The 1,061,124-nt window shown below is 48.7% G+C and overlaps 5 protein-coding genes and 1 long non-coding RNA gene across 16 annotated transcripts; 3 read left to right on the forward strand and 3 right to left on the reverse strand.

The window, feature by feature from the left end:
• Positions 1-821: 821 nt before the first annotated feature.
• On the forward strand, positions 822-84,708 carry SH3BP4 (SH3 domain binding protein 4). 4 transcript variants are annotated; one of them, XM_046019244.1, is made up of 8 exons: positions 822-992; positions 37,949-38,024; positions 51,765-51,854; positions 54,649-56,510; positions 66,262-66,508; positions 70,435-72,791; positions 80,042-80,230; positions 81,168-84,708. In XM_046019244.1, the coding sequence occupies exons 5-8, from the start codon at positions 66,391-66,393 to the stop codon at positions 81,390-81,392; spliced, it is 2,889 nt and encodes a 962-aa protein (XP_045875200.1). In that variant the 5' UTR covers positions 822-992; positions 37,949-38,024; positions 51,765-51,854; positions 54,649-56,510; positions 66,262-66,390; the 3' UTR covers positions 81,393-84,708. The 4 variants fall into 4 exon arrangements, with proteins under 4 accessions (XP_045875200.1, XP_045875199.1, XP_045875198.1 ...); XM_046019243.1 differs by lacking the exon at positions 54,649-56,510; XM_046019242.1 differs by lacking the exons at positions 51,765-51,854; positions 54,649-56,510.
• A 73,542-nt stretch (positions 84,709-158,250) lies between these two features.
• Positions 158,251-158,604, forward strand: LOC123951068 (60S ribosomal protein L23-like). The gene has a single exon (XM_046019710.1). The coding sequence runs from the start codon at positions 158,251-158,253 to the stop codon at positions 158,602-158,604; it is 354 nt and encodes a 117-aa protein (XP_045875666.1).
• Positions 158,605-404,826: 246,222 nt separating this feature from the next.
• On the forward strand, positions 404,827-922,085 carry AGAP1 (ArfGAP with GTPase domain, ankyrin repeat and PH domain 1). Of its 8 annotated transcripts, none has more exons than XM_046018363.1 (20): positions 404,827-405,494; positions 577,177-577,235; positions 584,321-584,408; positions 585,103-585,114; positions 605,580-605,665; positions 608,481-608,622; positions 613,518-613,652; positions 655,170-655,297; positions 656,455-656,610; positions 663,062-663,154; positions 725,383-725,487; positions 745,095-745,263; positions 762,466-762,624; positions 792,716-792,877; positions 826,013-826,090; positions 843,325-843,479; positions 846,611-846,701; positions 855,380-855,602; positions 912,394-912,649; positions 914,131-922,085. In XM_046018363.1, the coding sequence occupies exons 1-20, from the start codon at positions 405,332-405,334 to the stop codon at positions 914,332-914,334; spliced, it is 2,664 nt and encodes an 887-aa protein (XP_045874319.1). In that variant the 5' UTR covers positions 404,827-405,331; the 3' UTR covers positions 914,335-922,085. The 8 variants fall into 8 exon arrangements, with proteins under 8 accessions (XP_045874319.1, XP_045874320.1, XP_045874321.1 ...); XM_046018359.1 differs by lacking the exon at positions 404,827-405,494 and adding an exon at positions 547,301-548,792; XM_046018364.1 differs by lacking the exon at positions 585,103-585,114 and having other exon boundaries at positions 404,828-405,494.
• On the reverse strand, positions 843,834-846,582 carry LOC123950519. Its single transcript, XR_006820244.1, has 3 exons — positions 846,378-846,582; positions 844,971-845,038; positions 843,834-844,839 (listed from the first exon to the last, which is right to left on the reverse strand). It is a non-coding gene; the product is annotated as an uncharacterized LOC123950519 (long non-coding RNA).
• Positions 922,086-947,074: 24,989 nt separating the features above from the next.
• Positions 947,075-949,993, reverse strand: GBX2 (gastrulation brain homeobox 2). Its single transcript, XM_046019539.1, has 2 exons — positions 949,104-949,993; positions 947,075-948,074 (listed from the first exon to the last, which is right to left on the reverse strand). The coding sequence occupies exons 1-2, from the start codon at positions 949,624-949,626 to the stop codon at positions 947,551-947,553; spliced, it is 1,047 nt and encodes a 348-aa protein (XP_045875495.1). The 5' UTR covers positions 949,627-949,993; the 3' UTR covers positions 947,075-947,550.
• An 18,140-nt stretch (positions 949,994-968,133) lies between these two features.
• Positions 968,134-1,027,953, reverse strand: ASB18 (ankyrin repeat and SOCS box containing 18). The gene is made up of 7 exons (XM_046018073.1): positions 1,027,749-1,027,953; positions 1,024,380-1,024,382; positions 1,008,417-1,008,536; positions 1,004,566-1,004,833; positions 984,246-984,750; positions 969,073-969,186; positions 968,134-968,319 (listed from the first exon to the last, which is right to left on the reverse strand). The coding sequence occupies exons 1-7, from the start codon at positions 1,027,951-1,027,953 to the stop codon at positions 968,134-968,136; spliced, it is 1,401 nt and encodes a 466-aa protein (XP_045874029.1).
• Between the last annotated feature and the right edge of the window lie 33,171 nt (positions 1,027,954-1,061,124).

A 1,061,124-nucleotide genomic window follows, 5' to 3' on the forward strand; every position in this document is an offset into this window, starting at 1 on the left:
TGCCGTATCTAGTATCTGCTTGGTTCCAGGGCCCACGACCCTGGGAGGGCGCCCCCCAGCCGTGGACCCCATTCCCCCGCTGGCGCCCGGAGGAGGAAGACTAGGAGGCACCGAGGCGGGGTCCCAGCTGGGGCTCCGGGAGACGCGGCGCCACCCCCTGCCAGCGCGCTCGCTCCCGAGCCGGCCTCCCAGCCGCCCGGACTCAGCCTCGCCCCCGGGCGCTCTCCCAGCCCCTGCAAACCACACCCCGCCCCGGCCTCCTGGTGGCCCCGGCCCGACTCCGCCCCCTTCGCGCTCGCCCCCGCCCCCGGCCTCCAGGCAACAAGGGCTCGGCCCGCCCCCTAATTATCCACATTTTCCCCCTCCCGGCCTTTCGGTGGCCTCAGCTAAGCCCAGTCCCTCCTTAGCACTGCCCCTAATTATTCCCACCCCGCCCCAGCCTAGCCGCCTCCGTGGCTAAACTCCGCCCCCTTCGGCCTCGGCCTGCCCCCCCCTCCAACCCCCCAGATCCCCCCAACTCGTCCACACCCCGCCCCTGCCTCTGGGCCGCCCAGATAGGCCACGCCCCCTCCGCGTTTGCCCCGCCCCCGCCCAATCCCCCTCGGGAGGCCTGCGCTTGTGTCCCCCTCCTCGTCTCCCTTTCTCCCGGTCCCCTGTCTCGCCAGGGGCCTCGGCTCAGGCTCCGCCCTGCTCCCAGGCTCCACCCCCCGCGGAGACCACCCCTGCCCTCTCGCCCTGGGCCCCCCCTCGCCTGCCCCGCCTCCCGCGCCGCGCCCCCGCCCCCGCAGCCCCGCCCCGGCGCGGGGACCACCCTCCGCCCGCGGAGGCGCGGGCCGAGCGCTCGGGGCACTCTCGGCGGTCCCTGCCGTTCGCCGCCGCCGCACGGAGATTCGCGCGGAGATTCCCGCGGAGCCGCGCGCGACCCCGGCCGGGCGGAGCTCCCAGACCGTGAGGAGAACCGCAGGAGCCGGCGGGGACGCAATGCGAGCCAGGTAGGCAGGCGGCGGTCGGGCGGTCCCCTGCGGGCCGCTCCCGCCCAGTGCCCGGCCTCGCTCCCACACGCCTGCCGGGGCTCTGCGGGCTCGCACCCCTCGTGGACGCCGATCGTTTCCCCGCCGCCTGAGTTCGGGGTCCGGGTGCCCCGGCATGGCTGGCGCCGGGCGGCTTCGGGAAGCCTCTCTCCCCTTGCTGCCGCCCCGGCGCCTGGGTTACCCGGGCGCAGACGGGCGGGCCGGGGTTCCCGGCGCCGAGCCGCTGTCGGAGCCCCCGCGTGCGCCCGCGGAGCCCCCTCCCCCGGCCCTGGCGTCTCCTGGGCAGGCTCTGCGGGGTGGCCCGGCGCGGCGACTGCAAGCGTCCCCGGGGCGCCCCCTCGCGCGGTTCTGGGGAGGAGAGGGGGGCACGCGGTCCTGGGTTAAACTTGTTGGTGACAATGCATATTTCAACTTAGGAGATGCCTGGTTCTAGGATGGAAATACAAATCCCGGGTTGTGGCTGGGCCGTCCGGGGAGCGAGCAGTCGCGAGCTGACAGCGCGGGCTGCCGGCGGGTGGGGACGGCTGGAGGAGAGGCACGTTGTTCTCTAAGTGCTGTTTCCCGGGAAGCCCGCTCCGCGCTGCGGATTGGTGGTGCCCGAGAGTGCGGGCGGCTCCTGGCCCGCGGCCGCTCCTGCAGCCGGGGGACCAGGCCGGCGCTGGCCCTTCCCCGGGGTGCTGGGCGGCGCGAGAGCCGCGGGCCCTCTACGTGCTGACCGGCTTGCGGATCCTCCCCAGCAGTGAGATTTCGAGAGGGGACGCCGGGCTGGATTTTATTCGTGCTCATTCTTGGCGAGTTAGTGCGGCAGATTTGTACGGTATCCTTTATCAGTAATAAGTTCGTATAACTTTTGTTTGGATCACAGAAGCAGTATATGCTTTGGGTAGAAAACGTGGTAACAAAAATAAATATAAACAGTAAGACAGAAGACATCCGTGATCCCACTGTTCCTACCCGCCTTTAATATTTACATTCTTGGGGTCACAGGCTTGCCGATATAATGAGTAAGTTGCAGTTGGGGCTTCTCTTGCCTAAATCAAAATAATCCCTTTACACAGCTCTCCTCTCTGCAGCCTTCCAAGGGTAGTGGTCTCTGAACACCTAAGTTTATCTTTAGTGGCCTGGGTCCCTCCTGAGCTGGCTCCCCTTCTGTGGGCTGGAGGTGGAGAGAGAAGGGAGCATCAGCCTAGAACGTTGGGTGAGACTGCATTGGCCTGGTTGTTCTCCGCCTTCCCCTGTGGTTTGGGTTCCTTGCCTTGTAAAAATGAAGGTAATGATTCTCAATCTGCTTCTCAGGCCACCATAAAAATTAATGGGTGGTTTGTGAAGCGTTTTGACATCCTTGGATGGACAGCGACTGTACTTTAAGGGGCTGGGGAGCATTTTGCTGTTCCACGTTGCTGTCGTCATCCAGTGAAACAGTCTGCCTTCCACCTGGCCGTCCTGACCAGGAAACACTCCAGGAATGTCCGGTGAAGCCTGGAGAACGTTCCTGGTTCTGGGCTCTATGCATTCTGTCCAACGAGGGTGGGGGGGGGTGCTTTGAAGGAGACCACACTCCCCAGTCGGCCTCCTCCCTCCTTGCTTTCTGCATATGGGTGGACTTGGAGAGGGCAAGGGACAGGTCCCCCATTGCCCAGGCCCGATGCTTGTCCATCTGTGGAATGCCAAGGCCATGCTGATCCGGGAGGGAACAGTTAGTTCTGGGAGGACTCGGAAAGTGAACAAACCTGGCTTCCTAGGGATTTGTCTTATGGCTCACTTGTTTACTAAATGAACAATGAGCAGCTCAGATCTGTGGTGCCTGAGAAGCTTCTGTGAGCTTTAATTTTTTCCTGTTGTTCCAGGACTCAGGCACCACACTCTGTGGCCCTTTGGAACAATGGATAGGGACTCACACCATTTGTTAATTTCAGGTATGCAGAGCCCCAGTGGGGAGAGGCGCACACAGGTTGCCTTTTGTTTCCCCGGCGGTGAAACCGAGCCATTCTGGAAGAGCCTCCTGTAGCTGGTCTGTGGGGCTTCAGTCTGTCATTTGATAGTTTTCATTTTTTTATTGTTTGATCCCACCGGCACTTTGATCTGCCCGAGGTCTGGTGGCGGATCCCAGTCCAGACACAGGGGGATTTCCAGAAGGACCCAGAAAGGGGGCTGGACAAGTTGCTAAGTGTCCTTAACTGGGCTGTCTGCCAGTTAGTATTATGCTCTTAATTTTCTCGGTGGAGGGAGGAAGAGGGAGTCTTCCTGGATTTTCTCCTTTGCTGTTGTTTGCTAACTTGATTTCTGGTTACCCAGCAGCCTGGAAGTGCTTTCCTGTGGCTACTGGAACAGACTTTTTCTTATTCTAATGGTTTCTCCTCTGTTGATAAGGTATGCTAATGCGAACGGGGTTTACGCCCTTGGGTCTTGGGAGGCCCCTCCCGCATTTAAATCTTGGGATCCCAGCCAGTTACTTGCATCCCAGCCAGTTACTTGCGGGAGGAGGCCACTTGGCTTCCCTCCGTTTCTTGGTGGAGCCCTTGGCCCCAGTAAGGTTAAGAGCCACGGAGTTCGACCCTTGCTGTCCTCCCTGACTCCAGGCGGACCTCTTTGGCTCCCTGTTTTGGGTATCAGCCTTGTTTTGACTGATTAGCAGCTGCTGTTTTAGCAAGTGGGCCCTGGGCCAGCCACGTGGGTTTTCCTTAGCTTTGTTATTTTCAAATCCTGCACCTGTACTGGACGGTGGTGTGATTTCTCTCCTGAGAATTCGAGCCAGGCCCCTGGGATATTTCCAAAGGCCCTGGAGCTGGGCACTAGGACTTCTTTGTCCTGAGGTCACTGCCTGACAAGCCGGAACCGGGAAGGGTCACCGAACAGCCATGGAGACTTCACTCAGAGTGCTCTGGCCGGCTTTGCTCCTGGCCAGGAGGGGAGTCTGGGGCCATCCCGTGTGGGGGCCTGAGCTGGGCTGCCCACCTTCTCAGGGATCGGCACAATAAAAGCTTCGCATTCCGTCATCACCCTCTGGAGGAGTGACAGAAGAATAATTCACCGAGTCCCCAAAGGCCCAGGGAACAGTCCTGCTACTTACTGAGGATCTCTCAGGAAGCCTGAGCCTGCTTTTCAGTGGGCCCCCAGGGCCATCCGCGAGTTACATAACAGCACCTGATGCCATCTGGCCCAGTGTCTTAAGGGAAAGGATGTCAATACTCAGCCTTCTGAAAGCCAGGGCTCTCAGAAGGTATTTTAGAAATCAAGGGGTGAGCGGTGTGTTTCAAGGGGGGAAGGGTGGATCCCACAGAGTGCATCAGCACACCCCCCCCAAGGTGGACTAGCGCCTGCTCAGATGGGCCCGTCAGCAAGCCAATAGGATCTCAGGAAGGAGTTCGCCTAATTTAAGTTGAGATTTGGGATATTTTAGGGCTAGAAAGAGGTATCACTTGCTGAGGGCTTACAAAGCACCGGGCCTGGCAAGCGCATGTTAAGACCCTCACCAAAATCATGAAGGGTTCCCTCATACAGAGAAGCTGTGAGGATTTACGTAGTCCCCCAGCACAAGGGTCCCGGAGTGCTGGACCCGGGAATCAAACCTGCATCTGCCCGAGCCCAGAGCTCTTATTCACATCTCCCAAGGTGCTGACATCAAAACGCTCGTGCACGAAGACACGTGTGTGAAGCCTCCTTACACAGTTACAGAACTTGCACTCTGAAGGTGACGAAATCCTTAAAACCTGCAAAATGTTCGCAGCCTGAGCGGAAGGCAGCCAGTTGCACCTTTATTCCCGGGGATCTGCACCCTCTCCCTGTCTTCTGCAGGGTCCAGGTTGGTTCCTTTGGAAGACTGAGGTGTTGCCGTTGGGGGTAACGCGGACAGGAGCCCCCGGTAAGTCTGTCCTTGTGCCCTGAAGCGAGGGTATTCCGGGCAGACCGAGGTCGTGAGAGTAAGATAAAGATTACGGGAGGTCTCTCTAGTAGGTGTAAGATAAGGATTCCACCTTCCAGTTCGCAGTGAAACACAGGACACACTCAGGAGATTATTCTTATCTGCTCATTAAAAGCTCAGTCTCTGGAGAAACTCTGCTGGTTCCTGTTAGCCCAACACTTCTGAACAAATTGAAAAGAATACTTCCTGTGGAAGGATTTTTGTGGTTCCAGACTCCTGTGATTCATCTTCTTCTCTCTCCCTCCTTCCCCTTCCCCCAGGCTGTGGGACTCAGGGAAACCCTGCCCCATTTTTAGGAACCAGGAAGCTTGCTCTAGTCTCTCGGGGCCTGAAAGGAATACAGGTGTCCTTCCCTGGCTTCCCAGTGTCGGAGGCCCTTGTGCATGTGGTCTAATGATAAACTAGCTCGGAGGAAGGGAACAAAGAGCCGTGACTGTTGCACCTGCTGGTTTCAGTGGTGTGGTCTAAACAGCCCTGCTGTGGCCCCTGGGCAGCTACCTGGTTGAACCACCGTGTGAGCCAGTGAGAGCTGGCTGCAGCTTGCCCTTCACTGCCCTGAGCCCACCAGCTGGCCCTCCTTAACAAAGGGGGCCACATGGTTGCCTGGCTTCTGCAGGGACGGTGTCAGCCCAGCAGCTGGACAGGGAGAAGATTCGGATGCGTGCTTTGGCCAGCTTCAAAGCATATTGTATGTTGAAATCACCTGGGAGGTGGGTTTTGTTTTTGTTTTCGTTTTTTTTTTTTAATAAAGATTTTATTTATTTATTTGACAGACAGAGATTTCAAGTAGGCAGAGAGGCAGGCAGAGAGAGAGAGAGGAGGAAGCAGGCTCCCTGCTGAGCAGAGAACCCGATGCGATGCGGGGCTCAATCCCAGGACCCCGGGATCATGACCTGAGCCAAAGGCAGAGGCTTTAACCCACTGAGCCACACAGGCGCCCCCGTTTTTGTTTTTTTTTAAATCCACTTTTGCCCGCCTGATCCCCAGGGTCAGGGCCCAGATCTTGGAGGGCGGGGCCCAGACCTGGACAGTTCCCAAAACCTCCCCATCAGAATCCCCATTCTCCTATGTATCCAGGTTGCTCTACGCTGAGGGAGGGTGTCTGTTGAAAGGAAACCGGAGGTGTGGTTTGGGACACAGGGCAGACTCTGTGTGGGAGGTCGGGAGGGAGTTGCTGCTTTCCCTTGTGGAGCCAGGGAAGGTTTTCAGGGCCAGGTGAGGCAGGCAGAGGCCCAGATCTTTCCAGTTGCCGATTGGCGATGTTACTCCATTGAGCCTTTCCCTGCATGGGTCGTGATCCACATACTTGTTCCTCCTCGGTCACTCTAGCTGGTCTAGAACAGAAAGGGTCTTCATGGAAAAAGGGGGTCAGGATGAACCCAGGAGCTCTGTCCGTGGAGAGACCGCTCCCTGGTTGGTTTGATGAGCTGATCTCTGATGTTAAAGCAAAGAACCAGAGTCTAGAGGAGCTTCCTAGGACCACCCAAGTGAAGACAGGAGAAGCTCCCTGGCTAAGGGTTTTGTCAGTCTGCGCTTGGTTGCATACATAACTCGGATTATTTTTTCTCTGTCACAATTAGCAGTAAAATTGTTGTAAAATGTGAGAGCTCCTTGGGAGGCAGCAAGCCGCATGGGAGTGGGGGAGTGTCCTTAAACATCTGAGCCCGTCTTGTTAGCAGGGCTGACACTAGCAAGAGGGAAGCCAGGCCCCTGGGGTGCAGAATTGAAGGCAGGGTCCCTGGGGTTGTTCACCTGCAGAGTCTGCCTCGCTGACCGAGAACCCTTTGAGACGGCCAGCTCGGGCCTCATTTCCTTGGGTTTGAGCCCACGAGTGTGGAAGAGCTCCCTGGAGACTTGATCATGAGCCGGGGGCTCTGGGAGCACGCTTCTGGCTCACCTCATGAAGAGGGAGCAGAGAAGCAGCTGGAAGGAGAGCAGACAGGGGGTGTGTCCCTGCAGCCAGGCTGGAGATGGTGGAGGTGTAGAGGAAGGGGGGTGGGAGCCCAGCGCAAACAGGACAGTTGCGGGGTTGATCAGAGAAGCAACGAAGAGACAGGGGGCCACTGGGTTTGGCTTGTTAGAACTGTGCAGTTATGGTAGTTGGAAGATACTAGGAAAAATAGAGAACATGGGGAAAATGTTCACATAAAAGAATTTAGGATGGTCATTTGATGGTGTTGAGACAGGAGGGACCCAGGGTTGGGTCGCACAGAGGGCCTGGGATGCCGGGGGCCAGCCCACAGCAGTGCAGGGCAGTGAGTGGCCTCATGCCCTGCGAGGGAAGGAGAGGGACGTGGGTGGTTGTCTTCAGGAAGAACAGGTTAAAAGACTTCCCCAGATGCCTTTTCAGGCTGTTAAGGCCAGGGGAGTTCTTGGCCCCTAAGACCTAGTTCAGGCTCCTTCAAGAAACCTTTCCTTGACTCCCGAGGTCGGGAGCTGACTGCTGCTTCCCACAGGAACACTGTCCTGCTAGGCTGGGCGCCACTGGTCACCAGTGACATTTTACTGACGGCCACATCCGCAGTGCCAGACAGCACGTCCCACGTATGTGGGAATTGACAGGTGGAGATGGGCTGAGCAAGGCGAACACTGCAGGGGGCGACTTACCGTCTAACCATTCGGAAGCTCCATTAATACTCTCTTCTTAGACGTCTTAGCAGTTCCTAGTGCACAATATGTGACAGACGTAATTTCTGGCTTTTCAGAATTCTGGCCTGTGAATAGTGATCAGCTTACTCATAAGTTCTGTCAGGTGGCACCCCCTCGCTCTGACATTTAACGTTTCATTCAGAGAGCCTCACCCGCCTCTGTTTACCCACTTTACTCCACTGCCCGCTTTGAAAGGATTTGAATTTTTAATAGGTTTTAGATACAAAGAAGTAAGTGGAATATCCTTAAAAAAAAAAAGTGCAGATGCGTTCCAGTATTTTTTTTATTACCCTGAGAATTGTCGCTTTGAGAAGGGGAGTCAAATATTTGCATGTGTCCTTTGTGTGAATGGGAAATAAAAGCACTGGGTTGGAATTTCACTGGAAATAATTACTGGAGCTGATATAATCCATATAAATAATTCACGAGAAGTGCTGGGCCCAGGACCGAAGACCAGAATCGCTCAGTCGCCGGTGGTGAGGATGGTGGGTGTAGGTAAATAAACCCAGTCATCCATCGGCTCTGGTCTGGTCCCCCGATCCTCCCCGGGACCCCTATCCCATTACTCCTCTTAGAAGTTGGGATTTTTTTTTTCCCTTTGTGATCTCAGAAATCAGTGTTCAAGACATTCATAAGAGGAGAGCCCTGTCCCTCAGGGTCCTGGCTCTGTGCTGGTCGGCAGCTGTTGGATGGATGTCTTCCATTTGTAGTGCCGGACCAGGAAACCCAGATTTCCCATTTCTCTCACCTTTCAGGCCCTTGTCAGAGGGTGCGGACTCTGGGTGGCGCACATCAGAAATGAGTTCTTGGGGGTTTACGTAGTGCACGTACTTGGCTTGTATTTTGTTAGAATCACCTGGGATTTCGGGGCTGTTCACGTGGGGAAGAGCGTGTGTTGGTCTCAGAGAGAGATGCCCAGGGAACCTTCTGTGCTCCGTAACCCCGGCTGCGGCTGATGGGGCCCAGCCAGTCCCGGGGAAGCGGGGAGGGGCCCCGGTATTCCTTTCCTCTGGGCAGGAGCTTCATGGGTTCCTTCACTTTGTCTGTTGTTTATAAACATTTTAAGAGCTTGAGAAATTCAGTTTCAGGTAATTTGACATTTTAGATGCTAATCTCTCAGAATCATAGTTACTATTTGAGGACACGCGCGCACACACACTTGAAATACTCCTATCTGCCTCTCCACATAGGGATTTTTCTGTGGTTTTACCCATTTATCGGGCTTTTCCTCGGTGTCAGGCCCTGTGCTGGAGTCCCCTGTAGATGGCTCTTTCTTTTCAATTAATCCGTGAGGAAATAGTCTGATTCACACAACCAGAAGTCATATGTGCTTCAAGAAAAATCCTTACTAAGAATTAAGTGGCTAGGGACATCTGAGTGGCTCAGTGGGTTAAGCATCTGCCTTCTGCTCAGGTCATGATCTCAGGGTCATGGGATCCAGCCCCACCATGGGGCTCCCTGCTCAGCTGGTAGTTGTGCAGGGGGTGTGTGTGGGGGGGTAAGCTTCTCCTTCTCTGCCTGCTGCTCTGCCTACTTGTTCTCTCTCTCTCTTAGTCTCACACACCTGTCTGTGTTCCAGTCTTGCACTTCTGTTTCCTTCGAGTTTTGATACGGGATGACTTTTTGGACTTGAGACCCGGCTTTCTCCTCGGTAACATGGTGGCTGTAGATACTTAACTTCCGGGGGCTGGGAAATATCAACGTGGAGATGTGGCTTTCACTGCCTCATCCCCTCGTGTTGGGCTTTGGGCCCCATACCTATCCTGGGGTGTTCTTTTGTGAGTCCTTTGTGCACCGTGGATTTTTTCTTAAATACTGAGTAAGTAGAGATTTTCTGCGATGTTTCACCATCTGCATTAAACAGGGGTTTAATGATATTTTTAGGTGTTCGGTCTGACCTTTGAAATATCTATGGGCTCAGTCTACGGCCATACCACCCTGAACGTGCCCGATCTCATCTGAAATATGTACGGGCAGAGACGAGTTGTGTGATGTATCGGTCAATATCTTAGTAAGGATTTGCTCTCCCAGTCCTTGCCCCATTGCTCAGGTTTCTGGGAGCAGGAGGAAATGCAAGGGGATAGAGTCAGCAGGTTGTGCCCAGGCTTAGTGTGCGGAGACCAGCTCCTGGTCAATGGAGGCCCCTGAGCCTGGGTGTTCCAAGGCCTGACCATGAGCAGGGGATGAGAAGCATGGTGTTTGATACAAGTACTTTCTGGGTAAGCAGATTGTTTAGGGAATATTTTCTTGTGGTTTTCCTCCTTTTCTTTAAAAAAAAAAGAAAAGAAAAACCTTTCCACTTGAGTTTTTTCCCTAATTACCCAGGTAATTATGCGTTCATCTTAAAAATCTTAGAAAATGCGAAAGGAGAAAAAAGTTCACATTGCTGGAACTTTGCCACCTGTGAGAACGAGTCTGGTCTGAACTGGACGTTTTTTGTCTGAGTTTCCAGTGTTGTCGCATGGAAGTCTAGAAGCTTCCAAACACCGCAGGATCAAAGAGTGGGGACGTGTTCTGTGCATAGCAAATCTTTTCATACAGATCTTTCAAATGAATGCTACACTTTTTAAAAACTGCTTTTTATCTAAAATTATGGTTGACCTATTTTCACGTCAATAAACACAGATTCGGATCCTCAAATGACTGTCGGATGGTTCCAGAAGGCACCCTGTTTAACAAATCCTTATTCATAGACAGCCCAGTCACTTGGAAGTTATAAAGAGCACATCTCGATACATATGTCCTTCAATACGTGGAAGTTTTTCCCTGGAATCATTTTTTTAACACTATGTGCTCAATTCTACAAAGAATTTCTGATTATATTAATAGTTGGATGAATGTGTAGTCACTACTCAGAAAAGTCTCCAAAGGCAGTGATCTTGGGTAAAGTTTCCACGACTGTTGTGTTCTACTGGGTGAACTTTAAGACCAGCCTTAGAAATGCCGGTACCCCATTTGTGGGGATTGATTCCCGACTGTCCAAATGCTCGGGCTGTGCATTGTGAGCTTTCGGGGTGGGGTTAGGAAAGCACAGCTCAATTTGAGGATGTACACTTCCACGCCAGTTTCTTTTCTTTTTTTAAAGGTTTTATTTATTTGACACATAGAGGGAGAAATAGAACAGGCAGGGGGAGGGATAGAGGGAGAGGGAGAAGCATCCTCCCCACTGAGCAGGGAGCCCAACACATGACTCGATCCTGGGACCCTGAAATTATGATCTGCCCCAAAGGCAGATGCTTAGCCAACTGAGCCACCCAGGTATCCCTACCTACTTGCCAGTTTCAGAAACATCAACCTATGGGGGAAGGTGTGTGTCTTAGAACATGGTATGTTCTTAGAAGGTATATGTCTCAGAATATGGGAGGTGTTTCCGTCCGGAGGTCCTCAGGGCCCCCTCCCTCCTCGAAGTGAAGGGCTGATGATTTCTCTGCAGTCAGCTTCAGGAAGGACAGTCACTGTCCATGCCCCCAGGGTCACGGCCTTCCGGGTGTCAGGTGCTGCGTGGGGAGGCGTCTGGGGTCCACTCTGTCGAGGAGGTCTGCTGCAGTTGGATCTGATGCAGGGCAGCGCCTCAGACTTGGTTTACAGCTTCCAGGTTCATTAGGAGGAGAAGGTGCTTTTATGCCTTCCCCGGACAGGGAGGCCATCATTTGATTTCTAACTGCGGTCTGGTGTCACAGGGCTTCTCCATTCTGGCAAGAGAGGAAAACTAAATTATGGGTGGAATGTATTTTGGCCCGCCTCCTGAGTGTGGCTTTGCAGAGGGCCCTGGCTGCCTCCTCCGGTCTTGGCACCACCGTGTCCATGAGTCACCGCTCACCTATGGTGACATGAGGCAGCACTTTGGGGGCTGCTGGGAAGGCCAGAGGACTGCTCATTCACACTGGTGGTTTGTTCTGGGGGGGGGGCGGGGAGCCCCTAGTTTGGGTCTGAGAACTGAGCCTTTTGTATGTCTGGACACTGTCCCTGGCCCTCTTGCCCTTCTGATGATCTGTTGGTGGATCACACTGAGCCCACTCTGTTCCAGGAGGGAGATGGAGAAACCACCGGGGAAGGCTTCTGTCCAGGCAAGTGGCTGCCAGTACCCAAGAGGAGAGGTCAGGGTTCTGAGGTGTACTGGGGGGTCAGGGCATGCTTCCTGCAGGAGCCCCACTGAGTGAGGGAAGAAAGAATTGGGCAGGCACCTGCAGAGGGTTTGGGGGTTAGTGGGTGGCTGAATTAGTGCCAGAAACCCAGCGAGGTGACAGCTTTCTGGAAGCACCTGTCGGGGGATGCGAGGGGCAGGTGGCTGGATGGAACAGTCCTTCTGGGCTTGGTTCAGTTTTGACCTTAAGGCACTGGAAAAACGTGATTAAACGTGTAGGCCTGGCTTGAAAGGGACCAAGGAGGTGCCCCAAGACCCCGCCCCTCATCCTGGACATCTCCCCACACCCTTTGTCTGGGGGCCTCCCGGGACTCCACCCTGTGATTAAGAGAGTCCCAGCATTTTCATAGTCCAGAAAGTGAAAGGTATTGAGAAAGAAGGGGAGATTTTCCAGTGAAAGCAACACTGGAGGGACCCTGAGAGGCAGATCAGAGCACCTCTCTGGGGTCAGCTGTCTCTGACCTGTGCCCCCAGGCCATGGTATGCAGAGCGGCAGTCAAGGCGATGCCTGGCTCTCCTTGTCAGGTTCTGAAACCCACCAGGCTGGGCCATCCTTCCCTTCCCAATTGCCCCCTTCTCAGGCCGCAGGGTCCTGAGCCGCTGGGTGGTGGCGGCTTTGCTGGCCATCCAGCGGATTTCTGTGTTTAACCCACATTGACCTGGCTAATCCCGGTTCTACTTGGGGGGGTGACTTCCATGCCATCTTCTGCCCCGGGAGAACCACCAGCTGTCCTCAGGGTGCTTGGAGTAAAACCATGACTTTTTCAAGGTGAAAAGAACATATCTAAGAGCTGGAGCATGGGGTCATGTCATAAACACTGCTTTTTTGTCATTAGTGGAATTGTCGAGAAATTGGCTGCTTGCTAAATTGGGAGCCTGATGATTTTTCTGGGAAGAAGCCGGGTTATTTTGATGAGCAGGAACGTGGAGAGAATGGCAGTGATCCCCGAGGGGAGTGCGGTGTTGGAGGCCCGGAGTAACAGGTGAATGAGGCATGCAGGACAAAATGCCAATTTATGGTTTCGCGGAGGACTGTAAATTAGGCACTACGGGAAGAACTTGAGCGAGTGTGACTTTGAATATGTGAGGTTGTTTGTAGCTGTTCTCTGCCTTCAGATTTTACTGCTGGGAATTGCAGATAGGCAGCTCTCTGGAGCCCGCAGACAGGCCTGGAAGGGAGTGCACAGAAATCATAGTGGTTTGGATGTGAAAATTGGCGGGCGAGGAATGAGGTGGTCGCCCCCTGTCCACCCCCATCTCCCTCCATTGACACCGAAGCCAAGGGGCTCATGAATGGGTCCACGGACCCAGCGAGAATCTGGAATCGCAGGGAGTAAAGTTTAGTTTTATGCGGCACTGAAGCCTGCGTGTTGAGTGACGGGGCTGTTTCCTGAAACACGTGACCGTGGACACAGGGGCCTGCATGTGCCGCTGTGGGTGTGGATGCATGGACCATGGCGTGGAAGGACTAAGATCACCGAGAATGACTCCGCCCAGGACGTGTCCCGCTGAGCGCGGCTGCAATCAGCACCGCTGTGGGGTTGACTCTGTTTGACAGGCACCTCATTTTCCATCGTGCTTCTCACACTGGGGGACGTCTGCGTCCTTGACCCCCGTGTCTTGCTCTGACCTGTAAGGATCCTCAGAAAATGACGTCCTTTTCATAGACAGCAAGTAGTCCTGGTGTCAAATTAGTGCGAACATCTCCTGCCTGGCCGAGAAAGTGTAATCACCCTAACTTTAATTAAGCGAACATTATACTTGATAATAGAAATATTAAAAAACTGTGAAGCTGTGGAATGCGCCTTCACTAACAAATTGTGTTTCTGTAGTCCCTCTCTTCTCCGGGTTGTTCCTGGGCATTTTTGCGTAACGCAGAGAAGTGATGCTTGTAATAGTACTCATAGCTAATAGTGGGAGTTAAGTCATCACTGACATTTGCTGTGTGCCATCCCATGGCTTTGTCCTTACAACTGGTGTGAGGAGGGACTCTTACCATCCTTGTGGAACAGGGGGAAACTGAGGCACCAGGAGGGTAGCGGACTTGCCTGAGCTGTGTGTGCAGAAGCCATGTTTGGGTCCAGACTATCAACCGCTACCCTGCTGTGTCCCACACTGGGCGCCTGGTCTCCCCCAAGGCAGGGAAATCCCGGGGCAAGTAAGGTGCTAACCAGAACCAGACCAGGGAGTGTGGTGGCGGGGCTGCTGTGAGCAAGCAGGCAGGGTGAGGTCTCAGGTGAAATGGGAATGGGCAGTTGATGGCCACGTGGGTGGCCTGGATGATTCCAGTCCCCCAGCGGGAGTCAAGCTTCAGGATGGGGATTGTGGTGGAGGGCACCCCAGTGCCAAGAGGGTGGGGAGCTCATGAGCCTTCCCGTGTCATGAACGGCCATGGGACCACGCCCCCCTTATTTCCATCCAAGCTGTCATTTGTCAAAAGCATACCACGCCCTTGTTTAAGATCATCTGGAATCACAGATCCTCATGACCCTGAGTGGTAGATGTTCAGAGATAAGTCTTCATACCTAAGAAGTTTGCCTTTAGATAGCTCCCATTTTGTGGTACCTTTCTGGTTAGCCCCTATGTATTGAACTAAGAATTAGTACAGTGTGAGAAAGCCTTCCGCCCAAAGGGGTGAAGGTGCCTCTGCTTTTCCTGCCACCCCTGGAGGAGCCCCACAGGCCCTTCCCTCCACCAGGTGAAGGGGACCTGGTGGAGGGTCCCCCCGGTCCTTCATAACCGGGCCATGGCAGATGGAATGAATGGCAGGCTCTAGTCACCCAGAAGGTCTGGAACTCAGGTTAGCTTTGTGGTAAAGGTGATGATGGATGGGAAGTTCCAGAATGTTTGAACCCAGAGGGAATAAATGGAATGGGAGCATCCATAGAACCCTGATGGGGACCCATGGTTACTATTGTGTTTTCATGGTCTGCTCCCTCTCCCTCACCTCCACCACCGGCCAGGAATCGTCACGTGATGTCTGCCTAGAGCCAGCAGGACCCTGCTTTTTCTGAGGAGTCTTTAGTTCCTATTTTAATATCCTCTTCAACCCAGGAGTCAGTTTTTTCAAGTTTCAAGTACTTAATGTTTTCCCTTTTCTGTTTTTCCCTCTTCCGTCCCCTTTATGGAAGCCCTGGGGCTCCGTACAGGCTGCAGGAATGCCGCCCGTGTTTTCCAGATTCCTTGGATACTCTCACGGCAGTTGTATTTTCTCCAGGACAGAAACTTGGCTGTGGGTCGATTAAATTCAGCTCATTGATGATGTTGCGCTTTGCGGTAGGTGCCATATGTGCCGGCTGTGGGACTATCGGATTTCGGGAGCTGGGCTCACGTTGCCCCACATGACTGCGGGGACCGTCCTTCTCTCCGGATTACCACTGACCATGTCTTCAACATGATAATCAGATCTTTTTGTCACTTCACAGTTTGGTCAGCGTAAAAATCCTCTTTAGCGTGTGCTCAGCGTTTCAGGTCCCGGTTTCTGACACTCAGCTGCTGATCTTTCTGGGTCGTCTGGTTTCGGGTGGATTCCATGCCGCGCGTAAACGATTCTTTTCACTGGCTGAAAGCCCCGTTTCTGGACCGTTGGTCTTCGGTGTGATGTGGTGCTGCTGCTGGTTCTGTCGACACCCGATCTGAAGTGTTTGCTTCTCGGCCCTCTTAGGGAGCCCTTTCTCCTTGGTTTGGGGTCAGTAACGGAGGCCACGCCTGCTGGAGTCACCTGGGGCGTGTCAGGAGTGTGTGCAGGGCTGGTTCTCATGGACTCCGCCGCTCCTGGGGCCACTGGAGACTCTTGGCCAGGCCAGGCTTCCACCCTTCAGCTCTCCTCTTCCCACGGCCCGGTTTTCACTGAGACGTTTGACGTGTGTGTTTTTGCGTCTGTTGTTACCCAGATTTTGTTGCGTGGGGATATCCCATGAGTGGGTTTTGCAGTCTTGTGTGCATATGGTTTTCATTGTGTATGTTTAATGCTTTCATCTGGGGATGATTGTGGGGTACGGTGAGGGTCTGGGCCCCAGCCCCCTCCCCAGGACTCAAAGCTCCCTATTCTCTGTATTGGGGACACTGCATGATACGGGTCCTGGTGGGTTTCTGTGTCATATCCTGTGACATGCCTTGTGTATGCTGACTTCAGCTGTGAGTGGTGTGACTCTGTAACCCTGGCCTCCCCCCACCCCCGCCTTTCATTCACTGATTCCTTCATGCGCAGTGGACACGGTTCTGCGGGGGAGCCTCTGCTCTTTCCCAAGAACTGAAAATACGATGTGGCCTATAGACTTCTGAGGCCTTCCTGGGTTTGTAAGTCCAGACTTTTCGGCGTGGCGTGGCCTGCCTGAGGGACTGGCTGTCTGGCCTTTGAGTAGTTTTAGTTCCACCCTCCTCTTCCCTGCATCCCCAGGCCGGTCCCTAAGGGTCCGTCGTGGTCCCCGAAGTGATGTGCGTTTGGACCTCCGATCCCTTGCTTTTGCTGCCTCCTGCTTGGTGGGCCTCTCCTCACAAGGCCTTAAGGCTAAATATCCCCCCCTTCCCTGCTGCATCTGTCTGTCTCCCACACACACACAGTGAGCCTCGGCGTCCCGGCGTCTCAGTTCTGGCTGCTCCAGCCAGAACTCCGTGGCATCAGTGCTGAGACCCCGCACAGGCAGCATCCTTACTTTTCTTGTGACCGTAAGGGAGGTCTTGGCATATCTCTGAATGTCAGCAGGTTTAGACTATGACCTGTCAGGGTTAAAACTATCGCAAAGGTCCCTCCTCTAGAGAGTCACTTGGTCTGCGGCTGGGACCTCTGCCTCTCTAAATTTAAAAGCATCTTAAAGTGACTGCCCAGCTGAGACGGAAAAGCACCAGGTTAGGGTGACACCCCCCTCCCACCTCCCCCATTGGAATATGCATCTCAGTTATTCCGGACATGATATTTCTAAGCTTTTGGTATACCTAAATCCATATTATAAGAATAACAAGTGCTTTTGTAACAACTCCAAGTGTTACAGACACCTAGAGGGTGAAACATGAATCTCTTTTCTCCCAGGGTCTAGACCACGCTCGCGACATTGACTGACCTTGACTTCTAGGACCGATTCCATTGGGCTGCGGTGGATTCTGCTGACCTATACCGCTCAGGTTTCTGTGTCTGTGTGTTCCCAAGTGGCGTGTAGGTAGAGTTGTGTTTTTTGTTTATCAGCTTTGGGGGAGCAAGGTCACTTTTTGCCACATCAAACGATTGGAGCGGAGTGGTTTTTTGTGACTGCTTCAGAACTGTCTTGCCGGTACCAGGCAGGAATCAAAAAAAGACTGTGTCTGTTTTACGGCAGGGTGTTTCCAGATAGACATTTACTCAGAAGCATCCTGAGACAAAGTAGGCTGCTGTATACATGAGCTCCTTCTCTCTCTCTCACTCTCTCCCTTTAAAGATTTTATTTATTTATTTGACAGAGAGCATGAGATGGGGGAGGGGCAGCAGGAGGAAGACAAGCAGACTCCCCACTGAGCTGGGAGCCTAATACGGGGCTTCGATCCCTGGACCCCGAGATTGTGACCAGAGCCCAGGGCAGACGCTTCAGTGATGGAGCCACCCAGGCACCCTGTGACCTCCGCCTTTTTAAAAAAATCTTACCTATTTTTGGGGCACCTGGGTGGCTCAGTTGTTGAGCATCTGCCTTCCGCTCAGGTCATGATCCCAGGACTCTGGGCTCGAGCCCCACCCACATCGGGCTCCCTGCTCTGCGGGAAGCCTGCTTCTCCCTCCTGCTCCCCTGCTTGTATTATTCCCTCTGTCACTCTGTCTCTCTCTCTGTCAAATAAATAAAACCTTTAAAAAATAAAAAATTAAAAAAACCTTACTTATTTTTAATTGTAAAAAAAAAAACCACATAATACGAAATTTGCCATCTTTTTTTTTAATTTTTTTTTTTTTAAAGATTTTTATTTATTCATTTGACAGAGAGATCACAAGTAGGCAGAGAGGCAGGCAGAGAGAGAGGAAGGGAAGCAGGCCCCCTGCGGAGCAGAGAGCCCGATGCGGGGCTCGATCCCAGGACCCTGAGACCATGACCTGAGCCGAAGGCAGCGGCTTAATCCACTGAGCCGTGCCGTTCCATAGTGTGAAGTGTCTGCACATTATTGTGCAACATCCCACAACTTTTTTGTCTTGCAAAACCGAAACTTACCCATCAAACCACCTCTCCTCATTCCTCCCTCCCCTCCAGCCCCTGGTAATCACCTTTCTGCTTTCCGACTCTGTGATGAAAGTGACTGTTTTAGCTCCCTTCTGTGGGTGGAATCGCGCAGTCTTTGTCCTCTTGGGACTGGCTTCTTTCACCCAGCATAATGTCCTCAAGGTGCGTCTGTGCAAGAGCAAGTGACAGGATCCCCTTCCTTTCAAGGCAGGATAATATCCCATTGTGAGGACAGACCCTGTGCTCTTGATGCATTGCCTACACACAGACGCAGGTCGCGCTCCTTGGCTCTTTCGAATGGCGCTGCTGTGAACGGGAGTGTGCAGATATCTTTTGAGACCCTGCTTCGATGATGATTTTGGATGTACGTACCGAGAGGTGGGCTCGCTGGGTCACGTTGGCAGTTCCGTTGTTAATTTATCGAGGCACTGTCACGCCATTTGCACAAAGCTTGCGCCTTTTTACATTCCCAGCTACAGGGCACGAGGGTTCCAGCTCCGCGGGGTCCCCAACAACTACTGGGTTCTGTTGGTTTGGTAACAGCCCCCCGAAGGCAGGTGCGGTGGTACCTCCTTGTGGTTTTGATTTGCATCGATGAGTATTGACGGTGAGTGTCTTTTCGCGCTTGTTGGCTTGTCTGCTCCTTCGAAATGGCATCTATTTACTTAGATTTCCATAAAGGGTTTTCAGCAACTCTTTTTCTTTACTCTATAGGTACCAACACGGCTTGGGGTAAAAACAAAGATGCTAGTGAATCGTCTTAGGTATCTGAGCTTCTCTCCCATTGCACAGTTGCTGGGGGAGCTTATTTCTGAAAAGCCAGGTCAGAAGGGGAGTTTTTTTCTTGAAAAGAGGGAACATGCCTTCCCCCGGCGTTACGCCCAGAAAGCCACCTCCCTCCCCTTGCAGATTGTTTAAAGAACCCCTATAACGGAAGTCCACTGGGAGGAAGAACAAGTGAAACACCCACATCACCCTGGGGACCTGGAATCTGAGACTCGAAGTTGCCCAGGGCCTGTGAAGGCCGTCTGGTCATTGTCAGGTCTGTTTGTGTACGAGCGGTCCGTGCTTACCATAGACTCGGAAAATGCAGCCTGCAGAAGAAATTAAAAGTCACCTGACAAGGGCAGGGGCATCTGGGTGGTTCAGTCATTAAGCAGCTGTCTTTGGCTCAGGTCATGATCCCAGGGTTCCCTGCTCAGCAGGGAACCTGCTTCTCCCTCTCCCACTCCTCCTGCTTGTGTTCTCTCTCTCGCTGTCTCTCTCTGTCAAATAAATAAATTAAAAAAAAAAAAAGTCACCTGACTGCCTATAGCTCCATCACTGCTAGGTAAATATCACTTGGACATTATTTCAGAAATGGGGTCATTCACACTCAGTCCTGCAAACCTGCTTTTTCACTCAGCAGTGGTGGGGATGGGCAGGCTGGCCAACTGACATCCCCTGCACGCGCTGGGCGACATCACCGTCGAGGCGTGAGGTGGCGTGCTGTCTTCCCGGGGGCATCGTTGGCGGAACCTCTTCACGCCCCCGTGTTGCCCAAAAGCAGGAGCTCACCCACCCCTGCCCCCTCCAGGCAGTCTTGCAGGCAAGACTTTGGCAAGCGTCCCCAGCGACATCGACACCCTCGCTCTGCAGGAACAGTGCAGTGCTCCCTCTGTTCTGAATTCAAGCCAGCCAGGCAATACCGACCACCTCTCATGAGGCAGCACCAGCCTAGAAGCCATTCCCACTTTGGGGGAAGAAATACACATTTCGGGCCCTCTGGAACAGACGGTGAATGCTTGCTCTCACTTCCCTCCGCCCTGTTCCCCTTTCCGAAGCCTGGATTTGGGGGGCCCTACAGGTAGTACCGCCCACATGGAATGGGAGCCCTCTGGCGAAGTGCTTTTCTGGGTCCAGCTTGACAGGTGTGACTGGGAAACTTTGCCTGAACCTCCGAGAAGGAATGTTTTCCTTTATCGTGGGTCAGCGCCTCACCAGCCATGGGGAAACTGGTTCAGAGATCCGTGAGCGCGGGGAACCTGAACCCACGTGCTCTCCCGGTGAGACACTGCGTTGGGCAGAGTGGATGGGGTGCCTCACCCTGTTGACACTGGGCTCTGGGCTAACAGCGATCCGCAGTCCTGACTTTGAGGGACTTGCCCTTTCGGTGCTCAGGGAGCCCTGGGGCTCCCGCCCTTGCTGGCATGGACGAGCTTTCCTAGCTCAGGAATAAACAAGGGATTCATTTCTGGGCGCAGCTTCTTGGGCTCCTTGCTGCTTCCTCCCTCCCTCCCCGTGGCGCCCCCTGTGTTCACTGGGTGGTGTTGGGGTGCCATTTGGCCGAAGAGTGGGAGGAGGGAGGGAATTCAGTGGATCCAAGCCAGTCGGTTGTGCCCACCCTGGAGCGGGATGTGGTTCATACCACAGCAGGTCTGCCCGGCTGGGACGCGTGGCAGTTCGTAATGGGGATAATCATAAAACTTACCCTGATTACAGGCATGTGTGACGTGCGTCTGGCACACATCTTGGCCTTGCCTCTGGGAGCAGGCCGAGCGTGGCCCAGCCGGCAGCTGCCTTGCGCTTTGCAGGGTTTGGGGCCTGGACAGGTGAAGGCTGGGCGTGCGGGGCAGAAATTGAGCTGTCACAGCCACGAGGAGCCTCAGGAGACCAGACCAAATGTCACGTGGTGTACTTGGATGGGCTCCTGGAACCGAAGAAGGACAGTGGCGGGGGTGGGGGGGGAACCAAGGGAATCTGGATAAAGAATGGACTTCAGTCAATGATAATGTGTCTGTGTCCGTTCATCCTCTGGACAAGTGTGTCATCCCAGTGTGAGAGGTTAGTAATAGGGAAACTGCGTGTCGGGAGGTGTATGGCACCTCCCTGCGCTATCTTCACATCTTTTCTATAGATTTGCAGCTATTCTAAAATAAAGTTTACCTTTAAGAATAGACTGAAGAGTGTCAGGGAAGCAAGTGGGTAGTGAGGGTTCCTCGGCATGGCTCTTGGCCGGGCTGGCCCTCTGCGGGCACATCTGTGTTCTGAGGCCCCACCACAGCTGGTTTTGGGGTTCGGGTGGCCTGCCAATCCTGGCCAGCGCTACCAGGCGCCCCCTGCCAGGAGACGCCCCGGCCAGAAACAGCCCTTCTCTACAAAGCCAAGTGCAGTGGGCCCAGTCCACTCCAGGTCAGGCCGTGGCTGGACTCTTTTCCTTCCGCACGTTCTTTGTTCTCTCCTGGGCCAGACATTTAGAGGTGAGCCGCTCTCTTGGCCAATGAGGGAGGCTTCCAAACACAGACACAGATCATCTTTTTGCTAGGTGAAGTTGGGAAAGGGGGCAGGGCCGCCGAGACAATGGGCCCATTTATAAGCTGCTCTGACATTCAGAGTCCAGAGCGTCCGGCTTCAGAGCGGGGTGGCAGGTGTTGGGGTGGGAGCCCCACACTAATCCTGTTAGCAAGGGGAGGCTGATGCGTAGACGACAGGATGAGATTGTCTCCTCTGGAGACGGCCGATTAAAGTATGTACAGAATGCACTCGGCTGCTTGGAGGCCTCTGTTCCCTTGATGTTTCCAGTGTATGCACTGAGTCGCGACACAGGGATCGAACAGTGTCACACACCCAGCCCCGGGAAAGCCACCGAGGGCACCCATGCACACGCTTTCGGGCTCAGAATCTCAGGCAAGAAGCCTTTCTTACAAGACCCGACTTGAGAGCATGTAGACCAACGCTGGTCTCGGGCTGCATCTGCCATCTCCCAGCCCGGAGCTTCTCAGAAATCAGCCTGGAATCTTCTTAAAATGCAGATTTTGGCACCAGAGGTCTGCAGGATGGGAGAGGGGCTTCCGTGGTCCCGCAGGGTTTCGGTCTGGCCTGGTGGTAGTGGTTCCCCCTGGGAGGAGAGGGCTCCTGCTTCACAACTTGTCAGAAATTTCGTTAGAAGAATGAATTGGGAGTTAAGCCTGAGCCTGAGTAAAGGGAGGAGATTGTGCTAGAAAGTGCTAGAAAGAGACGAGGAGGTGGCAGGTGGGAGGAGCAGGAAAGCAGGGACCTGCCAAAGTGGACCGTGTGTGCACGCGTGCCTGCACACATGGGATTCTGTCCTGTGAGCACTGAGGTGGCTTTGACTATGGACCTGACGTTCTAAGCACTTCACACCTTTGAGTCACTCCCCACAGCAGTCCTGCCAGGTGGACACTGCTTTTGCCCCTTTTCAGAGAGGAAGGTTTTCCTGCCTGCTCAGGGCCCTGCAGACAGGTGGGGGTGGGAACCCAGTCCTGAAGCCTGGGCAGTCCCAAGTCTGCTCCTCAGCCCGGCGGGGTGGGGGGGGGCGCAGGTGGCATTCCCGGCCAGTGGGTTCACACTCACGTGCATTGAACTAGAGCTTATGGGCCCTGTGCTAGGGGAGCGCCAGCCACCTGTGGGCCTCTGGGGTCCACCCTTCTCCTGTGCCCCTAGGACTCACGTGAGGTGACCCAGACCCAGGGGGGCCCCTTTTATAGGGTCCTGACCACACGGGGGACCCCCTTGTGGCTGGTCAGGCTCTCCAGAAGGTCCTTCCCCTGGCCTCCCTTTGCCTCTCAAACCCGGGTCCGTGTGTCTCCGTCCCCAGCTGAAACTCATGGCACATTTCGGTTTGCCCGGTACGGTCGTGAAGGAAGCTGGCGCAGATTCCTATGTGCCTATACCATACGTTAGAGAGAACACATTTTCTGGTCCCTTCCTAGGAGGAACAGGCTCTGCGGTTTGTGGAGGATTTTCCCAGGGAAGGCCTGGGTTTTAGGGGGCTGGACTTCCAGAGTCCTTATTCCTTTGTGTGCCTTCCTGCCTTTCAGAATGTTGCCTGGCGGTGGGACAGGGAGAGCGGGGTGGCTGCCGCTGCCACGGGCCTCACGGTTGGGGGGAGTTGCTCACTTGCCAGCAGTTTGGCCCCCCCTCCGAGGATCCCTTCATAGTGTGTGTTTCCTCACACCATCTGGAGAGGGCTTCGTTCACTCAGCCACTATTTGGGAGCCTGCTACGACGAGGGTGTGCAACGTCGGGCACAATGCAGGGTACCAGGCCCCACCACCCCCTCAGCCCCTGGGCTCAGGGACCAGATGCTCTCTGCTTGTGCCCTGCTCCTGAAACCTCAGAGGCCTTGCTGGCGTGCCCTCAGGCCGTTTGTGCCCGCTGACCAGAGCGGGAGCTCTGGCTGGGCTGGTTCCCTGCCGCAGACGTCACGTCGCTCTTCTGCAATCCTGCGTAGAAAGTTCCTTTGTTCGGCAATATTGGCATGCTTGAATCAATGCCGTGGCCAAACAGGATGTGGGCTGGGTGACTCCCATGGGGCTCGCAGCCGGGGGTGGTTCTTGTTTTCAATCGTCTTAAGAGGTAACACCCACCACTGCCAACACTGCTACCACCAGGCAGGCACAGGGCACTTCGGGGCCCAGGAGGAGAGCCCTGGGCCTGATGGGGGGCCTGAACTCTGCAGGCCCTCTGACCCCACCTTTAACTGCAGGGAGGGAGTCGGGGAAGAGGAAGGGCCAATTCTGAGTCATCATCCAGCCCCTGAGGAGAAGGCTTCCAGGTAAAGCTTGGAAGCCTTGGAACTTGGTTTGCTAGGAGCGGGGACAAGGATTTCCAAGTGGGCCCTGCTTCTCCGCGGAAGCTGGTCTGTTTTGTTTGTGGGACAGAGTGAACGGGAGGCAGCTGCAGTGTGCAGGGCGCCTTTCCTCGCTCTTCCCCGAGGTGCCAGCAGGCCAGCCATGGGGTCCTCTGAATCTTGCGTTGATACAGAGAACACTTTGCGGATGAACAGAAAAATCACGAAAGCAACGAACGCCTGGAGAGATTTGTATAGCCGCTGCCCAGGCGGAGAGGTGGAACTTCAGCTTTGAATTCCTGCCTCCCCCGCCCCCAGTGCCCGTGTCCTCTTACCGTACCCCCGGTGTATTTTACCCAGTCTAGCATAAGCATTTAAGTAGCCCCTAACTTGAACTTGGTGACTTTCCCCTGCTCTTTACAGTTTCTTCACATAGCCAGTAAATTTGGGTCCTTAAGCATTGTCCATCGTTTTTCATGCTTGCGGTATGCATGTACACGGAAGCCCGGGCTTTCTGGTTTGTGGGTGGCCCACCCTGATACAGCCCCACGGGTCCTCACCTGATGTTCACACCCTTGCGTAGTCCTTCCCCCTGCCTGGCATCCCACTTCTGATAGGGATCGCCCACTGATGGACGTCCCTTCATGGTTGGGTTACATGGGATTATAGCTTCCTTCTGGACTATGGTCTCCGTCTCTTGCTTGCTTTGATCAAGCACGATGCCATACCCAGAGTCCCACTTGGCAAAGACCTGAGGCCTGTGGTCCCATAGCCAGCAAGGGCCTGAAAGCTGCCAGTAAGGACTCGAGGCTTCAGATGGCTCAGGTCTTGACTGTAGCCTGAAATAGAAGACCCAACCAAGCCCATCTGGATCCCTGACCCACAGAAACCGTGAAATAGGCATGTCACGTGTGGTTACATGTTCCGCAGCACGGGGTGCCCAGTGCGTGATCTGAGAGTTCCTTTCTGGCCGCACACCGTGTTTCTGAGGTTCACCTGTGTGGACAGGGTGTCGGTGCAGTTCGTTGACTTTTCCTACAGTGTAGTTTCCCAGTACGCTCGCACCTCCGTTTACTTCCTCCCTCCGCCCTCGAGGTCTGGAGCTTGTTCACAGCCCTTGCTGTTGGCAGCTGCCTCGGGGGAGCCTGTCTCGGGTGGCTCTGCACCCCACCCCCTCTCCCTGTGGTTGGACTTTTCGTTTTGGGAGGAGGGAGGTCTGATGGAAGGGAGAGGCTATCTGATTTGTTCTAATTTATGCTTTCTTCTGGACGAATCGCTCTAAACTACTGTTTATCCGGTCTCCCCGGGGCTTCCAAGGTGAAGGTTCTTTCCTGGTTTTTAACTCCTTCTCCTTATTGAATTGGAGGATTTCTTTGAATTTTCTGGAAAACGAGCCTCTCTTGCTCGGAGTGCTGCAGGTTTCCCCGTTGGCCGCTTGGCCACACAGACTTTCACAGTCCCCTTAAGTCACATGCTGAATCCTGTCGCTGGGGGCCCATTTGCAGAATTACTTTCGAGGGTTCCAGTTCTGGCCGGTTGAGGTCCAGTCTTCGGGTGGCCCTGGCTGTCCCTGTGAAATTAGGCTCCTGTTTACCGTAAGTATCGGACGCTACCTCCCTGTGGCGAGTCTGGCCGCTGGGTCTCCTGTGGGCCGCCCCCTGGCCTGGGAGTACTTTCTGCTGGAGGAGCTGGCGTCCACCTCTCACGGAGAAATCCATGAGTCAGCGCTGGGCCTGGGGCTCGGGGACGCGCCCGCCAGCTGCCCTCAGTCTGCATTTGGCTCTGTGCTCTGGAGGTGATTGCTGACGGAATGCGGGTCTGGGGAGACTTTGCCCGCATGTTTAGAGCAAGTGCATTCCTAGAGAAAGTTAAAATTAGAAAAAGCGGCTCCATTTCCTGCCATTCAGTGGCAGTTGGCTTGTGTTTGTTTGCACAAGGATTTTTCTGGTAACCGTCTGTAGTCGGTTTCTGGTGGAATGTGAGGTGAAGTCATGATTTTCGGGATGGAGGTGATCGGTTTCCATGGCGATCTTTGTTGTTGGAGAGTGACTGCTTTGTTGTGAGTTCTTGCAGATTATGCGGGAATGGAAAAATATTATTGAAACAACCCTTTCCTCTAGCCAGCAAGAATGTTTCATCATTTTTTTTTAAATTCTTTAGTGGGAAGTTACCATCTTTGTTAGTGAAGTCCAGGAGGAGTGGACCGCAGCGGGCTTGGCGGCTGATCACCCCTCCTCCTCCCTGGGAGGCTGCCCCCCACCCCTCCCCAGAGGTGAGGCGCCTCCCTTGTGCATCCCCACACCCCCATAGGAGTGCTAGGTTTAGCAAATAGAAACGCACGACATCCAGGTGTATTTGACTGTCTGGGACAATTATTTGTCCTGCATTTGAAGTTCAAATTTAACTGGGTGTCCTGTATTTTCTCTGGGGACCCAATGGCCACCTCAGCCCCGGCTGTTCTTTGCAGTCCTCGTGCTGGGTCTTGCGTGGTGCCCAGGCCTCTCCCAGGGGAAGAGGGTTCGCCTGCTCTGGGCAGGCTGGCTTGTGGCACTTGGGGACACACCTGTGGCTTCCCCAGTTTTGTGCCGTGCAGTGTGTGGACAGCTCCCGGGCCAGCATGGGGCTGACTTCTTTCGACACCGCACCGAGGGAAGGAGCTCACCCACGCTGGCTGGCCTGAAAGTGCCTTCCTCTAAAGGCAGCATGTTGCCAGGAGCTGAAGTCACAGGCTTCAGGGGGAGAGGTGGGTAGGAGCTGCGCCTTGGGCAGGGAGGGGGCTGAGGAGGCATTCCCTGCAGCAGGAGGCAGGATGTGTGTGCAGCAGTTTTGGGCCCATGCGGCTGACCTGCTCGGTGAAGGGAGTTGACAGTGGGTACTAGGAGGCTGGAGGTGGACAAGGGCCAAATGGGGGAGAGCCTTGAAATGGCTCAGGGAAGCCAGGCCCTACACCCCAGGGCGGGTGAGCCGGGGAAGAGCAGGTGAAGCAGGAGGGTGGGTTTGATGGAAGAATAGGGCAGCTGGGACCCCCTGGGAGCTGATGAGTTGCTCCAGAATCAGACTGCAGGTGACAGGAACGTTCAGGCAACAGGTGCTAATAATGGAGCGTCTTACCAAGTGCTGAGTGCAGTCTTGAGGCTGGGACACAGTGGTGAGCGAGACAGGCGGGTTCCTGCCCCCACAGACGGAGCAGGTTAGTTTGTTCTGGACACAGATGCTGACCCCTCGGGGGGCTTCCGTAGGGCCGTCCGAGTGAGCACCTGCTGTGTCCCGGCGTCCCAGCTACACGGGATGAAATCGCAGCCTTCATGGAGCGTTTTCTTATAGTAGAAGAGAAAGGAAATAAAACCATCAGCAGAATGTCAGGATTGAGAAGTGAAGTTGGCTGTGGGACTAGGGGCTGAAAGTGTGCTGGTTTGGATGTGATATGGGAGGCTGAATAATACCTCCCACCCCTGAGATAGTCCCATCTTAGTCCTAGACTGTGAATGTTACTTTATATGGAAAAGGGACTTTGCAGGTATGAGTCATTTCAGGAGAGAAGACCCTGGATTATCCTAAATATGATATGATGACAGGTGTCACTTTAAGAGTGAGGCAAAGGGATCTGACCTCAGGGAGGGCCTGTGAGGAGGGAGACAGGGATCAGGGTGGTGGGCTTCGAGGATGAAGGAGGGCCCACAAGCCGGGAGCACATGGCCACTAGAAGCTACAAAAGGTGGGGAAGGGGATTCTCTTCTTAGAGCCTCCAGAAAGAACCAGACCTGCCAGGGCCTTGACTTTAAAGTTGGTTTCAGATTTCTGGCCTCCTGACTGCAAAAGCGTGAGCTGGTGTTTCGGGCCACCAGGTTTGTGCGAGGGGTTGAGGATAGACGTTGAGCAGAGCCCCGAAGGGCATAGCTCCTGGCGCCTTCAGAAGGCTGTGGTGGCCTTCCTTGCTGACGAGTTGCCTGTGACCGCGGGGCTTGAACCGGGTCCAGGCCCAGCCTAGGGTCAGGAACTCCTTGGGCGTCCTGAGCTAGGGTTGCCTTGGCCTTTAGCCTGGACGTGAGCCATGGCAGACGTGTTTATTTTTAATGTAAAATGTCAGTTGGAGTATGAATACCCTTTGCTTTTCTCCAGTTTAGGAGAGTGTGAATGTATCTCATTATTATTATGATTTTGGAGAGAGAGCTCCTGTGAGCAAGCAGGGAGCTAGAGAGGGAGGGAGACTCTCAAGCAGGCTCCATTCTTGGCCCAGAGCCCGCCACGGGACTCTATCCCACAACCCTGGTATCATGACTGGAGACGAAATCAAGAGTCAGATGCCGCTCAGGTACCAGTGTATCTAACCAATGGAACGAAATATTGCCTTGGCTTTCTAAATTGAGAATTTCTGACACTTAGCATAGCCCACTGGCTTGGACCAGAGCCGGCGGCATGTGCTCATTCCTATCACCCAGCTGTGTCTGTGCCTTGGCCAAAAGGCCCAGTGCTCACCGGCCAGTTTCACATTTGTGAATCCATCTGTTCTGGTTTGCCCTCTGAATGCAGAGCCTGATGTAAGGACTTGGGTTCTGGTGTGGGCAGGGAGCTGGTCCCTGGAAGCAGGAGCGGGGAGCCAGGAGATGAGGGCCAGGAAAGCAGGTGCAGGGTGAGTTTCTGAGCTCAGGATCACCGTCAATGCTGGGGCTCCCTTGTGCCAGGGACTGTCCTGAGGAGACATGTGAAAATGCTGTCGATTTGTGCCTCTGGAGGGTAGGAGGCTGGGGCGCTGACCCCAGGGCCAGCCTGGGGAGTGTGCGGCGACTGTTCTGGGGAACGAGAAAGGCCGCAATTTCAGCCCCATCCAGGAAGGGCTGAGACAACCAGCAAGGTCTGGCGTAATGACTGCCCACCATCGGTGTGGCAGACGGTGTTCTGAGGATGGTCGGAGAAGGTTCAGACCTGCGTGACCATGAAGGCGCACGAAGACAATGGGCTGCCCACCCGTGGGGGACTCGGCGTCCCCCATGCACCTGGCGTCCTCCCTGGGCACCTGCTGGCCGGCGCCTTCCTGGCCTAGAGCCCCCGCATCCCATTCTGTGCTCGGGCGAGCATTTTGTCCCTCATTGTCTTCCGTTTCCAGGCTTGAGTTTCCATGCCTGCTTTTTACTCTTCCTTCCAGTTCCAGAAGGCAGGACCTGAGTTTCTGACTTCCCTTGCTGTCCCCTCTGTGCTTTATGAGCCGTAGAGGCCCAGTGGGGGTTTGTGAGATGACAACAGAGTGGCCTGTTGACACTCTAACCTCCTGTCCCCCGACCCTAATGGGCAGTGGCCACGGAAGCTTGGGCTGTGTATTTAGTCATTCACCTTCCGTGCTTCGGTTTTGGTTGCTTATGATGAAGGCAAGCCTAAGTAAACATCCAGAGCCGTCATTCATCATTCGGAGAGACGGGTCGGGGCAGATGGCTTTGTTGGGAGGTAAGAGATGGCAGACAGAACCCACCTTTCAGGGCCCATAGTAACCACCTGGCCTGCTGCGTTCTGCCCAGGACCCGATTCCACGCGTCCACGTTGTAGATAGGAACTGAGGGGACCCAGGAGGAGGGGGGACCCCCAGCTCTGCGGCTGTCCATGGAAATGTTTCCCGAGGTGCACACCACTCCAGTGGCCTTTTGAGTTTGCAAGATTTTCATAACTTTTTTTTTTTCAAGATTGCAATTTTTAAAACGTCTTGGTTGAAAAGTAGGATATTCCCTGAGGTTAGGGACTGCTTTGCATTGCTGGATAACATTGTGCTTATCTCACCAAGAGATTTAGGAACTGCAGATTCATTTTGGATAAATATTTAAAAATACAGAATGGCCCCCTTATTACTTTATTCAGGTCTCGGGCTTCAGAAAGTGTGTGTCCCAGCGACTCTGTTTCTGACCCAGTTTCTGTATATGCTTTGCAGGTATGGCTTGTTCTCTGAGGCGGGGGGAGGGGAGTGGTCTGTGATACGGAGCCAGATGAATGAATAATAAATCATTTAATGCTCTTAGAAAGTAAGCATTCTGCCCTTTGCTCTGCCTCTCTGGCTGGGTTTTCTAAACAGCGAATATTACCACACAGTCCAGCAGCGAGGCTGCCGGTGCGGGGGGCCTTCCCCCCACCGAATAGCCCTTTAACAAAGCTCAGTTGGGGGGGGTGCTTCCCAAGGCCTTAGTTGGGGATGAGTCAGGCGTGAAAGGGAACTGGAATCAGTTGGAAAAGCTGACCCCAGAGGCTCCAGCTGTGGGTCTCCCTCTCTTGACTCTTGAACTGTTGCCCAGGTGACAGGTTGCCAGGGTGAAAATTTGACCCCAGGAAGGAGCATCTGAGAGGTCACATGGCTGGGGGGGGAGCCAACAGAGTGGGGGAAAGGAGGGCACTCCGAGGGAGGAGGTGGCCGTGGGGCTCTGGGTGAAGGCAGCCAGCACTCCTGCCCAGGCGGGGTGACTCCCCACCCTGCCCGCCACTGAGAAGAGCATCCACCACAGCGTTCAGACAGAGCCAGGACTCCAGTCCCCGTCCTAACAGGGTCTGAGTCTTCTACCCACCAAGTCGTCTGAAATATTTTCAGCCTTCTCAGCATTTGTCGGCGGGGTGTGCGGGAGAGCTCTTTGCACCGTCTCCCAAGACTCACACCTGAATTCCCTTCGCCTGGTGCAGGCAGGATGTTTAATTTCCTCCTCCTTCAAAAGCCTTGGGAGGTTTTATAATTTATGTCTCGGAAGAAGGAACGAAGGAAGGAAGGGTGACATTGGGGCCCAGTCTGACATCTTATGTCTCACTCGGAGACATCGGTCTCAGGGCAGCCTGCTTTGTCTTCCTCTGTTCACTTCACTTCGCGTTTGACCATTACTCTGTGTATCAGTCACGGGTGCTGGCCTGGCTCCCTACCTGGTGACCCCGGCTGTCCACTTCCTGATCTCAGATCGTGGTCGAAAGTGTCTGGTCTCTGTTGTCTCGTCTCGGAAATGGTCTCAGCGATACCTGCTTGCCCACCTCCCAGCATCACTGTGGGAAACAGCCAAGAGGCCAGGTGGGAAGGTACGGAATCAATCATCATACGTTGTACCAGTGGTTCTCAAAGCGTGGCCCAGGGACCAGGAGCATTGCCATCGCCTGGGAGCAAGGGAGAAGAGCAGGCTCTCAGGCTGGCCTCGGGGCGGTGGGGTGGGCGGTGGTGGAGCCCAGCCAGCTGTGACTCTGAGGCCTCCATGAGTCCCACGGGGATAACCACCACCTGCCGCCAGTGTTAGCAGTTAGGTTCTCAACCTTGTGTTTCTTCTCCAGACATTTTGTGGGGCTTCTGTGTAGTTGGCATTAAGTATTTGGTCTTTCATGTTCCAAAGCAGACAAAGAAAAGTCTGATTGGATAGACTCTTACATGGTATGGAGAGCCTGGTTTTACATTGAGGACACGAAGGCCCAGACTTAAGTTAGGCCTTTTAACCAAGGCCCCCGAGCTCGTGAAGGGCAGAGCTGAAATGCAAACCCACAGAATTCCTCCGTTCCCCTGGCTGCGTCCTGCCGCACCGCCCACTCGCAGACACGGGTCCCTGCCTGGAGCCATCACCCATTTATCCATGGGCAAAGTTAGCATCAAAAAGAATCAAAAGCCAGGATGCCGCCCTTGGACAGCCCTCCTTCATTGTCCAGACACTGGACTTACACTTCCTATCTCGCTGGGGAAGCCCAGGCTCGAGATCCGGGTCAGATTGCGAACGTCCTTAAGTGACCGCCCAGCTAGTTGGAAAAGTTACTCAAATCCTGGAAGAAGAATAATGTTCCTTTTTTTTTTTTTAAGATTTTATTTATTTATTTCGTTTGGGGTGGGAGGAGCAGAGGGAGAGGGACAAGCAGACTCCCCACTGAGCCTGACCCGGGGCTCCATCCCACAACCCTGAGATCGTGACCTGAACCGAAGTCAAGAGTCAGAGACCCAACCCACTGAGCCCCCCAGGCGCCCGAAAACTTTGCTTTTTTTAAATGCCAAAAGCCATGTCGGAGAATCTTCCGTCGGGTGGAGGTCTCTTCTGAGTGTGAGTCTGACAGTGCAGCCTCCTGATTTCCTCCTTGAAGTCGACAAACAACACAAAGACGCTGGCAGAGACGTCTGTGTCCAGCTGGTTAATTTTTCCTCGAAGGTTCAACGTTGTCTCCTTTGGCAGCCCATTCTTTTTTTTTTTTTTTAATTTTTAATTTTTTTATTTTTTTATAGACATATAATGTATTATTAGCCCCAGGGGTACAGCTCTGTGAATCGCCAGGTTTACACACTTCACAGCACTCACCATAGCATATACCCTCCCCAATGTCCATAACCTCACTCCCCCTCTCCCCTCCCCCCAGCAACCCTCAGTTTGTTTTGTGAGATTAAGAGTCACTGATGGTTTGTCTCCCTCCCGATCCCATCTTGTTTCATTTATTCTTTTCCTACCCGCTTAACCCCCCCATGTTGCATCCTCACTTCCTCATATCAGGGAGATCATATGATAGTTGTCTTTCTCCGATTGACTTATTTCACTAAGCATGATACCCTCTAGTTCCATCCACGTCATCGCAAATGGTAAGATTTCATTTCTTTTGATGGCTGCATAGTATTCCATTGTGTATATATACCACATCTTCTTTATCCATTCATCTGTTGGTGGACATCTAGGTTCTTTCCATAGTTTGGTTATTGTGGACATTGCTGCTATAAACATTTCGGGTGCACGTGCCCCTTTGGATCACTACGTTTGTATCTTTAGGGTAAATAACCAGTAGTGCAATTGCTGGGTCATAGGGTAGTTCTATTTTCAACTTTTTGAGGAACCTCCATGCTGTTTTCCAGAGTGGTTGCACCAGCTTGCATTCCCACCAACAGTGGAGGAGGGTTCCCCTTTCTCCGCATCCTCGCCAGCATCTGTCATTTCCTGACTTGTTAATTTTAGTGGCAGCCCATTCTTAAGCAATTCACCTCAGTCGAGTCTGCGAAATGGTCTGCTGGATTGCTGTGGAAGCCACTCCTGTCTCACGCATGGCCGTTTGTTTCTGTGATAATTAAATGCATACAGTTTTCCAGAACAGGGCCCACCAGCTGCGGCCAGATGGGGTAGAGACCTAGAGGAGGAGGAGAACCCCTGTCTGGCTGCAGGTGTGGGAGTCCGTGTGTCTGAGACAGCAAGGGGACAGGTAGCACCGAGTCCTTCTATCACATGCACAGACACATGAGCCTCCACGCAGGGAGGAAGGCCAGCCAGCTGCACACAGTCCTGATGACCACCGGCTTGCTCCTGTGTCGGGGGCCCCATAGGAGCCCATAGTCCGGGAGTGTGAATGGAGAGACACATAAATCAGTGTGGTGTCTGGTTGTTTGTCTCAATACCCCCCTTTCCCTTTGTGCTTTAATACTCAGTACGGGTTTCCTGTAGGAGTGGGGAAAGGAACCTATGTTCTGTAAATCATATATTCTGTAAAATTCCAAATGCTCTGTAACTAGGGGAAACGTCAGGGGACCAGCTCTGCGTTCTGGGCAAGAAAATGTCACCACCTAAGTCAGGTGAGATTACAGACACTTCCCCTTGGCGGTACTCATCCCCCACTTGCCTGAACAGGCTTCCCGTTCACGGTGTTGTATGTGTGGATTTTGATCACGTGGGACATAAAGGCCATTACCAGTCGACCAAAGTGTTACTTACATATTTATATATTTTAGTTTGATTAATTGGCGCTCTTAAAAGGGACTGATTTCCTCTGATAACAGTGAAGAAGTCAGGCCAGGAGATCCACTTTGTTCTTTTTTTTTTTTTTTTTTAAATTATATTTTATTGTATTTTTTCAGGGTTCCAAGATTCATTGTTTATGCACCACACCTGGTGCTCCATGCAATACGTGCCCTCCTTAATACCCACCATCGGGCTCACTTATCCCCCAACCACCTCCCCTCCAAAACCCTGAGTTCGTTCGTCCACAGTCTCTCATGCTTCGTTTCCCCCTTGGATGGCCTATATGTGCAGTGGAATATTATGCAGCCATCAGAAAGGACGAATGCCCAATTTTTGTCACCCACTTTGTTCTGAGGCTCATGGTGCTCAGCTGCTCTTGGGGGCGGGGGTGTGCCTCCCTGGCCAAGGTCGGGGGTAACAGCTCTAGAAGCCGTGTGAGCTGACGGAATTTGTCTTTGGGGCCATTATCTGTCTGGGTTTCGAGCCACGATGCCCGTTTTCTTCTTTACCTCCTCCCTGCCTCTTCTCAGCGTGGCTGGCATTTAAGCAGGCACCTGTGAGTACGTGCCCACTTCCTTTTGCCCTGAGCCAACCACAGCCTGGCCCTTTTTGCCTCGTTGTGTAAGTAAGGCTCATACAGAAATGGTCAGCAGACTCTCCCGGTAGAAGGTGGGACGGAATGTTTCCAGCTCTGTATACGCGATAGGCATGGCTCTCTTCACCACAACCTGACTTACGGACACTGTAATATGAATTTCATGTAATGTTCATGTCCCAGAATACTCTTATTTTCATCTTCCACCCCCACTATTTTTAAAAATACAAAAGCATTCTTTGTTCCTGGGCGGTACAAAGACAGATGACGCCCTAGATTTGGCCCTGGAGCTGAAGTTTGCCTCTGGTAAAGGACAAGAATTTGTCTTGTTCTGCTTTCTGCTCTCAGTCTACTACTTTGGTGCTTTGTAGCATAAGGCACAGGGATGAGGGAGAGTCTGTTCTGCCATGGAGAGACTCCAGATATTGGCTGACATGGGGTATGAGCGATCCTCTGGCTGATGGAGCCATACATGTCCATCGTGGCAGCTTGGAAACCTTAAAAAGACCCTGTCATCCCCACAGCAGCCCCTGAGATGGTCGGGATTGTGAGAATTCCTTTTCCCACTTTGCAGATACAGCACAATGGTTTCCTAGGGCTGCTTTAGCCAAGGACGCGCTGGGCCGCGGGAGCACCAGGAATGTGTTGTCTCATGGTGTGGAGGCTGAAAGTCTAAGATCGAGCATCGGCAAGGCTGTTTCTTTCTGAGGCTATGAGGGAGCATCTCCTCTGTGAGTCTCTCCTGCTTTTGGTGATTTGCTGGCTTTTTGTGATGTTCACTCCAATCTCTGTCTTCATTCTCACGTGGCATACCTCTGTTTGTGTGTGTGTGTGTGTGTGTGTGCACCTCCAAATTTCCCCCTTTGTAAAGACACCCATCCCATAGGAGCAGGACCCATCCCAAGGACCTCATTTTAATTCTATTACCTCAGTAAAGACCCTATTTCCAAATAAGGTCACATTCTGAGGTCCTGGGGGTTAGGGCAGGACTCCAACATAGGAATTTGGGGGAGCATAGTTCCATGTATTAACAGGGGATGTGGAAAGCCTGTTTGAGTATCTTGTTGGTGACTGTCCTGCAGTGAGAACACAAGACAAAGCTGTCACCTCTGTCTTTGTATGAATATAATCAAAATGTCATGAGCCTCTTACTATTTATGCCCCCAGATTTCCAGACCTCCTCAGGTAGGGTAAACTCTCCATATCTGTGTCTTCAGCTGAGACTGGAAGCTGGTAATACAGTTACTGGCAGACAGACAGGGGACATTGGGCTGTGGGTGAAGACACGGTGTGTTCAGAGACTCCCAAAGACAACAGAATTTTGTGTTCTCTGCATTGCTTCTTGACAGTTTGGTGGTTCTTGTCCACTTTGTCCAGTGGTAGCACTGATGTTTCATGACACAAAATCAGGGAGATGGGCATCTTCTAGACTTGGGACTTGATGATCCCACATGATGGGATCCAACTTGATGATCCCACATGAAGTCCTGCGGTTTCTTCTGGGGGCCTTGGGGACTGGGGAGCCCACACAGGTGTATGGCCACTCCCTGAGGACAGCAGTGCTTGGTCCAGAGATCATGCCCGCTTGCCTCTCAGGAGCGCTGGTCTTTGTGCAGAAAAACGTAGGGCGTTCGGAGGTCGACCACAGAGCTAGGAGGTTGGAGAGGGACCAGCAGGTCCTTTCCACGTAATCCATTCCCCCCTGGACCTTACTGGTGGGACCATTCACAGCCAGATCCCCTTCCCTCCTTGCCCTCCCAGCACCAAGTTGCCAATTCCATGTGTGTGTGTGCGTGTGTGTGCACGCACGCACTTGTGTGCTTGTGCCCCCACACTCCCGTACCTGCCCAAAGTCCAGCATGACCATCTGTGAGTCAGCTTGTTGGGCAACATTGGGTCCTCCCATGTTAGGTATGAGGTAAGAGTTGACCCAGTCACCCCTAGTCTGGGGAACCTGCCAGAGACTCACGGGATGAAATTAAATCCTCTACCTAACTGATCCTTTGGAAGGAGCAAATGGCAAGCCCCAAAGAGCTTGCAAGGCCCTTCCCTCAAAATGCTAAGTGACTCAGCCCTTAGAGCAACAGGGAATACGAGTGTTGTGGTTAGCTCTTCGTAAAGGAAAAACCTGGCAACTTTTTGTGGTTCCGATGACGTAGCAGTCTGCAGTTTCTCAGCAAATGTGTATTTTGTGGCTGCGAGAGAGGCTTTGGGCAGCCTGGGGTGCAGGAGGCCGAGGCAGGGAGCACGGGACGGGTGGGGGTGGGGTGCTTCTCCAGGGAACTCGGGGCTTGCCAGCTTCCCGACCACCTGGCCCGGCACGGGGGGCCCCGCACACAGACCAGAGCAGGGGAGCGAGGCCCCGCAGAGCTGGCACCCGGACAGAACGCAGCAAGAGATTCCCATGACCCCAGCCAAGATTTGGGGGAGGGGTGGGGAATAGGAAAGGAGGCACCCCAGTTTTATATAGGCTGGTGTTGTGACGGGAGGGATGACTTTTAACAATCAGAGAAAAAGAAGTGCTCTACATCACGTTCTACTCACTGTGGAACAGATCAGCAGGAGAAGAGACGGGACGCAGAAGCCCCCGCATCCCCCTGCTGAGAAGCCACATCCGCTAATACTGCCTCCTGTCCCTTTTCAGCACGTTTCCCCCTTTTTAACACGAGGAGAGCTTTCGAGTGCCGCGAGTGTCCCAACGAACATTTGAGAGTCCCACGAGTCTTCCTCGGTCCTGATGGTAGCGAGGCAGTCACGTCCACGGTCAGCGGGCCGGCTGGACGGCAGTAGCTTGTTCCCCGTGTCTTGAACATCCCATCCCCAGCCCGCATTTTTCTGTCTCCTTTGGGATCTAAATCTTTTGTCGTGTCTGAATAAACGTTCTCACGTCGTCGCCTTTCGCGTAGCGTTGGTTGACTTTGATGGAGCTCTTCCCTTTGCCTTTGCGATTTTGGATTTCGCTTGTGCCAAGTTCTGTCTGCCTAGAGATTAACTGTGTCCATGACGCATTTTTCTCTTGCTTCGGGTTGATTTCTTTTCCTATGTGCACACCTTGCTGTACATCTGGAGTCCGTTTTACTGTTGAAGCCCCAAAGTTGGGGGGTCAGGGGGTGCAGCGTCCTGAAAACTAGCCAGCCGCCCCAGCGCTCTTGCCGTCGCACGGGAGATACTAGTTTGGAAGAGGGTCTATACCCACCGTCTGTTCTCAGGGGGAGGGGGCCGGAACGTCGCAGTCCCGGTGGCCCTGATTTGGGGAGGGCATCCGGGATGCAGTTTCAGCCTCGCATTTCACCACGTGATTGGGCCAGGAGGCCATGGCTCAGGGGGCGTCCTGCATGGTGACTGTCAGTCCTGCCCCTCCGACATGCCATCCTAGTGTAAGGGATCCTTTGCAGATGTGGGCTGTGTAGCATCCCATTGGTTGAGTGGGACTGGAAGCCGCTCCTGAGTGACTGTGTGTCGTGTGTGAGGAGGAAGCCCCGCTGCTGGAGGGGAGACTGGGATGCGTCTCTGGGGTTCAGCCATGAGATGATTCTGTCGAATGGCCAGGCTCTGCAGCAGAAGTGACCGCAGGTGAGGGGAGACACAGCCATGGGGGAAGATAGCAAAAGAGCCGATAAAAATAGTAAATAAAATAACAAATAAAAAAAATAGCAAGTAACGGATAAAAAAATGGCAAATAAAAATAGCCTTGTCGCAGGCTGTGATACAGGTCTTTGTGTGAGAGGTTTTCTGGGGGCATCTGCTTGGGGTCTGCGTCCCTGGAAGTCCAGGGCTGGCCTCTGAGACCCCACAGGAGGCCCTGCCTCCTGTTCTCAGCAGCAGGGAGCCAGGAGCAGGTAGCTTCTCACCCCTGCACACTGTCTGGGAAGGGAGAGGAAGGGAGAGGAGGGGAGGAGAAGGGAAAGGAAGGCAGGAAAGGAGAGGGTGGGAGGGGTCTCCAGGGGCCATTTCCAGGCCTGGCCCTTCCTTCTGCCAGCCTTGCTCCTGCAGCAGGGATGGAAGGCACATTTGGGGCCACATCGCAGCACCCACCACTGTCCCACCTTACCGTGTGAACGCGGCTGAGGGCATAGTTCACCCTAGACATGGAAGAGGGAAAGTGCCATCGTGAGGTGTCGCTGACTGAGGCTCTGAATCCCACATTCCCCTTCTGTCTTGCAGCATCTGCCTTCTGTGGACGGGAGGCCAGGTCCTGGGACTTACACTCTGACGTCAGGAAGCGGGTGGCCGGTCAGAGGTAAGCTGTGCAGCCTGGGTGTTGGAGGAGCAGCTGTCCCCCTCTGCTGCGTGGAGGCCACTGTGTGGTGGCCAGGGTGCAGGGACCTCTGTGGGGAGATGGGCCCCATATGCCCCCAGGGCAGCTCTGGAGGGAGGAGTCACTTCCAGAAGCTTCTTGGCCTTTTACAGCTCTGCAGACGTCTCCCTCACGGCTCTGTCTTCACATCCTTGTCAGCTCTCAGTTTCCCCAACCTGGGAAGTACAGATGGCACCGGGGACTGCCCTTTCTGGTGCCACCCAAGGAACATCTGGCTCTACCAGAAGCCAGACGGGCAGCTTGTTCTCTGCCCTGACAGCCATGGGGCAGAGCCGGGGTTGGCCGTCCCTTTCCTGTTTGCACAGAGGAGTTCGTCTTACAACAGAAGAGGTTATGAGCTCCCAAACAGTGACCACCAGTCACGACGTGCAGGTTGAGAGAGTTCCGTGTGGCCATGGTTATGGTTCGCCTACGCTGGGACTCGGGGCGGGCGTCGGGCCTGGGAACACAGTGGCAGACAGGGCATGCTGCTGCAGCCAGGAAAGAGTGAATGGTGTCCTCATAGAACGTCCTCGAGTATTTTCTTGGCTGTTCTTTTCTTCTTCTTCTTCTTAACTGTTACCATTAAAGCGCAGTTGACATGCAAAATTATGTTAGTTTCAGGTGTACAGCGTGCTGATGGGACAAGTCTGTCCAGGGCTCACTGATCCAGGATCACTGTGGTCCCCATCTCATTTCGCCCAGTGGTGGGATGTTAGCGGCTCTGGATTCTTTCTCCCTTGGCCATCGATAGAACAGTCACCACAGTGGGGTCCTCTACACACCCTTCTGGGGATGAAGAGCCCCACCTGTGCCCTTACCAGGTGAAAGGATCAGGTAGAATTAAATGGATCCTCTGCATACACTGAGTGGAAGAGGCAGTTCACGGGGAGCCGCTCAGAGGCTGCCTTCTTCCCCATCACGTTGGAATAACAAAAACCCTCCCAAGTGAAACGGGGAGCCACCTGGATCGTTCCAGGGTTTTCCTTAAGTCTTCCGCATCCTTCGTTCGACTTGGGATGGATGACTGGGTTTTGTTTCAAAGCTCTTCTCTCCCCACCTTTTCTATCAGGTCTCATTGTTTTCCAGTATCTGCTTTCGGACAGAAAGAATGTTGGGGATGCCTGCACGTTACACGCCTGGGGCCTTTTCAGTAGCGATGCGAGGAATTCGGGAGCTCTGTGGTCCCAGGGTCAGTCCTCTCCACACTGAGGTCTCAGGACTTAAAATACTTCTGCCCTTGCCTTATAAGTACAGCCCCTTGCCCTGGAGGCTGTGGTCTGTTTGGGTTGCGGGGAAACCCAGTGAAAGGCATCCAGATTCCTCGCATTCTTTTGGCCTGGCACCAGCCGGAATGCCAGGATTTCTGAAATCAGCCAGCAGATACGCGGCTCAGCTCTTTTCTCTAGATAAACTTGACTGACATCAGTGGGTTGTACAACATACTCGCTGTCTGATCCCCCACGCGGTCTCCCCTCTGGGTTTCGATTTAGGGTGCAGCTTGGCAAGTGTGGGGCCCCCCCGCCCCACCCCGAATAAGGCTGGTGGAGGTTCCTGGGGCCTCTGCTGCTCCGGCAGTAACCTGAGCTGTGTTTATGTGGCTTGCTTTCTCTGGCACTGAACCGGGGTTCTTGGGGGCAGCAAGATGTCTGGGAAGACAAAGCAGGTTGGTAGGATGGGGCCCTCTACCAGGAGGTGACCCAGAGTGGTGCCTCTTGTCTCCATCTTGGCATAAAGGGCTCCTGCGAGCCTGGGAGGCTCACTTTTGCCTGTTCTGCAGGGGTGGCAGACGTGCCATCGGGCTGAGATTTTAGGAGAGTGGACGTGTGTCCTGTGTCCTACGGCATTTAGAGAACTCATCGACTGGCTGTGGTCAAAAAAAGGCATTGTGATACAGGCAGCCAATTTTTGTGGCTCCCCCCCAACCCAGGAACATAAATCCGGTTTTCTCTGTGCTTCTGTAATATTTGAGATCTAATTTATCTCAGGTTCACCGTGAGGTGGAGCTTCCCGGGGTTTCAGTGTGTATGTCCAGAGTTCTGCTGCCTGATTGTGTGATTTTCCGTGTCCTTCCAGCAAGTCTCAACCTGTTAGCGATCCCCCTGTTACTTCCATCAGAAATCGTTCATTAAAACACCTGCTCCGAGGCTGCGGCTCAAGATGGCGGACCAAGTGAGGGAGCAGAAATGAGCCCTGCCTTTTTCTTCACTTTAAGACCCGTGTGAATGACTGTGACTGGCAGATACCAGAACTTGGCCTCAGCTCCTCAGGGAGCGTGCCAGCCAAGGACAGAGCCCAGTTCCTCCTCCAGGGGAGGCTGCAGCTCGTTCCCACAGTTCTGCCAGTGCCTAGGAAGGCTTCAGCCGGCCACCCTCCCTTGTTTTGTTTGCTCAAGCCCTGGAGAAGGCCCCTGTCCTGCCCATTTCACAGATAAGACATGAGGCTCATTCCCTAAGCCACCCCTTCCTGGCCCACCCCCCCTTATCTGGTCCTGGGAAGACGCACGCCTCACGCAGGCAGGGGTCCCCAGTCCCCTGCTGGCCCAATAAAAGCAAATGACAAGCCATGAATGTGAGCCGTCTCCCTAATTTTTAGAGGTAAAACCAACTTTTTCTCCTAGAACTGTCCATTTACCTGAAAGTCAAGGATATGATTCAAGAATGAGTCGATCTTAAAGGAAGTTACTCTTTAGCTGCCTGGACCCTTCTTCTCTCTTTGGGCAGGGCCCACTCTGGCCAGGCACCCTCGGCCTGTACTATGTGGAGAAGCACCAATGGGGTCTGCTTTTCAGTCCAGGGAACTCCAGACGTTTCTGATGGGCTGGAGTTTTGGAGGTTTTGTTTTGTTTTGAGGTGAAATTCACGTAACATCCAGGGAATCATTTTAAAGTGTGCCGTTTCCTGGAATGGAGTGCCTCCCATTCACACCGCTCACGGTAGTGCTTAGCCACACCCCAGAAGAATCCCCAGTACCCAAGAAGTAATTATTCCCGTCACCCCTGCCCCCATCCCCTGGCAGCTACTAAGTCGTGACTTTTGAGGATGGAACTAGGCTCCAGTCCGTGTGGTGGGAGATCCTGCTGTCAAGACAGCGCGGCTCAGTCCTGCATGGACGCCCAGGCCTGCTGGGATTGTCCCTGGCCAGATGCCCCGGGGCACTGCGATCCTGCACCTGCTGAGGCCTACAAGACACCCCCAGGGGCAAGGTCTGACCTCACATTGTCCCAGAGGGCAGCCCCCCAGCCAGGCGTTGAACCTGAGATATGGCTCTGCCTCTTTCAAAACCTCTGCCTGCCGATGTCTCCCCTCTGTGCTGCCTCGCTCAGTAAAGAGTGCAGTTGAATCCAAGTGAGGTCCTGAGCCGGCTCCGTGGAACCCCGGGGAATGTGGACAGATGAGAAAGCTGAGCCTCCCTCCAGGCGCTGAGTGACACTCAGAACGGCATCTGCGTTCTTAAAAGCCTTGTGTGTTAGCCTCGTCGCGGCCCACCCTCTTCAGCCTCCTTCGCGGGCGGGAAGTCTTGAGAACAGATGAGAAATGTTTAACATACCTGGTTTGGAGATAAAGGTGTGAGCGAAGACTCCACCATTGTTTATTTCGAGAGCCTCGGCTGAAACTCTTGCTCAGATTACAAAGAACTCCCCAGTCTAATCAGAAAACCCCTCATTTCCCTATCTCCCTGGCTTGAGTTTTCTCCTGTATTAGTTCATTACTTAAAGCCCACGGGGCTTTGGGAAGGGCACAGTGAATGCATTTTATTCTGGGGTCAGGAAAGTGTCTCTGTGAGCAAGTTCCTCTTTTCTAAGTGTAGAAGGGTTTCAGTTAGGATTTCAGTGAGGAGTCCGTGAGCATTTTGTGCAAATTAATTTCTTTGGAGCTCGGTTTCCCTGTCTGTAAAAATGGGACCAGTGTCTAGAAAGTTCTTAAAGATGAAAAGGAATTAAATATGCTCTCAGACTTGCTCAAGCGGAACAGGAGGGCGACTGGAAGGGTCCAGACCAAGCACTGCGGGCCACAGAGGACCCGGGAAGCAGGATTTGAGTCCTGAAGCTGCCTTTCAGGGATTGCATGTCCCGTGTGCGCGTCCCCTACTCCTTCCTGCTCCCGCACCTGTGCGCCTGCCCCCTCACCTGGCCCGTGCTGCTCACCCAGCGTGCACCGGGCCCAGGGATGGCCGGCTGCCAGCACTCAGAAGTGGCTTCAGCCAGCTCAGCCTTTTGAGCCAGTCCTCAGTGGTTGGGTTGGCCGGCAGGCTGCGGATTGGCTGCCCTGTAGGGGCGTCCATTGGTGATTCCTCAGGGGGAGGTGCAGGGCCGTGGGGGCGTTCCTGGGCCTGGCAGTGACCACTGCTGGTCCTCCTGGGCCAGCAAGGAGGCGACCCGTGCTCTTCCTCACCTGGGCTTGTATGCAATTTCCTTTCCCTCCTTCCCTTCTTACTTCCTGCCCTCTCCTCTCCGCCTCCTTCCTTTGGGATTTGGCACCCCCTGTCACTTGGGGCAAGCCATTTAGACTCTCCGGACCTTCCTTTCCTTGTGTCTTTATTGAGGCCCCCCCAGAGCATCTCGGGGCAGCCCTCCCCTGACATTGTGGTTCCTGTTGTTTATCCAGAACCTTGCCTTTCTCACCTCTCGCCATCGTGGTGGTCCCAGAGGTCAGAAGAGAAATTAATATGACCCACTGGCCAGAGTGAATGACCTCCTTCCAAGAGGTGAGCAGCAGGCCTGCAGGAGGGCCGCGCGGAGGGCTCATCTGGGTCTTCCTGGCACACTCTCGTCATGTTTTGTAGGCTCCCATCACCATCAGGCAAGTGCAGGTCCAGAGTTCCACTTGTGATGCTCCTGGAACTTCCTTTCCACTCTGCCGACAGCGGGGAAAGCTTTGCATTTGGCAGAAGAGGAAGCAGAGATAAAAAAAAAAAAAAAAAAAAGCCAGTGTCTGTCCTAGCTCAGTGTCTTCCCAAGGTCACAGTGTCTTCCCTTTACAACCTGGCCCTCCACAGTCCCAGCAGGCAGGGTCCGCCTTCTCCACCCTCCACCTCTGGTGAGGGTCTGTGGTGCTCAGCACCTGTGCTGTGTGCCCTCACCCTGGTTTGCATGTGAATGGGGATCCCCGTCCCCACTGGCATCCACCCCTGGGCCGCCCTGGACTCTGCTTAGTAAACACAACTTGATCTTTTTCCTTTCTTCCTTGTCACCGTAAATCCTGTTCATCCTCACTGTTCCTGTGGGAGCTGGAATGTGTGGCCCCCTCTCTGCCTTCAGCTGTTGGCGAAATTAATGATCACCGATGGGTGCTTAGTCGGCCTGCGGTGTCCTCGGGTCGCGCCCACCCTCTGTTTTGGGCCTTGTTCTGTTGAACATCATTTTTATGACAAGCAGGTTGGGGCGCCTGGTGGCTCAGTGGGTTAATAAGCCTCTGCCTTCAGCCCAGGTCATGATCTTAGGGTCCTGGGATCGAGCCCTGCATTGGGCCTGCTTCCCCCCTCTCTCTCTGCCTTCCTCTCTGCCTACTTGTGATCTCTCTCTCTCAAATAAATAAAATCTTTAAAAAAAAAAAAAAAAAAAAAGAAGCAGCAGCAGCAGCAAGCAGGTGTTTACCCTGGGTCGGTGGCCTCCTAACGTCGTCCTTCTAGAGGGCCTGCCACAGAACTTCAGGGGCACAGGTGGTTTTCTGCAGAGAAAACCTGTCGCCCTTACCGCACTTCTGAGAGTATCTGCACCCTCGAAAAAGGCAGCAGCTCCTGACTTGGCAGAAGACCCCATCTGTCTGGTTCCAAAACATTTGACCCAATAAGAGACCTGTGAGCCGTCACTCGACATCGTCCCTGCCTCCGGCTGCCGGCAACCACTAACCTGCTCTCAGTTTCTCTGGATATGTCTGTTCTGGAACCATACAGTAATATGACTTTTTGTGACCGTCTTCTGCATTTTCCATGATGTTTTCGGGGGCTGTCCATGGTGTGGCATGGGTCAGAGTTTCCTCCTTTTTATGGAGAGGAAGACTCCATTGTGTGTATGGCTAGACACGTTTTATTGGTCTGTTTCTCCGTTCATGGGCACTGGACCGTTGTTGCCTTTTGGTGATTGCCTCTAGCGCTAAGACTCACTCTGTTTTGATGTTCTTACTAAAATGCTAAAAGCTTTCTTCTCTGGTCTCCCGGCTCTTGGAGAGACCCTTGGCTTTGGATTCCAGCCCCGCACCCAGCTCCCCTGTCAGTCCCAAGTATTTACTAAACCTCCAAGACCCAGGACTTGACCTAATCGCCTCTTGATGACAGTCCCCTCAAATGATGCTGATCTGAACACACCGTCCCCTTCCTGGCAGGACTCTAGAGTGACAGCTCAGTCTGTCCTCACCCGTGAAACACGAGGGCAGGGCCCAGGAACCTGCGTTTCACAGACCCTGCTTGACGGTGGGTCCCTGCTGTAGCCGGCCACTTTGGTTCCCTGTTTAACCTATCTCCACTTTTTGGAGGACCCCTCAGAAGCCACAGGTGTTTGCCGAGCCCTCCTGACAACCAGATTCTGCAGGTTGAACACACATCTTACTGGCCAAACGTGGTGAGGGCAGGAAGGGAGTAGGGGGAGCCAGAGCCTGTTGGCTTTCGGAATGATGCGCCGCTACAGGGTCCCCACATGCCCGAGCACTTAGCTTCCATTATGCGGCTACACCGGGCCTCCCAAGGTTGTATCGCCATGTCCCTGGCGGTGGGGGTATGACTCCTGAGGGGCAGGGAGCAGGCAGAGCCCCTGCAGCTGTCCAGCTCTCCCCTGACGCCAGGCACTAAGCCTGTCCTGGCCTGGCCAGATGGAGGAGACAAGAGAATGCTGCGGTTCTCTCTGTATGGGGAGCGTGCTGGACACCACCTCTTCCCACCCAGGGTGCAGGTGCAGGAGGAAACAGGACGGTAGGTGGGCTGTGTGGCCTTGGACTTCCCCTCTTTGTCTCTTCCTGCTTCATGCCCAACGGTTTTGTCCTCCTCTTCTTTTTTCCTCTCCTTTCCTTTCCTTTTCTTTTTTCCTTTGGAGATGGCTGTGTCCAAGGAAACCTCAGAAGGGCTACTTACTGCTTTGGGCCGTTTCCTATCTAACATTCTCAGGTTTTGGTAAAGAATAGGTCATTCAGAAATCTGCAGAGTAGCATTTTTATGGGAAATAATGTGTATTCCCTTTTAATGTTAAGGGGTTTTAAGTGTGATACTAAAACATTCCAGAAAGAAACGTGTGGGGTGAAGGTAGCCAGTCCTGTAGGATGCTCAGGACCAGTGGTCTCTGCCCTCTGGGCTCACCTCACTCTGCTTGGCCCCTGGGGGCCGCCAGCCTGGGTTTCTGCTCCCTGAGGCTTCCAGGATCACCCCTCCATCCTGTGACTGTGCCCAGGGGTCCAGAGAAGGGCAGAGACAAAGAGGTAGTGGGGGAGGGCTCTGGGCAGGTGCAGTGACAGCAGCAAATGGCGTGTGTGCCATCGTGGCTGAAGGTGAAGGTTTGGGGGTACCATACAACGTCTGTGTGTCCTGGGATGAGCTGGTTCTCCAAATCAGTTCCATCATCTCTACTCATCGAACCCGCTTTGGAGATTTAAATTCGTTCTTAGGCTTTTTTCACCGGGCCTGCCTAGTGATACAGGCTTCCTGGTGAGAATTGACATGATCTCTGCTTTTCTGGGGCCAGAGTGAACCCACACCCAAGAAATCAAGTCGGGGGCCAGACTGCAGGTAGTTGGGGTTGAGGAGTTACAGGTGAGACGTGGGGAGTGGCTGAAGGCAGGCCAGCAGCAGGGGAAGGAGAGAGAACTGGCTGGGGAGCCGATCAAGTCTAGAGCAGTGACCAACAAAGTGTAGCCCTGGAATGGGGAGACCAAACCCTGCGTGCACCCTGTTTCATAAAGAAGGTTTTATTGGAACCCACATGTGCCCTCCTGTTCAGTGTCTGCGCTGTGTTGGCCGGGGGGGGCGGGGGGGGGGGCGCTGACGGGTGGCTGTAGACAGAGGTCCACAAAGCCCAGAAGGTCTGTCCCTTTACAGCAATGCTGGCTTGGGGACATGCGACAGTGTCTGGACACATTACCGGGGGTCATAGCTGGGGTTGGGGCTGCTGCTGGCATCTAGCGAGTAGAGGCTGGGAGGCTGCCAGCCATTGCACGAGGCGTAGAACATCCCCACAGCAAAACCTGCCCAGGGCCCCAGGTGGCAGGAACCCGAGGTTGAGAATCAGTGCTTTCCAGAGACAGTCTTCTGTTCCACCTAGAGAACCCCCTGGTTGCAGGGCAGGGGAATCTAGCATGGGTGACTTCTGGGCGGTGCCCTTTGCCAGGATGGGGATGCAGGGGTGCAGGGCAGGCCCACCTGGGTACAGGGAGAGGAGGCCAGCGTGTTGCCTCCCTGAGTGGCCGTGGGAGGCAGCTGTATGGGAGACATGAGTTTGGGCACCCCATTGCTTGGGGTGGTCTAGCTCTGGCTGGCCTCCTTAAGCAGACTGCCCCAAGCGACAAGAGCAAAAGGACAGAGACGGACAGTGGGGACACTGGGCACTCTGGGCAGGTGGAGGAGGAGATATCTGTGAAGGCAGGTGGGACTTCATGGGGGCCTCAGGAGACCCCTGACACCCTCAAAGACCAGCCCAGAGAGAAAGGAGAAGGTAGTCCCATATGTGGGAGGCCACCAAGTGGTCAGCAGTTAAAAATGATGAGACACACACACACACACACACATGGGAAAGCACCCTTCGCACCTGGGTTCCATGTGGCTTCACTGCCAACCCCAGTGAGAACAGTATCTGAGCTTGTAGGTAGAAGGGACTTCCAGGCTGGGGCGGGGGGTACACGGAGGGCCACCACGGAGACTCCAGGGCCAGTGGGGGCTGCATGAGGGTTTCCAGTGAAAGGAGGGAGGCCCGTTTGCAGCCCTGTCTGCCTGCGCCAGCCAGCATGGAGCCCTGTCTGGGGCCCGCAGTCCTGCAGGAAGGAGACGGCGCTGCACAGGGCTCTGGGATAGTGGATGGCACAGCCTCCCCGCCGAAGACAGTGGGGGGCCGGGGAGAAGAGGCTGCCAAGCATCAGCCCGGCGTCTGGGCACGAACCATGACAAACAAAGCCGACCTAGCACAGAGACCTTCCCGGCGGTGCCCTTTCTACTCTGGAGTGGTTTCTTTCTTCTCCCGATCCTCTTTCTTAGCCTCTGTATGCAACAGTCATCCTCTGGTATCTTTTATGTTTAGTTGGAGGCAGAAGAAAAGCTTCTCCCAGCTCCCCTTGGCTGCAGGTCACCTGCTCCCTGGCCAAGTGCCTCTTCTGTGTCCCCATCAGAACAGCTGGGAAAACAAGCCGTGAATGACTAGAGGGGTGTGGATCTGGTTTCCAGAGCCTCTGGTGAATTCTCTCCCCTAAGAAACTGTCAGGTCAGTTGAAGTCCATTTTATCTGTGCCTGGTACAGACTTGTAGCACAGGCTGCATGGAGACACAGAGAATAATTTGCGAGAGGTTCGCTAATGTATGCTTTGCTTAAAAAGAAAAAGGAAAGAAATTTTTAAAAAAGAAATAAAGAAAAAATGGGAGCAACCATCTGACCATCCTGTTCGCTGAACCACAACAGCAGGACATTGGGGATCCTGCTCTGGTCTCCAGGCGCTAAGCTACTGTCTGAGACAGCTCATGTTCTTGGAATTGTCTAGAAGTGAGCTGACCCCTCCAGTCCTGGTGCTAGGCTCATGCTGGGCTCCGCACAGTCTCGCTCTGTGGGTCCCTCCCCGGAGCTGGAGACCTTGGCCCAGTTGCTTGGTTTCTCTGGACCTCGGTTTCTCGACTGCACGATGGAGGCAGTAATCGTCAGTCTCAGGAAACGAGTACACGGAGAGCACCGAGAGCGAGCCTGACGCACACATAGTGTCCAGCAGATGTGTGTGCCGGTTTCCCAGGGCCGTGGGACCATGACCACAAACTGCATGGCTTAAAACAACAGAAATTCATTCTCCCAGCCTGGAGGCCACAGAGCCACATTTCCTTGGGAAGAACCCATCCTTGCCCCTTCTCGTGTCTGGCAGTTTCCCCGAGGTCTTGCTGATCCTTGGCCGGCAGCTGTGTCTCTGATCTGTCTCTGTCTTCACGTGGCCACCTGGCCTCTGTGTGTGTCTGGGTCTCTATATCCAGATTTCCTTTCTCTCATGGGGACACCTGTGGTTGGATCTAGGGCCCGCCCTAATCCAGAATAAATTTATTTTAACTTGATCACATCTGCAAAGACCCTGTTTCCCGTTGTCAAATTCAAGGATTCCAGGAGTCAGGATTTAATGTGTCTCTTGAGGGGCAGACTGTTTAGCTGGCCATGTGGGCGTGGTTATACGTATTACCTGTAGTAAGGCTTCTATTGTGGCTCACGTCCTTGTCCTCAGCATTTCTGGGAGCCAGCTCTGAGCAGAAAAGGTCTTTGTGCTGTGTTCTTGGAGCAGCTACCCTGAAATGGGGCAGGTGCCCTGTGCCTACTTGGCTGACTTAAGGAAGATAATCCCCCCTGCCCTCCCCCCCATAACTTTATTGTTTTCAGAGCAGCATTCTGCATTAGACAGATGTCAGGAAGGCTGTGAACGTAAGAAGTCTTGCTTTGGAGAAGCAGCCACATTCCTGAACGGTGAGGCTAGGGCCGCCCACATGCCCTTCACTGGTTCAGGTATTTGCTGAGTGATGGTTACTGTGTACAGAGCACTGCAGTGGCCATGGAAGGGCACCGTCCTTGCTGACCCAGAAGGATAGCCTGGCTGGAGAGGCACACAATTAAATATAGACATAGTCAAGTGTTTAGGTCCTATTGTAGGGGAGCCCCGGGGCACCAAGGCTGGAGACTGCAGATGTGGCATTGACTCTGACGCTTACTGGTTTAAGGAGCCTGGACATCCCCTGGCGGCTTCCCTGGGTCCCTAGCATGGGCTCACATGGGACCCCCAGGGATAACTGGCTGTAGGAGGCACAACGACAGTGGGAATGTTCCTTGGCCTCTGCAGACGGGTCTCGCGGTGATCCACAGCCCAGGGACCGAGGACCAGGCTGGATGACCCAGTTTGCCAGACAGGTGGTCGTCGGAATAGGCTGTGTTTGCTGGTTGGGAGTGGGCTCCGTAAAGTTCCTTTCATGGGAGCCGAGGCAGAAGCCAGACTCAACCTCTCAAGTGTCACCTTTTAGTGTGTTCTCAAACGTGTGTCGTACGTAAAGGAAGCTCCAAGATGGGTTCATGCCTCACGTCTGAGTGGGGCATGTGAATTTCCTTCGCTAGGAAAGTGGGCTCCTGCTCTCACTCGCAGCGAACCTGAGCGCATGAAGCCTGGCCTGATCCCAAGCTACACGCAGATTTCCTCTGTCACCTTCCCAGCCTGCTGGACCCGAGTGCCCATGCACTGGTGTAGGAACGGGAGCCAGCCCAAGGGCCCATCTCTAACCATGTTCCTCGATGTACAAGGCCCACAAGTGTCCCTCAAATGGCATGTCCATCGGTAACCTTGAAATGTGAACTTGTTGGAAATAGGGTCCTTGTAGAGGTGACCTGTTCGGTTCGCAGGCGGTCGTGCGGGAGTTGGGTACCCATCCCAGCAGTGGTGTCCTTAGACGTCAGCCATGTGCAGATGGGGAAGAAGGCTGCGTGGTTGCCCAAGCGGAGATAGAAGCACCCATAAGCCGAGGAGAAGCAGGGCTGGCCCGTGACCCCTCACGCCAGGAGGGAGGCCTGGAACAGAGTCTTCTCCAGAGCGTGTGAAAGCACATGGCCCCCTGACACCTTGCTTACCAAAGACTGCCCGCCTCTAGAACTGGGACCTTTAAAGACCTCTTTAATGTGGTGATTTGTTCTAGCCTCACCTGCCGTGTCCCAGCCTCACTGAGCCCAGGGCACTGCCAGGAGGCACGGGACAGCGTGGGCTGTGGGGCCCCGGGCAGTGGGCCGGGTGGGGTTGGGGGTGTGCGCACGGTGCAAGCCGTGCTGGGCAGGTGAGCCTCTGCCTGGGTTATAGACCTGCCTCGTGTTGACCTCGCTGTTGCCTGGGGTTTCCCCAGAGACCTGAAGAGTGTGTCCTGCTTCTAACGATGAATCATGGTGTGCTGCGGCGTCGTCCTGATACAGTTCTCCCAGCTGTCGACTGTGTTCAGACAGTCTGGTTCAGTTCACACTCACACCCGGGGACGCTTGCCTCGTTCTCTCCCGCCCACAGATGACAAGGTGTCTGCGCAGGCTGCCCTGCTGGGGTCCACTGGGTCACTTAGCTCTTAGGACACACGTTGATCTTTTCAGGGTCCAAGTGATAAGATGGAGCTGCCCACTGATTAGCAGAGCTCCCCTCGCCTGGGCATTCGGGTCTGCAGCCTGTGGGGGAGCCGTCATTTTAGGAGTCCTGTGTGTGTCTTTGCTCACAGCTGCGAAAGAACTTCACCTCCAAGAGTTTAGTGTTGTGGGTGTGCAAGGCTGGTGTGCAACACCCAGAAAGTGCTGCTGCTTCTGGGGTCCTTCGTGACGAGGACTGGGGAGGGGGGTCAGTGACGGCGGAGCTGTTTACAGACCATCGGTTGACGGGTATGGCCAGCAGAGGCAGGGAGACAACTTTCCAGGCAAGGGACACAGCACACCTGCTGAGTGTCAGGGTAGACCGAGGCAGGCAGTGGCAGCCATGAGGACACTCACAGTTGAGAGGCTGGGTGGGGGATGGTGGGGATGAAGGTGGGATCTCGGGGGCTGAACTAGGGCAGATTTTTTCCCAGTAATTAGGCATGTAGCTGGGGGTTCAGAGGGTGTTGAAGAAGGATCGGGTTCTTACAGGTAGAGCTTGCTTGGGCCTGGAGGAGGGCAGGCGGGGTGCCCGCCGTTGGCAGTTGAGGTTATGGGAATGGGGTCTGGGATCCATGTGGGGGGACTGCTGGCAATTCTTGGGTGGGTGGGTGCCTGGGTGCAGGCCGTGTGGTAGTATCCATCCTGTCTGCGCGTCAGGGTCACGTGAGAGTGTGGACACGTCTCTGGACTGGGACATGCTGCTGCGGGAGCCCTTTGGGGCACAGGCATGTGGGTGCACGTGACGCCCCCGGCTTCTGGTGGGGAGATGCCAGGGGTGCTGGTGAGTGTCTTACCGTGCGCGGGACAGAGCACAATTCTGTCCGAGAGTTAACGTGCCGGGACTGGGGACCCCGAGCTCAGGGGGCCTGGCACTGGGCACGTAGGAGCGGGTTTTATCCACTCACCTGGAAGCGGTGGGTCCCTTTTATAGAGAGTGTCCCCCTTTTATAGAGAGGAGCTGGAGGCACCGGGAAGCTGTGTGACTTGCCCAGACTGAGCGGCTTCAGGCTCAGGGACACCGGGGATTAAAGGGGAGGTCATCCAAGGTGAGAATGTGGTGACTTCGGTTTTGAATAAACGCTGACGTCTCCACGTGGAAGTGCAGAGAATTTGTGGTTTGTAGGAGACCAGGAATTGGAGTCCCTGGTTCAGAGCTGTCTGGGGACACCGGTGCTGTGCCCACTCGTCTTCATTCTCCGGGGAAGACCGTGAGGAACGATAGTCTTTGAGTACCTACTGTGTGCTCATCTCGCAGGGTAGGTTTGCTCCTGCAGGTGACAGAGGCTCAAAGAGGTTAGGTAACTTGGCCAAGAGCACACAGCTAGACCTGGCGTATACACTCAGATCGACCCTAGGGCCCTGTGTTTCTTCCTTTGTGCTAGGCCATCTCTGCAGTTCAGTCCCCACTGTGGTCCGAGGCCAAGGAGGAGGAGGAAGACGGGATGATCACTTCATAGTTTCCCCAGCACCAGGTGAGGAGACCACGGCCCATGGCAGAAGACCAAGCTGGGACTCAGCAGGGCTTGCGCATGGAGGCTGGGGGGCAGCGTGCACACTGTGGTCTTGCTCTGAGAGATGCAGGAAGGGACCTGCTTATCTCCCAGGCTGCAGTGAGGGAGGCCTCCAGGGAAAAGGCAAAGGCAGATTAGCTCACCAGAACAGCCTTTCCCTGGTCTTTTTCCAGAATTACTTTCTTTGGATGCATCAGTAATGGTGAGATCAAGATTGGGCCAGAAGACATGCAAACCTTCAGTGCCCGCCAGGCATGGTGGGCCTCCAGGCCTCTCTGCTCTCCCTGCCTGCACGTGCGTGCAGCTGTCAGCCCTCCTTCCCGGGCACCAGGCCTGGGAGCATCTTCGCCGCCGTCCGGGGTCAGCTGGGCTCTCCTGCCTCGTCCAGCTCCGTGTCTCTGGGGGGAGTGCTGGTGGCTTCCACTGCTTATCTCTCGCCTTCAGCTGCTGTTCTGCTGGGCTTCTAGCAGCTGCTGAAAATTTCTGTCTGGGGTTTTGCCTTCATGTTTGGTTTCAGCACTGTGACTCCCTGGGGAGTCGACTTGTTCTCCTGAATGTTGTCTCAGTTGGCGCGTGGACTGCTCCGGACTGGCCAGGCCCCCAGAAGGCACTTGACACTGGCCGCCAGCTCTGTGGGTGGTGCCCAGAGCGGGGTGGGGGGGCCAGTCTCCCCTGACCTTGCCCGTGGCCCAGGGGTCACCATTCCCCTCCACCCTGCTATTTCTTCCCTTGCCTCCTGTTTTCCAGTGGTCCAAGCGTGGTTAACCGCAATGCCCAGACACCTCCAGTGTCTCCATGTGAGCAGCTTGTTCCAAAGCCCCAGTTAACTTGGTCACCACTAAGAAACGCCTTTGCAAGGGCCCTGGGGTAACTTGGCAGGAATTTTGCAATAATATTTAGGATGTAGAAGTTTAGTTACCCGTTATCTGCCGACATCAGACTTCTGATTCAGGAGTGTGCAGTCATCAGCGATCATCAGCGATGGCCTGGTAGTTTGGGATCCTGGAATGTTCTGGAAGTGTGGAGGCAAGGTCCCTTTTTTCAGTAGGGTCCGAAACTCTCTCGTTTGGGGCCTTATGTTTGTTTCTTGACGTTCAGTTGTATTAGGTGTGACAGAGATAGACACAAGGAGAGGCTGGAGATGTTTATCTTCCTGGGGCCACCAAAGTAAAGTACCACAAATTGGGTCACTGAAAAAAACAGAAATTCACTCTCATGGTTCTAGAGGCCAAAAGTCCAGGATCTTGGTGTCCTTAGGGCTGGTTCCCTCTGAGGCTGTGGTTCAAGGCCTCTCTCCTTGGTGTGTAGATGGCTGCCTTCTCCCTGTGTCCTCACATGGTCTCCCCTCTGTGCCCAAATTTCCCCTTTTTGTAAGGACTTTAGTCGCAGTGGACCAGCGGGGGGGGGGGGGGCACTCTAACCACCTCTTCTGAACTTGATCATCCACAAAGATCCTATTTGCAAATAAGGTCACATTTGTAAGCACAGAGGGGAGCCATGCCTCACAAGGTGGTTTCGTGGTTCCAGCTCCTTACAGAGAGTATTAGAAAAATGGGAACACAGAAGGCTCCACAGCATCACTCCTCCCTGGCCTGGTGGCATTTAGGTTTTCACGAGAAGACATTTGTTCCTATGCATGACTTGGTGTGTTATCCTAGAACCCAGATCCATGATTGGGCCTGAAGTCGCTCTAACCGTGGAAATACAGTGCAGCGAGTACCATCAAACCTTCATTCCATAGAACCTGCGGTTATAGCAATGGAGATAAAGTTCCCAAAGCGATCAGTGGCTTACAGAGAAATTACACTGGCTCATTTGATAAAGCACGTGTGAACCCAGCTGGGTACAGTCTTTGCAGCGGCAAAATCGCAGCATTCTGGACCACGATGGTGCAGTTAGGAAGCAGCAAGGCCATGTTAAAAAAAAAAAAAAAAAAGGATGTGTTTCACGCAAATTAGAGCACTTGCTGATGGAAAGTACAAGGCTTGTGTGGGCACTGGGTCATGACAACAGCATCACTTCTTACCTCTGTGGACCGTTGACTGTGCCCCAGGCCCTTTGCACTGTGCGTGGGCATTGTCTGTTGTGTGAACCCTCAATACTGTTGTCCCTTCCTCTTGTGGAAGGGAACAGTCGGGCATACAGAGGTCAGGGGGAGTGTAGCTGCAGTGGTGAGTGGTTGGATGGGCCTTTCTGAAGCAGTGAGCAAGACCTGAGTGGAAAAAGCAGTCAGCAAAGTGAAGTTTGCAGGGACAGAGCTTGTCTGCCGGAGGGAACTGTGAGTGCAAGGGTCCTGGGGGCAGAAGGGAGGTACACTTGGGAAATGAATGTACCAAGAAGGAAACAAGGTCATGGAGGACTGGGCGGGGCCAGATCATCCAGTCCCAGTAAGGAGACTAGATCTCATGGAGTCCCAGTAGGTCGGATAGATTTATTCTAAGTGCAGGGAGATGCCCTTGGAGAGACTTAATTTGTGAAGAGGCCCCCAGCTGTTCTAAGGAAAGTGGCTTAGCTGTGTGTGTTTGGGGCTGAGGGCTGGGGGGTGAAGGGAATAGGATTTGGGAGACCAGGTGAGAAGCTGCTGTAGTGAGTCAGGGCAGAGAGAAAGTGCTCAGATAGAACCAGATAATAGAGAGAAGGGGTAAGATCAAGTCATATTAGCGGCAGAATTGCCTGGATTTGAGGGCAGAGTTGAGTCTTTATGACGGAGAATGTGTGGTCCCCAAAGTTTAATTTATTCTCTGTTCCTTTACAGAAAGAGTTTGCCTCTCTTTGATTTACGCTGCCCTGGGACTCATTTTTAAATAAATGAGCCCGACCATGTGTCTGGAAGGAAAGAATAAAATACATAAAGGTGTCACTTCTTACCAGTGCCATGCCAACAGAATCCCAGCGGGGTTCCCTTTGTGGAGGAATGACGAGGTGGGAAGACATCTTATTAAATAATTTTAAAGTTCATTTAGAGGGAAAAAATAGGTAAAAATAGCTGATGGGAGACTTCGAAATATCCAAGTGCGAGTCCTTCCAGGTAACTGCGCGTGAAAGGCTGATGTTCTAAAAATATGCAGACTGGTGGCACAGAATAGACCAGCTTCAGACCCCAGCGTCTGCACACATTCGGAATGCACAGAGGTGATGACATCACATCGGTCGAGAGGGGATGAATTGTTTGGGACGCGACAGGGGTGATCGCTTAGCCGTTTGGTAATGAATTTCATAAAGTTCCTCACCGGGCAGCAAAATAAATTTTGTCCCTTAGTGTCAGTAGACAGACCACTTTTTTTAAGTGAAGGAGAACAGATGGGAATGTTTATCAGATTTTTCATGGAGGCAGACCTCTCTGCGTTTCAAGGCAAAAATCACGAAGGGAAGATGGATATGGCTGCCGAACTGAGACTTGGTCACCAGTTAGGAAGTGGATCTGAGTGTGTGCGAGCGACAGCGGGGAAGACAGTGGCAGCAGAGAGGATGAAGCGTTAGACTCTCATTGAGCAAGGGATACAAAATAGGAGTCCTAAAGCAGGAAGTGAGAAGTAGTACTTTCAAGATTTTTCTGACTGTCACGGTCCCAGGAATATGAATTTGAACTTCGGTATTCCGTTCCCCGCTTGTCTTGTTTAGCAAGGCTTTCCTTGAACTGCTCGGGGGGCAGGGAGAGAGGCACCCACCGCTGCCCAGAGTCTGAATTGCTGGGAACTTCCCAGGAGAGCATTTGGCAGTGCTTCACCCTCTGCTGGAAAGTTGTGCTAAGAGCGTAATCCGAAATGCTGAGGAAGAGGAGTTATAAAGATGGTCTTACCACCGAATCGTCCACAGCAGCAAGAATCTGGCTCCCGCTGGGAGAAGCGGGGGTCAGGCTGTCCTCTGGCTGCCGGCCCACTCAGCGCTGGCCCATTCATGAAACCGTCTGTGTTGACATTCCCTTCTCACGCCCCCTTCCCATCAGGCAGCCCATGTTTGTTGGTTAGTGGCAGGAATGTCCTGGACTAGTCTGTCCAGCATCCGCGTCCATTGAGGGCTGTTTTCCAGCTGGGCTCTTTGGTGGGCTCGGCTCTGTTCTGCTGCCTGTGGAGTCGTGCAAACACCGCACTCATCCCCACGGGACCCTTTTGGCACCCGCGCCTGCTGCCATGTCTTCAGGATAGGAAAGTTCTGCCTTGAACTCGAGCCTCAGACACGGCGTCTGTGTGTCATCAGCGAGCATGGTCAGTCAGACCGGCCCTGCACGACTGGAAGCCGCGTCCCATCTCTCCTTGTCTGAAGCTGGCATTTTAATCCAAGTCTCAGAAACAAGCCTCAGGGGGACAGCCCTCTTACTAAAACCAAATAAGCCTCAGTTTACTCATCTGTAAAATGAGCAGCACTGACGAGGTGTCCGCATCCCAGAGGGGTATCTGAGAGGAACTTTTTTTTGCTTTTTTAAGATTTATCTATTTGAGAGAGAGCACGAGCAGAGGAGGGGAGAGGGAGAGGGAAAAGCAGACTCCCCACTGAGCAGAGAGCCCGATGCAAGTCTCAGTCCCAGGACCCCGAGATCATGACCTGAGCCGAAGGCAGACGCTTACAGACTGAGCCACCCAGGCGCCCCTAACATGAACTTTCACAAAGCTTTTTAAGGTAACGTATACTAGAAAAGATATCAGTATCTCTATGGGAGATCTTTTTAAAGGATAGACTGGCTTCCGTTTTAAAGCAATAGAAAGCTGCCGCCTTTAAAATCACTTCCTTAAATAAACTTCAGTTATAAAAATTGTGTTGCTCTAAAGAGAAGTACCCATTTGGTTTTTATTTCTTTTTAAGAAGACAGCGAATCCGTGACTAACATTTACAAACCACAGCCCCTTCGAGTGCTGGTGTTTTGATGAGTGTGTTGTACGGGAGTCCTGCCCCCCGACCAGCAGCCCCAGCCCAGTGGGTGGGCTTCTCTTCTTGTGATGAGAACAGTTCAGAGATAATTATACTCGTTCCTCCTGGTCACCAGCTGGGGACTGGGGTTGGTAAGTATTTCTCATCTGGACTGGTCACAAGACCCCCCCCCCCCGCCCCCCCGCAGCCTGCCTGCTGCCAGCTGTGTCACACGGTGGGCTGGCCTTCCCATGTGACTCTGGGGGGCAGACCGCAAACCACCAGACCTCCTGAACCCCATCCTGGATGAGCAGTCAGCAGGCCACACGTGGGTTACTCTTTGAACTGTCAGTAGCAGCAGGGGCATGGGATGGACGAAGGCCCGCCAGCGGAGTGTCCCTGGTGTGATGGGCAGACCAAGAAGTCTGTGGGCTTCGGGTGTCTTGCTTGCCAGGAAGACGTGGCGGAACCCCCTCGTTCTCCTCATGCTGTCAGTGTCCTATATGTGCCCAACAGCTGTGTGATCAGGAGGGCAGGAACTGGGTCCTCCATCTGCTGCACGGTTGGCAGGCCCCAGTGCATGCTGGTGCTCAGGAATGGGTTGGCTGAGACATTGGTCCGTTCAGCAGGCGGCATCAGACGCAGCCTGAGCCAAGCACTGAGCCAAGCTCGGAACAGAGATGGGATTCTACGGGCAAAGGCGCTGTTGGATGGGGGTCCCTCTCAGATGGGCAGGTTTTAATGGGGAGAGACAGTAGGAGCCCTGTAGGGTCTTCAGGAATAGAGGTGTGGAGCGGGGGAGCTGGCAGAGCCCAGGAGCTGGCTGGGGGGGTCTTGGAGCTAGATGAAGGCACAGCAGCTGGGTTTGGCAAGAGTGCTGGAAAGACAAAGGGAGATGTGATGCAGCTATGGTTGGCAGGTGGGTGAGTGTGTGCAGGGCTGGCAGGACCAGCCGGGGGTTTGGCTTGTCTTACACAGACTGGAGAGAGGAGCCCGAGACTGGTTTTTACCCAAGGAAAGAGTGGGATAGATCTGAACCGCAGAAGGAGCTGTCCCCCAGCTGGGTGGCAGGTCACTGATGGGAGGAGGCCTGCCCCCTGCCCAGTGACTCTCCAGACCGAGTGTCCCCTTTGTCACTGGCCGGTGAAACACCACGCCGTGTTGCTGGCTTCCCCGGCCCTCCCTGCTGGGATGATAGAAACAGCAAGTTAGAAGTGCAGATGTGCTCTGGTACCCCCCCCCCCCCCCACACACACACACATACACTGCCCATGGCACCCTGGGTGATGGCTCCTGAGCTTTGGAAGATCCGATAAGAGCTTGAGTGTGGCATGTCCCCAACCCATTGTCTGGCTCCAAGATCCTTCGCTCTCCAAGCTTCAGGCTCTCAGTGTCGTCTCAGGCCCAGCTTCCCTGGCCACGCCTGCCGAGCACCCAGCCCTGTCCCTCTGGGTCTTCACGGAGACCACAGGGCCGCTGCCTGGGAGATGCCCATGTTTCTTGGGCGGACTCAGGACTGGGGTGTGTGATCCTCACAGCTGGCCTGCGGGGGGCTCTGAATGGCAGCAGGCCACTGCCCTCAGCTACACTTGGCTGTTGAACTTGAAGTGAAGCCCACACCGGGTGCTGGTAAGTGATGTTAATTCCCTGGGGTCCTCTCCAGCGGATCCTAATCTTTGCACCCCCAGCAGGCGGCAGCCCTCTTCTGAGGGTTACTGTCTCACGCTGCAGGTGCCACAGGCTGGGTTCTAGAAATGAGACTCCCGACGTCGGAAGCCTCCACCACTGTGGTGCAGGAGGTTGGGTTTCGCTGGGCTGGGCTCTCTCGTAACTGGACCCCCGGTTGTCCCTACCCACTAGAGAGACCTGGAAAGGGGACACTGGTCACGTGCTGGCTTTCCACTTGGGTTCTTGCCCAGACCAGTCGGGTCAGGGGCTAAGATGCAGAAAACCAGGGAGCTGGTTTGCAGACTGAGCAATCGGCTTCCAGGGCCGTTGGCCTTGGAGGGAAAGAGGTGGTGGGGATGTTTGTGGACAGACGGACAGAGGCTGTACCTGGCCTCACCGGGTCACTGTCAGCCCCGCTTTATGGTGTCCTCAGAGTGACTGTGAGAGAATTCAGGCCCCACGGGCTCATGGGCATGCCTGTGGGCTTCTCTGCAGCCGGCCCCAGGGGATCAGAGCCCCAGTGTGTTGGGGCCCCAGGCAGCCACTGGTAGGGAGACGGGGTCAGCTGGGGACGGTGTCTGAATTATTGTGACTCTCCAGAGCTCACTGTCGTTTGGGGAGTGAGCAGGGAGAGCAGACGAGATGCAGTTTCTGTCGAAGGTCTGGTGACTGAAATCACCCAGAGCGGGTTGAAACTCGTGCTTTCTTATTAACCTGGAGGAAATCTGATGCAATCAACATGCTACTCTTACTCCAGAAATGAAAATCAAATGTGGGGATGAGTCATCGCTGGGGAGGCGCGAACTGAATTCACCAGGGAGGACCAGAGCAGGCAGCATGTCCTGTTGCTCCTGCACCTTTGGGTCAGGGGACCCTGGTTGTGGGGGGGGGGGTGGTCACTGCACCCTGGGGCCCTGAGTAAGGGACCCCGCAGATGCTCAGATGCTCAGGCTCGTGGGTTACTCCTGGTGGCCTTGTGTTTGCCAGCGTTCTCGGGCGGTTCGCTGGCGGATCAGCCCCCACACGACCGTTCTGTGATTCTGGAAGCCGAGGCAAGGGCGGGTCGGCACGGGCAGCTGAAGGCTTGTTTGTAGGTTCCCGAGTCTGAAAATAATTCTGTGCGAGTACGACACTGTTGTCTTCGCAGGCCAGCCTCCTCGTTCCTGGGGAGGAGCCAGGACTAGGCTCTTTTCTCCCCTCATGAATCAGCCTTTATACTCAAGCAAAGAAAAACTCATTAGTTGTGAGTCAGACACAAGTAAGCTCTATGCCCCTCCTGTCTTCCCAGACCTGACTTCTATCAAGGGGGTGGAGAGTGGCTTCCCGGGTGCAGGCGTGGCATGGGGAGGATGGGGGCATGGGGGGGGGTGGAGTGGTTCCCCCCACCCTTCAGAGAGCTCCGGAGGTCCTGGGCCAGGCTGGGCACGGGTGCATGCAGCTGCAGGGTGTCCTGGAGAAATGACCCACCCTGGGGGAGGTTGGCAGGACTTGGAGGCCAGGCCATCCGGGCACGTCCGAGGTGTCACCCAGTGAGCCCATCGGTGATTAGGAGTGCGTAGCTTAGATTTCCAGAACAGATAGAATTCCTAAATTTCACCCTGCATTGTATAATTGAGTCACAAGGCCATCAGGGAACACTAGACATTCACTGGGGATTTTGACTCTTTAAAAGATGAGAGAAATTATCCCAGGGATACTTGTCAAAATATCTCTGAAGGGTTTGTCTTAAATTTTTAATATTTTATTTATTTGTTTAGAGAGAGAGAAAGAGCAGGGGGAGAGGAAGAGAGAGAGAGAGAACCCCGGGCAGACTCCACGCTGAGCATAGATCCCAGTGCGGGGCTCAGTCCCATGACTCTGAGATCGCGACCCAAGCCGAAATTAACTGTCTGTGCTACCCAGGCACCCTCTTTGTCTTCATTAAAATAGAATTCGTCATTGGTGGTCAGTGCAGGTCTCACGGCAGAAGGGGGGACAGAAGCAGAGCAAGTCCTGTGGCCTCCCGGAGCTTGCTTACATTCTCTTGGAGAAATCCTTCTGGTCACAGGAAAGCACAGGATCGGTGGTGTTGATAAGGAAAATAGGAAAGAGGGTGGAGTTAGGGGTGTTGCTGCTGTAGCAGATGCCTGTCCCTGTTCTCTAGGTGACATTTGAGCAGGGCCTGAATGAAGTGAGGGATCAGGTCTGGTGAATACCTAGGCATAGGCCTCCCAGGTGAGGACATAGCAGGTGCAAAGGCCCTGAGGAAGCACTTCAGGAGAAGTCAGGACCCATAATAGGAGGCCTTGAGTCCACCATAAGCACACTCAGGGCTCAGAAGCTTTTGGAGAGGTGTGAGCAGAGTCCCAACTTGTAAAAACATTCTGACTGCTCACTGAGGGGCAGGCTCAGTGGACTTGGTGGAAAGAGGCCGATTACTGTAATTGTGGAGGTGCTGAGGTCAGGTGGAGGTCATGTTCTCATTGGGCTGCTGGGGAGGGAGACCAGGCTTTTTTGGCTGGGTGAACATGCCATTCAGCCATGATTGAGATGGTGAAGACTGGAGGGGGTTTGGGGCAGCCCCTGAGCTGGGTTTGGACCTGGGAGGTTCAGGACGGATGCCCCTCCCAATCCTAAGGGGACCCTCAGTGAGCTGGGTCTGGATCCAGGGGTCACATGTCTGCTGAGCAAGAACCTGGCTGTGTCTCCGTGGCCTGTGAGGGGGCTCAGCTCCTTGGGCATTTGACTCTGTGGCTCCTTCGAGCTTTCCCAGTCAGAGGGGAATGCGTGCACATGTTCCTGACCCGTGTCTGGGAAAGCGGGTGATAAGTGTTCCCTGATACTGCTTTCCTAGGGCTTTTTGGTTTGATTGTAGGCATTTTAAAACATGTATGCAAATAGAAAAATAACAAAAATAAAGTAGTAAGTAATTTAAAAATAATAAAATGGGAAATAGTGGGAACTACATTGGGTAGATAGTAAAATGTAGAGTAAATACAGTCATCGCTAGCAGTCGTATTCTGTGCCATAAGTCCCGCATCTTCACAAACTCCTCATTAAACAGATCTGAGCCTTGTGTCATTTCCCCCGACATGACTTTTCTGGTACAGCAGGACTGACTCAGGAGGCCTGCGCCGTGAGCCCCAGCGACTTGAACTTGGAGCTCGGGGATACAGACTGCAGGTCGGCGCCGGCGCATGAGTCAGCGGAGAAGCCTGCGGGCCTATGGGCAGGAGGGTGGAGCGGAGAGGGTGGAGGGAGGGGACCAGTTTCCTGGAGGCACAGGTGAGGGGCGTGTGTTCCGGGAGCAGGCGCTAAGCAGCACGGGCACCCTGGAGAGGCAGCGGGCCACACGTGGCCACAGACTCACCTGGGTGTGGAGGTCAGTGACAAGCCTGGAAGGGCAGGTGGGAACCGAGTGGTGGAGGGCTCCGAATGCTGGGGCGGGGACATCTGACTTTGCTGGTTTAAAAGCAGGGAGCTGTCCTGCGCAGTTTTGAGCAAGGCAGTGACGTGACCTGGAAGGACAGCTTTGGGAGCCAAGGGCCCCTGATGGAAGGGGCAGCGGGCGAAATGGGTCCCACGGCCGCTGGCAGCGAAGGCCTGCTGCGCTCTGGGTTTGGAAAGACATGGCTGTTAGCAAGTGGGTAGAGCCTGGAGCGGTTTGCTGGCCGCCACCTCCTGGGCGGGTTCCCCCCGACATCTCTGCACGCCGGGCTCTGGCGCAGGTGGAGGTGAGGAGCTGCTCCGCGAGCTCTCACCCTGATGGTGTCGGGTCAGAGAAGGTTTCAGGAGGAGAGTCTGCCAGACTTGCCCAGGGGGACGGGGGGGGGGGGGGGCTCCCGCTTTGCTGTGAAGTAACATCCCCGAGGGCAGGGGTGAACGTCGGGCCTCGTCCGAGGATGGAGTCCCATAGCCCTGAAGGAAAAATGGCCATTCTGGGCCTCACACAGGGCTCTGAGCCCCACGGGACCGATGCCCCCGTCCCACAGGAGGGGCCACATGAATGAGCACACTGAGGCTCGGTGGGGGAGGGAGGCACGTGGTGCTGCTGGCTGTCCGGCGATCACTTCGGTGTCGTCGCTTCGCTCTGGCCAATGAAGTTGTCAGACCGTACAGCTAGTGGCTCACCGGCTCCTTGAATGGCGCCTCTGGGAGGGTCTCTGTGTTTCCAAAAAGACTGCACATCTCTTTATGGCCCAGCTAACCCCTTTCCTGGTTCTGCACTGGCTCAGGGCAAAAACTACGTCCCCATCCCCAGTGAACAGAAGCAGCAGTCAGTCTCCAGAAATTCCGGTGGGGTCCAGTGACGCTTTCTGCTCTGCCCACCCCTGAGGCCCTGATTCACCTGCAAGCTACCTTCCCGGTGGTGATCAGGAATGCAGGAATCCCATCGCTCTTAGCATGTTTATCTCTACTTTTTTGGTTGTTTTTTTTTTTTTAAGATTTTATTTATTTATTCGACAGAGAGAGATCACAAGTAGGTAGAGAGGCAGGCAGAGAGAGAGAGGGGGAAGCAGGCTCCCTGCCAAGCAGAGAGGCTGATGCGGGTCTCGATCCCAGGACTCCGAGATCATGACCTGAGCCGAAGGTAAAGGTCTAACCCACTGAGCCACCCAGGCACCCCTGTTTATCTCTAGTTTTATCTGCCAACCTGTGGATTCTTCAGGTGCTCGCTGGGAAGCTTGGTCCTGTTCTGTAGGAGCCTCCCGTGAGCTACTGGCTCCCACTGTCCCCACCCTGGATTAAATCAGACCCCACCGACTCCCCTACAGGACTCCGAGGGAGGTGGGGCTCATCCAGGGGTCCCCAGTCCGTCACCATGGGCACCTGCATCCCACCCACCTCCCTGGGACTCCCCCAACCAGCCTCGGGATCCTCGGGGCCGCACCAGCGCGGGAGCAAAGGCACCACTTTGCAGTAATGTCTTACGATGGTGCCCATTTCGGCTTTTCTTTTAAACCCTCCATGGAATAATTTCTTGTGACTGTGAGTGGAAAATCAGCTAATATGCATTGAAAAAGAGGTGGAGGGCAGGTTGCAGCCTCCTTGTTCTGGGTCTGTCTGGAAGCTCGGTCAGAATGGACTCTCCTGGGAGACGCCTGGGCCCCCTTTCCTCAAGCAGACCTGTGCTGGGTCCCTTGTGTCCTGAACAGGAACTCCGTAATGAGGAGTGCATGGGTGAGGCGGGGCAGGGGGTGGGGGGGAGGAGGATGTGCGGTGGGTGCAGCAGGGAGAGCATCCTCTGGCTCAAATATGGTCCAGGGCACTTGCCCTCTTGCTCACCCAGTCCTCGGAGCACCTCTGCACCAGGTGGGAGCCCTTCATGGGAATTCACAGCTAACTGGCTTTCCCCCCGACCCCACCCGCAGTTTCTTTGGCTGTGTCTGTCTGTCTGCTGTTTCCACCTGTCCTTCCCGAGCCCCTGAGCCCCGCTCCCCACATATGAGTCCCATTTCCAGCAAGTGAGACTCGTCTTTCATGTTGGAAGGATTTTCACATTCTCTTGTCTCAGTGATGTATGTTCACAGCACGGTTCCTCTCTGGAGCTGTGCTGCCCCGAGGTGGGCTTTGTGTTAGGGTCCGTGATCAAAGGAACGAGACTGACACAAAGCGAAAATTAAGCAAAGTTTTATTTCGCGCCATGCATCAGAAACTAAACTGCATCAGAAACCAAACTGCATCAGAAACCAAACTGCATCAGAAACCAAACTGCGCTGCTGATACTCTGGGCAGTGCAGGAAGGCGGTGCGGCTCGCTATGGCGCCGCTGCTGCTGCTGCTTGCGATGGTGCACCGGGCGGCGCCGCTGGTGTTACAGCTCAAGGCGGCGCCGCTGCCGCTGCTGCTCTGGGGAACGAGGCGGTGCCGCTCGCTGTGGCGCCGCTGTCGCTGCTCGCGGTGCAGGAGGCGGTGCCGCTCGCTATGGCGCCGCTGCTGCTGCTGCTCGCGGTGGTGCACGGGCGGTGCCGCTACCGCTTCTGCTCTGGTGCACGGGCGATGCCGCTCGCTGTGGCGCCGCTGCCGCTGCTCGCGGTGCAGGAGGCGGTGCCGCTTGCTGTGGCGCCGCTGCTGCTGGTGCTCGCGGTGCAGGAGGCGGTGCCGCTCGCTGTGGTGCCACTACCGCTTCTGCTCTGGTGCACGGGCGATGCCGCTCGCTGTGGCGCCGCTGCCACTGCTCGCGGTGCAGGAGGCGGTGCCGCTCGCTGTGGTGCACGGCTCTTGCTAAAAAAAAACCCTCTCTCCTCCAGCCTCACAGACCATCTTTTATAGTGGTGGCTGAGCCCCGCCCACACACAGGTGGCCAATCGGATTTCAACCTACCACAGTTAATATATGCACACCCCTCTGACTGAATACGGCTATCTGGCCTGGCCCGCCCCTATATCCGGGGTTTTTAAGTAACTTCTTTTGCTAACCAGGCCCTTACACTTTGCTTGCCTTCCGGAGTCCCCCGTCTCTGGCCTGAGGGCTGGTCTCTGCGTCCAACTCGGTGCCACCTTCCCTCCAAGAGCATTCTGTGGGGAGAAGGAAAGAACTCATCCCCAGAGCCACGGCCCTGCGTGTCATTCTGAGCCAGGCCCGGGACGGCCGAGGCCCTGGAGGCGAGGGCACGGACTGTCTTTGAACCCTGTTCCTTGTTCCATGTGCCTTACACGGATCATATTTATTCTTCGCACAAATCAGTCAGGACGGTGCTGTCGTCGCCCCCCATGACAAGTACAGAAACTGAGCCTTGGTGGAGTTAAACATTGAATGCAGGTTGTCCCCACGAAGGGGGGTGTCGGGCGGCAGGGCTGGGTGTGCCCCCTGCACGGTGGGCGCTCAGCCTGCTCAGGCCTGCTGCGTACGGAGCGTGGGGGAAGTGCGGCCATGGACGATCCCCCGCCACTGGGGCCCTCCAGGTCCCTCCAACGAGTGAAGGCGACGCACCTGGGCCAGAGGCCACCTTCCCAGCTATCTCTGGATAGCGCAGGCAAGGAGCAGCCAGTTTACATGAACCCTGTTACCATTGCGTGGAGTTCGCCTGCCCTCAAGTTGCTCTTTTCCCGTTTCCCTTGGAGGGCGTGGAGAATTTGCTGCTTTGAAATGGGCTCCTGCCCGTGGGCTGGTGAGGGTGTGCCCATGGCCAGTCATGTCCCAATCTCCAGAATCCTCCTTTGTGCCCCTTCCAGAAAGAAACAGGCCTTAGAGTCATGAATCGTGTGCTCCATGCACAGACACTTCTAGGGCGGCTGGCCGAGTCTATGTACCATGGCTTCACCTGTGTACGGTACCCGGGGTGACTTTGAGGCAGAGATGACTGTGTGTGTTTTATTTGGGGGTGTTGTTTGTTAGGGATCCAGAGAGGATTTCAGGGGAGTATGAGCAGGGAGCAGTCCCCCCCGACCCCGCGATGGTGGGGCCACAAGAGGCACCGTGCTGGGAGCTCCTCTCCCGGGTGTGGGAGTCACAGCAGGAACCATGCCAAGAGTGGGACCAGCCGCTGTCAGGACAGATGGATTTATTTCTTCTTTCCCAAACCTGAAACTGGCTCTGTGGACTGTGCAGATCCTGTCTGTCCTCCTCTTTCACTGTGATGAGCAGGCTGGCCAGGGGCTAGAATAAATGTCCCAAACCCCGTTGTGTCCCAGGGTGCAGACAGCAGGCCAGGAAATGTGGGCTGGCTCTGTGCGCCAACAGGACTGATGAGATGGATGTAAGGTGCCCAGAGAATCCAGGGAGGGGGCCCTACTCTGCTCTCCTGGGCCAGGACGAGTGTCTTTGTAGGAACAGCCTCTGGAAGAAAGAGGATTCCCATTTCCTATAAAATTACTACTCAACCCATGTTTCACTTGCTCAAGGAACGGTCTTATGTTTTCCTCCCCCGCCTTCAGGAAGAAGCTCATTGCCAAGTTGACCCCATCCCGCAGCATGGTTGCCTGAGAAGAGCTTCGGCAGGCGCTGGGGGTACCTGGAGGAAGAGCGATGAAACCTTAGCCGTCTCCCCAGGAAGACAGTTCGAGATGGCAGCTCAGCGGATCCGAGCTGCCAACTCCAGCGGTCTCCCTCGGTGCAAGTCCGAGGGGACCCTGATTGACCTGAGTGAAGGGTTTTCAGAAGCGAGCTTTAATGATGTCAAAGGTGAGCGCACAGGGCACCCTGGGTGGCTCAGTGGGTTAAAGCCTCTGCCTTCGGCTCAGGTCATGATCCCAGGGTCCTGGGATCAAGCCCCGCATGGGGCTCTCTGCTCAAGCGGGGAGCCTGCCTCCTCCTCCTCTCTCTCTGCCTGCCTCTCTGGGTACTTATGATCTCTGTCTGTCAAATAAATAAACAAAAATCTTTAAAAAAGGAAAAAAAAGTGAGCTCGTGGGGACAAAACTGTGTCTGGGGGAAGCAGATCAGGATTTGCAGGTGCTCAGAAACCCAAGGACTTCTCTGCCTTAAAGGCTGCCAAGTTCCCAGTTAAACTTTAGCTCTCCAAACTTCACCGACCATAAATTCAGCCCTAGAACAATAACCACTTGTCTTGGTTTTTTTTTTGGTGTGTTGGGAGGTTTTGAATGTTGCCCTTGGTAATGCAACTTCTTCATACAGAGTGTGTTTGTGTTTTCTCTTTTTGAGAGTTTTGGTGACATTAAGGTAGGGAGTTGGGTGCTCGGGATACTCAGGGGAAGGACAGAGTGTGGCCAGCCAAGGAAACATTCAGAACCGCTAGAGAGGAAAAGGTGGTCTGGGACTGGGGTCAGCACGCTCCCCCTAGGAGGGTCACCCACGGCATATTGTAATCCATGCAGGCACCAAGGGTGCCATCGCAGCTATTCCTCTGCGGTTGCAGCTCGAGAGCAGTCAGAGAAGACAGTAAGCAGTGGACATGGCTGTGTTGCAATAAAACTTTATTGACAAAAACAGCAAAGGGGCCATTGTTTGCTGATCCTTGCTGTAGAGGTGGCCCCAGGGGTGAATCACCCTGAGCCTCCAGTTTTCTCTAACAGCCACGTACAGCTGGGTCGGAGAGGTGGGTGATGGGTACTCGTGGGTCGTTTTCTTCCCGGAAGTCCCCTCTGACCTCAGTAGGTGCTTCCATCCAGCAGCTTCCCTACGGCATTCGCCGCAGTGTGTTGGTTACCCACTGGGCCATCCAGAGTACAAGCTGAGCAGTGGGAGCTGCTCTTGGCCTTCATAGCTTTAGCCCCTCGTGCTTAATGAATAGTCCTGGAACCAAAGTGCTGTCTCCCCGCTAACACTGTGGCCCTCTTCCCTGTTGTCCTAAAAACCATATGCTCCCCATTTGTCTCTTCCTAATCGCTTCTCCCTTCACTGTATCCTCAACTTCTTCCTCTTCCAGTCTGTGCTTTATGCTTGGAGCCCTGGGCATTGCGTTTAATGTTCTTCACACGAACGGACTGGCAAAGGAGGTCAGGAGATTTTTATTAATAAGAGCGGCACTGTTATCAGGAATTGCCATAAATAATGGGACCTTTCGTTTTCACAGGCTGGTAAAGGGCATTGTCTTCTTACGTGATGGCCCAGCTAATCGTGCTTAAAGCTGGAAACGGGGAGCATCGTTTGTGGGATTTGGGCTGAGGTCTCGAAATGAGAGAGCTGAATTTTTTAAATAATGACGATGACCTAAGAGGTGTTAGGGACCTAACAGAACACCACGGTTATGGGGAAAAGACAAACAAGACAGCCCGGGATGCCAGGCTGGTTAGCCGAGGGCATGATGCCCACAGAGCCGCTGGACCCACTTCCCAGGGCAGCTCTGCCTGATGGACAACAGGCTTCAAGGTGGGGATTTGTTCCAGCCAAACTGCCCGCTGTGAAGCCTTCCAGCCCCCGTTAGCATTCCACCTGCACCAGCACTGAGGTAACGGGGTAAAAACTGTAGGACTCAGTGCTTTGTGACACACAGGGATTTTTTTTTTTTGTATTAAAGTCAAGGATAGCTGAATCTGGGCAGTGCTCCTCAGAATTCATTAAGATGGGATTTGATAAGGAGTCTTCTGCATTTGATTGGGTGGATGTCCACCTGGTGTCCCCGGGTGCCCTGTGACAGGTGACTGATGGACGGATCTGTCTGGAAGGAGCTCACACTAGAGTCCTCCTCCACGGAGCGGCCCAGCAGGGTCAGGAGCACCATTTCCCACTGGGTGAGCCTGATCCTTGAGTGAAATGTGTTACTGCTTCTTCGCTAAGGAGAGTGCTTGGAATTTTAAGTGAGCCCATTTTTATTCTTCAGTCTGGTGAAACTAAAGTGATAATTTGCACTGATACATTTTCTTAGGCTTATATACACAGCCTGCTTAATAGTTTTGAGTTTTAATTTTAAAAATATCACTCTAAGGGAATTGTTGCAGGGAACATAATAGGGATATAACTTCTGAGGGATTCTAACAAGATTTTAATAGCTGGCAAGCTCTCTGATTTTCATTTGGTTTTAATTTTTATGTGACACTTTCATTAGATGTGTCAAAGAAACAAAAAGTGGTTTATATTACTGGAGACAGTACCTGGAAAACAAACCGAGAAAGATCCTTTTGTCCCCTGACCCCAGTCTGACCCATCCCCTGTCCAGCCACCTCACCCTCAAAGGCATTCTCTTTTTTTCTTAGCTGTTTTATTCATTCCCCTGCCTTCACTGTAAGCGATTTCTGTTTGGGGCACACCCAGGGAGAACACCTTGGCCCCGTAATATGGATAAAGGCTCTCTGTCACGTGCCTGCGAGATGAACATTCACCCCAAGAATATTTGTTGAACACCTGCTGTGTGACAGGCTGTCTTCCAGGATTACCACTGTGAGCAAAACAGACCCTAAGGGAGCTTCTACCCTAATGGGGCAACATAGCCCTCCCCACAGAAAAAATGTATATGTATGATGTATCGGTTAATGAGAAGTGCCATGGAGAAAATAAAATTAGGAGGCGGTAGATAGGTCCACATGAACATAACCATAACCCTTTGTGGGTCCTTACTTGGGCTAAGCATCTTTATGCTAAGGACGCGATCAGAAAACCTTATCTTCAGCAGAGTCCGCTGAGGGAAGAAGCTCAGCTCCTGAGGCCACACGGTTTCTCAGGGCCTGGATTACAGCCAAGGCCCAGTGAGCGCAGGGCCAGATTCCCCACCAGCACCCCACAGGGAGCGGGGGAGGTGATGGTCTTCACCGCCCAGGTGATATCCCTCTAACCTGGTTCATGGAAATAGGAACTTCCTGCTTTTATTTTCCAAGACTTGGCTAAGGAAATTTAATTCAGTTTTCATTATTTGTTTTCAGAGGAAAAGGATACCGGCAGAAGGTGTTCTGGAGGGCCCGTTTGATAGACCAGAGCGTGTGTTGACTGAATCGTGTGTTAGAGACGATACGGGGGTAGTTCCACTAAACACACGGGCCTGTCTTCCAGTTGTTAGTTACAGGACCCCAGAATATTAACAACCTCTGTGACACAAGGCACACTTGGGGTGGGGACGTAGTCCTCTCTGAAGGAACTTTCCGCAGCCTCTGGACATAGTCTGTCGTGTACGAGAGGGAGAGAAAACTCTTCAGTATTTGATTATCCCTTACGATTCAAAGACACACACCCCTGGTTGAGATGACTGACTTTGGCCACTCTGACCACTGTTGACCTCCGTAACCTGCGTAGTTGAATGGTGCGAACCAGAAATTAGCTAGAGTCACTGTTCTAAGTGTCGGGGTTTTTCAGACTTCAGCATTGGCTCAGAAATAACGACACTGCCATGGGACGTAAAACCGTTGTTTTTCCAGGTACGGGGGAAAAGTGGTTTCCAAGTTGTCATTCTGAGTGATCATTTAAAGGAGGCTGAAGGAGGCTGGCCTCAAAAGGCTTAGTTTGGTGGAGATGGGTTCAGCTTGTCAAGGAACATTCCCCCACCCCGCTCACATGTTCTGTGTTGAAGGCAGAGGGTGTCACCTGCTCACAAACACTGAGAGCTGCTTTGGAAGCTCTTCATTGCCCATCCCCGGCCACAGGCAGTGGGTCACTCTGCTCAGTACCCTGCACGGCCATGGGCCTCACCCTCACCACCTGTCTCTTTGTGTTTTACGCAGTGCCTTCTCCCAGTGCCTTGCTAGTAGACAATCCCACACCTTTTGGAAACGCAAAGGAAGTCATCGCAATCAAGGACTACTGCCCCACCAACTTCACCACCCTGAAGTTCTCCAAGGGGGACCACCTCTATGTCCTGGACACGTCTGGCGGGGAGTGGTGGTATGCTCACAACACCACGGAGATGGGCTACATCCCCTCCTCCTACGTGCAACCCCTAAACTACCGGAACTCCACTCTGAGCGACAGCGGGGTGATCGACAATCTTCCAGACAGCCCAGACGAGGTGGCCAAGGAGCTAGACCTGCTCGGGGGGTGGACGGATGACAAGGGGTCCAGCAAAACCTACAGTAATAACCCTTTCTGGAATGGGGTCCAGACAAACCCGTTTCTGAATGGGAATGTGCCGGCGACGCCCAGTGTGGACGGGCTGACCCCCAGAAGCACCGTGGATCTGCTGCTTTTTGATCCAGGCGCGTCCTCATTCACGGAGTCCAGCTCTGCCACCACCAACAGCACTGGGAACATCTTCGACGAGCTGCCGGCCGCGAACCGCGTCCAGGCAGAAGCGCCCGGCAAGCGGGACAACCCGTTCTTCAGGAGCAAGCGCTCCTACAGCCTGTCGGAGCTGTCGGTCCTGCAGGCCAAGTCGGACGCTCCCGATTCAGTGGGGTTCTTTACGGGCCTGAAGTCCCCGGCCCCGGAGCAGTTCCAGAGCCGGGAGGACTTCCGAGCTGCCTGGCTGAGCCACCGGAAGCTGGCCCGCTCCTGCCACGATCTAGACTTGCTGGGCCAGAGCCCCGGCTGGGGCCAGACCCAGGCTCTGGAGACAAGCATCGCGTGCAAGCTGGACAGCTCCGGGGGCGCCGTGCAGCTGCCCGACACCAACATCAGCATCCACGTGCCCGAAGGCCACGTGGCTCCTGGCGAGACGCAACAGATCGCCATGAAAGCGCTGCTGGACCCCCCGCTGGAGCTCAACAGTGACCGGTGCAGCAGCGTCAGCCCAGTGTTGGAGGTGAAGCTGAGCACCCTGGAGGTGAGAACCCACATCATCCTGGAGATGAAAGTGTCGGCCGAGGTGAAAAATGACATTTTCAGCAAAAGCACGGTGGGCCTCCAGTGCCTGCGGAGCGACTTGAAGGAAGGGCCCTATGTCCCCATCCCCCTCGCCTACAGCTATGGAGACACGGTCCAGGTCCAGCTGGACAACCTGGAGCCCTGCATGTACCTGGCCATCGTTGCCCACGGCCCGAACATTCTCTACCCTTCCACGGTGTGGGACTTCATCAATAAAAAGATCACCGTGGGGCTGTATGGCCCCAAACACATTCACCCATCCTTCAAGACCGTGGTGACCCTTTTCGGGCATGACTGTGCCCCAAAGACACTGATGGTCAGTGAGGTCACTCGCCAGGCCCCCTGCCCTGCCCCCGTGGCCCTGCAGCTCTGGGGTAAACACCAGTTCGTCCTGTCCAGGCCCCAGGACCTGCACGTCTGCATGTTTTCCAACATGACCAATTACGAGGTCAAGGGCAGTGAGCAGGCCAGAGTGGTCAGGGGATTCCAGATGAAGCTGGGCAAGGTGAGCCGTCTCATCTTCCCCGTCACCTGCCAGAACGCCGGCGAGCTGTCCGACTTCACCCTGCGGGTCCAGGTGAAAGGCGACCAGGAGGCCATCCTGACCCAGTTTTGCGTCCAGACCCCCCAACCGCCCCCTAAAAGTGCCATCAAGCCGTCCGGGCAGAGGCGGTTCCTCAAGAAGAACGAGGTCGGGAAAATCATCTTGTCCCCGTTCGCCGCCACCACCAAATACCCTACGTTTCAGGACCGCCCGGTGTCCAGCCTCAAGTTCGGCAAACTGCTGAAGACCGTGGTGCGGCAGAGCAAGAACCACTACCTGCTGGAGTACAAGAAGGGCGACGCCATCGCCCTGCTCAGCGAGGAGAAGATCCGGCTGAAGGGGCAGCTGTGGACCAAGGAGTGGTACATCGGCTATCACCAGGGCAAGGTCGGCCTGGTGCACGCCAAGAATGTGCTGGTGGTGGGCAGGGCCAGACCGAGCCTCCTCTCGGGGCCGGAGCTGAGCACGTCGGTGCTGCTGGAGCAGATCCTGCGGCCGTGTAAGTTCCTCACCTACATCTACGCCTCCGTCAGGACCCTGCTCATGGAGAACATAAGCAGCTGGCGCTCCTTCGCCGACGCCCTGGGCTATGGGAACCTGCCGCTCAGCTTCTTCTGCCGCGCGGAGCTGGACAGTGAGCCCGAGCGTGTGGCATCGGTTCTGGAGAAGCTGAAGGAGGACTGTAACAACACGGAGAACAAAGACCGCAAATCCTTCCAGAAGGAGCTCATGATGGTGAGTGCTCAGTCAGCGGGGAGCCTGCGGCCCAGTCCGCTCTCAGTGCCTCTCCCTGCACACTGGGCCGTGGCTTTGGTGAATCACCGGGCCAGCGTCCAGGTGCGTCTTCGCTCTCTGGAATGCACAGGGCTTAAGCGTGCATGTGCACCTGGAGGGCGTTTGTTGGGGGCTTTGGGGAGCCCCAGACAGCTCAAGAGCCACCACGGAGAGCACCGTTCAGGTGGCTTCCTGCTGGATTCGAGAGCTCCTTGAGGTCTCTAATGGACCCCTCAGGGCCCGGTGGGGGTGGGGGGCACGGGGACACTCTCACTCCAGTTTGTCTCTGTTTTGATGTCTTGGGAGAAGATCGTGTTTCATCAGATTCCCACCAGGATCTAGGACTCTGACGTTTTCAGAACTGCCGCCCCAAAGTTTAGCTTTACTTTGATAGGAGTTTCCCTATCAAGGTTTCCACGTTTCTTTCTCGGCTTCCTTTTTGTGTGTGTGAGTAGGGATTGAGGACGGCCTCTGTTTCTCTGGCATGGCTGGGAATTGCAATCCCGAGACTAGGAGAGGGCAAGGTTGGTGTCATACCTAACAGGACACGCCCAGGCCTCTAGCCAAGGGGGAGAGCATTCGCTCAAGTCCCCCACGGCCTCCCACAGCCTGGGCTCTGCCACCCTCTCCCCACTGTGTGCTTCTCATGGCCTGTCATAGAGCATTGACCTGCAGAAGCTTAACAGTACCCTCTTGCATCTGGTGGACGTTCTCTCCATGGCAGAAGCATCCTCTGTCTCCTTCCCCATCTTCCCAACCTGTTCCTGGGCTTCTTCCTGTAGAAACCCTTGTGATTTGGTCATTGGCGTTCCTTCCTTGCTCCTCCAGGCTCCACACACTCTTTTTGCCTTCTGACTTTTGTAAGACGTGAGTCTCAGCACCTCAGAATGTCTGCCACCTGTACTCTCCCAACCGCCATGCGGCAAGAGCAGCTGTGGGAATGGATGAGCCGGGTATGCGTGTGTCCGAGCATGCCCGTGTTGACGTCGGCATGCCACTGAGGTCTGTCCATGGCACATGCAGCTGTCGGCTGTCCTGGGAGCTGGGAGCCAGAAGGGATACAGTCCACTGCTGGCTGGGGAGAGGCCCGGCTGCATCCCCACCCCCTCCCTGCAAGAGGCCCCTCCCCTTGCTGGCCCCTGAGCTGTGGCAAGCCCAGCAAGGCTGGTGTCCCCTTGGATGGACCAGGCGCAGTGGGCAGGGGTGCACATCCCTCTCCAGGCCCTCGAACTGCGGTTCGCTGTAGATTATAAAATCAGGTGCTTTCATGAACGTAAACAACACTGATGGCTCCTTCATTACAGCCTAAGACATCCTCACCTCCAGTGGCCGGAGGTGGGGAAGGGGACAGTGGGAGCAGCCCTTCCCAGCTGGGGAGGAGTGATGACAAGGGAGGCCCTTTGCTTACCCACGTTCCCTCATCTCCTTTCAGGTCTTTCCAGACTTAAGTGGTGGCGCTTTCTCTTCCGTGTGGGGGCTTTCTCTGACAGCACGTTTTGGGGGCCGTCCCTGGGCTCCTGTCCTGAAGCATAGGGGTCTCTCCTGGGCCTAGTCGGGTCTGCTCAGAGGTTTGCAGTGTTTTCCCTCGTTCATCTCCTGGACTAAAATCTGTTGCCATCCTGAGAGCGGGTAGATTAAAATGTTGGCCGAACGTCTAGAAATCACAGGCTGATTTGTCCCCGTGTGTTTCAGGGGTCGCTGGAAGCCAGGTTCCATTTCTCGCCACGCTTGAGTCTCTGAGCGGTGGCTTCCCGCAGCCTCAAGGGGTCTGCCTACCCTGCGGCCATCACAGCCCCTCACAGGCACAGTTTTCCGCTCAGATGGGACTCCCTGGTCTGGAAACAGTGAACCCACGGGAAGGGGTGAAGGTTTGGGATTGTAGGTTTGCAGGGAGCTGGGGAGGGAGAACAACATTGTTCTGTCCTCCCGCCATCTGACGGGGGTCGGGCCTGTGCCCACGCTGCTCCCTCAGCCTGGAACTCTGCCCCGCGGACTCCGGACAGAGGCTCTTCACATCCCCCGCTGCCAGCCCACAGGTCGTGCCCTCAGACCTTTCCCGCGCCCGCTTCATCGGCCTGGATCGCTGTCTACACTGTGCTTTCCCCAGTCCCAGATGGCCTTGCTGCCTCGAGTTCGTGTTCTTGCTCTTGACCTCATCAGATATAAATGCCACAAGAAAGAGGCACCGGAAAGACTCGGACATTAGAGGAATTAAAGAAAGCATGAAGGCCCTCCCGTTGGGCCCTGAGAACCTGAGCCGTGTCCTGTGGTCAGACCGTTCTTCTGCTCTGGTTCTCCGGGTGCCTTCCCTCCTGCTGTCATTGCATGGCTTTGAGGGGCGTCTTGCATAAGCCCGTGGACTTCCTTATGTGCCCCCTGCCTGCCCTTTCCCACCCAGACTGTGCAACCACCGCCAGGGAATGCCGCCGCCACGCCCGTCCCCTTGCCTTGTGGTGGAAGCCGTGACCATCCGTGCCGGAGGACGGCGGCGGCGGGTTGGGGAGAGGTCAGGAAGGGGTCCTCAAGGATCCCTGAGCGGAAGGTACGGGATGGAAGCTTCTGATACAGAGCAAGGAAGAGCCGCCACAGACAGCCGTGCACGTGTTTCCCAGCTGCTTGCTGTGTGCGCAGGGGCGACGCCGGCTGCTGGGCTTCCCAAGGGCACGGGTCCTTGACGTGAGCGAGGCGTGGAGTGATGAGCATGAGTGCAGGACACGCTTGCCGGGAGCCCCCTGTGTAGACCAGGAAAAGGCAGGCAGGCCCGAGGGTGGGAGCTTGTACTGGTGCAGAAGCCCACTCGCCGAGGCGGCGGGCTGCCAGGTTGAAGGCACAGCGTGAGCAGGGCCAGGGATAGCAGAGATGGGGGCTGACCAGAGACCACACAGTGATCCCGGAGGGATGGTACGTGGGGGGTGAGGCCTCCTGCACCGGATTGCACTAGAGCTTTGCTCTAGAAGGGGTACAGTGTTTAGGAGAAGAGAAGGGGAGCCAAGCTGCATCCAGGCGTGTCCCTGCGCCTTGCCACACCCCACAGCCCCTGAGCCCCTCAGAAGCAGTTGCCCGTCCCGCCGGGAACCCGGTCCAAATGTCATTCCTGCAGAACATCAGGAGGGTGCCTGGGGGCGGAGGATCCCATTTTCTAGATACTAGTGTCTAGATCTGCATGTGTTCGGGGACACGAATGGGCAGCTCCTTTTTATCAGCGGTGAGAGGTGCGGCCAGAAGCGAGGACTGCCGGGCGGGGCCGCCCTTGCAGGTCGGTGCGGAGATTGCCTGGGCCACTCAGCCTCCAGTCCGCTTCTCACACTTCGCAGGCATCAGAGGGGCTCCCCATGCAATCAGGCCTTCCGTTTCTGGCTGCAGTGTGTGCTTTTCCCGCTCCCATGCAGGTCGGCCCCGGGGCCCATGGCCACTCTTTCATGGCGTCATCGGTGAGAAGCAGTGTTTTCTTGGACCTTAAGAGCTTCAGGGGCCTGTGTTTGCACAGCTGTCTTGGCTCATCCCAGGTTTTGTTTGGTCTTGAATGGAAAATGGTTTTGTCGCTGGGGAGTGCACAGCTGGGAGTGACAGGAAGCGGGTGGCAGGTGCTGTTACTGCGTGGATGGACTGTCCCGAGACCCCTCCTCCCATTTGCCAACCTTGGGCTCCCCCCGTTGGGACTTTTGTTTTCTTCACGAAGGGGAGAAAGCAGAGCCTGTTCTTTGCTCTTGGCACGGTGAAGTTCTTGACCGCGTCTTCTGCTGCATCTGGTGCCAAACACGTGCTTGTGTGTGTTTGTACCAAGAACTATGACGGCACTGAAGGAAGGGCTGGGTGGGGAGGGAGGGGCAGTCGGAGAGGGCAGGGAGGGAGCAGTCAGGGGCGTGGGCGGGCCTGCCGAGGGGGCGGCGGTGGGCGCTCAGGGCTGGGGCTGGAGCCGCTGGGCATCTGAGTCCAGGGGCGGACTCTTTGGAGAAGGTTCTCTGAGAAAGAGAAGGTTCCTCTAGGGCACACATCAAGGGAAAGGCAGCTGTTTCCAAGAGCGGAATAAAGCCCAAGCTGATGGAAATGAGGGGTGAACTGGGAGATTCGGGGGGTGGGGTGCGGCTGGAGAGGATGGTGTAGAATAATTCTCCAAGAGTCAGGCGAAAAGCCCCTGATCCCCCCAGACAGAGGGCAGTTAGCTAACCACCGCGCCTGCAGAGGGTTCCTGGGGTTCTTCTGATGTTTGCATGTCTTGGGAACAGAAGCATGGGTGGGATGACCATACAGCAAAACCAAAAGGATACCTCATTGTCTTTTCATAAGAGTAATTCCTAAAACGGGGCCTGGTGGACTGGCTCCTGGCCACCTGCTTTCGTAAGTGAGGTCACACCGGACTGAGCCGTGCCTGCTGCTTCCCACACCGTCTGTGCTGCTTCAAACCACCCCCTTCCCCCCCCCCCCCCCGGCCGATGCAGGGGCTTGTGACAGAGACTGCAGGGCCCGCAGATCCGAAACCTCTGCCCTGTCTAGCGCTGGGTCGAACAGGTTTGGTCACCTGTCTCAAATTCCCGTTCGTTCGTGGGATTGCTGCCAGGGTCCGTCTCGTTTCGAATGGCATTTTCTGGGATTACCTGTGGGCGTTTGTGTGTGTGTGTGAAAATTAAAGAGGAAGCTACAGGGAAAGGAGCCCGAGCCTCCTGCTGGATGCTTTCCATGGCTAGGACCCGGCAGCACCCACAGTATGTATGCCCTTAAAAAAAATGCCTAAATGCCCCGTGGGTGGTGGTGTGGCTGCGCTGGGGCCGTTGAAGCCTGCACTGGCTCATCCAAGTGTGAGCAGAGCTGACATTAGTAAATGAAGGCACCTCCATCCTTGCGTTCATCCTGCTCCTCACAGTGGAGCCCCGGTCCTCGCCCATGGCCCAGGGGACAGCCATTGTCATCACTCCCGCCAGGGGTGACCCCAGTAGGAAGCATGACTCTGGCACGTTGATTCCTAGAAAAGGAGGCCACCTCCAGAGCTGGGAAGCCACGGGGAAAAGCCGAGTGCCAACGTAGAGGGACTGACCGTCTGCCCTGTAGGGAAGGGGACCCGCCTGCCTCAGCGCCTTTGGGGCTCAGCCTCACCACACGGCACCAATTTAAATCCAGAGTCCGACCAGGGTATTGCATGTCCCCCTGCCACACACGGGGACGTGCATGTGTTTAGATCCTCTGAAGCACGGATCTACTAAACATCGATTTTTTTTTTTAAACAACATCACTTGAATGCCTCAAAATTCAGAAAAAAAGGATCCTTTTCTGGAATATATAGAGTTGAGAAGTCCATAGTCCAGACTCATGTTTTCTTTGGTTCCATCCCTGATGTCGAGGAGTGAGTGAGTGCCTGCAGAGTTTGGGCAAAGGCCTGCCTCCACCCCTGTCCCCTCAGGGACCCTGGACAGGCCACCTGCAGGTGTCTGGCCTCTCCTGTCACTCACTCCCTGGGCTTTGTCTGCAAACTGGGGTGAGCCCGGCACCTGCCTCATGGGTGTTCTGAGGAGTGGATGAGCCCCTGCCCAGCTCACCGTAGGAGCTCGGTCCTCTTGGCTTATTCCAGAGCACAACAGAACCAACCCGAACAGGACCACGGGACCCTCACGCCCCCTTCCAGCCCACCGCAGTTCCAGCTAGCCGCCACCAGAGGGACCCATCACCCCTGCTGCAAACTGCAGAGGTTGCCAGGCTGGGGCGTGCAGCTCATGCATTTGACCAGAACGCATTGCCAGAAAAGTCACCATTCTTCCATCTTGCTAAGCTCCCCAGTATCAACATGAAACGTAGATGGGGACACTCCGTCTCTGTCAGGGACCCAGCAGACGGTAGCTGCACTCAATCAGGGCCGCCCGCCATCTTCGCAGAACAGTGGACGAAGTTCTCACAGGAGCTGTGTGTCCGGCTCATTCAGGACGGGGCTGCTGGGCTGGTTGTTCCCAGCATGTGCTCTTGGAGTTTTGGAACGACAACAGCAGGTGCCCAGACAGAGCCCAGAAGGACAGAAAGAACACCGGGTGACTTGTTCTGCTTCTAGCCTCTCCAGGCTGAGGCTCTCCTGTCCGAGGGCCTGGGAAACTGTCTCCAGGGGGCCTCTGAGGTCCTTCTGCACCTCACGGTGGGCAGACCCGGGGCCTGCTGGTTTGTGCTGGCTGATTTGGTTTTGTTTCTTTAAGACCCCTGCCCTGGGTCTCGCAGAAGACATTGGACCGTTGAGCGCTGCATTGGAAGCTTGCATGATCTGGCCCCTTTCCTGGGGGGAAGCTTGGGGCCAGGTGGAGATTTGGGCCGGGCTCCATCCCCTTGCCTCCCTCCTTCCCAGGGTGGCAAGCATTTGTTTCCCTCCGGATTCTCTCGACAGTTGGTGACTCCTGTCCTAAAGACACACTAGAAAGTTCTTTCAGTTTTGGCAAAGGGAGCGATCCTGTTGATTCCAGAAAGTGTTCTGATGGTGGTCCCTCGGATTCAGCCTCGGGCCTCTCCATTCTCCTCACCTTCCTCCTACCCTTCCACCTGGGGTCTTCACTTTGCCCTAAAACCTGACAGCCCAGATGTCTGTGTCCAGCCGATGCCCACAGCACGTTCCCCCAGCCTAGCTCCTGGTCCGTCCCCTGAGCCCCAGGTGTCCGGTCCGTCTCAGTGAAGCATCACTGTGTCCAGCTGCTCCGAGGGAGCAGAAACAGGGCCAGCAGCCCGCATCTGCCCTCACCCCATGGGTCAGCATCCTGGGGCTGCCGAGACAACGCGTCACAGACAGGGTGGCCCAGGACAACAGAGGCGTGTTGGCAGGCCTGCTTCCTCCTAGAGCTCGGAGGGACCGTCTGGTCCAGGCCTCGCTTCTGGCCCCTAGTTCCTACGACCGTCCTCCAGCCTTACACGTCTCTGTCTTTCTCCTTATAAAGACAACCAGTTATTGGACAAGGGCTGCCTTAATCCACCGTAACCTGGTGTTAACAAGTGGCATCTACAAAGACCGTGTTTCCAAACACAGTCTGAGTTTCCAGGTGGATGTGACTTTGCGGGGCGAGTGCTGTCAAACTCAGGCCACCCTGCAAAACTCATTGCTTTCCTTCTATCCTGTGGGTGTCGGCCATGCCGGAGTTCAGAGGGCACTTTCTAGGTCTTAGAACCTTCGGGGGAAAGAGCTCATTGCCCCCGCTTGAAACCGGAGCCTGCCCTCTGACCTGCCCCATGCTCTGCTCCTTCCTCCTCAGGCCTTACTGAAAATGGACTGCCAGGGCCTGGTGGTCAGACTCATCCAGGACTTCGTGCTCCTGACCACGGCGGTCGAGGTGGCGCAGCGCTGGAGGGAGCTGGCCGAGAAGCTCGCCAAGGTGTCCAAGCAGCAGATGGATGCGTACGAGTCTCCGCACCGGGACAGGAACGGGGTCGTGGATAGCGAGGTGAGCCTAGGCGAGGACATGCACTCATAGCTCTGTCTGCTGGACAGCATGTGGATGGGGACGAGTGAGTGGACGTGAGAAGGGTAGGCTCTCCCTGAGCGGGGTGAGTGTCCTCCTTCCCAGGACTTGGCTGCGTGTCCCGATCTTCAGGGACCTTCCGTCTGACGGAGCAGCGTATGAATGGAGCCCTTTGTGGCCACTTCTGCCTGGTCTCTGGCCAGGTCTGTGTTGGCTAAACACCTGGTATGTTGTGAAACTTGCGTTCCTGCTCAGAGGTTCTTTGTAGTCTCACTTGGTGGCGGAGGTTACTTTAAGCTTCTGGAAAGTGGGTTCAGGCCAGGAGACATAGGAAGGAGGAAATCCCAGAACAAGGGAGTCCTTTATTCACACAGTGAATTTCTAAAGAAATGGCCCACCTGGAAAGTGCTGCAGGGATTTAAGGAGAGAGTCTTTCCTGCTTGCTCAGATGCCCTTTGCTACTACGTACATGCTCTTGCACAAAACACCTTCCCTCGGAAATGTGCTGGCTCTGGACAGGGTCTGTTCCTCCTGTTTCTGTGGGTTTGTCTCTCTCTCCAGGGGGGAAGCATAAATAATGAGCTAAGGAACTGCATAATAGGGTAGAATAATAATAGGATGAAATAATAGGATTGAAGGGGCGCCTGGTTGGCTCAGTGGGTTAAAGCCTCTGCCTTCGGCTCGGGTCATGATCCCAGGGTCCTGGGATCGAGCCCCACATCGGGCTCTCTGCTCCGCAGGGAGCCTGCTTCCTCCTCTCTCTCTGCCTGCCTCTCTGCCTAGTTGTGATTTCTCGCTGTCAAATAAATAAAATGTTAAAAAAAAATAATAGGATTGAAGAATAGGGTCAAATCTCTTACTGTCCACTCATCTTCTCTCCCCCCTCCCTTCTTTTATCTTGGACGACTCCACCATCCAGGCCATGTGGAAACCCGCCTATGACTTTTTATTAACCTGGAGCCACCAGATCGGGGACAGTTACCGGGACGTCATCCAGGAGCTTCACATAGGTCTGGACAAGATGAAAAACCCCATCACCAAGCGCTGGAAACACCTCACCGGGACTCTGATCCTGGTGAACTCCCTGGACATTCTGAGAGCAGCTGCCTTCAGTCCCGTGGACCACGATGACTTTGTGATTTGAGTGGGTTCCCTCACACCCACTGCTCCTCTGGGCCCTGCACCGTCAGTCTGTCCTGGATGCCCACGCCGTCATGTGGAGCTGGGGAGGGAGGAAGGGCCAGCTGCTCAGACACATCTGGGATCCCTCTAAGGCTGGGCCCACACCCAAGGACCAAGCACACAGCAATGCTCCACCGCCCTTCTCCATCGCTGGTGGGGGTCGGATGGGGGGGCCTGAAGGGAATTTCTACTGCAGGTCATTGCCAATCACATAGCTTTCTACTTGTTAGGTGTAAATTTAAATTGAAAATTCCTTTTTTTAAAGTTTAGGGGGAGGCAGATGAGAAAGGTGGTATCTCATTTTTTTAATGGACCATAAAGGTTTAAAAAAAAAACCACACACATACACCTTAATAGGAGAGGATGCTGTTGAGGTTTTTATGTTCTAAAAAGACCTTTTTTAAATTATGTCGCAGATGTATATATGTATTTAAAGGTCACTGGGGGCATTTGTGATTCCCAGCCACGCTTTGCATTTCAACACTTAGCACGCGGAGAGATGCTTGTTCAAGTGTTGGACACCTTTTGCTCTCTACTTGTAAAAAAGGGTAAATCAAATAGGAACGTGGTTTTCAGTAGATGAGTCCGGCGCTTGCCCATCCTTTCCGAGAGTGTCCTAGGTCCTGCTGTCCCCCCTCGACTTGATTCTCTTCTGTCCCCTTTGCCTCATGTTAACAGTAAATGATCAGCAGACCTTCTTCGAGCTTGAGTGGGACCCGAGCCAGCAGGTACCCATGAGATTAGAAGGCAGCTGGGAGCTGGTGTTCGTCCTGGCCCCCACCTGAGTGCAGTCACTCAAGAAAATGGTGCCATTTGCTGTGCGGTGGTTCCCGCAGCTGTCGGCCCCACAACCATCAGCCACCGCTGTCCTGTTTCTCCCTGGGGGCGGGGGAGGGGAGCCCTGTGCCAGCGTGTGCCCAGAGGGACCGGCTGCCACTAGCCAGCTCTACTTAATTCATTACAAAGTCAGCCCCTGTTCCTTCCTGGCACACCCCTGTGGCCTAGGAAATAACACAGGGGACACCGTCTTTTTTCTGTCCAAGAGAAAGATTAACAGGCTCCGAGCAGGATGAACGTTTTCCAGAAAGGAAACTGTTTCCCATTGAAAGTCAGGGACTCAGAGCGCTGCACTGATGCCCTTTACCATTGCCGATCAGTGTGGGTGTGCATGGGCACACGGTGCTGGGCTCCGCCATCGCGCTGTGGTGGTGGCAGGTTGGGAGCGGGGGACAGGGCAGGATGGAGGAACTACCTGGCAGATCGAGAGTGTTGACTCCGGGTATGTGCTAGGACACGCAGCCTGCTTATATGGTGTGATGGTGGGCCACTTGGGATTCCTGGACCTCATTCTCTGAATCTGCTGTCTTGAGACGTGTTATGTTAATTACCTAGTGTAATCAGTGGGTGATCCCTATTGGGCTGAAGATCCTGAAGATCAGCCGGCTAGGAACACATAGAAAAAACACTAAGTTTTTTTATGCTGCAAGAACCAGGACACGCGATTCCCCAATCATCCCACGAAGTCACCATAAATTCCGCTTCTCTTCCACCATCATTCTTTCAGAGGTATCTCTTGCCTTCTCCCCAAAGAAGAAGCAAAACCAGTCGCACCTTAAACCGTGGGTATTTTTCCTCAGGGGCTTTAAATAGTTTCCTATGCAACATGTCTTGTAGCACAAAGTAAATTCTACAAAAGTTGCAGTAAATTTTATTTGGATATTTTAACCTATGAAGTGTGTGTGTGTGTGTGTGTGTGTTTCTGTACACAACCCAACTTTAAATAAAACAGTAAAACCTAGTGAAAGCATCTGTGCGTAACCGCTCCCTTCCCAAAGAGCCGTCCCTTGAGGACAGTATGACCTTGGTTCAGCAGATGACTTTTATATTTTTACCGAATATTCTGTAGTCTGGTCCAAGAAGCTTGGTTAAAAATCTCTAGTTCTCCAGACGCCTGGGTGACTCAGTCAGTTAAGCATCCAACTCTTGACTTTAGCTCAGGTCTAGATCTATCTCATAGTCATGAGTTCAGGCCCGGAGTTGGGCTCCCTGCTGGGCATGGACCCTACTTAAAAAGAAAAAAAAATCTTCAGTTCTTTATTAATGTTAATTCTGATATTCAAAGTAATAGTCATTTGCATATAAAATTATGGTGTTGGCAGGTGTTTTTGAAGACCAAATATTCAGGAAAAGGATTTGGTTAAATTTTTTTTTTTTTTTCTCCCAAGAAGAAAACAGTTTTGTCCATAATAAATTCCTGCCTCGGTCCTCACTTGACTGTCATACAGTCATGTCACATGGGGCAGGAGCCAAATCGCTTGTGATCACCAAGCTCCCCACACCCTTTGTCACCTGGTTTGGCAGCCAAGCCCAGACTTGGTCCTGGGACAGCCTTCCCCACGAGTGGTCACCAGATCCCAGCACCCTGTAGTCTCCCGTGCATTTCTACTGCCACAACAGGACCTCAGTCTCTGCCTTCTCTCCTTTTGCTCTCCTTACTATTACTCAACACCCTTCCCGCCACCTGGCCACTCTGCTCCTGCTTCCTGCTGTACGGTCTGCTCCCGGCCCACGCTCAGGCTTGGCTGCGCCTCCCTTGAACGTTCAGCAGCAGAGCTGCTCCCTGGACCATCCCCCACAGTCCTACCTCCTTGCCTTTGAGCTGTTCCCCCATGCTAGAGCACGTCTCCTTTCTTCTCCATCAGCCACACTGAGCTCCTTGAGGTCATGGAGCATCTGAACGCGTTATTGAACCCCCCGAGCCTGGTGCCACGAATGTATTGTGGGAGGGAATTGACTGTGACTGATAGAAATGGTCCCTCGACGCGGATAGCTTGGCTATCAGGGGGCGTAGGAGAGGCTTCGTACTGGGTTTACAACCAGTGTAAGACCTATTTGGCCAGCGATGGGGGCATCAGACCCAGCAGTTTGGGAAGTGTTTAAAGGGGAGAACATGGCAGGGATGGAACTCAAGTGTACACCAAAAGCGATTAATTTCCCTAATAGCTCATTTCTGGCCATGAGGGAAATGCTGTCAGTTTGGTCCATGATTTATGCTGTAATAAAATTCAATTTTATGTAAAATAGATTGAAATGGCATCATCTGAAACAGTAACCTGAATTCAGGGGAAAAGAGAGTGTCACCAAGTGCCCAGGCTTTGCATCACACCTGCGGTCTATGAAAGGTTTGCTCCAATTCATCTTCGTGATAACCTTGGTTTCAAAGAGGAGGGATGCAGCTGGGAGAGGGGGGCGGCAAACAGGCCCAGCTGGTGCAGTGGCTAGTGTGAGCTCCGTCCACCCCCAGCCGTGCCTTCCTGCCGCATCAGCGGAGAGAAACCCAATAGCACACAGGCCATTGCCTGAGAAGCAGGTGCCCAGGAGCGAGCGGGCAGTGCCTCCGACCGCTGGGCTCCAGGGAGCTGGGGGACCAGCCGGCAGGGTTGTCCCTCTTCCCCTCACAGGCCTCTGCTGGAACATGTGTGCGCAGTAGTTAAACAATTTTACAATCTTACAATTTCATGTCCATTTCCCTGAAATACCTCAAGTATTTAAAATATTTGCACTTAGCCCCAATTTTGCCTTTTAAAAAAATTTCAGCTTTATTGAAGTGTACTTGAAATAGAAACAAACATCTTCCACTTTGAAGACCCAGGCATTTCCATCAAAGAGCTCGTCCGAGGTTGGGTTGCACAGTACTAGAAATAGGCGTCACTACAGAACTGTATGGAACCACTTAAAAGGGTGAAGACGATAGACTTCACTATGTGTTTTTTGCCGCAATTTTTTTTTTAAGTGAAGGAAGAGTCCCTGTTGCCCATAAGCCCAGCATTCGGTTATGGAAATCAGGGAGCAGATTGGAGCGGGTACAATGCAGGACTTTAACCCCTCCTGTGGACCCCTTTGGCAGTTGGATAAAACTGTGAAGTCTCTCACAATTAGGTAAACGCATAAAATAAGCAAACCCGAGGCTTACAAATGAAAGCAATTACATTTACACACAGTTAGCAAAAGGTTTTTTTAATTGTCACGGGGACATATATGCTATTTTAGGCACCAAGTAACAACGCAGTAGCAGGTCTCATCCACCATAAACTTACAGAATAACGATGAGCGTTGCAAGTATGTAAGCTTGAGAAATCTGACAAAATCACAGGGATTCCTACTAGAGGTCCCTTGCCTCCGCGCACGCCCGGAGGAGATGCTAATGTGCAGTTAGAGGTTTATGAAAATGAAGATTTTTTTTTTTTCCTTAGTTAAAAAACCAGGGAGCTCATGGTAAGGAAACTGACATGAGATATGCTCTGTCAGTTGCTTCGAACAGTTTGCAGGATGTTTTCTGCCCCAGCTCAGCCAGAATAGTATTTTTAAAGCTTTGCTCCTCTGCTCTGTTACTCTACCTAACAAGGCAGAAGGGAGTCGAAGGAATAAACTGGTCGTGTCTGTGACTTTTTAAATATCTGAAGTCATTTTCCTTAATTTCCCAATTCAGTTGCTTTGCATTTTAGAAGAATATCTGTCTAGTCAGGTCCTACATATGCAGCACAACTCTTTTTGTAATCTTCACTCCGGGGCTCAACAAGGGACAGCCAGAACGGGAGTACGCATGAAGCATAAGCCTCGTGAGATGTGGGCACCTTGGCGGGAGGGCCGGCGGGAGGGCTGCTCACCCGGTGTGTGTCCTGGAAGCCAGTCTTGGGCACACAGAGCATCAAGGGAGAGATGATCCAGCTCCTGGCCCTCCAGGATCTGTATTCCAGGAAGGAAGATGCAGACCTTTGAAATTGAAGGGAGACAGCGGCGTTACTGTCAAAGCAGACCAAGAGAAGATTCGAGAAGCCACAGTGCTTCCCCTCCTTGCCCCCACACACCCACTCCCATTATATTGATTATTAATGAAGGCTTCTGATTCAATCCCTTCCATTTCTCTTGGGGTTTCTCCTTCGATCCTGGCCACCCCCATGTCTCCCCTAGACTCGCACCCCTTTTAAGTCATCCTCCACATGGCCCCCAGGACAGTCCTTCTAAAACAAACCCATGCCCCCCTCTGTTTCACACCCACCTTCAGTGGCCCCCGTGTTTAAAGGAGATGAACGGGGGCTCCCCCACGCCCACGCGTGGGTCGCTGTTGGCCCTGACGAAGCTTCCACCCGCCCACTCAAAATGAGAGAAATAAGCACAGTGGACTAAGGATTTTCATTCAGACAAATTTATGCAAATCAAATCATTGTTCCTGGTCCTGAGATTAAGCCCTCCATTCCTTTTTGGTGTTAAAATGTCCTTTATTTTAGTAACTGATAAGAAGAGTAAATTATAGGAGTAGTGGTTCTTGGCAAAGTAAAATATTGGCCAATGACAAGCATCCAAGCATTTTTTTTTTAAGACCTGAATTTTCGGACAAATAAGGGAGAAACAACATGAGACTGTCTGTTTCCGTGGCCCTCTGCCCTTGTGGCTGTTTCTCCCAGACCACCCTCCTCACTGTGGTAACAATGGCTTTCTCGTGTTCTCTAGGTGCTCGGTGTCTTGAGAACGCTTTCGCTATATTTGGAACCCAGAAAACACAAACTCGCAGCTTCTCTTGCAGCTAAATGCAGGCATGTGACGAGTGCATCTCTGACTCAGACCAGCAACTTGCAGAGGGAGCCAAGGGGGTGGTGGAACGTTCGGGGCAGCAGTGGTCCCGGGTCCTTGACCCTCTCTGACATCGTGGCGCTCTCCTCATCAGGCCAGTTCTGGATGTCAGCAGGGAGCGTGGCTCCTCTCCCAGACCTCTGGTGAATGACCTAATTATCTTTAAATAATCCCCTTTCCAGAAGCGTCAGCCAGGGCCAATTTCTGTTGCTTGCAAACACGCACCTGGGCTTCTGACGACTTTTATTCCTTCGGGGTTTGCTCTGATTATCAGAGTCCCTGGGAAGTCTTCTTGGATGCACCAAGCGAAACCCCACCTGTTTTCCTGCAGCCCTCCGCCCTTACCACAAATATAATCCGAATCTTTCCGTGCGTTTGCACTTTGTGCCCCACAGACCATAAACAGAGCGAGGAAGATGCCACAGTGCCCAACTCACACCCAGTAAATTCTCGGGTGCATGGCTGGCTGAATGAAGAACGCCCCAGGGACCACGGCAGAGCATCCAGCTGGAAGAGGCTACACACTAGGGCCTGAATGACTTTGTGTGTCATTGTAAGGATTTCTTATCAAACAAATATAAGTTTTATGGGCAAGTCTATTCTGGATATTTTTCTGGAAGTTTTTATCTCTACTCGTTTTAGTTCACCAGTCTTTCCACTGTGACATCACGTGTGTTCAGCTCAGCCGAAACTCACACTTGGAATAACAAGTGTTTGCGTTATGGTTCGCACATGGTGCCTTTTTCTACACTCCAAATGCAAAGTCATTTCACACCCAAGGTGTGGATGGTTGCACCTAGCTGAGGATAGCAGACGTGGAGACACTTGGTGAGCATCTGCGGCCCCCGGGGGAGATCAACTCAGGCCCGCCGACACCTGAGCAAGCAGGGGGCAGGCGGCTCGGTTGCCTGGCAACCCCACCACTCCCAGGCCCTCCTTCTTCTCCAGAAGAGAAGGGATATGGAGAAGTGACTCACTTTCATTTTTGACTCAGAGCCTGGTTAGAATCAACGTCTACAGAATGAAGACTTTAGTGGGATCCAGGCTGACGAGTCAGCTTCATGCATGGATACAACGAAATTTACAAATGCAATCCTGTGTGTGGACAGAAATGCTGGACGCAGGTATATTCTTTGTGCAGCTGGGAAACTCATAAGGATAGACTGATTTGTTAAAGTATATATATCTTTGGAAAATCAGATTCTAGTTCTCTAGGTCATCTTGCAAAACACCTTTACGTATACCTAATTATCACATTTTCCGGGTGAGAGATGAGTCGAGAAATTAAAGACAGAAAAAGTAATGGATATAGGTGAGGGACGCAGTCTCTTGACCTAGTTAGAAATAATTTATACAGACTTTGGAGATTTATGTCTTTTTCCCAGACCCTGGGAGAGAGCTCTCATTTTTCAAATATTAGGTTTGTGCGAAATGCATAGACAGGTACAGATGGCCAGGGTCACAACACCATAAGCAGGATATCCAGAGCTACCCAAACAAAAATAAATCCACTTTGCATTCAGAAATTCATACCCAAGTAAAAGCAACTCCATTTTCTCTTTGTGACCTGTAATATAAATTCCAAAATGATGCTTAAAATGTTGCTGGAGATCGCTGGTGCCGTCCGGCAGCATTTCTCCCTGAGTGAAAGAGCTGTGCCCCACACTCACATGGCCCTTCCAACAAGGCCAGCGACTAGCATGGTTACTTTCGAAATGTCTTCAAAATGTAATACTTTACTTCGTGCTAGTCAAACGTTTTGATACTCTTACGTGGGTATTTTGCAGGTCAATCAGATTACAACAGACGTCTGGTTAAAATATCATTAGTAGTTTGGAATCTTAGACGTCTTCTTCCACCCAAACCTCCGGGAGGAAGTGAAGGGAGTACCATCCTAGCTATCTTGAGAAAGAATTCAGCTGTATAAGATCACTTTTTAGAGGCGCCTGGGTGGTTCAGTGGGTTAAGCCTCTGCCTTCGGCTCAGGTCATGATCTCAGGGTCCTGGGATCGAGCCCCGCATCAGGCTCTCTGCTCAGTGGGGAGCCTGCTTCTCTCTCTCCCTCTGCCTGCTTCTCTGCCTGCTTGTGATCTCTGTCTGTCAAATAAATAAATAAAATCTTTAAAAAAAAAAAAAAGATCACTTTTTAGACCGTAATTGCCGTGACCATTCACCTGATTTTTTTTTTTTCCTAAGTGAAGTCCATGGACCACCTGAAGGAGACTCATGGTTTGGGGGTGCACGGGGAAGAAGCATATTAAAAATGCAGATTCCAAGGCCTTCCTGGACTTTTAGAATCAGACGCTTGTGAGGGCCCAGGAATCTGCATTTCCCCGGGCTTTCCATCTGAGCCTGAGGTGGGCTAAACTGTGAGGGCAGGCTCAGTTTTTAATTGTACGCCAAACCCTAGGCAGAAAAGAAAGGAAAGTGATTTCTGTTTCTGGAGAGGAGCGGACGGGCGTGGCTTCTGCGTCGCGATGTCCCCGTACCTCTGGGACCACAGCTCCAGACTCCTGAGCCTCCACACGCTGTCCCTCTTTCTTCCACCTCCTGCTGAACTTTAATTAAAATCCAGGCAACTGTTTCCACGGAGGTTTCCCTGATACGCACCGTGTCACAGGCACCTGTAGAGCTGTCTCTGCCTGAGGGGGTCACAACGGGGCCGCCGGCTGGTGCTTAGGGGAGTGTGGGCTCCCTGTCCTGGGCCTCCCTCCCTGCCCTGGGCCTCCTCGGGCTTCCTGTTTGGCAGACAGGGACTGCTGGGCCCCACTGGAGACCAAGCTCCACAGCCCCGGCCTGAGGTTTGGGCCTCACCCAGTGCTCTGAATTCAGGGGCTAACATTCACAGCCGGGTGTGGGGATTTCCAGCTGCCTCCTACCTCCGTGGGGGGCCCTGTGTGGGCAGAAGCCAGTCCTCTCATTTGGTTAACATCGGTGCTGAGGCAAGGACTCTGGAGAAGCCCCTCCTGCTGGCCAGCGTGGGCTCAATGACTCCCATGTACCCGGGAGGTGTAGGGCATTCTTACATGTGTGTGTCTGTGTGTTGTACCCACACAGACATCCAGAAGGATTCTGAGGCAGGCCTCCCAGCATCGGTTACCTGGCGTGACGTCTGTCCTTTACACCAAGGCCACCGAGACTAATAACAGCCGACACTTAGCCCCTGCTTTGTGCCTGTCGTAGTCTTAAGAACTTTAGAGATGTCCTTTTTAAGATTTTATTTATTTGACAGAGAGACACAGCGAGAGAGGGAACACAAGCAGGGGCAGTGGAAGAAGGAGAAGCAGGCTTCCTGTTGAGTAGGGAGCCCAATGCAGGGCTCGATCCCAGGGCCCTGGGACCATGACCTGAGCCGAAGGCAGACACTTAACTACTGAGCCACCCAGCTGCCCCAGAACTTTAAAGACTTTAACTCATTTGATCCTTGCAACATCCCTGTAAGATAGATACAATTAGCCATGGTTTACAGATGAGAAAGTAAGGCACAGAGAGGTTAAGTAACTTCCCCAATGTCACACAGCTCTGAAGAGTGCAAGGACCAGGCAGCTTGGCTCCAAGGCCCTTGTTGTCCCCCTTTCCTGACACACCCAGGTAATGTTTTCCTGTGAGCCAAAATCCCTATCGAGAGACTGAAACTGTCACGTGCATCGTTGCAAGTGGTAAATAGCAAAAATTGTATTTCTGACTTCAGAATGTTTTACGTGGAGATGATAAAAGGTAGAGAGGGTTTGCAACAGGCCTTTCATTTTTAATTTCCTTTGGTCAAGCAGATGTAATTCGTTCCCGTTCTGTCTGCATGCATCAGGGGCTGCCAAGAAGTCAGCACGGAGGACAGCTAAAGGAAGAGTGACTTTAAAATCTGCTGCGATACGAATGTCCATTGGTAATGGGACAGTTAGATGAATTGTGGTACATTTGTACAGGGGAATACTGTTCAACCAATACTGTTTCAACCATGCCATTCAAATGGAATAGGCAGCTCTGTAATTATTAGTGCAAAAGGGTCTCCAAGATACAGTAAATGAAACAAAATTTTTTCATTTATATTAAAAGTAAAAAACAGGGCCATACACGAAGCACTCTTAGAATGACATTATGACACTATTAGAATTATGGTAAGTGGGGCAGGGAGGTCGCTGGGGCCTGGAGATCTGCATTTGGGGGAAATTTCTGTTGCATATCTTTTCTGTGCCTTTTGATTTCTTACCCTATAATGCTGGTATTTTCATACTTCCATATTTTTTTTTTTTGCTGCAGATAATAACGTATGAAATGAGAGTAATTTAGAATTGGCTCTGGGGAGAGAACGAATCCCTCAATTTGCAAAATTAAAAATCGAACAAGTACCTAATTTGCATACTGTTCATCAGTAAAATGGGTAAAGATAGGCAGAAAATCAAAATTGATTTATATGCCCAGAACTGGATGTTTTCAGCCAAGGTACCTGGATGGGTTTCTGGGGGCGTCCAGGAGACCCTCAAATAGTGTGCTGATTTTTTATTCATTTTGCTCTGTGCATCCCCTTTGGAGGATGTCTGGAGTTTTTAATAGGTTGGTGATCCACAAAACTGTGACAACCACTAGCCTAGAAACCATAAAAAGGTGATGTCCGTGTAAAAGACTATATACTAATTCAGAGTTTTAATGAGTATCCCAGAGGAACCCAGCAGCGTGTCGCTAAGTGGGGGAAGGGTGGAGAGACCAACACACTGATCATGGTCCCGTGCAGCCTGCCAGCCGGCACCCAGGGCACAGCCCGCCCACAGGCTCTCAGCAACCACACACCATGCATGCCCTACATACAACGTGCCACAGAAACTAAGAGAGACTATGGGCAGGGGGGAGGGGTTCATTTTTCTTACTGACAAGTTGACCAGGATGGGTGAGTGCTCAGGGGCTCATGCTCCTGCTAAGGGAGCCAGCCTCCTTCTATCCCTGCACAGCCATCCTTCGTGTGGCTTTGTCCCCTGCTCAAGAGAGCTCTCGAATTTCTAGGTGCCAGGTCCTTTCTCCAGGCAGTCATAAGGGGAGAGGGCAAAGAGCATGGGGTCATCCAGCTAAGCATGCCTCCTTTTACAAGGGAAACGAGAACTTTCCCAACAATAACATAGAAATCCCTCGTGTTTTGCTAGCCAGCACACTGTCACACAGCCAGCTCTGGAGGAGGGAGGCTGGGAGTGGTCTGCTAGTCAGTTGCAATAACCATAAACCAACTAGAAACCCTGTAAGGAAGAGGCACAGACTCCAGTGGAGATCCCAAATGGAGTTTCCACGTGCGTGCAGAGCGTGCATAGACAGCCTGATTTTCCTGCCATGAGCTGGCAGGCATGGATGAATTGGCCAGTTGGCCCTAAAAATAGACCTAAGAGCCTCATTGGGAATGTGCAGCCAGGGGTTCTAACTTACAACCTGCATTTTTCAGTGCCATCGGCATCAAAGATGAATACAATTACATGACTTTAAACTCAACACTGTAATTTCTGTAACAGGGACTCACACAGCAGGGATGCCTTAAAGGATTGAGATATAATTGACACAGCGCCTTACACATGTAAGGCTTATGAGTTAAATGAGTTAGGTTTTTGAGTTTAAAGCCAAATGCATTTTAATAAAACCAGCATACAGTGAAACAGCCAACAGGGGTTCGTTCACTTGGAGTCACAACCAGACCTCCAATTCAGAATAAACTGAGTGCACCTGTTATAAGCCAAACACTCTAGGAGCCTAGCCCGTCCGCAGATTTTGCTCTCATTCCTCACTGTAAAAAAAGCAAGGATGCCTTTCCTCTAGGAAAAGAGCTTGGGGCCACAGCAGGGAATGAGCCTGTGAACAGTGAGGTGGTTTGACTGGAGAAAGTGGGAGCCGGAAGTGATGTGATGTAGTCTTGAACTAAATGGCCGAACAGGTCTTTAAAGGTACAGACCGTGACTACAAACAGAAGCAATAGATGCCTGCTGACACAGGATTGGAGTCCAGTGACATGATACTGACTTATCATCACTGTGATGTAGTCTTGAGTTCTAACCAGAAGTGTCCTCCTTGTGGACTGGCAGCCAGCCTCCTGGGATCACACCTCCCACCCCCATCTCTCTCCCAACCCCCACTGCCTACAGTCCAAGCTGCAGCATCAAACAGCCAGAGAACTTCTTGACTGAGCTGCCTTTTGGAGATGTTTTGTTAAGAAATGTCTGCAATGTGGTATTTCTCCAGAGGCCAAGAACCCACTGAGGAACAGTAATGCCTCAACGGAAACTAAGTATGAATATAAACCTAGAGCCCTCCTCCCCTTTGGAAATCTTCCATTTTCTTTAATATCACTCTGAACCTTTAATTTGAAAACCTCCTATTTTAAAGTGATGCTACTGGAAAGCCATCTTCAGGTTTTCCCTCCTGTCCATTACGACATAATATTTGTCCTGAACATGAAGGGTTTATCTGGATCCAGATTTAATACAGGAGGAAAAATTGTTTGGGTCTATCCTTGCTGAATTACCCACAGTTTAGGCAAGAGTGAAATTTTATTTTCCAAAAGCAAAAATACACTCTCAATTGCATGGTACTTGCCCCGCCTTCTGGAGAAACGATTGGAGAATGAGTTCTGACAGAGCTCCTCTTTCATGGTTACCCATGACGCTATTTTTTAACTCAAACAAAGCATCTTTGATTTATGTTTTCTACACACCCAAAGGAATAATGATAAGGAGACTATTATTTGGGAAAATATCAGTTCTTTCATTTAGTTTCATTTAGTTTTAGTTTCTGAAGATAAATTTAGATCTGTGTTTCTCTAACATAAATATTAGTTGCTTATCACAGTTCTACAATATGTTAAAGAGGTAGATTTCATGTAGCCTGATTCTTTAGGGTATTTTGAAACATTCTCTGACAGCTTGTGAGTCTTTAAAATGTCCCTATGGGAGCTGCGTAAAAACTAAAGAGATAGGTAATAAAAAATGTAGGGAGCTGTAAGTGCTCTTGCTGGGGCTGCCCACAAATGTTTACTGGGGGGCCTGCACAGCCCATCCTCACGCGCTCCACTCGCTCTGAGAAAAGGCAGCCAGAACTCTTCTCTCTGGATAGACCTGGGGAGGCCAAAATGACACCTGGTCAACCCAGAGAACGCTAAACTTCAGCAGAGACCTCCCGAGGACGAGAGGAACAGGACGGGTCACGTGTGAGATCTGCTCTCAGTTCTCTGACCCCTCCTAGACATACACGGGGTCCCTTCTTTGGAGATGGCTTTCTCCCTTGCACCCCCTGGCACTTCCCTAGGAAGCTCCTTGTCTAGCACCTCTCTAAGGTTCACCTCCAATCCCCAGGCTTGGCCAGGTTCCTTCATGAACTACTGGTAGATCCGTGACCCTTCCAAGAGCTTACCCTACTTTGTCATTTAAATGTCTTTAATGTAACGTAACTACTTCCCTCTCCTACAGGACTCTGGGCAGGTGCCTGGTCTAGTTCTGCTGCCTGTTGTGCCCCCGGTGGCCAGCATTGAGCACCACAGTAGACACTTGCGGTCGGAAGAGGAGGGGAAGGGACAAGAGGGTCCCACTGCTGAGTCACTCAAATTCTCACAGGGATGGTCGGACAACTCTACAGAGCCCAAAACTGAAGCTGAGCACAGTACTTAATTTGCTGGTTCTTTTGATTCTATCCACACACAGTGAGAATCTCCTTCATCTGAAGAACTCAGTCCCCTCCTTGCTGCTCATTCACTTTTAAGCTGCATCCTCTATTGTACTTAGAATTGCTTAAAGGAACAAAACTGCCATCATATTTTATAAAACCATTTCATACCAGAGATCTGAATGTATGATAGGCTCCTGAAAACTGCCTGTAAGCATCTAGTTCTAATATCATTACCTGTGGTTTTATAGCTCAACTTTGTCAAAATGAAGGGCTGCCATCCATAGACAGGAACTCAGTAGAAGTTCCTTTTAGTCGTCTGGGAAAACTTATGGGCTTTAGCTGCATTTAAGCACCTTTTGCTTTGAAAAAAAAAAAATCCACTGCTGTTTTTGTTTCCTGAGTTATCCATACATTATCCAGAATTAAATGAAGAAAGACACAATGAGGTCTGACCTCTGCAAAGTCAACCTAAAACCTCACTTCAAGGGAAATAGGATCCTCTGTGTTGCCAGTGGAAACCAGCGAGGAGGCCAGCTCAGAAAGCTGGAGATACAGCTACATCCGTGAACGTGAGTGGCTATTGCCGGCTGGCATTCTGCCTGTCTGCCCTGTGTTGTAGGATAACCCTTCCACCCAGAGTGGTCAGATGTGACCTCGACCAGGCCGACCACTCCACCAGCATATAGAGAAGCCTGTGCCATGCTGGATCTGAGAGCCTGAGAGCGCAGGATGGGCTGTTGTGAAGAGAAAGTGTATAGGGATTCTACTGCCCCTCCTCTCTGTCCTTGTTCTTGAATAGGTTCATTTGTTTTGAATTCAAACTCAATTGAATTCAAACTCATAATGAAAGTGGTTTATACCCATATCTGTCCACTGTTACTGGACATTCAAAGCTTTCTGCATGCCACTGAGACCAGTGCATGTTTATATAGTGCTGGATACAAACACTATTTTATGTGAGTAGTGCATGTGTCCAATGGGGGAGGAGAGAGACTTCCAGGGTTTTGCAGGTTAGCTTGTTCATTACTTACTCTAACAATCGGATTTCCTTTAAAAGTCTTTGAGACCACTGAAGGGGAGGAGAAAGAAAGAAGTCTAGAAGATATAGTGGAACAAATTGTCTATGAAAATTTTCCCAATCTCACAAATGGAAACAGCGTTCATGTACTAGAGGCAGAAAGGTTCCCCCCAAGATTTTATATTCTCGAAAGTCCTCGTGACACCTGATAGTTAGAATGAAGAATTACGATTGTAGGCAGACCCTCTTGAAAGCAGCCAGGACAAAGAAGCTCCTTACATACAGAGGAAAGCCCATTAGAATAACATCAGACCTGTCCACAGAGACCTGGCAAGCCAGGAAGGCCTGGCAAAATATATTCAGGGCACTAAATGAGAAGAACATGCAGCCAAGAATACTTTATCTGCAAGACTGACATTCAAAATGGATGGAGAGATAAAGAGTTTCCAAGACCGGCAAGGCTTAAAAGACTATGCAACCACCAAGCCGACACTGCAGGAAATATTAAGGGGGGTTCTATAAAAGAGAAAAATTCCTAAGAATATCATTGAACAGAAATACAGAGACAATCTACAGAGAGAAAGACTTCAAAGGTAACACGATGTCAATAAAAACGAATCTATCAATAATCACTCTCAATGTGAATGGCCTAAATGCACCCATAAAATGACACAGGGTTGGATAAAATGACAGGACCCATCCATATGTTGTCTACAAGAGACCCATTTTGAACCTAAAGATACACCCAGACTGAAAGTGAAGGAATGGAGAAGCATCTTTCATGCCAATGGGCCTCAAAAGAAGGCCAGGGTAGCGATTCTCATATCAGATAAATTAGATTTTAAACTAAAGACTGTAGTCAGAGATACAGAAGGACACTACATAATTCTTAAAGGGTCTATCCACCAAGATGATCTAACAATTGTAAATATCTATGCCCCCAATATGGGAGCACCCAATTACATAAGAAAACTATTAATCAAGATAAAGAGTCATATTGATATGAATACATTAATAGTAGGAGATCTTAACACGCCTCTCTCAGTAATAGATCATCGAAGCAGAAAATCAATAAAGAAATAAAAGCATTGAATGAAACATTGGACCAGATGGACCTCATAGACATATACAGAACACTCCACCCTAAAACAACAGAATACTCATTCTTCTCAAGTGCACATGGAACCTTCTCCAGAATAGACCACATACTCGGTCACAAAGCAGGACTCAACCGATACCAAAAAACTGACATTATTCCCTGTATATTCTCAGACCACAATGCTTTGAAACTGAGCTCAATCACAAGGAAAAGTTCGGAAGGAACTCAAACACCTGGAAGCTAAAGACCACCTTGCTTAAAAATGCTTGGATCAACCAGGAGATCAAAGAATAACTTAAACAATTCATGGAAACTAATGAGAATGAAGACACTTCAGTCCCAAACCTATGGGATACAGCAAAGGTGGTTCTAAGGGGGAAATACATAGCCATCCAAGCCTCCCTCAAAAAAATTGAAAAATCCAGAATACACCAGCTGTCTCTACACCTTAAAGAACTGGAGAATCAACAACAAATCAAACCAACTCCACACACAAGAAGGGAAATAATCAAGATTAGAGCAGAGATCAATGAGGTAGAAACCAGAGATATAGTAGAACGTGTCAATGAAACTAGAAGCTGGTTTTTTGGAAAGAATCAATAAGATCAATAAACCATTGGTCACACTAATCCAAAAGAAAAGAGAGAAAGCCCAAATTAATAAAATTATGAATGAAAAGGGAGAGATCACAACTAACACCAAGGAAATAGAAACAATCATCAGAAATTATTACCAACAGTTATATGCCAATAAGCTAAGCAACCTAGATGAAATGGATGCATTCCTGGAAAACTATAAACTCTCAAAATTGAACCAGGAAGAAATTGACAACCTGAATAGACCAATATCTAGTAATGAGATTGAAGCAGTGATCAAAAACCTCCCAAAAAACAAGAGCCCAGGACCTGACGGATTCCCTGGGGAATTCTACCAAAGTTTCAAAGAAGAAATAACACCTATTCTCCTGAAGCTGTTTCAAAAAATTGAAGCAGAAGGAAAACTTCCAGACTCTTTTTATGAAGCCAGCATTACCCTGATCCCCAAACCAGGCAAAGACCCTACCAAAAAGGAGAATTTCAGACCAATATCAATGATGAATATGGATGCTAAGATTCTCAACAAGATCCTAGCAAACAGGATCCAGCAGCACATTAAAAAGATTATCCACCATGACCAGGTGGGACTCATCCCTGGGTCACAAGGATGGTTCAACATTTGCAAATCAATCAATGTGATAGAACAAATCAATAAGAGAAGAGAGAAGAACCACATGGTCCTCTCAATGGATGCTGAAAAAGCATTTGACAAAATCCAGCATCCGTTCCTCATTAAAACGCTTCAAAGTATAGGGATAGAGGGAACATTCCTGAACTTCACAAAATCTATGAAAGACCCACAGCAAATATCATCCTTAACGGGAAAAAGCTTGCATCCTTCCCGTTGAGATCAGGAATATGACAAGGATGCCCACTCTCACCACTCTTGTTCAATATAGTATTAGAAGTCCTAACAACGGCAATCAGACAACAAAGAGAAATAAAAGGTATCCAAATTGGCAATGAAGAAGTCAAACTCTGTCTCTTCGCAGATGACATGATTCTTTATATGGAAAACCCCAAAGACTCCACCCCCAAACTACTAGAACTCATACAGCAATTCAGTAACGTGGCTGGATACAAAGTCAATGTACAGAAATCAGTGGCTTTCTTATACACTAACAATGAAAATACAGAAAGGGAGGGTGCCTGGGTGGCTCAGTGGGTTAAGCCGCTGCCTTCGGCTCAGGTCATGATCTCAGGGTCCTGGGATCGAGCCCTGCATCGGGCTCTCTGCTCGGCGGGGAGCCTGCTTCTCTCTCTCTCTCTCTCTGCCTGCCTCTCTGCCTACTTGTGATCTCTCTCTGTCAAATAAATAAATAAAATATTTAAAAAAAAAAAAAGAAAATACAGAAAGGGAAATTAGAGAATCGATTCCATTTACTATAGCACCAAGAACCATAAGATACCTGGGAATAAACCTAACCAAAGAGGTAAAGGATCTGTATTCGAGGAACTACAGAACACTCATGAAAGAAATTGAAGAAGACACAAAAAGATGGAAGACCATTCCATGCTCTTGGATTGGAAGAATAAACATTGTTAAAATGTCTATACTGCCCAGAGCAATCTATACTTTTAATGCCATTCCGATCAAAATTCCACTGGCATTTTTCAAAGAGCTGGAGCAAATAATCCTAAAATTTGTATGGAATCAGAAGAGACTCCGAATTGCTAAGGAAATGTTGAAAAATAAAAACAAAACTGGCGGCATCACATTACCTGATTTCAAGCTTTACTACAAAGCTGTGATCACCAAGACAGCGTGGTACTGGCATAAAAACAGACACATAGACCAGTGGAACAGAGTAGAGAGCCCAGATATGGACCCTCAACTCTATGGTCAAATAATCTTCGACAAAACAGGAAAAAATATACAATGGAAAAAAGACAGTCTCTTCAATAAATGGTGCTGGGAAAACTGGACAGCGATATGTAGAAGAATGAAACTCGACCATTCTCTTACACTGTACACAAAGATAAACTCGAAATGGATAAAAGAGCTCAATGTGAGACAGGAATCCATCAGAATCCTAGAGGAGAACATAGGCAGTAACCTCTTCAATATCAGCCACAGCAACTTCTTTCAAGATATGTCTCCAAAGGCCAAGGAAACAAAAGCAAAAATGAACTTTTGGGACTTCATCAAGATCAAAAGCTTCTGCACAGCAAAGGAAACAGTCAACAAAACAAAGAGGCAACCCACGGAATGGGAGGAGATATTTGCAAATGACAGTACAGACAAAAGGTTGCTATCCAGGATCTATAAAGAACTCCTCAAACTCAACACACACGAAACAGATAATCATATCAAAAAATGAGCAGAAGATATGAACAGACACTTCTCCAATGAAGACATACAAATGGCTATCAGACACATGAAAAAATGTTCATCATCACTAGCCATCAGGGAGATTCAAATTAAAACCACATTGAGATATCACCTGATACCAGTTAGAATGGCCAAAATTAGCAAGACAGGAAACAACGTGTGTTGGAGAGGATGTGGAGAAAGGGGACCCCTCTTACACTGTTGGTGGGAATGCAAGTTGGTGCAGCCACTTTGGAGAACAGTGTGGAGATTCCTCAAGAAATTAAAAATAGAGCTTCCCTTTGACCCTGCAATTGCCCTACTGGATATTTACCCCAAAGATACAGATGTAGTGAAAAGAAGAGCCATCTGTACCCCAATGTTTATAGCAGCAATGGCCACGGTCGCCAAACTGTGGAAAGAACCAAGATGCCCTTCAGTGGACGAATGGATAAGGAAGATGTGGTCCATATACACGATGGAGTATTATGCCTCCATCAGAAAGGATGAATACCCAACTTTTGTAGCAACATGGATGGGACTGGAAGAGATTATGCTGAGTGAAATAAGTCAAGCAGAGAGAGTCAAGTATCATATGGTTTCACTTATTTATGGTGCATAACAAATAACATGGAGGACATGGGGAGATGGAGAGGAGAAGGGAGTTGAGGGAAACTGGAAGCGGAGATGAACTATGAGAGACTATGGACTCTGAAAAACGACCTGAGGGTTTTGAAGGGACGGGGGGTGCGAGGTTGGGGAACCAGGTGGTGGGTAATAGGGAGGGCATGTATTGCATGGAGCACTGGGTGTGGTGCAAAAACAATGAATACTGTTATGCTGAAAAGAAATTTTAAAAAGTGAAAAAAAAAGTCTTTGAGACCCATAGGAACTGGTTCCCTCTTCTGTTCTGGTTTATGGTTGTTTTGTTTTTCTATTTGTCCTTTTTTTTTCCTTCTTCTTGCAAAGATAACAAATGAATTTAGGAATAAGACAATATAATGAGTCATGGTCACTTCTTCCCTTAGGTGTACATACATATGTATGTATGTATGTACATAAAACACTGTATGTTTTATACTATATGTATAAACACTTAAATATATTATAAAAATATATTTTTGTCTAGACCAGATCTCTGCCTTGGTTCATTTAGAAGAAGTTTCTAGACTGGTTAAGTATTTTTTTTAAAGAAATGACATAGTTGGACTGTTGCTTCCCAGAACCTGCCCATCTACCATAAACTAATCAACTATAAAACTGGACAAAATGTAGAAGACAACAGTGTTCAGATATTGGACCAAAGTCAGTGCAGGATTTTCAGAGAAGAAAAGCAAATAAGGTGAATGCCACCATTGACCCAGATTTCTGCTGGAGGCACTCTCCAGAGCACAAGGAGAAGAAATCCAAGTGAACCACAAAGAGTCCACTGAGTTAAGGGTCAGGGACTAGAGTTCAGGGAGTTCAGGATCTACGGAGCAGAGGACTGGAGTGGAATAAGCTACACAGAAAAATTGCTCTTTGGAAGGTCTCCTTTGGTACATGTACATGACTGTACATGAAGACCCACCTCTCCAAGCTGAGAGTTGGACTTTCAGGGAAAGAACAACTACAAAGTCCCACCCAGGCCCCATCCTTAATTTCTGCCCTCAGTCTCTAATTTGTTCCTCTATAGAAAGATCACCAACAAAGTGATAACTAGCAGCTATGTCTCCAGTAGAACTACATAAAAAAAAAAACAACTTTTTTTTTTTTAAGAGCAATTCTGGAGACTTGTAAGCCAAATAATTTCCAGAGCTCACATACTTCCAACCAGTCCAGTGAAGAGGCCTCGTTGAAGATACAGGGAGTTCAGAAAAGAATGCAGAAAGTCATGCATTAGTCACAGACAAAACTAGCCACAGAGTAAAGATGACTCTAAACCTGTTACACACAGAAAAATTAAAAACAAGACTCTAGAAGATCAATTTAATGGAAAAATAGTTTAACTTCTTGCCAAAAAACAAAGAAACAAACAAAAAACACTGCAATGCTATTTAAAAGAAGACAACAAAATCTGGGCACTCAATAATGTAAATGGTCACAATGTACAATACCCAACCAAAACTTCCTAGACACACAAAGGTATGAGAAAACGTGACACATGGTCTGGATAAAATCCGTCATAGAGAAAGACCCAGAAATGCTACAGATGGGGAGATGATGGACTTAACAAAGAAAGGCTTTAAAATAGTTATTATAAATATGCCCCAACATTTTAAGGAAAGGAAGAACATAATGAGGAGAGAAATAGAACATAGAACCATAGGATACTGTTAAGCTGGATAATATAATGCCAGAAATACAAAATTCTCTACACCTTTGCTAATCCAGAGGAATCATTTTTTTTTGGCTTTAATTATGAAAACATTTCAAACACACAAAAATAGAAGAATACAGTGAACTTTGGTACCCACCACCTATTTTGACAATCACCCACACTCTGTTCTTTGTGTTTATCTGTCTTCCTAAAACTTCTTTTTTTCTGGAACAATCAAAATAAATCCTAGATATCATATCATTTCACTCATAAATACTCCAATATTTATGTGTAACAAGTGATCAAAGCTTAAATGTACACACAGTGCCATTATCCCACTGAAACGATTACCAGCAATTTGTCCATGTTACCTAATAACTAATCTCTCGTCAACTTTCCTGATTGTCATAGGAAATTGGAATTGGCCTTTATGGTTCATTTGCTCTATTTATTGCTTTCAGCTGATGTGTCTCTTAATTGTAATCTTAATGGTTTTGTCTCCTCCTCTGGTTTTTCCATGCCAGTTATTTGTTGGAAACAAGCTAATCAATTTCTAGGTCATTTGCCTGACAGAATGTCTCACTTTCTGATTTGGCTGGCTGAATCACTGAGGCATCATTTAAATTTATTCTAAACCTCATATTTTCTGTGAATGGATAGATCTAGAGGCTTGCTTAGGTCCAAGTTCAATTATAATAATTCTTCACAGGTAATGCTGCACACTTCTCATTGCCCAGCTTCAGGAGGCACAGGTTGTCTGGCTGTCCCTCCTTTGGTGACATTAAGATAGATGAGAGGAATCAGTTGTTGCTGGCCTGATCCAAATTCATTATAAAGTTCCCCATCGACTCTGGTTTTAGATCTCCCTTGGAATTATAATTTCAAAATATCTTTGACAATTTGAAAGCTGAGATATTGGACTTGTTTTAATTGGTCAATGTTGATTCATTGTTTTTTTACTCAGAGAACTCCTCCTTGATTCAGTTCTTGCCAGGCCTCCTCACTGGGTCTTCATCTTCTCCTGGCCACTCTTCATTTTGCCCATCTCATCAGGCCCTTTGGACTGCTTGATGCAGAAATCATTCCATGCTCAGCTCCTAGGAATTGTCTTCATGTTCCAGGCCACAGGTAGGTATAAGATACCAAGTCCTGATTTCAGCTGTGCAAGTAGGGGTCAGTAATGTCTTTGAAGCCAATGGCACTTCAAGAGAGCCAGTGCGGTCATCATGAAACATATGGACATTGGCAGGCTGCCAAGCCACCAACTGCACACCCTTTCCCCATCACAGTCAATACTGCAGAGTGGGGAAGTTTAATGAAGCAGCAAGTCTGTTCATTCCTAGCCACTTTTTAATTTTCAGAGCCTTTTCCTTAGATACAGGAATGAGTCTGCACAGGTTGGGTCTTAGACCCAGTTTGTGGGACAAACACTGTCCCGAATCAGAATGGGCCTCCCCTCCCCAGTTGGGTCTTTGGCTTTGGGCCACCTTTTTCTCTTCTACTCTCCTTCATCTTACAATGCATTATTTCCAAATATATACTTGGTGGGCTCACTCTAGAGGCCATATACATGGGCCACAGAGACACGCCAAGATCTAGCACAATCCTAAGATGAGCACAGGTCAGGCTGGCTGGCTTGTGGGAGTCCTGCCTCTGCTGACACAGTAACAGGAAGCAATGAGGTCACTAACCATAGAGAGATGCAGTGTTTTACCAAAAGAATGCTTTTCCAAAAGGTTTTTTTGTTTTGTTTTGCTTTTGTTTTTGTTTTTAGGTTGTTGTTGTTGTTGTTTTTTTTTAAAGATTTTATTTATTTGACAGAGAGATCACAAGGTAGGCAGAGAGGAGGCAGAGAGAGAGGAGGAAACAGGCTCCTGCTGAGCAGAGAGCCCGATGCGGGGCTCGATCCCAGGACCCTGGGATCATGACCTGAGCTGAAGGCAGAGGCTTTAACCCACTGAGCCACCCAGGCGCCCCTTGTTTTTTTTTTTTTTTTTAAGAAAATAATGTAAAAAATATGTTTAGTAGTAATCCAGGCAACTTTGTGAAAAATGTTGAAAGCCCTCCCCCAAGGAATTCCTATGAATCTCCCTAGGAAGCCTCCAAGACTCAAGGAGCACTCCCCTGTGGGACCCTGCAGGACACCTTCCCCATGGGAAACTCCTTCAAGCCTCAGGTCCTGATCAAAGACATGCTTCAAGTTTGGTGTATTTTTGACCAGTTTGTGTCATCCACTGCCTTGGGGGATTCTAATGCAGAGCCACTGTTGGAATGGTGGAGGTGCTGGGATGGACTCATGTTCACTCACTGCCATGATCGTGGTTGCAGTGACATTTCAGCATTTACAGAGCGCCCCAGGGCGGGGGGGGGGGGGCAAGTGGTGAGATCAGCCCACCCTTAAGTCAGAATTTTGTCCTCAGCCCAGCCTTGAGTCACAGACACTTCTCTCAGAAAGGTATAGGATGCCAGGCCCTGATTCCAGCCACCCCACACCAAGGGGGAAATATTCACACCTTGGGAACCCATCTAGGGAAGAGCATGGGACTCTCCTACTAGTCATTCACATAACACTTTATTTTATCTTTGGAATAGTAGAGACATCCCTTTCCATCTTAACAACAAAGAGACCATCAGTTCCCACTGTGTTCCTGGCCCCATAGCTTTATCAATACCACCGGACACCTCCTTCCTCAGTCTGATTTACCCATGGCCAACATCCCGGGCTGCTTCCTTTCTGCAGCTAAAAAGCCAGGGGAACCCAAACGTTATTTTCCTGTACTTGGCAAAGGGTCTCCTCTTCTTCATTAGAATGAATTCATTGCAGTTGAATTTCAGCTCATTTTGTCTCATTCAGGGAAGAGCTGCCGAGTCCACATGACAGTTGGCGAGGATACCTGAGGAGTATGAGCCTTGGACCACTGAGCAATTTTGTGTCTGGACAGTCAGCCCTTCACCATATGTGGCTGGATTGGGGTGCTATGCAGCTCCCCACTTCTTGTCACCTAGGAAAACGTGACCACGGGTGCCAAGTCCTCAGGCTCCCCATGTCAGGCTACCACACCCCATCTCCATCCCACTGCTGCTCTCTGCTGGGACTTCCAGAGTGGCTGAGCTATCTCTTCTCCCAGATTCGGTTTCCTCCCCTTCCTTGCTCTCTGCAGTTTGCCAAGTGCCCCTTTGCCATTGCTTCCATGCAGACATGTACTCTTGGCACCTGTGCCCTGGTGCTGGAAGGACAGCGACTGCTTCAGTCAACAGAATATGGCAGAGGGAGGCTGTGTGACGGCTGAAACCAGAACGAGAGTCCACATGGTTTCTGGAACATTCGCTCCTGAAGTCCTGACTGCTACATAAAAAGTCCTATTATTCTGAGCCCTCGTGTTCTGGGCAGGCCCACATCACAATGAGGCCATGCAGAAGGGCTCTGGTCAACAGTCCCTGCTCAGCCCAGCCTTCGGGTCGCGCCAGCCCAGGCACCAAACAGGTGAATAAACAACACTCCAGAAGGTTCCAGTCACTCAAGCTTTTTGTATTGTGGAACAGAGACAAAACATCCTGCCTGTGCCCTCCCTCTTGGATTCCTCACAGAATCCAAAAACATGAGAAATGGCTGTTGTGTTCCACCTCGACGTTTAGGGAGTTTTGTTCGACGGTGCCCAATAGCGAGAACAGTGCTGGACTTCTCTGCTCCTTGGTCTCCATACATGTGGGGACAGTCCTTCCCTTTATCTTCTCCTCCTGTGTCTTCCCTGTCTTCCAGCTAGCATCCATTATGCCTGCAGAAATCCTGAACTCTTCCAGTCCCTTCTAGAAAAGCCAAAGGAGCATCGTTCAATTGTTTAACAATAAGTAGTCCATCTTTTACAAATCCATAGAAATGTGCCAAAGAACAAGCCCACAGGGGCACGGGTGGTTGATGGGGGAGGGGAGGTCCGTCTGTGGCCATTGGCTTCACTGACCCTCATTTTTGATTATCTGAGATGATACAGAAGAAGAGAAGAAGTGAATCTAAATATGAGGGAAGTTATGCCATCAGGACGCTCCTGGTGGATTTATCGCCGTCCTCTCTGAGTATGGATAGAGTTGCTTAGAGTCAGGGAAATGGCTTCGTCCATGCGATGGAGTTTGCAACCACTTAAAATGATGGCGTGGGGACAGCAGAGTCTATGGTGCGACGTCGCACCGTGCAGTTCCTGAGCAAAGCAGCCATGTATGCGTTGAAAATAGTTCCAAGAACAATTTCAAAAGAAGAGAAACAAACCTGGGACACAGTGCTCACATACCACAGGAAACCTGGACTAGAACAATCACTGCAGCCCTGGGAGCCTCAGCAAAGCCATGGAAACAACGCCAGGCCAGCCGGGGGAAGAGCAGACAGGTGAACTCTATTTGTCCACATCATTGCGGCAAAACTATGCAGAAAGCAAAAGCTAGGTTCGGGTGATCAGCCTCCGGTGGACGGAGGCAGCAGGATGTGAAGGCGGCAAAACCACAGGCTAGGTGTAGGTCATTGCTAGTGACCCAGCTGTTGTTTTGGGCGGCGAATTCTCAGGTGCTTACAAATACCTAAATAGGCAAATAAACGGTGGGGGGGGGGGGATCACTCGTGGGCCAAGGCTGAGTGTGTGTCCGGGAGCAAAGATGGGGCTTTATCCAGTCCTGCATGCATGTGGCCCAACGGGGCAAAGAGGGAGCATGAATACTGCAGGAAGGAAGGCTGGAAAGGAGGTCGAGACAACTTTTTCCAGAGGCTGAGTCTTGGAGTGGGGAATAAAACAAGGATGGTCGCCAGGGGAGTGGACAAGTTCACAAGGTGGTGCTGCGTGTATCAGTTTTTTAGTCTATGGGCTAATGAGAATAATCAAGCCGCTGGAAAAACGATGATGCTGAAGAGAGGGAGGTTCAGGACCAATGTCCTCGAGGAGACAAGAGGGAATGTGACTTGGTGTCAGGTAGGTATCTCTCTTGGGAACAAATTCTTCTCCGGGATGGTTCTGTCGGATCCCCCTCCCCACCGGGCAGGGCATCGGCGCAAGCCGAAGGAGTAACTGAGACTTTTCCCTTGTGCCCACACAGCTCAGCTTACAAGCTGACTGTTCTCCCAGGAGGTGTTTTCTCATTTGCATGGATCTGAAAGCCACAGATCCAAACTACCCCTCTCTACTGGCCTGCCTTTCCTCCAAATCCTGCCTTTGTCTACCTCATCCTCTTGGGAGAAGGAAGACGGGCCACATTCCTGAGGGGAGCACGCTCAGCAGCCCTTAAGCCACTGCCTGGTTTGTGGGCTCCCTGATTGGTGCACAGAGGGGTCCCCAGGCTCCCTGTACCTGCTCAGACCCACCTGCTGCCTCCCCATTCACAAACCCTGCGCTCCTGACAGCTGGGCATTCCACTTTCTCCACCAGGCTGCTCCCGAGGCTCTTTCTTCCTTCTCACTTGTAAGAAACAGTTCACACCATTTTAGGCTTAGTTCAAAAGCTGCCTCCTACATGAAGCATCCCCAGCCTCCCTTGCCCCACCCCAGCCCCATCCTGCCTGGCCTCTCCCCTGCCGCCCATGGCTCTGTGTCCTGGCCAGCAGCCAGACTTCTAAGGCCTTCTTTGTCCCTCCCCAGAAGCAGGGGTCCTGATGCTCCCCCTTCAGAGAGAGGCTGGGGGAGCCGGGAATCAGGCCTACCCCTGAGTCAAAGTCATCAGTCAAAACTAAACCTGACTGACCCATGGTTTTACTTTCCTGAAAATCTTTGTTCTTTAAAAAATGGACTTCTCGGGCACCTGGGTGGCTCAGTGGGTTAAGCGGCTGCCTTCGGCTCAGGTCATGATCTCGGGGTCCTGGGATCGAGTCCCACATCAGGCTCTCTGCTGAGCAGAGAGCCTGCTTCCCTTCCTCTCTCTCTGCCTGCCTCTCTTGTGATTTCTCTCTGTCAAATAAATAAATAAAATCTTTAAAAAAAAATGGACTTCTCTGTTTGTGAAGCAGTTCTGAACTTGAAGCTGGAAACAGATACCTCCAACTCCTTCTGGAACATGGAAACGCCCTCCTCAGCTCCCTCTCCTACCTCCTCCTCCAAGGAGCCTCCTGTCTATGGGGCTAGACTCCCCTACTTCGAGCCTCACCCTGCCCTGGCACAAGGCCCAATCATGCCCATGCCTGGATCCAGATGGGTGTCCCCCCCCATTCCCTATGCTTCCCCCTTGCCCTCCCCTCCCAGTGATAGGCAATAAGTGCCTCCCAGCCCCAGCACCCGCCTGCCCCATAGGCCCAGACCAGGGGCGGAGGCTGTCCCCAGCACTGTGCTCCCTTCTTCTCCCCAGGGACCTGGGCACATGAATGAACCCTGACTAGAAGGGATAGGAAAGGCTCTAATTGATTTTTCCTCTCTCCAGGCCAGCTTCCATTTGCTCCCTGCCTCCCACCCCAGACCCTTCCCCACCCACAAAAATGTGGGCTGGAGCAGCAGGAGAGCATGGGACCTGGTTTTGCATGCTTGGTTTCTATGAAGGATCTGGAGCGGAGCAAGAAACCCAGCAGACTGACCCACCATCGTTCTGCGCCCTACACAGCCCATACATTTCCCCACAGTTTGCATCTCCAGCTGTGCAGGGAGAGTTGAGGAAGTAGAGCAGAGGTGTCTCACAGCGTTCCCAGCCTGGGACGTGCACGGGGGGCCCGTGGGGGGGGGGGGGACCACATCCTGTGGGCAGAGGGGTGGAAATTTCTGAAGGCCCTTGGACTCAGGGCTGATCGCCTTTCAGGAATTTTCAGATCCCGCTCTGCTCCCAGCATAGGAATCTCTCTTCCTTCCACGCCCGAGCCAAATAAGAGATGGGTTTCCGCAGCAACTGAGGAAACATCTCAAGAGAGCGGTTATGTTGTTTTGAAGTGTTTTGAAATCTTATCAATGGTTTCCAGGGAAACCCAGGATGAGGACTCAGAGCCTCTGCTAGGTAAGTTTAAGATGAGGCTCGAGGGAATGTATCTGAACCCACAGTATGCAAGGACTCGGCTGTTTATTAGGGCAGAAAACTGTAGATCTCACTCACATCTGACATTTTAATTTTATTGACAGCTTGGGCTTATGTGAAGTGACTGCTTGGAGAGGTCAGCATCATTCAGTTCATGATGTAAGAAATTACACAAAGTCTAAAAATCATGAAATTTCTGAATCCCATGGTACTGGAGATTTTAATTAACAGCATATATTACACTTTGGGAAAATAAAGTTTGAAAGTTAACAACCCAGCTGCCAAATTTGGGGCAGAAAACTCTGTAAATCAAACGATGGTGCAATGACCAATTAATTGGCTCGGAGCAAAATGACCACAACCTTTGATATTTCCTCCCAGACCACCCAGGCTGTGACTCTGTCTTGCCCATCCTTCCTACCATACTCACCAGTCAAAACTGTGGCAAGTCTGACTCTCTCATGGATACTGGATTTTAATGCACTTTTGGTTTTGGTTTTGTATCCGCTGAGATCGCTGGATGCTTTTGCCTTTCTGCAACAAGGAATGTCTTTCCCTTGGTCCCTGATCATCTCTCAGATCCTCCCACTCCCACATCTCAAATTCACCGTTGCCCTTATTTACGTGTGTATATTTAGGGAGTCTCCTGAGCTCTCCGAAGGTTGCTCAAAGGAACAGGGGTGGAAAAGCAAAGTGCCAACATGCTCGTGGTCTGGGAAACCTCATATCACTACCTCTCTTGAGAATTATCTTCTGTTTAATTAAAATTAAAGTTTGTATTTTAATTTCCTGAGTAATATTTTTCATTGTCATGGTGCTATATACATTTTTTATATAAAGTGACCTTTTATTGTCCCTGGATTTTCTTATTGGAACCAAATTCAGTGACTGTGAGAAGAAACAGATGAATCTAACAATGTATCGAATTAATATCACAACCACACAGACAAATGCAATTCAAATAACTTTTGGAAAGTTTGCTTTGGCTGTACAGACACCATGGGATATATTTTGAAGACAAAAGAGCTGCAAAGAAATCTTAAAATTTATATAACAGGTTTGTTTTCAGTAGCAATATTGATGTAATTACAAAACACTATTTCATGTGTATTCTAGGATTGGGCAAATATGTCAATGTGCAAATGTTGGAAACAAGGAATCTTGCTGTGGGAGGAGATAAGTGAATATGAGTTGTGGGGATGTGAGCAAGAACCCTCCAATGTTGGGTTGGTGGTAAAGTCATCATCCACACAAACTCATAATTTAAAAATATATATATATATTTTGAATCTCTCTCCACCGACAAGATATGGAAACAAGAACACTCAGCTGCAATGAGCACATTCAATGCCCAGAACTTGGTTTCTAAATTCCTTTCTCTACCAAAGGGAAAGTTTACTGACTCTAGGCTTGCAGCAAGGAAAGTACAAAGTCTGTCTTACAGGGTCAGAAGGGAGTTTCCCAAAGGCTGATGTGGGCATGCAAAAACAGCTCTCTTGAAAGGCCTCCCCCTGTACAAATTTGGGCTGATTTGAGGTTTTAAAATAAGTTTGATTGTAAACACAGTGAATTTTTTAGAAAGGTATTTGCAAATTCAAAATAATAATTTAAAAAGTGGTGAGGGGACCGGTCCTCTTTATGAAAGAATGTACTCATAAATAGAGAAGAAACAGTAGATCAGAAAAATCACAGACTTAACTATTCAGAGATCACCCTTGATGTTTAGAATCATTAAGTGGAAGGCTTTTGTGGAACATAGTCACATGGGCTCAAAATGTCGCTCCACAGATTAAAGGATAATGTATATTTAAAAATTGTAACTTCCCGTCCCCCGTAATGGGATGAAGTCATGTTTGTCATGTCTCTCTCTCTCTCTTTTTAAGATTTATTTACTTATCTGAGAGAGAGGGAGAGAAGGAGAGTGGGGGGAGGAGCAGAGGGAGAGAACCTCAAGCAGAGTACAGAGCCTGACACAGGGCTCGATCCCATGACCCTGAAATCATGACCTGAGCCAAGACACAAAGAGCCAGACACTTAATAGACTGACCCAGTCATGTGTGTCTCCTGATGGGAGGTGCTAATCCACACATCACCCATGTGACATTCCTTTCAAAATGTCTATCGTCAAATCTACCTTGAGCAGGCAGTGAGACAAATCCAAGCCAAATTAGGGGACATTGGAAAAAAGCCAAAAAGCCGGTCTGGACTCTTTGAAAATATCAGTCACGGAAGACAGTAAACAGACGGGCCACTTAAGATTAAAGATGAAGAAAAAAACATGACAACTGAACACAATTCAGGGCTCTTGATCACAATCTCTCCTTAAAACAAGCAGGAAGGATATAATTGGGAAGATTTGGATATGGATTGACTATTAAGTAATAGGATTATATTAAAGTTAAATTTCTTGGGTACCGTAGTGGTAGAGATGCTTAGAAAGACAATGAATGTCCTCATTCTCAGTACTTAAGAGTGAAGCATCAGAATGCTTGCAAATTCCAAATAGTCAAGTAGCTCAAGGGGGAGATCACAGATGCAGACAGACACACACATAGATATATAAAACGTGCCATATTACAGTGGACATACAGAGAAAGAACAAATGGGGCAAACTGTTCATTGATGGATCAATGTATAGATTATTCTTTCAACTTTACTAGAAGCATGAACATTTTCAATACAAAATTTTGGAGAAAAGTTAAAAACTAGGTGATCTTTCTTATCTTACCCCGAACTAGGTGTCTTGAAATACCAGGCTTTCATCTCTCAAGGTTCTGCAAGGCAGTAACAGTTGGAATTCAAGGCATCGGGTGGTCCAGGCTCTTTCTGAAAATTCTGGGGGAGAATCCTCATTTCTTCCAGCCTCAGGCAGGTCCAGCTTCCTTGGTTGGTGGCTGTGTCACTACAACCCGTCTCTGCCTCCATCCCCCATCTCCTCTGTGTCTCTCTCCTGGCTGTGATGTTCTACTCTATCAGACAAGATGCTCCCTTTGGCACACTGGGTGGAAGATATAGATCTTTGTGCAGTATTTCTTATAACTGTATTGGAATGTACAATTATCTCAAGCCGTAAAGGTTTTGTTTTGTTTTGTTTTCTTAATTGTCAGAAGCAGAGAGACTGAGGGAGGAGGAATCTGTGGGTCTTGGCGTCTGATTAGCTGTGGGCAGAATGACAGGTTGGAGGTGGCATCATGGTTTCACACAGGGGTGATAGGAGATGGTAGAACCAGAGTGAAACCAAGGATAGGAATGGACGAGCAAAACCCAGGGCCAGGCTAGGGGATGCGTGGTCAGTAGAATGGGCTTTGGGGACTGGAAGCCCTTGTTTCTTTGTGATGCTAGCAACTTCAGCCCACTGGAGCCAGCTGACACAGAAATAGGCCATTGCCTCTAAGGCTGGAGGGCAGACCCATGGGAGCCAAAACAGAAACGCAACTGGGCCCAAGACAGAGCCAGGGCCAGGATAAGGGTGAACACACTCCCTGTCTTTTACCTTTAATTCTGTCTTTTCCCTTAACAGACTGCCTCTTTCTGTGCCTCGGTCTACACACCATGTTGAGAATGGTTGTCCCCAACTCCCAAGTGCATGTGTAGTAATTCCAGCCTGGGGGAGAAGCTATTGGCCTTGCTCCCAAATCCTTGGAGGGAAAAGTTCTGACGGGGTGTCCTGGCCGGAGCCCCACAGAGTGCCATAGTCTGCAGGGCTCCCCGTGATCTGGGCCGACATCTCACAACGTATGGGTCACAAAAGTCCTTAAAGTGCCTTATGTTCAGCCCAAGGATCTTATGAGAGTTGTAGAATTAACCACATTTTCTTTTTCTCTTTTCCAACATTAGTTTTAGAAAAACAACTTGCCAACAGGACCTGAAGCAAACATTTAGATTGGCTTTGGTTAATTAAATGACCCGGAGCACCCAATCCCCAGGTCTTCTGAGAATCAGAGTTTTATTTTTTTATGAAATCCTGGTCTAGATAAATAAGTCATTCTTTTATGGATGTGTAATGATTGCTCCCTTACAATCTCTTACACTTTCTAAAATCATTACTGATTATTCTGGTAAAACTTACTTGGCAATAATTTACGTTAGAATAGACTTTCAACACAAGGCCATTTTTCTTTAATGGAGAAACACGGCTTCCTTGCGGGGACAGACACAGACATAAGCAGCCGGTGGTCATTCTCCGGAAGTCTGCTGGGATACGTTGGGCTGTCCGCTACAGGTCACGAGGCACCATCATGTGGGGCTGGGACAGGTGGTAAGAATCAAAGGAATGCCTATGAAGCCATGGCAGGAAGGTAGACTTTTTCTTTCCTTTTCTTGTCTGAAAGTACAAGCAAACCTTCTGGGAGAAGGATTTCCCCTCCTGTGTTGGCGTTCATGGAGCCAAGTCCCAAGCACCACACATCTGAATAAATAAATAGGTCTGCTTCCTAGATTTGGGATTTGTTGGTTTAATCCCACCGTTCTGCCTCCTGGTGATCCTTCATTAATTACATGCTCTAGAAACAAAAGAACTTTGTATTCTTTAATCATGGAATTTCCAAAACATCAAAGTGGACAAGGAAGTTTTCCAAAGCTCTTTGATTCCACCCATCTTCCTCCCCCTCGGGGTGTCTACCAGTGAAGGGGACTAAAGGTCAACCACAGAGGAGGGGGTACCCCATGAGCAGGGAGGACCGGCTACCGCATTTGCGGATGGTCGCTCCTGCAGATGTGGTTGAAAGGGTTTTTTTGTGGGGTTTTTTTTGTTTTTGTTTTTGTTTTAAATAAGAGCTTTGAGCAGCCCCAGGAGCTATCTCTATCAGGGCTGGCAGCTAGGGGATGTGGATGATACAGAACGAAATGACATTCCGAACATGCCATTTCTGGTGGGGAGTAAACACATTCTGCAAAACCAGGTTCAAGGGAGGGTCTGCCTAGTCTCCGCATGAACTATTGTTAAAGAGCGAGGGACACTGGGGCGCCTGGGTGGCTCAGTGGGTTAAAGCTTCTGCCTTCGGCTCAGGTCACGGTCTCAGGGTCCTGGGATAGAGTCCCACATCGGGCTCTCTGCTCAGTGGGAAGCCTGCTTCCACCTCTCTCTCTGCCCGCCTCTCTGACTACTAGTAATCTCTGTCTATCAAATAAATAAATAAAATCTTTAAAAAAAAAAAAAAGAGCGCAGGACCCTCTAAAACTTGATTGCAAGGTCTTCACAATTCTGTGAGCGGGAGCTTCTCTCAGAAATCAGGTAAGAATTGAACTAAAAAGAATCCCAATGCAATGTAATAGAGAAGAATGGGTAGGACGGTGTGTGGGAAAGAATTTTAAGGCAGTCCCCAAGATTCCAGTCCCCTCCCCATCCCCGATGTGGGTGCTGCGTGGAGTCCCCTCCTAGGGAAAGCTGAGGACTGTGACCAACAGGGGCTAATCGCTCTTAGGTCGAGGTTATGTCACGTGACCAGGTGATGGCATAGTCATTCCTTTGAGTATGTGACCTTATCCAGGACTCTGTCACGCTGAGGGGCTTTCTGTAAAGGGTGGTCCACGAAGGCCTCTCTTATAAGATGAAATTGGGACAAGTCCTGAAGGAAGTGAAGTGCACAGCCATGCATTCGTCTGGGGTGAGGCCGGAGGCCAGGGTGTGCGTGTTGGAGCGGCAAGAGGCTGGGGTCGACGAGAAGCCCCTGCGATTTGTAGGAATCAGGATGGCTCACTGGTGGTGGTGGGGGGCACTGTCCCTGGGGAGAGCGGCATCACCCAAAAGGAAAGCTATGAGTAGCTTACCCTGTTGAGAGATGTGAAGAAGGTTAGCTCTTCCAAGGGGGGTCAGAGAGCTTTGTTAGATCACGACAGGTAGTTTGGGGATGGCAGGCCTAGCCCATTCTTGGTGAGCTGTGGCCATTGCCACTGGCTTGCTGGGCAATCTTGAGGAAGCCATGTTCCCTCCTTGAGCCTCCTTTCTCTCCCTCATACGAGGAAGGAGTTGCATTGAGCCAGTGATTTCCAACCCGGTGACTTGGACCTCTAAGGGCTACAAACCAACAGCGCAGGAAGAAGACCCCCATCCTAAGGAGCTGTGTGGCTCCGAGCATTAGCCTGAGCCCCACGTACAGCAGAGGTCCGGGCAGAGTTTCACCACAGCTTGTGTAATGGAGAGGGGTGATCGGATGAGGCAGCCGTTGATCCTGGCGCACATGGAGTTGTGCTGTGGTCCCTGCCTGGTCTGAGCCTGAGGGAGAGAAGAGCTCAATCGGTACTCCTGCACAGACCCTGAGCGCTGCCTCTGTGGGGAGAGATACTCAGCATTTCTGCTGCCTTTAGAGACTGTCCCGTCTCTGAGTTACAGCTCTTCTGAGATGTGTGTGTGCGTACATCCATGCCTGGATGCACATGTGTGTATATGTGTGTACGTGTTGTGTTATGGATATGGATCTCTGCATGTACGTGTACACATGTGTGTGAGTATGAGTCTGAGTGTGTGTGTGCTGTATGTGATTATATGTATATGTGTGGGTGTTTGTGTGGTGTTATATGTGCACATATGTGTGCAATTGTGGGTCCATGTGAGGTCTATATATATGTGGTCCGTGTGCATGTATTATATGGAATTGTGTGTACATGTGCATGTTGCATGTGCATGTGGTGTGTGTGTTGTGCACATGTGTGGTATGTGTGCATATAGGTGTGTGCATGGTGTGTGTGCACGTGTGTGTACACATGTAGGGTGTGTGTGCACGTGTGTGTACACATGTAGGCTGTGTACACGTGTGAGTGTGTGTTCCTACAGTTGCCCACAGAAGACGAGAAAACCTGAGGAAGAGGAGGGGGTTCGGTAAAGCTCACAGGAGATAGGCATGGAGGGCCATCCCCTGGGAAAGTGTGCAGGGGGAAGGCGCCACATTGAAATGTTACACGTCACCGATGAATTACTGAACTCTACATCTGAAACTAAGGAGGTAATATGTTAGCTAGTTGAATTTAAATAAAACTTAAAAAAGAAAAAGAAGTTTAAAAATACATAAAATGTTACGCGTCCAATGTTAAAATGTCCATACTACACAAAGCCATCTACAGATTTAAGGCAATCGTTATCAAAAGACTGACAATGTTTTCACAGAGCTAGAATAAATAATCCTAAAATGTGTATGGACCCGTAGAAGACCCCGGATCACCAAAACAATCTGGAGAAAGAAAAACAGAGCTGGAGGTAGCAGAATTCAGATTTCTAGTTGTACTACAAAGCTGTAGTAATTAAAACGTATGGGATTGGCACAAAAATAGGCACACAGATCAACAGGATAAAATAGAAAGCTGAGAAATAAACCCACAGTTATGTGGTCAATTAATCTTTGACAAAGGAGGCAAGAATATGCAATGGGTAAAAGACAGTCTCTTCAGTCAGTGGTGTTGGGAAGACTAGACAGCTCTATGCAAAAGTATGAAGCCAGACCACATTCTTACACCATACCCAAATATAAATTCAAAATGGATTAAGGACCTAAATGTGAGACCTGAAACTATAAAAATCACAGAAGGCACAGGCAACAATTTCTCTGACATCAGCTCTAGCAACGTTTTTCTAGAGATGTCTCCTGAAGCAAGGGAAACGAAAGGAAAAATAAACTATTGGGACTACATCAAAACAAAAATTTCTGCACAGCAAAGGAAATAATCATCGGCACAACTAAAAAGCAACCTGCTGAATAGGAGAAGATGTCTGCAAATGACGTATCTGATAAAGGGTTAGTATTGAAAATTTATAAAGAGCTTAAACAACTCAGCATCCAAAAAAAAATCCAATTTTAGAAAGGGGTGAAGACATGAATAGATATTTCTCCAAAAAAGCAATACAGATGGCCAACAGACCCATGAAAAGACGTTCAACATCATTCTTCGTCCGGGAAATACAAACCAAAACCACATGAGATTTCGGCCTCACACCTGTCAGAATGGCAAAAATCAACATCATAAGAAACAACAGGTGTTGGCAAGGAGGCAGAGAAAGGGGAACCCTTGTGCTCTGCTGGTGGGAATGCAAACTTGTGCAGCCACTGTGGGAAAACAGTATGGAGTGTCCTCAAAAAGTTAAAAATAGAACTACCTTATGATCCAGCAATTGCACTGCTAGGCATTTACCCAAAGGATACAAAATATTGATTGGAAGGGACACATACACCCCGGTGTTTAAGGCAGCATTATTGACAATAGCCAAACTACGGACACAGCCCAAGTGTCTCATTGACTGATGAATGGATGAAGAAACTGTGGTATCCATATGTGTGTGAGTGTGTGTGTGTGTGCACATATGTATAATGAATATATATATATATATATACACAATGGAATATTATTCAGCGGTAAAAAAAATGAAATCTTGCCATTTGCAACAGCATGAGTGGAGCTAGAGAGTATAGTGCTAAGTGAAACAAGTCAGTCAGAGAAAGACACATGCCATACAATTTCATTCGTATGTGAAATTTAAAAAACAGAAACAAATAAGCAAAGGAAACCAAAGAGAGAGACAAACCAAGAAACAGACTCTTAACTCTCCAGAACACACTGATGGTGACTAGTAGGGAGGTAGGGGGTGGGGATGGAGTAAACCGGTGATGGAGATACAGGAGGGCATTTGTGATTAGCACCCGTGGATGTAAGAAAGTGTTGAATCACTGTATTGTACACCTGAATATAACCTAACACTGTGTATTTACTATACTGGACCCAAACAATTTAATTTAAAAAAAAAGCCAAGAGGTCACAAACAGTCATCTGACCTCTTAAATCCTGATTTCCGCTCCTACTAGAGTCGGACAAGGAAAAAAGAAGGGAAACTGCTCCTCAGATTTCCTCCTGTTTGGCCCTCCCCACTCTTGTGATGAGAAAGAGAGGGCAGGTCACAAGGAGAAAAGCCAGCGTGACTCAAGGGAGTTCAACTCCTGCCGGACGCATGGGCTGGGCGGGGGAGACTTTCCACTATGTAGGGAGAAGCTGGGGACCACACCTCTGTCCCAGGCTCCGCTGCCTGAATTCATGCTCCCTGAGGCTGCCCAAGGCTCAGTCCTTCTGTGCCCTCCTGTGACTGTGACGTTTCATTGAGCCATTTTCCAGCCATCATTAACTCTGGAACAGACCTTGCACTCGCCTGCTCTCTGATTTTCTCTTTCTTTATTTTGTTTGACTCTGGACCGATAAACAGGAGAAGACCTAATCAGGGCACTTTAAGTTACTTGAAATGGTCCCCTAAATATGGACCAAGTATCATTCAGCTATTTCCTCCGCCCTCAACAATGGACCATCAAGTTTAAGCCAATCTGCTGAAGTTTGGGCAAAGATAAGTGTTTTCTACTTAAAGAACAGGATGTGGATGATACCAGCACAGACAGATGGGAAAGGAGAATTGTGTCCTGGGAAAACTCACTTCAGAGGGAGCAGCCCACGTGTATAGCCACCCAGGGCTGCTGTGGGGAGCACGATGGCTCGCCACCCACCTGCTGTCCAGCCCCTCCGATGATGGGTCACCCAACACCTCGCCTGCCCCCAGGAGCCTGTGGGCAGGAGACAGACCACAGTTCTTGGACTTCTGTGCTTGAGTTATCGCCATCCAAGATGGTCACTCTATTTGCTCCCTATCTTCCCTTCTCACTAATTTTTTTCCCAAAGACATTTTTCTTCAATGAACCCCAGGCTGGTAATCCTACTACTGGAGCCGGTCTTGGGCACAAAAGTGAGCCAGATCTGGTGTGGCGGCTCTCACAAGATGCTGCTGGGAATCTCCCGAGGGTGTCGACAGCCTCTGGGCGGCAGAGTCCAGAAGAGAGTCACACTAGTCAATCCTTTGGATGGTGCCCCCTTCCCCTTCTCACTAAGAAGGCTGCACCTCTGCGCTCCTCCTCGGTTCCCGGCGCACAGCAGGCGCCACCTGCTGGCCCCGGAAGCCCATTTTTTTTCAGTCCGTCTCTGCTTGGGGACGGAGTACTAAGACCCCAGCCCTCTGGTTCTCTAGCAAAGTTGCTGATGGATTGACTCTGAAGGAGGCAAGGGGAGAGGCATTCTTGGACTTCCAGCTGTAGAGGGTCGCAATTATAGCAAACACGTCTCCTAACCCAATAAATACAATGAAGAACACACAGGCTCCCCTTTTGCTCGGATGCTCACACTTGGCTCCGGCATAGAGTGACCCGAAGTTCTAAACATTTCTTCTTGTGAATAGCGCTGCCCAGGTCCCAGGGAATCGCTTCTCTGTAAGTCTTTGGCCTTGAGACCAAAGACGACTTTATCCTGAAGCAGGGAAGGTTTGTAGGTTGTGCAAATGAGCTGTCACAGACGGTGAACGCAGGGAGTGCTATGGGCCCTGAAGAGCGAAAATCCAAGATAAATCCCCTGTCACATTCTCCCCTGTACAAGCAGGGATCCGAGTGTCTCTTGCATCACCAACTATCATTTCCAACAGTCCTGAGCATCCATTTTCTTACTTCCCTGTGTTCCTATCGGTGCTTCTGGAAATATTCCTGGATAAGCAGGTGCTCAGAGGACTTGCATATGGTAGCAGGGGAGCAATTTTCAATATCAGACCATTTGTTTCACTTTTCATTTGCCCACACAGAGTCCTTGATGTAACATATACGAACCAAAACAACTTCTTTATCTTTCTCTATAAAACTTGATATTGCTGGAAGGGGTGGTGGAAATAATATGAGTGACATGATAGATTATATGGTCAGATTAAAACATTTTGCAATGTTTTATGCTACAATGATTATCTATTTTATAAAGCCCTGTGACGATGCCTGAACAAAACATGTACATTCCCAGTACATTCCTGAAGTGAAGTATCGCTTTAAGATTTTTATTGACAATTTCAGTTGCTATGCTTTAGCAGATGGAAGTTTCCTAAAAATCAAACTAATAAAAAAAGATCTGAGAACCCCAGTGACTCAAGAACATTTGTCTACTTTGTCATTACTATCAATAAAATGCAGATTATATGAAAATATTGATTATAATGGCATAATTAGTGTGTCTTGCTGAAATGAAAAGATAGAACTGTATAGACAATATATGACTTATGAATTATTATGTTATTATAATTACTTTTTCCAACAGCATAACCTAGCTACAGGACAGTCAGACACACAATACTCAGAAGTCCCATACTTCACCAGCTTTCAGTCATTCTTTAAAAATTGTATTTGTTTATTTGACAGGGTTGGGAGAGAGAGTGTGAGCACAAGTAGGGGGAGAGGGAGGCAGAGGGAGAAGAAGGCTCCTGGTGGAACAAGGAGCCCGATGGAGGGCTCGATCCCAGGACCCTGGGATCATGACCTGAGCCAAAGGCAGACACTTAACTAACTGAGCCACCCAGTGCCCCAGCTTTCAGTCATTTCAAATCACAGCTTTACATATATGCTCAGGAGGCCGGGGGAGGTTGGCAACACATAGCAATGTGGCTAAGAACTTCAAAAGGAGGTTCAGTCAATGAGGAGTCCTGGAGAAGAGGATCTTTTGGGGTGTGACACAGAGGTGCCATGAGCTTTGATACAGAAGCTTGATTGACTCCAGGGATTCCCAAATCAGCTTCTGGAAAGACTCTTCCTCTTCTCCAAGTAGAAATGTGGAAGTTGTAGTTGACAATGACAACTGTCATGCATCTTACTCCAAGACTACAGGAGATGGGAGCTTTGTCCTCCCAGTGAAGGACTCCTAGGGTCCAGCTTTACAGAGGAACAGCCCTTCACGGGATAGTTCAGAGCCACTTGCCACAAACAGTATGGCAGTTCCTCAAAAAATTAAAAAACAGAATTATCATATGACCCAGCCTTTCCACCTTTAGGCATATACCCAAATGAACTGAACACAGGGTCTTGAAGAGATATTTGTACAACCATGCTTGTAACAGCATTATTCACAATAGCCAAAAGATGGAAACAACTGAAGCATTCATCAAATGCCAAGTGGATAAACTGAGTGTGATATATACATGCAACAGAATATTACCCAGTCTTTAAAAAGAAGGAAATTCTAACACCAGCTACACCACAGAACTTTGGAGATATTATGCTAAGTGAAATAAGCCAGACACAAAAAAACGATACTCTGATGCCATTTCCATGAGGTGCCTGAGTACTCATGAGGTTTCCATGAATAGTCAGACTCATAGATACAGATGTTGCAGGGTGAAGCCAGGGCAGGGGGTGGTGGTGGAGAAGGATGGTGGTGATGGTTGCAGGACGGGGTGAATGTACTTCATGCCTGTAAGCTGTACACTTAAAATGGTGAAGTCAGGGCACCTGGGTGGCTCAGTGGGTTAAGCCACTGCTTTCAGCTCAGGTCATGATATCAGGGTCCTGGGATCGAGTCCCGCATCGGGCTCTCTGCTCAGCAGGGAGCCTGCTTCCCTTCCTCTCTCTCTGCCTGCCTCTCTGCCTACTTGTGATCTCTCTCTGTCAAATAAAAAAAAAAAAAAGTTGGAATTTAAAAAAAAAAATGGTGAAGTCACTACATTTTCTGGAAGGTCACCTAGCTGGAATCACGCAGTGTGTAGCCTTTTCAGACTGGCTTCTTTCACTCAGCAGCATGCATGGACGTTTCCTCTGGTTCTTTTTACGCCTTGATGCTCCATTTCTTTGGAGTGGAGTAATATCTATTCACCTCCTGAAGGACATCTTGGTTGCTTCCAAGTTTCTGCAGCTGTGAATAAGGCTACTATAAACATCAGGGTGTATGTGTTTGTGTGGACGTAAGTTTTCAAGTCCTTTGAGTAAACACTAAGGAGCACTGTTGCCAAATCATACTGGAAAAGTGTGTGTAGTTTTGTAAGAAACTCTCAAACTGTCTTTCAAAGTGGCCGTGTCATTTTGTTTTCCCACCAGCAACGTGGGAGCGTTCTACTTGCTTCACACCCTCATCAGCATTTGATGTTGTCAGTGTTCCAGATCTTAGATATTGTAAGAGGTAACTAGTAGTCGTTTTTATGTATTTCTGTAAAGCTTTCCTTTCTACGTTGTGGTCAATATGCCTGTCCGTGGAGAAGTAAACCTCATCCACTGGAATGTCCAGTGAAATGAAGCTTTCCGATTTCCAGGGAAGAATTCTAGCCTGCAGGAGAGAGACGACGTACAGTGATAACCCAGGACTGGTCAACTGTGCACTTCTTGAACGCCAGGCCCCGCGGAGAGAGCTCAGATGCTAAAACTCTGTTAATTACATGGCAGCCTTTCTCTCACGAGTCCCATTTCCAGCTCCGTAACAGAAAGGCATTTCACGGAGAGGCTACCATCTCAGCCTAGGCCGCCAGCATAGATTTTTAATCTTAATAAAACCGAGACTGGCCTTTTATTCTCTGGAGGTGGCAGAGATTTTATGGTATGCAGAATAAAAATGCAAATGGGTCCTTTATAGCCTTTTGAACTAGAAATCTGGGAAACGTATCAGCAGGCCATAGCTGGGGACTGGGGACAGGCTCATCTTAAAGTGCCCTGACCCTCCTAGTCCTTCACACAATTCTTGACTCATGTCCTACCAAAGGGAAAACTGTGAACAGGCAGGGACTACGTGACTTGCTAAATTAAAAAGTACCAAAAAGTGACTTGCTTGGTGTGATAGTTAGTTCCATGTGTCAACTTGGCTCGGTTATGGTACCCAGATGTTTGCTCAAACACTCATCCAAATGTTGTTCCGAAGGTACTTTTTGGATATGATTACTATTTAAATCAGCAGACTTTGAGTAAAGGAGATTCCAATCCATAATGTGGGTGGGCCTCCTCCAATCAGCTGAAGGCCTTAAGCAAAAACACAGAGAAGTCCTGAAGGGGAAGGATTTCTGCTTCCAGACAGCCTGTGGACCTCAGCTGCAGTGCCTACTCTGTGCTCCTCGCTGGCCCTTCTCCAGGTCCCCCGTGACCTGGGCAAAGCCCATGCCTCCACCCAGCCGGATGGGCCGTGCGTCATCATTGGGATCAGATTCCAGATTTTTTAGGTGTTGTCCAGCACATTCTCACCTGCCTCCACGACCCCCTTTATGCTGCAAAGGCAAAGCTGTCTATGCAGTGCTCTTTTGGTGTTCAAATTATGTGAAGTAAAAACAAGAATATAGAAAGGAGAGATAGAAGTCCCACTCCAAGTGAGAGCGATCCTCCCCAAACAGAAACAAAATAAAATTTAAATTAAAAAAATCACTGAGACTTGCGCTCCGTAATCCAAAACTGGCAAGCAGAATGAATTCTAGCTTGTCTTTGATCTGGTGGCATATGGTAGGGCCACTTTAACTGTCAACAGCAATCCTATCCATCCTTTTAAAAAATTGCGCGGACCACATCGCTGTTCCTTTGCATCTGGACTTCTGTGATTTTCGGGTTGTTGTTATTTCCCGTTGGAATGCCGCCTGAGCCGCCCAGCCGTGACACCGGTGCCTAAAGGTGCAGGAGAAAATCTGTGCACAGATCTGTGACAGTAGTCACAGGGCTACTGGCGATGAGGGAAGCTAAAGCATTAGTGTATGCCTGGCTCCCATTTTAGGAGAGCCCACTGCCAACGATTAGGGATGGTGCTGGGAAAATAAAAGTATTGTTGAGATGGGTGATGCTCTGCATTTAAAATACAGAATCCAGGAAGGACGATGAAAAATGTGAATAGTGTCAGCTGAAGGGCAGATGACATGCTCATCTTGAGCCAGATCCAAGGTCCATCGGTTGTGGAGAAGCTGGTGACGCTCATAGAGGGAAGCTAAGAGAAAGTAGAAAGACCAAGCTGATCCTGAAGGAGCTGACGAAGGCAGGAGGGAGGAAGAGCAGAAAGGCAGCTGGGGTGGGTGTTTGAGAAGTGTTGAGGTTTGTAGAGAGGGAGAGCGAACAGAAAATAAGAGAGGAAGTGACGGAGTGTGTGAGTTTTATGACCTTGCATGCTCTTTCCCAGATACACCGTGGTTGGCGTCCTTGAAGGACACCACAGGTGGCTGGACTGGGCCATGTGGGCACTGAGACATACATGGGTTTCACAAGGAGAGAAAGCCAGCTGAACAAGCGTTCATGACCTGTCCGTTGTTGAGACTTATTTGATCAGATGTGAGCATGAGAAAGTGTTGACTGAGCCTGACTCTCCGGGTGAGACTCAGAAACAATTGTGCACAGTCCTAGCCCACTCATACACCTCCTGGACCCTACTTCTTCCCAGCCACGTCTGGTCACATCCTGCCTCGTTGGCCTGGACTTCAAGGTCATCCATATTCGCACCCACCTCTCCAGTCCTGCTCCCAACAGTGAAACCATGGTCCTGCCCAAGGCTCGCAATCTCCATGCTGGCTTCCTGCTCCCCCAGGCCTGCCCCTCACCGCCCCCCTACTTGTAGCCGCTCCCGTTTCTGACTTGCCTGGTGATTAGCCCAGACTCTGAAGTCTGTCTCCCACATTTGGAAGCTTCATCCCCTCATCCCTTAGATCTCCTGTAACACTAACTAGCTCAGCCCTTAACGTTGGTGCTTTCTGTATGGTGCATTATAGATGGGTGCTAGGTAAATTCTAAATCGTTTAAATTAACTCGTAAAATCCACTATTATTATCATTCAACTCTTGTCAGGTCAGTTAGCCTTGATCACAGTTGTCGTCGACGTTATTGGAAAGGATACATATAAGAGAATAATATAATGGGGAGTTTTCTAGCAATACTCCCCCCCCCCCCAAATCGTAGTATGTCTTTTTCTGAAGAAACAGCGCAAATTCTATCAACTCGCTCTGCAGGAGTTCCCCTAATCCTTATCATGTGGCATAAGAATGAAGCATGAAAGGCCCATCCATTTTATCTTACAATTACTCTCTCCCCACATTCTCTTAGCAAAACCAGCAAACACAAAATTGGGAGTCCCGGCTGTTTCATGACCCTGCTTGGTAAATTATGGTACTTTATCTGCAATGCTATACTTCCCCCTGGTGGAAATAAACCAGCTATAACAACTGTAATCTTCCTTTTCCTGAATACGCGGGTATATTGGAAAAGGACCAGGGAGGAAAATCTACTCTGTTTATCTCCAGACTTTTCACCCCGAAACTGATCATTTCATCTCCTTTAGTCCCAAGTTTGAAATATGTTCTTGTGATTTATTTTCCTCCCTACTTGCAGTGTTGTATATAGTCTTGCAATTTATCTATTTAAATTAATTTATCTTCCTATTAGAGTTGACATGCAATATTATATTAGCTTCGGGTGTACAACACAGTGATTCAACGTTTGTGTACATTACGAAACGCTCACCAGCGTAAGTCTGGTTACCATCTTTCCCCATACGACGTTGTTACAACATGATTGACTGGATTTCCTCCTCTGTGCTTTGCATATCCTTGTATGGTCTTACAATTCTTTCGCAGTGTTATACAGATGAAAAGGTATATTTTTGGAGAGATATTTTTATCTCCCCAAATTTAATGTATTAATTAATGATGTTTTAACCTTTCTTTTTTTTTTTTCTTAAAGATTTTATTTATTTGACAGAGAGAGACACAGCGAGAGAGGGAACACAAGCAGTGGGAGAGGGAGAGAGAGAAGCAAGGAGAGGGAGAAGCATGGAGCCCGACGCAGGGCTCAATCCCAGGAACCTGGGATCATGACCCAAGCTGAAGGCAAACACTCAACAGACTGAACCACCCAGGCACCCCTGATGTTTTTACCTTTCAAAACTAATATATATATATGAAAACATTAACCAAAAATTAGTTGTTTATATTGCTATGAAATATAGAATATTTAAGGCAAGAAATATTATTAGAGAAAAAAGGAATATTTCATACTGACAAAAGGGTCCCTTGTCCAGGAAGACATAAGGAATTTAAAATATATAGACATCTTACTAATGAATACAGCCTCAGTATATATGAAGCAAAAGTAGATTGAAAGGAGAAATACATTAGTCCATGATAATAGAGGTTTCTCTTGCCTCTTTTAATAAATAGGAAAGGCAGACTAAAAATTCACTAAGGATATAGAGGAAGTGAACAATGCCATTAACAAATGACCTAATTTATATATGAAAATTAATAAAGCACGTTGCTTGTTAATATGTATATCACTCCAGCCACACTGCCAAATAATTCATTTTCTCAAGGGCAATGGAGCATTTATCCAAACTGGCTACACACTGAGCCATAAAACATATCTCAACCCATTTCAAGGGATTGGATTAGGTAGGAATATTCTCTGGTTATAGGACATTTCAGACAAAAACCACAAATAAAAGAATAACTAGAAAATCCCAATTTAAGAAATTGAGCACTGTTTTTCTTTTCTCTTATCTTCTTTTCTTTCTTTCTTTCTATCTTTCTTCCTTTCTTTTTAGAGAGTGCGTACCCACATGCAGGTTGATGGGGAGGGAGGTTGGGAAAGGAGCGGAGGGGGAGGGAAAAGAGAGAATCTCAAGGAGGCTCTATGCCCACAGTGGAGCCCTACTTGGGGATCCAACCCTTCATCCTGAGATTATGATCTGAGCTGAAATCAACAGTTAGATGCTTAACCAACTGAGCCACCCAGGTGCCCCAAACATTGTTTTTCTATTTAACATATGGGCCAAGGAAGAAGTAGGAAATGTTTTTAACTAAGATATAAGAAAAAATTGCAGGGGATGGGGATTAAGCGGTGCACTTGTAATGAACCCCAACTGTTGCATGCAAGTGTCGAATTGCTACATTGTATACCTGAAACTACTAATACACTGTACATTAACAAAGTGGAATTAAAATAAAATCTTAAAAATAAATAAAGAAAAAAGAAAAAATTGCATATAAAATGTGTGATTACTTTCTGTGACTGTGAGCCCCAGGAGACCGTTACCCAGCCAGGGATTTCTGATCTCATCGACTTCCTAGTCTTTTGACCCTCCCCCCAAACCCCTCATTAAAACCGTTTGATCCAAACACAAAAATAACTTATGGATTGCAGAATGAAGCCGTGTTTCAAGGGAACTTTATAACCTAAAATAGATATATTGGGAAAGAAGAAAGGTAAAAAAAATCAATAATGTATATTTCTATCTCGATAAGTTAGAAAAATAACTTGGAGGCAGGAAATAATAAACAGAAAACCAGAAAGAAATAATCATAATCAGGCAATAAAAAGGCTCATAGTCAAAAATTGGTTCTTTAAAAAAACTAACAAATTTTTTCAATGTGAAATATTAAAAATGATGCAATTTATAATAGCTTCAAAATATGAAGCACACTGTTAAAAAGAAACCACAGGCTCAAAATGGAGTCACGTGGGCCAGATACCAAAACAGGGCTTAACACCCAACCGTAGTTTCAATCCCCCCCAGAAATGTAGTCATAACTGATCAGTCGGGAATTTTCTGACCAGTGCTAATGAGATAAGTCACATGGGCCCTATCCATCCCTCAAAAGAAGATGAAGTGATCCACCTAATAAGACCCCTTCCCCTTTCCCCTAAGGGAAGGTGACCAGGTCTGAAGCAGTCTTTTCTCTTGTTAATCGTTCTTTTTATTTTCCACCTATAAAATCCTCCTATTTAATGCATCACTTCCTTCCTACTTGCTAGATGGGGTGCTACCTGATTCATAAATCATTGGATAAAGCTGATTAGATCTTTAAATTTATTCAGGTGAACTTTGTTTCTTTAACAACACGGAACTATATCTACCAAAAGATTTGCAAGTTGTCTCCGCATGAAACTATAAACGTGTCCTTGGATTGGAAGACCCAACACGTGAAGAGGTCAGGTCTACTGAAATTCATCCATAGATTGAATGCAATCCCAGGCAAAAGATCAGCAGGTCATTCTGGGGTACATCAACCAGGTCACTCTAAGTTTTATGGAAATGCAAATGGCCAAAAAATCTCTAAGGGTAATAATAAACTTGAGAAATATACTCTCCTGATTATTAATGCTTATCAAAAAATTATAGGAATGAAGATTATAGAGTATAGGTATAAAATGAGACTACAGATCAAACCGGCAAACAAACATAGATCAAACTAACAAAGTAGAGAGCCCAGGAAGGGACCCACACCTATGTGGACACTTGACTTAGGATAAAGTTGTCATGACACAAGAGTGGATGGATGTCACGGCTTTTGTCTTACTGGTGTTGGGTCAGTTGTGTATCTACGTAACTAGAACAATGCAGACTGACCCCTCCCTTACACCATGTACAAAAAATCAAGTAACTTGTAGGTAGATTACAGACCTATATGAAAGAGGCGAATGATGAAGCTTCCAAACCAGCACTATTCAGAGAATTTCTGCGGTGATGGAAATGCTCAGAATCCGAGCTGTCCCATGAGGTGGTTACTGGCTGCAGGGGGCTGGGAAGCGTTTGAAATGTGACTAGTGCGGGGGGTGCCTGGGTGGCTCAGTGGGTTGAAGCCTCTGCCTTCGGCTCAGGTCCTGGATCAAGCCCCGAATTGGGCTCTCTGCTCAGCAGGGAGCCTGCTTCCTCCTCTCTCTGAAATGTGACTAGTGTGGTTGAGGAATTAGAATAGATCCTATTTGAATTCAATTTGTGGTGTTTTGTTGTTGTTCTTTGCTTTTTTTTTTTTTTTTTTAAGAGAAGAAGGTAGAGCGGAAGGGAGGGGATTTCTCCTTGTTTGAATCTGTTGTTTTATATTCACACCCATTCTTCTGTTGGGTTTTTTTGTCTTCTTGTTTATTCAGAGTAAACAAGATCTTAATTTCATGATATTGTTCCCATACCAATCATACATGCTGCAAAGATCAACCAATGTCTCATCTGCCTGTTGACATTGTCTACGTGGTACTTTAGTGAACATAAATCTTTAATTTGTATATATCAAATAATAATTTTCCCCCTGGTATTTGTACTATTTTGAATTTCTTTGCCTAGGCCCAGATTCCATCTTGTCTCTTTGCCTTTTCTAAATAGGTTTAATGAAGTATAATTGATATATAATAAACTGCACATATTTAAAACATATAATTTGATAAATTAACATTATACACACATACCTATTAAATAATCACAATGAAGATAATGAACCTGTCTACCATTCCCCCCAATTTTTTTACAACCCTTGGTAATCCATCCCTTTGTCTCCCACACCTATCCTTAGAAATCACTGATTTGTTTTTTGTCACCAGAGATAATTTTGAATTTTCTAGAATTTTCTATAAATGGCAGCAGAAGTATGTGCTTTTTTTTAGGTCTGGCCTCTTTCATTCAGCATAACTATGCTAAGATTCATTCATACTGTCATAGGTTGGTTCCTTCTTCCTCTTTGAATTACTGAGTGGTGTTCCATCATCCATTCTGCAATTTGTTTATCCAATCCTTTAGCGTTGGACATTTTTGTGTTGTCTCACGTTATTGGATTATTATAAATAATAAGGTATAGTACTTTATAACTTTCAATTCATTTTATTATAAATAATAATGCTCAACTTGGTTTAGGAGTCTTGTAAACTTGTGCATGGATGCATTTCTTTTCTCCTTGGGTAAATACCTAAGAGTGTTGGGCTCAGAGGTGTCAGAGATTTGGAGCTAAACCTGAGTCTCACCATGTCCAGGCAATAGGCTGGGCGATCTTGGGGTCACCCGGTGTGTTCCCCCTTTCCCAGGGACTGCTATTCTCTGTTTCCTGTTGGCCAGTGTTCAAACCATTATTTCACATATTCTGTTCCGTTTTTTTTTTTTTTTTTTGTTCTCTAAGGTGGTGGTGGGGTAAATCTATTCCCTATTATTATTCTGTCATGTCTGGACCCAGGTGTTCTCCATAAGTTGACTTTATAATTTCTCCTTCTACATTTAGGGCTTCAATCCATCTAGGGTATGCCTTAATGTCCATAAAAGTTCTCAAGGGCAGCATCTTTGTCAATAGGACCATAGTGATGTGGGAAACAAAGGGAAAAGAAAAATGAAATGTCCTTACTTCTTATAGCCCACTGACAAGTCCTTGAAACAGGCAGAATGACAACATTCCTCTAGGAACTCAGCTGCCTTGATGTTAAGGCTTTGCCAAGGGCAAAAGGCAACCTTAGCTGGACCCCCTAGGATCCTGTAAGTCTACTTTAACATACAAAAATTCCTTTGGAAACTTCCTTTATCTCTAAACCCCCCAAGATACATGTCAGCAATCATCCCCCAAGCATGTGACCCACCAATATACATCTCAAGGGTCTCATGACTTGGGTTTGATTAAACAATAATAAAAGATTTTTCCTAACAGCAACCAGACAACTCAGGGTCCTAGAAAACTTGCTTCCAAAGTTCCTTGGAGACTTATGCTGTCCCTAACCCACTACTAACTTGAAAGTTTATAATGGGCCACTTCTCATGACGCCAGGGCAGCTCCTTCTGTCGATAGGGTCCTGTCCCCTTGTTTTAATAAAACCACCTTTTTGCTTCAAAGATGTCTTAAGAATTCTTTCTTGGCCATCCACTCCAGACCCCAGTATATTTCCTGCATTAATATCATCTGCAAACAATGCAATTTTATATCAACCCTTCCAATTCAATGCTGCTTGTTTTTTATACTTGGCTTACAGGTCACCACCAGTATTTCTTTAAGACATACTGGACACCCTTACCTTAATCTGTAGTTTTTAAAGCCAATGTGTCTAAAGTGTTTTCCTTAAGTGGGACTTTGACTAAGGTTGTGGAGTCCTATGCATTTCCTGGTTTGCTGAGAAGATTAATCATAAACAGGTGTTGTACATGTTGCAATCACAAGTTTTATCTTATAAAAGGGTTTCTGACTCTACAGAGATAAATAATTCTAAGGGCTGTCTCATTGTTAATAATGTGGGAAACTACATCCTTTGATTTTTCCATTTTTTTTCCCCAGATTTAATTTATTAATTTATTTGAGAGAGAAATAGCAGGTGTGCTTGTGAGGGTGGGGAGAACAGAGGGAGAGGGACAAGCAGACTCCATGCTGAGTGAGGAGCCCTGTGTGGGGCTCCATCGCAGGACCCTGAGATCATGACCTAAGTCAAGGTCAAGAGTCAGACACTTAACTGAATGAGCCACCCAAGTGCCCCTGATTTTTTTGATACTAAACTATCCTTACAGTGCTCAGACAAACCTCACTGAATCAGAATATAACTCTACAAATATCTTAGTTTATGTTGACAAACATATTACTTGAGACTTTTGCATGATTGTCCAGAAGTGAACAGGACTATAAAATACTGTTTTTGGTACTACCTTAGCCAATTTTAGAATAAAAGTTACACAGCATGATAAAATTAATGTAGCAGCTTTCCATTTTCTGGAATAACTTATACAGAATAGAAATTTTCTGTTCCTTGAGAGCTTGGTTAACTGGCCGACCGAACCTATGGCCTATTGGGGGAGTGACTGGTCTTTAAGGACCATTTCAAGTTTTCACGTTTTTGTTCTTCTGTTCAAGTTTTCTATTGCTTCTCACGTTTAATTTCACACTTTCCCGGAAATTTGTCTCTTAACCCTTATTAGAATGTAGTTGTTCACAATATTCTCTTAGTTTAAAATCAGTGGTTTCCCATCTGCCCACTCTCTCCATATAGTTTATTTGCATTTTTTACTCTTTTATCTTAATTATTCTCGCTAGAGGTTTCTCTCGTTTTTATTTTCACAAAATCAACTATTTGTTACTAATTATCTCTATTTCTAGTCTCTGTTTCTGGCTTTGTCTTTGTTTTTTTTTTTTTGTTTTTTTGTTTTTTTTTTTTAAGATTTTTTTTAATTTTTTTTTTTTATTTATTTGACAGACAGAGATCACAGGTAGGCAGAGAGGCAGACAGAGAGAGAGGAGGAAGCAGGCTCCCCGCTGAGCGGAGAGCCCGATGCGGGGCTCGATCCCAGGACCCTGAGATCATGACCTGAGCCGAAGGCAGCGGCCCAATCCACTGAGCCACCCAGGCGCCCCTGGCTTTGTCTTTGTTGTAGACATCTGACATCATCTCTATGACTCCGCGCCCTTTCAATTTGTGTTTGATCAGATGTTTTTTTTTAACTTTCCAGGTATAGCGCTTAACTTGCTTGTTTGCAATGTTTCCTATTTTGTAATAAACACATTTATCCATTTTTTTATAAGAACTGATTTCTCTGTTTTCCAAAACACATTAACCCACATTTCATTTCATTTACAGTTTTCATTATTACTGGGTTCTAAGTATTTCCTTCTTTTAAGGATGCTTACTTTGAAATCTGATCTTTATTTTGAAAAATTAGTTTGCAGTCTCATGGGATTTTTTAGGTTTTGTTAATTATTTCAAAATATATTCTGTTATAGAATTTATGAAGACTTCTTTTTTTAGACAAAAGAAGTCTTTTTATCTAAAACATGCTTTTGTGGATATTTTATGGGCCTGAAAGCAGTGTTTTCTCTAGTGTTGGGAATAGACTTCAAGCTCAATAATTGTGCTATTCAACTCTAATTAAATTTGACCAGTACGTGTTATTTGCTGCCAAATCTGTTCTTGCTTATTGCACTTAATATTGTAATTAAACAATTTATGTATGCTTAATTACAACAAACAGAGGAAATAGGATGACCAAGGTAAACAAAGGAAATAGAACCACCAAAACCGTGTTCCTTGAAAATCGAAGAATCCTTTAGAAAGGAAAATAAAAGCAATTTGCTTAAAAAGGCATATGGAATTCAGTGATGAGGTGTTAGTGAGATCATTGTAAAGGCTGGAGGGGGGAAGGAACATCTAGGAGGATTCTACACTTAGATTTTGCGTGGTTATCCTTAAGGACACCCTTGACTTCACAGAAAACAAAACCGTCCATCCTAAAAAATGCATCCCAGGTACAGTTTATGTAGGAAAGATGAGTTAAAATTCCAGTCAGAGACAAGGCATCATATGAAAACAGTGTCTATTTTTATTTATGATGGGTTTTTAAAATTAAAATAAAATAATTAAATTATACATGTATTTTTTATGACTTCCACCTTTTAATTTTTTTATTAACCCACCAATTAATCATTATTACTGTGTTAGAGAAAAGGCATCTACCGTGTATTATTCATGTGAATATTAGAATATCTGTAAAAAAAGATTGATGGCCAATATTCTAAAATGGTAACAGTAGTTCTAGCTCCGTGAAAGGATTTTATCTTCCTGCAGCTTCTGTCTACTTGACATATTTTTATGGCAAGTTTGTGTTATTCTTGTAACCGGAGGGGAAATTTCTTAAATGAAAAAAACTAAGAAGTATTAATAAAATTAAAAGTAGGGAAAGGAAGAAACAATAAACAAAAACAGTATAACTTACAGTACTTTACAGATCTCAAAACACTTATTTGATCTTTATAAAAGCCTTATGGATCAGCTACTCTAAAAGACCATCTTCTTTCTCTTTTAAACCGATGCAAAAACAGGTTCCAAAAAGCCGAGGGGCTAGCTCATGGTCACTGTTCCCATTATCTGTTTTTCAAAACCTAGTGGCTCAGCGGGGTGGCTATATTTTGGGGCTCTCTCCTGCCACCTGGAGGCCTGATGGGCTGACGATCAAGATGGCGCCCTCCCACGGCTACCACAGGCGGGCCCTGTGCTGGGAGCCTGGCTAGACCCAGCCCTGAGGACTCACATGAGCCCCTCTGGCAGCACGGATGCCAGATTCTTAGAGAGAGACACCACTAGAAGTGAGTCTCTAAGAGTCCCGGGCAGAAGGGGCATGTCTTCCAGAAGATCCTCAAAAATTCCAGAGCATCATTTCCACCACCTTCCATTATCCAACCAGTCACCAAGACCAGCCTGGCTTCCAGAAGAGGGGACTTAACTGCCCCTCTTGATGGAGCATGACGTGGTCACACCACAGAAGAGCATGTAGAATGGGGGACACTGTTGGGGCCATCTTGGAAAACAGAATGTGTTTCCACGGTCGCAAAGCTAAAGATCATTAGCACCAGGATGACATTGGTGTTCTTTCTACTGCAGAACACCCTCTGTCAGTAAGATTCACAGGTGTGAACCATTGTCCCACAGAGTCTGAAGGGACGCAGGTCTGGTAAGCCTTTCACTTATGCATTTATTTTTAATAAAGACTATTTGAGGGCAATTGCATGTTCTCATGTAGCATCAGGACTGGTGTTTTAAAAGTTCTGAAGCCGGGACGCCTGGGTGGCTCAGTTGGTTAAGCGGCTGCCTTCGGCTCAGGTCATGATCCTAGCATCCTGGGATGGAGTCCCATATCTGGCTCCTTGCTCGGCAGGGAGCCTGCTTCTCCCTCTGCCTCTGCCTACTTCTCTGCCTACTTGTGATCTTTCTCTCTCTGTCTCTCTCTCTCTGACAAATAAATAAATAAAATCTTTTTAAAAAAAAAGAAGTTTTGAAGCCAAATCACAGAACACGCCTGTGATTTCTCAAGGGCTCGAGGGGGACTAGGAATTCACACTTGGTGGTTTCTCTTCACGTAGAAGTCAGTGTGTTTGGATTGCTGATTGGTTATCGGTAATAAAGCGATTTCCCTAGGCATGGAAAAAAAACCTTTGTAACTGCTTTGTCTATGAAAGTCATGAATTGCTCCAAGCAGCTTCCTTCTCCTCCAGGAATCCAAAACAAAGCACAGAGTGACTTTGATGGTCTCCCTTATTTCTCCTGGAGCCCCCGTGACTTACGTTCTTCCTTTCTCTCTTCTCTTTCCACACCCAAAATTTCCCTCTGAGGGAGTCTCTGGGGAGCCCAGTTCCCTGGAAGATTCCAGAGCGCAGGGTAACAGGTGGCACCTCAGGGTCAAAGGTCAGCATGAGTCTGGGGAAGTCCAGGCCTGTTGGGGGGGCGCCTAAGTTTTTTTTTCTTTCAAGAGATATGGTCTATTTGGTTTTGTTCCTCCAGGGTTTTAACAAGATTAGAGTGTTTTTAATGAGCAAAACCAGAATCTTTTGGCAGACTTTCTAGTTATCTGTCATATTCATCAGGACTTTAAATTTCGCTCAGTATTTGTTTCCCTCATTACTGCTTAGGGTGATTATGGAACACTTACTTTCCAATTACTTTCATTAATTGTCATCTTCTGCTATGCATTAAATTTGAAGCACGCTTGACAAACTGCTGGGGGCCTTCCTCTTCTCCACACTGCTGCTTCGCCCGAGCTGCTAAAAGACCCCCCACAATTCACCTGATGAGAGCACCTCCTTCCTCCCTTGGCCCCCATCAGCCCTGCCCTTCTGCTCCCAGAGTCCATGGGGTCAGAGACATCCAGGAGGGAGCCCAAGGGGCAGGAGAAGGGTGGGCCTCCTTTCTGGGAGATGCTATGAAGAGGCACAATTTTTGTTTGGGGAGGGGTCACTGTGGGGATGTGAGGACTGCAGCCATAGCAGGGCCCGTGGGGAGCCAGAGGGCTGATGGTGGGGGGGACTGTTGGCTGGCACTGCTGGCACCACAGCAGGCTGGCACCCCAGGGGCAGCTGGGATGCAACAGTGCCTCCAGCCCTGTCCTGGCAACGTGGGGTCCAGTCCAGGTTGTGCTTTTGGCATGCATTTCTGCAGCTTCTCCCTCTTCCGTTGTCCCAGGGCTCTGCAACCACAGATCCATGTCCGCTTGCTGGATTTTCAGCCTGCACTTTCCCTGGGTTGGGTTTACTCTTTTTTTTCCCTCTTCTCCACCTTGTATCTCCTCTGTTTCTGATCTCTTAAAACCTATAACCAGGAAGCCCTCCTGCTGCCAACACTCTCCTGGCTACAGTCTAGATGGATCTAAAATGTTTGCATCTCTTTTGAAAAGCAAGCATGTTTACAGCTTAAATCTAGCCCAGTGCTTGTGTTAGGAGTGAGTCAGACAGTTAGGGAGTCAGGGCCAGGGTCTCCAGCAAGAAAATACGGAGTCAGGACAGCTAAGATCAAACAGCACTGACCCCTTGTGCTGCAGCTTAGACAGGACTGCACTGACATTCTGCTTTGCAGCAGTGACTTCTGCAAAATATCCTAAAATTAGACAATTAACCACAAAGCATTTGTCAATATCACCAAAGGGGCACTTAAGACCTAAGCCCCCAGATGTCAGCAAAAAAAGACCATCAGCATGCTGACTTTAACCTAATAGGTAGACAGATACATGACCAAAGCTCTGATTGGCATGACTCAGCACACCTGACTGCTTAAGACAGTTCTGCAAAAGAGCTTATCAAAATCCCTACACTTAGAAACTCTGGGCCTCCTCCTTTACCCCCCACCTAGGAGTTTTGTACTCTTATTCAATAAACTTCGCTTTGCTGCCCACCAGTCTTTGTCTGGTCTACCTCTGCATTCTTGGAAGCTTGGTGACCAAGAACCCCGGGCACTTAAGGGACAAAAATTCCTTAACACTTGGATGTAGCAGTTTCTCTAGAAGTGGCCTGAAAATGGCTAAATTAATCAGTTCCTTTAAGCAGCTCAGTCCTTCGGAGGTTGATGTTACTGGGATCCCATCTCCTGGGGGTTGGCTTCACAATTTGTGACCTGCACTTTGCTGCCAGCTTCTCCAGCCTAGAATACAAATGAGGCCACACTGACATTTATGCCCAGACCATAATAGCCCCCAATGGCACTTCTGAAATGGAGCCGAGCTTTCCTATTTCCCTGCTCAAATATTACCAAATAATGCCAGAGTTGTACAAAGCCTTGAATCAGTCCAGCATGGGAGCTGTCTCATAGCTGCCTGCTCCCTTCAGCTGTGGAGTATATCTTCCCTCCTGTGTCCAGATAGTGACAGTTCCTCAAGCAAAGAAGGATATAGAATCAGGGGTTTCCCACAAGAAGGACCTTAGGGTGATTTTCTTTAATCCATCCCATTAGGACCAGACCAACACCCACGCCTACCCTCCCCCGCAGCAGGATTGATTGGTTTTTTGAGCCCAAGGTCAAGGGGAGAGGCAGTCAGTGCCCTTTTGTCCTCAGGTAATTCCACCCTTGTAAAGATAATAGCCCCAAATTCAAATAGCAATGGGAGTCAGGAGCCCTGAGGCCACTAGGTAGTAGGACAACCAGAGCAAGTTCCATCAGATGCTCTGTTTCTTGAGTGGATCCATGATGAGCTGGGGTTTTCAGAGTGGTTTCTCCTTATAGCCAACATGCACCCATCCACCGCAGGGCATAAGGGGTCTAACCCCAAGGGTCATGGGCACCCGGGGGGACACTGACCTAGAGCAGTCCCAGGGAGGATCCCTAGAGTCCATTTGACCACTAGAGAAGTTTGCATTTCAACAACATCCTCTTTTTTTTTTGACAAAATTAATTTTCATAATTATGAAATCGATGCAGGTAGGCAGGATCTGTCTGAGGACCCAGAGAGGGGGTCCTAAAAGACTAGCCAAAAGGGTTCTTGGCTTTTCACAGGATGGAAATCAAACATGAGCCAGCAGGAAGTGAAAGCAGAGTTTATTGAAGATGCAGAGGGAGTGAGTGAGGGATGTGGACAGAGCATCTGGGAGACCCAGAAAGGAAAAAAGCATGAGTCTCATCTTTGCCTGGGGTCTGGAGTCTTTATTGGAGATTGTGCTCTGGTGCCCGTGTCCTCTTAAACATCTACAAACTGGTCAGAACAAGGACTTGGTCCTGGAGTCCTCCATCTGTACTCATTCCCTGAAGCTAGGGGTCTTGGTATCAAGGTGTTTAGAGCAGAGGTCTTGGAGACCTTTTATGATGACTGCACCCCTCAGCCTTTAGCTGTTGTGCTGGAAGCCTCCAAAGATATCGTTATCTCTTGGTCGAGAACTGGGAGATCATATGCTATTTGCATTACCAGGTTCACGCAGAGTGGGTGGGAGAGCAGGTGCTAGGAAGAATAGAAGCCAGAAGAGGAGCAAAGGTAAAAAAAAAAAAGCTTTTTTTTTTTTATAGAATCCGTTCAGTTTTCTTGCCTCAAAATGAAACAAACGATAATAATGACCAGAAAAGAAACACAAATGGTGAAAATTTTCTTGTTTCAAATTACATAGATATGATCATACTTAAAAATAAATCATAAAAATAAAATAAGTATTGTGGTACAAAAAGGGGAAAATACACACACTTCTTTTTTTCAATGGTTCTAAAATCTACATCATGGTTTAGGCTTCGATCCTGTGGTTATGGTCTGGTATGGTATTTATTTTTTTACCTTATTATTTTTTCCAGTTTTATTGAGGCTCAATTGACATACAACACAGTCTGAGTTTTGGCTGTTCACTCTCATGATTTGGCATGTGTGTATGTTGCAAAATGATTACACGGTAACTTACCATCCAACACCTCGCCTCGTTACAAAGTTTTTTCTTGTGATGAGAACTTTTAGGAACTTTTAAGATCTATTCTCTTAGCAGTAGATGTCCGCGATAATAATAGTTTATGTCAATAATTATCCAGTAACCAACAAGCAGCTTTTAATAAAACCGAAGTGTCTACAAAAGACAGTTAGGCAACTGTTAAATCACAGTCCTTCTGTACATCTTATTATCTTGATCTACTCTTTAGTTTTAAAATAAGCGAAGAGAATACGTTACATTTTCAAGATATTCAAATTCAACACACAGCTGCTGGTAAGAACTAAAATAAGCAGAAGAGAAGGGGCATAAACCAGAGCCTGGTTCTTCCCCATCACCTCTCCATTTGTTTCGTGTCTTGGAGTGAAGGAGGAGTCACAGTTCCAGAGTTGTGGAGCAAAACCAGGGCTTCTCCATGGTAACTTATGTGTGCAATACAATGTTATTAATGTGCAATTTGAGGCTTTCTGTCTATTACTTGTAAGGGCCTATTTAGCCAGAGCGATGCTATCCTGTTAAACAGTGATTTTGTTGTTTATGCAGTAAACCTTAAACTGTCCCTGCCCTCCTTCCCTCCAGGGGACTTACTTAAAAACAAGTCCCGGAAACCAGTCCCAGGTAACAAAGCCCAAATACAAGGCTGGGTCAAGCCAGGTGGAGGTATCCAATCAGTGGGGGCACATACTCTCTCCCTAGCTACCAAGGAGCATGAGACCCACCCTTTGGGTGCTTTTGGGTGCCAATTCTGACCAAGGTGATAGGCTGGTTCAAATATCTACTATAGGGTAAATTGTAATTCAGTTGATCACTTATGTGTGACCTAGCATGACTGTGTAGCTTTCTCTGTGTGTTACAATCTCATTGAGCACCTGTGCATGGCCAGGCCCAACCACATGGCCTTTGCCCTTAAAAGCTAGTCTGTAAGGCAGAGAGAGGTCGCCTCCTTGCAAGAGATGGCCCCAGCTGGTCAGTTTGATTCTTGATGCTTGGCGTGAAATAAAGCTTTTCTTGACCTTCGCTTTGTATCAGTCTCACTCCTTTAATTATGGACCCAACATTGGGGGCTCGTCCGGGATTAAACAAGGAGAACTGAGCCAGCATCAGAATTTCTGGGAAAAGCCTCTGGTGGTAATATTTCCAGATTTTATTCTGTGAGATCCAGTCTGTCTGTCTGGTTGTGGAGCTCCAGGGTATGGCCCACCTGGGAGAAGCTGGACACAGCATTGCTCTCCAGGGCTGGAGTGGATGTGGGGATGTCCCATCCCTCTTCTGGTAGATCACCAGGGAGTTTGAGTCACCCTAGGCGGTCAGGGGACCAAGAAAATCCCCACCAGCGGATGGTTGCAGGAGACCGAGAAAATCTCCACCAGCCACTGGGTCTGTGGTTGTCTTTGTCTTGTCTTTTTGTTGCCTGTTGTGTTGCTCATTCCTAGGGGACCGAGAAAATCCCACCAGTGAGCATTTCTAGGGAACCGAGAAAATCCCCACCAGCGAGTGTTTCTAGGGGACTGAGAAAATCCCACCAGCGGCCGGTTCTGGGTAAGGGCTGCTGGGTCTGTGGTTGTCTTTGTCTCATCTTTTTGTTGTCTGTTGCATTGTGTTTTTATGTTTGAAGAAATGGGGCAAGCAGAGAGTAAGGGGACCCTGACTTTCATCTCTCTGTTCCTCCTAATAGATGTGGGGCTTCTCCCTTACTCACTTGTTGTGTTAATGGCTGACTATAACTGGAGCCAACTGTAGTTAGTCTAACTCAAGACAGAGACTTTAAGGAATATTCCCAAGCAGCTGCTGAAACTCCCTTTGTTTGGGGGAAGTTCCTTCCCCTCTCTGGCCCAAAGTGGACTGCCTAGCCCCTCTCCCTTGCTGGCAGGAAAGCATGACATTTGCTTCTCTCTTGGAGCTGATGAACTCTAGAACTGGGAACCCTTTCTCTGCCTTCTGATGGCACTTTGTTCTGTTCTTCAGTGTCGGGAAACAAGAAGAGCACCCCCTGGACCTAATGCCTCCCCACTCCAGATCTTCCCACCCATGTCTCAGGTAAACATTTGAAGTGGAGTGGGCCCAGGTGGAACGTAAATCAGTATTTAAACTAAGTTAAGTTTGTTGGATTAATTAGGATGGACATGTTGTAAGGGCCTATTTAATCAGAGAGAGCCATTTTGTTGTTTATGCAGTAAACTTAGATTGACCCTATGCAGTAAACTTAGATTGACCCTGCCCCTCCCAGAGGAACTTACTTGCAAAGCCCAGATACAAGGGCGGGTCAGGCCAGGTAGAGACATCCAATCAGTGGTGCACACATATATCTACTAGGGTGAATTGTAATTCAATTGGCCACCGTGTGTGACCTAACATGACTGTGCAGTTTTCTCTGTGCATTGCAATCTCATTGGCCACCTGTGTATAGCCCGGCTAAACTACCTCTATAAAAGTTAGTCTGTGAGGCTGGGAGTCATCACCTCTTTGCAAGAGATGGCCCTGACTGATCAGTTTGATTCTCGATGTTTGGCGCAAAATAAAGCTTTCCTTGACCTTCGCTTTGTATCAGTCTCACTCCTTTGATTACGGACCTTAACAATGTCTTTTGAGTTAACAGCAGTAATTGTGAAACTTCAAAGTTTCTACTTAAGGTCAAATAAGCTCGTGTTATTTGTTAAAATCTGTTAGCAAAAAGATGGCTGAACTGATGGTTAATTGTTTATCTCAGGGTTTTAAAGGGTAATTGTTAAAGTAGCTTTCAAAGTCTTTAGTAACTTGAAACTTTAAATAAAATGGGATAGAATGCTAGAGAACTGGTTGCTGGAATTAGGTTTGTGCTTTTGAAATCTGTTGGTAATCATGTTTTGTGCTTAACTGATTTATAAATTTGCCTTCTAAGAATTCTGTTGTAACAGTTCACAATTGGTTAGTATTTTGTCTTCACTAGAGATTGAAGTGTTTCTAAAAACAATGTAAATGGTTTTCTCTTTGCCTGCCCAGAGTTGTAAGTGAGATCTCTTTGACTCATAAGGCTATTCTTTGCTATGCTAAGTTACTCAGGGAGTACTGCTAAACCAATGATAAACCTTGGGTTACATTTGGATAAATGCTGTAACTACTCTAGAGGTTCTATACATTTCCTAAAGTTTTAATGTTTTGATAAGGGTCATCACTTGATATTTAATCATATCTATTCTGAGTTTTTGTAATTTGTAATTGTTTTATTCTCTTGTAAGATGAATTCCGTCTTAAAGGAAATTCATATGGGAGACTTTCAGGACAAATACAGGTCTTTGATATGTTAAAATCCTGGAACTGAAATGGGTAAAAATTTCCAGCAGTAAGACCTGCATTCAGACTAAACCAGAATTAGCAACATGGGACTAGATGAACTAAAAGATTGTAATGTTGTGTCTCTTGATGTTTGGGCTTATTTTAAGCATTACTGGTTCTGTAGTGTTTGCTCTTCCAGACTAGGGAAAATTTTTCTTAAGTTATCTGTAACTTACAGAGATGTAAAAGTACTCATTTGTAAACAAATCAAGGCATTCAACTCTTTCTCTCTATCTGAACCCTCTGAAACTCAAAGTCTCAGCAAGTATTCTTTCTTCCATGGCAATCAGTCATTTGCACAAATTCAATAAGAATCTGTTCTCCCTGTAACAGGACACCATTGGAAACACTGGTTATTTTACCAAGGCTTTGACTGGAATGTCATATTTGAAAAAGACTCAGGTATGACCAGACAGCTTAAAGGAACCAAAGTTGACTTTATAAAACCTGGAGCCATAAAGCCCTTTGGAACTGTTGGCCTGATACCTTGCTTATAGAGTTCCCAGCAGCCTCACCAGATGAGTAAAGAATGTCACTTTCTCCCAGGTACAGAAACCTCAGGATACTTTAGATACCTCAGAAAGAGGAATTCGCCCAAACCAACAGGTATTGCAGGCAGGTCTAATGGCAAGTACGTGGCTTGGCTTCTGGCCTGGAGAAGCTACTAAGAGTTCAACCTAGAGATTCCTTATAAGAAGTTCCAGCAAAGCAGATTCTAAAAGATCTATATGATCACTTACTGTTCTTGCTGAGCTTATGTAAATAATTAGGCCAAATCTGTTTAAACTGGACTTGCTTTTCAAATGAATTAGTCCTGATCTGGCTATTTCTGGAAATGAGGGTTATTTTAGAGAGAAAAATTATGTTTTAATAACACACCTTTATGGATGTTAAATTCTAGGTTTGATTGTTTTTAAATGTTTGCTTACCTAAGCTAGACAACTTGAGGTAAACTTCAGAGAAATTGCACGATAGCTCATTTAGACGATCTTGCTTTTGCCAGTCAGTCAGCCCCAGATATGAGGAGGAAACTTCAGAATATTGGAGGATTTGAAAGGAAGAATCTGACTGAGTTAGTGGGAATAGCAGAAATAACCACTGAGGACTATGGGTCATGCTTGTGGGAGACAAGTGCTCTCTTATAGACTCTGCAGGAAAAAGGGTATCAGGTGTCAGCAAAGAAAGCACAGATTTGTCAGAGCCACACCACTTATTTAGGCTTTGATCTCCACAAGGGAATTTCTTGGGATGTCTTGGGATGGTGGGCTACTGCAGGCTGTGGATAATGCGGTTCATGGAGATGTCGTGACCTCTCTATGAACTGGCTAAGGGAGGACTCACTATGATAGAGTGGACAGCTGAGGCAGAAGGAGCATTTTGGGAATTACAAACAGCCTTACCGAGTGCCCCAGCATTGGCCATCCCAGATGTTACCAAGCCCTTCCACTTGTATGTGGATGAAAAGGCAGGGGTGGCCAAAGGAGTTTTGACTCAGATTCTTGGGTCTTGGCAAAGGCCAGTAGCCTATCTTAGCAAGAAACTAGATCCAGTAGAGGCTGAGTTCTCCCCTGCCTCCGCATAATTGCTGCCATGGCCCTCCTGGTCAAGGATGCAAGTATATTTACAGAAATGGGCTAAATTAGACTATAAAGGGGATTGGGCTAAGACTAGAACAAGAAAGTTAATTCTTCCTCGAAGATTAGGAAGAAATTAGTAAGCCAAATACACCAGAGCACTCATTTGGGGACATGCAAGCTTAAGGAGCTTATGGGCAAGCAGTTCCAAGTTTCTAAATTAGGGTGTATGGCTCAGGATGTGGTTGATAGTGTTGGGTCCAAGGTCAAAGGAGCAAGACTGATACAAAGTGAAGGTCAAGAAAAGCTTTATTTCACGCCAAGCATCAAGAATCAAACTGACCAGCTGGGGTCACTCCTTACAAGGAAGCGACCTCTCTCTGCCTTACAGACTAGCTTTTAAGGGCAAAGGCCATGTGGTTGGACCTGGCCATGCACAGGTGGCCAATGAGATTGTAACACACAGAGAAAGCTACACAGTCATGCTAGGTCACACGTAAGTGACCAATGGAATTACAGTTTACCCTATAGTAGATATTTGAACCAGCCTATCACCTTGGTCAGAATTGGCACCCAAAAGGCACCCAAAGGGCGGGGCCTATACTCCTTGGTAACTAGGGAGACAGTATGTGCCCCCACTGATTAGATACCTCCACCTGGCCTGACCCATTCTTGTATTTGGGCTTTGTTACCTGGGACTGGTTTCCGGGACTTGTTTTTAAGTAAGTTCCCTGGGGGTGGGGGGGGGCAGGGTCAGTTTAAGGTTTACTGTATAAACAACAAAGTCATTGTTTAATGGGATGGAATCGCTCTGGCTAAATAGGCCCTTACAGATAGATGTGCTCAATGTCAAGCGTTAAATGTGGGAAGAACTAGAATGGGAAGAGGGAACAGAGAAAGAGGTAAGGAGCCAGGAATTTATTGGGAAATGGATTTTATAGAGATGAAACTGGGAAAATATGGACACAAGTATATGTTAGTTTTTGTGGATACATTTTCAGGCTGGGTAGAGGCTTTTTCTGCCAAACATGAGATGCAGGAGTGGTAGCCAAAAAGCTACTAGAGGTTTGGTTTACCTCTCAAGATCAGGTCAGACAAGAGCCCTGCATTCGTGAGTTCAGTCTCACAGGCATTGGCCAAAGCCATGGGCACTAATTGGAAACTACACTGTGCCTACTGGCCCCAGAGTTCTGGGCAAGTAGAAAGAATGAACCAGACTCTTAAAGAGACCTTGACAAAGCTAATTCTGGAGACTGGCAGTGGATGGGTGGATCTCCTTCCTTTCACCCTCCTCAGAGCGTGGTGTACACCCTACTTAAACAAGGTGATGCCATTTGAAATAATGTTCAGGAGGACCCCCCCACCACCACCACTCTGCCCTCAGCTCCAAGAGGTTGCTCTAGCAGAAATGACAGACCAGTCTGTACTCCAGTCACTGCAGGCATTACAGTCTGTCTTAAAAAGAGCCCATGCAGGGATACGGACTGCCCACACTGAGATGGAGATGGAGGTGGAACCACATCCTTACCAACCCGGGGACTTGGTTTGGATACTCTGCCACCAAGTGGGAAACTTGGAGCCTTGCTGGAAGGGACCGTTTACTGTCATCCTGACCACCCCCACGGCGGTGGAAGTTGAGAGCGTCGGGGCCTGGATTCACGCAGATCATGTCAAACAAGCCAAGGACAAAGACACCCCCCAGAGTTGGAAGCCACTGCTGATGGACCCCGCTGACCCTGGACTAAAGCTAAGACTCAAAAAACAGTGAGTTCATTGAGTTCATTGTTGCGCCTGTTGTTAAAGTATAGGTGGGAGATATAGACAATTGCAAAATAGAGGAAGGCTTGACAGACTATTTCTAGAAAAAGGGGGGCATAGAACTGGCTAAAAGTCAAGGATTTGACGAATCTCCAAAGAAAAGGGGGGAATGTAAGGGCCTATTTAGACAGAGCAGGTCCATCCGGTTAAACAGTGATTTTGTTGTTTATGCAGTAAAACTTAAACTGTCCCTGCCCCCCTTCCCCACAGGGGACTCACTTAAAAACAAGTCCCAGAAACCATTCCCAGGTAACAAAGCCCAAATACAAGGCTGGGTCAGGCCAGGTGGAGGTATCCAATTGGTGGGGGCACACACTGTCTCCCTAGCTACCAAGGAGTATGGGCCCCGCTTTTTGGGTGCCAATTCTGACCAAGGTGATAAGATGTTCAAATATCTACTATAGGGTAAACTGTAATTCCATTGGTCACTTACGTGTGACCTAGCATGACTGTGTAGCTTTCTCTGTGTGTTACAATCTCATTGGCCACCTGTGCGTGGCCAGGCCCAACCACATGGCCTTTGCCCTTAAAAGCTAGTCTGTAAGGCAGAGAGAGGTTGCCTCTTTGCAAGAGATGGCCCCGGCCGGTCAGTTTGATTCTTGACGCTTGGCGTGAAATAAAGCTTTGCTTGACCTTTGCTTTGTATCCGTCTTGCTCCTTTAATTATAGACCCAACATACTGAGACAGTGATAGTAGCAGCTGTCAGCAACTTACAACCAAAAATAGATTCCAGTTTACGTAGGAGTATTGTCAATGCGGATGCTGTTTAGAACTGCCCACACATCGAAACAATAAAATCCAGACTGGCTTTTAGTAGGTTTTATTATTCTTTTCCAAGAACTTCAGACAATGCCATCCCCTCCCCTTATTGTCTGCTCCAGATAGACCCTCCCACTGCCTGTAGCTCTAGTTTAGACAAAGACACAAAGCAAGAAACATGAACCCCACCTCCAGGATCTGGTAAGGAGAAGGAATGTCTGCAAGCGATGCCGGCAGGCCTGATGCGGACCCAGAGAGGGTCCCACAGGACAACCCAAGAGGGTCCTAGGCTTCATCCAGAATGGAAATCAAATGTGAGCCAGCAGGAGTTGAAATCAGAGTTTATTGAGTAGAAAGAGAGATACAGATGGAGCATCTGGGAGACTTGGAGAGGAAAGGAGCATGAGTCTCAGCTTTTACTGAAGATGGTGGTCTGGTGTACATGGAAATTCAGCATCCTGGAAGTGGCTAGAACAAAGATGAAGGCCCGGGTGTCATTCCTGGAGCCCAGGGTCTTGGCTTCGAGATGTCTCGCACCGGTGGTCTGAAATACTCATAGGATGGCTTCCCCCAGTCATTCCCACCTGGTCCTTCCTTAGATGTTACTGTTCTAAAGGAATCATAAACTTGTCCCTTACAAGAGGTACATGCTGTTGGCATTCTGAGGCATGTGCAGAATGGGGTGGGGGAGTGCGGGTCCTCACAAAAACAGAATCAGGGAAAGGAGCAAAAAGCAGATTTTTATGGAGTTCTTCAGTTTACCTCTTTCACAAGGAGTCTTGCTTATTCCAAATACCAGTCTTAAAAACACTTTCCAAACCTCCTAGGCACAGAAACTTCCGAGGCCACAGCTCCATGGTGGTTAATATGTGCCCTTGTTGGGCCCATGGGCAAAGGAGCGAGACTGATACAAAGCGAAGGTCAAGCAAAATTTTATTTCGCGCCAAGCATCAAGAATCAAACTGACCGGCCAGGGTCATCTCTTGCAAAGAGGCGACCTCTCTCTGCCTTACAGATTAGCTTTTAAGGGCAAAGGCCATGTGGTTAGTCCTGGCCACGCACAGGTGGCCAATGAGATTGTAACACACAGAGAAAGCTACACAGTCATGCTAGGTCACACGTAAGTGACCAATTGAATTACAACTTACCCTATAGTAGATATTTGAACTAGCCTATCACCTTGGTCAGAACTGGTGCCCAAAAGGCACCTGAAGGGCAGGGCCGATACTCCTTGGTAGCTAGGGAGACAGTATGTGCCCCCACTGATTGAATACCTCCAGCTGGCCTGACCCAGCCTTGTTTTGGGGTTTTGTTACTTGGGACTGGTTTCTGGGACTTGTTTTTAAGTAAGTCCCCTGGGGGGAAGGAGGACAGGGACAGTTTAAGTTTTACTGCATAAACAACAAAATCACTGTTTAACCAGATGGCATCGCTCTGGCTAAATAGGCCCTTATACCCTGAGCTCCTGAAATCCCAGGAGTGTGGGCATGAGGCCTTCCTTTCACAGGCTTCCCTCAAAGGCTTGAGGTCTGCTTGGAGTGAGCTCTCTGCAGAGAAAGGCCTCCCTGGTCTGCTCCTCCCAAACCCGCAGGCCCGGCATCCTCGGCTTCCTACAGAAAGTGTGTTCACGCCTCCACAGTCTCCAATTCCTGCAAATCTCAAATGAAAAATTAGCTTAATAAGTGGTAATCGTTAGTCACATATTGAATTTCTTTGGGACTAAAGCTAAACATAAACTGGAATAAATTGTTCTAAAATGGGAGACAGGGAAATAAACAGACTAGAGAGAACATTTTATTTTTTTTTTAAATTTTTATTTATTTGACAGAGAGAGAGAGAGATCACAAGGAGGCAGAACAGCAAGCAGAGAGAGAGGAGGAAGCAGGCTCCCCGCTGAGCGGAGAGCCCGATGTGGGGCTCGATCCCAGGACCCTGAGACCATGACCTGAGCCGAAGGCAGAGGCTTAACCCACTGAGCCACCCAGGCTCCCCTAGAGAGAACATTTTAAAAAGTGAATTAAAGTTATTTAAAACATGCCACTAGAGTCCTGCGGTAAACAGGGTACCAGCTCCCCAAAGATGTCTGTGTCCTAATCCGGGGAGCCCGCGAATCTGCAAAGGATGGGCTGGGTTCAGGAGAGGAGCAGTGAGCCCCAGGCTCGACCCGACTCCAAAGACCTCCGTCACGAGTGGGTCCCCTGGAGCCCTGGGTCCCTCCCACGTTGCAGCTCCAAGAGAGAGCAGAAGGCCTCCACAGAAGCCACAATCCCTCCCCTAAGACTGTGACTAGTCTCATACGGAATGTTCTCGTACCTTGCAGCCCAGATCATACACCAGCTATGTAGGCCGGAGAGGAACCTTGGTCTACCTTAAGGCTCAGTTCAGGATCAGCTCAGAGATTTCTAACTTCAGGTTTAATATTTTAATACTAATGGTATATGGGTCCAAAGCAGTTTCCTATTGCTGCTGTAATGTATTATCACAAATTTGGTGGTTTAAAATAACACAAATGCATTATCTTATAGTTCTGGAGGTCAGAAGTCTGCACATGGGTCTCATTGGGCTAAAATCAGGGTGTCAGCAGAGCTGCTCGCCTTCTGGGGGCTCTAGGCAGAATCTTTCCTTGCTGCCCGCTTCCCTGGGCTCCATGCCCCACCCTCCATCTTCAAGCACATCTCTTCCTACATCTGACCTTGACCTCCTGCCTCCCTCTCATAAAATTCCCTGTGACTGCTTCGGGCCCACCCAGATAATCCAGAAGATCTTTTCATCTCAAGATCCTTCACTTCATCATCTCCTCTGAGTCCAAAGGGTCAAGTAAGGCAACCAGAGATAGGGATTAGCATGTGGGCCTATGGTTGAGGGGGACCAGCTTGCCGCTTCTGAAAAATAATCTTAAAAATGAGCTCTGGGGGCACCTGGGTGGCTCAGTGGGTTAAGCCTCTGCCTTCGGCTCAGGCCACGATCCCAGGGTCCTGGGATCGAGCCCCACATTGGGCTCTCTGCTCGGCAGGGAGCCTGCTTCCTCCTCTCTCTCTCTGCCTGCCTCTCTGCCTACTTGTGATCTCTGTCTGTCAGATAAATAAATAAAAATCTTTCCAAAAAAAATGAGCTCTGGTCTGTTCATTTCTCTGTCTCTTAAATTAAAGCAATTTGCTCTGCTTTATGTTTAGCTCAAGTCCCAAAGAAATTCAATATGTAACAAATAGTTACTAGTTTTTAGGCTAATTTAGGATTTGGGACTTGGCTACACTTGGTCATTGAACTAAGAGGTAGTTGGCATATTTGTTCCTTATTTTGATTTAGGCTGTGTATCAGTCTTTAAAAATAATTAAGATAGTTTAGGAACCTAAAATAGAATGGATTAGTCAGGGGTGGGAGGTTGGGGGAACAGGTGGTGGATAATAGGGAGGGCACGTTTTGCATGGAGCACTGGGTGTTGTGCAAAAACAATGAATACTGTTACGCTGAAAAAATAAATAAAATGGAAAAAAAATAGAAAAAAAACAAAACATTGATGTCATGATACAACACAGATAAATCTGTAGACTTATGCTAAGTGATCAAAGCCAGATACAAAAAGGCTCTGTAGACAGTGGCTCTTGTCATGTGACATTGTAGGACAGGCACAGTAGAAGGAGTCCAGGAGTGGGAGGGGACAAGTGATAAGAAGGGGCAAAAAAAACTTTTAGGAGTAATAAAATGCACATGCTTTTTGAATTTTGTGTTTACACTATTTAAATCTGTCCTACATCACACTGCACATTTTTAAAGCAATATTGCAAATTAAATGTAAATACATATACAGATAGGATTGTGATTTTTGAGAAACTATTCTGGTGAAATGCTGTTTGCTTGCTCTGTGATTTCTAGATCCTTGATTCTTGTCTTTACTTATAATGGGAAACCTCAGATAATAAAATCATCTTTTAACACCAAAAAAAAAAAAAAAAAACCAAAAAAAAAAACCCAAAATAGAATGGATTAAATTAAAACCAAAATAAAGCTCAATTAGAGCAGTACATGGGTTTCTCCCTGCAGATAGCCACTAGGGACATAATTTCAAGGTGGTCTGGCTGGTGGTTTGGGTTAAAAGATGAGCCTACTAGGCTTCCTGATCATGTGGTCAAGTACACGCAGATCCCAGACTCTTCCTCTTTGAGCCCCCATCTTGGCGTCACTCCCCACCCCCAACCTGCCTGAACGCTTGTCCTGAAGATTCAAGTAGGGGTCCTCTCCTACAGGAGCTGTCCCCATGCTCCTCCCTTACCGTGGACACATAGGCCCGCCCAGCCCCTGCTCAGGCCATTCTAGCCATTACCTTTCGTCCATCTCCGCCTGGCGTTCACCCACGTGCCCCACTCCCACGCCGATGCACTGACCCCCTAGGGAGGCTGCAGGAATTCGCAGGAGCTCCACCATCCCCGGTCTCCAAACTCAGGCTTGCAGCAATTCACACCCGCTGCGCCCTGCCCTTCCAAACCTTTCCTGCCCTCCCAGATGCCTCTGGCCTTTCTCTCCCAAGTCACTCCCTCGACTCTCACTGAGAAAAGCCCACGATGGAGTTTCCCCCTCCCTGGGCCAGGGAGACTCGGGATCACGAGGCATTGCAAGTATTTCTTTCCCTGACTGATTTTTCTCCAGCTTCTGGCAGGGAAGGAGAGTATATACTGGTGCTGCATTTTATTTATTTTTAAGGTTTTTATTTATTTAAGAGAGAGAGCGAGAGCGAGTGGGGGGGGCAGAAGGGGGAAGGAGACACACACACACACACACACACACACACACACACACACACACCCCGTCCCAGGATCCTGAGATCATGACCTGAGCCAGACTTCACTTCACTGACTGAGCCACCCAGGGGCCACCGCACCTGCTGTATTTTTAAGGTTCTTCACCTCTCTGTTCCTAGTGTCTGGGGCGTGGGGGTACTGAACACAGCTCGGACTTCTGTCGTGCCAATGGGAAGTCCTATTTCTCTCAGATGTCACCTTCCTTGGAAGGACATAAGGAGAAATAACCCGCTTTGCGTTGTGCATGCTTTCATGCAAAACCATTTCTAGACCACCTGCTGTGGGTCAGGCATTGCACCAGGTCCTGGGGACCCTGCAATGATTGGGATGCCTGCCACCAAATGTGCAGGGCAGCCTGGTGATGGTATTGGATCATATTTATAGCAATGTTTTAAACTCAACTCTAACAGAAGGCTTCCAGAAATGAAGGTTTCCATGATCTTTTACGGAACGATGTCTCCTGGATCAATGGTCAGTCCTTGGGGGCCTTGACGTTGCTCACAGTGAATTCGGGAAGACCAACCCTTGAATTCTGTCCTCCTGAGCCTCTGTGTCCTTTCAGGCCCACGGGCACAGTGGCTTCATCACAGGGGCTTCGCCGGTCTATCCAACACCTGAATGGGGGATGCCTGGCCCCCATGGCTCACAGCCTGGAGAGAAAGGACGAGAAGTGAAAGGAGAAACCCGTGGTGGGATGGCTCATACCAGTGCAAGGAGGTCCCGCTCTTTTTCATCCCAGTGGACCTCCCGGATAAACTCTGGGATAAAGGCACAGAGCCCATCTAACAGGCCATTTGCATCCAGTTGGAGGGTGAGCCTCCTTAGCAATCAGAAATTGCCAGGGGCAGGGATCCAAGGAGAGAGCGAGCCCTGGGGTGCTGGAGGGTTCGGTGCCTGCTGACCTGTCAAACACCCGGAAAACTTTAGAGGTCACCATACCTGGAGCTCACTCTTGCCCTAGAGAGGCAGAGCAGACTAATGAACACTAGGATCTAGGGGAACTGGGGGCGAGATCTTAGGTCATGGCTTACAGTTCATTTTTTTTTTCATTTATTCCTTATACGATCAAAGTCTCACATGCCCACAGTTTGAAAAATCCAGCTGTTCTACAAGCCTATTACAAATAATATGGTCCCCTTCCCAGTCTCCCCATGTCCTACTTCCCAGGGACAGCGTTCCTTACCAATGGCAGCCGATTCTTTTGGTGTCCACCTCCACGTTTGAAATCACACTGTGCACTTGGGATCTATTAACCCCAGTGGTCAGCTGGTGGTTCTCCTCAGTGGTTGAGGACTGACCGGGTTGGTTTACAGCACTTATGTGCCATGTCCGCTCCTCCCACCTGCTCAATGAGGTGATGCAGTAACTTTGGTGAGATCAACACCTAGTATCTGCATTAATAGAAGTACATAAATGCAGTTCCCAACTGCAATTGTGAGTTTTGTGTCAACTCGGCCAGAACATGGTACCCAGTTATCCAACCAAACACTAATGTACATGTTGCTATGACGGTAAACATCATCTACAATCACTTGCCTTTAAGTAAAGGAGAAAATTCTCGAAGATGTGGGTGGGCCTTGTCTAATCAGGTGAAAGGCCTTGAGGGCAAGCCTGAGGTTCCCCTGAGGTAGCAGATATTCTCTCTCCAGACTGCAGCACCAGCTCCTGCCCAAAGCTTCTAGCCAATGCTCTTCAGGTTTTGGACTCACCAGCCCTTCAACCACACAAGCCCATTCCTTTAAGTGAATAAATAAATAAGTTTGTGTGTTTATTGGTGCCTAAAGGATAATATTGTTCTCCCAGCTGTTCCTCTGGAGAGCCTTGACTCCTGCCATGCTAAGCCTATAACAAATGATGACATGATGCCAGTGCTTCCTTTTCTACATCATTCTGTTTTTCTTGGGTTACTGATGGTTTGGTTTTGGTTTGCCTGCCTTGGGACCTTGTTAGCACTCATTTACCCCAACCCCCGAAGAGCACAGCTATCCTCTCCTACCACTGCTTTGGTGGTGCCATCCCAAACCTCAACTTACCCCTGAAGCTGTTCTCTGGGCCCCACATGGCTGGCCTCCTGGGATCCTCTCCTTGTCCCTCTCCTGGGGACTCCCTTCCTGGGTTCACACCTTCTTGTGCCTTCTTTCCTCCCTCCGTTCAGCAGAGCACATCTTCATTGTGCCCTGACAGAAAATAATTTTTCTGAATTCTTTAATATCTGAAAATGTCTCTTTCTCTGCTCTGAAGGGTGGGGGAATTCGAAGTTGCAAACCACTTCTCCTCGGGTTCCAGGGTGTTGTTCCTAGCTCCCAGCAGGGCTGGGCGTTGTCCCCTAGCTCCCAGCGTGGCTCTTGGCAAGTCCTAAAGTGCTCTGGTTTTGGATCCCCTGTGAGAAAGCTGTTGTCTGCTCTCTGAAAGCCGCACGGGGTTCTTTTTGTCCACAGTATTCTGGAATGTCCTGACGCTGTGGCTCATACAGGCTACCTAGGTCCACCCAGCCGGGCGCTGGCCGTCCTTTCATGTGGGAAGTCAGGTCCCTCAGTTCCAGAACAGAGAGACCCTCCAGCCTCCCTTCCTGTCTCTCCTTTGGAATTCACATTATTTGGACCATGGTCCCTTCAGGCCAGTACCCTCATGTTCTCTTCTTTTTCCCTCTTGATTTCACCTCTTTTCTTTCTGCTTTGCTTTCTGGGAATTTTTTTTCAACTTCAGTTTCAAAATTTTTATCAGGTGTTAACTTTCTACTCTCTCTCTCTCTCTCTCTCTCTTTTCCCCCCAAGGTCTTCGTTGTTATTCTCTTACATTCATTTTCTAAAATTACTTTTGAAGCATTATATTCATACCTCCTGGGAGTACTGTCTCTCCAGTCCTTCCAGGAATTCTGATAACTTTATGTATGTATTGTAACTTTCTGTCTCCATGCACATTCCAGCAAGCTGACTGGACCCCTGTGTAGGTGGGTGGGGTTTGTGTGGGGTGGTCTGGGTGAGCTGCTCAGTTTGGGGGATACTCTGTGTTCCCTCAGATCCCCAGACTCCAACAGCCTGTTTCCTGGAGGCTGGAAGCCTGAGGTTCTGGAAGCTGCAGAAACAGGACAGGTGTCCCCCGACTCTCCTGGGTGACTTCGGGATGGGATCCCGGACCAGGGAGGTGCAGCTTCCCCCAGCCCAGCACCTGTCTTCTATCCTTGGGAGACTAAACAGTCTTCTGCTGGAGGGAGGAGGGGTCACCCAGCTGATGGGGGCAGGGGAAGGAGGTTTGGGGTCTCAATACTGGGATTGTTCATCCCATCCTCTTGGGTTCAGCTCACACTCAGCCCTCTTTAGGAGGCCTCTTCAGAGCTTTGTGGCTCTGATCCCACCGGTGCTTGGTTTCCTCTGTGGCTGGTTCAGGATCCTCAGGATTTTTGGCTGGGTCGGTTACCAACTGCATCTGCGCTCTTCGGTGTTCAGCTGTCTCTGTTTGCTCTTCTCTTCTGTTCCATTTGCCCTCAGAGATTCATAACTAAAGAGTAGAACAGTCAGCCAAAGTAAAAACCTCCCCTGTTGTCCCCGTGAGGTTTCAGAAGGGAGCCAGGGATAAATGCGTGAGATCAAGTCTTGGACTCTTGTAGGATGTTTCCGTCGCATGCTTTCTGTACTCTTAGCAGCCCGTGTCCTGGAGCTTCCCAGGGAGGCTGGCTTCTGTAAGGACACTCTTCTTGGCCAGAGAGCATCTCAGATTAGGAACTAAGTCTAGGCGTAAGGAATTCACCTTCCAAGGGGATGCCCGCGGTGCTCGGTTCCACAGCTCACATCCAACACCTTCCCTGCACCCTCAGCTCTGAACGTGCGAGACGAGTGCCTCAGCCCCATCCTTCAGAGGGAGCTTGCTCCTAGTAATGAAACTGCCTGTCTGGCTTCAGGATGCTGGGGGCTGTGACCATTCACAGCAGAGCCGGTCACTCCCAGCTCCAGAGAAGCAGGGATGTTCTGGGCACTGGCTCGGTTTCTGTGCTGTGGTCCAGCAGGCTTGGCAGTTCCCCCCAGGGTGCTAGTCTCTGCCTCTGGGTTGGGGTCTCCACGGAGCAGGAGGCAGGCCCATGAAAGCATCCTGCCTAGCATTGGCTTGACTTCCCCATCATGTTCATGGAAGCTCAATTCCAGGGTGCAAGTTGTCCCTTAAAAAATCATGTGTATCCTTTCACATCCTAACTAGAGAGAGCTCAGAGGCTTTAAGTTCCCCACTGGGCTTGAGGCAGCCACCAGCGACTTGCCCTGTGCTGTTTCTTGCAGTCGCCTAAGTAGATCAGTAGAGAAGCAAGGAACCTATCGTACACAAATTCCATAATTTTCGTTTGAAAAGCTGTAGAGAGTTTTTTTAAACCAGCATATGACTTACACACCTATAAAACTCACCTGTCTTAAGTGTACAGCACAGTGAGTTTTGCAACAACTGTGTGTGATCAGTTACATTCAAGATACAGGCTGTTTGCAACCCTGGAATGCACCCCTGTGCCTCTTGGGGGTCTCCCTGGCCTCTCATCTCCCATCCTCCATCCTCAGGCAACCCCTGACTGCTCTCCATCATTGGAGCGTTGCCTTTTCCAGATAAACAGATCATATAATTATACAGTCTGGCTTTCCTTTAGTGTAACGTTATTGTGTATCAGAAATGTGTTCCTTTTTATCTCTGGGTAGTATTTCACTGTATGGACGTATCACAATTTGTTTTTCCTTGCATCAGTTGGCAGACATTGGAGTTGTTTCTAATTTCCGGAGATTATGAATAAATCCACCACGAACATTTGAATGCATTTCTCTGTGTGTTCATATGTTTCCTTTCTCTTGCACAAGCACCTGGGAGCAGACTTGCTGGTTATGTAAGTGTTCTTCATGTTTTATAAGAGAACTAATTATACAAGGTGTCTCGATGATACACATGACTATCCACATTCAAACTAATTAAAATTAAATAAAAGTGAAAAGTCAGTTCCTCGGTTGTGGTAACTACTTGGCGAAGTGCTCAGTAGCCACACGGGACTAGCGAAGACGGAATATTTCCACCAGCCCGGAAAATACTGCTGGACGGCACGGGCACCGAACTTGAAACCTCGAGTTTCAGAATAGAAAGTTTTTCATCAATTTGGACCAAAGGATTTTTAAAGGCCAGGGGTGGTCTTTCTCACCATTGTTTACATAAACAGTAATATCCTTGCCAAATCTATTTACAAGTGGAACACTACCATCCTGTATTCATTTTGCAGAACTAATGTTTGGAGCAGCCCAAGGACCAAAGCATCCGACAGCCTGAAGAAGTTATTGTTCACGCTGGAGCATCTGGCCGTCCGTGGGGGCCAGCCACCCTCGGGGACCCACTGCCCTCCCAGCCTCAGCAAAGTCCTGTAAACAGCTGCGAGACCCGGGGACTCTACCAAATGGAGAGGAGGCTCTGCTCCCGGCTGGGAGAGTGCCAGAGGCTCCCGGACCCGTAATGTCATAACGGATGGGACTCACAATCTGGACTCTTCATTCTTCACTCTTTAAAATGAGGGCATGAAACCCAACTGACAGAAGTGTAGATTACTGGTCAGCCTTGACACTCTAGGTTTCAAGCGCCAGCCTTCTTGAAGAGATTGGGATTTAACAAATAGAATTTTTTTCTGGCCCCACGTCAAATAGGCTCGTTTCACCTTGGCTCTTCCCTATGAGCTTCTGATTCCCTGGCAGCTGAGGCTAATGGTGGGGACGCTAGACTCGGGACAATCAGGGGTATTGATGGTGGGCAAGGCTCCGTCCCTTGTGTGTGGTCTTTCTCAGAGAAGGGAAGGCACATCGTAGAAGAAGGGGGTTTTGTTACCTCTGGGGCAATGTTGCATTTTGTGAAAGAAAGTATTTTAACCACCAATTTGAACAAAGCTGGCAGAACAATAGTCCTTCTTGTGGTCTTCGCCATTAATCTTCCTTTATGTAGGGGGGGAAATCAGATGCCTCGATGACGTCATCGTTTGGCTAGGAACAGAACCAACAGAACCAAAGGGCACCATTGTTTCCCTGACAGGGGGTTCAAGAGGAAGCTGTGCTGGCTTTTTCTTTTCCAGAAAGAAGAGGGCACATCTGCAGCTGACCACCGATAAACATGGCTGGAATCTTAACACTGGGAGAATTTGCCGGAATGTCCGTCTTTGTGGAAGTGATTCAACATTTCCGAAGAGGTTCCCCCATCTGTCATCTGCTTTCTTTTCATCCTCAGATAAAAAAAAGAGCTCAATTTTTTTTTTTTAATGATAAGTCTGGTGGAATGTTTTTCCCCCCTTCCCTCTATTGTTCCTTTCTCTCTTCACCTTTGGCAGACAGAGTCATTTAGGACAATAAAGCAATAAAGTTATCTTATGAAAGGTGGTCAGCATGAGCAAGGGGGAAAATGTGTTGTCAGTAGATACTTGGTGTGAAGAAGCCGAATGACATAACAAGCCTGTTCTTGGCAGGAGCATGAAGGCTTGGCACTGCCCTTCCAGTATGCTCCGAGAACTTAAAATCTCCATGGTCTTGTGAGCAAGGCTCCCTGAGGAGAAGGGAGGGAAAGAGAAGACAGATGGGATAGAAAAAGGGAAGGGTACTAGACCCGACAGAGAGGGAACTCCCGGACCCCTGTCAGAATTTCACTTTGCGCACACCAAGCCCTACCTTGACAGCAAAATGCAGTTCACAAAATGGGCCACTAGTGTGACTATTGATGGCCCGTTTCTACAAGTCCTTGCTCAGACTGCAGGGCACACCAGCAAGGTAACACAACTGACTTTCAATAGACTGATTGCCAAAATGACCCCATTTTCCGCTCCTTTCTGTACTCAAGCCTTTTGCAATGTGGCTTTGCCCTCTTTTCCTTGAGAGATCATTTGTATTTCCTCATCCCTTGAGTCCAGACTGGTCTTTGACTTGCTTTAGCCAATGAATGTGGTGGAACTGTCTGAATCTCGGTTTCAAGATGTTTCGTGCTCTTCTGCCTTCTCTTGGACCCCTTCCTCCGCTGGGAGAGCAAGCCTGGGCTAACCAGTTGGAGAATGAGCTCCACATGGAGCAGAGCTGAGTCTTCTTAGCTGAGACCTTCCTAGACCAAGCTAGCCTCCAGCCAACTTGCCAGTGTGCACTCAAGCTGAGCCTGGCCAGGGAAACCACAGGTTTGCAAGTAACACATGATGGGGCACCTGGATGGTGAGTCAGGTAAGTATCTGACTCTTGATTTTAGCTGAGGTCATGATCTCAGGGTGGTGAGATCGAGCCCCATGGCAGGGTCCAGGCTCAGTGTGGGTTCTGCTAGAGATTCTCTCCCTCTCCATCTCCCCTTCCCACTCATGTGCTCTCTCTCTCTCTCTCTCTCATTTTCTAAAATAAATAAATGAATCTGTAAAATCTGTAAATTGTTAAAAAAAATCTGTATAAAGAAAAAAAGAAGTAACACATGATTGCTTTCTTAAGCCAAGTTTTGGGGTGGTTTGTTACACAGCAATAACATAGCTGGTAACTCTTTGGAAACAGAGTCACAGAGGGCAAAGAGATGACAGATGACATAAAATCATCATAAAGCCCAAACAACAGTAAGCCCTGGCTTGTGCGTGAGCTGTGGTTACTCATGAAGCAGAACTCCGCCATGAGCTCTCCTCCCAGATGGCACGAGGAACACAAGGCATCCCATCCAAACTTCTGGAGTGCCTTCTCTAGGACCCTCAGCTTAGTGAGCTCCCAACCCAAAAGCCCACACTCTGCACTCATGGGCAAGCCACAGTGTGAAGCGAGCCACCTCTGAGTTCATGTTCCATAGCCAGTCATCTGCAAACTAGAGACTTAGGGTTTACTATACGAATGATACCTGTTCTGTCCTGTTCCGGTATTGAAGATGTCAAAGCAAGGATGTGGTGGGTCCTTCGGTGTGAAATTCCAGATTTCTCTGGGTCTTTCGGTAGGAGTTGTGATCAGCTGCGCTGATAACACAGCAACCAAAAATCTGTATTTCATCTCTGTGAAGGGGACCAAGGGAGGACTGAACAGACCTCCTGTCACTGGAGTGGGTGACGTGGTGATGGCTATGGAGCTTGTAAAGAAGGGACCTTCAGCAGTGGGAATTCAGAAAGCCAGACGAGAGAAAAGATGGTGTGTTTCCCTCCTTGAAGATAATGCAGGGGTCACAGGAAACAAAAAGGTGAAATGGTCTGCTGTCCGGGACCAGTTGCAAAGGAGTGTCCAGACTTGAGGCCCAGGATTGCATCCAATGCTGATAGCATTGCAGGATAATTTGGTGCTTTTGTTTAAAAAAAAATTAAAAATTATCTGTGGGGCGCCTGGGTCACTCGGTTGGTTGGGTGTCCCACTCTTGATTTCAGCTCTGGCCATGACCTCAGTGTCCTGAGATCGAGCCCCACACTGGGCTCTGTGCTCAGAGCAGAATCTGCCTGAGATTCTCTCTCTCTGCCTCTGTCCCTTCCCCTGCTTGCACACACACACACACTCTCTCTCTCTCTAAAATAAATAACCAAATCTTTAAAAAATTATTTGCTCCTCCACCAAAGTAATGATGCTTCCTTACTGAAGCAGGTGCAGACGACAGTTCCCTCGCTGTTGGCAGACACCCTTTAAACACAGCAGTGGGCACACAAACCCACAAACGGGCTCCACTGATGTCAGCGGGGGCTTACTGCTTTCTAAAAGGACAAGTTATCACATGCCCTTTGTAGAGCATTCAAACGACAATTACACAATTCTTTTTTTTTTAAATTTTTTTTAATTTTTATTATTTGACAGACAGAGATCACAAGTAGGCAGAGAGGCAGGCAGAGAGAGAGGAGGAAGCAGGCTCCCTGCTGAGCAGAGAGCCCGATGCGGGGCTCGATGCCAGGACCTGGGCATCACGACCTGAGCCGAAGGCAGAGGCTTTGACCCACTGAGCCACCCAGGCGCCCCTACACAATTCTTTTTAAACTGATTTTAAAGATCAGGGGGCATCTAAAGTGGGATAAGAAAGCCCTCCCTCCCCGTAACTCCCGATGACAGGCTTGCGAATCTCTTTCGGCTCCTTTATCCTGACATTACCTCTTTGTAAGGTGGCTTTGTGTTCTGCATTCTGGAACATCGATTTGTTTTTCAGTGATGTCCGTTTCATTATCTGGTCCTCCTACCATGGTTCTTGTTTCAATATTAGCAGGTTTTGTTGTTTATCGTTTTTTATTTCCAGGAACTGTTTGTTGGATTGATTGTTTTCAGAGCAGCCTGTCCTTGTTTAATGACCGTAGTGTTGGTTCCCAAAACTCTCCAGGTATATTACTCAGGCTTCTAAAGGACTTCTCTTTCTTTCTTTTATTTCCCCCCTCTTTTAAAATACATTCCAAAAATAACTGATTGGTTAGAAAGATCAGAGAAGCAACCAGTCTACATTTACACCCTCGCACTCCGTAAATAATCGTTACTTTTTTTTTTCCTTTCTGTTTCTCTCCTTGTATTAACTGTTTCTTGTGCTTGCCACCTTCTGGCACGTGCCTTTCCTCCAACGCCTTAGGATCTTGCCTATGGACTTGTACTTACTAGCGACAATCTAAATTCATCAGTATTGACTGCTGTTGTGAGAATCCTTCACAGATATGAAGGCCACTCTTCTAATTCTCTTTTTAATTCTCATGGTTATTCTCAGAGTGCACCATTCAGCTGCGTGTTTTGGGGGTGGGTTTTTCTTTGCCTGCAAGGAGTATATGGCCAATTGAGGGATTCTCTGTAGTTCTGGTGGATGAGAAAGGGGGCTAGTGGACTGCAGATTCTCTTCGATGGAGAACGAGAGAATTTACCCTGGGAGCAGAGGGTATATATATATGAGGGTGTATATCAGAATTGCTTGGGTCGGGAGGTGGGTGTTAAAATGTCTCCCGGGTCCCACTGGCTGTGTTTCTCATACATAGGGTTTGGGGTGGGGTCTGAGAATTTGTATTTCTAACACATTCCCAGGGCATGCTGCTGCTGCTGGTCCAAGGTTGGCACTTTTAGAAACACCAAGTTAAGGGCTCTCCCTGCGGTGCAAAGACTCCCGGCCCTTGACCCCTCCATGCTGCTGATGTGGTGGCGGGAATCTGCTCGGGACAGGATGGGACCTCACTCACTCCTTTATGGCCTTGATGTTCTCCTGAGCACCACAGACCTGCAGGAAACCTGCCTGCAGCAGAGGCCTGGGGCTCTTCTGGAACCTGGCTGCCAACTCTCAGCCCCAGCCTGCTCCTGAGTTCGGGTGGTCCCTGATAAAGCAGCCTCTTCCCTCTTTCTGCAGTCTCTCAGGCTGCGAGCCGTGTGGGTTCTGACCAGGCCTGTACCGCTTCCATCCTGTCTACTGGGCACCATTCAGAGATTGTCAAGAACTCCTCATCTGATTCTGGTTCCCCACTCAGTCCTCCAGCTCTGCTAGGAGTGTCTCCTCCTTCTCCCGTCTTTCTGCTTAACTTTAAATGTGGCCGTTTCTCAACAAACACACAAGTTGAGAATAAAACAAATAACCCCCTGCTAATAAATAAATAAATTAATTAGTTCATCACTAAATTTTAAATGCTTCTGTTATTTATTTCTAAGATCTTATTTATTTATTTGAGAAAGAGACAGAGAGAGCACAGGAGCAGGGGGGAGGGGTAGAGGGAGAGGGAAAAGCAGGCTTCCCGCTGAGCAGGGAGCCCGATGTGGGACTCAGTCCCAGGACCCCGGGATCATGACCTGAGCTGAAGGCAGATGCTTAACCGACTGAGCCATCCAGGCGCCCCTCCTTCTGTTATTTAAATATTTCTTGTTGTTTAAATGAGGTCTGGGGAGGTAAATAGGGAAAGCGGGTGTTTCGTCTGCCATCCAGAGCTCGTGCTCCCCTGTGATCCTAGTTAAAGTCTCATCCATACTTGTTCCTAAGTTTTCATTCTCAGTATCCCTGGCTGCCTAATCCTCCCAGTTATACTTTGTTTTCTCGAAAGTTTTGTTCATGTTGCACATTCCACTTCATTTCATGAAGCCCCCTACAAAGAAGCCAGATTTGTGCATCAGTGGGGACCAGGTAGCTATAACGGAGCATAATCTCCCTTGTAAACCCCATAAACCTTTAATCTTGAAGACGGGGCGCCTGGGTGGCTCAGTGGATTAAAGCCTCTGCCTTCGGCTCAGGTCATGATCCCAGGGTCCTGGGATCGAGCCCCTCATCAGGCTCTCTGCTCCACAGGGAGCCTGCTTCCTCCTCTCTCTCTGCCTGCCTCTCTGCCTACTTGTGATATTAAAAAAAAAATTTTTTTTTTTGAAGACAGAAGACAGGGTAAGAGATTTTAAGATCTGCCTCATAGAAGGATAGGGTTTTGTTCATTTATGGGTGAAACTTTACCTTGGATTTAGTCCATACTTGTAATCCTTAGATTTTTCACTACTTTATTATTTTTTTTTTTAGTATTTTATTTGTTTATTTGAGAGAGAGAGAGTGAGCATGGGAGGTGGGAGGGTCAGAAGGAGAAGCAGACTCCCCGCTGAGCAAGAAATCTGACGCAGAACTCAATCCCAGGATCCCGGGATCATGACCTGAGCTGACAGATGCTTAACCCACTGAGCCACCCAGGAGCCCAGATTCTCACTACTTTTCATGTGTCTGCATATGCTTCCCTCTGCTCCACGGGGGCAAGCCTCCACCATACTTGGATACATTTCTAGATGCAGTGATTTACATGGGTGGAGATCAGCTGTGTTGACTTAATACTCTTTTCTGTATGCAAGAAATGTGTGTGAAAGTGGAGAATAGGGCTTTAGGATGCGGGAGTCTCCTCGACTCGGCTCTGCTCCTCCCTGGCCAGCACCAGGATCTTCTGAGTGTAGCTCCAACATCATCATGCAGGATGCACACCTGCCCTGGGGAGAGGGACTGCAAAATGTCCCTCCAGCAGCCTCTTTCTGGCCAGTTTGTCTCTTGGAGCTTGTAAGTTGTGCCAGCACCCTATTTTAAAAAAAAAAAAAATAGATTTAAAGTTTCTGTGGGGCAGGGACCAGGTTTTAAAAGAGAAAGAAAGCCCAGCTTGGAGTGGATGGGTCTTCACCTGTGTCATTTATCTGTAGGTCTGCCTGCCCTGAGCTTCAGAGCCTGGGAATCTGTGCCAAGGGTCATGGAGATGGAGCACCAGGTCCCACCTGACTCCTTCCTGGGCCAGGCACACCAGACAAACTAGCAAAGAGTGAATGGGCACCAGCTACCCCTCTTGCTCTTTAATGTTTTTGTAAATAAAGAAGACACATGCATGATACAAAAAAGTACATAATAGACATGAAAGTCTGTCGCTCTAATCTCACATCCCAAAGGCAGCCACGGCTGGCAGTTAGGTATTTTTTCATTCCAGAACCTTCTATCCATATAAACCTGCTTTGTCACTCGCTTGTACTTTCACTTTCTCTAGCCTATCAAAAACACACTGTAGACATTTAGAGCCCCAACCGTACCACGTTGTTCCCACAATTGCAGAGTTGTCCTAATGAGGACCCGTGGGTCCTAGCTGTCATTGTCAGCATCTGTGTGAGTGTATCCACACGGGCAATGGCCAGGTCAAAGAACAACTAAGTATTTAAATCAGGTCGAGGGGGCCAAACGCCCTCCCAGATCCTGCTCTTTTCAATCTTAGCACTTCCGGTGTGCCCCTTCCTGACTCCATTCTGAAATCACCTGGCAGGCCCAGGGGCTCGCCACTCCATGGAGGCCTGCTGGGTGCCCCACTGGGGCTCTGTTCTGGGTTTCTGCCCCCGCGTGTTCTTTAAATGTCAGGATTTGAAGTCGCATGCCTACCGACCTCAAAGCTCCATCCCATTTCATTCTAAAGGATTGCTTCTGCCACTGCTTTCTTCCCAGGCCGGTGCGTCCCCATTAGCAACTAAAAATAGTCCTCAGCTCAGCTGACAGGCTTGCCGCTAGATCCAGGTCTCGGTTGGCGAGTGCTTCCCTAGGACACAGGTAGGCGGGGCACGTTTCACCTCTTTGGCCTGTTCCCGCCATCCTTGGTCCCCACCGCCAGCTGGAGCATCTGCTAGACTGAGCTCGCTGCAGATGGAGGGCTTAGAATTCTGGGGAGAAAGAACCTGTGCTAGCTGCTTCCCAGGCTGCCATCCCATGGGCCCGTCCCTGTGCCCGGTAATGACTTCTCCACTGTAGCCAAGGAACAAGCACAGTGGAAGCCATCTGTCTCAAAGGGCTTCCTGCAGCCAGAGGAAGGAACTTGTGCATGTATGTCCACGTGTGTGTGCATGGGTGTTTTCTCTTCTGCACCCTCCCCCGTCTGGGCTGCAAGACTCATCATCCTGTCCATTTCTTCACTCCCCTTGTATAGCAAGGACTCCGAGCAGTGGTGAGCTGGTCAATGTTAACCAACCAGCTCCCAGGAGAAGAAAGCCCCGATGAGCATTTGTGGGTTTCCGGGATGTAAACAGTCCCGCCATGGCCAATGGCAAGCTATCAACATGACATTACTGACTTCGGAGTTGGAAGAAAGGCACAGAAACCACCACCATTCTGTAGGATTTCTGCCACACACACAATAGACATAAATAGCCTGAAAAAAGCACTGAGGTTAGTAAAACAGACAGGAAGTGATGAGTTTTGAATATTTATTACTTCTTTTTAAATCCAGCTTATTTCTAAGTTTATATGCTTTGATTTTTAATAACAGCTATGCTTAACAACTGGCTCAAAAAATTCCTGAGACTTTAGCAATTTGCTTTTACGCATCAGTGAAAGCCACTGAAGGCTCAGTATGCCTCTGAATGGCTCTCAGGGAGGAGCAAACTCTTGAGTTTGGGCATTTTCTTAAATATTTCTGTGAAACAGTTCCCTGTTTTCCTGCATAGTTCTTGGGGGCTGCGTGGCAAGTCCTTCTTCAGCCATGGTGCCTGACACTCACATCTCAATTCTCCACTCTTCCCAAATGGACTTCTGGTACTTTCTTAGTCTTTTTTGAGGGAAGAGGAGAACTTTCTAGAATTTCTAGAAAGAAAGATTCTGGGTTAATAGTTATTCTGAGTACCTGTCTCAGAGGTCAAGTTGAGCCTTGATTCTAAATACAGATCTGCACGTATTCCTTGCTTCTGACTCTCTATAGAGAATCTGAGCAGAGAGGTATTTGAGCCTCCAGAAAGGAAACTAAGAGCCTTGGTCACCCTGACTCCTGGGGATGTACTTATCTGAGATGAGGATAGAGACCATGCACCCAGAGAACAGCTGGAGAAGATTCCAAATGCATTTTCAAAACTTTCCTTACATAAACTATCCAATTAAACGTCCAATAGGAGAGACAGAAGATCTCTTTCCACTAATTAGGAATCCAAATATGGTTTTTGGGTTAAATCCAATAAACCAACTTGGGTCTTCAAATTGGCACAATGTATTCATTCATCAGCAATAAATACAGAAGTTGAGAGCCGTGTATGAATGCCCCCCTCTTTGGGTTAGCTGGCTGGTGGTGGGATGTGGGAGCTGAGTTCTCCCCAGACCTGCCTCTGTGTTTTGCTCCAGGATGTGCGGCTGGCTTGCTGGTCCTTCTCACTCCGTGCCAACAGCACCCCTCTCCCACCCCATTCCCTCTGATCTGGTTTTGGGATTCTTTTCTCAACACAGCACTCCAAGGACTACCTACGTGCCAGAAGAGGCACAAGGGAGAAACAAATGTGTTACTCCCCAATCACCAAAACAACCACAAATACACACACATATATATACATAGCACATATAAACACAAGCACACAAAGACACACACACATACAAACACATGCACATACACACACAGACACAACCAAGCACACATGTGCACACATACACACAGAGTTCATAATCTTTCAAGAAACTTTTCAGAGACCGAATGTCTTGCCATTAGCCCTCCTACTTTTATTGGATCAGTGTTGGCTGGGATTACCAGCAAGGGTTTCCTGCAGTGAGCTACCAGATTCCATGTGAAGACATTTCTGTGAGTGGTTGAATGGTTTCTGTCTTGGACATCAACCCAAGGATTCTGCACCCAGTCATGATGTATCAGGAGGGGCAGTTTCCACACCAGCGAGCAATGCTCAGACACCATCTGTGTGTCCTACTAGTCAACTCGTTTTCACACTGTCTAGGGGATGGCATCAGGTCCCACAAGTTGAGGGATCAGTCCCACAGATCTGCGCAGCACTCCAGATGCCAATGGTCAGCCCAGGGTGTCCCCTGTGCCTCTCACCGACTGGCTTCAGACTGCAGATTCCAACAACCCCATCCTTGAGTTCCACTGCTTTGCTCTTAGAACTCAGAGAAACTTTTTACTTACTAGATCACCAGCTTATTATAAAAGGGTATAATTCAGAAACAGTCAGATGGAGGAGATGCACAGGACAGTGTATGGGGAAGGGACACAGAGCTTCCATGCTCTTTGAGAGCCCCATTCTTGCCACATCTCCATGGGTTCAACAACTTAGCAGCTTTCCAAACTCTGCTTATTTGGAGTTTTATAGAAGCTTTATTGCATGGATACGACTGATGAAACTGTTGGCCATCGGTGACTTGGTCAGCCTCTCCTCTTGTGAGAGTGGGTGAGACTGAGTTCCATCCCTGTAGTCACACAGGGGTTCTCCTGGCAACCAGCCCCCACCCTCAGGTGCTTTCTAGAAGTCCCCTCAGTGATTCAACAAAGGACACCTTTGGGACTCTCATCACTTAGGAAACCCCAAGGGTTTTAGCAGCTTTGTGCCAGAACTGGGTGGAGACCGACTATGTATTTTTTATTACAAATCACAATATCAGAGCCCCACATGGGGCATGGAGGCCGGCCTGGGGGGCCAAGGCCATGTGCACATCGTGTGACATTTCCTCGTTCCTTATCTTCGGTGGGGTCTCTGATTCGCACCATGCTGAGGTGATGGTGTGATCACAGAGAGGGGAGGCGGATGGAGCTCCATGTGACAGGGGAGCACACACCCACAGGCAGGGACTGAGTCTGAGTGTCAGTGGAAGCCAGGGCAGGGGCACACATGTGAACAGGGGGTGGCTTACCTGTGTCCTGGTCACAGTCATTAAATCGATTCAATGTCATGACGACAGACAACTTCCCCAATAAAGAACCCAAAGATATTTTCCCAATGAATTATTTCAAAGTAGAATCTCCATGGAATGATTCGAATTCCTGGAAAGGTTGTCTCTCATCCCCCCACCAAGCATCGTGGGCTGCCCGTCCTCCTTGTGCTGTGTCGAATTCCACACGTGTTCACGTGATTTATGATTCGGGGCTCCAGGCTTTTTTTTACTTGACTTTTTCGGAGCACCTACTGCTATATGTCAAGGGCATTGCATGTTGACCTGTTCACTGCACACCCTCTCCATGATCAGTGAGCATGATCACTGCGCTGAAAGACTGGACCTCAGAGGCTCAGACAGACCAACAGACATCCCAGGGCCACCTGGACTGTCCCCTCGCTGGTCAGGAGCCAGGGGGCTCTCTCCCAGCACATCCACCCCACCCCGTTCCCTCTCTCCTGGTCTCCCCTGTTCTGGGCCCATACACAGCATTAACCCCGATGCACCTGATGCTCTGGCTTGGAAGCTCAGCTAACAGGGCACCCCGCAGGATGTTGGAGGGGGACATGTTGGGGTATCTATCTCCCTGAAGCCTTCCCTGCCGGTCCCCTCAGTTGGCTGTCATGGCTCCTCTCAGGACAGACATCTTTACCTGTCCCCCTTCTTTCAAGTTCTAGCAGCTGCTCCCTCCCCTGGTCCCATGGGGTGGGGCCTGGAGATGCTGTAATTAGCCCCAGGATACAGGATACAGCTCTGGGCCCAGTTATCCACCACCACCCCCCCCCCTAAACACACAGGGCCCAAACCTTTATAAACAGCTCCTTCCTGCTTTAGCTCCCTACTGCCGAGTAGCTATCACCACAAACCTAGGCACACCAAGCAGTACTCTATTGTCTCACCGTTTGGAACGTCAGAAGTCCAAAGTCAGTGCCTCTGGGCTGCGGCCAAGGCGTCTGCAGGGACACACTGCCTCTGGAGGCTCAGGGAAGAATCTGTGCCTTGCCTCTTCCAGCTTTGGGCATCGGCCAGCCCTCCCTGGCTTAAGGCTGAGCAACTCCACTGTCTGCCTCGAGGATGGCACTGCCCTCTCCAGTCTCTGTCCCATCTCCCTCTACCTCTCCTTACAAGGACACTGGTGACTGCATGGAGGACCCACCAGGACCATCTAGGAGTAGTCCCCCCGTTTTAAGACCCATATTCACCTCTGCAAAGTCTTTGCCGTAGACAGGAATGTTTGCAGGTTCCAGGGATTAGGACCCTATCTCTTTGGGGCTATTATTCAAACTGCCGCTTTGTTACACCTTCCACATACTATCCCACTTTGAGCATGCTGTCTGGCCCTGCCAGGGCCTGACCCAGACAGCGGGGCCCGCCGTAGATGCAGGAGTGCAAAGTGAAGCCCGGTGTGTACGTTACCATGATAACTTGCATGAGGCTTTCAAAACCACTGATATGCTAATGATGCCCATATTGACATCTCTGGTCCATTCCTTCCCCCTGAGTTTCAAGATCATGTCTCCAGTTGACTATGTGACATTTTCATTTGGGATAGTTGCCTTTCCATTTTGTTTCATAAGCTCCTCAAGTTCACGGGGCAAAATCAATCTCTTCTCTTTTCCTGCCTCCCACCTGCTCCTTCCCTAGCCTTCCTGTCCAGCAAACAGCCCCACTCCCCACTGGTTCACCCAAGATGAAAATCAACGTGTCACCAATATATCTCAATAACCTCCCCACACCCACCAAACATCAAATGCACCGTCCCTGCGAATTCTACCCCGAATTCGTTACCGTGTCCCCGTAGGTCCCACCTCCACGACAGATCTGGATTCTTGTGTGGAAAGCCGGTGAGTGTACCTCTTGATGGGACAGCCGCAGTCATCCCGCAAAGGGTGAGTATACCAGGAGGAATGAGGGACAGTGGCTCTTGGTGGACTCCCCCATGCAGTGGACAATAAGGAAACCAGGCTGATCCTGAGAAGTGGGTCCCATGATCTCCCCAGAAACAGAAGGGCCTTCCAAGTCCTGAATTCATTCTGGACTGGCCATCTGTGCCTCTTGGGTCCCCATGAAAGGTGACTGGGCTGTGACTCCTGGACAAGAGGCAGGCCTATGGGGAAGATTCTGTATGCGTTGTGGCCTGGCTCAGGGTCACTGGAGGGGTCTGATCAGCAAAGGGTTGCATCACCATCGTTGGTACATGCCATGTGACAATTTGTCCGTGTGACCTTGACTTGCTGTTCCATGCTGTTCTCCTCCTCCCTAGGGGCAGGGAATGGTAGCTGGAAGGGGAAGTCCAGGTTCCTGCTGAGTGTTAGAAAGAGGCAATCTGAGATCCAAAATGAGTCACAAAATAAAAATATCTGCACAGACCATGCCAGGTTACCGTCCACAAGCTGAGGAGCGGCATGAGCCCTGTGTGGTGAAAGCGATGTCAGAAGCAGTTCCTGGCCACGTGCCGCGCTCCGCCTTAGACCGGGAGGGCAGGCTCCCCGGCGCCCAGGGGCTGGAAGAGTCCCCGTGCAGCAGCCGGAGGCAGTGGTATGGGGGTGTGGGGTGTCGGCAACCACCGGGTGACCCGCACTTTCTTCCTCTAAAATTACCCTCAAGGCCAGGCATAAATCATGGGCTTTTTCCCCCCTGTAGTCACTAGATGTCACTGCAGGAAAAAATCTGACCAGAAAACAGATGCGAGGCAGAGAGGGATATTAATGTTTTGGATCCTACGGAAGTGGTCGCCTTGGCAACGGGGAGCATGTGAAAGAACTTCCTTCTTTGTGGACACCAGCGGCTTCCGAGTGATATCACCGTCAGTGCCCCAAACAGAAGATGCTGTCTGTTGGGAACCCAGGGGAAGGGAGCAGTACAGGAGGGGCTGGTGGGGGGCAGATGGAGGGACACACAGACAGCATCTGGCAGTGTGAGCGCTCAGCAGATTCTTACCGAATTATAAAGACCCCCAACCAGAATGATGGTTTTTGCTTCCCAATGTTCACTCTTCCGATAAAGACGCGCCTCTTTGGCCATTTCGACCACAGCTGCGGAAATACCAAGAGGGAGCTGAGCCCAGACCCCAGGCAGGAAAACCCCAGATACTGAACCACAGGGGAGGGGCGGCCTGGGGAAGGGGAGGGGGGCGGGGGCAGAGGCTCAGTGTGCTCCCAGGCACTTCGCATTTTCACTTTCTGCCATACCTCTTCCAGAGGGAGAGGATTCTACCCCAGGCTGTGGAGCTGGGAGGTGGGAGAGGGAAGAGGTGGGGGCAGTCCTGCCTTAATTCAGGTCCAACTAGCTCACTAACTGACCCTGTGGCCAGGCAGGTGCAGACACAGATCTCCCACGCCTGTGGCCCCCACAGCTGAGAGCATGGTGGTACCGGGGAGCCCGGGCCATCTCCAGAGGTGTAAGTGCCCTTGAACTGCCCTCTGGCTTTTCACAGCTAGCTTCCTTCCGCCTCCATCGGAGCTGGCTCCTGCCACCCCACAGACCTTTGCATATTGGAATTAATCAGTTTGCTAGAGGCCTGACTCTTGGGGGAATATTAGCATTTAAAGGGTAGCTTCTTCTCCAAATGCATATCTAATTGCTAGAATGTATGGGAGTGGGAGCTCAGAGAATTCTAGAGCTCACTCCATCCAGAGCTAAGAAAACCAGTGTCTTCTCCTGGACAAGGCCTTGGGCAGGGTCTTCCATGAAGCACCCGGGGTGCAGTGGGGAGGATGAGACCCGGAAGCAGGGCCACTGGGTGGACCTCCATGTGGAGAGGGACTGGTGTCTCTGGCAGGGCACTCAAGGAGTTGGCCAGAAGAAATTGTATCCCGAGATGGGAACAAATTAAAACAAAACAAAACAAAACAAGAACAAAAAAACCCCCAAACAAAACAAGAGACGTAAGTTCTGAAGACCCAGGTCCACACTGGCCATGCCAGCTCACACCAAGGACAGGCTGGAGGGGTGGGCAGGAGTGCATGAGAGGAGGGAGGGCTGGGAGCCCATGCAGGCTACTTGCATTGGGCCAGGACCTGGACCTGGAGGTGCTGAGGCCAGCCTCTGGGGACAGCCCTTCAGGACAAGCTGTAGTCTTGCTTTTCTGTATTTTCATTCTTCTACAAAAAACATTTGTTATTCATATTATTTTAAAAATGCAAACTCATTATTTGGGCCTGCTGTGCCCAGAACAGCAAGCTGGTTTCTCCACCACGTAAAGTGTTTGTTTTATCCCAGGCTTTCACTGTTACTAAATATCTATTAAATATATTAAGCCAAATTATCCACATTGGCTGTTGCTAAGACAACAGGTTTTAGGCTTCATTTCTGACGCATGCGTGATAAGAGCTCAGGGTGCGCCCCCTGGGCAAGTCTTCAGTCCTGCCCTCACACTGGGAGCCTTGGCCTGGCTTGTCAGATGTCTCAGCTCAGGGAACCTTGCAAATAGTGATGGGAGAGCAGGGCCTGGATTCTCCTGCCTCCCCAACCCTCAGCAGGAAACTTCTCCCTTCAGAGCCGTTGGTTGACCTCCTCACCGCGCCCCAATCCCCAACACATGTGGCACATTGTCACCTGCATTTGCTATAAAGAGGGCTCCCTGGATACTTAGCTCTGTGGGTTGCTAGACCCAGTTCCCACATGTGTGGGGCTGGGGGCTTCTCCTCACCCATGGGCAATTTGGACACCAGCAGGTTGAGGGCTCAGTCTTAAAAGCCTGCCTCCATCCCACACACCTGCCCATCCCAGAGGCCAGGTGCCTGCTCCGACTGTGGCATGTGTTTCTACCCACTGCAGACCAGAAGCTCCAACACCACAGCCTTGGGTTTCGGTCACCAGCTGCAAATCTAGGTTGCCAGCTGGGCTTCTGATTAACGGTATAAATCAGCGGTTCCCACAACCTAGTCCTCTGGTTGCATTGAATTTGCCAGAGTGGTTCACAGAACTTACTAGATCACTGGTTTATTATAAAAGGATGTAACTCGGGGCACCTGACTGGCTCCATCGGCTGGTTTCAGCTCAGGTCATGATCTCATGGGTCCTGAGATCGAGTCCCACCTCTGGGCTCTGCACTCAGCAGGGAGTCTACTTGAAGATTCTCAACCTCTGTCCCTCCCCCCATGTGCTATCCCTCTCTTTCTCTCAAATAAATAAATCTTTAAACAAATAAAAATAAATGAAAGGATCTAACTTAAAAACAGCCGGGGTGGAGGAGACATGCAGGGCTAGACCTGGGAAAGGGCATGGAGCTTCCTGGTTCCCAGCACTCCACGTTCTTCAACCCAGAAGCTCTCAGAATTCTGTCCTTTTGTTTTGTTTTTATGGACACTTCATTACATAGGATTGATTAAATCACTGGCCATTTGTGATTGACTGGACCTCCAGCCCCTCTCCTCTCCCCAGAGTTAGGGCCTGGGGTGGACAATTCCACCCTCCAGTTGCAGGGTTGGTTCTTCTGTCAACCGGCCCGCCCTTGGGTGCTTTCCTTCACTAACACGACAAAAGATACCTTGAAGCTCCTGTCATTTGGGAAATCCCAAGGGTTTCAGGAGCTCTATGCCAAAAATGGGGATGAAGACCAGACACATATGTGTCATAAATCACAATTCCACACGGCCAAATACCGTCCACGCTAAAGGCAACACATGCATACCAGGAAAAGACACCAAGTCTTGGGTTTTGGCAAACATTTAGGCATCTGGCAATGCTTGCCTGGAAACATGCTCGTTGTGGAACATTCCACCTGTACTCAAGGTGGGGCCGTCCTCCCCCCTCCCCAACCACTGCACAGGAAACGCCAGTGTTCACCATCCCTCCAGCAGGCCCCGCGCCTTCAGGGCCCATTCACCTTGCCCAGATGTCTCTGCGGTCCCCTTCGGGTCTTGACTCCAGGGGTTCTCGGAGGGAGGCGGGACATTGGCTATGCTGGATGCCCCGGAGGCCTTGGTAGAGACCTCGGTCTCAGGTACTACCTCAGCCTTACTGGTCAGTGTTTACACCTTCACAACTAAACCTTCACACTGAGAAATACCAGTGTTTGCCAGCGGTTGCAGACTATGGCCTGTGCGTAAATCTGGCGACTGCCGGTTTCTGTATGGTCCACAAGCTAAGAATGGGCTTTACGTTTTTAAATGGTTGGTGCTCTAGACTGAATGCTTGTGTCGCCCCCCAAATTCATATGTGGAAACATACTCCCTGATGTGGTGGTACTTGGTGGCAGGGCCTTTGGGAGGTGATTAGGTTCTGGGGGTGGAGCCTCATGAATAGCATTAGTGCCCCTTATAAGAGAGCCCCCCCCACAATGGAATAGTATGCAGTCATAAAGAAGGCAATCCTGTCCTTAGTGACAATATGGACAGGTCTGGAGGGCATCGTGCTAAGTGAGGTAAGTCAGACAGAGGAAGATAAATACCATACGATCTCATTTATATGTGGAATCTAAAAAGAAAAACCCAAACTCATAGAAACAGACTAGAATGGTGGTCACTAGTGGTGGTGGATGGGGTCGGGAGGAATGGACGAAGGTGTTCAAAAGACACAAAATTCCAGTTATATTATAAGTAAGTCCTGGGGATGTAATGTACAGCATGGTGATGCTAGTTACAATTTTGTATTGTCTATTGGAAAGTTGCTCAGGGAGTGGATCTTGAAAGTTCTCAGCACAAGAAAAAAAAATTATCACTACGTGAATTGATAGACGTTAATTAAACTGTGTAACCACTTTGCAATATATACCTATGTCAATGTGCTACATCGTTTACTTGAAAGTAATACAAATTTATATGTCAATTATATTTTAACGAGACTGAGAGGAAGAAAAAGAGAGAGCCCGGAGAGCCATGTGAGGACACAGTGAGAAGACAGCTGTCTATGAGCCAGGAAGTGGGGTCTCACCAGACACGGAATGTGCACAGGAGCCTGGTGAGACTGCAGGTACCTGGACCCAGTGTGCGGGTGTCTCGGAACAGTGTGGCATACATTACTATTGTTTGCAAGCCACTTCAACCCAATGGTGCTCTGTTAAAGCAGACCCGACAGACTAAGACACCTGGAAAATAAAACAAAAGAAAATATTCCGTGACGTGAGAACTATGCAAAATCAAATTTCAACATCTCTAAATAAAGTTTTATTAGAACATAGCCAAGTCACTCCTTTATGGACTTCTATGGCTCTTCTCATCCCACAACAGCAGAGCTGAGTAGTTGGGATAGGGACCACATGTGGCCCACAAAGCCCAAAATATTTACTATCTTGTCCTTTATAGGAAGGGTTTTCCCAGACCTGATCTGTAGGATCAGATGCCATTGACTCTTCTCCTATTTCCCATGATTTTCCAACACTTGTTCCCGGGAAAGTTCCTCCTTCTTTGACCTCATCACTCCATCCCACAGCTTGTGCGACTCCCATCCCGTTTCCCGTGCCCCGACCCTGCACGTCTCCTTGGACAGGTGCAGAACACAGGGCTCTCCTTTCCTGAAGACTTGGTGGGTTTGAGTCGCAGCCTCAATTTCTCCTTTGCTAAACTCACAGCCTGGCCTCCGGGACTGCACAGGTCAGCATGGCACTGAATGCCCCATTCCAGTCTTATTCAGGATTTTTTTCAGGATGGCTAATCTGAGTGCCATCTTCGTAACCTGAGCATCCATGGAGCTCCTGGCAGAGAGAAAGCACTCAATAAATTGTTTACTGAGCCAATGACTGAATTAATGGGCCGTGTCATTTATTTCTGGGTGCTCTTCACAGCACCCAGCACAGCTATGGGTAGACAGTGTCTAATAGAATGATTAATTGATGAATTGATTTTCCTTCAAGAGGTCCGAAACGCCTCGTCTCATCCGTTCACCCGTTTATCCTCCACAAATATATTAAGCCCTGATGCTGGGCTGGTTTCTAGGATTACAAAGATGAATTAAGATAGAAAACACCTTTATTATTTTGCAAATCGGTAAGAGATGGAGGCATATGCTGTAAGTATTCCGGTGGTTGGCTCCGCTCTGCTTATGCAAAGATCTCTCCACCTGCTGGACATCTCTGGGACCCCCACATACACTTGAAACACTTCTGGCTTCCGGGCTGAGGCATGTGGTGGGTGTGGTCCTGCTGTCACCCTGCTTTCCCTGCAGTTTCTGGCACCAAGTTCCCTGCATGGCTCAGGACCCGTCAGGGCCACTTTGAGGACATGACAGGTGCTTCCTGCTCTGTACTGGCCTCTGAGTTTCACAGGGTACAGAGGTCTCTCCTGATGGTTTCCTGAACTCCTGGGATGCCGGAGGCTCTGCAGGCTGGGGCGGTGTGAGATGCATCCTTTCCAAGGGAGGAGTGAGACCACACTCTGTGGTGCCAGCGTTCCAATGTGTCACTGGGGCTTCCATTGAAGTCCTAACTTCCGTGACCTCAGAACGTGACCTTATTTGGAGACAGGGTCATTGCAAAGGTAATTGGCTAAGCTGAGGTCATACAGGAGTAGGATGGGCTCCTAATCCCATGTGTCCAGTGTCCTCATAAAGAAAGGAAATGTGGCCCCAGAGACACACATGCAGAGGGAAGTCCATATGAAGACAGACACCTGTAAGTCAAGGGGAGAAGCTTCGAACAGCTTCTCCCTCAGCCTGTGGAAGGATCCAATCCCACCAACACTGTGATTCTGGACTTCTAAAGTTGCAGCTTGTGAAACATTCCATTTCTATTGTTTAAGCCAAGGATGCTGTCCTCAGAATCCCCACTCGTCATGACCAGCAAGATTTGGTTACCTGACCCAGCTCATCCTGCAGGGCTCCTTTCCCCAAGGAAGCCCCTTCCCGCAGGCTCTTTGGGCCCCTCCCACCCACAGGTACCTACAGGTACAGGGAAGCCCACCCATCTGTCCTACCAGTGGAGGCTAGTCTGGTCCCTGGCGGAGGGCACCCTGTGAGCCTTTCTCCAGGATGGCCCTCAGCCCTGCCCACCGCGTGCAGACTACCCCCACACTGACCAAGTTGCTGCCATAGGCCAGACACAGGAAGAGGGCGGTGGAAGGAGAGCTTCTTCACTGAGCAACTATCTTACACTGCCCTTGAGACAAAGCCAAGAAGAGACTGTTGGGTAAATGGGAAAGAGCAGCTCCGTTCCCTAGATATTTGTGTCCATCAGAGCAGAGAGGCCCCACTGCTCACAGACCCTCCGTCTTTCATAGGGGGGCTTGCCCGTGGTTCTTGAAGGAAGAGGAAGGACTACCTCGGTGACATTCACCTACTTACCTCTTGTGCTTCTGAAGGAAGTCCTTGATCTGGGGACTGGAGGGATGAGCCCCATCGGCCCTTCTCCCTGGAGGGCAAGGCCAAGTTAGGCTACTTCGTACAGCCCTATGCGACCCCCCATGGCCTGCTCCCGAGCAGGAAACTCCATTTATCGGAGGGAAATGAAAAATAAAAAGTGGTGAGCTGTCCCCTGACTTAGTCATATCCTGTGACCTCTGCCCTAGAAATCGGAGTCTTATGACAAGAAAAAATACTGTCACTTCATCCCCAAAGGCCTCTTAAGGCAAATTCTTAAGGTCTTGGGGCCTTATTCAGCAACCTTATTACTGGAGGCACATCACGGTCCCTGGGGGTGGCTTTAACCATTCTGTCACCCAGACTGCCCCCAGGCCAATTAAAAGAGAATGCGAACCTGTGTCCTCAGGATATTTAAACTTCCATGGAGATTCCACAAACACCCAAGACAGAGCCCTGTCATGAATGATGCATGTCTCTCCTGCACGGGGCGGCTGGAGGCCAAGTGCCCAGCACTCTGCCCACCACAGCAGGTGTGCCCCACTATGACCTCCCTCCTGGCTTCTAAATACTTGGGGTGCCCAGTGCATTTGCCCATCTCCGCCCTGGCTTCTGGCAAGTTCTGGAGATTGACCCAGGCCGCAAGGTCCATGTCAGAGACGTTGGCCCACACACCTCGATAAAGAAAGAGTGGGAAAGAAGGCTCCAGTGAGCGGTGAATGCTGCTGGGCGCCCAGGAGCACAGGAGCCCAGCCATGCTGCTGAAGGATTTCACATCTCATCAGGGCAAGACTCTGTGCCACACCCCCTCCCCATCCTACATGTCCTGTCCCCTGAGAGCTCATACAAGCACCTGTCTGATGATGTGATTGCCTCCTTAAAATCCATCAGGGGCTGGGATGGAGCGGCAGCTCTCACACTTTACAGTACATTGGAACCCCCGGAGGGCTTGTTGATTAAATCAGGTCTTGGGGCTCCGCCTGAGAGCATCTGATGCAGAAGGTCTGGAGCAGGGCCTAAGAATATGCATTTCTATGCTGTTCTACTCCGCATCAGAAGGACCTGGCTGGATTCTTTGCTCCCTTGTTTGCCAGCCATTTGCTGGTGGGTTAATAACACGCACCTCATCCCCATGTCCAGGGACCTGCAAGCCGATCTGTGAAATGCTTTGGGACACAGTATCCAGTCCTGAACTGCCTGAAAGGGTCCCTAGCTGGGCCTCCCTGACTGCTCCCAGGAGGTCCTGACATTCTGGTCCTAGAATGTTTTCAGAACAAAGACACCTTGGACACCTGGTCTAGCTCCCTCCAAGGGGCGGGAGAAGGCAGCCCCTATGGGGCAATTAGCAGACCCCCATAGTGCTCCTGGGAAGCTTGATTTCACTGCGTGGCCACAAACATTTGGCAATGCTGTGGGTCCTTTGGGGCTTCAATGCCCCGCCTGCCCAGGGAGTGCCTGAAGTCACCCTCTGTGGTTCTGCATGGGGTAGCTAGGGCCCCCACTTTCTGACTGCTCTCTCTCTGGAGAGCTCTGGAAGCAGCTCCAAGAGGCATTGAGGGACTTTGCTCTAGTCCACCCTGGGCGGTACCGCCAAGCCCTCAAGATTCGGTCCCAGCTGTAACTGCCGTGCTTGCTTCTGCACATTTCTGCTTCATAACAAAGCAGATTATAGACGAGCTCCTGCACTGTGCTTCTGACCGCTAGCTCCCTGGGGCAGAGCTTCTCTAGCCGAGGTCCTCCCAGAATAGGTGGATAGGACGGTGGTTGGCTCTCCCTGGCAGTGCCATGAGGATCACCTGGACAGTCTGCCAACCTGTGCACATCAGAGACCACGCCCACATCCAGGAGGCCAGGGACCCATCCAGGTGGTCTGTACATCACTCTGGGAATCCAAAGTTGGGATGAATTCTTGCTACTTATTTCCCCCCTTATAATGGGATCACGTATCATTTGTCTTTTCATGACTTAGCTTAATGTCCCCAAGCTTCATCCGTGTGGCAGCATGTGAAAGGATTTCCTTCCTTTTTAAGGCGAAGTAATATCCCAGTGTGCACATAAAACACATTTTGTGTAGCCGTTCATCTGTCCACGGGTGTTTGGGCTGCTTCCACCTCTTCGTACTGCTTTTGTGACAGTTGGTGTGCAAATATCTCTTGGAGGCCCTTCTTTCAATCCTTTGGAATGTGTACCCGGAAGTGGGATTGCCGGGTCAGACAGCAGTTTTTTTGCCAGCCTGTCTTCGGCGGTGACTGCACCACTTGACATGTCCACCAGCAAACAGTGCCCGGGTTCCTGTTCCCACATCCTCCCCAACACTGGCTTCCTGCTGTTTTGACAGGAGCCGTCCTATCCATCCCATTGTGGTTGGATTTGCGTTTCTCTGACAATGAGGGATGTCATGGACCTGTGACCATCTCTGTGTCGTCTTTGGAGAAGAACAGTTTCAAGTGTGGGGAGGCAGCCCAAGCAGAATGAAGTCCCGTCTTCCCTGGGCATCCATCCTACCAGACAAAAACAAACAAACCAAGAGTACAACCACATGTGCGTCCCGTGATGACAGAGGCTACGGTGAGTCCCCAGTTAGGGTTGGTGATGGAGGTGAGGTTGAGGCAGGAGGAGCCAGAGAGGACTCTGGAGTAAGTAAGCATCCCTGAGGAGACCTGGAGGGGAAGCTCTGGGCATGGAGAGCATGGGAGGAGCTGTCCAGCTGGGCATAAGCAGGCGCACAGGCCCCAGGGGGAGTGGCCAATATGTCAGAGGGCCTAGAAGACTAGGGGCTGGAGAGGAAAGCCGGGGGCCAGGACAGCAGCAGAGCACTGGGGGACCTCTGTGGAGCGCCGTTATGTGAGGTCTTGATGTCCAGTGGAAGTCTTTGACTCTTACTCTGAGCAAGATGGGGGACATAACGTGTCTAATGCTCTCTAGGATGTGAAGAGTGTTTAGTATCAGTGCAAGTTATTAAGGTCAGCCTATTTTATTCATTTAAGAGGAAACACCTTGGGTGATTTAATTTTGTGGTCAAATGAAGGAGGGAGTCTGAGAAGAAAACATGTAATAAAACCCCTCTTTCCTTCTGGGAGCCGGGCGTTTGGGGCTCTGGGAGCAGCTCCCTGGGTTTTCTGCAGTAACTGATCTAGAGTTTATCCTGCTTCTCAGTCATTTGGCAGCTGTCTGGAATTCTCAAAACCCTTCAGAAATTCTAGGGGCCTGGTAGTTGTTATGCAAGAAAACCTTCCAGGGAGATGAGAGGGAGCGAGCGCACACGGCCTTCAAGATTCCACGAACCACTTCAGCCTCTGTTGACCTCCACAGCCCAGAGGGGGGAAATCAGGCTCAGCTTGGGTCTTCAGCAGAAGTCTTTGAATGTTTTCATGCCTTCAAAATAGCGTAGACTGGTTGCTGTCCTTCACAGCACAGAGATGACCAGATGTCCGGGCAAACCCACAGGGCAGGTTGGCCCCGGTGTAGATGTGAGGTCTTTCCACTGGAGGAAGCTTAGTTCTTTCTTCAGAGATGGGTCAGTCCACACAGCAGAGGCTCCAGCCAGCCTCCCTGACCACCGGGGTAGCTCTTTCCATGACATCCATTGGCACTGGACACATTGAAAGAAAGAGCCAGATTGGAATCAGAAAGATTCTTCATGCACATCGGGGAAGGGAGGGGGAAGAGAAAGGGGGTGAGCACATGCACAGCAGAGCCTTCTTAGGAGGAGAGATGCGAAGTCTCGTCACCCTGACTACAGCCTGCCCACACCCTGGGACTGGAAAATCCATCCACTTCCAGCCTTTTCCTCCAGAGAGGCAGCTGACCAGAACACCTTGCTCCTTTCTAGTAGCTCTCTATCTCCTGTAGACGCTTTTAAAAATATATATTTTATTTACTTATTTATTTGAAAGAGAGATCAGAGTGAGAGAGACAGAGTATGAGTCAGGGTTGAGGTCAGAGGGAGAGGGAGAAGCCGACTCCCCACTGAGCAGGGAGCCCATTTGTGGGGCTCGATCCCAGCACCCTGGGATCGTGACCTGAGCCGAAGGCAGATGCTCAACCAACTGAGCCACCCAGGCTCCCCTTCTGTAGGACTCTTGATGTGAAAGATTTATCTTCCTCATATGTCCTAAAATATTCCCCCAGTAATCCAAATGGTCAACAAATGCCATATGATCAAATTGATTTTCCTGTTTTCTCTCAAGAAAAGATCAGCTGCATGGCTTTGTGCTGTAGGTCAGGGTCAGTAACTGAGTCCTCCTCTGTGTTCCCCCAGGAGATGTGAGCATGAACAGACAGGGAGGGGCTCTGGGGAGAAAATGTAGTTGCCCAAGATGAGGTGGAACGTGGAGGAGGGAAGGGGCAAGAAAAACAGAACAAAATCCCAAATAAACCAAACCAGCTCGGCTGGGATACGGCGGGACGTAGGAGATGATATGGATGAGCACTGGAGGCCTTTAGCTATAAATAAATTGGAAAGGCTCCTTCAGGCTTCATCATCCAAGACGTCTTGGGAAAGACAGAATACCAGCTTGAAGCACAATTGTGCTGATGGACGCGGCCCGGCACGGAAGGGCGTGTGACCTCACGATAATGTGCCCTCAGCATTCTTCCTGGGGTCCAACCACTGCCTCTCAGGGCTGCTATGGAGATTAAGTGATGGGAAGCTGGAGAAAGCCCCCATGACACTGTAGTGTGCTGTTCAATTTTAGGGATTGTTCTTGTCAGAGGATCAAGATTCTATTTGCATAAGAAGTTTCTACCAAAGTTCTATTAACATACTCTAAGTGCATGACTTATTGTCATTTATCCAGTGACACTGCAAGGCAGGTTTGGGTCCCATTGTTTTTTAAGGGAAAATAACTTACAGCCAGTTTGTCTCCAAGAGAAGTTTCTAAGGTTTTAGAGTTTGGGAGAAATTTCCCATGCATACAAAGTAGCTCTAGGTGAAATTCCTGAACATAAGGATGGTAGAAGGTGGCAGTTGGATTGTGCCCGATTTAACAGCAGTAAACCAAGAGCTGAGTCTTCAAGGCAACCACACTTGGTGCTCCCTGCGGTGGGGGCATGTCCAGTAGATGCCCATTCTCTGAGAAGAAACATGAAAAGATAAGATCACAAGGTGAAAAAGAGAAAGGGTGGGTTTCTCAGATGACCTCAATTCCCGGGTCCCACCTTCCTAACCCATGTTAAGGAGAGGGCACGAGCTAGGTCTTTCCACAGTTGTTCTCAAACCACTGGTCTAGGGGATGGGTGGAAAGCCTCACAGTAGAGGGAGAGATGGGGAGGGTGTGAACGAAGATGCTGTAGGGATGAAAGACACAAGGTGACACCAGGCTCTTCCAAAGAGCTGCAAAGAAGTGTTTCTTCTAACATCGCAGGTTCAGAACTTTTGAGGCTAAACAGCAGGTACAGAGAGGAGAAAGTTGGCCTAGGAGATGTTGTGGAATATAATCACAGGAATGAAGAAACAGAAAATGGAGCTGTTGGGCCTATTAGTAGGCATGCTTTTCCTTGGGGTGGGGGGGTTACTCTCATCGTGACCCTGTGGCTAGGGAACCAAAGGACTGGAGTCACACCCAGGCTGACTTGTTCAAAACTGGCTCCTGGCTGTGTCTTGTGGACCAGATACTGTTATAGGTGCTAGGGACACATCGGGTGGGCCCATTGCTTCCCTCACATGGGTTCCTTCCTAAAGCAGAAGTCAGCATGCTAACCAGAGGTTGCAAAGTGGACGGATGTCACTCCAACCAGGACCATCCAGATCCAAGGGCCTGGGCAGCCCAGACTAGGCCTGATGTCCAGCCACCATGGGGTGATGGGACGGGGAGCCCCTACTGACCTGACCCTCCAGCTCCCACCAGCTCTTCATTTTAAAAGTGAGGGACGTACAAGGAAGATAAACAAGCGGCTGAAAAGCTTGTGGAGAGATGAGCTCAACATCAGTAACAGGGAAATGCAAATCCAAACCACTGTGAGATGCCACCATAGGCCCATCAGGTTAGCTACTGTTGTAAAACAAGCAAACAACAAGAGTTGGAGAGCACATTGGCATCGGAATTGCTGAGCACTGTTGATGGGAATGCAAAATGGTGCAGACGCTGTGGAAAAAAGGTGGAGTTCTCTCTTAAAATTAAAAATAGAATTACACTACGATCTAACAATTCTTCTTGTGGGTAGACACTCAAAATAATTGAAAGCAGGGACTCTAAGGGATATTTGTACACCCATGTTCATAGTATTATTCACAATGGCCAAAAAGAGGAAGTGCCCACTAATGGATGATAAGTCACAAAATGGGGCCCCTACTGGAACATTTTTCAGCTTCCAAAGGAAGGGAACCCTGCTATGTCTAAACATGGATGAGCCTACTTAGAGGAGTCACGTTCAGAGAGATGGAAAGCAGAATGGTGGATGCCAGGGGCCAGGGGAGGAAGGAATGGGGACTCCTGCTTAATGGGGACAGAGTTTCAGTTTTGCCAGATGAAGAGGTGGTGTATCCAGTGTGAACATACTTAATGCCACTGAGAGGTACACTTAAAAATGGTTAAGACGAGGGGCGCCTGGCTGGCTCAGTCCGAAGAGGGTGAGACTCTTGATCTCAGGGTTATGAGTTCGAATTCCTTGTTGGGTGTAGAGATTACTAAAAACAAATAAGTAGACTTATTTTTTTCCCCTCCCATTTTATTTATTTTTTTCAGCATAACAGTATTCATTGTTTTTGCACAACACCCAGTGCTCCATGCAAAACGTGCCCTCCCTATTACCCACCACCTGTTCCCCCAACCTCCCACCCCTGACCCTTCAAAACCCTCAGGTTGTTTTTCAGAGTCCATAGTCTCTTATGGTTCACCTCCCCTCCCCAATGTCCATAGCCCCCTCCCCCTGTCCCAATCCCACCTCCCCCCAGCAACCCCCAGTTTGTTTTGTGAGATTAAGAGTCATTTATGGTTTGTCTCCCTCCCAATCCCATCTTGTTTCATTTATTCTTCTCCTATCCCCCTAACCCCCCATGTTGCTTCTCCATGTCCTCATATCAGGGAGATCATATGATAGTTGTCTTTCTCCGATTGACTTATTTCACTAAGCATGATACGCTCTAGTTCCATCCACGTCGTCGCAAATGGCAAGATTTCATTTCTTTTGATGGCTGCATAGTATTCCATTGTGTATATATACCACATCTTCTTTATCCATTCATCTGTTGATGGACATCTAGGTTCTTTCCATAGTTTGGCTATTGTAGACATTGCTGCTATAAACATTCGGGTACACGTGCCCCTTCAGATCACTACGTCTGTATCTTTAGGGTAAATACCCAGTAGTGCAATTGCTGGGTCATAGGGTAGTTCTATGTTCAACATTTTGAGGAACCTCCATGCTGTTTTCCAGAGTGGTTGCACCAGCTTGCATTCCCACCAACAGTGTAGGAGGGTTCCCCTTTCTCCGCATCCTCGCCAGCATCTGTCATTTCCTGACTTGTTAATTTTAGCCATTCTGACTGGTGTGAGGTGATATCTCATTGTGGTTTTGATTTGTATTTCCCTGAAGCCGAGTGATGTGGAACACTTTTTCATGTGTCTGTTGGCCATCTGGATGTCTTCTTTGCAGAAATGTCTGTTCATGTCCTCTGCCCATTTCTTGATTGGATTGTTTGTTCTTTGGGTGTTGAGTAGTAGACTTCTTTTTTAAGATTTTATTTATTTGACAGAGAGAGGGAGAGAGAGGGTGAGAGAGCGAGAGAGCACAAGCAAGAGAAGGAGCAGAAGGAGAGAGAGAACCAGACTCCCTGCTGAGCAGAGAGCCCCTTGCGGGACTCGATCCCAGGACCCTGGGGTCATGACTTGAGCAGAAAGCAAACACTTCACTGACTGAGCCACCCAGGCGCCCCTAAATAAATAAACTTTTAAAAAGGTGGTTAATAGTTGGGGCACCTGGGTGAGTCAGTGGGTTAAAGCCTCTGCCTCCAGCTCAGGTGATGATCCCAGAGTCCTAGGATTGAGCCCTGAATCAGGCTCTCTGCTCAGCAGAGACCCTACTTCTCCCTCTCTCTTTGCCTGCCTCTCTGCCTACTTGTGATCTCTGTCTGTCAGATAAATAAATAAAATCTTTTAAAAAAAAGATATTTCAAAGGGAAATTTAGTTTAAAAAACAAAAGGTGGTTAAGAAGGTAAAATTTTCTGTTGTGTTTATTTTACTGTAGTTTGTTTTGTTTTTTAAGTAGGCTCCACGCTGGGCAGAGCTTAAACTCATGATCCTGAGATCAAGACCTGAGCTGAGATCAAGAGTCGGACGCCTGACCCACTGAGCCACCCAGGTGTCCCTATTTTACCACAATTCTTAGAAAGTGGGTGAGGAGGCAGATGATGCTGGAGGCTTCAGGAGAAAGCGTCTTTCTCCCAAGCGCCGTGTCCTCTCTCCCCTTCTCCAAAGAGAAACTCCCCTCATTTGTGAGTTTGTGCCCTTCTTGAAGTCTGGGTCCCACATCACGGTACCCACTGTTGAGCTTCACATGAACCTCCTTTTCATGTGAGTAAAACTGTTCCCTGGGACGCCTGGGTGGCTCAGTCAGTTAAGCATCTGCTTTCAGCTCAGGTCATGGTTCCAGGGTCCTGCAATAGGGCCCCACATCAGGCACTCTGCTCATCAGGAAGTCTGCTTCTCCCTCTCCCTCTGTCATTCCCCTGTCTTGTACTCTCTGGATCTCTCTCTGTGTCAAATAAATAAACAAAAATGTTTCTTTTTAAAAAAAAAGTGTTCCCCAAAGAGAAGTAGGAGATGCAGAATGATCTGTGGGGGCCAGGCCAGCTGAGAGCACAGAGCTGAAGGGGTGGTGAGGGGGACATGGTGCCCACTGTGGGAGCCCCCTCCCCAAGACACCTGCAGCACAGAGGGAAGGCCCCTGCATTCCTGTGATGGCCACAGGGCAGGCAGGAGGACGTGGCAAGCAAGAGAGAAGGGGTGGAATGGAGGAAGCCATTGTGGGATTCAAGATGACATCTGGGTGGTTCCACCCAGATGCTGGTGAGTATGTCCTTGCCACTCAGGGCCTCACCCAGATGTGCACTCCATCTGTATGAAGGCACTGGCCGGAAGGAGTGACCCCGGGCTCCAAATAAATGCTCAGAACCATCAGATCAGCACGACCAGAAGCTGACACAGAAGAACAGGTAGGAAGTATCATCTGGCAGACCCTCTGCTCTGCCCCCAATTAGCCATGTGATTTCTATAACATTCTCGAGCCTCTTTGGGTTTTTGTCTCTAATTTGTCAAATTTGAGGCAAGACTAGCTGACCCCTTGGACCCCTCTAGCCATTACAGGAGGGAATTCCTTGATCCTATGAACTCACATTTCAACACATGTCAGATCTGAAGAAATTTGTGGCAGTGAAGACTTTTAAGGGTGACCAGCTACCAAGGAAGACTGTGGGATTTAATTCCCCAGAGGGTCCTTGTGAATGAAGACAGAACTCTCTCTTCTAGCCTCCATAAAGTGCAGTCTTGCTCGAGGGCAGAGGGCTGAGACTGCCGGCCTTTGGATTCCAAGGACAGCTTCACCCTTCTCTAATTCCGTAACTCCATCTTCTGTGGATGTCTCATGGCCGCAGCCAGGAATCCCAGCACGTTATTTCCTTTGCAGTTACTGGGGCCACAGGTCTCAGCCACACACACCCCACACACACCCAAGGGACGCACTGTCCCCGTCCTGCAGGGGCTGCAGGATGCCCCTCAAGAACATTCTAAAGAGATTGAGGTCTCCTCCCCACCGATGCATGGGACCGGTCCATCAGCCCTTGACGGGGAAACTGATCATGTAAGTTGCAGCGATGTTAAAGAGGTGTGTTTTCATAGCATTTCTAGGTTGCTTGGTAGTTCCTATGTCCATCGCTTAACACTTTCTGAAAAATTCGAGTATGAATCAAGTTTTGGTGAGTGGAATTATTTTAAGTGACTTTACTATGTGGGGGGAATCCTGCAAAAAATTTCTTGGTGCAAAGGTCTGAAGTTTTAGGTTTCATGAGGCTGGATGTTAGTGTATTTATCTGCTGTTAAACAATGGGGTGCCTGGGTGGCTCAGTTAAGCATTTTGATTTTGATTCAGGTCATGATCTCAGGGTTGTGGGATTGAGCCCTGCGTCGGGCTCCACACTGGACATGGAGCCTGCTTACGATTCTCTCTCCAACTCCCTCTGCCCCCCAGCTTCTCTCAGTAAACAAATTCACAAACCCAGATACATATTTGAGTATTAAGTTTTTGCACGGTGACTTCTCTCTTTCATAGGAGGCCTTCCCTGCCCTCCTAGTTCTGGCCATAGAAGGTCCCACTGCTTCCTGGTGGCTCATGATAGTGAACATGCTGTATCATTCCAAGCATATTGTTGATTAAGTTGTTCTTTTTTAAAAAGGCACTGATACAGCCCATGTTTTTATGTATGTCTTTTAAGAAGCCTGTGACCTGCCCCAGATGGGATGGGGGTTCTCCTTGCCCTCTCAGAGGTGAGCGAAGGAAAGACTGAGCCTTCAGTCGTTAGTGGTGGGGGTTGGGTAAGTGGCAGAGCTTTCCTGCACAGTGGAGGGCCCCTGGGGCCGGAGTTTGATTAGCTCACAGGCTGACAGTAATTGCGTCTGAGAGTGGCTGTCATGCCTCCCTGGTGTTTCCCAGTGGGAATGGCCAGTCAGCTTTCCAGAGTTGGCCCGGATCCTGCCCGATGGGAGAAAGACACTCTGGGTGAAGTTGTCTTGAATTTTTGGCTCATTCCTGGGACAAGTTTCTTCCCTTGTCCTCTAGGTGTCTTCATGGCCCTTCTCCCCTGGCCTGAGCTTCCAGCCCTGATTTCCAGGAGCATTTACCTGTCTGCACTTGTATGAGCCAGGGTTCTGCAGAAAAACAGAACAAAAAGGATAGAGAAACACTTATTTTAAGGAATTGGCTCATATAACTCAGGCTGACAAGTTCAGAGTCCACAGAGCAGGTGGAGAGGGCTGGATGTTCAGGGTTTTTAATAATACAGTCTTTTTTTTTTTTAAGCATTTTATTTACTTGTCAGAGAGAAAGAGAGCACAAGCAGAAGGAGCGGCAGGCAGACGGAGAAGCAGGCTCTCCGCTGAGCAAGGAACCCAATATAGGACTTGATCCCAGGGCTCTGGGATCATAACCTGAGGCAAAGGCTTAACTGACTGAGGCATCTTGATAATACAGTCTTGAGACAAAATTCTCTCTATGAGAAAAGTGTTTGCTCTTAAGACCTTCAACTGATTGGATCAGGCCCACCCATATTACAGAGGGTAATCTCCTTCTTAAAGTCTACTCATTTTAAAATTTAATCACGTCCACAAAACTCCTTCACAGCAATATCTAGACTAGTATTTGGCCAAACAAGTGGGCACCGTAGCCAAGCCAAAATGACACATAAACTTAAGCGTCAAAAAACCTCCATGACGACATTTGTCCAAACTCCTGCCCCTACCCACCTCATGTTTGACCCCTTCTGGCTTGCTGTAGGTTGTCTCCTGGTCTGGTGGTTACCTGCCAGCCCTGGCAGTGTGTCTGACCCTCACATTTCTGACCCCTCCACTCGGAGAGTCTGATGATAACTGAGTGCTATCCTTGGGATGTAACTGTCTCAATAAAGATGTTGAAAAAATAAACAAGGCTTACTGTCATATCTGCTGCACGTGAATGTTACTGTTACTGGCTTTCAGTCCCTCAAGGGAAAATAAAAAGATGAACTAGAAAGAAAGAGGCCCCTCTCCACCCCACCATGACCCCTCTCTCTCCTGAGCTGCATTTCCAGCCCCCTCCCTGGCTGCGACCCTCTGGCCATCCTGCCCAGTCTCCTGGGCAACAGACCCTCGAGCTGAACCACAGCAGCCCAAGGAGGGAGACTGGGGTATAAACACTATGGCTTTCTTTTCTTCTTCTTCTTCTTTTTTTTTTTTTAAGATTTTTCTTTAATTATTTGACAGAGAGAGAGAGAACAAGCAGGCAGAGAGGCAGGCAGAGAGGGAGGCGGAAGCAGGCTCCCCGCTGAGCAGAGAGCCCGATACGGGACTTGATTCCAGGACCCTGAGATCATGACCTGAGCCAAAGGCAGAGGCTTAAACCACTGAGCCACCCAGGCACCCCAACACCATTGCTTTTCAAAGTTAATCCTGTGGATTGGACACAGCTGTGCTCATTCTTCCTGGTTCTTCCATTTCAAAGCTACTGCATGCACTTTGATCTCCAAGAGTCCAGTCTGTTCGCTTTAATTAATGATGTGCTACCTCATTCTAATTTGTTCTATATTTGTTCGCTTTCAAGATGCCACTTGGGCATCTTCCCTATTTGAAGCAATGATGAAAGCAAGTCAGGTTACATAACAGGGCTTCCAGGCACATGGGACCAGCTGCTGTTTCTGGCTTGTACCTTTTGTCTCTTGGTGAAGCCACCCAGAGGTCAGTGGAATTGTATGTAATGGAAGGGAGGAAGTAGACTCAGAAAACAGCCAATTACTGGGTGCCCAGGCATCAGCATACAGTCTTTTGGGGAAAAATCAATTTCTGAAGATCAGGTGTAGAGCAGCAATGACCTTTGACTACTTCACGTATCTCCCCCTCCTCCAAAAGTTCACAAAACCAGCAGAGTCACTTTTTATTAAGATATTTGTACCTATCCTGAGACACTCATTCTAAGAACAAACATTCATTTCTGAAGAACTTACAGTTCTTGACATCTACCGCTCCAACACAACCCTCCTGAAGACACACACACACACACACACACACACACAGGTGCCTGTGCACACACACCAAAGTATATTCCAGTTTCTTCTTTAGTTCATACAAGATTGTCCCTGATCCACACACCACCCACCAGTCATGAGTCTGCAGGAAATGTAAGAGTCTCCACCAACCGAGTTTCTAGTCTTTCCGACAAGCTACAAGGCAGGTGGCCTGAGGCCCATCTGCAGACAGTGATGCAAACTCAGAGTGGGTGACGGTCTTGCTCGAGGTCACCGGAACACCGGGTGCTGAGGCAGGTGCGCTTGAATCAAAATTCATGCTCTTTTCACGGCGCCTTTTCCAGTGGCCCGATGAGGGATGGGAAACCACGCACGATAAAGTGCCTACTAAGATTTGCAGTAAGATTCGCAAGCATCCCACGTCTAGCCCCTCGCATAGAAATTAATATTCTGTCACTTGGTACTGCTGTCCTAGCTCACGTGTGCAAAGCAAAGACACCGAGGTCACATGGGAAGATTAGTGGTGTTTTGGCATCATGCCCTTCTCATAATGACCATCAATTCCTCTGGGAGAAGCGCCACAAACACAAGCTCAAAAACATTGCTTCCCAGGCTGTTGCAACGATCTTTGGCAAATGGACACGCTCTGTCTGGTTGATAGCTAGGTTATCACACACAGCAGTGTGTGTGCACGAGTGTGTTGCTGCCAACTGTAACAACTGCTCCAACCATTAGCTGCAGCTTGGTATATATGCTGACGTTCTGATCCTCAAGGATCTATACCTGGAGATAAACCAGGTCCTGAAAGCAAGCACCTGGTAATACGTTTTAGCATCCCCACCACCGAGGGTATCTTCTCTCATGAAGACATTGATCATGGGTGTAAGTCACCCTCCCTCACATTGAAATTTTAGCTGGGGGCCCAGTGAATGTGGACCCACATCTCGGAGAGCCACAGAGTGGTAGACACAGCTCTGTGACTGCATATCTGGGCTGAGTTGAGCACCAGGGACCAGACTGCACCTTGAACCTCAGCAGGGATGTGCGGGCTGATTATGGAAAATGCGTCCTGGGCAGCAAACAACTCCAGGGTTGGGGCCGGGATCTGGACTAGGAAAAGATTCTCATCTGAGACCAAAGATAGAGCCACAGCTGGAGCAAGACCAGGAAAGCCAAGTAGGAGGGCTGGGGTGTTTGAGGCTTGGCTCTCCATTTAAGAAAAACTTAATGCTTAATTCTTAATTTTTCTTTCCAAAAGTTCCCCTCTCATGCCTGTCCCCCAGGCACCTGAGGATGATTAGGGACCCTCTCCTCACTCCCTCAAGTTCTGTGTCCATCTTTCATCCAGTTCTACCAATTTTATGCCCCTCCCCCTAGCCCAGTAGCTCTCGAACCTGCCTCTCTCCAGCCCTCCATTAGGCCTCCTGTGGACAATTACAATGTTATTATGAAGTCACACCATTGCCACCTGCCCAGTGTCACACTTAATCCAACATAATCCCCCATGTCCTCCCACCCGAGGGATCCTTGGAAAACACAACTATGCTTGTGTCCCTTCTCTACTTGAATTACTTCTATAGTATCCCACCTTCAGGCTAAAAGCACACACCTTGGACGTGGCCTCTGACTCTTTGTGGTTCGACCTGTCAGCCTCCCCGGCCACGTCCACCCTGCTGCTATACCCTCTCTGCCTCCACCCCTGACTTTCATCCTCATGTCTCACCTTGGCTGTCCCCCCCAGGACCTTTGCACAGACCACCCCTCCTGTATAGACCCCCTTCCCTCCCTCCTTCCTTGACTGAGTCCTGCTCACCCTCAGATTTTTGGACACATGTCACCTCCCCAAGAATGCATCCCCATCGCTTTAAGTCAATGCCCCATTTCGGGAGTATGTATGACTCCATGCTCCAACAACGGAGTAGCGAGACTCTCCCCAGTTTCTTATAGAATAGCGATGAATATCTGTCTCCCTGTGGTCACCTGCTTCATGAAGACAGAGCCACAGCCACACCTGCTGTTTGACCATTGTGTTCCCAGCACTAACCAAACATCTGGGACATGGCGAGTGCACAAACATACTTGTGGCCTGCAGGAGGCTGAGTGTCAGTTATCTTGGTGCTGGAACCATGGTGAGTAATCATGGTGTCAGGACCCCAGCTGACTATCAGGCCACCAGTTCATGATTAGAAGTTGTACTCCTGTTGCCAAATAACCACGTGCTGGTCAGGGATACAACTGTTAAGCCTCTCCAAAAGGCCTACATTTTTAACCAAGATATATATCAATCACAAAACTCCCTTTGCAGCATAAAGCCTTTTCCCCAGCTCCAGGTCCGCAAGCAGGGGGAACACCTACATCAGCCAGGTGGTAGAGTGATCAGATTGTCATCCAAAGCACGGGCATGTGCAAACAGGGGGCAGAGGAGGTTTCCAGGGGGTCCTGAATATTGTTATATTCAGATGCATGTATTTATTTGGGTGTGTGTTGAAAACATATACAACCAGCGTGTCCACCTTGCGACTGCACAGATATGACTGCTTAGGAGAAGGCTAAAGAAGAAAGAGAATAAATAAATAAAATTCATGTTAAAAGTCTATTTCTAGAAAAATATAAGCTAAATCAGAGGTTGGTAAACCAGCAGGCCAGATCTGCTCCCCGGACTGGTTTTGTACGGCCCACAAGCTAAGAATGTTTGTTTTTTAATGTTTTTTAAACGTGTGAAAAAAAGGGTAAGAACAGGCGGCGGGGATCATGTGTGACCCACACACACAGCTGCATGGGGAGGACATGCGTAGGTGCTTGGGAAAGTCAGTTCCGTGACTCTGGACATGTGGTGGGAGCTTCTGAAAGCACTGTCCTCCCATCTGTAAATGGGAATGACAACAGTACCTGCCTTGTAAAGATGGTGTAGAAATGAATGGGTTAATTCATATAAAGCATTCAGGATAATGCCTGGCGCCTGGTAGGCACTCACTCAATGCATGTTGGGGTTGTGGGTTTGGTTTTTTTTTTTAAGTTTGTTTTCTCCATCACAGAAATTTGATAAATATTGCATTGTTTTGAAGGGTCTCCCAGAGACAGTGCCTGTCCCCAGTCTGGTGCGCCGGCTTTGTCCTTCATTTGTTCCATCCTTCATTGATCTTACGTCATGCACCACTCGGGTCCTGCAAGAGGCAGACTCCTGATGGAGTCCAGAATACAGGAAGAGTACTGGAACCTCTTCTGGGGAAGAGAGAGGAGAGAAGGAGTGGGATTGGGCACGAGCGCCAGCAGGCGGCCAAGCAACCCAGATGAGGTCTCGGCCATCAAGCCAGAGGGGTCCCGGAGCCGGGCAGAAGTGTCCAGACTCCAGCATCCTCTGCACCTTCACTGTGTGGGGCAGCCCTGAAGGCCTGCAGTCTCTTCCAGAAGTGAAGGTGGAGTCTGAGGTCGCTGACAACTGGAGGAGAGCCGCTCACCACGCTATTGCGCGAGGCAGGTCTCCGTTGCAGGGAAAGGCAGCAGTCCCCTGGCCCGTGACCTCCCTGCGCAGGGCATTGGCCTCAGCGTGCATCACCCAGAAGTGGACCAGCCAGGTTCTGGTGCACCTCTTGCCAGGAGGCTGCCACTGATGCCCCCCTTCTACCTCTCCGCTGTCTGTGATAAGCTCCCCTTCCCTTCAGGTATCAGCTCAGCAGGGCTGGGGACTGACCTGTTGCCCTGACCTGGACTTTCTCTCCAGCAGGCTGATGCCCTGGTTAGTGTCTTCTTCTCAGGCTCAGATTACCTCACGTGACCCATCATAGTCACCGCAGGGCACCAAGATGCTTGGAGGGGGTCCCTTGCCTTCCACGTGGACCCCCCCTCCCCAGCCCCACCAACTCTGTCAAATCAACTCTTCCTCCTCTTGGTGACCAGATCCAATGATCTCTGCCCAGATGAGTACTCCTCTTTTGCTGCTGAGGCTTGGATGTAGGGACCCCGGAACTCCGGAAGCAGTGTTGGCCAGTACTTGACTTTGCAGAGGCCTGGCTGTTTCCCCAGGAGCAGAGTTGCTCCCCCAGAAGCCAGAAGCCCTGAAGAGCCCTGGCGTGCAGTACAAGTCTCCCGTGGAATCCTCTGGAAGGATGGTGAGCTCGCTCAGGTCCTCTGAGGAGCTGATGCCAAGATGGGAGTAGATGCGCAAGAGCTTCCCGGGGAAGCGCTGTGAGCAGAAAGGGGGAGAGTGGCAGGTGAGGAAAAGCCTGAGCTCTGGCAGAGCAGACGCTTGTGAGGGACGGAGAGAGAAGAGGGGCCGGAAGAGTCCCAGACCTCTGGAACCCAAGTCGCCATTAGAAGTATCCGTTAAGACCGCCTTCCCGCAGCGAGGGGCACGAGACTCCTGTGCAAGGGGGAGGTGGGATGGGGCGGGGTGGGGGCTCCAGCAGGGAGGCCCATTCCCCAGGAAGCCCTGCTCTCACCTTCACAGCTGCCTGGAGCTGGAGCCTGAAGCTCAGGGCGCCCGCAAGCAGGAGGGCACGTGAGCTTGCCGGTGACTCAGGCAGTGCGCCTCCAGGACCGGCACACCGAGCATTCTTACCTGATCGGTTTCGATTTTATTGCCAACATTGTTGAATGGCTGCTTCGTTTCTTTAGGATGAGTAAAACAGGTTGAATATTTTAAGAATCTATTTATAAGTATTTATATCCCTTAAGAGAGTTTTTTCAAAATGGAAGTCCAGGTCCAAAAGGATGATTCTTTCTAAGATTCTTGGTACACGGTGCTAATTCTGAACCATTGATTTTCCACCCAGTAGTATTAGAGTGTGCTAGCTCCTTGAAAAAGGCCAGCTTAGGGAGGTCTAGTTAAAAGGAAAAAAAAAAACCCAAACAAACAAACAAAAAAACAACCCTTTCATCCTGGTATCTCTTTATTTATTCCAACTTGAATGGGATCTTTGAGTGCTGCGGGGGTTGGACATTTTTTGTAATTGTAGTTAAACCAGTAGTGGTTTTAAAAAATTCGTCATGAGCATCTTCTGAGTGGTGGGTGTCAAGACAAGACTGGCCATGCCAGAGACTCACGAGGATACTGGCCTATGAGGGAAGCTGGCTGGGGCGGGGGGATAAGGGAAGCCGGCAGACCATGATGAGTGTTTGACCCCACGTGAAGGAGAGCGGGAAGGAAGGATGGTTCTGGAAGAGATCTTCAGCTAAGTGCAGCCCACGTCCCCCAAGAATGGCCTTCTTACAACGTTGCTGCCCTTGGTGCCTGGCTGGGAGCAGCCTACTGGAAGATGGCCGAGGTGTGAATGTGGTGACGGGTTGGAAGGCCAGCCAGGCCCTTGGTCATCCGGGTCCCTGCAGTTGGAGATGTGAGAGGCACATTTCCATGGTCACCACATAATTCTTCCTGCCTTTTGCCCACTCCTCAGTAGGTATTATGGTATTTAATTGCTTTATATGAGAATTTAACGTAATTACCAGCTGTTTGCTTGCCAATAATGTCTTAGATGTGTTCCTCAATTTAGGATGTTTTTTTCAGTTTTTTAGGCAGGTTTGTTTTTTTCAAGTAGTCAAATGGACCTTTTTTTAAATCCTTTTTTACACTGTAATCTCAAGAAACCGCTTGCTTTGTCTGAATTTTTATATTTAAGTTTTGAATCGTTCTAGAATTTGTTCTAACATAGGGTTTAAAGTTAAGTATTAATAGTTTCAAAATTCCAAATCACCATCTAGTTTTCCCCCAACAGTTGTTTGAACGTTCCCTCTCCTCTTTATTGAGTCAAAATATCACTTTCATGAGATATTATAGGCTTACATACGCTTCTCTGCTATACATGGTTCGTCTGTGTCTGTTACTTTCCCAGGGCCACAGTTAATGCCCAACAGTGGCTCAGCCACTGAGTTTCGTGGCTGCATGCTTCTTATGCGCTGGACACCCTGCTAACCACTGGATCTGAGTGTCTCCTCTAATTCACACCACCAGCCCCAACACAGATACTCTTACCATCCCAGCGTGTAGAAGGGGCATCTGAGGCTTCCAGGGGTTCGCTGATTCTCAAATGCATCTAACCAGCGAGTCATGGCAACAGCAGACTCATGCAGGCAGCTGCAGCCCGTCGTCCCGCCTGGGACCGCCATGAGCTTCCATCAAACCCTCCATGTGTCACTATGCACCAGTGTGTGAGCTCTCCGCTTGGCTCCCTAGATCCATCAGTCTCTCCTAGAACAACAGAAGCTGCTGGTGCCTTTAGGACACAGACAAATATCCCCCTGGACAAGGGACATCCCCGCTTCTTCTTGTTCAATGCCTCCCTGAGTGGGATGAGCTAAGCTACGTGTGATGGGTTTAAACCGAGAAGGCTGACATGTGTGTCTCAGTTTCCAAGCCTGCCATAACAAAGCATCCACACCTGGGTGGTTTAAAACAATAGAAATGTATTCTTGCCCAAATCTGGAGGCCCGAAGTCTGAAACGAGGATGTCGGCAGGGCCATGCGCTCTCCAAAGGCTCTCGGGGAGAATCTGTTCCAGGCCTTTCTCTTAGCTTCTGGTGCTGCCAGCGATCCTTGGCACTGCTTGGCTTGGAGATGTATCCCTCCCACCTCCGTCTCCTTGTCACAGGCTACTCTCTCAAGCTCCTCTCTGTCTTTTTTCTTCTTGTAAGGACACGGGTCACCTTGGATGAAGGGCCCACCCGCCTTCAGGATGACCTTAAGTGATTCCATCTGCAAAGGCTCTTCTCTTCCAGAGCTTCCGTGGGACGCTCAGCCCTTCTGGATGCTCTCGTCTCCCTCTCTGTGCCTGTACAGTGGTCTTCCCCTGTGTCCCTGTGTCCCTGTGCTCAGCACGTGGACTCAGACCCTAACTTGCCTTCTGGAAGTCTTGGTTAAGTCGGTCTGCTCTGCGGACCCATACAAACCTTCTAGATGCAATTATCCCGAGGATGCAGATTCGTGGCCCACCCTGCTTTCCCAGTACAAAAGCTCATTTATTATGCTTATCTGCCTGAATCCTGTGTCTGACCTTCAAGTAGTCTGGGATCTGGGAGTCAGATAAATCGGAGAGGTGTCTGGAAAGGATTGGCGTTTGGGGAACAGAATTCACGTGTGGGGAGAGGGAAGCTCTTGGCTGGCACCGGGCAGCGGCTTGAAGCCTCAGGAAGCCTGGTGTGCCGAGGGGCAGAGCTGGCAAGGAAGCAGCCAGGGAGGGAGGAGAGGCAGGCCCAGAGCTCTGCAGTCACCTTGACCCGACTCACCAGGGCCAGCTGGGTCACAGCAGGGACCGCAGACCAAGGGTGAGTCTTTGCAGCCCCAGCCAAGGAGAGAAGCCAGGCACAGGTTGCTTAGGTTAGAGCAAAGGGATTTTTTTTGTTTGTTTGTTTCCTCCAGGTCTATAGTCAGGACGGGGTTTACACTCAGACAGATTTGTTATGTTCCTCTTCATCGTGTCTGACCTTTATCTAAGGTCAAGGCCAATTAGGCCAGCCGTAGTGTTGTCTCCCCACCCCAGAGACCTCAATTAACTGCTCGGAGCTCTGGAGATCCAGAAATGTGACTGTGGTGATTCTGGGTCTGGGAAACCAGAGATGACTTCACACACTAGGCACAGAGGGTCTTTCAACAGAGGCACCTGCGCAAAGACCCGCGTGGGAGAGCAAAACGGAAGTCAGGTTGAAGGACATTAACATGAATCTGAAGGGCAAAATAAGCCTGACGTGAGCCTCACAGCAGGAACATCTGGAAGGATGTCCCAGACTGGGATCTAGAAAATAGATCCTGACCTCCACTCCCACATTTCTGGCACAGAGCTATGAAAATTCTTGTAATTTCTGAAGTGATAAGAGCATCGGGAGCGTCTTTTGTTCTAAAATCTGGTCTTTGACTTTGGTTCCTGACACTGAGCTCCTCAATCCCTTGTCATTTCCCAGGTGATAGGGGTGACTTTGCTCTAATAAGGTGACTCTGGGTGGGCTCCTGCGTGGGGGCTGGTCACAAGAGAGACCAAGCCATGCTGAGAAGCTTGGGATTTTCAGCCTTACCTCTTATTCTCCAGAGAAGGGAGAGGGGCTGGAAATGGAGTTTTTAATCCAACAGGCCTAGCTGAGGAAGCCTCCAGAAAATCCCAATAGTATGGGATTCAGAGAGCTTCCAAGCTGGCAGATGCATCTGTACCAAGAGGTAACGTTCTCCAGCTTGACAGGGATAGAAGATCCTGAGCTCAGGGACCTCCCTGACCTAGCTCTGTGTGTCTGTTCCTCTTTGCCGCATCCTTTAGTAAATCGGTAAACGTGTTTTCCTGAGTTCCATGAGTTTTTCTAACAAACAGTCTAATCCATGGGGAGAGGAGGTATGGGAAACTCCAACCTGTAGGCCAGATCAGACAGAGGCTGTGGGTAACTTGGGGCCCTACTACTTGCCGTGGAACCTGAAGTAGGAGAGTCTGACAGAACTGGCAGGGTCTGAGATTATCTCCCGTAGCAGAGCATCAGAATGGAGATAAATTCTAGGCACAGAGTTGGCATCACAGAATTACTCTGTAGGGAAAAAAAAAAATCCCATCCCTTTCATGACCAGAAGGGTTGGAAGTGAAATGTTCTGTGTGAAAGCAAATGAAACACACAAAAAGAGAAGACTGGAGCTTTTTCCAATACATGGGCCCTGCTGAGACCTAGGGCAGCAGTTAGAGAAGTTTCTGGAAGCAATGGAACTGAGCAAAGGCAAGTCCAGACACAAGCTGCTCCCACACTGGGCCTCCAGTCCACAGAACTAAATGCTGAGCAGAAATAGGTTTGGGGGGAGCAGAAGCATTGATCCCACTGGGCCATTAGACACATCAGAATCATCGATGGCGCCACCTATTCAGAAATCTGCTGAAGGTGGTTGTCCTGCCAAAATAAATGCTGAAAAGGAGAAATAAATTAACCAGTAGGAGTTAGATTTTACTGACTAGAGTAATTCCACAGCAAGATGCAGTGGTAGCAGCCAGGATGGCCAAGACGTTATCACTCAACAGCCCACCCACAGTGCAGTGTCCAGGACCAGCTTGAGGCTCAAAGGAAAATGGAAATTAAAAGTCTTTCTATACTTTAGGGGTGCCTGGGTGGCTCAGTCAGTTGGACATTTGACTCTTGATTTTGGCTCAGGTAATGATCTCTGGGTCCTAGGATAGAGCCCCGAGTCAGGCTCTGTGCTCAGCATGGAGTCTGCTTTGGATTCTCTCGCTCCCTCTGCTTCTCCCCCGTTCCCGTGTGCTCACATATGCTCTCTCTCTCTCTAAAAAAATAAAATCTTAAAAACAAAGTCTTTCTATGTGCAAAAAGGAACCCAAATCTAAGATCTGGAGATTGGAGTGTCATCAGTCAGTATCCTGCAGTGTTCAAGAATATAGGATATCTTACATGTTAGAAGATGGAAGAAAATGGGGATTGGACTTCTTTTCTTTGTATCAAGCAGCTACTGCTGCAACAATGCCGCTTAACAAACAAGTCCAGAACGTCACATCGTATTTCTCATTCCTGTGTTTGCGTGCAGGTTGTGGCTCTGCTGGACCAGGCTGGGTTGGATTCCAGGTTGGGGAATTAGCTCCGGCTTGCTGATTCCTCCTCACTGTCCTTACAGAAAGTGGCCAGGTAGGCATGGGCCTTTCGTGGCAGATGTACAGGAGCTAACCCAAGCCATGCTGGTACCCTTGAGGCCTCTGTCAGCATCCTGTGTGCTCACCGGCCAGCAAAAGCAAGTCACGAGACAAAGCTCTAAATCAACAGCAGATACAGATTATTGCCCATACATTCCACTGGGAGGCACTGCAAAGTCACATGGGGAAAAATCTGGACATATTACAGAGAGGGGTAGAGGACCCATCTTCCAACTGACAGCTTTCCTGATGGGAGATTGCTCTCAAAGGAGTGTAGAGCTCTAGATTTTGGTTACAGGCAATGCTCCCAGCAAGAGTGAAATCAAGAAGAACTTTCTCTCATGTTGCCTCTGTCTGCCTCTCTTTCTTTTGGATACACAAGTCCCTAGGATGGTTTTGGAAGTGGAGCTGGCTTTGCGCCTGGGAGTATCTTGATGCAGACTTTGTACAGTCTTTTGATCACATTGCAAAGCCTCTGGTGAGCTGTATTGTACAACTGGCTGGACGTCATGTAAGACAATTACTGGAACAGAGAGTATATTTTCAGCCCCAGGTGCAATATGGCAGGAGGCAAATCTGATTAATGTTCTGTGTTGCACATTTCAGAACCATCCTGAGGAAGGGGCTGAACAGCTCACCAGTGGTCCCTGGGTCCCTGGAGGATACATAAAGGAGCAGGGAGTGAAATTAGGGGAAGGGGCCTCGTGAAGATGGAGGGCACTGCTAGCTCTTCTCTCCTGAAGGGTCCAGCCACAAACCCCCAGCTGACCATGAGTCTGACGGTTGAGTCCAGCAGGCTGACAGCACAAAGCACGGGGTGAGCCTGAGCCTTCACATCTACCATTTTCATGGAAGGAAGATTGTATCAGTCAGTGTGAGCTGGATGAAACTGAGTAACAAACCAGTACACAAACTCAAGGGTTTATGTCTGGCTCACTCTCTGCATGATCATCACAGATTGCAGGCTCTTCTGCTCCACCCTACGCTTTCTCAGGGACCCAGGATACTGGACGAGACTCCCCTGAGTGAGGAGCTGCCCATCACATGGTGAGACTTCCACTCTCAAAGGCTTCCAGCTGAAAGCCACACACCGCTCCTGCCTCCTTGGTCTAAGACAGCCACGCCAGCCTTGCACGTGGTGGGGAAGTGCAGTCCTCCCACGCGCCCAGGAGGGAGAGAATCAGAGCATTAGGAATAGCCCTGGGGACCACTTGGGAAGGATTCCCAGTTCTCTCTCCAGAAGGGAGAGTCTGGGAGAGCCTCCACTGGCCTCCATCCTCATCCTCATTCACTCCTACCTCCCAAAGACTTTTCTGACTGGTAGGACTAGCGACAGTCACAGTGGTTGATCAGTGAATGAATTCAGCTCCCCTCTGCTGCCATAAGCACACGGAGGTCAGGTGCAGGTCAGGCCACACAACCCTCCAGGTCCCCGGGCGGGGGCTGAGCCACCGGTGGGTAATTTGGCAGACACCGTGAGTATCCCTGCTCTGCAGACCTCAACTCTCCTCTGTGTGAATCACTCTGGAAGAGACGCTGCCAAAAATCCCAGTGGGGACCACAAGTCCAAACAGAGCTCTTCAACAGAAGTTTATTTCTCCAACAAAAGTCCTTCTGTTGGTTTTAAAGCCTAATTTCTATGGCTTCAGGGTCTTATTTCTCAGCAAGTTCTTAACTCAGAGGTGATTTAGGGCTAATGATTAATTAGCCCCCTCTATGCCTACAAGACCCTCTGCATTGGGTTGCTTTTTTCATTTTTTAGTAAGTTTTTCATTAAAACATAATGAAAGCTTGGGGGCTTTTATGTCACACCCCGCTTAAGGACATGGGGAGGAAAATGCATGGTCAGGAAGAGACCCACAGTGCCCTGCCCACCCCCCCACCCCCAGCTATGGAGGTCAGGTAGAAATTTCTGTTCAGGGAGTAGATGGTTAAACATCTGCATTCAGCTCAGGTCATGATCTCCAGGTCCTGCAGTCAAGCCCCATGATGGGCTCCCAGCTCAGTGGGGAGTCTGCTTCCCCCTCTCCCTCTGACTCTCCCCCAGCTTATACTCTCTCTATCTCTCTGTTTCTCTCTCTCTCAAATAAATTAATAAATCTTAAAAAAAAAAGAATAAGAAATTTCTGTTCATACCAGTGGGGGCACACAGAGTTCACTGCTGTTTGGCTGGGAAGTTTCCCAGAGTAGTGGGTGGGGGGTGAGCAAAATGATCTTGCTGGCAGCCACAGGGCCAGACACCCCGGCTAAGGACTGAGTGGGAGCCCGAGGCAGACTTCAGTGGGATACCCACCAGGGAGGGCTGGGATGGCATCCTGTCAGCAGGGAGAGCCCCTAGCCTTGACCACGTGAGGATAGATCATGCCAACTGGACATTCACAGGCCCCAGACTGGTGTGCTCATTTCTGATGCCTTGGCAGCCAAGGTCAAAACATGAAATCTAATGAGAAAAAAATGTGTTGCTGTTTTTATCCATGTTCTTATTTCTTAATGCATGCACCATTTTTAAAGATATTCTCCATTTTTGTTTTCCCCGTTGCTAGTTCAGTCTCCTGAAGTGCTATTTCTTTTTTTTTTAATTTCTTCCAACAATGATGGTGTTTGGTTTATTATATATCTTATTCACCCTCTGCCCCATGCTGCTTTTGTTTAAAAGATCATGCACCTTTTTATAAAAATCTCTAAGAATAGAAAACCGCCCCTTGATCAATCTTCCCTTTGTTCAAGGAAATTAATTTATTTCAGGGTGAAGACTTCCCTCTTGGTTGTTGTAACAATGATCTGTTATGTTCTAAATGTGCATCCCAGATCCCTGTTTCTTGTTATTCTATGCTTGCCTCATTCTTAAAACTGACACATTTTCTTTTATTCTTGTAGTTTAGGAATATTGAAGGCCTGCTTGTTTTTATAAGGAAAATTATCAAACATGACAAAAGTATTTCTCCAATGACCCCATATACCTGCCACCTAGATTCAAGTATTAGCTAGAAATTGCCACATCATTCATGTTTCCCTCCCTCCCCTCCTTCTTTTGAAATATTTTAACACAAATTCTATATATCAGATCATTTCTCCCTTACCCTCTTCAACCTGCATTTCTTTTTTAAATGTGAGCATTTTGTTACATGATCACAAAACTAACATAATTAATCTCAATTCCTTGATATCAGCCCATATCCCTTTCATATTGGAATGCCCCTAATTGCCTCAAAAATGACTTTCATACAGGTGGTTGGAAAGTGTCTGCTTGTTAAAGCTCTTCTCAGAGGCCCATGTGAATGTCATGGGCTCTAGGTTGTACTGTCTTGGGTCACAGAGAACAAACTAAATGGAGAAAACCCCTTTCCTTCCTGCCCCCCACCCAAATCCCAGCTCATTTAGCTGTTCCGTTCTTCCTCGTGCCAAATGAATTGCAGACACCGGAAGAGAAGCACTAAGTACTTCCGGACAGTCTTTAGGATGAATATTTGATTTAGCAGCTTCATTTATTCTGAGTTCCCATTAAGCCTTGTCCTTCACAGCTGTCAGTCAGCCCCAGCAGAAACCAAAGCAAGCGCCAAGCCCAGCCGCTCAGGCTGGGATGATAAAGATGGATTGTTTTTTCCAATTGTTTGTATATCCACTTAAGAAATTTCTGAGGCTTGGAGACCACTTTTGTTCAGCACAGGTTAAGAACAAAGCACTTAGGCTCAGTGGCCTATCTGCAAGGAGAAGACAGTTCAGAAGAACAGAGGGCAGGCTGGACATCGTAGTCATGAGTTTGAGGACTTCCCCAGTGATCACAAGAGTGGAAAGAACACAGCAGTTCTTTTTGCTTTGGTTTGTTTCTGTGTAGGAGGAAAGAGATGTTGGCACATAAAAATTATTTTTTTCGGGTGACATTTTCTGTTGGTCAAAGTAGTTAAGGTTGGCTTTCTTCTTCCCTTGTTCCAAGTGGTATCTTCTAGCCTCAAGCTTCTGAGGATGTATTCTGTCTTCTGCCATGTGGAGACAAAGCATCAGCCTTCCAACCAGTGGTTACTGATCCTGACCATCTGCACCAAGATGGTGGAGGTCACCCAATGGACCACCAACTGGAATCAGAGCCAAGAGCAGTAATAAGAGTTTCCTCAGGCTAGATTGTCTTCACTTTGTCACCTGGATGAATATGTTGGGGATGACATTTGCTTCAGACAATGACATGGATTTTGGACAGAGATAAATGTTTGGGACAATTCTCTGATGTCTGTAGGGTTCCTGTAGGGTTCTCTGAGTTTTCAGTGATGTCACCTCCAGCTTGTCCTCATTAAGACTTCACCCCCTCCAGGATGCTCTTCCAAAAACGTGGTCAAATCATACTCCTCATGGTATAGGACCACCCAAGTGTTGTTGCTGTGGCTGTGCTTCCAAATCTTTTCCAGGGGGGAGCACTTCACAGCCTTGTATGAGTGCTTGGCCATGTTTGTGTGTAGCAAGCCTCCAAGGCCCAGCAGATACCAGAGCATCTCAGGGTGCTCAACCCAGGACATTCCCCACATACCCTGGTCTCTTGCTAGGGGTCTGATCCTGTTTTTCTGGGCCTGAAATGATGACATCAGACTGGGCAGTGGAAGGGTCTATACCGTTAAGAACATCACTGTTGATGCCAAGCTGCCCAAGTTCAAGACCTACTTCCTCTGCTTACTATCCTCCTTTCTGCCTGATATCCCAGCACAGTTATTCTAGCTCCCTCTCATTCTCCAGGGTACCAGGAGTTGGCAAGATTCAGCTGGATCTCAGACCTGAAGCAGTTACAACCATGCCTGGAGCCCAGAGAAGGTCCCGTCATTTCCTGTCCTCAGGGCTCCTTCTTCAACAGTGTCTTCTTTACCAAGCAAACAGAGGAGAGCTTGAGCATCAGCCCTGGGGGAGTAGGGGCTATTGCCCTTTCCTCTGTGTGCTGTTGTAAAGCACTCTCATTACTCCCTGTATAAATCCTAAGGAAGGGACTTTTGCTGGGTCTGAGCTCAGAAGTAAGTGGTTAGGCAATGGATTGATTGCAGTATGAGAAGGCAGGACTGGGGGTCCCAGTGGCTGGGAATCTTGAGTGGAAGTGGGGAGGCAAGCAGGGCAAAGGACACACATGGCCTCTTCCCCAATTTTGTTGAAAGTGCCACTGGAACAGATGAAAGGAGAATGGATAGCCACCCTGGATCTCTTTTAGGACATCACTGTTACAAAATTGTCTGGAGGAGCTTCTATCTATTGGTGCCCAGGCCCCACACAGAAGGTAGGATCTGGGAGGGACAGCAGAGGACATCTGTCTCAATCCCCCTGGCCACACTCGATAAAGTTTCCTGTGGAATGGTAAGAAGGTCAAGAACCTTGAGGACATTTTGTCCCAGGGAGCTGCCCTCTCCGGCTGCTGACCAGGCCAGGGCTTTGGGGATGTTGGGAAGCATAGCCTTGTCACTGGGCTGATAATTCAAGGGCACAAAGACAATTTGCTTCCTAAAGGGGCTAAATGTGGTTTAGAGAGAAGTAACAAATCAAGAAATGGGATTTAGGGGTTCACCTGGTGTCTCAGTTGGTTGAGCCTCCAAATCTGGTTTCAGCTTAGGCCATGATCTCAGGGTCCTGGGGTGGAGGCCCACATAGGGCTCTCTGCTCAGCAGGGACTCTGCTTGAGTTTCACTCTCCCTCTCCCTCTGCCCTTCCTCCTGCTTGTGCTCCCCCCACCTTTCTCTCAAATAAATGAGTCTTTAAACAATGGGATTTATATTCTGTTAATAAGGTTAGTCATTGTCCACCTGGGTAGCAGATAATGTGAGAGAAAAACACACGGTCAGGGCCTGTTGAGGGGTCCAGATTCCTGACCATCGATTACCAATGAGTATTGACAGAGCTCACGCGGGGTGAAAACACAGCTCAAAGGGAGAGAAGAGTTTGAATGCATTTCACAATGATCTGTAGTTAATAATAGCAATAGCATTTGAGAGAAAGACAGAAATGGAGTGACATAAAGATTAGGAAATTGGGGCAACACAAAAGGGAAAATGCTGCAAAACAAACACATATTTACAAGTCTGACTGATCATCCAAATCAAATGTGTGGCAGAGATCCGATTTCTCTCTCAAAATGTTTGCATGTGTGCATCTCTAGGACAGAAGGATAAAAGCAGTGCACCACAAGAACCTTGAGGTCACCATTATGCTTCATAAGGGGAAGGACACACTTACCCTGGGGGGGGGGGGCGCAGAGGTGGGCTTTGTCTGCAGCCCCTCCAACTCTGAGTACCAGCACCCACCTTCCTACAAATCCTGACCTCTGGGGAGCTTGACTTCCTGATCCCAGCAAGGGCCAGGAAGCCTGCCTTTTGGGGTATCCTGAACATGACCCAACAGGGAGCTGGGGCAGATGGCACTCCTCAATCCTAGTTCATTCTTCTCTCCAGTTTTCTGTGTGGAAGGAAAAGCTGTGGGGCAAGGACAGTATGAGATCAAGACCCACTCAAGATCTGTGATTTTTAGGGGCACTGACTTTTGATTTCAGCTCAGGTCACAAGCTCAGGGTCCTGGGATTGAGCCCTACATCAGGCTCCTCGCTCAGCAAGGAGTCTGCTTCAGGTTCTCTCTCTCACTCCTCCTCTGCCCCTCCCCCCTCATGTGTGCACTCTTCCACTCTCTTTCAAATAAATAAATACATTTTTCTTTTTTTTTTTTTAACATATAATGTATGATTTGTTTCAGGGGTACAGGTCTGTGAATCTACAGTCTTACACAGTTCACAGCACTCACCATAGCACATACCCTCCCCAATGTCCTTCACCCAGCCACCCTATCCTTACCCCCCCAGCCCCAGAAAATCTCAGTTTGTTTCCTGAGATTAAGAGTCTCCTATGGTTTGTCTCTCTCCCTAGTCCCCAGTAAAATAAATAAATAAATATTTTTAAAAAAAATCCATGACTCTTCATGAAAGTCATTGAAGCAGACTCCTTGCTGGGAAAATCATTAAGAATCTCCCAAGACATATTTGGAAAATGATTTGTAAACACACATATTTCAAATATTTCTGTTACTGAATATTTATTTAAAAATACAAATATGCTCTAAGCATGAAAGAAAAACAGCTATACCTTTGATTCTAACTTACGATTAATATTTTTCAATATTTGAGAAATCCTCCTTTTTAAGGTTTGTGTTTCAATATTCTCCATATAATTATTGTCTACTACGATAAAAAAAAAAGTCAAGGGGAAATTGTTTTTCTTTTTTAATGTAGAAGCCAATATGACATATGTCTGTTGTTGTTGTGACCGTTCACTCTATAGAATTAAAAATTGTTTGTGGTCTTGTCCTCCTCATTCACTATAAAGATGCCCCTCCAAGTTCCAAGTCACACAGTGGGAAAGACCCTCCTATTTCAGCCTTGGCAAAAATTTGGTGATCCCAATGAAGTGACTAATTCATAGATTTTGTTACAGAGTCACTGTTTTTATTCAACACCTTCCCAAAAGACACAGTGATGATAACCAAGGAATACAGGACCACTATAATGACCAAATCTTCCTTTCAATACCCACCCCCTTGCTTTGTTCATGTTTATTACAATAGCCAAATTTTCTTGAAGCTGATGTGAGTGAGGGAGCCCTGAAAAGCCTTAGAACCTTCCCAACAGATAGGGGGAGGGTGCACACATGTCAGGGAGAGATTCGATACTGCGAAGTTACATATCATGGATCTTGCTCAATTCAGATGTAACTATAGCAACTATGTATAACTGAAGATTAGTGAAGAGTGATGTCCCATGAAAATCAACTTCGCCTTAGAGCATTTTAATTAAAGCATAAATATTTTGAAGACAGAACAAGTTAGATGTTTTTAAAGTAGAAAAAGGAGTGAGGAGGAAAACATAGACGTGTGTGGGTATGTGTATGGATAACATCTTTAATTCTTCTGTTTTCTTTCTGGGGCCATAAAACTAGGAAAACTATTAACATAAAAGAAAAACATATTTGAAAGAGCACATTTGGTTACATTCACTTTTTAAATGCATTCTCTGGAGACAATCCATTTGTTCTTATTTCTATGCATGAACTCTACTATACCGTGTACTTTGGAGAATGAGACAGAGTTCCCATTACTGCTAAGGGCTGGCTGGCGCACAGAGCCCCCCCACCCCGGGGGTGCAAGTGGTGGGTAGGTGAGACTAGGTCATGGACATAGGCAACCTGCTGGGTCCTGAGTCTACAGCACCATGTACTAGCTGCAAGTTTAGGCAAGCTTCCAAACTCTCTGATCCTGGGTCTCCTCATCTATAAAAGGATAATAATAATAATACCAGCTCCATAGGATTGTTGGCAGAATTAATGAGGGTCATGAGTGAAAATCACGTGGCACAGGATAAACGTGACAAAGTCAGGTCTTACCGTTGTCATTCGAGGTCTCATTAACGAGGAAGAGAGTGATGGAAGGCTCAGGAACAGAAGTTTGAAGACATGAATCCTAAGACTTACACTTCCAGAAACAGCTAGGAAAGTTCTTGCCATATCTGGGGGTCAGCCCCCTCGCCTACAACCTCAGGAGCTTGGAGTTTATGATGTTCAAGATCCATCCAATTCCCAAATCCTAGGCTTGTGACTCAGCCTTCCACCACATACCTTCCGTGCCATTGCCTCATTTACCCTCTGAAGGACCCACCAAAGTGGGTGATCTCGAGTCTGCTTGTCACAGGCGAGGACGTTGGGCTCGCCGGCTGGGAGAGCAGGGCAGGTGGAGCTGGGTGCTAGCCTCATTACATCACGCTGCTTCCTCACCCTCCTTTCAGTTCAGAGGTCTGTAGAGAGAGATTCGATTAAGGGAAACCCATCCATCATCCAGCTAAAGCCATGCCACAGAGTTCGCATTGATCTCTGCCTTTGTACTTGATCGATGTGATCCTCCCTCCGGACATTCCCTACCATGTTGTTCACACACTGGAAATCGAAGTGTCCTTCCCAGCGTTCGGCTGTGTTAATTAGCCTGGAAATGACAGCCCCGACACTGACGTGTGGCTATGATCCCTACATGCTTTCCCTTGAGCTGTGTATGATGATCCCATGAATATAATTACCAGTATTTATATGAGGGAATTCTGATTCATGTCAGATGTTTTTCTAATCAATAGGGTATGTAAAAGAAAACACATGCCCACCCCACCCCACCCCCAGCATAATGGAACATTTAAAGGATGTGATGGTTCCATTTATTACAGTCACATGGGGAAATGTATTGACGGATATATTTATTATTCTATTAAATGGATAATTCTGTTTTTAAAAGAGGAGGGAAATTTATCTCATGAAACTTCTCATTTAAATTCAACACTTCCATCACTGTTGCTGGGGATGTAGAGTTTCTGGGAAAAATAAGGCAAATGATTGTCACAGAATTTATAGCACAGCAACGGGTAGGTGTCCCCATGGCTCATGACAGTCCAGATTTTGCCTGTCACCCCAGGCAACCCTAGGAACAATAGAGGGATCCAAAGACTTGGAGGGAGGTGTCTGTTTGAGGTCTCAGGGAAGACTTCAGTAAGAGATACTTCTCCTGAAGGTTGAGTAGAACTTGTAGGGGAAGAAATGAGGCAATGGCTTCACACCAAATCTTTGAATTTTGGACTTTATGTTGCAGTCATGAGGGTTCTGATAAAGTGAACTGGCAAGACTTCAGGTTGGGTTCTTCCAGAAGCAGATGCTGAGAGCGAGTTAGGAGGACAGGATTAAGAGGTTTGTTGAGGAGTAACATCTGTGAACAGAAAAGAGAGGACACAGAACTGGGTGGAGAAACTCGTTGCAGTACAGAACAGACTGGACCCCTGACACCCACAGGGGCTGCCCACGAAAGGAGGCCCATGGGAACAGACATGACTAGTGGTTGTCCGGGACCTCCCCAAGAAGAGTGGGACTGGACACAGAAGCTGAGGGGTCCTCTGAAGGAGCCAATAGGGGGAGGCCATTAGCACCCCACCGTGTTCTAGAAGGTGAGACTCAGCGATGTACCTCCTTGTCTCCAACAGTAAGGAGTCAGCTCCAGAAGAGTTAACGTTTATTGGGTGCACAATATGCTCTCTTGGAAACACATTACCTCGATTATGTCATCCAACCCCCAGAGCAGGATGGAATGATGGTACTATTATAATTATTCCCATTTTCTGGATGAAGAATGGAGGCCCAGAAAGGTAACATTGACTCAGAGGCAGTAAGGCAACTCCCGTCTCTCGGTGTCTAGAGTCACTGGTCTTCGCAATGACACCAAACCATGACCAGGTTGAGCCGCTGACATGGGAAGCCTGATCAGAGGGCTGTTCTGGAGTGTTCTGTGCCACAGCCCAGAGCAGTGTCAGGGGGTAAAAATGAAGGGAAGGCTTTGGAAACGTCTTCCAAGAGAGAACTTGCACAACACTGTCTATAAGTAGATGCAGTGGGTAAAAAGGATACGTAACTAGAAGAGGTTGAGATGTCAGCCGATTTGGGTTTGATACCTCTTCTCAGATCAATTTTGGCCACTTATAAATATATTGGAAAGACATGGACCACATGCAGATTCCTAAACTTATGAGCTTAAATTATGCACGCGATATTATTTTTCTAATTTGCTGAATAGGTAATACATTCACTTTGAAGAGCTAAAAGTATCAAAGTGTATATGGTAAAGATCTCCATCCTCTGTCTCCATCTGATTAGTCCTCAGCATGCAGGACATCCAACATACCTCCCGTTCCTCAGTTTCTGATGCATTCTTCCAGAACCTTTAATACACATGGGAGCAAAGACAAAGCGTATCCACCATTTTTTACACCAATTAAAGCGTTCTATATACACAGAGTTTTTCCAGGTTAGAACATAAAATCTTGTTTCATTTTTTGTCATGGCAGCACAGTAGTATGGGGAATGGTTATAACACATTTGGTGTATCCAATTAAGAGACATTTACTTATTTTTCACTATTAAGAACATTTCTTCTATGGGGACAAAAATCATATTGTTTGTCTTAAAAGTTTTAGTTTGTTTTATCTCTGTGGGTATATTCTCTTTTTTGAAATTCAAAGGTTATAGGTTTTCATTTCTTTCTTTTTTCCCCTTGGTCACACTTCTTGAAAGCTTCTATTTTGCTTGTCTTTTCAAAGAACCTGATCTTGGCTCTATTTATTATGTCTACCCATTTTATTTCTACCTTATCATGTTCCTTTGTCATAATGAATACCTGATGGGGGGGGGGACTTGTTTTTCTGTAACTTCTTGAGTTGAATACTTAGTTGAAATTCTTTAATCTTTCTTCTCCAGTAGTAAAGGATTATGGAGCTATGACTTTATTTATTTTTTTTAAGATTTTATTTATTTATTTGACAGACAGAGATCACAAGTAGGCAGAGAGGCAGGCAGAGAGAGAGGAGGAAGCAGGCTCCCTGCTCAGCAGGGAGCCCGATGCGGGGTTCGATCCCAGGACCCTGAGATCTTGACCCGAGCCGAAGGCAGAGGCGGAGCTATGACTTTAAATTGACAACCTACAAGTTTAATCTGAATTTTATTGTCATTATTTGTTCTAATTCATTTGTAAATCCATTTTGACATGAATTAATTTGCTCTTTGACTCAAAACTATTTGAAAGAGTTCTTTCAGAATGTCCTAGTACTTAAGTTTCATTTTTCATTTTTTATTTGCAGTCTGTTTCTAGATTTAATGGCTTTTGGTTAAATAATCTGACCTACTTAATTTTGACTTTGGAGTATGTAATCAAGTTTTCCTTTAGCCTATATATAGGCTAACTTTTGTAAATATTCCATGGTTATTTGGGGGGAAAAACCTTTGTGTCTATTTGCAGCGTACAAAATTCAATACGTGTCTATTAAAATAAATATGTTAATTGTAATGTGCGGTCCTTTTCCTTCCTTATTTTAATTCTTGTCTCCATCTGGCCAAATCTGAGTTGGTGCCTTAATGTCTTCCATTATTATTGTGTCTTGATCATTTCTTTTAGCAATTCTAGGGATTTGCACTTTACATATTTCAGTGCGATGCTGTTTGTACATAAAACACGTTCATGACTTTACACATCCCAAAGCATTTTTATAGAGTAGAAAATAAGCACCCAAGAGCTGCATAACTTCTTCATTTATAGAGTGGGCTATGGAACCACTTTCCTGCCTCTTGTGGAATCTCTTTAACCACCAAATTTGGCCAGGCCGCAGAGTGCACAGAAATCCGTTTGCTCAGTAATTTTACTGATATTCTCAGAAACTCAGCCAGTATCTTTTCCCTGAATGTAATCCAGCCATTTCATGGAGCTCATTAGCTCTCCCAAGGTATGAGTTTACGATTTCTTAAATCATGGGGTCACCATAACAAAACAAGCAGGGGCTAATTTGTACCCAGACACAAGTTTCTACTCTTGGCAAAACTTGCTCTATTTCATCTCAAAAAATTTACTGTAAAGATGAAAAACTCTACCACAGTTTGTGGGATTTTCAAAGTGATGTCAAGTTAAGCTATAATTCACATTTTGCCTTGCTAAATAAAGTTTACCTTATTGCAATAGGGAAGAAGTTTAAACACATTTCCCAGTCCTGAGTTCATGTGCGTCCATATTTGGGGCTTGATAACTCATAGAATTTGGAGAAGCAGTATGAGGTATTTTTTTCCCCTCTTGACATCTTTCTGGCAAAATACTATTTTAAATATCTATCTATCTATACCTCTATACGCTTATGCTACCATTCATTAACATTAACTCTTATAAGTGGAACTCTCACATCAAAGGATGAGAAACTAAAGATTTTAATATGCAATCTGATACTGCTCTTTGCAAAGCTGGTCCCAATCCACACAATTTGGTGTGGAGCAATGCCTGTTTGCCCATTGCCCTTGCCACACCAGATGGTATCAGTCTCGGATCTTTTCGACCTGGCAGAGCAAATGTTTCAACCCTGCAATTTGCATTTCTTTAGTCGCTAGTAAGTTTTACAATTTTCTTAAATTTGCTTATTTATTTTTCCAGTTTTATGGAGATATAATTGACATATCATATTTTTTAAGTTTAAGGTGTACAACATAAGGATTTGATATACGTAAGTATTACAAAGCAATCACCACAATAAAATCAGTTAATGTTCATCACTTCACACAGTTACAATTGGTTTTCTCCTTCTAAGGAGAACCTTTAAGATCTACTCTCTTGGGGCACCTGGGTGGCTCAGTGGGTTAAAGCCTCTGCTTTCGGCTCAGGTCATGATCCCAGGGTCCTGGGATCGAGCCCCATGTCGGGCTCTCTGCTCCGTGGAGAGCCTGCTTCCTCCTCTCTCTCTGCCTGCCTCTCTGCCTAGTTGTGATTTCTCTCTGTCGAATAAATAAAATATTAAAAAAAAAAAAAAAAAAAGATCTACTCTCTTAGCAACCTGCAAACACACAACACAGTGTTGTTGACAACACTCAGCAGACTGTACGATATCTACTGCAACTGAAAGGCCATTTGCATTTCTTCTGTTAGTTGCCTGTTCCTATTTACAGCCCATTTTTCTATTGGGTTATTTGTGTTTTTTATTTTTTCTTTTTGAAATCTTTCAGAGCTCTGTGGAGGGGTTTGCCTCTTCTGCCGTCTTGATGAGATTTTCAGAGCATTCTAGATTGGATTCTTTCACATGTCTGACCCAGCTGAGTTATTCTTATCACCATTTCTCATATAAAAATATCCCACAAAGTAGATTGCTATTGTTATTCCCATTCTACAGGCACCGAAAATGGAACTCAGAGGTTCAGTGTTTGGGAACTGACTAAAAACCAGGATAGGGATCTGAAGTTCCAACCACATCTTGTCCTCAGTCTCCTGAAGGCTCATCGTGTAACTTTGTTCAGAGCTGCCACTGACTTTCTGCTACCGTGCTACAGGGCTGCTGACAGTGTGACCAACTTCCATTTCTTTGACCCAGAAACATGCCGTTTCAGCCTGAACAACCTCTAACACCCTTTTCTCCACCCTCAAAATCCTAACCTAGGAACACCTCGGTGTAAAGTCCTGCCTCCTTAAATTCACGGAGTTCTAGTTCTCAAGCATCTCTGTGTTTAGTCGAAGGGGAAAGTATGTTTGGGCTTGGATCTGTCTTGGGTTCAGACACCAGAGAGCGGTGTTGTGGATGGAGCTTGTCCTGAGGCGAGTCTGCCTCCCTTTTGGTATTTGCCACAAACCCTGGAGAGCTCTGATCGTCATCCTTCCTGGCCAATTTCCCCCAGAGGCTGCGGTTGAATGGATGGACTGATCATGTTATTAGCCATCTCTAGCTGATGCCAACCGGGCTGAACTGCTTCGAGGAGGAGCCAAGGGAAAACTGAGACACACGGGGTGTCCTGCTTCTTGGCTGTGGCATAAATCCAGCATTTTTCTGACAGAACTACCACTGCTCGACTGTAAGCGGAAATCTGCGTCCAGGAGGCAAGTGGCCACCCCCGGGTATGAAAGCCCAAAGGCCAATGCAGGTGCAGGCAGACAGACCCCGGGGAGGACCTGCTCTCCAGCTGCAGGAGGCCCTCCCTGCTACCCAGTCCAACGCAGGTGTCAGGGGCTCTCAGACCACCTCGGGTGTTAAGCTTACAATCCAATATAACACCACATCTGTAAATTTAAATGATGCAAATTTGAAATAGCATAATATTTTTAAATCAATGCATTTAAAAAAGTTATTTTTATTAACATATAATGTATTATTTGCCCCAGGGGTCAGGTCTGTGAATCTTTAGTCTTACATAGTTCACAGCGCTCACCATAGGCTATACCTTTCCCAATGTCCATAACCCAACCATCCTATCCCTATCCCCCACCCCCCAGCAACCCTCAGTTTGTTTTGTGAAATTAAGAGTCTCTTATGTTTTTCTCCCTCCCGATGCCATCTTGTTTCATTTTTTCCTTCCCTACCCTCTACAACCGCCTACCCTGCCTCTCAAATTCCTCAGAGAGATCATATGATAATTGTCTTTCTCTGGTTGACTTTAAAACGATGCATTTTAACTACATGTAAAATACATGAAATAATTCAATTCCTTAAAGTCAAAACTTCAGGAATCACATTCTAAGGCAAGCAAGCTCAAGACTTTGGAAACGTGTTACTGCCCTTGTCGCCTGGTGGCGCTATGTCCACAGGTGGGCTGGCACGCCTGAATTCCTGAGGGCGGGGGGGTGGGAGGGGTGAGCAGGTCCTCCTCTGGCACTATGCACACCCTAAAGATCCCCCAGCTTCCCAAAAGCCTTCCTCCCACCCTATCCCTCCAGTCGCTCTCCCTGCTACTGAGGCTTCACACAATTCAACAAACTTCTTGAACAGTTACTTTGTGCCAGGGACTATGCTGGTTGCAGGAGAGGCAACAAAGAAAGAGGACATAATACCTAGAAAAAGTGATGCTCTAAGGTCAAGATCATCCCCTAAGTAGTCGCCAGGGTAATATGATGAGCGTAAGCAGGAAGCCTGCTTGTGTGTGAGTGGAGGTTTACTCAGAGGGGCTGCCAAGGCTTCCTGGGAAGACATAACCTGAGACGTGAAGAATTAGAAAGCATTAGGTGAAAGCTGGTGGGGAGGAGGGCAGCTGAGAGAAGAAGTCAGGGCAGGTGAGGGCAGGTAACGGTGGCAAGAGCAGGCGCACAGAGCAGCAAAGAAGGGAGGTCTCCGCAGCCCCCTCATCCTGCAGTGGGCTCCAGCTTTTGAATTTGTCCACTGGGCTTTGCTGTGTGTTCAGAGTCAAAGGCACTTTGTCCTTGATCAACTAGAGATCCCCGAGGGACAAACCTCAAGCCTGTGGCCCCAGACTTAAAAAAGAACTCATTGGCCAATGTAATTAAGCAGACCCTGTCCTCAGAGACTCAGAAGAACATGGCCTCCTGTGACCAGCAAGCCGTTTAGCAATCCCTGAAAACACAGACCCTGAACCTCACAACTCAGAGGTTTCTTGTCTCTGGGCTGATGGGTCTCAGTGAAGCCCCCCTCTCGATTCAGAGCACACCAGAAAGGACCATTAATCCCATCTCTGAGCAAATGTCCAGTTCTTGGTGCTAGCAAAGCCATCCTTCCAGAAACCCGTGCTGACCTCTGCTGTCCTTTTAGTTTCCTTTTTGCAAAGTCAGTAAATCAGGGATGCTTCAGCTCCCATTTCATAGCAAATGCTTCCTTCCAAGGTCAGAATATTTCTAAAAGAATTCAGCCCTGTCTTGTCTATTACGTGTAGGTTCATTTTAAGAAAACATTCTTAGAAACACAGATTGTCCAGCATTTAGCTACACTGATTCTTGCCTGTGTATACTTTATTTAATTTTTTAAAAAGATTTTATTTATTTATTTGACACAGAGAGAGCTCAAACAGGGGGAGGAGGAACCCTGCTGAGCGGGGATCCTGCCACCAGGCTTGATCCCAGGACTTCGGAATCATGACCTGAGCTGAAGGCAATCACTCAGCCAGCTGAGGCACCACAATGTCCAATACCTGTGTCCGTTCGAACAGCTGTTATACTTGATCCAATGGGGAGCCCCGAGTGTGAGTTTTCACCTGCTTACCCTGAGATCCATGATTTGTGGATTTCCTTGACAGCAAAATCAAGATGGCATTGATTATGTCTTGAGCTCTTTTGAGAATTAAATTCAGGATAGCATAAGAAAAACACATAGCGCAGTACTTGGCGTATAGCATAGTACTTGGCTGAGATGATTATAAATATTATCATATCTTTCAAGAAAGATTGTAAACATTTATTACAGCTTTTTAAATATGATGTAAAGATATTTTTTTAACCAGGATTTAAAGAGTCATTATATTCTGGTCTCTATGGAGCTCAGTTTTCTCTCTATGACAAGTTGAATTTGGTTGTCTCAGTGTTACCACTCAGTGTTCACATTCTTTAAATGAAAACTACTATGAACTACCCCTCACACTGGTATTCGAGGCTCGTGTCCGGTCCTGAGTGGTCACTGTGCACGACCAGCAGACTCCATTGGTTCCTGGCCACATTTAATATGATGGCCAACCACCCCACATCCCACCCTCATGCCCCTGGTACACAGCAGCTGCCCCTGGCAATCAGTTTCCTCCGTAGAGAAACACAACGATGCTTTCAGATCCATAAAAGAAAGCCATCACCTATTTGTTTTAGAGTTTTATGGGTGTAATTCCTTTGAGCCTCTCTGAAATAAACAGGACAGTTTCGGTCTCATGGTCCCACAAAGAAAGGAAGGGAGAAGGGCCACGCACTGGGAAAGGCTGTCCGCTGAGAAGAAGAGGATTTGGTTGGGCTGTTTCGACACCCCTGGGCTCGGTCAAGATGCCATGCACGTGATGCTGTGGCTGACTTTGGGTTAATCAGGATTCTTCCTTCCCTGCACAGCAGCCCTGAGTCCTTCCTTCCCAGCATGGCACACCTTCTCTGCTCTACCGACTCCCCACTCCTGGCGATCCCCTGTGGCTCAGGGCAGACACTGGACCTCAACTAGGCCAGATTTTCACCTGGGGGGTTTGAAGGGAAACTCGGCATGGTGGGTCAGAGACTATTGGGCAAGGTGCCTTGGAAAGCCGTGAGGGGAGCCTTCACTCCATGGGGTGAGCCGGGGAGCAAAGGAGAGCAGTCAGCAAAGAGAAAGGCGGGGCCCTAGAGGGGACAGGGCACAACAGAGGAGATAGGGCACAGCAGAGGAGACAATCCTGCACCGCCTCCCTCTGTCTCGGACCCATATCCTGGAGCCCACTTTCTCTTAATCCATCCAAATGTCACTTCTCCTGCTTATAACCCAAGAATCTCACATTTTCCCCAAATCTACATTCATTTTATGTCTGTTGCTTGCAATATAGGAATCTGAGCGAGGAAAATCTGCTAGTTCCATAGGATTTGAAGGCTCAAACCTCCAGATATTCAATGGAGATTTTTTAGATGGCATTTGAATGATAAGGAATCTCGGAGGTTGTGACAAAGAGATGGGGTTTAGCAAATTCCGTTTCCACAGAGAATATATTACAGCAAAGCGCTTCAAACTCATCATTCCTCATTTCTCTCTAGCACAAAATTATACATGCCTGACGCTTAAGAAATAATCATTATGAAAGAAAAATAGATGTTCAGGGGACACTGCTCCCTGGCAAATACAACAAAATAAACCAAAGCAAACCCTGCTTTTTCACGTGAGTGAAGCAATTCTAATTACCCACAACTAGATGCACAACGTCAAATGTTCTAGAATGATCTGACAGCAATACCCTATGGCACAGACTTGAAGCTGAGCCTGGAGTGGGGAAGGCCATCAGGGAAGGACAAGAGGAAGTGCAGCTTGGGTGTGTTAGGCAGGCAGAGAGGCCCCACCTACCCTGGTGATTTGCCGGACTTTTTGTTTTTTATCTATAGGGAAGGCACAAACAAGAACACAAGAACTTAAATTTTTAATCATTATCTAAGTCATTCTTATGCTATGTCATTTTCTGGGGAATATGCACTTTATTTTAAAACAACAATAAAACCAGGCCATGGAAATATAATCACTCTCTCCTCCTATGGCTATTCCTGCCATCCACTGTCTAGGTCAGGGTCCCAGGGAGGGAGGAGCCGGGCATCTCCTCTAGGAGGGGCCGGCTTGAGGTCAAATCCCAGGCAGCAGGGCCCAGCACAGGCAGACTGTGTGGTGCAGAGAACGCTCGCTGTCCATCGTGGAGATCACCTCTGCTCACAATGCCAGCTTTTCACTCTGTGCTAATGCGGATCTGGGATGCAGGTCCGAGAAAACTGATAAGGGCATTCTGTGTCCTGCGACATTACTAAGCACTCTGAAATGTGAGGCTGCTCCCAGTTCAGCCTGGTATCTGCCCTCCTAATGGCGTTAATGGGAGGCAATGTGGAAGGAAAAGAGAAATGCAAAGGAAGAAAAGGGAAGACTGAAGACTAGAATGGGAGGAAGGGCAGGTGAGAAGACAGAAGGGGCGGGCGGGGGTGGGGGGAGCAGAGAGGAAGCACGCATCTCCCAGGAGGCTCTCAACACTTCCAGGAAGTCCCAGCTCTCCCTGGAGCCTGGAGAGCAAAACCAATTTTTCTCCCTCCTTCCTCCTTCCTTCCTTTCCATCCTTCCTTCCTTCCCTGTGTCTTCCCTTCCCCACTCTCCTCCTCCCTCCATCTTCTCCTCCTCTCCCTTTCCCTTTCTCCTTCTCTCCCTCTTTCCTCCCTCCTTCCCCCTTCCATTTCCCTCCCTCCCTCCCTCCCATGTCCTTCCTTCCTATTTCTCTTTCTTCAGAGCCTGAAGGCAAAGTTGGCAATTCTTCATCCTTAAAGAATTAGACAAGGTTTAGAGTTCTTGGTACGTGCAATGTCTCAGAATTACAAAGAATTTATTATCTATTTTCCAAACAAAGCAATAATTAGATCACTCCAGATAACTAATATCATGTTTTCAGAAGCCCTGAGTAGATGATAAGCTAATATTTGTACAGTTGACCTTAAAAATGTGACAGCTAAGAAGCTCTTGGAGAGATGCCCAGAAAGACACCAATTATTATAGGATTTAGCAATGCCATGTGAAAAGGAACTTTTCACAATTCTTTTTTAAAAATACGTCTCCAGTTTTGTATACCAGTGTGCTAGAGTAACTGTGGGATTATTCTTTGACAGCATAATTACATTTTAATTGTATAGCAATTATGCGTTCGATAGTAATGAAGGGGGGCCCCAGTAGCCAATCGGCTGCCATCACTGTGACATGGAAAGACTCTGCAGCTCATGTTGGAGAAGAGGTGGCCATTTGCATCTTCTCGTTGTGCTCCTGCTTTTACAAAGATGGCGAGGACTCTCCAAGACATTTGGGCACTCACATTGTCCGAAGAAACAGCCACTGTCTGTCAAAAACCCAGCTAGAGGCTGTTTTACAAAATGTTCTGAGACATATTTAGGAAACTATTCCCCGTTGTGCAATCGGCTCCCAGGGGACAATGAAGTCTACAGAGGAAAAGGGGAGCCTTTTGCAGGGAGCTGGGTTGGGTGGGGAGCCTCTTCCAAGATTCTCCAGGGACAGTCCCATTTGGAACTGTTCTCCTCTCTTTCCGCTCTAAATGTGAAGCAATTCAAGCTAGAATGCGCGACGAGCACTAATGAGCAGGGAAGTGGCCCAGAATCCCAAGATCTGTGTATTATTTTCTCCCCATTTTTTTTTCCACTACCCTTCCCCCACAGCCCTCACTCACAGATTTGCTGTCTGGGCTACAAATCTCCTTCACTGTAAACTACTTTCCAAACCCCAGCTTTCTAAAGCACTAAACGTTTTGTCTCCATTATGATTTTTACCCTTTGAAGGGATGCAGATTGTGTCTAAAAGGGTAGTTGTGACCTTTGGACAAACCGGCAGCTACTGGGAAAACTGGAGTCCTTTTTAAACTGGATCTGGGTAGCACATTACTAATTAAATATTCACTGATCTACATTCGTAAAGGGTGGAGAGGCCAGTCATCCCGGACTTGAAGGCGGGACCAAATGAACTCGATCTGTTGCAAAGAACGCACAGTGTCTGCGTGCACAACCCTCTCTCTGTGTCTCTTTCTCTCCATCTGTCTCTCATTTCTAGTTCATTCGAAAGTTGAAGACTTTAAGTCCCCCTAAATATTTCGGCTCACACTGGATGATATATTTATATCATTATACCATGTAAGGATACCCATCAAGTGTTCTTTAATTTTGTCAGGAAATTAAATATTTGCCATTTCTTCTTGGTTCCTAGACTCCCAAACCCAGATCTACCTTTCAGGAAGGCTGCACCTTGAGAATCTTTAGTGGAAAGCCGACCCGGAAATGCCAGCTCCTTCTTCCCCAGCATCCCTTGCATCCTCTCTTTCCCAGCATCCCTTGCATCCTCTCTTTCCCAGCATCCCTTGCATCCTCTCTTTCCCAGCATCCCTTGCAGTAGGGCATGGTCATGTGACCAGCCTCCACCAATCGGGCGTGTATCTCCTCCGTGGACTTGGGAATTGGTGACACAGGAAGCAGGGATGTGGACCCTTGTTGTGGCAATGGCATCAGCTGCATCGAGGTCCTGGGTAGCCACGGCCGCCGCATGTGGGGTGGTCGCCAGCCCACATGGTATGCAGATGGTGGCTGTGGCCCCGGAGCAGCCCACCGTCCCTTGCAGCCTGTTTTCCACCCCAGTCCTGGGGGCTGCTCCTTTGCCTGTCCCTGAACTCTGCTCCGCCTTAGCCAGCCAGAGCTGCCCCAGCTGCCCCGACCCTGCCCCTGCAGAGGATTACTCATGCGCACTGCGCTAGGAGAAACATGGGGTCACTTATGCCGCAGATGCTGAAATTGCTCATGGGCCTTTGTGTCTGTATCTCCAGAACGGTCCTCCCAGGATGGTCGTGGAAAGAAGAGATGAGCCCATGGCTCATGCGCAGCAGGGCTTAGTGGCCGGGGCTCCTGTCCTTAGGATGTTCCCGCCGTTTTCTATGCACAGTAGCCTCTCAACCATCTAATGTTGTTTGGAGAGAAACAGTATTTTTATCCTGTAACGCGACTGCATTTTACAAAGGTAATTTTCAAGATTTTGCAATCTTCATGGACCCCCCCCCCCAAAAGTCTGCTCATGTTCTCCCCATATCTGTGGGACCCGGTGAAGAGTGCCTTCTGCAAAGAGTTAACCAGATCTGTGTAGCCTAACTACAGCCAGATAGATCTTAAATCTTCCCTCCATCTGCTCTTCCTCAGGGAGGGAAACAGCAATTTTTTAATTTTTTGATTTTTTTTTTTTTTTTTTTTTTGCTTGGCTGTTAAATATGCCCATCGTGAGAATGCAGCTCTGAGAGGTTAGGTGCCTTGCAGGTTTTAAGTAGCAGAAGCTGATCCGGGATCTTGGGCTTCCCTGGTTTGGAACTTGGCACAATTTTGCAGTAAACAATTAGGATATTTTCATACACTGTGCGGGGGCGGTGGGGGTGGGGGATTCGGGGGAAGAGTGCTTCCTCATGCACAGAAAATGGGATCATAAAGTGGTGCATTTCTTATGAGAAGTGATTCGGTAATATGCTATGAGAGCCTTGAGAATATTCCTGATCGGCTTCCAGGAATCTGTCAGGGGGACTCAATCAGAGATACAATAAAAGCTTCAAACTCAGGGTTGTTTATTTCAGCTTTATCTATAAAAGCAGAAATTGGAAACATAAATAAGTCAGAGGGTGGGAATGATTGAGAAATGATAATTCATCCCTTTGTGCAGTCATCAAAATCTGTTTTCAATGGCACTGAAATTGCTCATGAGGTAATGTTAAGCAGAGAAAAAAAAGATAAAACTATATTCAGCATATAAATTATATATATTTATGTTTTATGTATTTAATACATATTTATAATTATATACATATATGTCACTAACACCAAAGTGTTAGAATGATTCTGTCTGGCTAGAAGGTTCATTGGTGGTTTATAGTATTTTCCAAAATCTCTACAATGAGATTTTGTGAGAATCTACAAAATTCTGTAGGATGTCTTTTATTTTATGTATTTATTTTTATTTCTTTTCCCCAGCTTTATTGAGATATATTTGACATATAGGGTTAATTATATAAGCATAGAGTGTATAATGTGATTTGATACACATACAAATATTTGAAAATGCTACCGTGTAAGTTCAGTTAACACATATAACACCTCACATAATTGTGTGTGTGTGTGTGTGTGTGTGTGTGAACCTTTAAGAACTACTCTCGTGACAACTTTCAAGTATATATCTGGTATTGTTCACTGCAATCACCGTGCTGCACTTTTGATCCCAGAACTTACTCACCTTCCAACTGGAACTCATACCCTTTGAGCAGCATCTTCTGTTCCCCACCCCTCTCCCAAGCTCTGGAAATCTGCATTCTGCTCTGTTCTAGAACACATTCGTGTACTAAAATAAAAATGTATATAGTCATGAATCTAGATCCCCATATTAAAAAGAAATGTTCTAATAAGATTAGATTAAAAGAAAAGAAACAAATAAACAACAACAACAAAAAAAAAACCTGACAGACCCACAAGAAAATGACCAGAGGTGATGGGAAAGAGACAGCAGGAAAGCAAAGAGAAGGAAGACATCTAATATTGACATAAGACAAAGTGGAGATTTATTAAGAAAATACATTCTGGGGGCACCTGGGTGGCTCAGTGGTTTGAGCCTTTGCCTTCGGATCAGGTCATAATCGCAGGGTCCTCGGGTGGAGCCCTGCATCAGGCTCTCTGCTCAGCAGGGAGCCTGATTACTCCCTCTCTCTGTCTGCCTCTCTGCCTACTTGTGATCTCTCTCTCTCTCTGTCAAATAAATAAAATCTTTAAAAAAGAAAATACATTCTGAAAAACCTTGTCATTTTTTAAAAAGATTTTATTTTAGAGAGATTTTATTAGAGTTTTTTTTTTTAAGATTTTATTTATTTTAGAGAGCACATGCCTTTTGTGGGGGTGTGGTCATGGGCAGAGGGAGAGAGAGAGAATCTCAAGCAGTCCCGGCTGAGCATGGAGCCTGACGTGGGGCTCAATCTCATGACCCTGAGATCATGACCTAAGCCAAAATCAAGAGTTGGATGCTTAAACAACTGAGCCTCCCAGGTGCCCCCCAAAATCTTATCATTTAAAAAAAAAATTTTTTAAGATTTTATTTATTTATTTGACAGACAGAGATCACAAGCAGGCAGAGAGAGAGAGAGAGAGGAGGAAGCAGGCTCCCCGCTGAGCAGAGAGCCCAATGCGGGGCTCAATCCCAGAACCCTGGGATCATGACCTGAGCCGAAGGCAGAGGCTTTAACCCACTGAGCCACCCAGGTGCTCCAAAACCTTATCATTTTTAATGAATGAATTATAGGACGTCCTCAGATTTCTGCACTGATTTGCTGTCAGCCAGAGAAGCCTGAAGACACCAGTCTCTTTCTGATTCATTTTCTTTGTACCTAATGGCGGAAATACCAGCCGCGACCTCATGGAGTAGCTGTGGAATGGGATGAGATGAGCTGTGTGTGTATCACTCATGCAATAATGTGCCTAAGTAGTTGCTCAATACATTTCATTTCATGTTGCTGAACAGCATGGCAACAAAATATACAAAGGAAAATTTATTAGACATTCAAAGGAAGTAGACAGAAATGTAACTATCAAATGAGATTGTAACTCACCGTTGTCCAAACTCAGACAATAGCAACCACCTCGAATTGTTGTCTGGGGGATCATGAGAGATACTGAAGGGTTCTGTAAACCATAACGCAGCATAACAGTGTTAGTTATTTTCAAGATGCAAAATAATATTTATGGGAAGTGATTACATTTTTCCCAAGGTCATAAAGAAATTCTTGATAAATCTTAAAGAAATCTTGCAATCCATGTTTATGACCCCCAATATAATATTTAATATTAGCCATTTATATTTAAACCAGAGAAACTCCATCCCCTCTAACATTTTTAAGTGCTCTCCTGAATTATACTTACATACAACAAATGAAATAAAGAACGCAATAGTAACTGATTTGGAAAATAAACATTATATAAATTATAAATTATAATAATAAATCAAACCATGCCTTAAATGACATACTTCAATATTAGATTTTGAATGCCGGATTAGTTTATGAGCTCTGATGTAATTTGAAAAAAATCACAAAACAGACATTGGAAAGGTGTGGTAATAGGGGCGCCTGGGTGGCTTGGCTTCATTGGTTGAGCAGCTGATTCTTGATCTCAGCTCAGATCATGGTCTCAGGGTCCTGAGGTCCAGCCACCTCCGGCTCTATACTCAGTGGGAAGCCCACTTGGGATTCTCTCTCCCTCTTCCTTCACCCCTCCCCCCACTCACACACCTGCTCTCTCTTTCTAAAATAAAAAATAAATAAATCTTAAAAAGAGATTTGGTAATAAAAAAAAAAAGTTTAACTCATACGAATGAGGGAAGCTGAGATAATACTGCCAGAAAATATCCAGACTCTATAAAGAGCTCATGGAAATGAAAGAAAAAAAAAATGAAAGTTCCAGAAGGTAAGTAGACAAAGGGTTTTAACCCACAGTGCATTCTTCATTATGAACTTGTGCATAGGACACAGAGGCATCTAACAATGTGGCAATGCCGAAATAACCTCTATGCACTGAAGAACTGACACTATCATTAAATTTGTAATTAAACCAACTCTGAGCTACTGGAAAGATAGGATAGGTGGAAAGAACATCAGTTGCAGGCACACGAATGTTTGCAGTGATGGAAAATATGTGTGCACATAGACTAGCACAGGAAGGGTGCCCAGGGGGTGAGAACAACAGAAGTGTCTGTAAATTGTCACACAGTGTCAGGTGATGGCATTGGTCTTGCCCCAGATACAGCGCCCTGGCTTCTGGCAGGGCTAACCAGGGCACAGCGAGCGGGTCCCTGCCCTTCCTCTCCTGGCGGCTCCCCATGTCTCATCCTTGAACATCCTCACCTCCCTTGGGGGGACTTCTCTGGGTCCCCCCCCCAACTTGGCTTTGGGAGTACTGGGTCTCCTTCACAGCCTGTTTCTCCCCATCTGGCGAGGCTGGCTCCCAGACCCCAGAGGGTGAGGTTAGGTAGCCCCAGCTCCTGCCATCGAGCCTAGCCTGGGGTATATCTGTTGAAGAACTCAGATGTCTAGGTACTGCAGAGGAAGTTCCAAACTTTCCCTCTGAGAACACTGTAAATTTTGACCCAGAATTTCCCATTGTAAGGCAGGCATTCCCGACCACCGTACATGGGAGGGATGCTAGATAATCTTTCAAGCAGAAAAGGGAATGTGGGACAATATCTGCTTTTCTAATTAATTTTTAATTTTCATTCCAAGAGCTCCACTGTAATAACAATTTTTTTTAAACCTGCACATTTTTTCTAGATAGTAAATTTCGCCATAAAAAGACTTGGATGAGAACTGGCATGGTCTTTGCCATGGGAAGGGTCTTCATTTGTTCTGTTTACCTCTGCAGGGCGGAGTGGCCATGGGGTGTATTTGCCCACAGTCGTCCAACTAACAAAAGTCCACCCCCTTGAGGACGCACTGAACAAACCCCCAGGAAAAGCATTCCAAGTGTATTAAGTGCAATACTGAGATCGCCCCCGCTTTGGGCCATAGTAACAAGATCAGTGGGGGCTCACATTTGCACGGCACGTGTCATTTTCTAAGCTCTGAAGGTATCAGCTCACTTTCTCTTCCCGCCCTGTGAAGTTTGGGGCTGCATGTGCCTCATTTGATGGGCCCTCATGAAGCCGAGAGCTGGAGAGGCGCGTGCACCAAGAGTATGGAGCCTCCCCGGAGCCTGCTCTCAGCTCACCTGTGACCTCTCTCCTCTCATCTCCAGATGGCACCTTTGGAGGAGCAGGTGCCTTGGGATGCTAGCTGTATACACACAGGAAATGAAGGTGAGGGGATTTAAATACTACTACGATTGCATAGCCAGCCAATGGAAAACCAAGAAAACCTGGGAAACCTCAGCAGTTCTGCTCCTGAACCCACAACCGGCACCTTTAGCTCTACGGCAGCAATTGTCAAAGTGTGGTCCCCAGACCAGCAGCCGCAGCCTGTTTGGGACCTGTCAGAAAGGAAGATTCTTGGGATTCTCTGGATTCTGGATTCTGCAGTTGAGTCTCTGGGGAGGAGGCCAGCTGTTGGTGTTTTTGCCAGCCCTGGGTGATTTTCATGCTCTCATCCTTCTGTGTGTATATATGTAAACATGCACACAAATGCACATGTATGATCACGTCCACACACGTGGCTGTTAGCCGGTGGGATGAGGACTTAAATCCAGGTGTCCTGACTCTTAATTCCATCCTCTACCAGCTGTCCTCAAGCCCTCCTGAACATTGGATCATTTGGAGAGTTTAAAAGCAACCTCGTTAACAGAAACAAAAAAACATCATGTCGACCCCGCCCCGGGACAATTAAGTCGGAGTCTGGGGGCAGTGCCAGGCGCTGCCTTTGTTAAAAAGTACCCAGATGCCAAACAGCTGTTTCCACAGACTATCTCATGATCTCTGGCAATAGGTTTATATTCCAGGGCCAGGCCCTAAAAACATACCGGAAGCAGGGTGTGTGGGGGCGGGGAGCATGTGTGGGGTTACCGTATGGGTCAGTCCCCGCTGTCGGGTGACCACCTGGGCCACATCATTGGGGAGACTCCATGTTCAGACTCCAAGGGCTGGAGCCCTGAGATGAGCAGTAGGGGGTCATCTTGGGCTGGTCAGAGCCCCCAAAGTAAGTTCTCCTGATCCCCTCCAGGGAGGTGTCAGGGGTCAAGTGGGCAGTAAGCGTGGAGTGTGGGCACCCTGTATGCAAACCTCACTGTGGTGCCTCCTGAGGTGGCAGCGTAAATGGAATTGCTCCCCTGCTCTCCCTGGTACAGTCTCACCTGCTCTTTCACGCTATCTCTGCGGGCTTGTATCTTTCTTTAAAGTTCCGTTTTTTAATTGATTCGGTAGTATTTCAGGAAGAAGGGTCACTCAGTGCATGTGTTAAGCCTGTCACTTCTAAACACAAACATGTACGGGATTTCCTAATAGAGTTCTCTTGTATCCCAGATGTGTGTCCAGACACTCTCCCTATCCTCCCTAAAAAAACAGCTACGTCTCATCCTCATATACTTACCCGTTCCTCTCCTCCCACTGGGCCTTTGCACATGCGCCTCCCACCGCTGTTTCCTGCAGCGCCTGGGCCTGTGTTTGCAGCATGTTGTAGTGTGCTTAATGTCTGTCTTCCCAGCTCGCTGTAAGTTCACGAGGCCTGAAAACGTGTCTGATTGTGTGCATTGTTGCATCTATCTCTTCTACTCAATAAGTATTTTCTCAGTGAAAAAATAAGTGCATGGGCACATGGGGGCTTGAAGGCATTCCAGTTTTGGCAACAGCATGAGCCGCGTATGAACCAACTTTACAGACTGGTCAAGCTGGAGCATCTCAAAACTCCTCTACCAAGAGTGTTTGGGGCCACGCTGACCTATAGTCCAAAACCGAAGGCACACTAAGCCAGACTTTTACTATGAATAGCTCTAAGACCAGAAACACATGGGTAATTAACGCCATCCCTTACACACTTACTGATCTTCAGTTTCTGATGTTCAGAGTCCAGTGCAAGGCAGGCTTAGTTCCCCGGCATCCGGTTCTTTCTTGTACTTCTCACCAATGATCTTGGCTGCATAACGTGGTAGGATGACAGTAAAAGGAAACACAATCCATGGGGTGTGGGAGAGTTGGTATTTGTGGAAGCGTTAGGAGCCTTCAGTAAAAGCCATAAAACAAACGAAGCTGCAGATATCGAGGATGGAGAAACACTGCCGCTTGCAGCGATGGGCCTTTGGGTGGCTGAACACTGTCTCTGAGCTGGAGTCCCTCGAACCAGTAGCCTGTCTGGGGAAGGTGAATGGGAACGATGGTGACGGCCTGTCCCGTAATGCAGTTGTTCAGGCTTCTTGGGCTGACAAGATTAAGTGAACACAGTGCAGGACGAGACCTATTCTGCCAGCCTTCTGCCCTATTGCTGCCCCTGCCTAAGACCCACGTGGGCTTTCAAATCAGACCTTGCCCTGGAAAACCTTCCTCTTATTCTACTTAACAATTCAAGGCAAGCTAGACCAGAATCCAGAAACCTGGCCTTTTATACCAGCACAATAATTAGCCAGCATGATGGGAAAAATTCATTTTTCCTGTTTGTGTCTCCTTATACAACAAGGAATGGGGCTAGACTAGCTTTAATTCCTTCTAATTCTGAAATGCTATGCTTCTTTAATGAGTTCTGAACTCCAGGGTTTTCTTCGCACAGAGGACACCGTCATGTCTTGCTTGATGACAAGCAGTGGGAAGGCAGGTTTCCAGGACAGAAGAGAGAAATCTGAGAGCTGTGCCATCCCCTGAATCACAATGACATATTGGTGGAGATTAGAGAGACAGAACCCCACGGATTTGGGGGGAAGAAAGTCAGTGGGATCTAGGGAGTGTGTATCGGCCACCTATTGCCGCATAACGAATTTCCCCGAAGCTTAATGGTTTGAGACAACTCATGTATCCTGATTTCTTTGAGTCAGAAAGCTGAGTGAAGCTGTGCTTGGGTCCTCTGTCTTCTGCCCAGGGCATCTGACAGGCAAGAATCCAGGCATCAGTGAGGCATGAGCAAAGGACAGCAGACTGGGGAAGGGTCAGCTTCCAAGTGCATGTGGTTGTGGGAGGGATTCAGTTCCTTGCTGGTGACCCCAGGGAGGTGGCCTTTACCTCCCATGGGACTCCTCTGACATGACAGCACGTGACATCAGTGTGGGCAGCCTGGAAAGGGGTAGAAGTTCTGCTAGCAGAACAGAAGCTACGGTTTTATGTAACCTAATTATGAAAATGACAGCCCCTCCCCTTTGCCACAGCCTACTGGTCAGAAGCAAGGCTCCTCACCCAGCCCCCGGGGGGGTGACATGTTTGTCCACCCTTTCAGATGTGGAGTCTCCTGGGGAGTGACAGAACTTAGATGGCACCAACAGAGGCATCAACAGGCCACTGGTGCTGTGTTAGTGTCCAGGGTCTCCCTAACAAAACACTGCAGCTGGGTGGTTTCACAGCGGAAGCATCGTGTCGCACAGTTCTGAGCCCCAAAGTCCAAGATCATGGTATTGATAGGGCTGGTTCCTTCTGGGGCTGTGAGGGGGGACCTGATCCAGGACTCTCTCTGAGCCTCTCATGGCCTCAGGAATCCTTGACTTAGATACGTTCAAGTCACCTATCCTTTGTACACATCTGTCTCTGGGTCTGCATTTCCCCTTTTTATAAGGACACAGCCACCAGTAGCACCTACCCTAATGACCTCATTGTAAATTGCCCATCTGCAAAGACCCTATTTCCAACTAAGTTCCCAGTCACAGGTGCTGGAGTTTGGGACTTCAACATCTATTTTGGGAACATGATTCAACTGATGACAAGTCCTAACACAAATATTATTTTTCTGACATAAGCCATACTTGGCTAGGGTTTTGGCTTTGTAAAACTAGGCTATTGTTTTGTTTTGTTTTTCCCAAAGCACTGAATAGTTTTTCTGAAGTTGGAGTGAAATTCACAAAACATGAAATTAACCATTTAGCGTGAATAATTCAGTGACATTTTATGCATTCATGATGTTGTAAAACTACCACCTCTCTCTAGTTCCAAAGCATTTTCATTACCACAGAAAGAAACTCTGTACCCATCAAACAGTACAGTTTCTCCCCATCCCCCCTGCCCCAGTCCTGAAACCACCAGTCTAGGCCTTTGTTCTTTGAGGATTGTGTTAAGTATACTGAACTTACCCCAACCCATCACTATACTCTTCACCCAAGTGTGCCAGATAGCCCTCTAGGAGATGAGTGATACTATTGCATTCATCAGTATTCTCCAGATATCTCCAGATAAACCAAACCAACAGGATGTGTATATATGGGGAGAGAGAGAGTTCTATTTTATTTTTTAAAAATTTTGGTTAAATTTTATTTATTTGTCAGAGAGAGAGACAGCACAAGCAGGGAGAGCAGCAGGCAGAGGGAGAGGCAGGATCCCTGCTGAGCAAGGAGCCTGTTGTGGGACTCGATCCCATAAACTTGGGATCACGACCCGAGCTGAACACAGATGCTTAACTGACTGACCCACCCAGGTGTCCTGAGAGAGTTCTATTTTAAAGAATTTGTTCACATGGTTGTGGTGGCTTGGTGTGTCTCCATTCTGATAGGGTAGTTCCAGCAGGCTAAGTCAGGAAAGAGCTACAGCTCAAGTCCCAAGGCCATCTACTGGCAGAATCAGTCTCTGCTTTATGAAGGCCTTCAACTGATTGGATAAGGCCCACCTGCATTATGGATGGCAATCTGCTTTATTCAAAACCCACCAACTTAAAAGTAAAGTTCATCTAAAAAACACCCTCACAAAAACATCCAGAATAATGTTTGACCAAATATCTGAGCATGACAGCCCAGCCAGGTCGACATGTAAAATTAACCGTCATAACTATATGAATCATCACTGCTTCTTTTTCTTAAAATTTTATTTTTTATTTCTTTGAGAGAGAGAAAGAGAGGATGAGGAAGGGCAGAGGGGTAGGAAACAGAGAGAGACTATCAAGCAAACTCTCTGCTGAGCACAGAGCCCAACAAGGGACTTGATCTCACAACCCTGAGATCAAGACCTGAGCCCAAAGCAAGAGTTGGACACTTAACCAACTGAGCCACCCAGGTGCCCTGAATCATCACTTCCTTTCCTACAGTGAGGAAGATGAGCCATGGAGAAGCTGAGTCACCAGCCCCTGGTGAGATGGGGATGCTGTCTTAGCCCAGGTAGTCTGGTTCCGTGGTCCACACTCTACCGCATGCTTCACCACCTGTCACACACCTGACTTAAATACACCATCTGCTGTGGTTCTGCTGAGACCACGGGTCCCTCCTCACACCAGCAGAGATGTGCTGGTGAAGGATGACAGCCTTCTTGAGGGTCTCTCCGCCCTCCTGCTCCCGACCCACAGCCCCATCTTCCCCTCAGTCCTGCTGTGGAGGGATGCCTTCAGGCTGTGGGGTGGCGGGGCACTTGCAGGAACTCCTCTGGAGGAAGCTCAGCTCCTTTGGGGACATTTCTGGGTTCCATTCATCCTGACAGTTATGTCTTAAGAGGGCGCTGTATTGCCCCCTCCTTCCCCGCCTTTCTGATGTCTCTTCCCTCTCCCCCCATCTCCCACCTTCGCCACTTCAGCCCACTGTTTGTGGATCATATATGCCCCTGCCTATCCGGGCACTTCCTAGCCTCAGAATTTTCCATGGTATTTGGTAAAATAAACCAGTGCTCATCTTCCAGGCTGATGGAAATAGCTGTGGACAAAACAGGGGGTAGGCCACACTTTCAAGTAGGCAGGGGCCATGTAAGGGGCTTAGGACCCCAGCACTGTGGAGGCTGAGGTCATAGCAGTCAGCCTCACTATGTCCTACAGCTGCCCAGGCCTGAGGGGTCTTCTCTGCCAACTTTGGCTCAACACCCATGTGCCCACCCTCTGGAGTCAGCCACATCTGGACAACTCAGTCCTCTCTCCCCAGGCTCCTGGAATCGCCTCTGGTCTGGACAGTCCTCTCTCCACATTTCCTCCAAGGCACATGGTATGACTTCATGTGAGGACGCCTACCCCAATTTCCATGATCGCCAAGGTGTTTGGAAACCAGCCCCAGGATACCCGGCCCCAAACATGGTCTGAGGCCTGCACGTTGTACAGCAGACTTCGCCTTGAATGGGCAAATATGGGGGGAGGAAAACCTTAATATTCATCTCAAAAAGCTGTTCTGCCCTATTACAGAATGCTCTTCTGGAACTTTCTCGGGATCTCCTCAGGGTGGCCTCCAGAGAGAAGGATTTAAACGGGACCCACTGCTGTTGACCTAAACCCCGTTCCTCAGAGCCCCAGTGTCTCCCTTTTGGGGTGACCATGAGGTGCCCATCACAGGCACTCAGTGTGGACAGCCTGCCTCCTCCATGAGACAACGTGTCCCACAGCCAACAAAGCAACAGCGAGAAGATGGAAACGAAGTTAGGAAACTGAGAGCTGGAGGATCCTTGGATTTCACCAAGTCCTGTTTCCTGTTATGGATGAAGTCAAGATCCTGGAAAATGAAATGATCTCTCCAGGCTGGTGGGTCCACAGAGGGCCCTGCTTCCATCCACCGGCCATCCCGGGGGAGCTCCCAGGCAACCCCAGAGCCCTCTGCACGCCCACTGGTGAGGAGCAGCAGCAAGGAGCTCATGTCAATGGAATGAACAGCAACTTTTCCCGGTGCCTGATGGCAGAAGTCACAGAAGGATCTTTCCAGAAGTGGGTATAAGTATTTCACAACACGGAGTGCTTTTCAAAGACACATTTCACAAAATGCCAGTCCTCGAGGAGATAATAGTGGGTTTTCAGAAAAAGAGGAAAGCAGGATGGCTGAACATTTCTGCTCTCTTTGAAAAACCACAAAAACCACAGCAGGAACAAATGTGACAGAAGAAGGCTTCCCGCCAAACGGGGGCTGGTGGGGGGACGAGACTCCTTCTTTCACAGCAGAGACAGAGACCGACCCTCCAGCCGGAAGTGAAGGATGTCTCTCTGGAGAACAGGCTGTTCCCACGGTCACAAAATACACTCATTTTCCAAGAGACAAATGGGGTGACCTGCCAGCCTTCAGTCTGTGTAATAATGCGACTCAGTATTTATGAGACTCTGCAACAAAGGATAATTAAAAATGGGAACACAGTGAAATATAATGAGAACGGCACAGATCTCTGACAACAGACACATGACAAGAAGTGGCCTGGGTACTAAAAACCAGAGAGTTTCTTTTCATGACTCTTTAGATGTAAATTTAGTCTTGTAGGAGATTTAACATATCTCAGAAGCCACGAATTTACTTCTAGCTCCATATGGGGTTGGTTTTGGGTATAATCGCACCGAGATCTTAGCTACAGTGAAGAAAGGAACCCCACATTTTAGTCCCAGTGGCTGAGTAACACCAGTGAGGGTGTTTTGAAATGGTTTATAAAGCAGGTTCAGATAAACGAGAAATAAACACGAAGATTCACTCCAGGAACCACATCTTTTGGAAGCAGCACTGTGACAAAGGGAGACTAAAGGGAGTTTGCATGGGCACTCTTAATCATTTCCCTCTTTGATTTTTTTTTTCCCCTGCTGATCAGTGGTAAGTAGAATTGTTAAAATTCTCTCGGAGATAAAGATAATGACACAGCTCTTTTAAAAATGACCATAGTTAAGAGAATTTTAAGAGCATTATATCGGGGTCGGACCAAAAACTCATCCCAGAGAGCACTCTTCTGAGCACAGGCTGAATGTGGTAACCTTGGAAACGATAAAATAAAAACAGTTTAGACTGGTTCACCAAACTGCTTGTCTTAGTCTCTGTTGAGGGAAGAACTTGGCCAAATTCAGCCATTCAACATAGCTGTGGGTTTAGCTTCAGACGGTAACATAGAAAGATAATAGATTAAAGAAGAGAAAGCATGTGATTATCTCAACTGATCGAGGAGAAGTATTTTGTAATACTCAACAGCTATTGATGAAAAAAATTTTTCTTAGCAAACTGGGGGAAGAGGTGAACTTCCATAATGTGATAAAACTTTATACCAATCACTTGCAGCCATTCTTCTCCTCCTGATGGAGAAATCTTAGACATATTCCTTTTAAGATTAGTTACAAGACAAGAATGACCATTATTACTGGGGTTGTGGAATATACGGTCAGAGGTCCTGGCCAATGGCAAAAGGAAAGAAAATGAATAAAGAAAAGGAAAGAAAAAGGAAAGAAAATGAAGTCCTATAAGGACTGAAGAGGAAGAATGAAAGTGTCATCAGTTATAGACTGAACGGTCATTTACCTGGAAAAGCTGATCGGCACCACAAAGTATTGAAGCTCAAAACAATTATTCATCAAGTTCTGGGTGATATGATCCACCTTCAATGTCAGTGCTCTGCATCAGCAATAACAACAAAAATCGTCATAAAAACACCTTCTTACATATTTAGAAATTCAGATACTAGCTTAATTTAGAAATGAGCTTAACCAGTAACATGCAAAGTTTCTGTCGTGAAATTTCCGAATCATACAAGCATCCTAGATGATCTGGGTAAATGGAAATGCTCCCTACTTTGGGGAGAGATGATTGAATATTATGAAGATGGCAATGATCTCCCAGCTGGTACATAGATTAAATACAACCCAATCAAAACTCCAGTCCTAGGGTACCTGGGTGGCCCAGTTGTTAAGCATCGGCCTTCAGCTCAGGTCATGATACGAGGGTCCTGGGATCAAGCCCCGCATCGAGCTCCCTGCTCAGTGGGAAGCCTGCTTCTCTCTCTCCCGCTCCCCCTGTTTGTGTTCCCTCTCTCTCTGTGTGTCTCTCTCTCTGTCAAATAAATAAATAAATCTTTTAAAAAAACAAATCTCCAGTCCTTTTTTTTTAAGAAACTCAGAAACTTACTAAAAATTATGTGAAAAAATAAAAGTCCACTAACATATAAGTAAACCTTACCAAAAAAAGGGGGGGGGGGATTTCCCTTACCAGGTATTAAGACGTACTTCAAGGTCATAGGAACACGGCATGGACCCTAGAAGAATCGAACGGAGGAGTAAGGCAGGGAGAGCTCAGGAAACAGGGTGTTGTGGGAATTTATGGCACCTTAATGCATATGCCCTAGAAGAATGGGCAAATCAGCGAGCAGATGAAGAAAAATCAGATTGGATGCTTATACCAAACCACATCTGAAAGTGGACTCTACTTAAGCTAAAAACCAACTGTGGCCGGTAAAATTGTAAAGTAACTAGAGGAAAATGTTGTAGAACATTTGGGGGACTAGGGTTAGGGAAGTATATATGAAACTAAACTCCAAGGGCAAAGTTACAGGGCAAAATTAATAAATTTGTGCACACTAAAATTAAAGATTTCTACTCAAAGAAGGATACATTGGACAATGTTAATAGATCACAGAATTGCAATATCTAAAAATGACAAGGGATGAACAAGGAATTGACAAGGAATTCTTACAAATCAACCAGGAAAATGCGGCAAAAACCAACAGAATGGCAAAAGGGTATGAACAAGCAAACTAGAGGAACATTCAAAACTTAACAAGTATGTACGATGATTGCCCACATTCATTAGTTCAAATCAGAAAAATTCAGATTAGGGACACATGGGTGGCTCAGTCAGTTAAGCGTCTGCCTTTGGCTCAGGTCATAATCTCAGGGTCCTAGGATGGAGCCCCATGTAGAACTCCCTGCTCAGCGGGGAGCCTGCTTCTCCCTCTCCCTCTGCCTGCCACTCCCCTTGCTTGTGCTTGCTCTCATTCTCTCTCAAATAAATAAATAAATAAATAAAATCTTTTAAAAATGCAAATTAAAACAGCTTCAAGAAATTACTCTACCACTGTAGATGAGCACAAACTAAAAGCTACAATTATGGAGTCAGATGATTCCCTTAAACATCGCTACAGGGAAAGTAGACCAGCCATTCCAAATGATGGGACATTATGCAGCCCAGTTAGAAAACAGCATACCCTCTGAAGCAGAAATCGTGTGGCTGTGTACATTACCCCAAAGAAATCCATCCCTGGGTGCATCAGGAAGCATGCAGGAAGATTTCATCATGGCATTATTTATGGGGGTAGTGAGCTGGAGGCATTCAAGGGCCCATTGTCAGCAGAGAATAGGAAAAGCATGGTGTATGTGTTCTCTGGCATATCATGTACCAAGGAAAATATTTACTATTAAGGGTGCATCTTAGAAATAGTGAAAAATAAGAAACACAATGTAATGTATATGAACTTCATATATTTACTCTATCACCTCTGACATTTTACATATATGAAAACTTACATTATTAGAGTTACATACACTGCATACCAATTACCTATGTGTGAATAGATTGAAATATACTCGCAGAGTTCATCTTCTGTCATATTCCGATGAGATAGTCTTAGTCCAAGCATCTTGCTTAGTAAGACTAAAGGAAGTTGGACAAAATACAGAAAACATTTCCAGAAGAAGAATGAAACTGAAAGAGGTGACCCTCGCATTCGGGGCACATTTGCTCTTTTCCAAGAGGACAGACTGGGGGACGGACCTCCTCTTCAGTACGAGCTTCCAGCAGTCTCTCCTGCCTTTATCTGGAGGATAAAATTGGTGTTCTGGACCCAACAGCAGGGAGGGCCTTAGAAACACACCAAGCTTCCAATGGGACTCTGAAGTCTGCACCCCAGCAGGAAAACTGAACAGGAAAAGGACCAGCCCCCACCAGGACAGACAGCCAGCAGTGAACCGCCCTCCACTGCCATCAGAGGAGGTGACATGCAGCTACTTCTAGAAGAAACAAACCGAAAAAACCTGTCTGTTAGGAGAGTAAACTCTTTACTTCATTAATAGTGTAAGGATGCCTTTTATCTCTCCCCTAGTGCACAGCCGCCTACCGTCTTTTCTCTCAGATTTTGTTGGTCTGAAAATATTTTTGCCTTTGCTTTGAAGGGGTGTTTATCATATTTGAAGAGACTACACTTACGCATGAACTTTAAACTGTGTCATTTGTGTTACTTAGAACTTTTTTTCGTGTTTTTCATCATTTATCATCTGTGTGCTCATTCCTTCCTTGCAGTATCTAATCTGCCCTTAAGCCGTGTGCTTAGAATTCCAGGTTGCTAGTTATCCCATCTCAGTGCTTTCAAGCTAATCCGTTGTTCCCTGGATGTTATCATTTCTGCTGACTAAGAGTCTTGTTTTCTCTTTGTGTCAATTTATTTTAGAGTTTTGAAAGACACTGAAATTTCTAGAGAGAAAGGAACTACCCAAATCAACAGAAGATACAGAAAATATAACTAGTTCTTTGTTCCAACCACAAAGAAAACTTATTCTCAGATGGTGTCATCAGTGAATTCTCCCAAACATTTAAGGAAGAAATAATACTGCTGTTTTACAGAATCTTCCAGAAAATAGGAAAACTCATTTATGGGTCCAGCCTACCCTTGATATCAAAGCCCGACAAGGACATGATAAAGAATGAATGTCACAGGTTTGTCCAACTCAAGTGTGCAGATAGAAAAACACTTTAAAAATGTTTTCTTTTCATAACAGATCTAGTGGTTTTCAAAGACTGATATGTCATAATTGAGTTAAATTTATTCATGGAGTGCATTTTAAAATACATCACGGTATTTTACTGCATCAACAGAAGAAAGGAGCATCATCAGACAACCATCTTGAAAGAGGCAACAGGAGCATTTGACAAAATTCAACACTCCTCATGTTAGAAGTTGACACCAACCTGACAATGAAGGGAACCTTCTTTACTTGAAAAAGATTACCCACAAGAGAGGAAAAGAAAAGGAAACAACCTATCTCAGCTTCATGGTTCAATGTAAATTGTTGAAAGCTTCTCCTTTGGACCAGGAACAAGATAAGGATGCCAGCTAGCATCTCTTCTTCTTTTTAAATTTATTTTTTGAGAAAGAGAGAAAAGGAGAGAGAGAGAGCGAGCGTGCGTGCATGAGCAGGGGTAGGGACAAAGGGAGAGGGAGAGAGAATTTCAAGCAGACTCCCTGCTGAGCATGGAGCCCGACATGGGACTTGATCCCACGACCCTGCGATCATGACCTGCACCAAAACTAAAAGTCAGAAGCTTAACTGAGTGAGCCATCCAGGCGCCCCACTAGTGTCTCTTCTGTTGACATCATGCTGGCCTGCCAACCAGGGCAGTTAATTAGAGAAACAAAAAGACATAAGGATTGGAAAGGAAGATAAAAGGTTTCCTTGCTTGCTGACAACATGATGTTATTTAGAAAAGCTAGGTTAAATGTCACGGTTCATGAGCAAATACATCAGAGTCACTGAGAAAAGGTCAATCTTTATCAGCCAGTTGTTGTTTTTTTTTAAAGATTGTATTTATTTATTTGACAGACAGAGATCACAAGTAGGCAGAGAGAGAGAGAGGAGGAAGCAGGCTCCCTGCTGAGCAGAGAGCCCGATGCAGGGCTCGATCCCAAGACCCTGGGATCATGACCTGAGCCAAAGGCAGAGCTTTAACCCACTGAGCCACCCAGGTGCCCCTTTATCAGCCAGTTTTATTTCTTCATGTCAACAACAGTTAGAAAACTAAATCTAAAAAATCTTTTCAGTAACATCAAAAATTATCCAATACCTGGGAATGAATCTTATCAAAGATGTGCAAGGCCTTTAAAAGTGAGCTGTTATAAATGACTCTTAATCTCACAAAACAAACTGGGGGTTGCTGGGGGCAGGTGGGATTGGGAGAGGGGGAGGGGGCTATGGACATTGGGGAGGGGAGGCAAACCATAAGAGACTATGGACTCTGAAAAACAACCTGAGGGTTTTGAAGGGTCAGGGGTGGGAGGTTGGGGGAACAGGTGGTGGGTAATAGGGAGGGCACGTTTTGCATGGAGCACTGGGTGTTGTGCAAAAAGAATGAATACTGTTACGCTGAAAAAATAAATAAAATGGGAAAAAAATAAATAAATAAATAAATAAAACGGAAAAAAAATAAAAAAATAAAAGTGAGCTGTTAATTTTTGTTTTTTTAAAAAGATTTTATTTATTCATTTGACACACAGAGATCACAAGTAGGCAGAGAGGCAGGCAGAGAGAGAGAGAATGGAGGAATTTGGCTTCCGGCTGAGCGGAGAGCCCGATGTGGGGCTTGATCTCAGAACACTGGGATCATGACCTGAGCTGAAGGCAAAGGCTTTAACCCACTGAGCCACCCAGGTGCCCCTACGAGTTGTTAGTATTAATGAGAAAAATGGAATAAAACCTGAATCAATGGAGAGATATACCATGTCCATTTATTAAAAAGCTCGGGGCGCCTGGGTGGCTCAGTGGGTTAAAGCCTCTGCCTTCAGCTCAGGTCATGATCTCAGGGTCCTGAGCTTGAACTCGGCATCGGGCTCTCTGCTCAGCAGGGAGCCTGCTTCCTCTTCTCTCTCTCTGCCTGCCTCTCTGCCTACTTGTGATCTCTCTCTGTGTGTGAAATAAATTTAAAAAAAAAATCTAAAAAGAAAAAAAAAAAAGCTCAATGTTAGGGGCGCCTGGGTGACTCAGTGGGTTAAAGCCTCTGCTTTCAGCTCAGGTCATGATCCCAGAATCCTGGAATCGAGTCCCACATTGGGCTCTCTGCTCAGCGGGGAGCCTGCTTCCTCCTCTCTCTCTCTCTCTGCCTGCATCTCTGCCCACTTGGGATCTCTGTCTGTCAAATAAATAAATAAATAAATAAATAAATAAAATCTTTTAAAAATAAATAAATAAAAATAGAAAGTTCAATGTTATAATGATGTTGGTTTACTTCAAACCGTTCTCTAGATTCGATGCCATCCCACGTATAGGTCTAATAAGTGCATGTGTGTGTGTGCACATGTGTGTAAATTGGCAAGTGCATTCTTTAATATATATGTAACTAAGAAGGCCCAAGACTAGACAGGATAATCTTGAAGACTGAGGACAAAGTTGAAAGATAAATACTACTAGCCAGTATGGGGTCAAAGTTACATAGGAAAATGGAACCACATTGAGTCTGAAAGCAAACACATAGAAAGATACTTGATTTATGGCAAAGAGCACTACAGGGCAATTGGGAAATTCGGGTCCTTCATTGAATGTGCTGGGTCAGTTAGCCGTTCAGAGCAGGCAAAGTGAATCTCATTCCTCCACCACAACTTCAGTCTCAAGGATTAAAGATGAGCAATAAAACTTCCAGAGAAATACCTTCATGATCTTGAGACTGCAAAGATGTATCAAACAAGAACCAAGAAGTATTCATCATAAAGGCAAAGGTTGATAAATCATACTACATTTTAATTAGGAGCTTTTATTCAACAAGCGACATTGTTCTGAGGTTTAAAGAGTGAAACAAAGTATTTGCAAGACATGTAAGTGGCAAAGGCCTTATAGCTCGGAAAATAGAAAGTATTCCTACAAATGAATACGAAAAAGACAGACAAACCAAAAGAAAGATAGCAAGAATTTTAACAAGCCCTTAACAAAAGAAATTCTCCAAGTGACCAATAAACATAAATAAGTGTTTATTCTCATTAATCATCAGGGAAATGCAATGAAGTCCTTAGTGAGCTATCACAGGACACTCACCAGAACAGGTAAAATTAAAAAGATTGACAAGGCTGGTGACGGCAGGATGTGAAATGGTAGGAACCCTGATATATTGCTAGAAAGAAATAGAAATTCTACAACCACTTTGAAAATCTCTTTGGCTGTATCTAGCAATCCTAAACGTATCTAGCACTTCCTTCCCTAGATTTAAAACCAACACAATGCATATATATGTGCGTAGACAGACATATTCAAGAATCTCTATGACAATGTTACTCACAATTGTCACAAACTGGTAACAATCTAAATGTCCATTAAACATAGACTAGATGAATAAATTACAGTATAACAATACAATGAAATAGTATACGGTGATAAAAACAAACTGACCTGGGTGCACTGGGATGAATGGTCTCAGAAACATATCTTTGAGGGGCACCTGGATGGCTCAGTCAGTTAGACATCTGCCTTCAGCTCAGTTCATGATCCCAGGGTCCTGGGATTGAGCCCCACATCAGGCTCCCTGCTCAGCAGGGGGTCTGTTTCTCCCCCTCCCTCTCCCCACTCATGTTTGTGCTCTCTCTCTCTCTCTCTCAAATAAATGAATAAAATCTTTTTTAAAAAAAAAAGAAATACCATTGACTAAAAGACCGCAGACACACAAGATGTTTGTGATTTCATCCTATGAAATGCAAAAATAGGCAAACTAAACTTACAGTTTAAGAAATCAGGATAGTAGTTACCTTTGAGAATTTGAGAGGGTCCACAAGAGGAGCTCTGGGGTCAGGAAATATTCTTATTGACCTGGTGCTTATTATGTGTGTGTTCACTTCATAAACATTCACTGACATGAGCTTACTTATACATGGAATCTGAAATTGTCAAACTCATACAGAGAGTAGGGTGGTGGTTTCCAGGGAGTAGAAGGTAGGAGATGGGGAGATGCTGGTCAAGCAGGTGCAAAGTTTTAGTTATGCAAGATGAGTAAGTTTGGGAGATCTAAGGTGCAACATTGTAACAACAAGTAACAATAATGTATCATGTCCCTGAAATTTGCTAAGACAAAATAGCTCTACACACACACACACACACACACAGGTAACTTACATGAGATAATAGATGTGTTAATTGTTCTGGAATGTTCTGGAAGGTTATCCCGGCCAACAAATATGGTGCACCCATATGGGCATGGCACCTGGTTGGGAAGTGGGTGGGTAATGCTCGAAACAAAGCAGGACTGCAACAGCCGTTGGAGAGGTGAACACACTCGTGTCAGGGTGCCAACCCCTAGGGGAGGGCAGCCACCCATGAGCCAGAGGTCCTCCGGGGCTCCAGACAGGTGTGTGGACAGGAGCGCAAGCAGAAAGCCCACGAGAGGGGAAGAGAGGGGCTGGCAGAAGAAGCAGGAGTTGCTGACATGCCTGGAACAGATTCCAAAAAGAAAGCAAAGCACATGTATTTCTCATGTTTAAAGTAAATCTGCATATTTTACAAAAGTTTGACAATACAGAGAAATATAAATAAAGGAAGAAATACCACCCGAGCCACCAGCCAACAGTGCTGGCAAGATGTTCTCTCCAGCCTTATGATCTTCACCATAGGCACATGGGGAATGCTGGAGGCTCTTCCATAATCCTGCTCTTGAATGCTGAAAACAGCAACATCAGCATTTTTCCGAATGCTTGTCAGTGTGGGGCCGTCATAGGAAAAAAACCAAGATTTGCTTTGGAAGAAAGAGGCTGATGAATTGAACTAGACACTAATTCCAGAGATAACCTGCAAGCATCTTCAGGAGAAGCAGGTGTGATTCCCAAAGGACAAACACACAAGCAGTCACGGTGAAGGTCATTGTTGCACGACTGCGAACAGGAAATTGTAAATCTATCCTCCAAATCACTAGCTCATGCTAAGGCCACAGAAGACCTTTTAAATTCCTAATTTTTCCATTCACACATATTCAAATCTCTCAGAACTCCTGGAGAAAACAAAGTCAATGAACTTTTGTTTTAAAAAACAAATTTTGTAGTTTCAAAATAAAAGCAGACAATCTTCTTGGGGTAAAGAAAGGAGAGTTTATAAGATACTGAAATTCAAACTCAGAGTCATAGTCTCAAAGAGCGGAGAATTCAGTGGAATATGTGTGAAAGAAAAGTGCTTTGAACATGTAAATTTTATCTCAATATTAGTCTGCTAGTATCACTCACTTATTTACGTGTCAAAAGAAGTCTCCCAGGGAGGTTTTTATGGAAGGTGATGTACTCTTGGGTCACATGTGGCAGAATCGGTGAAGGTGAATCTGTGATTTAATCACAGCGACAGCTTGGTTAGTAAATTCAGTCTGCTGTGACACACGGAATTTACAACTGGAATTTAATAAATGCAGTTCTCCGCACCAGGCATAGTAGCAAACCCAGTTTCTGTACAACTCCTACCCCCACTTGAGTTTACCAAGCAGCTCTCACTCAAGGATAAGCACTAATGCAAACCTCAGAATGCCACAGGAAAGAAAGTTCCTGGCCCCTTTTATTAAGCAGACTCAGAAATCTATTTTTTTTAAGATTTTACTTATTTGACAGAGAGAGAGACAGCGAGAGAGGGAATACAAGCAGGGGGAGAGGGAGAGGGAGAAGCAGGCTTCCCGCTGAGCAGGGAGGCATATGAGGGGCGTGATCCCAGGACCCTGGGATCATGATGTGAGCCAAAGGCGGATGCTTGAAGATTCAGCACCCAGACGCCCCCCAGAAATGTAGACACCCCCCAGAAATGTGTTTTTAAAGATAGAGAACAACTGCATATTTAGCTTACATTTTATGGGTTTTATTTACATCCTCTCTGCCCTCTTAATTTTCTAGACCAGGCCGTGTTGCAAACCGGAGGCTTCACATTCTTGAAAGTGTTTTTGTAAACATATCATAAGGAACTTGTCACTAAGTCCTACTGAGACTGTAGCCGGCTCACACAACTTTTAGACAAGGCTCAATTATGATATTTGGGGCTAACAAGAGTCTTGGCCCCAGACACACATCTGATGCTCACATTCAGGGCCATTGGAAGTGTTTGGGCCGACAAGCCCAGCGTGTCTAGGAACCTACAACTTCACTTCTCAGACAGTAATTTTGCTTACTCAACTTCTCTCTTTTCCGGTTTTCTTGAATTTTGACTTTATCTTCTCCTCCCCTCTGTATCTAGTTCCACCCATTGCATATGGCAGAACGAGAAGGCAGTGGACTGGCTTACGTGGTGACTCTTGGTGGCCTGGAGAGAGTCCAGTCCATTCTCATTCTTCACAGTACTCACGGTCTACAAAGTTGCCACAGACACACGATCGGTGAGGACCATATCATTGCCCCTGGGGAAATAGATGGTTAGGCTCCTGCCGGCCTCTGGTTATGTTTTCCAACATTTTCATCAACCAGTCAATACATGACCTTGTTTTAGGTGTATTTATTTATTTATTTATTTATTTATTTTATTTTTTTTTAAAGATTTTATTTATTTATTTGACAGACAGATCACAAGTAGACAGAGAGGCAGTCAGAGAGAGAGAGAGAGAGGGAAGCAGGCTCGCTGCTGAGCAGGGAGCCCGATGTGGGACTCGATCCCAGGACCCTGAGATCATGACCTGAGCCGAAGGCAGCGGCTTAACCCACTGAGCCACCCAGGTGCCCCCTATTTATTTATTTTTTTAAAAGATTTTATTTATTTATTTATTTGACAGAGGGACAGTGATCACAAGTAGGCAGAAAGGCAGGCAGAGGGGGAGGGGGAAGCAGGCTCCCTGCTGAGCAGAGAGCCGGATGCGGGACTCTATCCCAGGACCCCGGGATCATGACCTGAGCCGAAGGCAGAAGCTTTACCCACTGAACCATCCAGGGGCCAAAGGTGCATTTATGTTTAAAGACACCTTATTTAATATACACGTGGCTTCTTTAGCGTTGAACAGCACCGTAGCTCCAGCCTGACCCGCCCTGAGCTGTGTTCTTGTGTTCTCCATAAGGTACATGGCAGCCTGCTTGCACCAGAGCAAGCACCAGACAGCAGCTAGCGCTGCACATCGGGGCCACTTTCAACAGCAAAACCACCAACAAAAAGCACAAAACTGTGAAAAACGTGTCTCTTCATGGAGCATGAAGAGGACACTTTTCTCCAGTGTGAGTGGAAGCAGGAAGGCAGAGTGGCACCTGGTGCCAGCTTACCTGTGAGCAGATGGGTAGCAGAGTGACTCAGACTTCTCAAGGCACTTGCCTGTCTGCACATGACCGCAAAAGCACCAGGAGCACTGATATGGGGGTTTCAAATAGAATTTTCCCAGGTAGGCAAATTTGCAAATCGCCATCTTCAAATAATAAGGATCATCTGTGTTTTGTTTCTCTTCTTTGGTCTCAGTTTTCTTTTCTTTTCTTTTTTTTTTTTAAGATTTTATTTATTTATTTGACAGAGCGAGAGAGATCACAAGTAGGCAGAGAGGCAGGTAGAGAGACAGGAGGAAGTAGGCTCCCTGCTGAGCAGAAAGCCCCATGAAGGGCTCGATCCCAGGACCCTGAGATCATGACCTGAGCTGAAGGCAGAGGCTTTAACCCACTGAGCCACCCAGGCGCCCCAGTCTCAGTTTTCTTATTTGCAAACTATATCAGGGAAGGAGAGAGCAGGGGAGCTCTTGGCTGGTTTTCAAACTGTGCTTCCCCTCACCTCCCCCTGGGGATCCTAAGGATCAGTGCCCAGGCCTCCGAGCTGGGGCGGAGGGAATCTGGGGTGCCGTCACTCCTCCCTTTCTTCCTGTGGCAACCGCACCTTTGGTCACAGAGCTGTTTCTTCCTTATTCTGTCACATGCTTCCACTAAACAGTTGTGCTGCCACACTGCCAGCCCAGCATGGGGCATCTGATCCTCTGGGTCCCCTCGAGGCCCTGGCCGCCCTCTCCTGCCTCAGTAATCAGGTCAGGGGGCAGAGTCCTCCAGTGCCCAAGAGGGAGCCTGGGAAGGAGAGCCATTCTTGTTCTGCCTGGCAGTGCTGTTGGCCACCTCGGGCCTGGGAATGGGGCCATCACCAAAGGAAACAGAGCCAAGAGGTGGGAGAGGGAGGAAGAGAGAGGAAACCAGCTCAGCCTGACAGCAGGGTTGAGCCTCTGAAGTCAGCTGACTTTCAGACTCCCCAGTAAGTGCACTTAAAAGAATATGTTTCTTTACTTAAGTAAATTCAAGTTGGATTCCTGCCCCTTGAGAAAAAAAAAGCACCATTGGCTTAGAGGGTCTTTATGATTCTCTCTCTCTCTTCCCTCCCCCTTCCCTACCCCTGGGGCCCCTGGTCTCCTTTGCTGCACCAGGCTGCAGGGGGTGGGGGGCAAGTCACTACTTGACCGGTGCTTTCCAACCACATATCATGTCTCTTTGTCTTATTGTGAAAAGCAGAAGAATGCATGGTGTCATCACAACTGCTGTTCCAATCATACGCAATTGACTTCTCCTTATAAATGATGATCAGTTTTAAAGATGATTGTCCTTTCATTTTTTTTAACAAGGCATGTGGCCTATGTCTAGCCGAGTGAGGGACACAGAAAGGCAACCTCGAGCTTCTGGAGCGCCGTTCTGATGGGCTCCAGAACGCAGCAGGAGTCGCATTACTGGGAGCAAGGTTTCAGGGCTGCACGCATCTGATGGAACAGACAACTGTCCACCCCGGGGGGCTTCTGACTCAGTTCCTGCAGCTTCCTCTCCCGGCTTCTGCTGCAGCATCCTCCCAGCCTGTCGTTCTGGGAACAGAGCCTCCAGATCTGGCTCATAGCTCCTGCTCGTAATCACGCCCCCAGAGCTGTCATGAGGCTGGAGAGCCATCAGGGCGCAAAGCCAGCTCTCCCATGTGGCTCCACCCTGTTGAACCCTGAAACTTTTCTTTGTCCGACCAGCCTATCTGACGTCATCACCTTATTCTGGAGGATCTGCCCTTCTCAGAAGAGGTGAGTGATGGGTCTCGTCGGCATCTTTCCTTTTTTATTCTCTGATCAGCTTCTCGCTAAAGCAGACCAGCCACCCCCGCTTGCTGAGTTTGAACCACTGTGTGGCATTTTCAATATATCCATTCAATTAATTATCCCCAAATCCATAATGAGTGGATATGTTTTTGTACTTTACAGATTAAGACACTGCAACTCAAGAGAGGGGAAGTGACTTGCCCAGGATCATCACACTCACAGATGATGGAGCACGACTGGAACCCAGCTGTGCCCTCCAGTGCCCCCCAATGGAGAGCAGGAAGACCAGCTATCCCTCTGCAGGGAGGGAAGAATCCCTGTTTTCCCCCTGGCTCGGGCGCTTGGATCGTTGTTCCAAGGACGCCAAAGCTGCGTCTGCAAGTTTCCGAACAGGTTGTCTGTGTTCAAGTTTTGTGTAGCAGGTGGGACTGAGGACTCTAGGGAAGTAGCTTAAGCAGAGACAAGATAAGGACCAGAATGTGACCATTGGAGACAGGATAGCAGGCGAGGTATACACCTGGGTTGTCTCCATCAGAGTGTAGACGACTGGTCACTTGGGGCTGCTGAGCACATGGCGTGCGCCGAGCCCAGGGTGGGCTGTGGCATCCTTGTCATGGACACGGCAGGTTTCCAATGCGGGGTGTGACAGAGAATGCCAAACGTCTCCTCGCCATTGACCAAATGCCGAAATGACAATATGTGGGATACGCTGGGTGAAAGAGAATAGAATTTAAGAGTAATATCACCTGTTTCTTTTACAGTTTTCCTGTGGCTACGAATACACCTTAAACTGCATAGGCGGGCTCCATTTGAGGCCCACATTCCATCTCTACTGGACAAACCGGACTAGACAGATAAATGCCCGGAGCCAGTAACTACCGGTAACAGACAGAAAAACTCCGAAGCCAGTAACTGTGCTGCTGGTGGTAGTGTAAATACCACGGACCGCTCCGAGGCTCGGGAGGTTATGTGCGGTAGGAAGAGAAAACTGCAGAAGGAGGCACCTTCAGGATGGAATAGATGCTTTTATGAAACCCTCAAAAATGCAGACAGAGTGTTCAACGTGTAATGTTGGTAAGACTATGAGTAAAACTTTGTAGCCATGGGATGAAATGCATGATTAACTTCGGAAGTTAATTAAAGCCGTGAAATAACGAGATAGATGATGTGGCCTTGCGGCATGCGCTGGCACTCTCCGACGGCCCCCATAGGGGCAACCCCGATTTCCGTCCTGCACGGCGCTCTAGTGGGCAGAGTGGGCTTGCCCTCCTAAGCTGGTGGCTTGGCCCACGGGAGGCACCCGCAGGAGTTCAAAGGGCGAGAGTGGAGAGAGGGCGGGGTGTCAGCTCTCTTGGCCACGCCCCGCTGGGCCGTGGGTGGGCGTGGCTGTGGCTTCCTTGCCAAGACCACAGCTCCTGCCAGATGGTCATTCCACAGCCATGGCCAGTTCTTGGGATCGATCCCTCCCCCAGCCCCAGGGAGCTCACACCTTGCCGCTTTCCTGGAACGCTGCCCACTCCTTATAAACAAGTCTCCAGCAGGCTCTCTTTGCTGGTCCCTTTTGAAAGTACCACTCAGTACCCATCCCAGCCCTGCCACCCCTGCCCCCAGTGGGTGTGGAGCACAGAATGAATGAGTGACAAACTGCTCCTGGGGGTGAAGCCACCCATGGCCCAGACAGCTGGGAGAGGAACCAGGCGAAGGCAATGCATGGACTTCAGGGCACGGGAGAGACCCCTGTGCAGAGTCCAGAAGGGGATGGGGCACAGAAGGGCGTGGAAGGGGACAGGGGAGGAGAGCAAGTTTGAAGCACAGCATCATGGGGCCACCTGTGTGACCACCCAGCCTCATCTTCCTCATTTGTAAGGTGGGCAGTGTCCACCCGACACGTGGTTGAGAGGCTCAGCCGAACGCGGGCCTGGCCGGGGAAAAGAGACTGGTAGTAGCCAGTTCAGGGCTAGTTGGCAGGTAAGAGAGCCCTCGGGCCTCTCCACGCTGGAGCAGGGCAATCTGTTGGGGACCTTCCTCAGCCCTTCTCCATGGGACCCTCGGGTAGAGGATGGGCAAGAGCATACATCCCTGGGACGGGCATCCCCTCTGCCGGCCGGAGAGCTTCGGGCTGACCCGCTCCCACGCCAGCTGCTCCAGCACTCAGAGTCCCTACTTTAGTGTCTGTCCTGCCCACGGTGTCCTGTCATTTCTTGCCCCTCACTGGGCACCTGTAGTTTTCATCTGCTCAACCTGTCCCCTGTGCCCTCTGCATCCTGGGCTCCAAGACCAGCTAAGGTCCATACAGCCCAAAGGCTCATCAGCACGTCCCCACATGGCTTCCCGTGACTGGCTGTCCTCTTCTGCCCGAGGTCGATGCAGCCACGCCAAGCAGTGGCGGTTAATGTCTCAGTGGCCCCTTCTCTCCGAGTTGAGACCTGGGTTGTACCCTCTTCAGCTGGACCAGCACAACATCCTTCCCGCCTCCGTGGGACCCGCCTGCCCAGCCTCCGCCGTGTGCCAAATTCAGAGCTGGCGGCGGTACTACCAGGGATTGGGTGGAGAGTACCAGAGACTTAGTCCTCCTGTCCCTCTTCCCTGCCACGGCCGGGTTAACCGGGACCTTGACCTACTGACCCGCCATCACCCTGTCTCCTCATGAGCTCCAGCCTTTCCTGGTCTTCCCCAAATGGCCTCCCACTTTTCACAGAGCACTTTCCCTCCACCTCCACACAGACCCACCTCCAGCTCCACCGAGTTCGCTTCTGCCCTCCTTCCTCCTTTCCCCCACCTTCCCTCCACCTTCCCTCCTCTTTCCCTCCTCCCTCCCTGTTTTCCTTCCCTCCCTCCTTCCTTCCCTCCTTCCTTTCTCCAACACTGCACAAAATCCATCCTTCAAGAAGGAAATTTCCCACAACCAGGTCTTGTTGTGTTATTGGGGTGACCATCTCCTTCCCTGTCCCTCTACTTTCCTGTGTCCTAGGGCCACTCCTCCTGCCTGTGAACGCCAGTTTCCCCAAATGCAGATTATTTGCACCCTTCTTTGTCTAAATCTTTCACACTGAGACAAACTAACCAAAGGGACCCTCACTTTTTGTGGCCATTTTGGTTCTTTGCCTAAACAAAGAGCAATTTTCTGCAAAGACCAATTCCGCATTCTCACCAGGTCATAACACTGTCATACTACAAACAGATTTCGCAATCATCAGTGTCCCTTTGTATCCCTTGTCACGTGGTCTCCTTGGCAGTCTTGCTTTCTGCTGAAGCCTCAGCACAAACCACAGTGACTCACACAGTAGACGATCTATTTATATTTGTTAAGTGAGTAAGCGGACGCTTTAAGATAAATCAGTGTAACCTGTCAGAGTTATTAGAAAAGAAACCCCAAGACCGAGCCTATGGAATGACAGACCATCAGCTACATCCTCTCTTGGGGGAGGAAGCACGGATCTGGCAGTCTGTGTGGCTGAATCCCACCGGCATCAGTCAGTGTCATCTGCTCTCATCTCTTACGGGACTCATGGGCTGGAAACGGCCTCACTTAATCTCATTTTAAATCAGTGTGCAGTCTTATTAAAAACAGAGATCTAATATTTATAAAATGGGTAGTTCTTCTATATTCTCGTCTTGGTGTGATGCCTCAAAACAGAATCCAGTCTCCCATGCTGACACTCCCATCCGCAAAGCGCCACCCTCCCTGCCCAGGGGCTGCCCGCGTTTCCCACAACTCCACGCTCTTTGGGACTTGAGGTCCCTCCATCAGCAAAGGCAGGCAAGACAGGTGTCTTCATGCTGGTCCCATCCCATTGGCAGAAAAATCAGTGGCAGGAAGGCATGATAGCTGAAGCTCTGTCTCTTCCAGCCCCCTGCTTAGCCCCAAACTATGTACAGTCCTCACAGAACCTTCTCCCACCTCCACCCCAACTCTCGCTTCCTCTCACCACCAAAACCACACAGTTACTTCCCCTCCATCACCTCTATGTGTCCAAATACCATCATAATGAAGACACGTATTTGCGAATCAAGGTAGATTCCTCTTATTCCATGGAATCAGTATATTTTATTTCAAACAACAGAATTTAATATTAAAGGTATTCCCAACTTGGCATGAACACATTCCAGATCTCAGAACCTTAATGTAATGTAACACTTTTTAGAGCACGTTTCTCTCCTAGTGTCACCATGAAATAAGAGGCTGTCATCGAAGCTAGGAGTGGGATGGGATGGGGAAGGGGGCATTTTTTTCATGCCCAGTCTCTCTCCAACCCTGGGACAGCCCTGATCTCTGCAGATCCGTGTGCCTCATGGAGCACTAGCTAGTTATCATTTGTGTCTTTTTTTTTTAAGTTTATTTATTTATAATCTCTACACCCAGTGGGGCTCGATCTCACAACCCCAAGATCAAGAGTTGCAACCATCTGCCAGTCATTATCAGTCAACAGCCATAGAACCCTGAACACCTGTTGATAGCATCTTTTACATCAAATATTGCATGAGCTTGCTCGAGCTTCAACAAGAACACTTAGTTCCTCACAGTTCTGGAGGCTAAAGTCCAAGATCAAGGTACGGGCAGCTCTCCTGAAGCCTCTCCCCTTGGCATGTAGTTGGCCACCTTCTCGCCATGTCCCCACATGGCCTTTCCTCTATGCATGGGCATCCCAGCATCTCTGTGTGTCCAAACGTCATCCTCGTCTTATAAGGACACCAGTCAGATTATGTTAAGGCCCATTCTAGTGGCCTCAATTGTAACTTCATTAGCCCCTGAAAGACCCCATCTCCAAATACAGTCACATTGTGAGGTACTGGGTGTTAGGACATCAACATGGCAATTTTGAAAGGGCAAAGTTCAGCCCATAAAGATATGATATTATCCTCCACCATGGTTTCAAATGCCGGCTTGCCACGTTCAAATTGCATACCCTTGGGCAAATTTCTTAATCCTCCCTGAACCTCAAATACCACATCTTCCAAATGTAGGTGATGATCGCCATCCATTAGGACGTAGGTAAGGATTCAATGAGATAATGTGGGCTAAATGTTCAGCGCAGTGAATGGCACAAATTGGATGCTCAGGTAATGGAAGTCTCCTGCCCTTTGATCCTTTCCTCCCCTTCTCTGTATTTGCAGCTGGGAACCCTGCCTGAAATTTCACAAAGAGGACTTAGTGTTCATGGTAATGGTGACAACAGTTGGCAAGACACATGCTTCTCCTGATCTCTTGGTTGCCAACCATAATAGGACCCCCATGAGCTTCTCTGAGCTTCTGGTCCGGGACCATGAAGGCTCAGAGGGAAGTTACTAATCTTTATTATGGTAAGAAACCTGTGTTTACATTCCGGGTCTGAAAAGGAAATAGAAGCATTATTTTCATGTCTTTTTATAAAATGCTTGATGCTGAAACATCTTGCTTACTTAGAAGTCCCTGAAGGGTTACAGACGTATCTTCTAGTTGATTTTTGCTTTCCCACTTCCATCTACTATTTTTAAGGTGACTTTTCTGTTTTCAATTTTCTCCTTCTCTTGGCTAAATATATTTCCATAACTAACATATTTCACTTAGCAGATTTATATTTATCATCATTACTTATGCCCATCTCCTTTTCTGCCTTTATAAACTGAGAAATGAGATTTTTTTCAACCGGTTAAACATTACTTTAAGACTTCTTTTCAACCATACTTTTTTTTTCATTTTCACCCTGTTTTCTCCATCCTTCTGCTTTTGTTTTCCATTTACTTTAAAGGGACAGAGCACTTTGAGAAAAATCAAAATATCATTTTGCAAATAACAATTTCTCTTCCTCCCTTAACCAGTGAATGGAACTATATGTGAAGTCTGTCCGCTTCTCAGAGTCTCATTATCCATTTGATGTATTCAATCTTACTGCCACCTTGTAATAAATCCATTCTGCCTGGGCTCATAATAGCTTCATTCATTCAATACCTTTCTGCTTAAATGTCCTACCCAGAAGGGCTGCAGGATTCCTCTTCTTACATATGCAAATCCAATTTTGGCCATTGGCAAATGGACACACCTGCTAAATGACCACCTGGTCTTTCCAGGGGCATTCATGAAATACTCACCTTTAAGATGGTATAAAAGGGAATGATGATCCATGCCTCCGGTGGAATTCTGTGCTAGAGGACCGCCAAGGCTCTGTCAAGCCTGGGGTTCTAGTAGTCTGTGAGATGCCTCATGCTCCAAATAAACTGATGTCTTTCTTTGCCATGAGGTCTGCCCATAATCCACTCTGCTCTTATGGTCAATTATTGTCAACTTTCTAAGGAATGTAGCACCTTACTTTTCCTTCAGAAAGAACATGAGCCCATCAGTAAATTGCTTTGGTGCAAAGGAAATGAAAGCAAAGTGGCTATTATCTGGTCCCTTATTTACTCCAGTTTGTAACTTAAAATAAAAGCCTTTATAAATAAAAAAAAATAAATAAAGGGCATGAAAACAGTATTAAAATAATAATGGAAAAACTCAGCTTGGAAATGGAAATCTCTTGGCAGGACTGGGTAAATCAGCAAGGCGAAACCAGAGTCCTGAAAATTAAGCCCCTGGGAGTTTTGTTCTGGACTTGAATAATTCTGTGACTCCCTGAAGTGGCAGTTAGGGGGATATGATACCAAGTTCACAAACAGTATATCTTGTACTACTAGCCACAACAGGAATATGTCTTCATACCATCCAACGTAGGTCTATGCATGCATGCCAATGACTTGTAATCCAGTTTGACAGTCGAAATGTATTAAGTGAATGAATGAATAGCATGGTAGAATAAGAATGATTATATTCCTCTGTAGATGTGAGCCTGTGCCTTCATTTTATAGAATCCTAAGTTCTGTATCTTCTCATTTTTTTAATGATTTTATTTATTTATTTGACAGAGAGATAGCAGAGCACAAGCAGGGGGAGCAGCAGGCAGAGGGAGAAGTAGGCTCTCTGCTGAGCAGGGAGCCTGATACGGGCTCGATTCCAGGACCCTAGGATCATGACCTGAGCCAAAGGCAGACGCTTAAATGACAGAGCCACCCAGGTACCCTATATTTTCTCACTCTTGAAAAAAAGAAGAAACTGAGACCCAAAGTGATAATATGACTTGGGTGATATCCCACTGGAGCAAAACACTATTCCTGTCCCTAGTTTTCTGTTTCAACCACTCCATTCCCTTTGTGTCCCCTTGCAAGATGGAGGAAGCCCTAACCAGAACATGTACACCTGGTTTCCTTACTCAGTGAGTTATCTGGGGCAGAGATTCTTACTCCATCTGTACCAACTCTTTCCTCATTCTCACAATGAGGAAGGAAAGCCTGCTGTGTCCCCTACCTCACAAGAGATGTGGAGGAGGGGCCCTCAGATGAGCCTGTGGGTAGGATCAGGAAAAGCAAACCAACATTGAATAGTGACATTATTTTACTCACATTTTCTTCATTCGTGTCACTGAACACTACCTAAGGTCATATTTCTTCCTTAACATTGGTACAGCTAGGTATTTATTAGGAACACTTCCTCCTAGGTGTCTCCGAATTCTTTGGTTCATGTTAAAAATTTTGGGTGATGGAAAGAATGTGGGTTGAGCAGTGAGTATTAAATTCTGCAGGTGTTGTGCCATAACCTGGTGCACCAGAGGAACTACAAAGCAAAAACCCTGGGTGTCCGCAACCCCAACACGACCTCGGTGGCCAGCCACAGAAACACAAAGAATCTTGGAGGAAGTTAGATTTTGGTTACAGGCAACCACGGGGAACTTGCTATCACAAGTTGCCATACGGAAGTGTTACATCTACAAAGAAGCAAATCTTCTTTGGGCCTGTGAGTCATTGTCCAAAATCATTGTTCTCTTTTGAGTGCATGGGAAATTCAATTATCTGTTTATGCATTTTTCTTAAAATTCTAGAAGAATGGAGCACATAAGAGGCATTTTCTTTCCTTCATCCCCAACCCTTTAGACCCCTTTGTCTTTGCTTATTGACATGGGCTTGTTGTTGAGAAAGCCTGAATTCTTCCATGAGAATTCTATACACTCCCAATGAGCAAAACTGGCATAATCTGAACAATCGAACATAGTACTATTGGGTTATAACCCAATATAAAATAAATATCCATGAGTCCATACCGATGGAAATAAATGGTTCATTAAATAAATGAATGGGATAAATAAATAATAATAAATAAACTCCTCTCCCATGGAGAGGAGTTCCAAATAGTTGTGCAAATATTCTGTCAAGGAGGGGGTGGGAGGGCAGGCACAAACCCCCTACTCCATAATGTTGGACCACTCATGGTAACTCCTCAGAACTGTCCGTGTGTCAGCTAAGAGGCTCTTAAGGAGACATATAAGTAAATACAATATGGTATCCCCACATGGATCCTCGAAGAGAGATGGGTAGGAGGTGTCTTGCTCATAGTGAAAGGCTGAGACTGGTAGCTGTGAGGGAGAGGTGGGTTGAAAAAAAAATCATCATGTTGCAAATATCTTGGTAAGGACTGGATGAGAAAAGAGTCAATAAGGGATAGGCGAAATTTTGATAAAGGGCAAAATATTCTGTGGACGACGGACAAACAGGTTCTAAAGTTTATATAGAAATTCAAAAGACTCAGAATAACCAACACAGTCCTGAAGAAGAAGAACCAAGTTGGAGGACTGATATTAGCCGCCTTCAAAATGTACTATAAAGCTATGGTAATCAAGACAGCGTGGCTTTGGTGGAAGAAAAGACAGATAGGTCATTGGAGCAGAACAGCATACCCAGAGATAGACCCACATACATGTCACCAACTGATCTCTGACAGAGGAGCAAAAGCAGTTCAGTGGAGAAAGGCTCGTCTTTTCAACCCAGGATACTGGAACAACTGGACCTCACAGGCGAAATAATGAATCTAGACACAGACCTTCCACCAGAATGAACCGCAGACCTAAATGTAAGAAGCCAGACTGTGAAATGGGAGGTGATCTGTGAGGTCATGATGTATATTTATTAATTTACAATGATGATAGTTATTAAATGGAATGGTATCATCCATCATGAAACAAACAACAGCATTTTCTCTTTCTAGGCTGATCTGCATAATAAATGCGTTGGAACAGGAAGGAATGAGGAAGGAAAGAAGCTGAAGCTTCTGCTTCAGGATTAAAGGGAGGCGCGGAGGGAGGAAGGGGCAGGGGAAAAGGGAGACTAGGGGTGGGGGGTGGGCCTGGTATCTGGGAAAATCTGGAGGTCTTCCTCTCGCTGCAGGCTTGACAAGCCAAGCCCCAGCCAGTCTGTAGCTCTTTAGCCCAAACCCAAAATAGCCTCGTGCCATGGAAGGGCACGCGTTCCTAGGTCTTACAATAAACCTTAGAGCCCAAAAGTTCCACCCTAGAGAGTGGGTGTGAACCAAGAGCAAGACTTTCCCTAATTTGGAGTTTTCCTGCTCTGAGACTCGCATACTCCAAAGTTCACAACGACCGAGGACTTGGGAAAAAATCATTGCAAAACACGAGCCTACGTGAGTGTGCTTTGGAGACAAGGTCTGTGGCCCCCTCAGATATTCACAGGGGTTCTTGACGCTTCCACATTTGCTTCTATTTCCTTTTCAGACTTGTAGATAAAGGATCCAATCCCCTCCTCACAGACCATTCATAATGACAAGAACCCATGCGAATGGCGTGGTGAGCGAGAGCATTTGATGGAACCACAGGAAGGGCTCCAGATTATTTTCAGGGCTTTTTCTGTACGTAAGAAAGAAATTTGGGACCAATTAAGTTCTTTGGTAGAGGAAATGTAGTCGTTTGTGTGTGTTTCCGCTGTGAAGTGCCTGTTCATTATACAACACTCGTCCTTCGCCTGCCGACCAGTGCTACCCCATGCATATTATAGCCCACTTTTTTCTAGAACCAAGCTTTGGTGTTCTGAGCTCACCTTTTCTCATTTTTAATTCCTGCTAAGAATGAAGCCTTTTGAGATGACAGTTCCGATGTTGAAATCAGAAGTTATTTTTAGGAACTGGGTTACAGAATTTTTTTAATCTGGGATGTTTCATGAAAATTGTAGTGTTTTAATCTCTTTAAAAGATCTTTGGGAAGCCAGCCTTTTCTGGGGAATGTACACATTTCGGAGAAGGGACGAACAATTTTCTAGACAAAGGTATACTTAGGATAAAACCATGGTACAAGGGTTGCCTGGGTGGCTCAGTCAGTTGAGCATCTGACGCTTGATCTCAGCTCAGGTCTTGATCTTAGATTTGTGAGTTCAAGCCCCTCACTGGGCTCCAAAAAAAACAAAACAAAACAAAACAAAACAAAAAAAACACAACCACCACCGAAAACCAAAAATCAAAAAACCAAAAACAGCACAGAGTTGTCCAGTTGCCAGGAGCCTCTAAGAGTCTAACCTGCTTTACTTCTTCAGTTTTGCTGACAAACAGGGACTGTGCTTCTTGTCCACACACTTGGCCTGTAGAGCAGGCTTTCTCCCTTACTTGAACACGTGCCAAGCTTGACTAACAGCATCTTTGCTCCTAAAACACCAGTATGATAACAAGAATTTTTGCTCTGAATACTTACTTATATAGTCAATGATTAACTCTATGTTGTATTTTAAAAGTGCTTGTTGGAATCAGGCATGGCCTCACATTTTTAAGGTGGAAGGCATCTGGTAATCTTCTCCCAATATATAACAGGGAATTCAGGGTTTAGATGCTTTTGGTCAAAGATGGACTAAAGCCCTCTGTTATCCATTACTGTGTAACAAATTATTCTTCATTCAGCAGCCTAAAACCATATGCATTTACTACATCACAGTTTCTGTAGGTCAGGATTCTGGACACTGCTTAGCTGGGTCTTCTGCTGAGCGTCTAACAAGGCTGCCATGGTGTGAGCCAAAGTTTCATCAGAAAGCTCCAGTAGGGAAGGATCTCCTTCTATGTTTGCATGATCAATGGCAGGAATCAATTCCTTACAGGTTGTTGGACTGAGGGTCTCAGTATCTTGAGCACCACCCCCCGCCATCAACACCCTTAACAAGACAGGCCCAGAGGGAGCCATGTCCTCCTCACTCTGTGGTAACCTTGGGCATCTCTCTGTCCCTAGTACAATGACTGTACCAGGCTCATTCATCTCACCTTCAGGTACATGAAGAGAGAAAGGGCGAGTCTGGAATAACTGGCATCCTGGCCAGGAGCTGGGGAGGACTCTGGCCAAAGGACATATCCAAATTCCTTTCCATTGATGCAGGTCTGAAAGTACTAACCTGACCTCAAGATGAAAGATCCCTTTACTAGTCCCAACAGAGACAGTAGAGCCCAGGCATGGCCTTTGGGGTTTCACTATAATGGTGACTTTATACCCCCAAGCTTGTGGAACCTGGACATATTGGTTACAATGGCATTCTTTGGCTTTTGTCTAATAGATCTCCAGGCTTCCCAATGGAGCTCAGTCTCTTGTTTATATTGATCTCTGACTCCATGCTAGAAGGACATGTGGTCAATTTCTTCCACGCCAACTGTTCACCAGCCTCCCAAAGAAGGACTATTTGGGTGCTCACATGGAAGTACTTGGGCTGCAGACTCCAGTTCCAAACTGTCTCAGCTTCAGCCCAGATGGGACTTTCAGAATAAGCATCTGAGATATCTCACCTGGTTCTTTTCATAACTTCGGTTAAAAGTATCATTTTCAGGGACATCTGGGTGGCTCAGTGGGTGAAGCCTCTGCCTTCGGCTCAGGTCATGATCTCAGGGTCCTGGGATCGAACCCTGCATTGGACTCTCTGCTCAGCAGGGAGTCTGCTTCCCCCTGCCCCTGCCTGCCTCTCTGCCTACTTGTGAACGCTCTCTGTCAAATAAATAAATAAAATCTTTTTTTTAAAGTATCATTTTCAGCCCAACCTAGAATGGAAATAAACAAGATTTCCTAATAAATTCCATGTTTAAGCAAATTGAAAAACAAATTCTATTCATCCATTACAAAATTATGGGGGAGAAAACCCTTCTAATGAGGCTTATGAGGCATCAGCCCTTCTGTGTTGATTTTACTTATAAGGAATATTAAGTTACCTTACAAAACCTGAGTGATCATTCTGAATACATTCATGCAGTCACTCAACAAACAGTTACCAACATTGTATTCCAGGTTCTTCTCTAGGTACTGGGGATACAATGGCAGGAAAAGAAATGAGATTTTAAAAAATCCTGGAATCCTGGAATCACAAGAATTGTAGGAGAGAATTAGATAACTCAAGTTATTTTCAGGGATGTTGAAAGGATGGGTTAATACACATTAATTTTCCTTAAAAATCATTCTTAGATCAGCAGTAATACATTTTTAATGATGCAAGAGTCTTCCGAATGTGATAGAGATAGGAAGCGCCTATTATGCTCATATTCATATTTCCTAATAAATATTCTAGGTGAAATTACTCTTTCACCTGCCTTCCATTGTATTTGCAAATAAAACAATGAGGGTTGAAAATATCAAGATAGTGTTAAGGAATTGCTACACTGCCTTTTCAGAAACAACCCAATACCTTGGTCTCCTAGGCACTGTGCCCCTCAGAAGGAGGCCCCACCTGGAGTTGAAGTCTCTGTGGCCAATGTCTTAGAATTCTTAATAGTTTTCTCTTTGAATTTGTGTTTTATGAGTGATGTGCCATGGGACAATGGAATATGCACTGGGGTCCTAGAGCCTCAGCTCAGCTCCGACCCCCTCTACCTCTCCTCCACCAACCACCCATTCTCAGTCACCTTCTTCACCGACAACAGCAACTATAACCGGGAACCTGGGCATGGGTATGGGTGGACAGCAGGTGCACCAAGGCACTGAGTCTAGGGGCAGGGCTGAGAGACCTGGGGAGCGTCCATCTGCATTTCCGACATTAAATAGCAAATAAAAACCACCATGGAAGGTAGAGAGAAAACCCGCAGAAGAAAGGAAAAGCTTTTCTCTCATGCTTTGAACAGAGGTCTTGGATGTTCGTGTGGCGCGGGATGATGTAGCTGGCCCTGGCCATTAGTGCCTCAAACTCTATTCCCAGCCTCACTTGTGGTTTAGAGGTGGCCAGCCCTGCCAATTTGCTGAATGGAGCTCCCTGTGAGCTAGAAACATTTGTCTTAGTCATTGTTAATTTCCCTATATAGAGCAAAAAACAGGTGTTCAGCAAAATCTGATAAAGGTAACTCATTAAAGCCCATTATGTATTTGTACGCTAACTAATTATTGCTAATGTATTACTCAGGTCTCGTATCATTTTTCCTGTTTGATCTGTTGAATCATGAAAACAATATGTGTTCTCCAGTATAGCTTCTGTGAAATTCTCCTTTGATTATCAGACACTTTCTGTATTAGACAACCGTGTTTGGTCCATAAAGGTACATGACATTTGTTTTTGGTTTGTACCTTTTGTTAATGTAAACATTTCTTTCTAGGGGAGAATATTATTCAGGCTTTAAAAAGATGGAAATCTCCAGGGGTGCCTGTGTGGCTCAGTCGTTTAAACCTCTGACTCTCGGTTTTGGCTCAGGTTGTGGTCTCAGGGTTGTGGGATCAAGCCCTGAGACAGGCTGGGTGCTCAGCACAGAGTCTGCTTGAGGTTCTCTCTCTCTCTCTCTCTTGCTCCCTCAGTTCCTCCCCGTACTCTCGTGCTCTCTCTCTAAAATAAACAAATAAAATCTTTTTTTTAAAAAAGACAGAAATCCTTGGTTAACGGGTTCAAAGTGGCAGATACGTAGGATGAATGGGTCTAGAGATGTACAACCTACGACTGATGTTGCTAATACTGTATTGAATACCAAAAATTTGCTAAGAGAGTAGATTTCAGATGATCCCACCACACACGGAAAATAACCAGTAACTCTAGGAGGAAATGATGTGTTGATTAGCTTGACTCTAGTGAGTGTTTCACTATGTGCAGTTTTACCAAATCACATGCACTTCAAATGTATATGATTTCCTTTAAACACATAAAATGAGGAAGTCCTGGCATTTGCAACAACAGGGATGAACCTGGAGGACATCATGCTAAACAAAATAAGCCAAATGCTTTCCAAACTGCCTTCTGGGAGGTCAGGGGAAATTGAGGGATGCTGGTGCTTGAAATAAACCTACGGTACGCATTGGGAAGGTAGAGACAGGTGAGTTCACCCGATCGGCCCCCTCTGTTCAGCATGAACTTTTGGATGCTGATTCTTCCTGGGGTCAGCTGTAAGGAGATGGACACTTACCAGGACAGAAGATGGTAATTAAACAGCCCTTGTGGCCAGCATGGTGTCTTTCTGCGTTCCTCAGAACCCTGCCTGATGGTTGCCGCCCCAGCTGGGACCATCTGATTCCCACGGCACCAGCTGCAGCTGCCGAGCTCCACTGACACTGCTTGACTTCCAGCCCCTCGGGGATGCTGAGACCACAGCTACCTGACATCAAGATAACCCATCTGCTTCAAAACATAATAAGCAGAACAATTATAAACAAAACAGCTGCTTGAACGACTATGGTTTGTTTCCCCCTTCAACAGCTTGTTTTGTCCACTGACAACTCTGGGAAGAGCCTTCCCAGAAAAGAACAGGTTTTTCTGGGCTCAGAATGACGTCCTGGACGAGGGTGATTGACACGTCCGTGGGTCTTGGATGGGCAAGGATATAATTAAGGAGCCAGCTGATGCGGGCTGACAAATCCCCCTCTCACTGTAGAAGGCTGATGCACGGAATAAATCTCATTCCTGGCGTTTCGGCCAGTCTCTGAATTAAACTGTTGCCTTCATTTGCCCTCTTGGTCAGCATCTGCTTTCTGTTGCATTTTTTTGACCTGAGTCCCACAAGCTGCCATTTAGGCCTTGGTAGATTATGGATGATGGGTTTGCTGAGGACTGTTAGTAATCTGGAATTTATGTCATTCATTGATTTGTTGTTGGATAAAATAAAACCCATTTATGGTCCAAACAAGAGAAATAATTCAGGGGCGCCTGGGTGGCTCAGTGGGTTAAAGCCTCTGCCTTTCGCTCAGGTCATGATCCCAGGGTCCTGGGATCGAGCCCCGCATCGGGCTCTCTGCTTGGCAGGGAGCCTGCTTCCTCCTCTCTCTCTGCCTGCCTCTTTCCCTACTTGTGATCTCTATCTGTCAAATACATAAATAAAATCTTTTAAAAAAAAAAAGAGAGAAATAATTCAGGAAGAGTGCGCGTGAAAGGCAGCAAATCCCGCTCTACTTCTTTCCCACCGGCCCTTGCTCCGGACACAGCAGCATTCAGCTTTCCATTCCTCTTGTCCAGTGGTTCTTCCTTGTGTCTAAATACTACGTGTCTACCATTCAGTTCTGATTTATCCACCCGTAAAGTACTGTTGTTGATCTGTCATGACGTGCCTTTGTACACCGACACCCCGACTTTCCTGTGTCTGATAACACTACGTCCCCACTTTTAGTCGCCTTCACAGACGTTGTGCCACCACGATCTTCTAGTGCTCCCAATCTGTCTCGGTGTCTGCCTCCCAAGGACCCAATCCACGCAGTCGGACACAGGGTATCTGAGAAAGCAGGGGAAGATAAGTTGAGAGTAGGTGACTCAACCCCGAGACCTCAGTTCTCACCCCATTAATTTATGAATTCATCAAAATGCCAATACAAATATCAACAAGTAGTTTTGTGAAGTTAAAAAGTTGATGCTGATGTCCGTGTGGAAAATGAAACATGAAAGAATGCAAGGGAGACCGAGGAGGGAAATGTAGGATGGGATCCAGCTTTTCTTGTCAGGAAAACATCCTAGAAGGCCTCCAGAAGTAAGGCAGTGAATTGATAGGCAGGTGGAATAGAACTTAAAAAATCCCGAAATAGACCCAAGTACATATGGAAACCTGTATATAGTAAAGATATTATTTCAAATCATCAGAGTGGAGACAGATGTTTCAATAAATGGCATGAGACCAACTAGGTAACCATTTGGGAAAAGATAAAATTAGATCCACACCTCCCACCATATGCAAAAATTAAGTCCAATGGCACCAGGGGTCTGAATGAGGAAACGTGAAGGTGTGTACATGTTCTGTGCAAACAGGGGTGAATTCTCTTTAACCTGAGGGTAGGAAGGGCTTGTGGCTATGATCCCAAAAGGAAAAACAATAAAAGTAATTGACTCTATAAATATATATTTAAAAAAGCTTTTGTACAGGGAAAAAACCATCATAAGGAAGCCAAAAGACAGTGACATCTGGGGGATGTATTCAAAAAACTTATTAGGGATAAAGGGTAATATCTTCAATATAAAGATTTCTTTAAAATGGAGAGGAAAATAACCAAAAAAACCCAATAGAAAAATGGGCAAAAGATACAAGCAATTCACAAAAAGATATAAAAATGGCCAAGAAACATGAAAATATCTTCCATCTCCCTCCTAATAAGAGAAATGTAAATTAAAACAACAGAGAGGTTCCATTTCTCACTTAACAGATTGGCAAAAATTCAGAAGCATGACAACACGTTCTGTCAGTGAAGCTCTCTCCTGTGTTGCTGGTGAGAACATGAGTTAATACAACCCTTTTCAAGAGGCATTTGATAACATCCGGCAGCACTGCATACGTGTTTGTCCTGTGATCTGACCTGTGAAGACAAGGTGATTCACTGCAGCGACAGTTATAATCAGAGGCTTTCCAGTCATTCTCACCTAAGACAGTGGACGAACAACCATGGGGCATCCTCATGGTGCCTAGAGTACTGTGCAGCTGTCCAAATGATGGTAAAGCTCAAATGATATGGAGGATTTCCAGGAGACATTAAGTGAAAAACAGAAAGGCCAAGTGCAAAAGAGGACTAAGGTATGCTACCGCCTTTGTAGGGAAAAGGGAAGAATAAGAAAATATTTGTGTATATTTTTGTTCACGTGTGCAAAAAGATAAACCAGAAACTGATGGTACCTGTGAGTCTAGTGCTGACTTTTGGAAGCACACTAATGTCTCCTAGACTTAAAATCAGTAAGAACAAGACCAGCGCTAGTGGTGAAGGGCACAGGGAACTTACCTTACAAATGAACTTTATGATGTGGTTTCAAATGAATGGCATAACCACACTGAAGGATCAGGAGGGAGAAAAAACCCAAGTAACATTTCAAAACAATATTTTGACTCTGTGCCTTATGCCAGAGACAGAAAGAACAATAAACAGAAATTGAACTCTAACTATAAGGTTTGGTTTTCTCAGTAGCATAGGTTAGCATTTCTGAAACCATGTATTCTGAGGAAATAAGCAAATGTACTGTGGGTCAGGGGAGCCAGATATCTCATCCAAGAAGAAAATTTAAAATATGGCAAGAAGGGGCATCTGGGTGGCTCAGTTGGGTATGCATCTGACTCGATTTCAGCTCAGGTCATGATCTCAGGGTCATGACATTGAGCTCTGCACTGGCCTCCATGCTCAGCGGGGAGTCTGCCTGAGATTCTGTCTCCCTCTGCCTCTGTCCCTCCCTCCCTGCTCTCTCTCTCTATCTCTTTCTCAAATAAATAAATAAAATATTTTAAAAATATGGAAAGAATAAAGATTAGAGTGATCCCAAAATGATGTATTAGAGATCACAGTATGAACACAAGGCTTTAAAGACAGGAGGGAGGGAGGGAAGGAGTGAGGAGGGAAGGAAATAGATACATGATGGATGGATAGATAAACAGATAGATAGCTATTGACATATTTCTTTTTCTTTGTCTTCTGAGAGGTCATAGAATCAATGATACCAAATGGTAATAAGCACCTATCACTTCAATCTTGGTTTCTAAAAAACATTCCCCAATAAAGAAAACCAGGGTTTCTTGAAGAAATGGTTGGTTTGGGGTCTGAAGACAGAAAAGACCTTGAAGAAGAATGTGAAACATTGTTGCACCTGAAGATAAGGATTGCTCCAAGAATTATGGGCACGTGTCAAAGGACACAGGAGCACCTAGAAGGCACACAGCCGATCAAATCTGGGACAATTCGAGTATCAAAACAAATAATGACAAAATACTGATGGATACAAACAAAGGGAAAAGAGACAAATTTCCTAACAGTACAATGCCAGCTAATACACGCAAAGAAATCATGAAATTGGAAAAAATCTCCATTTGGAGACCATCATAATAAATACTGAGTTGGAATGTGACCAGCAACCTTGATAACCGCATGTGATCATCATGATGTGACCAGAGCACCGCCTAACCTAAGAGAGATGATGACTTCCAGAGAGGTACCAGACCAAGCAGGCTGGTCACTTGCGAGAATGCAGATCGGGATGGAGTTTAGGCTGATCAGGGAACAAGAGATTTATTTGTTCCCTGGGCATTTGGTTTCCCTTCAGCCCCCTCCCTGTTAGCCACATCAAGCAGAACACCAGCACAGGTCTGAGAAAGGCAGGCATACACTTAGTAGGAGATACTAGACTGGCAGAATCCCTTTGCCGCCGTAAGCCTTGGAAGCAAGTTGAGGGGGAGGAAAGTGGTCTTCTTCTGCAAGGCCACTAGTGGGTTGGCGGGGCTTCAGCAGTCTGCAGATTCTTCCCTTCCTTGGAGAGAGCCCTCAGGATCATTAGCACGAGCAGACTTGCTTTTTCAAGAAGCGTGCAATCACAGCTCTCAGCCCGAAGGCTCTGAGCCCTGCGGGGTCTCCTGTGAGTTTCAACATTTTTATTACATTGGATGTTCCTTGTCATCATTCAGACGGAACCTATCAAGACAGTCCTGGGGTGGGCACCATATGGTTACCCTCCCCGTCTCGAAGTGACACTAAGGAGAATAATGACATTCTTCCAGATCTGACTGGATCATTTTAATCACGTACACCATACGCCACCGACTGCTAATCCCAGCTCTGGGCTTCCCGCGTCCTGAAGTCAGCCTAGTAGGGAATTCGATTAATGAGGCACCCTTGAGGAATACCTCGCTCCCTTCATTACAACTGGGAAAATGGAGAAATGGAAATTGTAAGTTCTGCTCCACAACCTTTGTGTCTCACAAGCCGCAGAGCTGTCCCTGCAAGAAGGATGGTGTTTTGTTTGGGTTCGACTGTCAAAACCAAAATTTCTACTTTCTGTCTCTTGGCTAGTTAACATCTGTTTAGCCATAGGGCTACAAAGATCTAATCCCACATTTAGCTTTTGAAACACTTATGTCCCAGCTTCTCCATCCAGAGTTTTCTCTGCATTGTTTTTTTTAGAAGGGAGGGAAACCTGGACACGATGTGTGTGCATGACAACAGTGCTTTCTTTCTGGACAGTAGAAAGTCCTCAAAACTTGAATTATGTGCTCTTTAATTTTTTTAAAGTTTTTCTCCTTTTTTTTTCTAAAGATTTTGTTTACTTGAGAGAGAGAGAGAGAGTACAAGCAGGGGGAGGGGCAGAAAGAGAAGCAGGCTCCCCACTGAGCTCAAAGCCCAATAGGGAGCTTGATCCCAGGACCCCAAGATCATGACCTGAGCCAAAGGCAGACACTTAACCGACTGAGCCACCCAGGTGCCCCTGTGTTCTTTAATTTAACATTAATGTAGTTCAAAGTTGTATGCATACTGATTTCTGAAGTCCTTTATCTCAAGAGTCCTTTAAACTGCCTGTTCTGCAAGTGTTATATTATTTCAAGAAAGGAAAAAAAAAATGCTGTGTTTTTCTTCCTCTCTTTTTAAGACAAATGTATGGACCTCTTGGAAGGATTACATAGCCACACCAGAGAAAATGCAGAAAATATAAAATATTACCTGCAGCCTCAAGGTGAGGAAATGAATGTTTAGTATTTGTTAGAGCTACTTGCCTCCAGCCTGCTGTTGGCCTTTTTATTTTTGTATTTTTCTTGCGTTCACAATTTCCCATTTTTATTTATACACATGTGTTGATTGCTTTTATCACTTTTAAGTTTAGAAAGTTATTTCTTCTCTACAGTCATCCATTTCAATTTCTTACAGTTTTTTTTTAAATATCTGTTTTTTTAAAAACTCTTTTTTTTTTTAAAGATTTCATTTATTTATTTGACAGAGAGAGAGATCACAAGTAGGCAGAGAGGCAGGCAGAGAGAGAGGAGGAAGCAGGCTCCCTGCAGAGCAGAGAGCCCGATGCGGGGCTCGATCCCAGGACCCTGAGATCATGACCTGAGCCGAAGGCAGCGGCTTAATCCACTGAGCCACCCAGGCGCCCCTTTAAAAACTCTTTAATCCATTTAGAAGTTAACTTTCCTAGAAGATGAATTTTTTTTTACTCTGAGGAACCACCAAAAGATGTCTCAGTGAATCATCGGGCTCCACACATGTCCCTCCCCCACCCACTTCCCCCATGTGTCCGGGGTGATGGCTTCTGCCAACATAAACACTCTTCTTGGGGTGCCTAGGGGGCTCCGTCGGTTAAGCGTCTCTTGATTTCACCTCAGGTCCTGATCTCAGGGTCATGAGAGCCCCGCATCGGGCTCCCTGCACAGCACAGAGTCTGCTTGAGATTCTCTCTCTCTCCTTCTGCCTCTCTTCCAAAGAGAGTAAAATTCTCTCTCAAACAAACTAATCTCTTAAAAAAAAAAAAAGACTCCTCTTGCTTGTTGACCTGTGGACACAAGGAATTCAAACTTAGGAGGGACCCCTTGTGGTTCAGTGGGGCTTCTCACTGTGTCCCCAGGCAAGAGTGTGAACCAACTAGGGGCCAGAACAGCTTACCCTGTAGAGCCCAGAATTATAGGGAGAGGGATCACTACGTCTCCAGTGGGTCATTGGAAATCAGGGTAAGAGGGGGGCATTCCTGCTTTGCCCTAGGTTCCAGGACACAGTCATCTTACTGTTGGGCCAGAGTCTGATTCTACTACATCCTGGGGGATGGCACCCACCCTCAGAGTGCCATCTCAGCACTCAGGTCTCATCCTCATGGGCTCAGTCCTCACCTTTCTTCTACCCTTCTGGGCAAATGCTATGTTGTACAAAATGTCAGCCTTGTGGATCAGGCACTTCTGAAGGACACAGGTAGTGGAGATTATGGAGGTGGTGGGAGGTCCCTCTCCTGACTGCTCTGAGGCTCCTCAAAGCTGACAGCCTTCCATGTCACCAGGAAAACAAACCAAAGCAATGTTTCTAGGTGTGGAATATGGTACCTCCAGAGCAAAAAGAAGCTTAATAGATGCATTCTTTCGTTCCTTCTTTCCTTCTTCCCTCCATCCCTTCTTCCTTCTATCCGTTCTTCCCTCCCTTCCTTCCTTTTTTCTCCCTTCTTCCTTCCTCCCTTCTTAATCCCTTCCTCCTTCCTTCCTTCCTTCCTTCCTGCCTTCCTTTCTTTCTTCTCAGAAAAGGATACGAGATGTAGCAATTTGCCTTCTATTTGGAGAGGCATTGTCAACAGGTCCTTGACCACTGAGCTCCTGTCCTGAAGTAACAGGCCCCTCGACCTTCGCAGCATTTACCATGCAGAGCAAATGCGCCTTGCCAAGGTGTCCAGCATACCAGCCACCTCTCGCTCATCGTTGCACACTGTCATTGATGTAGTGGGTTAAGGTGATGTTGTCCAGGATGCTTAGAGGAAGCCAAAGCTCTCTGACCAATAGAGCTCCTGGAAAATCTGTGAATGTGTGTATTTATCCATAAAAGGTGAATATAAGTGGTTTCCAAGCCTCTTCCCTGAGTGAACTAGAATACAGTCACCAAATCGATGATAAATTCTCCTATCCCAGCGTCCACATGGCTGCTGCCATGGGACTACTACTTGTCTGAAACTGCAGTGGGCCAGACTTCCCCTTCAGGTCCACCTGCTCTCTGCAGGACCCAAGCTGGCAAATTAAATGTGATTATAGTTGGGACCAAGACCTTGCATTTTAGGTCTTTGATGATACACTACTCTTCCTTACTTCTCTTCATAAGCTGTAATCTTCGTTTTTTTTTTTAAGATTTTATTTATTTGAAAGAGAGAGAGTGCATAAGCAGGGGGAGGGGCAGAGGGAGAGAGACAAGCAGATTCCTTGCTGAGTGCAGAGCCCAACATGGGACCCAATCCCAGGACCCTGGGATCATGACCTGAGCCGAAGTCAGACACTTAACCAACTAAGCCACCCAGGTGCCCCTGTAATCTTATTTTTAATTTGTTATCTTTGGTGGGGGAGGGGGCAGTTTCAGGGTTTCCACTTAACCACCCCCACTATGATAGCTCTCCTTTCATGAACCAATGAACCAATATGGGGCTTCTTCCACCTTTGAGATATATTGATCCTAACTATATAACGGGAGCTAAGGACATGGCCACCAGATGGATTCACCAAACCACTTGACACATGCTCTGACCAAGATACCACTTACCTGGTCTCTGAATGCCCTCACTCCAGCAGGGAACCCTGGGACACTTTGGGTCTCTGAGTAACAAGGTCAACACAGATTCTTTTAATACTAGTCCTCAAAAAGTCCTGGAATTCTCCTTTCCATGGTGTCTAGGCACTTGAGTAAATAGCTGTAGTCCCTCTGGGGAGAGACTGAGGGTATCGTCACTGTATATAGTTAGGACAATGTTGGGGGGCATTTAGTTCTGGGAACCTGGGAAGCTTTTCAATCAAATGGGTTTCCAGCCTGAAACCTGACTTGGGTCTAGGACCCGGACCCGGGCAACAGTTGTGACTTTATTTGGAATGACTGCCCTCAGCCTCTGGCTCATCCATTCTCCATTGCTTTTGAATTTACATATGAAATACCACTGTTGGAGGTTAATCTGTTTTCCTCCTGGAATACCCTGTTTTATTAAATTATCATCACAACTCAGACCCCTCACTGCCAATCCAATTTTACCAGTTGTTTTGATCATCGTGACCATCTGGCTTCTGGTGGTCCGGTGCTGGCCTATGGTATCTGTTGCTTTAGGGTCTCCAAAGTCCCTAGACCTCACTGTCAATGAGCCAGATTGTGTGATATTCTCTCTGACTATCAGCCCCAGCCCAAGGCAGCTCCAAGGAGAAACCAACAGCCCAAGTGGAACAAAGAGGAAATACCTGGATTGTTGTGGCAGATGGTGGAAGGGACTGAAATGCTCAGGGGAGTGGACGTACTGGGATGGGGGCAAAGTGGGAAAGCCTCCTTCAAACTTCCTGGTGATGCTGTTGTCCCTCTTACCAGCACATTCTGGGTGGCCTTGGTGAAAAGTGTGTCCCCAGGCCTTCCTGTGGAACAAGGAAAACAACACTTGAGAGAGTTTTCTGGTCTCTGCCAACCGAGAAGGGAGCTCTGGGGTGACAACTGCCCATTAGAAGAGTCTTACTGAGCAGGAATTACCAGGTTCTAATATTCTGACCTGCTTTCTCATTAGCAAAGGGCTATCCAAAAAGGAAAGGCCTCTTCTCCGTTTCTGAGGCAGGTCTTAAGGGCACTAATCACTGGAGGCCAGGAGCTAACTATGCTTCTTGTAGCTGAACGGCAAGTTCATTCTTTTTTTTTTTTTAATTTTATTTATTTGACAGACAGAGATCACAAGTAGACAGAGAGGCAGGCAGAGAGGAAGGGAAGCAGTCTCCCTGCTGAGCAGAGAGCCCAATGCGGGGCTCGATCCCAGGACCCTGGGATCATGACCTGAGCCGAAGGCAGAGGCTTTAACCTACTGAGCCACCGAGGAGCCCTGGCAAGTTCATTCTTGGAGAATTGAAGCAACATACGTCCACAGTTGTTACACCTCTAATGTGATGAAAGGTGACTTCAGAATTATCTGTATTCTTTTTATATTTTTCACATATTTTCAAAGAACTTTGGTACATTTACATTCACAAAAAAAATAAATGATTGTGTAAAAATTAATTCATCAGTTGGGCACTTTCCCCACCATACCTTGTGGTCATTGGTGACCTTGGAAAAGGCAGAGTTGCAAGAATGGATGACAGATTAAAGGGAGTAAGGGAGTAGTTGGGTACCAATTCCCTGATCAGTAACATGGCTGTTAAATTATTTCATCATGAAGCCTTCACAATGGCCCATCAGACACCCTGCTTTGACTTCCATGCCATGACAGACATACGATAGGGTTGCATTGGGCATCATGGTATTTGGGCAACAGAACTGGGGAGACCCAGAAGTCATCTCAGTGAGGATTCATCTACCATGACAAGATATGAATCTAAAAGTGTGAGCATGCCAATGGAGCTGCGTTCATGAGGAACTGAAGTCAGATGAAGAACAATTTCTGCAGGAGACTCCAAAAGATGGAAACAATATGAGGTGCTGAAAACAATCTTTCCAAACCTTCTCACTTGCCCTCACCTCTCTGGAGGGCTCATCTGCATGGTATTGGGCTACTGAAGTCTCCTGTTTTCTCATCACAGTGCATCCTGCTTTCTCTGGTAAAGGGGCATCCCCCTTTACTGCCCTGGTTCTATAAACAGGTAAACCAAGGCCAAGATATTCACCTGAGAACACATGTTAAATAAGCTCCTGTGTTTCCTTGATGGCAAAATGGAATCAATACTAGTTTGTCTTGGGCACATGAATGAAAAATGAAAGCTATGTTTCCTTTGTGCCTTTGTGACTGGGAATCTTAATGCCCAATGCAATGCTCCATTGTAGAAAATAATTTATCTAAGATCCTTTCCCTCCTATTAGATAGATTTTTAAATTCATTTCTAGGTATGTTGTTTTGCTTTATGAGTTTTAACTCTTAAGATAACCTTAAATCTGATGGGAGTAGGAAAAGTGTAATTCTCAAGTAAAAAAAAATAATCCTGCCTTGTGAAACCAATATGAAGATTAATGAGTTAATATTTACACAGACCTTTGAGAACATTGGTGGGTAGTATTTTTTTTAATACAAGTCATAACCAGAAGCATTATAATAACCTCTTATGTTCTGGAAGATGGAGAGCTCTTATTTATTCATTAATTCTCAGTTAAGGAAAGCATGGTTTACAGATGTCACATTTCCTTGAAGCAAATTAAGTGTCCTTAAGAACCTAGGATGGATTCTTTACAAAGCACAATAATGGGGAAGAGAGTTCTGGGACCTGGGAGGTTTCACTGCTCATCCAGGCTTTACTATCTCCTACCCACAGGATCATCACCAAACTCTCCATTCCCTAGGCCTCCATCTCTTCATCTGTAAAGAGTGGTGGATGGTGGATCTTTGGGGTCACACGTTTGGGGTCACACGTCCTAGGACAACCAGTTGAAAACTATGGACCTTCTCCCAAGATAAACATAATACACAACAATTACGTACAGCTATGGGGGGATTGTGGAACAAAGGAAACTCATTCCAGAGTCCTCGCTGAAGAACGCTGGATGACCTCTTAGTTCTCTCCAAGCTTACAAGTTTTATATGTCCAAGATGAATGTGTCCTTTGGAGGAAGGGAAACGATGGGCATGTGCAAAGCTGTCATCTTCCCTTGAAGAGCAGCCTGCCCCTGTCACATCACTTCTGGGTCTCATTCAAATAAACTTGTGGGAAAGGAAGGCTATGATGCCTGTAGGAAAAAGACCACTGGGTATGGCCAGATGCTGGACATACTTTACATTTTTTTCTGAGACCACAAATATTTCCATGCTTTGAAACTGTTTTTCCTTTTCCCTGATGTGAGCTTGAATTTGCTCCTATAACTCATGCTCACTCAACATTCTTATCCCTTCGATCTTCATAGCTAAGTCTTTTAGGTGATCATCAACTCTGGTTCTATTAACGAGTCCTTAACTAACCCCATGAATCCAAAAGGCACTCATTGAAGACATTTTAGCCCATGATTTTACATGCATTCTTTATGTTTAGCAATGTGATTCCTGGTATGTAGATCACACAAGGATGTATTGATTCACAAAAGAAATGTGTCTAATTGGACTCTTCTTTTTTTTAAATTTTTTAAATTTATTTGACAGACAGCTCAAAGTAGGCAGAGAAGCAGGCAGAAAGAGAGGAGAAAGAAGGAGAAAGAAGCAGAGTCTGCTTCCTCTCTGCTGAGCAGAGAGCCCAATGTGGGGCTCGATCCCAGGACCCTGGGATCATGACCAGAGCCGAAGGCAAGGCTTAACCCCTGAGCCACCCAGGTACCCCTAATTGGACTCTTCTATCCAAAGCAGAAACACTGGAGTCTGTGGGCTGTGCTCTGGGCTGAAGCTCCTCTTACTGACAAGACACGTGGGATAGGATTTCTAACCTCCTTTCCAAGCAAGACGGCAGACCCATTGCTTTTTGCATCCTCTGTGGGACATTTCATCTTCAACTTTCCTGTCCCACCCTCAATGATTTGGAGGCCTGACCCTCTGCCCTGAGCACTGACTGAGCAGCAGTCCCCTCACTTGGGCTGGGGTTACTCCCTTGGACAGACCTGCCTCTGAATCTGAGATTCGTGAGATTTCAACAGTGAGAACTCTTTGGGTTGCACATAACAGAAACCCAGCTCAAACTAGTATAAGAAAAAAGGCAGGGGGCGGGGTGGGTGATATTTAGAAAATCCTGGAGTGTCTCAAGAGCTCAATAGTAAGAACCCATCAAGACTTCAGAAGCATGGGGCACCTGGGTGGCTCAGTGGGTTAAAGCCTCTGCCTTCGGCTCAGGTCATGATCCCAGGGTCCTGGGATCGAGCCCCGCGTCAGGCTCTCTGCTCTACAGGGAGCCTGCTTCCTCTTCTCTCTCTCTCTGCCTGCCTCTCTGCCTACTTGTGATCTCTGTCAAATAAATAAAATCTTTAAAAAAAAAAAAAGACTTCAGAAGCAAATGAGTCTGGGGTGGGGACAGCAGTCTTGGGGGTCTTTTATCCCCCATCTCCCTACTCGCTTCCTTTGCTTCTTTAGCCCACATGGCCGAAACCACCACAGCAGATCTAAACTTTGGGCCCCTGAAGGAGGCTGACTTCTTTTTTTTTTTTTTAATGAAAATCCAAAACCTCACAAAGCTCTCTTGCCCGTGTTGTCAGGTGCACACCTAAGACCCCGTCCACCACAGCCAGCGATGGGTCACACAGCACTGTCATGGCGGCTCCCATGGGGAGCAAGAAATGGAATGGAAGGCAGATGAACAAATTTCCCCAAAATGGGCAGAGATCAAGCTGGGTGAACAGAACTCCTGTCTCCTTTCACTCTCCTCCTCCTCAGCTGTAACCACAAAACAAAGTTCCTCCAGCCCCTTAACTATAAGTAGTTATATTTATATAATAATCTTAACAGAGGCTATTTCCCTAAAACTTCTCCTACTAGGGCATCTCTGTATAAACTATGAAACAGGCACTACATGGAAAATTGAGGCTTAGATACCTCTTGAAAATAATACCTCCATTGTGAATGACAACTAGAGGGTCCCAAGAAGCAGGCTCTGCCACCAGGGCCCTTTCCCCTTCCCCTGACTCTTTGAGGTCACCTGGAGACACAAGTCTGGCAGAGGTCACAAACGATGGAGTGAAGGAATCCACAAAGTCAGTGAAAGGAACGACTTCAAAGGATACACTCAGAAATTGGCACCAGTAGGGCACACTTGGCGCTGTTCCACACGGACCAGACCACGCAGTTCATAATGTTCCAGTTACCGCCTGAAGGCACATAACCCACGTCCATTCTGCACCTCTGATGACCACCACCATCTCTGGGTTGGCAGCCAAGTGGTACATTCCCAAAGTGGGAAAACATGTTCAATGCTGCTCTGAATTCTGCTCTAGAAATTGAAATTATTTCAAGCTTAACACTATTTACAATTTATCTTTTGGGCCCCCTTGGGAGGGAGCTCTGATGGAGAGGTTTCCACACGTAAGCCCGTCTTCTATCTTGCTGGAAAAGACCTTCTAGGGTGGGAGTTCTCTGTCTGAATCTTTGACCTCCAGGAGATTTCAGGATGGAGATCCTTGGAACCAAGATCCTGCTAGTGTTATGTGTGGAAGGTTATGTGGATTTCTCTAGGAAGTTCTTAGCTTTCATCAGATTCTCAAAGCGACCCATAAGCTGAGAGAGATTTCAAATGGCTATTTTCTGGAAAGAGCTAAAACTGATCCTACCTTGGATTTCACCCCCTCCATTGAAACTTTGTTCTGCAAGCCAGGGACCCACTGAAAACAGGTTGTGGAGGCAGCCCATCCCATGTCACAACCTGAAGAGTCTTGAAGGTCTGATCAGGAGTGCAAGAAACAGCCTTTTCCAGCCCATGTCCTTCCTTCCCTAGTGTTCTCATTAACTCCCTCAGACTCAGCCACTGCGTCTGGACCTGAAGCCTGGATCCCTACCCTCCACACTGCCTGACCTACACTTGAACTCAGGCAGTCCTTAGTTACCCCAAACTCAGTGTGAGTTAGGTAGAGTGGAAACAAGGTCAGCTTGGGAGATAAGCCCACCCTGCAGGAAGCTTGGCTGTATCACATACTCACCAAGAAGCTCGGGCAGCCCTGGATCTCTCTGAGCCTCCTTTCCCTGCATGGTAGTGGAGATGATGAGCCCTTCCTTGCTGGCTTGGGTGAGAACTGAAGGCCAAGGCCAATGATTTGCTCAAGATTGACATCAGTGTATTTCCCTTCAAACTAGACCCTACCTGGTGTCCTGCTCTGTAGAAACCCTGTCTCTGTTCAGTAAATCATTCTGCCAATAACCCTGATGCCTACTGGGTGCCAGACCCCATGCTTGGTGCCGTGGACTTGGTGGTGGACCAACGGCTGTGGCTGCCCTGGGAGAGAAAAGTTCCCGTGACTACAGGGAGAGTGTGGTGAGATTAAGTTGGGGGCCAGGATGGACCTCACGCAAGCTCATCCAACTAGAGTGGAAAAGCCCTCTGGACGGGCAGCGACAGGGGTCCCCTGCGTTTTCAGCTCCCTCTGGCCACTGTGTGCAAGAGGAGCACAGTGGGCAAGCATGGCAGCAGGGGACCAGTCACAAGCCAGGGCAGGGGTCCAGCGACAGCCAGGGAAAGCAGGTCTCATCCAGCGGTGAGGCTGTGTGGAAATTCTGGCCTCTGTCCCTTCTCCTCCCCACACCTCATCACTTTTCCTTTAAAACGTATCTCACCATGACCTTCTCCTTATCCCACACCTGCTGATAGAGAAAGAGAGGATGGGAGAGAGAGAGGGTGGAAAGAGACAGGCGGAGGATAGAGAACACCTCAGAGCAGAATCTGATTTCAGAGAGTTGATCCCTCCATACCAGGCTGTCCTGTGTACACGGCCACCAGCAGCCCACTGCACGCCACTGTCAAGCACCCTTCCTCCAAGATGCCCAGGGCATCTGTTTCTCAAACCTGCAATAACTCAATTTCTTTCATCTCCCATCTCTATACCCCACCCCATCCCCAACACCATCCTCCCTCCCTCTCACTAGTCTGCTGAAAGCAAATACACATATATTTGAAGGCAGGCTCCAGGGCTTTTTAAGAGAAGATTTTAACTGTTTTGAATCGTCTACAGCAGGTTCCATTTGTTAGCGATAGTTGATGAGGCAGACCACACAGGCAAGAGGGGCATGTGTTTTTAAGGGATGCTTTATGCATTTAAAATCAACTTAAAAATAGATCAATTTAAGGGAGACCCCAAGCTAAATTTGCATACGATGCCCTTTGTCTGTGTGTCATTGCTATCAACAGCGCAACTGTCATCTCTGGGGATTTTGTAGGCTAAGTGAAGAGGATTTATTTCTTTCTCTTTATTGTCCCATATTATTTTGTTCCGGTCTGAAACACTGAGATATTATACCATAGATAAACAAATGAATAGGACTACTTGCTCGTTCCTGGCATGGAAACCTGCTAATAAAACCATAATCCCTCAGCTCTGCAGTAGTAAAACAACAGGGGAAAATCTGCTTCATTGGTCGAGAACTTTCATCAGCCCAGAACTAGGAACTACTGTGCTTTTAAAAGAGTTCTGCCTGACACTAGGCTCTTTCCTCCCGCAACAGAAACACAATACTCTGACATGTCCGTTTAACGTGAGGAGAAATGTAGTCTTGTAGCACAAATACCTGAGTTCCCACAAACAAAATGCTCTTTAATTGTAACATTTTTCTGGTTAATCTCCAAAAATCATTTCTCAAATTATCCTAAATTTAGGTATTTTTTTTAAAAATCTCCGAATTCGGTGTCCCCTTCAACCTCCATTTTCCTAGAGTTCTAGCAAAACATCAATTTAGACAGTCAACTTATTTAAATATAATTAGTCAACTCACTCAACTAAAACCCTGTGGTTAAATTTAGGTCAAAGGGGACGTTTTCAAGAATTTGAATTTCCTGGTTTTCTGGGTTCCAAAAGCCCACCCTCATTGGCAGACGGACATTCATCTTCAGCTCTGCTAGCTGTCCCCCCAAAGGCTGGGGGCTGAGCAATGCTCAAAAAACTAACTTGGCTTCTGTTAAACAAAAGGTGACTCATGGAGAAGGCAGGTTTGATTATGACACTTAGGGGAAGCAGTAAAGCGAGGCTCGGTCACCTCCGTGCATCGGACTGTGTCATCCCCAAGGATAAACGCAGAACAGTCCGTACAATGACCCTCCCCGCTGGCCTCATGAGAGTCGTCTCTGTGGCTGCGACTCCTGCATTGTTGTCCTTGTTGGTCAGTGACAGGTGTCTCTCCGGCTTTTGTGGTCTCCCCTTTCTTGGTTTTCAGAGCTGGCAAGAGTCTCTGCGGGGCTGCTGCAAGGCTCTGGTTCCCTGAGCGGAGAGTGTGTGGCAGGCACCGTTTCCCTCTGGCCCTGAGGGGCTGCTCCTCTTCACGCTGTTGGAGCTGCGGATAGGATTTGCAGAGACTGGCTTTGAACTCCAGCGGTTGGGGAGAGGAGTGGTCCTCTGTGGCCCTAATAAACCAGAGCCAGCTGGTGAAAGCTCACAAGAGCCAATTAGTCAAGTGTTTGGAATTTTGCAAGCCAGTTGTTCAAGGAGTGGTGTCTTGAAATCAGTCGGCCGCGGTAGGACCATTGACACCCCAGAAATGGGCACACGGTAAAAATCCAGGCTCTGGCTCTTTCCCCGCTTAGAGCCAGCGCTGAAACATTCATCAGAGTACCATCGCGCCAGGTCATCCCTTGGCTACCAGGAGACCAGACGTACAGTTTTAATGGCTTTCTCAGGCTGCAGGAAAGCCCAAGAAGGTGGTGCTCCCAGGAGATCAGACTTCCCAGAAATAAGCATGATTGAGGCCAGAGGTTACAACAGACTTTTCCCCCATTAGGCTTGAAAGTATGAGTCACTTCTGTTGCCTTTCACTGAGCCAGATTGCATAGTGGATGTCTGGGGCAGCTCGGAAGACAGCATCGTATTTTCTTCCATTTTCAGTATCACTTCTCTGGGAATCTACGGGATGCCCTTGAAAGAAGAGGTGAAGTTAGAGGGGGAGGCTGCTGAGACCAGGAGATTCCATCTCCCGGGAAAGAGGTGAAGGTCTCTGTGAATGCAGCAAGGACTCGCAGGGTTCACTGTTGTCCCAGAGGGTGGTGGGAGCGCATGACAGCTAAGTGTCTTGTGTGGTGACTGCTGCCCCTGTAGCTGGTTCTGCCTGGGCCCCCTCCCCAGCCCTTGAACCTCTGCTGGCCTCCCACCCAGCAGCTGCATCTGAATTCAAGCCCCCCGGGGGCAGCTCTCAACAAAAGACTAACAGTTGGCGTGTAAATACCCCAGCACCCAAGGATGCTGAGTCCTTGTCTCTGGATGGCTGAGTCCAGTCCATGGGTCGCCCAGAGCTCCCCAGCCAGGGTTCCACGTGGTAAGAATAATGCATTCTTTATTGCATCTCCTCCTGTCCCTGGCTTGTTTTTCTATATTCTACCGGTGCTCGCTAGGATTAACTCCCAAGTAAATGCCTGGGGCCGGAATCCTCGCCCCACTTGGAGCCTGCAGCCAGGGAAGGTGTAGGAAGGCAGCTGTCAGCTTCACTGAAAGCGAGCTCACCCAGCCACCGCTCGGGTGTGCACCTGCTCTTGGAACCAGACCAGTACCCAGACTCAGCGCCTGCGGATTCCAGCCAGGATGCTCCTTCTGCTCCTGAACCTGGAGCATGAGAGTGTGACCTCATGTTACTGGGAATTAAACCCAGTGGAGGTTCCATCCCATGTTGGAGCCCTTAGCCAATTATCATAAGGCTGCTGAGAACTAAGTAGAGAATGTCTGGCAGATTTCTTCTTCTTTTTTTTTTTTTTTTTAAGTCTTATTATGGAAGTTCTTAAGCATACATAAAGCACAAAACTGATAGATGTCACTGTGTCACTATATTGTCAGGAGACAGAGGTCACCTTATGGGTAATGGGCTCACCTGGGTTTAGAGTAGCTGGGACACAGGACAGAGATGATAGGCAATCTGTACATCAAAAGGGGTTCCTACCATGCCCCACGTTAACAAAACACAGTGGCTGTATGAAAACTGGCCATGCATGGCTAGCCCGGGCATCATAGTTGTGGGTGAGCAGCCTGCCCTACACAGCCCTGTAGCAGGAGTGGCCCTAACACAAACCTGGAAGCAGAGGACAAGCTCTGAAGAATCTTTCCAGGAGTAAAGTGGAAAGTGAGGGCCATGCATAAGTCAGGGCTCTGAATGTGGGGGCAAGGATAAAATCTGCCAGCCAGCCCCAGGAAAGGACAAGGAATGGATAGCTCTTTAGACTCTAGATGGGGAGAAATGTCTCCCTTTGCCTCCCGCTGATTTGATGTTTGGTTTCATAGTTACAGGCATCTCTAAGCTCTGAAGTTAGTGGAAAAAACTAAAACATTGAGGAAGGACAGTAACACAGTCGAGGCACTGGTGGGTTAAATAGAAAATCCCTAGGATTCCATGAGCAGGTGGGAGGACACTGAAAATGAGCTTGAAATCTAAAAACTAACAGAGCAATCAGCCGTAAGGGAAACCCAGCAGATGGGCATCAAATACCCTGCATCAGATGCGGGAGCTAAAGCAGCAAGACGGATGGCGATTGCAAGAAAAGAGCAAGAGTCAATACGGAAGGACAGCTTTGGGAAAAAAATAAATTGGCTAGTACGGTTTTAAAGTTATAGTTACCGAAAACCGAAACTCCACAAAGGGGTTCTAAAAAGAGATTCAATCCAGCAGAGTTTGACTTCAGAGCCACGTATAACAAGTCAGAGTTAGGAGCCGTCTGACCCTCCCACCAAAATAATCTCACAATATCCAGAGGATTCCTTCCTGTGGGGTCAACGACAATGACAACGACACAGAAGTCAAGGCTTACTCCACGCTTGAGGAACTGTGACTGCACGCTGCCCCTGCGCAGGAGAAGTCCCTCTCTTGGGGAATATGGCTTGCTTCGTTCATGCAGTAGGGCAACCAATTGTGTAGCTGTGGATGTGGCGATTTCTTATCAAGGTTCCTCTACACACTTACTTTCCGGCATTCCTGTCCCACTTCCTTCTCGAATCAGCCACACCTTCATGGGACCAGACAGGTGGTGAGGGTTTAGTTGCCTTTTAATCAACATCACTTGATGGTTTCCTAGAAACTCACCCACCAACAGGTATTCATTCTCCAAGTGTTGATTGAGTACCCACCATATACCATCTATTCTTTCGAGTCCTTGGGATAAATTCGTGGGGGAAATATTCTGGCCTTAAGGAGCTTGCATTTATGAGAGAAAGAAGAAGGAGGAGGAGGGGTCTCGAGGAGAAGGAGATGGGGAGGAGAAGAAGAAGGAGAAAAAGAAGAAAGAGAGGAGAAAGAGAAGGGGAGGAGGAGGAGAGGGAGGACAGGAGGGAGGGGGAAGAAGCAGAAAAGGAAAGGGGGAAGGGAAGGGGGGAAGGGAAAGAAGAAGAGGAGGAGGAGGAGGGAGAGGGAGGAAGGGGAAGAAGAAGATGGAGAAGAAGAATGGGGATGAGGGCTAAGTGGGGAGGAGGCGGAGGAGGAAAAGAAGGAGAAGAGGCATCTGGGTGTCTCAGTCAGTTGAGCATCTGCCTTCAGCTCAGGTCATGATCTCAGGGTCTTAGGATGGAGCCCCTCATGCGGCTCCCTCCTCAGCGGGAAGCCTGCTTCTCCCTCTCCCTCTGTCTGCTGCTCCCCTGCTGTGTGCTCGCTCTCACACTCTCTCTCTCTCTGTCAAATAAATAAAATCTTAAAAAAAAAAAACAAAAAAGATGAAGAAGGGGAAGGAGAAGTAAATGACTTCATAGGTTGAAAGTGGTAAGGATTATGAATAAAAGACACAGATGCACTTCACCCTGCCCTGCTTGTCAGCAAAGACAACCATGATCTACCCTTTCCTATGACAGATTTCCCTGAAGCAAGCATACACACTCTCACTGTTTTTCTTATTGGGTTTCATGTCCACAAACTGATCACCTTTTTTTATTTGTAATACAAACAGTAACCTAAGCATACAGTCATGTCTCTTGTCGCTGTTTTTATTACACATACAGAGAAGATCGGAGGTGAGCAGCTCAGCCCCTGCCAGCCCCCCTCAGGCTGACCAGGTGATCTCACTGCTCACCTTCCCTGGGCTCCCCACCATTCCGGGCAACTGCTGGCAGCAACATAGGCTGAAAATGGATCAGAAGCCCAGATGCAGCTCCACAGCTGAGCAAGCCCCCGGGTCTCTGGAAAGCAAAACCCACAACAGACAAGCCTCTGGGGAAATAGGATTTGGCATCATAGGAAGCCAGGGGACGGCAGAGAGAGCCTCTGGGGAGAGTGGGAAGAGACCACTGACCTCTCCGTGCAATAATGCAGTGCCTGCCCTCTCCCACCACCAGGAAAAGTCTGATCAGGACGGGAGGAGGAGAAGAGAGGGAGGTTGAGGTGAGAGAATGGATCATATCCTGTGAATGAATTTTAGGGTGACAGCAGAAGCCGAGGTCTGATGCTGCTCCTGCTAGAAGGGGGGCACGAGATGGAAAAGGCAAGGAAAGTCTCCCACTCTCCAGAATCACAAGAAATTTGGCAGAGGGGGGCAGAGGGAAAGCCCCTAGAAAGCCTAGGGAAAATACTAACTAGGTATGTCATGAGAGCCAGAGAGGTATGTAAATGCTTGGTGGGGTCCAGGCAACTGGAAGGCTGCCATGCAGAGCCCGAACCCCAGCTGTGCCCAGGGCCTGGAAGAAGGGAGCCCACATGTGGCACGGAGAAGGCAGCTGGGTCTCACTGGGAATCACAGTAGACTTCTGTTTTGTTGATAGTGATGAATAGATTTTTCTATGTACATCGAGGCACCAATTCTGTTGGACTCAAACACCCACAGGCTTGATCAGTTTGAACTTCATCTCAACTTCATTGTGCAGTAAAAAGGTGTGCTCCCAAAATTCCACTTCTAGGAATTTCGTGTAAGTAGTAGGCACCTACCTACCACCTATAAAGATATGCCTTATATCATTTTCACAGTAGCAAAGACGTAAGAGCACAAAATTCACAGATGGGTACAATAGTTTATAGAACATTCATGTTGTGAGTTATTATGCAATCCTTAAAATGCGTGTTAAAGGAAAAATTGTAATAGTTTGAACTTATTAAGCACCGCCTTGAAATTTCCTTAAAGAAGCACCTAGCATATTTTTATCAGCTCGTTGAATTCCCACAACCTTAAGAGGTATATACTAGAATTCTTTTCTTTTCAGATGCGAGAATAAGGCATGGAGATGTCAAGTTCCTTCCCTAAGGACACATCGCTAGTAATTCTGAGAGGTGGTAAGCAAACAAGAGAAATTAACTAGCCATTTTCAAAATGGGTCCTACATCTACAAATTAACCATTCCCCAAGGTATTGGGAAGACCATTATTACTTTTTTTTTTTAACAGATTTTGAGGGGGGAAATACCATGAGTCACAGGGGCAGCTCTGTCCACAGAGGGCTGTCTGAGGACCAGCATTCACACAGTGTACTGTGTGCCTCTCTGAAGTGTTACAGTCCTCAGCACAGGTGTCATGTCACTTAGAGTACTGTCCTCGGCATCAAATTCCAGATGGGCAACTCTAGACAAAAGTGCTTAACTAGTGTGAAGGGAGAGAAAAGGAAGTGTGTCATCCTTAGGGACAAACCTCAATCTCTTTCCCTCAGGGAACCCCGCAGCCCTCTGATGTTTAACTGAGTCACTGTGACTTCCTCCCTTGTCTGTTTATTGAACTTTCCATCTGAGAATGTCAGCACTGGAAAAAGGTCCTAGAGGGCATCTCTTCCAGCCCACACATCCTGCAGAGATTCTAGAATAGCCCTCTTTTTCCATGATGGAATTTTCCATCCCTGGGAAGAGATATGCCTTGGACCCAGCAAATCATATCTATCAAGTACTGACATTCCTAGAGATGAAAACAAAGTCTGCCTCAGTGGGATATCTGTGGCAGATCAAAGATGACCACGATTCCTGACATGTATCCCATTGAGAAGGCGCTCAAGGTGGAGATCCACATGCCCTCCCTTGAATCTAGGCAGCTCTGTGACTGCTTGACCAATAGATTGTGACAGAAATGGTGTTGTGTCATTTTTGGGGGCTCAGATCTTAAGAGACTGGAAGCCTCCACTTCCTGCCTCTTATGGATTCCAGCCACCTCGCTCTAAGAAGCCTGAGCCACAGGGTGAGGCCACATAGGGACATTCTGGTGGAGAGCCCCAGTGAGCCCAATGCTAACAATCAGCATCAAGACCCGCCATGTGAGTGCGCCATCTTGGATTTCCAGTAAAACTGAGCCTTTAAAGGGTTCCAGCTCCAGCCATGCAGGCTGCAAGTGCATGAAAGAGCCTGTTTGAGAACTTTCCAGCTGAGCCCCGTCAACCCACAGAACCACAGTTGATATTAATAATGAGTTGGTGTTTCAACTGCCAAGCGTTGGGGTGGTTTGCTAAGAAGGAACCGGAGAAAGGCGAATTTGCACATCCTCCATCCTAGAATGTCAGTATTCAAAAAAGTCTTGGAAGTCATTGCTTCATTCAACAGATGTTTATTGAATATCTTCTGTGATCTAAGAGCATTCCAGGCACTCAAGATTCAGCAATGAACAGAATAAACAAGGTCCCTGTTCTCATGGGATTGGTAGTCTAGCACGGGACAGAGGGGGAGAGAAAATACCAGGTAATGGCAAATGTCATACAGAAAATTAAAATAGAGAAATCAATGTAATCTTAAATTATATATATACCTTTATATTAATATTGTTACTTTCTAGCTATAAGCACTGGTTTTCTTTCTGTTAGTATTTCTCTGGTGTATCTTTCTACCTCTTTCATTTCAGTCCTTTTGTGTCAGCCCATGTTTTACTTTTGTAAACAATATATATTTGAATTGTACTTCTTTTAAAGATTTTATTTTATTTTTATTTATTTATTTATTTGACAGATGGAGATCACAAGTAGGCAGAGAAGCAGGCAGAGAGAGAGAAGGAAGCAGGCTCCCCGCTGAGCAGAGAGCCCGATGCGGGGCTCAATCCCAGGACTCTGGGATCATGACCTGAGCTGAAGGCAGAGGCTTTAAGCCACTGAGCCACCCAGGTGCCCCGAATTGTACCTCTTTTAATGGTTGCACTCATGCATTCATGTTTTCTGTGGTTATTGTTATTTTTGGACTTATGTCTTCCATATTGTTTCCTGTTTTTTTAAACTATGACTTTTCTTTCATTCTCAATAATTGAATCCCCTCTACGATGCCTCTTCCAAATTTCTCTCTAAGCCCAGTTTCTGCTTAACCATCTCCAACCTGATGTATCTGCTCGATACTATATTGGAGAACACAAAATACCCTTTAAGTTCCACCCGGTGGTGTTCATGTTGTATCCACACAGGAGGAGTCCCATCCATGTCCAATGAGCCAGAACTGCAAATCTCTGATGTGCATGACATGCTCGTCCCTTCCCAAGTCTTCTCTCTATAACATCCTTGTTCCTTCACCCTTGCTCCCAGGACATAGATAGTTTCAAGAAGCATTATTCCATTTTGCTATCACCCCTTTGCAGTGTGGTGCCCACGTGGGAAAGAGTGAGCCTGAGAGTAATCTGATCAGTCCCAATAAAAATGAGACTGTCTCCTCCCTCCCTTAGACAAAGCACTAACCCCCCAGGGGCTTTGCTTACACTGGCTCTGGGGAGCCGACCCACAGTTGGCTCATGGCAAACTCACCACCAACCAAAGTCTACGTGTCCCCTCCCTGCTGTGAAGCCACGTCTCCTCCTTGTATGTTTAACCACAGACTCATCCTAATGCAAGTTCCAGGCTGCACAATTATCCCCAATCAGACTTCATCTTAGAGTCAGGCCACCACTCCAAGCTGTCAAAGGTATTTTTGGATTTCTCCCCATACTATCACCCACGGAAGTGGATGTTTTCTTTGTTCTGATTTTCCTTTCTGTAATTCTCATGGCCCTAGCCCAATAACTCTTTATGTTCCTTGTCTTACTTTCTGGAAATATAGTCATATCTGTTGGCAGTTTAGGAAAGGTGATTGAGGGAGAGGACAGAAACCCCAAAGAACTTGGGCATAAACCCTGTCTCCAAGCTCAATGATAAAACTGTCACATGGCGGGTGTGATTAATCATCTGTAGGAAGGAACTGAGACGTTACTAGTGTGTGACAGCAAAGTTTGAGCACATGCAAGAGATAACCAAGAGAAATCTCAGGAAAGCAGGATTGGATAATGACTGGCACATAACAAGCAGAAATATACTAATTTGTATCATAGCCTGTTTATATAAAGAAAGGGTGGGCCAGTAGTGGAAATACTGAAAAACAAAAAAGCAGGACGCCTGGGTGGCTCATTCGGTTAAGTGTCCAACTCCTGGTCTTGGCTCAAGTCATGACCTCAGTGTTGTGAGATCAAGTCCTGTGTTGGGCTCTGTGCTGGACATGGAGCCTGCTTAAGACTCTCTCTCTCCCCCTAACCCTACCTTCCCTCTCTCCCTCTCTAATATCAATCAACCAATCAATAACAATAAAGCAAAAATAGAGACTCTTAGAAGCAGACATTATTGGCCTCCTAGATTTGACCATTGGACAGGCGAAACTGTATCCCTTCAAAATTCATATGCTGAAGTCCTAACTCCCAGAATCTCAGAATGTGACTATACATGGAACCAGGGTCTTTAACGAGGTAATGAAATTAAAATAAGGTCATTCAGGAGGGTCCCAATCCCATACAAAATACCCTTTAAGGAGTGATCAGGACACAGACACACAGAGGGACAACCATACGAAGACACAGAGAGGAGATGGCCATCTACATGCCAAGAAGAGAGGCCTTAGAGGGAAATGACCCTGCAGACACCTTGATCTCAGACTTCCAGCCTCCAGAACAGTGAGAAAATAAATTTCTGTTGTGTAAGCCACTCGGTCTGTCGTCCTTTCTTACAGCACCTGGAGCAAAACACTATCCCTGCTGGGCCTAAGCTTGCACTAGATCAGACCATAATGACTTGTCCGGCAGACCACCCCTGAGTGACAGTGACTCGGGTCACCTTCCTAAGATCAACCAGGTTCCTTTGTGTTGACTCTGTACTCAACACAAAGGAAGCGGGTTTTTCAAACATTTACTCCACAGGCACATTTCTCCAGAAAGGTGACAGACCAGGAAGGGTCTTGACACCTGTCTGCAGGTGTCCATATGTATCAGCACACATACCTACTAGCATCTGCAGCCCATGACCATAGCTGCAGGTAGAGATGAGCATCCGCCTCGGGGAGACAAGCAGACCTGTGGCCCTGGGAAACCTCAGCCTCAGTGCATGGGCAAGATGGAGTTTCTTTCTTTTTTTTTTTTAAATATTTTATTTATTTATTTGACAGAAATCACAAGTAGGCAGAGAGGCAGGCAGAGAGAGAGGAGAAAGCAGGCTCCCCGCTGAGCAGAGAGCCCAATGCGGGGCCCGATCCCAGGACCCTGGGATCATGACCTGAGCCTAAGGCAGAGGCTTTAACCCACTGAGCCACCCAGGCGCCCCCAAGATGGAGTTTCTGAAGATGCAGAATTGAGAACCAGAACCTGGACATTACTGAAAGGGCCACGATTATGCCACTTTATGGGATTGTCCAGGTAGCCAGATGGTGATGCTCAAGTAATGCTCCTCTAACTTATCCCATGTGTTCTTGGAAATGCAACACCAACAATGCAATCCGGAGGTTTTGTTTGTTTGCTTTCCCAAAACCAGAAAGCGGTAACGATTTAAGGATCCAGGCAGGCCTAAAGGAGGCTAATAGAGAAGGTCTATGGTATGTGGCCTGTGAGGAGTTAGGTCAGCCTTGACTTCTGGGTTACTACCGAGTCCTGCCTAGGACTGAGCAAAATTGGTCCAGCCTGAGAATCTTGTAGCCTCAAGAGTTTTGGGGATGGGGACAGAGGGGGTCTCAGACTTGTGGTAGTCTTTGTTTTATACAATGGGTCACTGACATATTTGAGGCCAGAATGAAGGGTTGGTACTGTCCCACTGGCTTCTCTTGGGCTCTGAGTGCTGGCAAGGAAGGTCAGGTGACTAGGGGACACCTCCAATATAGGCCATGGGTCTCAGGGACTTCAACTCTTCCTTCCCCACGGAAGTCCTCCAGGTAAATTCAGGCTCCTCACTTACATGCTCAGGTCCGACCCAGGCTCCAGGCTGCCAGAACCTGCTCCAGAGTCTGTATCAAACACCCAGGCAGCAGGTAAATAATGGGCCCCTCACAAGACAGTGAGAACAGGGACAAAAACAGAGTGTCCCTCCGTCAGTACTGGCTGCATGAGAGAATGGGCCCATTGGCCCTCACTGTGGCCCTGGAAAAAGGAGCTAGAAGTGGCGCTTTCACACTTACTTCACACACAATCCCCATAGGATTATTTTCTTTTTCTTAAAAGAACGAATTAGCCCTCTAACAGAAGGATTAGGACATTTAGAGGCAAGTATAAGGGACAGCAGCAAGAATCAGAACAAATAGCCTGTCCAAAAAAAAATTCTTAAAACAAGAAAGAAAAAGGCAACTTTTTTTCCTTGATTTTCCTGATGGCTTAATACTATCACTGGAAACACCACATGCATGGTGCCGGCGGGGCTCTGGGTAGGGTGAAGACACTCATCCCTCTAGGGAATGGCCAGTGGCTGCCATTTTTCTTGAAAGTCAAATTATTGTCCATGCATTCTCACCTTAAAGACAAAGACAACATATACATTGCATTCTGGGTGAGTTTGTATCACAAGGTGTTGGTGCCTCAGTCATCTAGGATAGGAATGGGCAGACTTTTTCTTTGTGTGCTATACAATCTCTCTAGTGATAATAATCTCTATCAACAACACTAAGCAAAAGGGCATGGCTGTGTTCCAATAAAACTTTATTTATAAAACCTGGTAACAGTCCCAATTCAGCCTCTGGCATAGTTTTACAACCACCATCTAAAACATTCCTACTGTGGGGCTCTTCACTTCCCACCATGTCAGATGAGAGAGTAGAGGGACTTCTGAGTCTTAAATGGCTTGGCTATCATCTTATCAAGTCTGCAAGCTGGCTCCTGTCCCTCCGCACTCTGCTGGAGCTATGGGCAAGATCTGCACATTCCTCTTTGTGTCCTGGATCATATCCCTGGTCTAGCACTACCAGGTCATTGTGGGGTCTCTGTGAGCCATGCAGATGAGAATGCATGCACTGAAAAGTCCATCCCCCTTCCCCTCCCCACACAGGAGGACCTAGAACAATGAGTGATGTTATTAGTGGTTCTTGTTGCCTAATGAAGAACACTGCTTGGCTTTAATCATACTGCTAATTAAAGCCAATACACTTAGTCAAACAAAAGAAGTTTATTTTGCCACTTTATTCTAACTGTGGGCATGAACTTAAATGAAGAATTCTAGCACAGAAGTAGTGGTATAAAATACTCCCACATAAATTCTTCATATTTACTTTTGTGAGTCTTCCAGTTATGTTTTTGTCATTTGCCTGGGTTAGCCCTCCTCCTCTTCTTCCCCACCCCCTTTACACTTCAAGTGTCATTGCCAAGACTAAGCTTAACACCAAAGTTAATTAACCACAAATTAATTGCCACTCCAAATAGTCAGTTCTGGAAATGACTCGGTGGCTATTAAATTCAGACTTCAGTGAAGCTCATCAAAGTCTGTTTATGAGAGGATCAGAAGATTTGAGACTGCCATAAGCTCACAAGAGTGCTTGGGTAGCATTCCCCTCTTGTACTCCCAGCTGGAAGACACAGTGAGGTAATCTGTGCTATAACAACACAGAAAACATCACACAGAGAAAATCACAAGGAGAAGCAGTTTTCTCTTGAGGAACATGAATCATAGGTTTGAAATTCTAGAGTACCTAAGTCAATGAGGCCTCACTGGATTGTGATTTCTGGGTACTTAATTTCAATCTCAGTTTCCCTGAATATCTATATTTCCAGGACATATTTAGAAAAGAAAAGTAGGACTATTTGTATGATATGGGGAATGGCAGAAAAGATAATTTCAGTTATCTGATAATCAGATCTTATCACAATGAGGCAATAAAATAGGTCAGGCCTATGGATAAAAGAAATTTAAGGTTATCCTAAGGCCTTTAATTATAAGGTTAAATGTGCTACAAATTCAAAAATTTAAATTAAATTCAATCACTGGAGCCTCTCTTCACAGAGACTCAGAGGGCCTGCAAAACTAAAGCTGCTTCTGGAAGCTCCATTAGCCCCAAGCATCAAATTTGGGAAGAAATCAAAATTTTCTTCAGAAATATTTAGAGGGAAATCCCAAAAGAAGACTAAAGTTGAATAGAGAAAAATGAAGTGGTGTTCTCCTGCCATCTGGGATGTAGAAAGCTGGAAAAAGCATCATTCCTACTTTAATTATGAGAGAAAGCAGGATAAATTGCAAAACCGTAACATGCTTTGACCTATCAGAGATCTGAAGTTGCAGGGCAGCCAAGTATCCTAAAATCCAAAGAAATGAAGGTAGGTCCAAGGTAGGGTGCAATCCCCGCTCATCTATGAAGCACAGCAGGAGAGGAGGAGATGCTGAGTCCTACAAACAGCCAAGACAAATGCAGCTATAGTAATAAGGAAGAGCAAAAGGTTGAACATGGGCTGGGATGAGAATGTAGGACCTCAGGAGACACATGGGGATTTGCACCCACCGGTAGGCTGTTTCCCACAGACCTGCAGCAAATGTTTACCAAAAATGATCAAGGATTGGCGGGGAGACAAGAAATAGCTTCCTTAGTGATGCAGACTTGGGGGAATGGAGTAGTCACAGATGCAGGAAAGATATGCAGCCCTATGTGAACCTTACCCAACTGGAAACAAAATTCTTAAGCCTCTGGAAGAGGGACAGCAAATCTATGTCCTACAGAGCATAAGACAAGACCCACTTGGATGGAACTAGAGGGTATTATGCTTAGCAAAATAAGTCAGTCAGAAAGGGACAATTATATGGTCTCACTGATATGAGGAATTTGAGAAACAAGACAGAGGATCATAGGGGAAGGGAGGGAAAATGAAACAAGATGAAACCAGAGAGAGAGACAAACTTAAGAGACTCTTGGTCTCAGGAAACAAACTGAAGGTTGCTGGAGTGGAGGGGGATAAAAGGGATGGGGTGGCTGGGTGATGGACATTGGAGAAGGTATGTGCTATGGTGAGTGCCATGAATTGTTTTAAGACTGATGAATCACAGACCTGTACCCCTGAAATAAATAACACATTATATGTTAATGTAAAAAATTAGAAAAAAAAAAAAAAAGAAGAAGAAGACCCACTGGGGGTTAAGAGAGGGTAAATATAAAAACTCTATATTCCTGGGCTGGGGAAGCAAACAGTGCTGGGCCCATGGTCCTATACAAATATCACTGAAGGCCCTTCCTACCAAGACACAAGGCAGAGAGTGACCACCACAGGGATGATGTCAGAAAAGTCCTCCAACACCTCAGGTCCCTCCATAAGTATAAGGTAATGCTAGAGGAATTCAGTGAAGATGGTGGTGCAGTGGACATAGTCACAACAAGAAAACCCAAACCCAGCTCTGTTCCTGACAAGAGTAACTCACACTGACAGTGTAGAAGAAAAAGTGTGTCCACTTTAGACATAATATCATTTACTTCAATCTCTACTCTTTCACACATGATGTCTAACATTAACACAAAAATTCTGAAAAAAAAATTCTGAAACAAACAAACAAAAGCAAGAAGAAGTACCATGAGACAGGAAATTTAAAATAAATATGATCAGTAAGTCAAAACTCTAGCAGAAAATGTGGATGACATGTATGAACAGATGGAGAATTTCAATAGAAAAATGAAAACTAAAAGCCAAACTAAAATATTAGAAACAGGAGAGAAAAGACCATGATACTAGAAATGAAGAAATTGTCTTCATCAAGCTGATCAGTAGACCTAACTTGGCTGAGGTCTTCCAACACCTTATTAATAATAAGCCTGAGGAAAGAATCAGTAAATTTGAAGACAGGACAATAGAAAATACCCAACTGACACACAGAGGGGAAAAGTTAAGAAAATAAAAGCAACAGAGCATTGAAGAATTGTGGGAGGTTATCAAGTAGCATTATATACATATAATTGCTATCCTAGACGGGTAAAAAAAGAAAAACAAGGCAAAAACAATATTTGAGGAGAAAATAGTTGAGAATTTTCCAAAAATAATGAAAGATTCCAAACTACAGATCCAAGAATATTACAGAACATCAAGCAGTCCCCCTGCATCTCACATAAACCACCAGGTCGTATCTATGGAGTAATGCAGAAAGAAGGATATGACAATGTCCAAACTGTGCAATGTATGGATAAAGACCAGGCTCAAAAACATGTAGCCTGTAGGTCTACAACTGTTACTAGGAAGGCTGGAGTATTAAATAAGCCTTTTGATGAAGCATGTAAAAACATGAGAAAATCAAGTATCAAAATCATTGGGCTTTATACCACTAAGGGCTAGTTCAAAGCTCTGGAAAAATCTCCCAACTGCATATCATTAAACATTCATTCTTCTAATCAGTATTTTCTGTCTTAGGTTGGATAAGTTATATTTTCAATAATTTTCCCACCTAAGTCTGTCAAATTTATTATTTATTTATAAAATTTATAAAATCCATAAAAATATAGTATCATATCTTATTATCCATTAAATGTCAAGATTGGTACTAATTTTCCCTTTCCATTCCTAATCATGATCATTATGTTTTTGCTCCTTCTTTTCATGCTCAATCTTGCCACAAGTCTATCAATTTATGAGTATTTCCAAATATCCGACATTCTACTTGTTTTCTCCACCACAAGTCTGTCTTCTCTTTCACCAATTTCTGTCTTTACTCTTATTATTTCTGTTGCTCTCTTTCTTTTTGGTTTTAAAATGCTGTCTTTCTTTTGGTTTTAAAATGCTTCTACTTCTAATCTTTCTGGAGAGGATGCTTAAAATTTGATTTTTAAACTTCCTTCTTCCTTACATTTAAAGCTATAAATTTCCCTCTAAACCTTCTCTAGTTGCGTTCCATAAATTTTTATGTATTTACATTATTATTCTTTTGAAAATAAATTTATGTTTTTAATTTCCATGATAATTTATTTTTTAGCCCATGGGTTATAATAACATATTGATGAATTTCCAAATATTTAGAAGAATCCTAGTTATTTTTATTATTAATAACTAGTTAATTTCCACTTTTATCAGAGAACATTCTGTCCTACTTCAATCCTTAAATATTTATGGAAACCTACTTTGTGGTTTAAGTATACAGTTTACTTTGGTGAGAGTTGCATCTGTATTTGAAAAGAACGATTATTCTGAAGTTGTCAAAAGTGGCATTCTGTAAATGTCAACCAGGTCAGGTTGGTTAATAGAGTTGTTCAAATCTTTTATATCTATAATGACTTTTTCTACTTTTCTACTTCCATCAGTTACTAAGAGTGGTGTTTTAACAGCTTTAACTATCTTTGAAGATTTATCTATTTTTCCTTACAGTTATGTCAATTTTTGTTTTATGTATTTTGTAGCTGTTATTAAGTGAACACACATTTTTATTAGTATGTCTTTCCAATAAATTGTCCCTTTTATCCTTGTATGATGTTCTTTATTTCTGGTGATACGGGCTTGAAATTGACTTTAATATTCATATAGTCGCTGTAGCTTTCTTATGCTTAGTGATTACAAGATACATCTTTTCCCATCTTTATTTTTCAGGGTAGCTCTGTCCATATCTTAAGTGTGTATTAAAAATGTATATATAATGGATCTTGATTTTGCTCCAATCTGATAATCTCGATCTTTCATTGAGATTGTTTCGTTTATATGTATTTAGTACAAGTATGGATATGACTGTGTTTATCATCTTGTTTTATCATCTTGTTTTCTAGTTGTCCCTTCTATTCTATCCCTTTGTTTTTCTTTTCCTATATTCTTTTGGGTTAATTAAGTATTTTTTCAAAACCTTTCTACCTTATCTCCTCTCTTGGGGAGGTGTTGTCGCTCTTCCTTACTCCCTTCCACTCCACCTACTCACTGCTTTTCAGCTCATCCCTTTAGCTTTCTGCAGACCATGCACTCAGCAATCCCATGAGAGTAAGAAGTGGGCAAAGAGAATTAGCCTGCTGATTCGGGTCTTCTAATTTCCATTCGTGTGACCAATCCACATGGTCATTAAAATGTCTCTGATTTCTTCTTAGCCCAGAACATTTTCTCTGTCTGCTCTTGCCCAGACTTGGCAATTGCCTCAGAAAGGAGAGTCTGCTGATCTCACTTCCCTTAGGAACAACTTGTCTTTATCTTCAATTTTTGGATTTCTTTGCATCACAGCTCTTTGATGGTTTTTTAAAATACACTATTTTTTACTTCATTTATTTTTTTTCTAGTTTTTATGGTGCAAGCGATGTCCTGTTGTGATCTCTGCATTTTAAGCTGAAAAAGAAACTCCCATTTAACAAACGTATGCTGGTAAATTATTCTGTACCAGGCTCGCTGCCCATTGCTCAGGATACAGTTCAGAACTCTAGACCAGAACATCAGAATACCACACGAGTGTTTCCAGAACAGCTGAAAGCAGTAGGAAGAACTGCAGCTTCCAGGACAAGTTTTTATTAATCTAATAAAACTGATTTGTTCTAGAAGTAATTTTTTAACATGATATCAATGCCATTTTTAAATGTTTCTTTTCTAACCATCTATTTTTTTTCTGCAACCTTAATCTTGCCACCTGTATAAAACTCTGGATACCTCCTTTGCCCTTAAAAAGCACAATTAAAGCAGGAGCACCTGGATGACTCAGTTCGTTGAGCATCTGACTCTTGATTTTGGCTCAGGTTATGATCTCAGGGTCATGAGATTGAGTCCTGCATAGGGCTCTGTGTTCAGCAGGGGAGGGGGTGTCTGTTAGACTTTCTCCCTCTCCCTTTTCTGCTCCCCCACTCATGCATGTGCGCTCGCTCGCTCTCTCTCTGTCTCTCTCTCTCTCAAATAAATCTTTAAAACAAAAACACAAAGTAACCCAACAATCTCACTCTCCATAAATACAGGCAGCTACTGAAAAGAGCAAATGTGATATATGTAAAAATATTAACAAGAAGGCCCCATTTCTAGACAACTTCCCCTCTGTAAACCATTTCTTCACTGTTAAATAGGACAGATCAACTGACAGTTAATATTTATATCACTACCACTGAGTAATTTGTGGGAATATACAAATGCCAGGTGGCTGCATGTTATGTAAAACTCATCAAGCCAGTGCCTACAGGATGCCAAGCAAGCAGCCGTAAATTGAAATTTTCAGTCTGTTTGCTTTGTTGGACTTAACTATGCAAATGCTTTGACTGGTTCTTTAGGATCAACTGAATGTTCTGTCATGATCAATTAACCAGGAAACCCTCCCAGGCCAGTGGTACTCAATACCACCTTCGTGCCTCCTACAGAGCAAGGAGGAAAACAAAGCACTCCAGTTGGAATTACAAATCTAGTTTCCATCTAGGCCTGCCATTAATGAGCCATATGTCCCGGGCATGTTACTTCCTCTTGCTCAGACTCCAATTCCTCATCTGTAAAATGAGGAGGTTGGACTAAACATCCCGGTACCTGCCATCTGTCACATCCTACATTCTTGGTAACTGGCCATTACTTGATTTGGAAATATGCATGTTGGTTCTGGGTTAGCTCAAGAACAGGTAAGGAAACAGGAGAGCTTGTCTTTGAATCTGAGTTTTGTTTGTGCTTCAGTGACTCTCCTGGTCTCCCCTTAGAACTTCTTTCTCCCTCATTCCTACCATAACCTCTGCCAGATCATACGCCCCAACATTAAAGCACCGGCAACAAATGAAAGCTTTACTCAACCTCATACTTGAAAAAAGAAAGAAGAGGAGACTGTTGGTGTGTGTGGGGCTTGGAAAGTTGGGTTCACACTTTTTCCTGTGGTGTGTTTCAGGCAAGCAACACATACATTGTGCTTACCTCCCAGGAATTTTATGAGGATTTACTGAGAAAATGTATACGGTATCTGCAGAACTATGTTTGACAATTAATAAGGATTCAAAAAATGTTAGATGTTGTTACTGTTATCCCTACTCAGCAGGAAATAATAAGAATCTTAAGATAGTAAGAATTAAGTTATTTGGTAGTTGGAACCATTATTTAGGAAATGTTCATTCTTTCCCTTCACACTGTGGATGGAATATACTGCCCTGCTTCATTGAGATTGGGTTTGGCCAATGGAATTTTAGGGTACTTGATGCTAGCAAAGGATGTTTAGATGTTCTTTCCTAGACTGGCATGGTCTCTAGAGCTTCTGATCTACCAGGGGGAGAACGCCCCAGAATGAGACGTGTAGAATTGACTTGAGTCTGAGACCCAGCCACGCTGCAGTGAACCCATGAGCATAAGAGTAAATGATTGCTGTTTGCTTTCTTACACAGCATTTTTTTTTTAAGAAGCAGTCTCCCCACTGAGCAAGGAGCCCAATGTGGTACTTGATCCCAGGACCCTGGGATCATGACCTGAGCCAAAGGCCGATGCCTAACTGACTGAGCCACCCAGGTGTCCCTTACACAGCGTTATTATAGAAATAGCTGACTGATAACACATCACAGTGATGTTATTGTGGGTCAAAGCCTGGATATAAGGGAAGACTTTCAGGTGTCAATCATGTTTCCTGTCCCACTTCGTTTCCTTGTGTCTGCTTCCTTTCTAGTGCTCTGTCCTTGTGGGGAGAGAGGGTTTCCTGCCAGAAATCTCTTCACGGAATACTGGTCTGCCAGGTTCTAGGGATGTAATGCAAACAAAACATTATCCTTGCCCTCTTATTCTCTAATGAGAACCATTGATAAGTTAACAAGAAATAACAACTCTGTAGGTTAGAGACTATGACAGAAAAACATCATGCTGCTATGGGACTAAACAGAAGGGACACCTGACCCAGGTAATGGGGCAAAAGAAAGCATAAAATGGGACCTAAAGAATGAATAGGCATAATGAGGCAAAGAGTGGAAGGAACCATCACACACCAGGACCAAAGAAACAGGACACAAGCCAATAAAATCCCATCTTTCAAGATGGCGTTCTTGCCCCAAATCCCTACTTCCCTCCCCTGGTGAGCTGGATTAAACCCAGCAAAACCTCAAGATAGCTTAATGTTTGTCTCACTCTCCCTTGGGGAACTGCTTAGAAATACCCCTGCTGGGGTCTACTTCTGGAAATTCTGAATTAGCACATCTTGGAAATGGCTCAGGCAATCCTCTTGGTAAAATGCTCTTCCAGCCTGCCCCCTCCCTCCTTCCTTTCTTCTGAATCCTACCCTGCTCTCGTCACTCAGGATCCCTGGAGGAGGCTCTCCTTAAGCCTGTCACACCAGTCCAGCTCAAGGGGCAGAAAAAGCCGTGGGCGTGTGGGTGGTGATCCCTCTGCTCTTCCCCTTGAAACTCCCAGCAGCAACCACTGGAAATTCCTTTGGTGCCGGATGCCTGTGGCCACAAGAACGATTTGTAGCTGGGGCTTTGCGGCTCCCACGCCCAACAGAGCAGTGAAGAGTCACAACAGGAGAGACCCTGGTGTGGGCTGGAGGGTGCAGGAGGATTCTAAGTGTGGAAACGATATCAGGCTGCTTCTTAGCCTTGAAAACCAGATTTTCAAAGGAATGCGGTTGAGGAAATTTACTCAAACATATCTCTGGAAAGCAGTGTAACTAGATCACTTATGACCTGACTCCACCCAGCTCCCCTCCCACATGTGTGAGTCCTGCTTCTCCCCACCCCCGCCATTGGGCTACACATTCCCACACAAACACACGTGTACACACTCTCACTCACACACTCACACATGTCCCCACATGAACATGCATGTGTATACACTCTCACTCACATGCTCATGCACCCACACAAACACACATGTGTCCCCACACAACAGTGCTCACACTCACAGGTGTTCCCATACAAACACATGTATACGCACTCTCACTTGTACACTCACACATTCCCACACATGCATGTGTACACACCCTCACTCACATGCTTATACATGTTCCCACACAAACACACATGTGTACACACCCTCGCTCACATGCTCACACATGTTCACACACAAACACACACTCACAGCTGCAGAACCTGAGGACGAAGGGAAGGTGAAGCTGTCACTGAGCTTCAGCAAGTACAGCATTGGCTCATACTTTTGTCATCACAGATCATCTAGGCAGGGTCGTGGGGACGACTGCGAGGGTCCAATCGGTGGCCAGCTCGTCCAGCCTCCTCTGTGATCATCTTCGCTCTACAAGAGAAAATCATTCCCCTCTCTGTTGAAAATCTCATTTCCTGTCAGGCAGTCTGACTCAAGCGAGGAGGGGAGGCGGGGAGAGGTGGTTGATCAAGTGCCACGCCGGGCGAAATGCAGGGTGTGTGTTATGTGTCCGGATCGAGGAGTGTGTGTGCATGTGGCATGGTGTGTATGGCATATGGCATGTATGTGTGTGTGTCTGTGTGTGTGTAGTGTGGTGTGTGTGTTATGGCACAGTGTATGTTGGTGTGTTGTGATGTGTGTGCCGCAGTGTAAGGGTGTGCATGTGTTGTGGTGTGGAGATGAGGGGTGCTGGTTGTATGTGTGTAGGGATGTGCTGTGTTGTGTCTGTATGCTATGATGTGGTATTATTGGTGTGTGGGGGACAGTGTAGGTGTGTGTACAGTGTGGTGTGTGTATGGGGGTGATGGTATGTGTGTGGAGTGTGTGTGTTGTGGTGTGCATGTGTTGGTGTGTTTTGGTATGTGTGGTGCGGTGTGGTGTGTATGATGTGGTGTAGGGGTGTGTGTGTGCTGTGGTGTGGCAGGGTATGGTGTGTGCAGCATGGTCTGGGTGTGTGCAACTGTGTGTGTACATGGGCAGATAGCATCCCAAGAAGCATCTCAATAACAGAGAAGCAAATTTCTCCCTAAAACCCTATTTCCCAGGTTTCCCAATTTTTTTTAAAGATTTGATTTATTTATTTGAGAGAGTGAGAGAGAGCATGAGAGAGGAGAAGGTCAGAGGGAGAAGCAGACTCCCCATGGAGCTGGGAGCCGGATGTAAGACTCGATCTCAGGACTCTAGGGTCATGACAAGAGCCAAAGGCAGATGCTTGATAGACTGAGCCACCCAGGTGCCCGGTTTTCAGATTTTTTTCCGTGTTTTCTTTCTGAATGTCATTTTTCCCAAGTTGGGCCTGACTTGAAGATGAATTTTTTCTCTGGAAATAGAAATTATCTATATCTAATCAATGCACTTCTGAGCAACCTCAGTAAATGCAATTTAAAAGCAGATCAAAGTGCAAAATTTTTCATCACTTTTCTAGGAACACATTAGATTTTGAAATATCAGGGACACCTGGGTGGCTCAGTCATTAAGCATCTGCCTTTGGCTTGGGTCATGATCCCGGGGTCGTAGGAGCGACCTCTGCATCGGGCTCCTTGCTCAGCGGGGAGCCTGCTTTTCTCTCTGCCTCTGCCTGCTATTCCCCCGGCTTATGCTCTCTCTCTCTCTGGCAAATAAATTAAATAAATAAATAAATAAATGTAAATAAAAATAAATATAAATAAATGAAATCTTTTTTAATTAAGAAAAGAAAAAGAGAGAAATATCAGAAAGGCTGCCAGCCCGGTAAGAAGCCCCTCTCCTTTCCTGGAGGGGAGGAATTCGGGACGTGGGCGGGCGAGACACGCCGTGAACACAGACACTCTGCTCCTCCAGCCCTTCCCACCCGCAGGTCACACAGCCCACACAGACTGTCCTTCTCCCAAACAAGCGCTGGTTGTCCTGTCAGTCTCATCTTCCGAGGCTCACGTTCACATTTTCCTTTGCAAGGGGAAGCCCAGAAATGGGGCGGAGAAATGAATGTGTTTGGTATCCTGGGGCCATGAGGCACTCAGCCAGCTGGGCAGACGCAGAGGATAGAAGGCCAGGCCCTGGGACCGTGGGGCCTCCAGCGCTGCCCTCCTGACTGTCACCTCCCACCGGCTCCCCTCTGGGCAGAGCAGCGGGGCCAGGCAGCTGGAGGCAGAGCTGACTGCGGTGTGTTTATCCAGGGCTCTTCGATGAGGCAGAAGCAGAGCTGTCCCTGAGCAAAACACCGGGGGATGTGGCCCAGGATGGCTGACGACGGCCGCCCCGGAACAGCCAGCTGAGCCCCAGCGTGTTCCTCCATCCATTCTCCTTTCCTTGCTCCACCCTCGGGCGCAGGAGGCTGGTAGGCATGGGCCCCCTTGGGGGCAGGGGGCATTGGTGTTTGGATTCCAGGGGGCTGGGCCAAAGGGGAGCCCAGGCAGGAGGTGGAAAGGAGGAACAGAGTGAACTTAGGGTAGTCTCCCTGCTCCCTTGGATGGAGTCAGCACGGGCTGGCGGCCCACCTCGCCAGAAGACCCAAGAGCTGAGCTCATGGAAAGGTTCCCATCCCACTCCCATCCTCTGTCCCTTTGCCCCGGGACTGATAGCAGCTCTCTGACTAACACCTGTCCAGGGATGGTGCCCCTCACCCTGGCACTCTCCCTCCGTCCTTCCCACATCTCTGTAAATGGCCCTTTACCAAACTCCCCTTGCACCACCCAATCTGCCCGGAAACCCCACCCCACCCCACCCCCCGTCCACCATACACCCAGGTCATACAAACCTCCTCTCTCATTTCTCCACATTTCAATTCCCATCCCATCCGAGCTCCAGGGAAAGCAGGCTGAGCCTGCACCCCACTACCCCTCCCAGCAGCCCCTGTGCCACGCCGCCCAGCCTGGCTGCCACCACCCCAACACCAACGTCTCCAGCCAGCTCTGCCCCGAGCTCCATCCCTTTTCTGCACCGTCCTTGCTCCCTCAACCTTCCTCCTCCTTCAGGACATTTCCGTTCTGCCTTCTGGAACGTTCATTCCTTTGAAAGCACACACCCCAACCTCACTACCCCCTCACAGAATGCTCCTGCAGCCTCCAGGCTCCCCATGAAGGATACTGCTTTGGTGGTAACCCTGCCTGGGGTGTTCCTCGTCCCCCGGAACCCCCAGATAGGGCGGGAGAGTGGGTCTCCCGGATGCCTCCCCGAGGCTTCCAGAGCACTGCATCTCCACGCATGGACAAAAGCCACCCCCACCCCGACATGCGCACAGCGACCCAAGTCCAAGTGCCCCCCCTCAAGGCCTGCCCACACCTTCTAGCATTTTCCCTAATCTTAGTCTTGATCACCAAGCTTCAGCCTTCTTCCAACAAACTGTCACTCTTCCCTTCATCTGTTAGGAAACCCAATCAAGCTGTGTTCTCGAAGATGGTGAGTCACTGATCCTTCAAACCTCACCAAGTTCTGTGACTCAGAAACCCCAGGCAGGCGGATCCCAAGCAATGGGCATCCAGCTTCCGAAGGGCCAATGGAGACCCTGCGCGCAGGACAGACAAGAGAAACTCTCCGGTCCACGGGTTCTAGGCGGGAGAGGAGGGCTTGCTCCAGAACAGGAAATGAGACCCGCATTACAGTTTGGGAAACAGACTATCATTCCTATGAGCACTTTACCCATTCCAGACAGTCATTATGAGTTTGATTTCAAGTAAATGCTTTTCTTTTTATTAGGGATGGTGCTGCATTTAAGAACATCTAAAAATAAGATAAAAAGAACAATAGTTTCTAGCTTTGTTACCATGACCACAGCCTGCTTTGATTTATTGTAATATTATTGGTGAATCAATGCCTGGTCTTATGAGAGCAAACTTGCTTTTTTAAGGGCACCTCTGGGAAGGCAGCGATGTACTGTAGATGACCACAGAAGAGACAGAAGTCTCCAGAGCTGGCCTGGGCTCCTGGCTACGTGGAGTCATCAGGAAACTCCACGACAAATGAGAGCAGACACGGAGCTTCCAAGCCCATCCCATGGGGCAGTGGCTACAGCCCGCCAGGGCCCTGGGAGAGTAGAATGGGGGAGGGGCTGGCCTGCTCCCCAGCGAGGCACCTGCATGAGTGCCCAACCTGGCAGGGTTTACCCTCCTCAGTTTCAGATGTTCCCGAGGGACTTCACAGATCCAGGCCAGGTGAAGAGGGAGTCATCCGGGCAGGGACGGTGCACCGTGCAGAGCCAGGGCAGGGAGGTCCCTGGGCCAGTAAGGAAAACTGGCAGGTGGCCTGGTGCCCGCCTCTCGGCTGCACTTTGTCCTCTGCTCCCCATGGAAGCAGCAGGTCTTAGGGGCAATTGCCTTGGACCGTTCTTGTGCTTAGAAGGAAGGGCAATATTCTAACATTAGCATTAACCATTACAGAGCACTTGCCACATGTCAGGTGCTGAGCTAAGGACCTTCCTGCCTCAAATCACAAGAACCCTGGGAAGGAGTGGTTATTTTTAGGCAGCTGATGCTCAGAGAGGTTAAGTAACTCTTAGAAGATCACACAGCTTGTGTCACTGCTGGTACACCAGTCTGTCTAACTTTAAACTCACACTCGTAACCACAGTTCTGAGCCCCTCTTGGGTCTGAAAATGACATCCCCATGGGCATCAAGTGTCCTGTAGTGGTTATGTGAGTGCCACTCACTCGACAAATCTTTCTTTGAGTCCTGGGCTGTGCAACACACCACGCACACGAAAACGATGAGCTAAGAACCAGTCTTGGAGCAAAAAGACACGTGCATAAACACCTGAACAAAGGGAGTGTGTGGTAAGTGTGCAGATCAGGAAATCATGGGTGAACTGAGAAGGTGAGCAGGGGACAGGAACAGAGGAGGCAGAGTGGACACATGCTGAGTGAGGAGGCCAGGCAGCCCAGACAGGGTACACAGAGCAAAAGTGGGAACGTGCAGGGGGATTCACCAAGCTCCCAGCTCGACAGGAAGCAGCATGTAGAGCAGAACACCCCAAAATGACTTCGAAGAAGCAAACACCCCTCAGGTGCCCACCAAACTGGGGAATATGAGTTTCATTTTACTGCCAAGAACGTTTTGAGCAGAGGAAAGAACAAGATCTGAGCTATGATTTGGGGAGGTCAAACAGAAGCCTTGGTGCTTGCATAGGTTGGAGGGAGGCCAGAGCCGAAGCAAGGAGACCACGTAAAGAAGACACAACTACCCAGGAGAGAAGCACTGAAGGTCTAAACCACAGCCTCGCAGCACCGGAGGTGGAGAAAAAGGGAAGAACTCCAGCACCACCGGAACGGACTGGAGAAAATGGGAAGCTAAACAGATCTGCCAGTTCCTAAGGGCAGAGTAAGTCAATGAGACTTAAGCCCAGGGAAAGAGTTACGGCGAGTAGAAGCACACACAATTTTAAAATCGGCCACATTCTCAGTATGATTCAAAAGAACTTTACATCCTTAAGATCAAAGCAGGCTATCTGAAAGAAAGAATAAAAAAAAGAACCATCTCAAATCAAAAAGAGGCCTACGTGGAGAATAGGATGACTGCATATTTTCACTTAGCAGGGATAGGAAACAGTAGATTGCGTGTTGCAGAAAGCAAACAGTAACCTAACAGAACAGATGGGGAAATGCTTCCGGAATTATAAGGGAAAAGAAAAGATGGGAAGTGAGAAAGGAGAAATGTGAGATTAATTCAATTACGTACATTGATGTGACGACCACTTTTTCGCACCTGCTGTGTACCAGACTGGGCTGGTGTTGTGAATCGTCAGGAAGCAGAAGGAAGGAAGATCCCTGCCGTTGAGGGTCTCACATTCTAGGGGACAGATGGACCTTGAACAGAAGCTGCAACCACATTAAGAGACACTGAATACTACAGAACAGGGGAACGCAGGGCAGGTATGGGGACTTGCAGTTTTAGGTATCTATAGGGTGACTATCTGGGCCAAATTGAACAAAGACTGGCAGGGCTGGTCCTAGAGTGGGGTTACCGGGGAAGGAGCATCTCAGGCAGAGGAATGGGTGCAGAGGACCCAAGCTTGACCAAGGAACAGCAGGCACCCAGGGAGGCTGTAAGTGATGGGGAGGACGGGGAAGATGGTGCCCATGAGGCCAGGAGGTAATGGCGAGTCTTGGAGGCCACCGTGAGAGTTTGGGCTTCTATTCTTTTTTTTTTTTTTTTAAGATTTTATTTACTTATTTGACACAGAGAGAGAGATCACAAGTAGACAGAGTAGCAGGCAGAGAGAGGGGGAAGCAGGCTACCCGCTGAGCAGAGAGCCTGATGCGGGGCTCGATTCCAGGACCCTGGGATCATGACCTAAACTGAAGGCAGAGGCTTAACCTGAGCCACGCAGGCGCCCCTGGGCTTCTATTCTAATCAGATGGGAAACCATCCAAGGGAAATTGCTTTTGAGCAGAGTGATCTGTTCATATTTAATTTTAAAAGGATCGCTCTATCTACTATTGCATTGAGAAAAGATTAGGGACCCGGGAGGAAATAGGGACACAGGGATAGGATCAGGGAGACGAGTACCGTGATAGAGGAGAAAGACAGCAACAGCATAAAACAGGGCAGTAGAGGAGGGGTGCTGGGAGGGGATCGGGTTCTGTAGAAATTCTGAAGCCAACCCAGTGCCAATAGGATTCCTCATGCCTTGATGTGGTGGGCAACAAAAGAGAGGAGGGAAGATTTCCCAGTCTTCTGGCAGGGAAGCTGGGAGGCTGAAGCTGCCTTAGGCTGAGAAAGGAGGAAGCTGGAGGAGTGCATCCAGAAGTCAGTTTTAAACATAAGAGGTTGGAAACGTCTGTTGGACATTCTGGTGTCAAGTTTGAAGGCTGAAACTCAGAAGAGAGGTCAACAGTGGAGATGTACCCGTACAGTCTCCATTTAAAGATGAATGTGAGCAGACACACACCTGGCCCAGATCAAGAATGTGCATTTTGCAGCATTATGTGACTGTGTTCTCTGCATCACAGCATAATATATACTTACTATGCACAAACATAGTATACACAAAGAAGTCATTTGCAATCTCCCTTGAATTGGATAATTACTGCATATTTACAAAAAATAATTCTGTGCTAAGTATAATGCTTTAAATGCCATAGCATCACCTCACTGCAGGAGGGACAGCTGCAGCCCACCCACCTGAACGACATCCCTGATTGGCACTCAGAGCTGCGATGCCACAAGGAAGAAGGCCCAGTGGGTACTCAGCAATGTCCGGGGAACAACTCAGTGGATTTCAGTGAGCCAGCCAACCATCGAACCCAGCCATCAGGCCATCGGTGATTATTAACAAAGAGAATGATGGAAACATCTGTAAGTGAGAAGGAAGTTAGTGAGAATGAAACATTTTTATCAAATCATATCAAAGACATAATCCTGCTGGATGATTTCAACCCAATGTCTTTAGTCCTCTCTGCTCACAATGAGGCTGGACGCCACGGTGAGTGGTCAGGAGGGACGCCATTGTTGCTGCATGGGAAAAGCTTCCAGATGAAACTTAACCAACTTTCACTCAAGCTCATTGGATGGACCAATCACTGACCACCCGCCATGTGCCAGAAACTATGGGGTGCTACAGACATGAAATAAAACATGGCTCCCTTTCTCCTCTTTCCATGCCCTACCTCTCCAACCTTGGCTTCACCTTGACCTTTCAGTCCTGGAAGACAAGAGGAGCTTCACCCAAGAAGGGTCTTGTCATACCTGTTCTGACTAGGGAGCAAAGGAGAAAGGAGAATTATACCACCCTTCTTCTACCCTCGGTCCTTCCTCCCCATTTCTCCCATGAAAATCCTGCAAAAAGGGAGCCGTTAAATTGACCTTACGGACCTTGAAATGTACTTTCTCAGAGGAGGGTACCGGAAGGTGTCTTCCAAGAGCAGGTGAGCCATGACAGTCCAAAGCAGTGGGTCATGACTCCTCTCCCCTGACTGAGGACATCTGGCAACATCTGGGACATTTTTGGTTATCTCCATGGGGGGAGGGGAGGTGCTAACAGGTGCATCGGGGATAGAGGCTGGGGATGCTGCTAACCTTCCTGTCATGCGCTGGACCACCCCACCACACGGAATCACGCAGCCTAAAATGTCAAAAGTGCCAAATGATCGGGCGCCTGGGTGGCTCAGTGGGTTAAGCCGCTGCCTTTGGCTCAGGTCATGATCTCAGGGTCCTGGGATCGAGTCCCGCATCGGGCTCTCTCCTCAGCAGCGAGCCTGCTTCCCTCTCTCTCTCTCTCTCTCTGTCTGCCTCTCTGTCTACTTGTGATCTCTCTCTGTCAAATAAATAAATAAAATCTTAAAAAAAAAAAGTGCCAAATGAGAGAAACTTTGATCCAAAGAGAAGAAGCCAGATAACATGGAGAGATCAAAGCCAATGCATCAGTCTCCTGAGGAAACATGCCAACAAATGATGCGTTCACCAATGGGGGAGTCGGCAGCATGACCTACTCATCTTTTATTCTTTTCTACCTTGACGCCATCACATTGGCAAAGCAGAGGTTCAATGTGAGGGGGGAAATGAGAAGCTGGCAAACCTTAGATCTTTTCTTAACCTCGCCACACGACTGCACAGAAATTTTATATAGACCTTCTGCGTTTTCAGCATCCACATCATGTCATCTCACGCTGGAAGCAGAGATGATTCTGCCCCCTGAATGCAATCATTTCCCCAAGACTGGTACCTTGAGGGTATTGGAAGGAAAAAGGCTATGGGAGCTGGCCAGTGAAGTTCTCTGAAGCATTAGTAAAACCGTAGACTCACGTTGTACATAGAGTAATGGCTAAAGAAATTGGATGGACGTTCTAATCGAATGTCAAGCTTGATTTTTTTCAGAGTCTTTTATTACTTCCATAATAAATAGAAACTAAATTCATGTAGATATAAAGTCAGAGTTGACTTTTACGTTATGATCGCCTTGTATGTTGAAAAGGTAGGTCTCCGTAAAGGCTCCTGCCTCCCCCAAGCTATAAAGAATGTAACAAAATATTAAGAGAATCTTCAGCCATAAAAGTTGCTTCTCTTTGCCCATCTTGCCAGCAGTACAGCAGCTAAGCCCCATTGTCTGGACGCTAAGGGTTATCTCCCACATCTGGTAGTTTGAGGATGTTTTTCTTAGGTTTGTAGATTGTGTTTGGTTTTTGTCTTTTGATGCTGTCGACGGTAGAAAATAACGGGAACAGAGGAACAAAAGCAATGATTTCCTTTGGCATCATTGAGACGAGTACTGTGTCTCCAGTAAGCTTGATGTAGGTGACTTATTTTCCGTGGCCTTGGTTTCACCAAAGGTGGGCTCTCTCTCACAAAGACCTGTAATGAGGTCCCACGAGGCGTCCCCTTGAACAACACCCAGGTGCATCGAACACCAACCAAGACAGAGTGGAAGAGTGTTTGCTGGAGAGAAACCTCCCCCTGAGATAATGCACACGGGCACTGAAGCTTCGTGGTTCCTCACAGAGACTCAGGTATGGCTGAGTCACTGGCTGACTGACACCTTACATCAGGGACGTGTGATGTGGGTGGAGGAGAGAGCAGGGCGTAGGGATGGTGAGAAGACTGGCCATGATGTCATTGCTGCTCACGGGGGACGTGGACAATCTTAGAAGACCGGAGAGCTGCTAGTGAGAGTCCTAATTTTTAAATGCAGGAGACCAGTTTACTTTAATTTAATGCTTTTCTGTGGCACTGCCTTCCAGGGCTAAGAGCGTGTGGGGAAGGGAAGCGTCAAAGGGCTCCTCACTCCGTATGCAGGAGGACGGGAATCCCCAAGGGAAGGAGGAGGGGGCAGAGCTATGGTGTGTCCATCCTGCAAAGACTCCATAGAAGAGGCCTCACAGATGTATCCCGCCACCCCTCCCCACCCCCAACAACCCCAGGGGATGGGCACTGCCAGCAAATTGTGCTCATGGGGCTCAGAGAGCTGGCCCCCTGCACAGACTGAGTGGGGACGTGGTGGGGAAGGGAACTGGCCCCGGGCCAAGGCCTTTCCAAAGCCCATTCCATGTTGTGGGCGACTTTCTAGACACAAGTACCTGTCCCAGCTGGAGAGGGGATGAAAGAGTGCCTCCTGGCCCCATCTTCCACTAATGGGATTCACCAGTGGGGCATCGCCTTCCCTGCCTGGCCCTGAGAGGCCTGTGGCATGACACCCCTGTGCCACCACTGGGAGGCAAGGGGTCTTGCCTGGGTTCTTGCATGGCAGCAGAAGGTGGAACCAGGAGCAGCCACCAGCAGCCCACCATGGTGGCAGTGAGGCTCTGAGGCAGGACCTGAACCCCAGACTGGCCCAGTGGTGGAGTGGGCGTTCCTGCGGGGCCCCTTCTACTGTCCTCCAGGCACAGCTCGTCTCAGTAATCAGATAGCTCTCAGGCCTGTCTCTCCCATGTCTGGATTAGGGACAGGGGAAGTAACAACAGGGTACTTTGCACACCCACACACCCACACCCACTGTGAGCACACTTGGATTTGGAAACTTCCAAGGGTGCCCTACCCATGTAGCTGTAGACAGCTGCTTTCAGCTACCAGCTCCTGACTTGGCTTCAGCTTCCTTCAGGCTCCTAACTTGGCTTCGGCTTCCTTCAGGCCCTAACAGCGACCACAAACTAGGTGGCTTGCAACCACAGGAGTCGCTTCTCTTCCAGCTCTGGAGGCTGGAAGTCCAAAGTCAAGATGTCAGCAGGGCCATGCTCCCTTGGACGGCTCTGGAGGGAATCCTCCTTTACCTCTCCGGCTTCTGGTGATTATCAGCAGCCCTGGGCTGCTAGCGGCATCCCTGCAATCTCTGCCTCAGTCATCACGTGGCCTTCCTCCCTGGGAGCATAACTGCCCCCGTGTCTCTGTGTCCAAATGGCTACCTCTTAGAAGGACACCAGGCATTGGATTGCCCCCAATTCAGTACCACCTCATCTTAACTTGATTTTACCTACAAAGACTCTACTTCCAAATAAGGTGACATCCCCAGGTGACCGTACAGGGAGTCAGGCCTTCTACACGTCTTTCTGGGGGACACAAGTGTACCCCCAACATTTTATCATAGAAATCTAGCACCTGGTAGGCTGCCCATCTCATTCTCCTGTAAGAAAACCATCATCCATCGAGTCATTATGGGCACAGATCCCCCCAGAGCCAGTGCCTCCTGCTTGTCACCTTGGCCTTGGTACCTGTCACTAATTTATCTTCACCTGTCTCTGCCGGTTAAGTGTCCAAGACCCCATCCCACTCTGTTCACCCCACTTCTATGGGAGCCTCTCTGGGTGACCCCACCTCCAAACCCCTAGAGATGCCAGTAGACCCTTCCTGGTGTGTTTCCTCTCTATTGAATAAGGGGAACACCCTCTTACCCTCTGAACCCTCAGGTCCCACATGGCAAATCCATCCTAATATGTCAGCCTCCAGGAGCCTTCTGACCCACCCCTCCACATGGGGCCTCTACCGGGCTGGGCGTGCATGGGCACCTAGCGGGTCCAGTCGGGTCTCTCCCCTCCCAGGGGTAATAGGAGAATGAGGACTGGGATGCGGGACCCAAGGAGAGGCGCTGCCATGGCCGCCACCACCTGAGGGACTAGGGGGAGCTGTGACTGTGGGTGTTTCTTACCACTTGACTCCCAACTACAGCCGGTGCTGGGCCCTTGGCCGGAAGACAAGGCAAAGGCAGGAACAAGAGGGGCTCCCACACTGAGCGGGGTAGGAAGGCACGGACTCCTCCCAACCCAGCCCTCTGAAGGGGTACGTTTTTGTGTGAGGAGAGAGAGGCACAGCGAGGTTTGGTAACTTGCCTGGGGTCACCAGGCGCTGGCTCCAAAGGAAGCGGCTCACCAGTTCTAGAGGCTTCTCACCCTGTTCTGCAGGATGGCCTGCATGGCCAGCTGGCCCCATCTAACAGCAGCAGAGGCAGACACCAAAGGGTGACGCAGTGTTAAAGTAAAGAAATGTTTACGATGGAAAAAGTAGGGTGCAAGGTCGTCATGCTTTCTGAAAAGTGGGAGAAGGTTCTCACTGTTTCTTCTGCAACAGAAGCCCTCAGCCCAGCTTGGAAGCGAAGCTGGGGACGACCTTCCCCTGGTGTTCCATATTTGTCAGGAGAGCTGGGTCTCCGGAGGCACCCTCCCCACGCAGACAGAACACGAGCCGTGGGCGGTCAAGCTAAGGGCCCTTAGGCCAGGATCTTAATGCTTCCCAATCTCCTTCTCTCCAGCACAAGGGATTAAACCAGACACCGTATGGAAAGTCCCTCTCGTGTTACACCATCTCATATGCTGTGGTGGTGAAGTTTGTATGGCAACTTGGCTGGGCCACTGGGCACTCAGATACGCAAACATGATCCTGGATGTTTCTGGGGTTTGGGGGTTAGATTTACATTTAATCAGTGGACTTTGAGCAAAGATGACAGCCCTGAATAAACTGGGCAGGTCTCCTACAATCCCCTGCAAGCCAGAATAGAACAGAAAGGTGGGCCTCCCGGGCACAAGAGGGAGTTCTGCACTAGATGGCCTCTGGACTTGAACTGAATGTCAACGTCTGCTCTGAGCCTCTGCCTGACGGCCCACCCCAAGGATTGTGGACTTGTCAGACTCCATCATTACATGAGCGAATTCCTTAAAATTCCTTAAAATAGATATAGAAATTTATAAATACACATCCTACTGGGTTTCTTTCTCCGGAAAACTCTAATATATATATATGATATATATATAATATATATACGTATATATATATATATATATATCATATATATATAGTTTGAGACAACACAAACCAAGACAACACAAACCAAGAATGCCCTGCCACAGCACAGGTGAGCTTAGCTGGGAACGTCTGCCCCACCACCGAGCTTTGTAGATGCAGAACCCAGACTTGGACAACTGGGCTACTGTGGGCCTGCTTGGCCCCATCTACTATCCTTTGACAACGTAATGTTGGTAGCCAGAAGATGGTACAACATTGGGTCTAAATAGGCAGCCATTGGGGTGCCTGGGTGGCCCAGACTGCTGGGCTTTTGACCCTTGAATTTGGCTCAGGTCATGATCCCCCGGTGGTGGGATTGAGCCCCTCACAGGACTCCAGGCTCTAGGCTCCGTGCTCGGTGTGGAGTCTCCTTTCTCCCTTTCTCTCTGCTCCTCCCAGCTCATGTGTGCACACTCTCTGTCTCTTTCAGGTAAATAAATAAATAAAATCTTTTATAAATAAATAAGTAAATAAGTAAGTTGTCCTGGGCTGGCCCGGCCTCTGCACCTCCATCTGAGACTTTGGCGGATGTACACTGAACACGTTCACAGCTACGGAGGTCTGGGTTTCTTGCTTCCAAAGCTTGAAAGACTTGCTCTTGAAATGTCTGCATCTGACAGAGAGAACCATGTGGAGGTAAAAACATGGGTCTCAAATGTTCACTGCTTCCTTCTGCATCCGATCCCATCTGTCCATTTCCTACACTTAACTCATCCTGGACGACGATTTCCGCCCTTAGCCATGCGTGCATTCAGCGGACCGTCCTCCTCACTTCTTTCACCCACCAATGCCAGAAAGAAAAGATAAAAAGCACACAACAAACCAAAGCTGCTCCTTTCAAGCTTGGGGCTGTGATGACGGGCCGGCAGGAAGGATCAGACCCAAGTTGCCTTGATCCCACATAGACGCCAAAGGGATTTGTTCTAAAGCAAGAGGAACACTTTGTATGGCAGAAGCATGACAGTGGTCCCTTCAGGTAGGTCGGCTCCTGAGTATTTGGAGCTGTAGAACGCAGAGACGAAAGCAGCTTCTTTCCTTCCTCTCCTGTTTCCAACGAAGTGCGGCAGACATCTGTCCCCAGACCTGGAATCCTCTCTGCTTCAGATATTTTTGCTCTTTTTGGCTAACTGGATTTAGGAATTGTTGGTTTGAGGCTTTGAGGAGAGAGGGCTATTTGTTTGGTCTGGGTTAGTTTTATTTAGGTACGTAGGAGCATAAGGACAGAAAGTCGATACCAGAGCATATCAAATGGAAAGGTCACGCTCCCATCCCACCTGCTTCGAGTCCATGCAGGTAATCAGTTCATTTTCCTGGCCTGTGGCACGTGGCCTTCTTCTCCTAGAAATGATTTTCTCCCATCTCTCAAGTTTCTCCAAGCCCTAAGCTTTAGGGCACCTGCCCTCATATGTCAACGTGCATCAGAATCACCTAGAACCACACACTTAGGTGGTTTTAAATTCTCTAGAAGCCACACTAAAAAAAAAAAAAAAAGGTAAAAGGAAGCATGTAAGATTGATGTTAATAATAATACAATTTAGTTAACTCCCTATGTCGAAATAAAAATTCAATAGAAAAATTGAATGCGGCATTCGACATGCCTTCCTCACACTTGGTGGCCAAGTCGAGTGGACCTCACCGGCCACATTTCAGATGTTCATTTGCCACAGTAAGACTAGCGGCCGCCACGCAGGACGGTGCAAGCTGGGGAAGCTTATTCAACCGCAGCTTACCGGTTGCCAGACACGGAGTTTCCGGTTTAGGGGCATCTGGTTCTGGGTGGGGCCTGAGAACCCGAGTATCCACAGTATCACTGTTGGGTAGAGCTCCACTGCCCAATGTGGCAACATCCAGCCCCATGGGGCTACAGAGCCGTTGAAAGGTGGTGGGTCTGAGATGTGCTGCAAGCGTCGGATGCATGCAAGATTTTAATGGCTTGATAGAAAAAAAAAAGTAAACATCATTACTTTTATATTGATTACACCTTGAAATGATAATATTTTTGATATGGGTTTGTTATATGTCATATGTCATTGTATATGTGTTACATACACATAAGAGCTTTATATTTTTATACGTGATTTCATATTTTATAACATAGTATAGAGTAGATTATTAAAGTTAATTTCACCCAGTTAGTGTTATTTTTTAATGTGACTCCTGAAAAATTAAAATCACAGCTGTGGCTTGCCTTTGTGGTTCACGTTATGCTGCTATTTGGACAGTGCTGGCCTGGAAGGTCACTAAGAATCATTCCATTGATGGCAACATTTCCCAGAATATGTACCTGAGAACGCGAGTCCCAGGGGTGTTCTCCACCAAAAGATTTCCTTGACTCAGGCAAGTAAGTTTGAGACGCGCCCTCTAGGACCTCCCTCCCTTGAAGATACACATTCACACAGAGGACCCTGCAGAGTCATGTAATGAGAAGGCCTTCCAACGCAGCACTCCCGGATAATTGTAGGTTTCCATCCTGTCCTTGCCTACCCCTCAGAACGAGTGTTCCAGGGGACCGACACTAAGATTGCCTCACCATCCCACCGTGGGGAACACGAGCCCTTAGCAGCAAGAGAAGCCAGAGATGCGGCGTGAACGCCACCTGCGGAATTTATGAGGCTCCGTGGGAAAGCAGCAGAGGGAACATGATGTCCCTGTTCCAGGTCATTGTTGCTCAGGATCAGACCTAACCGCTGCAGAAGGATTGATGGAGGGACGGACGCCCAATCTCATCAGTCACCGACTAAATCATCTTCCTATCTTCATCACAGCCTGTTTTCCACCAGCCAGAAAATTCCTTAGGGAGGGGAGTGAGAATAATAAGACTTAAATACTCTGCTTTCTACCTGTTTGGTTCCCGGACTTATAACTGTGAATATTTCCACTCAATTAGCAAACTCCTATTTGCCCTCGGAGGCCAAGGCTCTGCGATGTCAATGGTTTGTCTCTGTCCAATTGTCCACCAACAGTAGGAAGTTGGCTATATTCCTCTCTCCAGTGTCTTTTCAGTGGGGTCCTGGTTGTGGGAGGGGCTTGAAATGAACAGCAAGGGGACTGCCATTAGCACCAACGGACACTTCTCTGGCCTGGGGACAGTAGCCACCTCAGTCACCTGGAGTGACCTCTATGTCCTAGGAGAATCGCTTGAGTGGCCTCTCCTTAGCCATGGCCTTGGGGAAGCAGCAGCAGGACCCTCTTTGGTGTCTTAAAATGTCCCGAGATCTAGGTTTCCTCCCGACATGCTGATAGAGTCGATCTGCCTGAACAGGCCTGCCGCCTCTCAGGAGCCCCCGTCACATCAATGGTGCTCAGTGCACTGAGACAGAACTTTCTCGGCATCACAGACAGAAACCAGTAAAAGGATTTTCTCCGCCCGCCATCCCCTGTCAGGTACAACTTCACGCTCTATCTTGAAGCTGCCACACCACCCCAACGTCTGCCTGAAGTACCTTCAGTACAGGGAGAAGCCTGAGACCCAGAGTGTCTCAGAGAGTCACAAAGGGTATTACTGGGTGGCTGGGAATGGATGAACCAGGGTCTTACTGGTGACCCAGCCAGGAGCCCTGCAGGGACCTCCAAGAGACCCCCAAGATCTCTTCCAGTACGTGGGTGGGGGAGCTTCTAAAGCTTTCTACCAGACTCTGGAACAAAAGCTACAAGGGTGGTAGAAGTCCGCTTTTAACTTCCTTCTTCTCTCTTCGGGATGCAAAAGATAGGTTTCTATATAACCCGTCCATGGTGATATTCATGTAAGAGGAAGGAAGGACGAAAAGGAGGAAGAGTGAGAAGAAGGGAGGGAGGACAGGACAGAGGCAGGGAGGGAAGCAGGATTTCTGATAAATTTTCCTGCTTGAATCACTTCATTTCTGGAATGACCTTGTTTGACCTTGGTCGGGATTTTTAGCATAAAGCCTGAAAGAGCGTAGCAAGCTTGACATTACTTGCTTAAGAATGATGTTCTTGATGATTTAGTCTCACCTGTCCGTTCAAAAGGTGAAATCATACGCCCCAGGGCTCTGCTGAGGAGCTCCCTTAACAACCCCTGAGGCTCACCGGCAGGCAAGGTTCCCAGGTCTACCTGGCAGGGAAGAGCCGATGCTGGAAGGTGCCCCCACTCCAGCCCCAAGAGCAGAGCATGGAAATATACAATACAGCAAGCCGGATCCACCAAGCAGGGCAGGGAAGCTGGGAGAGCCAACGGCCCCCTTGCAGCCGGGCCAGACACACCAGGGGAGGCAGCCCCCCACCCCCGCTCCAGCTGCACAGGGTGGCAGCAAGCACTGGCATCCAAAGCCAGGGTCTGCTCCAAGAGCAGAGAGTCTCAGCTTCCCTCTCCAGGGAGCTTTTTTTTTTTTTTTTTTTAAATATTTTATTTATTTGACAGAGAGAAATCACAACTAGGCAGAGAGGCAGACAGAGAGAGAGGAGGAAGCAGGCTCCCCGCGGAGCAGAGAGCCCGATGTGGGGCTCGAACCCAGGATCCTGGGATCATGACCTGAGCTGAAGGCAGAGGCTTAACCCACTGAGCCACCCAGGCGCCCCTCCAGGGAGCCCGATGTGGGGCTCGAACCCAGGATCCTGGGATCATGACCTGAGCTGAAGGCAGAGGCTTAACCCACTGAGCCACCCAGGCGCCCCTCCAGGGAGCTTTTGAAGCAGCACTGGCATCTTGGTGAAGGGAGCCCCAAGGCTTGTGGACAACACGGGGAGCAGTGGAGGCCCCTTTTTACTTGCAATAGAAGGGTTTTTCAGCTCTATCTTCAAGACAAGTATGACTGTAATTACTTGCCATTAACGATGAACCTGGGAGGATAATAATAGTAGTAAAGTTCTCCTTGGCTCAGGGAAGGGTTCTCCCACCAGAAAAGGAAAAGAATCCACTGTCTTCCACAATCATCCCCTTCTCTTGCCATCCAGCAGCCAGTGAGCTGTCCAGTGAGAGCAGTGAGCTCTTGACTCACTGGAAGCAGCGGCATATTCCTCTTGAACCACAGCCCTGTGGCCCGAGCTACGGAGAATGACACAGTACAGATGGGTGGTCCGAAGGGCAGGTACACCTTGCCCTTCACAGCCCCAACACCCAGAGAAACCACCCAGAGACGGGTGGGTGGGAAACCACCCAGAGACGTTCTTTAAAACACGTTGCTTTTAAACCAAATAATGAAAATGTGGATGTTTAAAACCAGCACCCAAGCTCGTCCTTTGGTCTCATTAGGAAGTGTTGGCTGGGGCGGACGTGTGAAAGCATGGGGTGGGGGGATGCGGGGAACAAGAATATGCAAAGATTTCACACCCCGGCATTGCACTGCAACTCTGCCCCCTCAAACACACACTGGAAGAAGTCTTCCAGATTCCTCATGTGCTCCAACCATGCCCGAGGCTCTAGCTCCCACAACTATGTGCACCCAGACTGTTGAAGCTCCTTCTTGTCCCCACTCCCTCCCCCAAGAAGGACAACTTTTCAACTATGCAGCCAGAAGCAGGACAGCAACAGGGGCCACTCCGTGGCCTGAGGAGGCATCAGCAGTTGGGAATGGAAGGCCAGGATCTGGCTTTGCAAACCTGGGACCCCTCCATGTCACCCAATCTCGGTGTTTCCTCAACTCGGTGCTTGCTTCATGAAGGAGATGCGTAAGGATGAGCTCATTAGCTGACAAAGCACTGGGTAAGGGTTCTGCAGTGTTGTTATTTTTGAATTGTGATGCAAGGCATCATTACAGTTGGTTGTGTCAGCTTTAATGAGGTGCCTCATTAAGTCCAAGGATGCACATTAACACCTGTCCACGGTCGAGCTTCCGTGGGCACCAGCCATTCTGGGGCACTGGAGGGAACAGCAGCAGACAGGACAGGGTCAGGAGCCAAAATGCTAGAAATCATTCAAACACGTCCAAAGACCTCTCCACCTCCCATCTCCCCCACTCAGACCCATTTTCCTGCTCTTTGCAGCAAAGCTCTCAGGAAGAGTTGTCCATGCATAGGCCTCCTGGTCTGTATCTGCCATGTTCTCTGCACCCATACCACCAACATCTTCTCTCTACCACTCCACCAAATTCACCCTGGTCAAGGTCACTGATGACACCCCATTGCCAATTCCAATGGCCAGCTGGCTCCTAAGTGTGTTTGTCCTGCCCCAGTCTCATCCCTGGAGCATATACCTTCTACATAGACCAAACAGCCTTCTCCTCATCTCTGTGTGGATGTCTCCTAAGCACCTCAAGCTTGCCTGTCCAGACTGAACTCATTCGAGGGCGTCATACCCATGGCTCCCCCAGCTAGTCCATAGCCATGAGGGCCAAACTTTCCACCAGTTGGATCAGGTCAAGGCAATCGTCTCCCTCTTGATTTCTCTTTCCTCTCCCTCCTCTCATCCAATCCACCGGAAAATCTTGTCAGCCCACCTTCAAATGTATCCAGAATGTGAGCAACTCTCACCTCACCGCTGTACAACAGTCAGAAACACCCTGGCCTCCTCCAGACCTGTGATGCCTCCACACCCATGTCCTGTCCATCCAAAAAGTTCCAGGGAACATGGACAACAGAGGACACACAGAAGGACCAAAGGATGTCTAAGTTTCAGCTTGGCGTGCTGGTGATGACACCACAACAAGGCATGGACACACATGAGTGCTTGTCCTTAAGACAGCCACTGAGGCGTCCCAGTAAGGGTGCGGTAAGGGAGAAGACAAGCAGGCCCACCAGGGACCATCTTCTTCTTTGTGCGTCTTCTGGAAAGTGAGGCCGGCCAAGAGGGCTGACGTGTTCATAATGGTATTCGTATGTGTTTACCATTTATGAAGTGATTTAGAATAAGGAAAGTGCCTAAGGAAAACGTGCTTTATCACGTGGTGGAGAAAAATCTAGAACACCACAAGATAAGCATCTGTCAATACTCATGGCAAGAGTTGAAGCAGAAGCTACTGTCGCGACCTGAGGAGCTCTGCAACAGACGCACATATAAGGCTTCACCATCCGTTGTCGGCTTTCGTTTTTGCAAAGAAAAGGAGCAGCAAACTCAATCTGTAAGAATCTGCATGGAAGCGAGAGAAAATGAATTTCACTAATGTATGTAGGTTCTTGCTCATTTCACGAGCAAGGAAGAGAGTGTTACCACGGAGAGCTCCAGTATCACAGTTTAAACACATCCTGAGCTCAAAATGTGGGCTCCCAGCAAAGCAAATTATCACATTTTCAAGAGTCATCACCAGTGGGAAGAAGAGGGAAGCTGATAAATGTGTGAATAGTTTAGAATGAACAGTTTGTCTCTCTGCTCAGACGTTTATAAATAAAAGAGGGGAAATGAGATCTAGTTGTGTCCTTCCCTATGTGGGCGGTGCTCAGGAGACCAATCCCCAAGGTCTCATAGTTGGCCTGGTAAAAATCAGGAAGCATTTCCAAACCTTCCTTTCAAGAGCCCAGTCTTACCAAAGCCCACCCCTTCATCATCCTGCCCTTCGTCCTGTGTTGCCATCTTACAAAAGGTGGTTCCTTTTCCCATTAGGCTTTGGGGGAGCCTCTCCAGAGCCCCTGCTGTCAGAGAGTACACACCTTGGTCCCGGAGTAAAGTCAGGACAACCCCTGCTCCTCCTGGCAGAGCAGGATGAGAAAGAGGAACAGACAGAATTCAGGAGGGGTTTGGAGGATGGGGGGGTTGTGTTCAGCTACCAGGATACAGGCTGATGGCTTGGAAGAGCTGACGTTTGGATAGGGCCGTTAATGGCTGGGAATGCCGAGTTGAAGAGGGGTTCCCTGGGAGCCAGGCCAGCATGTGCAAAGGCCAGGGGTAGAAAAGCACACTTAGGGAAAAGTGGTTATCTGGCTTGCTTGCTGGGTAGTGTAAGGCACAGAGAGAGAGAGAAGGAGGAAGGGTTCTAGAGCAACGCCAGGCCAGGGCAGAGGAGTCCTTGAACCGCATTCTATTAGGATTTGAACTTGATTCAGAGTCTACAGGCCTCATCCTGTTGGCAGCTCCTATCACAGGCTGAGCATCACAGAGCTGCTCTCCGCAGGGAGAAAGATCCAGAGACTCCAGAAAGCCCCGTCTTCTGGCAAGGCTCTCATTGCTACCTTTCTGGGCTCCCCTGGAGCCCAGCTCAGGGGCATGCATCCGTTTCTTGGGTAAAACTCAAACTGAGCAGAAATCCTCTTCTCTCCTCCAAAGATGGTAAGTCATCCTATTTCAAGGCTTGACCACATCATTGGATATTTTTACATCTAGGTGTCAGGCACAAAGGAAAGCCACAGTGGGCCCTCACCTCTCCCCAGGAAGGGCACACCCACGCAAAAGTGTGGGTCCAGCTGGGGGCATCCTGTGCTCCTCCTAATATCCCAGGATGCGAGGCTGCAGCAGGGCCCCTGGGATGGGAACAGCCACTATCAGAAGTGACTTACCTTCTGCAGCAGCAAATTGTTCAATTGTACCGGATGAACCCATGATACTGGATCAAAATTTTCCAGTAAAGTAAAACTAATTATTCCGAGATTATGTTCCAGGTCAGCTTTGCAATTGCTATATTTAAAATTGGCACTTACGTGAAACCCAAAGGCAAACCCAAGGCACGTTAGGCACAGTGGTCACCGTGAGGTGAGAAGTGTGTGGAGTAACGTAAGTGCCACCAGGCAGACCTTCTGTCTACCACCCTGACTGTGGGTCCTGCAGCTTCCAAACAAACCAGTTTCCTCTTGTCTCACTCATGCTCACTCATGAGGCTGGATGGACAGATCCCCCCCTACTCACCTCCCATCAATGTCTCAGCTCTAGCAGAAATCCCAATTGGCTTCCACAGTCCTGCCTCCCTGGAAACCCTTCTTCTAGAGTCATGGGGCAGGCAGCCCCCAGCCGGAATCTACCAGAAGCCCACCTCTACCCCTCCTGCAGATCCCAACAGCCGCCCAATGCACCTTCGAATGCTTGCTTTGACTTCTTCCATCTCCAGCCAGCTCAGCTCAGCACCTGCTCTGCCCAGGGCTTCCCCAAGGCAGCTCTTGACCCTGAATTGGTTTGGCATCATCACCCACACATGCACGAGGAGTTTAGAAATGCAGATTTCTTGGCCCCTACTTTGTATGAGGTGGAGCTTGGGAATCATTTCCTTCGGAACCATCCAGATGATTCTGACCTCAAGTGGAGCCTGTGAGCCCTGGCCACCCTGGGGATCCCAGCTTCCTTGTTCTGTGCTATGAAAATGCAGCATGACCTCCTTCCTTTGTTCTTCAACACATACGTCTTGAGTAATTTCCTAGGACCAATGGCTGTGCTGGGTGCAGAGGGGCTGGGGGAGGGGATTTATGAGAAATTAAGAAGACACAAGCTCTGGAATGAGAAATTTCACTGTCCATTACAAATAACAGAAATACAAATAAATCATTGTTGTCCTCTGTGAACAGGTCTCCCTTAAAATGAGTGTTCAAGTTCCCATCAGAGCAAAGAAGAGGCTAATCCTTCCTGAAAGTCAAAGGTGACCGCCCAGACCTGCATCTCGCAGGACCAGCAGACCAAACAGGTAAGAGAGGGGTCATCCATCACCCCAACCTGTTTTCTTCTATACCATTCTTTTCCAGGATTACAAGCGTGGCCATTTTAAGGCTGTCCCATAATTTACAAAAATCAATCTCCCGTTATTGCAAATGTAGTTTACTTCCAGTTTTTTCCTATTTTAAATATATGGCAGCCTTGAAGAATTAAAAATGTTTCCCTCAGGAAAATTCCACGTCTAATTCCTGTCAGAATACTGTGTTTAAAACAAAAACAAAACAAACAAAACAACAACAAAAAAACCTTGTGTCAATTTTTAAAGGTGAAAATTTGATTACTACTTTATTTTTCTAAAAACGTTTTATTTATTTGATAGAGAGAGAACACAAGCAGAGGGAGCAGCAGGCAGAGGGAGAGGGAGAAGCAGACTCTCCAATGCAGGAGCCCGATGCTGGACTCGATCCCAGGATCCTGGGATCATAACCTGAGCCCAAGGCAGCCCCTTCACCAACTGAGCCACCCAGGTGCCCCTGATTATTATTTTAATTCTATGCCTAAGAATATTATTAAAGAAGTACTTTAAAAAATATTGGGTGTGTGTTGTAACGAGCACTGGGTATTATATAAGACCAGTACCCCTGAAACAAATTATACATTATATGTTAATTAATTGAATTTAAGTTAAAAAATAAACTTAAAAAAACGTAAAACATTTAACGCAAGGTAAAAACAAAATTTATTGGCAGGACTCCTGGGTGGTTCAGTCTGTTGAGCATCCCACTTTTAGTCTCAGCTCAGGTCATGATCTCAGGGTCCTAAGATCGAGCCCCACATCAGGCTCCCTGCGATTCTCTCCCTCTTCCTCTCCCTCTGCCCCTCCCCCTGCTTGCTTTCACTCTCTCTCTCACTCAAATGAATGAATAAATAAATAAATAAATCTTTATAAACATATTTATTGGCAATTTTTAATTCTTCTTTTGAGAATTTTACTTGTCTTTTGTCTACTGTAGTGTTTGCCTTTTTCTTACTGACTTCAAAGAATTTTTTAATCTTGTAAAAATATTGACCCTTTATTACATATAGGAAATATATATATTGGAAATTCTCTTAATTTGTTGGTCACCTTTATTTTTGAATAGGATGTGTTTGGGGATGGGATACTAAAGTCTTCTTCTGCAGAGTAAAACATACCAATATTTGGCTTTTATGATTTCTGCTTTGGGTGGTCGTATCTCATTGCTGAATTACATCTTTAACCTGCTATGTATTTAATGGCTTCTGCTACATTGCCTCATATTTTATGTTCTATCTGTATGTAGTGTAATTAAATACTGATTGAATCTGTTCTTAAAGGGCCGTTTCGAGGGCATCGATTTTTTTTGTGATGATATAGGAAGCAGTTGGTGCTCAGAGGAACCTATCATCCCACAAAATGAAAAACTGGCTCCTGCTTTACAGGCAGGTTCCACTTGAGCGTCCCTTCCAGCAGCTACAACAACTGTCATTAAAGAACATGCGCCTAAGCCATTCAGCCTAGCAGAAGCTTTGTCCTTCTCTTCGAAGGCCGTCTTCATCCACTTTCCTTTCTCCTAAGGATTCCAAACTCAGCTTTCTTTGCTCTACCCTAGTCATTCCCAAAGCGTGGCCCCTGGAGCAACAGCATCAGCCAGGAGCCTGTTGGAAATGAGAGTTCTTGGCCCCCACCCCAGACCTACCAAGTCAGAATTTCTGGGGTTGGGGCCCTCATGGGCTGAAGCTTGGGGACCATTGCTTTGCATCATCTTGTGAAAATGTTCAAATCATGCTCTCCGGGTCAACCATTGCTTGTGAGCTCTAGACCCACACACTAACCCCCCCCCACAAGATATTCCCTTTTTTGACATCTCTCAGGGATCTGGACTCCACACATGGAAATAATATCATCTTTGTGTCTCCCCACAGCCCTACCCTGTCCCCCCACTTCCATCATTACCTCTCTCCGTGAATAGCACTCACCCACTCTGCCCTTCCTTCTAGGTTCTGCTCACACCTCACATTCCCATGAGTCCTGCCCATCCCTGCTCCCAAAACTACCCCCATCACCCACCTCACCCCTCTCCCCACCACCCTTCCCCCGCCAATCTTTCTTCCCATAACACCAGCCACCTTCTACCTATTCACCTGATGGCCGTGTTCAGTGTCTGTTGTCTGTCTAGAATGGAACATCCACGAAGGAGGGGTCTTTGTTTGGTTCACTGTGTACCCCAAGCATCCAGAGTAATGCCTGCCATATCAGAAGCATTCCTTAAATATTTAGATGAATGAATGAATGAATCCATTTAAGTCAGTCCACTTCCGTCACATGCTTATCGTGTTAAGTCAGACTTAGAAAGATGACTACGACATGACTTCATGAGTTTCACAATCTGTTGCTGAGTGGAGAAGTAGACGATAGAACACTGTGCTTAGTAAGAGCGCCTTTGTTTGCAATGTGCGTGCATAGACGCTATGTGTACACGGCGACATCCAGCAGGAAAGTCACCAACACATCCGAGTGAGTGCCTTCTGGGGATCTCATTCACACCTCCACCTCCCGCATGCAGGTTTCAAGCTGCTGGTCACACCCACCTGCCAAACCCAGAACCTCAGCGGCTGCATCTTGTCACCTCCTTTAGCGAACTCGCTCTCGATGCCCTTATTTCCTTCAGGTTCTCTCCTTCCTCCCAGCATGTCCTCCTCCACCTCCCCCAGCCTTCCTTCCAGCTCCCTGGCCTCATCCCCTACCTCTCACCTGCACTGGCCTCTCGAATGCCGGCCTTTCCTGGGGCCTCAACCCACTACTCATGTTTTTCCTGAGAAAGCCCGTTCTCACTGTTCTTGCTGTGTTGTTCTTCCCGATGAACTTTATGATCAAACAGCTCAACTCCTGTAAAAGAAACAAATCAAAAACGGTGGGTATGTTTTCTGGAATTATGTGACCTGTAAAACCTAATAGGTAAAATCATTTTCTGTTCAAGCACATGTGTGTCTCTCCATGTGTTTGAGTTATGCTCCTGTTTTAGTTTTTATAGTTTTCTCCGGGCAGGTTTGAGACATTTCTTAAGTTTATTTAGCTGTTGTATTTTCTTCTTTGCTCTCGTGCTGGATTTTCTCTCCTATTATATCGTTTGTCTTATTTGTATATAAAGGGATTGAGATAGATACCAATATATACATTGAGGAAAACTATAATATATATAAACAATGTATACATTGATACATACAACAATATATACTATATATACATACATATACTTTCATTTCCTAAGTGGCTACTTAACTAAGTTCTCTTTTTTTATGGCTTTTCCATCAGCTATTTCATGTTTTCCAGATATATAAGCACATCCTTTACAAATAGAGAATGTTTCTGTTTTTCCTTCTAGTACAAATGCCTTTTATTGTTTTCCCTTGTCAAAATGCATGGACCAGTCATTGCAGTGTCGTTAATTAACAGTGAAAACAGAGGGCATACTTGTCTTATTGTTCCCTTTAATGGGAAATCTTCACATGTTTTCTGATTTAGGAAGGTGCTAGTCTGGGGGCTGAGATACAATATTTTTATTAAGAAAGTATCCATGAAATCCGATTTTATTAAGTGGATATTGCCTTTTGTCAAACGCTTTGTTTTATGGCACCTTTGGAGATGACTTTTACACTTTTACCCTTATTTCTATTAACTTAATGGATTATATTAATGCGTTTCTTAATACGGACTCAAACCTCACTGTATTTGTTGAATTATTATTGATGGTAACAAATCATCCCAGAACTTAATGGCCTAAAATAATAATGAACATTTATTTTCTCATAGTTTCTCCTTTTTAAAGATTTATTTATTTATTTGAGAGAGAGAGTGGGAGAGCATGCATGTGAGCAGGGGGGATGGTGCAGAGAGGGGCAGAGGAAGAAATTCTCAAGTAGACTCCTTGCTGAACGTGGAACCCAAAGAGGGCTCAATGTCGTCCCCATGAGATCACGACCTGAGCCGAACGAAGAGTAGAATGCTCAACCCACTGACCCCCCCCAGGCATCTCTATTTTCTTTTCGTTTCTGAGGGTCAGAAATTGGGGAACAGGTTGTCTATGTTAACTAGACATTAATCCTCAAAAGCTATTAATATCACACACACACACACGTGCACACACACACACAGAGTTGGGTATTATGCAACTCTTGATGGAAGAATATATCATCACCTGTTAAAGAACTGAACTCCCATTTGATCAAAACTTGACCCAACTACCAATTAATTTATAGTAAATACAGAAGACAAAAGAACATCGTAGGGACATCATAGGGAAATAGTCAGCAAATTGCAGACCACAGGAGATGCTGTGTGACAAACAGTCTAGTTTTCCAAATGTAAATTGTAAAGAAAAGAGAGACAGAAATTGGGAGAGAGAAAGTGGGAAACAGCTATAAGGAAAAACAGATGTGAAAGACTCAGTATTGAACCACAACGTACAGATCTTCTGTGGATCCTGACTCAAAGAAAACATTAAAAAATAATAATAATAAGGAGCCACACCTGGGTGGCAGAGTCAGCTGAATGTCTGATTCTTGGTTTTGGCTCAGGTCATGATCTTGGGGTCTTGAGATCGAGCCCGAGGTCAGGCTTTGTGGTCAGCATGGAAACGGCTTGAGACTCTCTCTCCCTCTTCTTCTGCCCCTCCCACTCATTCTCTCTCTCAAATAAACAAATCTTTAAAAAACAAATAAATATATAACTCTTTAAAAATAAGGAAACAAATTTGATCACAGTAGCTGACTGTGATCATATTAAGGAATCATTGTGAATTTTTTTACTGTGATATTCATATTTTGATTTTTTTTTAATTCTTCATCTTTTAGAGAGACTTACTGAGCTATTAATGGAGGATAGGTTACAATGTCTGGGATTTATTTCAAACTTATATGGGAGTGAGAGGTGGACGGAAGTACAGGAACAACTTTGTTGGCCGTGACTGGTCATTGTTGAATTTGGATAATGGGCACGAGGTTTCATCACCTTCCTCTGTGTGATTTTGTGTGTGTGTGACATTTTGCAATCTCAAAGATTTTTAAACATCCTGATACATCATTTTCTTTTATTCTGAGCTGCTCCTTCTCTTGAAAGCCTTATTTCAGTGATGGCATCCCCTTCCCCCCATGGACCTGAACCAGAAAGCTGGGAGACAGCCAGTTCTCTCTTCTCTGCCTCGCTCTGCAGGGTCCATCAAGTTCTGCGTCCTGATGTTTCATATCGCCCACATTTTTTTTATGGAGGTGAAATTCACATAACCATTTTGATGCATACCATTCAGGGGCACTTAGTGTATTCACAGCCTTGTGCAACCAACCCCTCCCTCTAGTTCTCAACATTTCATCACACCAGAAAAATACTCTGTACCCATTAAGGACTCACTCCCCATTCTGCCCTCCTCCCAGCCCCTGGTAACCTCGAATCCGTGCCCTGTCTCCATGGATTTGCCTGTTCTGGACAGACCATAGCAGAAGAATCATGCAGTTGGAGCCTTTTGTGTCCAGCTCCTTTCACTTAGCATCAGGCTGTCAGGGTTCATCCTAGCCATAGCATGCGTCAGTCCTTCCCCTACATTTTTATTAATCTTTGCATTTCTTTCCATTGCCTGCACCAGTGCTTGACTTCAGGGCTTCCATCTCTCTTTCCCAGGCTATCTGAACACACCACGCCCTCCACTGTCTGAAATGACCTCCCTGCCTCCCCAACCCGTTTTCCCCACCGCTGCCACAGCGATCGTACATTTCACCAACACTGTCCACTCCCCACGTTAGTCACCTGCCCATCCTCCAGGCTTCACTCCTAAGTCCCCTTCACTCAGGTCCCTCCTACCTGCATTGTTCTTTCTTCTCTCTCTTGTTCCTTGATCACATTCGTTCTGACCATTGTGACATGGAACACACTCCTTGTCACGGTCACTGCAGCATTACTTTCTCTAGCCAGACACCAGGAACAACCAAAAAGGCCATCCAGGGAGGGAGGGGTGGCGTCGTGATGTGAAAGCCACTGGAGCGAATGTCACTGGGCTGAAGAACCTTGTACCAGGGGCTCCCTGATGTGAAGCATCACTTAGAGAGCACTCTTGCCCAAATGAGGGACAAGGCCCTAGTGCCAGGACAAACTCAGCCAAAGGGACATTCTACAGAACACCTGGCCTGCACTCCTCGCCACATGTGAGTGTCATGAAACACCAGGAAAGGATGAGAGGCAGTTCCAGATTCAAGGCTTCACAGAGGCAGGACAGCCAGGTGAGATGAGAGACCCTGGACCAGAACCTGAATCAGAAAAAAAAAAAAACTGGGAGGACTTACTGGGACAACTGGTAGAATCTGAAGGTGGACCGAACATGAGACAGCAGTGTTACATGGACGTTAGGGACTATTTTGTTTTGTTTTGTTTTGTTCTGTTTTAAGATTTTATTTATGTATTTGCCAGAGAGAGAGAGAGCACAAACAGGCAGAGCGGCAGGCAGAGGGAGAGGGAGAAGTAGGCTCTCCTCTGAGCAGGCAGCCTGATGAGGGGCTCAATCCCAGGACCCTGGGATCATGACCTGAGCCTAAGGCAGATGCTTAACTGACTGAGCGACCCAGGCACCCCTAAGGACTGGTTTTGTAAACAACGGTTACATTGTGTCCACTGTGTTAAGGCCTAATTTTCTGACCACCCCTCAGTCCGCAGAGCATGGCGCTTGGGAAGTCTGTTAATGCCTAACTTTGATTTTGTGCACTTGACATGATCTAACCCTATAAGCCATCCCACACGGGGCATGCTGTGGTCTCCCCTTATGATGGGAGTCTCTGAGAGTTTCCGGAATGAGGTCACCCAAACTCCAGGGCCCATAGAAGCCCGCCCCCACCCCTCTACCTTGCCGGGCCCAGCCTGCTGCTTTCTTTCTCAGCCTCTCCCCTGGGGAGCTGCCGAGGGGAACCAGCCCCCAGCCCAGCTGTGTCGGGCACACAGAGGGCATTTTTGTGCCCTGTTGAGGCTGGACATGACCAGCATGGCAATCAGGGCTTCGACATGAGACTCCCCCTCTCCCACCTAATTCCCTTGCCTGATCTGGTCCAGGGCCCGCTCACACTGCTTTTCTGATTTCCCAGCCATTGTTCCAGGCCAGGCGGAAGAGAGGCTTCCCCGAGGCTTCCTGGGGTCCGGGAATGTATAATGAAGTCACGAGCCTGCAAAAGAAAAGGCCTCTGTTTCTCGGGGTGGTGGGGCTCGATTCCGGGACGTGCGTTATGCTGCTCCATCTTCAGAAATAAAGTGGTGACTGTTAGGAACACGTCATCTGGCCTGGCAGCCCTGAGAGGGGACACTGCATTTGGTGCTCTGTGAGTTCCCTTAAGCTTTCCGATCAGCGGCGTGGCTGCATGACCCAACGGTGGACCGTCTCTCTTCTGCCACGATGGGGTGAACCACTTGCTTAGAGGAGCCCCGTTTGCACTTTTCCCCAGGCCTTGCGAACCAAGAGGCCAGAGGATCCGCTGGGGCAGAGGACCTCCTGGAGGCTCTCAGGGCCCGCGAAGGCTCTTAATCCAAGCCCAGATGACAAGAGAGGTCACCCTGTCTTGGCTCCCGCAGAGGCCACCACAGGAGCTGTGAGCACAAAGCTGGGGTCATGGTCATAATGAAACCATCAGGACAGGCCCTGGGAGCTCACACCATGCCTGCCAGACAAAGCCAGAGTCAGGGCCAGGCCAGGTCTCGGGGGCACAGAGGGTGCTGCCCATCCCAGTGGAGTGAGAGTGGCTGAGTATCGGCCGACTGAGAATCCGCCGGCCAAACCCCACAGCAGCTGTCAAGGAAAGGGAGGGTCCGAACCTGGGAGTCTGAGGTGATCTCACTCAGTTTCTCAACTCGAGCTGGGGACATCATGACGTGAACCTGTTAGTTCCAAATCCTGGTTTCCCAAACCAATTTGGGGGGGAAGCCTCCAAAGTTCTGCAACCTGCATTGCGGAAAGAACTCCAGAGGGGCCACTTGAGCTCATGCAATTAGAACCCGCACGTTCTAAACCAACAGCTTCACCAGCTTTTTCTGGGACGTAGGGAGAGCAGAACCCTATTAAGTACTTTAAAAGTATGTCCTTGTCTCATTTTACTTACTTAATTTGTTCCCTTTACATTCCTGTTCCAACCACCCCATCAAGGAAGCCTTGCCCATGGGTGACTATGCATCTTTGACTTTAAACGTATCTTTGAAAAGTGCGCATTTCTTGGTGCGTACCCCTATTTTGACTTCGATAAATGAGGTTGTCTTGACCAACTGCCTCTTCTGTTGCTCCTGCCCCTCCGAGTGCTTGAGATACACCTGTGCTGCCTAGTGAGCATCTCCGCCGTTTCCAAGCACTGCTCAGAGCTCCGTGGTGTGTGTGTGTCCCTCCTGTTGTACCTCTACCCCCGAAGGGTTGGGAGCTCCAGATGCTTCCATCCCCCCCACACCCAGCAGACATAGACACACATACATACACACACATGCACACACACATGCATACACGGAAACACATACACTTCATGTATGACTGTGTGTGTGTGTGTATGTGTGTGCGTGTGTGCCCAGAAGCAGGATTCTTGGTCATACTGGGAATAACCCAGGTTCATCAATTGATGAACCCTGAACTGATGACAGACCTGGAATCCGCCAGACAGCCCCCCACCGAGGATACATCCATCTACGCTCCCACCACCAACGCCCCATGTTCCAGAATTAACATCATCCTGCTTCTACTTTCCTAATTTTTGCTGGTCTCATAGATTTAAAGTGAAGACTCACTATAGTTTGAGTTTGCATTTTTTTTCAAGATTTTATTTATTTATTTGATCGAGAGAGAGAGAGACAGGGATAGAGACAGAGAGTATAAGCAGGGAGGAGAGGGAGAAGCAGCCTCCCCACTGAGCAGGGATCTGGATGTGGGACCTCATCCCAGGACTCTGGGATCAAGACCTAAGCTGAAGACAGATGATTAACTGACTCAGCCACCCAGGTGCTCCAACATTACAAACTTCTTATCTCACTTTTACATATTTTTCTCACTTTATGATGCACCTTTCTAATTACATATGTTTAAATGTTTCTGTTGAGGTATAATTGACATATAACATTAATTTCAGGTGTGTAACATAGTGATTCAATATTTGTGTGTATTGCAAAGTGATCACCACAATAAGTCTGGCTAACATCCATCACTATACATAGTTAAAAAAAAAAAAACTCTTTTCTTTGTGAAGGACTTTTAAGATCTACTCTCTGAGCAACCTTCAAAAATACAGTATAGTGTCATTAACTGCAGTCACCATGCTGTATATTACATCTCATGACATATTTATTTTATAACCGGAAGTTTGTACGTTTTGACTTCCTTCACCCCTTCTGCCCACCTCCACCCCTGCCTCTGACAATCGCCAATCTGTTCTCAATGGTGTACTTTTTTTTTTAAAACAACTTAACTGAGATACAAATCACATACTGTACAATTAAATTGTGTCATTCAATGGTCTTCAGTGTATTCAGAATTGTGCAACCATCACCACAATCAATTTTAATAACATTTCCATCATCCCCCAAAGAAGTCATGTATCCATTAACAATTCTCCCCACTACCCCCAGCCCTGAAGTACCCAGCCCTTACGCAACTGCTGATACCCTTTCCATCTCCATAGGTTTGCCCACTCTGGATGTTTCATATAAATGGAATCCTACAACATGTGGTCTTTTGTGTCTGGCTTCTTTCATTTAGCATCATGTTTTCAAGGTTCATTTGTCTTGTAATGTGTGTCAGTACTTTGTTCTTTATTACCAAACAATGTGTATAGCTAGACCACGTTCTGCTTATCCATTCATCAGTTGATGAACATTTGGGGTTGTTTCCACTTAGTGGTTATTATGAATGATGCTGTTGTGAACATTTGTGTTTACAGAATTTTGTGTGGATATATGTGTTTCCTTCTCTTGGGTATTTATGTTAAGAGTGGAATCATACAGTGACTCTACGTGTAACATTTTCAGGAACTGCAAAACTGCTTTTCATGGTAGCCGCACCATTTTACATTCCCACCAGTCATATATGAACATCCCCATTTTTTCACATCTCACCCACATTTGTTGTATCCGTCTCCTCTATTACAGCCATCCTAGGGGGGTAGAGCACTATCTCCACCAAAGGCACTGAGCATCTTGTCGTGTGCTCCTGACCATGCATATATCTTCGTTGGAGAAATGTCTATTCAGATCCACTGTCCATTTTCAACTTGGTTTATCTTTTAATTATTGAGTTATGCAAGTTCAGTGTACTTTTTGGACCAAAAGGATAAAATGTTACTTTGATGTCATCACAACAGGCTTATTTTGTTTGAGTTTTGCCTTACATATGGTCTGTGGTCCATTTGTGGAACGTTTCTTCTCTTCTCACTCTGTGCCTCTATGATGATTTGCTTTGGAGTTCCTGTAGGACTTAGATCATTTTGGTGCCCTCCAGTTTTCTAAGTATCCCATAATATAGCCAAGGAGAAACTGCTATGACTTTATGGCTAATGCTCTCCTACCAAGAACCCTTTTGACCGGGCCAGTTGTTTCTGTTGGCCAAATCTGTCTTCAGATAGCTGGGGTCCTAAGTCATGGTTTGGGGACTTGTGTAAAGCATGACTTCAGTGAACCAGCGCCTTGAGATGGCAGCTCTGGTTTCATGTCACAAAGGTTCATGCCCTCCTCCAATGAACCTGAGACCACACTCTTCCTGGGGCCCCTGAGTGTCCCCACCTGGTGTGGATATCAGAGGAGCAGGGCTGCGTATATACAGTCTGGATAGTGACGTGTCCCTGTGTGGTCTAGCATCATCTGTTTGTTTGTTTGTTTAAGATTTTATTTATTTGACAGAGATCACAAGTAGGCAGAGAGGCAGGCAGAGAGAGAGAGGAAGGGAAGCAGGCTCCCTGCTGAGCAGAGAGCCCGATGTGGGGCTCGATCCCAGGACCCTGAGATCATGACCTGAGCCGAAGGCAGAGGCTTTAACCCACTGAGGCACCCAGGTGCCCCAAGCATCATCTGTCTTTTTACGGATGCAGTATCCAGTGCTAGGACGTACCTGGCTGGACAGCTGAGGATAACACACCATCCCAGCCTCAAGATTAAGAAAATGTTACACTTTACAACTGTGTCACTCTATACAATTTTATTTTATTATGTTTATTAATCACCATACAGCATGTTATTAGTTTTTGATGTCATGTTCCATGATTCATTGTTTGCCTATAACACACAGTGCTCCATGCAATACAATTTTAAAAGAACATGCACTTATTGCACTAAACCCTTAGTGCCTTCTGATGAAGTAGTCAAAGCCCTGAATTGTAATTCTCCCCATTTTAAAGGTGGAGAAACGAGTGCGGAGGTGGTATGTGATTGCCCATGACCCCAGAGCTCATGAGTGATGGGTAGAGCTTAGGAAAGACCCCAGCTTTCTCACCTACACTACATAACTGCATTGGTCTGCCAGGACCACCATGACAAGACACTCCAGGGGTTTAAACAATAGACCTTGACTTCTCACCATTCCAGAGGTTGGAAGTACAAGAGTTAGGTCCAGCAGAGTTTGGTTTCTGATGAGAGCCCTCTGCCTGACCTGTGGATGGCCACTTTGTCCTCCCATAGCCTTTTCTCTGAAGGCGCATGGAGAGGGGAAGAGGGAGGGAGGGAAAGAGTGCACTGGTGTCTCTTGTTATAAGGACACATCCTATCAGAACAGGGCCCCTCCTTTATGATCTCATTTAACCTAAATTACTTCCTAAAAATTGCATCTCCAAATACAGTCACACTGGAGGTCTTACTCTTTAACATGTGAATCTGGAGGAGACAGGATTCTGCCCTTGGCAATACTGTAACAAATTGCTGCAAACTTAGTGGCTGAAAACAACACAATTGTACTATGTTGCAGTTCTGGAGGGTTGAAGTCAAGGTTTCACTGGGTTTCAACAGAGCTGCATTCCTTCTGGAAGTTTCCAAGGAGAAGCCATCTCCTTGTCTCTTGCAGCTCCTAGGGGCTGCCTATACTCCCTGGCTCACAGCCCTTCCTCATGTCACTCCAGCCTCACGCTCTGTCCTCACATCTCCTTCTCCCAACTCTGATCTCCGGCTTCCCTTGTATAAGGACCTCATGATGACCTTGAGCCTGCTCAAGTACTTCAGGATCCTATTACCATCCCTAGATCCTTAACTCAATCCTATCTGCAAAGGGCCTTTTGCCAGGTAAGGTGACATTCACAGGTTCCAGGGATTAAGATGTGACCTCTTTGGGAGCGTATTCAGCCCCCAATGTTCACTTAACTCCCCTAGATTGCATCTTCCTTCCCATAAAATGAGAAAGTAGAACAAAAAGATTCCTAAGACCCTCACAGACTCTCTTCCACTGTGGCTCGTGGTTAGCCTGCTCAGAAGAGCAATTTCTGGTTGGCTTCATGTATACCTGTCACCTGCTGGCCATGCTCCCCTAGCTTGGAGCACAAATGAGGTTACATATCTGTTAGATCATAGCGTTTCTCCTCTTTCTTAGAACACCTCTCTCTCTCTCAAAACTTCGGCTCGTCAGCATTATTTTCCAATTTTAGGAAAACCAAAATGAATTCATTTTGCTCAAATATTAGGCAACATTGCATTTTTCAGAATTTCTCACTTTTTCTGCAGACATTAATCAGATTGGGTATGCATCCACTCATTCATTCCACAGATGTTTACTAACCTCTGTGTACCAAGCACTGTGCCACTTTGCAAGGATGCTCCTAAGTCAACATGTGGAAGTAAGAAAAAAAACAATGGGGATTCAGGACACCTGTTTCCTGTTGCCTGGATACCTCATCTATAAAAAGATAGATGATGGTAATGATGACACTAGATCACTTAAGGACTCATCACTATTCAGGACACCTTCAATTCTGAAGATGGCAGGAAACACAGTTCAAATGAAGAGACTCCAGTGAGTTGGTGGGAATGCAAGTTAGTGCAGCCACTTTGGAGAACAGTGTGGAGATTCCTGAAGAAATTAAAAATAGAGCTTCCCTATGACCCTGCAATTGCACTGCTGGGTATTTACCCCAAAGATACAGATGTAGTGAAAAGAAGGGCCATTTGTACCCCAATGTTTATTGCAGCAATGGCTACGGTCGCCAAACTGTGGAAAGAACCAAGATGCCCTTCAACGGATGAATGGATAAGGAAGATGTGGTCCATATACACAATGGAGTATTATGCCTCCATCAGAAAGGATGAATACCCAACTTTTGTAGCAACATGGACGGGACTGGAAGAAATTATGCTGAGCGAAATAAGTCAAGCAGAGAGAGTCAAGTATCATATGGTCTCACTTATTTGTGGAGCATAACAAATAACATGGAGGACATGGGGAGATGGAGAGGAGAGGGAGTTGAGGGAAACTGGAAGGGGAGATGAACCATGAGAGACTATGAACTCTGAAAAACAACCAGAGGGTTATGAAGGGGCGGCGGGGGGGGGGGGGGTAGGTGGGGGTGGGGTGGGAGGTTGAGGAACCAGGTGGTGGGTAATAGGGAGGGCACGTACTGCATGGAGCACTGGGTGTGATGCCAAAACAATGAACACTGTTATGCTGTAAATAAAAGAATAAAAATAAATAAATTTAAAAAAAAAAAAGAGAGACTCCAGTGAAAAGCTCCCTGCCTTGTCCAGAGGTGTGGGCAGGGTTAGGGGACCACCCAAGGGATGATGGGGAACCCAGAGACCTGTTACAATGGCCAGTGCTACTATCCCCAGGGACAAGGGAACCAGGTGAGACTTGGAACCACAGAGGTGGGAGCTGTCATCACAAAAGGTCAGAGCTACGGTCAGAGATGAGGTGTCAAAGCAGACAGTGGGTGGGTGGCAAGAAGTACCCCAACCCGTCTCTCTTCCTGCTCATTCATCTTATGCCAGTGATCAAAACCAACCAGAAGGGACCCCTGCAGATGCGGCCATGGGGGTTAGTCTCTGGGGGCACAGAGAGGGCAGAGAAAAGCCGAGAACGGATCTCGCTAGGGTGCGTCGAGGGAGAGAACCCAGGAGAAGCAGCTTTCCCGCAAGTCATTCACCGGCTCTGGTTTTTGTTTCCCTCACCTAAAAATGAACCAGAGAACTGGAGTCTACGAGGTGAAGGGTGGTATCCCCATTTATTTCAATTTTAATAATCTATGGTTTGAGCTACAGACATAAAGTAGAAATATAGAGATATGATCTATATTCAACCACAGCCAAGCCATATGTTTGTTTTCTGTAAATATATAAAATACCGTGAAGACGTGGCTTTCCAGGCACCAATATGTATAAATATATCAACAGGGCTTCCCTCAGCACACATAATTCATAGCTGACTTGCACAGAGTTAAGAGGAAAATCAACAAATAAGAGCATACATAGTCTAGCATTTGGTCTGGCCTGATTGGGATGGAGGAGGGGTTCTTCAAACTTCCTTGGGATTTTAATCTTTACATGAACAGCTGTCATAAAAATAAGAAAGCTTGGGGAACACAATGCACTCTCACAAGAGACTTCTCTCCTTCCGAGCCATAAATTCATTGAGGAGACAGACAACTAGCACCGTGCCCATGAGCCCGAGAGGAAGACTCCGCTGAGAGTCCCGGGGCCTCCCCAGGGACACGGAGGGAGCGGAAACCTCTCAGCTTGTGTCCCAGATATGGCAGTGGTAGCTGACAGTCGCTAGCACAGCACTCTTTCAATCTGGCTGATCATCTAATAATACCCTTGAACAGAAAGAGACAGCCATTGGCAACAAATGAAAATACTGCAATGCATTCAGAGAACAGAAGGGAAGCCAGGCTTCCGCTGTGCACGGACACTCAGCCCTGAACCCTCCGGCCCTTAGCTTAGGGCTGCTGCCCTTGCAAGAAGTCACCCCCTTGACTGGCTCTGGTGGGGGGACATCTTCCTCTTCGTGGCAGCAAGGGGGTCCCTGACCCTCTCCTGGTACCGTGGCCAGGTTTCAAGAGGAGAATAGCAACAATTGTCTGAAAGGCGTCTGTTGTTTCAAAAATGAACACATGCAAGGAAATTTCTGGAAGAACACACAGGCAACAGTGTACTACTCCCTGGGGAATAATAGGAATTCCCCCTGGGAAGGAGAATTGAAGTCTTCGGGTAGGAAGAAGAATTCCATCTTTACTACGTATCCTTCAGTTCTGTCTAAACCTTTGACTCATGCATGTGTTATTTTTTAAATTAAAAAACACTCTCCTAGGGGGTCCAACCATTCTACAAGCTCTGGTCCTGTTTTGCGACGAGAAGTTCTTTGCCACAAAATGGTTTGCAGAGTATCCCCGATGTGTTTGCACATATCACTCAACCCTGGGGAAGGTATGAGGAATGGGTTTGCTTAGAATTCATAGAATCAAAGTAAATAAAACCGAAAGGCTCTAAAACATCTAAAGAAGGCCCCCCTCTGCATGCCCCGACCGGCATTTGGCGTGCTCAGCTCACACCGGTGACTGATGCCATCCAGATGGGGTGCGGGGTCCTGCAATCAGCTGATGGGGAGAATGGATGTTTCTCTTTGCAGGAGAGGACATTGCTGTGGACAGCATGGCCATTGCCAGGTCTTCCGATTTACCAGAAACCTCCACTGGTGGATGCCTTTTGGTTTTCATCAACCCCTGTCTGCCTTTTTCCCAGAAAGCAGAAAGAGAGCAGAGAAATCCTCTGTTGAGCCTGCGCTGGCCTGGGATCTGGAAGTGGTCAGGCACTCTTTCCACCACCTTATGACTCAGGGATGCTCCCCATGGGGCAGAACTTAACATCTCCAAAAGCCATGATTTTGGAAAGACACAACCTTGACCATTTAACCTTCAGACCCAGCCTGTGATGACCTGTGCTCTGGGGTTCTCGAACTCTACTGCCAGCTCTCAGAGACCCTCTTGGCGCTTTGTTCCCAACTCAGCATGTCAACCACATCCTCTTTTCCAAGCTGTGGCATTTGTCTTCTCCCCAGTTCCAGATGCTACCATCCCTTGAAGCAAAAGGTCGAGATCCCTTGTGTTCCCCAGCTCCAGCTAATCTGCCAAGGAAGAAGTCACTGGAAGTGAATTAGAAATGTTAAGGAAATAGAATGTGGAAAGAAGTCTGGAAAAAATTAACCAAGAAACTGTTTCAAAACCATCTTTGTGGTGAGCAAAATTACCAACACTCAAAACATTGTAGGCTTTCACTATCAACAAAACTGCTGTCTCGACCAAATGGCCGTGTTGACCCCCCTTTGCTTTCTTCCAAACTGCTCTCATGCAAATACTTTTCAGCTTTATCACTTGCTGCCCTGTCCCTCCGCCAGCTCTTGAACCTGACCTGGTGGCAATACACTTTTACTCAGAACATTGCCTCCCCGCCCCCACACTTTCCCTGCCATGAGGTGCTGTCATGAGGTCAGACATGAACCAGAGACTGGGGAGACTCCATTGTTTTTAGAAACACCTGCACACCACTTGGCAAGGGGTCGAAGACAATCATAAACTTTTGGCCAATGAACACCACCAGCTAGAGGACCGTGTGAGCAAGAAACATGGAATGGTTCCCCATTTGCCCCATCTACACCACCCCCCCCCCCACCGCCTCAAGCTGGGGTAAGGACATATCTGAGGCCCTGTGATCTCCTGGCCCTGCACCCTTCCTCCAGCCCCTTAATAAAAGCTCTGCTTTCACTCCACTAAGCTCTCCTACACCCATCCTACCATTGTCCCATGACTTGCTTGATTTCCCTCATTTTGGATATTTTCCAGCTCTATGATTCCAAAGATGGCCATCAAGATACCGCCACATCTGGGCTAGGTCCTCACATGCAGTGTCCCACGTGGGACATCTTCATCCTACAGAACCTTGCTCAACTTGTGGGGCGAGCCCCAGAATGAGGATTTTCTGAAGTCACATTTGGGGCAGCCCGGGTAGGTCGATGCCATCTGGTACAGCTCCCTTTCCCTCTGGCACATAACTGTTATCTAGGTTTGGAATTGTTCTTTATGAACTGAAAGCCAGGGGGTGGAATTTGGAAAGAAAGGGAGACAGAAGACAACATTACTGGTTGGAGGATTTCAGACACACAGACCACCTGAGACAACCTGAGACTGCCCGGCTGGTGTGTTTCTCTCAGCAGCAACCCCCCTAGTCTTTAATTCTACATCTCAGTAGTATTACTGAAGATTAGTGTGCTTGTGAGCTGGGCACACCTACCAGCCAAAGGGAGTATTTGGGGAAGAGTGATGGTTTTGAGTCATCGGAGGAGGGGCTGGGCTGTTCAGTCCGAGTGTGGGAAAGGTGGGGCACAGCTGAAATCACCGGCACCAAGGTTCATGGGTCATATGTCTGTCATCTCAGTGTGTCTGCTGCCCAGCCTCATGCCCTCTCATCCTGGGCGGCTTTCCCCATGCAGCTGGAGACCACGGGGACCAGCACCTAGCATGCTGGCTATCTTGGGTTCCCTGCTAGCAGAGACAGACTCCTTGGTTCCGTTTCTCCCAGCAGACTGGGTCTGTGAGTCAATGTTTGTTAGCTCTTGACCTTGACTTTGCTAACTCCGAGGACTTAAGTCCACCACACACTGGCAAGGAAATGCTGTCACAGCAGAGAAGTGGACAGATACACTTTATGTAATAATAACAAGCATAGCCATGAGCGGAATAGGGAATATTGGCTGGCTAAGGTGGGGCGGGTTCCGAGGGTGGACAGTAGTGCTTTTCACTGGAATTGTCAGCATCGGCAATTATGCCTGGAGGCTTTTATACACTGTGGTGGGCAAAATTACCACCCCCGAAGATGTCCACATCTTATCCCTTGTGCCTGGGATTGTTACATTACACAGAGAAGGGGAATTCACATTGCTCATCAGCTAACCTTAAAATGGGAAGATTATTCTGAATTATCTGAGTACGTCCAGTATAATCACAAAGATCCCTAAATATGAAAGAGGGAGGCAGGAGAGTCCGGGTCAGGGTGATGCCACCTGAACAGTGAGTGATGGGACATTGCTGGCTTTGGGGACAGGTGAGGACCCGGCACAAGGCAAGGGGGTGGGGCCTCTGGGACCTGGAAGTGGGCAAGAAGATGGATCTCCCCTAGAGCCCTCCAAAGGATCACAGCCTCTGCCAACACCTCGATTTTAGCCAAGGAGACCCATTTTGGATTTCTGACCCGTAGAACTGTCCGATAAAGAGTTTGCGATCATCAGTTACACCAGCACCAGGAAACTAACACATGAAGTAATGGGCTTGTAGGGAAGATTTTGGCTTGGGGAGAAGCCGATAAGAGAGCAGGAAGAGTAATAGGGTCTGTGCGCCTTTCTGCAGCCCATGCCCTTTGAAGAGGCTTGAGCCCCGATGTTTGGAGGATTTAGACTGGGAGTTGATGGCGTTGCTTTCAGGAAACAGCCCCATGAGCCTCTGCACATCGAGGGACCACCTGACAGAGCTGGTGCTGAACTGTGGGGAAAGGCCCTTCTCCTCACCTTCATTTTCTTCCCCCTTCTGCCCTTGGAACATGAAGAACCATCCTCATTGGACACATCCAAGGTGGAAGCCTGGGCATTGGTATGTCTCTTACCATGATGGAAACCATCAGCTAAGCGAGCTAGGAGGTCTCCCTGGAGCAGCACTCAAAGGGTAGGGGCCACAGCAGAATGGAAAAAGAAAGAGGAAGGTGCATAAAATCTTGTAAATTTAAGACCTTCCCATAGAGCCATTCCACATTACCAGTAGCCAAGCCCCAGTTAGGAAGTACTAGAGTTATTCCTTCCTTCTATTTTCACATTAAGTCTGCTCAGCTCATATAAGACACAGACACCAGCCAAAAACAGGAAAACTAGGAGCATCCTAAGAAGATCCTGACACTCCCCCTGACTTATTATTTCTTATTCTTTATGACCCGGATCTCATGCTGAACCCCTATACTCTTGATGTCACTATCCCAAGTTCAATACTGTCTTTCAATATTTATGAATGGAGTATAAGTCCTTGGCCACCCCCATCATCTGATTCTTGGCTTTCTCCAGTGATGCCTCGAATGAGAATCTCTCTGCTTCCCCAGCACAATTCCCTGTCCTCCTGGCTTCGCTAGTGTCCCAGTCAGGCAAGCCTGACCCTCCCACAAAATGAAGTAACAGGTGGGCTTTGATGCAAATATTGGCCATGACCTCAGGGTCTGAAACCCTCAGAAAAATTGAGGAAAAATTTCCCCAAATTCAAAATAGTCTAGTTTTTTCTCCTTCTCCAACAATGACTGAAATTATAAAAGTGTCTCATTTTAACTTAGTGTGTTCATCAGTGCTCTTCACCTGTCATGAACCAACTCCAACCCTGTTATGTAGAGATAGATTAATAAGTATCTGTGTAAAATGTATCTCTGTGATTCTGTTTCCTGCATCCAGTGCTCCAAGGCTAAACCTGGCTTTGTGACATCAGAACTGATCAATGACAAAAAGCTTATGCTGGTGGAGTATGAATGTTTTGGTTCATTTCTGCATCCCTATCCCTCCCATCCTTATCAGAAGCCACCCCACAACAATTTTCCATTTTGGTGGTGAGCTGGGAGATATGTGAGTGCCTGCCTTGCATCAAGCTCTGCCGAATGAGTTCTGGTTTATTCCCCACTCCATTGGCACTAACCCCTCTCACTGGCCTCCCAAAGGGCAAAGTAGACATTCTCTCCTGGTGCAATAACCATGAACTTTGCCCAGGTCATCTCCAATCAGAAAGAAAGAATGTTCTTCTACCCATGAAAGGAGTATGGCATTTTCTTTCAGCCATGGATCACTGCTCAGTAGATTTCAATTAGAAACTTGGCATTCCTTAGCAACTCCCTAGCAACAAAAGCTCACCTGAAATTTCATAAAGCTTTCCAGAAATTGTTTTCTAAAAGGATTCATTCCCTCCCAACATTTTTACCCTCAAGGAAATAATTTCTCTTTATTGCTTTTCCTGATCACAAAAGTAATATAGACTTGCTTTAGAAAATTCAAGCAATATACAGATATAGAAGTAAGAATTCCTGGCTGGTACCACTCCCATCCCTGCCCCCTGTCCCCTGCCAAGAACATGTCCTAACAAACATTATTAAACAAGGTTGGTTGGTTATTGTTTTCAAACAGAGTTCAAGTTGCTTTTATGGACAGTAAGTAACAAAACTCTGTCTAGGTGTCAAAATAGAAAGAGACTTTCCTTTCTTTTTAAGGAAGTTACCACTAGTTCTGCATTGTTTCCCTTTCATTCCTAAACAATAAAAGCTCACTTTATCCTGAATTTCATCTTTCTAGCCACTATATCAAATGAGGATAAACCAGGAAGAGATTGAGGAAAGCACAGACTCCGTTGAAAGACATTGAGTAGAAGTTCAGCCAACCCAATAAACCGGGTTACAGTGTGAGGTATAGACATGGAAATAATTAATGTGAAGGACAAGAGGAGGTGGTTATTGAGTAGCGATCGCACCAATAAGATAAGCCGTAAACTTCTAAGCATGAAAATAACCAAGGTGCTTTTTAAAGGAAAAGTGATCTTGACCTCATGTACATCCTAAACAGTTCAGAGTTGTTCTTTTTCTAACTGTGGGAAGTCTGAGCCAGCAGGATTTCATACAAATTGGCACTGCAGAAATATGTGTAATATATTAGGGTCTGGGCTCTGTCTCTAGAAAAGCTTAGCATCCTAATTCCAATTTTCTGCATCCAAAGTAAGTCAGTATCCTAAAATAAGGTCATTTATCCTCCGTGGCATAGACAAGATTAAAATAATGCTTCTGTAATCATAGATTGCTCAAGAGAAAGAAAAAAACATGCATTCTGACAGTCGTTGATATATTCAAGAAATATTACTAAGTGTAAATTTTTGTGTGAAGCCCGCCACCCAGATGTGTGAGAATAATGTGTGTGTGAATCTTGCAAAACAAAAGAAAGAATAAATCCTTGACCAGACCCGTTGCTAGGCTTTGAAGATGCCATGATTAATAAGAACAGACAAGGAAGCAACTATTAGTCCCATGAAATGCATGCCGCGGTCATGGAGAGCATCTGTGAGGGTGAGGAGTGTATCCTAAAAGGAAGCATACACTAAGAGAATGTGAAAACCTCAAATATGTCAAGGAACATTTTCTTATTAGGAGCAGCTACGAGTCCCTCTTCAAATTACCCACAAAGCAATTTTTCACTTAAGTGAAAAAAAAAAAAAAAAAAAAGACTTGATCTATGTTAGTTTCCCACAGCCGCTATAACAAATGACCACACATTGAGTGACTTAGAGCAGGAGAAATGCATGCTCTCACAGTTCACGAGGGGGGAAGCCCAAAGTCAAGGTGTCAGCAGGGCCACGCCCTCTCCAAAGGCTCTATGGGAGGGTCATTCCTCACCTCTTCCGGTTTCCGGCGGTGCTGGCAGTCCTGGTGGTCCCTGGCTTGTACACTTCAGACACATGGTGTCCGTCTCTGCTGGCTTTCTGTGTCTGAACCTCCGCGCTGTTGAGGACAACCCTGTTGGGTTTACGGCCTGCACTCGCTCATCCGGTAGAACCTCATCTTAGCTCAGTTACATCTGCAAAGACTATTTCCAAAGAAGGTCACACTCACAGGTTCCACTGGACATTAATTTGGGAGAACCATGTTCTACCGCATACCATTTTGTAACCATTAGAAGGGAGCGTTTGTTTCAAATTGCCATCTGAACTTCACAGTCAAGCAAGCTTGCGATCTATTTTTGGTCGGTTCTTTGTGTGATTGGAAACATTTCTCACACACAGAAATACTTCCAGAGTAAGGAGCCACCGCGATCCGTTTAAAGTCAGCTAATTCTCCGAAGGACCCCAGACCCTCAAACACAGGGTCTCGGAAGTGAGGATCCTCTGGGCTTGAGCTGTGTTTCTGTCACAGTCTGACCAACCAGACCCATTTGCCCTGGTCTTTCCAGCTTCCCTACTGAAAGCGCCACATTCCAGTAACCCCACAGCACCACCCAGAGTGGAACAGCTTGTCGCCTCACCAAGCCTACAGAAAAGCAACACAGCTTTGCGAATGTCAGGACTTTACCAGAATGTGAACCACACTATGGAAAAGCTGTCCTCCAGCTCTGCTCCGAAAGTGTGCTTCTGTTCAGTCAGCCTTTTAGAAGGTGGACTGCAATCTTGGTCTGAGACTCCGCAGAGGGTCGACCCTGAATAAGTCATCTTAACGGGCCGAGTGAGTGCCTGTAATGACAGCACCAGACGAGGGGTGCCTGGCGGACTCCCTGGGGAACCAGAGGTCTGAGCCGGCCCTGCAGGTAACATCCAACTGTCTCGGGCCTGAAATGTTCCATCTCTGAGATTCTTTCCTTTGAACAAAATTCAAAACTCTCGTCGGTACAAATGCCCTCAGGGGGAGGGAAGGATGAGTCTGGAAAGCCCCCGTACTGAACAGAAGAGATAGGACATTTGTCTCAAATCCTGGCTCTGGCCCCCATTTTATATTTGGTGCCGGCAAGTCCCTGAATCTCATTGGGTCCCAGTTTCTTCAACTGTAAAATGAGAAAGATAATCTGCTCCTCCCAAAGTCACAGGGTTGGGGTGAGGTGTGTGAAGTACTCTCTCAAAAGGGCGATTTAAATACAATGTATGATTATGAGAGCAGCAGAGGGGAATCTTTGCTGGGCCCCCGCAGTCCGCCAACAGCCCAGCCAGAATGGGTATCAAAACAGAACAGAAATCTTGTTGGCCTATCTCATGACTTTAAAGTTATGCTGAGAGCGCTGACCAATAATTGTAAGGAAAGGGGCTCTTGCCCTAATATTTCTGGCTATAGAACCTGAAGGATGTGAGGGCTCCTCTGGGGACCCACGAGCCTGGAGGACCAAACAGGGAGACATCAGGAACAGAGGGGAAAAAAAAAACAGGAATGGGAAGGTGGAGAGGCACAGCACAGACTTGGGGCGTCGAGGGGATCGGCGGGGTTGGCTGGCCCGAGCCCAAGCTGAGGTCCAGCCCCCACTCTCAGCCCCTCCCTGAGTGCCCATGGTCAGCTGGTCGTCAGATTTCTTTCTCATAACGAACTAAAGCTTCATGCCTCTCCAGATTTAGATCACACCCAGAGGGTCCCCAGTGAAAACTGAGAAGCCTAGCTGCTCTGATTGCCACCAAGGGAACACAGGAGTCAAACCAGATCCCGTCCCTAGTAGCTCCCTGACATGCAAGGGGGGAACGGCAAGGCTCAGGGACACCACTGTGTGGAGCCTTGAAGCCCTTGCAGAAACTGCCCTCGGGACTGCTGAGAAGGGCAGGAGGGAGAAGATGAGGCCAGGGAACTTTAAGGAGCAGGGTTGTGAAGGAGGGTGTCAGGAGAAGGGGCAGCTGAGGAGCGAAGGAGCACTTTATAAGAGTCCCTTCCCGGAATTACTTGCCCTCCAGCCCAAGCAGGCAGGCCCAGTGGTCTCCTCCCAGCCTCCCAACCAGGAGGAGACCCTGCAGGAGACATCGTCTATCTATAAACCCCTCGGAGGAACATGCCGCTGGCCCTTTTGGCCTACGGCCAGCCCAGCGATCTGAAAACAACTCTGTGGGTGTTGAATTCCTTGAACTTTGAGTAGGAGAAATAACTCTTCTGAATTTGCGAATGTTACCCAAGGCCTGGAGTCAAGACTATCATTTCAGAATAAAAGCTCCAACAGCATCTTTCAAAATTCATCTATTTGCTCCTGCATATTCTTATCTTAAAAAAGAATACAAACAAAAAAACAAAGAACCCGATATAAAAATGGGCAAATGTCTTGAGTCGAACTTTCTCCAAAGACATACTAATGGCCAATGAGCATGTGGGAAGATACTGAACATCCCCATTAGGGACATGCAAATCAAAACCACGATGAAAGACCACCTCATGCCCACTAGGAAGGCCACTATCAAAGAAAAGCATAAAAGAACAAATACTGGCAAGGATGTGGAGAAATTGGAATCCCTGTGCACTGTCATTGGGAATGTAAAATGGTGCCGCCACTACAGAAAAGAGTATCATGTCTCCTTCAAGAATTAAACATAGACTTTCCAAAGGAACCAGCAACCCCACTTCTGGGCATTCCCCCTAAAGAACAGAAAGCGGGGTCTCCAAAAGGTATTTGTACACCTGTGTTTGCAACAGCCCTATTCCCAATAAGCAAAACGTAGAAGCAACCCAAGTGTCCATGGACAGTGAGGGAATGATGTAGTATATCCATACGTTGGAATGTTGTTCCATCTTTTTTTTTTCAGTATTTAAATTTATTTATTTTTTCCAGCATAACAGTATTCATTGTTTTTGCACAACACCCAGTGCTCCATGCAATATGTGCCCTCCCCATTACCCACCACCTGTTCCCCTAACCTCCCACCCCTGACCCTTCAAAACCCTCCGGTTGTTTTTCAGAGTCCATAGTCTCTTATGGTTCGCCTCCCCTTCCAATTTTTTTTTTATAAACATATAATGTATTTTTATCCCCAGGGGTACAGGTCTGTGAATCGCCAGGTTTACACACTTCACAGCACTCACGATAGCACTTACCCTCCCCAATGTCCATAGCCCCCTCCCCCTCTCCCAACCCCACCTCCCCCCAGCAACCCCCAGTTTGTTTTGTGAGATTAAGAGTCATTTATGGCATGTCTAATGTTGTTCCATCTTAACCAGGAAGGAAACCCCATCCCACACTATAACACGGATGACCTTTGAAGACATTATGGTAGGTGAAATAAGCCTGTCACACAAAGACAAATTCTGTGTGATGTTGCTCTATGAGGGACATAGAGGAGGGCACTTAGAGGGACAGGAAGTAGAATAGTTGCAGGAGGACAGGGAATGGGGCATTGTTGCTCGGTGAGGGTGGAGTTTCAGTTTGGGGAGATGAAGCGTTCTGGAGATGTTACACAGCAACGTGAATCCACTCAGCGCCGTTGAACCAGACACGTAAAAATGTTCAAGATGGTGCATTTAAGGTTACGTATATTTTACTACATTTAAATTCTTTGAATAATAATGGGTTTTTTTTAAAGCCAAAGTCTTAAAAAAGCACCATGATTTACAGTAAAAGAGAACACAGGTTATCAACAGTTGGTCCTATTTAATAAAGAAGGAGATGCAGAAACATGAAAGGCTAAGTGATGCCTAGTGATAAAGAACAGAGGGGATAAATACGAACCAAAGCAAAAAAAAAAAAAAAAAAAGGGGGGGGGGAACAGACCATGGAGAGTTTCTTCGTTAACATTCAAAAGATCAAGATCCTGTGTGCCAGACAGCAGTTCCTACAAGTGATGGAAGTGGGCGCACATAACAGAGATGTTAAATGACTCTGTGCGTTCGTGGTCCCCCACACTTTCTCTAGTTCCATCCACCAAAGTAAGTAAGATGATTCCCATCTCTCTCCCCACCACAGTGTGGCCGCATCCAAGCAGAGGTCACCTGTTTCCCTCAGCATGGTATCCACTCCATAAATACCTTGTTGACTCACTGATTGATTATTTGATTGACTGAGTGCCTGCCTGGATGAACGAATACAGAAATTGCATTGCCATCCCCTTCTCAGGGGAATAAATTGGTGTTCTGTTTTAGAAATACAATTTAGCAAAATCTCTAAGCACTTCTAGAGTACACAGCATTTGACTCAGAAATTCTCCTCCCAGAAATGTGTCCTGTTGATAAAGCCCACAAGTGGGGAAAGATGCCAACATGAGTGTCTACAGCAGCACTAAGCAGTTGCAACTGGAAAATTCTGAAATCCGTGTGGTTAAGTAATAGGGATGTTCAGTATCTTCCCACATGCATTCACCTGATGGGATATTATGTGGTAACTTTTTAACTATATCTTTATGTAACAGATTGAAAATCTAGTTTCAAATTGAAAAGGTAGATTGTTAAAGAATATAACCAGTAATCCTAATGGCCATCTTTTTTATTCCACGCTTTAACTTAAAGAGAAGTTCTGTAAGGAAAGCTGTCTCAGGAATAGAACTCTGTTTAAGACAGGGAGAGGGACTTCTCCTTTTCAAGTTACATGCTTGTTTGCTCTGATTAATTTTAAGGTATTAATTTTAAAATGTGAAAACAAGTATGAAATAATTCTGTAGCAGCCTGGAACATTAAATGGTAGAGAGATATCCACTGAAAGTCAGGATACTGTACAGCCTCTCGACATGCCAGGCTCGCTCAAAGGGTTCTGTAAGCAAGAAGCCACTTCAGCGTTGTCCAAATGCCAAGCTGGCCAGGCCACAAAAACCGAGCCTTTGGACAGGGGCCGTGAGCCCTCCGAGGTCACATCAATGACTTGTTATAGGAAGGGTTTCAAGGCTTCGTTTTATTTTATTTTTTCCGTGCTGCTTTTATTCAATGGAAAGACTAATTTCAAATCTACATGAAGCTAAGCTGAATCCAAAAGACTTAGTGAAGGAGGTCTTGTGGTCTTGTTTGTAAAAACGCGGCCACTATCCTTTGGCCTTCAAACTCCAGGAAGGGCCTCTCAAACGGCTTCCTGTTAGTGTTTCAGGGACAAAGCAGAGGACTGGCCCCTGGCATCCAGATGTTCTTGGACTACAGGAGTATCGAGTCTCCGCAGCAGGTTCCTCTTTGGTAAGAAGATGACTGCAAGGAATTCTCCGCCTCCTGGCTTTGACTCAGGTCTCACATCATCTGCATCCTCTCCATACATAGTTCCCATTGTGTACTGTCTGCAACATCACCTTTAAGCCAGTTTCTTCCTCAGGCCCCCAGAGAGCCTTCCTTAAATTGCGGGGGCCCCCTGGGACCTCCAGGCAGTGGCCTCCCTTTGGGGGTCAGAGCTGCTTCCCCAGAAGGATGCGCACATGGTGAGGAGCTCTCCGCTCACAGGGACAGGCGCCATGCCACCCGCCGATGGTCCTCCCTGGTGATACATTACATGGTCTCCCAAGTTCTTATTCGACCAGTAGGATCCATGCGAGCCCTGTCTTCAGGCTTGGCCCGTCTTCCTTCTGAAAGTACGTACGGCACTCTCCCACACTGAGAGGACAGGATCAGGGCAGACATCCAGCCCTGGCCTTTTTCTCCCCATCCTGTCTTTCACATCCGGCCAGCAGCAACCTAAGAATTATCAGCAGAGGAGCGCCTGGGTGGCTCAGTGGGTTAAGGCCTCTGCCTTCGGCTCAGGTCATGGTCCCAGGGTCCTGGGATCAAGCCCCGCATCGGGCTCTCTGCTCAGTGGGGAGCCTGCTTCCCTTCCTCTCTCTCTGCCTGCTTCTCTGCCTGCTTGTGATCTCTGTCAAATGAATAAATAAAATCTTAAAAAAAAAAAAGAATTATCAGCAGATCCCCTCTGAAATAATAAACTGGGATTTTGAGAAGGATCTGCTGGTTCTTGGTTTCTCATTTTCAAGCTAGTTAATCTTTGTCATTCTCTGGCAGGAAGTTCACACTCCTGGGCTGTGCACGACTTAGAATCTCCCTCTTGACACTTCCAGGATTCCTGTCCTAGAACCCGGAGGCTATGTGTGTGTGTGTGTGTGTGTGTATACTAAAAGTCACTCCATGATTTTCCTCTGCTCCCTTTTCTGCTCTCACCTCCTTGCCTTTTCTCAAGTCTTCATTTTATAGTAGATGATGTCTTGTTTGGGGGAGGTCTTAGGGGTAAGAAATAGGATAACCCTTGAGGAATTTTGAAATACATGAATTCATCAGGATCGTCTGAGCTACACTTCAGTAACAAACACATCCTCAGTAAAGGTTGATTTCTCCCAATGCTGGTTGGGCAGCCCACTCACTTGAGTGGCTTCCCAGGCGGTCATGGCTGGGGAAGAGACAGAAGTGGAGAATCTAGAGAGACGTTCTGAACCCCAGGCTTGCAGGTGGCTCCTGTAACTTCGGTCCACATCCCACAAGCTGGAACCCAGCCACAACCTAACTTCAAGGGAGATGGGGAAAGGCAGAGAAAAGGAATGTGGGGTAGTCACAGATAGTCATAACCCGGGCACCCTAATGTGTACTGAGATACTGGTACCTGCCAATGTCCCTGGGAAGAAGAAAGGGAAGGTCCCCTTCCCCCTTTATGAGACAACCAGATGAATAGCTTGTTCAGCATCGCAAGGAAGCCTATACCATGTGCCAAGTGCTCTGTGGCCAGGCTCGATGGATGGGACCTTGAGTCTCACAGGTGTCAGTGTTTCTCCCATTTGACAGGTGAGGACACACACTCAGAGGTAGGCCGCTCTTCCAGATCAGAGAGTGCCCAGGACAGAGCTGTCCAGAGAGCCCATGTCTCCAGAACCTGGGTCTGAGTGCTTTCTGCCACTCTGAGCCACCAGCCCCTGCCATCACCCGTCGCCTTGCATCTACCAGCTCCCAGCAGATCTCCAGTTCTCTCTTCCTCTGCCATAACCCACCTCAGAAGCCACAGAAGGAACCAGCTGCCAAGCCTGCAACCAGCTGGGCACCCCTGGCCATCCATTTCTGAGCCAGTCCCAGTAGGGACCCGTGCAACCTCGCCCCACCAGGGGGAGGGGGCCAGCGCTGTTGTCACTCTCCCAGGAGACCTCTCCCCCACCCCTTCAGCACCCTGGTTTCCTGATTCAAACTCAAGTTCCCTGCTGGGTCCTGGGCCCGTGTCTGAGTTCCATCTGGTCTCAGGGCCTAGAGCCTATAGAAATCTGCCAATCTACTTCCCGCCAGCCGCTACCACTTACTCATCTCTGGACAGGCTGAAGGCCAAGCCTTGGACTCTCTGGCCCCACACTCCTCCAAACTCCAGCTCTGGGAGCAATGTCTTACCTCCTCAGATGGCCTCAGAGGAGAGCACGGTTCCTGATTCCTTCCGATCCCTTCGGAGCCCAAGGTTCCAAGAATCCAGTCCCAGACACATCCAGAACCAGTCAACTGTCTCCCCCTTCTCCTTCTTCTGTCTTACTGACTAGGAATCCCTCCCAACCCCTGACTCCAGCATGAATCCACCATGGGAGGGGCAGACCAACTTCAGATATTGTGAGCAGTCCCAAGGTCTCAATTCCCACCAGCTAGACCCTGAACTTCCAGTGTCTCATGGAACCTCTACTTTTCCAAGTGTTGCCCATAAAATAATCCTTAGTGCAATGCAAGGATTTGTAAATTTCTAGGGAAGAAAAGGACACAGATCTTATGGACACAGAGCTGAGGGCAAAAACACCATTATGTGTTTAGGAGGGACTGTGAACCCTGTTAAGGAGGAGCTGGAGCCCTGAGCCCTGACCCCTTCCTTCTGCTGGGACTACCCATCCCCACATTGTCCATCTGCCTGGCCCCTCTGAGAGCATCCAAGTTCATAGCTTATGACCCTGGGAGGCTGATGCAAGGCAGGCTAAAGAGGTAAGTGTGTGGAGGAAGACCCTGAGGATCTATGAGTGTACTTCATTCCTGGTGTTAAAAAGGATGCTTTTAATCCAAAAATTTACCAAGATGATGATGATGATGTGTGTATGTGTGTGTGTACGTGTGTCTTATAAGTGAAGTTCCTTTGTTGCTTAAGCTGCTCATGCAACTAACTATCTGGGCTCTGCAGCCAAAATTCCTCAGTAATACAAGGTGTAATTGAGAAAGATCAGCATTGATCAATTAACAATCAGAATTTCCCATCAATACTCTCAAGAACGTCTATAAAATGCATCTAAATTGTGAACAAATTAATTTGGAAGCAAGGCAACAGGTATTTATCTTCCTTGAAATTATTTACTACTCTGACCTAGCTTTCTTAGCATTGGCAAATTAGTAAATTTAATCTATTTTGTTTATTATACACAAGCCACCACAGACTGATTGCACAAGGGAAGTTGCTATTTTTACGGTAACAGCATTTGACCTTTCAGCATTCTGAATTTCTTGCAGAATGTGCCAGTCTTTCTCGACCCTGGGGTGGCCACGTCTCCAGTTGCCTAAATTTCATGCCTGGTTTTTGTTTTGTTTGTTTTTTCAACCACAATAGGAACACGTATACCTGATCGCTTGTCCAGAATACAGCAGGAAGGAGGAAATTGGCTAAAAAGAAATTCGGTGAATTCCGCTTGTGTCTGTGTGGGCATGCACAGTGCCCCACCATACACATCAACCCCATTCCTGCTGTCTGTCAGGCCCTGTGCCTACAGCTGGGTACTCAGAGAAAACTGGGACAGTGTCTCAGCCCTTCAGGAGCCTCACGGGGTCATCAGGAAGAAGGACAGGTAGCCAGGAACCACGATGCCATGTGACCAGTCCAAAAGGAGCACAGCCTTCAGGCACTCAGAGAACAGAGTGAGGCAAGATGCCAGGTCCATCCAGGAAAACCACAGAGAAGTGTGGGCGTGGAGGGGCAGAGCTGGATGGACTGGATGGTCTGCCAGGCAGGAGTGGGAAGAGTACTCCAGGAGGACAGAAGGACGAGTAGAAACATGGTGTCAAAAAGGCACTTGGAAGCCTCCAGAAACTGCTAGTAGGCTAGTTCCCTGAATGAACCAGACCCCATCCATGCCCTTAAGTACAGGAAGTAGAAATGCCCTTTGATCTTTGTTTTGCCCACTTCTTTCCACTTTTTTTGTTTTTGTTTGGTTTAATAACAGATATATATGTGTATTTCCCATGCCATACAAATCAACTATTCAACTGTACAATTCAATGGCTGTAAGTACATGCATGATGTCATGCAACCATCTCCACCATCTAGTTTTAAAATAGTCCATCACCCGAAATAGACATTCTATGCTCAGCAGTCCCTCCCCCTCCCCCAACCCCTGGAACTGCTAATCTAATTCCTGTCTCTATAGATTTACCTGTATTGGACATTTTGCGTAAATGGAATAATGCAACGTGGCATCTTCTGTGACCAGCTTTTCTCACTGAGCATCCCATTTTCCAGGGTTACCCTGGGACCAGCACGGGTCAGCACTTCATTCTCTTTTACTGCCAAATAATATTCCTGTGTATGGATAGAGTGCATTTCGTGTATCCACTGATGGACATTTAATTTATTTTCACTTTTTGGCTACTATGAGTTCAACTCCTGTGAACATTCACATACAGGTTGTGTGTGGATGTGTGTTTTTATTTCTCTTGAGTACGTACCTAGGAGCGGAATTGCTGGGGCCCATGGTCACTCTATGTTTAACTTTGTTTTGTTTTGTTTTGTTTTGCTTTAAGATTTTATTTATTTATTTGACAGAGAGAGAGACAGCAAGAGAGGGAACACAAGCAGGGGGAGTGGGACAGGGAGAAGCAGGCTTTCCACTGAGTGGGGCTCGATCCCAGAACTCTGGAATCATGACCTGAGATGAAGGCAGATGCTTAACAACTGAGCCACCCAGGTGCCCCAATGTTTAACATTTTGAGGAACCCCCAGACTACTTGCTAAGGTAGATGCACTATTTCACATTCCTACCAACAGTGTATACAGGTTCAAATATCTCTGTATATTTGCTAACACTTATTATTTTCTGTGTTTTTGATCAAAGCCATCCTAGTAGGTGTGACATTGTATGTACCACATTGTGGTTTTGGTTTGTATTTCCCTGATGACCAAAGATATTGATCATCTTTTCATGTGCTCTTTCTTTCTTTTTTAAAGTTCTTTCTTAAAGCTCAGTAAATGCTTGATTTCTTGGCTTAAGAAGTGATGGGAAGGGGCCAGGGGACATCACTTCAGATCAGGTAGGTAAAGGATCGGTAGACCATGAAAGAGCACAGACATCGGTCACAGCTCTTAAGCTGGGTAAGGACCCACTGCACAGTGTGAAGGAGGGGAGCTCTGAGACCCCATTAATCTGTTTAATTCCTGGTATCAAAGAGGATGTTATCATCTGAGATTCATCATGATTAAATATAGTTGGATTTGTACAATGTGTTGGAAGCCTCTTTAATATATGAAAAAAAGCAGAGAAGTCAGACAAACCTAAGTTGTTTTTTTCTTAAGATTTTATTTATTTATTTAACAGAGAGAGATACAGGAGAGGGAAATACAGGCAGCAGGGAGTTGGAGAGGGAGAAGTAGGCTTCTCACTGAGTTTTATTCCCTATGCTGTCATTTAATTGTGTGGTTTTGGGCAATTTACATAATCTCCATAAGGCTCAGCTTCCTTGCCTATAATATGGGAAAACAAATACCTAATTCACAGGCCTACTGTGAAAATTTAAAAATATATTAAAAGGTGGGTCACCTGGGTGGCTCAGTGGGTTAAGCCTCTGCCTTTGGCTCAGGTCATGATCTCAGGGTCCTGGGATCGAGCCCCGCGTCAGGCTCTCTGCTCAGTGGGGAGCCTGCTTCCTCCTCTCTCCCTCTCTGCCTACTTGTGATCTCTGTCTGTCAAATAAATAAATAAAATATTTAAAATATATATATATATTAAAAGAAACCTATAGCTTCATGGTCAATAAATTTTGGTTTCTTCTTCCTCCTAATACTTGACTGGGGACACTTTGCAATCCCACATCGCCATGAATTTCATAGTGTGGATTTTCACAACTATAGGATGCCCCTGGATGTAGGAAAGGATTTTCCAACTGTGTTGGCTTAGTCATTTGGCAAAGGCCGAGACCTAGGGCCTGATGAAGTCAGTAAACAAGGCTTTGCCTCCCCCAGCCTGGTTCTCCACAGCTGAGCAGACTTCGAGAAGGAGCTAATTATATTTCCCCCTCACCTTCAAGACCTCAAACTCTCAGTGTGGTTTGGAGGGAATTGGCAAGGTGGTTTGGATGGTACAGGGAAGACGTGCTGTGTGCTCTGTCAACGGATTCCTGGAAGGCTGAGTTTTCTGGGAAGGTCATGGAGACGTTGTTCCTGGAGCCAAGGGTGGGAAGAGGAGGAAGAATTGGGTGGTTAGAGAGGAGGCCGCTTCTTTCCCTCTGAAGGGAAACTGATAGGCAAGCCAGGCCGAGGCTGGCAAAGTATCTGGGGGTTGGGGAGGAAGTGAGCAAGACTTTGGTTGAGCGGAATTCACATGTGAGAAACTGCCTCTCCGAATTCCTCCTGTGCTACCATATATGGCTCTGGTTGTTTAAATGTGATTGTCAGCGCTCTCCCAGATGGCTGTCTCATGGTTTGGGCGACTGTTCTCATCCATAGTCAACTCATGGACAAATGGAAAGAGCATGTCTTGCCAGTACCGTCAACCCCCCCTCCTAGATCCCCATGGAGCTGGTCATGGAGATGGTGCCTGCCAATTCCCACGACCAGGCCAGGGGAAGCTCCCTGCTGGGATCTGTCCCTTCCATTCCATTCTGCTCCTCTCTGGCAGCACCTGGACACTGGCTGGGTGTTTCTGACTTTTCTGGCTGCCAGCTTTCAAGGCAACAGTCTAAAGATGGCTATCTTTAGAGGAAACATGTATACAAGTCTGTATATTTATATCCTCTCTCTCTCTCTCTCTATATATATATATATATATACACACAAAATATATGTTATGTCCTGAACGTTTGTGTCCCCCTCCCGAAATTCATATACAGAAGCCTTACCCTCCAGTGGGATGGTATTTGGAAAAGGGGTCTGTAGGAGGCCAGCATGTTGGGGGTTCCCATGTTGCAATGTCAGGCATCAGAGTTCTGGATCTCTCCCCACTTCTGCACAGGGAAGAGGTCCCATGAACATACAGCAAGATGGCAGCTACCCAAAATCTAAGAGAAGAGCCTTCAGATTGGAACCCACCTTGCCGGCACCTTGACCTTGGACTTCCATTATGGGGCCCCTGCTAAGACAACACATATACCAATATGTTTACTTCTGGGCAAAGCTCTTCAAGTAGTCCCATAGCAGTTGTGCAAAGCACCTATTTTTCTCTGTATAGTTTATGGGCTTTTAAAGCAACATTTCTTTTTTTTCAGGTGTTTTCTAAGAAGCCCATGGACCTCACAGTAAGGACATTTCCAGAGACCATGGCCCTCGGTGAGATGATTTCACACGATCTGTATGGCTCCTTGCTTCTGGAATCCTTCAGGGCTCCTAAATTACTGAAGAAAACAGATGCCTTATAACCTTTGAAGCTCTTACTCCAGGAAGCCCTGGGCTTGTCCTTACTCCCGTGTGAGACTATGTCAACATTTAATACATTTCGTCTCACCATCTTTCAACTTCAGACTAACATCCAAAACACTATATTGATTTTCTAGTTTGGGACATGCATTTTTCCAAATAGCATTCGCTTCTGGTGAGTGTCTTTAAAAAAAGAAAACCTTTCCCTGAGTCTACTGCCCAGCAGGTCTGAGGAATGAGGAGCTGGAGACCAGCTTAGCTCACCCCTTGTGGAGAAAATTGGAACGTCAGGTGGGAGAGAGGGTGGTGGGACTGGGTGTGCCCTGTGAAGCTGTATTGATTGACATAAATATTTTCCCACAGGCCTTGCATATCGTTTGACTGTGAATGATATCATTTGCCCATATTGAACATACCTTCTCTTTGGCTCCATTCTTGATAACACGCCACTTCCTCAGGCCACGGTCAAGTTTACATGTTACTTTTCCGAGGCATGGCTGCTTTGAGGACTGTATGTGAGGTGGGCCGTGTCGAACCTCAGTAGAACAGTCTTTGGCCTAACTGCTCCCATTTCAGGAGACTTTTCAGAAATGTCCTCACTGACTAAGTTGTGGGAGAACGGGAAAAACTGTATCATTAACTGCTCTGATGGCTTGAGAATTTGAGTATGCCGAGGGGCAGGTCAGACCTCCAATTCGCGCCCATGCACTGTGCCCAGACAATTGCAGCAGCGCCCCCCGACCCGAGCCGCGGCCGAGCCTCCGCCAACTCTATTGAGCCCCAGAACCTGTGCCTTGTTCCTCACTGTTCTGCCTCAGAAGCAGAGGAGGCCAGGACCTCCGGGGTCATGCCTCCAACCCTTTTATGGGTGAGGATATTGGATCGCAGAGATCTGAAAGGACCTGCCGAGATCATTCAGTGAGTCAGAAGCTGAATGCAGGCTGCCTCGTACTCTCTGGACGTCCAGGCCCTTCCCCTACCTCAAGTGGCCTCGTGGTGACTGCCTCGTCCCTTCGCGCCTGCACAGGAGAGTGGCTGCTGTCAGGTGCCCTCCATGCCGGGCCCTCATGCTCCCGTTGTGTTCCCACCACGCTGAGCGCTGGCGCTGCATGAAGCCAGTGCTCTTCGTCACCTAATTAAGTGGGAAGACCCAGCCACCACCCTGACCCCTCATTTTGTCTACGCATCCTGTTCCACCCTCCCCTGCCCCTCCATCCAAGTGCCTTAACACCTCCTCCCTCCCGCAGCCCCACGCAACACCCAACACCCACCTCCCCAGCAAGGGATTGTTGCACAAATTTGAACTGTGTTCCCCATAGGAAGGCAAGTTTCAAAATAGGAGATGCCGCTGTATTAAAAAAAAAGAGAGAGAAGAGAAAAAAAAGAGTATTTTCACGGCATCCGGAAGAGTAGGAGCTCACACAGACTGAGGTTCTTGTGGACGATCGCAGCATCATCTTCGGGGAGATTTCGAAAGAGAACAGAATGGTCCAGCGTGGGACAGAAGGACGTTTCACATTGACTTTCCAGTTCTATCGGACAGTGCCAGCTGCGAGCAGGTTGGGAAACGAAAGGTAAAGGGGCAGCATCTCTGGCCTCAGAGAGCATGTAGTTTTGAACGGGAAGAAAACATGTGTCCAAACACAATGTGCTTGTTAATGGGCGGCGGAAGGTGTTCTCCTGCAAGACCGGGGCACCGCCTGTGTTCTGTCTGCAGGGTGGGCCCCCTGTCTGTGGAGAACAGGACAAGGCCACGAGGCCCTGATCACGCAGAATCTACATGCCCAGGGTCGCCCACAGGCCGCACCACCCCCCAACACTCTGTGGTGGCTGTGGTCTGGGTATAACTTGGGACTCTCCTTTGGGGTCAGATTCAGGGACTCTGGGATGTCCTGAAGGCTTGTTTGCATGGGAGGTTCTGAAGTCCATGAAGGGGGCCCAGAAGGAGTCTGGAACTCAGCTTTGATCACTGGAATTAGGTTCAGACAATCTAAGTCTGAACAACCAGCAGGAGGAGACGGGTGCCTCACAGAGGCCTGGGGAGGATGCTCAGAGGAGGAAGGGAGCTCTGAGCAGAGAAGACCGAGAGGTTCTTCCTGTCCTGCTTCTGGGGGGCAGGAGGCCAGAAGGGGGCCCAGAGGCCCGCCAGCTCACCAGGCCCACGGCACTCTTGCCAGCGGTGCAGTCTGTCCCCACCCGAGGCGTCCAGGCCACATTGAGGCAGGCCGCGAATGCCCTCCTGTTCACAGATTCCATCCCAACTCACACATCAAACAGGATTAATTATTACTTAGGACAATGCACTCTGATATTTCCTCTAACCTGTTTCATTGTATTAAAATTCAGAGCATCCCAGGGTCCTGGGAAGGAGCCTGCTCAGTGGGGAGTCTGCTTTTCCCTCTCCTTCTGCCCCTCCCCAGCCCACTCCTGCTTGCTCTCCCCCCCCCCCACTCGAATAAAAAAATAAAATCTTTATAAATAAATAAAAAAATAAAATGCAGATAACAACCCTCCAAATTGATTTCATGACCCCCTGGAGAGTATGAAAAACAGAGGTGAAGGCCTCCATCAGGGGCCTCCTGTGTCAGGAGAGCGAATGATCAGAGGCCAGTTGAAAGTGAGGAGAGGGTCTGCGGGGCTGCTCGAGCTCACCACGGGGAGGCTCTCAGTGGCTGGGAAGGAGCACGAGTCTAACACCCAAGGGGGACAGGGACTCCCGCAGCATTTCCACCTATGCAGAAAGTAAGAGAAAAGTCAGTATTATCCCATACAAGAGAAGACTATACTCTGACACGACTTTCCAGGATAAAATAATAGCCTATAAATGAGAACAACCGAATCGTTCTAGAATGCTCACCCGGTGAATTACAAAGTATTTAAACATCGCAATTTCATAAATACTTGCGGAATATTACCATGTCTGCCTTAGCAATGAGGGGGTAGGGGTCAGCCACACTTCTCACAAGGCAGGCGTGTTTAAAATTGTTGGAAAACGCAAAAGAAGAACTGAGGAAATAGTATCCACGCACAGAGAGCCTCCCCACCCGGCCCATAGCTTTCCAAACGTATTAGGAGAGTGTTAGGATAATTGTAATGTATAATTAAAAAGTGACAATGGCTGTTACAGCAATGAGAGAATAAACTTCTGAGAGGCAGAAGAGCCTGACCTGAGCCAGGAGCTGGACTGCCCCACTGTGTACTGGAGGATGCCCTTTATAAGAAATCCAGAGTCGCTGAAACTAACCAGGCGTGATGGACATGAGACCAGGGATCACCTGGAGGTGTGGGGGTTGGGGTGGAGATCGCCTGCAGAGGGGTATGGTGGGACCTGCTGGAGTGGTGGATGGATCTCATATTGTGGGGGGTGCCTGGGGGGCGCAATCAGTTAAGCATCTGCTCAGCTCATGATCCCTGGGTCCTGGGTGAGTCCCACATCAGGCTCCCTGCTCAGTAGGGAGTCTGCCTCTCCTTCTCCCTCTCCCCCAGCTTGCTCTCTCTCTCTCTCAAATAATTAAAAATCTTTAAAAAAATAAAAAAGATCTTATACTGTGGCTGGGAAGGTGGTTGTGCAGATAAAGCACTTACCGAAATTCATCAAATTGCACAGTAGAAAATAGACAGCATTGTGCCATATGTAAATTAGGCTTAAAGCTGATTTTTTAAAAAATAGCTAAAATTAATCACTATGCTTGGCTGAGGATCACATGGATTAGGTACCAATAAAAACATTTTAAGAAGAAAACAGAATGGCTGTCCCCCAAATAAGAATCTTGATAACCCACACGTACAAGGGTCTGGTAGAAATTTCTGACACCCTGTGGCCGCCAGTTTTCCTCTCAGCCAGCAAGAGGAATCTCAGCACTTGCTGGTAACAGAGGAGACTGAGCTGGTAACTGCTCATCTTAGAAGCTACCAATGCCTCGTTAGTAAGATTGTGAGGTCATACACAAAATAGGATGTGGGTTCCTTGACCCGTGAGACACAATTAGTAACTTGTCTGTGGGGACCCATCCGAGGTCCCCCTGTTGGACCTGCTCAACATCCAAGGCTCACAAAGCACATTTCAGAATCGCCGCGGTACCCACGCCTCCTGCCACGTCAGGAACACGAGGGTGGCGTTTCAGGCCACTCACACACCTGGCGGCGTCCATCATGCGTGACAAACCTTGGTCACTCCCTGTGCCTTGCTGAGCAAGCAGACGGTTTGCTGTGAGCTCTCTCCTAGCACCTCTGGTCCGTTCTGGGCCTTGATGCCCATTCCCCGGTTGTGAGCTCCCCTGGGCAGTCTGGCAAGTGCCCACCTTCTGTCTTATGGAAGGCTGTCTGCTCTGCCCCGTGTGCCCCTCGGCCCAGGGACCAGCTCTCCAGCGGGACTTTCTCTCCCCATCAGGCTGTCCTGCCATCACTCCCCAGACAGGTGCAGCCCAGCCATCCGGCAACCACCGCGGGCCCTTGGCTCTAACAAGCCTGCAGCTAACAAGCCTGGATCCCAGTGAAGGCTGGCGTGGGTGTCCCATGTCCATACAGTCAGAGAGCATGTGGATTGTACCCAGCAATCGCCTTATATTAGTAGACACACAGCAGAAATGGAAGGCCACACCTCCTCCAAGTTTAAATCCTGGCAAGTTATACATTAAGCTGCATTTACAGTCTGGCCTCCTCCCTTGCCCCCCAGGATCTTTGGCTTACTCCCCCAGAATCAGTCTTGTGATCTAGAAGCTAACCCAACCCTAAGTCAGAGCATGGATCAGCTGTGCCAAGCCTAAGACTCCTGGGTCATGACTAGCCTTCCACTCCCCCAGGGACCCCGCATGGCAGGTGCCTCCTCTAGCACCTCTGGGTGTCCCGGCAGCTGGGGGAAGGGAGAGCACAGCTGTCAGGGAGCTCAGCCTGCCTGGACTCCGCTTTAGGGGTTGGGGAGGAGTCCGTTTGGAACAAACACAGCTCCACTTCCTCTGTTTGTTGCCAAGGGCAGGATGTGAAGAGGGGAGAAGCTGTCGGTGCTGGGAAGGCAGCCACCGCAGTGAAAGTCTCCTGTGAAGGCAGAGAGGATGGACCATCCCTGATGATTCTGATGCTCAGAGGGAAGCACTCACCCCAGGGGGTAGGAGGGAAACAGGGCAACAGGGGGATGCTTGCAGATGCCACAAGGCTGAGGGCTCTGTCCTCTGTGGCGGAAGCCAGCTTACCAGCCCAGCAAGTACACCTGGTCCACAGGACTTGAGCAGGATCAGGAGGAGAGCTGAGGTTGGTCCACAGGAATGTGCAGAGCTAATGTGAGTGACGTTCCTCCGGCTCTGTGGAACCTCCCAGATGCAGGGGTGAGGCAACCAGTGTAAGGATCGGCCTGCAGTTAGATTCTGCCTCCGGGACCACGCACCTGACTCACACCAACTTGCTCGACTGGGTGAATTTCACCTGTGTGTGGTTCCTGACTCACCACTGAAGGTGTGTGCTCCCTGAGCAAAGGGACCACGTGTTATACTTCTTTACCAACCCGAGAGGAATGTTCACAGGGACGTAAATAAAGCAATGTTTTCTGTATTTGTTGTCATTGTTCGGTAGGTCCTATGTGTTGCTTTCAATACTGGCATGGGCCAACTGTCTCTCTGCCCAAGGCAGGGCTTAAACTCACAGCCCCAAGATCAAGAGCTGCCCTGAGATCAAGAGTTGGACACTTAACCAACTGAGCCACTCAGACACCCCTCAACTAAGTCTCTTTAAAAGAAAAAAGACATAGCTCTGAAAGACTTCAATGAAAATTATGATTTCGATGCACTTGAAGACAATGCATTTCATTTTTTTAAGATTATATTTATTTATTTTAAGGAGATGGAAGAGGGAGGGGCAGAGCAAGAGGGAGAAAGTCTCAAGCAGACTCTGCCCTGAGAGCAGAGTCCTATAGGGGGCTTGATCCCAGGACCCTGAGATCACAACCTGAGCCAAAATCCAGAGTCGGTCATATAACGGACTACACCACCCAGTGCCCAGAAAGCAACGCATTTTAAAACAATGAGTGCAGAGAGGGTAACTGTTCCTGCATCCCTCTGTGCTACAGGTAGGGACCATCTGTCCCAGGTAAGAAAGATGACCCTGGGCAGAAAGAGAAGACAGAATGGGCACGTGCCCACCTGGACCTCGCTGAAGAGGCCACGCCCTGGCTGGAGCGGAAACAGACATGTGAGTGGCTAGTAATGGCAGAAGATGTGGCTAGTGTACAGGGAGAAAAGCTGGTCCAAGAGTTTGCCTAAAGGAAAGCAGTAAGAATTCTCCAGGACGCATGTGGCAGGTGATATCAGGGGGCTGTCAAGGGGCGAGGAGGGCCCAGGGTCTCAGGTGGGATGCTTCAAAGCCACAGGTGTGCCCCGGAGACAGAGCGGGACTGAGCAGGAAGGAGAATGTCCCCTGATCCTGAAATCTAAAAACACCCAGCCTCTAGTTTAAATGGTGCCGGCATAAGAGCCCTCAGTCTCCATGAAGATGGAGACTACAGAAACTCAGAGCGACTCCCAAATGACCATATGAGCGATCGCCGGGATCTGGGAAGAGTTGGCACTGGCCATCAGGAGACTGAAAAGAGATTAGGAAAAGTATCCCCAGACATCATCTGAACAAACCCCCTTTTGCTTCATGAGATACAGGCCGGCCCTAGTTTCTACCCCCAGGCTCAGATTTAGGCGTCCCAACCCGAGAACTGGCCAGCTTCCCCTCCATCCAGCAGGTATAATGTCCTGGGAAAGGCAAGGAACTGATTCCACCCGGCCACATCCTGCCAGAGCAGGCGACCAGTATATCCGTGAACAGAAGCTCAACGCCTGTAGTAATCACACAAATGCAAATGGAATGAAAAATGAAGTCATCTTTTGCCTATTAAACTTGTAAATCCTTTAAAATGATAATACTTCCTCTTAGGAAGGGTGCCGAGAAATAGACACTCGTGACTGTTTCTAAGAACACAAATTGATTCACCATTCCGAAATCTCGGATGCATTGAAAAATTAAAAATATGGACATACGTTATCTGTCCAGCATGTCCTCTTCTGGGCAACCATTTCTTCTCTGGGGAATTTCTGTGTGGCTTCAAATCAAGGAGCCATTTCTCCTCACTCCCACAGATAGTATGAGACGCAAGCCAGTAAGCCAAGGCCCCCTCAGGATTTTTCCCAGGATTCTCAGGAAAGACACGATTGCATGCATCATCTCAGTGCACACACAAGACTCAAGACATGGAAAGGGAGGAGCAGAAGCTGTGCATATCAGCAGGGGGAAAAGCTCAACATGCAATGCTAAATGAAAATTAAGAAATGCAAGTTTGGGGCCTGGGTGGCTCAGTGGGTTAAAGCCTCTGCTTTCAGCTCAGGTCATGATCCCAGGGTCCTGGGATGGAGTCCCACATGGGGCTCTCTGCTCAGCAGGGAGCCTGCTTCCTCCTCTCTCTCTGCCTGCCTCTCTGCCTACTTGTGATCTCTCTCTCTGTCAAATAAATAAATAAAATCTTCTAAAAAAATGCAAGTTTTAAAACACACAGGATAATATATGTTTCCCCAAATTACATAGATGTGTAACTAAAAGTCTAGAAAAAAGATCAGAAGGACACACATAAATTACTCAAAAGAAAGATCTGTGAAGGAGCAGTAGGTGAAATTTGGGACGGAATGAAGAAGGAAATAAAACAATACAAAATTTTTCGAATGGGTTAATGAAGACACAGTGCCCTGAGCTGGAGATCGGGAGCAATCCAATTCTGTGCACCTAAAATGCAAAACAAGCAAGAAAATTGTGAGCATGCATAGCTGTTGCTCAGAAATAATTGTGAGAGACTAGAAGCTTCTTAATCATTCAGGAATTAAGACCTATCAAATAAATTATGGTACATGCATATGACGAAATGATATGCAGCCATTAAAAAGTACACAGCACTGTGAGATTATGATTTCTAAGAGGTATGTGCTTGGTCTGCATCCAGTTCCTGGCACAAAACACCTAAAACCCTTGGAATTTCCTCTAAGGAGAGCAGGAAAGATGTCTTTTATTATGTTAATGAAGTGGCTTTTGGAGAGCACCTAGGATGGGGGCTGGTTGCCAGGGGAACCAACCTTGAGATTAGAGGCTTGGAATATTTAATACCCTCCTCCCCACTCCTGGGAAGAAAGAGGGCTTGAGATTGAGTTCAATCACCAATAGCCAATGATTCAATCAGTTGTCCACATAATGACTCCCTCCGCAGAACTGTGAAGGATGAGGTTAGGAGAGCTTCCGGCCGGGAACTCGCAGAGATACAGGGAGACTGACGCACTCGGAGCACAAAGAGGCTCCTGTTCACCCTGCCTTGTGTATCTCTTCCGTCTGACTGTTCCTCAGTTATATTCTTTCCTAATAAACCAGTAAACTTGCAAGTGAGATGCTTCCCTGAGTTCTGTGAGCTGCTCTAGCAAGTTCGTTTCTCCCTGGAGCCAGTCTATCAGAAGCACAGGTTCACAACTTGGACTCATGACTGGCGTGTGAAGAGGGCTGGGGAGGCGGGCAGTCCCGTGACACTGAGCCATCAACTTGTGAGATCTGAGATCGGAAGCTATCTCCAGATGAAGAGTTCCAGCCGGTATGAGAGAGTTGCTTGGATATGAGGAGGAAAAAAATCCACGCGCTGGAATTGGAATCAGAATCACAGTTGCAGAAATTAATCAATCAGTATAGAAAGTTATTCTTGATGCATTGACTCGTAAAAAGGCAGATTATAAAATAGTACGTACAATTGATTCATACATGTAATAGAGAACATTCCAGAAGAATGTATAGCAAATAGGGGCACCTGTGTGGCTCAGTCAGGTAAGCTGCCAGCTCCTGATTTTTGGCTCAGGTCATGATCTCAAGGTCATGAGATCGAGCCCCACAGCAGGCTCCACGCTGAGCATGGAGTCTGCTTGAGATTCTTTCCCTCTCCCTCCATCCCTCCCTTGCTCATGTGCTCTCTCTCTCTCTAAAATAAATTAATAAAAAATTTTTTAATAAAAAAGAATGTGCCATGAATCATTAAATGTTGTTACTGTCACAATAACAAGTCTTTTCCCCACTTTTTTCTTGGTTTCTGTGTGTCTTCCGATAGTTCAGCAGTGAACATGTATTACTTATGCAATAAAGAAATACAAAATTTCCAGAAGGGGCTTTTATTCAGTAGGAAATGATGTACCAATTCTCAAATGCAATTCCTCTACACTCCGTTAGCATATTTTAATGATTGCAAGTGTCAGACTATTTTTATGCCGTTATAGCCTATCAACCCCTAGATGTGTTGATTTCTGAAGGAAAAGGAGATCAGCACCTTGAGACAGAGCATGAATGACCGCAGATGTTTCCCGTGATGAAGGAAGAGCCTAAATATAGAAAATTCAACTGTGAGAATGAATTCACACTGTTCGTGATCTGAACGTAAGCAGGTTTTCTTCCGGTGCCATTCTTCAAGCCCTGTGCCTGTGGAGCAGCGCTGTTTGGGTGGATGTCAGGATATAAGGTAGTTTTCCATTCTGTACGCCACTCGCCGCCTGCTTCTGGGTCATTTGGCACCCGCATGCCCACACCATCCTGTTGGAAGGGGCCCAAGGGAAAGACCACGGTGGTTAAGGGCACAAAAGCTGGACTTTGCCAAGAACAACACTCACGCCACTCCGACTTCACAGGATGGGACTCGATCCAAAGAGGCAGGCTCTTTCCCAAGGAAGCAGGCTCTCTCCCCTGGTAGAGAACGCAACTGAGAAAAGTAGAACTTGCCCAGGACCCGCTAAGACTTTCCTGGAACTTATAAAAATAACTTCCAAAGTTAGAAGGGACATTACTTCAGCTGTGTGTCCTATTTCCAATTGAAAATCAAACCACAGCCCAGAAAGTAATTTCCACCGTGACTTTGAAGTGCTTCCTTGTACAATCATGACCCTTTTGCAGGTTTCAATGTTTATAGGGGAAATAATTGTGTAATTGTCAAAAAAAAGGGGGGGTGTAAGTTTAGCCCTAAACAGCCCACCATCATTTAATTAAGAATTCTCATTTTTCCAGCCCAAGGGGAGCAGTTCTAAATTTGCTTTAAACACTGTTGGCTAAGTTAGGCAGGATTTGGAGGCCCCAGGTGTCTCTCTAAGGAATTGGGAGCTAATCTGGAGGAGGGAGGAGGGAAAGAGAAGATTGAACACCTGGGACTAACATCCTGAATGGCTGGGGTTTTGGCCTTTCAGAGGATGGGTCCGATTCTATCCTACACCTAAGTCATCCAACAACAATAATATGTCACCAAAAATAAATGTGGCTTGAGATACAGGAAAGAGCCTGGTGTCCATTGGATGTTGCATTTGGCTAAAAGCAGAGCATCTGGAAAGTCTATTTTAACAACAAGTTCACTGCTGAGAAAGTAGCTAAAACTGTAAGAACTGACATCCTAATGAGAGGCTAAGCAACAAAGAGCTGATGAGTGGACACGCTTAGAATTGGGATACAGGCCATCTTGGGGTTCATGATCGCCAAGAAGGGGGATTTTGTGCAAAACCAGGTCCACGGCTGATCTCAGCTCAAGAGCTGTGACAAGGACAAAGTCACTAAAAGAGGAATACATTCCTGCAAATGAGTGAGGGGCTTCAGAGCTTTTTAATGTTGACAAGGACATCTTCATGCGAGCGAACCACTCCTTCCTTTCCTCCTTCGCATGTCTGCCCCATGTCACCTCCCAGGGCAGACTCTTCTGACCACCCCAAATCTCGCACCCTCCCAACCTGGCACTCCTGTCCCTACTTTACTTTTCTCCATGACACCTGTTACCTGACATACCTGTGTCTTACTTGCTTGTTTTCTGTCTCCCGACCAGAGTGTTTGTTCCACGAGGGCAGGGACTTTGCCCACTGACATTTCCCCAGTGCCTCCACTCAAGGGTACGTGGTAGGCCCTCAGTAAATACTTACCCCATCATTGGGTTAATTAATTGATGACTTAATCCCATTCCTATTATTCTGCTTCCCAGTGGAGCCATTTGTCACATCCTTCGTCTCTAGATTATAGCTTCTTAAGGGCAAAGACTCTAAGGGAAACCTTTGGGTTCCCTAACTACTTAGCCCATTGATGAATGAATGAATGAGTGAACGAGTGAGTGAATCAATGAACCAACAAAGGAACAAACTGTCTAGGGCCCAAAGGACAAATGACACATTAGAAGAAGGGGAGCCCTTAGGAAGCCTTTGAATGGAGGCTTGGAATTTCTTCTTGTAGCCCAAACCCAAACACAACCAAACACAACCCAAGCTTGTGTCCATACTGCTCAGAAGGGAGTACGCCCACATAGAAATTTATTTCTATTTATTCAAAGCAATTCAGACTTTTTCAAACCGAATGGGAATTTTTAAAGATGATTCTTCCTAGAGTCGAATAAGTTTGGAAAACTCTTCATGTAACAATGTTAAACAGATTTCTTTATGGCAAAACTTACACGTAGACGCTTTTTAAATGCTACTATTCATGCTGAATGAATCACCAATATTCATGATTTTTCCCCCAATTTTGTTGTTGTTGTCTTACTACCTGGTGCTCTGCCTGTGGACTAGCCATGAACACCTCCCAGTGTTTCACGAAACAGTGTGGGAAATGTCGTTTCAACATATAGGTCAGAAATTAGCACTGGCACCTTTTTTCCCTATGACCTTATTGATGGGAAAACCCACTGCTCACTTTTCTGTTTGCCGAAGAACTGACGTGTTAAAGACAAGACAGAAAGACCCAGAAGAGCTGAGCATGACCTCTGAGCCTGCTAGGTGGTTAGGAAGGATCCAGCATTATTTTTAAATAATAATAATAGTAAAGTTCTTAAAAGTCTATAGATGTCAAGGTAAGGAAAAATGAGGAGAGTAGAGAAAGCTTGGCCCCGGAGGGCGAAAGAGACCTCTGTTTCCTTTGAGGGCAGAGCATGTCTCGTGTGCTGGGGAATCCCTCTCTCTCTCACCCTCTCGCTCGCTCGCTCGCTCTTTTTCAGGCTCAAGCCACAGTTAAGTTGGAGGACAAGTTCCCTGCCCAGTGGACCCCAGGCCGTGCTTCACACCTCCTAGGGCCAGCCCTCAGAGCCCCCCCAAGATTACCTCCAACACTCTGTGGCTTCCGAGGCATGACTGGCCAAGCTCTGAGTTACAAAATGGCAGCAGAAGGGCAAAAAGAAGGTCTTTCCTTCCAGCTTGACATGAAACAAGCAAACATGACGGTTCAAGGTCATGGGCGCATTTTCTAATTTCATGAAGGACGTTTGTTTGCAGAAAGCTAGTTGGCTTCCAGCACAGGGCATGAGGCTGGAGCTGCCAGCCGTGGGCCTCTTCCCTAAAGGGTTTGAAATATCAGAGTCTGTCACTTCTATTCCTGTTGGCAAAGGAGACTTGGCTGGGTTGTTCTATCAAAAGCTTTCATCAAAATAGCCCATTCCCATTACATAAGCACATGCAGGTTATATTTGAGAGAGAGAGAGACGTTGACGTTTGGGGACAAATGACAGAGCTTGCTGTATGTTGGGGACAAGTCTAAACCCCTGCAGGTGGAGAGGGCTGGCCATAGGCATTCCTCTTCCCAGACTCCAAAGCCCCCACCCACAGTGGGGGCCAGGGAGTGTTTCTCAGGGTTGCTGTTTCCATCCGCAGTGATAAGCTTTCTGGGGGAGGTGAGCACAGAGGGGTTTCTCCTCTGTCTTGCCCCCTCCCGGTGAGGACTGCAATATTCCTCCATAGTACTTTTGAGCCTGGGAGGGGGAGGCCTGTGCTGGGTTGTCCTCTCTCTTCCTCACACTCAGGCAGGCCTTGGGTTCCTGGGTCTCTGGGTCCCTGAGAATGCAGCCTTCTGCGGGATCTGGGCTATTTTCCCCCCAGAAATAGATAGATTTCCTTCTTTCTTCTTTCTTTCTTTCTTTTATTCCTTTCTTTCTTTCTTTCTTTTGTTTCTTTCTTTCCTTCCTTCCTTCATTCCTTCCTTCCTTCTTTCTTCCTTCCTTCTTTTCCTCTCCTTTCCTTTCCTTCCTTCCCTACCTCCACCCTCCTTCTTTTCCTTCCTTCCTTCCCTCTTTCTTTCTTCCTTCCTTCCTTTCTTAAGATTTTATTTATTTATTTGCCAAAGAGAGAGAGAGCCCAAGAAGGGGGAGTAATAGGCACAGGGAGAACCCGGCTCCCTTCTGAGCAAGGAGCCAGAAGCAGGACTCCACCCCAGGACTCCGGGATCATGACCGGAGCCAGAGGCAGACACTTAACCAACTGAGCCACTCAGATGTCCCCAACTCCCTGGAGATGTCTTAGGTTCTGAGTCTAAAAAGAGGGCTTCTTGACCCTCTTCCTAGGCGTAGAGGGCTTTTTTCTCCTGTTCCCTTCCTCCAGATATAGTGGGTCTTGAATTCTGCCCTGGGGAGCAACAAGGTTTTCTACCCCTACCCAAACAGCCTGAGACTCCTGTTTCCCACATGAGCAGGTCCTGGGTGGGTCTCTGGGTCTCCTGTCAAGGCCGCTGCGGCTGCCCTCCCAGACCCACGCCCTTAGGAAGGTTTTCACCCTACCCCTCCGCACCCCAGTCTTTCCTGTGCTCCAGGCATCGCTGAGGTCCGTGGAGCAGAGCCAGCCATGGGTGCCAACTCCCCTGGTGTCTGCCGCTCCCCAGGCTTCTGGGCTCTCAGCCTTGACAATTCATTAAAAGTTTGGGTGGAATATTCCAGCTGCTTGAAGGCGGACCCCATCCTTCTCATGCTCTGTGCCCCGGATAAGCTGGACCTGGTACTCAGCTGCCCGTGGAGCCACCAGAGTCCCCCCAGATTCTAGGCTAGTGGCCGCCTCTCTTGCCCTTAGCGTGCAACCCTCTCTCCACCTTCCTGTGCCCTAAGCAGAATCAGAAGTCCTCCCCACCTCTTTCTGCAAAGAATCCAAGTGGCTAAAAGGATTACGTTTATTTTGAGTTTATTTTGTTTTGGTTTTGATACATGTAACAACACTGCAGGGTTTGAGTGCTTTGTTTTGTGTGATACTTTTAAATACATCAAATGAAGCCCTGGAATTTCTGAGTAGTGTTTTACAATTCACAATAGGCATCCTTGGGGGGGGGGGGCATTACCTAATGACCTTCACGGTAACCCGAGACTCGTGGTTGGTCTCTGGACTCACGCGCCTGTGAGCTACGGAGCTAAGGCGTTAACCCGGCTCTCGAGGCCAAATCTATGATTATTTTCTCTATGACATGCTTACCCTTGTAGCAGTCCTGAGTTACACAAGCCAGATGCTGTTGTGCTTCTGTCATTTTAATTAAAAAGAAGCTTCGTTTTCAAACAGTTAGAGTCCTTGCTCAAAGAACAGAATGGAGCCTTCCAGCACAAGGCTGGCTCTTGAACCCCATGCTCCAATCAGTTATGATGCGCTGTGCACCCTGTGCCAGGCGTCCTGTCAGATTCAGGACTAGCAGTCATGAGACCCAGCCCTGAGTCAGGCACAGGCTACACTCTTTCACTGCCATCCCATTTAATTCTTAGGACAGTGCCATGAGATGAGAGACCATTAGATCCATTTAAAACATAATCTGGGGGGATTTTGGTGGCTCAGTCCATTAAGTTGGCTCAGCTGGTTAAGTTGGCTCTGCCAAGTCTTGGTTTCAGCTCAGGTCATGATCTCGGGGTCATGGGATCCAGCTCTGCCCGCATCAGGCTCTGGGCTGGGCGTGGAGTCTGTTTGGGATTAAAGATAAATAAAATATATGTTTTAAAAAACATAACTTTGGAGTTTTTTAAATTTCTGAAGTAGTTCTCATGGTTTTGTTTCTTAGAATCAAACTTTTTTTCTTTAAGATTTTATTTATTTATTTTTTCGGGGAAGAGCAAGAGAACACCAGCAGGAGGGGCAGAGGGAGAGGAAGAAGCAGACTCCCTGCTGAGCAGGGAGCCTGATGCAGGGCTCAGTTCCAGGACCCTGAGATCATAACCTGAGCTGAAGGCAGAGGCTTAACCCAGTGAGCCACCCAGACGCCCCATAAAATCACACTTTATGGAAGCATATGAAGTGAAAAATAAGGCTTCTGTCTGCCATCCCAACACTTACACTCCATTAGTAAAAGTAACCACAAGTAGGGTGTGTGTCTTATACAGGATTCTTATGTATCTTTGTAGTTAATGCCTATATGTACCTAAGCAGACTCCTACAGGATATATTTATAATAAAACTCTTTTCTGTCTATGTGGGCTGACACTATTTGCCACCTGATTTTTTGCACCAAATATATGTATATATTACGTATTTATATATAGTAAACACATCTATCTCTCTATATAGATATATATATATCTGTATCTATAGAGATGTATATATCTTAAACATGTTTTCTTATCAGTAGGTAAATAAGCATCTATGTTAATATTCCAAGCATCTGTTCGGTATTGCCTTGAATGACTGCTCTAAAATTTATTTATCCCGTTCCCTAATTGTGAGCTAGGCAAGTTGTGTTTCAATGTTGTGATTGTGTGCATGCTGCAATAAATTAGCTTTGTGTTTTGCGGGCAAGATAATTCATCTCTATCTCAATATTCTCATCTGTATAATGGAAATAAAAATAGTACCTCCCAGCCGACTGTTGGGAGGATAAAATGAGATCATAACATAAAGTGCTGAGAAGAGTTCCTGGCATGTTGCAAACATTCAACAATTGCTGAATATTATTATTATTGTAAATTTCTGTGTTCTTTTGCAAGAATAAACAATACATTTCCGTAAGTGAAATTCGTGTGGAAAAGAGTACAGGCATTTAGAGTTTTGAGAAACATAAGCAAATTACCTTCCTGCAATTTACTCTAAAAGTGTTCAAATCACTCGTAAATAAAGGCTAGTCACAGCAACAGTGCAGTTCCATTTCTCACCCACCTTGTCATTGGAGACTGAACAATTGGAAGGTAACTGGTGCTGGTGAGCCTTTGGGGGAAGGTGTTCTCAGACAGACTGGAATCGTGTGGAAGAGGTTCTCCTTGCTAATTTTGTCAGGCACACTTGGAATATCTGCAAGTTTTGTTGTTGTTGTTGTTGTTGTTTGTGTGTTTGTTTGTTAATAATTATATAAAGTCTAGTTTGGCCTTCAGTGACCCGGAAGCTGAGGGGTTATGGCGAGTGTCCCTCTGGTGAGAAAGTCCCTCCAGGTGCCATGAGTCCAATCCTGGGTCCAGATGGTTCCCAGGAAGAGGCTCCCTCTGTATTTCAGCTCCTTGAAGTCATTAGCTCTCCAGCTGCTCCTAGGTCCAAGAGCAGCAACCTAAAGGGATAGAATAAATGACCCAGCAGGAAGATGGGGACCCTTTATTTCAAGTCTCTAGGGCCAGTGCCAAGAGATTCGGCAGACTCCTGTCTCTACCACCTTTCATCGTGTGAGCCGGAACAGGTTACTTGACCTCTCTCAACCTCTCTCTCCTCAGTAAAAGAATGCCAATGTCAGCCCCTATCTGCATGGTATCTCCATGGGTATTGGCATAAGGAAGGCCATAAGACGCTAAACGGCTCCTGTCCCCGTGGGTGACTAGCCCCTGTCCTCATCGATGTGCCTGAACTCTGCATGTCAGCTTTTCCTGCCCATCCTCCCAGGCTCTCCCCGGTTCTCCCACAACTAAAGGGTTCACGCCTGGCTCATCAGTGGGCCTCCCTGCTTTATCACCAGAGCCAAGTCCGTTTTTGATCGACCGTCGCTCGTGCCCTAACAAAGTTGAATAATTTCAATGGCACTCTTGCCTGTCTCCCAGAGTCGCTGGGGATATTTGGGATGACGCACAGGAATCCCCCGGCACCCAGTACACACTAACCACCAGTAATAACTTGTGACCATAACTGACACTAAATTATCGGTGTCGAATGGAGAGAAGCAATCCTACCGCAGGGTCACCCTCGGTCTCCTCCCTGTCTCTGGCTCCCATGGGGAAGGGATTCTTGTCTGCGGTGTCTTGCAAAGAAGAACAAAGGAGGCCAAAGAGTAGAAGGTGGTCCCCATCATGTGGGACTAGCAAAGTGAGAGATGGGAAACAGAGGCAGAAAAGCCTTGCTGGCCAAATGCCTGGGAGGGGCTGCTTTGGGAATGAGAGTGGAATGTGGGAGAAAGCCATAGTCCACTGAGGGGGCCAGCCAGAGGCTGACTCAGCTGAAGTCCATGAGCTTATGCTTTGGGGCCATTGGTTTGCAGGGGCTCCTTCTAAGACCCTGGGCAGGGCCAAGTGATACAATGACACGATCACATATGTTTTTGTAAACTTTGCAAAAGCAAGATGTTTCAACCACCGTTCCTTATGATTCTCCGTCTCTTTCCCTCCGTCCCCTTCATCACCTTTACCTCCTGTCGGGGGTGTTAGAGCGAAGTGCCTATAATATATTTAGTTGGGCTTTGTGTGGGTATATTTATCTGGTTTGTGGTTACTTTTGTGCATAGTTATAATTCTAGCCATCCCAGCATGGGAACGGCTGTCAGGAATCATGCTCTGCCCCTCTCTGTGACTTCCCTGTTGCACTGCCCCAGCGACTGCTTCCTTGCATGAAGGTATCTTTTGGTTCTTAGCATCCCAAGGATGTATCTAAAGGAGCAACACGGTTTAAAATAAGAAGCAGGAGCTAGACGGCTACATCCTTCCAACATTATGTATACAAAATTACAAGCTGACAATTCAGTTCTCATGGATGCCTTGCTAACAGGGGAGCCCTCTCCCTCCCATCAGGAGTAGATCTACAATGCCTCACAGACAGCTGTGCCTCCTCACAGCTTTCTCTCTAGCACAGAATTGTGTAGATAGAATTTATCAGAGTTTCCATGTAAGTTGCACTAACCTGCAACAGTAGTAGAAACAGTAGGCACATCTGGGTATAAAGATAGATATTTTATCTGCCCCAAACCCTGGATCCTGTTTTCGTGTGTCTGATGGATCAGCTCCTTACAAAGTCTGAAGGTTCTAAGTGAAACGGCAGCGCAGAGTTGCTGTCCACACAGCAAAATGGCCTAAGTGAACCAGGTTCTCACTGAGAGCAGCACTTTTCTATAAGTCAGCACTTGTGGGATGAGAGCAGCTCAATTACAAAATTATGTGCAATCAAAAATCGATTTCACTTTCTTTACTCTTTATAAGCACTCATTTTTGCATCTAATTTTATATTCATAATTTTGTATTCTTCTTCTTAATGAGGCCCTCCGAAATCATATAAGCCACAGACTCCACAAAATCTGGATCTGTCCCTGCCTGAACTCATGGGGAGAGAAAGGTTTTCCTTTTAAACTCACCGAGTTCATTTCCGATGTAAAATGAAATTCTGAAAATAGGATACCCTGCTTCTAGCTCCTGTTAACACAACCCTAGTTAAATCAAGAACAAGAAATGAACTAAACTGTAGACCTTATGAGAATCTCACTGATTTTTCCTCTGATACCCTTTTTCTGGTCCAAGGTCCCATCTGGGATTCCACACTGCATTTAGCGATTGGTTCCAGTTAGTGTCTCCAGTCTAAGACAGTTTCTTAGTCTTCCATCCCTCATGACTCTGACACTTTGGAAGGATGCTGCTCAGTAATTTTGTACAACGTTCCTCAGTTAAGGTCTGTCCAGTGTTTCCTCAAGGTTGGAGCAAGGAGGTGCATGTTTAGCAAGAATAGGGCAAAAAGGACTTTATATCCTTTCAGTGCAACTTATCGAGAAGTTCATGAGGCCAACACATGTTATTAAATATGACAGTTCCCTTGATCATTTTGGTTAAGTTGGTGTCTGCTGGGTTTCTCCATCATAAATTTACTAACTTTCCCTTCTTGGTAGTAGATAAGAATCTCGGGGGAGATGCTTTGAGACTCTGCAGACCCTACTTCTCAAGCTTTCTCCCTCTAACTTTAGTATCAGGGATCTTGTCTCAGACAATTATTACTGAGGTGTTTGCTTCATGGTTATTCTTTATTTCCCTCTTTTTTTTTTGTCTCTTTTCAGCAATCAAAATTCTATTTTGAGGAAGTGCTGTCTCTTCTCCCCCCATTTACTTACTTATTGTTCAATTATTTATATATACCAGTATGAGATAATGGTGGCTTTTTATTTTATTATATATGTTAGAATTCAATACTATCATCATTTATTTTGTTGCTCAAACATTTCAGCTTTGGCCACTCTGGGTTCCTGCAGGTCAACTCCTGTGTTCTTTTGACAGGTTGTCATCTTTTTTTGAGTATTTCCTTACTTTTGGGCACCACAATATGTTCTAGGTTCATCTTGCATTTTCCCTTCCCCAGCACTGAGATCAAGCACTTCCCCTTGGTTCCCTTTATTAGAGACCAAGATATAGGCAGCAGTGTGCTCATTGTTACTGGGGTGTTACTGGGGTGTCACTGCTTCCAGGCTCTCTCAGAGGACAAAGCTAAGGAATGTATGATCAGACAACCTACTGAATGGGAGAAGATATTTGCAAAGGACATATCGGATAAAGGGTTAGTACCCAACATACACAAAGAACGGATACAACTCAACACCAAAAAAAAAAAAAAAAAAAAAAAAAAAAACACCAAATAATCCAACTAAAAAATGGCAGAAGATATGAACTTCTCCAAAGAAGACATCCAGATGGCCAAAAGACACGTGAACAGATGCTCACCATCATTTATCAATAGGGAAATGCAAATCAAAACTACAATGAGCTGGGGCGCCTGGGTGGCTCAGTGGTTTAAGCCGCTGCCTTTGGCTCAGGTCATGATCTCGGGGTCCTGGGATCGAGTCCCACATCAGGCTCTCTGCTCTGAAGGGAGCCTGCTTCCCTCTCACTCTCTCTGCCTGCCTCTCTGCCTACTTGTGATCTCTCTCTGTCAAATAAATAAATAAAATCTTAAAAAAAAAAAAAACTACAATGAGGTATCACCTAACATCTGTCAGAATGGCCAAGATCAAAAACACAAAAAACAACAGGTGTTCATAAGGATGCAGAGAAAGGGGAATCCTTCATGCACTATTGATGGGAATGCAAACCGGTGCAGCCGGTGGAAAATAGTATGGAGGTTCCTCAAAAAAAAGTGAAAAATAGAACTATTCTATGATCCAGCAATCACATTACTGGATATTTACCCAAAGAATATCTGGGGTACATGCCCCCCAATGTTTATAGAAGCATTGCTTAACAGGGCCAAGATATGGAAGCAGCCAAGTGTCCATCGATTGATGAACAGATAAAGAAGATGTGGAGTACACACACACACACACACACACACCCCACAGAGGAATATTGCTCAGCCACAAAAAGAATGAAATCTTGCCATTTGCAAGGACATGGATAGAGCTGGAGTGTATAATGCTAAGCAAAATAAATCAGTCAGAGAAGGACAAATGTCCTATGATTTCACTCACATGCGGAATTTAAGAAACAAAACAAGCCAATGGAAAAAATAAGAGAGAGAGAAAGAGAGAGAGAGAGAAATCAAGAAACAGACTCTTAACTATAGAGAAAAAAAATGATGGTTACCGGGGTGGGGGTTGGGGAGGAGTGCACCTGTCATGATGAGCATCGGGTGTTGAATGGAAGTGATGAATCACTGTATTATATACCCAAAAGTAATACAGCACTATATGTTAACTAACTGGAATTAAAATAAAAACTTTCTAAATTTTATGGAAATATAGTAACACATGTGAATGTCTATATCTGTATTTCTTTATCTATCTTTGTCTACCTACCTCTAGAAAATAATAAGTTTCTACTAATACCTCTGATTCCAGTTGAGCACCTTCTTTAGGTAAATGCATGGGAAAGGGAAATAGTGTCACAAAAATGGCAACATAACCAATCCTCCAGAAACCCGTGGTCCATCCCCTATCCGTGGGGTCTCATGGATACTTCTCAGGGGTATGCGTTATTTGAGCTCCCCCCATACTGCCATGATTTAAAACAGACATAAGAGCTCACGTCCACTGCGAATAAGTAAATCACCTTTGCCCTTCATAAAGCCAAGAACACAAAATAAAATTAAAATGACCTAATTCCAATTGCCAGTTCTCCAAATGTTATGACTGGCAAATATTCAGATAAATTAAGATGCTTGTATTCTGCTGATTTTATCTTTAAAATTACACTTTGTTGATGTTGGAACTCCACCGTCCACAACAAGTCATTGCATTTCAGGAACAGAGCTGCGTATAATTTGAGTTAACACTTCAGTAAGGGTGACTGACGTCACGGGGTTTCAGTGCTCACGGGGTGTGATGCCTGCTGGGTAATGCAAGCTAACACAAGACTTACCAGCAATGACCCTAACATAGTGCTAATACTCCCAAAGGCAGTCAAGTCCTCCTCATTAATATAATAGGAGTAGCATGCAGAAGTTTGTCTCTTGCTGCACTGGTTTCCACAAGAGGAATTTCCAAAGTATATAATTCTGGCTCCTTGTCCTACCTCCTACTTTTCTCAAGGAAGCTGGGGTCCAGGAGCGGATTGGGAGGTCAGGAAAGGAGAACAGCCATGCACAGCCAGCCCATCCTCCTTCTGACAGCAAAAAGGAGAGGCTCGGTTTGCTCCTCCCAGCCCCAAGGGCTCCAAGGCCACGGCCACCTTGGTGGAGGGATGGTTCCTCGTTTCTGCCTGTGGCTGAGCAGGGCGGTCTCAGCGTGGTGCTGTTCCACAGCCTAAGCCATGATCTGGTCCAGGAGTTCCTTTTGGGTTGCAAGTCACAGGTCACTTGAGGCCAGAGGGAGGACAGGCCTTGCAGATTTTGAATATTAACAGTTTCAAGCAGACTCAAGACCACCCCAGTGAGATTTGATCTTAGTGAGTTACTGCAGTTTTGGGCAGTTCTGTTTTTCAAAAGGAAGGACAGCAAGCCCTGACCTTGCCCGAGCACAAGCTACCCACTCCTTAGCAAATGCTCCCAGCCTCAGCCAACTCAGGGGGGTGGTAGGAGACTGCAGAGGACAGGCCTCAGCAAAGGCAGGTGCCACTGGGACCGAGTAGGTGCGTCAGCCAAACATGAGCTGCGTGGGAGGCTATGGGGTGCCAGCTGCTACGGCTTGACCTTGAGCTATGCAGACACAGCTGACATTTAAACATGCATGCCAGTATCACAGGTGAGGCCAAGGCTCAACCTTGACCTTGACGGCAGGCAGAACGTTTTCTGCTTTTAAACTGAGAGGCAGCTGAGGGGAGATAGGTCTAGCTTTTACGTGGGTGACAAGCCTGGGGAGACGGGGCACAAGAGACTGGCCACCCGATTCCATCCCATAAGCATGGCTGAGGAGTCAGCTGGAGGGATGAATCTTTAATCATATGGTTCCTCACTGGGCCCCAAGTTGGCTCTAGATAGGTTCATTACAAAAGCTCTACTCTGGGTTTTAGACTTCAGGGACCCGAGGAGACTCAGCTGCAAGAGGTGTGGATTTTTAGTTAAAAACAAATAAAAAGAGGGGCGCCTGGGTGGCTCAGTGGATTAAGCCACTGCCTTCGGCTCAGGTCATGATCTCAGGGTCCTGAGATCGAGCCCCGCTTTGGGCTCTCTGCTCCACAGGGAGCCTGCTTCCTCCTCTCTCTCTGCCTGCCTCTCTGCCTACTTGTGATCTCTGTCGGTCAAATAAATAAATAAAATCTTTAAAAACAAAACAAAACGAAAAACAAATAAAAAGAAAAAGGAGTCTCTCATAAAACAAAAACTGTCATTTTGGGTTAAGGTAAAAACACAGTTCAGTGAAACCGTTGCAAACCCAAAAGCTAGAAATGTCGGTGCCTCTAAGAAACACATTTGCTCAGAAAATCAAGTGGAAATCAGAATGACATTAAAAAAAAAAAAAAAGAGCTTTAGGCTTTTAGTCAGAACAGTAGACCTGGAAAAATCAAAGTAAGGCAGACTGGGAGGATTAAGCCAGAGAGAAAGCTTTCTTTAAGAGGCAGGAGAAAGGGCAGGATTTTAGCAGATGTCCAAAACCGTACTGAAGGAATAAGTATCAAGATCTAAGGCCGGGAGAGACAGACATAAACAGGAAAAAGCTAACTGCTCTCACAGGGAAACGGTGACCTTGGTTGCTTACAGATCAGAAACAGTGATGAAGGGGAGCCTGGGGGGCTCAGTGGGTTAAGCCTCTGCCTTAGGCTCAGGTCATGATCTCAGCATCCTGGGATCGAGTCCCGCATCGGGCTCTCTGCTCAACGGAGAGCCTGCTTCCCCTTCTCTCTCTGCCTGCCTCTCTGCCTACTTGTGATCTCTCTCTCTCTGTGTCAAATAAATAAATAAAATCCTAAAAATTAACTGACTGAATAAATAAATAAAAAGAAATGGTGATGGAGTCCAGTGAAATCTGGCAGATCTGTCTTCTCAGGAGCTATGCCAGGCGGGCCTCCTGGAGGAGGTAAGGAAGAAGATATTTAGAGCATCAGAGTCAACGGTAAAATCAACTGGAAACCAGCAGGAGTGCATTCCAGGTGGTTGGAGAAAATCTGAAGAGATTCGAGAGAAGGTCACTCAGACCAGTGTGGAACACTCAAAGTGGCCTCCTTGGGTGCACTTCAGGGTGACACGGTTGGTGGGGTCCCCGTGCGTCCTACCCTGAGAGGACAAGCCTCAGGAACAAGGATGCCAAGATGCCCTGAGCCAGGAGGACCATGAAGGTGGAGTCCAGGCCCGGCTGAGATGCTCGCCTCATGGCAGAACGATCCAGCTCAGGAAGCGAGTTGTAAGAGCAGCGGGAGTTGCCACAGACCTACAATGGTTGTTTTTCTTTCCTTCTTCTTACTCTGACAGCCTCACAAGTCTGTGTGGGGAATATGTTTGAAAAATAAAAGCCACAAGGAAAGGGAAGAAGAAAAGGCACTCCGACTAAGCAACCAGTCGTAGCCCAGCACCCCGAGCCAACGACAGGGAGCCAGTCAGCACACGACTGAAATTGCTGGAAACTCAAGGGGCCTCTGAAGAGTGGGACACCCAGGGCACCTGACGCTTCACCGTCAGGCCCTGGAAAGGGAGTACTCCCAGTGGAGAAGCTCAGAGCTTGAGCTCAAAGTACCAACCAAGCCCAGAGGTCTCCTCATGCAGAATGGGGATGAGCATCCAACAAGACCGGGAATGGGTCTCTATGGGACTAGGGATGTCTAAGGACTAGGGACTAAGAAGTACTAAGTCCTGCAAGGAGGCAGCTGTGTCGTGTTGCATGTGAGCAGGTGGATTCTTCCCAGATTAGATGAACACAGCACTTACATAATAATGTTTCCATGACATATTTCTCCCAAGTTTAACTCGGAGGTAAAGGACTTGAGCCAACCAACACAGCCTGATGGGCACCTGTGGGGGGAGGGGTGAAAGCAAGATCGTCTCCTTCCACACCGTCTGTTCACATGCCCAGGTCACAGCAAGGCTGGGCAGTAGGTGTGACATGCGTGTTCCATTATTCCTGTCCTCCTAGCTCTTGGAGTATTTAAAAGAGGCACACACAAGAGACTTGGGCAACATTCTGCATGTTGGAATCACCTGAGCAGCCCCGAGAAAGCACTGAGGCCTGGATCTCACCCCAGAGATTATAAATGGACAGGTGTGGGAGTTGTACATACCTTCCAGGTAAAACGGGACACCCAGAACTCAGAATATCGCCTTATTTGGAAATAGGGTTTTTGTAGATGTCTTTAGTTAAAAATCATCAGGGTGTGCCCTAAATCCAATAACAGTGTCCTTTTAAGAGACAGATGGGACATGCAGAGCCCGGAGAAGTCAATGTGAAGATGGAGGCAGAGATGGGAGGGAGGAAGGGTCTATAGGTCAAGGAAGGCCAAGGATTTCCAGCAACCGCCAGGAGCTAGGAGAGGCATGGGAAGGTTTTTCCTTCAAGTTCGCAGAAGGAACCAACCCTGACAACATCTTGATTTTGAAGGACTAGCCTTGAACACTGTGAGAGAATAGATTTCTGTGGTTTCAAGTCCCCCGATTTGTAGCATTTTGATAGAGCAGCCCCAGGAAGCTAATGCACCAGGTGACTGTCCCACATTCCCACGTTCTGACAACGGCCTATCTTGCCCTTTCCAGTGGAAGAGAGCCCAGCTGCACAAAGACGCCTCCATCTGCGGCACTTCCCATCCAGAATGTGTCTGGCTGAGGCAGAGAGGAATTAGAAACGGGAGCTTGATTTCTGGTCTTTAACTTCTTTGTCTTTTAACCCACAAGGGAGAAAAAAAATTTTAATTCCAAGTTTTATTCCTTTGGAGTCCCACTTCTTTGAAGTTTCACAGGCAAGAGGACCTCATCTTCTCTTTTCATTTTCTCCCCAGAAACTTCTTAACAAAGACAGGGTTCGTAGTCACATAGGAGGATTTTTGGAGAACCTTTAGGATGTCCCTTGGTCATACCACAGACGCTCTGACAGGCTGTGTCAAAGAGCATGGCTGGACAGGATGCGACAGGGCACCAGAAGATGGAGTGAGTGTGCGGCCGTGGGGAAAACAGTGACCTTGAGCTGGTTGAACTCCGGCAGCATTCCCACTGAGTTCTGAGCTATGTGGGAGCAGAGGGTACTACACTCCAAGTCCCTAAGACAATCCGTTAAAAAGAAGAGCTTGGTTCTAAGGGGAGCAGGACTCAGGCCTGGCCCGATACATGGCTGGTGTGCTCCTTGGAGATGTGGGGCCTGGAGGATCGCTGCCCCACCAGGCAAGTCCCGTGGGTAATAAAGATACGAAGCAGGGAGTACGGAAGCCACCCCTCCAGCCCTTCGAGAGGGGTTCCCCCAGAACCCTCCAGGCCCCCGGCCCACCCCACTACAGTAGGGCAAGTTTTCTGTGGACTTCGTTGCTGGGTCTGTGCCCCCGAGAGTCTATCTCTTCCTCTCTCTCCCTACCCAGACCTGGGCAAAGTGTATCAACTGAGCACAGGTTTGCTCTCTCCCTCTGCAGCCTGTGCCCAGGCTCACCTGCTGGTGGGACGCCAGCAGGCCATATCTTGAACCTGGCCTTGTCAGTAATAAAGGTGACATTAGGTCTCTGCCTGCTGATTGACTTTACCATTCGTCGGAAATCAGGAGGGAGGGGAGCACCCTTGGTTGACCCTGAAAGCAAAGGCCACTGGCCCTTACAGAGGCCTGGCCCTATGCTGGGGTCTATGTCCAGACCCTATAGGAATGTTACTGTATTTCCATAGGGAGTTTCCCTACTGCTCTAGAAGGAAGACTACCTATTGTCCCATTTCACAGATGAGGATACTAAAGCCCAGAGAGGCTGGGTGAGATTGCACAGGCCAGGAGTGGAAGGGCTGATGTCTGAAGGCAAGCAGTCTGATCCCCAGACCCTAAAGTTAGTGAGAGAAAAACAAACCTGGATAGTACCAAAACCTTTTCTGGCATTATATATCATATAACCTATATTAGATGGTATATAAATATAGAAAATACACGTGGGTATATATATAATACATATGGATATAACACATTTGGGCATGATACTTATGAATATATATATACACTCACATATGAGCTTGTGAGTATATAAGTGAGCATATAGACACATAATTTTTGATATGTATGTATTTTATATAGCAAATATGCGTATCCAGCAATTTCTCTCACAAGAATCTATTCTAAGAAAGAGTCAAAGAGCTATATAAACACATATGTATAAGGCTGTTCAAAGCAGCTTCTTTTTATCAACAAAATGGAAACAATTTGAATATACAAAATAAATGTCGATTAATTATATTATAATAAAGTCATGCAGGGGCACCTGGGTGGCCCAGGCAGTTAAGCATCTTACTCTTGATTTTGGCTCAGGTCATGATCTCCAGGTTGTGGGATTGAACCCCACGCTGGGCTCCCCACTTAGTGCAGAGTCTGCTTGAGATTCTCTCCCTCTGCCTCTGCCTCTCCCCCTGCTCTCTCTCTTTCTCTCTAAAAAATAAATAAAATCTTTAAGGAAATAGAGTCATGCAATACTGGAAAGGTATTTGGAAGGGTAAGGGAAGTCTCAGGGACAGCAGTAAGATTTGGAACTGGGGAGCAGATCAAAGAGTGACTAGGACCTAGCAAGGCTGAGACACCTTCAGGCAGTGAGAGCTGAGAACTAAGAAGCAGCGTCCCCAGAAGGTCTAGGAATTGTGGCACAGGATACATCCAGTAGTGGGGTCAGTGGGGGTGGTCTAGAGCTACACCAAGGAGAGGAATGCGCCTTTCCCACCCCTGCACGAACTGGAAGTAGACCCTCTATAGGAAGTGAGGCCGCTGGCCTCTAGACTGGCCACTGCAGGCTTGCTTGAGGGCAGGGCTGCCTCAGAGGACGGGAAGGCTAAGGTGTTTACGTTCTGGATGCTGACACCCTGCGCCGCCTCTTCTACCAGTTCCCAGACAGGGGCTGCGGGAACCTCGCCTCCCAGCAGAATGCCAGTGGCATTTCCTTGGGAAAAGACCTAAAGACTTCAACATCAGCAATTTTCCTTTTTTTTTTATTTCTTTTAAAGATTTTATTTATTTATTTGACAGAGAGATAGATCACAACTAGACAGAGAGGCAGGCAGAGAGAGAGGGAGAAGCAGGCTTCCCGCCGAGCAGAGAGCCCGACGTGGGGCTCAATCCCAGGACCCTGAGATCATGACCTGAGCCAAAGGCAGAGGCTTAACCCACTGAGCCACCCAGGCGCCCCGACATCAGCAATTTTCAACGAAACGTCCAGCCATTGAAAGAGGTTGGCCAGGTGGGAAGATTGTGACCCTGTTGTGCAAACAGAACGAAGAGGTGACCTTGGAGGTAAGGCGACTGGCTCGTGTGTCCCTCCTGGGTGACCACCAGGATTGGCCAGTTTGAGGTTCCCAAACTGAACACAGTGAGAGCCAGATGGAGGAGACAGGATCAATGGAATGTTCCATAAACATGGGTGGAAATTACACCCTATCTGGGGACACAGCCCAGAGTCAGTGCTGCCAGGGAACGAAGATAAGAACAAAGCCGTTGGTGTGTTGGCACAGGAAACAGCATGGTGTTGGTGACAAAGCCCCAGAAGGACAGCAACCAGAATTCAGAACAAACATGGCGAGGGTGTGTGTTCACAGGGAAACTCATTTCATATCTCAGAAGGAGCTAAATACACCCAGGGTCTCAGTACTACCATTCATGAGCCCAAAGGCCAGTGGTTAGAAAGAACTGATGATATGTGGATAAGAGGTAAAAATCGATCTTACTAGTTCCATTACCAGCTGTGGCCTTCTGTGTTTGTTTTTCATGCATCAGTTTGGAGGTTTTGTGACCAAATGAAAAACACTCATTACAACTATCGGTCTGCCATTAATGGCCACCCCTAGCACGAAATCAGCCTCATGACGCTCACAGTAAATATCCAGACAGTGGAAGCCAGGGTTAAAGCGTGTTGAGGGTTGAACTGTGGCCCCAGCACCACTACTGCAAAAGATAGGTTGAAGTCCTTACTCTCAGTTACCTGTGAATGTGACTTTGTTTGCAAAGGGGATCTTCGAAGGCATCATTAAGATGTAAGTTAGGGGGGCACCTGGGTGGCTCAGTGGATTAAGCCGCTGCCTTCGGCTCAGGTCATGATCTCAGGCTCCTGGGATCGAGCCCCGCATCGGGCTCTCTGCTCCGCGGGGAGCCTGCTTCCTCCTCTCTCTCTGCCCGCCTCTCTGCCTACTTGTAATTTCTCTCTCTGTCAAATAAATAAATAAAAATCTTAAAAAAAAAAAAAGATGTAAGTTAGGTTAAGGTCACACTGGAGTAGGTAGATCCTTTACCCAGCATGACCGGTGTCCTTACAAGAAGAGGACAAGAGGCACAGAGACATACTCAGGGAGAAGGTCACCTGTACACAGAAGTGGGGGGAGGGATATGTCCACAAGCCAAGGAACACCAAGGATTGCTGGCAGAGGTAGGGAGGGGCATGGAAGCTTTGACCTTTCAGCTGCCAGGAGGAAACAACCCTGCTGACACCTTTGATTTGGGACTTCTGGCCTCCCTACTGTGAGACAAAGAATCTTGATTGTCTTACATCACCCAGTTAGGGGTGCTTTGTCTCAGTAGCTAGAGGAAACCAACACAAAAGGGCTCAAATGTGCACCCACGGCTGGGATTGGAAACCACCCCCCTCCTGATGCTCTTCCCTCCACCTGCCTCTACTCATTTGGGAGCTCATTATCATACTCCTCTGGGATGTGGGGGAAACAAAACAATTGTTCCCCCCAAGAGAGAGGACGCTGAAACATATACAAACGTGGAAATGGAGCCAGGCGCGGGGAGTCCAGCACCGAAAAAGTGAGCAGCCTGGCTCCCGTTATAGATTTGTAGTCCGTAGTTCAATACAAGCCTAAAAGCCCTCCAACCTGATTTTCAAAATTCAGTATTGGCAGAGAGGAAAATAAGCCTTTGTTTTTCATGTGTGAGGACCATTTCTCTGTTCTCAAGCTGTCGAGGAAAACAAACGTGGAACCAGAAGATACCTCTTTCCCGAAGCCCTTTTTTCTGCCTTTCAACTGTGCTCTATGGTTCTTCAATAAAGGACAATTAGGCCCGTGATGGCTGTGTGGTCCCTACATAGCCACAGGTCTGTGGAATTTGTGCACTGAGGAGCATAAATTGGTCTTCTTTAAATTCTTATTAATTAGGTACCTCTTATCTGAACGTGACACCATTTCTGCCTGTTCCCATGGGGGTACTCTACAGTAGCGCTAAGCACAGCAGCGGATCTGCCACCCACACCTGCCCTCCACAGCTGGCACTCGTCCAGCTGCACCTGCCAAGCCAGGTAGGGTTCCTGCTGGGGGCGCTGGGGTGCACGCCCTGAGGTTGGCTTCTGCCAGAGAGAGAGCAGACCCCCCCAACAGCACACAAACCCAAAAGAACCGCGTGGTGTGTTATAGTACCTGCCAACCTTTTATATTTCTCTTTTTGCTCCCCTAACTGTTGTCCTTGAACCTGGCTCTACAGGATCTGAAGGAGCTTTGAGAAGAGAGCCAGGACATGTTAAAAGGAAGAGGGGGAGAAGGGAAGGAAAATCAAGGAAGAGCCAAAGCTATGGAAGGAGGTATTCCCACGCTGTCATATATGATTTGTTTCTTCACTGTTGTCTTAGAATTTCAGGGAGGGTCCCATTCCTGAGGGCAACGGTAACCTCAGGTTCTCACATAGACCTTCAAGACATATGCCCATGGGACTTATCCTGAGTTGACCACATAGGCTCTGCTCCTTAAACCTGATACCATGAGCAGGCTTTCCAGGCAAAGACTAGAGCATATGGGATGTAATTGTGGGAATAGAGAACAGTTGAACTGTGGGAATGGGGGAGTGCTAACCTCCAACATCAAGAAGCTCCAAGAGAATCTTCCTTACAGTATTGCTGCCTGTATCTTTCTCCCACCTGGATGGGGACTGAGCCACAGAAATTCATGGCCACCCTGCTGCCCTGGACTGGAGCTTAGAGGGCTTGGCTTGGGAGAACTGTGACCTGCTCCCTATGGGAGGGCCCTGATGTGGGGAGCCGACTAGAACACTTAAAATGGCAGACTAGGAGAGAGGCTACCTACCATACAGTTGCACAGACCCTCAACATTGGGGTGGTACAAATTCATCAGTTTTCTTTGGGCCAAGTGATAGCCTGATATAGCTGACTTTATGGGAACCCACCCAAGAAGGCAACCTTTGAGGTCACAGTGACCTCAGTGGTAAGAGACTTGAGGCGGACCCCTGGGGCAAGAGCCAGAGCGCAGGCCTTTGAAAGAGCTAATGCTTGGGTGCAACAAGAGAGCCAGCATTCAGACCCTCATCATGACCAAGAGCTTTGGGAGAGGCTCAAGATGGGTGAGGAATGACTGCTGTTTGGGGTGGGAGGGTCCCCAGATGTAGAGCTGACGTGTAGAAGCTAACCCCCCACCCATCACCATTTGCTCTGAGCTGGCTTCCCACGAGAACTTGGGACTAGCTGTGTGTGCCCTTGTGGGTACAGGCACTCTAGTTCTTAAAAGGACACAGCAGTCCTTCAACTCTTTTGCCATGTTCTCCGCCATCACTGTGAGCGTAGCTATTAGATGTTAACTATTAGGGTGAAACTAGATGGAAATGGGATATAAAAGTGTAGGAAATGCCAAGGAATGAATTGCCATCTACCGCACTAAGGCTGGGACATAGACACTTCTGCTGAGTGAGCCTACGCTCTGACATACTGTAAGGAGAGAAGCTCTCTGAAAGTTCTTTGCAGATACAGAGGTTCGGTATAATCAATGGAGCCAACGGAGTGTCCCAAAATAGACTCCAATACACGCAGGAATCCAGCATATGATAAGGGTGACATTTCAAATCGAGGGGTTTTAGGTTCAGTAGATGATATTGGGGACAACTGGTTAGGCATTAAGGGGAGATGGGAAGCGACCCTTACGGCAATCTTTTTTTTTTTTTTAAGATTTTATTTATTTATTTGACAGACAGAGATCACAAGCAGGCAGAGAGGCAGGCAGAGAGAGAGAAGGAAACAGGCTCCCCACCGAGCAGAGAGCCCGATGTGGGGCTCAATCCTAGGACCCTGAGATCATGACCCGAGCCGAAGGCAGAGGCTTTAACCCACTGAACCACCCAGGCACCCCCCCTTACGGCAATCTTAACACCAAAGTCAAGACGTATCATTTGTAATAGTAGCCACTGGCCATGTGTGGCTATTTAAATCTAAACTAATTAAAATTAGGGGCACCTGGGTGACCCAGTCGGTTAAACATCCAACTTGGCTTGGGTCATGATCTCAGGGTCCTGGGTTCGAGCCCCATGTTGGGCTCGGTGCTCAGTGGGGAGTCTGCTTGAGATCTCTCCTTCTCCCTCTGCACCTTCTGCTGCCCACACACTCTTGCTCTCTCTGTCTAAAATAAATAAATAAATGAATATATTTTTGAAATTGAGTAAAAGTAAGGACTCATTTATTCTCTCACATTAGCCACATTTAAAGTGAAGAACCACAGGGGGCTGGTGACCACCAGACTAGACAACATAGAACATAGCTGTCATCGCAGAAAGTACCGTTGAACAAGGCTGTCTAGATGATTCAAATGTTTAAACATTACAACTTACCTTATGAAAGCACTAGAAGAAAAATAAACATAAATTTTAAATTATTGGAGTGAAGGAGGATCTCAAAATGTTTCAAAAATGTAGATACCAGATAAAAATGGTTCAAATCCGTAAGTAAAGAGTTAACATTTTCTTGTATGAAAGATAACCTCAGTTTCACAGTGTAAAAAACCAGGGGAAGATTATAACCCATAAGCAGATAAAGAGCTAATCTCCTTAATGAAATCATAAGAAAAATACCAACGGGAAAAACTTGCCAGGGGCCAGGCATGTCACAGAACCAAAGATATAAATGGCCAAAGAATATATGAAAAGATACTTAACCTCACTCACAGTTAAGGAAATCCAAATTAAATAATGATGACACCATCTGTTGTTAAATAACGGAAGACGCCACTTTATAACTATCACTGATAAAAATGTAAAAGTTTGCAAAATCACAAAAAGGTAACACCTCCCACCTGTCGGAATGGCTAAAATAAAAGACAAGAAATAACAGGTGTTGGCAAGGTTGTGGAAGAAAATGAACCTTTGTGCGCTGTTGGTGGGAATGCACACTGGTGCAGCTACTCTGGAAAACAGTATGGAGGGTCCTCAAAAAATTAAAAACAGAGCTACGATACGATCCAGCAATTCCACTTCTGAGACTGTCCCCAAAGGAGAGGGAAACGCTAACTTGGAAAGATAACTGCGCTCCCACGTTCCTTGCAGCATCATCTACAGCAGCCAAGATGGCGAAACAAAATTAGGTATCCACTAACAGATGAATGGGTAAAGAAGCTATGATGTTATTCAGCCACGAAAAACAAGGAAATCCAGCCATTTGTGACAACACGGGTGGACCTTGAGGGCAGTATGCTAAGTGAGATAACTCAGACAGAGGAAGACAAATATTGTATGGTCTCACTCAAATGTGGAATCTGAAACAACAGAAACAACCAAAGTCATGGAAAAAGAGGTCATATCTGTGGTTACCGGGGTTGGGGAGGGAGGAACGGGGGAACTGAAGGAAGGTGGTCAAAAGAGGTATATTTCCAGATTCAAGATAAATGGGCCAGGGATGTAATGCACACCACGATGATGGCGGCCAGCGATGTCCTACCATAGACAGGAAAGTTGCGGAAGGAGTAGGTCGTAAGAGCTCTCATCACAAGGAGAATCTTTTTTCTTTCCTTCTTTTTTTTTTTTTTTTCCTTTTTATTCTATCTACATGAGATGACATGTGGTAACTAAAAGTTGCTGTGGCTATCATTTCACAATACATGTAATTTAAACCCCTATGTGGTCCACATTAGACTTACACAGTGATGTGTGTCCATTAAAACTCAGTAAAAATTTAAAAAGTTTTAAAAAATTTGCATGTATCATGAGCCAGAATGTGGAATTTCTGGTGGGTTCATACGTGGTTGGCAGAAGAATAAACTAGAAAAACCTCTTGGGAAGCAGTTTGCCAGCAGAAATCTAAATTTCAAATGCTCATTCCCCTTGGCCCCGTATTTCTATCATTAAGGATTTACTCTGCAAATAAACTTGGAGATGCGTACAAAGTTATGTTCACAAAATGGTCACTTGCAGTATTATTTGTTACAATAAAACAAAAATCCGAATGTCTGTTAAATGGTCTATTTCAGTAAGTCATGCCACAGTCGTATAGACATAACGGGCACCCACTAAAAAATATATGTGCTGATAAGTTAATACCCCCCAGATACATAATTAAGTGAAAAATGCAAGGCAAGAACAGTGCATGGTATGATCCTAACTGGGATTTTTTTCTATTTTCAGATATACAAAATATACACAGATTCTGCATACACAAAAATAGGCACGGACACAAGGGGACGCAGGAGCCTGCTCATAATTGCTCCCAAAGAATAGAACTGGGGGTGGGGGAGGGACATCGTTTTATTTTTTTTCTCTTTAGATCTTTTCGTGCTTTGGAGTTTTTTTTGTTTTGTTTCCTTTGGGCTTTTTGTTTTTTTTTAACTTTAAGCATTCATTTGTTTATATTAGAAAGGATTTAGTTTCCAAAAAATGCTCAAGGCACTGCATAAATGGACAACAGCCATCAACGTCTTGCCTAAATTTAATTCCCATGGGGAGGTATCCCCACAGGTAATGTAGACAAAGGGACTGAAGTGAGTTTGGAGACTGCGTACAGGGCCGCGCACGCGCTGAATGCGGGGGGCGGCTGCAGTGCGTCACCATGGGAGCCAAAGGACGCTGTTCCTGATGTCTGGGCTCCAATGTGCCAGGCCAGGTGTCACCTAACTCCAGCCACCGGATACCCAGTGAGAGGATGCAGCTCCGACTCAGAGAAAGATCTGGTTCCAGGGAATGTGGTCTTCAAGAGCAAATCATGGGACAACCCAGGAAGAGAACCAGCCGGCCCTTGGAAATCCTTGGAAAATGGAAGTTGGTCCTGGCTCCGGGCTGCCCGGAGGATTTTCTGTTCCCCGGAGGTGAACCCAGCGGCTCCGGTTAGTGCAGAGGCGCAGAGCGGGCTGTTAGGGACGGCCGCGACCATTCACACTGCGATGGAGGACCCGGTTGGGGACAAGCGGGTGTCGCTCGCAGCACACGGCGCCCCTGGGACTGAGGCTGGGAAGGCCTCTCGTGGGTCTGGAATGGCAGCCTGGAGGAGACAGGCTGGCGGCAGGCCCTGCTGGGGATGTCAGCTGACAAGTAGAAGCCTTGTTTTGTTCTCTGTAGGAACAATGGAGCTTCCACGATGCGGGGAAGTGTTCAAATGTCTCACATTCTCTAACATCCCACCACCCCGAGTTCACTCCTTTTATTTGGACAGATTCTCTTCCTATCTCCCCACCCCCCATACATATTTTTCACATTTCTCATTAAAACATAACCCCCCAAATAATATTTTCCCATTTTATTTTTTAAGGATTTATTTATTTATTTGAGAGAGAGGAAGAGTGAGCGAGAGTGACCTGAGAGCAAGCACCCGCAAGCAGAGGGGCGGAGGAAGAGGGGGAAGCAGGTTCCCTGCTGAGCAGTGAGTCCAACTGGGAGCTCTATCCCAGGACTCTGAGATCATGACCTGAGCCGTAGGCAGACGCTTCCCAGGTGCCCCACATTTTGCCATTTTAAGTCATATAATGTTAAATGTATTTTCCACATCTCTGCATAGCACTCCTACTTATAGTTTCAGTGGACTGAAAGTGCCTTTCTTCACCAGCTGACTCCCTGTTCCTGTTCCTCTTTTGGGTGGCGGCCCGTTGCCGGATATTTCTTATTTGGTAACCCAAAAGATGAGACTCCAGTGAGCATCTCCAACGTATCCAGTACTTTCCTTCTATCAAATTACTTCCTAAAAGTGCTCAGGACTGAAATCACAGCACGAAAGACAAACTTTTTTTTTTTAAGACAGAGACAGCAAGAGAGGGAACACAAGCAGGAGGGGTGGGGGAGAGAGAAGTAGGCTCCCCACTGAGCAGAGAGCCTGACGCAGGGCTCCATCCCAGGACCCTGGGATCATGACCTGAGTGGAAGGAAGATGCTTAACAACAGAGCCACCCAGGTGCCCAGACATAAACACTTTTGTGACGTGTCGCCACGTTGCGTTCCAGATGGAACAAGGGTGGAAACACAAAGCCAGGAAGGCCTTAGCAATCCTCGTCAGCCGGGCTTCTATACCAAAATACCACAGGTGGATGGCTAATGAAAGCAGAAAGCGATTTCTGCCAGTTTTGGAAACTGGAAGTCTGAGATCAGGGGGGCGCCACGGTTGGGCTCTGGTGAGAGCTATCTTGTTGGTTCACAGATGGCCACCCTCTTGCTGTGTCCTCACGCGGTGGAGAGAGAGAAATAGAACACTTCCTCTTCTTACAAGGCCACCAATCCTATTGCATGACGACCCCATCCTTATAATCACATTTAACCTTAATTACCTTCTAAAAACCCTAACTCCAAATACAGTTACCCTGGAGGTTAGGACTTCAACATACGAATTTAGGGGGAATGAATTCTGTCCACAAGAGTAGCCCTGTCTCTAGGGGAGCTGCTGGACCATCCAAGCCCAGCTCCATCCAGAGACTGGTGGTTACACCAGCCACTTCTCTGGAGAAAAGCCAGGGTGTGGCATGTGGAAGCAGAATGTGAGCTCCGACCTTACAAGAGTCTGGGGTAAAGTCAACAAAGGGGAGAAGGGAAGGTTTTCCAATTTCCATAGCGAGACCTGGAAAGTCATTCCACTTTTTTGTTTATAATCTATGATAATCATTGACTGTGAGCTCAGCTGCAGTGAATTGGGATTGAGGCTATTACATTCTAGACCTGAACCTGTCCAGAAACTGTCTGCTCTCAGGTTCTCCCACTGCCAATCTTTTGGGACCTTACTTAAGTTGACCGGATACCACCACCAGGACCTTCTCAGTGTCCCTGGCATGCTGGGGTAGCTTCATGAAGACAGGTGTGTTTGCTTTAGAGGACCTCTAAAAATATATGTGGCCTCTGGACACCATCAGCACTCTGGAAACAGGTGGCCCACGAACTCAGGCTGAGGTCAAAGACTAAACATCACAGAGGTGAATCCACACTGCATCACCTTGCGCAGCCCACGCCCACTTCAGTCCCTCTCCCCTCCCATCATCCCACAGCAGGGCCTGTTCCTTTCAAGATAAGATGGAGAAGTGTGCCTGCAAATGTGCCATTTGCCACATCTTGTCCTCTGCTGGACCTCTGACATGTCGCGGGTGTCAGCACTGGACAGCCCATATGGATCAACACTCAGGTCATAAGGATTTTTCTGGAAAGGACACATGGTGCCCCCACGACCAGAGCTAGTGGCCAAGGCTGCAGAGCAGGCATGGCAGAACTAAGAACCCCTGTTCTTACCCTATCACACTCTTCCTAGGGGCAAACCTCGAGTGTTGCCCCTCACTTCCCTACTCAGACTCATCACTCCTTCCATCCTAAATAAAAACTCCATATCTGGGTCGAGCACATGTACAAGTAATGTAGATTTTACTGATTTTCCATGGAAAGAAAAGAATGCCATATTTTTTAAAATATCATCTTATAATAAAATTTAACGAGACTTCCCTATTAGTCGTGTTGTTTTTCTCTATCTTTCTGCCCATCACTGGGCCTCTCCCCGTCTCCTCATTTCTTCCACAGAACCTCAAAAAATGACCTTCTATTGTCTGAGACTCTTCAACTCTATTCTTGTGCAAACATTTACTCTCTCTTCAAAACAAACAATGCTATCATTTGCCAAACTCGACCAGATTCTGCTCCTTGAGAGTGTCCCTGGGGCTTCAGCTCATATTGGCCATTAAGGCCAAGGTCAAAGATCAGTTCAGGAGCGACAGGGTAATAAGCACATGAAGCTGTAGAAAGGAAAATGGAAATCTGGCCCAACCTTGGGTCCAGTGACACTGAAGCCGATGGGAAGTGTCACTTACCACAGGTCTACCAGAGCCCATACTTGAAATGAGCTAAGCAGCCACAAGACAGTGTTTACTTACCTTCCACCACCTGGACAGCTCTGGGAAGGAAGTGACTGTTTTGTTTACCACAGTGTCCCAAGTCCGTGGCCCACTGCCTTCCACAGAGTGGGTACTCCATAAGCATTTGTTGACTGGCTGATTGGCCCCATTTTTATGCTACCCCAACCGAGCTTATGAATGTGTAAATCCCCAAAAATAAAATAAAGTGGCAGATGGCATATTTAACCTAAGCTCCGTTAGACACATGCTGAGTTTGAGAATATAAGAAATTGTTGTAATTTCACATGTGTACCTTAAATTAGCAACTGCTGTTTCTAATGAGATTGCGGGTAAAGTCAACTTCCAGGGGTGCCTGGGTGGCTCAGATCATTGAGCATCTGCCTTTGGTTCAGGTCATGATCTCAGGGTCCTGGAATCGAGCCCCACATCCAGCTCCCCGCTCAGCAGGGGAGTCTGCTTCTCCCTCTGCCTGCGTGCTCTCTTTCTCTCTTATGAATAAATAAAATCTTTTTAAAAAGGCTCAATTTCCAGAAAGGGAATGCTAATATCCTATGAGGTAGGTATGTTAGTAGTTCCGTTTTACAGCTGAGGGAACCAAGGCCTGAAAACGACAATAAGTTTGCCGGAGTCACGCAGTGAACAATGGCAGAACAAGACCTTGAACCAAGAGGGCTGACCTATGCAAGGTTCTGTTTGTGATCAATTTGGGGGTTGTCTGGAGAGCGTCCTGGACCAGACATTTTGTCCGACTGCTTTCTCTGCCATTGACCTTCGGGTGACTGGAGGTTAGCTTTAAGCCACTGTTTTCTCATCCATAAATAAGAGCCATCTGGAGATGCTGTGCCCAGGTCTGGCCTGCCGAAATCATGAGCACAAGACTGGTGGAGCTGATTACTACCTCCAGGAAGAGCAGTTTGGCCGAAAGCAAGCCGGGCCAGGATCCAGTCTGCTGTTGAGTCGAAGGCGGCTGACCTGCCCCGGGCCAGCATTGCTGCCAGAAGTCAAGGACTGAAAAGTTCTATTCCAGCTCTGGTGGGGGTGGGACTGGGGGAGGGGAAGAATTGGCTAGAATGCCCACCTCACTCCAATTAGGGCATTCTACGCTATAAAACTGGGAGCGACTTGATGCTTTTGATAACCAGGCAGGTAGCTTGGGATAATGACACAAGGAGGATGTCTGGAGTCCCAGAGAAATGCCCTGTGAGGAGAAGACTCACAGATTGAATTCATTGCTAAGAAACTTCTAGAAGCTGCTTTGGTTTTCAAAAGTACCGTGACTTTCCTAAAACAGAGCTGTGGCCTAAAACATTATAGAGAGACATTCAATGGCAAGAATTGGAAGAGCAGCAACAAATATGTTCCCACTAAGAGCTATGTACATTGTTGGATCCTGTCCCCACACCATGCTCGTTCACCAGAGACTTTTGGTGGACAAAGCCTGGCTATTCCACGTGAGATGGGCAGACGAGCCCAGCGGCTTCTAGTGATGAATCTGAGGCCTTACCTAAGCCTATTGAGTCAGAACCTGGGATTTCAGGCTCCCAGTGGTCTGTGAGCACACGGAAGTCTGAGAACCATGGGCCATCAGGTCTTCTGTCTATCCCAGGTTTTTCAAGTTGGGAAACAGAAGCGCAGGTGAGGAAGTCACTTACCCTGGTGACAGAAAGTTGGTGGCTATGCTCAGGGAGCCACTCACCCCTGGCTGAGGCAGGATCACTGCCACTTCTGTGCCCCAGCACCTCCTCCTGGTTGTGAGACTGTCTCCCCCTTCCGGGAGCCCCGACAAGGATGGAGGTGGGACCAGCGGGGTGCCTCCTCCAATAGCAGACTGAGAGGGACCCAAAACACCCCTGCAAACGAACCAAGGTGGGGATTCCCAGAATCCTCACCCAGTGCATGGAGAGGGGTATGGAGAATGTGGCTGGTGCCTTCCCCTTCACCTCTAGGCTCACCACCTAAAACACACGGGTGGTTTTTCCCCATGGGATCCCAAGGGGTTTCTGTGATCACAAGAGTGTGCTAAGTTTGAAATGTCAGGGAACCAGGGCCTCAGAGAACAACCCCTACTCCGTGGATTGGTGAACAGCTATCCCAGCTTCCTCATCCTTTGGGGTGACCCAATGCAGTCCCCCAGAGGACCCAGGTGGACTGAATCCCAGTTGCCTGTAGCAGCATCCTTCTTAGGAACACAGTCTACCCTGGCTTCCTCCCGTTCCCCATCTCACTTCCCAGCACCCTCCCTGGGGCTTCCTGGGATCACCTCTCAGATCAACTCCTTGGGCTCACATCTTCATCTCCGGGTTGGTTCCTGAAGGAGTCCCACTGGACTGCAGTGAGAAGCCCAAAGACAGACAGTTGGCACACTGCTTTCTATGGAGGGTGATTTCTAGTACTTTCCAGAGCTGAATATTTTTTGCAGAATAAGTGGTGTGGGTTTGGGGCAGAGCTGAACAGCCTTGGAGAACGGAGACAAGGGCTGGCTCACGATATCCCCATGGTACCTTTTCCTTTACCTCTCTGGGAAGCACAGAAGCTTTGCATCTGTATACATTAACCGTTCAGTGAATGTTGGTTTGGATGGATTCAAGGTCACCATCAAGCTCTGTCCAGCTTTGCATGATGCTCTTGGTTATACAACTGCTTCAAAGACCTGGTTGGTAGCACATAGCTACTGAAATTCAGAAATGAGCTGCCCAAGTTTGCTGTATGCTGTTAGCAGACTCATGAAATCTCTATGTATTCACGATAGCATCAAAACAAAAGTTCTGTACTTAACCGGCTGGCCCTTCCTTAGATATCCGTAGGTTCCCCCATAGAAATATCCAAAACTCCAAGTGAGTGCAGATTAATGACCCCCTGACTTCCATTCCAGACCCTTCCTGTGATTTTCTGTGCTCTGTTACCATTAGAAGTTTGCTGTTAAGGGAATGCCTTCTGAAACCCCTCGAAAACCAGGCAGAACCCTCCAAAAGTGATGTGGCGGTCCACGAACGCTTTCTGTCGAGGGCCCGACTGTAAATAGGTTTTGCAGGCCTTAGGTCCCTGTCATAGCTCCTCACCCCTGGAGTGTGAAAGTGGCCATAGATAGCATGCGAATGAATGGCTATGGATGTGTTTTTTTATTTTTTTTAATATTTTATTTATTTGACAGAGAGAAATCACAACTAGGCAGAGAGGCAGGCAGAGAGAGAGGAGGAAGCAGGCTCCCTGCGGAGCAGAGAGCCCGATGCAGGGCTCGATCCCAGGACTCTGGGATCATGACCTGAGCTGAAAGCAGAGGCTTTAACCCACTGAGCCACCCAGGCGCCCCTATGGATGTGTTCTAATAAAACTTTATTCATACACTCGAAATTTAAATTTATGTAACTTCTGCATGCTTTATGGAATAGTCTTCTTTTGACTTTTTAAAAGCCATTAACACGTGAACATGATTCTTACCTTCTAGGCCCCATAGGAACCGGCTGTGGCTGGGGATTCGTCCATAGGTTAGAGTTTGCAGACCCGCAGCGGAGTGTTCCATCAGCCCCTCTCCGCTGTCAGTGGAGGAGAGAAAGGAGAATCTGAGAGTAGTGTTAAAAAGAAAAGCGAAGGGGAGTGTTCTTCACCCATTCCCTTCTGCCCACATCCTCTCTTTGCCTTCTCCTTCCTTGATGAGCAGAGCAAAAATGCCCCGAGCAGATGACACTCACAGATGATAATGAAGAGGTGTCAATGACCCAGAAAATATTTAAATCCTTAGAAAGCATGTTGGTGCCCTGTGCTGGTGCTTCTCGCTTCTTAAGCTTTCCCCCAAAGTGAATCTAGTGGGGAACCTCATCTATGAAGATTAAGTGGAGCTTTTATGTGGAGGGAACCAGAATTGGGGAGGGGGGGTGGGATAACCCAGTGTACTCAGACCATCCTCCCACCCCTGCCAGGGGACTTCCTTGGGGGTTCCAAGGTACATCGTTTGACAACTGCTGGTCTCAGAAAAGGAGGAGGGGAGTCAAACAAATGGTTGCTGTTCTTATCTGAAGGTAGTCCTATGATCTCGGGAGATACATGGAAAATTGGCTGGTATGCTGCACACCAGGTATGCTCTGGGCCCCAGCCAGGCACAGGCCAGCCCCTCCTTTGTAGTGCGCGCTCACGCTCTGGGCAACGTGACAGAGGGCACACAGTGACACAGTGGGAAGGGATCCTTGCAGCCCTTGGCGCTGAGCTGGGTGGGGCGCCACTTAGCAAAGCCGCAGCTCCCAGGCCCCAAACATGCCCGGTGAGATGAGAGAGCAAGGTCAGAGCGAGAAAAACCTAACTGTGCCTGTCAGTCCAGACAGGTTTTGTAACGGGCTGGTCTTTCCTCCTGCAGAAAATGTCTCCGTGCTCATGCTGGTGAGAATTCGGCTGTGTTTTTAAAATCCGGACTGACACTGCGGTTAGGAAAGAAGGCACACGTGCTCACACTCAGAACCCAGAAAATCGGGTCTTTAACTCTGGGTGTGTCACCGCCCCCTGACCCAGCCCACAAGGTCTGAGAAGGTTAAATGAGATAACACCCAAACGTGCCAAGTACTTAATGGTGATTCGATAAATATTTAAACAGAACTTATATTTGGAAACTAAGTGAAAATCGAAGAACAGAAAAGCAATCCTTTTTTGGTCGATGTCGTTTTACATACACTCAGAGGGCACGCCGAGAGGAACAGATTACCCAGTGTATGAGATCCTAAGTTTCCCAAAACCCCCGAAGATATTGTAGCAGGTCATCTATCAAACCAAAAGCGTGAAGATGCTTTCAGAAATGCACGGCGAGCGTGATGAGAGAGATACAGTTGGTAAACATCACAGAATCCGTCCTTTTAGCTGCCTCAGTATATCCATTCTAAATCATTACCCGGTTTTCATGTGATCTGGGAGACGATTATATAATTTCAAAAGTGTCTGTAAACTACTCATTTGCATCTGATTTCTCAATGTCTCCTTTGTTCCTCAGCCAAAGCCACGCGTATAAAACCAGCTATTTAATCTGTGCACAGAATGTGTATAAGCAAATTACTCTTCCGTTTTATGAGAGAAAAATTCATGCACTCTGAACTACCACACGTTGCGCACATGATACACAGAAGAGATCCTTTACGCGATTGTGTGAGCATGGTCTCCATAAACACCCACTCCAAAAACCACTGCAAATCTAAAGTCAGTGTGCAAAGCACAGATGCATTTTCACACCCCCGGGAACTGACATGCACAGACCAGTGTTTCTGCAGCATGCGGAAGATGGCTTGAAGGCGTTGCTAGGAGAATAAGGCATCTTTGCCTTTTACCTTCATCTGGGAAACAGAAAGCAGTCATAGCAGCTGGGGCCATGGAACCCGTCCAGGACAACTGTCGTGTGGCTGCATGGCCATCAGGGAAGGGGCAGGGGCATTTCTACTGAGCAGCGACTTCTGCCCTGGGGCCAGCACCCCCCTCTGCTCTGGGATCTCTGATTCCGAAAGCCTGCTGGGTCTGCAGCCCTGTTGATTCCCACCCCTGTGTGGGGCTGGGACCTGGGGGCTTTCCCGGGCTCAGTGCTGCTCCTGGGTCTGCTTCTAACAAGCAGTGAAGTTTGGGAATCGACTTCATCCACGCGGGCTTTCTCCTCTGTGCGTGAAAGGGACTCTGAGGTCCCGTGCACATCTGGATTCTGTGACAGTTCAGCCTGCAGACTGTCAATTACTTCTTTTGCAACCCCTGGGAAGCAGACTTGAGTTTTGCTTCAACATGCTGTTGCAAGGACTTGGCTTGGCCACCAATCCCGTTTCTGGATGAATACACCCAAAGGAAATGAGGGCGGGGGTCTCAGGAGATGTTTGCGTACCCAAGTTCATAGCGTCATTATTCACAGTGGTCAAAGGATGGAAACAACCTTTGTCTGCCAAGCGATGAAATGAGTAAACAAATGTGATCTAAACAGGCTTGATATAAATTTATATCAATATATATAAATAATATAGTAATATAAATTTATATCGATAATTTATATATATTAATTTATATGTATAAATAAAATGGAATGTTTCTTAGCCTTAAAAAGGAAGGAAATGCTGCCATGTGCCACCACATGGGTAGACTCAGGGGGCATCATGCTCGGTGAAATAAGCCAGATACAGAAAGGCATGGACTGCATGATCCCACTTAGAGCAGTCCAATTCATACAGACGGAAAGTAGAAAGGTGGTTGCTGAGGGCTGGGGGAGGGGGAGTGGGAAGTGTTGTTTAGTGGGTATGTTATTCCAGTTTACAAAACGAGAAAGTTCTGTAGATTGGGTGCACAACTATATGATTACGCTTAATGTCACTCAACTATACACTTAGAAATGGTTAAGATGGTAAGTATTTTGTGATTTTTTTTTTTTTGCCACAATTTAAAAACAATAAAATAAAGGCACGCCTGGGTAGCTCAGTCAGTTGAGTGACTGATTATTGATTTCGGCTCCTGTCATGATCTCGGGGTCACCCTACACCCTACATGGGATTCTCTCTCTCCCTCTCCCTCTGTCCCTCCTCACCCACCCTGTCTCAAAAAATAAAAAAATAAAATAAAATGTAAAGTAAAATAAAATAAATACAATAAAATAAAGGTCTTGCCTAAGAAAACTTAACCCTCTGTCAAGGCTGGACAACCTGGCTTGCCTGCTCTGTCCTGTCCTGAAAGCAGGAAGACGGGAGGTCTGTGAATTTGGGCAGGAAAGCACTGACATCCTTAATTTCACTAAGCTCTAAGTGAAATATAGTATCACCTTCCATCATGAATATAAACAAAAATATCACAGAAGAATTAGCAGTATCTGAAACTTTGCCACCAAGAGGAATCAGATATTTTCCTATAGTATTCAAATAATACAAATATCCTAAAATATTCTTTAGGTTTATCAGTAATTCAAAGTTATAGTAATTACTAGACTGGCTGCTTTATCTTGTTAATTAGTGTGTTTATAAAGAAGCACATATATTCCTGTAAACTGTTAAATATCTTGTTAACTGTATGTCAGTATAACTGGTTTCTTTCATAAGTTTATGTGTTTTATTGAACAAATTTTAAAACATCAAATTAAATTTTAGATGAAAATGAGGAAAGTTGACAATGCTTCAGTTTCCCCCAGAGAGGTTGGCTTTTTATTAGCGTGTCACTAATTATGTGTTGATATCCATCCATCCAAGGGCCATCCCATGATTATTTCAGTGAAATGTGCAAAGCCTATGTCTGTTTCCATGCATTTTCAGCTAAGAGGTCAGCAGGACAAAGGCCCCAGAGATGCCTGTGTCCCAATGCCTGGCACCTGTGAAGACTGCCTCACTTGACAGAAGGGATTTTGGAGGTGTGGCTAAATTAAGGATCCTGAGCTGGGGAGATAATCCTGGATCACCCCAGTGGGCCCAGGGTAACCACACAGTCCTTGTACAAGGGATGCAGGAGAGTCAGAGGTGGGGTAGAAGACACTCCACATTGCTGGCTTTAGAGAGGGAGGAAGAGGCCATGAGCCAAGGAAGGCAAGAGGCCTCTTGCAGCTGGAAAAGGCAAGGAAACAGATTCTTCCCGGAGCCTCCAGAAGAAACACAGCCTGGCTGACACCTGGATTTTAGCCGGTGAGACCTCTTCCAGAGTTCCATCTTTCAGATCTGTAAGAGAATAAATGGATGCTGTCTTACACTTCCACTGTGGTGGTAATTTGTTACAGCTGCCATGGGAAGATGCAACAACACAGGGACTCCAGCATAGTTGTGCTTAGCAAAGACACCCAAGGGGAAGGCAGGGTGGGCGTTTTGCTTACATGCTTGTCCTCTGAGAAACACTACTTATTCTCTGCCTTTACACAATAACAAAAGTTTGCAGAATAATCATTACCCCCAAAGAATACTCAGCCCCACTACCTGTGATACACCAACATTCTGTTCTGTTCTCTCCTATTCTTCATCGATTGAACTGATTTCTCAACCTATTGAAGAATCGTGAGCCATAGAAATCATCTCTGAGTGACAATTACTCCTTAATTTAGGAAAATAAGAGTGATGGACTTTTTTTTGGGTGCCCTTGGTCTTTATCCAAGAGGTAAATCAAGTACCATAAAGTATCATGGCTCAGGGAAAATTCCATTCTGACAACGCAAGATGGCTGAGGAGAGGGGCAATGACCCCCATGACAAGGGAGGGTCCTGAGGGGAAAGGTCAAGGGTGAGGGATCCTGATTGCTATGACCAAGGAAATTTTGAGAAAAGTAATGTACAGTGTATGGTTTTAATTTGTCCCATCACCTTGAACTCTGATGTACTCCTGCCCCACATCATTATCCCTAAAGCTTTCTAAGAGCCCTTAATAACCATACCCTTATTTTAGTGACACAGGAGCGATAAAACTTGGATTTCAAGTAGGAAATATTTGCACTTTCAGGGGGATTTTGAAAATCTGGATAAAATCCATATATCATTCATTAAATTAATTTTAGGGCTCTCCATTACACGTGAACATCTTTTTTTAATGACCTTAAGGGAAGTAATACTGCTACTCACTTTGTTTACTTTTCACAAGCAGGAGACATTCTTCTAATGCTTTTCCTTAAAAATAACTTCATTTATTTATTAAGTAGGCTCCATGCCTGGCGTGGGGCTCACACTCAAAATCCCAAGATCAAGAGTCACACGCTCCATTGACTGAGCCAACCAGGAGCCCCAAGGTAGATATTCTTCTAACTACACACTGACCTAACTATGTCAGGGTAAGAGAAATAAAGGCGTGAGTCTTTAAAAGTGGTGTTCATCTGGGGGCACCGGGATGGCTCAGTTGGTTGGGTGTCCAACTCTTTGGCTCAGATCATGATCTCAGAGGAATGGATCAGGCCCCACGTCGGGCTCCATACCCAGCGGGGGAATCTGATGGAGTCTCTCTCTCCCTCTTCCTCAGCCGTCCTCCCCAATCTCTCTCTTTCTCACTCTAATATCAATAAATCCATCCTTTAAAAAAAAATGTTGTGTTCATCTTTATTTTGTTTTCCATCACCTTGGCTTGGGGGGTCAGGGGGTCCTGTGGTAGGATTCTGAATATGTTAGTAGCAGGTGGTGACCCGCCAGCTTACACAAATCTCCTAGTTCCAGAGAGATCCCTGGCATTGAGTGGTGTGGGCGGGTGCAAGGCTGATTCTGACAACCAGGATTCCTTTTGAAAGCTCTTCTGGTTACTCATAGGTTCAGATGCAACAGCTACTACACATGACAGTGCTAAATAGTAACCCACCACATTACACACCACATCCTGGACTATGGCAGAGTTTATTAACGTGTTATAGGCAGAATAATGAACCCCCTTTCCAAAGCTGTCCATATCCTAATGCCCAGAACTTGTGGACATGTTACCTAACATGTCAGTGAGGTATGAAGACTGCAGGGGGAATTGAGGTTACAAATAAGATGACTTTGAAATGGGGAAATTATCCTGGATTATTCAAGTGGGATTGGTGAATCACAAGTGTTCCAAAAAGCAAGAGAAAGCAGCAAAAGAGGGGGTCGGGCAATGTGACAAGAGAAAAACTCAGCTCCCCATTGCTAGCTCTGAAACAGATGCAGGAAGGGACCACAAGCCCGGGGAGCGTGCAGGCGGCCTGGAGAGGCTGGAAAGGCAAGAAAGGACCCCATGCAGATCCTGTGGACATGAACGCAGCCACTGACACCTCGGTTTTAGTGTGGTGAGACCCGTGGAGGGCTTTGGACCTGCAGAACTGAAGGAAGGTACATTTGTGTTGTGTAAGCCCCTTAGTTTGTGGAGCAGTAGAAAACTAATAATGTTGCTTCAGAAGAGGGGTCATGGCCATCGGGTAAGAGCTGCGGGGAGTAGATAAGCAGAACCAATGGGGGGACTGGGCTCTCCTTCAGGGCGTCCCTTATTCAGGGCAAAGGCTCAGTGAATGATGAACCAAGAAACAAAAATGTCTTACACATGTGCTCTCACAGACATGCCACCATTCTCAGGCATTTTCACACGGTGTAGGGATCGTCTCTCCATCAGTACCTATTACTACAGTACAAATTACTCCAAAATGTAGTGGCTTGAACAGCAATCATCGTTTATTACCTTTCCGAGTTTCTGTGAGTCAGGATTCAGACAAAGCACAGAGGGGATGGGTTTTCTCACTGAACCGTATCTGGGGCCTCAGCAGGAAGACTTGAAGCTGGGGAGCGGGCATCTTCTGAAGGATCTTTTATTCACATGAGGCCTCTCCATGTGGCTTTGGCTTTCTACCAGTATGGTGGCCAAGGGCAAGTGGAAGGAGTGGGAAGAGGGTTGAAGAGGAAGAGAAGACAAGCAGAAGTGGTCTTGCTTTACGTGACTCACCCTCAGACATCCTGTGTCATTGCTTTCGCTGTTTGGAGGGCTGGGAAGTCGCACGCAGAGAAAACGGGGGTGCTGTCCCTCTATGCTTGCTTTAGAGAACCGGAGTAAAACAGATTTGGATTCCATCACTTCTAGTAGCCATATGAACTCGGGAAAGTTGTGTTTTAGGTTATATAACTGATCTTTTACAGATAAGAAAACCAAGGCTTAAAGATATCCTTCCTCCGTTGACAAAGCATCAGACACACATCTCGTTTGATGTTCATGAACACCTGTGACATGTCACTGCTTTCTTCCTGGAGCCAAAGACTGGACAGCAAACACAAACTCAGCAGATTGGCTTGGTTTCGTGGCCAAGGATGGCATGACAGGCCAGGGTAGGAACTGACTGTGTACTACCTCCCAGCAGCTGGGTTATTTACCCACACCTGACCAGCAACTTCCCAGGGCCATCCCACTACAAGGGGCAGCGCTTCCTTCCCCTTACTCTCCGCTCAGTTTTGTGACTGACTTTGACTACAGGGGTGTCTACAGATGTGGAGTGCAGATGCTTGAAATATACTTGCCCCCTGGGGATAGTTTTCATGAACCACCACTATCACTAGGAGATGTACATGCCTGGTCTAGCCCACAATGCCAGGTGGAGAATGAGAGCTACATGGGGTAAAGGTGAGCGGCCGTGGAGAGCTCAGTCAAGTCATTTCCCAGAAGGGGAATGTCCACCCAGGGGCAAATGCAAGATAAGGACACTTAATCTTGGCAACTTTCCAAATTCCCCCTCCTCCTGGTGCCTGTTCTTCTCTCCTACCCCTGTATGACCCTTCCCTATCTCCACCAGGAACCCAAAGCCTTTAGGAGACACTGATTCTCCAAAACTACCTACTGCCTTCTGCAGATGACCCCATGAGATGAACTGACCTCTGTCATATTACGTATACACATATGACATGTGTAATATGACATATATCATATTACACATGTCATATTACACATGTCCCAAACAAAAAATTTCAGAGCTCTTTAAAAACATGTGTGTAATCTAATGAAATCAATGCAAGCTCAGGCAAATGGATAGAGCACACAAAAAATCCAAAGAAACATAATGCTTCATGAGTTTTCTTATTTATTTATTTTTTTGAGAGAATGAGAGAGAAAGAGAGAGAGAGAGCATGTGAACAGGGATGGGGCAGAGGGAGAGGGAGATTAGCAGACTCACCAATGAGTGGGAAGCCTGACCCGGGGCTCAGTCCCAGGACCCTGAGATCATGACCTGAACTGAAACCAAGAGTAGGATGCTTAAAAGACGGAGTCACCCAGGCACCCCTGCTTCATGAATTTTCTACAACACTTCTTAGAGATAATTTAGGTGGGATAGCTATGTAGCTATGTATAAGGGCAGTTCTGAATGTTTGGGGGATGGGAAGCATTTTGATGTTTAAGGTTATGGCTGTGAAATTATTCCTATAGACCACATAATTCACACTGCCGTGCCACAGGAGAACATGTCTATCTATGGCTACACACTAGGAGAACTGCCCTTAATTCACACTTTTAATTAAACATTATCAGAACTATTCACCCAACTCTAACTCAGCTGCTGAATGTGTTCATGTGGGACCCCTGTGTCCATGTGTGTGTGTCTTTGAGTCTGCCTTCATCCGTAGCGATTCTCACTTACTCTGTTCATGCTCTCAGACTTGGATTCAGATAGTGAACCCTAAAAGCAGTCCCTCTTCTACAATCCCCTGGAACGAAAGCTCACAAAAGGTAGGTATCATCTTTTTCATCTTTGTGTTCCTAGAATGTAGCACCCTGCAGGGATAGAGTAGATAATCAAAAAAAGATTTGTTGAATGAATAAATGAGAGAATTAATGAATGAACGAATGGGATGACCCTTAGATCTTTCCTTGACTCTTCGGTTTGTGGGAGAAACTTACTACTTGGAGGGCCAGCTTGCTCTCATAGTGAGGTTTTCACTCATACGTTGAAATCCTTAGAAGGACTAGCCATATCAAAAATGGCCAGAATTCTTGGCTGTATTCACATAAGATGAATCTATAGTAACCTTCTGGGGAGTGCCACTGGGTCTCATGTTGGTAGAAAAACTTTAATTTCGAAGCAGCTAACATTTATTGAATACCTACTATGTGCATGGTGTGGCAAGAGAGATGTTTGTTCACTTATTAATTTATTGAATATTTCTTGCCCCTACAATGACCAAGCACTGTGCAGAAGGAAGATAGTCCTGTCTTCATGGAAATTACAATTTAATTGGGGAGCCATTCATTACACAAGCATTGACTGGGTATCTATTATGTCAAGCACTTCTTATAGGAGCTGCAAGTAGAATAGGGAACAAAACAGACAAAAATCCTGGCCTCTGTGGAGCTTATATTCTAGTGGAGGACACAGACTATACATAAGATAAACAAGGAAAGTATGTATTGTCTTAGAGAGAAGTGCTAAGAAGAAAATAAAGCAAGTGTGGTTTTTTTCCTACTGCTGTTAGAACTTAGTGGTATAAACACAAATTTAGGATCTTATAGTTCTGGAGGTTACAAGTCAGAAACAGGTCAATAAGGCTGTCTTTCTTCAAAACATCTAGAAGAACATCCATTTTCTTGGCCTTTCTAGCTTCTAGAGGCCACCTACATTCCTTGGCTCATAGCCCTTTCCTCCACTTTCAAAGACAGTGATGCATAGGAATTAACAACCTCTCTCTCTCTCTCTCTCTCTCTCTGTTTGACTCCCACATCTGTCCTCCCATCTCCTTCTCTGACACTGACCTTCTTGTTTCCATCTTATGAGGACCCTTGTGATTTCATGGGATGCCCACAGATGGTACAGACACATTTCCTCCTCTGAGTGTCCTTAAATTGATGACATCTGGAAAGCCATTTGTCATGTAACAGAACATATTTACAGATTTTAGGGGTTCGGATGGGGGTACCTTCTTCTTGCCACAGGAAGGAAGTGGAACATGAGGTATTGATGAAGAAGGATGCCATTTTATTTTACTTTTTGAAGAGAGAGAGGGAGAGCACGCAAATATATGCACAAGCAGGGGTTGTGGGGGAGGGGGGCAGAGGGAGAGGGAAAGAGTGAGAATCTTAAGCAGATTTCACACCCAGTGCGGAGCCCACTTGGGGCTCGATCTCATGGCCCTGAGATCATGACCTGAGCCAAAATCAAGAGTCGAATGCTTAACCAACTGAGCCACCCAGGTGCCCAGGAGGGATACCATCTTAGGGTGTCCAGGAAGGCCTTCCTGAGAAGATGGATTTGGAATCAATATGCGAAGGAAGTGGCAGAATTGGTGGGCACAGTTTTGGGGAAGCACATTCCTGGCAGAGGAAGCACCAAGTATAACACCAGAGGGAGGGCTGTGCCTGGCATGACAGCATGGGGGGCCCCACAGTGTGACTAAAGAGGAGAAACCATCTTTCATTGGTCTCTCATCCTTCTGCACATCTGTGGGCAGAGACATGGACTGTCTTTGCTCTGAACCATCTTTTTTTTTTTTTTAAGATTTATTTATTCATTTTAGAGAGGGAGCAAGATAGTCCATGTGGGCACGTGAATCAGGGGAGGAGCAGAGGGAGAAGGAAAGAGAGAATCCCTCACCAAGAGACACCTCACCAAGCGTGGAGCCCAACATGGGACTCAGTCCCGATCCTAGGACCCTGAGAACACAACCTGAGCCAAAGTCAAGAGCCAGCTGCCTAACCCACTGAGCCATGCAGGTGCCCTGCTCTGAACCATCTCTTTAAGATCTTTGTAGGGCAAACAGCCTTGGGAGATGGAGATAGTGTTTCCTTTTCACAGTTAAGGGCAGATATGCCTACTGTCCATGATAGTTAAGATAGGTTTTCCCTCCTGAGAGAACCCCTCCCATATAAAAGGTTGGGGTTCTCTAAGCTCAGGATTCCTCTCCTGTAGGGCAACCCACTATGTGTCCATGAGGTCTGACCTCATGGTCCTGTGGGAATGGGGGCTCATTGAACTGGTGCATGAAAATGCTGATATTCTACCTACTGCTATTGCTGTCAAGGATAAAGTCCTTTGTTTCTGACCCAGGAGTCTCATGTCTTCTGGTAGCATCTGTGAGCCTGCAGCAGGCTAACTTGTTAGCTTGCAAGTAGTGGGAATGCTCGGACCCTGAATTGGTGCATATATGGCTTCAGAGGCCAGAGTAAGCTAAATTTCACTCTGAGTGGGATGGGAGTCACTGGAGGGTTCTGAGCCGAGGTGCCACATGACCTTAGGTTTTATAAAGGTTCACCAAAGCTGATTTATTGAGAACATGCCATAAGAAGCAGGGAGATCAATGGTCAGGTCAATCACCTAGCAATAATCCAGAGGCAAGATGATCAGGGCTCAGTAGTGGTGGTAGAGCGGTGTGAGTACCACCAGAATCCAATGGATTCTGGATCCATTGGAGGTGAAGTTGACACACTTTGGGGTATGATATGAGAGGTGTCAAGTTGTTAGCGTGAGCAGACAGAAGCCAGAAGTTGCCCATAACTGGGATGGAGATGATTTCAGCGGGAGCTGGGGGAGGGGATAGCAAGAGATCAGCTTGAGGATGTTGGATTTAAATTGCCAGGGGGCATCCAACAGATGTTGAGGCAGTTGGATATAAATTCATTATTCAGGGGTGAGGTCTGGGCTGGAGAAACGAATTTGAGGTTCATTAACCATAGATGATATTCAAAGCCTAAAGACAGAGATCACTGCATATAGAAAAGAGAAGAGGCCCAAGAATGAACATCCCCCACTCCCACCTTCCATATTTAAGAGGTTAGGGAAGTAAGCAGGAATCACAAAAGGGACTGAGAAACCAGGAAGATAGTAGGGAAGCCTGATGAGCAGGTTATCCCAGCAGCCAGGAGAAGAAGGGGTTTCCAGGAGAGGGAGTGACCAAGGCCTGCTGATAGGTTAAGTAAAATGAGGCCACATGCCGGCATCTCAGTTATTATAGTTACGTACAATAAGTGTAAAGCCAGAGGCATATCACAGATGGAGCAATGAACTCTAAGTGTGTCAAGAACCCTGCTGGGACTTGGGGATGGGGAGGAGGGCATGAGCAAAGGTTCAGAATGCTGAAGATGGTCGGCACGTTTGTCTGGGGGAATTGTGAGCCCAGAGAGGGTAACGCAGCGAGGCTAGATATCAGGGTAAAATACGCAGGCTGCAGGTGAACCCGGTGAAGGCTCAGCTGGCTTTGCTCAGGCATGCCTAGGCAGCGGATCTCTGTTTCCAAAAGACCCTTCGGAAGTGTGGGGGCAGGGACTTGGCCAGCGCACAAACCAGGCCCTTTGGGGCCGCCCATTGGCCCTGGTGTTCCACACATCTGCAACAATCCACTTGCTTAGAACCTGCAGCGAGAGCGGTCTGCGCTCTGAGGCCGATGCTGCAGTGCGGTCCACCTCCGCGGGGTCCAGAGGCTGAGCTTACATGGGGCTGGGGGCTGACAGACAAGGGGCTGCGAGCCCCCTCAGAGCGGAAGGTGTATGAGCTGTCTGATTCACACCTCAACCTTTTGATTTTAAAGGGAAAGGGTGCCTAGGAAGCCTCCGTGGTATTCCAACGCCCCTCGCTTCCCCGTCTAAACTTCAGTTCACTCGTGGAGTGTGAACTCCACGCCCCCACGGCTAAGGAAGCTTTTCGCCTTCGCGAGGTAATTTCATTTAAGAGGAAGCACTCCCGTCACTTTCGGAAGAGGCGAAAAGTTAAATAATGCGGGTGGGGGGAGGCCGACCAAGTGTGGTTGTGGGACACTGGCAAGTCGCAGAGCCTCCTGCAGCCGGCCCCGGGGAAACAAACAAAAACGCGGGGGGGGGGGGGGAGGTCGCTCCCCGCCTCCCGGTCCCGAGGCGCGGGGGCACAAGGGCCGCTCCAGGGCCCACGGGGAGGGCTGCTTGGGATGTGAGATTGTCCCGCGCCCTCGGCCCCTTGACCTGGGCCGTGCGCCCCCTCCCCGTGGTCCCGGGCGGGGCGGGCCACGACGCGGCGCGGACTACAAGTCCCAGGAAGCCCAGAGGCGGACGCGGGCGGAGCCTGGCGCAATTCCCCGGGATCCGGCACGCTGGGAAGCGCCGCGGAGGACGCAGCTGCGGCGGCCGGAGGGCGGTGAGAGCGCGGGCGGGCGGGGCGCGGGCGGAGGCGGGGCCGACGTGGGCCGGAGCCCTGCGTGCCGGGGAGGGGGCCGGCCGGGCAGGCGGCGGGCGGCGCTCGGAGCGGGCTCCGCGGCTTGCGCGGCGCCTGCGGCTCGGTCCCGGCTCGGCGGGCGGCGCACGGCAGGCGCGGCTCGGGGGCCCCGGCGCGCCGAGCGGCGCAGCACGCAGCGCGCGGACCCACGCCGCGGCCGGGCGGCCACTGCCCGGGGGCCGGCCCTCGGCCCCGGCGCTCGGAGCGCGGCGGCTGCCTGGCTTTAATGGCTGCTCGGCGGGGCAGCGCCTAAGGGTGGAAGGCGGCTGAGGCGCAGGAAGGCGCCCGAGCGAGCCTCCTCCGGGGCCTGCCGCGCCTGCCGCGGCGCGCTCCATGGGGGCCCGCTGACCCGGGGCGCCGGGGCCCGCTCGCTCGCCGGCCGCGCGTCCCGGCCATGAACTGAGTCCGCGGGCCGGCTCCGCGCCTGCTCAGCCCGCTCCTTTCTTCTCGCGCCTCCTCCGCCCGCCGCCGGCGGGCCCGGCTCCCCGGGGGCTGCGGCGCCCCGGGCTCGGAGGCCCGCGGGCCCCGGGGCGCGGGGCGGCGGCGGCGGCGGCGGCGGGGGGCGCGCGGCTCCGGGCGCGGCGCCTGCACCATGAACTACCAGCAGCAGCTGGCCAACTCGGCTGCCATCCGGGCCGAGATCCAGCGCTTCGAGTCGGTCCACCCCAACATCTACTCCATCTACGAGCTGCTGGAGCGCGTGGAGGAGCCGGTGCTGCAGAACCAGATCCGGGAGCACGTCATCGCCATCGAAGGTGAGGGCCGGGACGCCGCGGGGCTTCTGGAAAGCGCGGGGGAGCGGGCGCCCCCGGCGCGCCGGGGTGCGCGCGCGCTTGTGTGTGCGTGCGTGTGTACACACGCGCGGGGCCGTGGCACGCGGCTGCCCCGCGGAGGGAGCTTTGCGGTGCTTCATGTCCTGCAAGGCCGGGCGACGGCGGAGGGGGAGGTCGAGGACGCCGCCAGCTCTGCCGGGGAAGATGGGCGGGCAGCGTTAATTTGATGATGGGCAGTGGAGTCTCTCCTGTGCGAAGGTGGCTCGATGCTGCCGCGTCCCGGGCCGCCCTACTGACCCGACCCGGCCGATGCCCGGGGAGAGCTGGTGGGGTTGGTGCCACCGGACCCCTGACGGGTTACCAGGGCAGGGCTGGGCGTCTTGCTAGACGTTGAAGAGATTTTGGGAAGTGCAGCTGCTGGGCTGGGGGCCCAGACCAGAGTGCTCAGGCAGGGCAGCGCCGCCCCCATCTCGTCTTTGCCCATTTCAGGGAGCCCAGTGGAGACAGCTTCATGGAGGCCCTGCAGACAGCCAACCCGGGCTGCAGGCTGTGTCGTCCTCGTGCCTGTCCACCTGCTTCTGTGCAAAGGCTCGTCTCCCTAGAGTGTTTTCTACCAAAAGTCTGGGGCCAGATTAGAAGTAGAGCCTTCCCTACCAGGAGGATAGGGGGTCCCTCAGCCTCAGTGTCTCACTTTCACAGGCCAGAGGCCACCCCCTTCCAGCTTGTCCAGCGAGGCTGTGACCCTGCTGGAGAGGTGCTGCAGAGTTCCACCTCTCTTGGGCCTGTATTCTCTTGGGATTATGAGTGGCTCTTACTCCTCTGCTAGTGGGTTTTTGGTTGTCTCCTTGGTCTTTCCAGTTGGCTCCACTGAGATCCGCTGCGGGGACAAGGTGGGATGTCAGTATGGGCTGTGGTGTTGCACCCCAGCCAACATGCAGTCAGCAGTTTTTCCTGTCTGTTGACCAGAGGAGGTACAAGGCCTGTGCGTGGGCCATGCTATGGACTGTCCTAACCAGACGCCACTGGGGCCGCTGTTGAGGAACATTGAGGATGTTCCAAGGCCTGGCAGGAGTTTGTTCAAAAGCCTGGGTACAGGCAGTCACCCAGCTCCCCTCCATCTGTGACGGCATCGGCCACAGGAAGGCTTTGCTTTGGCATCATGCAGTCCGAACTACTAACCCCAGAGCGTCTTGGTTTGACACTTGGCCAGTTTAGATGCGGAGGGTGGATGCTGTGGTGCTGATCCTCTTGGCATTTGGCAGCGCCATGGACTTGAACCACGTCCCGGCCCGGCTGCCTGCCGATTGGCCAACTGCATCCACAGGGGACCTGCTGGTTCCCTGGGAGGATCTGAGCAGTGCTCCAGCCTGTGTGGGACTTGGCTGTCAGAGCACGTGGTCGCCTTGTTGGCAATTTAAGGTGCTTCCAGTTTCCTTGAGAGCTGGAGAGTCCCCGTGTACCTCCGACGAGACCTGTGGGAGGCCGTGGGAGCTGCACGCATCTGCTGATGGCTGCGTGATGTTGCACGAAGGTTCCCCCAGGGCCTGGGCGCTGGCTCGGTTGTGGTCAGAGTGAAAGGGGCACTGTGCCTGTTTCCCTTGTCTCTTTGCAGCTCTCTGGCTGTATCCATAGAAGTCTGATGAAACACTTGGAAAGCTAGTGGCAAGTGTTGGATGCCTTGATTGAGAGCACCTCGTGGCAGTGCAGGGACCTCTCGTTGAGTGTGGTTCCTGACGTCTCGTTCTCATTTCTCATTCGGGAAGCCCAGCTCCGGGGTCTCCGGCACTTGGAGCAAAGCAGTCTGACTTTCTAGCAAGAGGTTGTGGTTACATTTTTCTTTTCTCTTCTTTCTCTCTTAAAAAAAGATGTTACGTGGTTCCTAGATGAAGGTTTTTTGGTAGCTTGATGTCTGCCTTTACCATGTGACAAGTTAAGCCCTTTCTTGGCTGGAATCCTTGTCATTTTTAATAAGACTCAGATTCACTGAATATGAATCCTATTTGGGGCTTTGATGATGCTATTATTTTTCTGTTAGAAAAAGGAATGTCTGTGTTGTGTGTGGCTGTTAATGAAGCTTAAGAACCGTTCTCATATGTTTCTGTTCTTTGCTTTACTGTCAGCAGTGATATCTCCTTTCGTTTGTATAGAACTTTAGCAGACATACTCTTGCATTCATCATCTCATTGTGTGTCTGTACCAACCCTGTGAGAATGTGGGCCAGCTTCATTATCTTCCTGTCGTAAAGGATGGCGGTTCGGGGAGGGATAATGACCTCCTGAACATTTGACTGAGGTCATTCCAAGTCTGGTCTGAAGCAGAGGGTCATTTGAATAGAGAGTGTAGATCTGTATCCCAAAGCACCTTACACTGCCCCTTCCAGCAAAAGGTAAGTTCATCCATGATAATCAAATGTCCTCTCTCTCTGTGCTAATTTTAAGATACGGTTGTGATTGATGTCTATACCGTTGGTGTTTTGGAAATTGAGAGGATTGCTCGGTTGTGGCAGGGGGACATTTTTGCTAGGAAGAGAACACTGTGCAGAAGCAATTGTGTGATTTTGTAGTGTGTGGGTTATTCACTCATACGGAACCCAAGAGTGTGGCCGTGGGGCCCAGAAACTACAGGCGTCATTCCGAGGAGCCCAGGGCTGGAAGTGGGCACGTGCCCAGAGCTTAGCACCTTGCAAGTCAGGATGACACAGCGGCCAAGTAGAAGTGTTTGAATTTTAAAACAGAACCATCTGCAATCAGGAAGGCCTGTACACATCAGGGCAGATAGTTGTTTAAAAATCATTTGTCCCACCAAACAGAAAACAGTCTGCATTTCAGAGGCTATCCAGCTTGTCTTTCCCTGCTTCTGTGAGTACATGTACAAAGTTGGATTCCTATTTACAGAGGTTCTCGGTTAGCATATTGTGAGCACTTTTCAGTGATAGAAAAAATTTTGGAGATATAATTTCTTACTTTGGCATAATAATCCGGCATTTGGCTGTGCCATAATTTATTTAAAATTTTTCTTTTTTTTTTTTTTTTTTTTTTTGGTGTTGTCAAGAATTTTTACTGTTGGTGTGAGGAGTGGCCTTGTTTGGCCAACATCTTTTCAAAGCTCATTTCAAAGTGATTCTAAGTGGGTCTGGATTGGAAAATCTCCTGGTGATGGGCTGAACTGTGTCTATCTTGTTTGAAAGAGTTCACTGAGAGTCCCAAATAAGAATGGGTCCGTGGACCCTGTTTGCAGACATGGGAAATGTGATTTTTTGTTTTAAAATAATAACTTGTCAAAAAGTTTTTTTTCTTCAAATTTTTATTTCAGACTTTGAGAGATTTATTTTTTTCTCCTAAATCTCTGGATTCTAAGGAAGTATTGCCTGCTGTTTTCAGATTGTCCTGGTCGGATTTCTGGGGTGTCCCACAGGGGTGTGGCATGCTCTGAAATGTAGCTGCATGGCATGGATGTTCTCTAGACCCAGACACAAGGGCAGGATCCGCTGCTTCTGGTATGGACAGCTTGTCTGGGTTCCCCCCCTTGGTTCTCTTTTAAAAAGTCTGTCTGGGGTAGATGGGTCTGAGGTAAACGAAGTCAGCTGCCTTTCTTGTTAAATAAACTTGCTCTTCTCTTAGGGCTCATGCTTCTGTTGGCGACTGCACAGTGTAATTCAGTTTGCCAGCAGCCGCACTGTGGTGGGAATAGCAGCACAGAGGGCTCACTTGCTGGGGTGGTGGCTGAGTCCCCAACCAGCTTCCAGGCCTCCACACCACCCCCCTCCCCCAGGTGGCCCATCAGGCTCCCTGCCAGCCCCACTGATGGTTTGTGCAGCTTCCCCTGGAGAGAGAGGCGGGGGAGCGCAGTCGCGGTCCTTAGCCAGAGAGCTCTGCATGGCATCTCTGGAAAGGGCACTTTGATGGGGTGGGGAGGAGGGGTGCTTGGGCTGAACCCCTGCAGCGGGGGACCTGGGAAGGTGGGGTAAGGGGCCACTTAATCCTGTGATCCAGCTGCATTGTGGAGCGTCTGCGAACAGTGGAGTGCTAAGTGCTTATTACCCTGCATCGTCTCAGTTCATCCTGCGGTGATCCCAGGATCTTGATGCCACCGCCGAGGTCCCGAACATGGAGGAGACTTGTCAGAGAGAGTTGACCGGGGCTGGACTGACCTGGGTGCTGGCTCTGCAGCTCGTTACGAGCCAGAGCAGAGCTCCTGGTCATTCACAGTCTCCGCAGGCTGGAAGTGCCGCGGTCCCCAGCACAGCCTGCCTTTCCTCTTCCAGGAAGGGTCTGACAGTGCCGCCCGTGGCTGCGGGTGTTGTGTTCTCTGTAAAGCTGCTCACCGGGGCAGAGCTTGCAAGAGTTGGTTTTCATATAGGAAATTATTCAATCTGGTTGTTGCACGTGTATGTGTCTAGGGAACAGATACCTTCTTCCTGCGATGGATGAGCATGATTTTTCTTTGCCAGTATCGCCTGAATTCGTAATATTTCAGGTTTAATCAGAGGGTGCAGTTATGGGGCCTTCTAGTTATTGATATAAATGTTGCACTTTCTTTCTCCGAAATAATTCTCAGTTCGCTGTTCATTGCTTCCAGGTTAAAGTTCATACCTTCCCAGCATCCAGCTCCTCCACAGTCCAGACATCCCTTCTGGCCTGGCTGACGGCACCATCTTCCCGTACCTCTCCCAGGCACAGTTTTGGCCTGTCCGCTCCGTGTCCTTCGGCTCCTCTCTAGCCTGCAGGACTGGGAGCTTTCTGAGGGCAGAAATAAGGTCCTGTTCATTTTTTTTATGTCCTCAGCGGTTCAGTGTGTCATGTCTGGCCCTTGGAGGAGGCCCAGGAATTGTTTGTTGACTGGCTCACTTGCCAGAGGGACTAACCTTTTCTCTGGAGTTTGAGTCTCTTTGCTCCTCATTGGTAATATAAATAGCGTTTATCCCCTGGCAGAAGTTGAGGGCGTTTTGAAACTTGTCACGAGAGTACAGATGTTAGGGCTGGGCACTTTTTGGGTCTGATGGGTTTCAGCCTGGGTGGAAACGAAACACCATGTGTTTGGTTGGGTTGGAAATGAGGCTTCTTTAGCGGGTGTAGGGGAAGGGAAGGATCTGCTTGATGAATCTGAGAACGCTTTTCCGCCAGGCACTCTGCACAGTGAGGGTGTTCCTTTGTGTTGGGTGTGAGTGACTTTCCAGCGGAGAAGACTGATGTGATGTGTCTTCACTGTAATACTGAGAGCCGTGGTTCCCCAAGTTCAAGTGCAGTTGGATTACATGGAGGGAAGCAGACTGCTGGCCTCCAGCCCCCGAGTTCCTAGCTCTGTAGGTCTGGAGTGGGGCCCAAGAATGTGTTTTTCGAACGAGTTTCCAGAGGCTGCCAGAGCTGCTGGTCCAGGGACCATTCTCTGAGAAGTGTTGCTGTGGGTGGAGGAGCTCCGGCGGGCAGGACCTCTCTGGACCCACTGGTGGGCACGCATTCTTACGTGCAGGTGACAGGTAAGGGTGACAGGTGAGGGCCGGCAGCCGGGGAGTTCGTTAAGGCCATACAACTTAGGCATCATGGAGAAGGGATCTAAATCCAGGTCCGAACAGGTTCACGTCAGTGTTCAGGCTATATCCATGATGCTGAATGTCCGTGAGGGAGGCGGTCACACGGGGGTGCACATGATCGGAGGATCCTGTGGGGAGCTGCTCCCACTTTAAGGCCCCTCTGCTGTGACATACGCTTTCCTTCCAGTCTTCTGGAGATTGTTGTGGCTTCGTGGAGTCCCCCGTGCATGTAGAAGGGCTCGTCAAAGTTCAGTTGGCGGGGTGATTCGTCAGAGGATAACGTTTTGTTATCGCCAGTGTGGAGCTTGGAGAGCGTTTCAGTGAAGGAGGCGAGCCGTGTGTTGTGAGCAGCCTGGGAGGGCTGACGGGGAGCCTGAAGGACGTGACTCAGAGCGAGAAGCCGCCGAGCAGCTGCAGGAACCTTCACAACAAATCCTGGGGCCCTGTCACTACCACCTCTGGGTGTTTTTTTTGTTTTGTTTTTTTGTTTTTTTTTCCAAACCAGACTTTTTATTTGGTTAAGACTAAAATCCCTTAGTTTGCATCCTTTTTTTTTTTTTTTTTAACCCCTGTGTACCCTGCAGGTGTTTATAGTTTGTGAGTCTCGCTCCGGCTTGTTTTAACTACTGATTTGGTCTTGTCTCGTGTTTCTCAACATTCAAACAAACCCGTTCCCCCACCTCCCACCCGCCCCCCTCTCCACGCTGCAGATCCTCTGAGTCCTTTGCTTAAGTGATTGAGTTTGGCAAAGCGGATCAGGCTTAGTTATTTTTAAAATCCAGGGTTCGGAGTTCTGATCTGGTGCTTAGCTGCATAATTCCTTCCCTTTGTTAAGTGCCTCTCTCGGAGGAGGAGGCCCCTGCAGAAATTAAGCCGCAGTCTCTGCAGCATCTGTTATTTTGGGACTGGGGATGAGGTCAAGGCTTTGTATGTGCCGCCCTGGGCCCCTCTTCCAGGAGTTCTGTGCTTCTGAGGGGCTGAGAGGGATTGTGGGTTCTTGCTTTATGGAGTGGGAAGCCTGTACGCAGGGCTGCGAGTGAAGTGACTTTCCCGAGACAGAGTGACGACCCACCCAGGGGCAGGGTTGTTCCGGTCGGGTCCCTCCAACCTCCCTGGGCCCCTGCTCTCAACTGCCCAAGGCCGGAAAGGGGTGTCTTGGTTGCCTCTGGGGGTTGTGAGGGAAAGAGCACAGTGCCACCCCCACAGAAGAGGTTGTTAATGGACCCTTTGAATAACCAGCCAAATAGTTTGTATGCGAGGTCGGAACATTTTCCATAAAGAGCAGGCTAAATATAGGCTCCAGGGTGGGGACCCGGGCCCAAGAGGGGGCTGTCAGGCCTCAGATATTGTTTCTTCCACTGGTAATCAGAACTTGCCACCAGCCCGGAACAGGTGGCCACCCTGAGCTGTCTGGGAACAGATTGGTGTTTTTGTTTAACCAGGGCCTCATTTGCAAATTTCACACTTCTCCCGCTGTGTGGTGGGGATTGTCTTTTTTTGGGCCGCAGTGTTGGAGTATTTGTACAGTGTTTCTACACAAGCAACTGTCTCATCTTTAAAGCTGCTCATGCCGTCTGCTTGTCATTAGCATTGTGGTTTAGAAGCAGCTTTTTATTTTTCATTTTTTAAGGGTGGGAAACACTTTTCAGGGTTCTGGGAGAAGAATTCAAATAATTACTGGCCATGTTCACATTTGATTTATGTTCGGTCTTGGAAATGTCAACATTCAACAGGCTCCCGCAAACAGAACCATGTTGATTTCCAGCTTAGGACACAGCCTCACCGAAGCCACTGTTCCCATGTTCCCAGATAATAGTCTTCAAGGGAGAAGAGTGTCTTTTGGAAGTCAATTTAGTTTGAGTTTGAAGAGTTTTAGTTGACAGGGACATACCAACAATATTGATGAAGAAGTTAGAATTTTTTTTTTTTTTAAATATCAATGCCTGTGACAAAACAAGACCCACCTTAGGTTCCTGGCAGAGTTTTTACCTCTGAAATGCAAGAACAGAAGCGTGCCCTCTGCATGAGGACAGGTGGTGGCCTTCAGCAAGATTTGGTATTGCAGGTGAGTTGGTTATTTCCTGGTTTCTGTAATGAAATCGAAATTCATTTGGAGAGAGCTGATGGCCCTGAGATTCAGCTGTTTGTGTTTCCAGTTGTCCCTTTCCGTGAGGGGAGAGCAGGCCTATCTTCCAGGGAGGGCGCTTGGCGGAAGTCTGCCAACCCACCCTTCGTGGTGGTTCTTGAGGACCTGGGGTGCCGCATTCAGGCGTGGTTCCCTCTCCCGTTCTGACCCGGCTGCCATTAGTGCAGGCTGGTAGGCCTGATTTCAGACGAACAAGAGCATTGTTTCAGTTGTAGGCTCAACAACCACGTCTGGGTCTCTGCTTGTCCATGTGTTACTATTTTGAGTTTGGGATTGCTGGGACTGGGACCACTTCAAGCTCTGGAATTTTTCTGAGCTCTTTTTTCACCTAGAGCACCATTACAGAAAGATGCCCAAGTCATCAGGGAGGAGGTTTTCACGGACTGAGCACGTGTGTGTCACCGGCATTCAGATGAATAGACAAGGCGATCGACATAGCCAGGACCTGTTTGGGCTCTGGGTTGAGTTTAGTTATAGGAGGTTGCCTCTGTTTATTTGTGTGTTCTCCCATTAATGGGCATTTGCATGGTTTCCTCTTTCTGGCTGCTATGAACAGCACCGCTGAGCACATTCTTGTACTGGTGTTTTGGTTCCTATCAGGTGCCTAGGAGTGGGGAGCTGTGTGGTGTTGCCTGTGTGGACATAATCAACCATGAAACCAGTCTGTCTGGTGGGTAGGCAGCACCAGTCTGAAGAGACTTTTCATTGCTGTTCCATGTTCAGTTCATGGGGCTTAAGGACTGCCTTCTGCCTTTGATTTTAATTCTCTGCCTTGTTTGTTCATAAACAAATATTTAAGTGGTTAATAAATTTCCGGCACTGTCTTAGACTGTAGGATTTTTCTAGGGACTGTTAAATCCTTGTTAGATGAATAATTACAGCTCTGTAAAGGGAAGCCGTGTGAGTGAAATCCTTCACCAGGAAGTACTTTCCTTTAAAATGTGGATGGCACAGTTCCCCTGAGGCCGGCGTGGGCCCCTTTGGGCTCTCCCTGGCTCTTGGCAAATCAGTAATCAGTTGGGGTACTCATTCTGGAGGATCCCAGCCCAGTCCAGAATCCATCTCACCACCCCCATCCTGGGTGTTAGGTAACCTTTGGATTTGTGTTGGCATTTGAAAGGAAACTCATTTTCTACTCTGGGCCTAAGCTGTTCTGTGGTCTTATGGTTACATATTACCACTCCTCAGTTTCTGTTGTTTGTAGCAATTATGTGCAAGACAGGAAAGAAAAAAAGCTAAGTGTTGCCAACTCTGTTACTCTCAAGGGGTTATTTTCTTTGTTCCTTCTGTGGTGATCTGGAGCTGCCCATCCTCTCGACAAAGGCCACAAAGGCCACACTGACTGGGGCCAAACCTGGGAGCTCGTGAGGGTGGGAGGGTGTGTGCATGTGGGAGAGCTTCTCCAGTGGCTTCACACAAGTAAATGTTTATTTTGAGGGATGGGGGTGGGAGGGCTGTGTTTACTGTCCCTGCTTAGCATGGGAAGTAGCTAGTGTGAGAATCAATAGGCAAGGTTTTATGAAGCACCTATAGTGGGGCAAAGGGCAGTGTTTAAAATCTGGGGTGGGGGAGGGTAGGCAGATGTACCAGACCTGAGGCCTTCTGCCAGCACACCGTAGATCTCGCTCAGGAGGCCACAGGAATACAAACTGAGATAAGGGGCCACAGTAGTTCCAGGCCACGTGGGAGAGCAAGGGCTGCCCTGCAGGGAATGGGATTAACCCAATTTGGAGGCTGGGTGGGACTCAGGCAGTGGAGGGCTTTCCGGCTAGTGGGTAACAGGTTGGATCCTCTGCATACAGAGACTCGAGGAGTCCTGGGTGATGGAGAAGAGCCTCTGCTCTCCCAGAGAGCAGGTCAGGAGCACTTTTATTGGGGAGCAGGAAACTATTGATTATAGATTTCTGTTCGGGGAGGGGAGCACAGTGATGCTCAGCTGTGGCTGGCCCTGCAGGCTAGAGGGGGTGTTGATGGCTGCAGTTGTGGGGACTGGTGGGGAGGGCTCAAAACTGGGACCATCATCCAGGCTGTTATGGGGGAAGGTGGGAGCACAAACAGGCCCCAGGGGATGCAGGGAGGTGCAGGCCACCAGTGCGGCCTGTGAGCAGGCTAGAGGGGGTGTTGGTGGCTGCAGTTGTGGGGACTGGTGGGGAGGGCTCAAAACTGGGACCATCATCCAGGCTGTTATGGGGGAAGGTGGGAGCACAAACAGGCCCCAGGGGATGCAGGGAGGTGCAGGCCACCAGTGCGGCCTGTGAGCCTCAGGATGGAGTGCGGGAGATGAGAGACTGGGGTTTGATCGTGGGAACTGAGGTTTGATCCTTAAGGTTTGTTGAAAGGATTCCAACTATGGATGTCCTGGGGTTTGGGCAGGGCGTGCTTGGCCATGCACGACAGTTACCTGGGATTTGTGGAAGGGCCCTGTCCCTTTGGGGCTGGTTTGCATATGTAGATCACGGAATCACCCTGTCTCTGGAACAGGCCAAGAGGCAGGCATCGTGGATGTATTGTGGCCTCTTCCTACCCTGCAGACTTTAAGTGGGTGTCTGAGGTGTGCAGACGAGAGTCCCTCCAGAGTCTGGCTGGTGTGTGTCTGTCCAGGAGCTGAATCTGCCCTAGGTGGGGGCTTACATGATTGAGTTGTTGCTCACAGCCCCTGGACTGTGGTGGCCCCTGAGGTCTAGCTTGTCTAACCAGAGTCTTCCGGCCAGCTGTGCCTTTTTCAGAGCAGCGCCAAGGGCGTACCCCGGGATGCTTGACTGATGTATCCGTCTCTAGCTACACCTGAACTTACATCTGTACATCGGGCTCTCTATCCAAGTCTGTGGCTGTACCTGTCCATTAGATGTGTGTAGTTCCCACTTAATGGCTTGAATCCATACACTTGTAGAGCTGGGTGCCGGAAGTATAGAGGTGAATGGGCCATTTGCCAGGTGTGAACAGGACAGGTGAGTGCTTTGGGCCAGGTGTGTAGTGAGCTGAGGCGTAGCAAGGGTGCCATGAAGAGGCAGGCCCAGGGGCTCCTGGAGGATGCCTTGTTTGAGCCCCAGAAGACAGAAAACTAATGACATGGGGGGTTGTTGACAAGGGACCCTGTCATCTATCAGGAGGCCTTAGAAAGCTCTCATCTTTGCCCAAAGATGTCTCACTGTCTTCACACAGAAAGTCAGTTCCCATTTTTTCACTTAGAAAATTTCAGTTTTACTGGGATTTCTCAGTCTATGTTTGCCTTTCTGGTCATCTCATGCTGGGGAATAAAAGAGTTACTTGTCTCTTTTCATCCACAGTCTGAATCTACAGGTTTTTTCTTTTCCTTTCTCCCCCCCCCTGCTTCAGACTCCCCAAACCCTACAGTCTTTCCCTAATTTCCCAGTTGGCCAGGAGACATCACCAGAGTGGTGCTAAAATCATAGGCAGGTGTGGTTTGTTGCTGCACCACCCCCCTACACCACCCCCATGCCAAGGGAGGCCTGGAGGTTCTGGGAGGGCAGCTTGTCCTGAAAGTGCTTCAGAATTCCAGAGTTCGAATTAAGAGTCTGTGTTCTTCTAGAATTCCACCTTCTCCTTCTGATGGGACGAAGGTTGCTGTGCACTCAAGAGTTTTGCAGATTGCCTGCTTAGAGATAAAAGGCGTAGAGTGGTACAGCCGTACACTCGTCTGGGGAGATCGGCACCCCTCCACTTGTTGGCATTGATGCTGGGGTATGTTGTGTCGAGCAGAGTGTGGTAAGAGGCAACTGCACATCTGAGTGGATGGAGCCCTCACCCTCCTGTGGGGTCTCAGGCACCCCCTTCTGGGTCTGCTTAGGGAGGGAGCAGTGTACTAGTCTAGGGCCTGGGAGTCATACAAGCAAAGCGTTTTGTGACTAAGAGACAAAATTTGCAGATTAACTACAGCTTGAGCTTGAGGAGGCTTTCTTTTCCTCAGCGTTTTGTGATGAAAATTGTCAAACACACGGAAGAACTGAAAGAATGTTTAGAGGGAACTGTTCTGTTCCCTTTGCCTTGCTTCTCTCCTTGTTAGTGCTGCGTATCTCGCCATCCAGCCAGAGGATTGTTATCTAGCGTTTTCTCTAGATTGCAGTTTTCCAAGACTCATCTGATTTTGGCTTGGAATCCAAAGGCTTACTGGAAATGGTGCTAGTCAGGGTGTTAGGGCATCTGGTTCGAGGTGCAGTGCCGGCAGAGAGGGGCAACGCACGGGCTGAGTGTGGGTTGCTTGTGAGGGGGGTCTCATTCTGCAGGGGAGTTGGTTTAATTTGGGGTCTGGAAGGACAGCATTTTGTTGTGTTACTGTTGAATAGTTCAGATGTGAACCGAGAAGGAAACTTGGACTGAATTCTGACTTGAATTCCCCATTTTAGGGTGGGTGTTTGGGAGGGCAGCCCCTCTTTGGGCCAAGGGAGTTCTGGGGGTGGGGTGGCACAAAGGACTTTGGTTTTAGGAGTAGCCCATGTGTTGATATGGAAGACAGGCATTTTCTTGTTTAATAAGTTACATTGTGATTGCTTCCTGGAAGGGGAATGATGTCATGGAGGCTGACAGCCATGGTGACTCTGTGTGGCCTATAGCAGACAGATACCTCTTGCGTGGGGATCCGAGTCAGGCTCCTGCCTTGTGACTTGCATGGAATTCTTGGGACACACATGTCCCTTTGGTCCTTTGGTTTAGAAGGGGTTGAACTTTGATCTCAGGGTCCCCCTGTCTCTGAAGTGACCACCACAACTGCCCCTTTCATTGCTCCTCATTCTCCAAAATGACCAAGTCTGGCAGAGGTGGGGATGGGTGGGGGGAGGAGGAGATGGTCAGATGAGGCCAGATTGCCCTAGGGCCTTGTGTTGAATTGTTTCATCCATAAGTCTCCTCCCCCAACAAAGTCACAGAGTGAAATCCCACTCAGTAGAGCAGTGTCCAATAAACGGAAGGAGACATATTGCGTGTGTGTGTGTGTGTGTGTGTGTAAAACCCATGTGGGCCATCGAAAAAGTAGCACTGACACGGGTGCATCTCCTGAAGGCGTCCTTCTGACACCTGAGCATGGGCAGGCGTGTGCAGAAGAACCTCGTGGATGATAATCTCCAGCACTGTGCAGTACTCTGGTCCCCCAGACTTAGACACAGTAAACAGCAGGTGTGCAGCTGTCTAACCTGGTGATGGTGTGTCATTGTCGTCGTAATGGGCATGTGTTGAAAGCAGCCGGCGTGATGAACACGTCTGTTACGTGTGTGACTTATGTGGCAGGTTTTAAGGCAGATCCTAGAAGTCTAATTAAGCTCTCAGTCACCTCGCTGGTTCATGGGTTTGAGGGAGCAGCCTCCAGAATGGCAGTCATCGTGGCCCTGAATGGGGAGCTGAATTACAGTGTGATTCTTGTCTCTGCAGTGTTAATCACAGTGTTATAGAACCTGATTAGCCCCAAATTCCTGTTCTTCAGACTGGGCCCAAATGGGGCATGTCTTCCGGGTTGTCCTTGAGCCAGCAGTGACTTCACAGTGGCTGGTAGAGTCCCCAGCCTCCTCCTCATCTGCCCCCTGCAGTGCTCTCCGCATCCTGCCCAGAGCTGGCTGGACCAGAAGGCCTGGAGAGGGGGCGGTTACTGAGTCAGCAGATTCCTTCCCGGATCCTCTCTCAGGTCTTCGCCGCACATAGCCCTCTCCGGCTCCTGCCTGCTGGTCGGACTGTCCTCTCCCCTTCCCGGGACTTCCAGCGTCTTCGCTCAGGGACCTGCCTTTGTTTCTTTGCCAGATTTCAGTTTGAATGGGACTCTGTGTCCAAAATCTCTAGCAGAGCTCCGGCTTTAATTTCCATTTGGTCGCAGTCTTGTCTTCAGCGCGAGCAAGCTTTGAGCTAAGGGGAGTTTATGGCAGAATGTGTCTCGGTTGTCACCTCTTTGTCACTCAGCGAGGGGTTGAGTTTCTGAAGAAGAGGTTGGTGGCTCGAGTGCCCCTCCCTCTCTCCCCACTCCTTCCATTCTCACAATGTGGGAAAGCTTTTCCCCGAAGTGGGAAAGCTTAGCTTTTGAACATGTCCTCTGCGGTGAGACACGGATGCTTTGGCCCTTCCAGCACAGTTTATGAAAGCGCCTTCCAGCCTCGTTCGTGAGTTATGATGGAGGAGGATGTTCCCCAAAGACTTGCCTGTACAGTTCAGCTGGTCATTTCCATAACAGGCAGCCTAAATTCTCCTTATGGCTTGGCTCCCCCTGAGTACTGAAAGGCCTCTTGTTTCTGAGGCCTTATCTTTAATGCTGCTTCCCGGGGATCCAGGGCTGTCTGCCTCTCCAGACTCCCAGCCATCCCTCCCCCCTTCTCTTTCTGTCTCTGGTGTGTGTGTGTTTGTGGACGCATGGGGATGTCTTTGCCCTGTTTTATCCCAAAAGCAGCCCAGCAGCCTTGGCTGTGATTTGTTCCCAGAAGGGTGGGCAGGGGAGACATGCATGGACCATCTGCATGGGGGGGTCTGCACCTTCTCACGCCAGAGAACAGTTCCACACCCTGCTGCACCCACCTGTGGCTTCTGAAAACAGTCCCTGCCTAGGAATTCTGTAGGAAGATACCGTGTAAGAGCTAATTGCAGTGAACTTTTCCAGAAACGTGTGTTTGGAAGATCCATGTTCCGTGGTTACTGTTACCTTGGCTCTTGTTACATAACTCCTGTTAGATACTGGGGTTTTTGGAGCTTGGGTTCCAATATTTGAAAAACGTGACTTGAACTACAGTGACTATGGTATTGCCTTTTTGGGGCTTTCTGGACATAAAAACAGGAATTGTAATCAGAAACCTGAGTTTATTTGACCAAGAGTTTCTTTGTTGGTTTGAAAATATGCTGTTGGGACCACTCCTGACAAGGGGCTGTCAGAGGCTGCATCCCCAGGAGAAGGGCCACCGAGCCTCCAGGCCACTACTGTTGGCCTCACACTTAGGCTTGTTTTCCCTGACCCACGTCCGTGCTGCGTTCGTCCCTCCACACTCTGCAGAGATGGGGAGGCAGGGGCTGGTGGGCAAAGGGCTGAAGGGACAGCATGTTAGACCGAGGCCCGAACTGTCTGCTTATGGAGTTGACTAGAGTCTGTCTTCCTGATGGTTTCTCTACGAACACTGTGATCTCAGGCTAGCTTCTGGCCTTTCCCTTGAACCTGAAGGAAGCTGGAGCTAGAACAGCCCCTTGCTGATTCTTTCTCTCTAAAGCCCCAGGCAGCCAGGTCCTACTTGGGCTGGGCTGACTCTCTTTCATTGGGGAATTTGTTGGTGATCAGTCGTGACCTTTTCCATGCTGAGCTTCTGTACCTGGAAAGCCCCAGAGGGAACAGCTGCTGGGAATCCGTGGGGCGCGTTTGGAGTGCTCCCGTGTTCCAGGCCCAGCACTGCAGCCAACTGGCCCAGGGGCCTCCACCCTCTCCTCCCAGGTTGTTCCATCCCAGACCTTAGCTCTGAGTTCATTTTGAGGAAGAGAAGACAGAAACAGCTCCCTGAGATTGCCCTGTGCCGTGCAGACCTCCAGGGAGAGGCTGGTGCAGGGCTGTCCCCCATGGGCCTGGGGTACAGTTCTGCTCCCGTAGCCAGGCAGGCAGCGGGTTTGCCTTGTAAATGACACTGTTTGTTGCCTGGATGCGTCTCTGACAGCTGCTCCTGCTCCGGATTCCAGAAATTTCTACGAAACATTTCAGGAATACCCTCCCTCCCTGTTTCTTCCCTTTCTTCACTTGGTACAACCCATAACAGCTCCAGCTGTTTCTTGAGTGTGTGCTGTGCATGGGACCCCGTTGTGAGGGCTTAAACATGCTTTCTGTCCTTTTATCCAGGTTTCCCCAGGGCAGAGGTGGTAGGACCCTCATTTGACAGGTCAGGAGCCTGAGAGCTAGGGTTTGAACCCTTGCCTGAATCCACCCACACCTCGGAGCTGGCAGAGTTAGGGTTCAGACTCAGGAGTCACGGTCATGATGTTTTAGTGAAACAGAGAGGAAGCCTCTCCCATCAGACCAAGGCCTGCGGGTTCTAGTTGGTGATGGAAGCTCATACCCACACCCAGTGTTTTACCTATCGCTAAAGTTATAAAGAAAAGAAAAGCTGCGGATCATGTTGACTGCATCGCTGAGGTTTGGTGATGCTGGGATGCTGAGTGCTGGTTTTGGTTGCACAAGGAGGAGACACGGTCGCGGTCTGGCTGCTTGCAGTGGCAGGTCCGTGGTCTGGGACAGGGACAACTTCCAGATGGCGTGCCATCGAAAAGGCACCCAAGTCCAGAAAGTCTGCAGCACCTTTAATCTGGGTTGGTTGGAAGTATAGCTCTTAAACCGAAGCCCCACGAATTATGTGACATTTTAATAATGGAGATGCTAGCAAGCAGTTAATTTTTAACACATATAAATAGAAGTTACTTTTCCTCTGGGCTATAATTAGCATAATAGGGAGAAATTGATACCCTGGGAATCAAAGGGATTTGCCTGAGGTCACACAAAGTGAGGCGCTGAGCCCGGAGGTCGAATCGAGGCGCTCTCCTGGTGCTGCATTCTTTGGGGAGCGGAGCCAGTTTTCCATTTGGGAAGCTTGGCACAGGGTTTACTTTTCACCACAGGTGTGGGCTGAGTGGGTCCTGGGCATGGCCCCTCTTTCCCACCGGGGCCTGGCTGGAGGGCCGGTGCGGACTCTCCCGGGTTGTGCAGTGGTTGGCTTTCCGGGATGGGGTGCTCTGATTCCCGTCTGGGGCTCTGACCACAGCATTCCCACCGTGGGCCTTTGGTGATGGTCTGGATTCTTAACTCTGTTCTGGTCCTGACCCCATCCTGTGCAGGGAGCTGACCACAGTGCCCTGCCTGGGGCTGCAGGCTCAGGGCCCCCTTTCCTTGCTGGCATTGTCGTGGTTTGCAGGCATGCGGCGCTGCTTACTGGGAGTTCCCACCTGCGCCGTCCGCGCCGTCCGCACGGCCCGTGCCCTCGTGTGAGGGGATGCTGCGGGCAGTTCCTGTTAAAGCTGGTGGGCGCCTGGGTGGCTCAGTTGGGTAAGTGTTCCACCCTCAACTTTGGCTCAGGTCAGGATCTCAGGGCTGTGAGGTTGAGCCCCAAGCAGGCTTCCGTGCTTAGTGGGGCGTCTGCTTGTGCTTCTGTCTCCCTCTGCGCATGCACATGTGCTCCTGCTCTCTCCAGCCCTCCTGCTACCCCCATCTGCTGGCACTGATGTGCTTTCTGTCACTGTGGGTTAGTTTGTGTTTTCTGGAATTTAATAGAAATGAAATAGTGCAGCAAAACCCCCTTCTTTTCTAGCTTCATCCACTCCCTGTGGTGATTCTGAGGCTCATTCTGCTTGCTGGGTATATTGGCAGTGCGTTCTTTTTCACTGCTGACTAGTATTCTGTTGTGTGGCTCTACCACGGTTAATCCTGTCGATGGACGCTGATCGCCGTGTTCACGGGTTTGGTTTGTGTAGATAAAGTGCCGTGAGCACGTGGTTCTTAATGCAGCCACGTGCTCTCCGTGTCTCTTGGTAAATACTTAGGAGTGAGGTGCCCAGGACTTGGGGTGCGTGTGTTTCTGACTTTTAGAGAGCTGCCCAACTATTCCAAGTCAGCCGTTTGGTTTTTTGCTCCTGCCAGCAGTGTGAGAGTCTCCAGTTGGGGCCGAGGCTCTGCAGGCTCCTGGTGGGGACGGCCCGGGAGTGGCACCTGTCCTGCAGAAGGAGGAGGGCACCTGGGAGGCTCATTCGGTGAAGTGTCTGCCTTTGGCTCTGGTCATGATCCCAGAGTCCTGGGATCAAGTCATGCATTGGGCTCCTGGCTCAGCAGGGAGCCTGCTTCTCTGCCTGCTGCTCCCTCCTCTTGTGCTCTTTCTCTCTAATAAATAAATAAAGTCTTGTAAAAAGAGCATGTGCCATCTGTGTGTCATGGGCTGTGAGCTGTCTTGTACTGATGCGGGGTGTGGGGGTGAGGCCGAGGTGGGGGTAGAGGTAAAGTGGGAACCGGGTGAAGATACCCAAGGGAGAGAGGCTGTGATCACACGCAGTCGTGTTTGAAAAACCAGACCCATTTGGGTGCTTCTGGGTAACGTCTGGTTACATACTGGGTGCTTCTGGGACCATCTGGGTAACATCAAGAGCTGCCTCACAGGTCCTCCGCAGCCGGCACGAGGCGCAGGCACTGAGATGAGGTGGGCAGAAGGTGGTAGGCAGACATCGGGAGTCAGGGTGTTCGGCCAAGATCGGTGGTTTTTAATGGGGGGATGGGGCAGTTCTGCAGTGTTCGGGGAAATTTTTAATTGTCATGACTTTGGCATCTGGTGGCCGCCCCACAGCCCGGCCTGCTACCACTCTGTGGTTCCCTCCAGCCTCTGCTCTGCGTGCAGGGCCCTGTGCTGACCAAGCCTTACCTGGCACATGCCTTTCTCTGGGGACAGCTGCAGATGTGTGTACCTGTGTGCTCACGGGGACCTCACCAGGATCAAGGACTTCTCAATGAGGAGGGCTGACAGGGGAATGGGAAGTAAATGGGAGCCTCCGTTGGCTCCATCTCCCCAGAGTTTTCTAGGAAACCGACTCCCTGTGGGGATGTCTCTCTCCCATCCCGCCTCCAATGCTGGTGTAGGCAAATTCCACCCTGCTCTTTATGACTAAGTTCCTGGCAGCCTGAGCCCAGGACAGTCTGAACGAACCTCTCTGATTATTAACCTTTGCTTGGCTCAGGGAAATCGCTCACTTGTTCTCTGGCCAAGAGTAAACATGGAAACCTTTATTTGGAAGTCTTTTTGACAACTCCACCTTCTGGAGAGCTTAGTTCCTTTATTTACGGGGTGGGGAGAAAACCCTGTGTGATGTCCTCAAAGTGGATTTGCTCCTTCCGAGTTTTATGCAAGTGCTCATGGCGGGGTTCAGTGTGGGGAGGGGAGATGATGGGGTGTCCACATCACTTCCTGAGCTGATGCCACATCAACAGAACACAGGAGAGCCAGATATTATCTCAGTTGGGGTTCTGGGGTGTCTGTTTTTGAACTTTTGGAGGCGCATCCCGAGGATGAGAAGTAGTGTTCTGGACATAGAAAAAGAATATAATCCACGCATGTCCTTCTGCATTCCCACCTTGCTTTCCTCAGTGAGACAGGCTGTGGTGCTCACTGCAGGACAGACCTCCGGACGGGGCCATCGCTGGCCTCACGGAGGTCCTGCCTGCCGTGCTCAGCGGCTCCCATGTCCCCGGAGAGCTACAAACTTCCGGGCCAGCCAGAGAGCCCCATGAATATACATGAGTGAGAATGTTAGGAAGTGCTTTTGGATGTTCTGAGAAGAACATGCTATCCTGTTAGCAGGAGTGAGGGGTCCTGGCCGGCCTGCGTCCCTCTGCTGAGGGACTTGTTGGCTGCGGTGGTCGAGGTGGGCGCTCCTGGTCCCACTCGGGGACGCTCCTCTGGCCAGCTGCTGTCGGGTTTGGTTGTCTGCGGGTTATTGGGCCCGTCGATGCTTCTCTAGTCTGGATGTGGCTTCGCTATTGGCATTTTCCTGACCCCAGACGTCAGAGCTCGTGTAGTTTGGAGGTGTGTGGGGTGTTGTTTTCTCCCTCCCTGTGTTCCTGTGGCTGCGTCGGGTGGGCGGTGGGTGTGTATGCTGCTGAGCTGCGGTGTGCTGGCCTGTCAGCCCTCCCCTTGCCGTCTCCACCGTACACGTGTGCCGTCCTGGAGGGGCCAGTCTTCAGGCCTTTCTTCCTTAAAAAGCCAAAAGCTCCCGCAGTGTGCAGCACCCCCACGGTCAGCCTTCTAGAGAATGTTGGGCTCTTCCAACCGAATAATGATCTTACAGGCTTCCCAGGTTTGGCAGTGTGATCACCCCTGGGATCCTGCTGAGATGTTTTATGGTCAGCCCGACAGGTGCGTTCCCCTGCATGGTGGGTGTGCATGTGTGTGTGTGACAAACGCGGGTCTCTGCTGACGTGATTAAGCGCAGGCTGTCCCATCAAGTCTCCCCTCGGTGCGTGCCGGCTTGTCTGTGCATCTGTGCTCGATGTCCAAGGATGTTGATGTGGTAATTCACGTTTGACAGCTTGGCTCACCCAGAAATAGGGTCCAAAACAAATCTGGCCAGGCTCTGCCCTGCTTAAAAGCCTCTAATGGTTCAGCGGGCGTTCAGAAGGAAGTCAGGATTCCTTGACCTCACCCCTAACCCTGCTGAGAGCAAGTCATGGGGTAAATAAAGAAAAAGGAGTTACTTTGTTTAGCCCCCAGGGTCCTTTGCCACAGGCCTGCCTGGTCTTGCTCCTTAGCAGTTCCCCGGGGGGCCACCCCATCCTCCTCAGACTCCCTGGCGGTCCACGTCCTGCACCCCTCAGATCCTGTGCCACTGCTCCCCCGAGGTCATTCAGAAGGTCCCTGACCCCAGAGCCTGCGTGTGGCCTGTGCACTTTGTCTAATTGTAGGATCGCCTGTCCTTCCCCAGCGTGGGCTCAGAGAGCTCTGGGATTGTGCTCATCGGGCCTGGGCCTGTGGTCATCCAGGGCCAGCTGGGTGGTGAGAGCTCCAGCCTGAACGCCTGCCAACAGAAGGACCTCAGAGGCCTTTCCGTTGACTGAGTCCATGGGTAGCAGCAAGGTGCACGCCCGCTGTGTGACATGTATGTTCTGGCATCTGGTTATCCCAGGAAAGAGGCCCCCGTCATGGTAATGAGTCGGCGAGGTAGTGCCTCTGGGAATTTGAGGTGGCCGTGGCTGCCCTTTTGAGAATCGCAAAATTTAGGTCACTAAAAAAAAAAAAAAGTTCTTAAATTTCAGCAGTCTTTGCCCTAAGCAGATAGTCTTTGCTTTTTAGAATAGAAATTGCTTATTCTTTAATCTTGGCTGGGGGGGGTGAATGCTAAGTTAGTCCGTTCGGGTCCGTAGTTGAATACATCAGAATCCCACTGTAGGTCCTGTAGGCACACGTGGCTTTTCCCAGAAGGCTGTGGTGGCGCATCTGTGTGGGAGGCCAGCTGGAGAGCCAGCCCTGGGGCTGGACTGAGCCAAGCCCACCGATGGGGTCCAGGGAGGAGGCACAAGTCCCGTGTCATGGAGACACTGCTGTTTTCTTCTTGGCCACCTTCCGGGCCTGCTGTTCCTGGAGAGCATCGGCCACCCCTTGGCCGCCTGGAGTGACAGCCCTACGGGGATGGTAGCAGAGAGGAGGGCCTGGTCCCGATGGCCTGTGGGGAAGCTGTCTCCAAGAGCTGGGAGAATGGGCATGCGCTGTCAGTGGCGAGATGCTAGTCACACGTCGCAAGTGTGGTTTCAGGTCTTTGCTGAAGTCCACCACTTCCTTGTACTTCCGTTTAAGAAGCTCTGTTGAGCTGGACACTTTGTGGCTTCAAAAGAGAATGCGATGGGTTCTGACACAGGTGCTCATTTTTAAGACGTACGGACATCACCGGCAAACTTACCAGTGGCTTCAGACATTTTGAGTGACTCCTTGCGCCTCCGAAGGACAGACATTAAACCTACAGGGAACTGGGAAGACATGGTGGACCACGTTGCCTTTTAAGCCTTAGTGGAAGTGAGGTACTCTTGAGAGCAGAGATGCCTGCGGGACGTGGGGAGATGTTGCTGGGCTATGTGTGGGCTTCGTGGACCAGGGGGTCCCGTGGACTGTGACAGGTGATGGGGCATGTTTTGTGCTGCTGCTTGGGACGACTGCGGGGTTTCCATGGGTGCACACTTGGCCGCACTTCCTTCCTCTCTAGACATCACTAATGTCGCCACGTGTCTCCCGTCCCTCAGGGCCCCCCTGTTTCTGGGCATGCCGAGCAGCACTGAATGTTCTGTGGAAGGAAGCCCTTTTCTGAGTGGTGGTCTCTGTTCCCCGCACAAACCAGAGATGCTGTGTGCCCTTTACAGCTCCCAAACTAGGGAGTCTGTTGTTTGAACCTTCCTTATTCTGTTTTCTGCTTCCCTGTCTCATAACTGCTGGTGGAGGGGCAGTCCGTGCAGGGTCGAAGGGCAGGTCTCAGGAAGTCTGCTGCTGCTGCTGCTTTCTAGCTGTGCGCCTTGGGGCGGTCTTTTTAATTCTGAGACTCTGTGTCTTCCTGCTTTCTTCAGAGGACGTGAGTGTGAGTGCTTGGCACCCGGGCGCATGGCCCATGCTGCGGCTCTCCCTGACCGGTCCTCCTCCAACTGGCCTCCTGCCATATCCGGGCATGCATGGATGTCTGTCTGGTGGGTGTGCCTTTGTTTGGCTCCCCTGGGAGACTTCAGCTCACCTCTACTGGGGATCGGCAGTGTGGACGCTCAGCCTGAGGGAGGGCACTGAGCAGGGCTGCCCTCCACCAGCTAGGTCTCCACGGTGGGATTCGCCCTCTAATGTAATTGACCCAGCAACTGGCTAGGCAGGTGCTGTGATGGGCAGTTGCCGGCAGATGCACCCAGCATCCTGCGGGGTGAGATCTGACTGACTGGGGTTGCTGTGGAGTGTGGGAAGGGCTTTGGGTCTGGATCTGTCTGCAGGGCTGTCCTGTCTCAGACTGGCCATCCCGAGCAACAGACATTGACTGTCTCAGTCCTAGAGGCTGGAAGTCTGAGATTGAGGTGGTGGCTGGTTTGGATTCTTCTGAGGTCTCTCTCCTTGACCTGTGGACAGAAACCTTCCCTTTGTGTCCCCTTGTGGCCTCTCCTGTGTGTGTGCATGCCTGGTGACTATCTCCACTTAGGAGGATACCGGTTCTACTGGATTAGAGCCTCACACTTAGGACCCTTTGCTTAGCCTTGGCTGCCTCCTTGAAGGCACTGCCTGCAGGTACAACCGCACTGTTGGTTTGGGCTTCAACATAGGAATTGGGGGGGGGGTGCATAGTTCAGTCCATAACAGTGTCCTTCCCTGCCCCCACCTTCCCCAGGTCACATGGTGACACAGACTGACAGGTGGTCATTATTCTTGCAGATCGGGGCTGGGGCTGCAGGCCATGTCCTGTCTGCCCGGCCCACGCTGGCGGATCATTCAGGCACGGACTTCCAAAGTGAATGGAACCAGGCAATAGTGAATTTCTGGACCTGAACCAAACTACTACTTACTTTCCATCTTTATTGTTATTTCTTCTTATGATATCTTTATTTGTTTTATAATATCTTTATTTACTTCATACATTTAATTGTATTTATCCGATGTCTGTATTTTCCATATTTATTTTAATCTTATTTTAATTGAAGTTGTAGAGATTTCATTTTTACTGGGAGAGCATAAGAGACATTAGGGTATTACGTTATGAAAATTTTAAAGAATGTGTGTTTAGATCAGAACAGTGTTTTAAAAATATAAAACAAATTGTGAAAAAATTAGGAAATTTGGTTAAATTTTGTCTTACAGAAAAGTGGAAGTGGAGTAGTCTGGGGTGAGGCCTGATTTCAGGGCACCTGTCACAGGAGCTGTGCCGCCCGGCTGGGAGGGGAGCTGCTGTGGGCTCAGCCAGTCCTCGGCTCCCGGCTCCCGGCTCCAGGTGTGGCCCCAACCCTGCGGCTCCAGCCTCACGCGTGGCCCAGAAACAATGTCCAGATGCAAAGGGGAGGGTTGGCCATCTTCCTCTGCCTGAAGACCACTGCCCTGCCACATTCTGTTACCATGGTCAGTTTCTTCTGTGGCCGTGTTCCATCATCCAGGCGGGAATGGTGGTCATCAGGTGATTGAATACAGTGTCGCGTCTCCATAGCTTTGAGCAGACGGAGTTGATGGTGATCTTTGAATGGTTTTACAAATCATGAGCTTTAAAGATGGCAGAAATAAAATCGGCTATCAGCCCACATCCCGTGCCCGTTCAGTTACGTTCTGAAGACTCCTTGTGTGTCCTCCCCACCAGTACTGGCTCCCCAGAATTGACTTTGATCTCCGCGTCCCGACACAGAAGTGAGGGTGGAAGGTGCAGGTCAGCCCGTGTCAGCCGTCCCCACAGTTAGCCTTTGGAGGGTTACCAAGCTTCTAGAACGTCTCAGGCTGGTGTTTTCTGCTGTTGTGCAAAGAGAAGAAGAGCACATAAGGTTTCGAGTGTTGAGTAGGAAAACAGCCTTCCACCTACACCAAACCAAGAAAAAAGTTGAGTGATTATTCAGTTTTTAAATCCTCAAAACAATAAAACTTGAGTCTTGACAGACACTGGCAGAGCCAGTGTAACCGTAATCCTTAGATTAACTTGGTTTCCAGGCTGGTGCGGTAGACCTTCTTCCTGCACGCTGCTCCTGCAGTGAGGGGTCCTCCGCCCTGGGCCTTGTCCAGCCATAGAGACACGGGCCCCACCCCGTTCAGGGCGGCGGGATCGTCAGAGCCAAAACCTTGACGTGTTGGAAACCGGCACTGTTAATGAGTACAATTTGCAGATTATGTGACATGAATCATGTTAATCAGCTTATATTTATTAATTGGTCTAACCCTCACAGCAACTCAGAGACAGATATAATTGCCAGTTTATAGATATGGAACCTTGAGACTAAGGGTATCGAATGATAGTTCACCACCCCCCGAAGGTGTAATGATACACATAGGAAATATAGAATTGTGTGTGTGTGTGTGTGTGTTTTGTGTGTTATGTATGTATGAATGAAGTTAGAAGAAAGTCTAAAATGAACTTTTTGCGGTTTTATTTTATGTATGTATGTATGTATGTATTTCAAGCTCCATGCTGGGGCTTGAACTCGCAGCCCTGAGATCAAGACCTGAGCTGAAATCAAGAGTCAGAAGCTTCACAGACTCAGCTAGTCAGGTGCCCTTGAGGTGTTATTTTCTAAAACTTACGAAACAATTCAAATGTATGAAGAATGCGTAGACTACTGTAATCACCTCCTGGGTACCCTCAGGGAGCTTCAGTAATTACCAGCCCATGGCTGGTCTCACTTCCTCTGTAGGCCCTGCCACGGATTAATGTTATTTTCAAGCAAGTCCAAGACACCCTCTCATTTCACCTGTAAATGTTTCAGTACTTGTCTCTAAAGATGACATGCGTGTGCCTACACAACCATATTACCATTGTTACGCTTAACAAAGGAACAGTTCTTGGGGTGCCTGGCTGGCTCAGTTGGTTAAGCATCCGACTCTTGGTGTCGGCTCAGGTCATGATCTCAGTGTCCTGGGATTGAGCCCCGCGTCAGGCTCTGCGCTCAGTGGAGAGTCTGCTTGTCTGCTTTTCTCTCTCTGTCCCCCTTGGATGGATAGATAAATCTACAAAAAAATAATAGTTCCTTAATATCACCGAATATCCCATTCATGTCCAGTTGGAAATTGGAGTACCATAATTTTTGTCTTTCACCTTGTTTGAATCAGGATCCATTAGATGTCTACACAGTGCAACTGGGCTGATCTTCTAGGTCTCTCTCTCTCTCTCTTTTTTTTTTTTTTTAAAGATTTTATTTATTCATTTGATGCAGCACACAAGTAGAGCTCACAAGTAGGCAGAGAGGCAGGCAGAGAGAGAGGAAGGGAAGCAGGCTCCTTGCTGAGCAGAGAGCCCGATGCGGGGCTTGATCCCAGGACCGTGAGATCATGACCTGAGCCGAAGGCAGAGGCTTTAACCCACTGAGCCACCCAGGCGCCCCTCTTCTAGGTCTCTTAATGCGTGGGTCCCATGGCCAGCTTTCCTTTCTTCCCATGTGATATGTTTGCAAAGCTGGGTTGTGTGTTTTGTGGTGTTTCCTTAGTCTGGATTTTTTTTTTTTTTTTTTAACTGCATCCACTTGGAGTCACTTACATGCTCCCTTGCCTTCTCTGTTTCCCCATAAATTGGTGGTTTTAGAGGCTTATTTTGGTGCCCATTCTGGTTTGCTTGGTAGACTATTTCCTGGGTGGTGGCTGGGCTTCATCAGGAGGAACGGACCTTCTGATTGTCTTACTGTTGATGGTAGCCGCCGCCGGTGGTCCTGGCCCAGATCCCGTAATGCTTGAGGTGACAGAATGGTAGTTTGTGACTCTGTCATTCATTCTGTTTGCTTGTTGGGAAGCTCTCAGGGAGAAAAGCTTTCTTTATGCCGGTCTAGACCTTGCCCACCTCTGGGGCATTTCAGGGGAAGGGAGCAGTTTCCTCTAAACTGGATGGATCCGTGCAGAGGACAAGACCCAGACCCGTGGTGGATACCCCTTGCTGCAGCTGGCTCCTGGAAGAGGTGGCCTGGTTCCCACTCAAGGATGGGAGCTGTCTGCTGTGCTCCCCTGCCCCATCTCTAGTCCTATTCCCTGTGAAGCCAGTTTTGAGAAGTGTTTCGTGCTGTCCATGGAGGTAACAGCCGGTGTTTATCTGGTCACAGAGCCCGCTGGATTGGGTGTCCGCAGGGAAGGAGCTGCCGGTTGAGATGGGGAGGTGGTGGTTTGAATGCCCGGTCACTTGGGACCTCAGCAGATTGTGGGATTGTGCTCTGCTTTCCTTCTGTCCAGCGGGGATGATGCCGCCCATGTCCTCTGCGTTGTGTGGTGAGTGTTGAAAGGGGTGAAAAGCTCTGGGAGGGAACCACCTCTGAGCATGGGGCTCCACACCGTAGAGACGCCATGTAGTGTGTCCTTCTGCTTTGCCTCGTTCCCCCAGTCGTCATGGGGGCACCCTTGTCACGTGGCATCTGTCTGGACTCCGGGTCCCTGCAGCACGTGCAGCAGACCCTGAACCCAGCAATACCCACTGACACTGGGTCTGATTGCAGATTCCGCCCAGAGCCAGTGGGCTGCACTGGGATGCGGTGGGGGCTGGCTCGGGCCCCAGACACCCTGCCTGGCTGTGGGGCATGACAGCACACGTACAGTGTGTGAGGAAGCTGCAGTGTTGTGTGCGTGGGAGTGAAAGTACACGGTTGTAGGAGGCTCTGACCTGGTGGAAAGTTTTGAGCCATCCAGCCGAGAATCAAGACAGGAGAGGGTGCGGGTGGACAGTTGCTCCAAACCTCTTTCTTTTAGAAGCCAGTGCCACTGTGGTTCTAACCAGGTCCCAGTGGACGTGCCTGCCCCTCCCCCCAGTCGGTTCCAGAGGCCCCTCCCAAGGGACTGGTTGACAGTACACACCTCCCTTTCCCGTAAATGTTCTCGGTACATAAAGTAGGAAGACAGAAGGTTGTAACAGGAGGTAACACGGATCAGAGGGAACAAGGCAGTGGGCTGCATGTTGCCTTTCCCTTTACTTAGCAACCTCCTTGGACCCCACAGAATGGGGGGAGTCATTCTGTAAGGATCAGCTGGCAAGCTAGATATTAAGTTCTAGATAAACTGGTGCTGCGTACAGATTCTAGGTACAATGTCTCTGTTGCAAAGTAGGATTTTTCATTAAAAAATAAGAGCTTTAAAATGCATCTTTCGTTTCTCCTGAGTCTGCAGAATGTGAATATCACCCTAAAATGTCAGGGCTAAATTTCTTAAGGTGAGTGAGTGGGGCAGGCTTGAAATTGAGCAAAGAAAATTGAGATTGATCACTTAAGTTTACTTTCCCCCTTTTTGGTAGGTCATTGTTTCATGTTAAATTTGTATTTTATGTCCACGCCTCCTTCGAAGCTTGAGATGCTGATGTGATCGGAAGCAAACGTCTCCATAACAAGATGGAGAGGACTGGTTTATGAAGTGGGTAGACGGGGTGAGAGCTGATGTTCACATGGCTGTTTTTCAAAGGCAGGGCCACTCAGCCAGGTGAATCCAGGCACGTGTGGGTTCTTGTGGTTGATGCAAACCTGTGGACCAGCTACAGTGAGCTTCCCGGGAGCAGACCTATAGGAAGGCGTTCGGTGCGGCCCAGATGCCTCCTCCCAGGGCAGGCCTCGACGTGGCTTTTGCCTTTGCTGATAATCCATCTCTGTTTACTTGGAGACTGTGAGTTAGAATTTTAATTTTTTCAGCAAGAAAATCATTTGAAAATATAGAACATTTCTCTTGTAATCCTGTTAAACAAAATGGTTTACATTAAGAAAAGCCTCTCGTGGATAAGTGAGGGTACAAGGAATGAATTAATACAAAGAAAAAAAAAACCCTAAAAAAAAAGCAGTAGGACCTTTTTGAGATTGTTGTGCATAAATGAAAATCAGAAGCAGGTGCAGAGGTGGGTGTGAACGGTAGGAATGAGTGAGAAAGGCCGTCACCATCCTCAGGTTGGAAATCTGAGGCACGTGTTGTTTCTTTAGGTTGAGAATAGTTTTGATGCATAATGAGCCTAAACGTTAAAGAAACACTGTTTTTTCTCTCAGATCGTAGGTGAAAGTGGGTGAGTGCTGGCAGCGTTTGTCCAAAACATTACGCAGGCAGACTTCTGTTGATGGAGTGAGACAGCGGGGCCGCCGTGGTGGCTGGTTCCTTCTGGGCTGTATCTCTCTTGTAGGCGGGGGGCGGTCTCTTGTTTCCTTCCTGGAGTGGAAATAATGGTCAAACCTGGAGTCTTCCTGAGACTGAATCTCGTGAAATTGAAACAGTAATTCTTCTGTGTCGGCTTCGTATTTTGTTCTGTGTGCTACAGTGATGGGCAGGGATGGGCGGTGGCTGAGAAGGGGGAAGCGGGACCCGGGAGGCGGCATGTGGCCACAGCAGGACTCAGCTTGTCTAGCAGGCCACCAGCCGGGCATTGGTCCCAGTGTGGACATGTGGTTTGTGTGTCCAAGTGGACCTCAGTGAGGACATTATTAATAAGCAGGAAGATGCCGGAAAAATAGCCTGTTACTTTTAAACAGACTCTTACTTTGGACATTGATGATTAGACATTACGATTAGACATTTGTGTGTTTATCGTAGGATTATTCAAGTAGAAACAGAAAAACCCCAAACCTAGCACTGCAAGATGCCGTGTATAGATTTTGCGTTTGTCATTGTGGGTGTGGTTTGCTTGCTTCCAGTCGCGTCTTTGGACTGAGGCTCTTAGGACGTTTTCAGATGTGGCGGTCCTCCTGGCGCGTCTTCACCAAATTGCTTCTGTCATCCTTGCCAGCCTGTGGATATTTCATAGATGGCCACTTTGTTGGACATTGAAGCTCCTTCTGGCTTTTCAGTATTCTGAACAACACAATACAGGATGTTTTCGTAATAACCGCATTGAATACTTCTTTGTGATGTTGCCCTAGATGGGTAACTGTTTTGCCAAAATTTTCTTCAATAAAAATAATGTTGCGTGGACTCTGGAAAGTCGGTACCAATTTACCCCTCCGCCCGCCAGGCATCGCGTTGAGGGGGAGGTGGTGGCTGCTGGGGGAGTTAGTCCTTCCACCCTGCAAGCCCCAGGGTGGGGGGCGGACCTCCACCCCACACTGGGGGTCCCTCGCCCTGCCTCCCTCTCCCCCTCCAGCCCAGTCTTCAGTTTCTTAGGCTTCATAAGAATACTGATTATGAGGGGAACGGAGGGGGGTTCAGTCGGTTAAGTGTCTGCCTCTTGGTTTCTGCTTAGGTCAGGATTTCTCAGTTGTGGGATGGAGCCCTGTGTTAGGCTCTGCGCTCAGCGTGCCGTCTGCTTCAGATTCTCTCTCCCTCCCCTTCCCCTTGCTCCTGTGCGTGCACGCACTCTCTCTCTGATAAATAAATAGATGAATAAAGTCTTAAAAAAAAAGGAATATGGATTATGGACTTGTGGCTGACTTCAGGTGTGGCATTGGAGGGTGAGGTAGGGACATGCCCACAGCTCTGGGGAAGAGGAACCTTCCCCAGAGGCTGCGAGGAGTGATGGCTGAGACAGTGAAGGGAAGAGACAGGCTTACTAGCACCTGCGGCCTGGCCAGCATCCTGCACACGGCGGCTTTGGAAGGATGTGCGTGGCCACCCTTCTTGAGGAGCGTGGGTGTGTAGCGTGCTTGGGTGAGACGGATGCTTCTCATCAGCGTCTGGCTCTGGCGTGTGACTTTCTCTTTCCTCGTCTGCAGGGCTGTTTTGGCCGAGGGCTGCACCACACCGAGTTCTCTTGCCCGGGAGTCTGAACTCCATGGGGGGAGTGGCTCCAGGCCCCTGCTCTGCTGCCGGTGGCATATCAGGCGGCGCTGCCAGAAAGCCCCTGTGTTGCCTTGTCACAGCCAGAGCACGGATTCCTTCTGTTGCGCGAAGTGCTTGTTTTGAGTCCTCTGCAGGGAGCTGGTACTGGTGTGTGTGCCGATGGTGGTCGTGGCTGCGGTTAGTGGGCATCTCCTGGGTACCACGAGTTCCGTGTATGTTGGCTACCTCTATGAATAAGCCACAAAATCCACATTATCATGTCATCGTAGGGATTAAGAAACTCAGAGCATACGAACCTCGTGTGGGATCCTTCCAGGGCAGGAGGGGGCGGGTGTGGAGAAGGCCGGGTTGGTGTCCAGGTGTCCAGGCCCTCTGACTGCAGAGCCTGTGGGTAGAGATTGAATGGGCAGGAGCTGCTGGTGGCCTGTGTCAGGTGTCCTTGAGGCAAGGGAGGGAGGTGCACTGCCAGCCTTGGACGGGACAGCTTCAGGGAGCTGGTACAGAAGCCGCAGGGCTCGGGCTAGAGGAGCTCAGCTCCCGTCCTGCGGAGCCTGAGAGCATGTGGGAGTAGCAGACATCTGCGTCCTGTGTGTTTTTGTTCCTAGGTTAATCTGTCCCCAGCTGGGCGGGTCCCCTTTGGGCGGGTCCCCTTAGGATGTTGTAAGGCATACACACATGCACGGGAACCTTTGGGACCGTCATCCTTTCCTTCCCGCAGCCTGGCCTATGAGTCGGGGCTGTTGGCAGCATCTGGGTGGGAGGTGGGGCCGTGGAGGAGATGGAAGCAGGGCGGGCAGCACTCGGCCCTGGCCTGTCTGCCCTCCTGAGCCTTCGCAGAGGGCTGGCCGCTGTGACAGCGCGGTGTCTGGGCCCAGGCCGTGTGTGCCTCCCTGAGAGATGGGGCTGGGTCCAGGATGCTTGTCTTCCAGGGCTAGGGGAGTCGAGGTGGGGCGTATTAGGTCCTTGCCAAGTCTTAAGTCTCAGTGTGGCTTTGGGTTCCCGGGGGTGGGGAGGCAGGACTTGGTGCCCAGCACGGAGAGGGCCCAGGGTGCCCCGCCCCATGTGCAGACACTGACCATGGAAGCTGACAGAGCTGGAAGCCCCAAGTTTCTGTTGAAGAACGGGTGCTCGCCAAGTGCCTGCACGACCGCAGTGCCACGGGGACCCATGAGGGGCAGGTACATGAGATTCGGGCCAAATTATTGGCAGGTTCCTGAATTGAGTGAATGCCGCCAGGTCTTGGCCTGTCAGTGTCCCTTAGTGAGGGTGTCCTTGTGCTGTTGTTGGTTTGGCTCCTGCCGGATGAAATCTGCCACTAGATTGTGCTCACCAGGTTGCCGTGACCTTGGTGTCGGCTCCCTGCTGCTGCTGTAGCAAACTGCCCCCAACTTGGGGCACACATGTATTCTCCTAGGGTTCTGGAGGGCACGTGTTCTAAGGTGAAGGTGTTGGCAAGGCTGTGCTCCTTCTGGAGGCGCCACGGGAGGGACCACCCGCCACCCCCGCCTCTCCCTGCCATTTCTGGCGCACCCCTGTCCACCGGCCTCGAGGGCAGCTGGGTGGCTTTCCCCCAGGCGCTCTCTGACCTCTGCTTCCATCCACATGCCACCTCTCTCCTCTGCTTCCCTTTGCCAAATTGTTAGGACCCTCATGGTTGCCTTGGGCCCATCTGGACACTCTAGAACAAGATCCTTAACTCACACCTGCGAAGCCCCCTTGGTCATGGTAACAGTCACGGGATCTGGGGATTCTGACTTGCACGTCTCTGCTGGGAGGGGGCCTTTTTCTGGGGATCACAACAGTCCCCTCACTCTGTTTCTGAAGCTCCTATGGGTCACACTTCCACCTGGCAGAGTAGGGGGCGTGCTTGTTGTTACTGGGTCTCAGCTGTCCCCTCAGGCTGGGGCGGGGCCATACTGAGTCTTGCTGTCTGGTGCCATCTGCTAACTTAGGCTACAGTTTAGAAAGTACGGTTAGACTGTGAGGACCTGAGTAATGATTTGGGGCACTTGTCACAGGCTGACTGATGTGTGGGCACCAGAGATCTTGACTCAGTACAGGGATGCTGAGTTTGGAATCCCAGCCCATTCTCCTGGTCCAGACTGCTGCCTGTGGGCATCCTTCATGGCTGGGCTCCCCGCCCCTTGTGCAGCCAGCCTTGCCCCTGCTCACCGGCAATGAGGAGCCTTGCTTCTCCCCTGCATGGCATTTCTAACCGCCAGCTGCTCCTGTCCCACTCCTTGATGGTTGGGACACAACCTGCCTTTTGGCCCTGGTGTGGCCTGTCCTATCCCTTGGACACTCTTTGTGAACCCTGTGACTGTGACTGACCCTGTCCCATGTCACCTGCCACTGTCTGCCTGGAAATGCGGTCATGACTTGTGCCTTCTTCATGTAGTGTCCCTTGGGGGATGAGGGGATTGGGAGACTGTGGTTCTCTGTCCGGCTTTGCTCCTACACTGCAGGCAGGACCCCCAGCCCTGCAGGATGGGTGCCCCCACTAGCCTGGACAACTGGCGGATGACTGTTTAGGCTTTAGACTTTAAACAGGAAAAAGAGAAGACAGGAGAAAAGGTAGAGTTGATCCCAAGAAGTGGCATTTGCTGGGAATAAATTCGACTCTTGTTCTGGTCACTAACTTATTACCTGCTCGATACAGAAAATGTGGGACGAAGGGGGAAAAATTGCCTATAATTATTCCATCTACAGGCAGCCATGGTTACTTGGGGCGGGGGCAGGTCGTGTTTTCCCACCTTTCTGTTCTGTGAAGGTTCACATGTGTGGTGTGCTCAGTGGTGGTTCCGTTTTTTTGCTGCTTCATCTTTGTTATACTGACGTTTTCCTGTCCTCACCTTTCAATTGATTATGTATCTTACGGCTGTGTGTGATATTTAATCATGGATGATTGGAATGGGCTCATCCCAAACGAGATTTCTTTTTTTTTTTTTTAAGATTTTATTTATTTATTTGATAGATATTAAGCGAGCACAAGCAAGGGGAGCAGCAGGCAGAGGGAGAGGGAGAAGTAGGCTCCTTGCTGAGCAGGGAGCCTGATAGGAGGCTCGATTCCAGGATCCTGGGATCATGAATTGAGGTGAAGGCAGCTGCCTAACCCACTGAGCCACCCAGGCACCCCCCCCCCCAACTAGATTTCTTTTTAGAACTTTTTGAGTGCTTCAAGTAAAAAAAAAAAAAAAAAAAAAGGACAGCAGTTAATGTTTTAAAACAGGTAAGAAGATAAGAAGAAAACCAAATACCCTTCCCTCAATCTACCCTCTGTTTCTTACTGTGTAAGGCATGGCCCACATGCTGTCTACTCCCTTCTGGAGCAGGTGAATGGTGGCTGTGGGCTGGGCGGTTCTTCTAAGTTGGCAAGCACACAGTTTGCTCTTTGGTCTGTGTCCTTGGTGCTTCTGACTGGGCATGGTGGTGTTTGAAGCAAACAAAAACATGGTTTGCTTTGCTCCTGATCGTAGAAGGGGAGCCCCCCCCGCCCAACCTTATGTGTGGTGCCAGTCTGGTAAGAGTGAAGGGCTGCAGAGCAAACTACGACCAAGTTCATGAGCATCAGAGATATGTAGGATTATGGGCCCTGCTGTGGATGTTTTGTTCCAAAAAAGTTTTTTCAATCTACTGGTAGTCCATTAAAAGTAAAAAATGGTCAAGTTTATTAAAAACCACAGTCAGCCACCTTCTGATGAAAGAGGTTTTGACTTTTTACTTTTTAGAATTAATGAAGATCCAGATGTTTGTGGTAGGCAGGAAATCAAGCAGATTTTATAGGAAATTATGTAAGGAAGCTTAATGACCAATTTATTTCTGGATTAGACAAGTAGAGAACAGTCTTAGGGAAATGTGTACATCCATTACTCATTAGTTTACTATACGATAATTAAAATTGTATAGAAGCATGTCAGATAATTAGAAACTGGGTGGCATTTTGTGCTAAGGGTCAAAACAAAGATTTTGCTTGGAATGTCGAGCAGAATTACACTCTGGCTCAGATTAAACACATGGCAGGCATCCTATTCCAATTTTTGAAATCATCAGCCAGGCTTTATTCTATTTTTTGGGTCTTTGTTCTTTTGTCCTTCGTGCTAATGAAAAGGAACACTGGGAAAATGGCATTGGGAGGCCAGTGCAAAATCGGTTGGGGTTTTTCTTCCTGGTGGGAACTGTGAGATCTGCCTGTCTGCTCCTTCCCCCTGGGCCACTCCTCCGTTCCTTGTTGGGCTGAGGTTTTTGTCTCCATAACCCAAGTTTACCTTTTTGGATAAATGAAACTTAACCAAATGAGTAGTTTATTTATACACATACATTCATGTATAATTTTTTACTCGGGTTCATCGTAATGTATGTCTACTACAGAGAGTTTCCTTATATCTCAGCGACACCCCGTGGCTCAGTTTCTTGGTCCAGTGACACTGGGATAGTGGTAGTGTGTCTTGAGCTGTGTTGGGAAGTATCAGCATAGTAATCCCTGGGAAGCCTTTGTAGATAAGTGCCCAGGAAGGTGGCAGCTTTCTCTCTCTCTCAAACGGTTGGGCATTTGCTTTCAACCTCATTCTGCCCTGTTCAGGATTCCTTGGATGAGTTATCGTTCACAGCATTGACCTTTTCTCCAAAATAGTGTGGAGAAACCCCAGCAACAGTGGAAAGCAAACCCCATTCTTGAGCGAGAAACATAGGGATGCTTGTTTCCGGCAGATGCCTTCTGTCTGGTTCCCTAACCTCCCCCCCTGTAATTCTGCTGGTGTGTCTGCAGATGGAGAAGGACCCACCCCCCAGTGAACGTCCCTGCCTCCTGCTGTCATGCCTGGTCCCTGCAGAAGCACCCCGCAGGGGGCCGGGCGGACACCCCCAGTGCAACTCCCTGTCCCCAGAGCATGCTTGGAAGGAACTTTCGGGGAGAACTGTGCTCAGGAAGAGGTGAACTGTGTGTGAGTGGAGGTCACAGGTGCCTGGTCCCCCTCTAGGCTGTCACTACAAAGGCAGCCAGAGTTCCGCAGCCTTCCGTGTGGGGCCCAGGCTCAGAGCAGCCCTGGGGACAGCCCGTGCAAAGGCTGCCCTCTCTGGGGCTTGAATGTCTTCAGCCTTTAGCAGATGTTGGTCTGCCTGATTAGTGAGCTTGTGTGCACAGTGAGCTCTGAGCTCTGACAGTCCAGTGTGAGGCCAGCGTGGTGCAGGGGAATGTTGCCCTGGCCAGCCCTTGCATGCTCCCACAGGCAGTGGTCCACTTTCCAGAACTTTCTCTGAGTGGGGGCATATGTATTTGGAGCTCAGGGCCCTGGCTGGCTGGCTGGTCTTTGGAGTCCTGCAGGGTCTGGCCATAGAGGCCATTCTGGCTTGCTGTGTAGGACTTAGGCCTTGGCTTCTACTCTTGCTTGTTACTTGCTTGTCCCTGAAAGTGCTTCATCTTTTAGAGCTTATATTGCTAAATTGCATTGCGTTTCCCCTTGCTCTGGTGTTTTTTCATCAAGAACAAAAAATTTCCATTTCCATTAGTGGAAGTCCAATTATCTTTCAAGGACAGATCAATGCATCCAGATGTCCAGTTTTTCCATGAAAACTGTCTCCCTTTAGCTTCCCATGGGAGTTGGTATCTGCCTTCTTTGTGGCCCTCTCTCATTGCAGCATGATTACATGGAGCCCAGTGTGTGTGTGTGTGTGTACCTGTGCATGCTTCTGCTGTGCAGTTTGTGTTCAGGTATGGGCATGTTTGTGCATAGCTGTGTGCGTGTGTGAATGTGCAAGCACATGGGTGTGTTTGTCCATAGCCGTGTGTGTGAATGTGCACGCACGTGGGCATGTTTGTGTGTGCATGTGGGCATGTTTGTGCATAGCTGTGTGCATGTGTGAATGCATGGACGTGGGTATGTTTGTGCGTAGCTGTGTGCGTGTGTGAATGTGCATGCGTGTGGGCATGGGTCTGTGTGCATAGCTGTGCTTGTGTGAGTGTGCATATACGTGGGCGTGGGTGTGTGAGTGCGTGTTCCACAGGTACTGGCACTGTGTCTGGTCCTCTTGGTCCCCTGCACTGTGTAGATTGGTGGCACATGTGAGCAGCACGGGTGGAGCTCAATCTGGGTGGAGAGTCTCATCCAAGTTTCATAAATATATATAAAGATTGATTTATGTGTTTTGGACAGAGCACGCACACGAGTGGGGAGAATGGCAGGGAGAGAGAATCCCAAGCAGACTCCCCGCGGAGCCTGGAGCCTGATGCGGGGCTCCATCTCCCGGAGTTCATGACCTGAGCTGAAAGGGAGGGTCGATACCTAAACCGAGCAGCCCAGGCGCCCCCACATAGACGTATTTTTAACTGGAGGCCTGGTTTAGACAGCGTGTCGGCTTTTCTTAGGTTGTAGTGACTTTGTTTTCCTCCCTGTTGTCCTTCCCCCCAGCCTCTGCATAGCGCCTTGCTTTTTTGACAGGTGGGCAGCTTTGGGAGCCCAAATGGTTCCTTTGTGTATTTGTGCACTCACTCCTTCACAGTTTAGCAGGTCCCTGTCGAGTGTCTCCGTGTGCTGACCCTGTGCCCAGCACTGGGGATCTGGCCATGAAGGGGACAGGTACAAACTGGCGTTCCTGGAGCCAGTCCCATTTGGGCTAGGTGGAGGAGAGAGATGAGAGACTGAGATGAGTACATTATATGGTGAAATTTACAGGATAAGGACCGGAACGCAGCAGGGAATAGTGGGGGGAGTGTCGTGTAGGTCTGCAGTGGATGGCGTGAGGGTGCAGTGGAGTCCCAGAAGGAGGCGTGGCTGAGAGAGCACGTCTGACTGCAGACCTGGAGGAGGGGAGCAGGGGAAGATGGAGACTTCCAGCAGGGATGGTGGGAGCTCTGGGCAGAGCCCTGAGAAGGAGGGGCCCTGAGGCATTTTAGGGCCATTTTAGGAGCCAGAGAGAGCTGTGCATGCTCTGAGAGCAGTGTGAGTGGATAAAGAGGCCCCTGTAGGGTGAGTGAGCAGCAGGCAGTGAGTGGGTGGCCTTCAGTGGCCCTTGGGTAGCTGCTACTGAGCCAGTCACGGCCCCCTGCTGGTTCCGCAGACCCCCGCCCCCCTAATGCCCAATAGCAGTCTTAGGGACTTGCAGCTCTCTGAATGAAAACTGTCACTTTGATTCTAATGATCACTTTAAAGATGACTATTGTTGAACCTGTAGGAGCTTTCAAGTTCAGATGATTGAGCTCTGAATCCTGTCCAGTAGTCATCTCAACTATTGGGATATTTTGGCAGCGGGTTGGGGGTGTTTTAAGGCCCCAGTCAGTGAGTGATCTGGGGGGATGCATGCTGGAAGTCACTTGAATTTTTTTTGTTTTTCTCCTGCCCTCCATTTTTTTGGTGCAGTATTAAGTCAGCCTCATTTTTGACTTTGGGCCTCTGTCATCAGTAAAGCTGTCATGCTTTTCCCTAAAGACCAGGTTTGAAGCCTTTCTTCTAATGTTTTGTACCAGCCACACTAAGTGGCTTCATGTCAACTCTCCATTCATATTTTCTGCAGCAGCTAATATGCCTGGTGCGCTCATAATTGTTGCACATTCAAAATGCATGCGAAATCTCCGTGTATGCCCTGCTTTTCTCAGGATACATTCAGAGAACAACTGTGAAGTCTAATCCATATTGTCATGTTGTTGAAAAGAAAATAGGGTTAGAGGCTTATTTGGAGGCTTTGAGTGTTGGTGGTGATACAGATGGGTGTTAACTGACAGGTGATGTAAAATCTCGAGTTCCTCAGGCAGGGGCAAGCTCAGTTTTCGGCTGAGGCATATTGCGCCAGTGGTGGTGCTGTTGAAGAAAAAGGAGCATCTGGGGCACCTGCGGAGCTCAGTGGGTTAAGCCTCTGTCTTCGGCTCAGGTCATGATTTCAGGGTTCTGGGATCGAGCCCCTCATTGGACTCTTTGCTCAGTGAGGAGCCTGCTTATCCCTCTCCCTCTGTTGCTCCTCCTCCTTGTGTGCTCCTGCGCTCTCTCTGTCAAATAAATAAAATCTTTAAAAAAGAAAAAAAAAAAGGAGCGTCTTTTATGATTAGCATTATTTGGTCCCAGAGTCTGCTGGATTATATTCTGATTGTTGAGGATGCACTGCCCACCCCCTCCCGCCCCCACCCCACCCTGGTTTAGGAGGAAGACTCAGCCATTGCGTATGTACACTTGCTTGCACGAACCTCTCTGCAGAGGATGGGGGTCTCCTGGAACCTTCTCTGTGCATGGGTTTCCCATGCCTTGTTGCCTTCTTGTCGGATGCACGGAGCAGATTGTCTGTCTTTGGAGGCCTCTCCCACGGCAGGGACCATCCCCGCCTCTGGGTCCACCCTGAGCCATCTCAGGGCCTTCGTCGTCCTCCTAGGGCTCCCCTTCCCACCTTCTCCTCAGAGTTCCCTCCTCTGGATGCCTTTTCCTCTTTAAGGACAGTTTTGAAGTCTGTTGTCCAGCATAGGATTTGGTGCTCTGAAGGAGGGCCTGAAATAACCAGTGGGGAAGAATTGGATTATCCTGGGAAAAAATAAGGGGAAGATGTTTTTATTTATTCATTTAATTAACTTTTTAAAAAAGATTATATTTATTTGAGAGAGGGAGAGAGAATACATGTGTGCAAGCACGAGGTAGGGCAGGGCAGAAGAAGGAGAAGCAGACTTCGTGCTCGGCACAAAGCCAACGTGGGGCTCAGTCCCAGGACCTGGAGATCATGACCTGAGCTGAAGGCAGGTGCTTTACTGACTGAGCCACCCAGGCGCCCCTTTTAAATTTATCATTAGTTGATTGTAGTGTTTTAACACCATTAAAATAAGTAGAAAACTGTTACTGTTACTTTATTAGAGCATTTTAAACCTTTTTTTCCTGGGTGGGTGGCAGAAAGAAAACCTTGTCTTGTCTCAGCCACTTTTTAAAATGCAAGTTTTAAATTGTTTATTTTTTGTTGGCAGCAAAGCATCACCTATGTTTTTTACACACAGAGTTCCGGACTCTAAGAGTGCAGCAAACTGGTGTGTGCCCCCCTGCTTTCCCCGCTGGCCAGTGGGGATCCCTGTGGGCTGGAAGGATGCCTGCAGCACAGCAGTGCTTGGGGTGCAAACATCTGACCGCATTGAGTAGCGTACTCTGTGTGCACCTTCTCCTGGAGTCAGGAATGTTCCCTTCTGGGGTTGAGATTGGGGCTGCGTTGAATCATCTGTGTAGGAGATGACATGAGGGGCTCGGAGCAGGAGCAGTGCTTCGGAATCTTCTTCCGCTGGGCCAGGAACTGATTTTTAGGGGTTTTTATATTTAACCCCATGCTAACTCTTGAGATGTGGGGATGGGATCTCGTCCCTCCCTGGGGCTACCTGTCGAGGGGCTCCTGGCCTATTAGAGTAAAGGATGCTGGTCTCTCCTGCCTCCCGTTCTTGGTCCTTTTTAGGGTGCCGTGCTGCCATGAGTGGTTATTTCTCATGTTGCACCTACTTTTATAGGTTTTCTCTCCTCCCTCCTTCCCGAGTTTTCCCCTGTCACATGGGAGGGAGGAGACCCGGGTGCGATGTGGCACAGGTCAGAGCCCCCAGGGGCCCGTGCTAGGGGGCAGAAGCCAAGGAGATGCATCCCATCTTCACTTCTCCCTGAAGACACTCCTCATTCGTTTCTGAGGAGAGACCCTGCAAGATGCTGGTGTGAGGGATTGCGGGGGTGGGCCCTGGGGCAAATGTGTTAATATGGAGGCCCGTGATGGGACTAGGAGAGACTGTGGATATAGAAGGAGAATGAAGAGCTATGAGGGGAACAGAGGTTTCCTTTCCGCCAGGGTTTTGGGCATCGGAAATGAAGCCCTTTTTCGGTCTGGGACAAGGAAGCAGCTAGAGCCTGCACCTGGGGGATCCACCTTGGCCTCCTGGGTCTCCGCTCAGGCTGCCAGGCCCTGGGTGGGTCCTGCTTCCTCCCACCGCATCCTCCAGAGTGGGGTGGGCCAGGTGATTGGCAGCTGGGGGGGCAGGACACTGGTTCTCATCCTACTTCCTCTCTATGTCTGTGTTGAGGAGAGAGTGTTATTTTTATTAACTAAGCTCAAAAAAGAAAAGAGACTGGTTATCAGGAAAGCAAATGATGTGTTTAAAGACTTCAGAAAGCCTCTCTTTGGAGGGAAAGAGAAGATGGGAGAAAATCTCTACAAAATCTTCTTACAATGTCTAAGAGAGTAGACAGTAAGCAAATCTGCAATGAATTAAAATGGGATGCAGAGACCATTAAGAAGGGATTAAACATATGTGAGAAACTGGAGCTGCTCTTAGAGAAAAGGCATTTATCTCCACCTGTCCCGGGACTGGGATGGCATAAGTGAGGAGGCAGCTCGGGGTGGCCCCGAAACCTCATGGAGAAAGAAACGACTTCTGGTATTTCGGAAGGATGGAATAAAAAAGTTGCAGACCTGGAAGGATGTTTGCAGCCTTTTTTTTTTTTTAAAGATTTTATTTATTTATTTGACAGAGAGAGACCACAAGTAGACAGAGAGGCAGGCAGAGAGAGAGGGAAGCAGGCTCGCCGCGGAGCAGAGAGCCCGATGCGGGACTCGATCCCAGGACCCTGAGATCATGACCTGAGCCGAAGGCAGCGGCTTAACCCACTGAGCCACCCAGGCGCCCCCTTTTTTTTTTTTTTTTAACCCAGCATGATTCTTTATTTGATTACTCAGTTCCTTGAATAGTCTAGATGGACGTAGGTTTGAAGAGTATTAATTAAAAGAAAAAAAAAGGTAATATATACTCGTGGATATTGTTTTTTACTATTTTTAAGGAGTATAGATACCAAAAGTAACTATAGGTAATTTTTCTTTGGAATATTCTGGAAATATTTTTTCTGAATCTCTCACTTAAACAGTTGAGCACAGTTACCATGTTTAACAGTAACTGTGGGACAGGGTCCTGCATTGGGTTGGTCAGACCGACCTCACACAAACATCAATGAACACGAAGCCCGTCTGCTTGAGGGCTGCTAACAGGGATGCCTGCACTCCCACCGACTTGAAGAAATACACGCCCCCTTCTCCCTTGACCCATCGTCCTCCCTCCTCCCCCAGTAACTACTGTCCTCAGCATTCTCTTCACTGTTCTGTCATTCATTGACAGTGTTACCGTGTAATAGATGTAGCCTGAAATAGCGCGTTCTTGGTGTTGTCTGCCCTTGTAAGCTTTATGTAAACGGGATTTATGTGCATGTGGCACCGCAGCTATTACGTTTGTTCCCAAGTTGCGGTAGCAGGCAGCTGCGGCTCCTTCGTTCCCGCTCCGTCATGGAGAAGTCCATTCTGTGCATCGAGCAGCGTGACCGACTGTCTTCCTCCTTCTAATGGATGCATCGTTTTTTTTCTTGCTGACGCTGGATGCCCTGTGGCATTTCGGGTGGATAAAGGACGGAGACCAGGAGCCATCATTCTGTCCCAGGGAGGAGGTTGCTGTTTTCTGTGGGGGCAGGGTGACTGCTCTTCGAGCTTCAGCTGTGGCCGAGCTCTGTGTCTTTCACATTCACACATAACTGGTCTGTAGAGTGGGACGCAGGAAGCGGAGTGCAGTTCAAACAGTGGGGCCCTGTGGGCTGCTTGTCAGGGATCCTGAGGTCAGGCACTTGAAGCCAGAGCGCAGGGACCCATCCTGAGCACAAGGCCCAGTGCCAGGCCCAGGTCGTGGCCTTGGCCTTCAGGGAGTCTTCCTTGTGTGGACATGGGGAGCACAAGTGAGTCTGTAGATGAAGAGGAAGCAATCCGTACAGCTCATTTCCTCCTGCGGTTTCAGGCAGCTTCTCTATCAGATCAGAAGAGACTAGCAGCCCCCAGCCTCCATCCCTGAAGAGTAAAATCTCGTCTTCCACTGTTGAAAACAATCACACGATGTCAGAAGAGACCCCGATCCTTAAACAACCCTCTCCCCTCCCTGATATTAACTAACACAGGAGTTTAATATGTCCATGCAGGTTGTTAGAAATGATTATGAAACGTATATGTTTTACATGAGATGATCCTAAAAGGAAAGTTGATTTTCTTTTAGGCTTTTGGAAAAACCAGTTTGATGGATTCGCCTTACCTGCCTTTGTCTCCGAGAATGTCTATCTGGTCTGCCTCACTAAGCCGTCGGAGGCTGCTTTAGGGTACGTCGGCACCAGATGCTGCTGCTGTGTGTCCTGAGAAACAAGGAAAGAATTCTCAGTAACCGTGGGCCGTGGAGCATTCTGCCAGCACCACCCCTACTTCTCGGGCCATGTTTACGGCTCCCAGTTGTCCTGTGAATGGCCCTCGTAGCCTTCTTGACAGTCTGAATTTTTATTTACCTCTGGGAGCTGGACCACCAGAATAGGGGGCACCAAACTGCAGCTGGGGTTTTGTCCTTCAGTTTTGGGATTTGGAGCTGTGCCCCTGTTGGCTGAAGGCTGGGTTTTCTTTGGGACGGATGGGTCAGTGTTGGTACTGTTCTTCTTTGGGGACAGTACCCCCGTCTGGCCCCTTCCCACATGGAGTGAGCCTGTGGCAAGTCCCAGGGGTAGGCTGGGCCCTGAGAAGGAGGGCTGGCTGTCATTGCAGCCAAAGGGGCTCAGTGTCGCCTGCAGGTCCCGAGTGGGGAGGTGACTGAGCTGGGCTAATTACAGTGTAGCTATTCTGTAGGATAGAAGGTATCTGCTCATTGCTATTAAGTGTCCACTCTTGTAGAGCATGCTCAATAGGACATTGTTCAGTCGGCCTGGTGACATTCCCTGTCCCTGAGCCTGGGAAGGATTACCGGCTTTGCATCTTAACCAGGCAATGAAGGACCCCTAGAGTGTCTAGGGGAGAAGTTGGAGGAAGATTGTTGAACTGAGCTTCAGACTGTAGCTGCCTGGGGTTGTTTTCAGGTCCTCACACAGACCTGGAGCTGCGCCCTGGGGTCTGACAGCTTGAAGGCAAGAGCAGCTCTGTCCCTCGGGGATCTCTGTGTCTGCTGGAGCTCTGCCAGGCAGGTTAAGTCTGGGGTGAAGCCACACCCTGCCAGCAGGAAGCTTCTCCAGGGCTGGCGTGGCCCTAGGCTGCCCTTCTGTTGGTTTCCCTTTCAAGTTTACCCTCTGTCCTGTCCTTCAAGTCTGAAGTGCCACCCTGGCTTTGCCTCCCCTGGGAGGCTTCCTGGAGCACCCCTGCTTGGAAAGGTAATTTTTCCTGCTTTAGAAACAAAGTATCTATGTCTTAACTACCAGCCAGCTCCAGAGGGTGCAGACCATGTTACAATAGAAGGCACAAAACATGGCCGCCCTGGGGAAAGTCAGGGCCAGTCTCTGCTCCAAGACTGGACTCTGGGTGCACCCCCACTCCTGTCTACCTCCTCCCTTGGAGATCCATCCCCCTCCGGCTCCGCCCTGGGAGGGGCTTCCTCCTGGGTGTAGGCTCAGTTGGTACAATTTGACATCTTGTGTCCAAATAGATTGAGCAAGAGAAGATAGGGACTCCATTTTCTGGATCTTTTTCTAGGAATTTTTTGGAGTGCTTTTCAGGTGGATGGATGCTCCTGGGAAGAGAAAGAATTCTCTGGTGAAGGCAGAAAGCTATTTTTCTGATTAGATCCTATCAGCCTTCTCTAGTTCCTTTTCCAGTTCTTGTTAATTCATTTTCTTGCTCGACGGCCCTGACAGAGCATTCATAGCTGGGACCTCAGCCTGGAGCACTGGCAGTGAGCTCAGGCTTCACACCTTGATGGGAGCAGCGGCGGGAGCTGGGTGGTGTTCGGGAAAGCCCCTCGGAGCCCTCACCTGTGCTAGCAGGGTGCACTTTGGGATATCCAGTGATGGTGTGTGCCCTCCGGAAACACCGGCTCAGGAAGAACATCGTGGGATGGATCTTAGGTGACGTCCCACTAGGGCCTGGCATCTGCTTTTGCCTGCTGCCACAGATGCGACCGTTTGTGGATCTGCCTCTGGCTCTGGTCATGCCTTTTCCGTGTGCGCTGGCTGCCCTGTTGCTTCCCTCTCCCCCGTTCCAGGAAGAGTGTTTGAATGCCTGGTGACTGGGGGTGTCTTTTGATGAGGCTTACCTTCGAGTGTGCTCAGTGCTTACCAAACATTTGACCTCGAATGGCCATCTGTGTGAGTGATGACTGATTGCTCAGATGTAGGTTCTGCCTGTCTGAGGAACGTGACGGGAGCGAGGTCTGCAGGCCAGCTATCATAGCCCATCAGGCATGGTGGGCAGGACAGAGGGAAGCTGCCAGAGGGACATGGGAAGCTGCAGTTTGCTTTTGTGAAAAATGTCCCTGAACCTGAGGTGCTTTGTACTACCCTGTGGGGCTTACTGGGTCCTGGGTTCCACAGAAACTGTTTCCTCTCCAGATGGATCTGTGTGTAGTTTCTATTATGTAAGCTCAGAAGGAAAGGATGTTCTTTGGGGCTTGACCGGCCTCCGTGGGGGAGAAATAGGATCCTTCCCGGAGTCATTGTGGCTGGAAATACGCTTTTGTTCACTGGAAGTCAAGCTCTCAAAGCTGAGGGTGAGCACGTGAGCCCTTTCCCTGTGAGTTTCGTCCTGTTGGCCACTGGGGTGGTGTGTGCCTGGCCTCGGGAAGGTGGGGGGCCTGCTGAACCTACCCCCATTGAGATGCCTAGAGCTCCTTATGACGTGAAGCCTTTTGCTTAAGGCTCTCACATGCTGTAACTGTCAAACTTGAATTTCCAGTTGATTAAAGGGGAAAATCTGTCTTCCTGTTGGAAGGTCGACTTTATAAACCTTTCGTGTCAGGTTTCAGAATCGCTCTGTTTCCTGTGGGTGAGACTGGCCCAGCCAGGGTCACATTACCTTCTTCTCAATGGCCCTGTATTCTGTGGATGGAAGTTCTTTGTAGTTCAGTTTTTAAACTTTGGCTTGAGTTAACCGATATTCTAATGACACAAGCAGTCACTTCAACATACGGACGTATCTTTTGCACCCCATGGAGTTGAATCAGACCATTTTCTTTCTTCCTTGGGTTATTGCCATTTTGTTGTGTAGATCACCGTCTATTAGGGGGATTATGATTCTGTGTTCTCCGTGATGTGGGCGCTCCCAAAGCTCACCCCAGTGACTCACCCGGGTTTGAAGGGCTTATTGGTCACAGTGCTGTCGGTTAAGGTCATTTTGACTCTCTCCTCCTTCCTGCGTCGAGAATAGTACATGCATTGGAGAACGGCGTCAGTGAGCACAGTTTCACACGACCACACAGTGAGTGTGAGCGTTTTGCTTTTGCAAGGAAGGGATGATGGTCGCAAGGCTGAGGTTTGGGAGAAACACTCCATCCTTGTGACTGTGTCACAGGGCCAGCACAGGGAATCTGAGTTCGAGGCTTTTTTAGAGGAAACTGGAGACAGAATTGAAACCTGTCTTGGTCTCTTGCAACCACGGATAATGAAGCAGGGGCAATAGGAGATGGGGTGTTCTGCTTCTGCTCCCAGCACCCGGTCAGACTGAGTCAGACCCAGTAACTGCGTCCGGAGGCCACTTACTCCGGAAGTGGGGTCTTACGCTGTAGTGGGGATGCGTCCCTGTCATCAGCTGCAATCTGCCCTCCTCAACTGTGCGTGCAGATTCTGCTGGGGGAAAGCAGTGCGTGCCATTTCCAGGCCCCCTGGAACGCTGGCCCTGATGGTTCCTGCCATGATCAACTCTTCTCCTGGCCCTGTTAAGAGATCGCTCTAAGATGGAACAGTGCTGAGCTGTTTCTGCTCTGTTGGTGTCCAAAGCCCTTGAGGCTGGGGACCCTCATTGACACACCCTGTTATGTATCAGAGCAACGAGCATTGGGTGGCACTTGCTGCCTCCTTGTTGGACACAGAGCCTGGGAGAGGTGAGGCTTCTGATGCAGGGCAGGGCCCGGGGGACACCTTCTGACCCTGGAAGACAGAGTGGGCTGCAGACGGCAGATGTCCCCCAGTTGGCAGAGCATGTCCCCTGCTTGAAGCTGTTTGTAACCCCTTTACACCCAGCCTTCTCAGTAGGGGTGAAAATCCGTTCCTGAGAGGGGAAAAAATCCCAAATGCTGCAAGGGTGTGCGGCCCTCAAAAGCCACAGGACACAAACAGGTGTTCAGTGTATCTGTGCTGCTCAAGTTTCACAGGGGAGATGATGAGAAGAATTCTGAAAAGGCTTTTTAGGTTGTGTAATAATGAGACAAGGTTTAGAAACACTGCTTTATGCTAAGTGTGGTTCTTACCTGCAGGCTTTTGTTCCTGGGGTCCTGTCCACCTGGATGGCCACCCCTCCCCCAACCCATGAGGTCTTGGCTGGACCCTCCTCATTCTTGAAGATTCAGCACAGTCTTCACTTTCTCTCCGCGGGTGATTTCCACACTGGGCTCTAATGGTCTGTCTGTGACAGAGGGGCCCAAAGGGCAGGAATCTGGAGGCGTGGGGACAGTTGTCTCCCAGACCTCAGCTGACTTCTTGCCATCATGTGTGAATGTTGTCCCAAGCCAAGCTTGGGGCTGCAGGGAACGCCCGGGCTGAGTGCCCAGCAGGCCCCCACCCCACCCTGATGGGAGCCATCTTGCTTCTTTAGGGCCTCGATTATCCTGTGAAATGGAAATGAGATGCTTCAAAATCTCTTTTCAGGGTCAGAGGGGACAAGCAAAGTGGAGACTGCAGTCTGGAAGTAACCTGGGTTTCAGTTAGCCAGCTTGGACTCCTGGTGATGCTTGGCATTCTGTCAGGAGAAGGAATCGTGGTTCCAGAAACATGCCTGGGGGCTGCGCATCTGTCCTGGGGCTCTGTTGGGAAACGGGGCTGGGGCCCTTCCAAGATGACTTTGGTTTCTGTCCAAGACTGGGGTTATTTAGCAGCTGATGGCGATGATGGGGTGGGAGCTTATGTGGGGATTGGAGGGTGAGCCTTGGGGGTGATGGTGACAGCTTGCCCCCTCCCCCCACTGGTCCTTGGCTCCCACCCCGCGAGAGGGCCCTCATGGAGACCCAAATGACACCTTGCTGGCTGGAGACCTCTCGCTGTGTTCCACCTCACCCAGGAGCTTGCTGCACCCTTGTGTTCTTCAGTCTCTTGGCAGAATGAGAGAGTTTTATTTAGATGCTGCTGTGAATCTCGAAACAGATTAAAGAAAGTTACGGAAAATCCTGCCAGTGGAAGGAAGGCAAGCAGTTTGCGGAAGCAGAGTGAGAAGGGGGGCCGTCTGTAGCCGTCAGCCCGTGGTCCGCCTGCTGCTGCCACGTTAGCCGTGAGGCTGTGCAGAGGGCACCTCTGAAGGAGAAAGGGCACCTCATCTCTAGGAGCCTGTCGCCAGCTCACAGAAAACATCCATTTTTGAGATTGTGGTGTAAGATGGCACTGTGGAGGGATGGTCTTTACCCTCCAGTGGACAACAGAGAAGTGACAGAGGCAGCAGGCTTGGGAGTCGAACCCCACGTGGTCAGCCTCAGGGAGCTAGCTTAGCCATTTGGTACCCACTGCCCAAGTTCTGTACTTTCGCTTGTGCTTCTAGAAGACTGTTAGAACTCTTTGAGGAAATCTTTGTCCCCCGCCCCCCCGTACTTGAATAAAACTCCGGGGAGTTACATGCTGCTTTCAGTGACTTCTTGACTGTTTTCCCAAAGTCTTAGAAGCTCAAGAGAATGACCTTGGACTCACGGCAAGCCTCCTAGTCCTGTTCTGTGAACACTGCTTTGCTGCTTGGAGCATGTATAACAGTATGAGAAACGAGTCCCGTTCTTCCATTGTGTTCCATCAGCTGCCCCAGTAAAACTACATACAGATGGGTGAGATCACAGACTTGGGAGGCCACATTATCAGCCCGGCACAGGCAGAACCTACGGGTGCTGTGAGATCCATTAACACAAGATTAGCGAACCCCAGGAGCACACCCGATTGAAGATGAGTGGGCCTCCGGTGTTCCTGTCTGCTGGGGTTCCCTTTGTCTGCGTTAATATGATTTCTAGGTCCTACCCCCTCCCTCTTTTTTACAGGATGTGTCTAGTGTGCTTGAGATTCAACACGGGGCTTACCTGAAGTGATGCCATGGAGAACATGTACCTTTTGTATTCGATTTGGAAAGGAGTCTGTTTCTCCTAGGAAATACTCAAATCCCTATGGTGCCAACTTCCCAGATAACCTCAGCTTGTGTGAGTCCTTTCAGCCTCACTGAGGATGGACTCACTTCATGTGGTTCCTGTGAGAAGCTATACTTGTGGGTGTGGGGGTAAGCTTGGGAGTGGAGGCAACAGGCAGATGCTTGAGTGTGCGTGCTGCGAAAAGAAAAGACCTCAGTAAAATTCTCCATTGATCTGTGTGTAACACTTTGTTCTAGAAACTGTTTTATGGAAATGCATACACACCAGCAACAGGTATGATGAATTCCTGTCAGCAGGGCCTTGGGGGAGGTTAGCCTCTTGTTGCCATTTCTGTCCAACGGTCAGGAGAAGTAGTTATATCCATTTTAGTGCGAGAAGACAGAGCGATTGCTCTGAGGTTCCTGCTAATTCTGGGGCAGAGAGCAAAGCCCAGTGCTTTGGGCACCGATGCGGTACTCAAGACGATGGGCTCCTGTTACCCTGGTAATCATGGTGGTGACCCTTTTCCGGGTCTGGGGGCGCTCACCTGCTCTACCTCTGTGTTCCAGTTGTGAGATTCTGGTGGTGAAGCCCTGCAAGGTGGTGCTGGGGGGCTCGTCTCCTCGACTTGAAGATTTCTTTCCCCTCTCCTGCAGCTTACTTTCAGAAACACTGGGATGTGCAGAAGGCTAGAAGCACCTCAGTTTGGAGCAAAGCCTGGTTTGTCTAGCTGGGGGGCTGGTTCTGGTCTTTATGCAGATGAAGGGACCTGCATTTTACTCCCACATTTTCTACGTGTCCAACTAGGGGTGCTCTACCGCTGGGGTCAGCAAACACCCTCAGGCTGAGTCTACCCCGCCATCCCTGTTTTTGTAAATAAAGTTTTTTGAAACAGCCTCTGGCTGCTTTGGCATCTGGCCCCCTGCAGAGGTGCCTTGACCCCCCACACTAGAGGCACACCTGGGTGTTTGCACGGGTATTCAGTACAGACTGAATGTGCCGCATTCTGGGGCTTGGGCAGAAAGGGAGAAACAGCCTCTAGGCATGTGGCACTCACCCAGGTGACTGAGTGTTTCACAACTTCCCTGTTCCTCCAGCATTGTGTCCCTCAGGGTTCTTGGAGGATGGAATGCTAAAGAAATGAAGTTCTCCAGATCCTGGCATAGGCCTGTGTGGGCAGTCAGGTGGGGAGGGCTGGAGAAGACCAAGGCAGTTGGGGAAAATCAGTGAGCGCGGCTTGGCGGGAGGTCCATTTGCCAGCCACCTCGCTGGGAAGGACAGCATCCAGGTTTGCAGACTACCTCCAGCCACTTGTTTGTAGAGTGCCGTAGAGGCTCCGAAGAGAGGCAGGGCATTCACCAGCCTTTGTGAAAGGCTCCCCATTCAGCTTCTGTTTTTAGTTCTGCCAGCCTGTCCTAGCTTTCCTGGTACAAGTTGATTTTGTCTGTTAATTTTCTGCCTGCCTTGTGGGCAGCTTTTGCTCCCTTTAAATTATTATTTTTTAAAAGCCCCTTTCCACCGTCGAATTTTTAAAAAAATGAGCCTAACACTGTTTATATTTTAGCACCTGGGGAATCATAGTGACAGTATTGATATATCTAGGCACTCACGTGAGTCTGTTTGGTGAGCGCCCTGAGCAGTGTGTTCTATGTGGAAGCCCCGTTTAAGCCACTTATTAATTGTTAGATTCCAGAAACAAGGTAGGATATATGGATTACACCCTGGCAGCAACTCACAGTGTCAGTGAAAGACCCCTGTCCCCTGGGAGCATGTTGGGGATGCGGGATGTGTGCCCCAGTCCTAAGTGCCTTTGGATCCGCACATGTCTGGTGGACACGTTATAGTTGAGAAGTTCTGGGCTGCCCCCGAATCTGTCCTCCTCCTGCTCCATATGTGGCTCCCACTGGGTGGAGGGAGTCAGGAAAGCAGGCAGTAGCCGTCCAGTCCCCGGGGCAGTCACCCCACAGGTGCGGCGTCCCCTGTGCTGGAAGGCAGGGAGGGGCGCCATCCTGCCCAGCATTGTAGACTGGCTCTGTGAGACAGAGGGCCTTTGTGGGCCCAGCGATGGGCCACTCATTCTCCACCTGCGGCCAAGACCCTCCCTTCTGCCGAGCTGCCTCATCAGAGGGATTCCTGACTGCACCCTGGACTGCCACCTGCTGGGGGGACGGGCTGCCACCCTCCGGGGAAAGCCTGCTGTCGACCCCGAATGTGTGCCAGGGCCACGTCTTGGAGCCTCTGTGCCGACAGTGCCCTGCAGTCAAGGTACACAGTACATTCGTGGCGAGCTCAGCCTCCTGAATTCACCTGGGTATGCAGGCTCCCTCAGTGGCACCTTTCCTTGCCCATAGCTTCCGAGGCTCTCAAACCGCCGCCGGAGCAAACAGGAAGCTGGCGTTGCCCGGGTGCAGGCCCTGCAGGGCTGTTGGTATCTCAGGTGACCAGAGCTGACCTATTTGGCAATGCAGGAGGATTGGCCCTCGATTGTTGTGGACTCCTGTGGACGCGGCTCACTCTTCTGTGATCTGTTGTGTTGTGACATGATGAATGTCCTGTGTGTGTCCTCGTGGTGTCAGGTGAATTTTTCGGGGCCTCTGGTGGCATTGGTGCTTTAGTGACCTGCTCCATGTCCACCTCTGGGTAGACGTGAGAGCAAATCTGTGGGTCTTCAGGGGTGCGGGTGGGGAGTGGCTGGGGCCTGGGCAAGGAGGGGGGCCAGTATCGCCCCCGCAGGCCCACATACTCCCAGCCTGTGCCTGCAGCTGGCTGTGCAAGTGGAAGGTTGGCCCAAGGCTCTTGGTGCTCACGGTGCTCCAGGCAGCCCTGCCTGGTCAAGCTCTGTGCCCATGTCCCACCTGAAGCCAGAGTCTCCCCTGTGTTCTTCCCTGCTTTTCCCTTGGTGCCCTTTGTAAAACTGAAGCCCTTTGCTGCCTGCAGCTTCTCCCCCATCATCTGTCCCGCAGAGGTCAGCAAAGAGGGCGAAGTGGCTTCTCTGCTCCTAATGGGGCTCTGCCTCTCCGTGGGCGCCGGTGGGAGCTGCCTGGAATGCCAGTGCATGGGCTCTCCCACCAGCGAGCCCCGGCCACCGGCTCAGTGAGTGCCCTGTGTGTCTGCCTTGGTGCTGTTGCAGGCTCCACAGGGCTCTAGGGCCCACCGCCCTGGGTCCCGCGCCTGAGCGGCGGGAGCTATAGACAGGATGCTGCAATGGGAGGGAGAAGCTTGATCCCTCCGTGGATCTGAAGTGTGAGCTCTCTGAGTCTGCTGATAAAACAGTGTTGCCTAAAAGTAAGCGTATGTCAGAGGGAAGTGGCAGCCTCAGCGGGATGGGACTTGGTGGCTGGTGCTCCACACACGGGGCTGACAGCAACGTCCCCCACTGGCCCCCTCCCGGGCAACTGAGACCACTCAGTGGGGTCAGGCCCTGTCCTGCCTTCTCTCTCTCAGGAGCCCTATTTCCTTCTTTCCTGCCTCCTGGGAATGAAGCTTCCAGACCTCCCATGTCCCCGCTAATTTTGAGCAGCTGAAGGGAGAGGAGCCAGACAGCTTCTGGGACCCCTATGTGAGACTGAATTTCTTTCCTAGGCACAGTCTTGGGCATTTGCCAATGGTTTCTGAGTGGGGCATCTCGGGAGAGAGAGAAGGTCAAACCCTGAGAGTTTCTCTCGAATATGGAAGGGGCTCACTTCTGCTCTTCCCTCGGCCAGTAATCCTGGAGGGGAGGGGCGGGTCCTGCGATCAGGACTTGCAGAGGCACCCTGCCCTTGGGGTGATGCAGAGAGCGGGTTAGCTGCTGCCCTTCCTCCAGCCCTGAGTGTGGGCTTTGGGGAGGGGGAGGACCTCTCGTGTACTCTTCTCCTGGTTTATTCTTCCAGCTTCTAAAAAGGTACAGGAAGTCTGCAAGTCTTCCTGGAGAACCTAGTGTGGAGGTATGGCATGACTGGTTTAAATCTGGCTACTGATACCCACTTGAGCAGGACTTGGGGACGCGTGACAGGGATGAGTTTGAGGACCGTCTCCGTGGCTTTTAACCTTCCTTCTGGCCACACGCATCTGGGAGGCTCCACTTAGACCCACTTGAAGTTCTGCGTGTTGCTGGCACTGAGAAACACAGTTACTGCAGAGAGAAGAGAGAAGTTGGAGCCAAGAAATTTATCAAGGGACATTTTATAACTGGAAATAGTTTAGGAAACCAGGCTTGGAATGCTTCCCTGGTGTACTTATAATGCAAATGGGATTTCATTGTGTGTTTAATGCTTGCTGTTGTCGGAGGCCCAAAGATTGGTGGAGTCGCCTGGTCAAATAGAACCATTGGTTCCTTGGAGACCTTGCAGAACCCCGGGGAATGGGCTTTCTGGAAAGTGTGGCATGCTTCCACTGCTCCTTCATTCGGTGAGTCATTCGCGCACCAGAAGCATCAGTGGAGCAGCTCGCGTTTGCCAGGCATCGGGGATGTGGGGTGGGAGCAGCTCCTCCAGCTGCAGGGGTGGTGGGCGGGGCGGGCACCTGCCGGAGGTCGGAGACAGGTGTGGCTGAGGCAGGCAGAGCTGCTGTGGGTGCAGGGAGGCTTGGGCCCTGAGAATGGGGTCAGAGGAGATAGGGAGGGTTCGTGGTGGGGGGGGCAGTTGGAGAGAGCAGTGTCTGCAGTCCGGGAAGTGGAGTTGCAGGAACGCAGCTGCAGAACGTAGTGCCCGAAGTGAGGGGCCATGAACCAGCTTCTCAGCAAGGGCCTTTCTGCGGACACAGGTGGTAGTATGGAGCGGCAGGGCCCACTTGGCTCCTAAGTGTGCATGTGTACACACATAGACACCCAGAGTTTATGTGGGCATGAGTGTGACATCCCCCAGATGTGTAGTTTCTCTGAGCCCCAGTTAAATTTTATCAGCAGGTAGCATTAATGCTCGTCTCATGGTGTAGTTAGGATTGGTTAAGAGAAACAGATTCTAGAACGCTGGTACGTGTAAGTAGTTCATTAATGATTCCCGCTGTTACTGTCACCATCTTTGTCATCATTGTCATTGTCATTGGCTTTAAAAGGACTGGTCGAGCCTTGGTGTATGAGCACATCTCCTTGCCCTGTTTGGTGGGGTCATTTGGTGGCAGTGGGATCTGTGTGTGAGATGACGGCCAGCAGTTTATATCTGGAGCCACACCAGGATGCCTCCCAGGGCTCTGGATCTGGGAGGACCTCCAGCACGTGTGGTGGGGACTGCAGGTGGCAGAGCCTTCCAGGGCGCCTGTCAGCATGTTCGATGTTCCTACGTGGCTCGCCCTGCGCTCTGCAGTAGAACTGCCTTGAAAGTGTCTCAACTGTGGTCACTGGATGTGAGGAAGAAGCACAGCTTGGGGATCAGAGAGCTACTGTCCCTCCCGCAGCCCAGTCCCACTTGCCCTGGGGGCCCGTTACTAGGTGGACAAAAAGGCTTTTTTTCTCTTGATACCCCTGGCCAGGAATTCATGGAAGCTTACTGGTAGCAAACATTTAGTCCAGTCACTGCAGGAGACCTGCGGAAGGGCTCCAGGGAAAGCGATTTTCCAAAAGTAGAAAGGTGGATTGCAAGGTAGGCTTTGCGGGAGGAGAAAGAGGAGGAGGAGGGAGCCTGTAAGACAGTACGTCAATCTGGCAGGTGATAGGAGCCCTGAACTTGAGCATCTTGTTTTAATTAGCCTGGGTCTGCCTGTGTGTTTATACCGAAGCAGACTGTGGTGTGCTTAGCGGCTCCTCGTGATCTGTTTGGGTTTCTTTTCTTTTCTTTTTTTTAAAGATTCATTTCTTTGACAGATAGAGATCACAAGTAGGCAGAGAGGCAGGCAGAGAGAGAGAGAGGAGGAAGCAGGCTCCCAGCCAAGCAGAGAGCCCGATGCGGGGCTCGATCCCAGGACCCTGGGATCATGACCTGAGCCCAAGGCAGAGGCTTTAACCCGCTGAGCCACCCAGGCACCCCGATCTGTTTGGGTTTCTTATGTGGGAAGTCTGCTTGCAACCGGGGCTCCTGATTGCATCCCCTGGGGTGGGAGAGGGGCACGGTCCCGGAAGTGCCCGGAGAGCGTGTGGACCTTCCTGGTAAGGAAAGCAAACTGGGAGGACCAGGCTGCCCATCATAGCCCGCTAACTAGAAGCTAACCCAGGCGTCTGTTCCCCGTGCCTCTCAGGAGACCACCAGGGAGGCTTCCAGCTTTAGGGAAGGAGGGAAGAGAGTTCCACTGACACGTCTGTGGTTGGAGGTTCCCAGGGCCTCATAAAAGTCTTGATGCCATTTGGAACCATTTTTTGAGTTTGCCAAACACTTTCTTTCCGGCCAATAAAGTTGTAGGGAGGTCCAGGGAAGTGATTTCCCCAGGTGTGAGCACTAGGTGTCTTAGCATTTCAGAACCCTGGGGTAGTCCTGGGGTAGCCTGGGGGCTGGGGTAGGGTGGGGAGAAGGTCTGGTGCCCCTAGGCAGAACTTCCAGGGCTCTGGGATTCTTTTCTCAGATGGATCATTTCCTTAAGAATCTGGGTTAATGAGGAAAGTACTTCTCCTTAAAGGAGCCAGGGCCTCGCCTGCTCTGTACTAGCACTTTTTTGCCTGTGCCCATGCATCAGTGACTCAGACCGCCAGCCGTCCTGCTCTGTGGGTCTCCCCACAGGCACTGTGGGTCTGCTCAGCTGAGAATCGTCGGTGACATAGCCCCGAGGACCCAGCCGGCTGTCCACTTGTGCCCATTGGTCTGCAGTTCCAGTCTCTGAGTAAAAGCAGTCCCCACTTGAGCGTCTGAAGCCTGGCTACATGCTCAGGGAGACCTCCGCTTGTGGTGTCCTGGGTCTGCTGAGTGTCAGGACTGCATGCTGTACAGGGGTGTCGCAGGTGGGACGGGGGCAGGGGGGGCTTGCCTCTGCAAGTGAAGGAGGTTTCTGCACAGTGCCCGCCGCCCCCTGCACCCCCAGCTGGATAGCAGGAGGGATAGCTGTTTTCAGAGGCTGGGCTGTGTACAGGCAGGTCTGTCCTGGGGCCTTTTCATGAGATTGCTTTTGGCCAGGTAGGAGGGAGAGACCCAAACGTATGAACTTCTGCTTCGATCTTGGCAGCCTCACTCCTGAGTGAAGCCACAGTTGGCCAAAGTGCTGGGGGAAGAGAACCGGGGTCCCCACCTCGCTCTGGGTGTCTGAGGTTGCAAGGCACTTGTTAGGCCGCATGCTGGTTGTCTGAGGCTTGTGGCTGGTGACCGACGCTCCTGCGGCTTCCGTCAGGATATAGGATTGGTTGGATGATGGCTTGGTTGTTGGGTGTTTGGGCACCCGCTCTGTGGGTGTACCATGTGAGTAAAGCCACGGAGACTGAGAGCAGGCCTCCCCGGTGTGCCTCCCTCTGTCCTCCGGTTCAGTTGTGCGCCAGCTGGGAGCTGCTGGTGGGGGAGCTGTGGAGTCGGGGGAGAGGCTGCAGAGTTGCCCCGAGAGGAGACAGGGGACTGAGACTGAAGTGTGTGTGGTGCGGGGTGCCCGCTGGGGACCACACCTGCCCCCTGCCTGCTGACCAGCAGAGAAGCTGCCCCTTCCTCAGAGCTGCCGCCTGTGAGGCTGGTGTCCCAGGAGCTGCAATGCCCAAGGTCCCCCGTCCTTGGCCCGTACTTGCCTTCTGCATTTTAGGACTCAGCTGCTGCTCTGGTGGCCCCAGATGAGACATGAGGGGTGCAGCCTGCACAGCCCAAGCCAGCAGGGCCCCACCACCCGCACCCGGGCCTTGCAGGATGGGCCGTGGCTCAGGCAGTGGCTCATCCCTCCTGTGGATGGGCCACGTGGGAGTCTGGGGTGACATGACCCAGGAGGGGGTTTAGTGGTGAGGCCACGGATGCCAAATCCTGTACCCTTGCCCTGCTCAGACTGCCCCTGGGTGCCCAGGCCCTGAGTGACCCCTGCCTGGGGAGGGAGGGAGTCCAGAGCCTCCAACAGTGTTCAGTGGGGGGAGGCTTTGTTTTTAATGCTTCTGTGTCCCTCCCTCCATGTGTGCAGGTGTGTGTTTCAGTAAACGAACGTATAAATGAACACGATGAGGACGCTGACGGACTCAGCTGCCTTAGGAAGTGCAGTGAGCTGCGCTTTGTCTGCCAGACCACGAGACCGTGACTCTAGAAACCCACTTGGTCATGCCATTGAGCCGTGGCCTAGAAGTGGCAGTGAGGCGAGCCTCACGATGCGCTTGCCCCTTGTGGATGTGTGCTGACCCTCGTGTGAGTGCATTTCCGGAAGTTTGTCTTGGCTGAACTCCTGCCGCAAACTTGTGTGGTCTCCTGCTTTTGCACCGGGAGTCTAGAAGTCAGACTGGGGCCAAGGGCTGTATTGGTTTGGGTCCGACCACCCTGAGCATTTAGCAGGCTCGGTTGCGGCTGCTGGCTTCCTGGAGATGGGACGTGGAGGCAAGAAAGGTGGTCCTGGGTTTCCCAGCTGCCAGGGCTCTGGTGGGAAGGACCCTGCTGCTGGTCTGCTTCCTGCTGGCTTTCAGAACGGAGCCTGTTGGGCACGGTGCCCATGGGGGCCTGGCCACGAGGGGTCCGTGGCACCTCCACGGGGCTGCACATGCCCTCCTAGGCCCCAGCTCCTTCCTTGCGGTTCACAAGTGCCTCTTCCCCTGGGAAGCTGTCCTTCCGAGTGGTGATTTGCTGCTGCGGCTGCACAGCCTTGCTCGTGTTCTGCAGTCGGCAAGGCCCATGAGGGGAGCTCTGAGAGCAAGAGACTCAGCAGGACGGGGTGCAGGCAGAGGCTCGGGGCCATTTTGATTCGGGGAAAGGAGTGAATCCGACCTCATTCCAGAGACTCTGGCTTGTGAGAACCAACGAAAGTGAGAACCAAGAAGTGTTGGGGCTGGTGGTGGGGTTGTGTGCCCTGTTCCTCGTTGGCCTTTCCTCCGTGCCAGGAGCGCAAAGGGCTCCACCAGAAGGTGCCTACGACTCCCCCATGCCAGAATGTTCCCTGCTGCCCAGATGGAGAAACTGAGGCACGGAAACTTCTCAGACTCGCACAGGACTGCAGTTCAGTTAGGGAGACTGGAGTGCATGCTCTGCCCCGTCCCCAGAACAGCTACGAGGCCATATGCATGCATGCGTGTGTGTGTGTGCGCGTGCCCTGGGGCTGCAGGTGTGGGACTTGTGATGTGCAGGTAACCATTGATGCCGCACTGAAATTTGAGGTCTGCATTGGTGCTTCTGTGGGCCCTTCCTCGTGTGAATGAGCTTTCAGTCGTGAGCTCACCTGCTTATGAGGTGATGGGTTTGGGTGATGGACGGGGCTATGCTGTGGAAGCCGAGCTGCTGGGCCAAGTCCCCACGTCACCTGTCTGTACATGGGTTCCGTGCTCATGAGCCTCCAAGCTGGAGGAGAACAGTGGAGCCCACATCAGCTGCGGGTAGAGGGATGTGTCCTTCCCTGCGCAGACAGGGTGTGGCTCTGTCCACGGAGCCCGCACAGTAAATGTGCACAGTGGTCATTATTCAGGTCCTTGGAGGCTGTGGGACCTGTATGTGTGTGTGTGTGTGTGTCTGTGAGAGCCTGTATGTGAGCAAGAGCCCGTGTGTGTGTGTGTGTGTGTGTGTGTGTGTGTGAGAGAGAGAGAGAGCCTGGGTGTGTGTGTCTGTGAGTGTGTGTGCCTGTGTGTGTGTGTTTGGGAGAGAGCCTGGGGGTGTGTGTGGAGCTATGCCCCCAGGAGATGGAACCCCCTCCCATGCTATGGCCTCCTGTCGTGGGAAGCACCACACTTTTGTGTACATGGGCTCTTTCACGTACACATTGCTTTATTCCCCTATTTCATGACTTCTTTCTCATGTGATTCTGTGTTGTCTTCGTTGCGTATCTGTGTACAGTGACTTTAGCCACTACTTTTCTCCTTCCACTTTTTCTCCCTGAAAATCCTTTCTGTCACCTCTTCCTTGTTAACCACGAAAACATGCCTGCCGTTTGTCTCTGATAGGCTTTTGTTCTCTGTGAGCCTCGGTGTGTCTCTGCCTCAGTTTCCCTCTCATGGTACTTTTAATGCATGTGATGGGTTCTGAGAATGAAGCATGCCCAGGAAAATTATATATGTTGAAATCCAGCCTCTCAAGCCTTTCAAACTACTCAGAGCCCTTCCAGAATGTTCTCACATCTCCACCAACTTCCTTTCTCTTTCTGCTGTAACCCAGCTACCCTCCAGCCTTTGCTCTCAGGAGAAATAAGAGCACCCCGGAGATTCCAGCCCACTTTCCCTCACACTGAGTTCCAGGAAGCGTCCGCTGGTTTTCCCACAGGAACAATGTGATGATGAGATCGGGACCGCATTCCTCACAGAGGACGCAGCCTTGAAAGATTTGATTGGAAAGATGCAACAACTTTGAACTGCTGTAATTTATAATAATGCAATTACGCTCTCGACCATAAATATACTGTACAAATTGACTTTTTGAGGGGCCCCAAGGTGCTGTGGGTAGAAGTCGAGTGTATACAGATGGGCTCTGGGAAATCATTACCATAGCCTCAGATGGGTCTGTTTGTAATTAGGAAAAAGAAGTTTATTACACATTTCATTGAGGTTTCTTATAATTATTTGCCAGCTTAGAATTCATGAGAATATGATTATGGGGGTTTGTGAGTGTCCTCAGACCGTCTGGAAGGGGTTGTGTCTTAGTTTGCGTCTTGTGCTTCTCTGTGGTCACAAATGCAGGCTTTGCAGTGAGCATGACCTTGGACCAGTGGGCGCAGGCTGTGTGCTGGCGGCTTGATGAGGATGCTGGGAGTGCCTCTTGCTCTAAGCACTGCTCTCTGAGAGGATTTTAAATCACTGCAGAGAAAACCAGAGAACACAGATGATGGAGCAGTGAAGGATAGTCCTCATCCCGGTGCCCGGGGTGGGGGGGGGGTGGGGGAAGCAGTGTGATGTTTCTTGGAGGTTGTTGCACAAATTCTCTGTGCCGTGGAATTTAATATATAATTATTTTAAAACAATTTTACTGAAATATAATTTGCATACCATAAAATGGGCCCCTTAAAGTGTATGCTTAGCACTTGAGATTCAACACCACCATCTAATTCCAGAACATTTTTGTCACCCCAAAGAGAGCTCCGTACCCATTAGCAGATGCTCTCAATTTCTCCCTCCTCCCAGGCCCCAGCAGCCTTTAATTTAATTTCTGTCTCTGTGAATTCGCTTATTCCGGACATTTCGTATAAATAGAACCATAGAGTATGTGGTCTGTTGTAGCCGGCTTCTTTGACGTAGCACCGTGTGTTCAAGGTTCATCCGTGGTATAGCCTGTGTCAGTCCCTTCTTAAGACTGAATTCACTTGGAGCGTGGGGGAGAAGGGGGGAGCTCACATTTGTTAAAATATTCATTCATGGATGGACGCTGGGTTGTTTCCACATTTTGGTTGTTGGGAATCAGTTCTCACGGCCGTATTTAAGGGTCCACATTTCTCTACATCCTTGCTAATACTTGTTATTATCTTTTTGATTACAGCTGTCTTAGTGGGTGTGAAGTGGTATCTCATTGCTGTTTTGATTTTTGTTTCCCTGATGTCTTGTGGTGGTGAGCATTTTTCATGTACTTAGTGGCCATTTATACACCTTCTTAGGAGAAATGCCTATTTAGATCTTTTGCCCATATTTTAATTGGATTATTTGTCTTTTTATTGAGCTGTAAAAGTTGTTTGTATATTCTGGATTATGAGACTCTTAGGAGACATAGGATTTGCAAATATATTCTCCCATTCCATGGCTTGTCTTCTCATGATGGTGTTCTTTGATGTACAGAAGTGTTTAAGGAAATCCAGTTTATCTGTTTTTTATTTGGTTGTGTGGGCTCTTGGTGTCCTGTTTGAGAAATCACTGCCTAATTTCAGGTCATGAAGATTTACTCCTGTTTTCTTGTAAGCCTCTCCTGTTAACACTTCGGTCGTCAATCTGTTTTGAGTTAATTTTTGTATGTGGTGTGAGATACAGGGTAATTCTTCACTTCTTCCCTTCCCAGTGTGTTTGGATGTCTCTCTACATCGGTGTGTTCAGATCTCTCTTTTTCAGGGGGCCTGGGTCATTCCCTTGTATGGCTGTGCCGTCATGTGTTTACTGGGACTTTTATTCGGTGCTTGGCCTCCTCTACGTTTTCCCCAGTTGTAAGCAGTGACATAAGGATTCTCCTTGCATGTATGTTAAAATACATTTTTATTTGTTTATTTTTAAAAGATTTATTTATTCTTTAGAGAGAGAGAGCATGGTGGGGAGAGGAAAGGGGGATAGGGAGAGAGAATCCCAACTAGATTCCCTGCTGAGCTTGGAGCCCTATGTGGGGCTCGATCCCACGACCCCAAGATCACGACCTGGCCAAAACCAAGAGTTGGACACTCAACCGACTGTGCTGCCCAGGTGCCCCGAAATGCATTTTTTGATCGGCCCCGTCTTTCACTATTGTGGTAGGCAAAATAGTAACCTCCAAAGATGTCTGTGGCCTGATGCCCAGAACCTGGGGTTCTATTACCTTACATGGCACAAGGGACTCTGTAGGTGTGATTATGGTTAAGAACCTTGAGTTGGGGGATTATCTTGGATTATCTCATGGGCCCAGTATTATCACAAGGGTCCTTAATTGTAGAAGAGGAGAATCTAAGGGAGAGATGTAACTTTGGAAGAATGATCACATCAGATGTGATGCTGCTGGCTTTGGAGAAGGGACTACGAGCCAAAGAGTATGTGTGGCCCCTACAAGCTGTTGGAAAAGCCGAGGAGTGTGTCATCCCCCTGGAGCCTTCAGAAGGGAATGCAGCCGTCCCCCCCACCCCCATTGGACTTCTGACCGCCAGAAGTGAAAGATTCTAAGTTGTTGTTTTAAGCCTCTGAGTTCAGGAGCAGTGGGCAATGAACACATGTGGCTTCTCAGGTGCTTCAGACTTCAGGTGTGCGTTCTCGGCTAGACCAGGTGACGCTCCTGCAGGGTCGGGGCGCTGCTAGGTGCTCTGCCCACTCTCCGAGGCCTTGTGTTCTGTGGAGAGGTCATTACGAAAAGCAGACCGCTCTGTCTGTGCAGACCCAGGCTTGCGTGTTGGGGGAAGTGCGCTTGCCGTCACCGTGACATCTGGGCCACATGGAGAAGGCCCACGGAAGGAGGGGGTGGCCCTGCAGCTGGGAGTGGGGAGCCAGGGGCCGGCACGTCGCGCTGCACTTACTGGTCTTGCCATGGTGCTGCCTCCGCGAGTCTGTCCTCTTTGCATGGGCAGAGTTCCTGCCTCATCGCAGGCCACAGGGGCCTCAGCGGGCTGGCCGTGGACCTGGCTGGCCACCGTTGCCAGTGCTGTGTGCCCTGAATTCCAAACCACCGACAAACCGGTGACCTTTAGAAGCTGTGCCGTTGGAGGGTGGCCAGGCCGTGTGCAGGGAGGGTTTACAGAGCCCTTCTGCTGCGCCCTTGGGGGCTGGGGCGGTGGTGGCAGCTAGAGCGTTTCCCTAACATGTTGGAATTTTCCGGAATCCCTCCCAGATGGTTCAGGTGTGTAACCAGGTGCCTCCTTTCCTCTGGCTGCTAAGCTGCCAGTGCAGGGCTTGGACGGGCCTCCCTGGCCCCACGCTGGTGATGGGCCCACCTCGTCCCGGGCCCCAGGCTGGTCTTCTCCAGGCCCGCAGCCTTCTGCCTCTGAGGGGGGGGATGTTGAGAGGATTAAATAGCTAATTCAGTATTTGGAAAAAATATCTGAGTTTAAATAGAGGCTCATTAGATACCTTTTTTGGATTAGAACCGTAATTGACTTAGCATTTAAGGCAGAAACAGGCCTTTGATTTAAAAACTGTTGACAGATTTGAGCCTAAGCTGCTTCTGTTTGCAGAGGAAAGCCACCGACTTCAGTCAAGTTGAAACATAACTTCCTCTATGTCCTCCCAAGTTTGACTTCTGTCGTGTTTTGTAAAATAGAGGCTTTTAATTGTAGCTCACTGTTTATGGCTCCTTCCCGGGCTAGCTTGAGGGGTTTTCTTTCCTAAACAAACTAGCTAATACCGTGACATGGTCGAAAGGGTTGGACATGCAGAACTCTCAACAAAAGATGAGAAATGTTTGAGCTTAGAGATTGAGGTGTGTATGGTGTTAGGTTTTGCATGTAAAGGATGGTCTTAAGTGATCTTGAGGGGACTGGGTGGTTAACTTTTAAGGCCATTCCCCATGAGTGAAAGCGATTCCTTTATTCATCTGTTACATTAGGCACCATTGAACGATTCTTTTCTTCTTTCATACCATAATAAGCAAGCAGCGTAGTCAAAGCATAACATATTATGGCCTGTAATCAAGTGATTATAGGGTACGAGTGTATTTTTTGCCGCTCTGAGGTTGAGGAATGAGGAAGGGATGCTAGGCATTTGTTGTACTGCTGATCGCTAATGGGGGTTGGGGGGGGTGGTTAAGGCTGCCTCTTTTTGTGTATTCTGGAGCAGGGGGTGTTGTTCCTGCTGCCTCCCCCCACCCCACGTCCCCATCTGGGCTTCCAGCTATGCCCCACCCTTAAACCCTGAAGTCCACCCTGCAGCTCCCAGCCATCTGCCTTCCCTCCGTGTGCCTGGAGCTTTCCAGGGGCTTCTCATCGTCCGACCCGGGGCTGTCTTTCATCCCCTTTTCCTTAAAACCCTCCTCCCAGAGAAGCTCCCTGTAGCTTCGGTTGTGAAGATCCTCAATCCTTAACCAAGAGCGAAGCCTCAGGAGCCAGACCACTTGGATTCTCGTCCTGGCTCTGCTGCTTTGCAGCCCGCTGACCTTGAGCCATCCCGGTGCACGGTGCCCCCATCTGTGAAAGGGGGACGGCAGCAGAGCAGGTGCTCACCTCTGGGCTGCTGTGGAGATGCGTAAGTGCGTGCCGTACGGGGCCTGCCTCACACCTCCAGTGTACTTCCCAGCGTGTGGGCCCCGGGGCCCCCAACCGGCCCTCTGCCAACTGCCCTCGGCTGCTGGGCCCCGGCCCCCTACCTTGCCGGCCATAGAGCCACTTTCCCCAGCGCTTGCAGGGTGGCCGTGTCCTGTCCCTTTTCTTCTGTGTCTGGGTCTGTTGCCTTCCCCAATGCCCCGTCGTAAATTGGCCGTGGTGCTCTCAGCTTTGGGCTGTGGCTGCAGCCCACACTCGCCTCAACTCCCCCTCCGGCGACAGCAGTGCCCCCCACCCCCATCCCGGCTTCCTGAGCTGATCAGTCCCGGTTTCCTCTGCAAGGCCACGAGCTCAGATGCACCAGCTCCTTCTGGGGAGGAATTGGTGCGTTAATTGGATCCAGGGTCTTCGGCAAACACTGCTCTATTTTTATGATCGGAGAGGAAGTTGTAGTTTTAGGATACTCTGTATCCATTAGATTCCTGGGGACTTGGAATGTTATAGTAAAATTATCCCATTCTTGGTGGGGTGGTTTTTTTTGTTTTTTTTTTTTCTGATTTCTTGGCAAATTTGAGGACTTTGTCATATTCTCTTCATTTTAATTTATTTTGCCGTGGGTTGGGAAGGGAGAGAGCGAGCGAGAAGGAGGCCGGCATCAAATGTCTGCTGTGTGTTGAGCACAGGGCCAGCTGCTTCAGTGTCCTTATTACAGCCCCTGGGAAGGAGGTGGTAGTGTCCCTGTCACAGATCAGGAAACGGAGGCTGGGGCCGGCTGGCACCTTGCTTAGGTCCCGTGGCCAGAAAGAGAAACTGGGAGATCAGTAGGACTCTCTGGTTTCCAAGCCCATGCGTCTTCACGGGAGAGAGTGTATGTTGCTGCTGGTCTGTAGGTCTCTGCTGGGAGGAAATGACCTCTGGAGAAGTCAGTAGGTCTTCCTCTTGGCAATTACCTTTCATCCTGCATGCTTTTTTCAGCCCACACAACCTTTTAAAATCTATTTATGATCTTGACCCTGGCCTGTATTCATTGAATCTTAAAGTGGTCCAGCTACTAATGACCAAGATGTGACCTCATGTGATGCTTTCCTTGGACGGATGAATCAGGTTTCAGTTACAGCCTTGAGTCTTGCTTTGGAGCAGTCAGACTCTGGGGGATGCTGTTATTATTATGGAGCTTTGTTTTCCACAGAAATTGATCTTGCTTGACATACAGTAGGCCAGGGAGGCCTCCTGGTGCTTCTGGTGGGGGAGGATTTTCATCCATTTGCTCAGACCCAGTACCTGAGACCAGCTTTCTGCAAATTCTGTGCAAGTGTTGGTACTTTTGAGAATGCCTTCACTTCAGGGGCCACTCTGAAACTTCAGGTTCATGCACTGGTCACACATGTAACACGGCGAGGGCCTGCCTGCTGTGAGCAGCCTTGAGAGCAGATGTCTGCCTGGGTCCTCTCCGGGGCCTGGCCTCAGCCCCCTGCTGACATTTTAAGCCCGGGAGGAGGAGCCCTGCTGAGCTTTGCCCGGATTTGGTTAAAGGGAATGAAGGGGATCCTTAAGGCCCATGTTTTCACAGTCTCCCACAATGTCGTGCCTGCAGGTGCAGAGCTCTCGCCACCCCGCGTGCTCAGCGGTGTGACCTGAGGAAGGCGATTCTTCGAAGGAGCTAACCCGGCAGTCGGGTATTCGAATGTTATTACACACTTTTCTTAGTTATTTCTGATGAAAATCTTCTTAAAAGGCCATTGGGAACTATAAATACCAAAGCTTTTTATGTTTCTGCTATTTATAAACTTTCAAAGGATGTTCTGTGATGAACTATTTATTGCAATGTTTTATTATTACAATTTTCAAACACAGAGAAACAGAAAGGATTTCAGCGACTGCTGGTCTGCCTACTACGTGGATCCTGCAGTGCACAGCTGACCGTGTGGACCCCCCGCCCCAGGGTCTTTGGGGTGCCCTTCAGGGCCATTTGCAGACTTTGGAATGGATCGCTCAAGCGTGGGGTCTGAGTGTAACTTGAGCTCAGTATTGGTTACCGGATCCTTCTTTTGAGAAGAGCCTTGATGAACAGAGAAACGCACAGATCCTGTGTGTGCCATTGGACGAGGGTTGGTGAGCTCTTTGTTGCAGGGAATAGAGGGCAGCCTTGTCAGTGGGGAGGCTCCAGGCTCCTCGTCTCTCTGTCTCCCGTTCAGGTGGTTGCCCGCCTGGTGCCCACTCGCTCTGCTCCTGAGTCGTGTGTGTGGAGGGTGGAGGTCCTCGGCCGGCAGACCCCCGGGGGCTCTCAGAGATACTGTCCGTCATCTGCTTGCTGAAAAGCCCAGCACCGTATTGTGGGAGTGTCAGACTATTTAAAGTCTCACCAGAGATCCAGGGGCCGGTGAGAAGGGAGCCGCAGGCCAGAGCAGAGAAATCTCTGGAAGGTTGCTTCAGGGCCAGCATGCTCACTGACGTTTGAGGAGGGCCGGGTAGATGCCCTCTGGGAGGTTGTCCCGCGGCGTGTGGGCAGATGGGGTGGATGACCTCGCCAGTGCCGTTCCTTCTGTGGTGCCCTGAGTCTGCGGGCATCCGTACGGACCTCGTTGTGATGGCTCTGGTGCCAGCATGGCCCCCAGTGGCGTCCTGAGAAGGCTGCCTGCAGGCAGCACATGGTCAGGCTGAGGCCCGTGTGGCATTCATCCCTGAGTGGGCCTTTGTCATGGGCAGAGGGCAGATCCACAGGCAGCCCACATGTTTTGGACTCCGAGCGGGTGGCCGGCGGCATGCTTAGCACTCATCCCCCATCCTCCGGGTCCGTGGACACAGGAACCCATCGCAGTAGCACTCTCCCTGTTGAGAAGGAGGCTGAGGCTCACTGGCAAGGTTAAGGTGCGTCCAAAGCTGCTAGAACTTGGCACGTGATGGGCACCGGTGAGTCTGTGCTGGTTGAGTGTTATCTAGAGGCAGAGCTGTGGCTCTGATGCAGGAAAAAGATGTTCTGTGTGTGTGTTGCGCTCGGAGAGGATGTGGGTCCCCCCTATCGCTGAGCAGAGCACGAGAGGAAGACCATTGTGCGTGCTTTTCCGATGGCTGCTGTACCCAGTTATGGCACACGGTGACTTCAAACCACTCGTGTTTATGCTTGAGGAGTTCTTGAGGTTGCAAGTCTTTAAATGTGTCCTCAAGGCTGCATTCCTTCTAGAGGCTCTAACAGGGTTGCTGTTCCCTTGTCTTTCCCAGGAAGCTCCCAGGCCCCTTCCTCTGCCTTCAGAGCCAGCTGTGTCACGTCTTCCAGTCCATCTTTGTCCCTCTGTGGTCCCACAGCCCTTTCTTTGACCCGGGCTCTCGCGCTGCTCTTGAGTAGGGATGCTGGCGATAACGTTGGGCCCACCTGGATAACTCAGACTGAGTTGAAGATACTTAATCAGACCTGCGAAGTCCCTCTGCGGTGTGAAGCGACATACCCATACGTTCCAGGGACTAGGAGGTGGACGTCTCTGGGGCCCGTTATTCAGGGACCTCGCACTGTGACAAAGGCTCTTAGAGCACTAAACACGACCACTTCCAGATGCTTGTGGGGGGGGTCAGGCATCCCTTTATGTGGGCTGCACAGCAGCCTTGCAAAGTAGTCTTGTTACTCAGCTTTGGCTCGACTGTTGGGGCCCACATAGGCAAAGAGAAGCTAGTGTGTCAGGCTTCTGAACCCAAAGTTCTGCCTTTCCCCCTGCACAAGAACAGTCTGGGAGCAAGCTGGGTGCACAGATTCAGGTGACTGAGACAAGGGAGGGCGCGGGAGGGTTGAATGTGGGCAGCAGGTGTGTGCTGGGCCCACACTCCCACCTGGGTGAGCCTCCCCAGGCTTGCGGGTCACAGAAGGTGCTGGTCTTCTCTTGGCGCTGGTTCAGAGAGTGAGTCACGTACAGCACTTACTGCTTGGGCTGCCTGTGTCCGGAATTCACACTGCCAATCAATACCCCCTAATGGACACGATCATGTCTAAGACCCGTGCCTCCTTAATCTAGTAAGTGTAGATTTAAGGAGCTTGTAGAATTAAATATTAAAACCAGAACTGCGTATCTCAGGGGGAAGTGGTGTGCCTGCCCACAACTGAAGGTACCCAGAGAACTGGTCTTCCTCCCCTCGTCTCTTTCAGGGCTTTGTCCCTCCCCTTCTTTGTTTCCATGTCTTTGAAGTGTTTCGGTTTTTGAAGAGAAAGCCAATGGGGAACCATTTTCATTTTGTCCAGAACGAGTCTGCAGACTCCCCTTCCACTGAGCCTTTGCTTTATTGCGAGGCTGAGCCTGAGTAGAAGGGTTGATGGTATTTGTGTTTTCCTGGGAGCAGTTTCTTCCAGTGCTCGTCCTGGGGGGTGATGGGTGCCGTTTGCATAGTGCTCATCCGGGAGGGGTGGGTGATCGGTGCCGTCTGTCCAGGGCTTGTCCTGGGGGGTAATCTGTGCCATTTGCCGAGTGCTTGTCTTCAGGGAATGGTGGGTGCTGTTCGCACAGTGCTCCTGGTGGGGGAGGGGTGATGCTTGTCCATTGTTTGTCCTGGGAAGTGATCCATGTGATTCATCCTGGTGGGGAAGGTGCATTGGTCTCCCAACAGGCAGCTGTCAGGCTTATCAGCCCCAGCCCCATTTGAAAGCCATCTGTGTAAGCAGCCTGGGTGGGGATGGGACGTTTTTTTCCAAGGCAGGGCCTCTCCATTAAGGCTGGTCTTCCTCTTCCTGGTCAAGAGGAATGTCAAAGTCAGACTATCCTTTTAAGAGTGTCTGAGAAAGCTCCTTCCTGAGAAAGACAAAGTCTTACCACACAAACTCGGGGGTCCTTTTTGTGCTTTAAGAAGCACATTCCATGTAGCATTATGACTTTGCAAAGATTTAGAGAAAGAAGTGACTCACTAACTGAAAATTCTTTTGATAATTTTCTAGGTGAGTTTGGTGGTGGTTTTACGGCCACTGATTATTAAGTGCTGATTTCTGGCCATTATGTTAGACAGTAGTTTTCAGGGTTAATTTTGTTGGGGTGTCTTGTAGTTCTCTTAAGTTCAGAGATTGTTTCCAGCTTCACTGAACCTTGGATTCTTCTTCGCTAAAGTGGGGATAAGGGCAATGCTCTGATACCATTTTTATCAGGATTAAGTGTGATAATGCTTGTCCATGGTTAGGACAGTACCTGGCAAAGCAGCATTACTAAGGAAATCTTATGTGTGTCTCTAACTAGCCCTGCATGCTCCAGTATGGTGGCCGCTGGCCACATGGAACTCTTTAAATATGAGGTGAGCGAGAACTTGAGTTCCTCAGTGGCACTGGCCACATTTTTACTGTCTTGTGGCCAAGTGTTGCTGGTGGCTGCCACGTTGGACCGTGTGGATAAAGGGACATGGCCGGCATTGCAGAGCTCTGTTGACCAGTGTTTGTCTGACTCAGGTTAAAGTATTAGCTACCTGAACTTTCTTTGTATAGAAGCCAATTTCCCAGGCTCTTCTCCAGTATTTATTTTACTTGGAACAACCCTTTTTGTGTCACAGGGAGTTGTGAATTTTTGTTCTAAAGAGCTTTATTAGAAGATAGAAGGCTGGGTTGGCTTCAAGAGGTGAACAGGGCCCTGGGGTGGTGTCAGCACTTGGTAAAGGAAAAGTGACCTGTCCTCGAGGCATGGCAGCCCAGAGGTCCGTGGTCTACTCTCTGCGCTGATGCTGATGTGGGCTCAGCCTCCGTTTGCCTTTGAACTTCACTGCACTTTGTTCAACAGCTGCAGGGAAAAGACATTAAACACACAGCATCCCTGAGAACCGCTGGGTTGGGGGTGGGGGAGGTTGCGCTTGGAGGCTTCTCTGCTTTCCCTGCGGGTCCGGGTTCTGCCGCCTCCTGGCGTCACCTGGCCCTTCCTTACAGCTGCCTGCAGCCGGGTGTGTGGGGAGACTCAGCCTTTCATAGTTCCTCCATTCTCGGAGCAGCATTAGGGACATTGTCTGTAAATCGCTTTGGCTTAGCATTATCAGGTGTGTGCCCCTGACAGTGCAGCCCCACAGCACCTGTGGGGACAGTGGCCCTGAGACCTCCCCTGCAGGTGTCAGCGTCTCCATTACAGCGCCACCTGTGTGGCCGTGTGACCCCAAGACCTGGGTCCTGCTTGCTGCACGCAGGCTGGGGCAGTTCTCCCGGAGATGGAGGTGATGCCCATCAGCAGACCTGCCCTCCAACTGCCCTCCCTGCTCTGCACCGTTGGCCCCACGGTCCCAGCACCCCGGAACGTGCTGCTGTGTTCCCTCCCATGTATGCCTCATGCCCCCTTGTCTGCACCTCGCTGCAGCCCGGATCTCATCTCTCGGGGGAAAAGAGTGACATCCTTCCCCATCCCCTTGGCCACAAGTCATCTCTCAGCCTTCAAAGTGCTACGCAGCTTCCTCTCCAGAGCCAGACTGTCACAGGTATCAGTCCTTGGTGTTAGCCCTGAGAACAAGGACCTACTGTGTGCTGAATATGTTCTCGAAGCACACCAGACCCAAGCCTGGCCCTGCAGCGCCTCCCAGACTGGATGTTGAGAGCCGTGAGCAGATGTTCCGGCTGACCTCCTTTTGGAACAGGAACAGATATGTGCAAATAAATAAGAAACCACGTGCCGGCTGCTATTAGACCTTTGCCTTCCCTTCCTCCTGTCCTGCAGGTTGTCTTGCTCGTACTTATTAAACCTTCCTTCCTTCCTTTCTTTTTAAAGCAGGTTGTCTTCAAGTCTTCCTAAAACATTCAACTTAATTTTCATAGGAAAAAACCCTCTTAAAGTCTTATAATCAATCAGTGTAATGTTTAATCAAATGATGTAATTATACTTACTCTTATTAAAACGTCCATTGCATCGATGTGTGTAATATTTAATTAAGTGATGTAATTATAGTTACAAGTACAGTGGGGATACGGAGGTTTGGTGACAACAGTGAGGCTCTTGAGGACCACAGTCTCCACGGGTGGGTGTGGAAGGGTATGGGCAGCCTGGCCACCGGTCCTTGGCATGGGTGGGCTTGGCGGGGGTTTTAGGAGGAAAGGGCTTCAGTGAATTGCGAGAGTCAGGTTGGCATGGCTGGTCAAGATCGCTGTGGACACGTGGAATGTGAGTTTCCGCAATCCCATTCTCCGTGTATCTCATCGCTGGGACGGGCCAGCCCAGAGGCTGGAGGCTGGGCTCTGGGGAGGGTCATCTGGCTGCTTGGTGCTCTGTTCCGCTTTCCCCCACTCCTGGCATCACCTCTCCTCCTAGCTCGACCCCTTCTATGTTGGCCAGGAGCCCCTGGCTTCACCAAGTCCCAAATGTCTGTCGCCTCCTCATGAAGAGAGGGCCCGAGTAGCTTGGGGTCCTGCACACTGATTCACACACGGCCCTGGGCCCGGCCTCAGAGGTCTGGTGTCTGCAGGGACGTCCCTTCCAAGTTGCAGTCTGCTTAGTGGCACTCAGCCCAAGCTGGGTTCAGCGTTCGCATGAATGCACTCCCAGACCTAAAGAATTCAGGGCCGCATGGACTCTTTCCTATTCTTCTGGAACGTGACTGCCAGCTCTACCGTTGGGGAGTCATTCTCAAAACACCTCTTCACTGTCCACCCCCTGCCGTGAGCATTAGAAAAACCAGACATGTTCCTTTCCCTCAATGGAGTGACATGAATGGACCGACTTAATTGTATGTGACATACAGTTTTGTTTTGTTTGCTTTGCCAAACACATAAAGTGTTTCACAAAATGTAATTAGTTAAGATGCATCATCTGAAAGAGAAAATAAATGACAGCCCCTTCTAAAGAACCTCTGTGACAGCGTGGTTTCTCCTTCTAATAGTCGTTACCAGATGATGCCTTCAGATCTCCTTAGAACTTCCCACCACTGAACATGGTGGTTTTCTGGATTTAAAAGTTCTCATCAGGCTTTTGAGAAGGTGAAGAATTCTCCTGTTAGGACTGTTTCGGCATGACACTTCCCGAAGGCCCGTGCACGTGGCTTGAGTCGGGGAAGGTCTGTTGCTTTCTGAGGAGACACGTCTGGGGCAGTGGCGAACCAAGTCAGCCAGGAGGGGAGGAGCAGCAAGAAGGAACAGAGTGAAATCAAACAAGATTGGATGACTGATTTTGAATATTTTCTGAGATCTTTGGTGTAGGATCTCAACTTCTGAGCTATTCTGCTCAGGAGATGAATAAGATGTAGCATGGTATCATTGTTCCCTACGCTGGTGTTACGTGCGGTGCTTGTGGACGATCTGTTTGTATTGTCATGCATGTTAGAAAGACATCAAACATTGGGGTTTGTGAGTGATTAGTACTTAGGAGAGATCTCAGGTGTGAAAGATTTAAAGTTCCTGAGAGAGTGGGTGTGTAACAGGTGGAACTTGGCGGTGGCAGGAATCACGAATGTGGGAGATGATGCCTGAGGTTGGGAGGCAAATGCAAGGAAGCGTAGTCAAGGCTGAGCCTTTTAAGGACCAATCTGATGATAAACGATCAGAGTCCGTCTCGTTGTCCCTGTCACCTCTCTGCGTTGGCAAGCAGCATGCTCTGTGTGGCGGATGCTGAGGTTCTCAACCCTCGTGGTCCTCAGACCTGTCCTGCCGGGCCTTAGCTGTGTCCCTCTGCCCTGCGAGATGGAGCCACCTTTGGGAGATGTGGAAATGTGCAGGCTTGCATATTTACTGTCACGGAAGTTTTCTTCATGGCAAAGGTCTTTTTCTACTTTTCCTTTCCACATGTATGTTATCTTAAGTGTCTTTCAGTTTCTGGTGTCCTTCGTGTCCTTTTTCTTTCTATTGAATACCAGCTACCTCGTTCCTGAGATTGTGTGGGAAGTCTGTCTCTTGAGTGATCCCCTGTCCACATCAGATAAAACATTCCCTTCTTTCTGTTGTCTTCAAAAGAGAAGCAGCTGTGGAATGGTGGCACTTTTTATGAGGCACATGGCTTTCTTGGATGCCCTTCCTTTGTCCGAGGGACCCAAACTCTCTGGCTTTTACTCTTGGCCCATGTTGGCCTCCGTGGTGGCTGACACCAGGGGTGGGGGAAGTGTCCCCCCAGAGGCAGTGATCTGGGCACCCGCTGGGGCCTCGGGGATCTGGCTTCCCTGCTCTTGCCTTGGGCTGTGGCTCTTGCTGACGGTGATGACAGGGGGAGGGGCTGGGCAGGTGGCCAGGGGGACACCGTCCTGGGGATCCACAAGAAGCCATCCTGGAGTATGAGCCTGCTGGCTGACGCTGGCAGTGAGCTAGGTTCCCAGGAAGAAGGTTAGGAGGGGCTCAGCAGGGCAGGGTTGCAGGCCACATGGGAGTGTGGCTGGGTGCTTAGGTGCAAAATGGTTTAGGACAAGGGTTCTGTAAATCAAAGCCTGTGGAAAACCGGCAAAGGCTTGCAAAATAGGAAGAGGCTGAAGGAGGCCAGAAGGCTTGCTCATTCCTCCTGTGCGCCATCTGGGGACTCACAGCCTGTCCGTGCCGTCTGCATCGGACGCGAGAAACGGGGTTTGGAAGAGTGATCTGGAAGGTGAGCAGCCGCATGCACAGCCTGGGCCTACCTCGCCGCTAAGGCAGGTGCCATCAGCAGGAAGGAAGGACACTTGTGACGTGTTTCACTTCACTTCCTCTGTTTCTTTCCTCTCTGGTGGCCAGGGGCAAGCTGACATTTCGAGTTGTACCCCCTGCCACTGTTCTTCCCACCTTCCCCGTAAAGAGGCGGCGTCAGCGGCAGCTCCTGTGGGTCTGACTGCGATGCTGAGATTTGTAAGGAATACGCACGTGGTCATTCAGATGACTGGAAATAGGTTTCTCCTTAGCTTGCCAGGAGAACCAGCTACGACTGGAGGGTTGGAACTTCCAGTCCCCTCTACCCCACCTCTGCAGAGGGGAGAGGGGGGAGGGGCTTGGAGGTTGGATCACTCGCCAGTGGCCAATGCATTAATCAATCGTGCTTTTATAACGAACCTTCCGTAAAATCCCAGTAGTGCAAGGTTCAGAGAGCTTCCAGGCTCGTGAATATATAGACACACCGGGAGGGTGACACCGTCCCCCCAGCTCCACTGAGACAGAAACTCCTATGCTCCAGACCCTCCGTGACCTTACCTTGTGTGTCTGTCGTCTGGCTGTTCCTGTGTACCCTTTGTCACATCCTTTCATAAACTGGAAAAGGTAAGTGTTTCTCTGAGTTCTGTGAGCCCCTCTAGCAAATTAATCAAACCTGAGGAGGGGTGGTGGGGGCCTCTGATCTCTGTCAGGTTGGTCAGAAGCCCAGGTGACAGCATGGGCTCACTGCTGGTGTCTGAAGTATGTGTGCGTGCCTGTGCGTGTGTGTGTGCATGGTGCATGTGGTGTGTATGTGTGGAGTGTGCATGATTGTGTCTCTGCATGCATGGTTGTGTGTGTATATGTGTGTGTGAATGGTGTGTGTTGTGTGTGCACAGTTGTATGCATGATTCTCTGTATGTGTGTGGTGTTGTGTGTGTGTGTGTGTGTGCAGGCAGGCATTCTGGGGGTACTGAGCCCTTAACTTGGGATCTGACGCTGTCTCCAGGTCGATCAGAATTGAGTTAAACTGTAGTCACCCAGCTGGTATCACAGAGAATTACTTGGTATGGGGAAAAACCTCCACACGTTTGGTGACCAGAAGTGTCAGAATTGAAGTCTTCTCTGTGAAGGTAAAGGAGATACACAGGGAAGAAAGACATAGTAGGGAAAATCTGCGTTATTTTCCTACAGAGAAGGAGGGGAAAATTGAATTTTTCCCATTTCACCGATATTCCTTTAGAGGACACCCACAGAAGTGAGCCTTCTGTCCCACCCTCTGCCACATGCACGTTACCACTCAGGCCTGAAGGTCCCGCCATCTCGGCCTGTCCTGGGGGATGCTCAAGGAGGGGTTCCCACCAGCGCAGCCCTCCAGGACTCCCTGTGGGGCTGGGCTGTCCCTTGGGCTCTCCCTCTGGTCAGTCCTGCTTCCTGCCTTCCTTCCACTGGCCCCCATCTCCCAACTCTGGCCTGAATGTCGGGCTCCACTTCCACATCTCCCCCAAGGAAAGATACAGTATTGTCAGAGTTGGGACTTTGTTGAGGTCACTTAGCAGAGCTGTCCAGTGGAAATGGAATGTGAGCCACACGAGCCCTTTACAATTCTCCAGGAGCCACATAAAGATGTAGAAGAAACCAGTGAAATTAATTTTACCAGTACATTCTGTTTAAGACGGCATATCTGCTGTATGGGTGACCTTCTGCTTGGCGCGTGTGTGGACTGTAGTAAGGAGCAGTGTTATATTCTTTTTTGGTCCTGAGCTTCTGGCATACAGCGCACGTGGCTTGCTCACTGCATGTCTTCCCCGGTTTGCACCAGCCATACCGCATTTGCCCAGAAGCCACCTGTGGCTGGTAGCCTCTGTGTCGCACAGCGTGGCCTTGGAGTTTCGATTTGGTCCCGTTCTTGTGTCCCTCTGCCCAGAGCCTTTGCCAGAAGCTGTGCTTCACCCTTCGCTGAGTGTCCACAGACTCCTGTGTTAGTAGGGAAGTCCATGGCTCCCACGCCGCTCGCTGGGCTCAGTGGTGGCCCCGAATCCTTGCTGCTCAGAACATGGCTGGTGGGCAGGCAGGCGATGTGCCACCCCCTTACCCCCACCCCCGGTTGTTTTTGTGGGGCCCGTTAACTCAGAGCATTCTGCTCGCCGATTGAGCCAGAAACAAAAAGTGCATTCAACACAGACGTGTCGGCTGCCTCCTCCAGGAGGGAGAGGAGGTTAGCTATTCCTAAAATGTAATCCCTTTTTCAGCCCTGCACAAAAGCCTCATGTCTGCGGGCTTGGGACCTGATGGATTGCCTTTGTGCTGATTGAAAAAACCAAACACAGGCCTGGTGTGAATAGGGCTGTTTAGGGGAGGCTCCTGGGACAGAGGAAGGGGCAGGTAGCGTCTGCAGGGGCACCTCGCCTGCACCTAAGGCTGTCCCAGCTGCTGCTGTAGTGGGGACTTCAGACTGGTCATCCCTGTTGTCTGGACTGGAGCTCCAAGGGCCCCAGCACAAGGAGCCCCGGTCCTGGTACCCCCCTCCGCCTGCATCCTCTAACCCGGGAACACTCAGGCCCTTGCCCCTTACTACTCCTGGTGACTTGGTGAGAAGTCAGTGGTGGGATTGAGGATAGTGAGCACAACACATGAATGTACTTACATCCACTGATCTGCATGCTTAAAAACGGTTAGAATGGCAGACGTCATGTTACCTGTATTTTTGCCCCAGTTTAAAGGAGGCTTGTCCTGTATTTTTAAAAGTACTTGTGTTAAAGCACAGTCAGTTTTCAGTATCTAGGGTCAGAGTTATACACTTACCGCGTATTTGTTTCTATGTCTCTAACAGCTGTTTCTGCAATGCTTCTATGTGTAGGTAGGGATACGTAATTTATTTCTGCTTCCATTGACAGAGTGTTAGAGGGGCTGTATTAGTACTGGCCGAACTTAAAAGGTATTCAGTTTAATAATCTTGGGAAGAAAATCAGGAAGTGAGATTGTCACCATGAAGCAGCTTTCCCCCCTCTGCTCCCAGCTCGGCTCGTTGACTGAGGGGAACAACCTCAGTGCCGCCCCCCATCCCCCGCCGGGCCCCTGTGCGCAGCAAAGCCCTCGGCGGTGAAGGGCGTCCTCTGTTAGGGCCAGCTGGCTTCCGGCGAGCAGGGCTCTGTTTTCTGCGTGTGAGAAGCATCTGAAGGTCTTACTGTGCGGCCACACAAGGAGCGTTCTGGGGCTGTGGGGCCACGGTCCTGAAGCAGCCATTGTCCACGCTGGGAGGCTGGCTTCTAGGCTGGTGCCTCCTGTGGGGAGGACCTTGCACCCCGGCGCCCCGTGGCTGCGAACCTCTTCCTGTGAAGAGTGTTCTTCTGGCTCGGCGCTCTGGGTTCCCAGTCCGGCCCGGGACAGCAGCCTCGTGGTGGCGGGGGTGGCCCTTCTTTTGTTGCCATCCGGTAAACGATGGATGTGGGACTGGTGGGATGTCAAATTCGCCGTTTTAAAGGAGCACTTCAGGGGCGCCTGGGTGGCTCAGTGGGTTGGGCCGCTGCCTTCGACTCGGGTGGTGGTCTCGGGGTCCTGGGATCGAGTCCCGCGTCTGGCTCTCTGCTCGGCGGAGAGCCTGCCTCCCTTCCTCTCTCTCTGCCTGCCTCTCTTGTGATTTCTCTCTGTCAAATAAATAAATAAAATCTTTAAAAAAAAAAATTAAAAAAAATTAAAGGAGCACTTCAGGGGCAGTGGGTCCACCGGAGGGCACGCCGTGTTGCTCCAGAGCAACTCCCGCACCCCTGGAAACCCCGCATCCATCAGCTGTTAGCTGTCACACACACCCACACACACACACACCCCCGCCGCCGCCCCTGGCCCTGGCAACCGCCTATCTCCTTAGCCTTACCCGTTCTGGACGTTTCACAGGAATGCAGTCCTCCCGCACGTGGACATGGATCTGTCTGCTTTCACTTGGCCTGACGTTTCCAAGGTTCCCAGGTCCCTCCACGTCCTTGCGTGGGTCGTGTGTTGGGACTCTTCTCCTTTTCAGGGCCGAGTCCTGACACCACCCTGTGCCTGCACGTGCTCTGTCTGTCCCCCAGTCTGCTGCTGGACGTTCGGGTGCTCTCTGGCTGTTAGGATGCGTGCTGCTGTGAACATGAGCGTGTGTGTGTGTCCTCGCGTTGTCTGTTCTCCTCTCTTCCCCATGTGTGCGTCGGCGCCGAGTCCCTGGCCCTGTGGGAAGTCTACATTTAACTCTTGGAAGCGCCCCCAAACTTTTCCCCATTTTTTTCTTTTTTTTTTAATCAGTAGTGAGAATATAGAAATCCGGGCCACTTGCCTCCTGTAGGGTTGAGCTGTTTCCTTGTTTTGTTCTACCTCCGTCATGGTGGCTTCTGTGTTGGTCCCCCTGGAGACGACAAGTAGATTTTCTCACTGTCTGGGGGTCTCCGAGGCAGTGTCAGATGAACCCAGAGGCGTTGGGGTACTGTGTGGAAGTTTGGATCACCACCTTGTACACCTGAACTAGTAGAACACTGAACTGTGCTGGAACGGAAATGCAAACACACGAACCCAGGGGTGCTTCACTCTTAGACTCTGTGATAATTGTTTTGTAAAGGGATTTGTGTGGCCCCATGACCCGGTGTCCTCAAGTACGAGCGTCACTTGGGTGGATCATTTATCTAGGATGGCTTTGTTAATTGATGGCTTTCTTTTGTCTTTGTGGTCCCTTCTTTTTGGCTCCTCTGGCCTCTGCTGTTTTGTCAGTGGTCTTTCAGTAAGTGGCAGCAGTGAAGAAAACCAAACAGCTCACCTGTGGGGACAAGGGAAGAAATCAGGAGAGAACCCTTGCATCGGCCTCTGGGTGCGAGACAGCATCTCTCTGAGCAGCAGGTCCTTTGCCCCGGATGGGAGAGCGTGGCCTCACGTGGTTCGGGCGAACAGCCCTACGTGTAACTTGTGTTCCCACATGTGCCAGTTCACGCAGCATGCTTGCACACACTGTTCCGTAATCCGATCCTGATGATCACCCTGTGGGTATGGAAGGTTTTCTTAAGAAGCTGGCGCTCAGTGAGATTGGACTTGGGGTGCACACGGGTGCTGGGACATAAGCCTTAGGCTCTGACCCGAGAATTACACAGAACTGGATCATGAAGCAGGGAGGTCGTCTGTGTTTTTAATGGATGGGGTGTGAGATTCGTAGAACTACGTTAATTGTCGTAGGAGGGTTTGGAGGACGGACCTAAGAAGATCCCACAGAAATGTGAATCCATTTTTACTAAATACACGATTTCCTTTCTAGAAGCTCAGCCATGTGCAGGTCTGTCATACACACAGTTTCTGCTTGTTGGCACCCCCCAGGTTGGAATTTATGCTGCAGGGTCAGTCCCTGTGTGTGCGTGCCCGAAAGAAAGCCACTGCCCCACTTCCTGTTTTCTTGGAGACGTCTGGAGACCTGTGCACACAGGGTGCGGACCCCACTGCTGTGTGGAAGAGTCGGCTAAATCCGTGCTCCTCGAATGGCAGCTCCCGGTGCACAGATGAGACATGGGGCTGGGGCAGGGGGGCTTGCATTCGTAGCTGGTCTCAGTGGCTGGTCACACACCTGTCAGGCAAGGGTGGGCTGAGCAGAAACACCAGGAGAACAGCGCATGCAGGGATTTTAGCGGACTGAGGGCGCCGTCTGAGTCAGCGTGCTAGCGTGGGTGCCTCGCACAGACACGCCCCACGAGCTGGGGTGCGGCGAGCCCTCAGGCCACCTTACGGGCACGTCACCTGGAAGAGAGACAGGCGGTCACGGGGCTCAGCACGTGCCAGGCCAACCCACGGACGTGTGTGGACTCACGTCGGGAAGGCGGCAGGCAGACCCCGATGGCAGGCCCAGCTGCGGGGCCCTGTAGGTGCTGGTCCGGGGCGGGAGAGGAGGTGGCGAGGCTGTGCTGGGGGACATGGAGGGCCCGCTGTGGGGGGAGGCGGCAGACGGCTGCTGCTGTGTGGCGCCCAGGCTGGGGTCCGCCGTGAAGCGTGTGGATGATGGGCTGGACCCGGACTCTGCCGCACACCGGCCTTTCCCTGCCGAGGCCTCTTAGTGAGAACCGAGTGCCCCCGGAGTCCTGGCCTCATGGCCGTTAGGATTCATATCGTCCCTGTGAAGACCCCTCTGTGACACTGTCGTTGTTCCGCAGGGTTCAGTTTTGTTACAGGAACACAACAGTCCACTAGGAGGCGAGACTGGCTTACCCTGTCCTCCCTGTCCCCAGTAGGAAAGGGGGGCCGGGGGGCTTGGCCAGAGGCCCAGGCTTCCAGGGGTTTCTGGGGCACGTGCTCCATGACTGTGTTCCCTTGTGACGCCCAGAGTCACCCTGTGCAGCTTGGAGGCCTCCTGTGACAGAGCTCATGTGTGTGTGAGCGGTGGTCAGATCAAGACCAGAGAAGGACCAGAGTGGCAGGGTCGGGGTGGGGCAGTCCTGGGAAAACAGATGCACGGACTCAACCGGGCTCCGGCATCCGTTAATTCTCACGCAGTTTAATGAGCAAATGTTCACCAAATTCTTTTGTGAATGGATGGATGAGTCAGTGCCTTGAATAATTTCTGAGCAATTTGTAGGGAGAATGTTCTACCCAAATAGAAACCTCGCGGTAATAATAGGAGTGCGTTTTTCGCTTGTTAAAGTGAGCAGACACCTCTTACCTCCTCGGTATGCTCAGAGCCATCTACAAGGCACCAGCAGGTGGGAAAGGAGGAAAGCATCCCCATCACCAGCAGCCGGAGGGGAAGAAAATGAGGGACAGAAGCTTTCTCTCCATGCTGCGTCTTTCTTGGAATGATCGTAGGTGTAAACACAGCTGAGGTTCGGAGCTCACCACTGCGCGACGTTCTTCAAAGGACTGGAAGGGTGTCATTTCCTTTGTCTGGCAGTCCTAACTCCCCCAAGACGGTGTCACGGAAGAGAAGAGAGGGCTCGAGGCTGCAGAAGGTACAGGAACCCGCCCGAGGCCGCTGTGGCCATCTACGCCGGGTCCTCCCGCTCGCCCCGCAACTGCCAGTGTATGGAGCCCAGTGTTCTGCTCGAAGGATTTTATTCGGCTGCGCTAAATGCAAATGATTATGAGGGTAGTGGTCAGAATTCCTTGTGGATGAAATACCGAATGAAGGAAGAACCTAGGCTTTCTTCCCTGCTGGCGCTTCCCTACAATTAAGGCCCTTGTACCCCATGCTTCATGTAATACAGTCCCCCTACCCTTCACTCGGCCCCTTCTCAGTCCTCAGTGCTGACAGGTGGGAACTTCGGCCGTGGTAGAACCCGTGGTTCACTCCTGCCGACACACGTGGTCATGCCTGGCCTCTGGGGAGTGCAATCCTAGTGAAAATAATCATTGGCTTGTAGTAGAGCTCAGAAATTACTCACTTGCAGCAGCCAGGCTGCTGGAATATATTAGGTTATACCCTGTTCATTCAAATACCTCAAGTCCTCCTTGGGAAAATTTCTGGATTTCCTTAAATTCAGAGAGTGACAGAAGGTGTTATTTCTCTGTTTCTTTTTTAATCCACCTTTTCCTCAGAGGTCGTTAGTGTGAATTATAGATCAAGCCCAGCGTGTCATTACCAAGTTGAGGCTATTGACAGGCTCTGTGAATGCAGCTGGGCTCCCTGAACAGAGCTGCTGGGGATTGTCATTACTGATGGGACCCTCGAAAGACTCTTCCAGCAGGAGGGTCCTCCGTGGCCCATTTTCTAGCTTATTTCAGAATTTTAACTAGCCCCTAGGTAATCAGCAGTTTGGATTTCTTGCTGTTCTTCGCTGAAATATGGCTGTGTTTCCCTTACCTTGAGTATATTAGTCTCAGTGGATCAGGGTTGCTGTCATACAAATACCACACTGGGCGGCTTACAGAACATTTCAAACGGTTCTGGAGGCTGAGAGGAAGGTACCGGCAGGTGTGGGGTCTGGTGAGGGTCGGCTTCCTGGCTCACGGGTGGCTGCTTTCTCGCTGTGCCCTCACAGGGCACAAAGGGCAGGAGTCTTCTTGGGTCTCTGATCAGGTCACCAGGGCGCCCCATGTGGTACGTGATTGCCCCCTACAGGCCCCACCTCTTAACACCATTGCCCTGGGGGTTTGATTTCCAGCGTAGGAGTTTTGTGTGAGACACATTCAGTCCACAGTAATATCTCTGCCAGATTTTCCAAGGGCCCCTTTCTCCAAGAGGCCTGGGAAATGCCCTTTCCCAGCCCCTCTTGGGTGGAGCCTTCAAGGCCTCTGGAAGGCTGATGGACGTGTTGAGACTCTGAGAGACAGCTTTCTTTCAACGGCTGAGTTTCAAATTCTCACTCCAGCTCAAGTTTTTTTTTTAAGATTTTATTTATTTATTTGTCAGGGAGAGAGAGAGAGAGCGCGCGCGCGCACAAGCAGGCAAAGTGGCAGGCAGAGGCAGAGAGAGAAGCAGGCTCCTTGCTGAGCAAGGAACCCAATGCGGGACTTGATCCCAGGAACTTGGGATCATGACCTGGGCTGAAGGCGGTGGCTTAACTGACTGAGCCACCCGGGTGTCCCCCAGCTCAAGTGTTCAGAGGGTAGCTCTTGGCTCTTCACAGGTACGAGGACCAGGCCAGCTGATGGTGTCATGAGCCCTTTGGGAAAGCTGTCTTTATATTTCGTATTTTTCTGGAGGGAAGATGATGGGAGGAAGCGATGGTCATCTTGGTGTTTGTGCTGCTCCATATGGCCAGGAAGGAGAGGTCGGGTCCAGGTGGCATGCTCCTGAGGAGGGACCAGTGAATTCTGGGGAGTCCAGGGGAAGAAAGAGGTGTGGTCCTAGGGATTTGTTGGGAGATGGGGATTAGGAAGCATCTTTTCTTTCTTTCTCACTAACATGCTGTCCTCCCCCACGTTTTGCTCAAGGGAACTTTTTTAAGGTTTGAATTTTTAAAACTAGTTATTTTAATTTTTCTTATCATAAAAACATAAACAGAAAGCAACCGTAATCTCTGTACCGAGAGAGATTATTAACCCCCTGGTGTTCATCCTTCATGCTTTCCTGAATGCAGTGTCTCTAGGGTCTGGTGCTCCCTGGGCATTTGCACATCCTAGTCATAAAGGAGGAGCCCCGAGTCCCTGGCAGGCGGGTCCAGTGCTGAAGCCAGTGATGAAGGACCATGGGCAATATGGGCAGGAGGCTGCTGGCGGAAAGACGAGACTGGTGAGCAAGGAGAGGAGCGTCAGCAAAGCCGAGGCTGGCCAGGAAGCCAAAAGTGAATTTGGGAAACACATTTTTTCTGTGTTTTGGGATGAGATGCAAAGGAAGCAGACCGCCTCCCCACCAGGGCTGTCATTTCTGCTCGGGCCCATGGGAAGGCAGTGTGGGAGAGGCGGCTGGGCCTGAGGGAGGCGTCTCCCTTAGGTCACCACCACGCTTCTCTTCCATCCCCAGCCACAGCCTGTCCAGGAGACTCCTTTCTGGTAGGATCAGGCAGTTTTCTAGAATTCTGCAGCAGATTGTAAGAGTGACTGTGTGATGGAGCTGATAGGAAATAGCACGTCATCTTGGCCACGGCCGTGCACTAAAGGCTGATGGGTCTGGGCTCAGAGAGTCCCTCCTTTCCTTGGTGGCTGTGGCTCCAGAGGAGCGGTGTGCCCCGTTTGCTGTGCCACGTAGACAGTCTTGTGCACCGCCGCAAGTCGGAGGTGGGTTTCAGTGGAACATTTGTGGTCCCAAAGAGCCCAGGCCAAGCAGGACAGGGAACTGTGTCCAGGGAGGGTCGTTGAGGTGGCTGGGAGCCATGTGTGTCAGCAAAGGAGCGAACATTCATCCTGCACAGCTCTGACTGCTGGGATGGGGCATTTAACCTGCACACTGCAGTCCTGAAGACTGAGAGATAGACCATAACGTCTAGAATGAGCACGATGGGGGAGAGGCCTTGAAACCTCTTCACTGACTGTGTGAGGGCCTTTGCTTTGAAGACCCTGTCTTCCCGTGCTTTCGGAGGGCTGGGCTCTAGCAGAGGCTGGTTCTAGGCTGATAGTTTCAGGACAAGGACCATGGTGAGTTTATAGCTGGTGGCGCAGGGCTCCAGAAGGAACCTGTGCAAGGCCCCGCCCCCTGTTGGGTGCAAGTGATTGCTAGCAGGCCTCTAGTTTACAGGTATTTCATGCCCAGGAAGGATGCCGAACCCTGGTCATCATCGCAGAGCTGAGTCAGGGACATGCAAGCCTTGGTGCCTTTCAGGGGTCCGATGAGAAGGCTGAATTTGGTGGAGGTTCTTTAGGGAGGTGGTGGCTAGAATGCCATGGCCTTTCAGGGCTGAAGGTACTAGGTAGGCTGTTTTCCTGGAGAAGAGGGGACCAGCTGGGAAATAGAAGGGGGTCTAACTCCTGTACTCTCCCGGCGGTACTGGGATCCCAAGAAGGCACGTGGTCACTTAGTATAAGGAGAAGCAGGCTGTCTGTGCCAGTCAGTGAATGATCAGATGAAACGTTCTGGGGACTGTGGCCACCGGGGGGTGAGGAGGTGAGGGGGGTGACCTCCAGGGCCACTGACGAGTTTCAGGTGCCTCTTCACCTGGCCAGGTGTGTGATGGCTGGCAGGCAGTGGGTGCAGGTTGTAGGTTTGTAGTTCTGTACTGATGTCAGCCACCTCCAACCCGTGGGTGACTCGGGGTTACTTGTGTTTCTCGAGCACCATCAGGCCAGCTGTGTTCACAGAGCCTTCCAGAAGATTCTGTTGTGCAGCTGATGGAAGCGATGGGTGGGTGAATGTGGACCCTCCTCGTACAGGGATGGACCTTGTTCTCCACAAGTTCCTCCAAAGAAGCCCTGATACGAGACTGACCACATGGAGACCAAGAGATTTCAAAATCTGTTTTTAGTTTTAGAATGAAGTGGAATGAGTTTATTAAACTTCTCTGGGTGCAGGGGGAGAAGTATGTTTGTTTTTGATCACATTTTTCCGTCTTGGTTTACATTTTACATGTTTCTGATGAACTTTGCTAAGAAATATTTTGGAGGCTTTTACTGTCTCTAAGCAAACGATGTCTCACAGATGTATTTATAACATATTTTTCTGTACATACAGACATATGCTTAAATATATATAGACCCGGTGTTTTGGCTCTGAGGTTTTCAAAAAATGTGTATTCAAGTAACATAAGAGAGTGCTACAGTTACATAAGGAAAAGTGTGAGCCACTAGGTAAGTTTTTATCATAGATACACGTGTTATCTTAATTACAATTTTATTTCAATGGTAGGTTCACGTGCGGTAAGAAATTTTTTCTTTTTCAGGTAATATAAGGGAAGTGGAGATTTGGAGATTGAGATACTTAAATGCAATTTGGTGTAATTTTAGTTCTCAAAGGGGCTTTTAATATCTGAGCTTCCTGCTGGAGAGCCCAGAGAGCAAGCTTCTCCATTGTCTTTAAGATGCTGCCCCCTTCTGGTGATGACGCTCACTCGGATACTGGCTGTTCTCAGTAAAATCGCATTCTGATGTTCTTCTTATTTGAAAATTATTTTTATGATTAAACCTGAAAGAGAAAACTGGAATCAGCCATGGTCTGCCCTCCTCTGTCCCTCTCCTGCTCCATGAGACCTGGGAATAACTTTTTGGTCTGTCTACCATCCTGATATCTAAAATGATTTTATTTTTTCACTCCCATGTTACTTATTCCTTTAGCTGACTGACATGTGGAGCGCCTCTGTGGGCCAGGCACCATTACTGGCATCTCAGGAGGTACAGCACTTTTGTTTCTGTAAAGATTTGGGAATATGGTGTGTAGTTTTCCCGATCATTATTTCTTATGATATAAACACAATTGTAAGGACATTAAAATAATTGATTTTTTAAAAAGATTTTATTTATTGATTTGAGAGAAAGAGAGCACACATGCAGGGGGAGAGGCAGAGGGAGAAGGAGAAGCAGGCTCTGTGCTGAGCCAGCCGGGGGCCCAGTGTGGGACTCCATCCCGGGACTGGAGATCATGGCCTGAGCTGAAGGCAGATGCCCAGCCAGTCGCCTGAGCCACCCAGATGTCCCCATTAAAATAATTTTAAAGAAATTTCGTCTCACTCTGTCCAAAGGAGGTGGCTGGAAGCAGGACCCCAGCTTTGGAGCACTGACGAGGAGGAAGAGGCACACCTATTTGCCCAAAGCTCCGGGGGGATGAGAGACGGCCCCACTGAGATGTGTGTGGAGCCCAGAGGAGAGCTCACTCGAATATTCCCAAAAAAGGAATCTCAGAGAATGAGGGGCAGCCTCGAAGAAGTGCTTGGAAGAGGGGCAAAAGGGCAGCCCTGTACCCAGGGGAAGCAGGAAGTGGATGGGAAACCAGAGATTTCTTGGTAGGGAGGATGGAGCAGGGGTCAGCTAGCATGGGGATATTAACCCATGGTGCCCTGTACCCTATGTGAATGCTGCAGTACATTCTCAGGAGATATTACCAAAGTCTAGAATTCAGCTTGCTCCTACACAGGGAACCACTGTTGCCTTAATTTGCTCATATGGTCTCAGTTTTGTAAAGTAAGCATAGCACTCCAAATTGTGCTGTCACTTGTAACTAAGTGAAGCAATGCTTTGTGGATTTGTCGGTGCCCATTATTTTAGAACTTAAGCCTGGACTTTTTGGGGACTCCTTTTCAGCAGCCACCAGTAGATGGAGGGAGTGAGACGTATAAACAGGAAAGAGCCCATCCTGCTTGGGGACAGCGTAAATCCATCTTGCTGTGGACGCTGTTGGTACAGTAGAGAGAGACTTGTAACTGATGATTTCTCTGAAATTGATAAAATCTAGCCATTGACAGCAACAGGAGGGGCCAAAGTCTGTTTTGGAAGGTTTCTGGGGTTTTGTTTTATTTTGAAAATTAAAAATCTGTACCTTTATTTGCCTTGCTAAGGACCATTTAAGAATGAGTAACATAAACTGAGGTGGGTTATTAGAATATTATGCAGAATTCCAAGATCAGAATGTTTTCTTTTCAGAAGGAAGCAACAGCGTGCTCCTCTGCATACATTGTCCATTGGGCCCAGTCATTTCTCAGGTGGACGAGGTTGTGTTCTTGGAAGTGGTCGTGTGAGTGCAGTGGTTTGCCCGGAAGGGCGCTGTGCTCTCGACGGGGGTGATGCCGTGCTTCCTTGGACTTTACCGACAAGCACAGCCTTTTCTCTGATCTCACACCAAGTGCAAGTAGCACACAGCTGTGCATGAATCCCGTGAGCACCTCCGGTCTGTAGGGGATTGAACAGGAAGTCAGAACTCAGTACAGGTGCTCATATGGAAGTCAGTGTTGGGGACAGGGTTCAGATGGCTGTGGGGCTATGGAATTTTGAGCAGTCCCAGGAGAAGGTCTGTGTCTCTGACTGGAAGCCAGGGACCTAGGAAGGGGCATCAGGGAGACCATGTATACAGCTGTTTACAATGGGATTGTATAAGTATGTATTGTGTAAGTAGTGATATTTGAACTCATAGAATATTAGATCTCAGGGGAACCTTGGGAACTGGCTCCACTGCTTCTCTCCCTATCCCAGTCCTAGAGACAGGAAAACCAGTGACGTCTGCTCAGGTTAGTGGTGCGCAGTGAATTGGATCTCCGAAATTCATACGTGGGAGCCCTAACCCCCACCATGATGGCCTTAGGTCCTGAGGATAGAGCCTGTATGACAGGAGTGGTGCCCAGCGAAGAGATTATCAGAGGCCTTGCTGTATCCCTCTCTCCTCCACACAAGGACCCAGCAAAAAGGCACTGTCTGCAAGCCACGGAGGAGCTCTCCCCAGGAGCAGAAGCAGCAGGACCTTGGTCTTGGATTTCCAGTTTCCAGAACTCTGAGACATGAATTTCTGTTGTCGAGGCCACCCCATCTGTGGAATTTTGTCACAGTGGTTCAAGCTGAATTGTACAGCAGATCGAGGGAACCAGGTGGGACAAGGATCAGGGTTCCAGACTCCAGGGCCAGAGGTCTTCCCTTTGGAGTGATGCTCCTCCCAAAACCAGGCCTCAAGGCCAGGGGCCACTTCTGGTCTTCGTCACACCCCACTGCCAGCCCAGCAGTGGGGCACAGCATGGCTGTGTATCCTAGGACTGCCTGCCCTCTTGGAACAAACACAGCTCCCAGAGGTGAGGGTGAGGCTCACTTTGTCCTTGGGCCCATGGAGCACTTTGTCCTGGGCCGTGACCCCCCAGCACCACCCTGTGGACAGTCCACACACAAGGACGCCTCCCAGCCGTGCACCCTGACCACCCAGTGGGCCCTCCTTGGACGGCTGCTCTTTTGGCCCTTCCTGCTTTCCTACTTGTGGGGTGATTCCTCCGTCTCCTGGGACAAGAGCTCCGAACCCCAGAACATCAGTTCCAAGCACTACATCAAGTAAGGAAAGCTTACCAGGGGAAGGTTCCCGTGCTCCTTGCCCCACCCCGGGCTGGTAGTGTTGTTTTATGGTTACTTAACATAGTGTGCAGAATGAGATCTTACCTTCTTACACTCATCACTCTTGCATAATCCAGCTACAAGTTCACAATGACTAAACCACAGGCAATAACCTAAGGAACCACTTTAATTTAAATGTGACAGATGAGGTGCTTTCGCACAACTAAGCCAGCCCCTGGGTGTGACTTGCACTAGTCAGAGGGGGGCCTGGGTTCTGTGTGTTTGGGGTGTCTTAGATGCCTCTAGATGCCTCTACTGCGCCCACAGCACAGCCTTTAGTTCTTTAAGATAATTACTCCAGTTGAGAATGCACATAACCTCTGAAGGTTGGTGAGGCTGAGTCTGCTGCAGACCTTTTAGGCTGCCCCATTCAGGTGCTTCTCAGAGAGTATCGATCAGTCTTCAGTTTCCTTGCATTGCCCATTAAGATCAAGGCACCACGTTTAAAAAGCAGAGTTGGAGGAAACTCAGATTGGGCAGCCGGGGACCTTGCTTTTGAGCAGAGAGAACCTTGCACAGGTGAATCCATCAGGAAAGATATGGGAGGCACGTCCCTGGTAATTCGGCCAGAGGCCCAGGCAGATAGTGGGGGTTTTAGGAGGGTGTCACCATTGCAGACACGAGAGCAGGAACCCTCTGCCTCACCCGGAATTACGCAGTGCTTGAGGCAGGTGGGTCCAGTGGTCCAGAGCAGGTGGGAGAGACTGATCAGAGGACCCTCAGTGTTCCTAGAGAGTTGCTCCTCACTTAGGAGCTCCAAATCCCTGGGGAGAGAGGAGTAATTGGTCACTTCTCATTTGTGAGCAGAGGGAAGAATGAGGTCCCTATTCTCTTCTCACTTGCTGTGTGCACCAGATTAAGTGCCGTTATTTTAAAAGCATGGAAAATGAATTCTTGGTTCAGTGATCCAAATATTTGGGGCTGTGGATGGGCTCAGCTGCTTTAAATATTTGGCTGGTGCAGTGAGCCGGGAGTCTGTCTTCCTTTTGTTGATATTTCCCCGTGTGGTTGTATATACGGATGAGCTCATTGTTTTCCTCTTAGCAGGTAAAAGTGCATTTACTGAGATGCCTTTGGATACTTGTCCTAAATCCGTTTGAAATTCTTCCTCTGCTTTTATTTGTGGAAAACTTACTTGAAGCCAAGATGGAAACTGCTAGCTGCTTCTAGAAGACATCCTGGTTTACTGCAGCTGATCCCTTGCGCATAGCTGACAGAGCCCGTGCAGGTATATATTTTTAGCTGCCAAGGGTGTGTGGGCTGGAGTAAGTTACCCAGTGTTTTCTTCTTCCTGTCCTAGTTTTGTAGATGGTGCAGCCATTATGGAAACCAGTGTGGAGGTTCCTCAAAAAATTAAAAAAAAAAAAAAAAAGAACTACCATATGATCCAGCAATCCTACTTCTGAATATATACCTAAAGGAAATGAAAACAGGATCCCCGTGTGCACTGCAGCATTATCTACAGTAGTCAACATGCAGAAACAACCTGAATGTCCATGGGCAGATGAAAGGAAATGGGGTATATATATGTGGAAACACAATGGAATGTTATCCAGCCATAAAAAAATAAGGAAGTTCTGCCCTGTGTGAAAACATGGGTGGACTTTGAGGGCATTGTGCTCAGTGAAATAAGTCAGAGAGAGACAAACACTGATTCCACTGATGTGTGGATTCAAAAACCGGACTTGTAGAAAAAGAAAAGTGATGGCTGCTGGTGTTTGGGGGCGGGGACAGGGAGCTGTGGATCAAAGGGTACAGGCGCTCACTGATGAGATGAGTAAGTTCTGGGTATCTAACGTGCCCCATGGTGACTGTAATTAACAGCACTCTATTGTATACTTGAAAGTTGTTTAGAGTGTAGATCTAAAATATTCTAAGCACAAAAAAGGTAATCATGTGAGGGAGTGAAGGTGTTAACGGCCGGGGTAGTTTCTCAGTGTATATGGGTCTCCGATCATCACATTATAAACCTTAAACTTTTGTTACATGTCAGTTTTATCTCTGTGAAACCAGAATAGAGGGGGAAACCTGAGGGTTCCTTGTGAACCGACTCCTGCATTTCTCCCTTTAATGACCCCAGTGCCTGCTTGGGCCAGAACGCTTAGGAGCTCTTCCTCTGCGTGGAAAGGGACCAATGTTGAGGATGTTCAGAGAGAGCGAGCACCTGGCTGGTGACTGGCAGAGCCTGTGCACTCACACCTGTTTGTGGTCAGGCTGGGAAGGTACTTCGGGATCTCGGGCAAGGCAGTGCCTGTACCCAGGGCATGGAGGCTGCAGAGGCCACGGTGGGCTGTGACAGTGAGAGTGATCATTCTCTGTAACTGACTCGAGGAAGCTCCCGTTTCCAGCTGGAGGTTAAACTGTCCTTTGAAAGTAGGACAGTTTTCTTTAAGGATGAATAAGGATTAGGTACACATTGCAGCTGCAATAAACTGTTGTAACCCGAATTGTTTTAAACAGCCTTCAGGGAGCTCCCGGGCCCTTAGTGGTTATTCATTCACCAAATGTGGAGTCAAGTCGCTTGTCCTATGTGCAGAAACTGGTGAGAATGGGACTGTTCTGTAGGTCAATTGGCAGCAGAGCCAGTGGGGAGGACCTAATAAGGTGAGTGGTTGTGGCTTCTCTTTATCCCTCCTGAGGGGAACATTGCCATGCTTCCCGGTGCAACTATCAATGTGCCCGACTTCAGGGGCTGCCTGAGGGACTGTTCAGAGTAACCTTTCTCCAGTCTTAATGCGGCTCTGCTTGTGGTGATCTGCAGCCACATCAGCCTGAAGCGCTAGTCCCCTGCCTCCTGCCCCACCAGCCCCACCTGCCCTACCTGCCCCACCTTACCCCGCCCTGCCCCATCTACCCCGCCCCTCCCTGACTCAGCCCCGCCCACCTGCCTCGGGCCCGCCCCTCCCACCTTGACCTCTCCCCACCTCAGTTCCGCCCCACCTGCCCCCACCTGCCCCGTCTCTGCTTTTCCCATCTCCGAAAACGGTGCTGCATTTGTCCAGTTAGGCCCCAGACCTAATACCGAGTCATCCTTGGAGAACGTGGGCTGTTTCTCCCCCGGACCGCTGTGCCGTCTGCCTGGAGTGCCCTTTCTCTTTGGTTTTCACTTCCTTCCAGTGCTTGCTGGGCTGGCCCCCGTGCACTGCTGTGAGGAGTCTTCGGTCCTCCCCACAGCTTTTCTTCTCTTCTTCCTTTCCCGAGCAGTCACCAACATTGAACATGCTCATTATTACCTTGTTTTTGAGCTGTTCTCCGCTGGAGGACTGTACGCCCCCGAGGACGGGGTCTTCGTCTCTTTGGGCACCAGTGTGTCCCAAGCCCTGCTTCATGGTGCTCTGGCCAAATGCGCTGGGTTATTTACTGCGTGGAGTAAAGATCAAGCACTTTAGGGGCTTGGGTTGGTGTGTGAGTCATAGATGGAAGGCTTCCAGACTGTCTTCGTAGTCTACCCCAGGGAAGGCAGTTTTTCTCAGATACCGCCTTGCGTGCATAAAAACATGTTAGATTCTATAAGTATGAAACTTGCAGTGATTTTTTAAGAACTAAAGTATCTTTTCCTCCCCACAGTGTGTTTGCATGCATGTGAAGTGTTATCCCGTATCTGCAAAGTCCTGCTTGCAGGTGCCGCGGCTGTAAAGGGTTTCACGGGGGATTTGAGCACTAGGATTCTTGCTAGGTAGTGAATCAGTCTAGTTTAACCCCATTTTGTCAGAAAGAGATGCATTGTGCTGGTTTCCCATCTCTGAGTGAGACGCGGTTGTTCCGTGGGGAGTGTGGTGGTGTGTGCACGCGTGAGGGAGTAGCACGCACATGCACGTACTCCCATCTGTGGGCAGGTGTTATTCTGGTTTCTTCTGGCATTCATGAGATTAGGACCCCCGTCCAGTGCTCGTTCCTCATCTTGCTTTTTCTGTTGTTTTTGGAAGGTTTACTATTAGTAGATCCCTCTTCTAAAAATGTAGATACAAAGCTTACATTTCAGGTGGGTCTTGTTAAAAGCGCCATAGCTATGCATTTCATTTGCTCACTTTTTTCCCTTAAGATACATAGACTCATTACCCTCAGAATTGAGGCGACCTCCAAAGGCATAATTTGGCATCTGTAATGGAATTAAAAAATGTTTTTGTTCAGATTTGCCATTCCTTCTCTAGTTGTGTATGTAAAAGGAATATTGTCACTTTATTCTTTATGCCATTTTTTGGTGTCAGTTGCACATTTTTATTTCCTCTGGCAAATAATATTTAAAACTATGATAACAATAAAACTTAATAGGCAGGGCTAACATCAAGTGCCTTCCATGTTCTGTGCTATATGCATTTCACATACATCGCCTTTAATAGTATGGGTATTATCAGGGACGCCTGGGTGGCTCCGCGTGTTAAGTGTTTGCCTTCAGCTCAGGTCATGATCCCAGGGTGTTGGGATCCAGCCCCACATTGGGCTTCCTGCTCAGTGGGGAGTCTGCTTTTCCCTCTCCATCTATATGCTTCTCCCCCTGCTTATGCTCTCTTTTTCTCTCAAATAAATAAAATCTTTAAAAAAATACCAGTATTATCACCACCCCTGTTTTACAGATGGGGATGGCCAGGCTCTAGCTCACACCCGTGGGCACTGAATGTCACCACACGTGGTCTTATCCTAGTATCTGTTTTAAAGGTAGCACTGCATCATCGAGCGTCCTATCATTTTTATCAGTATCAGCTATTTTCTCCTTGCCGTGTTGTGAAATACGGACACCTAACAAGTAAAGCAGGACACCCCAAGAGAGAACATAAGGGAAGCAGCCTTTAAGAAATAGAAGCACATTTACAGAAATTTCAAAATTTTAGTTTCTACATCAGAAATTGGAAGTGTCTGAAGACACTGCTTTCCAAAAATGGCCAGCTCTGCTTGGTCGGCACATTTTTGTTGTGCAACATTTCTCCCCAACCGGCAATTAGTTGATGACTCTAGAATTTCTGCTGGGGATCTGAAGAGTTCCTGGAGGCAGCACACACCCTCTGTGCCCCGAGTTGCCATGGTAACGGGCACGCATATCCTCCTCCTGCTGCTCTGTTGGTCTCCGGACTGGCCCATCAAGAGCTCTGCAGACACAAAATGAGTTTGCCTCCTCCAATTAGATTTTTTTCCTTCTAGTTTTGAGCATTTTATAGACGTTCATAAGCATGCGTTTTATGATGAAAACAAAACAAGCAGATACGTGTCTATGTATGCAGAGGATTCTTTGGAGGCTAGTAAATATTGATGAGTGCTCCCCAAGGTCAACTGGGGCCAGTTGCTTACTTGCCCCGAGTCTGTCAGGCTCGGTGTTATCCAGATGTATTTACCGCTGTTCTACTCATGGCCTCTTTCAGCCTCTTGGTGAATCTGGTGCAGGAGGTAGGAGAGAGCAGGCTGCCGGAGACTCAGAACTTGATAGTGTGTCATTTTTCAACGAAAGCGAAAGTGGTTTGCCCCAGACGAACACAGTTCACCCGGTAGCTGTCCATCCTCTCCGGTATCTGGAGAGTGACTCTCAGTACGTAGTTCAGAGACCAAGACCTCCTTTGATTGAGCCATCAGTGGGGTTCAGCTTCCTGATACCTAGTGTTGCATCCAGAATGAGCTGTTTAAAAAAAAAATTATGGTAATGGGGCATCACTGTGACCCCTACGTATCACCAAAGGGGCCGCATGAACCGTCCTTGGGGAATAATGGCAGAAGCAGTCCCTGGTCCATGGAGCGTGAGCGCGAGGAGCAGCACTTCTGAGCCCAGATGACCATTGTTTACAAGCCCGTTTCAAATGCATTATCTCATTTGTCCACTGAGGCCGGGAGGAAGGAAGAGTGGGTATGAAATCCTGTTTACGTTCTGTGGATGAGAAAATGGGTCAGGTGGGTGAGGGGCTTTCCCAGGTCCCCAAATCACGGAGCTGGCACCAAAGTGAGTTCCCATGGCTCCAAGCCTGGAACCAACTCTCCCCAGACCCTGGGCTGTCCCCAAACCATGCAAGGGAGGGTCCTAGGTGGGGAAGGTGGGAGACTGTATATAAGGCCAGTGCATAATGAAGCCAGTCGACACTTGGCTTCCAGTTACTCCAGCAGATCCCCAACGCTTGCTTCACCAGCTCCTGCTCACTCACGCCACGTGGCTAGCTGTGTGGTGGTCTCGCTGCTGTCCTGTGTGGTCTCCTTTCAGTGCTCCTGCAGGAATAGCATGCAGCGCCCAGGGCAGGAGGAGGTCCTGCTGGATGTCGGGGGGAAATGAGGATGACTTGGGGCCCCTCTAAGCCTTTGCTCCCCCTGCCTCCCAAAGGGCTGGACTCAGAGGTTTCTTTCAGCTGGCACACTATCGGGGGTCAATTTGGGCCCCCCCAGAACTCCGAAGATCCAGCTCCAAGGCGCCTTGCTGGAGATGGAGGAGCAGTAGGGAGAGGAGATGGCTGTGTAGCTAGAGGTTTGGGGCCTCAAGCCCTGAGACACTGTCCTGGGAACATTCTTTGAATTTTTATTAGCATCATAGAGTTTTAAAAGGATAGATAATATCTGGATGTTGTGTCCCACCAAGATAATTACTGATCTGTTGAAAATACATTAGACCAAAAGTGCACCCACATCTTCTCAGCCTGATGTAGAAACATGTTGTGTGAATGCCGCTGTGTCCCAGATGCAGGGGAGCCGAGAAGAGGGGGCCAGGCCTGTAGTCTGAGGGATGCCCTGGCCTACAGAGTGGGCGGGTGGGTCAGGCCTGGCCTCCTACCCCTGGACTGTGTAGCTCTTAGTTTGCCCACTTGTACTGTGTTTGTTTTTGAGTTACTGATTTATTTTAGAGAGCACGAGCATAGGGGGCAGGGGTAAGGAAAGGGAGAGAGAATCTCAAGCAGACTCCCAGCTGAGTGCAGAGCCAGACTCGGGGCTTGATCTCAGGATGAGCTGGAATCAGAGTCGGCCGGTTAGCTGACCGCGCCACTGAGGTGCCCCGGCTTGCGCGCACTTCGGACGTCATGGCTGCCGGGTTGGGAACGTCCCTGTGGACCCCCAGTACTCTTCTGCCTGGTGCACCTCTGGTGCCCCCTCATTGTGCTGGGAAAGGAGCACTGGCCAGGCGTGCTGGGGACCTTCAGAACCAGAGCTGGCTGGCGGTATTCTGTAAAATTCCATGGTGTGTGTGTTTTCCCTTTGTAATCTGGCTCTGGAAACAGAGCTGCTGCTGATCAGAGTTCCCAGCTGGGAGGGCCTGGCAAGGCTTGCGCTGGGTGTGGTCCTCAGATGGAGGAGCTGTCTCAGGCCAGGGCCCCAGGGATGCTCGGGGAGAGGTGGCCTGGCCCTGGGTCTGTAGCAGCAGTAGCCGCTGCCCCACACAGCAGGCACTCCCGACCCCCCCCCAGTGGAGCTGGGCCTCCCGCTGCCCTCCCCCAGGGGGGCTGGCCCTGCCCTCTGATCAGTGGGGATTACGTGGGGGGTCACCACACTCAGAGAGGTTACATGGTTAGATGGCTCCTCCACGGTCACAGACCAAGAGCAGTTTTCCATGAGCTGTAACTGATAGGACACCTGGAAGTCAGTCTGTCGGAGGTCTGGAGGAGGCCAGGGACACGACTGAAGGGGATGCTAGAATGTAAGGGAAGGTTTGATCTGGCAGAACCCACTCTGGGGCATCCAGCCTCCGCTTTCTCTACTTTCCAGGTAACCCCCATGCCCCCCACCCGTCATTACTCACATAGTAGTACTAGTAGTAGTAGTACTAATAATAGAAGTAGTAGTGATATAATAGTAGTAGTAGTAGTAATAGAAGTAGTAGTAGTAACAATACTAGTAAAATAATTGTATATAACATAGTAAGAATAGCTTCAGGAGACCCCAGAGAGAGGAAGCAGTGGTCACACTGGGTACACAAGTAACACAGCACAGAGCTTGGTCGCTTTGAAGGGTGCTTATTACAGAAGGCTTGGTGGTTTCCTGTCCTTCTTTCTTGTCTTATTTTTGTTGGTTTTCTTTCTTGATGTGGGGTGTGGGTGGCAGGTTCAAATCCAAGACTTACCATGCCTGTGTGTGTGCATGACTGGGGTGCTCAGGCCTGGAATACAGATCAGCTGCAGAATCCCTCTCTGTGGTCTCTGGATGGAGGTCCCAAGCTTGTTGGGCCACCGCACTGATGAGCAGGGGCTTGAGCCTGTAGAAATTACAGTGATTTGGTATGGAGGTCTTACTTTTTTTATTATTTATTTGAGATAGAGTGTGTGTGAGAGAGAGACCACAAGCAGGGAGAGGGAGAAGCAGACTCCTCGCTGAGCAGGGAGCCTGACTCAGGGCTCAGTCCCAGGACTCTAAGATCATGATCTGAGCGGAAGACAGACGCCTAACCCACTGAGCCACCACACCCCCCTGTCTTCATTTCTTTAAATAGCATTCATCAGGGATGCCTGGGTGGCTCAGTCAGTTAAGCGTCAGCCTTCAGCTCAGGTCATGATCCCAGGGTCCTGGGATCGAGCCCCATGTCGGGCTCCCTGCTCAGGGTGGAGTGTGCTTCTCCCTCTCCTGCTCCCCCTGCTTGTGCTCTCTCTCTGTGTCAAATAAATAAAATCTTAAAAAAGAGCATTCATCAATTACAAATGTGACTTGAATTTTGTACCTTTGTAGGAGTTTTCACCTAAATATGTGTACACAGTAGACAAAGAAACGCTTCCTTCTTCTGTCCCAGCTTTGGAACACACAGTTGCTGTTCTGTAACGTGTTTATGTGCCTGTGGGTCTGTCCTTCAGGGTCTGGGACTGCGTTTTAGGCCTGCTGCTCAGAAACCCCAGTACCGGGGACCTCCCTTGCCCTCCGTCAGTGTTGATGTTGATAATTATGTAAAATTATTCTGCTCTGCAGCCTGCCGACTCACTGGAGAACCATCAGACATGCTTGACTTTCTAATTATAATCATAATCTGAGCGTAATTTCAGGATTTTGTTTCCCAAATTGCTTATTGTTTCTTACTTCCCCTTGGCGCAGTGAAGCCTTCCGCGGGGCTGCGGGAGCGGCGTTGGGCGGGTTTGCTGTGCTGGGAGGGAGGCTTGGGAGAATTTAATCCCAGTCCTCGCTTCTCATCTCTGTGGGACTTCAGTATGCGTGTTAATTGATTGCACCTTTCCCTCCTCTCGGAGCTGGTGCCTCTGGACAGTAGCCTGTTTAAAGTGGGGCTCAGATGCACCTTTTTGTGGGCAATGCCTGTGCATAATCAGAAGGCCAGGGCTGCAGTGAATAATTCATGTCAGCCAGGGCTCCTGCCTCTAGTAATGAGATCTCAGGGGCAATGCCTTGAGTGCCCAGACCCCTCCAGATGATCTATGAATCGGTCTTTGCCTTTGTGCTTATTCAAACTGACAGATACACACTTAAGAACTAATCACATTCAGGGGCTAAGGGAGACGAGAATAACTCTGTGTGGGTTTCCCTCCGACTCTTGAGAACCTGCCATCTGCGGCACCAGCGTAGGAAGAGTTGTTGGGCGCCGGTGGACAGAATTTGGGAGTTCTCAGCCACCATATCCAGGGGCACTTGGTGGGGTGGAGGGGTGGCGGGCTAGAGGCAGTGGGGGTTGGGGGTCTGGCCTGGTGATTCTCCCCAGATGCACCCCCAACAGCGCCTACCCGCCACTTCCTTGGCCTCGCCCTGCCCCCCCCCCCCCCCCAGCTCTGTGCTCCTGTGGACAGATAAACCAGTGTCTCTGGATTCCAGTTTCTGCCCCCACGCAAGACTGCTAGCTCAGGGCTCCGTGGTCTTCAACTTCCCAGTGTTTTGTGCTCTCCGCCCGGCTAGGGGTGCTGTTCTTGTTGGGCCGTTCTGTTGAGCTGGGGCCCTGTTTCCCAAGGCTCTGTGAGCAGGTAAACTACAGTGGTTTTGAAATAGCTTTACATTTACTGTTCGTTCACCTGAGAGTCTGGGGCAGACAGCCTCAGGAATACAAGCGCTTCGTAATTTGGCAGCTTACAAGAAAATGGGTCTTGCCTTGTAACCTCAGCCTGTTTCTGTTCAGTGCGTATATTAGAAGTGCCGTCCCCCAAACCTTTCTGCTTCCTTTAATGAGAAGTGTTCTATCTATTTGAATAGAAACTGCGGATTCAGAAACTAACATCACCACGTTCCTCTGCAGGAGAAGAAAGGCTAGGGAAAGAATTTTTAGCCAAACCTTAAAACATTCTTGCCGGTGGACATTCCCTTTTCTCCTGCTCTCCCTTAAAAACCACTAGATGAAGGAAAAGGAAAAATGAAAATACATCACAGGTGAAGAGAGCTACTTTATTGCTTATTACTCCAGGTGATCTACCGATAAGTTAAAAGAAGTATTTAAAATAAACTGGCAATCATTTAAGAATATTCCTTTGTGAATGTGCCTAATTGGCACATCCCTCCCCATAGGATGGTCGCTCCTCGGGCAGTGGTGAGGAGAGGCAGTAATTAGCGGTAATTAGCATATCACCACGCTGGGCAGTCGGTGGGTGTTCTTGCCCATCTGCTGTGCAGGGAGCTGAGGTGACACCTGGCCAGCAGTGGCCCACAAGAGTTCTTTGTCATTTGGGAATTTATAGTTGAATCAAAATCTGTGCAAGGATTTTCTTCCTACGGTTAAAAAAAAATGTACATGTAGATTTACACCCAAACACACATGGATGTGTGTTCTGCCCAGATGGTTGTGAAAAGCCCCTAGATTGCCTTCATTGATGTCAGCTCCTTTATTCTTTCTTCAGGTATGTGTTGAACACCTGTAGACATACTGGGTAGACACCCTTGTGGTGCTGGCAAGCAAGCAAACAGGGTCTTCAGCCTTGGGGGTCCTTGGAGTCTAGAGGGGAAGGCAGCACTGGCGGTAGTCACCCTAGTAACCATGAAATTAACAGTGTGGTCAGCGCTGCTCAGATGGGAGGTGGCTAGTGTGGGGTATGTGTGCCAGAAGTGGGATCAGGATGGGCTTCTGCAGACATGGGAGACCTTAGTGAGCTGCTGCTCTTTTCTGAGGTCTTAGTTGGGGGAGGAGTGTGTGTCATCCCAAAGGGATGTGTGCAAAGGCAGTGTGTGCAAAGGTCCTGTGGTGGAAGGGACGGATTTGAGGACATAGAAGAGGGCTGTTGCAGCTGCTCTGTGGATAGGGAATGCAAGAAGCACGAAGTGTGGGCTTAGGGACTTACAAAGTCTGTGAGCAGAGAGAAGTCTTGATACCGAAGGCTTTCTGGTGCAAGGTGTTCCATTAGCTTCCCTTTGGGAGTGCTGAGGGTCCCTGCAGGAGCCTGGGCCTCCCCACCCCACCCCTGTGCAGCCTGGCATAGGATTTGGGACGTGCCAGGCACAGGGGCAGACGCAGGCATACGTAAGCATCCGCATGGTTGGGGAGGAGGCTGGATCTGCTGCCTTAGTACTCACCATGAGTTCTTCTGTGCAAAATACAACAAAACATCGGGTACCACGAGGTGCTTTTTCCATTTTCTCTGCCTCTTAGGAATAAATTTGATTTTGTGGCTGTTCATTGTTTAGCTAAGATGTTTTCTCTACTTAGAGCACATGCCACATGTGATAGTCTTACAACACATTCAGGCCCTCGGCCTCCGTAACCCTAGGAACAACCTCCAAACAACCAAGGCCAAGTCAGCGTCTGCCTTTGGGTTGTGCTCAGACAAACAGTGCTGTGCAAGATGGATGGTTTTCTGTGGGTTGTTTGGTAAAATGCAAATGACCGTGGCGTCTTGTGTGAAGGTGATGAGGGGGTGACATGGAGCTTCTGCAGCTCCATTTGGTCAGCGGCAGGTGTGGTCCCTCCGCAGTCCAGCTGTGGGCAGTGGTGACCGGGCTCAGCTTGTACAGGGCCACGTGACTGGGAGTCAGAGAAGCAGTCTCTGCGGGGCATCTGACAACAGCATCTGCCTCTTTCCGCTCTCCCTTGGACTGTCTTGTAGCTGACCCCACAGAGGAGCCCGCCAGACTGTTAAAATTGGAATGATCGAAAATGACCTAAAATTGGAGGGATCCCATTCTTTACTCACAGCCCAAGATATTTTTTCAAAGGATTATCTCTCTAGTGTTTCTAGGCCGAGAATTTATTACATTTTTCCTAAATTTATCCATAAACGTGGATCAGATGTACATTTGGCATTACTCTCTTCCCTGAGCCATTGTGGCCCTATTTTTTATGCCAAGAGAAAGTATTCTCAGGCAGCAGGGTCAGCTGTGCTGTGGTCTCCTGACTTCACAGAATAACTATGCATTCTGCCTCTCTTGGGGAGCCGGGTTATTGTGAAACTAGGTCAAATTATTGTTTTTCTCTTCTTGCCTATTGCTATTCCAAAGACAGAATCCTTTCCTCAAAAACAAGGCTTGAAAGTCTGATATGCTTGGGATGGCTGGCAATGGCAGAAAATAAAAGCAGTTTGCCTTGACAGCATCTGAGCAAGCGAGTGCTGTCTGAACAGGACAGAGACACTTTAACCAAAATTAAAAGGCAAATAAGAAACAAAATATTTACAACATATGGCAAAGGGTTGTCTTTTATATGTAAAGAGTTCTTATAAAGCAATAAGAAAAAGAAGTTCCCCAACGAAAGGAATGGGCATAGATTCATCAAAATAAATCAAGGAGCAAATAGTATGTAAGCATATTTATTAGCTTTACTAAGGAACAATTTAAATGATGAGGTGATTTTTTTTTTTTTTAAACCCAAAGTAGAATATTAAAACAGGGAAAGACTCTGTGTCAGCAATGGCATACGGACCTGGGTCTCTGTCTGGTCTGTTTTGGTGGTGATGACAAAATACCACTGGCTGGGTGGTTAAAAACAATAGAAGTTCAGATCTCAGGGTTGTGGAGACTGGAAGTGGAGGTCATGGCACCGGCGTGGTCTGGTGAAGGCCATCTCCCAGGTAGCCGACGGCTTGCTGTGTCTCACATGGCAGCAGGAGGTAAGGGGGGCTCTTGGACCTGTCTTAGAAGGGCATTAATCCTGTTCATGAGGGTCTGCTGTCATGACCTCATCACCTCCCAAAGGCCTCATCTCCTAAGAACACCTAATAGGTTAGTTTTCAGCTGACAAATTTTGGGGACACACATTCAGGCCATACCATTCCCCTTTCGAATAAGTGGAAGGAATGTAAGTTGGCATAGTCCCTTTTATATTACATTTGACACAATGTAATGAAAGCCTTTAACGTGTATGTAGCCTTTGACCTAGCAGGTTCCACTTCTGCCTGCCAGTCCTTAACCCTGGATTCGTTCAGCCCATTGAATAAAAAACACGTGGTGTTGAGTGTATAGCAGACCTCTTCCGTTTGTGGCCCCGGCCCCACGTGGGGTCTCATCCTGCCCAGCTGTGGTCAGTGTGACATCACTCCGTGGAGGAGACCTTTAAGAAATGTGCTTGCCCTGAACAGATTCGTAAGATTAACAGTAAAAAAAAAAACATTTTTTTTGGAAATATACAATTAAAAAAAATTCACTTTGTAGTTTAACAAAAGCTTGGGAAAGATGCCCTTTTTGTTGCATCTTTGAAGTGAGGGGGGATATGTTGTGTAATTTTTAAATGCCATTAACTTCCCTAGAGATGATTGTAAAATGAACAAATGTGAATGTGTAATTTTTTTTTTTTTTTAACTTCGAGTGAATTAAAAAGTCAACGTCACACAAGTTCTCCAGGGATTGGGCAGGACTCACATTTTATGAATTTGCAGTGCAGAAGGGAAACATTTACTTTTATTTTTTGGCATGCTGACGTGGCCTTACCAGGGGATTGTGACTTTTAATTTTAAGGATTAATTATAATATGGGGAAAAAAATATTCCTAAAACCCAGAACAGATATGTGGGAGTAAGTGAGGAAGGGCAATCAAAACAGTGATTTGTAAAAACAAGATTCACATGTCCGGAGAATTCAATTTTGTTCTGTCCAGAGCACAGCAAGTTACTCTTTGTACAGTTTTGCGGCACTGGCTTTTCAGAGGAAGGTAGGATAGTGGTTGAAATCGTGAATCTGGAGTGTGCTGCTGGCTGCTGCTGCTTAGTTGTTCAGAACATTTGCTCTCCGGTGATCATCTCCAACTCATGACCTGGCTCAAGGTTTTGGGTAGAAACATATTTTATCTTCAAGGGGTTTGCTTATTTTTTACTCTCGCAAACCAGATTTTGGTTTTTTTTTTTTTAATTTATCTAAGTGAACACAGCGACTGGTTTTAGGATATGCATGAACTTCCTTTCCGGTGGAAGCACTAAGACTGATTTGGGAGCCTGAGTCTCTGGAGGGGGTGTGGGCGGTGGGTGGGCATAGGGAGTCCCATTCCCTGGGTTAAGTAACTAACATTTTGTGGAGCATCCAGTGCATATGACTTGTCTAACTTTGAGAAAACCCGTTCAGAAGGCTCACAGTTTTGATTGCACATATGCATTTTGAAGGGTTATATGAATTCAGTCTTCAGGATGCCTGCAGATTTTGCCCCTACCTTTTTCGTTTTGTTTTGTTTTGTTTTTGTTTTTTTGTTACTGCGATTTGTAAACCCATTGTATGTATTAGTATCTGTGGCTTTTGACTGTGTTCTGGTTGGGACCCAGAGCTCCAGACTGATAGGATACTGAGGATTTCTTTGTCATCGTTACTGAGCCACAGGGGCTGACAATTGTCAGTAGGTTTTTGTGGGTGATTATCCAGAGCACTGGCTTTTGCGGGTCCCACCCCTACTCTGGGGAGCCGACACATTGTTATGGGGCACCTGGTCTGTTCTTACAATTTACGCCCGATCTGTCCAGCCTAATTGGCTCCCTGAAGCGCCTGTCCTTTTTTAACTTTGAATTTCCTATAGACCCATTTTACATCGCTGCAGAAATTTGGGGGCATGATTCAGGCACAAATTAACAAGCTTCAAGGTTAGGATTTATGGAGTAAAAGGGCTTTAATTATTTTTTTCTTTGTTTTCATTAAAGAGATCCATCATTAAACTTGTATTTAGACAACGTACCATAAATGTTTAAAATTGGAAGACTTAATTTTGATAGTGTCTATTAATTACCATTATTAAGCTCTAGATAGTAATATGTACATTTTATCAGGCTGCGGTTAAATGGCATGTAATTTCATTTACTATTCACCAAAACAAAACCAAAAACCAAAACCTGGGGATGTAAATATGGTAGAAAAATAGCCCCCAAGGATGTCTACATCCTTATCCCCGAACCCTGCGAATATGTGACCTTGCGTGGTAAAAGGACTTTGCAGATGTGATGAAATGGCCCTTTGGATGGGAGATTAGCCTGGGTTAGCCAGGTGGACCCTGTGTCATCACAAGGGACTTTGGAAGAGGGAGGCCTGAGCGTCAGAGTTCTCAGGAGGCGACATGGGGGAGAAGCTGGGCTGAGGAGTAGAGCCAGGAGCCAAAGAATCGGGTTCTTCCCTGGAAGCTGGAAAAGACAGGGAAATGGCTTCTCCCCAGAAACTCCAGAAGGAGCACAGCCCTGTGGACACAGTGATTTTAGGCACAGCTGATTTTGGGTGTGAAATAAGACATCCGTGTTGTGAGCTGCTGGTTGGTGATGCGTGTTCCAGCAGTGACAGGAGAGAGATGCCATCAGCACAGGGACTTGTCCTCAGGCATCTTGCTTGGTGTACCCTTAACCCATGTCCGTAGTCAGCGTTTGGATGCAGGCGAGTCCCCCTGTGCTGTTGCGCTTTGTGTGGCTCTGTCCGGAATGTGTGCCCTGAGCACGAGCCTTGGTTTTCCTGAGCCTGGGTACCTGCCGGGCCCTTCTGATATGGCCTGGCTGCCTTTGGTGACGTGTCCAGGAGAACTGTGTTGTATTCGCGCTTCCTGAGGGGTGCTGCCCTCTTGTGCCTCTGCAGCGCCTGCCCTTAGCTGCCTGGAGACCTCCTTCATGCCATCTGAAGCCGTGCCATGCTTCACACGGAGATCCCTCACCTTCCGGGAACCCGCTCTTGGAGTCCCGGCCCCGGACGGCAGCATCGCCCCAGCGGGTCCTGGCTACACCTTCTGGCCGCTTCCCCTCCCCCCCCCCCCCCCCACGGACACTGGGCTTCACACAGCAGCCGGGGGAGTGGGGGAGACGGCCCTCAGAACCCAAGTCAGGTGTGATCACCTCTGAACAGAACCTCTTCCTGGAGTCGAAGTGCCCACATAGCCCTCTGGCTCCCCTGCCCCCATCTGCTGCTCTTGGCCTTGCTGGTCGTCCTGCTGTTCCTTCAACATGCAGAGTCACTCTTCTGCCTGTTAGTGTTGTGTACTGTTACTTTTTACTGGACAGCCTCCACCCAGTACCCTCGGGGTTTAGCCCCCCGCTTTTTTCAGGCTTTACTCAGGGCTCACTGGAGAGGCTTCAGGGCCAACGCCCCAGCCACAAGCCCTTCTCCCTCACCTGTCTCATGTCTCTCCATGGAGCGTAGCACCAGCCCCCTGCTGCAGGCGTTGTCCTCTCTGCTCACTGCATGGAGTCTGAGAGCGCGGGGGCTGTGCAGGGTTGCGGCGCCAGCCCCCAGTGAGGGGCCAGCCCCAGCAGGTGTTTCATCCATGTTTGACAGGCGTGCAGGTGAACAAAGCGTGCGTTTGCTCCACTGTCCTCTCACTGGCGGTAGGTGATTCTTGAACCGTAGCTCTTTGACCTTTATGGGTGCCCAGTTGTTGGTACTGCTCCTCACTGATGGAGAGGTGAAGAGGTGTGGGGGTCATTGTGAGTTCTGGAGCCCAGGGGCCCCATTTGAATCTCAGCTGGATTCCCTGATTGGCTGGGTGACTTTGGAAAGTTGCTTAATTTCCTTGTGCCTCAGTTTGTTCCTCTGTCAGTAAAACAGGCATGTTCTAGTCCTTCCTTCTCACAGTGGGGGAGGGGGAATCAGTGACGTGAGTGCGTAGAGCAGTGCCAGGTGTGCAGCGAGTGAAAACCGTCACTGCAGTCTTTCTTGCCATCCTGACTTTGGGCGCCCCAGATTCTTATGTCTGCATCCGGGGAGCCCATCGACTCCTTAGGGATCTATCATGTCTCTGGTGTGGTTTCCTGGAAACCAGGGAAGTCCTCCTGCCCTTTGTGCCTTTCATGGCGCCTCTGACTTCATGCCTGTGACCCCTCTGGTCTCTGACAGGAGGGCGGGTCATTCCCTGTGTCTGTGTTTGGAAGTGGAGTGCTTGCTCTTTGCCATGGGCTTGTGGCCCAAGTGTCTGAAGATGGAAGCTGTTCCTTCCGAACTGTCCCGGTGTAGGAGGAGGGAGCATGGCTGGGACCCCCAGGGACGGCTGGCACCATGTGGGTAGGAAGGGTGCTGCACACGTGCCCCGTCCACCCCTAGGAATGGCGGTCTGCTCTGGGGACATTCCCTGGTGCCTCTTACAGACTCTGCCCCTTTTCTTGCAGCAGATGAACCATAATTTAAACTACACATCCTGGGGTGCCTGGATGGCTCAGTCAGCTAAGCATCTGCCTTCGGCTCAGGTCATGATCTCCAGGTCCTGGGATTGAGTCCCCCGTCAGGCTCTCTGCTCAGCCTCCCTCTCCCCCGCCCCTGCTCATGCTCTCCCACGCATGCGCACGCACTTTCTCTCTCAAATAAATAAAATCTTAAAAAAATAACTACACATCCTGTCAAGTGTTGAGCCTGCTGCTGTCCAGCATTAAGTCCTGTTTACCACCCTAGAATGCCTTTGCCTTCTCTTGGTATGCGGTGAATAGGTCACACATAGACGGCCATCCAAAATGATTAGACATTCTTGGTGGTTATTGTGTTGTTGTTTTTGTTTTGTTTTGTTGCTGCACAAAATAAGATTTAGTAAAAGAGCCCTGGTTAATAGCTGATATTTCTTTTCATGATCTTCCCAGCCTTGAGAAAGGAACTTTCTGGAATGGTCAGTGTCTGTAGGCCACCCCGGCCCTCTTGCTGGCTTTCTAGAGTGTTGGCTGTGGTTTAGACTCTGGCATGAGCTAATAAAGGATCTCTTGTACTTTCTGGCCAGTCAGGGGTCTGTGGCATCCTCCTCCGCCGGGGCCCCTGAGCCTTGTGAGACGGGCCCTCTTCTCACATCCGTGTGCCCCCACGCGCCTTGTTCCTGGACTCATGCTACAAAGCCAGGTGAGTGTGATCTGAAGACAGTTGTAGGAGAGGACAGTGCTGGTCCTTGCCCTGCTTTCTTTAATTGAACTCTGGTAGTCTAATTGCTCTGATTCATGGACTTACGGTCAGTGTCAGTTTTGAAAACCAGTCCTGTAACCCTAGGAGCCCCTGGCCAGGACAGAAGCAAGCACTCACACAGGTCTCATGAGTCAATTGGACCATAATGTTTATTGAGCACTTACATGGGCCAGCCCCTGTTGTATGGTGAGCTTTCAGCAAATGCACACATCTCTTACACACATACACACACTGGCTCGTCCTTGTAGTCCATAACTGTGATGTTTCTAGTCTGTTCTGCTGGTCAGGGGATATAGGACTTGGGAGGGCGTAGGTCTTGGTGGGCTGGGACTCATGCTCCTGGCACCTCCCACCCCCCACCTGCACCCTGGAGGGATGGGATGGGGGAATAGGGTGTGAGCAGTGATGCTGTCGGTTATGTGAGTGTATTCTAGGAATGGGCTCATTTTCCTGTTGATTGCCCTGTATTCTCCAGGCTGCCACAGCTCTCATGTTTTCACGCGTGTGGGCCTCTCCTTTCCGTTGGCACTTCCACTGAGCTGCAGAAACGGTGTGTCCATGCTGATGGACCGCTCTAGGGACGGATGCTTGTTCAGTGGTCTGTGCACGACCCAAAAAATCTATGGGTGGCAGCCTCTGGAGCAAGATTTGCTTTGCTTCATGCCAACTTGTGTAAACATTAGCAAAATATGTTTTGGGGACAAAACATGAGCTAATTTGGAAATGGTGGGTTATTAGACTCCATTTGTTCTGCACATGGTGGCATTGAAAGTTGCTGTTTCAGGCTTTCTGGGTGTGGGGAGCTGTACTGAGTCAAGACCTTTGTCTTGCCCCTTGGTCAGTGCACTTTGCGCTCCCGTCCATGGGCTGCCTGCTCCCACACTGGTGCGCGTGGGCCTCCCAGCACGGCCGCGCACAAATGGAAGACTAGGATGCGGTGTTGGAGGGCTATGAGCTTGCACTTCTGGATGCCTCTCAACCACATATCTGGGGTGTATTTTCTGATTTTGGGCTTTTCCCCCTGCCGCCCCCAATAACTCAAGACATTTTCTCTGAATGAATGATGCGTCTATGCTTTCTGACAGCCTGGGTCATTCTTTCCTTTCCTGTGCCGGTTTTTTTTTTTTTTTTTAATTCTTTTTAGTATTGTAGTGTTTCTCAATATTTGTGAAATGCTTAGTATTTGTAATATGACAAAAGGTCATATTTAATAAGGTATAGTACCCAAGAGGAAAATTTTGTTTCCGTTTTCAAGATGATTCCAGTGCAAGCTGCCTCATGGATAAGTTAGATCACACCGAGTGTGTCCATAAGCAGGGCCTCGGGGGGAATCTCTGACCACTAATTACTAACAGAAGAGCACCGAAAAATGGCCAGCCCCTCTGCAGCCTGCGTCCCAAGTGAGGCTTCGCTGAAAAGAAACTTTTTCACTGTTGAGAGAGCCTCATATTGTCATTTTTGAAAATGTTAAATGAGGGGCACCTTGGTGGCTCAGTGGAATAAGTGTCTGCCTTCAGCTCAGGTCATGATCTCAGGGTCCTGGGATCGAGTCCTGCATTGGGCTCTTTGCTCAGCGGGAAGTCTGCTTCTCCCTCTGCCTCTGCTGCTCTCCCTGCTTGTGCTCACAGCACACACGCTCGCTCTCTCTCTCTCTTAAATAAAGAAAATCTTAAAAAAAAAAAAAAAGCATTAAATGATTGAAATACTCAAATCCAGAGAGAAGACCGTGGTGAGTGTTATTGTGTATTTCCCTGATTTCAGATTTTACCATCTTTGCTCTCTGTGCAAAGGGTGTGTATTTATGTTTCTGAAGTTATAGACACTGGAAGGGCCATCGCTGGTCTGCCACACTGTTGATGGTGGCTGTGTCCCTACCACCTACATCTCTTCAAACTGTGATGCGTGTGGCCTCAAACAGCATCTGGTATTCTCTGTGTATGGGACGTAAGACCCTACAGACGTAACATGCTGACGACGCCCTTTTGCACTTTGAGTGAAAGAAACTGTGTTATTGCATATTCTGTTTTTTTTTTAATTTTACCCACTATAGAGTATTCCATTTAGAACCTTATTTATTTCATAGCTAAATATCTCTTTAAAGAGTTAAAAGTTTTATTTTACATATTTAAAAATACTTCCTTGCTGTGTATGATTGTGCTGTGAAGCCTGTGTGTGTGCTCCTGTGTTAGACTCGTGATTGCTTATGCCGGTGTGTTGAGAGTTTCAGAGGGGGACCCACATCCTGCCCAGCAGATTAGGCTATAACCCCCATGACCGTTGTGGGCATATTTGATGGGAGGGTTCTGAGAATTGCTCCAGGTGCTGGGTCGAGACTTGGGGTGCCACTCTCTTCCTCCATCACCTTGAGATCTCTGAATGTAGCAGCAAACCTTGGAGACCAGGGCTGCCTGTCGGGATACTGTCCAGACAGCTCAGGTCTCAGGCTCTGGTGCGGGTCCCTCTCTCACAGCAGGGAGCATAGGGTGCGTTGTGTGATGACCCGTGTTCCGAGGTGGTTTAGAACCTAACTGGGGCAGCTGGAGGAAAGTTGTAGGTGTCCCGTGTGCCTGGGGTCAGGGCTGGCTCTGTGTATCTGGGAGAAGGGGAATCATAAGCCTGATTGTCTGAAAGAGAGACAAAAACTGTGCTTGGAAAAGGCCCTGTTATTAACCCAATAGAATAGCTATTTTTGCAATTCTAAATCACCAGATTTTAATTCGTTAAGTGTCCACTGATCAGGGGATTATGAACTGACTATGTAAATCAGGGCATGTGAGCGTTCAGTCCTCCTTCACACAACTTGCCAAACACCTGGTTGGCTGTGACGTGTTAGACCAGAAGCAGAAAGTGGGATCTCAAAGACAGAATGGTTGTGGTTAATTTCCCTGGGACTTTCTGTTGTGATCGTGTTTTAACCTGGTGTCTAACAGAAGATTGAAGTAAAATAACTTTGGACACGGTCACACTGTTGGTAGGTGTAGGTGTTGGCCAGCCCTTCTGGAAGGCCCTGGGACAGCCTGTGATCTGTGTTTCAGAAATGTTCACATGTTTGACCGAGAAACTCTGCGTGGAGAGAAGTGCTAAAGCAAAGCAGAACACTGGCCAAGATAGTTGTCAGCAGAAAGCACAGGTGTCTGTTGCTGCATTTTATAAGAGTGAAAACTTGGGAAAATGTGTGTGGGCAGATGTCTTTCTTTTGTGTGGTGGGCAGAAGTCACTGAGTACAGCGTGCACGCACTCCCTTGGAGATTTGTTTGCTGGCTCCACGGGGAGACCCAGGTGGGGCCTGTGGTGTCGTATCTGGCACTTGGTGAGTGCCACCATTTTTTTTTTTTTTAAAGATTTTATTTATTTTATTAGAGAGACAGTGAGCACGTGTGCTGGGGAGGGGCAGAGGGAGAGGAAGAGACTCCCAAGCAGACTCCCTGATGAGCACAGGGCCTGACGCAGGGCTGATCCCACAACCCCAAGACCCTGACCTGAGCTGAAACCGAGAGTTGCCGCTTACCTGACTAAGCCACCCAGGTGCCCCGCTGCCATTCTTTTTAAAAAGTATCTTGTGCATATATAGAAATCCAGAAGGATGTACACCAAAATATGTAGTGATGGTAGGTTTTATGGGCCTTTTTTCCCTTTTTAATTTTTTTAAATCAAATATATATACTTTCCCTCAGTGAACACCTATTACTTATATACATGAAGTTACTTTTTTTTTTTTTTAATTCTGGCCAAAGGGAGATGATGTGTTTGGAACTAGAAATGTATGCCCCGGAATCTCCTCCAGTGGGGGAAGAGGAGGGTCACCGGTAGTGAACTTGGGAAAGGAATGGCATGCTTGCTGGAGAAGAGGGAGGAGGTGAGCCAGGGAGGTACCTCATGTCCTTGAATGGCTCAGGATAGTGGCCTCACCCCCCACTCACTTGTGGGTGAGTCTCCCCCCGCACCAGGCAGGAACGTGTCTGGAGGAGTGGGGAGCACAAGACCCTTGTGAGTGAGTCAGGGCCCAGACTGAGCTGGGTGAGTTCTTTGGGGTGGACAGAGGAAAGCATCCCAGGGCAGCAGCTTCAGGGGCTCGCGGCAGGGGCGGAAAGGGGGCCTCCTGGATCGGCCTGCAGGTAAATGGGCTCAGAGGCCTTCAAGGGCATCCGAGGGAAGGAGGGAAGGAGGCACTGGAGGAACGGCTCTCAGGTGAGGTACAGTGTGACCTGACCTGGGGAGCCGGGAGGGCAAGGCCAGTTTGGATGCTTTGGCCATGGCCAGACCTCCTAGACCAGGAGGAGCAGGAGGATGGGACAGACACAAAGGGGGAGTGTCTCCAGGCATGGGGACCAGGTGCCCAGTGAGGCGATCGTCACTGATAACAGACACAGACATCATGGAAGACAGAAAATGACCCTGGGAGGATCGTTAACAACACTCCATTGATCAACGTATCATCTTCTGACGCATTCACCATTTTGTCACTTTATGTGGAATATTTCATTGCACCTGTTTGTCCCATTAGTGTTGTAATACATTAATGCAAAATTTTAAAACAGAGAAGTATAGAAGGGTGTTGTGCCAAATAAAACTGAAATAAAAGTTATTCTTTGAAAACTCGGAGTCTTGTACATCCTTGTTAATATTTTGGTGAAATTTCTCCTAAACATTTCTCTTGATTGATTGATTGGTGTTTGAGAGGGGGTTTGGGAGCCTGGCAACCTGAGTGTCCAGAGCCGTGCGGTCCAGCAAACCGTCCTCTGTGTGGTCTGAAGTTGACAGAGAGTGAGTGGGATGTGCGGGCTTCCTCCATCCCCAGGTACGGTAATGGTGCTTGTCCGGTGTTGGCGGGGCCTTTTTTAGGCTCCCACTGGCAGAGGTGGGGGCGTGTTTGTCCTTGCTCCCATGTGGCCACCTTCCCTTGCCACCGCCACAGCAATGCTGTGCCCCCCGCCTGCGTGTCTGTCCCTCTCCGACCGCTGGGACCGCGGCCCATGTGCTGCCCCAGCCCGGCGCGGGGTCTGCATAACGGATGAGCCCAAGTGACAGAGTGACAGCCCGCACACAGCCTGATCAAAACAAAGAGCCCGCCGCAGAGAGACCGGCAGATTGCGGAAACATATTGTGAACACATTCCCTGCTAACTGAGAATCGTGTCATAAAACGCGTCTCTGGCCTGTCAAAAAATATTTTGACAGGGCCCTCCAGCCTCGCTCCTTCATATGCAAATGGGCTGGCAGTGCCGAGCTGGGGGGCGCCCCCACGCTGGAGGAGCCGTCCACCGAAGGGCGGCCCCATCGTCAGGGTTCACTGCTCCTGCGGATAAACACGCAGAAACCCTCTGAGCGTTTTCCCTCTAATGTGTAAACCGCCAGTTGGCTGATGCCGGCGCTGTCAGGTCCTGGGTCTGCAGAACGGTCCCCTGAGGGTGTGAAGGGAGAAGCCACGCACGGAGCCTGGCATGAGGAGGGATGGCGGATGGGCCAGGCTGTTGGGAGTAGCCACACTGAGGCAGGGTGAAGGGGGAGCCGGGGTGGGGGTTTCACCCCCCAGGGAAACTGTTGGTCAAGAGGGGGCCTGTGCCCCAGGAGCAAGCCATGGGGTCTTGGTTGTGGCTGGTGTGCCCTGCTCGGCTCACAGAGCACCCCTCTTGGGGACACGTGTCCCCCGTGCCTCTTCCTCCCAGGAGGGGCAGCTGTCTTCCCCGGCTTACCGTAAGCCGCCCAGTGCCAGCCTCCCTGTGCTGCTGTCTGCAGGGGCCTGGTGAGGTGGGTGACGCAACCTCTCCCTTGGTGTCCTCCGCTGGAGCGGCGGCGGGAGGGGGAGGCAGATCTATGAAACATGGTTGTCGTGGAAGTTCAGGGGTGCACAGGCAAATGCTTGGACGTGCAGGTGGCACATGGGAAATGCTAATGAGGTGTTGGTTGTTGTCAGGATTGGTCCTCTGCTGGGTTGTCCAGAATAAGCCTCTCGTGCTGGTAGGTGTAGAGTTATTATGTGGCTGCTTTTGGTAAATCTCATTACAAAAGAGTGGGTGGGTCCCTTTGCCCCATCCCCCCCCCCCATTTTTTTCCCCTCTGTTGCCTGTGTGTGTATTGGACCACGACAGTGACGGTCACATTGGCACGGAGACAGGTCTGGGCTTTTGGAGCCACCAGCCATGTGGGACAGCTCCCCTGGAGACATGACGGAGAAATACCTCTCAGTCTTGCTGAAGCCACTGATGGTTGAGGGTTCTCTGTCGCCGATGGTTAAAGGCCACGTCAAGTTCCTATGCAGGCTGAGACTGTGTTGCCTGCCAGCCCAGAGCTAAGCCTCCTGGCAGGTCAGTGTCGTCAGGTGAATTAAAACAGCGGCTTTCGGATGCTGGCTCTTCTCTCTGGAGCCACATTCTGGGGAGACTGCCTGGCCGCTGCCCCGGCACCCACTGGCCATGCTGCGGCTGAGGGAGAATGGTCAGGGCAGAGGCCTGTGGACTCTGGAGCCCCCAGGATTCCCTCTGCTCCTCGTGCTGCTTATAGCCCTGGGAACTCTGGGTGGGCTGTTGGCTGGCCAGGGACACCCCAGGGGCTGGTGGCCACGTGTCAGCCAGCTGGTTTCCTGAGCTGGAATCGGGCAGGTGCTTGCAGCCGAGAACCTTCCATGTCACCTTGGGCTTCTCTCTAGGGGGTTGAGGCTCTCTCCTCTGTTGGAACAACGCCCGGTCAATCAGGATACACGCAGGCAAAGCCTGATGGCACGTTGGTGTGTGGTTTATAACACGTGCCCTTTCACCTTGCTGTTCCTCTTGAGATTGATGGTTGTCTTAGCGCTCTGTGCAGGAGCTTGATAGCTGGAAAGTGGAAGGGGCTGCAGTGGCCGACCTGGCTGGCCCTTCCTGTGCAGGATGGACAGCCCAGTGTCCTGCAAAACCGAGCCCACTGTGGGGTCTTAGCCCCTCACGGGGGGGAGCTTGGGGGGTCTCCCGAGTGTCACTTTGCCTGAGCCCCCTCTCCCCCACGCGGAGGTGCAGCCGGGTGCCCTGAGTTTCCGGAATCCTCGAGCAGGGGGTCCCTCATGCGTGGGCTGGATGCTGACGGAAGGCAGCAGCTGTGGCTTTAAGACAGATGGTAGGGCTTTTCACTGGCTTGTCCCACAGTCGTGGATCTCTCGAATTTCTTCTTTTCGGCGCTGTAATAATTTCTTGTCTGTGTTTGCCAATCCGTGCCTGAGTTTGCACAGGCGCACTGCTCCAAGCCAGCTCCATGCCAGGCAGGGTCACCGTCCTGTCGGTTCCCATTTCCCCTCCCCAGCCTTGGGAATTTTAACCACAGCAGCAGCAATACCACCGCCATAGTAATTGTGGACCCCGGCCTGTGGTGCTGCAGAAACAATAGAGCTCAGCCTTGGGAAGGCCCCCAGGGCATCCTCAGCTGTCTTGATCTCTCCAGAAACAGAGCCTTCCCGGCTTCCCATGGGAACCAGAGCCCAGACATGGTCCATCAGAAAGTTCGGTCTTGTGTCAAAATTGAGCATCTCAGGCTGTGACCTCGTCCCATCCCTAATCAATTGCACCACCTTGTGCTGTGACCAGCTGTGTCCGTGACACTGCGGATGGTCAGAGGAAGGCTGAACCTTTCAGGGTTGGGGGTTGGCCGGTGGGGGGCGGGGGGATGCGGGGCATCTTTCTGGTATGTTTGCAAGTGTCAGCAAGCCCTTCCTCAGCGAGCCTGCTCAGAGTGAGGCTTTCCTCTCCGATTTCCGCCCACTCCCACTTTCACTTGTGCAGCTGAAGCATAGAATGCTGGTTTTTCTGTGCATCAAAATAGTATCATCCTTGGGTAGTGTTGGAATTGTTTGACCGTTTGAACTGTCTGGTGGCGGTCAGCTGTGTGATCTCAGACCTGTGTGGTTTTTCTGTGGCCCTTCCTCAGCTCGGGGACCAGCTGGCTCTCAGAAGTGTGAACGTTTGTTCCCTGCCGGGGAACCTTGTGCAACCTTCTGCCCCAGGACCTGGTGGTCAAGAGGCACCTGAGGTGTAAGTAACAGGTGTCCAGAGTTTGAGCCTTGACCTCCTAGCCCAGCTGTGTGGCATTAGGTGCGTTTTTACACCTTTCTGAGCCTCTGCCTTCTTGTCTTTGAAAGGAAAGACAGTAGCTACCCGAATACCTACCCAAAGTGATTTTGGGAAGGAAGGGACACACTTCCATGAAGGCGCTGTGCTCACACAAGCTCGCGGAGCATGCTGCTGGTATCCCTTCCATTTCTGCTTTCTGCTTCCATTTCTGCTTCGTGGGATTTGCCTGTAGACCCGCCTGGAAGAGCAGGTTGCCCTGAATATTTGGTAGTCCTCAGGTTTGTAAGGTGGATGAACTCTTTCATCCGTCCTTCAGAAAATGCCCGTTTCTGAGATTATTTAAATTCTTTGGCAAAGGTGGTTTAAGGCTCAGAGAAACAAGAACATCAAGAAAGGATGCACTTTGATTTTAGTTTTGGAAAGAATCAACTAGATCAGTGGCTTTTTTAGTCCAAGTGACAGCGTTGTCCGTGGGGCCTTTTGCAGAACTCCGCCCCTCCCTCCACCAGAGCTGTGCCCTGGGAGCCACCGCCCTGGGGGACGGGGGCTTGTGTGAGGCGGGGACAGTTGAAGGATGTTGTACTAGGTAGGACAGTGTTTTTTCCTTTCCGTGCTTTAAAATCTCATCTTCCAGAGAACAGGATTCTGGGGAATGAGGCTGGTCTTGAAGGCTCCATCCCCCTCAGCTGTGGTTTTCTTTCCTTCAGTGAATGCGCCTTGTGGGCGTCTTTCCAGGACTTTGGCCTCATGCAGGGAACAGGGTAGTGTCCCGTGCCCTGTGCCTTTGGCGGAGACTACTAAAAGATAAACATAGTCCTCACCAATTTGCTGTGGGGCTGCTGGACTCAGAGAAGGAAGAGGAAGGGAAAGCTCGTTGATTGTGGACATGGTCGTGGCTGTGGGAAGGGCAGTGGATGGGCAGTTGTGAGCCCTCTGAGTAAATGTTGGGGGTGTAAGAGGACTTGTGCAGAACCAAGAGGCTTTCCCCTTCTGGAGGCCCAAGCGCCCCCTCCTCTAGCCTGTGGGACCCTCCACATCAGAATCCCAGAACTCTGCTGGCTTAGTGGTGAGTTGGCCTCACCGAATCCTTGTCACACTACTGTGATGGGCTGAGTTGTGTCCTTGTGGAATCCATATGCTGAGTCTTGACCCCTAGAACCTCAGAATGTGACCCCTTGTGGCAGAGGCTTCATTGCAGGTGTCGTTGGTTGGCATGCGGCGACATTGGAGCCAGCGGTCCTGATGTGGAGACAGACCTGCCTCCGGGAGAACACCACGTGGTGATGAAGGCAGAGGAGCCCCAGAGATGGCCCGCCGGCCGCCAGAGTCGCTCTTGCAGCTTTAGAAGGAACCGACCCTGCCCACACCTTGGTCTGGGACTTCCAGCCTCCAGGACTCTTAGACCAGGGATTTCTGTGGCTTCCACTACCAAGCCGGGGCTGGGAGCTAAAACGCCACCTGAGTGATTGTGCGCCCGTGCTGTTTGGCAGGTGTCCTTGACCTCCATTTCTTGACCTGCACGCTGAGGGTTTGGCCTGCCCGATAGGGTTGGAAGGTGCCCAGCACCTCCTGGTCTCTCAGAATGTAGCTATGGTTCGAAGGAACGGGGAGCCAGGTGCTCTGGGCCAGCAGGCAGCATTTTCAGATCTTTCCAGCTGGGAAGGTGAAGTAATGCCATGTTCTAGAGGTGTGGCCTGTAAGTACAGATGCAGCTGGTGGTGTCACACACTGGCCCTATGGCCTGGCTGTGTCCCTCCTGCTTCCCTGGGCCAGGTGTCCTTGGCTCTAAAACACGAAGTTAGACTAGATAACCATGTTCAGCCCCAAGATGTTGCGACCTTGGCAGGTGAGTGTGACACTGTCACGGTTGTGGCTCCGGGAATTGGGGCCCCTGGAGGGTCCTGTCTTAGTCTGGTCTGATGCCCCGCACATGTACGTGTCTCATAAACATTGGCTCCAACCGGGAAGAAAACTGGAGCGTGTCCCCAGGAAAAAATTGTGAAGAATGTAGAGATAAACATCAGAATGATGTGGGAAAATGCTAACATCACTTTGTTAAATTGAAAACGAGTTATAAGATGGTTAATTATTATCTCAGTTTGGTTAAAAAATTGCAAATAAAAAAAAATGGTCTATGCATACACAGGTAAAGGATGGAAGAGAAAAGGAGCACAGTATTGATAGTAGCTGTTTGTGATGGGAGCTCGCAAGTCATCAGCTTTGCTCTCTGGGGTTGGGGGAAGAAGAACCTGGTGATTGTCTGGGTCTTGGAGTCAAATGTGTATCCTGGCTCCTCTGTGGAGCACAGGCAGTGGGGAAGGAGAGACTGGGGTGGGGGGTGGGGGGAGACCAGCCAGGAAGCTCATAATCCAAGAGAGGGATGATGTTGGCCTAAAACGGGGTTCTCGACTTGGGTACGATAGACATTTTGAGCAGAACGATTCTCTGTTGAGGGGGCTGTTCTGTGTCTTGTTGGGATGTGTGGCAGCCTCCGTGGCTGCCAGACCCATCAGAGGCCAGCAGGAACGCCTCCTCAGTGGTGACAACCAAACACGTCTCTAGGCAGTCTAGTCCAATGTCCCCTGTGGGGCAGAATGGCTTGTTAGGAAACCATTGTCCTACAAAGAGCCATGGAGGTGAAGGAAGGGAGTCAGTCTGGAGAGATCAGAGGGAGATTGGAGGAGTAGCACCTTCCCTCCTGGCCTGGGACCATGGTGGTTGGTAGGATTTGGGCTGGGAGTGAGGCTCAGGGCTGGGTAGATGACCCCGGGTGGCTCTCAGGTTTGGGGGTGGGTCTGGGGTGTGTTCTGCTTTGGCCATGTCATTGTTGAGTGTCGAGTGCCTGTGGGGGTGGCTGAGTGGGGTTGTTCCTGAAGGCTGTTGGGCCAGGGGCCGTTGGAGGCTCAGATCTGAGCAGGAGCATTCTGAGGTTATCTAGGGACTGGGGCAAGCCTTAGGGATGGATGAACTCATCCAGGAGGATTGTGTAGCCTGAGAAGTGGGCCTGAGATGGAGCCCCGGGGAATCCCAGAGTTTCCAGGGTGGGCAGGGGGGAATCCCAGAGTTTCCAGGGTGGGCAGGGGTCGAGGAGGCCGAGGGAGGAATTTGTTTCCCCAGCTGGACCGGTTGCTCAGCAACCGCTGGGCGGTGAGGCCGAGGCCCCAGGGCAGATGTGGCAGCGTGGTGGGATGATCTCATGTGCGGTGGGGCGTGCCCCCATCCACGCAGTGCTCCCCGGCCTTCCCTGGTTCCGCTGTCTGTGTGTCTGGGCAGATAGGAGGTGTATGTCGTTTGAGGAGGAACCCGAGAGAGTCTCTCTCACTTTCAGAGCGTGACGGAGCCCGGCCTGTTGTGCTGCTGTGTCTCCCAAGCCCAAAATAGCATGTTTGACCCCTGTTGCTGGTCTGTTCATTGCTGCTGATCAGAGCTGTGGGGAGATAACAGAACAAAACCAAACCGCTTTCAGGGCAGGTTAAACTGTTCTAGGGCTTTTTTTTTTTTTTTGGATCATTTGTTAGGTGTTGAAATATTCAGGACCTGGTCATGTCAGGTATAGAGAGTTTTTCTCTTTTAGGAAATTGGCATCTGTGTAGCTGTGATGGGTCCCTTACAAGGTTCAGGGACCCAGGGTTGCTCAAAAATCACTTGCGGTTTTCCTTGACACGAGTATCTCCTCGGGTGTTTGGTGTCCCCGTGGGATGTGGTCATCAGCCTCCAGGGCCACGAACTTCCGGTTCCTGGTTCACAGGCGCTTCCCTCTTTCCTCCCAAGGTGTGTCGACACCGTCACTCACTGGTGCCGTCCCCCTGACTGAGGTGGCCGATTGTGGACAGCCACTCAGGGACCTGCTGTCTCTGCTTGATTCCCAGGTGAAACATGGACACTGTGCTGTGTGAGCCCGGGATATCTGTCACATTTCCTGCCTTCTGTTTGGTCCAAGCTGGCCCATCTCCCAGGATTCTGACTGGTTTACTGTGCAGTTTAGAAGGAAAAATGGTGCCTAATGGCCATTATGGCCCCAGGCCAGAAGGGAAGGTGGTATTCCTCCCCTCAGAAGTTCAAGGGTTGGGAGAGGCCAGCCCTACCCAGGCAGAAGGATTGCCTTCCAGAAAAGGAATGCACCGGGCGTTACCTCCCAGATCAAGTCACCATCTCAGGGCCCAGAAGCAAAGAAATCCTAAAACTCCCAAATACCATTTTCTCAACCCGGGGACTGACAGGCTCAGCCTAATTAGAAGCCAGTAAGGAGTTGAGTTTCCCCGCGGCTCTAGTCCATAAGTAGGGCGGGTCTGTAATTAAGCTGTCTAATTGGGGAGGATTGCAGAGGAAGCCGGGAACTGGCAGGCTCTGGTACCAGCGACCAAGTCTGTCCCCTATCACCTATGGAGAATGGCTTGGGGACAAATTCTAAAGACCTTGCAGGGCACGCCCTTTGAACTTCCCTTTGGTCTGCTGGCCTGAGAAGGAGTGCAGGAAAGCGCATTCTTTCCTTTCCCAGGAAAAGTGAACTGGCTGGAAGTTTGGTTCGCAGGGAGACAGGAGAGAGGAGTCCTGGGCTGTTCTTCTGGGGGTCAAGACAGGTGATGAAGCCTCCCCATCTACCTCTGCTTGTTCTTGGGTCTGATCACACGGTCTCGGGCCTGGCATTTGAGTAATGATGAGCCTGTTGCCTGCACCCGCAAGAGTGCTTTTCCCCCTGGGAGTTTCCTTCGGCCTACGACTGGAAGGCATTTCCCATAAATCAGCCAGAGCACATGTCCTTGCCCACCAGCCAATTACAGAAATGCAGTGGGGCAGACCTGTACATTACCCGAAACAATGTACCACAGCACTTCTGAACTTTAAAAAATAGTCTCTAATCTTACCCTCAAATGTAGACAAGTCAAACTATACATAAGTATGGGTATGTCCCCAAAATGTGCTTTTTTTTTTTAATGTGTTGTGGTTGTATTTCAGGGAAACTTAAAATTAGACAAGAAACCCTGCGTGTGCACGTGTGCGTGCTCAGAATGCCTGCCTTTTCCTTGCAGCAGCACGTGGTAAATGTCAGAAAGTCGAGGTGCTGAGCTGCTGTGTCGGTGTTTCTCTGGGTGTGTCGTGGGGCTCCTTTCCTCCCCATGGGGCTGCCGGCCAGGTGGCGTCCCTCAGAGAACTGCTTGTCCTCTGTCTGTCTAGAGCCTTCACTTTTCTCATTCAGCCTTTGAGTGACATCGTCTTCTCTGTGTAAAAAATACACATTTTATTCCGCAAACAGCTTTGCTACAACATTACCACTGTGTAGGAACTAATCAGTAAAGAAGATGCCCCCCCACCCCCAAGTCTGATCTCACCAGTCTCAACAGTTTACCTGTGTTCCTTTCTTCCTTTCCACACATCCTGCTCTGACCTGGATCTGGGTGCAGAGATGGCTCCTATAATGCTGCTTAGAAACGTTGGCTAGCGTGTTCTTCTGGATAACCTAGCCTTCAGGCTCAGTATCTCCGTGGTGGCCCAGGGTCCTCTCCGCCTTGCTTCTGCCTGTGTTTCTGTCTTCCCTTCCTTTCCACGAGCAGTGGGTTGCTCACTACTGAATGGCTGTTTCTAACATCATCCACTGCCCTGTGTTTCCACATTGCTCCCCAGAGGGTCCCAGAGCACCCGTGTCTGAGATGCGCGTCTCCCCACCCAGCTCAGCCATCCCAGCACCAGGGACTCCCGTTCCAGGACCTGCTGGCTGCTTGCTACAGTGGGGTCTCTTTCTCAGGTGTACGTTTCTTTCTTCCCTGAGGTCCCTAAAGTCCATTTGGTGGGGAGGATTTACAAGGAAATGTGGCTGGGGCCTTTCCACATGTGTCTTCCTGGGGCTGTGACCGCTGGCATCACGGAAGAGATTCTGGCCTAGGAGGGAAAGCCTGGCTTTGAGATCAGAAGAGCCTTCTGCGTTTCGCTGGAGGGACCGTCCCCGGGGTTGTCCAGGAGTGCCTTGGCACACCCCAGAGGCATCTGTGTTGGGATTCAAGCCTTGGTTTTTCCAGGAATTCAGTGCACAGTCATGCTTGGACTTGCCCTCCCCACCCTCCATGTGTCCCAGCAGCTGCTGGCAAAGGCGTCCCCAGGGGCCAGCTATCCGAAGGCAGGTCCGCCGGTGAGGGCAGGAGAGCCCTGGCCTCCGCTCGGCTGATTCACTGGGAGGGGAATCATTGTTCCTTTGGCTTCAGAAGTCACACGGCAGTGGAGAGCTGTGTTTATGAGGAAGCACAGACGTAATTCTTGCTTTTAGAAGGAAGAAAATGTGAGTCGGGGATCAGTTTGGCTTTGCAGCAGATTCCCTCAGGAGGGCTGGGGAGCGACCTCAGTAACCGTCTTCTTCCTCTGCCTTCCAGCTGCAGGGGAGGGAACAGAGGCCCAGGGAAAGGATGCCCATGAACATATGGGGTCTTGGAAAGTATAGAGGACGTTCGTGATTTTCTCTGAACTATTTTTTAATTCAGGGAAGAGTGATCATCATGACATGGAAGAAATGGAAGAAGCTAACTCTGTGTGTGGTGTAAAGGAAATCTACCTGTTTGGGGTTACCGAGTAAGACCCAAAACATCTTCCCTGGGGGTGCGCTGGGAATCGACCGTCTCCATCTTCAGGGGCCCCAGGAGATCAGGTCATCATGTGGATCCGTCTGAGCACAGTCCTGTTTCCCTGACTTTGGACAGGAAGCCAGAAAGTGAGAAGCACTCCATTGAAGCATATCTTAGACATAGACTTTGGCGAACACGACTTCTCTCCCCCCTACACTGTCTCTTGAATAGAGTCCCTGGTAGCAGAGCCAGCTGCGCATTTGGCCCTTCTGCGCCCTGTGATCCTCCCCCGAGGGAGAGCCCATCATCTAATCAGAGCTGGCAGAAGACAGAGCCCTGGGGCCTGCTGCCTCGTTTCGTGCCTGTGCTACAGGAGGTGTGGAAAGGGCAGGGAGGCGGCTCCCTGGCCACAATGTGGGGGTTCCGGGCTGCAGAGCAGGGTTCACGTTCTGGAAATGGGGAGCCTGTTAAGCCGTGCAGAGTGGACCTTGCAGGCGTCCCGGGGCTCTTTGAGCTGCTTCCACTGCAGGTGGTTGGGGAGGACTGGAGGGAATCCTTGGAGGCAAGATGAGAGGCTGGGAGCAGAAATCCTGGAGCCCAGTTAGATTTCTTCCGGATGAGATAATACCGAGGAGGAGCGAGATGAGGACACAGCACGCGGCCAGTGCGTTCTCTTTCCCTTGCACAGTCATGTGGCATGCTCACGGATGTGTGTGTGTGTGTGTGTCTGTGTGCGCGCGCGCCCCTGGGGACTTCTGAGCGTTGGCTGTTGACGTTCATCTCTTGGACATGCTGGTGCTTACTCAGGTGGCTCCAAGGAGTCTACACCCTGCAGGCACAGAGGAGCGCCCCTGGTTATGGAAGGGGAACACATGATAATTCTCGGCTCTGAAATTCACGGGCTGCTCACAGAGCCTGAACCCCCCGAGCTGGGGATCGGCAGTAGTCTCTCCCCTGGGAGGGAGTCATTCAGCTGTCCATGAATGAGCATGAGGTGAAGCTGGGTCAGACCCCCAGCGCACAAGGCAATCTCAGAGAAGAGGTTGGCTGAAGAAGAAGGGGCTCTGGGGTTTGACCCATGACCCGAAACGCAGCTCGGCAGACTGGGTTGCTGAGGTCCTGCCATGTGCTGCCGCACCCATTGGTGCCCTGGGACCTGTTGATGGAGGTTTCAGATGGATTGACTTGCATGGGGATACTTTCTTGATACTGTGTCATTGTTCTGTCTTCACAGAGGGGCTTTGGCAGAGCAGACTGATGTGTGGGGGGTGCCGCTGGCCGGGGCGGGGCTCCCCATCTGAGACGGGCGCACTGCCGCCAGCCCCGCCTGGTAGCGTTAAAAGCGAATACTGTGAGCTGTACGTAAAATAAAAGGCGGGCTCACAACGGTGCCGAGATGCTCTGCGAGAAAGATTCAGCTAGCATACGAGGAGCTGCGGGGCGTGAGTCCATCCATCCTGGACGGTCAGCCCAGGGCCGGCGTCTACATGGTGCGAGTCACCTGGCAGCATGAAGGGTGGATGTGTGTTTGCGTTTTGAGGCGCTGACTGATGGTTTGGTCACAACTGCGTGCGAATGAGAATAATTACCACCTTGACAACACTTTGCAGTCTGTCTGCCATTAAAGTGTCTAAGTGACTTGCCGAGCAAGGAGCAAATACCTACCTGAGGCCACCTGAGTGATGGGGATGTGTCCGCTGTCACGGGAGGCCTCTGAACCTGCTTTATGGAGCTCCTCAGTGGAGGAATCCCATCGTAGTGGTCTGCGAAAGAGATCCTGCTGTTCGTGGAGTGGACTCTTACATCTAGAATGAAGTTCTGCCAGGGCTCCGTCCGATCTCATCATTGTTTTGTGGTCCAGGACCTGACGGTGTGGCAGTGGGCGGCTGGCATCTCCCTGCCCCGCATCGTGGACCACACGGCCACTCACTTCTCTCTCAGGCCCCCTCAGTCTGGATTAGAGTAGATTGTTGCCGTTCAGTTAATACCCTTCACCCAGTATGATCAAAAAAGGTCAGGAGTACTAGGGTGACTGAGATTAACCCAGATGACTTCTTATCTTGAGGACAACTGCTCCCACATTATTCTTTGAAAATCCCCCACGGTCGTGGGCCAGTATGGAGGAGGCTTTGGCCATGTATCCATGGTGTCCGCCGCTTCCATCTGTTTCTGTCTTCCTGCAACTTCGGGGTCACCCTCAGCCTCTCCACCTGCTCTGCAGGCCCCTGTCCCGGGGCGGTGATCTTCACATTGTTTTCTTTCCTTTTGCTCTATTTTTGTCCAGGGATGGGCCATCAGGGGGTGGCCCTGTCCCTCTTCACAGGGAGATGCACAGAGGCAGGACCCATGGAGAGTCTCGGGAGATGGCTTGAAACTTGCCTGAATTAAAGTGCCTTAAGTGACGCAGCAAGCTCAGTGGGCGCGGTTCCTTCCCCCGCCCACCCCCCCCCCCACCCTTGGTGGCGAGGTTCCTCCCCAAGAAAGACGGTTTTCCATTTGCATTGTGAACTCAGCCACAGCCTGAGAAGCTGAGGTCGGGGAGGGACGTGCTGGCCTGTGCCTGTAGCCCTCCTCCTCCCCTCCTCGTTCGTGTTTTCCATCGCCTCCATCAGGAGCCAGGGGTTTGCAGCCAGTCTGACCTGAGTTCAGATTCCCGTCCCTCCTCTCCTGCTCTGCTGTGCAACTTGAGTGACCCCTTCTAAGCCTCTAGCTGGTTGTCTGAAAAACTTAAAGGGTAGAGGTACCCACTCTGTAAGTTGACGGCACCAAATGCCAGCGGGTGTAACGGGCCCACGGCCTGTGCCTGAGTTGCTCTGAACGCCTGAGCTGGGTCAACTTTCCTGGTGTTGCTGTTGGTCCCAGCCCTGGTCACCCTGCTGACACCAGGTCAGTGCAGTGGCTCCTCTGATGGGGTCTTAGAGGACACACGGGACAGTGTACCTTTTATGAGAGTCCCAAAGGAGGGTAGTGAAGTATTTTTAGGTTTACTTAAAACCCCTGTGCTGGGGGCGCCTGGGTGGCTCAGTGGTTTAAGCCACTGCCTTCGGCTCAGGTCATGATCTCAGGGTCCTGGGATCGAGTCCCGCATTGGGCTCTCTGCTTGGCGGGGAGCCTGCTTCCCTCTCACTCTCTCTGCCTGCCTCTCTGCCTATTGTGATCTCTCTCTGTCAAATAAATAAATAAAATCTTTAAAAAAAAACAACAACAAAAAACCCTGTGCTGGTTGTGCATTGGAATTTAGTTGTATTGTTGTTTAGGGAGATGGGCAGAGGGCTCCCTGGAGGAGGTGACCCCCTACCCCAGGGGAGGTAAGTGTGGTCACTGGGCAGAGAGCTCCTGGAGGACTTGGTGGGGCATAGAGGAGTGTCAGTTTTTCCTAAACCAGAGAGTGAGTCTAGCAGAGAAGTTTTATTTTTCTATGACAAACTAAGTCCCAGTGACCTTTTGGGTGCAGTTCTGTCTCTGCTTCCAAAGTTCTAATTTTTCCATTATTCCATCCTTGACTTTGTCACACTTTAAAAGCCTCTCACACTTTTATATGTCTTTTTAAAATGTGTTATTTTAATGATCCTTCAAATGGTGTGCCATTCTTCCAAAAATGAGGAAAATGAGGGAGGGAGGGAGGGTGGGGAAAAGAGAACATTTGGCTTTTTACTAAATCAGTCATTTTAAGACATTTGAGTCGATTGTTTATCTAAAATGTAATCTGTTAGATCTGAAATGTCGGAAAAGATACCAACACTCTGTGCCCTAGTGTGGTGCTTTTGCACACTGTGTAGAGATGCATGAGAGGGATCTGGGGGAGGCTTTTTGAAGCAGATTCCTGGGTCCTGCCCTCAGAGATTCTGATTCAGGGAGTCTGGGGTGGGGCCCGAGACTGCATTTCTTTTAAAAAAAATTTTTTTAAGATTTATTTATTTGAGAAAAAGAGAGAGTGCCTGTGCACAAGAGTCGGGGGAGGGTCAAGGAGAGAATCTCAAAGCAGACTCCTCTCTGAGCTCAGAGTCTGATGCGGGGCTTGATCTCTGGATCCTGAGATCATGACCTGAGCCAAAACGCAACAGCTGGACACTCAACCAGCTGAGCCACCCAGGCGCCCAAGACTCTGCATTTCTAACATTGGTGCCATATATTTGCAGACGCTCCTGGTCCGGGGACCACATGCCAAGGAACACTGCCTAGAAGTTCCATGATTTCAAAGGGTACCATGCAATGCATCATGTGTCGCTAAGCATCATGGGTTGATGAAAAGGAAATCAATTAGAAATACTTCAGCCCTTCCATTAGATCATGGGCTAGCTTCTCTTGTTATTTATTCTGGAGTGCCTCTTATATCAAAGCAGTGGCTTTTTAATTTCAAGCTTGGGTTAATTTATGGAGTTTCTGAAGCAACAGAATTCAGTAAATCAAAGTGGTTGACCGTGGTGGTAGGCAGTCAGAAAAATGTCTTTTTGATTGGAGCATGATCTTTGGATGAAAAAGCTGAAAATAAGCATGGATCAGATCTTGGGGGAGTGGAGACATTGGGAGGGAGTCCCTTGCTGCCCTGGGAACTGGGTGGGTTTGTGGGTTCATTCATTCACTCATTCCCCCCCCCCCCCACACCCTTCCCCTGCTCTTTCCCCTCTTTCTGCATGTCCCATTGGCTGGCCCACCCATCCATCCATCCATCCATCCATCCATCCATCCATCCATCCATCCATCCCAGGTTAGCTGTTCTCCATGGCAGCTCCAGGCACTGATGATGCACCAGAAGAGAAGGAAGTAAACTCTGCACACTCATACTGAAGCACGCAGCCAGCGGTGCCTTCTGAGGTCCTGGGGGTTCTTGCACGTGCATTCACCCTCCACCCTGTTGCTCTGAGGAACACCTGGCAAATAGCACACGGAAAGCTCAATGTGAAAACAAGTACCAATTTTCAAAGTAGAAAAAAGCATGGTTTCTACAAATTGCAAATCTGTGAGCTTAGCTTCAGCTGCATCTAAAAGTCTAGAAAAGCTTTATTCTAGCATGTGCCCCAGCCAACACAAGATGGAAACCACTGGATGGGTAATGCCAACAGGAGAGAGATTTGCTACCACTGAGGATACTGTGCCCTGGTTCTTCGTATCAGCAATATTCTTAAAATTCTTTCTTTTTGATGGACTCTGATCCCCATTTTGACAAATTAAGGACAACATATTTGCAGTGAATGTTATAGATGAATGGAATGCACAAAGCCCAGCTAATCTGAGATGTTGTTATTTGAGCAAATAAGCAAACATTAAAATCACTGATGACAAGGACATAGAAACACCCATTTCTATGATCTTATTTTGGGCGTCAGATGGCCTGTTACCAGAAGAAGCTTGTGTGTTGGTGGGCAAGGGTGCAGGGGTGGGAACGTTGAACCCCCCACACTCCCAGTGATGGAGTTGAAATCATTTACCTTTTCTAGAAAGCAGTTTGGAAATGTTGAATCAATGAAAGGTTCCTACACCGTGACCTGGGAATTATGCTTCTAGGAATCTAGGCTAAATAGAGATTTTCACAGTGATTGATGGGTTGGTTTATATTTTCACCCTGTCTTGTTCCAGAGAGGATATAAAACAGCCTACAGGGATGGGTGGGTGTTTAAAGGTAAGATACTGTTTCTGAAAATGTCTTATTTTGACAAAAATCAGTCTTATATCACACCAGGGGTCTTCTAGGATGAAATGATTAAGGTTTAGCATACCATGTTTATTTTTTGAACTTGATTTTTTAATGGTTATTTAACTGGGAAAGAGATACAGAGTGATGCTAACTATACCCCATACTGAAGGCGGTTGGCTGACCTTCACACCTTGACTGGGCAAGGGACTCGCTGACCTGCTTTCTGGATGGCAGTGGAAAGGGTCTTGGTGAGTTCTCAGATAGACGCACTTCAAGCTTGCCCTCCTGGGAGCAGCACGCCTGACCCCTGTGGCTGGGCCCTGCTTCCACGGTTATCAGGGACACCACCCAGGCCGTCTGGTCACGCTCCAGCCTCTGTCTACCCCAGACTGAGGTTCTGCCTCCCAGCCTCAGGCCCTCCCCTGAGTCCTTGTGTCTCTGAGACTCCCTGTCTCCTACTCTCACTCAAGCTTGAGGAACTGCCGTCAGCAAATGAGCTGATCAGGTGTCTGTGGGGTGACAACACCGATCACAACTGAAGGGAACAGTGTTCTACTTGGGGTTGGGGGAGGGGCACTCATGGCAATGCCAGAGATCCCCAGTGTCATTTCATAGGCCTCATGGAACGCCGGGGATGAATCAGAGCAGGAAAGACCCCAGTTCCTCCACCCGTAAGAAGTGTGGGATGGCAGCACAGCACTGAGGAGGGTCCACCTTTCTGGACCTGAGGCACCTCCTCCACTGAGGAGCCTGGGTCCACTTCCCTCACTGTCCACGTACGAGCTCTCCAGCCCTGGGCAACTCCTTGGGCAACTTCTTGACCTCTTGAAACCCTTCCCTCTTCTGCAAGAAGGAAATTGGACCCAGCTGCTGCATGGGTCACCCTCTTGCTTTGTTACTTAAAGAAAAGGGGTATAGATTCACTGGTTTCTTCTGTGTGATCCGTTCCAACTTTGCATGTTATTGGATGGATTCAGTAGTAAAGGAAAACTTTCCAAGAAGGATTTGAAAGGTGGTCACTATGAGCAGAACAGAGAGATAGCTTTTTAAGTCATTTATATGTGTTCAGAGCATAAACAGAATTGTTGAAAAGCCAGCCCAAATCCAAGTTTAAAGATTAAAAATAACCTTCCTTGTAAAAAACAATGTAAGTCTGTTTTCTTTTTAAATTTTTATCATGGAGCCCAGCACAGGGCTCGAACTCATGACACCTAACTGATTGAGTCAGACACCTAACTGATTGAGCCACTCCCGGCTCCTCAACAACACAAGTTGAATTAGAAAATGCAGAGCAAGAATGAAGAGAAGTCCTAACAGTTACTGGGAGGAAGGTAGAATCCATGTTCTCTAGCTGCGAATTTCAGTCTGGACTGCAAGGATGGCTTTTATTCACAACGTATATTTAATGTCATGTGAGCTCTTGTTCCTCTTGCTGCTGCTGCTTCTTCCCTGGGCCTCTGTGTGTAGCATATGAAATGGTTGACAGGAGGCCCAAATGATTCTTCTCTGCCCAATAATGTGATCATAGCGGTGGCATTTCCTGGACAGCTGGGGTTGCTTAACTTTGTAGCTACATGGTAAGATGAAGGAAACAGATTTTCCAATTGAATATTTTAATACATGACGATTGAAAAGGGACACCATAAACCACATCACGTACACTGCTGCTGATGTGATGAGAAGAAGGATTTTAATAGGTACGTCACTGTCTCAACGTGGAGACCGGAATAAAGAGTGGTTCACCCAACTGAAGGTCATCCTTGGGCCTCCATGCGTGGGTTTAGCAGAGAGGAAGTGATTTCAGGACAGTGACACATAACAAGTGACAGGAGCTGGATATTGGTAGTCAGCGGTGCCCCCGGCCAGTCCTGAAGGTGATGTGCTCTCATCTTAACCCCCAGAGCTTTCTGAGGACCTTCCCTTCTCCTTCCTTCCCACAGGACAGTGCTTGATGGTAATTTCCTCTGAAAAGTCTCCATCATGGGTCTCTGCTGTATTTTCACGGCAGCAAATGGTCTTAAGAAAATTAGAATAAAAGTATCCAGCATATTCTGAGTCTCCGAGCTGAGCTGCTGCTCATGGCTTTATCGGGAGCAAGTTGAAACATTTATAAGGAGTGAGCAGTGCATTTTCAGTCCTTATGTTGTGTCTTTGTCACTGTGATTTGTATTCATATAGGAAACCCAACAAACTTGGAAAGAAAATGACTTTCTGATTGAATCATATAATTTCAAACAAAGCTATTTCATGAATAAGGAATATTAATTATGGTACCCAGAGTGATCCCCAGCTTTTTTGGTTTTTTTTTTTTTGTGTGTGTTTTGGTTTTTTTTAGTTTGGGTTAGCAGAAACATTTGTGCATTCCATACAAGGTCAGCTTAGATTTGAAAGCAGACATACGCTTTGAAAATTTATTCATGCTGGAATCGCGAACATGGAATTAATTAAGTGTACAGAAGCTGGAAGATAGAAGGGTCACTGCCTCCATTTTTGTTCTGTAAAGCGCTTTGTTCCACTGGGAGATCATACTTGGCAGTCATGCATGGTGTATGGTTTCTTCATGGTGTGTATTAATAACCTGTAGGTGGAAACCATGACAGACAGAAGACCGGAAAGTGACGTGCCCTGAATTTGTTTCTAGGAACAGTAATCCTAACGATGCCTGGGGATCTCTTGGGGAATCATGGCATCATATCTCTCCCAGCCTTGATGTCTCACTTCTCGGTTACTTTTGTCCTTTTCCCTTTATTTCCGCACTATCATACTCCCCACCCCCAGTTTCCAAAGGGAAAGCTGGTGGAGGTAATGGAACAGTCCTGAGTGCTTTTATCTGATCAACTAGTAATAGCTAGAGTGTTTCTCAGGGCGGGGCTGTGTGTGCGTCTGGTGCTCCGCAGAGTGGCCTGTCTGAGAAGCCAGAGCACGTGGTTCTTGTGTTGTTGTCCCTGGTCTCCTTGGAGCAGGATTCCTTAGTCTGTGGGGAAGTCATCTACATTATCATATGGACGTATGTGTGTCATATCATATGTACACGCGGTAATATAATTATCATGTATCATACATGCACATGAGTATACATGCTCATACACATATGTATGACTACATACGTGTGTGTGTTTGTGATACATTTCAAAAAGTATGCTTTATTCATGTTTGAGTTTGTTCAGTGGAAATTTCTAAGCTCCTTTTCCCCCCTGCCCCCGTGAGGCTCTGTCCTACAGGCCATGGGGGTATCTCTGTTGGGAAGAAATCCTAGTCTTGGATCTGGAGATTTAAGGAAGGGGGTGGGGCCAATACAGAGTGAGACAAGGCCCTTGGAGCTTGGATACTTCCAGAAAGTGACCAGCAGGGCTGCACACACTTGGCTGGGCAAGTGAAGAAAGCATCCTGTTCCAGGAATGCAGGCGTCTGGCATGTCTTTTCCTTCCCTGCAAAGATGAAGGAGTCATTCTTTAAGACCCCAGCATGACCCAAGACTGCAGCCCCTGTTCCCACTGGCCTGGGGGGACGCTCCTGCTAATGACTGCTAGTGAGGATACCACGCAGGACAGAATATTGCTTTCATTTATCTGGGTGTCTTATTACCACCATGGAAACGGACATTCAGGTCTGAAGAAGACACACCTTCTTTGTAGGGCAGTCATCATATCCCTGTTTCTAGAGCTCCATTTAAAAGAAAGAAAAAGAAAAAATAAGAGAGTTTCAAGCCTAAAATCGTGAGTTGTGTATGTTAATAATGTGGTTTAACGTAATGGCATTAAGGAAATGGGAGTGTCGGGTTCAGCTTCTGCTAGGGCCCTCCAGTCAACGTTGCTGACCACATACGAGGATGACGGTTTAATGGTTGCACAAGACACGCCTGGTTTTAGGTGAATCCAGTAAAGTATTCCAGTGAAAGGTGGAAACCCAAACTGACCCCACCTCACACGTGTGCAGTTGATTCCTGGTTTCTATGAGAGGGTGGCAGGGAGGCTGAGCGGAGGCGTCCCTGCTGCTGTCAGTTGGAGGGGCTGTACTTGGTCATCGGCACCCTCGAAACAGAGCTGGCCTCCCAGTCCTGAGCTTCTCACGTCTAGTAACTGTTCTTCCATTTGGGGTGCTGGGCAGTCCTGGAGTTGAGCTGCACCTTGCAAGGCCTATTGCTGATGGGGCAGCTTTGAGATTTACTGGGAAAAAAAAAAAAAATAACGCCTTTTGTAGATCCATTTGTGACTGTTAGACACCAAATGCTCCCCTTTAAGAATTGCTCTTTGCTAATCATGAAGGTGCTGTCAGGAGCTGAATGGTGTTTTCCCAGAATCCATATGTCCGAGCCCTAGCCCCCTGCCCCACAGCATGTCAGAGACTGTTTGGAGACAGGGTCTTTAAGGAAGTCAGGAAGTTAAATCAAATCACTCGGATGGGCCCTGATCTAGTGTGACTGGTGTCCTTGTAAGAGGACATTAGGACACAGGCACGAAGGCACCACCATGTGAAGACACGGGGGGAGACACCATCTACAAGCTAGAGAGAGGCCTCGGAAGAAGTCAGCCCTCTGACACCTTGACTTCAGACTTCTACCCCCTAGAACTGGAGAAAATAAATGCCTGTTGCTTAAACCCCCCAGTCTGTGAGACTGGGTATGGCAGCGAGAGCAGACTATGAACTTTGAAATATTTGTCTTGATAGTCAAGGTCATTAAAACCTTGGTGGCCAATGAAACATTTATGGAAATTTCTCCTCTACACTTTTACCCACTTTGAAAAACGTTTTTGCTTGTTTGTGCACAACTTGTCTGTTAGCAGAATGTCTTTGGGCACCGGAAGTGATGAGGTTTTGCTTTAGAAATCATGCTGTGATGCTGCACGTGGAGGCACTGAGCTGCTGGACCTCCTAAGGTCTGCCTGTCTTCTGAGCAATGCTCGGTTTTCCAAGCACCCTGACCTTTGGACTGATCTAACTACATCCGGAATGTGTCTCATGGTGAGAATTTATGGCTTATTTATAAGTGAGTATTTCCGCTTTAGGGAGAAGAGGTCCCCAGTTGGCAGACTTCCCTGCGACCTTCCAGGGTCAGGATCAAGGGCAGGAGGGGGAGGGTGGACAGGGCGCTGGGGGCACTGGGTGGGGAACCTGGAGAGGGCTCACAGGCAGAGACGGGCCCAAGTAGATGTGGTGATTTGGAGCCACGCCGGTGTTTCTGCCAGGGCTGCCCTAGAGTCTCGGCTGGCGGGGGAAGCAGAAGCCAAGTTAAAGCCAGGGATGGGGGCTGAGGGGAAAGCTGAGGATTTACTCATTTCTCCAGGGTGGGATTTGGAGATAACACTAACCTCAGGACTGGTAGCTGTCCTTGAGATCCAAATAAAAAAGGAGCCTGTTTTAGCTTGGTCTGGTGTACCTTGAGCTTTCAGTGCCCTACCCCTCGGAAGTAGGGTGAGGGGCGCGCGTGTGTGTATTTTAACCAGCATTTCTGCTTGCCTGGCCCCAAAACATTTTACACTTTGCTCTCCTTTGCCTTCCCCCTTCTCTCCCTCCCCCGCAAGCAGAGCGGAAGGACATACCCCCGACATTCTCCAGCAAAGCTCTTTCACAGTTTTATTCCTGGCACTCTGCCTCTGTGGCCTCCCTCTGCATATCCAGAGACCTGGCTGGGCCCTCCTTGGAGGCAGGTCGCATGGAGGGCTGCGGGTCAGAGGCCTGGGGAGCAGGGTCGGGGTGCTGCTGTCAGCCATTCCCCTTGCATGGAGTTGGTGCTTCTCTGAGCGTCCCCGGGCAGCGCTGGGCCCCAGTCTAGCTCCAGGCCTTACCCTGAGGTCCAGGATGCCTTTTCTACCGTCTGTGATGAAAACTTTCTGTATCTGTAAAAGATGTCTAATAATAATACCTACCTTATAGGAACACTGGAGAATAGAAACAGAATTAAGTGAATTAATCCCTGAAGGCCTTCAGCTGAGCCTGGCCTTGGCATGCCCTCCTCAGGCCTGGCCTCGGCCAGGGCTAGAAAGGGGGAGCTCAAGGTTGGTCTGGCGGAGCCCTGAGGCCCACTGAGGGGGGACCCTGGGCTGCAGAGGGAGGGTCAGGGCGAGCAAGCTCCTGGGGAGGCTAACAGAAGTGCTAGAAGTTCTGGGGTCATGATGGGACTGCTGATGGCCTGGTGCCTTTTAAGCCAAGGCCAACCCTCTCTGGTCGGCGGTAGCCCTGCACAGCTAGGCTTTTTTGGGCCTTAGAGTCCTCAGTCAGTGTAAATCACTTCTGTTCTATTTCGCTCCTAAGCTTGTAGGAGAGTTGAAGGTGTGCTGCGTGCCCGGCTGGCAAAGTGTGGCCACTTTGTACATTGTTTCTCAGGAGGGAGGCTGCCTCTGGCCGGGCTGGCCGAGTGTGGACCCAGGTGACCTGCGTGGTGCACAGGTGGTGTGAGCAGCTCAGGCCCCGTGTTTATCCCCTTGCCTTGGCATTCAGCGGCATCCTGTGGATGGTGGAGCATTCTAGAGCCGTGGTGTGCAGCAGTGGGGAGTCTCGGCAGCTTGCTAGGGTAAACGGCCATCTCAAGCATTACATTTCCTTGCATATGAACTCCTGACTTCCTGGAGCATTCATCTGGAGGAAAAGTCCTTTTGTGCAAACATCCTGTTGGCCAGTGTCACTTTTTCCCCACCCAGAAGCACCCAGTGCCAGCTGTCACTTCTCTGGAGATTCTTGGACGGTCGGTCCAGTGTGGTGGTATTTGCACACACAAACGTAGCCACCCTTGCGGGTGACTTCCCAGAGTGCATGCCCTGCACAGGGTCCCACCGCAGCTCCTGACAGCTTCCCTGAAGGTGCCCTTGGAAACACGAAAGCCAGGATTTTGAAAACTTCTCAAGTGCCACATGCCAGGGTCCAGGCCCTTAGGTCTTTGCATTGACTCTAGGTAGGCCCACGATCATCTTCCTTTTCAGTAGTTCTAAGTTATTTCAAGTGTTTTGGTTCTTCTTCTTTTTTTCTTTTGAAAGTTTTTATTTATTTATTTGAGAGAGGGAGAGGGAGCTTACATGAACAGGGGGAGGGACAAGCAGATTCCCCGCTGACCAGGGAGCCTGATGCAGGGCCCAATCCCAGGACCCTGGGATCATCACCTGAGCTGAAGGCAGACGCTTAGCCGACTGAACCACTGAGCTCACCAGGCACCCCTCTAGTGTTCTGGTTCTCAGTGAGTGTTTGAGCACCGAGATCAATGGCTTGTATTTCCTTCTATGTCAGTAAAGGCCCAGTACCCTGTGGGTAGCCCTGGCTAGCTGAACCTTGGCCACCCTGCTGGCCTTCCTCATCCTGGGATGGCTGCTGCTTTCACACAGTTAGCATGGCCCAGACTCGAGGGGGAGGAGGAGGGCCTTGGAGGGCTTCCTGGAGGATCCAGACCCTTCCCTTCTGACCAGTTCCCAAGTGAAGCCGCTGCTTCCCTAGGCAGTCGGTCTGGAAACTCCCCACCCCTAAGCATGGCTTCGAGTCCTGGAAGGAGGGGCACGATCTTGCGGGGGGCGGCCACCCAGGATCAGCTGCACTGCAGGATTTTTGTGGCCAGGGGAAGAAGTGAATCGCCCTCTTCTCCCTGTCTTTCCCTGACCACTGGAGACCTTGTAGATAAGCTTCCCGGGGGTGGGGGGCTGCTGTGTGGTATAGCAGTGTAAACGGGGGCATCAGCCGACCTCTGCTATTACTTGCAACATGAGCAAGGCGCAGCTGCTCCCTTCCAGAATTAACCTTGAATCAGCCGCCTGGATTGGTAAAGTTAACCACCTGGCAGCATTTATTAAGCAGAGCACTGATAATGCCTGGAGCTGGGAGATGAAGATGCTGGTCCTGTGTCGCCCCCCCCCCCCCCCGCATCTTCTGGGGAAGCTGGTTATGTAAAGGGCATGCATCAGGACACAGCAGGGGGACTGATACCGAGAAGGGGTGGCCCAGGGGTGCCCCTGCGGGAGCGGGGAGGCCCAGGCCCCAGCTGTGAGTAGGACCTACCATACCAGCCCCAGCGGGAGGCTGTGGGGAGGTGGGGTATGGTGTGGTCAGGACTGGACAGGAGTTGGCTCTGTTGGAATGAAGGGTCTTGGGAGGCAGCAGGCAGCACATGTTTGTTAAGCACTGGGACACATGCTTCATATACATCGTCCCGTTTGATTGTCACATCTACCCTGTCATCACGGCCTTACTGCCAAGTGAAACTGGCTCGGAGACTTGAGATCCCTTCCCCGAAGTCACACAGGCTTTGCATCATTCTGGCCTCAGAGCTCAGCCCCTTAGCTGCTCTGCACAGCAGGGGTGGCGGGGGGCCATCCAGGGCCTGGCGTGCGGGTGCGGGGTATGGAGTGGGCATTCTGTTCTGCAGGTGACAGGGAGTCTCTGAGCGGAACTGTGGCCCACAGATTCCATCACGATGGCAGAGAGGCTGGCTGTCCACTAGCTCTGGGACTCCATTGAGGGATGAGGAGGATATAAAGGGAGGAAGGAGAGTGCACTCTTTGGGAGGTGGGAGGAGCTTAGGAGGCGGCCTGAGGGCACACAGAGGGAGGATAGGCTTTTGTTTCTGTCTGTTATTAAGTGGGAGATAATTCAGTATTTTCCGTGCTGGCTGGATGAATGTGATGGATGGCCCACGGTCTCCTTGCCAACTCTGAGCAGGAGAGGTGAGCGTGGCTGGGAGGCCTGGAGTGCGGCAGCTCTGCGGTGTGGTCCCCCCAGGTTCTCAGGGCAGGCTGCAGGCTAGGACAGTTGGGATGGGCCTGTGGGGGACCAGTGCTGCACGGAGGGCCTGCGGGGTGCTGGTGCCCAGCCCGCCCCCTTCCCCAGCCGTGTGAGCATCTGCCTAGTGGGGCCCCGAGATGCAGACTCAGTGCTCCCACTCTTGAGCATGGGTCCAGCGGGCTTGAGTTTGGATGGAGCCACCTTTGGGGTGGGCCTAGGTGGGGGTCTCAGAGGCATCAGGAGCCAGCAGAGCAGCGGGGGGCGAGGACAAGGGGTGTGCTTTGGCCTTGGCTGGATAGAGTAGGGCCTACAGATGGGAAAGGACTGGATGTGTCTCACGAGCCTGCAGAGAGCAGGAGTGGACGCGCTAGAAAGAGGACAGCTAAAGTTTGGAGGCTTGTGGCCCGGTAGGAGACATTTGGAGGCTAAGATTGTGGGTTGTCACAGACCTGGGTAATTCAAGGGTGTAACCTTGGAAGGAGGCCCCAGGAGCTAGTGAAGAGAAAGACCACGTGCATTCAGGAGACAGTGTGGCCTGGCTCTCCACAGGGATGCTGTACACCTAGGCACCTTTTTGGGGGCATCTGGGAGGTAGTGACAGGAAGAAAAGGTGCCCTGGGGCACAGCATGGACATCCCCATTCTGTGTATGCGCTCCCTGCCAGCCCACCTGGTGATGTCTTAGCTGGCGCTAGAACTTTGTAGTTTGGAGTCTTTTGGGGGTTGTCTTTGATCCACTCATACTCAGGTCTGTAGCTGGGTAAACCTCCTATTCCAGATTTGACAAGTTTTGTGTTGGTGACCAGCCACATCGCCATCTTCAGGAACACTCCCAAGAGCAGAGACGATGCTGGAGCCCTCCGAATTGTTGGACTGTGGCAGTGTTGTTTTGCATCCCTCCGCTTTGTCTCACGGAAGATTCTGGAGCAGGTGGTGATTTCAAGGATGCGCGCCTAGCACGGCATACATCGTAGCCCGGAGAGGCAGCTCCGGGGCAGCCTGGGCTTTCTGGCCCCCATGCCGGGATCTTCCTGGCACAGGGCCTCCTCACCCCTGCTCCCCGCAGGCCGCTTGCCGATGAGCCATGCGTGGCGTGCAGATGAGAGGACACGGATGCTTTATTTCATCTTACAGTGTCAGAACGGGTCCCTGTGACCCACTTCTCCGCTTTCACAGGAGCTCTTATGCAAATTGTAACTAGCAAGGGGGCCACCACCGCTTCTGCCCCAAGTGGTGTGTTTGTCCTCTGCCCCCGGGAAGGCTGAGCCAGGGACATACTGGCTAATAGAGGCAGGAGGGTGGTCATGTGGCTCCTGCTGCTGACCAGGGAGAATGTGTCTGGGCCATGAGCAGGCTTCTTAGCCATGTTGTTTTCCACATTTAGAGAGAAATACATTAAACCTTCGGGTCCCCCAGGCACAGAGAAAAGATCTCAGCAGACAAATCCCAAAAGGGATACAGAAGTGATAAACTTCCCAAATAGGCTCTTCTTGAGCCTTTAATGGTGTGGCCAGAAGTTCCCAGGGCGTGATTTGCAGATGGGATATTTTATTTTCATGGAAGTTGTGGGCTTTACGAATCCTTGATGGGGGGGGGGGGTGGGTGTTGTCAGCTAAAGACAGACTCGGTAAACATTCGCAAGTTGTCAGACAGACTGAGGCCGCTGTCCTTTGACAGCTTGTGGTATTTGTCTGAACTCTGGGGGGCCATTCGGGGGTGAGGGGTGAGGTCCGTATCAGATGGTTCCCTGTGTTTTGGCTGTAAGGTCTGTAGGAAGATGCTCATGCCAATGGTAGTATTAGAAGAATGTCTGCCAGTGGAGCCTGCAGAGGAAAATGCTACTGGACAGGCTGGTCCTGTGCACCCTCGGAGACGGACGGGGAAGATTAGGTAATCGGTAGGAATTCCTTGGTTTTTCTCCTCACGAATTCCGGAGCTTCTCTGCAGCTGTCCCTTGGACAGCTGCACAGTTGTGTTTTACCCTTGATTAAGTCCTTCTGATTCCTCAGCTGTGTCTCCCCAGAGCGCTGAAGGCCGGAGAGGAAAGTGGGAACGTCCCCTGGGGAACTCTGGGCTCGGCCAGCGCCCGGCACCTCAAGGGTGACCGTCACTTGCGGAGGCCGTGGTTGTGCCACAGACCACGACATGTGGTGTTCGCATTTGTTTCTGCAAAGTGACGCTTAACACATTTGGTTTTAATTTTATCTGAAGTCACCTTTGCCTGGCATTTAGCAAGAAAGACCACCAAGAAATGTCTGACCTTTTCCTTTGTTTGGGAGTAAGAATCTACTCGCAAGGGAGTCTTATTGGCATAGTTCTAAAAATCAGGACTTTTTCTCCTTGGCCTATGTAAGTGGATGTGAGTTTTCAGCTTGGTTTCATACGTTCCCTCTTGGCTCACAGTACCAGAGTGTGGGGAGGAATTTCTCCCCTGTTCCCCATGGAGTAGACGTCTTTATTTGAAAAATGGGTTGGATTAAGGTTTCTTCTCGTCCTGGCTTGTGGTCATATAAACGAGTTCTCATTTTCTGAAGATGCAGTCTGTGTGTGAATAACACCAGCCTGACCCAGTGCAGAGGGAACAAGGGAGGGGAGGAGACAGTGTCCTAAGGCAGCTCCAGCCCTGTGCACACGGGTGGGCAGGGGCTCATGGTGGGAGCTCCCTGGAGGGCCAGCCATCGAGCTTCCCTGAGATCATAGTGTTCAGGTGCTCTGGGGGGACCTGGTCAGTGCTGGCCTGCCTTCTCTGCATGCTTCTCATGACCCAAAGTCTTCAAGCACTGTGCTTAGGATGAAAAACAACACAGCATTGTTTGAGATTTTAAATACTTAACATTGGCAAAACTGAGGGGTTTTTTTCCTTCTTTCCAGCATTTTAATCATGTCCGTGATACTCACTGATTTAAACTAACTGTAATTGATGGCTTGTCTTTCACAGAATGAGGACTGGTAGTGGTCTCATCTGGAACTATTGCTGTTTTCCAATTTTGGAAGGGTTACTGGAAATGATCCCTTCTTTTTGTTATAGAGGGACCATCTAGAGCTTTTTAATTTAACATGTAGAGGCCAGAGAGGGTGGTTGCATCATAAAATAATAAAATGAAAAGTTGCCAGGACACAGGAGCCACTCCTTCCTTCTTTCTGTGCACCTGCCTGGCCTGGTTCTCTGCCGGTGACATTTTGCTCCGCAGGAGACCCGTGGCAACATTTGCCTGCTGTTTGGGTGGTCCTGACTTGGGGAGGGGCATTGTGATACAGCTAGGGAGAGGCCCGGGGTACTGCTCAGCATCCTCTGATGAGCAGGACGGACCATCAGCAAAGGAGGACCCAGCCCAGAGCATCCGTGGCGCTGGGGCTGCCCACCCTCCCCGGCCAAAAGCCCAATTCACCTCCTTCTTGAAGCTTTTTTTTTTTTCCTTTGATCTTTCCCCTAGAAGTAATCATCTTCCACCTTCTTTCCCCCTTCCTTCCCCTCACATGTAATGCTTTCTGCTGGACATTGGTCATCTGGGACACTTTTCAGGTACCTCAGCTCCCCGTCGCCCCATCCCTGGGCAGAGCACTCTGGGCACAGTCGGGGTGCTCCGCACTGCTGATGCCTGCTGGAGGGCGGAAAGTGGGTGAGCAGCGGGGGCTCTTGCTGTCCTGTTGAGGCCCTGGACTGCCAGGGCCCATGTTTCTGATGCGCCTCGCAGACTCCTCGGCAAGCTGAGGGCCAGGCTCCATGCCACGGCCCCACACAGGTGTGCTTGCGCCACTTGTCCTGCTCCTCTGTCATCCAGAATTGGCAGGGGGCTGCCTGGAGAAGCCCTTTGTTGGCAGGACACTGAGCTGGACTTGGGGCGTCATGGATCAGGGATTGGGGGAGTGTTCTCTCACGCCTCCTCTGCCCCCGCTTCCCACAGAGGTGCCCACTCCTGGCCTTCTTGTACAAAACCTCTGATTCTCTGATCAGCGCATGCCTTTAGGTGGGACATGGACTAAAAAAGCCCTTTCCTTCATTTAAAGTCTCACCAAAATTGGTTTTGATAAGTAGTTGCTGACCTTTTTCCTCTGACTCCTTCTGTGTGGGGCCTGCTGCGGTTGCCCATTGAGAGAACACTGTGGGGCCTCGAGAGAGAATATAGGTGCTCAGGGGACCTCTTTCTCCCTCTTGGGTCAGAAATGGCCTTAGGGACCCAGCGCACTGCTCCCTCTGTGACTCATCAAGTCCTTATCTCTTTGATGGCTCTTCTTTTAACTTTCAGCATATAAACTGAGGGAAACGGGGTCCCTAATGACTTCAGCCTGGGCAGGGTTGGTTACAGAGTCGTCTGTCTGCAGAAACTGGGCATCCTGGTGGGTCTTAGATCAGACAGCCTCGCTCCTGTAGTGATTGGACTGGAGTCTCATGCCGAAAGGTAAATCCAGGACAATGTTGGTTTAGCACAAATGCCTTTATTTTTGCTTCTGTCTATATCTTTCAGTCAACCCGCTGCCAGAAAATAGCCTTTTAAGGGCCCCATGCACTGGGGGAGGTGCTTTGTTGCCCCCCAGGTAGGTGTGCAGAACCTTGGAGGTTCAGTGGTTGGCCTGTGGCGGTGGCCCCCACACACGGTTCTGCTAAGGTCCTATAAATGTGATCACTGGCGGGCAAGTTCTGTTACTGGGAAAGTCTCCTTGTGTAGCAGATGGCTCTGCTGACTACCAGAGATTTCCTTTTAATAGGGCTTACCAGCTCTAGTAACACTTGAGAAATAATATTCTCATGGAGGATGTGTAATTTATAGATAGCTAGAAATGGCCCAGGACAGGGAAGTCGCAGGAGGGTGGCCAGATGATCCCATAAACCCAGAATGGGTGAGGAAAGCCAGCTGCAGGAGGCGATGGAATGGAGGGGGTAGGTAGGGCTGTCCCCCACTCCTGGACCTCTCTGCAGCCCTTCCTGTCAGCACTGGAGCCCCTGCAGTGCTGAGCCTTTTCCTGCCTCCCTGTTAGTTGCTTTTGATGGAGCAGTGAGATCAACCACAGGCTTGCTTTTTTTTTTTTTTTTTTTTAAATAAGCCAAAATGGTGATATATTCGAAGGCATAGAAAAATTTAAGAAATGATTATCAAGAGGGGTCAGTTTCAAAAGCAGCAGAAAAAGCATAGTGCACCTGAACGTATATAAGTATGACTTCTATTTTTAAAAGGCAGGTCCGGCTGCCGCGTGAAAGGGGATTTAGATTTTGGAGTGACAAGATCTGTCTGAGCCTCCGATTCTGTGCACTGGAAGAGCCCATGTATCCAGGGCAGCGGGGAGAGTCCTCTCCCGGTCTTTCAGCCTAAACTGTAAGGCCCGGCGTTGGAGCATTGGGATCTCGGTGTGGAAAAGAAATGCGTGCTTGGGAGGGGAAAGCACTGAGGGGTAGTGAACCTCTCCGCTGTGGCTGGAAGAGCTTCCCTCATTCACCACCATCTGAGATTCCGAGGCATCTAAGGTGGATCAAATGGAATCTTCTACTCTGCAGCCTGCATCCTCCCACGGCAAAGTGCAAACCCTGGGCTGGATTCCAGACAACCCAACTGGCAAGAGTGGGAAGATACCAGCAGTTCAAGATCCGAGCCCTTAAGGAATGCTATGTTTCTTTATACCTTTGACTCGGATAACAAGCAAGATCTATGCCTTAATTATGGGCTGACTAATTTCATATTAAACTTCATCGCAATATTTGAAGGTTGCCTTTGTCTTAAAAAGTGAGAGTGGATCCCAGGCTAAGTTACCAGCCCTGGGTTCTGATGCCACTCTGCATGACAGAGTTCCTTGTCTCCGCTTGAAGCCAGCTTGACCTTTCTGTCCACACAGCTGCAGGGATGAAACCATAGACCCCACCCAGTGCTTCTGGTGCTCACCCTGTAGACAGGTCCTCTCACCTCCCTCCCCTTCTTTACGTTAAATCACAGGCCTTGATAACACCATTGTTTCACAACTTTGTGAGTTCTTTGAGGACAGAGACTCTGCCTTCTCACTGAGTGCTGTGCAGTAGGCATCCAACATAGATTTGAAGAGTAAATAACAAATAGAGAAGTGAATGAGTAATGGAAACTTGCTAGATGTTGGTATCATTAACATTTGATTAGTTCCAGGCTCAGTAATATTCATACATTTCTCTCTCTTCATGGTCATCAAAGCATGATGCTTACAAAGACAAAAACCACTACTGTGGCATGAGGATGGGCATAGGCAATGTGACCCCAGGCCCAGCTCTCAGCAGTGACCTGTGTAGTCTTGGGGAAAGCACCCACCCTCTCTGAGCCCTAGGCATCCACATAACCTGATGGGCTCTGGGAACCTCATTCTGATAGCTCATTACTCTCCATCTCCCACTCTGGAAACAGCTGGTTCTTGGGTCTTACCTAAGTGGGCTTTTTATCCAAACTGAAGGTAAGATTGATCCGTCCTGGGGTTCCCTAACATTGCATTTGACATGTTAGAGGCACTGCTCTTGAACACTTGAGGGCCAGGAGTAGGTGGACACATGACCCCATGATTGTGGCAGTCATGTCCAAGTGCAGCCATAGGGGGTGGTCAAATGCGTTTTAAACTTTTTTTTTCTAATGGACTTTATTTTTTAGAGCAGTTTTAGGTGAATGTAGTGTTGAACAGAAGGTACAGATGGTTTCCCTATGCCTCCTGCTCCTACACATGCATAGTGTCCTCCACTACCGTCCACTACCCACATTCCTTCCAGAGTGGTACATTTGTTATGATCGATGGGTTGATGTTGGCATATTATTATCACCCAGAGTCCAGAGTTTCCCGTAGGGTTCACGCTTGGTGTTGTACATTCTGTGCGTCTGGGCAAATATATAAGGACACATGTCCACCACTATGGTGCCATTTAGATTGGTTCCCTGCCCTAAAAACCCTCTGCTTTAAAGTATCTTAAAAAGAAATGGCATCGGGTGCCTGGGTGGCTCAATGGGTTAAAACCTCTGCCTTCGGCTCAGGTCACGATCTCAGGGCCTTGGGATCGAGCCCCTCATCAGGCTCTCTGCTTGGTGGGAAGCCTGCTTCCCTTCCTCTCTCTGCCTGCCTCTCTGCCTGCTTGTGATCTCTGTCTGTCAAATAAATAAAATCTTAAAAAAAAAGGGGGGGGGCTTCACCTAGGAAGCTTTCAGATCTGTCCCATTAAATCTGAATATTTAATTTCCCTTCAAGGTAAAAATCCAGATTTCCTGAGTCATAACCTCCTCCTTAAGACACCGCGCCATTCATCTTTGTGTCCCCTTCTGTGCTGTGAGCACAGTATTTGCTGAAAGGAGGGTAAAGCAGGACTTGCGAACAGTCACAGAATCCCAGAATGATGCTTTCCCTCTAAACAGCTTCTCATGCGTCTTTGGCATTTCCAGGCCTAGAGAAGCCTCTGTTAGCATCCAGCTTGATTACACAGTTGATTCATGACATTTATGACACTTTCCTATGGAAGCTTCTAAGCCACCAAATGGAAACCCCTATGTTCAGGACATCGTCAAGAACTAACAGGTTGATGGGGCGCCTCAGTGGCTCAGTCATTAAGCATCTGCCTTCCGCTCAGGTCATAATCCCAGAGTCCTGGGATCAAGCCCTGCATCCGGCTCCCTGCTCTGCAGGAAGCCTGCTTCTCCCTCTCCCACTCCCCCTGCTTTTGTTCCCTCTTTCTCTCTCTCTCTGTGTCAAATAAATAAATAAAATCTTAAAAAAAAAAAAAAAACTAACAGGTTGATCAGCTATGTGAGAATATTGTGCCACAACAGATCTTATCAAGAAACAGGATCTGGAGATCCAACGGGTAGTGGATGGGGGAAATTTGATGGAAGACAAACTCAGCTTGGCACATGGTATCTTAGCTGTTTCAGTCCTCTACTCAGAGTTTGGGTCCAGTTTTCTCCACCGCCATCTTCCAGGTGTAAAATCTGAGATGGAAGTGGACAGGCTTGGACAGGCGAGTCTTCCTTCTTCCTGCTCTGAACCACTGTGTTCTCCTGTCTGTTACTATCAGGGGCCTTTTCCCCCACCTAGGGATAATACTCCCAAAACAGCATTTTAGGAGTGGAACTGCCTGTCCTGTGCTGGAGGGCGGTGGTGTGAGCAGCACCGGCACAGGGAATGTGCCGTCCTCGTCCCTCCCAAGCACGAGTGTAGTACCCAGTACACTTGTGAGGGGGTAACAAGTACCTGAGACACCTTGCTTTTTAAAGAAGTCATTGTTTGAGTTGCATCCTCTTCAGAACTCCAAATAAATAGGTGAGACATGGCCCAGATTTAGTTTTGCAGGCCAAGCCCGGGAGTGGAGGGCTAGGGTTCAGGCCAGGTGCCAGGCTGGCCCCGGGAGGCTCCGGTCCGCGTGGCGGCGATCCAGCCCGGCGCTTCTGCTTGCCCGCCAGGCCGCGCTCCCGCCGCCGCCGCCGCGCTCCCGGGACTCGGCGGCTGGGCTGGGCGCGCGGCCCGTGGTCGCTGCACGTCGGCCCCCGCCCGCCCCGCCCCGCCCCGGCGCGTATTTCCATTTTAAACCGCCGCCCGCCCGCCCCTCGGCCGCGGCCGGCGCAGCTGCCCTCGAGTCCCAGCTCAGGGAGTGGCGGAGGCTGCGGAGCTGCCGAACTGTGCAAAAAAGGCCTGAAGATGCGAGCGGGCCCCGCGCCGTAGACAATGAAGCCGCGGGCGCCGCCGCCCGCCCCGGGCTCCGCGCGCCGCGGCCGCACCTGCCGGCGAGACCGTCTCCGCGCCTGATCGCCCGCCGCTCCGCCCACCCGCCCCGCCGGCCCATGGCTCGGCGCCCCGGGCCCGGACCCCCGCACTCGGGCTGCGCCGCGCACGGGCCGGCGGGCGCCAGGGGTGCTGTCCCCGCAGCCTGAGCACACCCTCACGGCCAGCGGGGGGCGTGGGCCCACTGCGGGCGTGCCCCTTCTCCCGCCTCGTCCCGCGACCGCCCGACCGCGCATCCCGGTCCGCGGCGCGCTGGATGCAGCGGGGCCCCGGCGGGCGGCGCGGTGGCCGCGGCCCCGGGCGACATGTACCTGCTGGACGGCAGCGGCGAGCCCGCGTCTCCGCCCGCGGATGCGATGCCGCGCGGGACACCCCCCAGGAAGACCGTCTACCGTATCTCCGTGACCATGGTCAGGAAGGACCAGCTGGCCGCGCCGGTCTCCGGCGGCCCCGACCCGCGGCCGGCTCGGAGGCCCCGGCCCACTCGCTCCCCGGACGCGCCCGGGCAGCTGGTGGAGGAGGCCGAGGATGAGGCTGCCGGCGCTGAGGACCCCGAGGGCCGCCGGCCGCGAGCCTGGGACTTCCGCACCTTCCGCACCCGCAGCACGGGGCAGCTGGAGCTCGGGCGGCTCCGGCCTTGCGCACGCGGCCTCGAGCCCGCGGACCTGGCCGGCGGCCCCCCAGCCGTGGAGGAGGGGCCCGGCTCGCCCGCGCCCGGCAGCCCCGACGTGGAGGGGATCCGGGCCGCGCCCCTGCGGCGGAGCCTCAGCTTCAGGCACTGGAGCGGTCCTGAGGCGTCGCAGAGTCGAGCCCTGGGCCGAGGGAGGCGCCACAGCAGCTCCGGGAGTCTGACCTGGGCACCGGGTGGCGAGGCCGCGGCCGATCCCTTGACAGCGGTGGAGCCCGCGGCCCCCTCGCAGCCCGTCTCGGAGAAGCGCAACACCCTGGACGTGGGTGAGGTGCTCAGCAAGAACGACGCGCTCTCGGACCTGGAGCGCTGGGAGCGCAGTAAGAGCAAGAACCGCACGCTAGACAACAGCGACCTGCAGCGGCTGGAGCGCGCGCGGGCGGCGGCCGCGGGCCCCGGCGCCGCTTCCGAGCACCGGCTACTGCGCTTCTTCAGCGGCATCTTCGCGCGCAGGGATGGTGCGCCCGGCGGCGGGCCCTCTCCCCGGAGCGGCTCCTCGAGACCCCGCGGCTACTTCAGCAGCCTGCGGCGGGCCCCAGCCGAGGCGCACTCGTCTAGCGCTGAGAGCATCGACGGGTCCCCGCGCAGAGGTGGGCAGCGCGTCGAGGGAGGTGAGGGCAGTGGTGGGAACTGGCCTGGTTCCGCAGCCGCTGCTTAACAGAGTCCCCTGGGACTTGGAAGTAACCAAGGGACCTGCCTTCCCGGGCCACCAGTCGGCTGGTGGCCACGCCGGATGTGAACTTACTACTGCAGTCCGGAGGTTTTTGGCAGCCCTGCCTCCAGTTGTGTCTGGTGGTGCCCTTCGGAGTATGTCTCCTCAGCCACCGTGAGCCCGTCTGGGGATAGATCACCTTGCCATGCGGCGCATTTCTCCTTATGCGGAGCGGGGAGACTGGGGAACCCGTGGGCTGCCGCACAGGTGGTGCTGCCTGACCAGGAGCAGCAGCGTTTGTTTTGGTTAATCTCCAACCCCCACCCCCACCCCACCCCCCACGCCTGGTCTCCCTGTGGGCGCTGCCATCTGCTAGTGCTGTGGGGTGGCCTCCCTGACTTGGCAACTCTCACCTATTGCGTCCTGCTAAGGATGCTTCATCCCAGTGGGCAGGAAGACGGACCTCTCCCCACAGCTTTTGGAATCTTAGCGGGAGAGCAAGTCTGGGTCAGGATTCTGTTTGCTAGTGATGTATTGTACCATACCAGTAGGAAAATAACCCCCCACCCCCCACAGACAGCCTGTTCAGAAATTTTACTTCCTTGCTGCCTTGCACTCTCCCAACAGGGACCTCACAGGGAAGGTTTTGGAGGCAGATGTGACGGTATTGTCTTGCAAGAATTAGGTAATCTGCTGGTGTTTGGAGATTAGGCTCCTCCAGAAGTTAGAAAACCCAGATTCCCTTCTCTCCCGGTGTGGGGTCATCACCCTACAGGGAAGAGAGAGGGGTGAGTGGAGGGCCTGGATTGTTATACTGTGCTCGCATTGGGGGTGGAGGGGGTAGCTAAAGATACTGTCCCCGTGTACTTCACCACCGAGAAATCATTAATAACATCCAAACACTGCTGCTGGTGGAGATGAAGGGAGTTGAGGCTCTGCAGTGTGGGTTTTTAATTAGAGAGTGTCAGCTGGTAACTCAACCCCCCTTGGAGAGAATAGTCCTCCCTAGTGGACTTCACAGGTCGGCTGACTGCCTGGGGTAAGTGTGCAAACAGTCAGCGCAAAGACATCCCAACCTTGCTCAAGTAACTTTAAGGGAAACTGAAGATTAATGATGTCACGTTGTAAGATGCTTCTGATGACCCTCAAAATGCAATAGAGAATAGTTGAAATTAAGCACTTGCATATGCAGTAGAGTTTAAATCTGAATTTTCTTTTTATAGGTGAGGTTGTAACATAAAGTTATCTGTTGCCAGGCTTGTGTTAGTTGAACTCGCTGTGCACATCCTGTGGCTAACCTGCCCTGGGATGTTCTAGAAGGGACTGTATTTGACTCCGGCCACTATCCCATCCCTTCCTGCACGCTCTTCAGATTCTAAAAAATGGTGTGAGTTATTTTGTTTAAGTTGGTTGCTGTGAAGTTGCTCTTGCCCTTACTTGCATTCAGTGGAGGTTCAAATCTGTAGGGTCAAGTTCTACCTATAATAGCAGGCTTGCATCTTTGTTCTCCTGGGCTTGCTGAAAATAGTAATTAGCTGCCTGGGTTCCAGACAAGTACCCATGGTTGGTGGGGAGGGGAGTAGAAATGAACACACCATTTAGAATGAATGCATTTCCTTGTGGTCCCTATTGATTCCAGTTAAAAGTATTGGGGTTTGGGTCTTCGTGATCCGGTCAGAGAATCGATGCCTTTGGAAAGTAGAGGTGTAAAGTGTGTTGGAATTTTTCCCTCTAGGGCAGTGTAAGATTAAAACAGTAACAATTATAGTAGTGCTTGGTTTGCTTGGTTTGTTTGGTTTGTTTGTTTCTCGTGGTCAACCCTTCTCAGGGTGGAATTACTTTGGTCTGAGACATCAGCCAGCACTGTGGGTTGTATGGAAGAACAGACTGTGAATGAGCTAGGTCACAGCACACATAGTCCCAATTCCAGGTTGTCACTTGACTCTGAAGTTTGAGGTAATCACAGAAAAAAGCCACAGTTCTCAATTGCCTTTGGCTAAAAGGCCAGGAGCAGTGTCTGTGTTCTCCATGTTTGGTAAGGTCAGTGCATCTTAAGGTAAAGGTGCAGCCCGTTTATTATGCTGTTCTACTTTCTACATATTTACTGCTTCTGGTGTAAATTGTTCAGAGTTAGCTGCTGTTTAAATGAGGTTTTGAATTTAGGGTAAAATGCTCTGAGGTAACATTCCAATGCGGTGGAACCCCGGCTCCATTTTCCTGGAAGTATCCGAGCACAGGTGCACAGAGCCTTGCCGAAACCCTGGGGCCAGGGAGGTTTGCAAGACTTAGAACATTTGGATTTTAGGAAGGTCAAATGCCGTGTGTTACAGAACACCGGGTGTAACGTGTATAGCGAAGGCGTCCTGCATTCAGACACTAACAATGGCCCGAGAGCTGGAGACACTCCCATTCGGTGTGATAAATATGTTTACCCTTAGAGTCTGCTAAGCTTTTGTGAGTAAAGCTTCCGTCTTCAGCCCTTTCTGGATTTCAGGACTACGGATAAATGATCCTGGAACTGAAATGCAGTACACATCATGAACAGCATCTCTAGCTTTCTTTGAATCTTGGGCCACAGTGTATTAAAATTCGAAGTCCTTTCAAGTATGAAGGAAATTAGAGGACCCTTGTCATTGGGGCACGTTTTCCTTTTGTTAGACTCGGCTATTAGGTTGTCAGTTGGCTCTGGGAAAATAACTTTAAAAGACGAAGTAACTCTTAGGTTCCTTTAGTTCCTTTAGTTAACTTAGAATTATCTGCTTCTTCTTAGACAAGGCACCTAGGCTAGTAGGCTAGTAGGGCACCTTCCCTAGTAGGGAAGGAACATGGTTGGTCTTCTGAAACACACATAGGCTCATACATCACCTGCCTATGGTTTTCCTGTATTCTTAAAGCATTAGGATGAAAGGATTGGAGCACCTACTTTTGTAGGATGGTTCTCTTGTACTTTCTAATCCCTATTGTGGCTTTTCTTGTCCTCTGTTACACACTCGCCTCCCAGAGACCCATGGCCGATTCCTCTCTTTTAGGTTCATAACCATTAGGAGCCCCAGAAGGTTTCAGAGCGACCCTGTGTCAGATCAAGGGCATTTTCCTATTACCTGACAGCCCTATACCAGGGCAGAGTCTGTTGGCATAAGTATAATTTAATGCAAAAAAGATCGAATAATAAGTGATGAATTGCACTGTAGGGTGTCCCTTCCTGGCGCATGCTCTTTGCGTCCCACCCCCTGCTGCTGGGCCAGTCTGCCCTGTAAGCAGCTGCAGGCAGTGCCCGCGCTGGGCTGGGCTGCTAGTGTCTTTGGGGTGTTCTGTTGCTGTCCACGAGGATTGATGACCGCAATAAAGTGATCACGGACAGCCCTGGCTGAGGTTAGCTTTTCAGATTAGTAATTTACAACTGATTTCTGACAGATGTTTTTATGAGTGGCTTTGTTCTTTAATTCCTGGGTCCCTTGATGTGTACCACTCAAATTGGGCAGCTTGATAGACTGTTCTATAGTTACAAAAACAAAAACAAGCCTTCAGCGGAGAAAGAGAGGAAGCAGTAATTAAATGAAATAAAATTACTGAAATAACTGAAAATTTTTTCACTTGATTTGTTGCTGAAAAGGACATACATGGTTTTAAAGGAGCAGTATAATTCAGTTGCTCATTTGAAACATTTTAAACTAATTATGTACTCCACATTGGGAAATCACTTGCTTTTTATAAATGACTCTAGTAGTGGTTTAGGAGAACCTTTACTGTTTTTGTTATAAGGTCGAATTGCTTTCCTGGAGAACAAGCAATCCACTTGGCATCCAGGCAGAGCTGCCCTCACGAAGGTCAGCCGGGGATGCTCTAGGCACCTGCTGAAGGCTTGGACTGTGTCTTGCTATGTTAATGTTCTCAATGTGGAGCCCCCGGTGTCAGCCGACTCACCTGTTAGCACCTTCCTTTATGTCAGCCGGGGCCCTGAATATCATGCTATTAAAGGCATGTTCTCAAGTATGTCTGTCTGCCAAAGAGGCCTCAACAGTTTAAGCCTAGTCTGGCCCATTGCAGCAAAATCTGGTCGGTCATACAATTAACAAATACCTTTTGTTTGGAAACATAAAACTCAACTATAAAGCACTGATAGTATTTAACCCTTTTTTTAGTTTAATTGTTTTCCTGTTGCATGGACAGATATTTATGGAGTTTCTGTGGTGTGTTCTGAGCAGGAGCAGGGAGCTAGAGCTAAGTCAGGCATCATGCCTATCTTTGGAGGCCCCGTAGTCTTTTGGGGGATGAGAAAGTTCCAAGGAATCATTGTTTAGGGGAAGGTACAACTATATTTCTCTCTACAACATACCTCCGTTAGGGTGCTGCTAATCCCAATATGTAACAATAACCTCGTCTACATACTGGCCACTTCTCCCTCCTGGGCATGAAGCCTGTATTAGTCCTCTTCTTAGTACAGAGTTCAGAATGCTGTTCTTGGCTCTTGGACTTTTAATAAATGTTTGTGGGAGGAATTAATGAGAGGACTGGGGACACAAAAAAGGGAGCAGATGTCCTTGAGCAGGAGAAGGAGTTAATGAAGACCTCACAAAGGGATAAAATGATTCGGGTGTTGCAGGGTCACTAGGAGTTTGACAACTGGAAAAGAGAAGATTTCCTTCCAGCAAGCTGGTTGGGATTTCTGTAGTTAACATCTAAGAAGTCATTCCTTCCTCTAATCTACATGATTAGCACCAGCCTCAAGCATAAGAAAGGGTGTTACAGCTTCCACAATGAGTTGGTTTATTTTGTTTTATTTTTAGCATAAGTTGTTTGTTTTTGATAGGAAATCTCCTTTAGGCCGTTATTTTTCTCTGTGATGATTTGAAAATCATTAATTGAAAATGACATCACAATGAGTAAAATAATGAAAAGTAAAGGTTTTATTTATTAAGGACAACGATTGATACAAAGTATATCCAGCTGCGGTCTCTCCCCAGGTGACGAACAGAATTGGGATTAAGGTCAACAGATTAGCAAAAAGAAGGGAGATTATTGTCTTTGCATCATTTTGAGAGAAGGACCATCTGCCCGCCATCGTTTTGCTCTGCTTTTTGTTCAGCTCAAATTCGAGTCGGCTGTGCTTGTTTGTAGGTGACGGCTTGAAATTCTGTTTCTCTTTAGGTTTTTCAGTTGACGGAGGCATTCACATCAGTTTCTTTAGGTTTTCAGTTGACGGAGGCATTCACATCAGTTTTCTTTTCTCCCTTAAGTAGGAATTAACGTAGAGGCCTCTACAATTAAACCTATGTTAGTCCCCATTCATTTGGTTGGTTTTCTCATAATCTCTTGTTACTTCCATTTTTGTAGTTGGCTTTCCATCCTAACATCATCGATGGATCTAAAGGCTCAGAGCTTATGGAGAAATCAGCTGTCCTGGGTTGGAAAGTGGACTCCTGCTCACTCATTCTGAATGGGGCCGCCCCAGTGGGAGGCTTGTGAAGGGATCCTTTGGCTTGTCCTTATCTAACAAATGCAGATAATTTTGAGAGGTGCATTTCAATTGGCAGGAGTGAAAGGGAAAATGAGGGTCACTTTCCTACACAGTCTCTTGTCAGGGATCTGAACACAGAATCTATTTCTGGTGTGATAGCAGATCCAAGACTTCACATGACCCAGTGAGCCAGGCGTCTCTGGAGGCACGCAGGACTGTTCCCTTTGTTCAGTGGGTTGTCTTTGAGTGGGACCCATGGGACACACATTCATTGAATGGATGCTCACTTGTTTGAGCTGGTTGGTCGTCAAAGGGAGTCTTGTGCTCCCTCTGTGCCTGTCATTGGCCAGGCTGCTTCCCGAGATCCTGCTGACCCACTCCAGAGAGAGGAGTCCCTGGACAATGCTGCCAGCCTTTCTGGGGCAGCTCGCATTCTCTCTGGTTCCTACCCCAGATCAGAATCGCTCAGACGCTGCTTCTTCCATGGATGGGGGTGGGGACAGCGGCATTTATCCCCTTTGTACCTTCCTGCTCACTTAGCTTAGCAAGGGCTTTAAAACAACCAGAGAACTGTGAATTATGTGAAATAGGATTCTGGACTTAGGGATGCTTACCTGTGACTTGCTTTCCTGCAGCTTACGTCCCACTAACTTATAGACAGGCACAGTTCCTGCTGTGTGGGAGTCCCGGAGCGAGGCTGCTGCTGTCTCCTTCTGCGCCATGCAGCAAGCTCCTCGATGGCTCCCTGGGACTTGGAGCTTGTTCTTCTGATTCGTTTAGTTCCCAAACTAGAATCCCCTCCTTCCGAGAGTCTGATCTCTCTTGCATTCAAGAGCAGCTGCTGAATCTGCTTTCTTGATCTGGTTCATGGAAGATTCTGGAAGCCGAGTTCACTGAAGACACTGGAAATTTTTAGTTTGAAAGAGAAGGCCAGGAGCCTGGAGACTTGTCTGCTCGTATTTGAGAAGCAGACATAAGAAGGGCCCAGCAGTTAGCACCGATGAGGGAAACTTCTAGGGAAAGGGATTTTGCCTCAAAAGTAGGCAGTCACTTCTCAGAAGCCCTCACACTGTGAAACAGGCTGCCTTCTTATGTGGAAAGTTCCTGTGACTAGAGGTGTCCAAGCCCAGGCGAGTCTGGGAACGTTGGAAGGGGTGCTGTGTTTGTTGTCTGGGGGCTTAGAGTGGGTGGTCTTAAAGCCTCCTCCCAGTTTTAAGGTCAGGAGTTCCTTCAGACTGTAGGATTTTGATGATTTTGTACCGGGTGTTCTCTCAAAATGGTTCCTCCCAAACTCCAAGGGAGATTTGTCTGTATTTTCTTGGTCCTCTTGCCCGGCCCTCACCTGGCCCCATTGTGGCTCCCACTTTGTTCTACTGGTTCATCTGGGTTGGAGTAAGAGTTCTGCCTGCCAGCCAGAAGTAGTCTGCTTCCCCCACCTCCTCTATCTCCCCAGCAGCTGCCCCCTCCAAGTTCCCCTCCAGTTAGCGCTTCCCACGCTCATGTTGGGCCCGTTGAGCCCCCGAAGTATGGATGCCATTTGGCACCAGGGCAGTGGGGGATGTCCGAGCATGACATCATGGTGTTTCCTTCTTGCTCGCTTCCTCCTGGTGCTCCGACTTGGGGGTGTGAGTGATGCCACGACGCTGGCGGGAAGGAGTGTTCACGCATGGTGGGAGATACTAAGGTTCCGTGTGGGGAGAGCAGTGCGAGTCAGTGGGCGAGGTTTCGTCTTGGCTGCAGCACTCAGGCTCACGCCCAGCCCCGGCGCGTCACGTGACGGCCTGAGCTCCGTCTGCCTCACGCATGTGAGGGGTTCGCTCCCCACCTGGCTGGTTCTCAGGAAGGCCTGAGGGGAGCGAGGACACCCCTGAGCCGTGCAGCTCAGCCGTGTCGGCTTTGCTTTACAGTCGCTGCCTCTGAGAGCTTTTACAGAAGCTCCAGGGATAGAAAATACCAAGTAGGCGGCTGTGCTTGGCTTTACGTGGGCTGGGAGGTGTGCCTCTGCCCCGGTGGGACGGGTGGCCTCCCCACACTAGCACGAGTGTAGGTCCCCCTTGCAGGTCGTTGTCAGTAAGTCACCCTGTATTTCTCATGATCTGCGGTTTTAACTGCTGCTTTTTAAATACTGACCATCAGACCCTCAAACCCTAAGCCGGAAGAGCAGTCCTCGTTTGTCTTGGGCGTCATCTCCCCGCAGCCTTTCCTTATTCATGTCACTAGAAGAGTCACTGTTCCTCGCAGCATATGGGTTCGTGGAGTTCCTGATGCAAGCCGAGGACGTGCTGATTCCAGAAAGCTGTCCCTAGCAGTGCCTTCCCTTACCCTGCTCCCTGGAGCGTGTCGGCTGCGGCCCCTGAACGAAGAAGCCCCCGGCCCATGTCAGTGGCGGATCGTCCTCTTGGCAGCAACTTGCAGCCTTCAGAGTAGTAAGCACTGGTAGGAGGTGTCACCAGGCTCGTTGGGTGGAGTAGTTTTAATAGAGATCATTTGGAGCATCCCTCTTATCTAATAGTATTTAGGTTTTCCAGTCTCATGACCCAGGTGGTGTCACTGGACCCGTGTCGCTCCCAGGTGGGCATTCTGACTCTCTGTGCGCAGAACTTCCTGGGCTTAACGTGGGGTGAGGTGCTGATAAACCCACTGTAAGTTGAAAACGGTGTAAGTCGAAAATGCCCCTGACAGACCTAACTTACTGGGCATCGTCGCTCAGCCCTGCCCACCTCCAGCGTGCTCGGGACACATCCGCGAGGCTGCAGCCTGGCGGACCTGTCGGACACAAAGCCTGTTGTGTGATGAAGTGATCTCAGATGCAGTGTGGTGAGCACTGTGCTGAGAGTGACAGACACTGGGTCTGCGGACACAGAGCGCTTGTGAGTGGGTCGGCTGTTGACCCCGTGATCACTCGTGGCCTGGGAGCCACGGCTGGCCTGCCTCCGAGAGGGCATTGGGCCGCACGTCACTAGCAAGCACGACCTCTGCCGACCGCACTGTTTTCCGCAGCCTCGTGCCTTGGGGACTGTCCCTACGGTGCACTGAGCTTGACTGTTGACTATGATGTAAAATGCCTATTGCTAGTGCCCGCGAGAAACCCTAGCGAGAGGCCCTGCGGGTTGAACAGGAAGAGATGAGCCCACAGGGAGCAGACGCCGTGGCTGCTCCCTCACCCTTCAAGACTGAAGAGAGGTCAGGAGATGCATGCATGTGATGGAGAACATGTGCACTCTCAGTGGATGGGGGCTCAAATATTAGGAAACTGGGCAGCTTTGGTGAGGCTGTGAGGGAAGAGTCGGGCTGAGCCCGGGGGTGGTGGGCTGGCATGGGGGTCCGAGCCTGAGTGCTGGTGTGCGGAGGTGTCAGGGGTCTGGGAGCCGCTCTGGAAGCTGTAGCTTTGGAGGGGCCCTGGGGCCTGTTCACCTCATGATGTATGATGGCTGCTCCCAGGCGTGTCTTCTGGCCCTTCACGGGCCGGGGCAGAGGGACCCAGGTGGCCTCATCCAGTCCTCAGACAGGCACTGAGGACAAAGTCTGGCCTCCCCTGGGCCTTGTCTTGTGTGGCAACAGGTGATGTCCATTTAGACTGGTTCTGGTGCCCAGTGTGGCTTCTTCTCTGGCCCTTGTCCTCCCTCATCGGGAGCATTTGTTCTGATAGTTCTTCTGCAGAGTGTCCCCTTCAGGCCTTGCTGAGAAAGGTGGGCAAGTGGGAAGAGAGGCTGCGGGGCCCCAGAGCTCTGCCAAGAGCCCTTCTCCATCACCTGCTGCGTCAGGCTCCAGAGGTACCGCCTGTCTATACGCCAGGCTGACCTGGGGCCACAGCACCAGCAGAGGTGACCAGCTCCCTTGACTGCGGTCTGGGACTCGGTGGCCACACACTCACCTTCTCTCAGCTGCGCGGTCCACTGTCTGGGTAAGTCTGTGTTCCTTTCACACTCACTGTGGCTGTCTGCAGGTCTTGCTGCAGGTGGAGAGCACGTACCGGTAGGACCTGGTTCCAGTCCCGTGCTGTGGTCCCCAGCTTGTTTCTGTCCCAGTGCAGCTGATGGTCTTGCCCACCCCCTTCTCCTGACACAGCCAGACACATGCACATACAGACACACGGAGCCACTCAGGAGGGCGTTTGTCTTTTTGTAGACCCATTCAAGTTTGAAGGCTTTGCCTATCCATTCTTAAACTAAGATCTCAAGTTTATGGAGGGCGCCTGGGTGGCTCAGTGGGTTAAGCCGCTGCCTTCAGCTCAGGTCATGATCTCGGGGTCCTGGGATCGAGTCCCGCATGGGGCTCTCTGCTCAGCAGGGAGCCTGCTTCCCTCTCTTTCTCTCTACCTGCCTCTCTATCTACTCGTGATCTCTCTCTGTCAAAAAAATAAATAAAATCTTAAAAAAAAAAAATCTCAAGTTTATGGCACAGGAGTGAACGTCGGGGGCGCCGGGGTGGCCCAGTCGGTGAGCGTCCAACTCTGGGTGCTAGCTCAGGTCATGATCTCAGGGTCATGAGATCAAGCCCCATGTTGGTCTCTGTGCTCAGCATGGAGTGTGCTTGAGATTCTCTCTGTCCCTCTGACCCTTCCCGCCACACCTCCCCTCTCAAAATGAACAAATCTTTTTTTTTTTTTCCAAAGTGGGGAATCACATGCAACAGAACCTGAAAGCCTTATGAATACAGCCAAACGTCGTACATCCCCATCGGCACCATGACTCACATGTGGACACGAGTAGACTGCCGCGTGTCTCCAGGACCACTTGGTTTGGGACCTCAGGGAGGGGCAGGCGGACAGGCGTGTGCGGGATATTGGGGTGTGTTTGTAAGTCCCCGGGAGCCAGGCGTCGGGGCACTGGGCTCATCCCATACAGGTTTCCAAGCGCTCAACTCTGTTTTGCTGCTGCCCTCTCCACCTGCGGTCGTCCACTCAGACCTCCTGTTGGCGGGCCCCACTAGGATCTTCCCCAGCCCGCTGTCTCCCTCTCAGACCCAGGGAGGGACTGGTCACATTTCATGGTCCCGGGACCTGTGCTTTGCAGAGCAGTCCTGGAGCCAGCACGGCTGGTGACAGGTTGTCCCGCGTGGCCGTGGGTGCTGCCGGAGACGGGGCTGGCGGGCTGGGCCACTGCAGTCCGAGCAGGTGGGCCGTGAGCTCACCCGTTGCCCTCCCTGCCAGGGGTTCTTGGAGCGGGGACTGTCAGCTGGATACTGTGCTTTCGGGACTGTTCCTGAACACTTATGGACATGAAGTAGTACTTACAGTGTTTTGTTAAAGTAGGGTTGACGTACAGTGTTGTTAGTTTCAGGCTTGCAACATAGAGGTTGGAGAAGTCTCTACGTTACTCAGAACTTGCCACGATGAGTGTAGTTATCATGTGACCATGTGACATCGTCACGCTATTACTGTGTTCCCTGTGCTGTACTTTTCATCCCTGTGACTTATACCTGGAAGTTTGTACCTCTTAATCCTTTACCCTCCATCCATCCCACTACCTCTGTCCCCTCTGGCCACCACCAGTTCTCTGTGGTTATGAGTCTGTTTTTGTTTTGTGTTTGTTTTTTAAAGATTTTATTTGAGAGAGAGTATGAACAAACAAGTGTGTGCCCATGGGTGGCAAGGAGCAGAGGGAGAGAGAAAATCGCAACATGGAGCCCAACACGGGACTCCATCTCACAATCCTGAGATCATGACCTGAGCCAACATCAAGAGTCGGACACTCAACTGACTGAGCCACCCAGGCACCCCTGTCTGTTTTGTTTTGTTTTGTTTTGTGTTTAGATTCCACACATAAGTGAAGTCATATGGTATTTGTCTTTTATGATTTGTTTAATATAACTGTTCCAGGGTCCATCCATATTGAAGCAGATAGCAGTATCTCATTCTTTTTTTATGGTTGAGTACTATTCCAGTGTGTGTGTGAGAGAGAGCAAGAGAGAAGGAATACAGACATGTGTGGACTTGGGTTGCATCCATGTCTTGGCTGTTGTAAATAACGGTGCCATAAACAGAGGGGTGTGTGTGTCCTTTTGAATTAGCATTTTCATTTTCTTTGGGGAAATACCCAGTCGTGGAATTATTGGATCATATGGCATTTCTATTTTTAATTTTTTGAGAACCTGCATATTGTTTCCACAGTGGCTGCCCCAGGGTCCATCCCCACAACCAGGGTGTGAAGGCTGCTTTTCCCCATGTGCTTGCCAACACGTGTTGTTTCTGGGGTGTTGATTCTAGCCGTTCTGACAGGTGTACGATGATACCTCATTGTGGCTTTGACTTGCATTTCTCTGATGAGTGATGTGGAGCATCTTTCCACGTATCTGGTGGCCATTTCTGTATGTCTTCTTTGGGGAAATATTTATTCAGGTCCTCTGCCCATTTTTAATCAGGTTATTTGTTTTTCTGATGTCGAGTTGTGTAAGTTCTTTGTATGTTCTGGAAGTTCTTTGTATGTTCTGGATACTCACCCCTTACTGGATGTGTCGTTTGCAAATGCCTTCTTCCTTTCAGGAGGTTGCCTTTTAGTTTTGTTGATGGTTTCCTTCCCTGTGCAAAGCTTTTTATGTTGGTATAATCCCAGTAGTTTATTTTTGCTTTTGTTTCCCTTGCCTGAGGAGACACAGCCATAAATACCTTGCTAAGGTCAATGTCCAGGAGATTATTGCCTGTGTTGTCTTTTAAGGTTCTTATGGTTTCAGGTCTCACATTCAGGTCTTTAATCCATTTTGAGTTTATTTTTGCATGTGGTATAAGAAAGTGGTCCAATTTCATTCTTTTGTGCGTAGCTGTCCAGTTTTCCCACCACCGTTTACTGGAGAGAGACTGTCTTTTCTCCGCTGTATAATCATGTCTTTGTCTCGTATGATAATTGACCATATAGGCTTGGGTTTATTTCTGGGCTCTCTGTTCTGTCCCACTGGTCTGTGTGTGTGCTTTTGTGCCAGTACATACCGTTTTGATGACTGTAGCTTTGTAGCACACCTTGGACTTGAGGATTGTGGTACTTAAGTCTTCCTCCTTCTTTCTCAGGATGGCTTTGGCTATTTAGAATGTTTGCTGTTGTTAAATTTTAGGGTTATTGTTCTATTCCTGTGAAAAATACTATTGGCATTTTGATAGGATTGCGTTCGATCTGTAGATTGCTTTGGTAGTGTGGATGTTTCAAAAACACTGATTCTTCCAATCCATGAGCCTGGAATATCTTTCTGCTTATTGTTTCGTCTTCAATTTCTTTCATCAATGTCATAAATTTCAGAATACAGTTCTTTCATCTCCTTGGTGAATTTTTTCTAGGTATTTTATTTGGTATACAGTGTTTTTAAAAATACTGCTTCTGCTTGTTTCCCTTGGACTACTTTTATGTGATGGTGGATGGATCTCGTGCTGCATGTGTCTGAGGAGTATGATGACATCGTCAGTGTGTGGGTGACAGGAGACCCCTCGGTTTCCTTCCTCACTGGCTTTCTGGCAGTCTTGACAGGCGACACGCATCCCTTCTCCCCGTCACTGATGGGCCCCAAGGTGTGCTTCTGTTTTCTCATCCTTGGGTGAGGTGTCTTGCTGCCCACCCCACAGCCAGAGCCAATGCAGTGGCTTCACTCTTCCTGCTTAGGGGACTTCAGTGCCCTTGTCTGAAACAAACAGCCTGGAAAGTTAAGGCTGGAAGGAACCTTGACCCTCCCACTTCCCAACCTTAATCCCTACCCTTTTGAAGGAAAAAGCAGTACCTGGCTTTTTAAAGACCCCTTCCAGGTGGGCTCCTGGGGCTGCAGGCAGGTGCAGGAGGGGGCCTGTCCCACATGCCCTCCTCTCCCTCCCTCTCAGCCTCAGGCTTGTTTTGTTCCAGAGGCAGAACCCAAATCAGAACATTTGATAGTACTCTCTTGGGACATTTTAGGCGCAGGCTTAGTGGAAAATAAAAGTGATAACCAAGAAGCAAAGTGTGGTGTATTCTTAGCCGCTGACTGAAGCCCTTCCCTTTAGTCCAGTAGTGAGATTGGGTCTGAGAAGTCCAAACCGATGGTTTTATTTTGAGAGTTCTAAATTCAGCCATGTAAACACTTCTGAGTCTGAACCCGAGGGTTTGGCTTGGAGTCGAGGCTGCTATTTTAAATATGCCAGAAGCCTTCTTGGAAATCACTTGCTGCTGGTTTTCCTCTGATTAGGCTGTGAGCTTGGGATCTCAGAGAGCCCAGATTCGAGAGTTAGAGCCCTGGGGTTCTAACTTGTAATAAACAAATTAGAAGATCCCCACCCCCCCACCAGATCCCACTGTCCGGACCAGGCAGGGCCCAAGTGAGTGTTCCCCTTTCTGAGGGGGCCAGGCTGTGGGCTGCTCTGCTGCACCTCCCCCAACCCCCCGGAGGAGGGCCAGGGTCTCGGCAGATGGGTATGGCTGCTGCTAATCCAAGGAGGAGAGAGGTATGCCTTTTCAAAGGCCAGCGCTGGCCTGTTACTGACTCCCAAGGCAGGAATTTCTACCCATTTCCATTACAGTAAACTGAGTAAATTGAGCACATCTTGAAAATCTGATTACAACCTCAAATTAAAGATCATCATTCGAGATGTGTCAGCATTCTGTTGAGACATGGAGGAGTCTGTGGCTGGCTTTGGTTCCCCTTCTTCTCCCTCCCCCCACCATAGAGCAACATTGGGTCTAAAATGGTCATATCACCACGGTCAGTTGTGGGCAGGTGCTACATGGTAGATGTCAGGGGAAGACTCAGGAACAGTTACCTGTTGCTTTGGGATCCCCAGTGCAGAGTCCACTTCCCCCTTCTCTGTGTGGCCTCCATGGGGCCCCTTCCCGACCCTGTCCCCATTCACCCATGGGGATGAAGCACTCACCAGGCTTAGGGACAGTGGCTGATGACCTCCAGGAGGCTTGAGGCAAGGAGGGGATGCAAAAATAAATTTCCCACTACAAACAAACGCACATTGTCTCAGGAAGCTTCTCAGAGACTTACATGCTGTCATGATACCTAGTTGTCAGAGAGACCATATTACCAAAAACCATAAAGCTGTATTCAGAGGCTGTAAATCAGTTGAACAGAATGAGTTCAGACACCAGATTTGCATTTTGGCTTTGATTTTGTATATCCATCCAAGGGGCTTTGTCTTCTAAGCCAGAAACTGAGGGGGCCTCCTTGGCAGGCTTCATGGGAAGCAGCCCCTGCATGGCCAGTGACCATCATAGGTAGGTGTAGACACTCGCAGCTAGATCCCCCTCACCCCCACTACTGTGCCTCTAACCTCTCCCCATGTCAGAACTTAGTGTCTACCTTCCCTCTACTCCATCAGCTGGACACCGGGCCTTCTCTCTTAACTGGTCCCTCAGTGCACCCCGCCCAGCCTCCTGTGGTTGTGGGAGAGCTGACCCCTTCCCTTCCCCTGCCCCCCACGCTCTCCCCCTTCACTCCTCTCCTGTCTGCTTTCCTCCTTCCATACCTCCACCCCCTGGGTCGGCAGGAGCAGGGGCCTTCCAGCCTGCCCGCTATGGCCGGGTCTCGTACATCAGCCAGAATGTGTGGTTTATGTCATCTTCTGACTTTAAAGCCATCAGGTGACTTCCAGTGCCACCGTGGTACAATCTAATCTCTCTACGCCAGCCATGTAATATCAATCTGCTTTTCATCCTGTTCCCCTTCATCACCCGCCTCACTGCCCTCCTGAGTGTGCCCAGCCCCTCGGAGAAGCCTTTATGACCAGCCTGCCCCCTGCCAGCCTCTCCCACGTACCTTTTCCCAAGGTCTCTTGTATTCCTGCCTGGCATCCTCATGGTCTATCCTCCCAGACTTCTTTGTGGCCTTGTTGGTCATCTACTCTGGCCTGATGCTCTGGCATCAGCTTGGAGCTGGTCTTGGGTACCTCCCTAATAGGAACCCCGGGTGAATGAATGAGTCAGGAAGGGCATAGTGCATGTCGTGGGCAGCTACATCAGGAAGCCGGCAGGGTACTGTGATCGGGGGAGGTGCCGTTAACTGTCAGACTCATCTCTTCCCTTCGTGGTGTGAGGACCTTCCTGGTGGGAGCTCTGTGTATGATCTGCTGCGTTCCCCACAAGATACAGCCCTTGTGGGAGGTCAGCTGCTCTGGAAACTGGCTTGGGAAGGAGAGTGACAAGCAGGATGTTTCCTGAGTCCCGCTCTTGGGAGGACGGTGGCCTTGGGCTGCAATGCAGCCATCAGAGGAGTTCTGGCACTGTGAGGAGGTGGGCAGAGTGGGACCTTGGAGCTGGGACAGCTCTCAGAATTGTTCGTAATTAGGGACCACGCATTTATACCCATGACCAATCTGGGTGCCCTTCATGGGTCACGTCCTAGGGCTCCACCACTCTCTTCACTCCTGGGCAGTCCCTGGAGGAGTCTCAGGTTGGAGTGGCCAGCCTCCAGCACTCCATGGACAGCCAGGTGCTGGGGGGGATGGAAGGACAGGGCGGCGCCCATATGGTCATGAGAAGATACTGCTGAACACTCCTTAAAATCCCAAGTAGTACTTGCTTTCCTCCCAAGCTGAGAATCAATTGTAGTTAGCTTTTTTTTTTTTTTTAAGATTTTATTTATTAGAGAGTGAGCAAGTGAGAGAGAGAGAGAACATGAGCAGGAGGAGGGGCAGAGGGAGAAGCAGAGTCCCTGCTGAGCAGGGAGCCCAATGCAGGGCTTGACCCCAGAACCCTGAGATCTTGACCCGAGCCCAAGGCAGATGCTTAACCTACTGAGCCACCCAGGCGTCCCTTAATTAGATTTTTTACTCACACATATAAGATTGTCTAATCACCAGGAATATTCTTGGTTCCTTTCCAGTAAGAGCAGGTCCTATGAGTTGCTCCCTAGCAGGTGGTAATTAATGGCTTTTCCTTTTGGAAAACATGAGAGTTTGGATGTCTGCTTATTTTGCAAAAACATATCGAACCTTTCATCAAAGGTGGAAGAGATCAGATCGCTGTCTGATATTGGAGTGTAGGTAACTGTCTGTTTAGCTTTCAGGTCAGTAGTGTAAAGAATAAGGAATACAGGGGCGCCTGGGTGGCTCAGTGGTTTAAGCCTCTGCCTTCGGCTCAGGTCATGATCTCAGGGTCCTGGGATCGAGCCCCGCATCGGGCTCTCTGCTCAGTGGGGAGCCTGTTTCTCCCTCTCTCTCTGCCTGCCTCTCTGCCTACTTGTGACCTCTCTCTCTGTCAAATAAATAAATAAAATATTAAAAAAAAAAAAAGAATAAGGACTACAAAGACTGGGCAGCCCGATTCTGTGCACCTGCTTAGATCCTGGTGTGATTAGACAGCAGACACATCTCAGACTTGGGACACATTACTAGGAGTTCGTCAGCACCAGGAAGCGTGGGGACTCGTTCCTTGTTCCCAGTGTCACCTGTGTGGTGTGGACCTTTTGACTTCATAACCAGGTAAGAATCTTTGACATTCATAGTCAGAGGACTAAGAATCACAGAAACAACGGGGACCTTCTCCTTATGTTCCCTTCTTAATTATGCTCTGTGATGCCTGGACATTCAGGCTGACCTTTGAAGCCTCCCTGGTTTGCCTCCTTGATCAGCAAGAGGGTTGACGTCTGACACTATAGTTCTTGGAGGCATACAAAGGAGGTTTTCGGGAGAAGGTATTTCTGCCTTTTCTTACTTCAGAAATAATATGTACCCTTGGTGAGAATGGAAACAGGACCCAAATCATTGAGAGAGATTATGCCAGCCTCCCCCGCCCCTGCCCCTCAGAGAGACAGACCCCTGCTGTAAGGTCTCTGGCTAGAACTCCAGGGAGCCTTCCTTGGAGCTGTTTGCCTGCTGTTGAGCTCGTTAAGGACCTGATGATTGTCCATGGGCTCAGGTGACGTGTTCTGCAGCCCAGTTTTTATGCTCGGTGTGTTCTGCTTAATCTGTCGTGGGACTTCTCCATGCACAGCCAGGGTGGGTCCAGGGTGTAGTGGTTTGTGGGGGTGAGGCCATTAGAGCAATGACCGGGGAGCTGTACGGGGCGCCGGGTCAGGTGTGCTGGGGGCACTGTGCTGGGGGAAGGAGGTAAGAGGTGGGCCGTGACTCAAGCAGGTAGCCCCAGGAGAGCGCCTGTGTGCACAGGACTGTATGAGCACCGAGCCTGGGGACGAAGCCAAAAAGCAGGGTAGCGACTGTCCTTCCCAGGGGGCTTCCTGAGTGGAGTGAGGTGGACGCTCGTAGACACCACATGGCATCGTCAACCCGAGATGCCGATGATGCCCATGACTGTCACCAGCCCCTCTGTGTAGACTTTGTGCTCTTGTCGCTTTCTGCTGAGAAATGAGGAGGGTGGAGAAGGAGCATGCCCTGGGGCCCAGGATGGGCAGTGCAGTGGTGAGCACTCCCGTGACAATGAGGAGGGAGTTGGCACACTTGTTTTGTTTTCCAGTTTGTAATTCTGGCCCATGACCTGTACTGACGCCGATCGTTAGTGGGATCGTTAGTGGCTGAGGGGGACTGAGGAGTCCCACGGGGTCGTGGACTGCTCGGTGGACATTGAGCATGACGAGGGAGGTAACCCTCGGGCTTCCATGTTCCTTGGCTGCCAGCGTGGTCCTGGATGAGAGGCCGGGACCAAGCCCACGGAGAGGAGTGGTGGACCCACGCTTGCTGCCAGGACCCCAATTCCATTGGCAGGCATCGCGAGCTGATGTGTGACGCAGCCAAAGACCGGGTGGTGGCATTGGGACCTCGCTGTGCATTCCCTGTATGTGGGCTGCAGATGGAGTCCCTGTTGGGGGAGGAGTCAGTCAGGCAAACTCTCCAGACAAGCCCTGCCCCACCCTACAAAGTGATACTTCCTTTTTTTTTTTCCCCCTCAGTTTGTTTTGACTTGGTTTTATCAAAATTAAGTTGAGGGTTATTTTAGCCAAAGGCCATGATGAGGCCGCGTGAAGGATCGGGGTCTCTGAAGCCTCCCTGGGGTTCAGTGAGGGCCCGTGTCGTTGAGAGCAACTGGGGACAGCCCCGAGCGTGCACAGCTGTGTGCCTGCATGGATGGCTGTTCGTGGAAGGGAAGACACCAGGGTGCGACAGCTGGAGGGACCCCCGGCAATGGGATTGAGGCCCAAAGAACGGAAATGACTTGCTGAAATGCCCAGCTCTGGGGTGCAGAGCATCCCTGCAGCTCAGCCGTCCCCCTAGCTCCGCTCCGGGAGTTCGCCCCCACGGAGCTGCCGCAGAAGCGGGCCAACCTGTGGGACTGCTCGCAGCCCCAGAGGGAGTGACGTGTCTCTGCGGGCAGTGGTGACAGACGGAGCGGCCTCTCTGCACCTTTCTCCCTGCTCTGGGGCAGCAGGACCCCGGCCCCCCGCTCTGCTGCCGGCAGTCCCCTGGCCGGTGAAGTCTGATGGCTCCTCCTCTGTTATCTTCTGGGTTCATTGTCCTCTGTCATCAAGCTGTCCCTTGTCATAAATATCTCGTGCACCATGAGTTTTAAAATGTTACTGTGTACAGTTCTTTACCGAATTCAGACCACTTGGCGTAAGAATTCTGCATACGAGTTAACAGTCTTGGGGCCTGTCCTCCTGTTTCCTCAGCATTTGATTTAACCAGGGGCAGCTTTGTTTATTTCATCTTTGTCTTAATTTCCACAGACCATGGTTGTTGCTGCCCTCCAGCACCTAAGCCGTGCATGGAGAGTCCCTTGTCATACTTGGGTCCATGGAAACCTCTGTAAGACGAACAGCTGTGAACGATCTCAGAAAGATGGCTTTGAATGTAACCTACCAATTCTGTTTACCTCGTAATTTCTCCTACCATTTCATAAAATGTCCTTATTTCGGGGCGCCTGGGTGGCTCAGTGGGTTAAGCTCTGCCTTCAGCTCAGGTCATGATCTCTGGATCCTGGGATCGAGCCCCGCATCGGGCTCTCTTTGCTCAGCGGGGAGCCTGCTTCTCCCTCTCTCTCTGCCTGCCTCTCTGCCTACTTGTGGTCTCTCTCTCTGTCAAATAAATAAATAAAATATGTAAAAGAGAATGTTAAAAGAAAATATCCTTATTTCAACAGCTTCCTTTTCAAGGAATGACCCTGCAGGTTCATTTTAGGTGTTAAAATATTTTAAAGAATCCTTAAAAGATCTTTTCATAGTTTTAAGTCTCATAAAATCTGAGGTCCTGACTGGTCTGAGAGATGAGGTTCTGCTGCTGCTTAGAAGTGCCAGTTGCCCCTGCACGAGATTTTGTGTCCTTGGCCGCGGCTGGCGCGTTTGCCAGGGCCCGGGGGTCCCTAGGGTCCCTCTGTCAGGGATGCTTCCTGCCGCAACCCTGTGCAGTGGGTGTCATTACTCTTTCTGAACTCTTTGTCACACCAGCCACACACTTCAAGTCCTTGTTAACCTTCCACGTAACAGAAGCTGTTCCCCGAGGCCCAGACAGCCACCAGTCCTCCTGAAGGCCCGTTTGGAGCCTCCCTGTGCCGAGACCCTGGGGCGACCATGGCCATAGAGAGGAGTTGGAGGGAGGCCCGTGCCTGCGGCTGGTCTGGGGGCCGTGCGGCAGGTGTTGGCAGCCTGGACCCCTGTGGGCATCCAACGGGCTCTGACCCCTGGTTCTCACGAGAAATGAAACAAGAAAAAAAGTCTGGTTCGGCAAGGTGTCGCAGAAAGCCCCGCACTCACTCTGGAGGTCTCCTTGGCCTGTGGTTTTACTGCCCGGGAGGGGGACAGGCAGAGTCCAGCAGGTTGGGGCCCAGGGCAAGCAAGACCAGGAGACCTCCTGCAGACTTGAGAAGAGTCTTTGGTTTGGGGTTGTCTCAGTGTAGAAAGCCTGAAATGGAAGAGAAGGTTGGGGGTGGCAGGGGCTGGTGTAGCTGGGGAGATTGAGGCTGACTTTTCATTAGTTTGGCTTGCTGCCTGATAGATACTGGAAGTTGGAGGTATTTTTTTTTTTTTCCTGAAAGTTTTGTGACCCTTTTGAATTCCCACTGGTTAAAGAGGATCCCCAAATACTTAGTTGAGTCTCCCTTTTTAAAATCCCTGGAGCATTTCCTGGCCAGAATTTCCTCTTTACAGCTGCGAAATAGGCTCTGGAAGGTGGACAGCCACATCCCGATTGCGTTCTGCTATCACAGGGGTTGGTGTAATTCAGAGCCCAGCTTTGGAAGCGGTTTCTGTTTTCTGGACGGTGCCTTAACCACCTGCAAGGAACACCCTTCCTTCTCTGCAGACGGGGGAACAGACAAGGCCTCGTGAGGCCTGCTTGTCCTGCAAACATCTTGCTCCCAGTGATGCTGTCAAAACTTGCCCCGATGATGTCGGGGTTGGGGAGTTAGAGCTGGATGTGAGACCCTGGTGAAGTCAGCAAACCCAGGGTGTGGTGTTTTTCCAGAAAAGGCAAGCGAGTAGCTGCAGGTTTTCCAGGGCCCGCACATGGGTGGTTCTTCTGAGGACGTGTTTTGAGAGGCTTGGGGACCTGTTTCTGTGTGTGTGGCATTCTTGTGTTCTGTGTCTCAGGTTAACAAGAGCTGGGGGCCCACTGCTGTCCCAGAAAGACACTGTTCTTGTTCACATATAAACCATGGGAGGTGGCCGGAGCAGGGAAACCGGTGTCCTAAGAAGGAAGCACAGGTCTTCAAAGGCCCGCAGCCACACCGAGGAGCCCTTCCTAGCTGGTTCTCCTGCTGTCCTTGAGGCTCTAGGTGGCTATCTCTTTCCCTGTTAGAAGAAGGAAAGTAGACTTCTTTCTTTGCTTTCTCACCCCCAGATCCCCACAGCCTCTCCTTTTCTGACTGCCGGACACAGTGTTCCAAGCTGTTGTTCCCACTCCTGCCACGGCACTGGTGTTCTCGGGGTTTGGGAATCAGGTACGCGGCAGCCACTCAGGAACACCATTGAAGACAGTGTAGGGAAGGGAGCCATCATCCTCTGGAAAGTGAGAACCTTGCGGATTCACCAGAGTTCATCTGGGCAGGCAGCATGTTGCCTTGGGGGCTCCTTAGGGGAGAGAAGAAAGGGTGCAATTCACTCCGAGCAGCGCAGCAAAGGGTTCTGGGTCCTGTCGGGGCCCCTCGGGGAGATGCTGGGGGTTGCATTGCTGGCGTGAGTCTGGTGGTGGGATTGGGCCATCTTGGGGGCCCTGCTTGTCATCTAGCAATGGGAGGGGCTTAGGAATGGGGACGGTGGCGGGGGTGGGGGGACCGTCTTGTGTGTGGATCTTTGAGGCCACTGAGAAGCAACCTGGACTTCCAGGGACCCCTGACATGAGTCTGGTATCCCGGCGGCTTATGCTTTATTCCATTTATTACTGAGATCCAAAGATTTCCAAATGAGAAACGAAGTCACACGGTGGCAGGTGGTGCCCGTGAGCTTAAGTCCTCCTTTTGTGACTCATCAACGTATTAACCAGTTTGCAGTGGGCTCTCTCCCGCTGCGTTGAAATGGATTTCCTTATTTTATTAAGGATGTGCATTTCCTTTCTCAGCACAGAAATGAGGCTGCTGTAGGAGCCATGGTGCCCATTCCCTGTGGGTGTGCTTGCTTTTCCCCATTGCTTCGGTTTATATTTTGGGATTATGTGTGCATGCTCCTTCACTTTTCTCTTGCTAAAAAGAATAGTTGTTTTGTTTTTTTAATAAAATCCTTGTGAAATGTAAGGTTTTTAAATAAGCATCTCAGTCCCTGAGATAATGCATTGTTTTAAAATTTTCACCTGCAATTTCAGGTTCCTTTTTTTTTTTTGCCCTCGTATATAATTTCACGAGTTTTGCTTGGAACCTATATTTGTGGTCACTGGAGCCAAATGAGATCGCAGAGGGGAGGAGAGAGTGTAAAGTTGTTCTAATTGTGGCCGCTTGCTGTGCTTCTGGTTGGCAATTAGGAAGAAGAAATCAGAGTCCACGGCTCTGCTGGGGATTGAGCCCACCAGCCAAAGGATGGGGGTTTAATGTAGTGAGAGGTGAGGGAGTGAGATGCAGCTGTCTCATGAGATCGCTGGTGAACCTCTGGCTGCAGGCTCCATGCCCCGAGGAAGGGCTCGGGGCCAGGAGAGGAACTGGAACCTCAGTGGAAGCTGGGCTGGCCTCCCTGATCCTTGGGTAGCCAGAATCTGGGGAGGGGGGGATTCGGGAGGTGGGGCCTTGTTGCCGTTCTAGTCCCCTGGAAGAGCTCTTCTTGGTTTAAGCCTATTAGTCCTCTTGCTCTGTTCCTTTGATTAGAGGTATTTTCAGGATTTTAGAATTCTGCAGCATTCCTGCTCTATATTAGTAATCACTCCATGTGGATATGATTTTTGCCTTTGCATTCTCATGTGCCGTAGGTTGAACCATAGGAAACTGTCATCTTTCAGCCACCTTTGACCTACAAAACAGCAGTTACACCTGGTTCAACATAATATAAACTGAGATTGAAACCTGCTGATGATACTTTTAGCTGGTTTTACTCACTTGAGCCTTATGGGTTTCTTTGCTCTAGGAGAACTGGGGTGTGGTTGCTTGCCCAGTGCTTTTTTAGCCACATGTCACTTCGGGCTCCCCTGTGTCTCACTGTCCCTTGTGGGCCCAGGGCAGGTAGCATGTGTCTACCCCAGAAAGGGGACACCTGAATGTTCTTCATCACACCTCCAAAGGCAGCTGTGGGGGGGGGGTCCCGTTCCAAGTAGTCCAGTCTGTTGCTAGGCACAGACTCCGTCATGGCTGCAGGTCCTCGTGGAATCCATGGGAGGGAAATACTTCCATTTTACCGGTGAGGACACTGAGGGTCAGACTCAGAAAGTCACCCAAGGTCGAGGCCACCACCAGCCAGGACTCTGAGGCTCTGGCACTGAGTTCCTCACGACTTGGTTGTGTCCCTGTCTTGGCTCTTGTAAATAATGCCACAGTAACCATAGGGGTGCATGTGTCCTTTTGAATTAGTGTTTTCATTTTCTTTGGGGAAATAACCTGTAGTGGAATTACTGGATCATACAGTATTTTTATTTTTGATTTTTCGAGAAACCTTTGTACTGTTTTCCACAGTAGCTGCATCAGTGCACATTCCCAGCAACAGTGAATGAACAGTTCCCCTTTCTCCACATCCTCACCAACTTGTATTTCTTGTCAAGATCCTGAATTTCTTACTAGGATTAGTCTGGGCTGAGGGGTCTGAGACAAAGTGTGGTGGGGAGTAGACTTGGAGGAACACAGAAAGGAAAGAGAGGGATTTAGAATCTGCTGGTGTGGATGTGACCTTTGCTTGGTGCTCCCAGGAGCAGGGAAAACCCAGCCTCCAACTGCTGTGGTGTTTACCAAGCACAGGGGTTGTGCATGCTCTGGAGACCATCTTCAGGGTCATGTGCTCGGTGACAAAACACGAGTGCAGCTCTCTCTTCTGTTTTCTCTGTGTGCTCCATTGGGTATGCCTGTATGGACTTATTTCTGCTCATTAAGCAGACTATGCTAAAGTCACATGTACTCTGGGCAATTTTCTTTCTTTTCTTCTCTTTCTTTTTTTTTTTTTTAATTACTGAAATTATTTGTCTCCAAACCAAATTAGTTGTGATGGGAAAATTGCACTGTTTGCCTGGATAGCAAAGAAATTTAATTGCATTTGTAAAGAAGACATGTGCTTGTACTCATAATTTCTGTGTTCCTGGGAAGTCTTTCCCACTGGTGTTGGGGGCGAGAGGATATCGAGTCAATGGCAGGGGTAAGGGGGTAAGAGGACCAGGAGAAGACAAAATACATCCCTTTTTAACTTTAGCTTCCCCCACCGGATATGCTAATAAGATTATCCTTAATTATTTTAACTGAGATTTACTGTTATGCCAGTGGATTCGAGTGTTTATTCTTAGAGAGTGCTCATTTTCAGCAGGAAGGAAGTCACTCTCCAGCTCAGTGCTTTTCTTTCTTTTTTTTCCTTTTAGATTTATTTATTTATTTGGCAGACAGAGATCACAAGGAGGCAGAGAGGCAGGCAGAGAGAGAGGGAAGCAGGTTCCCCGCTGAGCAGAGAGCCCGATGTGGGGTTCCATCCAGGGTCCTGGGATCATGACCTGAGCCGAAGGCAGAAGCTTTAGCCCACTGAGGCACACAGGTGCCCCTTGATGCTTTTCTTATGTCAAAGTATACCTGGTTGGTGCAGGCCGGGCAGAAAGGGGACATAATGAAGAGGTCCTTTCATTAGTCGATCTTACTCCTGGCATTCCTGGTTGTTGCTGGAACCAAGAGGTTAATGTGGTCTGTGACCATCTTCACTCATGCCCTGCATTTAAATTAACTCAGAGGTTAATGCTGAAGGACAAGGTGTAATTTTTAGCTAGTTTGCAAAATTCTGTCAGTTTCAAGACTTGAATTTCTGCCTTTAATACATCAAGAGCATGGATGAGTTGTGCTGGAATGATAGAGAATACAAGGGCATGAAGGCCGAAACAGGCTTTCTGACGTCTCATACGGCATTCCTGTGCTTCCGTGTGTTTGCTGGGCCTGTCTTCATGTGCGTTCCCAGCACTGGGAGGTAGATGATTGGTGTACCCCCACCCACCTGTCCGTGTCCCGTCATGCCTCCACTTCTGCTCTTTGGCACATGGCGGGGGTGGGGGGTTGCCAAAGAGGAACATTTCTGGCTTATAGGCTGGGGCGTGTTTTTTGTGTGTCGTGTAATGAGGGCCTTAAATTTCCTGGGTACACTTGTGGTTCACACATGAATATTTTTGAGGGCGAACCTAGAGCCAAGTTCCTCAATTAGTGTTAGTAGCAAGCGGAGAATGAAGGGAATTAGGAGTCGCAACAAATTTCAAGAACATCCAGGCAAGGGAAACAATACCGTTCTTCTTAGAGTAAAAATAAAATCAAATTGGATAGCCTCATTTTTGTTTTCTTCTTGTTTCTTCCTGTATTCCCAGGCCCTGACCTTAGGTCCACCCTCCTACCTGTCAGCATTAATGGGTGTTTGCATTCCTTGGGGTCCAGAGTCTTGTCTCAGTGTGTGGCTGGAGGTGACCCTGGAAGGGAAGGTTCTGGAAAAACAGCCTCCTGGTCCCTTAGCTTTTCTCTAGTGCTTTTCTTAGGAGAGCAGCTTGTACTCTGGGGAGAGGAGCTTTTCTCTGAGATTGAGTTTTCTGTAGCTGTGTCTCCTCTAAAAGAACAAGGAAGGACTTTGGGATGCCTGGGGCAGAGGTGTGGGCAACCGCTGAGGATGCTCTACTAAGACCCACTGAGGGTCTTTGTGCATCCCCTGGAGAGGGTCCATCCATCTGTGTGTTTCAGCCCCAGTGGGGTGCGTGCTGTTGTGCTGTAATCCGGGGCTGCGGTCAGGCCATCGAGGCAGGCTGCTGTTGGGACCAGGAGAGCGGGGCAGCTACAAATGAGGGCTCCTTTTTCTGCCATGTGGATGGAGCCTCTTGTTTACATTCCACATTGTCTGAGCTGGAGTTGGACTCAGCCTGCAGGTCAGCAGACCTGGCGGGCCAGCCTGGTACCTCAAGAGGAGGAAGCTAGATGGACGCAGGTCCTAGGGCACCGCTGGCCTCTGTGCACTTTCCTTAAAGGAGGGGGGCCTCCCTGGAGGAGGGGAGGCAGGGGACTTTCAATGCAGTGTCTGTGTGATCCCCACATTCCACCACACCAGCAGTGTGGGCTCAGAGCTGGGAAGCCCTCCCCAAGAGGGCACCAGGTGGATCGCAGGCACTCAGGCAGTGCCAGGACCAGCCTTCTCCATGCTCCAGCCCCGAAGCCACTGTCCATGGACACGCTGACCATTCAGTGACCTCTATACTCAGGAGAGCAGGAGACCCAGATGGGAATGAACCTCGGTAGTAGTATCTGTATGCACAAGTCTCAAGCCGCCTACCCCATCTTGGGAAAACAGTCTGGCCACAGACCCCCCCCCCCCTTTCTTTTATTTTATTGCCTAAAGAGACTGTTAAAACTGATGACAGTTGATTGGGAAAAAATACAGGTTTGGGATGCCTGGGGGGGTCCGTGGATTAAGCGTCTGCCTTTGGCTTAGGTCATGATCCCGCGGTCTTGGGATGGAGTCCCATATTGGGCTCCCTCCTCAGCGGGGAGCCTGCTTCTCACTCTGCCTCTGCTTGCTGCTCCCCCTGCTTGTGCTCACATGCTCTCTCTCTCTCTGACAAATGAGTAAGTAAAATCTTTAAAAAACATACAGGTAAGCCAAAACCCAAAATTCCTGGTGGAAGCGACACAGTGTCTGACTTCCCTGGGTCACTGGGGTCACCCTACAGATCATGTAAGGCCACGTTCCCATTTTTTCCCCAAGAGAGCCATTGGTGACAGAAAATAAGTGTTTAGCGACTTAATTTGCAATGCTGTTCACTAGGAAGGATGTTTGTTACCATTGCCCCGTTCCTGCCGGGGCTCAGGCTCCCTGCTGACAGCGTCTGTGTTTACCTGTTTACAGGTGATGTCATATCTGTGGCAAAGCAGGGGCTGCTGGGCTCACCGAAGAGCCGGTGTGCCCGACAGCCCCCAGCCTGCTGGCTTCAGCGGGGGGCAGATGCTGCTCTCGGTCTTTGCTTTCACGAAGGTCTTTCTTCCTGTGTTCCTGCCGATGCCCCTCCGCCCACTGGCTCCACCCAGCAGCCAGCCCCTCGGCTCCCCAGAGCACAGACTCTTTGACGTTCAGCACCAGTCCCTTCTGTAGCCAAGGTTTCGAGGTGACCGGACGTGTCCACATCAGCTGTGCCTCTGCCCCGTCTGCTAACGGCCTTCTGTCTTCTCCCAAACGCCTGACCTGTCCTAAGCAATGGAGTCCTCTGTGCTGGGCACCTCCCATGCCCCTCTGCAGGGTCCAGGAGCTCATTTCTGCATCCCAGTGGATCGTGCTCGCCTTGCTTCCTTCAGACACGTTTCTCGTCCTTCCATGGGATGGCCCCAGTGGAACTGCACAGTCATGCCCTTTGCTTCCATTCTTGCCCCTGTGATCTAGAGCATCATGTCTTTCTTTGTAAATGATGGGCATTCCTTGACTTTTAGGTATTTTGTGGATCACTTTACTTCTTCTTGGACATAATGCAGAGTGATGAAATTTCTGAATTTGTGGGAAAGAGATGGAAAGGGAATCCCATTTGGAATGAGAGGTGTTGGCCCTGGGCTGGTTGTGGTGGGAGCAGGCGGCCACGTCTTTGTGAGCTCGGCTCTGTCTATTCCAAAGTGCCCAGTACTGGCGGTGTTGTGGGGTCTCCCTGATGAGAAGGGGTGAGCGGGAGGTATGGGGAATTGGGTCGTGGGGTCATCTGAATTGGGTGGGCCCACCTGACCCACGCATATGAGGTGAGGGGCAGAGAAGGCCGTCCGGGAAGGGCGGGCACCATGAGCCTGCTGGCTGGGATGGGGCTGGGCTCTGCAGAGCACCTCAAGGTGACTGGGCGCCCCTCCCCCATCTTTCTGGCAGCTCTTCCGGTCCTGACCGCATCTTCAGTGTATCATGTGTGTGTGAGCATCAGAGCTCCACTACGTCTCCTGAACCATAAGTGGCTATTGTATGGGAAACATTGGGATTTTCAAAACTCATTCTCTCTGCGACTTTGTTGGTGGAATTTCAGACGAGACTCTCTTAGTGACAAACTGAGAGACCAGAAGTTGACTGACAGCCATGGGATCAGTTCCCGGGAAGCCAGGGGCCTCCTTGATCGTCCTGCCTGCGAATGTGCAGGATCACGAGGGTCCTAGCTCACCCCCTGGAAAACGCGGGCTGGTGGGGCTCAGGCGGGGATGTCTGAGGTGGGGACAAGTGGAGTTCTCGAGACCCCTTGGTGTTGTTGGACGGAGTGTACGTCCTGGTTTAGGAGACGGACCCAGACTTGGGATAGGAATGGGGTAGGAGGAGCATGGGGGGGTTGGTCTCCACCATCCTTGGTGTTTTCCTGGTCTGGGAAGTGGCACCCTGGGGCATTCTGACTGCACTGAAGTGAGTTGTGGTGTCTGACTTTGCTTTACGTCCTGTTTTACAGATGCCTTTGTGAATAGCCAGGAATGGACGTTAAGTCGATCTGTGCCGGAGCTCAAAGTGGTGAGTGGTTCTTCTGGCTTCTGTGGTTGTGGTTCCTGCCCTGCAGGAGGCAGGCCTCTGTAAGGGGTGGGAGGTGGCCTGCGTGCACACCCAGACCTGCATTCAAGGGGACTCGGCTGTCCCTGGGGCCTGGACGTGGGGCATACCTGGGTGTATCCCTGGGAGGGATAAGGTGTAGCTGACAGTTTGGGACCAGAGCCCTGAGTATGCCCAGGATGGCCACGCCAGCCAGCCCACCAGCATGGCCCTGTTCATGGCAGGCAGGGTCCATGCGCCGTTTTCTCTCTCGTGTCTGTGCGCTTGTGTGAGAGAGAGGCAGAGTCACACGCTGATGCACAGACGTGTCTGGCTTTACCCTTTGCCAGGATGCCATGGAAGGTTTCTGTGATGAGCTGTCAAGCTTTGGAATTCATCATTAAAAAACGTGACTGGTCACTTACCATGGTACAAAGTAATAACATAAAAGATTTCATTTTTATTAAAAAGTTTAAATACTCTTGCAGTGAGATTATTTAAAGCTTCAGATTGCCTTATGTAAAAAATGACTTGGGTCTATTGCAACCACACCCTTGAGCACAGCTCCACTGCATGTCCGCTGGCTTAGGGTGGAGGGAAGGGACCAGTATGACTTTTAAGTAAGTGTGTTTCTTTGTCATGATGTCAGTGGCATTTGGGAGAAATGTGTATGTGTGTGTATTTACATGCATATGCATGTACACACATTTATATGTGTGTATTTATGTGTGCATCTCTGTGTGATGTGTGTGCTATGAATATATGTGTGCTGTGCACATGTGTGTATATGAAAAATGTGTGTATTTGATGTGTGTGTTTGCATGTATACATGTGTATGTGTATATGCATATTTATGGTGTGTGCGTACACGTGTGTGCATTTATATGCACAAGTAGGTGTGTATTTGTGGTGTGTGTGCTTACATATATACATGTGTATATGCACATATGTGTGTGTATTTATGGTGTGTATATTTATGTCTGTGTAGGTGTGCTTGTATATGGTTGTGTATGTGTGGTGCACATGTATATATATTTATGTGTATATGTGTGTACTTCTGTGGTGTGTATACATGTGTGTATACTTGTGTGTGGTGTGCATACATATGTGTGGCATCTGTACAAGCGTGTGCACAGGTGTGTGGCGTATGTGCGTTGTTTGCATACATGTGTTGCATGTGTGTGGCATGTGTGCATTGTTTGTATACGCGTGTGTACATTGTGTGGCACTGTGCGCATGTGTGTGCAATTTGTGTGTATACTTGGGTGTGGCATGTGTTTGTGTGTTTTGGGCTGCTCCGGTGGCGCGCCCTGACCGTAGGACGCAGGCAGACAGGCCGCCCTTGTTTCCTTCTGCCAGTGACTTGCACACAGGCCTGCTCGGTTCTCCCCAGCCCCCCGCCTGTCTCTGTGCGTACACAGCCTTTCCCCCGCATGAGCCCCTTCTCCAGAGGTTCATGTTGCTGTTCGCCTCTCTGGCCTGTCTGCCAGTAGCCCTTACCGCCCCCACCCCCAGCTGCAGCCTCCATGGTGTTTTGTGGGTGACCCGGGGTAGGGGCCAGACTTCAGGTTTCTCACCTCTGAGAAGAGGAGGTGGAGCCACAAGGAACGTCCAGCTTTGAAGAGAATATATGTGATTTTGGTCATCAGAAAAAACATGTTTTTAAACCTAAGAAATAAAGGATGACTTGGGAAGGGACTCTGGGATCTGCAGGTGTGGTCATCAGGCCCTCCTGTCCCTTCTGACGTGCCCATCCCGCTGCCCTCACCGAGTGTCTTGTCAGGGCCTCCTTCCCGTTTCTCCTCGCCCTTCCTGCCAGAACCCTGACCTTTCCCTGCAGCATTGCTAGAGGCTCCATTCCTCACGGGAGATATGGAGTCTTCTGGTCCCATGGCCCTGCCCGAAGCCGGGGTTCTGCACGGCTGGCCTCGAGACAGCCACTTCTTTCCTTCGTGTTTTGTGACTGCTGTCCTGGCACAGGATTGATTCTGTCGGGCGGGCACCTTCAGGAAATGCCTGTTGAGAAGGGATAAAGAAGATGTGGTCCATACACACAATGAAATATTACTCAGCCATCAGAAAGGATGAATACCCAGCTTTTGCATCAACATGGATGGCCTGGAGGAGATTATGCTGAGTGAAATAAGTCAAGCAGAGAAAGTCAATTATCATATGGTTTCACTTACTTGTGGAGCATAAGGAATAGCATGAGGGACATTGGGAGAAGGAAGAGAAAAAGGAAGAGGGAGAAATCGGAGGGGGAGATGAAGCATGAGAGACTCTGAACTCCGGGAAACAAACTGAGGGTTTCAGAGGGAAGAGTGATGGGTGAGTTAAGGAGAGCACAGATTGCATGGAGCACTGGGTGTTATATGCAGACAATGAATCACGGAACACTACATCAAAAACTAATTACGTACTGTATGGTGACATAATTTTTTAAAAAAAGGAAACGCCTGTTGAATGAATGCTACAGAGTTGGCAACACTGTTACTGTTACTAGAAGCTTTGCGGGAAGATTTACTGGTTGCAGATACAGCCTCAAACTCAGAACGCTGAGGCGCCTTTCTGTCCTGCAGTCAGAGCAGAACAGCAGGCGCGGCGTTGTGATGAGGCCGCGGACCACAGCCACTGTGCATGGCGGGTTGTGAGTGTGTCACAGGAGCACCTCACTTCTGCTGCCCATGAGCCACGTCCTGCTGTTACCCCGTTTCAGGAGGAGGAAGTACCCTCAGCGTCCTGGGAACTCCCCGGCAAGCCGCAGTCAGCGAGCGGTGGAGCTGGGACTTGAACCTGTGCCTGGCGTTCCTGTGTCAGCACTGCTGGTGGAGCTCCCTGCGCCCGGAGAGCCTCCTCTGTCTCGCCGCCCAGGCCGCCAGCTGCTGGCCCCATGTGGCCGCCGCGTGCTTGAAGGGCGGCCAGTGCGGCCGAGGAGCTGAGTATAAAACTTTCATTTAAGTTTAATGAACTGAATTTGAACGAGCCCCAGGAGGCCAGGGGCTCCCCTTCTGACAGTATTCCAGTCTGTGACGGTTGAGTATCCAACCCTGTGATTTGGACCCAAACTTGGTAGTTTGTCGGGGGTTCCGCCACCAGCCACATGTGCGGACCAGCCGTGACTGAGGATGCTCACTACTGAACACTGGTCTTCTGCGGGTATTTCAGAAGCGTGTCATATCCTGGAGGAATGCTCAGAAAGGTGGGAGGTGAGTCCATGAAGAGGTGGCGTGGATTTGTGTTCCCCAAACGTAACGGTCTTGAGGTTTGCACATGTGCTGAAGGGTCGGCCACATCCCGTGGATGCGGAAACACGGTTCCGCATTTGTGCGGAGGAAGCTGTGTGTCGTGGCCCTGACCTGCGTGTGGATGGATAGAACACCCCCCGCCCCCGACCGTGGAAGGGCGGGCAGCTTGTCCTCCCTGGACGCCCCAGCAGGTCCCCCTTCGGCGCCGAGGACTTCTCAGTTTCTGCAGAAAGTGCTCCTTTGTTCCAAGGCAGCCTGTGAGCTGCCATTGTTTGACACCCCACCCCCGAGACAGGTGGCCCCTTAGGTCAGCGCCTTCAGAATCCCTGACTGTCGCAAATGCAGTGGGCGCATGACATAATCCCATGCCTCAAGTGGACTCTTTATGTTTGCAATAAATCTTCTGGAATCTGTCAGAGGAGAAATCTCAGCGTTCGTGTTCTTTCAAGAGCGGTGGGACCATGCCTTATGTATCACAGGCCGTGATGAGATCATCGGTGACCCGTGGCTCTTGGACTGGGACGCCACTCTCGGGCGGGGGGTGCTCGGTGCTGGTGTCTGGGCGAGTGGAGCCACCCTCCACGTCCTGCCTGTAGGGGGAGCCTCAGGTCACAGCCCACTTGTGGGTTTTCACTGAGTTCACTGGGATTTTTACAGACAGCCTTGGCTTCTTTTTCAGCAGACTGCATGCATAGCAGGTAAGTGGTGAGGTGAGGATGACAGGGAAAGCAGTCTGAGAGGAGAGGGCACTCCTTTCCCCTCTGTGACGTGAGGATGCGAGCAGGGGCCCTGACGCTTCTCGGTCTCACCCCGAGGACACGGCCTGCGATCTGGGGACGGTGACTGCCTCTGGCCACCGAACATTGGCGGGCCCTTGTGTGATTTTCCAGACTCCGCTCCCACGCATCCTCCCACAAAGCTGGTAGATGATGGACAGGCTGGTTCCATTCTCTCCTTTTTATACCCAGTAGCTCTCACGGGTCCCAGTGCAGCTTTACAGCCTAAAAGAGCGTTTCCGTGCCTTATTTTATTCCTCCTTCCAGCTGGCTGGTAGTTTCTGCTGGTCTTTGAGATTAGCATAAGGCCTGTGGGGCTGAATATAAGACGGTCTGTGAGGCGCCCATGCAGACCGGAGCACAGGCCTTCCCCCCTCCACCCCCAGGACTGACGGATTCTCTCCTCCTGAAGGCCTGCTTCTCCGCAGAGCATCGGTGTGTGTGGAAGGGACGCTGCCCACGCAGATACACAGGCCAAGCAGTGCTGGAGTCTGAGCATTTTCCTCCTCGGGAAAGAGAAGCTCTAATCTTAATTAAAAATTTAATTCTGTGGCATACTGGTTTGGATTTTCTCAGCATGCAGCTGACAAACAGCAGGTGCCTTGGAGCAAGAGAATAATTAATAGGTAGAAACTCAGATTATAGAGGCCGCAGGTAAAAGAAAGACATGAGTCCCCCCGGGAAGGGAGACGGCTTTATTTAGGATCTGTCCCCGTCGCCTGGCGTTGTGCCTTTGCAGCAAAGCCTCCCTGTTCGTACTTGTGCTTGGTCGTTCACGCGTGGGCTCTTTAGTGCAGCCAGGGCTGGTGGGAGGCTGTCCCTGCTGGGGTGACACTGGGACCCAGAGACAAGGTGATCCCGGCCCTGCCCATTGAGACTCGTCAGCATCGCTGGTCAGACCCATACAGCATTACTGGTAAGATAAAGGTCAGGAGACAGTGTTGTGAGGAGGGCACAAAGTGGGGTTTGAGGAGAGGTGCCCAGTTGAGGCTGTGCGTTAGGACAGCTTCTCAGAGGAGGTGGGATCTTAACTGCTTGCTGACCCGTGAACAGGAGCAGCATTTCAGGAGGTGATGGATGCGAGAAGGTCCAGGTGTCTGGAGACACCAAGGCCTCCCAGGATGAGGCAGTTTCCAGGAGTCTCTCTGGTACTCCAGGGGTGAGGAGGGGAGCCCGTAGGCAGAGAGGCCAGCTAACATCTGCCCTTGTGATCCAGTGGACAGCAGGCCTGCCCCAGGAGTACTCCCAGGGAGTACGAGGAAGGTACTCCCGAGTACAGGGGCTCCATGCCCGGGACGGGTGTGAATCTGGGATGCCTTCCATGTTTCTGGTTTGAGAGGCAGGGTGGGGTGTGGCCACAGAGATGGATGAACAAATTGGGGAGAGTAATGAAGTCTGGGCGTGCTGGGTCTGAGTACCAGCAGGGATGGTGTGGGGGTGCATGTGAAGAACTTAGTGGTTCTCCTGGTAGTGGCTGGAGAATGAGATTTGGGATCAGTAGCTTACTGGGGGTAGGAGAGACGTGGCCAGGCACACTGGGGGTCAAGTATCTAGAAGAAACTGGGAGATCTGCAAGGATCCTGTGTGGGCCAATAGGAAGTTCAGGGAGGAAGCCCAGGGCAGAAAGTTTGATGAAGAAAGCACAGCTCACCTCCAACTTCTGGTGGTGGGCTGGGTCAGAAGCAAGAGAAAAGCCAGTGCTCCGAGAAACGTAGTCCTTGCTGACCTCAGGGGCAGCGTATTTGCAGCCCTTGGCTCAACACTTGAGATCTTAGGGGTCGAGGACAGGCCCGGGAGGGCATGAGCATGGCTGAGAGCCTGGCTGTGCTGGGAAGGGGACGTGGCTCTCATAGGAGGGGACTTGTGTCCAGAGGCAGGGCTCTTGTTTTGTTTTTCTTAAAGAATTGGTTTGGGAGGGTGCCTGGGTGGCTCAGTGGGTTAAGCCTCTGCCTTCGGCTTGGATTGTGATCTCGGGGTCCTGGGATCGAGCCCCACATCGGGCTCTCTGCACAGCGGGGAGCCTGCTTCCACCTCTCTCTCTGTCTGCTTCTCTGCCTACTTGTGATCTCTCTCTAAAAAAAAAAAAAGAACTGATGTGGGCATCTTAAATGCAGAGAGGAAAGTTCTGGTGGGGAAGGGAAAGGTAAATAAGGTAAATATACAGAAGGGGGTTCTTGCTGGGCGGCTTGCAGAGGAGGTGGAGGGAGTGAGGTCCCCGGCATAGGCGAAGGAAGGTTTTCAAGGGTCCCCCACTGGGAGGGTCCAGCCGCCCTCAGGTCCACGTTTCAGGGCTGCGGTAAGAGCTTTTCCTGAGGAAGGCGCTGCGCAAGCGACACTGCCCACTGGGAGTAAGACTCGGCGAGTTCTGGCTGGAGCCTCGGTCCTCCTCGCTCTTGATGGGCATTCTAACCCGGTCCAGACACCGTTGCCGCCTCCACGGCGGGCCCCTCCCTGCCCTGTGTCCCGGTCACGCTGCCCGGACCCATGCTCCAGAGAAGCAGGCTTCCCCCTCTCCTCTCCTCCCCGCCCTGCCCCGCCCCCAGCCGCTGCAGCCCCCGTGGTTCTTCCTCCATGTGACTCTTTTTAGTTGATCTCTCTCTGGGCTCTGGGACCAACGCCGTAGCCTTGGTGGAACATAAGAACGCCCTTCTCATTCCCATACGAGTCTGGTCTGCGCTGGGCCCCACAGAACCCTGCAGACCTCGCTTAGGATGGTGAGGGTGTGCGGTCACCGTCGGTGGGCTGACTGGCTGTGCGCACTGCCGGTGCTGCCGCTGCCCACGGCGCTGGCACAACCACAACCAGCGTGTGCTCAGACAGTGCTGATGTGCTCAGAGCCTGCGAGACCGTTGAGGGCAGGAGGCCGGGAGCTGGTCTCAGGAACCCCTTTGACTTCAGGAGAATTGGATGAGCCACGTTTGGTACTTCCTGCCGATGCTTAAGTGTGATCAGGCTTTGACTTACTGTACATGCTCACCTCTCTCTGTTTGCAGGTTGACGAGTAGCGTGACGGAATGATAATGAACAGTCATCCGATTCTGTGTTTCAGGGCATCGTGGGTAATTTGGCCAGCGGCAAGTCGGCCCTGGTGCACCGGTATCTGACCGGCACGTACGTCCAGGAGGAGTCTCCCGAAGGTATGCTGTCTGCCAGGCTGTCTCAAGCTCCAGAGCGTTTAGTTTATTAGATTTTCCTGTAACATACTCTGAATTGTGACGATGATGCATCATCACATGTCGAAAAAGAGTAAAATACCAAGCAGTAAAGATCCTTAGGTATGTCGTTTCTTCCATAGTGTTTTTAGCTAACCGATTATACTTACTTTGGCATTTAGAATGGTAGAGTCTTGAAATGCTGTTGAATTTATTTCTTACATAATAGTCCTGGCATTTCAAATGTCAGTCCGGTGTCGCCCCCTTTAAATACTGCTCGGACATTCCTCTGATCTGGGTATTGCGTTTATCCGTAACTTGTACATACTGTTACCTGGTCCTGGATCAGAGCCTCTCACGTGACCACCACATGTTTGAGTACATCCCCCTGTATATTGTATTTTGAACATGTAAGAATCATTTTGCATGAGACTAAGAGATTTCTTTTGCCATTAGGCTTTTGCTTCTTCAGTTAACATATTCATATTTTATTTTTTGCTTTAAGTGAAATTATGGTAGCGGCAGGAAGCCACGCAGTCCCTGTGTCTTTAATCAATGTAGAGTTCACAGGCGGCTTTCTGAATGATATTTTCTCTCCATGTAACCTTTTACAATCCAACTCTGAGACACTGAATTTCTGGTTCCTTCTTTTTCTTACTGGCTGTTCCATTCTTTGCAGATATGGATGCAGGTAACTATACGTTTCCTTCATGGCAGCGCTTGTCTTGTTTGAAGAGAGAGGACAGGCTCAACTTCGCACTGTAGTGTTCCCTCCCTCCTCGTTCTGTGTGCCATTGATTCTGTTTCATTTTATCCTTTTGTTTTAGTTACACATTTCACCCTGTTTTGTCCCTTAGATGTGTTCTTAGCAGCAGTCCTGAGTAGCTTCTCATGTTCCCTGTAACACCTGTTCTAGTATTTAACTCTTGTCCTGGAGACCGTGTAACCATTCCGAAGAGCACGGAAGGCTGGCGTTCTGGGGCTCTCCGGGGGCTCGGCCGTCATTCTGCAGGGTCTTGCAACCCTGTCCTCAAAGCCTCGTGGTGGTCACCTCAGGGAAAGGCCCGCTTTTTCGTTATCCACATGGACATGAGGGTGTAGGGAGATCAGACGCACAGGCTCCTGGCTGGGAATTGAAGAGAAACCCACGTATCCGATGGACGGAGAATGTGTACAGATGCTAGGAAAAGCACCATCTGGACAGGGGTTGGGGGAGAAAAGGTTCTGCGTCTTTTTGACGTCTTCCCTGGGACCTGTGCCTGGGCTGTGCTGGTGTTGCGTCTGTTCCTCGGTGTCTGAGCGTGGATTTTAGCCATAGTCCTTTGGATTCCACTGAGGGAGCCTAAGCTCTTTTCTTGGACTTTCTGCATCTTTGTTGGGGTTAGGGATTGTTGATGAGGCCAGGTGTTGGGGGACGGGCTAACCTGACCTCCCACGATCGCCTCGTGGAGTGAATCTGCACGCATTCTCGGGGGTGGCTGGTGACAGGGTCTGGGCCCCTGGTTTTCTGCCAGTGCTTGGGCTCCTCCTGCGCTCAGTTCGGCATCCAGTGTAGTCCGTGTGGGAGCCCCCGAGTCACAGACGCCTGTTCTTCCGCACACGGTGCTGTGTTGTTGTTATGTGGCTTTTGCTCTTTTCCCATGTGCTGTTTTTGTTCCATCACATTTGGGGCTGTGGTTTCTTTTCAAGGGGTCCTTATGTTTTGATGAGCATGAAGGCATTTTTCTTGAATGGTCGTACTTCAGATAAAAATTATACTTAGTGGGATGACTCAAACGGTGGTCTCTGCTGAACCCCCTTATTTTGATTGTTTAACACATTTTACTCTATTGAGATTTCATGGCACTGCATACAGTTTTAAAAATACACCATTTTATAGGGTAGAAGCATGCATGAGCACACCAGAGGACATCCCTTTACTCATCTGCAAAGTCTCATTCCCCACAGTGGGGCTTGTGCCCAAGGTGTCCTGGATCAGGGGAAAGACCATCCATGATCCTTTCTCTCTACTTCCAGGGACTCAGGCCTCCTGCTTGTCCTCTCATGTGTGACTCGGGTCAGGGTAGGGCCCCCAGGTGTGCCTGAGTGGACATGCATCAGGGAACTGTGGGACAGAAGGAACTGTGGGCAGGTGCCGCTGTGTGTTTGGGAACCCCATACCCCCTCCCCCGCAATCTTTGCTTCACAGGGGCTGTCCGCCTTCCTGGAACCAGGCAGGTGGCTACGTCCTTGCCTTGTGGGGAGGCTGGGGCCCTGACTCCCACTTCCTGTCCCCTGGCCTGGGCGAGTCTCGTAGCAGCAGGAGACTCAGTTTTGTTTCTGAAAGGGCGTGAATGACGGAAGCCTTGCTTTCTCACTCTCTGGCCACACTGGAGTTCTTTCTGGAACTGGAACTCTGCCAGGGATCCTGCAGCTGGAAAGTGATCTTGGTGGTTGTCGAATGTGAATGACATTGATGTATTAGATATTCTTACTTCATTGAGAAGCGTTCCATCCAGAATGTTCTGGATTTGGAGTATACCGAATCTCTGCCCAGGTTTGTGTGCCTGTGTGGGCGGCATGTGAAGCTGATCACAGCTCAGCCCCACCTGTGAGTACTCGCAGAGACAGAGGGTCAGGTTCGGGGGCAGCAAGCTGAGGACCGATGTCTCCAGTACCACCCTGCGGGGAGGGCGCGTCCCGCGAGCTGTGTGGCCCTTCACGTCTTCTAACTCATCCTCCTTCCCTCCTGCAGCTGTTGGAGTGACCGGCTGCCCCCGGCCGTGCGTGGCAGTGACTTCAGGCACCGGCTTGCTGCTGCTGGTGGCCGTGAAATTGGCCAGTGCGCATGGCTCACCGGAGCTCTCCTATTCTCTCAGGGTTGTTTCTTGATTTCCTTAGCACGCAAATGTCCCTTAGTGCCACTCTGACCCGCCACCGTGCGACCTTCACATTGCTGGCCATTGTTGGTGGGGACAGCGTTCTCTTTGCAGGAGAGTTCTCTCTTCTGCAGAAACTGGTGCGGGATGACCCGGACTTTTGGCCAAATGTACTTTTCATCAGATGGGTTGTAGCTGGGTCTCCGAGGAGAACAGCTGCTGTGTTTGAAACAGCTGATAGGTTCTCACGGGTAGTCCTGTAGGAGAGAGTTGACAAACAGAATTTCAGTGATTTTAAAGGTGCAGTTTAAATGAGGGATGGATTTAAATATTATGTGTGCTTTTTTAATGAGTAAATGAGCAGTGCAAAAGTGGGTAACTCAGAGGGGAGCCAGTGATTCTGTCCAAGTCATCTGAGGAGTGAAATTTCTGTGCAAATACCTGTTCAGTTGTGTGTGTGTGCATGCGTGTCAGAGTTCTAGGGCTGTCATAGCAAGTGACCACAGATGGCATGCTGTCACCATGCTGGAGACCTGAAGCCCGAAAGGATGGTGTTAACTGGGTGCATTCCTCTTGGAGGTTCTGACCACCGGTCTGTTCCGATCCTCTGTCCTCATGCGTTCTTCCGTGGCCTTGTGTCCGTGTCCGATGGCACTCTTCTCATGGGGCCGGTGGTCTCTGGATGTAGGGCCCACCCTGCCCTCGTCTGACCTCATCTTTGTCACCTCTGCAAAGACCCTGTTTCAAGATGAGATCACATCACGGGTGTTAGGGGCGAGGACTCGAGCTTCTCTGTCATGGGAGGGAATCCCCCCACCAGCGCTGCTCCATGTGTGATGCGTACCTGGTGTTGGCAGCGGACGCTGCACCTGGCATAGTTGTCCGTTCCCTGCAGGGGTGGGAGGAACCGCGAGCCACCCTGCTGTCGCTGGAGGTGCTCACTGCTGGTGTCCTAGAGCTCTGCAGAGAGGGGATGAGCTTGCCTGTGACCTTCACACCTCTGATGGGGATTTCACAGCTGTCACTCACTGTCTGTAAGGAGAAGCAGAGCGATCCGTGCCCCGTTAATGGCGCTCATTAGAACTGTGAACGATGTTGGCCATGTCGTCCGAGTGTCCTCCTCACGTGCACGCTTCACGTTCACCCTCCCCCCCCCCCCGTCTCAACCGCAGACTCCTGGGACCGCCTCTTGGGTTTTCACTCTCTCCCCTTCAAAATCGAGACAAAGAGAGAAGAAAGGAAACATGGCTGTCAAGTCTCCCCGGGAACATGATGGACACCTGCCCTGAGCCGTGGTGTCCCTCGGGGACTGGGAGGTGGTGGACTATGGTGTCGTCGAGAGACTTTGAGCTTTAGAACAGGGTCAGTGCCCCGAGACCCTGTCTCCGTGACATCCCTGTGTTCTTCCTCTTCTCTCTCGTGCCGTGGGTCTTGCTGAACTGTGCGGAGAGCTCAAGCGGAAGGATCTGGAGCCTGGAGAATCTCACACCGGGTAGCCGCCATGGTGGTAGTGCAGGGCAAGGTCCCATGGGCTCCCCAGGACAAGACTCCACTGTCCTGTGGATTGAGGGGAAGATTTTACAGTCAATGGAGATGAGCTTAAGAATGTCCATGGACCTTTTCTCCTGTGATTATAAAACTAACGGCTCTTAGCTAATTTTCCAAGGAACTGTGGGAACAAAACGGGAAGAAAGGTGCCAGGCTGCCCCATTCCTGGCTGTCGCTGTCCCATGTGGGTGGAGAGTTCTGTGGTCATGGCTCCTGGCAGGAGCGAGGGCCTGCTGGCAGTGAGGTCCCTGCAGGCTGGCTGTCCCTCCCCTGGTCTTGCCGTCGGCACCGCCAGCAGCTGTTTCCCAGCAGATACGTCTGTCTCGGGGTGGGAGGTGGTTCTCGGAGCACATGGGTCTGAAATATTTTTTTAATGAATGTTTGCTTAGTCGCTTAGAAACAAACCATGTGGTAAACACTTAGCCATATTTTTTGGGACACATGAAGTGCATTTGAGCTGTCAGCCCCTGAAACCCTTTCCAAATCAAATAAACTTAAAAAAATTTTTTGTCAGCTACCACTGCTCAACAGATGTTAGGGCTTATTTCTAAACACGTCCTCTTGTGCTGTTTAAAGTCCTGATGAAAAAAAATCTGTAAACTCTAATAAAAGTTGAGTAGTTTTGAAATCCAGCCTTTTAAGTGTTTTAACATAATTTTACCATGTTACTTGTAACTGAGTGATTATGAGTACATGATAATTTTTTAATGAGGATTATCTGTAAACCTTGAGATTACGAGCAGGCTGCTGGTAGTTTGGTGTAATAGATCAGGCACAAGTCCGGTCTTTTTTACGTTCTCAAATCCTTTCAAATCGGCCTCTGGCCATAGAAACATCACTGACCTCTCGCTTCCTTCCCCTGCTCTTCACTCTGTCCTCTCATATGTAAGCCATGTAGAGGTCCAGGTGATACTGCCCAGAATAGAGGAGGGATCCTGAAATTATCGCTAGAGCCACAAAGAAACCATGAAAGAGCACATTCTACTTTGTTTTGAACAAGGAAAAGAAGGCTGTAAAGTAAGAATGAGGAGGTCGTCATGTTTTTGGCATTGATAGAGCTGGCAGGACAGAATGTGTTTTTGAGTTGGTCGTTTGGAACTCAGAACACATCTTCCCATGTTGTTACAATTAGGTCAACCAGAAACCGAAAGCGTACTGAGAGCCGGGTACCTTCCAGAAAAGAGAAGAGCCTTAAGTTGAGATAACTCTAGTTCAAGACTGTGATTTACACCTGGCCGAAGGAGACTCTATGAGCACTCAGAGGAGGGCTTGCTCCAAGAAGAGCGCCAGGTTCCCCCTGCAGCCCACACAAATGCTCACTCTGGCCACGTGACGCGGAGCCCCCAAATAGCACGGTGCACGCTGTTGACACAGCTGTTGCTTTGCCAAGACCTCTCAGGACATCACACATTGCTGCAAGACCATTTCTTTAATAGGAAAAAGGAGATGAGGGTCCAGAAAGTTTCACCTTTGCAATTATAGGCCATCTTTTTTTCCTGGAGAAATTTTAATACCAAGATGTGTTTTAGAGCTTCAAATGTGCCACCTCTGTATTGCAAATGGAAAAGTCATTAGAGAGTCCCCTGGTCCATTGCTGCATCTGTCCTTGTCTCTGGCCTTGATTCTGTCGTCTTGCTGGCAGCTGGCTGCCATCTCAGGCAGTCTGAATGGTAGTAGAGCCGTCCGCCACTGGCCCTGCAGCGGCCTGCTCTGATCTGGAAACCACAGGGTACACATGCATTGTGTCAGCCTAGACTCTAGGTGACCCCCTTCAAGGAGTTTACGTAGAAAAGCAGGGATTTATGTAACTCATGTGGGGGAGCGGCTAAGAGGAAGGATTTCGTCTAGGAAACCCTGCTGATCCACGTAAGCTCCCGAGGAATGGTCTGTCCCATTTCTTGCCTCTGTGGGCTTTGTGCTCAGCGAGGTCTCCCCACTTGGTAGCAGGCATTTCATTGGTGATCCTTAGTGTTCCCAGGAGATGGGGAGGAGAGTTGGCTGTTTCTGTAGCTCCAGCAGAACATCAGACATCCGTCTGGTTGCCTGGCTGGAGTCCCATGCTCTTCCGTATCGTCACCGATGGGGGCCCGTAATGCAGAGCTCTTCCGTGACATGCAGACCCGCTGTCTGGCCTTGTGCCCTGAGGACCTGCCCTGGCAGTGCCCCGGGTACCATTTGAACTCACCCCTGTGCTGCTGCTGCCAAATCGCTCTGACTTCCACGGCCCCACTTTGGCTGTGGACCTTGGGCTTCTCAGGCATGTTTTCCTTCTTGATTTTGAAGGACAGCAAACTTCGGAATGTTATGCATTTGTTTGGATCTTAAAGTATGAGCTCACAAAACTTTTTCTGCATCCCCCTCCCCGCTGTTGTCTTAACTCACCATCCCTTCCTCCTGCTCAGGCTGTTTTACTGGTTCTGGGAAGTGGGAGACCTCGGATGCATGTGACCATGCTTTTGCTAGGTGAGAGGTTTTCTGTGGAAGGCAGAATAGAAAGGAAGAAATACTGGGATGAGGCCAGCCTTGGGGTGAAGAGAGGAGAGGGTGAAGGGCATGCCATGCCTGGTGCAGAGGGGAGGGTGCAGGGAGGAAGGCAGAGGTTAGGAGAAACTCCCTGCATGGCTGTGGGTCAAGGTGGAGAGACTGACATTCCGGAGGAGGCTGGGTATCATTTGAATGGATGGAGCTCACCTGGCAGGTATGGCTGATGAGAGATGCAGCGGTTGACATTGTTTGCAGAAAATGTTACCTCCCGGGAGACCATGCTTACTGGACCGAGAACGCCCAAGTGCCAACTCCCCTTTGGGGTCATGGGCTCTGAGGACCAGGACTTGGTGAGGAGGGAGGTCAAAGTTAGGAGAGGTGAAATAGGCCAAGTGGCAAAACTACATGGGAGAATCTGTGGTCAAATGAGAGTGCCCAGGTCTGTGACTGTGCAGGAGTCCTCTGTCTCCAGCCTGGGGGCAGGACGTCCGCAGGTACCAGCCACACCAGTCTCACCGGATGAGAAGGCTCACCCAATCCTGTATGTGTGTGTACACGCTTGCACACGTGTGGACTGTGCAGATCTACCACTGATCCTACAGATGATGGTCTCATAGCGTTCACGTGAATTCTCTGGTGACTGACCCAGGCCAGAAGTAAAAGCCAGAGTCAACTTTAGTGTCGTGTTTCGTGCATCCTGGGTGGCTTCCTGGAGGCAGTGTTTTGGGAGACTCTGAGGGAGGGTCTAGTCTGGGCGGAATATGAAGTGTGATGAGTAGGCAGCAGAGGCCTGTGTTCTGCTCACATGGCCCCGTGGAGCAGCATGTGTGGCCGGCATTTGTTACCCTTTTCCTGAGACACATTTTTTCAAAGCTGTTTTGCTTATTTTTAAAAAATAACATCAGGGACAAAAGAAGAAAATAGCACTTGCTCTTTGAGGGCTGCTTGAGTAATGAATGGCGTGGAGGGAGTGGGGGAAGGGGGCTTGACAGACCTGACCGGCTCGTAGCATGCTCTTGTCTCTGTCCCCGGGGTTGGGGGAGCGGGGAGCAGGCCCGGACTGATGTGCGGCGATGTGGGGGGCATGTGGACAAACTGTCCAAAACCACGTGCCGTGTAACCACGTAGCCTGGCAGGGGGGCGGGCCAGCTGCTCTGTGTGTCTTCCCTGCAGTCCAGGGAAGAAAGAGGCCTTGTTGGGGCAGGGGGATGGCTAATGTAGACATGCTCTGACAGGAGTTGGGGGTCCGGCCTCTGACGGGATGTGGGGACAGGGAGGAGTCCTCGGACAACCTCTGGAGGTTGGAATGGATTCACATCCCAACAAAAGGAACTGCAGGAACCTGTTGACCTCCACGCCCTCTACAGCCCCGTCAGGGGTGCTGGCTGCTCGTTGGTTCTGAGAAACACTGGCCGCAGAGTGTGTTTGTGCTGTCTGGGCCCTGTGCCCTGGCGTGCCCTCCAGCTTGGGCAGGCGCCTGCCATGCACCGGGGAGCAATACAAGCTGATCTTGTTCCAGAATGTTCCAGATGGAGGAGCTTCCTGCGCCATGTGCAGGGGTAGGTTTAGCTGGAGTGACACACAGGCATGCATGCGTGTGCACGCGCACACACACCACACATACACACACACACACACACACACATCCGTGAGGACACCCCAGGGGCAGTCCTGTCTCCTGCCAGCACTTTGCAGGCTCAGAGCTGTGCCGCTCACGCTCTGCGCTCCCCTCAGGTGTGCTTGAGGACCAAAGCTCCCTCTAGGATGCGGACAGAGACCTGGAGACAAAACCTGGATTCCTTCCAGTAAAGTAAATACACTGTTGCCACAGGATGGGAACAGTTACAGCGAGTCTCTAGAGGGAAGGTAGGAAACTGTAATATGCAGGCATCAGCATGAGAAATGTCAAAGGGGAGACTGGGTCCAGCAGCGCCTGCCCAGCTCGGGCTGCGACTGCCCACGAGCTGGAAGAATCACTGGCATTTTTAAACATTTGTAAAAGTAAATAAACCAACCAAGAGGCACCCAGGGAGAAAGAAGAATACAGCCCATGGTGCCTAAACTACTCATTACTTGGTTCTTTAGTGACAGTTCGTAGACCCCACGCTACAGTGTGTAGAAACGACATCAACTTGTTAAAATGGGTAGGAGTTTTTGGTTTCTCTGTAGGGTTGGATCTAACAGTGAGCAGCCTTTTTTAATTTCTTGAAGCAGATACCTGATTTACACTCAGGGAATAGTGAGTGAGCAGTTGTTTTATTTTTATTTATTTATTTATTTATTTTGAGAGAGAGTGAGTGAAAGTGAGTTGGGCCAGAGAAGCAGAGGGGGAAAGAGAACCTCAAGCAGGGCTGCCCGCTCAGCGTGAAGCCTGATGTGGGGCTCTATCTGGTGACGCCGAGTTCATGACTAGGCTGAAATCAAGAGCTGGACACCTAGCTGGTCTGAGCCACCCAGGCGCCCCATGAGTGAGCAATTCTGAAAGACATTACTTTTCCATATTTGATTCTAGGTTTGCATATTTAAAAATAGAGTTTGTGCAACAGGTTATTTTTTTAATGGAAAGTTACTTTCAGTGGATTGCGCTAGTTGAGAACCATGAATCTGGGGACTGAGGGACCACTCGCCAGCGTGCCAGTAATTGAGTAACCCGGTGTCTGGCTTTTGTTTGGAGCTTGTGGTCGCGCGCCCACTACCATTCTGGCGCTCTGGCCCCGACACCCGGGTCAGGCCGTGGGTAGTTTCACTGGTCGGGGAAGCCTTGTTTCAGTATTCTGGGTGAGCCAGGTTCTTAGACCCTAGTTTGCAAAGCTGGGGTAAGTTTACCTTTTTTGGTGCTTAAAATAAATGTGCAGAATACTAAATAAAACAACCGTAAGTGTATTCTTTTCCCCCAAAGAAACTAGTCCGAGACTAAGTATATTTCATTAAGTTCACCACATAGGTTATTTCAGGGACGGCAGTAGGTGCTGGAATGTTCAAGTTCAGCCACCGCCGTGGGCACTGGAATGTTTTCAATAAACAGTTCACTGATTTGGTTATGAATCAGATTTTACTGAGCGGGGGCCAGCATTATATGACTGTTTCCTAGAGAATGCAGTTCTGGGACTGCCCCCCCCATCCACTCAGTGGATTCTGGGGGCAGGTTCTGCACCTACTCTCGGTACCCTCCCCATCCGACGCCAGGCCTGGCTCTTCTTGTCCTGCCCGCTGCCTTGAAAACAAGCTGCATTCGGGCAGAGCTTCTGCCCCGTTCCCTCTGTTCCCAGCACCAGCACTTTGCGTGGTACAGGGCAGGGCTTGCCAAACACGTGAGTGGTGGTTCGGAAGGCCACGGTTAGGCGGACCCCCAGTGCCGAATTGGCAGGAAGCACTTGGGAAAGCCTCACAGGTAGCAGCTTCCTTGCCTGTGCTGGGAAGAGCCAGATGGTGTCACCGGAGTGCAGATCAGATGCATTCTACCCCTTTACTGGTGTGGAAGCCGATGAGGAGCACACCTTGGGCTTGGGTAAGTATGGAGAGGCTGTTAGCAGAGACTTAGAGAACCTTCTCCATGGAGCGGTTTAAGAAGCACTGTGGAAGCCTTGCTATTTCATGAGCTTTTTTTTTTTTTCATGAGCTGTTTTGACTTGGTCTCCTGGATCTTCCAGAACATGGGGAATTAGGACCGAATATTAGGCAAACTCTTGGTTTTCATGTAGGAATGGGGGCAGTGTTTTTTGCTTTCTGGCTGCGTCCTCTTAGATGTGCCCCATGTCACTGCCTTTGCAGGTGGAGACTCTCCCGCTAAGTGTGAGTTTGCATTTGGAAATTGCAAAATCGTCCTTAAAATGTAGCAGTCTCTAGCTGATTTCTGCCAGGCGCTTGTGACGCTTAAGGACCCGACGGGGAGCTGATGTGGGCCAGCTCCTGCCTGCTCACCTTGGTCACTTGAGTCAGGTGCTGTGATTACCTGAGTTTTCACATGAGGAAATGAATGCACCAGGAGGCACAGGTACCATCGAGGTTTGGGCCTGGGGTTGACGTTGGTGGGTGTGAGGCCAAGGTTGACCCTTGGCAGGCGGGGCTGTGTCTCTTCCCCTTCACTGCTGCCTGAAAGCACCACCACCCAGAATCACAACTTGACAGATCATCAGCTGGGCTCCAGGCACTTGGAAGGACCTTGGGCGGTCATGCGGTCTGAGTGCTGGGCTCTGCTGCTGACTACAGGGGTCTTGAGCCCTGGAACAGCTGCCAAGTTATTAGGGAGAATACTGAGTTCTGTGGGAGAGTGTAAGTGAGCTTTGAGGCTTTGGGTTCTAGCTTTGCAGAATGGTGTTAACAGGAAAATCCTGAGTGTATGGAAGCCTGAGGAAGCCTTGGCTCCTGATCCCAGAGGTGGAACCCACACTGAGAGGCCTGGGTGGGAAGCCATTTGCATGTAGAGGTCTCTTTCTGGAAGGCGTTCCCCTTATTTCAGGGGGGACCCCTGGACACCTTTGGGCTCTGTGGCCTCCCTGCCTGCCTGCCTTCTGCCGTTGATGACAACACAGAGGATATGTTATTCTTTGCAGTTGCTCTTTTAGAGATAATTTGGGGGGGGAGGATAATAGTATTTGAAGCAATTTTGGGGGGGTGGGGGAAACTCACGAAACTTAATGAGAGTGATATTGGGTATATCAGTGGATATTGAAAATTGGAGATTGGCTTGGATAAATCAGCCTACATACATGCCCAGAGTTGCTGGATTTATTTTAGTCTTAAAAAGAGATGATTTGGGGGCACCTGGGTGGCTCAGAAGGTTAAGCGTCTTCCTTGGGCTCAGGTCATGATCCCAGAGTCCTGGGATCGAGTCCCACATAGGGCTCCCTGCTCAGCGAGGAGCCACTTCCCCCTCTGCCTGCCGCTCTGCCTGCTTGTGCACTCATGCGCTCTCTCTCTCGCAAACAAATAAAATATTTAATTTAAAAAAATGATTTGGAGGAGAGAACTCTCAGTAGGATTTATGTATTAAACTGCTGGTTTGCATATTCCTCACTAAGATGTGACTATTGAGCAACAAGCCACTTCCTCGGATGTTTCGTTTTCCAGCTTCTGTTTGAGCAGCCGTTTCCTCCCGCAGGCCTCTGGGACATCACAGTGCTCTCTCCGGGCCATGCTCAGTGCTCCGGAGAGGCAGCCCCAAAGCTCTTTTGGGAACAGGGCCTGAGGCTCTCAGATTCCAGTGTTATGTCTGCCTTTCTGTCCAGCTGGTTTTGGTTTTGTTGGCTGGATGTCAGGAAACCTGAACTGCATGAGTGATACTTTTAAAAAAAAATATATATATATATACACATATACATGTATATACATATATATATACACACACACATACATATCAGCCTGTTTGCTATTTCAAGATACCCTTCCACGAAATAGGTCCACAAGTCTGGAAGTAAAAGGAATGGCTGGACTTCCATAACTTCGTGTTGCGGTTAATGAAAGAGCTGCTCTCCTTCCATGGAATTGTTCAGACAGGGCCCCCCAAGTCATGGTAAGCACTAAACGCACCATGACATCCTGAAGTCAGCGTGTGAACCGATTACTGTTGTCCCACTACCGACATCACACAGAAAGCTGCTCCCATACACGTGCCTGGCTTGTCGGCCTTGAGACCATGGGGCACGTCCTGTAGTCAGGTACTTACTTGTCTGCATAGATTGTGGCTGGATTTCAGGTGCAGACACTCATAGGACAAGGGTTTTCAAAAGTCAAGTTCAAAGCCGCCACTCTGCTAACATTCCAGAAGGTGGGTTTCTGCGTTTCTGTAGGAGTTTACCCAGCGTGGCCAAATCCACGTGTTCTTGGTCTCATTCAGTGCATCACTTACTTGGTTCATTGTCACCTATGATTCACTCACCAAACCAGTTATCTGTATTTAAAAATGCTCGAATCAACCATTTTTAAAAGCCTTGAAGCCTCGCTGGAGGAAAGTTCTTTTGAGGAGCTTCGAAACCCTGCTGCCTGATAAGAAACCCCACCGTTGCTGGCGGGAACAGTTTCTACCAGGGCCTCTGTTTTCTCCCTTTAAAGTGGTTGAGAGTGTGTGTCACTGTTTCCTGGAACATCGTGTAGTCTTTTGATCTGCAAATTCAGATCTCTCTGCATTTCTGGAAAATTCCTTTGTATTTTCTCTCTCAAGAGGCTTGTCGTTCTTCGAGGGAGTTTGTTGTCAGCGACCCTGTTTACCCCCCACCCCGTCAGCCTCATCTGTCGTCCTGTCCACTCACTCCTGCCTCGGGTTTGTCTCCATCTTTCTGATCTCACCAGCTATTTATTTCAAGCCGTCCCTCTGTGTCAGACTCTCAGCTTGAAGCACTGTCTCTTTTGTTCCTGTTTTTCAAATTTTACTCATTTGTTCCAGAAGGTCGCTGTGGTTCTCCTTTCTCGGGGTTTGCACTTCATCTCCTATTTGAGAGTCTCATCACTGGCATTCTTGTTGTTTGGAAAGCCTGTTCTTAAATTGCATTAGAGAGGGAAGCGCTTGTAAGGGATTTCCTTCTGCTTTTTGAGTTTTGTCTTCTTCTCCGTTGGCTCCTGTGTTCTTCGTGCTCCCTTCCTCTCTCCCTTCCTGCCTCTTTCTGCCGCATCAGCACGCGGTGTCCTTACCCTTTCTCTGCAGCATACCTCCTCCGTGGGCATCTGCCCACACCTTCTCTCTGACAAGACTGCTGCTGTCTTGACTCTGCTCTGGGGTCCCTCCAGGGTCGGCCACCAACACTCGCTGGGGCCACCAAGGAGGCTCCTCTCGCTCATCCCGTGTCCAGTCCAGGGTGTGGAGAGCCCCCTGCCATCTGGTTTCCTGCAGGAGGCGATAACCCCGGTCTTGAGTGTCCTGAAGCAGAGGGCTGGACCGCTCTGCTCACACAGCCGGCCCCCAGTCATGCATGCAGATTCCCTGCAGGGACGTGCTTGGGCTGCAGGACCTGAGGCTGGATGTTCTTCACCTGGAGAATGACAGTCCAAATGCATCATCATGCCCTACCTGTCCCTGTCCTCTGCCCTCTGAGGGAACCGCCCCCAAACCACGGTTTTGCTTTTTGTCACAGGCCGGGCTCCGTTTCTCCTGTGAATTTGCGAATGCCCAAGTATGGGGTTCCCTTCACTTACGGGGTGGGGGTTAGAATACAGACTGTCATTCCCCATTCTGGCATTTTCTTTGCCTCCAGAGGTCGAGGATAAGGCTCTGCTGCCTCTACTCTCTTTCCCTCCGCCCTTTCGGGGCCGTTGTTAACCCCAGGGGGTGCGATTGGGGCCCCGTCCAGTCCTGGAGTCTTCTTTTTATCCAAAGCCCACTGTGTTTGAGGATTTAGTCTGTGAAGCTTAATTCCTTTTCTCAGTGGATGATCAGTTTTCTTCCTCCTGCTGTTTACTTTCCCTCCTTTGTTTTATTAGGAATAAAGGAAAGGAAATTAAATTATAGTGAAGTTCAAATCTGCCATCTTAACCTGGGACTTTGACTTCTCTCCCGATCTTTGTTATTTTACTTAGATCTGGGTGAAGTGAACTCATTAGAGTCCTCTGGCTGCTGGAGAAAATAGCATGTTGAACCCTCATCTCACCGAGTCGTAACCCTGAGGCTTCACCCATGGGAGCACTTCGAGGTCCCTGCACATTAATCCTCTTTGCTGGTACAGTCTTACAGTTGTTACTGTTCCGGTTGGGTGCTTTTTTTTTTTTTTTTTTTAAACAATGTAAGTTTAAAAAAAAATTGGCAGAGGAGATAAAATCTGACTCTCTTAAATTTTGTAAACTAATACATTACCGATGATACTTTTTTCCCAGTGAAAAAAATAGTATGAGATCCAAAATTCCTTTTAAATGTCACAATACAGAACTTCTCCAGAACCTCCTTATTAATAAGTTATCGATTTTGGTATTTTTGTCAGACTTAAAAGGGCAAAATTCAGAAGTTTCTGGCACATTCACAATTAACTTTTTTATATTCTTCTAGGGAGAAATGAATTCATAGTTTTTTTTTTTTTTTCAATGTATCCCTCTCATTCCACTTGCCTTAAATAATTAGGAAACAATAACATTTGCAGATACTCTGTTTTATCTAGTGGTTATGTGGAGAAGAACTTTTTTTTTAAGATTTTATTTATCTATTTGACAGAGATCACAAGTAGGCAGAGCAGCAGGCAGAGAGAGAGGAGGAAGCAGGCTCCCCACGGAGCAGAGAGCCCGATGCGGGGCTCGATCCCAGGACCCTGGGATCATGACCCGAGCAGAAGGCAGAGGCTCTAACCCACTGAGCCACCCAGGTGGCCCTGGAGAAGAACATTTTGGGCAGATGTTAGAAGGGTTCTCATGGCCAGCATTGCGCAGGGAGCGTAGGAGGCCCAGGCCCTGATGTATGTCCTCGCCTGAGCCACGACTCACGATCGTCGCCCGGTCCGAGGCCGGTTTGCCCCCATGGGAAGCAGCGGGCCCAGCCACAGCTTCATCAGCTGCGAGGACACTGCCCCTCCCCTCTTACAGAAAAAGGAAATAATATGCTGTACAAATGCAAATGGAAACTCAAAAATAATTGTCATCCTTTGCCAGAGCATGAAAAAGTAAAGATGAAAATCCACAGTTAAAAAAAAAAAAAAAAGACAAAATGATAAGCACGTTTCTTTTTAGTGATGATTTTGGAGCTGTGAGCAGAGCAAGGAAGAGGCTGGGTTCTCAGTCGGCCCCGTGGGTGCTGGGAACTTTCCCGAAGGCCATGAGGCTCATCTGTGGACAGGGCGGCGTCGCGTGCACCTGTCCCAGCAGAGTCCCCTTGGGAGAAAGGAGGGCAGGGATCTGTGGGCACATCTGGGTTTGGGTCTTCTTCCTGCGACGTGCTGGCGAGGGGGTTTCAGTCAGCGCCTGACCTCCACTTCCTCCCAGGAGATGGGGATGTTGGTGACGATGTTTGCCTCACCCGGTGTTGTGAGCAACAGCAGAGAGCATGTGGGAAGAACAGAGCTTTGTGAGCTTTCCAGGGTTCTCTAGGTCTATTACTGGCCTTACCTTCTCTTGCTCAGAGAAATGTTAACGACATATTAGTAGCTTTCAGTCCTATTCGCCAAAACGATAGAAACAGAAATGTCAAACATCTGTTGCAGTGCTCGCTCCCAAGAAAGCCTTTTTTAAAGGAAAATTAATTTGCTTTTTTTCCCCCTTAAAGCAGAATGACTACACAGATGAGTGCTTACCCCTCCATGTGGGGATCGCCGTCCACAGCGGGTCGATCCCACCGACTGTGAGCTATGACAAGGAACGCACTCATTCTACTTAACCCAGCATCCTGACTTTAGAACTGGTTCCCAGGAGTGAGACCAAGACTCAGGATAGTAACCTCGACACCTTTAGAGTGTTTGATTATGGTTGGATGGTCAGAGACATTCTCCAGTCTTTCTGGAAGCTCCTTAGAAACCAGAACTGCCTTATCCTTCCCAGGTGTGGGGTTCACAGCACCTGCACGTCAGCATCCCTGTTCTCATCAGGCACACACGGGTCCGCTTTTTCCCCTTTTGGGGGGAGAAATAAAGACTTTGACTCCCTTCAGAATGCAAGCTCAAGTGCACACAAAGGTCAACAGGGGAGTTTCCTGGGAAGCCAGAAAACTTGCCTTTGGCTGAACTAGAAGTTGCACATGAGGCTGAGTTCTGGCAGCAGAGCAGCCTATCTGTCTGTCTGTCTGCTGAGCACCGAGTGTGATGCCGTTCCCCTCTGTTGGCCTCAGCGTGGCTTTGGAAGGAACTGACATAAGCTGAGATGGACATCCATTTTCCATTCCCACAGGGATGTCATCCCGGGCTCTGGGCCCTGGTGTTAGGGTCAAGCCAGCGGGCCTGTAGCTGCATGTGGGCCCCGCGGCCCTGGGGTCGGCACGCCCCTGCCTGCTGTGCCCACCACACCCCTGTACACAGGTGTGCTGGGCCATCCGGTGCTGACGGTTTCTAAGATGAGGTCAGGTGTGGGGACACTTTCTAAAAGTAAAATCATCCCAGAAGTAATTTAGTATTATGTAATAATAGCTGGCAGAGAAGGTGGAATGCCATTCATGTAACAAATTTACATGTTGGCCACGGGGAAGACTGGGGACTGTGTGCTAGGAACACAAAGTTGGGGGAGAATAGACCTGCAGGAAAACCATTGGAAATTGGATTATAAAATAGGCATCAAAAAAACCTTGCATGAAAAGTGCGGTTGGATGCAGAGTTTGGTGGTGTCCTCTTAAATCTAAGGTAGGCAAAGACCTCATGCTCCGGATGAACTGGACGCTTGCTTTGAAGTCATGAGCCATGGCCCCCACTGAAGCCAGGCCAACTTGGCGCTTCACAGACTGTCCTCCTGAGGCTCTCCCTTTTGCATTTCTAAACTGCAGCAAACGAGTATTAAAGTCGCATTTTATTTACGTGCCAGACCATATTTCTTCAGGACCCAGCAGCCCCATTCCAGTGGAGCCTGCTGGTGGTCAGTGGGAGTTTATTTATATACAACTCTTCTTAATCTCTCTCTTTCTTCTCACACCCTGGACGCTTCAGTACCTGGCCAAATTTTATCTAATTATTAAATCTTGGGGTTCTTGGAAAATCCACGGGTGTATTTAATTTTTTACCTGTTGTGTGTATAGTACCAGAAAAATCACATAAGCCAATTACAGGTGTCTAATATTAGTAATTGTAAGATATTGAAAAGACATGCTAATTATATACTTTGAGGGGAAATGTAAAGTGATTTTAGAATTGGGAGGGGCCTTTAGCCGTGGGAGAAAGGATCACCCCTCCTTTTAGAGGTGATGTAAATTAGGTCTGGATCCTTTGCTGAGGTTACAGAGCTGGAGATTGTAGAGGCGTAAGAAAAGAGGTCGTTGCTAACCTTCCTTGAGTTGAATACTGTGATTGAACCATCTGGAAGCAGAGCTTGCCAGTAAGACTCCACAACTATGCTGGAAAGGAAGAAAGTGAAAGAATGGTGGTTAAAGTCATCCAACACGGTCTTTGGGTAGGACATGCGAGGTGGAGGTGCTCAGCCCTATGTCATCTCGTTCCTGGGGGGCTGGGTGCTGACACCTGCCCACCGGGCTCTTGCTCCCTGGTACCAGTGTATTAGCTTGCTTGGGCTGCTGTAACGGAAGGCTACCAACAGGGGGCGCTCCAAACAATGAAGATTAATTCTCCCGCCATTCCGGAGGCCAGAAGTCAGAGGTCACGGTGTGGGTAGGCCTGTGGGGGAGGATCTGTTCCAGGCCTGTCTCAGGCTTCTCGCGGTTTGGGGGCATCTTCGGTGTTTCTTGGCGTATAAAGCTCCTACATCCATCTTCACCAAAATTTCTCTTGTCTGGGGACTCCATTCCCTGGATAAGGGGCCCATCCTACGCTAGTATGAGCTCATCTTAACTAATCACATCTGCAGTGAATTTATTAGCACATAAGATCCTTTTCTGATGTATTGGGTGTGAGGACCTCAGCATATGAATTTGGAGTGGAGGGGACCCAGTTCCGCCCATAACAGAGGTAATGGCTGGCCACTGCGTGAAATTAACGTTGCTCTTTTAGGATGTGATAATTAGCAACTTAACAGATTGAGGAGCACTTAATGATTACTGGGGTTTTTTAAATACCTGCTGGAACAGCAGGGTTCCCACAGCCTCCCGAGGGCCCCAGACCTCAGCCCTTCCCTCCCCTCCATTCTCCCGAGCACAGGCAGGACTGTTTTGCTGAAAGGACATTTGTGAGATGCCGCCCAGACCGGTCCCTGCCACCGGAGGGCCCAGTGGATGTGACATGTGAACTGCCTTGAAATCACTCAGAGCACCAGTATTTCCTGCGACGTGAGAGCTCTAAGTTCTGCATCAGATCTCTCGACGGACGTGATCTGAAGTGCTGTGCTCCCTCTGCTTCTCTGTAGTGGCCGTCACCCTCACTCAGGCGCTGAGATCGACCCACCGGGAGTGGGTCAGAGGGAGGAATCATGAGCTTGTACACAGATTCCCGTGGCTTTTCCCTTGTCCCCCTCAGTGTGACCCGTCAGATCTCTACAAATAGGATGTGAGGGGAAAGGTTTTTCCCAAAATAAAGAATAGATTTCCCATCTGACATTGGTTTTTCATGAGAAGTTGAATTCGATTCATTCTCGCCAAGACATAGAAGGTTTCCAGCATCTCTCTCTCTCTCTCTCTTTTTTTTTTAAAGATTTTATTTATTTATTTGACACAGAGAGAGATCACAAGTAGGCAGAGAGTGGCGGGGGGAGCAGGCTCCCTGCTGAGCAGAGGGCCTGATGCGGGGCTCGATCCCAGGACCCGGGGATCATGACCTGAGCCGAAGGCAGAGGCTTAATCTACTGAGCCACCCAGGCGCCCCAAGCATCTTTTTTAAAGGTTTTAAAAAATGCGGAAGTGATCCTGATTGCTGTTACAATAGCAGTATAAGGATAGCAGTATAAGGAGGCTTATACATTAATTGTATCTTTTATAAAAGCAAGTGCTAACTCTTGGCAGAAATTTTGAATAGCACTAGTAATCCTTGCGAGTGGTTGCTGCCCTTCGGGTGGGGCAGGGGCCCCATTTTATAGCGGGGGACACTGGGGTAGAGAGAGTTGAATAAGGACAGTGAAGTCCCTGTGGTGGCGTGTTGTGGCCCCAGGATCCGCACAGAGTGCTGGCCTGGCCTTGGTGTCTTGTGGCTGCATCCCCATAGGGACATGGGGACTCTGCAGGGCGCCCAATGTTTCCTAGCTCATTCTACAATCGCGGCAGCCCAACAGGGACAGGGTGCTGTACTTTTCTCCTTACACGGAGTCTGTGATTCGGGGACCATAGATCATCTGCCCGTATTCCTACAAGTGCAGAAAGTGGGCTGAGCTTGTCCGGATCCAGCGAGCAAACATGCCAGTCTCTGTGCTCTGCCTGCAGTCTTTGATGGTGGCCTTGCGGAGGGTGGGGGGGGCGGGAAGCAGAAGGAGCATCGGTCTGTGCTGTTGGAACGTTGGAGAGTTGTCTTCGGATTTTGTTACTGAGCAGACTGAACAGCAGATAAAGCGCGAGTGTTTTGCGGGCCCAGGAAGGAGAGGAGAGCAGGGGCGTGCATCTGCGTGTGTGCAGATGCGGGCCCGCTTCAAAAGGTTGGTCCCCCGGCTGGCCTGCCACCGTGCACATAGCAGGTGCCCGTCCGGAGCTGTCGGGAAGGCCCCAGGAGACAGAGGGCACACTTGCATCCCCCGGGGCTGGTGGGGAACGCTCTGCCCGCGTGGTTCTCTGGGCAGTGATCGTCCGGGGCTCAGGTGGTGTTTCTGGAAGGCATCGGTGCCGAGGACAGAATGAGAGCAGGTGCTAATGCATTCCTTTCTCAGAAACAATTCAGAATCCTGGTGAGGACTCAAAGCCCAGAATCTCGAAAGTGCTTTGTCTTTGGAGGTAGCTGAGGGAACCAGAAGTGGACACCCTTCCCACGTCCAGGAGAAGCCTGGTGGGGTGGTCTGGGGTGCTACGAGGAGGTGCACAGGACAGTTGCGTGTCCCTCCCCAGCTAGACGTGTGCGGGGCCGAGATGAGGAGGGCCAACCCCCCTTCCCATGTACACAAACACACACATACACACCATCCCAGCAGAGTCCCTGGTGGTTTCTCGCTAACACGGCGTGCTCTCTAACCCCCCCTCGCCAGCCAGCTGCCCCGCTCTGTCTCGACTTGTGCGAGAGGCCATCCGTAGTTCTGTCTAACACGTGTGTGCTAGTCGAGCGTCCTCCCCGTGCTCGTGCCCCGTGAATATGGAAACACCATTCCCATGATGTTCTGTGTTTTCCTTTCAAAAACTGGGTTTCTCTTGAGGAGAATACAGGTTCTCAGCCCTTGAATTTATCAAAATGTTGTAGATTAGGCACCTGTTGAACATGAAAAAATTCGTTTCAGTTTTGCGAACCCAACAAGAGAATGCTAATTCCTGTGCTGTTTCTGAACTCTGCATCAATGTGTTCCCAGGGAGAGCGAATTCCCGAATTTACAAACAAAGCCTACGATCAGATGCTTCCCTTCTCAGCCATGGGTGAGCCCGGCATTGCCTGGGAGGCTGTGGACATGGGTCCTTAATGACAAATACTTAAAATCTGAGTTCAGTACTTCTTTAAAAATCCAGTGGTTGCTGGTCCTACATACTGAGAGTTGCCTCCCGGGCGACAGCCTAGGGTGTATTTTTCCACAAGCGAAGCCCACGTCTGTTTGCCCTCCTCACACCCTGTCTTTCCTCTGTAACGAGATGTTTTGTGTGTGGCAGGTGGCAGGTTCAAGAAAGAGATCGTTGTTGATGGACAGAGCTACCTGCTGCTGATTAGAGATGAAGGGGGCCCCCCAGAGGCGCAGGTGAGTACTACAAGCAAAAAAATGGTAAGCCCCCTCTCACCTTTGCTCCCTTGTTAAGGTTCTGGTTCAACAGGTGGCTCTAGAAATCCGTCAAGTGTGTGCAAAAAGGTGACTAGAGCTCCCATGAACACATTCTCTCTAATAAACTAATTCTGTTGCTCCTTCAGATGCAATCCTGGAGGGAAGTTAGGTTTGTGTGGCTGGTTTCCACTTTGTGTTTTTAAGATGGAAGGAACAGCAGAATTTGCACTGATTTGTCGACTGTTGATGTGACATCCGGAAATGTCCATAGTCCTCTACCATTCTCTGTCTGCGGTTTATTCCCAAGAGCAGCAGGGTGATTGAGAAAGTTGCTGGTCTAAAGTCTGGAAATCCAGTGCGGGCTGCCATGCTGCTTTCCCGCCTTCTTGGTGCAGGTTAACCCTACTGAAAACCAGTGTGCAGTATGGTGTGGTTTCCTTGGAGGTTCCCTCAAGGCTGGGCATCCTGGAAATCGGAAAGCTTAGATGTGGTAAACTTTTCCTTGGTTTACTTAATCTCCAGTGTATTATTTTACTTATGTAATAATTTACTAGCCAAGCACATAATATGACCTGAATCCAGTCAGCAGCGAGCAAACGCCTGCCCTCTGTGGGTTCGCTCCTGTCATCCTTGAGACGACCCTGGGGGAGTCCTGTCTTCACGGAGGACCCTGATACCATGACATCTTGGCCAGGGTGGACGTGGTGGAGGGGCACAGACGGGGGGATGGAACCAGGACCCCCCGGAGATCTCTGTCTTGGCCTCTGGCCGTGAGACTATGTTGACCAGTCCTTTCTTCTAGCTGTATTTTGTTCAGGAGCCTTCTTTAGCTCAGAAGACTTTTTTAGCCCAGAAGCGTACCCTAGTTAAAGATTTCTACTGTGGGGGGATATCAGCAAAAAGCCTTTCAAAATTAGGGACAGGATTTTGTACAAAATTAAGCAGAGCGTGTTTGAATATCCGGGGCTGGGGGCCTATCTGTTTTCCTGTTACCCTTCTCAGGCACGTGGAAGCCTGATCTTTGTTTTCATTGTTTCAGAATAGTTTATGCACCTCACCTAAGAGAACAGCTTCATGAACAGGATTATGAGGCTTCTCTGTGGCTACTAGTGTCCTCTTAGGTTTGTGGGAAACCTGCCGGTTCACCGGTTTTTTGTGTGTGGCAGTTGGTGAGAGCAGCCATTGGGATGGGTGAGGGCTGGTTATGGAGTGCTCACCACCAGCTAGGTGCTGGGGCAGCCCCGCCATGACCACGGAGAGTGGGATGTGGCTTGCTTTTCCTCTGCACGGGGGCTCACACAGCCTTGCTCCAGTCCTGGAGGGCCATGAGAGCTCTCCGGGTGCTTGTGCTCGTGCATGTGGGGAAGCTTCACTGCACTTCTCAGAAGAGAAAGAGAAAACATACCTTGAGGTGGAAAAGGGGGAATGGAGAAGCCCCTGGCCCCCTGGGTCCTGGGCCCTTTGTAGGGGCATCAGGCCTGTCCCAGGATTCATTCTTAACAAGATCCTGGTCTCATTTAATTCTGCTGTTGTCATTTGGACTTCGTCTTTATTTAAATTTTATCATGTAGAATTTTCACTTATAACTGAATCACTTTTCTGTCGCAAGTTAGAGCTTACCCCACAAAAAAATTTCCCCAGATATATCAGAGCTGATGTAAAAGCCAGTAAAAGCCAGTAAAAAAGGCCAGTAAAAGCTTACCTAAGAACTGTGGCTTCACAGAGAAAGTAAACAGGATTAATATTATTTTTCATTTTCATGTGGAAAGAGCAGGGTCTTAGGTGGCAAATTGGCCTGCTCTAGATTCTGCTGTCGCAACCATGGGTGACGCGGGGGGACTGAGCATCCAGGGCCCCTGTTCACTAGGCTCCAGCCTTACGAGTGGTTTAAGTACTGAGTGGGCCAGTACATGCCTGGCTGTAGTCACTTGCCCCGAGTAGGTGTGAGGGAGGCTTCACCTGGATGCAGGTAAAATAGGAACAAAATGGCAAGTCAGGCTGTTGTGGGATTTTAATGTTTTTCCCTGATTTTTGCTCATTTTGTTGATTAGCTTTGTGGATTTCTCTAACCATGGTTTATCATATCCTCGCGGGGGGGCCTTTCAGAATTCACTGACAGGGGCGCCTGGCTGGCTCATTTGGTGGAACACACGACTCTTGATCTTGGGGTTGTGAGTTTGAGCCCCACATTGGGTGTAGAGATTACTTTAAAAAAAAAAAAAAAAAGGATTCAGTGGCAACTGATATTTTCAGTAGAAAGACCTCTTCTTGTGAGAAGGAGTGGGCCACAGCCTGGGTAGAGGATTTCTGAGAGGCCATGGGAGCCCGGAAAGGAGCCCTCCCCCACCATCTCAGAGGGTCCAGCCAGGCTCCTGGGGTCCTGCGGGAGGGACTTGGTGTGAAACAAAGCTCCAGCGTCACCGTCAGCACCTGTCTTCCGATGCGGGGAGGCTCTTCTGCGAGCCTGGGTTTGCCTTGTGTTTGTGGGACTGTGGCTGGCTGGCTCGGGGGCAGAGGGTAGACATGCCCATGGGCAAGCACAGGCAGGTTGTGTTTCTAGGAGCTCGGGGTGGCCTGGGGGCGAAGGTCCCCTTCCAGATGTGTCACGAGGAGGATGTTAGTGACACCACAGCCATGTGTTACAGCCGAAGTCAGGCACCCATTGGACTTGGCCTGCGTGAGGGGACTGCCCGCCACGCACCCTGTCCTCATGAAGACTCCATCCCCACCCTTCCTCTCCGACAGACAGCCTTGTCACTCAGCTTCCCTTCTCTCTGCCCTCTTTTCTCCCTAGTTTGCCATGTGGGTGGACGCTGTGATATTTGTCTTCAGCTTAGAGGATGAGATAAGCTTCCAGACGGTTTACCACTACTACAGTCGGATGGCCAACTATCGGAACACGAGCGAGATCCCTCTGGTTCTGGTGGGGACCCAGGGTGAGTGCCACCCGCGTGCAGCTTGGGGGCGAAGGACCCCGGCAGTTGAACAGTGAGTGGACTCAGGGCCTGTGGTTTTGGCGTGAAGGAATTTGAAAATGGTGTAAAGAAGAAATAATTTCCTCCTGAAGGCTTTTTCTGTGAGAATCCAGGAAACTGAAATTGTCCCATTTCCTGATTTGATTCTACGGAGAAATCACTCGGTCAGCACCTTCAGAGCAAAATCCTCTCCAAGTGCTCTCAAGAAAACAAAATCTATTTTCTCTTCCTGTTGTGGGATCTCTTAATTCTTTTGGGTATGCCAGATAGTTGATAAGCAATTTAGAAGCTTATTGATTTTAACTTTTGGTACATCTTTAAAATACTACTGATTTCTTATACGCAGCAGAGTTTTGTTTTATTTTGCTCTCTTTGTTAATGTGTTATGATCTTTGTGTAATTTTTCACCTACCTCAGTGTCTGGAATTACCTGTAAGAGCGCATTTCTTGTCTTACGCTAGGCCACTTAACACTTGGCCTCTTGCAAAGTGACAGCCCTGAAGTGTCCTTGTTCTCCATCAGATTCACTGATGGGCTGATGTCCACCGTCTGGGTCTTAAGGGCACATAGACTGTTTTTAAAAATCAGCTGCTTTGTCAGCGCTGTATGGGTAACTTAAAAATGATCATGTCAAGACAAACTGGATTATGCCTTCATTTTGTTGTTGTTGCTGTTCATGTGCTATGTCTGTTAATTCCTTTAGAGCGTCCACATCTGGTCTGCCTTTCTGTGCCCTGATGTGAGACTTTTCTAAACGAGAAACTGTCTGTGTGGCAGCAGGGACAGATGGCCAGCTGTGTGCATGGTACAGGGTCTCATGTGCCAAGAGGGAGCTCAGGTGGGGAAGCAGCTGCCCTGCCACGGAGCTGCATGGACTAGCCCCAGCGTGGGCGGGTGTATCTCATGAGAACGGGAGTGGCATGGGATCCACAGAAAGCATCATCTCCGTGTGCTAGATATAAAATGTTCGAGTCGGGCTGTCGTGGGGAGCACCCCCACCCTCTTTTAGGGAACTTGTAATGGCCAGGAGTCTCAGGACTAAAGCCTGGGAGCTCGTGGCAGGTGGATTCCACCTACAACCAGATGAGAAAGAGGTTCTTTATGCCCAGGGCGCCCTCTAGTGGCCGCCGGGAAACCAAGGCGGGCCCTTGGGAAGCCCTGGGTTCTTGCTCTAATTCACCGAAATGGCCTATTGGAATGGGGCCTCCTGAAAATTCTGTGTTTTGTGGTGGGTGGCAGGATCTCCAGCAGGTCTGCTGAGAGCTGCCCTAAGGCTGGAGCAAGTCCTGCAGGTGGCTTTCCCGCGGGCCAGCCCAGGGCATTTCTGAGCAAAGTCAGATACTGTGTCCAGCTGTCCCCTCGGTGGCTGTCTGAGTTCAGGGCTTTGTATCTCAGACTCACAAGGCCTTTCTTCTGTGGACTCACTGTGCTGGGCGCAGGGACTTCCTCGGTCTGGGCAGGGAGGCAATATGTGACCCACTTGGGGTCTTGTCGTCTTAGACAGCGGTGGTTTCGGTAATAGAGGGTGGAGTGTCTGGTTCTGGGTGGGGGCTGGCCAGCCCTGGCATCAGAGCGTCCTGGCTCCATGACCTGGACTGCTGCCTGCCCGGGCTCTGGCTGGGGTGCAGTGCAGGAGCTCCTGTGAGGCCCCTGAAGCACCCACGGGCACATGAATGTACTACAAGTGGTCACTTCGTTCTTTGTTAGATCCCTACAGACAGCTTTACTAGGTCCTGGCTGGGGTTCCAGAAGCACGCCTCTCTGTTCCCTTCCCTGGAGATGAGCCTGGCTCTCCGTGTCCTACCATAGCTGCGGGAAGGCAGAACCATGCCTCCCCCCAGGATGGCCCATGTGTTTGTAGAGGAAGCCTGTGGAAGGCTCCATAAGACTCCGGGGAAGCCCCAGTGAGGCCCCAGGGGAAGAATGCACCCCTTTTTCTTCCTGCTGGTCTTCTCAGCATTTGTGTGGAAAGGCCTCAGGCAAGTGAGCACCTGAGCCAGGGAGCCTGGGTGGAGGGTGGATGCTGGCAGTCTCCTCACCTTCACATTTGTCTGTGGGGCTTTGTTCATGCGTCAGCACCACCCCATCTCGAATGAACAGAACATGTTACCAAGTAGGGACATTCCTCACCTGAGGGGTCCTCTTGGTCAGACCTCTCATTTCCAGAGTGCCCTAGAAACCCCTGTGGCAAGAGGGTAGAGTGAGTGTAGGCTTCTAGAAGGTTCTGCCGTTAGGTACTTGTTCACTGCTTGCGGCCTTGCTTTCTGTGAAGCCTGTGTATGCCAGGTACTTTTGCTTGGGCTCCATGGGATGCTGGAGGTAAAAGGTGGGTCAGGTCATAGATGGGGGACCCTGAGCTTTCCCCCACGCTAGGTGTTTGGGGTTGGAGGCCTTATCTAAGGGTGGGAGGAGTGTCTCTGCGAGACTGTGTGTTCTCTCTGGGTATAGTCAGGGAGCTGTGCGAGGGTCCGCAAGTAGACAGGACACTTGTGAATGAGGCAGTTACGTGATGTTTGTTAAGCTCGTTCTGTTTTAAAGGCTGCAGATGATGTCGATTTAAGGGAGGGGCACGAGCTGTGAACAGGTGCAGGGTTGCAGGTGGAATGAGAGATGGGGCTGGTATAGCCCTCACTGATGTGTGGTGCGGGTACAACATGGCCACAAAGGAGATGTGTTGCTGCCCCTGGGAAGTCCAAATGAGACAGTGGGGCAGGCCTCTTGCAGAGGAAGGTGGGCTGCACTATTGGGGACCCCAGGTCAGGATAAGCTGGATTGGCTCTATGGCATGTGTTTTCCACGTTACACCAGAGCACTGAAAAATTATAGATTTTGATCTGAAAACTACCGTTTTCTTAAAAGATGCATGCACCTTTAAAACATACTCCTTTTCCTTAAGTGTTGTGAAATCCAGGTCAGATTTATTAGTCTGGAAGACAAGAAGACAGGATGGGGTAGTGTTTAAAGAAATTCCTGTAGGGAACCTTACCAGGGAATGTTCTAGAACATTTATTGAGGTGGCACAGGCCATTGTCAGAGAAAGAGGCCTGAATCATAGTTAGTCTTGATTTCTCTATGGGAAACTGTTAGGTCAGGCATATCCCGTGAGCTAAAAATAAAACAGGAAGCAAGAGAAAAATGGGGGGAAAATGAATAAATTATTCCCTCAAGATGCCACTTTTTTTTTTTTAAGATTTTATTTATTTATTTGACAGAGATTACAAGGAGGCAGAGAGGCAGGTAGAGAGTGGAGGAAGCAGGCTCCCCGCTGAGCAGAGAGCCCGATGTAGGGCTCAATCCCAGGACCCTGGGATCATGACCTGAGCCGAAGGCAGAGGCTTTAACCCACTGAGCCACCCAGGTGCCCCAAACACAATTTAATAGATACCCGCACCTGTTTGCGCATTCTTTTTTTTTTTTTTTTAAGAATTTATTTGACAGAGAGAGAGAGATCACAAGTAGGCAGAGAGGCAGGCAGAGAGAGAGGGAGAAGCAGGTTCCCTCCCGAGCAGAGAGCCCAATGTGGGGCTCGATCCCAGGACCCCGGGACCATGACCCGAGCTGAAGGCAGAGGCTTAACCACTGAGCCACCCAAGCGCCCCCCAAACACAATTTAAAAAGTCGTTCCCGTCTCCATGATTTCTGCTGTGCTGCTGCTCTTCCTTTGACTAGTGGAGAAAAGCCTGTCAGTGAATCTTTGTTTCAAGAGCCATTGGCATTTTCCATGGCGCAGGAGCCTCAAGCCTATGAAGAAAACGTCACAGGACAAAAAAGTCCCTGAAAAGTGACTGCTATCTCACACCTCACTCCTAACATCTTGACCTTTCTCTGTTGGCGTGTGCCAGGCACGAGAACACATGATGGGATGGGGTCGGGGCATCTCGGACACTTGAGCTTAAAGAAGGCTGGTTTTCTTTGTTTAGGGGACTGGTGGCAGATGCCCCACACCTGTTTGCTACTCAGACGTCATCTGTGTACAGATCCTGCAGGAAATGGGTACACCCATGACTGGCTCTGTTAAGACCTCAGGGTTTGCCGCCCAGTGCTTGGGGCCCTCCACTGGCCCCTTCACTTCCACTCCTGCCTTGGTCTCCCATAAACAAACCAGGTGCTTGGTTGCCCCCTGCCCCAGGCTCTCCCCCTTCTCCCCCCACCGCTCTGCCCCAGGTAGTTGCTGGTTGGTCTTTACCTCCTTCCTGAGCTGGGGCTGCCCTGAACATTCACACTGAGCCCACTGACCGTCAAGTGTCCTGCCTGCCTGACTCGGGTCTTGCGGCCACACTGCATTCACAGCTGTTCTCGTGCCTGTCTTGTTCTCCGCCTCTCCCCACCTGCCCCCCTTCCCCCGGCCAACCTGGTAGCCCCTCTGTGGGAATGCCGAGTCTTGTCTCGCTCACTGGGCATCCCTGAGCCTGGAACAGGACCAGATGCCCGAGGGCAGCTCTGTGGGCACAGACCGAACAGGTGTGTGTTTACACCTGCAGAGTGACGCTGCTGGAAGGCAGTGAGCAGGGTGCTGTGTGCACCAGATGCCACCTGCCAAGAGCGAGCATAGGTGTTCTTTTCTCCTTTTTAAAGTATTCTCCTCCAGAGCCATGTTTAACTCTTAGCTCCTTCTTTCTGGGCATCTGTTTATCTCCGTTTCAGAAGCAGGATCTTCTGAAACATGTTTTTACAAATGATGACTCTGCTGAAAGTTTGAGATCATTACCTGGAGGATAAACCATGTTCTAAAAACTCCAGTTCTTAAACACGTTACCTCCCTGGGAGCAGGGCGCAGGTTTTGAGCTACTTGGAGACTTGAAGGAGCAGGAAGTAAGCGGGGCTGCTTACGGTCACTGTGTTGCTGTCTGTTCCAGATGCCATAAGTTCCACTAACCCGCGGGTCATTGACGACGCCAGGGCGCGGAAGCTGTCCAGCGACCTGAAGCGCTGTACCTACTATGAGACGTGCGCCACGTACGGGCTGAACGTGGAGCGGGTCTTTCAGGACGGTGAGTGCTCCCAGTGCAGCTGGGTCCCCTTCCCACAGCGTGGGGTCCCGTCGGGGGGCACGCAGGCCTTGGTGTGAATCCAGGGGCCCCTCTGTGCCGAGGTGGTGCTCAGCAGCAGGCGGAGGTCCACGGGGAATCCTATGTGGCACGGTCGTGATGGAACTTTCTGTGCACCAGGTGCGACACCGCCCACGCTTACTTCTGCACGTGATGGGTCACATGTACGCGTTTGCCATTTCTTCTCCACCACAGCTTCTCATTCTTAACCCCCAGCCCATCTCTAAAACAGTCTAAAATATTTGCTGTTAGGCTTTGGGGAGAATAAACCAAAAGAGTCAAGTTTGGGCCAAAAAACCCCCAAACAAACAAAAACCCAATACCAACCCCACATTAAGACTCATGGCTGAGAGCCAGCACCACAATTTAGGAATTGTTTCTTTGTTGCTGAATTCATTAGTGATCACCCGCCCCCAGAACAGCCGGGCAGCAGACTGGAAGCCCTCCTGGAGAAGCACGGGGCTTTTACGGGGCAGAGACAGTCTTGTACAAGATCAAAGTGGCGGGCTGGGAAGTGGGAGGGGATGGATGAAGACATAGGGGAGGTGGTGGGAGGGAGGGAAGTGTTGGGAGGAAGGGTTGGTCTCTGGTCTGGAGGGGTCAGGAAGGTCTGGGGGAAGGCCAGTCCCTAGGCCTGAAGGGACAGTACTCCCCGCAGAGGGTCCTGATGTCCACGAGGAGTTGAGGGGAGTCACTGCCAGGCCGTCCCTCTGGCCCCCCATCTGGCTGACCTCTGTGGTGGCAGAGCAGACCACCCGAGCTGCTGGTCATCTTGGTCTTTCCGGTCCAGACCCCGACAAAGACATGTTTCTGCCGGGGCAAGCAGTAATTACATGCCTGCATCTCGGACCTCCCCAAACCAGGCAATATATATGCTTGTCTTCTAAATGTCCAGATGAGTTTTCAGATGCAATTGGAGAAATCCCATACTTGGACTATTTTTAGGACATTTCATAGATTGGGTCCTCTCCAAACCTCGCATTTTCTTCCCTTTCCACAAGAGCTGGTCCCGTTCTCAGCTCGAAGCCTCCTTCCCTGCACAGTGGCCCGTCCCCCCCCCTTCTAAGCCCGTGTGCCCTCTGGTCCTCCCTGCCTCCCCAGCGCCTGTTCTGAGGCGGCTGCAGCCTGCTGAGGGACAACCCAAGGGCCTTCCTCTTTTGGCACGCATTTACAAGCCCCCTTGCCATCCCCCTTCCCATCCTCTCCCCTCGCCATCACCCTCCCTGCTGGAGCCCGTGATGGCCTGTGGGTGCCCGTACTTATGTGAAGAGACGTGCATGGAGGTGCAGGGGGTTCCGTGGGTGGGGAAGGGGTGCCCCGCGGGGCAGGCAGCCCAAACCTTGTGGGGTTACCGCAGATGACAGTCACCAGTCTGGGGCGCACGGGCCGCTGCTGGCCAACCACCTGTGTCTGTGTCCCCTCGGGCGCGTGGGTGGGCTGCTCTGGTTGCCGCAGAGGCCTGTGCATGTCGCCCCGCCAGGCCTGAAATAGGTCCTCTCTGGCCCTCTGCAGCAGCTTGCCCGCCCCTGCTGGCGGTTTTAGGAATTTTATCCCGTGAATGAGCTGATTCTCCACAGTGATTGCTTTACATGTGCGTTTATCGCAGACATGAATTGTTCATCAATAAATGAGCTCATACGTAATAATCGTGAGAGTTGGTCCACACTAGGGGATGCCCAGATCCAGTGCTTCCCTGCCCTGCCCCCGCTGTCTGTGAGGGGGAGCACCAGTGAGGGGAGAAGAGGGAGGATCTTTCCAAACAGCATTACTGTATCCTCTCCCAGGGCTTCTCCTGCTGCGATTCGACAAAGAACCTGAGTTTTCACAGGCTCAGGAGATTTCCAATACATTTTGTTACTTCTTATTTTAGAAATAATGCATTGCTGTTAAATATTTGAACTGTACAGAGTCAGAAAACGAAATAATACTCATGGTACTATGGTTTCTGTGACTATTAGATTTTGTCTTTAAAATATTTCTGTTTAATATGAGGATCAGTTTTAAAAATAAAATTAGGGCTTACCCTGCATGTTCTGTAGGAGGATTATATCTTTTTGTGAAATCATGAGCTCTGTAATTGTTTTATCTGTGATAAAAGTCGTTGCTGACCAAATGGACTATGCTCAGTATTTAGAAGCCATAAACAGTAACTATCCATTTTAATCCTTAAGGAGAAAAGAAACCTCATAATGTTTAGAGTTTAAAGAAATCAAGGCTCAGAAAAATTACGGAGCTTAACGAGAGGCATCAGGTCTGGATGGGATGCCTGTCTTGGGACCAGGAGCCCAGAGCCTTAACCATTCCGTCATTAAAGCCACAGTGATGTGGGTCCTGCCTGGCCCCCTGGGGGAGCCTGGACAAGGGTGCACAGCGAGCTCCCCACCCACTCACAGACTCAGGTCATTCAGATTTCTCGGTGGACTTTTCTGGCTTCCTTTACGCCTTAGGACTTGCTTTTATTTATGTGCTTTTTGTATCTTTGCATCATAGAAAGAGAAAGAACGAGTATGTGGTTTCTATGTAACATTTGACTTACTCCTGAAAGGAGGACGCAGGCCTGACTTTTAGACCAGCCAGATGCCCCCCCGCCCTTGCCCCTGCCCCTGCCCACCAGGCTAACTGGTCGACTGGCTCCCTGAGTTTATTTTTTAAGATGCCAGGGACTATAGTCTTTGCTTCTTTAACTCGGAGTTCTTAGTATCCTGAAACTGAAGACACATTGTGAAATTAATAGAGAAAGAGAATGCCTGCTTTTCTCTCCAGAGTGTTGTTCTCACACACCTCTTGGGAAGGAGTCCAGGACACAGGGGTCCTGTCAGCCCCGGGGGTGTCCAGAGGCCGTTCGGCAGGTGGATGCCCTCACCCAAGCAGTGGCCTTGCTCACACTGAGTCTCTGGTTCGGGGTCGAGAAGAGGGGATGGTACAGGGGGAGGGCCCCTGCCTTGGCGAAGTGGAGGCCTAGTTCCCAGAGATGGAAGCTTGCCCCTTCCCCAAAGGTGGAGGGCAGGTTGTGAAGGATCGGGCTGCCTTCTGTCACCTGCTCACAGTGGTGCTGGATCATCGTTGATCCTGCTCCTAGCTGAGTCCATGTGGCTCGCGGAGCAGAATGTCTGGCCTTCACGAGGGGGTTCCTATAAATAAAATTCACCTGCTGAGAAATCACATACTCCCCAGTTCTCCTGCATCTGGGCTACCGGGCCTCACATGGGCGCAGTTACCTGTCTGTCTGTCTGGATTCACGGAAGAGCCCTGCAGGGAGCTCCGGGCCCCACAGGCTGGTCCAGGGGATTGAGGCAGCCAGGGCTGCGTATGGCCCCCCACCTGCCATGTCTCTCTGTCTGTCCAGTTCTGTGCAGCTCTGGTCACCGCCGGCCGTGTCTACAAGATTAGCTTCAGGCTTTTGTAGTTTTAACACTGTAACGGTGATGTCCGTGCTTGGCATGAAATTTTTCCAAAGTTCCTGGTTATTTATTTGTTCTCTTGGCCTGGATTCCTGAAGGCCAGGATTACAGAAAAATAACGTTCACTCTCTGCAGATATTGTTTGTCTGGTGCTAAGATTTTTATTCAAGAGAAGGTGCTCTCACTCTCTGAAGGAACCAGCCGAGTGGGAGAATCTCTTGCTATGAGCACATGTTTCCTGCCACTTTAGTTGAGTATCTGGGTAGGGAAAGGCGAGTCGTGTTGGTGATGGGATGTTTCAACCGAGATAGGAACAACCTAAAATGAATATAACTTAGTGACAGGAATAAATCCTTCCTCTAGACCAACCCATGCTGAAGGGTAGTGAAGAGCCACGTGTGGAAGTGGTTGGAGGGCCCCTTGGACCGTTTGTGTGTGCCATCTTGAGAGAGGAAAGGGGACGCTAACTCCCTATGTTCCTGAGGGAACATTTGGAGTTTTAGTTCCTTGAGGTTGGGTTCTGGAAATGATGAATTCTCCTCTCTTTCCAAACACACTTAGGTTTCTCAGCCTACATGGAGTGTCCCTGTTTATGGCCTATTTTTTTTTTTTTAAGATTTTATTTATTTATTTATTTCTTTGACAGCAAGAGAGAGAGATCACAAGTAGGCAGAGAGGCAGGCAGAGAGAGAGGGAAGCAGGCTCCCCGCCGAGCAGAGAGCCCGATGTGGGACTCGATCCCAGGACCCTGAGATCATGACCTGAGCCAAAGGCAGCGGCTTAACCCACTGAGCCACCCAGGCGCCCGGCCTATTTTGTTTTGATGGCAGTGATTGTACAGTGGGTATACGAGGAGCGTAGTGATTTGGGTCATAGTACAGTTCTCTTTCTCAAACTCAGCATGATGTAGAAGCAGTTTTTGGTGTTTGACATTCGTGAAGTAGAACCAATAGACCCCCTAAGTGTTTGGGGAGGTTTATTTTATAATTTTAAAAAATTACGTTATCTGACTGGTGTGTGATATTTTAAAGATATCTGATATATAAAGAAAAGCAGTTTCCCTTTCATGTGGAATAAGTAAAACCTGATGGTGGTACAAAATATTTAATTTTCCCTTATCCAAGCTCCTTTATGAGTTTTTTCTCTCTCCCTCCCTCCCTCTCCTAAAATGAGCGGGTAAATACTTGTATTGTGAAAACAGCAGTGTTTTATATACAGGTCATTCCTGTTATGCATCCTGACGCCAGCTGTTTTTTTTTTTACAGGATCTAATACTCTTATACGTAAGCTCTAAAACTGTCATCACTTGTTAAATCCGAACTGAAAACACCCTATTAGACCTTAGAGCATGCTGCCCTGTAGAGCTCTAACTTCTTGTCTTAGGATGGCAGGAAAACTGTACAGCATTTCGCTTTGACAGTGATTGTTCAGACCCAGTCGAGATCTGTGTAAGCAAGATGTAAATCAATTACATGTCACTGTCTGCCTCCCTGACCCTCCCCGAGACGGCTCGGTCTGTTCTGTGTCGCTGAGAGTACCTGGGTGGTTGAGTGATCTCCCGCAGAAGACCGCTCGCCCTAGGGTAGATGTTCTATGTTACTTCCATTTCCATTAAAAAGAGACCATTTGGTTTGAGGTGCATGAGGGTGGGGAGGCTGGCCAGTCGCCTCAGCAGCATTCTGTGCGCTGGTGGCTGCTGTCTGGGCTTCCTGGTGATCACATACTTGGTGCGGTGTCCGGCAGTGCCGGTGTGGGCCCGTTCGAGGAGGATTCACGGCAGTCTCTTAGCATGGTCATGCCAGCTCTTTACATGCGTGCTGTGGTTCACATTCTGGAAAGCACCTGCGTAGAAGCCATGCCTAGTGTCCCCCAACCTGCGATGGCTCACCCACGTGTGGATGCCCTGTGCTGTCAGGGCTGAGCCTGGAGAGGCTGCGTGAGTGCCCCAGGGCTCTGTGGTACATGGGGGAGCCTCAGTTTGCTTTCTGTCCTTCGCTTGCAGAGACTGATACTCTAATGTACAAAGCATCCCATTTCACATTAAATTCTGCAGCTGCTTGGTCCTAATTACGGCCACGTCCCGCACAAGAGTAGCTGTATTAATGAGCCCGGTTTGTACAACCTAATTGCTTGTGTTAGAGCATCATTAAGTGGGAGCAGTCTCCAGGGGTTTTGGCCCTGAGTGCTGCGTCACCCTGTTCCTTTCCGTTTTGCTGACACCGCAGTCTTTGTTTGTGCTGTTAAAGGATATGGCAATTAGGCCTCTTCTGTGCTTTCTCGGAACCAGCTTAATTTTCATTGTTGGGGTGGCCTATTTTATTATTTGTTTTGTTGCTGCTGTTTTTCTCTTTATTGTGTTAGGGAGGAGACTGGAGCCTGTCATTTGTTTTTATGTTTGTGTAATTCTTTTTTCAAAGGAGTTCTTTCAAAAATAAGATTTTCCACGTTGAAAAGCAAGCCATATATATGTGTACATTGGGCATCTCATATATATATATATATATATATATATATATATATATATAGCCAACAGAGTCATTTAGTGTTTGTCAATTTATATTTTTTTATCATTTGTAATAATGACTAATATTTATGTCACAGTTTAAGGGTTTCTAATGGACGATGGTAAATCTTAATAGGCCCTCTTTACAGCCAGCGTCCAGCCTGTGTGTCCTTTCTGTGCACGGTTTTCTTCACATGCCTGTGCCCATCACCATCCCCATGTCCCCACGCACCCCCCCCCCCCCAGCGTGGCGTGTGCTCACTCCCCCTCCTCGTTGCACTGAAAGGTTGTACATTCAAGATTTCATGGGCAAATGGGTAGTTTATGTTATGACGGGGCAAACAGACTTTATTATGCTTAAATTACACTTTATTTGGTTAATATTTTAAAACTTCTAAGAAGAAGGATGACATAAGCAAGTTGCCTCTGTGTGGCAGAAGTAGAAGAAAGGCTCCTTTGACTGCTGTTGGTGAGTCGTGTAAGACGGGCTTGGCCCCGGTTTGGTGGCCGTTCTGTGGTTGTCATTAAACACCACTGTCAGTGGCTGTCACTCACGGCGAGGCAGCTTCTAACCTGGTCGGTTCCTGCAGAAATTAGAATCTGCACGTTGCCTCCGAAAGAACCACGTCTGTCCCATTGTTTGTCGCCTCTCATTAAATTGAAAAGATACCTATCTGGTGTTGACAGTAAGTAGACTTTGGGTTGAGCGGTGGGTGGGGAGGGAGGGAGTGTGTGCGGGGAGCAAGAAGGCGGGGGTCTGGGCGGGTCTTTCTGTGCCCTGTAGCCTGGTTTGTGTGTGGATGGGAGAGTGCCCGCATGGTTCGCTGTGGTTGTTTTTATAGAACATGATGTTGTCGGTCCCCTTTGTGTGTGCATCTTTAAAATTCAGTGAACTTCCTAAACTGGAGAAACTTTCTCTGTGAGCAGGGTTAGATCACAAAATGAAATAGTGAATTAATACCAAAGCTAAAATATCAGCATTAGCTGTAGTAAGCCATATTTTCAGAGGCTCAAAACCAAAAGAAAAACAAAAAACCCTCTTGAGTTGATATTTTTTCGGAAAAAAAAAAAGTTGGTTGGAGTTGAAAGCGTCTTACAGATGAGCTGGACCTCTGGTGGCCGCCCTGCCGCCCAGTGTTCTCAAGCATAGTTGACAAATGGGGGACGTGTTGAGGTGGGACTGATGGCCAGGCTGTACATGAACATTGTCAGGATTCATGTGAGAATTTGTTGAAAGTAATGACCCTGACATAATCCAAGTGTCTTAAGATATTATTATGAATTGGACACAAGCATGAAATCAGCTTGTTTCTTCTTTGGAGTCTCTCTATGTAGAAATTTCCCCTTTTGAGAGTTTCTCTCTCATCCATTGAACTGTTCAGTGGCCCCCAAAGCTGGATGTTTATGAGGGTCTAACTCCTTTGGATGTGAGCCGATCTGCTTACCGTCACCGACGCAGGTGAAAGCATTCAGCTAGGGGTATCTCAGTGGTGGGTGTGATTCAGACTTCGAGACTGCAGCTCCCGGCCCTAACAACTCAGAGTCAGGTGTGAAACGGGGTAATTCTTAAACTAGTTTCTGGTGGGGCAGAGAGGACCCTGACATTTTTGACTCTTTCCAGAACAACATCCAAAGAAGTCATCTTAAAATCCTGATACCAAGGTTGCTGTTATCACAAACAACAGGAGACAATGAATAGTCTTCCGTTTCACAGTTTTGTAGACTGTTCTGTTAGGAGAGACTGTGACCGTCTCTGGAAGTTTCTTACCCCGAGTCGGAAAGGTTTCCTGCCACGCTTCCCTTACTGCAACCGTGGCGGGCACCATGGCTGGCCTGTTCCTGTAGATGCTGCTCTAACGCCTGCCCCACCGACATGCGATCAGTAAGCACACTATGCTCTGTTCTGATTTTCATGTGAAGACTCCTGTCTTCTGCTCATAGGATTAATGTTATCAGTGACACGGAAGACGGTGTGCTCATACTTTCCTGCAATGTGGCATTGTAGCCAGGCCTGCCCCAGGATTCTGTTAATGACTTGAGCCAGCTTGAATTAGCTTGATGTATCATTAATGCATACAAATGGCTTTTATTTTTGTTCATAATCTGTTCATAATGCCACGCCATTCTGCTCTTCTTAATGTTTTTAAAATGATTAAATGGTGATGTACTTTTTGACCTACTTAACCCTCCCCAGCCTCTGATCAACACAATATGAAAATATGCCTTAAATAGGATAGTCAGAAATTGTTACACTTCATGGCTGGTGTTTTCAACCCAGTTTGAAGTCTTCTGTTTATAACATTTTCCCCCTAGAGAATACAGACGTAGCCAGATTCTTATGGCCTCCCCCTCACCAAGAACTGTCTGCCATTGACAGGGGTTAGCAGCACCATGAAGTTCAGTTCGTGAGAGACAAGGAAGAGTAACCCTCCAAGGAGGGAAGTTGTGAAAGTCCTTAACACCAGAAAGCATAGCTTTCTCCTACGGACACTGATGTTTTTGAGTGCTTCTCAGCAGCAGGGGGCTGGCCAGGAGCGCGTGGGGGTCCAGCTTGGAGCAGACACTGGGCGTCCCTGGAGACAGGCTCTGAGATCTGGCGTCAGCTCGTAGGGTTAGTGCAGAGTCACTGGAAGTTCTCTGAAGAGAAGATGACGCCCTGAATGGCTGAATGGATCTTCCCTGATTTAGGGAGAAGGCAGCTGTGAGGGGTGTGGATCGCATACTTGTTTGTCTAAAGAAAAAGAGACTGTAGAAACTGCTCATGACAAAATGGGATTGTATGAGATAGGCTAAAGAAGTTTACTTTAAAGAAGCTTAAAGAAGTAAAGAAGTTTACTAATTTGAGAGAGAGAGCGTGCCTGAGGGTGGGAAGGGTGGAGAGAGAGGGAGAGAGAATGCCAAGCAGAGTTCTGCTGAGTACAGAGCCTGATGCAGGGCTCGATCCCAGGACCCTGCGATCACAACCTGAGCTAAAACCAGGAGTTGGACACCTAACCAACGGAGCCAGCCAGGCGTCCCTAAAGAGATGATTTTTAAAGGATGGATGTGAAATATGGAGGTAGAAACCACCCATCACAGCACCCCCCACTGGCTGTTACTGTTGAGGTGTGGGCTGTGTGGCTGTGTCCATTATCCGGCCTTGTGACATGGCACAACCGCTTTTTCACATCAGTACTTTATCTACCATCTATTTCCTCATTTTTGCATTGCGTTCCCTTGAGTGACTAGAAATACTTTTTTGGCCCAATCCTCTATTAGACATTGAGGGGGTCCCCCCAGTTATGTGTTTGTTTTAGGATCAGTGCCTGAGTGGATGGCTCTTTACCTAAACATTTGTCTCCATCCTTTATTCTTTCTTCAGGAGACAGCTCTGGAGGGGAGACTGCAGGCTCCGTGGCCTGTGTGGCCTCACAGCTTTTGGTCCTTGACCTGTAGGCATTTGGGGTCATTCCTGCCCTCAGTTCTCCAGCGGGTGTCCTTTTTCTGTACCCTCTTCACACTGGATATTTTCAGTTTAAAAACTTTCATCATGTATAAAGAGAAAATAATCATAATTCTTAAATTTGTCTCAAGTATTATTTTCTACCTGTTAATATAAAAATAAGCTCATTGTCCGTAGTCAGGCATTTTGTTAAGAGATGGCAGTGCCATCTTGGGTGGGCCAAGGTCTGGCATGTTGGGTGGCACATGGGAGCAGGTGGGCCTTGCTGCTCTTGCAGATGTGACCTTGGTGCTTCTGGTAGGTTCTGCACAGCTGGAGTGCCCCAGCTCTCCATAGGGCAACGGCCCAGAGACCGTCCCCAGTTCCATGTGTAGCCGTGACCTTGACGTGGGGTTTCCTCCCACTTCATCTATCCCTTCTGACCCATGGTGCCACCAGCATGCTGCCTTGTGTCACCTCCGAGGCAGACCCCTGCAGTGGGTGAGAAGTGGCGGCTTCTGGCATTTGGATCTCCCCAGAGCTCCAGGTTATGTCATGCTCTAGAGGGCTCAAGGGACCCTGGAAACAGAAGCAGTTCCAGAGAGGGGCCGTGCCCGCTCCCCTCACTCCTCCCCCCTCCCCGCCCTGGTCACGGGGCCTCTGCTGCAGCTGGGGACCATCCCTCCGCAGTGGGGTCCTGATGCTCACCGCACGTCTCCCCTTTGGTGGATGTAAAAATCCTATTGCATTTATTTCCTGTTTGGAATGTCAAAATCTGGGAAGCACACAAAGTCTCTGAAAATCAAAGACGTAAAGCACAGACGTGCACTATCCCCCCCCCCCCCCCACCTGCATGTCCTGAGTGGGCTCTCAGGCACAGGGGTCTCTGCCCAGGAAGGCGGAGCCCCAGCGTCAGTAATGGCGTGGTGGCCACGTTTGTCCCGGCTGCGTTCAGCCACAGCCCGGGGGGGGGGGGGGGCAGTCCTGTCTAAAAGAAAAGAGAACTGGAAAAGAGTTCAGTGGGGGATGTCTGGCTGGCTGCTGCACAATCAGGCCTGGTGGCGCGCGAGCGGCGCTGGATGGACAGCATCCCAGCGTCCCTTCCCCCCGCTGGGAGGTGGCGCCCCCTTGAGGCATGCTGCAGCTCTCCCTTGTGCGCGATTAGCCTGCAGGGGGCGCTGTGGTTCATCTCCCTGGGCCGAGCTGCCAGAGCAGCCTGAGCAGCCCAGTTCGAGGAGCATTTCTGTAGGTGAGTTTTGGAATTTCAGGAAGCGTCCTCCCATTTTACTTTGTGCGTAAGCCATAAGAACAGCGGTGCTGCAGTCACTTGGATGCTAGGAAGTTAACTCCCGTTCCTGCACAAAGATCTCTATTAAATGACATACCGCGGTGTCTCTTGGATTTAAATTCCTTTCTCGCCTGAACTACAGACTTGTGGAATGTCCAGTCTGGAAGGGTGTGAGACCCCGGCTAGCTCGGGGTTTGCTTTCCAGCCCAGGCCAGCCCGCCAGAGAGCACGCTTAGTCACAAAGCAGGAGCTGCACGGTCGTACCTTTGTCTGGAAATGTTGAAAGCCATGGACTGCATTTTAAAATCCAGTAGTGAGTGAAAACGCTCCTTTAAGTTAGAATTCTTTTAATAAAATTAAGCCAGGCTGCCACTGAGAGGTTTGGGGTTAAATGTGACGCTGTATTCAACATGTGAATTATTTCTGATTAGCTGTGGACTAAACATTCCTCTGCGCACCTGGTCTTCTTCCAGGAGTAGAATATGTGGGTGTGCGAGGTCTCTGCGATTCAGCGGAAAAATGGCATAAAGGAAACGTTTGCTTTCAACCACTTGGTTTTGTAATTTAGTGAGAAGCCACTAGGGGGCATCAAAAGAGCGTGTGAGGATGATTCTGGCCGGCGTATTTTTCCCTTTTGCTGTCACTGTGGAGAATACAGACATAATAAAACTAACATAATGGTTTAAGAGATCATTTAGACCTATAACAAGATACACTCCATAAAGCGTGCGAAGTTACTGGATCAGCAGTACAAGAACACAGAAGTAAAGTTTCATTCATGGGCATGGGGAGGAGGACAAAATAAAGATGAAATGATACATTCTGTGGTTACAGGGACTCACATCCCTTCTTGCTTTTTGCCTTGTGTGTAACTTTAGAGAAGATTCAGGGGCGCCTGGGTGGCTCAGTGGGTTGGGCCGCTGCCTTCGGCTCAGGTCATGATCTCGGGGTCCTGGGATCGAGTCCCGCATCGGGTTCTCTGCTCCGTGGGGAGCCTGCTTCCCTTCCTCTCTCTCTGCCTGCCTCTCTACTTGTGATCTCTCTCTGTCAAATAAATAAAATAAATAAATAAAGATGAAATGATACATTCTGTGGTTACAGGGACTCACATCCCTTCTTGCTTTTTGCCTTGTGTGTAACTTTAGAGAAGATTCAAAGAAAAGGTGGCAAAAGATATGCTTTTTTAAGCTAGCACTTAGTAATAAACGGACTTATTATTTAGTACATCATACTCTTTTCATAGAATTCACCAAGTTTTGCTGGCCTGATGACAGCCAGGGTGTCTCCGACGCCGGGGCTGAGCAGGTGGCCATTCAGGGCTGGGGCGGAGCCTCTGCCATCAGCCTCTCTGCCTGGCCCTAGTCTCTCTCTGCAGGGACACTGAGGATTCTTCCTGTAGTCTGGTGTTGATGTGAAGGTCAGTGGTGGAATCGGGCTGATGGCCCTGGGCAGAGGGAAGGGAGTTGATTAGTTTGAGGAAATGTAGAATTCTTATAGAGGCGAGCCGTGGCACTGGAAGTGCCGCCCTGAGAGGGTGTGGAGGCGAAGGCGCGGAGGACCCTTCAGAAGGCTCGCACCTGCAGTGTCTCCGGGCTCCCAGCACTGGGCTAGGGGCACATAGAGAGAAGAGTCCCGTTGTTGGAGTTTGGGGTTTTTTTTCTAAACCTCCTCTGTTTTCCTAAGGTTGAGGGCTTTTCTGTTTTCCTTTGATTTATTTTTTGCTTTTACCCTTTATTTTCTCCCACTACATAATTCCAGTTTCATTTCATTTCAGATTTCATATCAGATCATTTCAGATCATGACTTTTTTTTTAAGATTTTTTTTTTTAAAAGATTTTATTTATTTATTTGACAGAGAGATCACAAGTAGGCAGAGAGGCAGGCAGAGAGAGAGGAGGAAGCAGGCTCCCTGCGGAGCAGAGAGCCCGATGCGGGGCTCGATCCCAGGACCCCGAGATCATGACCCGAGCCGAAGGCAGCGGCTTAATCCACTGAGCCACCCAGGCGCCCCTTTTTTTAAGATTTTAAGTAATTTCTACACCTAACACGGGGCTGAAACTTACACTCCCGAGATCGAGAGTCACATGCGCCACTGACTGAGCCTCAGATCATGACATTTTCAGTTTCTTTTTTAAATGTTTTTTTTTCCTAAAGATTTTATTTATTTATTTGACAGAGAGATCACAAGTAGGCAGAGAGGCAGGCAGAGAGAGAGGAGGAAGCAGGCTCCCTGCGGAGCAGAGAACCCGATGTGGGGCTCGATCCCAGGACCCTGAGATCATGACCTGAGCTGAAGGCAGCAGCTTAATCCACTGAGCCACCAGGCGCCCCCATTTTCAGTTTCTTGATATGGCCAGGGGGCCTTACCCCACCTCCGGTGGGGTAAGAAAAGAAAGATGGTTTCTTTTTTCGGATTACGTACAGCTGGAGCGTTCAGAATCAGCAAGGAAGTAACATCTAGTTCAGGAGCCCTACAGTTTCCAGCCCCGGGAATGGTGTGGGCACGGGCAGAACCCCGTGAGCATGGATAGGACTGAGGCGCGCGGGGCGATTCCATCGGGTGAAGAGCAGCATCCGCCGTTGGGGGGTGGCTCTCACAGACCGTGAGAAACGTGTTTGCCCAGCTCCTGAAGATGCGAATGCTGGGGGCACACGTAGGTGGAGCACTGGCCCGGGTTCTGGGTGCTTCAGCTGCGCTTAGTGGAGTCTGCACTCAGCCCTTCCATGGCGGTGGGTGCTCGGGACCCATGGGAAGGGAGCCCAGCCCCGAAGTGAGGCGGCTGCCCACCACTGTGGGGGAGCCCTTACTCACCAGAGCTGCAGGATGGATTTTTCTTTTTTTAAGAACAGGGAAAGCCTGCTCCTGCAGTCCAGTTTGAAAACCATTGCTCTCCTAAATATGTCCCTGATCACAGACCTCAGCACATAGCCCCACAAATCTAGTCAGTCAGAAGGGTGAGGGAAAATTCCCAGGAAATCAGAACTTTCTGGTGATGGGTCTGTTGCTGGGCATTCCCCTTCCCCAGGCTCCTTGGGCTGCTCCTGCTGGTCCCTTAGGGTTGGTGGGGGGGGCTCCTGCCTTTGTTTTGTGCTTTCTCCTAGACAGGCTGTGTTCCCAAATGGTGATTAAAGAAACGCAAGCAGGTAGTTCTCCCAGCTCACGAGCCTGTGCAGCATGGAAACAATTAGGAAGCCCTTGAAATGAACTGATACGTAAAGGAAATCTTTCAGCGTAATGCACAGTGAACATGACTGCTGTAAAATCCGATGGCTCCGGAGGGAGGGACAGTTGAAAAACACCGATCAGATGAATACGGGCAGCTCCATGTGCCCCTGCTCCCCGGGTCAGGTGACAGTGCGGAAGCCCAAGTAGGAGGTCTGTTCCCAGGCTTCTGGAGCTGGTCAGGGACGGAGGTGGGGAGGGAGCTTGTTTGCCATAGCAGGGAACCAGCCCGGAGAGGCAGGAGGGCATTGCCCTCAGCCGCTAAAATAGTATCACATCCTTGGCATGGATTTTGCTTTTCAGAATTATGTTTCATGTCTGTTTCCGTTAAAATACACATTGATGTATATTTTATACGTTATCTATTTACGTGTACTTAAAGATGTTTAGTTTTTCTCATCAGAATAACACCTATTTATTAAAATACAGAAAACTAGGGCACCTGGGTGGCACAGTGGGTTAAGTGTCCAACTCTTGATTTCGGCTTGGGTCATGTGTGATCTCAGGGTCCTGAGATGGAGGAGCTCCACGTTGGGCTCTGCGTGCTCAGCGGGGAGTCTGCCCGGGATCCCCTCTCCCTCTGCCCCTCCCTCCACTCGCACACACACACGAACGCACTTTCTTTTTTTCTTTAAGATAAATAAAAATCTCTTAAAAAATACAGAAAACCATAAAGGAGCCAATTAAAATCAACTGTGATCCCGCTGCTGGGAAGAAACATTTTATTGAATGTTGAGTCGACTTTCAATACTTTCCAAATGGAATTGGGACTTTATTCTATGTCCTTTTAAATAGCCTGCTTTAAAAAGACCTAAGAATAGTTACTGTGTTATTTCATTTCCTCTAAAGCCTGCGTTTTTATGACCTCACTGCATTCCTTTTGGAAACTTGCATGTGCTAGCCTGATTTACCAGTCCCGGAGCTGGAAGGCTGGTCCCGAGACTCCCCTTCCCCAGATCTGTTCTGTACGTAACCCTTGAGTGCCTTTGGGGTGGCAGAAATGCCCACTTCCTGCTGGGAGCGTCTTAGATTTGTACCTTTTGGATCGGGTGTGGTCCGCTGGGACCTTCCCACCCAGAGCCCCTGGTGCATGGGGACACACTCCTGCGTAGACCTCTGCCTCTCCCCGTCATGTGCACAGGCCACCTCTCCTGTCCCTCGTCACCAGTGACCTGGGGGCTACAGGCCGGCTCTGGGTAGACTTGACCAGTGGAAGTCACTGACCTGAAGACCTCTTTGGTCTGAAGATCTCTTTGGTGTAGATTCCTCATGGGAAAGAAAGAATTGATGTCATTAAATATGTATATTAGGCAAAATTTACAACGGACCAGATAGGCCCTTTTTGCCCCCACGCCCTTTTCTGGCAGATGAACAGAACTAGGCCAGATTCTGTAAAGATCTGTTTCTAAATCTCATGTATTCATTTGTCCAAATATAAAGTCCTTTAAAATACAAGATTTAAAAAATAAAATTGAGACTTGAATTGAAGGGCAAATCTTAAAACACTCAGATTCATTTCAGATTTATATTAAAACTACTTAGAAAAGCTAGTAGATTTGGTTTAAAAAACAGCTTTGGTAGGTCATCAGCTACTGTGAGGATATTAGTGTTGGAGCTGTGGCCTGAAGTGGTGTTGGGGGCTGAATAGGCGGTGCGCCCCCCCCCCCCCAGGCCCCCTTGCAACTAGCGCAGCCTCATCCCTGGAGCCTGCGAACGGTCCTGAAGGAAGAACCGGGGACTTGCAGATGTGGTTAAGGGGTGGCCCTGGATACCGGGCTGGGCCTTGCAGGAGGGAGGCAGAGATGTGGCCGCCTACAGAAAGAGCACCCTGTGAAGGTGGGGACCTGAGGATTGGGGTGCCCTGGCCCCCGGAAACCAGGTGAGGCGGCAGTAGGTTCTCGCCTCAAGCGTCTGGAGGGAGCACAGCCTTGCCAGCACCTCGATTTCAGCTGGCGATCCAGGTCTGGACTTGGTCCCCAGCCCCGGGCCAGAATGTCTCCTCCAGCCTGTGGGACCTGGCTCCAGCAGCCCCCTGAAGCTACTACAGATGGAAGGAGGCAAGGTGACCCGGGAAGAAACGGGTGAAAGCTCAGGGGGAGAAATGCATCTCAGCTCTGCCCAAGGTGTGGGCTTGAGGGGCCGCATGGCTGCCCTGGGTTCCAGGGACTGACCCCCGAGCTGTACCTGTGCACGCCTGTAGCAGGTACATCACCACGAGCCCACGGACCGGGCCCGTGACCGCAGCCTGGGTGACCACAGTCACAGGACCACATGAGCGGCTTTCCAAGGCAGCTGCCCTCAACCCAGGGGAGCGGATGGCTGTGTGCTCACTGACAACAGGGAGGTGGGGGGAGAGCCTGCATCTGGTCCCCGCCCCAGGGAGCTCAGGGAGCCAGCCCATCTGCTGGCTGTTTACCGCAGCCCCAGTACCCTCATCTGGGTCTCTCATCCCTCGTGTGGCCAGGGGTCTCCATGGTTCCTGCTCCCCACTCCTCGCGCCACTCCACCCTCCCATCTTGCCATGCTCATCCGTGACCTTTCTTCCTGAATCCAGAGGCCAAGTTCAGTTCCCATGCTGCCTTCACCTGGTGGCCTGGACTCACACGCACGCTTTCATCCTATGACTCTGGACCCACCTGTTTTCACTTCATGAATCAGGGCGCCTGCTGTTCCCTGGGTTTCTTCTCTGTGCAGCCTCTCCGTGATGCCCTTCACTGAGACCTGGTCCCAGGCCGCCACGTGTCCCTTGGCAGCAGCTCCAGACGGGATCCAGACTCATGTTGGTTGACATGGGAGATGTAATTAAGGGGCAAGAAACTGTGGGGTTTCTGCCATGCAGCAGCAAGAAGCAGGGGTCAGGCTGAGCCCCGTGGCAGGTGTTTGCTGTGTACGGTGTGTCCATCAGCCTGCTCGCCGCATGATACCGGACTCCTGTCTGGTGCCCGGGTCTACCCGGCACTGACCAGCTAGAACAAGGACCAGCCGTACGCTGCCCAGCAGCCTCCCCAGCGCCTAGCCCGAGACTCTGCCCCAGCTAGCCTTTCCAGATCAGAAAAAACATGTTTAAATCAGTGCAGCTGGTGTGGCAGGCTCTGTGGACCATTAGGAAAACATCCGCATGTTTTAGAGTCTTAGAGTCAGAACACGTTCCCACTTGTATTTACTCTCTTTTGTATTTTATCATTTAGCCTTCCCAGTTTCAAAACCAGGGCCGTGGGAGATGAAGCCCGTATCCAAGGTGTCAAAGACAAACCACGAAGTTCAGGTGGGATTATTTAGCTGTTGTATCGAGAAGGTAGTTGAAGTCAGTGACCATCCCAAGGCCCAGATGTTTCTTGTAACTTTGCCAGTGACAAGACAAGCTGAGCCATTGCTAAGCACATGACTCACTGAGAAACTTGACTTCCTCTTAACGAACTTCCTATTTTAATTCTGGAGAGATAGCTGTTACAGAGTAGCAGCCTGCCCCGAGGCATGTGAAGTCAGCAGATGTGGAAATGAAATCTCATTTATTGCTGAGTCAGTTCCCGAGAAGCTATCGCCAGGGGTGCCCGTGGACAAAGGTAGGGGCAGCGGTAGAGCCAGGCTCCATCTGGAGCTTAGCTTGCATGACGGCTCAGCAGCTCACTTCCTCAGTTTTCCCAGCTGTGAAATCGGGATGCCTTCCCCTTTCTACTTCTTCTAGGGACGCCCATAATACCCGAAATACAGCTGTCATGAAGTAGTGGAAGGCCCGCAAAGGTGGCATGATTCTGAGCAGGAGCCTGTCCATCAGGAGATCCATCCGCTTGGCATAGACTGAAGGAGGAGCCGGGAACAGACAGGCAGAGGCCGCCCTCGGTCAGCTCCGCACCGAGGGCGGATGTAGGACAGAAAGCTCTGTTTGTAACCAGCTTTCCCCCTCATGTTCCGGAAGCAGGTTAACTCGGTATCAACTCCAGCCTGACTGCCGCATTCGGAACGGCTCCCCAGGCCCCGTGAAGTGGATGGCGAATCCCATTCTCCCCAGTGCTATTCCCTGAGATGGCCGGGTACTAAATGAGTACTGACCCTGGTTTTTTTTCTTGTATCTGCACCCCCCTCCCCCAAAATGTCCTGGAAATATTACCAAAATGCCACAGAGAGGTGTTTTTTTTTCCCTGCTTGAAGATAAATATTTATCTCACCTGCTGGTCAGTTCCACCAAGCTCTGTTTCTGCAGCGCTGAAAAAATGAGCAAAAATAAGCAGCGTTGACAGACTCGTTAACCGGTTAGTCCTCGAGCAAAACCTGACGTCCTTAGTCTGGCTCACGCTGATAGACGACCTTGCCATGAAGTATCCAGGTCCGTGAACTTACCGCGTTAAGTCTCCAGAAGAAAATTCAAAGGATAGCCAGCTTTTCTGGAGATACTACGCACGTGTGTCCCTCCCACCCCCTGCAGAATATGGCATATGTCTAATGAGGAACCCATGTCTGAAAAACGCGTAGAACAGAAACGCAGCCAATCCTGAGAGTCTGTGATGTTACCCAGTCCCTCCCTCCCCCGACCTGCCGCCACTGCCACCACCACCACCACCGGGGAGAGGGCCCGGGTGCTTGCGGAGATGGGGACGGGCTGGTCCAGGGTGAGTGGTGCTGCAGACAGGGGCAGTGTGTGCGGGGTGGGCACCCCCTCCCCAACCCCGTGTTGCTCCAGCGCCTGCACCCGGTCCACGCCCGACAGGTAGGCCAGTGGGAACATAGGAACCCAACCCAGAGCCGTGAGGTGTGCAGCCTGAGAGCCGCTGATGGTGGAGCCACCGAGGACTGAGAAACAAAGCATTGAAAGTGGGAATAACGCCTCTGCTCTGAGGTAGAGCCGCTTTAAATGCGGTAATTAAAGTAGCGCTAGGCTGCTCCCAGTCCCTTCGCTGCGGCGGCCGCCTTTATCTTTGCAGCGGTGCTTTCATTCCAGTCGTGCACGTCTGCTGGTGTTTTCAGTGAAGTTTCACCGTAGAAAACAGGTGTAGCTCGAAAGTAATTATAACCATTTTTCATCCTGTGGAAAAGCAAGACGTGTGAGATGTGGGTGCCGCGGGACAGAAACCCAGGAGGTGATGGAGCCGTGGGACAGCCCCTCGCGCCCCTTCCTCATGTCTCCTGGCTGGTCCTTGGGCCCTGGGAGCAAAGCCACCAGCACCCGGAGGAGGCCACGGTTCACGTGTGGGAAGATGCAGAGCTTCCGAGAGCCCGACTGGTTTTGTCATGGAAAGGATTCCTTTCATTAAAGGAATTAAATTTAATTCTGGGAAAGGTGGAGGGGAGGTTCAGGTAGTGGGGATACGATGGTCCTATGTTAGTGCTGCGGGGGGTTGCAAAGGAGGCTGTGTCCTCTGCCAGCAGCCTCGTGGGACAAACGAGGGAGGTCATCGGGGTGCGGGAGCCCACACACAGATACCCCCGCCCCAGTCATCCTCCTCCGCCACCAGGCATGGAGCTGCCCGGTCACCCTCAGTGCGAGGAGACTGGCATCCATGTCCCCTTCGTTTGGTGTCCTGATGACTGACATTAACAGTCATGAGTGCATTTTAAACCAACAAAGTCACAGTTTTACTGGGAGAAGAGTAAAGACCATTCTTTAAAAACCATGGGTGTCATGACATTCTTTATTCTGGACCAAGAAAAGCAGCATCTTCAGGACAGGATAAGCCACCATGGAAAGTTCAGGAAGGCTGTCCTCCATCCGCCACCAGTACCCGGGTTCTTCCGTCCTTCAAAGGGCAAGTGCTTCCTAGTTCCTGAGCCAGCAGGGCTTCGTCACCCTGCTTTCCAAGAGCAAGAGTTCAGGGCGGTCTTCTCCAGCCAGATCTCCAACCCACTGGCTGCACTTGGTGATCCCAGATTTCCCTGGGGACCTGGGATGATGGGTGAGCCATGGTTTGGGCCGAAATTGTACATTGGTGTGACAATCAAGAAATTAGTCTCCTGGAAGTATCTCAAAGACAGAAGACTTTTAGAAATGAATTTTAGGAATTTGGGACATTAATTTTCTTCAAGGAGGTGCTGTCTGTCCTTCCGTGTCCTACAGACATATGACTCAATTTGAAGACCGCCTCTTGATTCTCTTCAGGCTTTCAGGTTTCCCAGTGCCTGGGATTGCTGCGTGCGTCTGCTAACTCTGGTCCTTAAAGGTTCTCCTACGGTGTTTTCTGAGTTACTTGGAAAAGTATGAACATGGGGCTCTGGACCCTCAGGAGACTGGGTTTCGTTTTGTTTTGAGCATTGGACTCGAGATCCTCCTTAGAGCTGATTTCACTTTCATAAGCTCTGCAGGAGCAGGGCGTGGATGTGTTTTGAAATCTGGGTCACAGCATTTGGCATATGGTGACTTCTGCTCAGATATGATTTGGTGAAGAAGGGGACTAACGGGGGGCTGGTTTGTAAACCCCACAGTGGTGGTGGTCTTGCTTCCAACCCGCCTTCTGAATCCAGGCAGGCCGTCCTACTACTAGTCTCTCTGTGGCCTAGATCAGCACTCAGATAGTGACTCTTTCCTGCTCAGAGGCCTAGGCAAGTTGCTGGCTTCTCCTACAGTGGTCTCCACGCCTGGTTGTGACTGGTTGTGACGGTGAGCTGCTCTCCGGGAGGGGAGGATGGCCCAGACCCTGCAGAGAAACAAGGAAGTGAAGACAGATTTCTTGAGCTTTTCACATGGGAGAAGGCAGATGTGGAACAATCCAGAAACACTGCTGTGAGAGTTCTGCCCACCCTTGAGCCCCAGCCCTCTCTTTCTCATCAGCAGATACCCTTGCTCCCATCTTTGGGGACACACAGAAGCCACTGTTTCAGACGGAACGCTCCCCAGTGTCCTCTTCCAGCTCCACTGTGCCCTGAGCTGGTGATTCCTCAGCCACTGGCTCCGACCCCTGACTGCACCCTGCTGTGCCTGCTCTGCTGTGGCTGCTCTGTCGTTTTTTTTTTCCTGCTGTGGCTGTCCTGCCGTGGTTGCTGTGTCGTTCCCCTTCCATGGCTGCCCTGCCGTGGCTGTGCTGTCGTGGCTCCCCTTCGTAGCTGCCCAGCAGTGCTGCTCTGCCGCAGGTCACCTCGCTGGCCCAAGCCGCTCCCGCGTGCAACTGCGGACACAGTCGCCAGCGGCGTCGTGGCTGTGTAGACACCCGTCCTTTTGAGAAGATACACGTTGGAATGTTCAGGGCTGAGGGAAATGACATCTCTGACTTAGTTCGTTCAGTTAAAACAAGGTGAAATACTTGGGTGTGTCGGATGTCGATGGGGTGCGTGTAGCTTGGCTGTTCATTCGTATTACTACATTTTACCCTATGCTTAAAAATGTTCCTAACGCAGCAGGGGCTTGGGGGCAGGGCTTTCCACGGACCCTCCTGACTCTGTCCTCTGTCTGCGCTGACCCAGCCAGCATTGCGTGGCTGTGTGACAGGCGTCTGGGTCCCTGCCAGCTGAGGACTCCCCTCTCTGCCTTCCTCCCTGTGCCCTCCCATCGTCAAAGTGTGTTGGTGTAACTGTGTGGCTGTGTGGTCACATATCTCGAGTGGCCCCATCCACCCTGCAGCAGGGCTCCCACCAGTCTGTATACTTTGCAGGTGTCTGTCCCCTAGCCCTCCCAGTGTGGCCAGGGGGATTTTTTAATCTTTTTTTTTATTTGAGAGAGAGAGAGAGAGAGAGCATGAGTGGGGGAGGGTCAAAAAGAGAAGCAGACTCCCCACTGAGCAGGGAGCCTGATGTGAGACTTGATCCTGGGACTCCAGGATCATGACCTGAACCAAAGGCGGTTGCTTCACCGACTGAGCCACCCAGGTGCCCCCAGAGGGGCTTTTTCAATTCATGTGTCATTAGAGGCCCTCCTGGTGTCTTTTCAGACTCCCCATTGTGCTGGGCATGGAGACCCCAGTCTGTGTCGCGTCTGCATCCGGGCTCCTCGCCTGCCCTGGGGCCCTTGCTTTCCCTCAGCTCCAGTGCCACCTTCTCAGCAGGGGCTCTTTCCTCCCTCCTTCAGCTCTTAACGCCCAAATACAGGGCGGCCTGCCCGCTGCCCCACCTCGCCACCCTGGAGCTGGGCAAGGTGCGGTGTCCTCAGTAAATGGGACAACAGGGCACCTGCCGTGAGTTGGTTATGCCTAGAGCAGGTCCTGACAATGGAATTAGGGGCTCCGCAAGCTCAGTGATGATCATGATCTGAGTGACATCCCCATGGGAGCAGGAACTGTGTCCAGACTCGAATCCATGGCCCCAGCCCCACACCGTCTCCCCTGGCACCATGGTGGTCTTTCTGATGTGGCATATACAGATGAGGAAGCTGAGTCACAGAATGGCTCAGCGGTCTGTCTCCAGCGGTCCAGGCCATCAGTTGCAGAGCGGAGTTGGGGACTGAGGTATCTGGACACCTGTGTCCCTCCCTGTTGCTCTCACCACCTTTGTTAAGGGATCAATAAATTCGAGAATCTGAATGGAGTCATTAGCAAAGAGTGCTCAGGAACTTGGTAAATGGTCACAAGAGAACTCGGGAGAGGAAATCCTTACAGAAACATTGAGCAGCCGGGTTTTTTTGAGTAACGGCTTAGCTGAAATGTAATTCACCTGCCGGCAGAGCTGCCTGTCAGAGTTGGGGTTTTGTTTTTGGCTTGGCTTTTTGCCATAGCTTCCTTTGGGGTATTTGTAATCCGAAAGCTGATTAATACGGTTTATGCTTGGGGCGCCTGGGTGGCTCAGTGGGTTAAAGCCTCTGCCTTTCGCTCAGGTCATGATCCCAGGGTCCTGGGATCGAGCCCCGCATCGGGCTGTCTGCTTCGCAGAGAGCCTGCTTCCTCCTCTCTCTCTCTCTCTGCCTGCCTCTCTCCCTACTTGTGATCTCTGTCAAATAAATAAATAAAATCTTAAAAAAAAATGCGGTTTACGCTTTGTGCTGCATGAGATAAATACTCCTCATCCTAGCTTGTTCTCCTGAAGCTCTTTAAGGAGCATTATCAGCTGCCCTTGACCCTGTCAGAACTCTGCGGCTTCCTGTGGTTCTCAAGCGCGCCTGAGCCGGAGCAGCTCGGGGGCCGCTAGGTGGCAGCACCGGCCCGGCCAGAGCGCCCGCCGGGAGCTTCCTCCAGGTGAGGCGATCTGCCTGGGAGCCTTGCAGGCGGAAGGTAGGGAGTTAATGTGCCACATCAATTTTAGTTTGAAAGATACAATTAATTCGATTAGGCATAAAGTGGACGTGGTAGGAAGCTGGAAGCCCAGGGCCGAGGTGCGGTCAGCTACGGGAGTGTCGACCTCCACCCTGCTTCGCCTCTGGGGTGAAATCCTGACCAACTCTGCTCTGAGCCTATGGTTCATAAAGTTCCCACCGTTATGGAAAAATACTTGCATCGTCGGTATTTCATTAAAGGATTGGACTGCGCAGTCTCGTTAGGGAAAACTTGATATGGCTGTTCCCGTGAGGCTCAGAATAAAGATATTGAGAGGAAGAAGGTAGCAGGTGCCTCTGGGGGCTGTCTGTCCCATCCCCCTCGCCTGCCGTTTCTTGGTACAGTTGTGTTCAATTTTATTTCAAGAAGATAGTTGGTGGTGGTGGTGTGTGCGTGTGGTTTTTTTTTTAACAGCTTTCAAAGTAAGTTGAGGAATTTAGGCCTACAAAAATTAATAGCTACAGGTAACCGCAAAAGATATTATTGGCAGATGCAGCAAAAAATATATTTCCACAGAAAATTGGATTTTGCACATAAAACTTAGTAATACTAATAAAGACAGGTCATTACCAGTTTTAAGCCAAATAAGCAAACTCAAAGAGATCTGCTGTTGGTGTGACTCTTGGTGGTTTTTTATTTTTTTTGAGAAGTGTAAATCAGCTTTAGTATAGCAGGTACACCGCAGATTTGCTCAAATCATTCCTACCCCTTCTGACGGTGGGGAGAGTTGCTCGCACCGAATAATTTACGGTCCTGTGGCAAGGTATGTTTATATTTAAGCTGTGCAACGGTGTAGCTAATGAGAAAGATAAGAAATTTATAGTCCTTGGTGATTGATAGGATTACTGCTTCGGCATTAATTGAAATCTGAGGGATCACAGCTGTGGGCTTAAGTTAGGAGGAAAAATTACTTCAAGTAAAGGAAAACTTTTAGCTATGCATCTGAACATTTTAAAGATAATTTTCCTGCTGACAGTATGGTTGGTGGTAGAAACAGTTGCTCCTTGCCAGGGTGTGGGTAATTACACAGAGATAATTATGGCATTTCCTTTGTGACCTCCCTATGGTGTAGGTGGTTATAAGTGTGGGGAAAAAAAAAAATTAAATACCGTGGAGTTTTTTAAATGGCTTTAAAATTTTACATGTATAATAATAAAATTCTCTATGGCTAACTCTTTGCTAAATATTCTCTGAAATATTTAAGATGGTAGGGAGGGAAAAAAAGGCCCATACTAATAATGGTAGAGGCAAGTCTGTGCTATTAGTCATTGCCTTAAAATTTCCTCTGATTGTATTAAATCTGGGGATGTCCAAAGTAATCTCACAGAGCTTCCCTGCCTGCCACTTTTAAATGCACCATTCTTGTTTAAGCTCAGGCTTGTGAAAATGTCTAAATTTTCCCATTAAATGCTTAAAAAGTAATAAAACTAAAGTCATTAGCCTTCACTCATCAGAGCTCTATCAGGAGAAATATTCTTTGGCGCAATAAATCTGACCAAGGGTTCGACATTCATATCCCTTGGATTCATTCCCTGGAAATGGCCATTTGAAGGTAAATTGCTTAAGTAGGGCAGTTTAAATTTTTAATACAATCTTATTGTAACTGTTAGCAAATGATTAAAGTGCAAAGGGGCCTTATATGTTCTGTAAGATTTATAATAAACGCTCTATGATGCCTTTTCTGGGCTGAGTTATAGATGTTATGACAGCTAAATGCGTAGAAAGGCCAGAAAGTCTCAAATGCAGAGTTGAGTCTTTACAGGAGACTAAATCATACTTTCTGAATGCAGACATCTTTCTGGTGGACACTTGTTAGTTCCTGCGTTAGTTAGTGGTGCTCAGGGACCTGCCAGCTTGCTTAGGACAGGTAGCGCACAGTGCCCCTTGGAGTCCACTGCACAGCCAATGGCAGCGGCTTTGAAAATAAAAGAACAGCAAATTACTGTTGCCGTCCCCAGTTTGCTCATGGGATGTAAATTAATCTTATCAGATGTCTCTTTCTCTGACGGAATGCCTTTAATTTATGACGCGCGTTCTGGCCTTTCGTCTGCACAATCAAGGAGGCCGCCGCTACCTGTTCATGAATCGTGGCCACTGCGATGTTCTCCTTACTTTCTAGACCCGGGGAAGCGATGAGATTCCTTGGACTGTCAGCTGTCCAGCTGTCATGTGTGGATTTGACGTTGGAAGGCACGTGACTGGACAGCAGGACTGGCTCTCAGGGCCCAGCTGAAGCCCAGGAGAGCCCCGGGGGTGGGCAGGGTGGCCTCGTGGACAGACACCAGGTCAAGGTGCAGAGCCGTGAGAGTGTCCCCTTCTGGTTCATGTGCACGTGAATCAAAGCCGCTGTTGGGTGCACCTGTGATACATTGCCAGGGTAGCTTTTTTTAGCCACTATACATCTTATATTTTCCCTCCTCTTTTTTTATGTATTTTTGTGCATCAAAAGAGAAATCTGTTTTAAAGACGATACTAATATCCTTTCCTATTTGCATTATATGTTTTTGGGAGGAAGGTACTAAATACCCAGATTTTCTCAACTTCCTTTCACGTGTTAATTTAGCATAGTAAATCTCCTGGGCAGAAATTTGTCTTTTACCAGGCATCTTGTTCACAGGTGTATTTTGAGTGTCTGCAGTGAAGAGAGAATATTCCTTTTAAATTAATGTCCTTAATTCCTGAGATAGATATTAATGGTTTATTAACTCGTACACATTTGAGTTCTTTTTATCTATCCATGTTGGGGTTTTTTTCCCCCTTAGACTGAATTCCCAAGAGCTTCACTCGAAAAGCTTGTCTGTAAGCAGATTTCTTGTTATCAGATAAAATGTGAGGTGTAGCAGGATCAGTGGAGGAACTTGAGACCCCGGAGGAGAATCGACCTTCTTTAATAAGTAGAAGTCATAGTCACTTCCTTTCTCTTTAAATGGTACAGAAGCAGCAGTGTTGCAGATTTCATTTTCATAGTTTTTTGACCCTAAGATAAACCTGGTGCCAGGCTACGAAGTAGGGGAGCCTTTTGCTTCCGTTCTTCAGGGCGGGTCCTGTGCCTCCCGCTGCCGTCAAACAGATGGGAGGGGACTGTGCTCAGCCGGGACTGCCGTCACTCGTGTGAGTTGGTCATCTCTCTCTCAGACTTGTGGGATACAGATGATAACTTTTTGTGATCTGCTGGTTGCTGAGAGCTGAGTCTGTGATTCTCTGACTTGTCTTCCGATGTGTCCACCGTGGGTTTTTCTGACGCCATTTTCCTTGGTGAGTTTGAGCCGTGATGTATCCAGGACAGCATGCCTCAGGTTTTTGTGAGTGAGAGATGATGTGTTCTGAGGGTGGGCTACCAGTACTTTTGAGTAAAGGAGAAACGGCTTTGAACTTACCATCTAAAGGGTCATTTTATAACCTTTTGTCTATAGCTAATGCATATACCCCGGATCAGACAGATTTAGAAATGGATTGGCTTTTCTAAAAATAATGGGTACTGAGTCCCTTTCTCATCCCTGGCAGGACCAGAGAAGTTGATGATAATTTGGTGTCATGTTCTCTGTAGTAGGAGATCCCCATCTTCTCTGGGAATCTGTGGAAGGCAGTGAAGGACTGTTGTGTTCCACTGGGATGAGAAGAAGACTTGGTAATGTCCCTCCCTTAGGACTCTAGGATTGTGGTGCACCAGTGATAAAGTTAGTTTGCAGACTTGTGATTGTGGACGTATCTACAAGACGGGACTGAGAGAAGAGCCAGGAAGTCGAGGATTCCGTTTATATCAGGTTCTATGAAAGGCAGAACTAACTGATGGCCAAAAAACCCGGAAGGGTGGATTCAGAGAAGAGTGAAAGACTGCTTAAGGTGGGGGGCACAAGGGAGCTCCCTTGTGGGGATGGAAACTTCAGAATCTTCATGGTGATACGGGTTCCATGACTTGTCAAAACTCCCAGCGGAACGGTACAGCTAAGATTTTTGCATTTTATGGTATGTACATTTAATCTCGAAAAGAACCTTGAACAGTTAATGAGTTAATTATGCACATGCTGAAATGTATCAGGTGAAGGAACCGATGTCTGCAGCGGGTTAGAAATGGATCAGAAGGTAAGAAGGATGGGTGGATGGATGGGTATGTGATAAAACCGCTCTAACAACGACGTAGCACACCCAGTGGTGTGTCAGTGGGCACTGACTCATTCTTGCAACTTTTCGCGCAGGTTTAAAAATTTCCATTATAAAAATTTAGGAAGAAAAATCAAAACAATTCATCCATTTAAAATCTTATTGTGGATATTTTACATTAAAATGGATACAGGGAAACTAAATCTCACGTCAAGTACTTTCCCACTCACAGGTGGAAGTGTGCACTATTATTGGGAGCTCTGATTTTTTTTTTTTTTAAGATGAGGCTTTCTTGAATTAAAGTGCATGCACGATTCTTTTAATAATTTCCATAATTCGTAGAAACTGGTGATAACAGATCAGGGAGCTTGACTTCCCCACCGTCACTAAATCACAGCAGATTACAAATTCAAAATCAATCCGTATTCTCCGCTGGACTCTAATTAACACTTAAACGTTATTAGTCACAAACGTGAAATCTTGATTGGCGATGACCTCCGGTATTCTAAATGTAAATAAAATTAGATTTAGATCCTTTTTAATTACCTGAGGTGCTGTGAGTAATTACAATGGCAATTGATAAACTTCATTTCTTATTAAAGAAAAAAAAAGCTTACAGAAAGTTTCTCTACACAATATACTTAACTCTTCAGTAACCACGGTCTATGGAAAAAAATTTCTCCAGAGTTCGGTGTTGATGAAATGGAATTATTACATCATTTCTTCACTTGGGCCCTCGAGTGCACAGAACCACAATGCCTTGTAGTGCCATAATATCCCACAAGGCAAGACCTGCCCAGAAGAACCTTGCACGTTTGAAAGGGTGGGTTTCTGGATGTTACTGGTTACATAATAATAATTGATGGGCGGCGGGGAGAGCGTTACAATGACTTAATGCACGGAGCCCCCGTTGAAGACCAAGTGGAAATCTGTTTTGTCATGTCATCCTTCTTCCTAATTGCATCACACTACATTGTATAATTCAGCCTGTGTGTCACTGTCACTTGTTTGAAGGCCTCTCGCACTGGGGCCACCACCGCTGGCTCATTATTAACGGAGCCGGGGGAGAGGAATAATTTTCTCCGGTCCCAGCCAAGACATCTTCTCTCCCACTTTAAGAGGGAAATGTCTTTTTTATGGAGATTGTTGTAAGGATAATTATTTCTGGAAATAGGAAAACAGCTTCAGTTGTGATAGATAAGTCCATTTTTCTCAAAAGTTAAAAGATCTCTGAAGGAGAATGTGCTTGTGGCAAACAGGGAGATTAGAGAAATGTTTAAGCGCCTTTTTTCCTTAAATGCATATCTTCAAATAGGAAGCAAATTAGACCCAATGAATTGGGCTCAACCAATTATTAATCAAAGTCTATTAAAAAAAAAAGGAAACCTAGTGACGACCCCTCACCGTATCTCTGTCAGGTGCCCTGGTTTCAGAACCTAACAGCTCACCCATCCTCTTGTTTGGGGCCCTTTCTGTCTGTTCCTCGCTGATCCTATCTCATCCTACTTTAAATTTTTGTGCAATTTCTTTGGTCCGAATAACTTAGCATAATCAGTTTTATGCATCTGTCATTTCTTCGAGGTGCCGTCCCCATTTCCATGTTTGAAGATCCTTCGTCAGTTCTGCATTTGTGGGACCATGCGTCCTGTGGTGTCCCTGCGCATCCGCGCACTTACCTGGAGTGTGTCTGTCACCCCACCCATGAGCCCGGTTAGTAGGTTCCACCATCCGTGATTCACCTTCCAAGCAAGAGCAATGCAGAGGTTGAGTCCCGGGGCACGGCAGGAAGGGCGCAGAGCCTCGCCAGGCATGGGGAAGAATCCAGGCAAGATGAGCTTTCACCTTCAGGGGGTGTCAGAGACATTTCTGCTCTGGAATCATCAACTTTCTCTGCAAGACAGCTTGATGAGTTGAGAAGAAGTGACAGGCTCATTTTTCCCCTCTTTGTTTAAGCCATTCATCTTGCAGATCCCGCCTGCCATCCTAGTTGTGTTGCCCATTTATTGGGATAGTCACGTGCCTCGTCTTGAAAGACGCTGATTTGCATCCAACTTGAGAAGAAGTGAGGGAGAAAGTTAATCATCTCTTGGCCTTTTGAAGGGATGTGCCCAGGGTTTAATTGCAGCATTTGGACCGTTTGCTACTCAGGGTCTGTATCCAGCTCCATGTTAACCCAGGTCTTGGTGGGAATAGCCTAGGGACCCAGTACAGAAAGTGTCCCTCTTTGCACAGTCTTTAATTTCTGCTTTCTGCACTTCTTGTCTCCCTTTCAAATGAACATAACCCGCAGTAGCTCCTTTTTAGCTCTCCCAGCTACTGAGTATTTATTCAGTTACGTGGAATAATGGTACTGAATGCTAGGTGGACCCCGAGTACAGTGCTGTCCGGCCTTGTCAGCGTACGGCAGCCTGTTAAGACAAGAGCACAGTGTTCTGACTTCTGAGCCAGCGAGCTCCTGAACGAGACGTCCTCTGTGCCCAGGTCTAGGGGACCAGCCGGCATCCCAGCCCCCCCCCCCCGGTCTCCACACCTGCCAGAGGGACCAGCTCCTGCCACCCAGCATCCCGCTGCCCCCGGCTTGTACACGCTCGGACTGCCCCCCTTCTCCTGGCTCAGAGCCAAGTGGAGACCCCAGGCCGGACTCGGGTGCGTTGGAAGGTGTGCTCGTTGTGCACTGCTGACCGTCCACTGCGTGGGCACGACACTGCTCATGTTTCATGCCTCCCTGGCCATCTTTTCCAAGTGCTTCCCATTTTTAAGGTTTCTTCAGTGTTCCCCCAAGATTTGTAATTTCTCAGTATTTCCCTTTGAGAATTATCCCAACTTAACGTTTCCACCATCAACACGTGCCTTTCTTTGAAGCTATTCATGCTCCCACAGCTGGTCACGGACCTGGTGTACCGGTTCCCAGACATCTTGCTGGATTCTGATGAGGAGTGAGGAGCTTGGGGGTTCTAGGCCAAGACCGATGAGCACGGCTTCTTGACACCCTAATAAAATGTCATGGGAAGTGGCCTGACTTGTCTCCTCCACGGGACGCTCTGACGGAGGGCAAAAGCTGTGCTGGACGTCCTGGCTGCTTGCTCACCATTTGCGGTGGTGGGGACAACAGTTTCTCACGCTCTCCCCTTGTCCAGCGGCTTGCCTGGCCCACACCAGCCACTCCATGACGTCATGAAAGAATAAGCAGGGACTGAGTAGGGTGCCTGATGAGGACGCTTCCCCAACACACGGACGGTAAAAGCAGCCAACCCCATGTAGTGGACATAGAGTGAGCAGCACTCGGGCATGACCAGGAGTGTTTCGGGGGCCCTTGGTGTCCATGCTGCACCCTCTGGGTCACACATACCTCGTGGGTTTTATCCCACCCTCACCTGTGGTAGGGAAAGTGGGGGGCAGAGATGGGATGCCTCCTTCCTCCCTTCTATTTCCTCGTGAGAGTCCCCATTCGGGTTCTTGGCGCCCATTCCTGTTTGGAGAGCCAGGGGGCCCTTACGAGCTAAGCGGCATGGCAGGCACAAGTATACTGTGGGTGGTTGGGGCTTTCAGGAGCCCAAGCCTGGCCCAGCCTGGTGCCCTGCTACTCTGGACACACACCAATGCTGGGTGTGATGGTGTCCTTTCTAAACCTCATGTCCTGGCCAGCAGTCAGAGACACAGAAGAGGTCCTTCCAGCTGGAGAGGGACTTGGGTGTATACACATCATATCCCCAAACGTAGTACAGACCTGGAGAATATTTAAACTGGGAACGTATACAGAGGAAACCCAGCCAGCGGCTGGCACAGTTAGGAGGAATGACGCCGTAAAGGTCTCCGACAGGGTGCCGGTGGGGTCTGCCAGTTGGAGAGAACGTGGCTGCGAGTGTGGAGCCAAGGGAAGACCAGACGGTGCATGGCGAGGGGAAGGCAGAGCAGCTGGAGGGTCCCCCAGAAGGTCAGGGAGTGACCATCCTGTCCTGTTGGCGCAGGGGGCAGACCGGAGCCTGAGATGCAGTCCTGCGGGGGACACCAGGCCATGCTGTTTGCAGTGTCTTCCTTTTTTCTTGGGGGAGAGATGCTGATAGAAGCAGCTTTGAGCCCCAGCAGCCCCACGCTTACACAGGCTGTGGGCAGTACCAGCCGAAGAACACTTGACGATACGGTGTTGGGATATATTGACCCTTATTTTTCAGAGACATGAATGTATGCGGTTCTGTGGACCTGGGCACCTTGTGCCCTTCGGAGCCTAGAACCAGCAAGGTGGTCAGCACTGTGGTTCCCGCCACCCACTAGCCCAGCGTCCGCAGCGACTGTGGGACCCATGTTCCTGTTGGCAACTGCACTTGTGACTCGACTTTAAGGGGCAATTGTGACGAGACAAGGGTAGAGCGTGCATTTCCTGCAGGGGAATTTAATGTCCCCCCTTGGTCACAGATACTAACTTTATGTGAAAATTAGGAGTGTGTATAAAAAACACCGAATAGACCACATTTATTTCAGCATGGGTTTCTCTAAATTTTATGTTCTTTCACTTTCTGTGAAATGGGAAATCTAGCTGCCTTGGACATGGTAGAAATTTCCCCTCGTTGTGAAATTAATGTCGGCAGCCATGACTTTGCTCTGTCCTGAAGGTAACTGTTTATTACAGTCGGCATTTAAATCCGCCGATTAATAGGAGCAATTAAACAATAGCTTCATTTCCAGCAAATTAACAACCCTAATAGGTAATTGCGACATAAATGAAGATAAATTTGTTTTAATACAACGAGATAAAAAGAATACAGACAAGCACTGAATCTCAGATTAAGAATTCAGACTTCATTAGTTTGTGGAAAACTTGAGAGTGTCCCCAGAAGAGATGAAAGCTAGCTTGGCTTTTCAACCAGGGCCTGTTTTGGATTTGAGATGGTTTTTGTTATTGTTCTAATGTAATAAAAATATTACGGTTTGTGCTTAGGTACACATAAGATAAGTCATCAAAGGATTTCCCCGCAACCCCCAACCCTCTTTTCGGAGGACTCCCTCGATTTTTGTCCAGAGTTCATCCGGTTTTCTGCAGAAAGCAGATGCATAGAACATTGCTTTTGTACTCACCCCTAAGTTATCATTATGATCTGTTCAGTTACAGGGTACCTTTCCTTTTTTATTAATATTTGTCATAATTAGGAAACTGTACTGGTGGTTTATGGTTTGTTTTGTAGAAATGTGAAAACGAGCCAGGCCTGTTTATAGAACGATAAACATAGCGTTGGTGGCAACAGTGGGGTTGGGACGTCTGCTTCTGACAGCAGTGGGGTGAGGTCACAGGTCGGGGCAGAGAAGGCGAGAACCTCACTAGATCCTGGATAAGGAACTTCCCCTTGCACTGTGCTCCCGGGAAGATCTAATGTACTTCAGAGAACAGGAACCGGGTCCAGACTGTCTCTCTCAAGAGGATCAACATATTCAGGTTTTGGGAACCGTAGCTTAGCCTGGTGCAAGTGTCCAAATCTGCTTGGAACATTTTTAAATTGTGGAAGTTTACCTGAATCCTATCACTGAGGCTTGATCACTTCAGAAGAACGCCTTCTGGTAGCTTTGAACTATAAAATGATGCGTGGCCAGCCCACAATTCTATCCCCTGTGGGAGCATTCATCAAGCACAAAGGAAGAGCGACAGTTTTAGAGACGAGTCTCAAAACAGAAGGTCCAGGTGCTTCTCCGAGCCGTAAGAGCCTGACTCTGGCATCAAGGCCACGGCGGCTCTGGTACAGCCCCTCACCGTCTGTACCCCCGCCCCACACTCTGTCCCCATCCAGATGGAGAGGACCTGCAGTTCCCATTCCACACCAGGTGTCCTTCCAAAGCCGAGGTCCTGTCACACCAGTCTGTGAATGGTTTTGTCAGCCCCTGTTGCCTCAAGGATGAAGCCCACACTGGCCACCCCTCTTTGCATACAAGAGCCTTAAAAATGTGTTTCCAGTTGCCATTTTAAGCTGCCTCTCCCACTTCCTCCTCTCCTAACCTCCCTATCTGCTCTGAGGCTTCATCTGTTCACTCGTGTGCCCACCTGCCCAGGACTCGCTGCGTGTCAGGCACACAGCAGTCCTGGGAAGGTAAATGAAGCTTGGCATCCAGTACTTCCAGAATGGTTTAAAGCTCTGCAGAATTGACCCATTGTCCCAGAAGGTGAGCAAACCATTCTTTCCAGTTGGCAGGATCTCCACAGGTGTGTAGGTCCAAGGCCAGGCCATGGATCCCTCTGGTTCACTAATGTCATCAAGCATCAGACAACCTGAGAGACCTTTATGAACACGTCTCTCCTCACTGACTCTCTCTCTCTTTATTTTACCTGTTTTTCTGGCATTGTTCCCTCTATACCCAAAACTGATAATACAAAAACAAATCTAATAGATGGGGCTTGGGGTTCCAGCAGTGCCGAATATGCCTCCTTTCACATTGGCTCACTGATACTTGCGATGAGGAAAATCCCACCTCAGATTGCTTGTCATTCCTAACGAAGTCACAAATTCAGAACTACATAGATAATTTGGTAATTAATTTCTTCTTAATTAATAAGATAGTTTAATGATCACTGAACTGTAATTTAAAACTGAGTTGAGACATTAGAAGATCTTTTATTTGTTACTGGAAGATTTACAACCCCTGGTGGCTTCCATTATTTATGGGAGTTCTCCCCATGGTTCCAGTGGAGGAGCTGTTGGGTGAGAGGTGCCCCAGATGGCACCTTCTGGGGCAGCACCAAAGACAGGTGATGTATGCATGGCCTCTTCCTCTGTTGGTGCTTTTAAGATACTTATGTGGAGTAAAATTAGAGTCTCAGGCTAGTTGATTTTTACAAGGGTGTCTGTTATAAACATTTTATGTTTATTATATTTATATTTATATAAATTTATATTTATATTAGATTTAATTAGTAATTAGATAGTAATTTATATTAGATTTATTCATACTTAAATTCCTGTCTCACATTACTTATGGGCTGGGCTTTCCATCCTTTCATTCCTCCCCACCCCCACATTCTTGGCCTCCACGTGCTGCATACAGTTTTCTGCAGTAGCTAAAAAATCATCTTCCTCAGATTTGACTCAGTTCACACTAAATATCCACTTGGCATCTAATTGTGGGTCTTCAGTGTCAGATCGATGTGCTCTTGGAGTGTTGTCCTTGGCTTCTCCCCGCTCCCTGCCAGTTCTCTGCTCCCCAGCACAGCCTGAGTGTGCGGGGCTCACCCCAGAGCCCCACTTACCCTGGAAGAGGCTGTCCGTGTACACAGTTGTGCTAAGGTAGAAGTTGACATTGTAAAGGATGTAATAATGTGGAATACTGAATAGCAAGACATTGCACAGTCTGTCCGTTAGTTACCTCTCTTGCACTGTGCATGGAGTGGGGGTGAGGGGAGGTGAAGGGACAGGCCACCTTGGAGCCTGGTCGCCCAGGACCCGTGCAGGGCGTCTGAGCAAATCTTGAGGGGAGGAGGGCTGCCCAGGGAGCCTTTGAGCAGTTCCAGCAGCGGCCCAGTGGTCTCTGGTGGACAAGCTGGCGCTCTTGGGGTACGAGCTCGTTGACCAGGTCATCCTTCTCTCCTCTCCTGCTTCTGGCCCTGCTTCTGCTGCCTCACAGGTGCCACGTCAAAAGTTCTCGCTAACTGATTAATTCAAGCAAATCATTTAAACCAGAGAAGATACTTCGCTGATTAAATTTACTAATGTTTATTAGACTATGCCAAAAATGTCCTAATCCTTAATGAAACCAAAAAGCTTAATTTCAGATGTTGCGCAAGCCAGGCGGCGCCTTGCAAACAGCCGCTCAGAGGCAGTCCCCCGCCCCTGGCAGGAGGCCGGGCCCCCATGAACCGTCACACGTCGGGCTTGGGGGTGTTCAGTACGTCGTCGTCACTTGAGTGACCGCACGCCGGGCGCTATAGGAACCCAGAACCGCAGCCTTTCCACACGGCCCCGAGCGCGTGCGTGCGGCGTGCGCGTGCGTGCATGTTGCCCCCTGCGCGCGCCGCGGCGTGGCAGTGCGGCGTGAGGAGGCTCCGCGGTAGCCACCCTGGCAGTTGAGGGAACCAGGGTGCGGGGCCTCCCCTGAGGCTCCGGGCGGTGAGCGAAGGTGGGGCTCCAGGCGTGGCTTCCCGGACAGGGTGGGAGGGCGACAGGGCCGTGCTCTGGGCCTCAGTGACCCCGCGCTCCCACCGGGCTTCAGAACGACCACGCCGCGTGACCTGTGCGGCAGGCTGGCGGTCGCCGGGCCGCGAGGTTGGGGGGCCGCGGCGTGGGGTTCGGGAGGGATCCCTGCCCTCTCCGAGGTTCTGAACCGATTTAAAAAGAAGACGAGCGACTCGGGCCCCTGGAAGACCAAATTCCTGCTTTCTGTCGGTAAAGCTGTGCTGCGAACTGAAGCTTGTCTGGGCTTCCCCCTCGGAAACCAGAGCCAGACGGCCTCTTCCCGAGGTTCCAGGCAGTGCGCCGCACCCCCTCCCCACCGCCCGCCCCGAGCTCCGAGCATGCCGGCTCCCACTGCAGGGTTGAGAAGGGACAGCCTGTTGCAGGACAGGTCTTCCCGTGTGGTCCTGCGCCTTTACGGGGGCGCTGGTAAAGAGGCCAGGAGTGCTCGGGCTGTCGGCGTCTCTTTGTGGAAAAAGATTCCAGGAGTGGACGGTCCATTTGGCTGCGAAGCTTCAGGTGTGATGTGTGTCTGCTGGGAGCCGCGAAGGAACTGTGAGCACAACCGCGCTGTGGGAGGACTGGCCTGCAGCAGAATGGGCTTTGGGGGCTGTGGTGGACAGGACTGCTTTGGAAGCCAGTTCAGGAACCAGCCACGGAGGGTGAGGTCTTGGACCAAGGCAGTGGCCATGCAGAGAAATTTGAGATTCGGGTAATAGGATCAGTCACCTATGTCCCTTGTGTCCATCCCTGTTGGGGATGGGGGGTGTCCCATCATGGAGTTAGGTGGCAGGAGGGTGAGGCTCACTTGGGCCACATACACTCTTAAGTACATACCAGGGGAGATATGTGGTTCTGGAATGCAGAAGGGTTCAGAGCAAGGCTGTCCTATAGGCCTGGGAGCCATTGGCATCGAGGTGGAGGAGACTGCCCAGGTGGAGGGCACAGAGGTAAAGAGAAGCTGAAGAGGGCTGTTTGGAAGCACCCAGACATGAAGAGCTAGTGCAGGAGGCTGAGCACCAGACGTTCTGGCTAGAGGAGGCAACTGAAAGTCAGTGTCAGGGAAGCACAAATGAATCAGGAAAGGAGGGAACCATGAGCCATGCCAAATGCTGCCCAGAGGACAAGTGAGATGGTGGCCTCTAGTCAGTCACCAGTGGCCTTGGCAGTGGCAGGCTCCACCCTGGGGATGGAGATGGAGTCAGGTTGCAGTGGTCAGGACAGAGGAACAGTCCAGAGAGTCCCCTGCTGGTAGAGGGCTGACTGGAAACGGAGGTTGGCCAACAGATGGACGGTACCAGCGTCGACTGAGTATCTCCTGGGTGCCAGTCACCAAGCTGCCTTGTTACCCAGATAGAAGATCATGGAGAAGGTGAGGGTACAAAGCAAAAGGATACATAGTTCCTGTTCTTGAAGAGGTAGAATCTTATGGGGACGCTGGTGGGGAAATCTGTTTTATTGCCACGTGGCGTTTTTGCCCCCATGGCAGAGCCACACTGATGGCACCTGAATCCTCCTTTTGCCCCCAGTGCCCCGTCTGCTCTGTCGACCTTGTCTGTGGCACCGGGAGCTGCGCGGGTGAAGTGAGTTACTAGATGGGACTGTGTGGCCCAGATGTAAGCCACAACAACAAGGAGGGTACAGACCCAGGAGAGGCAGGCCTGACTCCCACTGTCACCAGAAGTGTTCTTTCCCTTGTTCAGTGCAAATGATTTAAAAAATAAGGTCAGGGGCGCCTGGGTGGCTCAGTGGGTTAAGCCACTGCCTTCGGCTCAGGTCATGATCTCAGGGTCGTGGGATCGAGTCCCGCATTGGGCTCTCTGCTCAGCAGCGAGCCTGCTTCCCTCTCTCTCTCTCTACCTGCCTCTCTGTCTACTTGTGATCTCTCTCTGTCAAATAAATAAATAAAATCTTTAAAAAAAAAAATAAGGTCAGAGCAGAAATTGGGCATCACGCCAGGGTTTAATGAAATCTTATTTGGGAATGATCAGAGAATCTTATTTTTATCACTAATTAAAGGGGGCTGTTTACAATAGGAAATCTTGTTTGTGGAGCAAGGAAATGTGCAACTCACTTTCCTTGTTGCTGAAGTTTTTGAATAAACTTTTTTTTAGGGACACCTGGGGGGCTCAGATTTTAAGCATCTGCCTTTGGCTCAGGTCATGATCCCAGGGTCCTAGGATTGAGCCCCCGCATCAGGCTTCCTGCTCAGCGGGAAACCTGCTTCTCCCTCTCCTATTCCTGTTTGTGTTCCCTCACTCACTGTCTCTTTTCTCTCTGTCAAATACAAGACATGTAAGATACTTCACTTTTATCTGTCAAATAAATAAATAAGATCTTTAAAAATTAGTAAATAATGAACTTTTAACAAAAGGATGGAAATAAGTATATGAAAGTATAATTGAGTGTGGTTTAAAAAATCATCTCAAAGTCATCACTTATATCAAGTAGGTGCCACCACCAGCCCCCTAGAAGTCCCTTATGCTCTGATTATAGATAGATCTTTTATCTGTTATCCAAATAAAATTTCCCAATTATGGAGGAAGTGCCTTTTAAAACAGCATGGAGCATTAGTACAAAATATATGGATGCTAATGAAATTGGTTAGCAGTGTTGGGTAAAAGAGCAAACATTTCCGTATATGTTGATGACAGCATTTAGGACTTAGGTATAGTTCATGTCACCAAAACTGAGAAAACAGCACCTCCTGATGATAACGATTCCAGATTCTTAGCTCAAGTGATTGTGTTTGTGTTATTCATTTATTCACATCCATGTATTTATTTAAGACATGTAAGAGGAGCACCTGGGTGGCTCAGTGGGTTAAAGCCTCTGCCTTTGGCTCAGGTCATGATCCCAGGGTCCTGGGATTGAGCCCCAAATAGGGCTCTCTGTTCTGCAAGGAGTCTGCTTCCCCCTCTCTCTCTGCCTGCCTCTCTGCCTACTTGTGATCTCTGTCAGATAAATAAATAAAATCTTAAAAAAAAAAAAAAGACATGTAAGATACTTCACTTGTTGAATGAGCAAATGTAGACAAAAACTTGATAGTTAAAAATTGCCCAGCCCCTGTAATCTGGGGTAATACTGATGTTTTAAGTCTCTTAACATTCCAGTGTTGTAAACATCATGAGTAGTTAATGATTGTAGCTCAGGAGAACTGTTCCTTCCTCTGGCATTCCCCTGCCTATGAGTTGTTGGGGAGGGAGACTCATCCATCTGTCCCATCATCTGTCCATCCCTCTCTTCCTCCCTCCTTCCCTCTATCCATCCCTCCTTCCCTTCCTCCATCTCTTTCTCCTTTTCTTCCCTCCCTCCCTCCATCCTAGCTACCCTGGGGCTGGCTCCTATAAGTTCACTTGCTTTAGCAAAGTCATCTGAGAAATGGACCATGGCAGTATCTCAGCAGGCAGTGGTCACGCTAGCCTTTGCACACCTGAATGATTCACCTTGGAAGGTGTTGAAGTGAGGTACACAGAGACTCCACCTCTCAGGTCACATTGTTGGGGCATTCAGCAAGTAACAACGGTGGCACTTAACCAGAGGGGAGACACTGGTTTTCACTCTGGCCGGGAGGATGGCCACACCTTACTAGATAGTCACTTTGCCTTCTCCTTCCTGTCTTTCTGTTCTTACTCTTGAGTCACGTGCTTTCATGGCTCATCATTAAGTTTTCCCCAACTTTTATGGGTTATCCTAAGGCTCTAAAGCAGTCTAATTTTTTTGTTCATTTGATTTGAAGATTATTTATATCTTTTATTTGAGAGAGGGAATGTGACCAGGGTGAGTGGCAGAGGGAGAGGGAGAGCATCTTAAGCAGACTCCATGCCCAGCACGGAGCCTAGCAGTCTATGTATTTTAGAACACAATTATCTGTAAATCATTTCCTTTTGCCAGTTGTTTATCGAGGCAGGAAGACAAAAGTTATGGGGGAGATGGGAAAATGGAATGAATATGAGTGAAAGTTCTAGTAAAGTAAAAACAAGATGCTACAGAAGTTGTCACTTTGGTTTATGTAAATAATGTGGTAGAACAATTAGGAGAATTTTAGTACTTAACAGGCGCCACATGCTTCATACAGCTGTCTGTCACTTGGGGAGAAGCCTCCGTGTAAAAAGATTCTTTTTGGCCATGAGCTTACTCCCTCTAGCCTCCAACCAGAAGAGGTGGAATGGAATGCTCATTTGTACTTGGAGTTTTGTAAAATAAGGATTTTATTTTATTTTTTAAAAGATACTATTTATTTGACACAGAGAGATCTCAAGTAGGCAGAGAGGCAGGCAGAGAGAGAGGGGGAAGCAGGCTCCCCGCTGAGCAAAGAACCTGATGCAGGGCTTGATCCCAGGACCCTGAGATCATGACCTGAGCCAAAGGCAGACACTTAACCGACTGAGCCATCCAGACACCCCAAAATGAGGATTTTATAACACATTTGGCTTGTCCTGGAAAGTTTCTCAGATCTTCCCTTCGTGTAGAAAACACAGAGCTCTCTGGACAGTCTAGCTGCATTCTGTTTGGGCTCTGTGTGCTCTCTGCAAGCTTGAAGATTCTAGCCTGCATGGTCATCCTGTAGAATAGCAGCTCTGAGGCTGGGAGTAAAACAAAAATGCCTCTGCCCTGCTCATCAAAACCCCCTTTTGCTACCTCCTCAGAAAAAAAAAGAAGTACATTGGCAGTTCACCCTGACAGTCATGACTTTTGGTCTTTGGATTTCACTTCACCTGCATGACCCATGTTTTGCAGCTTTTGGAAGCTGAGCTTAGATTTTATTTCTGAGTTCACCTAATGATTTTTAAAATGTTCTGATATACGTCTTCAAAGACCCCAGATCGATACGCCAATGGTTTTGAAATGACAGAATGCTGCGATATTCCTCTGTAATTTAAACATGATTAGCTGATGAAGCTTGTGATCAATACACTGCGGGAAGATAAATTAATTGATATCATCCTTTCGGGATAAGAGGCCCATTGGAGGCGGGATGTAACTAATGAAGCTGCTGCTTCATCCCTGAGAGCCATTTTTTACACCCTGCATTTTCGCTTCATCATATTTACACGATCATTCATTTATAGGAAAGCCATAAGCTGTGGACAGACCAGTTCCCTATTAAAATTTTGTTCATTTGGAAAAGAAACCACAGACACTGTGTGTGCTCCTTTAGTGTTAACAGCCTATCGCTGGGGATGACGGTGTGTTCCTTGGCACAGGCATCTTTAAAAATAGCAGCTCTCGGGACTGAGACAAGGATTGAACACCATTGAACTTCATTACAGCTTGTCCCCAAAGACACACATCTATTCAAACAAAAGCTGCAGTTCTTCTGCAGTGACACCTATTGGTGTGGGCAGAGTTTTCTTATTGTGGACTTCCTTTCCAATTAAAGGCAGCATGCTTTATCAGCGAGCCCATTTGCCAAGAGAAGTTATGGCTGGTTGAATTTAGATTTGTATTGATTAAGATAAACTTCCGATGTGTGTAGTAATGTATTTAAATAAAGTCTTTGATATAATTACATGTCCTTGGCTATAATTCTATGCAGTAGCTTATAAAGTTAAGAGTGATTCTTTAGGCTATGCAAAAAATAGATTTTTGATTTTCAAGGGGGAGAGGTTAGTTAAATTACCTTGTCTCATTTAGGATTATTTTTGCTGCAAGTAACAGGAAAAAAATAATAACATTAGAATAATTTAAACAGGACAGGTGTGTATTTTTGATTGTTTTGTTTGATGGTCAAGGCTGCTGAGGTGGTCTGGGCAGGGCTACCGAGGCTGGAGCCGAAGGGCCAGCTCCTTCTGTCTGGTGCCCCACTACGTGTGGCTTCTGTCCCTAATATGGCTGCAGAGGCTACAGCTTACATCTGTACATTTTCAGCAGCAAGAAAGGAAAAGGTGGAAGGAAGAAATGAGCCAAGGGCAGCCCTCTCAAGGAAAGTTCCTGGAAGCTGCCACATGAGCCCTCTCGACGGTCACCCCCCCGGCCAGCGCTTGCCTATGTGGCCGCACTTAGCCAGGTTGCAGGAGAACAAGGAGGAGGAGGCTCTGGGAAATGCTATCTTTATTCTAGTAATCCTGTGCCCAGCCCAGAGGTGGGAGCTCTGTTACTGCAGAGGAAGGAAGTAGTGGATCGTGGGGACAGCTGATGGTCTCTGCCACATTCCCTGTATTTGGAAACCAGCCTCACATGAATTCCTTTTGTCTCCCATCCACTAGTTGCCCAGAAGATTGTGGCCACGAGGAAGAAGCAGCAGCTGTCCATCGGGCCCTGCAAGTCGCTGCCCAACTCCCCCAGCCACTCATCCGTCTGTTCGGCACAGGTATCCGCTGTGCACATAAGCCAGGTACGTGGGGTGGAAAGGCACAGCAGAACCAGGGAGCGGGCCATTCCCAAGGGTACTCTTAGCCAGTTCTGAGCTGGATGTCTTTTTTTTTTTCCTTTTCCACTTTATAAATAACAGCATGTTGGTAATTGACTGCACATTTCCTTGAGAAACTGCTGTGGCCAAGTGGATTTTATGGGAATCATTCTTCAGTGTTTCCATCTTTGTGCTGCCTGTGTTGTGAGGCATGCTGGTTTGGGCAGAGGCTCCAGGTGTGCGTTGCGCTCTTTGCTTTTGATTTAAATTACCCTGCATTGGTCTTGGTTCTAGTCTGCTCATGGTTTGAACAATTGCAGGTAAACCTCAGTGGCTAATCCCACTATATGCTTAAATTTGGTAGCCCACCTCAACTATAATTACCATCTCCCTTAGGTTACATCTTTCCAGAGTAACATTCTGGCAAATTAATTACTTGGAAGCAAACAAAGTAATTTTCACTTTGAAGAACCAAACCCATAGTCTGCTAAGGAAACCATTGACTTGGTCTGCCTGTGTGTGTTTTTAACTAATATTTCTTGGGCAGGTGTTATATTTGGACTTTTTTAAAAGGCTACAGTGAGAGGGTTTGGTATGCCCCTTCCATTTTTCTTGGGGAAGTCAGTAAGTGATGGATTTACGGTAGGGGCCTATGAAGGTAGACTCAAGGATGTGGATGTCTCCACTGTAGGCATCTCATTTTCTGTGAATCTTTAAATGTCCTTGAAAGTATTCAGATTTTCAGAGTGTGCATTGGGTTCTGTCAAGGCAAACAGCACTTTTTCTGCATCTGGTCTAGAGTCATGGAGTCTTAGGGCCCATTTAGTTCAGCCAACCCCTGCATCTTTCAGAGGAAATAGAACATAATTACATTTTAAACTCCCTTCCCATTTTCGAATCAAATAACAGAGACCTCTCTTTCTCAAGTCACTTTTCTTAGGAAAAAGTACTTTATGAGATGATTGGTATAGTCTACAATGAGACCATCTACTCGATGCTAATCAACTAGCTGAGTCAGAGAAGCTACCCCGCCTGTCATGCAAGTGTAACTTGCTAACTTGTAGCTTACGACCCTGCAAAGGCAGTGACATTAGGTTCCTGGAGCGTGTCATTAATAAAACCTTCGTTTTCCATTGTTTCAGACAAGTAACGGAGGCGGGAGCTTAAGCGACTACTCCTCTTCCGTCCCGTCGACGCCAAGCACCAGCCAGAAGGAACTGCGAATCGACGTCCCTCCCACTGCCAACACACCAACACCTGTCCGGAAGCAGTCTAAGCGCCGCTCCAATCTCTTCACCGTGAGTGTCTGCCCCAGAAGCTTGAGTGAAGAACTTCAATCACTGTGCATCGATTAGTTGCTGGATGGTTTAGTGTTATTTGTAGAATCCAGACTCAGTTAACAAGACTAGCACTGATTTCTTTGGAGGTCTAACAAAATTACAAGAAGCAAGGGTTTGGGCACTGAGGAAAATGTGAATTTCTCTGTGTGCAAGGGGTTCAGATACATTTGTCAAAATGAAGAGTGAGGGGCTGTACGAAGGTATTTATTATCTCGTGGTTGTCCTGGTCTTAGCGACAGACTTGTCACTCTGGGTATGAGATGACAAAACTGCACCAGAATCCCCAGACGTGGGCCTCTAACCTTCCCTGTGGGATGCATCAGCGACTTCGGTGTACGGAAACCGCCTTCTTGGGCTGGGGCTTCTGAGGATTTATCATGGGGGTGGGGAGGTGGGGGTGGCTTCATCACCAGGAGACTTCAGTGTTTCTCAGAGGCTCCTCAACAGGAGGCTCTCCATTGGACTTTTCTTCAGAGTCATTTGTGGAGCATTTTAAACCTGAGGATCATCTCCGTGGGCTTAGGTTTATGAACTCAGAATCTGTAGGTGGGCCCCAGGCATGTACAGTATTTAAAAGCTTACTTGGGCAACGGGGACACACAGAAAAACCCCTAAACTAGCGAGGAGGCAAAAGCACTCCCACCACATCCATTCCCGTGCACCCAGCAGACATAACCAATCAATCATAAGAAGCTCTGCAGCTGAGCCCAGAGCTGCAGGCAGAACTGCTGGCCTGTGATTGGAGTCGTTTGACCTCAGAACGTTTTCCCTCCCGAGACCAGGCGTGTGCATCACAAGTATATCCTTTCAACCAGTGCTTTTGCTCCCTGGGGACACCTGGCAGTTTCTGGAGAAATTCTGAGTTGTTACAACTGGGAGCCAGGTGGAGTCATGGGTAGCACCTGAAGTTGCTGCTAAGTATCCAAAAGCCCAGGTCAGCAGTACAGCACAGAGTCATGTGGTGCCCTGTTTTAAACCATTGGATTTCTCCTTTTGCGTGATTACCGCTGACTTAGATGCAGATGAGTCCAGGATTTCCTGTCTTGAACTAAGGGGGGCTCTGCAGGGGTGGCTGGGAGGCTCAGCTGACTTGTTGCCTTATTCAGAGACAGCATTTCTGATGTTGCATGCGGCTGCCAAGCCTGGTAGACACCCATGCCTTCCCTACCATGTTCGAGGCAGTCTTCCTAGTGGAGAGTTGTAATTGCCAAGATCTGCTGCCGACAGACCGTCCCCTTTCCTTTGCTGCCTGCCCTCTGCCACGTCGGTTCTGACCGACACTGTTGCTGTGGGTGCAGGGTAAGGAGCAGACAGACCAGACCCAGACCCCAGCCTCCTGGGGTCCCTGCTTAGCCTCCCTGGGCCGGATATGGCAGCATTCTCTGTGAGTCGTGCTGCTGGAAGAATCTCCCATGGGGTAAGGGGTCTTAGTGGCATGGATTTCAATTTTGTGTCTCCACCCTTGCAGCTGTGAAAAGAATTATGACAGTGCTAATAAGCAAAAGCAGTTGTAGGACTGTGTGACCCACTGGGAGGGAGGTGTTCAGCCTTCTACAAGATGCAGGGGAATGCGTGATTTGGTTATAAACTCCTCTGTGATAATAAGAGGCTTTCTTGTGAAATGTTTCACACACCAAGAATTAACAGCAGTTCCCAGTGCGCCCAACACTGGCAGCACTTGGCAACACCCAGGCCGGGGTGGGGGGGGTGGGGGGGGGGGGAGGAGAACATGCAGGCTCACCATACTTTCCAGGGGTTGCGTGTACTGGTCATCAGCTTTGGTTTCCATTCTAAGGAAGAGGTGAGAAGCCAGGAAGTCTCTTTAAAAATAGGGCTGTTTGGAAAGAGCTGTAGCATATACCCATTCCTACTCTTTAAAGAGTGGCTCTGGAATTGGAATGTGCCAGAAAACATTATCCTGGACCCTGCCCACTAGGTAACCATGACAACCCAGGTTGCATACAAAGGAGAAACTTTAAGGCAGGAAGAATCAAAAATATTAAGAACTCTGTTAATAAATACTTCCTTCCCCACTTCTGTCTGCGGAGACCAGTTTTCCTGTCTGTCAGGAATATTCCTTGCCAGAGTCAACCTACATTCAAAACAAAGTGTTTTTGGAGAAGAAGGAGGGGCCGGAGGAGAACAGAAGTGAGGCATAAGGCCTTCCCCTCCTTCTCCAGGCCAAGCACGAGTGTGCATGCAGCGTGCAGGCATCCAAGAAGAGGCCAGGGCCCCCAGCGGCCCAGACTGGGCTGGGCAGGTGCAGAGCCAATAAAAACTGATCCTTACGGTTACTGAAAATCTCCACTAATTATGTCATAATTAATGTATCTAATAGTGGAAAAGCCTCCCTGTGAACCTGTACACGATCACTCCTTACTCTCTTTCCCTTTCAGTGTTGGAAAACAGCTGGAGAGTACCATTTTAGAAACTGAGTCCAGCCGTGCAGCAGTTCTTAAAGGGAATAGAAATTTGGGGCTATGAGGGAAGCAAACACTGCAGTGGATTTACACCATGGCATTTAAGGAAAAAGGTTAAAATCCCAGGGCGTGACCCAAGTGTTGATGTTGAACAAAACGGTGGTGGTGGTGGTGATGGTGACTTGTGGGTATTTTTAAGTTCAAGATCTTAGAAATAGGAGCTCCACTAGATGTCAGTGTCATCCAAGGAATGAGAAGAGGCAAATTAGTTTTGAAATTGTAGCAATTAAGAAATTAAATTCTCGTTATTACTGGTTTGTACCTATTCTTAAATATTTAAAATTCATAGATTCTTCATCCCTGGAAGTTGTTGGTAATTATTGGCTAAAATTGGGGAAACGTATTTATTCAAAAGCATCTAGTAGGAGGACACATGTGCCATCGGCCGAACAATCTTAGTGAGTAAAATTCCATGCAGACTGCAGCTGTACCACCCAGATGAAGGAGCTCTATCCACCTTATTTATTAGACCGCCATAAAGAGGCCAGAGTTAATTAAGTGGTACACACATCATTTTTCAAATACCACGCTTATAAATTTTATAAAGTAGACCTGTAATGTACCACTCTGGGCTCACGTTTTGCATTCCCAGATGTTTATTTGCATATACACACGTTTTTAGACAAAAATCATATGCACTCTTAACAAATTACAGTAAACTTCAGATTGCTCCCCTAGTAGCAAATTGTTATATTTATAGTAGGAATTAATCAAAAGCTTAGTTATATCTTATTTTGCTCATTTCTTTGAAAAAAATCATTGTTTTGAGAAAAATTTAATTTAAAAGGCTATGTCCATTCCATTTTTGGTTTTGTAACCAAAACCAAAGTGGGTTCTTAGGACAACTAATTTAGTGTAGTTGTCCTAATGTACATGTGGTTAAAAAGTTTTATTAGAAAATATTTTTATGCAGAGGCAGGAATAAAAAACATAGGCACGTACTTCCGTGGGGCTCATCAAACGCACACATTTTGCTGTGCCTGCCACGACTTTAAGAAATAGCACATCTTGGGTAAAAGTTGAAGCCGTGCAGGTGTGCCTCCTAGATATACGCCTGCCCAGCTCCCTGCTGGAGGATCAGCATCATCTTGAATTTGGTGTTTCTTATCCATCTGCACATCTTAAACTCACTCTAGTACGTGTCCATCACTGGCACTACCTTGCTGCTTTTCATACTTTAAAATAACATGTCCTTACCTAAAATAACAATGTCCTTATCCTTCTAAAACCTCCCCGTCCTGCCTGCCGACACCAGTAAACGGTGCCCAGCATACCCAGGAAGTACACTGTGAAAAGATCCCTAGAAACCCACTGTAAAAACGGGGCAGCGAAGTTGATGGCGTGAACAGCAGCATGTGTGTTTTGTCTGCTGTGGAGGGGAGCGTGGGTCCTGTCACAGTGTGTCCTAGTCAAAGGCTCACTGTGGGTTGAAGGGGGAAAGCAGGCTTCTGTGTGATAGCGCAGGCTCCTGGCAGCATTGCTTCCTGTCCCTGGACGCAGGTAGTTGATGGGGTGTTCCTCCATGGCTTCTTGCATCACATGAGGAAAGGTAAATATTTGTGCAAAGGAGGAGGTGATGACGAGACTATCTTTAGCCTTTATTTCTTCACATTCGGGGCTGGCGAGGGTGACAGTCTCTCCACGGGTTCGCCGCTGACCCCTGTGCCGAGCATGGTTGACCCTTATTAGCTTCCAGTTGTGCATGTCTGGCTGGTCCCTGCACACTGTTACTTGTGATACGCGCAGCTGGTGCCCAGAGCCTCTTCGTACGGGAGAATTTCACGGAGCGATTTCAGCGCGAGCAGAAGCGTGTGCTGTGGCCATGCAGTCTCTGGGCCAGCAGAAGACTCAGGAGAGCTCCCTGCAGATGATTGTGTGCCCAGGGGTCTGTCTCTGCACAGTTGTTGGGTGCCCGTTGCTTTGGCAGCCACGCAGCCTGGGGCGGGGGGAAGTAGTCTTGGGGCGGGGCTGCAGCAGACCCTTCTGCCCAGCAGCTGGTCAGAGCCTTAGAGTCATCGGGAATCTCTGTGCCACTTTGGTGGTGAAGTCTTCCTAACTTCCGGGGTCATTCACAGCAGCATGTGTGATCGGACAGAGATGGGTTCTCTGGCAGCCTGCTCCCCTGGAATCTGGGCATCCGGCTTGGAGCACAGAGGGACTAGGGGACAGATGTGCTGCCTTGAGGAAGATGTTAATTTTTGTTATGTTTGTTTTGTTAATTATTCTGGTTAACAGAGAATAATGAAGGTAGATTTTCAAATTTGGAATTCATCAAACTCCCAGAGTCCCATTAATGAGCTCCGTTGATTTAAAAAAAAAAATTTTTTTTTTTTAAATATTGTCATCGGGAGCTTTGAATCTTCTTTTACAAATGGAAACCTCAAGTGCCAACCTGCCTGTGCACTAAGATACAGCAAAAGGAGACTTGAGGGCTATTTCATAGCTCTAACTGAACATTACTAATTAAAGAATTAATTAAAGAGAAAAGTGAGCCCTTAGCCTGTAGCTGAAATTCATGACAAGGAATCAGTATTTCCTATTTCCTCCCAGCCCAAATGGACAAACTCTGTCTTATGTTTTTCTGCAACTTTGAGTTTGTTGCTTTTTCACTTCCCATTACCTCATTCCAGGCTTTTCTACCACCTTAAAGAAAAAAAGCACACAGTGCCTGGCACATAGTAGGTGTTCAGTAAATGTCGGCTTCCACAGTCATCAAAGGGGCCTGTTTCCTAATGAGCACATGTGCTCTTCAAAGTGCCACATCTGAGTTTACATCCTAGGGAGTTTCCTCACACCCGGTGACACTGCCCCTTTTAATATTAGAAAAAAAAACTGGCTGCTCTCACACCCCTTTGAAACGGGATTTCATTAGCTCTTTGCTGCAGCACCGGACACCACGAAGTCTGTTCATTTCATATATCATCTCAGATTTGAAAAGCACATGAAAATATTTCTCCATTTTCAATATTGCGTGAGTAATGTTCCCATTGAAAAGTAATGGAGTGAAGTTGTCACTTGTCAGCACAGTTATTAAGGAGGACGAGTTTCAGATCTTTCTCTCATAATAAAATAAATCTGTCAGAAAATCATTGTGCTCACACTTCCTCATGCCATCCGGAGAAGGAGACTGAGCTGTGGTGCTCCTTCCACTTCCCGAAGTCGCCTGCGCTCAGGGTTGTGGCTTCCCTGAGAGGCACGGGGCCACCTGCCCACTCCCAAGCAGGTCACATGGTGTCAACAATGCCACCCAGGAGACGGTTCTGCAAACTTAGCAGACAGAGCTGCTTATTTTTCCCCAAGTACTGATGTGTTGTCAAAAAGAGGTCTTCAACTTTGTTTCCCCTTTGTTATTTTTTTGTGGTGTGGTGTGGTAACACTAGTTGGACTTTGCTGCTTTATAACCATCCAGAAGCAGTTAAAAAAAAAAAAAGTTCACAGCACCTTGATATGAATGAAGAGTGCACTATTAAATTGCTCCGCTCCGTCGTTCGTAGAATTTCAAAATCCTTCTTCAGACATTAACTCAACATACACATTCATGTGGTAGGTTCCCCCAACAAGCCGCAAGGAGGCCTTTTCTCCTCGGTTGGATTAGCTGCAGCCCCAGAAAGCGCTTTCCTGTTGGGCGTTACTTTCCTAAACGGTCCATTGGTTTCTACTGATTGAATTTTGAGCTCCGTAAAAAAGAATTAAAAGGGAAATTTTGCGGAGGAAAAGTAGGGGGCAAAGTTTGGGGAATTCTCTGTGAAACGATGGGTTGGTGGGAGCGAAGTACTCAACAGCCCGCTTCTTGGGCTTGTGTGTGCTTGCGCCTGTGTTGTCCATGGCTTCTGGGTGCGGGAGCGAAGAAACCGTCCGGGGAAGGGCAGGCCTGCAAATCTGCGAGCCACAGCCCTTACCCAGATGCTAACTTTATTTTTGCTTTGCAGTCTCGGAAAGGGAGTGACCCAGACAAAGAGAAAAAAGGCCTGGAGAGCCGCGCGGACAGCATCGGGAGCGGTCGAGCCATCCCAATTAAACAGGTACGCCGCTTCCCCCTTTTTTCCCTTCCTGGAGCTGGAGACACACCTCGGCTCTCCTTGCTATGATGCCGGCTCGTGCGCTAAGGTTTGTTTGATGTGCTCTGTTGATGAATGTAGAAGTCACTCACTTGACATCAATTAGAAGAGGTTCCTGTGTGTATTAAAATAGGATCATTAGAATAAGAAGAGGGAAAAATGTGACAACAGATCTAATGAAGTGCAGTCTGCCCGCTGCATATGGAGTGTGTTTCGAGGCTGAGCTGGCTTCAAAGGCTGCCTTTGTAGCTCGGCTTTGATTGGGCCGCGGGCCGCCAGTCGACAGGGGTAAATCAGATCGCCGTACAAGAGCCCCTTGTGATCACAGGAATAGCCCGATGTGGCCCTAATTTGCTCTCGCAGACGGACATCTGAACACTGTTTCAGGCTGGTTTGTAACAACGAGGCAATTAGTTGTGATAATCATAGCCGGTGTGTCAGCTGCGCGCTCTTGTTTGTAATTTGCTAATGAAGGAATTGTAACTTTGATTAGGTTCAGTTTCATTTAGACCTTATTATATAAAGGAACATTTACAGCTGTAATGTGGGGCCTTAATTAAACTTCCTCATTACACAACAGGACTTGAATTCAAGCATTTGTTTTGGCCTATGTCGCTAGCCTGGAATAGGTTTTCATTAGCCCAGAAACCGGGTACCAAATTACTTTATGTCTCAAGTAAAATGGAAATTCACGTGACATATTTTGCTATTATAGTTCCAGAGAAAATAAAAATAAAGACTTCGACCCAGCACTGTGGCTCCTGGTAATAGCATCTTTTACTTTGTGAAAGAAGTCCAATTGATTTAGAGTGCATTCTGCTTGAGAGAGGGGGGGAAAAAAATCTGCAGGCAGGATAATAGCTCTTCCTCTTATGAACATGGCTGTAACCACTTTGTTCCTCTGGGGGATTGCTCTTTGCCAGCCTCTTCCGCGGGCAACCCCATTTCCTGTGCCCTTCCGCAACTCTGGTTGGCTCCGGCTACCCCTCCAGAGGGCAGAAGTCAGTGCACAAATACAACTTCACCATCTGAAACAAGCAGGAAGGCTGCGTTAGCTGGGGACCAGGCAGCCTCAGTGTAGACCGGTGGGAACAGGTCGGATAGGGCCTGAGCAGGGACTCTGCAAACATTCAGTTCCCAGGCCACGAATGTGTGGTCAGGCTCCGGGCGCCATTGAGAAAAATCCTCTTCCCTCCCCTTTGCTGGCGGGCAGTATCTTCACACTCTAAAATGGTTTTGTTACTGTCGAGGTCCGCACAAGTCGTTGCTCATTCTTTTCTTTGTATGCTTTTATTTAGACACTGAGCTGTCTACAGGAGGTGATTTTAATGTGTGATTTTTCTGTTGATTCTGTTCCAAGTAGAATTATGAAACTCCTTTTCATATCATTTAACTCCTTTTCTCTCATTTAAAAAATGGGTCCTGAGACTTTTCCTTTTGGGAATATTAAAACTTAATTCTCCACTATTTCCTTAATTCACGCTTCTTGTCTGTTGGGGGGTGCCACCCTCCACACGGGCTGGGCAGGCCCCTGGCATAATTGGAACCTTCACTCAATTTGTACCCTGCTCATCTGCAGAGGGGGCCTGCCGTACAGACTAGGTTTTCAATCTGTGCCGATTGGAGTTGACCACCAAGCGTAAAATGAGTATTATCCAGTCTTTGGAAGCCTTTCAGTTGTGAATGTTCTAAATAATGTCATCGAAATCTAAATCATGGTCTGATTTCCTGATGAGTCATGGTTCAAGAGGGTGCTCAGATCCTTGTCCCTCATGGCTGCCTGGGCAGCTCCTCCTAGAAGTACACACCTGTCAGATCAGAGTCCCCCTGTGGTAGAACCTTCCAGGCCTCAGATTCCTCATCTGTGAAATGGGCCCTGGGTAATAATCATAGCCCCTTGAAACACCAGGATGTGGAGATTCCAGAGAGAATTTTTTTAAATTCCAGCAAAACTGGATTTTCCAGTTAGTCATGCTCAGGGCACCTTTGTTGGAGCCTGTCTTTGGGTCACTGGGACTGATGGGGGTTTATAGCCGGTCCTACAGATTTATCGCACATGCCTGTGTGTGCTGTGTTTGTAAAGGATCCGAGATCATTAGAGACCATCTGAATTCCTAACCCTTCCCACACAGTGACTTCAGCCAGCAGAAATGAGGAGCAGGACTGCAGAGGAAGGAGCCAGGGTCTGGCATGTTCTTTCTAGACGCTCGCCAGACCTCTTGTTGAGGGAATGAACAGTTAGGTGAGTCCTTAATATTGGTTAAGTGCTCGTATAGTGTCCCCTTGAACCCCCACACCACCATAGGTGTGGCTGTACTATCTTTGCTTTAAAAGAAACCCCGGGCAGGGTGAGCACTCCCGACCAGGCCACTTAGGGAAGTGATGTGGCCAGGATCCAGATGCCAGCCCCTCGCCCCAGTGCCTGTGCTTTCTCCACGGCTGGTTGGGGGAAAGCCTTCGGAAAGCTCAGAAAGCGAAGTTACGTGTTTCAAGTAAAACAGGTGAGCCCTGACCTCAGACAGATACCTTCCGCCTATGTAGAAAAACTTCCAAGACGGTCCCCACATTTGTCTGGGGACCACGCCACCATGCTCACATGCTCCAGGCGTGGAAGATCTCCTTTTGCCCTGCCATGGTTTCATTTGCTACCCCACCCTTGTCCCCAGTGCAGGCCCTTGGCCTTGCCACACAGCCACGTTCAAGACTTGGTCTGGGCATGGGAGCCCCATATCCTGGCTCCTAGGCCAGTCACCCCACGGCAAAGAAACTATCCTGGAATCTCAGTGACCCCCATGGGGTTGGTGATGGTGATGAGTTTAGGACCAGCCAGTATTTTTGATCATTGCAGACTCTTCCTTCCCACTCCATACAGGAATCTTGTAGCAGCTGGTTTAGGGTACGAGCAAGGTGGTCTTCACCACGCTCTGCCACTAGACTCGCATTTGTCCAGATTGAATGTCTTCCAGCAGAGTATTTTAACCACACTTTGCTCACATTCTGCAGCTCGTTCATTTTGAGAACAGAGGCCTCTTCCCCCAGTGTGGGAACTAGCTGGAGCATGCTAGACAAGGATTTCATCTCTTCCCCTTTCCCCCCAGTTAAAGATTCCTCATCAAGAGTATGACTGATTTTCTGCAAAATAACTTCATTTTTCGGACCTGCACCCATTTCTTTTTTTGTCCTTTCTGGGACCTTAGAGGAGAATTGGGTCAGAGGGTTCTATTTTTCCTTTTTTTTTTTTTTTAAACTAATAAGATAAGGTCTGTTAGAATAAAAATTAAAAAGCAAAGCAAGAAAAATAAAAAAAAGCCAGAGGCCCGGCTCAGCGGCGAGTGGGCTTGTCACGTATTAATTTTTCATTGCTGTGGAGAGTTGTACATACATAATCACTTGATTGCAGTGGGAGTTAGGGAGCTCCTATGGTGTCATTTGCATAAATCTTGTTAAGTCAATGGCAGTTAATGAAGTACAAATGAGCCCGGAGAAGGTGACATGCAAATCGTGGGTGGCAGATGGGAGGTCTGTTTGGGGGACGGCAGCTGTGTGCTCTCCTTTCTTTCTTTCCCTTTGGCATTTTTTAATCTCTATATTATAGTACAGATACACAGCCTCAGCCCTGGCCTCTCCCCTTCCCAGCAGACTCCTGGCCAGAGCCCGGCCTCCTCCCGCCCCTGCCGCGCTCACTCTGCAGAAACAGACGTGATGGCCTCACCTCGCCTCCCGCTTCCTAACAAGCACTGGGGTGTTTTTGAATCTTTGAAATCTTGGTCAGTTTATCTTATCATGCTTCCGTCATTGAGAACACATATTTCACTTGATGAGGCAAACATGCGAGCTGCTCACTAAATACTTGGAGAGAGTATGTTGTCTCCTGCAGGACTTTGAAGAATGAGCGTAAGAAACACTGTCTTTGCTTCATCATACTTCCATGTGGGAGTCTGGTGTTCCCCCTTGAGACAGGCCAGCGGTGTCTACCCAGCATTACCCACCTTCGCACGTGCACTGTGGGCCTGGGGGGCAGCGGGCCTCCTGGGGCTGGTCAGGAACGAAAGGCTCTGGAGGTGGATGGGCACTCTTAAGGTCAGGCTGCAGCAGAGACCCCTGCCCGTCCGTGCAGACCCCTCAGGCGTGCCCTCTCAGGCCTTTCTCAATCATCTCTCAGGGTCCCTTGCCTGCTGGTTTGTGTTTTCAAGCTCCAAATGCCATCAGGCCTCACCATGAACTTTTAGAGATTTATGGGCAAAACATCTACTTCCTGCTTTCAGAAGTTGTGTGTGTTTTTTTTTTTAATCTGTTTCATCAACTGGATATTTTGAGAGAAACTGGTCTCTGTAGACTTTGAAGAGAGGCACGCAGAGAGACATGTGTGGGCAGCCTGTGCCTGGCAGCCGCTGTCCTGCTCACACAGGAGTTGCCAGGCCATTGGTCCTCGCACTGTGAGTCCAGCTGAGCACTTTCCCGGTGTGTGGGCCTGTGAGGTAGCGCCGCAGGCCGAGGTCAACACAGGTTTGGAATGGGTGCCCCAGGGATACATCAAAGCCATGAAATGTCCTCTGAACACCTGACTTTAAGTCTTCATTTTGACCTTGAAGCTGGATATCATGGTCCCCTCGGGAGGAGAGTACTTTTCAACAGCCACCTGAAGCCACCAGGAAACCCTCCCCAAGCTCTCAGTGGAAGGGCCGACCTGCATGGAGCTTTCCGGTAGCACTCCATCACCGGGCTTGGGAACCGTTTGAAGCCGTGCGCTGTTTTCATTCTCAGCTGAGTAGAAAGAAGCAATTGTCAATTAAGTGAAAGGCACCTCTGGAGTTAATCCTTTTGGCCAGCCTGCTGCAGGCCACTGACCCGTGTTGTCTGGTACCTGGAATCGGCCTGAGGGGGTGGGTTGTGTGGTGCTGGCAGAATAAAAGCCACCTAATGATGCTCACTCTAACATCTCCAAGTTTGACACTGGTCACAGTTGGTCGGTCAGCTGCCAGCCAGGGCTCTTGTGCAGGAAGCAGAATTGAAGAGTGGGCTGAAACTTCTGGGGGGTTTGGAAGAGAGAGAGAGAGTGGCCACACTCTTCCTCCCAGGAGCCCAGCAGAAGCCACCCAGGTCCATCCTGCCACGTGTGTGGCGTCTGCAAGGTGTCAGCGCTGCAGCTCCTGTCTTGTCAGGCCTGACCACAGAGGGACCAAGGTGAGCGAGAGGCGGCCCTGAGAATCTGCTGTTCACCCATGTGGCAAATCAGCTCTGCCTGGGCATCGGGGGCCCATTTAGTTCCCCAGAAGCAGATAATTTACTGACGTGGACCCCAGTGCCCTGAAAGCTAATTTACCTCACTTGGGTGAACAACTCCCTGAGAGTGTTGCATCTGGCCTGGTTCACAACAGACTCAGCCAATTACAATTATTAATTTAATGGGTCAGGTGGGTGCATCACGTGCTTTTAATTTGACTCCTCAAATATCAGACTGTCATTGGAAAAACCACTCAGACTCTCTGGATGCCTGGATAGGAATTGACCGCCGTCCATCTTGGACGAAAGAGGACGCACACGCTGCCACCCCCAGACCCTTTTGGCTGCATGGGTGAATGACAGGGTGGTCTAAACAAAAATGCCTAAAAAGATTATGTTAACCGAAGTACAGAACCCATCGTTTAAATATAAATCTGCGAGTTAATTTAAAATGCGATTCCCCTTAGTCCTGCGGGCTGCAGGGGGGTGACACAGAGCGGTGTGTGCACTCAGGTGCTTGGTACACTGTAAACTGCTGTGCAGATATGATGTGTCCTCTGTGGATCTATAATCCAGGAGCTGGGATAATAACTGACTAAGTGATTCATTTCAGCAAAATGTTGTTTATTTTCTTGAAAAGTTCAGCAGTGATGGTGAAGCCCAATTCCCCACGAGCTCAACAGCGCAAGTTCATGCACAAATAGAGGAAAGTTCCCCAAAGCCAGCACTGGCATAAATCACCAGAGTTTATTTTTGTCCAGATGAATCAAGATGGTTTTTTTCCTGGGTGTTATTTCCTATCTGACATGATCAGCTTGGAACGGTCATGTGCTCTTTCTGCACAGATGTGCTCTTGGTACCCTGCTAGGGCTCCGAAGAGTCTTCGAGCCAGCCAGGGCCCAGACCCCCACCCTGTGTCCTCCAGGACTGTGGCGGGCAAATGTTGGAATGGAGCTGTGTGGCAGGGATCCTGGGAGCCCCAGGAGCCGAGGAACGGTAGATTCTCCTGAGTTGGAAAGGTGTGGGGTGAGCAGGGAGAGGGAAGTGCAGGTGGGGGACAGGCAGAGGCGGCTGCCCCGAGGCAGGAGGGGGGCAGAATGAGCAGAGTTGTGGGAAGGACTGGTGCTGAAAGAGGGTGTGAGGAGGGCAGCCTGGAAAGGCTGGGGTGTCCCGTGGCCAAAGGGTCTGGCCGGCCTTGAGGGGGTGTTGGTAGGGTTGTTGGTTTCCCAGAGTCAGCCGGGGGCGAGGGGCACCATGCCATGTCTCCACAACGTGGCAGTTTGGGGGTATGAGACTGAGGACAGTCTAGAGCTCAGGGCTCGCCCACCCCAAGGGACAGCATCTGTAGGGCAGTGTCTCTGAGGACCAGAGCAGCCTTTCCTCCTTTGGAGAGCAGCCCTTGGCCACTGTTCTCCCTAATCCGAGGGTTTCTTCCCTCCTGCTGCTTTATCCCCTAGGAGTAATTACAATCCCTCAGAATATCAGCAGTTGCCAACACTTCCTATTTATGCGCCAGAGACTGTCTCCCATTTAGCAGATGAGGAAGGTAGGGTTCAAGGAAAAGATAGCTTGCCCAGCGTCACACATCACATCCATCGGTGAGAGCTGCCCTAACAGAACTGCAGAACACGGCCTTTGGCAACACTGGTTTCTAGAGACTGGAAGTCTAGGCTCCTGGCGTTAGCAGGAGCAGTTTCCGATGAGAACTCCCCCTGGCTTGGTGTGGCTGCCTTCCCACTCTGCCCGCACATGGCTTCTTGGTGGAATGGGTCCTGGCGTCTCTTCCTCTCTTCCCCACCACCAGTCATCTTGGAGGAGGGTCCCGCCCTTCTGACCTCAGTTCACCTTAATTACTTCTTTAAGGGCCCTGTCTCCAAGTATGGTCACACTGGGAGTGAGGGCTCCAGCATCTGGATTTGGGGGGCATGTAATTCAGCCTGTAACGTGGGACTGATTAATAACAGAGCTGGGGCACAAGGTTGAGTGTGTATGACCATAAGGGACACCCGCAGCTGTCTCTCCTGTAACAGTCTTCTGCCTTAGGCCTTCCGGACATTACAAGTTAAGGCCACTGTGTTACTGTGCACATGTTTGAGAATTGAAAGAACCTACTTTGGGAGTTTGAAAGAACTCCATGTACTGCTTGATAAACATACAGTAGTCAAAATATTCTGATTTGAAGGTTTTGACCTAAATCCTAAGTTGCAATAAAGTGAGAATTTAAAGTAAGCCTTGTGGGAAAACATCCTTTCACAAAGCCTGAAACACCCTCTCTGTGTAGCACATTTTATAAGTTAAGGCAGTGGAGACCCTTCAGGGCGGTTCTAAAATGAAAAGCTGCAATAATCTATGATTTCAGTGGGCCCTTTCCCATGCAAAGGTGGCTCCTCAGGACCGTGGGCACGTGTCAGGCCTGTAGCTGGAATGGCCAGGAAAAGCGTGTTTACTCAGCAAGTGCCTACAGTCCTGGGATTCATCCTGCACACATCTTCCCTTCTGGCCTTCTAGAAAAGCAAAAGCAAAAAAAAAAAAAAATCCATTGTGTCCACAAATTACCTAACCTGTCACTGCGGTAAAGGCACAGTGCAGTGTTTTATCAGTTTATTGCAGGTAGAGGAGAAGACATCCAGAGAACACATGTCATTATTGAAGGAGAGGTGTGGCAGGAGCACAGGGACCTCACCGTATAGGTGATGAGGGGCCATAAGGCTGTACTCACAGGCCACACATTTGCAGATACTACCTACAAACCAAAGTCTACCAAGATGCCTGAGAAAATCATAGCACATCACAACCTCGTTTCACTTCTGCTCCATCAAGCTGTTCCCGATGGAGGAGTCTTATTTTTCCATGTGTAAGAACATAGAACATGAACTAGGACCTCTCCCAAGCTGGCTTTTGTCCTTTGTGAATAGAAAGTTTAGAAAATGAGTGAGCGCCTCTCCTCCTGCAGGAAGAATCACACTGGCTGTTAGAAATCTATGTTCTACATAAAAACAGCAGCAGTGGAACTCTGCTGTTTGGCTGCTGGACCAGACCCTTTTCCAAAAAACGGAGATGGGTCCCCAGCTTTATCAGCTTTACTTGTGCCTTGGGCATCCCGGACTTTACTTTACCCCAGCTGTACTTGTGCCCCAGGCATCCCAGGCACTCTGTGGCCCCTCTGCAGACCATTTGCCCTCAGCGGGCTCGTACCTGGTGCTTGCTCCAGAGCCCTCAGCCTGAAATAATAGAGAAGGTGCCCTTGTGAGTCTTTCCAGTCCCTGTCTCAGGAAAGATGTCAGACCATGAAGTTTTGGGTCTTTTTGTTTTTGTTTTTGTTTTTTTAAGATTTTATTTGAGAGAGAGAGAGAAAGCACAAGCAGAGGGAGAAGCAGGCTCCCTTATGAGCAGGGAGCCTCATGCAGGACTCGATCCCAGGACCCCGGGATCATGACGTGAGCTGAAGGCAGACATTTAACCAACTGAACCACCCAGGTGCCCCCAGACAGTGATTGATGCTTTTATCAGATAATTTTGAGTAGCAAAAACATCCTTCCCTTTCCTGCATCTCACAAGGGGACTTATTTCCAACTGACTTACTGATGGCCAGGTCTTCAAACCCTTGATATCAAAGCTGATGCTATAATAACATATGTAGATATTTGGTGAAATTGTATAAAACGGGCATGGGAAGGGCTCAAGCATGGGAAATATGTTCCTAGTTAGACCCTTTCATGAAGTATCTAATAGCATAAGTATGTTTGTAGACTGGCAAAAGAGACACATTAAAAAAAAAAATACTACTAACTCCTCAGGGCCTTCCCAAACCTTGTCTTCACCAATTTAGGGAGACCTACACCCCACTGTACTTACTTGCTCACATTTCCATCTGCTTAAAAAGTTGCACAATGAACCAGATGGTGATTGTGTTATATATATCATAGCAGTGCTGTTCCCCCTTTCCTCGGTGCCTGTTGTGCATCAGTTACTATTAGATGCTTCAATCCTACGACCTTATTTAATCCTCTGTCAAGCTAGGGCACAGCTTCTGCCAATGGGAGATGGGAAATCCAGGGTTCAGTGGAATTAAGTCCTCCAGCAGATGAGGTTCCCACACTAACCAGTGTCAGAGCTAGGATTCAAATGGAAGAGTCTTAGTGTGTTTCTAGAAAAGTCTTCCATGCCCCATTCCTCGATTTTATTTTATCCGTACTTAAATGACCATCTTTTCCACACCAGATCAAAAATTATGTAAATGGTGTCCTTTCCTTGTGGGGTTCCATGTGTCCTGTGGGGCCATCCTCAACAACCCTGTGCTGTCTGGCACCCGGACTGACGGTGGTACCCATGTGGCAGTGTGCCTCACAGCCCGGAGGTTGGCCAGACGGCCAGGGCTGTCTCATGAGAGATTTTGACCTGATATAGCCACATGGGGCATGTGTGGCTCCTAGCTCTGGCTGATACTGGTCCCTTTAATCTGTGCTTGTCATAATCTTCCTGTCTTTGGGGCCCAAGTCAAATGCCTTCTGTTCCAGAAAAATCTTACCTTGCCCTCAAATAGGTGTGGTGTCTTTCCCCTTCCCCCTTCCCGGACATTCCATCAAGTCTTGGGATCCTGCTGCCATCTTGTCTGACGCTCATCAGCACGTGCTTCCTTCGTGCATCCACATCCCCCCGCCCACTGCCATGTACTCTCACGCTCCCGGCGGGGTGCTCACTGGCAGAGCTCTTCCCCTGCTATGTCAAGTAGGGAGGCAAGCAGTGGTCATAGATGGAGTAGTGTTATATTTTGAAAAATGGAATAAATTTTAATTTGGTGTTTTTCACACTGAACTCTATTTCATGTACATAGAATACTGTATTTAGGTAAAAGAGAAGAGGTACATTTTTTTAACCATCAAAGAATCAAACCATCGTCTGTGACCAAAATCATTTGTGAAAACTGGTTTCTTCTAAAACTTCTCTGCTACTTTTCAGTATTCATACATTAGAAATTCCATTTAAGTAAATATCTTCACTATGTAACTTTGTGTATAAGAATTGTTTCATGTCAAATCTGCAAATTTTAGAAACAGTGGGCTATTTTTATAATTGCCAGATTCTTACCCCATTCTTCATTCTGTATCAGCCAGAGCCTTTGTGATTGTGATTAGTGTTAAAAACAGGAGTATGTGTGTTCTCAAAGTTATTTTGGAAAATATTCATTCATATTGTTTTTAATATACATTAAGTTTTATGGAAATATATAAATATATCTGCTACATAGATGTACTGCTGGGGCTGTAAGTGACCTAAAAGAGATGGTTTGGAAATGAAAAACTACAGGAAGCAAATAAACATGGGTGTATATTTGGTTTTTCTTGTGGATGTCTAAAAAGTATTGGAAACTTAAAACAATTAGAAATCATTTTATACTTAGGTTTGTAACTAACAAAGCATGATAAAATCCTTTTGGCAAAAGTTAGTTTAACCCACTGAGCCACCCAGGCGCCCCTGGCAAAAGTTAGTTTAAAAAGAAAGTTCTAGAAATGGATCGCTATGTCACTAAAAGTTGGCCTGGTGTTCTTGGAGGGTATAAAAAATTTTATTCACTTGTCCCCATTAATCTCTCTGCTAGAAATTTACCCCAAAGGAATAATTGACCAAGACAAAGGGGAAAAATTTTTAAGTATACAGAAATGTTCATAGCAGAATTATTTATAATATCAAAATCCTGAGAACTACTGATGTCCGACAAGCAAGGAATTAAATTAGTGATGGTCATTAAATAGTGCTAGGATCGGTAACCTCTAGAACTTTCATTTTGGAGACTATTTAGAGGTGTGAAAAGTGTTTATAAAACAGTAAGCGAAAGCATAAAACTATTTATAATCAGGACATGAAAATAATTGTATATTTGGATGGACAGGAACACAAGACATGAGATGGGGCTTAAAGAAGAGCTTTAATATTTTTGACTCTCTTTAATATTTCTTGTGAAATAATTTTGCAAAAGCTGCAGAGCCAGCGAGAGCTCCACGTGCCCCATGCCCAGCTCCCCCACAACACCAGCTGCTCCCTTGAGCTCAGTGCAGCAATGGCAGCCACGACACCTCAGCCATAAACCTCATTCCAACTCCATCTCCCAGTGCAGCCCAGGGTCCCTGCATGCGTGGGGTCACTTTGTCCCCTTGGTCACCTCCACCCTGAGACTGCTCTGGAGTCTGTCTTACCCCCTGTGACTTTGATGCTGTTTGAGGCATGCTGCAGGAACCCTGCAGAACGGAGTGCCCCTCGGTGTACACTGCCTGCTCTTGGTGCCCAGGTTGAGGTGATGCATTTGGGGCTGGAGAACCACAGGGCTGTTCTGTTCTTCTTGGTGCTGTCAGCAGGGGGCACATGGTAGTGGTGTATCTTACCCTTGGTAGCTTTGACTGTGGCCTTTTGGTTCAAGTGGGGTCTGCCTGGTTTCTCTGTCGGAAGGGATTATTTTTCCCTTTGATGACACTAAATTGATGAATATCTTGGGGGAAATACTTAGAAACTATGCTGATAGTCTGTAAAAATATTTTTAATGATATAAGTTGTATTCAATAAGTAGGTTTTAAAAAATGAAGACAATTTCCTTCTGATAAATGTGCATTGTCTTGAATAAAATGCCCTGGGTGCTGTGTGCGTGTGTGTGTGTGTGTGTGTGTGTGTGTGTGTATAGGTAGAGCAAAGCTAAATTTCCCTTCCTTTATACTGAGTGAATTAGAAGTCTAAATACCACGAAATGCCTCTCCTATTCAAGGAAATTTCAAGAGCAGTAGTTACAAGTGCACTAATACTTTTAAATACTTATTGGCCTTTTAGTAGTATCTACAATACAAAAATATTTTACAGCCTGAAAGGACTACTAAGATTGTCCCAATGTTCTTTTTTCTTTCTTAATTTGTTTTAAAAATTTTTATTTAAATTGGATTTAACTAACATATAGTATATTGCTAGTTTCAGAGGTAGAATGCTGTGGTTCATCAGTTGCATACAACACCCTGTGCTCATTGCATCAAGTGCCCTCCTTAATGCCCAGTCACCCAGTCACCCCATCACCCCATCTCCTGACCCCTCTCCCCTCTAGCAATTGTATTTCTTTTTTTAATCTTGCACTGATTTACCATCTAAGAACAGTCAAGTGAGTGCTGCTTTCCTTCCTCCAGTGTTGGAGGGAAGGAACAAGTGAGGATAATTTTGAAACTTACTGGGCCTTTGAGGAGGAGCGGAAGGGTTCTGGGTTGGGTAGGTGGAGGAGGGGAGGAGGAGCCTGGATGGGGTGTGGGGAGGAGGCCTGAGGGGTGTTAGAGGGAGTTGGAGATGAGGCAGAGTCTAAGGGAGAGGTGGGAGGAGCCCTGAGGCAGGGATGGGAGATTTGAGGAGGAGCCCCAGGGGTACAGAGGAGCTGGAGCATTGGGAGTGTGAGTGGACCTGGTGAGAATGGAGAGGCAGTTTGCAAACTCGGGGGGAACCAGAGGTTGTGAACCTTGAAGGGTGGGCATATTGTAGGTTCTTGGCAGACCCTAAGAGTGATGAATGCTCAGAGCACTGCTGTGGCCTGGGTGCTGTGTCAGGTTGGTGTAAAGCAGGAGGGAAGCTTCACAGAGATTCGTTTGCAAACCAGGGTCTCTTGGGTTTGGTCTCAGATTTTTTTTTTAATGAAAATTGAAATTCTACTTAATATTTCACCTGTTTTTCTTAAATAATTTATCTTAGAGAATGGAGAATATGTACATGGGTACACCTGTACATATGTATTATATGCTTGTATGTGTATGTGATACATTAATATATAGGAATTCCATGAATTAACCGCAAGAGGGTTTTGTTTTGTTGTTTTTCCCTCCGAGCGTCCCGTTTTTGCCCAAACACCATGCTCTGCTGGTGCGTGGGCTGATCTTGAGGCAGCCCTGGCATAGCAAACGCACTGTTTCTAAAGCTGGAGGAGATCCGCATTTTGCACGTGGAGAAACTGAATCCTGAGAAGGTGATGTGACTTGCCCAGGGTTGCACCTGATGTGATGGGATCCAGGTCCCATCTTCTCTGATGCTCACTCCAATGTTCCGTCCACTATTCACACCCATATCCTGGGCGTTTTCTTCTCCCTTGGGCTTAAAAAATACATAGAAATACATAATGTATACATCTATCTTGGTTGTAATGTGAGTGGCCATTTTTTCCTAAGTGGAACCTCTAAGCTTCGTACTGTTTGATCCAGCTATTATAAAAGTGAGGAAGAGAATAAATAAAAATTACTACATTTGGAAGGATCTGGTTCCTAGGGTGGATAAATCATTTGGGGGGCATTTCTCTATCCCATGGCCTCACTGAGGCCCCATCAACCCCCTGAGACTCTGTGTGCTCTCTTTTACATTTTATAGATGAGAAAGCTGGGGCTCAGGCACACGATTTCATAAAACCAGGAAGAGGCAAAGACAGGATTCAAACCCATGTTTGCCTCTTTCCAGAGCATGCTGCCGCCGAGCCTCCAGCATGACTTCCCAGTTATAGTAAAAATTCAGGCACGGGCAACACCCAGACACTGCTGCAAACGACGCCCACTCTGAGGGGTCTTCGGTTGGTGGCACCCGTGCTCTACGGCACAGCCAGGCCTCCCCCGCCAGAGCTCCTTCCCCCGTTTCAGAAACCCTCTAAGTGTATTCCACAGCGGTTGTTTGTAATTGGAGTATCTGGAATTCACTGTGGTTTTAATTAGTTGATTACTAGTTCTTTAAAATGTACTGTACTCACTGTGGGTCTCGCAAATTGGTAACTGGTAGCTACCAGTATAATTAAATATTTCAGAGCACTTGGCTACAGTAGCATTGAACTGTGAAGAAATAATGTTGTATAGCCAATCAAAAAGAGATCCTTGTAAACTCATTTACAGCGGCAGTGTGTGTTAGGACCATCATAGAGATGCTTATTGCAGGAGAAATTAAAGATACAATTTTGTGCTAAGAGGCAATATAGAAATTAGTTCCTGAATTACTTGTTAATTGATTTGGTAATTCCCTTGGGTCTGCATGCTCTTTTTTTCCCCCTTTTTGTTGTTGCATTCAGTTAACAGTGACTGTTCCCAGAGCAATAAAAATATTTTTCACACTTAGATTAGATACATCCTTACATCAGACTGCTAACATTCATATTTGCAGAACCAAAAAATATCTGCCGTAACTAAAACCAACATATTGTTGTTTTATGTGCACTCATCAAGGTAACCAGTGCATGCGTTCGTGGGACTGGATAATTTCAGCAACAAGGAAGTGTGTTTTTATGTCTTGTGTTTGAGGAGGTTTCTCTGATTTTTTTTTTCTTTTTCCTAATGGAAGCCCTCATTTTATTACCAACAGTGGAGCAGATTTGGCAGGCTTGATTTATGAAAGTCTTATTGTTTGCAATTCAGCAAGAATAACCGTACAAAAGACCATTTGTAGAGAAGCACAGATTGCTCCTAGAAATTATATTAGAAGAGAATGTGACCTGTTTCTCCTGTCGAGATTGAGTGTGGGTCCAACAGGAGCACTGTGAACCACAGGCTGGCAGGGGGAGCCTCGGGGACCACTCCCTGCATGGGGTCGGCCCCTCCCCTGCTGCTAGCTGACCGATGGGAAAGAACATTGGGATTCACACACATATTTCTGCTGCTTCTGTGAGAAGGCAGAAACTGTTGTCCTTTTGGATTTTTGAAAGAAGAAACTGACTCCCATTTGGACAGCTACCTGCACACTGGCCCCATTTTCATGGTGAAGAACACATTTCTCATCTTTCGGCTGTGCCCGTGGCCCCGGCGGGAATCTCGAAGACTTTTTGGAAACGTCATGACCTCAGTTTTAAGCCAGTCTCTTATATTTTCTGTTGCCCTCCCCCCGCCACCCCCTACCTGTATAAATATCATTATGCTCTTGCTAAATTCAGAGTAGTTGATTCATTTCAGTCTGCTCTTAAAAATGTACAGTAAAAATTTATATTCAGTTAGGAAAAGTGGAAAATGTTTGCATTTAGCCTTATCTCTATTAAAAAGTACAAAGTTGTGGCAGTAAAAAGCCATGTTTATCCTGAAATAAAAGGGATCCCAAATTTAGCTTCACATGGGAACAGAAGACGCATGCGAAATGGGGCTCCCATCGAGCAGGCCCTTTGATAAAAGAGCTATCTGGCTAGTTGTTCACTTCAGTGGACAGAGAAGGAATACTCTGTGTGCTCTGTGCTCTAGACACATTCCTTCTCAGTGCCCAAAATGGGGTGGCTGGCATTTTCCTCATTCTCACGGTTTAGTTAGAGCCCATAAGACGCAGTGCTGTCTCTGCCAGCAGATGCTGCTTGGGCACACGTGGTACTTGACCAAGGCTAACAGGTGCATTCCTGGCCTCATCCTTGTACACTTCGGTTTTAGTTCTAATTCCCTGCCCATTGCTTCATTCCCCTCTACCTTATTTTAAAGGTTTTTCTCATAGAAGTAACTGTCTTGCAAGTTACTTCACAAAGTCTCCTGGGAAGGTACCTGTCTGTGTCACTTTCCTCCACTGATTATTTAAAAATGACCCAAATTTAGCTTAACCCCAGAAGCAATGGTTTTCTAACCCTCCTTCCCCAATGCCTCCAGCCTTGATGGAATTAGATCAGCCTGCTTTCAGTTTTCAGGTGGTATGGATGGTTGGTTCCCTTGTTGGAGAATTCAGCACTGACCCTAAAGTGGGCCATTGGGGGTGTTTCACAACCTTGGGCAATTTTCTAGTCTTGAGTTGTGCTTCTCCCCAAATTGCAGAGGAGAGGAAATGCATCCCCTTGAGAGGTTGGAAAGACATAGCTCTAAATATTTTATTTTGTATTTTTTTATTTATTTTCTGCTTCATAAGGGTATCTTATGCTGGAATATATTTTCTGTTAGTTAAATTGCTGATTGTCTCCAAATATTTGAGCCAAGTTGGTGTTCCACTGAAGCTCACCTTGCTTGTTTACTGGGGCCCTGACCTGAGCACCCCAGGTGTAGACCATAGGCTGCATCTCCTGCCGTGCAGGACTGAGAGTTTGGAAGCAGAAAGTGAGGGGCTGGCAGTGAAGCTTCAAGGTGATGAATATTTCTCCATGATATTTCTGCACTTTAATGACTATTTCTGCTAATACTTGTACTAATAATTTTTAATGGTTCATACTGAGTAGGTGACATTTTGATACATTAATGAGCCTTATCAATGACTTTTAAAAGTTCTCTAGTTTGCCATGATGCTCTGCCACAGCCCCCCAGAGGAAGGGTGAGAATGGAGTATCCAGAGTCATGACCCCCTGTCTTTGCTCTCTGTGAGCTATAAAGAGTGGGTGTCATACCAGCTGCCAGCTTTAAGAATAAGTCCATCACTACATTCTGTCAGAGGCACTGAATTAACCTCCCAAGGTTTGTCATGGAGGATTTCCCTTAAAAATCATTTGCCTGTGTACAAAAAGATATGTCCAAATCCTCGAGAAGAGTAAGCCTCAGGAACGGTTGGGTGATATTCAGCAGTGGCTGTGTCCCACGCCAGGAGAGGGCCAACTGGGGGACTGCTAGTGTATGTGGAAGGAGAGACCATAAGGAGAAGCTGCAGGAGTTGAAAATGCTGGAGGTTTGGAGCAGGTAGATTCTGGGAGATTCCTGCTGAGGGCAGGAGGCCTCCCCAGGACCGATGCTTGCCTGGACCGCTGTGGGTCCCGATGATAGGGTGTGGGGCGTTTTGGCAGGATTGTGACAAATATCCCAAAGAAAGGTCTGTGCGGATAACCTTCCTGAATTTTGCTTTTTGGGAGACAAGTGTATTTTGGTTTGCTCTTGGGGTTCTGGAAAGCAATGGGCATAACTCAGGTACCTTCTCAGGCACCAGATTTGCCAGAAGTGGAAACACTTTGAGAATGATGAGATAAGAACCCGCTGGTGCTGTTCCCTACCCCAGACCACGGGGCTTACCCACCGGTGGGCCGGCCCAGTGCATCATCGGCATCACATAGTCAGGAATTCCAAGTCTCTAGACCAGTAGGCACTGGGTAAATATTTATTGAGTGGGAAAAAAAATCTCCATTCTCACAGCCATCTTATAAGGATGATAGCATGATTCCCACCTTATAAACAGAACAAGTGCTCAGAGGAGTGAAGCCACTTACTCAGTGTCATATAGTTTGGAAATGGTGTTACTTGGTCTGAGGCATTGTGTGACTTCCCAGGAGTCAGGTTTGTTCTGGAAGGACCCGGGAGGCTCAGTGGAGTGTGTGCCTTAGCTGATAATACATCTGGAGCTGGTGAGTGTGGTTCCAGGTAGGATTCGGGGGTGAGTTTCCTTTGGCACGTGTTGCCTTAAGAGTGGAGTGTTGAAAGGTCAAGGAGAGAATTCTGGGAGCTTCTGCTCACCCTAAGCAGGTTTCCCAAAGAGCATCCCAGGACTTTCAATCCACATGTTTCACGCATGTAACCGGGTGAGGAACAGCTGACCAGGGCTGGGCCAGCCCAGGATAACAGGTACCTTTTTTCAGGACTCAATACCTTTGCTGTTCTTCCTGGCACCGGAGCCTCCAAGAAATGGTGGAGCGTGTGTCCTCATTAGCAAGACACATCTCTTGGGACTCCATTACTCCAAGGCCCTGATCCTCAGTTTTGAGATCAGGTGTCAGTGTTTCCAGAGGCAGTCTCATGGACTGGTGTGAAGAGGCCAATGTAAGGCAATCTTTCTTTTGTTCCCATAGTGTTTCAATGTCTGGGACAGGGAGTAGGGGTGGGGCGTGGGGGGTGGCGTCAGGACATTCTCTGGAGCCTGGGCTCATTGTGCCACAGGGCTTGCCCTCCAGAGCCTGGCCATCCTTGGCCAGTATTGTCTGTAGGGCCTAGGGAGGACTGCCATCTGTCACCCCTGTTCCTAGCCTGGCTATTGCGCATTTTATTTCCTGAAGTGGGGGAGCTGGGCCATTTGTGACCTTCATCAGAATCCCATTTTATTGGTCAAGGATTAATTTTCTTCATGTCCTTTATATCACAGGCAGCATAGGCAGTCTGTCACCTTGATTTCGAAAGGCAGAAGTCTTCTTGGACGGAGATACTGTGCTGTGTTTAACCAAGTTCTAACTCGAGTAAGAACTCTGAGCAGGAAAGGGCCATGACTGGACATCTGATCTCTTGTTAGCCGAGCAAGTACTTGATTGCCCACAAGAACTTGTTCATGTTCCAGGTGGGCCAGCACGGTGGTTTTCCTACCCTTCCTCAAAGATGAATCATGACATTAGCTTTATTATCATAAAGAGATTTTTTTTAAATGTTAATGATAAATGCTTTTTTAATTTTTCAGACCCTGTATGTAATTTGGGTCTCCTTTTCTTTTGGGGAAATCCAGCCACATGAGGATTTGGTGCTGGAACATGATGATGACTTCTGTCCTTGCCTTGCTGGGTAGCTGCTGTGTGCTGGGCTGTACGGCAGGTGCAGGATGGACAGGAGGCTCCTTTGGGCCTCCAGAGTTTGCAATGCAGTGGGTAGGAGGACCTGAGGGTGTGGGACATGTGACAAGAGGGCTGGGACCCGCTCTGCTGGGAGGGGCAGCGTGAACATCATGTAGTGGAGAGGAATTGTGTGCTGGGGGAGGAGGAAAGGGCTGTGGGAAATGACGAGTTTATGGTGACAGACTGCTTACCTGGACACTCTGGAAACAGCAGGAAGGGCTCAGAGTGGGTAATGCACAGTCTGGAAGGCAGGCAGAGCACCATTGCTGAAGACAGAGGCAGGAATTTGCAAAGGAAGGACATCATGGCTCCACCCAGGAGAGAGCAGAGACAACCGAGTGGGGAGGCCCATGGAAGATGCGGACGGAAGAGACCTCGGCTCTGGAGCTTTCCATGATGATGTCAGGCAGGTGTTACTGGACTGAGCCATTTTGGTGGCCTGGGCAGTTTGGTTTGCTCAGTAAATGAATTGTATCAAACCAGGCCGCTTAGTTCTTTAGTGCATTGACTGTTCTCTGCACGTGAGTAGTCTTTGTGGGGAAACACATGCCATCAGGCCCAGTCAGAGTGAGGCCAGGAGACCTCTGCTTGGAAGGGCATCAAGACAGCAGACATGCTCGTTGTCTTCCTCTCGAAGGATTCCTTTCAGTGAACATCCCATAATTTGGAAAGCCCACAATAGTCTCCGCTCCTCAGGGTGGCGCAGACCAGGTAAGGTGACTGTTCAGAAAGATGGACATTCTTTCCCAGATGCTTTGGAAGTCAGAGGGACTAGGGCTTCCTTCTGGGGAAATGTGTTGGGCCGGGGTGAGGTCCCAGGCAAGCACGCGGGTGTCGCCGCTGTGTTCACAAGCTGTCCTGCACCACTCACCTCACAGCAATTTAGCAGTGTGCCCACAGATCATTTCTTCCTTGGGCATTTTCATTGTTGGCCAGCTGTCAGATTCCAGGCACACCCCTCCGTGAATCCAGTGGGCAGCTCTTACTCTCAGTCCCTATCCACAACCCCACAGGACTGGGGACTTGATGAGATGTCAGTGGGGAGTGATAATGGCACCAGGTGTCCCCAGCAGGTGAGTCCCAAGGCATTCGTGTGAGGCTGGCATCGCATCCAATGACAGGATGTGTCGAGGCCCAGGGACCTGCCGCAGGACTCGGGGGTGCTGGTACCTCTTGGATGCTCCTTGTGCTGATTCGACCTGGTGTAGGGGCTCACAGCCTGGCTTTAACTTGATTGGCCATGGCCTCCTTCCCTTCCTCCTCCTCCGCTTCCTATTCTTCATTATCACCAATACACTTATAGGATGGTTTTAGATTTACAGCAAGATAAGCAGAAAGGACAGAAAGTCCCTCCACAGCAGTGCATGCCTGTACTGGCTGGCCCACCATTACCACCCACAGCTCACTGTTTCTGTTAGGGTCTTTGAGTTTGGACAAGTGTACGGTGACAAGTGTCTGTTGTTAGGGATCCTACTGAATGGTTTCACTGCCCTGAAAATCCTCTGTGCTCTGTCTGCTCATCTCTCCTTCCCCACCGCTGGAAACCACTGACCTTTTTATAGTGACTATAACTTTTTGCCTTTTCCAGAACTATGTGTCATATAGTTGGAATCATAAAGCATGTTGCTTTTTCAAAGTTGCTTCTTTCACTTAGTAATACGCATTTAAGGTTCTTCTAGGTCTTTATGGCTTGAAAGCTCATTTCTTTTTAGTGCCAAATATTATTGCATTGCCTGGACATAACACAGTCTGCTTATCCATTCATCTATTGAAGGACATTGTGGTTGCATCCAAGTTTTGGTACCTTGAGTAAAGCTGCTTTGATAAGCATTTGTGTGCAGTCTGGGGTGTGGATGTAAGTTGTCACTCATTTGAGTCAATACCAAGGTGTGGTTGATATATTGCATGGTAAGAATAATTTTAGTTTAGTCAAAAACTTCCAGCCAGCCTTCCCACATGCCCATACCACGCTGCAGCCCCACCAACCACCAGTGAGAGTTTCTGTGGCTCCACATCCTCGCTAGCATTTGGTGTTGGCAGTGTTTCAGATTTGGGCCGTTCTGGTAAGTGTGGAGCAGTGTCTCATTGTTTTAATTTGCAATTCCTTAGTGACCCATGATGCCAGGCACCCTTTCCTGTGCTCGTTTGCCATCTGTGTGTCTGTCTTGGTGAGGTTTCTGTTCAGATCTCAGTTTTCAGTCGGGTTGTTTTTTTTATTGTTGATTTAAAAATTTTTTTTTTTACATTTTAGATGACATTCCTTTAGCAGACGTGTCTGACAGAGTACTTTCTCCCAGCCTGTGGCTTGCCTTCTCATTCTCTTGATCTCTTCTACTCTCCTTTCTAATAATTACCCTGTAGTGTTCCTGGCCGTCAGTATCGAGGTGCCCCTTTCATTGGGATGTTGGACTTGTTTGGTTTGCTGGTAGTGTTTTGTTAGTCTTTTCTTTAGAGGTTAGAATTCTTGCATACATTTCAGCCAGTATACACTGTATGTAAATGCACCCTCAAAATCATCAACTCTTGATTACATAATTGCTCAGAAGCATGGGTAATTCTTACAAGTACTTTATTGTGTTATATTTAGAATAGGTGAAACATTTTATAAGTTATATATTGTAGGCATTATAAACTTAATTCTAATTAATAAGCATTTAGGAATGTGCAGAGGTTCTTATGAGTAATAATTCTCCCTGTCTTGTGTTACTGTCAACATCGGTAACTAACAGCTGGGGGAGTAACCAGTTGCCGCTTGGCTTCTGTGTTCATTGTCTAGAGTAACCATGTGCAGACCAAGTCTATCTGAGCCTTGGGGAAGCTGGCTCTCCCCACTTTCTCATGGGTGTAGTATGGGAAGTTGCCCCTCCCCAAAAGGCAGGATCTTCTTGGGCTGAGACAGTGCTACATCCAATTCTTGAGAAATGGATGTGGTTGCAAGGTCATGAGGCTGGGCTGCCGGCGGGCTGGGGAACTGAGTGGAAAGGAACAAGAGAGCTAAGAGCAGGTGTCTTTGGGGAGTGGGTGGAAGAATTGCTGCATTTAGTAGGCAGGCTGCTGAGTACAGGGAATCTCAGCTAGGGCAGCACTGTAGAAGGACCCTTGGCCTACAGCCAGGGTGGGGGTGTCAGCAGGAGCACTGTGTGAGCCTGCAAGACTGAGGGAGGCTAGGAAGTGTCGGGGGGGTTGGACTTGGAGCTACAAGGAAGACCTGATGCCTGGGGAGGGAGGTGGAGAAGAGGCTCCCCTGAGCATGGGGAGGAGCCACAGATGGCTAGGATGAGGTGGCTCTGGAGGGGCTGGATGGAATTGTTTAGCAAACTACAAAAAACCCCGAAAGTAATACTTGCTCATTGTATCAAAATTAGGAAATATACATGGACAAATATACATGTCACCCATGATGCTAAGTCTTGCGCTAACAGTGATTACCACATTATTTCGGACTCCTGTTCTATCTAGTTCATGGCCTCTGGACCCTTTTTCCATCCTGCCCACCCCAATCACCAAAGGTCTCCTTGCTCCCCATCCCCCATACTTCTGCAGATTCCCTCCTGTCACCTGGCCCCCACAGAGCACCTATGTCACCCTGGTTGGTCCCATCTGCTCTGGGCCCCATGAGGGAAGGAATCTTGACTCTTGGTGATGGTTAATACCATAGTAGATGCTCAGTAAACATTTCTTGAATGAATAGTTGGAAGAGTAACTGATGTGTTTTTAAGTATATTTATAAAATAAGAGCATGCCGTATGGGCCATTTGGAACCTTCTTCTGGTTTCCAGCCTGTGAGCCTCGGAGGCATCTTTGAGGCACATTCTCCGTAGGTCCATTCACACCCCTGGTTCCTGTTCAACAGGACAGCAGATGGTATGCAGGGACATCAGGTAGCCAGATCCCATTCCCACTTTCTCTCCAACTTCCCTAGCATAAATCTCCAGCCACAGTCTTGCTTAGCCAAAGGGCATAAGAATTTTGGTTTTTTTTAAACATTTTATTTATTTATTTGACAGAGAGAGAGAGATCACAAGTAGGCAGAGAGGCAGGCAGAGTGAGAGGGGGAAGCAGACTCCCCGCCGAGCAGAGAGCCTGATGTGGGGCTCGATCCCAGAACCCTGGGATCATGACCTGAGCTGAAGGCAGAGGCTTAACCCACTGAGCCACCCAGGCGCCCCAGGGCATAAGAATTTTAAATCTTTTAGATATATTTCCAAATTGTTCTCCAGAAGAAAAAAAAAATTCACTCTTTTACAAGTAATGTTTCTACATACTCTTTTCTACATTTGGGTATTTTATGTATGTGTTTTTAAATCTTAATGAGTTTTATGGAGTTTTTTAGAATTACGTTTTCCTGTCTAAAAAATACACACTTCCTTTATCATCAGTTCTAAAAATTATTTTTTTTTTATTTTTTTAATTTTTTTTATAAAGATTTTTTTTTAATTTATTTATTTGACAGAGAGAGATCACAAGTAGATAGAGAGGCAGGCAGAGAGAGAGAGAGAGAGGGAAGCAGGCTCCCCGCTGAGCAGAGAGCCCGACGCGGGACTCGATCCCAGGACCCCGAGACCATGACCTGAGCCGAAGGCAGCGGCCCAACCCACTGAGCCACTTGTATTGTTTGTGTGTGAAGTACCTGTTCAATTGTTAGCTCATTTTTCTACTGGTGTTCTCATCATTGGCCTGTTAATTCACTATTCAGTAGGCACATTAGCCATTTGCTCTAGATACATTACACATTTTCCTCATTTACCTTTTGGCTTCAGTTTTATTTATAATAATTTTTGACATGGACAAGTTTTTCCAAAATTTTAGAGTCAGACCTTCTTAATCTTTTTTTCCTCCTTTATTAATTATGTTTTAAAGGTCTTCTCTCCCCCCAAGTTCTAGAACTGCATCCTTTTACCGTTGTGCTGCTTGCTGCTTTCAGCTACTTAAGTTTTCATCGATTGAGAAGTTGAGCCATGTTCTGCTGATCCGAATGTCACCTTTTTCATGTTCTGTAAACTTTCAGTGCCTCAGGAACTTTGTCTTCTGTCCCGTTGGCGGGATCCGTGCTGTGCTCCCTCAGGTTACTTCTGCAGGTTTTGAACTAAGCTTCAAAATCTGGCAGGAGACCGGCTCTTCTAGGGGAATGGAGGAGGAATGGTTTGTGGGTGACCTTAGGGGTGAAGCCAGTGCTGCCCCATCCCTTCTTTCTGTCCCCAAGGACTGGGAGGTGCCAGTGATGAGGAAGGCGGTCAGTTTGTAAGGGGCTAAAATGAGGAGAAAGTGAGAGAGCTAGAGATCACACTCCTCACCAGTGTTTATGGAGAACTTGCTGTAGGCCTGGTGCTGGCGCCAGTTTACTTCTGTCATGTGGTGTTATGGAGCCCCGAGGTACCTGTACGAGGCGATGTCACTTGCCCAAGGTCCCCCAGGTCATAAGTGCCAGGTCAGGCACCTGGGGGACCAGCATTGTGGGCTCATGCTGTGCGAAATGGCCAAGATGACAAGGATGTGTGAAGCTGGGGTCTTCTGGGCACCTCTTAGTGTCATGGTCCGGACATAGCCACTGTAGCTTTGGCCTTTGAGAGTCTCCACACCTTGGCTGAAGTGATATTTGGGCAGAGTCTGCAGAAACCTGGTCTCTAGGAGTCTGGTGGCTGAACAAACATAGGAGTGTCTAGGCAGAGGGGAGATTGGCCTTGCATAGGGAGGTGACTGCCTATGTCCCATGGTCCCATGATGGCCTTGTCTCAGGGGCTAGGCAGAAAGGCCTGTGGTCTCAAGAGCTAGGGCCACAGCCCTGAAGGCCGAGCACCACAGTGCGCCGGAGCTGATTGATGGCCAGGTTTCCTGGGGAGGCAGGTGCTGGAGGAGGTATGGAAGGGGCCCTGCTGGCACCACATCTCTTTACTTTGTCAAATGAGTTCCCTCTCTGAGGGAATTTGTGACTTGATTCTCAGATCACATTTTTATGTGCATTCAGCATTCCAGAATATAATTAGAGCAGGTAACTATATAAGCTCATTTTGGCCATGTTCCTATGTTCTTATAGTTACAAAAGCCACCACAAAGCTAGCCCTCTTTCTACCAGATGTTTCAGATTTCGTTGACCACAACACCTACTAAGAAACAGATCTTCTGTGTGACTATATCAGGATATATATGCACACATGTATGTACAAGTGAAAGTTTTGTGAAATAATGGTTTTAGGTGCATTGTACTCGAGTTTGTTCCCTTCTGTCCTGCTTTATGAAAAGGACTGGTAGCAGCTCACAACAGTGGTTTCATGGCCCTCTGTTGGCATAACTCAGTTTTTTGCAAACACCATCCTAATGGCCTGGTAAGCGTGGTAAGGTCTTTGCATGTTGGATCCACACTTGGTGTTGACTTCCGATTTCACCCTCCTTCCTAATTGCAGGGCTGGTTGACCTAGCTGAGCGGCACCCATCCAGGGAGCACCGCGGAGTTCCCGCATTTCTCCCAGGCCACACCATCACAACAACTCTTTTTTTTTTTTTTTTAAAGATTTATTTATTTGACAGAAATCACAAGAGAGGCAGGCAGAGAGAGAGGAAGGGAAGCAGGCTCTCCGCGGAGCAGAGAGCCCGATGTGGGACTCGATCCCAGGACCCCGAGATCATGACCTGAGCTGAAGGCAGCGGCTTAACCCACTGAGCCACCCAGGCGCCCCCATCACAACAACTCTTAATTCCACACCTGCCTTATGTGGAGTGTCAGTTCGAGAGGGCACTGTCTGCTGGGGTTGGAATTCATTTTCACCAGTTATGCCTTTAGCAGACTATTATGAAAGAGGTCTCCACGAGAGGATAGGAAAGAAAGACAAAAGGTCCCCTGAGAAGGGAAGGCTCTGAAATCAGACAGGCACTGGCCAAGCAAACAGGCTGGTGGGGGAGGCTTTGCTCTTGGGGAAGGAGCTCCTTAGCAGGAGCTGAGATTCTGCCACAGGACAGGGTGCCATGTCTCTATAAGGCACCCCTTGGAAATCACTTGAAGCAAGCAGGACAGACTCCTGAGTCACGACACTTTCAAAACTGTTTACATAATTGCATGAGAGCCTTTGATTCATCCACTGTGGCCAAACTCCAAGAAGCTCCATGGAGAAGATCACTTAAGATCTTGGTGTCACCGTGGCCCCACACCCTTGCCCCAGCCAGCCGTGACCATTCTTAACACATCAACAGGGAATGCTTCATGCGGCCTCCCTACCTTCTCCCCATTCACTCTGCTCTACCCTCCCGGCTTACAGGACAGACTCCCTGGGGGGGCCAGCCTGACCACCATGTCCCCCCCCTGCACTGGAGTCCCACACTGAAGCCAAAGCTTGCTTTCAGAAAATGCCAATTTGATCCTGTCACCATTTAGCTTAGAATCTTCCATGTCTCCTCCCTGCCGGCTCCAAGGTGTCCAGAGCCCTTCACCACCAGCCCTGATCTGGTTTCAGACAGGCCTCTCCACCTTCCACAGAGAGGGTCTTGAGCTCCTAGCGTGGCTCCCCCTTTGCCTTTCTCCATCGCCTAAACTTGGCATCTGTAAGATGCCTCCCATAAAGCTCCTCTCCTTTGAAACCTTCTGTGTTTATCTGAAGTGGATACCCCCACCCACTCCCACCCCATTCCTCTTAGCGCTTTGTTCCTTTATTAAGTTGCCTGGCGCATTGGATCAACTTTCTCTTGGGGAGACCGTGGAGAGTGCGTATCAGGCTCTCCCGACAGACAGGGAGTTCCCCGAGGACTGTGGGCCCTTGGCTTCTGCTGCTGCTGCTGGCATGTCGAAAATGCAGAAAGTTTACATCACATACAGTGTTCATGTGGTTTTCTCATCAGCGCATATAGATGATCAAGGTGGAAAGGAATGACTGAACCACCACATTTCAGGGAGACAAAGGAAGAGTGGCTGAGAAGAGCCAGCCAGTGACTGGAGAGGCCCTGGCTGTCACCGTGATTATTAATACATTGTAAAGACATTTTGGGGATTCCGCCATATTTTGTATGGTTGCCAACAAAATGTTGACAGTTGTATTGTGGTTAATAAATTCATTTAGATTTATAAGCATTGTTTACAGAACCTGTTCGCCTGCTGAAACTCTAACAGCATCTGTTCCTTCTTACTAATTAACTGCTAATTACGAATGAGCTTTGTGTGTTTGTCAGTATAACTGGCTCATGCATTTTGTAAGGAACATTAACAAATTGATTTACATAGCGGCAAAGCCATCAAAAGAGTAAACTGAACAGCAAGCCTCTAAAGCCCTTCAGCCGCTTTCCCAACGGAGCAAACTTTTGATGCTACGGACTTGATTGTAAATTTCCTGTTATTACCTTAATTCTTCGGCAAAGGAATGGTGATCAAAAGCGCACTTCTTGAGTCATTGGTACATTGGTACATTGGAGCTGCACAGCAGAAGGACATCCCCCAAGGGACGGGGACCCGGGGGATGCCACAGGGGAGGAGTCCCACGGACGTGGTCCCTCAGAAAACTCGTATCAAAACCGGTGATACTTCATGTCAGAGTAGCGGAGTAGACGTGTAGCCCACAGGCAGCAAGGTGCCTGGCCAGAAATTTGAAATCTGTTGTCCATCATGTTTTTCCTCCTTCCTTGCATTTTTCCCAGTTTCAGACTCCACAGATGCACAGCATGTTTTTAAGAGCAGGCATTTAAAATTAACCAGTTTAGATGGCTGACTCCAGCAGTTCAGGGCTCATCGACTTTACAGGGAGAGGATAAAGGCAGCCCCCTGCCTCGCTGGGATGTCGGGCCTATTTGCATCCTAACAGCTCCAGAAGAACCTAGCCCCTTGGGGTTTTCTCTGCAGTTACCTCCTTGGTTAGAGTTAAGGGACAGAAAAATAGAACCAAGGCAAGAGAGTTGTGAGCAGAAAAACAAGGGAAGAAATGTGTTGTACCAGTGACCATTTATTTTCAAGGTTACCTCTGCCAGTATTTCAGAATGCTGGTGTAAAGCTGGAGGTCATGAACCAGGCAGGTGGATGGAAAGTGGGTTCAAGGGTTTTGAGAATAGCTCAGGTTAAATACAGTAACAGCATTACATTAAAAAAGAAGAAGAAGAGGGAGCAGCAGCCCTAGTAAGGGTTTGCAGAATGAGAATGTTCAGTACAAAGAATTAAAGTACACAATACTGGCATGAGCCTTGACACTGTTGCTCTGGAGGTGCCAAGATCCAGGCTTGCAGGGAGACCCTGTACCCCAGCTCCTCAGGCAGATACCCCCACTCTCTCTGAACCTACAGAGTTAACTCCTCTGTAGAATGGGACTGACAGGATACCCACCCCCTTGCAGGGTTGTTGGGTATGTTAGAAAGAGAAAAGGTAATCTGTGTACAACAGGTGGCCCATGTGATCTGGAAAGAACAGTTAGCCATCCTTGTCATCTCTGCATTCATATAAAAGTAAATATGTGTAAACACCATATACTCAACTTTATTAGAGTATAGTAATTACGTGGGGGAGGAGAGTCTTCTTTCTACACAGTGAATTTATTACTTTTAATTTGAAATGAAAAAACTTCAAGTGAGCATAAAGATGGAAGCTGAGGAGTACAAGCTTCAGGGGAGGGGTAGGATAGAGGGGCAAAGTTATTTTATAAAGCTGTAAACGTGTTTCATGGACAGCCAAGACATTTGATGAGTGTCTTTATATGGTACCACTGACAAAAGAATAGGCTGCCACTGGTCACGATTACAAAGTAATTTTGTTAAAAGTGAAAAACCATTTGCTGCAACATTTCAGTATATTAGGAGGAAGAATAGGAGTCATGGTTTCTGAAGTAGTCATTCTTGCATTTCTTCCCACGGAGTTTTCCCATGGAGAAGTTAAGCTTAGAAAACTTAATTCAAAATAGTTGGCTCCAAAATATTACGAAATGATTGCGTAAACTACAGATAATTTCAGGTGGCATTTGCTGGCTATGTGTGTTAGCTACCGTCACTAGTTACCAAAAAAGGGACTCGAACTCACAACCTAGCAGGAAAGACAGCTTGTCTTGGTCACTATGGTCCATATCTGACTCTCCCTGCTGCTATAACAGGAAGTCCCAAGGAACCCAGAAGGGAACATTCACTCTGCTTCTGTATTTGACACGCACTGTCCTTAGCTTTCCATTGTTCACTGCAGATGACAGTTCATGAACAGAAAGCCTTTTCTCTCAGAACTTAATTGATTAAAGACTTGGTTTTTAAAGCGTAAATTGAAATAGATACCATTTTTTTGATTTATAGTAGAAATCCAGTTTCTAAGACTTTCTGGGTAAATTTTGCAACCCAGGAATGTACGTTTGAAATAGAAAGGGATCTTGAAGCTGCCTCTAGTGAATATGGGATTACCCACAATAACACACCACGTTGTTGACGGTTCTTAATGAACAAATTCCCGGTGCTGGGTATTTAACATGATACCGGTCTAGGTTCCAGAAGATGTCCACATGGGTATTCCTGCCCCCCAGGGACCTTAATCTACATTAACATGAAGCAATCTTGTGTAGAAAAAGCTTACAAACAATAGGATGAGTTTGGTATAGAGTGAGAACACACCGTAGTTCTTTTCCATTTAAATAGTGCACAAGGGACTTGGGAAAGTGCTTGGACCGGTGGTTTTTGATCTTGGAGATGTATCTGTGTGTGGCTCTGTGTACATACAGACACACGGTACACTCCATCAGTACGATGCCCAGGCTTTGTGAGGGGGCTTGTGGGGAGGAGGTTTGTTGCTAATCAGTTTTCATAGCCATCCTACCCATTAAGAACCACTTCAGGGAAACCTGAAGGCTGCTCGATGCCTCCTCTCTGGGGTTCCTAGCGAAAGGGTATTTGTGCTTTCACACATGAAATCGTTCCTTATTTGCAGATTATCATCATTTGAAAGACATTTTTGTAGCTTGAATTCCACTCGGAAATAGATGTCACCAACACAGGATGAGAGAAACTTAGAAAGAATTATGAACTTCTTTTTAAAATGAGAAAGTCAATGAAGGGAGGCGGCATAACCAGAAAAGGGGAAAATTAAAATCTGAAATAATTTATGAGCAAAATAATTTTCCAGCTAAGAGTATATTAGCTGTTTACTCAAAACATTTGAGAGGAATATTTAGAATCAGACCACATTGTGATCTCTGGGGAATTCGTGATCTCCCTGCAGCCCTTGGGGTCAGTCTTTCTCCTTGTGGATTTACAGTTAGAGAAGCATGGAGCAGACTCCCCGTACTCCCCCCAGAGTAGGGTGACTCACCTGTTGATGGTCAGTCTTCTGTGATGATATGCCACTGTCCACTGACTTCAGCCATTGTGCATCCATTTAAGAAAAGAAATGGTTTAGAGACGTAAGCACAGTGACATTTATGCAGAGAGGGAGAAAACGAGGCTGGTCCTCCACCCTCCTTTCCCCTTGGCCCAGAAAGAGTTGGAAGCCACCCCCTCTCTTTTCTGGCCTCCCTCTTGACTCCTTTTTTAACTCCTCCCTTTAGAAGCCCTGCAAATGGTGGGTCAGAACTCAGCATTCATGGGCCTGGGTTTCACTAGCCATATTCCAGCATGATGTCCTTCAACAGTGCCCTTCTAGCTGCAGGTTGGAGGTTAATCAGAGGGAGCAGGAGCCCAGGTAGAAAGCAGGCAGAGCAGTGATCCAGGTAAGTCTGGTGGAGCCTAGAGAGGGCTCCTGAAGGCTGCAGGTGTGGAGGGAAGGGGATGAATCTGGGAGACTTTATGGCAGCGGTTGATAGGTGTGAAGATGAGAGAGAAAGAGGGAGAAGGATGGTGTTGAGATTTCTGGCTTGATTAGCGTCAAAGAAGATGGTCCAGTCACCGAATGAGAGAAGACTGAGAGATGGGACCCCAGAAGAAGTCGTGAGTGTTGCGTGGTTTAGACATCCTGGGTCTGAAGGGCCTGCAGAACAGCCCAGCAAGCCCTCTGGTGGATGTTCTTACGGCCGGGGGAATCCTGGGCTAGAGGTTCATGTTTGGGGACCATTAGCGTAGACGTCATGATTGTAGACGTGGGAGGATACCATTTGGAGGGATCGCACAGAACGAGAGCAGAGGACTGGGGTGGCATCTGAGAAACACGAGGGTTGTAAGAACGGGCAAGTGAGGGAAAGCGCAAACTGGGAAACAGGAGCAGAGAAGTGGGAGAAAATCTAAGCAGCTGTGTAGTCAAAGGAAAACTGAACTTGGCTTTTGCAGACGGGGAGGATAGAGTGGGGACAGGAAGCTGTCTGTTGAGGGGGGTGACGAGATCATCGGTGCCTCCATGATGTGATGAGAGGCAGCTAGCTTACAGACTGTTGAATAGTGAGCAGGAGGAAAGGTGCAGGACAGCGAGTGTAGACAAGCCGCCTGACTGGTGAAGAAGAGGAAAAGAAGTCTAGAAGTTCTTGATGAACACGTGACAGTAATGCAGTATTGAACTGTCATGCATTTCTGCTCAGAAGAGTTACCAGCGGTCTCATTCTGAACCTCTTGAATAGACACGCATGGGTCTTTAAGTAGTTCCTTGCATACCATTTAGCAGTTGATGAATAATTACCAGTGTGTATGAAGCACTCACCACGTGTGAGGCGTCGGGGTATGGCGACCAGTGTCTCCCTCACAGCCGTGAATTTCTGTTGACTTCTCTCATTGCTGGAAGAATAAATTATTTCAGGCATGCATCCCTTCTCCCATCCTCACCCTGGTCATTCCTCACCCCTCACTGTGTCCCATCCCCACTCGTATACCCACGGCCCTCTCCCTTCCCCGCAGAGCCCCAGGTGCCCTTACCTGTGGTCTCACCTGTGCTCCCATCAGTGAGATGAAGAACTCCGAACCCTGCGTTAGGAAGTGTCTCCATATTTAAAGGAAATCTTGCAGTCCCCATTCCACAAGGATGGCGGATAAGGTGTACCTACTTCTACAAGGTGCCCCTCACGGGGAGGGATTCTTCTCTCTGAAGTGGGAGCCTGCCTGATGGTTGGGCCTCCTCCACGGTCTCCAGGTTTTGGCTTTCCTTCTGGATTTTTTTGTTTTTTAAGGTTTTGTTTGTTTGTTTGTAGACCATGCACCCAGGCAGGGAATGGGGCAGAGAGAGAGAGAATCTCAAGCAAACTCTGCTGCGTGTAGACTCTGACATGAGCCTTGATCCCACAGCACAGCATCAAGGTCATGACCTGAGCAGGAACCCAGGAGTCGGTTGTATAGCCTGAACCACCGAGGCAGCCCTTCCTTTCTGTTCTTTACGTCAGAGTTCAAGAGCAGAGCCTGCCTGTGGGAGAGCAAGGAAGTCTGCCTCCTCACCGGCTGCTGCAGCCTGATAGTGCTTGGAATGATTGCTTAGTTGCAGAGCACACACTAGGTGCTCAGGAGCCCGAGTTCTTAATGAGTGCTCTGCAGGTAGTTCTCGGGGACCTAACAGTGTGGGTGAGGGAAAGGGAGGGTTCATCGTTACGTCTGCCAGGCTCTGAGGAAATTAGCATTTCATTCAGATATTGGCGGCGACCCACAGTACTTGAGAACAGAGCCTGTGACTTGGTCCCCACGGACATATAGCTGTCACAGATAGTTTGACTGGGTCCCTTGTACTCTCAGTCTTTGGCAGATTGGCAGGTCAGCCGCCGGCTCTGAAAGTGTTATTGAAGGGCTGTATTGTTTACCTGTCACAGTTATGTTTTTATATTTGGGTTACTATGTTTCAGTTTAGTTGGTCCTTTTGTATTCCAGTGGATTGAAAGATGCTCTTTTTAAAAGAGATCCTTCGGGAATAATCTATGAAGACTCAGTCTTCTGGGAGCACGCCTCCCAGTGGGTCAGGGTTTTCCTACCCTGTCAATTCAGTAAACTGAAAATGTTTTCATCTTACATATAAAGTTTCATGTATAATCAGGGATGTGGGTGTTCAAAGCTAAATGGAGGTGTTTGCTGTCCTGTTCTGCCCTTTCTCACTTTCCCGTGGAGCCCTTCAGAGTCCATGGGGTGGGTCCAGCGTTTGCCCACCCCTCCCAGCCTCTCCCTGCCCCTTATCTCCCATCCCTTCCCAGATTGTCTCTCCTGACCTCTCCTTGAGAACATTTCAGAAATGCTGCTCCCTCCCCACTCTCCTACGTGGAAGTGGTATTGCTGGGGCCAGTGGGTGACAGTCCCCTTACCAGAAAAGGCTGCTTGTTCTCCTTCCTCCTGAGGCCCGACCTCTCCAGCATGTGACAACGGCATCAGCTCTCCTCCTCCTATGACTCTCTGCCCTGGGGTTGCTCCTTCTCCCTGTCCAAATCCCTCCCAGAGCCTGTGCTGCCCATCTCTGGGTGCTCTGTCTTACCCAGTGCACCCCATTATCGCTGGCCTCCCAGCCCTTGGCACCTGTCTGCCCTGAATTGGTTACCTCTGTTTTAAGCCTGCCTGCTCCAGGATCCACAGCCTTTGGAGCTCTTCCTGATCCCATAAATTCTGTTTCCTACACGACTTTTCCACTTGACCCTAGGATGTCAGTGGACAGCTTGGACTTGGGTTGTCTGTGGTCCAACAAATAAAAATATTTAATGTGGGAGTTGCAAACACAGTACTTTATAGGGGCCGGATAGATGCACTTTGGTTGAGTACATTCTGGGGGTAGGCTTGGGCATTTGGTTCACGGGGAGGGCAGCTCCTACTGTGGGAGCAGCAGTCACTTTCACACCCCCTATTTTGTGATCCGTTTTTCCAGATGGCCCTAGTGTTTAAGGGAAGCCAGGAATCTGGGTTGGCATATTAAATCTTGTCCTTTTCAAATGTTGGCAACTATTCCAAGAGATGGTAAGCACTCGTAGGGGCTAATGGAAACACTGCTGCAGGGTGGAAACAGCCCCCAAGCTTTCTCACCTGCAGGTCCTCCCCACCTTCCCAAGGATCTGGTGTCTCTAATACAGCATGAGACTGCTAGCCCCGTCTCTGCCTTCTGGCCCCTGCTCCGTCCCATCCTGTGTGCTGCCTCAGCGCTGACCACCACTCCTCCACCCAGCCTGCTTCTCCATGACCCAGGGAGAAGCCCTTTTTTGTGCCCCATCCCTCAATTCCCTAGGTGGCCCTCTGCACACAAACACCATAGCACTTGTCACACCGCGTGTTGACAGCTCCTCGTCTTCCTGCGTCTACCTTCAGACTGTGCTTCTTATTTGGACACCAATTACAGCATACTGTTCGGGGTGTCCCCAGGACCTAGTGGGGACCCAGCCTGGAAGCTAGACTCTGTTACTGAATGATCAACAAGAAACTTTCATGCCATGGGCCCTGCTTTATGCCAGGCAGGTTACCAGACCAGGAAAGGAAATGTGCATCAGGCTGAAGCTTCAGCCCAAGAACCAGGCATGTTGGGGATTAAGAGTGAGGCTATCCCCAGATCTCGGGAAGGGGGCCAGCAGGGAGATCCTTCCCCCAGACCCCAGCCACATCCTGAGTCAGATCAGGCCATGAGGCTAATTCTGTCATCAGTGCAACTCAGACCACATTTAGGATGTGTTCACCTGAAGCCAAAACAGGCTCGGTGCCCACTTCTGAATGCACATGTTTACAGACATGGATGCAGAAAATCAGGCTATGCCTGACTCTTGTGAACAGGAAAATGGCATGTGGGAGAAGCTTGGGGAGCTTGCCAAGGATGCCCTGTTCTTAGCCGTGGGTTACCTCTGGCCCTGCTGATCTACCATGGACCTTCTCTTCTCATGCCTCTGTTCCTGAGCTTGCTCATCTTTGTATCTTTCCTATCAGTGACATCCATGGAGTCGCCCAAGTCAGGAACCTAGGATCTTAGAGTTTCATGTTGTCCTTCTCCACTCATTCCTGGATGGTCAGCATGTCCAGCCCACTTTTCAATCTGACTGCTAACCCTTGGGAATGCCTGCTTGGGAGGTGGCCCTTGGCTATGGTCTGGGCGCTTTGGCAGCTTCCCAGCATCCTCAGGACTGACAAGAGTGGCTCGTTGTGCCAACACCGTGTACACACAGCATTGTTGAGGCTGAACTCCTGCTCTCCTCCTGGGAAGCTGGAATTCGGGTACATGCCAGGCAGAGGGTGCCTACAGGACCAGCCCCCAGCAAGGTCCCTGGCGCTGAGTGTCTGACGAGCATCCCTGGTCGACAGATTTCACACACGTCCTCACAGACCATTGCTGGGAAAATTCAGGGTGCTCCGGGAAGCTTGTGCCTGTTTCCCTTGGATGTCTCCCTGTGCTCCTTCTCCCTTTGCTGACTGCTCTGCATCTTTGCCCTGTCATAAACCACAGTCCTGGCAGTCCTCGTAGTGAGCCGTCGACCCCCTGGGGGAACCCCAGCACACCAGCTCTGTCAAGACTAGATGTCCCCTCCTCTTTGCCAGAAACCTTCATTTTACTATATGCTCAACCTCAACTTCCCTTCACACTTAACCATGCTTTATTGAGCATAGATAGAGAGACAGACAAGTTTCTGGCTGAGTTTAAAGAGGCATCCTCTTAAACACTTTATTGGAGATTTGGGTCTGGAATCAGAAGGAAAAGATTTTGAAGGCAGCCATTTGTAGGTTCTTAGCCCGAAGTGCACAGTCCCCCTGAAACTCAGATGGAACATAGGAGTTGATGTATGTCTTTCTTAGAAGGAATCCCACTGCTTCCCAGTGGGCTCTGGCCTCCCCAGAACCCGACAACCACAGACTGGTTGATATTCCCCAAGCTGACCATGTGGAGCCAAATGAGAGGAGACTGTCCTGCAGGCGGCAAACCCATCAGGCCGACCAGTGCCCCAGAACTCAGTGGCACCGTGAGTCTTGTGTGGAAATAAGGAGCATCTTGTGAGACCAGGTGCCCGGAAGGGTGAAGTGGTTCTGTTCACAGTATTGGAAACCAAAGAAGAAAAGAGAGTTCAGATAGTTTCTCGGCCTTTTGGTTTTGGCTGAGATCGAGTGAAAAGAGGATTCCATTCAGAAAAAAAATAAGTGCTTTTGAAAGGAAGCTGGAACCAAAAAACATGATCATCTTTTGTTTGCTCTCAGGGGTGCCGTCTGGTTCTTTACACAGTCCCAAAATTCAGAGCCCTCTTTCCATTCACACAACTCAGGCTTTCAATTTTGTCCAGAAGGACAATGAGTCACAGTGGAGGTGGTGTTACACTGTGCACGTTGCTGTATTAAGTTCATACGCGGCATGAGCCTCTTCATACATTAGCTTAAAGTCCACTCTCCATGACACCTTGCATCTGTGAAGAGATAGGCAGGATTTAAGTGAATCAGATTTACTGTAAAACTATTCTAACCATAGCAGCTTAATTTGTTATTTTATCAAACAAAAAACATTTTCAATATTTTTGAATACTCCGAACTGAAGTAGCACAGCTAGCCCATTAAAGGAACCATTTCTACCATTGCAGTTCTGTTTCCAGATTCTGAGATGTGCCATTCTGGGTTGTTGGCCAAGACGGGTGACCCTGGAACACTGTGCCTGCCCCATGGCGCCTCATCTCAGAGGGCAGCCTGAACCATGCCTCCCTGGGGCTCTGCCTTGTGTTTCTTCTACCAAGTAGGGCAAAATCCCGTGAAGTGACTTTGTTCCCAGCATATGTTTTACGGGTCAGTATAAGAAGTTGGACTTCACCAGGAGCCTTGAAAGGTAATTCTCATCCCAGGATAGTAAGGTCTTACAGTTTCATAGTATGGTCAGTGCAGTGGGGAAGGAGTGTTAAAATCTTTGACCTAAAACAGTTTCTGGTCAGTCCTGTAAGATCTGCACTGTGTGTTCACCTCTCAGAGTGTCTGTTGCTGTATGTCCACCCTGTCCCCCCAGCACCGCACCAGGGACAGTCTGCACTTGGTAGATGAATGGTGGGCAAAGTCCAACTAATAGGTACATAGCTGCATTCTTATCCTGAAGCTGGTACCCTGTCTGTGACATATCAGAACATAGTTAAGAAAAGGAGGAAAATAATCATTGTCTCAACAAAGATTTGGATTTAGCAAAAGGGAAAAGTCATTCATAGTGAACATAATTGTCCATTGATTGTGATGACCATTATGAGATCATAATGCTGATAATGTAGTCCACTTCTAAGGTGCTCTTCTCAAAGCTCTTACACCTCTGCCCCAACTGTGTGTACAGATGCACGATCACACACCAAGAGCAGATAAAGTTTCACTGATCTTCTGACAGAGTAGGAACTCACAGTTGCATCTTGGTAATTGATTGTACTTTTCGTCACTTCTTGTAAATATTTGGAAGCATTTCTCTCTTAATGCTTTTCCGCTTTGGACAGGGTTTTTAGTTGTATGGGTGGTCGATTTCTCCTCGTCCCCCAACTGCTCCTTAGGGCTTGGGGTCTTCATGGACCGAAACCCCTCATTCATGTGTGTGGTTTAGGGGTACCCTGGCCATGTTGTTCCTTAAAGCTCTAAGTAAAAATGACTTTGTTCCATGGCGCTATGTTAAATTGGCTGGTTAATTCTGGTGTTATTTACCCTGTAATTCATTAGTTTCACCCCACCATTGGCAGCTGACAGGCCGTAATTTCACGCCTTGCAGTAAAAGATGTCTCATAATCTGCTTCATTTAGCAGCAAGAGAATTTAATGAAATTAACTGCAGTCCTAATTATGCCAGTGAATACTAAAGACTGCCATCAAGTTTTCTCAGAAAAAGGACGAGGTCCACCTCGTGAAGGATTTAGAATATAATTTCCTGGGAAAAGTTGCAAATGTCTTCCTTCTATTGGCCAACAAGGGCCAATTATGACCACACACACGACTATAATTAACTGATTTTTTTCTGAATGTCTCTCTAAGTATTCATCGTTTCCAATCAAATTTAAAAGTGATTCCTCCATTGGAGTGGCATCGATGATGTAAACAAGCTGACGTTACGTTTTGCATTAATGGGCTTTCCTCCTGTGACGTAGGTCTGCACATGCTGTCACCCGTGGGCAGCAGGTTTTCAGCACATGACGGTGGATATTTCCGTGAATATACTGAAATGAAGCCTTCCTTTGCGTGGTCTGTTCCAGGCTGGGGGGTGGTGGGGATAGGGGACCAACGGCTGTAGCTTGTTACCTCTTGGGCTTGGAGTGTCCACCCCTACCTGATCCCTCCGCACCACTCTCTTCCTGGACAGGTGGTCTTTCCTGCCTCTCGCTCCAGCCCACTCCCTGCCCCTCAGGTGGGGGGAGAAGATGTGCTCTTGGCACCCAGTCACCTGCTCGTGTGCACCTTTCCTGCCCTGCCTTCACTTCTCCCTGTGGTCCCCTTCAGTAGAGAGCTTGGAGGAGAAAGGAAGACAAGCTAATGCCCTGAGAACGCCCAGGCTTCCCTGCCACTACAGCCCTGGCCTGTAGGGACCCCTGCCATCTGCTGCCCCTTGTCGGGACTCAGAGGACACAAGCATGGTGGGAGTATAATGACCCCGGGGAAAACACCAATGGCTGCACATGAGCCAAAGGAGTGGAGACTCAGCAGAGGAAGAGCCAGGCCTTCTCACCTGCACAGAAAGCAATTCAGACACAGACGTGAGAAATTCTGCGTTTTATTTAAGTACTATAGAAACATCATCAGCCATGAGTTGTTCACTGCTGCCTGTCTTGTAATCACACTTACAAATCAGGGACATTTCTCACGTTCTAAAAGCAATCACCTGCATGGGAGCGGTGACCTGCTTCCGTGGGCCCCCAGCACCTGTGCTTCGTGAGCTCTGTGTACACCTCCCCACGTTACACATCAGCACACGGGCAGGGGACTCGTTCCAGGCAGCTTTCATTCCAGAGACCTCATTTGAAAAATGATGGTGAGGTTTTCCTTTACTGGAGGTTGTGGGCAGGGAGGGTTTGGCAAAGAAGCCCTTTGGGGCAGGTCAGGATAGCCACCGTGTACTCGTGACAGCGTGGCTGAGTACGCTTGTCCGTGACCACCCTCACCTTCTCGCTCTCCCTACACGGTGGGCCCCACGCCATCCTGCACCAGGCACACTCCGATGTACTGCCAGGTCGCGCCCTCCCCAGCCACTCCTGTCAAGCCCATTCCTGAGGCGCCATGAGCCTTGCAGGTCTGCATCCATGTGGGGGCTCGTGGTCTGCTGTGGGCAGGGGTGACCGACCTGCCTGGGGGTGTTTAGTGGCTTGCTGGTGGTGCTGGACCCTGACCCGGGGTCTTCTGTTCCACACAGCCTCCTATACTGGGCGCTGTGTCCCTCTCCTCCCTGACACAGCTGACCCAGGGGCTCCCGGGCTGTGTTGGCCGGATGGGCCCTGGTTCTTCTCCGTGTGTGGGGCTCTGAACCCAGACAGTCTGTGCCAATGCCTGTGCCAGGAGCCACCTGGGAGGCTGCCCAGGGAAGGCCAAGTGTAGGAGCACGTGACCAGAGGAAGGCGGGGATGGGAGGCGCTTCCCGAGTGCTGCATAAAAATAATTGTACTGAGATGCAAGCTGGGGGTCCCGGCGGCCTCCCGGTTGGACGAGGAGGAAGCCGGGTGTTTGGACGCACACCCGGCACATCTCGCCTGTACTACGCCAGAGGCAGTTTTGGCGACGAGCAGTAAGGAAACCTGGAGTATTTCTCTCCTGGACCCTCCCAGCTTATTAAAAGAACTTATAGACATGAAAATACATTAAAGGGGCAAAGCGGAGAGGGCGAGAGAGATTAACAGCCTTCGCTGAATAGAGCCTATTGATGAGACAGTCCTGTGGGCTGCCGCCGGCTCTGCAACAAGGTGCTAGGAACTGAGAAAGGAGGTCAGGCCTGTCCAGAATTTTGAGGGGAAATAGAAATTCGTATTTAAAAATATTCCCTGCCCGCGTGCTCCTTTCTCCCCTCCTCCCGTGGGGAGCTGGTGCAAGGAAGAGGCAGGCCCCCCTGCGGCCTGTTCCCTGGTGTTTGCATCCACATGGAAGGATCCGCTCAAAACGCCGTGGGGCTGCGGGGAGCTGTGACAAGGCATGTGCCTCACCTCCGCCGGATCTTGTCTGTGTGTCTGGGGCTGCTGTGTCCCGCCAGGGTGCAGTGCCAGAAAGGGGCCCCCCCACATTGGGGCAGCCGCCCACATTCAGGGGCAGGGGTGAGTGCCTTGGGTGGTACCGGTGGGGAGCGGGGCGCTTGCGGGGGTGCCCACTGGCGCGGGGCTGCCGGGCATGACTGTGTGCAAAGCCAAAGTTAGCCGTCAGTCAAGTTTTATCTCTTAATGAGTAGAGACTGCTGAAGTAAGGGTTAGGTAATTGAGTTTATAATTAATTAGCCATAACCCTCATCAGATAAAGCAGTTGCGAGGAATATTTTTTTTATCTCCTTTCTCTCCCCAGGGCCTGCCCTTCTTTGTCCTTGCACTGACAGCCCGCACTTATCTCGGGCCGCGGCTGCCCGTGCCGCCCGCCCTCCCCCGGCCGGGGCCGCGGGTGGCCAGCGGGCTGCATTGTGCTGGCGGGGCTGCAATCAGCCCAGCTGTCCCGGCCATGATGAATTAGCGGGGGGAGGCCGGCAGAGGTGGCCTCCAGATCGGCTGATAGCTCCCAGGCTGCCGCTGCTCCGCCGACTTGGGCGCATCTCTGATAGACCTTTGACACCTCCCAACAAAGAGGTTAAAGAAGGTAGAGCTGGAAGAATGAAATGCTCGCCAGAAAGTTGGGCAACTTACAAAAGACCCCTTAATTTCTATAGCCTGGCAATTCATGCCACAAAGGAAGGAAATCAATGAGAATTTGCCCTCTTTCTTTGAGGAGCCCTTTTTTTTTAAATCCCATTTATTGGAACTTTGTGCATTTGGGGTACGAGCAGCAGTAAACACGGAAGGCATTCAAATCAGAGACTGGAAGGGGATCTGTCTTGTCTTCACTGCATTCTGCAGACTGCACAGAGAAGGATACCTCTGCTTCCTCTGTTTGAAGATTAGAAATCTTGGGTTTGGACAGGTTAAGTGAGGAATTTTTCATGCAACAAGACTGTGACCCTCTTACTGCTGATGATAAACTGAGTTGGATAAACTCAGGGCTTACAGTACCAGCTTTTTTGTGATTATAGTTTCTTTCTGATTGATCCCCAGGCAGGTACAGATGTACAGGTAAGTCCCCCAACACCCCAGGGATGTGGCAGGTGAGAGGGTGTGACCCTTCTTTCCATGTACACTTGCTGTCCCTTGTAGAGATGAAGGCGACAAGGCCGTTTTTACCTGTTAGCAGAACCAGGTATCACTTTTTTTTTTTTTTAATTTTTTTTTTAAAGATTTTATTTATTTATTTGACAGAGAGAGAGATCACAAGTAGGCAGAGAGGCAGGCAGAGAGAGAGAGAGAGAGAGGGAAGCAGGCTCCCTGCTGAGCAGAGAGCCCGATGCAGGGCTCGATCCCAGAACCCTGGGATCATGACCTGAGCCGAAGGCAGAGGCTTTAACCCACTGAGCCACCCAGGCGCCCCCAGGTATCACTTCTCGAGACCATGTGGCAGTTATTTGGGGACTGAGAAGCCAGAATGTTTTACCAGACAATATTACTGAGTAATGATTTTGAACGTTAATGAAAATTTAATCAGATTGAATATATTATTCAACCTCATTTAGGGAGCAAAGTATGATAAGTGCATTTACAAGTGCTGAAATTTATAGAACAAACGAGTTCCCTTTCGTGGGGAGGAAGACGAGAAACCCGCAGACTGATGCATGGTTAATTCAACGGGGAGAAGATGGTAGGTGGTTCCCACTGGGTTTGGTTAGAAATACAGACTTTCCTCAGAATTCGTTTGGGAAAGACCATTGTCAGCAGATGTTTCCTGGTAAACACAGACTCTGTTCATCAGCTCCTGGTATAGAAATGCTGGGTGCTCTCCTGGAGCCACACCTCATGACCCATCTTTTAAGTGAAGCAGGTAACAGTGAATTTGTCAGTTCTGGGCATTCTGTGGAAGAAACAAAAGGCTTTTGGTAAATACGCTTGTGGAATGATGACACCAAGATGTGGAATCCAGATTGCTCAGCTGAAGAAAGGGGCACTGCCTTGTTGACCAGAGTTCTTGGGGTCCCCTCCAGGACACCTAGTGTGAAAAACAGTGGCCAGCCCTGTCAGCTTCTGTCATCGCTGGGATAGTATAGACCCAGTTCCTTGCTCCTGTCCAACAGATCAAGAGCACTGTGTATAGGGGCCCAGCCATGGTCCTTCTGGTGGCCCCATGCAGACTGCACAGTGCAAAGCAGAGAGTTCCTGCACATCTTGCCCCGCTCGCATCCCCTCGTGGCACGTGAGGCCTGTTCCCAGTCGGGTCAGCTGGGCTGCCCTAGGAATGTCACCTCCCAGCTAGCTGCTCCGCTCATCCTCACAGAGATGAACCAAATGACTCCTTCTTCTGCCTTAAACTGCTGTAGTCTGTGCAAGGTGACAGGCTCCTTGGCCAGCCAACTGGAATATAGTGTGGCCTAGAGACTGGTGGCAACAAGGGCTTTGAACCCGCCAGCCTGGCACCTGGTCCTGCCTCTTCCACCTGGTAGCCATGATTTAGGGAAGTCACATCCCCTGTCTGAGCTTTATCTGCATCCTCTGTTGACCTGGTGGAATGATAGGCAGTCTTGTGGTAGGGTCTCAAAAATGGCTGGTTTCCCCACTGCTCTACTTTTTCCCCCTTTTTTCCCCATCTATAAGTTAATGAAACAAATGACAAGAAACAGTTCTTCAGACATCCTTATTTTTGGAGCTAGTATTCTGTGAAGCGTCCCTGAGAGTATAGGTCACTTCCAAGGCAGAAGCCCTGGTGGTCAGTTCTCCCTTTGGGACGTGCTCAGTGGGATTGGGTGGCTCAGAGGAGGTCCTGCCTTTCGATCTTTGCTTTCCATGGTCATCACTTCCAAAATCTCAACCTTCCTTTTTTTAAACTAGGGTGACTAATGGAACCTTTCCAACCATGTGAAGGAAAAGCAGAAAGGTCTTCTTTAAAGGAAGAAAAGATGAAGGTTGTCCTTTGTGATGTTCTCAGGCCAGCCACGTGGATAGTTGATACGCTTGATGCTCGTGTGGCTCTTTGTTGGGATGGCACAAGGGAGGAGTGATGGGAGGTCTGGCCAGCTTGCAGACAGGTTGCAAAAGGTCTTCCGGCAAAACAGTGGCTTGGATGTGTCAAGGAATTAAGGGTAGCGTGGCAGGCATTTCAGATTCAGTCGTTAATATGTTTGATTCAAAAAGTAGATATCACCTGAAATTCTAAATTCTCTTTTCTACTCTTTATTTAAATAGCACAGTATTTTTTAGACATAGTTATTAAATCAGTTATGGATTTATCAGTTTCCAAACCTAATTCTAAGCTTATTTTATCTTAGGTATGTTTTTGAAGCCTTTAAGTTGAGTTATACTAAATTAAAAATAGAGTGATTCCGGATTTAGATATAAATAGAGTCTCAGTCTTCTTTTCCCTTAGATTCATTGCTCTGAACTGCGAATTTCTGTATTGTGAGTACATGTCTGCTTGTACCCCATTCTCTTGCCTCCAAAGCACTGGGGCCACCAGGAGAGCTGAGCCTCCTCTCTCAATTCAGGTCTCAGGATGCCCAGTTGAACTGGAGATGTGGTGTTGTAAATGGGCAATCAGGCATCTGGGTAGGTAGGAGACTTCTTGATCATCATGCCATAGAGAGAGACATGGAGTTCTTTACCCTTTGGGGGTCTCTCGATGGTTAGAGGCTGCTTATCCCCAGGAAGTCGTCCTTATCTCAGAAGTACCAAAGACATTGAAAATTTTCATCTTACTTTAGCCTTCCTGAGGCTGTAGCTCTTTTTAGGTTTGTTTGGCTCCCCATTGGCTCACCCAGAATTATTTGGATTGTGTGTCTAAGAAAATGCATCTTACCTGGTGTCCACAAAAAAGGGGTTTACTGACTCAGTGATGTGGAAGGCCAACCCCAAATAATGGCAACACGAGGCACCTCTTGGCTCTCTGATCTTTTTGGGTTTGGGCCCTGCATGTACTCTGTGTGCGAAACCCGGGTACCTGTAGTTTTATACCCTTTCCACATCTAAGCCAGCAGTAGACCCAAGCAGAAGTTCCAGAAATGACTCTCTAGTTGTGAACAGCCCCACGTGGACCACCTTGCAGTCTAATGCTGACCCAGTCTCTATGACTTTGGGGATGAAATGGGCAGTGGCAAGGTGAAGACCTTGATGTCAGGCCTCATGTTGGCCCAGAGTACAGGGGCCAAGATAAGAAAAGGTTAACTTCCCATGCAAAGTTGGATGCCTACAGCCATGTGAATTCAGGATAGGGTGCAGGACAGCCTCCAAAAAATGTCCCTTGCCCCGAGTTACCATGAAAACATCAAATCATCAGGTAATGCTGCTTGCTTGCACCTGAACCCTAAAGACCATTTGCAGAGGGTCGGCTCATGCTGTGAGCTCTGGCATCTGAGAATCCACTTGGTTTCTGCAGTCTGGTGGGGCATATCCTCAGAGACAGCAGTGCTTGAGAGGACATGGCTGTAGATAAACAGAGAGATACCCAAGCTCAGCTGTACCTTATTTAATGGGCCCAGATGTATGTGGGAGCCAGGTATTCGCAGTGGCGTGCCCTAGTTGGGAGCTCCCCAGATTCTGACTCAGCACTCAGTAGCTCACGGGAGAGGTGCTACATTCCTGGGTTGCTGCTCTTTGGAGCCTTCCCGAACATCACAAGGAGACCTTAAGACACAGTGTCCTTCTCCCATCCATCTGTCCCCCACCCTCCTAGGTTGCCCAGAGCACATTCGCTGAGGACCATGCATCCTCCTTACAGACATTTCTTTTAAACCAGAAACAGCAAGAGTAGACACACACGAACACTTGAGTGTGTTACGCATCATATACAGACCTTGCGTTTCTCCATGTGTGCACCACACACGAAGGACGCAGAAGAGCACAATGTCGGTTTGCCAGCCAGCTTTCAGATAGTAGCAAACACAAGGTCAGTTAGTGATAAGGAAAGATGAATAGACAAGCGTTTTCTATGTATGTCTGTAACTGATTTCCAGGAATTCAGCACAGAAGTCATTTGGGAATCAATTGAGTATAAAGACAGGTTTTCCAGTTAAAAGCACTGAAAAACCCAGAAGTGCCGAAGTTACTCCGAAAACACGCCTTTTGATCTGTGCCCCTGTGCATGGTTTTTTGTTAGACTGTTTGAATGCATTAGGTGAGTGTAGCTGCAGTTGCCACTGCTGCCTGAGTGATCTCGGAATCTTCACTGACAAGGCACCATGGCTGTCCAGGCTTTTCCTTTAGCTTTGCCATTTTGGACAAGTGTGTCTCTTCATTGCTAAGACCTTTAACTTTGTATATGTTGAAACTTTAAATAAATTCTGTCATCAACATGACTATGGGAAGGAAACTTAGTAGGGCAGAAAAGATTATAATTCATTGACTCTTTCTCAGCTGGTAAGCACATAACTGTTCATTGGCTCAAACACATGTCATCCAGCGTTTTGGTAGCAGTTCAGAAATGAAAAGATACTGCTGTAGAATAGGAACCTAACATTTTTGGTGAAACCTGTTTATCTAACTTTATAGCTGCAAAGTTCTAGAGGGCTTTTCAGCAACAAAAAGTGTTTTTCCTTCTAAAAGATAAGGCTTGTTGTGTCTTTTTCAGAAAACATCAAGCCCTCAAGTTGGTAGAATAACACTCAGAATATATCCATCTACTTGATTTTATTTAAGATAGAGTAATTTAGAAGGAAATTATTTTAAAACTATAGAAAATTTAGAAAGTGGACCTTTCAAGGAGTTCTTAAGACTCCTACCCCAGAGATGCTACAAAGTAATGAATAGAAATTATTTCACAATGAATTATATTTTGTGTTCACAATTATATGTGCTCATTACATGATGTGTACTTCCCCTTTGTCAAATGTCATAATGTATCCATCTACCATGAAAGGTCCATATAACATGGAAGGTGGTTTCCTTCCATGCCTATGAAATTGATGAGTTGATGAGCCGGCAGAGACTTACTCATATTTTAATGCCAACAGCAACAGTGCTCACACCCAGAGAACAGGGGCATCAAAGTTGGTGGTAGCAAGGAATATTTGCCACTGTAATTGACAAATAATACCCCTCATAAATACTGCCAGTCTTTTCAATTAGTTTTCATCTAAAATTCGGGCTACAAAATGATGGCCTGTCAACTGACAATGAATGGCAAAAATTAATAAATTGTCTTCTAAATAGAATGGACACTTAAGAAAAATTGGGCAGCCAATTTAGCACAGCATGAAGCGAGGGGAACCTTTTGTACTGATGCCGGGCACTAATGTCGTCTCTGTCTTTATTAATGGTGCTCGGCGGCTGCTGACAGTTTTGTTGCTACTGGCAACTTTCTTCATTAAAATTAAAGCCAGCATCAAATTCCATTAGCCGTACTCTGGGCACCTTGCATTTTCTTATACATATTGTTTCTTTTATTAACTCCCTGTCCACCCATGAGAAGTTTTAAAAGAAGTTAAACAGGAGGATTATTTGCCAAGGCCTGGGAACCATTCTGTGTTCCTGGGGAAGAATGGCTGTTACCTTTTCTATTAGAGCCTATGTCCTGAAATCTACAACCCCTTTTTTTGTTCCCCCCCCCTTTTAAAGTGGGAGCACATGACCTGGAAATACAAACTTCTTGGGGTCTGCCGAGCTTTCAGATGGGAACAGCCTATTCTAGTTTCTGATTTTTTTTAATTAATTAATTAATTTATTTTTATTTGTTTATTTACAGTATAACAGTGTTCATTGTTTTGGCATCACACCCAGTGCTCCATGCAGTACATGCCCTCCCTATTACCCACCACCTGGTTCCTCAACCTCCCACCCCACCCCCCCACCCCCCCACCGCCACCCCTTCATAACCCTCTGGTTGTTTTTCAGAGTCCATAGTCTCTCATGAAACAACGTGTGTTGGAGAGGATGTGGAGAAAGGGGAACCCTCTTACACTGTTGGTGGGAATGCAAGTTAGTGCAGCCACTTTGGAGAACAGTGTGGAGATTCCTGAAGAAATTAAAAATAGAGCTTCCCTATGACCCTGCAATTGCACTGCTGGGTATTTACCCCAAAGATACAGATGTAGTGAAAAGAAGGTCCATTTGTACCCCAATGTTTATTGCAGCAATGGCTACGGTCGCCAAACTGTGGAAAGAACCAAGATGCCCTTCAATGGATGATTTTTTTTTTTTTTTCTGAGCAGTATTTTTTTTTTTTTTAAAGTTCTGGCTTCCCGTTTCCACTCTATTTCCATAGCTGACTGTACCCTGGACACAATAGTAGGTTGACGCTTGGAGAGACTTGCATTTGTCACAAATGCCTTAGAGTTATTTTCCCCAAAGGCATTACTTTTATCTGTAGAACAAATTTCAACCTTTGAAGGAAAAAAAAACCAAGCTTTGCTGAACAAGTTCTCAACTATTGTCTGAAAAGCTGTTGCTGCCCTTCACAGCCCTGTAAGCAGTTCAAAGGCCTGAAATGCCTCCGTCCCGGAGCGTCGCCTCTTTGGACAGCAAGAAGTCACAAACAGCTCAGGTTCTAGGACAGCGCAGGTCTTGCCTGCACACTGACGCCGTCCACCACCACTGAGCAGAGGTCGTATGGCTGCTGTGGACGGCTCTCAGGAAGGCACTGGGCTGGAATCACCAGCCACACAGGTCAGCTTCCCCTCTCCAACCAGCGTCCTAATTGCTTTCTCAGGCCCTGAGTCATGCTCAGCTGAGGGGCTCAGCCTGCCTCTGCATTGTTTTTCTTCTCCTCCTCCTTCTCCTTTCAACTGGTCCCTTATACTGAAAGAAACCCAGATACTCATTAAAACAATGGAGAGTTAAGTGCCAGGCAACAAAGGAAAAGGCATTATGCCAGAAAACCTGCACTCAAAAACTAACATCTGATCTCTGAGCATCCTGGCACTGGAAGTAAAAAGGTACGCGTAGTTCTGAGCTCTGCTGGAAGTCTTTGCCTATGTAGACGCATTCCCATAACTTCGTCTTAACTGACTTGAAAGCATGGATTGCAATTACTTTATTTCCCCTTACCTCAAGGAGAAATATATAAGAGTTAGCATTTTCTGATTGTATAGGAGTCTAGTCCCTACTATCTCCTTGTACTTTATCTCCCACCATAGATAAATATTAGCAATATCTAGGGTAGTGTTAAATAAATGAGAATCCCAACAGGCAAAGTATCTGTCTTATTCCCGATTTTGGATTTTCTTTTTTAACTTAAGAAGTGACTGAGAGTCCAGACAGTTTATAATTAAAGACTGGATGTGTTTTTGATTTGCAGAGAGGTGGTGCTTGTTGCAATCTGTTTTTTTTCTAATAAATATTTGCAACATTTTAATAGTGAAGCGAATCAATCAGGTAATTGCAGGAAGGCTCGGCTAGCCAGTCTTCTTTTTGAATAATCTTAAAAATTAAATGAAAATCAACATGTCTATAGTGTTTCAATTAGTTGCACTTAAAAAAAAAAAGTATTCACTAAAGATTGTATTATTTGCTAAAATGTAGATGTGCGATTATTTAATATTGTTGATGGGCCTATGAAAGGAACAGTACCAAATCTCTGTCCGTGTGTGTAGCTATCTGCAGCTCCAAGGGCTCTTCTCCCACTGCAGACCCCCTCCCCAATATCTGAACCCCTCAAGGAAACAATTGTTACTTGATGACTGAACCCACTAATATGTTACAGTAAATGGGGCATGAAATACAACACTTTGTATATAGTATATACTAAGTGATTCTTATATTGAAACAACAAGGCCATTTTTAACTTGCTGACACAATGTTTGCAGTGTTTCATCATTAAATTGTCCTGATTAACAATCAACTTCTATAGTGGGACCAGTAATTTTTTTTAACGTGATGAATCAGATTTGTTGAACACAACTTCATCCACTTTTTTATTTTAAATTTTCACATTTGAGGACTTGAGTGAAATAAGGTGTCATTCGTTTTATGTGCTCATTTCTATAGCTGCATTTTTGACCACTGCCAAGAAATTTTATCCAGACATTTTATAGTGATAAGATGTCCTAGGCATCATTTGATTTTACTCCATAATCTGGGAATGCGTTCCTTGTTGATGGCAACAACAGTCCTGTCTTTCTCAGGGTCTCTAAGTTGAAGAGAAGACAGTCATGGAGAATGTAAGCTCGAAAACACATCTAAGATGCCCCACATTTAGCATCATATCTCTCACCCACATATACTGCGTACAATCGGCAGGGTAACCTCTGCCTATGACTTGGGGCATGCGAGCTGATGGCTGTCTACTCTCTCCTTGGTTCTAGATATATGCAGACATGCCAGCTGGTTGTTGTCTGTGAAAAGACCCACTGGTGTCCGCTGGGGGCAGCTGGTGGACTGGTAGGAACACCAGTTCTTATTCACCAAGGGAATGATTCTAAGTATGACCCTTTACCTTCTTTATGCATATCTGTATTCATAAGCACATATGTCCATATCCATTTTATCACAATTTCCAGTAACCTGATGTTTCCTCAAATGAAAATGGTTGGGGAAGACGCTGGAATCCGTAGAAAAGTTCTACCTGACATCTTTGCCATAACACAACTTAAAACGCACCTTTTGCAAGGCAGAGGACCATTGGGAACCTTGCCCTAATCTTTGTTTGAACTTAGCCCTTCATGTAAAAGACCAAAAGCATGGGTTCCCCCTTCAGCCCAGACTACAGAACACCTGGGTGACTCAGTCAGTTAAGCATCTGACTCTTGACTTTGGCTCAGGTCATGATTGGGATCGAGCCCCGCATTGGCCTCTGCTTTCAGTAGGGAGTCGCTTGAGATTCTCTCTCTCCCTTTGCCCCTCCCCACCGCTTGCACTCACTCTCTCAAAAAAAAATTAAATAAATAAATAAATAAAATCTTTAAATAGAGAGAAAACAAAAAAAAAAAAAAATGACTGTAGTATCTTTAGACCACCAGAGACCCTGGTGTCCTGGATGTTCGGTGACAGCCCCCCATGTACACATAGCCCCAAAATAGGACACTGACTAGATCTGCTTTGTTTTTCCAGAAGCACAGTCTCTCTCTTTTTTTTTTTTTTTTAAATGAGTGTGTGATGGTGTTCAGTTTCCAAGAAATGAAGTGGCAGTAGTGGTAGTCATGACTATCATCCCTGGGTCAGTAGTGCCAACAGAAGGAAGGCTTTGTGCTGTTCAGACCAGGGACTGCTGTGGGACTCGTTTTCTGTTCTGGCTCTCACATATAGTAGAGGCTAGGTGTGGGCTGTGTTGAGAAAGCTTCTGAGGCTCTTCACAGCAAGTACTCTGTGCTGTCAGTTTAGGGGAGGGGAGTGGGAGCCCATCTGCCAGGTGTTTGCCATGCCTGTTTAAATACTGGCCTCACATTGAAACTTGGCTGTTTGCACCAACCTTTTTCTTGTCCTAACCAGGGAGAGGGTGAGTGATCATTCCCTCCTTGGATTTCTCCAGTAGAAACTATTCCAGGCTTGAACTGCCTTCCTCTGCCCACACCTTCATTTCTGTAAGAGATAGAGGAATCCTGAGGGCCAGGTCCTGGGTAGCGTTTCTCTGTAAATGTCCCCCCATATCCAGAGTAGCAGTTTGCGTTTACAATATGTGCAGTAAGACTGTTTGTGTTGATTTGGTCTCTGCTGAGATCTCTGTATGAACATCATTCAATCAGTTTTAACACGTAGCATGAGGCACACACGTGTGGTTACAACAATAGGACTGGAGCCCTCCAGATGACACAGATCAGAGTTGGGTTTCGCTCCCCACTGATCTTGTTGCCCAACTCAGTTACTTATTCTCCGTGGAAGCCTTTCTCATTCATGGCCATGGTTGTAACTGCTCTGCTTCATTCATTCATTCAGCAGGCATTTGGGGATCGTTTATTCTTTGCCAAGTTATAGGAAACAGAAACGGGCAAGATAAAAATGGTCTGCCATTGCTCAGCTGGTGAGGCGGACGCTAGGGAGCCAGATGGGGCAGGGGCTTGGTACGGCCTGCACAGCATCATCAGACAGAAACAGAATGGGATCCACCGGTCCAGTTTCAACTCTAATTTTCTTCTGGTAGCCACATTAGGGGAAGAAAAGAAGTGAAATTAATTTTAATTTGTTATGTCAGCAAGTATGCGAAATATATTCATCTCAACATGTAACCAACATAAGAAGTCCTCCTCTTCCTGAGCTTTCCAAAGTGGGCGTATAGTTACCCTCAGGGCATGTGTTAGAACTGACCCCAGGTGGAATCTGCAGGTGTCATGTGTGGCTTGTGGGGCACAGAAGTGGCTGGGACAGTACCAAGGAGGAGGTGGGGAGGCAGCATGAGGCAGGTGCTCTGGGCTCAGGGGGCACTCGGGCACATAGGAGAGTGTGCCGGTGGGGAGCTCTGGGCTCAAGGTGTCAGCAGGTTGAGATAACTCTCCCTGTGGGGCACCAGCCAGTGCTGTCCGCAGTGTGGTGAGATTTTCTAGGGCAGGAGTGTAATGGGTAGAGAAATGAGCTCCAAGGGTGGCAGCCTTAGAGAGTCAAGTGGGTGAGCAAGGGCCAGAAACAGGAGTGAGAACGGGTGCATTCCCAAAGAGAACATATTTCCAGGTGTTGGTGAGGGAGAAAAGACAGGGCTCCCGGGCAGAGGACTTCCAAGTAGCTTCTGTAGACATGAAATCTTCTCCATAGCTTACCTGAGCTTTGGACTCTTACTTGATCCCACTTGAGTGCACAAGCATGGTGCCCGGAGGCACTTTAGTGAACAGTGGGTGGGGGGCAGTGTGGTGCTTGCAGTGACTGTGGGCTCAGGGGTCATTTACTTGAACAAAGAAGCAGCCACAGGTTTCTTATTATTGCTTATACAGGAGTTCCTCTCTGCTTTGTCCCTGTGTCACGGTGTAGGGACCCGGTTTTGTGCAATGCTTGCCCACCCTGGCAGGAGGGGATGCGGCCCCTCCGCCCCTGGCGTCTCTCTGACCGCCTGGACACTGGGATGTGCTGGCTCCCTGGGCAAGCGATTGAGTTGAGGTTCATTTCATGTAGGTAAAGCTAAAGGAGGACCCTCCCGGCTGTGCAGAGCCCTTTGCAGATGGTGGCATGCTGGGTCCCAGGGCTGGCCAGGGCAGGAGGAGAGGCCGCCACCAAGGAGGAGCCCGCACCCCAGTCTGTCAGGGCTCGCCTATAGGGGTGTCACCCCACGGCTGTTAAGTACAGATATTCTCACCCCTGCTGCTGAAAACCCAGTGACAGGAAGGGGTAGAATGAAAGGCAAGAAAAAAACGAGGTGATCAAGAGATAATATTAACTGGAAAAATCAAGATGAGATCTGTCAGTCCAGGTGGAAAACATTTCTTTCTTAGTGTCCTCTGCTTGTGTTTGGCCAAAGGAGGTGTTTTCTCATAAGTGGCGCAACAGAGCGGCTTCAGTGGGTTTTTTCCACGCGGGTTTAGAATTCGTCCGTTCTCGTTGGGACTTAATAATTCCAGCCAGACCCAACATGAAGTGGAAATCTCTGCGGCCTTCCTCCCTGCCAACATGGTGCCTAAAGGGGAGAGAAACCCAACAAACTTTTCTCCCTTCGCCGCCATTGTTCTTGGTCTTGTTACTCAGTGGACACAGTGTTAAATCGGATTCTGTGTCCATCATTATTAAAATGTGAAGTGTGTCGGTCACAAAGCATACATTTCGGGGCAGTTAGCTGAATAATTCCTTTCTTTATTATCCCAAATTACTGCTGAGCTCTGGAGAGGGGACCGGTTTAGCCAATTATTGCCATTTGAGCTGGATTTGTGGGTGATTAGCTCCTGGTCGAATCCAGTCCCGGCCGGCGCTTTGAAGCCCGCGCCGTGTGATTTTCTCAGCAGTGAGGTAGGAATAGACGCGGCTAATGACAGCAAGGTCACGCGGGTGAGCTGACCTGTGTGTGGCGCAGGTTTGGGTTTCGCAAATAGGGCATCCACAATAACAAGTGTGGCACTAACCCTGCCGTGCATAATCGGGGCTTTCTAGGATTGTCGGAGATGCTGACAGCTCAATTAAAGTGTAACCCTTTGTACCCTACAGCCTGGCAGAATAACAGAAATATTACTAACCAGCGAGGGGAGGGGGCCACGAGGGAGCTGGTTAAAGATCCAGAATTGGCTCCTCGACCCCCTCCCCCACTCCCTCCCGGCACAGAACAAGCTGGGAGAAAAGCTTCCATTTGTGGTATAATAGATCCTCTGGAGGAGGGAGACGGAGACAAATATTACTTTAAAAAAAAAAAAATTCAGTTAACGGGGTGGGGGGGTGCACAGGCTCCCTGTTGTTTCTATGGAAACACTTTAAACTGGGAAGAAAGTTAAGATGGTATAATTGCGGCCGAGCTCACATGTGCTGAGCTCAAATTGGTCCGGCTCCTTCTGCCGAAGCTTACATCCAAGCATCACGTTGGTGAATTTGCTGCAAGTTTTCTGTTTGAGGAGGATCTGGGGAAACCAGTTAATTGGGATTATTTTCTTGCACACATTGAATGTTTATGTTATTGATTTACTGCTTTCACTTAAGAGTGTTTTGTGAACCTTGAACGACAAGCTCTTCTGACCTCACGGTGTGTCTGTAGTCTTGTCATTTTTGCCACACTTGTGTTTTTTTTTTTTTTTCTCTTAAACCATGTAACATGGGGTTCACTCATCCAGATTTGATTCAGTGGCATTTTAATTGAGTGCAAGATGTTACTCTTTCCCCATGTTTTAGTTTTTGGTTTTAGGTTTTTGATGGATCGCTTGCATATTTGGAGATATTTTAGAATGAGGAACGGAGTAATGGAGTAATTATTATTGGGACTAACCGTGCACAAGGTACTGACAAGAGAATCTGGGAGCCCACACCAGCATGGATAACCCAGCCCCCCCCCACAGAATTCCCAGTCACAGAGGGAGATAACCCATGTGTCTACTTGGGGACTGGGCATTCGAGGTGCCTGATAGATCCTCAGGGAACGACATCCAGTTGGGACTGAGAAGCGAGACTTCCTGAGTGGGGAGGTAACCACTGTAGGGATGGGTGTGACCAGGGACCTGCGGGGCACTGTGCCTTCTGCTGACGGGGAAGAGCACTTCTCTGTCCAGCAGCAGCTCCCAGCCTGGGTGCGTGCTCACGTGCCATCGTATTCACCTACCAGGGCTGCCAAGACAAGGTGCCATGGCCTGGGTGCCTCACACAGCAACTTTATTTCCTCATAGTTCTGGAGACCAGAATCTGAGATCAAGGTGTCCTTAGGGCGGTTTTCTTCGGAGGTCTGTCTTCTTGGCTTGGGGATGGTGCCTTCTCTTTGTCTCCCTGTAGCCTTGTCTCTGTGCTTGTCTGTGTCCTCATTCCCTCTTCTCACAAGGATGCCCAGTCAGATTGGAAGAGGGCCTGTCTCACAGCCCCATTTAACCTTACTTACCTCTCTAAAGACGTGTCTGCACATGCAGTCATATTGTGAGGCATGGGGGTTAGGATTTCCACATTCGAATTTGAGGAGGACATAATTCAGCTCCTGACAGCCAGTATCTAAAGGTCTGGATGATGCTTGTGTCAGGAGAGGTTATGGAAGCCCAGAGCCCATGACCCTGAGGCTCAGGGATGAAGGGTAGGGGCTGTTCACCAGGATGGCAGGGAGGAAGGGGAGGATGTGAAGAGGACCTTCCAGGGAGAAAGAATAGAAATTGCACTTTTAAGTAAAACTGATGGCTGCTGGTTGTTTTTGCACAGTTCCGTATCCTGCAGCTGGCTCCACACCCGTTTTCTGTAAAGGGCCAGGTAGCAAGTGCTTTGAGCTTTCCAGCAACTACTGAGCTCGGCCAGTGCAGGGTGAAGGCAGCAACACTGATGTGCGAGAGAAGCTGTGTTCCCATTAGACCTTACTTACAAGAGGCAAAAGGGCAAAAGGTTATATTTGGCCCTTAGTCCAGACTTTGCCAGCCCTGGTCCGGTGGGATTCCCAGCACCAAAAGTCCATATTCAAGTGCACTGGATGGGACATCATGTGTCAGCAATGGAGGACCGTGGGGGCAAGGCCTGTGCAGATTTGACCCCCATAGGAGGTGTTGCAGTATGTCGCTTACCACTCATCTGAGTCCAGGTGCAGTCTTGGGAAGCATGCATTTGTTATTTGCAAGGGAGGGCTTAGCATGAGGGGAGAGCAGGGGCAGGATGGGTAAGTTTTCATTTTAGAAGAGCTGAATAACGTTAGGGACGGCAGGGAGCCTGTGACATGGGAAAAGATTGTCCCTGCTCCTGGTACCACCCCTTTGCGTTCCCCAGTTTCTGATGATGAGATTCTGTCACTTAACACCTGCATAAACATGCTTTTTTAGGGGCTTTTTTGTTTTGGGGGTTTTGTTTGTTTGTTTTTGTCAACACCCTCATGGAGGGCTTGATCTCATGACCCCAAGATCTAGAATTGCATGCTCTACCAGCCGAGCCATCCAGGCACCCCTCTAGGTGGATGATGATACTGATTACGATTATTTTAAGTAAACCACAAGTTTAATACATGTCCTAGGAAAAATCTTGATTAGAATAAAAGTAATAAATATAAATGTGAAGACTGATTGGAGTTTATACTCTTTGGATCTCTGTTAAAGATGCCAGCATTTAAATAAATAGAATTTTTTAAAAGGGGGGTGGCGCCTGGGTGGCTTAGTGGATTAGAGCCCCTGCCTTCGGCTTGGGTCATGATCCCCAGGTCCTGGGATCGAGCCACACATTGGGCTCTCTGCTGGGTGGGGAGCCTGCTCCCCCCCACCCGCCTCTCTGCCTACTTGTGATCTCTGTCTGTCAAATAAATAAATAAAATCTTTAAAATTAAAAAAAAAAAGATGCCAGCATTTCTCTGCAATGCTTTAGAGAAACATAGAAATCTTTAACTGCTATAATGAGAATTTGTTACAAACTGAAGAATGTGAATCATAAAACATGGAGGAACCGTAGCAGGTGTTTTATTACAGGAACCAAAGAAGTACTCAGACGTCGCTTAAAAAAAAAAAAAGAAGTTTAGACACATTGAACCTTTCTGAGCTCATGTGGATATGTTTAAACCATGGGAAACTTGTGTTCTTAAACTTGGTAACGAGGAAGCTGTTGGCACCACTGCCAGGGCAGCGGGGCCATTCAGTTACTGTCACCACGAGATCTGGCATGTGCTCCCCCTTCCGTCCAGTCCCGTGCACGCATGGCCCCAGCCACCGTCCGAGCTGATGAGAAATACTCCCTTGGGAGCCAGGGTGGTCTGATCTTCACATGGAGCAGCCTGCCACTGGCTGGTGCCCCCTTGCTGCAGAGGCCCTGGCCACTAAACGTCCCCCTGTGTTGCAGTGAACTCCGTGCTGACAGGCAACATCGCCATTCCGTCCCTCAAACCCAAAACAAAGACTGATGGGCCTGGTTAAGACCCCCAGTCTCTAATGCAGTCAGTAAATCTTTGTTGGTAAATAATTGCGATCGAGCAGAGTTTTAATATAAATTTATGAGTGGTGTTTCATCACAGCTAGGGGCTGCAGCAAGCCCTGAGTGATGAAGTTCAGAGAGCACTTACATTTGTTACATTAACTTTGTGAGTTATTTAAAGCTTGTACACTTAACATTGCTTTTGGCTTTCCATGACCTCTTGGGACTCGGCACACGAATGCACACGACTAATAAAGAGATTGCAGCCAAAAGACAATTCTACCCTTTGCTCCACCACAGGGAAAGTTCCTTGAGCAAAAAAAGCAGGAAGTGTCTGCTTGAAATTCTGGTCTTCTGGTTGTAGATCATTAAAATCACAGTCTTTCTGATGCGCCAGTAAATTAACTAGGTGGTAGCAATTAGATCAACATGTGCCATTTCCAAGTAAGATCAGAGGAACACTGGAGAGGTCACAAAGCCCTTCTGTTTCTTACTATGCAAACAGGTGACAGACATCACAGCTTTAAAATCAGTCTGGAGGGCAAACTGATTCACGGGGAGGCAGCCTGGTGTTGGGGTTACAGGTATAGACTGTCGCCCCTGGGTCTTCCTGCTGCGTGGCTTACCTATTGCTGGCAATTACCCCAAATCACAGTGGTTTAAAACCATAAACATTGTATTATTTCTCGTAGGTCTGAGGGTCAGGCATTTCGGCCAGGCATCATGGGGACATCTCTGCCCCACAGAGGCCTTCTAGGGCTGGGGCAGCCGGGATCCTTCCTTCACTACCATCTTTGGTGCCTCAACAGATGTGGCTCAGATGCCTGGGCATCAAGCCAGCAGCTCAGTGGCCGTCCTGTAGCTGGCACCAGGGCTGTCCTCCACGTAGCCTTGGGGTCTCCCTCTTCACAGTCTCCCCAGATGGAGAGGTGGAATTCTCACGAGGCTACTCAGGGCTCCCAGGGGCATAAAAACAGGAGTGGCCAGACTCTTGAGGCCTCAGCTAGAGCAGGCCCAGCATCATTTCTGCCACATTCTGTGGGCAAATCAAGTCAGAAGTCCCTTGAGGACCACACAGGAAAAATTTTTTGAGGGTAATCTTAGGAGACTAGCTACTTTGATCTGCCCTCCCACATACCATGCACCCTCCCCTTGCCCTCAGATTCTCAAAATCTCATGCCCTGGTGGCATCCAGTTCAGGCTTGAAGTCCAAGACTGTCATCTATACTGGGTACGTGTGATGTGTCTCCTTGGGTGTGATCCTTGCCATCTGAAGACCAGGAGGAAACAATTCACCTAACACACACACTTGCACACACGGGGCAAAACCCTTCAGCCCAAAAGGAGGAGAAAGAGGGGGCCTGTAACAGTTAGTGGTCCATAGCAGCTCCGAACCCAGCCAGGCACCTGTTGCTAATCACCCTGCCCAGGGCAAGGTGGGAGGGGGTGTACTCTCCCCAGGGACACCTTCCTGGGCCCAGAGCTCTGCTGTCTCAGCCAACCTTCCTTTTCCTTAAGAAATGGCCTGGTTTTGCAGCTGTGTGGCTCTCGTCCTACTTCCTGCTGGTCGTAGTTGGAGGGTCAGGGGCCTCTTTTCATTTTAGACTTGTGCTGTGCCTTTTAGTCCAGCATGGTACAATTCCTTTAAAACCCTTGTGGGTATCCTTTGTATCAGATTGTAATTTATTCCATTAGACAAAAGCCACCCCCCAGGTCCTTGTCTTTGGTCCACATGCGCTCTCTAATTAGAAGGATTTGTGAGGCCCTGCCTTAAATCTTTGTGTTCTCAAGATGAGGGTCCAGCTGCCACAACCTTGCTGGGTCTTCATTCTGAGATCACATCCCCTGGCTTCCCTGGATTAGATCTTTGTTCTGAGGCCAGTTCTTACCCTGAGTTTTCTGCTGGCAGGAGAAGCTAGGAATGAGAAACGATTTTTCTCATGTTGGTGTTTAAATTGACAATATTTTCTCTAATCCTGCTGAAGACTGAACACCCTTGACTCTCCCTCCCCCCTCAGCTCATCAGAGCCAGTAGCATGGTGTTCTGCTCGAAAAATCTCCCCTTCAGGTCTCGGGCTTCCCAGGCCAGTTGGCTGTGCCTCACGTTCCTGCAGACAGCAGGTTGGTTGATGACTGTGCCGCTGCCCAGCTGGGCCACCCTTTGTCCATACTCAGGTAGCGTCTTCCTCCCTGTCCTTCTTGCCTGCGTCCACAGCTGTTCTATTCCTGTAGCCTCAGCCAGCTGCCTGGTACCAAGCCATGGGCACATGTTTATGGATTTTACAACAGTGGCATAGCGTGCCGCTTCTGTTTATCTATCATTGCCTACAACCTACCACAAGACTTAGTGATTTCAGGACCACCGACAGAGCACAGCATGGCTTCTCTCTCAGACCTCCCCAAAGCACAGAACCTGCCAAGATTTCTTAACATTTAAACCCTGTGTAGCTCGCATCCCTTCCACTGCTTCTGTTGGTTCAAGTGAGCCGCAGGTATCTCCATGTCCATGTAGAATAATTTCCACGGGGGCATGAATCCCCAGAGGCAGGGTGCATAGGGAGCCATCCCTAGAGACCAACTGCCATGCTGGCAGTGCAGCATGTAGAGAGTTATGTAATCTCTCTGCCTCAGTGGTCTCATCTATAAAACGGGGATAATCATAGTAACTGCTTACATTGGGTTGTGAGCTTTCTCTGGGTTAATATGTGTCACACTCTTAGAGCAGTGACAATATTGTTTTAGAGCAATATTGTTTTGAAATAGTAAATTTTGTAAATAGATGCATAAGCCACATAAGAGTTAAAGAAAACACTAACTGCAGTGATGTCCACACTGATAGCAGGTCAGTGAGAAGTAGTCTTACGCAAGAGATTGTTTTCGAGTATACAGAAGTGGCATCTGAAAGATAGACCAAGTATGTGCTGTGACATCCTCCCGCACAGTTTTGCCCTGGGTAACACAGAATCAAAGAGACTTAGAATCATAAGGGCCATTTGCACCCGCTGATGGGAACTGCCCGCCCATGTGTGTCTCTAGCAGAGAGCCTTCCGGCCTCTGTCATCCTCTGGCGAGTGGGACCATGACTTCATGTTCTTTAAAAGTTGAATATGAACTGGTTTTAGATTTTCCATTTTCTTGGTACTTAAGTAGACAATGTATAAGTTCGGGATGCCAGAAGCATTGTAGTTGAAGTACATGGGCTCGGTCTGATGCAGGGAGGGGCTGCCAGGACCCTAGGCTTTTCACTGCACTGATAAAAGTCTGTCCCAAAGGGGCACAGTGGGTTTGCTCTCCTTGGGCATGTTGGGGGACACTCTGTTCAGATGGGGGCCCCACCGTGGCAGAGCAATTGGGACGTTATGCTTCTGGAAGAGTCTGGGACTAAGAAGGGGCTCCTGGTATGTAGCCATGCGACAGGATGTCTCATTGGGGCTTTGCGGTGACTCTGTGGTTCCTCCAAGTGAGGGCACATTGGACGGGGCCTCCTCTTTCTGCGTGACTTCAGAATTACAAACCAGGATTATCCAACCCCCTTCAGACAGCAGAGCACTGCCCCCGCAGCTCTGGCCATCTGGACCCATGGGCTCCCTGGCACATGGCTGCCCAGGCAGGACTAGGAGACTCTGGGCAGGAATTGTAAAATAAATACTGGTCTCACAGATTCAGGGCTGAGTGGTTTAAGCTCTGGGGTCTTTTTAGACCCTGAAACTCCCTGATTCCCACTTCATACAAATAGTATGAAGAATCAGTGTTTGGAGTAAACTTCAGCAAAAAAAGAAAAAGAATCTAAAAGAGAACACGTTTTCAATTCGCAGAAGCTATTTGCTGAGTCTTGTTGTTTGTCATCTGATTGAGCCTCTGATTACAGAACTTCACCTTGCAGCTGCCTCAGCTGCTCATCAGGGCGGCACGTGTCTCCTCATGACACCTCTCAGGGTGGGCTCTTGCTATCAGTCACAAAGTGGCGGGTACGGCTGGCGGGCCCCAACTTGGGTGCTGCGCCGGGGCAGGGAGCAGGGCGGCCGAGCGTCTCTAACAGCACAGAATTCTTGGGGGTTGGGTAATGAACCCAGCGGGGGCCTGGCCCAGAGGGCGGAGGCATGACCCCTAGGACGCCGGGGTGTTCTTCAGCCCTGCTGACTTGTACAGCATTTGGTTGTTATCAGAGATTATCCTGCAAGGTGAACCATAGGATTTATTTAAGATTGTTAAGATGTGGACATTCAACTTTCCCAGCACCAAGATAAGTCAGCCTAGTTTAGTTCCCTGACAATGTCATCTCCTCTCGTTGCCTCCTACTTGGACTGTTTCCCTCTATCCCCTTAGGAGTAAGTCCTAGCAGCCCCCACTGGGGAGAGGATAATTGTGCATATAGGATTTGCTCGTGAAAGTACCCATAATCTAGCCAGGAGCTGTGTAGATCCATCTGCACAGAGCCCTGGGGCTTGGAAGGGTGGAGGTGTGCAGCCTGCATTTTTGTCTGAGTGCAGATGGACAAAGCTTTCTGAAGCCTGGAACAGCTTCCTGCTACCAGTGACACTGAGGTGACCCCCAGCCCCTGGTATTGTTGAAATTCCATCTGAAACGGATGGTGGAAAAATGGGAACCCACAGGAGAACGTCTGTGAAGTTTTGTTAAGCTGAGTTTTAAAATCTTAGAAATCTGCCAGAGAGGGAAATGTAACAATTTTAAGTGAATGCTTATTTACTGTCGAATCGCCAGCAGTGACTGCCCCTCTCCCTAATTCTTACTCTGCAGGGGGACCTCGAATCACCTGGATTTGTAACCAGCATTTTCCTCGAGGCTGCCTCTCTTTGTTGGTCTCTGCACCATATTTGGTTTAGATTGGTTTTTCTTAGATTCTTAGAAATCAAGGTATGTTGAGCGGAGCAATGCTGTGTGTTTTCTTCAAATAATAAGAACGTGCAGAGGGATGACCTTCTGAAGGTTCACTTGTGAGTTTCTTCAAACTTAGAAATATTTTCCCCCAGAAACAATGTTTCAGGGATAGTCAGGCTTCCCAGCTGGCTCATCATCCATTATACTTGTGAAAATTGGTGTAGAAAGCAGTATTGTTGGAACTTGAACCTAATTATCCCATAAAAGTACTTCCTTGATCTTACCTTGTATTGTGGTTCATGGGGGACAGCAGAATTAGGAAGTCAGGCAAAGCTGGTACAAATTCTCAAGGACACTCATGGGCACCTCTTCTTCTGGAAGACTCTTTCTCACACTCAGAATTTCGCTTTGACCTCGGCCCGGGTACACCAACTAGCATTCTTCTTGTGCCTTCTCAGTCATCCTTACCATGCTGTGAGTTTCTAAATGGGCAGTGAGAGTAAGAGCAAGCCAAGAGATGCTTCACTTTCCCTTGTTCCACGAGGTCAGGGGCTGAAGATTTCAGAGGCAGAAGCTCAAGTTGAGATCATCTGACCTGAGAGGGTGTGGAGCTGCTCCAGGGAAAGAACCCCCCAAGTCAAGGCTGAGCTCAGTGCTAGCCATGGGTTTTCACCCCAGAAAAGCCTGGAGACCACGTGGGAGGTTTGCTGGGAATGGGGAGTTCAAGCAGGAGTGAACTCCCATCAGTTCTCAAGGGAGGCCTGGCTTCAAATTCTGGGTGGTTTTCAAGAGGCCCTAATATGGTTCCATTCAAGACAGATTATGTTAGCCATGGTTTGTCTATTAGATGCTGTACTAAATTTACAAACGGAATTTCATGTTTAGTAAATTAAAAATCCGGAATGAAAAACTGTAAAGTAAAATGCTCTTATTTCTAAATACCAGAAGTTTCAGAATTCAGTTAATGTGTGATTTTTAGAAAGAGAAATTTGGGTTTCCTTTTTAAAAGCATTATACCTTTGGTTCCAGGGTGCTTGCTCAGGTAAAGGAAAGGTGCACAGTGCATCATGGCAGCTGGCAAATCGCATTTGTTGAACCAGCGGCACGAGAGCCCCCAGTAGCGTCACACAGTTAAGACCTGCACACACACAGGGAAAGTGCTTGAACATACGTGTCATTCACAAAGTAGAGGAGAAAAGCTGAATTACCAAGCTAAAAATCAGTGCCATTTCCATTTTATGATGACACGAGGAAAATGAATGTTTAAAATTTCTCAAATTAGTGCCTACTTTTAAAGAAAATCTACGCCAGACTTTATAATTTGTGTTTATGAATGAATATTTGGCTCCTTTTTCCTTCTAGGGCATGTTGCTGAAGCGGAGCGGCAAATCGCTGAACAAGGAGTGGAAAAAGAAATACGTCACTCTGTGTGACAATGGCGTGCTGACCTACCATCCAAGTTTACATGTGAGTGTGGCCCCTTGGCACAGGTGGCAGGCCTGGAGTTCAGCTCGCACAGTGTGTGGGTTGGGGGTCCTAAGCATCAGGAGTCTTGTTCTGAAGTTAAAGTAGTCTTGGGTCTCCTCCTCCATCATGAGGTAAATCATATGCTCCTCACTCTCCATCAGACCATGTGTCTCTCCCTTCCCCTCCCTGTCACCCAGCTCTGGTTCTCTAATTCTGCAATAAAGGGGACAGATAAAGTAAAAATTTCAGTGAAAGTGAAAAGATAAGAGCAGGTAGCAGGAGAGAGAAAAAAGCGAGCATATACCTGAGAATCTAGAACAAAATCTGAACAATTGCATCAGAACCCAGCACTCTGCTCTGAGCAGCTGAGAAAAACAAGAAAGTTAAATGTAGTTCATGACTCAGGTTTTATCGTCAGATAAGAACACAAATCTGTAAGATAAGAGTTTTTCTGCATGTGTTAATAAAATGAGATATGTTGATGATTTATAGAAGATAGATTAAAAGGCAGAATTAATTTTATTTTGGGGGGGAAATGCGGAGGGCATTCTACTCATCCTGAGTTGTCTTAGGAAGCCTGATAAAATCTGAAAATGGGGTGTAATGACAGTTCTCTAAGAACATATTCCGTGAGTCTTGCTAGGTATTTATAGGTCTTGATGTAGATAGATGTGTAGATCAGAATATATAGTGGTAGCTGCTCAGCTGATTTTATCACTGTGGTAAGCTTTTAATTTAAAGATGTCTAAATATTTTTTTTAAAGATTTTATTTATTTATTTGACAGACAGATCACAAGTAGGCAGAGAGGCAGGCAGAGAGAGAGGAGGAAGCAGGCTCCCCGCTGAGCAGAGAGCCCGATGTGGGGCTCATTCCCAAGATCCTGGGATCATGACCCGAGCCGAAGGCAGAGGCTTTAACCCACTGAGCCACCCAGGCAACCCTAAAGATGTCTAAATACTTCAAAAATTCCAGTTACGAACCAGAAGTTACAAGAATACTAAAGAAAATTAAAATCGTTCCCACAGTACCACCTGGGGAACAGGACTGCTGGCATTTCGGGGCATGTGCTCCCAGCCATTTCTGAGCATCGGTGCTTTTTCCTCCCATGAGCACGTGGTCACCCTGTACGCTCTGTCTGTGCCTACTTCCATAGATGATGACCGATCATGTGCCCTGCCCGTGCCCGTGAATACGCTTGTGTGCTGCCATTATTGATAGTGACATGACAGTCATGGTGCAGATATGCCCTGATTGGTGTAACAATGTCTCCAAAAATGGATGTTTGGCAAATAAATTTACTTTGAATTATTTTTAATGTTTTAAGTAATTAATCAGTGTCCTCTATTGACATCCCTATGCCCTTATCCATTTCCCTGGGACCATTTCCTAGCAGTCACTTCCGGAGTTGAAGAGTGCTGATGCTCTCATGGCTTTGGGTATATGTTGCCGGATTCTTGGAAAGAGTGTATCAGTTTTTCTCCACCAGCAACATACCAGAGGGCTTATACCTATATTTCCATGAACATTCACCTTCAGAATAACATATCTGTCATTTTCCAATATAATAGGTAACAAGTGGTACCCTTACTGTTTCGTTTGCTTCCTGGGGTGAATTGCCCTTCTTCTCCGAGTTCTCCAGCAGTGGCTTTCCCCTTCAGAACCATGTTATGAAACAGGTGTTTCGTTAAGTGTCCCTGACTTATTCTGACATTGATAGGAATGCCTCCCATGCTTTACCAGTAAGTAGACTCCTGAGATGTCAGTACTTACTGTACTGAGGAAACTCCTCTGTGCTTGATTTATTTTGGCTGATTTGGGAATAGAGTCAGATCGCTTCTCTAAGAAGCCTGCATGTGGCCGTTCCTGCGTCACCTGCAGCCCACTCTCAGCCTCCGTTAGAACACCAAAGCAGTGTGGGCTCGTCGCTGTGTTCTCTTCCCAGCGCTGCCCCATCAGCTGCCGTCTCACTGGCTCATGTCCTCTTCCTCTTAAGACCACGTCAGGGAGCACAGGTCGGATTATTGACCCAGTTGCTTTGTGTTATTTAGAGAGAGAAGTGTAATCAAAATACTCTTCATGCTCTAAGACTCACTGACTAGGAAAAAGTAGGGTCTGACTGATGAGCATTTCGGGCCACCTTAAGCTCATCTGCTAAGCCCAGGCTTGATCGGAGAGACATCTGCTTCTTCTTGCCAAGGGGAAAAAGCATGAACATCAGTATGTCCCAGAAAGTTCCTGTAGGAAAGATAATGCCTGCTTACTTCCTGTCCCAGCCCCTCAATTAATATAATCACAATCAGTCCTTCAAAAATTCTCCCACATGAGTTTCTTCTTGTGATGCCCCTCAGTGCTTCCCAGTTCCTTTACACACACACACGTACGTTTGCGCACCATGCATGGACATTGTCAGAGCACAGAAAAAGGAGCACAGCGGGGCTTTGCTATATAATTATATGGCAGGCAAGAGCCAGTATCATTGTAAAGTGCAGTTCAGTGAATGCCAGTCTCCTGGGAACTGAAATTACTGAAGCAGGTACCTACCCCACTACCCTCCCCCTGCCAAAGAAGTGGTGTAGTCTAGGGATAGATTTTAATTACCAGAGCATGGAGAGGTGGCATGGCCTTCACTGTAATCCTCCTTTGACTTTATTTCCACAACCAAGCTTTGGATGGAAGTTCAGAGAAGATGTGAGGTCCAGGTACATGTTCTCTTCCAAGATAGAGAACTGCAGATCCCCAACCACAGAGTTAGTCTGGCATTCTTTGGCTCAAAATGGGAAGACTTGTCAAAGGGATGCCCGGGGGCAGAGTCCAGACTTGTTTTAGTGATAAATCCAGAAGCATGCAAATATGTTGCAAATTTGTGTCTTAAAATTCTACACCATGAAGACTGTCCCAATTATTTTAGTCCAGGAAATTTCAAATGGTGATAGAACCCAACGATATCAGTTAAACTGATTGCACTGTGACACCCACTTCCTGGTGGTCTCTGGGCTGTATTATGGCTGGAAGGGTGCATTTGTTGTGAGTGCTTAAATACTGGGGAAATCTGCCTAGGTTAGTGGCTTTGGGTTTCATTACTGTTGGTCATCACTGTTAATGGCTGTTTGCAGTGATCCAAAATAGCATAGCCTACAGCCTGTGTCTCTCCAGGGAGCAAAGGGAAATAAACCTGGCTAAATAATCTGGTATTTGTAGATAGTTTTCCACAAAGACTAACTGTATCTCAGTAGTGGAGTAACGGGGCCAGCTGCTGGTGCCTACCACTAATTTTCAATGATTAGGTAGTGTATTTGCCAAAAAGGAACCTGGTGTGCTTTTCTGAGGATGAGAGTCTAATAATGTAATGATTCTGTAACGGGGTGAGCACTGCAGGATTGAGCATGCCGTGCTTGAAAAGGCACGAAACACGTAGGATTGGAACAGATACTAGGCAGAGCCACACAGCAGCCCCTTCCAAACCAGTGTTGCCACGTGGCTCTCATCACAAGCACAAATGTGAATTTCTTGTGTGCGTGTGTGCTGCTCATGGTCCCCGTCAGGCTGGACCCTGATTCCACCACCAGCCACCTTCAGCTTGGTGATCATGCTGAACCCAGGGAGCTCAGCCCGGTTCTTGCACATAGGGCAGAGTAAGGGATCGAATCAAGTTTAGAGGGAATTACGAGGGCCCTTAATCATTTCATTCAAAGTTGAGATTGCCTGGGAGTATCAGCCACTAGCAGAATGCCACCGGTATTGGAGGGCCCCATCCAGGAGGCTGATCCAGATGCCTCCAGTGTTCATTAGCCAAATGGGATTCCTGGCTGAGCTCCCCAGCAAGCACTCCTGGACAGACAGGCCAGGGCAAGAGTGTGTCAGAACAGGTATAGAACGTGCTGCCCCCACAAGCCTCTCCCTTCCCCACTCTTGCTGAATCGATGCCTTGGCTCCTGCAGCCCCTGGGCAATGCAGATCTCCTGAGACCTTTGCTTGGAAAAGATGCTGGAGCAGCAGCAGATTCTGGATTTAGCTTACCTTGGGCACTGTGGAAGCAGAAGACTGACCATTTCCTAAATTTGCCACCAAAAAAAAAAAAATCTTCGAAGTTTTTAAATGTCTTCCTTGGATGCGCTCAAAGTAAAGAAGGTCTCCCGGAGAGATGAATTGTGATCCTTTAAGAGACCAGTATGTTTTTCTTATTATACAGGTGTCCATTGCCGTATTTGTGTAAATAATCATCCTTCAGACACAAACCCCAAATTTTAATCCCAAGCATAAGTTTTGTGTACATTGCTGTGATTGAAAACAGCCTCTTGACAACCCAGACCATCGGTTTGAGGCCCCAGTGGCGGGCCGGGCCCCGGGCTCCCAGTGGAGTGCCACGCACTTTGAAATGGCGGCTTCAGAAGCAGGCTGCTGGGCGTGAGCTGGGGGACCCAGCTTTGCGGCACACAGTAGGGTTGGCATGAGGCCGGCAGTCTCGCCACATGCTTGGAATGGGTTGGCTGCCAGGGACACTCCCAAAGCTGGCCTCTGAGGATGGCCCACCTCTCAGAACTTGGGGGACCTCCACTGGATGGTGGCCCCATGGTGTCAGTTTCCACTGGTCCTTTTGCTCCCGATCCCTCTTCCTTCTCTCCCATCCTTTCCCAGCCCCATCTTCTGAGACTTCATTCTTCCCAGGTTGGTGGCTTTATCCCCAGCAGCGTCCGTAATCCATCCTGAGCCCCAAGCACAGGCGCAGATGAGTTAGGGACCAGCCATCCTCAGTGGCTGTGACACGCAGCTTGGCCTTGCTCTGTCGTCAATAGATGCAGGCTCTCCCTGCACTAGAGAGAAGTTGTGGAAGGAAACCTGTCACCCTGGCCATATCCCCTACTATTGGAACCCTTACACGTTTTTCTCATGGAGGAGAGAGTGGCTGGCTGTAAGCAGGGATGGAACTGTCTATGTGTGGCAGATCATAGAAAGAGACAGTCTCTCTGGAAACCAGGAGGAAAGAGGGAAGAGACTGACCACCCTAACCCAGACTGAGAAAGTTTCCTGAACGTTGATGGTGGCAGTGCCTCCCGACCCCAGATGTACTCCCCGTGTGCTCCTTGCCCGTGTCAGCCCATCCCTAGAGGCTCAGGAGACGCCAGCAGGGCCGGCCTCCAGCAGACAGGTTCCCACCTCCCCCACACTGTCACAGGGGAACAGGAGGAAGAAGTGACAGTCTCAACCCTAGCTGTTCCTCAGGATGGGTTGTCACCACACTGGCTGCCAGCAGGGCAGCTGGGCAGCGGTGGAAAGGCACTGGCTAGGATGTGGGGCAGCTGAGAGGATGCATGCTTCCCAAGCATGGCAGCAGTTGCCCCACCATAAGCCTGGGGGCCATCCTGCCTTTTAAACACAAGCTGGAACCCATGCATCGGCACACATCCGCAGTCTGCGCATTCCTTCTGGGGAATGCATCTTAACAGTGGACACTGAGCAATGGGCTGGACGGTGTCCACTCTGGAAATCTGGAAGAATCCTTTGGGTGGGGGGTCTGAGGATCATGTGTTCACTTCAGAGGCTTCTCCTGCACCTCTGCAAAACAGAGGCTGATGGAGTCCGTTGGACTTGTGAGGAAAACCCTCTCCTCAGATTGGGGCTGCTGGTCAGGGTCATTAGTCACATGGGATGGTGAAACCTGGGGTCCAGGGTAACCCAGTTCACTTGCTGCCTCTTTCTCAAGATGCTGTTTATAAGGAAGGTAAACCTGTAACCCAGTTTAGGTAATAGGTGGCAGGCTCAGGCAACATAATGAAGCTGTTTTGGGTTTGAGGCTGCTCTGGTGGGCTAGTCGCACTGGTTAGCCCAGGACACAGGACCTGCCAACACCCGTGAGGCCCAGGGCTCCAGGGATAAGCGGGTCACCCGCACTCAGGTGCTGACCAGCTGAGCCCCTCCTCCCTCTCCACTTGGCATTCTGTAAACATAGCCCTAGCATGATCAAAGTATGATCGAAGTATGTGGGCAGACTTCTGAGGCTGCTCTGTGGTCCGGGTTTCTGTTTCTCAGAGAGTTTGTACATCTAGACGACCTTTAAAAAGCCCTCCCTGCATCACGTTCTTGGGGGAGGTAGGTCTGAGTGTCTCATTGATGTCTCACTAGGTCACTGTCAGGGGGTGGAGGGCGGCGTGTTCTTTGGACTTAACTCTGAGCCGCAGGGAGCACCTTGATGGAAAAATGGAGGGGATAATGAGAAAGAACTCGGACCTGGGGGCTTCACAGTCCAGTGTCCCCACCTATTCATCTTTGTGTCGAGAGAGCACCATCGAGGGCATGGCTAACAGAGGTGTGTGTGCTTGGCTTCCTGACGGGAGCTCGTGGCTGCACAGTTGGGCCAGCGACTTCATGGGGCCCTGGCCAGGAGGCCTTTCCTGGCGTCCTCATGAGGATGCGGGGCGATTGGGCACAGCCCACCTGCCTGGCATGGACTCAGATTGCTCACACTGTAGAAAACCTCATCGTTGGATTTCTTTCCCTTTCAGTGCCCATGGCCCGACTGGGAAGCAGCCATGGCTCTGTCCTTCCCTGACCTGCAGAGCTGGACTCCTTCCCATGGCACCTCCTTCCTGGGTGGCGGAGAAGCTCCTGATGCAGAGCAACTCTGCTCTGGGTGCCACTGGCATTTGCTTGTTTTTTCCCAAGCTGGTAGAGTCAAACTTGGATTCTCTGAACAGTCCTATCAGAATGCTGATTTCAGTCAATTTTCAGGTGCAAAATTAGAAAATCTACCCCTCTACCAATGCAAAAATGAAGAATAGCTCTGGGATGATACCCTGAGTGGGTATTTATCTAAAAAAAATAATAACATCAGGAAAGAAAGGAAGATACTTCTATTGGGAGAACAACTCTTGCCCATACCCACTGCTGGTAATCATCATTTAAGGTACACATAATCCTCACATAAGATCAGGACCTTTTCTGCGATGATTCACTGTGAATCCGTGATCAATCCCTTCAGTGAGTTTTGCACTCCTGCTAAGGTAGACCTCAAATTTCTTCAGGTAGTGATTACTGAGTTATACCCAGAGAAACTCTTCATTGGTTTCCCCAAAACATAGCAGAAGTCGGACTAGCTTGAATCTAGATGACTACGTAGGTAACTTCAAAGCCCAGATTTCTAGATGTCGAATGTTTTGAGTCATGGGATGACAGAGGACCCTGAGATTTCAGGACCCCCTTCTTACTGAGCAGAATAATGTCAGACGTGTCCTGTCTGACATGCTACTGTAGGAGCATAATTAGTTTTATGATGAACAGTTATTTGATCTTGCTTCCCCTTTATAAGCCACAGTGTTGCAGGCTCTCCTCCTCTGGTCTATACGTTCTTTTCCAGCCTGGCTGCTTCTAATTCCAGTCTGCAGTCCATCCTGCTGGTAGACCTGCATGGCCTTCCTCCACGAGAAATCCTCCCTCATCACATGGCAGACCAGCTCTTCTCCTGGTGCCTTCCAGTATCTCTGTACCGCCCTGTCTAGCAAGGACCTTGCCCTGTTTCCCACTGTTTGCCCAGGACTAGTGTAGGCTAGGCACGCTGGCCAGCTCCTGTGGGTCACATGCAATCAAGTCATGGGCTCCTGCCCAGGCTGGGATCCTCACAGGTGACGATCCTGCCTCTGCTTTGAAAATTCCAGTGGGACTGGGGTGGAAGAAATGAACCACGTTGCACATCTCGACCTCCCTGAGTGCAGATCTGCTTGCGTTGGGTGAGGGAGAACACACACATACGTAGTCCTATACAAAGGCCATAAAATCTTAAAACACTGCTGAAACCCACAAATAATCCCTTTTAAAGTAGATCAGGAAAATATGTCAATACTGAGGAGCAGAGAGCTGGAACTCTGGCTACAAGTGAACCTTTCTGTTGTGTTTCAGATGGGTGGGAATGGGTTTGAAAACCCTGGGAGTTCCTAGAGTGGCCAGCTTTATCCATGAGGCAGCAGAAGAACCCTGAGTTTGTTGGGATGGGGACTGTTTAGGGGAATATAGGGAGCTTTGCCGAGTTTGGGGTAGAAGTTGTATTCCTGAGTCTGAGCATCTCCTCGGCCTGCCCCGGGAATAACCGCTGTCCGGTTGTCCCACCAGAGTGGTTTCCTGGGCCCATGGTGCGAGCAGCCCCTCCAGGAACCCCACATCCAGATCTTGCTTGCTTCTAGTCGCACTTGATGCTCTGCCCTTTCCCAGGAGAGGCATTCAGACAGCTTGCCACAAACCATGGATGTGAGAGTAAATTAAGAACATGCCCCTGCATAGTCATGTGAGAACATAGGCCATCTGCATGTACATCTCCTTTGTCTTACGTAGAGAAAGAAGTCACTGTGGATCTCTGTGGTCTCCTGCACATCCTTATCTCTGTCCTTAAAATTCCTTCATGTCTGACAGATTCCATCAGCATCCTGTGCTGATTCCTTCTGATGCACAGGGGGGACCCACACTCATGACTTCAGGCCTGGCGGGGCCCTTCTGCACCACGGTGGCTGGGATGGAGCCCTGTGGCATGCCAGGACTCGGCGGCCCACTTTGGGGATCACCGAGCCCCTTTCAGGTCCGTGACTGGTTGCTCTGTGGGCTTCTCGTCTTCTGCCCTAGCATTGGTCTCCACCTTCTGTCCTCCCTGGGAACTCATCCAGCAGGGCCTCAGAATGGAAGTCCCATTGGCAGAGGTGTTATGCCCAAACCCCCCTCTCCTGCTTGTCTCAGGCCTGCTTGTCTGCTCCGTTCAGCCACCAGAGCACCCTGCCCCAGGTTTTTCAAAATTCAGCCGCTGACTGTGCTGCAGAGAAGGGCAGTTCTCCCCTTCACCATGTACTTCTCATACTCTTGTTACTTCTCTCCACTTGATTCTTTTAAATGCATCAGTGATGAAGAAGATCCCCACTCTGCTTAAGATGGAGCCCTCACCCCTTCACAGGACCTGCCAGGTCTTTCTGGGTGTCACACCACACACTGCCTCTGACCCACCACGTCCCTCCGGGCCAGACTTTTCCTTCCAGCTGCTAGCACCTGCCGTGTTCTCTGGCCTCCAGGCCTAAATACATGCAATTGCTCCCACCAGGAACACCCTCTCCTATTCTTCCTCCTTGCCACACGAACTCTGCTCGTCCTTTCTCTGCAGTCTTGAGAACAGCATGTCTCTGTGGGGTTTCCTCTGCCTGGCCTCTGGGGGTGTACCTGCCGTGCATGCCTTTCCCTTGCTGTGTCCATTGGTGCTCTGTTGTTCCAGTGTATCCTGCAGCCTGCATCTCCCACAAGCCTGGGCAGAGACTTCCAGGGTCCTGTCAGCTGCATGTCCTTCCCATCAGCGTAGTCTTGCTGAACAAAGAATGAAGCACAATTTGTCCATGTTCTTGGGCTGTCCTCATACCAGCAGGCCTGCAGTTCCCAAATCATAAGCAGAGGAAGCCACCTCCATACGCTTTAACACTGAAATATGTGTCCCAGCCGTATTGAGGTTCCACTCAAAGAAAAGACTGCAGGAAAAGTCCAGGGTGGGAGAAGAGCACCGGATTTCGGTTTTGTCTTTTTAACTGTGGTAAAACACACACAACATAAGACTGACCATCTTAACCATTTTTAAGTGTACATTTCAGTGGCATGAAGTGTATTCTCACTGTCGGCAGCCAGTCTCCAAAAGCTTTTCATCTGGCAGAACTGGGATTGTCCCCATTAAACACTAAGTCCCCATCCCCTTCCCTGGGCAGCATCATTGTACTTTCTGTCCCTGTGAATTTGTCTACTCTAAGTTCCTCATATTAGTGGAGTCACATAGTATTTGTCTTTTTGTGACTTACTTATTTCATTCAGCTTAATGTCCTTGAGGTCCAGCCATGTTGTAGCATGGGTTGAATCATACAGTGTTCTGTGTCTTTACCACAGTTAGTTTATCCGTTCCCCTGTGGATGGACATTTGAATCGCTTCCTCCCCTTGGCTGCTGTGACTCATGCTACTGCAGATGTGGGCGTGCAGATGCTGCTTGGAAGCTTTATTGTCCAAGCTACAACATGCGAGAACTATAGAGATATCCAACCTTAACCAGGGCCCACTGGGGAATTGGCTGGGTGCAGTCCTGAGCAGTGTGGTGAATATCAGTGCTGTCAGACCCATGGAATAATCCTGCCAAAATAAGTATAAATACTTTCGGGGAAATAATTACAATTTTTGTTAGAAAGAATGACTACTGAAAAACTCATCCCATTTACACATACACAAAAAAAAGTTAGATGCTTTTTCAGAGTCTTATTTCTGCCTAAGGAAACTCTTATTTTATAGAACGCTCGGGGTTTGTAACTTGTTCAGATTTTCAAATAAAGTGTCCATAATGCCTGCTCGCTGTGGTACAAGTTATCTTCACGTTGATAACACAGTGTGTAAGCAGGGCGTGATCAGACCAAGAAAAGTCTTCATGTTTCTGTAAAAACTAAACCACCAAATATCCTAGATTCTACCTAACCTATTTTTTCTACATTGAGAAAAATCCATCTGCCTTCTTTTCTAAATTAAAAAAATAATAATATTTGCATTTTCGTGTGTTTCTGTAAATATGCAGATTTAACCGCGTAGCTTGCAGATTTGAGTCTTCAAGCTTTTAGAGTTGATAGTACATTGTCTTATTGGGATGCAGCATGGTAGTTCATCCCTTGACCTAGTCTGTATCATTTTTGTTTTCCATTTTTGTTCTTTTTAGTGTTCCTGACTGTAGCCAGAATTCTTGCAAAAAGGTAAATAAATCAAACCCATTGGTTTTCTTCTCTGACAGTAAGTCACTACAGAGGAGAACTGTCTGCGGTAGAGGATGGACGTGGGGGGGTCACGAGAAATATTCTTTCTCGTCCACCAAGAGATTGAATTCCATGATGATATTTTATAAATATTTTCTTCTGTAGCTCATAACCTGGTTACTGGCTTGTTGCAAAGGTCTTGCAAGGAAGAGATGGGTGGAGGGCCTGCCTCTTCTCAGGTGTGCCTGTGGCCCCAAATGGAAACCAATCAAGGTGGCGATTTATGTTCATTAAGTGCTTGTCAAAACTGAAAAATTTTCTAATCAACAGCAATCTAGCAGCGGCCCCCTCGATGGCTGGGAGTGCCACCTCGGCCGCATCGGCTCTCTGCCTGTTACAACTCTAGGCGAAAATCCGCTGATGATTACATTAGGCTAAGCTGCGGAGTAAATGAACCGTGTCTTATTTAGGTGCCACTAGCTCCAGCGTAGGCCTGCCCCGCGGGGCACTGGATAGCGTTTTATGGCTTTAAAATTAGTGTAGCTTCCCATTTGCTGCAGGGTGCTGCATGTTATGCCTTTGAACTCAATAAGCAAAGGGAAGGGGGCCTTTTGTTTTTCCCCCCATATTTTTCTCCCTTGCATTTTAGCAGTTTTGTTTTGCATCTTTTCCAGACGGCATTTTGCAATAAAGATGTCTGACTACCATATACATGCCTCCCCCACCCAAAAAAAAAGGGGGGGGGAGAGAGAGAGAAAAGAAAGGAAGGTGGAGGGGGAGAAAAATAAAAAGTAGAACATAGCAGATGTCTGCGAAGGACAGAGTTTCTTTCTTCCTGAGCTAGGTAATGAAAAGTCGCTTGGCAGGTCACCCCTCATGGCTTATCATGTCAGGATTATTACCTCAAGTGGTAACAACACCTTGAGCTCAGGGAATGATCACGTCAGATCGGAGGGCAAAGATTTCAGTATGTTGACTGGACAGCACTAAGGAGAGCTACCGTTTGGGGAGGGCTCCGGCATTCTCTTAAACAGTTTGCAAATGATCTCTGTCCATCCTCAGAACTGTCCCATGAGGCGGGACCTGTTCATCTCCCTATCTTAAAGATGTGGAAATGGGGACCAGGAATGATTAAGTAGTGTGCCCGGAGTGCACAACTCCCCAGACCCCAAGGCTGAATCCCGGGCACTATCCCAGAGGCCATTCTGACTTTGTCCTCTGCAGACTTCTTTAGTTGAGGAAATTAGAATGTTAACGGACATGAAGCAGTAGCATCAGGGGAACAGAATTTCTCCTAGAAAAGCAATGTGTCAGAAAAAAACACAGGTGTGGTGAGTGTTCAGCATGGGGAGAAATCCTGCAGTGTTCTGGTGGGCAACAGTGAATGTGGGAGATTTCTGTCCTGCACTGGGTTAAATGGCAGAAGAAAAGGTGTAGTGATCATTAGCGCCCCCCCCCCCCCCCCGGGGACAGACTGTGTGTGCTCTCTGTCTTAAAAATCTGTTTTTTGAAGAGCTATGTGTTCTAGCAAATTCACCCCAAGAAGTCTGAAGTTTTAAAGAGCTTCAGATCTAATATTGCTATGCTGAACATTCCTATCTCACTCAAAACTTCCCAGATATAACTGCTGGTCCAGTTGTTTCAAGCCATAATTAATTATTAAAGTACTCACATAGCCAAGGAACGGTGCCGGCTCCTTGAAGTTCATTGCAGTGAAATTTCACTCATGCTTGCCTTCAGAAGAGGCCTACAGTGACTGGGAAGACAGGAAGCCATTTTCATACCCAACACATTCATTTTGTGTGGGCTGGGTTTGAGCACGCATGGGTTACAACTGGGTAATATTCAATTTGAACCTAAAATGAGGAAAATCTTTCTTGCAGTGTAAAGCTCAATATACTGGGTCAATCAAGACAGATACAATCAGGAAGCAATAGGTATATTCATAATTCAATTTGGAGTTTTCTGCTGTTTTGATTTATATTATAATAACCTATCCCCCAGGGCTGACGTTGGACTTTTCAGCCCACACGTGTCAAATGCTAGCTGGAGGAGGGGCCTCTAGAGGTTGGTCCTGGCTGTGTGTGGGAGCTGTCCATGGTGCATGAAGCGCGCTGCCCCTAACCCCCTGTGACGCTTCGCCAGCCTTCCCTTCTGCTGGGTCTTCCATGATCACAGGGCCCACTAAAGAATCTGCTGTCGTAACTGTTGCATTTGTCCCAGGCACCAGGTACCTTCTTCCTGGGGAGGCCACGCGTCACGTTGGCATGTACTTACAAGCCAAAGTTGGTTGAGTGGTCCTTTCAAAGGCAGGTCCAAAAGCGAAACCCTGCAATTCTGTTGGCTGTCTGGGGAAACAAAAATCATCTCTCCTAGGGTTTTCCACTTTGAAGCTGCCTCCTACCTTGCTATTGTGACTGGCCCTTTGGAGAGAAGGAGAAATTGTCTTCTTTGAGTTATATGATCTGAAAGGACATGGCCAGAAGATTCCTCCTAGTTTTACGATATTTTCATAGTATTTTTAGGGTATCGGTTTCGTCCACTCCTGTGACTGTATATGAGCCTATTGTTTATTATTCAGAAATGTTGGACTTGAACATTTGCTTAGGTCTCTTTGAATGGATGGTATTATGTGTGTCTTTATAGATTAGTTTCCTTTGAAAATAGTATTAAATGGAGTTGGGAATAGCAGTGCATTTAACAATGGCTTCTCTTACATACTTTTTTTTTTTTTTCCTGAGCCCTGAGGTAAGGATTTTTTAAAAATAGAACTTATACAAACTACAGTTCCTCTTTGAACCTGGACATTCATGAAGTACAGTGAAAATCGGAAGAATGAGTCAATCCTTTCCTCCAGGAAAAGACAAACAAATCTGAAGAACATTTCTGGCATCTCTGCAGAAGCCCAGCTCTCATTCCCTTCCCCCAGTTGTGTGTGTGAAGCTGTTACACACTCGTAGCTCTTGGCTGTTTTGTGAATATTGAACTGGGCAAGTGGTTCTTAACCTTTGGGCCTCAAGACTCCTTTACTTTATTAAAAATAACTGAGGAATCCTAAAGGTCTTTTGTTTCTGAGGGTTATATCTTTTTTTTTTTTCAAGTTTTTTTAATTTAAGTCATCTCTACACCCAGAGTGAGGGCTCGAACTCACGATCATGAGATCAAGAGTCACACACTCCTCCCACTGAACCAGCCAGGCACCGCATCTGTGGATTATACCTAATTGATACTAAGCACGTTAGACATCAAAACTAAGAAAATTTTAAAATACTCACATAATTTATTGAAAAGAATAATAAACCACCCTTCTGTGATATTATTACATAAATAACATTTTTATGGAAAACACATTTTCCATAACAAAAGGAAATCTTGAGAACAGTAGGACAGTCTTACTGTTTCCAAAGCTCGTTGGTAGCTGGCTTAATGAAAAAGAGCTGGATTGTCATACCTGCCTTTTGCCTTCAGTCGGCTCTGATACGTTGTTTTAATTAAAGTGTATCAAGAACCTCACCTTATAGGGGCGCCTGGGTGGCTCAGTGGGTTAAAGCCTCTGCCTTCGGCTCAGGTCATGATCCCAGGGTCCTGGGATCGAGCTCCGCATCGGGCTCTCTGCTCAGCAGGGAGTGTGCTTCCCTTCCTCTCTCTCTCTGCTGCCTTTCTGCCTATTTGTGATCTCCGTCTGTCAAATAAATAAATAAAATCTTAAAAAAAAAAAAAAAAAAGAACCTCACCTTATGGAGGGAGGTACTTTCATAGCCATTCAGATCATTGTCGATGTTCTTCTAGGATAATCCATCCATATGCAACTTGTGACAGTTGCTGAGGAATGCAAGAGGGAATCCAAAACACTATCACTCACTGTTTCCTTCTCTGCTCAGTGAAGATCCGTTGAACTGCCTTGCTGGTTGAATGACCTTCTGTGTGACACCATGCATGGGTCATTTCAAAAACATTGCTTAGGGATGCCGGGGTGGCTCATTCAGTTAAACATCTGACTCTTGATTTCACCTTAGGTCTTGATCTCAGGTTTGTGAGATCGAGAGTCCCATGCTCAGCAGAGAATGTGCTTGAGATTCTCTCCTTTCCTTCTCCCGCACCCTCTCCTTCTGCATCTTCCGCTGTGTGTATGTGTGCTCTCTTTCTCTCAAATAGGTAATTGAAAAAAAAATTGTTTAACTGAGATATGCAGCTTTCCAAATGGAGACACTTTTCATCATATAATATCCAGAAACTGTTTGGATTTATATCACCGCCCGTCTTGTCGGGAAAGAGCGTCGTATTTGAAAAGTGTCAAGCTCACAGTGAGAGATGCAAGTTGCCAAGATTCTCATCCTCACCGGAAACTTGGGTTATACACCAGCCACAGATACTGTCCACTCTTTTCCCTGCAGTGATCATGCTGTTCATTTCAAGAAAATAGCTGCCGAAAGCCCAAGGTTGAATAGTCATATAATGTCTGACATAATCATTCTTTCAAGTAAAAATAGGTCCCACCAAAAAAGCGGCTAGTTCAGCTCGCACCTGAGACAACTGCAGAAGTATGTTTCTGTGGGACACCCATCCCCTTCCATGTGTGGCACCAACGCTCACGCATGCTTGCCCTGTCATTACCCAGAAAATCAAGATGTTTATATACCTCAGGGTTGAAATGTTTAAGAATCAATAGCTGCTTTTTTTTTTTTTTTTAATTTGACACAGAGAGAAAAGCAGCAGCAGCAGGGGGAGCGTCAAGGAGAGGGAGATTGACACTGGGCTTGATCCCAGGACCCTAGGATTATGACCTGAGCCAAAGGCAGATGCTTAACTCACTGAGCCACCTAGGTGCCTCAAGAACATTCTTAAGTGAAACTTTGTTTTTATTTAGAGAACATGGCAATGAATACTGACAAGAGGGCCTAGTGCAGTTTGGTTCTGCTGCCTGGGTTTATGGTCTAGAACCAGCAGTTTTAGTCACCAGAAAAACAAATTTCTGCTCTAGAAGAGGCGAACAGTGTCTTGGGATATTTTAAAGATAGTCCTGAGCCTGTGAACCCCCGAATAGTGTATCAGGGACCACACTTTGAGGACTGCCAAGCTAGGTCATGCAAAGAGGAAAAATTCAATATATTGGCCACAGCAGGTATTAGTTTGTGCTAATAATTATCTCACCTAGACAAGCTATATTACATGTTAATATTATTAAATTTCTAGGCATTTATGTACAATTAGAAACCAGAACTTATTGGGAAAACATAATGGGAGCAAAATTTCTGTGATTTTTTTTTTCCATCATTTAATTATGAAGATGAAGAGTCTCCATACTGTATAAAAAATCTGTGTTAAAATCACAGTGGTGTTAATTGCATTATCTGTCCTTGAAGATAGTCTCAAAGCTTTCTGTTTGATTCAGATGCTCTCGTTCCGAGATGCCAATCATACCATTTCTACATTTGGAGTTGGCTTTAAGATCTTGTTAACTGCTTTTGGTAACCCCATGAACACATCAAGCAAACCCATCTTTCAGCAGACAGCCAAAGGTAACATCGGGATGGGAGGCAGTGAGAATCAATATAGTAAGAGTATTTTTAGGGACTATTGATGGATTGCTGTATTTTGAGCTTAAGTCCAATGCCAGATGCCCCAGAGCTGACTAAGATGAACTCACCATTTACTGAGAACTGTATAGTCCATCACACACGGAGAGGGCTCTGAGATCACCAGGCCAAGACCTCCACACCTTTCCTTCTGCGGTTTTGGGGAAAACACCTGGGTTCCAGCAGCCTCATGCCGTGTTTGGGTGAGGGCTTACTCTCCCCACCGGAGCACCGCGTTAGCCAGTCGATGACCTCCAGGTCCTGGTAACACACGACCATGAGATTGGAGGACAAGATTGTCAGCCGCAAATCAATTAATTCTCCAAGTCCGGAGAGATGCCGTCCACCACGGCACTAATGACTCCGCGGCCCTCTCTGAAGGCAGCCCCCCAGAAGGCTGGAGCCACGTTAAACCGTGCTTCTGTCAGCAAGCTGGAAGCTGTGGGTCTCTGACACGGCTCTCAATTGCTAGCAGGTTTCTCTCATTGCACCTCATTTGCATCTGGGACATCAATTAGCATGTTTGTTGAGGCTAATTGAATGAAACTCAATCATAGCTCTTAATTGCTTGACTATGTGAAAAGAAATCACATTAATGCAGCTAATTAAGTGTACGGCAATAGATGCAACATAATTAGGAGCGAGAGGTAAAAAACAAGGGATGGCAAAGGTGCAGGAGTGGGCTTGCGGGGGGCCGCAGTGCTCCGTTCCTGAGCTCACCGCACGTTCGGCAACGGGTCCCTTTGCTCCAGCGCCTGCTTGGAGAAAATAATCCGCAGGACTAGCATGGACAACTTGAGAAGAAAAATGCAAATAGGTTTGCAATTACTACTTTTTCAAGCTGTTGAGGGGCAGGAGATAGCACCTCTGGGGGGCCTGGCTCTTGAGTGGGCCCCGGGGACTTGTTAAGTGCTGTTTAAAAGTACTTGGCTTTGAATTACCCTCATGCCTTGTTAAAGGGTTTTTTCCCCTTTTATCATTGATCGGCATTTTCTACAAGGAACAGGAGAAGGGTAGTATCTGTAACATTTGCATATCAAAATCAAGCTTGCTGTCTTTACTTCACCCAGTGAGGCCCCTACCTCAGACCCATAAGGCCGCATGTCCCACTTCTGAGGAGGCAACATTGGTTAGTGGTCTAGCTTTAATTCCTCAAGTACCAAGCTGGGGCAAGATGAAAAGGCTGGGTTCTTTCAAAAACAGAAAACTCAGCGTCGTTCCCCTTGGGGGAAACTTGAAGCCGCAGTCGCGTGCCTTTGCATTCCACCTGTTTCCGAAGCACCACATTGAAGGGCTTTTGTGAATTAGGAAATGCATTTTGTAAGGTTTGTAAAAATGTTAGTGGCTTGCACTGTAAGAATTGCCAAGTTTATATCCTGGTTTTTTGTTTTTTTTTTTTTAGTTCTAGCTCCTCTGAAGTTTCGGTGCCTAACTCAAGCAAGAAAACAGATTCCCTGGCCCATGCTGAGCCAAAGATAAATGTGTTCCCTTGCTGCATTGTAATCCAAAAAGCAGACACTTGGTACATTTCTATAATAATTTTAAATAAAATATCCTGGTTATTGTATGTTAAAACATGCCTATTAAAAGAGCCCATGCTGAGGCTTTAGTCACTATCTGATTAGCCTCATTTTAGAGCCCATAAGCAATAAATGCTCAATTACACTCCTGTTATTGTATTTTAATTTGTTAAGAATTGGCATTAAAGAAGAAAGTTATAGCAAGTTGATATTTTTGAAAGAGTAACTATGCGAGAATGAATTCATTATGTACAAGCCTTAACTTCGGTGTTAAAGCTTAGGTTGGCCTATTTTCAGTGGATATTAATGGAAGTAAGTTAAAGATGTTTAAGAACAATCTTTTTTTTCTGGTAGATGACCTTGACCCTCAGCCCTAGACTAACCAAGGATCACTTCCCTTCTGCTTTTTGTTCACCATCCTCAACACCCTGAGCTCGTTCATGAGGTTCCATGTATTTTTTCCAGTCTGTCTTATCCTTCTATCGAATTTAATGGTAACAACCTTCTGTCTTTGGTCCACATCCTTTCAAAACATAGCTCTTTCATGGTTAATTATATTTTGGGGAGTTTCCCAAGCATCTTGACTTCCAGGTGGAGTCCAGGGTCTGTCAAGATGGCAGAGGCGAACGCCAGCCAGCCTGTCCTGCAGGGCCAGGTTGCATCAGGGCCTCTGCTCCTGGCTCCCGTGGCTGACAGCAGATCTGTGGATCCCACTATATCTCTCTGGGTGGTGACTGCTGACAGAGGCCTAGCTTCCCCACTCCCATTGAAGAGCTGGTCTGTTTCTGACCCCCTTCGGTGCAGCTCCGGATCCTTTCTCTGCTGGTCTTTGCTCCCGTATTCCTCCTGGCTCCAGCCTTGTGTAGCCTTTGGAACATTCTTTGCACGTGGAGGTCCAGTAATTCCTAATTCACCAGTAAGCCCCTTACCCTGGCTTTCATTTTCCTCTCCCATTCCCCCACCCAGCAACCAGCTCTTGGGTGGTACTTTACTCCACACTGAAATGTTGTCATGTGACCTCCACAAAGACCATCACTATCCACCTAGACTTCCCCCTGGTTCCCTGTTAGCTCCTGGTCATTCACCTCCATCATGAGAAGAATGGCAAGATAACTTTTTCTGGATACTTGAATCACTTGGAGAAACACAATGCTTGAGTACTAGACTTACTCAGTGTTCTTTCTTTTTCAACATCCAGCTATTACACATCCATCCATGAGCTCTGTGTTTTCTCAGCACCATACCACCAACCTCTCAGACATTGTCCTGGTCCTTAGTGAAATCCTTGACCTTTTACTTAGTTTTCTCCTGAGCTCCCACCAGAGAGCTTCATTCTTATCTAGTTGCTTAGTGGTGTTGCCATCTGAGACCGAACAGTTGTTACGAAATAGTTTCCTACTGCATGGAATTTTACCTGAAACTTAGACAAAGAGTCTGGGGTCCTAGTGTGCCATGTAATAAGCAGCAGTTTAAAAAACATAATTTCATATGGATACTTATTTTCTCCAGCTGGTCTGTCATCCCCCCAGTGGAAGCATTTCCTGTGTCTCCTTGTATTTCCAGGGTCTGGGTTAGTTCAGGACACAGAGGCGGTGATTTCAGTATAATGATGATGCCACCATACTAGACAGATCAAAACCTCATTATTTTTAAAGTGCTTGCCACAGTGGAAGGGGTCATAGGATTATAACTTATGGTGTCTGATAGAACCTTGTGTCCTAGATTGTATGAGGTCTTCTTTTTAATCTCTCTTGGATGTTTAACATTTTGAACAGGATTACATGCAGAATGTTCATGGTAAAGAGATTGATCTTCTGAGAACCACTGTGAAAGTCCCAGGGAAGAGGCCACCCCGAGCCACGTCGGCCTGTGCGCCCATCTCCAGCCCTAAAACCAACGGCCTGTCCAAGGACATGAGCAGTTTACACATCTCACCAAATTCAGGTAAGCTCATGGCAGACCCGCACAAGAACCCAGTGGTAGGTGCCGCTGGTCACAGACAGTGTGGAGCCTTGGAGGTGAAGTGAGGTTAGAACCGTGAACATTGTACTTTAAGGTTTAGAAACCTCTTCTCTTCTGTGGGTGGTCACCTTCCCTACCCCTGTGGTTCCGGGACTGCCAGCCAGCACATGGCACCATCTTGAGTCACAGTCTCACAAACCAAACCAAGAGGTTTTCCCAGAGATGTGTAGTTGGAAGTAGAGTTTTACATATGACTGAGGATTTAAGGGCCTTCTAAAGTATGTAAATGAGCTGTGAAAGTATCAAGGGCTGGTGTGTATTTGTAGTGACTAAGTGGATGAAAGTGGAAGAGCTATTTGGAACAAGATTGAAAGGAAACTATTGGACCTCAACTTTCAATTCTCTCAGCTTTATATTGTAACTTTTATGTCATTCTTTTACACAACCTTAATTTTCTTTATTCTCTTTTGAAAGGAGATTTGGTCTTTAATTCAGGATCAAAGGAAGTATTTTCTCAAATCTAGATGTGTTTAGAAATTCCTGGCCATTGAGTCCAGTTTCAGGCCATTCAGAATGTCATGGTTCATTTTTGTGAGTCTTTGCAAATGGTTGCCTTCTGGCTTTGACCTTCCAGTGATTACTTATCAGAGAAAAGGCCTGAGTCCTCCTTCTAACACACTTCAACACACGGGTTTGTTTTCTCCAGCAAAAAGTCCCTTTTTCCTCTTTGACATACATCCTGTCTTTTCAAAATAAATTAACTGTTCTTTGGGACTTTCTGGCATATGGCTTTGCTCCATTTTTCTCCTTCTGAGGTGTCAGGTGCTTTGAAAGACGGATCGTGCTGACCCCACAGTTCTGTGGTATACACGATGTTGGTTGGTGAAAGCAAGGTAGTAGAAAGGGGCCAAAACTGGGGTCCATTGGCGCTCTACTGTGTGATACCAAGTGGCATTGGACAGCTAACTCGGTAAAGCTTTACCACCATATTAGGTCCATCTCGCCTGGCCTATATGCATCACAGAAATGTGATGGCAGGTAAGATAATACATACGAAAGTTTTGGGAAACTCATAAAGTACAATTCAAATATCAGCTGTTATTAAAAATCCAAAGAAATAGGGCTTTCTGCTAGGGAGACATCAGTTCATTCCAAAATGGTGGTAAGGTCTCTTAAGACCTGCTGACCTTCCTTCCGAGACATACCTGAAATTTCCCTTTTCGGGATGGTGTGCTAACTCTGGGATAAGAAGAGAGAAAATAAGTACGCATGATGGAAGGAGGGATTCTGTATTAAATGAAAAACTGATGTCTTCACTACTTTGTATTTATTAGCTTTTTCAAAAAATATTTAGTGAGTGCCTGTCCTACGCCAGGAACTGTGTATGCTGTGGATGTGGAGACCCCGATCTCCAGAACTTACACCTGAGGCCGTCACCTTAAAACGAGCTCATTTTCCACTTCTCCTTCTAACCCACCATGCCAAACCCACCCATTTTAGTCATGTGAACAAACATTTATGGCATATCTGATGGATGCCAGGCATGGTGCTGGGCTCTGGGTACACAGATTAAGACTCATTTCTGCTGTTGAGAATCTTGGGCTCTGGTAGGGAAGAAAGACCAGCAGACAGTAAAGGCAGGGCTCTGAGGCAGGCCACAGTACAAGTACACAGGGGCCTGAAGGTCTAGGGGTGATGGGTCCAGTTTACCTGAGGAGGTGGATCAAGGCTCAGGGCTTGGGGAGCACCTGTGCAGAGTGTAAAGAAAGGATGGGAATCTGCCAAGCACAAGGATGAGGGAAGAGCCTCAGTGATTTGAAGGAGTTTTAGATACATAATGTTTGGAATTTAGAGTTTTTTAAATCTTGAAACTTGTGTTCTTTGGTGCTGAACTGCCCCTTGTTTTCCTCAGGAAAATGTAATGTTTGGTAAACAGAAAATACAAAATGCCTTGTAACCTTATCATATGCGTGGAGTGGCTCATGTCCTGTGCCTCAGCTAAAGGAGGATTCCTTTAGCACCTGTTTCTTTCTCTTGAATGCCCTGGCATTGGGTGGATAGGAGGGTTTGGGGCAGTGCACAGAATCCCTTTCCCTGCTCCCACATTCAGCTGATGACGGCACATTCTTCCAACCCTTAGCCAAGTTAATTCCTCTTAAAGGGAGCCTGCTTGATGGTTACTCTTCCTCGGATCACAAGTAGGGACATGGAAGTGGGGCTGTGGCGTCACAGGAGCACAGTACCACTTTGGGGAAAGAAAGTGCCTCGTGGTAACAGCGGTGCTCAGGGACGTGGCTTCCTTGTCTCTGCATGCAGGTGACCTCATCGGCTGGTGGCCTTCTGTCCCCTTGTTCATAGGTGCTCTCTCTCTCGTGGAGAACAATTTTAACTTGAAGTATGTTGATGTTATTTTAAGTGGCAGACTCTGACCTAAAAATAGGTATTATTTCAGCTATTTTGGGGCTGTTTGCCAAAGAACTTAACATGCTACTTAACTGTATTCTTCTTTCTCTACTCATTTGATTTCTGCTGTTTTGTTCTAGAGGTCCAAGTTAACATGGAGATGTTTGTTTCTTTTTGTGCTTTTCCTTTTTATTTGTTTTCTTATCTTAATTACTGGACTAGAGCAATGTTTTGTGCCTTCCCTTCTTGTAACTTTTTCACTTGTGTAGACATGATAACATGCATGTACCCAAATCCTTGTGTATACCATTTGTTACTGTCTTAGGACAAATGTCCGTGAGTAAAGTGACTCAAGTCAGTGGTTATATACCAAGATCTTGGTATGCATTTCCAAAGTAATTTCTAGAAAGGTTTTGTTGCACAAGTACCCTTCCATCTCCAAAGTGAGTATCCATTTCACCCACACATGCTTGCTAGTATTGCTGTTATCATTTTTGGAATCTATACTAAAAATACCTCATGCTTTGTTTATTTGGATTTCTTCAGTTAACACTAAAGTTGACCATCGCTTGTTGATCACAGGTATTTCTTATGTCACAGTTGTTTAGATGCATCTTTTCCCGTTTTTGTATTTGGTGTTTGTCTTTTTCTTACTAGTATATAAGAATTCTTTACATGTTAAGGATATTAATGCTGTATAATATGTTCTGTAGATATTTCCTCAGTTTATTATTTGCTTTTTAAATTTTATGGTCTTATTTACATATAGAGGTTTTCCCCTTTTTAATGTATAATCAAGAATATATACATATAATCAAATTATAAGTCTTAGTTCTGCAATTTCTGCTTTAGATATTTAGAAACCCTTAAATAATAATCCTGAAAACAGATCCCATTTCATAAATATATATTTCTGCGTTCTGCAGTTTTTTTATTGTTTCTTTCTTAAGAATATTTAGCCTTGAATCCACCTTTAATTTGTTTGTATCAATTATACACAATAGGAAATCTAATAAACTCCTTTTTCAAATAGATAACTAATTGTCCTTTCTCTGTCGAACTGTTTACTTATGACTGTGTGTCTCACCTTTATTATACAACTAACTCATTTAATCAAAATCACTGCTTCTGGGCTTGGGAATCTTTCAGTTGACCTACTGTTACCATTGTGTTACCATGTATGGATTTACCACAGTTTCTTAGATTTATGATTCAATTTATATCTGGTAGTAATATTACTCTTTGATTTTACTGGTGTTCTTGGCTGTTGCCACTCATTTATTTTTTCCAATAAACTTAAGAGTAACTCAAAACCTTCTCCTTTCCCCGAAAAATAATTGCATTGTGACTCATTGACAGTGCTTTTAATCTATCAGTTAATTGGGGAGGAACTGACATCTTTACTATATTGAGTTTCTTGTCATGGAACACAAGTCTTGCCCAATTTATTCGAACCTAATGTATATCCCTCAGTAAAATGTTAACACTTTTCTTCATTTAGATGTATCATGTCGATCCATTCTGTTAGTTTATAATTTTTGATGAAATGTGAAGCTAATTTTTTGGGGGAGAGGGGCTGGGAGAGAAGGGGGCTGTCTGTTATCTACTTTGCAAGAAATAAGAAAGCTCGGGGTGCCTGGGTAGCTCAGTGGGTTAAAGCATCTGCTTTCGGCTCAGGTCATGATCCCAGAGTTCTGGGATCGAGTCCCGCATTGGGCTCTCTGCTTAAACAGGGAGGGAGCCTGCTTCCCCCCCCCCCATCTCTCTGTGCCTGCCTCTCTGCCTACTTGTGATCTCTGTCTGTCAAATAAATAAATAAAATCTTTAAAAAAAATAGAAATAAGAAAGCTCATAGTCTTTATGTTTTTATATCCAGTCATTGTATTGAACTCTATGTTAGTGGGAATATTTATTCAAATGTTTCTCTTGATTTTCTAGTTTATGATCCTAATGCATCTGACATTTCAGATATGATAATGCCTAATTATATGTCTGTGTTGACTTTGGGATACCTTACTGCTTTCGTTCCTGTACTGCTCGTGTACCGTCATTACTGGGTTGGCTGCATGTATGCCCAGCCCCGAATAGTGCTTTGGAGTTTCATGGGATCCTCCCTTCAGAGGCCTTGCACTCTGGTGGGGGCGGAGGAGTCAGAAGATAAACAAATAAGACCATTGAAGTTGGTGATCAATGCTCAAGGGATGAAGGGGGCAACTGGATAGAAAATCACTGGTTGTGGGGGTGGTCTTGTGTTATTCCTAGTATTGGGAAATGCTTCACCAGTCTTGGAATGTTGACTGCATTTCAAATATCACAATGCTGGAAATGTGATGATCTTCATGTCACATTTTGACCAGGCTTAGAGAAGGGGAGGAAAAACACATCCAAGTAGCTGCCTTGTGTACTGATAACTGAGCCTGGGTCTCCCTTTGGGGCCCACAAGTTACGCAGAGCAGAAAAGCCGCAGTGAAGGTGGGGAGGCTCCACACTCTGTGTGGCAGCTGCGGAAGGCAGTCATGGCGGGCAGAGGGACACATTCAAGTGGAGCCTGCCATCGGTGTCCCCACCTCCAGTCCGATGGGGACACTGATGCTTGAAAGAGAAGGGAGTGGCTTGGGGAGCTCAGACATCCACACACAGAGACAGAAAGAAATGACAAGGAAAAGCAGTCTTGCCGTGAGTGACGTCACTGACGCACACCAGCCTGCCCACGAGCCCTGTATGGTTGATTTAAAGTGAACCTCCCAGTCAGCTTGCGCCACACACCTTCCAAGGCTGCAGGGCCAGCCCCCGCCTCTGCCTGATGGACTGGTGGGTGCATGTTCACAAATACGCTGCCAAGACATTTGTGGAAACCAACACTAAAAATGAGAGGAACCGAGATAAACTGCAACTGATCCTACAAGAGAGTGAGAGGTGGGGAAGAAGGGAGACTTAAGAGGCTAATTATTATTGTCTTCATAAAATGAAACAAAGTTTACATGAAAAACCTGGGGATAAAGAGTCCTTGAAAATCAAAGAAAAATTGATTACAAAAAGAAAAAAAAATTTTTTTTTTTAAATTTTAAATTCAGTAGATAGGTTCAGTGCTGTAAAGACCACAGCCAAGAATACTGTTGGTGATTGTACCTGTGTGCAGAAAGCACACTAGAGGTGATGAAGGACATGTTAGTGTCTTCCATCTGAAGAATGGAGTGTCAAGTTCAGGGGAGAGGAGACTTTGCAAACACAGACAGATTCCCAGAAAGCATCCCAGGCAGGAAGAGAGCATGCTTACCTACCGAGAGGGAATTCTTCTGGCCTGTGGACTTCAGAGAAAACACCACATGCTAAAAGACAATGGAAGAATTCCTTTCTAAGGACAAGTCATTTTGAACCTAGAAGTCTATGCAGGGCGAAAATACAATCAATCAAGTATGGAGGAAGAAAAATAATTTTTAAATGATATACAAGTATACAGAAACAAATTACTTTTTGAAAAATTTACTTAAGCATCTACTCCAGCAAGAAAGAGGAGGAAGAAGAAGAATCCAGGAGATATCTATTCAGGCCTGGTTAAATTCCCCCTTCCTGATCACATTTCCCCCTTCTTCCAAGGTAACTCACTCAGGATGCCCACGGCAGTATCCGCCTTTCCTGGTGCTTTTTGGCTTGGAACCTGCATCACCATTCCAGTCATAAGCCATGTTTTAGAGAATCCATCCGACTGTAATTTCAGGCATACTTCCAGAGAAGACAGTCAGATGTCCCACAGTATCTTCTGACAGGAGTTGTCAGCCAGGCTGGTTTGGTAGAATCGTATCCACCCACAGTGGAATACTGAGTTGTGTCAGGTCTGAACGTTATTCTGACACTGAAGTAACAACAGGAAAACGTAATGGTCCACAAAAGGGCCTTGAGAGGTAGAAACCCTACATTGAATCCCACCTTCCCCATCTTAGGACCTTATACAGATGAACACCGGTTTTTTCATTGCTGTCGTGGGCCAATGTACCTTCCTCACTCTTGGGAGTGCGCCTTTGCAAAGTCCAGCAGCCCAGGGCCAGTCTCCAGATTCTGTCAGGAATCCATCGTATTTGTTGTGCTTGTCACTGGTGAAGAAAAGGAAGCAAGGGGACAGAAATTTTGCATGGATTTGTTTCCATGCCAGGCACTGTTGTTTCTGTCGCCTGTGCGCAGCCTTCGTGGGTCAGACACAATAAACCCATGCCCCACCCCAAACAGCATTCCCTCTGTTGTGGTGGGAGCGGAGCTCTGCAGGACCAGCCGGATCTCCGTGGGCACCGGGCTCCTGGGCCATGTCCCCCCCGACTCTTTATTCCCACACTGCCCCATTTTGGTGTGAGATGCCAGATACCTCCCTGTCCCAAAAGTGTGTCTTTGTTGGGTATTTGGAACGGTGACTGTGTTTTTATCCTCAGCAGAGCAATGTGTAGGCCTTTGTAGCAGGAAACCTTGCCCGCTCCTCTCCCTCCCTCTCTGTGCTTCAGGCCCCCAGCAGTTTCAAAATATTAAAGCCTCCGGGAGGGTTGAGGCTGATTTTTCGGGGGTGGGGGCGGGGATCTCGATGTGTTTTGAGTATTGAACTGCCGTTGACATCTAAAGTCTCAACCATGCTGTTTTCCTCCACACTTCAGTAATCAGGACATCCAGCAAACCCATAAAAAACCAAACTAATAGCATGAATATTCAGTGACCTAGAATACTAATTATTGTCATGAATATTAATGTGATCGGACTTGCTTTTTCCTCTCCTCTTTCTCTCCCGTCCTCTTTCTCCCTCTCTCCCTCTCTCTTTTTTTCCACTTAGCCGGCTCTAAAGATGGGTCATAATGAGAGCATTTAAGAGGGAGCGCGCTCTCCGCCGTGACAGGGACTGGGGTAATAAGGAGAGCTTGATTAACGCGGTGCACTTGGGGGAGAGATGAGAGGCTTCACGTGGGCCTGTTCGGGGGAGGCAATGAGACACCGGCGGCTCTGTTGCTGCTCCCGGAGATTAATGAGGCCTAAGAGTGCATTAGGAACAGTGACAAAGGTTTGATCTAATGGGCTCAGCCATTTTTCCTTTGAGTGACAGACGCACAGAAGTAATTGGCTGTGCAGAATGGCAGCTCATTGGCGGTACTTAAGGATACATTATCCCCGTTGTGTGGCCCGCAGAGGCTGTTTATCAAAACTGCTCACACTGCAGACGCCGAGCCGCTAAGCTGCTGTTACAGTCGTAATAGCTATGAAAAAATAAATAAATAAATAACGCAACATCAGAACTAGATCCGTTGTCTCCTAGAAACAAAGTTTTTCTTTGTTTAGTTTCAAATGGTCTAGAAAACATTTTAATAACTCCAGAGTCCGCTCTGGGCACAGAGGAAACCCCATGGCTCATGTGTGTCTCCTGGGTTGTGGGCCTCCCATGAGGGAGGGGACCTCCCCCCTGCCCCGACTTTGCTTTTCGCTGTGTTTCTGCCTCAGTCACCCCTTCCTGTCGCACACTTTGGACTTTGTTTGCCACGTTAATCTGATTCACAAATCGGGTCCTTTTACTAAACACCCATCTAGCCACTCAGTAGAACGCTTGCAAATAAAAGCCTTACTGGTTGAGAATTATTTTGCTAAAAAATAATCCAAAAATCAGTATCCCATGATAATCTGCTTCCACAAACCAGGGTTTACTTGGAGTAGATTTGATGGCTTTTTAATAACTCATTATTTTTAGGGAAAGAAAGAAACATTTTGGGGCATTTCTTTCAGGCCTAAAACATCAGGAAGTGTGCTACCTCTGTAACTAAAAGAGACACTAAAGTTACTACTCTTCAGAAGAGTTGCGACATCTTCAGCTTTTGTGAGAAACACATTCTTATTGCTAGCTATTTCTGTTTAGATGTTCCTACCGCTGAGGTTTAGGCAGATTTCTGTTCTGTTGTTTCCATCCTGAAACTGTAAGCTCTTTGAGGTAGAAACCATTACTTCCCTTTCTTTGTTACCCTCTCCTAGTTTCGTGACCTCACAATTATTTTATCATTAAGTAATGCTACTGAGCATCGCCGCCCAGGAGAAGTATAAGGGATGACCATTGAGGCTAAGCACTGTTTGCTTTCTTTCGACACAGCACTCCATGGGCAGGACTGTTGGGGAGGAATTCAGGGATAAATCAGAGGCTTAGACTCCGATAAAAGTGAGCAAGAAAGTGCGGGCATTGTTTCCACAGTAATGAGTGTGGTGCCAAAGAACTGGGAAGACATGGACTTTGTCTTTGGATTCAATATATTTGGACTGATTTCTAAATATAATCCCTTAAAGTGAGCGCCTCCCTTCTCATGTGCTTAATATTTTCATCTTGAATTGTCCCGAACACCAGATTTATATCCATCTCCAGGATGCAGTGGCGGCCCGGCCACGGCACAAGAGCAGGCCCAGGGCTTCTCCAGCTCCTCTTCCTTTCTGCACATCTGGTTGTACCATTCATCCACTGTTAGTACCATGTCCCAGGCCCATGGTTTCATTTCTTCTTTCCCTTTATAAATTGTGCCTCTGATGGCTTGGGTGGACCTGATCGTAATCCTTTGGAAATTCTGGAAGACCTGGAGTGGTAGGAGTGTCGTCACACTGTCCCAGCACTAAGCACTGCCCAGGTCCGTAGAGGAGGTGCTCAGGACGCCTTCGAGAGCACGCATGTCGGCTCATGCATTGTGAGGACGACTGTAATAGCCAAATGCAGATGTGAGCAAGGGACACATGAGGAAACCCCGGCACAAGAAAGACAGTAAGGATGACATTCAGACCTTTTAGATTTTAAAGGCAAACAAAATTAGCATTATTGGCATTTTAAGCCTTTAGTAAAAAATAAACTAGAGAGAAAAGGAAAACTCACCATTGGTGAAATTAATAACAGCTTATATCCGCAGAGGCTTTGTGGTTTACAAAGTGCTTTATGCAATTTGATGTTTATATTAATTAGCCACATGGGGCATATTATTGTCATCATCATTAATGTTATATCCATTTTACAAACCATGAACTGAATTGTTTTCAAGATGCCCAGGTTCCATCATCTTTTGGCAAATGGCCTCAGAAAATCAGCAATATATGCCACAAGTCAGAAAGATGTTAATGCTATTGGACTGAGTAATGATTCTCCCGAGATTTTATCCTAAGGAAGAGTCTTAATAGAAGATGTCCTTTGCAGTTTTGTTTACTCTAATGAGAAATTGGAAATGAAGCTATCCAGAAGTAAGAAAATAGCAGCATGAATTGTCTGCCTTAAATCAGCAAAACGTCATATATCTAAAATTATTATGAAGATAATGGAACAACACGTGAAGAGGGTTAGAAGGCATAAGAAAGAAGTGTAGTATAAAATTACATCATTCCTGTGGCCATCACAAAGGAGAATCAATGCTCACGTTCAATAATGAGCTGATCTGTTACATGAGATTCTGGAAGTCTTCTAATTGACAGCATTCATTCAAGGTAAGTTTTAAAGACATTTGTACAACAAGAATGATTCAGTGTTTTTTTCCTTGGGCATCATAATGAGAACAAGGAGAAATCCAAACAAAATGAGCTATTTCTGCGCTTTAGGAAATAGATGGGAACTGGTCCCAGGACTGTAGTCCTGAGTGTGGCCACACTGTTGTAGGTAGTAGCAAACACGTCCACTGTGACCGCCAGGTCTGGGCTCCATACATTCTCTCTTCTCTGGTTAGCACATATGGGCATATATCCCAGCGAAGAGGTGCACCGCGATTCCCATCTCAGTAGTGGACATGTTGAATGCACTCTAACAAAACAAGTGTTAGTTTATAACGATGCAGAATCCCGGACGCCTACGTCTTTAAGATACTGAATGTGTCCTTGGAAAAAATCCTCTTAGCCTCAAGTCTTGGATGCCAAAAAGGAGGGCAGATTTCCAATGCAAATAGTGCAGCGAACGGCCCTGCTCATAGGCACTTAAATCATCCGTATCTCACGTTTTATGGTAGTGTTGTGAATTATATTTCTTTTTGGGTTATAATTGGAGGACGAACAGATGGCAAAGGCCTATTTGGAAGCGGTGTGGCCGTTAGAGTAGCCTCGATCGCCCTGCTCCGATTCCAGCAAACTGGCCTTCTTGCTCATGCTCAGCGGGGGCTGTGCTCCGGAGGTTTGCAAGGTGGCCTCACACCCCAGACTCCTCGCACATCTGAGGCCAGGTAGGAATGAGAATCGACCCCCAAAACTGATCTCTGTTTCTCAGTGTGAGGCCTCCGAGGGTCAGGGAAAGCTCCTATCAACCCTATGCTGTAATTACGATTTGTTTTTAAAAAGGTATAAAATCCCACGGTAGATACCAATGTCTGCATTGTACTGGGGCCCTTGTAGACCCCTTCTCTGCGTCATACCCCCTCACACAAGGCACGGGAAACTTTGCGGTCTCTTACCTACTGGCAAACACTGCTGCTCTTTTACAAGCTACTTTACCAGTAATTCAAATGCCAAATATTCCTTTTCCACTTTAAGCCTTTGAGAAGGCCAAGCTGTGTTTGTGAAGATGAACTAAAACGGAAAGTGCAGTGAGCAAAATTTTGTATTTTACAAGAAATAATTGTTGATGAACCTTTATTTGAATGCTATGAAAAGCCTTATTTCAGAGTATATTTTTAAAAATCAGAGCAAGCTATTTTTTATGTAATAAGCCTATAGCTTAAAAGAGGCATTCTGTCTTTGATGGCATTTGGTGGATGAAAACAGTCATGTTCAATAGAAAACCAGCATCTTTTTCATGCTCGTTTGAGATCAGTTCAGGCAACATACTGATATTCATTCAGATATAAATGCCATAGTCGCTTTGAAATGCAAATTGTTTTAAGAAAAATAGCATATGGTGGAGGTAAGTACCTTTTCAAATCAACTCTTACACTTTAGGGATATAAGTAAAGCTAAAATTATTCTTTGGGAAGAATCTGGCGCTTTTGACACATGGAAGCTGGGCTAATCAGGGCGGCCCATAAGCACACACATATCCATATCAAGGAGATGGCACTGAGACTCCGTGGATTAGCATGGTAATGTAGCCGCCCCCTGCTAATCAAGGCCGGCAGCCAGCTGATCCGGAGATGGGGTGTTGGAGGAAGCACTGTATCTGAGTTCAGAACTGGCCGAGTAGTCGACTGTGTATATCCCGATATTTGGGGAAAAGATACTGAGACAAACAACAAATAGGTCTTTTCATGACTCCCTTGCTGTGGAAGCAGCAGCTCTTACTGTGAAGGGCGGGGCCACTCTTTGAGACTTCATATTGGTGCCCCCGTCTCCTCTCCCCCACCCCCAACTCTGTCTGTCACACTTGCTGACCTGACCTCTGTATCCACAAACTCTTCAGATGACCCATTGACCCATTTTTAGCTTTTTGGGGGGATGAGATACGTTATATCAATAGAACACACACAGAGAAAGTGCAAAATCCTGGTAGCTAAGTGTGCAGGTGGCCCGTCCTCAGATTGGGAAGCAGCAGGTGGCCGCCAGCCCCCGCCTGTCCCCGCTGTCCGTATATGCACGCGCCTGAGGGTGGTTGCTATGCCATTGTTCACTCCTAGGACCAGTTGCTTGTGGATGGTGAACCATTGGGTAGGGTCACAGCCGTTGGTGCTCGGGTTGGTCTTCTCCACACATCCTGTCTGTGAAGTTCGTCCTGTTTTGGCCATGTCAGCATCTGCCCTTCCTGCTTGTGGTGTTCCATATGGACATACCATGGGGCACCTGTGGTGGGGAGATGTCGGCCTTTGCTGATTCGGGGCTGTTCTGAGGAACACCACTGCAAGCATTCTTATACAGGATTTCTGGCACAAGTGTTAGGCACGTCTGTGTGACTTCCATCGGACTGAGGTGAAAAGAAAAACAGGAATCTGGGGAGAGAGGCTCGTATTGGACATCAGGTGAGTCAGAAGAGAGTTTGGGTAGTCCCGGGATTGCGTGAGATCCCTCTTTCGACACTTTTCTGGAGGGGGGGGTCTCCATTTCCAAAATCTAAAATAAGTTAGCAGCGTTCCATGAAGTCTCTCCCACACCCTTCCAGGGGCTGTTCTTCCTGCTCCTCAGACCTTCCTGTGGCTCCTGTATTCCTCAGCCATGTGTTTTGGGCACACATGGGCTTGTCCTGTCAGATAGACCTGAGTGTGATATATTGGTTCTCAGCCACACGAATGAAACTCTGCAGCAAGATGGATGTGTGTTCGGATGTGTGTTCGGAGCCATTCAGTCTGACTGCCCAGAGAGGCCCCTCTGAGCTCAGAGCTGCTCTGCATTTGAGGCTACCCCGACTACGTTGAGAATAGTGTCCAGGTCCCTCCGTGTATCTCTATGGTCTTGGTCTTCCATCCTTGACTGCCAGGAATAGATCAGCTGTGGAATTCTTTCACAGATGAGAACCCCAGATCCTCAGCCTTAATTAATAACATGTTAATTTGAAATGAATTACCATTCACTTGAAGATGTAGGCCTAGAGAACTTGGGAAATAAAGTGAGTTTAAGCTTAGCACTCTCTTACTTGAATAGGTGAGAAGATCACAGTGTGGTCACACGTAGGGCAGACTCTGCTGGGTGTGCATGCGTACAGTCTAGAAACAGTGCCAATTCGTGACATTTTTTTCAGAAATACAAATGAAATTATGCATTAGCCTTTTTTGGATGGTGTGTGTGTGTGTGTGTGTGTGTGTAAAAATAAGCATCAGAAATTGACATAAAATACCATAATTAGATCTGTAGAGTTATTTAAGATATTCATGAAACATTTGGGGGTAGCTGGTTTCTTTGACTAATGGTTTCACTCAGAGCAAGTCGAAATGCCTCAGAGGGTAACCACTGGCCCAGGACTGCTCCCGCGGGGAGTGAGATGCTCCATGGGCCACAGCGAGCCACTGAGACTACTTCCATGGGGCCATGGAGCACTGGTTTGCCTCAAAGTTAAAACCTGCGTCTTCATTTGTTTACCTTTAAAGGTAAGGGCATGTCTGTGTTGATCCCCAAGCTATATATTTATGACAAAAACAGGATTTTTAGCCCTTCATAATTTTTTTTTTACATCATAGATCATTGATCTTTTATTGTTTGATATTTAGAAAAATTTTAACTGACATTTAAAATTGAGTATATACTAGAGATTTGCTCTCTTGGGAGAAAATCAGAAACGTTTTACTTCTGAAACAAGATTGTTCTTCAGCCAACTTTTGAAAGATTTTGTGACTCGCAGTTAGCAAAGATGAGGACTGGGCAGGCAGGTGTGTTCTCTGGCTGCCGCACTGGCCATTTGGAGGCACAGGCACAAGCCCACTGCTGCCAGATGCTCTTCATTTGTTCAAATAATGCCAAAAACCACAGATTTTTAGAAGATCTCTCCCAGATTCTGCCTCAAAAAAGAAATCATTGTGTACTCAGGAAAAATGCATCTTTGAGCTCAACCCAGACTCCAGGCAGCAAGTCTTACCCGCATTCATGTGGCCAGAACTCGGTCACTTAGTGTATCTTGAGTCCACTGTGGGGGGTTTGATATAGTTGCGAGAAGGAGAGCCTCACACGCTGCAGGGCCCTGAGGTTCGGCTTCCTGAAGAGCTCTGCCCACCTGCTTTGGGTCTTGCACTGAGTCGGCAGTCACATACCAGGAGCACACAGTCTTGCCGGAAGGTTCCTCACAGGTCCCAGTGGGGTTCCTTGGGGATCCCCTCAGGAGCCAAACCCCAGAGCTGCTCCCCTGCAGCTTTATACATTGAACTTGATATGCTTAAAAGTTCGCTTAACAAACAACTGGAAGCTTGAGGACCGGGGGACCCACTGCAGACACGTGGCCAGCTCTGTCACATGGGTTTCCTACAGTGTGTATATTTCAGAGAACCTACTCTTCTCCTTCCACAGTGGCTATTTGGCCTGGACATGAAGAGTTTGTTGACCTAAGGCGAGCTCTTTGTCGGATACCCCCGTTAGGACACTGCACGTGTTCCTGTCCAAGTTCAGACGGAGTGGGCTGCACTGTGCGTGAGTGGATATCCTAGGGCTTCTGTGTGTAGTCAGGGACAGGTGCACTTGGGAAACTCTGCCTTTCAAGGGAAGTGTGTCAGGAGGCTTTTAGGCTGATTGTCGTCTGGGAGCCACTCCCCAGAAGGGAAGCCACACTGCGGGCTTAAATGTCGTCCTGGCATCATTAGCTCGAAGACAGACAGTGAAGGTGTTTGGGTACTTGTGAGCCTTGACCTTGTGTGCCTCAGGCTGGTGTAAGAAGAAGAGGTTTTGTGGACAGAGTGCACACTTGATCATGACTTGTCACTGGTGTGATTGGGCCGTGCAGGGAGAAAAGAATCATCTCCTCAACGTTTTTGCCAAACGGTAGGTGTGCCCAAGGGCAGTTAGGCTTTGGGGCGGGGGGGTTGCTGGCTCAGCGGTGAGGTCACAGCTTGTGTGGATCTTCTCGTGGTCCTCTCTGTCCTCTTTCCAGCTTTTTCTTTGCCCTACCATAAAAATATTAGCAGTGTCCTCAGGCCACTACCTGCCGAGAATTCATGCGATGAAAGTAGAAATGGTTTCGAGGTCTTAGGGTGGGTGAGGTTTGTCCTGAACGTGATTCTGAGTGTAGGTGTGTGAGAAGGGAAGAGTAGGCCCAGGGTCTGAAGGTGTGGGCACCAGGGCTGGTGGAAGTGGCACAGACATCAGTGGGGCAAGGGGAGGGATGCCCCAGCAAGTCTCAGGGACAGCCAGCCCCAGGTGACCGCCCATCTCATCCTTCTCTCATATCTGCTCCCCACTGGTTGAGCCCAATAGGAACCCAATGGTTACAGCCTAAATGGGTGCCCTCCTAGGAGAGCAGGGCAGAGGAAGGGGATGGTAGGAAGGTGGCCAGCAGACACCTATATGGACATAGGCTACAGGGGGAGACCCACATTGCGCTGCCCAGTGGGAGCACCTCATCCACCCCCACCCCAGATGGTGCCCTGCTGTGGGTCTGAGCCCCGAAGGAGCATGTGGTCTGTCCCTGATTGCCACCCACTGACCGTGAACTGCTTCTCTGTATCTGAGCTGCCAGACGCCAGGCCCTTCTCCCCAATCTGCCATGGGGATCGGCCCCTGAGTGGGTGCAGGAATCCTAGCCAGCATCGTCAGTAACGATGTGTGCTTACAGGATTGGAGGGCCTGAGTGGGCCCCAAAATCAGCTCCTCCGTGGTTGGAGGGAAATGGCTAAACTGGCTCAGACCCTGCAGCCAGACAAGGAGCCAAGAGCGGGCTCCTGATCTGCAGTGCGTGCTGCCTGAGGGCACCTTTGACAGCAAGCGTCTGAGGTGGCAAAGAGCTCCAGTTGTCGGTATCGTGTTCGTAGTGATTTCTCAGGGGCCCCCAGGATGTCGTGTGCGCCCACGTTTCCAGAGGAGTGTCTGAAACAGCAGGAGCTAGGGCAGGGCCTGGGGGTCTGCATTCCTAACGAGCTCCTGGCCAAGCACTGGTCTGAGAACCGCACTCAGGAGGGTCTGGGTCCGCCCACGCTCCAGGTCCTGAGGTGTTGCTTTCAGCTTTTTTCTGGAAGTGGGTAGAGCTGCCTGGGAATAGTTTTCCTCTGTGACATTCAAAGTGTGCCCGGTTCAGATAACAGCATAAAATCAGTATCCCATTTTAAGGTAGAAATATATTTTTTGAAGCATCTCATCTCTGTGGACCACTTGTTTGTTGCATGGCTCACATAGGCATTTCAGTAGATGATCTTGGGATCACGGTCCAGTCGGTTGTCAGTAGCAGAACCCCAGTTCCCACCTCTTGATGGCTCACCGGGACCACCAGAGTTCTGTGGGAAATGTGCATTCTCTCCAGCCTCAGCCCCAGGCCTTCGGAATCAAAATACAAATATTTGGAAGCCTCTGTTTTTTAAAAGCTCCATGGGCAGTTCTGGTAATTGGCCAGATTTGGGAACGACGAACCTGGTCTATGCACTTAAAATCTTGTGCTATGAGAGCCTTCTTTTAAAACAATTTGAACTTGATTGGTTCTAAACTAAAATAAGCAGGAAGGTCTAAAACAAAACAAACCTGATCTCTCTGAAGATCTGCATCCAATACATGAATTCACTCAGACGGTAGGATGGCCGCACTTTAGAGAAAGGCACTGAGTCATGATTTTGAGTTTACAGTTGATATGACCAAGAGATCACTTGTTCTGATGTTTAGCTCCTGATCGCTATCATCCCACACACGATGGGCTCGTTCCATCACTGCCCCATGTGCTGAGCAGTGGCGAAGGCTGTCTTTCCTCTACTGGGCCTCTTCGGGGTAAGAGTGAGCTTAACCCGGGTTGAGAGTGCATGTCCTCCGATGTCTAGGAGCTTCGATTCGTGTTGACCATAAAGTAGAGCTTCACTCTGAAAGTTGGCTGCCATTTGTGGTCATTTTCCCTTCCATCAATACGTGGACACAGTGGGGGCTCCTGTAGGGTTCGTCTTGCTGGGACTGAGGCTTTCCCCAAAAGTGGGTCTTCTGTCTTCACCTCTGCCCAACCTAGAGATGGTGTCGCGTCGGCGTCTTTGTGTTTATGATTGTGTTGCGTGGTTAGGTTCCTTGGCAGTGCGCCTTCAGGCTCCCTAGGATCTGCTCCACCCTTGTTTTCCTCTTGAATATTTTTCTGTAGGATGCGTCCATCTTTCACGTAGGCAGGACGCCAGCTGCTCTTGGTACCGAGGTCCACCACGCACAACAATGTGGGCATCTCGACTGACTCGTGCTGGCTTCTGGGGTCTGCAGTCCGAGGTGGTGTTCACCTGACTTGTTTATTCCTAGGGAATGTCACTAGTGCGTCTGGGTCTCAGATGGCCAGCGGCATCAGCCTGGGCTCCTTCGGCAGCCGGCCGGACGGCATGCAGCAGCGCTCCTACTCTGTCTCCAGTGCCGACCAGTGGAGTGAGGCTACGGTCATTGCAAACTCAGCCATCAGCAGTGGTAAGAGAGGGCGCAGCCCCCCGGACCCGCGCCCCCCTCACGGTCCTCGGTGTGAGCCAGGGGCCGGATGTGGCTCCCTGGCCGTCCGCGCTCACTCTGTGTGCAGGCCCTATGGGGCAGCTGCATGAGCCGGGCGCGTGTCACCTTTCATCTGCAGAGCATTTGGTCCTTGACAAAGGTTTCACTCACATCCTCCCATGTGGTCCTATCAGGGAGGAGTAGATTGCCTGCCAGGTTTGGAAAGCAAGGCTGCACACACACGATCCCGTGACAAGTAGGCGAGAAATATTCATAGCCAGTGTTCCAGTCACACTTTCCCATGAGACCCCACAGCCATACTTCGAGTAGCGCTGCTTGTGTTCCATCGTCGGGCGTGGGGTGTGTTTGCTTTTTTCATGAAAGGAAAACACAGAATTCATTCTCCTTATTAGTTTTCCAAAATTCCTGATGCACCTTCTAAATTTGGAGAGTTCCCTGTCACCTCTTTTTTTTTTTTTATGAGTATGGGCAGCCTTTTGGGAGATGCGTGTGGACGTCAGAAGCCTCCCTGATGTCTGGGCGGAATCGTGACTGATGTGCTATCGAGGCCGCCTGGCTTTGCAGCAGTGCGCTTTGCCTGTGGCATTCTGTCTACGGCCCGCTCACCGGTATTTAACGGAATTCCCACTGTTGTATGTCATCTATCAGACAGGGGTTTAAAGTAATTTTAACATAATTTGTTCTAATTAAAAGATTCAGCATCAGGTCTTCCCTGTAGACCCACCAGCTGCTGCAGCAGGACGTTTGCTGTGGGTAAACATCGTCCTTATTTCTAGTTGCTTCCATCTCTCTGGCCAACACTGCCAAGTGAGGGCTTGCAGTAAGGACAGCTCCAGACTGGTTGCAGAGGAGAAGTGGAGTCCATCAAGGCCGAACCCAGGGGTGCCATGACAGTGCGGGTCTGGAAGGGCGGGTGGCATGGCGTGTGTGAATAGAGCATGGCCCCTGTGCCCGGCACGCACCCGCCTCTGGGGCCCCTTCTCCACCCAGAGAAGGATGCTTTGGCAACCAGTGTCCCCTTCTGCCTCTTTAGGGCTCGACGCCCATTGTCTCAGGTCCTGTGATGCCCAAGGACCCCAGGAAAGCAGGTTCTGACTCGCTGAGACAAAGCACCTGGAGTTTGGTCCCTTGGAAAATGACATCTGAGTGTTCACCTCTGTTGCCTGCCCTGGAAGGGCCTGTGCTGGGTCAGCACCTGAAACCCCCGCACAGCGGCCACAAGCTTCTCTGGTCCAAAGCATGGGTGTGCTTCCTTCCTTGTGTGGTTTGGGTGTGAACACAGCACCTGGTCCGGGGTGGCCTCTGTCGCCAAGTGTCTGCTGCCGTCATTACAGTGAGCAAGCAGCTCACATAATTACTGCATCATCAAGGTGTTCTTTCAGTATTGCTGGCCAGCCACAGTTGGCCTGTGGCCACCTTTCTGTGCAGATGTTTCCGGAGCCTGCTGTGCACACTGCCTTGGTCCCTCCTGGTCAAGCAGGGACCTTCTAGAACTTTCCTCCTCCCAGTGCACTGTGGATCCACCACCATGGCCTGAGGAGGGCAATAGCATTGGAGTTCTCCTTATGTGCTATGGGAGTTATATTTGGGAAGAAGGGGGGAACAAAAGAGCAGGTTCTTAAGAAATACCTCACCCCCAATCTTTGCCTCCCTTCTACTCAGAATGTTTTATAGGGTCGCCTGGGTGGCTCAGTGGGTTAAGCGTCTGACTTTCGATCTCATCTTAGGTCTTGATCTCAGGCTCATGAGTGCCAGCCCTGCATTGGGCTCCATGCTGGGGAGCCTACTTTAAAGAAAAGACTGTTTTCTAGAAAAGGCATGGGACGTGGCATACTCGTCTAAATCTGTTCTGTGTAAGCCTTCCTGCTGCACACTTATCTCTTTGATAAAGACTCACTAGGTAACCGTCCCCCCACCCCACGTCATAGTTCTTTGCGCCCAGCTAGGCGTATGTGCCACAGGCATTCCCCAGCACCAAAGCTTGGGACTCTGTTATTTCTAGACCATCAGTTTGGTTGAAAGTGGCATTGCACGGAAAGAGATGGCATTGGTCTCGACACACACATTTATAAAGTTCCTGTAAGAGACCGAGCTTGCCTACATACAAATGGTGTTTTTATATTTACAAAGTGATTTCTCATCTGTTGACACCCTCGAGTGTCCATTCTTCATGTAGCACGCTTGGTAAAACTCATTAGACTCCCTGACGCCACAGGGCCTGAGCCCTGAACACGACACATGAGCTCCAGTCCCGCCCTATGTCAGCCCTGTGCCATGGGACACAGAACCTGTGGGAAAGCCTGGGCTGAGACTGTGCAGGTAGTTGAGGGATGGACAGTCCATCAAGGAAAACTGAAAGAAAATCCAACCTGAGCAATGCTTACAGACCCAGATGGGTGGTTTTCTGGTGCCAAACCACAAGAGGAAGTTATTATAAGCATTGAGGCAATTTGGACAAGGGCTCAGGGAGAAGGAAAAAGGGAAATGCAGGGGCGCCTGGGTGGCTCAGTGGATTAAGCCGCTGCCTTCGGCTCAGGTCATGATCTCAGGGTCCTGGGATCGAGCCCCGCATCGGGCTCTCTGCTCTGCAGGGAGCCTGCTTCCTCCTCTTTCTCTGCCTGCCTCTCTGCCTACTTGTGATCTCTCTCTGTGTCAAATAAATAAATAAAATCTTTAAAAAAAAAAAAAAAAAAGGGAAATGCAACCACCAGGGAGTGGACGTGACATGAAGGGGCTGTTGGGAGCGTGCAAGGGGAGATGGGTGCAGACTGGACAAGAAGAGGTCAGAATGGCAACATTAATTAGCGTCTTAATTTTAAGGCTTAGAGCTGGCATCACTTATATAAGCAAAGATCTGGAAAGGCAGCAGAACACTGCACAGAGGGAGGATTCTTGCAGTTTTTCTCTATCCTTCCTGATTGTTCTATTTTCTGAGGGTTGATGGCATGTCACAACCAACATACAGTTGAAAAGGGAAACAACAGTGGTAATAATAATGAGAGCTGGTATTTATGGAGGTCTTCATGTGGCTGATCTCATTTGATCTTCAGGGAGTAGACACTGATGTTAGCTCCACTTGGTGGGTAGGGAGATGTGGGACCGTATTGCTTGTCCAAAGTCACCCTCTGGGCGGGGCCAGGATGCAAACCTGAGAACATGTCGGTGTGCTTCTTGAGATGTGCTTCCCAGATGAACAGCAGCAGTCACCGCCCCTGGAAGTTGGTTACAGGTGCACATTCCTATGTGTTAACAAACCCTCCATGGAACTGTGTCTTGTGCTGATGTTTGAGAACCATGGCTCTGGGATCAGGCAGTGCCTGGGAGTTCGCTAGAAATGCAGCCACCCAGGCTCTGCCAAGACCCTCTCGGTAGGAGCCGCATGTTCCTGGGATCCCTGGGTACTCTGGTCCACCTGGGCATTAAGAAGCCCTGTCCCCACCTGTGGTGAGAGTAACATCCTGACTTCTTGCTGCTTAGCACCACCCCTGCCTTCTGTGATCCATCAGGTCCCCAGACCCAAAGCAATTTTTAATGAACATCAGGGCATCAGGTCTGACAGGCGACTTTCAAGAAAACGTGTTTATGAATGGATTTCCAGACCTCAACTTGGGCATCAACATTCCCTGCCGTGTTGGAAAATAATCACCAAAGAAACAAACATGATTAAGAGCTTTCTGTCATGCTTTTTTCTTTTCAAGTTGCAGCTGATACAAATCCCACTCTCTCTTTTTTAATCATTTTATTCCCCCCTGCCCAGCCCAGATATCTGGTTTGGATGTCAGAATCATAAAAGCTTACACAGTGCGGGGCACCTGGGTGGCTCAGTGGTTTAAGCCTCTGCCTTCGGCTCAGGTCATGATCTCAGAGTCGTGGGATCGAGCCCCGCATCAGGCTCTCTGCTCAGTGAGGAGCCTGTTTCTCCCTCTCTCTCTGCCTGCCTCTCTGCCTACTTGTGACCTCCTCTCTGTCAAATAAATAAATAAAATATTAAAAAAAAAAAAAAGCTTACACAGTACTAGCAGCAGGGACAGGGGAAGCTAAGCTGCTTTTGAATCCAAATACCCCTGAATTGGTGAATTTGCCTTCCCATTGTCATACACTTTATTATAAAATGTAATAATAACAACATCAGGACTCAATTTTTCTCTGCCCCCTCGTCCACAACTAAATTAAGACTTTGGCTCCAGAGAACTTTTGAAAGGCTCCCCCCGAGGGGCGCCTGGGTGGCTCAGTGGGTTAAAGCCTCTGCCTTCGGCTCGGGTCATGAAAGGCTCCCCCTTTCTATGCACAGGTACCCTGAGGGGTTTCTCTCTTTTAAGCAGCTGTGAGCAACTCCTAATTAGATAGATTACTTTGTAGTGTGCAAAACTACAAAACAGGAGGTTCTGGTTAAATTAAGGGGGGAGGAGAAGAAGAATCCATTCTGTGAAATGGAATGCCCCACTGCTTTATGACTATTACTGTTTTAAGGTTTTACATTAAGTACCTGAGGTTTAAAATTAAATGTCTAATATAATTTGGCGTTGCTAACATGAGACCCGCATCTGCCCTTAGAGGAAATCCAGACAGCTCAGTTCGGGGTTTCAAATTGCTGTCTGCTGGCTCTCGAGCAGCACGGAGGATTGGGTCCCTCTTCGGCAAAGCGCCACATGCTGCTCGGCATAATTTTTTAAATGCAGAAACATATTCATCTTCAGCTTTGGCACTGGAAGAGGCTGTTCCTGTAGTACATGAAAAATTAATTTTTTTACATTTTTCCTCACTCTCCTAAGTGTTTGACAGAAGTAATTTTTGCAGCAAGAGGGAATAAAAACTGGTGGCTGTAAATTCCTGTCCTGCAACCTCTTGTGTAGATTCTTTATGGACCCAGAATTGATCTACATGTCAGACCCTGTTGTGGTTTAAACTGTTTATCACCGTAATGGCAGCAGTGAGCCTGTGAACACCAACTTATAATCCTGGGTGAAAGAAATTGTTGTTTGCAGTCAATGAAGGGGCAGCTTAGCTTTATTGATAGATTCAGGACAATTATCTCTGCAACAACTATTGGCTGAGAGTTTTCATGAGTCTTATGGGAAGCCTGTGATTTTTTTTTTTTTTTGATTAATCATTTTCTTTATAGGTCGTTTTCTCTAGAAGCCTTGGCCTAGAGTTTGCATTACTGAGGGTATAGCAGGGGACACCAGGGGTCGTTTGTACACACTTTCTTGTCATATCTTACTCTGAGGCTAAATGCATTTTAAGATGCATCACACCTATGCCAGTGGACCCCCCGCATGTGTGTCTGAGTGTCTTCCTGAGTTTGGCAGCAAGCCAGGCAGGCCTGCCACCCCGTCTCCCACCAGTGCCAGCCTTGGGCTTCAACTGTTGGTGTCGCCACGACAGCCCTGCCCCCCACCCCTCTTGGCTGTCAGGTTGTTCTGCTGGCTCTACCCCATCCCCCCCACCCTGATTGCTCCATTCCAGCAGTTCATCTTTGCTGCCCTGGCTGGTCATCACTGTGAGCACTGCATTGCTTTCAGTGACTCTAAAGCATTTCTCTTCAACCCTTCCTCAGCCTGCCTCTGCGCCCGGCCAGCAGACAGCCTTGTCATTGTGCACACACCGTGCTCAGCTTTCTTCGCGAAAGTGCGTGTGTGTGTGCATGTGCGCTTGTGCATCTCCTCCCAGTAGTTTAATCCTGTGTCCTCCTGTTGGAGTCTACCAGAATCTGCTCTTGGACCACTAATCCTGAATCTGAAGTCTTTAAGCTTTTTAGACCTTTAAATAGTTTGAACTGGTTTGTTTTGTTTTGTTGTGTTTTTTTGCGTGGCTATTTTAATGATAGAGGCTAGACACACACGTTTCAGCCCCTCTGGTTGTCCCACACTTCCCTCTGTCTTTCCCTTCCCAGAGAGGGTGCTGGGACTGGGTGCCGGGATGTTTACAGTCTGAGCACTTTTTTCCTCTCCTTGGATAGTATGCTGACAATTTTGGCGTGTCGCCAGCAGGTGGTGGTAGTGTGACACAGCTGCTCCCACCAGGCGGCTTCATTTATAGGAGGGTTTTTGTGAGGGAGGAAAGGAGAAGGTTAAGGTGGGGACTGCCTTTGTAGTCAGCGGCCTCTCTGTGTCCAGAGCTTGACATCTAATGTTCATTTTCTGAGAATCACTGTTGCTGTTTGATAACTGAGGTTCAAAAAGGCTAAGAAACCCAAGACTCTTAATAATTAGCCAAAATTCAAACCCAGGTCTTTCTGATGCAGAAGCTTACAGTTTCCCCCTTTGCCATTTTTTTAAAGGGAACGTGAATGCTTAATATTAAAACATTGTATCATGAAAGTTGTTTATCTTTATAAAGCTTGCTTTTAAAGAAAATAACGTTTTCCCTTCTCTGGTTTCTCCTGAACTTTTCCCTTTATCATCAGTTCCTCCCCGATTCTGGCTGGCATTCAAAAACCATTCCCTGGGGTTTGTCATCAACCTTCAGCTCAGCGCAGTGTTAAAGGGCCCGTGGGCTCTCATCTCTCAAAGCTGGACACCCCGTCTCAGCAGCTGAGGTCTGCTCCCCTCATTGGGCCAGTCGGCCTAATTAAAGGGATGACCCCAGTTCCCTCCGTGCTCAGAGCCTGCTTTCCTTTCTCTGCATGTGGCCAAGGAGAAAGCAGAAGCTTCCTGGGGTAACTGGCCACAGGGGGGAAAAGGTGTATTTTTTTTTCTCCTCTCAATCAAAACCCTGTTACTTTGTACTTTATCTCCTTAGTTCCTTCCTGCCAGCTATTTCTAGCAGCAGGTGCTGACCAGAGAAAACACTGCCCCAATATCAGAACAGGGAGCCGTGGATTTCATGCTTGAAGGCCAGCAGCTCTCATTTTGCCTAGCAGAAGTCTAGAAATCATTTTAAATGGATGGCAGAGAGGGATACTATTGTCAGTTGCTGTTAATACCTGCCGCGAGTCTCTTAGCCCTCTCTGGCCCTCAGTATCTTCTTCTGGACCACTGGTTTTCAACGAGGGGTAATTTTGTCCCCTCTCCCCATACCCTGGGGATATTTGGCCTTGTCTGGACACATTTGGGGTTGTCGCAGCTAAGGGTCAGGGGGTGTGCTTCTGATTTCTAGTAGCAGAGAAGCTGCTAAATTTAGCACCACAGGATAGCCCCCCGCATCCAAGAAGTGATCCCACCCAAAAATGTCATTAATACCAAGGTTGACAAACCCTAATCTAGACAAGACAGCTTAAGGTCTCGGGTCCTTTCTTCCAGCCATTGGTCCCTCGTGAATTAAATAATCCTTTCTGGAGAGAATTCCTGCAGCCAGCCACAGGAAGTGTCTCGTCCCTTTGATTTTGAGGGACTTTGACTTCGAGACTTTGAGCTTACCCCCAGGCCGAAGCTGGAAGTTGTCACTTCTACTCAGTCTTGCTGCCCTCACCAGCTCTGATGTTCCCTGGCATCCAGCAAACACTTGTTGCTTGCTGGGCATAAGGGCCCCCCAAGATGAGGATCTAGAACGATCCCCACCCAGCTGACCAGGGCTGGACTGCATCTCAGGTGCCCAGAGCGCAGTGTGGGGGAGGGAAGGAAGGCCCCAGCAAGCATGGGATGGCCTTGGCTGTTAGCAGTCCTGTGTGCTGCCTGTGTGAGGATGTGTGGACAACATCGCTGGCATCACATTGGTACCCTTCCGATCTAGAGACCACAAAGTGAAACAGAGGGCTGATGGCCCAAATTCAGGTTCAGTAAGCCAACTGTACAGGGCTGCAGTAGGGCGGCCAGCCCTAGATGGTGCTCACTGACATAGCTTTGTCCTGAGAGAATGAGAGGCTTCGGACCACCTTCTGTGCTCACCTCCCCTCAGGTTCTGTCGTGGGGCCCCCTTTCCAGAAACCTACATCAGACAGGGACTGAGAACTGGGAGAACGGGAACCTCACAAACCTGGCTGCACATCTTAGGCTTCAAGATGCTTTTTAGAAATCCCAGTTCCCAGGATTGAGGGCTGGCACTGTGGTTCCTCTGGCCAGGGCTGAACCTGAACACCAGAATTTTCCCCAGGTGTTTCGAACGTGCATCCAAGGTTGAGATCCACTCTTCAAGGGGGTTGTGAACAGTGTACATGAAAGATGGCTCCGATGAGAAACATGAGCCTTATTCTGTAGATGAGCCTGTTGGATCTCGGGGCACTGACTCCACAGTGCGGGAAGGATTGTTCTGACAGTTTTGACACAAATAGCATCAGGTAACCTGACACAGCATAATATTTCGAAATGATTGGCTCCAACTTTTTTTCTTGCATCTTCTACTTTCTTATTCACCCGGTGACTCTCTTTTACTTTTACCAAGGAAATAGGGGGAGGTGCTCACTCACTCCTCATGCTCAGACCCACCCCTGCTGCACCTGCCGCAGCCCCGTGCTCAGGCCCATCCCCACTTTACTTACGGTGCCCACGACAGCTCTGCTTCCTCCTTTCACAAGGGACGAGCTGTCCCTGCCCTTGACCAGTGTCCTCCCCTCTGTACTGGGACACTGTCCTCCAGTGTCCTCCCCTCTGTACCCACTAGCTCTCCATGTCCAAATGACTCTGTTCCTAGGTTCATCCTGTCTCCTTCCTGTGCCCCCGGCTCTCCCCAGTCATCAGATCCTGCCTAGGAGCCTGCACACCTGCCCCGACAGCTCTCCTCCTGGTGCCGACCACAGCCCTCAGCAGCTCCCAGGCCTTGGTCTCCTGTCCTTCTGAGCACACCTGCCCAGGACATCTTTCCATACTCCCTCTCCCCAGTTACTCCCGGCCACTTTCTCTCTTACCTGTCCCAGTCATCCTCTTTCCCAGCCCTTCTGGACACTTTCTTACCCATGGCCAGACCCTCCCCCTGCCAACTCCTTGGTTCCCTTCATAATCTCCTTGCTGGAAGCTCTTTTCTTGGCTTCCCCCATAACACATTCTCTGCATTTTCCTGCTGTTTTCTTGGATGTGTCTCAGAATCATCGCCTTCTCTTTCAGACCTCAGGTCCTTGATGTTGCTCCAAACATAGTCTTCTCTCCTCACTTTATGGCCCCCCTCCCCCCCTGAGTAGTCCTAGCCATCTATCTAGACACGGAGGACACCCGAGTTCTTACACCCCACTGGACCACGCTCTCTTCCATTGAGCATGTGTAATCAGCCACCTACTCAAAGGGCTGTTGACCCACTCACACTTAGCAGTTCCAAAGGGGACTCCAGACTTCAGTCTGCCGTCCACCATCTCTTCCTCCCGGGAGATCAGGCCACACACAGTTTCTCGTACCCTTACCTCACTGAATCAACTCGTATGGCTGGTTCTTTGCACTCTCCTCCTGAGTGCACACCTGGCTGCCTGCCAAGCTGCCTCTCTTGCCCATGGTTCCCACCACAGCTCTGCTTTGTCAGCCCTGTTTCTTCCCCCACTGTGTGTTGTTGCTTCCATGAGGTTGGCCAGATTCATCTTCTAAAAAAAACAAACATGAATCAGCTTGCCACGCCCCCCACATGACACTGCAGTGGCTTCCCTGCTGCACACGGGCTGTGTTCCTGATGTTTTATTTCTGACTGACAAGGCCCCAGCTGGTCTGGCCCCTGATGTTTCTTTATCCCATGTCCCACCTACCCCTCCCGTCTCCCTGTCCTTGGCTCCCGCCCACTGCTCTGCTCAGAGCTGGGTGAGCTTCTGTGTATCTGCGTCACCCCCAGTGGCTCCTCTGTTTCCCCTCCAAGCCTGCCCAGACTGCCTTCTCCTCTTGGCTTTCTTGGGACCTAGCTTACACCATGTGCCTGCCTGTTTGTCTCCCTGCCCCAGCCACTTTCTAGCCAGTCACTGTGTGTGATTGTGTGAAGTCATCCCTTCTTGTTTTCTTGTTTGTCTTCTCTTGCAAGAAAGTAACTACACAAGGAAAGAGTCTTCAGAGTCTTACTGTCTCCATCCTTGAGTGCCAGAGGCCACGACCTGCACGCTGTCCCAGTGTCTTCTCCCCAGACTGCTGGTCTCGCTCATGATCCTTGAATGAGCACACGTGGGCAGGCACCAGAACACACCCCATGCAACACGGTGGCATGGTGGGCTGGCTAAGGCCTCTGCCCATCCCATGATAAAATTCATTGAGTTTTTAAGATTTCTCTTCTTAAACAAATGCTTGGCATGGTGCTCCAAAAACTATTTACTAGCAGAGCTGGTGCCCCTCAGCTAGGACAGAGTATGTTGCCAGGACTTATCCACATGCCAGCAGGGGACATTCACAGCGGGCTGTCGGAAGCACGTTGTACATGTTTTCAGAGTTAGTCACCGGTTAGAGTTTACAACTGAGTTTCCTGCCTTTAATTATCTCAACCCTTTCTGGAATCACAAGCAGAGTCAGTGCTAAATTAAGGAGGAATAATCTAGATTAGATGCACTTCACAGCAATTATTAAATTTTCTATTTAATTTCATGTATTTCACAAATACTTATTGACCACTTACCTTGCTCCAGCTGCTTCCCCTCCCCTGGTGGGAGATCAGGGATCCACACAAAATTTCTGGTCTGTAGAGGGGAAGGGAAAAGAGACAGGGTATCATTGAGTGAACACATTGAAATAGGCTTCGTCAAGTGGTGAGAAGTAGATTGGGGGTAGAGGGTGGCTAAGACATGCATGTTTGGTTCCGAAATCAGGTCTGGAGTAAATGTATGAATTATTAAGTATTTTTCCAACAGAAACTGTGAAAGCAAATTATGCATTCGTTCATTCATTCTTTCAGCAAATACACAGCAAGCACTTTACCATGTGGGGCAGTGCCCTATTTGTATTTGGAGGTGGCCCAAGGAAGGCAGATTGATTGATTGGACCTTAAAGGCTGGTAAGAACCAGTAGGCTGGAGGACGTGTGTGCACCCAATACAGAAGGAAGAGTATGTGCAAAGGCTAAGGCGGTATAAGGCTTCATGGAGCACTGTTGAATGACAAAGGGTAAGAGCGGGGTATGAGGCATTGAGGTTGGAAGGAGAGTTCAAGTTCTGTCATGAAGGATAAGAGCAAGAATCCTAGAAGGTTTGGTATTGACCCTGAGCAGCTGGGCGCCCCTGTGGTTTTCAGGAGGAGAGTGATATGACTTTACAAGCTGCCTGTCTAGCCAGCATGGGTCCTCATCTCACATATGGATAGGTTGGGCAGAGGTGTGGTAGGAGAGGAGATACCCAAGTCCAGGCAGGTCATGATTCTCTGGGAAGTCTAGAAGTCTCTACTGGAATTGACACCGATACTTGGCACTTCTCATCCCCTGGGTATTTTTAGTGACATCATTTCACATTGGCCTTAACCCTGTAACAGTGTGTTATTAAAATTTTAAAGCTTCCTAAAATATAGAAGTCTAAAATTCTGTGAGATTATTTAGTGTTTTAATATTTTTGTTTATTGGTCCCTGCAGTTTTTATTGCCAACTTTCAATTTTAGGGTTTTGTTTTGTTTGTTTTTAAAGATAGAATCATTTACTACCCCAGTGTCCAATCATCTATAGATAGAGCAGTGTAAAAAGATTAGTCAAATATATATGCTGTTACTCCAAATAGAAAGAAAACTTGCAGTGATCTTTTGTTTGCCACATTAGAACATCTGATTTTCTAACACTGTATATTTTTAAGCAGTCTAGGACTGTTTTTCATGGTTTTTTTTATCACCCTTGAGCCAGGAAAATATTCATTTTGTATTTCTGTGTTTTGCTCAGGTTCTCATCCTGTGAATCAAGTAGTTTAAGAAAGGTCAGTGATACTGTCTCCCTGGTGACTTTGTTCATTATTCGAATAAAACTTGATCAGATCTTTTTCAGTGTCTTCCATGTTCCTTACTATAGAATGTATAAGGACATGCAAAACTGGAATGGCCTAAAGGGCTTAAACATTTTAGGTACCAAGAAGAAACAAAGGAGTGGAAGTAAGAGTGGAGAAGAAGGGACTATAAAAATATAAGTAATTGTGAGTTGTTCAGAGGAGATGGATCAGGTAGATAGAGTGGATGGATGGATGGATGGATGGATGGATGGATAGACAGATGGACTGGTGGGCAGATGGGTGGTTGGATGAGATAGGTAGACAGGGTGATGATAGATAGAGGGATAGAGAGAGAGATAGAGGATAGACTGAGTGGAAGGGTGGAAGGATGAGATGAGTAGGTAGTAAGTAGGGAGATAGATGGTAGATAGGTAGATGATAGATACAGTTGGCCGCTGTGTAGTGGTTGATCAGTGCCATCCTCAAACCCTCTGTATTTCCACCTTTAGGTTTTGTATGTTGCTGTGGTGTTCATTCTTAAACTTCTTTCAATGAATATATATCTTTTGTTACATCTTTGCTTTATTATCTGACAGAAAAGACTATTAACAGAAAATGATATTAATATTAATTATACAATGATACTAAAAATTTTATATCGTGAGGAAACAGATGGTTATTTTAAATGACCTAAAATTTTATTCTTTTATATGAAGAAACATTTTAAACATACGTAGTTATAAATGCTATTTTAATTGTTATATTATTTCTGCAGTGGGGTTTTTAAAATCTTACCACAGTTGCAGGGAAATGTTTCTATGTTTATTGCAGAGTTTCTTAAAATGTATCTTATTTACAGGAAAATAATTGTAATTGCATTTGAGATCCAGTGTGGGGGCGGACATCGTCAATGAACATGACATGCAGTTACCCCACCCCGGCTTGCCATCTGGCGTGGTTCGGGAGTTCTCCTCTCATGTGTTGGCTGATCTGCAGCCTGTGGGTGAGCCCACAGCCTTGTCAGTTTTCAGATGGGCCCTCCCTTTCTCACAGTGTTTGTAAATAAGTAGTTCCCAGCTGGACTCATAATCAAATCTCGAATCATAACTGAGATAAGCATTACTACTTTAGAAGTATTTTCTGTGTATAGTGTAATGAGAAACAGAATTACCTAGTGTACTTCAAAATGTCGAGCTTCTTTTTCCAAGATCAGAAACTCAGCTTTCAACCAGCTGTTGACTCTGATTTCATATCCAGCTTTGCATTAGTGTGCTCCCCAAAACCAGCCCAGAGAAATCTCGTAACTGCTTTCCTTTGACATCAAAATGTCCAGGAAATCCTATGTCCAGAAACACTACCTCAGCACCTCAGCATCTCCACACAAGATGCCTTTATGGTGGGGGTGCAGAGGGAAATTGAAGTCTGGGGGCACGTCAGCCCCAATCAGTCAGAAGACAATGGCAGCGCCCACCAGACACGCGGGTCAGGCCCCCAGATGAGATTTGTATGGCAACAGCATCCATCCAGAGCACGCATTTTAGAAAAATTATCATCGTATGATACCATCTATAGAAGTCAAGGTGTGGGTTATTACCTGAGCCAGCACCTGGTTTTTATACACAGCTTTCTTCTGGGGGCACAGGCAAGCTGTAATCCACAGTGTTAGCAATAAGATCACGTTAATACCAGTTCCTGAACAAATAATTGTTTTAAAAAAGAAATTATTTCATACGCTAGTCCTTTTTTTCCTTAAAATTGTGTTACCTATAGTCTATTTCTCGTTTAAAAGATTCTTTGATTTCTAGATAAATGGATACTAGATGCACTAGTATGAAAGCGCTACCAGTAAATGGATGTGACATCTGTCCTGTGGCTAGAACACGGTGTCACGCTGGTATCAGTTATGCACCTGTCACCCCATTCTGGGAAGCCTGCTGCCTTCCCTCTGGCACGTGGCTAACTACCACGTCCCTTCATTCTGGCAAGTGGCTAACTACCATTTCCCTTCGTTAATTTTTACAATAATAACTGTATTTTTCCTTCAATATAAAACATCATAGTTGAGAAAAATTGAAAAGGCAGAGAAGCTTTTTGCTTTAAAAACAAACTCCCTACAGTAAGTTTTCAGTTTGAGGGTATACACCCTTCTAGTTGTGTCTGTGTTCTTCTTTATTTCCAAAGTTGGATTATATTGTAAGTGACTTTAGCTGTAAATACGTTAACTTTCCATTCTAAGAACAGTTCGTAAATTTGAAACAATCTCTATGACCAGCAGTAAGGGACTGGATAAAGAAATCATGGTAAACCCCTGCGAGGAGATACTGCACGGCCATGAAAAGGTCACTCTCTCTGGACAGACATTCCTAGATGTCCTTGTCCTATGGAGGTGGTTGAGCCTTGCTCTTATGCAGTCTGCCTCAGCTGTACCCTTCATGTCCCAGCAGAGACCATTTTATCCATGAGGCCTTGGTGACCCCCACCTAAAAGTGCCCCCACTCCTCTTCCCTTCCTTACTTTCTCTGTACCCCTAATCACCTTTGTGATTTCTTCCTTTACTGCTTAATTTGTTATCTTCCACCACCAGAATGTGAGGGGAAGGACTCTGCCAAGTTCACAGGTCTATTTCCAGGCTCGAACAGGGTCTGCCGCCTCAGTCAGTATCCGCCCAGTGAACTTCCACTCAGGTTTTATGTAATGGAATGAACAGCCAAGTGTTATTGCCATGTGGTTGCCCTGGATTGGGTGATTTTTTTTTATATTGCTCATTAAGTTTACTGTACAGCTCTGTGAGGTGGTATTGTTATCCCCATTTTTAAATGAGAAAACAGAGTCTTAGAAAGTTTGAATAATTTTCCCAGGGTCACACAGCTGGGAGGGGTCATGTGTGATGCAGGTGTGACACACAGGTGGAAACCCAAGCTGTGGGTGGGGCCAGGCCAACTGCGTACCCACCTGTCTGTGTGCCCACCTGCATGCATGTGTGTAAAAAAAACCAGCTGGATGGAAAGAGTATAGGCATCTCCAAGATCGTAAATGTTGTCCCTTTTCTCTTTTCATCTTTCAGCAATAAATACATACTATTTATAGAAAAATATGTTAAATAAAATTATTTCAACTAGGAATTCTATAATTAGAAAATACAAAGTAGGAGGTAAACATCTGCAAATCTTTCTACTTGTCAGTAGGTACAGTCAGTTCAAAACCATAATTTATCCAAAAACCAAGAGCAGTGAGTCTGTCTTTGTGGTAATAGAAAGTGGTCCTTGCCTGGCTATGGAGGGCAGAACTGGAGGTAGGCATTTGGGGCCCTGGGTGGCAGCCGTGGGAGAGCCAAGACACCTGCGTCCTTGCCCCCATCCTGCCCCTTGTTGCACAGTGAAGAAAATTGGGAGATACAGAAAGACCCAACTGAATGCAGAGCAATTGGTCCAATCCTGGTGATGGTCTGCAGAGCCAGCACCATCCCCTGGAGGGCAGACGTAGTTCCAGCAGTAAGCCGAATTGTTCGCAAACATGGGTGAGCTAAGCCTCAAGTTTAATTATATTGAGGAAATTACAGGGTTTCGTAGTCCGTGAATGTCCTTGTCTGCCTGGACAGAGGGCAAGGCTCTGAATCCTGCTCTTGCCGGCCCCGTCCTGTCTCGGCAAGCACGCCTTGAACAAGTAGGCCTGTTCTGGCAAGTACCAGATGTGAAGTCAGACAGAATCAGACTCCTACTTCTGTGTGTGATCTCACTTTTCAATTTCTTCCTGCAAATGTGTACTGAACTTGGATTTGTAAGAATCATAGCTGTAACACTTCACAAAGGGCCGTGCTTTCCCAGAGGAGCTAGAAAATACTGTGAGAGTCCTAATTACGCCTCATCTCAGCCTCTTCTTCTGCATGCTGTCTCCATGTCATCGTTTTGTTCTCTTTCTTCACAATTGAGCAGCTCCGCTTAAATCCCCCACGTAGCCAAGGCTATCTAGACTTGTTACTTTGAGCATGCCTAGTGAATTCCATTTTTGTGCCCATTTTGCATGAAGCTTGTACGTGCGTGCTCTCTTAACTAATACCAGCATCTCCTTTTTTCTGTTTCCCTCTCAGTCTCATAAAATAAGAGCAAAATTTCTGTAGTCACCCTAGCGGCATGCACAGCCCCAGCCAGGCTATCCCTCCAGGCCTCTGGGGTATCCTTGTCCTTCAGGTAGCCACGCCTCCAAAGGTCAGGGTCTCAGCTGGAGCCGAATGACAAGGTGTGCTGGAAAGAGGGAGACCATTTCCCCTGTGAAGAAGTGCCCCTGGATCTAGAATGAGCAAACGAGCTCGAATTTCAAAGAAGAAAATACATAGATCCATTCTTCCTTTTCTATGGCTGGAACCAGGGAGTCAGAGAGGCACCAGAAGTAGCAGTGGGGCCGCTCCTGAGAGCCCTTGGCCACTGTGAATGGAGAGGGGAATGTTTACTGATAAAAGCCAGTTGGGGCGGGAGTTTGAGACTGGAAGTGGGGCAGATGCTGGGGTCTGCATACATGTGGATTGAGAGACCCTTTCCATTTCATGCCCAGACAACCTGGAAGTCCCCACTTCCTGGGGGCCACTTAGAGTCTCCTGAAGCCTGTGAGCCATAGAATCTCAAAGACTAGAGACAGCTGGTCCCGGCCACTGCTGGACGGCGAGCTGTGCCAGGGTGTGTGGGCAGGGGCGACCGGCAAGAGTGTATTCAGGAGAAAATTGTGGATCGCCCGCAACCTTCTGCAGAAGTGGGGGGAGAAGAGGAAAAGAAATGTATTCCTCAGGAAAGGGGCGGGCAGAGCCTTGGAGGCAGGGAGGAGGCCCACATCCTGGTTGGGGAGGCTGGTGGGTAGTTGCTTCTTTTAACCTCACCCCAGGGGATAAAAGGCAGCAGTAGGGAAGAATGGGAATGAGCGATTCTTTGATGAATAGCAAGCGGCAGATTCCACTTCTTCAGCTGGGGCTGCTGCACCCTCCACTGACCCTTCCATCGGCCACAGGGGGCTGGCCTTCTGCTTAAGGAAAAGGAGAAAAATGTCAGTTATTATGTTTGGGAATACAATCTTATCTTTCATTTTATTTTACAGCAATTTCCCCAAAGATCAACCATAGTGTCTGATTGAACCATATTGACAAAATTTTTAGCCACAATAAAGAAAATGCTTTAAACTCAGAGCAGATCCCACTCAGAATCTCCAAACACTTTATTTTATCGTGTTGCATTTTATTTTATTTTTGCCAGGAGAAAGCCCAAGTTCTAAGACAGTGCTGGAAGTAACACGATAAAACCATTGTAGTATCAGTGACATCTGTTCTTTTCTTTGAAAGAATATTCTAGACTTAATGCTGCATTATTAACTGCTTCTTGTCAGAAGCAAGCTTAATCTTAGTTTTTACACACCATCATTAATTTAAGAGATGACAGCGATTTGTCATTTTTGTGGAGAAGACAAAATAAGAGCCACTCACTTGACCAATATTATCATCTATTGAAAAAGGCTGTACTTTAAACTGTGCTTCAGAAATGAAATGATGTCTTGGCTGTGGTTCCAAATGAAGATATTACTCATGGTATCTTTTTCCATGGGGTTATTGGCAGAGACAGTTATCCTGAGTATAAAATTTGACAGATTTTCAGTCAGGTTAAAATTATCTGTCACGTTACAAACTTTTCCTGTACTTAGCAGTCCGGGGGGATTCTTGATTTGAGATTGACGCAGGGTTGTCATGACTCCCAGCTGCATGGAACACAGAAATAAAGGGCAGGTTTGCAGAGAGGCTGTCCCATTTTCATACAACCTCTTACATACCCAATTCTTAATCATCATAATCGTTAGATTTTCCTTGAGCTTTGTTCTTTTTCTCATTCTTGGAAAGGATTGCAGAGTGGGATTAAGACTGTGGTGCCCATGGACGGCTCAGGTCACGATCTCAGGGTCATGGGATCGAGCCCCACATCACACTCCAGACTAAGCACAGAGTCCAGTTGAGGTTCTAACCCACCCCGCTCCCGCTCTTTCCCTGCTCATGCGTGTGTGCTCTCTCTCGCTCGCTCGCTCAAGTAAATAAATAAATACATAAAATCTTTAAAAAGATTGAGGTGCCCATGTGTTAATACTTATGGTGGGAAACTGGCATAAACGGGGATTGTCCCAAGCAAAGCAGGATGAATGTCACCCTAGTTAAGCTTGGGGCAGCCTTGATTTCTCATGGGTAGTACCCATGGGAATCACTGGTTTTATGCTAGCCACAAATCTATGGTATCCTCTTCTGTTACATGATCAGAATCCTGGCCTGGAGATGCATCACACTTCACCAGCCTGCTAGTCCCTTCATGGACTGGGCTGTGTTTGCACCCCTAGAACTTAAAGCTTGCCAAATGCAGGAAACCATCAGGCTCCTTTGCAACAAGGAGGAATCCTGACTACAAATCTTGGATGAAAACCAGAGAGCCCACTCTGACCTACTTGTTTGCTGTCTGGACCTGCTGCCTATTTGTGACCCAGTAAATATTTTAAATACAGTTTTAATAGTGTGTCAAAAGTAAGAAGTCATTAATCTCATCTTCTCATTAATGTCACACCAGATTGATTCCAGTGCTCAATGAACAGATGACCTTACTGTCTCAACTTCCTTATTTAAATGAGTGTGTGGCCACAGCTCACCTGCCACTAGTTAGAAACATGAGTGGGTTGATAATATCTGGTTTGCCGGCAGAAGAGTTAGAGGTCAACCCCAGCCTTGGAATCTACATAAAATATGTAGCGCAGTCATTAGTCATTAGCAGCAGGTTAGCAAAATTCTGGAACAGCAGGAAAGAGAAATATTCTCTTTTCAGTAGCTGTTAAAGGAGTCATTTCACCCTTATCAACAACAACAACAACAAAAATTTCATGGCCCAGATCTTCACATTTGAATATTAGGGGAGGGGTGTTTCTATATATTTTCCCCAAATGTTTATTTTGTTAAAAGGTTATTCAGTTACAGAGCAGGTACCCAAGGCAGCTCGTGATACAAATTCAGCATCTGCAGAAATCAGTCCATAGCCACATGGAATTACAGTTGGATTAGTCTGTTAGGGCTCACACTGTTAACTGCACCACCGTACTTTTCTGTTTCCTTCACTGCTCTTTCCTGGAACAGTGTACCCCGCGAAGCAGGCACTGGGTAGTAGTTTGTTGAATCGGTGAATATCTGGTGTCTGCACACATCCATGCATATGCTCCCTGAATAGGTAGTCAAGGTCTTGCTCCTCTCCACACTGAGCCGTATCACCTGTGTCCCCAGTGGTTGCAGGTTGCCCTCCATCAGCTCCAGGGTTTTCTGTGGGTGGGTTACCCATGGAACCCAACCGTTTGGAGTTTCCCTCACTGGCCAAGTGACTCAGGGAGCGAGGGAATCCCACTCAGCAACCTCAAGCCCACTGACTAGGGCTATTGTTAGGGCCCAGGTGTGACGGAAGGGAATGGAGTTTCAGAGGCTGGCAGGGCCTCTTTCAAGTGGCCCAGCCTTTTGTTTGAGGCACCTGACACCACAGCACTCTCTCTAGCTCCTGTGATGGGGGCATGCCACCCACCAGCAATAAAGACTTGGGAAGCTCAAGGGTCCCTTTTCATAATCAAGCTGCCTGTCCCGCAGCTTAGGAGAGAATAGTGAAATCACGTGGAACAATAAGTTTTTCAAATACTATTTTTAATGACATCATTTCTCTGACTTTGCAAATTAGCATTTGATTTCATTCAAAACAGAAATAACCACCATTGACTTGAAACAACAAAATGTTACATGGGATGCCTGGGGGAAATTGAGATCTTTTTAAAAATATATAATTTATCATCTTTGTGTGGTAATAATTTATTTTGCAAAATGCTCAAAACTGTGTGGATATTTATTACAGATTTTTCAGCTGGTGTTTAAATAATATTTAAAGTCTCCAGGTCTTAAACATACAATTCTAGATATACTGGATGTTTTGTTTCTCCTGGCATTAAAAAAAAAAATTTACTCATGTTTATGTTCTTTGTACTGCCAGTTAAGTCTTGAGACCCTCCGTTTTTCAAAGACCTTTTTATTGAGCACCGATTTTTGCTGGTTGGTGCCTACTGGAGGGACACTACCATGTAAGAGAAACACCCACAGACAAAATCACAGCACTGGGGAGGAAGGCAGTGATAGGAGCCCTGTGTTGAGAGGAAATGCAAAGAGGGGCTGGGAGGTCATGGTGAAGGTCATCTGGTGCACGCAGTCCCACCACTGAGGAGCCCTCGAGCAGCCTGTCAACAGCACCGTGGTCTGTCTAGCTGCAGTCGAGGCATATCTCAAAGTCAATCTCCCAGAATCCATTTAATAGTTACCACAATTTCCCCCTATGTTTCTATTGTTATGGTATCAGTCATGTGTGAATTTTGGTGTTGAGAGTCCTCAGTTTTGACTTACTAGATGATGATTGTTTTAGAAAACTCGACCATCCTTTGTGGCCTTGTGTGCACAGTGTTCAAGATCCACACTCCGCCCTTAGTGCTTCGTGTCTGTCTATAGCATGCACCATCCTTCCTCCAGTGCTGTGAATGCCTGTGTGTTCTATATGTCTGCTGGTAATATTTTTGCATTAGAACGTAAGCTGTTTAGGACAAGAGCTGTACTTTTCGTACTTGCATTGTTCTAGCTCTAGAAGAGAGCTGGATGCTGGTGAGCCATTCTGCGTGTCTGTCTGGCGGCTGGCCTGCCACCATACTGAGCATATGGCTGAAGCTGTATGTGGCTCTGTCCTCATGGATAGGGATAGATGTGAGAGGAAGGGGGGAGTCAGGCAGCCCAGGACCACTGGCCTGAGTAGCAGGAGGGTGCTATTGCTATCGGCCAAGATGGGGAAGGAGCACGTTGAGGCATGGCAGGCCAAGAGCGGGTGTTCAGGACGGCCGTTTTGCCCAGTTTACCTATGAAGAAATTGAGGCTAACGGACATGAATTCCCCCAATTAGCCAGCTAGGATTTTGAACTGTCTTTCTGATTGTACGGCTGGGCTGGTTCCTCTTTGTGGAACACATCGTGGTTCTCTCCCTGCCCTCAATGTTTCCATCTTATGCCACGTGATGTCGGCCATTCAGAGGACCAGGGGCTGCTTCATGGAAATGGGCAGGGGAGGAGCTGAAGTGCAAATTGGCCAACGGTCAGTACGCAGGCTTGAAGTACTTGGTTAGTTGGATGACCTCACACTCTGCTGGCGAGACAGGCACAGAGCTTCCAAAAGTGGTTGAGCAGCATGTATCCAGAGCCCTACAAATGCTTATTTTCTTCAACCAACACCTCGAAAATTGTCCTAATGCCATAATTCTAAATATTTAGAAATATATGCAGAAGTGTTGGCATTGGTCAAAATTTTGAAATCCATCCTAGCAGGAGAAATAATTAAGCAAAGTGAGAGACATATTCTGTTCTTTCTGATGTTTTTTGTTTGTTTGTAACCTGTAATTGACCCTGGTGCAGTAGGATATGTCACAACCAAATGACCTCTTTTTTCAGTCTGGGTGTCTGTGTATCAGGTTTTCTTAAAGCTCCCTATTTCTTCAAATCACATGATGTCAGCAGGTTAAGAACAGGGATGTGTCAGGAAGAAGCAGCCTTATTGTGGTGTATTTCCTTGAACCAGAATGCTCTGGTTGAATGTGTTCAGGACCCTGGACAGAGGCACCCCGCCTACCTAGAAAGCTAGCTATTCCTGTATCAGATGGGATGCTTTCTTGTGCAGCAGCAGCAGTTGGTAATTTGACTCCATGTGACTTTTAATAGAAACAGCTAAATTCCTAAAATGGGAAATTTACATTACCAAAGAGGGAGCAGACATTTAATTAACTTCTCTAATTGAGTTTTCTTCTCAGACATGCTCAGTCCTTCCCCAGCCTGCCCAGCCAGTGGAGCCTCCCATGTGAACCAGGATCTCTTTGTCATTTACTACTTATAAACACCAAACTTGAGAAGTGGTTGTGGCTGATTATGTAAAAGTAGAGAAGGCTGGAAAGAAGCAGACACCTCTTGAAATGATTTCATTTCTACTTAACAGCCTTGCTCCGAGCACCTTTGCATTTTTCCGAGTATGCTGGATTAATTCAGCTAAAAATGAACTAGAGAACAATTTCATTTTTGATCCTCAAGTGTAAAATACTGACTTGCCTTCCCTAATATGTTCCTTCCCAGCATGTTCCCACATTGACTTCCTCAGGCTGTCGGCCTCACTGGACCACAACACGTTCTACCTTTCATCCCCTGAGATCAGACCATGGTATCAATGCAAGCTGGCCATCCAGCTTGAGGGAAAACTAGAGAGACCTGAGAGGAACAAGGCCGTTCTGGCTGCAGTCATATGCTGTGCTCTGCAGGAGGTGGGGGAGACTGGGACAGCTCCCTTGGAGAAAGGATGGAACATTCCGAGGTCTGCTGTTCACCCGTTCACCCGAAGCATACAGCCAGGTCCTGGCACATGGCTGGAGGACCACACCATCAGTCCCATGGATCCCCAGGCTCCTTCCTGACCCTCACTCAGATACCCTCCCTGCATCTTGCTAGACTATGATGTTGACTTGATCTTCCTTATTTGATTGCTTCGTAGCATTTAACACAATGACCATCCCCCCCATATTCTCTCTCTTTTTTCTTTTTAACAGCTTCATTGAGATAAAACTCACATAGCAATATGCTTCATTCACTGAAAGTATACCATTTGGGAGTTATAGTGGATTCACAGGGATGTGCAACCATCACCACAGTCCTCTTTAGAACATTTCCATCACCTAAAAAAAAAAAAAATCCTGCACCCTGATTACTGATCAGCATTTGTGCCACTATTTTTAAGTCTGTCACAGACGTGTTTCAGTAAGGGTTTCACATAAATGAAGATCAATTCCAATACTTTGGTTTTATTTACAGAGACATCTTGGTGCGACTGAATGTGGCCCGGGTAGGAGATGGTTCTCCCCTACATTTTCTCTCCATTCTGGCCCCTCCTATTGTATTCCTTTCCTCCCCACTTTGTAACTCAATCTAACACTGTGGTGTCTCTTCCTTCCCCCAACACCTGTCATCTTCCTCGAACCCCCATCGTGTCCCTGCTGCCCCTTCTTCTGACACCGTGTACCTCTGTGTGAGCGCCGTGAGCGGCAAAGGGAACCGGACAATATACCAGTCTCTGAAACATCTTCAGAGATTGGGATTCAAGTAAACCTCCTCCTGTTGAAAGCTCCCGTCAAAAGGACTATGAGAAGGGGCGAGGTTTTGAACTTCACTTCACACTCACCTTTTAACAGAGGCCGGGATGTTGTGATTTCCTTGGATGGCAGAGGTGGCCTGTTCTTTATTTACCAGCCCGCACATCTCTCTGAGCTTCAGAAAGAACAGAGCCCTTCTTAAAGATCCAAATGAGCTTTATATGGTTGGCCTTGTCTCGAAGGAAATGTGTTTTAATTCACTGGCTCCTACGTGACCTCATCTTGGGTTTTTAGAAGGTCTTATCCCACAACTGATGCCCCCTGCCCCCAACCCAGCACAGACAAATAGCCCTGTCTTTGATCATTTTGTATTCTTTCAATACCCCCCCCCCAAAAAAAAGGATTTTTAGGAATATATGCTAGTTCATACTGCCAAATGAGTAAGGTAGGGAGTATGTGAAAGGAGACAGGGAAGGCTGGTGTGCACACACCTGTCCTTCTCCTTTTTCCTGCTTCCTTTGTTTTTGTATAGATGTGTACTTCTATGAGCATGCATTTGAAGGTTTTCGTATCTGTCTTTGACACACTGGAAATTAACAGCCAGCCAGCCCTGGGGACCATTAGCAGCTCCTCTGGTCATGTGGGCGGCTTCCAGCAGCAACTTCTTGATGTCCCCTCTCTCCAAACCAAGCCCACTAAAGAAGAGTGGTGGGAGGTCAAGCTCCCTCCCATGCCTGGGAAGGGCCTGACCTCTGACCTGGTGGGGACTGGGGATGTGTGCAGGGACGGCCAGACCAGCCGCTGCTGCAGGAAGAGCAGTACATACAGTTGCGGGAGGCAGGGCGGGGGTCACCACCCCTTTCCAGCGTGGGGCTGAAGGATGCCTCCCCCAGCAGACGCATTTGCAGAGACTTGGGAACAGCCGGGCTGTGAGAGTCACATGCATAGAGCCCCGAGTATTTGAATATCAGCCGGGATATCAAAAACCTATCTACATACCTGGCAGTGACGGCTCCCGCCAAGGCAAGTTCCCTGCAACAGTTCATCAGAAATGGCCCAGCTAATGATCGGCTGGGCAGATAATCGGAGGAGAGTTAATTGTAAGGTTTCGATATGGCATCTTGTCAGCAGAGATAAGTTGTCACGTTTTCCACTTGAGCTGAAACTAAATGATTGTAAAATAAGTTATGAGTGTCCTTGGGCCTGTCTGCCGGAATGATAGCTAAGAATACATTCCTGGCCATCCGTCTCAAGCAGGCTGCTTGATATTTATGCGAGCGGAATGTTATTTTATTCCCCTCTGGTCATGCTTGTCAGCTCTCCGAGTGAAAAGTGAGGCGCGTCTTTGACTCATACTTCACGTACCGGAGCCTGGAGAGACTGCAGATTGTTATCATTATTGCTCATATTATATATTTTTTGGGGTGTGCGTTGAACATTGATGCCCGATTGGGAAGAACTAATGGCTGACACTGAGCACACGGGACGGCAGCAGACCAGCCCATGCTGGCTCGGCATCGCACACCCAGGGGACTCCAAGTCCCTCCGTCAAAGTCGGGTTCGATGTGGAGTAATGAGGCGCTTGCTTTTTTAATTTGGCATGCCTTTCTTCTCTTCGCATCCACCCTCCCGTACTTAGCTCTGTCGATGGTCGCCGGCTATCCCAGCGCCCCGTAATTGATACAAAATAAAATGCATTATTTGTATTCAGTCAGGAGGAGCGGATTGCGTCCCGTGGGCTGCGGCTGGAGCTCATTTACTGCGTCTGTGGCTGGGCTTTCCGGGCCTCTTCACTTTGAGGGATACCTTGTCAGGCAAGAAGAGTCGTCGGAAATGGAAAAGCACAGCATGGAAGCCTAGTACATTTTGATTGCTCATATTTTAAACCAGGGGAATTTAAACAACTCCTCTGAAAAGGGGGTTCTCAAGAACCCCTGGAAGCCAGGGGCATTAATACAGCAGCTCAGGACCCAGCTAACTCCAAATGTAGCTCTCTCTGCCCCACCCACCCCTGGCCTCCAAAATAGCCCTGCTGGCCAGAGATGTGTCTTCTGCCACAGCCCCCCTGACCCGCCCCCGACCAAGGGTCCCGGAGCTCCCTCAAGAGGTGCGTTCCCCATGCCATAGCAGACCCCTCCCACAGCCAGGCCGCCCGGTCCCCCTACACACAGCCCCCTCGCCCCGCCATGCACTCCTGAGCTCTCCCTGCTCCCACTGACCATGGCCTGGAGCATCTGGTTTTTCCAGATACTTGTGTTCCCATCCCACTCCCTCCCCCGCCTTAGCCCTCCACTGTAGACTTCCAGCCTCTAGGTGGCCACAGTGCTACTGCCTGTGGATGTAAATTGCTGGGGGCAGGCGGGGTGGGGGGGAGGCAGAGGTGTGGGGGCACAGACAGACATGGGACCTGGGAGACAAGAAAGATGGGCTCCACCTTCACCTGCAGAGTGACCTCGAGAGTCACCACCCCAGCTCGTCACCTCTAAACCCTGGCAAGGATGGTCCTCTCTGTGGCACCCGGGCCCACTACCTGGTGCACTACCAATCAGGCAGCAGGTGGGAAGTACTCATGGATTCCAAAGTGTTTTGTGCCCATCGGTTACTTTATTCATCTTCCTTCTTGTCTGAAATAGAATTTATGGGGCTTACAAATGCTGATCCTGCTTTTCTGTTTTCCTTATGACAACCCTGTGTCATCTTAAAAGCTTGTCTCCTTCCCTCCCTCCAGTGGCCAGGTGAAGGCTCCTGTATTCTGTTTCTCCCCAGCCCCACCCCACCCCAGGGCCTTCTAACTCAGCAGTACTTTGTCCCTCTATCACCCTCACACACTCATTCTCTGAGTCCTCATGGCCCAACCAGTTGTCCCAAGTCACATTTCTGTTTCTCAAGGGGACCTACAGGGCCAGCCGGTTGGCCTGCTCCGCCCGGGAAGGTGGGCATACAGATGGCGCCTCACCTTACTTCCGTCTGCGTGCGGGGTCGCTTGCGTGAGCATGCAGTGACCTGCGTGCAGCTGGCGTGCCCACTGCATGCGTGAGCCCCCGCTTCCGTCTCTGTTCCGATAACATGGCCCCAGAAAAAGAGTTCTTCATGAAGACATTGAGCAAGAAATTAGATAGGCATTCCTTCACTCATAGAAATTGACTCTGTGATGCAGGGATTTTGCCATTTTCTTGGTGCTGAAACTCAGGTGCCTGGCCAGAGTTGGCCATGCAGCACTCCATGCTCATGCAGTGTATGTGTCGTATTTAAGGCTTCCTTACTCTCAGTGTGAGTAGACTCATTCACAGAGTTAGAAGCTCACCTTGAAACAGGTCCCGGATGGCTGGAAACTTGCGTGCCCATATTTTACCAGGAGGTCACCAAGTGCTTCTCTGTTTCTCAGCAGAAAGCACCATCCACCTGTGTGAGTGCCCCTCAAAGGGACCTCAACTCCTTATAAAATTTAATGCTACAAATATGCACGCAACTCCCATTTTCATCTCACATCTTGCCAGGAAGGCGTTCGTCGCCAGGGACACAAACAACTGGGTGATGGAGCGTTCCACGTAGGGAATACCACCTGCCACGCGAGGCAGTGGGATTGGATGCCAGGCAGCCATGGACAGCGGCTCTCTGGGGGCCTCTCCTTTGGGTTCTAAAACCCACACCTTCCTAGTTTCCCTGTGATCTGACGGGCGTCCAGTTCACTCCGGCTTGTCCACGAAGGTGGGGGCTGTGAGCTGTGTGGGGTGCTGCCAAGACCCGCACAAGCCCACCAGGGCTTGTCCACTGATGGGGCTGTGATAGCGCTGGTGGCCACTGTGAAGGCAGGGCAGCGGCTGGTGGGGCATGTTTGATGGGAGTGGGGTCAGCCTTGACCAGACACAAGCAGCAAAGAGGGGAGAGGTTCAGGGGGCTCTGCTCTAAAGAGGATCAGAAATCAGGTGGTGGCTGGGCAAGGGCACGGGGTCACGGAGGTTTTTGTTAGAAAAGGAGGCAGTGCAGTGATACAGCACGTTTGATGCAGGCCAGAGAGGGTTTGAAAGGCTGGGGCAAAGTCAGTCCAGGAGCAAAATGGGATGGGAGCCAGCTCCCAGAGCGAGGAGGCCCCAGGTTTATGAGAACCAGGGACAGGAAGGTGGATGCTCTCTTCTGATTGCTGCTTTTTCGGTTTGGTTGGGTTTTTTTGTTTGTTTGTTTTGTTTTGTTTTTGTCTTCAGCAAAATGAAAGGTGATGTCTTTGTGGGGGATGGAGTAAGGTGTGGGGCATTTGGGGAGATTGGAGGGGGTGTGATACAGTCTATTGGAGAGTGGGGAGCAGCTTTACTCCGGGAACATAATAAATGGAAGGGCAGGCCAGTGGTCCAGCCCCAGTGGGAATGAGGGTGTCCCTCCAGCAGGGCCTGAGCGCAGGCGCCAAGCAGGTGGGGGGTTGAAGTTCGCAGTCAAGTTGGATGAGTGATCAGAAAGGGTAGAGGGTGAAGAGTGCTGCTGGATTAACCCTCAGAGTGTGAGTCCTGGTGTAAGTGACCTGGGAGACAAAAAAATGAGACCCAGTGAAGCTGGCTTCCCGTGGTGGGCCTGAGTCAGGACCATGAGGGCCAGAGGGAAGGAGGGAGCTTAGCGAGGCAGAGGCGTAAGAGGCCTGGATGCTGAAGTGAGCGCCTAGGAGGAGCTGGACATTGTCACTCCTGAGTGAGGGTGGGGTGAGCTGCTGCTGAAACAGGGAGCGAAGAAGGAGCAGATGCCAGGGGTCAGTGGGTGTGAGCAGGCTCCAGGGGATGGGGGGATTGCTTCACCAGGTGGCGCTGGAGGGGGAGTAGTCTGCAAGCAGTGCCTAGTGAGGAACAACACCTGCCCCCACCTGTGTGCTTCCTGTGGGTGGGACGCCAGTGCCATCACCTGGGTGGAGGGGCCAACTCAAAGCAGGTAAAGCGAGTGTTCCAAGAGGTTCATTGTCATGAGGGGGTTCGCACAGACAGACCAGGAGACTGAGTCGGTGACGAGGAACAGAGCAATTCAGATCCTACGGGTCTCTCCCAGTTGCCATTGTAGACCAGTCAGTTTTCAGTAGTGGGAGCTGTCCTGTGTGTCATTTTTTTTTGTCCCACAAAAAATGTGGGACATTTTTTAGCATCTCTGGCTTCTACCTGCTCTATGCCTATACACCTTCACCTTGTCTCAGTCTGATAACAAGAAACATCTGTGGATATGACCAGGTGTCCCTGGGCAGGGGTTTCTAGTTGGGAGCCAGTGGCGCAGTGGAACGCCAGAGCCACGGGTGGAAGGACGTGCTGGTGTGGAAGGTACCCATGGAAAAGAAGGCTGGAGAGACTGCTCAGGGTCCCTCTGGGGAAGGCAGGTGTCACTGCTGCCCCAGGATGCCCCTCAGCCACTTCCTTCAGGTGAATCAGAGATTTCTCCCTGAATTACCAATAAATATTCCAAGACGCCCAGAAAACTTGGGAATGAAATCACCAAGTCCCTGTTAGTGACTTTAGGAATAGTTTTCTGCATCTGGAATGGAGGGAGATTCCTGGACACCAACACATGTCATTTTATTCCCCAGGAGGGTGAATTATGACTAGTATTTCAGGGAGTTGAAGTGACCTTCCAGTGGGATCCTAAATTAGGCTCTTGGAGAATTGTTTTGTGTGTGTGTAGACTAAACAGGGTAGTTCATTAAGGAGAGAAAACATGAAGTGGATTTCCCTTTATTATTAAAAAATTGCCAAAAATGTGTGTCAGTGGGGTGGCCATGTAGGCCTTCAGTGAGGTGTTTGACAAGAGCATTCGGCACTTTCTCCCTGGGCGAGTCCGAAGATCTGTGAGCAGGATGCGCACACGACGTGATGTCCCCTGGTCTTGTCGCGCCAGTACTCACCAGCGCTTCCAGCTCAGTGTTGCTGCGTCTGCAAGCTGGGGCTTTGTTTGGACTCCTCCCAGGTTAATGTCTTTCCTGGTGACGTGTAGGTGGAGGTACCAGGTTGTGTGCTCAGCACGAGCGGGCAAGGCAGTGGTGAAGGATCAACAACGTGCGGGGGGACGTGCCAGCCACATGAGGCACCAGGACGCCTTGGCCATTGCATTCAAGGCCGTGTGCTGTTACAGGGCAGACAGAGGGAATGAGTCTCAGAAGGGACTAGAGGGCTCAGACATAGAGCCACCCCATGTGGTGGTAGCTGTTACTTGACCACATGTAACTTAAGTGTATGTTCTTAACATCTTGTAAAGAAACATGGGTGTGTGCCTTAAGAAAGAAGTACCAGATGATGGGAGGGACCTGGGGAAGCTTGCTGGGAATGGTGCTGACACTCCATGCTCAGCATCAAATGGGAGAAAGGGCATCTACAGCTGCGCTGGGGGACAGGCATGCTGGTTAGAGCCAGACAACTGGCAGACCTCCAAGAGCAGGGATGAGAAACATTCATCTGGGAGAGAGCATTACAGCTGTGGAGTGACCGAAGAATTAGGATGCACAGTTGGGAATGAAAATGATGCGTTGATTTGAGTGGTTGCCCAAGGGGCAGAGTGAAGGAGCAAAAGGCCAGCCCTGTCATCGCAGAGGCCGGTCGTCCTTGCCCGTTCTCCTCATCTGCCTCCATGGTGAGGCTTCAGCTTCTCAAGGGTAGGGACGGGGGAACGGTCATTGGAACATTGGGACAGTTCCATTGCCTGTCAATGTGCCTGACACAGGGTAGGTCCCAAAGAGTAGGTCTGCTATAGGGAGAAAGACGGAATGCCGTTTTTCACTAATAATAAACCCGTGCTGTGGTTGTACGTGACATTAAGGGTGGAAGTGAGCTAATCAGGACTCCCTCTCCCCTGTGTGCGTGCACAGAGGCCGAGCCACCCCCAGGACACCTTCGTATGTGTCCACAGACATCTTGATTTCTCTCCTAATGGATCAGGGTAATTATGGGACGAGAAAAATAAACTAGTAAAAAGCATGGACTTCTCACTTTGCTTTTCCAGAACCCCAGTCATGCAAAGTGGAGGATTTTAAATTCATAGCCGAGCTCACCTAACATAGTTCTTGTGGGACCTGGTAGGATATTGGAGGACCATTGCTTTTGTATTTCTGCAAAGCTGGCTTTGTAAGTGTTAACTTTTGCATTCTTTTGCCTTTTCCGGTCCCATGGCAGACACAGGGCTGGGCGACTCCGTGTGCTCCAGCCCAAGTATCTCCAGCACCACCAGCCCCAAGCTCGACCCGCCCCCCTCCCCTCACGCGAACAGAAAGAAGCACCGAAGGAAGAAAAGTACCAGCAACTTCAAAGCTGACGGACTCTCCGGCACCGCTGAAGGTAAGGTTTCCCAGGGAGCTCAGGGTGAGAGTCTGCGTTCCTGGAAATTAGTTTTTATATTTCTCAAGCTGGGGAAGTCCCATACCCTTTGGACCGCACATGCACAGCGATGCTGGTCACCACACGTGCATTCTGTGTGCCAGACTGCCCCAGAGGGGCCCTTGAAGCTGCCTCGTCACTGACTGAGTCTCGAGATCATTCCACCAGATCAGCTCTCTTCCCCTCTGTCAGTCATCGTCTGGTAGACGGTAAATCTGGTTTCCCTGTCACCCGCCTGGTCAGGTTTTGGGTCTGGCCCAGCCTCTGCACCCTGTACTCCAACTGGGAGGGGCGCCATATTGTTTTATTCTAACAAAGACAGTTCCCTCTCCTACTCCAGAAGTGTTTTCTAGTATCGGCTGGTCTTAATTCTTATAAGACTGCTACTCCAATCCTGGCTTTCAGCAACACATTATGATAAATGCTTCTTGTATGAGTGTCTGTCCATTCTTTTTGTTTTGTGGGCTCTATTAATATTCCGGTTGTCACAGTTTGTCATGGTTTGTCTTGGTTCTCCTTTTACTTATTGAGCCCTTAGTTTTTATTCTCAGCGATGGCCAGATGTGATCTTTCTGAAGTCACTCCTTCAGATAGATTTACATTTTTTTATTTCACAGATGCAAAGTGGAGATGCGCATGTGTACACACACACACACCCCACGTTATGAGAGTGAAATTAATGCAGTTGTAGTCAACAAGCTGAAGAAATATGTCAAAGGAAGATAAAAATTTCGTAGAGTCATTGTTTAACATGAATTGTTGTCTGTGACACCATCAATAGTAAGAGTCTGTTTTCGACACACATTCCACACAGGCGTCGGAAATACTTTTATAACTTTATACGCTTTCTCTTCCTCTGTTTCTACCATGCTTTCCCGAATCCTCTACTTGATTGTTCAGAACTACAATTTGCAGTGTTGGAAAAAGTGTCTTCTTCCCTCCTAGTATCCAGCCATGAGCCTGGAAGCCCACAATGCATGAATTAGCAAGGAAGGAACAGAGTTGATGGTGTGTGCAGGGGGTTTGGTGTTCACGTGGTTCTGTGAGTTGAGTTGTAGCATATTTCACGCATATGAGAACTCGGAGTTCAGAGTTTCCAGTGGCTTGCCGGGGTTCTCATGGTGGCCGAGCAGGGAAGAGTCTGAGAGCACTTCTTCACATCTCTTACCCTATTGCCTCCCATACGCTGCCTGTTAACAAGTATAGCTAGGAAAAACTGATTTTCTCCCATTATGATAAATAAGGATGATTCTGTTATATCAGGAGTGGTGAAAAATCATGATTGTGGATCAGAGCACCCACCTAGACATTGCTGACCTTCCCAGTTGAAAGGAATGAGCTACAGATGCCCAGCATTGCTGAGACTTTCAAACACCCCTTTAACAAAGAGCCCCCGGCTGTAAAGGTGCACCAGTGGCCATGCCCTACCCGAATGGGAGGTTGAGGCTAAAAGCAGGAAGAAACCTGGACCCTCATCAGTCTAGGTGACATTCACCCCATGTACCCCAGGGAAGAGGGAGGTTTGCTGTAGGAAAAGGCCTCCTGTCCATGTCACAGATAACCATTTGCTGGGTATGTCATGTTTCTATTGGACAACTTTTTTCAGAAACACCATTTGGTAGAAACCGATGATTAGGTCCACCTGTAAGTACATTACACCATTACACATATTTTACACTTTCTGCTTATATCCTACCCACCTCCTGACGGAGTGACATCTGTGTCAGTAAGATACAGCCTTCAGGTAAATCAGTGGTTGTGTGTTTAATAGGACTGTGGCTTCAAACCAGCATCCCGGTCAGCCAGGCATGACTCAAGAGAGGTTTGAGACATGTCTGTGAGTTTGGTGGACACCTGAGAAGCTCCCAGCCCATTTCCTGAGTTACTGGGATCATATCCTATGCTGAGCAATAGTGTGTAATAAGGCTGAGACAGATCCTCAACGTAAAAACAACCTTGGACCCTTTCATTAAAGGGCCTAACTGCTGCGGTGGTGACGCAGACAGAAAGACGGACTCCCAGGCACCATAGAAACACCCAGATTAGAAATCGCCACAGTATCTCAAGCATGGATGATGAGTAATGGTTGACGTGTGTTCAGAAATTCAACACCAGTGATCAGAAGGGAAGCTGCCCCTCACTTCCTAGTTCACAGATTATTGTGTCTGTAATACCAATGGCCATGACATCTTTCCAGTAGGAAATAAGGCAACAGATTCTCTATAAAAAGAAAAAAAGAAAAGGTGTCATTTTTCCTAGGAAAGGTTACATACAAGATGGTAAATGAGTCATTTTCGTGAGAGGCCCTATATTTCATTATTTCTAAAGTACAGTGTTTTTTGTCATGTTTTAACATCTCTGAAGTCATAAGGCAACCTACAATTGAGAATTGAGGTCATTTTAGATTTAATGATACAAAATATTTTGTAATAGTCTTTAACAGCTATTACCTCCTTTAAGTAAACAGCGTAAACTGTCTAAACATCTCTTCTTGAAATTAAAGCTAGTTGTATGTGTTTTATTTTTAGAGGATATTGTTTAATTTTAATTATAAGGAAATGTTTATGTTTCTCTTTCCTGTTCTATATTTTCCTGTTCTATATGTTCATCAACCAGTTCTATGACTGGTTGTTTCCACTGTATTCTTTGTTGACTGACCTCATAGTGAAAAGCTGAAATTGTAGATATCAAACGTTCTCTAGAAGGTGTTTGAAAAGTAGTTGAGTTATATCGTTTTTGACATAACCTGCTGGAACAAATGACTAGATTCAAACATCTTCAGAGTATAAGACAAATAAAATTCCATTGAAAGCTACTTTAGCCAGGGTCCTGGGAGAAAACATAGCACTCTCAAGCTGGGTCATTGAGGGGAGTTTACCATGGGACTGTCTGCAGAGGTGTGGGAAGAACTATGGGATGGTGCAGAACCTCAGGAGTGTAACAGCAACAGGGGTCAGTTATCAGGACCCAGACAGAGAGCTGTTTGGGCAAGGTTAGAAGCTATGACCTTCAACAGAGGGACCTATCTAGCCTGTGGTGACCCGGAGGGTGAGAAACCCAGGGGGACCGCCCTAACTTCATTCCCTTCCCTGATCCTGCCTGACCCCTTCTTTGACTAAATCCAAGCAGAAGCCAAAGGGCACCAGCCACACGGGTCCACCTCCAAGGCAGAGAGGGCAAGAAGGTAGAGATGAAGCAGCAGAAGCAAGGCAGTGCTCATGCCTTTGACCGTGTCTCTGAGAAATCCCTGGGGAAGCCTGTGCCTCTGACCCTTGACTAAGTGCACTGGGCCAGAAGCCCCGCAAGAAGGCAGGAGTGCGTGCTAGCCACCGTTGTTCTCTGGGCGCCTGGCCCGAACCCAGCTGAGGGGCATGGTCAGAGCTTCCTGAGTGCACCTCCAAACCATTCCTCAGCGAGGTGCCCCACACAGGAGCCCTAGACGCTCAGCCAAGCACCAAGATTCTGGTGCCAGGTATTTCTTACCTTGGTGCCATGTTTGTCCAGAAAGTACGAGCTAACAGTATAACATTCTCAGGATCTGCGCTGCCTCAAAAGTCAGAAACACTGTCTACATGGGGGCTCTTAGTACACCTGACAGAAATAAGGGCATCCCAATCAGCTGCTGGACCAGCATTCATAGTCATTGTCCTGGACCAGCATTCATAGTCATTGTCCTAATTCTCGCATGCTGCAGAGCAGTGATAAACTCTACACCGACGGCAGAATGCACTATGACCTAACTTAAGCTGAATAGTTATTTGCTTATATGTATAACTTAAAATGAGTGGAGTGAATCTAGTAAATTATAGAAGTAGAGACTGTGATCTTTATACGTATAACATAAAGTAATTCCTTAACTTCATAAACATTTTGAGTTCTGACGTCATAACTTGATTAGGTGTGTGCATTTATGTGTGAGCGCTGGAGGTGTTTGGATGATCAAGCCAGTCACTGGACTTATCTAGAACTATTAGTATCACTTACAGAGTCAAAAACTAGGGGCGCCTGGGTGGCTCAGTTGATTAAGCAGCCAACTCTTGATTGCAGCTCAGGTCATGATCTGAGAGTCCTCAGATCGAGCCCTGAGTTGGGCTCTATACTTAGTAGGGAGTCTGCTTCAGGATTCTCTCTCTCCCTCTGCCTCTCCCCCTACTTGCTTGCATATTCTCTCTCTCTCTCTCTCTCTCAAATAAGAAAGAACCTGTAGTTGGGGGGGAAAGAGTCGGAAATTAAAAATAATCCAACCCCGTCCTTGTGCTGTGCAGGAGGTGTGAGGTACAAGCTCGGGCTGTGAGCTCCGACTTTGTGAGAGTGACCTCATGTATCATTGAAAGCAGAGTGCCCCAGCAAGGTAATGGATGCCTCTTTGCTCCCAGGGTTCAGATCTGAGGCTGCTAACTTTGGGCAAGAGTAGGACACTTTCTCACTGAGTTTAACTTTGAGAAGAACAAGCCTCGTAGAAGCCAACGTCTTCTAGCCATACCATAAAAAAGGTGCAGGTGGTCATTACGTTTTAAAACAAAAAAGAAATTTGCATATCCCATTTCTACTTGTACTCCTACTTAATAGACCCTTGAGAACATTGGATATTAAAACATTGGTGATCTTGATTTTAAATTGGATTTGATTTGTTCAGGATGAATTGCATTTAGGAAAATGTCATATGTTCAGATCTGGGCTTTGTACTCTATGATGATGATAGACCAGTGAAGATCAATTCAGATGTGGGCAAGAAGCACAGGCATGGGAACTAAAGCCCATGACATGGAGGGAATCTTTGAAGTACCTAGAAGAGCTGTAGGGAAGGACAGGAGGAGCCTGGGGGCGTGTGAACTCGCCTGTTGTGGGTGGCCCAGGTGGGTTTCTTTGGGACCAATGGGTGGACGCTTCAAGGAGATGGGTTTTGGTTCAGATATTAGAAGGCAGACTTTGTAAGAGGCAGGGCACCTTGCCCCCTATGGTGGCCACAGCCCTGGCTGGAGGGGAGTTCGGCTCTGGAAGGGTGCTGACACTCAGGGCCCCTGGATTTGTTTCCAGAACCGAGTTGAAGGACGTGTGCCTGGAAACCTATGGGCAGGGCAACGGTGCAGGTCTTTGAGGACTTGCTATGTTTTGGCATTGTCTCTGAATTGCCATACTCTCTGGGCATCTTCTTACCCAGGGTCCAGTAGTGAGCTTACCGCAGCAGAAATGAAACAAAGAGCCCTGCATTCTCTGTCGTCCTAACTCTGGTGGTTCTCGTTAGTTCGACAACATTCATGCAAGTTTGCATCGAGTGTTAATTTCCCTGTTTCCCCAGTGAAAAGGTGGAAGTAGAGAGAGGTTAAGTGGCTTTCTTGTCCAGGGTCAGGTTGCTGGTAGGTGACAGAACTTTCTCTTGATTCTCTGCCTCAAACTCTTTCCACCAGGCAAAAAGCAAGTCTTTGAGGTATGTGGAGCGGCTTTTGAATCTAGGAGTGGGGCAGACAGAGTAGCTTCCTTGATATTTCTCAGATTCTATGTAAAGATACTGACTTTTATATGGATCATAACATCTAGAAGTTGTGTAGCAAAGATCTTTCTTTAAAAATGCAGAGCCAGTCTGGATTTACCGAGTCTTATTATAGGAGAGGGTATGCAGAAATCCTGTTGTGTTCCCCCCACCCCCCGCCACCTTGGGTTCACAGTGCTTTGTTCCAAAGGTCTCAGAAGGGAATTTGTTTTATCCTTCTCATTCTGATCCCTTGGTTGTTCACTCTGGGTCTTTATAGAACCATCGAATGGTTGATCCTGGATGGATATTGAAATATTATCTTGTGGAGGAAAGTCACAAACGGCCTCTCTCTATTAGGATAAGAGAAAAATAAAAGAATTGCCCAACCCAACTGCACTCAGTAAGCAATCAGAGGCAAGGGCTCAGCCTGTTTCCAAATTCCATTAAGTCCAAGTTGCAGAGGTCAGCCTGGATGGAGCTTTCCTCCCCTCTCGCCCCGAAGAACCTGACATGGCACATCATTTTATCCTCTCAAGTATCAAGCATCCCGCACAAAGGAAGGACCACTCGTTTGGCTCCGGGGGAGACACAAGAAGTTAAGGCTCCACTTCTCTCTCCCCCAAGAGGCTGTTAGAGCCTTAACTTGGAGCCGAGACATACACAAGAGACGACCTCCATTTATACCTTAAAACACCAGCGCTGGGGACTGAATTTGGCAAAAATGGAGTTTCGTCTTCATCTTCACTTAGCTCCGACTAACACAACAGCGGTTGCTATGCCCAATCAGTTAATGAATCTTTTACCTCAGGAAAAAAAATGATTTATACATGAGGTGAGGTTTGGGAAGGCAGTCTGGCGAGGAAATAACCATACACATGCATCATCCAGTCTTGTTCCTGCACTTAGGGTTACAAGAAGGCGAGACCTGGGGGCAGGAAGCTCCATTCCTCAGCATCCATTGGGTTGTGTTGACTGTCATGCAGTTTGGGCATCACTGGGTCATTGGGGGATTTTTCCATATGAAGATTGGGTGGGGGTGGGGGCAGTTTGTTTCATTTGTTATGGAAGTGTCATACCACCATGATGTTCTTGTCCTTCCTCTCTCCTTGGCCACAGCCGACACACCAGGTAACACGCCATGTTGCTCATGATGACGTACGAGGCCAGCATGGGGTCAGGGCCAAGGAACTGCCTTCACGGTTTGTTTCCTGACTGTGTGGTTTTCTCATTTAATTTCATATTTGGAGGTGGCTGGAGAGGGAGGGGGGAAAGTTTATGAAACCGGTGCAGGCATTACTAGCACACATCACCTTGGATTCCCTCCTTTTAATCTTTAAGAACATTCCAGCAGCACCCCTCGGGTCTGCTCCTTGTTCTAATTTTGTCAGCTGCCTTGCGTCAAAAGAGAGGAAACAAGAAGCCTCCATAATCACCAGCCATGTTTTGTAACAATAAGGACTTCATAATTGAACTCCCTCGTTATTAAACTAGTTAGTGCATCAGAATCTTTGAGCAGTTAATCAGAGTGAATTGGAAAACCAGTAATTCAAGCTTTTCCTGGAAGATATTCCTCGAGTATAGCCACTCAGAGAAGGGAGCCAGAGGGGCTGGGTTTCTTCACCCTTCATCTGGAAGTCAGAGGAGATACCACGTTTTCAGATGGACTCACTACCCCCCACCACCCAGGTCTTCTTTCCAAAGCGAGTTCTCAGGTCGTAACCCCAGCTCCCACGAGAACAGACTTGCTGGTTTGTGCAGCTCGGGGTTTATCTAGACGTGGACATGATAGATGGGGCACCGTGAACTCCAAAGCTGTCCTGCAGGGTCCCATCCTCCCCGCGTGCTCGAGCTGCAGGCACCCACAGTTCCTTTGTGGGAATTGGCGGGTCAGAAATAAACAAAGATGAGTCGACCACAGCAGGAGGAGCCAGAACAGAGGCTCCCAGTCATGAGGCACCGACAACAACAGAAGGGTTTTTGATACTATCTTTTTTTCAAGTACACACAAACTAGAGAGTTAGATTGAGTTCCCTGGAAGTGCATTGGTCACCCGCTTGGCTGTCACAGTGATGAAGGCAACCCCTGCCTTCAGGATGCCCACCGTCTGGTGCAGTGCCCACATCCATAAACGGGCTGTGGCCACCAAGCAAGGCCCCTCAGGCCCTTGGGGTCCCCACAGGAGGCTCTGCAGAGGAGGTGAGCTGCTCATTCGTGGCCTATTACATGGAGAAGGAAGTCTCTGGTGCTGCAGAATGGCAGGGGAAGTACAAGAAGGGAATGGTGGTAATCTTGTTCTAAGACAGCTTGGGGGCCCCAGGGTCTCCTGCCATCCACGAGCAGGCATGGGCTCACGTGTGAGACATGTGGACTCCTTTGAAGGTGCCTTTCCTAAAGGATAGGGATGGAACAGACCTCAATGGCCCTTGTTTTCCCTCGAGTTAGGGGTACTGTTCTGCAGTGGGGCTTGGTTGGCAAGAGTTGCCCACAGCTTCCAGGGTTCATTGACTGAGGCAGCACATTTCCTCCTGGAATGCTGCTTCATCTGGGACACTGAGTCACCTGAAGTTTATCCCTTGGAGTCCTTTTCTTGATGTTCTCAGAAAGTCAAAGCTGTCAGGATCCTCGGTTATTGCTTAACTCCGCGACGACATGGAGACCCCTCTGTGAGCGTTGTGCTTGACCAGGGCCCCCGAGCTGGGAGGGGCAGAGCCAGTGCCATTCCGCTGGGGCCTTCATGGCCATTCCGCTTGCGTGGCCACTTTTTATACTTCTACTTTGCTACATGACTTTTGTCACAAAAAGTACCAGAGGCGAATTGACACTGTAATGCTTAGAAGAAACATGTGATGTGTCTGAATCTGCCTCGGCCTCACAGGGACCTCAGATGCTTCCACCTGGGTGATTCCAGGGAAGACTGGCCCCTGGAAGGTTCTAGCTGGCAGCGCTGGCAGGCATGAAACACGCACGTCGAGGGGCCTTCGTTCCTAAGGATGTAAAGCAACATAATAAAGATGGTGACTGGATGCAGAACCGGATTTGTGTAGAAACAACTTGATAAATGGGAAGTAAAATCAAATCCGCATACACCTTATGTCTCACGCGGCTGGGGCCATGACAGACCCACAGATGGGCAGTTTAGATGGTGGAAATCCATTTCTCCCAGTTCTGGGGGCTGCGAGCCCAAGAGCAGGGTGAGGTCTGCCTGGTTCTTGGCAAGGATTAGATTCCCAGCTTGCAAAAGCCGCCCCCCTGCCCCCATGTGTCCACATGGCCTTTCCTCCATGTGCTCACTCCCTCTTCTTGTGAGGCCACTAAGTGCACAGTGAGGGCCCCGCCCTCTCCACACCAACCCTGGTCACCTCCCGCCATCTCCATCTCCAGCACCATAGGCTTCAACGGATGAATTTTGGAAGGACATAAACACTAACGCCATACAACCTGGTGAATTCCTGTTTCTGTGGGCTGCAGTGTGCCCTCCTGTGCCACTGAAGGAAGAAGACACTCTGTGGACTCAATCACGCAAACCAAGCCTGTTCTCCCCACATCTTCCTCCCCAGGGCCTTGGGTCCTTTGCTAGGATATGTCATGAAGTGTAAGGGAAGGAAGCCAGGATTGATTCAGTGCCCACTCTTGAATGTGTGCCCTCATCGCAGTCTATAGACAACCTGGTGGTCTTGTGGGGAGTGGGTAGGGGAGAAGGTTGTCTCCCGTTTTCACAGCTGAAGGACGAGGTTCAGTGAAGTAATTGGCCAAGATCTGCAGATGATGTGAATCTGAGGTCTGCCTCTGGCCTCCAGGCCTCGTGCTGTCCACCTGCACTGTCCACCTGGCAAGGACCTCAGGGGCTTGGCGTGAGGAGGAGCACAAGGCAGGGCCATGCCTGCCACTCCCCACTGTGGCCTGTTAAGAACTCAGAAGCAGCGGGGTGCCTGGTGGCTCAGTCAGTTAAGCCTGACTCTTGGTTTCGGCTCAGGTCGAGATCTTAGGGTCCTGGGATCAAGCCCCGCGCTGGGCTCTGCATTCACTGGGGGGTCGGCTTCCCCCCACCCCCACTCATTCTGCCCCTCCTCCTACTCATTTGCATATGCTTTCTCTAAAATAAAAAATAAATCTTTAAAAAACTCGGAAGCAGTGATTCCTTTGCCACTCCTGACCTCAGCATCTTTCCTCAGGACCCCTGTGGTGGCAGAGCTTCTTGGCAATCACTCTCTCATGTGTGCATGCACACTCTGGTACCTTCCAGGGAAATGTGGGAGTCACTGCTTCAGCCACTCTGCAAATAGTTGGAACATGCAGGACTCGAAGACAGGCTGTCTCCTGTCTGTGACAAGGGGAGATCAGTCTTGAAACTTTCTAAAACTTAGGGATGTTTAACTCCCTAAAACGGACACAACAAATCCCTGTTTTTATGTTCCTTCTGATGATGATACCTTTTGGGAGGGGATAAGGGGAGGACATAGTTTGAAGATGGAGGGCAGAGAGAAACCCTGGACGAAGCCCCCCCACCATTTGCTTGAACCCCACCTTGCTGGATTCAGGTATTCATCATATATCTGCCTTACGTGCTTGCGGGGTGATCGCGGCACACTCCTGTGTCATTGGGTCGTGTTAGAGAGGCTCCAGAGCAGGTGTGGTCTTGAGGTAAACTAGTGCCTGAGGAAGCTTCGCCAGTGCCCTTCTGCTTTCCAGTGACATCCCTTTCCGTCGGAGCTGTGCGGTAGGCTCCAGGCTCCAAGCCCAGGGTGTCATCACCCATGAAAGAGGGAGGCCCCATAAGCCCCATGGCAGGCATCGCCACTCACACACATACAACTTACCAAGGGCTTCCTTTGTACTCGGGACATGGAGGAAATTGGCCGTATGTCTGTGGGGTAATGGGCTCGGCTGCAATATGAAAATCTCTCAAATGGTTAAATTCAATGACATTACATCAGAGTTCATGAAGAGCGACAGCTGCACACAGTTTAATTCTATTTAATTTTTTTAAGGGGGAAAAAGCAAAAGGGAAAATGTTTTAGTTTCTCTTAAGCTGATTTCTCTCTGCTTTTGCCTTAAAAGTGCCTTTCTAGTTGCCACACAGTGATGTGATCATTATCCGCCACCTCGTCGACATGCCGTCCCTGTGCGCAGGAAAATACAAAAAGAGAGAGAGAGGGAGACCAGGGGAGCTTGTGAAGTATGACTTCCTATCCCAAGACTCATTGCCTGCGATTCGTAGCGCTTGACAGTAATGATCTTATTACAGTACTCTGGACCTTGAAGAGATTTCATGAGGAGAGAGAAAGGACAGGCCTCCGTGTAATCAAGTGGTGCTGAATATTCCACGCGTTTTTGATCACACACTGATTGGGCACAGTTTTAGCCCATCTTCTAGTCAATTATGCATGGCCCCTGCGCTCTCGGAGAGTCAGAAACATTGATGGCTGTTGTCTGGGTTTTGGCAGGCAGCCAGGGGTTTGAAGTGCCTTGCACACCATCATCCCAGGATAAGTGCTTTTTAGTTGGAATTGATTACCTTTCTTTGGGTTTTGCTTAATAGCAAAACTGCATTTGGAGAGGGCTTCAGGTGAAAAATGGACGTATTAGCCATTTAGAGCATCTGAACTCCCAGGCAATCCTTGGGCTTCCCTTGTTTCTGTCTAATTTCTGTTTAATGATACGACGTTTGATAATATTTAAGATATTCCACGTCCTTTGCCGCCAAGCACACATGTTGAGTGTGGAGGGCGGATTAGAGTGCATGGCCACCATGTGCGGGTTCCCAGGACAGTCCGGGGGATGCCATTCCAGGCTCTGAGGAGGTCTCCACCAGTGAGCTTCCGTCCTGGTCAGAAGGCATTAATTACCTAGAGAGATCTGTGTCTGCAGGAAAATAGATGGTGGGTTTGTCCTGCAGTTGACCATCTCGTTGTAGATCACTGTGGCACCCATGGCGCCACAGTCGGCTTGGGCACGCTCTGCTGCTTGATACCCAAGAGGGCTATTAGCTCGGGGTTTATGCACTTGTGTACTTCCCATTGTTGATCTCGAAGCCTAGTGATACTTGAAAGGATGGGATTTTTCCTACCAGAATGATCACTTGATATTGTCCATTATGAAGCTAACACAGTTAAGCAAATGATAATATGCCTAAGAGACCACGTTATGAACCAGAATTTTTGCTTCCCTGTGTTACCCTCTGAATTCAGATTCTTAGTGTGTAGATGGTTTCAGAATCATCAGATAGGAGAATGTCAAAGTTCTTTTTAAGCATGTGTGTGAGACCAAGGAGTTGGACATACCAAAGCCCAGTGGAGGGGAAGGGGGGAGTTGTTAGTAGATGTTCCTAGAAATCTGTCCTGAGCTTACCTCTAGCCATTGATGTAACTGACACTGGAAATAGGAACTATGCCATTTTGCCACGGGGTCCCTCAGTAACCTGACTTGACTCTTCTTAATTGAGTAAATAGGTAGCTTTGTTCTTTTTCTTGGTTTTCATTTAGAGCTTTCTTGCTTTCTGCAGGTGGGAATAATTTTCCTCTTCAGTGGCTCTCTGCAGAAGCCATGCGTCTCTGTAGCAAGGTTACTAAACAGCCCTAGGAGAACTTATCAGAATCCCTAACTCCATGTTCTCTGTGCATGTGCACAGAGGGTTTTTTCCTTTCTCAGTTTCATGAAAATAAAATATTTTCTCTCAGTGCACATTGAATGATGATTCTTGAAAACAGAAAACCTCAAAACAGAAAACCAAAGTTGACCATCACTGATGGCCAGAATTGCCCCCGATTGTTGACCTTTGCACGGTGTGGGCAATTCAGCCTTGTTTGTAGCCTCTCAGCCTCCATAGGAATCTCTTATTCACATCCACACTCCAAACTGTGGCTTATCTAGGACCTTTCCTAAGGCGTAAGTTCATGTAAAATAAAGGATTTTATAATAGGCTTTCAAAAGGATATTCCTTGATTTTGATAAGTTACTATTCAAGCCCTTAAAGACTTTTGTCATCTTACCCATTGCTACATTTCAACAGGTTGATAAAATGTGTTTTTATAACAACTGGAAAATGCCAAATCCGCAGCTAGCAAATAATGCAAGTTTTAAAAGCCGTAACTTTAGAAGAGCACGGCATACAGTATGAGCTCCTTTCAGCCTGTAATTTTACCTGAAAAAGTGAGTCTAGTGTTTGTGTTTATAGGAAAAGAGTCAATAAACTCGTACAGTTTCATCTGTGAATGCAGAATAGCTCTTGTAATTAACATGTAATTTACCCTGAACAGGCCAATCAATTGATGTAAATAATTAAAGACCAACTGCTTTCTTGAAATCTGCCCCACCCTCCTGACAAACATTGGTTCCTCACAGTGTTGGGAGATGAGTTTCTTAAAGCTAGGATACCAGAAGGAGGGAGGGAAGGATTCATCTAGTGGTTGGTGGTTTGGGACCATTTTCTTAAACAACTCGTAACAGTGAATGTAAGTTGTATTGTCTGTCATTGGCTCTCAGGGAGTGCTAAAGACAGGTGTTGACAGCATCCTTCCGAGTTCTGCCAGTGGGAATGGGAAGGGACATGGACGTGGTTTGGCTGTTTTGTTTTGAGCGGCATAGAACCCCCACCCCCACCCCGCCGCCATGAGCACTCATGGAGGGGAGGAAATGAAGCCAGCCCTCAGCCATCATCTCCTCCAAACCATGCATGGTTCCAGAATGGTGGTAAAGAGCTATTGGTCTTCTTAAATTTTGAACATTTGAAGATGAATATGTTGCTCACGTCAGTAACTTGTTACCTTCTATTTCTGATCACAACCAATCAGATTAGTTCACCCAAGAGGATTCTTTGTCCCAAGTTCCTTTCTAAAGAACTCTAAGACATGATTTGAAGCCATTCATTTATAAGCCAAATCTAGTTCTTGGTGTCACTTTTTCCCCAAACCTCAAAGTATTTTGATTCCCCCCTCTACACTGTCAAAATCAATGAGTACATTGTGTGACTGAGATGGAATATTCCATAAGCGATCAAGGTCTGCATCAAGGAAGGGCACTTACCCCTGCAAGGCCATTTGAAGGCAATTTCCAGGGAAGCAAGCTGGGAAAGAAAGCATGCATTAGGAGAGACCTGGGGCTCTGGGGATGCTGGGGCCACACGGGGGTGAGACCTAGGGGCCGCAGTGGGGAAGCTGGACCCGCAGCTGAGATGCTGGAAGGGGCTCCATCCAAGCAGGGCTACTCCGTGGGCAGGTGAGGTTGGGCTCCATCCTTCACTTTCAGCTCCTCCTCCCATTTTCCTCCTTCTTGCTTCTGTTCTCATTTTACTCTTTCTTTCGTGAACTTCCTTTATCTGGGACTTTTCTTGCTTTTTTTCCTCATTTTCTCTTTCCATTTTTTCTGATCTATACCTCAGTAGGCATCTTTTTCTCCTTTACTTTCTTATTTTCTTTCCTTGTGTTTTGTTAATTTTTTAACTTTCTGTGTATCATGAGGAAATACATAACATAAAATTTGCCCCTGTAAGCTTAGGGTTCATTGACATTGGTCACTTTCACAGTGTCACCTACCATCACTGCTGCTGATTTTCAGATCTTTATTGTCGCCCCTTTCTCTGGCCCAGGGTGACCTCTAGCCTACTTTTCGGCTCTGTGGATCTGCACGTGCTGGACACAGTCTGTAAATGGGATCATTTAGTGTTTGTCCTTCATGACAGGCTCCTCACACTCTGCCTATCTCCAGAGCTCATCATGCATACATGTGTCAGTGCTCCCTTCCTTTTTAATTTCAAGTCATATTCCACTGTGTGCACAGACCACGTTTGGCTTACATGGTAACCTGCTGGTGGACACTTGAACTGTTTCCACTTTAGGCTGTCGTGTAATGTCGCAGTGAACATTGGCATAAAATAGCTGGTCCCTCTTCTCGCTTTTTTTATAGCGTTTATGGAAGAATGCATTTAGCTTTTTGAAGAGTGTTCGGATTCCCTCTTTCCTTACATTGCTCTCTGCCTCTCCTTTCTTTCCTCATCTGTACTATGGACTTGAAGGACCTCCCACAGTTGAATGAATCAATTTTTGTCTCCCTCTTAATTACAAAGCTAAATGTATATGACTTGAAGATGTGTTTGAATCTTTTCCGTTTTCCTTTTTAAAAAGCTCTAAATATTTTTTAGTTCAAAGCGCAATGAAATTGGTTTGGGAGTGTTGATGGACTCCCCTCATCTGCTGCTTGGGTGGGTCACACCACCCAGCATCCTGAGCCCACGGGCTCCCCCTGACCACACAGACTCTGAGCTGCAGGCCGGCGTCCCCTGGGGGTGTGCTCCTGTGTCCACACAGCTGCCTGTCCTGGGCACAGACATTGCTCACTGTGGTCACTCAGGCAGCAGCGTGCCCTCTGCAACTTCCTAGTAGTGAGCGACCCGGTGGGTTCATGAAATCTTAAAGACAAGAAATGATTATTCCTCACTTCTGCCGACTCTACTTTGACCGGGATGAGCTTTTCCACTTCCCTTCCGAATTAGTGAACACAGCTGTTCGCCTTTGCCGATCATCTCGCTGCAGTGGAATCCATGTGGTCAGGTGTGCCGGCCACCACTGCCCTGTCCTCCTCACAGCACTTCCCAGGACTCAAGTTTTGGTCTCTGGTACCCGTCACTTCATTTTCAAGACAGTCTGGGTCTGGGCACTGGCGCCCTCCTAGTTCCTGTGCATTTTGCCTGCGCATCGTTAAAAACTTCCAGCCAGGCTGACAAAGGAATGCGGCCGATTGCTATGGGCTCCATGGTTGTATGTTTCTCTCTGTAAAAGCTCAAATACTGCTATCTGTTCTGTGAACCAAAGTTAGTATTAGAATAGAAGCTTCTGTTTTCAGGACAAATCAGCCCCCTTGGAAAGCCTTCGTCCCTCCCTCTCCACTCTGCCTGCCCCTCCTTCCAGCCACCCAGGCCAGCAGGTGTAGTGCCAGCCCTCCAGGGCAGCTTCTGTGGCTCAGGCATTAGGACAGGGGCCCACTAGGACGACTTGTCTCTGCTCCACAGTGTCTAGGGCCTCACTTAGAAGACCAAGTCCAGAGGCTGGAAATCTCTGGAATAGTTGTCAGCTACTTATTAGTGCCTGTGAGGACCTTCACAGGGTCTGTCGGCCAAAACATCTGCACATGACCTCTCTACATGGCTGGGGCTTCCTCCTGACACAATGGCCAAGCACCATAGGAGAGCCATGTAGCCAAGAGGAAGCCGTGTTTCCCTCTGCGCCCAAGCCTCAGGGGACACACAGTGTCACTTCTCCTGTAAACTGTCAACATGGTCACAGAGTCCCACCTAGGTTCCAGGTAGGGAAGTAGGTTCTGTCTCTTGCTTGGAGTATGGCAAGGTTCTAGAAGAGTGTGAACCACAAACATTGCTGCTCCCATTATGGAAAAGTTGCCACGGGTTGTAAATAAATACATGTGATGTCAGGTTGTGGTCAGTGCAGTGGAACGAGATGACGCGGAGCAGGAGGACTCAAACCCCCGGGCGGGGTGGGGGGGGGACACACGGTTATTTTCTGAGGTGGGCGAAGGGGCCGGGAAGACTCCCTGAGGAGACCTAGGAGCAGAGACCTAGCGGAGGAGGCGAGGCGCGGAGCAGGTGGTCCTCTGGGGTCTGCATGTTCCTGGCAGAGCGGTCACATTCCCACTGGAGTTATGGGGACCTCAACAAACTCAGCACTTGTCCCTAGTCAGTCTAGTGACCTCTGTGCATATTTAAGTTCTGCTGTATTGCTGACTTTTACCTTGATTTCAGTATCGTGGGTTTTTTAGTGGTAAAATAACAGGAAAAATAATTTCATTTTATTTTTAGAGTTGTTATATGTTTATTTCTCCATATAAAAATATTTCATTATCCTCTAGCCTCTTCCCCACATACATTTATATTCCAGGATTATGGGATTTACCCTTTCCAAGCAGCAGTGGGCATCCAGAACTTATACCGCCTTTAAAGGTGCTCCAGAGACCCACTGAATACAAAGGGATGCTTGAGAAAAATGATCATTTTTCTGCATGCTAAAGAAGAAGAAATACAGAAGAAGATCTTGAGTATTTTATTCTGTGTAGAATTATTTTCAGAGTTGGGAGAATGGCATTGGGAGTTTTCCAACAGTGGGAGGAAGACATGAGCCCTTAATAGTGAACGTTCTCCTTTCTAGTGCTCTTAAGATGAAGGCAATCACATAAGGTTTTCTTGCTTCATGGGTAATTAAGGCATTTCACTCTGTGATCCCTTATTCTAATGAAGAAGAAATTTCTCTTTTACTGAATTATTTCTTACAAGGGCTTTATTTCTGCTCATCGCTCCGATTTTGGAAAGTGTTCCTTTTACTTGTGATTGTCCCCTATAAATGTCTTATTGGACTGTGAGTCGGGGGGGGGGAGGAGTAAAGATTCTCCACAGAATCAAACTTTTAAAAAATGCTTAGAATCTCACTGTCCACGAAAGCAAAACAGGCGTCATGGCAAGCATCCAGATCCCTCTCTTCTCCTTTGGCTGTAGCTACACTCTGCTCACCTGTGGCATTTGGTTTTTTTGCCAAGGACATGGTGGATCCGGGCAGGCAGGTGGCTGTGCATGAAGAGAGGCTGGGGAAGGTGAAAGTCATGGGACCAGGCAGATAGAAGCCGCTTAGGAATTCGGGCTCAGGAACCATGAGTGTTGGGTTTGAATTCGGCTCTACCTCTTGCTGGCGGGATGGCCTGGGTGAGCTCCTTGTCCCTCCCATGGCAGTGCTCTCAGCTGGGAAATGAGGGGACCGTGCCATGCCCCTGCTGTCTGAGTCCCAGAGCTCTATCCTGAGTCCACAGGACAGAACCCGCTCCTCATTCCTTCTTGGGAGCCAGTTTGTGCATGCCACAGTTTTACTTTCTGGAGCCAGAGTACTCCCCGTGTGTCTGAAGATGATGCTGACTCAACCAAGAAAGGGCCCAGGGGCCCTGTTGTTCTGACTTAAGGGGTCACTCGTTAAATTGTGCTACTTTCAGTGTCATGGACAGTAGCAATCAGAGATCATTCTTGAAAGAGCATTGACCAAAATGTTGAAGCTGTTTCTTCAACACCCAGACCTCCCGCCTGCTACCATTCTCCCCTCACGTGGTGGGCAGCGAAAGAGAGCGGCCCCTCTCGCTGCCCCATGAGCGGGACAGAAATGGTTTCCAAGCGGAAGTGGCATGTTGCCACAGGACCCCACTGTACTGACTCCTCCCAGCCTCTCACAGTTGATCTCCAAATGAAGGCCATACACCTTCCTCTGCCTCCTCCAGGGAGCCTACCCAGCCACAGAGGTGAACTGGAGACTCTGCACTGTCGTGACTGCCATTAACATTGAAAACCACCCCCCCAAAGAACCCACACAAAAAAGTTTGAAAAAAAAATTGGAAATTTCCTAATTAAAATAGTGGTAAAAGTGCATTAAAGGTGAAGAAAAACAACTTAACATCGAGGCGTGGGTTTTTATATGTATGGCCAGTCAATGATTTTAACACGGACTCTGCACCTTCGAGACCCCAGTGGAGTTGTTTTCCCTCAGCATTGGCAGCAGGGGGTCTAGGATGCCCCCACGTCAGAGCTGTGCAACTGAGAAGGCCAACCCTTGGTGACGAGGACAGGGCAACGCATTGCTTTTTCCTCCTTTTGCTACGCTGCTGGATTGACTGAGGCCACGTGTCCTATGTACTGTGCCCCTGCATACTTGCTGGTGTCCCCGAAAGCCTGGCGCTGTGCTCGTGCGTGGGGTGCTCCTGATGTATGTTGATACAGTGGAAGGAGGAGGAAGGGTACCTCCGTGGGCCCACATGGACATACTAGAGGATCTTCCAAAGTACTTCATCCGTACAAGTTGGTTTTATGTGATATAAACCCAAAAGTTTGTGCTATGGATAATGAATCCAGCAAGATGCTCTAAAGGAAAAAGTTGGGAGAACATTGCATAGTCTGTTTCCCTGTTGGGAGTTTTAGTCGGCAAATGTGCTCAGATACCCTCCATTTAAAAGAAGGAAAACAAAGTCTTCATTTAACTTATTTAAATGGTGATACCAGGTAGGTATGGCCATACCCATCTAAACCATAGTTTAGTTCTCAGGACCATTATTCTGTTCTGGAACATATTTTGGGAAATGTTCAAACCAAAGAAGACAGTGTTGGGGGTTTTTTGTTGTTGTTTTTTTTTTTTTATATCTTTTTTAAATAATCTCTGCACCCACCATGGGGCTTGAACTCACAACCCCAAGATCAACAGTCTCGCTCCACCAACTGAGCCAGCCAGGCACCTTGGGAGTACAGTGTTTTAATTGCTTATCCGACAGTGTGTGGGATGTCCTGAAACCTCTTCACTGCTAATTTGGGAAAGACTGAGTGAGCACGTGGGATTTCACCCATGTGAAAACCCAGAACATTCCTAGGGTCACAGAGGTCTTGAGTGTTTGTTCAGCTCTGGAAAGCTGCAATCCCCGGACTGCTCTGAGGCAGACATCTGCCTCATGGTCCCTGGCCCCTAATTCCCAAAGAGCTCCAGGCCGGAATTACAGCTCACATTACAGATCACCTGAAATCAGACAGCACACTTTCCTTATGTGTCTTCTTTAATAACTGTGTGCTTTCATTTTATCCTTTCAAGGCATCTTAGAGAATGCTTACCCCTGCTTGAATCCTTTGCATTTAGCATATTTCCACGCAAGTGTTTGTATGTATTCCTGCAAGCTAGTTACACATAGGGATGTTCCCGACTTTTTCATTGCTGTGTGATAGTGGAAGGTGATGTCGTTTTTCTGTGCTGGTGCTTATGTTCATCTGGAACTTGCTGATGGACAGACACATGTACTCCATGGAGGCTTGCTTTTTTCCATGTTGAAAGTTGAAAAATAAATCATCTTCATTATATTTAATATTTATTATTTACTCTTTGCCAAACTATACACTAATTGCACTCTGTGCATTATCTTCTTTAATCCCGACTTTCCCCCCTGACCTGATGAGACAGGCATTAAGCAAGAGTAGAGGGTTCAAAAGACCAAGTTGTGTTGGTTTCCATGTTCTGTGAATTTCTTGGGCAGAGAGAGTATATTGAATGAATTTGATTTTAATCAAAACTAAATGATTCTCAGAATCAAAATGATACTCAACATATGGTGCCATAGAAATAAGTGTATTATTTTCAGTGTTGTTTTTCAGTAAAATCTTTAATTTACCTAAAAACCATGCTAACTACCACCCTCCCATGGTGGGGGCAGGGCTGGGGGCAAGGACAGAAGATCCGCTTCAAGAAGCTGCAGGCTCTGTGCATCTTGGACGGGAGGCCTGTGCCGCAGCCCCGAACCCTAGGAGGGCACAAGCCTCCATAGGGCACTCGGAAGCTCTGGTCAGATGTCACCATTGAGCAAACCTGTAAGCTGTCCCAAGCCAATGGGAAGCCCTTCTGCTCTCCTACTGCCCAGGATTCTGTGTCTCTGTGTCAGGACGCTGCTCTCGCCGCGTGGCTTATTCATCTTTGTTCTCGTTGTGCTTCGCTCTTTCTCTCCCTGTTCTCTACTCTCCCTTGCCCCTCGCCCAAAAACTCCATTCTGCAAATGGACTCGGATATGGGCCTTGATAAAACACTGGCGTGTCGCCCTCGCAGCCTCCACGTGGCGGTGTCATTAGCTCTTGCTGATTATCTGGCTGCGCGAGCTGAAGCTGCAGCCGTGGCGGGCTTGGCGGGGTGCGGAGATTAACTGGGGGCTTTCCAGCCGTTTGTCACACAAATAGCGGTGCCAGTAAACTGAAAAATGATAAATCATTTTTCTCAAGATTGAAACCTTTTATCAGTTGTTTCAGTTTCATTATTCAATCAACGATTAGCAGCCAGCCGTCCTCGCTCAGTCATCCACTGCGCACAGCTCCAGCTGCTGTCAGCTGAGCAGTTCGCAGCCCCTTCCTCCCACCTGTCCTCTTGCTGGTCCCCGCCACAAGATAGACAAGCGGTAGTTAGGTTTCCGATGTTCCTCTCCTGATTTCCCAAAGCTAGGCTTTGACACACAGTTCCTTTCTGCTGCAGCTGTGAGATTGGTCAGGGTGGGGTGGGGGGCATTTTTCTTTTGCCTCCCAGTGGTTGTTTTATTTAAAATATATTTGCCTTTTAATTTAAATGTGTGTCATCTTGATTAGAGAAGTGAGGTGGCAGTATTCTTGCTCATACCTAAGTCCTTGATGTCAGGGTGAACGGGTGATACAGCCCTTTGGCTGCCCGTTCCAGAGCCCAGTTCATCCAGAGGGAGGACAGAGGATGGCACCGCAGCCCCAGGCCGGCAGGTAACTGACCCTCTGGAGCTGCCAGTGGCCTGTGGTCTGCATGTGTGCCTGCCCAGGCAGAAGGCAGTAGATTCTGATACTGTAGTTCTTGGAAAGCAGAGTCGCTCTAGAATGTTGACAGATCATGGCCATCAGAAAAGGCCTGCAAATTTTGTAAAACGTGGGGGCTACTAAGAAAGATCTTTGCCTTTTTTTGTTAGTTCGTTTTGCTTTTTCATTCAAGTTTAGTCTGTCAGAAAATATATTTCTACCACTAGCTAAATGTGGAAGAGGGAAAAAAATCACTTAGTTTATTTATGTATCATCGAGACCCCACTTGGTTATTCTGTTGGAGCTATCCTCAGCCAGGAGTGGAGGAGTGTGTGTGTGTACACATATGCACTTACGTGTGAAGACTTTAGGGAAGACTTTTTTTTTTTTAAGAGAGAAAAAGAGCATGAGTTGGGGGGTGGGGCAGAGGGAGGGAGAGAAAGAGCCCCAAGCAGGTTCCACACCCAGTGCAGAGCCTGATGCTGGGCTCCAGCCCACAACCCTGAGATAAAGACCTGAGCCAAAATCAACAGTTGGACCCTGAACTGACTGAGCCACCCAGGCGCTCCTAGTGAAGACATTTTTTTTTTTAAGATTTATTTGTTTATTAGAGAGCACAAGCTAGAAGGGCAGAGGGACAGAGAGAGAATCTTAAGCAGACTCCACGCTGAGTACAGAGCCTGACATGGGGCTCAGTCTCACAGCCCTGAGATTGGGACCTGAGCTGAAACCAAGAGTTGGGTGTTTAACCAGTTGAGACACACAGGTGCCCCAAGACTTTTAAAAATACTATAATTTTAGAAATCATTCTGAATTGTATTTCTACAACTTTCAAAAATACTTCCATACCATCTTAAGACTAATCTGTATTTTTTCCTTGGTGGTACATTTTTGTGAGGGATTTGACTGTGTCTTTTTCCTTCAGTACCTGTAGCATCAACATCAAGATAACGTCATACAGTATGTGGTTAGTGGTATGTCACATGTTGATAATGTTAAGTTGTCCAATTTATTGTTTAAGAAGAAATAATTTAGAGAACTTCTCCAGCTTCCCCAGTGTAGTCATTTTCCAAGATAACTAGTAAAAACCTCTGTACTTTGTAACTGGAACACTCCCAGCCCACTCATTCGGAAGGTTCTGGACTCTCTGTGGATTGCAGCAGTCCTGTCCCATCTGCTGAGATCCCTCTCTGCCGCCCTTCCTTGCCATCTTCCTCAACGCGTGTGTGAGACACGGTATGTGCACACCCACCCCCACTGCCACGAGGGAGTTCCTTGCTCTTGTTAAAGAGTTTCTTGGGGAAAAAGAATCTCATCTTTTTCTCCTTCACCTTTGAGAGCAGAACTCCATGCATCCTCCTGTCCTCCCTGGATGAGTGGCTCACTGGGAGAAAATAGTGGAGGCTCTGAGAACTAATACAGAAGGTCACCAGGAATTATTCAGATAACACTCCAATGTTATCTCGTGTTTCCCTCCCTCGTGTCTTTCATGCTGTTCGAGCTTTTCTTTCTGTGCATTTTACACTTTGCGTGGTCTCGATCTTGTGCACGCAGTAAGGGGAGGATGGCGGCATGCACCGAGGCAGATTTTGTGCCCCTCTTGGTGCCATGTCCCCTTCACGTCTTGTGGCAGCCCTGGGATGGAGGAGGAAGGGGACTGTGGCACTCTGCTCTGAGTCACCCCTTGGCCACGCTGTGCCTCTGCCAGATGGGGTGGCCTGAGCATGAGCTTTCCTGCCTCACTCCCATTCTCTGTTGTACATTACCTTGCCTTGCACCTGCACCCCTAAGGAGGGGCACACATTCACTACACTAGCTGGTTGGGCCACTGACCCACTGAATCCCACCACAGCCTGTGACTGCATCTCCTCTAAGAAAGGAACAGTCCGTTGCCGTCCTGATACTATTTTCTTGGCGGTTTGCATGTCCTGCATGCTCTGTAAAATACCACTTTTCTTCCCAGAAAGAATTAGAAAAAAATAAATAATAAAAGAAAACCCCCAAATAATGCATATGTGGTACAGATTCCTGTGTTCCATACTCATTCATGAAACTGATGGTTAAAAACCATAAGGCCACGAACTTAGTACTTGCATGGAATGAGCCACTCTAGGATTCCTTTATCTTGCAGTTTGGGGTTTTTCTATGTGAAATGGACCTTAGTGAGAATGGCCGATTGCGCCTCATGTCTTGTACCCAAGTAAAATATATCTATTTGGGACAGTATTTTGTAGATGCACTTGTGATTACACACTTGTTTTGCCTACGTAAGTTTATCAGTATTTCTCTGTGTAAGAAAAGGTGCTGATTTGGTCCCCTGACACTTGGGAATCTGAGCTCAGACCTTCCAGAGCAGATAACTTCCCACAACTGTGCCTTCCTGAATTTCACAAAACCAGCTTAACATGACTCTGGTCTTTAATTTTTATTAAGCTCTTCCACTTTTAGTTAAAAAGGTGAGTTTCTTGTGCTGATTACAAGCAAAGATCTAAATTCAGCATGGGAGCAAACATTTTCTCTCAGTGAGAAACATTTCTCTCACTGAGTTCTCTCAGAACTCATTTTCTGATTCTTACAAGTTAATTCTGAAGATTGACTGGAGGATTGTTCAGACTTGGTACATTTTTGTTAAATATATGCTGTAATTCACTAAAGGGGAAAAAACATAATTTCAAGGTCTGTAATGCCAGAAGAAGTACAAGAGCTTTAGTATCCATAATAGCTGGCCTTAATGAATTGCTGCCTCTAGAGAGCATTAGTTCACAAACGTACCCTGAAACTCATGTTCATGATCAGAAATTAAACAGCCCATCTTGGCACAACCACTGGGTGGAGCAGGCTTTCAAGTTGTTAAGAGTTTCCAGAATGGGGGCTCCTGGGTGGCTCAGTGTGTTAAGCGACTGCCTTTAGCTCAGGTCATGATCCTGGGATCCTGGGATCGAACCCCGAGTTGGGGTCCCTGCTCAGCAGGAAGCCTGCTTCTCCCTCTGCTACTCCCCCTGCTTGTACTCTCTCTCTCTCCCCCCTCCTCAAATAAATAAAATCTTAAAAAAATAAAGAAGAAGAATTTCCAGAGCATGTGTGACACGTATTGTCTTTAATTTGTAAACTTTAGTTTAGTGAAAATAAGTGATGCCTGACAATGAGATAATAGTTTCCTCTGTACATACTCCAAGCAGTAGAGTAATCCTTTCCCTGGGTAATGTTACTCTTGGCCTTTCCTTCTGAAGAAACAATTAAAATGAGCAGGAGAAAAATATCCATACTCCTGCCCAAAGATGCTTATTATAGTATTTTTAATAGACTTTATTTTCTAGAAAAGTTTTAGTTTCTAGAGAAGACTTCTAGAAAAATTGAGGAGCTACTTCAAGTAATTCCCAAATGACCTCCACACATACACATGTGCACACATGAGCTCCCTCGTTATTCACATCTTTAATTAGTATGGCATATTCACGTGCCAACATTGGTACATTCTTACTAACTGAAGTCTGTACTTTTTTTGGATTTCCAAGGTTTTTACCTGCTATCTCTGCTCCAAGATGCCTGCCAGGATACCACATGACACATGGGGCTGCGACATTTTCTCAGACTTTTCTTGTTGTGCATGACCTTGACAGTTTGGAGGAGTGCTGGTCAGGCATACTGTAGGGTCCCCTACTGCTGGAATTCATCTAATGTTTTTCTTAGGATTAGTCTGGGGCTGTGGTTTGGAGGAGGAAGACCACAGAGGTAAAGTGCTGTTTGGTGGGGGTGGCACCTAGGTGACTCAGTTGGGTAAGCATCCCACTCTTGATTTTTGCTCAGGTTCTGATCTCTGGTCATGAGAGCGAGCCCTGCATCAGGCTCTGTGCTTGGTACAGAGTCTCCTTGTCCCTCTCCCTCCCTCTCTGTTCCTCTTCCTCTGTCTCTCTCAAAATAAGTAAATAGGACGTGTGTGTGCGCACGCGCGCTGTATTTGTCGCACGCGCGCTGTATTTGTCACGCCCTTCTCAGGGGTCATACTCCCACTGGCGTATATGACCTTGATCGCTGGCTTGAGTTTGTGTTTGTTGGCTGCCACTCTGTGAAGTTACCCGTCCCACCCTCCCATTTCCACACTGTGCTTCTGGGGAGGAAGCCTCTTGGTCGACTGACCAATCCCTGAGAATTGGGGAGTTAGGCTCTTCTTCCTCTAGGGTTTGGTAACAACGTAAATTATTTGGGATTCTTTTACATGGAAGCTTTGTCTCTTCTCCTCATTTATTTATTTAGTTACTTCTTTACATTTGCATGGACTCTTGGCTATTTCTTTTATACTTTAGTTATAATCCAGTACCACTTTGCTTATTTTGTGCTCAAATTGTTCCAGCTCTGCTCACTGGAAGTCCTTCCTATTGGCTCCTGTGCCTCTTGTCACCTGCCCCACACCCCAACAATTATGCTTGTTTGCCTTAGCACTTCCTTAACTTCCTAGGACCATACAATGCCCTGGGCTTATTTGTGCATTTCCTGACCCAGTGCTAGAATGAGCCACTTCTCCGAGGAGCCCTGGTTCTTTTTGTTGGAGAGTAGCGTTGGAGACCGAGATCCGTGGGCTAGATTTGCTTGTTGTGACTAATGTCATTTCTCCTTGGCTCTGTCCTCAGGCGTGGCAGAGGAGACCAGTGTGTGTGTCCTACCACGTCTGTACCCATATCTGTAAATAATTCTATATATGACCATCTCTATCCATATTAAGTCAAAGAGAAGATAGTGTTTTTAGTAACATGAAGCTAGAAGTAACTAAATAACTTAACAATAAGGAACAGCTGCGACTATGCCATGCTGATCCATGATGCAGCTGTTAAAAAGAATGATTTTGAAAACTATGGTAACCTAACACCTTGCATTAGAAAGTAATACAGGTCTCTGTAGAAGTCATACCTGTAAGTGGGGTAATTATGCACACATATGGATAAGAACTTTGAAGAGAACAATGGGATGGCTCATGGTTTATTCTTATTATTAAACTGCTGTGAAGCTAACTTTGCTTCTGCAATAATATTGAAGCAGTGTTCCCGTATGTTCTTGCTTGAGGCTGAAAAAAGTGGATGTATTTAGATCATTCTTACAGAAAGCAATGAGACCTCTGTTCTTACTCTGCTGTGTGAGTGCAGCTCTCTCCTGGGCCCTCCTGAGATAATCATGACCTTGTTTATTCACTCACAGTAGCCATGGGGCAAGCTGCAGAACCGCAGAGTTCTGTGTGGCCAAAGCAGTTTTGCAGAAAGCAACGTGTTAGTGTTTCGAGGCATGCATGTCCACGGTAGCAAGAAGAATCAAAAGTTTAGAATTCTTCTGTCCCTCTGCTCTTTGTACCCCATCGACTAAACACATACCCGCCTATCTCACGGCTTCCGTGGTTTCTGAAGCTATAGATCAGAATTCTGTTAGGAATTTCCAGGGAAATTCTCCTGAAATGCCAAAGGTTACAAATGTTTCCTAGAAGATATTTTTGCTAGTCTTCTCGGATTCACATAGCCATGTCTACGGGGACTGTGACAGGCGAAATAGCCCTGAAGAAGTGTCCTGTTTCACTCAGGCAGGTGTAGGAAGTCAGCTACAAAGATGGCAGATCAAATGCGGCATCCGCCATGGTGGAAGCTGGTGGTCCAGTGATCACAGCCCCTCAATTACAGCCCTGCAAGGGGCGCAGGCAGCCGTCATCAAATAATTACGCCTTTGATTAGTTGCTTTAACTGGTCATCGCCTTTGAAATATGATAGCGCAATTCAAGGTTTTATTAAAAAACTATTTTTTCTGGAATTGTTGAGAAAGAATTTATGTTTAAAAAAAAAAATCCAAAGAAAAGCCTGTGGTGCATTCTCTTGGAGGAGATTGGGAAGAAAAAAATGAAGAAGAAAGGAAAGCAGGGGTGGGAGGTTGGGGGGGGATGAATGTTTCCCATTATCACTCCTTCCCTTGGTAAGCTGCTCAGGCAGCCCGCTGCCCAGCCTCCCCCTCCCTCCCAGTGTAGCTGGCTCTTCTTCTGCCACCCACTTCCCCAAGCCCTGAGCTGGCCTTCAGGGCTGGCCCTCAGAGAGGGGCCGGGAGATGCCGCTGGGACAGAACCCTTGCCCCATCACACTTGCCTGCGTGAACACAGTTGAACCCATCTCACAAAAGGTGTATTCCACACACACATCATTCATCTTGGCAAAACTCATTTGCACCTCATTTTGTCCTAAGTGAGAATTTGGTTTGCTTCTTGTTCCTGTTTGGAATGCCAAGTATCCAGCCCTGTAACACGAAATGCCATTCCCAGACTAACTAGACGTAGAGAAAGCTGGAGACCCAGCACTGTGCATTAGCTCGACAATCATCCAGAGGAGAGTGAAGAGGGGCCCCCTTGTCCATATGATCCTTACAAATCACCCCCACTCTCCCCCCCAGAAAAGCCTTTCCTCCTCAAAATGAATAGCTGCTCCATGAAGACAGGGAAAGAAGTTAATACCATGTACTGACGTGTTTCCACTTTCCCTCTGAGACCGTGCCAAACCCAAGATCTGCACCCAGATTTATCACGAAATTGTGCTCAACTTCAGCTCTTATTTTATTCTAGTCCCTGTTAAAAGTCATCCTCTTGGCATCGTACTGAAATACCCAATTAATTTTGGGTGCCCTTGAACCCTTGCCCTGCAACGCAGTGTGTTTCTAGGCCATGAGGAAAGCCGGCTCTCCACCTAATTGGAACTTCTGGTTTTATGGTGTATCCCGGAGCTTTCGCTTAGTTTTTATTTTCGCTGTTTTCTTGGGTTAATGGTATTTTCTGTGTGCATCTGCATTAACCACTATGCAGAAGCCCTCGGCGGCTTGCCTCTCCTAGCAGCGTTAAAGAAGCCACTGCTACAGAAATTGTATTTACTGTAAAGAAAGCCATTAGGAGTTATTGGAAATTGAATTAAAATTTTATAATTAAGGGTCAGTGACTTAATTTCAGGGTTTTCTTTAGTTGGGTGTTTTATCTTCTGCATTCTGGAGCTCCTGATTAGCTAGCTCCCGTCTTGCTAGAAAGTGGGAACGATGAAGTTCTTTTGCTTCCTGAATGGACGTCCTATATTTGCTTGGCCTCCAGTTTTGTTTAATCCTCTCAAAGGCCTTTTTAATGGACGTTTCAACATGACTACTTCTCAGTGTGGCAGCCTCTAGGAAGCGACCGTTATGTCAAGCCCCTTCACAGCTCAAGGAGTGAGTTCCCAGCGCATAGGAATCTTCGAGGTTGTATCTTGTAGGAAAAAAAAAAAAAAAAAAACCACCGCCTTTTTATAAGAGAACAGAACATTTACAGTCTTGTTGAGCAAATGAACATTTAAGTGGCCAGGACAAAAGAGATCTACAATCTCTAACCTCACAATGAAATCGCCACCAACAAAAGATCACAGGGTGCTGGGCGCGCGAAACTGGAAGTGACACAGAACCCCAGCCAGACCCACAGCTGCCCGTGGGGGCTCCTGGGGGATGCTCTTTATCCAGGGTCCCAGTCCCAGAAAGCTCTGAAGAGCAGAGGCGCTCCCCTCTGCACAAGTGGCATTTATACCAATGCCTCTTTGGAAATAAATAAATACACGTCTGGTGTGGACTGGGAGCGGTGCTGTCTGACAAGGTTATCATTTGGCTTCTGTAAGAGCTACAAGCTTACAGTCCCTCGTATGAATGCAGGGGGTTATTTGTTTCGTTTGGAGACAAGACATTCTTAGAAATGAGTGACATACCTTCTCCGGCCCAGCCCCGTCCTCCGTGTAGGTAAAAAGATCCTATTCGTTCTCATAATTGATTCCGAGGGCTACAGCGTGCCTCATTTAGCCGGCCCTGTTCGGTTCACGCCAGGGATGTAATTCATGAGCACTTGGACATCCAACATGGCTGACAGGGCTTGGACATACAAGCTCACGGCTGCATCATTTTTTAATCAGCTATCTGAGGAATATTTATCTAATCAGCAAAGAACGCTGTCAGAAGGAGACCATAGGTGACATTAATATAAGTCTGTGGTCTCCTGGTACAATGATGGAGGAAGACTTTAGGAGAAAACCCTGCTCGTTTGAGCATGCCAACAGACTGAGGAGTATTTTTATTCCCCGTGTAAAGAGCCAGTCCGAAATTCTCCTGATGGAAATCTGCGTGTGATCAGTTCTCAGCTTTTTGTTCACATGCTGTAGTTTAAAAAAAAAAAATTTTTTTTCTTTGCTTACAGAAACAAAGTAACAAATTTTTCTTTAAAATAAAATTTGTAAGTCCCTCATGATCATCATGTGAACTCCTATGAAAAGGTATAGCTTGCAAAAATCGGAAGATGTGCCATAACTGGGAGTTGTTAACTCTAAATGATTCCAGCTACTCTAACTTAGTAGAAAGCCCTAATTTGCACATTTTCACCCTCGCTCGCTCTCCTTTGAAAAGATTGTGACTGTCTGTTACTAATTATGAGTTGAGTGTATTGTGTCATACCTCATTTTGGACTCCTGGACACAGAATTCATCATTTATAACTATCAGACCTTACCTTAAAGAAATATTCTGTGAACTGAAGTTAGTGCCCGCCTCCCTTCTTTAGATGTAGGACTCAGGATAAGGAGCATTTAAGACCCAGATGAGCTGGGTCACAGCCACCCCACCTGGCAATGTGGTACATGCTCCTAAGGAAGACCAGTCACTCCGAATGTGGATCTCTGTGGGGCAGCTTTCTGGAAGGGCCGTGTTCCTCAACGTCCAGGGCGCATACGCTCATACACTTGTCAGCCTTAGGACTTGGGTATCATAGATCCTGCAGTCACCTCTCTTTATCTTTCTTTGTAATTCGAAGATTACCTTATAAACTCACTCTGCTAATGTGAAATCAGTGCTTCTTCAGTGCTCCTATGCCAGGGGGCTCTTCGTTCATCGTAGGGGGACGATGACAATGCCACTGTTACTAAAAGGCAGGAAGCTTTCTGTCTTAGAGTTCAGAGGATGAGTCCCTACTCTCTTACCATGTCTTTTTAAAAATTTTGATCTTTTCAGCCTTAGGAAACACATTCCAACCTGTATAATGATGAGTTCTACGACCTTCTCTATCACAATTCTTAACCATCAGCCATGTGTCCCACGTACCGCCTCTTGATATGGCATTCATGTAACAATCTGGTATTTGCCATGAGCTCATAGTTCACATTTTGATGCCGTTGTGGGGAGAATGCTGTCCTGTCATTGGCGTCCTTTCCCCAGGCCCTGCTGACTCTTCCTGCTGACCCAAGCTGGAGTTCAGAACGTCCCATTTAATTTGCAGGCTAAACTGAGAAGAGGTCAGTCTTACTATCTACATTCAGGCTGACCGTTAGTTTGCATTACTTCTGAAATTACATGTTGGAGGGTTGTGTGTCCTTTGAGATTTGAATTTGTGTTCTCGACATTCAAGACTGTGCGGGGACATCGTGCTGTTTAAACAGCCATGAGAGGCACTGAAAACCCTTTAGAGAAGAGACTTGCATATCCAGTGAGCCCAGCAGCAGAATGGAAATACCCACAGCAGCTCACACCCTGCCACCCTTCTGTCCAGTAATGTGAGACTCTGACACTAAAACAGTAGTTTTGTGAGAAGGAACACAAGTGACAAAGTAAGTTAGCCTGTGTTTAAGTAGAAGAAACTGTACCCTGAAAATTAAAAAAAAAAAAAAAGAATAGATTTCCTCATAAAATAAAGATAACCCAGAACATTTAGAGATTTGAACTAGTCCACAGGAAGCCCTCAAGTATCGCCAGAGGGCATGGCTGTAGCATGGCTGTGGCATGGCGTGGGGTGGCATGGCACAGGGCGCCCGGCCAGCAGCAGGTGCGCTGCTGTGCTCCTGCATCTGCTCAGGGCAGTGTCTCCATTTCCTTTAGAAGGGAGCGCAGGCAGCAGCAGTGTGCACACCTGGAGATTTTTATCAATGGTAATATGATTGTATTTTCTCTTTGAGAAGCTTCGAAACAAGTGGACCCAGAGCAATCAATGCCCCAGGAGACAAATGCACGGATCAGGACCTTGGTATCCTCCAGAAAAAGTCCATTTGTTTAAGGGGAAGAAAAAGGCATGACATTTTACACATTAAAATTGATTATTTCATCAATAGGTTAATAGAAAATCAGACTGCGAGCTTACTTCCTGCTTCTACATCCGTATGGTAATGGGAGATGGGAGCATGAAAAATGCAGGGTATAAAGCAGGTGAGGGAAGAGGTTTGCGCTGAGCATCCCTCTCTTCCAGAGGGGTGCCCAGCCCAGACTAGGCCTATTTATATGTAAATATTTGAGAAGGAGGTAGGTTTTACACTGAGGAGTGTAGCCTCTTTTGCAATTACTACTTTCTGGAACTTGTGAAACATGGGCCAAGACACCACAGCTTCGTCTGTTGAAATAATTAAACGTACAGTTAATTCTACGAAAGCACCCGCTCTACCTGAGAAGCGGATAAACATTCATTGAACATTTCTAAGGTAAACATCGGAAAACTGACTGGTTTGGTCCAGAAGTTGGGGCATTTGTGCTGCCAGGTGGCATCGGCTAGTTCTCTTTGACAGGTGTGCTCACCCCTGGAACAGACCCCTTCTAGGTAGTTGATAGCCTTGGGGGTGCGGAAACAAGGGGAGCTCCTCCAGGCACACAAGATTACATCCAGACCATCTATTGAGGGAGGTAGTCCGGGTCACCACGACTTTGGAGATTACAGTTCTTGTTAATTGTTGGTTTTCAAGCTGCGAAGTCATTCTGAGGTTTAGTTATGGCTTCCTCTTTTCTCGTTTTAGATCGGGTGACAGCTAAGTTACAGCTCGGTTTTTGTTTTCATCAGGAACACAGAATTTGCGTCCTGAATATACAGTATGTGTTTCAGAGTTGTGCTTGCTTCCTGAAACATCCCTATTTCTTACACGTAGCTTACTTTGCACTCTCCAAATAAGTCCAATACTCACAGAAGTGCTGGAGATTCAGATCCGCGGTGCAGCTACTCGTGAGGACCTGGTCATCACCATGGGTCACGTGCTGGCCACCAGAACTGCATGCACCCTTTGAGATTGAGCTTTGGACCTGACAGCGGGCCAGAAGAGCCCACCTGTCCTAAGTCAGGAATGCAGTGGGGTATGAGGGACTCCCAGCCAGCCTGCCCTGGTCTCGGGTCGGCCTGGTTTCCCACAGTGTGCTGCAGACACCCTGTGGCAATGCAAACACCTGCCTTCCCAGATGAGTGAGCGCTTCTTCCCTACCCACAGTGAATGGTTTTCCAGAAGAGGCCCTACCAGCAGGTCGGACCACTTTATTTTCCTGGCTGTGGCAGTGGAGAGAGAGGGCCGGTCCGGTGTGCTCTACTTTGGGAACTCCTCACAGTTTGTGAACTGGCTCCTCTGAAGGGCTGGCGGGAACCAGTCTCTCTGCCACAGGTGTCTGCTGGCCCGAATGTATGGTTAGTGGGCCGGGGGGTTGGTCAGTTGAGAATGTGTCCCTGGAAAAGAGTGTCTGAGAAGGCTGGGGACCCCTCCCACCTACCTCCCGTACACACTGTTAAATTCATTCTGCATTTCCCTCCCAAACCCAGGATTCTTCTGTGGATAACTCACTATTTGTCTCCCCCCGCCCCCGGGATGCTTTCCTGGGCAAGCTGAGAGCTTGAGGCGCATGCTTTTTTGGGTTTCTTGGAGCTCCATTCAGAGCCTCCAGTAGCCCCCATAGGAAGGAGAAGGGGTTTCACCCTTTGATGACAGCAAGATGCTAGCGGTTTTGCTGGTGCAGGCTACTGTCCAGATCAAAATAGGTGTGGGGAGCGACAGCTTCTCTGTGGTTAGCTCTGGGTGCTGTAGACCTCCCTTCTGCAGCATACATGCGAACTGCTACCCACCAGGGGCTCTTGGTTTGACATGCTCCCAGTGTTTTGCCAGGTGAAAGGGCTAATGGCTGCTAGCATCATAGCTCCTTCAAGAGACACCATCCGTCGCCAAGGAGAAGGCCAGCGTGGCACCATTTGGAGGAGCCACGTGTCCAGCCCAGCAGGGTGAAAAGGATGCACGGACTTCCTTTCCTGGTTGTTTGATTTTGTACAAACCTAAGGATACTGGCTAGCCCATCCCTGCCTGCTCCTGAGCTCTGCAGGGGATGGGGGGGGCAGCAGGGGTGAGTGGGGGGTGTGAGACCCAACGCCCACCTGCCTCCCAGGATGTACCAGCTCAGGGCTGACGTCACAAGCTGCTTTGACATTTCTTTTCTCCCCTTTTCATTTGTTTTCTTTTCCTTTTTGTTTCCTCTCTTTCCCCCCCCTCCCTCCCCTTGCTCTCGGGATGCAGCTAAACGCAAGGCTTGGAAACTAAACCGTGTTGGTAGCCTGCGAAATATTTACAGCAGCAGCAGCACCAACACTGAAGGTAACGCCGCGCGCCGCCCGGAGCCGCATGCCCCCTCGTTGTGTTCGCGGACTCATCCCCGCCGTCTCTCCATCTCCTGTCTGTGTGCCTGGTTTTGCCATTCGTGTTCCTTTCAGCTTACTTAAATTTTGACCTTTCGCTTCAGTCCTAGAGTAGCGATGTTTAAATTACTTCAGAAACCTATTTTCTCCTCTTTTTTCTTTCCCTTTATACATGCGGGCACTCAATGTAATATTTCCCAAGTTATTACAGTTTTTAAAAGTGTGAGTATCAGGTGTAATGATCTGTAGCCAAATACAATAGTGTGCCGTGACATTTAAGTCACAGTCTTAATTTGTTTTGTGGACGCATACTCCATAATGCTCTGTGCGGCTCTAATCCAGAGGCGGCCCGGCCCGGGTCATTTGCATGGGCTGCTGTTGCTTGTAAATTCAGTATATTGTTGTGTTTCTAAAGGTCGTCTGGTGCCAAAGTTCACAAATTGACTTGCGTTGCTTTCTCCACTGGAGACAGCCGCCACTGCTTTTGTATAATAGCAGATTGAATTTTTCCCACCTTCATTTGAACAACACAATTATAAATTGCCTTTTTTTTTATGATTACAAATGTCAAGGGTCAGAATTATTTTGATGCCAGGCAAAGGAAAGCCACCATCCGCCCAAGCGCTTGTGCGGGAGGGTGGTGTACGATGCATACGATGCAAAATAGGTCACAATCCAGCGATCTTGGTATAATAGGGGGACATTTTTTTTCACTTAAGTGCAAGCCAAATGGGTCAAGTAATCGCAAGCTCGTGCCCTAACACTAATTGACTTATTTGGGGATGATTATAACTGTAATATTTTTCTTAATGTCACTGTTTTCTGGGCTGTTGATTTTAGCGATTGCCAAGCAGTGGCATTAAATCTCTTGTAAATTTTAAATTGCACGCTATTTCTGTAAACAAGTCCCTCTCTTCACATCCCGATCATTAACCTTTGCTGATTTATATCACCATCCTCTTTTTCTTCCTTCCACAATTACTCCTGTCTTGCTGCTGAAAGCCCTGCTCTCAGCCAGAAAAAAAAAATGAATCTGGAAAACAAAACTACATTTTCACGATGGCTTGTTAAAGACCTATTTTTTTAATCATAATTTTTTTTCATTCCTCAAGGGGAAATTGTCGTCTGTTAAGGTACCAGTGGGGCTTGACCCCCCCCCTTGGTATCTTCTTTCAAAGCATTCATTCAAGAAAGACAAAATGAGAGGGAAAAATAATAGAATTTTACGAGCAGTCACACACAGTATGATTTTTTGTCTTATTTTTAAGGGCGTTAAATATACTCATTCACTATTTTTTTAGTGTTAGTTTTTCAACTTAGGCTGCATATCATTTCTTTTCCCTGTGTCCTTTTCAGATTTGTTTTTCTTTTGTGTGTGTATGTATTTGTCATGACAAATTAGTTTATTGACTCCTGGCCTTTAAAAAAAAAAAAAAAGCACGTCTGGTTTTCCATGTGGTCATATATAAAGTTGGGGGACAGTGAGGATGTGGACAGACAGTTCCCCCTGGGTCTTGCTCACAGCCCTTCCTGGAGACACTGGTGGCCTGTAGCCCCCGACAGGTGTGGTGATGTGCAGAAGTGGGAGCTTCTCACCTTGACTGACCAGGTAATCTGTGGTGTCTGCCCTGCCTGGCTGTCCTGACTGGGGACGGACAGTGATGTGTGCAGCTCCCAGGAGTCCAAACACCAGATGAGGCTGCATCTCTAGGCCTTCGGTCGACTGCCAGCAGCCGCTGCAGGCAGTCCCGGGGGTACTGGAGTAAATAATGACCACCAAGCCAATCCTCCCTCCCATTTTCTCTCATTTCCATTCGGCGTTGAGTTACATCTGTGAATCTTCAATTAAGTGACATGACTGTTCTTCCTTTACTTTGTTTGGGTTTAAGATTAATTCTGTAAGCACACCATCTCATTTCATACCACTTTTAGTCGTGTTTTCCTGAATTCGTGTAATTATGTAAATTCTCAAAATGCCTTTCTGACCTCCAGTCTTTTGCTTTGTGATGTCATCATATATTCTCTCTCTATAAGATGATCCTTTATGAAAATTCTTACCCTGAACATTCCAAGGTTGGTTGTCACCTGAGGCCTTGAGTGATCTGCTAAATGTACCCTCTCCAGACGGAGTATTTTTTAAACTGGTCTCTTTGTATAATGTATTCAGAGGTACCCTCCAAAACACCAGAAGGAGAGTTGACTCCCAAGATCCCCGGGGAGAGAGTTGGAAACTGAGTTTCAGGAGTTAGGGAAGGGCACGCCCTGTGTGCCAGGCACCATACAAGGAGCGCGTCCACACCTCTGAGCAGGCCTTAGCATGACCTGGGACGGGGCACCCACATCCCCCTTTCCAGATCCAGGGAGTGCAGCTCAGGTGTTTTGGGCTTGCCCGGAGACTCAAGTTGGCGGAAGAAAGGCAGGACTGGAATTTGGACCTGGTAATCCCACTCTAAAACCCTTCTTCTCCTGTGTCCACTCATTCCTAACCCCTGGCCCGCATTATTTCAGCAAATCTACATGGTACCCTGCTGGTAGGTATCCTGTTGGAGACGGGAAATTGGAGTTCTAGAGACAGAATGCATGCCCAGACAGCTCAACTCCAGGACAGACTCCTGGATCCTCATGGAACAGGTCAGTAGATAGATGACGGGAGCAGATAAGACAGATTACCCAGAACTGATGACAGAAATACCCAAATACTAGAAAACAAACAAAAGTGTGCTCTTTTCTACTTTTTTCTGTCCATCAGGGTTAGTTATCTCAGAAACCTAAATGGAAACCTGATGTTTCTGTATATGTATTTTAGACTAATTTTTACATCTCTGTTACTTTATAAAAATTCAACTCTGCCAAGGTTGGTGAAATTTCAGTTCCTTCAACAAGAACGAACTTTCATTTTGCCATCTCAGAGGTTTGTGAAATGGGATGGAAGATCTGTTGATGATGGGATTCTCCAGTTCATTGCTGCCTCCAAGCCCAAGGGAGAACCACGTCCGCATCAGGCAGCTGAAGCCAGACTCGGGAATGTTCAGGTCCGAGGTCAGCATCTTTCAGAGGAAGAATAGAGAGGGCTGAGCAGAAAGTAGGCGCTGTGTCAAGGGGATGTAGAAGGAAGGCCTGTGGGATGTGTGTGAGCAGCAGCACCCCAGAGTAGGGCCACACACAGTCCCTGCGCTGTCTTCCTCCACCCACCCAGAGACAGGTGGGATTATCGTCCCCTGCAAGACGGAAGAGAAGGACTCTTCCAGGACATGATAAAGCATAAATGGGTAAAGGAGAGATGTGTTGGGGCACAAGGGATGTTTCTTGGGGTGCCAGGCCCACCCTCATTTTGTGAGCTGAACAAGCCACTTTGTAGTATAGGTGATGCTCACACCCAGGTCCCAGCCAGGTTCACTATTAGCCTGAGTCCCTGTCTTGGGGTACATTTCTGTGGATCTGGGACTTGCCCAGAGATGGGTCTGTGAAACCTGTTTGCACGGCCTCCCTGCTCCACAGCGGGCCAAACAGAGGGACCCTGAGGTCCCTGGCACGTGGTCACAAACGGGCCCCACATAGAGGGATACAAGCTGTTTGGAGAGCACCAGCCAGCACGGCGGCTTGCCTCGGACCTCCATCTGTGTCCCTCCTGCAGCTGGACGGCCAGGACAGTCCCTGTCCAGCACCTGATGCCCCCGGTCGTGGTGCTGAAATATCTGTCTCCTTCACGTCGAGGCAAACAGATGACCAGCTCATGCTTATGCATGAGCCCCTGAGATAGTGACGGGCTTGCCAGGTCTCAGGTCCCTGTCCTGCACAGGTCTGGGGCAGAGGGAAGGGGGAAGGGCTTGCAGTCAGACAAGGGATGTTGGACGAAGACTCAGGCATGGAGTGAGGGAATATTCATTCCAGAGGAGGCATGGGGTGCCCTGCAGGTTAGTGGAGAGTGAAGCTCGACACGGTGAAGGGTGTCAGGAAAGGCTTCACTGTCTCCGGGATTCAACAGGAGCCACAACGGACTGCAACACTGAGCATTTTCCTGGCATCCTGCCCTGGGATTCCCAGGAAGCCCGAGGGGGAGGCTCATATCCTCCATATTTCCTAAAAAGAGAAACCGAGGTGTGGGGAGGGGCGGTCACATGCCCCCAGAAAGCACCCTGGCAGGTGGCCACTGGGCTGGGCCCTGAGGTCAGAGCCACAGCCTGAACCCGTGGGCTCCATAACAGGTGTTGGGCAGGTGGAGGCTCTAGCAGAGAGGCAGACTCCCTGCAGGGGCTGTGACCTCCATGGACAGCCCTCACCACAGGGAGGGGAACAAGGCTGCTCTGCCGCTGCGGATGTGACCTGTGTGTCCTTTGGTGTCTGCATCCAGCCCTGATCTCCGGGCCGACCCATCACCTGAGGCTGCCTTTGACACCTGGACACAGGGCTTGCCACTGTGAGTCCTTCGGACACCTGCAGCCCCACAGTGTTGCTTGATCGGCGGTTCTGCACACCGCGTATTTTTGAGCAGTGGTGTAGACGGCGCTTATTCAGCCCAAACTCCTGAGCTAGATGGGGTCCAGTTCCAGAGTCTCCGCGGCACCTCAGTCCCCCATCTGCAGGCTGTGGAGACGGCACACTAACATATCCAGAGGAAGGTCACTCAGCGTCTACACCTGCTGCTATTGTCCATGCCTTGTGCCAGAGCACCGCCGGTCCCATCATCAAGGAAAACTCAGAGCTTGAGAAACATGGACATGGCAAGGAGCAGAGATTCAGCAAGAGATGTTTCTGTGAGGGGGAATTTAAAATCAAACCTCGTTTTTTCCAGACCTTGAAAGCTACCCCTCCCCCTTCACTGTCGTCCTCAAAGCAGTCATCAAACACAGAAATTTGGCTTTGGGAGCAGACACGCCTGAGCAGGTCCCAGTTCTGCCACTTCCCAACTGTGGTTATGGTGATTTGCTGGGTCTGTCCTCCCCCTGCCTTGTTTTCTTCCCCCAGAATGAACACAATGAAACCTACTTGGAAGGATGACTGGAGAAGAAATGACTTGACTGCAGAGCGGTCAGGGTGACCACAGGGGTCATGGTGAAATTCTTAGACTTATTTAATAGGCAGATCACTCCAAGAACACAGTCCGTGGAGAGTATCCATAGCACCATTTTCTAGGCCTGTTGAGTGTATTAGTTGAGGGCAGAATCGGCCAAGGTAGACGCTGGTCAGTGATGAATGGCACAGATTAAGAACTCCTGCAGATAAATTAAGATTGGAAACCCTTTCATGGAGACTCCAGAATTGACTTTTAGGGGAGAGAAGTGAGGGTACTTGTCTTTCCAGCCATCGGCTTTTCAATAGGTGACCAAGACACTGCCAACCAACCCCACAGCCAGCAGTAGCTAGGGGCAGCCCCAGGGACAATACAGGGCCCGCCCAGCACAGCAGAGTCCACACACGCCTTCCACCAGGAGATCAGGGACCCTGGAAAGTGACGAACATCAACTAGAATGAGTAATAAATGGTAAATGCGCAGAGCACTGCTTAGGAACCGCATAAATCAAAACAGATACTCTGGGCTCCCTTTCTCTTTCTAAACCAAGAGCTTGGGCCTCAGGCTTTCCTGCAGTGCCTCGGCCATGAGCAGGTGCCATGAAGATGCTCGAACATCTGTCTTCTCCATCCTGAAGTGTCGCAGTTTTGGATCTGCTTATATTTTTTCAGGAGCTTTGTCTTAGGTACTTTCCCTAATTTAAGAAATGCCTGACACCCCATGGCTTTGGAAGCCAAAGCTGATAGAACAGAGTTTCGTGGTGCCCAGCTCTCAGACTGCTCTCCCGGCTCCCTCTAATGTGTTTGGAAAATAAGAGAATCTTCCCATGACAACAGCGGTTAACATCCCTAACTTTGTGACCTCCCCCTGGGGACTCGCTTCTTTGCAGAATTAATTCTGCTCATGTCCTAAATTAAGCCACAGTACAACACCTCTGTTGGACTCTGGGCTAAACAAAGATATTTACCTAATTCAGAGTTTGCAAAAATATTTACCTAAATACCACTAACTGAGTGTGTTCATAATGAGCAGAAATAATGGTGTTTTTTTTTTCTCTTCTGCTTAAAATTAATTTCTGGAACACGAGGAGGGAGTGTTTTTCTATGTTTTATTTAGTGGCCATAGGTCTTGGTTCTGCACAACCCTAGACCCTATTCTTTAGGCTTTCCTTCACATTTATTGTGTCCTATGAAATGGGAGAAATACTGAAAATAAATAGAAACTGGCTTTTTATATGATGGTGGGTTTGGCTGAAACCTTAAACACATGTGGTTTTCGTAATGAAGTAAAAGATCTAGACCACATGCCTATGTGATATATGCTTTGAAAGCAGAAATATGTTAGTATTTTACAAAATGCATGGCTCACAAAATTAACATAAAAGCCTGGGGCTGTGTACAACATAACCACAAGTGATCTCACTGTAGATTGTGGTAGACCTGAAGAGGGGGCAGAACGGCAAATGCATCCCCTCCCTGTTTCCAACTTGAACCAGCTGACAATGGCTGTGTGCAGAGTTGCGTTAGGAAGGATTCTGAGGCTGCATCAGGCTCTTCAGGATTCCTTATGGATGTCTTTCCTGGCAAAAGAAAGGGAGGGACAGCACGCCTCTGTCATCCCAGGCCAGCCTCCGTGCCTCCCTCATGCTTGAAGCTGAGATCAAAGGGTGGGATGGGCTCCCAGTTGGCAGGTGGCAGAGCAGGAAGGGCAGGAGAGAGAAGCTCGTTCCCGGAGAGGACCACAAAATAGGAAGGACGTGAAGAAAAGACAATGTGGAGTTTAAGGCAAAAACTGGGAGAAACCGATTGCTATGCTCACTTGGTAATGAGAAAAAAAATAAAATGAGCCAAACGTTGAAGTGACTATTAACCTGTTAATCCAGGTACTGTGATAGATCCTAAAACAAAAGTCCTGATTCTTGATCAACAGAAGTCTGGAGTGGAGAAGACCGCTGTTTGACTGCGGGTCTTGGCTATTTCATGGTCAGATCACTTTTAAATGGTGAGCAGCTGGGAACCCTCAGGTTCCATGGATCCTGGACTCCTCCCTTGGCCACCTATTCAAGGAGACCTGTCCCTCGGTGCAGAGCAGCTGATCCCTGCAGAGTTGAGAGAACACATTCTCATCATGGGTTTGTCATGACCTATGTCAGGAAGGACGCTTAGCCTCATGGATAGCGCTGAGCATGGGGGGCTGGGTTCCAGCTTAGTAGAGGCGCTCAGGAGAATGGACTCAGGTGCCCCATCCTGCCAGTGAAGACAGCGACAGACATGCTGAGCCCTAAACTCAGAAGAGGTGTCCTTGCTCGTGTCAAACCTGCATCTCACAGTTTGAAGCAGTTGTGTGTCCCCTGAGTATAGGGGACCCAGTCGCCTAGGCCTTTGCAAGAACACAGTACAGTTGCTCTGTTGCTCAGACCTACCACTGGAGACAGGCTCGCATCTGTCTGGCTCTTCTCCCCTTCCACCCGCTCGCCCAAAACGCACCCCTGGTCCAGGCGGTCTCCTGTTGGAAACAGCTTCCAAATGTAGAACAGTTGCAGCTGCTCTAAGTCCTTTAACCCTTTGTCTGCTAGGAGTCCACAAAAATAATTGATGACTGATTGGCCCATTAACCTTTAAAAAAAAAAAAGTTTGACAGCCCAGACTTGTGTAATGAGGAGGGATTCCTCGTGAAATCAGTCTGATGGCTGAGTTGCTTGCCCCTGAGGAGGCAAAATTAGCCCCACGGGGCCTCGTCTGCATAGAAACTGGACGCAATTAGTGTAATATCCGGTGTTATTAATGTCGTTTGGAATAATTGGGCAGGTTGATTTCGACAGGTTCATGGCGCTAAAATACTATTATAGTGGACCTCTCCGCAGCTAACTGTTAAACACAGAAAACTGTTCAAATCCCTGCGAGCCCAATCACAAAACTTTATTTAGCAGCTCAGCCCTGGAATGTCACGTCGCGAGACAACACAGTTCTTCATCCCCAGCAGCGGATATACGGGACTCTGATATCCCTGCCCAGGGGCCGCGGACTGAGGATTGCTGGTGACGCGTGCATCTGACACGGAGAAGCCCACTCGTGACGTCCGCGCCAGCAGGCCTTCTGGCAACCTGAGTTCTATTTCTACAGGATGAATTAAATATAAGCCGCTGTAGTTGTCATGAGGAGTCAGTTTGTATTAGTGAAAGGAATAATAGCAAGTGTATGTTCCCAGGGTCCACGTGCAACTCTTCACATTTTAAATGAGGGTGACAGTGAAGAGTAATGTTCAGTCTGTCTTTCTGACTGATTGGCCTCACACTGCCAATTACTGTTTTTATCATTTTTTATCTAGTTGCATATAACTAAAATATCACCGTGCCACTTCATTATGTGATGGAATCCTGCTCGTCCATCGGTGATTTGAATAAGGCCATATCGCCAGATAGAAATTCATTTCAGGCCATGAGGAGGAACGTGTTCATGTTCATCCATATAGAAGAAGGGAAAATGTCCAAAAATATGCTATTAATGAGTGTAAACAGTCACTGCTATTAAGCAAGGATTAAATCGAGAGATTTACTAGGCATTGACCCTAGTAGGATGGCTGGTTAATGTGTTGGTGTCTCCCACCAGAGCCAAGTCTTCTGTCCCCAGGATGAATCAGGATTGAGTTTGGAAAAAGGTGGCTACAGCTGGCTAGAGGGGAACCTGGAGGGCATCCGGCGCATCCCATCACTCTGCTGGTCGGCAGCCGTCTTACCTCCCCCAGGTGGGGTGGGGGTGGGCCTCAATGTGGAGGGGCCAAGGCATCTGCATCTGTGGGACATATCTCGACAGGTCCCCAGTAAGAGAGGAAGGAGATCTGTGTCCCCAGCCCAGTTATGAAAACTTGGAGAAGGAAACTTGACACACGTGCTACCCACCCCCAGAACAGAGCACAGCAGCCAAGACTCTTACATGCTCTGATGATCCTGGTATAGATGGAACTGTCCCTCCTCCTGGTGCTAACTGATCACTGACGATGGCAGCTGGACAGTCCCCAGCTTATGGCTGACACACCCAGGGCATCACGTCCCAGGAGCCGTGACAACAGCTGGGCGGATGTGTGTCATCCCATCCCCTGGCATTCTCCGACGGGACAAGCTTAAAAGAATCGACGCTAGTGACAAGCTGAGTAGAGATTTGGGGGAAACTCCTTTTAAAAGTCGGCACACCTTCCTCGTCTGACATAGGTGACAAGGAAAAGTAGCAGAAAGGTCACTGGGAAGAGAGGAGACCCTTCGAGCTCCCACTGGACACCCGCCAAGAGTTCTTTCCTTTAAATGTTTGTTTTCAAAAAACAAAGAGCACTACTAGCCACTTTAAAGAAAGAAGAATAATTAAAGGTAATGAGATGATGGCGATAAGGTCTTGGTATTTTTCCTGACACACAACTAGACCCCAACAGTACCGCAGTTTATATTTATTATTCCGCGCAGTTTCGCAGTTTCGTTGCAAAGAAACAAAGTATCCCTTCATGGAAATTATACATAGCGTGATTAAAAATGCAATTCCTCCGTAATCCTTGTTCTTATTTTGTTTTAATCTAGGGAGGCAGAGAAAAGCCAAATGGCAGATATAATTCAGTTCTGAAATTCTATCTGTATCTCTGTTAACATATTACCCCACCACCACCACCAAAAATAAAACCACATAAAGACATTAGTATCTGGGAAAGTATGTAATGCCGTAAGCATCAGCTGGGACCCCTGTGAGGACAGCAAGTAGACTCCTTATTTGGAGTCTCAACCCCTTATTTGGGGAGCGAAGCATCCCCGCTGCCCAGCTCCTTATAAAGACATCTTCACCAGGGCCCAGAATCCAAAAGAAGGCTCAGAGAGTCACCCCCACTGGCGGTGCCTCTTTCCTGGGACAGTACCAGAGTTCCATCCACCTTCTCCACGTGAGCTGGACCCCTCTCCTCCAACTAGCCCCAAGGTTTCTGTTGGCAGTCCAGCAAGGAGCCCCATCAGTGTGGCCCACCAGGCAAAGGCCGGCCCAGCGCCAAAGGCAGCAGCATCTGTCGGGAGCTGTTGCTGGGACCATATGGGCAAGACTGGAGGGCCCATCTTCTGCCACATCAAGGGCCAGCAGTTGAGGTGAAAGAGAAAACTTCCCCCAAAGACGCTTTGTCAGTGTTTGACAGCATATTGAGCTTCGGCTTAGAGTGAGTCCCATCGGGGACCATTCCTGACGCTCCCACCTGTCCTGTGACGGCTGGGCCTCTGTGCATGCTTCGAGACACCTTAGAAACAGCACGTACACACAGATGTCATAGTGACCACACTTACTGTGACACCACACTTTGTCCTCATTTGTGGCTTCTTTATTTCTGTGACTGTGTGCCTTTCCGGGTTGGCAGTCACCCCCAGGCCTTCCCCTGGGCAAAGCACATGTCCCAGATGAATTGGAGTCTTGAGCGTTTGCAACCAGTGGTTCTTCGTTGGGTCATGAAACTTGTGCTTTCCAGGGTTGTTGGGGTGACCCTTGTTTTCTAGACACTCTGGTAACCTTGCCAGTCTCACATCTCTCCTCGAGAACCCGTGTCTGCCAGGCTGAGTCACAAGATGTCTTGCATCCATTTGCTCTGTGCTTTGCTGATTCTTATTGGTGTTTCATTACAATTAGCAGACCCAGCGAGGGTCTCAGCTCCCAGGAGACGAGGCGTGAAACCCTCTCTGGCCGCTTGCATACTCTGGTTTGTCCATCACCTCGAAATACAGGGTGGGCTCTGCCCTTCACCACCTGTTAGCAGTGACTGCAAGTTCCAGTGATCCTTTGTGTAGTTACTTTAACAACGAAGTCAAATTGGCTATTCACGGTTCTTCGTATCCTCCCTATCACAGATGGAAGGAAATATATATTTGTAAACAGATATATTTACATATGATTTGGTTTTTTCTAATGTACAGAAATGCAACTAATATTTCTTTAAATTGGTCTTACATACCATCTGTTTACTAACGGTTGTTCTTATTTTTCATAAATCTAAATTACTTGTGGTTTCCTGTGTAAACAGTCCTGCAATCCATGACTTTTTTTCTTTCCAGTGTTAAGATCTTCTATTCTCTGGTATATCTTGGCCCCAGGGTTGAACAAATGCTGTTACAGTGAGCATCTTTGCTTTGAGTATCCTTTAACTATAGGAAGTGATTGCTTCTGTTCATCATTAAGAATAATGATGCTATGGGTTTGATAGGTACTTTTTGTTCAACTAACGGGGTTCCCTTCTAGTCCTGGTTTGATTATAGATTTTGGTCATATATCTTTTTCTTATTTAAGTGTTTCCCCCTTCTGATTTGGAAGGTGCATCTTTTACTTCTTTTTTTGTAGAGGCTGACCCTGGTACTCTATCATGTGTGCCTAATGCTCGTCCTTCACCCCCTTACAGATGAGTATGCCGCCCGATAACACATTGGTTCCAGTGTCCTCTCCCTGCCAGCCTGTCTGGGTACTTTGAAATGAGACTTTATTCTCAGAAGTAGTGTCTGACACAGTTTTTGCTTAGATGCATCTACATCTCTATCTGTTCAGCTGTTCACCAGTCCTTCCCTGGCGCCGGCTTGTTTTCTAGACACTTCTGAAGCGTATTTGTTAGCAACTCCTTCAGCGAGTCTTGGTAATAGACTCTTTCTACTGTTTTTCTTTTTTCCACATAAAATATGTTCCACTCTTCTTCTTCAGAGAAGGTTTTCCGGGCTCCCACGCCTTGACCAACTTTATTTTCTTCCAGGACTCGAGGGTATTATCCCTCTGTCTTGCAATTTTGGTTGTTGCTCTTGAGATAATCCGTCCTTCATTCCGCTGCCATTTTTTTAAGAGCGGTCTGCCTTTTCTTGCTTTGTGTTATTATGGACGCTTTTTTGTCTTTAGTTTTCCATGGTTTCGTAAGCTTCTGGTGTGGTTTTTCATGGCTGCGATCCTTCCTGGTTGATGCTGTTTTCCTGGGTTTAGAGCCCCCTATCATTCACAGTCCCGTGAGGCACCCACCATTTACCCAGTGGTCAGGTATGCATCCCACCTTCCACATGCCCTGTCATTTCTGTTCCACAGCGGCCTCACTGTGTCCTCTGTTCGTCCCTCTGTCATCCGGCTCTTCACTCCCCCACCCCACCCCCTTGCAGCTCCTCCTTCATCCTGTCCTGGGAGGGTTTTGTTAACATTTATCATTTGCATTTCCAAAAGAACTATCCTTTTTTCTGATCTGCCTGATCAATTTTCATGGTCTCCTTTTGCCTGAAAATTTAGGGTTCCATTTTTTGTGTTTATACATTTCAAGCATAGTTACTTTAAATTAGGTATCTGTAATCCTTTGGATCTAAATTTACTGTCCTGTTTCCTTTGTGTTTAGTGTCTTTGGTATTGAGTTCACACGTGGTCAGCCTTTGTGGAATGCTCTCCTTGCAAGGAGATGCCAGGAGCCAAGAGGCTCTACAGAGACAGGGCCCATGTCCCCTTCCCATCCTGATTGCTTGGCGGGGGGGGGGGGGGGGGGGGGGTCACTCGAGGTTCTCTCTCCCACCTTATTATGACCACCTTGTTTGTCATGCCACCAAAGGTGTTTGCCCCTTAGGGTGGTGCTTACTTATAGGCATTTAGCTCTCAGTGCTCACTGTTCTGGTGTCTGAATTCCTGGGGCCTTGGGGAGGGGGAGAGAGGGTAAGCTGGGAGATTGGGCCATCAGTATGATAACAAGTACGTTTTTTGCAGAAGCCCTGCACATGTCTGTCCACCACATTGCAGGGCAGTATGGTTAGCAGAGTGTGTGGAAGCCATGCCCAGGCTGGTGCTCCCCTGGGAGGAGTGTGGCACACAGTCATCACATGGTAAACTCCAAGTAGTTGGAGTAGTTGGGCCAGAAGTAGGGGATGCAGAGAACCCTACAGAGCAGGGAGTTCAGTAAACAATGCTGTAACTAATGAGATGGCCGTGGGAAGAGAGGAGAAGTGGGATCTGGGTGATTTTGAAGGGTTATGGCAGCTTGGTTTCATGCATGGTAATTTGATGTGAGGACAAAATATTTAAAGAGTATCTGTGGGCATTTTTTAAATTCCACAAATCATTGGATCTGGGGGTCAGAGCTACAGATCTGAGAATTGTCCGCATATATCAGAAGTGACTGTCTACGTTTTGGAAGGAAATGAACCCTCAGAAGTGGTGAGGGGGTGGGGAAGCCATGAACTAAACCTGGGGTATATATTCACCGGTGGTCAGCAAAGGAGGGCCAGGGAGGAGAAGAAGCTGTAATTTATAAGCTGGAAAGAAAACCCTGAGCCTGGCAAAGCAATGGCCAGCGTGCTGAGCTGCACGCCCCCCTCCCCAAGGCAGACATTGCTAGTTGAGTGTAGTACTCATTCTCCAGAAGCCTGAAGCCAGCCATGGGACCCTCCACACAGAGGCCTGGCGGCTGCTCAAACCCATCTGTTACAAAAAAGTTGAAAAACTGTCCTATGTCCCTCCCGTAGCGAGTAGAAAGGGCCTACAGGTCATCCCTGAGAAGCTGAATTTTCTCCAGGCTCCCTCTGAAGAGGACACACAACAGGGGATTAACTTCTCAAGGGTATGACGTCCCAAAGTTGGCCGTTCATCTGCAGGTAGCTCGACAGGGAGAGAATCTTCTGCAAGTACAGATAGGAATGTTGGGTGGTATAGAATATGCTAGAAAAGGAAACTCGTGTCCAGTATAAGTAGCTGGAGAAGACAAGTGGTGGGATTGACTTTGGAAGTGATGGAGAAGCCCCAGAGGAGATGTAGCTAGAGTTCCGTTTGGAGATTTGCAAGAAGTGAAGTCTGACGTTCCTGTTAATGCTTAACTATGTTTATTCCCACAAGTAGATTTGGCATACACAGGTAAGTTCTGTTTACATAATTAATAGGACAAAGCCAGACTCCACTCCAGCAGTTGAATCTGAAAGTCTGGTCTTTGCACGAGCTATGACGGATGTTTCAGTGGAGAATTCTCCATAATAGCCAGAACAAAACAAAAAGTATTAGTGTCCCTGTGCCACAGACCCCCATCAGTGTGTGCCCCTGCGCCAGGGACCCCATCAGTATGTGCCCCTGCGCCACAGGCCCCATCAGTGTTCTCACTGCTTTGTGCTGAATCATCTGAGGTTATGCGTGCACTGGTGCCCCCTAGACGATCTCTCCTGTGTGCCTGAACCCTTGTCCCCCTTGCAGACCCCAGCAGTCATACACCTGAGCTGTCATCAGTGGAAAGCAAGCTCAGTTCTTTCCCTTAGTTCCAGGGGAGGTAGCCAGTGATTCTGGCTAGAAAGCTTTGTGGCAGACCAGTGATGCATAAATTTAACTGAGAAACTAATGGTTATAATAATCATTTTCCCCTGAGAGGTTCAAAAATTCCTGATCAGGGGGAACTTTTGTGGTGCATTTGAATTTCACAGATTAAGACAAGTGTGAGCCTATTGGGTAGATGTAATCAACAGTTGTCACATTGTACCGTGAATTAGCAAGTTTTTCCCAGTGGCCTATGGCTTAAGTTGTTCTTTCTTATCTCTCCTACCAGTTCACTGGGGTGCTTTTGCATAAAGTACATGAATTCAGGGTACTATCTTACAGAATTCAGTGTAGAAGAGATTGTAATTTATAGTGTTAGGACATTAAACCCTGTGGATCAGGAAGTTAGACCTAAAAGAATCCACAGATATAGTATCTCAGCTAATAATTGCAAAGTACAGTTGTGGGTCAGTCATGGGAGACCTATTTGAAAGTCACATCGAGGTTTTGGGTTTGTTGTTGTTGTTGTTTTAAGATTTTAGTTACTCATTTAGAGAGAGGGAGAGGCAGAGAGAGAATCCCAAACAGACTCCACACTGAGCCAGGCCTGACATGGGGCTCGATCCCAGGACCCCGAGATCATGACCCCAGCCCAAATGAAGAGTTGGACACTCAGCTGACTGAGCCACCCAAGCGCCCCCACAGCTAGTTTTTAAGATGAAAATCCCAACAAGGCCGTAAGTGTCCAAGGGCATCCCGGGGTGGAGGGGGAACAGACCCCCTGCCTTCCTCCCTTCCCCCCGCCCCCATTCCATAGCAGATGCACTTCTCTCTTCTGTGTAAACACAGGGGTCATTTGTTCTCCAGCTCAAGAGCACAGTAGCTTGGGGTAGAATTTCTGATGCCCCCTCACTTCTGAACTCTTAATCACCGTCTCTCCAGAACTCAAGTCAGAGAGAGTCAGGAAGTGTGGCATGCTCACGTACCCTGCAGGCAAGCATAAGACACCCCCCACCCAGACCCCTGCGTCCCACAATGCCTTCCAGAGGCCCTGCCATTGCCCTTGCCCCTGCCCCTGAAGGGACATACCCTTCAGTCCTTTCCCCAAGCTCTGCCAGTTTTCTCCACAGGAAGCCCAGTTTGGGGCCCCTTTTGGTGGGAGGGCCTTCAGTTCATTCAGCCAGGGCCACGCCTGACCTGTACTCAGCATCTGCATCCCACAATGCACTGCATCACAGGAGCTTTGAACAATGCCAGGATTGTCATAGACCTTTGAGAAGCCGGTGGGAGCACTGGACCCTCTTGTCAGACAGACGTCAGTCGCGTTACCTGAGACCAGGTGCATTTGTAGAAGGCCTTCAGCAGTGGTTTGGCCCGTGGACATACCCACCTGCCCTCCTTCCAGTGCTATTCATAGTTGGTTCCAGCTCCCCGGGGGACTAAGTTCTAAAATAGTAACTTTACATGGAGCACAATACCGTTACCATCAGAATGCATATAGATGCTGTGTAAACGTGGCGTAGCCTTGTTTCCAAGGCAGTTTGAGCTCCTTTAGGGAAGTGGTTGCCCAGAGCTGGCTGTGCATTAAGAATGTTCCCGTTCCTGGGATCAGATGGGAGGAGTCCGTCCACCACAGTGGCCGAGGCTGCTCCTCTCCTGAGACAGGGAAGCAGAGAAGGACATGATGTGCAGGATAGCCTCCTTGTCTCAGGGCTGAGGGATTCCGCGAAGGCAGGGCTCTGGGAGAAAAGCCTGGAGAAGGGCAGGACTGACCTGCACAGCAGGGAGCTGGGCAAAGATCAGGGGCTGGAGGTCAGGGGCTGGGAGGGCTGCTCCGGAGCGGAGAGTTTGAAAGATCGGGGCTTGGTGCGGTAGATCTGCCTACATGCAGGTGACAGTGGTCACCTAGGCAGTGGTCTGCTCGGCAGGTCTCAGTGGTTCTCAGTATGACTAACAGCTGCTCACGGGGCGATTGTAACACAGCTGCTTCACAGTCCAGTGCCTGCAAACTACAGCTCAAATGAGATGTTGTGACTAAAACTTGAGCTCAAAATCTCCCCATGGTTGTTGGTAACTCGTCATGCTGCTTTTATGTGGTGCCCCTTCCGTCTCCGTGGCAGTAGCGGGGCTAGACAGGAACAGAGGGTCTCCCGTGGCCCAGGCTGTGTCAGCCTCAATGGCACATGTCACTGAGCTGATAGATAACACTGTGGAGTGGGCGGTCTTTCCCCCCAGGTTAAGGGTACGGAAGTGAGCCTCGGAGGAGTCAAGAATCCGTCCAAAGACCCCACCATGGCAAGTGGTAGAGCATGATTTGATTGCAGGTCCCACCCTTCCCTGTGCAGATGGTCACCCCAGTCGCAGCCGTGATGTCGCCTCAAATCACCTGGAGTCCCACTCACTTTCCAGGCAGAAGACAATGCAATGAAAGCCTTCCTCACTGAAACGGGTCTCCTGCTAATAAAGAGCAGAAACCCCCAGGTATCCCCGTTAGCCGTTGGTCAGTCTGTGGATCTTCACGCAGGTGCCTGAGAGCAATCAAGACTCTACCCCGAGATTAATGCCATTAACTGAATTTTCACCCCCACAGATATCTCAATGATGCAGTGCGTGTGACCATGTTATTTTCCTGAGTGGCTTCCTCTGTGCCCAACACAGAGACACGGACATCACACACTGATTTTCATTTTTCCTCATCCCCCGAGCACCGATTGAAACCCAGCTAAACCATGCTGGCTTTAGGAACCAAATCTTGCGTGTTTGGAGGTCTGTGGATTCAGATCTCCGCTGTGTAGTCGGGCCGTCCTGTGTGTGCCGCCAGCCCCATGCAGGCGCGATTGAACCCAAAGGCACTTTTATGACCGAGGACGGGCAGAGGGGCTGCGATCTCATGAAAGCTAAACTCTTCATCCCCACCACTCTGTGTTTCAGAACAAGAAGAAAACTTTGAGTTTATCATTGTGTCCCTCACTGGCCAGACGTGGCACTTTGAAGCCACCACATATGAAGAGCGAGATGCGTGGGTCCAAGCCATCGAGAGCCAGATCCTAGCCAGCTTACAGTCATGTGAGAGCAGCAAGAATAAGGTAAGACCCTTAGCAGGCTGCTCCCCGAAATCAAGAGCCACTGATCGTTAAAGGGAAGTGGAGGACCGGAGGAATGCCCAAGGGAGGGGAAGCATCATATGATGTATGTGACTGACAGAAGCCACTTATTCTTTGAGTGAAAAGCTAAATAATTGAAAAGAATGAAAAAACACTTTGTGTCGATACGTATCAAGTATGAGTATCCTAGCCTAACCATGTTCCTGTGGCAGAACATCCCATTTTACATCTTGACTCTCTCAACTAATCCCAAAAAGAAAGCATTGACCTTTTCATGGTGGGTGATGAGATCTTTTAAACTCTTGTGGCTTATGCATCGACATTTACTTTGTTTTAGGCAGAATACACTCAGGAGAGGAGAGGGAGACTTAAAAGATGCACTGTTCTCTTCTCACAAATGCACAAAATTCAAACCCATGTCAAGTTAGAACACTGACTCCTGCTACGAAAGTAAAGGAAAACGAGAGGCGCATAGATGAGTCTGCAGGGCATCAGGCAGGAGGTGGAGGGTGGTGGACAGCGTCCATTCTGTAAACTCTGCTGATGAAGCCCGCTGTGTGCTTTATTCAGTCATCAGAGGTGATTCTTTGCAGTCGTTTAGCCAGAAAAACAAGACAAAACAAAACAAAAAACTGTAAGCTGCCGTTTTCTAGACCACTGCCAGGGATGTTCCCATTATGGCTTTTTTCTCAGTCATTGCTTCAGTAGGTAGATGTTCTCAACCCCTTTTCTGGGACATTGTAAAGTCCTGAAGAACATTTTGATTTTTTTAAACTATGATCGACCAGAAAAGGAGAGAAAGAGCATTGCCCACCGACCTGCCCCCTCCATTTGTGACCATTTGAAGAAACCTCAGCCAGCGATCCCTGCTCAGCTTAAGAAGGGAGTTTGTCTTTCAGAAAGGTGGAGTGTCTTACCTTATTACCCTCTTAAACCAGGATAAACCAGACCATAGCCATTGTTATTATAATGTAATTTTCTTCTCTTCTTTAAAGATGTTTTATACCAGGGTGGGGAGGATCACTGCCTTTCCTTTCCGAGAACCTTGGCTTTACTGACTTACATCCACAGACAGGGCTTCTGAAGCAAATGCAAGGAAGCTTCTGGATCTCCTCATGGACGGAGATTGACAACACATATCACACACAAAGCATGGGACTCCAGTTTCAGAACAGGAGTGGGGAGAGCATGTGGTCGAACAGACAAACATATCCTCCAAATCTTGTACACGATCATGGTATTTTACGTCAGACTTGAATCCATGCCACACCCTCCAGATTCAGGAAGATCTTCATCTCCTGTTTCCTGTTTCCATGTCACGCCCTTGCCGGACTCTTCCCAGCTTTTGAGAGAACAGACAGCATCACTCTGGGCATGACACAAACACCTGCCTACAATGCTGTCCCCTTTCACTCTGTCTACCAGCGCTCTCCCTAGGAGGACTCATGAGCACCAGGGAAGACAAACTCATACCTGTTCCCCTGGGTGTTTGCTGAGTAGGTGTCAAAGTCTACAGCGTGGAAGTCCCATCCAAGGAAAAGCTGCAGGGAAAATACAGACTCAAATGAGTATGAGGCCTAAGGAATTTTGGCTGCTTGTGGATAATGCAGGCATGGACATACATATGCTGTAAAAGTCAGACAGGCAGACAAGTAGACAGACAGACAGACACAGCCCTTTGTACATACTCCAGAAGCCAACATAAATTGTTAAGTATACTTTGGATACTGGGGTATCCAACCAAAGGGAAAAAAATCTTAATAATGCAGTTATGCTGATTAGATAATAGATATAAATAAATTATAATTTATGTTAGTAAGCAGTCGGTTGTTCCACATCAAACAATTTGACATGAGATGATTCAATTTGTGAATTCTGACATAAAAATCCAGCTTATTTTAAGTATCCTCTGATACTTGTTGCGTTTAACCATTATTAAATATACGCATTGTTAGCCTTTAGAAATAGTACCTGTCCTGGCATGCCCAGCTGGCTCAGTCAGTAGAGCCTACAACTTTTGATCTTGGGGTCATGAGTTCGAGCCCCATGTTGGGCATGGGTTTACTTAAAAAATAATAATAATAAAGTTAGCTTAAAAATAGTACATACCCTTGTACCTAGCACCTCTGCTTCCAAAAATTTGCCATCAGTAAGTAATGACGAATGCAGGCAAAATTTTAGCATTAAGTGAGTTCTTTACAGCACTATTTACAGTGGAGAAAAATTGGAAACCACCTAAATGTCCACCAAAAAAAACTTCAGAAAGAAATTCTTATAAGTGGCATGAGATGCAGCCACTCAAAATGTTGATGTGGGAGAACGCAGGGTGGCATTGAGAAGTGACCCCAAGTCTTTAGGCTAAAAGCACAGGTTCCAAAGCAGTACAGACTGGCCTTTTTTTTAAAGTACATGTATGCATACAGGTGTGCTTTTGAAAACAGGTTAGAAGCATAGTTCATAGTGTTGCTAAAACTGAAGCATGGATGATCACATCAAAGCTTATAAATTCTTAAGTTGTTCTTTTCTCCCCTGGGTATTTCTTTAACTTGTAGAGAGAAGAGGGTTAAGTATCAGTTTAAGAACCAGTGCCCCTCCTTGCCCTCCACCCTCCTTAGTGACTTTGTTGCTAGAGCAACTGAGATACTGTTAATGTGAAAAGTGCATCTCTAAGGCATGAAGTGTGGTGTGGACGTGGTTTCCTGCTGAGGAATCATGAGATGTGTCTCGTGGTGCTGATTAAGCCCTGACCCATGGCTCATAAGCAGATTCTTTCCCCTTCTTCCATCTTCAGAGCAAGCAGACCCGACAGGGCATGCTAACCACTTCCATCCCCCAGGTGGCGGTTGGTCTGTGTTCACTCACAAATGATCCAGAACTTACCTCTGTCCTCATTCCTAGCAGAGTCCCCTCGTCTGACAGGTCTTAACGCAGGGCACACAGCGTTCTCTGGCGGTCATACTTTCCCCAAAGACCTCAGAAGCGGAGCGGCTGCTTCAGACCGTCCTCAGCCTAAATCTGCTGACACACAGTTTGGCTTTGCCCCAATGTTGCCAGGGGCTGTGCCAGTGTCTCCCGGGCTTCTCACCTCTTGCCTTTTTTCCCTCTATGCCCAGTCCCGACTGACGAGCCAGAGTGAGGCCATGGCCTTGCAGTCGATACGAAACATCCGCGGGAACTCCCATTGCGTGGACTGCGAGACCCAGAGTAAGTCTGGGCGGGGGAAGGCACACAGGAGGTGGGGCGGTCTGGTGACACCCAGGGCACAGTGGACGCCTGTCAGTCCTTTTGCACATAAGGTTTATGATGTGACGTGATGACTTTTAAAGAACTGAAGTACTCGTGTTTGGATTTTATTTGAACACAGTACCCTACACTCAAACCTAGGTTTGCCTTCTGCCTCAGGCTTCCTGATGAGCAGTGGTCAGGCCAGCCAGGGGTTCGGCTGTGTGCCCAGATTTGGTGCCATATCCAGAAATTAACCTTTTGCTCTATCAGTGATCATATGCTTATTTGCTTTTTCATAAAAATGCAGCACAATTGTTAATTCCTGCCCAGAGATTTCTGGGGTTGGTTTTTTTAATTTCAAAATCATATGTTCTGGATTTTGGCATCAAAAGGTGTTTCTTTTTTTTTTTTTTTTTTTAATGTGAAAGTTACTGTACACTGAAGCCTGATTGAACTGATAGACTTCATTTTGATTGTTTCGTGCCTTGGAGTGACCCAGTTTTACTTTGTGCTTCCTGCTGTCCAGCACAGAATACAGGGTTTTCAAGAGAGAGAGATCCAGTTGAGACCAGGTGAAAGTCACTGGCCCCAGGCTCAGTGTCACCTGGGAATCAGAGGCTTGTGATATGGTTCTGGCCGTCCTGGAGCCCGAGCCCAGTGGGCGAGGCAAGACCCAGAGACCACAGAACCTGCCACCATGGAGAAGGGCTGTTAGAGGGCACAGAGCAACTCAGGCAGACTTTCTGCAGAAGTTAGTGTTTTGAGGGGCATTGGAAACTCATGGGATCTGAACAGGTGGCTGGAGGGATCATGGCGTCAGGGAAGCAGTAGGACATGCACCTGCTGCTCAGGTTGGAGGCGGGTTGGAGCCAAGGAAGGTGAGGATGCTGGAGTGGGGGCAGGTGAGGATGCTAAATGGGGAGAGGTGAGGATAATGGAGTGGGTGGAGGGTGCAGATGCTAAGTGGGTTGGAGGTGAGGATGCTAAGTGTGTTGAAGGTAAGGATGCTAAGTGGGCTGGAGGTGAGGATGCTTGAGTGCGGGAGGTGAGGATGCTAAGTAGGTTGGAGATGAGAATGTTAAGTTGGGTGAGGTGAGGATGCTAAGTGGGTTGGAGTTGAGGATGCTAAGTGGCAGGGAGGTGAGGATGCTGGAGTGGGGGTAGTGTAGCTGCCAAGTGGTAGGGGGGTGAGGACAGTGGAGTGGGGGGAGGTGAGGATGCTAAGTGGAGAACGTTAGAGCCTTTATCTTCATCTGTAAACACTGGGAACTCCTTTGAGTTTCAGAGCAGGAGTGAGATGAATTCTGAGCTGTGCTCGGGGACATTGGCCCGGCTGTCCCATCTCCTGTAGATTGGAACAGAGCCGTAAAGGGAGGAGGAGGCCGCCCTCAGGGATGGTCACGTAAACAGGAGGAGGTAGGCACTAACTCAGGTTGTTAGATGAAAGGGAAGTGGGGAACCTCTCTGAGCAGCCACTGTGCTGCAGGACAGGAACAGGAAGGGTCACCAGGCCCATGTCTGTGGTCCCCAGGAGAGAGAATGGGTCTCTTCTTCAGGTGTCTTGACAGACTTCTCTAAAGTATCTTCTCTTGTTCAAAGTTTTAAATTTTACTTTCAAAATGTGTCCTGAAAGAAGTTATAAGAGAGTACTTATTAAGTGTGTTTTTATCAGAAAGTTCTTAAAGTAAAATTTTTAAAGCTGTTAGAGCCTCCGTTAGGAGAAGCACCTACGACTGTTTCCATCATACAGCCGGAGTCCCTTAGGGATATTCCATGGCTCACAGGCTTCGTGGTACGAGCCACACTGGAGGTCAAGAGTCCCTTCTGGGAGCAGGTGGGTTGCTCGAGTGCTGAGGTGTGGGGTCAGGGGGGTGGAGCAGTGGGGAAGGGAGGCTCCTAAGCAGATAATGCAGGGATGAAGGGAGCAGGGAGAGGCCAAGGGTGACAAGTCCAGAGAAAAAAGAGATCATGAGCTCCCATTCCTTAAACACTTTGTCTCCTTCAGGCCTGTGCCAAACCCGCCAGTGTGCTATCTCTTTCAGTTCTCATGACTGTGAATGTTGGTGCTGCGGTCAGCCCCAGTTACAGGGGAGGAGACGGGAGTCTAAGGGGGGAGTTATGTATCGAGTTCTATATCCTGGGCCACAGAAAGAGTAAGCGGAGCTCCGTGCCTCCCTGCTGTATTTTTTCAGAGAATAAGATGGGGGGACAGAGATCAAGGACACCAGAAGGGGACACTTTAGCTAGCAAAGGCTTTTTGTTTTTTTTTTTGTTTTTTTTTTTTTTTTAAAGATTTTATTTATTTATTTGACAGAGAGAGATCACAAGTAGGCAGAAAGGCAGGCAGAGACAGACAGGAGGAAGCAGGCTCCCTGCCAAGCAGAGAGCCCGATGTGGGGCTCGATCCCAGGACCCTGAGATCATGACCTGAGCCGAAGGCAGAGGCTTAACCTACTGAGCCACCCAGGCGCCCCCGGCTTTTTGTTTTTAAATCAAGATACCCGGTTTTGGAGAAAGTGCTGGGAAGGGCCCCACCCACACACTGATGATGACCTGTAAAAGCTCCCTGAGCACTTTGGCAATATACCTAACAAGCCTCAGGCAGGTGGACACCCTACACTCCGGCCGTGTCCTCTGGGGACCAAGCCCATGCAAATGCGCAAAAGGGCGTAGAAATGTCGCTTCACAGGTGTACATCACTGCACTGTTGGCAGAGTAAAGAACCAGAGCGCCCCCAATGTGCGAACCTTGAAGAACCATTCATGGTGATGTCTGCTCAGTGCAGCAACATGTGCCACCTTAAAGAGTGATGGTAAAAATTAATAAAGTTATGTAAAAAAGAATACATATTAATTGAGATGGAGAAACTTTGTAATGCATTGGAAATGACAAAGAACTTAGGCAGTAAGTCAAGGAGACCCTAGTGAATCATTTCAGGAATTTAGGCAGAAAAGATCTGTAAGAATGCACTCCAGAACGTGGACCCCACCTCTTTCTGGAAGTGGTAGGGTGTGGTGATGTGGGTTGTCTAATTGCTGTAGAATGGGCACCTGTGTCTTAGGAAATTGGATGTTGAGTAGCGTATATTTCAGTGTGTGCAAGTACACACACACATTTGTCAGTGTGTCAGACTTTAAATGTAAGGTCATTTACATTGGTCAAACATGAAATGGTCAAACATTAACTAGGAGAAGCTCTAGTTTCTGGGTGTTGAAGCAGAAACGGGGTCAAGAAGAGGTTGCTGCTTTCTGCAGGGCCCCAGAGAGCCTGATTTCACCCAGGGACCTGGTCCTGCCTGCATCTTCCCAGGGAGAGCACAGGACACCTCTGCAGCCCCCAGCATCACAGCTGGGAGGTCATCCCTCATGCTTCTAGAGGGTTCTGGCAGGCGGGGGGTGGGCGTGCCAGGCCACAAACGTGGGGGATGCTTCCTTGGGTTCCAGTGGGATCGAGGCTTCCCTGCTTTGCTGCTGAAGCCAAAACACAGGAAACCGTGTCCCTCCCTCTGCCTGTAGGTCCTGGGAACTGGGTCCAGTTTTTGGTCCTTCTTACTGATTAAGGGTCTTTCTCTTTTTGTTTGTTTTCTGGTTTTGGTTTGGTTTGGTTTGGTTTGGTTTTTTGAGAAAGGAGACATTAGGAATAAGAAAATGACTTTTTGGTGTCCCAGGTAGCTTGGTGTTCTCTGTGGAGAGAGGATCAAGTTAGGGGAGAGTGGCTGCTCTCTCAGCCAAGATGAGCAGCATGCTAGTAGAACAAAGGACACACTCGTGTCCTCCATAGCGTTGCTGGGGACAGAGGTGGCGGTTGGCTGCAGCACCAGGCATGAGGAAATTAGCTGATAAAGGAAGCGTACCAACCCCAAGAGTTATTTTTCATAGAAAGTGCGTAGGTAGATTGTTCAATGAACAGAAGCAAGAGAGAGTCTTGTGGTGCATTTCTTCCACGTAAATATGCACAGATAAAAAATAAGTTGACTGTGATTGAAGTGGGTGGTAGTTCCAAAGATTTTCTTTCCTTGTCCTTTGTACTTGATACCTGTCTTTAAATGAGCCCATTACTGTTATCGTTTTAAAGGGATCTTTAGAGAGGCTTGAGGGGGACTTGAAGGTGTGGCCCCCCCATTGGCTTTCTGTCCACCTGAGATCAGGGCCCTTTGCTTCGTGGTCCTGTGTCCGGGGATCATGTGGGAGGAACCCTGGGCTCCAGGTGCCACAGACGCCTCTCTGGATGATTCCACTGGCTTGTGAACACCCCCCTCCCAGTTCAGTTGTGTCCCCCTGGGGCTGGGGGGAGTAGGGCTTGACTATTTCCATGACATGTGGGATTTGGAGCTGTTGGACCCCCCCCCCAACCCGTCATTCTTCCTAAGAATGTGCCAGACTGCCAGGAGCCGCCTGTATACACCTGGTAAACCCCAGACCAGGCTGTGAGCTTCTTTAGTTCAGGGGGCCCATCGGCGGAGGGAGGCAGTGCTGCAGTGAGTTTGGAGAACTGTAGCAGCTGTCCCTGGAGGAGCTGCAGCCTTCAGACATCCGTGCTTCTGGGAAATCCTACCATAAAGATAAGGAACAGACCAATCAGACAGTGGGAGTCTTCGTTCAGGGCACCTGTTGCCAACTCTCCACCAGGAGCATGTTCGGGAAAGTCCATCCTCCAGAGCCCTTTAGAACCCAATAGCTTGGAGTCCTGGCATGGTGGTTGCCAGCAGGCCTGACCTGCATGGACAGACCCGTAGAGGCGATGAGGCCTTTCTACCACTCCAAGACCCCTCGTCCACGATGCCCTCCTACTCTTCCTGGGCAGAGCTGATCCCTCTCTCCTGGCTGGTCCTCGCTGCCCTGGATGGAAATTAGGGGCGTGAACTCCTCCCACCATGTTGTAGTGATGTTGGGAGCAGCTTTGCCGGTGTCCCACTAGACGTCTGGGACCCTGTCTTATGTATCTTTATGGACCCTGGACCTGCACACAGGCGGGGACTCTACTCCCCTCTCCCTTCCCCAGTCTCTAGACATCCCAGCAAAACCCATAGTGGGAGCACATCAGCCTCTCACTTCTGTTGCTTGCTTTTTCCAATAGGCATAAAAAGAAACTGCAAATTATATAACTATATATTTTTAAGTTACAAACAGATTATGCAGTTATATCTGTAAAGACATCCTTGGGGCTTTGCCCACATGTTCCCTCAGAGAAGCCTTCCCCAGCCACCACTGGGTTGAAATGACACACGTGGGTCCATCTTACTCTTTCCCTAGTCGGGTTTTCTCATAACACCCACTTCCCTGACACCTGGTATGTTTTTCCTGTATGTTCCCTGTTGGTCTGCCCCATGGAATCAAAGCCCTCCGCTTAACCCTCAGGACAGGCCCCAGAGGGAATGAGCATCATTAGCCTCGTTTCCCAAGCGAGGCCTGCAGCACAGAAGACGCTTCAAGGGGCAGATGGACAGGAGGGCTTGTGCCGCCAGGACGGTGGGGTCACTGCCCTGAGACACTGGAGATAATCCAGAGCTTTAAGGCCATGCTGGACTCGCCTGTAGGCCTGATGTGGCAGCCCAGGCTGCAGCGCCCCGAGGCATCCTGGTGGGAGTGAGGTGTGTAACTCAGCAGTGTCCCTGGCAATGCGGGGATGTGACAGCTGTCAACACCTTCTCACCTGTTGAGGCAGAGGTAAGGCTATTCCCCCCAACACCCTGCGGCCCCAGTGGCCATGTCCCTGTAGCCACTGGTCTTCCTGAGGTGATGGAAGGTCACAGCAATGCTTCACCTCCCCACACCAGCTCCCCTCGCCCGCTCTCGGTATTTCTGATTTCCATGGAGATCTGCATGCAGTCTTTGAAATGTGTCCTGCGTGTGCCATCCTCCTCCAGGGGATACTGCACCAAGCTGGTCTCAGAAGCTAAGGCGGCACTATATGGAGTTCCAAACCAGGGGTTGGGGTCATTGGGGTCCTATGCCCATGGGGTAACTCAGAATGATTGTGCAGGTGGGTGGAGCTTGGCGCCTACTGAGGGGCTCTTTCCACAGTCCAAGTGAGTGGCATGGGAGCAGCGGGGACAGCCTGTAGAGCTTTCACCTGCTGTGCACCATGATGCGTGGAGGTGGGCACCTGGGCCTCGTGGCATCCTAGTGCGTGGGCCCCACCTCCCGCCAGCCCTGCGGAGGTGGCCTCTGCTCTAGTTGGGCCATTCCTTCCTTTGCCTGAAACTGGCTCCCTGAGGCAGGCTCTGTGGAGTCGTGAACGCGAAGAGCTTTGTGCCCCCAGCTCTGCCCAACGCAGGGTGGGTTTTGCAGTAAGTGGCACGTGTGTGTGAAGGTCTCCCAGGAGCAGCTGGAAGGCTCCCATGAGGAAGCGAGCTGTGTGTTGAGGCCAGCAGGAAGAGACGGTGGCCACGCAGAGGGGTGCAGTGCGTGGGGTCAGGGAACTGAAGGGCTCCTGAGAGACACACGCACAAAGACGGGCTCACTTCTGATCCTGCTGGTTGGGATTGTGGGTCGGATCCAAAGGCCAGAAGGCCAGTTGAGAAGGGGCAGGATATGGTCAGATGCACTGAGGAGGCTGCAGGCCAACACGTGGAACACAGGCTGTGGGGCATTGGAAGGCGAGACCCCAGATGGGAGGCCACTGCATCCTGGTGGTGATGGTGGCATGCATCAGGGCGGGAGCGGTGGAGACATGGAGGAGATGAACATCAAGATTGAAGTACTTGGTGATGGGCTGGGGGGTGATGGAAGGATCAGACTCGATTCCCAGAATTCCAGCTTGAATAACTGGCTCAATCTGTGCCATTGGCTGGAATGGAGCTGTCCCTTGGAGGAGACGATGTTCAAGGGCAAAATGTCGACAGGGAGGTACTTGCAAGATTTCCAAGTACAAACATATGGTGGGAATTACAGGTTCTATTCGAGAGAGAGGCATATCCATGTTCACTCCTGAGGTGGGCGGTGTCACTGTGGATAGTTGTTAGCAGTTGGATCGTACTGGGATCCACAGGTTAGGTAGAGTTTGCTTGGAAGAGCGTTAGAATCAAGAGATGAGCCTGCAGAGCCCCCTGAAATAAGGGGCAGGTTCAGGAGGAAGAATTGGGAAGGAAATCAAGTTGGGGAGCCAGACAGGTGCTAGAAAAATCCAGAGATTGCCATCTAAAGGCAGTGTTGTAAGAAGAAGTTTCCAGAGGTCAAGTAAAATGATGGCTGAATACCATCCTGATCTTGCCCGACCTGATGACATTGGCTGCCTGGCTCCAAGTGAAGTTGGGGGTGGAGGGCCAGGCTGAGTTTGAGAGGTGCAGACTCAGAGGTGGCCAGTGCAGGAGTTGGGCTATGAAGGGGCACAGCGGGGGTGTTCTGCAAACTGTTCACCACCCCACCCTCTTCTCTCATCACCCCACAGGGCCCAGGCCAGCCCTCCACCGTGTAGCCTACCCTCCGGCACCTGCTACGGCCGACCTCTTCCTTCCACGTCGCCTGTGCATTTATTCCTCTGACTCTACTCTTCAGCATGTAGTCTGCATTTCCTTATTCCGTTTATTTTATTTTTATTATTTGGGACATATGTCTCCTTTCCCCAGCTAGAACATCTCTGAGGCACAGACCTCTCTTCTCCTGTATCCTCCCATGGTATCCATCCCCACCTCCCAGAGTTTGTATTAGATATGAAAGAAATGGCTGGCTGATTTCTGATGAATTAGCACAAGGCCATTCCTGGTTTTTTGTTGACTCAGGTGTACCTGGAGTAAGTCTTGATTGTCCCTAGATGATTTAAGCCTTCCTTGCATCTGTTGGTAGTTAAAGCCATTGACTGTCCTGGTGAGCCCTGTCTTCACAAATCAGCTGCAGATTCCAGCACGAAGCCAGCCTTGGGCTTGAGTCCAACAACTTCAGAGCTGCCAGCCACTTTCACACAGGGAATGATCCAGCTCAAGGGATCCGGTGGTGTTCTCTAAACTCATTTGTTCTCCTTGGTGTGTTATCACAGCCTAAAGCTGATCACCATTCATTCTGCAGGTCAGGGTTGATCCAGCTGGGTCATGACCTAACCAGCGGACCCTGCCCGCCATCTTGCCAGCCTTGATAGACAGTGGGAGTTCTTCCAATGGTTGCCCTTATGTAAGATCACTGAAAACCATGTCTTCATGGTAACATGCCTGCCTTTGTCTTTGAAATTTACAAACATGTCCATCATATGACTAATGAAAACTCGGATGTGCTTAGAGTTGCAGGAATGGCTGGTTACAAAGGACACTGTAGCTTTGGAAGTCCTCTTGAGCATTCCCTCACTCTTCCCCGTGAGCAGCCTTCCCCCGTGGTTGCCAGGTCACATACAGTTCTTTCCCCTGTGCATTGGTGCTCTCGAGGGGGTTGCTCTGGAGGTGTTAGAACGTACATCTCTGTGTCCAACCCAGTGCCTGCACCTGTTCGTCATGTGGGAAATCCTACACTTTGGCTGAAGCCAGGTTTTTTTAAAGGCATCCCCAACATGTCAAACCTTTCAAAATGCCTGAATCAGCATGGAGGACTGGCATGGGCCTCGTGATTCTAGGGAGGGATGTGAACATCCCTTCACACTGGATGTGAAGTCTGGTAACAGGCCTTTTTGTTCCTGAGATGCTGAGGGCAGTTGGAATGAGTGATGATGGTTTGATGGTCCTCTTCCCACAGATCCGAACTGGGCCAGTTTGAACTTGGGAGCCCTCATGTGCATCGAGTGCTCAGGGATCCACCGGAACCTGGGCACCCACCTTTCTCGAGTCCGGTCTCTGGACCTCGACGACTGGCCCATCGAGCTTATTAAGGTGATGTCATCCATTGGGAACGAGCTGGCCAACAGTGTCTGGGAAGAGAGCAGCCAGGGGCGGACGAAGCCCTCACTGGACTCCACAAGGTAGGGACGTGGGCAGCTGTATGGCTCTGGGTCCTTCTGCCGGCAGTTCAACCTCGGGAAGTGACCTTCATGACAGCCCCCTGACAGCCACCCTGGCGACCTGTAGGAATGCTGAGGGGCCGGGCCACGGAAACGTCTGTTTTTAAAATTGGTTTTCAGCAGGTGTGGATAATTCAGACTCCTTAATTTTTTATGTTTGTTTTTAGACCTTTGGGATTCCTCTCCCTCTCTTAGAAATGTATTAAGCTTCCAACCTTATGAATATATCACTTTAATTAATACATTTCTAATAGGAGTAAGCTGTGCTGTGAACACTAATTATGAATTTTTGATTCTTTAATTTTGTGATTCTTCTGTCTTTGATAAGCATCTCCTCAGTTGGTTTCCCTCCCCACCCCCACAGACCCACAGCAAGCCAGTTTAGAGTAACACAATATATTTTATTTTCTAAAATATATTTCCAACACAGTTAATCAGCCAAGTATGGTGTAACGTATGGTGACTCCTCATTAACGTTAATTGTTACCCAGTGTAAAAAACGCATTTATTTTGAGCCCATTTATTTTCTCATTTTTCATTTACAGCTATTATAAACCGTTTTTGAGTACACATACATATTTAATGTACCTAAGAGGTGATAAAATGGCATGTCTTCTGAGAAAGCCTGCTTCACAGAGGCAGAGTGGGCCATCGGGTCCCTGCAGCTGCCCCCAGAAGGAGGCGCTCATGGTCGCATCCCCCACTATCTCTGTGGGGGGGTGGGGGCCAGTACTGTCTTTACTCTTTTACTTCGTGTGTGTGTGTGTGTGTGTGTGTGTGTGTGTGTGTGTGTGTGTGTGTGGAGGTGAAGGGAGAGACGGTCATTAGCACTTTTTAAATTCCTCTGGCTTGTTTTGCTGGTGACGAGACAGCGTGAGAGTCCACACAGCCATCTGTGGTCGGGCCCCACGTGATTCCCAAGAAGTCGGTTTTGGCCACTAAGCCACGATCCTGTGCGAGGAGTTGGTGGATTTTTTTTTCATGAATGCTGAAAAATGAATTTGTGGTGCCACCTTCGGTTCACTTTAGAGAATGAAGTTGGTGTGTTAGGAACCTACTCTTCTCGTACAGTGTCCTGTGGGGAAGGGGCAAGGGGAGCAGGAGCACCCAGAGCCAGCCTGGCGTCGCCTCCATTTGTTGGGCGAGCTCAACCACACAGTACCCATGTAGGCAGCTTTCCTGCAAACTGAAGGAATGATGGGCTCCTTTAAACTCTTGATCAAGAACGTAGGAATTAACAGACCATCAGTGAGGAGCATTCTTAAAAGACGTATTTCGTATTAATATCTGTTTTTTCATGGATGTAGTTTCCTCGGAGGACATGTAGGCCTAACAATGAAATAAGGTTAGAAATTGGATCGAATTTCATGTAGGAGTGCAGAGAGCTTTGAAATTGTTAGGAAAAACAACTACTCCTGCATTTTACTGTTTTATGTGTAAAAGAGGCATATATATTATTTTTAGTTTCCAGAATTGGGCAAAAGTTTGTTTTTCCACCTGTCATAATTAGCCACCATTTAGAGTGTTTAGGCAACCAAGACAGGTGTTGATATTTTTAACTGGTAAATATTTTATAAGAATCTCATCTTCATTCCTAAGCGAGGGTTTTGTACATGCAGGCACTTGACTCTTCTAACCTGTGTATTTGATCTGAGCTCTTGAGTGCATGACTTTCTCTTCTCTCCAGTATTATCAGGGGCTTCCTTTCCCACAAATGGGGTGATCGCAGCGAAGTCCCAGCTCTCCTTGGGTCCCATTCGCTGTCCTAAGGGGCTGTCCCAAGTGGCAGTGCTTCTCCCCTCATCCCACTCCACCACCATCCCCCGCAAAGGCTGTGGTGACAGTGATACTGGGTTACACGGCAGTTCCAAAGATTATGAATGTCTTTGAGAACTGAATGTTTCCTTGTGCCTTTAGTTATTCTGGCTGGCAGTTTCATTTTTAAATTAATATTCAGCAAATAGTCACTGAGCACTTTCTCGTAGAAGAGAAGTAATACGTGGTGATTATTGCCCCACAGCAATTGACGAATGTTGATGAATGTTCTCGGGGCCACAGCTGAGGGTGCTGGGACTCTGGAGAATTCATGCATGGGAAGTTCTTACAACCACTGTGCTCCGGGGAGGTGTCACTGGCCAAACAATGTCTGAGCTGGACTTGAAAATGTGGGGCGATGTCCAGGCCTGGGTGGTGTGGTGTACAGGGGTGGACGTGGCCCAGGCCAAGTCCGGCCCTCCTGAGATTGTAGAAACTAGCCATGGGGTGGGACCTTCAGGTAAATGAGGAGGGGTAGGGGCTGGAAAGGCCAAAAGAGAGCAAAGGCCTGGCTGAGCCTTTGAGCCAGGGGTGTATTATAACAGTGACTCTGGGGTTTGTGTGTTCACATGTGATCCACCTGTTCCCAAGAGGACTAGGGGCAGCCAGTGGCGTTGCTGGAAGGGATAAGATGAGGCAGAGAGGCCCGTTGGAAGGCTGTGGTCCTGGTGGATCCTATGAAAGCCATAAATGCTCTGTCAAAAATATAAAGAAACAACTCAGCATAATAGCACAGCAATAATTCAGACACCCACTGTCTTCACTACCCCATGCAGTCTTCTCGAACAGAAATGAAGAACTCGGGCGCCTGGGTGGCTCAGTGGGTTAAAGCCTCTGCCTTCAGCTCAGGTCATGATCTCCGGGTCCTGGGATCAAGCCCTGCATCGGCTCTCTGCTCAGCGGGGAGCCTGCTTCCCCCTCTCTCTGCCTGCTTCTTTGCCTATTTGTGATCTCTGTCTGTCAGATAAATAAATAAAATCTTTAAAAAAAAAAAAAAAGAAAAAGAAATGAAGAACTCCAAAGTGTGGGCTAGAATTTCCGTGTGGAATTCAGTCTGCAACATGAGAATGGACGGGCATCCTGGATCCTGCCTCTCTGAGACAAGGACAGACGCCCCCCTCCCAACCACTCCCTCTGGTCTCTCTGCAGAATCTAGGATTGTTAGTACAAACAGCTGGAGGGGTCTTTTAATGTGGCCCTAAGGTAATATTAAAAAGAAATATTTTAATAAATTTTTATTTCTATCCAAGGAAGGGCCAAGTGCAATATATCCAGGCTAATTCTTTGGAAAAGGGCCCAGCTGTTTTCCCGAGAAACTCGGTCCGTTCCATCTTGTGCAGGAGATTCATTCTGACAGTGGAATATAATTAGAAATGTGCTGTTCCTCCCCCCAAACACACACACACACGACCATGGAGAGGTACAACACAGCGATCTTCCTCCAAAGAAACATCCAGTCCCCTGAAACCACCTCTCATTGGTGTCACCCAGGCCTGTGGGTGAGTTAGGAAAACGGGCGCCTTTGACCAGCTGGCTGGCCTTCTGCTTGTTGTCCCTGCACCCCTGATTAGGGCAGCTTCGGACGGCTCATAATTGGTTCCAGTGATTCTCAGCTGCCCTGAGAACTGCCGTTCAAACTTGAGCAGCGTCATGATCAATCGAAGCTGACGGCAGTGAAGCAGTATTGACTTCCCATTCCTAAACCGGGGAATCATTAGTCAAGAAAAGCATCTTTTAATTACTCCCCGGAAGAAAAAAAAAATCTTTTTGGATGGATTCTGCAACAACTGCCATTTTTTTCCAGTGCATTCGATATTAAATTTATTGTCGCAGGAGGGGAGAGGATGCCCTTCATCCCCCCTCAGTGATGGAGGTTTAATTCAGAGAAAGGAGCCCGGTAGAGGATATCGATGGTACAATAGTTAACTACAGCTGGGGTGGAATCAGAATCCCCCTCTCTAATTGCTATTGATGCCATTTAAGCACACACTTAAAATATTGATTTTAAATGGGGATGCTGAAGCAGAAGAGCCGTGGTGACAGCGGATGGGATTTGCTAGATCCTAGGGGCTAACGCAGGGGCAGTGGGCTGGGGGGTGGGCGGCGAGGGCTTCATGATACATAGCACATGAGTGTGCAAGGGCTTCATGACACGTAGCACGCAAGTGTTCAGGTCGCTCCGTGCAGTGTGTTGTGTGCACTTGGACAGGGCCTGGAGCAACCAGGCAGGGCCCTTGCTCCCACATTAGGACACGTGGAACCGTCGGGCCAAGTCCCGGAGCTTATTGTGGCCCCTTTCACATCAAGGAGTAGTGCACTCGGAGGCAGAGACAGCCAAACTGCAAAGAGCACGTTTCTTGAACGAATGAGCGAGCGGATGGGGGGACACGGGAATGGGGCCGCGTGGAACCCACATGCCAGGTGCTCCTGCTGCCTCAGGGCCAGGGGTTGCTCGCTTGTTCGTGCATGAAATCGGGGCTACGCATTTGCAGCACACCATGAAGTCGTCTGGGCAAACCTCAGACCTCTTTCCTTCCTCGGCCCCGTGGGGGTGTTTGGAGGACTACTCTCTGCCACTGTGGTGCATTGTTCTCCATTCCTGTCGCTGTTTCACTTTGGAATCTTCTGGGATTGCCTGCGGTGACCCTAATTTCCTCTCAGGACTGAGTGGAGCCCTCCGGTCCGTGTTCCTCTTGGCAGAAGCCAGACTGTACTCAGCCACCTACTTCGTCTTCTTCCACCTTTAGGTTTCCATGTATAGGCATCGGGTCCGTAAGGGTCTGCAGGGACCCCTCGCGGCTGGCGTTTCAGGGCAGGTAGCCTATTTACACGGTGGTCTGGGAGCCAGCCGATTTGGTCTCAGAAATCAAAGGAGCCTGGACGTGTGTTTTCCATTCTGTCAAAGAGCCCTTGGGAGAAGCTCTAAACCCCACTGAAATCCCCCTTCCTTCTGATCCCACTTGGAAGGGAGCCGAGTTGCTGATTTAGGATACACTCTTCTGCCTCTTTGAGCTTTCTTTTTCTTTCTATCATTGTCACCTGCACGTCCAAACTCCCCTCTTGTCTTTAACCTATAAAAAGATGCCACCTTCGGGAGGAAGATTTGGGGCTGGACGTCAGAAATCTGCGTGGGAGAGACTGGCCGCGCACTTCCAGATGGAGCAAGTCTGCCCAGTGACATGAGTTCCGGTCCTTTTTGATTTGGGATCGCCACTTTCATCTTATTTATGCACATGGAGATATTGATAAAGGGGAAATGTATCCAAACTGAAAATAATTGGATCCCTACCGCTAACTCTGAGATATTAAAAGCAGTACCACTTGGCCACGTCTTTGTCTCGTTAGGTTTGATCATAAGATCACAATATAGTAATCTCGGGCTCAAATTTCTGGCATAAAGATGCACTGTTCCAAATGTGGCCTCAGGGAACATGAGTACCCACACAGCCCCAGGATTATCTCATCTTATTATTTTTCAACAGTTCTTGGCCCGCTGAGGTCAGTGTTTTGTCTCTTTTGAGTGTTCCTCTATGCTTGACACCTTTTCCTATTTTCTTTCTTTAAAAAAAAAAAAATGGGCAGGGGGAGGAATCGGGGGTGGGGGGGATGGGGAAGGACTTTGCTCTGATGACCAGAACCCATCTGCAGTTGGGTGGCATCTGCTCCCCACATGTCACTTCCCTCATTAACAAGCAATTGAATTAATTAAATGCTACTCAGAACACGCATAACAAGCTACCGGCAGTGTCCAAATTAGCACTGATAATCAAGGATGATTTCCTTTATTATCCTGCTAAGTGGTGTGCAGACTCTGATCTCCCTGTCTGCCCTCATCTATTTACATACCCCCAGCTTCTGCCTTTGGAAGCGGAGGTTATCTTACCTAGTTAATTTGCCACGATCACCAAGCATGGCGGATTGATGCCCTGCCCCCGCCGCCGCCGCCACCGCGCAGCCCCCTCCCGCCTGCCCTCCCCCAGCCCCAGCCTTTGTATCTCAAGCTCACTGATAAATTAAAGGCCACCCCTGTGGTCTCTCAAGTGAGTAATAGAGGCAGAAATTTCATTTTGCAACTGGCTGATTTAATGATCCAAAGGGTAATTAATGGCCTGATTATCTTAATGTTAAATATGTCCGGCAGCAATTACTGTGACCTCCCGCTTGTCAAGGTCCGGGCTGTGCTCTTCTTTCAATTAAGTTCTCTGGGGCTTAATGGTATGAATAAACTCCTCTGATTCTATCATCCCGGACGGACGCAGAGGGTTCAGGAGCTGGGGGCTCGCTTGGAGTTTTAATCAGCCTGTCTCCTACTCCGGCGATCAGAGTTAACAATTACAACAAGGACAGCTTAACTTTCTTCTTCGCCGTGCAGAGCACCCCCCCACACACATACACACACACACACACACACACACACACACACACACACACACACGCTTTATTGTTGTTTTATTTTATTTATTTTCTGTCGTTTATTTCAGCACTCTGAGGGAGAATCCTGTGTGTGGAGGAAGCCGCTGGTCTCTTCCAATATAAATTATCATGTGAGCGCTGTGGTTTTTCTGTTTGACAGGCTTAATTAATTGGCAGGAGCCCCCGAAAATGACAGTGCCACTAATTGCAACTCAGAGTGAATTTCTGTCATCGTCGTGTGCCTGTCAGCGGGCGTGCCCCGGCCCTAGCCGGCACAGCGGCCACCCTCCCTGTCCAGGTGAGGACCGGCTCCCGAGCACATGGGGACAGAGGCAGAGCTGTGGGCTTACAGGCACGCCATCTGCGTGCAGGACTGACGTTTACTGCCGATGAAGTTTACATGGCTGCGGCCCTGCAGAACCAACAGCTGCTTGGGGACCTCAGATTCTACTTCAGATATTTCAGCGACGTCTCCTCGCAGGCTGGCTTGGAACCAGACTGCAGGAACCATAACTCACTGAGCGCCCCTCCATGACCGGCTGGTCCTCTCCAGTACATGGTGAAATATGCTTGGTTTACTGGGGCTCTTCCCGGATCAGAAATATACCACTATAAATATGAAGCCAATTAGAAAAATGTACAAATGAAAAGTACGTTAACACTGGCTCAGAAATAATGCCTGTAGATTACAGGTTGACAACAGATTCGGTGGTTCATCTGGTAAACCACAGTCAGGGAGCTTGGTGGGAATTTATGCTCAGCTGTAGTGGTCTCCGATTAAGCGCTCATTAACAGACTCGTTCCAATTGTAAGAAAGCGGATTTAAGAAGATTCTCTCCTTACGGTTCAGTAAAATGGGATCTGCTTTTTACAAGAGAACTGTACCTTCCATTTGCCTTTGAACCAGAAGGACAATGTAGTGCTCTGGTGTATTGTGGCCGCCTGCTGCCCGCAAACCCCAGGGTTTGTTTGATCCTGCAGGAGACTGAATGTGTCCTGGGAGCCAGTGTGGCTACCGGGGAGCTGTCTTGAGTTGAAAATCCCTCTCGTTTACTCTCTGAAATGGAGCGATGGAGACAATTAAGGAGTTTTTTTTATTTCTAAGAATTTTTATTGCCACCAGTAGATGTAAATGCAAGCCAGTGGCCAGCGCTGGCAGCCTCTGGGGGTCCTGGGCACGCCTGGGCCTCTGGCTCGTTGTGAGTGTATATAAGTGAACGTCACGCTAAGATTAACCTCTTGGGGCTTGAAGTACCTATCATGGAAGACATTTCAAACAATGGGCCCATGAATTCTTTCTACAACAGCTGCCTCTGTTTTTATTCCTACGATGGTAGAACATTTTCCAAAGCATCTTTTCTTCCGGTATTGTTTTGAGTCTTTGTGCCAGAAACTTTCTCTCTTCTGGAGAACTTTCTGCTCGGTGCTGTGAGCTTTTCCTTAGCACAGAGCTGTCCTGTGACACAGGACGATCCCCATTTTCCAAGTAGGAAGAGTGAGGACCAAAGGTCCTTGTGTTGTTTCTCTGGGATCCCATACAGGACTGTGGGCTGGATCACGTGAATTCAGGATCAGACCCCTGGAACCTACTCTTGGTCCTTCTGCTGCTCCTGTCCTTGGTTACTCAGCCTCATGTGGCTAAACCCAGTAGCTAAATCCATGTGGCTAAATCCTGTGGCATTTAGAGATGCAGTGTCCCCTTCCTCTCCTCCCCAAGGCCCCAGCTTACACTCTCGTTAGCATGATGTCTCTGTATATATATATTACCAGTGTAAAGTGATAATAAATAAGATCACATAGCCACCATATCTCTCCACTCGTGAAATCCAGTGGCCTCGCTCATAGTAACTGAAGTGTGATAAAGCATCATTCATTTCTGTTTGCATTCATAGGGCAAACCTGATCTTTTAAGTCATTCAGTCATGATTCTAAAGTCTTCATTTTCTGCAGTTGGTGCTAATCTTGAAAGCTCTAAGTATTTGGATCAGCCACCACAGATGTATGGATCGAGCCCCGACATTTCATGTAACTACATCCTCCTGCCTGAGGCTCCCTCTGTCCATGACCCTGACACAACATTGCTGAATGTTGAAAACATTCAGCTTCCATTTCCAGAAAGCCTTACAATCACATTTATTATCTGCATGGTGAAATGCACAGGCAGGCTAGAAAATTTCTAGTTTGGGTTCCATGACCAGCATCTTCTGAGATTTTTTATTTAAAACAAAAAACAGGTATGTTCTCTTTTTTAATAGGAAACTACCCATTATTTCCACCCACTTGATCATGTAGATTTAATGTTGAAACAATATTTATGAAGTTACCTGGGTTCTTTTTTTTTTTTAAAGATTTATTTATTGGAAAGAGAGTGGTGGGGGACAGGCAGATGGAGAGGGTAAGAGGGAGATCTCAAGCAGATGCCTCACTGAGCACGGACCCAACATGATGCTCAATCTGAGGACCCTGAGATCATGACCTGAGCCAAAATCAAGATCCAGACTGTCAACTGACTGAGCCATTCAGGCAACCGTCCTAGACTCCTTTTTATCTGGAAGACAAAATCAGCGGTGTACCTGGGTCCTGCAGGCTAACAGTGAGAGAGACAAGTGGTCTATGCCATCTCAGGTGCTGGCAAGGGTCTACTGATGTGGATGATGTGGTTTTGTTTATTTCACTTTATACCTGTAAAGTGGTTTTACTGCAGCATCAGCATCACCTAGAGGTGTATGTTTTTGGCCCTACCCCACACCTACCCAGTTGGCATTTCTAGGGCGGGGCCCAGCAATATACTTTAACCTTCTACGTGATTCTTATGCTTATTAGAATTTGAGAAGCACTGGTTCACACCAGGCAGCATAGACAAGTGTTCACAGCCCTTCCTGGAGTCCGCTCCTTATCTCAGCCTAAGTCCCTGGACTTCATTCCTCATTTCTTGAGATGCAGGTGTCTGTCCTCTTTGCTTACCAGACAGTTGTCTGGCCTGACATATCCAGGATGCCAACCCAGCAAGTGCTGCCATCCACAGAGTACATCTCTTTGTCTTGCCCCAGTACAAGAGGATTATATGTTATGATCAAATGTCATTGTCCCCAGGAATGCAAGATTGGTTCAACACCCAAAAATTAGTCCATGTAAAACACTACATTAATAGAACAAAGGACACAAAGTACTCAATCATCTCAGGAAATGCAGAAAATAAATCTGACAAAATTCAGCACCCTTTCCTGATACAAACACTCAGCAAACTGGGAGTAAAAGGATACTCAGCCTGCATCTGTGAAAAGCCCACAGCTAACACCTGCTGAATGATAACATACCGAAGGCTGTCCCTCTAAGATCAGGCACAAAGCAAGGATGTCTGCTGTCATCACTTCTGTTCAACATTGTACTGGAGGTTCAAGCCAAGGAATTAGGCCAGAAAAAGAAACAAAAATCATCCAAATTAGAAATTAAACTATCTCTCTTGGCAGATGACATGATCTGTATATCAGAAGTCTGCCAGAATCCACAATGAATTATTAGAGCTAATAAATTAGTTCAGCAAAATGGAAAGGTACAGGATCAGGTACAAAACTCAATTGTATTTCTATATGCAGTGAACAAAATAAAATTTAAGAACAAAATTCCATTTAGTATAGCATCAAAAATAATATACTTAGAAATATATTAACCTGTGAACTGACAATCACAAAACATCATTGGAAGAGATTAAAGAAGACCTAAATAATTGACAGGACATCCCATGTTCATGGACTGGAAGACTTAATATTGTAAAGATATCAGTACTTCTCAAATTGACACGCAGATTCAACACAAAGTTGGTCTTTCACAATCTCAGCTGCTTTTTTTCTTGTTTTGCAGAAATGGACAAGCTGATCGTATAGCATATATGGAAATGTAAGAGACCCCCTCCCCAGACAGGAAAAATAATCTTGAAAAAGAATAACAAAGTTGGAGGACCCACACATAAAACTAACTACAAGAGTATAGTAATCTAAGGCTGTGTGATATTGGCATAAGAATAGACTTGAGATCAACAGAACAGAGTTGAGAGCTATGTAATACCCCATACATCTATGGTCAATTGATTTTCAACAGTGATGACAAGACAATTCAGTGGGTGTGGGGGGAACAGTCTTTTCAACAGGTATCCAGATGCAAAAGAATGAAGTTGGACCCCTCTCTTTATATGCCATATATAAAAGTTGGCTCCAAAGGAATCAAAGACCTAAGTATAAAGACTGAAACTTTATTATACTTTTAGAAGAAAACATGGGTAAATCTTTGTGACCTTAAATTTGGCAACGGCTTCCTAGATACGACATCTAGAGCACAAGCAACGTAAGGAAAAACAGATTGGACTTCATGGAAATTAAAAATCTCGTTTCTTCAAAGGACAATACCAAGCAAGTGGAAAGGCAAAACACAAGGGACACCTGGGTGGCTTAGTTGGTTAAGCATCTGCCTTTGGCTCAGGTCATGATCCCAGAGCCCTGGGATCAAGTCCTGCTGAGCAAGGAGCCTGCTTCTCCCTCTGCCTGCCACTCCCTCTGCTTGTGCATGCATGCGCTCTTTCTCTCTCTGGCAAATAAAATCTTTAAAAAAAAAAAACAAAACTAGAAAAAAAAAGACAACACACAGGATGGGTGATAATATATAAAAACCATATATTTAATAATCTAGTATCCAGATCATATAAACAACGTTCACAGCTCAACAATAAGAAGACAAATAACCCAGGTTTTAAATATGCAGACTCTGAAAAGACATTTTTCTAAGCAAGATGCAAACACACAAAAAGCTGCCAAGCATCATTACGTACTAGGGAAATGGAAATCAAGCCCATATTGAGAGACTACTTTACACCCACTAGCATGGCTGTAATCCAGAAGATGGACAGTGGTGGGTGTTGGCAAGGATGTGGAGAAACTAGAACGTTCCTACACTGTTGGTGGGAATAGTATATCACAGAGTGCCTTGGAAAACAATCTGGCAGTTTCTGAAAAAGTGAAACCATGTGACCAAGAAATTCTCCTCCTAGGTATATACTTTTTTTTTTTAATATTTTATTTATTTGACAGAGAGAAATCACAACTAGGCAGAGAGAGAGAGGAGGAAGCGGGCTCCCCGCAGAGCAGAGAGTCCGATGTGGGGCTCGATCCCAGGACCCTGGGATCATGACCTGAGCTGAAGGCAGAGGCTTTAACCCACTGAGCCACCCAGGCGCCCCCTCCTAGGTATATACTTAAGAGAAATAAAAACACATGCCCATACAAAAATTTACACTTATGTATTCACAGAAGCACTATTCATAATAGCCAAAAAGTGAAAGCAAAACGCCCATCAACTGATGAATCGATACATAAAATAGGGTCTGTCCATACAATGGAATGTTATTCAGACATAAAAAGGAATAAAGTACCACATATGCTGCAATTTGTGTGAACCTTGAGAACAAAATGCTAAGTGGAAGGAGCCAGACACAAGAGGCCACATATTGTACAATTCTGTTTATACAGAATGTCCAGAATAGGCAAATTCACGGAGACAAAGTAGACGAGTGCCTGCTGGGGACTGGGCAAGGCAGGGCAGTCAGGCCTAGGGACTGGCTTTCTTTTGGGGATACTGAAAATGACCTGGATTTCCATGGTGGGAATGGCTGTACAACTTTGTAAATATCCTAAACACCACTGAATTGTACACATTTAAAGGGTGGATTTTATGGCATATAAATTATGTCAATTAAAAAAAAAACCAAGGAGGAATTTCCAAGGAGAAAGATGAGGCAAGACATTCTGCAAAGAGAGAACATTCTGAGCAAAGGTGCAGAGACATGTGAGGTGGGGAAAGGGTGGCCCGGCCAGCCCGTCTGCCCCTCGTTGGGGGCAAACAGTGGAGGAATTTTTCCAGTGTGATGCTTTGACCGGTGGTTCCACTCTAGCCAGAGCTCCCTGTACTTGGAAGGATAGACCAGACGAGGATGCGACCAGGAAGAAGATCATGCCGATTGAGTTTGAATTGGTGATCATCCCTACCAGGGCCTTCGGGGAACCTGTGCGAGGCCCCAGGCACAGCCCGCCATTGTGGCATGGAATCCACACAACAAACGGACGTCCTTCAGAGTGTCCTTCCCTGGGCCATGGGACAATGGCCAAGGCCATTAACTGACAAGCAGAACAAACAAGGTAACCAGTCACAAGCCCCTGATGGATCAATGTCATGATATTAAAAGTAAAAGTTGCACAGGAAGAGGGCAGGGTAGTGGCTCAACCTACCCACCATGGCCTTGGCCCAGCCATGGCCATCCTGTTGTGGCTTCAGAGCAGAATCTCTGGGCCAGACCCTCCAAAACCAGCAGACAGAGCGAGCCTCCCCCACTGCGGAGCCCTGATTTCCCCAAGAAACTGGCTGTGGTCCCAGAGAGTAGGAACAGCAAGGGCAGTGCTACTAAAGCCTCAAATAATTAAATGTCGTTTGTAACTTATACAAACTTTCATCAACCTGAGATCCAGAAGACGAACATTACCTGGAGTACACAGCACTCAGTCTTAGGGACTCGCTCATACGGAAAGCATCTCTAATGTGCATGATCTAATACAAATGACCCTGGGGGCAAATACGTAATCATGATTACTTACTCATGACTTTCTCCTTGACGACCCCCAAGTACCACCCTGTGTTTTCACATGGATCCTCATGATCTCAATGAGCTTGGAAGATACTTGTTTGGAATCAGAGAAGAGGACCCCCAGGCAGGCAAAATGTCTTACATGTAATCTAACCCAGACTTGGAGCAGAGTTAGCGCATGGACTTACCATTCGGGGCCCCTAAGAAAAGTTGGGTGCATGACTTGCAAGTGTGGAATTCTGTCAACAAATGACCTCAGCCTTGAGCCATGCCTTCTCACTACTCCAGTGGTTTTCAGCTGGGAGACATTTGGAATAGACTGTGAGGTAGGTTATGGGACTGGGGGCCTGGGATGCCAGTGCCTGGGTAGGAGGAGTCGCTTTGCCCAGAGTGACTGTAGTGCCCTAACGGAGGAACACAGTAGAGTCAACCATGAAGTAAACCCGTGCTGCTCTGACGAACAGAACCAGCCTTCCCCTCAGGGCTGCCTACATGCTTCCACAGACTCCAGCAGAGGCCTCTGGGGAGCCAGGACCTCTCGCAGGAGGTTGCTTCTTGGTGTGGGCAGTGGATCAACTCAGAAAGATGAACATGTTTTCATTCTAGAATGCCAAACTGTACCTTTGTAAATGCATTAGATGAAGCGAGGATAATTATATACTCCATAAAGTTCCAAAGGAACCACAGTAGATGCTCAATAAATATTTGAGAGCCTGTGGGTTTTCTTCCCCAAAAAAACTAAAGTTATGGCTATGACGCATGATCACTAAAAAGGAAGTGGAAGTAAATGGCTGGCCGATGGCCCCAGGGAGTATCTGTCTGATGGAAGATATATGCAAAATAGTGTGAACACCAGTCCTTGGAGAAGGTGACGAAGCAGAGTCATGTGCCCCAGCAACTTAGAGCTTTGTAGAATGCAAACTCATTTAAAAGCTAGGAGACAGCTTAGAGAGGTGTAAGGCATAGGGTATCTTGAGACTTATGGATGAAGCAGTGTCTCTGGGACTGGGATCTAGGTCCCGTCCAGGGGCTCTAATCTAGTGGGAACAGCACACCCCACGGGGCTACCATAACGCAAGACTGAAGGGTACTGCAGTGTGAGTACAGATAAACAGTACAGTTGCCTAAATGCATAATCAAGAGTATTTGTGTCAGGAAGAAAGGTGGGATGTTATGTCATTTTCTGTCATAAGTAACCATATAGTCCAAAAATTACTCTTGATTTCAAAGTTCTCATCCCTTTGTTATGTTCCTGTCCAAGACTGTTCTTTAACAATCGTGTTTCATCTTGACAAAGCATGTGTGAGCTTTTCTTCATCTCCTGGGATTGCCCCTGTTTTCCAAAGTGCGACAAAAGCCAGTGGCTGGGCCATGTCGTGAGGCAGCATCTGAGGATGATGTCACCAGCCATCATGGTAAAGGCGATGGCTGCAGTGGAACAGAGTGGAGAGCCCAGATATGGACCCTCAACTCTATGGTGAAATAATCTTCGACAAAACAGGAAAAAATATTCAATGGAAAAAAGACAGTCTCTTCAATAAATGGTGCTGGGAAAACTGGACAGTGATATGTAGAAGAATGAAACTCGACCATTCTCTTACACCGTACACAAAGATAAACTCAAAATGGATAAAAGACCTCAACGTGAGACAGGAATCTATCAGAATCCTAGAGGAGAACATAGGCAGTAACCTCTTCGATATCAGCCACAGCAACTTCTTTCAAGATATGTCTCCAAAGGCCAAAGAAACAAAAGCAAAAATGAACTTTTGGGACTTCATCAAGATCAAAAACTTCTGCACAGCAAAGGAAACAGTCAACAAAACAAAAAGGCAACCCACGGAATGGGAGAAGATATTTGCAAATGACAGTACAGACAAAAGGTTGATATCCAGGATCTATAAAGAACTTCTCAAACTCAACACACACAAAACAGATAATCATATCAAAAAATGGGCAGAAGATATGAACAGGTACTTCTCCAATGAAGACATACAAATGGCTATCAGACACATGAAAAAATGTTCATCATCACTAGCCATCAGGGAGATTCAAATTAAAACCACATTGAGATACCACCTGACACCAGTTAGAATGGCCAAAATTAACAAGACAGGAAACAACGTGTGTTGGAGAGGATGTGGAGAAAGGGGAACCCTCTTACACTGTTGGTGGGAATGCAAGTTAGTGCAGCCACTTTGGAGAACAGTGTGGAGATTCCTGAAGAAATTAAGAATAGAGCTTCTCTATGACCCTGCAATTGCACTGCTGGGTATTTACCCCAAAGATACAGATGTAGTGAAAAGAAGGGCCATCTGTACCCCAATGTTTATTGCAGCAATGGCTACGGTCGCCAAACTGTGGAAAGAACCAAGATGCCCTTCAACGGATGAATGGATAAGGAAGATGTGGTACATGTACACAATGGAGTATTATGCCTCCATCAGAAAGGATGAATACCCAACTTTTGTAGCAACATGGACGGGACTGGAAGAGATTATGCTGAGTGAAATAAGTCAAGCAGAGAGAGTCAAGTATCATATGGTCTCACTTATTTGGGGAGCATAACAAATAACATGGAGGACATGGGGAGATAGAGAGGAGAGGGAGTTGAGGGAAACTGGAGGGGGAGATGAACCATGAGAGACTATGGACTCTGAAAAACAACCGGAGGGTTTTGAAGGGGCGGGGGGGTGGGAGGTTGAGGAACCAGGTGGTGGGTAATAGGGAGGGCACGTACTGCATGGAGCACTGGGTGAATGAACACTGTTACGCTGTAAATAAAAAAATTAAAAAAAAAAAAGGCGATGGCTGCACCCATACGAAGTGAGGGTGCCTCTTCTTAGACTCAGTTGGGACAAAGCAGAGCACCCTTTCCAGGTGACATCATTGCCAAGGGGACACACATCTCTGCCACCAGGAACGGAGCAGTAAGGGATTGAAATGTAATCATGGTTACACTGAGAAAACGGTTTCTAAGGTGGCAAGGCACCAAGAGCTGAACAGAAAAGGCACAAGTCAGGAAGGGCCAGAATGTTCTGTGAAGTCATATGATGTCCTACAGTCGGAAGAAGATCTAAAGTGCCCCCTGTCAGCCCACATGTTTGGCGATGGCCATGGATGTGCGGTGATTCATGAAGGCCATGGTCACTGGGCTTATGTGAGGTCTTCCCAACGGAATAACCTGTGACCCAAAGCAAGGTGACTTCAAGGGTGGGCTTGATTCCCCCTTGGCCTCTGACACCATCCCGCTCATGTCCAGCTCACCGAAGACATCAAGGTCAGAAATAAGCCGAACAGGTCCCAAAGGCCCGGGGCCGCCAGGAGAACTTGCCCAAGTAGGTGGACAAGCCAGGCATTCCCTACGAGACCTGCAGCCTCCAGGAATAGGGAGATTCATTGATGCTACAAAGGCCACATGTACAGGCCACCCACAGCCTGCACACTTTGGGGGCCCCTGCTACTGAGGTCTCTAACAGCTCTTAGAAGGCAGGCAGGCTCTGTCCCTGTGGTACGGCTGAGGACATGTAGGTCACACAGCAGGTACTCGGTGACATGGAGTCGGGGGCCGGAAACCTACAGCCTGTGCTCTAACCTCGGTGCTTTGCTGCTGGGCTCCTGGGCCGGCAACTGAAGGCTGCTGCGTGTAATGCCGGACAGCAGTGAGATGTGGTGCAGCAGCCACCGGGGTCTGTAGGACGTGGGACATCAGAGGCAGCGTATCGGTGCCTGTGCCTCTCGCCCCACCTGTACCGAGCAGGCAGCTCAGGCCAGGGGGCTTGTCACTTCCCACGCCTGCACTGCCATATGGCACAGCTTTCCCGGGCTTGGTGACCGTAATGCCATCGGAGTGCCATGGAGAATGCGGAGCCAGAAACACAGTGTCTGAAATTTGTATTTCATTTTTCAGGCGTAGCAAACACTGAGACACAGCTGGTTTCTCTTGAAAGTCGCCATCTCAATACGCTGGGTTTTGATTCCCCCCGAGGCATGGTGGGTCGTACCCACCTTCCTCAGGGTGAAGAACCACAGGTTGGCTTTAGGAAGCTTACAGCCTGCCTGTTGCCTGTTGCTTGGATGCCATGTCTGCTTTAGGGCAGGAGGTACCGGTCCGTTGAGCACTTTGTAGGAGCAAAGAGAAGAGAGGAATATTTTGTGATGCTTATTGAAAATAGTGATTTTGCTCCGATGCGCACTACAGCATGCATCACTGTCTTCTGGGCAGCAGGTCCTTATGTGAAAAAGCCACCTGGAGGGTTGGAGTTAAGGGAAGGCCGGGAGGCCCTTCTGGATGCCAGGAGAAATTTTGGGAAGGCAATACGTCAACTCCCAGGAGAAGCTTATGGAAGGCTATACATCAACTCCCAGGGCCCAGACAGTATTGTTGCTGTGCTTTATTTTAAGGAGCACCAATTCCCAACAGGGCAGTCTCTCAGTGTCTCTTGATCAGGAAAGGTGCTTTCTGAATTTTATTTTAAAGATACTACCAAGAAAACAAGCATAATGGCTTTTCTCCTCTGTTGTGGAAGCTTTCATCAGCAGCTTGAAAGGGGACGGGGGCAGTACATAGCTTTGTGAAAAGCTCAAGCTTGGCGTCTGTGAGCTGGGAACTTCGTCGCGGCTTCCCGGGGCAGGAAGATGCCAGCGGAGCACAGAGGCCCTGACCTATCTTCCATGCTGCTGTGAGCTTGGCCCGTGCAGAGCCCTGAGAGGCAGCTGCTGGTGGAGGGCTGCTGGGCTGCTTTTCCTGGCTCTCCCCAAGCCCTGGGGAAGCTCATGTGGGTGAAGAGGTGTGCTGTGTAGCTACAGAACGAGACAGTTGGACCCCAGTCCTGGGCCTTGCCTGCCCTCGTCTGTGAATGCTAATTACACCTGTTCCTAAAACTCCCAGCATCCCTTCAGACACTTACCCTCACCTGAAACCCACTGAGCGGGTCCCTGTGGGGAGGGCCTGAGAGCCAGCCAAGCGGCGACCCCCATGTGTCCCTTGGGGAGGCCAGGGAGCTCACTCAACACAGGGAGCAGACAGCGGCTCCAGCCTGAGCACCAGCCCTCATCCAGAGGCCCACAGGTAAAGCCAGCAGCGCTTTGCTGTGCCTCAGTGGTGCCCTTTGCAGACCCACCATCAGGCGGTCTACCCCATCTAGGCGGGTAACGTGCAGGTGAGACAGATGCAGACATTCCGACTTAATCACGGGCTTTCGGAAAAGCTCCTGGCTTTGGCAGTGTTGGAAAGGCTCTGTCCTGATGTCTGCACGTGTGGTTTGGAAACCGTCGAGCTGGGTGAGGCTGAATCACTCATCTGGGCACAGGGAGCGCACGCGTGGGCTTTGAGTTAGGAGCCTCAGCTCGCTTGCCTCTGGCGCCGGCCACCCTATTGTGGTGCCGGCTTGTTACCCTGCCATCCACTGGCTGCGCTTTATTTCTGAAGTGCACTCCCCTTGCGGCTGGTTTTCATCTGACTGTGAAGCAGCCATCAAAGGAAACTACCCTAAATGTTCTGTTTGCCGACAGCCTGGAAACCTTTGCTGACATGTTGCTCACGCGCGGGCAGGCTCTCAAGAATGGGAACGGTGTCTGGCCAGCCCGTGGGCAGCTGGGTGGTGAGCGAAGGGAGGCCCGTAGGGGCTGCAGAGTGAGTAGAAAAGGAGCCCTTTTAACGCCCATATTGACAGTGAAGTCCTGTTCCCCAGGGCAGGCAGTGGGTCCAGTTGTTGCTGGAATGGTTCGTCTCACTAATCCTTCTAGAACGGGGATCTTTGACAGTTGCCTCGGGTTGAGTTTGAGAGCCCTGCCATGAGCAGCTGGGCTGCCTGTTTATCGAGAGCCCTGGGACTCCTGTCCCAGCAGTGGGACTAGCCCTCCAAAGCCCTGAAACTGTCCCTCGAACTCCTCATCAGCGGCAATACTCCTTTTGCTCTTAAATATGAACTTTCAAGTTGCTGGGGCTTTTCCCCATGTGTCTTCTGCTGAGATTCTGTGGAATGGCTGACCTGTGGTGGGTGTGTGTCCAGCAACATCCATGTCACTATTCAGCACCTCGGGTAGGGGTGGAGGGGCATGGCTTGGCTGTGTGTCCTGAAAAACCCCATTCTCCTTGGTTGTTTGCCTGATCCAAGGAAGGATTTGAGGTCTCAGGGTCGCATTCTTCCCTGGGGTAGGGGGTTCTACCTTCTTCATCACCATCGTATGACCACCCTCCCAAGCTCATGGAGGCCGACCACAGTGCAGATCCATTCACTAAAGTAGGGACTACAAGAAGCTTTGATGTGTGGGCTGACGCGAGCATGCAAAGGCCAGAATTATGAGTGCCTTATTCTAAAAGTCCAAGTAGAAACCAGACTCCCCCTTTGGCAGTTGAGGTGAATTATGAACTCCTGGAATTGTTAGATTATTTATTTAGTAAGGCAGGGGAGGGGAAATTTTTAAAAATTTATTTTGAGGTAAACCTTACACACAGTGCATTGGACACATCTTGGGTATGTGATCAATCCCACTGGGTTTTTTTTGTTTGTAAAATCAATTTAAATTCAATACAGTGCTAGATTAGTTTCAGGTGTGCGATAGAGCAATTCGGCCCCTCCATACATCACCCAGTGCTCATCAGGACTGTGTCCTCCTTCATCCCCATCACCTGTTTCCCCCCTCCACTCTGGTCCCCATCAGTGTGTTCTCTAGAGTTAAGAGTCTGTTTCTTGACCCTCTCTCTCTCTCTTTTTTCCCTATATGCTTCTGTTTCTTAAATTCCTCATGAGTAAAATCATCTGATATATGTCTTTCTCTAATTCACTTTACTTAGCATAATATACTTTAGCTCCATCCATGTTATAGCAAATGGCAAAATTTTTATTCTTTTTCATGGCTGAATACTATTCCTGGGTGTGTGTGTACACCTACCACATCTTTTTTATCCCCATTCATCTATCAGTGGACACTTGGTCTGCCTTCATACCTTGGCTATTGTAAATAATGCTGTAGTAAACATGGGGGTGCATGTATCCCTTTGAATTAATGTTTCTGTATTTTTGCAGTAAACACCTAATAATGCCATTACTGGATCATAGGGTAGCTCTAATTCTAACATTTTGAGGACCTGGAGGGTCCTTTTCCACTGAGTCTGCACCCATTTACATTCCCACCAACAGTGCACAAGAAAGAGTTCTTTTTTCTACACGTCTTTGCCAACACTTGTTTTTTGTGTTGAGGATTTTAACCGTGCTGACAAGTGTGAAGTGATTGCTCATCGTGGCTGTGATTTGCATTTCTCTGATGGTGAATGAGCATCTTCTCATGTGTCTGTTGGTCATCTGGATGTCTTCTTTGGAGAACTGTCTGTTCATTCTTAATTAGGTTATTTGGTTTTATTGTGTTGTGTAAGTTCTTTATATCTTTTGGATATTAACCCTTTAATCTGTTAAGGATTTGCAAACATTTTCTCCTGCAATACAAACTACTGAATACAAACATTCAGTAGGTTGCCTTTTAGTTGTGTTGATTGTTTCCTTTGCTGTGCAGAAGCTTTTTATTTTGATGAAATCGCAATAGTTTGTTTTTGCTTTTGTGTCCCTTGCCTCAGGAAATATATCTAGAAAAATGTTGCTATAGCCAATGTCAGAGACATTTCTGCCTGTGCTCTCTTCTAGGATTTTTATGGTTTCAGGTCTCACCTTTAGATCTAATCCATTTTGAGTTTATTTTTGTATATGGTATAAGGAAATGGTCCAGTTTCATCTTCCGCATATAGCTGTCCAGTTTTCCCAAACCATTTGTTAAAGAGACATTTTTCCCTTGGATATTCTTCCCTGCTTTGTCAAAGATAATTAGCCATATAATTGTGAGTTTATTTCTGGGCTTTCTGTTCTGTTTCATTGATCTGTGTCTGTTTTTACCAGTACCATACTGTCTTGATCTCTACAGCTTTGTAATACCGCTTGAAGTCCAGAATCTTGATGTCTTCAGCTTTGTTTTTCTTTTTCAAGATTGCTTTGGCTATTTGGGATCTTTTGTGGTTCCATGAAAGTTTTAGGATTGTTTGCTCTAGTTCTGTGAAAAATGCTGTTAGTGTTTTGATAGGGATTGCATTAAATCTATAGATCGCTTTGGGTAGTATAGACATTTTAACGATACTTGTTCTTCCAACCAATGAGCATGGAATGTCTTTCTCTTTCTTTCACCTCTCTGGTTAAGCTGATTCCTAGATATTTTTGGTTTGATGCAATTATAGATGGGATTGTTTTCTTAATTTCACTTTCTGCCGCTTTGTTATTAGTGGATAGGAATGCAACAGATGTCTGCATATTGATTTTGTATTCTGCAGCTTTATTGAATTCACTTACCAATTCTAGTAGTTTTTTGGTGGAGTCCTTATGGCTTTCTATATATCTAATATCATGTCATCTGTAAATAGAGCTTTACTTTTTCTTTACCAATTTCAGTGCCTTTTATTTCTTGTTGTTGACTGATTGCTGTGACTAGGACTTCCAATACTATTGAATAGAAGTGGTGAACATGAACATGTTTGTCTTGTTTCTGACCTTAGAGGGAAAAGCTCTCCATTTCTCTCCATTGAATATGATGTTCACTGTGGGTTTTTCATATATGATCTTCAGGATGTTGAGGTATATTCTTTCTAAACTTATTATGTTACCAACAAATTGGAACAACCTAGAAGAAATGGATAAATTCCTAGACACATAAACTACCAAAACTGAAGCAGGAAGAAGTAGAAAATTTGAACAGACCCATAACCAGCAAGGAGATTGAATCAGTAATCAAAACCCCAACAAACAAAAGTCCAGGACCAGACGGCCTCACAGGCAAATTCGACCAGACATTTAAAGACACGTCAGTAAGTGTTCTTCTCAAACTATTCCAAAAAATAAAATAGGAAGGAAACTTCTGTATTCGTTTCATGAGGCCAGTATCACCCTGATCCCCAAACCAGATAAAGACACCACAGGGAGAGAACAGGCCAGTATCTCTGCTAAACAAAAGTGCCATCCCACCAGTTTTAACAAGCACACACACCTGTGTAACTCACACTCCTGTTGGTTCCCCTCTGTCATCCCAGGAAGTTCACTCTCGTTCCCCTTCCAGCTAATCTCTGTGTTAGGCAGTCATGGGTTTGATCTCGATCAGGACAGATTAGTTTTGCCTCTTCTAGAAATTTACATAAATAGTATTGTATATACTGTTTTTCTGACTGACTTCCGTCCCTCGAAAGTGTTGAAAAGTGTTACGGTTCTATCACTGGTATATTTTTTTGCACTCCTTGTTTTTTCAAAGAAGTATCTAGAATATAGTTTCTCATCAGCCATTGTTTTTCCCATTTTATGAATTTTGAATCACTGCGACTTAAGAGCTAAGTGTATGTCAGGTGCACTGTGAGTAGATCTGGTTCTGGTGCTGAGGTTCAAGGACAGACTCAGGTCAGACTCTTAGTTTATACTGACTTGTCATGTATCCTGGGCTGTTTGTGTCTCAGTCACCCTGTCTGCAAAGTAGGGATAATTACAATACCTGTCCCAAGGGAAGATTTTGAGAAGTAAGTGAGAAATAGAGGTAGTGTAGAAAAAATGTAATACCAAAACTCCTAAATAAGGTCAGAATTCTAGGTAAATGTCACCTATTAGCTCTTGTTAGGAAAGGGGGAAAAGATTCTAGGAGTTCAGACATGTTGGGATCTGGTTCAACAAGCTTATTTTTTTTTTTAAAGATTTTATTTATTTATTTGACAGACAGAGATCACAAGTAGGCAGAGAGGCAGGCACAGAGAGAGGGGGAAGCAGGCTTCCTGCCAAGCAGAGAGCCGGATTCAACAAGCTTATTTTAAAATGATAGTATATACACATTTCCTGTTTACTAAAGCATCCTGAATGAGTCATAAACACATTACATCTGCAACTATTATAATACCCAGTACTGACCCAACCCCTTTGGAACAGACAAGAAGAATATTTCTGAAAAGACAGTTCACTTATTGTGACATAATGTTACTGTGTGCTCAGTTCTGTGGCTAAGACTACAAGTGGCCACATATCTGAAGAAGAGAATAAAGTGACATTTCCTCTCTGGTTCTAAGGAGGCAGCCTTGTCCCTTAGAGAGACGTCCTCCTGTCCCTTAGAGAGAGACGTCCTCCTCATTCTTTGCAGCCTGTGTGTTCCGAACTTTTGAGACGAGACTCAGGATCTGCGAGAGATGTTCCGGTGTGGTCACAGAAGCCAGAGAAGCAGGGACCACCCCCCCGGGCATGGATGTTCCAGATCATAGCCACTGGTCTAAGGCTGGCTGGGCCAGCAAAGGGAAGGGCAGGTTGCATGCGGTCCTCTAAGATGGGTGGCTCTCACCGAAATCAAATAATTAGCTTCAAATAAGTGTGTGACAACTTAACAGGTAAAAAATATACTTAACGTTTGTTAAAATAATAATGCTTAATGTTATCCAGGGTTTCCTGGAAATGTGCCCATGTCCATTCCCCCCCACACACACACTGGTGGCAGTAAAAATTAGCAAATACCAAAATCTTCCCGGAAGAAACTTAGCAAGATGTATAAACAGCCTTCAAAACGACATGCTTTTTGACATAGCAGTACTTCTAGCATTTATTCTAAATGATGAGGCTCTAAGAAAAGATTTCATTGCAAAGGTGTTCATTGCATCATTGTTGCAAAGTTAAAAATTTTAAATAAAGCAGGATTCCAAATAGGTGATTACATTATTCATTTTGTATACAAATAAGGTATCAATTATGTAAAATGCATATATGATTATAGTACAGAGTATATACCGTGAAGCATTTTGAAGCCTTTAAAAATGATGCCACTAAAAATATAGTCATACAGAGGGGTAGTCACACTATGTTAAATTAAAAGCATCTTATAGATTAGAATGTACCCCAGATTGCTAATTTTGACTTTCTTATAAAAGACTGAAGCCTTATTAGAAGGACTGGGGTTATATTATTAGCATGGGCATCATGTAGATGACCATGCTTCTCAGACGGTGTGAGATTGGTACTACCCAAGGGTGCACTTGCCTGCTCTGTCCAAAGTACGTAGCTGGCGTACTAAATTAGGAATGTGCAGATTATGGCTTGCTGAGTGAGGAGGCATGAGACCCTCACACAGAATCGGTAGGTGGCTCCCTCAGCATCCCAGCTTCCATTTTGGAAAAATGAAAACCTTAGGTCATTTTGATTGAAGGCACAGTTCCAGTGTACCCCAACAAAGGAAGTAGAGCCTAGGATGTATTGTTACTTAGAGAGTCCAGGAATGGGGAGGGGGGGGACAGTGGCAGTGAGCCAGGGGAAGGGCAGTTTTCTAACCCAGGTCACAAGGCAGTGGGAGATAGACAGCAGGGTAGCAGCTAACTTTGCTCATGGTCAACTCTAAGTGGGGGAAGAGCCAAGCGGGTACTTGGGACAGGCATCCTAAGCTCAAGTCCTTCTCTAAATGTCCAGGTTCTGGGTGTGAGCAGGGTGTCATGCTGTCAGCTCTCTAGGCAGCCCCTCAGATAGCTGTCTCCCCTGCCCGTGGGGCCCTGGCATCCCTGGCTGTGCTCGATGCTAGGAGTAGTAAAGCTGGGGGAGCGTGAAACTTGGGGGGGGGGATGATACTTGGGTTTGAGCTGCGTAGCCATGAAGTGGGCCCTCCCTAGGTCTCTGTTTCCATTCTTATAGGAGAATCTGGCTGTTCTCTTTTTGTTGCCATGGGCTGCATTTGGGGGGGCAGAGCGGATGGTGAGGGGTGGTATCCAGAGCACCAAATCCGCCACCCGCATGATTAATCATGAGAATGAGCCATATTTACATAGACTGATTCTGAAGGACTGCTGGCAGGTGGGGAGCATCAGTAGCATTATGAGTGCCTCGAAAGGTTCAGTATAAACATGGAGTTCCCGCAGGACCCAGGACTTCCACCCCTAGGCATATACGCAAGAGAAACGAAAACATGCATCCCCACAAAAACTTGTTCGCCAGTGTTCACAGCAGCATTGTTCACAGTCGTCCAGAAGTGGACATGAACCAAACATCCCTCAGCTGAGGAACCGTGTGGACTGTCCACACAATGGGCTGTTTTCTCAGCCCTAAAAAGAGCAATGTACTGATTCTCGCTACAACACAAATGACCCTGAAAACACTGTGCGGAGCGGAGTATTGTCAGCTTCTGTTTGTATGGAACACCCAGAATAGGGCAGCTCTGTAGAGACAGACAGTGGGCTGCTGGTGGCCAGGGTCAGGTACAAGGGAATGCAGAGGGAGATGGACAGTCCTGCTGACAGGAGTGCGATCACTTTTTGGGGTGATGACAATGGGCCAAACTTGATTGTGCTCGTGGTCACATAACTGTGAAAATGTGAAAAACATTAAATTGTACACTTTTAATGAGTGAATTGTATGGTACAGGGACTACATCTCAATAAAGCTGTGAGATTAAAAAAATATATATATGCCATCCATTTTAAGTGGCAAGAAGAAGAAAAGGCAGCAGGCTCTGAAGTTTTCAGTGAAGCTGGGGAAAAAATCACGTTTCCACCGTAAATAGTAAGCCTTTGCAGAGCACAAGGCGTTGCCGGCAAGGAGAAGACCAGGCAGGGTCACCCCAGCCATCTGGCTTGAGGCAGCACGGCTTCCTCCTTTGACCTCAGTGGCCTTCTCCCTGCAGAATGTGTCCAGAAGATGGGAGAGTCACTCAAGGTCAACATGCAGGATTTCTCAAGTATCCCCCAGGGTTTGGCTTGGGACTGCAGGAGGGGCCAGTGCTTCCCCACACAGGCACGCGCTAGTCAGAACCCAAACGTGCGTCCATGTGGCTGCTCGCTGAGCCCCTCCCACCCTGACCTCTGCAGGAGGGACTGTCCCTGCCCAAGGACAGGCTGAGGCTGCCTAACTTCGCTGGCCCAGCCGTGGGTAAGGCCGGGATGGCCGGGCCTGACCACGGCCGGGATGGCCGGGCCTGACCACATGGGTGTGTACGTCCCAGGGTGGTTTAGCAGTGGCCCCCCAGACCTGCACCGGAGTCGTGTAATCCAACCCCAGCGTGAGTCCTGTTTGCAGGGGGAACACCAGCTCAGCAAACACATGGGGCTCTGCAGTGGGCCAGGGAGCTTGGGAGCCAGTGTGCACGAAACAGGACACGCCCCCTCGCCTACTGCTGACTGACTTCTAACGGCCTCATGAGGCCACACCAGCTTATTAGTCTGGAAGAGATCAATTAAAGGTGAGAGTGTTAATAACAAAATTAAGGAAGAAAAACTGACAAGGGATGGGGGCCGTGGTTCTGAACTTCACGGCGGTGCTCTTTGCTGCTGGCCCTGTGGGGTCTACCCCAAGCTCTCCACGGAGAAGGCCTGGGGGTTACGGCTCTATGAGGCAGGCACACAGTCGGAGTTCTCAGCTCAAAAAGCCAAGCCACAGTTTGGAATTCTCCATTGTTGTTGAGAGCTGAGAATTGTCCCTAAATGTCGGTGCTCATGGCCATGATGATTCTCCTTCACAGGGTGTCCTTGGCCATCTCTAGGAGGGAATGAATACTGATCCACAAGAGGAAAAAAATCTATAACCTGTCATTTTCCGTTGCCCAAAAACTGGTTTCTTCTCTCCAAGAACCGTCTCATCGTTTTCCCCTCAAATTTCTCACCATCACCACATCTCTGCCAGCACGATCCAGATGTACAATGTGAGTTCCATCACATTTGAAATTTCCTAACAGCTGTAACTGCTCTCTCTGGATAAATCAATGGGAGCGGTGCGATGAGGGCAAGGGTTAGCCAGAATTCTGCCTCTGCAGAGTGCCTGGATCAGAATGCTGCCTCACGAGCTGTGCAGCTTTGGACAAGTCTGTCAGCCTCCCCCAACCTCATGTCCTTGAATGTACTCCAGGGAGGAGAACGTCTGAGCTCTAGGAGTGTGTGAAACCCCTTCATATGACCTGAGCCAGTAAGCAGTGTGTATGTATGTCAACACTGCAGCCTCTTCCAAGACCTGTGTCAACGCCACCTGCCCAGATGTGAAGCCTATGTGGCCACAGCTCTCCTGGGCCGGCAGAGCCTCCTCCCTCAGTCTGTTTGCCCCTGAGGACCATCACCACCAAACCCAGGCCCTTTTCCCAAACACACATCTGGCTCCACGGCCCCAGTGCTGACCAGGTGTTACAAGTACCTGCTGACTCAATTCCAGGAAAATCAGAGCCACCAGCTTCCCGGAGTAACTCAGGGCCGTGCTCGAGAAAGGCAGAGAGAGATTGTGGAGAAGGTTATAGACTTCCCTGGGAACAGAGAGCCCATGATTTTTGACTTCCAGACAGTCCTTTAGAATAGACGACCCTCCTTCTCATTAAAGATCCAGTGACAGTTTTCATTAGAGGTTTGCCCTGATGTCCTTGATAGTAAGTCCTTCCAAACCAGTACTTCCATACCAGCTGATGAGAGGGAGCAGCTGGATGGCGTGGAAACCCCAGATTTCTGGTGAGAATCTGCAGATCCTTGGCCCACTTGAGCACAAATCAGTGCAGGTCAGTTCATTCTGTGTCACTCTGCAAAGGGGGGTGTTGAGCAGAAGACCACCAAGGAGCCCCTGTAGCTTGGAGAGTCTGTGGACCTGTCTGCTCCCCCTCCCCATTTGTGATCAGCTATAGAGGCTTGTACATTTCTCTGGTGTGAGTTAGTGTAGACTAAGATGTGGTACAGGAACGACTTCCCAATTCTCCATGGAATCCACTAACACCTCGGAATGGGACAGCTGCCTCAGGGGGTTCACATATAAAGACACTGAGGTGTTCCTTCCCATCCTGCACTCTGGAACGTTCACGATCAGTTTCTTTCTGGCACCACATAGGCTATTCCTAATTTCCAAAAACTTAAACTTGGGGATTCATTTTAAGTATCAAAAGAGTCCATTTGCCCTTACTAAACAACAGTATACACCAGACCCAGCCCCTAAATGCAATAGGTGTTTATGAAACACACTGAGCCAAATTACACCTGTAGGTTTATGAAACATAAATTAGTTGAGCAGTGACCAAAGATGACTTCGATGCAACCCATTTTCTCAGCTGTATTTTCCATTTGCAATTCCTATTTTTATTTACTGTCCTCTGTGGAATGAACATAAAGACGAGTCCTCATGGAAGGAGCCAGAGAGAAAAGACCCATGTAGCACATGATTCCATTTCTGTGAGACACCCAGAAGAGGCAAGGTTGCAGAGACAGAAGGCAGATGAGAGGTGGCGTGGGGGATGTGAAGCATCTTCTGGGGGAAACAGAGATGTTCTCAAACCGAAGAGCAGGGCTAGTCACACAGCTCTCTAGGTTAACTAAAAATAGTTGAATTGTATCCTTAAAACAGGTGAATGTAATGGTATGTAAACTATACCTCAATAAAGCTGTGAGGAAACAAAAGACTTAGTACCCTCCCCCACCCCAGGGAGCACCCGGCTTATTAAGAAAACACAAGACAAAGAGGCAGCATCAATGAGGGTGAGGCCACAAAGGGGTCCCCTGCTGCAGTCATAACAGTGACCAGTATTCGGTATTCGTATTCCCACCTGCAAGGAGGCGGCAGGACCTCTTATCCCTGGTTTTCAAAGCCTTTCGGGTAAATGTGGAACCTGCTGGGGGCCTCTCCAGGACTGGAAATGGCCTAAGGTCCTGTCCTCAGGCCCTGTGACAGGCTTGTCACAGGCTCTCCCCAGCCTCGCAGAAGCACTTCTATCTCTGACGGCTCCTGGCAGGGCCTTGACCCCCAGGAGCAGCGGTGCAAATGTCCGGTGCATCATGAAGATGCCACCATGGGCTCTAGGCTTGACAGCTTATATCGGGGTGAGTGGTTCAGGATCCGAAATGTATTGGGGCACTTGGCTGGCGCTGTCAGAACACGCGACTCTTGATCTTGGGGTCATGAGTATGAGCCCCATGCTGGGATTACTAAAAAAATAAATGAACTTTAAAAAAAAATGAATCTGATGTGTATTCCGAGAAAATCCGAATTTGGCTTGGGGCCAATGTCACTTGGCTTGGAGCGTGTCCTGTGTCTGCACCTCCGAAGCTTAAGACTGGTATGGCTTCCTAGGAGGACCCATCTAGGAGGAGTCTGGTTCCGGACTGTGCACCTGTCAGGGGACGGAACAGGGTCACTGCTTCGCCCTCCAGGAAGAGGGTGCCCGGGCAGCAAGCACCCATCCTTGCTGCCCATTCCCCCGATGCCACTCGTCGCCTGAAGCCGGTCCACATATTGCCTCCAGGCTCGTGATTCTATAGCTGCACTCTGGCCAGGCCGCTCATGGGCTCACTGACCTGCTCCGTCGGTCAGCCAGACATGGAGCTCCCAGTGCACGTGCCTATGCAGAGAGAAAGAGAGAAACAGAAAGAAAGCTCTGTTTTAAGGAGTTGACTCCTACAGTTAGGAGAGCTGGTAAAGCCATAGGGCAGGCCCACAGGCTGGAAACTCAGGCACACGTTAATGCCCTGGGCATGGGGCACAGTTGTCTCTCCAGAAAACCGCAGGTGTTTGCCCCCAAGCGTGAGGCCCGGTGGATGGGGCCCCTGTCGAGGATCATCTCTGCTACTTAACAGCAGCTGGTTAGAGATGATGTTAACTGTTCAAGGCAACTCGTAGGCAGGTGGTCGATGAAATCGTGGGTGCCCCAGCATGGACACCTTGACACATGAAATTGACCATGAGACTTGCCATGGCTCCAGCTGGCCAGAGGATTCCATTCGAGCAGAAGCCACACGCTCTCTATCCTGGGGCAGTGCGTTTTATTGGGCCCTTTCACCTTTCCAAGGATAACCTCCCTGGAGAAGTGTGACCACTCCATGACACCTTGAACAACTTCATGGACTCGCCTGATACCAGACAGGTGCCTACATTTTGGTTCCTGTGACTTGGTGCTTTTATGGACTAGATGCATTCAGCCCGCCAGCCCCCCTTGTTGCTGTGGAGTCATGTACTTAGCCAGGCTCTGTAGAGGCTCTGGCCCCATCTCCTGCCCTTGGCCTGATTATGTCCTTCTCTCCACCTGGGGCACCCCTCATCCTGTGTGCTTAAATGAGTGACAACACCCCCCACCTTTCCTTCCTCACCCCCAGCCCTGCACTTCTTTCCAGTGGAAGGTCTGGCTACATATGGTGACCCCAGGGCTTGAGCAGTGAGGTTCTAGTCCTGTCCTCATGAGGGGATGACACGGCAGCAGCCTGATCTGTACCCTCCGCCCAGGCACACCATGCCAGTCCTCCAGAGTCTGACAGCCCAGAAGGGAGACAGATGCACTCAAAATTGTTTGATGAGGGGCGTGGGGGTTGCTCAGTCAGCTGAGCATCCAACTCAGTTTCGGCTCAGGTCATGGTCTCAGGGTGGTGGGATCGAGCCCTGCATGCGGCTCTGCACCAGAAGTCAAGCCAACTGAAGATTCTTTCTCTCCCTCTTCTGCATCTTCCTCCTTAAAACCATTGTTTGATGATGTGATGCATGGAAACACTGAAGCAGGCAGAGGGGAACGGAAAAGTCCAGGGAGGCCTCACCGAGGAGAGCAGGGAACGGCAGACAGAAAGCTGGTGGGACAGGGAGAGGCTGTGCAGCGGTATGGACGAGAGGCCGAGTGGGACACACAAACATGGGTTTCCCGGTTGCTGAAGGCTGGCATCCAGGGCAGGGAGTAGATGGAGATAGAGTGCTTTGGGTCTGAAATTGTTCGAACTAGGGCAAGTCCACTCCATAGAGCCCATCAAACACATAAAACTCCTGCTTCTGAGACAAAAGCTTAGCAAAATCTGTAGCTAAAATATCAGCACTTGTGTGGTTCCCCAGCCCTCCCTGCTTGGTCCCCGTAGGGTGATGGGACAGGGCGGGGGACATCTGGGCATGCCAAAGCTGAGCCCTGATCTCAAAGAACCCAGTGATGGACAGAGAGCACACTGGCCTGGGCTCTGAGGGAGACGCTCTGTGGTGCAAGGAGCTCCCTCTGCAAACATTCTTGGAAGGCGAATTGGAAACAAAGACAGTTGAGCCTCTGCTGGGAAGACGAGCAGAGACAAGAGCCACCTCTGAAGACCGGTTTCCCGACAAGAGGCAGGGAGATAGGGTCACACCACCTCTCTCATCACATCTCCAGTCTAGACTCTGTGAGGGTCCAGAACCCTCCTTACTCGGTCAGGAGGGGCAGCAGGGTGCAAATGACAGGGCAGTTTGTGGCCGGACAAGGTTGGGGGCCTGTGGAATCCCCAGGCCAAAGGCAGAGGGTTTCACGAGGCCTCCTGCTGCCCAGCGTCAAGTCCAATGGGCCGCACTCTGAGCGAGCTTGCGGAGGCCAGCCAGCCTACACTCTCTACATGGTTCATCCACGCCCTCTCCTCCTAACAGTGTGCAGATCAATTCCCACCACTGCTGGGATAAATTACCACAAGCCCAGTGGCTTAAAGTAACAGCTTTATTATCTTGCAAGTCTGGAAGCCAGAAGAAGTCCATGGGTCGACATGGCTCTGTTCCTTGTAGAGGCTCCCAGGGAGTCCATTTGCTTGTGGAGACCACCCCCACCCCCTGCCTTGTGGCCCTGATCCCCCTGTCCTCTGTGATCCCCCTGCCTCCCAGTGGGATCACCATGTGGGCTGGTGTATTCGTGGGAATGAGGATATGGACGTCTTTGGAGAGACTTTGTCTGCCATATTCTCCTGTCCTCTCGAGGTGTTGCAGCCCACATCATCAGTCCCCCACCACAGATACGGCCCTCTGCATGTTTTTCTCCACCCAGATATGGTGCTTGTGGACATATCTCAGTCTGGGGTACAGAAGGAACCATCTGTTGCAGGGAAGACCATGCAGAATCATGACAAGGAGCATCTTAGGCTAGAACAAACGCATCAGGCAGGAGAGCTGGGTCAAATTCTTCCATACTGTTGATTACCTTGACTTTCTTCTTAAAAAAAAAAAAAAAATGAGGGACATCTGGATGGCTCAGTTGGCTAAGGGTCTGACTCTTCTTGATTTTGGCTCAGGTCACGATGTCAGAATTGTAAGATCCATCCCATCAGGCTATTCGTGGAGCCTGCTTAATATTCTCTCTCCCTCTGCCTCTCCCCTGCTTGTGCATGTGTGATCTCTTAAAAAAATAATAACAACAACACTACTTGACCTATTTACCTACTAGATGGTTATGAAGCTCAAATGAAAAAATGCCCAGGGATAGATCTCTGAACTATACTGTATTTAAAATGTTGCCACTTGCTCTGTTCCCTCCATTTAACTGCGAGCTTTTAGGTGTCTAGAGTGGGATAAAATGTTGACCAGTCGCCAGACAGATGCCACAGCTCTTGGTCAAAAGCCACCAAGCCATTAGTCAAAGCCTCTTTAGTAGAGATGCATGCCTTCCACCTTGGAATAACTTACTTAAAAATATGTGATTAGTAGAAAATATAATGTTTCCATCTGCCAGAAGTTCTGCAGGGTTTTACCAGGCAATTATCTGTATAAAATACTTTTTTTTTTTAAGTAGAATCCTATTGCTAATGAAACCATATTTTGAACATGAGATTTTTACAAAGAAGAAAAAAATGTCATTATCCAGAAAAGCAGCATTAGCTCTCACATTTGATGATCTACACAGAATATTCCTCTTCTAGGGGAGATGAAAGTGGTCCCCATGTATCGGCCTATGAAATTACTGTAGAATTGTGTTTTAATCCCTGGAAGAAGGCAGGGAAATGGAACCCTACGCTGGGTTCCACGCATGGGAAGTCGAATCTGAAATGTAGAGACGGGTTGTATAGGGTAGCACACCTCGTCACTAATCCAAAAGAGATACAGAAAAAGTGAGTTGTTTTCATGTTGGAAAGAGGCAGCTTGAAAGGTAAGGCTTCGTTCCTGCAGTTTCTGCTGGTGCCCTTTTCCCCTGATCACATTTGCTAGATGTCCATTTCTGTAAGTTTTCCCTCTAGAACAAACCTATCATTTCTCGCCACAGGATATTTACAGCTTCAATCAGTGCCAAATTCAATTGGCTTCTGATCTCATCGCTGGAAGTTATAGATGCAGATATTATTTGCACTGCGGTTAATTATGGAGCAATCAAACTTTGGCTTTTCCACTGTAATTTCCTCTGCCAGCTAATTTAATTAATCACCCCCAGCTCAGCTCTTCCAGCTGCGACCAGCAGGGTCATTAATTAGGCGTGTGGCGGTAGCTCACCGACCAGGTCCTGCTTCCAGGCTGCTGCCCATGTGATCTCTCCGGGAGGGAGAGCTCTTCCTAAGCACCCAGGCAGGATTAGGGGTGGGAAAAACATTGCTCCATCCCCTCCCAAAAAGAAGACATCTCCTAAAGGACCTGTCGGGGCAGAGAGCTGACCCGCAGTGGTGACTGGCTTGGGAAGCTCTCGGAGTGAAAGCAGCCTGGGCCTCACCTTCCGTTTAGACCAGCCTGGGGACCAGGGGAAGAAGGCCGCACTGATGATCACTTCTGGTCTCCAGTGTTTCGATATGGCGGCATGCTGCCAGTAATGCAGATATCACTGTGAAGAGCTGAGTCCATGACACAGAAGTGTCCGTTTCCTTACGGGCTTGTGACATCGATGCTGTGACTTGGGAGGCTGACTTTTGCACTGGAAGCAAGAGGAAAGGGTTATTTTGGTTATATCCTAAGGAAGTGACTTTTTTGGTCTGTACCCATCGAAATGGATGCCTCCGTGATGCAGGTGATTCTCCCATTGCTTTGGAGAGCCTGTTAATTTTCAAGTAGTTTCCAGCTTAACTTTTCCTATGTAAGAATACCCATTACTAAGAAATAGTCGCTGGAATTCCACATAATCGTGTATGTGTGTGTGTGTGTGTGTGTGTGTGTGTGTACATATACAGAGAAACAATCCCCCAGATGTGGGAGGCTTTCTTATGCTTATTCTTTAATAGACTTCCTTTTCTTATAATTATGTGAGGTTTTTTATAACAATATATTATGTAGGAAGATCTTTTTTAAACAACTGGTTAGTAAGTCTGAGTTTTGTACAAAAGGATAAATTGATGAACAGGTGTTTTCAAGAGCTGTAATAAATCATCCTCGAACAAGGAATGCCTCTTCTGAGATCCTATCCAATGCCCTGCCCTCAATTAAATGAATCAAAGAGACAAATGTGAATGCGTGCATGCACACACACACAGCACACACAAAGGTTCTAGTCGGGAGGGAGCAGGGCGGTCCAGCTCAGTAATTAAAGGGATAATAAGGACCCATTGTGTGCCAGGTGGAAGAAAATGTGCAGGAGAACTCAAAGTCTGTAGGGTTGGACCTGTCTGTTCAGCCGGACAGGAAGCACCCCCATCATAAAACCCCCATGGCCTGTAAACACCAAATTTCCCTCCTGCCAGGGAATGGGGCTGGGGAGGCCCCAGCGGGTAATGGCTCCAACAGTGGCTTTAGTCGTGCCTTCCTGAGTAGGCGGGGTCCACACAGTCCTTAAACAAGTGTGTTCCGTCCTGACGGCCAGCCCCGTGACCCGCTGGCATATTAAAATTTAAATGCACAGTACCTGCATTCATTTTACGCTGTAAAGATTGTTCTGGAATGAATTACAAGCGGAGGTTCCCCCTAACGTTCCCACTCTGCTACTGGGAACACGGGAGATTTTGCAATTCTTGAGAATTGCAAAACAGCCATAATGCAAAGGTCTTCTGCAAAATTCTCTCTTCAAAAAAAAAATTATTTTTGATTCATTTTTTTCTAGAGGAACCTCTTTGGATCAAGTAATTGCAAACCCTGGACCAAATCTGTCTTAGTCCTAGCGATAACTCAGATATCCATCGTAAGAATTGTTGTTTGTCCAATTCCACTACTGCCTGAACCCAGCCCTAGGAATGGAAGGAAGACAGAAACACCTGATTCTTTCCTTTCAGAACACTGAAGTACAAATCAGAAAACTCTTGTATTCCTCTAGGAACTCCTGCCACCACCTCCAAGCTGGTAGGTGGATCTGTTTTTAGAGGAATTCTGTACAGGGCTGCTTACACACACTGGCTGCAGGGTCTGTAATGCTAACCTTGGGCCTCAGTTTCCCCACACATGGAACAGCAGACCCCATCCCAGGTGGGAGAACCAGCTCTTGTAGAGCCCAGAGGCCTGAAAGGCTTTACATTGACTGTTTCCTTCTTATCTTAGAGGGCCTTCTACCCTGCAGCCTTTACTGCCCCTGAAGAGAAATGCTCCTGTAAAGAGAGCCAAGGGGAAGCTGCTGGAGGAGGGGTAGGCAGGCCCAGACTGTGACCAGGCCCCTGCCATGGCCCCTCAGGGCACCCTGTGGTTTTCCAGGACTCCGAGTGGCCCTGCTCTGTGGGCCACCATAGGATGTAGCCTAGCCGCCTTCCTTTGTGAAAGCCTGCCAGCCTTCAAGGAGGGCTCCTGGCAGGGACAATGGCTGTCCGTCAGGGGTAACAAATCCCATGTCCTGCCCTTGGGTTCACTGGGCCCGGTGGGGCAGGGTGATGGCAAAAACCCTGATCACTGTTGTCATTTCTCTGCTCTCATTGCAGCCTTGGAGCCGGAGAGAGTCCATTCCATTCGCTGAGTCTTGAAAACCTGCCCTAATCTTCCCCTTTTTCCCTCCTGCTTAAAAACAGGCTCTGACAGTCTGAATGTTGAAAATAATTGGATTCTAAATTCTAATTCATCTGTAAAGTATTCGGTGATTAAATTAGCCTAATAGATATTATTTCTTACGTGGCTGCATAATTTTACCCTGCTTAGATCGCCGAGGCCCTAACGTCTGCCCCCCCCCCACCCCCATTTGCTATTGACGGGAAATTCTCAGAAGGCGAGACATAACTCTGCCTTCTTCAGTCTGTTTTCCCAGGTTAAGAGTTAAACTGATTTATGCTTAAAGGATATTGCCTTATTGCTCAAGTGTGGTTGCACAGTGTGTGTTATTCTCTAAGAAGAGCTGGGGAGGAAAATATTATTTTATGTAATTTTGGATGATCTTTTTCTATTCAGAGACTAAGAGATATACAGACCCTAAAGCGTGTTGGCCTGCACATCTCTTATAAGCTGCATGGGGTTTTCCAAATAGTTGAGAATGTATCACAATTAAACCGTGAGCTCATTCCATAGATCTTATAAATGTGAAGACTGTCCAAAAAATCTTAGAGAAGCTGAAAATGCCTTTTAGTTGGGGCGTTTTTAAGGATTTTCTGTAGAGCTGATTAAATTCTTGGCCAGAAAGGGGGACTGCAGGAAAGGCCAGACCCCGGACTTGCTCCAAAGAGGGCATCTTGGCCGATCACCCTTCTGCCCCATTTCTGTATTTTTTCACCTGAATTCAATTTCTTCAAGTGTGTGCCTCTCCTCTCCTCCGCCTCCCACCCTGCCTCCCTGCAAACATCTGCAAATAAAATCCGCAGCTCCCTCCCTGGTTCAGTAGCTGGAAACAGCTGGTGGGTTTTGTGCAGCAGCCGAGCAGTGGGGGGACACAGTTTGGGCAAACACTCGGAAACCGGGAGAGAGGAAGCTGGGTAAAGTCAGGAAACTGTTTTCATGAGTAAATGAAGGAAAACAAAGGCCTCTCAGCAGGAACAGAAGGGACACACACCCCCTCTGAATAGCTCCCTAAAAGCAGAGCTGAAAAGGAAGACGGCCCGTTTGCTTCTGGGGATCCAATAAATTGTTTCAGGAAGTGAAAGTCTGTCCAGGCTAATGGAGCTGTGATTGACAGCACTTCTCATTATGGAACCCATCAGGGGGCGGGGCATTCAGTGTTGTGAGGGGCCGGGTTGGGAGCCTGGAAGCCCGAGCCCCAGGTGGGGGTCGTCCTGTGTTTACTGAAAGAGTCCTGCACCCCCATCCCGTCCCCAAGGAAAGAAAACCTCATCTTTCAGGAGGTTTCCTGTCTGTCTTGCCACCGTCAGGAATCTACCAGAATCTTCCTTGGAGTCTTTCCCGAGAGAGCCTGCAGCAAGCACTGGTTGCAGTACCAGGCAAGGTGGCAGAGCATGGGTCTCCAGGATTGGCCGCCTTATGGCCTGGACCCACCTGGGCTGGTTTGATGTTAGGGACAAGGGTCCTCCTGGAGGTTGTTGATAACATGATCACGGGCTTTCTAAAAAGCCTTTTTCCGTGTGTGTGTGTGTGTGTGTGTGTGTGTGTGTGTGTGTGTGTGTTTGCTGTGGCTAGTTGGTGAAGGCCGATTACAGGGGTAGACCTGTTAGACCACCAGAGATGGTTGCTTTCTTTGGCCACCTTGGCCACACTGAGGGCAAGTTGGCCTCAGTTAAGTGAGATGGATTAATCGTTATCGAGGACTCTAGAATGGGCCCTGGGAGGTGAGAGGCCAGCCACCCGTGCTGGGAAGGGCATGAAAACCATCTTCTGTGCTCGAGAGCCCTGTGTGCTCAGAAGCGTGGGGAGGCCTTGAGCTGGTCAGCATTCCCATAAGGAAGGCCACCAGACACAGCAAGTCAGATTCAATGTCAGCAGCAAGCACAGGCCAGGGTTAGGGAAGGCAAATGAGACATGCCTAGTGTCCCTGGCCTGAGGGACAGGTCACAAAGGTCTGGTTGTCCAGTTTGTTGATGTACTGGGCTGACAAGACTCCCTGCTGGGGCAGGAGAGACTCCATGACAGTCATTTCCAGAAAGCTGGGGAGTGTTGCTACTGTCCTTTCATTTTGAACCTCACCCCTGTTGGTCACTCGTGGACCTCCAGCAGTGTTCCCTCTCCTGGGTCCCAGTCCCAACCTTGCCAGGTCTCCGAGAGCGCCGCTCCACTAAACATGGGACCAAGGGTGGGGAGTGGGGTACTTTTCCACCCTCCTAGGTCCAGTGGCTGGGGGGTGGGGCGGTGGGGGAGTGCTGTGAATTAGATTGACCACAGATAAAGAGGAGAAAATCCATACAAGTTTACTGATTTTTTTTTTTTTTTTTTGAGAGAGACAGAGGGAGGAGGGGCAAAGGGAGGGGGAGAGAATCCTAAGCAGACTCCACGCCCAGTGCAAAGCCAGACACGGGGCTTGATCTCAGGACCCTGAGATCACCATCTGAGCTGAAATCAAGAATCAGACACCTCGTGGGTTCTATATGTAGGACAAAGTAATAAAAACTTGTCTGGGGTGGGGGGGAGAATCAGAAGCTTAACTGACCAAGCCATCCAGGCATCCCACAAGTTTATTGATTTTTAGTTTTAACGCATGGGGGGGCATCAGAGGGAGAAGTGAATACCGAAGGGATGGGGAGGTTTGAGAGGTTATATGCTATCTTCACAAGGGAAGGGAAGGGGAGAAAGCCCGCTCCTAGGAGAGCCGCTGATGTGTAGAAAGAATCAAGGGACCCTTAGGAAAATAGTGGGAGACCTGAGAGCCCAGGACAGAGTTTGGGTGCAGGGCCGACTTCCAGCCTCAGTGGGGCTAAGGGTTCACCTTCCCTGGTGAATATGCCTCTTGGGACAGAGATCTCCCACAGCTGAGTTCTCTGTGATGGAAGACCTATCTGTAGGCAGGTAAGAGTGGGTCAGAGAAGTCTTCCTGCATTTGTGGGGTCTCAGAATAGTCCTTGTGCCTGTGTTGCCCATCTTGGTTCCCACACAGGGTATCAGCTGTCCTTGGACGGTGGTGTCCTTTATTAACCTTGTCGAGAGTCCTTAAGCACTTTCCCTTTGGAATTAGCAAAGGAGTTTTCTCCTGCCTTGCTCTGAAGGAGTTCTGTGCATCCTGAAGAAAAGGTACAAGACTCCAGCTCTGCTGGAAAATGCAAGGGCTTACTTGTGGGGTTTGGGTCCGGTACCGCCTCCTTGTGACCACCATCCTGAAACATGAGATGCTCTGGTACCCCTGTCGGTTGGCTGGCATTTCCATAAAGTCTTCCTGGTGCTATTAAGTTAGTGGATGGTCAGTGTATATTGAGGTTGATGCCTCTGTGAACTTAAATATTTGTTGTAGTCATTCTGCCTGCAAATTAGAGATGCGCCAACACTGACCAGTGCGGGGTGTGTGTGTGTGTGTGTGTGTGTGTGTGTGTGTGTGTGTGTGTGTTTAAGGCTTTAGTTTTAAGTAATCTCTACACCCAGGCTGGGGCTCGAACTCACAGCCCTGAAATCAGGAGTCGCACGCTCCACCGACTGAGCCAGCCAGGCACCCTCATTATGTATTCTTAATCTACAGGAAATAGTATGGTTTTTTCATCTGGGTTGGCTACACTTGAAATTTTGTAAACTAGATCCAGGGCTGTCTGTGTAATAAAAACCCAGAGGAGAAAGATTCTCTGTCTCACTCCGTTTGTTTTGTTCCCGTGAAATTAGAGCAGCAGCTATGGCAAGGACAGCTCTCTCCCCATTGTGCTATATTTACTTATCCATCGGCCTCTGTTCACCCTGTAGCCCAGAACCTAACTCCTAGTGAGCGCTCAATTGATATTTCTTGAAAGAATGAATGCTTAATAGGGCATTGGATGATGGTGGTAATCAAATCAAATTCAAAGAACTCCCAACTAAGAGAAAAAAAGAATTATATGTTTAGAAGTACAGAGGTGGAAGGAATGTCGACATCCGTCAGTTGGAGAAATGGATGCAAAGCAGAGGGATGGGGACCGCACTTGGGGTACAGTACAGAGCCGGAAATGCCAGGAGGCAAGGGTGGAAGGCAGGCCACTCACGTGGGTGGTAATGCCGAAGTCCACATTGTCCCATTTCTTCACAGTTGACTTTTTCTTAAAGATCATGTACTTCTTTTGTGATTTTTTTCCCCCAAAGAAAACATATAAAATTAAATTTCCTCTAGTCAGTTGCTTTAATGCAGAGAGCAAATGACCACTCTTTCACTGGGCAGGTCTGTGCGTCTCCTCACTAAAGGTCTGTGCGTCTCCTCCAGAAAGGGCGATACTACCTCTGTGCCTCTGGGTCTCGCCGCTGCCAGGACGCCGGCTCTGCTCAGGCCGAGATGCTTTCTTCCGGCTCTGTGACGGAAATGAGCACATCCCGGGCCTCGGGGCCTGGCAGAGGAGGACATGGTGCCTCACTGAAGGTAGCTGTACCAGTAATCCAGAAGGTTCCTTGCTGGCCGGTGCCTGATGAGGAAACCCAAAGTGTGGAATCTTGTTCTGTTTGTATCTTGTGGCCCTCTCAGGTCCCTGTTTACCTCTCTAGAACAAAGAAGTTTGCACGGAAGAAGAGGGAGGTGGTTTAACCAGAAAAGCTCTCTGGAAATTACAGATTCCTGTACAGTCAGCATTAATATGCTGCTTTTCAAACATATAAATGGGGGATTGAATTGCAAGAATGTCAGCAATAAAGAGTGCATTTGTGGAATGATGACCTGATTGGCATCCCTGCCTTTTGAATGGCTGACGAGGTCTAATTGGCATAGAACGCCCTATAAATTTATTAGCGGGCCTCGCCTGTCATTGGTGGACTTTCTACTGTTAACCACCAAGAAATTACCAATTTTCAGGAGTTAGTCACTCAAGTCGCACTATAACTAGGTTTAAAAAAAAAAAGTGCACACTGCTCATGTTATAAATCAGGCTTATGCCTCGTACAGCACAGCCCTCCGGCTGCCAATTATCACTGGGATAGGGAAGTTTGGGACCAGTAGAGTTGCAGGGAAGAGCCCGTGCTCACAAGGAAGCCCACCGCCTCTCTGCATACTTGCACTCCTCTCGAGCTGTCCACAAAGACCGCTGGCTGGAGCTGTCTTGCTGACCTGTTTGCCAGCCCCCCTCTGCCTCCCCACTGCTCCAGCTGCTCAGGCCACCAATGGGCTGGCTGGAAATTGCAGTTTTGTGGTCGTTCACATCCATGGCTTTGATGTTCTTATTGATACATTCAACCCTCAGGCACATCATGCAAAGAGGACACATCTACCCTCTTATTTCAGGAACATAATAGAAATATTCAGGAGCAGACATAATTATTTCAATTACTTCTCTCTGGTGTTTCAGACACACACTCGAGAGTCACAAATTAGAAAATAATATTCACATGTGTCTTCTAATTGGTAACAGATTAGAGGCATTTTATCTTTTTAAATAATTTCCAAATGTGCCCTGAAGAGACGGGGGGGGGGGGGGGGTGGGGGGAAGGAACGGAAAAAAGGTGTAGAAAAGCAAACACGGCTTTGGCAGGCCGGTGCGAGGCCCCTGTTTTGGCCACGACCTCAGGACAGTGAGGTGTGGGAGGCCCTTCTGTTTTCAGTTGTCCAGATTTTGTGTTCATCACTTTTTTTTCTGTCAAAACCCAGCAGCGATGGGGCTGCCCACGTTTGAGCCAGCCTGACTTGTAAACGGCAGTCCTCACATGTAAGTGTGTTGTAAACATGGTTCCTGCCCCTGTACCCTGTGTCTTTAGCCACACCTTCCACACACACACAGTTGCATACCTGCACTCGGTCTTAGGTCTTATCTGCTTGCAGAAAGAAACCTGGAGTCGTCTGTGCCTTTGTGTCCAGGAATTTTGGAGGAATGAGGACCGCGGTGGCAGTGGCCCCAGATCACCCAGCAGGCCATGCTCTCGTTCACACGCAGGCGATGCTGCATTCCTCTCAGTCACAAGGGCTCTCTCCATTCCTTTCTCATAATGGAATTTAGTTTTATCGAATAATGTTTTTAAAACCTTATAGCTTCTCTGGGACACCTGGGTGGCTCGGTCGGTTAGGCATCTGCCTTTAGCTCAGGTTGTGGTTCCAGGGTCTGGGGATCAAGCCCCACATCGGGCTCCTTGCTCGGTGGGGAGCCTGCTTCTCCCCCTCTGCCTCTGCCTGCTACTCCCCCTGCTCATGCTCCCAATCTCTCTCTCTCTAACAAATAAATAAATAAAATATTTTTAAAGATAAACAAAAAAAACAAAGCAAAAAACTTGTAGCTCCTACTCTGGAAAACAGTTTGGTGGCTTCTTACAAAACTAAGCATGCAAGTCCTATACAACCCAGCCACAGTGCTCTTTGGCATTTATCCCAGAGAAATAAAAACTTAAGTTCACACAAAAACCTTTTCCTAATACTCATGGCAGCTTTATTTGTCATGGCGCAGATGTCCCTCAGTGGGATGGTTGTACACACTGTGGTCCGTCCACACCACAGAACGCAGTTCAGCAGCAGAAAGGTGTGGACCATTGATGCACACAAGAGCCCAGAGGGGACTCCAAAGTTACGTTGAGTAAAAACAGCACATCCCCAGAGATTACGTGCTGTATGAGTCCATTTATGGTGCATTCCGGAAATGATGGAGTTAGAGAACAGATTAGTGGTTGTCAGGGGGGCGGGAGGGAGAGAATGGGGTAGGGGGTGTGGTTTTAGAAGGGTCTGCAAGAGGAACCCCAGCAGTGGGAATATTGTCTGCCTTGACCGTGAGGGGTGCAGCAACGTGTTACAGGAATCGGATAGGATGACCTGCAACTAAGCAGACACACCACAGACACAGATGACGCCACATAAAACTGGGGCAACCCCAACCAGATGGCTGGATGGTATCACTGTCAAGATGTGTCGTGTTGGTTAGACTGGACTGTAGTTTCCCAAGATGGTACCATGGGGGGATGCTAGCTCAGACATAAGGGATCTCCCCACATTATGTCCTTAAACTACGTATGAATCTCAACATGTAAGTAAAGTAAATACAGCAAAATAAATGGCGGCTTCAGTAACAGGATGAGGATTCCTTAGGGAAATGGTTCATCCCAGATGTGGGAGAGTGCAAGTCAGCCTGGGACACGATGCCGTGCCAGGAAACACGACATCATCAGGATCTGAGGGGGGCTTGTCATACAGAACAGGGACAGCTCCGGGAGGTGCCCTGTGGCCAGCCCTGGAGCAGCGTGTTAGCGTCAGAATAATGGCAGTCGGAAATCCTAGGACACGGGGACTTTTTAAAAGCCTGTGGGTCTGTGATACCCCCAAAAGGAGATGTTTGAGGGGGCGGCTCTTGTTTACAGAAAATGCCAACTAATAATTAGAGAGGGACTGACAGAGCTGGAAAGTCTCTGTCTTGCCTTCAAGATGTACCAGCGGACTCTGCGGGCATCAGAGCTTTGGGGAAACATCTTGAGGAACCAGAGGTACAACGTCTTGAGGGGTCAGGCCCAGGCCACTTGTTAGTTTTAAAGGGGGGAAGGTTCTGGACAGAGGACAGGTCTGGGGACCACTGTTTCACCTGTGCCCAGACTCGGTAGTTGGAGCACCCCCCAGTCTTTACATCCTGATGTGATGGGGGGAGCACTGGGCACGTGTCTAGTATCCTCATCACAAATAAGTGACCCGGATTGAATCAGACAAAACGAGATTGGGGGACAGTGTACAATCCAAACTGCTTGGACTCCTCAAGAGTCCCCATGTAATGAAAGACCGGGAGGACAGAGTAAAGGAGATGGAGGAGGGTAGGGATCAGATGCGGCTTCACGGAATGACTTTTTTGGCTGGAGGAAACATTCGGCTCTCGCGGGTGTTGGGGATCGCTGGGGGAAACGGAGTATGGACTGATGACCGTCGGTAACAACGTTACGTGGATGTGAAGTGCTTGGGTCGAATGGCGGGGGGGGGCGTCATGATACAGAGACACAAGCTGAGTCTCACATAGTGGTGTCTGGGGGACACAAGACAGCACACAGGTTCTGGAATTTTTTTTTAAAGATTTTATTTTTTTATTTAATAGAGATCACAAGTATGCAGAGAGGTAGGCAGAGAGAGAGAGGAGGAAGCAGGCTCCCTGCTGAGCAGAGAGCCTGATGCAGGGCTCAATCCTAGGACCCTGGGATCACGACCTGAGCCGAAGGCAGAGGCTTTAACCCACTGAGCCACCCAGGCGCCCCTCTGGAATATTTTTTAATTGAAACAAAATAGATATAAAATTTACCATTTTAGGAGCGCCTGAGTGGCTCAGTGGGTTAAAGCCTCTGCCTTCGGCTCAGGTCATGATCCCAGGGTCCTGGGATCGAGCCCCACATCTGGCTCTCTGCTCCTCGGAGAGCCTGCTTCCTCCTCTCTCTGTCTGCCTCCCTGCCTACCTGTGATCTGTCTCTCTCTCTCTCTCTCTCTGTCAAATAAATAAATAAATAAATAATTTTTAAAAAAATTTACCATTTTAATCAATTTTTAGTGTCCACTTCAGTGGCATTAAGCATGTCCGCATTGTTGCACAGCCGTCATCCCCATCATCTCCAGAAGTTTCACACTTTCCCAAACTGAAACTCTGACCCCATTAAACACGAACTCCCCGTCCCCCACCCCCAACCCCGGTGCCACCATTCCACCTTCTGTCTCAGAGTTTGACTCCTCCAGGACTCGTGTGGTCTTTGTCTTTCTGTGACAGGCTTCTTTTGCTCAGCACAGTATCCTCCGCGTTCATCAGTGGTGTAGTGTGGGACAGAATTCCATCCCCTTTTATGGCTGAATGATAGTCCATTGTACGGATAGACCCTGTCATGCTTATTCATTCATCTGCTGATGGACACTCAGGTTGCTTCCATATTTTGACTGTTGTGAACAATGCTGTTGTGAACATGGGTGTTCAAATTAACTCTTCAGTGCCCCTCTTTCAGTTTTTCTGCCAATATACCCAGAAGTGTCCTTGCTGGGTCATGTGGTAATACTGTCTTTAACCTTTTGAGGAACTGCCTTGCTATTTTCCCAGATTCTAGATTGTTGACTCATTTAAATAGTGAGTGTTGGCTGTCTCATAGAACTCCTTTTTCCTAGAGGCCTCCGACATCCTACTGCATGAGGACAGAGGGAGAGGGCATGCTCACAGGAGCACAGGGCTCCCTGTTCTCCACCGTGGCGTCAGTGAGCAGGCCCTCCTTGGCCAAGGCTCTCTGCAGAGAGGCTGGTGGACCGGGGCTCTCCAGTTAAGATACAGGGTATCTGGTTCCTACCTTTGTCATATTAAAGACACATAATAAATTGGTTGTTGTCACCATCGTTTCATAAAAGGATGTTAACAGCCAGAAGATAGGAAGGATGTAACCTCAGAAAAGGAAGTGCCCTACAAATGCATGAGTTTAGCTTTATGCAAGCTCCATTACATGGTTCACGTTTTGCCACTTCTCAGTGGACTGGAGATAGCTTTGCCGCCAACTGATACTTTATTTTTTTTTAAGGCTTTATTTATTTACTTGAGGTAGAGAGCGTACGAGCAGGGCGAGGGGTGGAGGGAGAGGGAGAAGCAGACTCCCCAGTGAGCAGGGGCCCTGGGACCATGAGCTGAAGGCAGACACTTAACCAACTGAGCCACTCAGCTGCCTCACCAGCTGATACTTTAAGGCAACTGGACTATCCAGGGGGCACCCGGGTGGCTCAGTCAGTTAAGTGTCCAACTCTTGGTTTCTACTCAGGTCATGATCTCGTGATCGTGGGATCAAGTCCCATGCTGGCTCTGCTCTGAGCATAGTTTGCTTCAGATTCTCTCTCTCTCCCTCCCTGTGTTTTCTCTCTCTCTCTCTCTCTGAAATCAATCAATCAATCAATCTAAAGCAACTAGACTATCCAGGAGCAACTAGAGAATTTGCAGGGCCTTTGTTCAGGAACCATCAGAAATTTCAAAACAGCGTAATGTTAAACCAAGCATGGACCCCTTCTGGGACAAAGCCTGTGTGTCTGCAGATTTGCACCCCCATGAAGTCAGCCTGGACTAGGAAAGCCCTGGCATCTTCTCTGTACCACTGTTCCAGGATTCGTTTTCCAAGAAAAATCAGGCAGAATTTTCATGTTGCATCATCAAAGACAATGACATTGGGCATGTTAAACACTGTGTCAGTTGTGGAAAATAAAACATCTGACCAGTTTCTGCTTCCTGATCCAATTAGGTAGATAGATGTTTGGTGATTTTCCTGAAAGAACTAACTTTATCTTGTTAAAGGATCATGTTTTCCTTACGCTAGAGAATTCATGTATATGCTGCAGTGACTCATTCCCAAGATCACCTCTACACTCACACGTGACCAAACTCGGAAAAAAATAGTACCTAGTGGGGATGTAGATTGGGTCTAATATTTGCAGTATTTAAGATCAGTTGAGAAAGAAAAAACAGCCATGACTCATCTGTTGGGTTTTCTCTGAGAGGGACATCTAGTCTTCAACAGATTTGGAGTTGCCAGTGACTCTGGCATGGAGTCCGTGTTGGCTGATGTGAAGGGTCTCGGGCAAACCAGCCCCACTGTCCTGACTGTGTCAGTCAAGCCGGCAGCTGATCCACTTTGGATCTTTGAGCATGTTTTTATGTTTTTGTATTTTGAAGAAAATTAACATGCAAACTCATCTTACATACCTTTTCCATTTGCATACCCTCTGGAGTGCATTTTCCCTTGTAAAATCTGTTCTGTTCTTGTTATTATTGTTTTGTTTGTGTGGCCATTGAGAAAACACATGACTATTACGATCCCCACCTCCCCCCCCAACACCGCGCCCAAATTAAGAGGAAAACTACATTAAGAAGACTCTTCGCTGTTCAAAATCATTAGTCTTAGGTCTTTAAGAGGCTGCCGTTCTTAAAACCACTTGGCCATTTTTACTGGAAACCTGCTCAGAGCTTGGCATATGTGACCAGTGTGTCTCCAGCCTGTAACCTGTGGCCTGCCTGTCGATCTCTGTGGTTAACGACCACTTAGCGGACAGGTCTTGGAGAAGCCACCGGGTCATGCTTGGCCCTGTGCAATTACTCCATCCTGTCCCTTGGTTTTGCATTTACGAACAGCCCCGGAATTTCTGCTCCCTGGTGTTTAAAGGGCACTGGGGCACACACAGCAGAGGCTTCTATCCATTTCACAGTATTCCGAGCGGAGGAAAAGGGCCATTTCTCTTCCCTTATCTGTTTATGATGCGATATGTTCCAAAGCGGATCCCATCAGCCACTGTTATGGTGAACTTAATTCGCTGTGATGGGGGTCCTACCACCAGGGCTGCCGCAAGGACTGCCGAGGCGCATCCCGTTTCATGCCACATTACGCAGGATCGAGGACCGCCTCACCTGACTGGCTCAGGCTCCCTCTCACTTGGCACAGATTTATCGGGATTTATGCTCTAAAACAGTTGTTCACATTTTTTCTCATGTTGAAGTACAGAAAACGTCCATTGTGTGCATGGCTACCATTGCTGAGCCATGATTACAGTGTGAAAACACACGCTCAATGTGCAAATTAATTCACAAACTGAATTTGTCAAACTAGCTTTGCACAGAATAATAAAGGTGTCTGCTAAAACTCCAACAAGAGAATATGTCTGGGAGTGGAACATGGCATGGGAGCACAGAGACAGAGTTTGCGAGTTGAGGTGGTTTTTCCTTTAACTTCCCACGTTTTGATGGGTTGTTTTATAATAGATGAGAAAATGGAGGGAAATCCTGAAAATAAAAATAGCGTGACTGCTTCTGGAACAGTCTGGGCATTCTGACTTTCTCTCATAATATTCCAGGTTTTCAGAAGGATTTTCTTGAAAGTCAGATGTGCTCTGAGCTGCCCTCAGTGCCCACCCCCCACCACCCCACTACCTGCCCCCGTGCCTGCTCTCCCCTCTCCAGGACCAGCCCCAGCCAATAGGCCCTAGCTCTGTCCAGGGCTCTGGGAAGATAGGCCCCGCCTCCCCTTCCAGTCACACCTACCTCTCTAACTGGTCGCCTTTTAAGTGGGCACTTAAAGGTTGGAGAGGGGTGGGCCCTGGGGTCCATGCTGTGATTCCAGGGCCCAGAAAGTAAACATGAGCGGATTCTCCCACTGAGAACCGCAGCCTGGGCCAGGGATTCCACCTTCACTGCCAGCAATATGGCATCTGCAGGTTGTGGACCCAGAAAGGCCTCAAAGCTGCTGCTGCAAGGGAGTGGGAGTATGCTGGGCCCCAGATGGATGGTTAAAAGCTCCAAGGGAGTGGCTTCCAGGGGTGCTGTGTGTTGTCCAAATGGGAAGCCAGGTGAGGCCTGCCTTCCAGTGGACCTAGCGGGAGGAGGAGGGCCTGGGTGGACATCTGGCCCAGCGGTGCAAGGCTCTCCCAGCACAGTGAGGTTAATACCCGCCTTTGTCTTTTCAAGTCAGTGTTCCCGTGGGACCTTCAACTTCAGAGTCAGTAGGTCTTTAAATCACCCAGCCTCTCCAGAGGGGGAATGGAGGCCCAGGAGATGGTGGCTGCCTGGTGAAGGACACCCTCCCAGAGTCGCCCAGGTCTGTTCTTTGTGACTGTCTGGCCTGTCATAGACAACCAGTAGGTTGTGAGGAATGACCTGGGTCTGGTCCAGAATCAGCCAAATATTTTCCCCTCCCCAGGTCAACCTGAGCTTGTGACCCGGCCTGACATCTCCTTTATGTCTACTTTGAAATTTTCAAAGAGGATCCCTGCAGGTCGTCCCCAAACTTGAGAGGAATGGTGTTGTATCTGCTCTGTTGCTTGTAGCCCAGAGCATACTTCTGCTCAGCCTGGCCAGGTTCCAAACAGACAGGTGCTCAGAGGTGCCCAGTGCTAATGACAGCAAAGCCACCAGGGCCCCAGCACTCAGCCTGAACCCCGGACTGAGATATGGGTGTGGGACCCCACTCTGCTTGTGGTGACTGACGCTCTCATCCACTGCCTTCTGGGTGGAAGGGGGCGGGAGCCAGTGTGCACCGGGCAGGCAGTGCCCCTGAGCACGTGCTCCCGCCTCCTGGGCTGCCCAAGGTTGCACCTGCCCCGCCCCCAGCCACCCGCCTCCAACACCTGCAGCTGGGCACACTTACCTAGGACTCACAGAAGTAATAAGCCTAATACAGTTGACTTTATTTAATTAATAATGATTCTGTTCTGTTCCTCCAAGCTCATAAAACACCCTGCAGGTTGGCAAAAACACTCATAATATTGATCAGAAGTCAGGAGGGATATTTATTTTGTCTTTGCCCCATGAGCATAAATCCTTGTCCGTTGCCTCCTGCTCTCTGCATGCGGGATTTACAGTGGCCAGTTTCTTAAAAGCTTTCGGTAATTAAGGAATAAATATCCATCGGTCTTTGTTGGCTGCCCTCCCTTAGCAACGCGGCCGGGGGAGAAGGCATGCATGCCAGGGGCAGCCAAGTGCTCAGTGCTCGGCCTGCAGCAGGCTGGGGTCTGCCCCTGCAGAGAGAGGAAGCCCCCTGTTTTCCTAACATATTGTTCCAGCCCCCCTTCCGTGCCTCCCTCCCAGTTCCTGCTTTGCTTGAGGCAGAAAGACACTTTGGAAATTCCTTGCTGCTAGCTAGCCCTGTCTTCCTCTCCCGTCACTGTCACTGACTCCGTGGAAGCCGAGCGCGTCTCCTCCTCGCTGCTAAGGATAGCCCTTCACTCCCATATTTTCTGCTCCAGAATCTTCTTTAAAATCAGTGTTGACAATTCCTCTCCCAGCCCATGAAGGCGGAAGAGAGATGTTTCTGAAAAGAGCAATGTGACAAGTGACAGGCCCCCCAAAAAAGTTCTGGCCTTTTAACATTTGAGGGGAGGGGTTCCCATAAAAATGAACACATTAGACTTGACATGGAGGGGGCTTTCAGGAAAGGCCACTGCTGGTCCACGTCGCGTAGAGGCATCCAGGGAAAGTCTTGCTCATACGGAGTGGAAGGCTGGGGCCAGATCCTCCAAGGGTCACGGGTCCTTGAGGACCCAGCGGGGTAAGCTGGTCACCGCGCCGGTGTCTGTGCCCCACGTGACTGGCCTCCTGGAGTGCTGCAGAACAGTGCCGAGAGCCAGTCAGAAGCTTCGAGGTTATTTGCTAAAAACTGCCTTTTCTGGGAATCCAACCCATTAACCTCATTCCCCCTTGGCAGCCTGCTGAGCACCCCCTGCCAGATTTAAAATGCAGCCGATGGCAGTTACATGTGGCTGCGTCGGGATCAGAGACAGGGGCACCGCCTCAAGAGGACGCTCTCTGAGGATGGTGGCTAGCCTAGCTCTTCCTCACTCTCCAGGTCCCCCCACGGGCCCGTGAGACCTGCCCTGCACTCTGCTCCTCGCTGACAGTGGCCAACGGCCCCTCTGGGACACAGCTACTGGGGGCCCTGCCGCCCAGTGTTGCTCACCTCACCACACTCCTCTCGTAGATCCTGGAATCTGTGGTGTTGGCTTTGCACTCACTCTTCTCACCTCTCTGTGGTTTCCTTTCTCTTCATTCTATATTTTTAATGGCAAATAGTTTTGGTACAGGAAAAAAATGGGAGGGAAGAAAGGACAACTTGTCTAGAAGGGCACTTTGCAAGCGGCAGAGGGAATGTTCCAGATCATGTGCACCGTCCAGGGCCGCAGCCGCCCGCTGCGTGTGGCAGCTGCACACCGGGCCTGGGTGTGGGGCATCTAGAGGAGCTGAGCAGACTCACTGTTTTACTTCGATGACACTTAGACACCAGCGTGTGGCTCAGCTGCCCCGTTGGGTGACGTGACTCGTTACCTACCCCTTCCCTGAGGAGAGGGAGCGGGTGTTGAGATGGCCAAAGAGAGGCCCAGCCGGAAGCCCGCTGCCCAGACACTGACCCGGGGTCAGGTCTCCTCATTTGGGAGGCAGCGGGGCCCGGAGGAGGCGCTCAGGCAGTGACCCCTGGGTCAGCTGCTTGGCCCTCACAGGTGGGGGACCCAGAGCAGCTGTCTTCACTGCTCTGTGGCTCACCTTTTTCCCTTTTAAAACAGGGTAAGACCCACGTACGTCACCAGGTGTCGTCAGAGTGAAACCAGATAATTTATGAAAAGCTCAGCCCAACGGCTGACACATCAGAGGTACTTAGCACAGAGCAGCTGTGACCTGCGTGGTCACACTCCTGGTCTGAGTGACAGAGTCAAGCCATTTGAGTTGTGACTCTTGCCTGGTGTATAAGCACGTGTGCACAGGCCAGTCCCCGAAAGCCTGGCTCACACAGACTTGTAAACCATGGTGGAGAGACGGTGAGGGGCTCAGGGCCTGTTGCACAGCAGTGGAGGGCAGCACCCCAGTGGATTCAGACAGGACGCGCCCCACAGCAGCGCTGCTACTCACGGGGCTGGAAAGGCGCCAGCCCGGTACTGGTGACTCCAGGTGCTGGGGATACCCAGCCCTTCCAAGGACACCCCTGCCGTTACTGAGGACGGGTGACCTTCACAGTCGATGTCTTTGCCATCATACTCATCAGCACCATCCGTGTCTTGCCCTGCTGGCCTTCTTTGCTTCTAGACACTTCCATCCCACTCTCCTCTGGCTTGTCAGTGACCTTCATGTCTGCCCCAGAGCTGAACAATGCAGGGGTCTGCCAGTACCCGGCACAGTGGCCCTCACTCCACGACTGGACCCCATAGCCCCAGACGGAGCCCAGTGTAGCCCACACATGTTGAGTGTCCCCAGCCCTGGGTCCTGGCCACAGACCCTGCAGTAAAGCCTTACTTCCCACTGCCCTGATTCTGTGTGTTTTGTTCCGCAAGCAAATAAGTGCTTATTGCTGTTCCTGCCCCGCCCCCTTCTTGGCCATCTTTTCTTGACTCTGACCTGGATTCTGTCATCCACCGAGGTAGCTCCCTCCGTGGCCGCCTGTACGTCACCCAGCATTTATTCACAGGCCCCAGGAGTGACTGGTGCCACACTGGTGAGATGGCACCAGCGTCCAGCTCGCTCACAGGGCCCGCGCAGGCTGGAAAGCCCTTCTGCCCGCTCCACCTGGTCCCTGTCCAGGCCACAGAGATTGGCTATGGCCTAACCAAGGTCCCGGCCCGAGCAGGTGCCTCAAGCCCATCTTGAAGGCCTGGCCTGGTGTGGGAGCCTTGCCACAGCCTGTCCTGCCCAGATGACTCTGGCCTCCATGGGTCTTCGCAGCCCAGCCACCCTTCCCCCTCTTCTGAAACTTGGGACAAAACTGACCCATCTCTTTTTTCCCCGAAGCTTTTCAGGAAACAGCCTTTCCTTTTTGTCATGACTTCTCAAAATGACTCTGCCATCACACGTGCATTTTGCTCAGTGTTTGATATGTAGCTCTTTTGTGAAAACGCGCAACATGAGCCCAGCGTGACGGAATTCTCCAGAAAGCAGGTTTCTGTCGTCATCATTGTCGTCGTCATCCTCATCCTCACCCTTACCCTCGCCGCAGCCAGTGCTCCTAGGACTTGGGGGCCGTCCCTTTTCTGCCGCACCCGGTGGCCCTCACTGGTGCGGTCAGCTGTTTCCGTCCGCCAGGCACTACAGAGGCGGGCTGCAGGGGCAATGTGTCCTGGCACCTGGAGCCTTGGCCACATCAAGGTCAAGTGTCGGGCCACCAGACCAGAGACCATCCTGTCCTAGCCTGGCAGACCCCACATGGCTCTGGGGACCACGGCTCCCCTTGTCCTCTGATCCCCAGATCCTGGGCTCAGTACCTGGCCGGTGCAGTTTCCTGGCCCCCAGACAGGAGGACGTAGCAGTCCCCCCCAGAAAGGGGTTTCATTTCAGGCGGGAAGAGAGGAAAGTGTTGACTGCTGCTCCTCCAGTTGTATCTTTTTATTTGGGGGGATTGGGTTAGTGTCTCTCTTCTGATGAGTTGCCCGTTCTCTCATTTTCTCTCACTCCTGTACAGTTGATTTATTTAAAGGTGTGTCAGCACGGGGCTCAAATGAGGAGCTGGGCCTCCTTCTTTCTGCTGACGGCCGGCCATGCCAATAAGTCATTTTTTAGCTCATTAGCTAACGGAGACTGTGAGCCGCGGGCCTCCAGGGGATTGGAATGAGGTGAAGTGATCTACTGCCAGCTACGCTGCTCTTGAACTGGCCTTCCTTGGGGAGAATGAAAGGCTCGGCCAAGACAAGCCAGGGATCCCAGAAGTAAGATTGGGACATCAGAGTAACAATTAGCGTATTTGTGCTTTGGCGTCCTGGTTTCTTGGGATAAATGGTTTTAGACAGAATATTCTTGTAGCAAAGGAGTCATTAGCAGAGTGTCCATCTTTCACGTGGTAACTGTGGGCACGGGAGCCAGATGACAGTGCTGGAGGCCATGGTCATCCCGGATGTTAGTCGGCCTGGGCTGTCTGAACAGAAGGCCACAGAACAGGTGGCTATAACAACAAAGATGTATTTTCTCACAGCTTGGGGGGCCGCAAGGTCAAAGTCAAGATGCCAGGGTTGTTTTCTGGTGAGAGCTCTTCCTGGCTTGCAGACGGTGCCATCACGTGGACAGAGATCCCTGTGTCTCTTCCTCACTTTAAAGGACACCAGCCCCGCTGGAGTAGGGGAGTATGATCTCACTGAACCCCAGTGACCTCCTTAGAGGCCTGGTCTCCAAATGCAGACACATCTGGGTTAGGACTTCGGTATATGCATTTGAGGGCACACAGTTCAGGCCGTAGCACCCAGGAAGACGCCAGACATCTCAGGGCTGTGGGCTGGGGCTCACCTCACTTGGCCCCAGATACCATGACAGCCACAGCATCCTTCACACTAGCCGGGCACCCCTCGCCCAGTGTCCTGAGCCCCTCTGCCCCATGTTAGGGTGTGGGGGGAACCACGGGGTGCCAGTGGGTTTGTCAGGGCCCCTAGCCTAGGGCCCTCACCTTGCCCTCCCCAGTGCATTGACAGCCCGGACTTAGAAACCTAAAGCATCCAGCAGGCATTTGACCCCCACAGACCCCCGTGCCATGGACCCCTCTTTGTCCCACACGTCGCCCCCCACAGGTGAGGTCACAGGTACTCGAGAGTGGTGGTGTGTCATTAGAGACGCCATTCGATTCCATCATGACAGCGCCAATGGCCAGCTCGCCCTCCAAACATGGTGACCTTGGCCCCGAGACTGCCCTGCCTGCTGCAGACGTCACTGTGCCTACTTTAAAGATGAGGAAGACGGGGCCCAAGGGGTCCCTGAAGGTGTGGCAGTCGACACCACAAGGAGGAGGAACCAAGTAGGCACAGAGATGCCGTGTCTCCATGGCCAAAAACCAGGGCCTTGTAGCCCCCGGTGGTTCTTTTCTCCTGCCCTTGGCCACTGTGGAAAGCACAAAGGGTGAAGGTTACCCCCTCGGTTGCCAGGGTGCGTGGTGACCAGGGGACATGGGTTCAGGATAAAGGCAAGTGCTTGTGCATGAATAGGGCTTCTTGAATTAGCAAGACCCACGTGCCCTTGTCAGTGGTCTCTGCTCCTACCAGCTGGAGTGCGTGTGCCTGGGGCAGGCATGAAGCACAATGGCCTCCCTTAACTTTCTGGCCCCTCCTGGTATTAGAACACTGACACCCTGCAGTCCTTTAGGGTGCAGGAGCCAGCATGGGAAGCTTCTGTTTATAAACAGCAAAGAAGTCTTGGTGAAGAGCCCTAGCTCCCCCCACAACAAAAGCCACACGTTAAGACATCTCTAGGGGGACCAGGTGGAGTGTTGCTAGAAGAGGCAGTTCCCACCAAGTCCTTGCAGTAGTCCTTTGGGGACAGCCCCCGTAGCAAGCCTGTTCTCTGTCTTTGAGTTGGTGGAGGTTCAGAAACCCTGTTGGGATCAGTCACCTCCCTCCAGCTCTGCAGGGTTGCAAGTGGACCAGCTGAGAAGAGCTCAGGCCTTGGGCTTTCCCTTGCAGGAACCCTCTCCAAGACCTTGTTCCTAATTTCACATACATAACATTACGTCTTTCTCCTGAAGAAGCTCCCAAAATAGTGTTCAGCCCCCTAAAATCTGGACCCACCTTTGTGACATAAACAGCACCAACTTTGAAAAGTAAGGAACAGTTTAATAAACAGGACAGTCGTTGACACACGTGTCAGTTGCCGTGAACCCAGACAAACTTGTTTGTGGGGGTGACCCGACCCCCAGCCAGAAAGTCACCCTCACTTCCCCAGGAGAACGTGCCGGCCGCCGGACAGGACTCAGAAGTTGCAGGCTGTCCTCAATCTTCGCCTGGGGCATCCGAATATTAAAAAGAGAATTGGATAATTATAGTGAGGATGATAGTTACCGTGTTCAGTTCTCTGTTTTATCCCTGGGTGATTTGGCAATGCGCATTAAAATCCACCAGAGCAGAATAAAACAGCTCTGATTTTAATGCCTACCCCCAAAAACGAGAGTTAGCAAATTGGAACTTGAAAATCTGGGCACATCCTTCACCACTGTCCCTTTTCATTGCATTCACGTTTTGCTCCTTCTCTTTGGTGATTTATGAAATGCATCAACGTATGTTAAATACATTTTAAATAAGGTTTTTTTAAATACCACGAGAAACATGATTTGTTTGCAGCGTTCTTTCTTTCTCCTGCCCAGAGCTTTTGTGCTTGTATTTTCTCCCAAGTGGGGACTGGGTACCGCTGCGTCCCGGGTGGGGTGTGTGGTGGGTTCTCAGCTGTAGCCGAGTGTTTGTCCTGGAAATCTCCGCATGAAAAGGGTCGGGGGTCACTCTGGGGTCACTTGCATGTACCAGGAAGTGAAGCAAAACTAATCCAGATTTACTCCTGGAAGAATTTGTTTGCCTAAGTATTTAAAAACAGATTAGGGCTAACCGGACACTAGATCACTAGGAGCAATGTAAACATGGGTAAAAGGTGTAAACAAGGCCTTTCTTCTGTACTTCGGAAGAAAAAATGTCATGGTTAATGAGTTTTCTTTCTAGAGTATCATGGAGGTCCTAAGTGATTCTCTGTGTGGTGTGTAGCTATGTACCCTGATCCTTCTCTCGGAGGAAACGCTGGGTTGTAGGAGGGGGCAGCGGTGAAGCAGTGTGTTAAGTCTCAGGAACGACAGTCACTCTGCTCTACAGGGCTGTCCTTTCATCTCTCATCATCCTTGTGGAAAAGCATCTGTCCTGCTAGCCGCACCCTGTCTGCGCCTACCCCGCATGCTCGCCACCCCCCCAAGACTGGCGCCCCCCCCCCGACTCGCCCACCTCCAGAGCTACTTGTGAAATAACCCCATCAGTCTCCAGCCTTTCCTCTTCGCCCCAGGCAAGGCTGCAGGGCCGTGACACTGAAAAGTGTCTCTTGAACCCCGTTTTGAGAAACCAAAACCCATGAACATACCTTGCAGTTGGTTTCTTCCTTTTTCTCTCTACCTTCTCTTCCCATTCTCCCCCCGCCCCCTTATGCTCAGTCCTCCTTCCAGATGTCATAGGCAGCATCCTGTCCTGCTTGGATCCTGACCCCCCCCCCCGCAACCAAGTTCCCAGAAGGCCAGAGCTCCTGGGGGAGGGACTCCCGCTGCAGCTTGTTGCATCTGTGACCCCAGACCCTTCCCCTCTCCTCCTTGTATCATCCCCTCCTGCGCCCCTAGCTCAGCTCTGGCCTTGGGACCCCTGCCTTGTCTCCCGGGCTGGGCCCTCTAACACCTTGGCGCTCTCCACTTCAGCCTTCCCCAGGTCTCCAGAGAGGTTACAAAATCAAGTCGTAACTGCATTAGTTTGCTTGTCTTTGCCAGACCTCTCCATTGGGGTCTCTGTGGTTTCACACGTGGGTCTGTAACAAGATGTTCCTTAACCGAAGCACTGGGAGACCCCGGGGGAGTTCACACATTCCCTTCCCAGGCTCCTAGTTAAGGGCTAAGAGTTCAAGGTCACACCCGGGTGGGGGAGCCCCCTGGCCATCCTGTCCCCTGGCCCTGAACTCCAGCATGGTCCTCTAATCCCAACTAAAAGCTGTCATTGCTTACAGTAGAGGGGGCCTTCAGGCTGCCCTGCCATGTGTGGAGTCTTGGGCAGGAAGGTGGTTCCTCGGGCTTCTGGGCTAAAACCAAAAGAAATCACGTGAGAACTCAAGGCCATGGGCCTCTGTGCACACCTGCAGGCATCAGAACTCCCTTCCCCAGAGGTTCTGATTCAAGGAGGCCTGGGGCAGAGCCTGGGGATCTGCATTTCTAGCAGGTTTCCAGGTGGTGCTGATGCTGCTGGCCAGGGACCCCAGTCTGGGAAACAGGGGCCTGTCCCTCCGGGGCTTCCTTGTGGCTCCGTGGAGGCACCTGTCTCCTGCTATTGCACTTTCGCCCTGAGGCCACCAGACCACCTAGATGCTGGAGCAGAGAGGTGTCTCAGCCTTGGTTGTCCTTCCTGGCAGTGACCGCGCCCGTGTGGTGGCTCTTGCAGGGAAGAGAAAGAGCGGTGGATCCGAGCCAAGTATGAGCAGAAGCTCTTCCTGGCGCCGCTGCCCTGCACGGAGCTGTCCCTGGGCCAGCACCTGCTGCGGGCCACCGCTGACGAGGACCTGCGGGCCGTCATCCTGCTGCTGGCCCACGGCTCCCGGGAGGAGGTGAATGAGACCTGCGGAGAGGGGGATGGCCGCACAGCATTGCACCTGGCATGCCGGAAGGGGAACGTGGTCCTGGCACAGCTCCTGATTTGGGTAGGTCGCCCGGGTGCCGCACAGGGGGCACGGTGTTCTGCTCTGCAGGCATGGTTGGTGCAGAGGGTCACAGGTCTAAAGGTGGGAAGCAGTGTGGACAAGGCATGGGGGATTTCGGTGTGGAGGCCCCCGGCTCTCGGCCTCCCCTGCATGAGGACACCCCTGGAGGACTGAGGGAGCAAAGGGAGGAGGTGAGCGGGACACGCTCCACCTGCCATGGGTCAGGGTGTCTGCAGAGTTCGCATTTCTCGTGACCCCTCTGGGTGGAGCGTGGCTGGAAGTGTCCCTCTTGTTCCTTTTATGACAGACTCCTGGCATCTTTACTTCAGAGCAGGGTGGAAAGCAAGGACACAGCTAGTTTATGTGGTTTTCCCTTTTCCAGACAAAAAAATACTGGACCCAAAGTTTGGTGTTTAATACAGTAGGACTTTACCAAAGGGCTTCTTTTGGACTGTGTGGCTAACTTCTACTAGGGGAAATTATTTTTTAAATATCAATGGAAGCATTTGCCATAAAGTCTGAATGGGTACAGGGAAGGGACAACATGCAGAGGAGGGCACTGCCTGGGCCGCGGGCTGCGGGGGCTGCTTCAGAGAAGCCCACACCCCATGGAGGCAGCCTGCTTCGGGGGTTGGCCACTGCGGGTCCCGTGGAAGATGGAGGAAAACTGCTACCGAGAGGTCCCCGGCCAGCGTAGAGGAAAACACTCGCCCACGGTCAGACTGAAGAGTGCAGTGCGGTACCAGCTGACTTTCTGTGCTCTTGTGTGTTGCATACATGTTTCCTACAATGGAAAGGAATCATCTCCAAGATCAAGAAGTCATTATTTTTTGTTTTTACAGTTACAAAGTCAGAATAGAAATAGCAACATGAGAATGATCCTTGGTCTGCCACACAAAGGAGGGGCTTTTCCTTGTAAAAAGCACATTATTAGGGTGCCTGGGTGGCTCAGTTGGTGAAGCCTCTGCCTTTGGCTCAGTTCATGATCCCAGGGTCCTGGGATTGAGTCCCACATCAGGTTCCCTGCTCAGTGGGAAGCCTGCATCTCCCTCTGCTTGCTGCTCTCTCCCTGTTTGTGCTCATTCACTCTTCCTCGCTCTCTGACAAATAAAATCTTAAAAAGCACATTATTTTTTTTTAAAGATTTTATTTATTAGAGAGCATGCGCATAAGCAAGGGGGAGCAGCAGGCAGAGGGAGAGGGAGAAGCTGACTCCCCGCTGAGCATGGAGCCTGACACAGGGCTGGATCCTAGGACCCTGGGATCATTACCTGAGCCAAAGGCAGATGCTTCACCTACTGAGTCCCCAGGTGCCCCAAAATGTACCTTCTTTCAAAGAGCACGCAGAGGGGCGAGGTGTGGCACCTGGCCATGCTGCTCTCCCCCCAGCTCATGTGTAGCCCATCCCAGGGGGTCCGTGTCCCTGCACGAGCAGAGCTGCTCCCCCGCGGTGACCTAATGGCCCTCTGTTGCCTCTACAGTACGGGGTGGACGTCATGGCCCGGGACGCCCACGGGAACACAGCACTGGCCTACGCGCACCAGGCCTCCAGCCAGGAGTGCATCGACGTGCTGCTGCAGTACGGCTGTCCCGACGAGCGCTTCGTGCTCATGGCCACCCCCAACCTGTCCCGGAAGAACAATAACCGGAACAGCAGCAGCGGGAGGGTGCCCACCATCATCTGAGGACCGCGCGCCCCCCTGCCCTCCACACCCGGGCGCCTGCAGCCTTGCGCCCTCTCTCGGAAGTCACGACACGTGAGTCCCGTCACGTCCCCACTCTGTTCCCGCTGGTCGCCTGCCACCTGCCCACCTGCCCTCACCCACGCAAAAATCACAAAACCTGACCGTCCTTGCGGGGCGAAGAGGAGGCCAGGAGGCTGCCGAACGGAGTCCTTTTCATAAACTCCCTTAGCGACAAGCAGGAGCTACCGGTGGGCCTCGGTTTATTGACGATAGCACACAGCAAGAGACACCCCCCCCCCCCCGCCCCGCACCCAAACCCCTGTCTGGCGGCCTGGAGACCCGGAGCGCGGCACAAGGGACAGGGACGAGAGGGGGAGGGGAGGCGAGGAGAAAGGAGAAGGGTAACTCTCCTTAACCGGCAGTTAAGCACATCATACACTTCACCTCTACCAAACGGAACACTCGGATTTCATCTCCTCTCTGAGGAGCTTGACGGCATAAATCAGAAGCAAGCAGAGTTTGTCAGGTTTGAAGCCCCTATGATGGTATGTGTCAAATCAGTTGTAGCTAATCTGTCCAGGGAGAATACTGGCTTCATTACACTTGCATAGTTGGGTTCTTCCAGCATTACCGCTGTTTAATAGAACATGATTAGTCATCACCGAGAAGAAAGCATATTAGCTGGGGAGGTAGTTACGCAGCACGCTTCGATGATTGCCACGATGTGATTGCAATACTTCTCAGAAGCATCGTATTATCCCAGACATGTTCTTTCGAGCCCTTGGAGCCCTCCTTTCTAAATTCACTGTCATAATTTAGTATCTGTTTAATTTTTCAGTCCAAAGAGAGGAAATCGGTTGCTGAGTATTATTTGACTGGAGTCTCCTTGGTGCAAAAACAAAATGGAAAAAATAAATAAGAGTAAATCGGAAATTCAAAAGGAAATCACGAATTCAAGCTAATAATAACATTTCAAGGCCATGTAGTAAACTTGGTAAAGGCACAAAAGGCTTCTTTTTGTAAATCTAAGGGATTTTACTTCCTTTTGCCAAGGTGGATGTCTTGGGTCTCAGTCACTGCCGGGCCACTCCTGAGTGTCACACAGGCTTCTGTGTCATGTCTGTAGCTAAGATTGTGAAAATCTATTTGAATAAAAGAAGTTCATAAATATGCATTGATTTTTGTTCAGACAAATGGCACCTCTGTTAATTTATAAATTGAACTGGATGTGAACTAATAATGTGCAACTAGTTGAGATAAGAGGGTTACAGATCGTTGTACACGGAAAGCACTCCCAGCAGCAAACACTTCCATTAATGTGATCGACAGCTTTTAAAAAGGAAACTAACAGAAGACGGTGGTGGTACAATTTGCTTATTAAAATCAAGAAAGAAAAAAAAAAGACACTTAGATGCCTATGAGAGAAGGGGGGCAGACATGTGATTTCTCATTGTTTAGATCTGATACCACTTCTGGCAACTCAGAGGAGGGGACCGTGGGGAAGCCAGGGATGAGTTTCTGAGTCCCGACCCCGGGTGCTGGGCAGAGGCAGTCCATGACCGGCTGACTCGCGGGCATTGCTGGCACTTCATTGGGTGGCCAGACCCTCCATTTCCTTTACTTTGGCACCTAACCTGCCATCCCCGAGGTGTGGGGCGACTTCCGACTTTAGCTGCCTTCAGCATGATGGCCAAACAGAGTAAAAATTCAGATCGCAACACCATAGGTTAAAGGGGAAGGGGTGGCAGTGCCTGGAACCCTTTAGCAAGTCCGAGTGAGAAGAGGGCTGTCCCCCTGGCAGGTGACGCTGGGTCCGGTGTCGCCCAGGAGCAGGGCCATGTCCACCCAGCCACATCTGCCCGCAGCCTCCAGGTGGGTCTCTTGCTCTTCTGTGATAAACCTATTTTGTAAGAGTTTTTTCTCTTCTTTCACTTTTTAAGAAAAAAAAAGTAGGTGGGGGAAAAAATAAAGCTTTACACAGAATTTATGTGGGTCAGTGTTTCATGGACATGTGTAACCTTGATTCCATTACGTGGAAGCCAGCGGGCTCCGGGAACAGCAGGTACAGAAGCCAAGAGGCTGGGAGCCTTGAAAACAGGTCCCTAATCCTACCCCGACACCCCCCACAATTTTTAATTCTGTGTTTCATCACTGTGTAGTTATTTTAAATGTGAATAGAAAAAAAAATGTCGTTGCCTATTTTTGAAGAACGCGTCACTGTTCTGATGCAGCTGTACGTGTTCACCTCTGCACAGCCTAGCTTCTAGCATAGACTTTATGTAGTGAACGCAGATACAGCATAAATGAAATTCTTAAATTATTTCATTGTAGTTAACTCCCACTATAGGAATGCTCTATTCATATAGCGAAGCCTTGTTTTGAAAAGAAACGGAATTCCTTGTCAGGCTTCCCTTTGAGATATATATGAGTGTGTACATATTATTATATGTGTTTATAATATAATATTTTCCCAAATGACTTCTTTTTTCACTTAGCCTTTCACGACCTGAATGCCAGATTGGTTTGTTTTGTTTTGTTTTGTTTGTTTTTTCCTCCCTTCCCTCTCTCAGGCAGGGGGACTTCACTGATCCCTTCTCAGAAAACTTGACCCCTCTTCTGCTATTTTGCAATGTTGATCTGCGCTGGGAGGTGGCCAGCTTTCCTGAGCCTGAGTTTTGGCAGCAGAGGGGAGGCAGTGGTGGGTTTCAAGGGTTTTCCTCGGAAAAAGGGTGACTGGTGGCTAATCTGCTTGTGTTTCAGTGTCACACCAAAAGGCCCTTCTTCACTGACAGTGTTCTCATGCTCATCTCAGAACCTTGCTAACACTGAGGCGGGGAGGCAAAAAGCCACAAGGGCTGGTGTTAGAAATGACCAGTTCGGGAAGGGGGTTGAGTTGTCACTTTCTATTCCCATGGAAGTTTTGTGAAGTGATAGTGATGAGAGGACAGCACCGCATCATCGCCATAGCCTGTTCTATCCAGAAGTAAATTTCCTCGAACTTGAAACCACCTCCTGTGGTAGGCACAGGTGCACGTGGTCATGGGGGAGGGTAGCTTCCCCATCTGACCAGAAACTCTGCAGAGAAGGAGCCTCGATTCTGATCCCTTGAGAGCAGACTTCCAGAACTGGGTAGGAGGATGGCTTGCCACGCCCAGAGCCCTAGTCCTGGGGCCCCAACCCCTCTGTCTCCTGTTGTCCCAGGAGATGAGCAGCTCGAGGGTGAGTGACATGTTCCTAAGTCTTTGGCCCCATGAGCCGGCACAGTTCTATGTCTCCCAGGAAGAGCACGCTGTGTGTTGATTATCCCGGAGAGCAGGGGAAGGCAGGGGGTCCTTGCCGATCCCAGGGCTGTCGAGGGCTCTTGCGGATTACTCTTGACCGGAACCCTAAGAGGAGCCCATTATCTACCTGTGACCCCAGGCACCGAGACAGGGCCTTGCTCTTCTGCCTGTCTTCTGAAGTTTTGTCTAGCCTGATGCCATCTACCCAGCCTCTGCCATCTGGCTCAGGACCAGTCTTCCCCAGTTTTGTAACCTCTGCACCCTTCCAGGGTCATCCTCTCCATCTGCAAGGGAGCAGTCACTAACTTCATGAGGGGAGAACAGGGTCCAGTGATGAGAAGGACAGCCGTAGGGCTGAGCAGACCCAGCTTCACCCGGCTTCGCTGCCCGTCCTGGGTGACCCTGCCCAGGTCCCCAGCTTTGGGGCGCTCTTTCCTTAGCTGTGAAACGGGGGGTGGGGGGGGTGGCCTTGCAGGATCCGATGACCCGTTGGTTTCCAAGCAATGTGATCACTGTCGGCCAGCGGCTGGAAGCTCAGGAAATGGGAGTGTTCGGGAAGAACAGAGATGCTGATGCCATCAAAGCCTGCACACCCACATAGAGAGCGGCCCCCAGGCTGGAGGTGCTCGCTTTCTCCAGCCGCGCCCTGGGGAGCCCGTGACCGCATGCTCGCCATTCCCCCTCCCCTAGGCCGAGCCAGAGGATGAGCAAGGCTCTCCGTGAGCCCCTGCCCCAAGGGGTGAGCTCCAGTGCTCACTTCCTGATGTTTATCCTCCTGTCTTCGTGGTCTGATTTTGCTTTTCCAGAGGCAAAGTAAAGGTTGAGTCTTAGCCTCAGGCATTCACCAAGATCCCTTGAGGCCCAAGGTGACCTCTTCTCTCTGATGCCGTGCTGTGTCGTTGGTTCAGACAGGCCTCCCGCCCTTCAGAAGCCACCCGGAGGCTGCTGTCCACACTTGGCCCTCAGAGCTTTCCGAAGAGCACCCTGGCTGGCTGAGGTCGAGGCCCTGGGGCCTCTCATGCGTCACTTGGACACTTGCACGGAGTGTCCTCGCCGGAGCTGCTCTCCCTCTTGAGGCTGGCGTTTGGCTGATCTTGTGCCTGCAGCTGGTGAACGTAACTTCCCCTCGAGGGAGCCTTGGGTCCTACCTGGACCCCAGCCCGAGCTGTGTTCTGGGGTGACCCAGGTCACCACGGCTCCAGCTCTGCCATCCCTTCCTCCTGGCATTAAGAATGTTCTGGAAATAAGAAATCCACATTCCCATCTAGGGAGGTTCAGAAGCCTTGCAGCAATGTAGAGCCTCTACAAGTAAGTATGATCCGGGCTCCAGAACTTCTCAAAAGGCAAAGATAATTGGAAAGCAAATCCATTACCCCTCCATGGGCTGTTTGCCCCTCCCCCACCTGCTCTATTTCCATCCCTCACGCGCCCCACAAGGTCGGCATGACTTTCTAGAACTCCCCTGGATTGTATTTATGTCCTTCAAGCAAACAAATTGAAAAGCAGTCAGGAAGGAATTCAAATAGAAATGTGCTGAAGATACACATCTTTCTTTCCCAGGAAATATAATTTATTTCTAACTGCCTCCTCGAACGTGGGCTTCACACATTGTGAAGTCCTGTCTTCAAGTGATTTTCACCCTCATCCTTCACCAAAAAGCTAAATAAGGGCCTTTGGCATCCAGACTTGGATTTTTCACTTTGGGCCATTATCGACAATGTTGCTTTTTCTTGAATTCCTAAGTGGCTTTCTTCTGGAAGCCCTGTGGTCATTGAGGCTTCCGTGTAGGCCCCGCCCATGCTGCGGCCTGGCCAGGCCCCCCAGGTGTGTAGCTCACGCGGGCAGGGGTCTGGCTCCCCACCTGGCCCGAGATGGGGGAGTTGGCCCCCACCCCGCTCTGTACCCTGCACCCTGGTGGGCCCTTCATGGTTCAAGCATCTCAGGTCACCTTTCAGTCAAAACGTTGAATTGCTTCCAGTTACACAGGAGAGATAAGGGGGAGTGGGTTCGCCCCTCGAGCAGACAGGAACGGCGTCAGGCTTTTATTTCCACTGCGACCCGAAGTGACCTTGGAAGCTGGAAGGGCCAGGCCGCTGGAGAGGAGAGTGCCTCCCTGCCGCTCCAGGTCAACAGGCCCGCACGGGACCCTCTCCGGGAAGAAGGGACAAGTGACAGCTTAGAACTCCTATTTCAAAAACTCTTTCTTCCCCTTCTAGAAGAAAGGTTGTCCTTACGGAGTTTTGTTTTTGTTTTTTTTTTTTTAAGCAATATTAACGGATTCCCCATTTCATTTTGGATGTCTGCTGCTTTTTGAGCACAGACTGACACTTCTTTCCAGTTCCAGTTTCTCCGTGTGGGTCAGAGTGGAAAGTGGAGGACATTTCCTCAGCCTGGGATTCTGTAAGACCACAAAGTCTGGTTTTCAGTTTGCGATTTTTAAAGCGCCCAAGTTCTAGAAATCGTTCCGTTTCACCAGTGTGGGTAACAGCGTCCCAGGGCAAGGGCTCAGGATGGCAGATTGGAAAGCCTCTCCTTCCCGCATTTCATTTCTGGGGGGCTGCTTCTGCTCCTGGATGGTAGCATCTGGCGCTGGGGCTTGCTCCTGCTTGGTAAAAACGCCCTCGTCCGAGGCCCTCATCCCACCTAAAGGGCCCGTGGTGCCCAGAGGCAGGTAGGGTGCGGAAGGTGTGCCCAGCATCGACCCGCCATGAGCCGTCCCCGCCAAGCAGACAAACTAGAGTCTGTCTGGGTGTCCCCCGGCTCCCGGCAGCTGCAGGGTCTGTGCAGGGCAAGCTGCCTTCGTCGGGGTGCACAAGGTCAGCTCAGAGCTTGTGTCTTATTTGGACCTGGTGTGTGGCTTCTGCAGAGAACGCCCCCCGAGGGTCAGAATGGAGCCATATGACGGAGACTTGCCTGTCAAAGTCAAGTGAGGTCTAGTCTAGAATTCACGGTCAGTGAGGATCCCGTGTCTGTCCTTCATCTTGAGACACAGGTCGAAGAAAGCAATACTACATGTAAGAGCTTTGGGGGAGCTTCCAAACGAACAACGAGGTGTTAGGAGCAGCTGCCCCCAAACCAGAGTGTGCCCCGATCTCCCCGTGCCAGGCAGTGTCCACCATGGCCTGGGAGGCAAATATCTGAGCTGGCCCAAACACGAGTAACAGGCTGTGGTACCAGCCCCCAGAAGCCCACACTGTCAGTGATCCCACGGGTAGGACGGGGAGTGTCCAGGCTTGATGGAGGATGTCGCCGGGCTTTCCACCCCTGGTCTAGCACCCAGATGTAGAAAGCCTGAGTGACAGGCCTCTTTCAAAGACCCTGGGGCAGCCCAGCTGATGACCACTGCACCCAGCTCGTCAGCTGACATTCCACTGAGTGGCCTGTGGGAAAGGTTCATCCCACCTGGGTTCCTCGAGGGTCGGAGGACAGAGGGGACCAAGGGTGCATGAGCTGGAGCCAGAGCGGGGAGTGAGTCCTCACTGACCATTCACAGGAGCACAGCACGCCCTCCCCGTCCTGCCCCAGGGCGCAGGGGCGGACCTGAGTGGGAATCCGGCTGTTCCACAGTGCATGGGTGACAGGTCTGTTTAGAAACTGCTTTATGGCGCATCATACATCTCGAGGTTAGAAGTCATGCCTTCTCCAAACCCTGAAAAAATCACGGTTTCCCTCCTCCAGCTGGGCTTTTGTCTAAAATATATCAAACTCTTGAGGTTGCAACCCCTGTCCTGGTCTGAGCACCGGTGTGCTGGGGAGGATGCCGTGTGGCCTTGACCAAGGGCACTGCACAAAACCTTGGGACCCCTGAGCTGGCTGCCCCAGGAAGGACTGGTAGAGTTGGCCATTCCAGCCCTAGGCACGGCCACTTGGGTTCTGAGAGTACTTCCTGCCCCCAGACAGCCCCCCACTCCTGCCCATGACGTTGGATGGGGTTCTTATAGGGCCATGCATGTGTTTCTAAACAGGAGCCTGAGGGGGTCAAAGGTGGCAACCAAGAGGCATCTCTTGCAGGGAACAGGGAAGTCCGAGTCTCTGCCCACCTCTCAGCACATTTTTCTGTTTCTGTAAATAGTGATGTATAGAAGATGGAAGAGCGGCCTGGGGTTTATCCAGAGATGGGTTTGGTTTCTTCGGGTTTTTTTGTTTTGGGGTTTTGTTTTTTTTTTTTTTTTGGTTGTCTTTCTATTACCTCATTCAGCAAGTTTGTTTCACAATGACTCAATGATGCTTTATTTATGTTGTTTGTACTGTAATTAAAACCATTGACAGACATTTCACTTTGCTTGTTATCTCATATGATTTTGTTTTGATTAAATATGCCAGTTTGTATTCTCCTGCATTGGGATTTTTTGTGTCAGCTGTACAGTATTCTAAGGGGGGAAAAAGAGAAAAAGAAAATGTGTAAAGTAAAGGAGAGAGGTGGCTATGGTGTAGAGGCCTCTTTCTAATAAAGAAATGAAAATATGTCTACCCTGCTTCTGTGGAGGTTTTGTGGGGACTTGGGGGGCGGGGCGTGTTGGCCATTCGTCACGACTAATTGGATGTGTGTGCTCAGGCGAGGTCAGTCAGGAGAGGTGCTTAGAGAAGCGAGGCGCTGGGCTCCGGCCACCTCGCGCGTGTGGAAGGAAACGGGCGCACACGTGCTGTGGTCACGGCATCGGGACCACGAGGAGCATCTCCCCTACTTGTTCATCCCCAAGCCACTGCAAGGGGCCGTGGCTCCAGCCAGGGATTGGCTGGGCCCGGAAGTTACAGAGGCTTGTCAAGTGTCTTTGCGCTGGACCACACTGCCACAGATGGGTGATAAGGACTAGGAAAGAAAACCCTTCCAGAATGCCTTTATCAGTAGTCTCTCATTAGGAGTAGCATCCCCTTTTTCTCACACAAAATACACGGTATCTTTACCCCCAAACCCAGAAAATTAAAGCACCCAACTGCCACCACCCAGACATCACCAGTCAGCAGTTTGGTGACACCTTCCAGATGTTTCTTTCCGCAGACAGGCAGATGTCCGCTCCCTCATCACTCTTGCAGGGCAGAAAACATAAAGCCCTACGATCCCACGACCCCTCGTCCGTACTGACATTTGCTGCGGAGACTGTCTCACGGCCCGGGGGGCCACAGCATCCCAACGGCCACACGAGGTCACACAGGCCCCAGCAGCGTGCTCCCACAGCAGCCAGCAGGCCACGAGCAAAATGGGACGAAGGCTCCTTGTCTTACAGGGGACTCAGAGCAAAAGGAGGACAAAGAAAGTGCTTGAGGAGGAATCCGTTCCACTTACACACATGTTGGTTCTCTTGGATCTGGTCACATGTGCCTTAAATGACGTAAGGGACTGGGCAGCAAGCCAGGGCAGGCACGGACACCTGGAGGGCCTCTGGGCCCAGCATCCTCCCGCCAGCTGGTCAACCGCGGTCCGTGGGTGTGTTACCTCCAGGCACCCATGTGAGGTTCTCCACCGCCGGCTTCAGCATCCCACGCAGGAAGGAGAGGAAAGGCAAGGGCAGAGGCAGCAGGCAGGCCTCTCCCATCCGGTGTTGCCCGAAGCCCCACTCGCAGCTCCACTGACCACCCCCATCCTTGGCCACACTGGACGAGGTCACTTGGGGCTGCAAAGGAGACTGGAGGACGTGGCAGCTCGTGGCAGGGAGGGTCTGATGGTAAGGAAGAGGGGAGAGCGGGCGTCAGGCAGCATGCGGTCTCCACCCATTCACCATGTGGGTCCCCAAAACGCCCTCTGTCGATAACCCAGAACAGCAGCTCCCCCAGAGACATGTCCAGTGGGCTGTCAGCCCCACCCATGACTATCCCCATCTCCCGTCCAGCACTCCCCAGTCAACCTCAGAGGGTCCATCCAGGCCCTGAAGCACTCTGTCGGACCGGCCAGGTAACAAAGGCAAGACGGAAGCTTCAGATTTTACAGCTGAGATCTTGGAAAGCGACCGTACTCAGTGCTGGCCCGGCTCTGGGGGGACTAACAAGAACGCGCCGCTGGGGGAAACAAAGTCAACCAGCGTTTCTGCAAAGCCCCATGGAACCGTGGAGAATGCCCTGAGAACTTTCCCTTTGGCCCAGGAGCCCAGGGCCTAGACAACACCTCCATCCCATAAACATATGTTGGTGACATGAATGAATTTGATGTCTCGGAATCTGCCTGAGGAGTAACGTGGCTACTTGAATATTTGTGTGAGAGATGTTCACAACTCCAGTATTTACAACAACAAAGTTTAGGGAACAAGCCCAAAGTCTAACAGGAGGGTAGTAGTGAAATAAATCCATGTGCCTCCATAAACGGAAAGCAGAGTCATTTCAAATGTGTTTATCACATAGGAAAGTGATAGCATGGAAATTAAAAATTTTTACGATATTACGATACAGAATATACGTAAGATTCTATTAATAAAGAATTCATATAAGCTGTCTTAAAAGTTATTTTTTATCCTTATTTCATATTGAGGGGGAAAAAATCCAAAATGTTGGCGGTGCTGCCTCCCTGGGGAGTTCCTGTCCATATTTTCTCCGTAAGTATTTCTTGTTCACACTAAAATCAGAGAAATGGTTGGTTAATTGATTAAATATATGCCTGAGCGTGGAGCCCTATGTGGGACTGGATCCCATGACCTTGATTAAGATCATGACCCAAGGCAAACTTAAGAGTTCAATGCTTCACCAACTGAGCCATCCGGGTGTCCCCCTGCTCCCCACTTCTAACAGCAAGTCCGCAGTCCTAAAGGTGGTCCCGGCCGTCTGCTTGCTCTGCCCTCTTGTCCCTCCCCTGCCTTCTCCTGCCCCTCTGCCCCTCCTGGTCAGCTCCAGCCACACCCTGTGTCCTGGTCTCTCCTGCTCCAGACCGTTATCTACCTCTGCCTCCCCCTGGGAAGACCCCGCTATCTGTGGCTAGCTCCTTCTCATCTTTGGGGTCTCAGATGAAACGTCCCTCCGAGAGACGTCTCCCCACCCTAACCCCAGCTCAGTCAGGCCTCCCTGCACTGGCTTTTGGCAGCCTTCCTGACCTTCACGGTGCATTTCTCTATGGGAAAGGTCAGCCCCCTCCTGTGCCTCCCTCGGTTCCAGGGCCCTGGGTCTGCCTGGGTCTGGGATATCGGCCCCACCAAATACCACTGACCCAAGGCGTGCGTGAGGAAAGGAACAAACTCCAGCCCCCCATGGCCTGCACGGCCCGGGGCACTGGGGCACTTGCACCAACAGTGTTCTTTTTGGGAAACCGAGCCTCGTCGACACCATGAAATGTCTGAGGAGTGTCCTCTCTGGACACCCAGGGCCTGTCGGGACCATCCCTACCAGGCCTGTCGCAGCCCCACAGTCATCCCAAGGCCCTCGGGTGGGACCCCGTCATGGCAGGTGGGCCCGACCTGGGGGTCGATGTCCAGAGCTCGCGCCCCCAGAGACGCCCCGATGGGTCCCAGCCTGTCCCCTGCCGTGGCCCGAATGGGGACAAAAGCCTCGCTTGCCAGGCATGCCAGCGGTGAGACAGAGTTCCAGTGGCCCCACGTCCCCAGCATGTTCCCAGAAGCCGCTGAGCCACAATTTATCACCACACGCGTCCAGTAAGGCGCCTAATTGGCCCATAAATGTGGCCCAATAACCGCGCCTGACACCCAGAGACACTGCGGGCAATTAGCCCTTATTTATCTGCATGTGCCACTGGCCACTCGCTAGCTCCGCACATGCTCACGATCTGTTTATTTGCAAAGCTGGAGGGACACGAACCTCATTACTGCACGAGACAGCACAGTACCCACACACGCCCATCTGCCACGCACCCCAGACACACACACACCCACACTGGACACACAAACACAGCCCACAGACACACACACATACACCACCACACCCCACAGATGGACAGACACACAAACACACCCCACAGACAGACAGACACACACACCACACCCAACACACACATACACCCCAGACACACAAACACACCCCACAGATGGACAGACACACACCAGAAACAAACGCACACACACCCCAGACACACAAACACACCCCACAGATGGACAGACACACACCAGACACACATGCACACACCCCCCCACACACACACAACACCCCACAGATGGACACACACCAGACACCCACACACACACCCCAGACACACAAACACATCCCACAGACGGACACACACCAGATACACACACACACACACCCTCGAGACACACGCCCAATACACACATACACACCAGACATGCACACATGCTCAAGACACACACACACTATGCATACTACACACACATGACAAACACACACACACCAGACACACACTCCACACACATTGTAGAAACACACATTATACACCAGACACAGACCCACACACATTCCACAGACACACACACCCCAGACACACATATACACACGTACCACACAGACCACAGACACACACCAGACACACACTCATCCCAGACACACAACATATCACAGATACACACACATCTTGACACACACACCACACTCCACATACACACCACACACACATCACATGCACACACTACACACACCACAGCTGCATATACCGCATATACACACCACATACACATCAGACATATATACCTTCATACATACACACCACACACTACACACCCCCACATACACACCAGAGATCCACATACATACAGAGAACACAGACATTCACACGCATACACACACGCATGCACACACACACACTAGCAGGGATGGGAACTTGGCATCGCCCTGCTACAGGCTGAGGACGTGTGTGATGCATGTGTGAGCAGGGCCTTCTCTCATGAAACACTCAACACATCAGGCCCCAGAGCGGCTGCCCGCTCCTGGTGGTCTGTCCAGGTGACTCTGCACCAGGCTGGGGCAACTGGTCCGGGACCTGTGCCCTGGTTATGTGGACTTTCAAAATGCACAGAGATTTGGTCACTTTCATTCTGGGGCATTCACCTTGACTCTACCCAACCTCGCTCAGGAAAACGACTTCCCGAAACCAAACGATTGGCTGGACACGGAGTTCCCCAGAGACCGGGGGCTGCAGCTCCTCCCAGCACCTGAGCCATTGGGTGTGGAAGAGACAATGTGACCTTTGAACGGGAGAATGCTATGCTCATCGCCACGGCCACGTACTGGGCTGGTGAAGGTGGGGGCCGTGCTCCCAGACAACCTGGGCTTTGAGGCCCTCCGAGTGCTCATCCGTAAAATGGGTGTAATTTGTGAAGACTTAGTGAGTTAACAATACATGGAAAGAACTCAGAACCATGCTTGGTCCTCAAGAAGCTCATAGCAAGTATTAAAACTCATCATTATTGTCACAGAAAATTTGGAACATCCAAATAAGCAACATCATACATAACATTAAAATTCCCCCTAATCCATATGCAGGCAAAAAAATGTTATCTGAGATGGAAAGATGTTTATACAGCAGAGGGAGAAGCAAGTTATCTGACAGTTATCAGACAGCATGGATAGTGTGAGTCCTTTCTTGGCAGGAAAATATGTAGAATTACATATATGTAAACATATGTATTTTTTAAAAAATAATAAAAGAAAAAAAACAAAAAACAAAGGGAAAAAAGAAGAAAGAAACAAAATAAACATATATACACAGAGACCCTCCAGAAGAACATGCGGCAAGTGCTGCCAGGAGTTCTCGCGGGGATTACTCTTGATTTTAACTTGTTCTCTGCCTGTTTGAATTTTCTGATTCATCTGAACATTGATGACTCCTGTAACTATTTTTAAAATTAAAAAAATGAAATGAACATTAGGACCCACCCACCTGGGATAGTCATTCCCCACTTGAATGTGTATCTTTCAGCCTTCTAAATTCATATATATGTGTCCTTTTATTTTAAAACATAAAATAGGGGGGCATCTGGGTGGCTAAGGGGGTTAAGCCTCTACCTTCGGCTCAGGTCATGATCTCAGGGTCCTGGGATCAAGCCCAGCATTGGGCTTTCTGCTCAGCAGGGAACCTGCTTCCCCCTCTCTCTCCCCACTGCCTCTCTGCCTACTTGTGATCTCTCTCTTCTCTCTCTGTCAAATAAATAAATAAAACCTTTAAAAAAGGTTAAAAAAAAAAAACATAAAACAGGGGCGGCTGGGTGGCTCAGTCAGTTGAGCATCCGACTCTGGATTTCGACTCAGATCATGATCTCAGGGTCATGAGATCGAGTCCCACGTCAGACTCCGTGCTGTGCGTTGAGCCCACCTAAGATTCTGCCTCCCTCCCTCTGCCTCTCCCCACCTCTCTCAAACAAATAAATCTCCAAAACATAAAATAACGTTCTTCAAACTATTGCGTAGCCTACTCTTCCCTTCTGTCTTCAAATATTGGTTTTGAAGGTTTCAAGCCAACAGAAAAGTGAAACAATGGAGTATTCCAGAAAACACTCTGAGAAACCTCATCTGCAGTCACCAGTCACTCACATTTTCTCATCGTGGGGATCTTCAGATCGATGATACACAGACGATACAGACGACATACAGATGACAATGAGCACACACACTAGGCGGAGCCATTTGAAAGTAAATTACCAACATCATGATTTTTCACCCTTAAATAAATAAGCACAAGGACTTTCCCTGTCGTAACTACAAGACCATTATCACTCCCCAGATAGTTACCATTGATATGATATAATATGCAGTCCATATTCAAATCTCTTCAATTGTCCCAATAATGTCTTTTATAGCTGATTTTCCTCTCATCCAAGATCCAATCAATAATCACACAGAGCCCTTAATTGTCACGATAACCTACTTCTTTAAACTTAAATGAGCATGAACAACTTTTCATGTCAAAAAAAAAATAGCTAATATGATTTAAACACTCACCAGCCAGGAAGGAGGCTGCCTGGTTCCTGGCGCTTCACCAACACCAGGACTAACATTTTATTTAAGTTTTTTCCGTTTTCAAGGCAAAAATGAGGATCTCTTGGTTTTTCTGCATTTCAAGACTACTGGGTTGCGATTTTTTTATGTTTAATGACCCCTGGTATTTTTGTGGTGTTCCCCCTGCGTGTTCTCTCCTCACTTTTCTTTTGGAGCATTTCTCTTTCTCCTAATGACATGCGAATGTGGAGGGCATTACTGGCTACAGGTCACATGTTATATAATGTTTCTCATGGTTTCCTTTTTGAACTTTGCAAATTTTTAAGGTGCCGAATTTCAACACATGTGACCTCAAATGGGCATTTACTTTTATGATTCTTGGCCTTAGTGCTTCCCTTAGAAAGTCCTTCCTCACCTCCTTTTCTCTTCTAGTACACTCTTGTTGTTTTCTGGTACTTCGTTACAGTTCAACTTTTCATCCCTCTTCCGTTTGTGAAAGTTGTGTTTTTCTCCAATTGGTTAGCTAATCATACCAATTCCGTTATTTTTTCTTTTACCAATTACATGTATAAACAATAGGAGGGATCCTTATTAAATGAATGACATGTCAATTACGGAATTTCCATGTTAGACTAATAATTGGCCGTTAAAAGAATGAGGTAGGGCACCTGGGTGGTTCAGTGGGTTAAGCCTCTGCCTTCAGCTCAGGTCATGATTCCAGGGTCCTGGGATCGAGCCCCACATCAGGGGGGCTCTCTGCTCAGCGGGTTGCCTGCTTCCCCCTCTCTCTGCTTGCCTCTCTGCCTACTTGTGATCTCTCTGTCTCTCTCTGTCTGTCTCTCTCTCTCTGTTAAATAAATAAATAAAATATTTAAAAAAATAATAAGGTAGACAGGTCCTGACAAGGGAAGATATATGTGCAACGTGTAACGTGTGACTCCCGAAGCAGAGGTGTATGCGTGTGTGTACACACATACACACACACAACACACTCTCTGGTCCCTCTTGGTCATCTTTGCTGCCCGCCCCTCCTCCTTTTTTCACTTCCAAATATTGGGAGTCCCAGGACTCAGGCCTTGAGCTATTCTGTACCTACACGACCTCCCTAAATGATCTCATCTAGGCCCAAGGTTTTCAATATTTGCCCCTGACTTCCAAATTTACCTCTAGCCTTCCCTCTCTCCTGAGTTCTAGACTTGTCTATCCAATGCTAAGTAGATACTTGGATGGTGTATAGTTAGGAATGCTTTGGGCTACAAATAATAGTAACAGAGGCTTAAGGACACTACCCCTTAAACATTACAGAGGTTTAATTGCATCACATAAAATATTTTGAGGCAGACAGTCCAGAGCTGATGCTGCGGCTCAGCAATGTTATAAAAAAACAAAAACAAAAACAAAAACAAAAACGGCGCACCTTGGTGGCTCAGTCGTTAAGCGTCTGCCTTCGGCTCAGGTCATGATCCCAGGGTCCAGGAATCGAGCTCTGCCCCAGGCTCCCTGCTCACCAGGAAGCCTGCATCTCCCTCTCCCTTTCCCCCTGCTTGTGTTCCCTCTCTCACTCTGTCAAATAAATAAATCAAATATTGAAAAAAAATCAGATTCTTTCATGCTATTATTGTTAGCAACATGGCTGCCACAACTCCAGACACTGCATTCACATCCATGGGATAAAGAGATGGCAAAATCCGCATCTGTCCTTTTGATCAGGAAAACAAAGACATTTCCAGATTTTCCACCACCCTCCAGCTAATTTTCCCTTTATGACAGTCTCATTGGCCATATGCAGAGACATTGCAAGAGCAAATATGGTACCTCTCTTTTCCAGCCTCCGTTCTGTGGGTGGGAATGAGAAAATAGAGGAATGGGTGTTGGACTGGGCAACAATAGTGCCTCTGATACCCAACAGTCACCTCAAGTACACTTCCCCAAACAAAACAGTATTCCTTCCCCATAGAGCCCTCCCACATCTGCCCTGTCTGAATAAGTAGCATCTCATTTTTGCCAGTATCTCTTGCCCACATGCACAGGAACCCTCAGGGACCTCTCTATGTATCAGTTTGATCTGTCATCTCCAAAGATACACCCTAGCACTGACTACCTCTCTTTCTCTCCAGCTCGGCACCCGAATCCAAGCGCCAGGCTACTCCCATAGCCCAAAGCTGCTCTTCTTGCTTCTTCTGCTGCCCCCTTTGTTGAATCTCCATCAGAAGCCTAAATAACCCTTTTAAAATGTAAGTCAGTTCCTGAAACCTGTGCTCTCTATGCTGATGGCTTCTAGCATCCCTAGGATAAAAATCCGTTTGCTCACCTTGTCCTGCAAAAGTCCCATGCGATCTTGCCCCTCTCCTCCTCCGACCTGTCCTCCAAAAGCAGCCCTCCCACAGCCTCGCTCTTTCGAGAATATGCCATTTGATGACCTTCGCATCTTTGCACGTGCTGTTCCCTCTCCTGTTCTATTCCTTGTCCTGTAACAAAGAGATCAGAGTTATATCCAGGTTCTAGGAAATGGATCAGAAGCAGATGGGAATTTAGAATATGATAAAAGTAGCACTTTGGGTCAGTGGAAAATATGAGCCATTTAACAAATGAGGAGGGACAACTGGCTATGCTTTTAGGGGCAAGTATACTTCAACTCTTACCCCCCTATATGCAAAAATAAATTCCAAATAGATTGAAGCAAAATGTAAACACAGAAGGAACAAGAATACTAGAAATGTATGGAGTATTTTTATAATCCTGGAAAACCCTTGTCTCACTGAGATATAGAAACCAAAAGCTTAGAAAAATGGACAGATTTGATACATAAAAATGAAAAACTCTAAAATAATAAAATGCATTGTTTTTCTTTTCTTAGAGCCATCCCACTCCCTGAGGACTTTAATTACCTAGAGGAAACACATAGGACAGAGAAAGAAACACTACTTGGACAATTCTAGTTAGGAAGGCATTTTGTAACAATATTCACCTGAAGCCTTTCAAAAAGTCAACATCAGGGTGTGCCTGGGTGGCTCAGTCGAGCATCTGACTGGATTTTGGCTCAGGCTGTGATCTCAGGGTGGTGAGATCAAGCCCCATGTCGGGTTCTGTGCTTGCACGGAACCTGCTTGAGATTCTCCCTCCTTCTCCCTCTGCCCCTCACATTTGTGCTCTCTCTCTCAAGTAAATAAATAAATCTTTTCCCAAAAAAAGTCAGTGTCAGGTGTGTAATTGTAGGGTAAGAGAGACCAAAATCTGTAACAATCAGGTGCGGTTTATGAAATTGACCAGATGCTGGTCTTTTACGAAGCTATCTAACGTGAGAAGGGGGCGCCTAGGTGGCTCCATTGATTGGGTGTCTGCTTTTGGCTCAGGTCATGGTCTCAGGGGCCTGGGATCAAGCCCCGCATCGGGCTCTCTGCTCAGCAGGGAGCCTGCTTCCCCTTCTCTTTCTCTGCCTGCCTCTCTGCCTACTTGTGATCTCTTGTCAGTTAAATAAATAATATCTTTTAAAAAAAAAAAAGAATGTTTTCATGCACTTCTCCAGCACAGATGTTTGGTAGTTCCTGCAGGTCTGTGGTCTCCAAGTTTTCCCTCCCTTACTCTCTAAAAGAATTTGAAGAATTATTTCTTCCATTTCTTCCATTTGTTTTTTAAGATTTTATTTATTTAGGAGAGAGGGAGAGAGAGTGAGCACGAGTGGTGGGGAGGGACAGAGGGAGAGGGAGAAGCAGACTCCTGGCCCAGCGGGGAGCCTGACTCAGGGCTCAATCCCAGGACCCCGAGATCATAACCTGAGCCAAAGGCAGATGCTTAGCCCATGAAGCCACCCAGGCACTCTGCCTCTTCCACTTTTTAAAGTTGAAATGTCAACTTTTTATCATAAGTTTCAGAGTTGAAAGGATAAAACTTTGGTACATCTCAAATATTAACATTTTAAAATAATGACAGTATTTTTTAGATAAAGTAGTTTTATTTCATTGTATTCCAAGTACATTATCCTGAACATCATTCCTATTTTATAACGAAAACAGCAAAAATAAAGAATTTTGTCAAAGAGACAAAGAAGGAATATATCTAAGCTGATGGTGAATGGCTAATAAATACATTGTTCTTTGTCTCATTTTGGAGTTAGCTCTTACAGTTTTTCAAGCTAAACCACTTAAAAAAAAAAATCTGCCCCCCCCCCCAAAATTCTTCCCGGTGCAATGGTGACTATGCTGGCAAGAACTGAGGAATGCATAGGACTGTGGAGCAGAACAGCTGTATTATACATCGGAAACCAATACAACAGTGTATGCTAATTATACCTCAATAAAAAACAGGTAAAAATAGAACTGTGTCCAGTAGAGTGCAAACACCATAGCAATTTTCCGTCACTCACCATCCCACTTAACATTACATGACTAAGGTCTTTGAAGCTCAGAAATCTCAGCTTGCTCCCCCCTTTTTCCCTTGAAGTTGTCCTTCTAGTCATCCTCCCCACAAAATGTAATCCTAATACGTATCCTAAAAGATAATTCACTGGTCACCTTATTGCACGTCTCTGCCATGCAAATATGTTTATAACATGAATTTTTAACTTATTTTAACTTTCCATGACCCTATTTCTCTACTTGTTAAACACTCTTTTTAATAATGTACCAGCTAATCACTGGATTGGCTCTCCTCTGTGTCTTTGAAGACAATAAATTGAAACGACTTGCAGGAAGTTTATTAGACAATCACTAGTCATTCTCTTTTACAACATTGACATCAGACTCTTGCGTCTTTGGCTGACAGTCTAGAATATTCTTTACAACCTGGGGTGATGCACCTAATACTAGGCAGAGTGGAGAGAGAGTGGAAGAGGGTGTCATGGTGAGAGCAGAATGGGTAGAAAGGAGGACTTTTGGAAATTTGATTAAATAGGTTTCCTCAAAACTATCAGTTTCTCATTTCTCCTTGGAAAGTCTTCATATGCACCAGTGTTCTAGAATAAATACCTAAAAGTAAAATCACCATGTGGCTGTGTGCGTGTTTGACGTCACAGTATGAGAGACAAATCATTTTCCAACATGGTTGTATGAATTTACATTCCCACCATCTGTATATGAGGGTTCCAGGTCTCCACACCTTTGCTACCACTTGGTATCATCAGGTTTTTAAATTTTTGCAATTGGATAGATGTCAAATGATACTTCATAGTGGCCTTAATTAAATTTCTCTGTTACAAATTAGATTGAGCATATACTCATCAATGCACTTGCCAATCATATTTCTCATCTATGAAATATGTACTTTTCTTATTTCTTACTGATTAATCTGTTCCTTTTTCACTAGTACCAGCTCTTTTATTGTTCTTTACACCAGTTCCTTACAAAGATTTTCTTCTAGTTAATGGCTTTTAAAAAAGGCTCTCATTTGATGAGCACTGCATTTTGAAACCTGCTGAAGAAATCTTTTAGAAAACAGCAATTCTTCCATATTTGCTGCTCCTTCTTTTTTTTTTTTTTAAGTGGAGCTTGAGGGACACCTGGGTGGCTGTCGATTAAGTGGCTGCCTTCAGCTCAGGTCATGATCCCAGGGTTCTGGAACCAAGGCCTACATTGGGGTCCTTGCTCAGTGGGGAGCCTGATTCCCCCTCTCCTTCTGCCTTCTGTTCCCCCTGCTTGTGCTGTCTCTCTCTCTCTCTCTGACAAATAAATAAAATCTTAGAAAAATAAATAAAGTGGGACTTGAACTCACGACTCTGAGATCAAGACCTTAGCTGAGATCAAGAGTCAGATGCTTAACTGACTGAGCCACCCAGGTGCCCCATTCTAATTTTTTTTTTTATTTTGTCTTTGACATCAATATCTTCAAACTATTTTTAATTTGTGTGTGTGGTGTATGAGGGAACATTTTTTTCTGGAGAGATAATCAATTGCTTCAACATTATTGATTTAAAAATCTGTGATGGGGTGCCCACATGGCTCAGTCAGTTAAGCCTCTGCCTTTGGCTCAGGTCATCACCCTGGGTCCTGGGATTGAGCCCCACATCAGCCTACCTGCTCAGCAGGGAGTCTGCGTCTCCCTCTCTCACTCCATCTGCTTGTCTTCCCTCTCTGGCTATCTCTCTGTCAAATAAATTTAAAAATCTTAGAAAAAATAAAAATAACAAAATAAAACTCTGTGATAAATCAAGTTTTCATGAATACATAGGGTGTTATATGCACAAGGCCTTCAGTTCTGTTTCACTGTTCAACTGGTCTATTCCTGTGGTAATACTTATATTTTCTTAATTACCAGAACTTTATAAGACTTTTTAAAAAAGATTTTATTTGTTCATTTGACAGAGAGAGAGATCATAAGTAGGCAGAGTGGCAAGCAGAGAGAGAGGGGGAAGCAGGCTCCCTGCTGAGCAGAGAGCCAGATACCGGACACAATCCCAGGACCCAGAGATCATGACTTGAGCCAAAGGAAGAGACTTAACCCACTGAGCCACACAGGTGACCCTATAAGACTTTATATCTTATAGGATACACCTCTCCACTCTGCCCTTTTTCTTCTTCGAGTGTATCATAGCTATTCTTAACCCAAATTTTAACTTAACCCAATTTTTCTTTTAAAAAAATCCTCTACATTTTTGTTTTGTTTTGTTTTAAATATTTTATTTATTTATTTGACAGAGATCACAAGTAGGCAGAGAGGCAGGCAGGGGGGCGGTGTGGGGGCAGAAAGAAGTCTCCCTGCTGAGCAGAGAACTCGATGTGGGGCTCGATCCCAGGACTCTGGGATCATGACCTGAGCCAAAAACAGAGGCTTTAACCCACTGAGCCAGCCAGGCACCCCCGTCCTACAGTTTTGAGAGGAATTATTTTGAATCTTATGAACTGTACTCGCTTCAGCAGCACATATACTAAAATTGGGATGAATCTTATGAACTGGTTTGGGAAAAATTGACACATTTATGACACTGAATCTTTCCATCCACAATCATCATGCCTCTCTCCATTTATTTTTATATTCTTTAATGTCTCTCAAGAAAATTTTGTAATTTTCCCAATTACCTTATATTTTGTTTTTAAATGTATACTTTCATTTCCCCCTCTTCATTCTTACGCCTTTTAATTTTTCTTATCTTACTGCTTTGGTTAGGACCTCTAGTTACAATGCTGACTAAAAGTAGTAATAGTGATTTTCTTATTCATTTTTTGATAGCAAAGTTTATTGCTTAATAAATTTAAAATAGACTGAGAGAAAAATTTGCCCTGCCTCCTAAGCCTAGATCCCTTGTCCCTCTTGTCCACAACCACCTCTCTGGCTCCTTGAAGACTGGTTTATGGTGGCTGCTCAGTCATTATTTATTGAATGGATATGCTTCCTCCAGCCATGAATGAGGGCCACTTCACTGTATCAGTGTCTGATACACCCCATGTATCAGTGTCTGGTCTTACTAACTTTTTATATCATAAATTCTTATATTATTTTTATATTATAAACATTGTTAAAGGATTAAAGTGTTATTTTGTTTGGTCTTAATTTATATCTCCTTGAGTTTGACCAATTTTTTTTTAAGATTTTATTTATTTATTTATTTATTTGAGAGAGACAACACAAGCTATGAGTGGAGGGTAGAAGCAGAGGGAGAGGGAGAAGCAGATTACATGTTAAGCAGGGAGCCCAGTGTGGGGCTTGATCCCAGGACCCTGAGATCATGACCTAAGCCAAAGGCAGATGCTTAACCAACAGAGTCACCCAGACATGCCTGATTTTGGCCAATTTTATACAATTTATACATTATTAGCAATTAAAGAAAAAAGCATGTATTGCTCTGCCCAAACCCTCCAGTGGCTTCCTGCATCACTTGACAGAAAATCCAAACTTCTTTCCAGAATCTCCAAAGCCTTCCATGATCAGGATGCTTGACTACTACCTCTGTGACCCCAGGGTCCCACCCACCGCTCTCCTCCTCGCCAGTCTGCTCCAGGCACAGTTGTTTCATTGCTGGTCTCTCTTCCTGGAATGTCTCCCTTCTGCTTTCAGGGAGCTACCCACTGTCACCTTATCAACAAGGTTGTCCTGACCTTCTTATCTAAAATAGCACCTCTCACCCCTTGCCTCTTTATCTAGCGTTGTTTTCCTTCCTATCAGCTACTTGTCTGTGTAATGCCTGATTATATGACATCCATTCATTGGTTTGTTTAATGTCACTCTCACCCCCTGGAATGCCAGCTACATCCCAAGACCAGAACAGTGTCTGACAAGTAACATGTCCCCATAAATATTTGTGGGATCAATGAGTTTGCTTTTCACCTTCCATGAAAGGCCCATCCACACCCCTTCCCACCTTCTTTTCCCTTTTATTCTAGTCATTAATGTGGAAACATGTTTTTGACAAGTATTTTTCCCAGTTGCTCCTGATATTTTTAATTTTTTTATGATCTTTTTAATGAACAGGAGCTTCCGTTTTTTACATAGAGAGCTTTGCTCTTCTTTCCTTGTGTCCTCCCCACTCAGCAGATAATTATTTAGCTAATCCTCTTTTCTAGGTTCTGAAGGTTTCCTTTTATACACGGAATGCTGTAATCCATCTGTAATTGATCCACAGTAAGGTGGGAGGTGAGGATCTTTTCTGCCTTTTCCCCCAATTAGCCAGTTTTAGCAAATACCACATATGCAATAATTCTTTATTTCCCACAGATTTGTGGAGCTTTCTTTATTGCAGATTCAATCTTCATATATTTGAGTCTATTTCTGAGTAGCTAGTCTGTCGATTATATAATGTAATCCCAGGAGCACTAACCCTGCATCCAGTCTGTCTGGATATAATTTCTCAATCTACTGATTGCTAGCTGCGTGAACTTGGGACCATACTTAACCTCTCTGTGCCATGGTTTTGCCGTCTTCAAAATATGAGTGACAATGATACAAAATTGCCCCTTCGTAGGTCCAAGAGGCTAACCATTACCAGCCATTTCTTATGGTTAAACATAATACCTACCTCATCGGGTTGCTGTGAGGATTCAAGTAATTAATGAATTTCAGGTGCTCAGAGGAGGGCCCATCACCCATAGACGTCAGTTGTTGGCTCTTATTAGAGCAAGTGCCCTCCTCATTATGCTTGTCTTTAAAAATTCCCCAGCCACATTCATCTTTTTCTTTCTCCAGATGTATGTTGGAATCATTGGCTCACTTTCAGATAAGTCTTCGGGGACTCTGGCTGGAACTGTACCGAGGTAATCAATTCACCTGGAGAGCCCTGGCGGCTTTGAAATTCCGTCCTCTCCCCGGCCACGGGCTGGTCTCCAGCTGACTCCTTCGTCCTCCCATGTTTCTGCGCAGAGTTGAGGGAGGAGCAGGGTGAAGTATCTGGGGATTCTCCTGCCTGGAGGGAGAGTCTGGGGGTGGGGGAGGGTAGATCTGACCTAAGGGCTGGGGTGGGGGACACATGGGTCATCTTTTACTAAATCATTATTTCAAGACCAAGGCAACCCTGTCAGGGAGAAATCACGTCAATGAGAACATTTCCTGAAAGCATCACCCAATTCCTCCAGCGGAGGCTGTGGAGATGCTGGGGGAGGTTGGCCAACTCCAGGTCTCATGGGCTGAATTGCTCGGAATCTGTGGGCTCTGACCTCACCAAGGACCTGGTTAAACGTCTCCAACTTTTAGGCTGTAAACCCCAGCATTTATCTGGCTGTCCGTGGCTGGAGCGGGGTAACGTGTAGTGGAAGGACCATTATCGTTAGTATTACTGTTGGTCTTGGTATTGTTCATTCATTTTGAGAAAGCTTTCCAAAGACGCAAGTGACCAGGTCGGGAGCCGGGCCAGCACAGCCCCCAAGATTTCCAGGATGCCCAGGGCAGGACACCAAAGAGGCCATCGTGTCCCCAAGACATACCGAGGGCATTGTGGTCCTAAGCCCAAGGAAGTGGGATGCTGAACCGAGGAGATGCGTCTCAAACTTGGCAGAGTGGGAGTTGTCTCTGAAAAGAGAGAGACTGCCCCCCAGGTGGATTCACTGTCAGCTCATAGCCCAGGGGCCCTGAGAGCTGTTTCCACAGTAGCCGGCCCAGCCACTCAGCTCAGGGGCGTGACATCACTGCTACCGCTTCCGAAGCAGGACGTGACTTATCCGGAGCAGGGACGCTGAAGCCCAGGGGACAACTGTGTGGAGGAACTGGGTGACCCCTGAGGGCACCGAGTTCTAGGCAGCGAGTCTGGGAGAAGCTCGGACTCAAGCCCTGCTGTGCGGATTCCGGGGGTGCCCGGAGCTGCCCTGCACAGACTCACTGCCCGGGGAGCTGGGAGAGGGGCTGGGGTGAATGCCCTCTCTCCCCATGGCCTCTCTCAGGCTCCCCGAGCCTGTGACCCCTTCTTGTCTGTGCTCACTGGGGACGAGGGCCTTGCCTTTAGCCTCAGGGCCCACCGGCCTCCCGCGATCAAAGTTGCTGTCTTACCCTGGCTCTGAGGACCCACGGGTGTGCCTAGCAGTGTCCTGTCCGGTTCCCCATGCCCAGCCCGGTGCCAACAGAAGTGTTCTCAACCAGGGACAGCTCCCCTCTCCTTGAGGGCACTGTTGGCGGTCACATGATGGATCATACCTTTGGCGTTCGTTCGCGGGACAGTCCTACACCACCACAAGGACTGTTGTGCCACCAACGCCAGACCATTGGTGGGGGAGGGGCTCTGCAGACAGGTGGTGCCAGCACAGGGAGGGGAGCCTCCCCTGGCGTTCTCAGGAACCCGGGCCACTACTAGGGTCCCCTCATCTCATCCCCAGATGGCCTCCTCTTCAGGGTAGAACTGCCTTCTGGAGGGAGAGAGTAATTAGGGGAAAGAATGGAAATCTCCTGACTTTACAAATGTGACTTTGCAAAATGAGGCAGGAAGACAAATCTGTCTTCACTATTATTCATTAAGGAAAGTCTTTTATAAATCCCAAATTAACAATTTCTCATTTAAAGATGGGCGATTATCATTCTTTTCTGGCAATGTGCAGCTTTCAAAATGCTGAAATATGGAAATTATTGGCAAGCAAATTCCAGCCATGTTCGTGGAAAATAGGAACCCACTTCAAAACTACGGACAAATATTTTTAAAAACGATCCATCCTCTAAAGTCTAAGAGCAGAAATCACAAGCCTACATGTGGAAGCACTGCTGCGTAGGCTTCGGGTGACCCCATGACGGTCGGCACTCTGGACGGCACCGAGCCCCACGCTACTAGAAACCGAGTCTCGCCCGAGGGTACACAACGCGGAGATTTGCCCACCTAGGATCGTGACACCTCCGCGTCTGCGTTCTGCCTTTGTCAATGCTGGGCTCCTACCAGCTTTCTAAATAATCCCTCCAGACACCTCTGGAGGGAGATGGGTATCTGTGCAAACGAGTAACTGCAAATATTAGGAATGATGAAGGCCCTTCTGAAACGAGACTTCACGTCATTAGTCTTGATTTACACAACCACTGAGACCTCCCCTGCCAGCGTCCTGCTGAAGACTAAGAACGAGCCAGAGCAGGACTCCCATGCACAGCCACACTGCCCCCTCCCTAGGGGGCTCCCGGCGTGGGGGGGGGGGGCTAAGGTATCCCCACAGGGGTTGAGATAGTCTTCACGGGTTAACAGAGGAGGCAGCCTGCTGAGGTCTGAGAGTTCACTGCCCAAGGACTGGAGCCCAAGGCAGTCTGAGTTTGAGGCTGTGTTCCAGGCCCTCTGTGGGCTGCTACCATGGCCAGACGTTACTGTTCCCCTCCTCTGTGTTACACCATCAGCCTCCCAGAAAGCAAGACATCTTGAAGTTTCCACCCTGTGCCGGTCATCCGGTGAACAAACAGTGGTTCCGATGGCTGGACTGGTTTGTTCGAGTCTAGCTAAGGGGAGTCTCTACAAGGATCAGCCCCCCCCCCCACTTCCTGGGCCCTTTGCCATGTTCTGTACTCCCTCTCCCCCAAGATCTAGCCAATTCCAAATGCTGGACTCTGAAGAGAAAGAAAAACTTGAAACAGGACCAAAGTGCCCCCAGAACCCGCCCCGCCACCCCAGATCCTCCAGCAAGTGTGCTGTCCGGAATCCCTTTCCCTCTGGCACCCTCCGTCTCTCACCTCTTCCCCAGCAGGCCCATGACTCTGCCTCCCCAGGATCAGGGGGCCAGTGGTCTGGTCTTCAGCACCCAAGGCTTGTGCGGACACAGAGATCAGGTGTGGCAGTGGTCCAGGACAGACCACCCAGCTGGAGGCTCTACTCGTGGGCTAGCCACTACCTCTGCAGCCAGGCCTGCCTCTCCCAGCGGCTGTGAGATCTGAGCGCCCTGGAAAGCCTTAAGCGCTGAGTACAGCTCCTGCCCTTCCGAGTCTACTTGCACTCCAGGCCCCAGCTACCTTGGCTGGCGCGGTGGGAGGGGTGTCCTGGAAGCTTCCAGGCTGAACCACCCAGCTTGGGTTCAGACACCTGCGCTGGACTGACCCTGCCTGAGGGAGGCCAGTCCAAAGCCTGATGGGGTCACCCCCCGCCACCACTTGTTTCCTTCCGAGGTGTGGCTGGGTTCGGTTTCTGTCATTCAAAGAGAGGACCGCGCTTCCACCCTGGGGTCAAGCGGCCACTTCCAACCCCCCCAGGCGCTCAGCTCACTTGGGTCGCCAGGCCAGGTGCTTGGGTAGAAGTCGGGCTGGGGGCGGGGAGAGAAGGAATGGGCAGGGGATCTGAGCGGGCGGGAGTCCCGCGGGAGGGCCGGGTTGGGGGGTGGAGCCGTGAGGGTGGGGGAGGGAGGCGTAATGGGATTGGGTTGGTGTAATCCCATTTCAGCCTTTGTCTTTAGGCGGCCGCGGAGACCGAGCTGGGGGGCCGGGCCCTTTAAGAGGACGCACGGCCACACCAGAGACAGACCAGCACGACAAAGGCCCCAAGGGATCCGGTGGCGGGAACTCAGGAGATGGAGGCGGGTGGAGGAGGGAGGTGGGCGCCCGGCGTGACGTCCGCCTCCAAGACAAGGCCCTGCGCAGGCCTTAGCCTGGATACCAGGCCGCTGTCTCTAGCCTTGGGGGATGGGGGGGGGCCTTTAGGCAGGGCTCGCAATACTGGGCGCAGGGCCCGGGAGAGTTACCCCAGCAAGGTCGGTTAGGGTCGAGAGTGAGAATCGCGCGCTGGATGGGCTGCCGCGCCCACCGACGGCCTCCTTGCCTCCATGGAGCTCTGAGCTGCGGGAGACCCGGGGCGCCCAGATCTGCTCCTCTCCCCTTTGGGGCCCAGGGGGCGCACGATGGTTCGAGCAGAACGGGCTCTCCTCGGGTCTGACGACCTCGCCCAGAGCTACCCGGGCCTCTGCTTTCCCTTCCCTACCCCAGCGCATTGCGCAGCTCCGTGGTGGACACGCGGATGTCGATGGGGGCCTGTTCCAGGAAGAGCGTGGTGGGCAGGGGCAGGCCAGGGCCCGCACACTGGTGGAGGTGGGAGTGTTGGTGGTGGACGGTGGGGTCGGGAAGGAGGGAACAGCCCAGAGTCCACACTCGGGGATAGCTCAAAGGCCAGATGGGGTCGGGCAGGGCTGGACATGGACCTGGGGAGGGGCGTGGGTCATCCCAGAGACTAGAAGTGGGGGTGATGCCTGCATCGTGGAGGTCTGGGCTGTGTGGGGAGATCTCAGAGACCAAAGGAGATGACGGGACATGGAGTATGGGGGGCGGGGGTGGGCAGAGACCAGACTCTGGGACTCCAGGCAGTGGGGTAGAAACAGGGTGGAGCACAGAGGCCCAGGCCCTCAAAAGGGCTTCTGGCGGTGGCAGTAGGGTTGGCCAGCTGGAGAAGCGCCGAGGTCAGACTTGAGTGCACAGTGGGCTCTCAACTTCCATGGGCACCTCTGAATGGTGTTTTTGGTTCCTCCAGTGGGCTGGGGTCTCATGACCGTTGGGGATCCAGGAAGACAGAAAAATCACGGCGAGGCAGGTTGAGACATAGCAGGGAATCCCACAACTCCATGCACTCACACCCGTGCTTGCCCCAGAGCCCACTCTGTGGGGAGGGAGGCCTTTGCAGGGACCTTTGGGTCCCAGCTAGAAATCTGAACAGCGTCAGGGAAGGTGGCAGCAGCAGCAGCAGCAGCAGCACGCGCCCCGGGCGCCCCGGGTTTCTGGGACCCAGACTGGCCGATGACTGGCCCCGAGCAGGGCGTCCATGGTTGTGGATGCCACCCCTCCTTGTGGCCCGGAGCTGGCAGTGCGCACCAGGGATAAAGTGTGCTTCCCACCCCTGGCGCCACCAGGCTGGGCCGCAGCCCTGGCAGGAGACTTTGGGCACAGTGACCCCGGTCTGAGGCCAGTCGGGGGGGAGTGCTCTCCCTGACCTTCCTCCAAAGCCACGGAGGGCGGAAGTCAGCTTAGGTCTCTCACTTCTGAACTATTCAAATAGGCAATCAATTTTATGATGTAATTTATAATTTATGCAGGTTGTCTTCATACATATGGTGTTGCTTTTGTGTGTCGGGGTTTCAGGTGCTTTATCACTCTGCCGGTGTGATTTGCATTCACGTTAGGTTGCCAGGGTCGTATTTCTCCTGTTTACGCCATAAGGGCCCAAAATGAAGATTAATGCCTCCTCCCTTTGCCCGGGCCGCTTCTGGTAGACCCCAGACTGCAGCTTCCCCCTCGACCCCAGAGCCTGGCTCCCCGACAGCCCCGGCACCCAGCTTCGGGAGAAAGAGGCCCTGTCCCTGGCGTCAGGGCCTCCCAGGAAGCTGTACCTTGCAGAGGGCCCAAGCGGGCCGCCTGCTCAGACCCGCTGGAGCGGAGGCGGGGGGGTCTCCGGGGACAGAAATAGGCATGCACCTACAGGAGCCTCCTTCCCAGGGAGGCCAGGGCTGGGTGTGGGCAGGCCACTTGACTGCATGGTCACTCCAGTATCCTGCAGGTGAGAGGAGAGCCAATCGAGGTAGATTCCATGGCTGGGCTGCAGGAAGCCACCTCCAGCTTACCCCGGGCAGCGGATGAGATCTGGGAAGGCCCAGGATCAGCGAAGGTGGTGACCAGATCCTGAGGTCCACCAGAGTGACCAGGAGAGGGACAGTGGATGACTCCACTTGGGACAGGACCAGGGAGAGGGAGCAGTTGCAGGAGCCCTCTGCTAGGCTAGGCAGGCACAGCTGAAATGATTAAGCCAATTAAGCTCAAACAAACAGGCAGGAGGCTAAACGGGCTTTGACCCTGAGAGAAACCGCAGTCTTGGAATGCAGGTGCTCAGGCCGGCCACAGGCTCAGCCAGCCAGAGACTGGGGATGATCTTGGGACGCACACCAGACCTGGAGGCCCCCCCACCCCCCAAGCCGCCGCCTCAGCTAGATGCAAATCTCCTGCGAAAGGACGACCCAGGGGGCTGAAGACTAGGAGGCAAAGCTGAATGCGGAGGCACGTGCTAACTCTCAAGAGTTCCCTCGTGGACGGGGTTGGGGAGGATCCACGCGCTCCAAGCGGTCATGGCCCAGGCCGCCCCAAGGATATCCCCAGCCCCTGAAGGGAGAGTGGGACAGGTTGCCTGGGGGGCAAGACCAGTCCCATGAGGGCTCTGCTCAAGGAAGTGTAGATATGTTTTCAAAGGACGCTTGGTTCTCCAAAAGAGGGGGGGGGGGTTGCCCAACTCCCCTGGGATCTAGGGCAGAGGGTCCCCGGTAGGGTTGATGTTCCCTCACTCTCCCCTCTACAGACCCTTGCCCAGCTTGGTGCACAAGGGGTGCCGGCAGCCCCCGGGGGCTCTAGCGGATGGCTGGGGGCGCCGGGCCGGGAGCTCCCAAGCGTAATTATTTGATCTGCAGATGTAAGTGGAATTTATTGTAACAACAAATATAGTGATGTCAAAACCCAACCTTGGATTAAAGCCGGCAGCCAAAGGGGAAGTGTATTAATTTCCAACAGCATCTCAGGCCAGAGCCTATTAGAACAAGCTATTCTTCAGGCCCCCCCATCAGAATTAATCATTGGGAGTTAATTTGAAGCTCAGACAAGTTGCTGTTAATTTAGTGCAGGGAGGACGGGATGGAATAAAAAGCTGAGGTGCTGGCCGAGCCTCGTGGGTCTCATTAATCAGCCAGCTGAGACGGCCTGGCTTGATTACAATTTGCAAAAAAATTCATTAGGGCCCGGGCGATTGACAATTTTTCTCTCTGCCTGTGATGTGACTCATTAGGCAGCCAAATGAAAGCCATGATGACGGCCATGATGACAGCGGCCATCAAGCGCTGCTTGTTTATCTTCCTCCCCTCGGCCTGTCTCTCGGGCCTTGGCCTCCGCACGGGCTCTCTCGGGGGCGCCCCGGCATTGGAGGTTCGGAGGAGGGGCGCAGCTTCCCGAGAGAGCAGAGGGGCTCCACATCCCCAGGCTGGGGGTGCTCCGGCCCCTCTCCTCGTGCTTCCAAAGGGCAGGGCGAGGATCTCACAGCTGGGAAGGGCCAGGCAGCTTTGTTCCCCCGCCCTACCGGGGTGGGGATTCCCGGAGGTGGCCCCCAGCTTCTAGGGAGCTTCATTTTCCCAAGAGGTTCGTGTAGCCAAGGCTCTGGGTTCTTCTGTGCTTTCTGTACCTGCCACGGGCTTTCAGAGAAGATGGGTGGAAGTTACACCTGTTAGGGTGTAAAGGTATACGGGAAGCGGGGCGCTCCAGAATCTGACCCGGGTACCCCGCTCTCGATACCCAGGGTTCTTCCCGCAGGCCCAGAGTGGCGAGTGGGGGCACCCCTGCCCGGGAGGCCGTCGCTCCTTCGGCTGGGACTCTGCACCACCAGTCACTGTTCGCCCGGGGCGCCTATCTATCCCGCCCCCCCCCCCCCGACTGACTGACTCAGGTGTGCGGGGTGGGGGTGGGGAAATGGGACACAGTGGGGGCGACGTCTCCGCTGGCCTCGAATGCGCGGGGAGGCGTGTGGCCGGGGGAAACCTGCCTGAGCAGGTGACGCCAGCGGGTGATCCGGGTGCGCGCACCAGCTGGCCACTGGCGGGATCGTGGGTGGGGGGTGGGGTTGCGGCCGGGCCTGGCTGACCCGGCGCGAGCGCAGGGAAGGACCCCGGCGCAGCCTCCACCAGGGGCTCCAGGGCTCTTGGCGGGGCGGGGTGAGGGGGGGACGGCAAGGATCCCCTAAGGTCTCCGCGCCCCGCAGAGCCGGCTGAGGCCTTCGGAGGACCGGCTGCTCCGCTGTATTGTGCTCGAAAACCAAGTCTGGGCCATTTTCCGCGCGTGGAAATCTTAGGAACACGGCGGGAAACGCTGACTCGGTCGCCTCCGTCCCTCACCTTGTGCCTTAAGTGTCGACGGAGGCCGCAGTCCCCACGGCCCTCCGCGGTGGGGAGGTGACGGGTTGTAAGCGCAGTACTTTAGGCCAAGACTAGTATTGACCGAGGGCGCATCCGTGGTGGGTACCGCGCGCGGTTGCTTGGGAGCCTGCTCCCCACGCCGAAGGCCGAGGTTGGCGAAGCCTCTGGCTTCTTTCTCTTCGCCCTTGAGGCCGCAGGTCAGCGGGCCGCGCTCCCTCTCGCTCGCCCGCTCCAAGCCCCTGGAGAGCCCCAGGCCCGTTCGCGACAATCTCCGGGGGCCCTGGCCTGGCGTTTCTGGATCGGGAAGGGAGCGGTCGTCCAGGGCTGGCTCGGGGGCGCGGTGCCCGGGGCTGAGGGCCGTGGGCCTGGGGGGCCGGGGTGCGCCCTTCCCGCGCCCTGTGAGCCGCCCGGCCCAGGCGGGGAGCTGACCAGCTCTCAAGTAACCTTGCGGACCCAGCCGCCACCCCGTCTGCGCTCCTCTCCTTTTTGTGCTGCCGACCGCCCCAGAGCCCTCCGGGTGGGGCGGTGGTCGTGGCCCGCCCCTCCGGCCCCGCCCGGAGAGGGAGGTGCGCTGCCTGTGGACGCTCACCGCACGCCGGGCCCTTGGAGCAGAGCGCTGCGGGGAAGCCCAGCTGGGTTGGGTGGGTTTCTGCTCCCGTCACCAGATAACGCCTGGAGCCTGATTTATGGGCGCTTGGCCCAGCTTGGGGCGCTAGCACCGCTCCTTTTCCGACCCGGGATGTTGGTAAGAAAACGCGTTTCCTCCCTGGCAGTGGTCGGTTTAGAGCATCAGGAGTCTGTGAAAAGCCACCAATACCCGCGCTCGCTTTCCCTCCTTCGGGAGCCCGCGGCCTCCTCTGGCCTAAGTTTGCCAGCCTCCTAGGTATTGATTAGAGCAGGCAAAAGGGGAGAAGTCAGCTTTCTAGGATGGAAAGGAGGCTCCCTTAAATTTAAAACCCAATTAGAGCTCTCGCTCTCCACTTAAAAACCTGGTAGTAGGGTGCAAGGTGGCTGATGGACAGGGGACTTTTATCCAGCACTGGCCCCAGACCAGCCACCTGGCCATAGCCTGGCAGTGCCCTCGAAACAGTCAAATCTGGACACACTTATGAGACCCAGAGATTGGTCTTTTTTTCCCCCTTCTCTCTCTCTCTCCTTTTTATTATTCACAAGACTGCGATTGTTTAAATGTCATAACTTATAAGAAAAGAAGCTACATTGAAATAAATTAAACACAACGGAGACGTGCTTCAAACATGGCTCAGATAGGATGTGCAACCCCAGGAAAGAAAGCCAGGCAAAACCAAAGCAAAGCAAATCTCCCGGCTGCCCCCAAAACATCTGCTTTTCAGTCAACTAAAAAAAACACAAAAAACAAAAACCCACAAAAAAACACAAAAACCCCAATCAACCAAACAAAAAAACCCCCAAAACCAAGATAGAACCAAAAATGAGCATAAACCCCATGGTTTGTTCTGGAGTGTTGTGTTTACCTTTGGAAAAGTATGGAAAGGAGGCTGCTATGCGTGGAAGATTACAGCAGAGGGTTTGTTTTCTTCTGGAATGTGAGTGGAGAATATTACTGGGTAGTTTGGTCCTATAACTTTCAAAATACTGCGGCTGAGATCCAGTTTATATAGATATCTATGTACAAAGTAGGATAGTATAATAAATATTTAGTGTGTCTTCAGGTGTAGCTGTAGCTCCTTCAAAAGCAGTCTTTTAAGCCTTTTTAATGAATATACTCTCAATGTGCTTGGGGTGTCCAAAGTTGGGTGGGGGTGACTTTGAGTTTTGCTTCAAACATGGCAGAGGCCACCACGGTTCCCTCCAGAGCTGTGGCTTCTCCGCGGTGGTCCAGGCCCCGGGTTCTCCCTGGATCCTCAGGGCCGGGCCTGCTCCAGCTGCTGATGCTGACTTCTGATGGCGAACCTGCTGACGTGGACGGGGATGGGGACGACGATCTTGGGGTTCCTGGAGGGCTCCCCTGTCTTGGAATTGGCATTGCCGGCCTTGACGCGTTTCCACTTGGCCCGGCGGTTCTGGAACCAGATTTTCACTTGCACCTCGCTGAGTTTGAGGGCGTGGGCGATCTGCGAGCGCTCGGTCAACGAGAGGTACTTTTTGCAGTGGAACTCCTTCTCCAGCTCGAGCAGCTGCTCACTGGTGAAGGCAGTCCGCCGCCGCCGGTTCTTGCCCGTGGACGTGGTGCTGCCCGCCGCGCCGCCGCTCGGCGGGGTCTCCTCCAGTGCGTGGCCGGGGTCTTCTTCCTTGTGAGCCGCCTGGCCAGTCAGATTGTCATCCGAGCTGTAGTCCAGATCACTCTCCAGCGAGAAACTCTCCTCCTTGCCCTTCGGGTCGTCTTCCAGCTTTGACTCGTCTTTCCCTTGCCCTCTGACGGCCCCGACTGAAAGCAAAACCAAACGGCGTTTTATTACATTTCGCACACTGGCCTTCCTTTCCCCTTCCCACCATCACTTGGGCATTTCCCCCCCTTAGCGGATTGTCTTTCTATGACATTAACACATTGTGATTTCCTGGCCTTTGAGGGGCAGAGGAGGGGGGGGCGTGAGAAAGCTCAAAGGAGGAAAGAAGACAGTACAGACGACGGCCCTTTGCCCAGAACCATCACTCAAGGGGCCCCAGGCCACGTCTGCACCCTCCCAGCCTCCAGCAGCTTAAGGCAGAAGTACCAGGAGGCCCAAGGCCCAAGAGAGCATCCTCTTTGTCCCCAGGGTGGGGGCTGGGTGAGGACGGAAGAGGAAATTCATGATCCATCTTGCCCCCCCTCCCGCAGTGAAAATTTAGTGAGCCTCAATTACATCACAGTCAAAGCGGGGACACAGGGAGGTATAGATCCCGGACCGTGTCTTTTTTTTTTTTTTTGGCAGATAATGTTGGCAAAAGGGAAGTTTTGAAGCCTAAGGAGAACTTCCCACCAGACACCACAACACACCGGCAGACGCACAGCCTCCCAGAAATCTGTTTCTGCCGGGCAAGCCCAGTAAAGGGGTTTGATAAGTCTGGGGGAGTACCCCCCCGGCGCCCCCCCAGCACACGCAATATTGAGACACATAGCCCAATCCGCCACCCCTAAAGGCTGAAACCTATCCGGGACCCCAGGTCACGGCTCGCAGGAGGGGGTGGTTAGACTCCTCCAAACTCGCCGCCAGCCAGGTCAGCTGCCCCGTGCAGCAGCTGGCCCCGGGAGCTGAATGCCACCCCACCCCCTAGCTTGTTGCTCCGCTCTAAATGCCCCCCGGAGGCCTCGCGGCACTTCTCGGCCGCGTCCTCCTGCCGCTAAGGAGGGGCAAGCCGGGGCGGGGTGTCGGGAGGGGGCTCGGCCTAGCCCCCTCGGCCCCAGCGGGAACCCGGAGCTGGCTCGCCCCCGCCCCCTCCCGCCCCCGCGCCCGGGTCGCGCGCGCCGCCGACTCACCGAGCGACGCCTGCACAGCCTCGGCGGCGGAGAAGGCAAGCAACGAGCCCTCCTTGGCCAGGAAGCCTTTGCCGTCCTCAGTGTCGGCTTGCAGCGCCTCCGCCTTGTCGAAGTTGCCGCCACCCGGCAGCGGCTGCGGCGCGAACTTGCGGGCGGCCGCCGCCTCCTGGTGCTGGGGAGACGCAGAGAAGCCTCCAGGAAGCGTAGCCATGAGCGTGGAGGTGAGCGCCATGCCCTGCGCCAAGCTGGAGCAGAAACCGGTGGGCAGGCTGGGGATCTGGTGGTGAGGGTGCGCGGGCGGCAGCGCGGGCTGCAGCGCGGCCTGGGGCAGCGCGGGTGGTGGCGGCGGCGGCGGCGGCAGCACCACCGGCCGGTAGGGCATAAACATGGGGTAGCCGGTGTAGACGAAATGGCCGGGGCTGGGCTGTGGCGGGCTGCCGATCAGCGAGTCTATGCTGAAGGCGGTACTACTCCCCAGCGGGCGCTGCATCATCATCAGCGACGGCGGGAACGCTGCGCTCATAGACGCGCTCGGGAGAGGCCAGCGAGAGGCGAAAAGTCCCCGCGCCGCGCCGCCGCCAGGAAGCCCCCCGGGCGCCGGGAGCACAGCCGGGTGCGCTGGGCAGGGGCCGAGCGGAACCCTGAAAGCAGGCGCCGCCGACCCTCAGTCCTGAGCGGGTTGCATGCCCGGCGGGAGCGCGTGCGGGCGGTACGCGGGGTGAGGCCGAGCGCCCCGGAGTGGAGAGGGCACCCGGGCCCCGCGGGCTCGCTGGAGCCGCTGCCCGCCGCTTGCCCGTCGGAGCCCGCGCGAGTCTCGTCTGCCACCCTCGGCCCCGGCTCTCAGCCGTCGGTGCGTCCGTCTGTCGGATCCGCAGTCCGTCGACTCCCGCGGGCCGCTGGGGAGCGCGCGAAGCTGGCGCTCTTGTCTTCGGCGGGCGCCGCCAGCACCTTTAAATCGCGCTCCTCTTTCTCATTCACATTTTGCCTGCTGCCCGGCCGGGCTTACCTCACGTGGGGCCAGGCGCCACCGCCTATTGGCTGCGCCGGGAGGGGGCGGAGCGAAAAAGGGGCTCCGCCCCTTCCACCAGGGCTGGCCGGGAGCCTGCTGCCCGCGCCACCAGCCAAGCGCGAGGGGCAGAGAGCCGGGACCCGCGCGCCGGCCCCGCGCCGCGCAAACTTGAAAAGGGCTATGAGCTCCAAAGCTCCAAGGCTCGAAACCCGCGGCCCGACAGCCTTGTCGAGGCCGCCTCCCAGGGCAGCTTCCGGGGTTGGGACCTACCTCGGCTGGGCCGGGGGCGTTCTATTTCTTCCTCAAATGCCCGGGAACAAACCTGTCCGCGGCTCTCCCTAGCGTTGGGTGCCGCTCCTGCGCCCGTGCTCCAGAAGAGGTTCCTAGAATTGGGAGCAAAGTCCTGTCCCTTCACATCCGCCCCCAGGGCGCTGGTCGGGAGCTGGAAGGCCCTAGTCACCGGCTGGAGCGGGCCGGGTTCCTCGCTGCGCCCCCCGCGCTCCCAGGTGGGGCGGGGAGGCTGCTGGTCCCCCCCATCCCGACCTGGGCCCTCCTGTGAGCGATCCCTTCTCATTTTTCATGACATTCTTAATCATCGCACCTATTTACACACTTTGCCTGCTCGCACCAAAATAACAGCCACGATAATTATGATAATAAAGCGAGTCCTTTATCTGCTCCATCCTCGGGGAGGAAGGGGGAGTTGCTGTGCCTCCAGATTGTATAACGTGAGATTATCCTGATGAAAGCTTTATGATGTTTGCTCAAATAAAAGCTGCGTTTTGTAAATAGGCGCTAATTAAGCACGTTGAGAACCGAGGGAGCGCTCACCCCGGCGCCGCCACCCGGTTTCCTGAGCGAGGACTCGAGGGCGCGCGGTTCCCCTTTGCTTACTGCAGGATGGAGCGGCTTCCCTCAAGATGTTACCCCTGCCTCGACAATGGTAAAATCCCAGAATTTGGGAATAAGGGAACTGGCGGGAGAGAGTGGGGGTTAGGGAGGTGCTTATCCCCTTCTCTATGACAAAACCAGAAACTTGCAGTGCTCGAATTTCTCTTAAAAAACGGAATCGTTCGTGGCCAGGGCTGCCCGTGCAGTGCGCGCCAGTGCGCGCGGGGCTTCCACGCGCCTCCAGGGCCTCGGCTCCAACTTCCCGGGTCTAGACGCTCACCCAGAGCGGCCGAGGGGCACCTGGCTCGCGAGGAGAGGAGAGAAGGGCATTGTTATTCCAGTCATTAAAAATCAGCTCACGCCGAGGAGCTAGTGGTTGGGGAGTTGGCCCGTGTTGGACGTGTGTTATGTATCACTTACAAGCACATTTAATTGGGAGATAAAGATAAATCGATCTTTATGAATTTATCGACCCTATTCCTTGAAGCTCTTCTTTCTCGCTCTTCTTTCTCCCGCTCTAACTCCAAGGCCCCCAGGGGGACGTCTTAATTCGAGAGCACCTCTTCAGCCGTGGAACCCACGGGGAACCCACTGCCCACCCAAAGGGCCCTGGAGGAAAGAGAGGAGGTTGCATCCCGGCGCCCCCGAGTGCTGGGAAAACTCGCCCGCCCCGCAGCCAGCAGCCCTCCTCCCGCTTGCTTCCTCCCCCCCCTCGCCCCACCGCCACCCGGACAAAGACGTCTCGAGCGCGTTTCCCCACTCCAGGCGGCAGTAATAGATGGCTCCGGCGGCAGGCGGTTTGAAAGGAATTCATTAGGACGCCGCTGACTGTACCGCCTGCACTCCCTTCACGCCCAGACCCCGAGCTGGCTTAGGCAGCGTGAGGGGGAATCGGTGGAATCCGCGGGGCAGGAGGTGTCTGTGGGGTCTTTAAGCTCTATCCCTCTTTCTTCACTCCTACAAAAGAAGAAAAAGAAGAAAAGGAAAGGGAGGGGGGAATCTGAAGCCCAGGGCAAAAAGCTGATTTCTTTATGAGCATAATAAATACTCCCTCTCATTATGGGATAGTTACAGGCACAGAGTCTCTGGTATGGTTACCTTGTTTTTTGAATACTAAGAAAAAATGTCCGACTTCTTGCTTGATTTACGTTGCCACAGCCGGGTCTGTTCGCGGCTTGACACTGGCGTGTATGTGTGAGCTGTTACTCATTTTACCCGAGCAGATTTGCCGTCCACTTTGCTATTTCGCAGTAAAAATATTGTTCTAGGGACTTCCGTCGCCTGATTACCCTCCGAGAGACAGGGATTCCTTTGATTATTTTGGTGATAATTCTACATTTAAAGTTCAGCAAGAAGATTTAGGTCCGCTGAATTATAGCTACACTTGAAATAATTTGATGGCATATTATTTGCATCCATAAATTGCTGTGGAAAGTATTGACTGCGGGGGTTATAATACTAATCTTCTTTTATTAGTGAGTTCAGAGAATTCTCATCAATATGAATTTTATTTACTAGTGTGCTTTTTCTCGAATGCAATGCGGCCATATTTTCTCATCTAATGCTTAACTGCTCAGAAAACGACTGTTCGCATCATAAAAGGATTCTTGTGTTTCGCCGGTGATTAACAAGATTCATTCGGGGCACCTCAGCTACCTGCAAAGCGTTCAGAGCGCGGGGACTGCAGAAAATAAAAGCCCCTAGAGTTCTTCCTCGTCTCCTCGGAGAGATTTATGGGTAGCGAGCGACAGGTACAGGGCTCTTCGGATTCCTACCTGCTTACCTCGGACCTGCCTCAAACTGCAGAGCCCTTGGGGTGACTCGGCTCGGCCCAAGCTGCGCAGGAAAACCACCTGGCACAGATCTTTGCAACTTTGCCTTCAGAGGTACCCCCTCCCCGCCCCGCCACTCCCCCGCGCGCGCTCCCTCGGGTTCGGAAAAAGGACACAACCGCAAGCACATCTGGGCGCTCCAACTCTAGTTAACTTCCGCGAACTTTTTTTTTTCACTCTCAGGAAGACTCCCGCGAGGACGAAGCTGGCGCACCCCTTAAGCACTTTCCTCGGCCGATGCCAAGCTGGTGTCAAGACCCTATTAAGCCACTTAAAACCTCAGACGTCAGTAAAAGTGATGGTAATTAAGTTGTCTCCACGCTTCGGGGCTGTCCCAGTCAACGTTCGCGTGCAGGTGTATGGAGGCTGAGTATAAAATGCTAAACGCACAAGTAAATGAATATTCATGTGACAAACTTGCGTCGGCCGGTGGAGTCCAGCCCGGAGGAGGAAGCACCGCGAACCGCGCCTTTTACAAACCGCCGCCAGAGTGGAGGTCGCGGGCGGTGGAGGAGAAGGGGCTCCGTGGGCGCCCTAGGTCTCCGTGGGTGCGGAGACACCCGCAAACCCAGCGGGCGGGGCGCTCCCGCCTGCCACCCAGTCCCGGGAGAGAGGCTGGTTTCTCTGGCAACCGTGTTGTTTTTATTTATAGAGACTTTGAGTGGCCTGATCATTCGGTCATGGCAGCGGCTCTTGCTCCTGGCAATCGTTGGGAAATAGCTTGGGATGGGTTTTATTTATGGAAGGGCGATTGGGATTCACACCCAGCAAACCCATAACAGTCCCTCCCAAGCCCAAGACGCACTTACAAAGGGGTGCTTGTGTAAAATTCCCCATCAGACACACCAATTTGCAAGTAGCAGAAAGCATTGAAGCCTCATCTTTTTTAACTATTTTATTCAGCCTTTTTTTTTTTTTTTTTAAATCTGAAAGCCCAAAATAGACTCCATGTGGTTCTAAGTGAAGTCAGCCCTTGGCTGGCTTTGAAATAGCTCCTGCAATTATGTAAAAGAGCCATTCACTAACAGGACGGAATTAAAAGGGATCTCGCCTGCTTCCCTTTCATTGCCAACCTCTCCTGTTTGGCTTTTCAAAGCGCTTCCAACACGATGTCTTTCTCCAGGACAAAAGGCAGAACAAAAAAAGTCCCCAAACTTGTAAATTGAACGTCAAGGGAACTTTAAACAATTTAAAGCCCATAAATAATGATAAAGGGGACTGGCAAAAAAGGCAAACCCATTCAATTAATAGAGTTTCCCAAGCAAAGATCAAGTGGTTTATAAAATCAAAGTCTTTGGTTTCATTATTCTCCTCCTTGACCATGCAGAAAGCAGGACAGGGGGTTTTTCTAAAGCGCCCTGAAGAAGAAACACTTTGCGGAACTGTGTGTGCTGCGACATTCTTATGTAGAAAGTTTTGCTTTTTGTCCCCCACCCTCAAAGCAGCAGAAACAAACCTGCAAACCAGAAGCGTAGAAGGGAGGAAACTCTGTGTGTGTGTGTGTGTGTGTGTGTGTGTGTGTGTGTGTGTTTTCTTGGGGGAGTTGGAAAGTGTTCCCCGCAGGCCCGAAGGCCGGGGAACCTGACCCTTAACACCTGTGCCGCCCTCCCCACCCCGGTGCGCAGTAACAGACGGAGCCACGGGCTCGTGGTTTGTGAGCCGTACCCTCGTAGGATCTAGCTGCTGGGGTGAGGAGGGTTCTGCACCGCCCGGGAGCCTGGGATCTGCGGGCCTGGACGCGCTGACCTGTCACTCCATCCTGGGCTCGGCTTCAGACTGCCTAGGCGTCCGAGGGGGAAGGCGGGGGTTCTAGTTGCTTTTGGGAATAGCCCCACAGGTTGGAGTGGGGAGTGCGTGACCCCTGGGGGTACTGGATGGCCCGGGGAGCCCCGCGCCCGCGCACAACGCTAATCGCCCCGGGAGCACACAGTCCTGGGGGTGGGGTGGAGGAAGGGGGATCCTCGGCAGGGATTGAGGCCGGCCGCCCCGGGGTTCCCAGCATCGGGCGGAGGCCGGGGCAAACCGGATCCCAGGGCTGCAGTTGGGGGACAGAAACTGAGGCGCGGACGACAAGGACTGCGAGGGCTCGTGCGGGGCCGCACAGGACAAGCGTCCACTTGGGTGGGGTCCGGGGCTGGCTACTCCGGGGGTCCGGGAGGCCGTGCGGTCTGCGAAACCCTGGCCCTGGGTCGCTGAGGAGGGATGCGCATGGCCGTACGGCGTTTCTCACCTGGCTCTATCTCCTCCCATCTGCCCCCTCGGATTCTCGAGGCCCCACCTTTCGGGGACTTCAAACGACCCCCAGCCACCAGGCGCCCGACTTTCATCTCCCCGCACAGCGGGCATTGTTTGCGGGACTTCACAGATATGCTAATCCCGGGGCCGCGAACCGGGCGGCCTGGGAGGCGGGCGGAGGGCACGGAGGGGTGAGGAGGGGCGCAGGCGGGACGGGGGCCTCGGGGACCGCCTGGCGAGCAGGCCTCCTGGGACGCCAGGGGCCGCTACAGTGTTCCCGGCCGGGCCCGTCCGCTTTCCCCTGGAAGGTCCGGGGCTGGACACGGCTGGTGTCTGATGGATGCTGAAGTCGGAAGCGTCGGGCTCAGCGGTGCACCCCGCGAGCTCCTAGCTGTGGAGAGGCAACCGCGTGTAGGGGAGAAGCCGGCCAAGGACTCGCGCGCGTCCCCCCATGGCTGGCGATCGGGAGACCCCCAGGTCCTCGCGAAGCAGGGCCCCTGCCGCCTCCCCTCGACAGCCCAGACCCCCTCGGAGGTGGCTCGTCTTTTAAAAAAGACGCGGTTTACCTCTCCTTCATCCATTTAACCCTTTCGAAACCACCCTGGAAGGGACCAGAATGTTTGGGTCAACAGTTACGCACATCAGGGGCTGCAACTCTAACTTCTGCGGGGACGTAACAAAAAGCGGCCATCGCTGGGAGGCGGAACTCCGTTTCCCCTCCTTCAAGAACTACTTGCAAAGCGGAGCCCGCGCTTGCTTTCGTTCCCGCCCCTTCCGATTGGAAAACAGCACCTAGAGAGGAGGTCACCAGACTGGGGCGAGGTCTTGGGTGTAAACGCAGGGGAGAGAAGTTGGCTAACTGGGGAGGGAGCATGAGAATGGCCTCTGTTCCTCTTGTGGATTTCTGCGGGGGCGGGGGGGGGGGATGTCTTTGTAAAATTGCACCTAGCTTTAACCTCATCTGGAAAAACTCCAGGTGACTGCGTGTGTACCTGAGCAACCTAGCTCCGCTGAGGTTTCCCAGAAGGACAGTTGTGACTAGTAGGGACAGCAACTCAAGGAGGGCCACCTTAAATGTCAGGCTTTCCCAAGGAGAGGGTGGAAGGGACTTGTGTTGTTGGGGCCTGAGGAGAGCCCTTCTATTAGCCCACAATTGGAGGGAGCTCACAATAGATGCCAACCCCTTATAAAAAAACAGACAGGGGCACTTAGCTTACAGCAGAACACCCAGCTTACAGAACCAGGGAAAAGAAACGTGCTTGCTCCAAAGCCACTGGGATCGTTACATTCCACATTGGATGAAGAGCCCAGTGTAGATCTTTGACTCTCACTTGAGGGGTGAAAAAGACATTGAGCACCAGAGTCAGTGAGGAGGGCAGTCAGTGGAGACTGGCCACAGGACTTAACACTCCTCTCCACCCTCTACCCTTTGCTCGCTGACCTGAGTTTAGCTGTAGGCCACTGGCCAAAAGAGAGAGAGCCAATTTCCTTCAACAAGGCTTGAGAAGTGAAAATGTCAGCAGGCACCTGTATTTGCCAGGCCGGGACAAACCAACACTGTTCCCTAGTTACATATACACACTCACTGTCTTTATTCCCTCTGCTACTGCCCCGAGAAGCTTGCAGTGGTAGAGGAGGGGGAACACCCTTGTTTGTAGGCCTCTCAACTGTCCCTGCTGCCTCAGGTTCCCTAAATATACGGCTCCTTGGTGGTGGTGGTTGCAGAAATAATTGGAGATACTCACCTGCCAGACCTTGGAAACAGAAGAATCTTGGCATTTCCCCCACTTGTCATCTGAAAAAATACAGGGGAACTGAATTGCCTGACTTTGCTGCCAACAGTGATCTCCCTTGTGGGTGTATCCTGAAGTCCCAGAACTTTAGGTAAAGAAGGAGCCGAGAGCAAGGATGGAGAGCAAACACCAACATCCTGAAGTCTTTTTGGCCAGGGCCCAACCTGCTAGAACACTCACACAGGAGAAAAGGGAAATGAGGAGAGAGGAGCTCCTTCAGGCCCAGAAGGAAAAATCAAGACAAACTCGAATGCTGTCCCCATACTGTCCTAGGGGACACTTCTGGGTTTTGCAGGAAATGAAAACATTTCTTTTGGTGGGGCTTGTTGCCTGTGTGTGTGTGTGTGTGTGTGTGTGTGTGTGTTGAGAGTGCCTGCCTTCCCACTCCCTCCCTTTCTTCCCTTCTCTCCCTTCCTCCCTCCTTCCCTCCCTCCCTTTTTCCTTTCCTCCCTCTTTCTTTCTTTCCCTCCCTCCTTCTTTCCTTCCTCCTTTCTTTCTTCCCCTCCTTTCCTCCTTCCTTCCAGCAGAGAGTTAAAGAAAGCCTGTTGTTCATACCTTACTATCTAGTGTTTATTCTGCACAGCGATTTTGAAACACCTTTCGAAGGGAAGTTATTCACGTGAATGTCCACACTGAGGGTGATGGCTGCCTGCAGGGACATTGACACAGACACCAAGAGAGGGCTTCGGAGGCTGCTTCTAGGGGCCCTTATGGGTGTCTGATTCAAACCAGCCCGCAGCAGAGCGGCCGTCCAAAGTGGTGACAGAAATGACAGTGGGGCAGGGGTAGGGTGTGGGGAGCTGGCCTCCTGCAGCCCTCTGCCGCAGGCTCTCCTTCCCCCCGGGGAATGTGTGAAAAACTAGGTTCTGCTGGGAAATGAGCCAAAGCCAGAAGCAATCCTGCTCATCTCCACCCGGACAAACCTTCTGTTCTCCAAAATCTGGGACAGTAATGAACGGTAAGCTTCAGAACCAGCAGAAATTGATCATGGTAGCTCAGAGAGGGAGGGTGATTGACATCATGTGACCAGTTTGATGCAGCCACTGAGTTCAGGGACTTCCCCTCCCCAGCCCTTGCTTACCATGCCCTCTCCTTCTAGTCATTATATTTTGTTTTTGAGATGACTATTTTAGAATCTGTTTCTTATTGTGATGTGATACTCCTAGCTTATCTTTTGCTTCTTATAATTTCCCCCTGTTTTGAGTTTCTCCCCCTTAAATTGCAACAAACAGGGGCACCTGTGTGGCTCAGTGGGTTAAAGCCTCTGCCTTTGGCTGAGGTCATGATCCCAGGGGCCTGGGATCAAGCCCCACATCTGGGCTTTCTGTTCAGTGGGGAGCCTGCTTCCCCCCTCTCTCTCTGCCTGCCTCTCTGCCTACTTGTGATCTCTGTCTAGTAAATAAATAAAACCTTTAAAAAAATAAATTGCAACGAACACCCACCACCACCACCAAAACCCAAGAAAAACCTTAAGAAATGAGAGACTTAAAAGTTCAACTTCATTCTAACCCAAAAAAAAACATTCCAATTCAGTTCATTCGTATTATTGAATGTTATTTGGAAATTTATACTTTAAAATGTAATGAACTGAATACTTGTATTTTGCAACACAAATTTCACATTACACATTTTCAATTTAATGAAGTAACAGGGCTATTTCCTATCTGTAAACAGAACTCAAATGTGTTATTATGTATTTTAATAAATTAATGAGGGAATGACAGGAAACATTTTTATTTGAGTTTTCACAATTTCCAAAGGAGTAACAGCCTGAAAAGCGACGTGGGTGTGCAGAGCGCTCAGGGATCCATATCGCCCCCTATGGGCCATGGAAGTAATGGCATCTGCTTTGGAGCCCGGGTTCCGCTGTGCACGGGGAGTTGGTGGATCCCTGGCTCCCCTTCTATTTTTTCCCCATGCCTACAACTGCATAAGAAAAAAAATTCATTTTTCTTTTCATTATAAACATCTAGAGCACAAGAGAAGACTTTGTCACGAACGAGGGGGAAAGTTCAGACACACAAAGTGCTAGGAAATATGATCCGATTTTGGATGTGATAATAGGAACCCCACCTTGGCTGTCTTTACAACCCCAGTTTTCCTGACTCTGACTCATCCTGAGCAGCCTCATCCAGGAAGTGGCTGGATAAGAAACCCTCTGACATCTGGGCCTGACCCGCAGGGACGCACCGCCCAGCACACCTCCGCCTCTGTTGCCCCACCTGCGTAATGGGTGGGGGACCCCGGCTCTCTCCCACCAGCGGCCCGACTGCGTTTCTAAAACGGGGGTCATTAATATAGCGCTTCCGCCACGGTTTGTCGCGGAACCGAATTAATCGCGTGGCATTCCTTGGCAGGGGGCCTGGCCCGGAATGGTGGCGTGGTAGGGTAGCTGCATTGCGCCAGAGGCGTTGCAGAGTGCTGTAAGGATGTGCGGCAGCCTGGGGCGCAGGCCTGCGCGCTCAGAGGGAGAGTATCGGTTTGAGGGCAGCCTCTGATCACAAGATTCTCGAGCATTTAAAGACAAACCATGGAACAGACTGCAGTGTAGTATTGAACATGCGCGACTGCTGGGAGATGGGGGGTGGGTTGGAGGTCCCAAAGCACCGCCCCCAGGTCGGTTCAGTGTCAGCCCCTCTGCATGCACTGCAACAGGCACTGCGACAGGCGAAGAGGCAGTTCCTGGCCCTGGGAGCTTTCCTGGCAGTGGACCCTTGTCACCAAATTGAGCATCAGAAGGGCATAAGGCACTATCTTCCTGGGAACATGGCCTCTATGTCATTTTAGATTATTTTATTTTAAATAAATCTCTGTAAATTCTGTTAACGTAACAAACAAACCCTAGATCCCCAACTCTTTGGGGGAGGGGATAGGCAACCCTTGCATTTTGCCCTCTTGCTTCCCCCCAAACTCCATGTCCCCAAGGCTCCCATCGCGATCCCACTGTCAGAGTTTTGAACGTGGCTAGGGTACTAGGTGGACGAAGCTGGGGGACCGGACGCGGGTGCGCGACCAGGACCAAGGTCTGACCGCCCCTTTCCTCTGCTAGGCTCCGTTTTCGCCGCAGGACCCTGGCTCGAGGGCGCCCCCTGCAGGCCTCGGTCGGGATCGGCCCCTCGGAGCCCGGGAGGCCTGCTGTGGCTACTTGGTCTGGAGGGGTGCCCAGCCAAGGTCCCGGCAGGCTGGGATCCCGCGCACTCCCGCACTTCTGGTCTCTGAGCAGCAGGGGCCCCGAGTTCTCGTTTCGGGTGTGTGTGCTTTTACCGCCTCACACCTCCCACCCCCGGCTTTTTTTTTTTTTTTTTTTGGAAGGAGCAAACATCTCCAGTTTTAATGTGGCCCAATTATCTCCTTTAAACGACTTAAAATGTTTCTCTTTAACTCATTTCAATCTAGTAAATATGCTTCAGCAAGTAGCTAATTTCTCAGGGATGGCTTCGCCTCACTATTTGCATATAAAGCGCGTCGGGGGCCGGCCCTCTCTTGGGGTGCACAGGTCTCAGGCAGCTGGGCCACCTCCTCCGGGGGAGACGCCTGGGTTTGGCCTGGGAAGGCGGAAGCCAGAGTCCGCGATTGGGCCGGGGGACCAGAGCAGCAGTTGGGGCGGGGCACCTGCTCCCCCAACCCCCAGAGAGCAGCCCCTCCTCTGAGCGCCCCCCTCCGCGCCTGCGGCCTCTGTATTGCCGCTGGGTCCCCGCTCGCTCCCGTCCCAGGGAGGGGCCTCTCTTTGGATGCCACAGGGGCGCGAGGGTCGCGGGCGCATTTATCCCCAAGTACGTTTATTAAATCGCGTCTGGAGATAGATGGACGTGGATACAGGAAAGGAAATCGCAGCGCTCAGTTGAGCAATCTTCTGGCTTTAAATTCCGAATAAAAGTCTCAAATATTCCCGGGTCAGGGGGGCACTGTCTCATTAAAACCACTCTCGTCCTGAAACTGCAATGCAGACATTAAAGTGCAGTATTTTTCAATTAGAGCTGACGAATTCAATCAAAATTCCATAGATTAGGATGAAATGAGGCATGGGTCATTTACAGGGGAATTTAATTGCCGAGCCATTAGACAAATAGTATATTTGCCATTCCCGCGTTATCCATCATTTTCGACATCAATACCGGGGCCGCATCTCCCCGTCCCGCAGCCGCCCGGCGTCGGCTGTAAACACTCCCTTCCCTGTATCTTCTGATTATATCTGATTTCATTTAGGGCCATGGGGGATTATAAATGTTCACGCAATCAAGTTCATTAGGACTTCAAATCGCATTTCTGATTGGGATCGCTCTGCGGCTGTCCTCGGTGCGCCTTTCAAACCTCAGGACGAGGCTTTCAAAAACATCTTTTTGAATTCAAAGCTGCACATCCTTTTGTCTTCCGACGTCCCCTCCCGCCTCCTCCTCCCCTGGGCGGCCCCGCGCCCCTCTGTTCTCCTTCACGGGGGCGCAGTCCCGAACCCCACCGCCCCGTGAGCTGAACCTCCGCGCTCCCGGGCCCGCCTTCGAGACCCCCAACGCTGGGGGACAACCCCCCGCGCGGCCGCGGGACGTCAGGACCCTGGAGGCATGAACGGCCCGCGGGGGGTAGAGCCCCAAGAGCTGGCGGATCTCGGCGGGTGCCCGGCCCTGCTGCTCGCCCCCAGCCCGGGCGCGGAGGGGAGCGAGTGGGGCACCGCGCACCTTGGAGTCTCGCGGCCGCAGTAGTCTGGGCGGCGGTTGGGCCCGACCCTGGGGACGGACACGGGGACCCCTTTCCTGGCTGGCCCCTTCGACTCCAGAGAGGAGGGCGGGGGCGGGCCCCAGCAATTCTCTCTTCCTATTAGTGCACCCAAGAAACAAAGGAGCAGACTCTTCTGGGGAGAGCTCGGCAAGGAAGGCTCGAGACATCCCTTCCAGCACAGTTGAAAAATAATAGCTTAATATTAACTGCTTCTCATAAAAATATACTTCCACAGTGATACAGTTACAAGAAGAAACCCTCATTTTACCCCCGTACTTTGCGCTCATCGCTGTTAGCTGCCTCAGTAATTTAATTGGAATGAAACGTGAGAAATGTGTCATTTTTGAAGAATTTATGCATCACTTCCTAGAAATCTCATTGTGTTAACTAGGAGCCTACTGCGTTCTGTTTAGAACCCATAATCACATTTTTATGTGTCTGTATTACCCGTTAATGTGACCTCCTGTCTTTACCAGATAAAAAAATTATTCTTTTTCTATAACATCTGCATCCAACCCTGGTTTGCCTAGTGTACGTGGAAATCCTGCGTCCCCAATGTTCTGCAAACTTACCAACTTTCTCTAGAACAGGGCAAAGACATGTGAATGGAAAAAGTGCCTACTAAATGAATAATTACACACCAAATTAAAACCCTGCATTAAACATAGTCGACAGCAAATACTGCATTCTCAATCATGTTTATTGCTTACAAATTGCATTACAAAGAAATCTACTCTTTTTATTGGCGTGATTAAGCAGAGTGTTAGGAAGTGTTAGGACTGCAGAAATACCATTCTGTTAGATTAGATGGAGGCTGAAAGCTGGGCTAGTCCCATTGCCATGGTGAATGTATAATTTTGTTAAAGAACACGTTTAACACACAAATGAGGACTGTCTGTCATTATGGCATCATAAAAGAGTCATCTTAAAATATATTTATTTATAAACACAGTGCCTGTAAAACGTGCATATTTAATACAAAGGAAGTAGGCCATTCCATAGTCAATATTTTAATTACTGATTTTTTTATGATAGTAGCGCAATTCTATATGATACGTCACAATTCTGTAGCTTTTCTATATTCTCCTCCCCTTTTCCCTGTGAGCTAAAATCTCGTTTTCTTGTTTTTAATTCTGGGGCGAGCGGGTTGGTGGACCTGGGTAAGACCGTTTGCTTATGGCGCCACCTGCAGGATTCTATGAAAATGCGTTTCAATCCTTGCAACCCTCTGCAGGGTTCTGGCAATGTAACCCCCCAGGCTTGTTTTAGCAATTCAGTGAAATTAGTTTCTGTTTAAAAATAGAACGATGTTGACAGTTTGAAGACAAAATCCTGGGGTCTGAAAAGTAGACTTAAATCCACAAGTAAGGTGCGGTATTGATCACAGTCGCTAATTTGGGGTTTCTGACTATCCCCAAGGGCACATCAAAAATTTGAGTAAGGAATGATTCATTCTTGAAATAATGGGATAAAAGGTGCAATATTCCTGGTTTATCACTTGGTCCTTGGGCAGCCCTTAAGAGATGAAAAGCACTTGGCAAGCTAATAATATCTGCGATTACAGTGATTAAGCTTCCCCTCAGCTGGCCCGCATCAGGACCGGTCACTGGAGCAGACCAGCTCATTCTCCAAGCCGATATTTTACACCATTTTTGTAGAGGGTTAAGTGTCCTTTACAAAAGTTCAACAGCCTGCTCCATCAATGTGTGTCTAAAGGGTTATTTCAGAGATTGGAAATGTGGCAATTATATATAGTTACTGGGATTAGCAAATGCTTCTTCCTAAGGAGTCAGTGGTGTTGATTTTCTTGAAAACATGCTGCATTGATGATTATCATGTAACTTAAAATTAAGCAGACACAAAGACAGTCAAAGACCAGCCCAATGTCGTGTTCAGAATTTTAGACATAACACATCCCAGGGTGCTGTGTCCATGTACTGACCGCCCATGGACTGTGGATGATGTCTAACCGTCCCGCTGTGCTGTGGTTCGTTTGCCCTGGGCAGGACACCGCCAGGGATGCAGGGAGGCGGACCTCCTCAGGACCACCACTGCTGGAGAACCTCACTTGTGTATTTTTGAATTCTTAGGGGTTGGATGACAAGTAGTACCGCCAAAGACACTCAATAAAAGCGGAAGGAAACTATTCCTCTTATCTTTTTTTTAGTGGAAACAGCATTTAGTCTTTTGTTACCATCTGATTTTTGAACCATGTGAGTCCATCATTAAAAGCTGAATATGAAGTTAAAAAAACAATTTAGGTCTTATGGAATTGAGTTTATGTAATATACCCAAAGAGAAAAGTAATGATGTCCATAGGAACCGCTTAAGAACGGAAAACATTTTTAGATCCTTTAATAAAAAAAAAATACCAAGGTACATTTTGTTCACTGGAAGAGAAGTCAGCCAGGATAATTCTAGCTTTAAAGTAGGATGTCTTGGGGCGCCTGGCTGGCTCAGTCAGGAGAGCATGAGACTCTTGATCTTGGGGTCATGCGTTTGAACCCCATTGTTGGGTGTAGAGATTACTTAAAAAAAAAACTTAAAAAAAGTAAAGCAGAATGTCTTTTTGGATATTTATTTCACCTAGATTACCTCTCTCCCACCCTCGCTCCTCTTAGCCCTGTCCTCCCTCTTCTTCTTTTCTCTTTCTTTTCTATGTAGAATTATGCAAGTCTTCTTGATTCCACAACTTCCGAATACCTGTAGCTCATACTAGAGAGTCATCAAAACAAGTTTTTTTTAAAATACAGGTTTTATTTATTTGTCGTAGAGAGAGAGCACAAGCAGGGGGAGCAGCAGGCAGAGGGGGAAGCAGGCTCCCTCCTGAATGATGAGCAGGGATGGGATGTGGGACTCAATCCCCAGGGATCATGACCGGAGCCGAAGGCAGACACTTAACCGACTGAGCCACCCTGGTGTCTGCAAACAACACATTTTTGACAGGTATTTTATTTTTGGCCTAGCAAAGCAAATTGCTAGCAGTAATTGCATTCTGCAAAACTGTGAGTGACTTTCATGCCATCTGATGATTAAGGTAGCCCCAATCACACGAGGCGTCTTTGTCCCATACAGCCATGACCATCATTTGGGAGCGGTATTTAGCACTTGTGGATGGCCGCTGGAACCCAGGGGATTTGAATGAATTTCTAGGGCCAGTTTATTTTCTGCCTTTTCTTGTGATGTCAGGTTCCTGATGAGCTGGAGAACTCGGGAGAGCGTCGCTAGGTTCCTGTTGTGCATGGGCGTGGGTTGACTGAGTATGGGACTGGCTGGTGGAGTGGGGTGAGGGTGCTTCTCGTGGAAGTTCCATGATGGTGTGTAGGGCACAGGGGGGAGAGGGAGGGATGGGGAGATGCCTGAATGCCCACCTGCCCTGGAAATAAATCAGCATCTCTCATTTGCTGCAGAGCCGAAGCCAGAGGGAGGGTGGTCGAGAAGGGGACCCTTCCTCTCCACAGCCCCCCCCACCACGTGCCAGTTCTGTCCAGCAGCCTGGCTGACAAGTGGGTCTTCTTTGCTTGGCTCTGAGCTGTCCAAGGAGGAGGAGGAGCCTGTGAGCCTGTCTTGTTGAGGATGAGCCTTCAGCCCCAAGGTGTGCAGGCTTGGTCAGGATGGGTTAAAGCAATGAGCAAAGGACTCAATCTGTGAGTGAGTGATTAAACCCAAGGACTTTTTTTTTCTTCCTTAAAGATTGTATTTATTTATTGAAAGAGAGAGAGCATGAGCAGGGGGAGCAGCAGGCAGAGGGACAGGGAGAAGCAGGCTCCCCGCTGAGCAGGGAGCCCCATGTGGGGCTCAATCCCAGGACCCTAGGATCATGATCTGAGCCAAGGCAGACACTTAAATGACTGAGCCACCCAGGTGCCCCCCACCCCTCAAAAATTAAACCCCAGGAACTTTAGGGATTAGCTCTTTGGGGAACATCTACATGTTCGAAGAAGTTCTTGGAGGAGAAAACAGTGAAGAAGGAAGAATTTCCTCCAGGCAGCTATGGGGAGCCATCCGGGGTTCCTTCTGTGAATCCTGCTGTCATTTTAAGCTGTAATTTGGGGACACCTAATAACTGATCATCATTTATCAGTTTAGAAATGTAAGGTCAGTATGTCTGAAGGGGTTCTGCTTTGTTTCAGGACTCTAAAATCTCTGTAAATGTTAGTGCATTTCAGAAATACGACCAGATTGTTTTCTATGGTGGGTAGTATGGAGAGGGCGGCTGGGGACAGTCCTGTAAGGACAGCATGTTTGCTCGGTTTCTCATTTGCAAATCTGATGAGGACAGGGCTTGGGGGTGGCGCAGCGCAGTGGTTGTGTTTCTTACACTGTACTGGTGTCCTTCCTGCTTGTTCTGATAAATGACATGACTTCGCCTTTTCCCTTTTTATCCCTTTCTCGGGCCATTTTCTGCTAAAAATAATGCAATCATAATAACAGAAGGAACCATTTATCGCATTTCTACTCTGAGCCGGCTCTGGACCTAGGGCTTTGTGCTCTCTGCACTCAGTGGGGACAGCCACCAGGAGCAGGGGTGTCACCCACGCTGGTGATCCACACTCCACACCACCTCCCCCTAACCCCCCTCTCCCCCCACTGCCCAGACCTCCATAGTCAGGATCTGCAATTCGACAACATCCTTTCAGAGCTGGAGAAGCCCTGCCTTCCTGCAGTTCTCCCACGGAATCCGACCCAGCAAGAAGGATGCAGGCACACCTTCCAGCTGAGCAAATCACATCTGGTTTCGGTTAAGTAACTGTTCTTGCTCCGGTGGGACAGCCCCAATTCTGGGGTGGGCACTGTGGGCTCCCACCTGTCCCACGGTGTGCTGCCTCCCTTTCCAGGGCAAAGCCATCTCCCTGGAGTCCCACTGTGACCACATCTGCTCACCTGCTCCGTGGATCCTCGTGGCTTCTCTAGTTCAGAATCCCTGGTCTGGAAGCCAAGGTCCTCCCGGTCTGCCCCCATGCTGTCCAGCTCTTTCTTCTTCTAGTTGTCGAAGCGTGGGGACCTTCCCCTCCAGGAGGAGGACGGATCTCTGGTCCTCCTTCATGCCCCATACCTTCCTGCACACTGCCACCTGCCTGGGTAGGGGGGGCTGTGTGAGGAGTCCTGAAGTCAGGCACACACGGGCCTTTTCTGGGTTCGGTGAGTTGTCTGTCTTAGGGATGTGGGCGGGGCACCTGGGTGGCTCAGGCAGTTCAGCATTGACTCTTGGTTTCAGCTTAGGTCATAATCTCAGGGTCATGCAATGGAGCCTTGTGCTGGGCTCTGCACTGAAGGTGGGGCCTGCTTAAGAGTCTCTCTCTCCCTCTTCCCCTCCCCTACTCTCTAAAAAAATATGGCACATTAGTAGAAAATTTGAGATCTAGTAAGGCCAAGAGATCAAGAGACAATTGCCATTGAAAAGATAGTTTATTACTTGTCATTCCCAAGAGAAGGGGCACATCATACCATGGGGGGGGGGAGTCACATGGGGACACACTAGGGTTGCTCAGGTGGTTGGGGGAGGGGATGCAGAGAGAAGCCTTTGTCGTGGTTTTCATGGATGGAACGGGTCAGGCAGGATAGACAGGCTTAGGACCAGCGGGTCCGAATAGTTTCAGCAGGCTCTGGGATATAAATAAGGACTGTCCCTATCTCTCTGGCATCTGGCCCTGGGACAGTTAGGATGGGTGGAAGATAGCCCAGAGTGTGACAGCCCAGTAGAAGGGGTGGTTGGGGTTGTGTATGTGAGCTCTGGACTGGTCGGTTTGCATTTGGAAAGCTTGCTTGGGGTAAGTTGTATGCTGTCTCTGGAACTGGCTGACTCTGGAAGGAGCAGTCCCTCCAAGGTCAGCCAGACCCCGGATATCAAAGCACCAGAATACAGAAAATGAAAGAGATGGATCATATAGTCCTTGACCCTTAGAACATCTCTCTTGCTATGTGATGCTCAGGCCAGGCTGATGGCAACCTCTAGCAACCCATCTGTCCCTGGCATCTGGCCTCCCAGGCTGCCGGCCACTGGGGTTTGGCGAGGATGTCAGAAGACTCACATGGGATCACAATGTTGGGCTCGCCACCCCTCCGACGTCCTTTAGGGAATTCTGGGCTGTAATGCGCTGGGAAGCACCAGTGGGCTCCAGATGGGCACTCCTGTTGCAGAAACAGGTGTCCTCTCTCAATAGATACACCTGTCATGTGTTGGGGACAGGGCCTTTCTAGGTGGCCAGGCTCCAGGAGGGGTGGGACGCCCCTGTGAGGCAGACAGTCTGTTAACCCACTGCAGGGGATGTGTGTATACTTTTTAGTTCAACTTCTGTTGAGAAGTACTTTCTGATACAAATACTATGATATTTGCAGTCTTGATCCTCACAAGCAACCCTGTGAGGCAGAAAGGCCTTTTAGGACCCATTCCATTTCCAAGTGAGCATGAAGCTCAGGGAGGCCGGTGCATCCACAGGGGGGACATGGGTAGGGCCACCCGGGTCTGCCCCCTTCCCGGCGGTGCTCTCCTCAACATACAGCCTCCACTGAGGGCAGCGGTGTGAAGTACAGCCTCAGTCCCAACACTCTGGTTTTCAGTGCAAAACACCCTCTGGTTCCAGAAGGAGGTAATTTTGCAGGGACTTTGGCAAGGGTAACAGGGGCACGAGGTGAAAGCACTTTTTGCCGAATAATTTCCGAATGGCACAGCGGCAAAGATGCTGCAGGCAGCGTGGGGTGTGGGCCAAGGCCAAGAGGGACTGGTAGAAGGCCTGGTGCATCTGGAAGGAAGGCAGATGGAACATGAACCCGAGTGCATGGACCCAACAGCCAGAAGACCCCATGGTTGCCATGCCCTCCACAAGAGGGGGTGTGCACTTTTCGGAGGTGCGGTTCCTGAGGGGGTCCGAGGATGTCTGTTTTGGGTGGTAGAATGGGTAACACAGATAGTCTCCTCATATCCTGCTCTACTCCCCCCATCCCCGCCCCCTGCACAGTGCATTGGCTGTTGAGCCATGTGGATGGAACTCAAGTCAATGAGACATGAGGGGATATCTTCTAGAGGCTTCTGGGAAAACAAAAACAAAAACAAAAAACGCCCTCACTCTTTCTTCAGCCACAGTGACTGTGGACTCTGTTGGGTACATATGTGGTGCCAGCCGCTGCCTGGGCCATATCTAAGCTCTCACAGGGAGAAGGAAGACACACAGAGGAGAGCCTGTGGATTCAGGTGGCTCTGCATGCCCCTCTTCTCTGGGGGGGGGGGGGGGGCGGTTACTCAAGTCCAGCTGGGTGTGTTGGGTTTCTGCTCCTTGCAGCCAACAGCACCCCAAATATAATAACAGCTCTTGGCTGCATGATTCCTCCCAAAGAAAACCAGCAATGCTCAGCTACGCTTCCACACTCTCCCTTTCTCCATCCTTCTTCAGATACCTTACGCTTCGCTGGGTAAGTGCCCAAGTGCACACGGTCGGGGGAGGGAGCTGAAGCTCAGGGCTCTTGTATGGAGCGGGAAGGAAGGGCCGCTCCCTTACCTGAAATACTTCCTCAGGAATCACTTCCCTCCAGGACTCTGACACACGGAGCTGAGGGTAGGCGTTGAAAAGAGTCTCAATAACCCTGGGGGCTGGTGCACAGGTCTTCAGCACCTGTTGAAGTGGTGGGAGACCAAGTTCACGTTGACTGGGTTTTGGGTCCAGGTGGGGGACAGGGCCAGCGGATAGGGCGGTGTGTTTGGGTCTCCCTTCTGTCACTTCCTGGCCATGGGACCTCACTATGCCTTAGCCACATGGGGAACAAGAGCCCTCATGGTAAGAGGACAGCAGGGTTCCCAACAAGCCCAAGGCAGCGTTCTGGGGGTTGGGGGGGGTGCTGTCTTAGTGCTAGGAGAGCTACATGTCCCAAGTCTGGGCTTGGGAATGGCTTGCTCATCCTCGTGCCCAGAAGCAGCATGCGCATGGCTCCGTGGGCTCTCCTGACCTCTACATTGTTGCTCAGAGCAAAGGAGGAAGGTTCTGCTGGGGGCGCTGGGAGGAGTTTGGCCCAAGGATGGTGTTCGTAATTTCTTATCTCAACTTTCTTATATGTCAGGACAATGAGGGAGAAGAATGGCTTTGTTGTTGAATTTCCTCCTGACTTGGCCTTTCTATTTTATTTTCCGTCACCACTGGCAAAAGGATTCCTCTTTTCTTATTAGCAAATTTTACAATTCAGGTTCATCAGTTTCATCATGAAGATGAGAACACTGTTTGCTTTTTTAAAAAATACATTTCTTGTGATGGTGAATGTCAGTGAGCACAAAAGTAGACCCAGTGGTATGATGACCTCCATGTACCCATCATCAACCCATGCCTCGTCCCACCCCATCCACACGCCCGTCATCTCCCCCAGCATTATTTTAAACCCACTGCAATGGACCCTGTATTTTCATCTGTAAATATTTCAGTGTGACTCCTATAGGACACTGTAGGAGAAATACAACATCATTTAAGACCTGAGAAATTAACAAGTTTCTTAGTATCTTCAAATATATGGCCAGTGTTTAAATTCACAAATTTCTCTTAAATGCCATTGTATGAAAAAAACATTGTTTGAATAAGAAACCAAATAAATAAAGAATAAATAAAGAACCCAACAGGATTGAGATTGGTTGATATGATGTATTATCAGATCTCCCATTTTTGTGTCATGTTATTTATTTGTTGAAGAAACTGGGTTATCTGTCTAGCAGAGTTTCTCGGTGTTCGAATTTTGTTCCTGGTATTTGTGTAGGGTTTGGGAACGTGATGTTTTTCGTCTGCTTTTTGTAAATTTGTAGTTGGATTGGGAAGATTGATCAAATTCAGATTTGATTTTGGGAAGGGGTAGGGCAGCTTCATACTCCTCTGTTTTTGAGGTTTATGATTTACCAAGTAAAATTAGTATTTCTTCACTGAGAAAACTTTAGTTAAGCAATTTTCTTACAATCAGGCACCAAATATCTACAGCAGACAATTAACAGGTAGGGCCAACAGCTGAGCTCACTGGGGCTCTGTGAACAAGGTCAAATAGAAGACAGACCTGAATCACTCAGTATGGTTGCTCCATTCACAACTTGCCAAGCTTCCTTCACATATGAAACCCCTTTTAAATATATTAAAACAAAACAGGAAATTAATATCTTTTTGTTTAGAGATAAGGACTATTAGCATTTTGTATATACTAATGTTTTATGCATTTAGACAAAAAATTAATATATACAGTAAAAGTGGAGTAATACTGTGCCTATTATTTTGAAACTTGATTTTTGTCTACTCAACATCAATTGTGAACAATTCAGAAATTATAAATAAGGACTTCAACATCATTTCAGGGGCCATATATTTTATGAATATATTGTAATATATTCAATGAGGTGATTATTGTAAATGGATGTTATAAACATTGAACACTCTTGAATATCATTCTTTCTCTTTCTGCCTCCAACCATTCTTATGTAGATAACAAGATAAGTCTGTTCCCTCTGACACTGAATTCCTAGAAGTAGAAATGTAGGGTCAAGGAGTATGTACATTTTAGAGGTTTTAGCACATACTGTCTAATTGTAAGTGTGTAAATTATCACACTTTTTGAAGAAATGAGTATGAGAGTGTCTCTTTCTCCCATTGATAACTTGGATCATCAATGAGATGACCCAAGTCATCTCATTAATTACTTAAATTTGATAGAAAAAATATGGAATATTTACATTTTGGTTGACCATTTCTCTTCCTTTATAAATTGCTAAGTTTGTCTTTTGCTCAGTTTTTCTATAGTATGTTCATTTTCCCCATTGATTTGTATATACACTTTATTAAGGTTATATTTTAGTCATTCATTTTTGCAAATAATAGTATTTTCTCCTCTCAGTATAAGTATTTCACATTTATTTTTCTTGTCTTATTACACTGACCAGAGCTTTAAAGTTCAATGTTAAAGATTTATTTATTTATGAGAGAGAGAGAGGTTAAACACGTGTGTGGGCAGGGAGAGGGGCAGTGGGAGAGAATCTTTAAACAGATTCCCTGCTGAGCTTGGAGCCTGACCAGGGGTTTCATCTCACAACCCTGAGATCATGATCTGAACCAAAACCAAGAGTCAGATGCTTAACCAAATGAGCCACCGAGGTGCCCCTAAAGTTCAATGTTAAATAATAATACTGAGGCATCATTATCTTATTCCTAATTTTAACAAGATTATCTCTAAAGTTTCACTATAATAACCTTGGATATTAGTTTCAGATAGATAATCTGTTCTCAGTGAAGGAAGTAGCTCTCTATTTCTAAATTACTACACATTAAAGGATGTATTTTTTGCCTTTTTCTAACCAAGTTGATACAAGATTTTCCAATACTGACCCATTTTTGTCTTCATGAAACAGACACTGTTTGGCTATTCTGCATAAAATGGCAGATTCAATTTGCTAAGATTTCTGTATTTAAAAACTAAATATGGTTTGTCATTTCAGCTTTTTTAGCTTCTTTTGTCAGATTTTGATGTGAGTTTATGCCAACTTAGTCAACTTAGAAAATTTCTATCTTTTTAACTTCTGGAAGATTTTAAAAGACATACTTATTGGAATTAAGAAGGCAAAACAGATCTTGTATTTAACATTGTCTAAGCCTAGCCTTAAGCTGCAGGTAATATCAAATTATTATCACTTTCTTCCATGGTTATTGGTATGCTTTGTTTTGATTTTTTCTTTTTTTTAAAGATTTGATTTTTAAGTAATCTCTGCACTCAACATGGGGTTTGAACTCACAATCCCAAGATCAACAGTTGCATGCTCCACTGACTGAGCCAGCCAGGTGCTCCTTGTTTTTTTCTTGAATCAAGTTTGTTAATGTATACTTTCCTGGGAAACAATCATTTCATTTTATTTACTGGAATTTTGCTAATTTGTTTTTTATTTCAGGGAATCCCCTATTGGCTTTTGTTGACCCATTCTCTTTTAAAATACTCTAACCCATCGATTATTGTATTTATTGTTATTAGTTCCTTTGTCTGTTTCTTTCTGACTCCTTGGATTGACCGCTCAGTTTGTTTAGTAACATTTTCCCCCTTGAGTCATAATATAAGCAACTTTCAAAATGGTGCAGATTTTCCTTTGAACATAGATGTGATCCTAGCCATAACTTTTGAGGCACAGTGTTCTATCTTTCTTAAATATTCTGCAATGATGTAACTATTGACGCAGTAGTTATTTAGAGGTTTGCCATGCAATTTTCAAAAGGTTATTTTAAAAAAATTAGCTGTTCGGTATTAATTTTCTGGCCTATTGTATTATGGCTTTAAACAATGCCTGCTTTTGGAGTACCAGAAGTTGTATTCTGTTTGCAGCATTCAAAATTCAACTGTACTTTTCTCATTTACCATTTGAAGCTTCTACTTTGCCCATCTGATGTGTGAAAGACAGATGTGAACTAAAAATCATTTCGGATTATTATTTTTCATTTGTTTCTCCATTTTAAACATTATGTTAAATATATAGTGCTATATATTATATATAAATATATTGCAATATATATATAATTATATATATAAACATATTATATATATATTTCACAGTGAAGATGTAACCATTTGGAACCTATTTGCCAAAGAAACATTATATATATATATATATATATATATTTTTTTTTTTTTTTAAATCTCTGTCAGTGAATCTTCTCTTCCCTTCAGTCTGTGTCTCTCCCAGGAATTCTTCTATGTTGCATATTGATGTCGATCCGTCATTTTCTTTTTCTTTTATTTTTTGTTACAAAGTACCTCTGCCCTCTCTTTAATTTTAACCTTTTTTTAAATTCATTTTGTTTGAAAGTGTTTGAGAGTCCCTGTATTGGTAATAGGGCAGTTTAAGAATTTTATAAGAAATTTATATTTATTGTTATAAATAATCTATTTGGGTTTACTTCTGTTTCACTTTATTCTTTTTAAAAACGTGTTTAAAAGATTTTATTTATTTGAGAGAGAGAGAGCATGAGCTGGGGGAGAGGCAGAGGGAGAGGGAGCAGCAGACTTCCCCGAGCAGGGAGCCCAACACGGGGCTCGATCCTAAGACCCCGAGATCAGGACCTGAGCCGAAGGCAGACACTTAACTAACTGAGCCATGCAGGCGCCCCAATTCTTCTCCTTTCTTAATAAGATCTGGAGTTTTAGTCCCAGATTATGATTATTACAAGATCATATTTTATGTTACATATATCTTCCAGAAATAATTTTTGGTATTAGTGTTTAGTTTTACAACCTGCGTTTCAATTACTGAAGTTGTTTCTATTTCACTGGGTTGTATGTTCACCTCCTGTCCATGAAGCCATTCATCCTAGATACTTACCAGGCTTTTGCTAAAAGCTGGGGATTGTGTTGTGTCTGCATGATACAGTGGCAATATCTGCCCTCACAGACTTTTATAATCTCAAATAAAAGAAAAACACAACAACAATAGAAAACAGGTGCCACAGTACCATGAGGGGAATCACAAGGTACTAGACAGGGTACCTAGGTGAGACCTGGATGTGCTGTGGGTGGTGAGTTGGTTGGTCAGTTAAGACCTGCTAAAGAGGAGGAGTTACAAAAGTATGGAGCGTTCTGAGGACAAGAGTGTTCCAGGTAGAGAAAATAGTGACCAAACCTGGGAGGTGAAGAGGAGCTGAAAATGTTGGCCGGGTGCGGAGCTTTATGTGGGGAGTGTGAACCAGAGTCTGGGGATGAAGGCAGGGCATGGGCAGGAGGAGCGGCAACCACTGTGATGAGGCTGGACATGACCTTGAGGACACAAGGGAGCCCTGGGGGACTGAGAGTTGGGGAGTGACAGGATCAGATTTTAATTTCACAAGCATCACCATGGCTACAATGTAAAGAACATATTGGAGGGTCGGAGTGCAACTTAAGGGACATTTCCACAGGCTAGGAGAGATGGTGGTGGCCAAAACTCACTTGGTAGCAGTCAGGATGGAGAGAAGAGGACGATCCTGAGAGATGGGTTAGGAGGTGGAGTTGTGGGAATCTGCGAACTTGAGTTTCCCAACCCTGAGATAGTCTTTCACCTCATCTGTCTCTCTTTTTTTTAAATAGGACAACAATTTTTTAAAGATATTATTTTTTTATTTGAGAGAGAGGGAGGGATTGAGAGAATGAGTGGAGGGGCAGAAGGAGAAGCACACTCCCCATAGAGCTGAGATCCTGATGTGGGACTCGATCCCAGGACCCTGGGATCACGACCCGAGCTGAAGGCAGACGCTTAACAAGTGAGCCACTCAGGCACTCCCTGTCACCTCATCTCTTTGGCAATTGGTTTACTTTCACCCCACGGGCCTTCAGCCCTGGGCACTTGAGACAACTTGCCCTTGTTAAGCATATTGACGGGCTGGGGCTGCTGCATCCTGTGGCCAGTGCTCTACCTCGCCTTGTGCTGTGTCGACCATGTCTGACACGGTCAGTCAGGTCCTCCTCTATGATACGTTCTTTACCTGGTTTCCAGGAAGCCTTGCTCTCATTCCACCTTCCTCATTGGCTCCCCCGTTTCCTTGGCTGTCTTCTCATCTCTCCTTCTTCTTGATGTTGGAATGTCTCTGCATTCAGCCCTTGTTCCTCTTCTTCTTCTGTGCATTCTCACTTCCTGGTGGTCCCATCCCATTTCCTGACTTTAAATCCCATCCGTATGTAAAGAAGGTGTAATATGTACACATAATGGAATGTTGCTCAGCCATAAAAAAGACTGAAGTCTTGCCCTTTGCAACGACATGGAGCTAGAGAGTATGATGCTAAGTGAAATAAGTCAGTCAGAGAAGGACATGTCCTATGATCCCACTTACATGTGGAACTGAAGAAACAAAGAAAGAAAGAAAGAAAGAAGAAAAGAGACAAACCAAAAAACCCCAGACTCTTAACTATAGAGAACAAACTGGTGGTTACCATAGGGGCTGTGAAGGGGGATGGGTGAAGTAGGTGAAGGGAACTAAGAGTGCACTCATTCATCATGATGAGCACTGAGGAATGTACAGAATTGTGGAATCACTGTATCATATACCCAAGACTGATATAACACTAGGTGTTGATTATACTTGACTAAAAATAAATACATTCCACCCACATGCCATTGGTGCTCAGAAGTTGTATCTGTAGGTCAGTCAAATCCTTCCCTCAAGCTCTGGACTGGAACAGCCAACTGCTTCCTTGGTATCAAAACCACCCCGAATTCTGTTAATTACTCTACCCACAATCTTCCCACTTCAGCTGATGGCGAACCCATCTAGCCAGTCTCTCGGGCTGAATGCCTCAGAGTCATCTTTGACCCCTCTCTTTCTCTCACATTGCACATTCAATCCACCAAGATATCCTGGTGGCTTTGCCTCCAAAATACAGCTAGAATCGGAGTGCCTCCCTTCCACTTGCCGCCAGCACCCCTCACGTGGATCCTGGCAACAGCCCCCTAACTTGTCCCTTCACTTTCTGCACTCCTCCTCCTGACGTATTTCCTCAGCACAGAGGGCAGAGGGTCCTCATCAAATGTTAGCAGGTCCTGCCACTCTGCTCAAAGCCCTCCATGGCCAAAGTCATGACTATAAGTGCCCCATACAATTCGAGCCTCTCCTATCCTTCTGGTCTCATCTCCTACTGTCACTGGTTCTCTCCACCATCAGCCACACTGGTCACCTCATTCTCAGGTCAGGCCCACTCTAATCTCAAACTGCATATTGGCTTCTGGTCGGCTGGCCCCTTCCCCTATAATACTTGCAACGCCATGTCCTCACCTCTCTCTGAGTCTTGACTCAAAGCCACCCACCCTAGCTACTGCACGTACAACTGCAACTGCTCACCTTTTCCCTTACTTTCTCTCTCTAGTCCTTATCATTTTATTGGCCCATTCATTATGCTTGTGGTTTAAAGACTGTCTTCCCATTAGACTGTTAGCCCCACGAAGGCAAGAATACGTCTTCCCCCTTGAACTGTCTGCTCATATATCCAAAGCACCTAATATGTTGCTGACACATGGCTGGTGCTCAATAAGTATTTGTTGGCTAAATAATCAAATAAATAGAAGTATTTTTTTGATGCATTAGGAAGGCATATCTTATGAGCCCCTGATATCTAAAAGCGTTTTACTTTTGCCATCAAAATGAAAACCATCCTGGATGAGTCTAAAATTCTAGCATCCAAACTTTTTTTTTTCCATTAGAGGATTTATTTGGAGAGCAAGTAAAATGAATCCATATGATTAAAATCTAATTACAAGTATACCAAAACCTTCATTACTACTACTTATTCATATTAGCATAATCAAATTTTTTTTATTAATTTATTATTTTTTTATAAACAGATAATGTATTTTTATCCCCAGGGGTATGCATCCAAACTTTTTCTTTAAAAGTCTGAAAATGATATTTTCTTGTCTCATGATACTACAGCAGCAGAGAAATCAGCCTGAGTTTTATGCCTTTATGAATAACTGTTTTCTGCTCACATACTTGGCAAGATATTTTCCATACTTTTTAAGAATACTTCTGCTAGAATGTATATAGGAATGTGTCTCCAAGGACGCCTTGCTGGTTCCACTGGTAGAGGGGCGCCTGGGTGGCTCAGTGGGTTAAGCCGCTGCCTTCGGCTCGGGTCATGATCTCGGGGTCCTGGGATCGAGCCCCATGTTGGGCTCTCTGCTCAGCGGAGAGCCTGCTTCCCTTCCTCTCTCTCTGCCTGCCTCTCTTGTGATTTCTCTCTGGTCAAATAAATAAATAAAATCTTTAAAAAAAAATTAAAATCCTAAAGAAAAGAAAAGAAATTAAAAGTAAAAGGAGTGTGTCTCACATCACTGATTTGCAGAGAGTATCCATTCAACTTCTAGGAGTTAAGACTTCTAATGCAGCTAAGTTTTCTTCTATTATGTCTTTGATTACTATTTCTGATCCATTTGCTCTAGGCTCTTCTTCAGTAATATCACTTTTCTGTAGGTTGGCTCTCTACACTCCGCTCTTCATGATCACTTTTTCTTCTATTTCTTCATTTTGTTTTTTTCCTTTGCACTTAGGAAGAGGTTTTAATATTAGTAGTGAACACACAGTGGTTGATTTTCCAATAGTCCAAAGGATTAGTATGATTCAGTCAGTCACAGTAACTCCATTCTCCTTGTCATCACTGGTTTGGGAAAGTGCATGTTTAAGTCAGCCTGGGCTAGTGAAACATGGGAAGACCTCCTCAGGGCTTCCAGAGAAAAGCAACCGAATATGAAGCTGGCTGGCCCAGTTGTTGCTGGATGCCATCTTATCACAAAAGCTATTTTGGGGACAAAGCTGACTCACTGAGGTTGGACAAATCTGATTCCTTGATGGCGTCGTGGGGACACAGAAACCACCAGTCCCAAAGCCTGCCTTGCTTCTACATTTCTTGTTCTATGAGATACAGTGGAGTCTGGAACCAAGTCAGGGGCTGCCCAGTAGGGGCTGTGACCATGAGGAGGAGCCACTGGGGTACCAGAACCTTGGGGACGCAGGTGCTGCTGGCAAAGCTACCAAGGCAGAGAAAGAGGAAAACACCCTGGCTTCTTTTCCCCTCCATGCCTGGTTTTCCATGGTGTCACCTTTTGCTGAAGCCGGTCAGAAGCCAGCTGGCCTGGGACTCTGAGCTCAGCTTGAAAGTTCTAGCTGTGCTGCCCTCACCCCCTCAACAAGTCGAGTAGACCCCAGGGGACACCAGGAAAGGGATCTGAAGCCACATGTGCCACCAGCCCAGCTCCCTCACTTAAATCACAAGCTCTGTTCCTTTCATGAATCTGTTCTGTTTTCTGTTTCCCTTCATATACTCGCCACCCTCCCCCGTATGACCTTGTCTCCTCCATCTTTCTTTTCATGTCATTCCGCTGCCTTGTCCCCATCACGGGCTCTGTTTTTAGGGACATAGAGGCTATGTCTTCTCGCACTCTGTGGATGAGAGCACCCATGGCACACAGCTTCTCAGACTTTCTTCTGGATCTTCTGATGAGAGGTATGGGTCTCCTTTCTATTTGGTGGATGCTGTCCCCATATTTTGTTTTTCTGCTCCCTTTCCCCGTCATGGATCCATTTATTTATCTCCCTATTCATCTTCGATTAAGGCAAGATCAGACATGAGGTCTGTTAACATGCAGGGGAAGTCTGTGATGCCGTTCTCATTCCACCAGGGGGGTCTGTGGACCAGCAGAGGTAGGCTCACGAGGACGGTGCCCAGCCTCGCTCTGCTTCCACATTCACCTGGTGACTACCAGGCCTCTTCTCCTACCTTCTTCCCAGCAGAGCTCTCAGGTTGCTATGCAACCCATGTTCCTCGGTTTCAACCTCTGCACTTCACTGCATCTCCTAGAATGCACTGTATCTCCAAAGACATCCCCTAATGCCTGTTTGACTTCCAGAATATTTTTGTAGCGACTGCCTGATTGCCTGACAACTCGGGGTGGTGGAGCACAGGAGCGGGAGCTCCCTGACTCAGACATGAGGTCATCGTGTTGGGGCCGTGGATCTGCTTTGCAGCCCCCTCCCTTCTTGTCTTCCTTCCCTCCTCTTGCCTGTCTTTGCAGCTATGTCACTACGAAGACAGTAACGGCTGCCCTTCAGAAGCCTGTAATCACCTTACTGCTGGAAGAACGATCATCTCTGGGCCCCTCCCTGCTCGAAACTTGTTTTTTTTTTGTCCCAATCCCTTACTGTTTCAAAGTCAGACATGAGGGGGCTTTAGAGTAGGAGAGAGACAGAGGGAGAGCCAGGCAGGCAAGCATCTTCCCACCCGAGCCTCGCCCAGCCTTATCTCTTCACCACCGCACAGGATGCCCTCAACACGTGGCTATTTCTGGCTTCCACGAGTCACCACTAACGTGCTATTTTCTGGAGCGTGGCGGTCTCTGATTTCAATTGTCTCCCTTCTGCACTGGGAGGAAACCACACCATGAGGAGCGGTTCACACTGGATCCCTCCAGATCTAGTCTCCCAAGCCATTCCTGCCTCTTCGGACCTCCCCTCTATACCCTCACCGGGCCACTGGCCCTGCTCTTGGCCCTCTCCCTTGTCTCTGCAAACTGTTAAATGGTCCCCAGGGACTGCACGTGACAGGAAAGCCCCCCCCCCCCACTGCCCCCCTCCCTCCCCAAGAGTTGCCCTCCCTCAGCAGACGCGCCCCCTCCCTGGGGCCCCTCCTCCCTGGGTCACAGACTGTGACCAAGTCTTATTGCCTGTCTCTAGGAATTCATTTCCTGTCTCTCCTCAGTTCCACCTCTCTGGGGCTCCCTGGCCCTCCCCCATCCCCCGGCACTGTGCCCCCTCACGTTTGCCAGGCAGCTGGCTGCTTCCATTATTTTTATGCCAACACAGTTTAAAGATCTCCGCCGCCTCCGTGCTGTCTGCGGAGACGCGGCAGTTACACTCCTCTGACATCCTGGTGTCATTAGGGTCCACGCGCACTCTCCTCGGCTAATGAGGCGGCAGAAAGAAAATTAAGGGGAAAAAACCACACAGGCGCCTTGCTCTATATGCAGATGGAGAAATAAAACAAGAGCAAGAGAAACAGAGGTGTGCCATTTACGGGAGCTCACCTCCCTCCTCCCAGGGGGAGGGGCGCATACGCCACTCGCTTGTTGGAGACAGGGAAATGGAGTCTGGTTTGTGACTACTACCACCCCGGGATTCTCCCCCCTGAAAAGCTTGGGAGATTGGAGAACCGTGAAGTCACTTCATCTTGTTCTGCACTTAGGTAAAACGCAAATGCAAAATCTTGGGGCCCATCCTTCCAGCATGGTCAGTGCTGGGAAGGTGAGGCAAGACCAGAGCTCTGCAGATGTTTCTAGAATCTGTCATCCTCACCGCCAACCTTCGTTTCCCCTTGCGGAAGTGATCTGCAGGCCTCACCTGGATTGCCACAGCAGCGCATGCTTTCCCACCCACCCCCTGCCCCCCGCATGTTCTCTATGCCTCTGCAGAAAAACCAACCCCGTGCTCGTTTGATTGTCACTTCTGCTTCAAATGATGGAATACATTCCCACTGCTCTTAAGACAAAGGCTAAATCTCTTAATCCCTGAAACCCCTGCTTCTCGCCCCCTCTTACCGCTTTCCTCTAGCTCCTGGGTCATCTTTCAACTGCCCCTACTACAGTGCTCTTTCTGCCCCAGGACTCTTGCCTATGCTGCCGGGAATGGCCCTTCCTTTCTTCACGCAGCTGAGTCTTCAGCCTTCAGGTCTGGGTTCACTCTACACATGCCCAGGGGAGCCTCTCACCCCGCTCTCTGCGTCAGCAGCTCAGGCCCCCATTTGGCACTTCCGAGCCACGCAGGGCCTTGTTTGAGCAAGCTCTCCGACCATGGCAACTTCACACTGAGCACGTGGTGGTCTGAGTCAAGGCTGTCCTCCACTCAGGTGACTGGCAGCTCCCCTAGGGTGGGACACACGCGAGCTGCCGTCCAACACGATCCCCAGCACTGAGCACAGGCGTTCTGAGAAACGTCTGCTGAACGAGTAAGCAAGTGCCGGGGGGAAACAGTCTGTGTGTGCGGCTTGGTGGAGATGGCTCATTGCTGCTGCGGTCTGTCCCTGCACAGTCGGCACTCCTGGGCCGAGTCTGGATGATTTAGACAGCCCAGCCCAGGGGCACAAGGGGCAAGAGATGTGAGCAAAACCCACATTCCAAACCAAGCATCTGACCACTAGTGACAGTTGCAAAACAAATTTGGATCCGCAGGTGTGTGTCACCGCACCCTCCCGCCTGCTCTCCTTCAGGCCGGCCCCGCCAATGCGGACAGCTTCCAGGATTCAAACCCGGCAGCAGCCTGCCCCCGCGCTTGCGCCTGCCCTCACGCCCCAAAGTCTGACTCCGGTGTTAACTAGCGGGCAGCCGGGCAGAAAGGCCTGGCACTGTCAACATGCTTGCTTCCCAAGCTGTGACACCACTTTGATTTTCGGGGCAGAGCACTGCGCACGGCTCCGATGGATGCTCCGAGTCCGCCTGCCGCGGCGACGGTGCCTTTGTCTGGGCATGGGGGAGCTGTGATTTATGTCATAAGCTCGCTGTGAAACCTTTGCCTCAGTAATTCTGAGCTCCGTGGGTGTCTCTTTACATCTATTTAAAGCACGGCTGTTGCCCACGGACGGCGTGCTCTGTGACATTCCCCGGTGCCTCTGTGTACGCCCCGCCACGGCGCTGAGTCTTGCCGGCAGAGCGTCTTTGTGGCTCGGTTCAGTGTTTGCTGCGCACTCCACGAGTCTGCTGAGCAGTCGGGTCTGTCCCTTTGATGCCCTGCGTGGTGATTAGACCCCTTCCCTGGTGGACCACTTGCAGGGGCCTGGGGGGAGGGACGGGCTGCTGCCTGATTTCCAGAGTTCGCCGTGTTTGTCCTGGGCAAGGCTAGAACAAATGCGGCCACCTGCGTCTGTCTACAGGATTCCCAGTGTGGCAGTCAGTGCCTTCCCCTTTGAAACCCGCTCCAGACCTGAGCGCCAGGGGCTGATGGCTGTGCACCCCATCGGCACTCCTCCATGGGGTGCCCGCTAGAGGTGTGGGGGATCACGGTGCAAAGAAGTCACATCCCCCTTTCCAAAGATCTAACCCCCACACTGGCCCTGGAGTTGCTGGAGTTCACTTCCTTCATTCAACAAACACCGGGGGAGGAATTGCTGTGCGGCACTGTGCTCACTGCGGGGTGGGGGAGACAAGGTGGCAATGCTTTTTTGTGAACACCTCCAAGGGTTAAGCTTTCTCAAGAAAGCTCCAATCCCTTCCCAGGTGGTGTGAAATGGCTGAGAGATCCCTTGTCACTTTAGGAGCCAAGCGCTTCTCATGGCGTCTTGGTCGATGCTGTATAATGGCCTCTGAGTTCAAACCTGCCTGCAGCTTGCCCCCCACGCCACCCCCCCCAGTGGCCATGCTCTAGTCTGGTGTGGCTGGCGAAGCAGGGGGGAATCCCAGGAGTGGGCCCTTGGGGGCCCAGGTGGGAGACATTGTGCCTTCTCCTGCATCTCGAAGTGAAGGTAGGGTAATTCTTAGAGCTCGGAAGACAGAGTTCAGGTGCTGGAGGTCCTGTTCCCCAGGGATGATGTCCGTGAGGCTGCGCCCAGGACTCGGAAACCTACAGAGATCACTCAGATCACATGACTCCCAGGCTAACAACGGATTACGACTCATCAGTATTGAACTATATTGACTTTTTTCTCTTTTAAAGAACTTGCCCCAAATATTTGTCACTTTTGGCCTATGCGTAAGGACATTTATTTTGTTCTGTTTGTTTCTCGTTCCTTCTTTATGCAGTTTCATGCCAGGAAGGGTGAAGTGAGCTTCTTGGTTTCATGCAAACATGGTGTGAGCCGGAGGGGCAGCAGGGATGTCCTGTTCCCATTGCATCGGCTGATGAACTAAGATCGTTAATACGGGGACACATTGCAATGTTAATGATGACTATGAAAGGTAATGATACAGAATATGGAAATGCTGGTGCTCCCTTTCAAGAGCCTGCCATATTGAAATTCTACATTAGTGGAGTGCCATGGAGAACAATTCAAAGATACTGTGAGAGGTAGGGGAAGAACCTTGTCACAGTGCTGGTGAGGTAAGGACACAGCGAGGGAGTTGTGTGGGTGGACCCCCCCCCCATTCACCTATGTTTTAATAGACACAAGCGTTACTCTGAATGCATCTACAAGGCAAAGTTGGCATTTGAGAGAGATGTGTGGATTTCACTATTTCAGACCATCTAGAGTGCTGTCCTTTTAAAGTAGAAGGTTTTCAGCTATTTGTTCAAAACATACCCAGCCAAAGTGTGTCTCCTGCATATGATCAGTGAGTCTTAATTTTTAAGTCAAATACTCTCAATTTATACCTAACGGAATGACTTCCTTTCAATGGAGACTTTTTAGGAGGACAAACCCTTATTCCAACCAATATTTGGGGGACCTTCCTTTTGGAAATATTTCCCATCTTCTAGCTTTTGGAAATATTTTCCATCTTCTAAGTGCTTTCTCTAACGGGCAATCCTTACCCTTTATCTTTGTCATTTCAGGGTAGATCCGATACGTGGAAAAAGTGACAGGCTGCTTCAGAGTCAAGTCTGCAACTTGGGGCTGAGACCCCAATACAGCCCTAACCCTGAACGGGGCATTTCACCAGGCTGAAACCCAGGTGGGAGAACCTCATGGGCCTGGGTCACGTGCCTGGCATATTTTGCAGGAGTGTGGTGTGGACTGAATGTCAGATATTTGCGGACGTGTCAAGTGCTTTCACTCAAGTCATTACTAAGGTAGGTAGCCAGATTGGGTATTTCGTTTACTATCAAACACTGGATGGACTTTCATTGTTTACGGATTAGATAAGCTGCCAAAACATTTTGAGCCATGAGGGCGCCGTCCAACTAAGTGTCCTGCGTCTCCAGTTTATTTAAAAACAATTATATTTAAGTTGGCTCTGCACCCAACGTGACGCTTGAACTCACAACCCGGGGATTAAGAGTTGCAGGCTCCACCCAAGGAGCCAGCCAGGCGCCCAGGTAACTGAGTTTTCTATGGACTGGCCTAGGGACACCTGCCCTTCGAAGTGTGGCCCCAAGTTCAGCAACCCCCGCCTCACTGGGGAACCAGGGAGAGCTGCATTCCCCCACCTCCCGCACCTGGGCAATCAGAAGCTGCAATCCGGACATGTTCGCAGGCGCAGCGAGCCCCCAGCTGCAGGCCGTCCCCGGGGCCCTCTTACCTTGGGGAAGGCGTCGGGCCACACGGCTGGGGAGCCGTGGTTGAGCAGCGCCTGCACCGTGCGCTGCGGGCCGGGCTCAGGAGCGCAGGCTGCCGTCTGCAGCGCGCGGGCCAACGGCGAGGCCCCGCCGTAGTCGAGCGCGCCCGCGTCAGCGCCGTGTCGCAGCAGGAGGCGCGCCAGTCCCGGGCACGCGTGGCCGCAGGCCTTGTGCAGCGGGCTGCGCTCGTCCTCGTCACGCGTGTCCGCCGCCGCCCCGCGCCGCAGCAGGAGCGCGCACAGGCGCAGGCGGCGCGCGTGCTCGTCGGGCCGCCGCGCTGCGCCGCACGCCGCGCTCAAGGGCGTCTCGCCGCTCCCGTTCCTCGTGTCCACGCGCGCGCCGCGGCCCAGGTAGAGGCATGCGTGCTCGTCCAGGCCGCGCTGCGCCGCCACGTGCAGCGGCGTGTCCCCGCCCGCGCCGCCCGCGCAGTGCACCGAGGCGCCGTGCTCCAGCAGCGCTTGCGCGCACCTGTGGGGAGGCCAAGGCGGGTCACCGCGAGGCCGGGGCGCGCGACCCCCTCTAGGGCCCCAGCCGGCGGACCCCCACCCCCGCGGCCCATGCTCCCTGATCGCCGCTGCCACCCCTCCACCCCTCCACTCCTCTACCGCTTGGGCAGGTTGGCTCCGTGGAAAGCAGGGGCGGCTCTGAGCTCAGCATTTCCCTACCCAGGCTCTGGGAGGTCAGACGGAGCTGCGGGGAGGAAGTGAGAGTCTGGCCGACCCTGGGGCTTACAAGTGGTGGAGGTAGCTGGAAGGTTTCCGAAGACGCCATGTGCAGAGTAGGACCTTATGAGGAATTTGTAACTGCTTGGTGCTGCTTGGAAAGGTAATGTGGTTCAGATGGCAGTGCTGGAAGTACTGATTACCTGGGCTCTTTGTCATAGCTGCCAGTCACAGAGGGCCTGGGAGTCCTGGTTCTAACGAGGGTCCTTTAGACCGTCAGGCTCTTTCTCAGCTCTGCTGTAAACTGTCCGTCTTTGGTGGTGGTGTGAGGCAAAGCTTGCCTTGCTCCCACAGAGGGACTCTATGCATCCTTCAAGGCACTGACACGGATTGGTCCTGAGGGGTCCTCAGACAGGGTTGGAAGAAGGAGTAGAGCACATAGCCGTCCCTAACTGGGGGGGATCCCTTTGTTTCAACTGGACTTTCCTTGGAGACTGTGAATCTTGGCTGGGCCCATCTGGGTTCAGACCCCAGTGGTCTCCGGGGGTGGGGGTGTCCTAGATTCCTATAGGACACTGTGGTCTCCCTCAGAGGTGGCAGTCCTCTGCTGCCTCCCAGTCCACCAGCTGATCCCAAAGTGTCCTCTTCCTCAAACACCAGTGCCTCTCGGGACAGCGGCTTCCTCAGAACCTCTTGGAACCTGGGGGAACGCCACACACCTACCTAAGGGCAGATGACCCACTGCTGACTGGGTCAGGGTCATGTTGGGCCTTGGGCCTCGGACCCCGGTGGGTCCGAGTTTCCCGGTGGGAAACTCTCGGCTGAAAGCAGGAGGCCAGTCGCACAGCCCCTCCACCACGGGGCTGGCCCTTGTCCTCTGTGGGCACTCCAAAACACCAGCCCCACTGCTGACCCGCGCTCCTGGGTCACCGTCTGGACAAGCCGTGAATGTGTTTGCCTTGCCCATGGAGCTTTCGGCCTCTCTAGCTCGTCCATGCCTATGAGTCCCCTTCTCATCTCCGCCCTGCTCAGACTTGGGTTGTAGGCCCCTCATCTCTCAGCCCTTCCTGGCCTCCTTCCTTCCTGGGTGGCACTGTGGTCACTCTTCTCAGCATCCCAGCCCCTGGAACTGAGGGGACGTGACCACCCCCCCACGCCAAATGTGGCTCGTGAGCCTCTGTTCCCTCTCTGTTTCTTGTGTCCTCTCCGCCCGCCCTCTGGTCCTGCTTTATTCTGAGCTCTGGCTCTCTCAGGAGCGGCCACCCATCCTGCTTTCTGCCCACGAGTCCATCCTGACTGCCACTGGGATCTGTTTCTACAACGATTGTTCTGTCCTTTCCGCATGTGCCTGGGGAAGGGAGTCCCCTCTCCATCATCTGCCCCCAATTTAACCCTCTTCTGCCTCCCTATCTTGTTCTGTAAGTTACTGGCTCTTTGCCTTTTCCTTGTCACCCGGGTGCCCTGCATTTCAACTGGTCACTTGGCCCCGTGGACTCCTACTCGTTCATCATCACCGGAAACGCTTCCTCCTTCTGCTCCCACTGTCACCGCCCTGTGTGGAGGCCCACATCATTTCTAGCCTGACCTTTAGCCGCGGACTCCTACTCTGCCCCCTGCTCTAATCGAACAAGTTCCATACTCCCAGAAAGAGCCTCTCCAGTGTGACTCAACCATGTGCCAGCTGAAACCCCGAGGGCTCCTCCTGCCCGCTGCACGGAACCCATGCTCATTTCCCCCTCAGACACAGGACGCCGTCTGACCCAGCTCCCACTGGCCTTGTGGCTTTAATTCCTGGAGCTCCAGCCTGTGTCTCAGCCCTGCCTGGCCAGGTGCGGTTCTTAGAACACACCTGCTGTGTCGTGCCCTCCTGCCTTCGGCATGCGGCTCCTTCATGGGGGTGGTGCACACATTCCTCACTTCCCCTCCTCTTCATCTGCGATGCCTTCCCAGTGCCACCGGCAGAGGGTTACTCCTGTGTTGTCATCATATACCACATACATGAAGTGCCCGGGGAACTGCATTTATCACACCACGTTTCAAACGTGCATTAGCACGTCTGACTCCTCTCTTAAGACGGGTGGCTCCCTGAGTGTAGAAATGGGGTTTTATTGGTGTCTGCGCCTCTGTGCCCACGGCAGAGCTAGCCTGCCGTGGGTATTCCCTGAAATTCAACACATCGCAACAATGCATCTGCTTAATGACCGTCTTTCAGCTCTCCTTTCTGTGGCGGCTCTTTTTCCTGCTACGTACCTGGCTGGGGCTCCCCACGAGATCCCCCATCGAGGGTTTCCAGGCTGGAAGTGGCTTCTGTCCTTCCGTCTCATTCATGTCTCTACCCCGGGTCCCTCAGTAATTTTTAATTCTGTCTCTCTAGTTCTCTAGCCTCCTGACAGCAGTATCTGGAGAAGTGGTTTGTCTTGGGGGAAAAAAATCTTTACAAACAAGTACAGTTTGATGTGAAATGTCCTTTGGGACAATAACCAGCTAAGAGAGGATGCAAATTTCACAATCAGTGTTTCACATTTGCTTCCTCCTTGCCTCTCTGGGAGGCATTTTGAACATTTTGAACAGTGCAGCAGGAGGTGAGAAATCAAGGGTTCTGTCTCATTTTGTCGCTGAGCCTGTGTGTGCTCACAAACAATCACAAAACATTTTCTTTTACTATTTTTTTTTTTTTTAAAGCAGCCTAGCTTCTCCAAAGAGGTCTGCCGGGAAATACAGCCAGGCCTCTCCCCCACCCCCCACCGCCATCCAGGGCTTCACTGGCGGAGGGCCAGCTTGCTATTTGCAACAAGGATACCCTTCAGAAGAACGAGGGCACCGGCCCACCCTCCGGAGGGCTGCGAGTGCCCTTTCTCGTTGTTAATGAAGAGCTTCTAATTGGCTAAACCTTGGCACTTCCTTCGAGCAGGTAATGATGTAACTTGCAGACCACAGGCACGAGAGAAACAACACAAACAATGGACTGAGGCAGATCTAGCCGGCACACCCTGGGCAGTCATCAAAAATGAAGGTGTGGGAGCCTGTTTAATGACACGGAAAGCTATTTGCAGTGGTTATTTGAAAAGATTAGGTACAGGGGCGCCTGGGTGGCTCAGTGGATTGGGCCGCTGCCTTCGGCTCAGGTCATGATCTCAGGGTCCTGGGATCGAGCCCCGCATCGGGCTCTCTGCTCTGCAGGGAGCCTGCTTCCTCCTCTCTCTCTGCCTGTCTCTCTGCCTACTTGTGATCTCTCTCTGTCAAATAAATAAATAAAATCTTAAAAAAAAAAAAAAGATTAGGTACAAAACAGCACTGAACAGGCTTGTGTTTTGTTTTCTTTCTTGCTTTTCTTTTTTTAAAGCGGAGATGTATAGGCCATCGATAGCAAGCAAGCCTGGAAGTAGGCTGATGTGTGTTTCCCTGTGGCTGATGGGGTGAGGGGTGTTCTGATTTCCTTTTTGCTTGCCTATATTTTCAAAATTTCCATAATGAATCAGAGTTACAGTTTGAGAAGGGGGCAAGAGAGGCTGATAATGACAGACCCGTCCCCTACCGGCTGTTGCAACAGTTCCTGGATTCTAAGAATGTCAGCTGAGCTTTCCAGGTTCCCAGAATGAACTCAAAGTTTCCGTGGCTCTGTCCAGGTCCAAGCTGCGCTTCATAGAAAGTATGTATGGCAGTACCCCCAAGAAAGTGAGCCTGAAGGCGGGCAGGGGTGGTGATAAGCAGAGTGGTAAGTGATAACTGTCTTGGGGACCTCCTAGACCTGTCCTTGTAGGTGTCAAGTTCTCCAGCGGAAGATGAGATAGCCCAGGGAGGAACGCCCCACCCAAGCTTTTGCACAACTGTGTGGGCAACTCAGCTTTGGCCGAGTCCTTTCCTCAGAGGCAGGTTTTGTGAGTAGGTTTCCTGCTATCCTGATAGGCAGGCAAGTCAGGAAGGCCTGGGGCCAGTGTCCAACGGTCACTGTCAGGGACCAAGGCTACATTTCCATGTAAGCACGTCAGAATGACTTGTCTCTGTCTTACAGGGATTAAGGAGGCACTGTGCGTCTGAACAGCCTCTGATCCAAAGCAGCTGGGGTGAACACTAACAACCCCCATCCCTCTTCGCCAGCCTTAATAATGATCGTGGTGACAGGCTGTTATAAGGGCCCGAGGTTCAGAGTACACAGAAAAAGTTACTGGAGCCAAAAAGCAAGAGTTAATAGAGATGAGCCCATCAAGGGCTATTGAATCAGTGTCATTTTAACTTATTTCTAAGTGGGGAAGTAGGGCTCTGAGCCCACATCCCACACATGGGGATCTACCTTCCTTCTACCTTCCAGCATCTTCCTGAGGCCCTGCCTGGTTCCCTCCCAGGGGCGGAAGCCCACACCATTCCTTCACCCCGCGCTTTTCTGCTCTTTCCTCACTCCCCTGACACCACCTGCCAAGCCTCCCTGCATCCCGTGAGACAGTGCCTGCTCAAGGCTTTCTTTCTTTCATCCTCCCGCCTCCTCATTACTTGGTTTCCACAAAGTCCTCAACAGTGGGATTTCACAGCCTCTGGACCTGAGCTGAGAGGTCCCCAGTACTTGATTTTTAAATTTATTTTTAAAAAATGTTGTCTGTGGTTTTGCAACAAATCTACACAGTGGGCAGAATTTGCGGGCGGGAAAATTGAGGCTTCAAAGACCAGTGACTTGCATAAGGCCATACAGCCAAGGACTTCCTCCTCTGGCTCCAAAGCTCTCAGTCATGTCACCCACTGCCTCTTCCCACTGGTATCGTCTGTTACTCCGAGCCAGGAGTGCAAGGCATTTTCCATAAGTTATTTCTGGACTTTTCTGCCAGTGGTTCGTGCATTCGCTCATTCATTCAGTAAGTGGGGAACCGTCTGTGCTGTGTTCAGTACCGCCCTCAAAGCAGGGAGAAGTGTGTCTTGTCTAAGCATGTCACAAAAATTTCTGGAAAGACTCACGGCAGGACCCAGAAGTCAGGACAAAGCAGGGGAGGTCACCGACCTTGGGGACTTGGTGCTACGGGGCAGGTGACAGCAGCCTGCTTCTCACCCAGTCGTGCCAGCAACTCTGCACGCAAGATCTCATTCTTCCCAGCTGGACTCAGTTTTCGAGGTTTGGGTAAGGATCTCAAGGGTTATGTGGGAGATGACAGTGAGCCCACAGCCAGGACATCGTGCTTGGGAAGGGAGCCCCAGCTCTCCCTGGATAATAGCATGACCCTGCAACCACCAAAAACCGGTACTGAGAGAGCAATGTAATGAACAGGGAGAAGGAACTGTTCAAAATCAAGTGAAACTCAAGATCCAGAAACCTCACTTAATCTTTCTCTCGGGGAAACAGACACAGCTCCTATGGTCGCATGTTAATCATCTGTCTCCTGAGCAGTGTTTCCTATGGCCGGAGGTCGCCAGGGTCCTTGGACAAGCCTGACAGCCCTTCCGCATTCTCCTTTCATGACTGTTGTCCAGTCCCCCTGACAGGCAGAAGGGGTTTCACACTGTTTGATGTGCACAGTGAGTGTTATGAACCAGTCTTGTTGGATCATTGTTGCTACTATGTTTCCTTTTCAGAGCTGACATGCCCGGTGATGGGCTGGGGACGGGTCCCTGGGGCAAGGTGGCTGGATCCCCAAGGCTGGGTCCCTGGGTGGGGGCTGGAAGCCACCGTCTGAGCCCTGGGCAAGTGCCAGCCTATGGGAGGCAGAGGACATGGGGGAGTGACTGAGAGGAAAACACAGCCGTGTTTTCTAATGAAGCCATTGCAAGAAGTTTCCCTCCTGTGGATAGACTCCCCAGCTGGCTCCAAATGAAGGACGGGGAAGTCACTGCCCTAAGACTTTGATGGAGGAGCAGTTCCACTTTATTTCCCTGGACCTTCTGCTGAGGCTCTCCTTTGGGGATCTGCCACCCACCCCTTTCTGTTCTGTGGTTTCTTCTCTTTCTCTTTCTTCAGGGATGCTAAGCTGTGAGACTAAATAAGCATACGTGTTTACAATTGAAATGGCTGATGTGCATGGACAAATCCGTCAGGGTAGGGGGAAGATTGAGAGAGAAATCGGCCGGCCATTTCCATCCTTATGGTTTCTCTCAGAGCAATGGCCATAACTTACATTTTTTCTGAAGTGATTGATGGTTGTGACTGGTGATGATATTTTGAGCAGAGTCTCCCCAGATTGCAAGTGAAACCCTGCATTTTGGCGAACTGGGAAATGATTTAAGGGACAAACTGAGAATTCTGCTTTGCTTGCCCCTAAAGTAGTACCTGACTTTCTAGAAGCTTCACTAGTGTCCCTTCCTCAACAAGAAATAGACAACCCTTCTCTCATCCCAATACACTGGATGAAGAGGAAGACCCAGAATCATCAGAATGATGAGCAAAATGAAGAATGAACAAAAGAAGAAAGCAAGACTTGACTCCCTTTTAAAGCAGGTGTAGGGATAAGGTTGGGGGGCTTTGAATTGGATGAGAGAAAAGTTTTATGTATGTAATGCGTGCTTGAATGCATGTATGTATGGATTTTTAAGGTGAGGGAAACTCTGCAGACAGAGGAATGCACTGGTCTTAAGACTACCATTGTATAAATTTTGACAAAGGAATACACTTGTGTAAGTAACATTCCAATCAAGACTTCGAATGTTTCTATCATCCAAGAAGTTCCCTTGTGTTTGTTACGTGTCGGTCATCACTCCCATAGACAGCCACTCTTCTGATTTCTCTCATGATTTAGTTTTGTCTTTTCTAGAATTTTCTCCTTTTTGGTGTCTGACGTCTTTTGCTCAGCGTAACGTCCGCGACATTCATCCCTATTGTTGCATGCATGAGTAACATCCATTTTTATTTCAGAGTTATATTTAATTGTATGGATATGCCACACTTTTCAAATTCCTTCTTCTGTTGAGAGTGATGGACATTTGGGTTTTTCTGTTTTTTTTTTTTTTTTGGCTATTATGAATAAGGCTGCTATGAACATTTATTTTTTAAATATTTAATTTATTTATTTGAGAGAGAGAGCAAGAGTGAGCATGAGCAGGGGGAGTAGAAGAGGGAGAGGGGAAACCAGGCTCCCCACGGAGCAGGGAGCCCAATGCAGGACTCGATCCCAGGACCTTGGGATCATGACCTGAGCTGAAGGCAGATGCCTAACCAACGCCCTGCTATAAACATCTTTGTGTAAATCTTCTTGAGGGCATATTTTCTGATTTCTCTTGGGGAAATATCTAGAAGTAGAATTGCTGGCAGGTGGGTACTTAATATCTAATTTATATTTAATGTATATAAATGGTGAATATTTTTGGAAGTGATTATATTATTACACACTCCCAACAACAGTGTACATGAGTTCTGGTTGTTCTGAAATTTTCCTGATGTTCAGTATTTCTCAGTGTTTTTGATCTTAGCCATTCTAATGGGTGTGAAACAGTGAATTTTTCCTCGTGGCCTCAATTTGCATTTCCCAGATGGCTAATGATGTTGAGCACCTTTTCATTTGCTTATTGGCCATTCATATAACTTTCTGGAAGTGTCTGATCAAGGCTTGTGCCCCGAGGGTAAAGGTTTGATTTGGCCTGCATTACCTCTTTTCCTTCCTGACAATGAGTTATAGATGTTCAGATAGGACTTGGCAAGTGACCAGAAGGCTGACAAATCTGCCCGAGAGGCCATCCAGGGTTGGTGGGAAGGGGCGTAAACCTGGGATAGTTCATGTCTGAAAGGTGGTGACTAGATGCAGAGTTTTTTGAAAAGAACTTAGGTGAACAAGGGAGAGGTGATCTTTCAACATTGGCCTATCTTACAACACTTGGCTTTTGGCAATTTCCACCGTGTGCCACCTTACTAGCAAAACATAGGTCCTTGAAGAGCCTCAGTTTCCTGATCTGCAGACTGGGGATAACCATGCCTTGCAGGTCTGCTGGAGGACTGTGGGAATTAAGACCCTTGCAAGTGCTCAGGAATGTTTGAAGTTCTAAATAATCAAATCACCTGATGGGGGCAGCCCCTCCCTGACACCTTGCTCTTTAATACCCTTCCGATGCCTCAAACACCTGTTGGATCAGGCCATGTTTTCTCCCCTCAAAAAATCACTCACTCATTTAGGGTGTGGAAAGTGTGGACAGTTTTCTGGATTATGTATCAGTGCCCGAAAACCTGGCTCCTTAGGCAGGTAACTCTTCTGCTATTCGGTGGAGACTTTGGGGTTGGTGTGGCTACTTTGAACAGTTATCCATGCTTGAACCTGACCAGAGAGTGCCTTTCTTGCCTCAGGAAACCTAATACCCTCTTTCTCTCTGCTCGGATTTCAGCCTGCCTGTTCTGAACCAGAAAAGCATTGTCCAGTGATTATCTTCAGTGATTTTTAAGGTAATTAGCTGCTTTCACAGGTCTAACTCTGGCTTATGAATTATATTTTATTAAGTCAAATTAATCCAGCTGGGACAAAAAAAGTTAACATGCATGCATTTTACTAGTATGTTCGTGAAGGAAGCGAGTCCTCCTCACTTCTATTTAAGTCCAGATAACTTTAAATGAAAAAAAGAATCAGGACTCTACTAATTCTTTTCTCATTTTAATTATTTCAGAATTTTAAAAAGGGTCAAGGAGAAGAGCCTGATAATAAATAGGGCGAGGCTGACATGCAGGCTACTAACGTGAAGAGAGTAACTTTACTGGAACTTTTCTTTTTGGGAAAATCTCTTCAAAAGGCTCCTAGATTAAAGCTTCGATATCCCTTTTTGTGTGTTGAATTCTGAATTCTGAAGCTTGCTGGTTGGAAGGAAGCACAGATAATTTTTCTTTTTTAATCCCAGGAACTCAGAGACTCAAAGGTTTTAAAGTCTTGCACCCATGGTGAATTGCTGACTAAAAGGGGTTGGAGCAGAAGTGGGTCCCTAGGTGTGGAGACCATTGTCATCAAGAGTAAGAAAATGAAATGGCTCTGTATGTAGGTCAACGACCCCCTCTCTACTGTAAGGTAAAAAAATTAAGGATGACCTAAAATCTACTATGTATAAAAGATTCTGGAGAAAGTAGCTCTTTCTTGTCAAAGTGATAATATGTTTATACTACCTGAAGACAGACCTCCTCGGAGTCTAACTTTAGGGGAACTCTTTAGAGCTGAAAAGCTGTGGTCGAAACCCCAAGCCCTTTCTGACATCTATTACCTTTTTATCCTTCAAGGTAGTTGGCTATGTTATTGTAGAGGTGTTCAATGGAATCCACCAGCATTTCCCATTATAATCATGGATATTGAAGGGATTCTAAGTCAGCTGTTGCATAGTTCAGCCTGAACTTCTGGGATATTCATCACTTATCTCAAACTTTCCCCCACTAACCAGGATTTAAATAAGTCAAGACTGTCAAATGAAAGCGCCAGGGGGAAAGATTCACATTGAGAGACACATAGAGGCAGAAGACAAATGAGAAGAAGAAAAGGAGGAGAAATGAAGACAAAAGGAAGGAGATTTTAAAAGCTCCCCATTAATTCAAAAGCATTTTAAAAAGTCCTTATTATACCATGTTCTGGACCTGTATGATTCCTAAAAAACCAGCTCAAACCAGGAAATTAGTTTCTGTCACACAGTGTATAGCTCTGGTGGTCTGCGTACATCTCAGCTCTTTATGATATCCAAATGTGAGCTTGTTGGCTTATTGGAAGAGCTGTTGAAGGGATTCACAATAATTTGTACTCTGAGTAGGTGTTGCTATCTCCTTTCTTAGTAAAGAGCAGTATTTTTCTGATATTGTAAAATGGGAGGTTGGCGCCTAGGGTGTGAAACCAACTTGGTTTTAAAAACTCTTTTTAGTTTAAAACTATTTTAGATTTACAGAAGAGTTGCAAAGGTAGCACAGAGAATTTCCAAATGCCTCTCACCCAGCTTCCCCTAAAGCTGAACTAGAAAGTGGAGAATGCCTACAACTGAGGACAGAAATGGATCACAAGGTTTGAACTTACCAACACGATTGGCAAACACTGAACTGCTTGAGGTCTCAAAGGACCTCTGGGCTCCCAGACGGGGGCTCCGTGAAGAGATCCTAGACAGAGCGCAGGCGACTCTCTGAATTGAGGAGAGGGATCTAGGAGTCTGGGGAGGCCAAGGCAGGTGGCATTTGCAAGGCAAAGTACTGTGCAGGGGTGTCTTCACAGAGAAAAAACTTTGCAGAGGGTCCCCTTGAATATGCGTTCGATTACTGGTTAGTGTATGTGTGTGAGGGAACTGCTCATGACTGGGGAAATAGCACCCACCCCGCCCCCGGAAAGGGTTAGAGGAAATTGTGCCCATAGCATGTATGGGTTCAGGAATAGTGCCTGTTCTCAACAACCAGAGCGTAAAATCTCATAAATAATGGGGCATGGATTGGAGTACTAAGAAGGGTGTTGTCTCAGTAGTGGGGAAAAATTAACCTTAGACTAAATACTGCTCTGATCAAGACCCCAAAATGTTATAAACTATTTCCAAGTAACTTTACATTCCAGAGCAGAGATCAAGAATATTGATAGGGATACAAAAATGTCCAGCACCCAGTGAAATAAAAGGAAAAAAAAAAAAAAAAAGAAAGGAAAGAAAGGAGAAAAAACCTCAGTTAATTAAAACTGACCTAGGTGATAGACTTAGTAGATAGGTAAAACAGTTACTACAATGGTTTCCATATATTTGAGAAGCTAGAGGAAGGACAGATCATATTAAGTAAATGTGGGAGAAGATAATAAAAGAAACCTAACATTGGACTTCTAAAGTTGAAAACCATGACTGAGATGAAAAATACACTGGATGGGAATAATGGTAGATCAGGTATTTTAGAACAAAAGATAAGTATAGAAGAAAAAAGTGAACAAAGCATGGGTAAGCTGTGCAACCTCAAATGGTGTCACATACCTGAAATTGGAGTCCCTGAAAGAGAGGAGGGGATTGTACAGAAAAAATGTGAAGAAATAATTGACAAAATTTTTCCAAATTTCATGAAAAGTATAAGCCCATAGATCCAAGAAACTCACTGAATCTAAAGGATAAGAAACATGAACATCAAAACATATTATTATCAAATTGCTTAAATCAGTGATAAGGAGAAAAGATTTAAGCTAGGAAAAAGGACATTATTACAGAAGAACACAGATAAAGAAGACAGATTTCTCATTGAAAAATGCAAGTTTAAAGATAATGGAGCTCTCTAAAATACTGAAGGAAAAAAAACTCTGCCAACTCAGAATTCTCTACCTAAGAAAGTATCTTTCAAGCACTCAGGTGAAATAAAGATGTTTTCAAACACACAGACACTGAAAAGATTCATCACCAGCATATTTTCACTCAATAAAATATTTTTAAAAAGTCCTTCAGGCAGAAAGAAAATGATACTAGATGAAATCTTTGATCTATACAAAAGGATGAAAGAAACTGGAAACAGGAACTCCCTGGGTAAGCATAAACACTTTTTTCTTATTATTTCAATATGTTTAAAAATTACCGACTAGTCAAACAAAAACTTTAACTACTTATTGTGGGAGTTGTATGTAGAAGTAAAATGTGTGATACTAATAGCACAAAGGCTAGGAGGAGAGAAATGGAAGTATTCTCTTGTGCTATATGTAAAGTAGTATGGTATTACTTGAGAGCAGACTGATAAAGCAAAGATGTATCCTATAAACCAAAGCAACTACTAAAATAACACAACAAAATGCTGTACAGGATAAGCTAAAACAGGAGATAAATTGGAATCACAAAAAATCCTCACCTTTAAAAAAAAAAGATTTTATTTATTTATTTGAGAGAGAGAAAGAGAGCATGAGCAGGAAAGAGAGACAGAAGGCAGAGGGAGAAGCAGACTCCCCACTAAGGAGAGAGTCCAATGTGGGACTCGAACCCAGGACCCCAGGATGATGACCTGAGACAAAGACAGATGCTTAACTCACTGAGCCACTCAGGTGCCCCCACCCTCCAAATCCTCAATTAATACGGAAGAAGGGGGCACCTGGGTGGCTCAGTGGTTTAAGCCGCTGCCTTCGGCTCAGGTCATGATCTCAGGGTCCTGAGATCGAGTCCCGCATCAGGCTCTCTGCTCGGCAGGGAGCCTGCTTCCCTCTCACTCTCTCTGCCTGCCTCTCTGCCTACCTGTGATCTCTCTCTGTCAAATAAATAAATAAAATCTTTTAAAAAAATACGGAAGAAGGTAGAAAGAAAGAAGATAAAGGGAACAAAGAATGGATAGAAAAAAATAGCAAGATGTTTGATTTGAACCTAGCCATGTCAAAATCACATTAGATGTAAATGATTTAAGCATCTAATTAAAAGGCAGAGACTATCAGACCAGATTTAAAGAAAGATCCAACTATAAGCTGCCTACAAGAAATCCACTTTAAAAATAAAGACACAAACTGAGGTTGGCCTCCAATCAACTCTCAGCAAGAAACTGAGACCTTCAGGGGCACCTGGGGGGTACTGTCAGTTAAGCACTGGACTTTGGGTTTCTTCTCAGGTTGTGATGGGGATTGGGAGATGGAGCCTGGTGTTAGGCTCCTTGCTCAATGTGGAATCTGCTTAAATTTCTTTCTCTCTCTCCCTCTATCCCCCACTCCAAGCATTATCTAAAATAAATAAATAAATAAAGCTTTAAAAAGACCCCTGAGGCCTTCATTCCACAGTCCCTGAGGAACTGAATTCGGTTGATGACCTTATGAGTTCGGTAGCAGATTCTTTTCCAATTGATTCTCCAGATGAGACCCTAGGCCTTGATGACATCTTGACTGGAGTCTTGTGAGTGACTCTGAAGTACAGAACCCAGCTCAGCTATTCCCAAACTTTTCACCCATAGAAAATTTTGAGGTAATAAGTGTGTGTTGTTTTAAGTCTCTAAGTTTGTTGTGACTTTTATTTTTTAAATTAGGATCCAAGCCCAAATGGGGCTGGACCTCATGACCCTGAGATTAAGACCTGAGCTGAAATCAAGAGTTGGGGGCTTAAATATCTGAACCACCCAGGTGCCCCTGTGGTGATCTGTTATGGAGCAGTAGAGAACTAATGCAGATGTTAAAAGATATACTAATGAAAACACTGTTCAGAAGCAATCTATATTAACATCAAACTAGATATTTTAATATGAAACTAAGTAGACTTTATTTTTTAGTTTATTGTATTTTTAAAAGGTTATTTATTTGAGAGAGAGAGAAAGTGAGAGAGCACAGGGTGGGGAGGGACAAAGGGAGAAGGAGAGAGAATCTCAAGCAAAGTCCACACCAAGGGTAGAACCTGACATGGGGCTTGATTTCACAGTCCTGAGATCAGAACTGAGCAAAGTTGGATGCTTAACCCACTGAGCCACCCAGGCACCCCAAGACTAAGTAGATTTTAGAGCAAAGAATATTACGTGCCATATGCAACTGATGAATCACTACATATTATCCCTGAACCCAATAATACACTATATGTTAACTAACTTGAATTTAAATAAAATCTAAAAAACAAGGGTATCGTTCCATAATGATCAAGGTCATTTCTTTAAGAGGACATAACTGCTAAATATCCATGAACCTAATAACGAAGTTTCAAAAGATTTGAAGCAAAAGCTGATAGAACTGTAGAGAGAAATAGACAAATCCATGATTGTAGTCAGAGATTTCAACACCTCTTTTTCCATATCTTGTAAAATAAAGTGAGCAGAATATCAGTAAAGATATGGAAGACTTAACACTATTAGGCAACTTGACTCAGTTGACATTTATAGAATACTTCCCCCCAAACTGCGGAATACAAATTCCTTTCTGGTGTACATGGAATATTTGCTAAGACCAAATATATTTTGGATAATAAAAAAGACTCAAATTTAAAAGTACAAAGTGATACAAAGTAAGTCCTTTAATCACATGGAATTAAATTAGAAATCAATACTATAGATATCTGGAAAATACCCAAATATTTGAAAACTAAACAACACACTTCTAAATAATTATGATTCAAAGAAAAAAAGAGAAATTAGAAAGCATTTAAGACTAATTGAAAGTGAAAATATGGCATTAAAATTTGTGGGATTTAGCTAAAGTAATACATATGGGGACATGTACAGCACCAAAAGCCTATATTAGAAAATTTTAAAAAATTGTCATACCAATGACATTAGTTTCTATTTTCAGAAATTAGAAAAAGGAGAGCAAATGAAATTCAAGATAATTAGGGGTGCCTGGGTGGCTCAGTGGATTAAAGCCTCTGCTTTCGGCTCAGGTCATGGTACTAGGGTCCTGGGATCGAGCCCCGCATCGGGCTCTCTGCTTATCAGGGAGCCTGCTTCCTCCTCTCTCTGCCTGCCTCTCTGCCTACTTGTGATCTCTGTCTGTCAAGTAAATAAATAAAAATCTTAAAAAAAAGAAATTCAAGATAGTTAAAGAATGGAGGGTAGTAAAGACCATAGGAGAAGTTAGTGAAATAGAAAACAGTAAAACCAACCAACGAACCAATGAAATCAAAAGCAAGACTGATCAGGGTAGAAAATAAAAGAAACAATATAATGAATTCCAATATCATTAATGAGAGTGATGATATTACTATAGATTCTATAGATTAAGAGGATAATAAGGAACAACTTATGCCAATAAATTCAGCAATGTTGATGAAAGTGCTAAATTTCGTGAAAGATACAAGCTATCAAAGCTCACTCAAAAGGAAAGAAATATTTTGAGTAACAGTGTAGCTATTAAAGAAATTGAATTTATAGTTAAAAAGAAAACTTACAAAGAAAACTCCAGGCCCAGGTAGCTTCACAGGCCCAGGTAGCTTCACTGATGAATTCTGCTAAACATTTAAGAAAGAAGTAACAATTTTATACCAGCTTTTCAAGAAAAAAGATAAGGAAGAGACAATTTTCAACTCATTTTTGAGGCCAGCATCACTCTGACACCAAAACCAGATAAAGAGATTACCAGAAAAGAAAATTACGGACAAATATCTTTCATGAACATAGACACAGATTAAGTTTTTTTTTTTCCATTTAATCAAACCCAAGAAAAAGGATAACACTCATGATTGAGTGTAGTTTATCTCAAGAAGGCAAGGTTGGTTTAACATTTGGAAAACAATCACTGTGAATCATCCTATTAACAGACTGAAAAAACACACCATATAATCATCTCTAAATGTGCGGAAAAGGCATTTAAAAAATCCAATATCTATTCATAATAAAAATGCTCAGGAAGCTAGGAATAGAAGGGAACTCTGTCATCTGAAAAAGTTCATCTACAAAATCCCACATCTAATATCATACTTAATGGGGAAAGACTTAATGCTTTCTTCTAAGATCAGGAATAAGAAAAATTTTCTGCTCTTTACCACTTCTATCCATCATTGCACTGGAGGTTTTAGACAATGCGATAAAACCAGAAAAAGGAAGAAAATGCATCAACAGAAAAAGAAATAAAACTCTGTTCATTCAAAGATCACATAGCTGCTCACATAGAAATCTTATGGAATTTCCAACAAGTTACAAGAACAATTAGTGAGGTTAGCAAGGTTGCAAGATACAAGATCAATATGCAAAAAATAAATTATTATTTTATATGATAGCTATGTATGATAAAAATTTAAATTAAAAAATACCATTTATGAAGCACCAAAAAATAAAAAAATATTTAAGGAGAAATCTGACAAAAATGTGGCAGCTCCATATGCTGAAAACTAAGAAACAGTAGAGAGAAATTAAAGAACTAAAGAAATGGAGAGCTTGGGGCACTTGGGTGGCTCAGTGGGTTGAAGCTCAGGTCATGATCTCAGGGTCCTGGGATCAAGCCCTCATTGGGCTCTCTGCACAGCGGGGAGCCTGCTTCCCCCCACCCTTTCTCTGCCTGCCACTCTGCCTACTTGTGATTTCTGTCTGTCAAACAAATAAATAAAATCTTAGAAAAGGAAATGGGGAGATTTATTATATTTGTTATATCAATTCTCCCCAAATTCATAGATTGATCCATAGATTCATAACAATCCCAGTGAAAACCCTGCAGCCTTTTTAATACAAATTGACAAACTGATTTTAAAATGTAAATGGAGGGGCACCTGGGTGGCTCAGTCCTTAAGCATCTGCCTTGGGCTCAGGTCATGATCCCAGGGTCCTGGGAACAAGCTCAGCTAGGCATCTGGCTCTCTGCCCAGGGTGTTGGGGGTTGGGGAGGACTTGGGGGGTGGTGGGGTGGGTTTGGGGGTGGGGTGGGGATGGGGTGGGAGGAGCATATTTCTCCCTCTCCTACTCCCCCTGTTGTGTTCCCTCTCTCACTCTGTCAAATAAATAAATAAATAAAATAAAATAAAATAAAATCTGTATGGAAATGCAAAGAGCTATGATACCCAAACAACTTTGAAAATGAAAAGTGTCTGAGAACTTCTACTACATGACCTCAAGATCTTCTAGAGCTATAATATTCAATACAATGGGGTATCGGTGTTGACACTGACAAGCAGATCAATGAAATATAATATAAATATAAGAAAGGCTCTGCCGTGGAGCCCTGGAAACCTTGCATGTATCCATACAGGCCATGGAAGCAAAAGTCTTGACCCACTGCTGATGTAAGTCTTGGCAGGACACTCGGTGATCTTTATGGATGGGAAGCTTGTAAAGTGCTGCTGTAAGGCCATTGTCCACTTGCTTCACTATCACCAGAGTTTTTCATTATCCTTTGGGTTCTGGTGAGGTTTGGGACTTCCTGCCTGCCTCCTGAGAACAAAGCTTCAGACTATAGCACCATTCAGCTGAGTCTACAGTTGGCTCCTTAGCAAATGGATATCCTATAACTCACACCGCTAATTATCTGGCTCCTTTCCTTTAGGTGTTGTCCCTCCTGATATGTGGAAGGAGGCGCTGGCACCTTTGGCTATTCCTCTCTTCACTGTTTCTATAAGCGATAAATGGTCTGAATTTAAGGGTGACTCTTTGGGTCTTTACCAACTGAAATAGTCAGACCTCGTCCTGTCCTGTGTGCACATGACAAGAGAGTCCAGAAAGAAACCCACACGTATGTATAGTCAGTAGCTTTTAGATGAAAGTACAAAGGCAATTCAGTGGGGGAAAGGAAAGGCTTTTTGCCAAATGGTGCTGGAACAATCGGACATCCACATGCAGAGAAAAAAGCTTTGATCCATACCTCACACCATATCGAGAAATTAACTAAACATGGGTTGCACACTTAAATGTAAAATATACAATCATTACATTTGTAGAGGAAAATGCAAGAGGAAATGTTTGTGACCCTGGGTTAGGCAAAGATTTTTTTTAAATACAATAACCTAAGATAATCCCTAAAAGGAAAAAATTGATAAGCTGGATTCCACCAACATTATGAACTGCTGTTCTTCAAAACACACTTTTAAGAGAAGAAAATATAACCCGTGGATCAGAAGATAAGATTAACCACTTACATGTCTGGTGAGGAACTTGCAGCCAGCATATACAAAGAAATCTCAAAATTTAAGAAGACAACCCAATTTAAAAACATGGGCACAAGGGGTCAACAGGTGCCTCATTAAAGCAGATCTATGGAACTCAAATAGGCACATGGCAAGATGCTCAAATCACTTGTCATTGGGGAATTTCAAATCAAAACTACAATAGCATACTTCGACACACCTTTTAGGATGTCCACAATTAAAGGGTGACCATGCCAAGGACTAGTGAGGGTGTGAAACACCCAGGACACCGTTGGTGGGAATGTAACGTGGCACAGCCACTTTGGAAGCCAGTTTGGCCGTTTCTTAAAAGGTTAACTTTTAATCACATCATAGCATACAAGGTTATCTTGTAATCACATCACACCATTGGAATGGCCAGCCATTCCAATGCCAAGTCTACAGCCAAAAGAAAGGAAAGCATATGCCTGCCTGTACAAAGGCTGGCCCACAAGTGTTCCTAGCGGCTGTATTTGTAATAGCCCCAGACTGGAAACAATCCAGTGTGTTTCAGTGTAGGAATGGATAAACACATGGTGGTGTTCCCATACCGCGGAGTACCAACTGAGCTAGAAACAGGAGTGAATCATGGATCCGTGAAACCACATGATGAATCTCGAGGTAATTACGTTGCATGAAAGAGATGGGACAAAATACAAAAGTCTGGCAAATTCAGACTAAATTATAGTGACCGAAAGCAGATCAGTGGGGGTGATGGAAGAGATAGCAGGGGGCAGGGAACCTTGGGATGGGGACGGGTGCGGGCGCTATCTTGATTGTGGGGACGGTTGCATGGATGCATATGTAGGTCCGCATGTAGCAGATCGCACATTTAAAACGCGCAGTGTACTGTATGCTCACCACACCTGAGTCAAGCTACTTAAAAAAGTGTGTTGTTGGAATATGGCTTCCTTCAGCCGCTCGGAAGACCCGGCGGTCCTCGTGCCTCTCTGAGTCCCTGTTCTCCTCTCCAGTGATCCTGGGAGGGGGTGCCCCTGCTTCGGTCATAGCCCTCCGCGCCTGCTCTGACCGCGGTGATTTTATTCAATCCTCACCCCGCGAGAGAAGAAATGAGAGAAGAAATGATAAGCCCGAGGGCAGGGACGAGAACGTTTTGACTAAAGAAGTGTCAAGATGACAAAACGCAAGCTGAGAAACCCAAGCCTAATTCCTGCGCTCCGACGCCGTGGCCCCCCGCCGCCTCTCCCGGGCCCTCGCGGGGCCCGCGGGGACGACACCCTGCAGGCTCAGCCGCGGGGCCCGACTGGCAGCTGCGGGACTCGCCGAACCCCGGCGCCTGGGCGGGTGGTGGGCTCCAGGCCGCGGTGCCCCTGCAAATGCGGAGCACAGCTCGGCTTCCTGTGGGACTCCGAAGCCCCGCCCGAGGAGCTAACCATTTATGTCACACTGTGACAATTATTCTGCATAAAATTATCATTAAAAACCCTAATTTTTCAGCCTCCAACCCCGCCAGTGGCCTTTTAGCATTCTTCAGCGCCGGCGTCTGCAGGCCTGTGATCACGGCGCTCATTACCTCGGTGTGGGGCCTCCCGCCTCGCGCTCGCAATCAAGCGCTAATTATACCCGCCCGGGGGCCGGGGGCCGGGGGATCTGGGTCCGGGGGGTCGGGGGATCGGGGTCCGGGGTCCGGGGTCCCGGGCCCTGGGCCGGGAGGAGAATCCAGTACTCTCTGGGGTGTGGCAGGGTCTGGGTCTGGGGTCTTAGGGGTTCCGTCTGAGTCCCGAGGCAGGGGCTGGGGTAGGAGCTCAGGTCGGTGAGGGGTCTGGGGTCTGGGGCTCAGGGTCTGGGTAGGGTGGTGGGGGCAAGGGTAGGGACCAAGGGCAGGTCGCGGTCTGGGGTCAGGGCGCAGGGGTGTCTGAGGCCGGTGGCTGGGCCCGGGACCAGTTGGGTTCTGCTGCGGTGTGGGGGAAGGGGGGCACAGGGTCTGGGAGCGGAGTCCGGAGGTGGGGGTGGCTGGGTGGGCCCCGGAGCGGTGACAGCGGACCGGGTCCGGATTCCAGGTAGGGTGAGGACGCTGGGTGTGCCCGGGTCCTGGGGCATGGGCTGAGGCTAGGTGCAGGGTCCAGGCCTGGGGCTGGGACCGGGTCTAGGGGCGGCTGGAGCTCGGAGGCGGGGCCGGGGGCGGAGGGGCGTGGCCGGCTTCTGGAGGCCCGGCCCAGGTCGGCTCCGTGGTCTGGGGCCCTGCCCGGCCGCGCGTCCTTACCCGAGCGAGGCGGCGGTGCGGCAGAGGTGCAGGGGCGTCAGGCCCTCGGCGCTGAGCAGGTCCGGGTCGGCGCCGTGCTGCAGCAGCAGCTGGGCGCAGGCCGTGTGGCCTCCCAGGCAGGCCTCGTGCAGGGCTCCCTGGCCGCCCGGGCTGGCGTCTGGGTCTGCACCGCGGCTGAGCAGGTGGCGCACGCAGGCGGTGTGGCCGTGGGCCGCTGCGATGCACAGCGGGGTGGTGAACTCGCGCTTGTACTCTAGGGTCCAGAGGCCTGTGGGAAAGGAGAGGTAAAGTGAATGGGGGAGCGGGAAGGGGGCAGTGTCCACTAAGGACGATGTAGGGTTAAACCATCTCTTAGAATTAGCCACCAGGTAGGCGTGTAAATAAATAAAGATACATATAGACCAAAGAGAGGCATAAAAAGACCCAGAGGGCTGGGATGGGGTGGATATCTCCTATCCTAGGGAAACGGAGGTGGGAGGACAAAGGCAGACAGGGGCAGAGAGAGCTCTTGAGGGAAAACCAGCACAGGAAAGTTGGAAGGAGAGTCGCGAGGCCCAGGAGAGGCACGGTGCGGAGGAAGGTGGAATAAAATAGAGACGGATAGGGCCACAACCGAGCCAGAAGAAATGGAGGGTATCGAGAAGCAAGAGGGACTTGCCAAATATGGGGGTGACGGGGCCTGGACTAGGATTTGAGGAGTGAAGGGCTGACCCGGTGGGTGGCTGGTGGGAGGATGTAATCCAGGAATTCACATTTTCCAGGCTCTGAATTCGGGACAGCTTGAAGCAGGAGAGTGAGCTGTGGATTTTTCTGGAATCCAGCTCTCTCTCACTGAACCCCAAACTTATCCCTTTGTCATTAGCAGGAGAAGACAGCAGACAGAACAAACTGACCTGCCGAGCCAAGGTTGCTCAAGGAAAGGCCTTACAAAGTTTAGTCCTCTTGGAAGTGCTGGGTTTCAGAGGCTCCCTTTGATGTGGTGTCCACATTCAGCACAATTCTGGTTTGTTTCTTTGCGCTCTTTAGGGTTGTGTGTGTGTGTGCGTGTGTATAGGGTTGCTCTTTCTTGGTGGATGAATGAAGCGGGTGCTATACATTGTACTTGTCTGAAAACTTTGGGCTTTCAAAAGGCCCGTGGAAGGTTGTTAACAGCCAGGAGCGCTCGTGGAAATGGGGGAAGCGGTCCCCGGTGAATGCACTTCAAGGGACAGGATTTCACATGGCAGGGATGCCTTCTGATAATGATGGAAGAATCGATATCATGGCTGTAATGAGCTGCAGAGGAGACCCTTTTCAGAGGCCACCTCCTTCCTGGGACCCATGCTGAGCCGGTTTTGAAAGACCACTCATAATTACCTACCTGTATGTAGTGCGGAGTTCCAGCCTGCTCTGGGTCCCCAAGGCCCAGCCTGCGGCTGTTGCCCACTCACCAGGGGATGTGGGGCCTATTGTCCTGGCAGTGATGATGGTGGCCAGAGGCCAGCACCTGGTTTTGATTGTATTCATTTTCCTGAGCTAGGAAGTCTACTTACTGGGTGGATTGGTGGGCGTCTAGGAAGGGGGTACTCCCTTCTCCAGGTCACACCAAGTTCCCAGCCCAACTCTGCCTACCCCAGCAGCCCTGTTCACCCACCCTGGATTCCTGAGACTTCCTGTGGACTGATGGAAGGGGTCTCGAGTGGACCTTTGGCTCAGTGTGGGGTCAGCATCCCTGTCCAGGTCCAGGGAGATGGTGATAAGCTTCCACAAGGCCTTCAGGAAAACCTGACTTCTGAGGCAGCTGTCTGGATCAGAAAGCTTGCATCCAGTGCCTGTAATCTCCACTCCCACTCCCTGGTCCAGGTTCTGGCACCAGAAGGAACAAGGACATAGGATTCTCCCCATGTAGTTCATCCCTCCTCAAGCCAACACTCTCCTTGGATTGTGAACTAGAGGAAGCCAGCATTCCATCCTGGATGTACTGAGGTGCTCGGGGACAAGCACTGTGAGCGGGCTAGTGTTACCCCCTTGCCCATGGCCCCTTTCAGGGGGAGCAGTAACTGGCCACCAGCAAGTCCTCATATGAGAGAGGGCGCTGTTCCCAAGCCATGTTTGGTCATTTCTGCAGCTTGGGTGAGCTGCAGGGAAAGCGGAGTGGGTAAGCGGAAAAGAGCAGGGAGTGCAGCCGTCCCGAGGGCCACCCACCGTCTCAGTCCACATGAAGCCAGACACCAGCCCTGGCTCTCACGGTGGCCCCTTCCACTGCAATGGTTTATCGCCTTGGTGGCTGGGATGCCCTAAGTTTCTGAGGTTCGGGTGTGCCGTAGAAAACCGGCAGAACTCACTGGGTGGAAAGAGTAAGGCAGAAAAAAGGAAGAAGCCCTTAGATTCAGACCATGGGTTAACATTAATGCTTATTTGAAACTGCAACAATTGGGGGTGGGTGGGTGTGTCTAGGGCTGGGAGGCATGGGATTAAAAAAAAAATAAATAAAACGACATTGATTGAGTGTGCAAGCAGTTGGCATTCTTGGCCGAATCACTACCCAGCTCCTGGGAGGAATGCGTGCCCCTGTCTGGGGCAGATGAAGGAGGGGAGGCCGGAAGGGCTCCAGGACCCCCTGAGCTGGGGGGTGGTGTGAGCCAGACCACAGCTGCCCTTGCCTTCCCTGAAGCCTGTGCCGCCTCACTGTTTGCACCAAGCTGCTTAGCCCTTTGACAATTTGGAGTTTATTTCCTTCTCCCTGGATGGGGTATAAACGGGATGGTGTCTGTTCTTTGGAAGCTGATTTTCTGCATTCTTTGCCTGCCTGAACCCACAAGTAAGGCACATGGGACATGGGACAGTGGCCATTGACCCACTGACCATAGAGTCTCACATCCTTTTGGTCTGGCTGGGCTGCAGTGGCTTCCAACACATGAACCCTTTTGGTAAATGTCTTGCGTCTGGAGACCCCGCGAGGGGCGGGGGGGAAGTTTGCTCAATGCAGAGTGCCAGCTGAGAATACCCTGGCTGAAGCCTGCTGGTCAGCAAGTCTCCTCAGCCCGGGTGGGTAAATGGAAGGTGTCTCTCTCCTTGGGGGGGTCTCTTGCAGACCCAGCACATAGTGGTGTTCAGGCTGTAAGAATGCCCTCAGATATACGACTTAGGGACCTCTGATTTCTTCCCCTCCCTCCCCCATTCTCAGGCTCCCCTGGGTTCTGGGAGGAGCACCTGCTGAGGGCTCTCCCTCTGTTGATGCTGGCACTGCCCCAGCCACCCCGTTGTAGCCATGGTGTTCACAGGTTCATAGAAGGACCTGGAGCAGAGCTGCATGCCAGGGGACCTGCCTTCCTGGCTGCCAGACCCAGGCACTGGCAGATCAGCTCCCAAACCAAGGCTGTCTTTTATTTTTTTATTTTTTATTTTTTTAAAGATCTTATTTTATTTATTTGACAGAAAGAGAGATCACAAGTAGGCAGAGAGGCAGGCAGAGAGAGAGGAGGAAGCAGGCTCCCTGCGGAGCAGAGAGCCCGATGCGGGGCTCGATTCCAGGACCCTGAGATCATGACCTGAGCCGAAGGCAGCCGCTTAATCCACTGAGCTACCCAGGCGCCCCCCAAGGCTATCTTTTAAAGACGAGAGGCACCTTCCAGCATCAGATGGGTACTTCTCACCCACATTTTGGCCTTTCCAATTTGATTTCTCACATGTCATCCCCTAAGACATTGTGCCGACCAAATTTCATTTACAGACGTCCCTCGCTCACGTGTGTTAAATGCAGCGCCAAAGTGAGCAGTCTGCACCCCAGACTGCACCCCAGACTCCTCGTCTGGAGGAGAGTTAGTAGCTCCTTAAACGTACACAGCTGAGCTTTAAAGGAGAAAGCGTACCTGACAGTCCAAATGTGGCTGGGGATGTCATCCGCCACTCCATCTCATCCTTCTTGATCTCAAACACCACGTTGGCATCCTGGAAGGAGCAGTTCATGAGCTGCTGCAGACGGCTCAGGTCTCCCGTGGCCAAGGCAGCATGGTACTGGAGTACTGGGGACCCAGCTCTCGCGTGAGGCTCTTTTTCCATCTTCTGAAAGATATGAAGTTCTCCTCTAACCGGCTCTGGCCATCTCTCCATTGCAATGCCCTTGGTTTCAGAAAAGCTCTCCAGGAAGGCGAAAGATGGTCTTATGGAGCGTGAGCTATTTCTATTGTCGTTACTCAATTGTCATCCAGCCGGGGCTCGGTGCTGGTGTATTTATAACTCCTGCGGGCTCCGATGTGATCATGGTTACTTGATATGACCAGCGTCGTGTGACCACTGACATGCCTGAGTGCTCAGCCACCCCCTTGTGATTATATAGATTTGACTTCCAGAGACAGATACATCTTTTATCTCCAAAACAGCTCTCCACAGGAGGGCAGGCACCCGACGATGGGCGGGGCTCCTTTTCCTGCTCTGTAGGGTGTCTTCTTGTTGTCCTATTGCTTTCTTTGCTGCTGTGGACAAGGGTGGGCGGACGTGTGTTCTGAGGGCTGTGTGAGCCCTGAGCATGTATAAGGAGCCCCAGCTCGATGCTGCAAATGACCAGGCTGTCCCCAAGTGTCCCCGGGTGGGAGGCTCCATAGGGCAGACCACGGATTCCCAAAGGCATCATCTTGGGCCCCTGGTGGCTTGTGAATTTCTTTCAGTTGTTGAGAACTCATCCCCAAAGGCCCATAGAAATACCATAATCTCTGTTTCCGAAACGAATGGGAACAGCTTTTTATTAGTAACTTACTAGTTATTTGCTACAGTTTAGTGCAGGGCTTTATTTTATTGTCTAAAAATTAATAAAATCATTTTTTCTCATAATATGGGTAATACACATTCTTACATCTTTTTTTTTCCCAGTTCTTGTTTTTCTCCCACTAGGAAGTTGGGATGGGCCACCGTGGTTGGGCTATAGCATTCTTTGCCATGTCTGTGTCAGTGATGATAAAAGATGTGTGGCTAGAGGTTAGGGGGCAGACGGAGGCTCAGGGAGGGTGCTGCTTGGATGGGCCAAAGGGGACATGGTGGAGCACGTGCCTGGGTCAGTGATGCACAGAGATGCTGAGGGAGGGGAAGGAACAGCATCCACCATCCACGCGGCTCCAGTGTTGGACACGCATCCGTGGGATCGGACACACCCCCGTGGGATCCTGTTGCTCTATGGTGTTGCAGTCAAAGAAAGGACAGAGACGACAGGAAGAAAGACTTGAACCCAAGGGGTCGTAGGGGAAGCGCAGGCTTGGTCACAGCCACACTTCTTAAACACCCTCTTCCCCCATGTTCCTGTCTCTTGATCTTTGTACCTCAAAGCGCCCCTTGACTCCTTCTGTTCTTCTAAGCACGCCCCCTCCCGCCCCCAGCCTCAGCAGGCTGTCTGTGTTGGCTCTTTGTTTTGAACAGTAATTCACTGAGACTTTCCACAACAACAGCAGGCCCAGCAGAGTACCCTTGATCTTCCTTAGAAGAGGTAAAGGGTGAAGGCGAAATCACCTGCATTTATCATTTAATACAGATATGGTTCTACCCTGGTTATAGAGCTGATTTGCAGGCATTAAAGTACATGCATGGACGGACCCAAGGCCTGGAGTTTCCCTCACGTGGTAGAACTCAGATCTCCTCTGCTGAAGAGGGCTGTGGGGTTGCTGGGAAGAGGGAGATGTGCTCATCTGTCTGGTCACTGTGATGCCTTCATGCAGGCAGATAAACAGTGTCGACGGTGTCCCCAAAGCTGAAGGGCTCTCATTGGTGACACACAGTGTGAAGGTAGGAGAGACTTGGTCACAGCCTTAGCCAACTGCCATGGGGCTGCAGGTTAATGATCCTCACTGTGGTTGTCTGGTGTCTGGGTCGAGGTTCAGTACAGAGGGTGCCAAAGGGTCCACGGAGTTTAGCTCTCAGGGCTCAGGGTGAGTTTCAGGAGGAGGCTCTTTCTACCCAAACATCCCCAGCAAGTGGCTTTCTGTCCGGGGCCCCCATGGGTGGGCAGCCTTGATGACATTTGCAGAAGAGGAAACCAGGACTTCCGAGGTCCAGGTAACTTGCTCAAGGCTTCTCGACGCTGAGATGGTCAGCACCCAAACACCTGACTGTCAGCACAAGGACTTCCTACCTAGCCCTCACTGCTGCTGTTGACCATGACACATTTTAGCACAGGGATTGGTAGTCCTCTGATGGCGTATGGTGTCTCAGGCCTCCAAGTGTATGTACATGCTGTCCCCTGTACCTGGCATTCTGGTGGTCCCCTTGCCACCTGGCTGGCCCCATTCTTCAATGCTCAGCTTAGATTCCCTTCACTTCCATGGCTGGTCCTGTTGTCTGTTCTGGCACTCTGTCCATGGTACCTGGCTCACTGTTGATTGCTGTTCTTGTCTCTGTCCCCCACTGGACCATGAACATCTGCTTCTTCATCTGCAAGGGGGTTCTTAGTACCTAGCACAGTGTTGTCACTGTCGTCCTCAACTGGTCCTCAGTGGAGACGGTGAAAGAACGAATGGATTGATCTCTTTGAAATTTGCTCAAGTGCACTGAAATTGCTTTTGTTCTTGGCTGTCTGCTACTTTTTCCCCTTAGGGAATTTAGGTGGTAATCTAGCCCATGGCTGGCCAAGGACAGGGACTCAGATGCTGGGGCTGGGGTTCTGCCTCAGATCTGTGAGCTTCAGTGTACACCCTACCTTTCCCCACATGTCAAAATGCTTTACCAAATTTCATAGGACTGTCTATTGAATGCTTCATGGAGGCTCTTTATTTTCATATTCCAGTATAATTAATGCATGGCATTATATTAGTTTCCAAGGTACAATAGAATGATTCAATAATTCTATAAATTTCTCAGTGCTCATGTGGTAAGCGTACTTGTTGAGGATCTTTTCATGTGTTTGGTGGCCATCTGTATGTCTTCTTTGAAAAAATGTCTATTCAGGTCCTCTGCTCATTTTTAATTGGATTATTATTATTGTCATTTTGGTGTTGAGTTATAGAAGTTCTTTATATATTTTGGATATTTACCCCTTATTGGATATATCATTTGCAAATATCTTTTCCCATTCAGTAGGCTGCCCTTTTGTTTGTTGATGGTTTCCTTTGCTGTGCAGAAGCTTTTTATTTCGGTGTAATCTCAATAGTTTAATTAAGAAAAATGTTTCTATGGTTGATATTAGAGAAATTACTGCTTATGTTTTCTTCTAGGAATTTTATGGTTTCAGGTCTCACATTTAGGTCTTTATTTCATTTTGAGTTTATTTTTGTGTATAGTATAAGAAGGTGGTCCAGTTTCCTTCTTCTGCATGTTGCTGTCCAGTTTACCAGCGCCATTTGGTGGAGAATGTCTCTTTCCCACTGGATATTAATAGATTAATCAACCATATAAACATGCATTTATTTTTGGACTCTATTCCATCCTATTGAACTATGTGTCTATTTTTGTACCACTACCATACTGTTTTGATTACTACAGTTTTCTAGTGTATCTTGAAATCTGGGATTGTGATACCTCCACTTCAGCTTTGTTCTTCTTTTTAAGACTGCTTTGGCTTTTTTTTTTAAGTTCTGTAAATAATGTTGGTATAGGAATTGCATTCAATCAGTAGATTGCTTTGGGTGGTATGGACATTTTTAACAATATTGGTTCTCCCAATCCATGAAAATGGATCCATGAGGGTCCTTTAAAATGTCATTTCACATGTTTTAAATTTTACCTCCCTTGTCTCCATCAGCAGTGGCAAAGAGAGAATCCGTGTCATCAGTGGAACGGCCAAGATTTTTTTCAAGACTTCTCCCGTGTGCCTGAAATACTGCTGGGTGCTATGGACAGGGTAGGGGTAAAGAATATAACCACATTTTCAAGGAATGCACAGCCTCCATCGGACATAAGAGGCTGGTGCATACAGAAAATGACAAAAGGCAACACTACATAGACCATATCCTGTATCAGTTGTACACTAGCATAAAGACAACCACTCTCCCCACTTCATTCATGCACTAGGCAGTTACTCTACTTGTTCTTTGGATTTTTCATTTCTATAAGCTTAGCCATTTTGCCATGTTATTTTTCTTAGACTGATTGTGATTAGATTCATTTCGGAAGGACTTACTCATACACAGCTATAATATACACAACTATAATATGATCCAACTTGGACTTCACTTTAAACCAGAGAATTCCTTTGTTCCTGATGTATTTTGTCATGGGTTATTTTTAGAAGGGGTGGGAAAACTGGAGGTGAGTTCTGGGATAAGAGCCATTCTGGCCTGTGTTCTGCGATAAATTTAGCTTTCCATGCATTATATTTGTCAACAGCGCACTAAATATCCAAGCTTGATTTCAGCGGGTAGAGAGTAGCAGTCCAGAAACAGACATGGTTCTTTGTGAGAGCTTTAAAAATAGCCCATGGGAGACAGAATTGACTTTACAAGTAGGACATGTAGATTACTTCAGGAGCATGTCGGAGGCGCCTTGTTTTTGTTTTTGTTTTTTTAAAGAACAATAATAGCCATATGTGGTCATTATGTTAAAAAACAAAGTTAAAAAAAAAAACCAAAAAACTCTACAAACACTTAAAAACCAATCCAGTTGTTCCTCTATTCATTCAATAAACATTCATGGGACATTATGCTGTAGGGTGCGTGGTTAGGTTTTGGGGATACAGAGACAAAAAATACAAGAATCCTGCCCCCAAGGATCACACAAGAAAGAGCAGTGACCACAGGACCCTAACATAGAGGAGTTTTTTAGTCCTCCTTCCCACCAGCTGAACGATGTCCTTTGGTGACAGGTGAACGGCACTGTTTCCTGATTCAACACTGGGCTCCTTCTTGGCCATTGTACAACAGTTCTCTCCATCCATACCTTGCTTGGGTTGGGCCATTTTAATTTTATTTTTATTGTCTTCACCCTTCTCAGCTTAGTCAGAGCCAATGTGTAAGCTTTAAGATACAACTCAGACCTTATCTTCTCTGCCTATTTCAGTCCATGTGAAAACTCAACTTCCAAGAGTGAATTTGTATATGATGCTGCTGAGCAATTATTAAAATCCTTCAAGAATTGTGATAAAACAGAAGGACTAGAAAGACCAGAGTTTTAGTTTTCAAATAAAGAATTTGATCCCTCGAAGTCTGAATTGACATCAGTGCTGGGCAAGATCCCTAAAAAGGATGAAAAGGATGGTTTGGGAACATTTAGAAAAGGGAGTGGGGATACTTGGAGATCTGTGGGTCACTAGAACAAGTCATGGTGGATAAAAGAATTTTCCTTTGTGACATGGAGTCATTCATTAATATGTAAAGGGGATGTAGTCATGGGGTATAGTTCCACCTGCAGTGGAAAGTTTCCTGGAAACCTTTTAGAGAAGGTGGAAAAAAAATATGGGTCTTCTTTTAGGAAAGTCTTGCTAAAAAACTCCAACTTGAGAAGTAATACACGTGGCATGTGCAGAGCAGGGGTTCAAATCTTGGCTGTCAAATGGAACCACCTGGGGAGCATTAAAAAGATACAGATGTCTGGATCTCACCTGAGAGGTCCTGGTGTCATGGGGTGGGGAATGCAGCCTGGGCATCAGGTCTGTTGGATACCCCACCCCCCCACCACCACAGGGACTTCTAATGTGTAGACAAGGTTTTCCTCTGATCCTGTACAATATATGCTTATGGATGATTTACGTGGCATATGGAAAGGTGGATATCCAGTTGGTGAGTGACATGGATCATGACAATCACAATCGCAAAAGATCTCAACAGGCCAGAGTAATGGGCTGATTCAACTGATGCCCCAAAGTGACCTTAAAACCCCAGCCACACAGGATCCCATTGTCCTCTGGGTCACGTGGCTGAGACCGTTGCACGCTGCTGGGGGCTCCCGTTTGTGGTACCAGAATTCTTTTTCTTGATTTTAGGGTCAGAGGTTAATGGTGCTAGGTGACATAAACACTGCAGATTATCTGACGGCATTTTAAACCATTCAGAGAGCATTCTGGTGCAGAGTAACTTGTGTCAGTCAGGGGTCAGTTTGAGTTCCCTTCCTCCCTGGGACCCTGGCAGCACCTCTGCTTTGCCTCCTCATGTTTTTCTTGACCTTCCTGTCTGCTCAGACTGTGTATGCTCTGCCCTGCCCCCACCTGGGGCACAACATCGGCTCCTGAGTTTTTTGTCTGGTTTGTTTGTTTTACATCCACTACCAACATTATGTAGGGAGTTTGGCGACTATCCTGAAGGTATGAAGGGTCCAGCACTGTGTGCAGTCTTACCCCACCCCTCTCCTCCATGGTACTTCTCTGTCGCTGGTGCAACCACTGAAGTCCCTCCTCCCCTCCTTTCCCCTTCATTGTGGTTCCATGCATTCTCAGGCCCTGCCAGTTCCAGCTTCTCCTCCAGAGACCTGGTCCAGGAAATTCTTCTGAACAAATACCATGTCCTTTTTGAAAGAGGGGGACTCTGATGAAGAGAACCTAATCCAAATCAGTATTTAATAGTTTTGGTTCTTCAGAGGAACTATCAAATGGTACCTATCTGATGGAAGAACTTCAGTTGTATCTGTGGACCATTTCAGAGTACTACACAGATTGGACTGTGGTGGCCTTTAATTGGAGTAATCTTGGGAAAAGAAGGACAAAAATCCAAATAGCGGTGGATACCCAGCTTCCATCTGGACAACCAGTGAATGGACTAAATCTCTCTAATAATTGCCCATGTAGTCAACTGGCCTTGAATATAATTTTGCAAAGACTGTTTTTTGGATTTGAATTATAAACATGTTTTATCCATAGGAGACACAAAAACTGAAGGGCCGGTAGCTCATTAGAGGGAGTTTTGGCCTCGGGATCAGATAAGATGAAAAAGTAAAAATTCGCCTTAAAATTATGAGATATACAAATGGTACCGTTTGAATGAATGGTAGTTCTTATTCTCAAGTGATGTCAGGATCTTTGTATTTTGCTATTGAACTGATGAATGATTCTCTTTTGCTCAGAAGTATCTGAGGATGAGCTCTGCTGGTACTCAGTGGAAAAATCTAGTTGGGCTTGAAATGGGGATTTTATTACAGGGTCAGACTGTTTTTTCTCCATGACAGAGACTTACCATGTGTTCAGGCCACGAAGTAGATTTTCGTTCCCTGCCATTTCTTTGTGTTCTTGGAGAGAGCCAAATGTGTGGATTCTTTCCTGGGCCATTGGGCAAATGTCTGCTTCCTTTTAGGGTCAAGTGTCCAAGTAAATGGATAAGTTAAGACAGCAAGTCATTCCCCAGGTGGACATTGTGAGATTCTGAGCACTTTCTCAAATATGTGAATATGTATTGTTAGCCTGGTTGGTTCATACTTCCTACACGAATCGTTTCTCTAAACGGCCATGTATGAAATTCGATCAGACCCTAGATGTTCACATAACTACCGCTTGGCCAAGAGCTAAGGTCTTACTGTGAACCCACTTTCACTGTAAATCATTTTATCTTGTTTTGGTCCCTACTGTCCCATTTAATTTCTAAGGGCCACTCCTCCTTCATCCCCACTCCCTGTAGCTTTTTCAAATAATAAAAAAAAGTTTTTAGATTAATAAGCTAGGCGGGTGTGTAAGGCTCTGCTTTCAAGAGCTCCAGGACACAGGCACCCATGTACCAGAGTTAGTCACCCAGACATTAATATAAAAAATGTTAAAATATCTCAACCTTTTCTCTGAATAACAATGTTAGCACAGCACACCTCATTTAACAAAACATTAAAACATTTACTTCCTCAGATCAAGTGTATCTATTAATAATGACTTAAATTATCTGCACTGATTTCACATTATTAAGAAATCTCATTCCCATCATGTGGAAGAACACAATATGGCGGGCGGGGGGGTTTGCAGTAGGAACACCTCGCAAACCTATTTTGTCGACATGACTCCCCAGCCCAACGTGGATCACGCAAAACAACAGAGTCCCTCCTCATTACGAATGCAATCTTATCCAAAGGTCAAGTGCTGCTTTCATCCAGAGCCCAAGAGAGCTTTTTTGGGAGCTCCGAACCAAAGGTGCCCTTGAGGGCTGCGTATCCACTGTGGTAGAGTGTGAAACAGGGCCGCCAGATCCTGAACATGCACAGCCAAGAGTAAATAGTCCTGGAAGGACATTTATAGACTCAGGGGACGTTGCTGGAAAACGTATTATCGAAGCTTTCCCTGATAAAGGTGACAACGTTTCTTTACGACTGTCATGGGGATTTAATTACATGATAAAATTGCAGCTCCTGCCTCTTGAGACAAATTGCATGTTAAGACTGATTGTTTTTTATGAATCTCACACTGAGAGCGAAATACTTCTCTCTTGAAGTTGCTTTGATCTGATCGTTATGTCCTGTCACCCTTCATATCCCTTCTAGACACGAGAACTTGGCTGATCCTGCGGTTGAAGAAGGGGGGCTCCCGGTGGGCTTGCTTGGTTGCTTTGCAGCTCGGCATGGAGCAGAGTGGGGCCAATTTTGTCTGATGGATTTAAAGTTGGCTTCACTCATTTTTTTTGTTGGTAAAAAATGAGAACTTTGGGCTTCCAAGAGAAAGATAGGAAAAAGGCACTAAAAGAAATGAAAATGACGATTACAGACATATATAATATATAATTTTACTAATTTCAAAGGCGAGTTAAAATAAGATTTTTTTAAAAGTCAAATTTTGGAAAACTTCAGCGAAACTGATGCTTCTTAATTTGCAGGTAGAAGGGTACATTTCTGTGCAATTTGAAATATTCTATGTTGAGCTGATACATATGGGGGATTTTTCAGGTGCTAGCAGCCTAGCGGCCTACGGAGGCAAAGAATAGAAGCCCTTGCCTGTAGGAAGTGTTGCACTTTGTGGGAGAGATAGATAAGGCAACCAGTAACTAGTGAGCGGAATGAGATCACTGCCAACGACAGGTGCAGGTCCGATGGGGAGAACAAACAGAGCATTATAATAATGGGAAGTAGGGAGGGGACAGACTTTCTCCACAGGAGGCATCTGAGCAAAGCACAGAGGGGGTTGAGGTACAAGGCTAGATCATGTCCCTTGGAGGGTGTCTGTTTCCTTTCCTTGACCTATAGTGGGGATGAGCAACTGTACCCTATTATTTTTGGCTGAACAAGAGGCAAGATGTAGCCTCAGAGCTGCATTGCATGGGGCCATGCGTGCTGTCTGGAAAGGGGGTCAGGCAGAGGAAGGGTTGTGGGTAGTAAAGAAAAGCAGCATCCAGCAGGCCCAGGGGGTCAGAACATAGGTGAGTGGCAGGGACTAGAACTTTGGTGGACATGGAGAGGGGCTGTCCAGACCCTACTCTTAGGGAGGACTTGTTACACCGATGCAACTCCTTCGGCATTTGTCCCAGCTGTAGAGAGCTGCCTCGCTCCAGAATACACCTCTCAAGACAGCCAGATCCCATGACCATTTAGGTGTGTGGAAAGGTCCTGGCATCTTGACCCCATGTGGGAAAACTGTGAGAAGGGTCTCTGCTCCAGAGCTCCCCTAGGGTTGGCCACACATGGCACTATGCCTCCTGTGTCACAGATCAACTTCTCCTCTGCCAGTCTGATTTTCTCCCTCTCTTCACAGGTGTTCACGCCCTGCAAATATCCTGTGAGGCAAACTCCACTCAGCATCAGACTGTGAGCCCCTGAGTTTCTTGGACCACTTGGAAGGATTGGGAGGGGGGATGTGTTGTTAGAGCAGGTGAAGACAGGAGAGCAGAGAGATGGCCTGCTCAAGAGCCAAGAAGGGTGTAAGGGATTGATAGTGTCATTGGGGTATTTTAAAAAAAGATTTTATTTATTTATTTGACACAGAGAGAGCGAGTGAGCGAGAGAGACAGAGAGCAAGCACCAGCAGGGGGAACAGCAGGCAGGGGAGAAGCAGACTTCCTGCTGAGCAAGGAGCCTGATGTGGGTTCAATCCCAGGCCCCCAGGATCGTGACCTGAACCAAAGGCAGGCACTTCATTGGCTGAGCCACCTAGGCTCTCCTAGGGGATGGTTTTAACCAGAGTTTCTAACCACTAGTTAAGCACCTGGGATTTTTTTTTGTCTCAATTTGCCATGGGTTGATTCTTTTTTAAAGTACAATTAAAATTAATTACAAGAAAAAATATAACAGAAAAAAGTCTGGTAATCACACACTGTCGTATTAATTGTTAAGTTGCTGTCAATATTTTTAAAAGCTTACTGTCAATATCTATGGCAAACACTTGGCAGAGTGTCATCTGCCTCTCACTGTGCTCTGACTAGTGCTATTTTCCATCACTCTCCGGGGTACAGGGCAGGTGAAAGGATGCTGGCAGAAGTGCCTAAGGGTAAGTTAGCCCCTGGCACATCTTTCAGGCCCTTGAACACTTGCTATAAAATTTGAACTAGAAGGTATTGGACAGAGGTCACTAGACTTTTTCTGCAAAGTGCCAGAAAGCAAACATTTTAGGTTTTGTAGGTCGTATGGTCCCCGTGGCAACTTCAGCTCTGCCATGATAGAATGAAAGTAGTCATTGATAATATGTAAATGAATGAGCATGGCCATGTAAAAACTGGCAGCCAGGACTGGGGCCATATTTTGTTGACCTTTGCTGTCGGCAGTAGGGAGCCACTGAAGGTTTGTGGGAAGGTGAGAGATAGGCACCTTCAAATAGGAAGCTGTCATTGCACCCTTTTCTCTGTGTGCCTTTCCCACTCCTCACACGAATGAACCTGCTCTCTCTTCTCAAGGCAAGCTCAACTCAACAACACTCAGCAGAGCATCCAGGTATCCTGGCACACATTTGACATATTTTCCTCACTTATATCTCTCTTCTGGTTTGCTGAACTTCTTGAATCTGTAAATTTATGTCTTTCATCAAATTTGGGAAATGCTTAGAATCTATTTCTTAAAATATTTCTTCTGCTCCATTATCTTCCTTCTCTCTTTCTTGGACTCCATTTAGCTATATTAGATCTTCTAAATTGTCCCACAGTCTCTGTTCATTTTCTTTTCTATCGTTTTACTTGCTGTTCTTCAGGTTGGATACTTTCTGTCAATCTATTTTCAAATTCATAGACACTCTTCTGATAAGCCCATTGCTGACTACAACAAAGCCAACTCTAATTTCAAGGGTGGTGGGTGAGTTGTATTGCCTTAGGCACTCAATTAATAGAGAAGGAGGCACCTCCTTGGCCCCAGTCTCTCCACTGCCACCCTTCCCATTAGAAGATCTCATTCCATTGCTGAATGGATCCTCACTGCCTTTCCAAGATAAGTGTAAACCCTTGTTTAGAATTTGTGGTCTCGTGTTGTGCTATCTGTCCCAACTTACTTGCCTCAATTTTCTCCCCCTACTCTGATTTACATAACCTCATTTCCAGGCAGGTCCCTCTTCATTGCACAGGGTGTTGTGCCCCAGGCTGCTTCACTTTTTCTCAGTCTACTCCCTCTATTTGTATTCCCTTGCTTTTAGATCACAGTTTGTTGAGAACATGTCCATCTATCAAGGACCAGCCCAAGAGAATTTTAGTGTCCCCCATATGTTATGTGGCCTGTTAATATTTATTATGTACCTACTGTGTGCCAGGATATGGTGAATAGGACAAACCCAGTTCCCGTTCATATCCAGTTGCTGAATTCAGTATTGGGAAATAATGGGCAATGAGATGGAGAAGGAGAGCCAAGCTACAGGTAGTCATTTGCCACTTCCAATTAGTGCCTTAGGAATGTTTTTCCTGAACAGAGCTCACCATTGCAGGAACCGCCATCCTCCTGGGAAAGAGAAAAGCCTCTTTGCTATCATCCTCATTTCTTTTTGTTCTTTCAAAACTCTCCAGTGTGCTTGGGAGTGATGCTAATAGAAGTATGTCATCAGCATACATTATTTCTTTATTAGCCTGTTTCTCAATTTTGATTCTGAAAATATCCTGATTTAGTCTAATTGCAATTTCACCGTGTTCCACAGGCAGTGACAGTTCATACTGGGGGGAGCTGAGACGTGACCCTGTAGGATTTTTCTTCCTGCCCCATATGCTCTGAAGCTGGACCATTAGCTCTAAGGCATGCATCTCATCTCATCACAGTGACTCAACCTGCTTCTGGGGAAGAAGAGAGCCTAGGGTGTGTATCTGGTTGAAAGCAAAGAAATATCTTTATTCTAGGTGGTGGGAGATATTTTTCTGTATCTAAAGCAAAGGCTAGAGCCATTTTATTCCTAAATAATTTAACTATATTCAAAGATAATCTGATGTTATTGTAGGAAAGTGTATTTCTAATAAATTCCACTTGATCTGGGTGAATCAATTCAGGCAGCGCATAATTGAGTCTGTTAGCAAGGACTTTAGCAAGAATTTTGCAATCAGTGTTAATTAAGAAGATGGGACAATAATTTGTGCATAATTCCGGATCTTTTCCTGGCTTGTGAATCAAAGTAATAAGAGCAATGCTCCGGCTGGTGGTGGGATAGTGTCATTAGGTGCTGATTTATAAGTACTTAGAAAGGTTTAATTTCATTTTGCTTCGAGCAGGGTCTCCCTGCCCCCACATTGTCTGCTCAGGGTGTGCAGCCGAGATGGCGGAGTGCTTCCCTCTCTATCCTTCCCTGTCAACGCTGACCTCCTGCTTTCCTTTTCTGTTTTATTCGGCAGCCAAGGACCCCATTTATTAATCCATGTTTTTTCTTAATACTCTTACTTGAATTATTTGAAGCCAGAGACCCCATGCTATTGATGTGTGTGGGCATAAGTATATGTGTGTGTTAGGTAAAGTGAAAGGGCTGTATGCAGCTTCAGTGGGAAAATTTGTTCATGGATCTTCCTGAAAAATGTGTCTGGGTGAGTACGTATCAAGAGCCCTTGACTAAAACTCAGGAAACATACCTCTTTTACACACTGCTGCTAACTGGCTGTTGACCAGTGGAGGAACAAATGTGAGCCTCAGTGTCTCCATCTGTAAAATGCAGCTGTAAGATGGGTGAACTACAGGCATCATGGAATGCTGGGAAGAGTGTTGGGTTTATACTTTCCACCAGCTGTGAGGCCTTGGGTGTGTAACATAACCTCGTAGAGCTCCGTTTTCCTCAGCTGGGTAAGCAGGAAAGACAATAGCCCTTGGGAAATACGTACTTAATGAAGGTCCTTATTACCTGTGATTCTCTCTCTTTGCCTCCACTTAGGGTTGGTTCCAGTTCTAACACATTCTGGATTGGGGACGTATTCTCCCTAAAGATTAGAACAGGCTGGTCTTGTGCCAAGCTGCTGTTTATTTGGTGCATTCAAGTTCATAAATCATTCTCCTATCGCCCTCCAGGAGATACCTTCTTTCTCCCATTGTTGTGGAGTTAGCCATTCCTTTGCATGTGGGGCGGGGTCTACACAGGGTTCTGTTAAGATGCTCCAGACTTCCAAAGGCAATGGGGTTTTGTTAATGGCCTCCACAAACACAAGTCATTGGTCTCAAAACCTTAGTTAGCACAATTTATAAAGACCCTGAGAGATGAGCCGACCAATCCCATGTTTTTAAAGTAAGGATATTAAGGTTCAGAGAGAAGGACTGACAAGTTGAAGGCCATGAAGGCTGTGGTAGAGCCAAGGCAAGAACTGGGTCATCTCACTGTTAGTCTCTTGCCGTCCCCAGTACACCATTCTCAGAGCCATCAGCAATATACGTGCTTCTGTCATTAGTTCAAAGATGACTCCTACAAGGGAATGGCTGTGCTCATTTCACTGACATTTGATTGTTGGGTTTGTCCTGGGTGATATTCTCCTCCATGCACAGGGAAGGGGTGGCAGATGTGGCCCAAAGTGATGGTGGACTCAGTGTCAAGCCTACAGGGGTGCTGGCTGGGTGAGAAGTTGCCCTGCACAAACAGACCCCATTTTGACGTGTATGCATACACCCATCACACATTCCCCACAATCACTCCCCAAGTGTATACAGGCTGCTGGGTGCGATCTCTTAATAAAAACCCAATTAGTATTTCTTTAACTTGCCTCCAGATGCTTAAATACCATTACCCCAAACACAACATAATGTCTCTAGTTTTCTGTTTCAATCAAGAATTCAAGTAGCATCTTGACTTGTATATAATATATCAGCAGCAAAATCATGGAATGCTGACATCCTTAATAATAGCAATTAGTAATCAGTTGTTTCTTAAGTAGTTTGATTACGCCAGTTACCAAATTGTACAGTTGATGCATTTGGGGGCAAGAAGGGTCTCACCACCCCTCCCCCAGCCATCCTTTCTCCCTTTCCATGTTCTTGGTGGTTAGTGAGCTGATAGGCATTGAAAGATGAGAGGACAAATGAAGCAATCATCACTAATATTAAAATATTAGCCAAAAGTAGAATTAAATATTTCTTTACAGAAAGGCTAACCCCAGTAGTGTCCATGGGAAGGCAATCCCTCATGTCAGCAAAGGAGCTTAGACTATCCATGCCAGGCAGCACACACAGACTTTGAGCTCCTTCTCAGGACAAAGACCCTGCTAGGCTCTGGGTACCAATAAGTGTTCAGTAAGGATCTCACCTTCAAGGAGCTGTTTTAAGTTTTAAATATCTGGTGGGTATAACAATTAGCCCAGCAAGGCCATGTGTTTCAGTAACTAATGGAGACTGAGGCCATTATGTCTTTATGGAGGAGGGAAGTCTGTGGGCCAGGTAAACAGGGATGGTCCTTTAGTGGAGGCCATCCACTGAGCAGGGTCTGGAAGAAAGGGATGGCCTAGGTGAGCAGAGGAGGTCCTCATGTGCCTCAGAATTTGGGTGCAGCCCTGGTGGGGAGGTTCCTATTGGGCAGGGGTGGATGGCATAGATGGGGGAGTTGATTATTGGACAGCTATGTGCTTGGTCCTGTTCACCTTATCTCTCTCTCTCTCTCTCTCTCTCTCTCTCACACACACACACACACCCACGGGTGGGGGGAATGCCCCATTCCTGGTCCATCCCAGTCCATCCTTGCAGGGGACATGTGAATAGTGTCTTTAGTGTCTTTCCCCTGCCTGTCTGCCAACTGTATATGGAGGACACATGCTGCACTTTGTCCCATGGTCTGTTAGGGCTAAAATGTCAAGTTCTTCTGACCTCAGCCTTCATCAAAGGGGGGAGCCATCTATACCTGGGGAGACTTCTCCGGAAAAAGCTCCTCCCACCATTTTCTCAGCTGGTGCCTCCTTTTCTCTATGCTTTTATTGTGATGTTGACATGATACATTGGAATAAATTATTATTATTGTTTTGTGTTCCCTTTGGCGGAATAGTAAGTTCCTAGCGCAATGAACATGGGGATTTCACTGACCGATAAGGTCCTTGTGTGTTCATAGTGACAAGCACATGAGAGAGAATGGTTACTTTCCTTTTTCTTATTTTTGCAAATCATCATCTTTGGAACTAGAGTCAAAAACCCGTCAACCAGGGTTGTTCTTGGGATGGAAACTTTCCTCCTCTCCCCTAAATGCATTTGCCAACATGCATCTTGACTCCTGCCTCTCCTGGTCTGAGTGGGCATTCCAGGTGCTGGTCCTCGCTGGCCCAGCCCCATTCCCCATCTTCATATTTCTCCCCTGGAGGAGAACAAGTTCTTCACAGTATCCATTTCCAGTATGGGCTGTATTTCAGCATATTGCCATAAGTTCTGACCACTCTTCAAGCATTCTAAAGACCTCACATGTGTATTTAAATCCAAACAGCTCTTGTTCCTGCCAAGGATAGTCCTCAAGGACTCAAAGTTGTCTTGAGAAAGAGCTCATTTGCTCTTACACTCAGCAAAAAGGAACTCATGCTTCACTGCAGGCTGTGACAATGAATCTTTGGGATCATCGCCTCAGAGAAGCACAGAGATGGATGGGACCTCAGCATTGATCCAAGCCGGTGTTTCCCAAAAACCACCTACAAACTACCAATTCCCTTGGTGACAAAACCACACCAAGCCTTTAATATACCATTGCGCCAAACTCTAAGCATATGATTCTGCAGGAAACATCTCCCAAGTTCATTCCATCATGGACCTGTTTGGGGAGCCCTCATTGAATCTCATGTCACTGGCCCAGAAAGGGAAAGAGACTTTCCTAAGGTCACACAGCTCATTGGAAGCAGAGCCCAAGTTCCCTTCTTGAATATCCTGCTCCATGGCGGGAGCTTCTCCAGGCCCCTGATGACCATTCAGGGCTGATATGGCTGGGCTGTGAGCCTGGGAGTCACCCCGCATATCACTCTTGTTTATGTTCTCCACTCTCCATGTTGCCAGGCACACAGTAGGGGCTCAGCACACTGTCACAATTAGGTCCTTCTGTTTTCGATCTCCATTGGTAGCACCAGCCTCTACTTGTCACCAAAACCTTCCCATGGATCCACCCATGCAGTTCTCATCTTTGTCACTGATCTTTGTGTTTATTCTGCTTTCTTGGTTGAGACCCTCGTCATCTCTCACCTAGAAACTGTCTTCAGTCACCTTCTAAATAGGCTCTCCTTCCTTTTCTTGTTTCCTTCAAATACTGCTTTCACATCATGCCCAGACCAGCATGCCCAGAACACAAGACTGAGCACACTGCACGCTCTGCCTTGGATTCAAGGCCAGCCCTCTTTCCCTATAATAGAGTCACTGGTAACAAGATGTGCCTTAATCATTCAGGGTATGATCACCCTGAAATGAAAACAACCCTGAAGTAACCCAAGCCCTTAAAACACGTCATCAGCAATGAATTGTTCTTGCCTTTCTAAATGGTGCACTTCAGCAGGGAGAAGTATATATACATGTACATATATACACATACATACATATATGATTTAGGATGGAATGGGTTCATCGTGGGAAGGAACGAAACTCTCTTAAAACAAATGTCACTGCTTTCAAGTGTCCAGCAGAGTTGTGGTGGTTGGGGGACAGTGAAGATGGGGCAGGGCAATTAGTAATGTGAAAAGAATAATATTTTAAATTGCGGATTCCAAATACACACATCTCCAACCAGCATCGATGGCTTTGTAAAAGGGGATGTCAAGGGGGGACTTGCTTTTAAGCATAGCAGAAAACAGAGGGCATGACCATGGGCTGTAACAAATGTAGGTGGGGTTCAGGGACAGCAACCAGCCGTGGCATAGACAAAGCAGGAACCCTCATCCCTGTGTCTGAAGGGGCAGGATGGGAGGTGAGAGCTGTCAGCCAGGAGCTGAGCTTTTGGCACAAGGAGGAAGCCATTTGCTGCATCCAACAGGGGTCAGAGTGTATGAGGCAGGTGACGCAGTTCAGAAGGTCAGCTTTATAGACCGGCACAGGGCAGGCAGGGTGAGGAAGGGAGGGTGGCAAACGCAAAACATAGAGCTCAGTGCTCCAGGCGAAATTGCAATTTATGATGACCGAGTTCCCTCCTCACACGCCAGGGCAATCTCCTGCACTGGGCAGCGTCCCGGGTGCTGGCTTGGTGAGACCGCAGTGCCTGTCTACGTGAAGCTAAGATCAGGACAGAGGCGTGTTGTTCTTTGGGCTTGTGGCTCCTGGGCCCTCATCCTGAACATGGCCACAGATATTAAGAAAATCAAGGAAAAGAAGAAGTGGGAGATGTTTTCTCCCTATAGCCTAATGCAGGTCACTTAACTCCCCAGTGAAAGGCAGCCAAGGGGGTACACCCATGCTGTGAGGGAGCAGAGGGATTGTCACCCCCATCCAGACTGATCTGTAACTCCCTCTTCATCTCATGAAAGCCTCACTGGCTAGCACCAATGTCCCATGCACACTCCTTTTTGATACATTTTCTGCTCGTGGGAGCATGTGTGAGTGTGTGTGCGTGCATGTGTGTGTGTACATGTGTGGTGTACATGTGTGTGCATGCAGGCATGTATGACAGGACTCAGTCTAGTGGGTTGACTAGAGTCCTCTGTACACCTTGTAGGGGCCAAGCACCTCTGACAAGCTAGAACACAGCCCTCATATGTGCAGCATAAGGAATAGCACGGAGGACATTAGGAGAAGGAAGGGAAAACTGAAGTGGGGGAATCAGACGGGAGACAAACCATGAGAGACTGTGGACTCTGAGAAACAAACTGAGGGTTTTCGAGGGGAAGGGAGTGGAATGATGGGTGAGCCCGGTGGTGGGTATTAAGGAGGACACAGATTGCATGGAACACTGGGTGTTATATGCAAACAATGAATTATGGAACACTACATCAAAAACTAATGACGTACTGTATGGTGACTAACATAACACAATAAAAAAAGAAAGGAAATCTTGCACCAGGGCAAATAGTTCCATTTTTTATACAAAGAAGTTCTGCAAAATGACAAAAAAAAAAAAAATAGAAATGGGAAGAGATTGCCTCCCTGAATAGACACGTCCCATGTGTACAGATCTACAAAGAAAAAGAAAGCCCTGTGGCTAAGACTTTGCCCTGAGCTGTACCAGAAGGACCGGTGGGCAGGCGGAGGACAAGGACAAGTGCATGCTTTTTCAGTTTCAGGCTTAAGGATAAATATTCACCACCAGCAATGTTCAGGATGTGGTGAGACACACACTCTCACTGTCAGAGGAAATAGAAACCCTTTTAGAAAGCAGTTTGTTAACTTTTCTGTCCCTGTTTTCTTGCCCTTATAATTCTTCTCCTAGGAATTTATTTTAAGGCTATAACTTGATGTGTTACAGGCAAACAATGAATCATGGAACACTACATCAAACTCTAATGATGTATGGTGACTAACATAACACAATAAAAAAATAAATTATTTAAAAAAGGATATTACCTGAATAGGAGAAAAAACACCATACGAAGGCTGATAAAGATGCTAATTATGGCATTAATTATGGTAGTAAAAATGTAAACAAATATTCTTTTCTTGTTGGGATTCAGTTTAAGTATTTTGTGATTAATCACCTCAATAGGTGATTGAAATTAAGAAGACTATGTAGCGTCATGGAAAATACTTTAGATATATTAACTCAACAGAGCAGAACACAAAATTACATTTGGGCATGGCTATAAGGGAGGGGGGAAATCTCCACATGCAGAAAAAGTGGAGAAATGGAAACAGGTGTGTGGGAGGACGGCAGCCCCAGGAGTGCTTGTCCTCTGTTTAAATTGTTTGTAGCAGGTACCAGGGGTTGCATAGCAACACACATGGTGCATGCAGCCAAGTGTGTACGTATATAAACAAGAACCAGACGGGCAAGCCTCCAGCATGTGCCGTTTTCACCCATTCATCCTTCCACCTCCAGGAATGGCCCACCCCTCATGATGGGGAATTGGTGTCAGACACATGCTGGTTACCTACGAGCGCGCCAACGGGCAGCTGAGCCGCGGGGTCCTTCATCCAGTCATCATTGTCCAGTTCTATCACGGCGTCCACGTGCCCCACTTCCGTGCAGATCAAGTGGCTCACCCTCTCCTCATCCCTGGCATCCAGGGCAGACTTTAATCTCTTCACTAAATCTGAGTGGAGCGGGTAATCCGGAAGGCGATCAGAGTTGGACATCGCTATGCTGTTTGTGCATGGACCAAACTTCTTAACTGAGTCCAAAGGTAGCAGCTGTGGCGCGCAGGGCACTGTGGGCGTTGCTTTAAATAGAACAAACCCGGCTCGCCTTTCAGCTGCTGGGGAGGGCCATTGGCTGGCGGCCCTTTTCTTCACAGGGCCATGGGAATGAAGTTTCCTGAAGGTCTCCGGTTAAGATTATTCTAGGGATGGGGCAGTAGACATGTTGGTAAGTGGAGGAAGAAGAAAAGGGGAGAGAATTGAAAAGAGAACTCTCATAGGTACTGTTGAGCAGTGCCCTCTTTCAGCAAAAGTGAGATTTTTTCATGAAACTGATTGAAAGGGGAAGTATTACCAGGTGATCCACTTTCCTTGAACATTGACATGACGTGTGGAAATGGGGCAACCATAGTATAGCCATGAGGTGACAGTCAAGAGTGAAGGATCAACATACTGAGGAGAACGGAATAGAAGGAGGGGAAGAGATGGCTTCTCTATGACATTTCTGGACCTTTGCTTCAGCTCTGGGCCACCAACCACCAGACTTCCCGTCTTTATTCCTTAAGCACTGTTCACGAGTTTTTGTTGACTTGCAGCTCATCGTGTTCCTGGTTGATGTATTCAGTCTACCTTTAAAATCATGGCAATGTCCTGGTTTAGTCTAGAGATGCAGCCCAAGAATGTCATAAATAATGTGGATGATCTCACCAAGCCTTCCAGTCTTTGGCCCTTGAACTCTTGCCTTCCATGATAAAATCCTACTGTATGTTGCTTGGACAGCAGCCAACCCCAGAGTCTTTGAAGAAGGAGCAGTGGCATGGTGGGCTGGGGTCATCAATGAGCAAGTGGCCAATACCCCTTAATGGACTGCCTTCCAGTGTCAGAGAAACTGAAAATGGACCTTGCTGGAGACATTCTGGGAATGTTGGAAATGGGTTTTTAAAAAAAATTTTTTTTATTAAAGACTTTCATTTATCCATTTGACAGAGAGAGATCACAAGTAGGCAGAGAGGCAGGCAGAGAGAGAAGGGGAAGCAGGCTCCCTGCCGAGCAGAGAGTCGGATGCGGGCCTCAATCCCAGGACCCTGAGATCACAACCTGAGCCAAAGGCAGAGGCTTAATCCACTGAGCCACCCAGGCGCCCTGGAAATGGGTTTTTGTATCTTAAGTCAGTGGATCAGTCTTCAGTTCAGATGTCTGACCAACTTTTCGAGAGGGTAGTTGCCCTCTGATTCTACCTTCAACCAAAGAATTATGAATTTTGACAGGAGAGATTTTGAACCTGAATTTCCAGGTCCAAATGCTTGGCAGTATCAAATGTCTTATGTTTGGAAAGAAACATAACAACACAAGCACCATTTGTGTCAATGCAAAGAGAGGGAGGGTAGTGGCCAAAGGAAAATTATTGGAATTTGGGTAAGGTAATTTGAAGGAAAAAACCCGAGAATTATTGAGATTGCTATCAAACTTCAAATCAGAAGGGAGGTAAAGACGAAGCACTTGTTAGGCAGATAATAAGATGACAAAGCCTCAAAATATGGCACTCACTGATCTTAATTACCAAGCTATCTGCTGGGTGTTTAATCAGTAGCACATATACTATGCTAATTATTCTGGCTAATTTTGTTATAATGTAATTCTTTATCAACCCTGCTATGTATAAATTAGGAATTGAAATGTAACTAACACAAATTATATTGAAGGCAACATGAATTTCTTTATTTCAGTGTGAAATCTTTTAATCTCTGTATCTTTATCTTTCCTTTTTTGATTAGCCCATGTGAACCACCCCTCTACTGTCCACCCTGCCTCAGTGCCCAACAACCTGACTATTATTTGAAGAGAAAGGAGAGCCCAGCACTAACACTCCCCCCAACTGCTTGGAAATCTTATATATGACTATCTCCTTCAGTGATTGTCCTTGAAAGATGCAGAACGTATTTAAGCAATCAACAGTAGACAGATACTGGCTTTCTCTGAATGAGATAAAGGTTGTTTCACTGTTCTACCTTAATGTTTAAATAATCATCAGAGGGTACCATAATTCACATATTTTCAGTGATATATTGTATGTGACTTATGTCAATTTGTTTACAAATGTGTTTAGTTGAGAACTAATAACACAGATCCTCACAGAAAAGCACAAACATTATCTAGAGGTTTTTTTTTTTTTAATGTCATTTGAGCTTGCATCCAAATTAGGTCAGGCTGGTACAGAAGTTGGTGGAGCTGTGCAGAGCCCACTGGCATGCCTTCAGACACTGCCAGACACAGAGCTTTAAAAAAAAAAAAGGAATAAGTATTTTTGCTTTTGAATTATTTTGGAGCAAAATAACAATGCTTATTGAATAAAAGTGTACAGTGTGGTTCTAATTTAGTCTCGGCACCATCAGTGAGAGTCAGTTGCCAGCGGAGGGTCATGGTATGGGAGAAATGGCCAGTCCCAAATACTCAGACCCCATTGTGACAAGCAAGGGACAAGCACTGGTCCCTTGCTTGTCACAATGTAATGGGACAAGCACTGGTCATATCCAGATTAACTCGAAGTGACCATGAAGTGAATCCACTTTTGATTTCTTCTTTGAGCCTGAAATGCCCCTGCTATTTCCTGAGGTTCTAGAGAACTACTCCTTTGACCTATAGGTTCCCACTAGGAGGTCCCAGTGGCTCATACCTCACCTTTGAATCCAGCGTTGGACCTTCCCAGCTCAGGGTTGCCCTGGGGTTCCCTTCCCAGGCCGTACTTCCTCTCTCTCACCATTCTGTCCTCTCTCTGGATCCTGCAGCCTGGTTTCCAGAGTCTATCACTTCCCCACTCCAGCAACACAGATGCTTTTCCCTGTGGTCAGAAGCTTTTTAATTTGGCTGAAGTTTCCTCTAAATCCCTTTTTAATGGGTCTCTCATAGGCTTTCAGGCCTGATGGTTTCAACCAGGACATTTGTGTGAATGTATTTACCGTCGTGTGGCTGGACTGACTTGCCTATCAACCTCCTAGGCCATGGGGAGCCACTTTGTGAGGTGGCATTGTGATGTGGTCTTTATGGGCAGCTCTTTGTGCAAGGAGAAAACAGAAGCCCCTTTCATTCCCTTTGTATTTTTGGAGGCTTGAAACAACGCAATGGGATGTGGGCACAAATGAAATGTGATAAAAGCCATTTACAACCTTTGCAAGGTTTTTCTTTCTTTCTTTCTTTTTTTCTTTTATTGGGGCATGATTTGCCACAATGTGCCTTGTGATGGCACAAGGATGGAGTTGTACAACTGGAGATGCAGACATTTCCATTAATGAAACCCTCGAAGACAAAATAACAAGTGAGTTTCATTCAATGAATATGTTTTGAGCCCTAGTGTATGGCAGGCTCTTCTCCATGTGCTGGGAGCACAAGATATGATATACTACGTACTGATTATATGGCACATGACACACACCAGGCACTCTTCTAAAGGTGTTGCGTACATGAACTAGTTTTCTCCTGGTAACAATCTTGCAAAGTGGTGCTATCATTATTGCCACTGGGCAGAGGGAGAAACTGAGTAAGTGAAACAGTTTGCTTTCTAAGTGGCAAAGCTGCTAAGTGACAAAGTCACACTACTGCTAAGTGGCAAAGATAAGATGCAAATAAGTACAGTCTAAGTGTGCTCCTTAAAATTCCAGGTTGAGCTTCTTAGTTGTCTGACCCTTCCCTGCAGATCCCATTCTTCTCTCCTGTAGTCTGTTTCTTCCTCATCCTTCCTTTCTGTTATTTTGTCTTTTTTGTGATGGAGTCTTGTGAGAAAAGATGAGGAAACAGTGGGAGGAAGGAGAAAGACAAAAGGGCAAGGCATGCACCGAGAGTATTTGGCGAACTTTGGGAGAAAAAGGTCTATGAGCAACTGTCATGTATGCAGGAAGTGGACAAAGAAAGAAGGGATCGTTGATTGCTGGATGGTGTTCCCTTAAGCCAGACATTGTGTTGAGACTGGACCACCAGGGTCATGGCTTTTTAAGAGTATTAACAGCTAATTACATGTATCACTGCCATTGACCGAGTGACAGTGATGCATCCATCAAGCATGATGATGGGAGGTGAGAAGTTTGCCTTCTGGAAAGTAAATGTGGAAATCAACCTGATGGAAAGCAGACAGTGCAGTCACTTTCGGGGTGCAGAAGAACAGTTTGAGGGCAGCAATCTGCTTTCAAATTTTTTTTAAATTTATTTGACAGACAGAGATCACAAGTAGGCCGAGAGGCAGGCAGAGAGAGAGAGAGGAGGAAGCAGGCTCCCTGCCAAGCAGAGAGCCTGATGCGGGGCTCGATCCCAGGACCCTGGGATCATGACCTGAGCCGAAGGCAGAGGCTTAACCCACTGAGCCACCCAGGCGCCCCTGCTTTCAAATTTTAACTCCTCCTAATTCAGATAATCTTAGCAATAAAGGAAAAGGAGAAAAATGGAGAAAATCTATGTCAGTAGTTGCACTTAGAGCAGACTGCATCACCCTGACAAAAATTCTGAGCAACTCCTTTGAGAAATAGAGCAGGCAAGATTGAGAAGGGGCTGACCAGCTCACTGTGGGCATGACTGAAAGGAAATGCAGAGAGGAGGCCTGGGTTGAGTATGGGACTGATCTTGCCTCCTCAGCAGGTTCAGAGAGGGGCCTTGAGAATCACGTGTGTCCAGGACACTAGCAACTCCTGTCACATTCCATTCCTGATGCAGGCAGGGGATCAATTGGCTCCTCAGCAGGACAGTCATGTGTGTTTCAGAAAGGGGCCCCATATTGGCCATTTCAAACTAGGAACAACCCAAATGTCATCAACAGTAGAATGGATAGATAAACTGTGGTATATTCCCACAGGGAGTAAAGATAGAGTAACGAGGAGGAATATACCACAGTTACTTGCAATAAGGGCTTGACTCTCACAAATACAATGTTGAATAAATGAAAGTTGCCAGACACAAAAGAATAAATGCCATAGGATACAATTTGCCTAAAATTTAAAAACAGGCAAAGGTAAACTATAGGGATGGAAGTCAAGGCACTGATGACTTTTTCAAGAGAAAGAGGAGGTAGTGAGCGGGAAGGGACATAGAGGAATTTCAGGCAGTGTTTTACTTCTTGAACTGCTTGATGTTTACAGGGGTGTTTGGAATAATTCATCGGATCTTTATGTTCTCTGTGTGTGAACTTTTCTGTATGCGTCTTATACTTCATAATACAAAAAAGATAGTCATAGAATGTTTCAAAGGAAAGGGCAGCTGAAATAGATACAAGACAGAAATATTCTGAAGAGCTTTTGTTGAGAGCTTCTTCATATTTTGAAACCAAAATATTAATGGCCTAGGAGAGGTGGAGTATGGTTGACAGTATTCCCCCCCCCCACCCCGCCCTAAGACAGATGAAGAACTGGACTTTCCATTACAAATACCAGGAAGCTCCATGGGGATTCAGGGCTGAGGGGTTCCTTAGTTCATCTTCTAGACACAGTGTTTCAAAGGTCAACTTGTCAGCTAATCAACATCTTGTTTGGATAATATTTGATGTTTCCAAGATTGTCCAGTTTATTCCTCTCCCTCTCATTGACTTATCACTTGTGGGAAACTCACTCTTAGTAGTCTGAATGCTCAAAAACCTACTGAAAAAAGAGCCCCTGTAAATCACTTAGAAAAAGGTAGGCAGCCTAGTGGAAAAGTGGAAAAGAGACTTGTGATGGAATTGTGGTGTGAAGATCAACACTTCTGATCCAAAATGAGACTGGACAGTAACCAGCTGAACACTGCCCAGCGTCCTGGGTGGTCCACTATTATATAACAAATAAATACATGTTGCACTTTGCAGTATGCAAATGGACAACACAGTCTTTTCAGATGTCCCTGCAATGTTTACTGATACATAGACATTTGTTTATATCCAAAGCCATACAGAAAGTATTAATAAATTTCCAGAGAAATGTATTTATATTCTCTGACCACAAATGTATACATTGAGAATTTAACAATATCTTTTGGACAAGAAAAGATCATCAAAGCACTTGGGTATTAAAAACAAAAAAAACATTTTTTAATGAGGAGCTTAGAGGTTATAAGATAAATCAGTAATAAGAAATTGTTTCAGAGGAATGACAACAAGGGCAAGGTATAGCAAAATTTACCAGAGGTGGCCAAAGCCATCCTCAGAAGAACATTCATAGCCTTCAACGTTTTTATTATGAAACAAGAAAGAAGGGAAATGGAGGAACAAGGCATTCACCTAAACAGCAATATAAAGGTAAAACCAAGAAAGCAAGAATGTAGGACTAACAGATTTAGATAAAAATGACACAGAATAGATAGAAAAATAGTCAAGATAATTTAAGAACTCAACAATATTTTGAAGAGAAAATATTAAAAAAACCCCTCTATGGCGATTCACAGACCTGTACCCCTGGGGATAAAAATACATTTTATGTTTATTAAAAAAAAAATTTGGAAGGGGAGGTGAACCATAAGAGACTATGGACTCTGAAAAACAACCTGAGGGTTTTGAAGGGTCGGGGGTGGGAGGTTGGGGGAACGGGTGGTGCGTAGTGGGGAGGGCGCATTTTGCATGGAGCACTGGGTGTTGTGCAAAAACAATGAATACTGTTATGCTGAAAAAATAAATAAAATGGAAACAAAAACAAAAACAAAACAAAACAAAACAAAAAACAAAAAACCCCTCTGGCAAGATTAATAAAATACTAAGAGAACAAGCACAAATACATAATCTTAGGGGAAAAAAGCTATCTCTAAATAAAGGACATAGTTTTCAATCTTCAGGAAAAATATATTTTAACTCATCTGAAAGTCTTAATGAAATGAGTGATTATTTTAAAATTTATTTTCAGCGTAACAGTGTTCATTGTTTTTGCACCACACCCAGTGCTCCATGTAATACGTGCCCTCCCTATTACCCACCACCTGATTCCCCAACCTCCCACCCCCTGCCCCTTCAAAACCCTCTGGTTGTTTTTCAGAGTCCATAGTCTTTCATGGTTCATCTCCCCTTCCAGTTTCCCACAACTCCCTTCTCCTCTCCATCTCCCCATGTCCTCCATGTTCTTTGTTATGCTCCACAAATAAGTGAAGCCATATGATACTTGACTCTCTCTGCTTGACTTATTTCGCTCAATATAATCTCTTCCAGTCCCGTCCATGTTGCTACAAAAGTTGGGTATTCATCCTTTCTGATGGAGGCATAATACTCCATTGTGTATATGGACCAGATCTTCCTTATCCATTCGTCCGTTGAAGGGCATTTTGGTTCTTTCCACAGTTTGGCGACCGAGGCCATTGCTGCAATAAACATTGGGGTACAGATGGCTCTTCTTTTCACTACATCTGTATCTTTGGGGTAAATACCCAGCAGTGCAATTGCAGGGTCATAGGGAAGCTCTATTTTTAATTTTTTGAGGAATCTCTACACTGTTCTCCAAAGTGGCTGCACCAACTTGCATTCCCACCAACAGGGTAAGAGGGTTCCCCTTTCTCCACATCCTCTCCAACACACGTCGTTTCCTGTCTTGCTAATTTTGGCCATTCTAACTGGTGTCAGGTGATATCTCAATGTGGTTTTAATTTGAATCTCCCTGATGGCTAGTGATGATGAATATTTTTTCATGTGTCTGATAGCCGAAATGAGTGATTTTTAAGGAAAGTGAAAAGAAATAAAAATGAAATAAGGAAAAGGCAGAAAACCAAAGTATATCAATTTTGTTGATGAAACTAAAAAATTTTGTTGAAGAAATATTCATAAAAGGCTCCAAAAAAACACAACAAACATAATAGCAATCATAGCAGGAACAATAAACAGAGGTAGACCAACATCAATTACAAATACAATTATAAAAATGCCACGTAAAATATTGACAAATCAAATCCACTAGTCTGCTAAAAGAATAATACACATGACCATGTAGTGTTTATTGTAGGATTGCAAAATTTAACTTTAAAAAACCTACTAGTATGTTTTATCTCAAAATATGTCAAAGGAGAAACAATATAGTTATCTCACTAGATGTAAAATAATATTCAATGGCATCTAACACCAATTTCTTTAAAAAAACACCCTATTTATTTATTTATTTTAAGTAATCTCTATACCCAGTGTGGGGCTTGAACTCAGGGCCCTGACATCAAGAGTCACATGCTCTATTGACTGAGACAGCCAGGTACCACATATTTATTTCTTATTTCTTATTAAAACATCTAGTAAGCTAGAATTAAAGAATGTTCTCTTACATCATAGAGATTATCTTTCTAAAAGTAACAACTAACCTCATATTTAATGCTGAAACAGAGATATTTTTACTAAGATCAAGAACAAAACAGGAAAGCTCACTATCATCCCTTCTTCCCTGTCTCAGTTTGGGATCAATCGAATGGAGGCATCAAACAGATGCAGCTCAAAATGTCAGCTTCATTACGATAAAGCCAACTGAAGAAGGTGGCTTCGGATCTGAAGCCAGAGAAGCTGGCTAGCAATGCATGAATTAGGCGAGATGCACAGTCACTGGCAGCTCTGACACTCCTTTCCCCACCCACACCCGGCTAGGACTGACCCTTCCCAGGAAGGAGAGAGATCAGAGCGAACCCTCTCAGATGGGCAGACCCATCGAGAATCCAGAAGGGGCTGAGCCATAGAGCCATCTTTTCCCTAAAGATGTAATAAAGTATTCCCAAGGGAAAAGACAGGAGATGAGAGGGAGGCCAGGAGCGAGATAAAAGATCAAGTTTTGCATATGGAAGCATGGAGCCAAGAGGACCTTTAACAGTATTCCATACTCCTCATGACATTTTAGCCAGCGTGATAAGCAGAAAAAGATACAAGAACAGTAAGTATCTTTAGATAAATCAGGATGATCAATTATTATCTGCACCGAATGCAGCTCTTTGGAAAACCCAAGTGAATCAACTGAGAAAAATATTCATTTGAACTTCCAAAGTGTTCAGTGAACTGGCCAATTCCCCTCCCCAGATGAAAAAATTAACAATCTGAGGGTTTTGAGGGGCGGAGGTGGGGTGGGAAGTTGGGTGAGCCTGGTGGTGGGTATGATGGAGGGGACGCATTGCATGGAGCACTGGGTATGGTGCATAAACAATGATTTCTGGAACACTGAAAATAAATAAAAAATTTTTCGGGGCACCTGGGTGGCTTAGTGGGTTAAGCCGCTGCCTTGGGCTCGGGTCGTGATCTCAGGGTCCTGGGATCGAGTCCCGCATCGGGCTCTCTGCTCAGCGGCGAGCCTGCTTCCCTCTCTCTCTCTTCCTGCCTCTCTGTCTACTTGTGATCTCTCTCTGTCCAATAAATAAAAAAAACTTAAAAAAATTTTTTAAAAATAAAAAAATTTTAAAAAATTAATAGCTTATTTATGTATTCTGGCAAAGTTAGAAAATTGGGCAAGGTGTGGAGGAGGGAATCCTGGAAAAATAAGTTTATTCCAATGTCCAAGAAGCCACAGTGATTTGTAAAGCGCAGTTGTGGCAGAAGAAGGAAGGACGATCAACGGAGGAGAAAGAAAGTTCAGAAACAGAACCAGAAAGGTTTAGAACATGAAATCAGGCATTTAAGTCCCTGGCAAGGAAGGGTTTCAATAAATAGAGCTGAGATAATTGGAAGAATAAAATATCAAATTTGTCACATTATACACCAAAAGAAATCCCAGATGATTTAAAACTATTTATTTTTATTTTTATTTTTTTATTTTTATTTTTTTAAAAACAGTATTTTTTTTTAATTTTTTATTTATTTGACAGATAGAGATCATAAGTAGGGAGAGAGGCAGGCAGAGAGAGAGAGAGAGGAGGAAGCAGGCTCCCTGCCAAGCAGAGAGCCTGACGTGGGGCTCGATCCCAGGATCCTGGGATCGTGACCTGAGCGAAAGGCAGAGGCTTTAACCCACTGAGCCACCCAGGAGCCCCAAAACTATTTATTTTTAAAAAGATTTTATTTATTTGTTTATTTGAGAGAGAGAGGCCATGAGAGAGAGCGAGAGAGCGAGAGCACGCATGAACAGGGAGGAGAGGGAGAAGCAGAATCCCCGCTGAGCAGGGAACCCAACGTGGAGCTTGATCCCAGGACCCCAGGATCATGACCTGAGCCAAAGGCAGACGCTTTAGTGATTGGGCTACCCAGGTGCTCCTAAAATTTAAATAACGAAAATAAAACCCTCTAACCATTAAAGGAGACGATAGGTGCATACTTCCATTACTTTGGGATGAAAAAGATCTCTCTAAATATTAAAATAAGGGCAGAATCTGAAAGAAGACAGATTTTCCCAAACAAGTTTAAACTTTCAAATATCAAAAGCCCTAAAAGCAAATGGGCAGAGCACTTGTGAGAAATATGAAAGATGATCAAACCTTCGTATGTAAAAGACTTCTTAGTAGTCAATAAACGCAACTCCAAATCTCCAATGGCAAAAAAAGGGCCAAGAATATGTATGGATTTTTCACAAAAAATAAGTTAACATGCCAATAAATTGCTTAAAGTAATGTTAAACTTCACAAACATTCAGAACAATGCAAATTAAAGCAAGACATTAAACTGACAAAGTTTCAACGACGTTTATTTGTATGTTGAGGTGGCTATAAGAAAAGGGGCATTTACAAACACTTCTGGTGGGTATAAAATTTCTGGAGGTCAGAATGTATAGTGTGATTCTATTTTTGGTAAAGTCTGTATGATATTATGCTTAGAGAAAGAGTGGAAGGACAGATTTCAAATACTAACAGTGATTATCTTTAAATAAGTATTTTAGATTTTCATCTGTATTTTCTGTTTTCTGCAATGAAGCAATTACTTTTGTAATCATGCTGAAAAAGCCATTTTTTTAAAGGAAAGACTATACACGTGTGCTAGTTTAGGACACTTGGAGGAACAAGGGAAAGACAAGGGCTTCCCCAGAAGGTACACAGGGACAGTGATTAGAAGTGTGGGGCAGTGTGGGAATTAACAGACCAACAGAGCGGGGGAATTGGTGGAGAAATGGTCCTCCGTGGATATTAGATCTCAAAATTGTTGAAGCTGAAATACTGTCACTGGGAGGATTGCGAGCCATTTCTGCAGTGGGATTTTTCTTTGGGAAGGTCTACTTGGTGAACCTCTGCAAATTGGAAACAACCCAAATATCCGGCAATAGGGAATCGGCTAAGTAAATTATGGCATGTTGATTCCGTGGCATTGTACAAAGCCAGAACGATGCTGTGGTGGTAGAATATTAAATTGCATGGAAATTTGTTTACAGTTTATTGTTAGTGAACATCTTGTTTCAAAACAATGCACATGGCGGACCAGTATTTACAAAAACACGCATTTAGTTTAAGAATGTATTTTATTCTGCTCACTTAATTCCCCCCCCCTTTTTTTTTGGTATAATGAGCATCTATTTCTTTCAGAAGAGAACACACAATAGATAGAGTTTGTATAAAAATGTAAAAAGGGAGAATGGTTTTCTGGCCAGCAAGATTCAGCTCTGAAATGACTGGATGAATCCATACATCCAAGAAGGAGTCAGTTAGAAGGGGGTTGATCAACAGAAGACAAGAGGAAAATGCTACCACCAAGTCCTGCTCAGGGGAGAAGACCTCTGGCCCTTGACCCCAAATAGGAAGACCCACAGACCAGTCCATCTACTTTTCAAAGATGGAAGCTTGAGGGCACCCTAGCCTCGTACCATGACACATTCCAGTCATCCCATTAGCCCTCTAGATTTGGCGCAGGGAATTGGCTTGCATTGACTTGCATGATTATGGAGACTGAAAAGACCCACAATCTGTGGTTGGCAAACTGGAGACCCAGGAAGGCTGGTGGTGTGTTTCCGGTCTGTTTGAAGTCCCAAGAGCCAGGAGAACCATTGTGGCAAAATCCAGATTGATGGTGGGGGAAGGTCAACTTCCCAGCTCAGCCACTCTGGCAGAGACAATAGCTTCTCCCTTCGGTGCCTTTGTGCTTTATGGGGTCTTCAATGGAGTGGGTGAAGCCCACTCACACTGTGAAGTGCAGTCTTTCCCCAGTCTTTGGATTCCACTGCTGATCTTCTCTGAAAACACCATCAGAGACACACCCGGGAGTGATGTTTCACCAGATAGATATCTAGGCCCAAACCAGCTGACATATAAAATTAACCTTCCCAGGGATGGTCCTGTAATTGTGAGATGCAGAGATTTGAGCATTTTATATTCTAGCAGGTAAAACCTTATATAGAGAGAAATATCGAAAATTCTCTGGGAAGGGGAAGTAAGTGATGGAGTTAGGGCTGGTGACCAGAATGAGGCAGAGCCGATGACAGAGTGGAGGGGCTATGAGGGGTCTGAGTTGGGGCTGGTGACAGGAGTGATGTAAGACTCCGCTGCAGGAGGGCAGGAAATTCCTGATGCTGGGGAGGGAGGATGGGATAGATGTCCCAGAGACGAGTAGGTTTGTGCCCAGAGTCCAGATTTTTATGGGAGGAGGTCTAATGGTGTCTGATCTTCGGGTGAATTAAGAGAGTCTGTGCCTGAGAGAGGGATGAGAGATGGGGGAGTGTGGACACAGCAGTGGAAATTAGAAATATCTGTTGTGGTTAATGGAAGAGGTTGATTAGGTGCAAAGGGAAGGTTGGTGGATGGCATTGCCAATGATTTTTTTTTTTTAGGTTGTCTTTTAGTTTTTTTTTTAATTTTTAAAATTTTTAATTTTTTAAATTTGTTTTCAGTGTACCAGAATTCATTGTTTATGCACCACACCCAGTGCTCCATGTAATACGTGCCCTCCTTAATACCCACTGCCAGGCTCATCCACCTTCCAACCCCGATACCCCTCCAAAACCCTCAGCTATTTTTTTCAGAGTCCATAGTCTCTCATAGTTCATCTCCCCTTCCAATTTCTCTCAACTCCCTTCTCCTCTCCATCTCCCCATGTCCTCCATGTTATTTGTTATGCTCCACAAATAAGTGAAACCATATGATACTTGACTCTCTCTGCTTGACTTATTTCGCTCAGCATAATCTCTTCCAGTCCCGTCCATGTTGCTACAAAAGTTGGGTATTCATCCTTTCTGATGGAGGCATAATACTCCATCGTGTATATGGACCACATCTTCCTTATCCATTCGTCCGTTGAAGGGCATCTTGGTTCTTTCCACAGTTTGGCGACCGTGGCCATTGCTGCTATAAACATTGGGGTACAGATGGCCCTTCCTTTCACTACATCTGTATCTTTGGGGTAAATACCCAGCAGTGCAATGGCAGGGTCATAGGGAAGCTCTATTTTTGATTTCTTCAGGAATCTCCACCCTGTTCTCCGAAGTGGCTGCACCAGGGAAGGAAGCAGACTGCTCGAGCTCATCACATCTTATGCTTCTCTCATCGGTCAGGATGGGTTAAGGAGGGACATGTTCTCTCTCTCAGTAATCTTTAGTCCAAAATCATTGGCTCAGGGAACCCCTATTTTAGGCTACAGAAAGGCTTGTAGAGCAAGGATCCTGATTCTGGGACCAGCTAGATAGAAGGCATGATATGGAACTTGATCAGCCTGACTGGTAATGGTGGGGAGATGACTTCTTGCTGTAATCATCAGAACCTACAAGCAGGTGGCATTTGAATGGATTCTTATGAAATGGGGAGGCTTTTGGTGGATAGCCAGCTCTGTGGAGGAGGAGCGTGAGCAAAGGGATGTGGAGGGACGACTCAGTGTGTAGACCAGGCCGGCAGGGGTGGATGTGGAGGGACGACTCGGTGTGTAGACCAGGCCGGCAGGGGTGGAAGTGTGTACGGCTATGGTGTCACAGGAAAAGGACATTGGTCAGCAGGCAGGGTCTTAAGTGCCAAGGATTGGCTGTTAATGAGCAGCTCTTTAAGTATTTAAATGACCAGAGTGGGGCTTTGGGCAGGTTAATTTGGCATAGTTTGTAGGAAGGAGAGGAAGGGGAGCCTCGGAACAGGGGGCAGGCCCTGGTGTCAGAGACGTCTAAAAAGAGTAGCTAATGAGTGGCAAAACAATGAGATTAAACAATCCATGTGATTATGCATTTAAACTTCTAATTTTAAATCCAGCACCCTAATTAAGCATAAATTATTTTGCCATTCAAATGTATTCTGGCTTGAAGCCTCCTCTCCGTTGGTGGCGGAGGGGAGGAGGGCGGAGGGGAAGTGAGCACGAGTCAACAATCCAGAATTATCTGTACTTCCCACCAGAGTCCTGAAGGCTTACAGCCATTCCCCAGGTATCTTATCTTCTAAATTGGGCTCGCCCTTTGCCATCCTGGCTGATTTCGACCTTCTGTGAAAGGTTGCCATTCCAGGATATGGACTGTGTTCTTAGCGGCCCTCTCTCCACTCCTCCGACATCTGCGGCTGGCGAGGGCGCTGGAGGAGAGCATGGCAGGGTCCAGCCAGAGTGTGGTACAGAAGGGTCTGGGGTCTCCATGTCCAGAGGAAATTAGAAGCCCAGGATCATCAAGAAGAATTTTCAGGCACCAGTGAAGCTAATCTAGGACATCTTTCCATCACAGAGGGGACGTCCACACCCAGCTTGGAGAGGGTGGGGGGGATAGGGGATGCGGTTTGATGAGCAGCACCATTGAACTTCTATGGATGCTTAAGACTCCCTGAAGGGAAAGTTGGGTGGAATCAGAGAGCCAACACAGAAAGGAGGGGACATTGGTTTCATATAAAGGTGCATGTGAGAACTTGCGGTTCTGCCCTTTTGTTGCTTTTCCCTGCGGACTGATGGGCCAGGAGGTTAATCCGTCATGCAGTGGGAATCCCATTGTCTCACCGGTTCTACCACAGCGGGGAGAAGTGTGTGCCAGAAAGAAGAGGGCGCTCTCTCCCTGGGTGTCTTGCCAGATGGTCTGGGGTTGCAGGGATCTGGAACACTGGTTGCTGAGGATAGCTCTCCCTGAGTGGGAGTCCATCACCCCTGAGTTTGGGACCACCCACGTGTGGAGGTCAGAGCAAAATAAAGAGTTTTCAGCTTGCAAGCGTCTGCGCTCAATACCTTCTCTGTTCCTGACCCTGGAAGAGGGCGGGGACCATAAAACCACACAGTTTCTCCTCCCTGGGTTTTACATCATGTTGGCAGGACAGTTAGACAACTAGTCCTAAATCTAGAGAATGTTTTTAGTGGACGATGCCAAAGGGAAAGTGGGAAGAGATGATATGTAAGTGAAGGAATTCATAGGAAGAACGGTTCATGTGATTTTTGGATTTATTCTGAGGACTTCCTGGAGGAGGTGTGAGTGAGCCGAGCATGGTTTGGAGAGAGGGAGGAGAGGGCTTTGTGGTCGGGACATGGGGTAGCAGCAGGGCTAGGGTGGAGGGTAAAGAAGTGATCAGGTCTGACTGATCAATGCAATAACTCCACCAGGGATCCTCTGGTACAGCCCTGGGCAGGGGGGCATAGCCACCAACCAAAGCAGCAAGGTCCCGACCCTTGCTGAGTGTCCACGGTCCGGGAGACCGAGGGTGCAGAGTGCCCTGGAGGAAAACAACAGGGCAGGAAGCGTGGGTGTCAGGGATGGTTTCTGTTTGTTGTGGGTGGTTAGGAGAGCTCCTCTGATGAGATGACATTGAACAATGCAGAGGGAGTGTGGGGGGAGGGAGAGCCTTGCAGACAGCAGAGGGGAAAGCGTCCCAGGCCAGCGGGACAGCAGGTGCTAAGGTCCCTGAGCAAGGAACATGCTAGGTGTGTGCAAGGAGCAGTGTCGGGAGAGAGAGAATGGGGGCTAAGTTCCGGAAGGGCTTGATGGTCATTGTAAGGCTGCAGGCTGCTCTGCTGAGAGGGATGGGAGGTACCTGGAGGGTCTGGCGCAGGGCGGTGACTCCCTGCCTCCCAGCTGAGCGCAGGGCCAGCTGTAGGGACGAGGGTAGAACCCAGGACACAGGTGGGAACTCACTGCAGCATTTCAGGGGAGAGTCGATGGCGTGGACCGGAGCATTGGCAGTGGAAGAGATGGCAGGAACTGGGGATCTGGAAAGATGTGGAAGGTGTAGGAGACGCGGGGTGGAAACCCCTTCCTAGGATGAATGAGAGTTCCCATCCAGGGTCCCTGAGAGGGGCAGGCCTCAGTGGGGAGCCGGGGAGGATGTCTTCAGGGTGCTCTGTGATGTACTCACAGGTCCTTCACCCATTCCCTGGCAGGCCATGGGCCAACAGTGGGGACAAATGACCCCCTATCCCCGGCCACCTGCCCACCTGCCCACAGCTGCTGGGACGTGGCTGCTGAGCCCAGGCTTCCCAGCAGGGGGCAGCAGTGGCCAGTGGTCAGTCTTCTAACTGGCCTGTTACTGGCTGACTGCTGCTAACACCCAGGCTCAGAACGTTCAGCACCAAAGCCTGGCAGGAGAGGCTCTTGGGGTGGTGATGGAGCACAGCCAGAAGGATGCTGTCTGTCTGTCTGAGGGAGGAGTGCACTTGGCTATAAAGGTGGAACCCCAAGGACCTGGGATTTAAATCAGTCAGCTTGAGATGGGGCCAAACCCCCTTGCCATCTTAGTCTTTGGAGCCAGTCCACGTTCACAGTTTACCAGCCACATGCCTTGGGCAGTTAACTGATTTTTCTGTGCTTTTGTTGTCTCCTCCATAAAATGGGAGGAATGTAGTGCTTTCTGGTTCTGATACGTGAACAGCGCTGGCCCATGACAAGGGCTCAGCGAATGTTCCTTTATGGTTCTGTGAACATTGTTCAGTGAGGCATGAAGGTGGCACCGTCTGTGTACAGTGGGCGTATCGGGACCTTTGGGAGCATGGGAGCCTCTCTCCTTCCTTGCAGGGGAGAGGGGATCTACTTAGCTCATAGCTCATGTGCACGACAGTGTTCCGTACTTATCCCTCCCTGGGTGGCTGTAGGTAAGATGTGCAGGCGCTGTCCTCCCAGGGTTCTTGGACTGTGGTGACAACCTCACATAGGGTTGGAGGGGGGACGGTGTATCAAACAGCACAAAATATCCGGGTTTGGCTTTAGGACATGGGGTGGTGGCCTGGGTCCATCCCTTCCTGGTGTGATGTGTGGTCTGTTTCCCGAGGTGGGCTTGGTTGAAATCATCTCTAGGGTCCAATGTAGTTTGGAAGCCCCTTGATGTCTGAGCAAGGTTCCTACCTCGCACCACCCAAGGCAGTGTCCACCAGGTCTGGTGAAGACAAAACAATCAGCGAACATCTACTCTGCCAATAAGCCCTGAATTTCTGTTAAATCCTTTCTCCAAAGCCAGGTTTTCTTGCTGCTGCGGAGGCCAGAGGAGTGTTGCCAAGTGGATCTAATCGAGCTGGACCCAGCTGTTGGCAAATAGGACAACAGTCTTCGCTTCGCAAGGTAATGAGACGTCGTTGCCAGATTGTTACACTTCGCACTTTCCTGGAGGTTTGAGGAATCGACATAAAGCTGTGACCAAGAAGAGCAGATTAAAGTGTGTCTGAAAGGAAATAGCCCATTAAAAAATATGGTAAAATATATATAGTATAAAATTTACCATTTTAACTACTTTGAAGTGTATGGTTCAGTGGGTTTCAGTATATTCTCACTGTTCTGCAACCCTCCACACCATCCCTTTCCAGAACTTCTTACATCCTCCTAGACAGAAGCTCTGTACCCAGTAAACCCTAGCTTCCTCTTCCTCCCATCCCCAGCCCCTGGCGACCACCTTCCTACTTTCTGTCTGTGCGACTTTGACTACACTAGGATCTTATATGAGTGGAATCGTATTTGCTTGTTTGTGATTGGCTTATTTCACTTAGTATAAGGTCCCCAAGCCTCATTCATATTGTAGCATGGGACAGAGTTTCCTTCCTTTGTAAGGCTGAATAATATTCCGCTGTATAGATAGACTGCATTTTGTTTATCCACTTATCTATTGGTGGACACTTGGGTTACTTCCATCACTCAGCTCTCATGAATATCATAAGTATCTCATGAATATTGTGAACACGGGTGTGGACATGCCAGAAGCCCGTCTTGTTCCTTCTTTTCACCGTGGGCTCTTACCCCTGCTCAGAGCGGCTGCAGAAGTTCTTCTCCCCGAGCTGGGGCTTCTCTCACACAAAGAAATTCCAACCTGTTTACTTTCTCAAACACCCAGGTGTCTTCCAAAATGCTGTAACATAGAGCAGAGAAGAAATGAGTGTGGTCTGGGAAATTGTAAGCCAGGAATTCCTGAATGTCCATTTCTACCAAAATAGAGTCTTAATAGCTGCTGATAGCACCGTGTGTTGGAGTCAGCACTGGGTATTAGGATTAGGACCACATCCTAATGGAGCCACGAGGACACATTAGTCATGTTATGCACACACCCACCCCCCTACAGATAAGTACAGACATTAATCTGTTGAAGAGCATTGTATAGAAATAGTCTTTCAGAGCCTTCAGAAATCTGGCAGAAACAACTGAGGTTTTGGCCTGTGTGTTTGGATGCTCTTCTTGACAATAGTTTTCAAATAAATGCAGCTTATTCTAAAGGCTGTTTCTGCAGATCTTTCTGTGAATGTTTGAGGATGCGCATCTCCAGCTTTTTTTTTTTTCCTGGCAGAGATGCGTGATTTCTATTCCTCTAAAAGCAGCACTGAGGTTTTTAGTTAATTAAATTTAGTTAAAAGGAGGGAAAGTGGGCAAAAGACGCGAACAGACATTTCCCTGAAGAGGAGATGCAGATGGCCAATCAGCCCAGGAAAAGAGGTTCGACATCGTTAGCCATCAGGGAAACGCAAATTATAATGACCACGCGATATCGCTGCTTGTGTATCAGGAGGGCTCAAGTAAGAAATAGTGACAACACCAAATGCTGGCAGGGCTGCAGAGAAGCTGGATCCCTCGGCCATCGCTGCTGAGAATTTAATATGCTGCAGCCACTCTGGGAAACAGAACGACAATTTCCTATAAAACTAAACATGACATTTTCACAGACCCAGAGGTGTCATTCCTGGGGTGTTTATCCCAGAGAAGTGAAACTTATGTTCACACCAAAACCTGTGCACAAATATTCAAAAAATATTCACAAAAAATATTCACTTTTTTGGGGGGTGAGGTAATAACCCCAAATAGAATAACCCCAGTGTCCTTAAACAGGTGCGTGAGAAGCAGGCTGTGTCACATCCACACCACGGAGCACTACTTAGCAATAAAAAGGAATGAACCGTTGACACAGGTAGTAACGTAGTTGTTGATTCATTGTTGCCAGGGTTTAGGGATGGAAGGGGCGGTGGGGAGAGGGCTGGGGACCCAAGGGTTGGTCGCGATGGAAATGCTCTGAGTCCTGAGTGTGGTGATGGGCGCAGCAACATGGGTGTGAAAAAAATTGCAAAGAACTACACACACACACACGACTACAAGTGAAGCTGGAGAAATCTGAATCAGAACAGTAGAACGTGCCTTTGTCAGTGTTCTTGTTGAGACATGGTGCGTTGTATTATCATTTTACAGGACGTTACCACCGGGGGAGACCCGGTGGAGGTTGTACAGGATCTGTCTGTATTGTTTATTACAACTGCATGTGAATCTACAATGATCTCAAAGTAAAAAGGCTAATAAAAAAAAAAGAGAGGGCTGAGCTGTCAGACTTCATTTACTCCTTTTAAGATGGACGTTTGGTCCATCCAAGGGTGGCCCCCACCCATCCTGATGCTCATGTTGCCTGTAAAGTCACCAAGGACCTGGGACAAGCCTAGTCAGCATCAGCATTTGACTTAATAGATGAGGAAACACTTCTGGGCAGGTTGCACCAACGGGGGAACCTTCTAGGAACTGGGTCTTTGCTCTCTGAGATCTGCAGATGTTTAGGGAGAAAAGGAAAAACACAACCGTCTGCAAGCATGTGTTCAGATTTTAATTTGAAAGTGGAGCCATGCAATTGTGTTTGCAGTCAAAGCTCTAACACGGATCTGGTTACCTGAGCAAAAGAGAGATTGCAGAAGGAGGACACATAAGGTGGAGAATACACGAGAGAAAGAATATGAGATGGTTGTGTGGGTGTTGTCCTCACTGTTGTTCTCTGCAAAGCAGAGAAACTGTCCAAAAACAGATCTGGAGCAAGAGCAGAGGTTTATGAGGGCTGTGTACTTATCAGTCCTGCAGGGGCTGGAGCCCTTTTGTCCACTTACTTAGAAGTCCCTTTGATGGCCTCAGTTAATGCAGAAGAAGATCTTGGAGAACCTTGGCGATCATTTCATGTTCTTGGTGAAGTTGTTTATAATAATCTACCAGTTGGGGTTGGCCATAGACTGTAAGTCTGTGTCCCCCTCAGAATTCCTATGTTGAAATCTACACCTGCCCCCCACCCCTGCAATGTGATGGTATTGGGAGGTGGGGCCTTCATTCATAAGGGTGTTGTTTATAAGCCACTGAATCTGTGGTATCTTTGTTGTAACAGCCCAGATGGATGAATACAAGGTTAAAAAAAAAAAAAAAAAAAAGAATGTGGCAAATAGCAAGGCATCAGAATGGCTCAAAACAACGACAACAACAACAACAACAACAACAACCACACACAGTCCTAGTGGAGGTAAGAGTAGGGAGCACATGAAACTCAGATACTTTGCTGGTCAAGTGTAAATTTGAATCACCACTTTGGAAAACTGTTTGGCAATATCTACTAACGCTGAAAACTTCATGTGCCCTTGAGTCACCTGGGATGTAAAAAACTGCAGATTCTGATTTAGTAGGTCTGGGGTGGAGCCCAAGATGACGTATTTCTAATACCGTTTTTGGAGACAAGCAGTATCGGCATCATCTGAGAGCTCATCATAGATGCAGAATCTTGGACCCCATTCCTGACCTGCGGGTAAAGAATCTGCATATCCAGCAGATTCATGGGAGACTCAAGTGCACATTCAGCATGAAGAGGCTCTGCTTAGGGACGCAATGGTGCAGGCCATTGTAGGATGCCCTGACTGCCGGTGACCACGTACAGACAGCAGTTGCACTGGGTTATGCTGGGAGCTCTCTCATGCACTGATGTGCAAGTTCCTTAAGACCAACCTGGATCATTCCTCCTCTACCTTCTGGGTGACTTCGATGACCCACCATCCTTCTCTTCCCTTCCCCTCCCTGGTGGTCTGCTTCCTATTGCATAAACACAGTCCACTATGAACTCTTCCTACTTAACAGGCATCTGTTTTGTGCAGTCGGCCTTCTCCCCACCTTACTATCTGTGTTCCCTAAAATCCCAGGGATGCTAGGAAGAGATGGGATCTGGTGGGGAGGATCTGAGGACATTTTGTTGACCTCTAGCCACCCTGAGGCACCCTGGAGGCAGCCATAAGACACCAGCCTCTAGTTTCAGCTGCCAACATCCCCCAGGTCTCCCTTCACAGAAGGCAGGCCCTGGGCTCCAGGGATGATGTGCGGGTAGAAATCTTAGGAGAGTTTATTGACCTAATAATGCCAGCATGACACTGGGTGTCGCACTGTGGGCGAAAGCACTGTGGGTTCCCAATGTGTCTCCAAGTTGCCGACTTTTAAGAAGGTTTATTGGCCCCAATGTACTAATATCTTTTCCAATCTCCTGGTTTGGCTCCCTTATCACCAAGACAACCTCCATTTTGTAGGGATTCAAGGCAACCTGGAGGAAGGCTTTGACAAATGCTCCTGTTATAGGGGCCTTAGCGCTTCCCTCCACACCTGATGGAAATAACTAAGATTTAGCACTTCCAAATTATATATGTCAGCTGAGATGTGTGCACACGTGTCTGCATTTGGCAATGACGGTGGTGTGAGAAGGTAAATGTATGGGTCGTATTCCAATGTAATGGCCCAGACAGAGAGAAAATCATGGGCGAACACAGTTATTTGGCTCTGAAGAAGTCCCATCCAATCCTAGGTCTGATAAGGAGAGAGGAGAAGGAGCAGAAGCCAAGTTTTCTATTCTTCTGTATTCCTTCTAAATCTGTTTGAATATTAAGCCTGTCTGGTTAATATTCATCTCTTGAAATATTGTGAGATATTAACTTAACTTAATTTGTGACTGTGACTCTGTGTGTAAATTATCATAGATGTTGAAATAGTAATACTCCCTTCTTCACAGCATAACCCCGTCTCAACTCGCACCCCATTCTCTCCACCATTATGACACATGCCCCTCTAATAAAGTGGCCCATCTTTATGGAGATGGGGGACTGATCTTGACCATCAGAAGTGTTGGTTTTCAGAGGTGAGTCTTGTCCTCCTCCTGCCTTGGGCATGCAGTACTGCTTACATGAAGCATGTGGTCCCTTACGGTGTTCAGGTCTCAAGAGGGGACATTAAGATGATTCATCTCTTCCTGGATTCTTGGTGCTAAGGATTTCCTGTTTCATCTATCCCAAGAAGAGCCACTCTGAGCACCCATCTCCGACATCCCCTCTCTACCCTGTGCTGCGCCAGTCTTAACTGCTTGTGGGAAGGTAGAGCACCACTGGGGGAGTGGGGAGGGGTAAAGGAGGAGGCTGGTTAGTGCAAGCCTCTTGCCCCGTGAGCTAGGGCAGTGCTTACAAATCTCCACTTGAGGGCACTGTGATCACAGTATTGCTTCGGTGTCCCCTTCAACTGGGCCTTTGGGCTGGTGACCAACTGCTCTACCTCTTCATCAAACTCTCAGTGTGCTGGTTGAGAAATGAGAACATTTCCATTTTCCTCAAGCAAGGAGGCCTTCAGGCAGGTGACTGGCATGCCCATTGTCTCTGCATAGAGACAACATTGGATGTCCTTGGTCATTGGGGAGCCATGTGAGTGAGAAGGGTTGGTCCCATCTCTGCAGGGGTGGTGAGCTCTCTGGTGTTGCCAGTGCAGGGGTGGCTGTTCCAGGTTAATCTGTGATTGGTGGGAGAGAGCCTGGGTTATCTTCCTCACAGGACTGAGGGCCTGGGTGGAGAGCCCAGCCTAGGAAGCCAGGCCCGAAGTAGCAGCAGAATCCTGTCTTCCTGGGGTCATCTCTGTATCATTTGAGCTCAAGAAGACCTATCATTCCTTCCCTTCCTGGAAAGAGGAGAAAAACTAGGGATAGGCTTCACCAAGACCAAATGGAGTCCATATTCAGACTGTGAGCATTTGGAAGATGGCGTAGGCCAGCCTCTCTAGGAGCAAACCGTGCCCTGACAGTCCTGAAGTTCTCCGCCCACTGAACATGGCACCACCACACTCCAGGGACAAACACAAAACCTCAGTCATTCCATTTTCCACCAGCTCATTTCCATAAGCATTATTTCATCCGATGGCACCATAATCCTGCCCTTGTGTATGTGTGCATATGTATTATGCAAGATCCAAAGTCACTTGATGCCACGAGGAACATAAAAACTCTGCATAGGGCAGAAATAATTTGCAAGGCCGACTTGGGTAAGAGTGTTCTCAAATGAACTCCAGTGGACCCACAGCTTTCAGAGGTGCATGCAAGCCCCCCTTTGAAGAGCTGTGTAACAAAAGGCCCTGGCTGGGTGCATTATAATTTGCTCCAACTAGTTCCAAGGTACTCATATTTTCAATGATGTGAGGAGAAATACTAATGTCACAGGACGTGGGCATTGTGCTTAGAATAAATACACACACAAAAGCTAAACGTGGGTATTTTGGATGTCTTGTTGGGGAGGATGTAATTGCATTTACCTTACAGAACACTTTGAAGTGGGAGACTGACTGTTTTATACAAAGTTAACGTTCCCCATCAGCTGATCTATCAGTTGCAGAATTCATGCAGGATCAATTAATTCCCATGTGGAGTAAAATCTGCCTTTCAAAGAGGATGTCATCCTTTCTTTGGATGTTTAATTAAGCACTAACTCACCTGTGAGGATGATGTACTGTGTTCAGAGGGCCCTGGGAGTCCCTCAGGACTCCTGTGGGTCTGGGATGCTGAGCATGGTCCCCTACACCTGCCCACTGTGTACCGTGGGGAGATCAAGGTGTTGGGCTGGTATCAGCTTCTGCACAGGCCTGGAGCTGCTGGACTGCAGCATAATGAAAGCTCCCCACCCTCTGAGCCTCATAAACACTGGAACCTGGCTGGTGGGGTGAAGCGCCACATCCCACGGAGGATGGGTTGGAAGTGGCCCATGTTACTTCCTACCTAGGGTGAAGTGTTGCTCCTCAGTTTCTCCCTGTCCCAGGTCAGGGCGCTCAGAGTGGGTGCCTTGCACCAGCCTCCTGGCTGGCCCTCCCTCCCAGGCTTCTTGTCAAGGATGAGCTTGTTCTCCATCTTCCCCACATCATTCACATTTCTCCAGACCAGAGCTGAGCTGGTTCTGCTTTGATCCAATATCCCCACTTTCCTAGGGGTCCCTGAGGCCCAAGGGCTGCTGTGTCAGGTGACAGTGACCACAGTTTAGCAGATATAAGGCTACTGGACTCAGAGTCAAGAGAGCACAGAGGAGAAAAAGAATGAGAAAGACCAGCGGGACTGCAGGGTTGGCAGGTGGGTAGAGATGTGTGCATGGGGATGGTTACTGACGCTCCCTTTTGGCTTCCTGGGTCTCTTCTTTGAGGCCAACTCATGCTTGGACACCCAACCACAGGTCTTGGAGTGTGACATAATGCCAAGCCAGGCCTGGAGGGGACAGTGGGGATGCCCCTGGTGAGGGTCACCAGTAAACCATGTAGCCTCCTTCTGTCTATTTCTTCTCTTCTAGAATTTCTACTCTGTGGATACTGTAAGGTGCTTCTGCCCCCTTACTTCCTGGGCCTCTAAGTAGCTGAGTAAAGCATGCTTATTTCCCATTTTTATTTTTCATCATCAGTCAATTCCTTAAAACTCACATTTTGTGTTGTTCAATGTGATCTGATTTTTATTTATTTTAAGAGATTAATTAATTTATTTAGGAGCAAGAGAGAGTGCAGGAGGAGGGGCGAAGGGAGAGGGAGAGAGAGAATACCCAAGCAGACTCCTCACTGAGCTTGGAGCCCTGTATGGGGCTCGATGTGGGGCTTGATCCTAAGACCCTGTGTCAGATCTGAGCAGAAACCAAGAGTCTAATGCCGAACCAGCTGTGCCACCCAGACGTCCCTGTTACCTGCTTTTAAAAAACATACCATGGGATTCCAGATGAGCTCCCTAAGGACATACACAGAGATAAGGTTTTTAGCACAAAAATTGTAATTAAAGTTGACAACAGGGTAGAGATGGTATAGAATCTGCTTTACTAAATCTTTTATATGTATGGCATTTTCTTTCTAGCCTGCTTTCACACAGAGCAAGATAGAGGTCCGAGCCTCCAGTTTTAGATTTTAATCTCATTTATTTTAATTTACACTTGCTCATCCTAGTGTTTTGAAAAATAGTTTATACTAACTGCAAATGCATTAGTTAATTAATTGTGGTATGCAGTAAATGGGAAAAGTCTGGGAAAAACTGCAAATGACAAGGAAAATAAGTATTCGTGTACCCCGCTTCCTGGAGGCCCCTGCTTTTCTCATTCTGTGTGTATGTGCAGGCACCCTAAAATGCATCACCCTGATCATAGTTCATCCTTGGAACTGTTTTGTTTTTCAAACCTGGCAAATACCAAGGGAGATTTTCAGAGGGAAATTTGTAGCTCTACAAGTTTATATTTAAAGGAAAAAAGGCTCAAAATCAATGAGATAATTGTCATCATTAGATAAAGAAGAGCAAATTAACCCCTAAGAAGTGTGGAAAGGAAGAAGTGGTAAAGATATACTCAGAAATTAATATAATTAAAACATTACAGAAGCCGACTCCTTGAAAATGATGAAGCCCTGAAGAGATAAGCCGAGGAAAAGGAGAAAAAGCATAAATACCCAACATCAGTGTTCTACATCAGGTCCTACAGACTTTAAGGATTGTTAGAGGGTACTGGGAACAACTCTATGCCAATAAATGTGAATGTTTCGATAAATTATGTGAATTCCTTAAAATATACAACTTACCAAACTGACAAAAGAAGGAATAGATTCTGAATTGCTTTATAATACTTTAAGAAGTTAAGTTGGAAACTGAAATCCTTCCCATGAGGAAACGCAATTTGCCTGTAATGCTACCAAAACTTTTTAAAGAAGATGTAAAGGCAATTTTGCACAAATTCTTACAGATCGAAAAAGAAAGAATTCTTTCCTACTGATTTAAAGAGGTCTTGATATGAAAAGCCAACAAGAACATTGTGAGAGAAGAAAATTATAGAGCAGTTTTATTTAAGAACATAGCTGGAAATATTCTATGCAAAATATTAACAAAGATAATACAATTATTATAAAAACACACTTCAAATGCAACCTTTTACTTGACAATGAAAGGCCGGTTTAACTCTCAAAATGTGAGTTACTACACGTGTGTCAGAACAAGTAAATTATAATATGGTGGCAATGGGACATAAATGGGACAGAAAGACTGTAGCAAAGTATGCGAAGAATCAACTAGCTGTTGCATAAGACACAAAGAATCAACTAGCTATTGCATAGAACACATAGAATCAACTAGTTGTTGCATTGGACACAAAAATGTGTAACCACAAAGAAAAAATTGATACATTTAGTTACACTCACATTAAGAACTGTTCATCAAGACCCCATGAAGGCAGTGAAAGGGTAAGATGGAGAGTGGAAAATGATATTTGCAGCCCACGTACCTGCAAACAGCTTCTTTCCAGAACGTAGAAAGAACTCTAAATCTCATTAAAGAAAAGATAGACAACTCAGCAGAGAAACAGGCAAGAGACTTATCAAGCATTGCACAAAAGAGTAAATCCAGATGGGTCCCTAAACATATGAGAAGGTGAGCAACCTTGGCAGTGAGCAGGGATAAGGAAGGTAAAGACACTGTTTGGTGCCATGACACCCACTCCAGAGGGGTGATGATCCAAAGGGCTGGCCACACCATGTTTGGGAAGGTTGTGGAGTGGCATGGGGAGATCAAGATGGCTTTCTACACCTGAGGGTGCTCTGGGGCGAGCAGCTCTGAGCTCTAACTGTTTACCTAATTCATAAGCATTGGGTCTTGATCTCTCAGGATAAAAACCTTGGCACTCTGGTGCCATTTACTGTATATATGCCAAGGACATTGTGCTGTGATATTTTGGGTGCCTTCTCCAGGATGCATCTGGAGGAGGTGTGGTGAACTGGGCCATGGGCCTTTTATCACAGGTGTCCCTGATGACTATCACAGGTGAAGGTTTTACAGATCCCTGTCTCTGGGCTGCTTCTGTCCTAAGGGCAATAGGAACTTAGAGCTAGAAGGATTCTTATCTCTTATGGAGCTCATCCCTGTCTTTTATGCATAAGGAAACACACATGGCACCCAGGGGCCCATAGGATGGGTCCCAGATCACCCTGTATTCAGCTACCATCCTACTTCTCTGAGTCTCAAGCTTGGTCTTGTGGTATTGGGGAGGAGCTCTGTGACTTTGGGAAGACTATTAACCTCTCTGAGCCCTGCTGGTGAAGTGGGGATGACTGGTTCTGGTTTTTGGTGGAGATGCATTTCCGGCAGGTGACTGTCCATGCCTGCAGCAGTGGGACCTTTCTGCTGCTCCCTTCTCCAGGTGCAGCTGAGTGGGAGCTGTGTGGGGTCTGCTCAGCCTTTCCTGTTGTGAAGAGTAGGAAGCGGATGTTTTCATGGCAGACTCATTCGGTGTAAGCTCACCACCCCCACCCCTCCGGGGCCAGGACCACTTGCCTGGGGATCTCCCCATTTGCTGCTTCCGGTCCCTGCTGCAGCCCAGGGTGAAGCATGAGGATCTGGGGGGCTTGGTGCCCTCAGCCCAGTGGAGGAAATGCGCGCTTGTGGGAGGTGTGTGTGTAGTGTGTATGTGCATGTGTGTGGGGGTGTGTATGTGGTTTGTGGGGGGTATGGGCATGTTTGTGTGTATGTGTTGATATGTGTGTTTATGTCTCTATGTGTGTTTATGTTCAAATGTCTGTGTGTCATGAGCTGTGTGTGTTTGCATGTAGTGTGTACATGTGCTGTGTATATGTAGGTATGTGTGTGGCTGGCCTGACCCAAGGTCACTCAGCTGGTTTGTGAATTTGGACCCAGCCCAGCCCAGCCTGGCCTGTGCTGCTTCCCAAGAAGCCACACCCCTTCCCCGGCAGGCTGTGGGGAGCCTGAGGAAAGGTTGGTTAGAGCAAGGCTGGCCAAGGACTCTGGAGATGGAGCTGAGGTATCCAAGAGGCAAAGCATGGAGGTCTACCAGACCCCCAAACTGGCCCCCAATAAGGAAAACAGGGCTGCATGAAAGGCTTGGAGATGGAGGGTGGTGGTGGGACCCTGCAGAGAGTCCCAGGCTTCTCACCTGACCCTTTATTTCACCCTGGCCCTCAGAAGGTAGGAGTTTCCCTTCCCTAGCCCTCTTTTGGCACAGCACAGCACCAACATCTCATGAAGGTAGAGACCTCTGTTAGAGCACCTGCTCTGCTGGGCGGGATCTATCTGGGGCATCTGAAGCAACCGAAAAGCAGGCAATGTTCACCGAGAACACAGGTGGTGCCGGGCCCCATGGCAGGTGCATCGGGCACAGTTGGGTTTCCTCTCCTGGCAGCCCAATGAGGCAGAAACTGAATGCATGCCCACGGGAACCTGGAGAGTGCATGGCCAGTAGAGAGCTGGGATGAGACTCTGCCCTGGGGTCTGCCAGGTCCTTTGCTCTAAACCACTGGAATTGACTGCAGGGATTTGACTTCTAAGACTGTAATCCCTAGGCCGAAAGAAAGAGTGGGACTGCGCCTGGCTGCCTCATGAACTAGGCTCGTTGCTTCAGGAAAGAAGACGGCAATCTGACAACAAATCAGAGTGTGGGGGAGGCCAGAATGCACCCCCACCCTGCCCTCTGGACTCCCATTTCCCTCCCCAAAGTCCGTTGGGAGAAGCAGACTCCTGAACAGCCACAGGGCAGCAAACCCTACTGAGTGCATCCCATGTGCCAAGACCCTGAAACACACTGTCTGAGGTAATTATATAGCCACAGCGAGCAGCTGCTAGGAAGAGCTAAAGCATCAGACAGACCTGCCACGTCCATCTGGAGTCTCAGATTCTCCATCCGAGAGGGGTCCCTGCAGGGACGAAGCCAGACAGCGGCAAGCCTGATCCCCAAGATGTGCCCAGGTTCTCAGTCACGCACCCGCATTGTGCGATCTGGCCTTGCACGTTCATTACATGCCCATTTCACTCAGTCTCTTCCCCGACTCAACTGCAAAGCAGCTCACTCGGGTTGTAGCCCGGTGCTGCACATAGCAGGCGCTTAGTGCAAGACTTGGAAGATGAGCAAAGAAGCGCTGCTTTGCTGCGGCTGTGAATTCTAATGAAACGGAATTGTTCCAGGACTGTGCACCCACAGATGATTCTAATGGAGGGATTTCGGGGGCTTGGTGCCACTGCTCTGGGCCAAGATCCTTTTGGTTTTCCAAATCTCACTGCCCAGGTGGCTGCTCACTTCGTTCCAAGTCCACCGTCTCTTACTTCCTCTGCCATCGTTAGCATCACCCCATGCGTCCCTTCAAGTCTGGACTTCAAGGACATCGGAAGCCATTTCTCTCAGAGGTTTGGGTCCCCTAGTGTCATTAGTGGCTGAAAATAGTGTCACTTTTGTGAAATAGCCCTGTGATGCCTACCTCCACGACTGCCCTTGTGTTCCATGTGGACGTGGGCTTAAGAGCCTCCAAACAGCATGAGAGGGTTCTAAACTTGCTAGTTCCAGACTACCTCCAGGAGGTATTTGTGTAAGCCCCAATGGTCTTGGGGATGCCTTTTAGGGGATGCCGTGTAATCAGGCTTCTGAACCTGAAACCTGCTCATTCCTCGGGGCAGGCTGAGTGCAGAGCCACCAAGAGATTTCATTCCACTTTAATCAGATCCCATTCCATAGAACGCTCCTGTAATGAGGGTTAATGACACTAATTACTGTCCCCTTCACTTAAGAACACGCTCAAGAGGAGCTAAATGTCACATAATGGCCCAGGAATAGCTCAGGCCCCAGCAGAACTCCCTAGAAGAGCCTATGGCTCTTCCTTCCGCCAGCCCCTCCGCCCTCCTCTGCACACACCTCCTATTTCTCTTTCCTCACGTCATTTCTCCCACGTCTCTGTTGGTTAGAAATAGGAGGTTGCTCATTGCTGCATCACCTTTTCCAGGGACTTGGGAGTTTTACACTGACCACTGGCAGGATCATAGCTTGCTATCCACTGGGTAGGTGCCCAGATATGTAATCTCCCCGGTGGATGATAACATAATGGGCACTCTCCTGCGGGACAGGTGCGCTGGGTACATTTTTCTTTTTCTTTTTCTCTTTCTCTCTTCCTCTCTCCCCCCTTCCCTCCCTCCCTCCATCCCTTCCTTTTGATTTTATTTATTTGAGAGAAAGGGAGAGAGAGAGAAAGACAGAGAGAGAGAGAGAGAAAGAGGGAACAAGCACGAGCGGGGGGAGGGACAGAAGCAGAGGGAGAAGCAGGGAGCCTGACACGGGGCTTGATCATGACCTGAGCTGAAGGTAGATGCTTAACCAACTGAGCCACCCAGGCACCCCTGGGCACCTCTTCCGAGGGCAATCTGGCGAGAGCTATTCAAATTTAAACGTTCAGGTAATTTGACTTGGTAATGTTGTTTCTAAAATTTATCCCATGGATTTTTTTTCTCCCATACACACCAAGAAAGAAGAATGTATAAAGGTATTCATTAGGCAAAAGGGTGGACATAACCTAAATGTCTGTCGGAGACTGGTGATGCTGTATAAATAAATATGTTATATTTGATCTATCCATCTGTCTAAATTTTGCTGTGTCCATAAAGCGGAGCAGTATGTAACTGACATAAAATGAGGCCAGTCTGCATGTGCAGATATAAAACAATACCCAAGGTATATTATTCAGCGAAAGGAGCAAGGGGGGGGGTAAAACAATATATCTGTGATATATAATTGTGTGGGTAAAAACAGTGGAGTATATGTATGCGTGAGCATACCACACACATGTACGCTTCTCTTGCGATGCATCCGAAGCAGGAGGTGTGGTGTGAATCCCACCTGTGCTGGGCTACGGCATGCCAGGCTCCCACAGGAGGCCACTTGTGCAGAGCGGGGGGGCTTCTATGAGTGGGGCGGACCTTGCTGGGGTGGGACTCAGTGTTGGTCTCGGGAACCTGGAGGCGGATCTGCCTGGATCAAGCCATGGGGAAATCAAGGGAAAATCTAGTGCTGCGAGAAGCAGGAGGCCATAGTTTGGGAGGAGACAAAAGATCCCATCTCAGTGGGAGCAGGGGTCATCAGGGAGGTAGTTGGGCTCTCTTTACCAATTACTCTGAAGCTGGACTGTTGAATATGTAGTCACCCTGGCCACGTGAGGCTTTTTAAATCAGCATGAGAGAAGAAATCGGTTCCTCAGTTGGACCAGCTACACTTTGAGTGTTTTGTAGCTGCATGAGCCTGTTGGCTACTGCTGTGGGAGAGTGCAGACCTGGACCCCCATTTTGGTCCTTGTGGGCTGTCCTCCTGGACGGGGGCTGCTGGATCACACGTGTATGTGTTACACTTTCGCCATTTAATTGTTGTTTATTAAGCCTTATCAACACAAATTTGTAGGAGTTCTGGCCAAGTGGGCTTGTCATGAAAGACCAAGTTTGTGGTCTTGTCTACTCATAAAATGTTAGCACGGTTTCCTTACTGTTCTCATGATTTTCCCTTCTTGATGGTGCAGACAGATCCTACTCTTGTAATGAGCAGCAAATGCTAGAGCCTTCAAGTCCCTTCTTGGGTCATAACCAGCAATCTGGTTCCCATGCTAGGTGAAAGGAAGGGTCTTGGTTCCACCGTCTAGGACACATGGAAGTTGAACTGCTCTCTGAGGTTGGGGTGGGAAGTCTGTCCATCAGTCAAGCCACTTTGGGCCTTGGCCAGATGCAGTCTGAAGCGGGTAGTGTGGGGCAGGCCCACCGTCTGTGGAAACCACGGTTCCTTGGGGAAGAGGAGGCAAGTCTGCAGCAGGCCAGTTGGAAAGCTGAGGTCATTTATGAATGCAGACTCAGGTGACTGCCTTATGGTGTATGCAAAGCAGTCCCCAACACATGGACCTGTGGCTGTCTCTGTCCTAATCTGGGCCTGTCTCCCATGCAGACACCAGCTATGGGGGCTGGGGACATGCTGGGAACCAGAAGACTCCCAGAAATATAGGGCTTTGAAGAGGTAACCTACCAGGAACCCGGAAAAACCCAGAGAGTGGTCTTCAGAGAGGGAGATTCTCCAACCTTCTATGCTGTGACCAAAACTGTCAGATAGGGTATTCCTAAATTCCAGATGAAATTCAGTTAAAGTCTGGGGCACCTAGGTGCTATAGTCAGTTGAGCCTCTGACTCTTGGTTTCAGCTCAGGTCATGATCTCAAGGTCATGGGATCAGCCCCATGTCAGGCTCCCAGCTCAGTGTGGAGTCTGCTTGAGATTCTCCCTCTCCCCCTCTCCCTGCTTATGCCAACTTGCTTTCTCTCTAAAATGAATAAATACATCTTTAAATAAATTAAATTTCAAATAAATTCAGTCTGCTTCTTCTGCTGGCATTCCCACTGCAACTTAGAAACAGGTTACTTACCATCTTCCACCAAATAAATTTTCATCTTCATACAAAATTTAAATTTATCTTTTGACCATTATTTTTCTGTTCTTTAGTCTTGTTCTTATTTAACTTTTCTTGCTTCTTCATTCAGGCTTCCTCATTTCCACATCTACCCTATGTTTATGTAGTACTTTTCCTCTAGCCATTGACCTGCTTATGTTCCTGCACTTCTCAAAAGCACCAGTCTGGAAGGGAGGATGATTTTAGTCCCGCTGTCCCAGATGTTCACTGTGTGACCCTGGGCTTAGGTTCCTCCATCTTCAAAGTCAGTTGTTCATTATGCCCAGCGTGGAGCCCAACATGGGGATTGAACTCACAACCCTGAGGTCAGAACCTGAACTGAGATCAGGTGTTGGATGCTCAACTGACAAAGCCACCCAGGTGCCCCTAAACTCACCAATTTTAAACATCTTTTTGGCTCCAGCAACCAAATTACTGAGTCAGTTCAAAGACAACAGTTTTTATTCCATTGTATAAAATAAATTAATAGAGCAAAGAATTAATGTATTAAAATATGTGTAAGACAATACACAGTATATATATATGGATTAATACAAAGCCGGAGTGCTGGTGACAGACTCAAATTACTTACTGTTGCCAAATTAGAGTATTTTCTAACTATCGCATTGTGAATTTGTCAACTGGTACTGATGAAGTGGAAAAATTGTGTGCGGAGTGGATTTCGGTTACACA

The sequence above is a fragment of the Meles meles genome, chromosome 9 (assembly GCF_922984935.1).
Source record: "Meles meles chromosome 9, mMelMel3.1 paternal haplotype, whole genome shotgun sequence".
Taxonomy (NCBI): Eukaryota; Metazoa; Chordata; class Mammalia; order Carnivora; family Mustelidae; genus Meles; species Meles meles.

Bases quoted from the DNA above. Each gene is read 5' to 3' on its own strand.
- AGAP1 (XM_046018359.1), top strand. From the start codon at position 547,820: ATGTACCTGCTGGACGGCAGCGGCGAGCCCGCGTCTCCGCCCGCGGAT. The intron at 605,666-608,480 runs GTGAGTACTACA...TTTTCTCCCTAG, and splicing joins GGGGCCCCCCAGAGGCGCAG to TTTGCCATGTGGGTGGACGC. The intron at 725,488-745,094 runs GTGAGTGTGGCC...CATTTTGAACAG, and splicing joins CCTACCATCCAAGTTTACAT to GATTACATGCAGAATGTTCA.
- LOC123951068 (XM_046019710.1), top strand. From the start codon at position 158,251: ATGTCAAAGCAAGGATGTGGTGGGTCCTTCGGTGTGAAATTCCAGATT.
- ASB18 (XM_046018073.1), bottom strand. From the start codon at position 1,027,953: ATGTCCAACTCTGATCGCCTTCCGGATTACCCGCTCCACTCAGATTTA. The intron at 1,004,834-1,008,416 runs GTACGCTTTCTC...CCTTTCCCACAG, and splicing joins AGCCACATTTGGACTGTCAG to GCCTCTGGACCCTAGAGTAC. The intron at 984,751-1,004,565 runs GTAAGGACGCGC...GCCTCCCCACAG, and splicing joins CGCACCGCCGCCTCGCTCGG to GTGCGCGCAAGCGCTGCTGG.
- GBX2 (XM_046019539.1), bottom strand. From the start codon at position 949,626: ATGAGCGCAGCGTTCCCGCCGTCGCTGATGATGATGCAGCGCCCGCTG. The intron at 948,075-949,103 runs GTGAGTCGGCGG...TTTTGCTTTCAG, and splicing joins GGCTGTGCAGGCGTCGCTCG to TCGGGGCCGTCAGAGGGCAA.
- SH3BP4 (XM_046019244.1), top strand. From the start codon at position 66,391: ATGGCAGCTCAGCGGATCCGAGCTGCCAACTCCAGCGGTCTCCCTCGG. The intron at 66,509-70,434 runs GTGAGCGCACAG...TGTTTTACGCAG, and splicing joins GAGCTTTAATGATGTCAAAG to TGCCTTCTCCCAGTGCCTTG. The intron at 80,231-81,167 runs GTGAGCCTAGGC...TCCACCATCCAG, and splicing joins ACGGGGTCGTGGATAGCGAG to GCCATGTGGAAACCCGCCTA.